This window comes from Penicillium concentricum (assembly GCF_028827145.1).
Source record: "Penicillium concentricum strain IBT 3081 chromosome Unknown utg000001l_segment0_segment0, whole genome shotgun sequence".
NCBI lineage: Eukaryota > Fungi > Ascomycota > Eurotiomycetes > Eurotiales > Aspergillaceae > Penicillium > Penicillium concentricum.
The window spans coordinates 2660970-3742052 of record NW_026622754.1 but is presented as its reverse complement, the minus strand read 5'-3'; the positions used below and the strand labels follow the sequence as shown (position 1 = coordinate 3742052).

The window sequence follows — 1081083 nt, the reverse complement described above, 5'->3', positions numbered from 1 at the left end:
CAATTCATTCCAGTTTATGCTAAAGCCCCGTACCGCTCATTTATTAACTTTCATAACACCCGTAATAAATTCCCTGTGCACTTTCTATCCAGAGATCCACAGGGCTTACCACAGTCTGAGCTTGGACACTTTCAAAGTTGGATCTATTCAACCCTAGTGCCATCTAACACCGTTCTTCAATTCGTCATCTTGACAGGTTACTGTCATGATGTACAACTAGACTGGAAACCAATATTCATACGCAGTCCAGGTATAGGTAGCAGCAATTTATTTGTATCATTTCTGCAGGTTACCTTTCCTACGACGTCATTGTTTTCAGCCTGCTTCATAAGGCTCACAACCAGGGCTCGTGATTTATATAAAGAGCCAGAATCCACCCGTGTAGTGAGGTACATTGTTTCTGTTTCTCATAAATATAAATTCCACTTTGCCTTCTCTGGCCCACCTAGTATAAAATATATCAACTGTTCCTACGAAGGCAAAACGTGGCCACACAACGGGCAAGGTCATACTAGTTGGAAAGCGCCCTGCATACTCCTCACTCGAGAACTGACTTCTTCTATGTCCTCTCATCACTATCATCATGCTGGAAGACCAACTTATTTGACACATTCAGATGCCTTGATAAAGCTGCTCAGAGCGGGAATAAAGCCCTAGGAGCGTCCCAGGCTAAGAGATTGTCCATTTGCAAAAGATGCAGTAAATCGCGATCCACGATCTACTCAGGAAACTTCGAGGGCGGTACCAACCTCGTTGTTTGGCATGGAGATGGCAAGCAGGAATTGTTTACTCTATCAATGCATTGCAAAATCGCACTCTCAATTTTCTCTCATATTCTATTATCTAGTAAGTTTCAGACTTGAGCCTTGGCTCCCAATTCCCGTTCCTTCTCCCCATTCTCCGCCATCTCATTTAACGTCTTTTCGGCAACTTTCATAGCATCAACGCCAGCTGGGACACCACAGTATGTTGTCGCATGCAGGATAGCTTCCCGGATTTCAACCTCGCTCAGGCCGTTGTTGCGAGCGCCTCGGATGTGCACCGCCAGCTCTGGCGCACGGTTCAGAGCCATCAGCATGCCGATGTTGAGTAGACTGCGATCACGTCTCTCGAGACCTGGTCGAGTCCAGGCGTATCCCCAGCACCATTCGGTGACCAGTTCTTGGCCAGGACGGGAGAATTCGGTTGACCCGTTCGCGAGGGCTCGGTCGACGTATGTGTCTCCAACAACTTCGCGTCGGACTTTGAGACCTTCTTCGAAGATTTGTTTGTGCAGGTCATTGAGTTTGGCTTCTGTCGACATGATGGATGTAAGGCAGGAAGAAGAGAAGAGAAGGAGAGTTAAGGTGTTTTGGGGGTTGAACGAAGCAACGAAATGTCGTCTTGGGTTGTTTGAAGGGAAATGCAAATGTAGCTTATTATTTTGAGCTTGGGAGTCTCTTGAATATATTTATTACTGACTATTTTCAAAGTTCTTGGTCTTGGGGGAAACCGTTCATGTTCCCCACATCTGTTACCCTTCCCCCAACATTGGGGAAATCGGGGAACATGGTAGGTTTCTTCCCTACTCAGTATTCACTTATTTATGAGAAATCATTACCCCGAAAAGTATAACATAACATCAAATTGTTTTATTTTCCATATCGATATTTAGAATACAGAATGCATGTATAGTGAACCGATCGACTAGACCGGTCACATGAACTTTAGATATCAAAGGGCTATATTCACAGAGATTCATTTATTGAGTAAAGGAATAACAAGCGATGATGGTACGATCATAATAGCTGTAGACATGATACTATCGCCTGGTCTCTTCGACAAAGAAGGGGTGGGGGGTCAGTCAAGAATCCAGTGCAAGCAACCCCAGCTCTTCCTCGACCGATGGAAGCGGCCGGTTTTCCGCCTCCCGAGCCAAATCACGTTTTCGAATATGATCTTGAAGCTGTGCCAGACCTCCTCGACGCTTGCGAAGAATCATATAATGATTTCCGTAATCATCTCTATGCTTGAGCAGCATTTGCAGCGGCACCTCGTAGCATTCGTCAATCTTCAAGTAAGAATATTTCTCTAACTGGGAGATAATCAAAATCTGCTCCGAATTTCTATCGGGGTAGTTTCGAAGCCGAAGTTGGATTGGATAGCGCTCCTTCCTGGTTGGCGAGATCGGGACGTAGTCGCCGCCATCGTCTAACGTCGAAGTAATCTAATGAGATTTAGTAGATGATTAGTCTGTCTCCTCAGCACTTACTGTCATGACTTTGACATAGCGACCCCCATTCTGGGCACCGCTCCGACGACGAGGACCCTATGACGACGCACTATGTGAGGGATGATTGTAGCATCTATGCCTAAATCAAAGCATTCTGAAATGGGCCTGATTGTGTAAATCTTGCCCTGTGCAAGATCTCTTTCGGATGCCATCGCGATTTGATAAAATCTGGGCCTGTTAGTGGAGAGGAATGAACGACGTCGAGCGAGAGGATGATGGCAAGGCGTAAAGCGGGGTAGGGCCATTTCGGAGTACTTCATAACACGCAAGTTGTATAGTATTTCTATCCTTTCATTCATCTCTCGTTCTTCTTTCCTTTCTCGCTTTTGAGGGGCGTTTTCTTCCATAACTCCGAGGTCGAACTTCCCACAAGGTAGTACTAAAAGTGTTCTAAGTATCAAGCTGATAATGCAAGCTACTCTATAACGACTACTTCTTAGAATGTGAACAAAATTCAAACCAAAAATAGATTCAAAAAGTACACCGATAAACAAGATATCAAAGCGGCAATCAAAAAAAAGGCTTCCCTTAAACATCATTAGTATCTATTACTGGCTAAGTCTTTTGATAAAAAGAGTGCATTCAACTAGAATTCTAAACATAGGGAGAAGGGGAAAGGAGAAAAGGATTAGTTAAGGACTAAAGGTATTTATAGGTGAGATACGCTGGCCACTACTCCGATAAGTAATTTCTACCGCATGATTTTCTTGATTAGGACTATTCTGTAAACCCAATTGCCTCCACGAAACAACATGTTGTAACTTGTAAACTCGAAACAATCCCGATCCTTCCTCTTGGAGGCCGCTCTCAATAGGACTCTGCTAACTAGCCCCGAAGAATCGAGCGTGATTTTCTGACCTCTCTTCCCACTCCACATCATGGGCCAATATAACCTCAACACCCTCAGACTCAAGCTGCAAAACCAACTCAATGGTCTTTTCAGCCTGCTTCTTATCTGCATGGATGCAACAGATGTGACCAGACTCATCATGCCATTCTCCAATCTCCCTCTCTCGTCTCATGATACGTCGATCATGGCACGCATCACCAGCTAGGTAAGTATACTTACCTGGACCCGTGCGAGCGAGAATATTAATATGTCCGGGGAGATGACCTGGTGCATCGACTATTAAGACGCTTCCGTCTTGGAAGATATCCATTGTCCGGGGAAGGAACCCATGGGGTATCCATGACTGGCGGAAATCCGGCGTAGCTGCATTGTTGGCAGATTTATCAGTAGGAGAGCCCTTTTCTGTGGCACCGGTTGTAGGTGGGAGCTCGATGGTTCGCGACACAGGCAGCAGATCAGGCTCGAAAAAAGAATGACTTCCACGAAGGGACGAACTGTCTTCTAGTAGAGCCGATGTGCCAGGGCCAACAACGAAGGTGCTTTTATCGAAGGCTTTTGGCTCGCCGATGTGGTCCCAGTGGACCTTGATGACATTTCAGCTGGGTGAATTCACGCTACGATCAATGCATGGGATACATACGTGTGAGTATACCACATAATCGATATCATCTGTCGATAGTCCACCAGCTGCTAAACTTTGTACAACATTCGGTTCCGTAGTCATAGGCTGTCGTGTCTCTAAGTGACGTTGAATTGGGATCGGATAATTGGTGGATGGATGCCGTAGGCCAAGATCGAAAACGATTCGTGTAGTCTTGTTTACTGAGTTGACATGTTGAATCAAAAAGGATAGCGAGGGCACTGTTCGCCTTGCGCTTTCTGAAGAGGGGTGTACGAAGAGACGTTCTGGCAGCGTGAGGTGACCGGCCTGAAGAGCGTGCACTTGCACATAGGGTTCGTTATCAACAGACATGAATGCGAGCCTGAGTGTCAACTACTAATAACAAACAAATACCTAGTCCGAAGTTATGTCCTTTTATTTAACAAGGGTCTTATTGCCCTTAGAGTGGGGAAATTAATGAGTTGGGGATATCTGTGTAAAAATATACCCCAATATTGGAGTAAGGAATCCGAGTCAACCGTACATGCCGTTCCCTGTAGATAGAAGAGATTTATATAGCATCGGGTGGTCCTTCATGTTACATCATACTCGCTCTTCATATATCTCTCCGGTTCTCCCCTCAAAAGCCCTTGGGCGCTTGGTTGTTTATCCTTTCTTTTTTTTACCTCGCACCTTCCATCGAACTTACGAGATTAGTTTTGATCTAAGATTTACCTACCTCTTTGTGTCCAATCTTACACCCACAGGACTCTCAAGATGACGAAGACAAATGCCATTGGGTTTATTGGCCTTGGAAACATGGGTTTCTGGATGGTGACCAACATGGCCAACAAGCTTCCGGTCAATTCCAAGATCTATGTGTTTGATATCGTCCCAACTCTCATGCATGATATCTGCGCGAAATATCCGAATAGGGTCATAGAATGCTCTGGTCCGAAGGAAGTTGCCGACAAATCTGTATGCATTCTTGAATCATTTCCCTTTTCTGTACTTTTCGAGAAGATGACACCAACACGATATGATATAGGATATCATCATCACCATGCTGCCCGAAGGAAGGCACGTCAAGGCAGTTTACATGGGACCGGGTGGAATCTGCTCCAGCGAACTCGGAGAGAAGCTTCTAATTGACTGCTCGACCATCGACACCGGAAGCTTCCTGGAGGTCAAAGACCACATTACCAAGAACTTCCCTAGTACTTCATTCTACGATGCCCCTGTAAGTGGGGGTGTCATCGGAGCGGAGCGAGGAACAATTGCATTCTTTCTCGGCTGTGCAGAAGACGACACCAAGGATATCCAAGAGCTCAGGCAATTGTTCAGCCTGATGGGTAGCAAAGTCATCCAATGTGGCGGCCCCTCTTTCGGACTCGCAGCCAAACTTTCTAACAACTATCTCTCCGGTATGATCGCCATTGTCGCCTCAGAGGCGATGGACATGGGAATGAAGTCCGGACTAGACCCACGAGTCCTGGCCCGGGTTTATGCGGCCGGCACTGCCCAAAACACCATCTGTGATCGTTTCAACCCGGTGCCCGGAATTTGTCCCGATGCGCCAGCCTCAAATGGTTACCAGAACGGTTTCAAGGTCCAGCTTATGAAGAAGGATATTTCGTTGGCTTTGGACATGGCCCGTCGTGTGGGATCGAATAATGTGATGGGGAGTGTGGGATTGCAGACATACAAGGAGGCTAGTGAGGATGAGCGATGCAAGGACCTGGACTCACGGATCGTGTTCCGATACTTGGGTGGGAATGAGAACTGGATGGCTGATTATAAGAACGAGAATTAAGGCTTCAATGTGTACACCCCCGATTCAGAGCGCTACCCCAATTCCTGAGACGGGGCAGTTGGGGAACAAACAGAGGAACTGTAGATGATGGAACGAATATTATACCTGAATCGAACGCAAGTTTTCACTGAATTGAATGATTGTTAAAGTCTAGATGCAACCGCAATCATGTCATTCTTAAAGGTGGTTCATATCAGCTGTCAGCATATCTCGATCATGGGCAGTGTAAATAGACAGAACTGACTCAACCGAGCACACAACTGGCAATTTTCAGAGATATAAAATCAAAGAGAGATTGAGCCCCCAATAATGTGTTTTATCTAAAATGTGTCCTACTAAAGAAAAAAAAGATAAGCCCAAGGTGAGCGCAGTGGAACAAAACGTGAAGATATCCAGGGCGGTCGAGCTTCCCTCACATTTTTATTTTGCGCCACGCCGAGATCTCCAACCGCCATACAACCAACAAAATGGCCGCCCCAGTACCACTAGACCGGGTACCTCCCACAACGGCCGCCTATGTGATCGCAACGGCTATCATTGCAGGTGTGACCGGATACTTCATCGGCCAAGGCTCCTCGCTCAGCCTCTTCAAAGAGAAGAAAGAAGGGTGGCCAAATAGCTACGATGTGAAGGTTCACAGCCACTCCTCCGACGAGGACGAATCAGACTCCGAAGAAGAAGAGACCGACGAGGAAGATGAAGGCAACGGCGAAGAATTGTCCAGCTTCAAGGACAACAGCGAGGAGGTGAAGCTGGTTCTCGTCGTCCGCATGGATCTGGGCATGACCAAAGGTATGTGCTCTACGAACGATCATTCTTCGCATTCATGTTGCAGGCGCTTACAATCTCTTTCTTATAGGCAAAATCGCCGCCCAGTGCGGCCACGCTACCCTCGCTTGCTACAAATACTTCCTCGAATACGCGCCCAACTCGCCTATCCTCAAGAAATGGGAGCGCGGTGGCCAGGCCAAGATCGCATTGCAGGTCAAGTCGGAGGATGAGCTGTTGGTCATGCAGGCTCAGGCTATCAGCCTCGGGCTTTGCACGCGCGTTATTCAGGATGCCGGGCGCACTCAAATCGCAAGTGGCAGCAAGACCGTGCTGGGAGTCTTGGGCCCCAAGAGCGTGGTTGACGGCGTGACGGGACACTTGAAGCTGCTGTAAAGCACACATTGTACATGAGCTTTAGCTGTATTTAAGATAGGCGATGATCATGACGTCGACGAACAGCATTCCAACATTACTGAATCCTTCAAAATTCAGCATGCGCCTCAGCATGCGACACGCGGTGTGGTGCATCATCCATTATAGACGCATAGTGAGAATACGTGTAGCACGTTTCCTAGACAACAGTCCCGCAGAACAAAGTCTTCGCTCAACCTAAAATTCTTTTACAAGATACGAGTTCTATATAAGAGATGTTGGCAAGTCATGGTTATTCCCTAACCTCAGCGGCCAACGGCCAATCGGCAAAGAGATATGAAATATGACGCCGTCCGAAACCAAGCTATCAAGCCGAGCTCACCAGTGGGAGCTCAAGACCCGCGTCACAAGGCACAGACAATTAATCTGAGATCTGTCGACCGGAAACCGTAAAGGCCATCCACGCAAAAAATGATGGCTCCAAGCTCGTCGAAATGCCCAGCTCTCAACCACCACACAGAAACCAGTCAGACTGGAGTCCATGGACAGGAAATCTGGGCACAGATCCGGTTATGGTGAAGAAGAAAAGAGGAAAGAAAAAGCGGGAAGGCTCTTATTTATGTCGCAAGTGGGGCCGCTAATATTTTATGACACTAGGCCTAGATAGGAATAGTGCGATGTGGCCACATCATGTGACCCGATTGCGGTTATCAGGAATCCAGAAGGTCGCGCCGAAGGCCATTACACTACCGTCACCTCCCCTCCTTCTCCACACACCGTCGAAATGGCGGACGCTCTATCCATTGAGCAAAACAACAAGATTCGAGTGGCGCTTGGTCTCAAGCCACTCCCAGTCCCCGGTGCTGGCCCAGAATTCAGAGAAGACGACAGCGAGTCCGGCGAGGAAGAAGACCCTGCCAGTACCATCGAAACACGACAGGCAGAAAGTTACGATAACTGGAAGAAGGTCCAAGATGCCGCCGAAGCGAAACGGAAACGAGACGAAAAAAATGCCGCCATCAAGCGCTTGCGTGATACCGCTCAAAGGAATCTTCAACTCCAAGGATCCACACTAGGCGAGGGGAAAGACGAGGAACTCGATACCAAGGCCTGGTTGGCACAAACCAAGAAACGCCAAAAGAAAATTGAGCAGGGGCGCGCCCAGCGACTCGCCGAAGAACTCGAAGAGCGGGAGCGCCTTGCCGCGGCCGAGTACACTGCAGCGGATCTGGCTGGTATCAAGGTCGGACACTCTGCGGGTGCTTTTGAAGGTGGTGAAGATCACATCCTGACGCTGAAGGACGCCGCGGTGGACGACGACGAAGAGGACGATGAGCTCCAAAACCTCGATTTGGTCGAGAAGGAAAGAACCGAAGAGAAGCTTGAACTCAAGAAGAAAAAGCCCGTCTACGATCCTACAGCAGAAAACCAAGGTATTCTTTCACAATACGACGAGGAGATCGAAGGCAAAAAACGGAAGAGATTTACACTCGACGCCAAAGGCTCGACCGAGGAACGCGAAGCAAAGCGACAGGAAGTTTCCAATCAGTTACGGAAGAACATTATCAGTCTTGACTTTGAGCCGGAAGTGCCGTCCTCAGATTACATGGACATCAGCGAGGTCAAAATTAAGAAGCCCAAGAAGAAGAAGGCCAAAGCTACAAAACAGAGGGCTTTTATGGACGAGGACGAGATTGCTCCGGTTGCGGATTCAACCGATGCGCAAGGGTCCTCGGCCATGGATATTGATTCAAATGGTGGAGTCCCAGTCCCTGCTCGCCGCAAGCCCATCAATGAAGATGTTTCTTTCGTGGATGATGATGATCTTCAAGCTTCTCTTGCGTTGCAACGACGCGCAGCCTTCAAGAAACGCAAGAAGATCAGCCCCGAGGAACTTGCGAAGCAGCTGCGAGAAGAGGAGACTCAGACCCCAATGGAGATTGAAAACTCGGATAACGAAGGCGAGGAGCCTGGCCTTGTTATCGACGAAACATCGGAATTTGTGTCAAATCTACACAAGCCTACACTTCTCGCGCAGGAAGAGAAACCCACTAGAACTACGACCAAGGAGCCTGAAAGTCCCAGCGCAGAGCCCGAAGGAGAGGGCGTGGAAATAGATATGGACCGCTACGGCGATATCGAAGACGAAGAGGAGCTGACCGCGCGCATCAAGCGCGATCAAGAAGCTGCGGCCGAGCCACAACAACTCACCGGCACAGGTCTAGAAGAGGAATCAAGTTTGGACCAGGGTCTGGCTGCTACTCTATCAATGTTGAAGTCGCGTGGCCTGGTCAAAGACAACGACGGCAGCAGCAAAAACGCACTTATGCGCGATCGTCAGCGTTTCTTGGCCGACAAGTCGAACCGCGAGTCCGAAACAGAGCGACGCGCCCGGCAGCAGCGTGAGCGAGACCGTACCTCCGGCAAGCTTGAGCGCATGTCAGCCCGTGAGCGTGAGGAGCACGCACGCTGGGAGAACAAGCAGCGTGACCAACAGGAAGCCCGTCATATGGCCGACGTGTTCAACCGCGAATATAAGCCCGACGTCCAACTGCGGTATGTGGATGAGTTTGGTCGCAACATGAACCAAAAAGAAGCCTTCAAGCAACTCAGTCACCAGTTCCACGGCAAGGGCAGTGGAAAGATGAAGACTGAGAAGCGTCTAAAGAAGATTGAAGATGAAAAGAAGCTCGAGTCTATGAGCACGCTGGACGGTAGCCAGAACACCGGCATGAACACTGTTATGGACACTGCTGCGCGAAAGAATCGCCAAGCTGGTGTTCGCATGGGCTGATGCTTTTTTTTTTTCTCTTTTCACTAGCCAAATACCAATTTTACGATATCCAAAGTCTATCCCAAAAGTCCGAATCGTAGTTATATTTAGTCCAACAGGCAATTGCGTGCGAAGATGGCGGCTATTATATTTAACCGAATTAAGGCGTTCTCATACGGGGAAATACAGTCCATTTTATCTACTCCAACGGTGAGGGGAAATGGTGTGGAGTATAAACAGCCTTGATCAGTTCACCGGAGATTTGGACTTGCCGAGAAAAACATTTGGAGATGGGCTGATGTAGGTCTACGTGTTAGTATCCGTATACAAGGGATATATAGACATGAAAATATTCTACATTCCAGAGTCCAAATGATATACTGAAATATCAATTAGAATATCTAAATCCCTAAAAACAGTAATTGATCCCTGCAATTTAGCCGGAGGATGTAGCCAATCCCATTCGCACATCTCGCCGGGGTTGGTTGTACCTGGTACCTCTGCCGAGGCGCAGTAACATACCAACTGGTAGGTACTCGGTACCATTATCACATGAGTCAGGGCAAAAACATCGGGACTACGTCTCCGATCCTTTTATATTCTTTCTCTCCTCCCCCCGGTTCTTCCCTTTCCCTTTCCAATTCCCAAATCTAGGAGATCTAGGTGTCCTTTTAATTTTTCTTCATCCTTTCTGCCATTATGCTTTCCACTCTCAGAGTCGCCAGCCGGTCGGCTGCCTCCCGCGAGGTCAACATGCGCACTGTCGTGATCGGAGCTAGACACGCCTCAGCTTGGGCCAATGTTCCCCAGGGTCCTCCTGTAAGCTTTGCTGAGCTTGCAATCATTGGATTGGTGGTTTGAAAGGCCAATTCTAACGTAGCTCGGTTCATAGGACGCCATTCTCGGCATCACCGAAGCTTTCAAGGCCGACTCCTTCAAGGAGAAGATCAACCTGGGCGTTGGTGCCTACCGTAAGCCTTGCCCCAAACACTCGCCGCGTTGCGCAATGTATTGGATATTGGATTGCTGACGAGCCATCCTGCTGTTTTAGGTGACGACAAGGGCAAGCCTTACGTTCTGCCCTCCGTCCGCACCGCTGAGGACAAGGTCGTCGCATCGCGCTTGGACAAGGAGTACGCTGGCATCACCGGTATTCCCGCTTTCACCACCGCCGCTGCTGAGCTCGCCTACGGCCCCGACTCCTCCGCCATCAAGGACAACCGCCTCGTCATCACCCAGACCATCTCCGGTACCGGTGCCCTGCGCATTGGCGGTGCTTTCCTCAAGCAGTTCTACCCCGGCGCCAAGAAGATCTACCTCCCCAACCCCAGTTGGGCTAACCACAAGGCTGTCTTCTCCGACTCCGGTCTCGAGGTCGCCCAGTACAGCTACTACAACAAGGACACCATTGGCCTCGACTTCGAGGGTCTGATTGCCGATATCAAGGCCGCCCCCGAGGGCAGCATCATCCTGCTCCACGCTTGCGCTCACAACCCCACCGGTGTCGACCCTACCCAGGCCCAGTGGCGCCAGATCAGCGATGTCATGAAGCAGAAGGGCCACTTCGCCTTCTTCGACATGGCCTACCAGGGCTTTGCCAGCGGTAACGCCGACCAGGATGCCTTTGCTCCCCGCCACTTCGTCGAGCAGGGTCACAACATCGCTCTTTGCCAGAGTTTCGCCAAGAACATGGGTCTCTACGGCGAGCGTGTTGGTGCTTTCTCCCTCGTTTGCGAGAACGCCGAGGAGAAGAAGCGCGTCGATTCGCAGATCAAGATCCTCATTCGTCCCTTCTACTCTAACCCCCCGTCCACGGTGCTCGCATCGCCTCCACCATCATGAACGACCCTGCTCTTAACAAGCAGTGGCTCGGTGAGGTCGAGGGCATGGCTACCCGCATCATCGAGATGCGCTCTCTTCTCCGCACCAACCTCGAGAAGCTCGGCAGCAAGCACGACTGGTCCCACATCACCAGCCAGGTAAGGAGCGAAAACTGATTCTGATTCACTATGGTCCCAATGACTGACATGATATCTAGATCGGCATGTTCGCCTACACTGGCCTGAAGCCCGAGCAGATGGACGCCCTTGCCAAGGAGGTAAGATTTATATCCGCTTACTTTCCCCAGTTTGATTCCTAACAATATTCCTAGCACTCCGTCTACGCTACCAAGGACGGCCGTATCTCCGTCGCTGGTATCACCTCCGGAAACGTTGAGAGACTCGCTGAGTCCATCTTCAAGGTTACCGGTTAAATTTAAAATCGCCTAGAAAGGGAATTTTGAAGGATATACGATAAAACGAATGTTGGGGAGTGAGAAAAACCGGGCCTGGATTTCCGGTGCTTTGAAATCCCGGCCCCTTTGTACTGATATCTACTGTCTCTGTTTCATATTTAGCATGTCCGTTTCAACGGGGATTTTGGATTCATCTTTGACCTATTTCTCTTGTTCCAGTATAAAAGTACTCTATAAACTCATGGTAGTCTTCATCTGTACTGCACATCCAGCTCTCTCGCCCGCTCCTCAATCTGCCCCCAAACCTCCTCTCTCGCAATAATATGCACCCACCAGTTCCCAACGCTATCCTTCCCAGTAACAGTCACCATATTCCGTGGCCCATTCCCATCCAACGGTTCCGGTCCCGCTGTATTAACATAAGAGGGCCTACAAGGTATAAATTCCTCCCCAGTCTGACCTCCGACAACCGCACCTCCAAAATCAACCCCAAAGAACCCAGCCCTCTGCCAATTGGTACAGGAAATACCAAGCTGTCTAGGATGACCAGCAAGTGGCAAACACCCCATCTCGCGAAGCGTCTTCTTCCGCAACGCTGTACGTGCGAGAACCTGCTCCTTCGTCCGCTGCGTCTCTAGCGCAGATCGGATCTTCATTGCAACAGGACCCAACCGGCACTCGAAACCCGTGCCGTGATACCAGTCTCCAAACTCGCGTGCCTCGAAGTCAGAACAGGATGGCATTATCGCGTTCCCGATGTACACCCCCGGAGACGAGAGGCCAAGTATAGAGCGAATGTCGAAGATATTCGAAATCTGGACTGGAGCGTGTCGGCTGGGATTCTGAGCTGTGACGAGGAGTGTTGAGATCAACGCGAGGAGGATATCGCTTTCGCTGACGAATGGCCGAGGCTGGGCTTTGGCCTGCTCGTCATTCTGGATATTTGTGCTTATTTTGCCATTTTCTTCTAGCTCCTGTATCTCCTGCAGTGCCCTCTCTCTCAACTCGTCCACATATTTCCCAGGAATCATAAGGACTTTATCCTCAACCCTCGGAAACCAGAACTTCTCCCACCAGCCCACAAGAGCAAATCGCAGCAGTAAAATCTTTCCGAATATAATTCCTGCAATTGTTGGTTTCTCGGACACGGCTTCGGTATGTGATTCTATGAGGTCTTCATCGAACCCGAGGAACGGGGGGATGTCTTCTTCGCGGCTTGATAGTACCGCTGTCCATGCATGCAGGAGTGAAGATAGACCCATTGCATCCATGAGAGTGTGTTGGAATGTCAATGTGAGCAGCGTTGCGTCGTTGAAGAGGACTGTATGGATGACCAGCTGCGGGATGTCCGTTTGTAGCCAATCTGCTATGCCGGTGGGTGCATTTTTGTGGCGCACGAGAGGGGAGTACTTGGTCATGCCGTCTAGAACGCGGACTTTGGTATTTTTGTCCAATTGTGCAGAAGAGGGCATCTCTGATGCTAGAGGATGGGCTTTTATACTGCCGTCATGTTCCTCGGCTGTGAATATGAAGCCTGGTCGGTCTTTGGTGAATTTGGCCGGGAGGTGGTAAACCAATTTACCCGAATTCTGGTATATGGGCTTAGCTATTGGGACTTTGGCTTTCATCAACTTTCTGGATATTTGGCACTCACGTCTAGTCGTAGACGAGCTCCGAGTTTTCGCCAGTTGTCGATCTCGAGTAGACGGCTTAGAGAATTGCGAAGTCTCTCTGGATCAAGTTCTTTGTCGAATCGGAGTGTGACATTCATGCCTATTGCTCTGGTATGAGGGACATCATCCCAGAAATGGAATGGAATGATTGTATCCGTGGAGGGTGAAGATGCAGTTTGGCTGGGTAAACTCATGATGGGGTTTCGAGATTTGAATATGCGATCAAGTCGAATATGAAAATGACTTAATTTGAAGAGACTGCTCCTGTAGAATAGATTGTCTTGTCAAGTGCCAATATTATCTCAACTGGATATTATCAAGTGCCATCTAAATGCCTATCGACTTGAATGATAACCACGTGGAACAGAGGATGTAGTCATCTATATTCAGGGATGAGTTGACTCTAGTTATTTCTGGATTATAACTTGCTGAATTGGAGAAAAGAGAGGGGAATGTGAGAAGCCAGAGTAAGCCCTAGTCCTAGGTTGCATGATTAGCCAGTTAGCGCCTGGGCATTGTAATTCCGAACCAAGGCCTTGCTCTTTTGGGCGTAGACTATATATTGGTATTTACTTAGCTTTCAGATGATAACATTCAGATGTCCTTTCAGATGTAGGCGCTATAGTAGCCAATATACCTAATTAGCTTACTAGGTAAGGCTCTAGGGTATAGGCGCCTACTAGCGGAGGTTGCTCTAATCTCTTCGGAAATGTACATTTTTGTCAATCCATTTGGTAACTGCCAACGATGTCGTACTGCCAATGAGATTCCATTTTGACAAGGACTTCTGCACTCGGGTTGAAGAATTTCGTACACAGAATTAACAGCTCGTGATTTGATATAACCTGTAATAGCTGCTCATCTGTCCTCCCATCGTCGAGTGCTTTTGAATGCACTTCAGGTCATTCCAGTCCAGAAGATTACATTGCCATCAATAGGGCATTTGGAAGGCAAGTCGGTAAGGGCAGTCCAAAAGAGCTGACTTGGGCAGAGCCTTGCTGTAAGTGGATAATGCTTTTTGTTGGTAGGGCTTGTCGATCATGTCTAGGGAAGTCTTGGAAAGCCTTGACCTGGTACCCATTTTATTGGTCCTAATATGGCATTTGTATGTAAGTGAAACTAGATCATAGTGCATATACGCCATTCGCTACTTACGGTTGGCTGTAGTGCGATCGCACATCTCCCAAACTGGGCATGGATAGAGTCACATAGCGTGATTTCATTAGAGGTATCGTTGAACCACTTTTCCACATGCTTCTACTTGCCCTTGTTGAATACGGGGAAAGCAGCGATAATCAACCATTGTTTTCAAACTCCGGTCGGTGCATCTAGCATTCATTACCATATGATCATTTATACACCGAGGTTATAATACTTGAGGTCTTATCCACGACGCTTAACAATATGGGATTATGTGCGCACCTTCAGTCTGTCCGAAATTGATGTCCTCTGGGTGGGTCAACTCCTAGTGTTCGATGTCCAGGTCCCCAATTATCACGCGACGATTGCTGTCTCATTTGAGAGAAAGACGCTAGCACTTTGCGTCTTGGGCTTCTAGTTGGTTTAGAAAATATTAAGGGGAATATTTCTTGAGAAAGATTGTGAAATCGAATGGGAGAAAAAAAAAGATGAGGGGAGTCTATGGAAGAAACAGGAAAAAGGCAGTTGCATTCCACACCAACTAGAAACATTAGAAATACATAATCCATCTACTCAATACTCTAATCAACACATAGCCAGAATCCATCTAGTTCACTGTGTAAATACTCTGGAGTGCCTTCACCGCGAATGCCGTCGTCACGCCTCTGTTTCCAAGCCTCCTACTGGACCCCGGGATGAGATACATCAACGAAGGTCCCCAGCCTCCATCCTTGCACTGGGAAGCAGTCAAAGCATCAATATCAGGGCGATTCGCGATTCCAAGCGAATTGCATACACACAGTCGCATGGCCAAACACAGTGCATCTCCTTCGGCACCGATCCGCTCAATAACCCGCGTCCGAAGAAGGCCCTCAAATCGGTCTCTTAAGATCTGATCATTAGACCGGGAGAGGAGTCGATCCATGTAATACAAGAACCACTCCGGGGTAGTGTAGTATCGAGTGCCGTTCATATAGGCCCTATTGAGGAGAATGTCGTAGATCCAGTTCAGAGTTTCTGGCAGCTGGTAGCCTCTTTCGTACATGCAGAAAAGTGTGAGAATATTGAGACAGATCACTGCGTCAACCCTGGGGCGTGAGGTATCCAGGTAAAACTGTAGACCATCTTCGTCAGCTATATAGTAAAAGGGTCATTATATATGATGACTCTCTAACCTTTAGCAAGCCATCCTCGTCAACGTTATTCAGCATTTCATCCAGCATGGAATTCACTATGGAAGATTCGTAGGGCATCGATGCCAAGGCTAAAGAGGTAGTATCAAGGTCGTCCGGGTAGGTTTCTGTGGTGAACTTTGCTGCGCCTAAGGGATGATAATTAGCTTCAGGTTTGCTCGTTCACTCCAAAATAGTGCAACTCACCCGTAAAAAAGTTCCAAAATCTAGGTGGACGACTCAATGACACCAGTGAGCTAGTCAAGAAAATCTTGTTAACTCTGTGGACGCGTTTATCCAGGGAGTAACACATACCTATTACCCGTCGTATCCAGTATCAAAAGCTGAGAGTAGTTTTCTTCTACCACCTCTCCTCGATCTGTGGTCGAGAGGTGCTGGCCAGCATTAGCCTGGAGGAATGCCTGGCCTCGCTCTACCGGATTACCAGTCATGTTCATGAGACTCCGCATGAGATTCTCGCCATCGGTAAACACAATTCCTTTGATGCCCATAGCAGAAGCCGCTAGGACATTCTCCGCCCGATCATCCACGAAAATGGTGTCTCGAGGTACAGCACCACTGGCCCCCAGCATGTGGCGGTAGAACCGCATACTTGGTTTGCGGGTGCCCACTGTGGCAGAGGGAAAGCAGTAGTCGAAAAGGGACCAGAAATCCTTTCCCCACAGTTGCTGAAGAGCCAAGTAGTCTGGGCTGGAGATGTTCGATGCGAGAATGAACACCACTTTGCCACCCATGGCCTTTTTGAAATCCAGGAGACTTGCCACAAGATTTCGATCGTAATCAGCAATTGTACGGCCTTTCCTTATGGCCATCGCAAGATCATCTGCTTGGAAACCATATTCATCCGCTAGTTTTTGGTAACACTCTTTCTCTGAGAGCTTTCCACATTCATAGGCCATCCATGTCGATGTAGAGACAAGCCTTTTCACCGATACAGAAGATGTGTGGGTATTCAGCTGCACCTGACCAAACTTTGGATGGAAAAGTACACCTCCGAGGTCCAGAACCAGGTTGATGGGACTAACAGTGAGTGGTGGGGATCGAGTCATCTCAGAAATAATAACGCTTGTGAGGAGGAAAAAATATAGTAAACAACCTGGAGCACATTGCCGGGTGTGTCGTGATCTATATATACTTTTCCCCGTCCCCAAAACGAGATCAAGGGCGTTAACCTCATATCCAAAGGTGTGTTGGAAGTATGTAGGATAGAGCCGAGGTAAGCAAATTGTGTACCCCAAGGCTGTATACAGCCAGCGCCTTGCTTCGATCTGACTAGTCTATGTGAAGTACTACATGCATATACCTACTTCTTGAGGTCATCCCTCCATGTGCACACCGCTCTTTCCACGCGTCTATTAAGTACGTGGAGCATGTATACAGCGGGTTCTAGAAGCCATCGCGGGATTTGGACAGAAAATTGATAAGGTATGTACAGCCGGGGCCGCCCCCTTGCCCCGGGATCTCTAGAGCTGCAGCCACTTAGGCATCAATAATACAATAGAGGTTAATAAAAACTTGATTTCACAATAAATGCTACCATAGATACGTACAAGTGTAAAATTTACTTAGATGTCTTATACAACATTAGGCAATACGGCCACTAAGAAAGGGATTAAATATAGAGAATTCCTACTAATTTCTTAACCCATTTCGTCCTTCTATGTTGATATAGTGTAGCTAGCGGTTTATATAGTCCTAGAAACTTTCAAGGCTACATTGCCGGAGAAATTTCCTGGTTTAAATAATCTTATCTATAAATAGATCTAGATTCATTGGGGTTTGCATCCTTGCATCTTGACATAAGTCCTCCGTACTATCAACGTGTTCATCAACCATTCTGACGCTCTACGGATCGACCTTGGAACGAGTCTTATATCGTGTGGCTGATGCTACAGCCTAACTCTCAACCATTTTCGCCATTTCCAACTGCCACCAAGTATCTCCTACCACCGCACAATTGGCAATTATACCACAATATGCCGATGCTCCAGCTAATCACGCTTGTGAGTACCCTCTGTCTCTCGATCTTGACAAACCGTTTATATCTTTACTTTTCCAGGGAGTCTTAATATATGCTATCTGGACGGTAATCTACAATCGATACGTTCACTCGCTCAGCCAGTATCCAGGCCCCTTTCTGGCATCCATCTCGAGGCTCCCCCATGCCAGCGCCTACATTAGCGGCCGACTACACACCTACGCCAAAAGCCTCCACGAGCAGTACGGTGATGTTGTCCGGATCGCTCCCGATGAGCTGAGCTTTCGAACAGAGCAAGCGTGGAAGGATATCTACGGGTTTTCAACAAATTTCCCAAAGGACCCGCGGTTTTTCAATGTTGCAAAAAACGGCGTTTCCAATATCGGAGTTTCTCCCACAGACGATATCCACCGTCGTCAGCGGCGAGTACTAGCTAGTGCCTTCTCTGACACGGCGCTGAAGTATCAAGAGCATCTACTCCAGGGATACGTCGATACCCTCATAAAGAAGCTGCACGAGGAGGCCAGTGCTAGATCTACAGTCGATCTGGTGGAATGGTACACCTACACGACGTTCGATTTCATGGCCGAATACGTGTACGGCGAATCACTTTCATGCCTCGAAGACGCCCGCTACCATCCTTTTGTCTCTATGCAATTTGCATCGGTCAAGGCGTGGACTATCCTCAGCATGTCCAAGTATCTCCCTCTACTGTCATATCCGATCAAAGCCATCGCGCTTTATCTCTATCGTGACTTGTTCCGCACTCGAGCGGCGAACGTCACCTTTACTGCCTCGAAGATTTCTCAACGGATGGAAAGGGGTCAGGATCCATCCACCCCAGACTATCTCTCTCATGTGAATTCCAAACAAAGTCTGAAAGCGAAAATGTCCGAGGAAGAAATAAGTGCTAATGCCAGCTTTCTCATGGTTGCTGGCAGTGAGACCACAGCAACTAGTTTGTCAGGATGTACTTTCCTGATATTAGATAGTCCAGATGTCCACCGGAAACTGGTATCAGAGATCCGCTCTCGATTCCAATCCTCCTCGGAGATCACGTTTGCCTCGGTGGCTACTCTCCCTTATCTTGATGCCGTCCTGCAAGAATCCCTGCGCATGTACCCACCAGCGCCGCTTGGGATGCCACGAGTCGTCCCCGAAGGCGGCGCTACGATTGTTGGCAAATTTGTGCCTGGAAAAGTCAGGATCCAACACCTCCGTCAAGCTCTCTTTCTAACCACTGTTATAGACTGCTGTTTCCGTTCCACACTACGCTTCCTACCGATCACCAACCAAATTTACTCAGGCACACCGATTTTTGCCAGAGCGATGGCTAATGGAAGAAGATGAGAAATATTCCGGTGACGATAAGGACATCATACGGCCATTCTCGGATGGTCCTCGAGGCTGCCTTGGGCAGAGGTATGTGGAGATTTCAATTCTCCCCTAAGAACAATTACAAGGTTGGAAGTATTAACCAGCATATAGTTTAGCAAAAGCCGAGATGAAGCTGATTCTCGTAAATATTCTATGGCGATTTGACCTACACCTCTCCCCGGAGTGTTCCCAATGGGCTGATCAGAAAGCTTTTGTCGTATGGGCCAAGAAGCCACTACTGACAAAGCTTGTTATACGATAGTTGGGTTGAGATGTTTACAGTAGGAGGGTGATAACTATTCGGTCAAATCTATCTAATATTGAAATATAATAATAGGTCTGAAACTAGATAAAGTTTGTAGCCCTTTTCATGATACAGGTTTCTCAGCAGTCAATGTTTATCTTGTTTCCTGGCTTTCTTTCCTTTTTTTTTTTTTTTTTTTTGCAGCAAAGACTGTGATAGCCATGTAAATTCTGCACAGTCGGATGACACGCGTTTACTCAATAATAATATTAAATCCAAATCCCGATGCACATGCGTTAGAAAGGCATCTAGCGTGATGTGGTCGACCCGACGGGGCCGCTGCAAGGGGCAGCTATGATGTACCTATGAGGGGACAATATCGGGGGCGACTGCATGCCCAGGCAGTTGGAGTGGCGAATTATGATTGGAAATGTGAAGTGTATTGTTGCTAAAGTGGCAGGTAGAAGAACAATTTTGAAAAGTCAACAATTATTAAGAATCTGTCACTTTCGAGGTAATATGCAACCCAAGTGAAATTTGTCCAGTTTCCTTTCCCATAACGCCAATTGCGCCATAATATCCGTTTTTTTAGAAAGTCAAATGAATTAGTATCCCAGCATTCCACTGACGCCCATATCTGCGCCGCCACCTGTGGGGCCAACAGAGGGGCAGATACAGCCTGGTGGCGCGTTTGGGGCAGAGTATGGGTACCACTCCGGGGACGGAGAGGGAGTAACAGATCGGCCCATGACACGGGCTAAGATACCGGTAGGTGTACCAGCGGGACCCTGGCTTGCACTCAGAAGGCCGAAGCGGAGAAAGGCTTCGGAGAGTGTAACGATGATTGAAATGATGATCAGGACAATAATGATCCAGGTTTGGTCTATAATGTGGTCAGTTGAGAGGCTAGGGAGTGAAGAGAATATCAAAACATACGGGAAGTGCGGCTGTCGGCAATCGAGTCGGACAAGATCTCCGCAAGATCAAGGAATACTCGGCATCTCTCGTTGAGGACCTGAATACGTGGTTTGATCTCCAGATACTCGCGCACGGCGATGTAGAGCGGGTAAAGGGTTGGCTCGCTCTCCCAGAAGAAGTTGGGGACATCGAGCATATTAGACGCTGGTGGAAAATATTAGTATGGAACAAAGTCTCTTCTCTCAAAATGACCCGTAGTGGAGATTGGGAACTTACAAAGGTTGACCTCAACACGACTCTTAAACAATCGACCTAAGATCCGGAAAACTTCTTCACGCTTCATGCCCAGTTGCCCTGAAACAGCAAGACGTCTGGGAACATCTTTAGCGTCCGCCATCTGTCGGGCCATGACTTCCTCGAAGAAGCACAGTTTGGTGCTCTGTGCAATACCATGGCTAATAGCGAGTTTGATCATATGGTCGCCACTGCGAAGAGTGATCATGTCGTTATAAACACGTGGGCGCGAGATCTCGGTTGAATACTCGAAATGGAATTCTTCAGTCTCAAAGTCTTCCTCGTCAAGAGGCATCGTGGCCAGAGGAGTGGGGATGCCGGTTGCGGATGATGTCGCAAAGGCCAAATCTGCCAGCAGGTCTTTCTCCTGTCGCTCGGTAAAGTTCCAGAAGACGACGACGCCATAGCTGAAGACGAACATCTCAGCAACATTGTATAACGTCCGAGCTGGGGCTTGCGGTATCGAAGCCGGCGGTGTTGAGGACGAGGGTGTAGTGGCTGGCAGGGAAGGACGATCTCGAATCAAAGTGTGGCTGTCGTCCGTGCTGTGCCTTCGGCGACGGACTGCAGGTTCAGGCGAAGATTGCCGAGCTTCTTCATTGCTATCTTGTTGCGGGATATGCTGCAACCCATCGACACTTTCACCGGAGCTGGCAGCATGCTCATGGCCATTGGTGTGGCCAAGAACTTCTTCAGCGATGCGATTCAAGAATTCCTCACGGTTTTCCTCCCGAGAATCAAGATCATGGCTCTCAGACTGTCGCGGTGACGCTTCATAATGGTGCTCATCCTCTGGACGATTGTGTCCACCAACCGAATGCTCCTCCGTCTCAAGCATGTACTCATCATGATAATCACGAAGTTCATTTCGTTCAATCTCCTCGTCCAAAAGCGACTTGCCACCAGGGTATTTCAACACAGGGCTACTCCGCAGACGATACCCCTCATGGCCCGGCAAAAGAGGGAGATGATACGCGGTGTACAGACAATCATCATAAAGCTTTGTTCGCCCACCATGCTGCTCTTTAACAAAAGCAGCAAGCGATCCCATCTTATAAGCCTGGGCCGTACAGTACGCCGTAACACGCGCAAGCTTCTCCGTCCGTCGCGCCTTCGGCAACCGCTCGGCATAACTCTTCGCGCGCTCAGGCGCAACGCGTCGTTTTTTCAAGACTTCTTCCTGGGCCAAAAGGGGTGCAAGATCATTATCGACGTCGAAATCACCACCATGTCGCTTTGACATAAGCAATTGGTGTCTAATCCTTTCGGGGTCGACATTTTTCTCCTCAGCCAGTCGCGCGACAAGCTCCTCGTCCACGAGGTCCGCACCATCGGAGTCATCGTCGTCTTCTTCAGTTTCGCCCTCCTCTATCTCGCCGGTGTCAGGCAGAAGAACCAGCTTCTCGCTGACTTTTGTCGTTCGAGGCGGGAGTCGCGGTTGCGCGGCAAGTCGGCCCATCGTGCCACCGGATGCTGCCACTGCGCTTGAACTGCTACTGCCGGCGCTAGTTATTAAGCCTCCAGCTGCGGAGGCAAGGCGGCGTGACCGTGATATGGGTGGTGGGCCGCGCTGCTGCATTGAAGGGACGTCGGAGGCGTATTGGAGAACGTTGTCGACGGTGATGAATCGGGTTGCGGGCGAGCGGCGCCGACGGGGTGCTTGAGGCTGTTGCTGGTCTCGGGAATCTGTGACCTGTATTGGAAATATGTGTTAGTTGATCTTGGCTCGTACGGTTGATTTGATAGTCAATCCCACCAAAACGGTTGGGCTGCGCTGGCTAGTCCCCCGTCCTCGGGCCGGGGGGGTCATTGTCAAACGAGCTTAAAATAGGCACTTGAGTATCCCTTTAATGATTATTTGCTGGCACTTGACAACATAGAAGCAATAACTGGCCGTGGGTGTAATAATTGCTATGTATGATGCTCCGAGCCAGCAAGTTCAAATGGCCTCAAAGCTAAGCCTAACTAGGAATAGCTTACTGAGCGACCAAATGACGTCTCCTGTTGCAATCACGTGCATCTTGATTCACCAATCCCGTGACATTGCCACGTGTTATACCGCCCAAGGAGACAGGGCCCACCATACCTTATTCGGACTAGCAGATGGCAGATGGCGTTTTGGTCGATCTGGGGTAAAAGTGAAGATCGACCGGAAACTGGTTCCATTGTTTATTGGCTCAAAAAATGAGACTGAAGTACTGATATTTCATTGATATGTGAGGTTTCATTGTTTTCAAAATTTTGGCTGTCCACGAGTAAATGTTTATGTTGATTGGTAACCTGGCTATCGCGAAAGCAGAGTGCTACTTTAGAACATGACAAAAATTTGGGTCATAAGAATATGAATTGCTATGGTAAAGATGAACAAGATGATAATAAACATACAAACGCCGGGCCTGTTGGTTGAGCTGGCACTCTGTCGAGTGCGGTATGATCACCATGCAAAGGGGACAAAAATGAAGAACGAAATTAAATTACGAATGAAGGCCATCACGAAGCTGTCGATCTTCCTCCCAGATTTCCTTCTTCATGCGCTGCAGATGAGTGTGTTGCTTTTGCAGCTTGTCGAGGTCCACCTGGGGCGGGTTGGGGAGAGCTGCAAGGGAATCATGCAGGTTGCGGTACTTTGTGTAAAAGTTCTTGAATTTCTGAGACTTCTCCCGCAGCTGCTGTCGAAGAATCTCGTAGCTCATTGGTGGAGATGCACTGCCAGTGCTGCCACCGCTGGAGGAGCTGATCGCTCGGCGTCGCTTGGCTTCCAGGTTTCCGTTAGGACGTCCGGCCTGGGCCACAGACAATTGATCGGACTCAGCCTTGCGCTTCAATGGGTTGGTGGTAGAGGAGGTGGCCTTCGTGATGCCGTTGGCTTGGGAAGTAGTTTTGACGGTTTTGCCAGCAGCAGGGGCTATACGGCCCACTTTGGTGGTTTTGGCCAGCTGGGATATGAGAGGAGAGGATGAGGATGAACCGGAGGATTGGTTCTGGCTGTCAGATCGGTTGCGGCTGCTACTGGCAGCATCGGAAACATTGGCAGGAGGAGAGGAGCCGAGTGGAGACGGCTTCTGCGGCGAAGTAGAGGGTCGAGAGGGAGGACGCTTAGAAGCTGTAACTTTAGTGACCGGTTTGGATGGTTCAAGCTTAGGTGCTTCAAGCTTAGGCTTCGGTGCCTCAGCTTTAGCCTTCGGGGCGGGAGCAGATGGGACTGAAGTAGTCTCGGTGCGGGGCTTGGCCGGTGCCTTGATTTTCGGTGCTGGGGGCTTCGAACTGGATGGAGTCCGCTTGTGCTCCTTCGGTTGCTGCTTGGGTGCAGGTGTAGGCGCGGGAGCGGGAGCCGCAGGGGGGACATCAGGCATGTCGGTATCATCATCTTCATCCGAACTGTGGACGAACTCCGCAGACTTGATCTTGCTGTCCACTTTGACTGGGGCCTTCCCACCCGTCTTCTTCGTAACCCGTCCGGTCAGGGTGCTGTTGGTATTCTTCGTTTTGGTGGGTCGCTTGGTCACGTCTTTGTCACGAGCCTTTTGCGAGGCCGAAGTAGTCTTGGTAGCAGGCGCGGGTCCCTTGGTGGCGTGGTCGGTCTCATTGTCCTTGCCCGAGTCCTCTCCGCTGGCTTTGGCGAGTGGACCGGCAGGTTTCTGGGGTGGGCCAGTACGAAGGTTCAAACGCGAAAGGCACTTTCCCTTGCCTCGTTCCCCCTTTGGAAGAAGTGTTTGCCAAAGTTTGTCGGATCGAGAGATGCGCATGCGATCGAAGGCAGAAATAGAATTCTCAATGGCTTCCTTCCGGTCCTCCTCGGTGTAATTGAAACCAAACAAATCCAGATCCTTGTAGACTTTGTCCTTGAGATTGTATTTCTCGGGGTTGATTCGGTTCACGACCCCGAATTTCTCGCCGAGGGCGATGCAGTCTTCGACGGTGGAGCGGGTTTGGCGGGCAAGAAACTTGGCCGATACGGCGCGGACGGCGAGAAGGTGAATGAAGGGAATCTTGAGGGCATCAAGCCTTGCACGATCTTTGCTTTGCATCACTGGGGCAGATGTTGGAGTCATTGCGAGAGAGGGAGATTTGGGAGCACCCAAGACAGGACTTGCAGTGAGAGAACGATTGGCAGCAGTCTTGAGGAAGCGGTCTTTCTCAAGTTCAACTTTGGTGGTGGGACCTTTGTAGCCTGCCTTGCTGCCTCGTAGAGCCTTCAACTCATCCGGATGTGAGATGATGTGAGTTTTCTTCGACTCCTTCCCTCTCTCATGAGCATTTAATTTTTCCTCTAAATCTGCCAGCGCCTGATCGGTGGCCGCCGTAGCATTTTTAGCCTTTTCAACCTCAAGGCTATGACTTAGAACCCCTGTGAAATACAGTGTCTCTTTATCGGAGGAGCTATGGTAGATCTCAGATCGGTGTGTTTCGGGGTACGCATGGAACATTTGAGTTTTGCCTCCATAGTGAAGTGATGGGTGTTTTCCCAGCCGGACTCGAGCCGGTTGATCCTTCCGTAGGCTCTCAATCAGATCATCGAGAGTGCTCTGCACCAAATTCAACCGCATGATCTGATTTGGCTTCACCGAAGGATCACCGGACTGATCTCCGAGGTGGAGAGACAGCCCGGCCTGGGGAATATTCAAAGCGGTCGACATTATGTGAGTTGAGGAGAGGTCAAGGTCGGAGGGAGGAAGTGAGAGAGATTCGAGGTGAGCAGGGTCGGATGGCAGCGTGAGAGCTGCAGGTCAGGCGGCCAACTGCAGGGAGTGAGGTAAAACCATACGCCATAAGATCGAAATTAGAAATATTAATATGGTGAAGGCAATGGAAAATGTAAAATGTAGGTAAAGAGAGAGAAGAATGAGGAGAAAGGCAGAAGAGCAAGGCGAAGCGTAGAGTGGGGAGAGCTGACGGCGATTCCCTGTAAAATTACTCCGTACAGGGGATTCCCGATAGGTTTTTTCTTTCCTTTTTCTTTTTTCCAAATTAATTTCGATGTATTGACTTCTAAAAGTACAATGAATAGTACTATGATTCTTGTATATTTACTAGAAATATAATCCTATGGTCTCTATATTTCTATTCTGTTCCTGACTTCAATACTTCAATACTGCAATACATCAATACATACTAAAGTCATTCTGTCTCAGGGCCTTTGTTCAAGTTCTATCTGCAAATCTACTCCCTTCAGGTTTTTCTTCTTTTTCTTTGTTCCTAAAGTACATATATGTACGGAGTACCCGATAGTTGTATATCAACTTGGAAGGTAATTATATTTTACATCCATGTCGACACCATAAGCGCAGCCGACAACCGCAGATACATTATTCATCCAAATACATTACCATACAAATACCGTGAGGAGAAAATAACTCCAACGTTTCCCGAGTCTGTTGACGGGTGTGGTCGGGTTTGATTTGACTTCGAGATATATTAAACGTTTTCTTTACTATGTATTTGTTAGAAGAGAAAGAGAAATATGAAAGAGAACCCCCCTGGGCTTGCAGTTTATAAAAAGAACATCTGAAACGATAGGGTGAATACATTCCAATCTCCTAATGACATTATTTTACCCTGACCTCAGATACCTAAGGAATGCCACAGCTTTGCCCCTCGTTCATATGCACCCAGGCACGGATATCCAACCCGAAAGGTTCCCAGTGTTACCGTTCAATGTTTCGCCCTACATCGGACTAGTGGACTTCCTACGGACTATTACTCCTTTCGATAGGCTAGCGAGGAACGGGGCCAATTCCTCGTACCACATGTTATCGGGCTCCCTTTTGAGTACTTTGGCCTTTGGTCTTTTTTATTTCCATTAGGAACGTTAGAAGGATACTGGCTGTAAACAGATTGTCTCAAGGATATCTCCAGGGTAAATTCCACCTGGGTAGTTCACGCAGTTCACGCAGTTCCTCTTATTGGATCTTCGGTTTCACAGCTGCATGGAAGGTCCATTTATGCATCCCAATGGAGCAATGGAGAGCAAGCCATCAGGCTCCGGGGTGTATATTATTGTATTACGCCCTATTTTTTTTTCTTTTTCTGTTTCTGTTCCTTCGCAGTTTCGCCCCCATATTGGGTGTCGAACCAGTCAATTCCAGTCGATCTTGACCCCAATCAACATTCTCATACAGATGTGGCAAACCTGAGAGCATTGAAGTTACATTGAGAGCGTAAGCAGTGTAATGACCTGCATGGTCTACTCAATCTGGATGTAATTCTTCATAAGCCGGAGAGGGGAAAATACCGTGGATCCCTTGCGCCATTTGGCTTATTCTCCAAGTCTAGTCTGAGACAAGGGGAAATAATACCCCCATTGTCTGCCTCGATCTGCGTAGATCGGAGCCTGCAGATGTTCTCGGCTCCGAAATCCTTCGTCATCACTCGTATTCAATGACTCAAAACATCTTCAATGTTGAAGTTGACAATGTTTTAAGTATATTTATTTACTCTGTAGAATAGAATACAAATCCTAAATATCCAATATCCAAGCAAAATTTACCCAAAATGCCTACCCAAAATGACATCGCCAAACACCTCCGCTCCCTCCACCAACCCGGCAACCCCCTAATCCTAACAAACGTCTACGATGCCGCAACAGCCTCCGTGATCGCCTCACTACCAACAGCACCCGCCATCGCAACCGGGTCGTATGCGATCGCCGCAACGATCGGCGTCGACGATAACGCCCTAACAAAAACCCAACACCTGACCGCGATAGCCGCCATCGCCGCCTCCGTCCGTTCCACCAACCCTGCTAAGCCACTGACCGTCGACGTGCAGGATGGGTACGGTGATATCTCTGAGCTGGCAGATACCATATCCCAGGTTATTACGTTAGGCGTTGTGGGTTGTAATATCGAAGATATGGACGCGACTGGCGTGTTGCGGTCGGTAGATGAGGCTGCGGCGCGGGTTCGGGCTGTTGTTCAGGCGGCAAAGGCCGCCGGGGTTCCTGATTTTGTGGTCAATGCCAGAACCGACGTATTACTGACGGAGAATGGGACTATTGAAGAGGCTATTGAGCGCGGGAAGGCGTTTTTGGAAGCTGGTGCTACTACGGTTTTTGTTTGGGGCGGGCCTAGTGGGAGGGGTGTTTCGAGTGAGGAGGTGCGGAGGTTAGTTCATGCTCTGGGAGGTATGGTTAATGTGAAGATGAATTTGAGAGAGGGATTTCTGGGGGTGAAGGAGATTCGAGCGCTGGGCGTCGCGAGGATTAGTGTTGGGCCGGAGCTGTGGAAGGCTGCTATGAAGGCGTTCACTGAACGGGCTGAACAAGTGTTGGCTATGTGAGTACATACGTATTTATGCTTTTATAGACACATCCATGCATTTAGTACGTTTGATTCATAGGTTAGGCATTCAAACCATCGACAGGGTCATGCAGCCCGAAAGTTAACTGTCTGGCCTTAATTCAATACAAAGTCATTGGTTGGTACACTTGGTGTAGGCATTCTGATATATCACAATCCCGTATCATCAAGTCCGACTACACAACCCATTTATGCAAGAATTTCCATAACAACAGTGTTCATCGACAACGCAAGGCCCACCATCCTCTCTGCAAGACGGCCAGTCATCATCCGTCGATCGACATTTGTTAGCCGCGCAGTAGCCCGAGCAGCATTGGTCGTTCGGGGTGCCGAATTCACAAGATGCTAGCATTAGTCCAGTTAGCGTGGGATAAATTGTTTCTAGATGAGGTATCTCGATTCTTACAGTAGACTCCCGCGCAGGTGGGTGTTGGGACACAGGTTGTGATAGTCGTTGTCGAGGGCGAGACAAAGGTTGCCGTTGTGCATATTTCAGTGAGAACACAGGCTGGAGCACTGCCACATCCTCCTGCTGGACAAGCTGCTGCTTCTGTTTGGGAGGAAGACATGGTTAGTAGGTAGGTTCTTAATATAGATGTTGCTTGAAATACTTACTGCTCAGGGCGAGGTGAGCGAGGACAAGAACAAGAGCTTGATAAAGATGCATCTCCCCGGCCTAGATATTTGGATCTTAGTTGCGTGGGAATAAAGCGTGGTCAGTTGATTGAGGTTATACAGTAAAGCTGGGACGAAAGGACTTCTATGGGTGTCTATATATACATCGCACACCAAGACACGCAAATGCCTAAAGCATCAAGCTTCGAGCAAACGCACGACCAGATGACCTGATACGAAGCCATCTACACTGTTTTGTAGTGATGTTTCAAGTTCAAACTATATTCGCGACTACCCCAGACTTTCCATCTCGAACCACGGTCAATGTTCTCCTAACACCGCATGAATACGAGGGTCAACACGAGGCGCTCGATGAAGTCGAGATTCAATTGGCTTTTATGTGAGACATTATTCATCATTCAAAATCTTGCTTTATTGGCTTTTGATTGTTTGTATAGCAACGTGATAAACTATGATGTTGCTGGATAAAATTGCCGACTGGTAGGATCATTGCTTGGGATTGATCCTTATGTTTCCCGTCATCTCAGATCATGAGTATACAATAAATCTCAAGTCAAATGTCAGTGTACAACAGGAATTTATGTAAATGCCTGGAGATAGCTCATATCTCTCGAAGCTTGACTGACCCATGTCCTATGTACTCGCCAGTCAATATACCGCCCAAGGCAAAAACAATGCACTCGCGAGCTATTTGCTATGAATGGACAAAACCAAGCCTAAAAATAGTCCTAGTAGAGATTAAATAAACCGCACGAGTTAATCAAACCCAGGCTCCAACTCCTTACAGGGCGAAATGTGTGCCTTGTGTCCTCGGCTTTCACACGTTACACCCATATCGCTTCTAAATGCAAAACAACCAGAGAATGAGACCACGCATGCATTTTAACCATCTTTCATGGGAATAAAGCAAAGATACCACAGACAAATAGGTGGAAGGGATCTTCACCAACGAAAACAGTCTACGCACAATCAGCGATTTCATGGTGAAGCATATGCGAAGAAGAGCTCTCGTGGGATTTTGTGACCCTAAGGCCGGGTACTCCAATATAACATTCCGCATCAAATTTCAGGATGGCGACTCTACAATCCTCCGGTTCCCCACACCTGGAGTGAGAATGTTCCCCGAAGAACAGGTTCACAACGAAGTTGTAGCGATCCACTAGATCCATGGCCATACTTCTATTCCAGTTCCCTGCAGATTTTGGTACTAGGGGGGCGAGTCTACTTGGCTTGGGCCCTTTTATTCCCATGGAGTATATCGACCATGAAATAAACATGACCATGGCTTTGAATATGCCTGAGCTCGAAGTGGAAGACCGCCCAGGCCTTGACACGAATATGAAAATTGGTAAGCTGCAAATGCTGTGCAAATTAGTGTCTTTTGATCTTAGAACATTATAGTTCATATCCGTGTTCTACTACAATTATGTACCTTTTGTATGAGAATGACATACAAAAGATACCTAAATAATATATGGGTCGTTTAACCCCTCCAGGGCAGCCCCAAACCCTTTGGGGACTGGGGGCGCGAAGACGACTTGGACTTTGCGACCCAAGTTCCACCCCCCTATCTCCTCATACCCATACTCAGATCACCCCAGTGCCATCAAATCAGGATAAAAGTTTCCCTTCATTCGGTCATCATGGCTTCCCCTAAGACAGAGTGAGTGATCTCCAACATAGACATCTATGTACGACATTCATCGAAGGCATTCTCGACCGCCAACAGACGAATACCATTAAAACCCAAAGCTTACGAAGAGCACCAGTTTCCCCGCAGTCCGCGCCTGCATTTTCGACATGGACGGTCTCCTCATCAACTCCGAAGACATAATAGGTCTATCTACGAACCAATTGCTTGAAAAGTATGGAAGACCTCCTCTGACTCGGTCAATTCAAGCTCAGCTTATGGGTGTCGCGGACTCGACAAATGGCGATATATTCCACAACTGGGCCAAGCTGCCTATTTCCCGCGAGCAATTCGCCCGCGAATCAAGTGAGGGCATGCGACTACGTTTTCCCGATTGCAGGCCGCTGCCTGGCGCGGAGAATATTTTATCGAACCTAAGCCGTGCACGGAGTGCTTCGTCTGGGGATATGATTCAGCTGGCTCTAGCTTCCAGTACCAAGACCCGGAGTTATGAGCTGAAAACCTCGGGGCCAGAATCGAAAAGGTTACTGAGCTTTTTCCGCCCCGACAGAAGGGTCCTGGGTGATGATCCACGAGTGCGACAGGGTCGAGGGAAGCCAGCGCCCGACATTTATTTGCTCGCGTTGCAGTCGTTGAACTCAGGGGTAGACTCTGCGGAAAAAGCCATCCTGCCCAGCGAATGTTTGGTCTTCGAAGATAGCATCGCTGGAGTAGAGGCTGGAAGACGAGCTGGGATGAGAGTTGTTTGGGTACCACATCCAGATGTGGCGGTCGAGTATCAGCCGATGCACAAAGATATCCTAGCAGGGAGGTCGGGGAGATTCAAGGTCGGAGACGACTGGCAGCTAGGAGAAATTGACGACGGCTGGGCTGAAAGTATACCTAGTCTGGAACACTTTGATTACGAGAAGTATGGCCTCGATGTGGTATCTCAAATATCTTAATGGAACAGTTCAAATTCAATTTGGTACTAAGTGAACGTCAAAAAGTATAATCCCGCATATAAAAAGAAGAATGGGGTCCATTAACGGGCCCAAAAAGCAACGATCTCATCAAAGTCTTTCATCTTCAAGCTCTTCAAATCTCGATCCTCCATGGTAATCTCCTTCCTCAAGCGACAAGCAACTCTGAAGGCAATGGAAGCTTTTTGCATCTTGCCCATCCCCTCCAGCAACTTTCCCTTGAGGAAAGTAGTGCGAGCGATCTCATTCTTGTGCGCATTTGGATCAACTGACCAAATTTCCAGCGCGCCGTTGATCCTAGTACTAAGAGAAGTCAGAAGATTGTTCAGCGACTTGGTTAAATGGCAGTGCTTACATCGCCTCCTCGTTCTGGCCCGAGCGGATCAGGTGCTCGGCCATCTTATGGGTGATGTTTGCAGTGTAAAAGTCCCTCTCACCGACCGTCTCGCGCATGTGGTACCAAGCTCTGCGGTGGTATTCGAAGCTCTCCTCCCACTGGTTTTGTACAGCGCGTAGATTGCCAATAGCATACAGAATCAGTCCGGTCCGGACATCTTCCCTATCATTCTTTCCCAAGGCCTTCTCTCTGCCTGCCAGACTCTCCAGAAGAAGCGTATCACACTCTTCAAGCTTGCCCTGCGCAAGAAGACTCCAGCCCAGAGTGGCCTCGCCTGCCCGGGGAATATAATTACCCAGAGCTTTGCGTATCTGAAGCGCCCGCTTCAGGTCGGCTTCGCCTTCCTCGTACCGCTTATCCTGAATGCGTGAAATCCCTCGCTCTGCATAGGCGAGGTATAATCTGTCGTCCGCAGTTCCCAGCTCTTTGCAGATTTTGGAAACTAGATCCAGAGAACGCTCCTTGTTAATGCGACTTGTCTCAAAATCGCTCGCATCCATGGCTATAGCTCCTAGACAGAAGTGGATGTCTGCAAGCAGAGAATCCCGATCTGGATGTGTTGAGGACTCGCAGATACTGCGAGCAGTTTCAAAGAAGCCATCGAATTGCTTTGTTCGTCCACGCTCTTTTTGATACCTGGTAATGTTTAGACTATATAGCAAGCAAAATGCCTGGGTTTCGTATACTCACCATGCTGCATCGGTCAGTAGCTTTGCGAAAAGTAATTTGGTAGCCTCCGAGGAATCTAATATAGCTGGCCACAGCTGATGCATCCTCAGAACATGGGGGTAAATTGCTGCACAAGCAGGCCATCGTCCAACATATAACCTGTTGCCAGAGGATTTGGGTTGGGGTAGCTCTGGTTCCTTTGATGGCTTAGGCATAGCCGATGGCCAGTCCGCCCAGAGAATCCGCACCACTTGGTCAAACATGGACCGTTTCCTCTCAACATCCATTGTTGCCAGAATCACGTCTTGTACGATGCGATGGACTGATATTTGCTGCTTTTGTTTATCTCTTTGAACCAGAGATGATTGCAATAGATCAGTACGAGCCTCAATGTAATTACTTTTCTTGAACGACGTGCCCTCGGAAAGCAGCTCCACCGACGCTTCCAATAAATCTTCTCCGATGGAATCCGGATCAAGAAATGAGATCAGTTCTAGAAGCTGTTGAGTTTGAGGCTTGAGCTTCCCAAATGCCCACACAGTGGAGAGAGAGTGACGATATGTGACCAAATTAGTGTCGAACTTTGTCTCATAAAGACCGGCGTGTTCTTCATGATCCGTATACAGCTCAAAGAACTCTGAAAGGGTGAGGTCTTGTCGACGGATAATACCTGCCATCTGGGAGATGGCCAAAGGAACACCACCAAGTGCATCAGAAATTTGTCGCGCTGTATCGACTTCTAGCTCGTTGAAAACGGTAGTGAGATGATTGAAGAGGGAAAGGCTGTCTTCCGGTGAAAGTGGACCGAGATCCAGGCCTGAGGGTCTTCTCGTAAACATGCTCTTCGTCAATGGGTCGCGACTGGTGATAAGAATCGACCCACTACCTTGGGGCCAGTAGTCCGCCAAAATTATTGGGTCATCTGCGTTGTCGAATATAAGCAACCAGTTTGCCTCTGATCTAACTTCGCACGGTTGAATAAACCCATCTGACCCTGATAGATCTTTTCGGGGATTGGAAAGCCATCCTTTCACAATTTCCCTACTAACAACCTGACTCTTACACTCGGATGAATCTTCGAGTCCTAGTGCCAAGGACATTTGCTGGTAATGATGGTCAAGTTTCGCAATCTCATCCGCCACGACCCAGAATACTGCATCAAAGGAAGATTTGTGACGTCGGGCGAACTCGCGGGCTATTTCGGTCTTTCCAATGCCTCCGAATCCGCAAAGTGCAAACTGCCTCAGAGCGGTGCTTGATGCTGTGACCCTGTTCTTTGGAGGCAAGAGCTCAGTCGCAAGACGCTCCAAAATATCTTCGCGGCCGCAGAAATCCTCATTTGCCGAATGCGTGTTGAGAAGGAAGCATGGTAAGTGGAGGGTTTTAGAAACCTCAATTTTTGGGGTGGAGGGATGCACCAACTCAAACCCTGAAAGAGATGTTCCCTCCGTTGCTATATTCGAAGGCCATTCGGTTGCTTTGTTCGAAGGCCATTCCGTGAGTTCCAATTGCTCAACTAACCGACGTCAGTGTGATAACCTGGTGAGATAGGGATACCCAGCTCACTCTTTAGTGGTAATTCGCTCATTGTGGGCGAGTAAGTGCTCGTCGTTGCGTCTTGAAATTCCTCTGAGACTATTAGTGCCATTCTGCTGTCTTCTGCTTCGACTATAACTTACGATCCTCAAGCCGAAGTGCAAAAAGAGATACAGCGTTATGCAATGTATCGTAAAGAAATTTGTTAAGCTCTGGTAAACTTTCGCCACCAATGCTCTTGGTGAAAAGGCATGTATCGTGATGATTGAGATTGAGGCCGATGACGGTTTCCATTGGGGCACGAGTTGTACAAGCTTCGCGGGGGACCAACTACGATCGAAGTTAGCGTTGATGATTCAATCGAGGGCTCCAAACTGACTTGTTGGTATTTCTGGTGCAGTGTGGTCGAACTGGTTTTCGATTCCCTCAGTTCATACGCGGATAGTATGGGGGCACTGAATGAGATCCCTTCGAATCTATGTGCGAGGTCAAGCAAGATGGCACCTTCTTGCTCAATATTGGTGCTTGGAATCCTCAAACTCTTATTGGTCGTTGCTTCGAAAACATCTCGAAACCGCAGAAAGGTCGTGGTCTTGTCGCTGTAGCGATGCGGAGTGCTGAGGAAGATAACGCCAGCTATAGCATTGACAAGTGATCCATACCGAAGAAACTGTGTATTAGCGATGCACAATGCTTGTTTGACCAGAATACCACCCAAGCTGTGGCAGACTATGAAAACTGGTTTGTCGATGGTCTAAAGGAAGTAAATCAGCAAGCATACCGACAGCTCGAAGAGAATTAATCCAAACATACTTCATATGGGGCTGATGTTGATCGCGCATCACTTAGCTGTTGGAGAAAGTCGTGACCTAGCATCAAGCTTGACTCCCACGAAGGCTTGGTAGCCGCAAATGGCGAAGCATATTCATAGGCGAGGATGCGCGTCCCAGCACTGGGGCCCGGTAGAGTGGCAAGCCATTCTTCATTAGCAAACGGCCATTCTTCCGGTAAGGTAGTTCCAATACCGGGAACGAGAACAACACTAGAGAGTAAGTGGGGGCACTAAACCGAGACTGTAGATTACTCTTACTCGACGCCATCCTGAGCATCATCAAGTGGATCCCGTAGTACCCGAAGGTGACCGGTCATGAAAGTCATGGCCATGACTGCAACTAAAAAAGATGCTGAGAGAGAGAGAGAGAGGATGAAAAGTGATGCGGGGTAGGCACACCTTTGGGCTAATCCCATAAAGGCAACATATTAACACTTGCATACACCACACTTGCATACACCTACACGTAAGAAGATTTTTATAAAAAGTTCTACACGAATTTAGATTCTATTTAATTCATATAATCCATTTATTACACGTGGAAGATGTCTTATTATATTTAGTATGGGAAATAATACAGCAAAATACCACTAGGCCATAATAAAACACCTCAGTTCTTGTTTTGGGCCTAGAGAGGCCATATCCCATTTTGATGATCTATTGTATTTTGTTTCTCCAGGTGTTTAGTTTATTTTTTTCTAGACCCTCGTATCGCTTTCCCTCCAATTGCATAAAATTATGCCTTTACGCTTGCATCACAATGCACCTTGCGGTCCCGTGCAAAGCTGCATTCGCCCTTGCTAATAGTACTACACAACCGTTGTCATAGTGTCCTACTATATGTACCTAGGTATGTCCTGATATACGTATTAATAATGTGATGTTACAAAAGTTGAAACAACAAGATCACACAATATGACTCGGATCCTTCTCGCTGCCTCCAATTGTAATGTCTGGCCTAACTCCACGACATCTTGTCCACAGCCTCGCCCATCCCTCTTTCGCAGCCTGAAAGTCCCAAAGAAAAATGCAGTAGGCAAACAAAGTGACCGGAATACAGAGTACAAAAAACCACCAAAATTTCACCGCGTTCTGCCCAAGGAGATCAATGTTCATACCCATTAGGCTAGAGCAGAAGCTAAGGGGGATGAAAAGCGTTGCAAGTAGAGTCAACTTCTTGAGTCGCTCAGACTGCTCAATGGCTTTGCGAGATTCCTCGATCGTAGCTTTATTCATTGCCATGGTTATGCCCCTGGTGCACATTTTTGAGAGGTCGATGCAACGAGCATGAAGCTCTTCATAGTCTTCCAAGAGACCCTTGATTGTAAAGGCACCGCACGAACTATTGGCTCCAAGGTTTCTAACCGTCTCAGTCTCCGAGGTCCGCCGGGGTGTGCCGATGCCGAGATTCGGTGGTACGACATTCAATCCTTGACTGCTCCGCTCAGCCAACTTGTAGAGTGCACGAGTACTATCTTTCAGCTGCTGGGCATGACGATTGAGGATGGTGTAGAAATATTGAAGAGTCCCCAACTCATCAGCTTTAACTGATTCAGTAATGGTGTTTATTTGGATCTGTATCCTGGACTCTATGAGATTCAAGAACTGAACTTCGGAGAAGGCCGTATGTGTAAATAACGGGATGCACATCGAAAGCGGATCTCGAGGCGCGCGACGGGCCAAATCGACAAGTGCAATCAGTGAGTCGTATTGCAAAGGAAGAATGGCCGTGCTTTGCGCAATATCTGCCGAGGCATTCGCCTTTGGATCTAGACGATTGGTGGTGGTTCGAAATGCCATTTTGGGATGATGTTGGAGGATAGGAAGTGGCGTAGCATTGGACTTGATGTGGTTTGTCCATGGTCCCGGGGGAGATTGCTCCAAGGGTCTACCTTGATCCATCCAGGCAATGACTGAAAGCGCATATCAGCAAATATCCTTCACGTGGTATGGAGTAAAATCCCCTACCTGTCCATCCTTCATCTGTTTTCGTGATACAAATTGAGATCCATTGTTCTATCACAGAGAAAGACGAGCACACGGTAGAGTACTCGCGCACTAGAGAGTCTCCGCAGCAGACTTTAGTAAACGCAAGCTGCTGCAGCTTGTACGTTTTGAGCTCAGCGGATTGATCTGACCGCTGGGACTGAAGATCCTGTCCGCCGAAATCCTCGCGATGGAGAAGAGTGCTAATACAAAGTCTAAATATGTTATTTGAAGCACTGGCAAGTGATGGGAAACCGAACGAATGTCTGAAAATGCTTGCGGAAAGAAAATCCATGTGTCGTCTGAAGAATTCCGGATCTATGTTGTATTTGCTCCCAAGCACAGACACCCATGATGGTGATATGTAGCCTCGAATGAAAACCATCTGTCCCGCGCCTTCTGCCGGAACAGAAGTATCAGCGTCAAGAGCTTCATGTTGCTCTTGACTGTATTGTTGTACATTCCACTTTCTCTCTCTATCGCTGTTGTATACCACAACTAAATCGTGAGGCTGTTTGGACTTGGAGGCAAAGATGGAGGCGAAACGGGAGGCATCTTCTTCTAATTTCGCCGATTTGAAAATCCTACGGTCTTGTATCATCCATTCTTTGATATCGAGGTAATTGTTGCCCGGGAAGGCCGACGTGCTCTGAAATCTCCCTGAAAGTGAGATAATTCCTCGGGTGTAACTTTCGGGCGTGACTGTCAAGACAAGAGTTCAAGGTGTTAGTATAGTAGTACTTGGACAGATGATAGGATGAGACCTTACGTGGCGGCTTTCTGCGCTCCATGTTGTATCTTGTCCGACTATTAACTGGTCGCATGCCTCGTAAGAGTAAATAATTTGACTGATAATGTGCTGTTGGGTTAGGGTTGGACAAAAGGGCTCTTCAAAAAGCGGCTGTACACTGCACGCCAATAGATCGGTCTATCTTTTATCAATAAATGGTAGTGAGGCTGAGTCCTCACATAAGCAAAGGATGAGGCGAAGCACGGCCACCCATAAGAGCGTCTGCGCTAATGCATACCAAAGCCTTACTTTGCAGTTAGCGTGAGCGTGCTATCTGATGATTCGTCAAGCAAGGCGGGGGAAACCAGAGGGGTTTTACCCAGGGAGTTCTGAATCACCTTTAGCGCTGGGAGCAAGAACTTAGTGCGACCATTTATTCTCATCTCGGCGGGAACCAACGAGCTCTCATTGGCGGTATCGACGTGAGGCGCAGGGATGGTCACTGGAAGCTCGTGGAGAGGGAAGGCAATGCGAACAATAGCCTGGCCAAACTTGGTGGGCACGTCGAAGTCGTGCATGATCGCCACGCGGAATCGATTCAACGCGTCACAGAAGAAAAGTGATATAAAAAATAATATTAGAGAAAAGATATATGATTTCTAAGGAAAAAGAAAGAAGGAAAAAATAAAGACGTTGAAGTCCCAGTGGATCTAGATAACCCTTTAAATTTCTCAACCTTGGACGATCTCACCTGTCACACCCCATGTACAGAATAAGAAGATGATCATCGTGACCTCAGGTTTTAGCTAGTCCTTGATCTGGACGTACACTCTGCGAGGCGAGAAAGCTTCACTATGGACAAGTATATAATTCGCCAAACATTGTGAAGCCCATTATACTAAGTTCTAGGGTACTAAAATACTACTCTTATGTACTTTGCCAGGGCATAGTCTTGACTATCTACATGCCATCCGGTGAAACTAGTCTTAAACTGCCTAGGTTAGTAGAGTACAGCCCCACCTGTTGAAGTTCCTCCTCGTCGTCACATAGTTGCATTAGGAGCGTCTTAACCCTACGTGCCGGCTGCAAGCTCGGAGAGAAATGCTCGTGCGATCTAAGATGAAACGCGAATTCAATGATTGTCTATTATCATCGTTCTATTATACAAAAATACCAACGCCGGTGAACGAAGACCTCATTTGAAAGATGGTATTCGTCGAAGAGCAAGCAGCAAGAAAAAGCAATAAACACCACGACAGTCAAGAGAGTAGAAACCAAGAAAAGCAATACAATAATTAGATGTATGAGACAATGAGAAGAAAACAGTATAAAGAAGCATAAATAAAACTCAATCCCAACCAGACACCAGCATCAGGAGTCTCCCTAAAACAAACCCAGGTTCTTTCCCGAACCCATCCATACCAAAGACAATCCCTAGTCCAACCATCTATCTATTCCCATGGATGCAGTTCCTCATCTGATCGTGTCTCGGTAATGTCATCCGCAAGCATTTAACAAAAGAAAAGGTGCAGAGACGACATCTTGAAACAAAACAATAAATCGCAGATTTGGAAACACGATCAGACCGTCCGACTCCTTCCAGTGCGCTGGTTTCCCATCAATATAGTACAAACAGATAAGAAAATGCATGAAAAACAAAGGAAATAAGAAATCAATCGAGAGGCGTTGATGTGTTCTCTCGTGGGAATCAAGGGGCTTATGCAATGAGGTTATTAAACAAAGGAAACAATGGAAAATTCAAGCTGTTGCGAGACACTTGTATTGTGAATCGCATCATACAGCAGTGGACCATGATTGGTCGCCCCGGGGCTTCATTTCGTAGTTCTCTGGCTCGGTACTAGTGGGTCGACGGATGGTAGAGTTGGGGAAGTACATATGCGGCGGCATCGATGTCGGGTATGCGGGGCCAGTGGGTTCAGGGTAGGTGAAGTCGTTGGCCGATCCAGGCGATGGCATGCTACCGTGAGACGGCGAGGCCCATCCAAGATTAGTCATGTGCGGGCTGCCGTTCACGCTGTTGGGACGGTGGTCACTGTTGGCCGGGGGCTCCAGGGGTTGGGGTGGAGCGTAGGGATGCGAGGTCATGGATGGCCGGGCGTGGGGCGCACTGCCGTAGCTGGACAGCGAAGGGGAGGTCGCAGTCGGGGAAGCCCGGGGGCTGCCTTGGGGGAAATCCCCACGCACATGAGGTGGGATAGGACCGGTGCCCATGTAGTAGTCGCCAGCAGAGCGGTGCATATTCAGCGGCGGAAGTTCACCGCCAGGTGACATGGACGGGTGTTGCGCGGGTGACGGTGTAGAATGGATGGAAGCGTGTTCAGAAAACATTCCTTCGCCAGGACGTCCACGATCCTTATTTTGCCGCAACTGGGCCTCTGTTTCAGCAGCGGCTTCTTCGATGGTCCCAGTGTGGTGGTTTTGGTGCCGTGTCAACGTCGTACGGCGCGTGAAGGTTTTCTGGCAGTTGGCGTACGGGCATTTGTAGGGTCGCTTTCCGGAGTGGATACGGCGATGTCTGGCCAGTGAAGATGAGTCGCTAAAGGGCTGAATAGATGTTAGATCTAGCTGGAACAGAAAGAGGAAAGATACATACCTTGCCACATCTCTCACACATATGAGGCTTCTCTCCGGTGTGTACACGGGAGTGTACTGTCAAAGCCGAGCGTTGAATGAACTGTTTTCCACACCCTGGCCACTCGCAAGCGTGGGGTCGGACTCCGGTATGAATACGCTCTAATAAACTGTCAGTAACCGGATCTCCTAGATTTTTGGAGGATACATACCATGTCGAGCAAGATCGCTGCGCCGTGCGAAGCCCTTGTTGCAGGTTGAGCAGTGGAATGTCTTTGGTGGTGGTTCAATTCCTGCTCTTCCCTGTGGGACGGGTTCCTGCTGCATCTGGGGATCGCCAGCGTATCCCGCAGGAGCATAGGCCATGTTTCGAGGGGTTGAACCCGTGGGCTGTGCATAATAGAAGGAGTCGGCAAGTCCGGCATCCATCTGCATGGGCGGGGGACCGTGAGGAGGGTATGCGTTGACAGGGTTGTCCGAGCCACCTGATTCGCTCTTCATGGTAGGCGAAGCTCCGGTGTGTAACTGTGCGCTCTGTTGAAAGTACTGTTGTTGTTGTAACTGCGCTTCGGCGGCGGCGGCGGCTGCTGCGGAGTTTTTCCTGTTCAGGATGGTTGTGAAGTCCATGACCCGACCCAGCAAGTAGCCAAGGGACCGCGGTCAAGGACTGCTTTCGAAGACGTCCTTCGGCAGACCTTCCAGTATTCCCACGATGTCCGATAGCTATTGAATTCGGAAGTCCTTACGCGTAAAGGACTGGCTGATATGAAGGGTGGCGGCCGGGAGGGAGATTCGGGTCAGGAAATAGCAAGTTCTGCCAAGTCAAAATATAGTCAGAACCAATTTTCGGTACAGTCGATCGAGCTCGAAAAAGCTCCGCGAGCTGAGAAGCCAGAAACTCACCCTGGGTGAACCTGTATTACACGTTCTGTCTTGGACAGTCCCTCAGCGAAGAATGGAACGGGGTATATTCTCCACTTTTCTGCAGTGGAATGCAAGGTTGCGTAAGAGTATCGAACGATGGGCTTTCTGCCAAAAAAGCCAAGCTCCAGAGGATAATGTTGTGGTCGGGTAAAGGCGGAACGCGTGGTTTGTCGGTGGTAATATAGGCTCTGTTAAGGTTCCTATACGGAAAAAAAAGTCGATTGTCAGCATGCAATAAATATCAAGATGGTTGCGATTCTGATTTTATTTCCACAAGCGCTTGGCCATACGCTGATCTTCTCGTCTCTTGTGCGCGATCCTCGGTGAGGAAGACCAGTCACAGTTTTAGGATGAAAAAGACAAGATCAGCATAGGGAAATTGTCCGTGTTCATGAAACCCAAGCTACAGCGCAGGGTTGGGCAGCCAAGGCGGAATAGGCGAGATGCGTCATAGGGAAATCGCGGTGAATGCAAGGAGAGCGAAAACACACCTTTTAAGGAAGCTCAAAGTTTCAACGGGTATAAGGGAAGAGTCGAGGAAAGGTCGAAGTAAGAATTCGCGCAGACCGGAAGGGGAAAATGTAGACAAAGAGAGATCAATATTTGACGATGAAAAGGAAAGGCGAAGGGTTAAAAGGTAGAGAAAGGGGGGAGAAATAGGAATTATGTTATTATAGGTGATTTAGGTGTGGTAGGTGCCACTGTCTGCATCTCTGTACATCATTTTTTTTATTTACTTTCCTTTTTTTTTTTAAAAAAAAAAAAAGTATTATATGTATTATATGTATTATATGTAATTTCAAATCTCACTCTGTATACATTTACATATGTGTTCATATATAGTCCCTGTATAAACCTCTAAACTCCCTTTCTAGAAGGCTAGTTCTCCTAGACCCAGCGAAGCCCGCTAGAAGGAAACCTGGCCGCCAGAAGGATCCACAACGTGCCCTCCCCCGAAAATGGATACGAAAGGCCGATCCGAACCTGAATTTCTTTATTTATCCTATAGCCCTGAAATTTCACTCTAGATATAGCCTATAGTGTGTTTATTCCTCCAAATCGAGATAATAGGAACTAATGAAGGCGTTAATAAAAGGTCCCATACACACATGAAAGGGGGAACTACACGACCCCTGAAGCTAAAAAGGAAATACATGGTCCCTTCCGAGTTTTGCGATAAAAACATTGAAAAAAAAAAAAAAAAAAAAAAAGGAAAAAGCCAAAAAGAAACGGGAGACCTCGGTGATCAACGATGACATGCAGGTTTCGCATGGTGCGACACATTGAGTGATATACTTATTATAAGATTACCCTCGATAGTCTATCCCGACTATTGTTAGCCGAATACATCGTAAAATTGAGATTTACCTTCTAGAAGGTTTCCGCATGGTAACCTTTCTTGCCCTTCTTGTACTCCATATCTCATTATCTCACGCAGCATATATGCGTTACACTATTGGTAGGACGAACTTCAACGGACTATTCTCACCCTTCTGTTTCCCCTCTCCTGGACTTTGACGATCCTGTAGTGGAGCCCATCCGGTGTGCATCGGTAATTACACACCCATCTCGTTCGCCCCTTTTCCCTTCCGGGGGCACTAGAGGGCACCGGATGGCTTGCTTCAGCCTCTGGGAACCCACTCCACTGCCACAAAGACGGCACGGATGACTCCGCCAAGCCTTCTCCTGACCTTCCAGAAGGCCACCAGAAGGATCTTAGAACATCCGTAGAAGCCGTAGAAGCTGTAGAAGGAAAAAAAGACATGCGCGGCCCCCCATCCTGCGCACGGTTCGGAGCCTTACCAGGAGATCCGCCCTGAGCCTGTGCACTATATCTTTTTCACATCGAGGGATTAATGTAGAAGAAAAAAAAAACAGAGAAAATAACAGAAAATAACATAGCCCAAACTGTATCTATTACGACATGCCTAGACGCAAAATTATAATAAAACATTTAAAAAAAGGGGTTGGGCACCAGGATGACTTGTCCAGTCACATTCTGTCTGCCTTTTTTTCGGGATGATTCCTCTTTATTGGTCTACCATCTCACACTCGCACACCTACCGTTCTCAGCCCCTCACCAAGCTAAACACCCCTGACAATTGTGACGAAAGTGACGACACCCATTTGCTAGGTTGAACCCGGGTCCTGCGGGGAGTTGCGGAGATTATCTCCTTTTCTACCTTTGTATGCAGATCCATGTCAGGCCGAATAGGCAAGGATTTAATAAACCAATAACTGATATGATTTTATTTTAGCATATTCTCTTTTTCCTTGATTTTGCGCAATCGCCAGTTAACAGAAAAATCGAAGGCGGGTCAGGCCGACGCGCATTGGATGGCTCGACACGGGGCGATTCCCACATGGTTGTGGCTGAGACGTGTCTTGGTGTATCATGTCCACGCTAGTCTCCATATTTCTATTAGTAGAACATATCCTTCAGCCTGTAGGCCCCTGGGATGGGGCATGTCCCTGTACAGGTCAGTTTTGGTGTGTTTTAGGGTAAGGTTTGTTTCTGACAAATTAGGGAATTCTTCCCCAGGTGACTCTATGCATACTCTTGAAAAGATCAGACACGCCCTATTTTGTATAGATATACCCAAAATATCTCCACAAAATCCAGGAACAGCCGCTGACGCTATGACCAAAAGGCCCAATTTTTTTCTCTTCTTTCGCAGATTCCACTCTGATGTCACATTTTCTCCTGGGGAAATTGAGCATTGGCCCACTGATGTGCCTAAGTCATCACAAGGTAAATAGTCCAGATAAAATCAACACTAGCTCGTCTCAGCCTGCGTGACTGCAGAAAATCTACTCCGTACTACCAAACTTGTGGCGTAGAAACTAATGCAGACCCTCTAGCATTGCGTTGCACCATGCTCCGTGCTCCACCGGGAGGCGACTCGGTATAATGGAAATATTTGAAGGTTATATCATTTATGGTCTGAAGGGGAAGGTCATTGGGGAAATGGAACGCCTGTCCATATACTCCGTATACTATGTGCCCATATGGTTTCCCCCTTCCCCCGTAATACGGGCGATGTAAATTGAAACACCACGTCTTTAATTCCCCCATCTCGTATTCTAGTCTTGACTGCCCTCTGACTCAAAATTGCGCATCTGGCTCTGTTTTATGGAACGTGATTCAGGCTATCGGTTACTATGTGCCAATACTCTGTATGCAGTCTCCATCTCGCACTCTCCCCAAATATCAACTTGCTCCGCATTAACCCTGGTCCTAACTGCTTATTGCTTACCGCTCACCGCTTGCTCCACTTGGTCTCCTATCCGTTATATTGCATCTCGATCGGCATTCAACGCCGATCGATCTTCAGGGGTTCCATAGGATCTTCTTTGGGTCAACGGTATACCCCTACGGCGTACTCCGTACTAGGATGTTACTACCAGCCGTGATTGTTTCCGGTAGATGGTGGTCAGATAGTACCCCGTGTGTTCGCGGAGGTGAGGTATGCACCATGTGCCTCCGCGAGGTTTTTTTTTTTATCGTTCTCAATTTTATAGTCCTCAGCTAGCATACATAATATATATATGGCATATTGGATGTTTGGTAGGTTTAGTATAACGTTGTAATTGCCTGTTCAATTAATTTAACAATCTCTTTTAACAATCTCTATCAAGGTTGCGGCGCGGATTGTAAATATATATTCTGAATAATTCCGTAGAAAAGGGAACTATAATGATTTGATTCATATACTGCACCACATGTTTGACACCCATGTAACGAAATACCATGTATCTCCATATGTTTGGAAATATGCAAGGGGCAGATTCACCGGTTCCATGGTACAACATAATGTTTATCGGTGAGCTATGGCCAGGGCTTTTGGCCTTGCTTGCCATGGTAGACAGGGCGGGTCCTACCCACCTGTTTCCCGTATCAATGTAGCCGTGCTTTTGCAGAAATCTGTGCTTATATTGGAAATGCTCGGTTGGGTGATGAAGCCGCCACCCGGATATCCGAACCCCAAAATGTCCGTGTCTCTGCTAGAACAGCCGGTCAAGATCAAGCCGGCTATGGGTACCCGAGAAGATCTTAGATCGCTCCTCGGAACTATGTCTTCAACAGCTACAATTTTGCAGCATAAAAGATAACCCAAAACTTCCATATCACATTATTCAACTCATTAGAGTAAACAGAAGGTGTATCTATCATCTATAAACAACGAAACGAAACTCCATGGCAAAGTGGCATTCCTTTACCCATGCGCCTGAGTGTGGGTTTCTTGATCCAGCAGACCGCCGGGGCCCGGAGACCATATAAAGGAGCCCGTACACCAGTCTGTACATGTACCAGGCAAAACCAAAAATATTTACCTCAAGCGCCATGACAGTTCCAAGATTTGATCACCGTTCTTCTCATCGCGCATGACATACCACTGAGTGATACGGTCGTTCGGCTCGTGGACGGCATCCACCAATTGGAAGCTCTTCTTGTCCTCATCCTTGCGGCGGAGGGGACCCAATTCGTGCAGGTAAGATTCGTCATTGGCGCCATTGTGCGAGTCCCAGGTCTGCTCCATGGATAAGTCGTCCTTGTCTGGGTCGACGTGATACTTGATGACGGAGAACCCGTTCGTCAAGATCCAGCCGTCGCCAAAGTGGAATTTGCGGAGGAGACAGCTGTCGCCGCATAGCTCAGCGACCACCGCAAGCTTCGGCATGTCGGCGAGGAACCAGGATCTCCAGTGGTGCACTGTGAGCGAGGGCTCGCGGCCGGACTCGAAGAATCCAGAGGCATCGTGCATCAGGTCCAACTGCCGCAGACGGTGGTCCACCGTTAGCCGGGTCTTGGTGTAGCGGTAGACGCAGATGGCGATGCGGCGATCGCCTGTGAAATCCATCGTAGAGCACTTGTCATATACGTCGGTCAGTTCCGTCAAGAGGGGTTTCGATAAGAAGACGCCCGCGCCTCCGAATCCAATCATCCCAAATGCCGCAATCTGCGGGACAGACTCCGACAATCCGCCAATATACATGGAGGTGGTGTGGTCGTATTCAGCGAGCGCATCCACCAGTCTAGGCATCGACAGGAAGAAGGTGTCGTCGTCGATGATACAGCCCCACTGGGTTGATTCTCGAGCGTTTTCTTTTAAAAGAGGGATAAGCGCGAAATATCGGTTCAGGTAGTTATCGTCCGACTCTGTGATGTGGAGGTTGATCCCCAGACTGTCGGCCTTGGCCTTGACATCCCGGATTCCGTTTTCCGATTCATCCGGTTCGATCAGTGCGAAAATGCGAGTGCGTGAGTATCCAGCCCAGTGAGCGAATGCATTCAGAGACTCATTCAATCTCTCGACACTGGTTGCGACTCCAAAATCAATGTGTGATGCGTCTGCCAATTTCGGCGGCTGGGGGACCCGCAAGGACACTGGGGCGGGAATTGAGCACCCGTCCGCCGCTCCTTCAGTGCCCTTTGGCACTTGCAAGAATGGCTCGTCAAGCCACTGCGTGTAGGGCACTGGGTCGTCCGTCATATCGAGTACGATTTCTCGACGGGTATATTGCGCGACTCTGAGGACTTTCAGGGCTGCCAATTTATCGTGGTCGAGTTCGCAAGGGACATCGGGGCCGACAGTGATGGTCATGTTGACAGCTGTTTCCAGCGGCAGTTTCACTGGGTCGACTGAGGGCCATAGTACAACAACAAATCCCATGACAAACAAGAAGGCGACTCCAAACCGCAGCACCTTTTTCCAGGCCCATGACACGCCTGGAACCGACCCATCCCGCGCGTTGAATATCATATTTTGTGTGAGATTGTGTCGGTTTCTACCGCATTGCGGAGCCAAGAAGGTCTAGAACACAATCAAGGGCCCACGGTCGCAGGATGAAAGTGTAGTATAAAGATGCCCAGGTGGTTTGGAGGGGGATTGAGAGGGGGAGGAGGAGGAGGAAGAAGAAGAAGAAGGAAATGAAAAAGAGGTGGAAGATAGGGTCAAGGGACGATCATGGTTCCATGGGATGAAAATGGGCAAGGCCCATTCTCTAAGGGGTCTGAGAGACGATCAATGACGTTCCAAGTCCCGTTTGGCGGAGGTCACGTGCCCTCGTATACAGTGTAAGTTTCGGTTTGGTCCCACTGTACCTACATATAATGTAGGTACTAAGGTATAATTTGCCATTTGGCAATTATATCCAGGCACAAGATACAGGGACATGGTTCCAATGGCAGCTCCTGCCCTCTAAAATGATGATTTCATTACTCCCAAAGCAGGGTCCAAAGTACTCCGTCTTCCCGTACGGATTACAACCCTGCCCGTGCCAAGACCTCCTAAGCAATGGCTCCGTCTTTTCACTCGTCACTGATTGCTCCGGCCCCCACATCCGCGCGTCCTCTAATTGCCCGTCTGCTACTCCGACTTGAGCAGCCAAGACATTACTCCGTACTCGCTCTAGATAACTGCAACGGAGTACAACGGAGTAATATCCGGAGGCCATTATCCCACCCGATAATAACTGGCTAATGTGGGTAGTAGAGTCCAGCTTGATTCACTCATTCCCACTACGCTATCGCTCAGCCCCACTGTCTTGAATCTTGATTACAGATCTTTGGGGGATATCCAAGCCTTAGACCTTTACTCGTGAGAATGTATTGAGGTAAATTTGGCATTGTGTACATCATGCGAGGTCGAGCCGGCCCAGCCCCTCAACGCCAATGCCGGGGCTTACTCCGTCGTCCGAACTGGAATCCCACTCGCATAAGACAGCCTAGATCTGCCGTGCGCATTATTTGTGTGGATATTCCTTGTTCCACTCCGGATTTCATCGTCCTCCACACTATGTCCTCAAGATGCCATGGCCGATGGTGAGTGTAGAGAGATTCCACTTTAATCAACTCGAGGCTTGCTTCCGAGTCGGTCAGACATTCCCCTTCCAACGTCGCTATTTCCAGGTCTTCTGTTTCCGTTAAGTGGAATTTTGTCTGTAAGTAACGTGAACGTCAAGCTGAATGTGCAGCAAAAGGGTACCACCAAGTCAACAAATGCATGTATCGATGAGGAATGTTAAACAGGGACTGCAATGACTGATCCCTTCCTCTCTGTGGTTTTAACGCCACAGGCGGGTAATGCAGCGAGGGAATCCGGCACGCCTACATGTTGATGCAATTATAGATTCCCCCATATAACGCTATGAAGGACAATAGTTGCACTATAATCTGCACACGAGCGCTACACTGAGCACGTGTGCTCCTTATTGCTTGAATGTCGCTCCTTGCTAACACAGAAGCTACAGCGGCAGCTCACATCACTAAAGACAGTACCCATATAATTCCCGTGAACTCGCAAATCAATCCTCCATATCACCCTAAGTAGCGTCCGTCAGAGCGCACCGTGGGCTCTGTATCGAATGATGATCAATCATTTTCAGTTACGCGCCCATTGAAGCATGCATGCCAATGCGCTTGGGTTGGGGGCCAAACAACGATCGTACTTGGTCTTCTGTATATTGTAGAGCATCCTGCCACTCCGCTATAATTTGTTAATAATATTTTCTCCATTCTTCTGACTATACTGTAGATCCGCTCTTCAGGATGGCCCCCTATGCTACAGAATATCTCTTCTGTTGGCTGCTCGCCACCGCAACCGTAGTGCATGCAGATGGTATCCCTTGGACAATGCCGTGGTCTGATCAAAGCTACGGGCCAGATGGCCCGTGGCACGCCGTGTCAGTTAATTTGGGGTCCAACAAGCAGCCCATTGATCTCTACCCCAGCGACCGATGGGCTAGTGTCATTCTTATTGACACTGTCTGCTCGGACGACTCAACTCCGTGTTATGCAAGACGAGCTGGTCTCTTGGACATTGATGCATCAACATCTGCCGTCATCTTAAACACACCGACCGACCCGAGTGAGATACAATGGCTGTCCGATCAGAGCAGTGCTGGCGTGAACAATTGGGGTGGTACAGGATATGTCAAAGAAGGGATTCTCGCCGATACGATCACGCTGCAAAATGGACATAAGGTGCCAAACGTCTCTATAGCAGCGATCTACGACGCCTACCAAGAATACCCAAATGGAAAACGATACCCTGTTTCGGTGGGGACCTTGTCGCTTGGGGCTACGAAGCCTACCCACGTGGTGGATGGGAACATATTCAATTTGCTATCTGCTTGGGAGCATTGGAACGATTCTTCGTCTGATCGTATTCCATCATACTCATGGGGGATGCACATTGGATCTGTGGAACCTGACATTCCAGGCTCGCTGATCCTTGGCGGGGTATGATCAAAGCCGAGTGCTGGAGCAGGTAAGCTCTCAACAGGTTGATGATACGAGACATCTCGGCAACCTCAGGATTTCTCTCGAAGACATCGGCATAGGAGTTGCCACTGGGGACTCACCATTTGACTTTGAAAATAAATCCGGGCTGTTCAAATGGGGAAACAGCGTCAGCAGCAGGGCGAAAAGAGTGGAGATCGATCCTACACTTCCATACCTCTACCTTCCTAAAGAAACATGCGATACACTGGCAGCCGAGCTCCCGGTTACATTTAACGAAGATCTGGGTCTATATTTCTGGAACACAGACGAAAGCTACGAGAAAATGACATCCTCCCTGGCATATATATCCTTCACATTCGAGAAGGATGCGACAAACACTCAAAATATCACTATAAAAGTTCCTTTCCAACTTCTGAAGCTCACACTTCAAGAGCCACTAGTGGAACACAACACAACTTACTTCCCATGCTATCCCTCTGACTCCTTCGTGCTCGGCAGAGCTTTCCTCCAGGCTGCCTTCATTGGCACAAACTGGCAAGAAGGCATTGGAAGTGGCTACTGGTTTTTGGCACAAGCACCTGGGCCGGCGATCGGATCAGGTGTTCAGCAGAGCATTGGGATGGATGACGAAACAATCAAACCTTCAGCCAATTCATGGGAAGACAGCTGGAACGGATATTGGGAACCCCTTCCATCGAAGACTTCCAACTCCAACTCCAACCCCAGTCTCTCAACTGAGGCAAAGACTGAAACCAGCTCTTCCAACTCGGGCCTTTCAACTGGAGCAAAGATTGGCATTGGCATTGGATGTGCTGCCGATGGCTTGGTATTGTTTGGGATCCTTGCTTGTCTAATCATCTCTCGTCGAAGGCGAACAACAAATTCGTATCCAGAGACCAAAGATGAATATAGCATGGCACCGAGTCCTGCCGAAAAGGCGAACGCACTTCCAGTGACCGAATTATATACTCGTTCAGACAAGGGAATTCAGGAGGTACCAGGATCTACTACGATACGCCACGAACTTTCGTGATGCTTTGGGCTACAAGCTTGAACTATAATGATGTACATGAATGTAATTAAATTTAATGAATTAGAGAGCGCAGTTACAATACATATTTCGTTGCCTCCATAAGGCCCCGCTTTAAGAGCCGTAAAGAGCCCCATCAACTCCCCGCTTGGACCATAGCCGACCCAGAATGTTATTTTCGTTCTATAGCAATTATCGCTCCGCCCAATTATATAGATACATATGGCACTTTGGCTCAGTATAATTTTAGTTGTGCTTTTTCAACAAAAGGAACATAGATGGAAAGCAGAGTGGTCCGTATAAGTCCTCTCGCTAGGAAAAAGATGGTTGTCAGTTCAACTGATCTCAATATCTCACGTTCAAGGGAGATTGTGAATCTTACCAAGTCGCCGCTTTCGAACCAATTTCGACCCTGGTGATCTTGGTGCTAAATATGGGCCAAGAGGTTAGAACAGCAATGAGGCTTGATCAGTGGTCTAGACTCACATGGCTGCCATCCGTATACTGCTCAGGGTCGATCGGGTAGCCCAGCCATCTCCGATAGAAATCCCCCGCAGTTTGTGATTTAAGCATGTACGATAACCGATACAGTATGTGATCCAATCGGTGATCCAAGTTCCAGATGCTATCAGTTCCACCATTGATATTTTCCGGTTCACCTGTGTTCAAAATTCGTCCAAGCTCCTTCGACGTCCATTTCCCGTCGACATAAAGAGGATGGGGCACGTGGACGGCTTTGAGCCCATGCCAGAGAGCAAGCGAGGGAGCTGTCATCTCAGAAACAATGCCCATTCCTCGTTGGATTTGCACAACGTGCATCTCGTATAGTAAGCTCTTTGATATGCGTCCCATGGCCATATGGGATGCTCGCCGTGGAACATCTTCTGGGAGTCCCCATACCATATCTCTGAATAGCCACTTCGTATCAGTAGGATCAAAGATCGGCAAAAAGGTAATGAGATCTGCCTCTTCGCCAACACCCCATTCATACTTATCATCTTCCGGGAAAACAACAGGAGGCTTAGGGCCTATTGGGGTTATCTGAGGGATGCTTTTGGGTCCCCAAACACTATTCCGGTCCTTCATAGCGGACCCAACCTTATTGAGGAACTTCTTCCAAATTCCATGTGTCCCTGGGATATAGAAGTATGCGTTGCGCTCCCAAAGGTACTTCCGCGGCTGGCTTTTTGCAAACTCCACGGACTTTTCGAGAAAATGGTAGGAATGACCGGTGAATCTGGAATCCATTTCCAATTGCCAATAATAGTCAAAATTCTGGAAAATTTGAGAGAATATCTGAACCGGTTGCCAGTACTGATAATACGTCCTGCGGAATTGTTAGGAGACCTGCCAAAATTCAACGACCGTGGAAGTGGAAAGTTACTATACCGATGTTCGTCAATCTTAGGATACCATGACTCCAACGTCTTGTCATTGAAAAGGATGGTCATGTCCATGAACTCGCGTGGGACAAACCCAGCCTTCATATTCTCCATAGCCTGGGCATCGCGTGTGTATATTGGGATGGTCTCGTCTTTGACATGACACAAGATAAAGACCTCATATTCGGCACCGGAGTGTAGCGACAGCTCCATGACAAGAGACCGGACATTTTGCTTAAGGTCTTCGGTCCATTTCATACCATGCGACGCACGTAGTATAACGGCTGATCTTGTTTTGTACTGCGGCAAGCTACGCACCGGAGAGGCTGGTCGATCGCGAGGGAGTGTGCGTGCAAAAAAACGAGAGCGGACTGGCAAGGTGAGCTCGATTGAGTGTGAATCGGTCTCGCTTGGCGAATATCTTTCGAAGTTCCTCTCAAAGCATTGTGATTGAAGCGATCCCCAATTGGTCTCGTTGAAATTGACTCCAGAGCCAGAGGCAGCATGGCTGGAATTACTCCCGTACCCGTACGTACTCAACCGAGAAGAGCGATCGGTACAGACATATCCGTCGACACCCGTTGCCAGATATGACCCCAACAAGGCTGGAGGGAAATCTATTGACTTGTTAAAGATGCCTTGTGTTTTCCAGTGAGCTAAATATTACCTTTTTGGATACCTGGATAAACAGAAATCATGTCTTGCGCACTAGTGCGGCTGAGAGTCTTTCCTCGTGGGCCGTCACACGCGCGAAAGCTCCCTACAAACTCTTTGCGCCATTGGCGACTATTGTATTTTGGATATGGATCATAGATGATTGGGATCTGGGGGTAGTTGTCATCATTTCCATGTGTCACTGTCAAGGTTCCGCCACGATAGAATTGGTCCTCCCTATCCATTGTGGATTAGTAAAGAATGCAAAAAAGACATTGAGAAACGACTAGTGATCATGTGGGCGAAAGTATGAACTAGAATCAGTGGGCAACGTACCGAACATCACGTAATGTTCCAAGCCCCGTTGGCTCATGGGCAAATGGCGCTTGATCATTTCGTGGCCTCACTTCCCGCGAGATCTTACTGACTATATCTCCTGGGCGGATAATAGTAGACCTAGAGGGCGCTGTATTAGGCCTTGAACTGGAGGAGATTTACAGCAGATATTCTTGCCTATTTAGAACTCTGCTGATTATGAACAATGATATTATAGCGGACAGTGCTAAATAACATATTCGAGTGTAACGGCGAAACTCCTTTCGCGGATGTAGTGCTCGAGATCTGCCTGTCAAAAGCATTGAAAGAAATTGGCAAAGAGAAAAGTAAAATGAGCAAATGAGCGAATAAGGGACTTTGCTGCACATGTATATTTCGAGCTAAGGGGGAAATTGGGACGCGCTATAGTCCTAATTATTAGCTTGGACTTTGCCGGGAGAGGCTTTTATACTCCTACAATAGAAAACGCCCAGATGTTAGAGAGCAAGTGGGCCGTGCACGGTCCAACTACCGAAATAGGAAGTACCTACAACATCAATACCCCATGCAAATATTCGCCCGTGAGGAAAACAAGCCCGAAAAAAAAGAGTGGGCGCGATAGATTGCTACCAAAAGTTTAGCTTTTGTAGATCTGGAGCCGCAAGCCCTGTAGGTCTATTAATATCCAATGGACATCTTTACTCACATATGTAGGTAGGTATGTACCTTTCATGGCAATTGCCTAGTTGGGAAAATCCTCTCTAGTACGTTTCAGGCCCTTCTAACGGGCTGCATGGAATTAAAACTCATCAACTCAAGCTGTTGTACTGTTGCCCTCCGTTTCTCACTAGAAACCCTAATGATTATATGAATCTACATCCATCTCCAGGGCTCCATGGCTAGATTTGGAACTACATATGTAATACAAGCTAAACGCTGTGCAGTATGCAGATTACTAGGAACGGGGGATTCTGGAGGTTTCGCCGCACCTAAGGTAGGCCCGAGCCATTCGCTTTCGGCACTTTTAACCTGGGTAGATGTGCTGATCGTCCAGAAGACAGGATCGAGTTCAAAGTGTGATAACCACAGATCAAGTAGAAGCTGTATCAATAACAAGCCCGCCATCCCATATTAGGGGCTTCGTTCATAATTTAGCAACAATGAAGCCTCAACAGGCGTATGCACTACATGTTTTCGATGGGGTTGGTAGAACTACCTAGGTACTCGCAAGCAACATCATATGGGGTGGACTAATGAGAGGGTTGGTGGGAACAACATTGAACATGACGGTGGGATGGATGGATGGGCATAGCGGGAAAAACTTCCTTGTCCTCCCAAACTTGACTACAGTGAAGTGCGTCTTGCTATTTATCGTTCAACACGGTAGGTACATACGAGCATATTGATATTGAGAGAAAAAGCGCTGGCAATGCCTGACATTGGTCTTTTGAATTCGCTTTGTAGGCAGTCCGGGAGTACCCCCTCAAGGTGTTTTCCCTCGTAGATTCGAAGTACTCGAAAATCCACTCAAATTTTGTAAATATCGAGCTTACAGTACAAGTGTTGGCTTAAATGCAGTCTCCCCTCAGTGCACACTCTATAAACTGCAGCATTTCAAGATTTGTGACCGTTATCCGTTATCCGTGAACTTGTCGATGCCAAACCAGATAGAACAGGGCACGTGAGCTACGGCGGGGCACATGGCGTTGAGCGCAGAAACCCCCCGATGGGGAAAAGACCAGTTCCGCACATTGTTTGATATCAGTTGATCTGGGGAAATCGGCCACTGTGTTCTTTCTGTAAATCCTACGATTTTATTTCTTATCTGATATTGAAGTTAACGTCTTCTTCACCCCCTAATACCCTCCCGAATTCTTTAGCGACCAACCCCCGCCATGGTTGCGCAATCGCTGGCCTCGCTATTGCAGCGGGCGTCGATTGATGACCACGAGGAAGTCCTCCAGTCATGCAATGCAGTCCTCACCAAATCCAAATCTGATCTGCAAGCGCAACACATGAAAGTTGTTGCTCTATTGAAACTCGACCGTTACGAAGAAGCTCTCAAGACATTCCAGGCCGGAGGTGATGCGCTAAAGCAGAGTGCAGGCCTGGAATACGCCTATGCATCATACAAGTGCGGGAAGCTTGAAGAAGCTGCAGATGCCTTGACTCGCACAGCTTCTGGCCGTGGTGCTAGTCACCTCGAGGCACAAGTGGTATGGTTCCCCATCTGTTCCTTTGCTGATTGAGGACCAATATTGATTGACTTGTGATAACAGCGCTATCGTGCTGAGCACTTCCGACGAGCAGCCGAGCTTTACGAACAACTGTCGAAAGATACGATGTCTTTCGGCCACGAGGTCAACGACCTGAACATCAATTCGTGGGCTACTGATGCGCAGCTTCAATGGAAAGGAGAGACGGAATTCGTGCGCCACGACCGATTGTCGAGGGAGGATTTGGAATCTTTCGAAACAACATACAATGCAGCTTGCTTGAACATTGCAAAGGGGGCATTTAAGCAGAGCGAGGTCTTGCTCAACCGAGCTCAAAGTCAGCATACTCCCACATTGCCCAAGCCTAGGACCCAGACTGACGGTTTGCATAGATATCTGCCGGACATCGGAGGACCTTTCACCTGAAGACAAGGCCGCAGAGCTGCTGCCAATCGCAGTGCAGCAACTTTATGTCCTGATCCAACTCGGAAAGTTGGAAGAGGCCGAGGCGGTTCTCAAAGATATCTCCGTGGAAAAGTACATTGAATCATACCAGCCCGAAAATTATTACTTACATATTTTCCTAGCATCACCGAGTTATCAACCAAGAAAATTGCCCGCAATAACATTGTCCTCGCTCGTCCGACTGCCGTCAATCCCTACATCCTATACAAGGCCCTCCACGACACCCCAGATGCCACCAATAACGATCGGCTATTTGAATTCCAGGACCGTGATCTGATCGGCAACTCGCACGCTGCAGACCTCCTTGTCCAAAAATACGATGGCATAATCCGGTCCACAACCAAGGCACAATCAAAATGCCCAAGCCCATCCACTGACGCCATCCCCAACCTTCTCTCTGTATACAACGCCGCAGCGCACGCTCAAGGCGAAACCGGCCCTAAAGCCCTTCACAAGATCGTCCCATTGCTGGAGCGACGGCCCACAGACCTTGGTCTTCTTCTGACAGTGGTACAGCTCTATGTCAGCAGCGGCAACACAACCTCTGCTATCACAGCCATGGAGCGAAGCCTCCACAGCCTGGAGGGGACAAACGAGTCCGTCCGGTTCAACCCAGGCCTCCTCAGCGTCCTCGTCTCCCTGTACCAGCTTGAAGGTCGCACAGTTCAGATCCGCACCACCCTCGCACAAGCAGCCTCCTACTGGCGCACGAAGCCCGAGCCCCCCGCGTCCCTCCTCCGCGCAGCTGCCGCCTCCCTCTTGCACTCTGAAGAACGCACCGACCTCGCCACAGCGGGTGATATATTCCGTGCTCTGCACCAACAAGACCCCAATGATCGCGTCGCTATCGCCGGCTACGTCGCCTCACAAGCAACCTTGGACTATGCGCAGATTGAGTCCGAACTGGACCGCCTGCCAACAGTCAGCGACCTGATTGCCGATATCGACGTTTCAGCTCTGGAATCCGCTGGAATCTCTCCCTCCGCCTCCTCGGTTGCCGCTGCCGCTGCCGCCTTCGCTGGTGCCCGTAAGCGCACGGCAGCTAGTGCTGACGACCGCGCCAACAAGCGCGTCCGCAAGTCCCGTCTGCCCAAGGACTTCGATCCTGCCAAGAAGCCAGACCCTGAGCGCTGGCTGCCTGTGCGTGATCGCTCTTCTTACAGGCCCAAGGGCAAGAAGGGTAAGCAGCGTGCTGCGGCACTCACGCAGGGTGGTCCCGTCAATGAGAAGGCAGAAGAGTCTCCCACTCAGCAGCTGCAAAAGCCCGCCAGTGGCGGTGGCGCTTCCAATGCTAAGAAGAATAAGAAGAAGGGCAAGCGATAGTGTAATTTCAAGCAGATAGAGATCATAGCTGAATCCTACCTACGATACATAGAACACAGGTATGTATCTCATATTTCATATTGAAGGGCGCATCAAACCGCGACGGGCAGTAAAATAAATTTCATCAGCTGTCTTTAATTCTGAAGAATGCGGATGTAAACAACCCCCGTAGGTATTAGGAACTCATGTGACTGCCACTTTGACCTTGATCACAGGTGGACATATCGTTGTGAGCAGGGACCCGCCTCAGGTCTAAGCGGTTGGGAAATGCTATTCCGTAGTTAAGTTACATATAGTAATTTACACAGCGAAAAGTGCTAGCCAAGAAGCTCCTTAGACAAAAGAGTACAGGTGTGCAACGAGTAAAAAGGTGGACTTTTTGGGTGTGCAAACAATATTTGTCTAGATATAAGGGCCGGTCAGCTCCTCCTTGCGAAAACCCCGGACGAATACCCCCTTCTTTCACCTAATTTCATCCCGGCTGTTGAAATACTAACGCTCAACCCAAAGGGGTCCGAATGGTACCACACTGTCGGTTGTAGTGGTCAAAGATCATAAGCAGCAGCCGCATATCCATGACAGCGTCCTCAGCAGTCGTCTTCGCCACCGATTCCGCGCCAACCAGATAGGAATGCAGAGCCATGAATTCACGTTCATACGCCTCATTACAGGTACTGACCACCTCTGTCCGCTTCACGCGAGGACGAGGAACGGCATTCTCAGTCTCGTTAATCTGATTGTCATTGACATCATCCGTCTCCGCCGTCCCATCCGCTTCCTCAACAACAACTCGAACATAGGTACCAGTACTGATCTTCTCACCAGGGCGGGGGAAGTCATACTCCATACTGAGAGTCTTGTGCGCGCCGTAGACCGTCAAATGCGCATCACAGCGGGGCAAGGCATCAACCCCAGCCTCCCAGAGAAGCGTAAACGGGTGGCCGTGATTCTCAGCGGAATTCGTATAGTGAAAAATGGCAGAGTAGAATGGGTCCGTGATGGCGACGTTAGAAACGGCATCCGGGAAGCCCAATGACTCTCGCATCACCGATAGATCATGACAACCCAGCATACCGAGGTACCGACAGAAAGCAATCCTCTCCTGAGTGAGGTCTTCTTCAGACCCGAAGACGTCTTGCAGTAGCGCGCGGAACTGTTCTGGGTTATTGTGTCTCTTCATTTGCGTGATGTCTTTCGAAGCCGGCGCAGCGATGCTGTTCATTGGTCCAGCGATGTGTCGGCAGCGCGCGTAGTACACGCGACCTAGGGTGGCGAGTTCTTTCTTGAAGACTTCCGTGAAACAGGGCGCATAACGACGCGCGCATCCGACAAATACCTTTGGGCCGTCTGTTTCGTTGGTGCCGTCAAGGGATCGGGAAGCTTTCCCTGTTCTGATTGCTTCGCGGATGCGACGGAGACTTGAGATGCTCATTGTAAGGGGGACTTCAACCATTACGTCTTTGCCGGCTTCGAGGGCTGTCACGGTGTATTGTTCGTGGTACTCCATTGGGAGGAGGTTGAGGATGACGTCCACTTCTTTATGGCGCAGGACATCTTCGACGACTGTTGTGCTGTGGGTTATGCCGAAGCGGGATTGACATTGGGTTGCGATTTCTGCGTTGGGGTCGTAGATGGCTGTGAGGGTGTAGTGTGTTTTGAGGGATTGGAGGACCGGGAGGTAGGTGGCTTGGACGGCGTTTGTGGCGCCCAGGATACCTAGCCGGAGGACAGGGGTAGGCATATTGGCTGAAGGGTAGGAAGCTGCAGATCAGATTGGTACAGATGGAAGATAAGAGATGGTCGGCCTTTTTGTAGATGGTCAGAGCTGGATGAGAGGATGATGATATCTCAGGTAGCTCAGGGATTAAAGGAGTTGGGATTGTGCAAGTCAAGTGAAAATTAGTGTAAGAGTGGTGCTTCTTTCATACCGTCGAGCAGACAAAGGAAATAAAGCAAATCTCCTATGAACTGTGTACCTTCAAGTGCACATCCCTGGATACCAGCTCTGACATCATTCAGCCCAGGACTACATTTCATGGTTCTGAGATTTACCCCGGATTCATCGGACTTAATATATATGACCTGTCGATCCTCTATATCATTTAGGCTATGTGTTCCACGGATATTGGTTAGAAAAGGTATAGCAAATAGTAACAAAGATACTCATGACGTATAGACTCTGCTGAGAATAACAGATCTTTATAATGTTAGTAGGCCGTATTGAGCGATTTCCGTAAGGGTATATTATCGATATAAGAACAATAAGAATTATCCCTGCTTCTAAGCTTCTAGAAAGTGATGTGGGCAGTAAACCAGTCCTGACCCCCCCGGGGGCCTTACTGGATGAACTTTATGATAAGTGGAGAGCAAGACAGCTAAATGCCAATTATTGTGAGACAACTCTACCTTATATTAACGCCAAAATGATGAAAGCCTTGAAAGGTACAAATAAAAGCAAAGTAAATTTATGAACCCTCTATATTTTGTTGGTCTGTAGGGATGGTCAAGTTGAAGCACGGGCGTTGACGACCAATGCCTCGCCATACAAACTCACATCATATCCATGTTCTTCCAAGTATGCTTTGAACTTGGCATCCTCTGTCTCTAGCTCTCGAGACATATCTGGGATGAGGAACCAGGCAACCAAACCACCTACCACAGTGAAGGCCGCACCGATTAGGAAAACTGCTTGCTGGCCTTTGGCGGTGGTATCGAAGGAGTTTTGGATCGGGGTGAAGACTTCTGTCCCGATAGATGCCCCAGCCTTGCCAACTGCGGCTGCAAATCCGAGGAAATGACCGCGCAGAGGTGTTGGGAATGACTCCGAAGCACAGAGGAACGTCGAGACCCCAGGGCCCATTTCTCCCAGTGCTTGAAAAATGCCGTACATGACAATAAAAAGTGGGAAGACACTTTGAATAGGTCGGAGTGCAGCACCCAGAATAAATCCCCATATAGCCCAGATCATGAACCCTAGGGTCATGGTTTGTTTGCGGCCGATTCGATCCATCAGGATACCACCAAGCAAGCATCCTGGAAGATAGAAACAGTTGATTACGGTCTGGAAAATTTACTGTTAGTTTAGCCACCTGAAATATGGTGTGATGGAGGCCTACCCCGTATCCGATATTCTGAACCGTGGTGTTGTCGGGGTTCAGCTGCTCAATGATAGTGGATGAGAACAGACCAAATGGATATGTGACAAAGTCGTAGCAGAACCAAGCCAAGGCTAGAAACATCGATGTTAGCCAAACCCACCGCACAATCAAACCAAGCTGAACGACTCACATGTTCCAAGCATGGGTTTCCAGTAGCGACGTAGTACTAGCCCGTAAGGATACTGCGACTTGATAGCATGCTTTTGGTATTGAGTAGAGTTGACCATCCGAACGCGGAAGAAACAGATTGACAGTGGCAACTGGTCCCGGTGTCAGACTAGCTAGCTAGTAGCTTTATGAGGCAAAAGACTTACCACAATACCCAGACCGAATGTAATGCGCCAGACCCCTTCAGAGTTTTGTTGGCTGTAGCACGCAAGAACAATAAGAGCAACCAAACCAGCTCCAACAAATCCCTATCACGAAGTTAGCAGAATCCTCGTCGACGTCATGTTAGTACTGACTAGATCTATAGCAAAATCGGTGGTTAGTGCGACCAAGAAACCACGTCGCTTCCGGAGATGAACTGTCTCGTCGGCGGCCTCAGTGGCACTGGTTGCGCAGACAGGATATTCCCCTCCAGCACCAAACCCTGCAATGCCTCGTGCAACAATCATCATCCAAAACATCCTTATTGCGGTGTTAGTGATAGGTCAATCAAAAAGCCCGCAGTGCTTGAATAAGCATACCCTAGCTGCGATTTTCCATGAGAGGCAGTTGCTAGCACCACTCCGATAATAAGAAACGCCGTTGCGGCGACAATACCAGTCCGACGGCCAATACGGTCAATCAGAACCCCGAAGAACAGCATGCCAAATATCTCACCGATGAGATATGAGTTTGATAGGCGCGACTTTATAGTTGAAGACATTCCATCCATGTAGCTGGACTCATCAGTAAACCTGGTCAGAATTATTTCGGAAATAGAGCTACTCACAGGACTGAGAATAAAGGTTCCATATAGCCAACTGCCATGCGGTTAGTTCAGGAAAGGAAAAGACAACATTTGTAGGTACAAATCACGTACTGATTTGAGCGTTGTATCCATCACTGAACAAGGCCAATCCAGAAATAACTACATTGAGCACACCTGAGCGTTTCTTCTCGGGTTCCCGTTGCTCGATATCCCAGTCGGATTGCGAGACTTGATCCTTGGGATCTTCCATCTTCATGGTGGAGTCACTGGGAGATGTAGCCATATTGACAAGAACACTGAAATATCAATGGAGGTTCCCAATGGGAATATATTGATATCTATAGATGCCATCTTCGATGGCTCTAATGAAGATTTACTTTTGAAATTAGCCAATGAGAGCGTGTAATAGACGCACGATAGACTCGGTGGGAAGTGCGAGATAATGTATAACCTGTGGGTCGTACTAAGAAGAGGTCAAAGCTCCCTGGCGCTTTCAGGCACTGAAAAGCTCCACAGTTACGGCAGGTTTTCAAGTGTGGTTTCATGACTTTGACAGTTTCCTCATAAACTTGCATTGGCAGACTCCACATGAGTTCGAAGTCGGATAGGGCATTGCCTGATCGCCAAACCTATCGGAGCTTATCTTTCATCCATGTGCTTGGGCATGTTACATGGATCTATATCTTGTCTCGTTCGAAAAGTACCATCTCGGTGCGAAGGGCGATACATTCGGGCTTTCATTGCAGCGGCCGAATTCTCGATCGATCTACAAAATGCGAGCTCCTGAGCCCCCAACATTTCATGAATGCGTTCTCTTCTGTGTTCCCACTTAAATCTACCCGAAAAGCATGGACAATTTCCATTACTCGCTCTCTGCTGAGCAACTTCAGAGTTTCCACGAGAGTGGATACCTGCTTGTTCGTGGGTTCTTTACTGCTAAGGAATCGGAGCTACTGCGAGAATGGGCGCAGGAAGTCCACGATCTTCCATGCACCACTGAAGTGCCCTGGATGCCCTATCAAGAGGTGAATGCGGAAGGCAAACGCGTGCTATGTCGCACTGAGAACTTTGCCAACTCGCATGCCGGATTTGATAGTTTCCTCCGAGGGCAGCGTGCAACAAGTCTTCTACAACAGCTTGCAGGAGAGGAGATGCTTCTTTTTAAAGAAAAGATCAACTACAAGTTGGCAGGAAGTGGTATGTAGTCTCCACTATATAGCCCTGACTATATACATTGCTCACCTCTCTGATAGGTGGTTTCGATCCCCATATCGATGCCAATGCCTACACCCATGTCAAAAATATCAAGCATTTGACTATTCTTGCGGCAGTCGACAGAATGAATGCAGAAAATGGAGGTTTGGAAGTGGTGGACGGCAGCCACCGCATGGATATTCCTCTCGGTAGCGATCGCTGCATTGCGTCCGATTGGGTTGAAAGCAACGTATGGACACCGGCTGAGCTTGATTCAGGTATGCAAATTCAGGATCTCCCAATACTTCCATTGCGTTTCATTAATAAGAGCAGGTGATATCTTGATTTTTGGCTCGTACCTGGCCCACCGCAGTGGCGCGAATGTTAGCTCCAAGGACCGCCGTGCAATCTATGCAACGTATAACTGTGCCGCCGAAGGTGATCTGCACGACCAGTACTATTCCGACCGTCAAAAGCTCTGGCCTGCAACACACATGCGGGAGAGTGGACAATCCTACGAGGAAGGTCGTGTGCGATATGCCTTTGGGTCCCCTATGTTAACTGTGGACTCGAAGGTCATCCCGGTCTGATCGGTGCGGGCAAGCTGTATGGTATACTTAGTAGCACGTAAAATGTCAATTCCATGCGATTCTAAGATGCTGTAGTAATGATATTGATTAGCCAAAGTACAATCGCTAGAACGTATGTGCCATTGAAATATAATTGTCTGGTCCAGACTTCAGATAAGTGCGGGCCACCGGCATGATCACCGAATACTTTAGTTTAGGTACCTCCAACTGTGCCGGAGATGTAACGGAAGGGCTCTGGCGTACATAAATACATCCTTCTACCTCGCCTCTTTTTCTTCTCTCTTTGTCTACCTAGATATTGTTTCATTCCAACGATTTTCCTATTCAATTCCAACAGTAACTTGGATCATGAATCAACAGCCAGCCAAAGAAAAAGCAGAGGCCTTAATCGGTGCTCTAGAAAAGTACGGCCAAGGTGACTACATTGGGGAGTCAATTAGCCAGTTAGAACATTGTCTACAGGCGGCTCATCAGGCCCATCAAGCGAGTACGTGTCGTTCCTAAGATCTCTCACAGCTACTAACATTATTCTAGATGCTCGTGATGAATTGGTAATTGCAGCTTTATTGCATGACATAGGCCAAATCATTCCGCTAGAATCCACCAAGGAGGCACGCATGAATCTTCGCGAAAGTACGGAAAATGTCGGCCGGGTCGGCCATGAAGCCATTGGGGCATCATACCTTCATTCCCTTGGATTCAGCGAGACAGTGTGTCGCTTAGTAAACAGTCATGTCGCTGCGAAGAGGTATTTGATTTTGCCTGCCTCTTGCGAATAAAGACTCACCTTTTAGGTACCTTACTGCCACTGACCAAGGGTACTACGAATCTCTATCATCTGCCTCGCAGAAATCGCTGGCATTTCAAGGCGGCCCCTTCCGAGGTTCGGACCTTAAGACCTTTGAGGAAGATCCACTTCGAGACGACATGGTTTCACTTCGACTGTGGGATGATGCTGCCAAATTGGAGGGAATTGAGGCCATTACACCCCGTGCTGGGGTATATCTGGACATGATCATTGGGCATTTGCTCTTTGAAACCTGAGTGAAGCAAAATGTATTGGTGGAATTCCACTCTGCATGTCTGTTTATATGTTTGTTTTTAGAAACAGCAGAAATTACGTTCTTTTCCCAAGTCCACGGGTCCAGCGTTGGAGGGTCCACTGTTCAGCGAGTAGTCAACCGAAGCTGCCGCCCTGGTGTGATGTGAACAACAATAAGGACTCTAAGCGCCTTCATAAAATGACACGGGAAAGTTCCAACGGCCTAAGCTAGTATTTATAGGGCTGCATATATATGTATATATATATATATAGATCTGGTGACTTCATTGAAGGTACTTCAAGGTACTTTGTGTGCTAGTAAATAAAAGTGGGGGCCAAGTATCCCGAGGTACCTCACTCCGTCGAGAGGTCAGCCTCAGTTGGGCTTAAGAGGAGCCTATCCACATCAGGCAACGTCATCAAACCTTGGAATTCTCTCGTGATACTCCAACTTTCTCTGTCTTACTTCTTCGCCTCTTTCCCCCCTCAAATCAAATCATGGGTGTAAGTCTTCATTCCTTCAACTCCCGAGAATCCCTCAATCTGATCCATCTTTAGTTTGCTCAGAAAATCGCCGCAGCTCAGAATAATCAGATGGCCAATAGTGGTTCATATGGAGGTGCACCTCCATCAGGGTACACTGGGGGTCCTCCTGCAGCATTGCAGGCTGGTGGATCGGTAAGTCATATGTTCATTGCGCCTTGGCTATGACTCGCAGTTCGACGTCATAAGAAAAAGAAGAAAAAGTGCTAACGTTTTCTCAAGAGTCAACAACAATACCAGGCTTATTCAGGATCCCCAGCCCCCCAGGGATCGGTAAGCCATAATTTTCCTTGACTTTTTGTGTTTTTGTTTTTCCCCCACTTTACCCCTCGGTCATCATTTCTCTGGAACAACCATGTCGGGACCTTACCAAGGATATCCTCCATACGGCGGCTCATCTCAACAGAATTCGTCTCCTTATTCCAGGCCTCCGCCATCCACGCCATACCCCGCATCTCAGCCGCAGGGCTATGGCCGCCCCCTCCACCCCCACCAGGTCAGCCCTATGCATCCGCTAGTTCGCCCTACCCGGGCCAGCAACCGGGACAGCCCTATGCTTCTCCGGGCTCGCCCTACCCAGGACAGCAGGTACAGTCGCCTTATCCTGGTCAACAAGCTTCCCCACAAGCGTACCCTGGACAACAGCAATATCCCGGACAACAGCAATACGGACAACAACCTTACCCTGGACAGCAGCCGTCATATGTACACAATGCCCCTTGCCCTGTATCACTGCCTGTTTTTGTGTCTCCTGTCTTATCTCACTTTTGATGCTTGTTGAGTGCTTGATAGTTGAACAAGAATGCTAACGGAAGATAGAACCAGGCACCACCCTATCCTTCTCAGGGAGCTCCATACCCTGGTGGCCAGGGCCGTCCTGGACCCTCGCCTGGACCACCCAGTGGACCACCACCGGGTCAGTATGGTGCACCCAGCGGACCTCCACCAGGTCAGTATAGTGCACCAAGCGGACCTCCACCAGGCCAGTATAGTGCACCAAGCGGACCTCCACCAGGCCAGTATGGCGCACCAAGCGGACCACCAGGCCAGTACGGCGCACCAAGTGGTCCACCGCCAGGTCAATATGGCGCACCCGGTGGCGCCCCTCAGTCTGGAGCTCCCCCAGCCACCCCGCAACAGGTCGCAGCTTACCACTCGCTTTTGAGTTCCACGATTGAAGAGAAGCGTCTCGGAAGTTTCTACCCCAAAGAGCGACTGGACCGGCTTGTTCAGACGCTTGCCGCTGAAGCACCAGGCAAGCTCAACAAGCTGATTCAGGAATGGGCCGTGCCCATGGAGGTGGCGACCGATGTCATGAAGCTCTCGCTGTTCGACGTGATTCTCTACGTTGATGACAGTGGATCCATCGAATTCGAAGAGAAGGGACTCCGAAAGGATCAACTCAGACAGATTCTCGGTATTGTAGCTACTGCTGCATCGACCTTCGACCAGGACGGTATCTCTGTCCGGTTCATGAACTCCAGCGAGAAGGGTGATGGCATTCGCAACGCAGAGGATGTCGAACGTCTAGTGTCCCGAGTCCGTTTCTCAGGCCTGACCCCCCTGGGCACCAACCTGAAGACCAAGGTCATCGACCCGATGGTCGTTCAACCCGTCCGGGCCAATCGTCTTGAGAAGCCCGTGCTGGTGATCACCATCACTGACGGACAACCTGCTGGCGAGCCCCACGATACCGTGGGTAATACCATTCGCTACGCAGTGGCGGAGACCTCTCAGACCCATTACGGCCCCGGCGCCGTATCCTTCCAGTTCTCGCAAGTGGGAACTGATCAACGGGCTCGCGATTTCTTGTCTTCTCTGGACGAGGACCCTCAGATTGGTCACCTGATTGACTGTACCTCCAGTAAGTTCACGGTTCTACATGAGGTTCATGGTGGATCTAGCTAACGTGTTCTAGACTTTGAGGTTGAGCAGGATGAGATGTCCCGTGCTAACCCACCAGTGCATCTGACTCGCGAGCTTTGGGTAAGTGGTTTTTTTTAACACGTCACATAGTATTGAACTGACTGTCATGTAGTGTGCCAAGCTGATGCTCGGCGCTATTGATTCTTCTTACGACACCAAGGATGAGCGAGACAACCAACGTCGTGCACCTCCACCACAATCGCAAAGCCAGTACGGAGGAGGTTACGGCCAACCTCCCCAGGGCCAAGCTCAGCCTCCGTATGGTGCGCCCCCTGGTGCCCCTCCTGGTGCCCCTCCGAACTACGGTTCCCAGTCCGGCTACCCACAGGGTCAATACCAGCAGTCTCCTCAGCAGCCTCCCTACCAGGGATCGCGTGGATATGGTCAACAGCCAGGATATCCATCACAGCCTGGATCTGGCCAGTATGGTGGACAGCCACGTTATTGAACATGACGTCATAGGTTCCTGAGTTCCAAGGTTTATCACTTTTTTGCCATGTGGATTTGATTGGGGATGTTCTCTCCAGGGCTACTCCCACGTACCTAGGTAGTTTCCCCAATGGTTCGAACCGAATATCATTTTATGTTTCCAATTTTTAAACTGGGCTTTGACAGTTGCCAAGGCTACACTAAAAAAATTAGCCCACGAGTTCGCTAGGTTCGAGGGTGACACACGTATTTTGTGGACTCATAGACTTAGCTACGGTATATCTAAAGCCTTGTGTTATAAGAGAAAAGAAAAATTATATTTCTTGTCTTACATCTGCAATAGGGCTGGGCTCAGGGTCTCGGGGAATGTGAGACTGACCAATAACAACGTAGATAGATCTGGATCCGGACCCATGTGTCGCCCCCAGAAACATCTTTGATTCGGTTCTTAATTTAACCTGGATGGGGCAGTGCCTGGGGAGGCGTAAGCGTTGATGGTTGCATCTTACGCGTTGTCCCTCTACCATGAACGGATATTATTATGGTCTTAGACGTTTTAGACGTTTGGGATTTTCCACTTGCCCACTTGACTCCAATTTTATCATTCTATCTCTGCCTATCATGTATCATTATAGACATCTCTATATCCTCTAATTGTAGGATATCGCCAGTTGGAACACTAGGCCGTTTTGGGTATCATTTCCTCCAAACTTGGTCTTGGCTATTCCTGGTCGCTCTCGGGTTTTTTAGTCTCTTAATCTCTTCTCTTGGCCTCTCTTCCTTTTCTCTCTATAGGACACAATCTTTGCGCCCTTCATTTCTATCCTTGCGTCCGACGGGAGTACTTTCGTTTACTCAACCCTCGCAACACCTTCATTCTACGACAAGGGAACTCGTCTCCCCCGCTGAAAGAACAGCAGGAGAATGACCGTTTAATCAGTTAAATCGAATACTTCGATCTACCCTGAGGGGAAACGCTAGCAGAGGAAGGATCAAAAATATCGGAGGAAAAAAAAAATTTACCGAGATCGTCGGGATCTGTCCCGCGCACTCGTGCCAGGAATTCGACTGTCATGTCCCCCAACGACAAACCGACAGAACCTACAGAGGGCACCCAACCCGACCAGAATGATATCCTCCGACGCCCATCTCTTGTCTCGTCGCGAACGGTCTCCGACTCTGGGCGGCGGATCTCCTCCCAACATGTGCGCTTCTCAACCGATCTCGATCGCGAGTCGGCCGAGGAACAAAGACAGACAAACGGGGACGGACGCCCCAATTCTCGCGGCCTAACCATCGACACGGCGCTGGCGCCCCCGTCTGTTCGACCCGCTCCCTCACCCACCTCTCCCCTCTCGCCTCATAATGCGACCCAAAACGCAACCCTCTCCCCTATTTCCCCGACTGCTGAGTCCGCCGGTCGGTCTCGGTCGCGAAATCGTGGATACTCCCTTCGCCGCAGCATATTTAATAAGACCATCAACTCGACAGAGAAGGATGATGTCGCCCTAGCTGAGCTGGGCGAGGTCAAGGAACCCTCCGATGTGACTCCCACCCAAGCCCCGGCTGCTGAGACGCTCACTGCTGCCGATGAGAAGCATGCTCTCAGTGTCGCGCCGACGGCGACAATCGACTCGACCCATAAAGTTGATGCTTCCCCTTATGTCTCCTCTGTTCCTTCAGAGAAAACCATCAAGGAACAGTTCTCCGTGTCTGTGGCCCAGGATAAATGGCGCCAGAAAAAGGCGACAACCGCAGTGGCTGTTGCGCGTTTCGAGACTGTTATGACGTCTATCCAGAAATTTATTTTGCGCATCAAGGATATTTCTCCTACTAAGGATGGGCGCCACATTGACTTGAATCCGTCTATGGTAGGTTCTATGATTGATGAACGCACCGAGAAGCCTTATATCGGTAACTACATCCGTTCCAGTCGTTACAGTCTATGGAGTTTCTTCCCCCGCCAATTCTTCGCCCAATTCACCAAAGTCGCCAACTTCTACTTCTTGATTGTCGCTATCCTTCAGATGATCCCCGGCTTGAGTACAACTGGAACATACACAACTATCGTTCCGCTTTTGATCTTCGTTGGTATCTCGATGGGCAAGGAAGGATTTGATGATTGGCGCCGGTATCGCTTGGACAAGGAAGAGAACAACCGGGATGCTTGGGTGCTCCGTCCAGGCCACGGGACGATCCAGGATGGCGCCTCCATGATAAGCAACGCTCAAGATTGGGAGCGGATCAAGTGTGAGGAAATTCGTGTTGGCGACGTTATTAAACTTGAGCGCGACCAACCGATTCCCGCCGATATTGCTCTCCTCCACGCCAACGGGCCCAACGGCGTCGCGTACATTGAGACCATGGCTCTCGACGGCGAGACAAATTTGAAAAATAAGCAGCCTTGCCAGCCTGTGTCTAAGGTGTGCTCGACTGTGGAGGATATCAACAGCAACTCCGTGCACTTCGTCGTTGAGGACCCCAACTTGGATCTCTACAAGTTCGACGGTCACGTCAGTGTCAATGGCCAGGAGAGATTACCCTTGACCAACAACGAGATCGTCTACCGTGGCAGCATCCTTCGCAACACCGACCGCGCTTTGGGTATGGTGATCTATACTGGCGAGGAGTGCAAAATTCGGATGAACGCCAACAAGAATCCGCGTATCAAGAAGCCCGCTCTACAGGCCAAGGTCAACCGAGTGGTCATGCTGATTGTGGTGTTGGTTGTTATCCTGGCTGTTGTCTGCACTGTGGCCTACAAGTTCTGGTCTCAGGATGTGGAGCAACATTCTTGGTATCTTGAAGATGCCAGTGTCTCCTACGGCCCGATCTTCACTTCGTTCCTGATCATGTTCAACACCATGATTCCCATCTCTCTGTACGTGAGTATGGAAATCGTTAAAGTTGCCCAGATGCTGCTCTTGAACGATATCGACATGTACGACCCCGAAACCGACACCCCGCTCGAGGCGCACACATCCACCATCAACGAGGAGCTCGGCCAAGTCAGCTACATCTTCTCCGACAAGACTGGTACCCTGACGAATAACTCCATGCGCTTCCGTAAGATGAGTGTGGCGGGAACCGCGTGGTTGCACGACGCGGATCTCCAGGAGGAGGCTGCTCGTCAAGGCGACCATACCAAGTTGATGCACAAGAAGCGGAGAGTAAAGGGGAAAAAGGCCATGGGCCGCAAGTCCAATGTGTCCGAGGCTCAGATGCCCCGTGCATCGAATGTTTCCGGGCCTCTTGATGCTCTCCGTCAGACTGGCCGTTCGGCTACTACATACCGCACCGAGGATATGTTGGAATATATCCAGCGTAAGCCGTACACCATCTTTGCCAGAAAGGCGAAACTGTTCATTCTGTCCATGGCCCTGTGCCATACTTGCATCCCCGAAGAAGACAAGAACGGAAACACCACTTTCCAGGCTGCCTCCCCCGACGAGCTAGCTCTTGTTCTTGCAGCCCAGGACCTCGGATATCTCGTCGTGGATCGCCAATCAAACACGCTGACCATCCGCACCCAACCGAACGGACCGGACGAAGCCACCACCGACGAAGTCTACGAGATTATGGACGTGATCGAGTTCTCAAGCGCCCGAAAGCGCATGTCAGTTGTTGTTCGGATGCCCGACCGGCGCATTTGCTTATTCTGCAAGGGTGCCGACACCACGTTGATGCGTCTCCTGAAGCAAGCTGATCTGGCACGCGAGAAGGCGAATGAGATCGAGCGCCGCGCAAGCAGACGCAAGAATGCCGACGTGAACCAGGCCATCCAACGTAACAGCGAGCACCACAGCCGGAAGAACAGTATGGTTCGGAGCAGTATGACCCGGCCTAGCTTTACTCATCGGCGCTCCTCGATTACTGGCCAACAGGGTTCGGCTCTTCGAGCCAGTATCGATGTTTGGCTGCGCGATCGGGAAACGGATGGTGGTATGCGGAACAGAGAGGCTGATAGCGAGTACTACAGCCCTCGGCCTTCAGCGCAGATGGGTAGACCCTCGGCTGCGATCTCGGACTCTGGAAGTTCTACGAACGGCGAAGATGATGAAGAGGATCTTGTGGAGGAGGCACTGGTTGTCAATGAGGCGGCTATTTTCGAGCGCTGCTTCCAGCATCTGAATGACTTTGCCACTGACGGCCTGCGGACTCTGTTGTATGGCCACCGGTTCTTGGATGAAGCGACCTACACGAACTGGAAAATTGCCTACCACGAGGCTTGCACTAGCCTTGTTGATCGGCAGCAGAAAATCGAGGATGCCGGCGAGCAGATTGAGCAGCAGCTGGAGCTTACTGGTGCTACTGCTATTGAGGATAAGCTTCAAAAGGGCGTGCCGGAGGCTATTGAAAAACTGCGACGGGCCAATATCAAGATGTGGATGTTGACTGGTGATAAGCGGGAGACTGCTATCAATGTCGGCCACTCGTGTCGTCTTGTCAAGGAGTACTCGACACTAACTATCTTGGATCAAGAGAATGGCGACGTTGAACAAACGATCATAGATCTCATCGACGAGATTACCCGTGGCCGTGTGGCACATTCTGTGGTCGTGGTTGATGGCCAAACACTGTCAACCATTGAATCGAATGAGGTGGTGCGTGAACGGTTCTTCCAACTGGCTGTCAAGGCAGATTCGGTCATTTGTTGCCGAGCCAGCCCGAAGCAAAAAGCCTTCTTGGTGAGATCAATCCGCAAACAGCTCACCGACGCAATAACGCTTGCCATTGGAGACGGCGCCAACGATATCGCCATGATCCAGGAGGCCCATGTGGGTATCGGAATCACTGGAAAGGAAGGATTGCAGGCAGCACGTATCTCGGACTACTCGATCGGGCAGTTCCGCTTCCTTCTCAAACTCCTTCTAGTGCATGGTCGGTGGAACTATATGCGTGCTTGCAAGTATACACTCGGCACTTTCTGGAAGGAAATGTTGTTCTACCTGACTCAAGCCCTGTACCAGCGCTGGAACGGTTACACTGGCACCAGTTTGTACGAGCCATGGAGTCTGAGTATGTTCAACACGCTCTTTACCTCGCTCGCTGTCATATTCCTGGGTATCTTCACCAAAGACCTCTCAGCATCGACTCTGCTAGCCGTACCGGAGCTCTACACCAAGGGTCAAAGGCACGGCGGCTTCAATATTAAGCTCTACCTGGGCTGGTCATTCATGGCGACTTGCGAAGCAGTCATAATTTTCTTCACGATGTGGAGTCTTTTTGGCCTCGCAAGAGTCAACCCCAGCGACAACGACATCTTCTCCATGGGCCTACTCACCTTCTCCGCATGCATCATCGTCATCAACGTCAAACTTCAGGCTCTGGAAGTCCACAACAAAACCTACATGTCGCTCGTCGTTATAATAATATCCGTCGGCGGCTGGTTCATGTGGGACCTTATCCTCGACCGGGAATACACGATGTCCTCCGGCAAAGGCATTTACTTCCTTCCCTCTAATTTCATCCACCACTCCGGCCACAACCTCCTCTTCTGGACCGTCCTCCTCCTCTCCGTCTCAGCAGTCCTCCTCTTCGAATTCACGGTGTCAGCCCTCCGCGCCTTCTTCTTCCCAACGGATGTCGACCTCTTCCAAGAATACGAAAAAGACCTCGATATCCGCAGGCGCTTCGAAGAAGCAGCCGCCTCGGAACTCCAGCAGGGCTGGGACCACGGTACCAAGAGATCAAGCTTCGAGATCGCCCGTGAAAACGCCGAGCTCGCTGAGATTGACGCTCGCGAACGCCAGGTCCGCGAGCTCCTCGCCCGCCCCCGCATCATGGACTCCAAGCCTGATACCAAGGAACTCGAGGTTGATGGGTATACCAGCGCCAGCGCGACAGTTAGCCATAACAGCAGCGTGCCGAGTCGCGATGCTGTGAATGGCGTTGATACCGCGACGGACCGTGGTCGTCAGTCTGGCCTCCTCTGTCCCGAAGACGCTACCGGACGTCGTCGGTCCGTTGAGATCCAGGAGCTCTTCAGCAAGGGCTATGGTGCAGTCCGCAAGGGCCAACTCAAATGACCACCTCAAATGATTCAAGATTCAAGATTCAAGATTGAAGATTCGATTTGTACATGTATGACGTGACCGTCTTTTCCCTTCTTTTCTTTTCTCTTCTACTGTTATTTTCACTTTCACAGTCTCTCTCTCACATAGCGATTGCATACGCGATTCCTGTCCATTCCCTTATCATACGATCCCCTTGGGCATCGAATGGCGTTTGATCTTGAGTTCCTGTCCACACTTTCGTGGTCTCTTTTCTTATTGTTCGCTGTTCGGTCTGTTGCACAGTCGACCGTCAGTTCCAAGATACCCTGACTCATATCGTTGGCAGTCTGGCTTTTCGCGTTACATATCGGGTCCTAGTTGCATACGTGTGATTCCCCCTTCTTGCGGTTGAGGTTCAGTACATATTTCTTACCTCGCCGAGTTATTTTTAATTTAAAGATTTGACATGGTTTCCATCCTGATTTTGTAGTTTCATTGTAGTATGGGTAAATTAGGGCGTGGACTGCACGCAGGTCATACCTATAAGAAGCCAAATAGGTATATTGCTGCTACAAATTCCAGATTTCGATATTATTAGAGCAATCCGATGGGCCCTCGGGGTATGCAACTTCGTTTCGGGCGAGTTATGGCGGAGTTATAATGAAATTGGTTGGGATTATGTACATTCGGCGTCTTCTGGTTTATTTTATATGCTCGGTTTATGTTAGCTTTCTTTCAATGTCCAGTATCTCCACAGTCTTATTTTATATTATCTCCTAACATTGATTCAGGAGATAGAAAAGAAACACAAAACATGAACCGCAGTAGCAAACGAAGCACCGAAAATCATCCCTGCATCCTTTCTACCAATACCAATCACCACATCCGCTGCTTGAACAAACGCAGCGGCACCGATGACTGAAGCTACTGCCGGGCCATCAAGATAGAATGGGAGAATTGCAGTAAGTACTTCCAATGGGACAGCGCGCACTGCGTACATGCGCTGATAGAAGTGCTCGCCATTGGTAACGTGAGATGAGCCAGACAGAGACTCAGGCTTTGCAGTTGAAAGTATTGCGGCTGCTGCGGATGAAAATGAGGCGAGGGAATTCAGAATAAGCAAGAATTGTGGCATTGTTGATGTATAATGAGTGATTGCTTGGTTGTAGTGGGGATGGTGTTGGTAAGAGAGGGAGGGCTATTCGGCCCGTAAGCAACGGACGATTTAATATCCTTTGTTGTCTGACTTCACGAACCTATTATGCAATTGATCTGATATGATATCGGAAAGCCAATGTAGGATACAGAAGTGACAGGTCTGAGAGTGACAGGGGTCAGCCCCATGATGACTCGGAGATAGTGTACTCAAGCCCGTGTCACCTGATATCCAGAATGTGAAGATAAATGCACATTATGGATTTCTAATCTCGATCGACAGTCTGATAGTAGAGCTTGCCGGCAAGGGAAGGGTCCATGCCGCCCTTGACAGCGCTCTTTTTCTGCTGTTGCATGTTCTCCGATGATTTATTGGTGGGAGGGCGCATTGTTAGTGGTTGGGAATGTGATAACCATGCCAGAAAATGATTCGAAAGGCAGCCATTTTCATGAAAGGGTCGAGATGAGTGATGGAGTAACGTAACAAAGAAAGAGCAGTGCTGAAAAACGTTACTGTTTCATACATATAATACATCTTGAGCCAGATAAATCGGACGTCATTATAAGTCTTACATCGTCGAGGACAGAGACTGTATGTATGGCCGACAACTCTTGCATGTATAAATGTTCGTTATATTCAATTCATTCGTTTCCGTTATCATGACTTCGTGCGCTCTTATTATACAAGGTTACCAAGGCAATATTCAAAATATCCGTAAACTTCTCTCTATCCAAAGAGACTTGCTCTTGATGCCAATCCACCCCGGGGGAGGTATCCGATTTTTTGGAAGAGCGAACACTAAAATATGAATGATCCAACAGAGATGCTAGGTTTTCAAAAGCCCTGATCGCGACCTGCGCGGGAAGAATCTCAACAACAGTCGACCGCGGAGGTAGAAACATCGCATGTGTCAAACCAGCCCCGTGGACCCCGACCAGAATATCAGTCTGTTGCAGAACATCCAATTGTTCCTTGAACGGAATTGTTGCAAAATCAACTTCCTGGATTATAATGTTCGGAAAAGAAGACTTGACATCTTCGAGGTATTCAGTGTGGTTGAGTAGGACGCGGGTCTCCATGCGATCGATGAAAGTCACTGTTATATCACTCCCCTGGCGCGGCTGCTGGACTGGAAATTCGTAGTGATTCATGACTCGGCGTGAGAATGTGCGTAGAAGTGCCGAGTTATTGCATGAAGCACCTGCCGGGGGCAGATCACTCTGCCAAAGAGGATTGCTCCCACCCGCGAGCGGGAGGATGATGTTCTCAAAGCTCGCATTTGGAGGCAAGTCTTTGAGGCGTATTATTGGCCGTTTTGTGAAGATAGACCACAAATCGAAGAATGGGCCGTCTGCGTGCTCGTCCAGTAGAACGAGTTGAGTATTTAACGTATCGGGGTTCGTAAAGAATGCTCGCGAGTCGGAAGATTGGCTCATTTGGAGTGCGTTCAATGTAAGGGACGTAGAGAATATCTCCAGCAAGGAATGCCATAAGTTGAACGATCCCTCTCGCTTGACCAATATCGTATATTTAGGTGTTTCGGATTCTTTTGGCCTGACAGTGTCGTCAAGCTCTATCCAGTTATCCATAATGACGCGTGGGCCGGTGTCGAACATGTATTTTTGGAATGTGCCATATTCGGGGACAAGGAAGGGTAGTTGTGAATCAGGGAGCATGCCGAGTGTGCAACCTAGGCGGAATTTGGCTGTGACGGGATCAAAAATGGCGTTACGGGCGATGCATAATGAATCGACACGTCCGTTGACGGTTTCACTGTGGAGGCATGTTATGTTGGATGGCGAGTCTGCAGTGCAGTACTCTGTTGCGGAGTGACTGAAGTTTTCAAGGTACAGGGTACCGAAACGATTTTCACAAAACATTGCATTCTCTGCTGCTGATAGGCAGTCCAGAGGAAGACTGGACGTTGCAAGTCCTGGAATTCGTTTAGAAACGACGGGATGTTGAGAAGATGCTTCGTGGGTTGGTGATACCGATGAGTGGCTTGTAGGACCTGAGATGTTATAGCATCCATTCAGCTTGATGGGAGCGGGGAGCAAATGTGCTTCAGACGGATCACCAGTGCAGTGTATGCACTGTGGGATGCTATGACTGATGAGCCACATCAAGCCAATTAGGGAAGCACCAGTTAATATTCTCAATGGCCATGATGCACGCCTGTACCCCATCTTGACCAAGATTTCGTGAAGTCCGAGGACCATATATTAGACATTGGTACATGGGAGAAGAACAAATGGTACATCTACGATGTAGTTGTTAAATCTGCCCCCGATGAGCCCATCGACCTCTAATATTGGATATTACCTAAAGTCTTTTAATAGATATCTACCTAATTATGAATTGAGTACGGAGTACGCTGTAGCATTGACCGCTACAACACCCATAATAACGTTGAAGTGCTGTTTCAGCACCTAGATTGGCCAAAGATCAGACCCCTGCTCCAGTGTAATAAGCGCGATGGTATGAGTCGACCAGTCATATCTAGAAGACAACAAAGATTCCGCCATCCGAGTCATAGTCCCCTCCGCCAAGTCCAAAAACTTTCAACCCCTGAAATATGGACGGACATTGGAGGCTGAAAGTGTTTCGGTTCTTTGTTCCGGAAAAAGGACAATCCTTCGAACCTATGCCCCTTACAGTTAAATCAACATTTAGCCGACGCCAAAGCAACGAGTCTCGGATGTTTTATTGTCGCGCGCGGGCTGTATCGAGGTTAGTGCTAACCTAAAGCGAATGCCCACATGTACACCACGTCAGTGCTCGTTTAACTGTGTAGTATCTTACTCCATGAGCCATCCATAAGAGGGATAGAGATGTTTATTCTTTTTGACTACATCAATTCAACTGACTAAGATACAAAGACTTCGTAAATCCCACAAGGTAAATCAAAAGCTCGAATGGATATGTTATAACAAATATTCCAAAGTTGCGGTCAGTGGTTCTTTGGGCCAAGTCGAGACGCTAGGGCGATGTGGCAACAATGTGGAAGCTGACTTGGATATTCTCTCGAATCAATGACTTCAATTGAGTGGCTGGACTTGAGATAAACTCTATTCCCTAACATGCCACGTTGATTTGCACCCCGGGACAATAAATTGGCGGCTATTTATTGTTTTGATCTGTTGATTCGTTTCCGGCTAACTCCTACAACCCCACTATAACAGACGTGTTATTAACACTGCTCCAACGGACTTTATTCTAATGTTCCATGCCAACAAAGATGGTCAGAGCCTCTGGTCAAACGAAATTCCAAACGGAAATTTCGGGACTACGCCTGAAATATCAGGTTTGAGTACCCAACTTAGAAAGGTTTCAGCTTTGCGCCTCCCATGTATGCGTTGTCGTTGATCCATAGGAAGGTAAAACCCCATATGCCGTTGCCTACTTTGTGGATCTTATAGAAACCACATACTCTGAGTTGATTATCGCCCAAGCGGAAGGACCGAGAAGACTCATAACTCATTATATTTACCTATCCCATAGGCATACTTTGGCCAAGTTTTCTACTCTCCAAGATCTAAGACCAAAAAAATCCACCGAAAGTTCTTCGTGGTTTGCTGAGAAAGTAATTCTATATGGCCTGTCAGCCTTTAATTTTCTGTGCCAGGACTGGTGTTGTTCGGCCTGAAAAGCAAAGCGACGAAGCCCATCACGTTCCTGACCCAAATGAAATTTGCATAGGTAACATGGGCGGGTAAAAAGAATTGAACTTGGATTTATCATCGTTGAAGTTAAATATATAAATCTTGAGATCCGCGAAGTGACGCTATAAATGTTGTCACGTGGCGTTATCCCGGGGGTTTTGCCTATTCATGTCCTCTCCTCCATCATGCCTTAACTAAGAGATAATCCATTATTTCCATCCATTATTTCCACCCTCCGTTGTGACCCAGCGGGAGAGGATATGCCCCCGGGAGGTTTGTGAAACATCCACCAAGAAGATGCGGCTCTGACAATCACCAGGCCCGGCCTGTATAACATGCCGTGAAAAATGTCGTAAATGCGACCGCACAAAACCCGTTTGTCAAAGATGTGTCACCAAAGGCCTTGAGTGCAAAGGATACCCGGAAAGATTCCGCTTTGCGGGGATAGCAACCCGGGGCAAGTGGAAGAACCGCGCGGTCCCTACGGTGAGCCGTGGCCATGCTGTCCCGACTCAGCTAGACATCGGAACTGATCATCCGGATCCAAGCCATCAAGATTCTGATCAGCAGGATCCAAGTGCTTTGACCTCAAGCGAGGATCAAAATGTTGGACCTCTGCCAATTATCGAACATTTCTGGCCACAGCCAGAAGGGCGAACCGTGGAGTTGGACGATTTATTAATGCTCGAACGGACGGAACAGTTGTTGACACATTGTGTGTTTACTTTATCCTTTGGTGTTAAAGGTGTTAAATAACCCTTGACTAACGCAAAATGTTCAGATGACAAGATTGTATGTCCACATCAAATCGCGCTTCCAGCAGCCGGCGCGGACAACCCCTACCAAGTGTATGTTTTACCTCTAGCATACGAACAGATAGGGCTGCTGTATGCAGTTTTAGGTCTTTCTGCATGTCACCTGGGAATAAAAAATGAAGACGTATATTTACGAGAAACACTGGCTGTTGAATATCGACTCAGAGCTATACGCTGTCTTGGAGAAACTCTCCGGAACAGGATATCCGGCGAGCTGGATGAGAATGAACGCGACGGGATTTTCATTACTATTCAGATACTGTTACTCCAAGATGTGAGTTGGCCACCATGCATTTTACTACGCGATCTTGACGCAAGAAACTAATGGCTGAATCCGAATGAAGATTTTCGAATCAGGCGTCTCCACCCACGGAGTTCATATTACAGGTGCCCTATCGATTTGCAACCAGTTGCGCCTGTGTGATACACTATCAACAGAGAATGAAAGAACAATATTTTTCTTAGGGAATCTAGCATGGCAAGTGATCTCGTATCCTTCTTAGATCAGAACTCAGTTCTAACGCATGTCCTATCAGGCTAGACATCATCCGTTCACTTGCAGATCCACAAAGGCTATGTTTCTCCCAGGAGCTTCGTGACGCTGTTGCCACTTTGAGCGACTTGAAATTCGAGCGAGTCAATGGCTGTCCACGCGACATGTTCCTGGTCATGGGAAAAGTCATAGAATACGCCAAGGCACATGCCACGGGCAAGATAGGAACGCCAGAATTCGAGCGACTCCTCAATCTTTGCCGGAATGAGTTCTACTCATGGCGTTTGAAGACTGACAGATATCCAAACGATGATCACCGCTGGTCTGCAGTTGCCGAGGCATTCCGTCACGCATGCATACTGCATACATCTCGCTTGTTGGATGTCACTCAACCGGCCGAAGCGCCGATAATACAAAACTCCGTGGCAGCGATTTTGGACTCCTTGGCGAAAATTCCCGCAGACTGTCATCTGATCGAGTTGGTGGTCATGCCACTTTTTATGGCTGGGGCCGATGCTTTGTCCCTGTACGCTCGGCATTACGTCCTCCTGCGATTCGACCATATCCGGGCTCATGGTGGGGTGGGTAACCATATGTCGATTTCTCTGCTCAAGTCCGTTTGGGACGGTCGAGGTAGACAGGCGAAAAATGACAGCAGCAACATTCCATGGGTGTGGTTTGTGAGTTACTTTCTTCATGGGCTGTCTACTTGATCTTGGCTGACATCTGCAGACTCGCGACGCGGGATCGGAGCGGCAACATGACTATCTTATTATATAAATTCATCCAGTATTTTTGCGCATTTAATATCGTCATTACTTTTGAAGATATTCAAATTGTTGATCTGATTTGGCTATTCAACGTTATAATGGCAGTTGGTGTTTGACAGCAAAACGATTTCAAGACACAGCTTTCAATCGACATCACGAAGCATTGGTGCGAACTCATCAAAAATTTTCCGACGCTTGTCCGCCAGATCCTGAAAGACCTCCGTGGGTCCAACGCTCCCACCGATAATCTCATCGCTTCCCGTCTCCAATGCCTGATAGGCATCTTCAGCGTACTGCTCAACTGGCATCCCCATGCCCCGTCCTTTCTCAATGCCCATATAATCGTGTAGTTCAGCTATGCGCAACATGATGATAAGCATGATACACCTTATCTTCCATTCCACCATTCGGGGAGCTGATTGAACCGAGATATCTACTTACTTGACACAAGAGGTGGAGCCAACTCGATCACTTGAACATTCGATTCCCTCAGTTGGTCTCGGAGGCAGTACACAAAGGCGTTCAACGCAGCTTTAGCGGCTGAATAGGCGGGGATTCTTGGCGCAGGCACCAAAGCTAGAAGCGAAGTTGTACTGTCCAAAACAGATTAGAATGTCTATCAAAAAAGACTTGTAATGTAGACTGTGTACTAACAATATAAAGCTTGTTGGGGTGGACCTGGACATCAATAATGGAATGAATGCCTGAGTCAGAGCAACGTAGCTGATGAAATTGACGTCCATCTCTGCTCTGAAATCACTCAAGTCGCCATCCTTAGGGTCCGTCAACTTGTATTTCCGTTGGGTTCCCGGGTTGAGAAAGACACAGTCGATATCTGGATGTTGAGCGATTGCACTGTTTTTAATTTCGTGTTAGAATGTTCACCAAATTTCACATCAACTTGTTCGCCAACTGACTTCGCGGCAAATTGGGGAGCCCCGTCAATATCGCTGACATCGTAATTTATCCCCGAGGCCTGTTCCTCGCCATGCTTTGCAATGAACTCGTCGAGACGATGTTTCCGTCGTCCTACGGTAGTCACTTTGATGCCGGCTTGTATCAGACGATCGGCTAGCGCTCTACCGATTCCCGATGTACCTCCAACGAGCAAGACGTGCTTGTATGGGAATACCATTTTGAGATGAGATCCGATCAACCGAAATAGGATTAACGAAGGAATTGTGAATTGAATTTAAGTTGGTAGATGGTCGTTGGAAGTCAACTTGACCGTTGAACTCAACAAGCGGTGTATACATGTGTAACCATACGTACTGGCTTTTCCCTAGTGGGGCTTTCCTATTTGATCTGCCGCTTTTATGAGCTCAGGCTCAAGCTCACTTAGATCTCACCACGGACTCAGTGATCATGCGCAGTTCAGTCACGTAAAGAATGGCTGATGCTCAGTGGGTACTCAGTGAGTAGAACGGTCTCGTTTTTGTGGCAGATAGATAATTAAACGTCTATCCCTAGGTTACTTAAGGTGTTCATCTTATTTGCTCTTCAACTGTATCTCTTTACTAGAGCAAGAGTCGGATCTTTCATTCCTTCTCGCAAGGGCAAACGTGAAAGAGGTCTTCGATATAAAGTAGGGTTTCTTTACTCTAGCGATGTCGTCTACTACTAACCTTGGAACCTCTATTCTAGCATATTGAGTTAGTACTATTTCCTTTAACCACAAACATGCTAAGGATTCGAAATGTACAACTTCTGGATTTTCTCACGGTAATTTTGATCATGAAAAGGGTGAAAGAGAAGCGTTTGATTAAGCATTCATCATTAAGCAAGCTAATGGTATTCAAATCTATCATCATCCCGATTTTTACGTTTCCTCCCTGATACTCGTGGCCCGAGTTGTATGTGCCTCGCTCTGTAATTGCCAAGAGGGAATTCCATTTCTGGATTGTGGTGCGGTTCTTCTGATTCGGACATACTGAATTATTTGATGAATAGCCGATTGTTGGGTTCAGTTCAACTTCTCTGGTCCCGTTCTAGTAATTATACATAGTTAACCATTTAGCTCGTGTATTTTCATGGGTGAAACGTACGATCCAACCCAAGGGAAGATGCGGAGACGAGTTATCCTCGTCTCTACACAAACCCACCGACAAAAATGGGGTTTGAACCCTGACCCCTATACCGCTGCGTAGTCCTGCTCTTTATCCGCATCCGAACAACCCCAAATCGAGATAATAAATTTGCTACTTAAAAGTCATCATCCCACGTTCAAGTCCCATCCTCTTAAGTGGGGGGCAGAGCCTCTCTTGCTTCGGGGCCCTTCACAATAGATGTGCTACTACAATAGGAAATTGTTCGGCGGTTCAATTGCCCTCTTAATAGACCGCATTATTGCCGACTATTGCAAATCATCACTCGCTGCTCATTTGAACACGTCTTATTTCCGGTCGAGTCCACTAGCAGCTTTGACAACTCTTCGAGAATAGCCTCATAGGGCTAAGGGCCGCAAGATTCACCCGAAGGGAACCTCGGAATATATTAACGAATAACAAAAAGGATGACTTTACAAAACAAATACCTCGGGAGCTCATCCGACCGCTTTCACTCCTGGGCGTCCTTCTGCTTGAACAACTTCAAAATATGCTCATTGCCATAAGCAGCTGCGTGATCCAAAGAAGTTCGCTGCCGAGCATCCTCAAGCATAGGATCCACACCCAAGCTCATGATGAAGCCGAACCAACTGACTAGGTTTTCCATATTGTCTTTAATATCCCGCCCACGAACACCAATGGTATCGCGCACCTTCCTGCGAGCAACTACATGAAGCATCGACATCCCCGCGTCGTTTCGCGCGTGAAAATCGGCACCAAGATCCTGGAGCAAGATCAGGCTGTCATTGTCGCTGGAACTGTCGCCACTGTACGACCAAATACTAGATCGTAATCTGCCCCCCGCAAGACAGTGCATGAGGGGAGTTTCGCCTTTCTTGTTGCGTGCGTTTATGTCCAGCCCGAGGGCCAAGAACTGCTCGATGCGTGTCTTGTGATTAGATGCACTTCTGCAAAGGATATGGAGAGCTGTATCGCCTTTTGAATCGGGTTGGTGCAGATCTGCTCCGTATTCAAGTAGTAGATCGACATATTCGAACTGTATCGCCCTTTCGCGAAGCGCATAGTGGAGCGGAGTATCACCGGCTTCATCCCCTATCTGCACAATGCTAGGATCCTTGTCAAAGAGAACCCGCATGATGCTGATATTTTCCTCTTGCGCTTTGCGGGCTATGAGTGCGTGAACAACGGTCTTGCCAGATTTGTCTTGAGCGGTAATGTCAGCCCCACGGTCGACAAGGCGTCGAATTACCTCGGGATTACTAGTACAAAGGATCAAAGTTCTGCCTTTGTCATCTCGGCATTCCAGTTGTAGAGACGACTGTTGAAGCAGTGGCTCGAACACCTCCGTTTTAGTCAAGATCTCATGGATGACAGTGCGGGTTTTGGGTTCCCATCGATCTTTGGAACCAGCATGCACATCGTCCGAGTCCGAATCGTGGCCATCAACGAGAGAGTCATCCTTTACTCGATGGAGCTCAACGAAGGTGGCGTATGGGTCTGCACCACTCCGAAGAAGCGCTGTCATTGTGCCCGTTCGAACTGAAGCAAGATCAAACTCCTTGCGAGATGAGTATTTAGTGGGTTCGAAAGTTGCCGCATAGAACAAAGGATACTCCTCAGCAGTTGGGATTATGGTTTTTTGAAGGGCATGAGGCCTTACTCGACGCTCTAGCGCGGGCCGCCGTATGTTGGCGACATCACCATGGGAGAGGTAGAGCTCCAACAACTCAACATTGCAAAACTCAATGGCGGCGAATATAGCAGTGGCGGAAATCGCGGCGCCACGAGACAAAAGCAACTTGATCAAGTCAATATCAGCGCCAGCCTTTGACAGGCAGGTCTCCCCGTAGGCGTTGACTGCGTTGACATCTGCGCCATGATCCAGAAGAATGTCCACAGCATGCCTGTAAAAGACGCCCTTGGACTTGTCATAGTCGAGGGCGATATGCAAAGGTGTTTCCCCCTTGTCATCGCGGACCTCCAGATTCGCGCCCTTGCTGATGAGGTACGGCAAAGCCTGATGCACGTTCCACCAAGTTTTGCCCTCAGCGAGGTCATGTAGAACGGCATGATCCAACACGGTCTTATAATTGCCATCACCATATATCCTTTTCCTGCGCTTTGAATCGATGTTCACACCCATATTTTCCACAAGTGTTCGGACCACTTTCATATTTGGAAAGTTCCGGTGGCATGCGTGCATCAGCAGCGGCAGTGTCCTAGCACGGGAACGGGAACGGGAACTAAAACCGGTATTCTCGGTATGTTCGCACCATTCGTGGTCATCAAACTTCAGAGCCTGCTCTGGAGTACAGAGACGATCTAAGAGTTCTGAAAGACCATCATCCACAAGGCAGTGGATGACAGAGATATGGGTGTAATCTAACACAAGGAGATCCTTTTGTGAAGCCATTTCCTCGAATAGACCGTAGTGCCCAAGACGAAGATACTTAACCATTTGTTCGAAGCGGAGATCTATGCTTCCACCTTTTGTGTTCATGCATTCGTTTCGCCTCTTTTCTTGCTCTCTGAGAGACGATATTTCGCCTCGAAGGCGAGTTTTGCACAGGGTAAAGCCGTCGCCTCCCGGTCCCTCTATCAGGTTCAGTTTAGGGAACACACGATTCTGGAGCCGCAGCAAACATTCCGCGGTATAGTCGCGTTGATTAGATACTGCTTCTTGGAATGCTTCCCAAAGCGACTCCTTGTCCGAAGGAGGGTTTTTGCTGTGCAGTACCAATGAGGTGAGAATCTCATCTAGACGCGTCGAGCTTGAAGCACCATTTTCACTATTTGATCCCCATTGAGACTCCTTGGCTCCCTCCTCGGACTCACCCTTTGCCAGTGGCAGACTTCGGATACCAAGCCAGATGCTGGCGATCTTGAGGGCTTCGGCGTCCTCTTTTTTGCCCACTTTCGTCCATCGTACTTGTTCCATTTCAAAATTGGCACATGCTCTCAATGGAGTATATCCATTCTTGCCCGGCAGATTGGGATCTGCGCCGGCATTTAACAAAAGATCCACGGTCTCGGGTCGACCAGAACAGCAGGCTAAGTGAAGTGCCGTATCTCCTTCCACATTTTTCTGATTGATGAAGGTGTTCCGTGTTTCATCATCATGGTCAATCATGCTGGAAAGAACAAGACCAACTATGCCAGGTTGTCGGGCTCGAGCTGCGACATGGAGAACCGTCATGCCTTCTTTCGTAACGGCGAACATATCAGCCCCAGAGCAGAGAAGCCCAAAAACATTATATTCTGATACAGCGGCAGCAATATGCAAAGGCTGAATCCCGTCTGTATCCTGAGGACTTTTATTCTTGCACTCTCCGAGGACATAATCAAACGCTGTCTCGGCAGAAGAACTCGTGTGGCAGTGAGTCTGATTTTGGAAGGACATTTGATGCAAGACTGTCCACCCGTGGGAATTAGGATGGTCAATATCAACCCCCAGACTTTTGAGATGTTTGAAAATTGACGTGCTGTCCGATCTACTAGTTGCGAAAACGGCCTCAAGGAAAAGCGTATTGCCTTCATTGTCGGTGACTGAAGGGTCAAAATCCATCATCTTTATCAAATCATCCAGAGCTTCAACTTTACAGACCATTTTGTGGAAAAGAGTACGGCCCTTGTTGTCCCGTGTGTCCAGTCGGGCGCCTAAATTGATGAGGGATTTGGAAAAATTGGATATGCCCTTCGAATGCCCAGGAAGACTCTTGAAGAGGGTTGTTTGACCCTTCAAATCCCGGATCTCAAGATCTGCACCTGCTTTGACCAACTTGGAGATTAATTCAACTTTGGTGTCATCACCCATTGTATGCAGTGGCGTTTCGCCCTTGTTGTTTTGGAGATTCGGATCGGCGCCAGCGGACAGCAAGGCCTCAAGAACAGTATCTTGCTTACAGAATCTATACCGAACAAGTAACGCATGAAGAAAACCATTACCGTCTGGTTCGGTCAGATTTGGGTCCGTGGTGTACTTCAGAATCTCAATTCCGCTTTCGGAATGGTAACCACGAAGACGACTGAACAAGGGTCCGCCGTTGCTCTCCGCCATCAACTTATTGATATCAACAGCTGCCGAATCGAGCAGGATAGGAAGAAGCTTGGTGTCAGTCTTTCCATCGGTGTGTAGTATCGTGGCTCCAATGTCGGTTTTGGCGTAAGGGTCTGCCCCTGCTTCCAAAAGAAGCTGAACAATATCTATATTGTTTGCGCAGGCGAAATGCAGAGCTGTCTTGCCATCATCCTCGGACTTTGTATGAACATCAGCGCCAGCTTGGAGGACGACTGAAACACATTCCAGCGGGATCTGGTGAGTTCCGTTACGTTTGTTGATTCCACTCAGAGCATGTAGAGAAGTGAAGCCCCTGGGCTCCTCTCGTTTTCCAGGGGTTTTCATTCTTATTGGATAACGCAAGCGGGAACCAATGCCCCCAAACTCGTTCACAGGATAGGAACAGCGAGTGTTGGGATCCGCACCTGCTCCAACAAGAACCTTGATTGTATCCAGGTCGCCGTTCAAGCAGGCTTTGAACAAAATTCTTCCTCCGAAGTGTGACTTCATGTCCACGACACTGTTTTGAAGAACGAGAGATACACATGCCGCGTGCCCTGAGCCTGAAAGCCAACCAAGGGCCTTCTTGATGTTGCCCTCTGATAGGTAGGGTAGAAATTCAGTTACTGCCTCGAGGTGACCATTGCGACATGCGTACATCAATGGAGTATGACCAACTGATGTCGGTGCATTGCCACAGCGCCTGGCTGGAGTTTCTTTTGTCTTCGGTGTCATTGGATCAACACCAGCCGCAAGCAAGACTTTGACGACATCAGCGTGGTTTTTTCTGGCGGCCTCATGAAGAGGCTTGTATCCTTGGTTCGCTTCACCGTCAGGATCTGCCCTTTTCTGAATGAAAAGTTGTGCAACATCTCCATGGCCACTAAAGGCAGCCCAGTAAAGAGGTGTATCTCCGTGATGGTTCTGAACATTTGGGTCGACGTTGCCTTTTTGGAACAAGTGGGCGGCGTACTGAGCTAGCCCGGCTTTGGCGACAGCATGAAGCGGAGTAACACTTTGAATAGAACCTTGTGGCCAGTCGATATCCAACCAAGCGGTGAATAGTTTCTTGTTTCCAAAAAACTCGTCAATAACCGAGTAAAGTGATGACAAATCCATCCCAGTCAAGGCGGCACGGCGAGTATGGATGTACCAATTGTTCGCTGCATATTTAAGGAATGGGAATTTCAGGCGGATCTTACTCTGCTGGGCTTTTTTAGGATTGAAATATTGGTTATCCTTCTTGCGCTTCTTGGCATCGATGCTTTCTAAGCAGCCAGACATGAGATAATCCAAGCATGCGACAGCAAGTCGATGATTAGTTGGGCCGGCCTCCAAAATTGGGAAAGTTGCTTCATCAATGACAGTGGAGCGAGTGAGCCCTTTGAGAAACTCAGTCAAAGAATGGTGAACGACCGACACGGTTTCGTCATGAAGGATCTGGAGCAAGGGGCCACAAGCCGCTCGGACAATATTTTTGATCTCTTTCAAGCTAGATGTTCCAAGTGGAGTATGAGTCGCTTTGATCATCTCAGCGACCTCAAGAAGTCGAAGGGGGCGGGTGGTATGTGTAGTAGACTGCAGAATAAGCATTTGGAGGTCTTTAGGAACATTGGAGTGCTCTGCATGCTCGCGTAGTAGCCCATCATACATCACGTTCAGGTTGTCAGGCAACTTGTTGAGCACATCTCCAGCATCGGCCCCAGGTTTTGAAAATGCATCCATAGAAAGCCTAGCATACAAGAACAGACCATTCGCTCGACCGGGAACGGCTTCAGTTATGCGAGTCCAATACTCCTCGGGCACGGGTGAGTTTCGCAGTCGGTGCTGCACGTAGGCAGCGATATCGATATCGACAAGCTTTTCATCCAAGGGTAGAACGGGCACATAGAATGGTCTCAAAGGCGATTCTACTGCAACGACTGGGCGTGACAGCATCAAAACCTTGAGGTTGGCGGGGCGCCACTGGCCCAGCTCCACTAAGGCCTGGAGGAAGTCATCATTACCATGGTCCATTTCGTCTAAGGCATCGACGACGCAGTATGCCTTGGGGAAAGCAGTGAGAGCAAATCGAATATTTTTCCATAGATCGTTAGCAGATAAACTATCGATAGAGCGTCTCTCATCGATATAATCCTTCTTCAATTCGGCCTGTAAGCTTGGACTAAAGGGGAGGATTTGGCAAAGCCAGTCCCGTAGGACTGCGACTGGTTGATGGTTTGCATCGATAATCTGTCGAAAGAAGAAAAAGAGGACTGGAACTTTCTCTTTGCGTATTTGGTGGATGATTGAGGCAGCCATGACAGACTTTCCAGACCCCGGTATGCCTTTGATCCACAGCAGACCGTTCGTGTCGCTTTGATGCCACTGCTGATATGTGCTTGTAGACATAAGCCATTGGCCTGTACCCGCCAGGTACGACTCGAGGTGCCGTGAAAATTCAGAGCCCTCCAGATCATAGGGTGTTGGCTGCAGCCACTCTCTGATCTTCTTCAGATCACTTGCCGGGAGAGGCAAAATATTCCCTTCGTTGAAATCCTGGACATCGCCCGGGCTGACCATCACGACATCAGACCCCTCGGAATCTGAAAGTGCCATAGTGGGCCAAATGTAATTCTACCCAGGTGGACAGTAAGTGATGTTTTCCGTCGAGCTCGATGTGAGCCCAAATTAACGGGAATTGAAGAGGGGAAGTTGCCCCGGGGGCGCACTTAAATATTTGCTAGGCGCTCAAACACATTACTAGTTGAGCCGCACTAGATCCCAAACGGGGTTAGTGGCCCACGGTGGGTTTTGCCAAGGTTCATGCCCAGGTGCCGTGATGTCTCAACTCCAAGTATGAGATTGTTGTGGCATTACGGAGTACTTGTGTCCTAGAAAAGGAACCAACTGAAATACGCAAAAGCAAAAGCTTAGGTAGAGTTTGCCTCTCCTAGGATGGTCCTACATGGTGCAATGTTATCGAGGTTCGGGCAGATGATTGGTTTGGCCCTTACATAGACATCTCTCTCTTCCTGCTTTTCCCTGCCGGTATTTTCTTTTCTTTTCTTTTTTTTTTGTGTCATGGTTTCACACGCGTATCAATACCGCATGCTTCTTGTCTTCAGTAGACGACTGTCTTACTCTTCGTTCCGTCAAAATTTGAAGATCTCTCGGTTTTGGGACCAAGCCCTGTGTCACGATCAGGGCCTCGGGGCGCATTCCAACCAGCCCTAACCGCTCTGCCAGAAGCAAAAGAGCAGGATTGCAACCGGCGCATTGGACCTGCGCTTGCTATATAAGGACATAGCTCGTCACACCATGCGGGCTACCTGATGGCCAGATTTTATATCGAAGTTAACGGACTTAGCCAGGTAGTGCGAAGTACATGTAGCTATACGTACCGGATTTTCCCTAGTGGGGCTTTCCTATTTGATCTGCTGCCGCTTTTATGAGGGTGCTCAGGCTCAAGCTCACTGAGTAGATCTCACACGGACTCAGGTCAGTGATCATGCTCAGTTCAGTCACGTAAAGAATGACTGATGCTCAGTGGGTGCTCAGTGTACAATCAGTGAGCAACACTGATGCACTCAGACCACCCCAGATTATACCTAGAACTAAGAAAGGATTAGCCCCCACAGGGTCGTTTAACTATCCTATGATAGTTAGTTCGTTGATACATTACTACCTTCAATTTTTGGAACACTACATTTTGTCAAGAAAATAAGAAGGGGCGTAGGGAGCGGAAAACTCCATCCGTTTCATAGTATTGTGTAAATGAAAAGCGCCGTCGGAAAAAGTCTGGATCACTGTCAGCTCTAGAGAGTTCTCCATCGTCCCACAAAATTTGACGTCATCCTGATTCCTATATATGGAACCCGCTGTCGATTCTTTACTACTTCCTCACACTGACTCTGGATTATTTTCGCCTAGATCCATTTCTTCCCCTGATGCCATGTCCCTCGAAGCTCTTTCATCCGTAGGCATGTCTGACGTCATGGCAGCGCTCCCATCTGGTGTCGTAACTCGCATATTCAGCCGCCTGAAATATGTTCAGCTCGAAGCTGAGAAGATCGCAGAGACACTTGAAAGGGACGAGGAAGAAAACGGCAACTAGTTCCTTGTTCTACTCAAAATAAGCCCCCTCATCTCCGAGCGACTCTTCGAGGACCATGAATGCCTGGGCGGCGTGAATTACCGGTTTGAGTTTGAAAGCGGTACAGGCCTTTTGCGCATGATACCAGGGTATCGCCATGAATACACCACTACGGGACTCTTGCAGAAAGTCAATCTGCAACTGGATAGCATGGGACTAAATGAGCAATATCGTTGGGGCGGAGCGACGCGATATAAATCCCCATTGCGGAACAAAGAGGGAGACCAAGTGTTCAGCCCCTCTGTACGTTGGCCTTCTAGCACCAGCTTGCAATGGCCCACCGTGGTTGTTGAAACGGGTGTATCTGAGAGCCTGCCAAGACTACTTCAAGATGCTAGATGGTGGTTCGGAGCCTCTGATGGAGGAGTACGCATGGTGATTATCATATCTATCAAGAAGACCGCTGTACATTTTGAACAATGGCAGCTTGCTCCTCCCAATGCCCCTCGACCCTTGACCAGGTCCTACATTGACAGCTTCCGCCGAAATCCCGGTAACGTGCCACCCCTCCTCCAACAGCCGTTCAATATGCAGCAGCCATATTCGTGTGCTGAAGTGGATGTGACTAAAACTACAGTCGATAGTGCCCCACTGACAATCCCATATTGTGCTCTATTCGACGTTCCTATCCGACCCCCTAACATGCAAGATGTTGTGCTTGATGCACAAGACTTCCGTTTCATCACTGCAGTCAATTTCTCTTGATTGCTGATCTTAGGGGATCAATTAATTTGAAGAGAGGAATTGAAGGGTTTCGACCGGATCAATGGAGATTGCGGAGTGGGAAGAATGGCTGTCTTCCAGAGAATATCAACAGGATCATTTTCCCTCCGGAGAATTGGATGCTCTGTCGAGGATTTAGCACCGAGAAGAGAATTGAATGATTCTAAAGGAGTTATGAGAGTGCTACCAGACTTAGATGGCCACAAAAATAGTGAAGCCGTGGAATTACCATAACGCTGTCGAGTGGGCGAAATCTAGCTAACCTTGATATCCCTATTAAATAGTAGCTTGACTCCGAGCTGATTTAGGCAAACGGTAAGTATGGACATATTAGAAATAGGTATGAGGATTAGTTAGTTGGAGAATTCATTTCCCCCTGAGGTCACCCATACATTGTCGTACAGGCAGATTTCTGTCATCTTCTATTCCATCGTTGACGCTAGAACGATCATCAAACAAGATACCCCAATGGCGACAGAGAATGACTGGCAAAGACCAGCATTATTAAATTTGACTAGAATATAGCATCAAATGTTGGACTCAGATCTAATGTGTCAACTACCAACATATCAAACGTTTGAGCGCATGTTTTCATTAATCCAAACCAACTTGCTTAACTCGAGAAGCGCTTGCCACTTTGCCATCTTCCTCTCTAGATCCCACCGAGGTATCTCCCTCTATAGACGATGACTCCAGGGGGTCAATAGCTGAGAGACCCGCCTCTGCCTTTGCCACCTTTTTCTTATCGCGCCACAGAAGGAATTGAACAGTTGCGGTGCTCAAGACTAGAACATTATTGTCAGCTGGAAACAAAGCTCGAGCGGAGAAAGGGTTTTTTACTTAGCAATACTTGAAGTACGATTGACCAAGTATATCCTTTTGGGGCTTGGGGAAATGCTGTGGTTTTCCACACAAAATTGGGAGCCTTCGTTCAATCTGGTAAGTATGAATCTCGAAGCTGGGGAATGTACAAGGAGACTCACGACGGCTTGTACAACATAGGCAAGGTCATTAGCCATCGCAACAAGCAGCGCTCGCTTTTCTGTGTCGTCGGAGCAGATCTCGTTGATCCAGCTCAGAATTAATGGACCGGCACCACCCTAAGAGTACTGTTAAGATCTGACAGTTGAACACTTCGTGGGATGGTAAGCTTACACCGATATTACTTAACCAATAAATAACTGTACGACTGTTGAGATCTGTGTAAAAGGGCATCTTCATCATTAGGGAAGCGAAGATGAGCTGTGCAATAGATAGAAGTAGTCGTTAGTTACCGTAGTGTGAAAGTTACTCGACATATATAACCTCTCTGGACTTACAGTAGAAACGGCACCGACGTAGATAAATGGCCAGCGAGCGCCACGACATGGCCCATCGGACAGCCAAGCCCAAGCCAATGACATGGCAATGAGTACACCGGTCGTAGGGAGAGGTACTTGTACATGAAATTAGCTAGGTCCATTGAGATACAGAACCAAATCAAACTCTCACAGTTATTGATTTGTGCGACGGTGTAAGTCTTCCCGGGGACAGGAGCAGGGTTGGCATTAAAGCTCTTCAGCCAATAACCCATAGCAGGCTGAGGCAAGCCATTGTTCCAAAGAATGTATAGCAATGCTGGGGGGTGTCAGTATAGTTCTAGGACAAGAATGGTGTAGAGTACAACTCACGGAGAAGATAAGTATGCCAGCTGAGCAGAATTCCTTTCACCTTTGCCTTTGTCCAAGGCTGCTTGCCAGCACGTCCAATATTCTGCATTCTCTTAATTGACATCTGATGCTCCTTTTCTGTCGTCCACCATGTCCTTTTGCCACTTTGTGGTAGGTTTGGAAAGAATATATATCCAGCGAGCGCAAGCGGTAGTGTAATGATACCATCAATAATAAAAAGCCAACGCCCTATTCTCATCAGTCAGCAGTTGTTTCCCTTCCTTTCGTTGGGTTGAGATGAAGGGGTAGGATGATGAAATCCAAAATCCGAGAGAGGGGAAATCCGGAAGGATTGCAGTCACATACATCCAGCGTAACCATGTGTCCCGTTCAAGTTTGTATATGCAGCGGCCTGGAGGAAGCCGCTAAACAAAGTGCCAACTGAACCCGCGAGCCAGAAGATCATTGCCCGCTTTCCGATCTCTTGTGGTGTGTACCATGATCCCAGTAAGTAATGGATGCCGGGGTAAAATCCTGATCTATAACGAGATTAGTAACTGGCCACTAGCATTAAATCTTAAGATGTTGACATACTCAAAGAAACCGACAAGGAAGCGCAAAGCATACAGAGCTTGATACGATTTCACGCTTGATGTACAGATAGTCGCGAGTCCCCATCCTACCTCCAGCGTGGGGATCACCCATCGAGGAGAGACTCTGGTTAACAGCAAGTTGGATGGAATTTGCCCAATAACGTATCCCACAGTCCAGATAGACGTGCCTAACACAGTACTTGTTAGCAAATGTTAGAAATATTCTCGGCTCTTTCCAAAGAAGACGAGAAGAACCGTTGCGGGCGGGAGCGTAAGTACATACTAGTTACTAGTTGATTACCAAACATCTCTAGATCCTCTTCCATACCACTGAGAAAGGCATTGTTCACGTTTGACTGGTCGATATTCTTCAAAAAGTAACCAAGAGATGCGAATGTGAGGACGAAAGCATCAACTTTAAAAAGCATCCAGCGTTGGTCTGGTGGAAGCTCCCATGTGTCCCATACATAACTTTTCCATGACCTGACAGGCTTTGTAACATCTTCTGTCTGGGTGTTGCTGGTCTGGTTCTCCGCATCTATGCTGTACACCGAGGCGGCCGTCACTTGTTGGGAATCACCCGCGGTTCCCATTGTGCGTTGGGAATTGTGTTGCGCTGGATGACCCAGTGTGCAGATTGATAACTGTACAATATCTTTTGATGGGATTAATCCCGGCGATTCTACTGATTTTATACGAATAGTGAGATATGTCCTCAGCGGACCTAGTAATCGCGTCACTGAGAGATCCTACAATTATCCCGCGCTGATATCTAGAAGTTGAGGAGAAAGCTAGGCGATACACCCGACACTAATCTTGATTGCGTCCTATAGGTTTATCTAGCGGGTCCCCAGCACATAAACATGGCGATTCTTCGGGGTAACTTTGCGCAATAACTCACGCAATTTACCTTAAATCTTGCAAGCTCACACACAAAAGGATGCACCAGCCTTGCTAGTGCTAAGCCTATCTTTGAGGCCAAGAAAAGACTTGAATTATTTTGCTGACAGAGCCGGGTCTTTGTCAAGGTTACGTGCTAAGACGCAATCCTTTAGTATCTTACGTGCTACCAACAACATAGACTCGAAAAATATATCCAACTATTAAAGAACAATCCCCATACCTTTCCAGTTCTCAAGCTGACAGCCCCTGGTAACAAGATGAGACCTAATTGCCGGATCTCACCTCAGGTCCGGAAATAAATATGCGAGATCAGCCCAATCCTCAACGTGGGGTTTGATCTAGATCACTCATGGCTAACGCATTGACTCTAGTCTATTTCCAAAGTCCCGTGTTTTAACCGATAAGTAACAAGTCCATGAGCATCCTTCCACTCGGCTACATTATGTCTCATTAACTACCTCGAAAGGCCAAAAGTCCACAGGCCAGCGGTACATCCATGCTTAGGTAAAGGAGCCATTCTGCCGGCGAAGAAGGATGAAGTACATACCACAGTTGCACTATTCAAAGCTTTTTTTATTATTGCTATGGCATCAATACATTAGATGACCCAGTTGATCTCAACACTTCTGAGCACGCTTGCGTGAAATCCAGGAATGGTTGTGCGTGATCTCGAGTATGAACATATCCTCAGAATATGGCCAGGGAAAGACATGGTTGCTATGGTTTTAGGATATTCCCACCGTCGGATTTGTTACTTGGGAAGTTCGTTCGGTTCTCACGGTTTGATATTTGCCTTTCTGCCTGAGGCCTAAAGCTTATATTTTCGCCTTAGGAATCAGGCTACAAGAGTGTTTTCAGATATTTCTACAACTTTACCTACGCCCAAACGATATTAAACCAACTTCTCAAATATTTACTGTCGTGATATGTATCAAGCCAAGGGACAAGTGTCCAGATATCCCCCGAATCTCGGCATAGCATTTCAAAGTGCACAGTAAAATCCGTGCGAATCGGGAATAGCGCCATTTCCCAGCCCTTCTCTGCGAGTCATGACTGCGGGTGAAGGCTCGTGCGCTCGGCTTTGCATTTGAATATTCGCCTTGCAAGGTTTGAAAGGGCTAGAATCTGACATCAAAGGTCCCTTGCAGATGCATTATGACCTTAGATAATCAACGTGCCATGGGTGAGGTTGTCGACTGTCTTCAACTTCATGGCTACATCTCTCGTGGCGATCAACTTCGATAAGAACCAAATCCAAGCCAATGAAAAAAAAAACCTAGTAGCGGCTTTGGTGCTTGCCGACACTAATTCCACCCGCAGGGGTCCCTGCCCCTCGTGGCGTCCAAATTCCTTGCTTGCTTTTCTTCATTCTCTTCGACTACTTTGTAGCCACAACAGCCTTTTCTCTTCTGTCGAAAATCTAGAGAAATCCAGAGAAAAATCACCGTTCGGTCCCAATGGATTCTAAGAATTCCCCCAGCTCAGTTGTACCTACAGGTACAGCGGGCAAGGACAAACAGCGGACAAACTCCTTACTAGCGGAGGAAAGATCGATTCGAAATGGAGACCAAGATATCTTGCAGGGAGAGAAGGTGGACGAGGTTCTTGCTGCTAAAATGACGCTTATCAATGATGTGGGAAAACAATACCCTGGCACTATGAATGAGACACGCAATTAACTCGAGGCTATTTGTCCTCTACAGACCATTGATGAGATTGGTTTTACGCCTCACCACTGGAAACTGTTTTGCCTGAACGGATTCGGATACGCAGTTGATTCGCTCATCCTCTTGATCCAGTCCATTATTTCGACCCAGGCCAGGTTGGAGTTCAACCCATCATATTCCACCGGGCTCACCATCGCGGTCTACGTCGGTATGTTGGTGGGTGCCATTTTCTGGGGCTTTTCGGCAGACATTATCGGCCGACGGTTCGCCTTCAACTTCTCCCTGTTCGTTTCGTCGATATTCACCATCGTCGCGGGTGCTGCCCCTTCTTGGGTCACTCTGGGTTTATTCATCTGCTTGAGTGCTTTTGGTGCCGGTGGAAACCTGGTTTTGGATACTACGGTCTTCCTCGAATACCTTCCCAGCAAGGAACAGTGGCTGTTGACACTCATGGCAGCTTGGTGGGGTGAGTTCACACTTTCCAGTGAATTTTCTGCAGAAAGTCTGAACTGACTCACAGTATCTAGGTTTGGGTCAGCTTATCGCAGGTCTGTTTGCTTGGGCGTTTCTTCCCAACTTCTCCTGCAGCGACGCAGCCACATGTACTCGTGAGAACAATCAGGGATGGCGCTATGTCTGGTACACATCCGGTGCCCTGGTATTCGTTCTCTCCGTCCTCCGTGTGACCATCATCCGCCTTGAAGAAACCCCCAAGTTCCTCATCTCCGAAGGAAAAGACGAGCAAGCAGTACGCGTTCTACGCAACATTGCCGATCGACACAACCGCCCATGCAGCCTCACCATCGAGCAGCTTCAAGCATGCGGACAAACCGTTCCTCGCGGAGCCCCAGGGGATATTTGGTTTGTGCGACTCATCTCCCCGAGCGAAGTGTTCTTCCATCTCCGTGGACTCTTCGCAACTCGCAAAATGGCCCTCTCGACGTCCCTAGTCTGGCTCTCATGGCTCCTCATCGGCCTCGCCTATCCGCTTTACAACGTGTTCCTCCCCACCTATCTTGCATCGCGGGGCGCAACCTTTGGACAGAGCAGCCCGTATATTACCTGGCGGAACTACGCCATTAACAATACCTGTGGTATCCTCGGCCCTGTGCTGGCGGGATTTATGTGTCGCTCGCCCTGGTTCTGGGGTCGTAGGGGAACCATGATCATTGGAGCTGTGGTCACTATGGTTTTCTTTTTCTGCTATACGCAAGTGCGTACTGCGAATCAGAATGTAGGCTTTACGTGTGCTATTTCCTTTTGCTTGAATGTTTATTATGGTACCCTCTATGCTTATACCCCCGAGGTATGTGCTTGCTCACTTTGATTAGATCTCTCAGCCAGTATCTAATTGCTTGATAGGTCTTCCCCTCCGCCCACCGAGGCACAGGAAATGGTGTTGCTATTGGCCTCAATCGGATTATGGGAATCGTCAGTGCCGTTGTCGGCCAGGCGGCAAATGTAAGGATATAGTATTTGCTCACCCGAAGAAATTACTAATATTCTTTCTGAACAGACCAGCACGCCCGTGCCAATTTACATCTGTGCGGCCCTTTACATTGTGATGGCGATTGTCGCCGGAGCCTTGCCATTTGAACCGTATGGCCGACGAAGCAGCTGAAGATTCAAATGCTTTAGGGCATATAGTAGTCACTTTATGAATATTTTAAGGCTCCCGTTTGGTTCCACGATTGTCTAAATGGACAAACCTGGATGACCCAATCGGAGAATCTCATTTCGTTACTCGCCTCGGCAGGTTAGCCGTCCATATATTTATATTTGAAATTAAAGCATAAGATTATACACCCCAGCTACCACATACCATCGATAAACAATCCAGTACCCATAGAGACAGAGCAAAGTGTTAGTACTAGTTGAACTAGAGAACACATTGGGATCTTTGGCCAAATTGCATAGAAGAATCGATATCCCCGCGTCAGCATTGAACCAGTTTTCACGCCGGTAGTTACCAGCAACCGTTCTCCGTGCAGTCAGCGGCCAACTCTATTCATCTCTCCGTAGCCTTCGCCGCCTTTTCTCTCGCGCCATTTTCCCACTGATCCCACGCCAAAGTAAGACTCACAGTGTCTCTCCATAAATCCTCAGGATGACCTCCAGCCGGCGGTTCCCTGCCATTTCCAACTTTCCCATTTGTCTTCCCCTTCACAAACCGCATATGCCAAGGTGTAATCCCAATCTTCTCAAATCCCATCCTCTGCGCAAGTCGAGCACTAGCAGGGTTCATCGTGCTAGCCATCCAATGTACTCTGCGCAATCCAAGGCCGCCTTTCTCCGTGGACTCAAAGGCAAGCTGTAGAGCGAGTCCAACGGCATTAGTTGCCACATGAGTTCTTTGATACGGAGGCAGAATGACAATAAATCCAATCTCTGTGCACAAGTTTATCGGTGATGTACGGATAAAGCTCACAGTTCCAGCTAGTTCACCTTCGGGGTCTTCTGGGGATGGCGGCCGTGTCTTGTCTATTATGGCAAAGGCAAATGACTCTGGATTGGAGAAAGACAGGATATGGCTCGTGGAATTACTGTAAAATAGGGACTTGAATTCGGTTGCCGAGGCCGGGGGAGACATGGGCATGTGTGCGTATATTTCGGCATGGGGCGATGATAGGCGGAAGAAGGTCTCACAGTGTTGCTCTGGGTTGAAGCGGATGAGCTTCACACGTTCGTTTGATATTTCTCCCACGTGGAAGGGGAAGACGGAAATTGAAGCCATTTTGGTCGATGTGGGAATGTTGGGTTTGGAAAGAAGGTTAGGTCGCTTGGTGGCTTTACAGATCAGCGAGCAGATTTGTAACCAGTTCTGCGCGATGGGTAAGTCGCGCAAGTTGGTCTGAAGAGGTTGCGTCTTACAGGGTAAAATTGTGAGTGAGTCACCCTTCTTGGCGAAGACCTCGGGATACCTACGGATGGCATTGACCCTTTGATATCTTGTAATCTTTTCACATGCTAAGCCCCGTTTCTGATAAATTTTGGCGATGGGTCATTTTTAAGGACGGTCATTCGCTTTTTGCCTCTTTGGGGCTGATCCAAGCTTCATACGCCCACCTTGGAACAAGGCCAGAGGACAAGGGCCTCGTATTCCCGTACTTTGATCATTGGTCAAATTCCACGCCCTTTTCCCAAAACGCAAAGGCTTCTGAAGGGCTATGAAGGAGCTCTTTCATAATCTGCAATTATTCGCGATGCATGAAACCACACAAAACCCCTTGAATATCAATCTAGACTTCTCTCTGGACGATACAAAATATGGGGACATCGGCATTTATTGTACCGTGTTGTGCCCAGCCATTCTAGATGCCCACTGCTGCTCCGTGCTCTCGGGTGTGTGCTAATCGTCGCCGACTACCTCCATATCACAGCAAATTTGACCTGAGACTTGCTAGCGTCAGTCTTGCCACTTAAATACAAACAAATGATTCACTCATCACTCATCATCCTTCGGTGGCTGATACACTTTATGCTGGAAAAATCCATTCTGCCAGGACGCTTCCAATGCCTTTGAGACTTGAAGCCCTTCGAGTCTCCCTGTGCAAAGGACTCCTCCGATCAAGAGGACGCAGTGCTGACAAAACTGCGGTCGTTGCTTGATACGGGCTTAGAGCTGTCATTGGTTTCAGCGTTGCAAAGGCCAGGGTCATTGTTTGGCATGGGGGTGAAGTCGTTGTTGCTGGTAAGACCGGGATCGTTGCTTGGCGGGCTGAAGTGGATGCTGTTGAATTGGGTACTTTGAGACATGGTACTTTGAGAGGTGGTATTTTGAGAATAACTCTTGAAAAATGGAAATAATCGATACGCCACAGCACCGATAATAAGAAGCGGCAGAAGACCAGACGTCATCTTCGTATAAATGGAGAAACCAAATACAGATACCATGCCGTGTAGCTTTACCAGCATCTGGAGAGCGTTGTAAGAAGTACTCATAGGACCCGCTTCCGCAAAGACAGTGTCCACCATCAAAGAGCAAAGAATGGGTACAACCATCCTACTAGTCGTGAAGATGAGGATACCCTCGAATAAATATGAAGGATCCTTTATCATGCGAAGAGGGTCACGGTGTGCCACCGAGAAGAATATACCACAAACAAGTGTGATTATATGCCAATCGATCAGACCGAAAATTTGGCCATGGGAGGTCCAATCCTTGTCGGGGTCATTGGGGTCCAAAATTAGGTTTGATATCGAAGGGAGAGGAATTTCGGGGGGCACAGGCTGTGCTTCATCTTGTGCGCGTGCCTCATCTTCTAAGGGAGTATGAGACCTCTCAGTTGATTGATTCTAGGGAATCCCCAGATTTGACCCACCTTCCTGGAAATAATCAATAATTGTGATGAGCGGTGCGACCAGTGTCACCATAGAAGCGACTTGGCCAAACGACCAATCATTGAAACCAGTCAACGAAGCCTCGAAGCCCATCTTTTCCGGTCGCTTTATTGTCCCTACCACTTGGGAAATACCGAGCGCAAAAGCGATGATCAACCAAGAGACCTAATATCAAGTCAGAAACCATAGGATGTAATCAACACACGTCCCATATCTGACCTCTATAATGGACGAATCCCACACATCCACGAGCACCAAGCACATGAGGTATACAGATAAGAGGGGGAGGTAGCAAAGTGTCAATTTCAGACTCCGTGGCGAGCGTGATGCCCGGCTCCAGTTATACACAATGCGTAACAATCTTCGTATGGGACCTGCAAGGAAGGTTCTAGCTTTAACAACACTCCTTGATGGCGTATCGTAGAGGTTGATTACCCTTGAGGCAAATCCAACGATAATCAAGATAATCGAGAGAGGCATCCGAAAAAATGCCGAATTCATCCCCGGACGAGCGTGCATATGACAGATTGCAGGGTCACTGATAGTCGGGTGATCATGATCGTCATTGTCTTCGTCAAAGGCCCAACGATAGTTTCCTGTGAAACTGATGCCCACGATCAACATCATGGCTAATACACCCACTAAGAGTACTCTTATTGCCCGCTCGATAGGGCGGTCGTGGAGATAGTTGCGCAGATGTGTTAAGCAGGATAACTGGGTCAGGCAGGAAATCCAGGCCATGTGAGTGATGACTAGCCAATGATAGGTTGCCAGGCCGCATTTAAGCTGGGAATACCCAGCGATCAGGATCCAGAAGCCTGTCACGATTTGTATGTCACTCATTGCTCGGATGCACTGTTTTAAGAGGTTTTAATCCTTTCTGATTCACCGATCCGATCTCATAAGGGAACACACCTTGATTAGAACCTTTGCAAGTTTTTCGCTCTTGGTAATTTTGACAAAAGGGCTTAGGTAAAGCTTGAATAATGCTAAAGAGGATACGTCCATCGGGTTGGGTCGAACCGGTAGACTTTGAGCATTTTCAAACGGGTTGCGGGTTGGATCGTAGGAAGTGAAGTAATAGAGAGTAATGGTCACTACGGCGAAGCCGGTAGTCACGATATTGTTGATAATGATCTACTAATGTGAGATGCGCCCGTAATTGAGAGAAAGGGAAACTCATACCCCAATCCCAGTGATATCGCTGTTTGGAGATAAGGGGGCGGGAGCTGAGCAGTCGACATTGCAAGACATAGCGCGGCCGTCATCCGACCTCCGTTTTCCGTATGTCTATCAGTGCGTCTCTCTATTTTGTAGTCTATTGTTAGGTCGAAGTTGTCGAGTTGGGCATTGGAGGTTTCTATTCTCGCTTAAGCACGTGATGGTGAGTCCAGGTGAGGCTGACAAGCACGGTCCCTGCTGTTATATTCTAGAAATGCTTGCTCCATATACATAAGAATATCATTTATCTCGAATATAAATGTTTCACATTTCGATGAAACCGTAAGGGAAATACTCCGCTACCTACCCTATATTCGGTTCCATTATTGCCCACTCTGTCTGGTTTGCCCTATAATCGTCGAAAATAAGTAAGGAATAAGGAACCGCTCGAGTCCAGGTCTGGTGAATGAGAGAGAAGAATTTAGTAATATCACTATGAATACGGAGGAGTACTCGGGCTATTGTATCCCCATGTCCAAAGTTGAGCTGACCGGTGATCCTATTAAATCACAGGTTTGGACACAATGAGGTCCTGATACTGAAGGCCCAAGACCCCGAACATCCCACCAAGCAATCGTATAATCTAAAAAAGCCACCACCCAAACAAATAAGCGCCCTAACTATGTATAATATCTACTGTTTTAGCCGCATAAGCTCTAGTCGTGGGGTGAAAAGAGCACTGGCATAGTACGCTAAGGCACTTTTGAGAGTTGGTGATAGCCCTGGAGGCAAACAGACTGCGAAGACCCACAGTTCTTGTATCCAAACAGACCCTTGGAAACTGTTGGTGTGGCTTTCCACTGCCAATCAGCAGTCAACAATGAACTAGCGTCTGTCAGATCATGCCTAGCGCTTACTTTGAAAGGACCCCGTGGGGGCCAAGTGAGCGGGATTCTTAGCGTGTGCCACTTTTGCAAACGCTTTCCAACATTCGCTTATTCTTCTGAAACAATCTTGGCATAGACTGACGGGGTAGAGAACACCCTTAAATGGTTTCGCTGCGCCAATGAGTGAGAGATAGCTGAAGATTCTCTTGGAGTAGAACGCTATCAATCGCGATCTTGTTTAGCAGGACCATTTTATCTCCGAAGTTTATTCGCGCCATCTTCGTGGTTGTGGCTACTTGTTTGGGGGTTGTGACATTGCTGGAACTTCGAGCCACTCGCCGTTTCGGTGATTCTGATTATGACTTCGCTGTTGAAGCCGGGAAGCATGTCAACTGGTCGCGATTTGCGTACACCCAATATGCCACCGACCGGTTTTATTTGTGTAACTCGGTCATGCTATTCGAGAGCCTCCACCGGCTTGGAAGTAAAGCTGATCGCGTGTTAATGTACCCCTCTGAGTGGTACGTTTCTGAAGAAGGTGGTTCAAGGGAAAGCTGTATGCTTCGCTATGCACGGAACCATTATGGGGTCAAGCTCAAGCCAATCGAGATACAAATAAATTCTGGGAGTGATGGTGAGTGATTTCAGCTCATACAGCGTTGCAGAGCACTTGATCAGCGCCGCTATTATAATTCCAACATGGAGCTAACTTGCAACGCTTCTGTCAGTAACGTGGTCAAAGAGCTGCACAAAGCTGCTCGCCTTTAACCAAACAGAGTACGACCGGGTTCTTAACTTGGATTCAGATGCAACCATTCTGCAGGTGTGTAAATCAGTCATGGAGTTGTCTGTTATAATAAAAACTTACCTATATTCAGACCATGGACGAGTTATTCCTAGCGCCCTCCAGCCCTGTCGCCATGCCCTTAGCTTACTGGACAGATCCGGAAAAGCGAATTTTCACCTCTGCGGTCATTCTCATTCAACCTTCTGCAGCTGCCTTTGATCGCACGATGAATGCAATTTCTACCGCCAACTCTAGCACCTTTGACATGGAGATTATGAACAACATGTATAAAGATACTACACTTACTATCCCGCATCGGCCGTATATTCTTCTGACTGGGGAATTCCGCTCCAATAAGCACGAGGCATATCTAGGGAATTCAGGCGAAACGTGGGATGCCGAAAAGGTCTTTAAAGAGGCTAAATATTTGCACTTTTCCGATTGGCCTGTTCCTAAGGTATGTCAGACTTTGGAATGAGCATCGGTAAATTATAAAAAAGCTAACTTTTTTTGGTAGCCATGGATTAAAGCTCTCCCTGATGTGGTCGAAGATTCGCAGCCTCAATGCGAGTTGAACCCGGCAACTGGTTATAAGGATGACTGCCGCGTCAAAAACCTTTGGTTGGGAGTTTATGAGGACTTTAAGGTCAGACGAGAGGTATTTCAAGATCCTCCTTATACATATTAACTTCATCGAGTTTACTAACCTTGGTTAGCATATATGTGACACTGCTGTGAGAGAAGGTTGATACCCCGAAGCAGCCTCATAGATCTGCTCAACGCCATTGCTTGCACATTCCACGATCACGATATAGAATATCTGTTGCCTACCATCGAAATCTTCTGGCTGTACATTACCACGATTAATTATTGTGATGGGATATAAAACAGGATAATTTTAGATTAATGAAGATCCGAGGTGTGAATTGACATTTTTATGTACATATTGCATACATATGGTCGTTGTATCAAAGCAAAGCCGATGTCCGATAGAATTTTTTAGTAATATATTCATGCTGGGCAGATAAAGTGTGGCTGTGGATGGTGCATGGGGCAAAATAAGGTGGCTGGCTGCCAAAGGTCAATGCACAGACCCTTTTCCTACTATGCTTTGAGATCTTCGACGATGTATACCATTTGCGTTAGACAATATCTACCCGAGTGCATCAAAATACCTTAGTCACACAGATTCAAAGGCAAGGTGTTACATACAGCCAGCCACATTCCCAATAGTTGGATCTTTCTGCAGAATACCGCGAGTAGATCCCATAGCTTCGTTTATTTCCAGCCCCAGAAGGAATTCTACCACTCTGATATATTTGAACTAAGTTTCTCTATCGTTCCTCCTTTTTTCTCTCTTTCTGTAACATTTACACGACAGGCAGAGGATAGAACAGCAAACTCTATGGATAACAAAAAAGCTCCACTCAAAGTGCTTGTGACAGGAGTAAGCAATATTCAAAACACATTAACCCAAATGTCTAACATATAGTCTATTCAATGTGTAGGCAGCGGGCTTTTTGGGATCAAACTTGGTCGATTTCCTCCTTGATAATGGCCATACGGTGATTGGGCTCGACAGTTTTCAAAGTGGCTCATCGCAAAATTTGTGCCATTTAGAAAACAATCCCCGGTTTGAATTTTTTAAGTAAACTTATCTTGCGCCCCTATGAAAAACAAACCTGTCAGTCCCTGACTAGGAACCAGTCACAATATCCAATATCCTCTTCCAGAGCTTGAAGGAGTCGACCAGATCTACAATCTAGCTTGCCCAGCAAGCCCCGTCCATTATCAAAAAGATCCAGTGTCGACCTTGAATACTTGTTTCCTCGGTACTCAAAATCTGTTAGAGCTTGCGAGATCCAGAAACATACGCGTTCTGCACACCAGCACCTCGGGTTAGCAGTGCACAAACCCAACCCCCCAAATCCCTTAATATGTACCTGACCAAGGGTATGCCCGTGGAAACAGAAGTCTACGGCGACCCCACCGTCCACCCCCAGCCAGAGCACTACTGGGGCAATGTAAACTCATTCGGCCCACGAGCCTGCTACGACGAAGGAAAACGCGTCGCCGAAGCCCTCTGCTACGCCTACAGGGAGCAGCACAACGTCGACATTCGCATCGCGCGCATATTCAACACATACGGACCACGCATGGGCGCGAGCGACGGCCGCGTCGTTTCAAGCTTCATCGCATCTGCATTGGCCGGTGAAGATCTGAAAATTACCGGTGATGGCATGGCAACTCGCTCGTTTCAATATGTTACCGACTGCACGCAGGGTCTGTATGCGCTCATGCAGAGCGACTATAGCAAAGGCCCGGTGAACATCGGTAATGATGGGGAATTCACTATCCAGCAACTAGCTGAAATCGTGATTGGGCTTGTTTCGCAAATGATTGGCCGGTCAACCGTCTCTATTGCGTATCTGCCGCCATTGGTGGATGATCCCACGGTGCGTCGGCCGGATATAACGTTGGCGAGAGAAGTGCTGCAATGGGCACCGGTTATCCGGCTGGAAGAGGGATTGCGGAGAACAATTGCGTGGCATATCAATGAGGGGCGGTCTGGCTAATTAACGGACTATTGGTGCATCACAGTTCCCGTGTCGGGTATGGCTTCCGAGATCACTTTGCATATTTGAGCATTTGCTTACTCAATAATGGATATTTGGGCTGTGGTCAGTCCTCAGACTAGAAGGTCTTTCCGGTACCCCTCTATGGCGCCTATTTTTAATGCATCTGTGTAACCGGTAGATCAATTTCAAAATCAAAGCGCGATCCCCCAGACTCTCAGAGATTCTTTCTTATCAATAAGCTCTATCTGACGAATTATTCAACCTATCAGATTCACGCTGAAGTCAATCAACGTGGGTCCGACAAAGATTTCCTCTTTGGGATTAGCTTATCGCGGCCAAGTATGAACTTCAAGATGCGTGACAAAGTGAGACTCGCCAATCACGGCGTTATGTATGGGCTATTTTTTAAGTATCAGTATCATAATTCTGCAGCTTGATTCTTGGCTATGGCGGGGTGAGTATATATATGACTCCCGTCCCCCCAGTACAAGTCCAAGTCCAAATCGAACATCTTCAGTGAACATCACTTGATTCATCCTTTCTCTTTTTATACGCCAATCCTTCAGTGCAATCAGTCTACACAATGGGTGACTACACACCAGAAGTGGCAGCGGCTTCAGTGCCTACCCTATCCGAGAAGCAGGTCGACGTTGCTGGCACCAAACCATCCAGCGGAGTCCTTTACCACCAGCTGCGAAATGAGCCCTTGAACATCGTCGGTGGTCGAGGCAGCTACCTGATAACCGAGGACGGTCTGGAAATTCTGGATGCGACATGCGGTGCAGCTGTATCCTGTCTGGGTCACAGTGACGAGCGTGTCCACGAAGCCATCTTGGACCAGCTGAAGAAAATCCCCTACTGCTACTCCATGTTTTTCACCAACAGTGCTGCGGAGAGTCTGGCAAAGTTTTTGGTAGACTCAACTGGAGGCAAGATGTCTCGTGCCTACATCGTGAGCTCGGGTAAGAAACCTGTCCATTCGAAATCAAGATTGGTCACTAAAATCACAATAGGTACCGAAGCTGTTGAGGCTGCTGTGAAGATGGCCATTCAGTATTTCACTGAATTGCCCGTCCCTGAGCCCCAGCGAGTTAACATCATTTCGCGCAAGTCGTCCTACCACGGAAATACCCTAGGGTCTCTTGCTGTTGGACACCACGCCTCGCGTCGGAGAATCTATGAAAGTCTTCTTTCGAAAAATATCCACCACGTGCCCCAATGCTATCCCTACCGCAGAATGAATGCCAATGAAAGTAACCAAGAGTACGTCGCAAGACTAGCTCAAGAACTGGAGGACGAATTCCAGAGACTTGGCCCCAACACTGTCTGTGCATTTGTAGCCGAGACAATGCCCGGTGCTGTGAGTACCACCCAGCTCCGTCATGCTAAACATTCTAACTGACTTTTTAGACCCTCGGCTGTGTCCCCCCATTGCCCGGCTACCTGAAAGCACTAAAGGCCGTCTGCGAGCGACACGGAGCGCTCTTCATCCTAGATGAAGTAATGTCCGGCATGGGCCGCACTGGAACCCTCCACGCTTGGGAGCAAGAGGACGTCGTCCCTGATCTTCAAACAATCGCCAAGGGACTCGGCGCCGGCTATGCCCCGATCGCTGGGTTGCTCATCAACAAGCACGTCGTCGATACTCTTAACAAGGGTACCGGCGCTTTTGTTCACAGTCAGACATACCAGGGACACCCGGTTGCCTGTGCAGCTGCGTATAAGGTGCAGCAAATTATACAAGACGATAATCTGCTGCCGAATGTGCGGGCGATGGGAGAATATCTGGGTCAGCGTCTCCACGAGCGTTTGGATAGTCACCCTCACGTGGGTGATATTCGAGGCAGGGGCTTGTTCTGGGCGGTTAGTTCTCTTTACTTTCTATTTTGGTCTTTACTAACATGAATATAGATGGAATTCGTTCAGGATAAAGAGACGAAAGAGCCATACCCGCCTTCAAAGGCGCTTTCTCGAACTCTCCACGCGACAGGTCTCAAGCCTGGAAATGCAATTTCGTTGATGCCAGGAAATGGTGGTATCGATGGTGCTAATGGTGACCATATTATTCTGGCACCGCCTTATAATACTACCCGTGAGGAGATCGATTTGATTGTCGACCGAACTGTTCGGGTTATTCAGGAGGTTCTGGGATAGCGGACTCTCTGAAAAGTAGTCTCTATTTTATCTTCTCGCTATTAGCTTAGTTAAATTGCCACCCAATCTTTAATCGACAAGACTTTTACGTTGCTGTATGCTGTATCATGAATCAATGCTGCAGTATATATATAGGCGGAAAGTCGTCTTACCAGCAATTTCAAAAGAATCCACCAGTTCACTATAGCCACTAACCATTTCCTCATTCTCGCTTCTGATAGATCATGATATGTACATAAACTTTAGCATATCTTATGAATTTAGTCTGCTCCATTGCTTTGCAATCTATACCTACCTATCGCCCCGAGTTTAAACCAATATAATTGGTCAATCATCAGGTGACCATCATTGTAGAGATAAGGCTGCGGGGCAACAAGATACCCCAGGGGCCGTTAATATATAATCCTTGCTCCTACTCTTATTATTTGTCGATCTTCCACCCAGTAGTACATCATTTATTTAATCATTGAGATGCCCGGAGGCGACAAGTTCTCACGGTCACGGACTGGTATGGCTGCTCATCCTAGGGCGAATTGGAAGTGCTGATATAAATATGGAATAGGATGTCTGCAATGCCGAAAGAAGCACAATAAATGTGACGAGCAACAGCCAGTTTGCTCCTTTTGTGCTTCGCGAGATCTAGAGTGCAAATATTCATCGGGTGTGAAATGGGTTCGACCGAAAGAGCCAATGCTTACAAGGCATAAGCCTCGCTGCAAAGACACCCGTCGAGCGATTGAACAAAACATGCTAGGTCAACCTTCGGCACTATTTGCAGAGACATTTTTTGATTCTGCAGAAGACAAATCTGCCTGGGAATATTGTACGTGATCTCATGGTATGTAATCGGAATTGGAATATCTAATCGAGAATACTTGGACAGATATAAGCCTCGTTTCATCCAATGTCCCCGCTGTAGATGGCCCGGACAACCCTTACCGGCAACTCTCCATCCCAGCCCTATCATCACCCATTCTCCTCGAGACTATTGTCTGCATATCGACAGAACACATGCTCAACTTCGGATTAACTAGCATTGACATCGCAGCCAAGCGCCAGCAGCGAATGCTCAGAACCCTCGGACAAAACCTGCTCAGTATCGATGCCGAGGCCGCTTGCGACACAGGTACAATCGTAGCGAGCAACAAGCACGAGCGAGAAGCGCTCCTCACAGCTGTTGTCCTTCAAGGCATCGTCGTCGCACAAACAGCAGACGGCGTACTGGAGCCTCACGTCAAATGTGCTTCTTGGCTCATGCAAGCACTAGGCTACTTCGAGGAAATACCCCAAAATTCCATCACACGGATGGCAGTACAACGCTTCGGCATGGTCGATGTAATGCTAGCCATCTCACGACAGCGAAGGCCATACGCACCGCAGAAATTCATACTCAACCAGCCGGACCAGAATCGCTGGGACACCACCGAGCCCTCATTCCACAAGATGACAGGATGCCCACAGCCACTGATGTGTTTCCTAGTACGAATAGCACATCTAGCCTGTGACGTGAGCGAGGGACTCGAGATAAATAATGATGAAAGTGCTATGCTCAACGAAGCATTCCGACTTGACACTGAGCTTCGCGTCTGGGGATCCGGATACAGTGGAATTCCGCCGGTGCAATGCGAGCGTTCACCCCTGGATATCCTCACCGAGTGCTTTTACTGGACTGCGCATTTACTACTTGCTCGTCGGGTTTTTCGAGACCAGACGTGCTCGCCGCGGGTGCAGCATTTGGTGCGTGTCTGCTTTGGGCTAATGGATCATCTGTCGACGGGGTGTGGGCCTGATTCGTCGCTGCCTCAGCCATTTTACCTTGCTGCGAGGGAGGCTATATCGGCCGAGGACCGTGCGTGGGTTCGGCAGAAGCATGAGTCCATGACGGCTTACTATAGGGAGCAACAGCGGAACTCGGCAATGGACCTTATTGAGCAGATCTGGGAAACAACGGATAAGCTACGGGAAATGGGCAGTGGATCTGGTTGGCCGAGGGAAATTGAATTGTCAATAGTGGATAGTTATGTGCAAGCGCTCGATAGAGGGGCTTGTTTCTTCATCTTCTAACGAAGTTAATTTTATATATTTTTCGAGGGGCTTTTTACTTTCCCCTCGGGTCATTATGAACCGGTTCGTCGAGCATGAAACAATGAACGGTCCCAGGTGTATTTACCTAGACGAGAATATCGGGATCTCGCATGTCAACAATGGAAGATAGGGCACCTACACATGTCGGGTCATTAGACACGAAGATTACTGCATGCAGTAGCCGAAGCAAAATAAAGTACCAAAAGGAGCCAACGCTAGAGGCCGAGGCCGAGGGAATAGGCTGAATGCAATGCCCCAATTTGGAGATTGATGAAGAGGTGAAGGAGTATACATCTGTATACAATGTACTCTGTCTGTACAAAGTACTCCGTATACCTAGATCATATGATAGTATCTTTAGAATATCCGGATAGTACGGATAAAGAAAGAGTCCTGATTCAAGTCCGGTCGGAGTGGTCTGGAATGACCTGTCATGTCCATTAAACCAATCATAATCAATGCCGGGGCGGGTACCTGAATGTTCACTTCTGGTCCGCGGAACTGTACGTGTAACTGCATGTTTATTGGTCGAGTCCACTGGATTAACCCCCTGGAAACTGTGGGTGTCCAATAGTCACTGCACAGTGTTCCAGTGGCTGACCTTGTCAGGGGAAACTCCCAGGGGGAAAAAGAAAACCTTCTATTTCATCCGGAGTATCGTTAATTCGTTATAATGTATTGAGATGTTTCAGATGCCCCGATCTCACGTGGATGCCGTTCGCATCCAAGCGATGTGGATTGTGTGGTTCATTTGACGCCACCATTTTCTAAGGGACTTGCCCCTGAGAGTAACACAGGACATAGACCCCGAGTAAGGGGAGCACTCGTACCCCTCTCCAAAACAATGGTCAGTCTGTGCCCTTATTTCTAGTCTCCATGATGCTTGGGCTTATGCAGGTCAACGCAGGGGCCGAAAACCAGTTTTCCTCCATTTCATACTTCCTATACTGGATCTAGGAGAAAAAAATCAATAGATTTTCTGGTTTAAACCCATAGAAGAGAAAGAAAAAAAAAAAGCGAAAAAACGTAAGAGAACTAAAAAAAGACTAAGAAATCGAGGCCCTGACGAAAAAAAAACAATGGGGCCCCCACGAGGTGCCAATAGTTCAGAAAGCCCCGGTGTGTCCATCTCATGCCCGGTTCCCCGTGTAGTCAGCATCCCATCTCCTGATCCGCTTTCCTTCTTGTGTTTCTTGTTTCTTATTCCCTCCATTCTTTTCTTTTCTTTTGCGTCCGTTTCATTCTTTCACGGCGACATTATATCACTCTTTCTACCCAATTCATTCGTTTTCTCGAGAACGGTTTGCCCCCCCCCCGTTCCCGCCCCGTTGATCGATTCAACCTGGGTATTAGCCATCTTCATTGATTCTTCATTGATTCTTGTCGATATAGGGAGATATTATTCCCCTGCCATTCGTTTCCAGCTGCTTAGGCCAGCCTTTTTGATTTATCCCCTCCTTTTTTTTTGGACGCCTCTGCGACGCGCCCTTTCAACCCAACCACCCAGTCTCTGACGTGGACACCCTCGAACGCGAGATCCTTACACTAGACTTCCATTCGTTTTACATCTTCAACTTGACCCTCTCGCGCCTGTGGCTGCTTCGAGAGAATTAAGATTTCCAACACTCCGTCTGTTTCCGATCACACCCATCCCATTATCTGTCGGCCGGATCGTCACACATCGTACCTTTTCTTTCCGAAAAAAACTATATACGCAACCCAAAAAAACTGCATATTGAATACCTTGAACACAATTCCCATTTTGTGCGATATATTTTCTACCGTACCACGTTACATTATGTCTTCGTTGACAGAAATGCATTACCCAACCAGCACAAGTGTGCCCACGGCATCTTCTTCCTCGCCTCCAGCTTCTACACCCTCTCCGTCGACCTCGAGTGCTACCACGGCCCATTCTTCTGCCGCGCGCCGACCTCCTCGCAAAAGCACTCTGACTCAACAACAGAAAAACAACAAACGCCAACGCGCAACACAGGATCAGCTTGTCCTTCTGGAGATTGAATTCAACAAGAACCCAACACCCACTGCGGCTACCAGAGAACGGATTGCTTCGGACATCAATATGACGGAGCGTTCTGTTCAGATCTGGTTCCAAAATCGGTACGTTCTATTTACGGTCGTGTTTCTATTTTTATCTCTACTGACTCGAAGATAGTCGCGCGAAAATCAAGATGCTGGCGAAAAAGAGTATTGAGACTGGTGAAGGATGCGACTCTATCCCAGAATCCATGCGACACTATCTCGCAATGCAGTTTGACCCGAACAAGCCTGGCGCGAGAGACCACTTTGGCCGTGCTGGCGCATATGGCCCGCCTAGCATGTACGCGAACGAGACCAACCCTTCTGGCAAAGTTGGTATGTTGATAGCCCCCCTTTGCTCCACCGTCTGTTAAACTAATTGGTATTTCTAGTGATCTCTCACTTCACTTGTCGTTCCTTGACTGTTGGCAGCTGGCGGCGCATTGGACAAAACGCCATGGACTTGGTCGTTTTCTATTCCCCCGATAAGGCATGCATGACTTACTATATCAACAATGATGCTGCTGGTTATAAGATCGAGTATCCGTTCGCCTATATCAAGAATATCACCTTGGAAACTGGTGATCCGAACCCTGGGCCAAATGGGGAGCCACCTCGACAAGGTGGTCTTGTCGTGGAACTGAACCGCCCGCCGCATTTTTACATGGACTCATCCAACTCTGGAGGGTTCTACCAGTGCGGTGATTTCACCGAGGAGCAGCAAGCTAGCCAGATCATGGTTCATCACCTGGGAGGCCATCCCAAGGTCTTGAGTGTTCAGCTTGCCAAGCTTGTGTCATTGGAGTCCTTCCAGAACCGCCTAGCTTATAATAACCCCAGCTTCGCCGTGCCAGCTGCGATGTCTCCGCCGTTCATCCAGCGCCCTGCGTCTCAGCCTAATCAGTTTGTCGCTCCCACTTATGTGAACCTGTACCAGGATAGCAACCACTTGGGCTTCAACATGCCAGCTGCTCGTGGCCACAAACGCCAACGAAGCCGTTCAGTACCCGTTGCAATTGACATCTCGTCACTCCAGGGCCCCATGTCTTCTTTCCACGTGCCACCCCCTCCACCCCCATTCAACCACACCGAGGCAGGCATTTACGCGCCTGTTCCGCAGTCAGTGCACCATCTCCCTACCGACCTCCGCATCGACACCCAAGGGTATGGACTGGATTTCCGTACCAACCCCATGTCCGCGACGACGACCACCGGATCACCCCCCGACTTCGCCAGTCCCATGTACAGCAATGCAGGGCAGGGCGAGTCCACGCCAGTAGCCAGCATGGCGCCTCAATTCAACGTACCCTTCGTTTCGGCGGGATCAACTGATGCCTCGACAATGGGCTCCCACGCACCATCTCCTTACTCCAGCATTAGCCCTGCAGACCCACTGATTGCAAATCACTCGCCGCCATTGTCCAACATGTCACACAGCTCGTCCGATATGTATGGCTTCTCGCAAGACCAGCAGACAGGCTTCGATGACGGTCTCTCGATGAACGATATGTACTCGAAGCATCACGTTAACTTTGGCGTTTCGCACGACAGTCCCAGCTTCGAACTGCCGATGCATGGCCTATCTGCCCACCCTTCTCCCGGCATGGGTGATTACTCCCACGGTATGGGTAACCTGGACGAGATCAACTCGCAAGGTATGCCCACTGGGTCATGAGTTTGCCTTTCTCTTTTTGTCTCTTGATGTTTCACGGCCTTTTCTGTGCATGCGACGCTTATGCTTGTCGACGGGGTTCTTGGGTTTTTCACCTTGGGGGAATTTCTTTATTGTCCAACATTGAGAGGTGTTGGGTTTCGGTGTTTTGCAAAACCCTTTGCTCTCTCTTTGGATGATTCTCGTCTCGCTGGCGATGGCTAGGGAAGCGATTTTACCTTTGTGTTTCTTGCGTGACATACCCTGTCTTGTTGTATTAAAATACCCTTTCTATTCTGGGGCCGGTCCTGAAGCGATTTTTTGTTTTTGTTTCTGTTTTCCCGGCTGTCCCGGTTGAATCCAGGACGTTTTTCTTCTTCTTTTCTCCCGGTCAATTTACCATTTTTCTTTTTTTTTTTCTTCTTATGACCGGATTTCTTGTTCTCACTTTTCATTTTCCCATTTTCCCATTTTCCATTTTTCTTTTTCCAATTTTCATTTCTCTTTTACGTGGTTATGCCAAACAGACCGACTTGGACTGCGACTCCAATCCTCTCGATTTTCTTTTCTCTTCTCTTTCGTCTTTCATCGAGGGTGGTGCTAGACTCTTGTCTGCCCTGCACTCCCGTTACAATGGTCCGTTTCCCTATGGGTCTGGAGTCGAATTTTTGCACATGAGCTTGTTCTGTCGGCACCTGTTTGGGTCTGACATCCAGCCAGTGCTGGTCCTTTGGCCTGCGCAGAGTTGTGATATCTTCTACGCCGAGACCATACAAGTAGGACAGCCTGAGCTGGCGGTACACGAGTGTGGAGGATTGACGCTAGGCTCTATATCAATTCATTTTGCATCGCATACAGATCCGTGTAGACTGTAGCCGTAGTTCAGTCTCACTATACTTACTATGTAATAGTACATATTATACAAGGGTATCTCAAACATCTCATATCAACCCAGCATGCATCCATGGATCGCATGTCTACGACTGCTTCTGCTTCTCCCACCCCATCGGCAATGGAGCCGTAAAACCTCGCTTCTCCCTAAGGAACCATTCAATCCAAACCTCCATCTTCTCCAAAATATTCCGCTCCGGCTTCCCCTCCATCCCAACATCGAATACTCCCTCCTTACACCAAACACTCCATGACCCCATCATCCCCGCCATAAGTACATCGGTTCCAAGCCGATCCCCAACAACAGCAATCTCATGCGCAGACTCAACAACCCCTCTCTCCCGGAACCACTGCACAACCTCGTCACCACAAAATGGCTTCTTTTCCGCGCCTGCCGGTAGCCGGAAGACAGGAATGCGCAGGTGCGCAAGCTGCGCTTCCAGATCGGAGACTTCGCCGTCGAACTTTGCGTGGCTGCCGGCGCGATTCGAGACGATCAGAATCGAGTGCGGGTTTGTTGTTTGGTTGAAGGGGGAGGTTGGCGAGGTGCGGAGGGAGGAGAGTTTGGCGAGGATCTGCGGTGGGAAGGATGTTGTTTTCGCTGCGCAGAGCGTGTTGTCTTTATCGAGGACTAGGGCGCGGATTGTGGGGGTGTGTGGTAATTTTTCGGGTGGTGTTTGGACTCCTTTCTTTGCGCTGATCAGGTGTGGACCTAGATTCTCGGGTAGGTGGGTGAAGGTTGGAATTGTGAGGTGTGGGAGGAATTGGGTTGGTTGTTTGAGGAGGGTTTGGACGGCGTGGTTGAAGCCTCGTAGATTGGAATTGGGTGATCCGGCCATGATGGCGGGTTTTAAATTCTGATGTAAAATTCTATGGGATGTAGAGGGTGCTATTGAAGGCGCATTATGTGGGAGTTTTTGTGCTTGGAGGTTGGAGTTGTTGTTTGGTCGGGATTAAGAGAACCCAAAGCGGAGAGGATGAGCTTAGCCGCAAAACTCGCCTTTCTCTTAACCTCCACTTACTCCGACCTCATCACTGTCCCACCATCTCCCCACGACCACCCATTGTCTTGATTTGTCCCTTTCTTTGCGCGAGGGAAGCTTTCAGTGTTTATTTTCGACTCCTTTTAACCGCTTTCCATCCTCGTTCGCCGTCACACAGTCAAAATGGGCAAGCTCACCTCCACGATCGGCATCCCGATCAAGCTCCTCAACGAAGCGCAGGTGCGTTACATTCCCCGATACTGCTATTCTGAATATTGGATGGGAAAGAAGGATGAATACGGGATATCGCGAAAATGGAAATCACGGTGGATAGCGCGAGACAGAGGGGCTAATATGGTTTTCCAATAGGGCCATGTCGTGACGATTGAGATCACATCCGGAGTCGTCTACCGGGGGAAGCTTTTGGAAGGTGCGTGGCTCATATCTGCTCGAGATTGTTAGCATCTGCTCTCTATCTAGAGAGGCAGTCTATAAACAAGCCTCGGGCAGTGTTTCTTTTGCGCGGTAGTATATACTGACTGCTTTTTCCTACAGCCGAGGACAACATGAACGTTCAGCTCAAGGACATCACCGTCACCGCTCGCGATGGCCGTGTCTCCCATCTCGACCAGGTCTACATTCGCGGCAGCCACGTGCGATTCTTCATTGTGCCTGACATGCTCCGGTACGTCCAACCCCTGATATTCAGCTTTTGGATCGCCATTTCGCGACCTGCGCATCTCCATTCATCTTTACTGACTATTCTCTCTCTTGCAGTAATGCTCCCATGTTCCGTACACGAGGCCAGCGCGGGCGCGGTGTCGGTTTGGCACGTGGTAAGGCTACAGTGCAGCGTGCGCGTGGCCAGCAGCGTGGCCGGGGTTAAACGTGATGTGGAAAAGACGAAATCGCAGTTTCAAGGCCTCACAAATTCAGAGTGGTTGGCGTTTTTCTTTGTTTTTCTGGTTCTTAGGGGATTTCTTTTTCGGGCTTTGATCTTGCGAAGTCTTAAAATACTGGCTAGCATTTCTTCTTGTAGATGCTTCGTCGGATCACCATTAAATTTATGAATCAACACCCGACATGAACCTCCTGCTTCCATAGTTAAACGCGTGTTTGTGTATGTTCAGCTCATGGAGCTCCATCGGGTATTGATATCGATTCGATGGCTTGGATCGGGGCTCATGTCTGAGGAGCAAGAATGTCATATACACGGACATAATCTAGCTAATTAATGCTTATAAACAAATCAGGGGAACACTCATCGGCCATCAGTTAGGAAATTTAGACAGCGCAGTACTACCTAGGTATGTATGTATCTGAGCTGCCGCCGCTTTTATGAGGGCCCTCAGGGTCTGGCCGAGTAAATCTGAGCACGCTCATCTCTATCACGTGATGATCCTTCCCCTATAAGCGGTGAGTTCGGGGCTCATCAGCGTGATGTGATAGGGTTCTACAACTTGGCCTCGCAGAATGAGTTGGTCCAAATTGGGGATTTTGATACAGTGGATATAAAAATCGAGAATGAAATTGCACCATGAAGGTAACGTTCTCTAGAGATAAATAACAGGAGAGTAAAGAGAAGTCAGGAGATCGAAAGAAGAAGATTGAAATCCAATACAGATATTCTAAGCGGGCAGAGCAAAGTAGTAATTCATTGGCGAACTCATCCAGCATTTCCATGGTGCTGGTAGCTTGCTCGGCGTTTTTGACATAATTTTCGCAAAGATTTATTCCCATATTAGCTGAAACGGCCACCGTTTGTCCAGGGAAACATACATGATATCTCGCTCTCCAAGGTCCTTGGATGGTCTAGAACGACAGGTCAGCTAGCCATACCGCATAGTTCTATCGGTGCGTACTTTTTTCTGACTTTCTGAGAGCGAAGCTTTACCGATCGGCCCAGGTTTCTATGTCTCAATACCTACCTCACTGTTCAAACCTATTCAAGGCCATTTAGAGAACGCTTGATAAGATATGGAGCTCGAGCCCCATCTCAGCTCTACAAAACCTTAGGGGGTCCCACAGCCGACCAACTTTTTACATTTACACTAAAATCCATATAACTGGCAGGTATGTGGTGGCGAACAGTGTTAGGATTAAATCAACAACGACGAATCCTTTATATTCAATATTGCTTATTAGGGCATGAGAATTTAAAACGTTTACAACGAGACGATAAGAAAGCCCCCGAACGAATCGCCACTACCTCGTAATCAATTTCCAAATGAGTTGGGTAGGTCCCTGTTTTCAGCCCCCGACTTGGACTATGAGTCCTCTCGTTCGGAAGGCAGACGGCCTAGCTTGTAATGATCAGTCATAATGGTTCATGATCTTGGATATCACTGAGGCATAAATGCAACTCGGCATTCATGTTCCTAGGAATAAATATGGTAAGCACAAAATATCAATTATAGGTATGGATAGAACGAACTCGTATGTCACTGCAATCCTCATCATAGAATATTTCAAAACGGCTGGTTATGCCGGGCGAGATAACGTCGAAATCTTTCATGGGTTGCGTTGTGTATTTGCGGTAAATTGCCGCCAGAAACGTGGTCATCTCTGCCATGGCGAGGCTGAAAAAAGTAAGCAACCGCGTATCGCGTTGTTCATTAGAAGATGTCTTACTGCATTCCAATACACATCCGTGCACCACTGGAGAAAGCCCAGAAGAACTTCTTCATTTGCGCAGCGTCCTGGGAGGGGTCAAGCCAGCGGTCTGGATTAAATGCCCGAGGGTCTCTGAAAACGTCTGCGTTCCGGTGCAGAATATATGGTGACATTGAGACGACTGTATGGGCGGGGATTGAATAACCGTCAATCGTGGTGTCCCTTGGTAGCGATCTTAGTTCTGATGCTGGGAGCGGCGCAAAAAGCCTGAGCGTTTCTTTGATGACTGCGCCAACATATTCCAGTTTGTCGGCTACTTCTGCTCGTGGTACCCCATCCACGTTAAGTTCATTTTCCGAGAGACTTTGAACTTCGTCAATGAGTCTCTTCTGAAACTTGCTGTGCTCGGGCCGAGAAAGAGACCAAATTGCAAACATGAGAGTATCACTTGTGGTGTCAATACCGCCGTCGATATGATCTGCGCATTCAGACGCAATATCGAAATCATCTAGACCGCCCTCTTTCTGACTGAGATGATGCTTCCAGAGTTTTGAGATAAGAGACGACTGTTTTGTCTTCTCCTCGGCTGAAGCATTAGAGAATAACCGGAAAGCCTTCATTGCGTATAGTTTGATATCGGTGTATGGTATTGGCCCCTGCATCGGGTAGAACTGGCGAGCAATGCAGCCCATTATCCCGGTCTGCGAGTAAAGCCAGGCCGTGAATTTCGGGTGATGGACTGTAAACCATGAAAGCCTGCGACTACCAGTGGCCATAATATCGCGAAGAAGAGCACGGTCTTTTTCCACGCCATCGAGACATGCCGTTTCCCCAAAGTCGCCATAGACGAACTCCGTGATGTTGTCCAAGGAAAAGTAATGTAACATCGGAAATATGTCGATAGATGGACTGACTCTCTCTCTTTCCAAAAGCTCAATGAACTTTTTAACCTTGGTTTCAATCATGTGTGCGTTCTTCCCTTTTAAAATTGTAGATTTAGCGTAGGAATTGGCGAAGATCTTTTTCCGTTCGCCATGCTGTTTCACTGCACTAAACGAGAACATGTTCTGGCGCCCGTATGCCGAAAACATATGGTAGAACTTGGTCCTTTCGAAACCACTCCCGGCCCCATATATTGAACGCAACGCGGAAAGACTGTTAAATGTCACCTCGTTTGGACCCACACGGACGACCGGGCCATATTCTTCATGAAGCGCATGGAGTTTGCGGGTGCGTGTGCCCTGATAGTCTTCGGAAGCAAGTCTCCATTTCGTCAAGGCAAACGACTTGGGCCCTGGGATCCGCGCTAAGGGGCTGAAGAGCAGAGACCGGCAGATATAATGGACCAAGAAAGCCATACTGACTGCAACAACGGTGGCAATGGTCATAGACATCTTGAAGCTGGTAATGTAGCAGACGATTTGACGACAAGGATGACCAAGAGCTGATGGGTTAGACATGTCTGGGTCTAGTCTCTAACTCTTCTCGCTTTGCAGTAGACCTCGAACGTATATTGTAGAGAGATAACCGAAATAGTGGATAGCTTGGGGTAATTAGTCGCCATTACATAACTCAAAGTATCAATACAAGAGACTAGTAAGAGTTAGCGAACTCGAATTCCTAGTGCTTTACTATTCGCCCTGCATAATGCGGGGCTAATAGTCTGGCTTGTCATAAAAAGGCGCGCCCTACGGTGTACAACGGAACTATTGTGATATGAGGGTGAAGATCAGCAAAGTCGGAAATAATCTGAATTTTCTATCAGGGTTGATTATCAACTTGGGCTGCATGTATATATAACCTGCTTTCGGAAGTATCCTATAACTATCAGGAAGCAAACCTTTGTCGTCTCTATTCTAACCATCTCGTTGATTCTACATTTACCCCGCTCGTGTTTCAATCTAGGACTCTCCCACATCGTACCTGGACCTGGCGTTTGTAGTATGGACTTCCTCTATGCTATCCAAAATTGTTAATCCTTGTCCATAGGACAATTTTGGAACCCTACAGTAACACAATGGCGCCTTAATCCTTTTCTAATCATCTAATCTCTCCCCTCTCTTTTCTTCGATTTCTCTCCCCTTGGGTCTCTACTGCCATGGAGTCGAAGTCTGAGACCACGGATCTTCCGCATAGTAATGGGGAAGCTCCCCGTGACGGCGACAGTGATACTGTCGAAGATCCCAGCCCTTTCTGGGCGGCTTGTATCACTGTTGGTGTTACTCTGAGCCTCTTTTTAGTATGAATCCTCCCTCTTACTGTAGATAGTAAATGCTAACGGGGTCTACAGGTTGGCTTGTCCTTCCGTGAGATCTTCGCGCAAGTTTCCCTCTCACTCCTATTCAAACGAAGTCATTCTACAACGAACTTAAGATGATCATTGAACAAGTACGGTGACTTGGGATTGCGGGATGAATACCAGTGCTTAGTAGTTTCCGGGATCGAGAGGCAGAGAACGCTGGGCGGCATTGACCACTTGCTCGGTGGCTAGGCGTAGATGCGAGCCTCGGAGATCGTGGGTGCATTTTTGCCATTGGATACTGGCGCAGCACCTGTAGTCATTGTCAGGCAACCAAGCCATTAGAGCAAAAAGCGCGAATGACAGAATTTCAGTTCATAAAGTCATTTTCTATCCTGACAGGGATTGTTAGTTGATAATGTAGTATCCTGTCATCAAGTGCTCAATTTTACTCCGAGAATCAAAAAGCGGCAAGAGGTTAGCACTAAAATGGAAATAGACAGGTTTCGGACATTATCCGGTCGTATTATCCACTCCGCCTTTTATTTGTCGACGCGGGGGACAGCTTTCTCAGCAGACCACCTTCTCCCACCGAGCACAGCCAATGGATTGAACCAGGCACTATCTGACTCTAATTTTCAAAGGGAGATTCCCATTGCGCCAAAAAAAAAAGAACCAGCCATCATGGCCTATTCAGCGCCCCCATCCAACCCCGCAACCTCCGCGAAGCCCAAAGCGAAGAATATTCCTAACCCGCGCCGCCTCCTAATCCTCACACCAACCTCTCAATCCCTCACAATAATTCCCCCTCTCCTGCACTCCCTAACCGGCGTGCCAGTCCTCGACCCACCGCAACAGCCAGCCCCTTCACCAACCCCAACCACACCACAGCCAACCTCAAGCTCAAGCTCAACACCCCCACCACCAACAACCACCTTCGCCGGCTACACAACCCACAGCCCTCTCCGCCTCGAAACAAAATACTACACGACAGAAGTCCCCGTCTGGGTCGACGAGATCCCGCTCGCGATTCACGACACAAATGCACAAACCACATCAACACCAACAGTCGAGCAATGGAAAACCGACTTCTTAAGCACAGAAGCTGAGATTGTGCGCGAGGCTGTTGGGGCTCTGGTTGTGTGCGCGCATACTCCCAGCGATGCGAGACCTCCACCAGGTTCCGATGCGAACGCAGACCCCGCTGAGCGGCCCGACGTACGCGCACTGCGTGACCTGATGCGTGGTATTGGCGCTGTTAAGGAGCGCATTGACGAGGAGCGCGGCGGGCTCGGCGATGTTCCTGGTGTATTTGTGTTGATTGGGGGGAGGAAGGGTGCTGTGGTTGTGGGTCAGCAGGGATCCAAGGATCCCGATGCGGATCTGGGGCTTGGTGTTGATGATGCGGATCTAGGTGGCGGGGAGATGGTGCCATTTTCAGTTGGGTGGTGGGAAGATCAGTTGTTTGATATGGGGTTACTGGGGTGGGAGGTTGTTGAGTGGGATCCTAAGGAGGCTTCGGAGGTTGAGACGAGGAATCAGTATGGAGGTGAGTTATTGAAGCAAGCTTTTGTTTATCGGGAGTTTCGCTGTGGTAAGATTTTGGATTTTGGCTGACTTCACTCTATTACTAGAACGTGAGGGTATGCCTCGTATCAAAGAGGTCCTTGAGACTCATGACTGGTCTATGGTTGGAGGTGACTCTAGCTTTGATGGAGATAATGATCCTGATATGGATTCCGATGACGATCTTCAAGACCAACTATTAGGTCTGGGTGGCTCTCGTGGGTTTGGCGATGAAGTTCATGAATTAGAACGTGAAATGTTCGGTTTGCGTATGGCAATTGAGCGCGGAGGCGGTGATGGTGATGAGGATGACTCTGATCATGATGATGGTGAGGATGAGATTGATGTCGAGAGCATGGAGGCATTGATGATGCGCATGCAGGCAATCAAAGGTATGATTCTGTGTTGATTTCTCGGGCTTGGTATAGTTAACCAGTGTACTAACATGGCTATTAGATATGAGCTCTGAGCTACCAGAGAGCGAACGGAAACGATTTGCTGCGAAGGCTGTGCAGGATATCATGCGCGAGCTTTGACATTGCTAGGTATTATACATAGATTCCCCTGGTTTTACATATAGAATTCCTCTGTATGGTTTACGGATTTTATCCCCTTTTCATCTTTCTAGCTAAAACTAAATAATAAAAAAGTCTTGTAGAAAGAATATCTGCAAAATCCATATAGATCCAGCACTGCCACAATCCGAGCCACACCGCCCCAAAGTGCCGAGACCCAGATGGATCCCGTGCGCTTCTCTGACGTCATAATATTCCATATTCCAAGGCATAACGCCAACTTGACAATGAGCTGTGTTTTATGCATGGATCATCCTGGCTAGCTTAGTGCTTGAACTAATCTTGTCTTCCTACATCATTTTTTTCTCCACACGTCTTCTCGAAACGCCGCTTCGTCATGTCTTGAATTTCCTACGCGACATAACCTTTTTCAATTCCCGTCCTTCCTTATTTTACATGAGGCGTGAACATACACAATAACCAATTGAAAGGACAAAAAGATCCCCCCTTTCCAAAATGCATTTCCCGGCAAGGAATTGCGCCCCTATCGTGTCGGCGGCGACGGGGAGGATATCACAACGTGGAGCTCAGTACGCCTCGTTAGGGAAGATTGGCTCGGCGGGGCTAAGTGGCTGGGCTAAGAACAGCCCTGCCGTTTCATCTAGACATATTAGTTCATTCTCAGGGAGGTGTATTGGCAGGGGTATTGGTCTCGGAGCTTCTGGTGCATCACTGGTAACGAAGCTGGGATGTGCTGGGCCGGTTGCAGTTCCACGAGATCACCTTGCATGGATTCAGATCAGGAAATTCAGCCAAGCAGATCATACACAAATCTCAGGCGATAAACAGAAGACTGAAGAGCTTTTGGAGAAGTTCGAAGTTCAAGAGGGCAATCAAGAAGCTCGGCCTCAGCGGACGGTTCTTAGTGAGAATGGCAAAGGGGGAAAGTCATCGGAAGAGCAGAAGTGGCCTGAAAGGATGACCAAAGGTAAGAAAGCGCTGCCATGGTTGCTCTAAGTATCAATGCTGACTTTTGGAGATAGGTAAAATGTTGACGACGCCATCGCGGCTTTTCAAGTTGATCATTCCTTTAACAACCATCGGTAATGAAGGCCACGATAAAGGTACGTTAATCTTCGACATATTCCCCAGACATCGCTTGGCCATCATTCTAACAGTCCAATCAGAAATCGAACCCATAGCTATCCTAGTTCACCCTCAACAACCATTATCATACCTAGAGCGCCTGATCCAATCAGAGCTACCCCCAATCAAAGGCAACACCGACAAGCTCCGCCCACCAGCGATATCCTTCATCGCACTCCAGCACGATGACAATTCAATCAAGCCCAAAAAGCGAATTGAAGACGAGATCGATCTAGACGCAAAGGAAAACAAAGGAGACTTCATCCCTGGCAACGACGGTTTTGGTGGTAGCAAACCCCTCAACGGCCGCCGATCACCCACCCAGCACCGCCGGTCCCGAGAAGAAGACGTCGAAACCTACAGCTACCCACGCAACACGAACGGTACCCCACCACCCGACGGCGAACCCGAGCGCTTTGTGCGCTGGTCACAGGCCACAGAGATAGGCGACTTCATCCGTGATGCTGCGCGCGCGGGCGAGTTCATCGTGACGATCGAAGGCGCACCGTCCGGTCTGAGTCAGATCCGCGTCACGGTGCCGTCGTTCAACGAGCGCACGTATTACCTCCGCATGCGGCTGCGCAAGCTCTCGCGACGCATCCAAACCATGGCGGATGTGAAGGAGGAGTGCGATGCGTTGGCGCATCGAGGTGCGCAGCGAGTTGCGATTGGTGGTTTTGGTATTCTTTCCATTTGGTGGTTTACGGTTTACAGGTTGACGTTCGAGACTGATCTCGGGTGGGATACTATGGAGCCTGTGACTTACCTGGTATCTTTGTCTACTTTGATGGGTGGTTATTTGTGGTTTTTGTATCACAATCGGGAGATTTCTTACAAGTCTGCGCTGGATTTCACGATCAGTGCGAGGCAGAAGAAGCTTTATCAGTTGCATAACGTTGATTTGCAGCTCTGGGAGTCTTTGATTGATGAGGGAAACTCCCTTCGTGGGGAGATTAAGAATATCGCGGCTGAGTATGATGCTGAGTGGAATGAGCGGGCTGATGAGCAGGATAAGCGTGTGACGGAGGTCTTGAAATCAGATCGTCGGCAGAAGCATGAGAAGAAGAGGGATGATGATGATAAGAATGACAGGGATGATGATTGATTATTTCAATCTACAGCCCAATCTCTCTAAGTGTATGTACTTTGCATTATATCGATGGTCTTAAAATTTTATACTTCAATTATAAAAAATAAGTTAAGTATTAACAGCACTGGATATGAAGTGAAAGCAAAACAAAATCCCCAAGAAACACCCTCAAGCCCAAAATATCATATCGTCCCATTGCGCACAGGATCATAGTACTTCTTCGGCTGTGTTGTCTCTTCCTGCCTCGTGCGTTTATCTACACACTCATCAGCATCTTCTTCGCTAAATGGAAAAAAAGAAAGAAAAACAGGTAATACATACCAGTCTCCGAGCCTGCGGAGCCCCCGGTCTCCCCCTTCCTCCTATTCCGATTATTCCTCACATCCCGCGACCGAAAAACACTATACAACAACCACCCGGCAACCCAATTCGGGCCATATTCGCCATTTGTCGCTCCACGCTCGAACAAACCGCGCACGAGCGGCGGCGCATTGTGGCAGATCTCTAGGATTGCCCAGCGCTGGCAGTCAGGGCGAATGTGGTGCCAGAAGAAGGGGGGCGGGTTGCTGGGTCGGCGCGTATGTTGTCGAGGAGATTGGAGGTGTCGAGGTTCATGCGGTTGTAGACAATGATTGCTTCATCCTGCGGTGGGGTTTATTAGGGAGTTTCTGTATATGTATGATGTGTGTGTGTGTGTTGACGTATGAAGGTGGCATTGGGAGATGGAAGAATGCAAGAAAAGAAGTTAAGTGTTAAAGGTTCGGATGGTATACTTACTCGCATAGCGCGGTAGTATTGCTCATGATGCGGGTCTTGTGGGTTTAGACCCAATGCATGCATGAATTCCTCTTTGGATACTCGAGGTCCGACGGGCATTTTGTTGGATTCCTCGATTGGATCGAGTGTATTGAATAGGGGTGTCAGTGTGTAGAGCGCTGTATATGCTGTGATTGATCTCAGACAGAAACCGAGGTTGTATATCAGCCGTGAAATCAAGACCGAAGAAAGAAAAAGGGTCAATGAATATGAATGTGAATGCAAAACTGAAGAAGCATACTCACAGCCCGCATAAAAGCCAGACTTTATATCCCCGAGTCTCTCCCATTCAAACAGATCTCAACGGCGCGGAAACCCATATAACGGCCGTTGGCTACAAATTTCACGGCGCCGAAGCCGATACAATCAGAGACGCCTATACCGGAATGAAGCAGAGCGAACGGACAGCGCGAGACAGAGACAGAAACAGACGCAATCAGACCAAGCGGGGAAATGGGGAAATGGGCAAACCCGCAATCAGATCTATATAACACAAGCACAAGGATCCGAAGCAACAGGGATCTAACGAGCTTCGAGGCTAAGACATCTCTTACCTCCAGATAAAGATTATTATTGTTTCTTTTGTGCATGCATGACCAACGAAGGGAACGATAAAAGATGGAGGACACGAGTCCAGTGTTGCAGGTGAGGTATTTTCTTGCTGTTTTGGGGTTTTTTTGTCCTGGCGCTTACGATTCTCTTTCCGGGATTAGACGCTACTGTACTTCTTGCAGGATTCGTGGAGTCAAGGTGGTACATGTACAATGTGCGTGTGGGCGATCACTGCACACCCGTTGATATCCAACCCCGGACTACATCAAACTGCGATCCGGGCTGGGGTATGTTCATTTTTAGTGGTTTTGCGTGTGCAGGGTAGGTAAACGGCTGGGAGCTAGTGGAATCTAAGGGATAGGGCTACGGCGCTGTGGTACAGTCTTTCTCGGTGAGAAGTAGGCTGGGGGCATGAAGTTCCGATATGGCAAACGAGAGCGTCTGTAATTTACAGAGGCAAAACAGGGAGAAAACTAGAAAAGGAGAGGGAGGTAGGACAAAGCCTACTATTCTTGCTCTCTGCCACTCGCTCGTCTCCTCGAGAAGACATATTTGCGGGCCAGGGTGAGAAGTCGAATAAAGCGAGACAATCGCAAACAGAGGTATCGTGCACCCAGCACTTAGGGGTGGAGGACTGAGCGCGAAGAGCGCATTCTGATATATCGAGGGCGACTTGCTGAGCTCAGGACTGCTATCCGAGACAGGCGGGTAGAAGATATATGTGTGCTTGCATGCATGAGAAAGGGGCGTGTCTTCGAGGTCAGTTTGGATGTTGTATAATGCCCGGAGTACACACTACCGGATGCACGCCGAGGTCCCCATCCGAACTAGTAACAGGTAGATACTCGATAGGGAGAGCTAGTATCTCTGTGTGTTAATCTCGTTGCCACACACCTGTACGCATCCGCAGTCAGGGAGGGAGACCAATACAGCTCTGGCATAACAGAACCAGATCTGGAAAACCACATTCGCAACCTAGAACGTCCACTATGTGGAAAGGGTTAGGAGAAACAGACTGTACATCCCGAACTCGGCATCGAGGCCCACTGAAACCCAACCCAGCAGCAAGCGAAACATTCAGTCACCCTTGCTAGCGGGAAATAAAGCCAAATAAGGCACCTGTGCCTACCCGTCGGCTTGCGGGCATCCTGCAGAAAACCAAAAGGCTCGTTGGCTATGTCGTGTGACCTACTAGACCGGAATCCAGGCCAGTATTCAATTCAGCAGAGATTCAACAGACCGGAACCCAAATCGGTGCTGTTGCTTGCATTTGCATCAGTTTTCGAATTTTCAATGGTGGGCGCGTACTTGCGTCCCGTTGCGGGGAAAGGGAATCCGGTTGGGAGATGGCTTGACTCAATTTCAATTTTCCTCGTTTGTGATGGGTGCATATGCAATGGGAGGATGGTTGAATTGGACGAGCAACGTGGCAACAAGTACGGCAGATTGATGTTTGAATTTGGATCTATCGTTTTGGGCGGACTTTGATCGAAATAGTGTCTTTATAACTCGATACGGTTGAAGATGCCGTTGCGGCTGCTATATGTGCCGAAAGCTAGTTTGGCAAGATGGCGACAAGAGCAAATCGATATATCATAAAGAGAAAAGCGACACGTAATTTTCGACAGGAGGTCCTAGCGTCCAATCTCCAGCTCGACGGAGCTTTTCCTGGTTGGCGCTGCGATTAATGAACGGATGTCACATTGTGCACAAGGCGAGGGACAGTCAAGGCGGATCATCTGCGCAAGGCGATTTGAATGACACTGCATAATCCTGCCGCTGCATTGCATACTAGGACAGAATTTGAGAGATCGAGCTTTGGTCAGTACGGCCAGGCCAAGGAGATAGATAGATATGAGGAGTATCCGCATCTGCATCTGCCATGCTAAATCGTGACGTGAGATATGAAGAACTTTCCCTAGCCCAGAGAACTCTAGCTAGTCAAACCAGTCAAATTTCAGTTCCAGCAATATTTGAGCGTGCCGTTAAATGTCACCGGCGTTGCACCATCTCCATACTGCAGGTCCCCGGTACTCGTTTACCATTCGCTATTGGCCATGCAAGAGCGGATGCAGACGCTAATACGGCAGGATTTTCTGTCAGTTGGAGTGTATAGTGGAAGATATGATATTTGTTTTGCACATACTAATGTAAAGTGCAGCATCCGGGAATCGGGGCTTGTGAAGCACACACGCCTGAAATTTTGACTCAATCGAATTTCACCAGTTGATAGTTTCTATCTCGAACAGATAGACAGCCAAGTGAAAAATATGAGAAATAGTAAGAGTGAAAAGACCTCTGAATGCAATAGCAGATTAGTACCTGTCAAGACCGTTAGGTCCCGCATGGGGCAAAGTATATATTAAGTTCGGTTGAGTCAAGCTTATTCCCCAGGGGGTCCCCACGTAAGTGGCTGAAGGTAAAAAGCTTTTTATAGCGCCACCTTCTCGGGATGCTTGGGAGGTTGGCGATCAGATTAGGGAAAGTTCTCCCTATATCTGGTAATATCTGAGCTTGCTTAATATTCAGGTACTTTTGTTGACCTTGCCCAGACTTTGACGTCATGTTATATCGGCTACTTTCTCGCGTTACACGTACCTCGATACTGACGCAATGCCTACTAAGTGATGATCCAGGAAATGGAAAGCGTTTATAAAGCATGAAAACAGGGCCTGACAGAGGCACTCGGATTTCCATATGTCGCTATTGTTCAAGACTCCTCGGAATCGTCACGATTCTCGCGCCTGCACTTACGTGACAGACCAGGAATATCCGTTTCCACAGTGTCCGGACGGGAAGGGGAGATGTGGTGGGGGAGGTTGTTATGTACGTATCAAGAAAAGCCAGGATCGGGGTGGATGGGAGATAAGAGAAAGGGAGTAAAAAAGGGCAAAGGGGGAAATGAAAAAGAAAAAGCCATTTGCCATGCTCCATCCGTCGCTAAAAAGAAAAAGGGGAGGGAGTGATATCAACCAGCCCGCATGGCCGCTCATTTCGAGGCTTCCTTAGTGGTCTCCTTGGTGGTCTCCTTGGACTCCTTGGTCTCCTGGGTCTCCTTGGCCTCCTTCTTGGGCTCTTCCTTGGGCTTCTCTTCCTTCTTCTGCTCCTTGACTTCCTCTTCTTCTGGCTTCTCTTCTTCGTCCTTCACCTCCTCGCCGTAGTATCGGCGAAGGAGCTTCTCAACCTTGCGGTATTCGACCTTGACTTCATCCAGGGTCTTTTTGATGGCCTTGAGGCAGACCTCCGTGTCGGGTTCGTCAATGAGACCTGTCTCGTCCTTGTTGGCGCCGAAGTGTTGGATCTTCTCGCAGCCATCCTTGACCTTGATAAGGCCGAGTGTGGCCGATGAGCCCTTGAGGAAGTGACCGAGGGCAGAGAGTTCATCGAGGTTCTTGTCATCTCTGTTGGATGATTAGTAAAAAAGGACCATCACCCGAATTCCTGCAGGAAATATGACTCACATTTCCTTCTGTATCTTTTTGAAGGTATTCTCGGCCTGGTCAAAGAACCCGTACACAATGCTTTTGCTGAAATCGCGATCCTCCTCGTCATCATCCATCTCAAGAATCTGTTCGAATGTGCTCTCGTCAAGAATTTCCTTATAATCAGAAAGCTTGGGCGGGCCCTGCTTGACCTAGATTCGAATGTCAGGCCGATGAGCCTTTGTTGATGGAGCAAGAAGCACTTACCGGCTCGGCCTTTTTGGTATCGGTTGGTGCCATAGCTATGTGTGTGTGTGTATGGAGGTGCTCAAAGGAGTAGGTGGGAGCAAGCTAGTACGCTGCGCAGATCGTCACAATCGTTGGATGGAAATGGGGTTGATTTCTCCGGTCTGATTTCAGCCAATCCAGATAGAATACGAAGGGACTCTGTTTGCAAATCCCAGTCAGCTCAGATTCATCCAACAGATCCAGATTTTGGATAGATAGAACAACGTGGCAAATCAATAGATGAGGTCCCAAATGCAAAAATCAATGATACAACAAGGACGTCAGAATCGCAAGATCTGCACGCAGCGCATATGTCGTCTTACAAATCCAGCAGGGTGTTACGGATCCAGGTACCAAGATAGCAAGGGAGCTGCTAGCGGGGAGAATGGTGGGCGGCTCTGGTGTCTATGGCCAAGGGGAAGAGGCTGGAACCGAGGCGAAATACAGCCACCAGATTGAGTAATAAAGGTAGTGACAAGTGCTGGGTAGAGGGAAAATCACAACGGAGCCGAGGGGGGTATAGGGGGGTAATGCGATACAAAAGCAGGGTTTGGAGGGGGGGAAAGAATTAGAGCAGATTGTGGAGGTATATTCGGTAAATGGAACAAACAGGGCCATTCAGCGCATATACTCGAACGTGATCCAGTCACAGCCTTGTAAACCGGGACTAGCGCATCGCAAGAGCTGCAGCCCCAAAAGCCAGGGTCTCCACTTGACAGGGAATTAAAGGGAAAAAAAGGAAGATATTCAAAGAGAGAGGGGCAAATCGGAATGTTCATCTCACCTATGATAAAATTTTCTTCTTTTTCTCGAGACCACGTCCTGAAAAAGGGCGACAAGGAAACAGAATAATTCCTCAAGAGAAAAAGGAAGGTGAAAATAGAGAGGGAAAAAAAAGACACGGAAGAGAAAGGGGAAGTCAAGACGAGAAGAGAGGGGGAGAGAGGAAATCGGAGGGGCGGAGAAAGAGAAGGGTGGGTAGGTCAATTCCAAAGGAACCAACTAGAGGATGTTGGGATTTTTATGAATTCGGGAAAAATGATAGAATAAAGAAAATAGAGAAAAAAAAATCAGAGATATTAAATTAACATTTCATCTTGAATACTGTTATAAATATAAGGAAATAAGTATCATCGGTGTATATATTCAACGCCTTGGCATACTCGGGGAAAACATGATTGTAGAAATACATTATATTATTAGCTACTACAATCTATACAATGATTTCTAATTGGATTCGATCTGAAAACGTGATATTATTTTTCCTCGATGACTCCAAAACAAAAAAAGCAAATCTGGACACCCATTAATACAATCTTGTACTCCGTACTCCATAGACTTTTTTTTGACTCTATTGCCCTATTTTGGTTAAATCATACCATCTTGAATGTTCAGCCACGATCTCTCAACAGAACTGTTATCTCTGGATCATATTCCTCCGGGCTCCGTTTATGAGACCAGTGGAGTCCAACCGTGGCATCACCTCTCCAACTGATGGGTCCACCGAGAAGAAAAAGCATGGAATGAACGGGATAACCCTCGACCTGTAAGTGTACTGGATAGTATAGGTTTAGTGGGGACTGATAGGGCTAAAAAAAAACCTAAAAAAAACCACACGTTTTCTGACAAAAGATTCCTATACCCATCCAGCAGTACGGAGTAGGGGGCCAACAAGACATCATCGGGCCGCCGATCACAGGGAACGTCATTTGGTCATTCCCAAAGCGAACTCTCGGACGGTCACACGCGGAACCACTGGGAGAAACTGCGAATAGCGATGGCCTTTTTGCCTTTTTGGTCGGACATTCTTTGAAAGAGAGGAGCAGGACTTTTTTTTCATAAGCCGGTCAGTATTGCTTGGAAAACAAAAAAAACCCCGAAAAAACACCTAGTGCCCTAGTAGACTTTTAGCCGCGAGGAAAAAGAAAAAAAAAAAAGCGAAAGACGTAATAATCCCGGCTCGTACAGCAGGGAAGTATCGACTTGGGCCAAAATGCGCAGAGATAACCTGATCCAGTTGGTCTGGACCCTCAAGGACCGTACCCAATAACTCGGGACGCGTTCATTCTGTGTGTTGCATAGATTTCTCATCTGACGTACTCGGTGACAGGAAGTTGAATGTATGAGCCCACGGCTCCACGGCTCGTTTTTCTTTCCTCTCTTAGAGAGGAAGAGGGGGTAATATTGCTGGGCTAAGACACGAGGGATTATGCTGTCACCGATGACGATGGGTGTGGTGTTTTTCTTTCATTGCTTTTTGTTTCTTCCAGTCTGACTTGACGATTCGGTTTCCTAGAAAAGGACGTAGAGATTCGATAGTTAAATGTTGAAGTTGAATCTGTCCACATTCGCGAACCGCAGCTATCTTTGTTTATATAGAGGAATAGGGGGGCATTTGTGCATCTCCTTTGGCCTGGTTTTTGCGTGTGGTTGGCTCTTGCGCACTCTTCATTACTATTCACCAATGAGAAGATGCGATGCTAGCCATGACATCATATGATGGGGCCGCAGTGCAGCCTACCCAGCCGCTGATGTCATTTTTGGCGTACCGGCAAATTACGCCGATTACGTCAATTACATCCAATTACATCAAATTACAGCTTTACTTGTACATTTGTACAGTACATACTCTCAAATTGACTTCACTCTCAGAGCTTGTTCCTCAAAAGGCTTATGCAAGGCGACATATGATGTCAGTTCGCATACACCCTTGAACGAGGGAATGGATCTACGGAGATTGAAATTTAAGATGCAAATTTTATTTAGTCGATAATTGATGCTCTGGCAAACCGGAGAATCAACTATAAATTAAATATTTTTGGTAAACGTGGGGTGACGCGCTAAGTCCACGGGTTCCCCCGAACTATGTAAACTATATCTCAAATCAGAGCGATCACATCAAATCCCTCCCCTTTCGGACATGCCCAAACTAGTCAAGTCAAAAATAGACCAGACTACGCATGTTTGCTGTCGGCAATACGAGATGGCAGGTAGTCTCTTGCAGTAGTCCGGACTAGATCATGCAGTTTTACAGCACGGGATCAGCTAGTCTTTATATCCCTGGCGGCCAAGAGCGCCCACAGGGGAAGCCATCCGCTTGGCTGCCTGTTCATGCACGCTCGACTGCCTTGAGCGAATCACATCAAGTCTATTCCTCGGCAGAGAGCTTCTGAAAATTGATCACATAGTCCAGGCTGTAACGGGGTCCGACCACTCGGTTACGGATTATATTCGGAGTGAGGAGCAAAGAGGCTGGATGGCTGATTTCTTGAAAAGACGATTGGCCAAGTATAGCATATAGCTCCCGACGGGTTATATCAAAGATATATTGAGACTGATATACCTTCAATAAATTTATGCATAAATCGACCAAGAAACTCAATAGACAACAAAATAAAGATGTACTATACCCCAGATCCCAAACACGCTTTTTCTCCACAGCTTCCTCGGGGGCTCTTCCAGAATGCTTACGTAAGTAATCGGTGACCTCGGTCCGTTTTTTTTTGTTGATCGCGAGCTTCCCAACCAAATCAACATTTCAAGTTCCTCCATCCAGGGCAACATTATCACCAATTGCCTCCCCGAGACTGACGAGAATCAATTCCGGTCAAAAATGTCCTCAACCAAAACGTCAAGCGCCCCGCGCTCCGGCTCTTCGGGCCTAACAAAAGCCTACCTCTTCACCTACAACACTCTCAACCTCCTCGCCTGGGGCACCTGTGTCGTCTACACAGCATCCCTTCTCCCAGCCCATGTATCGACCAAAACTCTCCCCAAGGTCTTCGGCCAGACGTTCTCTCCGCTTCTACTAGCCACACAGTCCCTCGCCCTGTTGGAAGTCGTGCACAGCGTCGCCGGCCTCGTGCGCGCGCCGTTCATGACAACTGCCATGCAGGTTTCTAGCCGACTTTTGCTGGTGTGGGGGATTATGGCGCAGTTTGGTGGAGAGATTGTTGGTGCTGGGCGCAATACCCAGCTGGGTGATTATGCCTATCTGGGGTGTGTTTTCGCTTGGGGAGTTACAGAGATTATTCGTTATGGGTTCTTTGCTATTACCTTGTCCGGAAACTCGGTTCCGAGCTGGTGGACTTGGTTGCGGTAAGTCTTTTTTCCCCCTGCGTGGCTACCGTGTTCAATGTGCTGATAAGTTTCGCGTTGACTAGATACAACACTTTCTACATTTTCTACCCCATTGGTATCTCGAGCGAGTGCACGCTTATCTTCCAGGCCCTTGGTCCTGCTGGCGAGCTGAACCCGCTCTTCCGTTACCTTTTGATTGCGATTCTCGTCATCTACGTGCCTGGTATGTTGTTATTTCACATTGTTCGCGTTATCGGTTACTGACTACTTACCCAGGATCTTATGTCCTGTACACGCACATGATTGCGCAAAGACGCAAGGTCATGCGCGGCAAGAAGAGAGCCGATTAAACAGCTCAGCCACTCGCAGCACGGCATATATCTGGTTAAATTGAGTGGAGACGAAAACTTGATGTTCAAAAAGAATGGAATGGTCCGTCATATTTAGGACCTGGGGAACCCGGAGGGTGCGGGCATGATTTTATTTCTGTGTTCAATATTCACTAGTCAACTTCTGGCCCAGAGGGGTATAGACACGATACTAATCTTAGCAATTATTAACAGCATCCCTATTTGGCTCGACGCTACCTTGTCCTACGTCTACCAAAACTACATGATATGCGCTCCTTCCACACTTTAGTATACCAAACACGATTAATAATGAATAAAAAATGGAAATGTATAAATGGAAATGTAGTTTAAGAGTCAAACTAACTTACCATCCATGGTGCATCATTTTTTATTAGGATGGATCAAGGCCACTGTTAGAACCAATCCCTGACAGCCTGAGTCACCACGGTCCGGTGTGATTATTGCTTTGGGGGGGGCGGGGTGGGATTTCCTTGGGTCCATGGTGGAATGGGCGTGTCTCTATGCTTAGCCCTAGATGGGTATGGTCCACGCAAACCTTTAAGTAGTGTGGCGAACTCCGGTCTTCGATGCGAAACTGTGGGTTCAGGAGCACCAGGAAAATAGGATCTGTTCATGGACAGCGGAATGCTTGACGCCTGCATTCTGTTCGGATTTGCGCTAACTAAGAATTACGGTAAAGTTTTCCTCATTGTGGGAGTTTTCGTTTCTGTGGGGTCGAGTCAAAACATGGGTGAAGTAGGCATCGTCGTCCCTATGGTCCTTGCGGTAGATTCCACTTTTCCCATGTTATAGAGCTCGTAAATAGCAGAGGGCTTGAGGATATTTGATTTTTGATGTGGATCACACCACCCAAATGAGGCTACTTGCGGCAAGGTAACAAGTGAAAGAAAAGGACTTATCAGGTGCAAAGACGTCGAAGTCAGGTTATTGAAAGGGTAAACCAAGTCCAAGCGGGACCAGATAGAACGTGCCACACGGTTGGGCTACAGCTTCAAGCCAGGCGTCACGCACAGATTGTCATCGAAGAGGCCTGCACTTGGTTGAAGGAAAGGTCAGCGGAAAGCAGACCACGGCATCTGATGGGGTGCGATCCACCTTTTTGAGAATCAACGACAATTGAAGGAAAACAAGGTCTGATGAGGAACATGTGTTATCTGGTAAGCAGATATTATTAGGCATGGTGTCGCATTGGACGGTGCTGTACGGGCTAGAAGGAAGACTTGAGTCCAAGGTAGGGAGTTTGAGGAATGATTGATCAGAGCTTGTTGAGAATCCCAGTCGATTTTTAGTAATTAACGTGGAATAGGCCCAATTAGCGTATGAAAGGGATAGGCAAAAAGGTAAGAAAACTAGCCCCCTTTAATTAAACACCTATTTGACTTGCAACAACGACCAAATTTCTTCTCGCTGAAATACCAAACTGACAATGGTTCCTTAATTTAACTTCTTGGTCCCAGCCTGAACTGGGCGGCCTTCACGACGTTGATATGCCAGGTAGCCATAGCCGCCAACGGCGATCATAGCTATAACGATGATGTTACCTTTTCGCATGAAGCGTTAGCTCGATATTTTGCTGAATCGTCGGGCATAAGGAACTCACTTGTAATGAATGTCCCAACTCCACCTGCAGCTTCCAGACTGCCCTTCACCATGTGCTGTAACATCTTGGGAATACCGGCAAAGAAGTCGACAAAGGCCATGAGTAGGTGATACCCGGTATCCAGCGTGCTCTTGACGACAGAGAATATCACCTCGAATATGGAGGTGATGAGGTCCTTGATGGAAGTAATAATGGATGCCATTGTTTCTGAGAGAATGTTGCGGCTTTGTGAGGATTGTGATTGTAACAGTAGTGCTTTGTAGATAGCTTCAATGTAGAAGAAGATGTTTCAAGGGGATAAGCTTAACCTAAAACCAAGTCTTTATACTATACTAAAGTAAATTCCCAGATCCGATGACGAAGTATGCTATATAATAGTGTTCTGGTAAACATGCTGGCACGCAGCAGGATTGGGTCGCATTGTTTGTTTTGCGTCCTTGTTTTCGCCTCTGTTGCCAGTTTACCTAGGTACATACCTAGGTAATGATCACTGATGACGTAACTTACACAACTTCCAAGGTTGACTCCTCAAGTATTGAAAGTGGCGATATCGAGCTTATTCGATTGAAATCAGTAGAATAACCTATAGTCTTGAGTGTGAACAATATCTAGAACCTTCTTTCATTGTAGATGATATTATATGCATGTGAGGGCACATGTGGGTCCGATCAGTTAAGGTCAATTTCCAAGATTCTAAAGTTGCTTTCTAAGTTTTAAGTTGGTTGTTCATCTTACTACTAATCATTTTTAGGCATGGCTTTTGATTTCTTGAGGCGGTTGGTGCAAGTCAAATAGATATTTGATTACGGAGATAATAGTGATTGTATGACTGAGCGAGAGGAGCGAGAGGAAGTTTGTATGCACATTGCGTGCAAGGTTCAAGATATATTGCATGTTACAAAATAATTCATTGGCATAAAGTCATCTTCAAATATTGTACAGGTAGAGAGCAGTGTCTATCACCTGAGTGCTAGCAAAAGTGGTATCTCATTATCCTAGTAGTCCAATTTCCGTGAGCACCCGTTTAGTGCTTGGTAGCCTCTGTATATTATTAGTATTGATTCAATGTCACGATCTTCCTGGATTTTGATAATCTTACCCTTGTGGACATCGGCCTTGGTGTTGTGGGAAGCCTCGTCCTTCTTGTCGACAACGGCATCCTTTGCGGCGCTGGCTCGGCTGCCCAAGCTGGCATCAGAGTCCTTGGCGACGTGCTTGTTGGCCTCCTTAGATGCCTCGGCACCACCGCCCTGGACGGTCTCGGCGACGTAGTTAACAGCGTTCTAAGGTCAGGTATTAGTACTTGATAAGAAAGATGCAAGACATGATGCGAACCTTGGCGGTCTCCATTATGATGTTGTTGGAAGGTTGTTGAAAAGGGTTTGGAAGTTTTAAATGTTTGTTGGTTTGAGTGCTGGAGGATTGTATGATGATTGAAGTGAATGGCAGAAGCAGAAGGGGCTTCTTATAGTAAATGGCAGGGTGCTTGGTAGGAGGGTTTACGCTATGATGTCATGGAACAAACAAGAACCAACTAACGACTTAGCCACCTTCTTGGTGATGTAACAGAAGGGAAAATTACTTGATCTTACATGCATGATGATAGAAAAATCCACTTTGTTAATATGTTCTATATTGTACAATAGCAATGTAATTTAGGCTGGGGTACATTGTAGGCCGTTTCCTTGGAATTGTGGGGGAATACAGTATTACACTCCTATGATGCATATTCAAAACAGGAACTTTGTTAATTTGCCATCAAAAACAGGTATTCTACAATTTGCATAATGTATCTATCAACTTAGTTAATCCCTGTGTTTAACCTCGGCTATAGCAGTCTAACAGCATACTTTGTAGCGACAGTTCTGGCTCGAGCCATCATCTAGCAATGGGCACATAATACCTTGTATCGGTAGACCAGTATGATCTTGACTATTCCTACGGGTCGCAATGCAATGCAGATCCTATTACATAACAGAGGATAATTCCTGTCATGGATAGGAGTATATATGTCACTATATTTGCTCGTATATTGATGTAATAAATATATGTTGTAACCTCCATGGATCACGACAGACAGCAAGATTCCCCTAACATGCGCTGTCTGTTCCAGGTTTCTTCAATCAGACTACAGGTGTTGCCTTACATAACTCATTAACAGTTGTAATCTTTGCAGGGTGCTCCGCAGCTGCAAGTAACTCGGGCCTTGCTACTCCGTACTGCGTGATTAGATTTCGGAATTATAGGCCACGAATCAAACATGGGTTTAAAAAAGAGGCTCAAACAAGCGCTAGGTACATAATAAGCAAATATAAATGTCGTTTTATGATAGATATCTCGGGACTAATATTTTGTGCTAATGTTCCGCATTGGTATACGCGCTAGCCCCCGCATCTTGGAACCTTGGAACCCAATCGGCCACAATAACCACGACTATGGGAGGTGATAGACATGCATATAATCCCTGTTTAGGAACCGATTTTGTACTCGCAGAGTCTAGATCTCCTAATGTAGATATCATTTGAAACCCCGCCAGTAATCTTTAGAGAGTGGCCCCCCCCCCCCCCCCGAAGCGCCTATGCACATCTGTCAAGTTCTGAGAAATACAAAACACACTAGTATGATAGTGAACTAATCCACTTCCAAGATTGATATGTTTTTCTACTTAGAATAATATGCAAGCTAAAGGGGTTACAGTACGCGAGCATACCCGAGATTGATTTTATCGCCACTCTTTTTAGGAAATACATACATAAACTCAAGAATAGTTGCCCTGAGAAGCATGTGGTCACCATTTCCTCGACTATCACAATAGTAACAACAGTCTTAAAAACTTCAACATACACCAACTTAAAGCCCGTAGCAGTCTCGCCCGTGTTCGCCCTGATCAGCACATGCAGAACATTTCGAAAACTGGGCCTGGCCAAATTTTACAAACGGTACCAAGTCATCAGGTACGTCAAAATGTTCCGTTATTGATCTACTCCGCATTCCAACCCAGAGGCGCAGCATTGCTTGCTTGGTTGCCTTGCTTGCTCTGGCAGTCTTTTACACCTCCATTTTTGTTAGGCGCGTTCTATAGGCAACTATCCTGGTTCAGAGTTTCTTGTTTAATGGATTGTAGATGAAACCGATTGAATACATACGAATGAATCAATAAGAAAGGAAACTCAAACTAGAACGTCTGAGAGGGATCATTGCTCTCTAGAAAATAGGAAAGGGGAGATGAGTGGCGACTTGTGAGGATATTTTCAAATTACAGTAGCCTCTCATACAACACGATTGTTTATATAAGGCCATTTGGATCCCGAGATCAAAAATAAAAGCCTTTTGTCTTTCTTATAAATACGGTGGCTACATTTCGGCTGTATGTAAACGGACTGACATATCCTCAAACCAGAAGATCGGTCTAGTTCTTTTTTGTCAGTGAATAATTCTGAAGACGCGTATATCGTCGGAACATTTGACGAATGTTGTCGCCTAAATTGGCCAGATAAGAAGCCGTATAGTGAATTTCCCAGCAGATTCTGGGTTAGTGATCATTGGCAGTTCTGAGTTCTTTTTATTCAACAAATTCAGAAGGCCTCGATTGTTGTTAATCGTGGATATTGACATGATACATAGGTTTTTGGGATAGGTCAGCCATCACACTTCAAAATACAGTCATTATTACATTGGCATTGCCCCCCGTGACCAGATCCTATCGTCAATGCTTATACCAGCGGTCATGTCTCCAATCCATGCTTTGATCTCCTGGGCAGATATATCACTGTCACATCTATGCACTGCATTGTCAAAGTCTCTTTTGACCTGGCTCTTTTCAAAAACTTCGACCCATCCCAAGTCTAGTCTTCTCATCTCATCAATGAATATATCGCGTAGAAGAGTGATCTCATAATGCCATAGGTGCTCAAAGTACAGTTCACTAGGTTCTTTGTCGACACTGCGTTTATATCTTTCAATGTTAGGCTCTGAGCGTCGTGGTCGCTGCTCTAAAAATGAAGGATAGTCGCAGGCCTTCCATAAAGGCACCGCTGAGACGCACTCCCAGTCTAGCAAGCCAGTCAGTTTCCCGCTGTCGTCAACGAGAATATTGTGTCGTGAGATGTCGTCGTGGAAGATCATTGATGGTTCTGGATCCTCATCATCCGTTGGAAATACCAGAGGAAGAATGGATCTAAGGTCGTCGATTATTTGCAGTGTTGTTGTAGCGTCCTCCACTTCGCATTCAGCGTCGCTATCAAGGTCTCCAGCTGAATATTTATTCTGAGCCGAATGACAGTCATTTTCGTTGAATAAAAGGCGAGCTGTAATCCAGTTCTTACTTGAGCGGAATGGGCCTCGCGGGACATCTTGGTGGATATGTGAATCCCAAAAAACAGCATAGAAACAATTCGACCCACATCAGGTAAGGTTCCTCCTGAAGAAAGATTGGCGGGTGGATTGAATAGAGGAGCTCCTGGGTTCTTTTTCATGGCTACGCTACCACCATCTGAGTCGGATTCCTTTGCCGGAACTGATATCTTGGTATCGACCAGCTCTCTAGGCGGCGGGATTTGCTCGCATGATGTTGGTTATTCAACAACTGATGGTTCCCCGTAGATATCTCCAATTCCGCTTAGTTGATTTCGAAAAAGGCAAGCCGAGCTTGTCGCAAGCTCCCTAACCAGGCGTGCTTTGGCATCGAAGGAAAGATACTGGCAAATTTCACCAAAGGGCTTTCCAGGCAATTTGCTCATGAGCATCCATTCAAATCCAATCAGGTTGTCTCGGGAAGTTTGATAAGTGAAAATTCTATCGGGGCTCAGAACCGAATATTGACTCTTGCACCCACGTTAGATCATGGAACTGTGATTCGTGCGACTCCATTTTCGTTGGCACGATGTAGTAGGAAATCCAGCTGCAGGTTCCAACCTTTTTGCGATGTTTTTATCGGCTGGGATGGAAAAGATAGTATTTGCGATCTGGAAACTGTGGTAGGTGACAAGTGGAAACGGATCCAGGGGCACCCACCTGCGGCTGAGCCTCAGTACCTACAGTCAGCCTCATGAGTGGGCATTAGCTTCCAAGGTTCCAACCACCCACGTGACTGGCACAGTCTATAACATGTGAATGCTCCGATAATCCTGTCTCCCAATACAATGAGTATGCCCGAGGGGCAAGAGGTATGTCATATTATATGCTCAGTTGTGCCACCGGGGATCTTCAGGCCATATAGCGCAAGTACCTGCTTGAACGCTTTCTTAACACCATTTGAGAACAGCAAGCAAAGCTCAAGCGAGTCAAGAGCAGCTAATGATCCTGGTCTTCGGATATGGTACTTTGGCTGTGGGTTTTACGTTGGAGATATCAAGTTGGAAAATTATCCGGCTCCTTACATGGCAGATATCTGCATAGCGGGAGAAAAATCCTGGAGCCCGTCTGGTTAGTCTTGCTATGTTTGACGTTCTCCAGTCTCCCTGAATTTATTTTCTTTTCGTTCCTTCTGAGATCTCCTCTCATGGAGAATGAATACACAAACAATGCAACAAAGCAGGTCGAGATCAAATGCCATTATATTCGAGCATAAAGAGCTAATCGAGTCCCGGGGCACAAATAGTCGATAAGTCCCATATCAACTTCCGATACTCAGCATCGATCGTCTTTATCTATATTCTCCGCTCTTATCATTTTCCAACATGTCGAGAGCCACCTGCAAGTTTGTACGGGGGATGGATCTCAGAAACACTAGACAGATATGGCAAGCACTTGGGATCTTTAGCCAGCATGATGATCGGAGGGCAGTAGCACATATTGTTGAGCTAGTAGTCTACGGTCCTATCTACGGCACTTAGCTTAATAAAAGCCATTCTCGCTACAGATTTTGTCAACATCAGAAGCCAGATCTTTTACTAGCTCTCTACGCTCAAATTATTGAGCTCCCAGCGGCTGTAAGGTCCCATGTTCTAGATGACGATGAGCTTTGTTTACGCCTATATGATCTTCTCCGATTCAGGCGATATACCTGTTTTGAGCAGGGGTGGATCCCAGAGGAATGGGACTATCTAGAGAGCTTTAATCAATGATGGATTTCTATGGAGAGAAAGAATTTGGTGCATTTACTATCAATGGGAGCGGATAGGGAGAGAGGAGAGGAAAGAGATGGAGAGAGAGGCGTATCTGATTACAAGGCTCTAACGTTATGGGTGGCAGACTTTCAGTAAAAGCCAACAATTGGACAGAAGTGAAGTGGTATAGACACAGTTGATAATATCCTATCTACCGCTCTGGTTCATTGAATAGAGTGACGAGTTCGAGAATGAGATTAATCGATGGCGTGGAACACGACGCAAGAGGTATAGAGGTGGGTTTATTCCAACCTGGTTTGAAGGTTTCTCCAAATATATTTTTTTTTACGTTTATAGAGAGTTCACATTCAGACAATACACTTCCCCTCTTCTTATTCTTCTTCAGTGTCTCAGATCTAGATATATAATTTTAGGAGCGTCTACACACCAGACTTTCTCTGGTAGGGATTTTCCTACCTTAGCTGCCGCTTTTGGAAGCCGCGTAGGCACTGTGAGCTAATATAACTAGAGGTAGAGGCAAATAGGGAGTGATATAAATTCAACAAGAGGCATAATGGTTTGCACGGTAGATGTTTAGAACGAAGTTGATGGGTATTACTAACAGCTAATTCTAACTCTCCTAGTATATGCCAGTTGTCCACAAGTTGGCGAGTCCTATGACTATACTAGAAATTCAACAACTGTCAAAAGCAAACAACCACATAACATAAATTCACCGCTAACCACCACTCTTAAACAAATAAAAAAATAAATCCACCATCTAGGTAACATCATCAATAGTCCAACCATGGGATAACATAACCAAGAACCACAAATCAGAGTCATTCAAAATACCGCATTTTCCCTCTAAAAAGTCCACAAGCATACCAAAAAGGCGTAGTCATAAACATCCATAATATCATAAAGTCGTAACACTCTCCAATCAAATCAAACCTCAAACCCTCCCTCCAAATCCACCCCTACCATCCCCCTCAGTCCCAACCCTAACGGGACTATTTCCCCCGCTCCAACTTCCACCCTGAGAACTATCGCTCCCACTCCCGCTAGCACTCCTACTCCCAGACCCGAACGAAAGCACATCATCCTCACGAAGAGTCTTTCGTCCTGCGCCAATTGCAGCACGCATGCCCTGCACAGCGCCGCCGTGCTCATGGCCGGCCGGGTACATACCGTCGTTGACGGAGAAGTTGCGACAGATAAGGTAGGCACGCATAGCAGCGCTTTCACGTGCGAGAGTCTCGTTGCTGCAGATGCTATCTGTTTGGTACTCGCGGTTGTTGACACGCACGGTGCAGGTGTATCCATTGCTATTTGTGTAGGCGTTGTAGATTGGCTCGGGCCAGTTGCGGCGCCGGCAAAGGCCTAGGTTTGAAATTGGTTAGTCTAGTTTTGGGGCTTGGGATTGGTGTGGAGAGGGGTAGGATTAGGGCTTGGGTATTTGCTTTTCTGGATTGGATGCTTCGGGGATTGGCTCGTGTTGGCAATGATGCATGACATACATAGCTCGGGGAGGAGGTGGTGAGGAGAGTGACGACATACTGGTTAGGTAGAGGATATAGTACATCTTGGAATTCGGACTGGACGCAAGCAAGGCGGAAGCGAGAAAGACGGGAAAACTGGAGACGGGCGACGGACAGTGTTGCCACTTGTCTAACTGCAACGAATCGCGATGATTACTCGACACGCATTGGACAGATCTGGCTTGCAGGGAGACAAGTTTAGGGCTGAGGCTGTGCTGCCAGCTGGTGTGCAGTCAGAAGATATGCGGATTGTGATGCCCAACGGCTGGCGGGACCGCGTTTGCTTTACTAGCAGCGGGGAGGATGTGCTGGCGTTCCAAACAAAAGCACGATTATAATGCTAGTAAAGGCCAAGGTCTATTTCAAATGAGAGGGGAATAAAAAGCAGAGTAAGAGCAATAGAGAAGGATTGAGAACTAAATCAAAATGAGAAGAAATATTGGAAAGATGCCACGCCCATATACAGATATAGTAGAACCGAGTCCCCCCTCCCCCCTCCGTACAACAAAAAAAAAAAAAAAAAAAAAAACAAATTAATGAGGGGAACAGAGCTGCTGCTTTCCATATACTTGATTACTTCTGGAAAACAGGTGGGGCTTTTTGCATTGATACCCTTCCAAAGTCATACCGTGAGCTGGCCGGTGTACACAGTACCAACAGAGGGAAACGGTTCCAATTGCGACAGCGCACAAAGAAACAGAAAAAGGAGATACTTGGTGTCAATGCAGATGACCTGAACAAGAAAAGGGGCATCAAAAAATTAAAACTACTGGGATTTCAATACCCACCGTTGAAAGATTGAAGGGAAAAAAAGAAAAGACGAGTATATAGTAATATTAAGCAGCTAGTAAACAATCAAATCTCGAAAGAGACCCCAGGACACGGACCTGGAATCCGAGTATAGACTACCTTCTCCAAGTAAACAAAGTACAAGAGAAGAGAAGAAGATGTCCGCAAACGCCAGACTCACATTGGACCTTGAGAAAGGCCCCCAAAAAAAAAGGTAACAGTAACTCAAACGGGTGTTCGACGTATTTCGTGTGCCATTTTCTCGGCGGGTTTTAGTGATGCGCTGGCATATCTCTTTGCCAGTAGAACCGGGAGTCACCGTGGGTAAGCTGTCTGATTATGCCCCTGCAATTCGCCGATCAAAACATAAACATTCTCGGAGACTAAGAGACACCTTGGTAATCTGCAGAAGGATAATATCTGAAGATTATGGATCCCAGGATTACGGAGTGATTGGAATAGCGGGTGCTATAGTGCTATACTATACTCTATACACGGGTTGTTTTTTGTTGGGAATCTCTTCATTTCATTTTTGGCCCCGCAGACGTATCAGAGTACAATTAAATTTGCCGCCCTAGATATCGAGACGCGCAGGTCTTCGAATGGTAATTGGTGCCAAGGAGGGGCCGTTCATGTTGTGCAGAACGCGTCTGAAGAGGGGTCAATTGCTTGTGAAAGGGCTATGAGTCAATGAAATAATCAAAGTAGACAAGTGGGTAGAGTGGACAGAGAATGGGAAAATGCATGCACCCAGGAACTTCAATTACTCGGCAGGCATCGGAGTGATGAGCTGGCATTGCAGTGGAGAAAGGCGTTAGATTTATCTGCATATTCTGGTACCGATTACTTTTGCCCTCTTGGGCCTCATGCAGCTTATGTCTTTTGTGGCAAACACATTATGATGTACATTGTAGGAGCATTTTCATATTGATCGGCAAGAATGGCGGGAAAAGTAAAATCTTCATCCTTAGCGTTGAAGGGGGGGGGTTTTGAAAACTTCAAAAAATCGGTGAAAAAGCTGCCAGCACAAAAGAGAGAAAAACCAGAAGGAATTGGTGCTATGTGCTATGACCTATGCTGTAAAGTCATACTCGGGCCCCCGACATTTCCAACCCAACCCCTTGCGTCTAGGTCTCGTTCACAATATCTTCCTTGGCTTGGTCAAAATCATCCTCGTGGCTCCCATGTTATGACCGCTGATATGACGCGGGGCTTGCAGTCTCAAGCATCCAAGACTAGTTGTGCATATGCACTCGCTCGGAGTTCTTGGTTACCAATGACACCTGTTTCAACTTTCTGAAGCCAACCTCATCCGTCGTGGCGCTTTGTCCCGTGTCTTCTGGTTAAGGCTAGACAGTGAGGGGCTGGGTCTCGGACCAGAGCCGCATTTGCTCCGCGGCTTTGTGCGGGATCACATACAAAGGGTGCATTGGCTCTAGCCGGTCACCTCGTGAAAACACATTGCCCGGATTGCGGCTCGGTGAAGTCTTCCAGGAAAACGAGGATGAAAAGTTGCCGCTCGAGATACTCGAGTCTGTCCGATAATGATGGTTTTGAGTCGCGCTCAACCCTGCCATAACGTAACAGGTGTGGTATGAATCGACGTGCCTTGGTCTTGGTCAGCTACATACCCAAAAAAAGGAACTGTCACAGATAGGAGTGAACATACTTGCCCGGTTTGTCACGAAGACCGCCATCGATCCCTTGACAACAACCAAGGATGTATCGGGTTAGACCTTCGCGGCTGAAAAGGCTGTTGGCTGGTGGCTCGGTGTTATTCGGCTTTCCCTCTAGAGAGGATTCAAGCAATGGCCAGCATCCGCCAACCCAATGGCTGTAGCATCCATCTACCAGCTTATTTGTTCGTCCGGAAAGTCCACCTTCTGGGGCGGACTGGCGTGCAGACAACCATGACACCAACATGGGAATGTCCATGTGCCTGTCAAGAACCATTAGCATATGAAAAACAGAGCATTCTAGGCTAGAGTAATCACGCACCTGTTGAAGATCTCCTCGGGAGGTCCCACGATAGACAGACATGCTAGAGCGCAAAAGGCATACGCCCCATGGGCCTCCGACCCAGGACTGCCGGAGATACCTCCTTCAAAGGTTTGGCCTAAGGGCAAGCGTCAGCACATCTCAAGCCTACTATAAACCAAACCAAATTCTTACAGCGTGAGAGATATTCAGGAAGACCACTCGTCAAACTCTCCAATCCGGCTTCCCGCGCTTGGGAGCCCGGAGCAAGCGTCAGCGGCAGATCAAGTAGCGAAATCAGAGTCATAGCGCAATATGCGCCACTGCATTAATGACAGGTCAGATCTTGCATCGGGGAAGGGGGAACGGGATCACGAGCAAGCGCCTGCTCCAGCCCTGTAGTTTCACTTACCGCACATCTTCCTCCCCGCCCTCACAAACACGGAATCCTCCATCTGGCTGCTTCAATCTGCTGATCCATTTCCACCTAGGGAAGCCAGAAAAGGGTCAGACGCACAGGATCACAGACGCACATGCAGCAGGAAGCTGCCGGTGACAACTCACATCGCGTTTCGATCCACCAATCCAAAGGCTTCCTCGTCTCCAACCATAGCCAGCGACAGGATGGCTGCATAACTGCCCGCCAGATGGGATGTCTGGCCATGGCCGCCGCCAAAGCCACCTGTGGGGTTCTGCATCGGCCGAAGCGTAGTAATCACACTAAAATAGAGAAAAGTTTAGAGTGGCGTTTTTTTTTTAAGTCCATATTTCACGCTATACAGATAGGATGATCCTTTCCAATCAGGGTATATCTCCAGAGGCTCTCCATTGTGTGGACATATGACAGATAGAAAGAAGCAAATTAGAAAACGAGGCGGGGAAAGGGAGAAACAAAAGAAAAAAACCAAAAGAAAAAAAGCAAGGATGTAAAAGCATGCACGCACCGTTCGCGAAATCGAGTCGTCTCTTCTCCCAGCATGGCGAGTCCCGCCAACGCCCAATACACAATCCACGGGCGGCTGGCGTCCATAGCGACGAACCCCTCGGGATAATCCTCGAGGGCATCATAGAGGAACATGGTGTGGATATCACGTTGCAAGGCAGGCACGCCATGTTTGTTGAAGCCCGTTTGGGTGCTGTGGATGCCTTTGAGGAATGGCAGGCATTTCTCCAGCGTCGCGTATTGCAGATCGATGGTCTCGGTGATGAGCGGGTCGCGGATGGGCGGCGGCTGCGTAAATAAGGCCGGGATCCCCGGGCGCGGCGGGTTAGAGTCAGTGGCTGTAGACATGGCCTTTTTGGTTGAAGCTAATGTTGAGGTTGGGTTGGGTTTGTGTGCGTTCGGGAATCGAACTTTGCGAGGTTTCCCGATGAGCGGCATGGGGTATTTTTGTAGAATTTGAAGCTCAAAGAAATGTAAATGGAATTTTCTTACTATTGTTGTGAATGTGAATGTAAAAAGTCTAGAATTATATTACCCCACTTGATTCTCTACCGGGTCTCATCTTTGACATCACAACATATATGGTCTCGGATAGTTTCACTTTTTCCTTCGGTTAAACCCAGGATTTCTCGTGGTCCGGAGATGCATATCTCGAGTATGATGAAATACTCCTGAAGAGGTCCTGCATGTCACAGAAGTCAATATACATATATATATAAATATATGTGATGGATCTGACGCCATGCAGTGCGCAAGTATATTGTCGGCTTACCCTTGCTGCATGTGCCCAGGTGTCCCCCAGTATCCGTGCGAATGAAATTTTTTTAAAAAGCAGACCTGTCCAATTTCATGTTTTGCCAGTCTACGGAGTATACTGACTTGGCACTCTCAACAAGATTCCACATACTCCGTACTTCTCGCAATATACATACCTTAGCGCTATATTACTATATATTATATATTATTTTAATAGGGAATTCCTAAGCTGCATGGTCAGCATCCCGAACTGGCCTAAAATAAGAGATACGAAGAAAACAGAGAGCTGATTGGATCTGATTAGGAAGGACTTTATTTTGGGTACACGATCCGACTGTCAGATCTCGGTTATGCCTATTGCCACGCAGTGTATACGCACTGTTTTTTTTTATTTCCCCCCACTGATCTTCGGTCTTACGGATGATTTACCATAAGGATCTCAGTCAGAACCTAGGAAAAACAAAATATATATATGAAATAGTATATGAAATAATATATGGAATAGCTATATGGAATAGCTATATGAAATCAAGATATGGAATATATGGAATATATGGAATGATATGAAATATATGAAATAGAAGGAAAAAGAAAAACAAGGCAACCTTTCCCAGTTAGGAAAGAATTCAATAGAGATCATGGGATCAGCAAACTCGGTCTAACAGGGTTACTTCTATATCTTGTCCCTCTTAAATCCCTCCGATCCCTACGATTCAACACTAATGCAAACTAATTCCTGTGGAATTAATTCATCGTCCAGTACTGGATCAACGTTCCCTCCACGCCCAGCCAGCCTCTCCACTCTCCACAATCAACTCCCCTAGCGCATTTCTTCGCTCACCGCTGCTTTGTCCCCCCCACCGCCTCACCTCCCTCTTCTTCATGGTGGTGTCACCCTTCTGAAGAAGGTCCTCTCATCCAGGCTGGTCCTTTTCCTCCCCTTCTATTTCACTTCCCCGTGATCATTTTGACTCCAAAAAAGTCATGTCCAATGTCGATATATCCAATGATGGCCTGATTGGCGTCGATTACGACTCCAGAGGTTATCTTCAGCACCAAACATGGCCTGTGGCGGTAGAACAAGTACCCCCACGGTCAGAAGAGGCCCATGGTCTCTCCCCGTTGCAAACTGGCGGTCACCCTATGGAACAGTCGGTGACCCATGATCCAAATCTCATGGTCGATTGGCACTTTCAACAATTACACACCCAGCACCACCTCTCATATTCGTCCGAAGACCCGTCCTCGGCGCCCCAGTTTACCACTAGTTATGGCATGCCCATGCATTCGTCGCCCGTTGATCTCATGTCTGGGGGCCAGATGACCGCGGGCTTGCTCGATGGTCCTTATCTGCCGATGTCGGCACCGGTCGACATGGTCCCATTCACATATCAGGACTTTCAAGCGGATTTGATGACCTTCCCCAATGGGCTTCCGGATGTTTCTTATGCCCCACACCCCGTTCTTGAAAGCAGCTCGCCCACCGATACTTATTTGGAGGTCCGTTCCCTGTCCAGTAGCGACAACGGCTGGAGTACCATCGACCACCGCCGCTCTCTCGACTTTGGTTACCCCGAACAAGGTGTTTTCGTCAACCCCACCCAGACACTGCACGATCGTAGCCTTTCAGAATCTTCATATTCCACATCATACGGCAGCTTTGTGGATATCACGAATCCCATCGGTTCTCCAGGTTCTGAGAACAACATGGACTTGCCTTGCTATAATCATCATGGCCACGGCCATAGTTATAGTCATAGCCATACTCACAGCCACAACCACAGCCATAGTCACAGTCACAGCAGCTCTATTGGAATCCACGGTACCTCCCCGACAAGCAGCGCCATTGTCCTTCGTGACCAGTCTTCGCCAGGTTCTCGCTCGCCTTCCGCAGTCAGCCCCATCGGAATGGTGCGGCCGATCCCGGTTCCGATCAAGAAGTCAACATCCCCTGCTCGATCAGCTGGGTCTTCTCAAGCATCGACCTCACCACCGAGTCGGAAACCGTCCCGCAAGAGCCCGATTGCCGCCAAGACCGCCGAGACCAAGGTTCGCAAGCAGTCCCAGACCGGCAAGCCCGAGACCGAGAAGCGTGTGGGCAAGAGAAAGGGTCCCCTCAAGCCCGACCAGCGCAAGCAGGCCAGCGAGATCCGGAAGTTGCGCGCGTGCCTGCGTTGCAAGTTCCTCAAGAAGACGTGCGACAAGGGCGAGCCTTGTGCAGGATGCCAACCATCGCACGCACGGTTATGGCAGGTGCCATGTACTCGCATTGATATCAAGGAGATTGGGTATTTCATGAAGGACTGGAAGGCGGATTACGAGCGCCACATCACCATGGGCTTCTCTGTCGGCAACATTACCGGATTCTCAGACCAGGAACGCACGCTCTTCATCACTCACGGTTATGGACAGGTCATGCCCATCAACGCTCGCGAAGTCTATGTCCGTGATGAGAAGTGTTTCAACATTGACTGGATTGAGTCGATGCAGCGTGATCCAACAGAATACGAGGTCGAGACCGCCAAACTCTCCGCTGGTATGGAGGGCATCTCGCAAGCGATGCTGTCGGATTATCTTGACCGCCACATCGACGGCAATGGCACCTTTGAGAAGTTTGTTGACGATTACTTCGAGGGCACTCCTTTCCTGACGCAAATGCTGAAGACCGCCTTCCGCTTCTACTTCCGCACTAAGCTGCCCGTTATCCGGAAGGCACTGAAGCTGGTGGTTGCTTACAACCTCACCATGCATGTCACTATGGTTGAAGGCATCGGCGAGGAGGAAGGCTTCCTCGGCAAGATCAAGAACATGGGCTCCAAGTTCGCCGGCAAGACCATGGCCCCCGTCATGATCAATTTCCAGATTAAGTATGCCATGGCTAGCATGTGGCGCGACCTGCAGAAGGATGTGCTGGAGGAGTTGTCGGCACTTTACTCGAGTGTGTACAGCGGCGACAAGCTGAAGAACTGGCCGACGATCTTCATCTTGGCCTCGATTCTGCTGGCCGTGTGGGAGGAGATGCAGTTCGACAGCCACTACCGGACACCAGACCAGTCTGCCGTCGACAAGTTCTGCACCGATATGGAAACCACCCCGGTGGGCGTCATCGTCGGACTGTTCCAGGCCATCTCACAAAAGCTGCCTCCGTTCACCGAGTGGGACTCACAAAAGCACCACCAGCTGTTGTACTCCAACCCGGATGTGTGCAACACCATGACCGAAGTCCGCCAACATGTCGAGCAACATGGTAAGAGACAAACTCTTTCACCATCTTTCCCACTTCTCCGAAACTAACTCCATCTTGCAGAAACCTACCTCCGCAGCCGCACGGGCACGAAATTCAACCGTGGCGACTTCGACTGCCTTTCAAATAAATTTGTGTCGCGACTGGTGATTCGCGCCAATTAGACGACCCCGATGCGCAAACGCATTATGATGATGATATTTACCACGACTGCTGTTTCCAGCGAGTACAGTTCCGCGATTTCGTTTTGAATGTTAACACCTGAGAATATGCGAACCATTGTCGTAACGATGTGCGAGCGCATCTATCGCTCTTTAACGAAGAATCCGACGGGTGCCCCTCCTAGCGAGGTTCTACCCCTTTTTGTATTGTGGCTCCGAGCGAACCGACTTTCTTTTTGATCTAGTTTTTTTTATCAGCCTTGTTTTTTTTTTTGGTGTCTTTTGTCATATTTACCATTTCCTTTTTCCCTTGATTCTCTTCTTTTTTTGGTTTTTTTTTTGCTCTTGTCTTTGGTGTACACCTTTCTTCGCATAGCTTTGTCTCCAGCGATGAACGAGGATCACGAATGTCATGACTGTGTACGGCCGAAGGTGTTTCTATCGTTTTGTTTTCATTTTTGTGGCATCTGGCACCCGCCACGGAACAGGCCAACAATTCAAGTCAGAACAAGGCCCTGAGAAAGGGTGTGCAGGCCGTCTTATCCCCGAACCACATTCTTGGTGGCGCATATCTGCCGGGGACGGCGTCGGAGGGATTTTTTTTGCAAGAGTTGTTTATACAATGCCAATGGGCCTATATGATAGTTTTTAAATCTACTTGAATTCTTATTGATATTGATTTTGATCTATAAAAAGACAAACGGTGAACCCGCTTTGATACTAAGTTTGGAAGCGGGTACAGAGTACCCGGGAAACCATAGCATTTACCGCCTAAAGCCCCGTACCCTGTACTTTCTCACTAGCGTCCCCATTAAAAGGTCCACCCCCTCTTTTAAAGATAAGCAACGTCATCACTTGGGGATAAAGAACCTCCCTAGGGATATAGGTAGAACCTATAAGATATAGGTATAACCTATAAAAGTTATAGAATTCTTAAATGTTAATATAATTAGATAATCCAAGATATGCGTGTCGGAGTTTTCCAGGTGGCGTCAAATGGGCTGTTCCCAGGCACCTGTTTGACTCATCCGGCACCTTCTGGCATTTTCACGGCGTCACCTGCACCTGACTAAGACGCCTCGCCCCCTCATCCTTCCAAGGTTTCCTACATAAGGGCCCTGTTTCCCCCTCTTCTACCTTTCCCCCTTCTTACAACTCTCTATCCAGGTCGCTTCACTTGAGAGCATCTTTCCCCTTCATACATCTCACACAAATAACAAAGCCCATCATGCAGATCTTTGTCAAGACTCGTACGTTCACCCTTATCTGAAGCCTATTCGAGACTGCCTGGGTCTCACCGGCCCTCTCTTGCAATTCAACCTATGGACATCCTTACTAACATTCCTTTGTCTCTTAAGTCACTGGCAAGACCATCACCCTTGAGGTGGAGTCAAGCGATACCATCGACAATGTTAAGTCCAAGATTCAGGATAAGGAGGGCATCCCTCCTGACCAGCAGCGTTTGATCTTTGCTGGCAAGCAGCTTGAGGACGGTCGCACGCTTTCCGACTATAACATCCAGAAGGAGTCCACTCTCCACCTGGTCCTTCGCCTCCGTGGCGGTATGCAGATTTGTAAGTGTTTTCTTCTCACACACTCACACCCTAGTCACTTTCACTTGACTAACATTTGCCACAGTCGTCAAGACCCTGACTGGAAAGACCATCACCCTTGAGGTCGAGTCATCTGACACCATCGACAACGTTAAGTCCAAGATCCAGGACAAGGAGGGCATTCCCCCCGACCAGCAGCGCCTGATCTTCGCCGGCAAGCAGCTGGAGGATGGCCGTACTCTGTCCGATTACAACATCCAGAAGGAATCCACTCTTCACTTGGTCCTCCGTCTACGTGGTGGTATGCAGATCTTCGTCAAGACACTCACTGGCAAGACTATTACGCTTGAAGTCGAGTCATCCGACACCATCGATAATGTGAAGTCCAAGATTCAAGATAAGGAGGGCATTCCCCCCGACCAGCAGCGCCTGATCTTCGCAGGCAAGCAACTTGAAGATGGCCGCACACTCTCCGATTACAACATCCAGAAGGAATCCACACTCCACCTTGTCCTCCGTCTCCGCGGTGGTATGCAAATTTTTGTCAAGACCTTGACCGGAAAGACCATCACGCTCGAGGTTGAGAGCTCAGACACCATTGACAATGTCAAGAGCAAGATCCAGGATAAGGAGGGTATCCCTCCTGACCAGCAGCGTCTTATCTTCGCTGGTAAGCAGCTTGAGGACGGACGTACTCTTTCGGACTACAACATCCAGAAGGAGAGCACCCTTCACCTGGTGTTGCGTCTGCGTGGCGGCCAGTAATTCAATGATTTTTCTCAACTTCGATAGGTTCTATATGACCTGCATGGCGTTTGGTCGGTTTTCGAGGCTGAGGCTTCTTTTTTTGCACTGTGTTTTCTGAGGACGGCTTCTCTCTTTTACTTTGTCCACATTATTATCATCGATATGTGATAGATAGTTCTCTACAATTCACTCTAGCAATTGCTAGTCAATCTAGCATGCCCTTTCATTGTAATTCTAATATGTAGTATTTATTGACATGGTATGATCAATGTTATCGACGCAGACATGGGGAAAAATTGTTTATCCCTCTAGCATCACCTATGTGCAAGTCCCATGTAAGTGTCTCATCTAGGAAATTTGGTTCTAAGTGCAGTTCTTGCCACCTCACCTTCCAGAACGCGCTTCCGAATCTCAATCGTTTTTGCCTCTTTGCCACACTCGCGTGCCAGGAACCATTTGTGGCGCAAGGTGCAGAAGCGGGCGACAATAATTTCTACGGTTATACATAGAAAACTTGTCTTTATGGTATAACCTTTTTTTTTTCAGTATTCTGCATTACGACTATAAAATTGAGGAGAATATATCTTAAAAAAAGAGACATCTAAAAAGGCCATTAAAAAGACTACCAAAAAGACACCCCAAGGCTGCATAAGCGGCCCGCTATTCTTGCATTAAGTAATCATACATCCTTATCGTGATAACACGACTTCCTCTTTCAACAGTTCCAAAAAGTCGCAACGCCAGAGGATGCGAGCCGTCGTCCGGGATGCCCGCTTACTTCTATCACCTTAGCTTGCAACTCCTCCCCCATAGCTTATCCGACACGCCGAGCTCGCAGGGAGACTCTCTCGCGCTACAATCCGCATGGGACGCTCTCCAACCATTCCAACAACGGAGCCGGCCTTCAACCTCCAACCGCCTATCTCCCGCAGGAGATAATAAAACCCCACCTCCAGACCACACTTTGGCGCATCGCCAGAAAGTCATATCCACCCTCTCCACCCACACCACTACTCCCACCCCACCTCAAACCACTCCCTCCGCAAGCACCACCCCACTCGAAAACGACAAGCGCTTCGGCGCCGTCTCCATTGACTGCATTGACATGGTCACCCCCAAACACCCACCCAAACGCACCCCGAAGCGCGGCTCCACCTCCACAGAACCAGAGAACTTAGTTGCCGCAGGCATCGGCACTGATATCCTAGGCGGCCTCCGCACAAAAGGCAGATACATCCCACTCGATTACGAGCTTGCCGACAGCGTCTGGGGAATTGTACATCTGTATCGCGATTCGCAGGAGACACCCTACCTCGGAAACGATGACGATTACCCCGCCTACCTGAAGGGCTCCTCCGCTGCGGCCCGCCACCCCGGTGAGCAGCAGGCCGCGCTGAGGCAGGGTGTAGCCGGTGGGGCGGGTGCTAAACAACCTGGGACGGCGGGCCTTGCAGAATACCCTTTCCCTGAGACAACTTCTTCCTCTGCGCAGGGTCCTGATGAGGATTGCACGACACTATGTATTCTCGCTGTGCCGTCTTATCTATCGCCGCCGGACTTTTTAGGGTTCATGGGACAGAAGACTATGGATGATGTTAGTCATTTCCGGATGATTAGGACTGCGCGCGCGAATCGGTATATGGTTTTGATGAAGTTCCGGAGTGGGCGCAAGGCGAAGGAATGGCAGAAGGAATGGAATGGGCATGTGTTTAACAGCATTGAGCCTGAGACCTGCCATGTGGTGTTTGTGAAGACCGTTGAAATCCAAGTCGTGGATGCCGAAACACCATCTGCTGAGCATGGTGCTACACCCTCTAACCTCTCGACCCCTTCTCGGCCCCCGGTATCCTCTACCGGACAAGCAACTCTCACTGGCAAACCTCTCGCGCCACCTACCCCTGCACTAATCGAACTACCAACCTGTCCCGTCTGCCTAGAGCGAATGGACGAAACCACGGGCCTGCTAACAATAAACTGCCAACACGTCTTCCACTGCACCTGTCTCCAAAAATGGAAAGGCAGCGGCTGTCCCGTATGCCGATACACACAAGATGACTACCGCAAAAGCAACGCATCCCTGAAACCAGACGAAGAACCCCAAGAATGCAGCATCTGCCACTCTGAAGAAAACCTCTGGGCCTGTCTAATCTGCGGCACGATCGGCTGCGGCCGCTACGACAACGCCCACGCCTTCGCCCACTGGAAAGAAACAGCCCACGCCTTCTCCATGGATCTCACCTCCCAGCGCGTATGGGACTATGTAGGCGACGCCTACGTCCACCGCATAATCCAAAATAAAACAGACGGAAAGCTCCTCGAGCTACCCGCAGCAGACCACAGCGCCCTCGACCCACCAGACTGGGGCGATGCCGTCCCCCGCGAGAAACTAGAAAACATGAGTATCGAATATACACACCTCCTCACCAGTCAGCTTGAAAGCCAGCGCGCGTACTTCGAAGAAGTAGTCGAGCGCGCCGTCGACAAAGCATCGCAGGCTAGTGCCGCCGCCGCCGTGGCGGAAATTAACGCTTCCAGCGCCTCGTCGCGTCTAGAAGAATTACAAGCCAAGTACGATGCCGTGACAATTGAGACGCTGCCGTCGCTTGAACACGACCGCGCGCGTGCGGAGAAAAGAGCAGAGAAATTCGAGGCGCTGGCGCGCTCTTTTGAGAAGGGATTTCAAGAGGAGAAAGCTATGAATCGGAATATGTTGTTGCGGTTGGAGGGGCTTGCTAAAGAGGTTGATGAGCTGAAGGTTGCGAATGCGGATCTGGCGGACCAGAATCGTGATTTGACCTTCTTTATTAGTGGGACGCAGAGGTTGCAGGGGCAGGGTGAGGAGGTTGAGCAGGGGACTGTTTCTGTGCCTGATCCGCCTGCTTCAAAGAAGAAGAGGAAAGGGAAGGGAAAGAAGTAGTTTTAGGGGGAAGTTTTTGCGTTCATTTTTACTCGGAATTGAGAGTGGGTTGGGTTTAGGATTGTATTCTTTTGCGTCCCTAATAGGGATGTGGCTGGGTGGTTATGTGCATTTAGCGATGTGTACTGAGTACACTGAAAACGAGTCAATGAATACATGTATGAGTTTATGAATCATCGATATGCAATGAGTACAAGCTCAGTAGAAGTTAACAAAAACCAAATAATATACAAATAGCTCAAAACAATGCAAGTATAGATACACACCATAATATCACATCTAAACCTCCTTCCTAACAGCCCAGAAATAATTACCCCAATCCTCACTCCCAGGCACCATCTTCCACCCAATACCAGGAATATAAATAGCACCAACACACTTCCACCTCATCCCCTCCGCAACCGCACTCCCACCCCTCGAAACACCCGTATCGGCAGCTCTCATCAACCCCTCCTGCAACCACCCCTTAACCTCATCCGGGTTAACAAACTTACTCCACTCATGCGTCCCGCGCGGCACAACACCAATCGGCCACGGCGCTTCGGCAATAACCTGGTTCAGGATGAATGACGGCAATGTCCGAGAAATAGTAGATCCAATTAGCCAACCGCCAGGCTTGAGAGCACGAAGACAGTTTGTCAGGAAGCTTAGCGGGGTTGAGGTTTTCGGGTCGATGTGTTCGAGGACCTCGAAGAGAGTTACGACGTCGTATTGTGGGGGAGTGACTTGAGTTGAGGGAGAGTTGGAATTTGGGAGGTTTGGAGCGGAAGTCGAAATCGGAGCATTGCCGGCAAGGACATCCTCTAGCGTGGTATTGAGGTACTTGAAGCGACCTGTGCGCAGGTGCGTGTCGACGGTTGGATCCATGCGCGCGTGCTCGCGCGCCATTTGGATTAGGTTTGTTGAAGGGTCGATTGCGGTCATTGAGGCGGCGAGGGTTGGGGTTGGGGCTGGGGATGTTGGGTCGAGTGGGATTGTGCGTGCGAGGGATTCGGCGAAGATGCCGCCGCCGCAGCCTACGTCGAGGTAGTTGAGGGTTGCGGTGGAGGGGGTGGATGCGATTGGGTTTGAGGTTCCTTCGGCTAGGCAGGAGGCAATGAATTCGTGGCGGAGGGGGTTCATTAGGTGCAGGATTCTGGAGGGGCCCATTGGGTCCCACCAGGAGCTGGCAAGGGCGGAGAAGTGGGAGAGTTCATCGGCGGAGACGGAGGATGTTGAGTGCGCGCGGGTTGGGAGGGTTTGGGTCGATGGGGTGGATGCGAGTGCTGATAGGAAGTGATTTGGTGAGGGTCTTGTTGAGCGGAGGTTTGAGCGGAGGGCTCGGGCTGAGAGAGGGAGGGTACGGGGACGGAGGGAAGCCATGGTGTAGGTAATGATGTTGGTTGTGGGCGAGATTTGAGGTTCTGGAGAATTGGCTCCGGGGTTTGGTGCTCTGATCAGCTTTGGTTGATGCGGAGACTCGAGGATTATCTGAGAATTTGTTAGCGGGTCTCAAGGAGTATTAAAAGCAATAGAGAGCATACCAAATAAAGAATATCCCGAGCAATTGAGAAGAGAAAGTCGCATGAAGCCGATCACCAAATTGGAGATGCCGAGACAAACATGCCAAGACAATTTGACTGCTCATAGCTATGAGCTTCCTTCTCGACTACGATGTACATCGACTACACAATAACCATGGATTTGATGCATTGAGGCATTGGTCGTGTTCTATAATTCAGTTCTGCCTCCATATCATAAACAACCATCTATAAAACTCCACGTGGTATCATACAACAAAAGAAATCCGTATCACAAATTCAAAACAGTTGACAAAGATGCCCATCATCCCAAGAGACAATTATCGAAACCCATTTCCTGCGGCACATGCGCATGGGGAGCTGACTCAGTTTGGCCATCGGCATCATGGATCTCAATATCCTCAGCACTAGCAGCGTAATTCCAGACATGCTGGCCAGACCATGAAGCCAGCTGGTCCGGCACAGCAGCGCCGAGTATAGGAAGGAAATTCCCCGTGGTAATGTTGCAGTCGAGTCCAAGCACGGTTCTGCAACGATCCAGCAATGTAGGGAAGAGGTACGAGGGCGAGCCACGTATCTGAGAAAGCGTGTGAAGTATACCCCACAGCAACTCGTTTGGATCAATGGTTGACTCGGCTAGTCTATGGACAGCTTTTGGTCCAAGAGACCTCGTCACATCGGCGACGGAGGATCCTAGATCAAAGAGTTTTTGCTCCTATAACATCCAAATCAGTATATGAATACGAATAAACAACTTCATCTCGGATTGACTTACCATTCCAATCCCATGCGCATCAACAGCACCCTGCGATGCAGCACCAATCACGCTCATCACGGATTTACCCACGATCACTGGTAGGTGAAATGGCAAAACTGCGTCATCGCGCGAACCAGGCTGTGTGGCATGGCTCATAGACAGTTTCCACATCATAGTCTGCAGCCACTGTTGCGTGATCAAGATATCAACCTGCTGGATCTCAAGGACTCCCTCTAGGGAAATGGCCTTGCACAGGTTGGATTGGATGGCGGAGGTTGGCGGCCTCTCCAAGATGCCATCTCCGCCACCGGCGGAGATCCAATCATAAAGGGTCGGGGTGAGATTTTCAAAGATATTGATCAGGTTGATGAATCCATAAGCCAGGATAGGATCTTCTGAGCAAAGGACCTGAGGCTTATGGATAGAGCTGCGCAGCATAACCGGTTTCGCTTGCTGGAGAGCATAACCTCTGTCGATTCACAAATTAGCACCAGTCCAAACCACTATTGCTTCATAATCAGATCACTCACCTCTCTGTGATGAACAAAAGCCAGAACACACGCCGTCTTTCCTCGGCTTCTTCAACCTCATACTCTGCGTACGTCGATTCGCGATGCAAACCAAGTGTAAACGCAAACGAGGTAGCCTGGCACAAAAAGAACCAGGCCTGATCCTGACGGTCAAGATTCCCATACGAGGCAAACAGAAAGAACGAAGTCAAAAGAGACTCTGTGGTAAGTTCTTCCAAAACATCACAATCTCGCCGCGCCCGCACGGCCTCCGCGAGAAGCTCTTCCCCAGACATCAACGAGTGCCCATCCCCAATATTCATACTCTGCAAACGCGCAGGATCTGAGACAGGCGTTGGTCCATCTAGCTTCAACTGGATATGCGTAGCCGCACACAGCGATGCCAAAAATGCATACCGCTGCGCAGACAGCTGCCCGGGCTGGTGGCAATCCACCCGGAGCTGCTCCCCTCGAACCACCGGCATAATCGGGAACAAGTACTTGAGGTAGATATTGACATGCACGAGCAAAATCTGCGGCGAGAGACGGCGGGGGGCCGGTCTCGCATATCCATAGCCATAACCAATGGCGGATTCCACATTTGAGTCCGTGGAACCCGGGGATGAGACGAGTTCTGGAGGCGGCAAGTGCGAAAAAGTATCCGAGAAGTCCTGGCCTGAGAACTGCGAGTCTGAGATTATAAACCCTGGCGAGATGGGCGAGTTGAATTGGTAATCCGGGATCTCGCCGGTGCTAGCATCCTCGGGATACAGATTCTCGGGAGGGTCGATTCGGGATGAGAGAGGATGGATCGGGGCTAGGGGATATAGAGTGCGAAATTTGGGCCCCTTGCGACGGAGGACGTCGCTATATGAGCAGGAGAGAAGTAGCCGTTGGCATTTATCGCATGGTAGTTCACGGGAACATTTTATTTTGCGACGGCGACAGTTGTCGCATGCTTGCTTTGGTTTGGATTGTTTGGTGGACATTGTTTGGTAAGTCTTGACTAGACTCAGTAGAGTTGAAGTTCATGTTAGGGCCAAAAGATTTAAAAAAAAGATGTGGTTTCATCCGGGGACTTTCCAGGGTATGGCCCATTATAATAAAAATCACTAGAAACCTGGGGAAGCGCGGGGGGACAAGGAAAAGAAGACCCCGCATAGGCCCCTGCGTTGGCGTTATGCTTCATTATTTTTGATATTACTTGCATAGAAGTCCTGGATGCTATTCTTACTACTCTTCTAGATCAGGGGCGCCTCTCGGCCCGACTTCTTTCTCTACATACACCCCCCTCGGCCTCCGGGATATAAAGATACATGCAAAGATCATAAAGATCACCATGAAATTCGACTTATTGAGTGACCCCATTCCAGATATCCCTATGATCCTCTGTTAAGATTAATATGGATCCCAAATCTCGGCCCGTAAGCGAAGTCGCCTCTTGGCCATGTACCTCTCGGGGCCAAGTCGGCTCTGATGCCTGATATCTTCATAGCGCTGATTGACAGGTGCACTAAAATCAAAGATGCGGGATTTTCTCGCCCCGTTTAACCTGTTTAGTATATAGCGGACAGCGCTAGACTACGCTGGGCCTTCATCTCCGCCTCGCATCATGATACCCGATCCAATCAATCTCCTTCACGGCTTCATTAATCTATGTATACTTTGGCCCTGGACCTCCCGCAAGGACCGAGATGACTCCTTCTCGTATCCTTCTCGGCTTCCCGAATGTTAAAGGGGGATTGTGTGCTTCTATGTATACCGTGTGGGTTGAAGTGCATAGTTCCGGCGCTTAGTATAGCTCTAGTTCGATATGGTTTTGTATGGTTTGATATGACTTGGACGGTTTTATATAGCATGGTTATTGGTTTGTATAGTTCAGTAGAGATGGGAACGGCCATTTCAATAATGTCCCGAGGTTCGAGAGTCCCAGAGTTACTCCAGAATCCTGTAAACGTCCGGGCATCCCGTAGTTATAAGATTCTCCACTAGAGAGAAAGGGCTCACCGCAGCTTGGCAGGGAGTTAGATGATGACATTCTACTAAGTGGGTTTCTATATATTAATTCCAGTACTTCGTACTTTGTAGCTTGCTATTGTCCACGGGCATTTGTCGGACAACTGGCCAATCATCGGTCTAGAATGGTGTGATCTATACATGTAGTGATCGGCGGTTTTTATATGAGTAGGATGATCCGGAGTAATAATCTTCCACTTGGTTAAGATTCCAAGTTTGATACATGATCCTATTAATATTTATGGGATGACATACCTAGGTATATCCAGGCTTGTGTAATATTTAGGTAAGTCGGAAATGTCTCTTCTGTGTAGGTTATACAGTACTCCGTACTCCGTAGACCTCGCGGACGTAAGGGACATTTCCGCATTTCCCCCCCTTTTAGCTTAAAGCTTGATCAACTTCAACTTCACCCCCGCAAAATCCAGCCACTCGGCAAAAGTAAGCATCGGAGAATCAGCGGATATTCGGAATCGGCATATCGGGGCCCTACACTTTCCTATACGTATAACTCAATCTATAAAAACAAGCTGGAACATAATTATATGAGACAAAGATTCCCCGGATCTGCAACCAAAATAGGGAAGTGGTCATGGTTTGTGTGAAGAACCTTCTTGCCAGTGCTTGGCTCTTGCCCACAGCCTATGGGGCTTTCTCAACATCTGCCAAGGGCTTGGTCTCTCACTCTGCCGCCTCTTCGACTTCTTCGGGAAAATACTCCCAATTTACCATCCCCTCTAGCGCTGATGTTGGCGCACAGTTGATTGCCAATATCGATGACCCTGAAGCCGTTGACGCCCAGTCGGTTTGCCCTGGGTACAAGGCATCGAACGTCAAGGAATCTGCTCGTGGATTGACCGCTACTCTGACCCTAGCCGGAAAGCCATGCAATGTCTACGGCACCGATGTAGACTCATTGGACTTTTCCATCGAGTACCTCGCTAATGATCGCCTCAATGTTCAAATCGTCCCAACTTACCTTGATTCTTCAAACTATTCTTGGTTCGTGTTGGATGACCATGTTGTTCCCCGCCCCACTTCCGATCGTCATACTTCAAAGAACCATAGTGATCTTGAGATCACCTGGTCAAATCAGCCCTCTTTCCATTTTAAAGTGACCCGCAAGGCTACCCGTGATGCGATCTTCGATACCACTGATTCGGTCTTGGTGTTTGAGAATCAGTTTGTTGAGTTCATTACCTCTTTGCCCAAGGATTATAATCTGTATGGCATCGGAGAGCACATCCAGCAGTTGCGCCTCTTGAACAATCTCACTTTGACTCTCTATGCGTCAGATATTGGTGACCCCATTGATGAGTGAGCTTCATTCCTTATCTCTTTTCCCCCTTTCACTTGTACTGCCGTTTGGTGCTGACTACTTTTACCAGCAATCTTTATGGCTCCCAGCCTTTCTATCTGGACACCCGCTACTACGAGGTTAACCACAAGGGTCATCACACCCTCATTTCAAGTGACAAGGCCGATCAGTCTAAGAACTATGTTTCCTTCTCGCACGGTGTCTTCTCCAGAAATGCCCATGGTCAGGAGATAGTCATGAACCCCGAGGGCCTGAAATGGCGCACCCTGGGAGGGAGTATTGATCTCACTTTCTACTCGGGTCCTAGCCAAGCGGATGTGACCAAGAACTACCAGCGGAGCACCATTGGCTTGCCAGCATTGCAGCAGTACTTTACTTTTGGCTTCCACCAGTGCCGCTGGGGTTACAATAACTGGACTGAGCTTGAAGAAGTTGTCGCCAACTTTGAGAAGTTTGAAATCCCGCTCGAGACTATCTGGTAAATTGACACACTGTGCCTTTCGATGGTGCAAGTTCTAACATGACTAGGAATGACATTGATTATATGCATGGTTACCGCGACTTCGACAATGATCAACATCGTTATCCCTACAGTGAGGGTGAGGAGTTCCTAGATAAGCTACACAGCAGTGGCCGTCATTATGTTCCCATTATAGATGCCGCTCTCTATATTCCAAACCCCAAGAACGACTCTGATGCGTAAGTTCCCCTGGGCCTGTCCCGCAGAAACAATGCTGATCTCTACTCAGCTATGATACCTACACCCGTGGACACAAGGATGACGTCTTCCTGAAGAACCCCGATGGAAGCGAGTACATTGGCGCTGTCTGGCCCGGCTACACTGTCTTCCCCGACTGGCACAATCCTAAGACTGGCGATTTCTGGGCGAACGAGATTGTTACCTGGCATAAGAAAATAGCCATTGACGGTATTTGGATTGACATGAACGAGGTTTCTTCCTTCTGCGTTGGCAGCTGCGGATCTGGAAATCTTAGCATGAACCCAGCCCACCCTCCCTTCGCCCTGCCTGGAGAGCCCGGCAACGTTATTTATGATTATCCGGAAGGCTTTGAGATCAGCAACAAGACCGAGGCTGCTTCTGCATCTGCTGCATCGTCCAGCCAGGCTGCTGCCGCCGCAACTGGTGGCTCTGCCTCTTCGTCAACATCTTATCTGCGGACTACACCCACTGCGGGAGTACGCAACGTCAACTACCCACCATATGTGATCAACCATGACCAGGGTGGCCACGACCTTAGCTCGCACGCCGTGTCCCCGAATGCCACTCACTCCGATGGCGTCCAAGAATACGATGTGCACAACCTCTTCGGCCACCAAATCCTCAACGCCACTTACCATGGCCTGTTGAAGGTCGACAAAAAGAAGCGTCCTTTCATCATTGGTCGCTCAACATTCGCAGGCTCAGGTAAATGGGCCGGCCACTGGGGTGGTGACAACGCCTCTAGGTGGGCATTCATGTTTTTCTCCATTCCCCAGGCCCTCTCATTCTCCCTCTTCGGGATCCCCATGTTCGGCGTCGATACCTGCGGCTTCAACGGCAACACCGACGAAGAACTCTGTAACCGCTGGATGCAACTTTCGGCCTTCTTCCCCTTCTACCGCAACCACAACACCCTCTCCGCAATTCCCCAAGAGCCCTATGTCTGGGAATCTGTCACAGCCGCCGCCAAATCGGCCATGAAGATTCGCTACGCAATCCTCCCCTACTTCTACACCCTCTTCCACGAAGCCCACACAACCGGCTCCACCGTCATGCGCGCCCTGGCCTGGGAATTCCCCACAGACCCCTCCCTCGCCGCAGTCGATACCCAGTTCCTCCTCGGACCTTCAATCATGGTCGTGCCCGTGCTCGCTCCCCAAGCCACCTCCGTCAAGGGCGTCTTCCCAGGCCTCAAGCACGGCGAGGTATGGTATGACTGGTACACCCAGACAGTCGTGGACGCAAAGCCTGGTGTCAACACCACCATCCCTGCCCCGCTCGGCCATATCCCCCTTTTCGTGCGAGGAGGCAGCGTCTTGCCGATGCAGGAGCCGGCTTTGACTACGAAAGAGGCTCGTGGCACGCCCTGGTCTTTACTTGTCGCGCTCGGTGGCAGTGGAGCCGCTTTGGGTCAGTTACATCTCGATGATGGGGAGAGCAATGCTCCGGAGGAAACGCTTGATGTTTCCTTTAGGGTCAAGGGTCCCAGCTTGAGTGCCAGGGCGAAGGGTAACTGGGAGGAGTCAAATCCTCTTGCTACTGTCACTGTTCTTGGTGTGTCTAAAAAGCCTGATGCTGTTAGGTTTAATGGTAAACATGTGTCGGCTTCTGAGGTACATTACAATGCTACTTCGCAGGTGCTGTCTGTTGGTGGTTTGCAGAAGTTGACTAAAGAGGGTGCTTTCAGTGAGAACTGGACTTTGAAGTGGTAGATTGTGGGATGTTTCAGGGGTCTGCTGTCTTCTCTATAGTTTATCCCAATAGCAGTCAGGTATCTCTATTGATTAACGCCTATAATGGACTTATTATTATATGCTTTTTCCCTTCTTTCGCGACATCTGATTATCTTGTTTTCGTCTTTCTTGCCATCCCTTCCCATCTAAAGCCCAAGCTCCTATTGTTAATGTGACGGTGATTCCGTATACCCTCAGCCGAGTATAGAATACGCCGCACGCTCCCCCGGTCGCATTCATAAATGACCTGTTCAAAGATGCACAGACTGCGATCCCCCATGTCGGGCCGCTTTATGAAGCCAAGTACGGAGTATAGGTTGCCTATACTGTATATTGTGTTTCATAGCACACACGTCATCAGATCCAGCCCTATGCCTATAATATAGTTCCCCATCATTCAATATACAAGGTACATAACCGAAATCCTCCTAGCTGCATCTACAACATACTCGGCGTGTCCGACTAAAGGCCGAAATTTACTTTGTACAAAAGATCTACATCATCTAAAACGAGCCAATAGCCCATTGCAACCCCCTCTTCATCCCGGCATCCTTGCAAATTTGGCGTCCAACCCCCCGCGCACGTTGATTCGACCAACGCCCGTGTCAGGGGCTCTCACAGGGATTATTTAATTTAGCACATGCCGTTGTAAATCGAGCTAATCATTTCAAGGTTGTTCATGCATGTATACATTTGAGTGTAACTTTGCTTTTTCTCCTTGGTAGAAATCGAGATCTGACAAATTAGATATGAAGGATCATATTTTGTTTCGCGACACTATCGGTTCTGTTATTAATTATGGAGTTCTTCACCTTTCAACCCTCTTTCTGTGTTTTCTTGTCTCGTCTTGGAATCTGCTGCGGCTGGGGACGCGCATTTAGAGGGGTTATCTTTTCATTTACGCAGTTGCATCTGTGAAGATCTTCATCTGGGCTTTTGGCGTTTATTGGCTTAAGCCCATACTTCATCCCGGAGTCCGATTTCAACGGTCATTGGTCTCCGGTATCTCTGTTTGTCTGCGGGATACCCGTTGTAAGCATAGATTTTGCTGGGATATTTATACCAGGTCCCTTGCAGCAGCTGTTATTGTTGAATATCCCATTGCCGGACGACTTTCCTCTCCTTCGCTGAGTTATTGGTGCTGAGATCTCTACAATATGGTTCTCGCACGATTTGCTTGGCTTGCCGGCTTGGTTGGCACTGCCATTGCTGCGACTCCAGCTGAATGGCGCTCACAGTCGATCTACTTCATGCTCACTGATCGCTTTGCCCGAACGGACGGTTCGACTACTGCCGCCTGTGATACCGATGCTAGAGTAAGTTTATATCTATATATTAACTTTGTGATATTAAGACAGAGCTAACTATGTTGAACAGAAATACTGTGGCGGAACATGGCAAGGAATCATAGACCAGGTCAGTAACGATCTAATCCTTTCTATCTCATCCAACTAACTATATCTCAGCTAGACTACATCCAAGGAATGGGCTTCACGGCCATTTGGATCACTCCTGTGACCGGTCAATTGACTGAGGACACCAAGTACGGAGATCCATATCACGGATACTGGCAGCAGGATATGTGAGTATCGCAAAGCAGAAAGGAGACATCCCTCAAGCCCTACATCCCTACTGACCAAATTAAAGCGAGGCTCTTGACTCGAACTACGGGACTGCAGACGATCTCAAGGCCCTCGCGGCGGCTTTACATAAACGCGACATGTATCTCATGGTCGACGTCGTAGCAAACCACATGGTGTGTAAAACATCCACATCCACAATCATACGGGCTGAGACTGACATATATTGGACAAAAAGGGCTACGCTGGTGCAGGCACTGACGTAGATTACTCCAAATTCAACCCCTTCAACGATGCGAAGTATTTCCACCCTTACTGCCCAATCACCGATTACAGCAACGACACCATGGCCCAGAACTGCTGGCTTGGTGATAACTCTGTTTCTCTACCGGATCTGGATACAGACAGCGAGGAGGTGCAAAATATATGGTATGACTGGGTTGGAAAGTTCGTTACTGACTACTCGAGTGAGTTGTTATCTCTCAAACTCATCTGCTTTAACAAAATACATCGTCATATCCAGAAGCTAACCAACATATAGTTGACGGCCTCCGTATCGACACAGTCAAACATGTCAAGAAAGACTTCTGGCCCGGCTACAACAAAGCCGCCGGCGTCTACTGCGTAGGCGAGGTCCTTGACGGCGACGTTGATTATACTTGTCCATACCAGGAGGTAATGGATGGAGTGCTCAACTACCCAATGTGAGATCCCGCTTTTCCATGGATCTTACCAGATACACAGGGAGAGCCAAAGCTAATTCATGATAGTTACTATCCACTCCTCAACGCGTTCCAATCGACCTCGGGAAGCATGGCCGCCCTATACAACATGATCAACACGGTAAAATCGAGCTGCAAGGACTCAACGCTTCTCGGAAATTTCTTAGAGAACCACGACAACCCACGTTTTGCCTCGTAAGTGGAAATTCCATCAAATCAACGGAAAATGACTCCACTTGATATGTCTAGAAACTAAAATCTCTCCCTCGGGAACCCAGCGTCACCGACGATATTTCCCTCGCTAAGAACGCAGCCACATTCACCATCATGACAGACGGCATTCCTATTGTCTACGCAGGACAAGAGCAACACTACAGCGGCGGCGAGGACCCAGCTAATCGCGAGGCTCTGTGGTTGTCTGGATTCGACACGGACAGCGAACTATACAAACTCATTGCGACGGCCAATGGTGCTAGAAATGTGGCCATTGCTAAGGGTACCAATTATACTATTTACCAGGTACATGCTTGTCTCTCTCTGTCAGGGAAAGAAGGGAAAGAAGAACGGGAAAGACTAACACTTCATAGAACTACCCAATCTACAAAGACGAGAGCACCATCGCCATGCGCAAGGGCTATGATGGCGGGCAGTCAATTACCGTCCTGACAAATCTCGGTGCAGGCGGTAAAGAGTACTCGCTTTCGATTCCTGAGACTGGATTCAAGGCTGGTGATAAGTTGACGGAGGTTGTGTCCTGCGCCAGTGTTACTGTTGCTGAGGGTGGGGAGGTGCCTGTTCCTATGGCGGGTGGAGAGCCGAGAATTTTGTTGCCCACTGCTTTGCTTGAGGGCTCTACCCTGTGTGCGTCATAGACTTTGGATTCGAGGTATTGGTGGTCGAGTTGATCGAGGCCAGACTGACTGCCCGTTTGCTCTTTCGGGGGCTCTTGATAGATAGATCTTCCTTTGCTTTGTTAGCAATGGGAGAGCGTATAGATGAGTTAACTGGTGTTCTTAAACTTACTTTTCAATGAATTATCAATATTTTAGATTGTGTTGAGTGGTACCTAGTAGACCAGGCTGTACCTAACAAGAATACAACTCTCTTCGGCTCTATCTGCCTTTCGCCTTGTGGGCTCAAAAGATTGTAAAAATGAGAACATGCTAAATGCTAAATGAAGGCTGTACTGTGAGAGTTGGGAAAGGTTGAACTAACTAAACTATGTGAGGCTGAATAACTAGTAATTTAAATCCAGCAATAGGTATGATTTACTACTTTGGTCAATAAAAACACGAAACAAAGAAAGTTGATTTTGAACAAGTCATGACTATTTCCATTTGTGCTTTTTGCTACTGCGATCCGGCGCCCAAAAAAAACACAACACAATGCCAAGTTCCAACAAATCCAACCTCATTATCAACTCAGCATGTTCCCGCATCACCAACTCCAATAATCTATATCCAATAATCCCATCACCAATCATGCAAAGCCCTCGGCACCAGGCCAACAGGCATAGCCCCACCCGTAACACCCGTCCCAGGAGAATGATGAAACAGATCCGGCGCCTCAAATCCAGGCTGCGAAGCAGTCGCATACCCAGGCATCATCTGCTCAAGGCAATTATACCCCTCAACAAGGGAATCTAATCCCTCCGCACCAGACATAAGTTGCGAGAGATCCATACCAGGACGATGGTGCGACGGACCGAACATCTGCACGCCCTTGACCTCCGCAACCGGCGACGACGAATGCGAGGCGTTAGCCACAACAGCAGAAGCCTCTGAGTACCGTCGCTGCACTTCGCCGACAATACACGCGATCCGGTATGAGAGGTTGTCGCCGCCTGGGGCGAGGTGCAGTAGGAAGCCGCGGACTTGGCTGATTAGTGGGTCGGAGAGCGTGTAGTCGCATAGTGTGAGTGCGGCATAGCCGACAATAAAGTAGACATGGTCGATTAGAGCGGGTGCGGAGGTAAAGCGGGTTTGGAGGAATTGGGTTATTATTAAGCGGGCGGTACCGCATATTTCTGGCACCAGGCGCTCGCTATCTGGTTGGAGGCGCGCGGCTGTGCGGTGGAGGAGGAGTTGGCAGAACCAGAGGTTTAAGTTGAGGGTTGATTCTTCGCTGTTTGCTATTCGGGGTATGGTTATTAGATTGGGTTTGGGTTTGGGATGGGTTGGCATGTAGGGGAGGGTTGATGTACTTAGGAGATGTGCCCATTCCATTTTCCAACGCTCCAGTTCTTCGTATTCTGGTTCTGCGAATTGGAGGCGGTGTTGGCTGTGTTGGAGTCGGAGGGCGATGCGGTATAATTGGATTTCAGCGACGATTCTTCCATCTTCTGCTGTGGCGCCTGCGTGTTCTAGGATGCGGGGGCATTGGTCGATGTATTGTTGTTGGATGTTGACAGTGCGGCCGTTTGCGAGGGCAGAGCTATTTGGTGTTAGATCGGATATCGGATGGTTTTATTGGGCAGAACATACTGTAGCTGGGTTACACAGAGTGTATTCCACAAACGCAACTGAGCAAACAGCTCGTCCGGATTTAAACTGTCTCCAGGCAAGGTGTTGAGGAAGTTAAATGTGATGAGGGCATGGTTGATCGAGATCCCGCTCAGCAACCAGTCATCCATCAGTCCTTCTTTGTGAATAGAAGTAGAGTATAGACAAAGCAATGTCAACGCCTGCAGCATATCGCTTGTCATCGGTGGGGGCTTCCACAACACCTTGGCCACGGCATGTTGCACATGGAGTGAGATATCGCGGACAGTGTGTTGTGGTAGCCCAGGCAGATACCGCGAGGCCAGGAGGCATGCAGTGTTGAAAAGGAGTGTATTCGACCGTTGAATGCTGGACGAATGATTTATTGAGACCCAATGACCAAAATATTCGACGAAACTGGCGAGATCATTAGCACGGAGGTCCGGTGATAGACACACAATCAGACACACAGTTCAATCAATTTCATGGAAAGCTTGGAATCTACGATGCCCTGGGTGACAATGTCTCCCAGAATATCAGCATCGGAGAAGTGATCTCTCTCGCCGAAGCATTCGGCTTGCAGATCTCGAATGAGTTGTGCCGGCTTGAGCGGATAGAAAGATGAGGACATGCTATCGCTTGAAGATGTTCCATCTATGCTGTTGCTTCTAGCCTGCAAAATTGGGCTACGGGACACGCTGGGGGAGCGGTTCACCATCTGTCGCATCAGATGTATCATCTCCCCCATGCCTCGTTCGAGGGAAACAAGCCGCTCCTCGATCGATGGTATAGTGGTGGCGTCAGACCAGGTTGATGCATTGTCCTGGAACCGCTCTGTTGTCTCGGGGAGCTCACATTCAAGCCTTTGATGACAATAGTCAGCATATTGAGAACCCGGGGACTCCGAAAAACAAGCAAAAATCGGGGTATATGTCAAACACAAAAATGAAAGGGCCAAACACACCTAAGTGACAAACAGCGACGACAAGCATGACCACGGGGATCGACATCGCATCGAGTCTTGAGCTTGCGACAGGTATTACAAGCAGTCATTGATCGTCGAATGCGCCCCTTTGGCCTCGAATCTTGACACCCGACCGAGTCAATTCTGCCCCCATCATCTGGAACAATGCTCTTGGTTTCCCAGGCGATAGAATTATTTGTAGGGCCGGTTCTCGTCATTGCATTGGATGTTGAATTACTGTATAGGAGTAATTGTGTAGGTGTACTGTTTAGAGAGATCTATACCTGATAGGGAAAAAGAGGAGAATAAGAAGGAAAAGGGTCAATGATCAACAATTGGACCCTCAACAAAAGCCCAAAATCAAAATCCTGAAGATCATTTGGTGTCTATCAGGGAGATCGAAGCCTTATAATAGCGGGTCACTAGACTGAGTGTGGGTTTTAACCAATTGCGACAAGACACTGATTACTGACGATATCGAACTCCCGCGCAGGTACGTTCCTGTGGATTATAAGCGGACCATGGCGGACCTGGGGTAATCGAAGCATCCACCAATCTGAAAAATTTCCCGGCTTCTAGAAAGGTAGCGATTGTCGGTGCAGGCGTCAAGAGGGGTTGATAATGTCGCATTGACACCCCCCTGCCCTAATTTCCCCGACGAGAACCGTAGGAGAGGGGATTTAAGGGGGTTTGAGTGGCACGATCTATACTTGATACGTTTCTTTTTACTTTGGATTCTTGACTTCATATTATTTGATGAAATTATGAGGTCCTTTATCTAAATTTAATCACTTGTTTTTTTCTTTTCTTTTCTTTTCTTGTTCGGAGGTATCCGACATAAGTAAGATCTAGACAAGGGGTCTAGTGCAAGTATTATACACCCTATAGTATGATTTGACCATCATCCTTGTTAATTTTATCATTTAGTGGGGGGAGGATCAGGATGCAAAGTGGAGATGGGACAAGAAACTTGACCATTGGCTAACATGTGCAATGTCTCAAAAAGAAATGCCTATCAGGATTGAAAAGCGATGTGACCTTGTAACTTTCTAGGCCCGGTTAACTACGGGTATCTCACCGGTTAATTAGTCTATTTAGTCTTATCCTTTGATATCGCACTTTTCAGCCGTTTCCTTCAAGTGGTTTTTATTGGATCTCCAAGTGAGTCTCCCCCCCCCCCATTTTTAATAATGTTTAACCTTAGCTAAAGCAAAAATAGAGGATATCCTAGAAATGTCTTCATATTCATAGTCGATCATGATATTAAGAAAACGTCTTATTATCTTCTAACAACGTTGGGCCTCAACAACTCCGGGATGCAACCCTAAGTCCCCCAAATTGCTAATCGCGCCACGCTGAGTGGCAATGCGGAAGAATATATATCAGTCACCCGAGAAAATCTCCCGAGGTATCTTTTTCACTTATGAGGGATCCACTCTGTCAAAAGCCAATATAACTTGTATGCAGAGAGGGCTTACTGCCTGCCCTTCCGGGTGTTAGTGCTCTTTTTGTTTTGCATCCCAGCGGGAAGCTCGGGTAAAGAAGCGGTCAGTTTAAATTTAATATATGGTGATCCTGTTTTGAATTATGGATTTGCTTGGCCCGTCAAATTCTGGGGTAATCGACGGGCTGGGCTGGTCCACAGACCTTGACAACGAACCAGCCGACATTCACCTCGGCCTAAATTGTTATCGGGACCCCAGATTAAGCTGTATTATGCGAGCCGTATCGCTTAAGTTTATTATTGCGTAAATTTTTGAGCTTTGGCGTAGCGGAGCCGGCCGATCAAGCTACGCCCAGAGACTGGGCGATGCGCTTTGAGACGCCTCTGAGAACGTTAGAATGGTGTGATTACACTTGGTAAACAAAGTGCCGAATCCACTATATAGACCTAAACTTCATTTGTCATATTTTTTTTCAAAAAGTTGTTATCTAAAGTTAGGAAACCCTTATAGAAGATCATGTCTCGCATAATGATACTGAGAAAAGTATATTCCCTCAAAGCGTAAGCGGAAGCGGAAGCCCTGGAGCTACAGACAGCCACAACCCCTCTTATGAATGGAGTCAGATCAAGCCGCACATTAAAACTTCTTAATTGGTCAAAAATGTTCCCCCCTTTTCCTTCTTGCTTCTCTGCATCTTCCCTGCAGGGCCATCTGACTTTGCATTCTCCAATGAAGGACTGCTATGAAGCCACACCTATCTAAAGTAAAACGCTTTTTCGGACTAAGCGACTTTCGACTTGGTACCCAGCAAGGCAGACACACTTCTCGATATGGTTTCTTGCATACATTGTAGAGATAAGGACATGACTATTAGATATCCCTACCTTTGAAGAAATGGGTTGAGAGCCGTCAATCTTCTCGACCCGTAGGACATGTGTTATCATTTTATAGAATCATGCGATTGAAAGCCGTATGTTTAATCATACGGGCCGACATTGTATATTTGACATGCAATAAGCTTTAAGCTCGGACAAAATCTCTAGATCGGGATTTATTCGTTAACGACAACAGGGACCTCGGGGGTCCCAAGACCCCGAAACCCCGGTTTCTATTATCATGCGTAACCGGAACGTTTTATCTTTTGAATGTTCTGTGGCGCTTTCAGGCTTGGATAAGTTTAATAATTAACTCTCTGATGCTCAGATGTCTGAAGCTGCGTTTTTAGATTGCGTCCCCGCTTGAGCACTTGGGAAAACTGTTTAGATCATGTCTACAAAGTACAATCTATACGCGTACATTGCAGATGAGGAATATTATTTAGAAGACTCGTCATTCGCTATTCGCATTTGTGCGCACTTGACATGGTCAGACTGGTCACCCAATCCTTACGTACCGTCCTGCTATACTTTTACTTCTACAATTCGCTTTATATATGGGGCCTTTCATCATTCGACTGCCCTCCTGCGCACTCCCATCTCCGTGCACCATGAGCATATTGTCTCTCTCTCTTTCTACTTTCATAACCTTCCATTTTTGTTTTCTCCTCTAGCACTATGTATGACAAACTCAAAAACAGACAAAATTGCCAGATCCAGCAACTCTGTACCACTCCCCAACACATTTCTAGGCTTTTGTGATCCAAAAAAGAAAGCCACTGAAAAAAAAAGATTTGACCGACGCAGGGATCGAACCTGCAATCTCTTGATTCGTAGTCAAGCGCCTTGCCATTGGGCCAGCCGGCCTTGTTATTGAGAAATTCGGGCCACATATGCGCTATAAGCAAAATCACTGTGCGGCCCGCTTATGGCTTATTCTCGGTTATACCCGCATTGTGTGCACGTGACTTTATCCATTGGAAATTTTACCGGCATAATTTGGCAACTCCAGGCATATAGAGCCGGTGTTTTGCATGTGGATGGGTAATTCTACTTTCTATAATGTCGCTGAATTTTTTGAGAGTGCATTTCATGGCTTTTTGTGATACATTGGGTTGACTCTTAATCCAGATATATATTTTGCAGAGACAACGGGAACAAGGTTAGTGACAACACAAAAATTGGAATATTGTTGCTGCCGAGAATTTTAGCGTGGAGTCGGATAGAGCATGAGTATAATTGCTGTATCGAGTTGAGAGGGTTGTTGTTGAGGGGAAGTATATAAGGCTACGTGACCGCTCTACATGGAAGACATGATATGTTACGTTTTCGAACAGTTGGAAGTCAATGCCATGATAAAAGGCTCTCCCAGATAGCTAGAGTAAAAGGATTGTTATCCTAGTGCCAATATTAAAGAATGTGTAAACAAAAGCGAAGTTCGCAATGATCACATCTTGAGTGTAGTGAACATCGAACTTGTCTAGGGAACATATTTGAACCCTAGTTGGACATCATACAAAGTTAGCAGAAGGGCATATACAGTTTTTTTTACAAGTCGCACAGCATCATGCCATGCACCAGGATGCTCGAGGTTTATTTGCTCAACATGTAGTTGTAAAAGAAACTTTCGCTTCAAGGCAAGGGAATAGTACGAGCATTCTGCAGCATTATCAGAGAAACTAGAAGTGCTAATGGAGACAGAGTAAGGTATGCCGATTCATCAGATAGCTAGAGGAAGAGTCTTCGAAAATAGCCATTGAGAAAGACAATTAGTAAGTTGAATGTCGATAACCGGTTTTTCTAAACAATGAATTTCCACATACCTAGTAGCCGACGTGGGTGTAACCAGGGCAGACAAGCCAATCAGATGAGTATATATATTATAACAGTCCCAGATATTGAATATCGACATCGTAGTAGCAAGCCCAAGACCAAATGAAAGACCACCAGATTCGAGCCATAACCCCAAATGTAGAATATATCACGGTTGTACCACAAAGCGCAATGAGAAGTACAAATTAAGTCTCGGTACAATATATACTAGCAACCCTTGTACAAGTGGATAGGCTAGTTGTCGGACATTACTCGGACTAATGTGCCTACGGACTGGGTTACCTAGACAGGCAAATCACTATATTAGACTCATCCACTAGAATTTAGGTCAAATGCCATGCTTACATACCAGGGCAGTCCGACGCCAATCACATCGGGTGTGCATTAGCGTACCCGAATGAGATGCGGTAGCTCCTAGATATCCGAGAAGTGATATGCATTGACGGGCAGATCTGCCTGACATCTCATATATTCTCCTTTTTTCCCTTCTTCATGATATTTCATGTGTAACACGCAGCATTCGGTGATCTAGGTCATAAATATTTTGTGCGCAAAGAATGCATTTCCGTACTGCTTGAATCCACCCTTGCATAACTGCGATGGCCAGGAGAGGACCGTGACACACATATGGAGGTGTGACTTGATATCATAGATATATCATTTTCAAGAGCACTTTAATGTACATAGCTGCATATAACTGCTTGGGATTGGTCAATCAATAGACAAGCGGTTGGTATGCACATGCAACATAATCGTGAAGTCTAATCTAGGTAACTAGACATGTCATTAATGAAATTCATGACCATAAAACCACGAGTCATGTAATCCCTGATCGCAAATGAATAAGCAGCGTCAGCCCTGTTTCTGATAGGCACACAATATCACAAGCTCCCCATGAACTAACCCACAATCACACCCACGGCCCGCAAACCCACACCTTACGCACAACATTGAAAAGACAGTCTGTGTATCTTGTAATCTTGTATTGTAGCTGAAAAAAAGAGTATAGGCGGCTATCTCGTCTACAAAGTATAACGCTAGTCCGCAAATAAACAAACCCCCGGGCGAAGATCCCTTGAAAGCGAGAGCGCAAATGTCAAAAATGCAACCGCGGACAGGCTAAGCGACGCTATTGATTCTGGTGCATATTAGGTGTCGAACGGTGGGTCCGTCGATCATTCATCTGGAATTAATCTGACAAGATTCAATAGTTTGTGGGAGGCTTGGACGGGACCGAACCGAGATCGTGGCAGGCGGCTGGTAGCGAGGGAAATCTAAAAATGAATTATCAACAAATAATATTACATTGGATCCAAGACAGGCAGGCCAAGTGTTTCAATTTCAATTCCCACTTCAACGCGGGGACTGAAATCTAATATGTGGATCAGACCATATCATTTATATTATACCGCTCCGCGTACTCCGTACTCCGATGCAATTATTCAAAAATATGTACAGACTACATTACGTTGTAGGGAGCACAACATATGTAAGTCTTCCGATGTCCTCCGGAGTATACGGTGAGACTCAACAAGCCACCCATCGATCTACACGCGATCACAACCCAAATCCTGACATGAGACAGCTCACAAATCCCGCAGTTGACACCTCCGATAGAGAGAGAGAGAGCCCACACCTTCCCATATTACCAAGCAGGGACGTTGTGATCGACACGCACGTCCCAGACCGAGGCCTAAACGCCCATGTCATACCAACGCAGAAGGGAAAACGCACGCATATACACTGTACGACGTACGGAGTACGGAGCGAATGCACAGTACTTACCTAATATACAGATGTGCATACTTGCCCTTGCACAACAACGAAGTGTCAGATGCCGATTTCACCGCTATGTGATGGGTCGGATGCATGTATCTGGGTACCGAGGGCTGAATAGGGAGGTGGGGGTGGACAAGACACGGATCGGGATTCCATCTTAAGGTGTAGAATCGGGGTTTGGTTAGTTTTGTCTTGGGTTAGTTCACAAGTAATAGAGGTAGGGTTGCGAACGTATAACGGCAAGGAAGGGGGTGAAGATCTCCATGGACTGTGATTCGGTCGAGCTCGACCAGAAGCTGAACGTTGTATGCACGCTGCACGACTTTTTGTTGGGTGCGTTTTTGCTTTTTAGATCAGCCAGTCGTGGGCGCCGGAGATACTGGATGTCGGGGTTTGTGCTGGTGGCTTGCATATCCGCTCCCCCTATGTGGGACTTGGGTACGGGTTTACCCCCTGTTCCGTACAGATCCTGTATGCTGTATATTGAGGGTATGCGCTTACATTTTTGGTTTTGCTTTTTATGCTGTCGAGGTACATCGTGCATTCTAGGTGTGCATATTTACTTCTTTGACAGAGTAGATAGATGTAACTGCAACCCTAATCCTGTTTTTCTTCCTTTTTCCTTTTTTTTTTTTGGTTTATTGAATGCGCATTGGATATCACTTTTGCAATATGAGTTCAACCAAGTGGATTGCAGTCCCCTCACTGGAGTCTCAATTTTGAAGCTATGTACTATAAGCGGTATGGTATAGAACCTACATCTTAGATTGTACCCACCACGACAAATGATTCAATTCTACTCGGTAAGATGCCCGAAGCCTTAAGATCTGCAGTCAAAAAATTTAGGGTCATGTCAGTACCCCATAATTGTGTCTTCAGGGGATATCTCGGGAAAATCGCAGAAAAGTATAAAAAATGACAGTAAGTATAGCACCAACAGATCTCTCCATTAACAGGTAGTAGAGTAATGTGATTCAAAGAAAATTCTGTCTCAGTTACCGTACTCGAGTCGGGTATGTTTCGGAATCGGAACAGGATCTGGGAGGGTTGAGAAGGAACAAAGGAACTCCCCAAAAAGGTAATAATATTCCACAATAAGCCACATGTGGCTCAACGTATCACCATCCATTATGAATGTGAAATTAATATGCTCAACTCCACAAATTAAGTGTCAAATACGGATAAATTAGGCAAAAAAGCCCCGGAGATCAGATCGAATCTGGAGTTCACGTGGTACACTAGTAAATGGTAAAGTAAAAGGTTCCATGGTCAGAAGTGGTTCCTGTGGATTTGTGGGTTTTTATTTAGATTTGTAGATTTATGGAAATCCACGGTACTCCAACGGAGAGGCCGAAAAAGTTGAAGTTTAAGTTCTGCAGCTGTCAGTTCGGGATTTCACAACTTTGGAAGTTAAACAGAGGCAGAGTACGGTGACTTATAAAAACTTAAGATTTAATGCAATGCAATGCTTATAATTAGAGCAAAGTAGATCCTGACTGGATCAAACTCTAAGAGTCAAAGACCCTGGTAGGATTGAAGTTGATGTTTGGTAACTCGACGTCATGAAGATAATAAAAAGTCAAAATTGGAGTCGATCTTGACATAAGGTGGAGTAGAGAATTTATCCACTAGTTTACGGGTCTATCAATTTGGAATTGACAGTCCAAACCTTGGTCTTCCCTGAACTTATTTTTTAATCAAACAAGATTTTTAGGGAGAGAAAAAATATAGAGGTCCACGTCCGATATCTATATTGTATGGACATGAATACTCGCAAGACCGTAGAGAATATCATCGTCGAAAAAAAAGTTGTGCGAGCCACTAGTAAGGCTAGGTCCACGTTGCCGCGGGATGCGAGCAAAGAACATAGGTTAGTGTCGATGGAGACGAAGTGGAGACGGGTTGCGTGGGCAGCTGAGATCTGCTCCGTATCTCCGTGACATTTGAGATTCGGATGCTTGTACAAAGTAGAACGTATTATCAAAACCAGAGAATAAAATGGAAAATAAATGTGTGCAGATTTTGAAAGCCGAGGGTTCCTCTAAACACCTAGTAATGCAATTTTCGCTGGTTGTCCCAGGGCACTAAATGCAATGGAAATGCGGTGCAACATGGAGAGAAAAGAAAAAAAAACAAAACAAAAACAAAGTAGAGTAAATCACAGAAATGATTCGGTGGGATTCCCCAATGCCATAATTTGTCGTATACCCCTTTTGCTTGATTTCCAACAAAGTAAGTTTCCGCTTGGTAAACGCGACCAAAGAGAAAGGGTATCAAAATGTCATGTCTGACTAAAGTATCCGTACCGGACGGCAATGCGACACGTAGAGTGAAGTCCGGAGAACTGGAAGGTGAGAAAAAAGGAGGAAAAAAAAGAGAAACAGAAAAAAGAAAAGATGCCAGTCTATCGAGCTCGCCGTATCCTCAACCCCGTGATTCGTAAATGGTAGGTTGAAACAATATAAAGCCTCCCAGTCGTAAAGTGAATAAAACGCTGACGTTGCGAATGCCGTGTAACGTTCAAAAATGAACAGAAATAGAAAAAAAAAGGCCGTTATTTAACCCGAACCTCCAGGTCCAGGTTCATCACCTTTTTAGTGATGAGGAGAGGGCAGGTGCTCCGAGCCATCAACATCACTAAAAGGCGACTGTCGTTGAGACTCCGTATCCGCACCACTGCGCATTTGATTGCGCAGCGCAGGAAGTTGTCGTCTCCGAGCATTGATAAACCAGTTGCTAATCTGTATAAAGTATTAGAAAACCACACAAAGAACCCCATTGTCGGTAAAATTACTCACCTGGCTAATCGAAAGCCCGGTTCTCGTCATAAACATCTGCTTATCCTCTTCACTAGGGTAAGGGTGGTCAAGATGCTCATGGAACCAAGCCCGCAAGATATCGGTTACAGGCTTGGGCAGGTTCCCCCGTCTCCGCTTCGTCTTGGGATCAATCGGATCGCCCATAATCCCAAAATTCCCCTGCCCATGGCCCATCATCTGTGGCGACATCTGCTCATCCACGTACCCGATAGGAGGATGCCCATACGGTGACTGAGGGTGCATAATAGGTGCGAAGTGCTCACGGGGGTGAGGATCAGCGGACATCGCTGCTGACGGTCCGGGCTGGCGATATTCCTGCGCGACAAAATGGTCGGACCGTGGGGCTCGCTCGGAATACCCTTTGCTGGAGGGGTTCATTGCCCGGCCGGGCATGGCGTCCAGGTCGCGGATTGGGGGAAGAATTGGGCTGGGACCGCGGGATGCGTTCTCGGATAGATGCATGTGATGGTGGCCTGGTTCTGGCATGCGGGGTTGATGTTCTGCGCCGCGGGAGACTGTATATTCGCGGTGAGATTCGTATGGCATGTTGGTGGATTGGTTGTATGGGATTGAGCGGGGGTCGGCCATATCGTGGCCTGAGGGTGGGCGGTCTTGTGAGTGGCGGGGTGTGGTGTAGAACGGAGATGTTGATTCAATTTCATCGTGGAGGTGGGGGGAAGAAGCTGCGAGATGTTAGATATTGAATTCAGGGTGTATTTCCCCAGAAGGTTGTATCTTACCTCGCGGAATGAGGGGAGGGTTTGGTGAGGATGTCCGGTTGACTGGGTATACGAAATAGCCATATCGGTATCTTCGTCTACCTCGCGGGACTGTGACATAGACAAGGTAGGGGAGGGACAAGGATAGAAATGTCCGCAACGAGTTTCACAATGTGTTACCGAATAGATCTATACTCGACACAGCGGATATGAGAATCGAAGATCCAGAGAAATAAAAGGGAGGTGAAATCCAAAGAAGCACTCGGGAAAGTAGGCTGATTTTACGTCGACATGGTAGAAGAAAAACGAGAAAGGCCAAGATTATATGCAAGGTTGGGGAATGAGGGCAATGGAAATGGTTCCCAAATAATGCAGGGCCCCGTACATTATTTCAACCAAAAAAAAAGTCGCCCCAATATGTAAAATTAATTAAATAAAAAAATAAAAGAGATATCCAGCTGTTACATGTCCATGGTAAAGTAAGAACAGGGGCCGAAAAATGACGATCGTGGGCTGGTGGATACAGTGGCCGTGTCAAGGGCTAAGGGGGGCCTTAAGGTTGAGTCTCTGGATCTCACGAACTACTTTCCATATATTGTTTTTTTTTTTTTTTTAGGGATTTAGGGATTTAGGGGTTTTGATTGGATGTTTCGGAGTAAAGGAATCAAATAAAAAGAATTTAAAATAGGAAAATCAAAAAAAGAAATAAGTGTTCACTAGTGTACGTCAAAATCGGGGATCCCATGTTATAAGCAAAGTTTCATACCCTAAAAAAAAAGAGAGATTCTAAAGATCTGAATCCCCAAACGAGATACATACATGAGAAGTACTCAAAATATAAAAGAAATAAGAAATAAGAAAGGTTAGAGAGGGGATGTCCGGCAGACAGCCACGGGAGTAAGGAGGGGAGAATTCTGTCATAATGTGCCTGAGTCAGGCTAAAGTTAATTACTTAATTAAATATATATTAAAATCAAATCACATTCTAATTGCTTTTTTTCTGGGGATCTGGGAGATTGAAGTAGTTCATGGGAAAAAAAAAAAAAAAGAGAAATATCCACTATGGGAGGAAACCTTGGAAAGACAAGAGTGTTGAATCCAAGATCCAAAAGATATAACCCGAGATCTCTCAAATATATATATTTTTTAAAAGACCCAAACTGGGATCTTTCAGACGACTCCAAGTCGAAGGAAAAGATCGCCGCTTTCAAGGAGAGTTGTCACTGGTTCCAAAAAGATCGTGTTCCGAGGGGAGCTTAACCCGGATGGTGGGTAAAAAAGCCAGAAATGTTCTGGATTTGATTTGAACGAATGAGAAATCGAAGAGATGACGCCTCGGCTCGATCGATCGGGCACGGTGATTGATCGACCAGACGGAAAGAGAGGGGGGCTGGGTATTGGCAGGGATCTAGGGGTTCTTCAATTTGTATCTCCACTTCCTTCGAGAGCTTGCCTCTTTTTTTTTTTTTTGGTCTCCGAACGTCAGATCAAGGATCACCCGGAGAACCCGCTTTGGCTTTTTCTTTTTCCCCTTCTCATGCGTGCCCTGTGAATTTGTGGCTGGTGACTTGATTGGACCATAGATATGCTCGCATATGATATCTCTTAGGTGTGTCGCATTTTAGGTGCTTAGTCTAAAATGTCACCGATAAAAGTGATTTGCGCTAAGGATCTTTGCCTCGCGTATCGCATCTGTAATCGGGAGCACTATATTCTGGAGTTTCTCAGCTTGGACACGACATCGCACTAACAGACCCGCTCTAGAAACTAGTCACATTCTGACAATTTAATAATGGCGCCAGTCTCTGTCTGGAGATAGACTAAATGCAAGCTGAGTGTGATTCAGTCCATTGCCACTCTGCTAATTCGGAACAATGGAGTTTTCTATTTCTTCATTTTTTTTTTGGGTGTGATTGGATAGGTTCCTAATGAATCCTGTATAGTACAATGTAATAAGAAAAAAAAGCGTTGGAACACTATGGAATCGTTGTCTTTCTCCTTTATAGCCATATGATCCATACGGAGTACTCCGTATAAGAACCTGTCTCCATCTGACAGCCGAGTCTATTTACTTGGAAGTTTAATATATTATTTGAAAGCGGCAGTCACCTCGGGCCCTAAGGTATGTCCTTTTATTGCATTCAAGCTAAGATTCGATCCACCCATCAAAAGGAAGATCCCTTTGTATTTTATTTCCGATCGGAGGAACTAGTCTCGAAGGTTTGGATCTACCGAGACTTTCCTTTGATTCGACAGAGAGAGATCTTGGAAAGTCGGAACTTTAGAGTTATTTTATGAAAATGTCAGAGGTATGGAATACTCCTAATAAAGAGAAAAAAAGAAAAAAAGAAATTGCAGTTCCAGCCGATCGTCATACTTGCCATTAGGCCCCAAGAGATCCGAGATCGTGCATGAGGGAATGCAGATCATCGGATCTCGCAGGCAACCAGGATTGTCCCTGGGAAAATGACTGGTCCAAAATGCGTGTGGTCCTCTCAGAGCCCTCAAAGTCCAGGAAATATAGAGGGGTAAACATCCAACATCTTCTCTCTTGCATACACTTTTGGGTATACACTAGCGTCGGAGGAATTACTCCAGATCAGTGGAATACATATTGAACCATGCATTAATTGTCATTTCCATTTCCCGGTTCTTGGGTCTACCGGGGTTTTCCAAGGTTTGTTTTTTTAATATATATATTTTTTTCTTTTTACCATTTTCTTTGATTTTTAATTTCTCCAAATTTGTGTGTCTAACCTTATTTTCATTATTCTGACATTTGAGCTTCTATTTATAAGGATTCTAGATATTGAATTGCCAAGGATTCCTTCTAGAATCAATAGTCTCCCTTGAATTCTTCTTTTCTTATCTCCATGTGGGTATCAGAAAAAAACATAGCGATTGGGAATATAATAAAATATAAATGAGGAGCGGTATAGCACATAGTACAAGTACTCCATAGCACGGTAACACAATAATGCAACCTTAGGCATCCAAAAAGGGCTTTCTGCATAAAAACCGGCCTCAAATTAAGATGTCTAGACCGTTAAGAGGTGCATGGCTTCCAACTACGGAATATGGAGTACTTGGCTGGAATCTAGACAATCCGATTTGTTTGCTTATTTGGCTGCCCAAATGACATAGACTTGTGTCACAGGAGTAGTTCATGCATGATTTAGGTGTGCCAAGCATATAGTTCATGACAAGGCCACCAATCCCTCACCACCATGCGAAATAATAGTACAGACTCTTTTCTCTATTGGTCAATCAATCCTTTATTATTTTTTACATGGGGGTTCTTTATCAAACATGACGTGGGTGTCAGGCGTCTCTTTTTTCAACGGGTTAGGCAGTTAGGCAGGGCTCGGGAATAGAATTCCTATCCTGTCCCCATGGAGTAGCATGACTCGTTGGATCGTGAAAATTGTAGCGACGGGAGCCCGGGTGATGGATCGCTGGGTCATGCATTAGTGCCTGACTCGGCGCTAGAGACCATGTCGATAGTACTTTGTCTGCTTGATTAGTGTTTGGCTATTCTTGTCTGCTAAATTTAGAGCCCATATCTAACGTCAGGTCGCCCGATTAGGAGAAACTGTGATACTGTGTGAGATGTCAGAGCTATCACTTCCGGCTACTTCCTATACTGTATATTGTAAACTCCGTGATTGGAAATTTCTTAGGCATGACTCCAACCTCATCTAGGAAAGATCTCTAACAAGCTGAGCACCTAGTCAACATTGCTTCAGTTGACAAGGGTACCTTCTAAAGGAATCTTGGAAGTGTTCAGAAGCATCAATTACATACGATAGCTAACATAGGCAAGCATATACCCTTCTACTAAATGGCACTCGCTTTTTCGTTCAAGCCTGTCCCAAAGTTTTTGACCGCCTTGTGTTGTGATATCAATAATTACAAGGAGGTCTGGAGGATGAGCCTCAGACCGCGTTTGCATATCTGGATGATGGCTTCGATGGTGGGGTAAAGGAGATCAGAGCGTGAAGCACTGGGAGTTGAAGTTAAAGTTTTTACAAAAATTGTGATGGAGGTCCGGGTTTATTCCGTGTTTGCCATCCCTGAACTCGGTCGAAAGGGACGACATTCTGATAGCAAAGTGTTGAGGAAATGTGGATTAGGGCCCCAAGGCCAGAAGGATATTCATTGGATGAGGACGGTTGCTTGTTAGAGAATATCTGCTATTCTTGATGAATAGCCCCACATTCGGCCTTCCCGAGATCACCTTCCATATCCGGAACAAAGGAAATAAACGTCCATGGAAAGAAATCTTAAAATCCATGGATAACAAAACCTTGGTAGTAAGCTGTGCCATGGTTCACCAACGTACCATTGGATGCTTTAACTCTATCATCCCAATTTCGCCTTTACTAGAAGATACCGCGAGCGTATCTAACAGTACGTTAAGAGGCTTGGGGGTTCAAGTATCATATCACAGACACTGCACTTGTAACACATGAGACCTATTTGGCAAGGTATAGATGAATGTTTAGCAGGCTATACATTAAACTATTCTTACCATTAAATCAAAGAAGAGCGGTATTTAAACAGCCCGACAGCTGGTTCATTCTCTTATAACAATACTTCTATCAAACCTTTAACTTCTGCATAGGGCGACCAATCACATTCCAGAACAGCAGTAAGGGTGCTAGACAATAGAACGAGGAAGCTTGTAGCTGCTCCTGCTGTGGCACGGAGCAAGACATGGCTCTCACCACGAGTTGCTAGGTCGCGGAGCCAACTATCCACGCTGGCAGCGGATGTATCAACTTGGGAGCGCTATTGCTCATAAATCTCACACTCTGTGATTAAGGACACGGCGTTGATAGCACCAGTTATGCGGGAGTCGTAGATGGGTTGTGGACGGTGATTGCATGGATGGAGCGGTAGTGGATAGCACCCTTAAAGACCACCATCGTACCAAAAGCTGAGGGTACAGACAGGCAAGTCAAAGCTGGAGGTTTGGCCCCGCGCGCGGATGAGCCGTGGGCGGACGTATTTCCAGTATCCAGGTCCAGGTCCATGACGTTGTGATGTGTATGCATATAGGCTGCTCGCTATTGTGCTTAATCCCATGGTGCTAGGAGAGCATTGGTATACCAGCGGACCGCTGCAAGATAGCAAGCAGCCCAAGCTTTGCCCATGTCGTAATTGAGAAAGATCACAGCTCCCCTTTGGTCACCAGTCATACCATCATACACCATGTTTGGAATCTATGGTACCGCCTGCATGACGACCGCAGTATCAATTAAGAGGGTGCCGTTGTAAGCAACGAAGGAGACACCTGCCCGGAGCGCCATCATTGCATAGAACTCAGAAAAGCTAGCCTGATACCCGGTCGATTGGAGATTACTAGTATCGCGGGTCACGAAAGTCCACAAAGTCGCAAGAATATCTTGCTCTGTCTCGGCAGCAAGCAACGATTGAGTAGAGCTGAACCAAGGAGTATTCTTGATTGGCGGTGCCCCAGCACCGGGAATCCCGTCACGATAATCGATTTAGGAATTGCCGGGCGGTCCGTGCCGGTGCGCGCCACGTTATCGCGCTTGGCGCTCTTGGCGCCCTTGACGGCCTTGCTTAAGTTAAAGTCGACAGCATGCAGTTCGAAGCTATCCGGTACAGCTCTTTCAGCCCCAGCGGATCTACCTGCCTATCATTATCCTCGAAACTGGACTGTGTCACAGTGAGCATCGCTGGGGCTTGAGGTATGCCATATATACGTGAGGCCAACGATAAGTCGTGTTGTGGACGCGCCAACCGCACGACACTCGCTGACTCGACTGCTGAAACGGTCCGGTCTATGTAACTGGCGAGAAGGGGTATAAGTCCTTTGGTAGCAATGCGCGGAGGGAACGCTTGGTGGCGGGTTAGGAACTCCAGCCCAGGTGGATTTCTGTTGGGCTGCGATAAATCAGAAGTCCCATGGTTAGAAACCTCGGTGCCGGCAACCTCGGTTTCAGCAAAATGTGAAAAGAAGTCCACTAGGCTTCGGCCACACACCACCTCCGTTATCACACAGATGGCCCATCGCTCCAATTTTCGGCGTTGGCCGAGAGCCTGCCAAGGGGATAGCTCTCGTGTCCAATTTGGGGAAATGGTCAAGGGGAGAAGCGTGAACTGCCTACCTTGGGTTGTGGCCTGACATCTAAGATTCTAGGCATCCATCATAAAATGAGTGTCCTAAGGTATACTGCTGTAGCAACAATCGGATGCCCTGATTGTTCGTTGACCAAGAGTAAACCGATGAAAGCTTCGTAGATGTCGAGGGTAGGTTGGTCTAAACTACGAGAAGGATGAATGTGCCAGAGAGTCAGCTGAGTATGGCTGTGATGGTGCAAAGAAAATGAGAGATCGGAGAAAGATATTTGATGTTTGAATCCCCTTCTGCGTATGGGTTGGTGTCATATTTCAGGGTCTGCTAAGTCATCTTTCTTGTGATTTGGATTGAAACCTGAGGCTGCCCCGAACTAGATGGAAATCAAGTCAAAGCGGTAAACAGACCATGGCAATACCGAGACGGAGCGTGGAGAATTCGCCAACGAAGGAAGAATCAGATAGAAACAATAATTGATCTATGCATGTTCAATTGAAAATAGAAAGATAACAACCCATAAACCCGAGGAACAAAAGTTGGGATACCAAGAAAAAATGCAAAAGAAGAGGAAAAAAAGAGGGAAACCGATAACCACCACGCTAAAAAAACATGAATCAGGCAAAAAGCAAAACAATGGCCAGTCGACGATCTGGTCGAGTGTGTCTAGCCACGAGCTCGAAGCAAAAGAAGAACCGCAGAGCTTTTACAGATGCAGGCAGGATGGGACAAAATATGTACAGACAAAGGACGAATATGTCTTTTGTACATGATTGTAATGAGCATTCAGCCATCAAGGTACAATGCGTCAAGCCAACATAGAATTGAAGTGATCACCAAGTTTCCTAGAAGAAAGTCAGCATAGCCCCCTGAAAGATCAAAAACGCATCAAAACTTACAGCGATGTACTGTCCAGCCTCCTTCTTCCGCTGCCAGAACATATCGGCCTCTTGAGCATTGAGATTGCCCTTGGCCATAGCAACCTCAATAAGAGCAGCCTCAACACCTTCACCCATACCCTTGCCCGAGCCACAAACAAAGACACGACCATCCAGCGAGTTGATAACAAACCAAACAAGATCAGCCTGGTGTCTAACCTCCTCCTGAACATAGCGACTCTCGCCCCTACGGCTCTGCACAACTGTGCGCACCTTATCCTCGTGCACGCCCCACTCGCCCGAGTAAAGCTCGTCGAGCAGCGAGTCGCGCACGCCCTGCAGCACCCAGACCTTATTGGCGCAGTTTGCCGACTGCAAACGGCGCTGCACAAAGCCGCGGAAAGGCGCGATGCCAACGCCCGCGCCGATGAGCAGCATCGGGCCATCTGAGGCAAAGCGCGTCGCGAGCGGGTTTGCCATCAGTCCGCGGAACATGGGTACGTGGAGATCGAGTTTCTCGCCGGCGGCTTCAGCGGCAATCGCTCGCTGCGCAAGAGACTCCAGATACCCGGACCCTACGCCTGTGCGGGACCCGCCGCGCCAGTCATCGGATTCGGCGACTGTGACGGCAACCTCGATTAAACGTCGGCATTCGGTGCCCTTGTATTGACAGGAGATCTGGGGGTCTTGGGAGAGGGAGTAGAAGCGGGGCATGAGTGTGTTGAGGACGGAGAGGAGGTGGTCGAGGGGTGGTTGGGAGCTTGGGAAGGCGGTTAGGAGCTGGGTGAGGGAGACGAAGGAGCTTGTGCGAATGTCGCAGAAGGCGCCTTGACCTTGGGCTGAGGAGAGATATTCAAGGATTTTCTTCTCGTTTGGCTCGCTTGTGTACTCGGCGAGAAGGCGGAAGAGTGGCTTTGTTGGGGCGTAACTCTGGATGTCGGAGCACCAACTAAGGACTTCGCGCCGGGTAGCGATGAGCTCGCGCGGCTTGTCGTCACCCCAGATTGTCGGCCAACGGCCCTTGGTTGTGCGCATGAGGACTTTCTTGTCACGCATGGACTTTGGCACACCTAGGAGGTTGAACACCTCTTCGACTTCGGAGTCTTTGTTCTTGGGGCACACGCCAATTGCGCCGCCGACTACGAAGTCGACCATCCCACTTTCGGCGGGGTAGTCTGTGACATCGATATCAAAGTGATACGTGCGTTTCTCGGCGCCGGGCCCTGTCAACTCACGGGTGTGGAACAGAGGCGCACGGTAGACTTGGTAAGGTGGGTGAGGCTGCACGAATTCCGGCGGGTGGTCTGCGGGGCCAAATGTCATTTCGACGGCCGATGCGGGGATCGGCTTGAACGAAACGGTCTTCTCTGGGAGCGGGGCAATGTTGGAAAGCTCACTGTCCATGGTGAGGAGATCGAGCTTCAGCTTGAGGCTATCAAAGGCCTTGTTGCCGATAGGCCCAACGATAGAATTGAAGCCTGAGATGGGTCCATCTACAGGGCGCAATGCCTGTCCTCGGCAACAACCCCCACCACAGCAGAGGGATTGAAGCTTCTGAGTGCCTGCTGTGCCCACATTTTGCAATACCCTTCGCATATCGTCCGCGTTCTGTGAGATGAGGACAGTGGATGCTCGTCGCCGTTGCCGACCACCCTCGACCTTTTCTGCATTTTCTTCCTCCGATTGGGACTCGGTGGGTGGTGTCAGAGGGGTATTGGGGGAATTTGAGCCGCTCGATGAAGTGCCCTGGGAGGAGTCCGAGGAGATAACATTGAAAGTGGTGTCGGTCACTGAGAGCGAACGCACACCTCGAGGCTCTTCCGGAATTGGGTTATCTGGGTGGGAGGTCGAGGACACTGGGATTTCTTGATAAGTGCCTCTGCGGGGGCGAGACCCCGTTGGAGCATAAGTCGCCGACGGCATGACGGATTGAACGGCGTGAACTAAATTAATAGATCAGAATGTGAGTCTCAAACGAGTGGATTGGGATTGACTGTTCTCTGCATACCCATGAGGAAATTTAGAGAGGTGTTGGGAGTCACTAAAAAGTTGCACAAAAGTCGGCGCAACAAGGAAAGACCGGTGTGTATGAGTCGAGACGTGATGCTAAGTAACGTGGTAGAACCCCCTTTTTTTGCTTTCTATGAAGCATGGAAACAGAACAGAAGAGTGGGATGAGGAGGAAGAGCGTGGACCCGAAGAATGGTCGGGACGATAGTTCCGTACAGAGATTCGGGAAAGCGAAAATAACGGTATGAGAATGAGAAATACAGGGTCTCAAGCGTTGATCAGAAACAGAACAGGGATTTATCAGATTCGCCACATTCTTCGTCACCGGGTATGTTTGGTTCCGGCAATATTTTATGAAGAGCTAGAAGCTAGAATATATAGGATCTTGAATGTTGATCTTGATTGTCAGCAGTAATAAGGACTCGACTACTGGATATGGCGCTGACTCCATTTCGAGCTATCGTATCCATTCAGATCGACAGTGCATATGAAGATGAACTTGTATTTTACACGTATTCAGTGGCGTTGGGGACAGCCGAGGAGAAGTACCGATCGGCTGTTAACTAGCCCGGAATGACTATAGTAAGATGTCAGACGATTGCAATCTAAATTATTGTATATAACCTACAACTTCCGTTGTACAGGGGTTCTACAGGGATACTGTAACAGCAATTAGAAAAAAAAAGTATGTTCCGAGGTGGGCCGATAGAAAATGTTGAATTGAAAATTGTAATGTACGTAACATTACAGTACCATACATATTACTAGTACCTCGGTTATCAGATCAATCAGATAGGCGGATTTGTCCGCCTTCCGACCTCGGGGGGTTTTTATGTCATCTGATCTGATAACCTTACCTATCAAAATTGGGATTTCCGTCTTCACCTTCACTCCACATGTCAGCATATGTTCTATACCGGGGAGATCCTGGAAAGGGGGTATGTACTTATGTTATCAAAATCCCATTACAAAATGGATCTCTATAGAACCCCACTTTCCGACCAGCCGGGCCAATCTTGTGTATTCCGTTGGCCCATCACAGCTCCCTCCACCTCCGCTAGCTTATATCTCCCTAACGCTCGGTAAATCAATTTCCCAACCATTTGGTCAAAAGTGGGGATGCCAGGCCGAGATCAATCAGTGGGTCGGAGGACGTTCTAGAAAAAGAGTACTCGGTACTCGGTGTTGTAAACAAAAAAGATCACCTCTGACGCTTTCAGCCTAGAAGATTCACTAATGGGCTGGTCATTGATTCGATAATAACAGATAGCTTGAAACCACTCTCTGCCGTTATTGCGAGCTAACTCCTTGACAGATAGCTCATCTCCGGGACTTTTGGCGCGTACTAATGGCACTGCATTTGGGCTATTGTTGCATCCACTCTATCTTCTTTGTCATGCCGAGTAAGAATGCTGGGCTTTGGGCTTTACGTACAACTTAGTGTGGCCTTGGTGTTTCAGGGGAAGAAACCTTGGGCTGACGGGTTCCATCTGATAACTTAATTTTGCCGATGACCGGCTGAATGATCGACCCCGTGCTCTTGGAAGTCTCCGAGACTTCTCAATCGAGTAACTATCAACGCGAATAGGGGTGGCCGCCTCATTATTGTACCATATAGACTGGTCTTCGAATATGACAGAATAATGGTACTTAAAGATACGAAGTAATAACAGCATAATCTCAAGATCGTGACTATATATGGAGTACGTCATGTCATCACATCATCTAAATACACAATCCCCCAGCAGCCAAAACATAGACAGAAAAATAATAACAGGGAAGAAAAAAGACAAAACACTCCAATCCAACCAAACCAAACGCCACCTTAATTATTTTCATCCCTCTGAACCAAGGCCACAGGCGGAATAAAATGATGTCTTCCCCAAACCACGTAATAAATCGACGCAGATCCAATGATGCCAACATACATCGCCACGCTCCAGTTCATTGTTTCAACGGTAACACCCGTCGACAGGGGAAAGAACGCAAAGACGAAAATCGGACAGAGGAACGCCAACGCCCCAAGATTCACCGCCATGCCATATTTCCCAAGTGACCACCGGTGGTGTGGGAGTGGCTCGCCCCGAACACGTTTCAGAAATACACACCCGATCGAGATGATATACGCGGACAACAAGGATGTGATGGTGAGCGAGATGACCGCGTTAAGAGCAACCTGCGACCCAATGTTGATCATCGATAGTAGCACTGTGATGACTAGAGACACCATCACGGAGTTGATGGGGATGTTCCAGCCTGGTGCGACCTGGTGGTTACATGTTAATATAGCTGAATCAACAAGTCTTGTTTCTGGTCATGTAGGGGCTAGAACAGGGAGAAGACGTGACTTACATATGCGAAAAACGACGAACATGGCAGCCCCTCGTCCCGGGCAAACGACCAGAGCTGGCGCGATGCTGTTGCCACTTCAGTAATTGTGCTGGCGGTTAGCGTCACTACCAGAACGGACGTCATGGCGTTTGTCGCAGCGATGCTACCTGTGGTATTGTAAAATATCTGGATAAACGGGAATCTCGTCGGGGTATCGAGCACACTGTCGATATCGCCTAGTGTGAAGCACAGTGTGACCAACATGATAAGTCCCAACACGCCGTTTACGGCGACAGAGGTCATCATTGCCTTTGGGAGTGTTTCTGATGCGTCTTTGATTTCTTCGGCTTTTGAAAGTCAGCATGATGTACCAGGTCTTAAGGTTATTTATAAAGCTCTTTCTTACACATATGAACCGAGCAATCATAACCAAGCATGGATGTTATGGTAGTAGACAAGCCGACTAGTGTTGCTGTCCCAGGGCTATCCCAGCCGCCCCCGTTGTTGAACGTTGTGAAAACTGCGCGGGCATTGTTGCGTGGTGCGAGTACCCACAATGGAATGATGATGGCGAACAGGCCAACAACATGGATGATCAAGATCAATCCTTCCACGAAGGGAAGATTCTTGGCTAGGAAGGTATTGAATAAAATTGAGAATGTCGAGATGGCAATTACGAGCATGGTGCCATGCCATCTCTGGAAGTCATAATCTGGCCGATTCAAGACGATCAAGCCTTGAATGATTGTGCCAGCAAGGTAGGCGATGGACACGATGGCGCATTGCCACCCCATTGCAGAAAGCCATCCTGAGATGTTATGTTAGCTAGTTAGACTCAGACAGGGGTTAGTTATGTTACCTGTGATATAGCTGAGGTACTTTTGTCCTCTCTTTGGTGCGAACTCCGACACCCAATGATACTGACCACCAGCAGTGGGGGCCCTATTCGATTGATTAGCGGCGATCTAGCCAGTGGAAGAAAGCTATCAGTCACATACATCGAGGCCATCTCAGCAATACTGGCATAGACAAGGGTAAACCCGAGTGAAACGCCGATGAACCCCCATATCAAGCCCGCGGTACCGCCATCGGTCAAGCCAGCCGCCAGCAATCTATTAATGGAGTCAGTGGTCTGCATGATCACTGTATGCAGGGAGTAGCACGTACGTCAAGATAACTTCCCATGTGCAGATCAATGTGCATCCAAACCCAACAATAGAGATAAACCGAAAGTTTCTCTTCGTGATGTTAACAAGACCAACACAACCGAAATAACAAGAGAAAAGCAACTTACTCGGAGAACCTGCACTCGACCAAGAGCATTCATATCACGCCGATCTGCCAGCGTGCCCATATACCGAGGCTCAACAAGGCCTTTCTGCTCATACCCCTCGTCGTCCTCAAGGACAGTCATCGTCTGCTGCGAGTCAGGCCTGGACTTGCCTGAGATCGTCATGATTGCGCGCGTAACTAAACGACTAGATTGAAATATACCGAAGATGAGACAAAGAATTCCCCGCAAGAAAACAGGGGGTTGCGAGAATAAAAACAAAAGCCTATATCACCTGGCAACTCGACGCCCCGAAGAATCTAGGATACGAAGTATAAAAGCTCCCGACAAAAGCAACCTCTAATAAAGCCAACAAAAAAAAAGGCAGTAACCAAAAGGAGGAGGTATTAGGAGAAAACTCAAAGGACTGGAATCATAACCACTGAGTTTCAGGGATCGAAGCGTGGTATCGACGTGGGAGCAAGGCATGGCTTGAGAACATTCTCGGGCGCCATGTGGGAGAGAACAACCCCTCGAAACACCTAAGCAGCAATCCGAATGATACATCGTTGTTTGATAGAAGGTGCTGCATTAAATCTAATTGGGAATGGGATTGTTGAAACTTATTTTTGGGGTTTATTATCCCTTGACTCTTTGCCCGGAATGGGATCCCAATCCTTGCATGCCCAAGGGGGGTTTGTCGATCTAGCATCTTTGAACTTGGGAGATATTGATGTCTGGACTGACTGTTGGGGTTGTAACTCTACTTTAAATCCTCAAATTTTAGTGCAATTGTACAGAACATAATGACTTGTTTCTCTCTTAGAAGTCACCAAAATGAGAGACAACGCAAAGTTCGAGATATAAACAATCCTAATCCCTTGAACGCGGCACCACCACCCGATCCATTCTTGATGCATCACTCGCGCTAACCCTCTAACCATATTAATCCCGGTCGCACATCCCTTTGATGCCCATCCTCCAGACAATTCCGCCACACTTCATGTCTCGAAATGGCGGGTGAATGCATAAGCCCCTCGCTTTATTTGCTCAAAAGCAAGCCACCTGGCCTATCGGATGACTACCTCGTAAAGACCCATAGCCTGATTCTCAAGGGTGCATGCTGATCGACGACCCTACAGCGGGCCGCCATGCCCTAGAGCAGCGCACCCACAACGGACGTACTCCGTCCTACCACAAAGTTTGACGTTTGACGTGAGGGAGAGGAGGCAGATCATCATTCCAACCAAATGACCTAAACTTACACCAAAAATCATAATAATTGGCATCATTTCCACTCTCCAACGGAAGAAAGGGATAAACCGGCCATGCGCATCCAAATGTACACCCTCCAGTATGGTATATCGAACGAATCCCACCAGCCCGACTGACGTATATGCCTGGACTCGATAGTCCATGTTTCTATCGGGTATCGGCATATGATCCCCCAAGGCAGAAACAATCACAATTGCATAGCAGAAACGGAACATAGCTCAATCGTTATCGCATTGCCTTGACGCCTACATACCTCCTGCTTCCGCTTTTCTATACAACGTATCCGAGCGTCTCAAATCAAACCCCTTCTTCAATTTATTCCCGTCCTGCCATCCAGCCCACATGGCTGCCAGATCTGACAGCCTTGCACCGTCGTTTCTGTGTCTGTGTTGATAAGCCATTACAAATAAGACTGCATTATATCCACCCACATGATATAAATGATAACCCCGAGAAGAATACTTGTCTAGAGTCCGCTGTTTGCTGGGGCTACTGCTCCCCCCCACTGCCATGGGCCCGTATGTGCCGCCAGGCCAGTCGCCGCCCTTCGAGGTCGTCGATGACTTGCACCATGGCGCGTGGGTGATAATCACTGCTGCTATGGGATTGGTTGTGTCCCTGGCATGTTTCTTGATTCGGGTGTATGTGCGGCTCATGCTGATTCCGCCGTTTGCGCGCGATGATTGGGTTCTGTTGGGTGCTACGGTGAGTTGGGGCTTGAAGAGTCGAGTTAGGTTGGATGGGTTGCTTGAGCACACGGCTAACATGTTGTTTAAATTACTGCATAGGCTGTCGCTGTGGTGCAATCAAGTCTCGTCTTTTATGCATGCTCGCGCGGATTCGGGACTTCTACATCGTTATTGAAGGATGGTCGACTCGATCAAATCCAGGCTGTAAGTTGCCATTTCATATTCTATTGCTTTGTATCAATGGAACCAAACTGAGCAGCTACCTAGTTAATTGCAACAAGCGATATCATCGCGCTGATAATCATCTATCTCTCCAAATGCTGTGTCGTGGCGATCTACCTCCGCCTCACGCCACAGAAACCACATAACCGCGCATCTTGGGCAACACTAGCTCTGTGTACTGCCTGGGTTATCCCGGCTATATTCATTGTCCTAGTCAACTGTGAGCTAAACACTCCCTGGAGGAATGACAGCGGCCAATGCCACAACTTGGTATGTAAAACCACCAATGATCTACCATGCATCAACTCCCCTGAAGCCATCTCTCATCTCGCAAAAATAGTACATACGATGGCAATTCATCGCAGCAGTCGACGTTATAACCGAGCTCCTCCTCTTCCTCCTCGCTGTGATCCTCCTAAAAGGCCTCTTCATGTCCGTTCGCCGCAAACTAGCCGTCGGCTTCGCATTTATATTCCGCTTTCCGTGAGTAATCCGCATCCGCATTCACATCCGCATCCCCGATCTCAAACCTGACCGCACAATCCCAGTCTCATAATCTTCTCTTTGGTCCACATCTCAACCCTCCATACTGCTCTAAACAACGAAGACACAACCCTCGCCGCCGTCGAACCAACAGTTTGGATGCAAGTCGAGCTCCACTACGCCCTAGTCGCATGCAGTGTATTCTGTCTCCGACCCTTTATGGCAGCCGTCAGCACGAACTACGGTACAGCCGGTGACTCGACGCTGGAAAGTAGCGCGTCAAGATCAAACGGCACGAAAGAAGGCTCGAAGACCGCGTCTGGGTCTGGGTCAGGCACGAGATCGAGATCGGATACCGCTTCAAGATCCATGTCGCATTCTCGCATACAGAGAAAAATAGCAAGTACAGGGTCATGGCCTCTCGTTACTCCGGTCATTAGTGGTTCTGGTTCTGGATTGCGACACTCAGAGACTCAGGGGCCGAGTCAGGGTCCTCCGTTGTGTGTTGATACCACTCCCCATGCGCGCGGAGCACTTGGAAATAATCGAAGGGATGGGGATAGTGGTAGGTCCCCTACCGTGCTTGCGCCAATGCGTCGGTCGATGTTCCCACTTAGCCCGCCGCGCAAGAAGCAGAGATTACAGAAGATGGAAAAGGGGAAGAATGGTGTGAGGGCTGGGTCTGTGGGGTCCTTTTCAATGGCATCAGATTTAATTGAACTTATGCCAAGGTCGCATACTAGACATGCGAGTGTTGCGACCGAGCAAGGGGATGGGGAGGATAGAATGGTTATCCATAAGGAGGTTCGGTACTCGATTCAATATGAGGATGAAGCGGCGCTGAGGAGGCGGGAGGACGAGGATTTGAAGGTTAATTCTGTTGATGTTTCTGCTTATGTATAATTTTATTTTTTGTATTATGGCTCCTTGCATAGATAAATCGGGGATTGGGATATCTTTTGCTATGGCGCCTGTGGAGGAAGTTGATGCTGTGTATGATATTGAAAGTCATAATATAATGCCTGTAACGCCGGTCCTGTCGGATCAAATCGAAAATTGCTGATGATAAAAGATGTACACAGAATCTCAATGTTATAACGCTTCAGTTCTTTGGCCGCTTGAAAGGATGGGCTTCGGTGCTCCTGAAAAGAGAATTATTAGCGCATGAAGACAGGATAAACACAGCTCGGTGCAAACATACAGCACATAGTCGTCCAAACTGATATGATTTGGCTCAGAAAAGATGAGATAGAGGTACTTCAAAGTCTCTGCAAGCCAAAAGCTCTCCATTTTGTCCTGGTGTTTTGGGTTCGAATTACGCACATCGTTGATAGATGAATGGCCAAAATTAGTCCGAGTCGCCTTATCAATGTTCTGAAACATGCGCCACGCGGAGTCCTGAAGAGTCTTATCTCCAGTAATCCGGTACATGACGAACAGGGACTCGAGAGCTTCTGGTCTAGACGGATATTATGTTAGTGAGTTGCAACACGAGAGATGAGATAAACCCGTACCTAAGCTTGTATGATGCGTCTCGAACACTAGTCACACCTGGTGGTAGACTCTCAGCCTCAATGCGGACCCTCGCTTTCTCGCGGTCCTCCTCGGTATCAATAGACCGCGACATGACATCCGACATCCACTGCTCTTCATCCCACGGACACTCGTCCATGTCCTTGCAAGGGCTGACCTTGAATATCTCCGGCATAATCCCCGTAGGCATAACATCATATGCCCAGACACAGCCGTCGGTAAGTCCCCGGGCAACATACATATCCTCCGGCCGATTGAAGACCTTGGCCCCAATAGCCACGGTGCCACCCATGAAACACTTGAGATGGTCAGGCGCATACTGGAGGGTCTTCGAGTCACCCCACTGTGCAACGGCGTTGGCGGCGAAAAGAATGTGCTGGTCCGCGTCCTGGGTCATTCCTCTGAACAGCAGATTCTCGTTAAATGTTTTAATGGCCTTTTCGTACATCCGGTGATATTTGTCCGTCTGTGCGCCTAGGAGAATGTGTTCTTTGGGCAAGTACTCGTACGCAGAATCGGCAGCCCCGCCGACGGTGAACTCGGAGTCATCAAACTTCATTAGGTCGGTGTTAATCCATGTCGGCCACAACCCAGGCATCCGGGTCTTGTCTTGTCCGATCTGGAGCTCGTTCATAATTCGCTGCACGGCATCGTAGTACTTAGGGTCACCGGTCAATTGGGTCAGACGAGTGAATTCCATTGTCAAGGAGCCCATTTCCGCTAAGCTTGTGCGTGAAGATGGTGTGATTTCTTTGCCTTGGGCGGACCTGGGTATTATCAGTCTCAAGTTCTCATTGGATATTGTATATTTTGGCATACCTAGTCCACTCCCAGTACAGTTGGGGCATGCGATTATGCGTGTCAAACGCATTGAAAATCATCTCACCCAGTTCGACAGCCTTCCTCAGTAGAATAGGGTGTTTGCCCTTGGTGAGGTCATGGGCAGCAATAAAGCCACCCATATAGCGAATGACGATCTCAAACAAAGGAACATGCCTGCTCTTAGTCGTTGTAAAGTCGATTTCCTCCAGAGCCTCCAGAGCCAGCTGTAGCTCATCGTCCAGTCCCATAATCACAAGCGCATCTAGCGAATCAACAAGCGTGGCACCCCAGCCATTGAATGAATCCTGGTACCCTCCAGTGCGGGGTTTCACCTCGTCTCGCATCCACGCATGATCCTTATATCCATTCCATGAATGAAGAAACGCCTCCTTCACAGCATCGCGCTTCTCGAGTCTGGCCTTGCGCTCGCTGCTGGTTTCTTTGGGAAATTTATGCTGGATGCGGGGGATTTTCGCCGAACCTTTTGGCAGTGGGATGTACTCCGTAACGGGAAATCTCTCGGTGACTTTATCTAGTCGAATGGCATCTTCCCGAATGGTGCTGTCTTTTCTAGAGATTGGCTTTGGTAGGCGAACTCGGTGTGTTTTTGTACTAGGCAGCCAGAAGAAAAAAAAGTATGTCGCGATAATCAGGAAAATGGCTGTTAATAGAGGTCGGTTTTTGCGTTTGTTATACATAATGGAGTAGGGGGTGCAAAACAAAAAGTAACAAAAGAACGGTCATAAGCCCAAAGAAGGAGTGATGTACAAGTTCAATTCGAGAGACCAGCAAAGGTCGACATGTCTAGAGAATAATGTGAGAGTTGGAGTAGCCAAAGGAGGAAAATGGAGACATTTTTACACAATGCGGGCATGTCATGGATTCTGAGAGGTCTCTGCGAAGGGGAGACACGGCCGAGTTGGAGCTCCATTGATCGTCCTTGGTGGCTTTTAGAAGGCATGGATGATGCACAGGGTCAAATGATGATTGGTGCAATTTGAGAATGTCACCCCTTTCACACCAGGCCACGCAATAAGGGACTGCCAGGGTCCAATCCTATATATATATTATTAGAGTATGGTCAAGTCTAGACCAATAAAAGTGTCTCTCAGGGCTGTGCTTTCTGAGACCCCCCTGACTCTCAATTAATCTTGTTCAGATCGGATAGTAACATGCAAAGCGACAATATTGGAGTATTAATAGCATTGATACCATTGTCTACATACGTACCTTTGGATATCATTGTCTACCTTTGGGTCCCATTGTCTACTTTAGATACCATTGTCTGCTTTGGGATGGGGCCAAAGGGATTGGTATTGAGAAGAGAGGCTCACCATAAGGCTGAACTTTCGAGTATAATATCTTCGAGAGCTAAAAAGGAAAAAAAAAAAAAATTTCATCATTAGAAGTCCAACTGCAATATTGCAATCTTGAAATATTGCCATTAAAGAAACTTTGGAATTATCAAAAGCAGGAAGATTTGGTTTGAAGTTGAGTAGATGTTTGCACTGTTTGCATTTATGGCTTTCATCTGGAGAATCGTCAATTCTCCAGAACAACATCATAAGAGAAACATTGAATTGTCAAAAGGTACCGGATTCTTCTCCTAGTCAATACTTATACTAATCAAAATGTATAGATTGAAAAGCTCCAAGTCTGTTTAGGACTCCTCTTTTGTCATTCTCTTGGCACTGAACTTGATCATCATTCTTATCGATCTCTATATCTATATTGCATGGTCGCTACCTGCTACAGATTCCCTAAATCAATCTCCAGCAGGACTGAAGACTACTTGGAAACTCATCACCGCCATCTTTTCAACTCATCAATTTCCCAGTTGATACCCCACAGCTCACTGCTGTGACCATCAGTCCAACTTCTTTTGCGTCCGCCACAATATAAGAAGGAAACAAACATAAAAAATGCCTATCACAGGGTAAATCCCCTCTGCCAATCTAATACAAACCCCCCCCAAACTAACACCACAAAGTGTCTACTTCATCCCTTCAAACCCAAATGCCTCAACAGCCCTCCAATTAGTAACAGAGCGCCTCCGCGCCGCCTTCCCAAATGAAGAACTAACTCCAATCGGCCGCTGGGGTCTGGAACAAAAGCTCCTCCGCGACACTCCAGGCCTGCTCCCCGCCTCCTCAAACTCAAACAAGAAACCCCTAAACCCCCGTTACATGCAATTCCTCTCATTAACCCACTACCCAACGCACGGCTTCATCTACACCTCAGAGGCTGAGAAACCAGCCCCAGCACCAAGCCAAAACCAACCCCAAAATACAACAGGCGCACCTGGTCCCGTAAATGGCATCGCGCCGGACCACTCCCCTTCCCCGCCAATGGTCATGACAACTGTTCCCCCTTCGTCATACGGAACTCTCTTCCAGCATTTCACCTACGCTTGTCAACCCTTCTGGGCCCACCGGCTCACGCTAGCTGTCCCAAACGGGATCGTCTATGAGGTTGGTGACTTCCGTGTGCGTCTTGGTGACGTGCGGCAGACGTTCCCGACAGCGCGGGTGCGTGGAACGGTCATTGAGATTGAATGGCGCGGTCCGTCAGTTGTGGAGGCGATTCCTGTGGACCGGGAGGATGGTTCATTTGGTGCTGGTGTTGGAGCTGGCGTTGGTGCTGGCGTTGGTGCTGGCGGTGATGATGATGTGGATATTGGGGCTGCGGGTATCGACCTCGCTAGCTCTGCGATTGAGGAGTCGGATATCGATGCGGAATATGCGGCGACTGCATCACTGATTCGAGAGTTTTGGGGGAGATTGGGTGTTGAGGCTCGGGAGGCGATTCTGATTCCGAATGTTGGGAGGGAGGTCAAGGATCGATTGAGGAGGTGGAAGGAGGCTGGGTCTGGGCTTGATGCTAGGGTTGATACTAATGTTGATGAGGTTGGCTCTGTGGTTGGTGAGCGTGCTGAGGATGATCCTGATCCGTGGTCTGGGGCAGATGTTGCGAGGCAGTTTATGGAGGTTTTGAGGTTTAATCGATAGTTGGATGCTCAAATTGTTGGGATTTGGTATGGATGGATAGTTATTTCTTATACGCTTGCTACGGGGTTTTGTGGACATGGCTGGCTAACAAGGTGGCGACGTTGAAACAAGCCCAGCACTGTTAGGCTTATAGGGAGAGCGCCATCATTCCTATATTATGAACACTTGACCCAAAGTACCGCCCAGCCCATTCCGTCTGCATTTCAAAGCACACGCTTGATCGTAAATCATCCAAGATGTATAGCCTAGCATAGACTACAGGAAATCGGTATTGGAAAATTGAAAAGAGAAACATTCTCGTTAAAAAAACCGCGACGTCAGCTAACATGGAAAAAGGCGCACGGTGCGAATGCGTCGTTTATTTTTGCATCATGAGCTGGACGAACTCGTTGTCTGTATAGAGATGGATAGGTTAGCATTTGGGAAGGCAAGTGCCGGTAGGCTCCAAGATTGTTTCCAAAACATACAGTCGATCCGGCCATCGCCATCCTGGTCCGCCTCGCGGATCATCTCGTCAACCTCGTCGTCGGTCAGTTTCTCACCGATGGAAGTCATAACGTGGCGCAGCTCGGCGGCGGAAATGAAACCGTTGTTATCGCGATCGAAGACCTTGAATGCCTCACGGATCTCCTCCTCGGAATCGGTATCCTTCATCTTACGAGCCATCATGGTGAGAAATTCTAGCGCACGTCAATAGCCGTCTCTCATTTATACTAGTGGGGGATGGGTAGGTACCGGGGAAGTCAATGGTGCCGTTGTTGTCGGCGTCAACCTCGTTGATCATATCCTGCAGTTCGGACTCGGAGGGGTTCTGGCCCAGCGAGCGCATGACGGTGCCAAGCTCCTTGGTGGTGATTTGTCCTGTTGGTAGGATTGTATGTTAGAATGATTTTCTTTTCAGATTCGACAGCAGAGGACACTGCTGTGGGCTCAACCGAGCTGTCGGGCGCAACCACACGTACCATCGCCATCCTTGTCCTATTTCGCCAAACAAACTCGTGGTCAGCATGTTTTCTATCACGGTGGCAAATTGTATATGGAGCCACTTACAAACAGGGAGAAGGCCTCCTTGTACTCGGACACTTGCTCTTCGGTGAGGGAATCAGCCTAGAGAATGCGATGGTCAGTGAGGTTCAAATGATGCCCCGCAATGTGGGGGTTTTATTTTCGACAACACAACATGGGAATCTGGAAGATAAGCTTGGGGATCAGAGACATACCATGATGAATGTAGATGGGAAAGTACAAAGTAAGGGAGGGGTCAAATGAAGAAGAGGGTTAAAGGGGAACAGCCTTACGAGACCAAAATAGCGTGCCTGAGGTGCCCAGTCAGCGTCGTTTCATCTCAGGGCGGTAGGACCCTCCCAGGGCTGAATGGGCTGAAATGTTGCCACAGTGGACATCTGGTTTTCTTTGAGCTTTATGTTTTGATCTGCATAGACTTCTTTCCAAGGTATCTACTATATTTCTTACATCTTACGGAATATATGATCCCAATCTAATCTCAAGAAAGCTTGGTCTCGGGGCTCCAGGGCTATGCTGGTAGTATGCAGAGAGCCATGAAGCCTAATCACATTAGGAAGGTCTTGGCTTTTGTTTTTTGATTTCTTTTTTATCTTTTAGTCCTATCCTACTTCGTAGGGTTGCTGTAGACTGTGGGGTGGATTTATACTAGTAGATCTAGAACCAAACAGACTATACAGCATTTGACATATAATAGCCTTCACAGAATATAGCTGTTCTTCAACTCTGTTAACCGTCGAATTTGCATTTGAGAGCATCCATATACCTATTTAGGTTGATATGTGTTACTCGAAAATCCAATGTGCCATTGAGCACCAAGCCATTTACAGTGATAATATTTGAAGACATCTTTTCAATACCGGAGAATATGTAGAAATATGTATAGGTCTTGAACCTGCCTTACCCATACCAAAATTACCCCCACGTGGACAAAACCACAGATTACATGATGGATACCTGGGCATACGTGACCCCTTCCGTGTGGGGAGCTCCCTGCAATTCAATCCCAAACACTCGCATCTGATCATGGTTCCTGTAACCTCACCAAAATAAACCCCAAAACAACTGCATTCCTCCAACGCCCTCACAATGTGGCGGGATCGCACCAACCTGTATGCAACCCCAATATACCCTACCCCAGGCGCAACCCGTCAGCGCCGGAAAGAGACCAAAAAAAAAAGAAAAGAAATACTATAAAGCCCAGCCTACAAGACATAACAACTAACACTCCACCAAATCCAGCTACCTCTCCTACCGCCAATCCCTAATCCACCACCCAGCCAAAAAGCCACACTTCACACCAAATGACTTCTCCGACACACCCTCGCACCCGGAGGAAAACAGGCACCTAATACCCGAAACAGACGAAGATGGTGACATGTTCATCGAGATGGACCTCCTCCCGCCCCGCTGGGTTGACGTGCAGGAAGAGGTCTCCGAACTGTTATCCAAGATCGCCCAGAACTCCGCCCAGCTCGACAAACTACATCAGAAACACCTGCTTCCCGGCTTCGGTGACGAGGACCTGCGCAAGCAGGATGAGGGCTTTATCGAGCGCTTGACGCAGGATGTCACGCGCTCCTTTCATAATTGCCAGCGCGCTATCATGCGCATCGAGACTATGGTGGGCGAGTCCAAGGCGCACGGTGGTGTTACGAGTGGGGAGGAGACTATGGCGAAGAATATTCAGATCTCGCTTGCTGCCAGGGTGCAGGAGGCTAGTGCCAGGTTTAGGAAGAAGCAGAGTACTTACTTGCGGAGTATGGGACCCTTCCTCTTTTGTGTCTTTCTTGCTCTCTTCCCGCTGGGGAGACGGAATCGGTTGGTTCAGATATGCTAATGCGGTGATTTGTTGTGCAGAATTACGAGATCTCGAGGGTATCGCGACGCCCTTCGATGGCACGCCTACCCAAGCCCAGAACCCATACACGGATCCGTCGATGATGGAGTCAGATGCCGACAGGTCCTTTTCGCAGACGATGTTGCAGCAGACCTCGCAACGGCAGACCGGCCATAACGATGCTGCTATTGCGCAGCGGGAGCGCGAAATCAACGATATCGCAAAAGGAATTATTGAGCTCTCGGATATATTCCGTGAACTGCAGAGCATGATAATCGACCAAGGAACCATGTTGGACCGTATAGATTACAACGTCGAGCGAATGGGCACCGAGGTTAAAGCTGCGGACAAGGAGCTTAAAGTGGTATGTTCCGTCTTTACCGGCAATTTCTCTTCCCCCTTGCCCCCTTCCAATTTCTATTGGATATCGCTAGAACGAGAAACTAACTCATATAGGCTACGGGTTATCAAAAACGAACCACCAAGCGCAAGATCATGCTATTGCTCCTCCTGATCGTGGTGGGGATGATCATTGTACTGGTTGTGAAACCAAAGGGGGCAGTTCAGCGCCACCACCTACACCCCCAGAGGATGAATCTTCAAACAATATCCGCTCTGTGTTGGCATATCGGGGGCGAAGGCATCAGTTGTCGAACCGCTTCGCGCGAGATCGGTGGTTGGATCCGGATATACTTCGATGACGTCTTTTTTTCAATTAGCATTGGTTCATAGTTAATGTGACCAGAAGAGCAGGAATTCCCTTTACATATCGATATTTACTGTAGTTGCTTAGTTTTCGCAAGTAAATAGGCCCTAGACACGATGTATATGGATGTTCCAGCCGGGTGTGACCTGGTCATTATGTGTTAATATAGCTGAATCTACAACATTTTCCGGGAACAGGGAGAAAACATGGCTTACATCTGCGAACAAGGACGAGCAGGGGAGCCTCAACCATATATTTTACATATTCGACAGGATACGGTATAGATTTTTTTTATCAACGCTTACCGATTGGTATATTAGCTACAATTACTGCATATGTTTGAGCCAGTGGGCCCTTTGGTTTTCAACGGAAAAGTCAAAGCCACTTCTTTTTGCTGTCTACCTATAAAACTGAGGAGGAGAAAATATATATTAAAAAAGACATCTAAAAAGACTGCTGAAAATATATCGCAAGGCCGCATAACCGGCCATCTACTTTTGTGTTACATCCTCCAACTCATACATTTAGTTACTTCATACACGAAAATAAATGATATCCAACATAAGCCGAAACAAGAATGCCTAAGAGGCAGCCGATAGAATAGAAAAGAAATGAATAAATTACACCAAACAAGGGCAGCCGCTGCACATAAATTATCAAGGTGACATTTGCCGTTGACCATATGTCAAGCCCACTTACTGTTTACCCTGACTGGCAAGCAGGTCAGCCACATCAGCATCTAGGTCGCCGCCTGCAAAAGCCGCATAGTCCTCCTCGCCATGCGAGATCTTGCGCCTCTTTGCATGGCCATCGGCAGTAATATCGAAGTCATTGTCATGGTCCGGAGAAATAGCAGTGGATTGATCAGTGATGGCAGTCCCGTTGCCTGACTCCTGAATGTTGGGGATGTTCATGGGGTTCCATTCTAAGGTGTCGTCGTCCGCCTCTTCGGTAAAAGGGCCGTGGCGGAGCTGCTGCTTTTCTGGCTGTGGGGACCCCACTGGTGTAATAGCTTCCACCGGGGGAGGTGTCAAAGCTTCGACTTCTGGGCGGGCAGATGAATCATCGCGTCCGCTGTGTTCGCCGGGATTTGTGGAGGACTCTTCACTGGGCAGACCGCGCATAATGGCATCTTCGACCTCCCGCTTTTTGGTATCGACCGAGGCTTTCTTCTGTGAGAGCTCGGCGCTGAGGACCTCCTCCTTCGATAGCTCTGCACGGTTGGTCTGGAGGATCTTCTCGAGCCCATCGATTAAGGCGCGGCGCGACTTGATTACCTCGGAGACGGAGTTTTCTGCGTTGGCAAGCGTCTTCAAGAGTGAACTTAAACGTGCGGCATGAACGGGCAGTGTAGGCTTTGGGGTCTTGGGGTCATGGAGCTTGTCGAACTCCGAAGTAGCGGTTGTGGCAGAATTGTTGGAGTTGATGACGGCCTTGGTGAGAGCAACCTGCAATGGGTTGAGAGGTTGTAGTTCGGACGGAGTGGATCCCGAAGAAGTGTCCTTGAAGAAGGAGCCTCCGAGGGTTTGCTTCTTGTTTGTAGGACGAGCTTTGTCGAGTTCTGCAACATGATCAGTTTGGCTGGTCCCTCATGCCCATTGATTCGACCTACCATCTATGCGAGCTTCCACTGCATCCAAAATAGCTCCGTCAAAGACATTGCGTTGTCTCCAGACCTCCACGACTCGGCGGATCCTTTGTTGGTATTCATTCGACGAGCCCTTGTAAGCCGCTGATGTAGCATCGACGATTATCTATTGTTCTGTTAGTTTTTAAGCTTCAATGGCGGGGTGGTAGGAGACAAACCGGAGATAGCGCAATGAGAAAATCATGTTTTCCGCGTACTTTAGATTGCTGGGCCACCTCTATAGATATAATTAGCAGGTGGAGCAGAGCTCAGATGTAGGAGGGTATGTGTACCATTGGCTAGGTAAATCAGGTTGAGTCGCTTGGGAGGTGGCGAGTCGCGAATCTTTTGAAGCCATATTTGTCCGGTCCGCTCAGCATGACGTCTAGTTAGAGATAAAAAAATTAGCAAGTTTCTTTGAAGGCGAGGCAAGTGTGTGTACCTGTGGAACATGACCCATTGCGCAACAGTAACGATGCTCTCCTGTGAGTCATTCAGAGCTGATAGCTTTGCTTTGACAGCATCATCAGTGAAAGCCATGATGACAAATAGCAACTTGAATTAGACGGCGAGCTTCTGAGAAGTGAAATTATCAGATCCAAGAAGCGCAAGTCACAATCACCGTGGAAGACAAATAGGCAAGGAGCAATTGAAGATCACTGGTGAGTTTTAGAACTGCAACTAAATTTCAATCAAGTAAAGTCACTGGAGAAAAGCCAAAGGAATATCAAACGAAGATCTCAACTCTCAATCCTCTCCATTACAAGTGAAGTTGAACTGGTTTGTACCCCAAGCTTGAAACATGGATAAGCTTACCGCCCCAGAAGCGGCAGAACAACGGGGCTCCGAGCCCGCCCCGGCCACACCTGTCAACACTACTTCCTATGACCATCATCTTCCTGGCCTTTTGACTTCTCCTCACGACCATCTTCTTGACTCAAACTTCTTTACTCAATCATATAACAGCCAAAAACAATTCATTCCCAGCATGGCTGACCGTTTTCCTTCCCTAGAGGACTTCTCTGAGGGTATGCTCAACCCACCTTACTTGCTCTCCTTACACCGGAGCTAACATGACCCGCATTTAGGCCAAACCGAAGTAGCCGATGTTCAAAGCACCACCGATGACGATTTCCTTGCCCGCGAACGCGCTGCACTCGGTGAAGACGCTGACCAATTTGCTACTTCTCAAGACCACGTTGCCGGCGGCCAGAACGTAGGCACGGACGACCTACTCGGCGCAGGTGACGAGCCCGTCGAGGAGATTGGCCAATTTGAATCATCCTTCCCCTCAGTGGCGACACAGAATCAGAACGAGGTATGAATTGGCTATTGGGTACATGGTGGTGAACATACAGTATGCTGACCAGGGGTTACATTTATGCAGCGCGTTGCTCCTGGTGGCACAATCACCGGCTCCGGCTCACCATTCCCCCGCACCGGATATCAGAGCGCCCAGGAACCCGAAGATGAGGGAGATGCTGTTCGGTGAGTCTAATCTCGAATTCTGGATGACGGGGCGCATAGCATTTGCGATCTGCTTTTATCTTGTTTCGGCCCGGATCCCCAAGCTAACTTCTGTCTTTCAATCCCTAGTGAATGGCGCGAGAAGCGTGATGCTGAGATCGCCCGCCGTGCAGAGGTCTCCAGCGAAAAGAAGGCTGCTACCGTCAAGAAGGCACAGGAGGACATCGACGACTTCTACGTTTCCTACAACAACAAGGCCGATAAGACCCGCTCCCACGCCCGCGCCGAGGCCGACCAGTTTCTCGCCAACCGGGAGGACACCTCCGCCGGTGGCACTAGCTGGGAGCGCATTGCTAAGCTGGTTGATGTTTCGGGCAAGGGCTCCGCGGGCGGTGCCAGCGGCTCCGGAAAGGAGCGTTTCCGCGAATTGTTGATCGACCTCCGAAAAGACCAAGAGGCTCCCGGCTCCAGTGGGATCTAGGTGGTTTGCTTTGGCGCGTGGGGGATAGAAGATTCGGGAGTCCGGGGTTAAGACGTGGTATTTCCCAACTTTCCCACATTTACTCATATGATATGGCTTTTTCTACACCCCCCTCGCATTATTTGGTAGCCTGGCCGTGATATGGCAGCCTATGTCTCTTGTTCTCTTTATTTTATTTAACTCCACGCAGCGAAGTCTCTGGGGGGGTTTGTAAATTAGTATCTCACTCAAATTGATAGCATCGTTAATACCACGGATTTCCTTCTCCGGCCGATTAACTCTGATTAGGTATCTCTAGTAGAGGCCAACCTTGAAACAGTAGAATGAATGGTTACAAATGCACAACAAGCTTGGAAGTAGTTGTTAACCTGTTCTCAGTTCAAGATAAATAATTGCACACTCAGTTCATATCATCATCGCTTTTTGCATATCCTTAGTCAAGCTCGGTAACGTCACCACCGGGCTCACCAACTTCCTGCTTTCCTTCTTCTTCCAGCTCCTTCAGTTTCTTCTGGCCCTCTGCTGTCGTGGCATCCACGATTCCTTCCTCCAAGCTGAGCATGCCACCATTGCCCAATTGCTCCACAATGACCTCTGCCTCCTCGACGGACATCTTGCCAAGAACCTTGTTGACTTCGTCCAAAGACTCAGTCGCCAATGCCTTTTGCAGGTCTTTAGGGAAAGCATCGAAGATCTTGCGTACCTCGATCTCAGTGGGGTCCTCACTATTGGCGGCGGGCAGGTTGATGGTGATCTTGGTGTTGGGGTCAACGGCGTGCAGCTGGATTTGCTCTACGCCCGCAGGATCGTTGGATGCCGAGCCATCCTTGCTGAGTTCAGCGGAACGAGTTTTGATTCGATTGTAGGTTTCATTGACATCATTGAGGAACAGGGTTGATGCGCGGTGATCCTTGGTGGTGATGCTGGAAGTTTATATGTTAGCCATTGACTGAAAAAAGGAAGCAGTAGATTGACATACCGAGTGAAGAACAGCTGGATACCGTCACGGCCGAGCGAGCGGCAGTATTGCAGAAGCAGACCTTGGTGCACGCACTGGCGAGCATAGGCATCTTTGCCCTTGAGCTGACTGTTGAATGCCTCAACAAGTAGACCGTCGGTCTCTTTCTCGGCAACAATGTCTGGGTTCGCTGAGATGAAGTTTAGATAGGCGCTGTAGTCTCCAGGCTTGAGCTGAGCAAACTTCTTTGCCAGCGGACTAATCTCGATATCGGCAGGATCATCCTCATCGCTTTCATCATCGGCCTTGGCGGCGGAGCTTCCCGCACCAGGGTTCAGGAGCTCAACAGAGCTCTCCTTTGTTTTCGCAACCGCCTTCTCCTTCTCCTTCTCAGCAACCTTAGAAACATGAGATTGGTTGAAACCTTCATGTAGCTTATCACTGGTGATCTTAGCGCCTTCCTCCTTCTCAAGTTGCGCAAGCTTCGCAAACAATTCCTTCTGGAGGGCTTGGATCTTTTCCAAGTGTTCATTCACGCCCTGGATGTATGCCTTGAAGAGGTTCTCAGGCTTAGAATCGCCAATTTCCTTCTTCACCTGATCCACTAGTGAACTTATCATCTGGGAAAACTTGGGTTGTTCCGCTTCGTGTGTGTATACTCCCTCCGGCGGGGCGGGGGCCTGGTCTTCGGCGGGGTTGCTTGCGAGCTCCATAATCGTCGTGAAAATGAACTCATCGGGGGAAGCAGATGAGTCTTCGTGCTTCTTGAGAGATTCGAGAAGCTTATCGATGCGCGACAGCAATCCATCATTGATAATGCTCTCGTACTTCAGGGTTTTGATTTCATGGCGACGCTGGTCTCGTTGCTGATGAATCTGGGCCTGCTTTGCTCGGATGAAAGAGCGCTTATCAACATTAGGATGGACTTCAATGTCCGAGTCGTCGGACAGCTCCAAGGCGTCCCATTTGCTGTAGTCAAGCACCATATTGTCGGACAGTGAATGTGTAGAGTAGGTATGAGGTGGGGTGGTGTATCAGCGGCAGAGAAGATAGGTGGGAAACAAAAGTTTTTGACCCGCAACTAATGATGTAGCAAGTTCAGCAATATACAAGCGATTCAACTTAGTGAAACTCGGAATAAATAAAGCTTCTGGCACCAGAACAGACGAAGTATCCAAAGCTCTCGACCGGCTTCCATGGGCGGTAAACTCTGGCAAAATCACGAGCGGTCGATCAAGGCAAAATCGGCCCCGAAAACCGCTTTGCCGATGGCCATAGGCGTCGGACGAAGCTCTAGATACATCGCTCTCAATCCCATCGCACGTTCCAAGGAGCTGAATGTGTGCCATGTGATGTGCTAAACTTGAACATATTCCGTTCAGATATGTCATGCCTAGGTCTTATTCGGTGACATCATTGTAACTCCGTTCCGTTTCGAGCCTCATCCGATACAACTCCGAGATGCGCGGTGCCAGGCTGCCTGTGTCTCTGGCCTTGGGCGTCAGCCCACGGCAGGCTTTGAGGCCATATAACTCCTTTACTCGTGACTTACTTATCAAAACAAGATCGCCCATTGCCTCTTCCGGCGACCACAATGGGCTGGATCGTCTCTATTCAACCGCCTCGGGTGCACTCCGGGATGGTGCCAACCCACTCTTGCTTCAAAACAACATCTTCAAATATACCCCTTCTACGTCTCGAATTGTCTCCCAAACACGTCTTTTATGTTCAACTCCTCAATTTCTCCAAGCGAAGCCACCCGCGACCTCCACGGACCCAACTACCCGGTCAGCTCCGGAACCAAAAGAAGAAGAGGAGGAAGACAAGGGCTTTGAATTGTCTGAGCGCGCAGCGCAGGCAGCGCAGGTTAACATGAGCGCCAGATTGGCCAAGGAAGGCGCATCGGGAAAGAAGTCCGGATTCGCAGAAATCTGGCGGCTTTTGAAGATCGCGCGCCCCGAATCCAAGGCCCTCGGTTTCGCCTTCTTTTTCCTCCTAATCTCCTCGTCGATCACAATGGCAGTTCCCTTCTCCATTGGTAAAATCATGGACGCTGCGACCAAGGGTGTAATGGAAGGAGGCGGCGAATTATTCGGCTTGAGCATGCCCATGTTTTACACTGCTCTCGGTGGAATCCTACTTCTCGGTGCTGGTGCAAACTACGGGCGCATTATAATTCTTCGAATTGTCGGCGAGCGAATTGTAGCCAGGCTACGCTCCAAGCTTTTCCGTCAAACCTTCGTGCAGGATGCTGAGTTCTTTGATGCCAACCGGGTTGGTGATCTGATCTCGCGACTTAGCTCTGACACTATCATTGTTGGCAAGAGCATCACGCAGAACTTGTCTGACGGTCTACGAGCTGCTGTTAGCGGTGCGGCTGGGTTCAGTCTGATGGCCTATACTAGTGCAAAGCTGTCTATGATCTTGCTTGTGTTGCTTCCTCCAATTGGCCTCGGCGCTCTCTTTTACGGCCGAGCTATCAGGAACCTCAGTCGCAAAATCCAAAAGAACTTGGGATCGTTGACTAAGATTGCGGAAGAGCGCCTGGGAAACGTCAAGACCAGTCAGTCGTTTGCTGGTGAAGTCATCGAGGTCCACCGGTATAATCAACAAGTCCGCAAGATCTTCGAGCTTGGAAAAAAAGAGTCTCTGATTAGCGCAACCTTCTTCAGCTCGGTAAGTCGGCAGTCTTGATTAATTGGGCTTTTCTTCGCGAATTTCACTGACTTTCTACTAGACTGGCTTGATGGGCAATATGACCATTTTGACCTTGCTGTATGTTGGCGGTGGGATGGTCCAGTCGGGTGCTATCAGTATTGGAGAATTGACATCCTTTTTAATGTACACTGCTTATGCAGGCTCAAGCATGTTTGGTCTCTCCAGCTTCTATTCAGAGCTGATGAAGGGCGTGGGTGCGGCGAGTCGACTCTTTGAGCTGCAAGATCGTCAGCCCACGATTCACCCGACCAAGGGTCTTAGGGTTGAGACCGCGCGTGGACCCATTCGATTTGAAAATGTCACGTTCAGCTACCCTACCCGTCCAGCCGTGAAGATCTTCCGGGAAGTGAACTTCGAGATCCCTCAAGGAACCAACGTTGCAATCGTTGGTCCATCTGGTGGAGGCAAATCTACCATTGCTTCCATTTTGCTTCGGTTCTATAGCCCCACCGAGGGCCGGGTCTTGATCAATGGGAAAGATATCAAGGAAATGAACGCTAAGTCTCTTCGCAGAAAGATTGGTGTGGTTTCCCAGGAGCCTGTGCTCTTCTCTGGAACAATCGCTGAAAACATATCCTACGGCATGCCTCGGGCAACGCGCTCAGAGATTATTGCTGCTGCGCGCAAGGCCAACTGTCAATTCATCAGCGACTTCGTAAGTCCGCCGAGCAGCTATTATTTTTATGTACCTAGCTAACCTAATACAGCCTGATGGACTTGATACTCACGTTGGAGCTCGTGGAGCTCAGTTGTCTGGTGGTCAGAAGCAGCGCATTGCCATTGCGCGTGCCCTTATCAAGGAGCCTGATATTCTGATTCTTGATGAAGCCACTTCTGCCCTCGACGCCGAATCGGAGACCCTTGTTAACAGTGCGTTGGCCGCTCTTCTTCGCGGTAACAACACGACAATCAGCATCGCCCATCGTCTTTCCACCATCAAGCGCTCTGACACGATTATTGTCCTTGGCAACGACGGCAAGGTCGCCGAGCAAGGCTCCTACGATGAGCTCAGCTCTAACCCGGATGGCGCCTTTACAAGGCTCATGGAATGGCAAATGAGTGGTGGCGAAACTACGCCCCCTCCGGGAAAGCCTATTGAGGCAGATCAGCTCTGGGAGCTCCAGAAGGAGGAGGCAGAGCCTGAGCTGGAGGAAGAGGAGGTAGAGGAAGTAGAGGAAACATTCCCTCTGAAGAAGGACTAATTTTTTCTCTACACCTCGCTCACTCCTGCCAATATCCTTCCAATATCGTCTCACTACTACGATGTCTGTTCATTCTTGTTGAATTCTTTTTTGTTCAAATACATGTCCCCTCATCTATACTCACCTCTCACGGCCTTCCCTTCTCATACTCCCATACACATTCTGCATGTTTGATTTTGTGATAGATTCTAAGTCGGTGGTGACTGTGTACAAATCATGATAGCAATATTATTGTTTCAGTTCTACTTTCACTGCTTAAGCTCTGTTCCGGTATGATATAAAGAAAGAAAAGAAAAGATACCGAAAAACATATCTAAGAAGATACTTTGGAGATATCAAAAGGCGAGAATTAGCAAACCCTCGAGAAGGTACATAACATCTTTGGACATAGTAGTCATTTAATTAATCTTACTACAAAGGGTATGGGTATGGCAGCTACAGGTTAGTCCTGACGGGGGAGAACCTCGGAACTGTAAGATCGCCCGACGGGGCCGGAGTCCCGTGCGGATCCCGCGACATATCTTGCTTAGTAACCAGTCATATGCCCCCGGGGCCGACCACAACAGCGCATTACAGCTCTTTGCTATGAGATAATCTCCTTATTTTTACAGAATCTTTTACTTATACATAAGAAGTAGGAGTTGAAAACGACAACCATGAACCGCATACGTAGTCTCATCGCCCGTCCAGCGGCGTATGAGCAACTGCAAGACTCCGCCGCAGACGACGCCGATGAGACAACATATACACAGCGACACCAGCAGTCTCCCTTTTCAAGATTACAGTATGGCATATTCTTCCTTCTCGGAGTGTCTATGCTGTGGGCCTGGTAAGTGGAACCCAACAGTCTCCGAACGCGGAGGAACAAGCTATATGTGTTGGGTCAACCATGAGACTGATGTGGAGCACGATATAGGAACATGTTCCTTGCCGCCGCACCATATTTCTATAGCCGGTTCCAGTCGGACGACTGGACAAGACTGCACTATCAGCCGTCGATTCAGTCCGTGTCAACTGTCACCAACCTCGCATCCGCCTATGCCCTAGCAAAGCTACAGAAGAACGCCTCCTATCCACGGCGAATAACGTTTTCACTGTTGATGAGCTCTGTTGTATTCACTGTTTTGGCTGTCTCGGCAGTTGTCATGACCGATTCCTCGCCGCGGGCGTACTTTGGCTTCCTGATGGTGATGGTGTTCGCCGCGAGTCTAGCCACTGGTATCAATCAGAATGGTGTCTTTGCGTACGTCTCTGGGTTCGGGAGAGAGGAATATACCCAGGCTATCATGGGCGGACAGGGTGTTGCTGGTGTGCTCCCTTGCATTGTCCAGATCTTCTCTGTGCTGGCTGTGCCGTCAAAGGATGGTAGCGTTGACCGAGACCAAGATCCCAGCATGCCGCAGACGAGCTCGTCGGCGTCGGCCTTTATTTATTTTCTTACGTCTACGGGTGTCTCGGTCATCGCCCTGTTGGCCTTCCTCTATCTTCTGAGACAACAACTCTCTCCGAGGCAAAAGTTAGTAAGAGATGACGACGAGTCCGTTGCGGATGAGCACGAGCATTCCAAGACTGTCAGTCTCTGGACTTTGTTCGTTAAGCTACGCTTCCTAGCATTTGCTGTGTTCGTATGCTTCTTGGTTTCTATGGTGTTCCCAGTCTACACGGCCGAAATCAAGTCCGTCAACGACCCTGCCAGTTCACGGATCTACGATCCTAGTGTCTTTGTTCCCTTGGCATTTCTCCTTTGGAACCTTGGCGACTTGGCCGGGAGAATGTGTGTGGCTATCCCAGGGGTGTCTTTGGGACAGCATCCTCAGGTGGCTGCCATTGTGGCCATTGCTCGTGTTGTTTTCATTCCCATGTACCAGCTCTGCAACGTCAACGGTCAAGGGGCTGCCGTCAATAGTGACGTTTTCTATTTCCTTGTACAGTTCTTCTTTGGTGCAACCAATGGGTACCTGGGGACAAGCTGTATGATGGGTGCTAGTCACTGGGTTGTTGCCGATGAAAGGCCGGCCGCTGGTGGATTTATGAGCATGGTCCTTGTTGGTGGACTGGCTGCTGGGAGCTTGTTGAGTTTCTCTGTTGCCAGTGGTTGATTTCGATGCCATATAGTTTGTGTTTATCTAATAGACCCAAATATAACGAATGACGAGCCATGAAATTCTTCCATTACTTGATCTTAGGATGAGTACCCCTTTGTTTGGTGATCCATTGAGCCCTTTAATGTAGCCCTATTTTCCGTTTGACTGGGATAGCCCTAACTTGAGACTCCAAGTCGAAGTTTGCCGGCTGTCACCTTCGCGGTTTCAATCGCTTTCAAATACACATTTGGGACTCTAAACCATCTCCTTTAATCAATTCCCACAGAGTTTTACGTCTCCCATCCCATTCCTATTGTAAGTTACCTGCTGTTTGCCCATCCCCTCCTCAGTTCCTTCATCCTTCACTTCTCCTCCTCTCTTCTTCCCTCCCCCACACATTCCCTCTTTTGATATCTGTTTTTCTTTTCGGTTGTCTCGCAGTAAGGCGAACCTCCTAAGGCGTCTTTGGTCTTGTATCTTACCGTCTCTAGTTACTGTTCATAATGATTTTCGATTCTTTGGCTATGGGCAGCTGGTGCCCTGCCCTAGCCGTCCCCTCCTTTTGGAATCTACTGAGTGGATTCCTTGCCTTGGTGAGTCCTGACATAGAAGAAAGTACAAAGGAGTTTGTGTCTTATTTTGATCAAAATACAGATGTGTGTTTACTACGTGGGCTGGATCACCTACACTCTCTGCTTCCACCCTCTGAGCGGCTACCCTGGACCCAAGCTAGCTGCCACCACTCCTTTGGTCCACCTCATCTGGGACATCCAGGGTAAGCAGCACTCGACTATGAAGCGTCTTCACGACAAGTACGGAGAGGTTGTTCGTATTGCCCCAAATGCCCTCGTTTACCGTGCTTCAACCGCCTGGAAGGATATCTACGGTCACCGCAAGAAGGGACAACTGGTCTTCATCAAGGATCCGGCCTTGTATGCACCAACTCCCAACGGTGTCAATGCGATTATCACGGCCAATGAGCATGACCATTCCCGCATGCGCCGTTTGCTGACACATGCCTTCTCCAACAAAGCTCTGGGCGAGCAGGAAGAAATCCTCCAGATGTACGCCGACATGTTTATCGAAAAGCTTAAGGGTCTCATGGGAGGTGTTGTGTCCCAGAACATTGACATTGCCTGCTGGTTCAACTTCACTACCTTCGACCTTATTGGCGACCTCGCTTTTGGAGAACCTTTCGGCTGCTTGTCAAACAGCACTTACCACTGGTGGGTTCGAATTATTCTGGATGCTGTCAAGGCAAGTGCCTACCTCAAGGTCTTTTGGTTCTACCCTTTCCTCATTCCATTGGTCCGCGTCCTCGTCCCCAAGCACCTGCTTCAGAAACGCCAAGCCAGCTTCGACCTGAGCGTCGAGAAAATCCGTCGTCGTCTCTCCCTGGGCGCCACTCGCCCCGACTTCACTTCGTACATAATCAAGCACTCCAAGGATGGAAAGGGCATGTCGTCTGAGGAGATGGATGCAAACTCCGCGGTGTTCGTTCTGGCCGGCAGTGAGACTACTGCTGCTCTGCTCTCCGGTGTGACCTACTACCTTCTGCGATGTCGTGACAAGTACGAGCGTCTGATCCAGGAAATCCGTGGCGCTTTCGACAAAGACGATGAGATTAAGCTGTCCAACCTCGTGGAACTCCCATACCTCAACGCTGTTTTGACCGAGGCGATGCGCATCTACCCGCCTATTCCTTCTATGCTTCCGCGAGTTGTTCCCGAGGGAGGAGCCATGATCAACAACCGCTACGTTCCTGGAAAAGTGAGTACAATATTCGGGTGCTGTGGTAGTGTCTGGAATTTTGTGGACAATATGCAAAGTACATGGAGCTCGTTCTATAAGAGACAGTTCCATCTTTGCTATTCCCATTTCATGGTCTTCTAGATACTGACAACAGTTCAATACAAACAGGTCTCCGTCTCCGTTTCTTTGTACTCCGCCTTCCATGCAGCCTCGCACTTCAAGAACCCCGAGGCATTCGTCCCAGAGCGCTGGTTGAACGAGTCGGACGAGTACATGGACGACAAGAAGGAGGCCTTCCAACCTTACTCCTACGGTCCACGCAACTGTCTTGGTCAACAGTAAGCACGCATTTCATTACTACCCACTCACTCCATTCGTGTTTTCGCCTGAGTTGTACCTGGCAGTGATTACTAACCTCTCTCATCTACAGCCTTGCCAACGCCGAGATGCGTCTCCTGCTCGCCAAGCTTCTGTGGAACTTCGACCTGGAGCTGCTCCCTGAGTCCGTCAACTGGACTGATCAGAAGTCCTTCTCGCTCTGGAGCCGACCTGAGCTGATGGTCAAGCTGTTCCGTGCCGGTGCTGGATCTGCTTTGTAATTCTTTTTGCCATTTAAGACACGACGCAACATTACGCAATTTCCTTTTTTAAAATCTACATATTTGGTTGAGACGTATCGTTGTATCAACCGTTGAAAAGCATGGGGCCGAAAAGCGTTTGTTTTTAAAGACTTTGCGATGGCGTTTCCTTTTTTCTGTCTCGGGTTTGCGGCTGGGCTGTTTGTTTCGTCCTCTCTGGGATATTTGAACATAACATACAAAAGGCTGGGAAAAAATGGGGTTAGGCCTTTTTTGCCTAAGATAGAAAAAATTCAGATATGTCAGAGAGGACAGAGCCGTAGACTGATAGATGGTTTATGATGGATCTGACGTGTTCCTCGGCAAATGATTTCATTTGATTATGCCTATAATTTGAGGTGAAAGTAGAGTCATGGACTGCGTGTAAAAGAAAATGTAGAATACAAGATATTGTATATGCAAGTCCCTTATGCCGGTGACCTATCCAAGGTAATGCATTCAAACACCCTACCCAAAGCCCACAATATGTAAACAAAATGATAACTCCTAACCATGCAAATTACAAAATCCTTATAACTCCCCAGTGTGCTAATGTTTCTCATATACCAAGGGGTCATCAGAAAAAGTCCTGTTCGCCCAGCCATTGCGAATCCATCGCGTAGGCCACCAAATCTGCGGCGCAACACATGTCTTCATGTCCATGCTCCAAATCGAGAAGTTCGAGAACGGCTTTCAGCCTGCCCTCCAGTGTTTGCTTGAGCCGGAAAATACCAGCCTGGACATCCTTAATCTGTCTCTCCTTGACGAGGGATTTGGTCATGTTTTGGTCTTTCCCTTTGCCTGTCTCCATCTTTGGTGTCATCTTGTTGGGCGAGCAAGATGCAAGAGCCTTTCGCTGTGTTTGTGCAGGCGATGCTTCCGGTTTGCGGTTCTTGAACAGACTCTGAAGCAAGAACAGTAGCCAGACTAAGTTGGTCCGTGGGGAGTACTCTGCCCAAATACCAGGAATATCCGCCATCTTTTCTGTTTCTATGGGGCAACCAGTATAGAGCGTTGCACGCATACTGAATTTTGAGGTTAGCAAGTTGCTTAAGAAAGCAAAAGAGAAGAAATTGGGTAACATACTATCGGTAGGTGTTTCTTTGCATAATCTCGTCTTCATCTTGACCAATAGCATCGAACAATTGCTTCTTGTCCAGGTCTGAAGACGCAACCTCCGTGAGACCGGTGGGATCATCGGTTAGGAGTAGATCCGCCCGAGAGAGGGAGTAGTCAATAATGGTAGTTTCAAGGGAGCTTATTCCAAATCCACTGGAGGATGGCTGGCGTGCAATATCGAGTTCTGTGGGGGGATCCATGCAGCCATCTTCCCGCGTAGAGCGTATACAAACATTTCCCAAATGAAGATCTCGATGTTCGAACATAGCATACTCCTCTGCCCGAGCCAGAGCCATGGCAACTCCCCAGAAGATATCATATATCTGGAAAATCGAAGACCAAGCGAACTTCTCCAGCTCACATCCCGCGTCATCCATCTCCACAATGGCCCATAGCTGCGTATCGGGATAAGCTCTTTTGTTGGAGGGGTTGGGGTTCATGCAGTCGTCTTTGGTCTTCTTGTAGTGATCCCATGCATTTTGGAATGACTCTGGGAAACGACCTTGAACAACATGAATCTCTCTGAAGCGAGCAAAGCCAGGGATGGGGTCCAGATACTTGAGCATCTTGACTTCAGAAACAATCTCGTCAATGGTGGTGAACTTTTTGGATCCGGGACCGCTCTTGGCTCGCAGAGGCACGACTTTGAAGACTCCATCGCCATATGATTTCAGTTTAGCCAACTTTGATTTTGAAACCATTGGCCTACAAGCTTCCTCCCGCAGATGAAGTTTGTAGACTTCACCGTAAGATCCCTCCGCGAGTTTTGCGACATCGAACATGTTTGCTGATCGCGAAGCCCATGAGCCGAACTTCTGAATGCCTTGCGCGGCAATTGGAGACAGTGCCTCACTTAGAATTGGACCAACATAATCGATGGCTTCGCTGTCGTGCACGACTCCAGATGACCGCCTGGGCGCAGGAATCTTCTTTCTTTCCGCTCTCCTTCTGTCGGAAGATGTACTTGGGTTTTCTCGACCTTTGCTTGCGGACTCTGACGTCGGAACCGGGGAATCTGATGTAATTTGAGGGAGAGTTTCTGGAGCCTTCGGGCATATTCTGACCTCTACCATCATTTCGCATTGCTTCGGTTTTGGCTTCGCCTCCGGGGAGGATTCGACGGAGGATTGCGTCGTCGGGGTGTCCGAAGTGTCCTCTATTGTGGACGGACTCGATTCATCCGAGGGGATTTCCACCAAGCTGTGCTGCTGTTTGCTCTCGGCCTTTGGAGGCTCTGCATGATTGTCTGGCTGGGGGGTCACGCTATCATCGATTGTCACTTGGGCTAGTTTCGCTTGGAGACTTTCCACGGGGTCGACATGTTTTCTGGATCTGGTTTCTCTCGCTGGGCTTCCTTGGTCAAATACTGCCCTGGGGGCATTTGCTTTTCGTTTCCCGTACACTCTGCGCTGAGCCACCGACTTGGGTTTGGATTGTTTGGGCTCCATTGGTGTCGCGTGACTTGAAACTGGCGAGGGTGACCGGGTTGGCATTATCGAGGAATACTTGTTCAACCAGTATATTAGTTTGGGTTGCAAATTACCTGTGTTAAGTGGGTTAGGGTGATCCTGTTCGAGAGAGTGAGGTTAAGAAAGATGATCTGGACCCGAAGTGATGGATCGTGTTGATGTTTAGCCTAATCGGGATTAGCGCAGGGTTGCTGCGGCGAAACATTCTGCCTTTGGGGACTTTTTATGTCCCAGGGTTATACATAGAAGAGTCGCTTTCAAGGCTCTGCTTTATTCCTACTGTCACCTATCAAAGTTGAGAAGGGTGACAAAATATCTTAAAAACAGGGATCTAAAAAGAATATCTGAGACCATTGAGAAGACTACTAGAAAGACATCACAAAGGCCGCGTCTGAAGACATCACAAGCCCGCAGACGCGGCCGTCTATTCTTGTATACTTCACTTGATATATTGATACTGTTTTGATTGAACTATCAAATGCATAAGAAATATTGATACGATTTTACTTTGATAAAAATATTTAGTATATCTTGGGATATGTTCAGGAAGGTACCAACCAGTCCGGGGAATAGGTATAATTTAGAGTATAGAGTACATATATCAATCAAGGGATACATTCTTATTTTCATTTTCATTTTCATTTGATATTGAGACATATTGGACATTATCTCGCAGTCTTTCCCTTACATCGTACATGAAACGTGGGACTCAAACCTTTGAGGATCTGCACCCCCGTGGCTGTTGTATGGAGTCTGGAGTAAATAGGAGACACCTTCAAGTTCAGAAACATATCCCGTGTTTCCCCCCCTTTTCTCCGGATTTCGGGAAAAATCATAGTCATGAAATAGTTGATAGCCCAAGAGTCTAGGTACATGCAAGCCGGACATCCCTGAACGGTGAATGGCCCAAGGCCATCCACAGTGGACATCAAGCCGGGGCTGACCGGAAGTGGTTCCTGCAAGTCACATTGTGACGTACCGACTATCCCTATAGTCAAAAGGAATATGTAGAGTACAACAAGGAAAGCATAAAAAAAGCCGTTGGAATGATACATCCAATTTGAAAAAGAAGCAAAAGACCGAAAGAAAAAAAAAAGAAAACGAAAAGAAAAAAAAAAAAAAAGGTCAAAGTCAAGGTCGGAAGAGCACGCGCCTCGGGTTTGACATTTTTCCTGGTTTTTCATTTTCCGCCTCCCGCCTCTTCCTCTTACTCTCGACACTCGATCTAATGTCCTTATAATAATCCCCTTAAATTCTCGATGCTTGGGTATGGCGTTCAACTTCAACTGGTCGCCTTTGATGGCGGACGCGAGTTTTTACACTCGCGCCCAAGATCTGCTCACTGCCGCTCTTAATAAATCGCCAAAACCCCCCATAATCGTTGACGATATTCACGTCACCGAGTTGAACCTAGGATCCATCCCCCCTGAACTCGAGATTTTGGAAATCGGTGACTTGGCGGAAGATCGCTTTCGTGGCATCTTTAAGATGTCCTATACTGGCGATGCTTTTCTCACCTTGAAGACCCGAGTTCAGGCGAATCCACTCAATACCTTCCTCCTCACACGACCAACTTTCGGCTCGCCAGTACCTCTGGCTGCAGCGTAAGTCTTGACTCTCACTTATCTTTTCTTCAGATCCAACCTTTCAGATATATTTACTGACACTGTCGCGACTCTAGTACCCCGCTCACTATACCTCTACAAATCACCCTCTCCGACTTCAAACTCTCTGGATTCGTCATACTAGTTTTCTCAAAGCAAAAAGGAATTACAGTCGTGTTTCGCAATGATCCGCTTGAGTCGCTCAAGGTTTCCTCGACCTTCGATTCGATCCCGTTCGTGCGCGACTTCCTACAAAAAGAAATCGAAGCCCAGCTTAGGATATTGTTCATGGACGAACTCCCCGCCATTATTCATCGACTGTCGCTCCGGTTGTGGGTGCCAGAATATCGCACAGGGGAGGAAATGAATGACGAGACGGATAACACAGCCAAGTCAAGAAGTGAAGGCCCTGGCCAAGACCCTCTAGCAAGCCCGCCACAGGATCCTGTCGACTCCCTCGGAAATGCATTGAACGAGTCCGAAATCGCATCGCTCTCTTTGGATTCATCGGTCGAGACCCACTCCCTCTTCTCGCAAAAGAACCTCCTTCGCCTGGCCGCTCTGACAGATTCACAACGTACCCTGTCTTTGTTCACACCCTCGATCCAGGAAGTGGTGTACCGAGCATGGACTTCTCCAATCGATACTAGCGAATTCCCTTCGAGTGTGATCTCTCCACTGAGCCCGACTCTTTCGCGCACACACTCCCAAATGGGAAGCATGTCTTCCCTCCACGAAACCGCCAGCACTGTCTCAATGCAAAGTCGACCATCCATGTCTAGCCATTCATTCAGTACTAGTACCTACGGTCTGAGCCTGGGCGCCGGACGCCATTCCAAAGCCCACTCTCGGAAACGCAAGAAGCGTGTTGTGGATCTGCGCCGCCCCAAGACAACCGATGACGCCATGAGCGTAAGCGATGAAAGTGTTATGACCGAGTCGTCCAGACCCCCCTCTATCGCCTCCGCGCCTCTCCCCATCGTGAACGAGCCGTCAGATGACCCAGTCACACCACCTCTGTCAGCCGAAGTCGACTCCCACTTGCCGATTATTCCCGAAAGGCATTTGTCCAGCCTCTCCCGCCCAACACGTCAGGATGGGGACTTGTCATACTCCCATGAGACTATCCGTGGACCTAAAGCAGAGGATGTTGACGCCACACCTCGTGCTACTGTGCGTGGCTACCCTCAGGAGAAGGCCGAGCCGGGACCGTCTAGCAACCAGCGGCCCCAGTTACCTGCAACTGTTCTCCCGTTCAACAAAGACGAAAGGCCCAACGAAAGTGTCGATTCCGTCCTGGTTGAAAGACTGGCCGGTGAAATTGCTCGTCGGATGCGTGAGGACAAGCTTATGACAAATGCATGCAGCGGCTTCTGGAGCCGTCAGCATGAAGACAGTCCTCCCCCGGCCTATGGCCACTGAGCGCTTAGCTCGTCCCTTTCTTTTCTACGCTTGAGCAACGCTCGAGCATGACCGTTACGATTTCCTTAGTTTTTTTTTCTTTTCCTTACCGTTTCTTGGTTCTTTTGTTCCTTTTTTGAGCTAGACTGATATTTCTTTGGAGCGGGATTGTACAAAACTGGGTTCTGTCATGGTACGGCTGGCGTTGGATTCTGGGGGTTTCATTTTTACATGATACCACACTCTCTCATTAGCCTTCATTTTTTTCTGTATTGATTATTTTAAGGGGAGGTTATGGGGTACCTAAACAAAATGGGCTGGATATTGGGGTTGAGAATTATATGAGTTTCTGTTTCCAAATTGTTCTAATCGCGTCGTCTAAATCTCCGATGCGGGTAAAAAAGCTGGAGACAGGCGCTAGACCCGGGAGGAACTTAGCTCCGCACCGGGCACCGGCCATCTCTCGATTCCTTCCCACTCCTTTCCCTTCCATCCATCATACCAATTCCAATATGGCGGGCATGTTCAAGAACGTGTTTGGCTCTCAGGAGGCTAAGCCCGATGATGGTATGTTAATTCATATATCTCAATTGCTGAGCTGACTTTGGTAGACTTCGCCGACTTCGTGGAAGCTCCTAACCCGTCGCCTGCGTCCCTCCTCGCCGACACGACCACCATCCCAGCTGCCAACACACTGGCCGCCAAGGCTGTTCCTTACACGGCCTGGTACCGGGTATGGGAGAGGACATCCCCAAGCGACTTCAAGCAGGAGGCAATGATTATGCCGGTCATCCTCTTGATTGTCCTCTTCCACCTCTGGGGAGCGCGCAAGAACCGACGCAGGGCGAGGGACTGGGCGCAGGCCCACATACCTTCTCTCCAGAAGGAGTTTGCCGTCGTCGGATTCGATGGAATCGCCCGACCGGCTACCGCGGACGGTGATGCGATCACCGTGGAGCTCGCCAACCCCGAGTCGCTGCTGAAGGAGAAGTCTGCCTCTGAGTTCGCCGCGTATGCGACTGGCCGCCAGAATGTTGCCTTCCTCGACGTCGATATCAAGATGCCCAAGCGATACAACCCCATCACCTTCATCATGGAGTATGTCTTCAGCTTCTTCTTTGAGAGCTGGGAGCCGCCCGTTGAGAAATACGAGGCTCTGCTGTATGCTTTCGATGGCAAGGAGAAGGACCTCGTTCCCGTTTTCGCTAAGGATTCTGCCCCCGTCAAGGTGCCTAGCTCCACCTACGACGGCTTCATCTGGGCTGTTGTTCACAAGAGCCACATGCGCAAGTTCCGCAACGACCGTTACGATGCCTCTATCACTTTCTCCAAGGATAACCCTAAGCTCCCCTCATGGGTCACCGTGATGACTGAGAGTGCCGAGATTAGCGATACCCTCCTCACCCCGGAGTTGATCCAGGCCATTGAGCAGGCCGGTAACGACTTTGAGTATTTGATCGTCACGGATCAGCCCGTCGACAGACCCACCAAGTAAGTAGCCTCAATGCGAGACTGTGGACCAGATCTATTGCTAACAAATGTGTGCGTCACCAGGATTGACGAGACCATCCCGAAGAAGCGCATTCAGCTCGCTGCTAACCTCGCCTCCTCCGCGTCCGGCTATGCCTCCACCCTTCCTTTGTTCAACCAGTTCCTGCGCTTGTCCGACAGGCTGGTCGCCTCCGCTCACTTCCGTGGCGAAGTCATGCGTAAGGTCCGCAGCGTTCGTGAAGAGGAGATCAAGAAGCTGCGCCGTGTCGAGGAGGAAGAGAAGGCCGAGGAGCGCCGTATTGCCGCCGAGAAGGTCAAGAAGGATGAGCGTGAGCGCATCCTGCGTGGATTGAGCGCTGACGAGCAGCGCAAGTTCCTTGACCGTGAGGCCCAGAAAGGACAGAGACGCCTGGCGAAGAAGAGCACCCGGAAGGGTTAGATGGGTGTCTTTGTTCTGGAGGATTCTTCTTCTGTCTTCTCGCTCTTTTCTGTGGGAAAGATGCGGGTTGAATGTCTTATCCTACCCCTTTGATACCTTTTTAATTTGATGTATTCATATTTATATGTGGAAGATTTAATATCTACCATGAGATTGGGGATGCAATTTTCAAACGTTCAGCTATATTCAATGCAGATTTTATGTTCAGATCATTCTCTGTGTTTGATTCGGATCTCCACCTGGGCAGGAAGCAGCGAAGTAGATGCCCAGGTAGCCCTGCCTCCTACCTGGGCAACCTTGAAACCTCTTAACCTCACCTCACCCCAATTCAGCATCAACAATCATTCTAATTATCCTTATATACCCGTGGACTCTGTCCTGAGTCAGTCATTCGCCGCAATGCATTTCCTCGCTCTCTTAATTCTATTCCTTCTTTCGACTACAACCCTATCTCAAGCTTCTCCCACAGGGAAGAGCACCAGCATCAATACAACCGCCAAAACCACCCAGCTCAACGCCTCCAACTTACCCGTCGGGGCCATAATCACCCACTGTACCACTCCAGGCACAATCGCTCTCACTTTCGACGATGGCCCGTACATCTACACATCCCAGCTGCTAGGCACTCTCGCCCAACATGGCGTAAGAGCAACCTTCTTTCTCAACGGTCATAACAGAGGAAACATCTATGCCACCCCCGATATAGTGCAGCGCACATTGGCGGAAGGACACCAGCTGGGGTCTCATACGTTCGTTGATACCACCCGCTCTTCCCATACCCAGCCCAGCCAGTCCAAGCACCAACATATACTAACCAAATAACCATCCAGATGGGATCACCCATCACTTGACACCCTCCCATACGAAGAGATCGTACAGCAAATGACGATCCTCGAAGAAGCCTTCATGCGTATCCTAGGCTTCTTCCCGACATACATGCGCCCCCCATTCCTCAGACATACCCCCGTCGTCCTCGGCGCCATTGCCGATCTGGGGTACCATGTGATTGGGGCTAGTGTCGATACGAAGGACTACGAGAATGATAACCCTGATACAAATTGGGTTAGTTTTGAGAAGTTCTCGAGGGAAGTTGATGCTGGTGGCACGATTGTGTTGGCGCATGATTCGCATCAGCATACGGTCGAGATTTTGGTGGATAATATGCTTACTGATGTCGAGAGGGGGTTGAGTGGTAGGGTTTTTCTTTTCTTTTGTGTTAGTGGTTATGGGTTATAGCTAATAGTTTTTGCTTATAGCTGTCACTGTTGGCGAGTGCCTTGGTGATCCGCCTGAGTATTGGTATCGTGATGGAAGGTAAATGGTTGGTACGGGTGGGAGGTATGTTATCTCCTGGTTATTCTGGTTGATTGCTCTTTTTGGTCTTCATGTTTCATTGAACCTATAAGTTACTCATCAAAAGCCGTTCTGCAAACAGGCGCACCTGGCCAATGTAATTCCGGGGTGTCAACCTGGACCACCTATCGCATAATAACCGGCTCATCAATACAGGGTGCTAGCACTCGCGTAGAATGGATATTCCTGGACGACATGGTCAATTCACTAAGCTAAGAATAGAGGTATCCAAATTTATCCTATCTAATATGATTGGGCTGAAGGTACTTCAGTCTATGTCATTCGTCAGTAACTGAAGGGTAGATGCTGGGACCCCCGGCATTGTTGCACATGATTACTTGATACGAGACAAGGATACAAGACTTACAGATCTGTTTAACATGTCTCACGTTATTCGACCCTCCTTCATGCGATTCTTTAACTCGGCCCGATCCAGGGGCTTCATCAAGTCGAAAGTATAGAGGAGCTCTTTCGAGACGGACATAATAGCGCCCCAGTTGTCGAACTCGCCGCAATACTAGGGAATATCAGCAATTGTTTAACATGTTAGGAAGTCTAACTCACATTCGGAGCTGAGAAAATGGTCACTAGGGTCCGATCCTGGGAGAACTCATACCCATCCTTGACCATCATATGGGACCGGCACACCAGATCAAAGCCGTGTCGGTCCAAAAATTCCTTAGTGACATTTTTACCAAAGCAAAAGCTCACACCACGTTCATTAGGTATCCAGTCTTCTTCCACGTCCACACCTGTTGGGTCACTCCATAGAAGATCGTTCAGCAACCCATGATCAGGTATATCAGTAGGTCGAGCGATACCGCGAATATCGTCCATATGTAACAAACTAGGAGACAGTCCACCGTGAACGCAGAATATCTTGTCGGATACGATCGCCGCTATAGGGAGGCAGTTGAACGTGTCGATGAAAATCTTCCACATCTTAACATTGCAACGCCACTTGCACTCGTCATAGAAGCATAGGCTGCCCACTCTACCAACGCTGACGCACTCGTGGTTGCCGCGAAGTAGGAAGACATTCTCCGGGTACTTGAGTTTATAGCATAGCAGTAAGAGGATGGTCTCTAGGCTTTGCTTCCCTCGATCTACATAGTTACCGAGGAAAAGATACTCCGATTCTGGTGGAAACCCGCACGTTTCAAAAACTCGGATCAGATCGATATATTGACCGTGAATATCGCCGACTATCTTAACGGGGGCGGGCAACTTTAAAAGTGCTGGCTCAGAAAGGAGGAGCTCACGGGATAGTCCACAGATGGCGGTGATCTCGGTATTCTCAAGACACACCGTCTTACTGCGCTTGGTCGAATGTGTATTTAGGAGCCGAAAGATGATATCATCCAGGTCGATGGATTTTAGAGCGCGAATTGCCATGCCGGGAGTTCCTGATCTGTCCAGCGGAGCATTGAACAAAGAATCCAGAACGGGATTTAACTGGTTCTCTCTCTTGATTAAGATGGATTCACCGACTTGAGACGTTCCAGCAGGTGGTCCGCCACTAAGGGGCCCCTCCGGCAGACGTTCTACCTCGCCACTCTGCTGCATTGAATTCACAATCTTTAGATCTTGCTTCAGACTGCTTGGCAGGAATAGCGATAGCGGAGGATCAGCGGTTACTTTTGTTACATTTAACCTCCCAGGGGGTATGTGGAAGTGCCAAGGTACCCGGCCCAATGCGCTGCCCAACGCCCAATGTACCCCCCGGGTTAACAATCTAATAATCCAGAACTTATAGATTTCAAGTCTACATATACATACAAGTTTAGACGGCATAGAGAAAGTGGTAAGAGGCTGAATTTGTGAAAGCGACTTTTCTAGGTTTAACCTGGGATGTATATAAACGATACCTATACCTAGAATGTATGTGGTCTACAAGCGAAGGGGCAGTCGTAGAGCTGGAGATTCTTAGTACTATAAATATATGGGTTCTTACTCTATGTAGTCTTAATGAGCTAACGAAGTTTCCTGCTGCTGAATATAGCTCTTTTCTTTTAATTTAATCATGTTTACTTTATTTGAACACCACATCGCACTCTGCTACTCTGTGACTCTATGTACAATATATGGATATGCGCTAACCTCCTTGGCTTACTCCATCTACCTCCAGAGGTTATGTCATTCTCCTGCGAATTCCCACCTCGCAGTGAAACCCCTTTCGCAAGAACCCCTCCCACGTGTCAAACTTGTCCTGGTAGAGCTCAAAGTCGTAGCGCCGGGCCAAGCTCGCCAGCGCGAGCGTCATCTCCATCTCCGCAACATTGCGTCCTACACAGGACCGAGGTCCGTGACCGAACGGCACAAAGGCCTTCTTTTGATCTAATGTTAAACTTTCCCAGCGCTCCGGTCGGTATTGGTTGCTGTCAGCGCCCCAGATGCTCTCGAGGCGATGGATTGTGTAACTGGGTACCGACAACACGGTGCCGGGCTCGAACTTGTGACCGCAGATATCTACAGCGGGGCCATTAAAAGGGATAACGCGAGGGAGACCGAGAGCTGACGTGGAGTGGATACGCATGCCTTCATTCATGCAGGCCTTAAGACTGTGAGATGTCGTTAGTTCTCTGTCTTATTTATTTACGGGGGAAGAAGGAAGTCGTACTATGGGAGGTCCTTGACAGACTGGAAATAAACCTGGTCAGTTGGGGAGGGGATAACAGTGTCAAGCTCGGCCTGGAGCTTTTGAAGAACCCCGGGAGTTCTCAGAAGCCAATAGAAGACACTATAAATATTAGATTTGTCTGTCTAGACTCGATGTGGGAGAAGAGACGGGAGAAGCTACCCCGTAAGAGTATTTGAGGTAGTATCACTACCGGCAATGAGCTGGGTCAATGCCTCCGCGGTGAGTTCCTCTCGACCTAACGGCTGGCCGTTCACATCTTTGCCCTCCATTAAGCGTGCCAGGATATCCAATCGCTTATTGTCATTTGTTGCTGTCGACACAAGGCGTTCGTTGACCCGCGCAATGGCGATCCCTGCAACCTGTTCCCCAGAGCGGACGCCATGTCGCAGGAACGGGTCGGGCAGGAGATGGCCGATGGTCTTCAACAATGGCAGGCATCCCAGCACAGCAAAGGCTTCGCCACGCCTACTCAGCGCGTCGACGGCACGCATGTATTTGGAAGGACCGCCGGGATAGTCCATGTATTCGACCGTGTCTGTGCCGTTCTTCAACATGCCGAACGGAGCGCCGAAGGCAAGGTCTCCGATGGTGTCGAAGGTGAGATAGGCAAACCAGGGAAGGCAATCAAAGCGTGCAAATTTGGCGTTCGCAGGAGTTCGCTCGCAGATGAAATCCCACTGGCGCAGGAGCTCGTTCAGGTTCTGGTGCATGTACTGCTCAAACTGCATGACGCTCTTGGCCGCGAATGTGTGCGAGACAATCTTGCGCTTACGCGTGTGGTCAGCGCGATCCCGGGTGCTGAAGAGACCGCGCGAGACGGCGACGAAGGCGTCGTAGAAGTCACTATGTGGATGTTAATCATAGGGCCCGGGACAAACGGCGCGACAGTGGACCTCTTGCCTCTTGAGAAATCCATTACCATGACCGTAGATGGCGTTGATGGCGTCGACATTGGCTATCGAGACATGGTTGGGCTGGATACGGACCATGTCGCCATGCTTCTTGTGCGCCTTGTCGACAGTGAGATAGCGTCGACCGAATCTCGCTTCGCGCACCAGCCATAATCTAGTTAAGGCAGCCCATGGTGAGGCTGCGGGAATGTCTGACAAGCCCTTATTTTGGAAGAGGTACGCGCCGAGATAGTAGACTAGAAGAAGAGCCAGACACACTATTGGGGTGACGACGAGGGGAGGCGCAGCGACGATGGATGACAACATTTTGCCCGGGGGGGGGATGTATAACAAAACAAATAGAGACCGCCCAACACAAGATAGATAGGAGAAGAGCGCAGTTGGAAGAGATGTGGGATGAAGAGGCTTATAAAGAGATGGATTAAGAGAGTACAGTGATATCCGAGGCCAAGTCGGCCGTCGATCGTATTATATTACCCTCTTCCTATCTGTATGCCATGTATTAGACATAAAGCCGTGAGCAATATTTCCATCGTAGCAGAAATTGGTGAGTGTTACTTTATGTGATGTTCGGATATGTTCGTATATTGGGTATGAGCGGGGGAGAAGAGCGAGAGAGTAAGGCAGTAAAGGACATGCCCAGGCCAATTAGGAAGAAACACGATCTAATTGTGTTCTAGTTGGCATTGTTGCAATTCACTGTACTAGTAAACAAATCAGGACACGGGTGATACATCGGATGCTGCACCGGATGCTGCACCGGATGGTGCCCTGGGTAGTACAAGTTGCACCAATAACAAGTCCCATATCGATGAAGCTTACTGTGACTTTTTGTCTTGGGCTCTCTTCTCATATCATTTACTATTAAATCTTCTCATCTACGCTGGACTCACTTCGCCGCAGCACTTGATTAACCGGTGTTTTTCACGCATCGCCTTTCCCATTCCCTATACTTCTAACTACATCTCCAAAATGTCTGTCGATGCCCAGACCAGGTCAACTCATCCTAATCAGCAACGTCTCATCGACCTTGCAGGCGAGTTTTTCGCTGAGGTCGAAAGCCTGTGAGTATCTCTCCCATTAATTATCTTTGTTTCCCGTGCCACCCTCTGACATCGCTCGCTCAGCACCCCCGGAAAAGACCTTGAGACTCGTCTAAATGCCGACTATGGCCGCGGCAACCGCTACTACGACGGGTTCTGCGAGCTCATCAAGACCGGGCTCGCCAACGATGAGGGTTGGGTAGCGATAGACGAGCTAGATGGCCCCAAGTACCGCCGTTCCAAGGTCTCTTGGCCGAGCTCCAAGAATCGTTACTTTAGCATCACGACCGTTTACATGGAGAGCATCGATGAATACCGTGGCCAGTACCATGCCCATCCCTATGGTGAGATCAATTGTGTTGTCCAGCTCAGCCCCGGCGCCGAGCTGATGGGCATGAGCGGTTGGCAGGGCGAGGGCTGGACTAGCCCTGGCCCGGGCACGCATCACTATCCAGAAGTGAGGGGTGGTGCACTAGTAGCCTTGTTTTTCTTGCCCGCGGGAAGGATTAGCTATGATGCAAAGCCGGGGATGCCGCAGCCGCTCAGTATTTAAAGCACCAAGGAATGTATATCATTTTAACTCTTTATGAAAAATTTAGGATGATGAGCTGTTGAAAGTCAGATACCAAGTTGTGATCCCGGATATGATAGGTTAGTGTTGTTGGACAATACAAGCCTTTGCTGTAACCTGTTTCTTCTATTCTCTACAATGTTGGTAGAAAATATGTCTGACTAAAGCGAACCGGCCCAGGTAAAATCCCAAATAGACGCATCGCCTTCAAACTGGAACAGGGATCCGTATCCAAGCGATTCGTTCGTAGTTGTCATTGGGGGTCCGCCCAGGTCGGAACCAGAAGCATTCAAGATATCTCCGGAATGAAAGACAGATTGTGAGAATGAGGCAGAGTTGTGGTAGGCTTCGGATCTACCAGCAGGATCCGCTGCTCGTCCGCTTGGGGTAATTCCACAGCAGTTGCATGTTTTAGGCTGAGCCGCATCTCCGCCTTCTGTTGCTTCCCCTCCCAAAGCACAGCCATGTCTGCTTGCGTTTTGTTCCCCATGTTCGGGGATAATGGAATCTCCGGGGAGTGGACCACCTCCAGAGCCGTCAGAGTCCAAATGGAATAATCGTGGCATATGAACAACACGAGACTGTGACTTTGTCTGGTTCTGGCGTTCTGCAGCTGTTGAAAGTTTCTTCAAAATCAGGCGATACCGCCTGGCTTGCGGACTGTTCACTGCAAAGCAAGCGAGGATGTCGTCGGCTTGGCGCAGGGTTCGTGATATCGATTTCTGGGGATCTAGTTGGCCAAAATGGGCCGAGCTCAAGACGAGCACAGCGACAAAAACCCACGCACTAAAGCCGCGTCAATAATTGGAAACTCCCTTGAGATGCAAACTTTGGTTTAAGGGAGCCATGAAGGCTATGTAACTGACATGAAAAATGGCATGTTATTGAACAGCATGTTGGCTGTGAGCAATTCATGCAAGAGCTGTATAGTATACGTGGCTGAATCAATACAAGTTGTTGCACCCTGGGCGATTTCCGAGGAAATATCACTATTACTCCCGTTATTGGCTGTTCTTGCGCGTGGGTTTCTTGAAGACCTAGAGGGTGTCTTCGCCCTCAAGGTAGTAATCAAGAATGGTCTGGTGAGTAGCATCATGGAAAAGTAGTATGAACAAGTGACGTGAGCGTTTCGAAGATTGCGTTGTTGGATTGATTGACAAATTCTCCCATGAACTGTAGGTCTAGAAGATTTTCGTAACGACTTCGGCAGTATGGAGCACTTTTCCTGTAACTCCCGAGCAAGAGACTGCAGTAAGCCTAGTGACACTGTTCTTTTCGTATACACGTCGTTAATTATGTGTTCCATGACGAGGAATGCACGCGCCGACTCTGTCATAGATAGGCTTTGATCACATTCATCCTCAATGGGGGCACAAGAGTGTGCTTCGTCGATGTTAAAACTCGTATCAGAAGTAGAGGAGCTTCGGCCCATCATTGCAGAGAAGAACAAGTCGTGATAGCGCAAGGTTTTCCAGATCTGGGCTCTGCACGTTCTCAGAATTCTAATTTCTCGGTGATATAATGCTCCCAGAGTGAAAATCCACATACCTCTGCCGGCGTTCATTATCATCGTAGGCTGAATTTGCATCGGACTGATGGTATCCGAGAGATTTTGCAGCACCAATGGCAATTCCAAGGTTCAACGAAGCACCATTTCGCCTAGAGCATCCTAACATGAAGATGCTAATCAAAACGAATGCTTGCACAGTCTCGACACTGGGGTAGTTGGTCAGCTCAAGTAAGGCTATCTGTCGACCATGGTGGTAGAAAGATTGTGCTCGAAGGTTGTCAAGCATATTCGAGGAGCTTATCTGTGCCCCACAGGCTATGACCAGATATAGAACCGCCGCAGATCCACTTTTCATGGGAATGAGGCCGTTGATCCAGCGATGTAACAGACCCTCGATATGAGATCTTTCGAAAAGATCAACTATACCACATGTCTGGTTGATGGTCAGATATTCCTCGCCCACTCAATATTAATGACCAAAAAAGAATTGTACCGATATGAAGTAGACCCGAATAAGACGCTCCAATTCTTCCGTGTTGCCGATATTGTAAGCCGTCAAGTTATCAGGCGGTACTGGGGGCAGCTCTTCAATCACCGAAAGACCCGCGACATCTGCTGCAATAGAAGCGTATCCAGTCTCAGTTTCGATCAACTCTTGGATATTCTGAAGAAAAGACAGGGCTGCACAGTTCCCAAGGTATACTACGCAATGGCCACCGTTATCAGTTATCAATGGGCTTTGCGTACATACATACCAAGTTCTATTGAAAAACAGAAGAACCAATGTACCTACCGACTTTCCCCTTATTGTCATATAGGACATGTGATAATCCAGGTACTGTAACCTCTGGTTCATTTGTAGATGCGCTTCTACCGTGTGACTGCGTACACCGTTCTGTCCCATGTACCTCCGGTAGGGAATCTGATATCGCAGCTGATACTTCCATTTCCCTAATCGCTTGTGGTACAGTCTCAGGAGTACGGCGCATACGCCCCGGGCGGTTGCGACGATGACCAAATGACTGCTCATGCGGCGAGTAGGCGCAACTTGTCGAGCGATTGCGTCTCACACACTGTTCACATGGAGCTAACCCATCGCACTTCTGTTTTGTCATGCGACAGTAAACACACGCCTTGGCGGTTCGCTTGCGGAACCTTGGGTCGACTTTGGGCCGAGGCATTGCCGAAAGATGTGAATAGAAATTATCCCACTTCGCAGAAAAAGAGAACAAGAGAGAGAAATGTGGATGATGGGAGGAGCTCTGCCTAGGAGCCCTGTTGTTCGGAATTACGTAACGTTCAAGTCCGGTCATTCGGTCTATCAGCACAAGCTGTGTACCGGATAATAACTCAGATACCCCTGGCACAAAGGGACGGTATCATAAGGAAAATAGCTTACTGTAAGTCTAACTCGGGATATTTAGTATTAAAGAGACTAATTCGTATGCCTTATATATGATACCAAACTTGTTAAGAACATAAATATATCACCTACCATCTCTCTCATAATAATCAGGTACCTGAGCATAGTTCTTTATTTCACTCTCTATCCTGCATTTTATTCGGTAGTCCTTAGGAGCCATTCATTACCCTAAAACCTTTCTATGTATATGTTTACATGGATATCTCACTTTCTTTATAACATTCTCGAGTTTATCTTTTTTGGAATCTTTCGACGGAGCAAAAATAAATCTAAGTAGAATCGAAACGGGTACTAGGTTATCAACAGAAGCAGGCTCAAATATATTGTACTGCCGTAAAAAAATGAATCACTAGATGAGAAAGCATACTTTCTCCCAAGTCCTCAAGGCTTTGTGGCTTCTTTGAAACATAGCTGCTCTAATATATACCAGAATTTACAGCACGCTTCCTCCCTCATCTATATCTATATCTACCTACAACTTCCCAAAAATCTTAACCCTCTCCTCAACAGGCTTCTGCACCTTCTCCCCAGCATTATCTTCAGGACTCCCAAATACTAGTTGAGCAACATTCCGCCATTCACTGGGCAGATCCCACTGTTTGGCAACACCAGCGTCTATGAGCGGGCTATAGTGCTGCAAGTTTGCACCGAAGCCGAGCGCTTCAAGGCCCGTCCAGACTGGTAACCGTTAGATCGAGCAAAGAAGCGACACACAAAGAAGGAGGGGAAATGGACATACGGAAGTACTGATGCATAGCATTGGAGTGGTCCGCCCACGGCAGGAAATTATCCTTGTATGTAGCGAACTTTTCCTGCATGGGTTTGATGTGTGCTGGATCTTCGTAGAAGAGGACCTGGGTATTGATTAGCTATGGACTGGATACCTCGAGGTTCAAGAGAAAACTAAACCCGCGAGGGAAAAATAAACTACGTACCGTTCCATACGCTCCCTTAAACCCAAGTAACTTGGGTAACGTCTGCTTCTCCCACATCTCTTGTGAAATCTTACCCCCCTTAACAAGGCTCTCGAAGGCCTCGGTGGCAATATCCCACAGTCTATCGTGCTGATCGTGTAGGAGCACGACTAGGCGTGTAGACTGGGTATTGAATGCACTGGGAACATGCAGGATGGCGGCATTGACAAGCTCCTCGATCTTGGAGTCTGGGACTGGACTTTTCTTGCCGAGCTTGTAGATCGTGCGCCTGTTCTTGGCTAGATCGATTAGGCCGGACATGTTTGCTGGGGTTGAAGAGAATGAACGATGTGTTTGTGTTTGGGTTCGATATAGATGGGCTTGGCGGGTGGATACCAGGCGTGTTGGACTGGTTCTGGATAGTGCGCGGGCGATGGCGTGTAGGGGGAATTGCAGACGGTTTGTCATTTTGGGAGGTTCAGTGAGTTGTATAGTTTGATTCTGTGTGGATCAGTCGATTATATATGCCGACCTGAAGGCTCCCGAGGTCTCCAGGGCTTGCTTATCACTCGATTGCTAATCCGTAGCTAGGGGCAATTTCGGCCGATGATATCGCGGAATTGCGGAAATAAGTAATTCATTGATCAGCAGTTTAATCAGCAATTAGTTTAATTATTAACTTAGTTACTTTGTACAGTGATTATAGCAGAAATCTAATTTTTTTTCATTGAAGCTATCTACCCAGGTAGCAAAGATGGGGCCAACCTGGTGTACCAGACGCCTACAACCAGTTGGGAAATTTGGTCGCAAATATGACAGCATTAAAAGAATCAAGCCTATTTCCGAGATAACTAGAGACTTTACTTGAGTTAGCATGGTCACATTTTAGATGCAAGTTGCAAAACACAAGGTAAAATTGGCACACTCAGAGACCCGTCTTGAAACATAAGGTATCAAATTTCACCATGAGAAGTAAGTCACAGATAAAAGTATCATCATCGCGTGCCATTTTCTTTTTTCTTTTTTTTTCAAAAAAAAAAAAAAAAAAAACCGAAACCGAAATGAGGAATTTACAGAATGGAAGTGCGCGTACCTGAGCTAGTTCGGTCCCCAGGAAAGGGAACTATCACGGAACAATTATCCTGAACGGTTAGATACTGAGATTGAGCTTGATATGGAAACAATCGAATCCCCAAAACTGTAGGTGAGCAAGAAATTTCAAATTAGAATCATTCTCATTATTGTCGAGATTTCATTTTTCCAAGCCATATCAAGGGAGATATCCTGGAGATGACTTGGGCAAATCCGAAGCATTATTTGGGATTCGGCGATATTTGCACTATTCCCTGGAGGTCGCAGGGATCATGATTCACCCTTTCAGATACTTTATACGAACCATTTGTTTACGCGAGAGGGCAGTGGCCCTATCTGTTCAGGACTGATCCACGATGTCGTCATTGATATTGATATTGACATTCCGCATAACACGGGCGGAGTAAAACCCACCAACCTTTTATGGAGAATGTTTGATATTCGCTAATTGGTCAGGTAGAAGGGTGGGTTTTCGTAATTATGTGGTTCTGTAAGCACCTAATACGATCCTGCTATAGTATATCTGATGTCTACGGTATACAAGATATAAAGTCCTAGAAGACGCTTGCCCAGAACATACAGTGAATTATAAAGATTAAAGAATAAAACCAAGTCAATATAGCAGAATGCCCAGTCGATGTGACATCTGGTTAGCTTTAAACATGACGATTTCAAGGCATAGCAAACAGTAGAACTGATATGCTTCAGACCCTTCTTTCGTGGTCGATAATTTGCTGACGGTGATCATTTATCACCGAGTCGATGACTTGCAGCAGAGCCTCACGAGAATATCTGTAATGAAATTATCAATAACCACCTCGCGGAGATGATAACGATGCGAAGGGCGATCAAGCACTGTTAAAACGCGCCGCCGAATTGAGATGATCAAGAATGCTGTCAGTTTCATCTGAAATGTCCCGAAGCTGATGTATCTGAATACTCCAAGGTCATTTTATTCCGTCAAGTCCCAACTCACAACACAGGGAAAATGCCCATATGCAAGGTCAGGAACCCGAGTCGAATGGATAGAACAAAAGTACCATGGGCAGCCACAGACAGCCGGACTAGGTAAACAAAATAACGGAGCCTGTGGATCGGTCGGTGCTTGGCATGTAAAATGGAGCTCTAAAGATGTCTAGATGCATAGAATAATGGACCTTAAATTTACCCTGGAATATTAGTATACATATAGCCCGTCAAAAGAACGGTGGGTATAGCGGGTATAGCGGGTAAAACGGGTTATCGCAATTGCTTCTTAGATGTGACACTTTGAGTCATTCCAAGGTTGTATTTTCCCCTTCAAGAACACCCCAGTGGAACACAAAGAGTCTGAATCATCCCAATTAATCATTATCCCGAATCGGATGATTCATATCATATTGCACCTCAAACCACCATGACGGAGAAGAATGAAGACCCCGAGTCTTCACACGACCGACAGTCTTCGCTCATTGAACCCCCGCCCGACGGAGGAGCGAAAGCATGGACGCAAGCTGCGATGGGCCATCTAGTGGCGTTTAACACCTGGGGGTACATTGCCAGCTTCGGCGTGTTCCAGGCCTACTACCAATCGACGCTTGGCGTTTCACCATCAGCGATTTCATGGGTTGGATCCGTTCAGATTTTCCTAATTTTCTTTGTCGGGACATTCTCTGGCCGAGCCCTGGATGCTGGCTTCTTCCGCCCGGTCTTTTATGCGGGAATCCTTCTGCAGCTTCTCGGGGTGTTCATGACTTCGCTCTCAACGCGATATTGGCAGCTCTTCCTCGCTCAGGGAGTCTGCACAGGCCTTGGAAGTGGTCTGCAGTTCTGCCCTGTGATGGGACTAGTTGCTACTTATTTCTCTGGACGGAGAGTGTTTGCCCTGGCGTTTTGTCTGGTTGGGAGTGGGACTGGGGGCATGCTTCTTCCCGGCTTGGTGAAGGCTCTCATGCCGACGATCGGATTTGGTTGGACGGTTAGGGTGTTGGGATTTGTTATGCTCGCTACGAGTATCCCTGCCATGCTTCTGTTGCAGACTCGACTACCCCCGCGTAGAGCTGGTCCCCTCATTGAATGGGCGGCGTTCAGGGAACCGACCTACGTGCTTTTCTGTTTGGGCATGTTTCTGAACTTCTGGGGTTTATATTTCGCCTTCTATTACATTGGTGCATTTGGCCGCAGCGTTCTCGGTCTGAGTTACTCGGAGTCGACCAATTTGATCATTGTAACCAATGGGGCAGGAATCGTCGGTCGTCTCATCCCTGCTTATTTGGCCGATTTCAAGTTTGGACCCCTCAATACCATCATTCCATTGACCCTAGGTGCTAGTTTGATGATGTTTTGCTGGGCTGCTGTTCATTCGACGGCAGGCCTGTACGTTTTTGCTGTGCTCTATGGCATATTTTCCAATGGTGTGCAGGGCCTCTGGCCATCAACACTCTCTAGTCTTACGCCCGACCTAAGCAAAACCGGAGTCCGCATCGGCATGGGCTTTACGGTGGTGAGCTTTGCCTGTCTGACTGGTCCACCCCTTGGTGGAGCTCTCATTGCTAGGGCCGACGGCTACATTGGAGCGCAGGTCTGGGGCGGTTTGACCTTCTTTCTGGGCGCGTTGGTGCTGGTAGCTGCTCGCCTAATGAAAACCGGATCAACAATGAGGGCTAAGATCTGATCCAGTTGCCTGTATCAATTTAAAAGGATCTGACACTCTGTTATTAATGAATGCTGTGTCCTGTCTCTTCGAAGATTACTCAATTTTCCACACTTCAGGCTTACCCCCACCAAGGCCTTAGGGGTGGGTCCAGTAAATACAGCTCTAATAAACTACATTATATTACTTCAGGATCTTATTTACTAGCCAGTAGTATGTTCGACGCCATCGATTATGATAAGTCAACGCTGCATTACATGGGTGATGGTGAATAGTATGGGTGGTGGGAGTAGCGGCAGATGCAATCGATAAACTTACCAGGGGAAAGAAACTATCCAAGACACCATAGAAGGCTGAAACGAGTGGATATTACACCTTTGCGACACAAGACGAGTTAGATGATATCCGAGACAGTGGGATTCGCCTGGTGTATGGTGAGAGTATTGTCAATATGATTGTTCAGTCTTTTGCGTCGCCCAAAGAGCAGGACAAACTCCGTGCATATTTTTTGGGATTGTTCGCGATTGATATGATCAGAATTTGTCCTACTCTTCTCATATGAGCATGGAAAAGTATAGGATCAAAAAAACGAGAGGAAATATCCGTGACTGGAGGTTCCAGATGGGTTCATCAAGCATAGTTCGACACTCTGCAGCTGGTATTAGTCAATTTGGTACTCCAGGAATAAAGGAAAACAGCTCACTCGATAAGATTCCCATCAGGATCTCTCACATATACACTGCGAATCTTCCCAACAGCCCCAGTTCTTTCTACAACCTTGGCGCCTTCCAAAATCTGTAAAGATTAGTCTCTACACCATATGCGAGATAAGACTGGGTGTTCATACTTCCATTCTGGCATCCTGGAATACTTTCAAGACCTCTTCCACATTTTCGTCGGTCAAAAAGCATAAATCGGCACTTCCTGGCATAACGTCCTGGGCCTTGGGTTCGAATTCTTTGCCCGATTGGTGGAGATTTATTTTCTGAGAGCCAAAGATGAGGGCATGTCTATTATCGTCAATACCTTTTAGCCATTAAGATTATATAAGTAGAGGGGTTACCTCTGAATAGATTGGTTAACTGGTGTAAATATTTCATGTCGCATGCCGAGGTAAGTCGTATAGAATGCCACAGTTTTGGGAATATTGCGGACTGTTAGGACCAGATGGTCTAGAGATTTGACGGTGAATTTCCCCATTGTGTAATTAGTATGAAGATGTGATGATATTCGGTTGCCTAATGGTCTGGAGGTGGAGGGGTGCATGACTCATCATATATTGGCTCCAGCCAGGGCTCCCACCTTCTACTTCTTCTGGGCAATGCACCCGAGATTCTCTATTTGTTACAAATGAACTAGTTTTCTTAATATTAGGACACTTGTAGAGATGAGAGGTGGCTGAATCCATATTATCAATCACAAATGCATTGGAGACATGCAGCCACAAGCACATTATCTCACTTACCCCGCTGAAGCCCTGAGGGGATAGCTTCATGTAAAATCCTTGGCATGTGGCTCAGCTCTGAGATCATCAAGTATTGGACAATATAAATGCCGCAACAAGAATATGTAGCGCAAGATACACTCATACAACCTATCCCTGGAAGTATAAAGAGCCACCCAACATAGGCCCAGCGCATATATCTTGCGACGAATAAACAGTGCCAACAGCCATGTCCTACACCTACTACTCCAATGCCCGGCTATCGCAAACATACACCCAAAAGCCCCGCAAGACCCTCCGGTCACCAAATCGCGACATCGCCTTCCGCAACCAATACATAGCGCGCTCAAAGACCACCCTCGTGCTCAAACCATTCGGCAGCCCCCACTCCGCCGTTGCATATAAAATTACTGAAGAAGATGGCACGCCACAGTTCACGGTCACTGGTCGCAAATACACTGACCGCTCATGTCGAGAGTTTCGCGATCATTCGGGTCTACCACTCTTCGAGCTACATCGAAAATTGTCATGGACGAATAGTTGGTTGGTGAGCTTGCCCGGATGTGATACTGCGACAATAGCAACTGGTGCTCCGCGATGGACATTGGGGAATGCTTCGTCTGGGAATTTTGATCTTTCGTTCGAGAATGCAGCTGCGTTTGACGGGAAACGCATGGATGAGAAAATGCTTACTTTGCATATTGAACGACACGGAAATGCGCTGGCGCTTTTTGATATTGTTGATGGAGATAGGAAGGTTGCCGAAGTTCGGGAGAGTATTCATCATAATGAGAAATTGGCTTTGATGAGAGGCTCAAGGCAGGGGTATCGGCCTGCTATGGATGTCATTATAATGCCTGGAGTTGATATTTCCTTGGTGAGTACCTGAGTCTGTCGGGCTTTTGATGTGGAGACTGACATTTGTACAGGTTGCGACTGTTGCTGTTATTGTATCTGATTGGGTTTTTGGTTCAAGTTGATTGGGCTCTTTGTTCTTCGTTGTTCTAAGCATAAGTCAAGCAAGTCAAGCAAATGCCAAGGTGTTTCCAGTTCTTGTTTTGGGCTTGGCAGGTATCTGAGGCGCTGATCGTCTCTATCAATTTACCCCAAGATTCTAGCACGTTCCGTTGCTTTGTGCAAACAAAAGCATACGTGCCACATACTATAAAAGAGTGAATCCTCTTCCCTCATGAATCTTCATGCTATTATAGTACTGTCTTATACATATATCTTATACCCACTATCTATTATGGCTATTGATGAGCTACAATAATTCTATTAATTCCTTCTTACACAGAATCCGCAAAGAGAAACATTATCTAGCCTGGAAACCCACCTCTATCACCATGTTCCTCCAGATAGTCAGCACTACGACAGTGGCAAGCTACCTACACTATGAAACGACATTGTAGTCAATTAACATTGCTCCATTCACAGGTTTATCATCTTCTAATGATAATATCCACATGTTGATCTACTTCTTGGGGATCTTCGCGGGCATTACTCTCTGGACATGGCTCTCAATTCCTTAATTATATCTTACCTAGGAGAGGTAGGTACATATCCACATCAAACCGGCATCTTGGCGAGGTACAAGTCTGGGAAGCATGCTTTGCTGACTCCAAGCTATCATTTGCTAAGAAATCGAGCGCCAACATTGCCATCCTTTGTCAGTGGTATGCCATTACCTTGGTCTTTTGTGTTAGATTGCCATGGCCACAGCTCTAGCCTTAACTTCTTCAATCACACATTCTATCTCAGCCATGAACCTTGTCGTCGCCCTCTCGGTAGGCCTCTCTCAACATGTGAATAGGATGAGAGGTCGTACCTTGCTTGCCCTCTTCGGGATAGTTATCTCCATATGATGCCAAAGGCTGTCGGATTGCAAGTATGCGGACATAGTATACCAACGCAGTTTTTAATTCATCCCCGGGAGATTCACCGGATGGTTCGATTACGATTTGGCCTGTCCCATATAATGAATCATAGCCCGGTGTCAAAGAGATAAATTTACGAGGTGAGGGACGCCAAGCTTCATGGTTTATTGAAAGATAGAGGGTTTGTCTCTCCGGCCTGTTTACTTGAGTTGATACCAGTTTTCCATGTTTCTCGTCCATAGATAATGATATGTTGAAGACTATCGTTTCCCTTCAGGCCTCTCATATATTTAACTATACCAGCTAGTCTCTATTTGTACTTGCGGGCAGAGAAATATCTCTCCGGTAGTTCAATGTAGCATGTCATACTTCTGTTACACATATGTAGTCAGTGTAACCGCCTTATCACAATGTACGCTAAAGCTCAACAATCTCGGCAAAAATGACAGTTAATCCTAGTATGACACAACCCCGCACTACAACTAGGTCAGCACATCAGAGGTAGAAGAACTCGAAAAGAAATTGCATGGCATTGACTTGTATCCATTTCTCCTTCTTGGACCTCCTTTGACACCATGTTTGACTATTTGAATACGTCAATAATCACAACTTTGAGTGTTTTGATCAGCTCTCTGGTCCTTTATTACCTTCACACAAACATCTCAGAACGAGTCCTGAATAACTTCCAAGCCACCGAGGTATGGATCCCAGAAGATGAGCTAGTCCTCTTGACCGGCGGGAGTGGGGGTATTGGCAGACAAATAATGGAAGAGCTTTCTCGCAAGAAAGTACGCGTTGTGGTCCTCGATATCAACCGGCCCACCTTTGACCTTCCAGAAAACGTCACATTCTATCAAACAGATATAACATCAGCCAGATCTCTTTCTGAAACGGGAGCTGCTATAAGAAATTCACACGGAGAGCCGACTGTTATTGTGAACAATGCTGCTGTTTTCCACCATGGTACCATCCTCGAAATGCCAGAGGAGAAATTGCGTCAGACATTCGATGTCAACATCATCTCTCATTTCCTCATCTTGAAAGAATTCCTTCCGTATATGGTCCGTATGAACCGTGGCCATATCGTTACAGTAGCGAGCGTTGCAAGTTTTGTTACTATAGGCGAGATGGTGGACTATGCTTGTTCTAAGGCTAGCGCTCTTGCTTTCCAGGAAGGCCTTCGACAAGAATTGAAATATTGGTACAAGGCCCCGAATGTGCGGACAAGGTTAGTTTGGGGAAGCCTTTCAAAAGAAACCATACTGACAATACCTAGTTCCATTCACCCCCTTTGGGTTCGGACTCCCATGATCGAAGGCTTCACTAGATATAAAACCGATTTCCGTCAACCACTCCTGGATCCAAAGGAAGTCTCCCAGGCAGTGGTGGAACATATTGTGACTCGGAAAAGTGGGCAAACCATCGTGCCTAGACATGCCTCGGCGGTTGGGTCCCTCAGGGCCTTGCCATTGTGGATGCAAGAGGCAATGCGATCATACTTCTCGAGGATAGTCCTGCGAGTGAGGATTAAGCGCATTGCTGATGAAAATTCTGGCCGGCATTTCCCTTAATTTGATTTGGATATTGACTCGATATTGCAGTCAAGGAAACGTCGAGACGAAGCTTCAAGGTGTTTCGATTTGAAAGGATGAGTGATATCTCTTGGTTAAATTGTCTGAGTATCAGCAACTTGAATAGAAGATTCGTTTCCGAAATTTAATGTATGTAGATGAATTCTTTGCCGAAGAATGGAGCGAACTGGCAAGAAGGAGCAAACTGGCGAGATTGGTACCAACTGGGCAATTCCTTGCCAGTTGATTCGCTTGAAAGTAGGTGCGACATCTGTAAGGAATCTTACTGATTTTGGGGAAACATCTACTGTATCTCTTTCCCGTTTGCCGATGGAAGCCAATGTCAATTAAGGCAACTTGTCGATTCCCTTTCATTTCTTTTGCCTCGCTTCTCGCCCTTCACAGTAATTCTCTAAATCTTCTCCAACTCATGACTCTGCAAAAACCTGTGGTTTTCTTAATAGAAAATTTCAAACCCGAAAATCCGGTCGCTGTCTAAACAATTCCAAAAGAGGCAAAAACAATTTCCTCCCCTCAACCCCAGCCTTCATCTCCTCCCCATACACCCGCAACTCATCCCATGAGATCCATTCCCACCCTTCACACTTCTCCGGCTCAAGGATCTACAGGAACAAGTAAGCTGCATATCCTCGTTCCGTTCCTGCAGGATAAAAAGCCACAATAAGGGAATATGCAATGAAGGGTGCCACGAAAAAAAGCAAGTTCACATAAAGATACATAGCATAGAAAAAGCAAATATCAACTTACCTGAGGATCAGCATTTTCCTCACAGACACCACCCATAAAAATGGTAATGTAGTGCTTATTCTCTGCTTTCATGATTGAATTCGTGGCATTCAGGAACCGCACATCCTGGATCTTCAGACCTGTTTCTTCGAGAGTCTCACGGGCGGCGCAGGTCTCGAAGGATTCACCAAATTCAAGGTGTCCGCCTGGTAAGCCCCATGTGCCTTTAATCTCAAATAAGCATTCATAATTACTTATAATTGCTTGTTGTATGCCCAGGTGTGGATGCACGTACCAGCGCCAAGACTCCCCTTTCGTTTGCCAATGACGAATTTACCTGCAGCGTTGAAAACGAAGACGCCGATTCCGACTTTGGGGTCCATCTTGTGTTGTACGTGATTTTGGGGAGTTGGATGAAGTGTGATTCTGCGCTTATCGGGAAGTGGGGAGATTATCTCTCGGCTCTTCCAGGTATCCTGACCATGCTCTATATTGCAGTATTGTAGATTTTGTACTATTGCAGAATTATATATATTTTACCATGTACTTCGATTATCGTATATACTGTAAATGCCTCGGGGTACGACGCTAATCTCTTACTTTCAACATAAAGTGATGTGACCACCAATCACATCCTGAAACGAACTTGATCTGCTTCGCATACATCCAACATGCTTATTTCATGCGCGTAAATATGCAGGAGCTCAGGGGACCAACAGCAGGTTACATGCTATGCTTAATCCAGGGATATAGCCACCGATCTTCAATTTATGCTTCCTGCACGACCAACATCGAACTATAAGAATCCTTTCCTCGAAAACAATCCCTACAGCCTATCACAGCCACCCCTAAGAAATGATAATACCGAATTGGTATCAGAGCTGAGACTGATCATCAATGATCACCATTAAAGGCAGCGTGATCTTCATCTAGTTTCCGTTTCCATCATACGGTGTGATTTATACAAATCCGTTGACCTCCTTGCTCTCTCTCCTCTCCATATTTATATCTTATCCCATACACCTCCAGCATATCTTTCCTATCAAAAAAACCAGAAATCCTCAGTTGACATCCACAATTCAAGTCCGCCAACACCACTCCACACAAACCAAAATGCACTTCAACATCCTCCTCACCTTGTCCACCCTGACAGCTCTGAGCAGCAACGCCGCAGCCCAATTCCCCCTCAGCGGCATCAATGGTCTCAATGCCCTCGGTGGATTAGGCGCTTTCAGCCAAACTCCAGGCCCATCTAGCACGCCCATCCCCACTCTGGTGAAGAAGCCAGCCACGCCCCTCGCATTCCCATTCCCCTCTCAGACACCTAGCTTGTCCACCCCCGTGCCGAAAGCTAGCGCTAGCTCTGGATTAAAGGATAGCTTGCCGCTGGGTAGCTTGTTTGGGGCTCTTTAGATGCATTAACCCTAAGAGCTCTTTTGAAACAAGGGGGATATTACTGTATATGGATCGACGATTGAGGGGATGTCATATTGTCTTGAAGATTGGGGGTTACTTGTGTCACTGTATTCGTGCTTGATTCTTTTTATGTGGACTCGAGTAAATCTGAAAGACGAGAACCAGGGGGGATTTATACTCACAGGTGGAGACATCGCGCCTTCCAGAATAGTATCAATTACCTCATTTTTATCCTAGGAAGGAACGACCTTAGAGAGTTCTCTATTTCGAATCCAGTTCTTTCCCCCAGAAAGAAGACATCTTTCACCCAAAGACTACTTTAATTTCTGACCCTCTCTAAGAAGATACGCCATTCATTCCATTGCTCTCGTCCAGGTACTGAAGAAGCTAGTACATCGCGTTAGAACAGGTTCCCATCGGAGGTGATCATCGAATCCCTTAGACGTTGGGAAACCAGGACTACCCGAGTCGATACGACTTCTTACACTTTCCATCGTACATTTCTTGCATCCTCCATGGCAAGATATGCGAACCAAGATCCAGGGCACTTTATGACACTATAAGAAGGGGGGCGAATCTATCCATATTGATGTTTTTGTCAAAATGAGGTTGGAGAGACGAGATAGACTGCTCAAGACGTCCTTGGAGTTAAAAGGGTGTGCCCAACTCAAAAAAATGGCAGGAGAACGCCAAAAGAGGAAATTAAGTAATATCTACTTAGAAATGCGGAATAGGTCTGAGAAGCAGAGAACCGCATACTGGTGAAACGAGACGAACGGATACGGGAGTCTACCATCCATGGATGGATATAGAACAAGGTAATTCCCCTCGACCGCCATATCCAATCTTCCAATTTCCCAATTCCCTAGACATAGATCCTCTCTTCCCCCATTGCGTATCAAGTTTACCTAACCTCAAACCCTCAACATCTACAACACTCTATATCTACCCCTAGGATTCCGAGTCTTTCAGACATCTCAAAATATTAGCAACCTGGCCTGGCGCTCAGATGACCCTGTGACACTTCCCAATGGTCGCCTTGTCTGCAACTTACACAGACTCGTAATTTGTGGCTACTGCACCGTGGACTACAGCTTCATGGACGAGTTCTCAGATGCAGAAACGTCGGACCATAGCGACGATACAGATGATGACACCGATGATTCCAATGAAGTCGGGCCCCCTCGCAATGTGTTTGCCCCTGGCCAAGAGTGCACAGTCGGCACGGGGCGCATCTTCCCTACCAAGTTCAATCCCCCAAATCCAAGTGACACGCCGAACTCGCTTTTCCCACTCACCAGATCTGAGAGGGCCAGTCCACCTGTATATCGGTTCATTCGTCGCGGCCAAACCAACCAATTCCCGGTATACACAGATGGCGCGTGCTTGGACAACGGTGGTGCAAACCCAAGAGCCGGTTGTTGTTTCGTTTACAGAAATACTATGCGGGACCCCCAAGTTTGTGGCTATATAAGCTTTCCGCTGGAGAAGCAAGGTCCTACGGGCATTGAGCAACCGCAAACAAGCAATCGGGCTGAATTGCGCGCTGTCATTTCGGCTACTCGATTTCGATACTGGCCTGGCGAAGGTTGTACTTGTCTAGTCATTGCTACTGATTCGGAATACGTGGTAGAGGGTATGACGAAGTGGGCCAAAAAAAATGGGTACAGAACAACTGGAAGACGAAAGTGGGAGCGCCTGTCAAAAATAAGGCTCTTTGGAAGTGTTTACTCGGGGAGGTGGAACGGTGGGATGAGAAAGGAATGCGGGTTCAATTCTGGCGTATTCCAGGACAATGGAATACAGAGGCAGACCAGCATGCTAAAGAAGCTGCTAATCAGGATACGTCCCAGGTATTCCAGGACATCCTTGGTGCCCTTGTTTGAGAGGATCCGAACACAGAGCTGCCAGATCTACCTGCCGTCAGGTTCAACAGGCCTACAATATAGCCCTGGGGGAATCCAAGAAACAGGTACCTATTTTATAAAGTGCTAGCTTAGGATAGCCTGGGGAGCTTGTGGCTAAGGCTTAATGACTCCTATCGATACAAGAGGGTTTTTTTTAATAGTTCATATTCGAACGTGCAGTCATTAAAGCATAATATCAGAAATCCACCCTTGCCCAAGTCCAACCCGTGAAACGATAAAGCCCCAAAAAGCCCCCCGAAATAAATCATAAAGTCAAAAAGGAATTAATATACAAGTCAGAGCCACGCCAATCAGACTCGCGGCATCCCTTGCCGTTGCTCAAATCATTAAAAAAAATGCAATGCATCAAGAACTCGAACCGCCATTCCAAACGAGGTTGATATAGTCTCATGATAAATGGGACTGAGAGGGTCTTCGCGGGTTATGTAAAGCGCACTCGCCCGAATCTTGACTTCTGTTGCTTCCCCGATACCAGCCCTGATTGATCAGTTGTGTTTCCAGGTCTCGCCAGTAGCCAGCTTTTCCACCGGCGCCTGTCTTCAAATCGAGGTCGCCAAGGCGAATTTGAACGGGTGACTTTTCGTCATGGGGGATCTGTGGGGGAGGTCAGTATTCGAATCTGGACGATGTTTCCCCAACAGAATCTTGATCTTGACTGGAACGACAACCCCTGGTTTTGCAGCATGACTCACCTTGATAAACATCGTACAGTCCCGCAGAGTCATCGCAAGCGACATCTCCCGAGACTGCGCTGCCGGACCCTGCAGCCCGACATCCCTTTCAGTCTTCTGTAGTGACTGCAGCCTCTGCAGTATCGGGTTGCGATACAAAATCCGAGCTAATCGCGATCGATCCTTGCAGCCCTTGATCAACCCTGTCGCCCGCAGCACATTCTCATATTGCTCCGATACCAGATCCAACGGACAGAACGACCGCTGGTCTTTTAGGCCTTGGAGTTGCCCCTCGCGGTTTTTCATCTCCCTCAGCGCACAGGTCCGACACCTATGCGCTGTCGCAGGCGCTGATGGCGACTGGATGAGCCACTTGGGTTTCAGCTCGGCCAGGCTAGCGCCGGGATCTCCGGCCGTCGTCATGTCAGTGATGAGGAGGCCGAATGGCTCATGGACGCAGAGATAGCCGCCATGACGCTTCTTTGGACGCGCGCCGTTTCGTTCGGCAGTCCGGAGTTGCTCGTTGCAGCTGGAGAGGAGACCCTCTGGGAGTCTGATGAGGGTTTGGTCGACTAGTTCTTCGGGGTTAAATAAGGGTCGGATGATAGTATCGAAGTTTTGGACAATCTCTTTGTACGAGATGTCGGCTGCAGTTTCTTTGCGGAGTCGGAGCAATTTTCCCTTGAATTGGGGTGGTAGGTTGCAACGATCTGCGTCGAGTGCAGATGGAGATAGTGGCCTCGGGTCTTTTTTGCCGAGTACTGGATTTCCGACAAATCGATAAATCACATTTGCTCCTCCCTCGGCCAGGTAGACGAGTTGAACTCCCAGGGGGAGTTCAAGGAGATTTGGTTTGGTCATCCGTTAGAGGAATGGGTGTTGGGCTGGAGTTCCAAGTTATATCTGTGATCATGACGTGATAGTGGACAAGTTAGGTATCTCCACAAATAATGGATTTGAATGGATTTCTAGGGTCGAAAGGTTGAGAATGTATGCGAAACAATTCTCTTCAGCAGATTATGGATATGCATCCAGTGAGAGCTTAAAACCGATCCAGAGGGGCTAAACCGAGTTTGGATCACACTTGGGCACGGGAGATCCAATCAGTTTCGATGAAAGTGAGATGCGCAAAAATTCAACTGGTAGAGCAGACGGACAAAGCTCAGCCCGAAAGAAGATTTCGACGGAGATTCCGGACAAAGAAGCCCGACATTCAAAAAACCTGGGGTGACATAAAAAAAAAGCAGGGTTTAGTTGTGGGGACTCAATAAGAGTGAGTGGCGCACCCCCTGGAGTCGATCATACCACAGCAGTAGAGTCTTGGGAGTTCATGAAGATCTTCAACTTCGGAATTTTAGAAGAGAAAAAACAAAAAAAAAGATGTGAAGTTGAAGTCGCATTTATCGGGGCAATGGCGGTCAGCAAATATGCCTCGAACTGTAGAGATGCAGCAAGTGACGGTCTGCAGATGTGAGATGATAAGGAGGCTCGAGTGTTCGGTAAAGGTATAAATGTGTAAAAGAGTGTAAAGGAGTGTAAAGATGTAAATGCGTATGTACTTTTGGTATCTTCAAAGTTTCAGCCCTGCGGATATATGTCACACTGATCACATCCTCACCTCATCTCTCTACACTTAGATATAATCCTAGATCTTCCCTTTTTACCCCGCCATTTCACCATCCCACTATTTCACTATTTTTCACCAATATGGCATCTATCCCGACCCCTGCCCACTGCGTCGCCGATTTCTGTCTGGTCCCTGTAAGTCTAAAAGTCTTTTTTTATCGACATAGCTAACAAAACCGTCAGATCGGCACCTCTTCACCCTCAGTCGCTGACCAAGTCGCTGACGTCCAGCGGCTGATTGAAACATGCGGCTTGAAGTATGTCATGCATTCCGCAGGCACCACTGTCGGTACGTATAGAATACATGTCTCGAAGCTAAAACATAGTTTTGTATATTACCCCCGGCATCCGCAGTTCCGGATCCTATTTGAATGGAACTTGCTCTCATCCTCATAAGCTGTTCTGCCCCTGCGGCTGAAACTGGAATCAAGGGAGAGAGCTGAGAGCTGACAAGACCGTGTAACACTATTTCTATATTTACTGACTTTGCTTTTGTAGAAGGATCTTGGGACCGGGTTCATCAGGTTATCGGACAGGCACATACCATTCTTCATCAGAAAGGCATTGTTCGGATCCATACTGATATCCGTGTTGGGTCGAGGTGAGTTTGTTTGTTTTGTTTTGTTGGAGTAATCCATGTGCTAATGGTTTCCAGGACTGATAAAGTGCAGTCCTTTGAGGATAAGGTGACCAAGGTGCATAAGTTATTGGGAAAAGACTAGAGTAGAAGTTGAACACGAGTTGACTTTGAATCATTCCATTCGTAAAGACTATATCATATATTCCTGGGGGAAAAATGTTAAAACCATCCCAATTCTAATCCAAAACGCCATGCCCTTGAATGCAGATATCGATGCACCGTCCACCCAGGGCCCCATACCACAGGACTCAAAAATATCCAAGAAACAACGTATAAACGCTCCAAAAGATAAAAACACACAGACCGAGGCCAAATCACTCGGCTCAGAAGGAAATTCCCCCTCCGAGAAGATTCCCCCAGTTCCCACCAGTCCAAATCCAGTTTCCCATAGATACCGAAGTGCCCGATTTGGCCGAGTCCGCCAAGTCAACCAGCGCCTTGAACACATTACTCGTCGACGAAGCATCGCTGGTCGATTCCGCCGAGGTCGAGACAGATTTGCGGCCAACGGGATTGGTAACATTATTCAAGTTATCGACAGTATCGATCGCCGGTCCGCGGTTGAAGAAGTCCACCATGATATAGCTAGGTTGTCGCCCATTCCACGCCTTCTTACAGTCTGTAGCCGCAGTGCCCAGGTTGCCCTCTCCGCCAGACGCACCGTTCGTCGTCCCCACGTAGCTGGCGTTCGGGTACTCCACGTCTATGATGGCGAGGCTGCTCGAGTAAAGGAAGTGGTTCATCAGTGGGAGGAGGTTGGCTGCTAGTGCCGATGCGCTGTTATCTTTGTATGCCGACGGTCGGTCTGGCAAGCATGAGAAGTTTGAAGCGGAGCTGACGTCGTATGGATTCTCCCAGATGTAGCTCCATTCGTCCATTAAGTATGGGTAGCTAGCGCTGGTGTCTAGGGAGGCCACGAAGACGACTAGTCGCTTGCCGTCATCAATCATGGTTTGTAGGGTTGGCCAGGTAGTTGGGGCAGTGTCTGGGGTGGTTGGCTCGTAGGCGTAGTCGGTGATGTTGGCTGTCGTAAATTCGGTATTGAGATCGGAGGCTGTGGCGTCGTCGGAGTTGACTAGGAGGATTGTGATCACTATTTTGGAGACTGTTAGCTTTCTCTCTCTCTCCCTATATCCTCACCGAACTAACTCACCCTCGTTTGGATTCTCATCCAGCCATGTCTTGATCTTCTTCAGCCAATCGCTCAGCAACCCCGCATCGAGTAGGTCGCAAGTGGAATGACATAGACGCCATTGTGAGTTGCTCTTGTGGACTTGGGCTGTTACTAATCGAACACCGGCTGATAGTTGCGTGGGAGTGTCATAGTATCTGGAGAACGGGTGTTAGTCTGCCATGTGATCATTGAAATTTGGAGGTAAACATACTGGTTGGCGGCTATCGAGTTGCCGGTGCTATCGTCACGCACAAAGGGACTGTCGTGGGCACCGAGATGTGTGATTTCTCCATAGGACTTGGAACATAGATCAGGAGAGTTGTTGCATGCTGTCGTACGCTTCTGAATCAAAGGGTTCGCAAGGACCACGGGCAACAATGCCAGGAAGTTAAATACTCGCATAACTGTACACAAATGATGTAAATGTAACCAATATAGTCTGTAGAATCAAATATAAACAAGGAAAATAAAAGGAAAAGGAGATAGAAATAAGAAACAGAATGTTTACAAGGCCGCGTTGCCGTCTCAACTATTCTTAGATCGGTGGATCGACAACGGGGCTGCACTGCCATTGGGCCATTTACTTGTGACATAGCCCGGGTCTTTTAGGCATAACTATTAGCAATATATAGTAATATATAGTAATATACGAGTTAGATGAATTTTTATTGATCCTTGACGATCATTGTCAGGAAAGGCTTACGTGTACACTGATTCTCGTATGGGTATTATGATCAATTATTTACATATTTGCTAATATACATGGAGTGCAAGTCTCATAGTCCTTTAAGCGACAAACGTATACCCGGGGCTCGTCGTTTCGTTCTGGTCGCTCTTGGCGGATTCACCAGCTGCTCCAAATTTTGTTCCATCCCATCAAAGAGAGATGGATCGCCCCAGGCCTGGAACACATCGTTCAACACTTGCTGCAGATGATATGGGTTCCGCCGCCGCAGCATGCGGTTCATGCGTCGCGCTGACAGAACATGGTGGCTGTAGAGCATGGCCAGCCGGTGGCGGACTGCTTGTGATATCAACCGCTTGTCAAGACGAAGGCCGGATTGTTCCAGCTCTCGAAGTAAAATCAGCCCCCGTACCCAAGGAATGAGCTTTTCGTCCGTTTGGGAGTTAGGTGGGGCGATGGCGAATTTCGATGCGGTGGTCTCCAGTACTCGGAATGTGAAACCCCAGGAGACGATGGCGGCTTGCATTTGTGGATTGAAGACCAGATCGAGCATCCGCCGATCGCGGCCGTTGGGCTGCTTGGTGGGATCAAGCGACAGTTTGGGCTTCAGCTCAGGGCTTTCAGCGTATTGGCGGACGAGCCACTGACAGCATTCTCGGAGTTTATCCCAGTCTGCCCATGCGTCTGCCATACCGAGACGCTTGAGCATCTCAATCCAAAATGCAGCACTGACATACCCTCCCGCAGGAACCACGCGCTTTAAAATCTTGAATATAAAGATCACTTCGTCGACGGCAGACAGGCGTTGCCCCGGCGGCGGGCGATGGTTCATTCGCCGAGGGGTGAGAATCTGGTCGGCCATGAAATCCACGCTGTCTTCGCCTAAAGTCCGGCCACGGAGGGCTAGCTCGTCGGCAACCTTGGACGCCGCGCTCAATTCCCAGGCCGCGATATGCTTTCGAAAATGGATGTCGTAGAGGTCCGGTGCGCCCGGGTACAGTTCCGTTAATACCGCTAGAGTCATGTTGTACAATCGCCAATCCCGTGCCATGTAGTAAGATACCAGCATTGACTCCTGCATACGCTTGTCTTCGAGAGTATCAGGATGCTGATCGCTGCGGAGGATGTCGGAGAGAAGGATGTCGCGGTTTTGGGCTGCAAGTTTTTGAACTAAGCGCGAGAAGACATTGCTTCCTATAGAAATTCCGGACTGCTTAAGTATTTTAAGCTTGTCCAGAAGATCTTGGTTGCCGTGAGCTCTCGTGGCTAGTTCGCGCAACGTCCGATGGCCGATCTCTGATACACCGAGCATCTTCAAGCCACCAACGATCATATCGAAATTGAGAGCACGAGTAGCAAACAGCTTAGCACCGATGTCATCTTTGAAGGGTTTTTCGTCCTGTGACCCCTTCTCCTCAGATTTTGGGGTGGTATCTATTGGGCCAGGTTGATCAATCGAAGCTTCTGTATCAAACCGCTTTTTGACATAGCCACGGAGCCGATTGAACTCTTTTCGTAGCCCGAATTTCTCAACATATTCCAGCAACGGCTGTATCTCGTCTGGGCTCTGTGGGTGATCCTGACGTCGAGCAAGGAAATGATGCATTGAGATCGCCGCCTCTCCGTGGCCTTGCCGTATGAGCATTGCAACGACAGGGCCATAAAAATTATGATCGGGGGTCGTGGAGCAAATGGCTTGGAATGCCTGCAATCCCGGCGACAAGGGCGACCGCTCGAGGTCAGCCGAAATCGCAAATTCCGTGCCAGCCGGAAGAGACGAAGAACGGATCGCCGAGGGAAGGATTTTCAGCACATCATTCGCACCGGCTAAGTGAGAGTTTTGAAGCTTCTTGTGGCATTCGACCGCACGTTTCGTCAAGCCTTGCTCAAGAAGCCCACCTACCACGCGCTCATACAGCTGTGGCCATCGGTTGCCTTGTTGCTCTCGTATAATGACAGCATAGTCAAGGACCTCCTTAAGAAAAAGCTCACGCCTCAATCCCATGTCCACAAAGCTCTGCCAAAAGAAGTCCGCTTGCTCTCCTGCAACTGGGAGCCGTACACCATCCACTCGGACCCTCAACCCTTCCCATATGTCTAATGTGCCATTGTCACCATAATGACGCTGACGGTATCGAAGAAGCTCCTCCCACAGATCGAGATTATTTCGATGCTCCGGGTTGTCCACTAATCGCGTTCCAATGTTGTTGAGGTGTCCGACGTCCGATTCGAATTCAAGCTTGTCCGGTCGGAGGGACAAAAGTTTGGTAGGGCATTGTGTCGTGTTATTATTCTTTTGATGCTCCACGAGAGGCGTGGGCTCAATTGGATTTGGTTCGTTCGAGGCCTCAATGTCGTAGACGGGAAAGCTGAATGGCCGTTTCCCTCGGCATGGATCCTCAAGCTGATGCCGGGTCGGGCTATTGTCGGGTTCCTCGAGTAGTTCTTGTTTGGCGCTTCGTGAATGACATCGTAGACACCTGTACCTGTACTCCAATTGCTCAATTCCGACCGGTGTTGCTGTGAGTGTGTCAAGAATCGAGACGGCGGACGGCCTCTTCAACAGTCGCAGAAGCGCCGGGCGCATGAGTGATTAAGAAAGGAAGGTCGGGAAAGCAGATTCTCCACGCCAAACATCCTTCTTCGAGCTCCCGACGTCAATCCAAAAGCTTCGTTGCCGAATATTCAAAAGTTGATACGCGTCTGGGCACTTTTCTGGCGCTTTCCCCTTTTGGGATGATGACCAGATACAACGTCTGATTCGATCAGGTGATGCTCGGCACGTGACACGATATCCAGCTCATTCCGGACCAACTTCACATCCCCATCTTGCCCACGTCGTACCTCAAATCCCCGCTCCTTCCTCGCTTCCAACCGCGAAAATGTTCCGTGCTACTAGCTCCCGCATGGCTGGGTACGTGCTCCCTTCGAATCGCTGCATAAACGGCCCCCGCACAAACCCGATCGTGAGAGTGCGACCACCGAATTTCCTCCCGCGATCTTCGGAGTCCAATTGCGATTGATGCGGCTGCAGGGACCTGCTATCCCGCCATATTACTGCAAGTTATACTGACTGATTGGCTCTGTTTAGCTTCGTGTTCCGTGAGAACCGTGTGCCCTACTACCAGCGTCTCTTCCAGAACCACGATGGCAAGCGCCAATGGTGGAAGGTCAGTACACGCCGGAAGGGGCACATACGCCTTCAATTGAGCTTCAGAAAGAACAAGAAACTAACACTGGAATTATCTCGCAGACCTCCCGCTCCGGTTACATCATGTACCCCTACCTGCTCTCGGTCTACGGCCTCGGTGCTGGTGAGTGGGCCCATCTTCCGATACGAGATCCGGTCGAGGATAGAAAACTAACCGACAATAGCTACTACCTACGCTATGTGCCGTATGGTTCTCGTTAGTTTCACCCAGCCCGCTATTGCTCATGCTCCGACGAGAAGCACGGGCAACTGATTTAATACGTTCACATGCTGACTTCTTCACAGGGCCACAAGACTTGGATCTAAATTATAGGTCTCAAGACTTAGTCTGGCAGAGATAAATGATGCCATCTTCAGTTTCGTTGGTTATTCAAGCTAGGCATCAGTTGTTTTTTGTATGGTGTATTTCTACTCCAGGAAGGGGTTAGATGGATTGGTAGCCACGCAGATTTGGAGCTGTACATATGATCAATTCAAGCGCCAATCCAAGAGATGCTGCTATATTTATCGTTTCCCTGGTTTCACAGAAGTACTCGTTCGGTCCCCGCCCCAAGTTAGGTTGGCACTGTCTTCGATAGAATAGAGATTGTTGTGCTATAACTCGCAGCAAGTCGAAGCGGGGATATTTTAGCTCTTATTGGAGCTGCTAAGCATCCAAGGGGCTGTAACAATGCTGTCTACCTCATTAAATACAGCATTGCTCATATCCATGTACGGCAGTGGAGAGATCTTATCCCGTGAAGGTCGAAATGGATGACGCATGACTTGCCTTGGCGATTCCAAGGTTGGGCGGGCATACATAGGAGACTAACAATCTCCTTGTACAGAACGTTGTACTTTCATGTCTGTCGTAGCCATATACATAGTGGCGTACGTCCGATTGTTTGATACTTCTGTGGCAAGCTTTTGGGGCTCTCAAGGTCTCAAGTATAGCTGCCATCACAATCAACACCGTCTTGTCAAAGCAGATATTTCCAGTTTCAAATGTGCACCTTCATTTGAATATCTGCGAGATGTTAAATTGTGTTGGAGTTCGAGATTGGGTGGTTGTGTGAGACAGGTCCTAGAAGAAGTGCGAGACATAGGACTAATGTATATCTCTTGACGGACGTGGTTAACTCAGGCCGTACAAGGTCATTCAGTCCTATCCGCCCAGGACATACGTTGTATGTGCAACCAACCACAAGAAAAGCTCATAATAGCTAAGGCTAGTAGATGTGAACGTGCAGAAGGTCATCGCAGGATTTAAGCCCCAGGGCCCAGGCGCCGCGGGCCGCGTCCACGGCTGGCGGGTGCCCCGGTGCTTTCCATTTGATTACTCAGCTGTTTCACAAGCCAATTTCATGGTCTTACTTCCGTCTCCGGGTAATACACACAACGGCTTTGCTTGTTCGGATCCATATATCCCTTTAAGTGAGAACATGCACTGAAAATATCTATATCTCGATATAAGCTGTGAATTGGGGCCCTGAAATACCCGATAGATGCTCCTAGGATGACTGTTCTCATTGAGAGCCGTACGTCCTGATATTGAATATTGCGAATATAACAATGGAAGACGAGAGCTTCACCTATTCGGAGAGACCAAGCAAGCGGGTTCGTCAGGCCTGCGAGCCTTGCAGGTATCGTGACTATTGAATTGTTTGAAAATATAGCGGTTAACCAATTTTGCAGGCGTAAGAAAGCCAAATGCCCTGGAGAGCAGCCGGTCTGTTCTCTGTGTGCCAGGCTGCGGCAACAATGTTTATATGCCGATGAAAGGCGTCGGCCACTTCCCGAGTCGAGCCCAAGGCTGAATGATTCAGAACCCCGAACATCTCACGTTCTAGTGAGTTCTTTTCCTATGAATGCAAGCCCCACTGGATTTTATCCAAATACTAATTCCATCATAGGAAGATAGATTGCGAAGCCTTGAAAGCAAAGTGGGAGAGGTTTTGAATGTACTTGGGTAAGAACATACAGGATCCCTGTTAAGCAATAGCAATAACTTACTCTTAGAGACATACTGCAGCTCGAGGAGTGAGCCACAAATACCCACAGAATCTCATGTTCCGTCTGTGACGCTGTCAATGCCAAGTTCATCCATTACTCTACCACCGTGGGAGGAGATTATTCCCATTGCGGAGCTATATCTGTTATACTGTGATTCTCAGCCTCTGCCTCTTTTCTTCAGGGATAGCTTTCTCTCCAGTCTACAAACACGCGAGGCAGAGCTTCTTTTTGCTATATTGGCACTTGCCTTTCGCTTCTCATACGCGCACCTCAATAAGACCGATTCCACTAGCCTGATAAATGGCTATGCTGAAGTTGCTCGGGGCCTCGTTATGAAAAGAGTCTCAGAAGGACCAGTGGAGCTTTCGACACTTCAATGTCTCTGTATTTTGAGCTTGGTTGACTTCACGAGTATGGGCCCCGTGCTTTCAATCTTTAGATTTGGGCTAATAATATCTACCAGACGGCAATACACATCGTTCTAGCATCCACAGCAGCTTAGCAATGAACCTTGCACAATGTGCCAACCTCGGACAAGAGCCGCGTTCATCGACCAGCACCGTAGTTCGCGAAGAACGCAGACGTTGCTTCTGGAGCATATGTCTTCTCAAACGGCTACACGGTGGTGACTTCCCAATCCTGGACATACCCCAAGCCGGAGGCCCTCCATATCCCCGAAGCCCGGCACGACCAGCACGCTTCCTCTCCCCGGGGCCATCAACCGCCGAAATACGGCGAAGTGACATGCAAGATGAAGGAATCATTGCATATGTGGTAATGCTGAGCGAAGTGTTCGCGAGGACAGCACGATACGTGCGCCTTCACGGACGCCCAAGCAATGTCCCACCATGGTCTCCTCATTCCGAATACTCGAAAATTCTCGCATTACAAATGGACCTCGAGACGCGCATGCCATATATCCACCGGTTCAAGCCAGCCAACCTCGCGGAACGGTCTCTCGAGGAATTACAGGCACATCGTGAATATTGGGGCCCGTGGTTTCTGAATCAATTCATGTATCATACCAGCCTGTGTCTACTCAACCATCCGCTGCTTCTCTCGCTCAGTCTTCGGAATTTCCGGAGTACTATCCCGGAGATATTTTTACAGCATACCTCGGACTTGATCTCTTCGCATACAACCTGGATCATTCACTTCATCAACTGCTTTGAAGAGAAGTCATTTCTAGTATCAGATCCATTACTAGGCTACAGCGCCGCCGTTGTCGCTACAATCGAGCTACAACTCAGTTTCACAGATGATTTGACTATAAGAGAACATAAGCGTGAAAGATTCGCCAAGTGTGTCAAGTTTGTACAAACCATAGGGGAAAGGTGGCCGCACATGGCTCGGCTGGTATGAACCTCCATCCTCTCAGGTCTCTTTTAGGTGAAAACAACAATCTAACACTTCATTTGTCATATCAACAGGCACATAGATTACAGCGACTAGAAGACGCAGTCTCGGCAACCTACCAGTCAGACCCAGGCGCGCAAAATCAAAGCCTTCTAATCGATCTATCGCGATTCTGGGAAATCCTTGAATACTCATCCAACAGCGACACAGACTCTGCCCGGCGTCTATTCGGGGAGTCGCTTTATGCTGGTTCATCTTCTGCTGGCGCAGAAGTATCCCAGACATCACCTTTGCCTGCGCCATTCCGGTTGAGTGTCCAGGGAGAAGATATACCAAACCCTCGGTCTCAATCTCTCGGTACCGCATTTCCTAGCCAGGACTACCCAACAAACCCTTTGCTCTCGCCGCAGCATTTGACGCTGTCTAATGATGAGTTTTCTATTCTTGCTGCCAATTTCTTTTCCCAGGGGCAAGAGTTCCTACGCAGTGGTGATAACTGGGAAAGCGTTGGGAATTTCTAAGGCGCCGCAACAGCAGGCTTCAACTCTTGTGTATATTTATCTTTGTCTTCAGTCCTGAGATTGAATAGCTCCGAAAGGTTCCCAGCATATTATTCATTGTGCATTGCATTATCATACTCGACATTTTGTCCACATTCGTCTTCGTCATATTAATTATCAACTACGAATCGGCCAAAGCGCCCTTAAATTCCTTGACAAAGTTGAACACCTCAGAGAACGTGTTGTACAGTGGCACTGGTGCTACACGAACAACGCCCGGCTCCCGCTTATCACAAATTATACCCGCATCCTGTAGGCGTTCGGATACCTTGTGTAGCAAGCCTGGCTTGAGCAAAACACTTAGTTGGGCACCTCGAGCATGGGGATCGGAAGGAGTGATAATATCAAACAAACGAGTCTGCTCATCGGTATCCTTCAGAAGCAGGAACTCCAGATATGCCGTCAACTTCAATGACTTTTGGCGTATATCGGCCATCGAGGTCTGATCGAAGACGGACAAAGCCGCACAAAGACAGGTCAGATCAATGACTGAGGGGTTGGAGACCTGAAAGCCTCCAGCTCCAGGGATAGGCTTGAACTCTGCTGGTGGTTAGCCTCTGCTAGAATATGCATTGCACAAGACGAAGAGGAAGAAACTAACTGTTGTCCATTTTAAACCTCACCGACCGGTCACCACCATACCATCCTGTCAAGCGGTGACGGAACTTAGGAGCATCTGGTCCAGCGCTATAATCAACCTGACCATGTCTCTCATGCACGTAAAGACCACCCATGGCGCCGGGCCCGGCATTGCCGTACTTGTACGTGCACCAAGCTGCGAAGTCGACGTTCCAGTCGTGCATCTTCAGCTCCACATTTCCATATGCATGTGCTAGATCCCATCCAACGACGAGGTTTTTTGATTGGGCGTACTTGGTAATTGTGGGGATGTCAAATAATTGTCCGGTGTAGTATTGGATACCGGGGAGAAGAAGCAGGGCTGCGCTTTCGGCATGCTCGTCAATATATGACAGGATTTTTTCTGTTGATATTTCGTATTGTCCCTCATCCGGGCCAATGAGAATCATGTTCTCCTTTGCATCTAGGTCATGCCAGGCAATGTGTGATTCAATTGCATACTATAGACGTGTCAGTGATGAACAATCGAGACAGCCGATTATCACAATGTTGATCCTGGGATGATCATTTTGGTGGTAGGTTGTCACTTACATGATCACTGGGGAATGCCTTCCAATCCATGAGAATCTTCCGCTTGGTCTCAGTCGGCTTGTAGAAGCTTGCAAGCAACAGGTGGAGGTTTGTAGTTAAAGTTCCCATGGCGGCGACCTCTTCAGGAGCAGCCCCAACAATGCGGGACATTGAAGCAGCCGCCTGTTCAGACAGTAGTTGCCATTGTTTCAATGGTGAGTCTTCGAGATCAGTAAAGTGTCCACAGACACCGATGGACGACCAAGTATCCAACTGAGCCTCCATGTACTTCGACACGGCCTTGGGCTGGATACCCAATGAGTTACCGCAAAAGTACGTGCTCGGCTCTGACGAGAGACCTGTATTAAATTGTTAGAGATGATCAAACTATATTTCGCGTTTCCGGGGGCATGTGGTTCCCACCTGGCTTTGCCAACTTCTTCGTCGCAAGATTCGCCTTGGAGGGAATGATAAATTGGTCGCGGAATTCACGCAAAGGATCCGCTGCATCCAGAGACGCAGCATAATCTTGTGTTGCTGCCTCTGTAGGAAAGACTGGCTTAGACGCTTTGGTGCCCGTCATGGTGATGAATGCTGTCAAATACAAATATAAATCAAGTATAAATCAAGTTGTATGATGGGAAGAGAACAAAGAGGTCGAAAATAGGGTTATTACCTTCTTATAAGAACCGAATCGGAGACCAAGGGACCTTCAAAGCAATGGGTAACACGGATATTGTTCCGCTTCCGTCCCCCCAATCCGTCTCCATATTAACAGCCTTATAACTGGCCTAATCGTTACATCATGACTTTTTTTTTTATTCTACGTAAATTATATAAATTACATATCTTCTCATAGGGCTATTATTTACTACCTGCATAATGCATAATCTATGGGCTATACACCAGCAAAGCAATCAGCTTTGATTAGCAACAGAACCAAGACTGTTTCAAGTCAAGTCTCAATCACAATCTCAAACCCAATAAGCATTTTCCTGTCTGAGTATTGGAAAACTAGTTTATCTTCCAAAAGATTTTTATATTGTTGAGACAAGTACGGAGTAGAAACTAAGCTAAGCCTACATATGTAAGGATCAACCTCGCATGGAACGTTAGCACGGAAGACGGATATAGATCCGGACGGGCTCCGGATTGTATAGATTCTTTGACTAAATGGCCCCGATACAAACCGATGCAGGGAGATATTGAAATAATGAGACCATAAAGTACTAAAACTACTATAAACCTAAACGCCTTTCCCTTTTGTCATTGTTATATATCACGCCAGGCGGTTCTCCTTCCCCGAACACTCCTACATCATTATCCAACCATGTTGCAATCAACAGATGCTGTTCTCAATGATCTTTTCGAAAGCTATGCCGAGCAAGGCTTTCTTCCAGATTCTCTTCCACTGGTCAGACTCTCAAATCCCTATTACGAGTCTTGGGAGGAGATAGCCAGCCAACTCCCGAACCTCATCCAAACGAGCCAGATCCGTGACAAAATCGATAATATGCCCGTCTACACGACTGAGCATCTTCAAACAGAACCAGAATGGCGACGTGCTTGTGTTATTATGGGATATTTCGCTCATGCCTATATCTGGGGAGGAGAGATCCCAAAAGACGTAAGTATCCCACCCTTTCCTTTCCATTCAAAGATTCCCTGACACCCAGACAACAGAGACTGCCCCCTTCGATCTCAAAGCCCTTCCTTGAAATATCAGCACACCTTGAACTCCCCGCCTGTGCCACCTATGCCGGCCTCACACTATGGAACTTCGTACCTTCCAACCCAGAAGCAGACATCACAGACCCGGACAACCTCCACGTTCAGACCTCCTTCACCGGCACAAAAGACGAGGAATGGTTCATGGTGATCTCCGTCGCCGTTGAAGCCAAAGGCACCAAGCTCATCTCACTGATGCGGGATGCTTTCAAGGCAGTTGCTGCCAACGACGTAGACCTGCTCACTGCGCTCCTGTGCAGGTTTGCCGACGGTTTATGCGACCTCACACTGACTCTGAAAAGAATGTACGAGCACAACAAGCCGGCTGTCTTCTTCCACCAGCTTCGGCCGTTCCTGGCTGGTAGCAAGAATATGGGCCATGCCGGTCTTCCCAATGGTGTGTACTATGATGTTGGTGATAGTGATGGGGTGGAAAGACCAGAGAATTGGCTCCAGTTGAGTGGTGGAAGCAATGCACAAAGCTCGCTCATCCAGGCACTTGATATTTTCCTTGGTATTAAACACTCTGCGACCGATGGGAAGCAGGCTGGTGGTCCGAGTTTTATTCAGGTAAGAACGTCACGGGATATTGGTCTTTAGAGCCTCCGTCTCTAGACACGCGTGAATAAGTATTAACACTAAAGGCAGCAAATGCGAGACTACATGCCTGGCCCGCATAGACGCTTCCTTGAAGCTCTGTCTGCTCGTTCCAATGTTCGTTTGTTCATACTCGACTCGCCGGTTCAACCGGTCAAGGATGCATACAACGCAGCTGTGAACGAGCTCAAGGCTTTCCGCGATGCACACATCCAGATGGTCACTCGATACATTGTCATGGCGTCGAGACAGCCTAATCCAATTGAACAGGCAAAAGGCAGAATGAATCTAGCCACGGCTAGCTCTCAGATGAAGGAAACAGGCGCGAAGACTAAGCTTGCCGGTACGGGTGGCACGGATTTGATACCCTTCCTAAAAAAAACCAGAGATACGGTTCAAGATGCGAAGTGCTAGGTATCCAGATGGATATGCGATGACTGAACGAAACTTGTGTGATATAGACTTGTGTTTTGATAGTGTAAATTGGTATTGGTTGCCACCAACCAGTATTATGATTCAAAATGACCTTCCTGAACTAAAAATCATATTACGGACTAACACAGGATACGTCCCAAAATCCGGAGGTACATCAACAGAGATAGGACTGCATCCTTGTGTGATTTCCCCTTTCCTGGGTGTGAACCCCTGATAACCTTGTTGCAACTTGGACGAATATGGTTTGAATGGGATCCCGGGTGCATCCCCGGGACCCGCTATGGCATGGTCTGCAATTCTGCACCTCGCGGTAACAAGAAAATGACCCATGTGAGTCCTAAGCACAACCCTGCGATGACACAGATATTCGAGCCTGTTGGTCGTAGCTGGCATATAACACAATAGTCGTGATGGATTGGGTGGAAACAGACGGGTCGGATCAGGTGGCCAGGCTATTATAGGAGGCGTAAAAACACGAACTTCGACTGTTCAGGGCAGTAGAGCCACTCAAGGAGGTCCCAGCACTGAAGAACCTTTGGACAGGGGTGGTGAGGGTTGTGGGCTAGGCACATGGTGACGGGGTGCTCAAAAGTCAACCACACGGCGGCGATGGCCTGGGTTCTTGGTTTACTAGAGTCTTGCGACACAATCACCGCTTCTTCGTGTTGGTGGGCACACCCTCACTCTCTCGCAGCTCGGCCAGATACTTCTCCCTCTCGATCAGGCGCTCCTTCTCTTCCCTGATCATCTGCTCAACTGTCTGAGTGGCCTCGGCCATGCGATCAAGCTCTTTCCTCTCGGTCATCCGACTGTATGGATTGCCGGGAGCATCACTCATTGGAATATCTGCTGTCCTGCCCTGTCCAATCTGCTTGGTATTCTTTCCCTTGCTCTTGCCAGGCTGACCACCAGCAAAGCCTCCGGTGAGGATCTCGTAGAACGGCTCAACAGGCTCATTGAAAATGATCTCTTCGTAGTTCTGGCTGATCACAGTTTCCCGACGTTCTTTCATCCCCTCCGCATCTGGGCCGTAAGGATGTAGCTTCAGACTATGCCACAGGGTCTGGGGCTTCTCATTTGATTCGGGCACAAAGTAGAGCTTGATCTGGATTTCAAATTCACCCCAGCCAGTTTCCGAAACTTCGAAGGGCGGCTGCTCGATCGAGCGCACATTGTGAGCGTATGTCTCATGGAGCTTGAATTGGACTTTCTTTAGCCAGTAGGAGATGTCCTCGCCGTTGATTCCCTTGACGAATATCTCCCACCTGTGGGTGTGGTCTGGAGGACAGTTCGGGGGCTTGTTCTCAGGATCGAAGGGGTGCGCTATACTGCCAAAGACTGTGTCTATTAGCTTGTGACTGTTGGGAATGATGCGCCCTTTGCGGACATACCAAATGGCCGGAACACCGAGACGCCCTGCGAGGCGTTAGTCTGATTTCGGTATTTCTCAGGGGCTGAAGCTTACCCTGACGCGCTTGTTTCCTGTTGCAGATGGCATCTTGTAAGTTGATTGTAGATTGTTGAACCAGATGGGAACGGATTGTCCAGAACAAGGGCGCAAGAAAGTCGCGGAAGAATGATAATCCGTCGGGGCTCAAGTGGCCCGACAAGATGGCAAACGATACCGAATGACGCTAACTTCAAAGTCCTGCAAGAGACAATTACCTTGAACTATCTAACTGTTCTACTTATTGAGGAGCTTGATTTTGACTTCCTTGACTCAGCTCTAAAGTCTCAATTGCTAAGCCTGGATTATCGTCCCGATACTTTAGTGACATCATTCCCTGGAGCTATTCCAAAGCTACAATTACAGCATGCAGACCAAAAGACTAGTCGTCGCTGGAGGAAGCGGCTTTTTAGGTTTGTAATTCCCATCCAGTACAGATTGTCAATATTATTTTACTGACTAGCTCTTTCAGGGTCCAGAATCTGTAAAGCCGCAACAGCAAGGGGATGGACAGTTACATCATTAAGGTAGCTTTCACGCCTATGTATAGATGGATCTACAAAAAAGCACAATACTGATCTCAGTCTAGCCGATCTGGTGAGCCCCGGTGGGAGACAGTCACCGATTCTCGGGAACGACCCAGCTGGGCAGGGTCCGTGGAATGGGCTAAGGCCGATATCCTCAAGCCAGAGAGCTACAAGTCACATTTGAATGGCGCCTCTGCTGTTGTCCACACAATGGGCATTCTCTTGGAAGCTGACTACAAGGGCGTTGTGCAAGGGAGAGAACCAATCTTCAGTGGCCTTCAACGAGCTTTTAGTACATCTAAGCTTGGAAGCCAGAACCCTCTAACAAGACAAGAGGGCGAGGCTTTGGAGCCTAAGGAGAAAGATGGGCAGCTGACCTATGAACTGATGAATCGAGATTCGGGTGCGTACAAGAGTTCTAAGGTCCGTTTCGAAAGCTAACACGTGTGTGATTTAGCAATTGCACTAGCCCAAGAGTCCACCAATGAGCACGTTCCGGCCTTCGTTTATATCTCTGCGGCGGCCGGGGCACCGCTTCTGCCGGCTAGGTACATCAGTACTAAAAGGGAAGCAGAGGCAACTATCACATCCACCCTCCCGAACCTACGAAGCATCTTCATACGCCCGGGCTTCATGTACGACTCGAGTCGGAAGTTCACGCTGCCAATTGCAATGGGTGGCTTTGTTGCCTCGGAGTTCAACACATTCCTCGGTAATAAGCTTGGGTTCCTCGGATCTATGGCCGAAAAGCCCCTCAAAGTCGATGTTGTGAGTGAAGCAGTGGTCGAAGCATTGGAGGATGAGTCCACCAAGGGTGCAGTCGGAACAAAACAGATTGAGGCACTTGCAACAAAAGCCTGGCGAAAGACGATGCTTTAGGCCTGCTGACTGATCAAGTGACTTGTATGTTTGTATAACAAAGTTTTTTTTGGCAGAGGGGGAAACGCGTGGAATCTCTGCTGGTTGATTGATGCCTTGTCCAAGTACAACTCGGAACTTCCACTCATGTAGAATATTGCAATCAATTTCACATTCAAATTAGATCATGGTACCACGTTCGAAGCTGTCCCGAATTTCGGTGGTGTACTAGAAAACTTTTAGCGAAACGACCACACATATATCCATCAATGGGACACTGACCTTGTTATAGAAGCGAGCGAGTTTCTGGTTGAACTGCCTGTTCTTCTCGTTGATGTATGTCACATCCGCATCATCATCGCCACCACGGCGCTCCTTGCGTTTCTTCAGGCGCACCTCCTCTGCCTTTTGGATATCGTTGACCAGTCTGTCAACAGCAGCCCGATCAGGTTTGCTATCAGTAAAGCCAGTCGAGTCCGCAGTGGAATAAAAGCTACCGTTCTTGTCGATTGCAATCATTTCACCGTCCTCAGTCTCCACAATCTCGAGATCGCCGTTGGCCGCAGCTCTCTCGATCGCGGCAAGCTTGTCTTTCTCGTAGGATTCCAAGTTCGGCGCCATTTCTCTCAGCTGTCTCTTGTAAATCTTCCGGGCATCTTGGGTGTAGTCCTGGAAAGCCACGTCATCTCGGTGACGTTGCTTCTTCTCCATGCGCCTATCCCACTTCTCCGATTCTTCCACTGTCCAGTCCCATGCGCGCTTGCGTTCAAAATCTTCTCCGTCGGCTTCCGTGTCCGCTTTGAGGAGGTTATGAGAGGCGAATGCATGCTTGCGAGACAACGTATTTAGCAGGGCGGGGTCGGTGGTCAGACGCTGGGATTCGGCTGCAGTCTCTTTTAAGTTGCGCTCCGTTGCAGATTTCTATATTTTGTGTTAGCTATGTGAGGGGGTTGGACGGTCAAGCCTGTTGATCCGCGTAAGTCATTTTTGAGGAATACTTACAGCTCGAGCCTGCAGGGCTTTGAACCTATTCATTCTCTCACGCGCTTTGAATGCACCGTCATCCTTTGCGTCATCTGGTTGGGTTTCAGCCTTGTTTTCGGATGTTGCGATAGGCGATTCGCTCTTGTTCTCGGTCGGTTGCTCAATGGACTGTTCTTGGCCCGCCTCGTCCTTTGCGGACTTATCCGCATTTCTGGTCCGAACCATAGTTTCTTTGGGTTGATCAATAGATCACCAGCATCTATGGATAAAAGGCGGTCGCTGTTTTGTTGGCAGCCAAGTTGATGAGAAATGGAAGCTGGTTGAAGATGAAATAAAAGCGCGAATGCGGTCCAATACCGCCTTTTTCCACCGCCCCTATTCTGCTGGTAAAACCCCAGACTTAGCCCCCTTATCGGCCCGTGTTTATCTTCTCCACATCTTCTCAGATCAGCTTCACTCTAGTTCCAAGACATGGGAGGACCGTACACTCGGTTGCTTCTGCTGCAACCAAGACGACGGTTTACAACTAGAAATGTGTTTACACAGCAATCGGTGCGCAGCCTCTATCCCGCAAAAACGAAACTACTACCCCGTGACCCATCACCGTCTGAACTGCTTCGATTCGCCTTAAGGGATTCAACTGAGCCAATTCATGACTCAAATGCTAATGACGTCTTATCTGGGTATCTCCGTGAACTCTTTGTCCCCGAATGGAAGTTTAACACTCCACCTCCCCCGTTGTGGACCTCCCTCAAAGGGCTTACCTCGCGGAACCAAGGGCTATTGGAGGCTGCCAATAGCGAGATGACCGATGTCTCATCATTGCGGAGTTTAATTGAGAGATATGTCAACGACAGACATGGAGCGGAGCTTTTGCAAGATCAGAATTGTTTACCACTGAATCACGCTTTGCAAAGCTGTCAACGGAGAAATACATTGGCAGAAATCCTGTCGGTGCTAAGTGACTTGTGTGCAAGACTGAAGCGTTTCCAGTTTCCTATCCAGCCTGAGGTGTACTCTACAGCGTTATATTTTGCATCTCTCGATCTATCAGCTTCATATCTGAAGCACTTCTTGAATGGCCACCACCACATGGGCTTTCCAGCTCTAGGTCCCGAGGATAGTTTGCAGATAGTCCAATATTGCTCTGAAGCACTTGACTGCAAATCTTTTGAGGATCCATACTATGACCTCAGTCCTATCATTTCTGGGATCACAGGAGAAGGAGAACTCGTGCCTCAAAATCACAATTTGCATGATATCTTGTTCTGGACGCAATCCGCTGATCAAATTGGCAAACGATTCGACTTCGGAGCCAAGGCCCATGAGTATATATGTCTACTTGCTAGGCTTGGGGATGATGAGGTGCTTCACAGGTGCTGGTCTTATTTCTTGAAGAACATTCAGCCTAGAAACTATCAAAGCTGCATCGCTGCCTATCAGGTAGTGCTGGCTCTAGTCCAAAATGTTCGGTCCCAAACAGCAGTGAGATGGTTGGAAGATATCTCTCAACATTGTGGTGATAACTTGCCTTTCATTGCGAAATTCCCAAATCTTCGATTCCTCATTAACGACCCTATTGTGGGTGAGGCACTACCTGACCTAGTGAGAGGAGAGGACTACCTTGAGCTACTCCAAGTTTACCTTGATGACCTGGATCAAAGGATGGGTGTTCAATGGAGCCCTGAAAGTCAAAGCCATTTCAGTACCGCCTTAGACCCGTCAGAATCAATCTGGGAAGCATTTGAGGACCACATTTTGCCCAAAATCAGTAACAAAGCCATTGGCTCTGATCATGGAGGACAGCTGTGCGCAGAGCTTCGCGTTCATGGCTGCTCTAAGTCTCCGACTGCACTGAGTAGGATCACGGATCTATTGAATGACCACGACGGACAGTCCCAAAAGATTGTCACTTGGCTCGATTACGAACCGGCACGACTTGACGAATTTCGCTCTAAGTTCGGATTGCTCGAATTCCGGTGGGTACCAGCACACTCACCGATAGAATTTTCTAACTCGCAAATTCCGGCACTGCGTGATTCCTCTGAGCCTATGACCCCATCTACCCTAGGCCTTATTCGAGCTCGTTTGATCATTCATGGAGTTCCTCAAATGGGGATCGACAATTTACATTTAATGCAACTTGGCTGCATGGATATGCGGTATGGTCCGGACCAACCATGGCAGCCATCCGGATATATTGTGGTCTGGGACCGTCATTTCGGGCAACTCCTCGGGCTTTACGTTGGGCAGAACACCGGGGTCATTGACTGTGGATCAGCGCCTTCGGATGGCCCTCTTGGTGCCTTGATGCATCTCACGATTTCAACCAATGATGAGCGAACGATTTATCCTAGTGGTATACGCCCTCATTCTCGAAACTGCTGGGGACCTTACTATCTGGATGTAGATCCAAGTGCAGATCTAGAGTATTGAATAGTTTCCCTACAGTGTGAAAGACCCATAAAATCATGAAACTGTCATTTGGAGAGAATCATGGATGTTGATATAGACTGAGCGGTGATGTGCTTCGGCAGAATCTAGATGTACAATGTAGTCATCCTTTTCGGCTACTTTTCCATCTCCAGTATTACTCTATCCCCAATACAACACACATACGCGAGAGCTTTACGATATTCTGTTTCGTCTCGAATCCCACGAGGATGTCCCCATCAATCTACGACTGCCAATCAGCAGTTTTGATGACAGTTGACTTGGATACTAATCCCAGCTCGGCTCTCAGTGTCGGCGATGTCATCAAGTGGCACGCTCTAAGATTGATTTTCGTCCACAAAATGGGTAGTCAAGCCACCCACGCCATTTGCCGTCGGGATCGTCGGATGGGAAACGCCACCCATTTGATATCGAAGCCTTCGTGATCATATGCATGGCTAAGCATGGTGTTTGACAGAATATCCTAACCGGCTGTACGACGACGAACACATGGAGATCTGGATTATATTGCAACACACAGGCAACCGCAGCTCTACAAGGTTCTCAAGGCAATCTCGTTATTGGGAACTGGAGATCTACAATGAACGTAGCCACACTTCTGATCATACCGAAAAACATTGACTGTGGGTCCTCTATCACAATTCAATTCTCATCAAGAATTGCAGTGAGGTCATTGTGATCTGCGTCTATAACGTCGCAGAACTAGCGTGAAAGCTCACGGGATCCGAGTCCCTACATCTGCCGAGGTTTAGAGCTCAAACGGTTGACTCCACCTGCATTTGGCATTTTTCAGTTTGAACAATTCCAGTCCGGTTATTGGACAGGCTAATTCTTCCAGTATTAGGCCTCGCACGTTCCAAGCTTCAAGATCGGTAAACATACAATATACAGTCTCAGTTCCAGGAAGCAAGATCTCTCGCGCTTGGGCCCATTTTCTTGGTTTGCCTTCGCCAAAATAGCTCTGACAGGAGATCCCTCAAAAAGTCTACTCGGAAACCCTAAGAGGAAACAGGAAATATCTTTCGAAAAGCTATGTGGTAAATTTCCCAAGTGCCAAGCATAGGCTCTTGAAAAGATTCAATATTCCGTCTGGAGATCTGAGATTTAGATATCCTGGTTCGCAAAAAGGCATTCTTATTTTTGGCCCCATTCACACTGTCCCGATAGGTCAAAAATAGACCTGTACGGGGAGATACTTCAAAAAAAAAAAAAAAAAAAGCTTCCTGCAGTTCCACAATGGCTTCCACTCATATTCGATTGTCTCTGACCGTCTTTCGAGAGATCATTCAGGAACAAAGTCCCCATGGTATCAAGACACAGCCCCCCCCCCAATGTCCAGCATCCACTCCATTCTCGTGGCAAAACCCGCTCGGCCCGTTCCCTGTTCCCTTTCTCGTTCATCGGTGGATACGCTAATCGGTATTTCTACTGAAAGAAAAAAAAAAGTATTGATGCCATTCCCACTTCTCTATCATATTCCAGCTCTCAGATGATTGGATAGGGGAAATCGGACAGGGGTGTTTTGAATTTTGCTGTGGGTTTTTTTTTTTTTTCCTTTTTTCCCCGGTTCCTGAGCAAGGCGAAATCCCTCCGAGGGAAGTATAGCTATTTTACAGGATCATACCGAAGTGGTGTGATGAGGTCTTGCTATTAACTTCACATGATTATCAGATACCTTTATTGAGATATGCATTCTTGCTGTGTTCTTCTCTTTCCCATTCCCTATATAATCTTACGACATTTCTGATCGTGACTATCTGACCGCTGCATCGGTCTTCAATGTCTCATCTAGAACCAACCAGAATACGGCTAAAATATAACTGCGCTTGTGCAAGCCTCCGAATATATGTCGAGGCCACCGCCACAGCAATGTGGAAATTCCACACCGGAATGGCCATATATCGATTCGATCCCCCGCACTCAACACCGCGGCCCGATATCCATGCCATATCCGTACCGACATGAGCCTCGACAGGTCCTACCCCAGACGGGCTATGAGTATCCTATGCTTGGAGCACCCCTTGCTTCGAGGATTCCCGCCTTGGTTCCTCCCGAGAGAAGCACAGATCCCCGATATATGCTCTCGTCCGACAATGCCTACATGAATACACAACCTGTGCCGCAAGCACTCCCGCTACGATCCTATCAACCGGGAAGAGCTGATGTCCGTACCTCATACGAAGAGAAAACATACCCAACGTCGAGCCATGCCCGTGACTATGATAGTCACCGGAGCTGGACATACGACGTGGAGTCCCAGTAAAGTCCCTCTCTTTTCGTTTCTGTCGATTGAACCTCTATCTGTCAGTGGCCCGTCCTGATGCGATGTCTTTGGCTGGAGATTTCGAACACAATCCCTCTCATGTCACATCTGTGCTAGGTTACACAACGCAGGGAGACATTTGAACAAGATCACATTCTGACTACGAAATCTATATAGACACAGCAGCAGTTCCACAGCCATGCCCAGCCCCGTCTGGTCGGAAAAAAGCGCTGCCACCCACGCATTCAATCATATTCTAACCAGCACTCACCAAGACCCGAAACCATACCGAAACGCGAACTACAGAATGCCGCACGGCTTCGACAGACTCCTCCACCCCGAACCAGAGCCAGAATCACCCCCTCCACCACCCAGACGACCATCTACCCAATCCCGATACCATCTACACATCCGACAACAGCCCATCGCGGCACGAGCCTGCGGCGCAGGCGACAGAGACCGTCGCCCCGTTGACCCACCCCCAATCGTGCAGATCCTCCTCACCGACTTCGACTCCAACTCACCAGAAGACCGAGATCTCCTCCAAGACCCCCGCTTCACGGTGGGCTGTCTACTGTTCCCCGTCTCGCCCTCTTTACCATGGGCCGAACCAACAGACACACATGCGCGCGAGCGCGAGCAGGACCAAGATCAAGACCGGGACCGAAATTGCGATAGAGAAAGAGAAACAGACGGCATCGCCCGCACAGACGATAACTTCTCAACCCCATTACTATCCGGCAAAGCCTTCATGTCCCCCTTCTACGTCGACGCCGACCCAGACCCCAACTCCGCTCCCGCACATCCATCCTCCGTAACTGATCCCAATCTCTCCAACCCCCCGTACAACGTCTACAACCACGCCGCCTCGCGCCTCCACCAACCAGCTACCTTTTTTCATCTTTGCGGATCTTTCGATCCGCTCGGCGGGCTTATATAGGCTCCAGTTCCGATTGATGAATTGGGGCTCTGTTGAGGATACGGGGCAGTCAATGCCGATTCTTGCGGAGGCGTGGTCTGATCCGTTCCGTGTGTATCCTGCGAAAGATTTTCCTGGGATGAGGGATTCGTCAATTCTCGCGGAGGGGTTGAAGGAGCTTGGGTTTGTGGAGTTGAAGACGAGGGGACATGGGAAGGGGAAGGGGAAGAAGCGGCGGTGATTGGGGTTCTTGTGTTTTTTGGGGGTTCTTTTCTCTTCTGTTGTGTTGATATTATCATCCTTCGAATATCTTGGATTGTTGGTTTGGAGTCTGTGGATGGCTTTGTCTCTCGGGTTTGGCATGAGGAAAGGAAAATTGGATTCGGGGATGAAACAGGGATGGCGTTTGATTCTTTTCTTCAAATCATAACGACAGTTTTGATCTTTTGCTTTCTCTTTTTTTGTGTCAGTTCGGCATGGAATATGAGGCGAGATGAGACATGAATGCTTGGGAGCGGGGAATATATAGAAGAAAAGGTATCAAGGCCTCAAAATGATACATTGCTATAATACATAGCGGTATACAGGCAAAAGGCATGTACAGGAGAGATATAAATACAACAGTGGAACAGCTCTAAACCACAGCTCTAAACCACTTAAGTAAGCCTCAAGAGCTTAGGAGGTAGACCAGGGTTGAATGTCCGATCTTCCCATTTATCCCTCATCTCCACCAGGCTTTTCCTCGACAACGAGGTTGGAAGACCCATTTTAGCAGTAAGCTTGTACATCTCACGGCTCTTCTCCATATCGCCATCCTCGCGTAAGAGCATGGCCAGGATATACCCAGCCTCGTTGTTTCCCTTATCAAACGCAAGCTCGTACCAGTCCATCGCGAGCATGCGGTATGTCTTCCGGTCCATAGGTTGGTTGAACATCGTGTAGACCCAATTTGCTATGGGCTCGAATGGTCTCAGCCAAGCACTGCGCGCGGCATTGGCCTCTTCCCTATCCTTGGCGCTTCTCTCTGCTTCAGTGGTAAATTCACCTTGGGAGATACGGTAATAGAGATTGGCAAGGTAAAAGCAGGCTGGAGTATGTCCCAATAATGCAGCGGCGGCCACGTACGTCTCGTACGTCTCGTATTTGTCAGGAGCCTCCGTTTCCAACAAGGTGACGGCGTAGTCAGTCATGGCGACTGGGTCGTGGAATTCCAAGGCGGCTCGACGCGTGGCACTCTGGATACCCTCAAGACCCCGTTCCTGCTCAACGGCAACAGCGTACATCCGCCAGGGCGAATCAAAGCTATCCAATAACATGATATCCTCCCAGTGGGGAGGGCGTATCCTAGTGGGTTGCAGATATGGTAGAATCTTCTGCTCCAGAAGCCGGGCGGCTTGTGTTTTTTCACCGCGCCAGATAAGCAGTTTGGCATATAGCATAATCGCATGAGGGAATTCGTCTTTGAGGGCCAAATCTCTGACCCGCGCTATGCACTCGTTGTCTCGGTAAATGTCCACATTTTTTGTTTCCATATACCGGCTCACGAGGTCGACCATGGCTCGGCGCGAATTTGCTTTTGCGCAGGAGGTCAACGTCCATTGATAGATGTAGCGGCCCGTTTGAAGCTCTCCAAGAACCAACGAGATTCGATAAACGGCGTCGACATCTATAACAAAATGTACGGTTAGTATCACGAAGTGTAATCAGTAGCCTTTCACTATATACTATTTTGAAAGCTGAACTTACCTACTGAGATACTCCGAACAAGACTCGCGGAAGGGAGCTGCGAGTGCGATAGCCTAATCAACTGTTCACCCACGGACGCGAACGTCGCCAGGTTGACACCCGGCGGTATGATGCGACTAGAACGCTCATACAATTGGCGTGTGAATTGCTTAAACTCAGCCAGTGTTGGTTCAACATGTTTACCACAAAAAGCATTCCAAAACCCGTCACGGTCCAATTTTAATCCACCTGGGCCTTCGAAGACATTCTCAAATTGTCCGTTCGTCGGTTGTTTTCGAACAGATGGTGCTTTGCGAGAAGGCCGGATAGCTGATCGAGTTTGGGTGGTGTGGAAGGGCCGTTTCAATGTAGTTGTGTTGCTATTGGTGACAACTCGAGTGCAAGCTTGCGCGCCGTGTCGCAAGTGGGCTTTGTGGGAGAGAGCTTGATGTAATTGACGCCATTGCAACGGCAAAATCAATGGTCTGGCCATTGAAAATAGTGCGGATAGGAAATGGTGGTGGGTGAGGGGGGATAGGTTTTCTCTGGTTGAAGTTCTGGAGATCGGGAACTTTACCGCAAAGCTGCTCCAACGTTCAGATATACCAATAGCTTAACTATACATTATTAAAAAGATATTTACAGATTTTAAAAGCAATAGTATAGCATCGATATGCTAAATGCATCAATTAACCAAACGAGCCCTCTGTACCAGACGGTCTCAGAACACAATGCGTATAATGTACATTTTGCCTTGATCTGCCAGGCCAAACACAATAAATGCTCAACAAGATCTCTCAGCAAAAAACCAAAGAGGAAAAAAGAAAAAGAGAGAAAAAGACCCCAGAACAACAACATCTTCCCCGACTCTCTTCCCAATCTATCCCCTCCCCGTGCTTAAATAATAAACAGCTTTTACTCCATAGTCACCTTGGCACCGAGCGCCTTGAAGGTCTCGATGAGCTTCTCCGCCTCCTCCTTGGGCACAGACTCCTTTAGAACCTTGGGTGCGGACTCGACAAACTTCTTGCTGTCCACCAGCGACAGGCCGAGCATGGTCTTGATCTCCTTGATGACCTTGGGCTTGGAGGTAGGCTCGAAAGAGTCGAGCTTCAGGTTGAAGAGTGTCTTCTCGGCCGCAGCGGGAGCAGCCTCCTCCTCCTCAACGGCAGCAGCCGCACCGGGGGCACCACCGGCGGCCATGGCGAAGCCGCCAACGGGAAGGTCGGGGATATTCAGGCGGGTCTGTGAAAACGTTTTGATTAGCCATGGTTCGTATAGATACCTCAATTGAATAGAGTGACGATGTAAATGGAGAAGTATATGCAGGGACGCATGTCCTGTTTGGAATTCCATCGATTATGTGTAGATTATCAAACCCACCTTCAAGCTAGACACCAGGTCGGCAGTCTCGAGCAGCGTCAATGTGCTGATCTGGTCGACAATCTGGGAGATCTTGGGGTTGGTAGCAGCAGCAGGGGCTGCCTGGGTGGATTCGCATCGCCGGCTGCTGGGTGTGCGACGGGCTGTGAGGTATGTAGCGGAGGTCGCGATGCGCAGGGAGGACGGGCGGACGGTGCCGGAGAGCTGTCTGGCGCAGCGGGCTGCGGCCTGGGTGGAGAAAGACATGGCGGAGGTGAGAAGAGGCGGGAAGCTCGAGAGAAAGGGAAATTGGAGAAAAGTGGTGGGGATTGGGATCGCGGCTCGTTGATATCAAGACCGAAAGGAAACACTCGAGGAAAATCTGGGAGTGACACGTGATTTATAATGCCTCAGGCACATTTATCCTATCGTTAACTATCAGGCAAACATCTGTGGACGGCCGAAGCATCAAAACGTATGATTAGCTCAATTCTGATATCCTTATGAATTCTGCTATTGTAAAAGATATTTCCTGTATGTATATACGAAGAGAGCAAAGGAAAAAGTACTGGAAGAGAAAGGTAGTCCAATTTACAATGGTTCTCAAAAAGCATATCATCGTACTAAGATCTATCAGGCCTCATATTATCAAACAGCATCCAGACCCTCATTGCTCCTTTTTTTAGAAAAAAATTTAGTCCTGGTCCCAATCGCCTCCACCCTGCGGTGGCTTGGGGCCTCCCGCCTGTCTCGAGACGATGATCTGGTCGACGCTCAGTACCGTCCGGGCAGACTCACTGGCCAAACGGATAGCAGACATCTTCGTGGCCATAAGATCTAGAATACCCTCCTCGACAGTGTCCAGGGTGCCGTCGGAGTTGCCAATCTCAAGGTCCACACCTGTAGTCCAGTATGGTTCCTCCTCTTCAGACGAGCTGCCCTCCTCCTCATCCTCCTCGGAAGATGACTCACCAGCAGCAGTGGTGCGGTGGTGTGCGGTGTACAGACGCGAGAGAACCTCGGTGGCATCGAGACCGGCAGACTCGGCGAGTGTGCGGGGGACGACCTCGAAGGCCTCGGCGAACTTGCGGATGGCGTACTGGGGCAGACCGGGGGTTCGGTCGGCGAAGTTGGAGATGCGCTCAACGAGCTGGATTTCAGTGGCACCGGCACCGGGCACGAGACGGGGGTCCTTGGTGATGGCCTTGACAACGTTGACGCCGTCATCGATGGCACGCTCGACGTCCTCCAGGTGGTTCTGGGTGGCACCGCGCAGGACAATGGTTGCTGTGCGGGTGATGGCGTTGGCATCCTCCTGGCGGAAGACGGTCACTCGGTCACCGCCAATCTCGGTCGTCTCGACAATGTCGATCTGGCCCATCTCATCGGGCATGGGGGCACCCAGGCGAGCCAGAGGTGTGGCACCGACAACGCGGCACAGGCGACGGAGCTCGAACTTGGACAGAATCTTAATGACGAGGATATTGAAACGGTTGAGGTAGTGCATGGCCAAGTCGCCAACAGTGGAGCCGGCAACGACCACACGGAGACCGGAGTCGTAGAGCTCCTTAATGGCAGTCTCCAGACGATCCTCCTCGCCCGCGGTGAAGTCCATCATCTCCTTGGCGTTCTTGAGGAGAACTGTGCCCTTGGTCTCGGTCTGGCTAATATCGATGGGACAACTGAAAACGCCGACCTTGGCCCTGCTGGCCTTCTTGATAATTCCATCGGGCTCCCGGGGGAAGACCATACCCTTCACCACCTTCGACTGTTCCAAGCTACCACCCATAATCTTAACGACTCGCACATTGTCAACGTTGAAGTTGACGGGGTTCTTGGGCAACACAGCCAGAACCGCCTCCGCAACCAACGCAGCCAAAGTATCCTCCGTGCCGGACTGCTTAGAGGCCACCACTGTGCGGAGAGCCTTGCTCAATTCTGTTGCCGATCGCATATCCTGGAGTCTGTCGACCTCGAGCTCTAGACGGAATCAGAAACATTCCCTTATTTGTATATCGACAAACCAATAATGGGAGGGGAAAACATACCCTCTAGAACTGACAAGGCAAAGTTCTGAGCCTTCTCGTATCCGGAAACAATATCACTCGTCTTGAGACCCATACGGATCAACTCCTCTGCCTTCTTCAACAATTCACCGGCCAACACAATAACCAAGTTGGTACCATCGCCCATCTCCGCATCCTGCTGCTGACTTGCCATAACAAGCAGCTTAGCAGCGGGGTGAACAACATCCAACTCACGAAGTATTGTAGCCGCGTCGGAGGTCAGAATCATCTTTTGCAGGTGGTTGATGACGATCTTGTTGCGGCCATAGGGGCCCAGGGAGGTCTGGACGGTGCCCGAGATAGCCTGGCAGGCTTCGATGTTACGGATAACGGCTCCATCTTCGGCATCGTGGCTACACAGCAAAAAACACAGATCAGTCAATCGTTTCGCTTCTTTTTGGAGGGGCGCCAGATAAGGAGGTCCCTATTGCAGTGGGTTTTCGGGCTTCCCGACTTTTCGAACTCACCTCTGGTACCCGGGCTTGAAGAGCCCCGCCTGGGAGGGACCGGGAATTGATAGGGACATGATATTAGGTCGCGTCTGAGGGAGATGCGACTGGATATCAAATGGGTTAAATGTGAGGGAGTGGATGGAGCTGTTGTGCCAGGCAATTTTTGGAGCTGCGGTGGTGGGTTTGCTCGGTTTGCACGAGCGGGGAGCCCGCCAGTTGCTTGGCGTTCACTATAGATCAGCGACATTACAATCTCGAATTCTTCAATTTATATTTCATGCAGTCTGTAATAAGAGCTGCTTTGTTTATTAATACATTGGCTAATGTTATTATACAGTTATCATCGATGCACTACTGACTTGGATGCTCTGTTGATCATCTCAAATACGAGACGTGCGAATTATAAGCAGTTTGGAAACCAGGCACTAGAGAAGTTAGCAATTTAGTATATAGAACAAAGAAACAACATTCTTACTGTAATCTTTGATAGAGCTGCACCCATTCTCATCGTAGATGGCTTCAGCTTTGTCGAGCCTATGTTGAATTAGTAACAAATAATTCAATGCAGGGGAAATGGTCATACCATCCTTGAATGGCTTCCATTCGGTTGTAACTCTACTAGAGGTTAGTCACGGTTCCTCTATAACTTTTCTCTTGGCCTACCGATGGGTGGGTGGACATGAACTGCGGAGGAGCCTCTTTCTCCTGTTCATACATGCGAGCCCATCTAGCAATCATCAGCAAAATCCAAGACGCTGACACACACACTATCAGATGGACTTACAGTTTGACGGCAGCCTCGGGGTTGAAACAGGCTTTAGACATCATCACTGGGCACAATCGTTAGCGGTATAATGGCAAGTTGATCCTTAACTTCAAGGGTTCATACTTAGTCCGATCTTGTCTGCTTCAGCCTGCAGATAGAAATTAGCCAAGTGACCATATTGTAAAAATCAAAGACCGACCATACCTCTTGTGTCCGCGAATTCGGCAAGCTGTACATAAGATTCAAAAGAAAAGAAGAGAACTGCCCGGAGACATCGAACAAGAAAGAGATAGCGAATACAGCTCCCAGCGTAATGAAACTAGTGCTCATACGCTCTGCAGGATGGTGAGCCACAACATGAGCAATCTCATGTCCCAGCACAGCAGCCAAGCCATCCTCGTCTTTGCAAATGGGCAAGATACCCGTGTAGACAAATACCTTTCCCCTAAGTGAAGCAAAACAATGTCAGCCATGTCCATATCTGCAGAAACCAAACACCCAACACCGCAGACCCGGTAAAACCTACCCGGGAAGCACAAAAGCATTAAGCATTTCATCATCCTTGATAACATGAACCTTCCAATCGGCGCCCTCGATAGGCGCCTGCGGGACCAACCGTTGCAGCACACCATCCACCATGCGAGTAAGATGATGGTTATGGGGCAGGACCTTGCCACGCTCGGCAATGAGGACCTCGCGGTAACTTTCGTCGCCCATTTTTAGCTCCTGGTGACGAGAAACACAGTTGAACCGTCGTCGACCGGTCATCTCTACTATCTCCGTGTTGTATAGATAAAGTCCGGATATCCCCACGCCAATCGCAACAAAGTGGTGCGGTTTCGCATTCTGCACTAAGCGGTAGACGATAGGTCGGCGGGCGCTGCCTTGAAATCGGTTGTATTGGTTCTGTCTTTGCTGATAGGGGGATTGGTGGCTCGAGAAAAACGTGCGCCGGTTCTTCGGGGAAGGTGTGTGGAGTGGGAGTTGTGAGCGAGGTTGGAGTTGTCGCAGGGGCGCGATCCGAGAGCGCAGAGAGGTAGCCCAGCGAGGAGATCCTGAGGTATTGTATGAGCGCGACATTTGAGCTGCTAGTGAGGGGGCCTTATGGATGGATGGTTTCGGTGATAAGAAAGGGTATGCCGGTGCGCATGCGCGAAAAGCGCGCGCCATAGATTGACGGAGCATGGTTGAGAGCTTTCTAGCTCTTTATGTAAGTTGTATAATATATGCAAAGGTTGACAAGAAGGAAATTGGAGAATCTACAATGACCTAGTTGAACCCGGGGAAGTTGCAAGTCGAAGATCTGAGCCGATAAGCAGCCACGTTCCCCATCGTGACATCCTAAGAGCAACGTCATGTCTCCAAAGTCCCCACTCTATCGCCTGTGAGGATTATCTTACCTGGGTTTCTTGTTCGAATTAGATCTCTTGAATACATAGTTGACCGTTCCTCTAGGGACCACAAATTTCATACATACTCAAGTCAGCCAATCCTAATATTTGGAAAAGAACAGTTTCGACGTGAATACATACTAATCCAAGGCAACTAATAGGTTCAGATAAACTATGCAAGGCTGTGTAGAAAAATAAAAGCAAGTCAGGTAAATCGTCATATGTTCAAACAAGTAAAACAAAAAACCAACAGAACCCCATCCCACCCGCGCACCATAACCGAGACCGTCAGAGCAATTACATAGAAACAGAGATGTTATGTCCAAATACGGCATAAATCCAACTGGAGCAGAAACACATCAAGAACGAAACCCCTGGTATCATGTTGCGTAGTCATGGGAACAAAGTGGTATCATAGGGATGGCAAAAGAAATCGCAAAGGGGAAAAGAAAAAAGAAATTGGAGAAATAACACGTCGACTCGGAAGGTAAAAGTTGGGAATAGGAGACAATGGAAAGCGTTTCAAAAATCAAGGATGAGAGGGAGAAAAATACATGCTGAGTTGCAGAGAGTTGACTCCCTACTCCTCGGTCAAGGCATCGTCGCCAGTCTCGCGCCAGTCTTGGGATCGCTCCGTCAACCGACGCACACCGGAGACCCGCTGGGCCCAATGGGCTTCGGAAGGAGTGCGGAAGGTGTAGGCGCGCTGCGAGGAGATCACGCCAATGCTTTGTAGCACCGCCTTACGTGAATCGCGCCCGAAGACTGCCGGATGGTTGATCCACTCCAGGGACGCTTCCAGATCTGCGTTCAGGGCAAGCATCGTCTGAGTATCAACTGCAGAGGGTGGTGTGATGGTATTGGTGTCAGATGCGGATGAATGTGTTCCACCAAAGGTAGACGATTTAGGAGAAGAGGCCGAGACTGGGGTGTCACCGCGGCTATCGGCATCGCTGTCGGACCGGGAGGCACCAGGGGGCAGAGGTGGTAGACCACCCTTGCCCAGGCCTTTGAGGATGCTGCGGGTTTCGTTAAGGAGATGCATCGCGCGATCATGCTGGCCCCGAGAAACCAGAGTGAGAGCACGGGTTAGCATATCGGAAGTGAGTAGCTCCATGCGGCGCTGCACGATCGAGGGGTGAGGAGGAATGGGAGGGGTCGAGGATCGATGGCCCTTAGCCCGAGGGTTAGAGGGAAGCATGGTAATGGCCAGGAGCGAAGGGCGGGGAGAGTGGGTGAGATGGCCATCACGGAGCAGGTCGCCGTATGTTAGATCGGCCTGGATCAATGGGACTTCTTCAACACTCAGGACTCGTGACTCATCGCCATCAGAACCACCGCCGAGGGCCTCCAAGCCAGAGACTAGGCTCTCCCACGGGTCTTGCGGCATGTTGTCCTGCGTGGCATTGTCGGGCTGTATGACAAGTTGAACCAAGACGTCGCGCTTGTCGCCGAATCGGAGATCTCCCAGTGCGGCCTCGGCATCTTTGCCAGTTGCACGCTTTGTGGTGTGAAGAGCACCGCTAATCTTAACAAACTTGGCGGGTGACCCTTCAGGTAGGCGGAGCTTTAACTTGACGTTTTGGTGAGAGGTTGTCTGCAACGCGCCCAGGCATCCAGCAACACATTCTCGCAACATCATCCAATCCTTCACATAGGAGTAAGATCCCTTAGTACGGGTAGACAACTCGATCATGGTATCGGGCTTGTGGGTCAATCCAAGTCCAAACGAGTGGATGCTGACCTTGGCAGCTTCCGCGCGGGAGACCACGAAATCAACGCTTTCAGGGTCGGAGATAGAAGAGTCGCTGATTAGAAGAATGGTCGAGACGGGGTTGTTGAATTTGCGCTGCATCAGAAGATCCATGGCGACATTGGCACCTTCCACCACGTCCGCACGGAGACTCTTTTGGCCAACTGGCCGGATCGATTCGAGGATTTTGGGCCATCCAGCCCAGGACTTGGTGGTCATACCAACCAGGGGCACACCTCCACCACTGGAGCCAAAAGTCACCAGGCCCATCCGGTCCCGAGGGCCCAAATTGTGCACGAGGAATTTGAGGGCATCACGCAGGAGAGTAATCTTCAAGCCTTGCATAGACGAGGATACCGGAATGACCACGACAAGATCGAGAGGAATATGAACAGTATTTATGGAAGGGAACTGTGTGTCGGGGTTGGTGTAGTCGGTAATGGCGGTGTTGATGGATTTTCCTGCACCGTAAGACGAATTGACAGAAGCCTGTCGTTGGATTCCACGGTTACCACGGTAGTCATCCTCCTCCGCCCCCGAGTTGTCGTAGTCATAGTCATTCTGGCGTGAAATGGCCTCTGGGTGCAAATCGATCAAAGACCGACGCCACGTATCAAGTTGGTTGCGATTCCGGAAGCGAAGATAGAAACAGGGCAGCTCAGTGACCGAAAGGTTCAAGGAGAGAATAGGTTCATCTGGGGACACCTCGATGGACTTTAAATGCTTCTTGATCAGAATTGAGCCTTTGAGACTGCAACGAACAGGCTTGCGTCGCCCGGTCGCATCGAATTGGTTCGAGTCAGCCGATTTCTTTTCCTTGACACAGATCAGCATCTCGCCGAAGAGATAGCATTCCAACTCCTGCCAGGAATCCCGGTCCTTTCCCACGCGCATGTGTCCGTGGAGGCGCAGCTTGCCAAACCGTTGAAATTCAAGACCGTGCCAATTGTCGACCCTGTTGCGCAATTCCTCGGCCACCTCTTCCAGATTCTCCGTCGGTTCATACTGGATTGATCGAGCATCTTGTCCACCAAATCGTCCCGCATATGGCCCATCTGGCTGCGACTGTCCCGAAGGCGTGTGTCGTAGATCATCCAGGTCAGGACGCCAGTTGGCGTCTGGCACCTCGACCGTAATCAGGCATGTAAGGGTCTGCTGTTGGCGGGAACGGTTCATAGTCGGAAACTCGCTTCGAACGGTGACTATCGGCGCGGGAATGGGATTCTTGGCCACTCCGGGGCGAGGGCTGAGATCTGATTCCATAGCTTGAACGTCGTAATCATGGCGCCGCCCACTGCTTTGGCCTTCATTGTATTCGCCCGACGAGCCGGCCGCGCTGCCGTTCCGGGAGTGGGGTTGACGAGGATTAGAGCCCATAGTCAATCGCTCTACGCGCTCACGCTGGCTGCTGGTATCACGGCTATCCCGTCGATTATAGGATGGATCTCTCGAGGGATTGTAAGACGGTTCTTTTGCTGAGGGGTTGTACGATGGCTCCCTCGCCGAAGGGGTGTAGGGTGGTTGCTCTCGGGTACCCGAGGTGTAGCGGCTGCCGGTATCACTCGGTGGTCGTCGACTCGCCTGCTCCCATGGAGTAGATGGGGTTGACAAGCCACTGCGTACGGTAGCAGTATCGTGCGACGTCACTGAACGAACAATATTACTGATTTTCTCTGGGGAAATAACATTAGCCCACTGGCCCCTCTCAACCCCCGCATGAGGGACATACCGATATCCAAGACATTTCCACCGCGACTTGTGTCCAAGGCCAATGGCGCATTGCAGGTTGGGCAGTATTGTCCATCGCATTCCCGCAGGAATTCATAGAAACAAGCCTCGTGGGAGACATGGGAGCACGACAGCTGCAGGACGCGCTCGCCACGTAGGGTATGCTCCAAGGGTTCCTCACAAACAGCACATTCGCTCCCGACAAATGTTCTCTCCCTCCGTGTGTGGGTGCGATCTACCTCCATTGGGCCGATGATTCGTCCCGATCTTGAATTAAATGATACTCGTGAGCGATTTGAATGCGCAGATTGACTGGGTTCTGGGTAAGCAGAATGAATGGATCCAGAGACAGTCGAGGGTGCTCTTGGCCGGGTGAAATCGGTCTGATTGGAAACACTGCTGCTAGGTCGCTCTATTACGCCTCGAGTGAATGAACGAAATGAACGAAGAGGTGAACGAGAGGATTCCGATTGAAATTCTGTACGTCACAGACAACCTGGTTAGCATCCAGACTAATAACAGGCTATTTTGCAGCTCAAGTATTGACGTAAAAGAGAAAGAACCCCCAACACTCAGGGGAGGGTCTTAGTTTCTCTCCCATCTAGAACAGGCCACCATAGGTCTCAGATCTAGGACATTCCGAAAATAAGAGAGACACACTTACTGGACCTTTTGGATCGACCTAGGAAACCCAGCTCAGATAGATGGTGAGTTGAGTCGTTCCCAGAGTCCTCCGATCTAGGTGAACGTTTCCACATCGACTCAAAGGGAAACAAAGAGGTGGGGGGGGGAAACAAGAAAGGAGACTCCAAATAAAAATACCAAAAATTAAAACCAAAAATTAAATATAATTAATTGAATAAAATAATAAAAAAAAGTAGAAATATAGAGAAATATAGAGAAATATTAGAGTATAGAGAAAAAGATGGAGTTACTTCGTACAGTAGAAAAACACAGAACTAAAAGGAGAAAAAAAAAAATACAATAGTTCCACTTTGGACCATGGACATGGAGGTGGATATCTCCTGAATCGGGAAATTTACTCTTTTTATAGACACTGTTACATGCATATATAGATATATAGAGTACATATATATATATATACATATATAGAGTAGATTAAATACATTGTGTAGTACTTAATGTTATATAATATATGTAAAAGAGTAAATGCTACCTCGGTAGACTTACAATCTCCGGCTTTTATCCAAGGGATCTGATCCTGAAATATTTAATTGAAGTTATTTTATTAACCTTTTGACTTATTGAACTCTTCTATATACTATAAATGTTTTCATCATTTTCTCTCTATTTACTCAATATTTGAGAAATATATTCAGAAATTACTCCAGATACTCCAGACGTTCCAAAGATTTGGAGAGTGGTGATAGTGGTGATAACAAGGATCCGTGGATTTAATTCAGAACTCAATACAATGTTTAAGTCACGGGATCTCAGCTCATCAAATCCGTACTCCGTACTCCGTACGGAGTATACCCACTCTATATTAGCCAAGGACCACGCTCTCGCAGTGGCAAATTTGTCTATCCACCCTTGGGTTTCTGGAGAAATGACCTTTGTTTTTCATTCTGCAATGACGTTCTATTCCCAGGGTTTACCCCAGAGCCTCTCTGTTAACCCCTGTCTATGATCGACAGGTATACAAAATTGGTACGGAGTACGGAGTACTCGACTTCGTCCTGAACGCAGCGTCTAGACCTCCGCAGTTTTCTGACGATCCTCCAACGGAGATTTTATGCCAACGTATGGTAGACAGCTCCCTGTCACTCATAATTCCTAACAAAAAAATTTTAAACCTAATTGGTCTAACTCGCCTTCGCCTGCACTCCTGATCTCCTTCGTCTCGTCTGCATTCGACACCGGCGGGTCTATTGTATCTGTACTACTCATTAGCGCTTAACTATCTGCCCTGGAAATAGGAGAGACGAAGCTAGGAGAAATTGATTTGCACATCATTGACTCCAGCTCCCCGTTTATGGATCATACCATGCCGTTGCCGAGGTGGATGCGAATGTCATGTACGCTGTGATCGACATACTCCTGTTTCTTTGGAGAGTTTTTGTCCTCGCTTGAGATACTTCTCTATTGTCTCGGAATCATGGCTTGCCGAATCGCCGATGAGTACAGAGTACGGCGTACTCCATATCAATTGGTCGAATCTCGGAAGCCTTGACACATTGACTAGTACTCCGTAGTAGATGACGATTGGCAACGCCCCTTCCGAGGTGAGTTTTTGATATTGGACCTATCGCAAACTATGTACACCCCTGGCCTGCACGTTAATCGTGCGTCGGAGAATTACCATGCAGGCTAATCGAGACTACAAAGAGTCGAGATCGGAGTTGACTGGTAACAATTCCTTGCTCGTCCTTGGAGCTGTCAAGTCTAGGCATACGGAGATACCCACATGTGGCAACCCTTCCTGATAGCTCAGTGGCCGCCTTGGCACCATAAAATTAGCATATCTGAGTATTCTTCAGCAATCTTGCAATAATATGTTTTGTTTTATTCATGTTTTCAGGATAAATTTTCAAGAGTACTCTATATTTTGTACGATCCAGATATATGCGACTGCAGGGCATAGATCACTCAATGATCATCACCGTTGAAAGTTTCCAAAGCGGAGATAATGTAAACACAGTCTAACTCGTTTTAGCGCGTTGATCCTTTCCTCCCAATTCTGCAATGACAGAGTACATCATCAAACCAGTGTTTCAGAGTGCGAATTGGTCGCTTCTGAAAAGACCTTGGAAGTGACAGAACCACGATATCTACGATGTAGCATTATCCTACTTTGTAAATACCTAGGTACAACATAGGTTCAGAAATGCAACCCTTTAATCCTTTAGCCATTGAATCCAGTTGAGTGCATTTATATGCAGGTCTCATTGGTCTGACCCCGAGATCCGATGATCTCTAGCTGCATAACAGACTCGAGACCTTGAAAATCTTGCTCAAAGTTCACTAGATGCAGTAGATTGCAGCTCCATAACACTCCGAAAAGGATAGTGCCGTGCACACACATAATGCACATTGGCTATGAAAGTGGATTGTTCAGCTCCTTTGAAATGCCCCTTCATACATCCTCACACGACCTCACACAAAGTAGGTTCTACGGATGACCCCTGAAACACCCCTGAAACAACTGTCGTCTACTCCGTCCGTACCGCGAAACCAAGCAAAAATATCCGAGCTAGATGCCTCCCGCCCGATCCACTCGGGGTCTCTGTTAATCACAACCATCTCAGCTGAATCAACTCGGTGTTTCAGGTCTATCATGTGTGAGGCTTAACGCCATAGTCATTAATATAATATTGTAATATAAGTTTATCTAAGCTATGGATACACTCCAATATGCGAACTGATGGAGAAGTGGCTGATGGCTTATACAACGGCCCACTTTAACCTAGTGCTAATGGCCTCTGGCGTTTGTAAGATTCATCACTTTTGTACATTCGTAGGGTAATTTTGGATATGTCTATCATTTACGGAGTACTTCGTATATTGATATATCTGACACGTATTTACTTATGATGAGTCTTGAGTCGATATGCACCATGTATCTGTTCTTGCCTGTGTTCAACAGCTTTGATCCACTGTGGTGTGTCGAGTTCATACTGCTCATATCTGGTATTTTTCAATTGGCTCGCCTCTAAACGCATCCTACAATATATACAATAGATTGTGTCCACGGTTGTTATAATAGCGTACTGACGCTTGATGTATAGATTTCCGATTGGTGCGTATGCAGGATCGTGTTAGATATGTAGTCTCGTAGTCTAGCATACAGGAGGTGACCATAGATAAGGTACCATGCTTCCACTAATGGTCTGTCCTAAACATTTATACAGCTTTTCAGTTCTAATGTGCTCAGAAATGGTCGACAAAGTGCTAGCCGTTGATTGATCTCATATGGGCTATAGCCTTAGTATTCTTCTAGACTTCCTTAATCTGAACCTGTGACCTAATATGATAACTGGTGAAGTATACGGTGCTATATTACTACCTTGTGGTAACTGGACAATGTAGACTTTCTGTGGTATGCCGCGCAAAATGGCAATGTTCTCTTGGAGAACCACGAGCTCGTTCAATGTTGAATTTGTCGGAGCATCACTCAGGCATCATGTCCGAGTAATTGCTTCATGGTTCGTATATTCGGCCTTGGGTGACTAAAAAGGGACGCGCATGCCTAACAGGATCCATCTTCTACATTATACAATGCTTGGAATAATCATTCACAGGAAGTAACTGGAGGAATGTATTCAATGTTTCTTCATTTGATGGCTATCGGCCGCAAATACAAGCAGGACTCGAGGCTTGTTTGGGCATTGTATTGTAGGCTTTCTCGCAGCTCAAGGGTAAGATACATTATTGGTGCTTCAACCCTCAGACAGAGAAATTTGGGCTTAAAAGTCACATGTCTCAAATCATGGAGGGAATACGTCCATCGCCAGATTCCTTCATGTCCCCATGAATATCCAAGAGCCCAACTTCTCAGTTCAGTTCTCTGCTTCAAAGTATCCACAGCACTCTGTCGTACAGCTCTGCCTCGGGACGGCCTGTCATTTGCACCATCAGGTCGACTGACTCCTCCACTCCGATCCTGACTGTGCGGGTTTCTTCGAGTCTCACCACAAAGCGCAGTGCATCGTCAATAACAAAGTCCTCTTCCAGTCTGATCAAACCCTGGTAGTGAGCACTGACTCTGTGGGCGTCGAGTTCATGGAATTCGCGATTGTGGTCAATTGAAAGCGAGCCGAAGACGCGAATGGTCACCTTGACGTCTGTGAATTCTTTGAAAATATTTGCAAAGCTCAACGTGTCGCTAGTGATGGAGTCCCAGTGAGCCAATACAAAGATGATGTTGCGGGCGTAGGTTCGGCCATACACGAGTATGTCGGTCATGGACTGGACTGAGTCGCAATCTGGATCCAGGGGGGTGGTGGATTTATGAATCAATGGGCAGTAGCAGTAGGGTCGGTTCTCTAGCTTTCCATACTTGCGCTCAAACCCCTCCTGGAGCTCTAGCAGGGCGGGACGAAGATAGTACTTCAGCTGACCGAGATCATCGTACATGCGAGGTGGAGCGCCACGAGCAACGAACACAATCAGAGGTTCCGAGGCAGGGCCAGCGGGAGGGCCAACGGGAGCACCCGTAATAAAGCTTTCAGTGGTATCGGATTCCGCCATATCGAGCTTAGTGCTGCTTGGTGGTTCGTTAGATTCCTGTCTTTGGATAGAGGCGTGAAACAACGATACCTTGGTCACACCGGTTCAGAGGCTGCTGTAGAGCGTAAGATAGCGATGGAGGAAGGAAGTAACATTTTGGAAGCAACATTTTAAATAATGAGGCTCGATGGTCGACACACAATATCAGAGCAAACTGTACTTATATTGGAAGGTTAATAAGGTCAACAAGGTCAATAAAAGCCAATGAACCATCCTCTTGGGGTCTTATTCGCCTAGTATTGAGGATTATGAGGTTGCTGAAAAGGATTGGCGAGAATATCGTCTTGCCTTTTGAGGCTTCGATAGTCATGCCTCTCAATAATCCCGAGATCGGTGTCAATTACCGTTTGATATCCGTCTCGGGGGTGACTTGTTTTTGCCTCAAGCTCAAAACAAACACACTTCATATCTTGAAATATGCAAGTCTGGTTGCCAATGGCTCCGTTCGCATGACTGGCAATACAGTTGTTATCATTTATCAAGTTGAGTTGTTGATGTGCTACTTTTTCAACTCTGATATATCCCAGCCTTATATGTATTCTGCTTTATAAATATATTGTTTATTAATATTGTTGTAAGCCGACTGAACGACTTACAGGCTTTGAAGAGGCAGTTTCCTTTCTTTATGAAAGCTTGAATTTGATCTTCCTACCACCAAAGGTGTGAGGTCGCTATGTTATATAGAGGCGCACCGAACCGTTGGGATCGGATCGGAGATCACAACGCCCAATATAGTCCCAGGTAGACATAACAGAAATTCCAATTCTTAGTTGGGATAGTTCGTTTTGATATCTTCAAGGGAATCAATTGCCAAGTATATGAATATCCTAGCAAATACAGCGGAAACAATATCCAAGAGGTTGTTTCAAGCGTATCGGAACCGGCCTGACTTTCCTCACCGGGCGGGCCCGATCTGGAAGCTGACTAAGATGGCAAAATTGAAGAGAGTTGTTGGGACGGGAAAAAGGTGCTTATCATCTTCAACGTACCATCTCCAATTCCCTCACAAAATGCTCTTCCGTGCTGCGGTCCGTCAGGCTGCGCCTTTGAGGCGTCAGGCCTTCACTCCTATTGCCCGTCGCACTGTCACCACCGACGCCGCTTCCGCCAACGTCGAGAGCCCGGTGCCGCAGGTTTGTTGAGCCCTATCCGGAAAACTGAAAAACCTCACCGGAAGGTTTCCGGGTTTCAATTGCTGATGCTTGTTTGCGCTATAACAGGAGGATGAGAAGCTCTTCACTGTCCGTCTCTCCGATGAGAGCTTCGAGACTTACGAGCTCGACCCACCCCCGTACACTCTCGAGACCTCCAAGAAGGAGCTCAAGCAGATGTACTACGACATGGTCGCGATGAGGTACGATAATCACAACATCGGATGCTCGAACTAGCCACTGACTGCTTGTTCTTTTGCAGACGTATGGAGATGGCCGCCGATCGCCTGTACAAGGAGAAGAAGATCCGGGGTTTCTGCCATCTGTCGACCGGACAGGAAGCCGTCGCCGTCGGAATTGAGCACGCCATCACCCGCATGGACAAGATTATCACCGCTTACCGTTGCCACGGTTTCGCCATGATGCGTGGTGGTACCGTCAAGTCCATCATTGGTGAGCTTCTCGGCCGTCGTGAGGGTATCGCGTACGGCAAGGGTGGTTCCATGCACATGTTCGCCGAGAACTTCTACGGTGGTAACGGTATCGTCGGTGCCCAGGTGCCCGTCGGCGCCGGTCTGGCCTTCGCCCAGCAGTACAACGAGCAGCCCAACACCTCCATCGTTCTCTACGGTGACGGTGCCTCCAACCAAGGCCAGGTCTTCGAGGCCTTCAACATGGCCAAGCTGTGGAACCTTCCCGTTCTCTTCGGTTGTGAGAGTAAGTGATTTATATTAAGTCTTTACAGTCTTGAAACCCCACAGATGTACTAACGATAGGTTCTTCTAGACAACAAGTACGGCATGGGTACCTCCGCCTCGCGCTCCTCCGCTCTGACCGAGTACTACAAGCGTGGACAGTACATCCCCGGCCTGAAGGTCAACGGCATGGACGTCTTGGCCACCAAGGCCGCCGTCCAGTACGGCAAGAACTACGCCATCTCTGGCAACGGACCCCTCGTCCTAGAGTACGTCACTTACCGTTACGGTGGTCACTCCATGTCCGACCCCGGTACCACCTACCGCAGCCGTGAGGAGATCCAGCGCATGCGCAGCACCAACGATCCCATCGCTGGGCTCAAGCAGAAGATGCTCGAGTGGGGCGTCACCTCCGAGGAGGAGCTCAAGGGTCTCGACAAGACCGCCCGTGCTAACGTCGACGCCGAGGTCGCCGAGGCTGAGAAGATGCCCGTCCCCGAGAACACTGCCCGCAATCTCTTCGAGGACATCTACGTCCGTGGCTCTGAGCCCAAGTGGATGCGTGGTCGTACCGTCGATGAGACTTTCTACTACTAGATTGTTTCGCCCTATAGGCACTTCTGTGCATCATGGAAGAGCTTTTAATCGTTGTGTGAAGGCTCGGGAAAAGATTCTTGGGTCGTTCTATCATTTATCTGTAATTTAGCCCGATGACTATTTTCTCTTATGTTTGTTTACGTGTTTTCTGTTCTAGAGTAGAGAGCAATTGCCATCGGCTGGGTCCTTGTCAAGTCAAGTGCATCAAATTTGAGGAAGTAGTCTTGTAATGTCTTCATCAAGAATATCAAAAAAGTTCAAGAATTCGCTGTCGATAATGGGTATCATATCAGAAAGAGAGAGAATAACAGTAAAAGTACAAGCAAGAATAGAAGGAAGCGAGACGGCACAAGGCCATGTCTAGAGAAGAAGTACCGGACTAAGACTTCATCTGCATCAAGCAGGCTCCTGTCTCAACATCTCAAGAATCAGGTCCTGAGTCCGCTGCACAGAATCCAGCTTTTCTTCCATCGCAATACGTTCACGCTCCAGCTCACCTCGAAACTGGGCCTGCATCTCCTGCCGGAGCTCTTCCTTCATTTGTTCAAATTGAATGAGGGTCGGACCTTGCGGTGGTTGGGGCTGTTGAATCTGTAATACGGGTTGTACTTGTGGGTGCTGTGGTTGCCGGGGAGAAGCCAAAATCTGTGATTCCGAGGCAGCCTGCACCAAAGCCGAGATCATGGGTGAAGCCGCACTCGCATCTATACCACCACCCGATGCAGCATCTAGGTGTTTGTTCAGTTTCCCCAGGGTTTCGAGGACAGCTGAGACCATACGACCATCGGATTGTGGAACTGGTGGGGTGGGTATGGAAGGAAGAAGTGCGACTTGTGATGTGAGTTGTGGGGTTGAGAACATATTCTCGAAACCAGGTGGAAGTTTCAGTGGGGTGGTCGCGGAGAGAGGGGTGGACGGTGACTCGAGGAAATGCGTGGGTGGTGCAGGGCTAGTAATTGAGGGCGAGGGCGTAGGGCTGGTAGCCGGTAGTGTAGCATCACCGACGGTGTTGGCGACAGGGTGGTGCACCATACCCATCATTGAGGCGTTAACATCAGCTGGGCTAGTGGCAAATGACCCAGGCAGGTTCTGCCATGGATCCTGGTCTCCGTTTTTGGAATTCTGGCGCCAGGGCTGCGGCTGTCTACGCTTCTTAAGCTCATCCCGCTTTGCAATGCGCCGGTTCTCGGCTTCTTCCCACCGCTGCCAGGTCGGAAGCCAGGCATCGACGGCAGCGAGCCATTGCGGGTTCATCAACTCCTCGGCTGTTGAGCCGGGTGCGTTCGAGCCCCGCTGTCGCTGATCCTCGAGGAACTTGATGCGCTGCCTCGTGACCATTTCGACTTTGCGCCGCACCGAGTGCCACGAGTATGAGCGGCCATCATGGGTGCGCTTGAACTCGTCGGCAATAGATATCCACCACTTGCACAGATTACTGCGGCTGCCGAAGGTGTCTGCGTTTCGGTTACAGATCTCGAAGAGCGCTACTTCTTCTTTGGTTGTGAGACGTCTATGCTGCCGCGAACCGTCGCCATCGAGCTCATCGTCGGCATTGTGGCTGCGCTTCGTGCCTCTGTTATTGGTTGATCTCGACATCAACCTTGACCCATCGCCTTCGCTGGTTTGAGCTACGCTCACTGGCATCGGCGCATAGTATAGATCGTTTTCTAGGATACCTCCTTCACGTGAATCACTTCTGGTTAGGTTTGTCCCCCCAGGCGTCTCTTCGCTGCTCTCTGATGTGTTATCGGCCACCGTAGGTGGATTCCTCACTACCACGGACACGGACTGGGAAGTTGGGCTGAACCCTGAGCGCAGGCCTGATGGTACTATTCCAAACGAATTTTGTGAAGGAGAGTGATACGAATGACGGTTGTATTCGTGTGGTTGAAGGCGTGTCATGGGGACAGCAGCTTGCACAGTAGCAATAGTAGTAGGCGAGCAGCCGCTGTGGGAGAACCAACAGTGCAAGTTGAGTGGTCTATCGGGTTCAGGAGATAGTCTCCTTAGTTCAAAATAGCCATTCAGCCATCAATAGGTTCACAATACTGTAGCAGACCAATGCAGAATGTCCTTGTCGATCTGTGGGGATAAAGATAAAGCTGCGATGGATTTCACCTGAGGGTTTTCTATGAGGTCCGTGCGCCAAGCATATATTCCAGCCCTGGCCATACGATCTTGTAGAGAGGAATGAGCTACAATCGAACTTGAAACAGTAAAATCTCTTCATTGTGCTTAGCTCTAGGTATTCGTTTAAATTATATACATCCTCGCTAGATTTTAGTTTTCATTGGCTACGCGTTTTTATATTTATAATGTATAAATTGGAGCTTCGACCACCTCTAGGTACTTGTCCACAAATTTTAATATGTATGTAGTTACTTCATGTGATGCCCTAATATTCTCTTCGGGAATTAGAAGTAGTACATTAGGAAAAGGCTATTCAGCATAATATCCACCCATAATAAGAGGGTAAAGCAGCCATGTCTACTCCGTACTCAAAAGGATCATACAAATGACGGGCCGATCTACAGCGCGAAACAATAGCATCAATAATATATCCATTTACAACACATCATGGCTATGGTGGTACAGGGGGTGGAGCTGACACAAAAAGCTCCAAAGACAAGCAAAACAGGAACCAACACCATGGTCAACATGATCCAGAAATATGCAGAAAGGGATGAGGGAGATCTAAGCGCCCACTAATACACAGAAGTTTAGGGGAGGGAAAATAGTAAAGTAGTAGAGACAAACGAGAAAGGGACAGGCTAGGCAGAGAAAGACAGGCCAATCGAATCCTCTACCACCGTCTCCTCAGGTACCAGCCATAAGCCGGAGTGGCAATGGACTCGCCAAAGGGAGTGGGCACTTCGGCGGAACCGGGGCGGGCCACGGGGTGGCGCAGGTACACGGCTGCACAAATGTTCTGGTTGACCTCGAGGTAGCGCGGGATGAAGGCAAATGCAGACATGTATTGGCGTGGCTGCCAGGGGGTGGAGTAGGTCTTGGAGTTGTCGAGAGGGTTGTCGCGCATTTGAGTAAGAGCGCGCTGGAGCGTGTCAAACTCTTCGTCGCTGAGCTCCGAGGCATCGACATCATTACCCAGTGTTGCCTGTGCGAAGGCCTCCGAAAGCTTGTCGCTGACTGCGGCTTCTGTATCTCGCTTGGCGGAAGCCACTTCTGTATCTCCGTTTTCGGATGCGAAGGCGTCTTCTGGACGGGGTTTCACATCCTTTTTAACTGGCTTCTCGCTCCGCTTGGCCTTGAGAAGCAGGGTTAGCTGGGAGAATTGAGCCTCCAGGCTGTCTGCGAGGATGGTACTGGACTCCGAGCGGGACAATACGCGGCGGACAGCTTGTTGGAAGCCGCGGAGCTCCTGCTTGCGCTGGGGTGCGAGTGTATCCTTGCCGGCAGACATGACGGACTTGGCCTGTGCCAGTAGCGCCTTAAGAGTCTCTTTAGTATCTTCCTTTGGAGTCTCCTTGACATTTTCCTTTGCCGTCTCCTTTGACTCCGCCTCTGTGGCCTCGGCTTCCTCGGCTTCCTGTGACTTCTGTGATTTAGCCTTTCTCCGAGCCAATCGGCCCTCACGTCGCTCAAACGAAGTCTTCGTGTGACCAGTAGCGTACAAGACGCGGTCTGGATCGACCTGGAAGAGGTCACCAGGGTTAAGGAGGTAGCTGGGGTGTTTCATCTAGCAACACAAAAGCGAGTTAGTAACCAAGAAATTGGTAGCTTGCACGTCGTGTCATACCTTTTGACCGTTAACAGTAACCGCTCCATGGATGACAAACTGTCTCGCCTGTCTGGCGCTGCTAGCAAACAGAGCCCGGAAGATGGCCACATCCAACCGGCGCTCTAGGGGCGCAAAGGTCATGTGGCTGTAAGGTGTAGGACGTGTCTGGTAAGCGGACTTCCCATCCTTATCGAGACCTGAGCCCCGACCGGACGAGACTAGGGAACCGTCATCAGCGGCCAAGTCGGCGGCGTTCATGGGGATAACACTGCGGATGCGATGGTTGAACATGCGTTTCCATTGTCCCTCGCGGACTTGCTCGCCGTGATAGGCACGGGATGCAGCCTTAGCGGACCATTTTTGCTGGAAGAATGTGCGATTGGCGGTGGGCGGGCTGCGGAATCGTTGCAGGTTATACAGGTTGTATTTGCTCCATGATTGACGGATTTTCTGAACAGTATTTTGTTAGTCTTTTGGAACTGGCGAAATCAAGTACAGTAGTAGAGACATACGCCTTTCGACAGCGTGTTGCTAGCTCTGTTTCTCATTGTGGCGATGCTGTAGAAACAATGCTGTATAGCAAAATGATCTGTTATCCCGTCCGAATTGGCCGAGTCTCAAAACTTCAGGGCACGTGACCATTAAAATGTTGCCTTAATTATAAGGAATATGTCACGCTGGTAACGTAATCGGTAAGCGAGTCGGCCATGTAAGCCAGCCGGCCACCCAGTCTAACATACTAAGTTTAAATGGATATATCATAGCCACAACGCCATTAAATTAATGTAACTAAATTCATTTATCTATTTGGACATGTTTCTCTCCTATGCCCCGGCTGCCTACATATTCCACAGGCTCGCCCGGCCCGTATAGGTGGCTGTAAACCCTCCGATACCTGCTCACGATAGGTATTGATACGTGCAACTTGGGCCTCGAATGGTTCCCCACGTAGCTCACGAACCTCCTGGACTGAAAGATCTCCTTCGTGGACTATCGTCCTCGTAGACCGAGTCCGCTTTTGCTTCTGCTTCTCGTTGGCGGCGCGTAAATCGCTCACTTCTTTCTCAAGTAAAGCGGCGGACTGCATTGTGATTTGACAGGCTTTTAAAACCTTGTTTATCGCGCAATTTAGCGGGCTCGGAGGGCTCTTTGATCTAGCACGAAGTAAAGCTTTAATTGACGAAGCTTGCTTTTGTAATTGCACGTAGTTCGAGGGCGTTTTTGGGTCCCAATCGCTCCCCCTACTCGGAGGGGGGGTCGGGGTTCGAAGACGGATATTTAGCTTCGAGATCACTCGATTAGGTGCAAAAGGTATTAAGCCAGCTGCTCCGAAGCTATTCTTAATAGTCTCCGATTTAAAAGCTTCGATTCGTGCGAGGGGGTATGCTTCAAGGAAGTCAAGTTTATCGATATGGTTGATCCCGTTCCGCATTTTCATTTCAACTAGCCGACCATATGATCGCTTTAACACAGCAAAACAACCGATATCCAGGGGTTGTAAAAGATGAGAGGAGTGCGGAGGCATACAAATTGGTATAACCTTATTTTGCTCGCAAATTTCATCGAATTTAGGGGTCAAATGGCTTCCATGTCCGTCGAGTATTAGGAGACGATACCCCCCTTCGTACGCGAAGAAGTGCTAGGAATAAAGAGCTTTTCAAGCCAACGAAGTCCAATTTCATCAGAGGTCCAACCGTTCGGACTAACTTCAAATCGCCAGTCATCCGGAAGGCCATCAAACCATGATTCAATAAAGACTTTGCCTTTAAAAATGATACACGGAGGGAGGGCCCAACCCGACGAATTTGTACACTCAATAGCAGTCACCCATTCGCGATTTCCAGGTTGTAAAAGCGAGCGCCGGCCGTAGAATTCGCTCCTTGTAATCACCTTCGCTGTAGCGATTAGCCCCATCGCGAAGCCGGTCTCATCGAAGTTATAAACGTCATCGGGGTGGATTCCAAATTGGAGGATTGTTTTTTGAACAAGATCGAACCACCCTTGGATGATTTTCGGGTCTTCGCACTTCGCACGTTCGTAATTATAGCGTCTCGAGAATCGGGATGAGAGGAGAGGGTGTCGTTTCACAAAGTTATAAACCCATTTTTCGCCGACCGAAATAACCGGGGTGGTTCCACGTTGTTGAAGTAAAAGGTTCGCCATTTCTCGTACAGTAGAAGGCCGGGGGGCAGATCCACGAGAGTCCATAGAGAGAACCCATCTTTGAAGAGATTCCTCTTCATATTCGGTCAATTTATGCGAATTTGCGCGACAAATCGCGCGATTTTGGTGGCCACGTAGTCGGTCTTGAAGTGTTGAACGTGGTATGTTAAAAACGCGTGCCACTTCGCGAATTGAAGAGATTTCTTTCTTTTTAAAAGCTTCAATAGCTAATAAAACCCTACCCTCTTGCTCTGCTGAATTGCTAGAGGATTGGGAGCGAATTGGTGGCATGGTGCGCGGTTGAATTGACTAAGTGCTAATCTATGGACGCGTTTTGGGCTGGGTGGCCGGCTGGCTTACATGGCCGACTCGCTTACCGATTACGTTAACTAACTAACTAACTATGCGGGATGCATTATTTGCCTGGTTTGCAATGGTTGCCTGGTTTGCATAGTATGTAAGGGTGATGGTAGCTGATTGGCCAATCAATTCTCGCTTAATGCCACCGCCCAGTTAAATTCTGCCACCGCCCTATTGGAGGTGTATATATAGCAGCCTCTCCCCCGGCTCTTCCTCTTCTTTTTCTTTCTTCTTCATACTTACCTTGTTTGGGTGACTGCGATCAACAAGGCGGTTCACCACAGGCTGGTCCCTGCATTGCACAGCGCGGAGGAACAGTCTGTTCAATGGCTTTCGGGTCATTGACAGGCGTATTCTTTGGCACCTCCATTCGTGGAACACTTTCTTTTCATCAATTCTTGAGCCAGTGGCACGAGATTGGAGAAGAGCACCGTAGTTGTCACATTATGTAGCACCGCTAGACTTCTCGAAACGAAGTCATGCAAAGTAGGCACTACATAATTAAACATGCATGATGTCACCCATCTTCTCTCCCGGTCTTGGAGAAGGGACACAGCATTCAGAGTGCCTTGATTAAACCTGGAATGTGCACAACCCGTGTGTGTGGTGCCCAGAATGTCTCCCCCTGTCCTAGACATAACTGCTATATTACTTTACTGCCTTCTCTGCTCCCTTGCAGCCCTCTCTTCACCACTGAGAGCTCAAGGCCTGGCACTAGGAGATGGACTCACCCTTGTTGTTGCTCCCGTTTGTTGGTCTCGAATAGACCTCCGCAAAGCCCACAAAGCCCAAGGCCCAATCCAACCCCACGAACTTTTTTTTTTTTTTTTTAAAAAAAAAAAAATAGGGCTTTGGGCCTATCTTCGGGCCCATAATGGGGGCCCAAAGCCCATAATATTCTGAAAAACGTGACTTGTTTAATTGGTACCTTATGTTTAGATCCCGTTTTTAGCGCTTAGATCAGGGTAATATTTTATTGGTTTAGTTAATTAATATAGTATTAATAATTAGCTAAATTTATATATTACGTTTAAATACGCAAAAAAAAACGCGTTCTTTAGATAAGTCTTGAATTATAGAGGTTCATTTAGAAAGTGGTGGTACTCCCGTATAAATCTCAAATATATATAGTAGTTATATATTTATCATAACTTTAGTGTTAACCTTTTTTTCAACATCCACTGGTCGGATTTTGTTTAAAATTATACAGCTATTATAATTATAACTTCTAAGTTGAAACCCTGTATAACTAGTAGAAGGGTCAGAATACAGCGATTACAAGATGCTAGTTGAACCCCCTAAATAGGCTTTGATGGGGGCCCAATAAAAAAAGCCTAACAAAGCCCATTAGGTTGGGTTGGGCTTCGAAGGTTAGGCCCATTTATGGGCTTTACGGAGGTCTAGTCTCGAACCACTCTTACTGGAATTATGTGTACCCTGCAAATTTCCCCTCATCTTTCGGATGCGTTAAAGATACGAAGATTAAATTGATTTGGTTTACGGTAGACAAACATGCTAGTAACTCCAGAGAACACATCGCGCCATGTTAAATGCATACAAAAATCCCAGTCGTACAACGTTGAACGCCTCTATCTCCAATCTGTCACTCTCTCCTAGAACTTGGGAACGCCTCTGCCAATGACTCTGCTTCTTGAGGATTAGTCCATTCCTCAAGTAGCTCGTGCGCCATATCAACGGTTTCATCATCAATGCCCGCCTCTAACACGGTCCCATCACAGAAAGCCAGGCGAGTTAATACAACGAGATGCTTCTGCTTGCTGCCAGGAACACAAGCCAGTTTTTCTTGCATATTGATCAAGGGGCCATGTTGCCGCATGACCCCAAAAATCAGCCGCATAAGGCCATTCACCAACGCAACACGCAGGTCCGACTCTGGCGGGGAGGAGTAAAGTGCATCCAGCTCATCGTGCATCGACCGGAATAAACGGGCGAGTGCATTCGGGTGCAATGCGAGTATGGTACTGGCATGCTTTTGGGATGAGGCCGTAGGGTTGAATGCAAGCGACTCCAGCAGCATCAGGACCTCGAGGCGCATTGCGCAAATGTCGTATGCGGTGTATGGCTCCACGCCTTCATCCGGTATTGCGGGCTCGCTCAGCATGTGCGTGAGGCGGTCCACAATCCATTTTTGCACGTCCAATTGGTCCTGGTCAGAAGTTCTGATCGGACCAAATGAGTCTGCACGAATACTTGTTGATAGGAGGTTCATCAAAAGCACAATGTCACCCAGTGGGTGTGAGGGGTGCAACATCACGAGAATGAACGAGATCCGAATGTTTTGCCAGAATGTCTCCATAGCACTTTTGATGTGCAATACTCCACAGGCAATTTGGTAAAGTAGACGCATGGCCCCAGTCGAGTCGACTAGGGGCTGCAGATCTGACTGTGGTGTCTGTCGAGTAATTCGTTTATCTCGTGATGCCGGGGCATACTTGAAGCGAGGAACTGCATTCACTTCCACTGTGTCCTGCAAGACTCCAACTAGAGGCGTGATAAGTTCGGAGAGAGGGACGTCATCTGACATCAAACTATATTTTGTGATAGCTTCAAACCGAAGGATCGGCTCGTAGAATTTCTCGTTGATGGCGCGCTGCCACAGCGAAGCGATCGTTTGCGTATATTCTAATACGTAGCTGCTCGGGTCGACACGAGCCATGACCTCCATAACGATGCTGGATATGGGTCGATGTGGCTCCGAGGGAAACGCAAGATTGGCCATGGCTTCAAAATCTGTTTCTTGGTTGGGATGTGTACGGTGGCTCAAAAGTCGCATCATTAATCGCTGATTGCGACACCCCACTGCAGACTTGCGCTTCATCTCGTTGACTTCAGCCGGAGTATCATTCGCATCAGTCATAATAAGCTCCACATCAGCGGGGTTCAGCTGCAGTGGCGCAGCGCCATCTTGGCTTGATTGCCGTTTGCGCTTTCCTGGAACAGTCGGCGTCGCTCGCTTAGAACGCGCTGCAGACTTGCTGGGCGATACCATGGCTATTTCGTCATCTTCAAATCCATCGCGGAAGGGAAGCACCCGGGACTTTCGAGGAGTCACTGGGGCTTCCATCTCGCGAGGTTTGGATTTGTAGCTCCGAACCTGGTAGGCTTCATCTACGAGGTCTTGTTGAAGAAACACATTCTCTGTCGCCAGTACCTTGCCTTCGGACACAGCTGCCTCGATCTCTTGCTTGTGTTTCGCCATTTCGTCGGCCATAGATTTCCTAAGAGTCGCTATTTGCCGGTCATAATCTTGTGTCATCGATGTCTGCTTCCTTCGAATGATCGAGATTTCCCCGGCTTTCGTTTCCACTTGCGTCCTCGCTTCGGCTAGCTCCTGTAAGATGTGTTCTCTTTCTTGTTCCACCTATACAAAATTGTTAGAGTTTATGCAAAGAAGCTTTCAACTAACTCACCTGCACCAGGCGTGCATTGATCTCCGGGGCGGCGTTCCCTTGTCCATAGTACTCGTCCACATCCATGGCATCGCCCAGCTGCTCATTAGCTGCAACGCCAGAATCCGCGGCGAGTACATGTTGACCATGCGGAATGGCATGCGGTTCATCAAAATTATCGTACACCTCGGCCTCCAGTTCCCCCACCTCCAGTGTGTTGTAGTCGCTCGTCAATCCGGTGTGTAGCCGGGGCGGCGGTCTCAGCGATCCAGCATTGTTGTTTAATGGCACTGCTTGAGCGTAAAGCACAGAGTTGCTGTTTATGGGATTTCCGTGGTACTGTGAGGCTGACGCCTGGGTTGCTTGAAACGCATTCTGTTCCAGCTCATACAACGTTCCCGGTGGCAGAGAGTCAAACTCGTCGGAGCCGTAGTCGTCGTCGTCGTCTTCCATGCCCCCGCCATGAATGGAATACCAGAGGGAGTTGACGGGTTCTAAGTTCACAGATGGCTTTTGATCATTCTCGAGTTCGAGTGTTTCCGAGGTTGAAGACGGGAGAGAGAGAGCACGGCAGTTCAAGGCACCTGGACAAAAACCCTGCACATCCAATTTCAATTTCTAGTAACGAACATAATAATAGTATTTGAAGTTCAAAGAGTTGATTGATTCAATAAAATCGAACAATACACCCGGCATAAAAGAACTAAGCAAACCAAAAAAAAAAAAGTAAACACGGGGCTGAAGCTGAAGCTGACCGCTTTTGGCACGGCACTTCACATGAGCTCATCAACCTCTAATCCCGATGACCCTCTCTCTCCCTCTGCACTCTCCACTCTTGCTGCCCAGATTCTCTTTCTGGCCCCCTTTCCCACCATGTCGAAATCTCGCCGCAATGTTAGGTTTCAACACCGGTCAAATGATGAGCGACGCCTCAGCGTGTCCTCCGACGTCAGCGATGCACCTGCAGAGCCCGCTAGCCCCGGCAAAAATGGCAATGGGTCCAAACCATCTACAATAACTGAAGAGGTTAGTTTTTAGTGGAGTACGGCATCGGAATTTAGCTCTGACATGATCTTCATATCTAGAATCCCCCCAGTCCGAATATGAGAAGAAGAAGCAGACCTTCATTACCCGGACGATATGGACTTTTGTGATGATTGCCGGTTTCTTCGTTGCCTTGTTCTCCGGTCACATTTATATTATTGTCCTAATTACTGGCATCCAAATCATCTCGTTCAAGGAAGTCATCGCCATCGCCAGTATCCCCAATAAGGAGAAGAACTTGCGGTTCACCAAATCGTTGAATTGGTACTTCCTGGCGACCACTATGTATTTCCTGTACGGGGAGAGCGTGATCTACTACTTTAAGCACATCCTGCTTGTTGACAAGGTTCTGCTTCCGTTGGCGAACCACCACCGCTTCCTCAGCTTCACACTTTACGTAATGGGTAAGTGTCTCGGCTGCTCCCCTTTTACTCTGCTAATCCCGGTTGATAGGATTCGTGTTCTTCGTTGGATCTCTGCAGAAGGGCCACTACCGATTCCAGTTCACTCAGTTTGCTTGGACACATATGGCCTTGTATTTGATTGTTGTCCAAGCTCACTTTGTCATGAACAACATTTTCGAGGGCATGATCTGGTTCTTCCTCCCCGCCGCGTTGGTCATCACCAATGATATCTTCGCCTATGTCTGCGGTATCAGCTTTGGAAAGACACAACTTATTCAGCTCTCTCCGAAGAAGACTGTCGAGGGATTCCTTGGCGCATGGATCTGCACCGTTGGCTTTGGTTATTTCATGACCAACTTGCTGATCCGCTACAAGTACTTCATCTGTCCTGTCAATGATCTGGGCTCGAATGCTTTGACCGGTCTGGAATGTGATCCAAACCCGGTCTTCACGTCGCAACCCTACTCGCTTGAAATCTTTGGCGTGGACAAGACCTTCTGGGTGGAACCTATTCAGTTCCACATCTTGGCTTTCGCCACTTTCGCTTCGCTGATCGCTCCGTTCGGTGGATTCTTTGCTTCTGGTCTGAAGCGCACCTTCAAGATCAAGGACTTTGGCGAGTCCATTCCTGGCCATGGTGGCATCACTGACCGCATGGACTGCCAGTTCATCATGGGCTTCTTCTCTTTCATGTACTACCACAGCTTCATTGCTGTCTACAAGGCCAGCGTAGGCGATATCATCGAGACTGCCATCAATGGCCTTACAGTTGACGAGCAGCTCGAGGTCGTCCGTGGTCTCGGAAAGTACTTGTACAACCAGGGCGCCGTCTCAGAATCCGTATGTTTCCTTGAACCAATTACCATGATCATATCACTAACCTCTCCCAGATTCTGGATTGCCTTCTCACCGAACTCAAGCGTCGATGAATTTAAAAGATTATCCGGCATTCAGACTGAAAAACACCACCCAAACTCATGACACTCATCTTTCACTTTCATTTCTACCCCTCGAGGACGACCTTTCAACCCCGCGCTTCCCCCTTGCAACTCTCCTCCGATTGCTTCTTGCTTCATTCGGGACTTGGTTTGGGTCCATCGAATATGCATGCAAGCCTTAATGTGTGCATGCATGTTATGTACATACATGCGCCCCGCTCGCCTTACCCGCCTTTCAACACGGCATAAATATCCAACAAAATGACCCGTGGCAAGGGCTCTAATGAACCGCTGTGAAGACCGAAAATCTCCACGCCGGAGGCACAGGGACGACTTTTCTCTCTTCATTTACGGCTATTTCCCTGTACCTTTGTTCACTACTATTTTTTTTCTCTTCTCTTCTCTTCCCTTTCTGATCGCCTAAACTTGATGACTTGTTGCTCGGTCGATCCTGACATGGAGCTCTGCTATACTCCCGATGCGTGGAACGAACACATCCCTCCACAGAAGTGGTAGAAGAAGGGGGATGGTGGGGGACATGTCTGTGTTTTTTGCTCTTTCGGTCTTGTCTCTAGCTTCGCTGTTTTTGGACGCGCGAAGGGAACAGACTGTAGATCTGTACATAGCTTTCAATTCAAATTTTGAAGCTGATTTCTGACTTTGTTTTACTTCATATATTGTTCCGTAAGAATGAGAAACCGTTTATCGATAGTTAATAATTCTTTTCATTTTGTCTATCGATATCTCGTCACTAGTCATAGATGTCTGGGGTATCGAAAAATCAAGGGAAATATAGAACAAGACGGGAAAATTCCAGAATGTGAGTCTCTCGTATCCGAGACAACTCATCTCCGAAACTGTGGAGCAAGAAACAGTGTTTCGCTCCAGAAAAGTGCGCGCAAGGGCCTCTTATTGGAGCTTAGCAAGGATGGCGGCGTATCCCAACAAGAATGAGGACAAACTGCCAATAGCGAGTCACTGTGATCGGAGTATTGTTTGGTTGAGACCAAGATGGGACCTAGTATATAGGAGCCCATCCCAGCTCAATACCAAACTCGCTATCATATTATCGGTTCACGGAAACAAGCAAAGCCTTCTCTCGGCTGCGCTTCGCCGCACGAGGCACACCAGGTGCCAGGAACGTAGGTTCTAGGAACGCAAATAGCAAGAACTACCTCTTACCCGTCGACCTCATATTCTTCCATTTCGACTTTGAAGTACGCCGCGACCTGTCGCCTCTCCTCATCCGCACATGCGGGATCGAGCATGAATCGCACGGCGGCGTCGCGACCTCGCTCGCCTGTCCTCTGGCGGTCCCCATTCGCTGCAATTGGTGTCAAGGGATGAGCAGGTCGTGGAGCATCTTGGTCGTTCGCGCCACTGCCATTGGATTGTTTACGTGGCTGGCCGATCCACGGGTGGTAGCGCGGGATGTTTTGCTCGCTGGCTTCTTGGTTGAGCGGGATGCGGACTGTTAGGAACCGGTCTGCTGGAAATTCCGGGCCGACAGCGGTTTGTGATCGGTGGTGGGTATAGAGTTCTAAGAGGTCGAAGAGGGTTTCTAGATGGGTGTTAATATGGGGCGCTCGCTAGGTAAATTCGAAATTCGAATACAACAACAACAACAACAACAACAACACTTACCCATGATTTCTGCTCGGCTGGTGCTCCACTGCGCATAGTCTACCCCGGACTCCACTTGTTTGACGCGCTGGTCTAAGAGTCGTCCTGCAAGCTCAAGGCAACTAAAGGCCATCGTCGATGAGTTTTGTTTGATAGGTGCAAATGTCCGGTAAAGATCGGACGAAATGCGGTAGGCAATATTGGAGACTTCGGAGTTTTTTAGTAGTCCATAATGCCGACCCAGCTTCATGAGGGTCTTTTGGGGGTGCCGGGTTCGAAAGTCAAAGCCTGAGGCCTCTAACATGAGTCGTTCGAGACCGATGATGCCACGCGCATTGGATTCAAACATCTGTCGACAACCGTTAATCTTCTGTCCTGTCTCATCTGGCATCTTAACTTACGGGATCATCAGCCGATAAGTGCTCTGATGGCGCTACTTTCAAGTTGTACGCTGCGCAGACGATGTCTCGCGACTTCTTCAGCGTATCTTCGATCTTGCATGCTGTGAATAAAGCCGCAGCCGCAGCATCCTGTATCCCAGGTTAGGCTAGTCTCCTTGAGGGATTTCCGAGAGAACTCACTGTGAAAATATACTCATTGTCTGGGTGCACCAATCTAAATCGGTGATAATATCCTACTGCTGTGTCAAAAGTGCGAATAGGACTGGATTTCCAGTTAGTTTTGATACATTTTGCCTGGCCTGAAGTCAACTTACAGGTTAAGGGCCCTCCGCACGCTGTCAATCCATGCTACGCCCTGAAGACGCAATGAAGTTTCACGAAGGGGATTAACGCTCATCGCCTCGATGCAGTTTTCGACTGTCTGTTCGAATATGTATGGGTTGGCCACCTGTATAAAAGACGGGTGGATGGCCGGTGCTGACGGGCCGGTTTCCAGCGCTGAGCTCCCGCGGGGAGATTCGCCCCTCATATTGCGTGCCATGACAGTTTCTTGGATTTCTTAGAAATATGGCAATACTAAGTAATGTCTTTGAGAGTTGCAAGATGAGGACGCGCAGTGACTGGATCGATATAGCGATCACGTGTCAGGCCAAAAGCTCTCAATCACGTGTAGGCTTGTCGGAAATATACTCTTCCGTATCCCGAAGTGTATAATATCGGTGTCTACCATATTGTTTCATTTCCTGAAAACAGATGTGCAATTACAAAAATGTTGATCACACTAGAGCTACATTAATAGCATAATATTGCCTCACAAACCTCTCAAGGAACCCCACGACCAGCTCGGGTCGCCTTAGCCAACTCGCTTTGAGCTGAATTATCCGCATATCTCTTGTAGATGGGAAGATAATGCGCACGATCACTGGTAGTCTCCTTGATACTACGTCTGCTCTCAACAGCAGCAAGCCAAGTCCTCCACCGGCTCCAGATACCCTCATCTGTACCCCCTTCCCCCTCCTTCGGAATCCCCAATCCACCACTTTTAAACTCATCAAACACCCACAGTCGTACAGCCCACGGAGCCAGCACCAGATCCGGCAAGCTTATATCCTTACCAAGGAAGAAAGGTCCATCGGTGTGCGTCTCCTCCACCCATGCTTTCAGGTGACTCAAAAACTCTTGCCGAGCCTGATCCAACTCGGCATCTGTGTTCTGCGCATTGCCATCTGCAGACTGGCACTGCAAGAAACGGTGAAAATATGGGATTATGCGAGATGTCACATAGTCAATCCAAATGCGTGCGCGGGCACGCTCGTAGGCATCTTCTGGTAGGAAGCGGGGTTGGTGATCTGGGTATGCTTCTTCCAGATACTCCAGGATCACAGTGGAATCGTACAGTGGCCGTGGGTGTGGATCTGCTGGCGTCGAGAGTGTAGGTACTAGGCCTCGAGGGTTCAGTGTGAGTAGTGAGTCTGGCTTGTTGTATGGGTTGACCTCGATATATTCGTACGGGATCCTTTTCTCTTCGAGGGCGAGCCAGACTCGTTGCACTTTGTTTTGTTAATATTTGTAATTATGAATAAGCTGGGGACAAAGCAAAGCTGGATAAATGGTTAGCAGTCGTTTGCTTCAAGGATAGAGGGGCCATGCACATACGGACAGAATCACCCCGCATACAACTTCAATGGCTGTTCAGCGCGATGCTGATCGACCAGCACCTTGGCCGGGCCACTAGCCTGGGGATAGAGATTGGAATCAGGATGAGCTGGCATTGTATAGTACAATTTGTTGTTTCCAAGGGAGAAGTGAAAGGTGAAACGAGGAAGAGATTAGAGTCGGACAAGTCATGGATATTAGTGTGACATCATTTTTTTAAGTATCTTTGTGATTGAACAATGTCTCTAGCTGAATGTTGCTTAAATATTGAAAGGATACAAAATAAAATAGAAAATCTTGCAAAACTTATAGGACTCTAGTCCTTATCATACTTCCTGATCAACTTCTGCATAATCGACATAGCACCAGATCGATATCCTCCACCAAAAATAGCATGATGATTCAGGTGATGATATCTTTTTTGAGATATAATTAGTAAACTTATTCAACACTAAGAGAAGGAAAGAAAAGAACTCACAATTCATACAATTCCAGCCGATCAGCATACTCCGCCACAGGCTCAGTCTTCGGCACAATACGATGATATTGATCAAAAAACCGAGCCCCGAACCCACCGAACATATGCATAATCCCAAGCTCAAACTCGCTATGTCCATAGCAAGCCGCCGGGTCATACACTACATCCCCAGGCGTTTCATCACGACCCGAGCTAACAATCCGACCCCAATCAGCATTTCCACTCCACAAATCCCCATGAATAACAACAGGTACAATCCCCTCTCCCTCGCCACTAAAATTATACCCTAAATGACCATCCCCAAGCAACCGAGGCACAACCTTATGTACCGTCATCTCGACCGCCTCGTGCAGCCCAGCATCGGGTCCATTGCGCTCTTCAGATATTGCCAGGATCGTAAGCAGCCGTTCATTCGCATAGAACTCAGCCCAGCTATCACAGAACCGGTTTGGCTGCTTGGTATCACCGCAGAAGGTCGGCACGGGGAATCCGAATCTACGCCGGCCGGTGTCCGGGTCTGGGGGTGCGGGTGTGGTATGCAGTTTTCCGAGGCGGTGCGCAAGTGTGGTCTCGTCACCCGTACTGCGGCTCATCTTGCCACCGAGATCAAGGAACTCTGTTGCGAGGAAGTGCGTTTTGGCCTTTGTCCCGGGCTCGTCGAGTGGTCCCCTAGCTAGGGCTTGCGGACAGAACCCTGGCACCGAGGCTGCGATTGCGTTGAGGGACTCGGATTCGCCTTGAAACATCTCTTCTGCGGATTTTCCATTTGCAGAAGTTTTTACAAAGTAGCGTCGCTCTTCTGTGCCATTTTTGCCGGGGATCTGGGCGTGGATGGTACCTGTGCTTGTGAAGCCTGAGCTTAGACCGGATGTGGAGAGGTCGACTTTTGATTCAGATGGGAGTGAGAGGGCTCGGAGGATGGGTTCTGGTACTGGAGACATTATTAGATTTCTTTAGGAAGACTAGACCTGTCTTAAAATAGATATTTAGGTAGATTGCAGATGTGAACAGACTGGATTGCAAGGGCCATGACGTTTTTCTCCACTTCGATAAGGGAGCTCTTATCATCAAATCCATACCTACATACATACCCAGGCTCTGACTATTTGGCCTGAGAGTGCTGGGTAATGTTACTAGCCCTGCTTAAAGAGAAGTGACAAGGCACTACGGGAAAAGCTAACATCCATGGATGTAGAAATGCTTAGAGAGCTTTCAGGCACATAGTATCTACAAAATTTAAGCTCCTCATCAGTTACCATGTAAGACGAGCTCAGTAAGAGAAAAACAAAAGAATCGTCCATATTTTCCTACAGTACTCCGACCCATCCAGAACGTCCCCGGGTAACTCTAACCATGAGAAAAATATCAACTATGCGGGAGACAGTTTGTTCAACAAATGCAGCGCAGTCTTCGTACGCTCCCTTGTGTCTAGCTCCGTGTCATCCTCGAGGCTAGCCAGCCGTTCCGCAAACCCAAGAGAACGAAGTCTCACTGCCCGTTCCCGACAACCTTCATGGTCACTCTGATCTTCTTCGTAGATGAGGTTGATCACTACCCAAACACAGTTCGACCGAATGTCTTTGTGAGAATGGTTGAAATAATTTCCCAGAGACCGTAGCAAGTCACAGTGGAACGCGACGATGCGCCGGTGACGTGGGTGCCCGGCCGCCAAGTGGACGATGAGAGCGGCGGCTGCGTTGATGATCTCATTGGGGACTTGGAGGGACTGGCTGCTGGAGTCTCGGCGGTGAGGGAGTTGAATGGTACGTGGTCGCAATGTATCTGCAATGGTATCAAGGAAATCATTTTGACCTAGCTCTCTGAAGAGATATTCAATCATCTCAGGTGCACCCCGACCACAGATCATGTTGCGCAGTAAGTCAAATGTCTGCTCCTGGACGGCAATGTCGTCCTGTCGAGACTGTGTAGTCTGAGCTAGGGTTCCGTGAAGAACAAGTTTGCGTCTACGTCTTGCATCAGGAAGGAACATGTCCAAACTCATTTTGGAGGGAGGCATAGTATCGGTCATCTTGAGGTCCTCTTCCCACTCCGCTGCGTCATCCATGGGGTTCAGAATGTCGACTTGTTCGCCAGCCGAGTTGGATCGACCCATGGCAAACCCGGAACCTTGATCTGTCTCCTCTTCTATCGCCCGTCGAGCCACTGCGCGGACCGGATCCTGGGAGATGACCTCCATGATCCATTCGGAGCCCAAAGTCTCGATAATGTTCATTCTGATGTCGTTTGCGGTATCATAAACCATGTGCTTGAGAGCCCAGAGCGATTCAATCTGTAATTTGGTGTTGGATGAATGGGCGTGCTCACAAATGATGGGAATGATATTGTGGGAAATGATTGCCTGAAAACATTATGTTAGCTGCAAAGCTTATGAACAAAATGTAGATTTGGACAAACCTCTTTCATGGGACTGAAGTCTAAGGCCAAGTTACAGATCGCAGCCGTTGCTGCAATTTGCACCTCGAGGTCAGAATGGCGAAGTAGGGCAAACAGTGGCTTGGCCACGCCGGCGTCAATAAGACTAGTTCTCAGCACGCTCACAGATCTGGTCAGCATTCGAGCTGTACCACAAGCAGCCAGAATTGTCGGAATCGGATTTCCATCCTCTGCAGTATTTCTGGGCATCACAGCATCAGCCAGTGCATCACTAGGCCTTGGTTTGAGGGCGTCAATGATGTAAGGGACTACGCCATGTTCGCAAATCGCCTTGCGGTACTCGTCCTTGAATGGGACGAGTGCTGCCAAAGCCTTGAGAATGTTCTCTCGGTAACGCATTACATGGCAAAGGGTCGGAGAGTAACCGGATGGCCCGAGGCGGCACTCCTGTGAAAGAGACTCAAGGTCTCGGCTTGGGCCATCCTCTGCGTGCCACATCGGCCGGGATGTCTCCGTTATTGGGTTATAAGTCTCCTTGAGAAGTTGTGAAAGTCGCTTAAGCGCATTGCCTTCTACCGCGTGCCTCTGCAGCTCCTGGTCATCCATGACCAAGTTGGCTAATACGGCAGGCGCCTCTTCTTTCAAGCGTAGGGTCGACGAGAGCAGACCATCATGAATAGCGCCTTCTTCATCCGGCAGTCGAACGTTCTTATCTAGCATACGAATCAAGATGGGGATCAGCAAATAACTGAACATTGGGACGCGATGTTTCTTCGCCAATCCTAAACGGAAGAGGGCCGTGACAAGACGTGCGGACATTAACCGTGTCATGCCATTCTCTGAGCGGAGGATGCAGAGTAGCCATGGAACGATCGCATTCTCGTCGTCTTCTGGAACAGGCGTCTCCGTCAGCGAAAAAGGCGTGGGGTAAGAATGACTGTGTCGACGCTGTGAGCCTCCGTGTCCCAGAGGTGGGAAATTGGCAGAACTGGATGAAGATTTTGTGTGTGCTAGAGGAACTGAAGGCAAAAGCTGTTCTATGGGGTTGGCGCCAAGATGACGTGGTACTGCGGAGCCCGACAGATATGTGGATCCCCACGGACCTTTCTTGATGTCTGATGGAGCGAACCCAGGGATTTGTTTTGGAAACACCGTTACAATCCCAGGTGATGACAGGAAATGCTCCGCCCTCCATTTTGACTGTTCGATAATGACAGCCACGGCGCGCAGAATGGGTGCTAGCTGAGCGGAGTCGGGGGCCGGAAGTGGCAGGTCGTCTAATGCGCCAGGTTCTTGAAGGCGATCCTCTGCGCCAGGCAAGACAAATCCCTTGGCCACAACAAAGGAGGCAATCTTGAGCGCCAAAGCGTCCAACACCCCGGATTCTGCTAGTGCCGTCTTGTGGGTTTCCTCCGTGCATAGCTTACCGATCAGGGCGGCTGCTAGCTCGATCGTAGCCTGGCTGCGCAGGTTTTTGTATTCCTGCGAGATTATACGTCTAAGAGAGGTAATATTTGCAGAAGCAAAAACGAGATCTGCAAGCTGCGTGTCCCGAGGCCATTGTTCCTGGCTTTGCAACGGTATCCGGTCTGCGATTGTGTTCAGGAGTCGTAGAATGGGAAGACAGAATGAATCTGGGCAGTCCGGGGACGAAAATATTGAAAGTAAGGTTTGGGGGATATTGCTGGCGAATAGTGGGGTGAGAAACGTCGGACCACCTGCTCAGTACAGTCAATGTCTTATCTTAGCGGATTTAGACATGGATCTGGTTTTCACATACCTTGTGCCAAGCTCCCAACAATCAAAGTTGCTTGAAGGCATGCTTCGTAATCTTCTGTGGCATTTGGCGTGGACCGGCCTTGCAGTATCGATTCATTAAACTCGGCCGTTCCCGGCCATCTCGATATCAACACCTGTGCCAAAGCTGGTATGATTCCCTCGACAATGTAGATTTCCTTGCGCTGATCATGGCCAATCAGTTCATTCTTCAGAGTGCGCAAAGCTGTAATCTGCGAGGATGCCGATTCGGCGCTCTGTAGCTGTAGCAGAATCGGCGGTGCGGCAGCTCGCGTCATCGTCTGGCGATCAGCCCCTCCCAGCGGGAGGTTCTCGACGTTTCACTTTGTGTGTTGAATTGGAATTGGTAGAGATATTAGAATGATATTGAGGAAATTATATCCGTCAATGAGAAGACTGTGTAGACTTGGATGCACAACATAGATGTGATAGCAAACCGGAACTGTAGAGCCGGGCCTAGAGGTACTCCGCACTTCGGTTCTGCCGAAACACACCGTTCACCGAAAAGTGGCCCCGGATTAAGGAAAGAGCGGCACTCGGCCTTGGAGGTTTTACAACTTTCTCTACTAGCACCATGCTAACGCTAGTCTGAGCCATGATGATCGAAATAGTATGCATCTTGCTACGGAACCTGAACATATCCAATCTTCTATAATCAGATCTGCAGTGATTGAAATAAAAACTTCCCCTATTGTCGAGTGTGACGGGGACAGCATCTGGAGTCGAACGCCTCGGGGTTTCCAAGATTGTTTGCCTTTCCATGAAAAGAGGGGAGGGTGTCATAAGTGTATAAATATTAGTCAATATATGTACGGACTACGTATTATTGAGATCTAGATTCAGTGGAGTACATGTAGCCTATATTTGTAAGGCTTTGTTGGTATCAGTTCTCGGCCATATACCCTACAACAAATCCAGTATATCAATCCAGTATATCCGGGTCTAGGAAATCAAATACTGGAACTATTTAGATCCATTAACCATATTTAATCATATATTTGCATATAGCCAGAATATATGAATGTGCATAATATACTTAAACTCTTGGCACTTTAACCTAATCCAGCTAGGGCACGGTAGTTACCCCCGCTTCCCGGCTCGATCTTAAGTCCCGAGAGTATATTGAAGTGCAATATATACATGTATCTATATAAAAAGAGAGGATAAGGGCTTCATATGAGGTAATTTAGTCATGGAATCTCTCTCCAGATATGGGTATCTCCTTCGATATGGAGTATGTAGATTCAATTCCCGGGTCACATATGTAAAGTACTCATACTATGAGGGACATACTCCGTATATTATACAATATTGCACAGCTAGGAGTTATTTAAACAGCGGATACGGAGTACTTCTAAAGACATTACTCTTTAGCTAATATCACTTGAGATCTATTTAAATACTGTAATTTGAAAAAGAAAAATACCCATACTGTAACGGTACAGTCACCGGAAGCAGCCACTGACATATGGATGTAATTACCTCACCCCCAACGAACAAGATTTTTTCAACTTCGCCCCCTTTCCTCAAAAGGTCGGAGTATTATTCCCAGAACCATCTCTTTATTATAACCCTTGCATACCTTTTTTGTTTGCCTCCCTTTTTAAGCCTCTTTGAGGATGAGGCCGGCCGTGCACCCACGCCATCCACAGCGCGCCCCGACTGTGCGCCCACGTGGTCTCACCTTGCACTGTGAATGCTCAGCCTAGCATTCCTTAATAACCTAACCATGTTGGCGTCTTCGCCTTCGCCTTCAACGGCTGCGTTGCGCTCCCCGCTTCCTTCAACTTCGGGGTCGCATTCCCACTATGAGCCTACTGGCGCTCCACAATTCAATAGTCCTCGATCCTCGCGTCTGGCCATTGACGAACTTCGTTCAGCCTTGAATCGACATACTGTCGATCCTACCTCTCCTGAAACTTCAGATCTTCAACGCAGGCGCGCATCTACATCCGACACTCTGAAGACCCTGGTCAACAATTCGGCCTTGGCTTCGACACCCCAATCGACTTCTTCCGCTGTGACTGCAACCACTCCGGCGACCGCCACATCTACAAATCCACCCCCAACTTCCTCCCCCGCCCCCTCGATGCCCGCCCCTACCCCTGGTTCCAACAAGCGCAACAGCCAACGCGACCATCACTCATCGGATGCGACACCGGACTACGATGGCGAAGATTTGGAGAGATCGCAGTCCAAGCGCCTGCGAGCTTCCAAACCAGATGTCAAGATGTTGCCCACGCAATATGAACTGGCTGACCCCCGTGACATGGTCGTGCTGATCTCCAGCATGCTCATGGAGCTAATCCGATTCAACGACAAGATCCCACTACACCAGGGTCGTCTGACTCGCTTTCATTCGCGCTCTCCGCCCCGAATCTCCGTGCAAGATTACCTACAGCGATTGACAACCCACGCTACTCTCTCCCCCCTATCCTCCTCAGTATGGTCTACTACATCGATCGACTCTGCGCGTTGTACCCCGCCTTCACTGTTTCCAGCTTGACCATCCATCGGTTCCTGATCACCAGCGCCACAGTTGCCAGCAAGGGACTCAGCGACAGTTTTTGGACCAACAAGACGTATGCTCGAGTTGGTGGAATCGGTATGACTGAGTTAGCCATGCTCGAACTCGATTTCTTGTTCCGAGTCGAATGGCGCATTGTCCCACAACCGGAAGTGTTGGTGGACTATTATCAGAGCCTCGTCGATCGATGCGACGGGTTTGAAATTGAAGGCATCTGCCAAAATGGAAGTGCCAAAGCTGGGGTCACCGGCATTGCTCCAGCAGCCGGTCCTGTTTCAGCATAAGGCTGGACCAATACGCCCCAATTACGCCGATGCGAAATCTGCACAAATTACGTTCTGCCCTGGACCACTCGGGCCGGTCTCGAGTCAGCCATGGATGAGTGGATTCTTCTGCCTGTCACCCGCCGAGTCATTGGCGGTGTGATTTAATACATACCACTTGCATTAGCGGGGGATGATGCAGATCTCGATGCATCTTTGCTTTTGATCTAATATCAAGGAGTATCGGGATCAGGCATGGCGCTTTAGAACATCTATCTCAGCATATACCAAAAGGTCGATGGGCAATACCTTGTTCCTACTTTTCAGCGAATTTTCTTTTTTATTTCACAGGGCATTCGGCGTTTGGTGTCTCACGGGATGAGGGTGATATGTATGATCAAGTCACCTATCGTCTTAACTGTTTCTTTTAGAACAATACAAAACCCAAATATCCACTCATTATTTAAGTTTTTGCAAGTGTAGACCTTGGGCATTTTTTTATACGCACTATCCATCATCGGCTCTTGCATTCTATACACTGTTGAAGCTGAGGGGTGTGAGGTTTAGATGGAGCAACAAACATTGTTATCCCCTTACCACGGCCTAGCTCCCTATAAAAGGTATAATAGTAATGGCTCTTCATAACGTACATGTAAGCCCCTCGAAGAATCCGAAACTATACAAGAGTAGACGGCGCGCATGCGGCCTTGTAATGTATTTTTTAGTAGTCTTTTTAGTAGCCTCAGATATTCTGTTTACTGGATGTTAAGATATTTCCTCCCCCTTCTCAGTTGTATAGGTAGACAGCAGTAAAAGGCAGACACAAATTACTTTGAGAACCTGCCGACTGAAAAGACCAAAACGGGGCAAACACAGAAAGTTTGCATTGTTTGCATCCATTTGTATAGCTTTCTTTTCTTCAAGTCTATGTGAATACTTCCGCTGAATTATTGAAGTCGACGTCGGCAATTGAGGGTGAAACGCAATTTCAAGGCATTATAATTTGCAAACACCCCTTAGTCTATGCCATTGTACATGGTCAACCTATCTTGACACACTCACCTCATTCCACCCTGTGACTGGGTGCGCCATTTGAGATAGCTAGAATGGACGTCGAAAAGACAATCAGAGACCTCAAGCCCCTCGGTGGGCAGGTGGTCCCCATTCGAACAGTCCAAGAGACAAGGCCCCCAGAAGAATTCGGTATGACCCACAACATCGCCCTCTTCTTGCGACATCAAGATTAACCAACAAATAGGCGATGCCTTTGTCGCAGAAGTCAATGTGAAGTCTGCATCCAAAGTGATCAAGTAAGCTACAGACCCGTGTGCTTGGCCAGTCTAAACCACCAAATTAATTCCTCAATTAGAGCTCTCGACACGGCTTTTCCCAAAGACCCTTCCCTTCCGCTATCACACCTCCGTCGCTTCGCTAAAAGAGAACTACTCCCACCCCCACTAAGGGCAAAGATTGAAAGCCAGAGCCTTCATCCAGCGGCCCCGGCACAAACCATATTCGTGCTCATATCACCACCGTTGCCTGATATCACCACACTCAAGGCTCTGCTGGCTCCATTTGCGCCGGAGACGGCGCCGGCCGCTACAAACGATCCTCCAACTACAAATGGAACGCCAGAGGAAGCTTCACAGTCCAATCCTCCACCCCCTACTATACAACTTCACCCCGCCACAATCCCCCTTTGCCCCCCCTTCAATGCAACTCAAGCCGAAACATGGACCAAGACCCTCTGGCCAGTCGTATTCAACCCAGCCGCACCCCGCTCAACTGTCGCGCCGCCTCCTCAAATCCTAAAACGCGCACAGGAATCCATTGAACCACGGGCAGGGTACTACCTATCCCTAGCGCGCAAAGTAGCAGAGGAAGCAGAACAATCCGGGCTAGGCCGTGGCGTAGGCGCAGTGATAGTCGACCCTGCCATTGAAGAAGAAATAACCGAGGCAGGCTATGAGGCCGGATATGACACTACAGCAGAATGGGATGAAGCAGTCCTCGCAGTTGCCGGCGATGCGCGCTACTCCCGCCCCGAGGCGGGCGCACCATCTCAGGCCCAGCTGCACGCCGGGGTAGCGCCAAACCCAGCGAGCAAGACATACAACGCGGATATCGAGGGCGGGCCTGAACTGCACGCGCTGATGCGTGCTGTCGACTTGATTGCTCGCTGGCGCCGAGAACATGATCGTCTTGACCACGTGTCTGCATCAACGACTACCGCAGGTCTATCGAAGCCTGAACTAGAACAGTCAGGGCTAAGCGCCTTGGAATCATATTTCTTATACCGCCACCGTCATGGAATATCTACCAGCATCTCCAACTCACCTCCGTCTCCGTCTTCTCCATTGAAGAGGAAACACCAAGACCCTAACCCTGAATCCGACTTGACTATCGACCCTTCTACAGACCCTTCCCAATCCCGGCATCACCACCCACCTCTCCCAGCTCCTCCTCCATCTACCGTGGTAATTGCGGACTCTTCTACCCCGGCTATAACGCCTGCAGCCCCGCGCATTCGTACTCGGTCACAGGGTGGCTACCTCTGCACAGACTTGGACGTCTACCTTTCCCATGAGCCATGTCTGTGCTGCTCTATGGGCATGCTTCTCTCCCGGTTCCGGTCTGTCATCTTCCCCAGACGTGGGAGGTTGGAGAGTGGTGGCCTGTCTTCTGAGCCGGTTGTTGGTCCCGTGGCCGATGAGGTTGTTCAAGCTGCAGAGGCTGACACTTCTGCAGTCGATGGACAAGACGAGAGGGGGTACTATGGGCTACATTGGAGGAAGGAGTTGAACTGGAGGGCTCTTGGGTTTGAGTTTGTAGAGGATGGGGATTTGGAAGTGAAGAGCGAGTGTGGAATGCCTATCTTCCATGCTTGATTGCATACATTCACAACTATACTAACTATTCGGTTCAGTATAACCTACATGCTACATAAACGATGTATTACAGCAATACAATCTTGAGATAAAATTCTTGGAACTTTTTTTGGGTAATAATAGGCTTTTTGACATAGCACACCTGTTATTCTGTGTTCTCCCTCCTGTAGCTTCCACACCCCTTCAACCCTCCAGCCCACTGTCGTCTACGCCATTAACCTCCCTCGTCTTCCCAACACAAGCAAGAAACACCCCGACGCCCCAGGCTAAACAACCCCAGCCCCCTTCAACACCCGCCTTCTATGCAGACAAAGCAATCAAGATCAAGATAAGGAAATTCGTGGCTTCGTCATAGATAAAAGAGCAAAAAAATGTCTGCTGATGAGATCTCAGGGTAACGGAGTTAGCCCCACGCGATTAAGGCCCATTTTGGTAATGATGCTTCGCAGAGAAGGGATGTGGAATTCAAGGCGATCGTTCCGTGACTCTGGGTCAACAGCGCCGTTAGAAAGGTCGTCTTTGGGGAGATAGATAGGCCTTTCGGGCGGCCCATGAATCAGGGAAATCCGGTTGCTCCAGATCATGTACGCACTTCCCGCGGAATTTCGTCCCCAGAGTTCGATTATGCCAGCGGCGCCTAGGCGGCGCCGGAAAAACTTGACGAGAATAACCTTGCGGGTATGGACCCTGACTCCCTCCAACCAAAGTTTCACGTCCTCCACTAGGCTCACATATGGTTCACTAAATCCGACCTCAATAACGACCATTGGTTCATGTAGAGTAGGGCTGCCCAGGCATGTGACAGCAGTGTCGGGCTCTTTCTGATTATCAACATAAGGAGGGTTGCGCGCAACGACGCATGGGCTGGCTGTCACCATAACATCAAGAACTTTGGCCGCAGAAAGTTGCCCGTCGATGTGCCAGCGGAATAGTTGCTTGTGGCACCACGTGTGCGGGGCTTCGTGTGTGTAATTGGGCATTGTGCGCGTTGAAACCTTCTTCTGCAGGAACACACTCTTACGGACGCGTGGATATTTTTCAGCAATCAGGTTGGCCAGGTCGATTGCAACATTTCAATCCACTGATGTCAAGGCCATGAACATTTGCGAGGCAGATTTGTTGATGGGTAAAATCTTCAGTATCGCGAGACTCCTGTGACTGTTCCGTTTCCGATGAGGTGTAGTCGTTTGGGGAAGACATATTTCTGGTGAAGGAAAAGTGGAAAGTGGTGCTTCGTTGATGAATTAAACAAACCGGGAAAGTGCAAGTGTGGAAGTTAAGAAGTCAAGTGGGAAGTAGGGAAGTTGAGAAGTCACAAGGATGTCATGATGAATGGCGCTGAGTCATCAACTCAACATGCCCAAGTGCAGGTGTTCGTCGATGAACGGACGCCCAGCCTAATGGCGAAGCTTTTGGGTGAGAACCCTCAATCCATTCGCTGGTAGAACAATAGATAGGCAACTTTGTTGTCATGAGAGCCATAGCGGCCCAGGGGAGTTCGGACCCCAGAGGGGGCGGCGGAAGGTGAAGTAACTCCGTTCACAGACTTCTTGCTTGCATGTCCGTTGGCACCATTGCCATTGACCTGGCTCCAGCCCTTGCCGCTGTCAGTCAAATCCATGTCATCCTGATCGATGTGGTCGAAAATATTGCCGTTCGGGACCTTCCCGTGCTTGTGCTGCTCAAGAGCAGCAGCGAGAACCTTAGGGTCTTCCTCACCACCAGCTTCCGCCACTTCCTCACTGCGAACGCGACGGATGGCAGTGTCGTCCATGCGGATCCATTCCAAGCCTTCCTGTCGCCGAACATCGACCGTGTAGTGACCGCCGCTGGCGTTCTTGCCGTGGTGATAAATCACACCCATGAGGCGATACTTGGGGGGACCTCCATGGGCTGCCATGGCGTTACGCCGATGAGCTGGGAAAACCTCCCGCGGAAGCTCCAGGTCTAGAGGATATCCAACCTTCTTCCAAATCTTCTGAGTGGCACCTGTAACACTGTCGTACTGGAAGCGCTTGAGATGAAGAATGAGAACAGGGGGCAAGGTCTCAATGAAGATTTGTTTGGTCGCGGTGATGTTCGGTCCGCGTGACGAGTTGAAATCACCCTGGATGCTTTCCGGCTTTGTCATTCCCTTGAGCGCATCGAGAATGTTGTGGACGTCATGCGATCCAATGTCGAGTTGCAAAGGTTGATAGGGCTCTAACGTGACAGAAGTCTTGTTGCCAGGCACCTTGAATTCTGAGCGAAGCTTTCCCCCAAAGATTCTGGTAACCGGCGACTCAGCAGAAAGAGAGCCAGACAGTTGGGTGGTCGCGGCTTTTTGCTTGTGGCCAACTTCCAACCAGCCATCGACAGAAGAATCGTCTCCTTCCTTCGCTGCGGTGTGTGCTTCGGCACGAGCGCACTCCTCGTGCATCTCCTCGAGAAGGAAGCCTAAGAACTCCTGGGCGTCCTGCTGATGTCCGCGCCGCATGTCCCTGAATCGTGGCAGCTGTCGAACCATCTCATAAACAAATTCAGGAACGAAAGAGTCACCATATTGCTCAAGCTCATTGGGCTTCAATCTGAGGCGAAGTTGATCTTCAGAAGTGGCCGCGTCAATAACACGGAATTCCTTCATGAACATGATCATCGCATCGATCAAAGGAAGATCACTGTGGAAGGTGTGCGCAGCACGTCGGCCAAGATGATCAAGGAATTGGTAGAACGGGGTACAGGAAACAAGAATTTGCAACACAGAGTTCATGTAGCACATGTTCCCGGTGTTGACCAGTCCTCGAGGTTCAAGGAATGCGATCTTGTCGCTGTATTGAGTGACATCTTCTCCTAACTTGCTCAGGACATCTGCGAGGGATTTATTTTTCTGGGCAGGCAATCCGTGTGGCTCGGTTAAAGCGGCAGCGGCAGCGGCACTTGCTGCTCGCGCCGACTCCTTCGAACGGACCAAATCAGCCCAGGACTTGGGTACAGCTGGCACAGGCAAGCTTGTCTTGGTTTCAACAGAAGGAACTTTATCCGATTCTACCACTGGGACAGGAGTAGCAGGTGCAGTCGATTTAGGAGTTCCAGATGTGGCACTGCCATCTTTGGCTTGGCGGCGTGGGGTAGAGGGCACATTGGGCACCACTGGAACAACCGGAGCAGGCTTCGAGCTTTTCGAGTGTGCTTGTGATTTCGCAACTGACGAAGGGGTGGTGGGCTGTGTGGAGTCTGTATCCGACTGTTGGAATATGGTGGTGGTTGGTGTTTGAGGTTCCGAAGATTCTTGGGTAGATGAAGAGGATGGCTGAGTCTCTTCGTTTTCATCTCCTTCGATGACCATGTGCATGTCTTTGGTGGGAAGCTCAACTGATGACTGCATGACACGGCCCTTGCGACGTCTGCGCGGGATTCTGGCCGGGAAGGGCTGCTCTGGAACCGAGAGCCAAGGAATCTAGATTAACTGTTAGAAAATATTCATGTTTGATTTGCGATAAGAGTAAACACTTACTGGTGGGGCAAAAGTGGGCTTCGGCGGCAGGCTTGGCTGTGGCTCCCATCGTGGTGGCGGAGAAGCGATGGGATATCCTTGGACCGAGTGAGGTAGAACAGCAGGGTATTCCTGCATTTCGGGCTGAATGGGCTGAATCGACGGATGCATGACAGATGGAGACATTATCGGTTGCAGTGGAGTCGGGGTTCTTTGATGCATGGGCATCGAGTGAGGAATATGCGTGGGCGCCATGACAGGCTGCGAGTGAGGATAAGAAGATACAATCATCGGTCCATAGGGCGCCTGGTATGGACGTGGAGGACCCTGGATATGTCCATATGGTGGATACCAGTAAGGGTATTGCTGCGATGAGTATGGTTGATGAGGCATGTGGCCATTCATGTGAGGAGGATATCCTATGTACTGTGGTGATCGCATGTGGGGAGGCGCGGCGTTGTAAGAGAAGTCTTGCTGGCGCCTCGAAGGAGGCATGGGCAGCTGCCCATGTGGCATGGCAGGAAGGTGGTGGTTCATATTGAGTTGGCTAGAAAAAAAAGTTGTCTTGACGTTCGGTCACGCGTTGCCTCAAATGAGTGCCATGCGCGATAGCAGTCAAGAGGAAGGAAAAATCTAGAGCTGCTGGCGCATTTGGGCAGCTATCGTGGCCTCGGTAAGAGCTTTTGGATATGTTGGAGGATGGGAGTGGAGGATGAACTGGGTCGAAAGAGCTGTTGGGCTGCTGGGATTGGTGGAAGGAAACTGCCAAACCAGATCGGAGTGAGAAAACAAGAAGAGAAAAGCAGACCGCTGTACAAGTAACTCCCTAGGCGGAGAGAGTTGACAAGTGGGAGATAAGAAGCAGGTGAGCAAAAGGAAAGAAAAAAAAAGAAATAAGAGACGAGGGTTGGGAGGCCTCGATTCACCGTCAAACGAAATGAAGCTGAAGGGGACCGAGACCGAATTGGGTGTCGGGACTTGCTGGTTCACGTGACATTACGATTTGTAACCAGAGAGGGGCGAATTTGGACCTTCACGACATCAAGTGGCACCCTGAGGGCCGTCCCTCGATCCTCAATCCTATTTTTACATGGCCTTTAAGGCCATTCATTCTCTTCTTCCTGTTCGGCTTGTTCAGCACCTAGTAGATCACCCGATCTACTGCCCGCCAGCTGATTGACATCTTATCAGTTGTTGACTTTATCCAGTCCCCGTAGAACCCCTCATCTTCCCAACTGGCTCGTTTCGACTCTCCGCCTTATTTGGTTTATTGGGATTTCCACTGAAGGGCCATTACTGCAGAGATATGTCATCCAATGCAGGACAGAACCCGCCCCCTTCTAAAGCGGTAAACATTCCGAATACAGCTTCGTCTACTCCATTTCACTCAGCAGCTGCGGCGGAGAACAGCTCTCAAAGGCGCGTCGGAGGTTCTGGAGGTTTTCGGCCAGGGGTACAATCGAAAACTTTAGCCACCCCAAGGAATAATCAAGCTCGGAAGAGTCAGCATAACCGTCAAAGAAAACCTCGGTTATTGGATGATGACGAGTACAACGAATCGGTGGGTTCACGGGTCTATCTTCCTCAAGAGCTGCCTGCTGACCCTGGAGGCATTATCTAGGCCGCCATGAAATCCACCACCAGCCGCAAGGGACAGACGTCCATCACTCACTTGATGAACTTTTCACTTCCACCTCGCCCACAATACCAAGCACCTCCTCGCAACATCCGACGGTATACATCCTGGGGAGCGGGTGCAGTAGACAAATCGCGTTATGTTCATGCGAATTACCGGTTTATTGTGATGCCAAATCAAAATTTCCATGCTCAGGCAGCCAATGCGGATGTCCATCTCGATTGGGCCTCGGTCCTTCAAGTACTGGTATCTGCTCAGACACAGGCTGCCAGTTGTCCCATTTGTCTTTCTACTCCGGTGGCACCGCGGATGGCACGGTGTGGTCACATCTTCTGCCTCCCATGTCTTATCCGATACATGCACTCATCCGATGACGATAACACGGTCCCTGAAAAACGGCACCGTTGGAAGAAATGTCCTATCTGCTGGGACTCGGTGTATATCTCCGAGACTCGACCTGTGAGGTGGTTCCGTGGCCAAGAAGGCGATCTTCCCGTCGAAGGCGGTGATGTTGTATTGAGACTTGTAAAGCGAGAGTCGGGCAGCACCCTTGCTCTGCCTCGTGATGGATCTGAGACACTTAGTCCAGGCGAGGATGTTCCGTGGTATCATGTGGCGGAAGTTGCCGACTATGCTAGAATCATGAAAGGTGGTGAAGAATATATGGCCGCTCAGTATGATGCCGAGATCGAAGACCTCCGCAGACAGGAAGTTGAAGACGAGCTTCTCTTTGGCGACGAGAATACTTGGACCAGAAAAGCAATTGTTTCTATCATGGATGCCAAGGAGAAGCTGAGAGGCATTGGCAATCCGCCTGATGTCCGGCCAGTTAAGGAACGCAATATTGCACCTACGCCTGCCAATGGCTCTTCTGCAGACTCTACTGCGACGCCCGCTACATCAGCTGAAGCGGATCATATCTCTGAAACCTTAGACGGAGTCCACCTTGATTCCAAACCCAGTGCCAAAGCTAAAGAGAAAGGCCGCAGCACGCAAGCACCAGCGTCTTCCGGGCCAGATCAACCGTATCATTTTTATCAGGCATTGCCTCAGTTCTACCTCTCGTCTTTGGATATTCGCATCCTCAAAGCTGCATTTGGAGAATATTCTTTGTTCCCTGCAACCATCCTACCACGAGTGGAGCACATATCAACAGGCCACATCGTGGATGATGAGCTTCGCAAGCGAGTGAAGTACCTCGGGCATCTTCCGCAGGGATGTGAGGTTAGCTTCCTGGAGTGCGACTGGAGGGACGTGGTTGTCCCCGAGGTTTTGGGACGTTTCCGCGCAGAGACTGATAGGCGACGAAAGCGTAACCGAGAAAAAGAAGCCCGAGAAGAAAAGGATCGCATTCGCGCGGAGAAGGAAGAGGACGACAAACGGTGGGCTGCCGCTCGGCGCAAGCGGCCAAGCATTGGAAGTGCCAGCGTCAGTGAAGCTCCATTCTCTGCTCATGACTTCCAACCACTTCCTCACAATGCGGATTCTACATTATTCAACGCCACCGCCTCCTCGGCCTCTCCTCCACGCTCGTCTGGATTCGGGGCACTGGCTTCTCCTTCTACCAGTCCCCCGGGTATCCGCACTGTTTGGGGCACAACGGCAGTGGGCTCACTGTCACCAAGCCTTGAGGCTCAACGGGCTATACATAGTGACGGGTGGCGACAGGGCTGGGAGGATGAGCTCTTCGCCCAGCAGGAATCTGATCTGCTCGCTCAGACGGCATCTGGAGACCAGAATCTAAGTTCTGGACCATCTTCTAGTGGGGGTAAGAAAAAGAAGAAGAACAAAACCAAGATCACATTGATGGCCACTAGCAGCCAGAGAGGGGCATAGGTCTTGATCAAGCCTTGTTTGTTTCACTGTTCTCAATTCCCATCAACTTCGTACTATATTATCATATATGATCCATTTCCCGATTCTTCAGGTTGTCTTGGTAATTGTTCTAGATGTGCCCGTGTTCCATTCTACTGGTAATGTTGGACTTTTCTAGACATTTCAAATCAAACACATAACATTCACACCGTAACCTGATCCATTTGGCGAGAAAAACAGGTGAAAATAGGAGTCAAAGATAGAAATAAAACCAGGCATGTGATCTGGGATTTGTAATAAGGGGTAAATCGTATAGATCTGAGGGCTTGCATATCTTGGCAGAGTTCCATCAAAACAGGCAGTTGACAACGAGTTGCCCACTAAAGTTCCCTTGGAAATAAATTGCCGTGGGGTGAAATATTACAGTGGAAAAAAAAAAGGGTATTTAACCCCTTTTAGCAAGGGAAATCTATGTATACTCACGTTCTGTATTTTGACTGATAAATAGACCATATATACTACCTAGGTAAATATATATTTCAATGTTCTATCAAAAATTTGAATCATAACTATGTACCTTATAGACTTAAATTCACATTCTGGTTGCCCACTCTGATATAGAGCCCTGGAGATTTTAAAATTAGTTACCTATTTGAATGGTTATGTAATCAATTAGTACACCCGTCCGTGGACGGGCAGGGTAAACATTCAGGACATTCTTGTTTTTTCCCTCGCTCCTTTTTACCCTTCCTCTCCTTACCCTCAATTGCAGTCGGAACCTTGGTCTTCCGATTAAGCGACCATGACTTTAACCCGCTCTCAAACGGGGAAAACTCCCAAGTGAGTAGTTTCCACCGGATCGTAGTTGCGACGTATCCACACCCTGAATCCCCCAGGGTTATATCTTGCCAGTCACCGGAACTTTTGGCTTGTATACAGTAGGCTGTTGTCAAGCTAATTTGGAATCCTTTCTTCCTCCAGAAAAATGGATCGCCCCGGCTTCATTGAGACCCCCGGCGGCCGTCGCACCACCCGCAACAGTTCTGTCTTCGATGGTAGCGAGAATGAAGCCTCCAACTCCCCCTCCCTAGAGAGATCCAAGTCCGCCTCCCGTCGTCGTACTTCGGCCAAAGTCAAGACCGAAGAGGATGATATGCCGGTGAAGGTCACCAATGGCAAGACTACCACCCCTAATCCCAAGTCCGCATCGCGCATCGTGGACGGTTGGGAGGAAGGCCTCGATCCCAAAGTGGATTACAGCGGACATTTTGAATTTGGTGGCTCCTTGGGTGTGCTGTCCATGATGATCGGATTCCCTATGCTCATGTACTACATGTGGATCGGTGCTACCTACTACGACGGCAAGTTCCCTCGCCCCGCGGAGAACGAGAGTTACGGCGACTTTTTCGCACACTTGGTCAATCTGGTCTACACCGGTGCTTTCCCGTCGGTTAAGGCATGGACTATCTACTGGGTTTTCTTTATCTTCGAGGGTGCCTGCTACGTGCTTCTTCCCGGCGTTAGTGTCTCGGGTCGCCCCCTGCCACACATGGGTGGCAAGCAGCTTCCATATTACTGCTCTGGTGTGTGGTCGTTCTACACCAGTATTGCATTGGTACTCCTTGCGCACGTGACTGGGGTCTTCAAGCTGTACACTATCATTGATGAGTTCGGTCCCTTGCTCACCGTGGCCATCCTGTCTGGATATATCGTCTCTTTCATTGCCTACTTCTCGGCTTTGGCGCGCGGCGCAGAGCACCGTATGACTGGCTACCCGATCTATGACTTCTTCATGGGTGCCGAGCTCAACCCTCGCATGTTCAAGATCCTCGACTTCAAGATGTTTTTCGAGGTCCGCCTGCCCTGGTACATCCTGCTGGGTCTGTCTATGGGCGCCGCTGCCCGCCAATGGGAGATGTATGGTTATGTGTCTGGCGAGGTTATGTTCCTTGTCATGGCTCATTACCTTTACGCCAATGCCTGCTCCAAGGGTGAGGAGTGCATTGTTTCCACCTGGTAAGGGTATAACCCCCTAAGAATCAAGATTATTTCCTAACATTTTGCAGGGATATGTACTACGAGAAGTGGGGCTTCATGCTGATCTTCTGGAACTTGGCCGGTGTGCCTCTGAGCTACTGTCACTGTACCATTTACCTCGCCAACCATGACCCTGCTGAATACCGCTGGAACCGCTACTTCCTTGCCTTTTTGTTCGTCGCCTATTTGTTCGTCTACTGGGTTTGGGATACCACCAACAGCCAGAAGAACCGCTTCCGCCAGCAGGAGCGTGGTACCATGGTAACCCGCAACACCTTCCCCCAGCTTCCTTGGCAGACAGTGGAGAACCCCAAGACTCTTACTGCGGCCGATGGCTCAAAGATTCTTGTGGATGGGTGGTGTAAGTTCATCTTAAATATCAAAAATTTACGAGCTCCGATACTAACAACCGTATAGATGGCAAGGCCCGTAAGATCCACTACACGTGCGATCTTTACTTCGCTCTGAACTGGGGCTTGATTACCGGCTTCTCAAGCCCGTTCCCTTGGTTCTACCCTGTATTCTTCGCTTGCATGATCAGTCACCGTGCTCTTCGTGATATCCAGCGGTGTCGCACCAAGTACGGCGAGACTTGGCTCGAATACGAACGCCAGGTGCCTTACCTGTTCATTCCTGTGAGTAACTTGATCTTGGATATTCCCTCTGTGCCTGTGGCTAACTTTGTATGCTATAGTACGTCTTCTAATCGCAGTCCGCTACTTTCCCTTGCGATTCATTTTGGGGGCTCGGTGGCTGGGAGCCCAGGGGATTTTTTTTTCTTTAGGTCTAACCAGATCATCTTTCAGCCAAACAATTTTGGGATATCATATGTATAAAAGAAAAATGGCAAATAGATTATTAATACCTGTACCGATCATGAAGCAAGATGTTCCGACCATCCTATGGCCTCTGACCTATCTAGAATCCACCACTATGAGCTTTATGACTTTTTTTGTACGACTCCGACGATTAACCCGAATTCCGAAGTTGATCCAAATCTAAAGAAATTAGCTATTTATACTTCAATTCTTGATCCCTGCATTAAAAGGCAAGCATACATGGATAAAAGTGTCGAGATGCCAGTCCACGGGTATCAGCACATGACTGCCCCGCGTATGTTATCGATAATGTTTTCGCGCCTTAATCTTTCAATTGATTTCTCGAGTCTATTCCAATCTATTTCTCCGTCGAAAACAAAAAAAAGAAACCATGCTGATCCAAGAATCCTATCATGATGTCCCCACTAAAGCGGATGGACAGGGGACGATGCGTATGTACATGGTCTTTCTCGTACAACAAATTTATCCCCTCTATAGAGTCATTGCTCCTTCATGATGTCAATTCTAACAACTTATAAGGCATCTATGTCTTCCACCCGACAATTCCAGGCTACCCAAAAGCCCGCTTCCCCGGAGTCGTAGTTTTCAGCGAGATCTACCAAGGTTCGTGCCCCCTCCACTGCAATAATGCCCGAGCACCTCAACTAATGATCCTGAACCCGCAGTAACGGGCCCCGTGGCACGCTTTGCACGCCAGATCGCAGGCCAGGGCTATATCTGTGCTGCTCCTTCGAGCTACCATGAATTCACTGGTCCGGAACCTCTGAAGTATGACGCAGAGGACACAGACAAGGGGAATGCATGGAAGATTGGCAAGGTAAGCGAAATATACTTCCCTGAATAGATGTTTTACTTGCGTTTCCCTTTTTGTTCTTTATTGGGCTGTTCTCCTTGGGTTGATATCCGTGGCTAACTTTATATCAGAAACTTGCCGCTTATGATGAAGATGCTAGTCTCAGCGTGGATTATCTGCTCTCGCTGCCCACTTGCAACGGCCGAGTTGGTGCCACGGGCATGTGTCTGGGTGGCCATTTGGCCTATCGTTGCGCGCTAGATAGCCGGGTCAAGGCGAGCGTGTGTTACTTTGCCACGGATATCCACAGCAAGACCCTTGCCCTGGGTAAGAGTGATGATAGTTTGGAGAGAGCTGGGGACATCAAGGGTGAGATGCTAATGGTATGTCTTATATTTATTTTTTATTTCAAGTGTTTCCATTTGTGTCACTTGCTAAACACATCTCTAGATTTTCGGCAAAAACGATAACCATGTCCCGCCGGAGGGCCGGGATCTCATCCGCAAGACTCTGCATGAAAAGGGCGTCTTGTTCGGCTTCTATGAAGTCGCTTGGGCGCAACGTGAGCACATCTCTTGATACCATCGAACGCAACTATGCTGACACTAGTTATCTAGATGCCTTTATCCGTGATGAGCTCAGCAAGGGTCGTTATGATCCAGCTATCACCAAGGTCTGCTTCGAGATGCTGCTTGAGCTGTTTGGGCGCACCTTGAAGCTGGATCTGGGCGAGCATGATGGGCAAAACTTGGTGATTGAGGATGTGTGTTAAGCGGTACTCTTCGAGTGTTGCCGACCTACATGGAGTACGGTACAGAAGAAGGGGTTGATTCGCTAAAATTGAATGTGACTTCATTAATTTCCAACTGGACTAGATCGAGCCCTTAAGGGGTATGTATACTTCTACGATGTGAATACTCCATACTCGGTAGAGGCACAGAGTAACGATACAGCACTGCAGGCACAAAACATGACCGCATATCTCAATGGTTCAATATATGAAGGAAAAATTCAGAGGATCGTATGTTGTGTATTAACTTACTAAATTGTGGCTTGAGTCCACCTGGTCGACCTGGCGACCATATATTATTCTCTCCAGCAAGGGTCGAGGATAAACCTGTTTATCCCCAATATGAAAGGAAAAAAAAAAGAATTGAAAAAAAAAAAAAACAATATCGGCATTAGGTCTAGGGAGATCTGCAAGTATCCACAAGATCAGAAAAGAACCTACAACATATATGATCTTTACATAGTACATAACAATTCTATACCACTCAACTACGTAGGCGGAAGAGTGTACTATTATTAGTGACTGGACCCAAAGAACCACCAAAGAATCACTAAAGAATTGTTTTGATTCACTTTTGGATATTAAAACCAAAAACTTGGAAGTTAAGACGTTTTTTTTTTCACTCTAAGCCACACTAGCGCCAGCCCTGGAGTCCCCCGAGTAACCCGTGGGGATCTTGAATCACTTTCCCCTCACAGGCTCTTCCAGCTAGACTTCCATTTCTCTACTTCTACTTCTATCTCAACCTGGTCTCACTATCTATCTGGACTGGTCCTCCCAGGTCACTTCCCGTCTTGAACTCTCCTTTGTCAACATTGTTGTGTTTTCCCCTGGCTTGAATCGCGCCTCAATCCAAAATGGGGTCCACTCAATTCGGGAACTTTCACGTAAGTGCAAATCGACCTACGGAGTAGAGACCCTTCAATGGGCAGATACTGACCGCACACCCATATGGGTATCACAGAACTTCTGTCGCGACTCAACCCTACCAGTCTGCAATGTGAGTGAGAGCTTTTTGGAACCCCTAGGATGGCGCCATAGAATTGTCAGCTGATTATATCTCTTCGTCGCGTACAGCTTTTCACCAATGAAACCGCGACTGCTGCCTTCCACGCGTGCGATCTGACTGGCATTCCTCTAAGTGGGGACAGGCACCTTCGGAACTTAGGTACGATCTGCGAAGTCGAGGCCGATGCGATTGAGGAGGAATTATATGAGCACGATTGTTGATTTGTGATAGGTTCGATTCTGCTGGCCTTCATTGCCATTATCTTGACCGTGGGTATGATATGGAGATCGGACAAGAAGCACGCTGCCGTCGGCCGGAGGTATGGGATATCTCTATTCACTAAGGAAATATCAACTGACATGGAGGTGTGTGCGCAGGGAAATGCAACTGTTCTTGCTCGGTTTTATCGTCATCGAGATCTGTGAGATCTTCACAGTGGGCGGCTTCCCGCTGAGCGACGCAGTCCGAAAGGTAGGATTTCTACAGGACAAATACAAGGTCTCGGCTGACAGATGTATCTAGGGGTTCTCTGCAGTACACATTGCCGCGATCACTGCTACTTGCTGGGTCCTTCTCATGAACGCACTTGTCGGCTTCCAGTTGCTTGACGACGGCACAGCAGCTTCCATCGGTCTCATATGCGCGTCTGCTGCCGCCCTCTTCATCGGGACTGGCTATATTGCCTTAGACACCGGATTCGATTGGACTGGCCGTTTCCAGTCAAGCTATGAGCCACCAAATCGCAACATCGCCCTTTATGTTCTGTACCAACTCTTCCCACTCGTTTGCCTTGTCTTGTTCTACCTCCTGGAAGCCGTACTAGTGCTCCGGGTCCTGGGCGAGTTCCGACCAATGCGTAAGTACACCACGCTGGACTCAAAATAAACACATGCTAACGATGCAACAGTGTATCTCACCGGTGCTGGCTTGTTGTTCGCAATTGGTCAGATCTTCAATTATGTGATCAGCACCCACCTGTGCCAGGCCTCGGATGGCAAGATCAATGGAGCTTTATTCGAAACTCTCTTCACTCTCCTTTCTGTCACTGGGGTCTGGGCCTTCTGGAGCAGTATCACTGAAGACGACTGGCCTCTGCCCGTGGGTGGCGGTGGTTACAACTGATCTGATAATTATGCCATTTGCGTTATCTATGACTTTGCCTCGTCAGTTTCTTGCGGATTTTAACGTCTCTAATTATTCTTCAGCCATACATTACTTTCTTCACGCTTGTTTACGAATCTAGATCTTGAACTGGGAGTGTCGACGTTGTGATACCCCATTTCCTTGAGTCGTGTTTCATGATTCACCTGCCATTTCTTGCCTTTACGGTGGTTAACATGCCTTGCGTTATGACTCGTTCCAGCCCATCTATGTTTTATGAATCTACTTGCGGGAGATTCGATCTGCCAGTCCCACTACTGGTCAACCACTTCCCCGTCGGCGTTTATCCGTTATTTTGTTTTATGACAGATACCTCGCCATGTACTTAGTGTAACCCATGTCAAATAATCGACTTTAGCTATCTCACTTTTTCCAAGTTGTTTAATTCTAACTAAAAGATCCGATCCCCACCTCCCAGACCAAATCAGTCATAGGAGAGCTTTTGTGTAAACGCCCTTCAAGTCTCTTATATTTGGGAGGTAGTATCTAATGCTACCTACCTACCTCGATACTGAAATTGGGGAAAGACAAGTCTTCTAATGCGACTCAGTGTGACCACCTGGACAAGCTACTTTACACTTCGCTCCGTATGCCCATCTACCAATCGGCCACCAATGTGACATTCGTGCTGTGGACTTGCTGTTCATCTCTTTTGCTGCGAGCAACTCTAAAATTTCGGTGTATATGATAAACAGCTATATAATTCAACAATGGCGTAACCTTGCCCTCTTTATAACCATAGATACCACATTTGAAGCTATCCTTCTTAGTTTTCAATTATCCCCAAACGGTCTCGAATATGCGCTTCAACATCGCCGCTCTCGTCCTCGCCTCGGGGTTGACCTCAGCTGCAGGAATAGCTGCTGTGGCCAATAAGACACATACCCAACCCTCCTGTACATATCCCTTTCTATAACCTCAATTCTTCGAATGCAATTTGGGTACTAATACGAGGCATACATATAGTTCGGCAACAAAATCTAGAGATTGTCCGGCAGCTCCCAGAGGCGTGTAGTGTCGCTGCTTGTCTTAACTTGACCGCCCAGCTTACGTGCATTGCTAATGCTCTTACCAATGGTGATCCGGTTGCTCTGCAGAAGTGTTTAACAACTTCTATGAGTCAGGTACATTCTTCTGTCTTCACCGAGCTTTCTTTGAAAACAAAACCTAATAGCTGAGTCTAGCTCTGCTCGTGTGTTGCTTGTTATCCAACGCTTAACAATATGCTTGTTGCACTCGGTATCTGTCCGGCCTCAAATAATGGCGGCGATAAGCCTTCTTCTAAATAATCGCCATGCGGCTGAGGGCCACATGATAATGGGGATATTGTCGTTGCTTGTTTTAGTTCAAGCTTCCTGTCAGTCCTCAGTGCATGTAGCGGTCTCATTTCCGTAGAAATTCTAGCTGCCTTTCTGCTATTTTCGTCCTTATCAGTGTTGGAATGTTCAACTTAGTATGAGGGAGATATGGGTGTTGGGCTAAGGCTAAACGGCGTCTTCCCCTTCAAGTCAATTATCGCATTATGTTGTATATCGTTACCACTTGAGTTACAACAGCAAGAGAATCTATTTCTCTAACAAAAAGGCATTGAATGATTGACACATTACTATAGAATGGTTTAGGTACAATGGTTGTTCATAAGTGTTCAAGGGAGGATTGAGATCTGCACATGAACTAAAAACAGTCGTAAATAATAATGTATATGAAATCAGAAGCTCATTTGAATACATCAACAGAAGAAGGATGCCAAATCAAACTTTTCGCACACTTCATAGTCGAACTTTAACATCAACACATGGAAGAGTCCACTCCCGTCTCCCCAAGAGGCTGCGCATCCACTCCAACCCAACTCCTGTCCACTCGTTGGGCCTTGATTCCATTCCATTGGGGGAGATTCGTTGCTGGATGCCTTCAAATGCAGCACCAGTCAAGGCTTTGGCAGTGGAGTTCATAGTATCGAAAACAAATTCCGTCAGGCCCTCGCCAGACACCGTTGCTTCGGAGGTTGTGTTGCCTGAAAGGGCATAATCGCCAGGTCCTGAAGTATAGCGTGGTGCAAACCAATTACTCCGTAGGTCAAAGATGCATCGGTCTGACCAATGACATGACGAGACGAAGAGGATCAAGAGTAATGCGGAGCAGTAGACACATGGCCGGTGAATGATGTATGTCAAGGCAACAAACGAGATGATGAAGATTGGGGAGGCGTTGGTCGGGATGAAGAGGAGAGGCAGCCAGCTACAGTATGCGTCATCGGGGTTAGTCTCAATCCCCTACTTCGTTGCTGGTTGCTGGTTGCTGGTTGCTTGCTTCTCTTACCTTCGTAGACAGAACATGATGGGGCTTGCGGGCGCTGGCCTTCTGCCGGAAGGGGATAGACAGATGGACAAAAGCGTCGTTGAAAGTAATTAAAATACTCTGATAGTCTAATAAGCTCGCCACCTTCGAACCCGGCAAGTGAAAGTGGGCTAAAGGAAGAAAAAGTAATCTGATTCACTAATGACGCGAGTCGGGCAAGAAGTAACACTAGCCACATTCCGCCACAAACTCGGCAGCCTCAGCCACACCCACGGCTTGAACAATATTACCGAGAGTTCTTCTCTCCCTCACCCTTCCTCTCTACTTCACCACGTTCTTCAATTCCATCTCTCTTTTCTCGCACCTATCTCTGATTTGCTCTTTTGTCGCCCTTTCTAGCCTTTCTGATTTCCAATTTCATACTCTGTCCCTCTCGAAAGAGAGCTTCTGAGAGCTCTGCAAAGCTTGGATCCTATCGGCGGAGGTCGCCTATAACCACGGCGTAACGGCAGAAATGTCCACCCCCACCGATCTCCAGGCTCTCTTAGCCAGTATCCGGCCTCGTCCTTCTCCTTCGAACACTCCTGGCCAGGATAACCCTCAGGCGCAGCGCCAATCGTATTACCAGCCCGGTCTGTTCCCGCCGCACCCTCAGCAGCAGCAACCTTACGATGGCCAGAGCTACCCTCATCCCCAGTCACATGGCTACGAACATCCCTCGGTATCCTCGACTATCCAAAGTCCTGCCTCAATGAATGCTCCCCCTCACCAGGGCTCTGATATCTTGAGCCCTAACATGCCTTCTCCTCGGGGCGAATGGCCCCAGCAGCCGCAGCCGCAACCGCAGCACACCAACCCAGGCTCTGTGGACCTTTTGAATCTTCTCAGATTCAGCCAGCGTCCCGGTGCTTCCCCTCAGCCGCAAGCCCCCGCTGCAGCTCCCGAGCACTTGCAGTCTCCGCCGGCCCAGGGAGCTCCTGCGTCGCACGGACGAAATATTTCCGCGTCTGACTTGGTTGCTACTCTGTTCGGTCAACAGGCCCCTGCTGCCCCTGCGACCGCGCCCGCTGGTCATCCCCCAGCATTCCACTCTGGTCAGCCCGAGGGCCCCAATGAGAACACACAGGATATGTTACTTCGCCTGCTCAACCGTTCTCAGCCAGGTCCTGCTGTCGCTGAATCACCGGCGCTGGCTTCAACTCAACAGGCACCATATATGCAGGCTGTCGTTGATGAAAATCAGAACCAGATAGCCAAGAATGTCTTCATGGAAGTTGTGGATGAGAGTCCTAAGGTGCCTGCGAACCCGGAAACGGTCGTATCGCCCAACTCAAAGGATTCAATGTTCACCTATGTCAATCCGTTTGACCAATTGGCCGCTATCTCTCCTGTTAACAAGTCTCCCCAGCCTACCTCTGGCTTCCAAAGTCCAGCTGTCGAAGTTACTCAGAAGCAAAAGATCAATGTTTCTGCTAAGCTGGAGCCTTCCCAGAGACCCGAGCTTGCGGCCACCAGGGAGAGGACCCAGTCTCCAATCTTGAATGAAGGTCAGAAAGACGCTGTGCATGAAGTCGTCGGTCGTCTCGTAGATGAAATTGGCCGCTCTCTCAGTGGCGACGAACCTCAGGCTGCAACCGAAGCCAAGGCTGCTGTTTCTAGTGTCCGGGAGGAATCCTCTGAAGCAGTTCTTTCCTCGATCGCTAGTCATTTGCGCGAGACTGCTGCTGAAGCTATAGAAGCGGCAAGCTTGGCTAACGTTGATGAGCTCGTGAAGGAGGTCGAACCTTCAGCGATTCCAGTTGCCCCGAAGGCGACTGACAACACTGAGGCTCTGGCTGACAGCTGGGAGAGTGCGGAAGACAGCGCCGAAAAGGAAGAAGAACGAGTTGTCTCTGTTCACAACTTCCCAATGAGGCCCTTCATCTCCATTGCTGTGAAAGCTACGTCTGGAAAACTTACAACCTTCCGTGATGATGATGTCATGGATATTGCTCGTCTGAAGAAGGAGTTCGATCAGCTTGACCGCTCGTTGACTGCGGCTACATCCGAATACATCGTGTACGCGCTCGCCAAAACCGGTGGAATCAGAATCATTCGACAGGATGACGGTAGTGACCGACAGGTGTTCCGCTCCACCCGTGATCGAGTGTTCAATGTTGCCCTGTGCACAGCTCCTTCTGCGGCTGGTGACTCTGAAGTCCAGGCCATCCTCGGCATCGGAGTCAGCGGCTCTGTATACTGGGCTTTGATCTCGCGTTCTGGAAAGGATTTCTTTGATATGGATGCCTTGGAAAGCGAAAGCTTGATCTTCCCACCTTTCCCGGCCTCAGACGAGAACACCTCCGGTGGCCAGCTGAAAACGCGGGCCAAGCGGAGCACTCGTCACACCAACTTGTTTGCCATTGGCCGGGGCAAGAATATCTATATTGTTTCGCCAAAGGCAGCAATGAACCCTGCCTACGGCGTTTCTGGTACTCAGCGTACAGTCAACACCGAGAAATTCTTCAAAGAGCGTGCATTGAAGATCTCTACTGGTAAAGCCGGCAAAGACTTCGCTTTCAGTGATGATGATTCCGTCATCGCCTCCTTGGACAAGACTGGCCGATTGCGCTTCTGGGATATAAATGATATGCTGAACGATGCGAGCTTTGTGGAAGGCCCTGCTCCTGCCGAGATCCGGGTTCCCTTGACTACCTTTGTCACTGGCTCCCCAACTGAAAAGTCTTGGCCCACTTCAGTCCTCTTCCTCGATAAGCTTCGCGCTTATTCCCGATCTATGGCACTCCGTTATGTTTTGGTTGGACTCAAGCAAAACCACACCTTGCAGCTTTGGGATATTGGGCTGGGCAAGGCCGTGCAGGAGTTGAAGTTCCCGCACGAGAACGAGTCTGATGCTATCTGCAGCGTGGCTTATCACCCATCATCAGGTGTCATTGTCGTTGGACATCCCACGCGTAACTCTATCTACTTTGCTCATCTTTCAGCTCCTCGGTACAATTTGCCCCAGATGTCACAGGCAGCCTACATCCGAGACCTCAACGATAAGGACAACACCCTACCCAAGCCCGAGTCTACTGCTTGCTTGAGTGGAATTCGGGAGATCTCTCTCGGTTCCAAGGGTCAGCTGAGAAGCCTGGAGCTTCTCCCTATCACCAAGTCCGCTACTGACAAGCGCGGCACTGAGGAAAATCCCCTGTTCGAGCTTTATGTTATGCACTCGCGCGGTGTGACCTGCTTGAACATCAAGAAGGAGGATTTGGGCTGGACTGCGGATAACAAGGTTATTCGCCCTGTTGATGCAATGGAGCACGGCTTGATTGAAATCAGCGATCTCCAAACTTTCCCCACATACGCCACCGATGATCCATCTGTCAACGGCGATACAGCCTCCATCCAGTCTCGCGTTGGTCCCAAGGAATCGGCGAAAAAGCCAGAGATTGGAGAGTTGGCCTCTGGAGTTGCTCCTTCGCGTAACGCTTCGCCTACCAAGTTAGCCAAGAAGAAGGAAGAGTCCAGTGAGCCATCAGCGGCACCTGTGGTTGCTGAGAAGTCTGAAAAGAAAAAGAAGAAGAAGGCTGCTGCTGCTGCCGCCGCCGAAGCTGTGAAGGCAAAGGAGCCAACTGTCACTGCCGGTGTCGAGTCTCTGCCAGTCCCCTCCGCCGCTGCCAAGGAATTCGAGACTCTTGCCTCTTCTACTGCGGCGATGGGTGCGACTCAGGCTGCCGAGCACGCGGTGCCTGCTTTCGGTTTCTCGAGTGAAGCTTTTAATAAACACATCCAGACCCTGCAAGGCAGTGTTTCAAGCGAGTTCAACAAGAGTCTTGGCCATGAGTTTGAGAACCTCCATCGTCGCTTCGACGATGAACGTCGCAGCTGGGATGCTGCCTCGTCGGCCAAGCAAGACCAAGTGTTGCGCCTGGTCTCTAGCACACTCTCTGACAACGTCGAGAAGAACTTGGCGCGCATTGTTTCAGCCAGTATCCAGACTGATGTCATTCCTGTCATCGCCGATGCCACTTCTGCAGCAGTCAACAAGCAACTGAACGGCGCTGTCTCTCAACAGCTTGGAGGCGCGTTCAATGAGGAGTTGCGACAGGTTCTTCCCAAGGCTGTTATCAATGCTATGCAGCAGCCGCCTGTGGTGAAGGCTGTCTCCGATTCGGTCGCACAGAAGCTTGCACCTCGCATTGAGGCCGAAGTTACCCGGGTCATGCAGTCTTCGATTGCCCCCATGATTGAGAGCTTGGCACGTACCACGAAGAAGGTGGAGTCGGATATGGAACGCCACTTCCAGGCGCAGATCAACCAATACGAGGCCCAGCGCCAGAGTGATACTGCAAAGATCGAGGAGATTTCAGCAGTCCTGCGTGGCCTGTCCAAGACGGTTTCTTTGCTGGCCGCGCACCAGGGCCACCAAATTCAGCAGAGCCAAAGCCCGCAGCACGGGAACTCCCACCGCGAGGTCTTGAACGTCAACAAGCGCTCCTCGGGTAGACAGCCAAGTGAGAACCACGTGCGCATGCCGCAGCCGTTGGCTCAGCCTGTGCTGCAGCCTCAGGTTATCCCGGTCCAGGCCCTGGCCCCAGCCCCGGTTCCTGTCGCTTCCCCTGTCGCAAGATCCCCCGAGGAAATCGAAATGGGGGATGTTGTGCAGCTTATCAATACTGGTCACTTCGAGCAGGGCACTATCAAGGTTGGTTTCAATTACTTCCATATATTCGACGTTCCTACTAACATTAGTTTTCTAGTGGCTCCAATCTAACCAGCAAGCTGACCTGTTTGACAACTTCTTCGTCCACATATCCCCCACCTACTTGTCCCGACTTTCTGCAATCGTCATGCTCTCCGTGGCCGTTGCTGTTACCACTACCATGCAGACCAACATTGGCCAGCGCCTCCACTGGCTCGAGGTGGTCCTCCAAAATGTGAACCCCAGGGTATGTTATTATTGTATCTCGACTCTTTGTAATTTATCCACTAACTCTCTTCCTTTTAGGACACCGACCTCCGCGAAGTCGCACCTCGCATTCTGGACATCATGAGCCAGCGCCTCAATACCCTGTACATGTCAGTCGTTGAGCGCAATCCGCACGACCCAATCCTGCGACTTATTTCACCCCTCGCTCGCCGTGCCCGCGAACTGCACGCTAGCTTGTCTTGAATTGCGTTTTATTTCTCGACTTTTTTTTTGCAAGTTCATGAATTCGGAATCACGATGAGTTCACGATCTCGATACAGACCCATCAACGGCGTTATCATTTTGCTTTTCAGTATGACGTGTAACGATATCGAAGGAATGACAAAAACCAAAAAAAAAAACACTTGAATTCGATCAGAGAATAGGGTCTCTGGTTACCGGGGATGGGTGGAACGGTTTATCTTGGTTATCAGGTCAAAAACACCTTGACGAGGTTATGAAGTTTCCTTTAGTTAGGGCATAGAAAACGGATGTCCGGGCACATTTGATACCAATGCACACTGTATTTGCTATTCTGCTGAGATCTTCTGTGGTTGGGGCATGGCGTGGGTCTAAGGCTTGTAAAGCTTTGCGTCTCTCTTGTATCTATTTCCTGTACTCTCGGGTTTCCATATGGCATGGTGTTATTATGAGACTCTATGGGATCACTCAAATTAAGTGGCTATCGATGCTTTCAACTCCCAATTCTCGATATCACTTGATATGAGTCCTAAATTCCACGGAACCATTCATTATGTACTTAGAGACAAAACTGGATCAGTTGCTGTGAATGAGATTCAATCTGAACCATCCGGAGTGACAAATGGTGCAATGCTTGCCAACTTCTCATGAGTCTCCATCAGTTCGCGCTGTGGGTTGGACTGAGAGATGACACCAGCTCCAGCTTGGATCCAAGTACGATTTTGATCCTGAAAGACAGTACGCAAGACAAGTGCAGCTTCAAATGATTCTAAATCTTCGATCATGATGACAGCGCCAGAATACAGCTCTCTCGGTTGATCCTCCAGGCGCTGAATAGCTTCGAGGGCCGCGTGCTTTGGGATACCAGATGCGGTGATTGATGGAAATACGACATCAAATGCATCCCACATATCTTTCTCGGGTGATAGAATCCCAGTAACACGGGACCCTAAATGCTGTACAGACCCACGCGCCCGAATTGACATCAGATCTTCAACTTTGACTGTACCCTGTGGGCAAAGCTGTTGGAGCTCGGTGATGGTCTCTTTTACTGATATCACATGCTCCACGATCTCTTTCGGGTCGTTTAGGAGTTCTTCTCGTAGCTTCTCGACTTGTTCTTTGCTTCCTAGGCCTGATCGGGTGCCAGCCAGTGGCTCTGTCGTTACCCTTCTATTATTCACTGATACCACCAGCTCGGGGCTCAACCCTGTAGCCTGGTAGCCTGCGTGATTCAAGGAGAAACTTCGTGCAGGATTATTGGAACGCCGGCCTCGGAGAAGTGTAGCTAACATATTGACCTTGTATGGGATTTCCACTGTGCGGGATGGAATCACTTTGGTATAATAGCCTGCAGATATATCAGAGAGAGCATTCTCGACCCTCGCGATGTAATTCCCTTCATCTTCAGTGTGGATGCATTGGACATTTTGAAAGGTAGAGACACCAGTGTTGTTCTGGATCGAGTCATAGAGAGCTTTCACTTCTTCGTCGACTCCTTTTAGGGTGATCATATGCCGGTGAAGAACAATTTCGAGTCGTGGAACAAGCAAGGCTAAAAGAGGCCAGTTGCCAGATGCGTATTTTTGTCCAAGAATATGTGCAGCGTAGTTGAATCCAGCTTGGCCAAATATCCTGAACCCACTTTTCAGGTTGAGAGTACTGAATTCTCTCGCGATATGGGCAATTGAGGCTCCATCAATGGAGCGCGTTGCTTGACCAGATGCACTTTTGACCGTCGCAGTCTGTCCTTTGGAGTCAATCACCAACGATGACCGACTTCCAATGCCAATATACCAATGTTCCCCGCGCTCATATGCATAATAGTCATCGTTTTGGTGTTTTGATAGCACTTCGACGACAGTTTCCAAGACATCGGCTTGGTTGGTGAAGGTGACCATTTGAGAAGACATTTCAGGTTAAAATAGGATTCAGGTTTAAATATATAAAATATAACAATATATACACTAGGGATCCCAAGGCATTCCAAGGTTTTTCTCACCAGTTAACTAACTAGTTAGTAATTACTAGTAAGCAGTTACTAGTAATCACGAGTAAATACCTGATAATAATGTGGCTTACTAGTAATCACGAGTAAATACCTAATAGTAATAGCTTACTAGTAATACTAGTAATTACAACCTGGTGACCTACCCTCACCCGTAGCCTGAAATGTCACTTCGTGTAACATTGCTTTCCTCATATAGAAGGCATTTCATCAAGCCATAAATCCAACTTCTAGCCCTCAACTTTCTGCTCATCTACAACATGACTGAAGATGGATATATTCTAGGTCGAACTATTGAAGACTCGGTTAGGTGAGCTTGAACCGAAAATCAAAACCGAAATGCTAATGAGGAGCAGGTTAGACGCACAGCATCTGCTTTGGAAGCTCCATACTGGCTTCACGTTACTTCCTAATATTCCCATAATGGAGAACATGAGGATTGCGGATCTTGGGACTGGAACAGCGTAAGCGTTTTTATACCTATATATCTTTGAAATCGGTACCAACTTCTCTCGTTTCATAGCATCTGGATATTTGACCTTGCAACACAGCTTCCGACAGTTCACCTAGACGGGTTTGATATTTCCGACAGTCAGTTTCCATCAAAGGAGCTATGGCCTCGGAATGTTACGTTGGGGCTTCTAGACTCTTTGGTTGATCCGCCTGTGTCTTTATATGGTCAATATGACGTGGTGCATCTAAGAATGTGGGCTAGCAATTTACGAGGAAATGATATATCATCATTGTCCCGTCACATCAAACATCTATTAAGTAAGACCACTTTTTACAAACACCCCATGGTCTTAGGCTGACAATTCTGAAGAACCTGGGGGTTATCTACAATGGGAAGATGCTGACTTGGTACACCAGCATATCAAGGGTGCGAAAGCAGAAGAGTTTGAACGGAACATCAATGAACTATTCAAAAAAGCCAATCTTGACTATAGGTGTGTTGCTTTGTTATTCCCAAGACGGAGTTATTAATTAATCTATATAGTTGGGTTTCGAACTTACCAAGCCACTTGCAACCAAATTTTGATATTATCCAATCGGAAATAGGTTGTTTTAGACCTGAGTTGGTACAACTATGCACAAACACGTATTTGATAGCTCTCCGTGAAATCCTTCAGGGGATCAAGAGATCACTTGCCCATGATATGCTGTTTTCTAGTACCGAGCAAGAGGTAGCCCTCTATCTACTATCACAAAACACAAAGAGCTGTATTTACAACTGGTCGCCGGTGGTAATATTGGCACAGAAGAAGTGAAGGAATTCAAGATATCAATATGATTCGAGGGAGTTGGGTAGATATTTGACTGGGATTAATGACTATGTACACATTTTGAATAAATCAATATAAACAAAGCCGAGTCCAGCACATATTGAGACGGCTAAATATGCAGACCCATAGGAAAAACCCCGATGATGCTGTTGAAATAAACCATGGAAATAAGATGCTTATGCATGCTGTCTAAAATTGGCAATCAAAGCAAGGGATATGATGACCCACACAGTATCTGCTCCGCTAATCAAGCAATTGGATTCCAATCAAAGCAAAGCATAGCCCGCCTGGATCAATCAAATCCCCAGGTGCAACTAAGGCTAGGGCTTGTTATCCCCGCCTCTAGTCTGATCGATGCCCACGTTAATGGGTCTCTCTGGTTCACTGGGCTGGACCAGGTGAACAGGTCTCTCCGGCTCATCAGGCTGACCCACGCCAGGCTGGTGGGACGGCGAACGAGGACGGATCACCGAACCACCAATGCCAAAGAATGGCGGGCGAAGGTTTGCACCCCGGAACCCACGCTTGCGGCTGCGGTAACTCGCATCCTCCCCCGTTGTGAGAGGCGTGGCCGTGCTATGTGTGTGGCTGGTGTTGGAGATGGGGACCGGTTCGGGCCCCTCGTATGCGCTGGTGCTGATGACGCTGGAGATGGTTGCAGGGAGGTTATAGCCAGCCTTTCCAATGGGGACTGAGAGGCCATGCACAACCTGGGTTTGGTCAGAAGATGAATAAAAATGAGAGGATGTGAGGATTTGGTTATTTGGGGAGAGAACTCACAATACTGCAAACTACTAGGAACCATACCACGACCTGGATGGTCTCCATGATTTGCTTTACGTCTTCTGGGACTTCGCCATCCACTTGTATCTTACGCAGGAATTCAAGGCTGACTGATAGGTAGAAGATGGCGCCCACTCCGATGGGACCGAAGAAGCCGACGAATGCAGCCTGGGAGACAAGCTCGATTTGAGGGATCCATTTGTGCATGGCGAAGACGATCGGGAGGCGGCGGACTAGGAGGACCAATATTCCCAGGAAGATGAGCCGATGGATTGGAATCACGCTGTTGTTCAGGAAGGATGACCATGGGCAGACCGCTCCGAACCACATGAAGACAGATAGGTTGAGAAGCATATCGATGGTCGGTTGGAGGGAATCGTCCATGGTTTCAAGGCGGAACCAGTCACTGTTTCTGTTAGCATTCGTGTTATCATAGCCCGCGTCGGAATGACCTACTCTTGTGTGAATACGTTTCCAGCAATGAAACAGGCAAGAAGATCATCTGTCCCAATCAAACCACAGGTGCCCACGATAAACAGCTATTTGAAAAATCAGCAAAGCACCTTTTTTTTAAAAAAAAAAGCTTTGAGGTACACTCACTGCAAGAGCAATGGCAAACACCAAAAAGCTCTCCCGGTCAACATAGCGCTTCTCCTCTGCCCAGTGCAACAACTTCCTCGCAATCCAACCGACCAGAGTCCCATAGACCACACTCAAAAGAATGGTATATACCCAGGTCTCATAGAACCACAACGCCATCGCCTTCCCCGCGCCACCGCTATAGCTCTGGCTTCCAATCCCAGTATACTGGACGAGATAGATCGCAAAGAAAAGGAACGGGTAGCCAAGGCCATCATTGGCCCCAGATTCAGCGATAATAATCCTCTGCAACTCACGGGGAACATGCTTGTCGGCAAATTTGCCCTTGACAATGGAATTGGACAGAACGGGATCGGTTGGGGTCACACATGCGCCGATGATCAGGGCATGGAGGAACTTGAAGTTCGGAACCATGGCCCAGATCACTAGGCTACTGCACATCCACATGGCAGCCATGCCTGGTCCAAGGAGTAGCCCTAGGCTTCGCCATTCGATCTGCAGGTACCGCTTTGGGAGTTGGACTCCGGCTAGGACTAGTTGTACGCCTAGCACTAGGCGGGTAAAATGCAAAGTGATTGCCTCGAGGTTTTGTTCGGAGTGTAGTGCATAGTCTTCTGGTCTGATGAAATTGGCTGCATGGGGAGAGAATAACACTCCGGCTAGCAGGGAGATTACTATTTCCTGTTAGCAAGGGTGGTGATACAACCAAGGGCATTGCACTTGCATGCTTCGGATAGGTAGAACTTCTCCTTGCAAAGGTACGATACTAGCCCAAAGAGGGAAATAAACCCTCCAAGCGTCGCACAGACGATGTTGAAGTTGATCAAGGCGAGTGTCGGCATTTTGGTCTTCTCGATGCTCTTCAAATGTTCTGAGTTGTACTTAAGGGCGATGAAGGCCCAAATATATCAACCAAAGTAGGTCGAATTCAAAAGCAGTCAGATCGGTGAGATCTAAAGTCTTAGATAAATGTTTGTCAAGGTTGAAGTACAAGCAAGTGTTATTGAATCATAGTTTGAATTTCTTGTGTAATTGTAGGCAAGATCATCTGGGTGTATAGGAAAGCAAAGAGCATTTGTAGAAGCCTATAGAGAGGTGAAGATGTGAAGATAAGAGAGGAAGAGGACCTCGGGGAGATCTCTCGAGGTTGTGGGAAATATCCTAGTGGTCTTGGCATCTGACACTTTACGATGTACTCCATACTCCGTACAGAAACTACATGTACTTATTTACTAGACATTACTATTTATTCCATTAGATGCAAAATGTTCTCTTTATTTTTGAAAATGTTTAAAAATCTTCAAACACTTCATCAGGCACCTCTTGGGCCACATGTAGCGCCTCTGCCTTAGCAGATACCCCCTTTGGGCTCCATTGACGGCTAATTTATCGGCCTCTTCATTGCCAGGGTCTTTATTGTGACCTTTAACCCATTCAAACAAGGTCTTCACCTTGAGGTCATTGCGTTCTTCGATTTTGATCAGAATCGACTCAACCAGATCCTTGTTCTCAACCGGCTTCTTGTCCCGAGTCATCCAATTGTTGCGACGCCAGTTGATAAACCATACAGTAACGCAGTCAATCGAATATCGGCTGTCGGTGATTATGGTTACATCTCGATGCCGAGGGGCAATATCAATCGCCCGAAGGATCGCGGTCAATTCAGCGCGCTGGTTCGTTTGACGACTGCCTTTTAGTGGCTCCGATACGTTTCTGCTGGGATAAGTGACGGAAGTTAGAAGGCGTGGTTAGACAGTAGCCCAACGGGCGAATGTACGAACCTTGAATCCCCAGGCCCGAAGAACACCCCTACACCGGCCGATGCTAATGGGGTGCCATTTCTTAATGAACTCCCATCTGTGTATATCCGGAGCATCCCTGGGATACCTGTTGATTGTGTTTTTGTCGCTGCCATCTGGGGGGCAGTCTTGTACACCACCTTGCCAGTGGCTGGGTCTAGGAGGACGTTGGGGTCAAACCCATCCTCGGCTCCTGTCGGCAATGGTCCGTCACCTGGTGCAAACTCGACCCCTTCTGCATCTTTCGGTTTTTCGGTCGTTATCCCATGAGGCCCCGAAGGCCCAGTTGCCGCGCCGAACCCGACTGGGGGTTGGGTCTGTCCTTCCCGTACAAACTCCTCTGCCTCTTCGCGAGTGGAGAACTTGCGATATCGAGGTCGCGGGAACCCACGAATCTGCTCCTGTGCCGTTGTCCAGTCTGTGTATACTCCAGTAACCCGGCCCCTTTGGATTCCATAGAATCGTGCGTTCTCCGAGCTCTGCGACGCGGCAGGGAGCTTAATACCGTTCAAAAACGCGTTGGCCTCTTCTTGTGAGGGAAACGATTGGACTAAAAAGCTTATGAGTCAGTCTCTGGTTAAATTGGCGCGCCTATTGGAAGAACCACTGCGAGAGGTGCACTCACAAATCGCTCCTTTAAATCCCGTTATTTGCGCCAGACATTCATCCCACCCATAGTAGATACCAGGTTTGTGACCCGCCTTTACAGCATAATATTTGGCCGCGGCATTTCTCTTGCGCTTTGTGCCTGCGGCCGGCGAGGGAGAGGGTTTCGAGCCTGGCGAAGCTTTGGGGACGGGGCTCGGCGAAGGTGTAGTCTTATTCATCGCGGTTGGTTGATCGTTAGGGGTCAATTCGAGGGTTGTGAGGGTGGTAATAGTATGGAATGGGCTCTTCCGGATCTCAGTTAGAAATTCACGATTTGTATTCGTGGCTGGGCGGACAGGAATCAATCGAATCAATCGCGGGCAGCTCAGAAGGGAACACCAAGGTCCCAACTTCAAGGCTGACCAAACACGGCCGTGAATCTTGCTTTTCCTAACGTGTTTATAATTGTGGGAGAGAAAAACGAGAAGTAAAGAAGGTCGAAGGTCGAGGAATTGAGAATTGAGAGAGAAATAAAGAGGGGTGGAAGGGGGGGGGGGATATTCCATTCGGCCTGTTGCCAGCGCTTGAGATTGATCTAACAATTTCTAAATTTGAGGGAAAAGGACATTATGTCTAATTTACTAATTATTCGGATTGACCTTTTTTTTCTATGTATGTTTGTGCTGGTTCTAAATATCATATATATTTATATATTTATATATATATATATTGCATCGTGAGACCAATATCTTGTTTAATACCATAAAAGAAACATCTTGAAGAAATAGAACAAGATACCAGGCATATAAAGCTAAAGCCCAGCCTTCAATCGCTCCAACACCACCTTCACCTCCTGCCGAGTAGATCTTATGACATGATTAACAGAGACTACCGCATTGATACTTCCAACACTCGCGCCCCTATTGTAACCATTAATACAGAAAGTCCAAGAGATATATAAAATATAGATACGGGATACTCACGCCCATACAGTCCTCCGTTGATGTTCGCCAGCCTCTCTAGCCTCATTGTATCGTCGAATGATTTCCTCGTCACTGATCCCCTCCTGGGAATCCTCGTAATTAACACCGATAATAGCCCTGCCATCATACTGCCTCGGAAAGACATCGGTTGACTGGAATACGTCATGTCGGATGGACTTGATGGTTGAGAGTCCGCCGTCGCTCCTCGATACAATGGTCTGTTTAATCGTAGACGGCGCAGGGCATTCCGAGGTTGCAACAAACTGGACTCGATTAGCAAGGATCCCTGTATACGAGAAGAAGCAGCCTTACCCTTGTACCCATGACAATCCCATCGGCACCTATCTTTGTCAATCAGCTGCAACAACGAAGTACGGAAGAACCCACCTAGGCCAAGAGCTGCAACACAGCCCCTGCCATCCACAATGCCACCGGCTGCTAAGATAGCAGTAGTTGTATTCTGAGCCTTCGATAGAAGATCTCGCACCTCAGGCAATAGTGATATCAAACTAGCACCCTGGGCCCACTGATGTCCCCCTGCATCGGTTCCTTGAACCACCAGGACATCCACTCCCTGCTGAAGTGCTTCTTCTGCAGCTTTGACAGTTCCTACCTGGACAAATATCTTGATATCCCAGTCAATCCCCTGGGTCTTCCGAATGGCTTGTATGATTGGAAGATGGTCAGCGTCAGCTCGAGGAAAGGACAACCAGACTGCTGCTACTCGGTGCTTCTGGAGCACGGGAATAGCATTGTCAATGAGCCCGTCTGGCTGGAAAGTAATGAAACCGACACCAAGCGGTAATGGTTGATCATCGGTCAAACCAAAGGTAGAACGGGCATTCGCCAATTGAGTATCTAGGCTTTGAAGCTGGGTAGATTCCGATCGGAAATCAAAGCCTCCGCCAATGAATCCTATAGATGATCAGTCTAATGTCTGCAACCAGGTAGGTTTATCGTACCGAATCCTCCGGCCTTTGTGACAGCAGTTGCCAGGCTGACATCGGCAAATCCAAACATTGGGGCATTAGCGATGAATGGAGCGGTTGTAGGAAACCATTGCAGTATGTTTGCCATTGTAATATCTCTTATGAAAGGGAAACAGTCTGTAAGATGCGGGGGAACATATAAGTACCTGTGGATATTACTAACGGTCCGGTTCTATAAATAATTTAATAATAGACGAGATTATATTTAATCTCATCAAACTGAATTGTTTTCCATAATGCTGTAAAAGGCATTGTTCTACATCAACTAGTTTCCTGGTCTAGCGGTTATGATTTTCCGTTAACAAATGCTTTCAGCAAATGTTCCGGAAAGGTTCTGGGTTCGATTCCCAGGGAAACTATTTTTTTGTTTTTCGAGTTTTCTTTTGGAGATGGGATGGGTGGGCCAATGGCCAACAGGATAAGTTTTTGGAAACATTACTGGAGAATGGGTAAAGGTGTAAGAATCCAGGTCAGATTATATTCGAGATAAACACATTCTACATTCAAAGTATATAACGTTGGGTGCTCCCCCTACAGTCTCGCACGGAATGCGCGCCGTAAGGCATCCAGACCAGTAGGACCATCGTAGATCTGCTGTTCAGTAACGCGAGTGTTGATCTAACAGAAGAGTTAGTAGGCCAAAAGAGGAAGTGATGAGAGGATACTCACATGTTGGAGCCCTAATTGATCAATTCGCTCCACTCCAAGCAGCCGCATACATGTCTTGATTTCATCGTTCAGAACTACCACAGAGTTAGAAATAGTAACAGATCAAATACCCAGTCAACTTACTCTGCAATGTTCGACGAACACCGTCGACTCCACCCGCCGCTAAGCCCCACAGAGCCGGGCGTCCAAGCCCAACTGCTTTCGCGCCTAGGCAGAGAGCCTTGACGACATCTGTGCCACGACGAATACCTCCATCCACATACACTTCGATTTTGTCAAAGACCTCGGGGCAGTATTTCCGAATCTCCAAGAGAGTGTGAACCGCCGGAGGAGCAGTGTCCGCGGCACGTCCCCCGTGATTAGAGAGAATGATACCTTTAACTTGAGGTGCGTGGAGTGAGGCAAGGTATGCGTCTTCGTGAGTCTGCAGACCCTTCAAGACAATAGGAAGATCTGTCTGAGTGGCAAGCCAAGCCAAAGTCGTCGTCCATGTCAGGGAAGGATCGGTGCCTGCGAACAATTGCTGGCCGACACCTCCAGATCCTTGGGTTGGGTTTGGGGTATCATCCGACGAGCGTTCGGCGGCTTTCACGCCGCTGGGCACGGCGGCGGTCCGTCCGGTCATACCAGTTCGCTCATCCTCCTCGCGTTTTCCTGGAACCGGGGCGTCGAGGGTAAGGACAATGAACTTGATCGCCTTGAGCTTATTGATGCGTGCAAGCATAGTCTCACTCTTTTTACGGTCAATCTGTACATAAAGCTGCCAGCCGAAGATTTGATCAGGAGCAGCGTCTTTGACAATCTGCTCTGGTGTCATGGAAGCGTTATTGGAGATGATTTGCATGGCTCCAAAGCTACGACATGCTTCTGCGATGCCGGCCTCACCAGATGGGTGACCTAGACGGGCCATCGCTGCGGGAGACACGTAAACAGGCGTCTGTAGTTTATAGTCAAGGACAGTTGTGTTTAGCTCACACTTTGTGCAATCCACAAAGACTCTAGGTCGCAAGAGAATAGACCGGTAAACCTCATTATTGAAGTTTTTGCTGATTTTGTCGTCCGATGCGGAGTAATAGTACGCCCAAGCCTTCTTGCTCACTTGCTTAGTAGCAACCTCCTCAATCTCGTCCAAGTTGAGGATATTCTCCATAGGCGGTGGACCCTCAATCTCTTCCTGAGGTACGGAGGATGCCTCCTCCTTTGGTAAGGTGCTGGCATCAATTGTTCCTAAGCATGCCTCGGGCTTAAGTCCCTCCTCTAACGTGCCTGGTGGGTGAATAGGATCATACTCCTCGGTGGCATCCTGGCCAGCAAGTTTCAAAATAATCTTTGCACCACCAGGGTGGCTGCCCAGGAAATCGGTGACCTAGATCGGAGTCAGATGTGGTCGGAGAAGGTATATGCAATACACAATGAGGATCTTATAGCATGAAACCGTACATCATAGACCTTGCCGTATAGGACTACCCAACAACTTTCAGGAGTGTTGTGCTTTGCGACTATTTCTTCAGTCAGTCGAAATATCCCGCGTGGGGGTCACCGGTGCGGAGAACACATACCTTCTGTCGCATCGAATACCTTGGCCATTCTCACGGCGCAAGAGTGAATTGGATGGTAGTGTATGGAGGGTCGATCTGGAGTATTCGAGACTGAGTAAACGGGAAAGGAAAGGCGAGAGAAGTGAATTGGAGATATAGCTTGGAGAAAGTGTGGGGAATGTCGGTAGCCGCTTTTTCCTCGTTGGGCGATTTGGATTGCCGACCGAGAAATTGGAATCGAGTCCACGTTATTGGTGGAAAATATGAATTGTAAATGTAAATGTAAATGATTTTGGAAGAGAACTAAAGAGAAAGTAGAGTATATGTATACTTAGATGTAGGTACTATATAATATCTAGAGATCATATATTAAGTCCACGTGAGAGTTAAGGTGTCATCCGCACCCCCTCTACGACTCTCTCTCTCTCTCACCTCTCCGGAACCCAACTTCCTTCAATGAAGTTCGGATATCATTTTGCTATTAATACACTCTTAACATCTTTCTATTCAAGTGTGGTGATTTCGCAATGTTTGAGGTGTGTAGAAGTTTCCAGTTTACCCCATATCCTTCATATCTCCTGTACCTATGTAGTCTGACTGTCTCAGCGTCGTGCAGGGGATCGTTATCGCCTTCGAATGCACCGAGCTCGCTCGGCAGTGCTGACCTCAGATGAAATGGTTGAGGTGCGCGCGGCCCAACGCACTTTTGAGGGGGCCTATGTCCGAACCGCTTTGTCTCAGTTCTCCTTCGCCCTCGTCGTACTTAAGATTTTCACCGCCGAGTTCTACAGTATTGGGGCCCTGTTCGCGATATACGGCACGGGTGTTCTCATCATCGGACTTTTCCGTCGCTCGCAGGGAAACAGACAGTTCTTCTCCGAAGTAGGGGAGGATGGAATCCATCGGCACAAATTCCGTACCAGTGGAAATGCGGTCTTGGTCTTGACAGCACTGAGTATTGCGGCATACGCATGCTTGATTGGCTTGACCTTGAACTTGAGCAACTGATAAGAAACATTTTGCGTTGCTCGCGATCCATTCATACCTGTATCCAATATTCCTGGAGGCTATCTGGGCATCTGTGATACCCCCCTGCGTTACCGCCAAGCGCCAAGGATTCCACACCTGACCATGGGATATGTACGGAGTACGGAGTACCATTTCGGGGCTTACGGCAGCGGAGATCGTGCAGCAACAGACGTCTACAGTTGGTCGGAGATCAATCTGTTGTGTCGAAAGTTGCCAAGGATGCCGAGTATGGATCAGCCCGAGCGGTGAGATTCAGGTCACACAAGTCTCCAATATGGAGGCTGAGTTCGATTATGTGTACTTTTGTTGAGCCATGCCTGGAACTGAGGTAGATTGATCCTACTATGGGAAACCCACGGCTATGAGGATATCGCACAGGGGGTGAGATTGAGTAGAGTTTGATACTCTATGTTTTCTCGAACCTGTACTCCATATGTACTATGCTTTTAGCCAAGCATTCTCTATTGAAGATAGGACAGATGCATGATTTTTGTGAGACCTATCGATATGTCTATAAGAGCTGATTATAATCCTGGAGCTGATCTGAATATCTGAATATCCTGGTATCATCTAAATTCCATTTCTCTTTCCCCCTCTGTATACCCTTTGACATCATATATGGGCGATCCTTAAGCCATCGATCCACCCTGTGGACTAAGTCTAACCTGCGTGATTTCATCATTTCAAAGCATTTCTCACTAAGATCGCATTTGAATGGTTCCTTGACTGCTTTGACGTCCTTGGCACCTTGATATTGTACTCCCACATGCTGAGAAAAAAAAAATTACAAAATAGATATCCTTGCAAAAAAGAACCCCAGATCCCAAAAAAAGACCCCCCAACCTCTTTGAACCCCTTGAATATCTCAAGTCTCCTTTGAATATCTCAGGTCACAAGTGCCCGGTGTTCCCGTTGGTTGACTCATCCAAACCTCCGACACTTTCTTTTCTCCCCCTCTCTCACCATCTTTTTTTTCCCTTCGAGTTGCCGGCACAAGTTCTTGTCAACTCGACTCTGTGAGAAAGCTCTGAAAAGAGCAAAGCCTTTTTTAATCAAGCACACAAACAAAAAGCATCCCCCCGGGGGATGGCGCAACATTCTAGCATTGCCCGGTCGGCCATGACGTCGGCCACCGAGACGGGGGATCAGAGGAATAATATTAAGCCCAACGGCACGTCTAATGGCTCGGGATCGGGAAAAGAAGGAGCTCTTATGCCTCCGAAAACTGTGGTCAACCGAGCGCTAGGTAATGACCTGCATTCCGATTCCCACAAATCTTCACTGCCGCCTAAGGGCGGAGTCGGAACGGCTTTGACAGACACTCCGGTTTCTACCGCACCTCCGTCTCCACAGATGTGAGTCTTATTTCCTTTTTTTTTGTTGTCTAGAACCTTTTGGACTTTACTATGGGCCTATCAGAATGAGGCCAGCTTGATCGGCAACATGAGACAGAGGGATCAGTCCTGTTCCGCTCTTTGCAGCCTTATTCTGAGCTTATCTACCTTACCCCGGACCCCAGCCCACCTTTAACCCGTTATTTTTACGTTTGCTGCCTTGCGACTTGCTTGGATGCGCTTGGCAAACCGTGACTAATATGATTCTTGTAGATCGGGCCTTTACCACCCTCCTGGTACTCCCGGCCGAGTGCGAGCAACTACTCTCGATATTCCGGGATTGACCAAATCCAAGGTGTCTCCAGATGGCCGCATTGCCCAGCGGGATGTTGGTGCAAAGCTTGTCATTGTCATGGTCGGCCTCCCGGCCCGAGGCAAAAGTTATATTACCAAGAAGCTGGCCCGCTACTTGAACTGGCTTCAACATGACACCGAAATCTTCAATGTTGGACAGCGCCGTCGTGTAGCCGCTGGAAAGTCCCCATCACCTGCCCCGCTTGATCGCCAGGATCGGAAACCAAGTACTTTCCACAAGGATCTCGTTGACTCAGTGCGCCGGTTGAGTGTCAGTGTTGGGACCACTTTGAACCCAGCAGACGTTTCCCCGCCAGAGAACGAGGCACCGCTTCCCCCTCCAGTGGTGCCAGCCAAGATTCTCGTGAATGGAGAAGAGCCCGAACAAGTTTCTCAAAACGGAAGTACTGTTGTGCCCTCGGTCGACGCGGGCCCTGCACAATCTCATGAGAATGAAGAAGCCATCAATGAAGCTTCCCCTGAACCAATGGACCAGACCGCCAACTTTTTTGACCCCCAGAATCAGCGTGCTGTCAAGATGAGAGAGCAGGTCGCGTTGGATACTCTTGATGAGTTGCTTGAGTATATTTTGGAGGAAGGTGGCAGCATTGGTATCCTTGATGCAACCAACAGCACCATGGAACGCCGCAAAGCGATTGTGGACCATATTCGCAATCGAGCTGGCCCCGAGCTAAATATCCTGTTCCTTGAAAGCAGCTGCGTGGATCAAGATTTGCTTGAGGCTAACATGCGCCTGAAACTTTCTGGACCCGATTACAAAGGCCAGGACCCAGCCGAGGCACTCGAAGATTTCAAGAAGCGTGTTGCTCTGTACGAAAAGTCCTACGTGCCTCTCGGCGAATACGAGGAGAAGCATCGTATGGCTTTCATCCAAATGATCGACGTCGGTCGTAAAGTCGTTGCTCACCAGACTCATGGTTTCCTTGCTTCTCAAGTCGTCTACTACTTGCTCAATTTCAATCTCTCTCCACGCCAAATCTGGATTACACGGCACGGCGAAAGTTTGGACGATGCCGCAGGCCGCATTGGAGGTGACTCTGATCTTAGCGAGAATGGGAGAAGGTACGCCAAGGCGTTGGCTCGCTTCGTGGATCACCAAAGGCAGCAGTGGGAGGCATATCAGCGACAGAAAGACCTTCTCGCGCACTTCCCGCCTCGAGCTGGTGACATCACACCTCCCAACCCATCTTACATTCCCCGGGAAGGGCCGCGCAACTTCTGTGTCTGGTCATCAATGATGCAACGCTCCGTTCAAACTGCCGAATACTTCAACGAAGAGGATTACGATGTTAAGCAGATGAGGATGCTGGACGAAATTCATTCCGGCAGGATGGAAGGCATGACATACAAGGAAATTCAAGAGCAGTACCCCGAGGAATATGCCCACCGCAAGAGAGATAAGCTCTTTTACCGATACCCCGGACCAGGCGGAGAAAGCTACCTCGACATCATCAATCGATCGCGCACAGTCATTGTTGAGATAGAGCGCACTACAGACCATGTGCTCCTGGTCGGGCATAGATCTGTTGCTCGTGTGCTTCTGGCCTACTTCCGTGGTCTGAAACGTGACGAGGTTGCTGACCTCGATGTCCCGATGGGCGTCCTGTACATGCTTGAGCCCAAGCCATACGGGGTAGAGTTCAAGGCATACCGCTATAATCCTGAGACTGACTGGTTCGATTACCTTCCCAATTACGAACTGCATCAGGTCAAAGGACAGACGACCCACTGAATGCCCGTTGAATTTGAACATGGGGTTTCAAAATTCCATGACTTGCTACGACCTATCATGACTTCTTTTGTGGGATGACTTGGCCGGGCTTTGAGGCTCTGGTCATTTAACTCTCGCCACTACACTTGCATTTTTCCTTGACTTTTCTGCTCTTCACTGGACTGTATCCTTTATTTTTGTTTCCTATTCTCATCTTGATTGTGTATTATCAACGCTTTTTCCTCTCCACTTTTTTTGGTTTCTTTTTTTTTTTCTACAGATGACCCAGACACTCGTTGCATGACCGGCGTTAATCTGTGTACTTTTATGACCTGGGATGCTCGCTAGCTTTATAGGCTGGAAGTGACAGGTCACCAGGAGCGTCTCTGCCTCGACATTCCATTTTTGTGCAGATATGACACAAATGCACCAAGATAGAATCAGCTACGCTTTTGCTTGATAGGCCGAATAGCTTTACTTTGCTACGGTGTGTCGATAGAACTATACAGATGATCATTGAAATCATTCAACATAATAGGAATAGAACAGTCTATGTTCGAACTGTATGATCCTTTATTCCTTCTGCTCGACCTTCACTTTCTCAAAGATCTCCATAAAGACCTCGGGTTCGTCAGCCCCTTCAACATGGTATCTCCCCTGCACCGAGATATACGGCACACCAGAAACCAACCTCCTGGCTGCCGTCTTGGCCTCCAAATCAACCTCCTGAGCACCAACATCTTCATTCAACATCTTCTTCACAACCTCCCGATCTAATCCCGCCCCAACACCCGCCTCCACGAGAACCTTCAAATCGGTAATATTCTTCTCCTCCTCAAAATAAGCCCGAAACAGCTGCTCCGCAACCCTCGTCTGCAACCCACCAACAACACCACCCTCCTTCTTAGGTGTCTCTTCGGCCTCCCGCTGCCCAGCAAACCAGAGCAAACGATGTGAGTCCCGTGTGGAACCAGTATTCCCGCCAAAGCTAAACTGAATTCCCTCACCCTTGCCCACACCAGCTAGGCGTGCGAATATTGCGTCCATGCGCTCAGCCCCGAATTTCTGGCTGTACATCTCGGCTTTGTTGACACCGGGATATTCGGCTGCTGCCGGGTTGAGGTAGAATGCTTTCCAGTGCAGGCTGAATGTGTCTGTTGGGTACTTGGCTTGGTGAGTGGTTATTGCTCGTGAGAGGCGGCGGTAGCCGACATAGCACCACTTTTTTTTAATGAAATGATTAGTTTATGGATTTGGGGGGAGTTTGGATGGATATAGATCTGTGTATATGATTGGAATACTTACAGGGCAGACGGTGTCTGAGATTATCTGGATCTGGAAATTCGTCATTATGTCAAGGATGCCAGAGGGATATGAGATGTTTTGAATTTGGGATATTGCTTTGTACTTTGTTGGGGGGGGGCTCTCGTCGTTTTGATGTCGCCGGCGGGGATAGTCGATTTGTAAGCGTTCGATTATGCCCTGGACGGGGACTCGGGGGGTTTTTTTTCTCTTACATTTTGGAATCTCGAATCTTCTAAGGTATTCTGTATTTGCTGGGATAATTATAAATTGCGAAGCATGTTAATTCGAGGTACACGCTACTATCCAACAATTACATTAAAGATCCATGTAGGTTTTAAAACACAAATTTCCTCGGGACTTGATAGCCCCAAGGCCGTGAGGTTTGTCGGCCACATGTTCAAAAAAAAAAAGGACCAGATAGACTATTACAGAACCTGCTGGGCCTGGTTCAAGTTACCCCACGAATCTCCCGAATTGTCAAAAACAGCCGATGAGTTAGAGTGAACAGGCACACTAGGAAGTGGGTGGTTGCGGCCTTGATTTAGTGCCGAGGAATACTGTTAACGAGTTAGCGAGAAGGCCGGGGTTCAAACAAAACGACTGGGAAGTCTAACCTTGAAGACAAAGTTCAGGACCAAGGCAATGGCCAAACCAATACAGACTACGATAGGACCAAACATATTGTCTAGGTCCTTTCCACTCCGCTGGCGAATGAGGCGGGCCCGCCTCTCGTATATAAACCATCCCCAGACTGCGGCGAAGATGGCAAAGAATGTGTAAACGACAGCCAGTGCTTGGGCTACCTGATTGTGCTTCCCAGCAGCATTGTAGAGGCCCAATGATAGACTGGACAGGAGGATACTGATGTGAAGCCATTTAATGAATGTTCGCTGGTTGGCGAGGTAAACCTTACTTTCCACCCGAACGGGCCCAGCATCTTTGATCCAGACACCGGGGTGGCGAACGCCAGGCGGCAAAGAGACGGATTCCGTTCCAAGCCAGCGCCGAGGAGATAGCCCCAAGAATAAAAAGATGGACTCGAGGCGAGTGGGTGGCTCGGGTGCTTCTGCGGGTTCTTCTGCGGGTTCGGTATCACGGCGCTGGGGTTCTGGGATTGAGGGATGTGGGTGCCGCGCTGCAGGTTCGGTGGCTGCCGAGGTTCTCCGTATGACCGAGGGAGAGCCGGTAGTAGGGTATTGGTGGTAAGGTGACCCGACCTGTGGGCGAACACCTGGACTGCGCGCGTCTCCCATGAAGCTGCCCACTGCTATGTTTTCCTCCGCTCGTCGAGCCAGTCGCTCTTGCTCCTCGTGGAATGCAGTTTCGGGATCACGGCGAATATCACTTTCAAGTTCACCAAGCCAAAAGGGGAAGCTGTTGACATAATCTTCAAATAGTGAAGCAACACCGTGGACGAACTTGGAGAACCGGGGAGCATCCTTAACAAGGTGGGAGACCATCAGGTCCTTGACCCACTCTGTGTTATGGGCCTTGCCTCGAAGCTGGATCTCGAGCAAAGCATGGGGGAAGCGGGTGATCTCTCCAGTCCTGACAGCGTTGAAGGGATAAGTCATATCGGCATCATCCAAGTCGGTACGGTGCCACTCGGCTGGATCGCGACATGGACGTTCGCTGTCGAGGGAATCTTCCCGAATGAGCGCTAGGTTGGTATCGAGGGAAATACGAATTCTATCATTGCCAGGAATTTGGAAGGCGGTGCGCGTGTAGTTGGCTCGGAGCATGGGTTGCAGGTCATTGTCTTTGATGAAGGACTGCAACTCATCCACGTCCTTTTTCAAGGCTTCAGCAGCCGCTGACTCTCCATTGTTCGAATCCTCCATGCGATGGAGCTTTTTATCGAAGCGATACTCGCCGTCCAAAAATTCCTTAATGTGTTTGTCTTTGAGCTGTACCTTGACTTGTCGACTTTCGTCGTCGTCGGTGACAATCTTCTTCTCCAAGTGGATAGGAGGTTTGTCTTTCAGTGACCCCGTCCAGCGTAATCGCAAAGATCCGGCTTCGGGTGCTCGTGCGACCTTTTGATTGTAGAGATCAAACTGAGGGGTATCAAAATAGAGAGAAGTAATGGTGGGGTCTTCAGTGAGGGTATCGAGGTCCTTGGAAGTTCCCGGCCTGTAGATAAGAACCGGCAATCGACGAAGGATGTGAGTCTTGACCTCCAAAACGTTGTCCGAGTGAACCCAGAATTTGTAAGATGAATAGGTCTCCCGGCCAAATCTATGCTCTGTCTCCCTTGGTTGCACGATATCATGGCTAAGGGTCTCTCGCACAAATGAGTACATCACCGAGAGTCGATGGACCAACGGCGAATAGTCTTCCGAGTTGAATGGCAGTTGCGACAGTCGCACCTGGAGCAAAGGTTTCACCCGGTATCGGGCTCCTCGTTTGCGATCATGCTTCTTTGCAGCCTTGAGGAAGCCAGTGAAGTTGATTCGGCTGTATTTCTCCAAGGCACTGACTTCCTTGGTGATGTTATCGAGTTCTTGCAGAACTTCTGAGGCGATTGTCCTTTTCGTCTGTTCATCGAGGGCGGGGGTTTCTTGCTCGGGAGTAGATGCCAAGGGTCGTAGTTTAACTTCACATGCTGTTGTCCGTTCTCGAAGTTGCTGCGAGGTCTCCGCCTGGAAAGAATTTACCTTGTCCAGTTCTACATTGAGCAGTTCCTGCACAAAGGCTTCCTCATCTTGTTCAGTCCATTGATCGTCATCGGAATCACTGGCGTCTTCTCCGTCCCGGGTGACATCATTCTCTCTCAGTAAGGTCTTAAGCTTGGTGTAGTCAATGTACTTCCCTTTCCAGGGAGGGTACACCGCATTACGGAGGGTTTTCCCAAACCGCATTGTTGAACCAGTCCGGTTGTAAATGACGTGTTACTCAGACACGATGTGGATATCTTGGGGAGGAAGAAGAGATAAGAGGACAAGTTTAGACCAGAGAGATGATATTTAGTTCACCCGATCGGAAAAATATCAAAAAATAGCTTAGCTTTTAAAAGTAAAGGTTACTTCAGAATTGAAAGCGTTCGATAGCCAGCGATAGACGCACGTGCTGGATTAAACCAATTAGAGTCCAATAGACTAGCTATACGGATAATTTATATTCCGGTTATTCTTTTTACCATACAATACAGGAAGGCTAGACCGATCTCGGGAGGGTCTCCGATAATATCCTCCCATCTTTTGACATATACATCCATGGATAGTATTACACATTGTATTATCTTTCCAAGATGGACAAGTCTGCACAAATCCCGGGCCTGTCCCATCACCTGCATGGTGTATTAACCGAGCTACATCGACGACCTTATCCTCACGTCCCAAACCCCTCAACATGCAAGAAACGCGCCTCGGTTGCTTTGATTATTCGGGTACGACCAACCTACGACCATTGGCCTAGCTCAAATTCCATAGATGCTTCTCAGCCAGCTCAAGAACGGTTAAATGAGTTCTTTTCACAGCCATGGGTCCAACATGGCGAACCGGAGGTTCTGTTCATCAAGCGTGCTTCGCGCGTGGGGGACCGATGGACTGGCCATGTTGCTCTACCGGGCGGAAAGCGAGACCCAGAAGATGCAGATGATAAAGCTGCAGCTATCAGAGAAGCTTCAGAGGAAATCGGATTTGATTTGACAACGGATGATACCATTAGTGTGGGTAATCTCCCTGAGCGGGTGGTCGCTACCAGTTGGGGATCCGAACCGTACGAATGCCATTCACTTTCCCCGCTGAGAACTGGGTTACTGACTTGAATGGCAGGTTGATGGTTCTTTGTCCCTTCGTCTTCCTCACGACTCGTAACGACTCTCCGACCCTTCGATTGCAGCCCACGGAAGTAGCATCAACACATTGGATTCCCCTGCGCGCCCTTCTATCACCATCGCTGCGGACGGTGGAATACGTGGATATGTCACAGCGCTTCGGTCGACAAGGCGGGTTTCTGACCCGCCTTGCAGTTCGGTCACTGATGGGCTGGATGCAGTTCTCGGCCGTGAGGCTGCTCCCGTCGGAAACCCATCAATGTACCACAACCCCAGGCTTTATTCCTGAAGAGAATACAGCCAAACCTTCCCTGATCCAGCGCTTCAAGGGTTGGTGTCTGAGTGGGCAAGCAGAGTCGAGTGACACTGCCCGTCCGCTGCTCCTCTGGGGCCTCACCCTCGGCATCCTGGCCGACTTCTTGGATATGCTCCCTCCCCATCAGACTGTGCAGTTGTGGAAATATCCAACGTTTACTGTGCCTGATCTGCGGTTGATTGTGAGCATTGTGACTTACAATCTGCGGAAGCGTAATGCACTCAATGTGAGATCGGGTGCTCGCCCTAGTAGCACGGCCTCCGATGGGGAAACGGCTGCACTCCCAGTCATACAGACGAATTTCGAACATGATCACAATGAAGTAGGAATTGGTGGCCTTGGAGTGGGAAGGTATTATGGCCCAACAGATCAAGCAACAGATGGGACATCTTATGCTGTTGGGATCCTGCTCCGTGGGTATTATGGCCGCTTGCGCATAGCAATCTGGGTTTTCCTGGCCTGGCGTGTAGCCATTGGTTCAATTGCTGGTGTTTCGGCCTGGCGAATTCTTCGACGACTGCGTTGAAGTGTACAGCAATATACTGCAATATAGTAATAATGAAGATCTCCAGTACATCGTACGATATCACATGTTTGTGGAAATACAAATACCAAATTACATAAACAGATCATTACGGTAACATTCAGATTAGAGAGCTCCCCACATCCTTCTTGGGTAAACATTGAACATCTTCAACTTCGCCTTCACTATTTTACTTGTCATGGCTCAGAAGCTTTATCCACGAGGAACAGTCAAGCGCATTGTCAAAGCCCACTCCAATCGGAGTGTGAGCAAAAATGCTGACATCCTGGTACGCGATCGTCCCGATATGAACCTTTTCTACTCTCCAGTCGCTAATACTACTTGTATAGATATTCTTAGATTACATGCTATTTATGCAAGAGTGCGTCTCCATCTATCCTTGTGGCTAGGTCCACCGGTCGCAACCCTCCGATTCACATTCTTGCCGACGTGATTGAACTAGCGATGGGCTAACATATCATAGGTTAATGCGTGAGGCATCAATTCGGTCGCGCAAGTCTGGAGATAAGAACATCTCAGCGAACACTGTGCGCAAGGTCACTGAGGTGCGTTGTTTGAGGTCGTTCTAAGAGCTTCTCTGGAAGACTCGTGAGAACTTACAGCTGACAAGTATGGGTTTTAGAAAACACTGCGCAAGTTCCAGGGGTAGAAGAGCCCATGATATAACTCGATCTGTCATTATGGCGAAGACTTACCTAGCATGGATATGAAAGGCGAGGGAATACTGTAGGATTGGCCTGCATTTTGTGATATTATGGCGTTGTGGGTGAATGTGAATATGATACCCTGGAGCAATACAATGGAAGAAATCAAATAACCAATTGGTAAATTGCGCATATAGACATAGACAACGCTGTGGTTTGCTTACCTCGCCGCTAAACGCGTAGAGTCTGCCCAAAGCCAGTGGGCCACACCGACCAAGGTGTTCCCGACCCGCATATTGATTCTTCCTTCATAACACCCATCTGTTCTTCAATTCTTCAACGTTATCACGTTTAATTCTTCCAGCCCTGTACAAGCTTTTCAGAAATACTTTAATATCTGTGTCACCCACATTCCCATCATGCCTCCCGCTTCCGCTACTCAGAAGCTCAAGGACGAGGAGAAGGGCAACTCCCGAGCTTCGAGTGTCTCCAAGGACCCCGAGAGTCCCAGCTCTGACGTTCAAGAGAGTAGCTACTTGAAGGAGCTGCAGAAGTATGTTTAAAACTCTATGAAGTTGTGTTTATTGCCTATGCGCAGGTGAAAGTGAGCTAACTGTATGCCCCGTTTAGGACCCTCCGCAATGCCATGAAGAAGTTGGTGAGTCATTATCGAATGACATTTGATTTCAATTGGTTCTTTCCATACAGTTCTAACATTACTGTTTTTTTTTGGTTTGACTAGAACTCCCTCGCCAAAGTCGACGCCATCATCGCCGAAAACCCCGACAAGTCGCTTGATGAACTGATTGAGGAGAAGAAGATCAACAACGACCAGAAGGCCCAGGTGCTTAAGAAACCTACCCTTCAGGCCACTGTTGCCCAGGCCGAGGAGCAGATTGGTCACTACAAGCAATTCGCTGTCCAATACGAGGACCGTCTGGCTGCTCAGAAGGCTGCACTTGTCAAGGCGCACGAGGCGGAGCTCGAAGCCGTCCGTAAGAATGCCATTGCCGATGCGACTGAGGCTTCCAAGAAGGCACTACGCCAGCAGTTCTATACCGTGACTAAATTCTTGTGCGCCGCGGCCATCCTTCGACGCGACGGTGATACCGTCACCACCGAGAGCCGTGCTTTCGAGGGTGTTCTATTCGAGGTTTACGCTGGCAACCAGTCTGCAGTCAATTCGCTACTGAAGATTGCCGAGGGTGCCGATGAGAAGGTCAATGCCGTTGAGGGCACCACTCTTGATTTTACCTGTCAGTGATGAATGCCCCCCCCACCAAATATACTTGAATGTGCTTTGCTGATAATAGATCTCTTCAGATGGCGATGTGAAGCAAGCATCTGACAAGTTCGCTCCGCCCGAGGAGACTACCGAAGTTGTCTCGGAGGCAAACCCCGCCACCGAACCTACGACCGACCCTACCATGGCTAATGCTGGACTGACCGAGCTCCAGGATACGTCTTTCGGCGCTCAGGCTGAGTCTGTAGCTTCTCAAGTTGATCAGGTGGCCCCTCCTGCGCAGACTATGGTTTCTGATGCTGGAAACTCTATTGCGGAGCAAACCTGGGCTCCTACTTCCGATGAGAGCAGCGAATGGGTCAAGCTTCCTCGCAACCCTGATGAGACCGACACTGGCCTCCAGGCTACCCCGGCTAGCGCTGATGCGGGGTTGAACAACGGTTCAGTTAGTGCTGAAGTTTCGACTCAGGGCGAGAACGGTGCCAAGTCTGGTGGACGCCGCCGTCACGGACAGGGACACCGTGGCCGAGGCCGAAACGACGCTAAGCGTGCTGGCGAGGGCCGTGCTCCTGAGGGTCGTACTGGCGAAGCTCGTGCTCCTGAGGGTCGTGGACGTGGTGGACGACGAGGCGGTCGTGGCGGACGTGGTCGTGGCGGTGCAAGCGGCCCTGGCTCTGGCTCGGCGGAAGCTCCTGCCTCCAGCGAGTAAGAGTGGCAATCCTAGGATGTCAGTTGGAACTTGTTGATTTTGGGATTTTGTCTCGAAACTGGTGTTCCAACAAGAGATTTCTGACCCTGTCTTCCCGGGACTGGCTTCAGCAATTTCTGATCCGATGTGATGGCTCACGAACGCAACGAATTTTCTTCACGGAGAGTCACTTTGATCTCTTCGTCTGGCTTTACCAAAGTCTTCTTGACCCATGTGCTGCAATTTTTTTTTCAGCGTGCATATTCCTGATCTTTAGAGAGCTTCTCTCACGACATACATATGTATTCTATGGCTATTGTTTTATCGGCGCTTGTGAACGGACCGGTGGACAGGCTTAGGTCGGGCATAGATCGAAATTGATCATAATGAGTGCACCACTACTTCATAAGATTAAACGTAGGAAACGGTATCTTTCAATATGGGTTGTCATTTGAACAGGACCTACTATTTGAATATAGGTGGATTAATCTACATGTAGTCAATATAACTGGTAGAGAGTACAGTCCCAATATGTATCACGTGATGTGATATATATATGTACCCACTGCGCGTTTCTCGGACTTACCTCTCCTGGTCTAGCTTGTATCAATGTAATGTAATATTGGTACAAAAAACCTTGTTGAATGCGAAGAAACCATGCATGACCTAATGAAAATAACCAAATATGCTTGAAAGGTGTATTCATTTATTACTAGCGTGTTTTAGATGAGACCCGTTTTAAGGGCATGGCGCTAACCACGATAGGCAATGCATACCGACGTCCAGTGGAGCTCCTAGCATATTATTCAATCTGATTAAAATGATCTTTCTACTCTTTGCACAAGTGTCAACTTCTCATTGTCATCCACAGTTTTTCTCTCCTTGGATCTTCTATTGTATATACGGCGCCAGCAACGATGGCTATAGCTAGCAGCCAACGTAAGCAGGTGCTGAAGGTGGTAGTACTATCATTATTGATCGATCTGGTATCAAGCTACCCCTCTAAAGCCAACAATCATATTTACTTGAACTAACAATGCCTTCAGATCTCCTTTACATTCATTCTGCCCCTCTTCCCTTCACTTCTGTCATTTTATCGCGCGCAAGATCCATCCCCGGATTCCCTCCTCAACCGCATCTTCCACTACCTGAACGCCTACAAAAACTCCTTCGCGCGCCCCATTGACTCGCGCTATGACATCGCACTTCTCGGCGGAGCCCTTGGCTCTTTGTTCTCTCTCCTCCAAGCCTTCGCTGCACCCGTCATAGGCCGCCTATCTGACCGCTATGGCCGCCGTCGCGCCCTACTCATCTCCATGCTAGGCAACCTCTTAAGCGTCGCGCTGTGGGTTTCGGCCAGAGACTTCCGCACGTTCCTCGCCAGTCGTATTGTTGGTGGTCTAAGCGAAGCAAATGTGCAAATGGCCAATGCCATCGTGGCGGATATCACAGACGAGGAGTGCCGCGGCTCCTCCATGGCACTAGTCGGGGCCTGTTTCAGCGTCGCGTTCACTTTTGGGCCGGCGCTAGGTGCGGCGCTCAGCAACATCGACATGGTTGCTGAGAACCCGTTCATTGTAGCTGCGATTGTGTCTTTTGCTCTGATATTTATTGAGACCGTGTATCTTTGGGCCTGTTTGCCCGAGACGCATCCCCGCTTGACGACGCTTCAGATGGAGGGGGAGAGTATCTCCGCCGAGAATAACGATGCGTCGAGTAAGAAGACAGAAAAGAAGAGCAGTGCTTTTGTTAAGCGCACCCATACAAACAGCCCGGCCCTTCTCAATGCCCTTCACTTCCTTTTCCTACTCCCCTTCTCTGGCATGGAGTTCTCCCTCCCCTTCTTGACTACAACTCTCTACGCCGGATCAGCCACGACAGCCAGCCCTGCCGCATTGAACGGACGTCTCTTGTCCCTGATGGGTTTGGTCGCATCCCTCCTTCAGGGTACGCTGGTACGCCGTCTCCCGCCGCTGATCACCCTCCGTGCCGGTGTTGTGGCCTGTACCGTCTCATTCTTCTGTCTTGCCCACGTTTCTTCGCCCTCGGGTCTATATGCTGCCGGTGCTCTGCTGGCAGTAACGACCGCTACGGTCGTCACGTCACTCAACAGCCTAGGTAGCTTCGAAGCGCAGGACGCGGACCGCGGTGCGGTTATGGGTCGTTTGCGGGGGTGGGGACAGGCTGGTAGGGCAGCTGGTCCTATTTTGTTTTGCTCTCTGTTTTGGTGGGCTGGCCGTGAGGCTGCTTATACAACAGGTGGATTCGCCATGTGTGTCGTCACAGTTGCGGTTTTCGGCTTGTTGAAGTCGCCTGTGCACAGGAAAACCGAGTAATGTACATAGGTTTACAAAGGAACACTGTAGGAAGCAGGCTTCATATAAAGATGGTCCCAATGTCTTACTCTTCTTTTTTTCCCCCTTCTTTCTTTCAAACTCTTGAGAGAGCAGTACCAGCCCCAAAATGTGTCTCTCTATCTCCCTCTTCCTCTCTAGGTCAAATCAATTTCGCTTTCGAGTTATTGACTTAGTCTTCCCTCACTATCCTGACTGTCTGACCTGCCAAAATGGGTCACAGAAAGGATCCCGAGATGCATAGGTGCCATGATCTTTCTCAGGGGTCTATATCAACAAGTTGCTCTAAGAATTGAAAATTACGGCTACAAGCAGGGACACCCTTGGAGATTCAGTGGCCAGTGACCGAGATTAATAGTGTGGAATAAGTCTACCATGGCGAGGAGCTCGCAACTCTCAGGTCAACACTTCCCTAGGAATGACGGGAAGATTGAGATGCTGAACGCTTCAATATGACATGTGATTGTATCATTAATTTATTGGGTTTGTTGGATAGGGTATAATACATAGAAGAGTGGCGATAGTCCGTGTCAAGGATGCTAGCGGACAAAGTCAAGTGAAAGAGAGGAGTTCAACATCAAAACAGCCCATCCTTTGCGCCTTTACTCAAAAGGATTATTCGAGCCCAAATAATACACAATACACCGAAAGGTTAGAAAAGAATACATAAACAAAAGCACTCATTGTACGTTCCTTCACTGCCTTCGGAATTTTTCATTCAGTAAGAGACTCACTCGAGGTACGATCCAATATGAGGGTGCAGTCATGATCTCCGGCCATTGACAGAACCAAATCCATGATTTTGAGAAGTCGCCATAGCAAGACCAGTGCTGACAGCCGGATCCAACGAGCCACGCGCTTTGCCAATGAGCCAGTCAGTGAGAGTCACGAATTTAGCAGTCCGGTCCCAGCCGTCCGCTTCATCGGCATGCTCGATAGTATGAGTCAGGATGCGACCCTCCTCATCGAAAGAGAAGATAAAGATACCGGTGAATTGCTCTTCCTTTGAAAGCTTGAAAATAGGCTCTTCACCACCAAGAAGGACACTCAGGCCTTTGTTGGTGCCGTTTGTGGAAGCCGAGAGATGGCTATTCTGTGAGGATGGGGTAGTTTTCGAGGGGGTGATAGAATTGGTATTTGAAGAGCCTGGGCCATGGAATGGGCGGCTGTCTGTTCGTGGCTCTGTCTTCCATCGTACTAGTAGGCGCTCATCGCCGCAATCGTGATGGTCGCCGTGATGCGTGGGGTCGAGGAGCGTCCCGGCGCGTACGATCCTTTCGCTGAGAATTTGCAATTTCACATTTCCGACTAGTGGAACGCTACTCCATGCTACTGGGACAGTCCACAGTGCTGCTCGATAGAGTGTGCGTCCCTTGACAGTGGGAAGGTGTGGATGTGTGGATGGGAATAGGTGAAGGTTGACACTTGGGGCGAGGATGTCGGTGGGTAAGGTGTTGTACAAGAGGGTCGGTAAGAGGGGTGAGAGGGTTCGTAAAGCTTGAATCGTTAGTTGGACAGCTTTTTTTTTTGCAAGTGAATAAGGAAATAGTGAGTACACACTCTTTCCGAGTTTCAAGGTTCTTTCATCTGGCGGTTTGTGATCGGTTCTCCGTGAACCTTCTCCACCCTCCCTCCGCACCAAAGCCGGGGAGAAGTATGTGGTTGGTAGAGGTGTAACTGAAGCTGGAGCTAGCCAGGGCTCATTGAGAAGTCCATGACGGGGTTGCGCCAGTCGCTGTCGCGAAACTGAAGCAAAAAGCCGGGCCGAGACAGGACTCTTCGGCTGATTGGGAAGAGACGTGCGCAGATAGACCAGCTTCGGCATTCTGCATTTCAAAAGCAGTCTGGTCCTAGTATGTTGTCAAGCCATGTATGTTGAAAAGGTTGAAGTTGCTCGGGGTCGGGGAATCGGGCAAATGACGTTGCGGGAGCCAATCACGATGCTCTGGTATACAATTTTATACAATTTATATTCACCTACATACAATTTATGAAAGTCTTATAAGTATCTATACGAGTCTACAGTTCTACAGGTTTAGTTATTGGGGACCAATTTGACATATTATTTGTAAGAACCCTAACTTCAAGCCAGTTCATCATCGTCTTCCATTCCCATGACACGTCGTTCAGCCAGATCGCGGATTTTGTCCTCTAGAACACCACGTCCATAACGCTGTGCAATCTTAGCGGCCGCCTCGAGCATCTTACCGTTGCGGTCCGTCATCAAGGCCACCAGCTCCAGCGCCTTCATACCACGCTCCTCACCCTCTCTGCATTCAATGGCCAGCATCTGCAGCAAGTTCTTATCCAAGTCGAGCTCTCTCCGCGCCAAGTCAGAGCGCTGGTTTGCCGTCGCATTGGTTGACGAGAGAAGGTCGCGGAAGAGCGACAAAAGTACATTTCCACGGACGAATGATTCCTCGAAACGGGCACCCTCGGCTGCCGTGTCTTCAGATTCGCTGGAATTATTTGGAGGAGCACTGGCGATCGGGATCTGGAAGTCGAATTCACTGAGCAGCGGCCGCGGGAAGTAAGGGTTCTTGTCGCCACCCTTGAGAATGATACAGTGGAACTTGTCTTGTGCAACAGCCACTGGCCAGTATGTTTCTTCTTTCCGCCCCCCCGCGAGACGTGCCATTTGCTTCGTGTCCAGGAGTGGTACCCATCGGGCTTGGCCGGGTGTACGCCAGTGTTGCAGAACTAGTAGGACGCCAGTTGAGTCATAGATACAAGGATCCTAAGAAAATAGTTAATTCCGTATCTTCAACTCTTCTGTTTTGATGGCGCATACCCCATTATCGGAGAAGAAAACACTCTGCAGCGAAGCGCCTTCCGGAAGGGCGACAGTATCTTCGTTTTGGCAGATCTCGTCGCGCTTGACATTCTCCACCGTGTAGCGTAAAGTCGTATGGCCATCAATCCCTATAGGGCCGTTTCCGATACTCATAATGTAATCGCGCCAGGCCGCGCAAGTCACGGCTTGGCTCTTCTGTCGATACACCTTGAAAGGAGTTCCAAAAAGAGTGTACACTCGAACATAGTCCTTTGATGTCACAGCGACAATGTATGAATCGCTGAGTGCCAGAGCTGACAACGAGCATTAGTAGGACGATCACATTGAGTATAACCCTTTCAAGTCTTACCTTGGATTTGCTCCCCCTCAGGCAATTCAGTCCGCCAGTCGGCTCGCGCAGTCCACGTCTCATGTGGTCGGTAAAAGATAGTGGCCGGGCTACCGTCCGAAGGGTTATTGGCAAAAAGTGTTCCGTTGTCATCTAGACTTGATCAGCCAGAATCGCAACACATAAAGGCAAGATCAGGGGAAAACTCACTCAGACAAGCCTTGTCGTACATATATGGATCAGTGAAGTGGAAGTCTCGATGGGCTTCTCGGTCATAAAATTCCACAGTAACAGTGTGATGTGTCTCCTGGTCCACTGTCCAAACAGCTCCCGTCAAGTTCAGGCCTGGCCAAGTTAGTAAATTCACATCACTGAAGTTGGAACATGAACATACAGAGATATCTCCTACTCCCAGCCCAAGGCGTGCTGCCGGGTTGAAGAGGCTGATGGGCCTTGGGCTTCTCGAAGCCAGTGTAAAGGCGCTTGTTACTAGTACCGCCGAGATCATCGCGATGATCGCTTGGCCGCTTGCCATACATATTTAGCTCCTCATCAGCATAACCAGCCCCATCATCATCCTCGACGAAATCCATCATCTGGTCATCTCCAATAGAAATATGACTCAGCGATTCTGGACTTCCTTTTCTCGCCGCGCGCTGGATGGCTTCCTTGGACCGCTCCGCCAGTGTGGTTCGCCCAACATTGTTGGAGATCTCGCCCAGAGGTCCAGGCAGGATAGGAGCAGCCTGCAGCGGTTTATGCAGCAAATAGTCGTGAACCTTCGGCACAAAGTCATCATAGATGAAAAGCTCTCCGTCTGAAGTTGTGAATGAAAGCGAGTTCTCGGTCGGGTGCCATGACAGATTCATGACATTACCAAAGTCGTACCGCTGCAAGATCTTTTGCGTCTTTGCTTCCCACAGCACAATATATCCATCTGCCGCTGCAGATGCCAGAAGAGATCCGTTCGGGGCCCAGCTCAAGGCCGTAATGTCGCCGGTATGACCGCCAGCAAATGTTTTCTCTTTCTTCCACTCCGAGGTTGAGTAGATAGAGATGTCTCTGGTTGCTTCCGCAGATGCGAACGCAGTACCATCGGGATGCCACACTGCTCTTGATGTCGCTTCGGCATCTGGCTCCAGTCGTCGAATCACTCCATCGAGTTTGCGGACCAACTCCGGCTCCTCTTCGTGCATAGAGTATATATAGAGAATCCCATCCGTTCCGGATACTGTCGCATATCGGCCACTAGGATCGAACGTGACATGCTTCGTTCCCTTGGACTGTTCCCGAAGATACTTGACTTGCGTCATATCGTCGACTTTCACGATCTTGACTGTGAGCTCACTAGTCCACCAATGTTAGCACATCCAATCACCTGTCTGGGACGATCCCTGTAATACTCACTCGCTTGCTACCGCAATCCATTCCCCATCTCTCGTAACTGCAATGTCCCTGACCGGCAAAGCGCATCGTACAAGCAAGTTTTCCATCTTGCCCGACACAATATCGTGCTTCCAGACTGTTCCATCCTCGGCACCCATAATGAAAGACCGATTCTAGCAATCCTGTCAGTTCCTTCGGCGGATCCTGAGTCTTCTGTTCCAACATACCGTCGCACCAATTCCAAAATGCGCGTCGACACCTTCGTCGATGGTCTTAGGCTCTCCATCTTCGCCGACCGTGTAAATACGAATTGCCGAGTTGGAGCCACCAGTAATGATCCGTTTTCCGTCAGGTGTGTATGCCAATATCGTTGTGCCAGGTGTGTCTATGTGAAAGCCGCGTTGTCAACTATTGTAGTCTCCCCAGATCATTAGCGTGACTTACGGGCTGGGCGCCCCCGCGGGCGAAGAGGGTCGAAGCTCATTGCAAACGAGACCTGACGTAGATAATTCAATCAAGTTACAATTGAAAAGTCTGGAGCATCGTTCGATCTCAATCTGGTGGATCGCAAATGGCCAGGGATCTACAAGGTCAGACGCGTTCGCGTTACGCGCCTTGATTGATTTAACCCGATCGGGTAATAAGATAGGGTTCAGGGCTCAGGGTAAGGGCCCCCTTTGTCCGGACATGCGATGGATCAAAAGTTCATATCGTTTAGTATTTAATTTTTGATCTGAAATAGATACTACATGCTAGCACCTCCAGCTGTTAAAAAATCAAAGTCTGCTCCTTCCTGCGCTTGGTTCACCGATCGCTCATACAATCCGCGGTAACCTCTCCTCTGCTTTCTTGCCTGTGTCTCTCCTACAAGACTCTGTCTATGTATCTCGATTCGAGTCTGCAACACTGCCTCGGAAACTTCCAAGTGCAACCTACTGGTCTTGATATCGCAAATAATCAAGTCACCGGTCTCCACAACGCCAAATGGTGACTCTGGCAGCGCAGCTTCAGGCGAGATATGGAGGATAATGGTTCCGCCCGCGGTCCCCGACATTCGACCATCTGAAAGTCGTAGCATATCCTTAACTCCTGCTTCTGCTAGCTTCTTTGGAATCGGTATAAGGCCAGCCTCCGGCATACCGGGATTGCCAACCGGACCAATGTTTTTCAGAACCAGCACACTATCCTTCGTCACGACTAGGTTTGGATCATCGATCCGCTGAGCAAGGTCGGCCGAATTCTCGAACACTACAGCCGGTCCAATGTGGGAGAGTAAGTGCCGATACTTTGACGCCGAGGCTTTGAGGACCGCTCCATCCGGGGCAAGATTGCCACGCAGAACAGCCAGGGATGATGAGGGAAACAAAGGGTCCGACATTGGCCGAATAATTTGTTGCGCAAAGGAAAGTCGCTTAGATTGGGACGCATCGAGAACCTCACCCAGTGTTTGCCCAGTAATTGTCACTGCAGATAAATGGAGCAGGGGTCGAAGCACCTGCAATAGCGCCATCATGCCTCCTGCATTGTGGAAGTCATTCATATAGTTATCCCCACTCGGCTTGAGATCAATCAATAGCGGAGTTTTGCGGCCAATCTCTTTAATGGTATCTAAAGTGATGACTCCTTGCAGTTCTGGATGTCTATTTGCGATAGCCAGCAGATGAACAACGGCATTTGTCGAGCCGCCAATGGCCTGGAGCACCGTGATGGCATTCCAGAACGATTCCTTCGTCAAGATTTCTTGTGGCTTTCTCTTCGACTTTGCGATTGCAACTGCATTTGCACCGGTCTCCTCGGCAATTCGCAGTCTCGCGGATGATACTGCTGGTGCAGTTGCACCCCGAAGCGGCATCATTCCCAACGCAGCAGTGACACAAGCCATTGTACTAGCAGTTCCCATGACACCGCATGTCCCTATCTGAACGAGTAACCATTGTGATTAGCGAAAAAAGGCCCTAGATCTGATGACATCGTATCTGCCCATACCGTTGGAGCAAGCTCTTCGTTAATGGCCGAGATTTCCTCAAGGTCAATCTCACCCGCTCGAAAAGCGGCCCAGTTGTTTCGGCAGTCAGTACAAGCCCCGATACGTTGACCGCGGTGGCTCCCTGGCATCATTGGACCAGTGATCAGTGGTAGGATTGGCTTGTTAGCAGAGATGCCACCCATTAACTGAGCAGGGACAGTTTTATCACACCCTAGATTCTGTCAGCAGCTATTCTCACATACCAGGAAACCAATTCTAAAATGAAACGACTGGAACTCACCCCCGATCATTATACAAGCATCTAACGGCTGGGCTCGGATCATTTCCTCCGTATCCATGCTCATAAGATTCCGCAAAAACATGCTAGTTGGATTCGAGAATGACTCGGCAACACTAATGGTAGGAAATTCTATTGCCAATCCTCCATTGAGTTGCACGCCGCGCTTAGCAGCCTCAATAAGCTGGGGCACATTGGCATGGCAGGGATTGAACCCTGAGAAAGTGTTGATAATACCCACGATTGGACGTGAAAGCGCATCTTCTGAATATCCGAGTGCCTTGATAAACACTTTTCGAAGAAAGAGAGAGAAATGGGCATCTCCATAGGATGTTAGACCCTGGCGAAGTCCAGATGTAGATGTGATTGGGGTTGTGAGATCATAGTCCCTGTTGGGATCTTGTTCCATCTTATTTTATTTTTTTTTGAATCACGAAGACTATTGAGGAACTGTATGCCTATTAAAATACCAGGCCGACTTATATATTCCCCTTTTAGTGGATGGTGTCATCGGTGCAAGGCCGATCCGGATAATAATCCGAGCCGAGGGAATCATAAAACGAAGTTTACAAGAGACTCTATAGTAAAATGTCATTCCTTGCTCCAGTATAATCTATACCCTCAACTTCATCTTCACTCGCAGCTCCTTGGTCGGTCGGAAAGCACCCCAGCTAGTCTTGTGCCCTGGAACTGAGAGGAATTTACCACTTGTGGGCTCAATCTCCCACAAGGCCACAATGCCAGCAATGAAAGTCAAGATAGCTCGCTCGGTAAAACCATTATTTGTCGAACCATACAACCCATCCGCAAAGGGAGCAAGGATGTTTGAATCAGCCCGCTGTTTTCCCGTCGTAGGATCAGTCACGAGAAATCGTAGGGGATCAAACTGCTCCGGGTTTGAGAAGTACCGAGCATCATGGTGATAGGCACCATGGGGCACAATGATACCCTCGCCCTTTGCAATTTTGTATGCACGGGGCTCAGTCAGGCCATAGGCGGCTTCTTCTGCTGACTCGGAAAGTGTCACATCGGACGCCAGCTTCTTGAATGAAATTCCTGCTGAATGAAGACGCACAGTCTCATAGTAGCACGCTTTGAACAATGGACAAGATGTGAGCACTTTTTCAATGTCCAGAGAGAGACGAGGAGGTTCATCGAAGGGAAAGCCCGTTTCCTCGCGAGTTGGTCTGGAAGCTACCACATAAGAGGAAATTTCTTTGCGGACTTGATCGAGAAGTGAAGGTTCGGCAAAGAGATGAGTAATTGTCCAAAAAGTAATCTTGGTGGGGTGTTCAATCAGATCATAATATAGAGACAAGTGCCCTGCAGCACTGGCACCTGGAGATAGCTCCAATTTGCGGAAAGTTCGCATCCTATCTTTGACCAGTTCAGAGACATCGTCAAGATCACGCAGTTCAATGCCGGCGTCAATTCCATCATCCCAAGCTGTAAAAGCTCGATGAAAGACCGAAAAGATATGGCGAAGCCGATCACTCGCCGCATGCCCTGCTGAAGCCGCTGGATGTGGGGCCCAGCGAGGAATGCCAGCGAACAATGTCACAAAGCAATCGTCAATTCTTCCAAGGTCTTCTGAGAGATTAGGGAAATTTTCCACAAACGCCTCCCCCATCAGGAAAGTAGAAGTGACATGACCAATAAAATTGCTCACGAGCGCAAACAAATTGGCCTCGCAGACTGTCTGGTCCCCTTCATCGGGAACTTCAACACCACTGATTCCACGCTCCCAAGGGTATTGGTCAACAATACTCCGACAGAAGCTCACCAGGTTCGGCAAGTCGCGCTGCACCAGCCGGATAATAGCAGATGAAGCTTCAGTGACAAAGGTCTCTCCGTTGAGAATGGTAGAAGCCTTGTCGCTAACTCCTTGTTTACGATCCAAATCCAACTTGCGGATGAGGCTGCAGTCGCCAAAGACGTTTTGCAGAGCCTGATCGAGCACCTGGTTGGTTGGTGTGGCAGCTTTGGTAGAAAAAACAGTCTTCATCATAGATGGTGAAGTCACAGCATTGTGCTTCATACCGCTAAGGTAAACGCTAAAAACAGGCTCATTCATAGATTCTCTATCATATTATTAGCAGGTCCGACAGAATGGTGAAATAGTAAAAAACCAACCGAGTTTTTGTAAAGAACGTGACATGATTCCATAATAAAGCAGGACCATGTCCAATCCAGGGAAACCAATAAGGTGCTTGTCGCACCGTCTGTGATTTTGAAGGGTCTCGCTCACGTCGACTTTGAAGCCCTGAGATAATCCGGGTTGTGATGCACACGAACACCACAACAGCAAAAACTGTTGACCAGTTTATACCGAAATATTTCTCACGGAAAGCCTGTATAAGACTCAAAGCTTCGTCCATTGTGATCGAATCAATGTTGCCTAAAACAAACCCTGCCGTGCAAGATAACGCGGGTTTACAGCGCCGGCACCCACTCAAGGGCTCAAGGTATGTAGTGAGGTGTAATAGACAATTTAAATTGATCAACTCCAGAGATTTTCAAATTAATATATCCCAGGTGCAGGGTGAAGGGACACGATGGCAAACGGAGGCCCGGGTCTTTTTCTGGCTTACTAAGCTAATTGGTGTCCCGAGGTCGGTTGGCTGCTATTTTTGTGGACGATTTTCATTGATTGTTAGCATTTTCAAGATATATTGTGCTTTATTTCTATATATTGATACAGGGCTCTCAGATAATCATGTGAAGACTCGGATCAAAGTTGATACCATGACTTGATCCGCGTTTATACTTCCCCGAGACCAACAACAGATCGATATCTATGAAAAATTTGATATCATAGAACAGGAGTTGAACAAAGAAAGGACTGGATTCAGTGCCATAGTGTGCTACAACATAGTATTTGAACTTCTTGGAATTACTAGATTGAAGGTGATCATGTTTGTATGAATGTAATGCCAGTAATGGAGTGATATTGAGATGAGATTGATATATAGTAGATAAAAGCTCAATTCTCCTTCTGCAAAGACTTTGACAAGGCAGCGCTTTCACTTTCATACTTGAGAATCTTCGATTGCGATCCGTGAACTTTGCGCAGAAGCCACTCGATCCGCGTCGTTAGCTCCCAGGGGTATTTGGGCAGCGAGCCAAGGACTTGTAGCTCCTCCTCATACTTTGTGATACTTGCATTCTCGTTGCCGATGAGCTGTGAGAGAATCAACAGATCAAGGCGGCTTTGCAGGGTCTTGTTCGCAACTAGACGTTGGAAAGCAGCGCGATACACGGGTTTCCCCGGCTTAACGTATCGTGGGAATCCCTTGTCGGTTCCGATGGAGACAAGCTCTGCTTGCTCTAGTGCCCGGAGAGTGGCCTCGCCGTTATCCTTGAATATATCCTCGAGGAGGACTTTGGTGTACAACAGGCTTCCATCCTTGGAGTTGGCGATGGATTTGATCAGATGCCAAGCCTGTTCACGGGTCCATTGAGGCGTAATCGACTCGGTTCCGAGGATGAATATCTTCAGAATCTCAGACGCTGATTGTTCGATAATACGGTCCACGGCAGCTATACAATGGTTAATAGAACTCTCGAGGTAAAACAGAAGACAAACTTACCTTCAGGGGTCTCCCCGGCCTCTATCCGATGGGCCATAAACTCCAAGTCAGTAACTCGACCACCCAGCACCTTGATACAAGAATCTAGGCCACGAAGCGTCTCTTTTCGCCTTGCATTCTGTTCATCGTCACTATTGCCTGCCTCTGCGTCCAGATGACTCAACACAAAACGACGGCCAACTTCGAGCGAGCAGTCACCCAAGGCAATTGTGCGGAACACTTGATTAGGCATGGCTTTGCTCAATGGCTTTGCAAATGAGGAATCAGTCGTCAAGAAGACGACATGGGCGATGTTTGCAGATGTTAAACCAGCCGCCCATTCAGTGAGTTTATCGAGCACGACACTGTCTTCCGCGTCATAGACAAAATTGTCAATTACAACAACAGGTCTCACTTCAGGATGGGCCTCCAGGTATTCATCATCAGACATATTGAAGTCTTTGTCGTCCTTGCGTCTACCCTCCAAGGCGACTCGCTTCATGGCGACACCAGTATTCTGCCAGATCTTGCTCAACTGCGCATCTAGCGTCTCGGAAAAGCCGGCTTTGGTGCCAATCATTCCCTGTGCAGCAAGGTCAATGAAGCTGCTGATGCTGTTCATCCAAGAGAAAATCGGCCGGTAGCCGACCTGGGAGGCTGCTCGTGAGATCTTGGCTGTATCACCCCGGGCATCTTGAATTTGCTTGCAGTCAATGATGACTTTATACTTGTGCTCTTTCAGAGCTTGCTCCAAGACCAACTCGCGTTTCCCCGAGCCCCGTGGACCATAGATAACAATGAAGGTCTCTGCTGTCTCCGTTAACCAGGCTCGCAGTTGCGCAATCTCTTTTTGCCGGTCTTCCCAGATAGCCGCTAGACCTCGCGGGTCCGACTTTCGCTTCCCAAATGAGAACATGCTCGCTTTGCTGGCCTGTTCGCGAACCCACTGCAGGACTGGATTCTCTCCGCTCTGGAACGACGACTTGACTTTGAGAGTGATGAAGAACGTGCGAATTGGATCGAAGATAATGACCGTTATTGTGGCTATCAGAGCAGCTATAGCAGGGATCACTAGTCTCGGATGGTTCAAAATCCAATCCTTGATCATAAACAGCTTAATCTTGCGCTCATAGTTGATCCTGAACCTTGTACCGGACTTGCCACCCCCTCCTTCTTCGGAGACAATAAATCCGTGCATGCAGTTTCTTGCCATGACGGCGAACCGAGGACGTTCGAATCGTAGTGTTGCATATCGTGGTTCGACCTTCGAATCTGAAGACTGTGTTTGGATGTCCAAAATTTTGCCGTAAGGCCGGAACAGTGAGTATAGGGTCTCTTGGGTTAATTCAGCCGCTGATTTATCTGGGGACGTTGGCAAGAATTCCACCTTTAGAGTCTGGCTTGGGATTCGATAGAGGTCTTCGATCCACGGCGTTCCGCGAACAAGGTCCGCATCGACTTTCAGGATCGGATTGAACCATGGAGTGATAGGATTTGTTCTCAGATGCTCCTTGGTTGCATTCTGGATACTTTCGTTGCTGATGTCTGACTTGAGCGCATACTTCACGAATGCGCCTCCCTCTTTGTATCTCGTCACGACCTCTTTGATCTCCAGATCTAGTTCTTTGGGCAAAGCTCGTTGAACAATACGAGTCGGGTCAGCTGCTGCTAGTTCTGGATTGTTGACTCGTGCCAAAATTCCCTCGAGAGGCTGAATATGGCTGAGGGGTCCCCGCAGCAGCCATTGTAATCGGTGTGGAAATATATCTAGACCTAGTTAGCAGGTAGACATGGTAGCTTCCAATAACTTAGCGCCCACTGTTGACATAGATAATGCCTTCGTTTTCTCCTACTGAAATATGTCCCGATTTGATACTAGACGATGTACATCGTATCGTAGAGCGTCCCGGAAGTCTCCACCCCCGAGACGCATTGGCGCTGATATGAGAGCGTGTGGGAGACCAAACGGCCAACGGGCCTTTTGATAAGGGTGACAGTCTCATTCTGCTGACAGACACATACCGAATAGAAGGGGGGAAGTTTGGAAGAGCGATCAAGTTGTTTAAAGTGCCGGATGAATGACGTCGGTTCGTGATTATCACCGGTCATAGGTATCACGTGATATATTGATTACCGCGAAAAAAGATAACCTCGCGATCTCAAGGTGTTCGCGATAGATCTACCAATTCTTTCCTCTCACAAAACAAAATGGGCTGGCTGTGGGGATCAAGTCATAAGGAAGTCCCTAAGGATATTTCACCCACAATTCCTACGGAGCCAGCAAAGCAGAATACACCATCGAAGACCTTGACCCCCGACGAACAAGCCGACTTGGAATTCAACCAAATCCTGGCCGATCTCAGAGCTGAGGATGCGTCGCTCTCAAAAGGAACAGGGCTAACCCCTGATGGCAATCCATTGCCAAAATCCCAAACACCTTCATCACCCATCTCACCCGAATCCCTCTACCAAGATACCATGTCCTGCCGCAATGCCTTCGACTACGCCTTCTTCTGTCAGTCTTTTGGAGGCCAATTTGTGAATGTTTATCGATATGGAGAACTACGGTCATGCAGCGACCACTGGGATAATCTATGGCTGTGTATGAAGACACGAACTTGGCCGGATGATTTGCGCAGGAGAGAGATTCGAGACCACAACCGGAAGAAGTCGATCAAGTATAAGACAGGCCCCAGCAGTGAGGATGTCTGGGATGTGCGGCTAGACCCAGCCAAAGAGTCATTCAAGGGAGACTTTGCCGCAATGTGGCAGGAGATGAAGGCCGAAGATGAAGCAGCGAAACGACAGGCGGAACAGGCGGTTTCATGATGTCCCCGGTTTCCCTCTTCCCTTTTTGTTACGACATGTATATATACACCTTTTGTTTCATTTACCCATGTATAATATGATACTCTCCATTTCCCCTTTGTATCAGCATTTGTTCGATGGTCATATGGAGGACCCCACGGATCGTATATAGCGCTTTAAAGGCCGTTCTTGTTAACCTATGCTGTATGGTATTACATGCTCCGGCTTTACTTTCTGAAATTTGATCTAGGTGGGCTCTATAACTATGCCTATAATTTATAAAAAAATAACCGAAGGGAGATAATGATACTGGAATTGATCGATTGGCGCAAAATGCTTCAAGAACCAAGAGACACGGCCTAAATGAACGACCTAAAATTTAGAAGAAAGAATTAGCAGAAATCTTTAAAGGTCTCAAACCCCATAGACACAAGAGACATGTACGAGGGGTTTTAGGGACCATTACGACAACCGGTATTTTGGCTCGCAGAAAATCGTAGATCTAATGCTTTCTGCATTTCTATATTCTACGGCTAATTATTCTTATTCCTCAATAAATTATAGCACTAATCAAGGGAAGAAATATCTTTAAAAAAAGATAGCTAAGGAAATATCCGAGAAGACTACAAGAAAGACCACTAGAAAGTCTTCTAAAAAAAGGGTTAATATAAGCGGCTAACCATTCCAAGGTTCTTATTATTAAAAACCTTCAATACATAGTTACTAAGCCTATAGGATGTTTTTAGTACTTAAAGGGGTTACTCCTTTAAAAGGGCATCTATTTATTCGCCTTTTGCCTAGGTACGCACTATAGATTACATTATCTACCTCTATTATCCTGCTTATATATAGATCAGATTGATATATAGGGGTTTGGATTTTTACTATAAGTGAAGTGGGAAAGCAGAGGAAGTACTATGTAGAGCAAAAGGCGTTAGCCTAATTAAACCGGTTGTCGTGATGGTCCCTAAAAACCCTCGTAGGCATGTCTCGGGATATCAAAGCGGAAACCCAAGACGTACTTACCTCATACCCTTTTATAGTACATATGTAGGCATGTAAAGGCTCAGCCGCGAAGCAAGCTTGTAATACCTATTTTTAAAGAAAAATTCGACAAGTTAGCATCCAGCAATTCAATGGAAGACAGGTAACCAATGTGATATTCTCCAATTCTCTAGTTGTCCAAACCAGACTTCTATTCTTTTATTACTCTTCGTCTTCCTCCCTTACAGGCTGGAGCCGCGTGTCGATATGATTCCTTACTCGATCCTCAATATCCGCTATCCTAGCATTGACAGAACTGTTGCTGCCCGTGCTGCACTTAGAGGAGACCACACTAGCTAGAGATGAAGGAGTGACCTTTCGCATAGTCACGGTCTCAATCCCCAGATCGGCATCGAGGTTCAACTTCTTGTTGAGCCTCTTTACCTTCGTGCTAGTGGGATGGTCAGCAGTGAGCTTGGCCATGGCAGCAGTGATGTCAGCGATATCAGGTGGACCGGGCCCAACAGCTGGAGTAGAACGCCCGCTCAATTCCCAGGGGTGGGAGGTGGGAGGCCTGGCGCGACTTCCGGTCCTCGTGGAGTTCTTGTGCATCTTTGTTCGGAGGCTGGCCTCGACACTCCTACCGCGCCCCGATACTCGACCATCATTATAATGGCGGATGGAACGTCGCTCGCCGTCGACCTCACGGTCAGTGACGAAGCCGTTTGGATTGAGGTCGCTCGCGGCCTCGGTTGTCATGGCGGCTTCGTTGCCCATGTGTGCGATAGATAAGATCTGTGCTGTGAGATAGGTCAGCTGGATTAGTTAGTATGGATGAATGGAATGGAATGGTCCGAAAAAGTAAGGGATATACAAGGATGGTTATATATTTTAGGCATCAAAGTCAGCCATACAAGTCTAACAATGGGAAGTAGCCAAAGAAAGGAGCATAAAGGCATTGTCGACTCTTCTTCCCTTTGTTCTTTCAGATAAGAGACAGAGATCTTCATTGAAATCTACAGACGATATTGAAATAATGATGGAGCATAGTCAGATTTGCAGGAAAGCTATGTACAGCAGAAATAGAGAGATTACCGAATGGCAGACGCTCTAAACACCTTACAAATTTGGAGGGGCGAGGGGGGGAGAAAGAAAGAAGCAAGGGTAAACACGCTGGAGCAAAAACAAAAGATGAGAATCAAAGAAGTAGATAAAAGCTAGAAAGCAAAACTCAAGAGAGCGCAGTATTGGAGGCTTTTTCATTCGCGCAGAGAACCAACCCCATGGAATCCCGTCTAGTCACAAGTTTATCCCATTTGATGAACTTTTCCGCATCGAAAAGAAAATTTTAGCGTGATAAATGGCCGTCAAAGTCGTAAAAATATCCCGCACCGCTAGATTAAGCAGCAACCTCAGTGGGTTGGGGGACGGAGTCGATGGCAGGACGACGGACGATACCACCGGTGACTGGGAGCTGGGAGCTGGTTCCGCTGAGGAAAGCATCCACTTCGCGAGCACACTGGCGACCTTCGTTGATACCCCTAGAATCATATTAGTAAGTTTCTAGTTACAAGGATTGGACGAAAACTCACCAGACAATCAAAGACTGTCCACGCCGACAGTCACCTGCCGCATAAACACCGGGGATGTTGGTCGAGTAGTGGCCAGGAGGAGTTTTGATGTTCTTGCGAGGATCAAGCTCAATATCCTCACCAAAGACGCGATCCTCGGGGCCCAAGAATCCCATAGAAAGGAGGACAAGGTCGGCGGGGAAAAATTGCTCGCTGCCCTCGACAGTCTTCATGTCCCAGCCGCCAGTAGCGCTCTTAGTCCACTCGACCCGGACAGTGTTGATGCCCTTGACGTGGTTGCTGCCATCGTCAACAAATTCGGTCGACATGACACAGTACTCACGTGGGTCCTTGCCCATATGCGTCTTGACCTCGGTATGACCATAATCGACACGGTAGATACGGGGCCACTGAGGCCAGGGATTGTCACGGGCACGCTCTGGGGGAGGCTGGGGCAACAACTCGAAGTTGGTCACCGACTTGGCACCATGGCGGACAGAGGTACCAATACAATCGTTGCCGGTATCACCACCACCAATGACGACGACATGCTTGTCCTTGGCAGAGATGTATTCGCCATCCGAAAGACCAGAGTCGAGGAGGGACTTGGTGTTCTTATGCAAGAACTGCATGGCAAAGTGAACGCCATCCAGTTCGCGACCAGTGACCTTGAGATCACGCGCAACAGTGGCACCAGTAGCAACAATGACAGCATCATTCACGGCACGAAGGGACTGTAGAGAAATCTCGCAGTCAGGGCCAACAGCAGTGCTCGCAACGAACTTGATACCTTCAGCGGCCATGAGGTCGATGCGGCGCTGGACAACCTTCTTGTCAAGCTTCATGTTGGGGATGCCATACATGAGAAGACCACCCATTCGGTCGGCACGCTCATAAACTGTGACGCTGTGACCAGCGCGGTTAAGCTGATCGGCAGCAGCCAAGCCAGCAGGCCCAGAGCCGATGATAGCAATGGTCTTGCCAGAGCGGGTCTTGGGAGGGCAGGGAACCATCCAGCCCATCTCAAATCCACGGTCAATGATCGCGCACTCGATGGATTTGATACCGACGGGGTCTTCGTTGATGCCTAGGACACATGAGCCTTCGCAAGGTGCAGGGCAGACACGACCGGTGAACTCGGGGAAATTGTTGGTCATGAGCAGTCGGTTCAAAGCATCCTGCCACTGGTTCTGGTATCCGTTAGCATGACTGCTCAACTGCAAGTGACTAGAAAACTTCTTACCTGAAACACCAATTCGTTCCATTTAGGAATGATGTTGGAAATGGGGCAGCCAGTATCGGACTGGCAGAATGGAACACCACAGTCCATACAGCGGGCAGACTGGTACTTGAGCTCGTCCTCACTGAGGCGGTGGGAGATCTCGCCCCAGTCGCGAGTACGGGTGGTCGCGTTGCGATACTTCTCACTGCGGCGGCTGTATTTCATGAAACCTCTTGTTTTGTCCAAGATCAATGCAGAACGTTTCTTCTCAGTCTTAGAATCGCTAATGCTGTCTTCAATATCCAGCAAGTCAGTCTTCTTCGAGTCATCGACCTTCGTCTTCTCGGCTTTGACCGGAGTGCTAGGAAGCTGAGGAAGAGTGAATTCGGCCTTCTTCGCAGCCTCCGCCTTGGCCGCCTCTTCCTCCATGACGCGCTTGTAGTCAGTTGGCAGAACCTTGACGAAGTGGGGGAGAGCACGAGTGAAGTCGAGCAGGATGCGAGCAGCCAACTCAGAGCCAGTGTAATGGTGGTGATCTTCGACCAAACCACGAACAAAGGCAATCTCCGATGGGTCTTCGATACTGGAGATCTCAACCATCTCCAAGTTGACCTTGGAATGGAAGTCCTGGTTCTTATCCAGAACGTAGGCAATACCACCAGACATACCAGCAGCGAAGTTGCGGCCAGTGGGTCCAAGGTTGAGTACACGACCACCAGTCATGTACTCGCATCCGTGGTCACCAACACCCTCAACGACAACAGTGGCACCAGAGTTACGGACAGCAAAACGCTCAGCAGCCATACCGCGGAAGTAGCAAGTTCCGCGAGTAGCACCGTAAAGACAGGTGTTACCGACGATGACGTTTTCTTCGGCCTTGAAAGCGGCTCCGCGCGGGGGATAGACAATGAGACGGCCACCAGAGAGACCCTTGCCGACATAGTCGTTGGCATCACCCTCAAGCTCAAGAGTGACACCGGGGGCGAGGAAGGCACCGAAGGACTGACCAGCAGAGCCCTTGATGTTCGCGTGGATGGTATCCTGAGGAAGACCAGCTTCGCCATAGCGTCTGCTGATCTGATAGGAGAGGGTAGCACCCAGAGCACGGTCGGTGTTAACGATATCACACTCAATTCGGCAGGGTAGACCCTTCTCAAGAGCAAGTTCCGATTCAGCAATCAACTTGTTGTCCAAGCGGGTATGAAGGCGGTGATCCTGCTTGCGAACATTGTAGGTAGCCACTCCAGGGCGAAGTGAATGAGCGGGGGTCAGGATAAGTGACAGGTCAATTCGTTCCTGCTTGGCATTGCGAATATCGTCCCGGACCTTAAGCAGCTCAGCACGACCGACCATCTCGTTGACCGAACGAACTCCCAGCCTGGCCATGATAGCACGCATCTCATTCGCGACATAGTAGAAGAAGTTGATAACATGCTCCGGTGTACCCTTGAATTTCTGCCTCAGTTCGGGATCCTGAGTCGCGATACCAACAGGACAGGTATTCAGGTGACATTTCTAGGGTAAATATATTTGTTAATAAGCCGCTCGCTAGAATAGCAGAGGTTGAATTGTACTCACCCTCATCATAATGCATCCTAATGCGATCAGAGGAGTTGTGGCAAACCCATATTCTTCCGCTCCAAGCAGACAGGCGATGGCAAGGTCACGGCCGGTACGAATTTGGCCATCAGTCTGGACCACAACACGACCACGAAGGTCGTTCAAAACCAGAGTTTGATGAGTCTCTGCAAGACCCAATTCCCAAGGAAGACCGGCATACTTGATACCGGTCCAGCGCGAGGCACCAGTGCCACCATCGTGACCAGAGATCAAGATGTGATCAGCCTTGGCCTTGGCCACACCAGAGGCGACAATACCAACACCAACCTCAGATACGAGTTTAACGGAGACACGAGCTCGGGGGTTAGAGCACTTGAGATCATAGATAAGCTGCTTCAGATCTTCAATAGAGTAGATGTCGTGGTGTGGGGGCGGGGAAATAAGACCGACTCCCGGTGTGGAGAACCGAGTGCGAGCAATGGGACCGACGACCTTGTGGCCGGGTAATTCACCACCCTCACCGGGCTTGGCACCCTGGGCCATCTTGATCTGCAGCTCATCAGCGTCGGCTAGGTAGTTGGATGTAACACCGAAACGACCAGAAGCAATCTGCTTGATGGCGGACCGCATCGTGTCGCCGTTCTCCATTCTCTTGCTACGCTCGGCATCTTCACCACCTTCACCGGTGTTGGACTTGCCGCCCAAGCGGTTCATGGCAATTGCAATTGTAGAGTGGGATTCCATGGAGATGGATCCATAGGACATGGCACCGGTCACGAAGCGGCGGACAATTTCGGTCCAAGGCTCGACCTGGTCAATGGGAATAGGGGTTCTCTGGTCGAAATCGAAGTCCAGCATGCCACGCAAAGTACAGTTCTTGATCTGCTCATGTGCGGACTTGGCATAGGCCTCGTAGGACTTGTCGTTCTTGGTGCGAACGGCATCCTGCACGTTGGCAATGCTGGTGGGGTCGTTGATATGGGCCTCCCCTCCATCACGCCAGTGGTACTCGCCGGATTCAGGCAGACCGGGGACTTCGACAATCGGACGAGAAGGGTAACCGCGTTCGTGGAAGGCGAAAGCATCCTGGGCAATCAGATCAAATGTGATACCACGGATGCGACTGGCAGTACCAGAGAAGCAGCGATCAATCACGCTGTCGTCAATACCAAGGGCTTCGAAAATCTGGGCACCCTTGTAGGACTGGAGAGTAGAGATACCCATCTTACTCATGACCTTGAGGATACCACCATCACAAGAGGACTTGTAGTTCTCAATCACCTTCTCATCGGGAATATCCTTGCGGATCAACTTTTCCCGGTTCATCTTGAGAATACATTCTAGAGCCAGGTAAGGGTTGATTGCATCGGCACCATATCCCAGCAGAACACAGTGGTGGTGGACCTCGCGAGCCTCGGCAGTTTCAACTGCTAGGGCGGCAAGCGATCTCCACTTGTTTCGGACGAGATGGTGGTGCACCAGACCGGTAGCCAACAAGGCAGAGACAGCCACGCGGTCGGCGGATGTTGCACGGTCGGAGAGAATGATGACCTTGTCGCCATTCTGGATAGCTTCAGTGGCACCGTCGCAAATGGAATCGAGTGCTTCAATATAACCGGCAGTACCCTTGCTCTTCTCGAATGTGATATCGATGGTTCGCACGGTCCAATCCTTGTGGACTATGTTGACATTCTTCAAAGCATTGAATTCGGGGATGCTCAGGATGGGAGAGGGCAGACGCAGACGGTGACATTGCGAGGGGTCCATTTCCAGCAGGTTTCCCTGAGGACCGACGTAACATTCGAGGGACATAACCACAGCCTCTCTGATAGGGTCAATGGGAGGGTTGGTGACCTGGGCAAAGAGCTGGCGGAAGTACTCGTAGAGGAGACGAGGCTGTTGAGCAATACAGGCAAGAGGTGCATCGTTACCCATAGAGCCCAAAGCTTCCTTGGAGTCTGCGGCCATAGGGCCCAGAATCAAGCTGACTTGTTCAAAGGAGTACCCGAATGCTCGGAGGCGAGGGTCGTTCTGAATTGTATTGCTATCCAAGGCAAAAGAAAGATCAACGTTGGAGTCAAGTAGCGTCTGGTTGATAGCAGGGAGCTTCAGAAGCCCCTTGTCCAACCAGCCGGCAAAGTCCTGGCGGCGGGCAACAGTCTGCTTGAGCTCAGCGTCATCAATGATCCGACCAGCCACAGTATCAACTAGCAGCATCTTTCCAGGCTGCAAGCGGCCCTTTTGAACGACCCTCTCGGGATCAATATCAATAGCGCCGACCTCGGAAGCACAGACGATGCGATCATCGTCCATTACGTAGAAACGGCAGGGACGGAGACCGTTACGGTCAAGATTAGCACCGCAGTAGCGGCCATCGGAGAAGGTGAAAAGAGCTGGGCCATCCCACGGTTCCATCTGGCAGGCAGCCCACTCGTAGAAAGCGGACTTGGCTGGATCCATGGCTGGGTTGTCCTGCCAGGCCTCCGGAATCATAATCATCACTGCCTCGGGAAGAGACAGAACGCCGTTGATCATGAGTAGTTCAAGCACGTTATCAAACGCAGCCGAGTCGGAGCCACCATCCTCGACAATAGGGTAAAGCTTATCGAGCTCGTCACCGAAGACCTCTGACCGCAGGACGCCCTCTCGCGCGCGCATCCAGTTTTTATTTCCTCGCAAGGTGTTGATTTCACCGTTATGGGCAGCCCATCGTAGGGGTTGGGCACGATCCCAGGATGGGAATGTGTTTGTAGAGAATCGAGAGTGCACCAGGGCAAAGTGGCCCTCGTAGTCTACGTTCACTAAATCGTGGTAGTACGTGTACACTTGAACGGGAGAGAGTTGACCCTTGTAGACGATGTTCCGGTTGCTGAGAGAGCAGAGATAGAACCAGTTTCCGAGGCCGATGACATGAGTGGCACGTTTCCGTAGAACATACAGCTGAAGCTCAAAGGTTCTCTCATCGAACTTTTCAGTGTCAGTGATCTCCGGCTTGTTGCCTTCACCATATGCTGATTTCAAGACCACAAATGGCTGCATAATGATGGGCTCTCGAGATAATGCGGCGGGACCAAGAATCGTTGAATCCCGTGGCACTTCACGCCATCCAAGAACACGCAAGCCAAGTGTCATGGCCAGTTCCTCAAAACTTGCTATGGACTGCTTGAGGGCCTCCCCATCGGGCTTGAAGAACAAGTTGCCGACAGCATATTGTCCCAACGGGGGAGATCCACACCCACCTCGCGGGCAAAGTTCTTAATGAAGAACTTGTGTGGAATACTGGTCATCACACCAGCACCGTCACCGTCCCGTGCATCAGAGCCCACGGCTCCTCGGTGGGTCATGTTGCACAATAGGTTGCGGGCTGTTCAATTGCTATCAGCTTCAGTTGTTATGATGTTTGAGTTCAAACCGAAAACTGGGACTCACCATCGCTAACAATCTTATGGCTTGGCTTGCCCTTGATGTGACTGATTCTGTCAGATTCCCAGTCCTCATAAGCTCCAATTGGGGATTCACTCACGCTGCAAAGCCTACACCACAGGCATCCTTCTCATATTCAGGGTCGTACAGACCTTGCCGCTCTGGTAGAGCATTGGCCCAGCCATAACCCTTTTTGGGTTGATACTGAGAATACTCATGAGGAGCCTGTTCTTCACTTATATCTTTGCCATAGAGCTCCTCCAAGTTAAGACCCATTCTTCCGCCGGGGGCCGACAGAGAATGGAATGGTAACTGAAGGGGATTGTTTCTAGGAAGTCCCCACCGATTTGGGGATTGAGCGATGTCGTCACAGGGTGTAGCGCGGGTGAGGGAACAAAGGTGTCAATGATCACCCAGCGAAATAGTTGAAGATACAAGAAGGGGGGAAAGGGTAGAAGAGAATAAAAGGAGGGGGGGAAAAAAAGAGGGCGATTACGGCGGGACAGCAGGTCCGGGGATTGCAAGCCCCGATTGTAAAGGCAAAGGGAAAATTACAATGGTGGGGAGCCGTGGCAAACCAGACAAGCCAAGAACGGTAAGGGGAGGTTGAAAGAAATATGAAGATGCATGCATAGCAAATGCTACCTATACATACTATACTATGTTATTGCTACACATAAAACAATGAAAGCATGAAAACATGAAAACATGAATCTTTTACTTGACGCAAACAGCCATGCCAGAAAGTAGAAAGTAATGATAACCATTATGATTACGGAGTGCAAATCATCCCAAGATAAGCATCACTCAACCAATCAGAGTGATGCGTTTACAATCCAGGGTTAGCTCTTTACTACGTCAATTAACTTCCAAGGTTATATAACTTATATAACTTATATATAGTCCATTATATCTTACTCCATAGCATTTTACCTAGGTACATATATACGATTTACTTATCCATTCTCCTTTCTTTCTCTTTCTCTTTCCCTAAAGCTCAAAACAAGGTACAACAGTGGGCCGGGCGGCCCCATAGGCCCGTAAGCCCCATAAAAAAAAAGATCCTCCAATATATGTACAAAAATGTCCTCCCATACAGAAATGAGGCAATCCTCACATGTTACCTAAATGGGCGCACCTTGTGGGGCAAAGATGCAGTGCTTAATTTGATTTTCGATTGCATTTAGTTTGCTTACCTCTGCAGGTGAAAAAAAAAAGTACTAAAACTTCAAAAGTACCTATGAAATATTATCCAGAAAAAGAAAGATAAAAAGGATAGTAAAATTGTTGGAACATTCCTTTCCCAATACATAAACGCATAAATACCTGTACGGAGTACACACATTCCGACAACGGCCAAGTCCCCCGGGTTTCCCCTCTCATCTCTTGCCAATGAGCATAGCCCGATCTCGGGGTTACCCGTTTGCACCATTTCCCCCTACTTTTGAGGTTATCGTTTCCATCCTCTTTTTTGACTCAGTACCAGACTGTGGGAGATTCAACTTCTCATCGAAATGGATATGGAATTGCATGTTTCCCCATGTTTTGTACATTCTATGCTTTACCCCAGGTAGACAAAGTCCGGAGGAAAGTGATCCGACACATGAATATCAGAGATAAGGTAGATGATAATAAGAATACATAACTCTTTCTTGTCCTCTACACATAATATGTCAGCCCATTACAGTATATCGGGTGAAACAGGAGTATTCGATGTTTATATACACAGTATGTCCAGAGCCCAAGGTTATACAAGTGGATATCACATGATCTCCACCTTTTCTCCAATGAAAGCCAAGATGAAAGTAAGACACGTCATTTGGATTCCGGATTTTTCCGTCCACTTGAGACCGGATTAGACACCGGTCATCGGGTGATTCCGGGCAAATATATCAGATTCAAGACTTATTATTCATGTTGGATTCTTCTATATTATATCCCACTTCTCAGATCTTTTTGAAAGCCTCGAAATTTCTCTGGAAATAAGATCATCTTACTTCCTATCAGGTCTTGAATTTCTACTCCGTAGGGTCTCAGTCATTTGGCCGAGACCTCCCAATACCGAAGAGTGAGGTCCAAGTCTGTGCATGGTAAATTCATGCATTGCACATGGAGTACATATGCAGTGCCTGTAGCCAAGGACCTGGATTCATGAAAGACCCTGAACTAGGCGAAAGCAATGTTAATTTTGGAACCGAAGCCATAGTTCATAAAAGGCTGCTTAGATCTATATATGCTATTTGGAGCTATGTCTTCCATTAAAAGGTGGAATATATAATCTCAATTTTCTATACAATGATCAAAGCTTAGTAAACTGAGTATATTGGAATTCCCCACATGAATTGATTGGCTGTGGAGCTCCCGGCCTTTCTGCGTTCACTTTCTTAGACCTTTGATTATATGTCATATACAACATACGGAGTATTAACATCTCTTGTTTCTATCTTTTTTTAAGTCCACACGCGTGAAGTCCTACCCCCCTTCACTCGCATCAACTGCTACGAGCACAGTGACAAAGCGCGTATCTCCTGCCGCAGATCACAAAGATAAACAGAAATCTCGGAGGTACCCAAGAGCATTCCCGAGTCCGATATTAAAATAATTGCAGCGATGCTCACCCTTTCATCCATTACACCACGCGACGTAAGTGTCAGGCTGTGCCGATCCAAAGCTTCTTGAACAGGAAACTAACACCTCGATAGTCCCACGAACTTTGGTTCGGATCTTCCCAACCATATCGCTCTACCTCCGATCAACAAGGCGACAATGCCGCAAACCACCTCGCTCGGCGTAATGCCAACGGCACGCCCAGCAGTCATCGCTCATTCATGCCATCCCGCTCTTCTGCCAACACAATCGCCACACTAGCCGCAGAAGAACGCTCGCTACGCGCTCGAAAATTGAACATTGCGTCATTTGGATACTCATGGATCAGGCCGGCGGGATGTGCGAAAACAATGCTCGGTATGAAAGAGGAGGAAGCGGAGCGCGAAGAGGCGCTACAGGCAGCAGCAGCTGAGATGGAAGCTGCAGAGGGAGAAGGAATCATGGATGATGATATGGGCATGCAGAGAGAGGAAGTAGAAGAGGATGAAGGCATGGAACGTGATTTAGATGATGATATCCCCAACGCGGAGGAGGAGGCCTCGGGTCTTATCGAGGAAGGAGAAGAAGGGCTCGAGGAAGATGAAATTGGTGACGAAGGAGAATATATGGAGCGCGACTTGGATGATGCCATCCCTGAGGGGTTCCCCGATGATGACTATGAGGGCTCAGGCCTGTATGATGACGAGGACGACGATTTCGACAACCAGCCTGATCTGGATGCAGAGATACCTGCTGCCGACGGTGAGAGTGTGAGTGAAGGCATGACGCGTGACCTCGACGATGATATCCCTGATGCTGCAGAGCAAGGCTCGGAGCAAGAAGGAGAATGGCAACACACAGACAGCGAAGAAGAGCTGAGTGATGAAGAGGAAAACGAACCTAGTATCATTCAAACCAGATTTGCCGAGAATTTCCGCACCAGTACGCCCAACAGTCGTGGCTTGCCTCCACCTCCGACTCTGCCCCGCGAGCCCGAGACTGAAGCCCAGCGCCGTTTCCTCAATCGCTGGAGTGGTGGTGGCGATGCGTTGGATTCTAGCAGCATGCTTTACAGTGACGATGACCTGCGCGCATCCATAACCAGTCAGGGCAGTCGACGAAGCGGGTTTGCGAGAAGGTTCCCGCGGCACATCGGTGGGCCCAGGGACAGTCTGAACTAGAGAGGCTATCCAAATGATGTTAGTATGAAAAAGATAGATCTCGGGGGTTTTTGCCTCGGAGTTTTAATGGCAGCTTATGACACCTCCTTATGAGATAAGATGTTCTATGAGCAGATTCAATGGACATGACTTCAAACGGGTTTTGAAGTAAACCTCGACAGTCCCCGAATATAAAGCTCAGCCTGTAAATGGTTTCTTTTGCTAGGGCAGTCCCTGGATATTGTTTTATGTGCATTATGTGTATTATGTACGGTTTACTTAAAACATATTCCAATATCAAAGCCAGAAATAACCTAACCATCGAATCACATTGGACAACTGGCCTGAATTGTCTCCGAGATAGATACCAGGCAGGTCCCGAACGTGTCGACCTAGAAAGCGGGACGTGGCCGACATCTGATCCGATGGCAGGGATTTGCATATACATAGCTCAAAGAGTCGAATCCATAGTCCCAGAACACCTCATAGCGCCAAATCCAATATTCCTATGCTGACGATACTGATAAGTCATGTGCGTGACTCGATCCATATGAGATCAAGTAAAATAACAAGTCGCTGGGTTTTGCGTGAAGACGAGAGATAAAGGTGATAAAAACGAGAAGGACGGGCGCGGTCGACATGGTATAGAGCGCGAGTGCAAGTGCGGGTGCACCTCTTCAGAGAGAGGGGAAGGGTATACGTTCAAAATATCCACACATAGAAGAACAGGAGGAATACGGCGAAAAAGAAGCCGAGCCAGACTCGCCAGCCGACGCCGGTGCTCTCGGCCATGCGAAGCATCCGTTTCATATTCCCGCGGAGTCGAACTCGAGTGTTATCAAATGAATCATTGAGGTCAGTCATGTGTGTGGTGTCTCGGATTTCATCGCCAATAGCAATTGTAATCTAGATGTTTTTTTGTCAGCGGGTTGGCATTTCAAACGACCACTTGCTTTCGTTGGATCTGGATGTTTCGGTGCGAGGCTTCTTACATCCTTCAGCATTTTGACCTTGGCACTGATACCCTCGACTTCAGCATCATTTTGTGACTCGAGAGATGAGAGAACTGCATCGGAGTAATGTCCCCTATAGCAAAGTGGGTTAGTAACTATACATCCTCGAGGGAACGGTAGGCTATCTCAAATCATGAACCACTCAACGCACTTTTTGTCCGGCGAGGCACTCTGATATCCCGGTCCAGCTGCACCGCTACTCGCGTAACCATTAGGTGCTGGACTGGGGTAACCTCCGTACCCGTATCCACCTGGCTGTTGGGCAGGAGATCTGCTGGCTTGGCGGGAGTCGTCACCGTATTGATCGAAGAGAGACGAAGAGGCACGGGGGTCACGCTGACGCGGAAATCTATTTGGATTACTGCTGCATTAGCTAACTGAAGGACACCCCATAATAGACCGAGAGATTAACGGTGGAACTATACCGTGAAGCCATGACGGTTGTGGAATGTAGCTAGATTTTGTGGCGGAGGAAGAGGAGAAACATAAATTGCAGATCGAGAAGTTGTTCAACGGTGATCAAGCATTTCGCAAGTGTCAAAATCCAGGGCGATTACTATTCGTGTCCTCGATGCTTGCGGAGATAAAAACATCAAGGTGGCCATAGCGTTCCAAGGTTGTCATTCGCCGAACGGCACGTGATAGCCCAAGTACTGGAAATCGACACGCGGGATAAGGAGTGATGGTTCGCGTGGGACGTTGTTTCCTGTCAATTTGGTCATTTAATGATGGAATCCAATGGGCAAATCATTGCTCATTCCAAGTTATATCCCTGGAGATATCCATTTTGTCTACAAATTACATCATGATAGGCCGAACATCGGCCAACCCATAATCAACGGACAAAGTGTATATTAACAGGGTTGGAAACAGAAATCCGAAGAGATATTCATTGATTCATTGTCATCACAGAGTCGCGTGACATGTTATAGACACGCGCGAGAAAAAAAACATCGTGGACCGATCCGTGGCGCCTATCGTTCAAAGCAATTCCATGCCACCCGGTAGTTTTTTTTAATTCATCGAGCTTAGTCGCGCATCTGATCATCATCGTTGGTTTGGTTGTCCTCGCGGCTCTCGTATTCCTCATCATCATCCTCGTCATCCTCCATCTCATCGGTGGAGATCTTGGAGTAGTCAATGACCTTGCCGCGTGTGCGTCGGCCACCCTGGATGATGTTGTTTTGGTCGATGGGGTCGTTGAGATTGTCTTGTGTGTCATCATCCTCGTCTGGGAACAGAAATGGTCAGTATGGAGGCAATTGATGGTCCTTATGGCGCATATGTCCATTTAGACATGGGTTGCTTGGGGGATAGTGGGGGTACACACCATTGTCGGCCTAGTAACACGCAAGCAAGTCAGCATAAAAGTATGTAGTTGGGCGTGGAAATTGCAGACTCACAATCTCGTTTTCGCTCTCCGACTCGCTCTCCTCATCCATGCTCATATCTTGCGTGGGGTCAGCCTTGCCCTTGCCCTTGGCGAAGGCTTCCTCGTTGGTGTTGGAAATGGTCGCCTGGTCAGTCATAATGAGATTTATTCGGAGTGGATAGAGAATTGTAAGAAGAATGGTTGGTGGAAAGGGGGCAAGGGGAATTTAAAAGACGGTCTGCAAAGTAAGGTCCCCTCGAACCAAAACAACCTGTAAGGACGAGACCCCGTCGTCTGATTGGCTGTTGTGGGTGATCAAACCCCGTGACAAATCTTGCCCTGAGGCATCAAGGACAAGTACCAACTGAAAAGGGACTGTCAAATTAATAATCCCCTATTTATATAGGCAAGTAATTACCCCTAACCATCAATGATATTACAACGTACTTGGGCACTTCTTTTATCTGCACTAAAGAGGCAAATGACATATTAGAACTCATGATATCAGCTATTGCTCATACTAGAAAATAAGAAGGGCAAATCAGCTGTCGAGAGCGAAGCATCTTTCCACAGATGTTTCGTTATTGCCCCACCATTTTGGCATTGAAATTTGCTTGCCTGCTCCAAAAAGAAGAAGACGAGCAACATGTTGAGATTGAATCCAGCATCAAACGCAGCAGCAAGAAGGTAATTGTACCGCTTCCAGACCTCAAAATGACGACGGTAGGCCCAATACATTACAACATATCCACCAATAATGGCAGATGTATAACCAGTACTGATGTTACCATAGAACATCGCCAGTCCTCCAAAAAAGATACTGACGTTCCACAAATCAATTCGAAGCCGGGGGAAGAACCGGTGGAAACAGAAGAGGATAGGAGGAATTACTGCTCCGACAAGGAATGACCACGGAAGCACGGCCATTTCTGTCTCAGCGAACAGCCTCCGTGGACCAAGCACTGCATACTGTACACCCATGGTGTTCGAAGTCCGCAGGGACTGTCCTGTCCATTGATTTAGTGGATCCGTTTTTTTGCCTGTCAGGTAATCTCCTTTGGTGTCCATGACCCAACGAATGACAGCATAGTTGATTGGAACACCCATGCAAGTGCCGAAAATCTGCGAAAAGAAAACTGCGCGGGGTGGAATGTGCATGTAGTGACCAATCTTTTGGTCTTGGAGCATATACTGCGCACGATACCAGGCGTCACCCGCAATAGATCCATAGACAGAAGGACCACAGGGGTGCTGGTGGACCTCGCCAGCTTTTGTGTGGACCATGTAGCCATACATGAGTTCGTTGAAAGAGCCAGTCTCAAGCTGGTAATTAGAGATGGCGTAAAGCCAAGCAAACGGGATGACCAGGACTGCAGCACTCGCAAGTGCCACAAACAAGGTCCAGATTGGGATGAAGAGGTGGCCAAGTGCGAGGAATATAATCAGAATGACAAAGGCTACCGAGAATAGGGTAGCATACCACCACCATGGAATCTCTTTGTACTGTCTCTGGATAATGTTGAGACGGTCATGATACTGGTGATGAATGCCTTCGTTTTTCGTGGATTTCTCTGCTTTGCGAGATAACCAGATTCTTCGGACATTCCCGGAAACCTGTGCGTATCCAAATGTCAAGATCCAAGTGACCGCTGCTGGAAGTTTGGCGTAGTCAAAAAATGTCGCCCACACGTTTTGCAACCCCATATACATCGGCCCATACCCCTCGTAAGCGGTCGTGTTCAGGTGATAGTCTGGGGTTAAGACTTCGAGGACTGGGTAGGTTGTACCATTGCCTAGGAAAAGGCTGTTTGACATAAGCCCGTGCTTGAAGGAACCTAGATTCCCCCACTTCGCTGCAGGAAGTAGGACCCAACAATTGAAAGCAAAGGCCAAGAACAAGATGACCTGCGTCCAGTATGGGGTCGTCATAATTGAGGAACCATTCCAGTTCACATTTGACCAATCCAACGAGAGATTGAGGAAGCCCATGCCACCAATACCTGAGCCAATGAAGTTGGCCACCGGATTGCGAGGTGCCACCCAGCAGAGGAAGGCCAGGGATGAGGTAAACGGGAAGACATACTCTGGAAGGAATTGCCACATCGTCATCCCTAGAAGCGCGAAGAAGAACACCTTCATCTGGCGCCGAGCGAGAGCCGATGAGTTGTCTGTTTTGCGGAAAGTTTCAAACAATGTCGTTTGCATCAGAGCTTGGGGCCAGATGTATTCCGGGTCAGGCAAAAGGATTTGTCGGGCAAGAGCAGCAAAGGAGTAGCCAATCCATACGATTGAAAGCATGAAGAAGATCGCAACCGCCGGATTGACTCGTGTACCGTACCAAAGCTCAGCGAGGACGATGGGAGCATATCCTAGGTTATATGTAGCCCCAGAAGCTGCAGTCAGTGTGACCAAGACATGCTCCTTGATGCTCCATGGGGCCGGGTTCAGGCTAAAAGAAAAGCGTGTACCAGGTAGTCCAATCTTCCAATCAGGAAGGACTCTAGCCATAAAATGACCGGCATAGTGACAGGCAATTTGAACAAAGAAGATGGAGTATGGTGCCTTGGTTGTGCGGAAGTTGCTCATCTGCGAGAGGAAGGCTCCAGGGATAACGAAGATTATCGAAAGCACAAAGTAACGGAAGGTGATCGTTGGTAAGTTGGGGTCGTCGGTCAAATTGATCAGATGTCGCACAGAAAATGGCAGCGCCGCAATCTCGGGGTTGTTGTGTGTCTCTTGTTCGATGGCAGCTGTTCCCCCCTTGAAATGGATGTTCTCCTCATCCACTGTAGTCTCTACCACTTGTTTTTTGGAAGAGAGCTCTTCTTTTCCTGGGTCTATGATCTCTTGCTCTATCTTGGCCTCGTTCTCCTCGGGCCTCTTACGCTTCAGTGCAGCGAACATGGTGGCAAAGAGGAACCCAGAATCCAGATGAAAAGAATAGCCCAAGATTAAATCGATTTGCAAGTAGAAACTATGGAAGCTATTTACATTTATACATGTCTCATGATGTGCGATTGGAGTGAATATTCGCAATTGCCAGTACATAACTCGAAAAAGCCCTATTGGACCGAGTTCAAGGCTAATGCTATCTATGTTACATCTACAAGGTTAAAGACAAATGCTTAGCGTGGATGGCGCCTTCTCGGACCTTTTTTTCCCAAGGCTTAAAAGGAATAAGACCTCGGGACGACGTTAGTTTCTCCGGGGTGGCCCCGATTTGTCTACAGAGTAGATCTTTGTAGAATGTATATGAGACAAGACCCTTGGCAGAGGAATTATATTGTCCGTCACATGTCACGTCACATGTTTTATATGGAAAAGTTGAGTACATTATATGTTGCACACCTTTTTCGCCTGATATTTTGTGGGCCAGATCTTCTTATCTTTCTAGCACACCAACAGGGAAGGAAATACACGATAAAACATATAATAGAGTATACGAGAAGACTAAAGAGACTAAAGAGACTAAAAAAGACATGGCATGGCTACTTATGGACTATTCTTATAGCATATGAGAATGATAAGACATGACATAAATGAAAAGGATAAGACCACATGCGCAGAGACAACATCTAAAGAGTGGATTACGATGCTCATGCAACATAAAATGTTACATATAAAGGACTGAATTAGAAAACTATACTGAGATTAGCCCAAAAGCTGAGGTCGGATAGAGTATACCTGTGACGCCACTCACCTATACCCATACCCATACCCAACGGGTGGGTATAGGTGAGCTACACTATAAAGCTTTGTTTTGTTCAAACTCGCCATTTTTAACTATTAGTTTTATACTCCGTACCACTATAATCCTTTAAAGATATTAAGAATACGATAATATAATAAAAGAATGCGTATTTAGCCAATCATATTAGTATTAAGTGAAATTTCGCCTTACTATTTAAAAGTCTACGAGTAAAGCTGTCGGTTTCGTTTAAATTCTAGTTCTAGGTTAAGAGGTAGTTATAATTCCTTACTAATAATAAATCATTAGCTGCTTTTAGTATCGCAGAATGTACGTAGAAACCCTAGTATACACTTAATCCGAGGGGGTTATGACGGAGTATAGTGATTTAGTTTCGGGTGAAAATAGTCTCTAGCTACATTTTTATACCTACTAACACGATATTTCTAGACTTGGTTATATCTAGGTAGTATTCTAGCTCTATGAAGATACCTACTATCTATCTAGATTTTCGAATTTCTATAAGACACAAAATTAGAAAGAAAAGTATTTCTATGCCTAAACTACGAAATTAAAGGTGATATAAGCTAGATTAACTAACTACTTAAGGCTAAATTAGTTAGTTAGTTAGGGAGTGTATTTAATATTAGATAGTTATATATATGTGTAGAGTAGCATCATGAAAGGTCGGGGAAACTCGGCGATTACATAATAGAATGGATGACAGCTGTACCTAGGTAGTTGTCCATGGATATTTTTGATTTTATCATCATGACGCATACATAATGTCCATTGTTTTTTTCAAAACACCAATACCAATCAAGGTCTCCCATGGCGACCCATGTATTATTGTATTATTCCCGTATCGATACCAATATTTTGACACCGCCTTAAGAGTCATCCCACTATTACATCATACCCCGCCATAAAAAAAAGAGAGAACATCAAAGAAGGTGTTGCATCGTCGAAGAAAAAAGGGGAATTGACATCGTCAAGAATAAACTTAGAAACAATCAAGGAATTTGTAGACTTGAAGACTCCACTAGGCTCATCTGGAACCTACTAGAGTCTTAATGAAGGACGTAATGAGTTGGTTACTGGGCCATCGAAGCTCATGGAATCTCATGGATCCCCGTGGAAGGCTCCCTCTAGAAGCTTCTGGAGCAATACACCGCTCACTATATAGGAGCTTTTCTCGGCCCTTCCTCTCTTCTTCTTTTCCTTCACTTTCAAAATACCCCATTACTTCTCTGTACACTACTCTCTTGACACACGAATCTCTTTCTACACCTTTTTCTTTTTTTAACGATTACACACATTCACCATGGCTCCCGCCGTCGGTATTGATCTGGGAACCACCTACTCCTGTGTGGGTGTCTTCCGCGATGACCGCATTGAAATCATCGCCAACGACCAGGGTAACCGCACCACTCCCTCGTTCGTCGGTTTCACCGACACCGAGCGTCTCATCGGTGATGCCGCCAAGAACCAAGTCGCCATGAACCCCCACAACACTGTCTTCGATGCCAAGCGTCTCATTGGTCGCCGCTTTCAGGATGCTGAGGTCCAGGCCGATATGAAGCACTGGCCTTTCAAGGTCGTTGAGAAGGCCACTAAGCCCATCATCGAGATTGAGTTCAAGGGTGAGGCCAAGCAGTTCACCCCTGAGGAGATCTCCGCCATGATCCTCGTCAAGATGCGTGAGACTGCCGAGGCTTACCTCGGTGGCACCGTCAACAACGCTGTCATCACTGTCCCTGCCTACTTCAACGACTCTCAGCGTCAAGCTACCAAGGACGCCGGTCTCATTGCCGGTCTCAACGTCCTCCGTATCATCAACGAGCCCACTGCCGCTGCCATTGCCTACGGTCTTGACAAGAAGGTCGAGGGTGAGCGCAACGTTCTGATCTTCGATCTTGGTGGTGGTACTTTCGATGTGTCTCTCCTTACCATCGAGGAGGGTATCTTCGAGGTCAAGGCCACTGCTGGTGACACCCACTTGGGTGGTGAAGACTTCGACAACCGTCTGGTCAACCACTTCGTCAACGAGTTCAAGCGCAAGCACAAGAAGGACTTGACCACCAACGCCCGTGCCCTCCGTCGTCTCCGCACCGCTTGCGAGCGTGCCAAGCGCACCCTCTCTTCCGCTGCCCAGACCTCCATCGAGATCGACTCTCTCTTCGAGGGTGTTGACTTCTACACCTCCATCACCCGTGCTCGTTTCGAGGAGCTCTGCCAGGACCTCTTCCGCGGCACCATGGAGCCCGTTGAGCGTGTCCTCCGTGACGCCAAGATCGACAAGTCCTCCGTTCACGAGATTGTCCTCGTCGGTGGTTCTACCCGTATCCCCAAGATCCAGAAGCTCGTCTCCGACTTCTTCAACAAGGACGCCAACAAGTCTATCAACCCCGATGAGGCCGTTGCCTACGGTGCCGCCGTCCAGGCCGCTATTCTGTCCGGTGACCAGTCCTCCAAGTCCACCAACGAGATCCTGCTTCTCGATGTCGCTCCTCTTTCCCTCGGTATTGAGACCGCCGGTGGTGTCATGACTCCTTTGATTAAGCGCAACACCACTATCCCCACCAAGAAGTCCGAGACCTTCTCCACCTACTCCGACAACCAGCCCGGTGTCCTGATCCAGGTCTTCGAGGGTGAGCGTGCTCGCACTAAGGACAACAACCTCCTCGGAAAGTTCGAGCTCACTGGCATTCCCCCCGCCCCCCGTGGTGTTCCCCAGGTCGAGGTCACCTTCGATGTTGATGCCAACGGTATCATGAACGTCTCCGCTCTCGAGAAGGGTACCGGAAAGTCTAACAAGATTACCATCACCAACGACAAGGGTCGTCTCTCCAAGGAGGAGATTGAGCGCATGCTTTCCGAGGCTGAGAAGTACAAGGAAGAGGATGAGCTTGAGTCTGCCCGTATCCAGGCCAAGAACGGCCTTGAGTCGTACGCCTACTCCCTCAAGAACACTCTGTCCGAGGGCAAGCTCCAGATCTCCGAGGATGACAAGAAGAAGGTTGAGGACAAGATCACCGAGGTCATCGGCTGGCTCGACAGCAACCAGACTGCTGAGAAGGACGAGTACGAGTCCCAGCAGAAGGAGCTTGAGGCCGTTGCCAACCCCATCATCTCTGCTGCCTACGGTGGCCAGGCTCCCCCTGGCGCCGGTGCCCCCGAGGGTGGTGCCCGCTCCGCTGACGAGGTTGAGGAGAAGCCCGAGGAGCTTGACTAAACGTTTCGCTCTGATTGATTCTTTCTTTGCCATTTGGCACTCGTTTACTTTCACGTCTTGTTTTACGAACTTATGGGGTATCAAGGTTTCTTTTTGCGCATGATTGCATAGATACAAGGTTATCTCTTTCTCTAGGGAAAAAAATCCTAGTGAATGAAAATTATTTTAATTCAAAACCACCATTGTCTTGTGTAGATTGTAGATCACTTAATATTCTTGTTGCACTATCGAGTCACCTAAAACAGCCCGTATTCGGACTTCATATACGGAGTACTAAAAAAAATAAAGCTATACAAGAACCGCAACCCCTCGTACCTTGCAAGGGTAATCAATTGGACGACCAGTTCGTGGAAGTAGATATATGAACAGATAAGATACAAGATCCAACGATGTAAATTCTCTTTGCGAGAGTCCCAAAACCAAACTCCAAACCGATGATGTATCGCATTTTCCGTTTAAAGCTCCTGGAAGTCTCCGTTCCACCACCGTTGTAACCTATGCCCGCTCGTCTGTATGATGCTTCCGTATGTGATTTCTGATGCGCGCTCGGGGTGCTGTTCGCGCTGGTCACGGCGAATGCGAGTGAGGGCGGCAGATACACCCATGGTCAGGGCGAAGAGAGGATCTGCGACTCTATTTATACGTCGTTAGATGATATGTCTCTTGTCGGAAATAGCCGGACTGTTGGGAACTATTATGTACCTGGAAATAAGGTAGACAGGCATGATGCTCTAGCTTTTGAAAAACAAGATGGTGGTTTCAATGATTCGAGATGCTTGTCGTACATCCAAGAGCTGGAGAAGAGATGCATCACGTGATATGGACGCTGCTTGGTGGTCAATTCATGTGGCCCTCCCGGTGGTCTTCCACAGCAACGCATCGCCATGTATTTCTCGCTCTCCTCTCTTCTCCTGCTAGGGGCCAGCAGCTTGGTTTCCGCCAGCTCTTTGACAATCACCATCCCCGGCTCTAGTTCCCTCCCAAACCCGCATGTCCTCCCCGCAACCAGCCATGCCACTCTCACCACTCTCCCCTCTGGTGGGAAAGACCACATCCTCTCCGCATCGCTGACCCGCTCGGCAACATTTGTGTTCCATGATCTCCCATCCTCTGGTCCGGATGCTCAGCCAGAGTCATACTTGCTCGATATCCGCTCCGCTGGCGACTACGTCTTCGCCCCCTACCGCGTTGATGTTGCGGCTGATGGGTCCATTCTTGGTATCTGGGAGACTTTCCGCGGGAACCCGTGGGACAACCGTGGCGCGGAGCAATATATTGTGGATATTGCTGGCAAGAAGCAGGCCGATGTGGTTGTCGAGGCTAAACTTCTTGGACGGAAGGTCTTCTATGAGCAGCGTGCTCAATGTAAGCTTGCCCCCTCTCTCTTCCTTCCCCCACAGATAGGACTTGCAGGAGATCTCTATAGTTGTGCTAACATTGGATTGAATCGCAGTCTCTCCCTTGAGTCTTGTCAAGAACCCAATGGTCTTACTTGCAGTTGTCGCGCTGGGTCTCATGTTTGTCATGCCCAAGCTTATGGATAATAGTATGCATATCGCCCCTTCCTTGGCCTTGATTAAAATATATGTTTGGTGCCTAACTCTCTTGTCTAGTGGATCCTGAAATGCGCGCCGAATTTGAGCAGCATTCCCGCTCCTCGCCCATCACCGGTGCCACTACCAATGCCATGACTGGTGGCGGGTTTGATCTGGCCAGCTGGATGGCGGGCACGGGTGCCCCTAACCCCACGGCCAACGATGCGGCTCAGGCTGGTTCAACTGGTAGAGATACCAATGGTCCTGCCCGGAGGCGCGGATAGAAGATCGTTACTTTATTATATTGACCGCTCTTGGCACGGTATCTTGTCATTGTCTCGTGGCTGATTGTATGATACAAAGTTAACTGGAGCTTCTCATGGCTCATAAAGTTTGGAGCCAAATGCCGATAAATGACTAGAGCTATTGGGCGAAACAAAAGCAATCCTCCTAAATCCCCCGGATGTCAAAGCGCCTAGAAGTCCCTCGAGCTGTACAGAGAGGGCTGTCCCTTACCCCGAAGTCCATCCCAGTAACAAACCAAAGAAGAAAAAGAAGCAGAACAAACAAAATAAAATGCAACGGAGTCAGAAGTCACCTCAGAAGTTATCAATCACCACCGTCATCACCACCATAATCATCACCGCCGCCGTAATCATCGTGATCATGATCATCATCCATAGCATCGGCAATCAGCATACCACCAAGCAAACCACCTCCAACACCCAGAGCAGCAGCACCGGCAGTTCCCATACCTCCTCCACCTTGCCTGCGACCCGGTTGCTGCTGGTAATACCCACCCTGCTGCGGGTATCCTCCATATCCACCTCCGTAGCCCGGTCCGGGATGTCCATACCCAGGCTGGGGGCCATGCTGCGGAGGGTAGCCACCACCACCATAGTATCCACCAGGGGGAGGACCTTGCTGAGCATACGAGGCATACTGTTGCTGCCGAGGTGGCCTGCTGCTTGAGCTCGAGCTCTTGCCCAACAGCTTGCTCAAAAATCCACCTTTGCTGCGCTTCTGTTCCTGCTCAGGCATCGGGCTTTGCGACGCTGAGCCCGCCGCATATCCGCCTGGGCCGGTGGACTGCGGCCGCGAGGCATCGTTGTAGTAGTCTGTTGAAGCGCCACGATCTCCCGGTCCGGCTCCGGCTCCTCGTGTGCGGGCCCGGGCGTCTTCCTCGGCTTGGAGCTTGGCGGCAAGTCGTGCGTCCTCGTCAATCATGTGAGGGCTGGCGTTGCCTGGGCCAGTATTTGTTGAAGGGTTATAGGGGTTGTTTGATCCCATATGTTGCTTCTGGTCTCCCACATTGGCCATCACTGCTGGGTCGCCAGTCCCGGCATTGCCATATGATGGGGGGAGAGAACTGGTTGGAAGATTGCCGTCATCGCGTGGTGGGGGGCCTTCGGGGCGGTCCCATTGCGATTTGCCCGTGGCAAGGTCCACATAGAACCTAGCTGATTGTCAGTACTTTGATATTCAAGATGAGTAAATGGATATGCACATACCAAGCGTGGTATCGATCGTCATACTGTGCTTTCCATCCGTCGGGTACCGATGGCGGGGGAGGCCCGGAAGGCGGGGCGAACGACATGATGTGACAGGTATGACCTTGGAAAAAAAGGTAAAGCCAAATTAGCCAAATTGAATTGTGATGATGGCGTAGACTAAAGCTTCAAAGACCAAAGGATTAAGTTTAAAAGAGGATAGGAGAGAGTCAGGGAGAGAGAGTAAAAGACACAGGACTTGGTTCCATAGGATATAGGGAATAAGCGGAGAATTGTGGCCTCAGGCATACGGACTGCGCCTCCCGTAGTGGCGGTCTCTGATGTCACGGTATATATATAGTACACCATATTATTTAGTACATCGTATATCTATATATATATATATATATCTATATCTACAGGCTACCACATTCAAGATTTCAGCCTATGAGTCAGATTCTTCTGTAAATGTACACAGCTCTTTCGCTGTAACGTGAATTCTGGTGTAATAAGAAAAACCATCCCAAATCAGAACTCCTCACTTCAATGCTATGCAAAAACACAACAGTATCAGGGTGTCACATTAGACGCTCTCCTTCTGGATATTGGGATCAATTTCTCCACTGGCAGGGAACCAATTATCGTCTTCAAGAACCTCAAGTAGTTCTTCAAGAGCAAACCGATGTCGGTTTGATCTCTCCATCTCCGTGTCTGAGTTGAGGAGGGTGAGGTCAACATCTTCAGTGTTGCTGATTATCGAAACCTTGCGAGCCTTCTTTTTTGTGCGTGATTTTTTTTGGCCTTCCCTTCTCCATTCTCACCACGGTCATCTTTCTTATCTCGGTTCTCTTCATGGTTTTCCTGATTTTCTTCCCCTTTCACTTCAATTTTCTCAACTCTTTTCTTCCTCTTCTTCCCCGGGCGGGAAGAGCCAAGAGAAGACAGAAATACGGTGCCCTTAGAGATGAACGTAGAAAGATCATCGTGCTCCTGGCGTTTTCTCTTATAGAATCCCCGATTTCGTATTTCCGCAATTTGTATGTGTCTTTGGACCTCTCGTCGCTGATTCAAATCGAGCTCATGACGATCCTCTGGCGGCGGTCCATCCAATTGTTGGATTTGATATTTTTTGAGCAAAGGGAGTTGCCCAATCCGATCGGAAGGAACGTCTGGTTTGGGATTCCGAGCCCACGAGGCAAAAGGCCCCGTGTAAGAGGGCCCTTGGCCCATACCAAATGTTTCGTGCTTAACCACCTGGCCGGACAAGATAAGCTGGTATCCTGCAAGGACACCGCTATCACTGGCACTATTACTGGGCTTTTCGGGCTCTGGAGCATGTTCAAAGTCGAAAGTTGTAATGTTGGGGTCCGAACAAGGTCCTGATGATAGTACGTGCACCCCTCCTCCAGAACCACCCACGAGGAGGTGAGATTGATCTTCAGTGAAAGCGGCGCACATGATCTCTTCGTCGAAAGATGCCACATCCTCAACGAGGACATCTTCGGGTGACCTGCGAATATCCCATCGTTTGAGGACACCATCGGACGCACCGGTGTAAAACTGGTCCATAGATGAACCCCAGAGAGCCACTCTAACACCCACGTCTGCCATCTCCCGGGTTCGCTGGTGATCAATTGGGTTGAGGGGGGCCCTATGCTGAAGTTCGTGGAGAATCCTATCACCCTTCCGATTGTCCCAAACATAGGTTTTGCCGTCTGTGCAGCTGGCAGTGATATACGTCCCGTTAGAATCCAATGGACAGAAACTGACCTCATTGACATCCAAAGCCGGACAGAAGAATTCCATAATGGATGGTACACGCTTTTGGAGGTCACAGTTGAGGCTAAACACCCTCACAATGGACTTTGTTGTAATGCCGATGCCTTTGATCCGTGCGTTGTGGGGGTCTTCCGGACTGGCCGTGGCAAACATGGGCAATGAAGAATGCCACTTAATGTCGAAGACATTTTGTGAGTTGGACGCAATTCTGATGGTCTCAAATGCAGATTCGCGGGCTCGCCACAAACCTAAGTGGCCTTTATATATTGGGTCTTCCCCGGGTTCTGCGAGGCCTCCAGCTAGGAACTCCTTAGTCGATGGAGTATGCCCCCAGGCCAGGGCTGTTGATGAAAACTCAAAGTTGGGCTTATATCGTGCATCGCGGTCGATGGGGAGAAGAGTTGATGTTAAGTTTTCCGGATCTCGTGTGTCCCAGACCAAGATTGACTCTGTCCCTGTAGCCAATATATTCGGGTCGAATCTCGAGACGGACATCACTGCCACTCGGGACTCATGCTGCAAGGTATGGGTACAGGATACGTTGGGGAGTGACTCCACGTCCCAGATCTTGACGGTTTTGTCGAAACTAGCAGTGTAAAGTCGGTTGCCAATCCATTGCATATTATTAACGCTCATGAAAAGCCGCGGGTCATCAACCGTTGAGGATGTTGGTCGTGGAATCCAATGATCCGGAATTTCCTTTAGTCGATTGCACTGAAGGTCGCCCAAAAGAAGATTGTTGGCTTTGTTGTACTGCATATTATGTTCGTCTGATTTAGCTGCGGCACCTGCCGCAAACTGAGTGCCATCAGGCGACCAAGCCAGAACAAGCAGATCGCCTGAAGCGCCTTGCCATGATTTCCATGGTCTCAGATCCGAGACCACATCGGTGACAATGGGGCGATGATTTCCACTCCCAAGCTCACGGCTGTACAGCAGCTTTTGGACATTTGCACGGCGAGGTAAAACACGACGTGGCTCCTGAGGAGAAGACGCGACTGGGTCCGGAATAGCTTCGACAGTTGTGCTTGGCTCTCCAGGGCCAAGGCGAACATTGGCCCAGGGATTGGCGTAATAATTTGTTGGTTTAACCCTATTCCGACTGGAGCGACGGATGAGCTTTTGCTCAGCTGTCGGCGATATTGACCGCGAGGATTGAGGCGATCTAGTGGCAGATGAAATGGTCTCCGGCGGGTAAGAGAAATGCTGTTTTAATATAGGAGCCACTATCTCATCGTTCCTACTGGCATTTGAGATTGCCACACTCCCCCTAAGAGTTCGTTGGCGCTCGCGATGACTGGGAGAGATGCCAAGTGAGGAAGAAACAGAGACAGTTGGAGGAGATGGAAGTCGGGAAGGAGCGCGGGAGGAAGCGCGGGAAGAATTGCGAGGAGAAACCCGGATTGGACTGCCAGAGGAAGGAGCGACAGAGTGGGAAGAAGAAGGTCGAGGGGCATGGCTGGAACTTGATGAACGTATGCGTCGAGGTGATGCCTCAATGGGCTGGACTTCAGTCCGTGGAGTCTGCCAGGCATCCCGAGCCGCATGACCAGAAGTGGCTGGAGTTGACGGTTTCTCGGGCAGAGAGGAGACCCCAGAATACTGCACTAGCAAACGTAGAGTCTCACGTTGGATATCTGGGTTTTCGGGTATACTCCGCGCTGACAGGCCAGGGAATGCAGGGCATATACCCTGGTCGTTAATACTGGAAAAGCCGTGAGACATTTTACTAGCACAGCTGAGGTTCTGGGCTAGGAAAAGAGAAAAAAAAAAAGTCAGACATGAATATTGAAAGGAAGAAGAGATCCCTCACATGTTTGACTTGATTGATATGAATTTAGGCACGGTCACGTCTGGTCTCGGACGATTGCAAAGTGAGAAAGACATAACATCGGCGCCTCCCCGCTCTCACTTGGCTCACACTGAACCTGATATTTGTGTTCCTGCCTTCCAGCCTGTCAATCCGTTGAGTCTGATTCCGTTCCTTAAGCAGAAACCAGCCTATGTTTTTGGATAGCTTCGCTAGGAAAGAAATTGTCCTGATATAGCCTTGACAGCCCTGTTAGAGCTAAATCTTAGGCAATACAGCCGTTCGAGATATTGTTTCTGAATGGGTAGGGCGATATCTGAATCGAGCACAGATCTTCCAAGCGAGGGAGACGAGGGTCACAGATGCGATGCGACAATGGAGAGCCAAGCTTAGATCTGTCATGCATTAGGAGTTTGTTCACCTAAACGTACCGAGAGGAGCATACCTGAGAGAAATACGTGTAGAAGCTCAAATAGAGATTGAGGGACAGGGTGAAATCAATGCCAGAACTGAAAATTGCCCAGATTGCAGAAGATACAGGAGAAAGTGTGGAGAAATGGAGCAGAATCGCGTCGAGAACGCGATAACGCGGGTAAGGGCGATGGGCGGTGAACCACGGTAAGGCGGTCAGATATAAGTATAAGAGTACCGAGGTCTTCATCCATTGCAAATGGATGTAGACGTCTACTCAATGTGAAGATGTAAAGATGTAAAGTGATTTCAAGTAAATAATTAAACTACAGATTTGCCGGGTACCTGGGTATCACATTGAAAGAGCCCCCGAAAACTTCGAAAACTTCGAGAACTTTGAGAGCTTTCACCAAGTCTTTACTCGCACTCGAACAAGTATACATAGTGGACATTGAAGGTCCAGACCTTGTCTCTCAGAAAGCGTGACCATATGAGGTGTCATATAGGTCTGGTAGACTTGGAAACATTTCCTGTCTATTTAGCGATGCGGCCCTTTCTACGGGCAGACACCATCATATCATACAGCACATCCTTAAACGCAAATAGGAATGCAGCAGTGATGGCGCTCTGGGTAACCTTCGGCCCAATACCTTATTGAAAATATATGTCAGTGAACAGCCACTAGGTATGACTTCCCCCCAAAAAAAGGCTTACCCTTGTAGAGTCCCTTCCAGCCCTCTTCCTGAATGATTCTCTTCAAGCTTCCGTTCAAGCTCTCCTTGGGGCCATCCTTGCTAGCAACATGCGCTCGGCTCTTGATGGTTATATATGGGTAGGTGAGGCTGGTGGCCAAGATTTTGCCCAGTGCGCCCAAGTAGAACGCATCCTTCGGCGTCATACGCCGGCGGCGCTCCACCATGTTTTTCAATTGCTCGAAAATAGTGTATTGCAAAATCGGGTTGATTACCAGGATCAACGCCGGGAGGACGCCGGCAAATAGGGCTTTGGGGCCCTCCTGCCGTAGCAGGTCCATTAGGGTGCTGAGGGTGGATGCCTTCGTTTTCTTGGCACCAGGCAATGTTTCCTCCGCCTCAGACTTGCGGGCAGTCATGCGAGTGTTGATAACCCAGATCGGGTTGGTGATTAACACCGTGGCGCTCCCTGCAATGGCGCCCGCAATCATAGACTCCACCGTCGTGAGCTTTTTTGAGGCTCGGCCTCCCTGGATGGCAGCCTTCTCAAAGGCCGAACGCGTGAATTCATACCAATAGTAATACACAAAATTGGTGACGCTGATTCCGAACAACGCTGATTCCAAGCCGGAGTATAGTCCCGAGATCCCTTCTCTCTGTACAATGCGGCGTACGGCGTCAAGGGTAGTTGAGTGGGCGCGTTTCGACTCAACTTGGGCTCTTGTCGACAAAGTAATCAGAGGGTATCTAGAGTGTGGGGTTAGCGGTGGCGATGGGGAAAACGCGGGGAAGCATACGTCAAGACCATCGACAGAACACCCCCTCCTGCACCCGCCAGTGCGTGCGCGATGTTATCACTCTGCTGAACAGCAGATGCTGCGTTTCTCTGCTCGGCTGCAGGTTGAGACATGATGGAGAACTGGATTATTGAACTGTGTTCGGGTTTAACAGCCTATAAAGGGGAAGAGGATAAATATATCAGGGAATGTTTGAAACAACCATCGAAATGAGTGTCGGCTTGAAGGGGGGATGGGGATGTTCATGACGTTTTGCCGAAGTGCTGGTGTACCTCGGCTCCCAACTCCACTACATTCCGAGACGCCCGCATATTCCCCTACAAAGATTATTTAGTTTAATTTGATTTAGTTTGATTTGATTTCTTGATATCCTCGGTACATGCATGTTAATCGAGTGATTTAAAGGTGTCACGTTCGCATAAACTATCATTTCGGAATATCAAGGTAATATCTCCAGACTACCTAGGTATCTTATATGTGCTAATGATGATCTACTGTTTGAAGTCGGCGCCTGTGATTTGCATGTGATTATATATTTTCCTGGATGCCTTGACAGCGCATCTAAAGGTACGTTTCTATCTGACTCAGGGGCAATCTACATAGTACAACGCACTGGTTTACCAGAAAAGAGAAGGAGAAAAGAAGAAGTAGCCCCATGTGAGGCAGTATGCCTCGAGAAATCGCAAGGTTCTCGCTATTAGTCCATTCACAAGAGAGAAATCCAACCTACAGAAAAAAAAAGCGGAAATAGAAAATAGAAAGGTGAAGAGGGGGGAAAGACACAGAGAGAATGATGGGCCAAGGTAATAGAGCAGAGACGTGGCCAGGAAATCATGAGAACGCAGAAACCGGCGGTAATCGCATAAGCAAACGCAGAAACGAGAATAGAACGCAGGTCGTCTAAAGCGAATCCAAGGCAAGAAAGGACCCCCAACGGCATCATCATAACGTTTGCCAGCTCTGTGGAGAATCTTCTCCTTGCCCGTCAGGAACATGTCGAGTTTCCAAAGGCCTGACAAGCCTGACTCCTGCCGATTAGATATCACGCCGCTTGGAACCCTCAATTCATGATGTAACATTGCGCCAAAGTGAAGCACCGCACCACACAAAGAGAACATCGTGTCGTTTAGCAGCAGCCACCTGCCGATCCAGACTGGACACCCTGGCCCTGGCCAACCTGCACGGTCGGCTTGTTGTTGACAGTGGCCGTTCCCATACGTTCCTTGATCTGCCGTGCCATTGTCAAGAATGCCTGCTCAACATTCGACGCGTTCTTGGCCGAAGTCTCGAGGAAAGGAATTCCGAGGCTGTCGGCGAACTCCTATAAGAGTGCAATCAAGACATGTTAATATTCTGGCCTCCTTCTCAGTGTCCCAACGGCCCTGGATCTGTCTGTAAACATACCTTGGCAACGGTGTATTCCACGACCTTCTTGTCCTCCATATCGCTCTTGTTTCCAACAAGCAGCTTGTTAACACCCTCGGTAGCGTACCGGTCAATCTCCTGGAGCCACTGCTTCACGTTGTTGAAGGAATCCATGTCGGTGACATCGTAAACCACGCAAATTCCATGAGCTCCCCGGTAGTAAGAAGATGTGATGGTACGGAATCGCTCCTGGCCGGCGGTGTCCCACTGTATGTATGATTAGTTTTGCATCAAATGTTTGGTGTTTAATATAGCCATACGATCTGAAGTTTCACAGTCTTGCCATCGAGTTCGATTGTGCGGATTTTCTAGAATGACCCGTCAGCACTGCTATTCTCTTGCGGCCAAATACCCTGCAGATTCCGAGACGTACGAAGTCAACGCCGATTGTCGAGATGTAGCTTTCGGTGTAGGTATCATCGGCAAAACGAAGCAGCAAGCAAGACTTTCCGACACCGGAGTCACCGATGAGGAGCAGCTTGAAAAGGTAATCGTATCTATCTCGATGGTTAGGCAACGGAGATCGGCAAGTTTGAGGATTTGGGTCGGGTGACGGCCAAATCAAACGAAGCGATGATACTCTAGAAATTAAAATCACATTAGTCAAATTCAACACACAAGTAGACTCACATAGTGGACCAAAGCAGGGCGCATAGGGAATTTGAGGGGGGATGGGAGATAGGGAAGGCTTACCACTCGGGATTCATGATGAGACTTGGGAGGCGGATAAGGTGAAATGAAGAGATAGAGCACAAGTCCAGAGGAATATAAGGTAGGTTTAAGAAAGGGAAAAAAAACAAGGAGTCGAAGTTCCTAGGAAGTCGGGGGAGGGGACAATGATGGAACAGTCGCCTGAAATGATAGGAGGTGCAGGGAGGCAGACGCACCTGATGCGCAGCTTTGGTTTCACGTCACAAAACCACTTCTCGGATTTTGGATATTTTCTATATTTACTTCTTGATATATTTTCTCCTATTTACAACTATATATTACGAGTATTGTTATTGAGTCCACTTCTCATATCTGAGCTCACCTGGTGTTATCCCGTGCATAAATCCTACCCATCGGACCAATGATCTAAAATCCAGAAACCCCCTTTTACATTGTATCAAAATCAAAGAAAACTTTCAAACAAATATATTGAAGGAAAAAAACTCTTAATAAGGCATTTATGCGTAACCGTGTGCCTGCAGCCATTCGAGAATCAATGTCTCCTCACGCTCCTTGTAGGATGCATTGGTTCGAATATTATCTGAAACAATCACGAGTGCGCGGTCATAGGCCCCGGTTTCCTTGTCCTTGAAGAAGGCCGCAATGTCGTCACTGATCTGGTGATCGGCAAACTTTGATAGACCCATACGGACAAAGCGCTCAAACACAACGTTGTTAAATGACAATCGTGTTTCGACAGCAGTCCAGTTGTCCTTGATGTACTGCCATAGCAAATGTCGGACCTTCGAGTTGGCGGCCAGAGATACGGCACCACTATGAAGGTCCTGGACAGCCACCTTATCCGAAAACACGAAGTTCAAGTAGTCCTTTACCAGAGCAGCATCCTTCGTGCGTCCAAGTGCAGACAGGCAAATCTCTTTGCCATCCACAGAGTCGGTTCGGATATACTCTTCCTTGACGGAATCGTATTCCTTACGGCCGCCCTCCGACACATTGACGCCAAAAATCACTGACCGCAGGTTAGTATGAATGGCACTGGTATCTTTTCCGGTCGCCCAGAGATCGAAACGGTGCTTGGCCTCCGAGACAAATCTATGAATCATTGAGATTGTGTTAGAACGTGTTCAACAGCAATCGGAGACGAGGAAAAAGAGCTCACCCTTCATGGCCCGCATTACAGGCCATTGCAATGAGCAGCTTCCGAAGCTGCACAATGAGGTAGTCCTCATCGGGTTTGAACTCCCAGCCAATCCGTTCTGCGGCCGGGGAAGCCAGTTTCAGGGTGAACTGCTTCAATCCCTCGGCCACTTTCTCGTTTTGAGAGAAAACCGACCGGAGGTTCCCCAGACACGCGGAGACTTGAGACCAAACACTGCAGAATGAGAGGTCAGAAATGACAGAAAAGGACCAGAAGGAGATCTTGCTCACAGATAATTTTGTTCCTCCTTGAATCCTTCCAAAAGGGTCAACAAGCCGGGTGTAGTGCCCTCGCCAGAGACTGCAAGGGCAGCCGCATCACCCAGCAGACCGATCTTGTCCTCGGTGCTCAGGAGACCAAGCGACTGACCCAGCTTTGCCAGATGCATGGGAGGATAGTTGGTCCGATAGAACCCAGACAGATCCTTGTTGATCTTGTAAAAACTGTCCTCGCCAACTCCTCCAACGGTGTCAGATTTTGCGGTGAGCGCACGGGTGTCAACAGTAGCCAGCTTCGGTCCAGATTTGATGCCGAGGGGAATCCACCATTTTGTCTCATCTTCCTCTGGCTTCACATCCCCGGTAGACAAGAATCGATTCTGGCTAACGGTGATTTGGCCAGGCTCCTCTGTCACGGTGACAACTGGGAAACCGATCTTGCGAATCCAGGGATCCTAGGGTAGATCAGTTAGGTCTCGAGTTGACCAGACAGAGAGTCAAACAAAGGCCCAAGGGTTAGGCATTTACTTACCATGAAAGAATGCACGTCCTGACCGGATGCTTTGCTCAAGGCAGACCACAGGTCATTTGTGGTTGCATTTCCTATATCTACTCAGCAGGTGTTCCTCATAATCTTCTTGTTTGACGCCTTACCATATGCATGAGATTTGAGATAGTCCGCAACTCCACGCAAGAAAGTTTCTCTACCGAGATGAACACTCAGCATGCGAATAACAGAGCTTCCCTTCAGGTAGCTGATGTGGTCGAAAATTTGGTCGACTTCGAGGGCATTCCGAACGGGAACCTCGATAGGGTGGGAAGCGCGGAGCGAGTCAAGTTGGAATGCTTGTTGCACACCTTCAGCCTGGGAGAACGTCAATATTGGTCTTGGCATGATAGGTATTACCTCGGGCATTGCGTACGACAAACTGAGACCAGACGTTCCACTCTGCTTGCACATTAGATACTGCGTTGGAGGCTCATCGGTCAGAGGAGAACAGATCTCACCTGGATAGAAATGATCAACAGCAAGCCAACCGACCCAGGTTGCAAATCCCTCATTCAGCCACAACTCATTCCACCAGTCCATGGTGACGAGGTTGCCAAACCACTGGTGAGCCAGCTCTATAAAGCGAGTCAGTTATTAAAGCCATCTTGGCACCTAGGTATCCAGGGATCGAATATAGGGACTAACCGTGAGCTACAACATAAGCAATGCGGTTCTTGTAGCGGTTGTCCGATGTTCCTTCATCGAAGAGAACAGCGGTCGTTCGATAGGTCACAAGACCCCAGTTCTCCATGGCACCCATGGCCTAGAGATCCGCAATTAGCTCAACTGAAAAGCTTGGAGCTCATGGGGAATAAATGGTTACTCACAAATTCGTGAACAGCCAGGAGATCAGCCTTGGGAAGGGGATATTCAATTTCGAAGACTTCCGAGAAATAGTCAACGGTGCGATGAGCACATTCTAGTGCAAAGCGAGCCTGGTCTTTGAGGCCCCGCGTGGTGTACACTCGAACGGGAATACTCTTTCCCTGGTATTTTCGCTCGGTCATAGCCTCAACGTATTCGAAGTCGCCAACTGCCCAGGCCAGAAGATAGGTGCTCATGACCGGCGTCTTCTCGAACGTGACAAACTTCAAACCGGGCTTGTTCCCATCTCTTTCGGATTGAACAGGCATGTTGCTCAGTGCAGTCTGTCCCCTGGGGACTTCAATCTCGAAATCGAAGGTGGATTTCAAGTTGGGCTCATCGAAACAAGGGAAAGCCCTTCGTGCGTCACAAGACTCAAATTGAGTGCTGAGCATGTAGTAGAAGTCGTCCTCCTTGGGGGTGTCGGCAGACGGCTCTCCGACGGGCTTATACTTCGAGCGGTAGAAGCCGGCCATGGCATTGTTCATGGTGCCCGTAAAGTTGATGGAAAGCACAACATCTGCTGGCGCAATCTCTTGCGAGAAAGCGAGGGAGACTCGCTCCGATTGCTTGTCGTAGGTTATTCCGGATGCTTTGGCCAATTGGCTCCCTATGACAAGACAACCGGTATTAGTCTTTTTTCCCCCATATCACACCGATATGTTCCCACACGTACCATCTTTTCCCAATATCTCAGCATTTTGTACTTCGATCTCCTTCGAATTCAGCACAATCTCGCTAGTAGCACGGGCGACTTTGAGATCGATCTTCAAAGCACCCTTGTATTCCCATGAACCACCGAACTGCAAGTCGAAAAGAGAGACATGGTAGTTGATAGGCTTAGCTCTATTGTCATGTCAGTTTCCGACGTTGCACCCTATAAAGAAAGGGACTTGTGGGAACAGAGAAGGAAAAAAGAAGAAAAAAAAAAAAAATAACCCAAGCGGGGCATCACTCACACGTCAGGGAGTGTCTCTCGCTCTTGAGACGACATCATGCGGACTTCGGCAGAACAATGCCTAATGGGAGTGAAACTTAGATCTAATGTAGCGGGTGTAGGCAGTCGAGGTCGCAGTCGAGGTCGCAGTCGAGGAGAATGTGAAAGAGAAAGTTTGTATAGTGTGCGAGAAAGAAGAGGAGGGGTAGGGCGGACAGTAGGACGGATTTCAACTGCTACGCCAGCTCGAATGAATCTTCTTCCCCACATCGGGGTTTCTAGCTTAACCGTCTACGGCTATCGTCGGAGCTTTTTCAGAGCTATTTCGAAAAAAAATTATTTAGTTTGAAAGAGATTGGGACTTGCGACTTGCGAAGGAGAGAGAGGGAGGATATTCTCCAACGGAGCTCCGTCGGAAGCTTGGACCATTTTCAGTCTTCCGCTCGGATCCTCTTAGGTCCTCTCTCACACACACACACTCTCTCTCTCCACTCTTATCTACGAACATGGCTGACTCCGATGAAGAATATGTGGGGGATGTAACAGAAGATGAAGATGATTTACAGGTGACTCGGGGTGATAATCCGCGAGCCAAAAGAAAGCAACGCGGAGGCGCGGAATGGGAGCTATCCAGAACATGGGAGACATTGGTGGAGGGTGCAGATGGTACCATCAACTCAACTGTCGAAGGTCTGCTGGAGGCTGGAAAACGAAAAAGGTTAGTTCCTTTTATCCTTGCGTCCATATTATTCTTACTAAAGTGTACCGGTCATCTAGGCTCTTGAAAGATACAACACCTCTACAGCGCGGTATCATTCGACATCTCATCCTAATTCTCGATCTTTCACAATCCATGTCCGAGAAAGACTTGCGACCCACAAGATACTTGTTGACTCTCCGATATGCTCAGGAATTCGTGAGAGAATTTTTTGAACAAAATCCCATTTCCCAGCTTGGTGTCCTTGGCCTAAGAGATGGTCTCGCGCTCCGAGTCAGTGATATGAGTGGTAATCCAACAGAACACCTCACAGCCATCCAAGCCCTTAAAACTCAAGATCCGAAAGGTTTGCCCAGTCTTCAAAATGGATTGGAGATGGCACGTGGTGCGCTTTTGTATGTCTTTACACCAGCTACATGTAGTCTGGGGAATTTGCACGAAACTAACGCGTGAATTTAGCCATACACCAAGCCATGGCACCCGAGAAGTGCTATTCATATATGGTTCCCTCCTTTCCTCCGATCCTGGAGATATCCACCAGACGATAGATACCCTGATCAGCGACAAAATTCGGGTTGGTATCGTGGGACTCGCAGCCCAAGTTGCAATTTGCCGGGAACTTTGTACAAAAACCAACGGTGGTGATGAAACCGCATATGGAGTAGCACTGAATGAGCAGCACTTTCGGGAGCTGATGATGGACGTGACCACACCCCCAGCTGCCTACTCACAGAAAGAATCTGCAAGCTCATTGCTGATGATGGGGTTCCCTTCTCGTACAGTGGAGTCCAACCCATCTCTCTGTGCGTGCCATTCGAAGCCCTCACGAGGAGGCTATCTTTGCTCACGATGCAACAGCAAAGTGTGTAGTCTTCCTGCTGAATGCCCATCTTGTGGGCTCACATTGATCCTTTCAACTCATCTGGCACGATCGTATCATCATCTATTTCCCTTGATTAACTGGGTCGAGGTGCCGTGGCGTCGAGCCTCGCGAAGTTCTGCTTGCTTTGCCTGTGGTCTTTCTTTTCCGTCCGTGCCTTTGGAAGATCATTGGCAAATGGCAGAGAATCAGACCAAGGGAATGAGCGTGAGCAGTCGCTATGAGTGTACCGCGTGTCGTAACCACTTCTGTATCGACTGCGATCTCTTTGCCCATGAGGTCGTGCATAACTGTCCCGGCTGTCAAAGTAAAAGCACACCTACACACTCCGATCCACCAAGTGGAATGGATATCACGGTCTAGGGCGTGGAATTGTCTCAATATTGCATAGTTTGGCGTCGCAAGATATCCCTGGATTTTTATGTTCACAGGCCGAAAAGTAGCATTGGGGGGTTTTTCAAGGCGTCTGTACATACAAAATCTGATTTTTCTGGCAAATTCCATGTGGCTTTTACGGATTTTTGTAGAAAGGCCCCCAAAAGGGTCCAAACGTGCAGAGTAAAACAATTGGAGAACGCACCAGGATGAGCCTCGGCTAGTTAGCTTAGATTGCCCCACGCCATCCTCCGCATCCTCCGCATCCCAGACCTTTCTATTCTACAATTAGACAATGGCGCAGCCCTCAGAAACTCGAGTCTTTGAAAGGCTACAATCTTATTCCTTCACATCGGATCCCGAGTTTGCAAATGGCCTCTCAATAATACTTGGTCACCCTGACACCCCCGCCACTGAGGTGGAGATGAACCGGGATGACGACCTTGTCCTGCAAGCAAAGTGTTTCTTTTTCTCACGGTATGCTAGGAATACCTGCGCAAAATAGGTCAGGTACTAATATAAGTATAGAAAAGAAAATCTCAACCCGGCTATTGACTTTGCTGCCTTCAAGTCATGGTTGGTATCGCGGACGGAGCAAGGGCTAGGCAATGCAGACTTGCAAATCTCCAAAGCATCGGACCCCACATCTGGGCCTGAGAGTTCAACACATCCTGAACCTGCTTACCCGTCGTCGTTTGCGCACATTGTGGAACTCATCACTACGGGACAGCCAATACCTGGGATCCAGGATATCCCGGACACAGTGCTCAGTGGACACGATATTTCTAGTGAGAAACCACGGCGACGGAAACCATGGGAGAAAGATGAAGTGGTGACTGCTTCCGATGACACTGCAAGCGCTGCTCCCTGAAATTATGTTCTGCCCACATGAGGTTCAAGATGGATCAAATATTTGAATGGAATAGAATTTGGATAATAACAATATGGTTTTCTTAAAAGAAAAAGTAAAGTGACACGCCGCAAGTCTCAATCTATACGATTGAATGAAATGATAGCCACGGGGGATAGCGAGCCAAATGAATAAATCGGCAAGGAGTGATAACTCGCAATATTGAAACATAGAAATGATTGGGTAATTCGGAACTGGGTCAACAGATATTGATACAACACAGTCAGGCAAACTGGCAAAGACAGACTGTCTGCCTGGAGGCAGAGTGAGTGAAATGCTCAAGTGATGCTTTTTCTTCCTTGTTTTTGATTATTGGGTGGGTTTCTTTTCCTTTTGCGCGGCGATAAAAGTGAATATGAAGTATCAAGAAAACAGACTCAGCGAAGTGGCGCATAATTGGGTCCCCATTGATGTCCCCGGCCGAAACGACCACCGGACTGGTTCGTGGTAAATTTTTCTTCATTGAAATTATTGAAACGGCCAATTTGCATTCCAGCCCCAGGACCAGGGCGTGTGGCATGAGACGGGTTGCAGCAGAGCATAGCCACACGAGAGCCGAATTTGGAACCACGAAGGGAGACCATATGTTTCCTAGTTAAATCAGATTAGATTCCAGATCACTCAAAGTAGAAAATAAACTATCAAGAAATCGTACCGAATGTGACTGGCCACGAGCTCTCGTTGATGAGGCGCGGCATTCATCAAAATCCATTGAATGAGATAGTTACCATACTGGTCACCCGCTACTATAAAAGAAAATCAGTATTTTCTCATGGTGGTAAAGCTTGAGCAACTTACTGTCGATCAATGGCATGCGAGGTCGGTCAGATCGGCCAGTGCAGACACGAGAGAGGTAATGGTCCATGAACTCCGTACCGCCAATCTTGAGGCATTTTTCCACAATCTTAGATGCGAATTGATCCATGCTGTAGTCTACAGCCCAACAAAGGACATGCTCTACGGCACGGCTCTTGTCATGGGGGGCACCGTGCTCGCAGATGTGTTGGATGCACCAATTCCCGAATTGCCCATGAGCGAGTACATCGATCTTCGCCAGCACTTCTTCAATTGCCGGTCGCTTCAAAATATTAGCATTGGTATAATCAATATGAATAACCAAATATAGAAGCAGAACAGCGAGAGAAAAGAGGTTTGATGCATATGGTAGCGGCTCGGTTGATGGGGGATCTCACCTTTTCCTCCTCCACACAATTCTCAAAAATGTTCTGGACGACCAGACTTCCTGTCTCTCCAAGGGCAACCTCGTGCCACATTCCGCGTAATGCCTCATTCACTTTGGCCATCACCTGCGGAGGCTCGCCACTCCACCGGAGCTCAAAGAGTTTCTGCCAGACATGGCATGCATATCGATGGACCACCGTCTCGGGAATTCTGCGGAGAAGTTCATGTACCATGATAGCTTTATACTCCTCTGAAACGCAGTCAAACGCCTTTTGGACCACATGGCAGCCAAATGCATCCATGCTGAGGTTTAGCGTGTTGCCTCTGATCGCATTGGCGATGGCGACGACTTGCTCCGGGGTTCCATGTTCAAAGCAGCGTTGTATGAGGAAGTTTCCAAAGCGGTTGACCATGAGTGAGTAGGCTTGATGCACGATTGACTCGATGATGTCGTATTTTTGCTCAGTTGTGCCAACCTTGAGCTTTTGTTGTAAGAAAATTGAAGCTTGCTGGTCATTGTTGCAGATGATCTTGTCTACAATATACTTCCAATCACACGACACATTCTTGTCGAGCAGGCGTCGGTAGTTGAGTGGCTCGAGTGGCGACACGTATGTCTGGATGGAAGTGCCGCTCATCTGATAAGAGTTAGAATGAATGCAAGCACCACACTTATGATTATTATCTCTTACCGAGTTGGTCCATGTGGCTTCATTTGTGCTGGCACCTGTAAACTCGGTAGCTGTGGGCGAGAGGGGGCTGCCGATCGGTCGATGGGGGTAAGAAGGTACAGAGTAAAGCCCAACCTGCTGAAAGGCGCTCGGAGGTCTCTTAGGCGAAGAAGGTGACTTGGGAGTCTGCTCACTCGAGGACCCAGAAGCAAATTCACCCCAAGGAGTAGACTGAATTGGGAATAGCGATCCACCCCTACTGCTTTGGGTCATAGAGCGACGAGCGCCGGTGATAGGTCCTGGGGGGTACAACATCTGTTCTCCAATGGGACGTGAGTAGAATCCGCATGGACTAGCCGAGGACCCCGAGTGTGCCCTTTGTGATTGCAGAGACGGTGGACCGGCAAACGGAGGATACACATTAGAAACTCCCCAGAACCGATTTGGATCCTGGCTTGTAGAGCTGCTGGTACCTGAAAGGCTCTCTCCGTATTCTCTGTCAGTGGCAGGCTCATTCTGGACCCAGAGCCCACGAGATCTGTTGTAAGCTCCTGTAGACATTGAATCCGAGACATCAGATTGCGAATCGTCTTGGCCACCCCATGCATCTTGGAACTGACTGAATGCAGAGCTCGATGCGTTGAAAGCATTCTGCAGGTGATTAATGGTCTGTTCTGTAATTTCGCGGCTGCCGAAATCAGCCTCTGATGACGGACCGAGGGCCTGATCCAAGGTATGTTTTATCACGCGAGTTTGGGCAAGCTCTTGCTCCTGCAGAGCGATTTTGGAGTTTGCAGCAAGGAGCTCCTGCTTAAGGCGGAGCAGCTCTACCGTTCTGTCTTCCTGGGAGTAGGAATGGGTGGTTTCGGCGAGGGTTAAAGCTGGCACCGCTGTTACCGTAGTGATCTGAGACGAAAGAGAAGAGCGATCGGCTTCGGAACGTGGAAGGGATATTGTTTTGGGTGAAATATTTGCCAGTATTCTCTCAAGATCCGGTGTTTGTCCGTTCAAAGATTCAACTTTAATATGATCTAGCTTCTGCTTCTGGGATTGTGAGATCAAAGACACATACACCCACGTGAATCAATACCACAGGAAACACATACCTTGCTTGATGAGTGCTCGGCCCCTTCACCAGACAAGCCTTGCAACTTTCCATGTCGGGATGTTTCAGCCGCATCGGAAGGGCCGTAATGGGCAATCGAGTTCTGAGGGCTCTGCCGCAACCAATGTGGTTAGTATAGAAAGTCGCATCCAAGCTTGCTCCCCAAGAAGCGTACCGATGATTCATGTCCAAAAGAGAGATTTCGCACATCGATGCCATCATTGGAGGCAAACCGTCCTCCGTTCCCCATGCGACCAAGTGATGAAGGTCCGCTTAGGGTAGACATATCGGCAACTGGAAGAGATTAAAAGTGAAACAAGAAAAGAAAAACCCAGAGATAGAGACAGAAAAGAAGAAAGGGAGAAAATAAAAAGAGGATTGAAGTCGCCGCGTGAAGGTTGGGAAAAACAGGCTCGTTGGAAACCAAGTGAGTTTACATGCAACGAAAAGGATTCCGAGCAGATTCTTGCGAGATGATGGTAAGCATAAGGGAACGGAGATGAGGAAGTTGAGTGGCAAGACAAGATTGGGAGAAGATAGAAGATGTTGAGATATGAGATGGAAAGAGGAAACAAGAGACAAAAGGAAGGAGCAGAGTCAGAAGAGAACCTTCCATATATACCTACTTCCTATATTACCCAATTAGGCATAGTTGTCCCATTTCATGGTAGTATAGGTAAATATGTATGTGGATGTATATATGTGTATACAAGGTTATAGGTAAAAGATGTTTATCAAATCCATTTTGGTGAATAATTCAATACTCTAGGTTAGATCTATATCAAAGATTTGTTGACCTAAATTCATGGAAGACGTCAAAACATATTATGAACGTCCTACAAGGACAGAGAGGATCACTATATAGATTTATTAGACCAATCACTTCCTTGCAAACTCTCCAAAGCCAAGACATGTTGCATGCAGATCAGGGTCCATAACACGTGATTCAGATGACGCGTAATGGAGAGCATATACGAAGACGGAAGGGACAATTCTTATTATAGAAAGAAAAAAAAATTTAGGAGAGAAGAATTTTGAAGAAATATTTTACTAAGAAATGACTGTGAAATAGGAATAATTATATGCGGTTACTCTAATATTTCTATCAACATATCCTATAATGTAAGTGGCGGTGGAAATCCAAATTGCATGTCTTTCCGTGGTCGCGTTCATTTCAATTTATAGTGGATATTTCTCAAACTTATATTTTTCACAATTCCTTTGTCTCTTCTAGGGATTAGGTATATATATTCACATATCGTTCATCGCTTGGCTTCGCCGAAAGCGTGTGTGTTTCTATACTCGACGCTCATTCGCCCAAGGAGATTCGTCATCGACAAACCGGGGAACCAACCCGCCCTTTTTCCATTAATTAGTGAAGACACATATCCTCACCGGAAATCATTGAGCGCATTGTCTTTCCGCAGCTGCTTCCTCACCCTTCTCGGGTAAGTGATACCTAAAGTGCGGGTTCATTTCGGGGTCCGGGGAATTGACGTCTCTGCAGATAGTCTAGACGTTCCGGGTCGTGGAAGATGGCTACAACTACAGTCACCGGTCATGGGCGACGCGCCTCCATGCGCCAGGCCGAATTGACAATCCCAACTAAATCCTCCGTTCCTCAAACGAGCAGTCCGATAGACAAATTCCCGCCTTACGAAGACACCCTCGACACTGTCGCGGGGTCAACCCGTCCAAACCGAAGCGCCTCGGTGAAATATGCCCCGAGCGAGCTTTGGGAACCCCGAAAAGCGAGCCTTTACTCGCGAGAGTATGGGAACGGAACATTACGGAATCCCAAACACCGCCCACGAAAGAGCATCAGCGAAGCCATCACGACCATCAGAACACGCAATGGCAGTATGAGTGCCAATGCTCATGAATTGGCCGAAGCACTTCGCGCCCCAGTCTCTTACCGACTTATTGTATGTTGATTCACATTCTGAGAAATGCACACAGGGAAAAAAAACTCTTAGCAAAGCCGCTAACACACTGTCTCAAGGCTCTCTGTCTCGTTTGGTATCTGACCTCTGCCCTCACAAATACATCCTCGAAATCGATATTGAACGCCCTTCCGATGCCGATCACATTGACGATGATTCAATTTGCATTTGTCTCCTTTTGGTGTTTGTTATTGGTATATCTCTCCACAGTTATACCTCGGTTGCGACAAAGTATCCCAATCCTTCAACACGGAATTCGCTACCCATCCCGCGACGTGATTTCCACAGCCTTGCCCCTGGCTGTCTTTCAATTGGCTGGTCACATTCTAAGCTCCATGGCCACTGCACAAATCCCCGTATCTCTGGTCCATACCATCAAGGGCCTTTCACCTCTCTTCACTGTTTTAGCATACCGGTTCCTTTTTCGGATTCGATATGCGCGGGCAACCTATTTATCGCTGATCCCTCTGACTCTGGGTGTAATGCTTGCATGCTCGACTGGAGTGTCGACAAATTTCTTCGGTATTTTTTGCGCATTTGGTGCAGCTATTGTGTTTGTCTCGCAGAACATATTCTCGAAGAAGCTGTTCAACGAGGTAGACCGTGCAGAAGCAGATCTACAAACCCCGGGGCGGCGGAAGTTGGACAAACTCAACTTGCTTTGCTATTGCTCTGGGTTGGCTTTTCTTCTCACTCTGCCTATTTGGTTTGTCACTGAGGGTTACCCGCTAGTATCTGATTTCATTCATGATGGTGTGATCTCCCTATCGGGTAAGCAAGGCTCATTGGATCACGGTGCTCTTTCCATTGAGTTTGTGTTTAACGGAGTCTCACACTTTGCCCAAAACATTCTGGCCTTTGTGTTGCTGTCAATGGTTTCTCCCGTGTCCTATTCGGTTGCATCATTGGTCAAGCGTGTGTTTGTGATCGTGGTGGCGATTATATGGTTTGGGAGCTCGACCACCTCAATTCAAGCTTTCGGGATTGGCCTCACTTTCGTAGGCCTTTACCTTTACGATCGCAATAGCCATGACGATGTAGCTGACCAAAGGGCAAACACGGATCATTTCCGTGCCGAACAGTCCATTCTTCCTATGAATGTGCGACACCCAAGCAAGCCATGGGATTCTAATGGTTATGCCTTCCCCGCGGGGAGGACCTTTGAAGGTGCCACCAACAACTCCAATGCAGCGGCAAACTACTCCAAGAAGGAAGATGATGGGCCCGGACATATTCGACCAAGGGGGGCCAGTGTTTCTCGTACTTGGTTACCAGGGACCAAACAAGAATCCACTTGGCAGGTCAGTGATTCTCAAGCTGCAGCCTAGCATTTGTATCTTATTAGTTCGGTGTACAATATCATGACAGCGCGGTGTTGCTTAAAGAGCTTTTACATTACTATCATTTCTCCTGTGGTGTTTATCCTGTCTAGGACGGGCAAGGCATTTTTCTTGAGCCACCCTAGATATATACTTTGGCTGCGGATGGGATACATCAGAGTTCAGGCTGCTACTCGAAGTTTCAATAGATGTAATCTAGCAATAGAAAGGGCAGAGCCCCAGAATGTATGGAATGGATAGAATGATTGTATTCAAAGTGTACAGAATTATCTATCAGGAGAATGATGTAGCTACCGTTGGTAAGGAACAAAGTCATAATTAGGCGAACCCTTGACAGCTCCAGCTACGGCGCAAATCTGCTCTTGGGACATGCTGTAGAGGAAATAGGAACAGGGAAATTGCCTGCCTCCTACAATAAATGATGCCCGTAACAATTTAATTGAAGAAGAGAAAAGGAGAAAATCGGGAGAGAAAGGGTGGCTTATAAGGACATTCGGAACGGCAGTTTATCCGCCTAACCGAGTCAATTGAACCAATCCCCGTGAGCCCATTTGCCGTTTCCCTTAGTCAGCAAAGTGATGGTCAGCACTTCCATTATGTAACCTTGGAACCGCAGATTCCGATGCAAAGTGCTCTCTGAACTCCCAACCGTCACCAGGATCTCACCCCCTCGCCCTCCTCCACCTTATCCCCCACCCTCATATCTCTGTTCTCCTTCCAATGATGCGGCCGCAGCTGTTTCGTGCGGCCGCCCGGTCCCTCCGGGTTCCTAAGGTCACACCCCGGACCTTCGCGACGACAGCCCCTCGCGCGGCCAAGGTGGAACTCACCATTGGTAAGTCCAATGCTGGTCTAGTTCATCCAAATTGATCGATAACTGATGGCTCGTTTCTCTAGATGGAAAAAAGGTGTCCGTAGAAGGTAGATACTCCCTCGAGATAACTTATTGTACCCTCACTCACATTCTCTCCCCAAAGCTGGCTCGGCTCTTATCCAGGCCTGTGAGCAGGCAGGCGCAACGGTTCCCAGGTATGACAATAATCCACCAATCCAATTTGCTTGCAGTACTAACGTGCACTAGATATTGTTATCACGAGTATGTGCCTCTGGCCGAATCACACATATTGTTTTTGCTAATACCAGTCCCTTAAGAAAACTTTTGGTTGCAGGAAACTGTACGTGCAACCCATGCCACACCTATTCCACGCCATTGGGACCTATATACTTACCGATACCATAGGTCGTATGTGCCTCGTCGAAGTCGAACGTGCCCCAAAGCCTGTGGCCTCCTGTGCTTGGCCGGTACAACCCGGCATGGTGGTGAAGACGAACTCACCACTGGTTCACAAGGCAAGAGAGGGTGTAATGGAGTTCCTTCTCGCGAACCATCCCCTCGATTGTCCTGTCTGCGACCAAGGAGGAGAATGTGATCTTCAAGACCAGTCGATGCGTTACGGTGCCGATCGGGGTCGATTCCATGAAACCGGTGGAAAGCGTGCCGTGGAGGATAAGAACATCGGCCCACTGGTCAAGACCTCAATGAATCGATGTATTCACTGCACTCGCTGTGTCCGATTCATGAATGACGTCGCCGGCGCCCCAGAACTAGGAACCGCAGGTCGCGGAAACGACATGCAGATTGGAACCTACCTCGAGCAGAACCTCAACTCAGAACTCTCGGGCAATGTCATTGACCTTTGCCCTGTCGGTGCACTAACTTCGAAGCCCTATGCTTTCCGGGCACGTCCGTGGGAGCTCAAGCACACCGAATCGATCGATGTCCTTGACGCACTTGGCTCTAACATCCGGATTGATAGCAGAGGCCTGGAAGTGATGCGGGTTGTCCCGCGATTGAATGACGATATTAACGAGGAATGGATCAATGACAAGTCGCGATTCGCATGCGATGGGTTGAAGACCCAGCGGCTCACAACTCCGCTCATTCGTCGGGAAGGCAAATTTGTTCCTGCCACCTGGGAACAGGCTCTAACGGAGATCTCATCGGCTCACCAGAAGCTTCAACCACAGGCCAATGAGTTCAAGGCTGTTGCTGGACACTTGGTTGATACTGAGTCGCTCGTAGCCATGAAGGACCTGGCAAACAAGCTTGGCTCTGACAACCTCGCCCTGGATCAACCTGGCGGCGGTGCCCCCATCGCTCACGGTATCGATGTCCGTTCCAACTACCTGTTCAACTCCAAGATCTACGGAATCGAGGAGGCAGATGCAATCCTTTTGGTTGCAACCAACCCTCGTCATGAGGCCGCAGTTCTTAATGCCCGTATCCGCAAGCAGTATATTAGGTCTGATCTTGAGGTTGGACTTGTCGGTGAGGAGTTTGAGAGCACATTTGACTTCAACCATTTGGGCACTGATGTCTCTTCCTTGAAATCCGCTTTGTCCGGAGAATTTGGCAAGAAGCTTGCCGGAGCCAAACGGCCAATGATTATTGTCGGTAGCGCTGCTGCTGAGCACCCTGATGCCAAGGCTATCTTCGAGGCCGTCGGTGGTTTCGTTGAGAAGAATGCCAGCAACTTCATTACCTCTGAGTGGCAGGGCTATAATGTCCTTCAGCGTGCGGCGTCTCGGGCTGGTGCCTATGAAGTTGGCTTCACTACGCCATCTTCCCAGGTTGCTCAGACTACCCCCAAGATGATGTGGCTTTTGGGCGCAGATGAGATTGCCCAAAGCGAGATCCCGAAGGATGCGTTTGTCGTTTACCAGGGACACCATGGTGATCGCGGCGCTCAACTTGCTGATGTCGTTCTCCCGGGAGCTGCCTACACCGAGAAGTCAGGTACATACATCAACACAGAAGGTCGTGTGCAGGTTACCCGTGCTGCCACTTCTCTCCCCGGTGCAGCTCGTGATGACTGGAAGATCATCCGTGCCACTAGCGAGTTCCTCGGTGCTCCTCTTCCTTATGATGACATTGAGGCTCTTCGCGACCGCATGGAGGAGATCAGCCCTGTCATGCGTCACTACGACGTTGTTGAGCCGACCTCGGTTGGCTCGTTGAGCAAGGTCCAACTTGTGGACCAGAATAGGGGATCTCCAGCCACTGGGGCTCCTTTCAAGAAGGTGATCGAAGATTTCTTCTTCACTGACGCTATCTCCAGAAGGTGAGTACCCTATTCCCTCATTTATCATTAATCGATTTACATTGCTAACTCTACTTCAGTTCGCCCACCATGGCTCGCGCCTCCGCTGCCAAGGCCACTGGAAACCCTGAGACCAACTTCATGGCCGCAGGAGAAATGTCTCCTCAGGCTTTGTATGGCTAGATCGGGTCTATTTTGACCTCATTCTGTGTTTCTCTAATGGTTGCAGGCGTTTTTATTGTACCACATCTTAAATTTCCCTCTTGATGTACTGTTTCCTTTCCATCCTCTGTGTTTTTCCCTATCATCTTGAACACCCTTCCGGTTCCTGTTGACCTCTTCGCCATTCTCCGGTGTCGCCTGGGATTAATCGGTAGTGGTTGCCTTGTACATAAAAGACTGAACCCCCAAAATTTCGAGTCCGTGGGCGTCGGAGATGATAAATCTTACTTTTGTAATTCGGTGCGTAGTAGCCTTCGACAGACAACCCCATATATATCCCTCTATGGGGTATATTGCAATATCAAGGAGTCAACGTCGCTTGGGTATATACATATATCTATAGACCTAAGGAGTCAAGATGAACTCCTAACTCCTAGGTCGATTGGATGCTCTCCTGCATATAAGATGGAAACCGTATCTCGCTCTGTTGAACTATGTAATATATCTGAGTTGTCTCAGGTGGCGCCAGTTTAGAGCTCGTCATCGTCCGTCTCACCCGCAGTTTCTTCGGCATCCTCGCTGGGCTGGGTTGGAGGAGTCCTCTTGATGGGCCCGCCTGTCCTTTTGGCAAATGGCAAATCTCGTTGAGGTGGCGCGGTGTCTCTCGCTGGAGAGGCCCGCTTCAGCTGGGTAGGTTCATCCTGTGTCGAATCGTCGTCCGTCGTGCTATTGCCTTGTTCGTCGTCCAAAGGATGAGGGGTCGAACGCTCTTCGTCATCGGTATCTTGATTAGTGGAGTCACCTCGATCAGTCTTTATTGAATCAATATCCATTTGTTCGAACCCATCGGAGTCGTCTGTGTCGCTCATCTTGCGAGCACTTCTCTTTGCTGAATGAGATTTCTCGGCGATTCCATGTGACTCTTCGGGAATGCTAGCCTGTATCTCAGAGACTGTCGATATTTGGTTAGTCAAGATGTCTGGATTTCTCTGTTTATGCCACCTACCTTTTGTGGCATCCACAGTGGCTGATGCTAAAAGACGTTGCTGGTTGCGGATTTTAAGCTTTTTCTCGTTCAAGACTTGCACAAAATTGGCTACTAGTTGATTCTCATGCTCAGTTTTCGCATGCATCAGCTCCTCGAGCTGTTCATTCAACCTATGTATGGTATCCTCGGCAAGGCGATAACGGTCAGTCAGGCTGGATACTTGCTGCTCTAGCATATGAACTCTAGCCGCAGTGATTCCTGTCCATTCAAACAGCTCAACAGCTTGTTCATCGTCTTGCTTGAGGATAAAAGCACCAAGGCGTTGCTATGTGGGCGTTAGTAAGGATATATACACATATAGCCCGCCGGCGTGGAACACGAACTGTGATAGTTTGAACTCGCTTGCGTATCGTAACCACAATTTCCTTGTTGTCTTCGTCAGAACCCGATATATTGGCCGAAGCCTCGAGGCCAGTGGCCCAATCCGGCTCACCCGGAGGGGTAGAACATTGTCCCAGAACGAGTGAGACAGTTTTAAACCATTCATCATCTGATCCTTGGTAGTTTTTCGCTTGAAGGTCCTTTAGGCGTGTTTGTCTCACTGCACGACATGAGTTCATGACCTCCAATCTTCATTCTGTGATGACCCACCTGAACTAACATAGGGTGATTCACCCTCGGTAGCCGTCAGGCTCAGATCAAGCGGCGCAGGACCGGTACATGAGACATGAACGAGTACAAAAGCCCCAGTCTCGTCAGATCTGGGAAACCGCAAGATTCGGTCTGTTGAAACGGGAGGTGACATATTTGAAAGAGTGAAGAAAGTTATAGAGAAAGAAAAGAGTTAAGCTCTCCAGAAGTGAAATACTTTATTTAGTAACAAATGTCATATCCCAAGGCAACAGAAGTGGAACTCATAGGTAACAAGGTCTCTCCACATAACTATACAATATGAAACTAACAGTTTTTATGGTAATGTTAGTTAGATCTCAAATTACAGTACAATTATCTCGTATATAATATACTGACAGCTATATAATTCAATATATACAGTACGGGGAGAGCAGTAGCTACATATGTAACCTAAGAACGGTACTGGACAATGTTCTGTTACATGTAATAACTGAGTATCATATATGTATTATACACTTGGAAGTATGCAATCTCCAGTATTCAGGTCAACTCCATACCAGATACATTACCAGTACGGGGGGGGCTGTCACGTTCTTCCTCTCCTCCACGAGGAATTTGAGATCCAGCCACAACATCTTTTTTTCCCCTGTCTCCTCTTTTTCGCAAAGTTCCTTTGATTCCTTGGATTTCCCCGAATATCAAGGTGTCTTGGAATATCCCCAATGCTCAAGTGTTTGTGAATGTTTATGGATGAGGATCCGGCATTTATCAGGTCGCCTAGTGAACCCGCTTGGTCTCTCATTCGGCGAAAACGACTCTAGAGCGAGGCTTACATTGATCTGATTCCTCCAACCCGCCTTGCGAAATCCGAGTTCACTTGTCACGCTACGATCCCGAAACCGTGCTCCTCGTTATCTTTCGTCTCTACCAACCGACACGGAATGACGCTCATGTCCGCACCCCCTGAACCCTCACCAGTGTCGCAAAGCACTGAGTCTGCCGCTTAATCACAAACCGATTTCGGACGCCTGTAATCGGCCCATGACCTCTGTGTCCTCTGTACGCCTTCAACCAATTCGCTTCGCCGATCATGGAATCTTTGCCAATCCACCTACGAACCGGTACCGACGAGCCGATTGAATGCTGGGATGATGATGACGACTTGCAGTTCAGCGAAGATATTCACTTTCGCACCGCATCCAGCGCGGGATCCATAACAAACTCGTCATTTCGGCCCTCTGGGCACCGAGATTCTATCTCCTCTCGTCGCTCTGCTCGCTCAGATATTGACTCTAATGCGGGTGATGAAGACTGGCAGGTCCCGCTCTATGACAATGATGAATTTGCAAAAGAAGATGCCATTGCCTCGGCGAAGACTGCGGGCATTCCTATTCCTCCAGATATCCCCAAGTCAGCTCTTATTGGGGGCACGATCAAGCGCTTGTCAACTCGAAAGACCAAGCAAACTTTTGTTGATGACTGGTCAGAAGACGTTGAGCTCCCGGGTCCCGAAACCCTATTACAGCTCAAAACTCCCCAGGAAACATGGTTTCCTGACACTCTTCGACATTTGAGCTCCGCTGCTACCAGTCCAGTAAAATCCACGGCCTCGCCATCTTGGGATGAGGAATTCTCGACGCGTTTGCAATCTACCTTGGGGCCATTTGACACCTTCCAAGACGACAATGGTAGTCTGGAAGCCCGAGACATTCCAACTCTCAAAGCCCCTCGATCTCCGAAGAAATTGAACATTGGCAATGTTGGCAGTGGTTTCAATATTGAACAGGAAGCAGACGACGACTTCAACCAGGATTTTGAACTTCCCGCCAATCATCAGCCTCTCGAATTATCCCATCGAAAAGCGAATTTCTACGTTTCTAGTCCCACTCTGGAGGATTTTGATCTTGAGTGGTCCGAAGGAAGTATCGGTGTACGAGTTGGTGGTACCACAAGGGATGGTCGTTCGGTTCCCAGTTCTTCTATCTCTATCGCCAGCCCCAGCGTCTCAAGTTGTCTCACGGCGGAAAGTGAAGACGATGGCCTCGACGGTCTCGTCATTCCCGAAGGTCCGCTTGATTTCAGCGCTTCTCTGCAGAAGCGACAGACTGCGCAGGCTGAGAATGCCGAAGCGGAAGAGAGTCAGATGGATCAAACTCCTTCTGACGCTGACGACTTCTTTTCTGGCATAGATATCGACAATGAGAAGGCTTTTTCCTTTGGAAAGCCCGCTCTGAATCCTAATATAAAGTGCAAGACAGAACGGCCTTCCAGCCCGACTCGTCGATCTGCAACAACACTCACGTTCACCAGTGCGACAGGATCTCCACGAACTCGCATCCCACGTTTGTCCGGTCATGATCGAACACATTCAACCCACCTTGAAACTGTGTCAGAAAGTGGTGCACCTCTTTCCAAATTTCGAACATCACAATCGCGTCTAGGGCATTCATCTCAATCGTCAACCTCAAGTCTCCCAGCCCCTAGCGCTAATCCGACATCACCGACTCCTACACTCTCTAGTCGACGGGTGCTCGGGTCTCGCAATTCCCGAGACATTGCCCAGGCGGGCGAGGGTACCCCTTCAGTCAGGCGTTTGAAGACCAAGCGATCCCTGCCATCGATTCGTGGCTTAGGCTCGGCCGCTTCAATGACCGCTTCCCAGCGACCACCGGTCGATCGCCCGGTCCGCCTTCCCTCTACCAGACCTAAAACCCCGGTGGATATCCCCGTAACTGATGCGAGATCGCTGGGGCGTAGGCCACAGGTGCCATTTATGCCTGCTGGTGTTTCGGAATCCCAATCACATCATGCCAGTGTGAAGGGGTATCGCTCGTCGCGTCGCACCAATTCAGATAGCTCTGGTGGGCTTCTTAGTCCGCAGGGCACAGTCTCCCGACTTTCCCGACCAACTCGCAATGAACCGTTCCGTGCTGGGTTTGGCGACACAAGCGTGGATTCTCTCGGTTCTACAAAACGTACCATCACACGACCTACTAAAAGGCGCAACTTTGGGGATGGAACCGAGTTGGAGTCATTTGATGATCTATCTACATCGGTCCTGGCAGAGAGCAAGTTTGTCAAAACCCCCACCGGTCGAGGTGCTCCGAGGTCCATCCGCGCCAGGCTCAGCCAGAGCCGGATTGATCCCTATGATGAATCTCCCATTCAATCTTCGTCCCCATCGACCTCCAAACTGCGCAGTCCGACACCTAGATTTGCGCGAGATACAAATGCCTCCAGAAATGCAAGGGAACAACGCATTGCATCCATGGCTATTAACTTAAAAACCCGTGAACCGAATCCTCTTTCGACATTCAACTCAAACTGGAAATCCCAACCTATGTCAAGGATTCCTCCGGCCTCTGCAACGGTCAAAAGCCGGAAAGGTAAATCGAATGTCAAATCCACATCCAAGCCGCACTTGATCAAGCCCCTGGGGTCTCGGGTGCAGGATGCCAAATGTAAGCAAGACCGATCTCTACATGATTGGCCCAGGCTCATTGTTAACTGTTTTTTGTTTTTTTTTTTTAGCTGTGCGAGGTATGCGTTACAACCCTACCAATTTCCGGTGGGAAGGAAATGAAAATTTGGTTCAGGAATTTGATGCCACTACTTCCAAATCCCCTAAACCTGCCCCGGCTCTCATCGCCAACGTTGGGGCGCAGAATGTTCAGACGGTTGGTGGAATGGTCTTTGATCCACATCGTATGTGTTGGCTTAGGGCATCTGACGGCACTGACGAGGACGTGTTTGCCGGTCTGGACGACTTGGATGAAAAAATCACCATTGGACGAAACTCTTCGTTTGAGCCAGGGGATGCAAGTGCCGGCGAATCCTCTGATGAAGGACCTATGACTGAAGAATTTGATGTCGGTCCAGAATTCATTCGACGACAACGGGTTGAGGAAGATAAGTGGAGACGCAAGGTTGACAAATGGGTATTCGATCGTGAAAATCATTGGCAATGGATCATTCGTGACTTAGCCTTTGATCGATCATAGCATGCACAGCTTCCAGGGGTCTTTTAATCCCCCCACGAACTTTACGACTTGAAGATTCGGTATGATTTTATGGTTTTCTTTTCATATCCAGGATTGTAACTATATGTTTTAAGTACTTAATATGTTTTTTTGGCCTTTTTATATTGTATATATAAGTTCGGACTCGGGATTAATAATAAAAAAAAGAGTAACACCAGATATGTTTTTTTAGGGGGTCCGAACCTTGAAGTCCGATGTGTCTCACCTTCAACCAAACGTATGTCATCCTGTCGTCCCGACTTCTTCTTTTTTTTTTTTTTTTTTTTCGTTTCATCTTTTCTCACGGATACTCACTTTTGCCTGAAAAAAAAAAAAAAAAAGGATTTAACCCTGTGGGACAACATATGGTACAACATTGACAGGGATTGAAAGACTTCAAATCTCGAGGGTCTTCACTTCTTTAGGACTTCCCAATCCATGTTCCTTACTTTTATTTCACGGCTACTTGCATGGACAAATCTGTCGGGGGAATCTCCTGCCGACTTTGTTTGACGAAAGCAAACCTGCAGACTTTCCTGCTCAAGGTCTATAGGGAAGAATCGGGGAGATGATTTTGCCCCCCGTACTTCTATATCAAATCAGGGATGTTGTTTTCTTCAGTCATCACTCTCTCCGATAGGGTGCCTCGAATACTCTCCAGGGCTATCAACGTGGCTCTCTTAAGGACAGAGCATCAAAGGCAGGAATCCGTATCACCATTGCTTCTGTGCGCTGTCGTATCAGTCTGCTTCCACTTTTTATCGGAATTGACCACGAACCCTAGTCCTTTCTCACTTTTTCTTTTCTTTTCTTTTTTTTTTTCCCTTTCGGACTACTATCTTCCCCTTTGGTAACCTATGCTTCCCGTACCTTACAGAAGGTTCGACTCGCCTGGCTCCATCATTTCTTTTTTCTCTGTGAAATATTTGCTGTTCGTCTTCCAGGGATACCCTCTGTTGTCTCTTCTGTCGCAACATGGTCTCGTGCACTTCATCTTGGGCCATGTCAGTCCTGCACTGTTTGTCTTTTTAATAGGATTGCTATCCCCGTTTGCAGATGGGATTTTTGTGAATTATTCTCTATATCTTTCGCACTGTGTTTTTTTTTTCTTTCTTTCTAGACACAGTTTCTTTTTGTGATACTGTGTACCAGGGAACTGTGGCAATTCCTCGACTACATGCAAACGAGTTAGCACAGTCTTCTGGATTTCTCGTCTTTGTTTCACTATCCTCTCCCTCGGAGACTTGCTGTATACTGGTCCTCTTTTTTTTTCTCTTTCTCTTTCTATATTCTTCTATCTGTTTGAGACAGATCGACGTGGGCTGAACAATAATCAAGTGGCATTCAAACTCAACAAGGCATCAATTATGAGTAGCTTTGCAAGACGCAATGAAGGGAATGATGCTTATCTCATGAATCATCAAATGGCAGTGCCTGGCTCCTATGGTCAGCCAGAGAGTCATGACTTCAAGCAAGAAAGCCATGACTTCAACACGCATGGATCTGGTTCATATCATTTCCCTCAGCATTCCTTCAACCCATACGGGTCTCAATTTGGGCAGCCCTACGGCCCACAGTCGAGTCTGTCTCCCGGGTTGCAGCATTTGCAATATACGTCGGAACATTCGATTCCATCGATGACAACCCCTGATGACCCCAGGTTACACCATCCGCCGCAGTTCATGTCCCAATCGCGCTACCTTCAGGGGCCAAGATATCTCCCCCGCGACCCGTTGGGTGAAACAGATATTGAAAATCAGGAATCTCACAACGAGGCTACATTGCTGTCAGAGGCTGTAGTGCCGGCACTAAGCGGTTTCCCTGATGTAAAGGAGTTTGATCAACTGATGCAGAAGTGAGTGATTCGTGATCAACCCTGTGGGCTGGAGGCTAATATATCTCATTCTAGTTACGTGGAGGACCTGTCCATCAAGAAGCAAGATAAGGCGTTGATCTATGCGAAAAGAGCCCGTAACATCAGAACTGTATTGATTGATCCCAAAGATACGGCGGTGGAGTCGGCTCAATTTCGGTATGGATCTCTTTGGTTCAATCAATTGCCTACCTTGCTAAACAAATCAGGTTTTGGGTCAAAAAGATGTTCAAACTTCAAGCTGTGGGATCGGATGTATGTATTGCTTGTCCCACCGGAGATGATAAACCAATGCTGATGGAGCGATTCATTGCGATATAAAGCATAGGAAGATGATCTGTCACGAAGGAAAGCCGGTTGCAATTCGAGAGAAATTGTTCAAGATCCTCACCAAGGCTCATCAGCAATGCCAGCATGGTGGTCGAGACAAGACATCTGCTCAAGTCCGGCGGATTTATTCATGGTGGGCAAATCCGAGTCATGTCTATATATATACATGAACTATCTGGTCCACAGCCACTAATTATCTTATTAGGGTTCCCAAGGAACTGATCTCCCGCTTTGTCAAGATCTGTCCAACCTGTCAGGTGCGCCGTGGGGGATCACGTTTGACACCGCCCAACTCGCGAAGAAGTTCCCCCAGGCTAGAGATGGTCTCTCGATCCCCCAAACTCCCGTCGCCGCCAATTTCGCGACGAGAATCGACGTTTGCCGGTCAAATGCCCCTTGACAGGACGCAGGCGGACTATTTTGGTCATTTGCACGGTCACGGTGGCTGGCTAGATAGTCATCAAAATGTGCAAGGTCGCTCGAATCTAGGTAATGGAGTTCGGTCGTTCCAGGGTCCCATGGGCAACCTTTCACACTCAATTGCTGGCACCTTGGATCCATTTTCCACAGATCTATCCATCCCTCCGTCCCAGTTGAGTTACACAACGGGATATGTGCCGTCACATGGGGCTGCGCCTCAGCGAGAGTTTTGATTGTCTTTTCTGGTCGACCTGTGTGGATGTTGCTTTTTGATACTATCGGAGTACACTAATTGTGTGCTCCCCAAAAGTATACCTTGTTGAGGAGCCTCTAGATCGTTTTATGCTTCCTTGTCAACCACAAGTCTGATAGGTGGCATACACGAACATGGCGAGAAGTGAATTCCCTTTAGGGGGCTTTGAGTGTACGAAGAAACAAAGGGACCACAGTGAATTAAGAAGGGATGGGAGGAATTTGAATAAAACTGGAAACATGGAAAACCCTCAAAATCAAAAATAATACTTTTGAAAATTTGAAAATTGAATATGGAAACATGATCTTAAGTATACATAGCCCGTATAGTACGTTTGAGTGGTAACAGATGACCCAATAGTACAGAAGTTTTGACCGAGCTGAGGAGGATTTCCCTTTGATCGGCACTATAGAACACAGCAATCAGATATGCACAAAGTCCATGATCGTATTCGATAGTCAATTGCGGATTTAGCTGAGCCTGATGTGACCATTGCTAATTGCATACAGATCGGCGACATGAAAACATTAATTCATAGCAACACCCAACGGGGTTTGAGGGGTGTTGCATGGGTTCAAGGCACTTGGTGCCCGTGAGATAGGTGATCACAGTATTCCAGGCAAATATAAAGGGAATATAAAAGGAACGAGTGGATTGGTCTCAAAATTCCATCTCGGAACCTTTGGAAGATCCAAGATATCATCAATTGCTCAACTCATTCAAAGAGAAGAAGAAAAAGTAATCTAAACAGGAAGCGAGAACTTCTTGCCCTTCAAAACCCTGGAAAAAAAGCGCAAATGTCAGTGTCCCCAAGTCTGCATATATATAAAACTTGTTTTGGAGCAAATTGGGCTTACTTGTTGTAGTAAATGTAAAAGAAATCAGAGTAAAGCAATGTTTGAATGATTCCAGCGATAATGGTCACAGGCTGGAAGGAACGTTGGAAGGAGGCTTCGGTGAAATACCGGAAGACCCAGTTCGGGATGTAGAGTGCCCTATAGAGTCCCAGAGCAAACAGATAGTGGGTAGTGATAGTGTCTGCCTCCCCAGTTCGTTGCAACATGAATAGTTGTGGCAATATGGCAACCGATTCCAACCAGATAGAAAAAGTCCAGAGTATCTACATGACGTTAGTCCGAATTTCCACTCCATGGACAGGATGTTCAACTAACCTCGGAGATGCGATAATCGCGTGGAAAGAGAATTGCGAGCAACGCGCTAATTCCGAGGAGGTATTGAACCTTGAAAGTATCGATATTGGGATCATGTGTGGGTTTGTAGTCATTGAGCATGAGGTAGATGACGTAGGCCGAGGAACCGATAAACAGAAGCTTGAAGGTGGTGAGGTACAGAGACTCGGTGAATGTCCAGAAAAGGTCTAGAAGGCGCATGAGCGATTGAACATAAAGCCGACAGTGACATTGAAACCTACCGAGGTACCGAGTGACAAAAACGAGAAGGTATAGCACCTGCGATTTGAACGACAAACCGGAACAACTCTGCGATCCACCATTAGTTGCAAGTTATATGTGGCTTTATGGACATGAGCACATACACTTGACGTCTTCATCTTCCGCAGAAGCATGAAGATCGACGCCAGATGAGAGAAGTCGGCTGCGATTGAACGTTAGTATATCGCGTTGGTTTCCATTGGTTTTTATGTACCTGATAACCTGAAAAGATTCATTATGCCGGTGACGGATCTCAGTTTGCAGTGTGAATGATAATTTAAGCCGAGAGAGAGAAAGAGAGAGAAGGGGAGGAAGGGGGCGACGAGGTTGAAATTGGTAGGTTTCGACCAAAACAGCTGAGTTGTTGACACGAAGGCAAAAAATGGAAGGGGAACTTAAAATTACTTGCAGATCTCAGGTACAGATACATGTACATACACGCCCCGTACCGTACATATACATACATACCTTAAAATTGTATGTGGAATCTATGAACATGTATACTTACATTTTGCAAAAGTATCGAATGTGTGTATTCTAGTCACAAAAATATTTTGCTGGAAGTAAATCGTTAGAAATGATCTATGAATATCCCCTACTAATATATACTATATAATGTGGGCACCTTGCATTATACCTTGATATATATATCAAATTCAAATATTGCATCGATCATATATTTACTGTGTACACCGGAGTGCATAATGTCGTCAAATCATCATATTGATACAACCCTGAAAAAATACAAATCATAATCGCTACCTAGACTTACCCAATACCTTGACACAACCAGACAATTGACCAGATAAAACGCCGATATCAACTACCATTCCAGAACAAACATGTACATTAGCCTCGCTAGAACAGATTTCCGCCCCCAATGCTCTCATCGGCCATTCGCTGGAGATGACCTTCGGCTAGCTCGCTCTTAAGAGCGCAGATTGAGCTTTCACGATCCAGCCGATCCCAGTCTCGAAGTTCCGCTCGTTTGGACCTCTGCGTCTCTGCGATCTGCTCAAGGAGTTTTTCTTTGTCGACGTCGAGCTGAGCCAGCCGTTTCTCCACAGCAGGATCCAGAAGCGACGCAAGACTCCGACCTTCTGGTATGATAGTACATAGCCCGGCAAGGTGGTTTATACCCCTCTGAGCCAATGGTTGAGTCACAGATGGAGTGCTGGGTTGCCGGGAAGTCGAATGTCGGTAATTGCCACCTGGTACGGGGGATGAAAAAGAAGCACGAGGACCTGCTGGTGGAGTTTGCGAAGGTGTAGCAGGTCCGCGGCGTACCGGTGGAGACCCCGACCAATTTTCACGTGGGCCAGGTCCGCGGCGAGGACGAGTCGGCGCTGACAGTAAAGAGACATGCGGAGAACCGCGATGCTGATTAGATGGCGGTCTCGGTCCTTGATAAGGCCCCGATGGTGGCAGCGGAACTGAGCTTGCACCGTGGTTTTTGGGTTGGGTTGGGATGTTGCCACCAACCCTGTTCCCGCTTGTCTGAGGTTCCAAATGTGCCTTCTCTAAAATCGAAAAAGGCGAATGGTTACCAACCGATACCCGGTCCTCATGATCTGGCCGTTGCTGTGGGTGAGAAGGCACCGTATCGTAGATCTGATCCTTGTATGGTGATCGCCCCGAGGGTTTGGACGAACGTTGGAAGGGTACCGGAGAGCGAATTGGTGACCGACTACGAGCTGTGTGGGAAACCACAACAGGCTTTTCAATAGCCGGGGATGAACGTCGAGACATCGGTACGGGTTGTGAGGCCAAGGCTTGTGCAGGTGAATCATGTCTTGGTGGCGACAAAGTACGATCTCGATTCGTCGCATCACGAGGGTGGACTCGATGCGAGGCATTGATTGGACTTTGTGGCAATAAGACTTCCGCCTGTACTCTCGGCGAGGAAGCTCTGGGGGGTTTGTCAATATTCAAGACAGCATGGCCGTCTCGTCTCGCGGGTCGGAAACCCTGGCTGCTAGGAGTTGTATCGCGTATTCGTCTTGGGCTGTTGCGAGCACGAGATGCGTTCCGTGATCTGCCATCGCTGTAGGGCGACTTTGAGCGCCATTTTTGGGGCGGTGATCTGACCCTTTCATCTCTTCTGGGCGAGAATCTTCGTGGTGGGGATCGTCTTCTTTCATAGGTGGCTGGTCCAAAGTTTCTCCCCGGAGGAGTACGTGAGCGGCGCCGGTATGGTGGTGGTGACCGACTTCGTAGGCGCCCGTACCCTCTATTTGATGACGGTACCCAAGTGTCGGCTCGTGGTCGAGGAGGGCTTCGGGTTCGTGGTGGCGAACGCCGGTGACGAATTTCATACCCTCGAGAAGGGGAACGACCGCTTCTCTCGGCTGGACGATAACTTTCTCCACCTCGTCGTTCATCAAATCTAGGGAAATACTTAGAAACTTTCTGCCTTTAAACGTCTCGATGTGCCTACAAACCTTCTGCGATCCCAGTCCATCCTGGCAATGATAATAGGGATATTAGAGGCGGTGGGATGAAGTTCAAAGTACTCTGGTGCGTAAATGGAAGGCAGGGCACAGGAACACACAATTACCCTGTGCTACTTCTCCGTCTCCTGGGGGGAGGAGAGAGTGAAAGTATGTTAAATACAAGGAATTGGAAAGGGTCGAAATGTGGTAGATGAGAGGACTAAGCTAAACCCTTTTGGGAACCCATTCCTGGGACTGTGGACCTCGATTGTATATGTACATACATAACAAGACCCAAATCTATGCTGACCGAATATTTATACAGATCATGGATTATTCAATAAGAGGTTGATTGAAAACTAACCGTACATTACAGGCCAAAGGCCTTTCCTGCCACCTAGAGTGTAAGCAGCCAAACTCCAATGCTCATCATGAAAGATGTACGCCCGGGGAACCCAAAAGGAATAAGATAGAAAAAAAAAAAAAATACAATAAAAGAAATGTCTTTAATGCTTCCCTCGTCTCTCCTCTTCCTTTCGCAATCTTTTGCGGCTCTCCTGTGCAATCATGTCGCTCAAGTCCTCCTGGAAACCCCAGTTCGGTGGATTTTGCTGCTGTCTCTGTGACTCGTACATGCTCTGGAGGCTCTCTTTGCTGAGGCCATCGCCAGATTGGATTGCATCCAAGTTGATAGACACTTCAACATCTCCAGGCTTCTTGCGTTTCCGGGTTTGGTCATCTGCGCCAAGAACAGGAGGCTTGCCTGTTGATCCGCTAAGATCGTAGGCCCTATCACCCCCGAAAAAGCCTTCCACGTTCGTCTGTCTCTCGGGGATGACCTGGTAAGCACTCCGAGGGTGAACGGATTCCTCTGTGTCGGTACCGCGATGGTGTTTGCGCACATCAAACTCCCCAGAAACATTCTCTGCGCCAACAAATTCAGATGGTACTGCTGAATCTATCCCACTTGGGGTTTCCATGCCACTAGGAGAATGAGCACCTGCACCCACACCCTCTTCGTCGCTTTCTTCTTCCTGTTCATCCTCGTCCTCCTCTGCTTCACTCTCCTCTTCTGACTCTTCCGATTCATGTAATTCTCCCCAAAGCTCTTTTTCAATCGGCTCTCCTTGTTGGGCATGTTGCTGAGGTTGTAAAACGCCGAAGATATCACCTCCGAATAATGGGCGGTTGTGTTCATCGACAGGTGGCTTGCCATACCCTCCGGGATGGTAGCCCCACGACGCGCCGGGCGGAGGCGGCGCATTGAGGCCGGGGATTTTCAACGCGGGATAGGAAGACGGGGGTCCATATCGCTGCTGGTTGACAAGCCACGGCGGAGGGGCTCCTGGAGCCATACCAAGAGCGTCCCTTAAATCATCGCTTAGTTCGCCAGGTCGGAGGTGCTTGAGATTGGTTTCGTATTCTTTGCCTTCATAATAGATCTCACCGTAGCGAGTCAGCTCTGGCTTAGTTTGGAAACGGAAAAATGCCTCGTAAAGCTTCTGGTAATCAATGTCCAGCTTGCCCATCTTCGGCTGCACTCTTTCCCTTTGCTTCTGTTTCAAACTTGACTGTTCTTGCTTCTCTAAAGCGGCGTCGCGCATTTCAGATATTCCCGTCTCCTGTATAAACTTAGGGAGAGCAAACGGCGCCTTCTCCACTCCGCGTTTGGATGAGAGGTACTCTCGCTTGAGCGACCAGTGAGAGGGGACCGGGACCACATTGCGATGGGCTTTAATGTGAACGAGAAGTCGAGGATCAGGAGCGGATGTATCTGTCCATTCAACAATTTCAGGCTTTCGTACCATTGCTTTGAGTTCAGCAACGGATAGCTTGTTCATTTCTTTCCGCTTCTTTTTTGAGATCTTGGGCTCGCTCTCTTGCTCTTCGTCGGGGATTCCATCACCGTCGTCAAAGAAAACCTCAGGTTTATCAGACTCCTTTGCTGATGAATTTTCGTTCAGTGTCTCGTCGAATTTTCCAGCAACGCCTTTGTACATCTCCCATAGCGGATCGGTTGGCTCGGGAAGCAGATCAGTATTGGTATCAGCTGATGCATCCTGAGTAGCCACTGGAAGAGGTGACAGTTCGCGTGATACAGTATTGTCGACGGGAACGCTTGTAGTCTTCGCAGTAGTGTCAGTTTTGCATCGGCTATGGCTGAGAGACTTTGAGGGATATGTCTGCCTTACCTCAGCTTTAGAAGCCTTTTTCTTCGCTCTTCTGAGCTGGTTCTTGCTTAATTTCATGGTTACCGGAAGGTTTGGTAGCCGCTCAATCAAGGTGATGCCAGGTGGGGAATATTGTAGAAATAAAAATGGATGTAGTACAAATAGCTTGGTTCAAGTGCGTGCAAGGAGAAATTCAGATAGCGACAGACGATGGAGCGGGTGGACAAGGTTAAAAACCGAATGTATTGCATCTCAATTGTCATCACGTGCGTCGAGCTACAATGGCTTACCGCCTGTATTTTGCCACACTGCATACCGCCTACATCACCAGGGCTTGGAAGCCTTCCTAATGTACATTGATGCACATATATATTCGGTGCAAGTATTTTTTAATAGAATTTTCGGTATTGTTCCAGCTGACTACTGATATGAGTTAAGAAAAAAAGAAAAGAAAAACAATGTGTTATTGTACAAAATGTGAAACAAAATGAGCTGTGTACCCGATGGTGAAGACTATCAGCAAAGATAACAAATAACATCCGAAGACAATTTGTACCTGAAGCAAAGGTCTAAACCGCTTTTCGAAGCAGTAATTCACCAATCCGGCCAGATCATAGGGAAATAATCCAGATATAGAATATGTGCCAGTGTTGATGTGAGTGGTTCAATATTGAGCTCAGTAAAACCTAGAAGGTTAGACAGACAGTCTATTTCTTCTTCTTTGCGGACCTCGATTCTGTTTAGGTATTAGGTTTTGATCACAGTATGAAACAATTGGGTGTAGAGGAAATTACCTGCAGCAGTTCGTTTCTTTTTCGGCCGACCCTTCCCGCGCAATTTGGCACTGTGGTTCAGATGTTTAGTGAAAACTCATTTTGGTGTGGTGTGGATACCAATTCTTACATCTGAATAGCTTCTTCCCTGTCATCTTCGGCTTCGTCAAATGTCGTCAATCCAAGAGGTTTATAAGTATTTTGTAAATCCTGGAAAGACACAGTCTTCTTTGGGTACCAGGCTGCAAGCGCTGGTCCACGCAGGCGCTGTCTCAAGACCTTGTTGCCCAGTCGAAGCCGTTGTGGGTTGAAATTAAGAGAGAATATGCGGCATTGGGTCTAGGGAATTCCAAGTTAGTGATTGCCAGCACAGTGCAACGGAAAGTGTGGTTGAACCTTCACTAGATCCAAGATCCGACTTGACGCCATTTTCCTTTCTTAGAGGTTCAGAATAATCATGCGCAAAAAGAAATTCGCGAAGCAGCTGTTCACCGCAGCTCGGGAGACAGATGTTATCGAACTTGGGGAGATACCAACTGAAGTTTGCTGGTAGTCATGTGACCTCCCGAAGTATACCGCCTACATATCATTCATGTGTTTTACCTCAGATGGGAAGCCAAAAAAAAAAACAGAGCAAACTGGACTGTGGCTGAACAGTACTTACACCAATTGACATGCCTCAAAACAATGAAATAGCAGATTCAGCAGGCTTAAAAGGCCCAGGGATAGATCTAAAAAGATCGTCATCTGTCTTTGGGTCAGATGCCACACAAAACTCACAAAAGCGGCTGAAGGTGAATACCGTATTCTCGTCCCACTAATTGAATTTCTGCTCGTTCAAGGTAGTTGCTAACATCTATTTACCTCAAGGTTCAGCAATCAAGTCGGCCATCGGATACTAAGTTCTCCAGTCATGGCATGGCCAAGTCCAGCAACAATTCCCGTCTTCTTTTTCTACAACACCTTGTTCGAGAAATTTCCACTGGTTCTGATCTCGCTGGTGCTGACTCGGAGGTTGTGGATGCGGTTTTGAGGCTGGATGACACATTTTGTGGGACAAGGACCCAATTACCTTCCAGAGATTCTTCCATGGCTGGTGAGGTCCCAAAATCACACCATCCAGATCACAGTTCCAAGTTGGTCAGTGGATCGTGTGACCCTAAGCTACCCCCGATCATTGATGACAAGCTGGAACTTGCTGTCTTTACACATCCAGCTCTTAGCAACAATAACAACACAACCTACGACCGACTCGAAATTCTAGGGGATGCATACATTGAGCTGATTGCAACCAAACTCGTCTGGGAGAGATTTCCAGATTTACCAGCAGGTCGAATATCACAGATTCGGGAGATCCTTGTTAAGAACGAGACACTTTCGGGCTTCGCAGAAAAGATTTGGTTTGGACCGCAGGGTTTCTGTGCCACCGAACTACAATACCCCGTCAAAGCGATGGACCAAAACAAAGGGCGACGTCTTCGAAGCCTACGTCGCGGCAGTCATACTATCTGATCCTGTTTGTGGCTATGAAGTAGCCGAGCATTGGCTAGCAGGTTTATGGGTGCCGATTCTCAAGAACCTAGGACACCAGAAAGGGGAGTTGCGCTCCAAGGAGGCCCTTGCTAAGAAAATTATGGGGAAAAGCGTCAAGCTTGAATACCTCGAGGAGCGTCCATCAATTCAGCAGAAGGGTGGCACACAGACTTTCTTCGTCGCGTTATATCTCACAGGATGGGGATGGAATAAAAGGTTTCTGGGTTCCGGTCAGGGGTTGAGTAAAGCAGCTGCGGGTGACGAAGCAGCGAAAAAGACATTGCTGAATACGCCTCTGATTCTTGAGATCATGTCAGCAAAGGAATCATGGGAGTCTGACTCTTAAAGGTCTTGGTCATATGCCTCTCGCGATCGATCGGTCCAGTCTCTTCTCGACATCACATTTCCAATTGAAGAAAATACCACCAGATTGATACATTCGTGCATATCTACCTACATAGTACATAAATAGGTGTTGGAATCAGACCGTCTTCGGACTGTCCTGTCCTTATGTTTGTTTATCAGACTGGGCGTCTATTTGCTAGTTCATCAGGGTATAAATACCCTACTTTCCCCATAGATTAAATACCAGAGACTTTTACTTCTTTACATATCTCTCCCCTATACCTCAATAGGTTATAACTTTCAACCCCAAGTTTATCTTTTTTTCAAGATTTAAATAAAGGTGTTTGTTTCTCATTTGGTTTTATTCCGGCCCTTACATTTTTTATAAAAATTATAGACCCTCCTTACGGAGGGTCCGCCACCCATATGAAAGTGCTCACCTATATTATAAATTTTCTCTCAATTTTACTATAACCACTATTTACTACACAACCTAATAGTAAATTGATCGATTTAATATAATATGTAGATTAATTAGATACTATAGTATTAGAATATCAAAAGAAATTAATTATTCCGACGTTTTTAAGCCCTTCACTTCCTAATTTCGACTAAAACCTTCTTCTATTTCCGCCTTATCTTTTCCTAATCGGCTTTTTCGCTTAATTTATATTCCTTTCGTTTTATTTCTTTCACTTAGGATAAATTTATAATACTAGTGATTAGAATATAACGACGAGAAGTATTATATCTAGCGTAGCGGGCACCTATAATAGCTTCTATTCGGTCGAATTCCCGCTAAAGTTAAAGAGCTAAAGTAGCCTACACTTAAGCGCCCTTTAACTATAAGCTTTATAAGCCCTTCTTTGAACCGTAAAGAAGTAGGGGTATATTAATTAGGACGATAGCGAATACTCCTCACTTTTTCAGCTATTTTTAGGGTGCTAAACTCGGTATCTAAGACGTTATTAATAGGGTATTTAACCTTAGTGGATTATTAGTGTGAGTAATTTAGCAGATAGAATATTATAGCCTAATAGTAGGTTATAATATTTTATAGAGGAAGTAATATCTTATATAATCATATTATATAAGATATAGTATTGAAGGTTATACTTATCCTAAATAGGAGATGAAGATATATGTATATGGATGAGAATATATTAAGAAGTATATTATATTCTATTAGAGAGTAGACTGTCACTCTTTTTATAAACATTTTAGGAGGCAAATATAAGATAATATAAGATATCATATTATCTCGCGATTTATGGCGATCTAGAAGTGAATCATAATATAGTTTACCACTATTAGTATATCCTTGGATATAGTAATAGTTACCAGTAATTTATATATGATATCCTTCACACCATTATACTCTACTATAATAATATACTATTATACCAAGAATTAGGATGTAGGATACTATTAGCACAGCGATTTTACTAATAGCATAGCGCTAAATCCTAATTAGGTTCGGTCGCTCTTAGCATCCATATTTTAATACTAGTGCCATTTATTATAGTATCACCTTAGTAAAAAGCACAGCCCCTAAACCACATTAGCCATATAATATCTGCTCTATAATTAATTAATCTAATCCCCCGAGATCTATACCTCTATTAAATCATATGATATATATAGGGCTGATTTGATAGGGTTATCCGAGTAACATAAAAATAATTAAAAATTACTAGTAAAAATATAAAATTAATACTATTCGAAAGAGCTTTTGATTCTAAGTATACTAGTATATTTTATAGAGTAATTGATACTATTTTAATAGGGAAATAGAGGTTTAAAAAGTAGTCAGAAGTAGTCAAAAATATAGTTAAAAATAAAGCTATTTATGGTGTAGGACTTAAATTATCGGAGATAATTTACCTATAGATTTATTATTATTATAGGGTGCTTAGATAACCCTAGCAAATTAGCCCTATATAGATCACGTGATTTAATAGAGGCACGGATCTCGGGGGTTAGATTAATTAATTATAGAGTGGAGTATAGCGTAGATTAGGCTGCGGCAACATCCTCAATATCCATGGATATCCGTATATCCTCTCCGCAACTTGCGGATATGGTAGGTCACCTAATATCCGCAATCCTCAATTTTGTGGATATGGTATGCTACCTAATATCTAGTGGATATGAAATATACTAAATATACTAAGCGTTATAACCTTTTTAAATATGTATTATTTATATAGATTTCTTTATATTTATCAAGTAACTATACTATAATTAAAGTTTTTAATTTATAGACTAACTTTATTATTTCCTAATATAGACTATTAAAGATTAATCTCGAATCTATTAGGTAACCTTAGTTACTTCCGAATCCGCCCTAATCGTCCTTATACACCCTTATCTACTAGTATTTCTAGAAGGTTATCGTCTTCCTTATCGAAATCCTTAAATAATCGTTTCCTTAATTATTTACGTTATAGCTACCTACTTTAATTAGCTTTCTTATTATCTAAATTATTCTTATAGCTCCCTATCCGCTATATATCCTTAATACTAGGCTCTTAATAATCCTCCTCTTTATTATCACTTATTAGCTTAAGGGTTTTAAGCTAGGGTATTAGTTTCCGAGTTTAATCTAATAATATAGCTTCTCTAGTAGAAAGATATTCCTTTATAATATCTATCTCCTTCTACTTAACCTTAAACTTAGTAGCGAACTAATAAAGTATTAGTCCTTAGATTAGCGTATTCGGTAAGCGAGCTAGCTATATAAGCCAGCTGGCCACCTTACCTATCCTATTAAATTCAACTTGATTTATCTTAACCAAAACACCATTAAATTAATTCAATTAACTTGATTTATCTATCTAGATAGATTTCTCTTCTATATCCTAGTAATCTATATATTCTATACGCTCGCCCGGCCCGTATAGCTAGCTATAAACCCTCCGAAACCCGCTTACGATAGGTATTAATACGCGCTACTTAGGCCTTAAATAGCTCTAAACGTAGCTTACGGACCTCCTAAACTAAAAGATCTCCTTCGTGATATATATACCTTAAAGATCGGGTCCGCTTTGCGTTTTTAGCGCGTAATTCCTTATTTTCTTTAGCGAGTAGTATAGCACCTTATATTATAAGACGGAAGCCTTTTATAAGTTAGTCTAATACACGATCTAATAGGCTTAGAGGACTTCGAGATCTTATACGAAGTAAGGCTTTAATTAAGGAAGCCTATCGACGTAGTTCTTTCTCTATAGCTAGTGTTTTTAGTGTGAAATTCCGGCTTAATTCGCTACACTAGCTTAGAGGGGGGGGGGGGTTAGGGTTCGAAGATAAATATTTAGCTTCGAGATCACTCGATTAGGTATAAAAGGTACTAAACTAGCTAACCCGAAGCTATTTTTAATAGTCTCCGATTTAAAAGCTTTAATTTATACGAGGGGGTATATATCGAGGAAGTTAAGTTTATCGATATAGTTAATCCTATTCCGCATTTTTATTTTAACTAGCCGACTATATAATCGCTTTAATATAGTAAAATAACCGATATCTAGGGGTTATAAAAGATAAGAGGAGTGCGGAGGTATATAAATTAGTATAACCTTATTTTACTCGCAAATTTTATCGAATTTAGGGGTTAAATAGCTTCTATATCCGTCGAGTATTAGGAGACGATACCCCCCTTCGTACGCGAAGAAGTGCTAGGAATAAAGAGCTTTTTAAGCTAGCGAAGGCCTATTTTATCGGAAGTCTAACTATTAGGACTAACTTCGAAACGCTAATTATCTAGGAGGCCGTTAAACTATGATTTAATAAAGACTTTACCTTTAAAAATCATATATAGAGGAAGGGCCTAGCTAGAAGTATTCGTACACTTAATAACTATTACCTACTCTCGATTTCTAGGTTATAAAAGTGAACGCCGACCGTAGTATTCACTCCTTATAATAACCTTCGTAGTTATAGTTAATTCTATAATAAAACTAGTCTTATTAAAGTTATAAACGTTATCGGGGTCGATTCTAAATTAAAGGATAGTATTTTAAATAAGTGTAAACCACTCTTAAATAATCTTCGGGTCTTCGCACTTCGCACGTTCGTAATTATAGCGTCTCGAGAATCGGGAGGAGAGGAGAGGGTGTCGTTTTATAAAGTTATAAACCTATTTTTCGCCGACCGAAATAACTAGGGTGGTTCCGCGTTATTAAAGTAAAAGATTCGCTATTTCTCGTATAGTAGAAGGCCGGGGGGCTACTCTACGAGAGTCTATAGAAAGAATCTATTTTTAAAGAGATTCCTCCGTAGTTTCTATTAATTTATATAAATTTACGCGTGTAGTGCTTCGTTCGGCGTAGCTATTAAGACGATCGCGTAGGGTGGAGCGGGGTATATTAAAAGTGCGGGTAGCGGTAGTAATCGTACGAATTTCTTGCTTCTTAAAAGCCTACATAGCTAATAAAAGCCTACCCTCTTACTCTATTGAATCTCTAGAGCTTCGCGGACGAATAGGTGGCATGGTGGGTGGTTGAATTAACTAAGTGCTAAATCATAGACGCGTTTTAGGTGAGGTGGCGGCTCGGTAGTGAAATACGTTAATAAAATCACCCCCCCCCCCCCCCCCCCCCTACCTTAACTTTTAGGTATCTATAGACCGCTTTCCTTACCGCTTTTATCTTAAAAGTCACTATACCTCCTCTTAACCGGCCCCTATAATCCTTTTATAAAAGATATAGACCCTCGCTTACGAGGGTCGGCCACCTATATATAAAAGCCTACCTAAATATAATATTCTTTTTTAATTTCACCGTTTTACTTAATTCGTTAACTACACTACTAAAAATGGACGCCTCTATACTAACCCCCCCCGATCGGTTATATCGACCCCCGATTACTACTATATATTAGCGTATTACTAGACTACAATATCGCCTATAGACGGGCGGGTGGGCATTACCCACGGGCCTTATGTAAGCGGGAAATGGGCCCTATAGATAGGCCTATAGACGGGCCCTACCCTTAGGGCCTACGGGCCGTGGGCGTCGTGGGCGCCCGTGGGCCTTTTTAGTGAGTAAAATTAGCGTAACACGTGATTTTTATTAATATATTTTAAATATTTTAACTAAATTTGTATTTTTTATATATTTATAATCATAATTCCGGATTTTAAATAAGATATATATAAATATATATAGTATAAAATGCTTTTTATATAAAAATTGTTTTTATTTTGAATATCAGTTACTATACTAGACATATATATATTTAAATATTTGAATTTCAACTATATAAATTTTTTGTTTGTTTTGTTTGCACTATATTGGGGCCCCAATGGGTTACCCAAAACCCATCGTTGGGTCGAAGTAATGGACCCCAAACCCACTTTGGGTTGGGTTGGGTTGGGTTGGGTCCGGGTTAGAATGGGTTGTGCCGAAGTCTATTTAAGACAACTTTATATAACGGTGGGTAGAGTGGGTATACCTATAGGCGGTGGGCGTTATAGACGGGCACTCGAAAATCTAAATAGCCTACCGCCTACCGTGGACGGGCGATATCGTAGTCTACGTATTACTATATTAGGATGCCTATTTCGGGCTACCTATTAGGGTTTACTTGTAGGTAGACTTAGACTTCCGTAAAGCCTAACTTTGGGCTAGGCCTTGATAAGTCCCCGTAGCACTAAGGCAATTTTGGTGCTACGATATGGTGCTGCGAGGTAGACCTTATTAAAAACATTTAGAGGGCCGGTATCCCCCGCCCTCCGCCCGACCCTCCGCCCTCTAAGGGCCGCTCGAGGGCGGCCCTTATCGGCCCTTATTTATATAAAAAAAAGTTGACCTTTCCTAATTTAGATATATAAAAGTGCTAACTTATCACTTCAAATTACGGTTATTTAATAGTGTTCTAGTTTATATATTTATAACTATAGCTAGACTTAGAGTGTATACCTCTTATCTAAACACTAATTTTTAGGGCGGCCCTTAATTAGCTGTTACGCACTGCTAACTGGTCACAGTTAGGTTAGATGGGTCCTGGGTATACTTGCCTTAATACTCCTTAGGTATCCAACGTCAACGGTCTGTCGCAACTGAGCTATTGCCTATCAGGTCTTACGCTAGCCTAAGTCCTATTGAGAGATCGGGGAACGATGCTAGTGAGAGCGCCGAGTAGATCTATACCGTAGTATTAGTCTGCTCGTGAGTGTTGTCGAGTTATAATCAAGTAAGAAAGTCATAGTAGTTCCAAAGGTAAATATAAGTAACAATGTAGGATTGAAGACGAAGAACTAAACTAAGTATATAAACGAGTGTCCTTATATATCCTTCGTTCCCTACTCCCTTAGTGACTCCCTCTATATACTCCCTAGGAGTAGATTCGGGGGTCACGGTCACGTAATTAGACGGTCTAGGTATTCGTAGTTATTATCGAGTAGAATTGCTATTTACCTAGGCGCTACCGGAAACGGCTGCCCTCTAGCTAGGTTTCTCTAGTGGCCTACTCGCCTATACGTGATCTACTAACTAAATTGTTAGTTAGCTCTTAATAGCCTATCTATGTGCCCGGTGGGACCCCGTTAATTAGTGACGGGTAGGTCCGTAATATTATCTCCCCCTCTCCTAGGGTTTCGTCCTCGAAGCTATTTAAAGCTAACGACCGCCCCTTAGGTAAGTAATACTAGTTATTTTTTCTATTTTCTTATTTTTCGATATTGTCCCCTCGCTATACCTATTTCTAATAAGGTGCGTAAGAAAAATAGATTACGTTAATATAATACTATTCTTACCGCGGGTTTAATTATCGACACCCCTTATAAACACTATTCTAACAATTTTATCGACTATATTATAGACTCGAAGAGTTAGAATTATACGGAGTGCACTCGTCGTAGGCGTAAGTGCGTAAAGCGTTTTTATAATAATCGTAAGTAGGGATCGCTCGAGCGCGATCGTAAAAAGGTGGCGTTAGAGTTAGAGTAAGCCTAAAAACAATAGCTTAAGTACTCTTAATAAATAAATTAAACGATATTAAAGATACTTCGCCTTCAGAAATAATAATAGTTTCTAAAGGATCGTGGTAGTTAGATATTAAATCATAACTCGGTGGTAATAGAGTAGTTAGATACTAAAGATCCTCTCGGAGCTAAGGACCTCGCTAAGCTAGATTGTCTCGCCGACGTACACGATACTTAGATTCTTACCGCTACGTTAGAGAATCCTACTCTAACTTAGATATTTAGTCCCCTATCCCCTTTAGTCTTAGAGGGGATAGACTTATCCTTCCTTATCGGCGATTCTTCCTTGACTTCCGCTACTCAGGAGTCCGCTTCGCCTCTACGTAATAATCCTAGACTAGTTAGTAGTAGCCCCTTAGGTTCGCGATAGGTTCCTATATGTTTTCCGAGGTAGGGTATCCTTTCCACTTTACTAAAAGTTGTTACTAATTATCGTACTATCTATCCGATAGGATTCGTTCGACCTTATATTCGTCTTCGGTGTCCTCGAGTTCTATATTTATTGTAAGTTCGGCGTTTTCTAGTGCGGGTTCGAGTAACGAGATATAAAACACTATATAGAGTTTCTATATACTTTCCGGTAGCTTTAAGCGATAACTAACTAGTCCTAATTTTTCTTTAATTTTAAACGGTCCTAATCGTAGGTGGTCTAATTTATTACTAGGTCGCTTAGTTTTAATATTGCGGCGCAATAGGTAAACCTTTTCCCCCTCCTTTAGGTTAGGTCCCTCTCTATAGTGGTCGTCGTAGTATTTTTTTATACGTAGGTTAATAAAGTTAATATCTCTGGCTAGTTACGTATACAACTTCTTTAGTCCGCTAGCTTTTAGCCTTACTAATTCTACTATAGTGGTTCTATTAAGTGGTTCTCTATATACCACTAGGTTATACCCGTAATTCGTAAAGAATAGTGTCTCGTTGGTTATTAAGTGTGCTATATTGTTGTATACTAGCTATGCCGTTAGTAATAGTCCTGCCTAGTCGTCTTGCTAGTAGTTCACGTAGTGTCGTAGGTACTATTTTAATGTCTAGTTCACTCTTTCTATCTATCTATTGGTTTATAGATAGTATACTATAGAGAGTCTAAGCTTAATACCTATTTAATCCGTAAATAACTACTATATATTCGATATAAACAACTTATCTCTATCTAATGTGATTTTACTCGGCATTCTATGGTTCGCGACTATATATCGTAGCACAATATTTGCTATTTATCCGGTATTAATAGTTTCGGTAGTCGGAATTATATAGGCGTATTTAGTGAGCCTATCGACTATAACCATGATTATATCGTGTCCTTCGGAGATTAGTAGCTTTATAATAAAGTCTATCGTAATCTATTCCTATGGCTTACTTAGTGTCTCCGATAACTATAATTCTCCGTATGGTATATGTCGTGCTAGTTTATTTCGTTAGCACGTATCGTATACTCTAATATAGAATCGGACCTTTCGCTATATATTTAGAAAATAGTAATTTCGCGAAATGTGTTCGATCGTCTTTTCTACCCCTAGATATCTATATATAATATCGTCGTAGTGTCGTTTAATAACTTCGTTTCTTAGCCTAGCTAGAACATAGATTAATCCGTGTATATAGAATAGTCTAGTCTTATCCTTAGTGAGCTTACCACCTCTCTCGACGAGTTAGTTAATTATATCTTCTTCTATTGCGTCTCTAATTTATTATAGGAAATCATCGTCCTTTAGCTCCACTATCGCGGCTAATAGCTATTTATTATACGAAATAGTGCTATCTAAGTTTTATCTTAAGACTACTAGTTCCGCTGCTTTAGTGCCTAGTTCGTAGTCTAGTCGTCTACTTAACGCGTCTACTTAGCTATTTTCTGTTCCCTTATAGTGTTCGATTCTAAAATCGTATTATACTAAGGTCTTAGCCTATCGCGCTTATCGTCGTGTAAGAACTTTAGTTATTATAAAGAACGTAAGGTTCTTATAATCGGACTTAACCGTCACTATATGTTTTACTCCTTCTAGATATACTCTCTAAACTTAGAATGCTGACACTATAGCTAGTAGTTCCTTATCGTATATATTATAGTTAAGTTCTACTAGGATTATCTTTCTCGACTAAAACGCGACTAGTCGGTACTTCCTATCTGTTCCTAGCTGCGTTAGCCTTGCTCCTAGAGCGTAGTCTAAAGTATCTATTTCTATAATAATTGGTTCGTCGTAGCTAAACGTAGCCACGATTGTCCCTTATCTAAAGAGCTGCTTAAGTTATTAGAATGATGCCTCTACTACCTCGTCCTATTTAAACTTCTAATCTTTCTTAGTGAGTCGATAGAGTCCCGACGCTACTCTAGCGTATCCGTCGATAATCTTTCGATAGTAGTTAGCGAGACTAAGAAACTATTATACTTCTTTTATTATCTTAGGTATTAGCTATTCTATAATACTCTTAACCTTATCTTTCTCTATCCCGAGTCCGTCCGGGCTAATACAATATCCTAGGAACGTGGTTTCTTAGACGTAGAATTCGCATTTCTTAAGTTTAAGGGTAACTTCTACTTCTCTTAATTTCTATAGCACGAGCCTATTATACTTAATATGTTCTTCGAGTGTTTTCGAGAAAACTAGGATATCGTCTAGATAGGCGACGACGAAGATATCTAAGTATTCCTTAATCGCTTTAAAGATAAAGCGTTAGAATATTACTAGTGCGTTAGTGAGGCCGAAAGGTATAACCTTATATTCGTAATATCCGAACTTAGTTCTAAATGCCGTTTTCCACTCGTAGCCTAGCTTAATCCTAATACGATGGTACGTATTAGTAATATTATACTTCGAAAAGTACTTTACTCCTCCGATCCTATCCTATATTTCGTGAATTAAAGGTAGTAGGTGCCGATCTTTAATAGTAATCGAATTTAGATATCGATAGTCTACGTAAAGCCTAAGGCTCCTATCCTTCTTTGGTACGAAGATAATCGGGTATCCGGCCGATGATTTCGAGGCTCGGATATAACCTTTCTATAGGTTCTCGTCGATATATTCCTTAAGTGTTTCCGACTCCTTCTAAGATAACTAATAGATAGGTTTAAAAGTAGGTTTAGTACCTTCTATCGTGTTAATCTTATAGTTAAAGGGTCCGTGCTTAGGTAATACTCTATCGGCCGGTGCTATAAATATATCCTAGAACTCTAGGTATTTATCCGGAATCCTAGGTTTATCGCTAACTACGTATAGCTTTTCTTATTTAATTATCACGTATTCCGCTAGTTCTTAGTCTAATATATCTAGTGATTGTTCTATCGTGTCCGGGGACGCGCCCGTGACCGATACCCTAGTCCGCTTATTCCTAGACTAGTGGTTACTACCTCGATTTCCTAGAGTAGACTTCTTCCGACGTGTCTTATATTCGTCGTACTATTCTGTACACTTACACCTATCGAAGGTGATCTATCCTGATTGCTAATTAATATTCGGGTTGTGCTTCCTAAGCTATAGAACGCCTAAGACGATATCGTAGTCTCCCGTTTCTAGGATATTAAACTTTATTAATTCTAGATATCCGTAGATAGATATTAGTAGGGTAATGGTTTCCTTGCTAACTCCTCCGGAGAGTACTTCTCTATCGAGTCCCGTAACTAGAATCATATATGGTAGTAGTTTAGTGGTAACCTATCGGGTTTCCTAGAATCCTAGGTTTATAAAATTGTTAGTGGCTCCCGAGTCGATAAGAGTCTATACTTTGCCTATCGGTAGGATTATATATAACTTAATATAGGTCCCTAATAGTGTCGCTACTAGATATATTGTTAGTCGATCCTAGTGATCGTATATCTAGCGTCCGTTATACTAAATTCCCTGATATTCTTACTTCTATTATAGCTTTTTTATCTACCGTAGTGGTCTTAGTTCGATGCCTAGATCTAACTTACCGGACCCGTGGGTAGTGTATATCTTATTATAGTATATAACACTAGCTATCTTACTATGTCCCGGGTGTCGTGTATATCCTTTACACGCGTAAGTGGAATCTTTATAGGGGTATCCTACTAGGTCGTCGCCTTCCTTAATAGCGTTAATAAGGTGCTAGTCTAGCCTACTAGGCTATATCTTTCCTTCGAGATATCCTATAAGCTTATTATTGGCTTCTTTATCCTTTTAATAGTATATTGGACTTCCTAGTGGTGTCTCGGGGATCACTTAGTCCTCTCCTAGGAACGTACGTGTTGTTCTTAGACTACTAGTAGTTCCGGGGAACGTGGTTAGTGTTCCTAGGAGCCCCACTTCCCGTTCCTAGGAATCGCTAGACTATTCTAAGGAGTAGTCTAGCTCCTAGGAAATATACTAAGTCTATCCCTAGCTTTCTATATTATCCTAATCGATTTCTAGGTAATCGCTATACGGCTCGTCGGCTAACCCTTTAATATATAGGTTGCCCGCTATTATCTCTTCTAGGCTTAGGTTTTCCTATCTTACTAAGAGATCTTCTAAGGACTCCGTCCTTAGGTAATTCTTCCTAGACTCTCGAGTCGCACGTAACTCTTTACGTGTCGCTCGTATATATTGCCGTTTCTCGTACGGTTTCTTCTACTTATATTCGAATACGCGGTGTCCTAGTTTTCTATATATAAAGTAGAGATTCTTCTATCGACGCTCCTTTTACTCGTCCTAAGTGGCGTCTAACTCTATTAGCTTCGGGCTATATAGATTAGGGTCGCGTAGTGCCTTATCGCGGCGCCCGTGACCGAATCGATTAAATCTATAACTCTTACCCTTTTTCCACTAGTCTATTTCTCGGCGTTTATACCGTCGCTTATTAATACGGTTGTCGATCTTAACTATGATCGCGATAAGTTAGTCTAGGGTTTCTAGCCTATCGATTCGTGCTAGCTTATCCTTAATATCTAGCTTAAGTCCTACCTCGAAGTACGGAATATATACTCGGTCGGGTAGGTCTAGATAGGATATAATTTGCTAGAACTCGGAGGCGTAGACTAACGCGCTAGTTTATTGTCTAATTTTCTGTAGCTTACGTTTAGCTATTCTAGTTACGTCGATATCTCCGAATATCCGTTCTAGGTGTTATCGGAAACTACCGTAGCTATTAAAGATATCGGTGGTCGTGCTTAACCAATCTTTAGGTGCTTTCTCGTAGTAGTCCCTAATATATAGTTCGAGCTAGTTCTATACTTATCCGCGTAGGTAGGTTAATATAAAAATCACCCTACTTACGTCGGATAGAAGCTTAACTTTGTTCATATTAATATGTATATCTATCTAAGTAAGGAATCCGCGAAGCTTAGTTCGGTTTCCCTCGAAGTACTTAGCCTTAGGTAGCGTCGGCCCTTAGATAGCACTAGCTAGTGCGGAAGTAGTGACTTAGGCATATATCTATGCTAGGTGGTCTTCTACCTAAGCGTTATACTTCTTCTACTCCGCTAGTTACTTTAGTAAAGCTTTAACCTATTATTAAAGTTCCTAGGTTTTCGCTTCTTAGGCGTCTTCCTAATTATCCTACTCCTATCTAGTCGGTGCTTTAACCACAGGTGTCTTACCGGATAATATATTGATTTATGACTTAAAACTTAATTTAAGACGGTCTTTAATATATTACGCACTACTAACTAGTTATAGTTAGGTTAGATAGGTCCTAGGTATACTTACCTTAATACTCCTTAGGTATCTAACGTTAACGGTCTATCGTAACTAAGCTATTACCTATTAGGTCTTACGCTAGCCTAAGTCCTATTAAGAGATCGGGGAACGATACTAGTGAGAGCGCCGAGTAGATCTATACCGTAGTATTAGTCTACTCGTGAGTGTTATCGAGTTATAATTAAGTAAGAAAGTCATAGTAGTTCTAAAGGTAAATATAAGTAACAATATAGGATTGAAGACGAAGAACTAAACTAAGTATATAAACGAGTGTCCTTATATATCCTTCGTTCCCTACTCCCTTAGTGACTCCCTAGGAGTCGCCGTTAGAGTCACTAGTGACTCCCTCTATATACTCCCTAGGAGTAGATTCGGGGGTCACGGTCACGTGATCAGACGGTCTAGGTATTCGTAGTTGTTATCGAGTAGAATTGCTATTTGCCTAGGCGCTGCCGGAAACGGCTGCCCTCTGGCTAGGTTTCTCTGGTGGCCTACTCGCCTATACGTGATCTGCTGACTGAATTGTTGGTTGGCTCTTGATGGCCCATCTGTGTGCCCGGTGGGGCCCCGTTGATTGGTGACGGGTAGGTCCGTAACATTAGCCTAGTAAATCTAGCTAATTATAGAGATTATCTTAAGTTAAAGTGGGTTAAATTATAATATATTTACTATTTATAGAATAAGCTAAAAACTAGGCCTTACTAACTCCTATAGGACTAAAAAAATTTTGGTCCTATATAGTCCCACGCTAGTATAATTTGCTAAGAATTTCCTCTTTCGGCTATATAAATCTATAAAGTAATTAGATAAAATACTATTATTTATAGGTGTATAATCGTCCCTACCTTTAATGTTAACTAACGTGGTTTTTTTATAACTATAATATAGTCTATAATTAAGTGTATAAATGACTTAAGTCTACATTAAAAAGTATCTTCCTCTGAAAAAAAAAAAAAGGTATATAATAGACTATTATCGCCTATAGGTATAAAAGAGATATAAATATAGTATTTAGTGGAAGTGGTTAAGTAATATATATATATTTAAATAAGGTACTAGACTATATTTCTTATATATTATTACGATAGCAAAAATTCGATAAATATATAGTTAATTCTAATATAATTGATTCCTATACTATAAGAAACGTTACCCCTAAGTTATTTATTTTTATCTTAGGATCACTATTCTCTACTATATAGTTATTATAGAATTTTAGGATAAAGTAGGTTTAAAAGTAAAGATTTTCTAATTAAAGTTATAGGGGATTCTAGATACCCCTAGATCTATTAACTTCCCCTTTTTATAGGAGTCCTATAGGATTCCTATAGGAGTCCCGTTAAATAAGCTAATAAGTGAGAAATAATAAGTGGGTCGTTACCTATTTATAATAGGTAGTCGCGCTACTTATTATTTAGAATTTACTAGTAGCTAGACGCGACTCTCCTAATTATAAAGGTAGGCCTTAGAGATATCCTTTTTATACCCTCTTCTATTTTAGTACAATTATAATTCGAGTATATCTTAATATAAACTATATACTAAGGCTAGCCTATTATCCTAGGTTTCGTTCTCCTAAGCGGGAAACCCTCTCCCTTCTTTAGTCTATAGTATTAGTATCCTTAACGAGCCGACTTTATTAAGTAGTAGCGTTATATAGTAGGTATATAACTATACCCTCCGCTACGTAAAGTGAACTTTAATATAAGGTATACCTCTACCGCTTAGGAGCACTTTAATTAAGTAGCCCACTCCTAAACTAGGAAACTAATAGCACTCTATCGGAGATACGGAAAAGCAATTTTACACCTATCCTTATTAGTAAATAGTTCGAAGTCACTCGCTACGTATTTATCTAGTCGTATATATATAGCTATATTAAAAAAGGGGTCTATATAATAGGATATATTCGAGGTCCTCCGGTATAAAGAATTCGAAGATCTTATTATAGAGGCTTAGCTTTCTTAATAGAAGCTTACCCTTCTATTACTAAAGACTGCGCGGCGTTAGCTCTAGTTAATCGTCTATATAGAGTAGTAAAAGCTTCTTTCTCTACTCCTAGCTAGAGTAAAGTTATTAATTACCCTTAATTATTAGACTTCGCCCTTCTAATAGGTATTTATAGTAATTATAGGCTATTTTATAGATACTAATTAGGATTATTATAAGATTATTCTAGGTTTTATACTAGTTTACGGCTAGTATATAGGCTCTAATCTCGTAGATATTCTCCTTAAGGTTCTTTAGTAGTAGAATATTATAAATCGAGTAATTATAATTACTATAGATAACACGTTAAATAATAAGACCTTAGTTAATAGTCTATATAATTTAATTAAACGGATAAAGCTTCCTAATTTTACCGAAATTATATAGGTTCTATTAGACTGCGACATTGCCCGTCCACGGTGGGCCTTGGGCTATTTAGATTTTCGAGTGCCCGTCCATAACGCCTAAGGCCCACAGGCATACCCACGGCGGGCATGCCCACGATACCCACCATTGCATAAAGTCACCTAAAATGGACGTATAACTCGCTGACTTTGCATAATAAATAACTATTATTTACACATATTTTGCTAACTCCATATAAAATGGCAGTTTTAATCTACAACATCTATAAATTTTACTAAAATATCTATATATATAAGAAACTAGTATATATATAATACGACTTAGAATAAAATTTTAATCGAAATATATCATATTGTGTGGTATTTTTATTAACTTATCAAATCATACTATAATAGCTTAAAGATATATATTTAAGTTAGTGGTATATACCTAACATTTTCTATAAGTAAAATACTACTTATAAATTCTACTTTATCTCTCACTCTAGTATATTTCTTATAGGTAGATCGAAAGATAATTAGTATAATTCTTATTTTATAAGCTTATATCACTAAATTCTATTAATTATATTACTAAAAGACTTATATTATTATCCTAGGAGTTTTAAATCCTTCGATTATAACTTAAGATAGGCGTTTAGGTATATATCTATAGGTATACCTATAGGTACGCCTATAGATAAAGACACTTATAGCTAATTAGCTTATAATATATAGTGGATCTACACTTAATTTAAGATCTATTAGACCTATATAAAGCACCCCTTTTACTACTAGTAACCCCCGTTTTATATAGTCGTAAGTTACCTATTATAAGTTTAGATCACTCACTCTCCCTTATATCGTATTAACTATATCCTAACCTAGTACCTATAACGTATTTCACTACCGAGTGGTCCACACCACCGAGTGGTCCACCCCACCCAAAACGCGTCCCTAAATTTGCACTTAATCAATTCAACCACCCACCATGCCACCAATTCGCTCTCAAAGCTCTAGAAATTCAATAGAGCAAGAGGGTAGAATCTTATTAGCTATCCAGGCTATTAAGGATCAACAAATCAGCTCTATCTGTGAAGTAGCGCGCCGTTTTGAAGTCCCAAAGTCAACTCTCCTCCGTCGTCTAAAGAATACCCCTTGCCGCGCGATTTCTCGTGCCAATTCACACAAATTGACAGAAACTGAAGAGGAATCTCTTCGAAAATGGATTCTCTCTATGGATTCTCGGGGATCAGCCCCTCGGCCTTCTATGGTTCGAGAAATGGCGAATCTGCTTCTCGAAAAGCGCGGAACTACCCCAATCCTTTCAGTTGGCGAAAATTGGGTTACAAAATTCGTGAAACGACACCCTGACCTCTCCTCCCGATTCTCGAGACGCTATAATTTCGAACGTGCGAAGTGCGAAGACCCAAAAATCATTCGAGAGTGGTTCGATCTCGTTCAAAAAACAATCCTTCAATTTGGAATCGACCCCGATGACGTTTATAACTTCGATGAGACCGGTTTTGCAATGGGGTTAATCGCTACGGCGAAGGTGATAACGAGAAGTGAATTCTACGGTCGGCGCTCGCTTTTACAGCCTGGAAATCGTGAATGGGTGACTACTATTGAATGTGCAAATTCATCGGGTTGGGCCCTCCCTCCGTGTATAATTTTCAAAGGCAAAGTCTACTTGGAATCATGGTTCGAAGGCCTACCAAACGACTGGCGAATTGAAGTTAGTCCTAATGGTTGGACTTCAGATGAAATTGGACTTCGCTGGCTTGAAAAGCTCTTTATTCCTAGCACTTCTCTTCGTACGAAGGGGAGGTATAGGCTGCTAGTTCTTGACGGACACGGAAGCCATTTGACCCCGAAATTCGATGAAATCTGCGAGCAAAATAAGATAATACCTATCTGTATGCCTCCGCACTCCTCTCATCTTTTACAACCTCTCGATATCGGCTGTTTTGCTGTGTTAAAACGATCATACGGTCGGCTGGTGGAGACAAAGATGAGACGACAAGTTAATCATATTGATAAACTTGATTTCCTCGAATTATACCCCCTTATACGGATTGAAGCTTTCAAATCGGAGACTATTAAGAATAGCTTCGGAGCAGCTGGTTTAGTCCCTTTTTCACCAGAGAGAGTGATCTCGAAGCTAAATATTCAGCTTCGAACCCCTACCCCCCTCCGAGTAGGGGTAGTGATTCAAGCCGAAATTTCACACCAAAAACACCCGCTACAGAGAAAGAACTACGTCGACAGGCTTCATCAATTAAAGCTTTACTTCGTACGAGGTCTCGAAGCCCGCCTAGCCCGTCAGATCGTGCATTAAACCAGCTTATAAAAGGCTTCCGTCTTACAATGCAAGGCGCTATCTTATTAGCGAAGGAAAACAAGGAATTACGCGCTGAAAACGAGAAGCAGAAGCAAAAACGGACTAGGTCCCGAAGGCATATTGCTTCTGAAGAGGGCCTTTCAATTGAAGAAGCTTCTGTTTTAATTTTGCAGCAACAGGAAGCAAGTGAAGCACCTCCCCCGGCCCTGGCACCTCTGGAGAATCGGCTATTCAGCCACGTACGCGGCCCCCCGGGGGTGTGGAATATGTAGACTGCCAGGGCATAGGAGAGAAACATGTCCAGATAGACCGATTAATTAGTTGAGTTAATTTAATGGCGTTTGTGTTGAGATAAATGCCTTTAAAATTGATCGGGTGATTTGGGTGGACCACTCGGTGGTGTGGACCACTCGGTAGTGAAATACGTTACTATAGGGCCTTCTTTACTTCCTCCGAGCTCCTAACCAGACCTCTCCTACGTCGCCGATATATTTAATCCTAACCTTTAATCTAAATATTAATCCTAGTCTCTTTAATAGCTAATAGACTTCTATCTCACTAATAGAGTCCGAGTTCACTTAACCGGCTATTCTTAATTACTCTCTTAAACGCGTCGGCCCCGATCGGAGAAAGTAGTTTATCCTCTACGACGCGATAAATAACGCGTCTAAAGTAAAGTTTATCGAGTGGTAGCGTACCATAGTATATAGTAGTAGTACTAAGACATAATAAAGGCTACGGTAGGATATAAAATATATATTAGATATCTAGGAGAACTTCGACTAGGTAGCACATTATATTATAGGCGAACCTTTAGTTATATATCGGATATATAGGGTTATATTACCTTATCTAAGTATAAAGTAAAGCGGTACTAACACACTTAAGCGATATCTAGCCTTAGGTAAATACTAAAAGGGTAGTAAAAGTAAGTCTATATAATAGTCGATTAAGGAGACTATATAGTATATACCGGTAAGTCTTATATAATTATACCCTTTAAGATAACTAATATATTATATATTAGGCACTAGAGTTATCTTATAACTTAAAATTTTCGAATAATAAATAGGAAAGAGAGTAGATTAAATATCTTACTAGTCTAAACCTCCCTTTCCGGATACTTAAGAGGAAGTAATTTACTTCCTTAATTCGAATAGTATAAAAGGCTCTAGCTAAACCCACTTTACTCTATCCTCGCACTACTTAACGCCGGCTTAAGAAATTAGTCGACGAGGAGCAATATATAATTCTCGCTACCTTACTATAAGATATAAAGCTCTTAATCGCCCTCGACTACTAGATATCGCCTTTTTAGTAGGCATTTATAGTAATTATAGGGTACTTTATCGACCGAGACTAGAATTACTATAAGCTCCTACTTAGTTTCGAACCACTTAATAGGGCGTATTCTAGTGTGAATCTAAGTAAAGTGCTTATAGAGATCTTTAAGAAACTTAATATTACTAATCGTGTGTTAGTGATTATATTAGATAACGCGTTAAATAATATAACTTTAGTATAGGTAGTTTAAGACTCTATTAACTCCCTTAAACTACCGAATAGCCCGGTGGTTATTCGAATCCCTTATCTTATATATATTATCTAGCTAAGCCTTCGCGAGCTACTTAGATTAGTGAAGGCCGATCCCTAGAATAATACTATAGACCGGAATATTTCTAATATCTAAGCCTAAGCCTAAGCTCGATCGCTCCGTGCTTTATAGAGTGAATAAGTCATTATATAAACCCTTATTACGGTAAGTGTATCACTTTATTTATTACTTAATATATCTAATAACTATCTAGATTCGAGGGCTTACTATATTTATTAATATAAGCCCCTAACGTCGCGATGATTTCTTCCGTCTCTAGACTAATAGAGTAAAACTTACGCCTATCTAAGATATCCGCACCCGCTAGAATTCTACCTTCTTAATACTTCGTCGTGCGAAACGCCTTAGTAAGCCCTACGATAAATACTATAATAATATTAGGACTTAGAAATAAAAACTTAGTAAGGTAGAATAGCGGTAGGTCGACTACCTTCTATATATTATAGAGCCGTTCTACCGCTTTACCATAGTGCTTTTAAAGACTAAAGAGATAATAGTATATTATATTTTTAGTATTTATAACGCCCTCTTTAAGCACTTCGAGGAATCGATTATATAACTCACTCCGAAAACTATACCTTAGAAGAAGGCGATACTATAAGCCCTTAATACTAGGATAGTAAAGCTTACCTCTTACTATATAAAGACGAAAGAGATCTATGGTAGTCTCTACGCGATTAGAATAATTCTTACACCCTAGTATAAGCTTCACTTCTTCTTAAGTAAGGCGTAGGGTATATCGGAGAACGATATAAACTAGAGTGATTAGTATAAGGAAACGCTTCGCGAGTTTATAGCTCCTTACGCCTAAAGACACACTTAGACATAGTCCATACGAGAAGAGTAACCCCCTAAGCGTCACTTAGCTAGTATAAGTGACCTAGACGCCCTCCTTAACCTTCTACCTTATATCCACTCTAATCTATTAACGTCGGAGTACGAACTTACTAGATACCTTAAAAAGCGTACGTTATATTCACTATTATTACGAGCGGGAATATTAATACCTATAATAGTAAGGAGAAAGGTCGATCCTTTATAATTCTAGAAGGAATATAAGAATAAATTCCTAATTCTTTTAAGTGTTACTCGCGATATTCTCTCTATTCCTATAATAGGCGCTAGAGTTAAACGTCTTTTTAATTTAGCACGGGATATCTACCACTACCGATATAGGCGGCTAAGTGCGAAGATAGTCTAGGATATTATGATATTCCGGTGTAAAACCTAGTTCGATATTAAAATAGAAGAACTACCCGATAAGGATACGTCCTTAGATTTAATATAAGAAGTAGACGAATAGAGAGAGGCTAAGCTTACCACTAATATACCTAAACTAATTAGCGATAGTGAGGATTCCGAGGATAATAATCCTATTAGACTAATCGAGCACGAGTTTATAATAGAGAGTTAGCTTCCTTGTCCTTCTATAGTGCTAAGTACGCGGAAGCGATAGAGAAGTGAGCTAATCGATAGCGAAGATAAGAGTAGTCCTTATCTCCCTTATTATAGAGATAAGGGTAGCACTTAAAAGCGCCCTAGTTTAAGAGAAGTAAGGAAGCGTAGTAAACCTAATAATAATTAATTTATATCGTATTAGTGTGAATACATAACTATAATAAATACCTAAGTCATTATATAAAGGCTTCTAAGGCTTATTTCTAACCCCGGTTAAAAAAGTGATAATGTGTTAAGTTGTTATATAAAGGCTTCTAAAGCTTATTTCTAACCTCGGTCAGAAAATTAACTATAGTGTTAAGTTATTATATAAAGGCTTCTATAGTTCATTTTTCTAACCGAGGTCAGAAAATTGATAGTAGTATTAAGTTATTGTACCTATAATCGAATTACTCAAAAATACAGAGAAAAAAATGCATAAATAATGTAGGTCACGAGGTCAAGAAATTCTACTTACTAAAAAGGCCCATAGGCGCCTACAGTGTCCATGGACAATAGGCCCTAAGGGTAGGGCCCGTCTATAGGCGTATTAATAGTGCCTATCGCCCGCTTACATAAGGCCCGTGGGCACTGCCTACCCGCCCGTCCATGGGCGATGTCGCAGTCTATTACCTATATTATCTAGCTTAGTCTAAATAATCTTCTTAGGAAGATAAAGGTAATTCTAAAGAATAAGAGTGCGGAGATAGACTAGTCTAACGACCGTATTCGATCTCTTCGTATAAGGTAATAAAAAAGAGAAGTTATTAATACGCTTAATAAGGTATACCTCTATAACCCTACTTTTTTTTATTATACTAATCCTTCTATTCTTATATAGGTCCGAAACCTTACTATCTATATAAACGTAAGTCTATAATAGAGAGAGTTATTCTATAACCTTTAGACTAAGGAGCTAACGTATTCGGTAAGCGAGCTAGCCATGTAAGCCAGCTGGCCACCTCACCCAAAATTGTCCGTTAATTAGCACTTCATTAATTCAACCACCCACTATACCACCAATTCGCTCTTAAAGCTCTCGAAATTTAATAGAGCAAGAGGGTAGGAGACTATTAACTATTTAGGCTTTTAAAAATCAAGAAATCTTATTAATTCGTGAAGTGGCTCGCCTATTTAACGTACCCCGTTCCACCCTTACTACGCGCCTTAATAGTGTTAGAAACCGCGCGAATTCTCGCGTAAATTCGTAGAAATTAATATAAACTAAGGAGGAAACTCTTTAAAAATAGATTCTTTCTATAGACTCTCGTAGAGTAGCCCCCCGGCCTTCTACTATACGAGAAATAGCGAATCTTTTACTTTAATAACGCGGAACCACCCTAGTTATTTCGGTCGGCGAAAAATAGGTTTATAACTTTATAAAACGACACCCTCTCCTCTCCTCCCGATTCTCGAGACGCTATAATTACGAACGTGCGAAGTGCGAAGACCCGAAGATTATTTAAGAGTGGTTTACACTTATTTAAAATACTATCCTTTAATTTAGAATCGACCCCGATAACGTTTATAACTTTAATAAGACTAGTTTTATTATAGAATTAACTATAACTACGAAGGTTATTATAAGGAGTGAATACTACGGTCGGCGTTCACTTTTATAACCTAGAAATCGAGAGTAGGTAATAGTTATTAAGTGTACGAATACTTCTAGCTAGGCCCTTCCTCTATATATGATTTTTAAAGGTAAAGTCTTTATTAAATCATAGTTTAACGGCCTCCTAGATAATTAGCGTTTCGAAGTTAGTCCTAATAGTTAGACTTCCGATAAAATAGGCCTTCGCTAGCTTAAAAAGCTCTTTATTCCTAGCACTTCTTCGCGTACGAAGGGGGGTATCGTCTCCTAATACTCGACGGATATAGAAGCTATTTAACCCCTAAATTCGATAAAATTTGCGAGTAAAATAAGGTTATACTAATTTATATACCTCCGCACTCCTCTTATCTTTTATAACCCCTAGATATCGGTTATTTTACTATATTAAAGCGATTATATAGTCGGCTAGTTAAAATAAAAATGCGGAATAGGATTAACTATATCGATAAACTTAACTTCCTCGATATATACCCCCTCGTATAAATTAAAGCTTTTAAATCGGAGACTATTAAAAATAGCTTCGGGTTAGCTAGTTTAGTACCTTTTATACCTAATCGAGTGATCTCGAAGCTAAATATTTATCTTCGAACCCTAACCCCCCCCCCCCTCTAAGCTAGTGTAGCGAATTAAGCCGGAATTTCACACTAAAAACACTAGCTATAGAGAAAGAACTACGTCGATAGGCTTCCTTAATTAAAGCCTTACTTCGTATAAGATCTCGAAGTCCTCTAAGCCTATTAGATCGTGTATTAGACTAACTTATAAAAGGCTTCCGTCTTATAATATAAGGTGCTATACTACTCGCTAAAGAAAATAAGGAATTACGCGCTAAAAACGCAAAGCGGACCCGATCTTTAAGGTATATATATCACGAAGGAGATCTTTTAGTTTAGGAGGTCCGTAAGCTACGTTTAGAGCTATTTAAGGCCTAAGTAGCGCGTATTAATACCTATCGTAAGCGGGTTTCGGAGGGTTTATAGCTAGCTATACGGGCCGGGCGAGCGTGTGGAATATATAGATTACCAGGATATAGAAGAGAAATCTATCTAGATAGATAAATCAAGTTAATTGAATTAATTTAATAGGCTAGGTGAGGTGGCTAGCTGGCTTATATAGCTAGCTCGCTTACCGAATACGTTAAGGCTTATTCTAATCTAGGATATCCGAACTCGCTAGAATTCGATATTTTAAATACTCTAACGTGCTAAACGGCTTTGATTAACCTTTAATTAATTCTACACTTAGTATAACTAGGAACACTTTACACTAAGTCTAGAAGAGTAGCGATAGATTAACTAACGTATTCCACATGCGAGCTGGACACACAAGCGAGCTAGACACCCTACCCAAAACGTGTTAATTAATTCAACCCTTTATTCTTTAACCACCCACTATGCCACTAATACGCTCCCGAAGCTCTAAAAATTCAATAGAGCAAGAGGGTAGGATCTTACTAGCTATCTAGGCTTTTAAGAATCAAGAGATTAGCTCTATTCGTGAGGTAGCGCGCCGATTTAATATACCGAATTTAACGCTCTCTACCCGTCTCTATAGGGTATAAAACCGCGCGACTTCTCGCGCTAATTTATATAAATTGATAGAAATCGAAAAGGAATCTCTTAAAAAATAGATTCTCTCTATAGATCTACGTAGAGTAGCCCCCCGGCCTTCTACCGTTCGAGAAATAGCGAATCTTCTCCTTAAAAAGCGCGGAACTACCCCGGTTCTTTCGGTCGGCGAAAATTAGGTTATAAACTTCGTTAAAAGACGTTCTCTCCTCTCCTCCCGATTCTCGAAACGGTATAACTACGAGCGTACGAAATATAAAGACCCTAAAATTATTAGGGAGTGGTTTAATCTAGTTTAAAAGATAATCCTTTAATATAGAATCGACCCCGACGATATCTATAACTTTAATAAGACCGGTTTCGCGATAGGATTAACTATAACTATAAAGGCTATTATAAGGAGTGAATACTACGGTCGGAGGCCGGTTTTATAACCTAGAAATCGTGAATAGGTGACAGTAGTTGAATATACGAATACTTCTAGCTAGGCCCTTCCTCCGTATATAATTTTTAAAGGCAAAGTCTTTATTAAATCATGGTTTAACGGCCTTCCGGAGGATTAGCGCTTTAAAGTTAGTCCTAATAGTTAGACCTCTAATAAAATTAGACTTCGATAGCTTTAGAAGCTCTTTATTCCTAGTACTTTACGTACGAAGGGGGTATACCGGCTTTTAATACTTAACGGCTATAGAAGTTATTTAACACCTTAATTTAACGAAATTTGCGAGTAAAATAAGGTAATACCAATCTATATACTAGCGTATTTATCTTATCTTTTACAACCTTTAGATATTAGTTGTTTTACGGTATTAAAACGTGCGTACGGTCGGATAGTTAAAATTAAGATGCGGAACGGGATTAATTATATTAATAAACTTAACTTCCTCGAAGTATACCCCCTCGCACGAATTAAAGCTTTTAAATCGGAGACGATTAAAAATAGCTTCGGGGTAGCCGGTTTAGTCCCTTTTAAACCGGAGAGAGTGATCTCTAAGCTTAATATTCGGCTTCGAACCCTAACCCCCCCCCCTAGCCGGGGGAGCGAATTAAGCCGAAATTTTACACTAAAAACTCCCTATATAGAGAAAGAACTACGTCGATAGGCTTTATCGATTAAAGCTTTACTTCGTATATAGCCTCGTAGTCCGCCTAGCCCGTTAGATCGTATATTAACCTAGCTTATAAAAGGCTTCTAACTCCAGATATAAAGTCATATTCTATAAGCGTAAGAAATCAAGGAATTACGCGCCGCTAACGAGAAGTAGAAGCAAAAGCGTACTAGATCTCGGAGGCATATACCTGCTAAAGAAGGCCTTTTAGTTTAAGAAGCCTCTGCATTAATTATATAGCAATAAGAAGTAATTAAAGCACCTCCCCCGGGCCCCGGCATACCTAGAGAATCGACTATTCAGCCACGTACGCGGCCCCCCGGGGGTGTGGAATATACAGATTGCCAGGGCATAGAAGAGAAATATGTCTAGATAGACCAGTTAGTTAGTTGATTTAATTTAATGCCGTTTTGGTTGAGATAAATGCATTTAAATTCAGTAGGGTGGGTGGGGTGTCTAGCTCGCTTGTGTGTCCAGCTCGCATATGGAATACGTTATCTTCTTTATATTATATATTAGTTCCTCGAAAAATAAGATATTTCTATTAAGATTTAATATTATTTAGCCCGTTTAAACGATTACTCCTAGTTATATTTATTTTCTATAATACTAAGCTATAAGCTAAATACTAAATAATATAGCTAAGAAATGTATATTTTATATAACTCTAGGGATTTCCCTATTTATCCTATTTATCGGCCCTTAAAATGTTTAGAGGGCCGCCCTCTAAGGATAAGAAGATAACCTACCCCCGCGGGTAGGCGTCGCCTACCCTCCGCCCGTAAAAGTGCGGGTCTACGGGCGGCCCTTAGAGGGCCGCTCGCGGGAGGTTATAAGGTCTACTACGAGGTGCTACGGGACTAAGCCAATTTTAGTGCTATTATATAGTGCTATGGCACCGTCGTAGCACTAGTTTTAGTGCTACGCTAGTATAATTCTACTAAGGATTACCTAAAATAGATAGATAAAATGCTAACTTATTTTGATAAATTACTATTCTTTACTTATATATTAGAAATTAGGAGGTAGTTATAGTCACTACTAAGATTCGTATTAACTCACGTTTAAAAAATAGATTAAAAGCTTTAAGTACTATATAAATATAGATTTATAGCAAAATCAGCCTAAAATAGTATAGAATTAGTGGTTAATATTATAAGGAAGAGAATATGCTAGTATTATATATAGATATATATATTCACTCTATATATATACCTTCTAGTTTATACTATCTAGGCTCGATTTTATTTTTCTATAGTAAAAGCCTATATTTCACCCTTTTTTAAATAGTATAGTACTACGACTAGATAAATTACCCCATATCTTATTTTAATCTTTATAATTAATATATTATATAGGCTTTATATAAGAACTTGATAAATTGTCTATTTTCTAACCTCGGTCATAGATTAAGGTGTAGAAGGCTTTATATAATAATTTAATATAGTTACTATCTATTTTCTGACTAAGGTTAGAAAAATAGACTTTAGGTAGCTATATAGAATAAGGGGATAATATAGACCCCGAAATATATTATATTATAGCACTATATTGTGGCACTATAGAAGTGCTATAGGAGTGCTACGGGAGTGCTATAGCACTACGGTAGGGCTATTATAGGAGTTAGAGGTGAATAGCTAAAAGATATCGAGATCTATATTTAGCTTTATGATCTATCTACTACTATACTAATATAGTAGACGCTCTCCCTATTTATTATTAGTTATATCGGTCGCAGATTTTATCTAGGTAGGCTATATATACTTTCTATTTTCCCCTTTACCTTATACTATATATCTATATATACTATTTACCCTTAACCTTTGATATATTATATTTTAGATAGTACGCTAAGGCTAGTCCTTCTTCGTAGGTATCTTTATCGTAAATAAATATCTAGACCGCCTTACCGACTACGACTTTCTTTTATACGATTTAATATATAATCCCGTTACTCCCGACTAGTTAATTAGCTAATAAATACTAAACCTCGAAGCTCCCTTAATCCTTAGTATTCTAGAGTTCTATACTCTATATACTATTACTACTCTAATAACCCTCGAACGAATTAGCCCTAGAGCTAAGAAGCTTTAGGTGTGCTATACGAAGATAAATAAAATATAATTTATTAAGTGGTAGTAATATACTATATACGCCTAATTAAATACTTTACGATATAAATTAAACTTCAAAGCGAATTATATATCACTATATTAGGAGTACTTCGACTAGATCGCACACTATTAGACTAGATAGCCGATACCCTTTTATTAACGATATAGAAAGGCGGTTCCTTATCTCTTTAGTAGATATTAAGGTAATCGCTATAGTTTACGGTAATATATACTATTATATCTTAAAACTAACTGACGTGTTTCACATGCGAGCTGCGCACATAAGCGAGCTGCGCACCCCACCCAGCCCATTGAATTCAACTATACTTTTCTCGACAAAAACACCATTAAATTAATTCAACTAATTAACTGGTCTATCTAGACATGTTTCTCTTCTATACCCTAGTAGTCTATATATTCCACGCCCCCGGGGGGGGGGGGGGGGGGGCGCGTACGTGGCTAAATAGCCGATTCTCTAGGTATACTAGGACCCGGAGGAGGTGCTTTACCTACTTCCTATTGCTATATAATTAATGTAGAGGCTTCTTTAACTAAGAGACCTTCCTCGGAGGGTATCTACCTTCGGGATCGAGTCCGTTTTTACTTCTATTTCTCGTTTTTAGCCCGTAAAGCCTTATTTTCTTCGGCTAGTAAAATAGCACCTTATATTAAAAGACGGAACCCTTTCACTAGCTAGTTTAATACACGATCTAACGGGCTAGGTAGACTTCGAGACCTCGTACGAAGTAAAGCTTTAATAAACGAAGCCTATCGACGTAGTTCTTTCTCTATAGTAGGTGTTTTTAGTGTGAAATTCCGGCTTAAATCGCTCCCCCTACTAGGGGGGGGGGTGTTAGGGTTCGAAGTTGAATATTTAACTTCGAGATCACTCTTTCTAGTGAAAAAGGGACTAAACTAGCTACTCCGAAGCTATTCTTAATAGTCTCCGATTTATAGGCTTTAATTCGTGCGAGGGGGTATACTTTAAGGAAGTTAAGTTTGTCGATATAATTAACCCCGTTTCGCATTTTTAATTTAACTAGCCGACCGTACGAGCGTTTTAATACTATAAAATAGCCGATATTAAGAGGTTATAAAAGATAAGATAAATATAGAGGTATATAAATAGGTATTACCCTATTTTACTCGCAAATTTCATCGAATTTAGGGGTTAAATAGCTTCTATATCCGTTAAGTATTAAGAGTCGATACCCCCCTTCGTACGTAAAGAAGTTATAGGAATAAAGAGCTTTTTAAGCTAACGAAGTCCAATTTTATTAGAAGTCTAACTATTAGGACTAACTTTAATTCGCTAGTCGTTTAGTAGGCCTTTAAACCATGATTCTAAGTAGACTTTACCTTTAAAAATGATACACGGAGGGAGGGCCTATCCCGATAAATTTATATATTTAATTATAGTCACCTATTCGCGATTTCTAGGCTATAAAAGCGAGCGCCGACCGTAGAATTTAGTTCTCGTAATCACTTTCGTAGTAGTAATTAACCCTACTATAAAACTAGTCTTATTAAAGTTATAAACGTCGTTAGGATCGATCCTAAATTAAAGGATAGTCTTTTAAACTAGATTAAACCACTCCTAAATGATCTTTAGGTCTTCGCACTTTATACGTTCGTAATTATAGCGTCTTAAGAATCGGGAGGAGAGAAAAGGGTATCGTTTCACAAAGTTTATCACCTAGTTTTAGCCGACCGTAGGAGCTAGGGTAATTCTACGACGTTAAAGTAAAAGATCCGCTATTTATCGTACGGTAGTAGGGCGGGGAGCTACTCCACGAGAATCTATAGAGAGTATCTATTTTTAAAGAGAGTCCTCTTCAGTTTTTATTAATTTATAAGAATTTGCGCGTAAAATCGCGCGTTATTAGGTGCCACATAGGCGAGTCCGGAGAGTCGATTCGGGGACTTCGAAATAGCGCGCTACTCTACGTATAGAGGTGAATTCTTTATTCTTCAAAGCCTTAATAGCCAATACTAACCTACCCTCTTACTCTATTGAAGTTCTAAAGCTTTGAGAGCGAATTGGTGGCATGGTGGGTGGTTGAATTGACTAAGTGCGAATCCCGAGACGTGTTTTAGGGGAGGTGGGCGGCTCGCTTGTGTGGGCGGCTCGCTTGTGAAATACGTTAACCTATATTAATTCTAGAGATAATATAAGACCTAGTTCCTAACCCTTACGGCGCTAGCCCGGGATACCTTCTCTATTCCTACTACTAGCGTAGGAGTTAAACGGTTATTTAGCTTAGCGCGGGATATCTACTATTATAGACGTGGATCTCTTAATATAACGACTATTTAAGATCTAATAATACTCCGCTATATAACACGTTTTAATATAAACCACGCTTAAAGCTAGCTATCTATAGAAAACTAGGACCTAGGTAAGAGGATAGAGGCCGATAAGGAGGTAAAGGCCTAACTATCTAATTATAATATAGCTAGTATTAGCGATAATAAGGAACTTAAGTCTAAAACCGAATACGTATCTAAAGCCGATAATATAGAAGCCTTTAATCGTGATACTTTACCTAGTCTCTAGCACCTAGACCTACCTCTAGATTAGGAGGTTCTAGATTAAGAGACTCTGGATCAAGAGATAGACTTAGTTAAACTTCTAAATCATCACCTAATAGTTAGAATTATATGAAGTAATAGCTAGCGTCTATATAGGGAACGGAAGCGTCGGAGAGATAATAATAAATATGTATATCCTAAGAGGACTAAATAAAGCGCAAATAATCAAACAAATATAATAATGATCTTTTCCAGATTCCCTATTTACTATAAACAAAATACCCTAAAATTACTAGCTTTTCTATATAACTTATATATATCACGAGGTTAGTCGTGTTTACACTATTTATAGTGCTATAGCACTCCCGCTATAGCACCGGTGGTACGGGACTTATCAAGGCCTACTTTAGGCCTAAGGTCCAGGCTCGAAACCCGACCCTCAACGAGCTAGGGGTCGAATTTTTTAGGCTCGACCCGGACCCCGGCTCGAAGGGGGGCTCGTCGCCCCCCCTAGGCTCGAAATTGCATAAACTATAGTCTTAGCGTTCATAAAATAGCTGAATTACCTAAATAAATGACCGTCTTTTACCTATGTTTTGGTTTAAATATAGAATTCTACTCTATTATTATAATAAGGAAGGTGAAATATTTAGAAATTCTAGTGAATAGATATTTATCTTTAATATATTAGTATAATAACTAAGCTTTATAACTATATAGATTAATTTATTAGAAATGTTCTACGCTTATAAGTTAATACCAAGATATATATTCTATACTAGGAACTATATATATCTTTATAGTCGAGCATTAATTTTAGATTAATATTAATTATTATTAATTATAAGTGGCTTAACTTAATCGAATTTTATATAAAAAGAAAGTCTATACCTTTATAATTTCTAGGAATATTTTAGATTACTAGTCCTAATAGTTCTAGATAAGCTACCTATATTTAGTTAATAATTTCTTATAGCTAATTAGTTAAAATATATTAAGGAAAATCAACTTCTAACGAGCTAGGAATAGGCCGGGAATAGGCTTTTTACGGGTTATTAATAGGCTTTACGAGCTTTTCTTAAGCTTTATAGGCTTTCTTCGAGCCGGCTCCACTTATTATAGATAATTTAACTAATTATCTATTACTATTATCACCCTCTATTTTAATCTATCTATTATTAATTTAACTAGTTAAGTAACACTTCTAGGTAGTAGAGCTTCTTATAACGTATTAACACTCCTTTAAAGACTCCTAAAAGCCCTTATAGTTATAGGTTTTATTAACTCTACGATATCCTAAAGTTAGTAAGTAGTCCGAGTCTATATTATCCTAATTCGGAGGTTACTACGATAACTTATCCTACCTTATACCCTCTAATTACCTAGCTACGCTATCGATAAGCTAATAGACTTTTAATATCTCTATACCAGCTTTTCTTCGACTAGACGACCCTCCCTTACTCCCCTAGTTTAAACGATTTAAACGTATCGGACCCGATCGGAAAAGGTTATACTTCTTATATAATAGAATAAATCAATAAGAATAGGTAGAGTAGTGGTTATAAACTAATTATAGATTAAAGGGTAAGGTCGTATAGCACTTAAATTATCTTTTATATATCTAGGAGCACTTTACCTAGGTAGCCTATAGTAGCGATAGTAGCCTAAAGATTATATATAAGTACTACTCTACGATCCTTAAGTATCCTTATATAGCTAAAAAAGATACGAACGGGAAGGATACGCGTTATAGTATAACTACTATAACTAGGTATCTTCGGACTTCTACCTATAAAAGGGCTATAAGTGGAGATAAGTAATAAGGGCGACTCGATAAGTTTGTTTAGTTAATAGTATAGATACCCGTCTAGTACGGTTTATACTACTAACATAATTAAACTAGGAAAATACTATCCGAGAGCTATTCTCCGAGGTATCTTAGGAGGATAATCTATTATAGTTTATTATAATTAATTAACTTCTATTTTACCTTATCGAATATCTAATATTTTGATAGATAATATTATAAGTATACTCGGCCCTAAGCCTCTTATCTATCCCCTCTACTAATATAGTTCGATATTAATTATCTACTTATATTAAAGAACGCTAACACTCTACAATTAAACTACTTCTAATAGATATAAAAATTTTAATTATATTAGATTACTAGACTTCACTATTCGGATAAGTATTTATAGCTATTACTAGCTATTTTATTAATATTAATTAGTCCTACTAGGAGGTACTTCTTAGGTTTAAACCCCTCGAAGGTACTTATACTAGTGCTAATCTAAGTAGTATCCTCTTAGAGATACTTACTAATTATAATATCTAGGGTTATATATTTAGGTTAACTATAGATAATATATTAAATAATAAGACCCTTATTAACTCGCTATAATAGGTATTATCGAGCGATATTTATATTATCTAAATACCTTATCCTATATATATTATCTAATTAAGTCTAAACTAACTTCTTAATCGCTTAAAAGTAGTCCCTTAGAATAATATAACTAAGACTAAATAGTCTAATCGCTAATTAATACTCGCGAAAGTGAATACCTAAACTAAAAATCGTAGTATATCTTATACTTTAAATAAGGTACGGTATCTTAGTATTTATATCCGGGCTAGTCCTAACGTCGCAAAGCTCTTATTAGTCTTTAGCCTATAGAGTGGGCACTTCTACTACTTTAGGATATAAAGACTAGGTAGAACTTAACGTTTCTTATACTTTACCGGGTAAAGAGGCTCTATAACTTCCTTAGTATATTCTATATAAACTATAACTATAAGGAGATAACGTATTTCACAAGCGAGCCGCCCACATAAGCGAGCCGCCCACCTCCCCTAAAACACGTCTCGGGATTCGCACTTAGTCAATTCAACCACCCACCATGCCACCAATTCGCTCTTAAAGCTCTCGGAATTCAATTAAGCAAGAGGGTAGGATTCTATTAGCTATTTAGGCATTTAAGAATAAAGAAATCTCTTCAATTCGTGAAGTGGCGCGCGTTTTTAATATACCGCGTACAACTTTACGCGATCGCCTCTCCGGCCACACTAAACGAAGCACTATACGCGTAAATTTATATAAATTAACAGAAATAGAAGAGGAATCTCTTCGAAAATAGATTCTCTCTATAGATTCTCGTGGAGTAGCTCCCCGCCCTACTACTATACGAGAAATAGCGAATCTTTTACTTTAATAACGTGGAGTAACCCTAGCTCTTTTAGTCGGCGAAAACTAGGTTACGAATTTTATAAAACGACACCCTAATCTCTCCTCCCGATTCTCGAGACGCTATAATTATAAACGTGCGAAGTGTGAAGACCTAAAAATCATTAATAAATGGTTTGATCTTATTTAAAAAACCATCCTTTAATTTAGGATCGACCCTAATAACGTTTATAACTTCGACGAGACTAGTTTCGCGATAGGGTTAATTTCTATAGCGAAGGTAATAATAAGGAGCGAATTCTATAGCCGGCGCTCACTTTTATAACCTAGAAATCGTGAATAGGTTACTATTATTAAGTGTACGAATTCGGCTGGCTAGGCGCTTCCTCCGTGTGTTATTTTTAAAGGCAAAGTCTACGTGGAATCATGGTTCGAAGGCCTACTAAACGACTAGCGAATTAAAGTTAGTCCTAATAGTTAGACTTTAGATAAAATAGGAGTTCGCTAGCTTAAGAAGCTCTTTATTCCTTGCACTTCTTTACGTACGAAGGGGGGTTATAGGCTTCTAGTTCTTAATAGATATAGAAGCTATTTAACCCCTAAATTCGATGAAATTTACGAGCAAAATAAGGTTATACCAATTTATATACCTCCGCACTCCTCTTATCTTTTATAGCCTCTCGATATTAGCTATTTTGCTATATTAAAACGATTATATGGTCGGCTAGTGGAGACAAAAATGAGAAATAGAATCAACTATATCGATAAACTTGACTTCCTCGAAGCATACCCCCTCGCACGAATTGAAGCTTTTAAACCAGAGACTATTAAGAATAGCTTTAGAGTAGCTAGTCTAGTACCTTTTGCACCTAATCGAGTGATCTTAAAGCTTGATATTCGACTCCGAACCCCTATACCCCCTCCGAGTAGGGGGAGCGATTAGGACCTAAAAACGCCCTCGAATAACGTGCAATTATAAAAGTAAGCTTCGTTAATTAAAGCTTTACTTCGTGCTAGATCGAGGAGCCCTCCGAGCCCGCTAAATTGCGCGATAAATTAGGTCTTAAAAGCCTATTAAATCACTATATAGTCTGCTACTTTTCTTAAGAAAGAAGTAAGCGATTTACGTGCCGCCAACGAGAAGCAGAAGCAAAAACGTACGAGATCCCGGAGGCAGATACCTACTAAAGAAGGCCTTTTAGTTAAAGAAGCCTCTACATTGATTATGCAGCAATAGGAAGCAGGTGAAGCACCTCCTCCGGGTCCTAGTATACCTAGAGAATCGGCTATTTAGCCACGTACACGGCCCCCCGGGGGTGTGGAATATACAGATTGCCAGGACATAGAAGGGAAACATATCTAAATAGACCAATTGATTAGTTGAATTAATTTAATAGCGTTTTGGTTGAGATAAATATAGTTGAAGTCAAGGGGTTAGTTTAGGTGGGCGGCTCGCTTGTGTGGGCGGCTCGCTTGTGAAATACGTTAGCACTTAATAACGACAAATAGCGTTAGATCGATTACCTTCTTTATCTTATAATGCTATTCTATAAATATACTCTTACGCTTTTAAAGACTTAAGATATAACTATATATCTAGTATTCTAGATCTATAATATATTATTTAAGTACCTTAAGAAGTCTATGAAGTAGCTTTAACGAAAGCGTGTCCTATAGAAATAATAGATGCTTTCCTCCCTTAAGGCTAGCCGATTAAAGCTTAATAATTACTATTCGTAGATAGATTATAATCGTGATTACCTTTATACAATTAGTACTATACTAGCGCTAGATAATAGGTTCTAATTCTTTCTCTCCGATAATTAGATAAAGGAATAGCGTAATAAATATCGAGCCTTATTCTAAGATACTCTCTTACCTTACTAAGAGTGTTATACTACTAGTTAAGGCCTACTAGTCTCCTCTCCTAGATTAAGGCTAAGTATAGCTCTTTATAATCTACTTCGCCTAAAGAAACCTAAAGCGAAGCCGGTTAGTGACGAGATAACCTAGTATCTTAATAGTGGTAAGTTATACTCTTCTTCTAATCTTATTTCGATAAATATTCGTTACTAATTATATATAGATATTGTTAATTCTAAGCCGCTACCCTTTTAGCGAGAGAACTATAGTCGCTTTCCTACGATTACTTCGCTTACGTAGGATATTCTTATAATTCTAGTAACTAGTATAGGTATAGAACGATTATTTAACACTACTCGCGATATTTACTAGTATCGCCGCGGTCGTATAAAGTCCGAGACTATTAAAGAGTTAATACTATTCCTTTATTCTTTAAGATTTAACCTTAAATTATATAAGGTAAAAGAGCTTAAACGATTCTTCTCTTTAAATAAGATCGAAGTATTAAGAGAGGAAAAGGACGATAAGCTTAATAATATTGAATTTAAATAGATTAGTGATATAGAAGAATAGCCTAAGAGCTCGGGGGGTTTAATTAATGTTAATAATGATAATACTAGTGATAATAATGCTAGCGATCCTCTATTACTAATTTATAGTACTTAGCCATATATATTAGGGAAGAAAAGGAAGTATAACGTATTTCACAAGCGAGTGGATCAAACAAGCGAGTGGATCAGCGACACGAAAACGCGTCCATCAATTAGCACTTAATTAATTCAACCACCCACTATGCCACCAATTCGCTCCCGATCCTCTAGCAATTCAGCAGAGCAAGAGGGTAGGCTATTATTAGCTATCCAGGCTATTAAAAAGCAAGAGATCACTACAATTCGTGAAGCAGCACGCTGTTTTAACGTACCCTTTTCTTTATTACGGAACCGCCTTACCGGCCTTAAAAGTCGCTCCGAATCTCGCGCTAATAGCCATAAATTAACAGAGACTGAGGAGGAATCTCTTCAAAAATGGATAATCTCGATGGATTCTCGTGGATCAGCCCCTCGGCCTTCGACTATACGAGAAATGGCGAATCTTCTACTCGAAAAGCGTGGAACTACCCTAGTTATTTCGGTCGGCGAAAATTGGGTTATAAATTTTGTTAAACGATATTCTCTTCTCTCCTCCCGATTCTCGAGAAGGTATAATTACGAACGTGCGAAATGCGAAGACCCGAAAATCATTTAAGGGTGGTTTGATCTTGTTTAAAAAACTATCCTTTAATTTAGAATCGACCCCGATGACGTTTATAACTTCGACGAGACCGGTTTCGTAATAGGCTTAATCGCTACAACGAAGGTGATTATAAGGAGTGAATTCTACGGTCGGTGCTCCCTTTTATAGCCTAGAAATCGTGAATAGGTGACTGCTATTGAATGTACGAATGCTTCGGGTTAGGCCCTCCCTCCGTGTATTATTTTTAAAGGCAAAGTCTTCCTCGAATCTTGGTTTAACGGCCTTCCCGACGATTGGCGCTTTGAGGTTAGTCCGAACGGATAGACCTCTGATGAAATTAGACTTCGCTAGCTCGAAAAGCTCTTTATTCCGACGACTTCTTCGCGTACGAAGGGGGGTATCGGCTCTTAATACTTAACGGATATAGAAGCTATTTAACCCCGAAATTCGACGAGATTTATAAGCAAAATAAGGTGATACCAATTTATATGCCTCCTTATTTATCTCACCTTTTATAACCTCTCGATATCGGCTGTTTTGCGGTATTAAAACGATCGTATGGTCGACTAGTTAAGACGAAAATGAGAACTGGAATCAACTATATCGATAAACTCGACTTCCTCGAAGTATACCCTCTCGCACGAATTGAAGCTTTTAAATCGGAGACTATTAAAAATAGCTTCGGAGTAGCTGGTTTAGTACTTTTTGCACCCGATCGAGTGATCTCGAAGCTAAATATTTGTCTTCGAACCCTAACCCCCCTCCGAGCCGGGGTAGCGAATTAAGCCGGAATTTTACACCAAAGACACCCGCTACAGAGAAAGAATTACGTCGACAGGCTTCGTCAATTAAAGCTTTCCTTCGTATAAGGTCTCGAAGTCCGCCTAGCCCGTTAGATCGTGCATTAAACCAGCTTATAAAAGGCTTCCGTCTTATAATACAAGGTGCTATACTACTCGCTAAAGAAAATAAGGAGCTACGCGCTGAAATCGAGAAGAAGAAGCAAAAGCGGACCCGGTCTACTAGAACAATAGTACACGAAGGGGATCTCTCAGTCTAGGAGGTTCGTGGGCTACGTGTAGAGCCATTTAAGGCCTAAGTAGCACGTATTAATACCTATCGTGATTAGGTTTCGGAGGGTTTACAGCCAGCTACACGGGCCGGGCGAGCGTGTGGAATATGTAGATTGCCGGGGCATAGAAGAGAAACATGTCCAGATAGATAAATCAATTTAATTGAATTAATTTTATAATGTTTTTGTTGAGATAAATGGAATTGAATTCAGAGGGTTGGGTTGGCTGATCCACTCGCTTGTGTGATCCACTCGCTTGTGAAATACGTTATAGAGGATAATATATATTAGTCTTATTAGTTTATACTAGGTTTAATCATAATATATTAATATATACGTGAATCCCCTATTATTTATTAACCTTAGCCTAGAAGGCTTTACCCTTTAGTAATTAGCTCTATTCGTGAGGTAGCGCGCCGATTTAATATACCGAATTTAACGCTCTCTACCCGTCTCTATAGGGTATAAAACCGCGCGACTTCTCGCGCTAATTTATATAAATTAATAGAAATCGAAGAAGAATCTCTTAAAAAATAGATTCTCTCTATAGATCTACGTAGAGTAGCCCCCCGGCCTTCTACCGTTCGAGAAATAGCGAATCTTCTCCTTAAAAAGCGCGGAACTACCCCGGTTCTTTCGGTCGGCGAAAATTAGGTTATAAACTTCGTTAAAAGACGTTCTCTCCTCTCCTCCCGATTCTCGAAACGGTATAACTACGAGCGTACGAAATATAAAGACCCTAAAATTATTAGGGAGTGGTTTAATCTAGTTTAAAAGATAATCCTTTAATATAGAATCGACCCCGACGATATCTATAACTTTAATAAGACCGGTTTCGCGATAGGATTAACTATAACTATAAAGGCTATTATAAGGAGTGAATACTACGGTCGGAGGCCGGTTTTATAACCTAGAAATCGTGAATAGGTGACAGTAGTTGAATATACGAATACTTCTAGCTAGGCCCTTCCTCCGTATATAATTTTTAAAGGCAAAGTCTTTATTAAATCATGGTTTAACGGCCTTCCGGAGGATTAGCGCTTTAAAGTTAGTCCTAATAGTTAGACCTCTAATAAAATTAGACTTCGATAGCTTTAGAAGCTCTTTATTCCTAGTACTTTACGTACGAAGGGGGTATACCGGCTTTTAATACTTAACGGCTATAGAAGTTATTTAACACCTTAATTTAACGAAATTTGCGAGTAAAATAAGGTAATACCAATCTATATACTAGCGTATTTATCTTATCTTTTACAACCTTTAGATATTAGTTGTTTTACGGTATTAAAACGTGCGTACGGTCGGATAGTTAAAATTAAGATGCGGAACGGGATTAATTATATTAATAAACTTAACTTCCTCGAAGTATACCCCCTCGCACGAATTAAAGCTTTTAAATCGGAGACGATTAAAAATAGCTTCGGGGTAGCCGGTTTAGTCCCTTTTAAACCGGAGAGAGTGATCTCTAAGCTTAATATTCGGCTTCGAACCCTAACCCCCCCCCCTAGCCGGGGGAGCGAATTAAGCCGAAATTTTACACTAAAAACTCCCTATATAGAGAAAGAACTACGTCGATAGGCTTTATCGATTAAAGCTTTACTTCGTATATAGCCTCGTAGTCCGCCTAGCCCGTTAGATCGTATATTAACCTAGCTTATAAAAGGCTTCTAACTCCAGATATAAAGTCATATTCTATAAGCGTAAGAAATCAAGGAATTACGCGCCGCTAACGAGAAGTAGAAGCAAAAGCGTACTAGATCTCGGAGGCATATACCTGCTAAAGAAGGCCTTTTAGTTTAAGAAGCCTCTGCATTAATTATATAGCAATAAGAAGTAATTAAAGCACCTCCCCCGGGCCCCGGCATACCTAGAGAATCGACTATTCAGCCACGTACGCGGCCCCCCCGGGGGTGTGGAATATACAGATTGCCAGGGCATAGAAGAGAAATATGTCTAGATAGACCAGTTAGTTAGTTGATTTAATTTAATGCCGTTTTGGTTGAGATAAATGCATTTAAATTCAGTAGGGTGGGTGGGGTGTCCAGCTCGCTTGTGTGTCCAGCTCGCATGTGGAATACGTTATATTTAAATTATATAGTAACTCTACTAGTTAGTTTGTATAAAATAGTAATTAGAGTAAGATTTTATATCTCGCGATTAATAGGGAATCTATAATTATAATTTAAATTTCTATTAATATTAGTCGTATTTTATAAACTTATATCGCCTAAATACTCAAAAGTCGAGTTTTAGTTCTATAATATTAAAATATTCAGATTCTCTAAGTTAGATAGGCGCTTAGGGACTATCTATAGATAGACTGCGGCATATCCTCTCCATTACATATCGGGTCATATACCATATCCGCAAATTAAGGATATTGGATATCATTCCAATACCATATCCTTAATAAGGATATCTATAGATATCCGCGAGGATACAAGGATATTTTATAGATTTCCGCACTAGTATAACTCTCGCTTGATTATCTACTTAGGTGTAGTTATGTACCTCTTATATAGCTTATTAATTTATTTTTTAAAATAGAAGATATATATATTCGGTCCTAACTATACTAGCGACCTTACTTACCCTATTCCTTAATAAAATATTAAGAAATAATTATATAATATATAATATTTATCGTTTAGTTATTCTTTATAGCGTCGATTTTATTTTCTAGAATATATTAGATATAGGTAACTTTTTATCGCTCTATAGTACGGTATAATAGAAATATATATTAGCTCTATATAGTAGTATAGGGTACTTTAGCTAAATAAAATATATATGATTAAAATCGCTATTTCTTAGTTAAATCTTATAGATTTAATATAAAATAAATGGTCTAAGCCTATCTTTAAATTATCTTAAGATTTTAAACTATATCTTCTTATAATATTATATAGAAATACTAGTTAGAAGTTCTAATATTATAGATAGTGATTTTATTATCTTTTAAAACTAATACCTAGGGATAATTAAGGATATCCGCGGATATCTACACGGATATCTATAATATATCCTTAATTATCCTTAAATATCCGTACTAGTGGTTAGTAATAGCTAATTATCGCTATCGAAAGTTAGAGATATATCGAAAACGCGCCTAAAGTCGCGACTACTATACCCCTAATATTCTTAGCTAGTCCTATATATACGTTTTTCTCTCCCTACTTCTATATAACCTATAATTAAGTGTAATATATCTTACTTATAGGTATCTTACTCCTAGTACTTCTTTTACGCTAATTTAGATCTAGGTCTAAATACCGACCCACTTTATATAGATAATATCTCCGATCTTATTAGTAGCTAAACTCTATTAATATCTATATTATAAGTATTATCTTTAAATATACCCTCCTTACTTTCTCGTATTAGTCTCCCTCTTTAGCGGTACTAGGTCCTATTTTCCTCTCAGCCTAGTAGCGAAATAGATAAATCCCGTAAGAGCTTTATAAGGTGGTAGTTAACTATAGAGTTTAGATTAAAGCCTAATATATAAAACTTTATCCGTCAAGATAGGAAAAAGATATTTAATATCTAAGATCACTTTAACTAAGTTATATATAAGAAGACTAGTAAGCTAAAAGCTATATATATAATATACCTCTATATAATTATTTATCTAAGATATCGCTAAGCTAGGATATCGCTAATAAATATATATATTAAGGAGGCACCTATACTAGGAAGCCTACCTAGAGGGTTAATTAGCTACTAAAATAGATAGTATATTATTATTCTAAAATATAGTCTCTTATATCTCTCTTACTAATCTTTATATACTACTATAAAGCTAACTTCACTAAAAAGCCTAACTTTCTCTTAGGAGCGTCTAGCTAAAGCGATACTAGACTTTATCTCTACCGCCTACCTTCCCTTCCGAATTATTAAGTATATCTAGTTTAAGGATCTAGTAGAGGTTATTTAGTAAGCCTAAGGTAAGGTTAATATCCTATCTACGCGAACTATATAGCGTTACCTTAACTCTATAGTCGAAAGTGACTAGAAGGAGATTCTTTAAAGGCTTCTAGATAGAAGTCAACTTTTAATAGCGCTTAATTACTAGATATCCCTATTCTAGTAAGTATTTATAGCTATTATAGGTTACTTCCTTAATTAGGATTAGAATTACTAGTTATAAAATTCTTCTTAGATTTAAATATCTTTATAGCTTATATACTAGTAAGAATCTAAGTAAAACCGTGACTTAGCTTCTTAGCGATTATAGGATTACCGACCGCGTATTATCCGTAACTATAGATAATACGACTAATAATAATACCTTAATAATAAATGTCTAAGAGACTATCTAGTTATAAAGCCGATCGGATACTTTAATATTCCGAGTTCTATATATTACGTATATAATCTAGCTTAGCTTAAACGAGCTTCTTAGGAAGCTAAAAGTGACACTACCTAATAAAGAGGTTAAGCTAGAGTAGTCTAATAAACGAACCTATTCGTTTTAGACTAACCGATCTAGCTCTAAATAAATTATAGATATATTAAAGAAGGTAAATCTCTTATTATCCTAAGTCTTTTAGGTTTATTCTAATACGAAAGTCTAAGATCCGAGGTCTTATAGTCTTTATTAATATAAGCCCGTAGCGCTAGGTATTTATAGCTCTATAAACTAAAGGGCCTCCTTTAATTCCTATTTAGGATATCTAAACCCGATAGAACTTAACCTTTATAATACTAAATTATATAAAAAGGCTATAACTATTCTACGATTAGTATTATACGGATTATTAATACCTCTTAGAGACTTTAAACTTAACTAAGAAGAGTAACGATAGATTAAGTATCTTCTTCTTCTTACTAAGCCTTTTTTTAACTTTACTACTATATTATTAAAGACTAGAGATATTATATACTATAATATCTATAGTATTTATAATAAGCCTTTCTCTTACCTTAACGAAGCTAAGAGTAAGTTAAAGAATAAAGGAGTTATTTAGAAGAAGCGTATACTTTAGGCTCTCTAGACTATAAAAAGTAGGCTCTAAAAGTATTATACTACTATTAATTACGAATTATATAGTAATATCTATATACTTATAATAATCCTTTACCTAAGGTAAAATTAATTATATAAAATACTATTATAGAGTCCTAACGCGGGAGTTTTATCGATATAAGGAGATAGACTATAATTTAGGTATATAGGTCTTATAAGATAATACTAGAGAGGCCTTAGATAATAATAATAATTATAATCTTCATACCGCTTATACTTCTTAGAACTAGCTATAGGATAAGCCCTTAAACCCTAAAGCTAATAAGATTACGAGGTATCTTACGCGCGGGATTAAGAGATAGAAGCCCCGAGTATTCTAGAAAGACTATAAGTATAAGTTCCCTATTCTTATAAGGATAGCACGGGATATTCTCTCTATTCTAACTAGTGGTATAGGCGTTAAGCGATTATTTAATTACGCTCGCGATATCTACCACTACCGTTATAGTTAATTAAAACTAAGTATAATCCGAGGACTAATACTTTATTAGTTCGCTACTAAGTTTAAGGTTAAGTAGAAGGAGATAGATATTATAAAGGAATATCTTTCTACTAGAGAAGCTATATTATTAGATTAAACTCGGAAACTAACACCCTAGCTTAAAACCCTTAAGCTAAAAAGTGATAACGAAGAGGAGGATTAAGAGCTAAGTATTAAGGATATATAGCGGATAGGGAGCTATAAGAATAATTTAGATAGTAGGAAAGCTAATCGAGGTAGGTAGCTATAACGTAAATAATTAAGGAAACGATTATCTAAGGCTTTCGATAACGAAGACGATAACCTTCTAGAAATACTAATAGATAAGGGTATATAAGGACGATCGGGGCGGATTCGGAAGTAACTAAGGTTACCTAATAGATTCGAGATTAATCTTTAATAGTCTATATTAGGAAATAATAAAAGTTAGTCTATAAATTAAAAACTTTAATTATAGTATAGTTACTTAATAAATATAAAAGGAATCTATATAATTAATATATCTTTAAAAAGGTCATAACGCTTAGCATATTTAGTATGTTTTCTATCCACTAGATATCCTTAAATATCTAGAGGATATTAGGTGACCTACCATATCCGCAAGTTACGGAGAGGATATGCGGATATCCATGGATATTGAGCATGTTGCCGCAGCCTACCTATAGATATATCTATAGATAATATACTATCCTAGCTAATTAGCGTATAGTATTATAGTAAGTCTATACCTTAATTATAATATATTATATTCAGATAATTACCCTTTACGATAGTTATAAGTTCCCTTTGGTAGGTAAATAAGATTATGCTCTCCCTAAATTTATATATATAGATAACCCCTTATATTTCTATCGATTATTATTAACTATATTATACCCTAGTACCTATATCGCTAGGCCTTCGTCGATTCCTATAAGCTCTTAACTAGACGTCTCCTACGCTAAAAAACCCTTCGATCCTAACCTCGATCCCAATCTTTTTAATAGCTAATAGATAGCTATATTAGTAGTAGAGTCTAACTTTATCGATCTCGCTATTAAATAAACACTCCTCCCTTTAATATATCGGCCCTAATTAGAGGAAGTATTTTATTCTATTTAATATAATAAACGACGCGCTAAAGGCCAGATTTATTAAATAGTAGCGTATAACCGTATATAGTAGTGAACTAGAAATATAACGTAAGATATAATAGGATATAAAATATATCTTAGATATCTAGGAAAGCTTCTAGTAAGTGGTATACTATATACTATAGGCGAACCTCTAGTTATATACCGCTCTTACGGAGTATCACTTCCGAATCTATATCTAAAATAGAGCGGTACTAATATAATAAAGCGCTATTTAAGCACGGATAAATACTAGAGGGCTAGCCGAAACCTAGGGATATAATAATTAATAATAATAGACTATATTAATATATACTAGATACTCAAGTCTTCTTACGCGATAAGATTTTTATAAGATAAATAGGAAAGAGAGTAGATTAAATATATTACTATACTTAACCTACCTTTCTATACTCTCGCTGGAAAGTAGCTTACTTCCCTTATTAGGATAGCTTAGAGGGCTCTAACTAAACCTACCTTACTTTATCCTCGGACTACTTAGCGCCGGCTAAAGAAAATAGTATTTAAGAAGTATTATACTATTCCCTCTACCCTTATATTAAATATAAAGCTCTCTATCGCTCTTAAATACTAGATATTACTATTCTAATAAGTATTTATAGTATTTATAGGGCATTTTATTAATTAGGACTAGAATTATTATAAGCTTCTACCTAGCTTTAAACCACTTAGTAGGCCGTATTCTAGTATAAATCTAAGCGAAGTGCTTATAGAGATCTTTAAAAAGCACGATATCTTTAATCGTATTCTCGTAAGAATATCGGATAATATATTAAATAACACGACCTTAGTATAGTTAATTTAAGACTCTATCGACTCTCTAAATCTACTAAGTAGTCTAGTAGTTATTCGGATCCTATATCTCGCTTATATTATCTAGCTAAGTCTTCGCGAACTACTTAGATCTATAAAGGCCGATCCCTAGAATAATATAAAGTATATAAATTTCTCTAATATCGAAGCCTAAGCTCGGTCGCTTCGCGTATTCAAGAGCTAGTAAGTAATTATATAAACTCTTATAAAAGTAAGTGTCTTTCTTATTTTAAATTATTCTAATATATTTTATAGATTTATAGGCTTACTATATTTATTAATGCTAGCCCCTAGCGCCGCGATAATTTCCTCCGTTTATAGCCTATATGACTAAAGCTGACTCTAATATAAAGATATCTATATATATTAGAATTTAATACTCTCAATACTTTTAATACTTTATTATACGAAACGCCTTATAAAATTCTACGATAAATACTACGATAATATTAGGATATAGAAATATAAACTTAGTAAGGTAGAATAGCGGTAGATCGACTACCTTCTATATATTATAGAGCCTTTCTACCGGTTTACTATAGTCCTATCTAAAACTAAGGAAATCACCGTATATTATATTTTCGGTGTATATAACGCGCTTTTCGAGCACTTTACGAAATCTAATAAGCGACTTACCCTAAAGATAATACCTTAGAAGGTAGCGATACTTAGTGCCCTTTATACTAGTATAGTAAAGCTTAGGCTTTACTATATAAAGACTAAAGAGATCTATAGGAGTCTTTACGCGATTAGGACTATTCTCGCGCCCTAATATAAACTTAATTTCCTCTTAAGTAACGCGTATGGTAAGTCTATAGACGACATAGACTAGAGTAATAAGTATAGGGAAATACTATATAAATTTATAAATCCTTATATCTAGCGATACTCCTATACTAAGTCTCTATAAGGTAAGTAAGTACTATAGGGCTATTCGACTAGTATTATTAACTTTAATACTCTCCTTAATCTTATAGCGCCTTAGGTATACTCCGATATATCTAACTTAACGTAATATCTTAAAAACGTATATTATATCTATAGTAGTATTATTCGCCTATACTAATATTATATATAGCTCGAAAAAAGGTCGATCCTTTATAATTCTAGAAGGAATACGAATATAAGTTCCCTATCCTCCCTCTTAAGTGTTACTCGCGATATTCTCTCTATCCTAGTAATAGGCGCAGGAGTGGAGCGTTTATTTAACACCGCTTAGGATATTTACTACTACCGCCGTAGGTAGCTTATTCCGGAGATAACCTAAGATATTATAATATTTCGGTATAAGACGCGGTTTAATATTAAACTTAAAGAGTTACCTTAGGAGGACCTTCGGCTAGATATAGTATAAGAGGCCGAGCTTATATTAACTATACTTAAAGCGATTAGCGAAGGAGAGGATTCTAATAAGAATAACCTAGTTATTTAGATTAAGGCGGAGTCTATACTTAAGAGTTAGCGTTGGCCTATAATTATAATTCTAAGTGCGAGTAAACGATAGAGAAGTCTCTCGGTTAATAGTAAGGATAAGATAAGCCCTTATCTACCTTTAACTATAGATAAAGGGGGTAGTTAGATACGCTCTAGGCTAAGAGGTATAAGGAAGCGTAGTAAACCTAATAATAATAATTAATAGCTATAGTAATAAGGAATATATAAATAGAAATTAATAAATCTAAGAGTATTTTAAATAGCGGAAAAAAAATTATTAAATAATTAAAATCAATACTATAAACTAAATACTTAAAGATGTAAAGTTAAATAGCATAAATAATATAAGTCACCAGGTATATAAATTTTGCTTACTAAAAAGGCCTATAGGCCCCGCCCACCGGCCCGTCTATAGGCGATGTCGCAGTTTATTAATTATAGACTAAAAAGTATATTAATTAATATTAAAGGTGGGGACGCTTCTATACCTATACATGATAGTAATTTATCTAATTACTTTATAGATTTATATAGCCGAAAGAGGAAATTCTGAGTAAAATTATACTAGCGTAGGACTACTAGGGTTATAGGACTAGGATATAGGACCAAAATCCTTTTAGCCCTATAGGAGTAGTTAAGGCCTAACTAGGCGTATACTCCCTACTATTACTAGCTAAATACGGTAGGGAGTTATAACTAGACCTGGTAGTGACCCGCGGGTGACCCTCACGACCCTCGAACCGCCCCGCTACTAGGGCGGTTCAAGGGTCTAACCTTCCCACCCTAAGGGTCGTTAAACGAGATAAATAGGTAAATCTCGTGATATGTATAATTTATATAAATTTACCCTATATTTTTAAGTATCCTAATTATATATCCGAAGTTCTTTAATATTAATTTTTAGTGATATATTATTATAGAAACTTATATTATATTCCTAAACCTAGTTCCTATCTACTAGACTACTATATATCTATTAAGCCTTTTTAAACCCTTCCGAACTCTTCTATACGATTAAGGGAGAGGAATTTCGCCCTCTTTATATATACTATCCTTAGTACTAGATTATATCTTATCGCCTTTGCTTAGTAAGCTACTTCTTTATCTCTCCCTAAGTATAATATTAGGTGATAGTTAACGTATTTCACTACCGAGTGGTCCACCCAAATCACCCGATCAATTTTAAAGGCATTTATCTCAACACAAACGCCATTAAATTAACTCAACTAATTAATCGGTCTATCTAGACATATTTCTCTCCTATGCCCTGGCAGTCTACATATTCCACACCCCCGGGGGCCGCGTACGTAGCTAAATAGCCGATTCTCCAGAGATACTAGGGCCGGGGGAGGTGCTTCACTTACTTCCTATTACTGTAAAATTAAAACAGAAGCTTCTTTAATTAAAAGGCCCTCTTTAGAAGCAATATACCTTCGGGACCTAGTCCGTTTTTGCTTCTACTTCTCGTTTTCAGCGCGTAATTCCTTGTTTTCCTTCGCTAATAAGATAGCGCCTTATATTGTAAGACGGAAGCCTTTTATAAGCTGGTTTAATACACGATCTAACGGGCTAGGCGGGCTTCGAGACCTCGTACGAAGTAAAGCTTTAATTAATAAAGCCTATCGACGTAGTTCTTTCTCTATAGCGGGTGTTTTTAGTATAAAATTTCGGCTTAAATCACTACCCCTACTCGGAGGGGGGTAGGGGTTCGAAGCTAAATATTTAGCTTCGAGATCACTCTCTCTAGTGAAAAAGGGACTAAACTAGCTACTCCGAAGCTATTCTTAATAGTCTCCGATTTAAAAGCTTTAATCCGTATAAGGGGGTATAATTCGAGGAAATCAAGTTTATTAATATAATTAACTTATCGTCTTATCTTTATCTCCACTAGCCGACCGTATAATCGTTTTAATATAGTAAAATAGCCGATATCGAGAGGTTATAAAAGATAAGAGGAGTGCGGAGGTATATAGATAGGTATTATCTTATTTTACTCGTAGATTTCATCGAATTTCGGGGTTAAATAGCTTCCGTGTCCGTTAAGAACTAGTAGCCTATACCTCCCCTTCGTACGAAGAGAAGTGCTAGGAATAAAGAGCTTTTTAAGCTAGCGAAGTCTAATTTTATCTAAAGTCTAACTTTAGGACTAACTTTGATTCGCTAGTCGTTTAGTAGGCCTTCGAACTATGATTCTAAGTAGACTTTACCTTTAAAAATAATACACGGAGGGAGGGCCTAACCCGATAAATTTATACACTTAATAGTAGTCACCTATTCACGATTTCTAGGCTATAAAAGCGAGCGCCGACCGTAGAATTCGCTCCTTATTACTACCTTTATAGTAGTGAGTAGCCCTATTACGAAACTAGTCTTATTAAAGTTATAGATATTATTAGGGTCGATTCTAAATTAAAGGATAGTATTTTAAATAAGTATAAACCACTCTTAAATAATCTTCGGGTCTTCGCACTTCGTACGTTCGTAATTATAGCGTCTCTAGAATCGGGAGGAGAGGAGAGGGTGTCGTTTTATAAAGTTATAAACCTATTTTTCGCCGACCGAAATAACTAGGGTGGTTCCGCGTTATTAAAGTAAAAGATTCGCTATTTCTCGTATAGTAGAAGGCCGGGGGGTAGATCTACGAGAGTCTATAGAAAGAATCTATTTTTGAAGAGTTTCCTCCTCGGTTTATATTAATTTCTGCGAATTTACGCGAGAATTCGCGCGATTTCTAACACTATTGAGGCGCGTAGTAAGGGTGGAACGGGGTACGTTAAATAGGCGAGCCACTTCACGAATTGATAAGATTTCTTGCTTTTAAAAAGCCTAAATAGCTAATAATATCCTACCCTCTTGCTCTATTGAATTTCGAGAGCTTTAAGAGCGAATTGGTGGTATGGTGGGTGGTTGAATTAATGAAGTGCTAATTAACGGATAATTTTGGGTGAGGTGGCTAGCTGGCTTATATGGCCAGCTCGCTTACCGAATACGTTATATAATATTATTAGTGCCTTTAAGTGTATTAGTTAGTTATTATTGATTTTAAAAGTTATTAATTTTAGATAATAGAGTTATAGAAATATATATTTATAACTGTAGCTAGACTTACAGTAGTTATATACTTCTTATCTAAATACTAATTTTTAAGGGCGGATCGAGGGCTAGATAAGGGCGGCCCTTAATTAGCCTAGTAAATCTAGCTAGTTATAGAGATTATCTTAAGTTAAAGTAGGTTAAATTATGATATATTTACTATTTATAGAGTGAGCTATTTAACGTATTAGCCTAGGTCGATTAATAGCGTTTATCCTTTATACCGATATATTAAAAGATGATTTTATTTCCTAGTAGTTAGAGACTAAGTTTAGAAAGATAAAAAAAACGACTAAACTAGAATAGTAACCGGATAGCCACTTACTAAGAGTAATTTAATTAAGTGGCTAATATAAAAACTAGTAAACTAGGGGTAATATATCGTTAATACTATAAAGTCCTCGATTATCTAGTAAATAGGCGGTATAGGATAACTACACTTTATTAACACTTAGCTAGACCGACTTATTATAAATCTAGCACCTAGAAGGGTAATATTAAGGGATTACTTATAAATACCGTATATATTATATAATTCTTCTATTATTATTTACTAATAGCTCTCTAGATTAATAGGCGTAGAATATACTAAGTAAGTTAACGGTTTTTACGTAAGAGGTATAGGAATAGAAGCTCTTATAACTACTTACCCTCTCCCGTCTCCCCTTTAAGTTTATTAAACACCTAGAATTTCGTGAGGTTATTACCTTTACCCGACTTACCCCGATATAACTATAGATCCCTTCTACGGTTATAATACGGTCTCGACTACGGTAGTATATCTAGGAATAGTAATAGTCTTAGACTTCGGCAGAACCCATTTTGGGTCGGAGTCTCCGACCCAAAACCCAATGGGTTAAACCCAATAACCCAATAATAACCCATTTGAACCCATTTTTACATAAAAATTCATAAAATTCATAAAATCTAAGTCTTGGCATTTTTAAATATACTTTTTATATAAAATTGTTTTTATTTTGAAATTCAGTTACTATGCTAGACATAGTTATATATATTTAAATCTTTGAATTTCAACTATATAAATTTTTTGTTTGTTTTGTTTACACTATATTGGGGCCCCAATAGGTTACCCAATGGGTTTTGGGTTATTAGTTATAACCCAAGACCCATCGTTAGGTCGAAGTAATGGACCCAAAACCCTCTTTGGGTTGGGTTAGGTTGGGTTGGGTCCGGGTTAGAATGGGTTGTGCCGAAGTCTAACCATACCTATTTAGGTTAGAAGATTACCTAGATAGGAAAGTGATCGACATGATAATGCCAAGGCAGCACTGAAACTAGCGCCTTGGCTCCTGCTTGGCGCTAAGGCGGGACCAAATCAGCGGGACTTGTCAAGGCCTAGCTGTTACGGAACTAGCCTAGCTGTGCAACTTAGACGGGTTTTAAGAACAAGAAGGTTTCGTTGAGGAGAGGAGTTCTCCTAAGCTAACAAATGTATATATATTCCGTCGAAGGCGGTAACGTTTAGCAGATTCCGCGTAGCATAAGCAAGTATCTTCTATAGGGCTTCGTACGAAGTACGACGGCCCTATAATAATACCCCCCCTCCCCTAGGACAATGACTATTTACTTTAATAGACGCTAGATTAGGAATTAATAGGAGAAGTAAATAAAATCGTGGCCTATGATTAGCCGAATAGGGTAAACGTGTTCGACGACGTCGTTGCTTTATAGTATATAGGCTATAGTTAGAAGGCATAAATAGGTCCTTAATTCCCTTCTTCTTCTTCTTTTTTTTATTATTTTTATTCGTAGTCTCTAAACCTCCTATTAACTATAGAGTCGTCTAACTTTAATCTTCTATCGTACGACCCGCGTTAAGTCGAACCCTCCTCCCGGTATATACTCCTACCCCTAACTCGTATTAAGCACGGAGGGAAGTAGTATATTAAGGTCTATCTAACTACTACGGGAAACGAAGCCCTTCGAATACTATACTTTACTCTAGTGTAGCGGGAAGTATAGAGCTAGCCCTCGTACGAATTCCTTATACGATTAATTAATAGGAAGCCCGCTATTAAGGCGAGTTAGGTAAGAGGCGATTCCACTATTCCGCTATTTAGTGCTAATATCTCTTAGGTTTAAACCGGCTGTCCCTTATATATTAACGCTCTATTAATCGCTTCGCGTAGGCACTCCGACTCGAGCTAATATAAGCACTCTCTAGACCGGCCCTTTAGACCTTCCGTATAACTACCTAGTACTTAGGGTGGTTATTACGCGAATTATAAGTTTAAGGATCACGCGTCGCTATACGACGTGGCCGATAACTTAGAGGCTCGGTTTATTCCTATTAGAGCTAGTCCTCTCCCTCCGCCCTCTATTATAGAGGAGCTTATTAACTAGACCGTACGAGGCTTAGCACTTTTTATAGACGTAATTAATATATAATATCGAGGTTTCTAGACTTAGTTAGCACTAGCACGAAGCGTAGTAGCTAGCCTTATTAAGGGACCTATCGATCTTTCTAAACGGTGCGGTTTTCTATAGCTATACGTCTAACGCTATTATATCCTTAAGTGCGTCCGCTAGCTCTATAGTTAGTCTTATATAGCCTCTCCACTTAACCTTATAGCTTATATAAGCGTTATTCCTCCTACGTGTTTATATCTTATCTATAATTTCTTCGATCTCCCACTCTTCCTAGTCGTCGACTATAATTACTAGTGGTTATAGTTCGTGTGCTAGTTAGGACGGAAGGGGGTCTTATATCGCGAGTCGTATAAGGTTAATATAGAATACTAGGTGAATACCGGGTAGTATATCTAGTCGTACTACGTGGGAACTAATAACTTCCTAAACCCTATATTTTACGTTCTTCTAATCGAGCTTCTTATAGGGTCGTTCGGTCTATATATTTTTTAGGTTTAACTAAATAGCGTCTCCGACTTAGAAGGTAGGCGCCGGTTATCGGTGCCGGTTAACGTTTACTTCTATCTATTAGTTAGTATAGGCTATCGATATACGTGCCTAGTCTATAGCTCTAGCTAGCTTTCGTACGATTGTTTCTACTTTTTAGATTAGGCTTAGTTCTAGCGTGGTAATAGTGCTATTTATACGCGGTTCCTCGATTAGTGGGTTAAATAGAGAGAGGTTATAACCGTAGGTTAGGAAGAAAGGGCTTACGCCGGTTACTACGGAGACTTATCTATTTAACGTAAGTTCGGCTATTAGGAGTAGGCGTTTCTAGTCGTTCTATTTAAATCGTACGAAGAGGCGTAGGTACACTTCTAACGTGCTATTATATCGTTCGGTCTATCTATCGGTCTCGGGGTGGTAGGCCGTCGATAGCTATTATATAACCTTATATAGCTAGTAGATCCGTTCCTATAGGAGGCTTATAAATTAGGTTCCTCGGTCCGAGACGATCGAGTTTAGGAATCTATATTATCGTATAAGGCTATTAATAATTGCCTATGCGGAGTCTTCGGCCGAAATTAACTTTATCGGCCTTAGGATCACTCCCTTTATTAGCCGATCTATAATTACTAAGATATTCGTATAGCTATCGCTTAGTGGTAAATCGGTAATAAAGTCGAGGGCTACGTCTCGCTATAGTTATTCTAGCACTAGGAGCGGCTTTAGGAGGCCTCGCTTTAGCTCTCGCTATAGTTTCGCCCCGTTATATAGGTTATAGTTCTATATAAATCTCCGGATATCGATCGATATATTCGGCTAGAAGTACTTATAGCTAACCACTATATAGGTCTCCTCCCTCCCTAGGTATCCGGTAAGTCGAGAGTCGTATACGGTCTAAATAATTTTCGTATAAAGGGGCTTAGAGTTAGGGACCTATAACCTTCCGCGGAAGTAAAGTTTCTAGGCTTAGTCGATTATATATTCGGAAGTTAAGACTTTTAGCTTTAGTTCTAGTAGGAACTTCCGTAGGCCCTATTATAGTGTCCGTATAGCGCCCTAGTACTCGTTATCCCTATCTCTCGCTAGCTCCTAGTCTTATTCGTTAGGGGTTTACTATACGGTCGTAGTATAGATATTTATAGTAGCCTTATCGTCTCCTATCTACGTTAGGAGACACTTCGTACGATCTACGATTCTTAGGTCTTCCTCGGTTAGGTTATCTTAGTCTCGTCGTAATAGGGCGTCCGCTCAGGCGTTATCTATACTAGGGCGATATTAGAAGTCGAAGTTAAACCTACTTAAGAAGAGTGACCACTATATATACCGTTCGGTGAGCTTCCTTAGTTTAAAGAAGTATTCTAGGTTCTTATAGTCGGTGATAACGAGGAATTTCCCTTAGACTAAACGTAGTTCTACGTCCTATACTTCTAGGTATCGTACGATAGCGAGTAGCTCCTTATCGTAGATCTCGTAGTTACACTCGGCGGGAGCGTTTTTCTTATGGAAGTAGGCGTATAGTCGTAGTATACCCTTATTATCGTACTATAAGAGGACTCCTCTAACCGTGTATCCTAATAAGTCGGACTCTACCACTATCGTACGAGATAGGTTAAAGGCTACTAGTATCGGCTCTATTATAAAGAGTCGTTTTAGCTCCTAGAAGCTCTTCTTATATCTTGGTATAATAGTATATTATAGTAGAGTATAATGGTGTGAAGGATATCATATATAAATTACTGGTAACTATTACTATATCTAAGGATATACTAATAGTGGTAAACTATATTATGACTCACTTCTAAATCGCCATAAATCGTGAGATAATATGATATCTTATATTATCTTATATTTGCCTCCTAAAATGTCTATAAAAAGGGTGACAGTCTACTCTCTAATAGAATAATAATATACTTCTTAATATATTCTCATCCATATACATATATCTTTATCTCCTATTTAGGATAAGTATAACCTTTAATACTATATCTTATATAATCATATTATATAAGATATTACTTCCTCTATAAAATATTATAACCTACTATTAGGCTATAATATTCTATCTACTAAATTACTCACATTATATATAGTAGACTAGATAAAGGGGACGTTATTTTACGTGAGTTAGGTAAGAGGTCGTACGACTTCTAAATAGTTTAGGATAAATTATCGGTAGAAGTTAGTAAAGCCGAGGAATCCCCTTACGCCTCGGACTATGGTTAGTGTTTCCTAGTCGAGTATCGCTTACACTTTTTTAGCGTCTATCTTAACCCCTTCTCCTACTCGTACGATAAAGCTAAGGTACTTAGTTTCGGTATATTCGAATTCGCACTTCCTAATATCTAAGTGTAGGCTAGCTTCCTATAGCTTCTAGAGGACCTTCTTTATATATTTTCGATGATCTTCGATGTTCCCTTCCGAATAGATTAATATATCGTCGAGGTAGGCGGAGTAGAAATCGTCTAGGTATTCCCGTAGGGACTAGTTAATATATTTCTAGAATAAGCTCGGCGCGTTAGCTAGGCTAAAGGGGGTAATAAGCTATTCGTAAAGTCCGTACCTTATACGAAACGCGGTTTTCTATTCTTCTCCTTCGGTAATCCGGATCTTATAGAACGCGGCTAATACGTCGAGTTTTATAAACTATCTCGCTCGTCCGATCTAGTTTAGCGTCTTATAAATTAGGGGAAGGGGGTAGCGGTCCTTTTTTATAAGAGCGTTTAGCGCTCGGTAGTCGACGTAGAAACGGAGCCCTCCTCCTAGCTTTCGTACGAATAGCACTAGTGCTACTACTAAGGATTTACTAACCCTAATAAAGTTCTTATCTAAGAGCTTATTTAGGGTCTTTTATAGCACTAGAAGTTCTTCGTTCGATATATTATAGAGGGGCCCCTAGGGGACTATTAGTTCTTTACTATTTTCTTATATAAGTTCGATTTTATAGTCGATTCCTTCCCCGCGGTATAGTAGGAGTTTAGTCGCTTCGTCGGGGTTAAATAAAGGGAGGAATTCGTAGTACTTAGTGGGGAGTTCTACCTTTAGGTCCTTTAGTTTATTAGTTTTTAATACTTTCTCGATATCGGCTATAGAGATAGTAAAGATTTAGGAATCGTACGATTTATAGTCTTTTATTACTAACTAAATCTCTCTATATATTAAGAGTGCCGAGATCTCTATAGTATCGGGGAGAGGAGTTTTACCGATCCTATAGAGGCGGGTTTTCGATAATCGAAGATATAATCGGTTCCTTAAAGGTTCGAAGTAAGCGTTCTATTATCTTAGCTAGGGTAGGCTAAGAATTAGGTCGTATCCGATAGAATTAGGGATTATATAGAAGTAGGTCTCTTTCTTAAAGTGGTGGTTAATTAAGAGGGAGGTTCGTACGATTTATAAAATCGTCCCCTTTCCTCCTATTCCTTTTAATATTCGTAGTAGGATCTCGAAAGTCTCTAAGTTCCTTTCTTTCGTAAAGGCTTCACTAATAGCTCCGTACGATAGGTATCCGCTATCGACTAAGGTATAGGCTATAGCTTATCGGTCTAGGGTCGCGGTAATAATAAATAGTGGGGAGTTTATACGCGTAGCTTTAAATTCTTCCTAAATAGAATATTTCAATTTTAAAGTATCTAGCGACCTCCGTATACGATTTCGTACGAAGGTTATTCTTTTCCCGAGTCGTTATCTCTATCTATATCGATAGCGTTTACCTCTAGAGGTCGGGTGGTAGGCTATAGTCTATAGCCTATAATTAGGTGCCCTCTCTATCCGTAGCGTAGGTATTCCCCCTTTATTCGGCGTTAGTTAATCTCTTCCTAGGAGACCTATTTTACCCGTTCGTTTATATAAGAAGGACTACTCCTTTAGTTTATCTTTAGGGCCGCGATCTCGGCTTCTAGGGCGGCAATCCTAGTTACTTAAGTAGGTTCCTAGTCTATCCTACCGGCGTCGTCTTAGGTATTACTAAGATTACTATAGAAGAAGGGTCTTAACTTCTTCTTCTAGAGCGTTTTAATCTACTAAAGGTTATAGTCGATCCGAAGAAGGCGGTTCCGGTAGTTATCGTACGAAGCGAATTTAGCTCCGACGGTACTCTAGAGTAGATCGACGTTAATTACGGTCCGGAGAAGGGCTATCTTCTAGGTATTAGACTAGTATAATCTACCCGCGGTAACTAGTGTCTAGTCGAACTTAGATAGGAAGTCGTAGAGACTCCTCCTACCCTACTTTATCGAATTTACTCGTACGAGGGCACGTTATTCCTTATCTAGGTCTTTAAAGTAGAGATCTATAGCTTAGTAAAATTTATTAAGAAGGAGGGGTTTCTTCTTATTCTCTATTACTAAGATCTATACGTAGGCTTACTAGCTCGTAATACCTTCTAGCCTACTAAACGCGTAGTAGGTCTTTATTTCCTCGGAGTGAAAGTAGTAGGTATCTATTAAGAACTTGATTTTTAAGTTCGTACGAAAGGCTACGTACTCCTTAGGGTCCTATCTATTGTAGGTTTATATATCGGGGTAAGTTAGCCGGGTCGGCCCCCTTTCTATCCTATCGTTCTCTCGTGGTAGGGGGGATATCTCTCCTATCGCTTATTGTGCCGGTAGTACGTCTAGTAGGTTATCGTGATCGAAGGTATTATATCGTCGTAGTTAGTAAGATATCTTATCTCTCACTCTATACTAGTAGGAACTCCTTACTAAGCGTCGATAAAGGTGATAAACGAAACCTAATATTACGGAACTAGCCTAGTTATATAACTTAGACGGGTTTTAAGAACAAGAAGGTTTCGTTAAGGAGAGGAGTTCTCCTAAGCTAACAAATGTGTATATATTCCGTCGAAGGCGGTAACGTTTGGCAGATTCCGCGCAGTATAAGCAAGCATCTTCTATAGGGCTTCGTACGAAGTACGACGGCCCTATAACACTAGCCCGGGATATCTTCTCTATTCCTACTACTAGCGTAGGAGTTAAATAGTTATTTAGCTTAGCGCTAGATATCTACTATTATAGACGTAGATCTCTTAATATAACGACTATTTAAGATCTAATAATACTCCGCTATATAACGCGTTTTAATATAAACCACGCTTAAAGCTAGCTATCTATAGAAAGCTAGGACCTAGGTAAGAGGATAGAGGCCGATAAGGAGGTAGAGGCCTAACTATCTAATTATAATATAGCTAGTATTAGCGATAATAAGGAACTTAAGTCTAAAACCGAATACGTATCTAAAGCCGATAATATAGACGCCTATAATCGTGATACTTTACCTAGTCTCTAGGAACTAGACCTACCTCTAGATTAGGAGATTCTAGATTAAGAGACTCTAGATTCTCTTAATCTAGAGTAAGAGATAGATTTAGTTAAACTTCTAAATTATCACCTAATAGTTAGAATTATATGAAGTAATAGCTAGCGTCTATATAGGGAACGGAAGCGTCGGAGAGATAATAATAAATATGTATATCCTAAGAGGACTAAATAAAGCGTAAATAATCAAACAAATATAATAATGATATTTTCTAGATTCCCTATTTACTATAAGTAACATACCCTAAAATTACTAGCTTTTCTACATAACTTATGTATATCACGAGGTTAGTCGTGTTTGCACTATTTATAGTGCTGTAGCACTCCCACTGTAGCACTGTAGCACCGAACCAAGTGTCTAGTGCTGCTAAGCCTTGGTGCTGCGGGACTTGTCAAGGCCTAGGTGTTATAAAGTTATACGCGGTATATTAAACCGGCGGGCCACTTCACGAATTAAAGAGATTTCTTAGTTCTTGAAAGCCTAGATAGCTAGTAAGATCCTACCCTCTTACTCTACTAAATTACGAGAGGATTAAGAGCGAATTAGTGGCATGGTAGGTGGTTGAATTAGCTAAGTGCTAATCTGTAGACGCGTTTTAGGTTGGGTGGCCCACTGGCTTACATGGCCCACTCGCTTACCGAATACGTTAAGGCTGACGCAGGATTACAGGACCAAATAGGTAGAGTCGCGTGACCATATAATAAAAAGATATCAATACCTTACATGGCAACTATAAGGCCGAAGAAAGCTGAGATCGCGAAAAGTGACGGGGAGTTAAATGACTAAAACGCGTGTGTACGGGTGTACAATAAGTAGGATGATCAAGATGTAGAGTATTAAATAGAAATAACGCAGATTATGCGATTTTTCCTAATCAAAATGCATCTTTTAGTAGGCTATGTAAAATAGAATTGATGTTGGGGGGGGGGCCGCGGCGGGGGGGGGGCAGAATTTTAATTAGGAAAGCGGTAATAAACTTGTGGGTAGAGATCATGTATATTTATATGATTTCCAGAGTTCAAAGACCCTATACGCTTGTTTCTCCTAATCCTTCTCCCCACTTCTACTCTGTACTCCATATACTTGGCTGCATTGGAAGTTTGGCAAAAAAAGTGGGGTCGATTTCAATTCAAGTGGGATTTGTTTAGGCTCCACGAGGGAATGGATGCCTTGTCCCTGGCCCCATAGGCTGTGGCTGAATAATCTAAATCACACGAGCGGCTCTGTCTTGGATTGTATAATGACATCACTTTTTTTTTTCCGAATAGTTTAGGCGCCTAACGCAGGCAGCCATTCAACCATGACTCAAGGGATGAGTCAGATCTATTGGGTACGAGTTAAATATACAAAAATAGTAATAAAACGAAAAGTGAAAAGCAAAAGCAAATCAAAGATAAGGATCTACACCAATAGATCACATGGGACAGGGGTCAGTGGCCATAAGATGATTGGTTTGCCTCACCTGCGGCTGATCTTATTAGGTGATTTCCAAGGTTGTCACATGAGGAAAGGTTACAATGTGAAAGGTTACAAGTTTATACCTGCGGGTCTACATAAAATAATATATATTATGGTACATGTACAGAGTAAAAATCCAAACCAAATACTTTAAAATATTTTACAAAATATTTCAAAAATACCCCTAAAAAAATACCAATACAATTTCTTTTTCAATTATACCGTAAGTAACCTTGGGAAACCTTTTGGGAAACCAAAATGATGAGATCAGCTGGTTTCCAACGCCCAAACATATTCCACCCCCCTTCCCCCTCCCCCTCAGATCCCCTTTTGCGCTCTGATGTTCCCAACTAACCCTTTTACAGTCAGGTAGTCTGGTCTCATGAGCTCTGGAGAAACTCGGAATCTCCCATAAGCGCCACCCCGCAGTTTATCACATACTGACTCACAGTTCAACTTTCATTCCTTTTTCTCTTTCATTTCCATGGACCATTACCCTTCTTAATCAAATTGACTCATTCGGCCATTGGAGCCTTAACGCCGAGACTTAGGTATTGGCTTGTCGCCACTCAAGACAAAGAGGACCTGACAAATCATCTGTTTTGCCTGATTCAAATTCCATTGAGTTCCATAAACACTCGCTCAGGCTTTCGCCATCCATCTTTCCACACTACCTGGTGTATTCATCCCCCTTCTCTGCCCGGAAAACCTAACCCTGGACACCATTGGCACCATTGACTACTTTAACCTCTTATTGCCAATCACCGGCACAACGGTATTTAATTTGGAATGACTTCATCTGCTGGCTGGCAGCCAGCCAAACAGCCGAGCAGTATGCATCGTCTCCCATCCGTTTCTAGCCTCATGTCGCCCCCAGAGACCAAGCCCCTTGAGAGCTTTTCTGTCTCACTTTCACCGTTTACAAAGTCCCGAGATTCCTCAGCTCGTGACATACAACTTCCACCCATCTCAGCTGATCGAAAACGGACGCAGTCAGAGATGGATCTCCCATCACCACCTGTGACTCCCTATACGGGGAACAAGAAGAGCAATTCCCACGCCTCGGACCAAATTGAAAGGGATTTGGGATCCCCTAGGGACCCCGTCCTTTTCCCCCCTCAGGATTCCGTTACTGACGTTGCTACGGATGAGCCGCTGTTTGGCCCCGTTCACCCTCCATCTGCAGAGGCACTTGTGGAAGAGCACATGAATTCTCATATGGCAATGTTTCGCAATAAGTTGAACAAACCCACACGAGATGAATATCTCCTGGCACTCTCCTGTGTTCCTATTGTTTCGACCCAGTACAATCGCAATCCGGGTGCTTGGGCTCGAGAGGAACGGGAGACGCTGGAGCGCCAAATGGTCATGATGAACCGCTATCGCTCAGGAGATTACGAACCCAAGTTGAAGAAGATTGCCCCTGCCCCCGCGAAAAGATTGGGAACCCAGCCGCGCGTGCAACGAACCCGGGTCAAACGCACCCCTAAATCCACCCCTAAGCAGCAGGTGTTTGACAACTTTGATCCCCCCCAAACTCCGCTTACCAAACCTCGTGTCTTGGGTACGAATCGTGATGACACCGATTATCACTCACTCAAGGACTACTCGCCCCCGACAGAAACCCTAGGCAGTAATGCCAAAGCACTGAAGGCCGATTGGAAAGGGCAGATGTTGGATTTGAGCAATGACCCGGACAGAAACATTCTCAGTCCCGCCGAGCTCAATCTTGCCTCCACCCTGAGACTTTCATGTGCGACCTATCTATGCAGCAAGCGTCGAATTTTTGAAGCTCGGGTTCGAGCTCTTGGTGTCGGCAAAGAGTTCCGCAAGACGGATGCCCAGCAGGCTTGCAAGATTGATGTCAATAAAGCCAGCAAGCTTTGGACCGCTTACGAACGTGTGGGTTGGTTTAAAGCCGAATATTTCCATCAATACCTAGCCTGATATCGCAGGCTACGTGTTTCATGGTACTCGTTCATAACGAGGCATTGCCACCAATTCACAGTCTGTGTCGCCTCCCATCACAGGCTAAGCCATCAAAGGCACCGTTTCCAATAACTGACCCCCCTCCACCCCAGTGTCTATCACTGTGCAATACAGCTCTCGAATATTAATCCATATTTGAGTGCTCTCAGCTCTCTACACCTGACCAAGACAAATGCATGGGTGTTGTTCCCTTGAACCCATCTTACGTCTTGGCTTTTTCGGTTTCTTTTTCAGTTGCTATTTCGCGTTTACGACTCTTCATGACACATTCTTTTCTTTTTGAGATTCCCCCCTTGGCCTTTTTTTATATTTTTTTTTGCATACAGACCCCATGGGCATTTGATTCTTTTCCAACTTTGGCTTACTGGCTATGGCGTTTGGGTGTTTCACTTCAGTTTCGCTTTAGTCTAGAATGGCAGGCTTGGTTAGCCACAGGTGTTTTCTCTATTGCGATTGAATTTTACTGCTTGCTCGTTTCCCCCCCCCAACAGAATAGCACATAGGATAAGGCTTGATACCCTGACCAGATATGGATTTCCTACACAATGAAACATGAAATTGAGTATAAAACGTGTCTATAAACTACTATAAACTAATATAAACCTATATAAATCATTATATGATATATTCAATTGATCTATTTAGATACATAGTAGATTCCAAAGTGTTTCTAATTTGAACCCCCAAAAAAATAAAGCGGTGGGGCGCAATCGTAATCATCCGGCAGCCCGGCGCCACCTTTTTTGACGTATCTCCCCCTTGTATCATCTTTCCCTTCACTCCAATCTTGATCATCAAACCTTCCTCTTTGAAATCATCTTGCCATGTCTCAGGAGGTGACTCGTGCTGAGTCCATCGAGGAACAGGAGCGTGCAAGGGATGGCGACAAGAAGCCAAAGTCTCGTCGACCAGCCAGTAGGTCCTGCGATCTCATCAACCCTTTGTCACCAACTAAACTTGTTACCAGATACTGCTTTTCGCCAGCAAAGATTGAAAGCGTGGCAGTGAGCTTGATATTCTTGTATCTGCCCCTGAAATATGCTAATCTTCCAGACCAATCTTAACCCCTAAAAGCGTTCTACCTCTGTTTTTCATCGTGGGCATTATATTTGCGCCAATTGGCGGTGTCCTCCTCTGGGCAAGCTCTCTTGTATGCTTTATTTCATATCTTTGTCCTTGAAAGAACAGCTCTGACGAGCTATGTGCTCTAGGTCCAAGAAATCTCCATCGATTACTCCTACTGCGCCAGCCAGGCACCGACTGGCGATTATGCTCCCGTTCCTCATTATTCGGCGACCTTCAAATCTTCCAAGTCCATATCGGTACCCCAATGGCGCAAGACCGTCACCGAGTCTGGCGTTAATTGCACTCTTCTTTTCGAGGTTCCGAACGAGCTTCCAGCCCCGGTCTTCATGTACTATCGCCTCACCAACTTCTATCAAAACCACCGCCGATATGTTCAGTCGCTCGATCTGAATCAGCTGAAAGGAGACGCTGTCCCCTACCACACGATCAAGGGTGGTACGTGTGACCCATTAGCGGTCAACACCACGGCCGAGAAAGTATTCTATCCATGTGGACTGATTGCAAACTCATTCTTCAACGACACCATTGGGATGCCTAGAATTCGAAATCCGAATGCACCCGAGAATGAAAAGAGTGGAAAGCAATTCTACGAAATGACCGATAAAGGCATTGCATGGGACAGTGATAAGGAACTCATCAAAAAGACAAAGTACAATTTGGATGAAATGCTGCCACCGCCAAACTGGGACTGGGCGCGCGACAAGAACGGCGTCTATAAGGAGGTTCCCAATCTACATGAAAATGAAGCTTTCATGGTTTGGATGAGAACAGCTGGTTTGCCATCGTTCAGCAAGCTTTCCCGCCGTAACGATACCCATGGCATGCCTGATGCAACATATAGCATTGATATTGTTGATCGTATGTGTTTTACTACCATCTCTTGTTTCCATTTACTAACTGTTTCAGGTTTCAATGTCACTGAATATGATGGGACCAAGTCGATCTTGATCTCTACCCGAACAGTGCTTGGAGGCAAGAATCCCTTCATGGGAATCGCCTATGTAGTTGTTGGTGGAATCTGCGTCGTTCTCGGGGCTCTGTTTACTGTGGCACACTTGGTGCGTCCGAGGTATGATACATGATATTCTTTGAATATAATCAAGAACCAAATGTCTAACCTTCACACAGAAAACTTGGTGACCACACCTATCTCACTTGGGATTCAAATCAACCGAGTACTGCCATCGCTACGGGACGGGATAATGCCCCTTAGGACGACGTCTCTTTTTGTTTTGGCGTTTTCTGTTTCAATCCCTGTAAATAATTATGTTCAATGACCTCATGGAATCTTTTGACATACCAATCGTTTTATTTTCTTCCTTTATAAAACATGCTCTACCCCTTGCTCAAGACATTCCGACATGACGCAACATGTTTTATGGAATCAGACAGGTTATATGATACCCCATACTTGTCAATCTCGAGACTGATGGTTTCTGGACTCGCCGTCCACTCCTTTTGTTTTTTTTTTTTTTCTGGAATAGGTGTGAAGGGGGAACCGAAACCAGGGCTTCTTAACACCATGGTCTGTCACTCATTTTTCCAACTCGTGGTTCTTGTCACCCTTTTCCTGCAGGTTCAGTGCAGCCCCTTGACCCTTCAGAAAAGAGGCGCCTGTGCTACTGAAGACCCTAGTGCAAGTTTCTTGCATAAAGTAGGCCGCCTCAAGTCGGATGAAGCCAATCCTGCTAGTTCACAGGCCCGGCAGGCTCCGATCGAGATTGAGACCTGGTTCCATATCATCAGTAGCAAGTCGGAGTCCTCTCAAGTCACCGAGGATATGATCAATTCTCAAGTCAGTTGCTTCTTCTTCGACGGGCATCTCAGTGCTAATTCATTTTATTTACAGTTTTCTGTTCTACAACAATCCTATGCAGATTCTGGCATCTCCTATCAATTGCAAGGTGTGACTCGTCATACCAATGATAAATGGGCGAGTAATGCGGATGATATGGCAATGAAAGCGACCCTTCGCAAAGGGAGCTACCGAACATTGAACGTTTACTTCCAAACCAATCTCCAGGCTTCTCCTGGACAAGCAGGGCGCGCTTTCGGGCACAGGGGTGCAGTCACCAACAATGACCTGGCATCGAGCGTTCTTGGATTCTGCACCTTGCCTGATCCGAGTGTCAATGCCAGTAGCCCAGCTTCTCACTATGTCAAGGATGGCTGCAACGTTTTGGCCAAAACAATGCCCGGTGGCTCCTTGGATCTCTACAATCGAGGTGGAACTGCCATCCACGAGATTGGACACTGGAATGGCCTTTTACACACATTCCAGGGGGAATCTTGCTCAGCAGATAATCCTGGGGACTACATAAGTGACACGCCACAGCAGTCCACCCCGACAGATGGATGTCCTGCACAGAAGGATTCGTGTCCAGACTCCCCTGGACTGGACGCAGTCCATGACTTCATGGATTATTCATCTGATGTATGTTATGAGCGCTTCACCCCCGGACAAGGAGAGCGCATGCGGAGCATGTGGATATCCATGCGCGAAGGAAAATAGCGCGCAAAGTGACTGGCAACAACTCCAATGCAAGCTCTATATCGAGTCTATTCGCAGCCAAATGTACACACAGGAGAGGGCCAGAAGTAAACCAGCTAGGTTGACATAGTTGGTTGCTGCGATGTAAAGTAATACTACCTGTCTAAAGACCCTTTGAACGAATATCATGCGTGAATATTTGGATAGAATACAGTTAAGAGACGTTAAGAGACCATTTCCCTCCTGATTAGCACCATAAATGTGTCTTGCGCTGGTTCCCAATCCACCCTGGCTCGGAGTCAAACTGTACAAGCATTTGAAACGCCAATCAAGAGATGCAAGGCATAGCCCAACTTGCCTTGTCCATAGATTGGAAAACAAGTTGCAAGAAAGGAGACAAGAAGGAAGGTCGTTTGATGCCTCACCGGCAACAAGACGTTGATTAGCGCTTGCGTTTGATCCCGCGATCGTTGTCTTCATGATCGGTCTCCTTGTCTTTACGTTTCGCTTTTTCCTCCAGCTCGTCCCAGTCCTCACCACTCTCCTCATCGCCGCTGAAGTCTTCCTCGCTGGCATCGGCGCTCGCGTCATCATCGAATTCACTATCTTCCTCGGAACTCTCGTCTCCAGCTGCAAGCTCCGAATCGGACAATTCGAATGCCGACTCCTCTTCCTCATCTGAACCATTTTCGGAATCTGACTCGGCGGATAGGAAAGACCACCCGCCATCGGCAAAGAAGCCATATGGATCGCTGACAACTGTTTTCATGATAGTGGTCCAATTCAGGTTGAGCGGACCTTCGGTGAATGCAATATCAACAGAATCAAGCCAGTCCTTCACGCCCTCAAGTGCCTCAACAGGAATCGTGTTGATATGAACGGGTGTCCGGCGGAAATCTTTGAAAACGAAGACCATGTCGAAGTTTTTGAGTCCAAACTGCGCACTAATTAGTAAAGTAGACTGACAAATATTAGCAAGCGGAAAACATTACCTGAACTCTCTCCAAATGGGCAATCTCAATTTCATTCAACGTGACGGTCGTGAAAGGAGGTTCAGTGAGCTGAACTAGGGCATCTGTGGTCGGTTGAATCAAGACATTGGACCGGTTTGGAACGCCGGTAAAGCCAATTTCTCTGAATGGGATATCGACATCGACACCCTCGTCCTTGCCAGCGTCCGCAATCTTCTCGGCAAAGGCCTTGAACTCACGGTCCAACGCAGCCCTTCGCCGTCTTTCCTCCTGTTCAGCCTCAAATTCTTCCTCGTCTCCGTAGCGGTGTTTGCGTCGACGGTTTCCAGTTTCATCAAATTGCATTTCCGTAGCCTCACGATAGAATTGGATATCCTTTGTCTTTCGCTTTCCAATCATAATGGGCGTCTTGAGATGCACATGGATGAGAACGATCAATTCATGGGCACATGGTTGGAAGAACAGATGCTTCACGTTGCTGAAGAGCACATCAACATGCTCATTGCGGAAGGGCGACAGGTACCGGAGACCATTCTGATGAATCTCGACTTCTCCCGGAACACGCTTTCCATCCAAAGGAGGCCGGAGGTAGACGTCGGGCAGTTTCACTGGACGTCGGTTTCTAATTTCAACCAGTTTATCTTGCTCAACAACATCTTCCAATTCCTTTTTCTCTTGCTCTCGTCTCAAGGCTGTCTTGCGAAGTTCCGTGATATCTTGGGCAACTCGTGCAAGCCGGTCATTATCCTTGGACCGGAGAGTGAGGTTGCGAACGAAATGAGCTGACAAATCCTCAAAGGGCTGGTCATCCTTTCGACCCACACCCTGACCTGGAGACAGGAAGTTGATTCGTAGGTAGGCGTATTCTCCTTCGTCACTTTTGCTGGCGTTCTTTATGGTGTTGATATGGAAGGGAACTGGTCGGCCCATGATAGGCACAATCACGGTGGAAGTCTTGAGGTCAACGTAAACTGTAAGGTCTTTGACCTTAGCGGGGAGTTGGTTATCTCGCTTGTAAGACTCAAAGCGCTTGAATTTCTTCTGTGCCACCCCATTGTCGTCTCCAGTAGTACCGGTGAACCGCTCCAAGCCCTCCTTTGTCTTCTTCGCAGCCAGTTCTTTCTGATGCTCTCGACGACGGGCTTCAGCTCCCTCGTTGACCTGAGTTGGTCTTTCCGCACGCAGTTTGGTTCTTGTGACGTTTCTGCCAGCAGCGGCGCTAGACTTCGCCTCCTTTTTCTGTTTCACAGGCTTCTCGGGCTCTTCCTCATCCCCGAAATAGAATGAGATCGAATCCATGTCAATACCAGCGTCTTTGGTGAAAATGTGAGGCCCATTTTCCCCGACACGAACTGTATCGGTGATGACCATAGAATAGCCACCATTCTTGGCATTTTTTGAGTCTGGATCTTTCACATCAGTCAACCCGATCGTGATAGACAGTGTCATGCCGTTTTTCAACACGCGGTTGTTCTTGGCATTGAGGACCATATTGGAATCTCGGAGCTCGATTCCAATCCCTGCACCAACGTTCTTGAGAAAGTGTCCCTCCAGCTCAGGCTTCTTGGACCGAACCAGGCTCAGTGCCTTGTTGTAAACGTCCTTAGCGACCACGCCATCCCGAACCTCTTTCATGGTTGCTTCATGGAGGCTCAGCAGTAGGGCATAGTTTGCTTCTTGTGATTTGGTTGGGTCAACCAAATAAGTACGGCCAATGAGTGAGCTGTAAGTCTTGTATCTGATTCCAAAGCTGGACAGAATGATGCCGGGTTCAAGGTTTTTACTGTCGGGAGTCGCTGTGAGCTTGAGATCGTAGGCGCCTCCACTTTGAATTACAGGCCCGTAGGCCCAGTCGATTTGCTGAGGATCAAATTCCGAGGGTAAGCGCGCCAGCTTATTGAAAAACTTCCCATCGTCAATCTTTGCATCAACCTTTGCGGCGAGGGCCTTGTGCGTCATCTTCTTTTCTTCGTCGAGCAAACGTGACATCTCATCGACGAAGTACTCCGACATAAGACCACTGCAAGCTCTGGAAGCATTGCGGATTGAGACCTACGAGATAGTATCAGCAAACACCACTTGTTAAACACCCCGTCATAGATAAACCTACCAATTCATCGGAATCCTTGATTGCAAAAGCCGCCGAGAGTGCAGGTGCTATATCGACTTCCTCCACTTCTTTCGATATTTCCGCAAATGCGCGTTTCCATTCATCTGCGAAGGGCCCCGAAGCTGTGTTCTTGGGCAAGGTACCGACTTTGTTCTGCAGTTGCGGTAGTTAGTGGAAGGCAAATCAAACCAGTGATTCAAATGGCATTTTAGCTCACCCCTGCGCCCTTGATAACCTCCAAACATTTCTCAAATGCTTTGGTCTTTGATTCTGGATCTTTGGTAGTGACAAGAATTTCGACGGGGATCTTTCCTTCTTTCAGTGGCTCGAGGTGTTTCGCTGTGATTTAAATCAGATATGCAGTGCGCAAACTTCCATTCGTTGAAACTCACCTTTCTTGGCCGTAGTGACCACGTAGATAGCTTCAGTCGTGAGCACAAATAGTGTCGCTGGGAATTCATAGCCGAGAAGCCAGAACTAAGAACAAGTTGAATTAGTAACGACGTCATGAAGCTCATGGGGCTCTATGGGAGGGGGATGGGACTTTGGAGGATATCCACATACATGCATCGCGTTGTTCTTCTGGAACGAGTTCTCCTCATCGGTCTTGCCCATCAATATGACCACGGACCCTGCATTGCCAAAGAGGGCATTGCCCGACCGCTTGTCGGCCTTCCATGACGCATAGAAACCAGACAGTCGGTTGAAAAAGTTGTTCTTGTCAATGGCGATCTCTTCAGCCATGGTTATCCTGATGCGAGCAAAGTATGCCGCAGTCAGAGAGACTAAGTTGATGGCACAAGAGTTCGGTGCAGGAGCGCAGGAGCTACTGCAGGTATGTCCGAGTGTTAAATTTGTTTAGGATGAAGAAGAAGGTAGACGGGAAATGAAGGCAGCATCAATGCGACAGCTGCGATGATGAGAGACAACACACCGATAGAGCTGGGGCTGTGGAAGAAAAGACAAAGATAGAAAGGGACGGCTTAGGGGAAAGCGAACGCGAAAAGCGCGTTCTTACACTTTAGGTCTCTCTCGATTACCGTATCAAAGTATTACCACATTCGTATTAGCGCTATTCTTCATCTCTCTTCTCTTATGGAATCGGAACATGTTTTTGTTAGTATCTCTTTTTATTCACTTTCTTTTTATTCTCAATCTTCAGGTCAATATGGCATATGTGAGCCCTTACTTGGTCGTTTGATTGAATAACAATCACACCCTGTGATGCTGCCCTCTTTTTTCCCACCTATATCGCCTGCCCTTTGAAATTCACTCTCGACATTGAGCCAGTCTCTCTTTGAGATCCCACAAGCACCCGTTCCCTACGATGTACACTGTGGCTTTTTAGTTGTCTGTAAACAATGAAGTCTCCGATAGCCCCCATCCTCCTCGAGCCTCATCTCGGCGAATTTCCAGGAAGTTCACGAAGGATTTCTCGCAACGATGCGGCTACCGGAGCATCTGCCGCCGGCGTTCGTGCTCTCAGTGCACAGATGGTGGCCTTCTATTTTAGGGCCCCGATCAAAGCTTTCTTTCGTATGCGTGTTGAGTATGTAGTATCTGTTGACCTAATGATCTTTGTATTGACAATATTTCACCTAGTTATATGGTACACTCTCCCCATCATTTATAATAGATGAGAAACACCATCAACCCATCACCAGCCTTGGTTGCTGATCATTTGAAACAGGCATTTGCAAGAGCTGTAAATCCCCGTGTCGCTGAAGGCAAATGGTCTCTGCATACGACAACCCCGGGATTATTGCTCCACGCCGTTCAGACATATGGCTGGCGGTTTATCCCAAATCAAGTGCTCCCACCCTTGATGGCAAATGCAGGGTGAGATATTCCCAAGGATATGGCCATAGGTGATTTGAAAGCGCTAATGATATATACCAGGGTTGGTGCTGTTCTCTACACGTCCTATCTCCAGGTTTTGGGAGCCCTACATGAACCTGTGTCCCAAGGGGTCAAGCGAGTCTGGCCTCCGGCCCCTCCATCTGCAACATTCGCAGCTGGATTCACCGCCGGCACAATCCAGTCGATTGTAGCCGCGCCTCTGGACGCGTTACAGGTTCGCTTTCAAACCAGTGACATGCTGGAGGGTCAGTACCGGAGTATGTGGCATTATGGTCACCATAAGCTCAAACAGATTGGTCTCCGGGGAGTCTTTGCAGGCTGGAGCCTGTCGTTTATGCGTGATTCACTCGGTTATGCTGTGTTCTTCTCCTCATTCGAATACATCAAGTCACAGTCCTACTATTCCTTTGTCACTTGGTACTATGGCTCCCTGCAAGTCGATCATGTGGACAAGCTTTCATCGTCCGAGTCTAGTGATCGCGGGGTGCCACTCATCAAGCCCCACTATGCATTGGAGCCATGTTTCCTGATGATGGCTGGTGTTGTGGCATCGATCGCTCAGCAAACCATTCAACATCCTCTAAGTAGGATTCAAGATCTCCATCTGGGTCGACTGGAATATCTGGATCACCAGGCCAGTTTGATACCCTCACGACAGAAGATGATGCGATTATACTACCACGCCTATCAAGAGACTTTTAAGAGGTGCAAGCGGAAGGCTGTGCGAACCGGGGGCTGGCGCTCCTGGTTATTCCGTGGGTTTATCGGGAGCTCTCTTCGTCAAGTACCTAGTACCAGTGCCGGCCTGATCATTTTTGAATTGGTGCGCCGACGGTACGCAAATCTTGCCGACGCTGTCCATATTCAGAGTGATGGATATGATATCCTTCTCACTTGATGGTTTCCACAGGGTTTTCTTATCCCCTCTCTGGTCCAATTTCTCTATTCATTCTGGGGATGGCGTTACGGACATAGAATATTATTTCATATAGAGTACATACACAAGCGATACCCGACTTTTAATTGAGTACATTTATGTGTATAGCTGGATACCTGGCAAGATAAATTTTATATCAGGATAACATATCGAGGGACTCTTATGAAGGTTATCTGACTATATATCCATGTAGTATAGTCATAATATGCATAATACTCCGTATAGGTATAGTACTCCCGAGGTCCATACATAATTAGTAACATATTTGTCGATCCTTAAAAGACGTATTAATATACCGTATGCGTACAACCTTGGAAATACTTGGCATTACATATCTCTCCTATTATCATCTTCAAAGGCATTTGAACTTCCTTTCTCTTCTACAACTCAATTTACTATACCTAGTTTCCTCGGAAAACATATCGAAATCCGAATTCCTATACTTGAACTACTTGAACTTTCTCTTTTGGCTCTGTAATACTTGGCGACCCTTTTTGCCCAAACGCATCTCCCCAAATATTTCCGCCTGACACCATTTTGACATTCTGCGCGTGTGACTTTACGTAGCTAGTCGCCTGCGACCACATCGTCTGAGTGGCGCCCTAGCGCAGATTAATCCACTTTCAAAGGTTATGCGTTGAACTTTGTGGAGAACCTCCCTTATCGATATCATTCCCATCTCCGCATTCTTTTCGGGGCTGCGAGGTTCAGCCCAATACCGCCATCATTTCTCCGACTTCTTCCACACGCGCCTCTAACATACCTCTCCGATCCATACCCTCTGATTCCCGCTCTACACATTCGGGCTTATTGGAGTCCAACGAGAAGGATAGTCGACGGTCTTCCCACTCGTCTGCTCGCTCGGTCGGGTCTGACTTCTCAATCTGGTCAGACACCGGTGACCTCGCCGAGCAATTCGCCGAGGCTGAAGATCCGCTGCAGATTCACCTTTGCGATTCCTCAGACCGACGGCTCTTGCGTCGAGAAGACCGAAGAAAGCAACCCAAACACGTACACTATTCTTCAAACTTGAGCAACGAGCGTTCTGAGGTCGATATTGAAAAGATCAGAATACCAACCCCTCCCACGCGGCATATTTCGAGAGTTGAACGTGTTCTGGCCGCCATAATGACACCCAGAAATGAAGCACACGCCCAGATTCACGGCTTAGTCGGAAAGCCATTACTGTGAGTGTCTCAAACCCCAATACTGTAGTATTACTACTGACTCGGATTTTCAATGTAGTTACTTCACAAGTGTGTTTGTATCACTGGGTGTCTTTCTTTTTGGCTATGACCAGGGTGTAATGTCTGGCATCATAACGTTCGTACCTATTCCCTCATAGACTCGCCATAGAGATTAGGAGCAGACTGTGGCTAACAGATGCAGTGGCTGGTACTTCAAAGATTACTTCAACCAGCCTTCTCGGGCTACAATTGGTACAGTGGTTGCAGTTCTCGAAATTGGAGCATTCATATCCTCGCTCCTTGTGGGGCGTGTCGGTGATGTGATCGGTCGTCGAAGGACTATACTCTATGGCTCCATTGTGTTTTTCATTGGCGGTGCTTTTCAAGCATTTGCCACAGGTATTCCCATGATGATGGTCGGTCGTGTCATTGCTGGACTAGGCGTTGGCGCCCTCTCTACCATTGTGCCAGTTTACCAGTCTGAAATCTCGGTTTGTAATCCCCTTTGTCCATCAGCCTTTGGGGATTCTTGTTTGCCTCCCCTTTCTCTTGCCAGGTATGCTGACGAATTTTAAGCCTCCCCACAACCGTGGGAAGCTCGCATGCATCGAATTTACCGGCAATATTGCTGGATATGCGACTAGTGTGTGGGTAGACTATTTCTGTAGCTTTATCGATAGCGACTACTCCTGGCGCCTCCCGCTCCTTTTCCAGTGTGTCATGGGTGCATTGCTTGGGGCTGGCAGTCTAATGATCTGTGAATCACCTAGGTGAGTAGAAATCTCCTCCCACCGTCTGCCAGGCTAACTCCCATGGCTCTACCTAGGTGGCTTCTTGATAATGACCACGACGAGGAGGGTATGGTGGTGATCGCAAACCTGTATGGTGAAGGCGATCTCCTCAATGACAAGGCCCGGCAAGAATATCGTGAGATCAAGATGAACGTCCTCGTCCAGCGACAAGAGGGCGAGCGATCCTACTCCGACATGTTCCGCCGGTATCGCAAACGGGTGTTGATTGCCATGTCGGCTCAAGCCCTAGCTCAACTCAACGGGATTAACGTAATCTCATACTATGCTCCTCTCGTTTTTGAACAGGTATGAATGCCACACGCTGCTATGAATCCAGAGTCTTCCTCCCGCGGCGCCATGCCGTATTGAAACAAGATCCAAGGAGACTCAAGGATTATGCTGACCAATCACCAATATAGGCCGGCTGGGTTGGACGGGATGCCATCCTTATGACCGGAATCAATGGCATTTCATACTTGCTATCTACCATACCACCGTGGTATCTCGTGGATGGCTGGGGTCGGCGACCGATCCTACTTTCGGGTGCTGTTGCCATGCTCATTTCGCTTTCTCTTATCTCCTACTTTATTTATATTGAGATTCCTGCCACCCCAACCCTGACAGTGATCTTTGTTATGCTCTATAACGCAGCTTTCGGGGCATCTTGGGGCCCCATTCCATGGTTATACCCCCCGGAGATCTTGCCTTTGAGTATTCGCGCCAAAGGTGCAAGCTTGAGTACCGCTTCAAATTGGGCATTCAATTGGCTCGTGGGTGAAGTGACCCCTGTTCTCCAGGAAGTTATCAAGTGGCGGTTATATCTGGTTCATGCATTCTTTTGTGCATGCAGTTTTGTGCTTGGTAGGACCCTTTATCCATGGTCATCTGCCAGGGACCATTATACTGACTATATCACCACAGTTTATTTTTTGTTCCCCGAAACGAGTGGGGTTCGCCTCGAAGATATGAACATTCTTTTTGGCGATGCTTCCACCGCCATGCCGACACCGGCCACCCAAGGCGAACGCGGGTCGCTAATGGGTGCTGGTTCACCCGTCCCATCGCTTGATCTGCGTCGGCAGTATGGTCAATTTGGGGCAGAAAGTTCCATCCCCGGCCTAGATATTGATCCTCCGACTTCAAGCCATGAAGGAACCAGCAAACGCGGACGCTCAGATTCCCACCAGGGTAGTGCTCGCGGCGAAGGAATTGGTGGCTGGATCTCAAGCATGGTCAGTCGAAACCGAGGAGCGGCCCCCAACGCTACCAGCAGTCAATATAGACGTTTGGAGCAAGGAGAAGGAGACGAGCAATGAAAGGATTATGGATAATTGTGGCCTCGGACCGAATAAAGGAAGAAAGATCAAAGAATTCGATAGCATATATCTCCTTTCTCCATTTACTGTCTTCTGTTTGTGTCCACGTTTACGGTACATATTCAAATCCGGGAGTTTTCTATTTGTATGGGGGCGCTTCGCTTTGATGGTATATAAACGTATTGAGAGTATCCTTGTTACTAAAAATGTGTATATTTATTGGATACATATAGAAGTATTAATTTAAAAGACCCATATAAATACTAATAGATTTGAAAATACCTTGGAGTATATTTATAGGTAAAAGGTACTTAGACGGAATTACAAGGGCCACGTTCTGAAAACGGCCCGCTAAAAGTGGACTTGTTTATCCTCCTTGAGGCCACGGATCTCACTTTCTCCTTTACTCTCTCAGCCCACTCTCTTGCTTCGCTTCATTTCATTTTTTTCTTTCTTTTTCTCTTTGATCTACTGAGTTTACTTCCCGTCTATCCGTTGGATTTGCTTCTATCACTCATTTGCCCTGGGGAATGGCTATGTTCTCTTAACCTATCCGTTCTTCTATTATCGGTCTACCTCGGTATTCCTCAGTTTAAATTCCTACTTCTCCAATTTCTGTTGTTTTCCTTTGAAAACACCACAAGGCGCGCACTATGGCGGGCCTAGACACTGCCGTGAGCACGGGCGCCAAACACGAGGCCGACCTCCGTCGAAGAAATGTCCCTGATACTAGCAAAGGTTATCTGGACTCGAACCGGGTGAATGATGAAGATGTGAAGAAAGCTAGACCACAGGTGAGATAGACTTCTTCGACATCATACACGCTCTTCTAACCTCCCCTGATCAGTCACCCTCGTTTCTCAATGTGCTAGCTAGCTGGGAGCCGATCATTGCTCCCATCATCTTGACTGCCCTCGCCCTCTTCACTCGCCTGTACCAGATCGGTCGTTCCAACATTGTGACCTGGGACGAGGCCCACTTCGGTAAATTCGGTTCTCACTATCTCAAACGCGAATTCTACTTCGATGTCCACCCGCCTTTGGGGAAGATGCTAGTTGGCCTGTCCGGCTATCTTGCTGGCTATAATGGGTCATTTGAATTCAAGTCTGGCGAGAAGTATCCAGAAGATGTGAACTATACCTTTATGCGAGCCTTCAATGCTGCCTTTGGTATAGTTTGCATTCCCCTTGCCTACTACACTGCGCGAGAGTTGAACTTCCGTCGCCCCACAGTATGGTTGATCAGTCTGATGGTACTGTGTGAAAACTCCTATGCGACAATTTCTCGGTTTATACTTCTTGACTCGATGTTGCTCTGCTTCACATTTACTACTACAATGTGCTGGGCAAGATTTCACCGTTTGCAGCATGCTAGCTTTTCGCTGGAATGGTATACCTGGCTCTGTTTGACTGGCTTGAGCATTGGATGTGTCTGTAGTGTCAAATGGGTCGGTTTCTTCTGCACTGCTCTTGTCGGTCTTTATACCATTGATGATCTGTGGAATAAATTTGGCGACCTGAAGATGCCACGGGTAAGTACCTGCGTTCAGCCCCTGTTCCCCAAAAGTCAATCACCGATTAGCTGGCTAATCCAGGTGTGTTTGAACAGGCTGTGCTCGCAAAGCACTTGGTTTCTCGCATTGTGGGATTGATTTGTATCCCAATCCTGGTCTACATGTTTTCTTTTTATCTGCACTTCTTGGTGCTGGCGAACAGTGGTCCAGGTGATGCCCAGATGAGCTCACTTTTCCAAGCCAACCTACACGGTACCGAGGTTGGTAGAGACAGCCCTCTTGAGCTTGCGATTGGGTCGCGTATCACACTCAAAAATATGGGCTATGGAGGTGGGCTTCTTCACTCCCACGTTCAAACCTTCCCGGAGGGATCTATGCAGCAGCAGGTCACCTGCTACCACCACAAAGATGCCAACAACGACTGGTTCATCTACCCCAACCGACAGGAGCCAGACTACGATGCCACTGCCGATCTGCGTTTCGTTGGTGATGGCGATGTCATTCGGCTGATTCACGGACAGACAGGTCGCAACCTGCACTCCCACGCTATCCCAGCACCAATCACTAAATCACACCACGAGGTATCGGCCTACGGCAATATTACCATTGGAGATGAAAAGGACCACTGGAAAGTGGAGGTAGTCGATGATGTTGCATCCCGGGACCGATCTAGGATCCGGACACTCACAACAGCATTCCGCCTCCGCCATCCGGTCCTAGGCTGCTATCTCCGGGCAGGAAATGTCAATCTACCTCAATGGGGCTTCAAACAGATTGAAACTACGTGTACCAAAGAAAACAAACCCGGTGATGTGTACACCCACTGGAATGTTGAGTCTCATACCAACGACCGCTGTAAGTTGACCCTTTTTTCAAGAACTTGGTATTGATGAGCCCGATCAGACTTATTGACTTATGCACAGTGCCCCCTGGTGACCCTGGCTCCTATAAATCGCCCTTCTTGAAGGACTTCATCCACCTGAATGTGGCTATGATGACCTCCAACAATGCTCTGGTCCCCGATCCTGACAAGCAAGATGACTTGGCTTCCAAGTTTTGGCAATGGCCGATTCTCAATGTCGGCTTGCGTATGTGTTCTTGGGATGACAATGTTGTCAAATACTATCTCCTAGGAAATCCTCTGGTCTATTGGGGAAGCACTGCCGCTCTCGGTGGATTTGGTCTTCTGTTCCTTTGGTACGTTCTGCGCTGGCAGAGGGGATACAATGATCTCAGCAACGAGGAAATTGGTCACATCCACTACTCTGGCTTGTACCCCGTTATCGGATGGGTCTTGCATTACCTTCCCTTTATCATCATGGCCCGCGTGACTTATGTCCACCATTACTATCCGGCTCTCTACTATGCCATCCTGAATTTCGGCTTCTGCGTTGATTGGGTGACACGGAAGATGAACCCCAGATTGTCTGCGGCGGTGTATGCTTTCCTCTACCTGATTATTGTTGGATTGTTCATCCATTTCCGAGCTATCGTGTTTGGAATGGAGGGTCCCAACCAGCAATGGACTCACCTACGCTGGCTACCTGGATGGAGAATGGCGAATGTGAACTAATCATGGATCGTTTGATGACATGTTCTTGTCCTCTCTGCTTGTTAGCTCGTGTTGACCTCAAAACTGGGACCTTATATGCCTACATGGGTACTTGGATCAACACGGATAATTTCACTTTGCTTTCTGTATTTGTAAAGAAAATTGCAATGTTACTAGAGCCATTAAAGTTCTCATTCCGACGGTTTTAGTCACACTTGGTGTCTGGTAACAATTTAGTTGAATATGAAGATATGTCGCGGCTATGTGTTGCTGGTTATTATTATTACGGACTGTGGATTTAGCAACAACCCCCAGTCCAACCATTACCACCTTTGCGCATAGCATCATCCATTCCCAATGTGACAGTTCTAGCGACTCCCGTGTTTGCTCCTCCTGAGGCCCCGAACCCTTTCACACCACTCCGCCGATCATTGAGGTCGTATTTGCCCGTTTCAATGTTACGATAAATTCTCTCGGCAACTTCCAGGAATGCCCGTTCAACCCCATCCCCAGATTTGGCGCTAGTTTCAACATAGCGAACCACATTGTTCATACGACACCACTCTTCGGCCTCCTCCTGGGTGACCTGCCTTTGATTTGACCCAGAACTAGCCCCCGTTAGATCAGTCTTGTTACCGACCAAGATGACAACGATGCCATCTTCTGCAATATGCCGTAGATCCTGCAGCCACTGTGTGCAGGATACAAAGGTCGAGTGCCTGGATATATCAAAGACTAGGAGAGCGCCAGAGGCGCCCCGGAAGTAAGAGCGGGTGATAGATTTGTATGTCTCTTGTCCAGCGGTATCCCACAGGGAGAGTTTCATGCGTTTCTGATTGGGAGAACCTTGAGGCTTTCGTGGAGGGGTAGGAAGGCCGGAGGTGGTAGACGCTTCTGGAAATGTATCACCCGACGATCCGGGAGAAGGCTCATCAAGTTCTAGCTCTAGTGAAGCTGGAGGACCAACTGGCACAATTCGCGACCCAAACTCGACTCCGATGGTCACATCATGAGATGGGGAAAAGCGGCCTTCACAAAGTCGGACGGTGAGCTATTGTTTGGTTAGCGGAGGCCCAAAGTCAAAAGACCGATAGCACTTACGCTGGACTTGCCAGTGCCAGAGTCACCAATGCAGACAAGCTTAGCAATATAATCCCATGGCTGTGACATGGAGAGTAGTAGAAAAATCCAGAATCAGAGATGGGAAAGAAAGAGGTCAGTTTACCTACGATGGTGTGTTTGGAGACCTCACCTGTTATCAGCTGAGTCATCTATCAAGCCTGATGTGCCCGTATGACGCTTTCATCAGCTGCGTGACCCTATAGCCCTTCACTTTATCCCCAGACAACTCTCTCTCTCTCTCTATCTCTCTCCTAGATTTGACATATCTCAAACAAATTCATAGTCTTTCCTCTCCCTCTCCCTCTCCTCCCTATACTCTTTAATATCCGACCGTACTTGATATCTTTAGTGATTTATCACTGGCCTTGTTCCTTCACCGTACTTCCTTTGTTGTGATAACAGGCCATGTTCTCTGAATGTAGGAACTGGAAATTATTGAATATTAAAAACTATATGGCTAATATTCCCCCCTTAGATGCCTCAAGATTCCTTGCGCAGTCACAGTCGCGAGTAACCTCTCGACCAGATGAGGTTCAAAGAACGGGTCGTAGCCGCCCTAGTCAACAGCAAGGCAACCCTCGACATCCCTCATCGCGCTCCTTCTTACGACCTAGCGATCCTTATCGACCGGGTGCATCCCAAACATCTCAATTTCCTTTTGCCCCTCGCAGCTCGGTTCAACAAGCTCCCCTTTTCTTCAGTGCCACTGATGAATTCCGAGAGGAAGATGACGAAACAGAACGTGAGCGAGAAATCGCTGATTTCTATGCACTCCAACGATCAAGGCGGAATTTTGGTGACAGCAACTTGAAGGAATCATCGGAGCTTGAGGATTCCGAACCTACAGGTTTTGAGGAAAGCTCACCATACGACGATCGTCCTGGTAATGGGAAAGGCATCAAGAGCTCATGGCGGGGAGAAGAGGGTGCTTTTGGTGCTCGCCCTTTTCCTATCGAGCCTGTGGCAGAAGTTCCAGAGCATGAATCGACATTTCGATCCAGCCCAACCAGTAGCAAACTTCGAGGTCATCTAGTTGATGTCGGCCTGGAAGATTCTTTACGGGCCGATGTTAACGATGGCCAGGCGTTATCCAGTCCCAGTGCCCACGATCCACCTGTTCAGCGATTCCGAGAACGAGAACTACTGAAGGAGCCCTCTGGTCCCAGCCAGCATGGGCCTACTGTAGAACAGGCTGAACTTTTATCCCAAGATGCTCCACGGCCCCCTAGCTCGGCAAGCTCATTCCGAACATCAGTATCACCGCTAGCCTCAGAAAACACAGTACACGATGCCTTCTGGGGCCAGTTGTTTCTGATATCTCTTGCGGGATTGTTTGCTTCTGCATTTCTCGTGTATCTTCACACATCTACCCCATCTGGAGACAAATCAAGATGGGGTGATACAATATACATGACTGTCCATGGATCTTTTTTCCTTCTCGGGATATATACCATTGTATCGGTTCTTGTGTCCCTTCTCTGGCTGGCCTTGCTACGGTCCTATGTGCGACTTCTGGTCCATGTGATCCTAGTCGCCGTCCCCATTATCTTATACTCTTTCTCCTTATATCCTTTTATCTCAAGTTTCAAGGGGCCATGGCATGGAACGAGTATCCAGGACAAGGCGATGAGATGGGGCTCTGCTGTCCCCTTTCTCGTAGCTACCATGTGGATCTACAATGTTGTGCGCGGCCGCCAGTCTATAGGGAAGGCCATAGGCATTCTTGAATTTGCTTGTCGAATCTTGGCAGCCAATCCCGAGCTCCTTGCTCTTGGTCTGGGTGCCTTGGTCTGCGTTGTTTCCTGGACGTGGATCTGGATGCTGATGTTCACTCGCGTCTTCTTGGGTGGTCATCTTGTTAGCTCGAAATCGTTTCTTATTGACGTGGGTAGCTGGTGGCTTGGCATCTATTTCGTTGTTGTTTATCTGTGGTCGATCGGCGTCATCGCAGGCATCCAGCGTGCTGTAACGGCTGCAACAGTGAGTCAGTGGTATTTCCACCGTTTGACCACACCCGCACCCACCTCGAGGCAAATTGTTCAGGCAGCCATCGTTCACGCCGCCATAACTCTCTTTGGCACGATCTCTTTATCCAGACTATTGGGGCTACTGGTTCGACTTCCTCTTATTTTGCTACCAGGTCGCATCTCCTCGTTGCTCAGTCTGTTCGCCTTTTCACTCGTCCCCACCCCAATCACTTTCTTGACCAATCCTCTTTCTCTCACCTACGCAGCGATTCATTCGCAGCCTCTTGCCGCTTCCTCCCGGGGTTTGAGCCAAATGACTATCCTTGCTCCGTCGGCGGCCTCAACGTCTTTACATCCCCGTTCCTATTCTCGATCTCCGGGGAGTTCGGGGTCTTTACTCTCATACCGGCTGTCTAAATTGATCCTCTACGCTGCCCGTTTCATGATGTCATTGGCCTTAGGGTTTGGCGGTTGGGTGACCACTGCCCGGAGCTTGGCAACCTCGGCGTCCGGTGGGACCATTCGTGGTAGCCTTTATGCCTACGTCGTCGGCCTTATTGCTGGAACAATTGGCTGGACCACACTGGGTGCAATGGAAGGTGTGATCGCAGATATTGTAGACGCAGCGGTGATTTGCTGGGCAAGCGAAGTCGGCATTTACGGCAGAGAAGCCCGGTATTGCCGCGAGGCTGGTTGGCTCTTTGGTGACTCGCAGCCTCGCTTCGGACATGAGTATCAAGAGGTCTAGGTCGGTTATCTTCTCTCTTTCCTTCTTTCTTTCTTCGTCTTATAAGCCCCCAACGCATGCGCTTTTCACGGTTATAATATTTCCATATGCTTTAGCGAGAATCTTTGACTTTCAAGTAGAATTCTTTTTGATGGAAGACAACCGAATACATTCTGCATTTTACATTTTGTACACGGCGTTGAAGCATCTCTGTGAGAGAATAATGTATTATTTTGCATCCCCGTGGTATATTCGAATTGCAAATAGCTACATGAAAATCCAGGGCTCGTGGTATCATGAGGAAATATAAAGAGAGAAAGGCAATGACCTGTGCGAAAGAAGAAGAAAAAATGCCTCCCATAAGACGCCATGTGAAACATATTCCGAGCGACGGGGCGAAAGGAAAGAAGGAAAAATATGAGACATGAATTAGAGACCAAGACGTCCATTCCACTCCACTCGTTCTTTCAAGCACCATTCTTTCAGCAGGGACCAGCCAAACCGAACCACTTCGATGGGAGGAGTGGTGCCACCAAGTGGGAGGAAATAACCTCCAGCATAGTCGCCAGCCTTGAGAGATGATCGACCTCGCTCCGAGTAATTTCGAGATCGCTGAGACCAGATCGTAGGGAATTCACGGCCAAGGACATCTTCAGAGAGACCCCGGGTGCCCTCTAGCCATAACCTCTGTGAATCCTTGTAGAACTCAGGAAGACGAGCCTTCAGTTCTGAAAATTCCTTCCTGATTTTCCTGTTCTCATCCAACAGGGCTGCGTTTCCGTCACTCCCAGGCGCAGAAACTAGGGTGTGCTCTCCAGGAATTGGGGTTATGGCGAGACGTTCAAGATCAAGACTGTGAATGGCAGTGAATGACACAGCCCCAAGGAGCAAGCAGAGACTGTTCAATGCTGGATATGGTACACTGTTCTTCTTGACCACTCGCCAGTATGGCACAATAGACAGCCATGTTGAGGAATCCCCAACCTGGCGTGATGAAGCCTTGGCCTGGTCATTCGCTACAAAGGCCATAATAAAGGACAGCAACGCTTCGATTGCAGTCACAACGGCTAGCTTTTCGTCAGTGACCGAGGTCCCGGTTTTGGAGGTATGCCGCTCTGCGGCATGTTTCAATTCACGACCGATGCTCGCAAACTTTTGCCATTCATCCCACCATACTTGTCGCTCATTGCGCGTGCGACCATCTGCCTGTGTCGGCGAAGCTTTCATGATTGACCCAGGATCAACGGAATGACGTTTGTTGGCGGGATAAGAAGGAGTTTTGCTATCGGTCTCTCCGAGATCGTTTCGGCGAGAGGTAGGAGGTTTTAGGTCTTTCACCGGCGTGATAGAAGCTGCTTTGATTTTGTCATGGGCGATTGAATTAGAGATCAAGTGTGGCTGAGGAATCGGTGTTCGAGGCTTTTCGGGAAAAGCTTTTGGCTCCTTTGAGCGACCACCTTGAGGGCCAAGGGCTTCATCGGTCTCATTCTTCTTGCCTTTCGGATCCCCGAATGGGTTCCCACGAGATGGACCAGTATCTCCTCCCTTCTTTCTGGGGTGTGAGACATCATCACGATCTGTATCCTGGCTGATCGGTGAATCTGACAGGTGCGCTTTCCTTTTGCCAGAAAATTTAAGCAAAGCTTCGACACGCTTTCGGTTCGCTCTTCCATATCGCAGTTTGGTAAGGAGTTGCGTCTTTTGTGGTTCGGCACGGGTATGGTCTCTTGAATGTTCATGGGTATTAGATTCCTTGGCAGGCAATCCCTTTCCTGCCCGACTATTGCGAGGTGGTGAACGGTCCTCAAGGCGGGCCAACTCCTTTTCGATATCTGGGGGGAGGGTAGGAGACAGCAAGCGCGGAAGTCTGGGTCCACCCGATGTTGGTGGGAGAGTGGGGGAAAGAAGTGCGGGCAGCCTGGGGGAGTGCGACTTGGCAGGGCTAGGTTCTCGGCGCGTCTCTTTCTCGAGAGATAGTCGCAGTTTCTTTGTGGAATGTGCTTCGGACTTCTTGGTCGCTGAGGGGTTAGGGAAATCGAGCTCAGACCCAGATGGCCGTTTCTGGCCCGCTCTTCCGGGGGAGAGACGCGCATGTGACTTCGGCGGCATTCGAGGCATTTTAGTCTTCTCGCTATTCTTTAGAGGTTCCGAAGATGTTGTCTGTCGTCTTTCCTCGGACTTGGTGGAGCTTGATGCGCCTCGGCTACCCGCTTCGAGGCCAAGGCCAACGGGGGATGCGACAGCGCCACTGGTCTTCTGAGTCTTGTAGTCCTTGAGACTAATCTTCTTTTTGGCCACGGTTTCTCTTGAACTTTCTCTAGCGCTTGGGGCTGTTGATCGATCGGCCATCATGCGCCCCGTTTCGTCTGACCAGTCCCCGACCGCTAGAAGCAATGAATCTGTGTCGTGGTGTGTCAAGAAGGTCATATATTGTAGTTGCTGCTCCTCCAAGCTGAAGGGTCTGTCATGCCCTACAGCCCAATTGTTGGCGGACCGGTTCCCCAGGTTAAAGGGTGTTTTGGTCGGAAATGTGAGTAAATATGGAACGGGCGGGAGGACGTCGTCGGAGAGGCGCTGCAATCGTTGGTCAAGCACTTCACGGTCTGACGTGGTGGAACTCGCAGCTCGGGGGGTTGTGGTGGTTTGGGAATGGCGTTTCTCGTTCACCGACATCGCAGTGCGCAGGGTTTCGCGATTTGTGCTTCCACAAGAGATGCTAGTATCATACGCGCTTCAAGCACAATTTGGGCTGTAGTCTATCACCGAGTCCTGTTTCTCTAGTCGGTATGGCGAGTTGCCTGGTGATCGTCAACGCATTGAGTCAAATGAAGGATAGTGGATGTACAATATCCGGCCTTGTTCAGGTGCCGAATAATCAGGGCATCCTATCACTGTCGCGTGGGGGGTGTTCCCATAACCCTAGGATTTTGAAGCCGCGCAATTGGAAAAAGATAAACACAGGCGAGATAACAAAGAGAAAGTGGGATGTGTCACAATGAGAGTGATTTCCATAAAGGAGCTATGGGAAATGTCCCCGGATAGAATGAAAGAAGATGAGTTGGAGAAGGTTACGTGAGGTTACCCGTGGTGCCTGTTGCTTATCGGCTTATCGTTACCATACAATTTCATTACATACAGTCCAAGGTACAATATATCCATTGATGAATACTATATAATAGTTCTGATACATTCAAACTTCCTCGGCATTCAGGAACGATCATCCTCTGCAAACTTCTCTCGCCAGAATGCACGGTAATGGTATGTATCCCCTAGGGATGACAATTCATCAACTTCTTGAGGTGTCAGTTTGAATGTGAATGCCCGTAAATAGCTGTTCAGTCGGGATTCTTTGCCACTCGTGGTGATAGCCACACAGCCACGGTCAATGATCCAACGTAACAGGATCTCGGACTGATTGACACCATACTTGGTGGCCAAGGAAGAGAGTAGAGGGTCCAATGGCCCACCCTGAGCCCGGGTGGCAGGGGTGAGGCCCCCATAACTAACAGTCTTGATACCTTTACTCTCTTGGTAAGGAACAAGATTGCCATGTTGAAGGTAAGGGTGGAACTCAATCTGATTCACAGATGGCACCACTTTGGCAGTTTTGAGAATGGTCTCCAAATCACTTTGTAGGAAATTGGACACGCCGATGGATCGGGCTTTCCCAGATGCCTTTACTCGCTCCATGGCAGCCCAGGCTGATTGAAGCTCTTCCTCCGACTTTGCAAAGTATGGAGCATGGATCAAGTACCTGGTCAAATTATTAACAGCGGTTCCCCGGTGAGTCATTAACTCACACCATGGAGTTCACTTACAGGTCCACATAGTCAAGCTGGAGCTTCTTAAGACTGGTATCAATGGCCTGAGGAATATCGGCGATATTGGTGATAACCTTGGTTGTCACGATAAGTTTCTCTCGATTTACCCCGCTCTCTTTGATTGCCTGTCCCAGTTCCTCCTCAGTCTGGTAGATTTCAGCTCCATCGAGGTGGAAGTATCCTAGTTTCGTTGCCGTCTTGATTGAGTCAACCAATTCCTGATTGATACTGCTGTCCCCAGACCTCTTGAACCACGCGGTGCCAGTGCCATATCCAACCTGTATTTTTGTCAGAGAACACATTGCCTCTATTATACGGGGATACGGTGGGGGTTACTCACGATAGGGACCGAGGTACCGTCATTGAGATCCAATGTAGGAATAGACGAAATGGTTGCCATTTTCAAAGATATTAGAATGATAATATAGGATGAGAACTTGTAAGGTGGATCGACCAGCTCAGCGTACCTTTACACAAAAGGTCCACGGGTGGACCTGAACAATGATTAATAATGTCAATTATGTCATTTTTGACCCGTCCCTCGTTACTTCAACTTCACTTATATCCTTGAGATATTACTAGGTCTCTCTATGAACTTCCGCGTGCCCGCGTGTTCAAGAAATTGGTATATGTTTCCACGGAACTTTCGTCCGCCGGTTTGGAATCGTTTAAACCAGATGGCATCACATCTTTCCACTGCCGGGATCTCCCTGGCTGAATTACCAAAATCAAATGTTTTCACATCTAAATTGCCCCCTGATCCGGCTTTTGATACACCAGAATCCTCGCATAAGGCTCCACGGGAATCTTTGGGGCCTCGCATGGTCAAAGGAGCTTTGTTCACATATGTCCGCCCAGAGCAGACCAATGAGCCAGAACTACTAGGAGTCAGTTCGAAAGCGATGAAAGACTTGGGATTGAAACCAGGTGAGGAACAAACGTCACAATTCAAGGCGCTGGTCGCTGGGAATAATATTTGGTGGGACGAGGAACAAGGTGGAATCTACCCATGGGCACAGTGTTATGGAGGTCAGTAGATCCACGTTGTCATGCATGGGAAATCTAAAGAGACTAATCTGCGCAGGGTGGCAATTGTAAGCTACGAAAGGAATTGGAGATATAATGTCAACAGCTGACAACCTGCAGTGGTTCATGGGCCGGACAACTTGGAGACGGAGTAAGTTAATAATGACATGCAATCGAGACCTCAGTCTACTAGAGATACTAATAGCCGACAAATTAGCGTGCAATCAGTCTCTTTGAATGCACCAACCCTCAGACAAATAGGCGGTATGAGCTGCAACTGAAAGGAGCAGGCAAAACACCCTATTCGCGTTTCGCCGACGGCAAAGCTGTCCTCCGGTCAAGTATCCGTGAATACGTGGTCTCAGAAGGTAAGCAAACCCGTATGAAATCCGAAAACAGACCACTAAAACATTGCCAGCTCTCTCCGCCCTTGGTATACCAACCACTCGGGCACTCTCACTCACCTTGGTCCCCAATGCCAAGGTATTGCGAGAGCGTCTTGAACCAGGAGCAATTGTTGCTCGATTTGCCGAGTCTTGGTTAAGAATAGGCACATTTGATCTTCTTCGCGTTCGCGGAGAACGTGAGCTGACCAGGAAGCTTGCGACGTATGTTGCAGAAGACGTTTTTAACGGGTGGGAATCCCTTCCCGCGATTGTATCGCTGCGTGACCAGCAGTCTTCCATGCCAATTGATACTCCACAAAGGGGTATCGCTGCTGATCAAGTACAAGAATACGAGGATGTACAGGAGAATCGATTTGCTAGACTGTATCGAGAAATCGCTCGCCGCAATGCAACGACAGTGGCCGCCTGGCAGGCCTACGGATTCATGAATGGCGTGCTGAACACTGATAACACATCCATCTACGGCTTGTCGCTAGACTACGGCCCTTTTGCGTTTATGGACAACTTTGATCCCCAGTACACCCCGAATCATGATGACCACATGCTGCGATATGCCTATCGCAATCAACCCAGCATTATCTGGTGGAATTTGGTCCGACTGGGAGAGTCACTAGGTGAGTTGATTGGAGCCGGAAATCGGGTTGACGACGAAAGCTTTGTCAACGATGGAGTAACGGAGGAGTTTGAACCGGAGCTCATCAAACGCGCGGAGAAAATCATTGAGCGTGTGGGCGAGGAGTTCAAAGCAGTGTTCCTAAGCGAATACAAGCGTTTGATGGGCCAGAGGCTAGGACTCAAAACGCAAGCCGAGTCGGACTTCCAGAATCTTTTTTCGGAGATGCTAGACACACTTGAAGCACTCGAATTGGACTTCAACCACTTCTTCCGCCGGCTTTCAGGGCTACCACTATCCGATCTAGAGACCGAAGAAGGCCGAAGGGAGGCAGCCTCGACGTTCTTCCATGCCGAAGGGTTCGGTGGGATTGGATACACCGAGGCTACAGCTAGAGATCGCATTGCGAAATGGCTGGATAGTTGGCGGCTTCGTGTTCTAGAGGACTGGGGCCCCGAAAACGACGAGGAAAGACAGAAGGCCATGAAATCCGTCAACCCGAATGTAAGTATCTGTTAAAATCTTCTTTTCAGATCCGGTACAGATTGTCTGACCCATTGATAGTTTGTGCCTCGAGGGTGGATTCTTGACGAGGTCATCGAGCGCGTGGAGCGCAAAGGAGACCGAGATATTCTAGACCGGGTCATGCAGATGGCTTTGAACCCGTTCAACGAAGAATGGGGTCTTCACAAGGAAGAGGAAGAGCGTTTCTGTGGGGATGTTCCCAAGTACAAGAGGGCTATGATGTGCAGTTGCAGCTCGTAATCAAGCTAGGAGCGCTACGCGGATCTCAACTCTCTGGGAGCCGAGCATGTGTGATATACTAGAAATCAGAAACCGATTTGAGCTACATAGCAAACGATGCATCGACTCCAATCCAGGAGAGATAGGCTCAGAGTAATTAAAACATGCAAATACGAGTATTTGCCAGGCTTCCCTACTTCACATTTTATACGCGTTATTATAAAACCCGAGAATTACCAAACAACCTAGGTAGGAGGTATCAAAAGTTAAGATCATGTCAACCTTGGCAGGTGTTGATCTCTAATCATACATTTTCAGGAAAAAAAAGAGAAATTCGTTTCGTGCATGCATGAAAAATGTCGTCCAATCCCATGGAAACTGCAGAAAGATGTTGACCAAAAGAGCAATGCAATGGGAGCATCTTAGTTAGGGCAAGCGGATTGAACGTGACCGGGCTGCTTGCACTTGTAGCACATGCGCTCACCCTTGGCTTCAGTGGGGCAGTCACGAGAGACGTGGCCGACTTCGCCGCCTAATATGAGTTAGTAGCAAATTCCCAGAAAGTGGAAGAGATAACTGACAGTTGTAGCACTTCTGACCCTGAGTGCAGTCACGGGCCATGTGGCCGAAGCCACCGCAGGAGTAGCAGGTCTGCTGGCGACCACCGGCACCACCGGGACCACCGAAACCACCGTAGTTACCACCAGCGTTGTAACCACCGCCATAGTTACCACCCTGAGAGCAGTTACGTGCAATGTGGCCGACCTGTCCGCACTTGTAGCATTCCTGGGAACCACCACCACTGTAGTTGCTGTCGCCGCCCTGGGGGCATTCGCGGGAAAGATGTCCAGTCTGGCCGCAACGGTAGCATGACTTCTCCTTGGCAGGCTCCTGGCATTCACGGCCTTTTTTTTTGAAATGTTAGTTAAGTTCAGAGTCTGTGATATTCAGGTTTCCAACTTACTCAAGTGACCCTGGCCTGTAATATTTGACTTGATTAGCAAAGTTCATATAACCAGCCCAGATGTCTAAGGGTCATTCGTGGACAATGTTGAGAGGATCATACCATTGCAGTTGTAGCTATCCGAGGTTTACAGTTAGCTTTTGTGTGAATTGAGTCAATGAGAGGAATTACCAGGTAGGGTTTCCCTTCTTAGGGCAGTCCTTGGCCTATAAAGAGTAGGTAAGTTTCAATTCTATCCAGAAAGAGAAATTTCAGTCAGATAAAGGTGATTTACCTGGTGAGAGGCCTCGCCGCCTATGAAGAGCGTTAGTAAAAAAAAAATTATATAGAAAAAAAGAAGATGTATCAATTTTTGCGCAAAAAGAGATATCACCAAGCTAAGCTTCCAAGTGAATGACGTATTGGCAGGGATTTCAAGTTGACTCGAAGAGAAAGAACATACAGTTGAAGCAGCCACCACGTCCAGCAGGAGGGAAGTCCATATTTGAATAAGGGGGGAAGGTATGAGTTTTATAAAAGAAAGAAAAAAAAGCAAGTTGAAGAGTCTCAAAAAATAATATTGTAGTGCGGGGGAGAAATTCTTCCCGCTCGTAAAAGCTGACCGCCCTGATGTCTTGAATTTCTCATTTTTTTTCATTTTCTATGTCACTTTGAAATCTATAGGAAAAATGAGATTTATAAAGTGAGGATTGAAAATAGGCTTGATATATATAGACTGTCCAAGGTCCCCAATGAGTACCTTGTGCTACCCGGGGTTATTGGTCCATTTCTTTTTTTTTATACTCACATATACATGTTAAGTGAAGTCATAACATTCAAGTAGTTGTGTTCCGGTCTTTTCTCGAAGAAGAAGTACCCGTTCTTCATCAAATCCGATAGGTAGGGTCAATTCCTGCACATTTACACTTCCCAAATCGTGATAAATCCTTCCTGGCTCCTTGTTTTCAGCGTTGAGCTGAACGCCGTTCTCCTCGAAGAATTTGCGGCCTAGGGATGATATCGCCGTCTCTAACTCCCATATTCGAATCTCATCCCCCCGAGAGCTTACAGAGACGGCTTTCCCGCGGTTGGTCACTTGAACCGCAGATACGGAAGAGGTGTGACCCCAAAGTCGCCGGCCGCCTTGGACGAACAAACTGTCCGATGTAGATACCACAAGGTACATAGTCAACGTGTTGTCGGCATGAGAGGTCAGCAAATACGGATGGGAATAGGACATAGAGGTTGGCGGCTGTTGATGTAGGATAGACGGTGCCCCGGGGGTGATAGGAGGTTGAGTGTCGACAGACTCGGCAGAGTGTCGCCTTTTTCGGGATTGAAGTGGCCTCAATCCATATTGGGAATCCACCGTAGTAGCCAGTCGCGAATCAAGTTGTTGCCCATCTTTGCCTAGACGCAATTCTTGAATCCCCAGAGACCACCCACAGCCGATGTGGAAGAAACTATACACAATAGTAGCGACAATTTCAAAGGATGACACTCTAAGAGATAGTGTCATGGGTGCAACGATGTTATCTGCTTTGAGGGAGGCAACCTGGCGGGGTTCAAAGATCTCGGTTTCTCCTGCTTGATGACTGCCAGGTCGCAGATTGTACAGGGTCAAATCTTTGTGCTGGGATACTACCATTAAATACGGCAACGAGAGTGCCATTGCTGTTATAGCAGCATCACTGGAGCCGACATGAGAGGACTGCAAGTCTAGCTGGGACGTTTGAAGATTCAAGACGAAGAGGCTGAAGTGACCATCTTCCAGTCCGACGGAGATTTCGATCTTATCTTGGATCTGGCTTACTGCCAAGGCGGTTGGGATCATAGATGATTTCGATGGAGCTGACAAAGGAATTCTTGCAAGACAACATGCCGAGTCTCTTGTGGTCCACGCCCGGAGCCCGTGTGCCGAGTCTGCCGTGAAGACAACTCCAGCACAAAACCTGACCAGCGTAGGAGAGCATGGTGGCTGAGGAAACTCTACCTCGGTAACCCGGCATAGCCCTTTGGACCAATTATGCCGGAGCCGATACTGCCGTTTCCAATTGCCCTCCTGTGCCAAGTGCCCATGATCGAACCATGTTGCGACCTTGGGCGAATAATCTGTCTTGGCTGGAAGGGTTGTGCGTCTAATATTTGCGAGACGGCGGGCACGGGGCCGCACCCATTGCGAGTAGTACTGCCTTTTCCATATCTCAGAGTCCCCACCAAGAGCATGGAAGCGATGTGATAACCTGGTTGGGCGTAGCAAGTCAGCAAAACGCCTGAGAAGAACTGACCATAATGGGAGTATATATACCTTTGACACACGTTAAGGGATGATACTGGTAAAAATGAAAGGATATGGAGCAGCAGCTCATTGCTCAGACGAGACAGACGATCAATAGGCCCAGTATCGTTCCGAGTACGGATACGCTTTTGGGGTAGATCGGAGTCTCGGTGGTCTCTGCACCGTTTTGGCATCCTGTCTCAGGTTAAATATTTGCAAGGAGACTAGTACAAGGAATCAGAGAAATCATTCCGCGCACTCGGAGGAACGCAGTGGTTGAGGGAATTGCAGGTGGGCCGGGGGAATCTTATCAGTAAGTGATAAGCTCACGTGTGCCCATTTGGCCTCGACGCGTCGCGTTTATATCGCTCTGTCTGAGACGGGGAAGTTTGTTGTTTCTTTCCTTCTCTCATGATACACTAGAAACTTCACAATGGAAGTTGTCAAGGAGCTCCACGCTGCTGTGGCAAATGCCTGTGAGGCCTCATTCGACAATGCCTATAAGCACATGAAATCCCATATTGATGCACACGCCAAAGAGGCAGAAATTAAAGAATTACTGGCTAATCAAGCCCAGCGACAATCAGAGACAAGAATCCGAGAGCTTCAGCGTGATATTTCGGTACTCCGGAGTGAGCTGCAACAATATGAAATTGATCCACGGGATCTTGAACTTCCCGGGAAATACGCCAATCTAGAGACCGAATTTGACCCGAAGAACCTGTGGGGGGGTGACCTGGATGATGGTGACCATCACAATCTTCGGAAGTCCCGGAAAAGAGTTGAGGCCAAATACACCGCGCTTTATACAAATTTACAGACGTTAATCCAAACTTGGAGTGGTCTCAAATCCCGGGTGTTGCAGCATAAAAAGAAGCTACGGCGATGGGATCAGCAATTAGAGCGTGAAGAATTCTCGCTTGTTCTCAATGGCCAACCCGTCACATTCCGTAGAGTGCAAAGTCCCACTCCCGAGGACGTTGACGAAGAACACTCGCAGGCCCAAACCTCCTCGAAGAAACGTCCAAGAGAACAACGTCCAGATCTTCCAGCCAAGGCCATTAAGCTGTCGCAAAAAACGACCCGTGCAGATGATGTGCATGCAAATATGAAAGTTGAAGAAGATAACCAAAGAATAATTCACGGCCCAACATCAGAGTCAGAATCCACTCAGTCTGGCTCTCCTAGACGCGATATGGAACCCTCGGAATCTTCTGATACAATATGTCTCATGTCCAATGTCCCCCAACAGCAAAATCAGCAGAGTTTTTCACCGACACGTCCCGGCAGGAATCTCGTGCACAGCCAGCGGGCGATCATCGGCTCGGAGCACCCTGCAGTTGTCAAAAACGAGATCTTGTCCTCGAGTCCAACCCGAGGTGCAATGCATAACGGTGAACCGCCATTCGTAAGCACGCAAGATCTTGATGAGATAGGGGACACGATACGAACACCAATGAAACGGAAAGCCTATCGGGATGTCAATATTGCAAACGCTTGGAATTCCGAGAACAGTACAAGTAACGCACATCACTCAACGCGGATAACACCAGGCCAGCAAATACCTCAGCAGTCACATATACTCCAACCGGTTGACGGAAACACACGCAGTGCCGCATTTTCTGCACAGAATTCTTCCGCGAAACGCTTTCAAGATCTGGGGCGACGCGCAATACCAGCTCTGGCAGAAGACGGCGACGATGCGACAAACTTACGGATATCCTCGAAGGTTGGCTCCGGTGTCAATCCCGGACCTTCGGAGGCAAAGAACAAAGGTGGATTTGCACAGAGACGTCTAGAAAATCTTCTAGAACAATCGGTACCCTCCAAATCACCACTTCGTTTGTCGAGCAAAGTCTCCGGCCCGGATTTAACAATGACGAACGATGCACCCCAGAGTGGTCAAACAAGGGCTGATATGTCGAGTCAAATGGTCCCGGATATAGAGCCCGATGATGAACCATTCAGGGCAAGGCCTCTTCATCGCCTTGGGTTGGGGCATTTCAAAATCAATCCGGCTAGAAATCAAGGGCTAGATTACGCATATGATGCAGTTGTCCGAAAGAAGGATGACCGCAAATGCATATCAGGCTGTACTCGCCCAGGATGTTGTGGTGATCGGTTCCGGGCCATGGCCCGCCTTGGGGGCCTCCCCGGTAAATCCGGAGTAGCGCAAGAGGAAGAAGATCAGGCGATTCTACAAGAGTTTGTGGGAGAAGATACACAATTGCTTCGAAATACCAGCGGCAAAGAGCGTGAAAATCTCCTGGTGGAAGCGAGAGCCAGGGCCCTGGCCAACCAATATGGACGACATCGGCATACTCACCAGCGGGCCCAGTCCCCTCCTGGCTTCTGGCGAACTGACATGCCAGATACACAGGAGGGGGAAGACGACCTTGAAGCTGCCAAGAGGTTAGAGCGTGAGAAAGTGGAAGAGCGATATCGAGAGGCTATGCGCCCTGGGGGGTTATGGACGTGGGCGGATGAATGAGACAAACATATTTCTATAACCTATTCGATATTACTCTATGACTGGGAAGACATCATAAAATATATCTGAAACTATCGGTTCATGTGCAATGCATAGATCTTAATAGATCTCAATATGATAAAAAGTATGTGAATATAATACTCCGTACGTGTATGAAAAGGCCGTGAACCTCGGCCCAGGCGTCTTGGCAGACACGGAAGCGGGACCACGTGCCCCCCTGTAACCTCCCGTCCCCCGGATCTCATTTCCTTCGTCACAGCTATCTCCAACATGCTTGATACTTGAAGATGGAAACCGTTCGCAATATTCAGAATCCAATACCACCGGTGCTCTTGCAACCCTCCAAATGGCTTTCTATCTATGAAGACTTTGTGACTAAGAATGCCAGCTCGGTCGGTCAAGTCGAGTCAGCGCTGAGGTCTTTGACTTATATCATCCCAGGTGAGTTCTCATTCGCAATAACGAGCTGTTGAATAATCTAACAAATATTTCCTACTAGGGCGATACCGCGAATCAGAGATACCCTCAGAATGTGGTTAGTGTAACATTGTACTTGCCTTCGAGCGCGCGTGCTGATACCCCTGCAGTACACTCCGGTGTCCAGTTGTTATCATTATACCATGACTCTCTCGTCTCGCGAGTCGTTGATCAACTTCCATCGACTGTCCCCCGGCCGCCGCCCACTCCTCATTCCCGGTATACTAAATACTGGACCTCTCGCTCCTCGCTGTATCGTCAGGTAGCTCTTGCGCTACAAATGCTCCAGTATACCGAGCTTCTCTGGGAGATGGCGGCGCGGCGGCGCGGACAGAAAACCCGTTGGCGCGTGGTTGTCTTTATTGAATTCGCAAAGGCAGTCTGCCGCTTGCTTCTTCTACGATTGACCAACTCCAGGCCACTCGTCAGTCCTCCACTTCCAGAGCGCGAGGTAGATCCAAGGACGACAGAGGAAGAGGAACCGCAGAGTGACTGGAACGGAATGGACACTCCAGTCAGCGAGCGGTCTTCAGACTTGAGTTGGACGATGCCTCGCACAGGACTTTCCCTTCCGTCTCTCCCCGACGTAAACGATGTGTCGAACTATCTCATCTCCAAAGTGCTTACGGCAGATGATATCAAACCCCCGAATGCACTCCTCCATCGGGCAACAGGACAAGGACAGCTAGCTGAAGTGCTATACATCCTTCGACCTGTTGTCTACGCAATGGCGATGCAAAAGTGGAGGGGTGATAAGCGAAGTTGGCGGCCATGGCTTATTGGGTTTGGGATGGAGTATGGCTGCCGTCAGCTCGCAAAGCGGGACTTCCGTGAACGGGTTGCTGGCGGTCTTCGAGGACTCACAGGGCTTGAGCGAGAGGAGTTGAAGAAGCGTGGATGGTCAATGGGCTGGTGGATGATGCGAGGCGCATTTTATGAAAACATCACCAAGTAAGAATCCCGAGTCTATCATCTTTGGGTTCCCGATTGAATACTGACATTTTTAAAAAGGTCTTGGCTACACAGTATAACTGGAAAGATGAAAGGCAAGCCATTGTTGGACTTGGTGGGCAGTGTTGTGGAGGACTATGAATACCTGTGGGACAACTTCTACTTCTCGACTGCTACGCTGTGAATTTCCACAGATGAGCCCAGTTCTGCTTCACCATGATACCCATTATATCCATGTACGAGTCTTTTTTTTTTTTTTTTATCTCTTTTTACGGCATTTGCGGTTGGACTTGCTACTCCATCTTTCCTTTGTTCTCACTCTTGATGTGCGTTGTCAAGGAAGCGCAAGGGGTATCATTAATGTTTTATTAAGTTTCATGTCTACTCGCATTACACGGAGCATTCGCATTCAGAGAACCTCAGTTTGTCTGTGGCCATACCAATCCCGTAATCCAACCTTGCCCGTGCTTTTCCCGGGGGCTGATGATAGTAAGAACTCATCCAGCCGAGGTGCCCCTTCCTCCTCTTCATCGGGCCAGTCGACTCGTGCTCCTCCCTTCATTTCAAGCATCTCCTTCGCAGTGCCCCAGCTGAATCGACACTCGTTGCCCCATCCAAACACAGGGTCCATGTTGCGTCGAAGCCAGCCGACGCACTTGGAGTCTGAGGGATAACCACTTCCCCAGGTCTCGGGGGCTGGGCTAAGTGACTGCTCAGCCTGAATCACCGCCTCATACATGACTTCCAGTGCAACATCTCGTGTCACCTTGGCTGCCACACTGGCGGCGCTGACACAGGGATACAAGGAATCGGCCTTCTTTGCCACTGTGATTTTGAGAGATGGGAAGATTCGCTCCAATTTTTGCTGGTATGTAGCGGGGTTCCCAATCGTGTCAATGTACACCTCTCGCACATCCACTCCAAGGTCTTCAACTACCCCTCGAATAATCTCAACTGTGGCGTCCATGGCCTGGGCATTCAGATTGTATACTGCGGTGGGTGATCGCATCATGCCGGAAGAGATGTCGCGTGCCGAAAGTACTTTGACCGCATATCCACAAGACTCGAACAACGAGTCCCCTGGTGTGTTCAATAAATGCATCAAGTTTGCTCGCACGGCAGGAGTAAGCACTTTGCTGTCGTCAAAGCTGTGCTTCTCGGTCAAAAGCGAGTGATGGAGATCCAGAGGAAGATAGAAGGCACCGTAGACCATTGGCCCTAGGACAGGACCACGGCCGGCTTCATCGACGCCCAAAACACATGGTGTACTCTTAGCTGTATCATGAATCGTGGGTGAGGTCTCTTGGGGCGTGATTGCGTTTGGGCATGGGGTGTAGTACGCATAGGATTCGCCGGACAGAAGGGGTTCTGAAATCACACTAGGAGGAATAAAGGTCGAGGATTCCTTGAGAGGATTGACTGGAGTATCCTTTGTCATAATAGGCATATATGAAGATTGTACAAGTCTGTTTTATAAGAAGAAGAAGAGTGAAGGTACAATAGGAAATTCCCAAAAGATCTCCCGAGTGAACGCGTCGACTGTTCGGGATTAGCGGGGGGGGGGGCGCGTGTTGCTCTTCCCGCCTAAATTCCGCATTCCTCCACTTTGTGTCTCTCTTGACTACGTTTCTTGAATCTCTCGTTATCTTTGGTCTCTTTGAATTGCTATTCTATCCTGGCGCTCAATTTTCAATATGGCACGAGGGCCCGGAAAGGCCCGCGACTTCGACTACTCCAATGTGGGAACCAAGGGAAGGTGAGTCGATATGTCATGGTCAATTTCACCAGGGGACCTCTATACTAAGTACATCTAGGCGCACTGGAATATCTCTAAAAGAGGGTCGACGCGACGAACATGGAATGGAAGAAGTAGACGGTCTCTTCTCATCTCCTGAAAAGTCGTCTGTCGAGTTGAATGGGTTTGAAGACGTGGAAAATGACTCCTCAGTTGGGTCCGAGGGCATGTCGATGGATGAAGGTGGGCTAATCTCGTGTTACCTTAACCTGTCGACTCATTGCGTGCTTATGCAAATTCTATAGGCAATGCGCCAGATCCCATGGACTTCCTCAAGGGCACAAATGGCCCACGTACCTCTTTTCTCCCCCCGCCTGCTGCGCGGTCGCCGATGAAGAATGGCCTCACTGGGTCCCCACGGAGGACTCCGGCGTTGCAATCAACTCCAGACCCGCAAGATATTCTGGAGTCGTCTAGTCCATCCGACGGCAAAGGTTTCGCGGGCGCACAGGGAGAATCGCGTCAAGATCCATCTCCACTTTCCACTCGATCAGTAAACGTTGGTCGCTCAAACCAAAGGAACGGCACACGGCAAAAACCCACGACAAAAGCACAGCTAGCAGCAGAATTTGAGCCCGCAGTCATACATGACTTTTCCGACTATTCCGACGGCGACGAGAACGCGAATGCATTCGCCGCAGTACAACAAGATATCGATGACAGTCTGAATGTCGATTCTGATTCAGTTTCTGCAGAGGAAGCACCCGATTCTCCCGGGCAAACCCAACACGATCATGACGACAATTCATCTACGGCTGATACAACTCCGCCTCGCGAAGAACCCGCTGTGACCTCCAAGCCAACAAAGAAGGCCGCGCCAAAGATTGCCAAGGCAGATAAGGGTCAGGCGAAACCCCCGTGCCGCGCGGACGTCCAAAGTCTCAGCGCCGTAACGTTGAAGAAGATGCCGACCCCAGGCCAACCAAAAAGCGGAACACCACCAAAGCATCTCCACCGGTGCGTGAACCTTTGGAGCCGGAATTAGATAGAGTGGTTGAGAACTACGCCAACCGCACAGGTCCCTTGAAAGGCCGAAGTTTGTATATTCTCAAACGTGAGAATCCCACCGACAACAGTGCGACTCACACTCGATCTGGGCGAGTTTCCGTCCGACCACTAGCATACTGGCGCAATGAACGATGTGTCTTCGGTGATGGGGAGGCAGCCGAGGGACATCGATACCCTCTTTCAACCATCAAAGAGGTCATTCGCACCGAGGAGCAAGAGCCTGAAAAGAAGAAGAAGGGGAAACGTTCAACGTCCCACAAATCTAAGTCTAAGAAACAAAGGGATGACTGTTCAGACGAGGATGAGGATGTTGATCTCTGGGAGAAGGAAGGCGGTGTTCTTCATGGCTACACCCTCAAATGGGACGGGAAAACACAGACCAGTTCGAAGGAGGAGGAAGTTCTAGGTATGATCTCCAACCCTGTTGTAGTTGGTTCCTTTACTAAGTCTGCAGACATTGCATATGCTCCCTCTGGAATCGAAACCAGAGAAGTTAAAGACTCAACATTCCGATTTGCAAAGCTGCTTAGCTCGTCATTCATCGGGTCTGGAGTTGTGGAGCTCCCACCCGACGGAGTCAAGAAACCCAAGAACTCGAAGAAAATGCACATGGTCTTTTATGTCTGTCACGGGCGTGTCCAAGTGGATATCTCGGGTGTCCAGTTTAGTGCCGGAAAGGGTTGTGTTTTCCAAGTTCCTCGGGGTGAGTCGCAATTCGTCTGTCTCCTTGATTCGTATCAGTTAATTAACACCAACCCCCCATATCTAGGTAACTATTACAGCTTTGCAAACACCCATCAAAAAGAGGCTCGTCTTTTCTTCACACAAGGCTGTGTCCCCGATGAGAACGAGAATGAAGACGACACACCGCAGATGTCTCAGGATGCCGGCCCTGAGAGCGAATTTGAAGCCGACACTCCCACCGCTCCTGTTCATGTCCCTGCTAAGAAAGCCAAGGGTCGCCCCAAGGGCAAACAGAAGAAGGCTGGCAAATGATCACTTCCTAGCTCTGCCCTCCACTCCTGTTCTCATGTTTGTAGGCATTGACAACGCGCCATGATACCTTTCTTCTACGTGGATACCCTGAAATTTTATTTTGTGGGCGTCTGAATGTCTTTTACTGTTATTCGTTCTTCAGCGATTTGTTTTCATACGATTACCAGGGAATTTGGCGTTTTCTTGCCGCCTGTTTCTCCAGTTAATTATGCAATATCTATTGGTGATAATTGGTGATGGAAGGAAGAGCAACTGAGAGAAGCTGGGAATCAGAACCTCATTCCAAAATATCGAAATGTATTCAAAATATACATACAGTGTATCAAATCTCTTCCATAAGGTCATCTAGGTCGTCGTCTAGACCCAACGGGGGGAACTCTCCGACCTCAACCTTTTCGGGCTTCACAAAGATGCCCCTGTTGCCTAAACATTCAAAGTAGCGCTGTCCACCCACCCTACCATCGTTCTTCCCCATCGGCTCATCAAGCTCGATCCCGACCCAGATTGGCTGGAAATCTGCCGGAAGTTCTGCATCCTGTTGCAGCTCGCGGCCCGGACCGGTAATAGGAATAGTCGGAATAGGTCCAACGAAGCGGATCGTGCCGCGTCGAATATGCGGCGGAGATGAAGGCAGAACGATAGCTCGTTTCGAAACAGTGATTCCTGCCAACATGTCATTAGATTAATGACGAAAAGAAATCGTATTGACACTTGGAAAGTTTGTTTCAACGAACCTCTCGTTTGAACCTCGGTCTGGTCTTTCTCAACTTGGTGACGCAGAGCCTCTTCGGGTGATAGAGCGTTAGGATCAAATCGGCCCAGCTTCTGGTTTTTCTTCCAAGCCAAGACAGAGTCCGAACGGGCCTCGTACGTTTCAGTTGGCAGCACATATTTCTCGACCGATGACAAGTCGGTGAAGTTAGCCCGCATGGTTTGTGGGCGGCTGTCATTGACCTGGCGAGGATACAAATCAGCATATGGTCATGATTTGTAGTATAAATCTCTTGTGCTGATAGCTCGAATCAGTAGGCACGTCGTTCTGGGTTCAGTAAAGCAGTCACCGCAGAATCAAATCACCCCCCTCTTCCAGCAAAATATAGAAAAGAGAACCAACCTCGATCTCCGACCCCTTCACCAACCCCCAATCCCCAATCAGGCGGTCGTCCCCGTCGGCCCATTGATCGGGTCGACCGGGCACTTTTACCCGCAGGCGCTGACACCCTGGTGGGATTCCCGTCATAGTCTCCAGCTTTGCCTTGACCTGCATCACCGTCCAGGTTGGGGTGATGCGACGTTCAGTCAGGAATCGAGGCTCCGAATTCCCGGGCTTGGCTAAAGCCGCATTGGTGATAATGACGGAGATATCCATCGGGGTAGGCTGGAATGCCATCTTGTCTCTATCACTTGTGTTTTCGTGTTTCTAAAAAGAAGTGTTAGAGTGGGATGTGAATCAACGCAATTGAGACATTCAAAGAAAAATCGAAATCAAAATCAGACAGCTAGATTCAAGATTCCGTATTCTTAGAGTAACAAAAGGAAAAAAAAACAAGAACAGACTATGCATTCAGCATTGCTAAATTGCTATCAAATTCCCAGGGGCTCACAAGAAGCTGCGGACACTTGTCAGGGCAATTTGACAGTTGACGACAGGAACATCCCCTAGTCTAGAAGGGACAATCCTTAAATGGGGTAGGGTAACTAGTACTTACAATTGACCTTGTGTTTCCCTGTGGTTGACAGGAAAAGGGATATCGCCCCTCGAAGAAGCAATTATTAGTAAGCGGTCTCCGCCAACACAGTCGAGAATGGAATTGGCAAATAATATATGTTTTACAGACAAGGTGAAACTAAGAACTTACTTTTCGGTGCAGTTTATGTAGAGAAACAATTGCGTGAACGGGATATCAAAGTAGGGCGTCGAAGTAAGTCGACATTCTGTAGGAAATTGATATATATATATATATATAAAACGAGTCGTAGCTTATTATGATTGAAGGTTACCTATACAGAATATATATACTAAATATATGTATCTAAGTACTAATCTCGAACTGGGAAATTATAATGTTACTACGTGGACTATCGTTCAGAATACAGTCCTAGTTACCTCTCTCAAACAGAGTCAACTCTAGCCCTATCGTTAAAGCCAGGCCCATCATAGTTTAGGCTTTTTTTCAACATATTGTGCAATAGATTTTATACTATGGAGTATATCATAACATAGTAACTTGCATTATAATAGGAACAGTGTTCATACTTCAATATCGATAACCCTATTTTTTTAATAAGCAATTGCTTTTATGTATTTTCCAATAGATAAAAAAACCAAGGCAGTCAAACTGGAAATGATTCAAGCTTGATACTTGAATCTATAGATCTATATAAATTCAACATATGATGTAGATATTATGCCCGTTACAAATCGTGAGCCACGTGATATCCATTTTCGCTTGACTTTTCAACTCTTCAACAGCTCCCACCTTGTTCACGACGAGAGCATCATGGCGTCCCAACAGACAGGAGAAGCGTATGAGCAGCAAAATGTGCATGAAGTGTACCAAGAGATTGCTCAGCATTTCTCCGCTACCCGCTACAAGGTGTGATTTAAACTGGCTATCGCCACTTCGCAGGGTCCCCCAACTAACCACTTTTCCAGCCATGGCCTATAGTCGAGCGATTCCTCACGGGCCTAGCACCAGGCGCAGTGGGGATAGATGTAGGGTGTGGCAATGGCAAAAACTTGATGGTCAACCGAGATGTCTTTATCATTGCTTCAGATAGGTATGTCTTGATATGAATTATTGAATTTTTTGGTTTTTCTATAGACTTTATTTCCTTGGGATACCCATTTCGCCCATTGTATCCCTTTAGCTTGGTCTGGGCTAACCCGATGGCAGATCTGAGAACCTGGCTCGGATTGCCCTGCAGCACCAGCCGCATTCGACCGTGGTAGCTGATATTCTTGAACTCCCACACCGGGATGCAAGCTTTGACTTTGCGATTTCCATCGCGGTAGTGCACCATCTTTCCACTCCGGCCCGGCGAGTCCAAGCTGTCGCCGAGATCCTGCGCACTGTGAAGCGTGGTTCGGAGACGCAGGAGGGTGGGAAGATCCTAATCTATGCCTGGGCCCTCGAGCAAAAGAACAGCCGTAGAGGTTGGGACAAGGGCGATGAGCAAGATCGAATGGTTCCCTGGGTTCGCAAGGGTGATCAACCCCAGACTTTCCATCGCTACTATCACCTGTATGCGGAAGGCGAGCTGGAGGGTGATATCGACAATGCTGGCGGTCGTGTGCTAGAATCCGGGTACGAGAAAGATAACTGGTGGGCTATCGCAACACCCAAAACGGCTCATGACGTTTGAAAATGCGGTATGCAGCTCCGAGAGCCAGCCTCGGAGCCATGGGAAAACATATCAATTCGCACTGCTGGGCCCCCCAAAATTTCTGCCAAAGGAAAAAGAACGCAACAAACACCGAGGGGTAGAAATCATCTATACGATTCACTATCCCCACAAATCACGATATACCTCCAACCGGCGCTATGCAATTCGTAACAGAAAACCACAAAAAGAAAACAGGGAAGCCAAAAAAAAAAAAAAAAAAAGAAAAGAAATATGAAGGGGGAAAACTCAAGGAAAGACGTGTAGGCGTCATCTTCATCATCTCATCCTAGGGCATAGTCCGAGGGGGCATGCCAAGGTGAGGGCCCATGAGACCTGGGGGAATCCCCATCTCTGGTCGTCCAACTCCATAGAACTCTCTTGGGGGAGGTGGAGCGGGGGCGTATGCAGGAACGCCTGCAGTGAGCTCTTCCAGGGAAGGCAGTTGAGGTGGATGGCCGGGCAGATGTCCTGGGATTGCACGTGAGGAAGATCCCTTTCTTGGGCGGGATAAAGAGGTGCTGGCGCGACGTGTTCTGGTGGTTGGGGGATCGATAGCAGCACTTGAGAGAGAGAATGGTACTACGCCTGCTCGTCGAGCCATCTCCTGCTCTCCCAGCTGCCAGTGCATGGCCTCGGCTGCCCGCCATGGGATCGCCATCTCCTCCGCTACCTTGGACCACATTTCGGCTTTGAATCTATGCGAGATTAGATTTGTGTTTTCGCAGATACCATTCTCTCCAAACCTACCTCTCATATAAACGGGCTAATTTGTTCTTCTTATCTTCATCCCATTCACTTCGGCGTTCCAGGTAGTTCTGATAGTGAAGGCGGCAACTGATGGCACTGCGGCCGGGGAGTCGTTTGCTGATATCCTCCCACTTCATCCCACTGCCCCGCAGTTCGATGATCAAGGCGTCCTCATCTGGCGACCACTTGGATTGCTTCTTTGCTGGAGATTCGGATGTGTGTGAGGGCTGTAGACGCTTGGCAGCCCCCGACGGGCCAGTCTTGGTCAAGGGTGGCATGGCCATGGCTGGACCCGGCATAGTCATCATGGGACCTAATCCCAGTGGCCCTATCGTTCTGGGCGGGTACCCGGTGTTCAAACCCGGGGCGGCTTCTTCCTCATCTTGGGGCTTGAGTAGTAGTGAGATATCCACTTTGACAGGAGGCAATATAGGCCGATTTTGTAACGCAATCATATGCGCGGATGAGCACCGAGAATCAAAAAACAAACAAAAACAAAGCAGGTTTGCCCCAAGAAGGGAGGGGGAAGGGGGGGCAAAGAGGAATAAAAAAAGATGGGAAGGTGTGCCAGTTCCAAATACAGAAATCGAATTTTGTAAAAAAAAAAAGAAAAGAGAAAAGGGAAATTTCGAAATCTCCAGGATATCAGAGAGAGAGAGAGAGAGAGAGAGAGGAAGGAAGTATGGGAAGCTAAGAAAGATTTCCAACTCATAAAGGAAAAACCATATGAAGCCCCGAATGTGAAACGAACAAGTGACAGCTGATCTAAACCTATCTTGAGAAAAAGAAGAGTCTAAGACCGTTGGGGATTAAGGGTAACGGTCGTTACAGAAAAAATACTATCCACTTTTTAATTAAAGATGTCCATTCCCCTACTTTCAACGGTCTAGGTCTTTTGATTTAGGGTCTTTGGTCTTTAAGGTATATCTCAGTGATCTGTTATATAAATATACGTATATGGAGTACGGAGTAGTGGGTGAAGAATCTCTAGAAAGTATATATTGTAAATATTATGACCTGCAGAGTTTCATACTAACCTAGAATAGGAAGAGGGGCATTCCAGATCAAACGGTACCATAGTATCAAGTTAAATTATCCATGGATATACACTCTTGTTAGTACTAATTAGTATTTTATCTTATATTTATTTAATTTTATTTTGATTTAATTTTTAATTTTAAACGGGGACCCGCATCATCCTTTGGTTAAATGACGGTCTTCTCCGGTCCAGAACTAAAGTTCATCAACGGCTTGAAATTTATACAATATAAACTCCATAGTACCTTGGAACCAGTCGGGGATTTTAAAAGGTTCCCCCTTGCTCTGTGGGGCCCGGGTTCCCGACTCTCGGGTGTCCTATATATATTTATATATATATATATATATATATACACATACATACATATATATACATATAGGGGAAAAAAAGGTATATTTGACAAAATATTATATATACACATAAGTTTGAAGATCTACATATAAAATAAAATAAAAAAAAGGAACGACGGGGCAGATTAAGGGACTGGTGGGTCAACCATGGAATTAACCTGTCAAGGCCCTGTCAGGCCCTGTCAAGGCCCTGACCTCAATTTCCACCAATTTCCCACGTCATGCCCGTTGGACCCAGAAACCGGGCACATGCTTGGGAACACGAGTTCCTTGGGAATTAGATTATCTCCGTATAAATTACTATACCGAGGTATATAAGGTATTTGAAACTCTTCTCTCTAATTCTACCTATCAACTTTCCGGTTAAAAAAAAAAGAGGCAAAGGTGGATCACAACGTTCGCAAGGCGATCGTTGCCTCGCTTGGCTTCGCACAGACACCCGTTAGCTACTTCACCGTATGATCTTGAATGCCCGGGTTATGTCCGAGAGGGGGAATATAGAGGGGGAAAAAAATGATGTCTCCCAAAAAAAAAAAAAGGGTGGAATGCCTCTTAGCTGAAGAAATAACGGTGTGGAGTTTCAAGGGCGGGATCATCATGACTTAAGAGGCGTTGCGTCTCTCGATCCTATCCGACACCCCCGGTTTTTGTGTTTCTGCTTCAGGGGGTTTTCTCTTTAAAGGCTTATAGGTTCGTTCTACTTGGGTTCCACAGATCACTTCAGTGGATCTTCGGTAGATGTGAGGAACCCTGCTGTCAATGTTCTCAAGTCAAGTATATATATATAGCATATATATAATATATAATAATATACAACTTTCGGCCGGATCTCTGAATATATACGGCCAATCATTGTCTATTTAATTTGACTCCACATCTGCCGTTCTAGACACTTAGGAACTGCTAGAGACTGGTCTAAACAATGCAAAACTGGGGGAACGCGGGAATGAAATTTGACTCGAAATTTGAGAATTTCCATAGAGTCACAGGTTCTCATTTTCAATTCTTTGAACATTTTATTTATAGAGTAGGAAGTGTCTTTGGAATGTACTTCAACTTCGAATCTAAAAATGAAAGGACTAAAAAGGTTGAATGAAATATGAATGACTGCCTCTCGAGTTGACAGATTTCTCAACTTTCTTTGATCACTGTCCTCATAGCATGAATTTATTGGCTCGATCATGATTTCTTTGAATTCTAGTCTTTTCTTTCGAGATGAAAACAATGAAAGTCCAAGTTGCAATGCAAGATAAATTAAACTGCACTCCCAAGCAATTCTTTTATTTTTAAATTTTTTTTTTTCATATGACATCACATCTATTTACTGATTCACTGATTCTATCATGGCCAAAAAAGACACCGAGAACGTCGAGCAGGTGGTGGAAGAAGTATACTCAGATAAGGAGGTGAAAGATAAGACAGAGAAAAAAACAAAGTCTGGGGAACAGAAAAGGACATCGAGAGTAAGTCTCGCCACACACAATACCCTAGAATAACTATTAACAATATATAGCCATTGATCCCCAACTATTGGCATCCCGACCTGCCCGACAAAACTACCGTGGGATTTCCAAATGGCGGAGTGGACTGCTATCGTAATGCCGTCTTCCAAATGATTCTACATATGCCGATTTTCTACAATTGGCTCATGTGGTACAAGGAGCACCATGCCCCAGAGGGTCACCTTTGCAAACTGGGCATCTCCAATGAAGGTCCCACGGAATGTCAAGTTTGTCAACTGGCTACAATCGCTCGAGGTTACTGGGCAGGGGAGACTAAAAGCTGGAAGCCTGCCTTTAGATCCCTAACACGCTCACTCTTGCAAGGTTGGAAACCAGCTGGGACAGACTCGGAACAAGACCCGGCAGAGTACTTTGATGTGCTTTACAACGCGATCAAAAGCAGCACCAAGACTATGATGTACGTTCTTCTCTCCATTCCCCTCCCACACACAGACTGATGTATGGATATAGGCAAGGAGACTTGGAAGATATGTTCCAGGTCGAAATCATCATGGCGATGAAGTGCGCTGGAAAAAACCCTTGTGAGCCCAAATACATCCCACGACAGCAACTATTCATGATGATCAACTTATCCGGGGAGGAGGGCGATGAACTCCCCGCAAAGCCGACGTTGAGCGATATCATCGCCCAGCACTTTGATCACCAGGACGATTACGGTGTGTGTGAGAAATGTAGAGGCACCAGGACTTCCACGGACCAAATTGGAAGTTTTCCTGAGCTTCTCTTGGTTCAGCTCAACCGTACCAGTGCGATGGGCGAGAAGATCAACACTCGCGTATATCTGAGCGAGGAGTTAAATATCGAGACCCGATTTATCGATGAACGCTGGGGTAACAAACGGAAAGTTATCCGGTACAAGTTGACCTCAATGGTCTTGCATCATGGCAGGGATGTAACACAAGGTCATTACAGCATGGGGGTTAAAGGTAAAGGAGATCAGTGGGTCAAGGCGAATGACCAGGAAATCACCGACTGGTTGCCTGAAGGACGTGGAGGCTACCCAAACCATCTCGATACCGGTTATCTCTTTACATACCGCCGGTTACCCACGGATGAACCAGTACAGATAGCTGAGGGAGAAACAGCTGGGGGAGAAACAGCCGAGGGAGGGAACACCCCAGGCCCCGAAGACATGCAAGATGACAACTCCAATTTATTCGGGAATTTTGATTATGGACCTCCCCCAGACCCAGGCCACAATATCCCGAGCGATTCCGAGGGGATAGCGGAGTTACTGGATATGATCATTCCCAAGGTCCTCGATAATTACATAGCTCGCACGGCGGAAACGAGGCGCAAGGAGTTTGAGAAATGGGCGCGTGGATGGGAGAAGAAAATGGGAGCCAAAGAGACTTCTGCTATTGGTCCGGACATGGGTGACAACGAGGAAATAGTCAACTGGACTAAGGAACGAGGGCGACTGGAGATAACTTTGACTGCAGATAAAGGAAAAGGGGCCAAATTGTTGGATCTTGAAGTTCAAGGAATGCACTTCAATAGGCTCAACAATAAACGAGACAGGGAGGAAGAGACGGAAGTTGAAAAGGAAAAAGAAAAAGAAAAGAAATTTATAAACATCTTCAGCAAAGTAAAAACCAAAGCGAAGGACTATGAGGAAACTGGAGAGAAAGTTGTGAAGAAGAAGAAGTACGGGATATTGGGAGCAGGGGGGAGTTGAGGTTGTCAGATATATCGGAGGTTTTTTTTTGGGTGTTTTCCATTTTTCATTCTCTCTCTCTCTTTCTCTTTCTTTCTCTCTCTCAAATATGAATATCAATTCTACTCCTAACTTCTTTATTGATCAACTCATCACAGAACTGGGAATTTCAAACCTGAAACCATTGATGTTAACTTTACACTGTCTATTCCCAAATGACTTCCTCCCTGCCCTTGATATCCTCGACCGCAAACTAGTACGTCAAATTATATCAAATTGTGCAGAGACAGAGGATATTTTTATCGTGATATCTGCATCGGAACCTTCACTCCCATCCCAAAAGGGCTATGAGGTTCGGCTGCGTGCCTGGAATTGCAGCTGTCCTACATTTACCTTGTCTGCATACCGAGATCAACTCCCGGCGAATCATCCGGCAAACGAACAGAACCAGTTGCCCTACTCATATGGCGGAACTCTTGCTCGTGGTACGGCTCGGGTGTCACCTCCTACCTGCAAACATATCCTAGCCTGTATTTTGCATGCACGGTGTCCTGAGCTGTTCGGGGTTGACGGGGATGGTAGATTCGCCGTTTCCATGGAGGAATTGGCGGGCTGGTGTGCTGGCTGGGGTGGTTGATTTACTGGGCTTTTGACACGTCAACACAAATTTATGTATGAATTATTATGTACTTCAATGAGGAGCTGCCAAACCATCTGAGAACCATCCCAGATATCCATAGATGACAATGGGTCCTACTACAGACCCTTGTCCATTCCACATGAACCATCTGCTCTTGTCCGGGCAATCAGTCATCGAACGCATGAGAAGTCCGGCTGCCCACCACGCATGGGGACTTGTCCCGGAGCCCTTAAGATGGTGGGATGATTGCATGACGGACGCGCCAATGACAGTGTTATTACAATGTACTTTTAAAACACCTTACAGAGAGACCAAGGTCTTCGTTCACTGTGTCAAATGGACAAACTTGGGACAGTTAATATGATCTTGACCTTGGCTATCACTATACATGGCGAGATATAGGGGGAGAAAAAAAATTGGTTGAAATGTCATATGGCTTCACTCATTGAATTGACAATTCTTTCCAGAAGAGCATAAATTAAGAAAAGTCCCTTAGTTCTTCTTGTTCTTGTCGGAGCTATCCTGCTCCTCCTTCTGCTCGCCATTTGGCGAACCGGCCTTCTTGACATCCTTGTCTCCCTTAGTTCCATTGGCCTCCTGGTCCCGCTTGGTGTCACTCTCCTCTTGCTGCTGTCGGTTCTGGATCTTGTTGTCGATTAAGTCGTGGAAAGCCGTGATGGCACGGATCAAGCTGCTGATGTAGATAGCCATCAACTGGTCATTAGTCTTGACACTCATAGCCCGTGCCAACTCGCTGTTCTCAATCTGTGGCTCCTGACCGTTGGTCCGCTGCGTCGCCGGTGGAGTGGACAGGTTGGGAAGGAGGTTGAAAACATCCTGGAGGTTGCCCAGAATAGCGTGGTTGACGGGAAGTTCCTTGTCAAGAACTTTCTGGAGGTATTGGCCGATATCGCGTAGCCGCAGATGCAGTCCTTGTAGCGACTGCAGCTGCGACGTGATACGGGTGGAAAGTGTGCCGACTGCGACGTCCCTGATGTCTCGGAGGAGGTGCTCCACGCCAATCTCCTCTGCTTCTTCTGCCTCGATTATCGATGGGGTGTGCACAAATGTCCGGGAGGTTGTTGTTCCATCCTGCAAGTACAAAATTGCCTTTGGTTAGTCCTGGTGGCCTGATGGGTGCTTCCTTGGATTCAATGCAAAACTCACATCCTTGATTTCATCCACGGCGAAGTAAGCATCTGTAGGCACACCGACTTCCTTCGGTTGTACATCGACAATAACCAGCAAGGGGTTGGGCGTGTATTTCTTGAAGAGCTCATTGATCTCCAAATCCGAAGCGCGCAGCTTAGGGCCCGAGTGGTACCAGCCGACTAGCTTCTCGCGAGCATTGATCTTCTTGAACATATCCCTCATCGACTCGACGAAGTTGTGGTCCAAGAACCATACCGATGGGTCTTTTTCATCCTCCTCGAACGGGACTAGAGAGAAACACAGATGTCAGCTCTGTTGTATGGATTTGATTCACCGAAGCTTGCACTCACCAGCAAAACTGTTTGATACCCGGACATTATCGCCCGAGTTCTCACCCAGCAACACACCTACAACACGTTTCCGGGTACCCTTTGCCGTTCTCCCATAGTGATCTGCGACGGAAAGGAGGACTAACGGGGCAACCGTCACGGAGCGGTTGACGAGGGATAGCGTGTCTGCCGTGGTGGCAGGCATCGTGTAAGGGAAGATGAAAAGAAATCGAGAGCTATAAGGGACGATTAAAGCTCGTAGATCAAATAAAATTTAATGAAACAGCAAATCAACGCGAGACAGGAGAATGCGGTGGATGGAGAGCGATGATGCACAAGGTGCTCTTGAGAGCTCTCCGCCACAGAGCTGCGCCATCTTGAGGCTGGAGAAATTAGTAAGCAGCCACTGGAATTTGCCGGGTGAAGAGAAGCTTTGGAAGATATACATATAAACAAGATAATTATATATATATATAATAAAATATATAATAAAATATAGAGACTGTATAGATATTAGACATAGTTATCAGGATATAATAATATGTATACATCTCTACAAATGTACACAATATTGTATTCACTCTATTCTCTGTGAAGCCCGTGCTCTCCGAACCTCGGGCGCTAAGTTCCTTGCGAATCTTCCCTTTCCCCATTTCTTCCGTTTCCCCGTCTACAGCGTTTCTCTTCTTCAAACCTCTCCCCTCTTACAAATCACAATGGCTCCCATCACTGAAGAGGCCGTCTCCGGTCTGAAGAACACCATTCACCAGCTCGAGGCCAAGGTGTCCGAGCTTGAGAGCCGTCTCGCCAATGGCGGCAAGCCCAAGTCCGCCGCTGAGCAGATGCGCATCATCTTGATGGGCCCTCCTGGCGCAGGTAGGCGATTGAAGTATAATTGAAAAAGTTAATGGATATTAACAATTTCAATTAGGCAAGGGTACCCAAGCCCCGAACCTTAAGGAAAAGTACTGCGCGTGCCACCTGGTGAGTAGAAGTTTGCCCGAGTACAGCATAAGCTCTTTCCCGCTGATGTATTTCCTGAATAGGCCACCGGAGACATGCTGCGGTCCCAAGTCGCGAAGAAGACCGATCTTGGTAAGGAAGCCAAGAAGATCATGGACCAGGGTGGTCTTGTCAGCGACGAGATCATGGTCAACATGATCAAGAGCGAATTGGACAACAACGCCGAGTGCAAGAACGGGTGCGTACATCTACATTTCCCTCCCCAATTCATTTTCTTCCGAGGCCCGGTCAGAATTTAACACGAGAGGTGGACAGTTTCATCCTGGATGGTTTCCCCCGAACCGTTGCGCAGGCCGAGCGTCTCGATGACATGCTCGTCTCCCGTGAGCAGAAGCTTCAGCATGCCATTGAGCTGCAGATTGACGACTCCCTGCTGGTGGCTCGTATCACCGGCCGTCTGGTCCACCCTGCCTCTGGCCGCTCGTATCACAAGATCTTCAACCCACCCAAGGCTGACATGAAGGACGACATCTCCGGAGAGCCGCTGATCCAGCGTTCCGATGACAATGCCGAGACTCTCACCAAGCGCTTGTCTACTTACCACGCCCAGACCACCCCCGTTGTCGAGTACTACAAGAAGACCGGTATCTGGCGCGGCATTGATGCCAGCCAGGAGCCTGGCCAGGTCTGGAAGAGCATTCTTGGAGTCTTCCGCCAGTAAGCGATTCTGTTGGATTGATTACAGTTAAAAGGGGAATTTGGGGGTGGGGGGTAATTTGGGACAATTTACCAGTCCAGGCTCCGTGATGCCTACCTTTTTGTTTTCCTATGTTTTTCTTATTTGGGCACACCGGAAGCATGGCTGGCGTTTTCGTCCACATATAGACGTGGGTTTGTCCCCTTGACCGCCATGTATAGTAGTGTGTGTGTACCTTTTGAGTACCGAATACACCCAAGACCGGCCTACATTCAATTGGATCTTTCGGTAAATTTGTTAGTCTTTTGGCCTTATTTCTATTACAGTAGGTGTGATTTGTATTCATCGAATACCATGTACTATTGTTATTTACACTCGCCGTATACTAACTCATACCTAAAATTTCAGAGGGTACTCAGTCGACTCAATCTGCTGAGGATAGGTCAAACCACCCTGCTTCCGCACCTCATCCATAACCTCCATAATGACGATACTTTCTTCCAATGGCATACCCTCACTCTCGAGCTTGCCATCGCGGAGACAACGAGCAACCTCATCAGCTTCCCAGTACATACCCTTACCATTACCAGGGAACGGACAATGAACCTCACGAATCTCACCGGCACCCTTCTTGGGAATGATACGGTAGCTCTCTGGCCGGAAAGGTTGGCCAAGCACCTGGATCTCGCCTTGAGTGCCCTGGATACGGATGGGGGGCCACTCGAACCCTTCTCATCCGGATCAGCAGAGACACGAATGTTGGTCAGGGCGATACCGTGCGATTGTTGCGGGTGGGGCCCATTAGAGGGAGTGCTTGTGGGGAAACTCAGAAGCATGGTTGTGGACTCGTCTGCACCGGTGAGGTGGTAAGGAGTCATCTGCGAGGAGACAGTGGGTGGCTTCCTCTGGTCTCGGGGCAGGGTGTGGTATAGAGTCTGGAAGACCCAGGTCAGGGAGTAGATACCCACTAGAAGAGCAAGTCAGTCAAGTTTCTTCTTTCTCTTTCTGTTGTTCGGAGAATCAATGAACAAAAAATCCCAGAAAACCTACAATCCAGGAGAGCACCACCGGCCAAATCGGGGTTCACCATGCGGTGTGTGGTACCCCATTTCGTCTCAACATCATCACCGAAGCTCGTATCAGCCACGACACGGAGGACCTCACCGATCTCACCCTTCTGGATGAGCTCGCGGACCTGAATGCTGAGGGGGAAATAGCGCGTCCAGACAGCTTCCATAAGGAAAAGGTTTTTCTTGCGGGCAATCTCGACGAGAATCTTAGTCTGAGCAGCGTTAACGGTGAAGGCTTTCTCGCAGAGAACATTCTTGCCCGCCTCCAGTGCCAGTCTGACGTTCTGGTAGTGGTGGGAGTGCGGGGTCGCGACGTAGATGACATCGACGTTGGGGTCGGCCACCAAAGTCTCGTAGTCCCCATATGCAGAGCAAGGGGTTGTGATTCCTCGAGCCGAGATGAATTGCTCGGCCTTGTCCTTGGACGAGGACGAGGCCACCGCGACGACTTGGTGGGCTATGTCAGATGCATTGCGGACATTGGGGTCGATGAGAAGGTCATTTGTGAATGCTGTTGGGAGTTAAATTTCATTCAGGTATTGTAGAAGTGAGATCTTACTCTCAGCAATCCAGCCAGTGGCTATCAATCAGTTAGCTTTGTTTTGTCTGTTCTTGCCAGATTTTCATACCCATGATACCCCATCGAACAATGTGCGTCATGATAAAAAATTTGAGTCAATTCAGTTTGATATATTCAGTTTGATTCAAATCAAAACAAGTTTACAGAGGGGGAAATATATGGGAAATATTGCCGAGCGGGGCAGATCTAGGGTCTTACGTGGTTACATTCTATATATAAAAAAAAGGGACTCAAATTCGCTAATTAACGCCAGATATATTTCCTATGCAATGCAAGATTAATCAGATCTCAGTCTTGATGCGCATCTTCTGGCTTGGAGATTCAGTTCCCTGTGTCTAATTAGCTTTCTGAACCATCCACTCTCAAACAGGAGACTCACTTCAGCTTTCCGTTTGCCTAGAACAGAGTCAGGGGTGCTGGTCCGTGTCTGGCGTGTCGGTGCAGGGCCCTTGGTCACTTCGGAATAGCAGCTTGCATGATACACACGACTTCCGACCTTGGTTGCGTCTTGCCAGATCCAGTCCTGGACATCCTCAGACCAAGTCGATTCAAATTTTTCTTGGCAGATGGGACACGGGGTATTGCGGAGAGTGGCATCGTTCGGAGCTCGAATCCATGGCTTTGGCGGCTCTTGCTTGGTATTTCCATCCACGCCTGTAGCTCCTTCGGTGGTAGCTTGGGGGTCCGTAGCGCCGTTCACGTCGCCAGCCTCCCGAGATTTGATCCAGTCCTATTGGAGTTAGAAATGAAATTCGAAGAAATACAAGACATAAACATACCCTTTCGTCAACATACCAGCTGCGATTCTGAGCTCGCCTGGAGGACTCGGTCATGCGCTGGTTGGTCTTGAAATGCCAGTCCAGATGCCGTGCCTTTAGTTCCTTGCCCTCATCCGTGGTCAAGAAGCGACGGCCGCAAGTTCCACATCGGTTCGGTCGGGAATCATAAAGAGAGACAATGAGTCCGAATCGAGGGATCTTCATAGACGCGGTGCTCATGGGGACCCCAGAGGACCCATTGGGGGGAACTGCAGCTTGAGACGGAGCTGGAGGTGTAGGTTGCATTCCAGGGGGCAAGATGAACGGCAAATTAGATCTCCCAGACACTGGCGTCGAAGTAGAAGGCGTAAGAGGTGAGGGTGTCGGTCCACCGGGTAGAAGTCCACGTGCCCTCAAGGCCGCAATAAGAGGGTTCTCCGGCGCTGGCTGTGGAGGGCCGCTTTGGTGAGGATATTGAGGCATCTGAGGTAGCGCTGCCGGGATTTGAGGAGGTGGGGTAGACTGTTGACGCGAAGCGGTAGCTTTGATCAGCTCGGCGAGAGTGTTATGGTTTAATAGTTGGTGAAGAGGCTGCGAGACTGGTTGCGCTGGTGGTGTTGGAATTTGTGGAGTGGACACTACTGGGCCATTCGTAGCACTAGGGGCAACCGACGGCGGTCTTGTGGCAGCAAGCGCTGAGACCTGATCGCGGACAAGTTTCAACTGATCTGGGGCGAGCTGTTGTTTCTGTAGAATGGCCTGAAGATCCACCAAGGCTTTCAAGCGCTGTCGAGAGACGGGATTAAAAGGACTGTTAGCAAAGTCAATCTTTGCAGAAGCAATCAGGGCATCCACATCTCGATTGAGGTAGCTCAAATCGATATCATGTCGATGAGTCTGGGGAGGTGCCTGTGAGGCCCGAATTAGCTTTGAATGCGACAGACGAGAGTAGTCTTACCGAATTGGAATGTCCATTGTTGGGGAACTGGTTTTGTGAAGGCCGAGGCATGTTCTGAGGTGGTGTAGGGCTGTTGGTCCAACCTGTCGGAGTCCCATTTCCACGATTACGGCCGAGTATGTCTGGTTGGGCCCTGGCCTGTTGTTGTTGTAAAGCCGCAGTGCGTGCTTTAATGAGAGCAGTCTCGATGTTGCGTGTGATGTCGGGAGGGAAGACTGGGCGCGTGTCCAGGGAGCCTGGGGCCGGCTGCTTCCATGTGTTGAGCATCTCATCCAACTTCCTTCGGGTGTTTCCATCAACCAGAGTATACACATTCATGAATGTCTGGTACATGTTCCGGCCAAGGAAGAGGGTGTAAGGGCTTCCAACGTTCTTGACGATGGAATCGGCTACATAGAGGGCTGGAAGCTTCTGCAGGGGTGGTGTCTACATAGTGGTTAGTACTCATCCCGTACTACACAAAAAACTAGGAGCACCTACTGTTCGAATATGGTTCTCCAGGACCCGGGAGATAGCCATTGCGTGTTCGGTATTCTCTTTGGCGATGACAGTCAGAGTACGGATCTGAATTCCATCGTTGGTGGTTAGATCCTCCAAGGAACTCTTGTAGTCCTCGGCAATTTCGTCGGAAACGAGGCCGGACATTATGGCGATGTGGGATAAGTCGAGAACTGGATTTATCAGGGATGTCGAGAGTAGAAATCAATATGGCGAAGTTCAGCACGTTTTTTTTTTCCTGCACTTCTTTGTCTCTTGTCTTGCTTCCGGGGTTGTTTTTCTTGTTCTTCACTTCTTCCCTTAGGCTTCTGTCCCTTTCCCTGTGACTATCACAAAAAATGGCTTCTTTTCTTCTTAATCCTTGTCCACGTTCCAAGGAACAAATTCTCTTGGATCAACGCAAAGATGGAGAAATAGTCGGAACTTGTAAATGCTTGCTAGCTATCTTTGCGAGAATTGAGAACACAATAGGATTCAAATGCTTGATCTCGATCCAACCCAGCCTGTAACCTTCCAGCTCCCTTATCTACCTTCCAAAGAATCGCCGGGGTGGAACGAGGGAAGAAATGCTAGGAAAAAGCCGTGTTCCGCGAAAAACCAAGCAGTGGAAAAAGAAACAAAAACCAAGATTGGGTAAATGCAAGAAAACAGCGCTTTGGAGGAAGCAATGAAAATTGAAGGTCAAAAGAAAGAAAATATATCGTGAAGTGGTAAGGTGGTGAGGTGGAAGAAAGAGAAAGGGATTGTCAGATAGAGTCATGTGATCAATGACGCCAGCACTTGCAACCTCTTTGGACTTTGCCTTGCCTTACCTGACTTCCTCCTATATACTCTTTACTACAAAGATATTATTACATTTTTCAGTATGAAGCTTACATTTGCCGCTCTGTTGGTTCTACCACTGGCGCTAGCCGGATCACTCAAGTCCGTCGTGATTACTTTCCCCAAGGGAACGCCTGACTCGGTGGTTAGCCAGGCCAAAGCATCTCTAGTGGCTTCAGTACGCTGTGCTTCTTTGTTGTCGTTTTTATTGAACTAACACTTTTAGGGTGGTGTTATCACACATGAGTACCGTAAGTTCTAACTTATCATCTAGAAAGATATCATTGCTAACATTTATACAGATTTGATCAAGTACGATTTTAACGTTTCTATCTTACCACTTTTCTAACTAATGGCTTTAGTGGATTCGCCGCCGAGGCTCCTGTGAGCGCTCTCCAGACCCTATCTACTCAGGATACCCAATACAAACCGAATATCGAAGAAGACAAGGTTGTGAGTGCATACGGAGACTATGCGGCAGTCTAATATGCTCTCTCCGATGAGATACCGTGAATCTCAACAGCTCTGAGCATGATATCTTGGAGGCAAATCCATATGAACCAATCAGGATCTCATACTCGGAAATATTTGGGTGATTTAATACCTCGGCGTTTGGGTGTATACACAATGTGGGAGTAAATGGTTGAGCCCTTATGTTCTTGGGGAAACATAATGTTTACTGGTTTAAGATATAACTAAAGCATAGTATTATCACAATTTACAAAAAGACCTGTATAGTAAATCAAAGAGCATGGACATAGGGCCGATCATCTCCCCCGCTAGTTAATTCCCGTGGCCCCCCAGGCGCGTGGATCCGCTGGAAACTCCCTTTGAGCCACCGAGGCATTTTGCATAATCCTCTCGATTTAAGAGTCTTGGAAATGCTGGAATTGCATGCTTCTTTAATATTTGATTAAACGCGTCAATCGCCAAAATGGCGTCGGAACACACGGTGACCAAGGTTCTGTTGGAATGGATCAACAGCTTCTCCTTGGGCAAAACTCTCCGAGCCACTGATGAGTTGACCGATGGAATCATCTTGTGGGAGATTCTCCAGGATATTGACCCCCAGTATTTCCTTGAGGAAATCCCAGAGCGCAACTCCTCCGACCATTGGGTAGCCAAGTGGCAGAACCTGAAGCACATCCACAAACTACTGCTCAACTACATTCGACACCAAAACGATGACATCCTACCCTCCGGTCTCGATCCGTCACCCGATCTCGAATCTATCGCCGAAAAAGCCTCTGCCAAGGAAACGAACAAGCTGCTGAAGCTGCTCCTGATCGCGGCCATCAGCTCCCCCAACGCCGGAACATACGTACAAACACTCCAGGAACTAAGTACCTCGACACAGGAGGGTCTCAAGGATATTATCGAGGAGGCGCACAATGGCCAATATGAGCCGATGGACGCTGCGGACGAGCTCAGGGAAGATCTGGCCAAGCACGATCGCCCTGTGGACCTGGAACTGCAATTCGAAGAACGCGTCGGAAAGGTGCTGGCGGAGAACGATCGTCTGACACACGAGAAAAAAGAATTAGAAAAGGCATTGGAGGACTTGCACAACCGCCTGGCGCGTCTCCAGGAGAACAACGACACCCTGCAAAACCGTCTCGCCTCTACCGAGGACCGGCTGGTTACATTGAAATCTGGAAAGGGTGATATCGGGTTCAATGCAAAGGCATTGGAAAGCAAGACCCGTCAACAGGACGACCTAATTGCCTCCCAGGAAGCAAAGTTGACCGCGGCCCAGGACGAAATTGACAGTCTTCGGATGACAGTCGAGTCCTTGCGGGTCAAGAACCAGCGCTATCAGAAGTTGCAGGATGACTATGATGAACTTCGTACTGAGAAGGATCAGCTCGCGCGCAAGGCAAACGCGGCCGAGAAATACCGCCAAAAGCTGCAAGCCAGCCAAGACTTTGAGAAAGAGAACCAGACCCTTAAGAACCAGATCAAAGATATTCAGCAGCAGCTGAAAGAGTCAGACTCGCAACAGCGGTGGTCTTCGGAGCGCGATGTGGAACTGGAAGAATACCGCAAGCTTCTGCCACAAGTTGAGCAGGAATGCAATGAGATCCAGAACTTGAAGAAACAACTCGAGTTCAACAATCACGCGCTGACAGAGCGACTGGAAAGTGCGGACGAACAGCACGAGAGAGACGATGCTTTGATCAGCGAACTACGTGAACGCCTCGGAGAAATGGACGGCTTGCCGGGCAGTGCGTCGCCTGGCTCTGAGACGCCAAAGATGCAAGGGACATTGCACAAGGACTTTGAGGCACTCGGTGTCAAAGAGTCTCAACTGTATGTATACATTTTGTCTGCGCAGTCTTATTGGATGCTAACCATTGACAGTAAATCTGAGAATGATGACTTGAAGCGGGAAATGGAGTCGATCAAAGCACCTTCAGCTGTATGTGTACCATTCATTCTCTAAAACCTTCTCTTAATGCTGACAACCACTAGCCGGCCTCTCATACTGGAGGCTTCTCTGAAAACTTTGCTGCATCTGTGCACCTGGCGCGCTCTGGTTCCACCCAAAGGTTTTATTGCCCAATATTTCGTTTCAATGAGCAGAATATCTAACATTTAGCAGTGACGACTATTGGAAACTATACGAGAACTATACCGGAGCTCTCAAGAAAATTGCAGAGGTTCAGGACACCTTGGAAACAACCAAAAGGGACCTTTCCGATACACAAGCTGAACGTAAGCCAAAGATTGCTCCGGTTCTACATGTTTGAGAAAACATCTAACTTACAAATATTTGAAGTTGGTCTTGTCAATATGGAACAGGTCGAGATGCTCCAAGGACTCGAGGCGCATAACTCGGCTGAATTAACAAAAATCCGGGATGATTGGGAGAGTCTCACACAGAACGTCCATCACCTGGAGGCAGAAGTTGATGCTAGCCAGACGCTGGTGCGTGAAGTCTGTGCGGAACGAGAGGAACTGCGCAAGATGCTCGACAACAAGCAAAGCGAGATCAGCTCCGAAGATCAGGAAGTGATGAACGAGATGCAGATGCTCCTAGGCGAGTTTGAAACCCACAATACCGAGGGTGGAGAAGTGCCCCAGAAATCTAGTTTCGAGCTCTTGAAGCAGTGTGCGGGAGTTCTGGAGAAGAATGTCGAACGACTCGCTCAGCGTGCGGAGGTCAGTTTTCCACAGATGATCCTCACTATGACTTGTTTGGTTTGCTGACTCTAGCTTGGTTCTATAGTACATCCAGCAACAAAATGAGCTGGTCAAATCACTTCGTGAGCGTATGAAGAACTACGAAGAAAATCTGGACGATGGAATTTCCAAAGAGCGAGAGGTAAGTCAAATATGGAGCTGTTTATGCTTCGTCCCTTGGTCATGTTACGTTTTAGCAGTCTGCTGATGACATTTTTAGCTTGAGCTTCAGAGTATTATCGACAGCCAGGCCCGAGAACTCAACCTTGTAGGCTCTGCCTGGTATCACCTTCAGAGCCGATGGCAGAACAACAATATGACGGTATCACGATATCGACATGGAGCCAGCACGGGAGATTCCAAGGGCTGGCTATCAAAGCAAAGAAGCGCTGTTGCTGGTTAGTAGAGTGCCTTACGAACGAAGTTTGTGTCATTTCTTTTTACATATGTGTGTTTTTTTTTTCGTTTACTGGTTTGGATGTTGATATTCCCACTATACATCCCGTCTCATTCTTGTGGTTATTTCTATGTCAATAGAATGTATATGTCATTCAAATAGAACTTCAATGTTGTCGTTTAAAGAACTCTAGAGTCTTGATATGGTCACACGAATGTTAAAGTAGAGATTGAGTTCGTCGCATTCGGAAAATGTAAAGCTACCTAAGTAGATCCCCTCAGGAAATAAAACATGTCTATGAAAAATACAAAAGTCTAGGTAATTAACCTAGCCCAAGAAGGGAGAAAGAAAAGGGGGGATGCAACAATTATAAAACATGGTCTCTATACAACTTGACCGAAAGCGGGAATCAAAGTCTGTGCCAGCCAGAAGCTGAAGACAAGCTTGGGACCTGTCATCAGCAGCTTGGGGGTCAGACCCTTGAAGAAGCTGGTAGGGCCCTCGTTCTTAAGCATCGTGGAGATGATCTTGAAGCCGGACTCGGGGTTCTCGAAGTTGCGGTTCTGGATACGGGTCTTGATGACATCGAGGGGAGCGGACACGACCAGGGAGGCGCTAGCACCGCAAACTGAGGCGACGAAGTTCTGGCCCCAGGTGGCAGTGTTGTAATCGGTCAGCTTGTAGATCTTTTCCTTGGCGAAAGCAGATCCACCGAAGAGCTGTAGCAGAAGTTAGTGGTGGTTCAGTGATAATAGACCGAGGCGGGAAAAGCATACAGCGAAGGAGCCAGGGGCGTTACGGGCGGCAGTCCAGCCAGCACCACGGTACAGACCCATACCCTCATCGGCAACAATCTTGAAAAGGCCACGGCCACGGAAGGCATCGGGGTTAGTCTGACGCTTAATCTTAAGAACATCCAGAGGGAGCAGAACGATCTCTCCAATGCCGATCAAACTAAAAAGTTTCGAATCAGATGAATTCTCGCACCCAATTGTTCAATTGTTCTTACCTTCCAGCAGTGGCGTGCATAATGGCCTTTCCAGTACCCTTGCCAAATGCATTATCGAAGTCGGCACCGTGGTGCTTAGCGAGGTAATCGCGTGCGAAAGGCTGACCACCATACTTGTAGATGCGCTGGAGGACCTATAGATTTGAAATAATATGAACTGGCTGTTCTCCCGTTCTTCTGTCGATAGGAGTCACGAACCTTGTAACCGGCAGCGTATCCCAGACCGGGGAACAGAGAAGTGAACTTGCGACCAATTGTGGCGTTGACGTGCTCCCTGAAGACAACCTGCTTGAAAGCGGCAGCGTTGGCAATCTGTCAATGGATCCAGTCAGCAATAGATACACCTTGTTTGTAAACAACCCGAATCTCACCCGGGTCTGGTTGCTCATCAATCGCTTGGCGGTGGTGTCAACCTATGGACGTCAGTGTCTAGTCGCAATGGCTCTCGACTCGGAGAATATCGTACAGGGTGGAAGATCAACAACTCAGCAATGCCGGCAGAGCCTAGAAAAATCATAGGTCAGTAATGAGTTTGTGTTTTGAACATCTGACGACTTACCGGAACCGAGGAGACGAGCAGTAGCAGACTCCTTCTTGACATCTGTGGAGGCAGTGCCAGCACTGGGGACAATAGCGGGAGACATATTTTCTAATTCAGAAATCCAAAAAAAAAGACAAAGCTAGAGAATGAAAACGCCGATGGATTCAATTCAGGAACATCTGCTCTCGGAGTTAAATTTTATCGAGGCGGGATTCGGCACTAGTCCCGTTTTGGAGCCGCCATCGGAGAGCCAAGGACAAGGATCTATATACTCCGTATGGAGTACATATATGATATTTGTTTGGAGATTTGGGGATTTGGGATAGAGATATCAAGTAAATTATATCTCTTTCTGGAACATGACTAGGTATAGCATTCTTTTCCCCTGTAAATAACATGGAAATAGGAATGAAATATCGCACCGGAATGCGACGGGTGAAAGTGACTAAAAATGAATATCTACAATCCAACATCCACAGATTGTAGGAAATACAAATGCCAAACTGCGTACTATTATCTAATATATTCCATGTTGGTGAGGAGTCATTTATAGTTAGCCGTGAAGCATTCCATGGTTACTTTATATAGTAGAGATGTCGGCTCGAAATACTTCCCCAGGGAAATGTATGGCTAAAGAAACCATATTGCTCTTCAGTGTAAACAATTTATCTAGCCTGGTCTGTGGTTTGTTTCCAGGTTGGTGCTCCATTGCTCGGAACTACCAAAACGTAAAAAAGAAATTTGGCAAAAGAATCCCAGAATATTACCACCAGAGAAAGCTCATAATGATTGTGGCTGCAGCGAAAGAGCATAGTTGCCAAGAAAAGTTAGAAAATGCGCAGAACACCCGAATGAAACGCCCGTGACCCAAAACCAGTATCCCAAGGTCGCAGAAGCCTTCTCGCCTGCCCGTTCATCCATCATTGACTCACTCATGTAGGTTGGAGTGGCCGAACAGCAAAGCAAATGAGAGAGACTAGACAACCTCTACAGGTCACCGAAAGTGTTCTCGCCCGAGTATCTAACCGTTATGTCAGTATGTATTCATTTACCAAAAGAAAAGGTAAAACATACGTGATGTATAAGAAGCCATCTTCATCCTTGTGTTCTTCGTAGATGCTGCTCATGAGCGCAGCAGTTGGAGGGAGGACCTCATCAACGAAGATGAAGATGGCCTTCTCGGGGGAGAGCTTTATGCGCTTGCGGATCACGTAGACAAACTGTCCCACGGTGAGGTCGGCCGGCACTAAGTACTTCTTCTTGTCGATGGTGGCAATATCCGACTTCTCGACCTTCTCGCAGATGACCTGTAGGTCGAAGGTCCGTTAGCTACCAAACAAGCGGTGAGGGCCCGAAAGGTTGGTTGTGACCACCATCGGGGAAATCCCCTGAAATCAAAGATACTCACAGGAATGCGGTCGGCATATTTCTGGCGGATACGCTCAGCCTCAGCCTTGCGCTTCTCGAAGGGGTGCTCGTCCTTGAACTTGGATCGCATCGTGACTGATAAGGGTCGATAAGTGAGAGCGGGTCGGGTGGAGAGTAAGATCAAAACACTAGAAAGCTCTAGTACGAAGGTAGTAGCAGTAGTGACTTCTTGATGAGAAGCTCTGGATGTAAAGTATCTTGCAGAGGGTAGAAAGAGAGAGAGAGAGATGGAGAGGGGTGATAGAGGATGACAAGGCGACCTCCCCCGCTGACGTTACGGTATTACCATCACGGGATCCATAGGCGGTGAGTCAAAAGTCACGCGGCAGAAATCAGATGCCTCGATGGGCTCACGTGAATAGCAAAGACATATATAATTAATGTACTATGAATATAAGATATCCCACAAATATACTAGTCAGGTCTTTAATATCGAGATGAAAACAATATCACCAATACCGGGGCTTACATGTATTGCCCCGATGCTGCCTATTTCAACTCCGGGGCTTATCGTGCTTATCTCATCCAACCAAACAGATCAAACTCACCTCTAAGAAAGTCGTACGATTTGAGACCGAGGTTGCATGGTACTTTGCTAAATTGTTGACTCAATTCAACTTCTTTCTCAATTCATTTCTGATACAAGTGTTGGTTATCACTCACTCGCTTTCGGCCATTAGCCTTTTGATACTTTGTGCAGGGTATTCGTGCAGCCAATCCTATTCCAAACATGGCCACCCGATCATACGCGCCTCTGCGGAGGTCGCTTGGACAGCTCTCTGCTCGAAGCACTCGCATTGCTGGTCGTCGTGCTGGGACCTCGTTCCGCGGATACTCCACTGAGCAGAATCCGCGCGAACCGAAGCCATTCACTGTCTGGAGACCATACTTGCGCCTCGCCTTTGGTGTGCCTTTCATCGGTGCAATTCTATATTCAATGGTATGATACGGCGCTTCAACCCCCGAGGAAATCCACTTGCTCATTTATTCCAGATGACAGAAGAAGTCACGGAACTCGACGCTCCATCCATGGTTGAAGTGGACGATGCCCTGAAGCAGTCATCGAAAATCAACGAGTCCTCGCCGATGCGGTTACGAATGGAAAAGCTCATCAAGCAACACCAGCAGAAGATCATCGAGGAACTAGGCAGAATCGATGGGCAACAATTTAAGACCGATACCTGGTCGCGCCCCAATGGTGGCGGCGGCATTTCGTGTGTGCTGCAGGACGGGAACGTCTTCGAGAAGGCGGGTGTTAATGTCTCCGTGGTGTACGGCAAATTACCCAAGCCAGCCATTGAGAAGATGCGTGCCGATCACAAGTCCTTTGTTGGCTCAGATGTGGACTCGCTGGATTTCTTTGCCGCTGGTCTCTCGCTGGTCTTGCACCCACACAATCCCATGGCTCCAACGGTGCATCTCAACTACCGATATTTCGAAACTTCGGATCCCAAGGACCCCATCAACGGGGACAAGAACTGGTGGTTCGGCGGTGGCACGGACCTGACCCCGACCTACCTCTTCCCTGAGGATGCTCAGCACTTCCACAAGACCATTAAGGATACATGCGACCGCCACGATGCTACATACTACCCCAAGTTCAAGTCCTGGTGTGACAAGTATTTCTACATCCCCCACCGTGGCGAATGCCGTGGTGTTGGAGGTATCTTCTTCGATGACCTCGATGCCAACTTCCTCCAAACTTCCGCCGGTTCCTCCTCCAACCCTCAGGAAACTCTGTTCTCCTTCGTTTCGGACGGTCTGGCATCTTTCCTTCCTTCCTATGTGCCCATCATTGAGCGACGCAAAGACATGCTGTACACCCCAGAACAAAAGGAGTGGCAACAGCTTCGTCGGGGCCGCTACGTGGAGTTCAACCTAGTCTATGATCGCGGAACTAGCTTTGGCTTGCGCACACCCAATGCCCGCATTGAAAGTATCTTGATGAGTCTCCCACGTACTGCTAGCTGGGCCTACATGGACCCTGTCTCTGGCACAAGGACAGAGAATATGCCTGTGGATGAAGATGATCTGGCAGAGGATAAGACCAAGGAGAAGGAGCTTATGGATGTGCTGCGACACCCCCGACAGTGGGCTTGATTCATATGCCATGTTTGGCATAGGATGTATTATGGTGTTTTCTTGATTTATATATGTATATTACCTAACAAAAAAAAACATTTAACTAGACCAAATGTGAATAATTATTGAGGATATCTCTACACCTGGGGCAGTCTTTAGTGGCACACTATGCCTTAGCCCTACGAGAATAATTATCCATAGCGTTAATTTTAGTTCATGTAGGCATATTCTCATCCACCATTCATCAAATTGGTAAGATGGCCGAGTTGGTCTAAGGCGCCAGGTTAAGGTATACCTTGACTCCACAACTAGCAATAGTTTCCTGGTCTCGAAAGAGGCGTGGGTTCAAATCCCACTCTTATCATATCTTTTTGTTTTTTTCTTATGCCATCTCAATCTTAAGGCTTTTGTTAGCTCAAATTTTTTCTTTTTTGGGGGAGGGGGGGGGGCCTTGGTATGGTGGTGGAAGTGGGTGGTTGGAATTTTTAAGGTCGTGATCTAAAAATTAGTTCTGTTTGACCAGTGGAATTTATACAGATGCTATCTTTTTCGATTCGACAATTTTTGATACTATTGACTAGTTCTTGTCAAGATCTTAGGATTATCCCTGGTGGTAGGTGGAAAAGTTGTCTGTACATTCTAAGCATTTTTCAGCGGTAAAACTGAGACACGTGAGAAAATATCTATGGGGAAAAAAAACATCTAAAAGAATATATAAGACTACCAAAAGACTACACGAGAACACATAAGCTGACTACTCTTTTGTAGTAGATACTGTAAGACAGATGAATAAACGTTTTTCGGTCCACCTTGTCCTCGGTCGTGTTGTCTATGAGCGAGAGGATATCATAGTACAGTGCAATAGTCTGATCTCACAAACCATCCCAATGAAATCAACGATGGAGAAAATATCGATATGGCGCCATGGATGTCAGAAACGGACCTTTTTATTTACCTAGCCTGTACGATACCACTGGTGATAAACATGAAGTATAAACTTCTGCTTAGATTTCTAGGACTCTCTCCCTCTCCATCTCTTTTTCCATGACCGGGGAGTTCAATGATATACAACAGAGAAACTCCGACTCTCAGTGCTGTACTATTATATTGTTGGCTTCTCACACTGCTCGACATCACCTGGGCAGCTATATCCCAATACCTCCCTCATAATATATCAATATTTGTATTCCGCGATCACAGCCATACGTCATATACATTCTTCGGGTATTAGACACTGGCCTATTCAGTGGGCTCTGCTCTAATAAACCAGTCTGTTTCTGGGCCATGATTCTAGTAGCAGTCAGTAATATGACCAGGCTTGGGAGCCAATCACATTCACCACTTACCACCAAGCTATGTACATGGAAAGATGGCACGTCCCACGTAGGAGCATTGGTTGTAGTCTTGATATGCGTTTAGATTCAGATTACTATACATATACAGACCAGACGTTGAGTAAAAAATTAGAGGGCAGTGCCCCAACAGTTACTGATACATAAAGCAGTTTCTATCACCTACTTCTATAGGTCAAATTCTAGACTGCGTGCTCTTCTGCTGCTTTTTGTCCCTTCCTTGTACCAAGTCATAGGTCACCGCACACACTAGAGTTGATAAAATATACTATAATTTTTGAATTCAATATTTCAGATGCTGGCTATCTCAACTAAAATAATGGATAATTTCCTTGTATCTATACTAGTCAAGTATAAAATTGTAGGCTAAGGTGAGGCATGTATATACTAACGCACAAAAATGAAGATTCTTTTCTCGACCACACACCATTCTTGACTGCAAAACTTCGCCGACGGCACCAAAAAGTAAGTGATATGGACAAAAAGCAAAAAGAATATGATAAGAGTGGGATTTGAACCCACGCCTCTTTCGAGACCAGGAAACTATTGCTAGTTGTGGAGTCAAGGTATACCTTAACCTGGCGCCTTAGACCAACTCGGCCATCTTACCAATTTGATGAAAGATGGAGAAGAATATGGCTAAATAAATGGAAGCTAATGGGAGTCTCGCTATAGACCTCTACATACTATCAAACGAAGCACGAAATAGTCAATCAAATACTCTCGTCCTCTTCTTCTTATCCCCCCAAATAGGCGAAATTAGGGCACAAGAAATTTTCCCTGTGGCAAATGCCCATTCTAAGATACTGCGCAATGGCTTCCCAAACCCACTGCATAATTCAAAATACAAGACTAGTGTATAAATATGCTTCTTTAGAGAGAAAACGAAATAAAATCTTTTGTTGTGATCCTCTGGCTCTGGGCCTTGGTACGACATAGCATATCGCAATACACAGATATCATTTCTCCCATGATATAAAACATCTGGTCATTGGCCTTCCGATATTACTGAAATTGGGTTTGGTTGTGAGTAAAATGATTTACCGGGGCTGTAAGTCTGGGAAACTGCTAAACATGGTCGAATTATTGATATTAGATAACCCATTAGGATAAGAGGCGAATATGCTCTAGATCGCACTATGTCACCTTATTGGAGGATCTTAGAAATATGGATGATCTAGGGACTCCACGGGCCGTTGGTTGATGAAGCATTAACAACACTAGATATAATAGTTGATAATGAGTTAATGTCAAGGTCTTAAAAAGCCCAGAGAGAGAGAGAGAGAGAGAGAGAGAGAGAGAGAGAGAGAGATGTATACTATATTGTAAGGCTGGTCCCATGGATCCGCATTTTGTCATATATCATCTACCTTACCATCCTATCAATTTTCTCCTCGAACTTCTTACTTTCAGAGTCCTGTAATATTTACACTATGTACCTGTTATCATTATGCGCGAGTCCGCGCCGAGCTCGAAGTCATCCGTTGAGAAGGCTACACCCTCTGTAAGGACATATTGCTTCTACATACAGTGCTACCAAGATAAGATTACTAACATGTCCTTTCTTCGCTAATTCGTCCCCCCGGGATGGACTATAAAGGGATACGAACCCAATTGGTTAGACAGTGAATCTAAGGGTCAGGTTCACGCTCGATGCCATGGCCTTCGTACACCAACGCCGATAATAGAGTCTACAGATGCACTTAGAGTAATTTTCTAATCGGGCGATATATTCTATCTACAGGAGCGTATCCCTGATGAAGTTGCAGAAATCATCTCTCCGAATCTAGATGAGATCGTTGCGAACATTACTAAGTCGGGACTTGGAGGTCTCGCTAGGAAGCATATATCTAACATTTATGATGATGAGCTGCAGTAAAGTCTTAAATACTACAATCTGATCCCAGATTATGCTCTATGTCTCTATGAGTATGTATAATTAGGATGAAACCAATATATTTACCCCCATTCTCTAGGAACCGGCAAGGGCCGTGTGAGATCAGTTTTAATGCTAAGTGACATGGATTTTATATCAATACGCACCAGCTGAGCGGCATTTTCGCAGTTGTCTTTGACAATAGTTGTATTGAATTCGCTCGCTATGTGGATATCTTGTAGGGGCTAGGACTTAGTAGGAGCAATATTGCCTCCGGTTATAGGAGTCGCTAGGGGAGGAGGGCGCGCTCGATAAACATTGTTAGAGTGAGTGTCAAGGGCTTCCTTATCGGCAAACAATCGACTGTAAGAGGAGCATAGAATACGCTGTGGGTAGTGGTGGCATCTCTATATCGATTCCAGTCATACCCATGGGCTGCGAGGCTGAACCCATTTGGTTCTTCGGGCGTGTAGAAGAGGTATTTGATACGAAGATATCACTACCGTAACTACAGGTGTAACATCAATGTACTGCATACGTAGCTACATCTGTGTATCTTCTGGGCCTACTACGTGTCTCCGGACACCGCACTACCCCTTGGTTGGTTGACTTTAAAAGTAGACCTAGGTAAAGCATCACCGTGGATATACTAGACTACATGATATATATAATCAACTGTCAAAAGGCAACAACCTGATTGCTAAAAATGTCTATAGGTGGCAAACTTCCTTAGGGCAAACTTCCTTAGGGCAAACTATAGGCAGTACTGCAAATGGTTATTATCACCTCATAATTCAACTTTTTCAAAAAAAAAAAGAAGCGAGGAGAAAATCCTGATATACCGAGGTGGAATATCAGGAAAAACAAAAAGATATGATAAGAGTGGGATTTGAACCCACGCCTCTTTCGAGACCAGGAAACTATTGCTAGTTGTGGAGTCAAGGTATACCTTAACCTGGCGCCTTAGACCAACTCGGCCATCTTACCAATTTGATGAATGGTGGATGAGAATATGCCTATATGAACGGAACTTAAAGTAGCAGACTAAGTAATCTTTGACAGGTACTTTCTAGAAAAAGCATGTGAAATGTCCGCAATTATCCTGACAATTTAGCCACATATCACAGACCTCTAGTTTATAGTACATACGGAGTAGCCGACGGGTAGACGGGATTCCATGCGTGTACTTTCCATAAGCCGAGGTCGTTAAAGCCTGTGGCCATTGGCCCGCTACACGGAGTAAATGCTACATACCGTAAGTGTCATGCAAGAGCGGCATTGATAAACCATCTAGCGTAAACTCTGCAACGGATCTAAGGGATGTCGTAACAGGCGTCGGATCTTTCTGTTTATTGTCAATCGTCGGGCTGAAGGGTTAAAATGGCCGATTTACGCACCGAATATCGGATGATTCTTTTTTGGTCTGGGGTTCGGCTGTTGGAATCAAAGGTTCGGAGAATTAAATTCATACTTCGAGTAAGGTACACTGTACATGTAAATCGGAATTGTAGTTCCGGTGTTCAATTGGCATTCGAAGCGTTGGACTTGTATGAGATAAGAGTGTGGCTAGATCAATAGAAACAAATCCGAGTAAAAGCTGAAAGCCGCAAATGTATTCAATGGGTATCGGGTCTGTCCATTGGACCAGACTAATTATGAAGTTATATGAGCAAATGTATCTAGACTAAAACAAAACAAAACTTCCATTCCGAAAACCACTGCACGGCAGAAGGGTATCTCAAACCTTCTCTAGTGCTTCGCAGTGACACTGTCGCCGGTCAGTTTTTCGACTGCTTCTTTGGCCCTGTTCGGTAGAAAGGAGATCTGGTTAGCCCGAGGTTTCACATGGAAAAGGAAAGGTGGATCACGACAGAATAAGGGGGGGGAAAGGGCCTGGAGAATGGGGAAGTGAAACACGTACATGTCACCAAGAGCAACCATGCAGACGGTCTGCCAGATGCCCAGACCGATACGGGGAGCAACACCACGGTAGAGGCCACGGATGCCGTTGCTATCGTAGATGTACTTGAAAGTCTTGCCGACGGTCAAGTTCTTGGGGCGGTTAGGGTCGGGGGTCTTGCTCTGCATCTCGACACGGATAACCTCGATGGGCTGGTTCCAGGCAGACAGACCACCACCGAGACTGGAAGCCAAGATCTTTTCTCCCGCAGACAGCTTGGCGCCTTCCTCCTTGTTGGCAGCCTTGCGGATAGCCGACTCGGCGAGACGGGACAGACCGAAACGGGAACCCCAGTTGGTAGTTTGGCGAATGGCGACGGCGTTGACACCACGGTTGATACCGCGGATACCCTCCTTGCGGTAGATATCCATGAAGGTCGCAAAGGTGCCGGGAGGCTTAGCACCGGTGGCGGCCAACTTGTGCTTGGTAATCTCGACCGTCTTCATACAGGTACAGAAACCCATGGTAGCGTAGGCCTGAGCGACACCGCCGGCCATACCACCGCTGATACCGGAGACGAAGTCATTGGCACCGAAGGAGCGGGCGTAGTATTCGGCCTCGGAGGCGACGAAGAGGAGAACCGCACCCTTGGTGGATGCCTCAATCCAGGCCCACGGAATGAGTCCCTGGTAGTCTAAACATCCGATCTCGCAATTAATTTCAAGTTCACATCTGGCGGGTCCACCCCCCACGCGCTAGCTGGACAAGTCGGGGGAAATTGGAAGCGGGTATTGAATAGATTTGAAAGCGGGTATTGAATGGACACTTACAACCGAAAATGCCGCCACGGCCCCAAATCCGACCCATAGCGCCCGCGAAGCTATCGCCCCGGTTTGCGGCCATGGTTGTCTTGATCACCTCCAGCGGCTTTAGGGATGGTTAGCCATTGTTTACTAGATAGATCATTGAAGTATGCCATACCTGTCCCAGTGATGTAACTTCAAACAAGTTCAATCCTGCGCCCAGCAACAAGTTGCTGAACTTGACGGGCTTCTTCTCGAGCGTAGGGGCCGAGGCCTTGGACGTAGTTGTAGACATTCTGAGATGAAGGATGCGCTGAAAGGGGCCCTGACCAAGGGATATAGGGGGGCTTCGTGCGTTTAAAGAAGGAAGGGGAGAGGACTAAGAAAGTCGAAAGATTGCAAGTGTGAAGTGGAAGAGAGAGAGAGAGAGAAGGGAGAAGATTATCTTATAGGGTCGGGAATCAAAGTAAGCTGGGGGACAACTACATCCGATCTCCAGAGTTTCCACTCATACCATTGGGTACTCGGTACCTCCCATACCAGCTCCCGAAAGAATCCACCTATATTTTCATAAAATATTCTATTGAAATATGATTTAATTTGTATATTATTGAGAAATATTTGTTTACTTTCTATATACAATTGAAATGTACACTATCTGTTTTAATTACATTCTCTCTATGGGGGTTGACATGTGGGGGACAATCGTTGAGTTGTTCCCAACAATATCCCGCATGTGATCGATTCAACACAGGTAGCCTTGAGACCGTTTCTACTACTTTTTTTTAAGTCCCGAGAATTTAAGTCTTTGCTTTTTTGATAGACAATAATACGAATGACGGAATATATCGCCGATTTCTATAAATGATTTGGAAGTTCTGTTACAAGGCCCGCTCGAACCGATCAAGTCCCTATCATACATGAAAATAACCAAAGACTCTTCTCGGTCAAACAAAGGGAGATAATACAAATGTCTAACGCAGGTTTTAAACGGGCCCCCCAAGGGTGATATTAAAAAAAAAAAGAGAGAGAGAGATGGGGAAAAAAAGTCATGCGCTTAAAGCTTAGCACCGACCAACTTAGCGTAGGCCTCAGTGCTGAAAGACTTGGGGCGCTCAATGGGCATGCCAAGAGCACGGTCAATGATCAGCTGGGGCAGGACACCAATGGCACGGGACACACCGAACAGGACGGTGTAGTAGTTAGCCTCGGTCAAGCCGTAGTACTGGAGAAGAACTCCAGAGTGGGCATCGACGTTGGGGTAGGGGTTCTTGGTCTTGCCGTGCTCGGTCAGAACGCCGGGGGCGATCTTGTAGACCTGGCTGACCAGCTTGAACAGAGGGTCATCGGGAAGCTTGCGGAGAGCAAACTCGCGCTGAGAGACGTAACGGGGATCAGTCTTGCGCAGAACGGCGTGGCCGTAACCGGGGACGACCTGGCCGCTGTTAAGGGTGGCCCAGAGGTAATCCTTGATGGACTGGTCACTGATGTCGCTGCCGACGGACTCCTTCATCTTGGTGATCCAGTTCAGGACCTCCTGGTTAGCGAGACCGTGAAGGGGACCGGCAAGACCCTGGAGACCAGCGGACAGAGAGAGCATGGGGGAGCTCAGAGCACTGCCAACCAAGTGGGTGGTGTGGGCGCTGACGTTGCCACCCTCGTGGTCGGAGTGGATGGTCAGGTAGAGACGCATCAGCTCAACAAAGTCCTTGTTGCCGCCGAAGCCAAGCTGGTTGGCCAAGTTGAAGGAGTAATCCTTGTCCTTCTGGACAGGGGCGACCTTGCCATCTTTGAAGACGTTGCGGTAGATGCGGGAAGCAATGGTGGGCAGCTTGGCGATGAGGTCCATGGAGTCCTCGAAGGTGTAGGTCCAGTACTCCTTCTTGTTAACACCCTTGGCGTAGGCCTTGGCGAAGGCAGACTCGTGCTCGAGAGCGGTCACGGCCAGGGAGAACTGAGCCATGGGGTGGAGGGTGTTGGGGCAACGATCGATGAGCTCCTCAACGAACTTGGGGACATCGGAGCGGGCAGCCCACTCGGCAGACAGGTTGCGGACCTGCTGCTCGGAGGGGATCTCGCCGGTCAACAAAAGCCAGAAGAGACCCTCAGGGAGGGGCTCCTCACCACCGGGAGCCTTGGGCAGGAGCTTTTGGCACTCGGGGATCTAGAAATCAGAGTGAGCAAACATTAAACGATATCCGAATCGATAAAGACCTACAGTGTAGCCACGGAAACGGATACCCTCCTCAGAGTCGAGAACGGAACCCTAGAAGAAAAAAAAAAGGTTAGCGTCATCATTTGCCAGGGGTTGAATTTCTCAATTTACCTCCCAAACGAGGGACTTGATGCCGCGGGCACCACCGTAGGCCTGGTCGAGGGTAACCTCACCAATGACCTTGCTTCCGTGCTCCCTAAAACAATTGCATACCATGATCAGCTGTTGTTTGATTTCGAATGAAAGGGCGCATCACATACTTGCGGAGCTTCTTGACCTTCTCGATCTCGGCGGGAAGGTTGTCGGCGAATGTGTCCTTGAGGGACTAGACAATTAAGCTAGGTTAGCATTCCATTGAGACTAGGTTACAACCGAACACGCATCATACCTTAACCTTAGCGGAAGAGTAGCAGCGCACGCCATTGAAGGCAGCGGACTGCACCGGCTTCGCGATGGAAGACCGGAGAGCGGTAGAACCGATTCTGAGGGAAGAAGCCATGTCGAATCAGACAGGATATATGAGATGGGGATATGGAGGAGATGGAGAAGTGGTCACAAAGCCTGGGGGAAAAGAAGAAAGAAAGGAAAGAATTCGGGGAGAAGCTCTTTTGCGCCTGGAATTTTCTCGGTTTTTTCCCATTTGGCCGTATTACACCCGGTACCGTTGTTACGGTAACTGGGGCTTTCGGGACCCCGTGGAAGCTCAGTCAGCCATTGTAGCTCTGTAATTTATTTTTACCAAGGTTCCCCCAACGGAAGAGCACGGGCTCGGGCTGCCGGCAGATCGTGATTCTATACGTAGATTACGAGATACGGAATTTAAGGAGATGTGTTCTTTTCTATTATATAGTAGTATACATGTCTAGATCTATTATATAGTTATGAGATAACATAGATATATGAATGCTAGTTAATAATTTCTACATACGTAATCGAATCCTGTGGATACTCTCCCCCAGTTCCATTTCCAAATTTCAAATGTATTGCAAATACAGGTATGAGCGGCTGGTAGTGACGTCGGGAAGTCGCCATTTTATCCGTGCCGCCATCTGTCCGATACATATGGAAACCCTCGGAGCTTATCAGATGGATTTAGTATATCCATGTACGTGAATACAATATAAGGTATAATGCATGTGATCTACTAGATAGTTGTATATTCTACTTCCCAGGACTATCGTTGTACAAGCATATACTGTACGGCATTTCTGAAATGGTTCACCGAGGTCGGGCTATAGGGCGGTATCCGATGGCAGATATATATTGGTAAAAAGGGATGGGATGTCCACGGGTCCCTCGGCTCAACGGTCTGTACGGAGTATACCTAGGATCTTATGCTTTATTATTATATTTGATACATCTAATTGTACAGAATATATTAGAATCAAAATGTCCTTGATTTCCATTCAAAGTCATTTAAGCATCTTTATTATCTTAATGGAGATCTCATTCCTCTCGGCCGTAGAACTGAATAGATAACAGAAATTAAAGACTGTAAAAACAAATATAAGATCTTATTCAAGGTCCAATATGTGAAAGCTATGAGCACATTATTGAGCCGAGGCTTAATAAAGATCATTTGACAACTCTCACCTCGGTCTCTCTTTGGAGCTTTTGTGCGCCTTTCAGATTATTATGTATTGACTTGGGTCAGATATGAAGATCGAAATTATCCGGTTGCGGATACCAACCAAAGACGCAAATATTATAATCAGCACGTGATCCGTGATAGGACGCCAAGGTCGCAGAGTCTGCTTTCCCCTTAGATGATTCTTCCATTCACCCTCATCTTTCCCCATCCTTCTTCCCTTCGATTTCATCAGTTTCTCGACCTCAGTTCATCCGCTGACTGCGTTGGACTTCACTGGATCCCCTTGGACTCCGTAAACCCTGATCTGGTTTTTTTTTTCTCTGGGATCTCACTGCAAAAAAAAGAGACGCTCTAGGCTGTACATCTCCCGTACTCCCCGTACTCTCGTACTCGGCGCCAGGCAGCCTTCATCAATATCGCTAGGCTGTATTCCAGCTGTAGGCGGCTATTCTCTGGTCGACAGTGAATGCGCTCGTGGAGTCTGTAGTGAAGAATCGCCAGGGACTCGATTAAACATATCCTTTTTTTTTTTGCATACTGAGAGATTGTTCGTCGCGTCACAAAAGCGCAGTAGCCGGGACCTCTCGATTGCTTCCTCCCATCTGCATAAAGCCTTGACTGGGAACTCTCTTTTCATTCTTCCTTTTGCGACTCCCCTTCCAAGTGGACTTGACGGTAGTATTTCCCGCCATGTCTTCCGCAGTAGCTGAACTGGAGAATCTTCTCCAATCCATGCTGGCCCTCAAGCCGCCTGGCGTATCCGGCTCAAAGATTGGTGGCATCACAAACTTGTGCAATGCCAACGTGCAGGTACGCTTGTCCCCTTTGGTCGATTGATTCATCTCATTGGTCCCGACGTGATCGATGATATGCTAACCCTGCACACAGAATGAATCAGTCCTCATTCAGAAAATTTACACTCACTTCAAGAAGGCCCCGGGCTCCCACAAGCTGGGTGTGCTCTATGTGGTAGACTCAGTAACTCGACAGTGGGTAGAGGCCGCACGCAAGGCCGGCCAGGTTCCTGGAGGCGATGCGCCTGATGGAACTTACGCCGCCGGTGTCAAGCGTGTCACCGATCTTTTGCCTATCTTGATGACGGACATTATCAATAACGCCCCCCACGACCAAAAGGTACGCAATAGGATATACCTGTATCATCATAAACCTCATACCCCATCCTTGCAGCCTTGGCGATGGCCAAGCCCTGTTTTGGGACTTGTGCTTTGCATATTGTATCTTTGCCCCAATGTACTTCAATCCGAAGATCATGCCGCCTTGACCAGACCGTTTCGAATATGTAACTCACATATACCCTGTCACAATTTAGGACAAGATCAAGAAGTTGGTCGACATCTGGGAACGTGGTGCGACTTTCCCGGCCCCGATGCTCAATTCGTTCAAAGAGAAATTCAATGCTGCTCAAAGTAAGTCCTCAAGGACGGCACTGTACTTCGCCGATGCTCACAATTCATTAGATGTCGAATCGAACACCCCCGAAGGATCGCCTGCACCGAACGCCAACCCGATCGGAATCCCGCAACAGTCGGCACCTGATACCTCGAGCATCCTGAAAGCTTTGGCCGATATGGCCAAGCAGAACACCACCGCGCCTGCTGCCCCTTCAGCTCTGGCCCCGACCAACCCTCTCGGTGCTTTCAACTCGGCCTCCGTGACCCCCGCCAACGACCCGAATTCGCACATGGTCGCTGCCATGAACGCACTTGGCGCCGGTGGACCTGTCGCTCCTCCCTTCGCGGGTATGGCCGGCATGGGTCAAAATCCTGCTCTCCAGCCGCAGAGTCAGAGTGGAACTCCGATCTCGATGGCTGCCGCGAACCCATTGACCGCGATGCTTCCTCAGGCTGCGCAGCCTGCCGCACCTGACCCGAACGCCATGGCACAGCAGCTTCAACTTCTTCAGATGCTCGCTGCCCAGGGTATCCCTCAGGACCAGTGGGGAACTGCCCTGCAGCTCTTCAGCATGACTAACAACAACGGCATGGGCGGTATGCCCGGTATGCCCGGTATGCCTGGCATGCCTGCGATGCCTGGAGGCCCGATGGCTGGATTCAACCCTATGCAAGGACAGAACGTCGGTGGATGGGGTCACTCGGACGCCCAGAATAAGGATGATCGTGGCCGCGAATACCCTCGCTCGCCCCCCACTGGATATCGTCGTCGTTCTCGTTCTCCAGGCTGGGATAGACGCCGTACTGCTTCGCCCCCTCGTCGTCGCGACAGCCCTGTTTATGGAGAGTATGGTGAATCGCCTGGCCGCCGTGGAGACCCCCGTGATGCGCGTGGCCGTCGTGGTAATGAGTATCGCCAGCGTAGCCCCCCTGGTGGTCGTGCTGGTGGTAGACGTCGCTCGCCTTCCCCTGCTCGTAACAAGGATCCAAACCTTCCTCCCCCTGGACCCAAGTTCATTGAATGGGACTATTCGATTGGTCAGGGTATGATCAAAGTCTTGAGTCGAACTCTTTTCGTTGGTGGTGTCACCTCCTCGGAGGCTCACCTGCGTCAGCTCTTTGGTCAGTTCGGAATTGTTCAAACTTGCATTGTCAACGTGGACAAGCGCCACGCTTTTATTAAGATGGTTAGCCGCACCGATGCCATGCAGGCACGTGATGGAATGGAGTCTTACCGTACCGGCGAGATGCAACTCAGGGTAAGTCATTCTCTTTTTTTATTTTCTTGCCCTCTGTGGGTGGTTTGGACCTTATCACTAACTATATGAATGTAGACCCGTTGGGGTGTTGGCTTCGGTCCCCGTGACTGCAGCGACTACCAGACTGGAGTTAGCATAATTCCGATTGAGCGATTGACCGAGGCTGATCGTAAGTGGATGATTTCCGCGGAGTATGGCGGAACTGGTGGACGTCCTATTGAATCTGGAATGATTGTTGAGGAACCCGATATCGAAATCGGAGCAGGTGTCTCCTCCAAGGCTATCAGCCGTCGCATCGCCACTGACACTGGCGGCAAACGGGGCCCAATTTCCACTCGTACCAACCCCAACCCTCAGGATGCCCGTTTCGGCGGTCGCCGTCCCGAGCGTGATGGATACGGTGGCCCCCAGATGGGTGAAGTTGACATGCCTAACATGAACCAGGGAGCCGCACCTGCAGTTCCTTCTTATGGTTTCAACTTTGCCAGCATGCCCATGCTGCCTCCTGGATTTATGATGGGTGGTCAGCCCGGTATGCCCGGTAGTCAGCCTCCTTCCGGTGGTCAGGGCAACTGATTTTTTTCTTCATTCCTCATTGATGCGTGCATATGGTCCAAATAGGATGCGCGCGCCGCGCATGGCAAAGGCGTTGGGGGTGGATTGAACATTTTTTTTTATTATCTTGAGGCATATCGTTTGGCGGGTGGAGGTTTTCTTTCTGCACTTCTACCTTAATTTTTCAAGTTGTGCAGCTCTCGCCGACGGTTGAACAAGGACACATTCGGGATGAACCGAAATGTATGAGAAATTCAAATCATTGACATTACCTCATGCTTCCCTTGTGATTGTAAAAGTTTTTTTTGTTTTTTGTTTTTTTTTTGGCTCAGCCGTGTGGCTGTCTGGCACATCTACGGGCGCGCCTTGTATGCATCTTGTAAAAGTGTTCATTGATATCATAGGTCATCACTAATTTTACCATGCCGCTATGTAGTGTCCTTTCTGTATTCCTTCATACACAGCATCCACATGTGTCAGAGCCTTCAAGCAGTACGGTCTGGCACAGCCTTTGAGGCCTGGAAGGACTGCTCAAAGTCAGCAATGATATCGTCAATGTACTCCGTGCCAACCGAGATGCGGATTCCATCCTCAGTCACACCGGAGTCACGACGCTCCTGCTCCGTGAGCTGTTCATGGGTGGTGGACCAAGGGTGGATGGCCAGAGTCTTGGAATCGCCGACACTGCAGTGTGTTAGTAGATGCTTTCAGAGAGCGAATGGGAATGAAGTCATACTTGGCAAGGTTCGAGATCAACTTGAAGTTGTCAACAACCTGAGCACCAGCGGTAGCGCCGCCCTTGATGCCCACAGACAACACACCACCAAAGCCGCGGGTCAGGTACTTCTTTGCGAGCTCGTGACTAGGGTGATCCTCAAGACCGGGGTATGAGACCCAGCTCACATTCTCATTCTTCTGCAACCATTTAGCCAGGGCGATGGCGTTAGTTGCGTGTCGCTCGCAGCGCAGACTCAGGGTCTCCAGGCCGAGGATCAACTGCTGGGCACCGAAGGGGTTCAGGGCAGAACCAAGGTCACGCAGGATCTCAACGCGCACCCGGATAGCATAAGCCAGTGGGCCGAAGGTCTCCCAGAACTTCAACCCGTGGTAGCCCTCGGATGGCTCGACGAATTGGGGGAACCGGGCAGCGTTCTTTCCCCAGTCAAACTTTCCACTGTCAATCACGACTCCACCAATGGTGGTACCATGGCCACCGATCCACTTAGTAGCACTGTGCACGACAATGTCGGCACCGTGGTCAATTGGGCGAACAAAGTAACCACCTGCACCGAAGGTGTTATCAACCTAAAAGAAAATTAGTAAGCTTTACACCTTCATATGCTTTCCAAACAAACATACCACAACGGGAACACCCTTGTCGTGTGCAGCCTTGGCAATGGCCTCAAAGTCGGGCACATTGTAGCGGGGGTTACCAATCGACTCAATGAAGACGGCCTTGGTGCGGTCATCAATGGCGGCAGCAATATCCTCGGGCTTATCACCTTGAACGAACTTGGTATTGATTCCCAGGCGGGGGAACATCACCTTGAACTGGTTGTAGGTACCGCCGTACAAGTTGCTCGTGGCGACGATATTGTCTCCAGCATGGGCGAGGGCCGAGATGGCCATGAATTGAGCAGCCTGACCAGATGAGGCGGCAACGGCGGCAACACCGCCTTCCAGAGCTGCAATGCGCTTCTCGAAGACATCGACAGTCGGGTTCATGATTCGGCTGTAAATGTTACCGAACTCCTTGAGGCCAAAGAGCCTTGCGCCGTGGGCCGAGTCATTGAAGACGTACGAGCTGGTCGCATAGATTGGGACGGCTCGTGAGTTTGTGGCTGAGTCGGGTTCATGACTTTAACATGTTAGATTTGTCTTTATAGGGTAATCAGACACTTACCCAGCATGAAGCTGCAGAGTATCAAAGTGGTGATTCTCAGACATGATTTAGGAATATAGAAAGAAGAAACAGTATTCTTAAGAGGAAAGGGAAATAAATACGAGAAGGGGGGGGAGTTGGCGGGGTGCAGATGGCGTGATTTGGTTATAATCCACTGATGTGCCTGCATGAACTACTTATGTTACTTACCTTATGTTATGTTTATGTATTCAATATAACATTATAACTATAGGCCCTTTGAACTTGTTTCACCTTTATACATGTACATTATATAACTATAAAAAAAATTAAGAACATACAATAGTGAGCCACTTTATAACTACATGTACATGTTATAGTTATACAACTTAGTTATATAAACAAAAAAGATTAAAAACATACAACAGTGAGGATTCGCTGGTGGTCACCCACCCAACTACTAACTCACCGGCGTGTGGCTTAAGTACGGCTGAGCGGACGGGAAGCCCTGTTTTCCACACCCTATGGTCGTATGTGATTGATATGGCATTGGAGAGAAGTATAGAGTCTGTTTAGAATCAAATGTGTTTGGATACTTCAATTACCATTGGTATGAAGATATCGTTGTTGATAACCAATCAAGTGGCCTTCTAGAGATTGGAAGTTTCAATCATTGCAAGATTTCCACTCTTTGAAGGAAAGAGAGGAATTGGACATGTGGATTGTCAAACTCGAAAACATATTGCAAAGCCTTAACCTCCACAATTTGGTTAGCAAGTCTTTCCCATGGCCTATGAGAAGGAGTCCAGACGAGAAATGAAAGACTCTTCCGAAACAAGTGAGAAGCTGGCTAGCAGCACGGATAACGACCTACCGCAAGAGATTAGTAGTCGTGGCAATCTCATTTACTTTGCGAATGATTTCATGGAGGCGACCAAGAAGTATAAGAAGGGCGAAGATCATGACACCTTGAAAGCAACGACTAAGTTTCATCCAATCTCACGGAATCAATTCTCGACAAGCGAAGGATTTACCAATGGACTCAAAGCACGATACTAAGTATAATAAGAATACTCGGGCGCTTAGACGGCCTCTATCCCCAATAACGTAGGTATATTTAGCCTAGGATAATTTTTAGGACGTTATATCTAAGCACATTCCGATATGTTTTTGAATGCCCCTTTTTAGATGTATACGAAGGCGGTAAAAAGCACGAACTATGAGACGACTTTTCTCTGTTATGATTATAGCACCATTGCGAGTGACCTTAACTTCAGGGAGTAAGGAGAAACGATAAAAACTAAGATAGTAAATCTCCTCAATAGTTACATTTTTTTTTCATCTGGGGTGAGGCGCGGTTCCAGGAAATCAAAGACAACTTGATGAAGTCGAAAGAAGGCGCCTTGGTGACAATGCGTGTCTCCACCATCGTCTGCTCGCAGACTAACAAGTGTGTGTTCGCAGTGGAAATTCTTCCGAAGTACCTCTGGTTGGTCTTTCAGAAAGTGATCATTCTCTGCGTCAATTATCAGACACGGTGTCACATTGACTAATCCCCTCCAAAGTGTATCTGTTGACTGCACGACTCAGATCCGCAGCGGATTCCACGCTGAAGGTCCATTTGCCGTTATGCAGAGCCCACCGAATCCCGGTCGAAAAGGATTGTACGCAGTGAAATATCCAATTGTAAATCCAATCGTATTTTTGTTCAACCAACTTCTGAATGAAGGTTAGTTGGGAGGGAATGCAGAACCAAAATCGTACACGCCATCATCTAGGATGATAGCCTGGGCCCGATGATCTTGCATAGCTCCTCGTGCCACTAGGTATCCACCCATGCTCCACCCAAAGATGACTATCGCATTGACATCGATGTCCGTGCGAGTCAAAGCATAGTCGACAACAGGAGTGAGTACATTCTCCCAGTCGGGCCGGAAGTGCAGATGCTGTCGTCGGATAGCTGCACCTCGTCCGGGGCCATCGAAGGCGAGGAAGTTGTAGCCTCTTGCTAGGGCAGCCGCTCCAATTGCAAACCACTCTTCACTCAACTCCTGAAGAAAGGATAATGAGGACCTAGAATAGGAATATAATTGGCTTTCCGTTGCTCCTTTTCGCACCACTAAGCAACAAAGCGCTCTATATTTAGCAAAACCTATTGACAACGAACTAATTTGAGACAGCCAAAAAAAAAAAAAAAAAAAAAAAAAGAAATACTATGTAAGTCCCATAGGATCTGTCTAGCAGAATCAGACGATGATGTGTACAAATAGGTATCTATTTACTGTTGTTATTTTCGATCTCAGCGACCATCCAATCCGGGAGTTCAACGCCCTTACTCTCACCAACCTGGCACTCAAGATCGATGGCTGGATGATGCAGTCAGTTAACGAGTCGCATGTCATGATGGGCAGGGGAATAAAGCAAAACTCACCACCAGCGTAGAGGTTGTAGGTGTCGGCGTTCAGGACAGCTTGCTCCTTGGGAAGCTTGACGAGGGCGTTGTACTTGTACGCGAAGTCTTGGGTGGGCGGGCTGTAGACATCGCTTATGTGCGATAGTTCGTGGACCATGGCGAGGGCCTGATCAGTGCCGCCGCAGTCGTCGATCGCGGGCACAATCTTATACCAGTCCGGGCAGTTGAAGATCCTGTTGTTGCCAGAGACGTAAGCGAGGACACCACTGCCGCCACAGTCGCTCTGTGTTCTGCCATTGCCACAGTTGTAGGTCACCTTGCCGCTGCTGAGATTAGAGGCCTCGTTGGCGATGGCCTCGTAGCGGGCGGCGACCTCCTGGCGAGATGCGGTGTCGGTAGTGCGGAAGTACTCTTCGAAGATACTAGCGTCGCCGTTGATAGCGGCGTCAGCGGCGGCCTTGGCGAGCGAGGCGGCGCGTTGAACGGCGGCTTCGACTACGGCCTGTTGACTGGTAGTGCAGGATTCGAGCTTGAGGCCAGTCTCGCGGCGGCTCATAGGGGTGATTCCATTGGAATAGACAGGGGTCAGCAGCGCAGCTGCGGTCAACAGGGCAAAAGTAAACTGCATTGTAAAGAGCGAATATGGTATCGTGTAAAGAGTGACTGAGAAAATGACAAATGGACCTACTGAGTAGAGAGAAAGAGGCTACCAAGGTATTTATACGCCTTCGAACTGCGCTCACCCCTGGAACAGATACATTATCCATTAGAGCTTGGAGTTGATTAGCTCATCTTCTTTCATTCCATCGCCAAGCCTTGTCGTAGTTCGGAATAGATGAAATTAAATGAATCTGTGGGGTAACTAAATCTAAACTTAATCTAAATGAATCCATCCTACAGGCGAGGCAATATATAGCCCCTAATGCAGTGGCCGATCGGCATAGTACTTGCAGACACGTAAGGCATAACATGGTTTTAACACCCTGTTTCCGAATACGCGACCTTAGCATTTCACAGGAAGAGTTTTTCCCCACAGATCTCAGCCGATATCCAACAACACGAATACACATTAGTCATGGCGTACAACATAATAGAGGTATCGAGACTGAACTAGCGGCCCACCGGGCAGCGAGATCCAGGGACGCAAAAGATTTTGATTCCGCTATAATTAAGCGCCAGCCTCTTACGTCGACTGAAAGCCCATTTGAAGTGGAGACATTTTCGGCGTTCGCCAAGAGATTCAGGGGCACTCTTGGCAATGGACCCCTAGTGTCATCGGCAATACAACGATGTATCGCAACCTCCTCGGCCCTAAATATATGTGAAACGTTAAATGTGATACTGGTGTATGCTCCCAAATTGTTCAAGCTTCGTTTCCGGTATAAGTCTTGCCATTCCGGGGAAGTTAGCGCGTGAGTCTCGGCTAGGTGAAACTCACCTAGAGACTCATCGTCAGGGTTCCTCACAGACAATACTGTTGATACAGGCCTTGGCATAAGACCGTTTCAAGAGGCAGCCGACGGAGAAGCCTGAGGGAGATCAACGAGAAATATACCGGAGACAAGAACAACATGAAATTACAGCAATGCGATGGTTCAGCGCAATGGTCAACATGATATAAAATGGCGGTGAAACTGTGACCGCCCTCATATTCTTGCAATTGCTGCCTCACAAAACTAAGTCCACTGGGATGTTTTCAGGTGTAGCTAACGTCTACTTCATTCAAGGTGAAAAATAACATTTCTCGATAGCTTACATGACTTCAACGCCAATGAATCTTTCGGTATACCCATTCTATAAATACACGTTCAAATTTCAAAATCTCGAAATGTATCACCCTACTCACCTCCTATATAAACCGTCTAGATCCGAAACGAAGTTACATCTTTAATTTGGTCGGATGGATGTACGCACTTTTTGGCGAATTTCCTTCAGGATGATTAAGATTGTATCCGTAGTCTCGCAACATCTTGCCTATAGTTCGATCGATCGGATAGCTTCGAGCACTAATACGTCAAAGTCCGGGACAACTAGTTCTAAAGATAGCGAACATTTAGCCATCGAGAGGGAGAAAATTGCAGCCGGGGGTCTAAATGCATGCATTCTGTAAGTAAATTTCGGGCAAAAAGAAAAAAAGAAAAGAAAAAAAAAGGAAAGGAGCGTATGTCATGTTACCGAGACTAGTCACCAATCGATGTGAAGACACATTAAGGATTTTTTCAGACACAAAAAATACAAAATTTAAAAACATACAACAGTAAGGATTCGCTGGTGGTCACCCACCCAACTACTAACTCACCGGCGTGTGGCTTAAGTACGGCTGAGCGGACGGGAAGCCCTGTTTTCCACACCCTATGGTCGTATGTGCTTGCTATACCACTGCATAGGATTATAGAGTCTATTTAGAATCATTTGATATATGGTGAGCGCCCTGTTTGGGGGGTGCGTAATGGATAGGATGAGGATCGCCCTCCACCGCACTGACCTCTCAGCTGAGTGGAATAATATTGGGCCGTATACCTCCCCAGGGCGCATTCCGGGCTAAATGGGATGTCTCAATGACCAGTTACTTGGTGCCTTGAGCTCTTTCTGGTATTAAAACAAACCGATGTCCTCTCTATTAAAGAATCAAATACATCAAAATGGGTCGACCATCCAACTCTGACGTTCCTCTCGAGCCCATCAACCATGGCGAGCAACCTCAACTGTACAACCTGATCGACTCCACCCCAGTCGAAGACTCGATCCCAGGCGGCTGGGAATGTACTCGGCAGGACAAAACTGGCATCCGAACGCTATATCCATCGTTCTCTAACAACCCACGTGCTCTCTATAGCCTCCTTTCCACTCAACATAAACTGCCGCCGCGGCAGTATGTTGAAATCAAAGGGCTGAAGGACAAAGGCAACGATTCTAACGAGAAGGAAATAGATTTCAATTTCAAGCTCGACTTGACATCCACATTGCTACGCCTTGGTGAGGATGATAGTGAGTGGCACGAACTGCACATTGTTCGCGATGGGGACGGCAAAAAGGCTTTTCGTGGTGGGCCTATTCCATCTCTTGAATGGGAGCAGCCTCTAGGCCAAGGAAATCGTTATCAAGCTATAGATTTAGAGGGAAACGAAGATTTGGAAGATCAAACCCTCCTGGGCGCGGAGATTGACGGCTCAAATGAAGGGACTCCTAGCCTGATGACCTGGTGCGAAAGATTCTGTCACGATCCTGCTAGAGTCAAATCATTTACCTTCACCCGAGAGCTTGAAGGACTCGACACCGAACCTCTACGTTCTGAGCTGAAGTCGTACCTCCGCTCAATCAATTACCGCGGCCACATTCAAATCACAGCCTCCACGCGGAATACCTTCGTTACTGTCTATTCTCCACATTGGATAAATAGATTGCGCAATAACTCCTTCCTCTGGTGGTTTTGCGTCCTCACACAATTATGGATTATCACACTGATCGTGATCACCTTCCTTGAGCGACGCTACCGGGTTGTTCACTCGACTTGGAGGTCCTCTCGCGAGGTCAAAGATACACTTGCACCGTCCGGTGTAAAGAAGATTTATGCCCATGGACGCGATGAGACTAAGCTGGCAGATTTTTGGGCACCCGCCGTCATGCAGGCAGCTTATGACCAGCGAGATGAGGGTGAAGTATTGACAGAGGGAAGCATACAGCATCTCCAGCAGCGAGCACAGGAGCGCATGGAGAATCTTGCCTCATTTCTACCCGAACGCAATGTGACAGGTGACTCTACGGCTGAGAGCGAGCAGCCCGCCAGTCGTGGACTTATAAAGCTGGGTGTGGGACCTCAAGGGTACACCTTCCACGCAGGATGGGGTGGAAATAGAAATCCTACCAGCTCATAGCCGAGGTTAGATATCAATTTTCCAGGGCAACTACAGCATGTACTCGTGCACTCTTTAAATCAACCACACACTATACAACCATAGTAAATTTTAAGATTTTAATTGGGGTAGTACTGACGCCACCTTGGACTCTCGAGAGATAAAACGTTGTACTGAACAATAGAGGAAAAATGAGGATTATTGAACAATATGGGAGGTTGGGAAAGTGAACGTGATATGAATTATATTTGATCGGACACCTTGGAGGTATCCTTAGTTTATTAAATTGCAGTGCATGGACATCAAGCCGAATATCGAGATCTCAATAGTAGATTGTTTAAAACACAAATTGGTATTATTTAAACTAATGGGGAGAGAGGAGGGATGAGAATAATATATATGATGTTTTATAGAAATGTGCATTTTTGCCGTACTCTCTAGTGGACAAAAAATTGTTCAAAAAAGACTACTAAGGCTACAATGATCTTTCGCATTTACCGGGTCCATCCACAGAATGTGTAGACTTCAACCTTTTCTTGGGAGGTTGTAGCTATTTCTTTTGGTGCTTTTCTATTTTCTCAGTTCAAAGTGTCAAGGCTCAAGTATCCGGATGAACTACCCCACGTCTATGTTTGAAGTACGAGATGTGGTGATATTGGTTGGCGCGAGACCGAGCAGCTGCTCTTTAAAGGTAAGATTTCCATATTGCTCACTAGCATGACTTGAGGCCGCCCAGCATCGTATATGGGTAACATATTGAGATGGTTCATCATCACATGGGGTTGCCTGCGCTTTCTCGAGATATGGAACTCCCAGACTTGAAAGCTCAGACTCGTAACCTGTCGCCGGGGCTGGGAAAGACAGTTGATTATCACTAATGTACTAAAGCATGATGGTCTTGACAAAGAAGGCTGGCGTACGATCCAAGGCATTCTTCATGCCTGTTTGGTTGTATAAAACGTACAAACCAAAGCGATCGCGGCTACAAACCACGTTACCTGAATTCACGCATGAATCCGAGCTCATTTGTGCGGACTACGTCGATTATCGCGATGCTGGCCTCCATGCCTTGGAATGAGTCGATCTTATGTATACTGATATTCAACCAGTCCTCGCTTCCTGATGCATCATGCTCAATACAGCGGGCCGCGACTGCTACGTAGACTGTGTACTGCGCCTCGTACCCTGCAATGATGGCGATTTTGCCAGGCTCCACAATATTCTCTGCAAGAAGTCGACGGACGAGATTCCTACCGGTGACGACATGGGCATAGTTGAGAATCGAAGTGGAATATCTGCAGATCCTCGGTGAAAGCGACAATCCCGTCTTTTTCATTGGCAATGTCTGCAGTAATCCCAAAGGGAATCGGGTTGGTATTCTGATCCTGTATATGTTTCAAATGTTAGCCGACTGTTTCCATATAAGACAATCGAGAGCCAAGGGGTATAAGCGTGCCTCATTTGGGGCAATAATGAGCCAACAATGGATACCCTTGATCTGACCAGCTGGAATATGGAACCTGACATTCGCAGGATGGTCGAAGTGCTGGTCATTGTCATCAGTTCATCTTATGGTGATGCGGATATCGATTTGTGGCCTCTGCAGATCTATGATCAAGACGAAGTCAAGATAGATATATCGGGCAATACCAGTCCACACGCCCAGTTACCGACTCTGAGCGTCGAAGAGCACACATTGAAAGCAACGGTAAGCCCCTGTTGTTCTCAGGCAGACCACTAGTCTCGACTTCAGCGTCTGTGGGGTTCCTGTTTTTACGATGCGATGCTTTCGTTTGCCCTCCATAACGTAGGATGTCAACGATTGAAAGGAGGGATAGAACTTGACTGGCAGCACTTGTAAGAAACATCAAATTGTAGAGAAAATTGATATATGGGGGATCAAACAAACCTTGGGGCGAGTCAAAAGAGGTAGAATCAGAAGAACAGCCCGTTGAGAGGAATTGGTACACTGCGACTTATCAGACACGTCAAAGGGAAAGGAAAATGTGATATATGAGGGAGCTCACGAACCTTTGCGTGAAGTGAGATGAAACAGAAAAATGGTTCGGCGTGTATTCAAGAAAGGTGAAGACCACACGAACCTCGGCGTTTGTTGGAGGGAAATAAAAGGATAAGAGAGGTTGAAGAGAGACAAAGGATTGGGGTGTAAATATCTCCGAGTATGGCCAAGTGATACTTCATGCGGCAATACGGGAGCTTGATGATCGGCTAGAAGTTTGCTACCTTCTGGACTATGATCTTCCACTTAATGATATTATGTATTAAAACTGCGGCAATAAATATTTTTTTCATATGCACAGTGAGTAGCATAAGTGCGCCCCTTCATTATAGTTCTACAAAAGGATTATTAGATTATGTCAAGCTCTTGGTCCAACAGGGCGCGTCGCCCTGATCAGAGATCCTCTGGGTAGGATTACAACTGACTGGGCCAGATAGTACGGTCACATAGCTAGATATGAATTCCTTCGGTACCTACTCAGTAACATATGCCCATATATGGTGCTTAGCACCTAGTTGCTTGGATTCTAACGAACTCTCCTATCCTTTGGAGTACATTTTAAATGAGACTCGGAAACTCCCACCTCTAGGGTCACCGTAGGCTTATCGGGAAAGCCTTAAGGGACTGGAAGAGGTCCCTAGCCTTGATCTCCTTCTTTACCACGGCCCTCTTCCCTGATTGTGGCCCCGGCGTAAAAGCGAACGCAGGCTGCAAGACCTATCTAGGTAATAACGCGGGTTAGCGCCAGTTTGCCAAACTGACCGATGTCAGAGTGGATTACTATGACCATTGTAACAAGTAGAAGGTTTACTGCGAGACAGCATAGGGGAATCAAGGATATCGGATTAGATTGAACGGCTAGGGATGTAAAAGAGGAGGCAATCACTGGGAAGCTCGCCGCCTGGAATATTGTCTATTCGATCAAGTGGGTCGCTCGGCTGGTGGATAGAAATGAAGTTGGGTGATTCGCTTTTTAGGAAGGAACGTGTGACTCGACGTGAATAGGTCTGCTGTTTATTCCCCCTTTGGATGTTACGAGACAACAGGGAATCGTCCTTAATTCCCGGATAGTCGGCTTTCTCCATGAGCAGTCAGTTGCTGGGGTTGAGCAATCACATACTTTTCAAGCCGGCGGAGATCTATATCCATGATCATGCAGAATTGCGTTCCTCCTTCATATTTATACCTTGGTATATTCGAAGGGGGGTCTTGTAAGAAACTGTCCCTATGAAGTAGTTCACATGAACTGGAAAACATCGTAGTAAGTTCCACGGGTATCGGGCCGTAGACATATAATAGAAATGATGATAGTCTTGAGGTGGCTGAAATACGGTCAAAGAGATATGAAACTAATGTATTATTGATTATCTAATAAATCAGGCAGTAAGGAAGCTTAGCAGTGACGTTATTTTCGTAGAAAAGTGTAATTGACTGTTAACCTTGGGACGTAACCGGAAAGGGAGCGTATGGAAGCGTGACTAATGGGCGGGTTAGGTCGGACTCGACCCATAGGGCTAGATTAGTGAATCGCAAAGCCCACGGGCCCGGACCCCAGGCCCATAGCCCAACCCACAGCCCATTCGTGGGGGCCGATAAGGCCTCCATTATAGCCTATTTAGGGGGTTTAACTAGCACCTTGTAATCGCTGGCATTCTGACCCTTCTACTAAGTTTAAAGAGTTCAAATTCTTAAATTCAGAGTTTATATTTGAAATCACTATATAAATAATCATACTAATTTTGAATAAAATCCAACGAGTGGAGGTCGAAAAAATGTCAATATATATTTTAGATCTATACGAAAGTACTACCACGCACGGCGAAGTACAAAAACATGAGATGCTAAACTAGAAGGGTGAAAGCAAAACCCACTTAGGTCATGTAGCGATATGGTGTAATGGTAGGCGCCTCCTTCCTGACTAAGTATGGCGTGAACACTGGCGCCATGCTCAGTCGGCCAAAATATCGATGTGGAAACACCACAGTTTTTGATACTTGACTACGCCAAATCGTGACCATTCCATTACACGATATCGGACCGTTATGAAGAGCTGTTCTATTAGCCTTATCCTTTCTGGCTTAGCGTTCTTTATCCATTTGCCTCATCTACCTGTCTTATTGGGAAATAATATCAGTATAGAAAAAAAGATCTCATGTTATATTTTAGTTTATTAAACTCCATATATGATCCATATACGGAGTATATGTGGAGTCAAAAAAAGTGGACCTGCGCGGGATTGAACCACGAATCTCCGAGGAACGGCATGGAAACTCCCCGGAGGGATGTTTACATAAGCTCGGCGCCTTCACCATTGGGCCACAGGTCCCTGGTTGCAAACCCGTCAACGGCTTCTTGCATCATACGTTTCATGTCAGATACACTATCTCCTCTAACCCTCAAGCTTGTATCAGCTTTAGGGATGGTACAGCTAGGGATACCGTCTCTGATCAAACTGCAGTCTGATGGACAATGCGAAAGATGTGGACCAGACATTGAGAAATTATTTTAAAGAAAAAAAGAAATCTAGATTTCGTTGAGTGGATCACGTGTGGGGCTCGAGCCCTACCCTACTTGCGGCAAAACATGGAGCACCTTCCACAAGGTATCACTGTTGAAGGAGATACGACCAGCTACAATTCCCTCTCTGTAGCTCTTAACGATCTCTACGACTATTTCAAATATTCTATCAATCCATTGCTGACAACGAGAACTGGAATCCACAACCGGGAACGATATTTCCAATGGCCTCTTTAGCTGGTATATTCCGAGTTGACCACGACCTCTTCATCCTGGAGACGTTCAATCACCATGCGCATCAAATCTGCATCGCAGTGGCGATCGCCATCGGAAAGCTTGACCGTGATCCACCGCAGCCCCAGGCCTGATCCATAGGCCATAAGGCATGGTGTGAGATGGTTATGTGACTCGACGGCCTGGATGAGGACGAGTGTTTATATACCCCGGTTTGAAAAGAACTATTCTCAAGTACTCTGCCTTTCGAGCCTCTCATTGTGATGGTTTCTTTCTTCCAGCATTTCGGTGATTATTTACAGCGCAAAGTATCGAATCAACAAAGAGAATGGTATTGGAGCCGTAGCAAATCAAACCCCAGAGGTAGCTATTGTTCTCGATGATATAAATAGCAACAAAGCTATGCCGACCCTTGCCGTCTTCTAGAACCCAACGTGGATATTCCATTTCATTCCCGCTGCTATTGACATGCTGCATAGCGACAGGCCGGAGAATGGATGGCTAGGAAAGGGACGCGACAGTTGTGGAATCTTTCTGAGTATCCCACTGATATTTTCATTAGGGCCTAATTTTATTATTATATGAAAATATAACTATAATCATAGGCCGAAAATATGCCATTATCATGGATGTGGTATATTCCTTCGAGTCTGGGGCTGAAAGGGTCATGTCCGACCTCGATATGTAGATCTTTGATCTCCGAAAACGCAACCATCACCCCACAGAATATGTACAACCAAAAAAAAGATCAGGTGAGACGCTCAGACCGGGATGTTTGAGATTTCCATGCAACCATATGCAGTCATTTAACCGATCAGACTGTGGCGTCCACGTTAGTCTTTAAGCAGAATAGTTGAGACACGCTTTACATTCTTTGCCATGTCGCATCCCGTGTATTTTTTTTTCTCTTTCTACCCTCTCGTCCGGGGCCCCGCATCTAAATTTTATGGGGAATCCCCAGAGTCACATCAGGGTCAAATAACTTCGTATATGACCAGTTGCCCAGAATGCAATCTAAATACCCCGGCTTCATCTCCCCAAGCGGGTTACCCGCAAACGCCACAATCCTTTTGGTCAGCCGATTCGCAGCTACAACGCCGGTGGCTAACCTTTTCTGGACCTAACTAAGCTTCCAACGCATTAGGCTCGGCCCCTGGCCCAGTCCGGGTAAATTCTCTACTGTAACCGTCGTGCTCGTGGGAAACAGGAAAAACCCCGGCGGGACAGGGTTACACCCCCCTGCTTGTCTATCCGACCGCTACTGTCCTTGTTTGGATAGCTCTCGGATGGCAGAATTAATCCACGTATCACGCGCATACTGTACCCTTGAGACGCGTAGATGGGGTCAAAGAATATAAGACCCCCCAGCCCGTCCTTAAATTATTTTTTTTCTCCGAGCTTTGATTCTCACTCCATTCTTGACCTGGACATAATTTTCGAAAATGTCAGGCGATACAAAAGATGATTTGCAAGGTGAGAAGGCCGGTATTGAACAATCCGAGGTGTTGGTCAATTCGGATCTCATGAACGATGCCTTCGATGGCGAGAACCGCGAACATGGAATGAGTACATGGACGGCCATTAAAAGTCACCCTTGGGCTTGCTTATGGGCATTCACCATGTGTTTCACTATTGTACGTCTTTTTTTGATATCCCTTCGCATTCCGGTTGCTCCCCCGGGATCTCAAGATCTAACATAAAACAGGTCATGGAATCCTTTGACATGTTCCTGAATGGTAACTTTGTCGCACTTCCCGCTTTTCAACGGGAGTATGGTGTCCAAATCGACGGACACGACGGTCACATTATTCCAACCAAATGGCAGAGTTCTCTCTTCCAGGCCGGTCAATGTGGCGCTTTCGTCGGTGTTTTCTTGGCCGGCCCTGTCACCAACAGATACGGCTACCGGTTGACAACTATCTTTGCTCTGATTCTTATGAATCTGACAATTTTTGTTTCCTTCTTTGTAAGCTATGACCTCCCCAAATGTTGAGCTTGTTCTCTAACTCCACTTAGGCCAACTCACTCACCCTCCTTGTGGTCGGCCAAGCCTTAGAAGGTGTCCCTTGGGGATTCTTCATTGCAAACTCTCCCGCTTATGCTAGTGAGATTGTTCCTCTCTCCCTGAGAGGTGCCTGTACGGCTACCCTGCAAATGAGTTGGTCTATTGGTTCAATCATTGTCGCTGGCGCAACATACGGCTTCAACAAGCGTTCCGATGAGTGGGCTTGGCGTATCCCTCTTGCCTTGCAGTGGATTTTCCCTGTAAGTCCTCTTTGAAAATATTCTATTATAGACGCTGACTTCCTCTAGACTCCCCTCTTGATTCTCCTCTTCTTCGCCCCCGAATCCCCTTGGTGGCTGATTCGCCGCGGACGCAAAGATGAGGCCCTTCGTTCCATCAAACGTCTTGGTAGCGAATCCGACGAGCAAGCTCAACAGTCACTTGCCATGATTGAGCGAACCGTTGAGATCGAAGCTCAAATGGGCGGTTCCCCTACTCTCCTCGACCTTCTCAAGGGAACCGATTTAAGACGAACAATCATCACCTGCTTGATCTACGCATCCCAGAACTTTGCCGGTAACTTGATTGCCAACCAGGCAACTTACTTCTTCGAACGTGAGTAGCTTCTTTAACTAAATTTCATGTCGCAATGGATAACTGACTCCCCACTTAGAGGCCGGCATGGGATCCGACCGTTCATTCCAGCTCAATCTGATCAACTCATGTCTTCAATTGGTTGCCAACATAATCTCTCTACCTCTGGCCTCCTCATTCGGTCGCCGAACTATCTACCTCTGGGGGACAGTCACCAACGTCATTCTGCTCATGCTCCTCGGTGTCTGCGCCTCTATCAGCCAAAACCATGCGACCAACTACGCCCAGGCCGTTCTGGGAATTATAATCTCCTTCGTCTTTGCCGGTTCTCTCGGACCCATCTCATACACCATCATTGCCGAGACCTCCTCCGTCCGTCTTCGCGCTTTGAGTACCGGTGTCGGTCGTGCCGCCTACTATGTCGCCGAGATCCCCATGATCTACCTTGCCTCGCAGATGCTCAACCCTACCGGATGGAATCTGGCTGGAAAGTGTGGTTACGTCTGGGGAGGTACTGCCTGTGTCTGCTTCGTGTCGGCCTACTTCTTCCTTCCTGAGCTCAAGGGCCGGTCTTACCGTGAAAGCGATATCTTGTTTAATCGCAAGATTCCTGCTCGCAAGTTCAAGACGACGGTTATTGATGTCAGGGATAACGAGTAAGGCATGACGATATGAACGAGATATGCTCTGTGAACTTCTGTAGCGTGATAACTCAGAAGAAATGTTTTTTTGGAGACCATTCAAGTCCTCGAGTACACATTGCAAGCTTTCTATTGAGTACATTTGTGTAAACGATACTTTCGCTGCTATACATATTCCGTTATTACGGAGGATAATAGCAAGTCTACCCTAGGAAGACTTGATGATTTGAAATATATACGCACTTAATGTTGAACAGAGGAAATAGGCAACATAATTTGGTTACTTGATTCAGCTTTAAAGTCTCGTAATCACTCCAAGACCATATCTTTGATGTTTTTTGAAAACCGCGAGCTAGACCCTAGTATTTCCCAAGTTTACAGTAATGCGCTTCTACTTTTGAGCTAGATTCTTGATCGATTTAGCGGAAACCTAGCGGCTAGGTAAAAAAGTACGCGTAAGCGAAGTCTTCCTAAGGTGATACCTATAGCGTAGAACATTAATTAGGTTAGAGTAGGTTCCATTGCGTATTTGCTATATATAAAGTAGCTAATATATTTAGTGTGAACGGTCACATTAATATACATGAGAGACAATATAGAGGGATACAGCGCAGGGTTACACGTAGATGGGGCTAGCGTGCTGTTCTTTAATTGAGGTAGCTGCCCAGGGGCCTAGCTCTTTTAAATACGAGAGCAATATACGATGCCCGAGGTCTAAGCACTATAATGAAAAAGAAATTCGATTTGGCAGAGGTTATCTGGTAGAAATAGCAAAAACAAAAATAAGCCACCCATAGTTCAAACACCAACGCTATCAAAAATCACATTAAAAAACATAAAGTATAGATCATGGATCCATAGTATAATTGCACGAAATCTCCACCCGCAAATAGGGAATATCATGTTTTTGGTCTTCCACCGTTCCATAGATTGCATAACTATGCAGGCAAGTAGAAGATCTGGTCATATTAAGGTAATACAGTCTGATCATGCCGAACTCTTTGTCTCCGAGTTGGTGACACCGTTTGAAATCTTCTCGGATTGAGCAGTGGAAGTGGATGTTGAGCTCTCCTTGGTGGGCTCGCCCGATAGCTTGGCCTCGGCGGCGGCCAACTTGGCAGTGGTCGTGTCCAAGGACATCTTCAGGGCTTTGATGTAATCAATGGCCATCTCCACAGCGGTGGCCTTGCTGATGGCTTGGTTGGCCTTTTCTTTTTCTTTTTCCTTCTCGTTGACCTTGCCACCGGATTCTGCGGCTTCCTTGGCGTTGCGGACATCGATGAACTCCTGCGGAATGAGCAGCTCAATCTCCTTGAGCGCATTGTTGATTCGGTTCCGGCGTCCCTGCTCTGCGAGTTTGTGATTCGTCCGCTTGGAGCTCAGATTCTCTGCCAAGGCCTCTGGATAGCTCACACCCGATGGCAGAGTGCCGTCGAGAATGTGTTGGTAGTTGGACTTTGATGCAAGGTAAAGCGCATCTTGTGACATGCCTGAAATATAGTTAGTATAACATCCATGGGATTCTATTCAGGTGAAGACTCACCCTCACTGCCTTTCATAAGTGGCTGGATGCTGGGACTAATCTTAGGTCGCAACTGTGGGCTGGCCTGAGTGGAACTCAGACTAGGTCGTTTCCGATTAGACGCAGTCCTGGAATCTGATTTCCGAGGGACCGGCCCACTGGGAGATGGCATTGCAGCTGTGCGTGGACTGGGAGCAAAAGAGGCACTAGAGGGCTTATCGTATGACGCTGACGAGGGATCCAAGAAAGGTGTCCCATTCGTGGAGATCGACGAAGTCCGTATAGCGGTATCGATGCGGTTGGGTCTCGGGCGCAGCTGCGAAGGAGCAGCCGCCTCCGGAAGAGATATATCCTCCATTATGTCATCTGGGAACTCAGGCTCTGCGAGTTGCGCTTGACCGCGGAACTGGCCTGAAGGGTCTTGCAAATGCTGATTCCGCTGGATGCGCATCAAAAGCGCAGGGGTGGCAGCAGTGCCAGGCGAAGAAGCTTGAACGTGGGGCGCAATTGCAGGAGACATCCGAGGAGGAGGAAGAGCGGGAGGGGGCATCAATGGTTCTGATAATGGCTCGGGGGATACCGAGTCCTGGCCAGAGCCCTCATTACTGCTGAGTCGGAGTGAGCGGATGTCCTGATTTTGCGGTTTTGTGGTGTTCAATTCCTGGGTAAGGCTGCTGTAGAACTCCTCCGAATTGGTGGTCAAAGTGCTGCGTTTGCGCTGCGCCCGAATGATGGGTGATTGCTTGACTTTCCGTGCGTTATTCAGCCGGGTAGTGGTCGTTGATTGCCGGTGACGAGTGTTGGGCTTCCGAATGATGCTAGGAGAAGGTGGAGCCGAGGTTCCGGGAAGGGGGTTCACCTCCGCAGTAGTGGGAACGAAGCCCATATCCGATACCTGTCTTGCATGGTACTGGTAACTGCTGGATTCGGCATTTTGGGCCTCCAGGGCGGGAGAGGTAAGAGGTGTAAAGTATTCACCAGGGATTGTGTATTCAGGAAGTCGGAATTGGTTCTCCAGGGGCGTCATAGCCGGTGAGATAAGAGGAGTATATAAGGCCTTATTCGTTAGCCAACGGATTCATCTAGGATTTGTGTCTCAACTAACCTGTTCCTCATTGATGCGTGAATATCCGTCATACATATCCGGGGTTTCGTCCGCGCGCTGGGGGTATCGGGCGGTATTGCCATGCATCTCAATACTGTTCGGGGTGGGAGGGATCATACTGTGGTTCTGCATGTAATGTTGATGCGTAGGGGGCTGCGACATGGGCGATGGCTGTGCGCAAAAGCCTGGCGTCATATGAGGAGTCGAGTAAGGCATTGGGTGGGTATGGTGCGTGTGCGATTGTGTGTTATCACTAAAATCCATGAGGCCCTCCATCTGGCCCGAGTACTGCACGGGATGCGATCGTAGGTGAGCCATATCCGAGTCCGGGCCGGTGGTGGTCGGTAGAGAATGGGAATGCTGCATATTCCCTGGTCCGTGCTCGATTTCGGGAAAAGGTATGTTGAATTCGAACAAGTTAGAGAACTCTTCTTCGGGCGCATTGATGAGAGTATTCTCATGTAGTTGTTCCGGCCACGACATGGCTGGTTCCATTTTTGCTTAAAAGATGTACTCAGTTGAGCCAATCAGGCCGATAGAGAAGTAGGATATGAAGAGTTGAAACATTCACACAAGAGGAGGTCGGAGAAAAGGAGAATCCGTTCGGGGAAATCAAAAAGAGCCCTGGAAAGAGATGAAGTGGAGTTCAAGGCGGAGACGGTACTCCGTGGTCGGCATCTTGCCACTGATAGACTTTGGGGTCTTATTTCTGCGCTAGATGCGCGTGTGCTTATAGTGCTTATAGCCGATGTAGAAAAAAAAGTACGAGCTTACTCGGAGTACTCCGTCTAATTCTCTTTTAAAATCCACAGTGGAGATCCGGAGAAAAGTGAGTAACTTCCGGAAATATGTATTGATACATATAATTAATAGATTCTATTATATCTAATATAAAGTAAGAAGTAACATTTAAAGTACTTATATATCTATAGGTATACTTGTCTTGATATAAGGAACTTGAGGAATATAAATCCATGCATGAATACCTCAGGCAGAAATCAAGAGGGGTACAAGGTTATCACCTCGTGATGCTTGATGACATGATCACAGGGTTACCTAGGTACTTCCCAGTGCTTGACTTTGTTGACTTTGTTGACTTTGTTAACCTCGTTAACTTCATTAACTTTCTTGACTTTGTGTATCTTGGGAAATGCCTACATAATGAGACCTATTCCAGATCTCTCATTCTCTCGCAAACCCTCCGACCATCCCTCATCCCCATCCCTTGATCCCCGCATTGATACCCCCGCGACCTTCTTCTTATCGCGCAGTCCACATGTCGCGGATCAGGATTCCAGTATATCCTTAGATAGCGGGGATGTCAAAGAGAATATGTATGGAGTACAAAGCCTGGCTTCTCTATCTCAATCAAGCACATCCTTGCCCCGCGAACACTCCGCAGACAGCCTGAAGCAGGCAACCGACGATTTAGAATCGCACCTCGCACAGCGCCGGTCAACATTGAAGCCGCTAAACTCAGGCACCAGGGAATCCTCTGAGCACCCATCTCCCATCCATGCAGTGTCTCGGCCCTTAACTCCGCTTACGTTGGGCATCCCTGATGACCCATCCTCGCTACCCAGCAGCCCCAAATCTATATCAAACCAGTCCATGCGGCCACTCGATGATATTTCTATCACGGATGAAATCAATAGTCAGGGTTTCGGATCCGGAGATGAGAACGAAATGCTCCACGGGTCTCCATTTTTGGCCCCAGGTGGGGCCTCCCAACTTATCATGCCAAGTATCAAAATGCCCAGCCGGCGCCCATTTACCGAGCGAGGAAAAGCCATGGGTCGATTCAAACTTCTTCTAGCTGGTTCTCCCGGTAGGTTTCAATTGTCTCAGAAAAGATTACACCAGCTGATTATCTCAAACATTAGGTTCTGGTAAGACCTCGTTGATCAAGTCTATTGTTCAGACATGCGACGATATCGTACATGTCGACACCATCCCACAGAACTCTTTAGGACGTCGCAGACCTTCCGGGCGATTTCGGGGGACGTTGACTGCCACTACGGAAATTTATGCTAGCACCAAACCTTATCCTTCATGGTGGTCTGATCTGGAAGATTCCCGCGTGCTCCAACGCCGGAGAAGCATCGGGGAAATTGTGCTGGAGCGGAATTTATGTTTTGTAGACACTGCAACAAATTTAAGCCAGACAGGCCAAACCGACGCTATCGGGCAGTATATGAGACAGCAATTCTTCCGTGCTACCAATGCGCTCAATGGGTCCAGTGTTGATTTCCAAAACCTACTAGCGGGGAATGGTGGATCCCAGGTGGATGCCATCTTATATTTGATTTCTAATGGTGGGTTATCTCTATTCTGTCTCCGAGGGAAACCTCCAAAACCAAATCCCCGATCGCTGACCTTCCATAGACACCCTCTCAACAGACGTGGAATGCATCCGCAAGCTCTGCGAGCTAAGCAATGTAATCCCAATAATATCCAAAGCAGACACCCTCACCCCAACTCAAATCACCCATTTAAAACTCTACTTCCACGAACAAGCTCGCGAGGCGGGAATCAAACCATTCCTATTCGGAGACCCGCCTAACGGTCTAAATGGGCTCGAATCCCAGCCCCCATATGCCGTCTCCTCCGAGAAAACAATCGACAATGAAACAATGGATGCAAGCACCCTAATGAGCCCAGACTATGTCCAGCCACTCGTACCCTCCGAACTAGACGCCCTAGTCAACAAAATGTTCGATCGCGATAATCTAGCCTGGATGCGCCATTCCGCCGCAAAGAAACTCCTCCAGCAGCGCACGGACTCATCGTCGCTCCCCCTTCAATGTCGCTACCCAGTGCGCAGTCGGGTCCTGCCGCAAGTGGGTCCGCATGTGCATCTAGCAGCTGGCAATCCGTCTCGGGAGCCTCCATCTCACCCGGCTCCCCACCCGGCTATGCCATGGCCCGCATTGCAGACTACACCCGACACGAAGAGCACATGGCGCAGGTCCGCCTTGCGCGGTGGGCGACAGACCTGCAGCGCAGCCTACAGAACGAGCGCGATCGATATACCTCGCTAGCTCGTGGCGAGCGCGCTGTGTGGCTCACCGAGCGGCTAGGCGAGTGTGTTGTCGATGGGTCATTGGTGCCTCTTTCGCAGACGCCTCCATTTTGTGGTTTGCATGGCCACGTCGGCGAGAAGGGCCCTAATGGGTTCCAGGTCATGCACTCACATACCGGTTCCGGAACGTATCGCTTCACGACTTTCACTCCGAATGACCCACTCGGAGTGGTTGGCTGGATTGATGAGCTCGGGCACCGGAGTTGGGTGCTTGTTCAGATTGTTGGGAGTGTAGGTGTTGTTGGTGGATTAGCGCTCTGGCTTGCGCGCACTTGGGGTTTGCCGACACGCAGTCTTTCGGATTTGCGAGTTGATTACTGGTGTGGTACTATGGAACGATAGGATGGGATCCGGTATGATAATGAGGGTATGAATACGGAGTATGTATGGGCTTTATGGAGTTATGGTTTTCTAGTTTGTTGTCTGGAGGGTTTCTATTGGACGGGTTTGCCTTTCTGCTCTTTCGTTCTTGACTTTTCGGATATCATTTTTCTCTCATCTTCGGCGTCTTAAAGTGTCTTCCGGCGTTGGGGCTATTCCTTTTTGCTGTTTCAGGTCACATAGTATAGTCGGATAGGGACAACATTGTATGAAATAAACTGAATTTTTATTATCAGATATGTATCCCGCATTTTCTCTTCGGCCATTCCCTGATACTGTAGCAATTAATGAAAAGTTATTGAATTTGGAATGTTGGTACATAATTACTATTTCACACATCACCATCTACTTTTTTTTAATTTTGAATTTGAGAAAGGAAAAAAACATGCTATTAACCTTTACGCTGGACTAGTTTTCATCCACTGTGTAGTTATACATGCATGTTCCCTTTATAAATCCATATTCTCAATCATCTTTCATCCAATTGGTAAGATGGCCGAGTTGGTCTAAGGCGCACGGTTCAGGTCAACCTGATCCCGATGGTATACAACTGTCTCCGTGTCTCGAAAGAGGCGTGGGTTCAAATCCCACTCTTATCATGTATTTTTGCAATTTTTTTAATTGCTTCCTCCTATCTCTTTCTTATTATAATGATTGGTGGTGGTTTCTTTTTGTTGGTTCACCTTGGTACAGATGAAGTATGTCGTCAAAATAGGATATATCCCCAATAAGCCTATATCTATACCAATCAAATCAACAACTGGCCTGCCAAGTTCCAGGACTCTTATTGCTGGAGGCTCTTTGTGTAGGAAATGCCCTGGATAGTTCATATATAGAACAATGTAGTATGTATATCCAATTTCGTGGAGTAAAACGAGATCAAATTTCAGGTATTTTTGCTATGAAAAGTGGGAGCGCAGGGAAACCAACGAAAGGGTATGGATACATGAAGCATGCAAGTAATGATCGATCCTTGCCATGAAATTCTACCTCGCCCCAGGATCATGATCACGAGCCAAGGAAATCCATAGATCTACCGAAGAGAATGGAAACAAAGGATAAGGTACAATTGTATTACAGTCAACTACACCCTTAAAAGAACAAAGGAGATATCGGCAATGAATCTAGGCACAAGTGGTCACATCAAATCCAAAATGGAGGGAACAGACTCTTCCCTCTCTACGGTGTAATGTATACAGGGATTTTAAACGGTCAGACCGAGATCCTCGGCGAAGGGGAGCTGGTGAATATCACCAACGCTGACGAGGGTAGCCTTGCCAGTCAGGAAGGTGTTGGCAACCTACGGGGAGCTGTTAGTATCACAAAATAAACAATGCGGAGAGAAAGATAACATACCTGCTTGACCTGCTGCTCGGTGACCTTCTCGAGAGCCTCAGCAATCTCGTTGATCTGGTAGGGCTTGTTGCCGTGGACGAGGCCGGAGCCGGTAGCCTCAAGACCAGTCTCGAGGGTCTGAACGGACTCCAGAGCGCGGAACTTGGCGAGGGCAATAGCCTTCTTGATGTCCTCGGAGGCGACCTCACCGGCGGCAGCCTTCTTGAGGGCGTCGACGACGTTCTTGCTGGCGGCAGCGACCTGGTCGGCCTGGCCGGAGAGGGTAACGGTGAAAAGACCGGCATCGGAATAGGCGTTGTTCTGGGTAGAAACGCGGAGCTGGTTGAAGCCCTTGGTGGCCTGGGACAGAAGGGAGAAGCCGGGAGTCCACTTGATAGTGGACTCGCCGCCCAGAAGGGCAGCGAGAACGGAAGCCTCGGCCTTGTAGCCCGCGGTGCCGAAAGCGCTGGAGCCGGGGAAGGCGATCACAACAGCGTTGCCGATCTTGGAGGCAATGCGCTGCTCACCACCGTAGTACTTGGAGGCGACGGAGGGCAAAACGTTGTATTTGCTGGAGGCGTTGCCGGTGGGGGTGTCCTTGAAGAACTGGCCAACCCACTTGGAGAGCTCAGCAGAGTTGGGGCCGCTGGCGACAAGAGCAATGTTGGACTTGGCGTAGGCGTTCTGGGCGAACTCGGCCAGGGCATCGCCGGAGACGTACTTCTCGTAAGGAGAAGACTGGGAGGGGGTGATGGAGGCGCCCAGACCGCGGTGGAAAGCAACACCGTGGGCGGCATCGACAGCAACGGTCTCCGGGTTAGAGTGGACGGCCTGCTGCTTGTACTTGAGGAGCTTGCTTACAACCTCGTTCAATTCGTGGTCTGATATCATCCAGGGGGGGGCTCGAGTCAGCAAAGGATGCTTCATATAATTGCGACCCACCAATCACGATTGATCATAAGGGGCCGACTCACCTGCGAACTTGGTCTGGGTAGCAACCTCGGCCAGCAACTCTGTGAAGTAAGGGAGATCCTTGGAGAGAAACTTGGTCCGGAGGACAATATTTTCGCGCGAGTGTGTCGACGAGATTTCACCGCCCAGCAGCTCAGTCTCCCGGGTGATCCGCAGTGCCGACCGCTTGAGGGTAGTCTGTTTAGGAATTGTATGATTAGTATCACCAAATATACCTGAGATGAATCAATTGATGGTATGGAACCGACCTTGAAAGCGAATCGGTCGAGAGCATCGGAGAAACCAGGGAAGGGCTGGTAACGGGAACCAGCCTTCGCAACCAGGGCCAGGGTGCCAGTAGGGCCCTCAACTTGACGGTTGGCGACCTTCACGCCGGAAGCTTCGGAGACATCGTACTGGAAGGCCGGGTTGGCAGCCGAGGCCATGGACCGACGGCCGGCGGCGGCGAACGCACGCGGCGCATTTCGGCTGAGGGAAGACCGCGACAGCATCGTCGCCTGTGCCGAGAAGATGTGAGAGAAAAAGAAGAGATAGAAACCCGAATTGGGTTTGTAAAGAGGCGCAAATGAGGCGGGGAAGGAGGTGGGATGCGGAGAGAGCAAGAGAGAAGATGCAGTTTGGGAGGTCACGAAAAGCTTCAAGATCCCGACTCGTCACTCCAGCCAATCAGCGGTCAAGTAATCAAAAGCGCGGACGGAACCGGAGTTACTTTTGTTCGAGTATATAGAAGGAGTTTCTTATTGTCTTTTGTATATAATTGTTATAGTCTTATTTGGGTATTTTCTTTAAACAATTGATATCATTATTCAAGTTGTGAACCTCTCTATTGTTCCTCATTCATTCTCTCTAGCTGAACACGTTTCCTCCGAGTGAGGCTTTTGGATCACCTGATTGGTGTCACGTGAATATACCGATAAGCAAAAAAAGAACAAAAGAACGTTGAAGACCTGCATCTCATCGCGCATTGGATTTTTGGACTTGCAGATCTCTGCTGGCTTGGAAATCTTCATGAACATTCGGTGACCCTCAAGTGCCCCCTCTCGAGGTTTGGTGGCTGGTGAATTTCTTTTTTTATCTCTTTAGCCCACCATGATGTCCCAGGTATGCGACTGTCCCGCTAACCTCGAGAGAGCTACTTACTGACATGAATTTAGTGCTCTGCCGAGCTCTGTATGCTCTTGATCGAAGACAATTTTGGAGAGCTCTTTGCTGTGAGTCATCTTGTGCAGATTCTAGGGCTGTCATGATTCATTGCGACAGCGGGGAAGGAAGCAGGCTAACTAGTGTCAACTTTTCGCAGCGCATCTTTACCGTCCTTCAACGTTACGAAAGACTGACTCTCCCTCGGTTAAAATTCTATGCTCGTCTGTCAGATCGCCAGCTGCACCATGGCCTCTCCGCCATGATCCAACACCACTTGATCTATCACTTCACTTCCCTCGACGACGGCAATACCTACTACGAAGCTAATCCACAAGCTGCATACTCCCTCGTGCGATCTGGAAAGATCCTCCAGCTCGTTGAGAGCCGGTTGGGAGAATACGCGGCCCAGGTGTTAGAAACAATCATGAGCCTCGGTCACTCCTCGATCGCCCACCTCGAGACGCTTCCCGAGCTTCAATCCAAGAAGCAGCGCATTCCGAATGGAGTCAACCACGACGAAATCAAGGCGGAGGGAGACGAGGAAAAGGAAGAGGATGCCGCTGTTCCTAACGGTGATCATGCTGTGAGCGAGAAACCGGCGCGTCTTCACCCCACCTTGAAGAGTCTTGCCTCCCACGGATACATCCATCGCCTTCGAGAGGCGCACTTCCAGAGCCCGAATGACAACTGGCTAGATGCTTCCCGAACTATCTCATCAAGGCCAGATGTCAAACTAATGAAGGGCAAACAGCAAGCGACGGAGATTGAGGAGAAGGCGAAGGAAATGGTCAAAGAAAGAACCGAAGGAGATCTGAGCCGGGGTTTAATGTACAATGGCCTCCCTCAAGGCGCCAAAAGAAAACGCGACCACGGCAACAAGGAGTTCAACCAGCCGGCGCCGAATGGCACCAACGGTGTCAACGGGGGCCATGCAGATGACGAGGAAGAGGAGAACGATTGGTCCGAAGATGAAGATGGAATTGATTCAATGCCAATGGATGTAAGCTCATTTCTTCTTTCCCTACGGCTTCGAATAAACCGCTGACATTTACTACAGTCTAACCTCATCATTCGAGTGAACTACGAGAAATTTGACGTGGCCCTTCGAAACACGCGGTTCCTTGAGCTTGCTGAGCAAGACGCACCCCCCGCCTCAATTGAGATTTACGATTGTCTGCTTCGGCGAATTGAATACCAAACGGCCCGCTGCCGAGACTCTTATGAGATTCCTCGCGAAGGAGAAGAAGGCGAACAATACTCTGCTCCAATCCAACTGAGCTCAATCGTCGAAGACGTTGACCCAAATCTGGACCTTGCAGGATGTATTGGCCCGATGGAGCCCTCGACGGTGTTAAACCGACGCGGGAAGCGACCATTGGACGATGATTCAAACGGCGTGAATGGTGACGAGCATGAAGACGAACCGAGCGGGCAGAACCGCGCCTACGAGATCGACCAGCACCTTAGTATTCTCTCACAACCTCCCTTGAATCTTACCACAAAACACGTCATCTCCGGCCTCCCTACGTGGCGAGTTGCATTCCGAGGCCTGGCCCGTAAGCTTCGCCATTTAGAATTGGAGCGCATGATTGAATCGCGGTACGGAGATGTGGCACTACGGGTGATCCGCGTCCTGCATGCCAAGGGCAAGCTTGACGAGAAACGACTCCAAGAGATCAGTCTCCTACCCTTCAAAGACCTACGCCAAACGCTTGCTAGCATGCAAACTGGAGGGTTTGTAGATTTGCAGGAAGTGCCACGTGACGCGCAGCGTCAACCTTCCAAGACAATCTACCTGTGGTACTACGATCCGGATCGCGTGTGCAGCAGCATTCTGGAGGATACATACAAAGCCATGTCACGGTGCCTGCAGCGCATCAAATTTGAACGTACCCGCGAGAGAGATTTCCTCGAAAAGACTGAACGAACTGACGTCAAGGGCCACGAGGAAGAATTCCTCTCCGAGGCCGAATTAGAACATCTTCGCAATTGGAAGGCCAAGGAAGCCTTGCTGCTGGCGGAGGTATCTCGATTAGATGACATGGTTGCTGTTTTCCGTGATTATTGATTTGCTACGTTCATATCATGAAGACTGGGAGGGTAATTGGGTTGCATAAATCTGTACAGGCGCATGAGCGACGAATTGATCCAAATGACATCTACATGCTCGTTCTGCGAGTCTATTCTTTAGACATATATTGGACATGCGTAGTAATTTTTGCTGTAGACGCTTCTTTGTCAAGTCTTCTATGGTCCTTAGGGATATAGATGCACAGCCGCTTTCCTTGCCTACAGAGTCTGTGGGGACAAGGGAGTATAAGGTCGGCCTTTTGTCACATAGCCAGTCACAGCCACAATAGGAATTCATACATGCGAGAAACAGAGTGTCTTTGTGTTTGTCTCTGTGTCTCATTAAGTATGGAACGCAAAGCAAAGTCGAGAAACTTTTAAGCATGGATTTCCATTTATCACTAGGAAAAATGTGTATAACCAAGTTTCACAGTGATCGGCAGCCCGGCGTCATATGGCTTGCACGTGCATTTAGCCAAGAGTATAGAAATACATAGGCAGCAAACAGAAGTAGGATGTATAAATAGTATCTAGGCAGTAATTTAAGGAAAAGAAGAGTATAAATTAAACAGTAGCCAGTTAAGAAAAGAGGAAAGGTCGGAAGGTGTCAAAGTATTCAAGGTAGGTCAAGATAATGCCCCTACGTCAGCCCTGTCGAAAGTGTCAAAACCAAGACTGCAAGATATTAATGACGCTGGCGCGACGCCAGTGGCTGCATATCCCTGCATTATATACCATGCCACACCTTGTTAGAAAATGTCCTTTCTAACGAAAACTTCGCAGATAATTTTACCTTGTCTTAATATTCACACCTTCACAGGTACTACGTATCTACATTGGCATCAACATCAACAACACCTACATCCATATCGAAGATGACCCTCCCGTGGATATACCCCGTCCGAATCGTGCAAGCACTCTTTGGCGTGATCGTGATCGGCTTGACAGGATATGGTCCGTCGCTTCAGAACAAAATTTCCAAAAATATTAAAAAAACTGACAAGTCTCTAGTGGTGTCAGAATACTATTATGGATGGTCATATTCGGATACCGTCAACTTCCTCCTCTTCCTCGGTTGCTGGACCGCCTTTGTAGCGGTGCCCTACCTCGCCATTTCACCCATATGGTTCCCTCGTCTTGCGCACCACTATGTAATTCCTGCCGTTGAGGTTATTACCATGATCTTCTGGTTTGCTGGATTTATCGCTTTGGGAGCGATGTTGCCTCCACCGAGGGCGTGTCATGGGAGTGTATGCAGCTCGCTCCAGGCAGCAACGGTATTTGCGGCTTTTGAATGGTGAGATTCCGTCCCCTGTCGCTTTGCGACAGTATTCATCGATAGAGGATTCTAACTGTAATTTGTGTGGCATCTAGGGTGCTTTTTGCAGTTACCAGCTATTTTGGTATTGTCGATCTGATGAACCACCGTCGTGGTGGAGAAGTGAAACCACATTCGAATGTGCGTATGGGGGTTTGAATTTGTTTTCATGAAAGCATTTGAGGCTGGATGAAATATTTATTTTTGGATATGTTTGTAATGATGCGATACCCCTTAGCGATGGAAATTCTTTTCATAAGAGTCTGAAGATGTAATGACATTCTTATTTACCTGTTATCTCCGCAAACGGCAAGCCTCTGCCAAGACTGCCAAGTATGTGGCTACAATATAGATTACTAGTTTTTTTTTAGTGTTTTAGCCATATATATAAAAAAAGAATATAAAAAGAACATAATAGGACTAGATTGTAGATAATATACATATATGTCTATGTATCAAATATCTAAAATATACAAATCTGCTGGGGGCAAAGAGTGTCGCCACCAAAAAACTCTTTCCCGGCAAACCCACCCCGGTATATTGGCAAAGAAAAAATTAAAAGGAAAATTTTGATTTCCCAAGGAAAAAAATAAAAGAAGAGATAGAATAAAATAGAAATCTACATATAATAAAAGCTATCTATTTCCCCTCATATTTCCCCTTATTTTTTTTACAAATTTCCGAAGTGTTCAGACCTGTGTATCCACAAGGGAAAAAAGCCTGTCTTCGGACCCCAGTGGGCTTAATTGAGTGGATACTTAGTGTTGCACTCAAATCTTTCCTTTCTCCTCTTCCCACCTTGGAAGCTCTCAAATCTGTCTTGCCTCAGATATGGCCTCGGACAAGTCAACTCCGCCTAAGGGAAAGGCGAGCACTGAAATGCCCGTCCAAGTCCAAGCGCAGAGCCCGGCCGACTATGAGATCGACTACGAGAAACATGGCGCCCAGCGCGAGGCAAATCCGCTGCCGGATCTCAAGCGGAAGTTGAAGAGCAGACATCTGCAGATGATTGCCATTGGTTAGTTGGATATCAGAATCTTAAGAATCTTGAGAATCTTCAGACTAATGGTCTTCGAAGGCGGCACAATAGGAACCGGATTGTTCATTGGTAGCGGAACGGCCATTGCTCATGGAGGCCCGGTGGGCGCTCTCATCGCCTATATCTTTGTCGGAACGATCGTTTACTCGGTCATGACCGCTCTCGGAGAGATTGCAACATATATTCCGATTCCCGGCGCCTTCACCTCATACGCTGCTCGCCTGATTGACCCTAGTCTGGGCTTTGCTATGGGTTGGATCTATTGGTTTTCATGGGCATCAACATTTGCACTGGAGTTGACCGCAACCGGTTTGATTATCCAGTTCTGGGATAGCAGCATTCCGATCGCTATCTTTATCGCCGTCTTCTGGGTCGTGATTATCATGTTCAATATGATGCCCGTGGGCTTCTATGGTGAAATCGAGTTCTGGTTCGCCAGTATCAAGGTTATCACCGTGATTGGTTTCATGATCTTCTCGATTTGCATGAATGCCGGCGTCGGCAAGGAAGGATATATCGGTTTCCGGTACTGGGTGGACCCCGGTCCGTTCTTCCCCTACTTGATTAAAGGAAACGATTCGTTAGCCAAATTTGTTGGATTCTGGTCGACGCTTATTCAGGCCGGATTTTCCTACCAGGGAACCGAACTGGTTGGTATTGCGGCCGGTGAGACCGAGAACCCTCGCAAGACTGTCCCATCTGCAATTCGCAAAACCTTCTTCCGTATCGTCTTCTTCTTCATCCTGACCATCTTCTTCCTCGGAATTGTCGTGCCCTCTGACGATCCTGGCCTGTTGGCTAGCCAGGGAGATGGTGCTTCTGCTCAGAATGCCAACGCTTCGCCCTTTGTCATTGCCGCCAATCGTGCCGGTGTCACGGCTCTCCCCGGTATCATCAACGCCGTTCTTCTGACCGTGGTGCTTTCGGCAGCCAACTCCAACGTCTACAGCGGGAGTCGTATCCTAGTCGGTCTGGCCCAGGAAGGTTTCGCTCCTCACTGGTTCAAGATTACCAGCAAGCGTGGTGTGCCTTACTACAGTGTGCTCTTCACGGCGGCCTTTGGTCTGCTTGGATTCTTGAACGTCTCTGATGCAGGCAGCACTGTGTTCACTTGGTTGCTTCAAATCTCTGGTGTGGCTGGTTTCATCACCTGGTGTTCGCTGAACGCTTGTCATCTCGCTTTCCAACGGGCACTCAAGGCTCGCAACATCTCTCGGGATATCTTGCCCTACAAGGCCCTCTGGCAGCCCTGGTTCTCATGGTATGGTCTGTTTTTCAATATTCTGATCATCTTCACCCAGGGATTTACTGCCTTCATCCCACACTTCCAAGTCAAGGAGTTCTTCATCAACTACCTGAGCTTGATCTTGTTCGTGGTGTTGTATGCGGGACACAAGATTATTTATCGCCCCGCCTTTGTTAAACCTATCGAAGCCGACCTGGATACCGGCCGTACCACTGCTGATAACGAGACATGGGAGACTATTGAGCCAACTACCTGGTATGGCAAGGCATGGAAGTGGATTTGCGGGTAATTAGAGACTGCCGATCTCACTGTATATATTTTCTTTTTTTTTGTTTGTTTGCATATTTTATGGGCGTTATCTTTTTTTAACGCATATATACTCCCACAATATACATATATCTTATTAAATCTCAATATAATATACTGATATACGTATATATTTTCTAACTCGGTTTCCATGTGAAAAGTGCATGTGAGTTATGCAAATGACGTGGGGTATGTAAGCAGGATCCACTAGTTTAGGTACCTGAGATAATATAGGAGGTACCACTTTGTGGCAAGTACCCCCAAAAAGAGCCGAGGTTCCCTGTCGGCTCATGTCTGCTGTCTCCGAAAAGCGTCGGTCGCTCCGGTTTCAACTCCAGTTTTCTCCCCCACACTTTTTTTCCCCCTTTAATACGTGGTTACTCGGACCTTTCTTTCTTTCGCTCCTTTGTTTAAATTCTGGTTCGTCCGTCTATCGTTCATTCTGATTCCTTCCGCTGACCTTATCCCGACAGACATGTTCTTCTCACAACCTCCCCATTTGGTTAAGGCCGAGGAGCTTAAGAAAGCTCCTCCAAAGGGTTCAGCTTACTCTGTGGCCCTTCCTGGCACTGAACAGCCCGGCCGGAGTCCGGTATACCGAGCATGGAATGCGCAAAAGGAACTTTTGGTGACACTAGACCCCAAGGTACAGAGGCCCACGCGCGAATGCGACAATACCATAATATTAACCGATTTTAGGTCACCACGGCCCATGATATGTTCGAGTCGACCGCCAATCGCCAGCCCAAGAACCACTGCCTCGGTTGGCGTCCGTATAACTCCACGACCAAGTCCTTCGATCCATACGAGTGGCTCAGTTACGAGACTGTGCAGAAGAGACGCGCCGCATTCGGAGCTGGTCTGGTAGAGCTGCACCACAAGCACAACTGCCATCGCCCCGGCCAGTATGGTATTGGCCTCTGGGCCCAGAACCGGCCGGAGTGGCAGATCACTGGTGAGTGAGGTTGCGAGACCGAAGAATTCAAGATATAAGACGCTAAATCGATACTATGTACAGATTTGGCCTGTGTTTCCCAATCTCTTTACTCCGTCTCGATCTACGATGTCCTGGCCCCGGACGCTACCGAATATATTATCAATCACGCTGAGCTGCACTGCGTGGTCACCTCTCTACCCCACATCCCGACTCTGATCAAGCTCAAGTCTTCTCTTCCGAACCTGAAGATCATCATCAGTTTGGACCCGTTGGATGCAGGTGAGCAGGACAGTCTCACTAAGCGTGCCCTTCTCGAGTCCATGGCCGCCGATCAGGGCCTGGCGATCTACACTATGGATCAGGTTGAGGAGCTGGGCTTGGCCTCGAAGCGTGGATACAATGCTCCTTCTGCCTCGGACATTGTCACTATTAACTACACCTCCGGTACGACCGGTCCCCCCAAGGGTGTCGTTCTGACGCACGGCAATGCTGTGGCTGCCACGTCCGCCGGTCTGATCACTATCGCCCAAGCCCGCGGTGATACGACAGCCTCTTATCTGCCGCTGGCCCATATCTATGCCCGTCTGGCAGAGCACACTGCTTTCTGGGGTGGTGCACGGATTGGTTATTTCCACGGAAACATCGCGGAGCTGGTCGACGATTTGAAGTTGCTGAAGCCCACTGGTTTCATGTCCGTTCCTCGTCTTTACAGTCGATTTGGTAGTGCAATCCGTTCCGCGACCGTTGAGCAGCCTGGCTTCAAGGGCGCTCTATCGCGACACATCATTGCGACCAAAACCGCCAACATGAAGAATCCCGATCCCTCCAAGGCGACAGTCAGGCACGCTTTGTATGATCGCATCTGGGCTAAGAAGGTGACTGCCGCTCTTGGTCTGGAGCGAACCAGATATATGGTGTCTGGCTCCGCGCCCTTGGACCCGACCCTACACAACTTCCTCCGTGTCGCCACCGGCACCGATATCCTTCAGGGTTACGGTTTGACCGAGTCCTACGCCTCAGCCACCGCCCAGCCGACATACGATCTGACCGCCGGCAATTGTGGTAGTCTCGCACCCTGCGTCGAGGCTTGCCTGGCCTCCCTGCCAGATATGGAGTACTCCGTGGATGACAAGCCGTTCCCTCGTGGTGAGCTCTTGCTGCGCGGCAACAACATGTTCCGCGAGTACTACAAGAACGAGGAAGAGACCCGCAATGCCGTTACCGAGGATGGCTGGTTCCGCACCGGTGATGTCTGCACAATCGACGAAAAAGGCCGCTTCATCATCATTGACCGCCGCAAGAACGTGCTCAAGCTCGCCCAGGGCGAGTACATCTCCCCCGAGCGTCTGGAGGGTGTCGTCCTTGCTGAGCTCGGTTACATCGCCCAGGCTTATGTCCACGGCGATAGTATGCAAACCTTCCTGGTTGGCATCTTCGGTGTCGCGCCTGACCTCTTCGCTCCGTATGCCAGCAAGGTTCTGGGCACGACCATTGCCCCGACCGTGGAAGCAGTCAAGGAATCTCTGGGCGATGACAAGCTCCGCCGTGCTGTTATCGCTGACCTCGAGCGCGTGGCCAAGAAGCACAAGTTTGCTGGCTATGAGAGAATCCGCAACGTCTCTCTCAAGGTGGAGCCGTTCACCGTTGAGAACAACTTGTTGACCCCGACGTAAGTTTTTATTTTCACTTCCGTACTCCCAGCATTGCTAACAATATTTCCCTTCAGTCTCAAGCTCAAGCGTCCCCCCGTGGTCAAGGTATACCGTTCCCTTTTGGATCAGCTCTACGAGCAGGCCACCGAGGAGATGTCTGCTCCTAGGGCTAAGCTGTAGTGGCTCCAACACTTATTCTTATCCATTGTTGTTTCCCATCACGTTATTACTCTGGCCTCTGGCAATTCTTCTCCGGCTCGGTTCAGAAACTGTACATAGAACCAGTCCGGATACTGTAGTATATTATACATTCTGATTGATTTCTGGTGCGTTATCACGTTGGGTCATTTGTGGCTTGGGGGATATGCCTCTCTGTTTGTAAGCTCATTCATCTGATCTAGTGGTCTCTTATTCTATGTAGTTTTCTTCCTCGCGTTCTTCCTCCCGGGACTAGACTATAGATATGCGCATATTCCCCTGGCTATTTCCTTCTTTATACACTAGTGTTTCGCTTTCTCCTTTTACCTTCTATGGTCATGCTTTTACACATAACTTTCGAAGAGCGCTTTCTTTCCAACTTCCAACTTACATTGTGTTCGTTTTCCGCACTAGACTATGCATGTCTACCAAAAACAACGACACCACTCTACTACGATAAGAAAGAGATAGGAGTGGGCAATAAAAACAAAAAAATATGATAAGAGTGGGATTTGAACCCACGCCTCTTTCGAGACACGGAGACAGTTGTATACCATCGGGATCAGGTTGACCTGAACCGTGCGCCTTAGACCAACTCGGCCATCTTACCAATTGATGGAAAATGGCTGAGAATATGGTTATATGAAGGGAAAGCATTCTTACTTTATACTATGAGATCAGAGAATAAAGAGACAAATTTTGAAAAGATAATTTATAGCTAATAGCAACAATTCTTCTTGGTTAATTCACACTTCTTCACTTACCATCTTCTTCCAGAACGTTGGATACATGCTTATTGCTGAGCGTAGCGAAGCTCCCATATCATAAGGGGTCCCGTGTCACGTGACCTTGGTCTACTAAGGGGTCCCCAAATCATCGATAACTATGGCGCGGTGAGGGCCTCAAAAAAATAATGCGGTGAAGATAAGTACGGCAGAATTATTATTACAGAGCACGTGATATATACCGTTCTACTCGGAATTTAGCGGCGATCACGAAGGTATTTACTCCTCCCCAGGAGGGGATTACTTACTATTAACTAGTTACTAATTACTACGTGGCCTTAGAAATTAGAACTAGTCGTTTCGCTTGGCAATAACTATCCGGTGGCCGAAGGCCACCAGGATCCCTCGTATTTCGCATCTATGTAACACATGTTAGGTCCTTTATGCTTCAATACAGCACAGGCTAGTTAGGGTCAGTTTTTCTCATGTGGTGCTTACATCATAGAGTATCTTCAGTAGCTACCTAGTTAACTATAGTTCAAGGCCTTGTAGAGCCGGGCACCTTTAGGTTCATCGGCCTTTTCGGTACTCTCTTCCTTTCCTAATAGTTTCTGTGTATTGTATTTATACTACATTTCACTATTTCGCGTTTTAATTATAGTACAGCAGATAGAAATGGCTGTGGAATCAAACCCCGATGTTGTTTTATACGACTTTGCTTGCACGAACGACGTTGGCTTTTCTCTCGTTGTCAGTCGCATTCGCCTCATGCTCAACTATAAGAATAATTCATAAGGACCATGTTCCTCGAGTTTCCAGACATTGAGCCCGCGCTCAAGATAAAAATAAAACTGTGTATCCCATTTCGTTTTGTATTATTTACATAAATTCCCCCTCGTTTCCCTTTTCTTCCTTTCGGGGTCCTAGCGTGCAGCCTCGGCTCCTTATATCACACATGAGAAAACTCCCCAGCTAACCCTAAATCACCCAACAGCCTAGTCCCGGGAGAATCCGCATCGGGATCCAACTACACTATCCCCGTAATCTAACATGTGAACTAACACATATACTATGGGCTTACTCCCAATCGTGCGATTACTGAAGTCGACCTACCTCACCCCACCCGTACCACTAACATCAGAACTTGGTCGCGAGTTCCTTATCTTGTCGTTGCACGTGCGAGGCCTCCCCTAAGCCCGGTGTTTATAAACTACTTAATGGGAACAAATAGTCTCCGGGCGCTGTTGGCGAGCTAATGTGGACGGACCGTTTGTGCGTGGTGCCTGGCCAAGCTACACTGGCATATTCTTGCCGTGTCCCTTTATTCTGCTAGGGTAGTTGATGAGAGGGTGTTTCAAGAGATGATTAGGTACCCTAGCTATGGGGATATTTGTGACGCATGTCTACCTTGGGTGGAAAATAATGATTAATTGGATGGGATCACGAGGTAGGCTATCTATGTATGTGTTGTTGGTGAGGCCAGTTGCCATTCACTAACCCAAGGTAGTGCAAAAATGGCCGTGCAATATTGATCAAATCATGCCATACTTCTTTGTTCGGATATATATGTTAGTGAGTCGACAATCCCACGACGAAATATATATTGAATAAAACCCACCAACTCTCACCCGTAGGAGATAATGATAATATTTGGATAATTAAACAATATTGAACTACAGTATCGACTCATGTTACGAAGACATAAACAAGTAGGACGAATAGCAACATGATCTGGTTTACTAAATGCCTAAACGAAAGCCCTAATATAGTGCTTCCATTAATAAATTCAATTTCCAAGGCATCTTTCATCCAATTGGTAAGATGGCCGAGTTGGTCTAAGGCGCACGGTTCAGGTCAACCTGATCCCGATGGTATACAACTGTCTCCGTGTCTCGAAAGAGGCGTGGGTTCAAATCCCACTCTTATCATGTCTTTTTGCTTTTTGCAAAACCAAATCATAGCTGGGAACTAACTAGATTCACCTGGCTTTCTTTTTTGTTTTGTTTTAGTTTATTGGGCAGTCACAGCAACGGCCTAGCCGAGTGCAGATAGATATATGCCCAATCCAGCAGAGTTTCTGTATAAAATCCAAACGAGATATGATATACAGTGGGTAAAATAAACCTAGAAGGAGAACAAATGTGAGCCAGCGAGAGTCTATAGAGTAGCATAGACAATATTAACAATAATCGTGCCAAGCGCCCAGCACACACCAAATGCAAGTTTAATATACTCAATATCTGCAAAATGCGCAACCTTCGAAATTTCAACCAGCTATTCTCACCAAAACATCAAAAAAATAGCCCACTAAGCTAATAAGAAAAAGCCTTACATTGAGATGGAAGGAGCAAAAATAAAATAATATGATAAGAGTGGGATTTGAACCCACGCCTCTTTCGAGACCAGGAAACTATTGCTAGTTGTGGAGTCAAGGTATACCTTAACCTGGCGCCTTAGACCAACTCGGCCATCTTACCATTTGATGAAAGGTTGAGGAAAATATGGTTACATGAATAAAAACTTAACCCAGTAGGACATGGAGTGTCAAAGTAGGAACACAAGTCTCGAACCCTCTAATCTTTAAACATCGAAAAATGGCCATATTCATAGGCACCATAGACAAACTGGCAGTTGTACTCAAATAAGCGCGTTTGCCTTGAGAATGCAGCTCATATCAATGGATTGACCCGAATTGAAATACCTCGAGTCCAGATCCTTTTCATGCAGTTTGCGTCGTTCGGAAAGTCCAAATTAGGGTTAGTGACAATTGATATATGCGGGGAGCCCGGGAACCAAGTCGAATTCCCACCAAACACCCAATCACTACAGAGAAAAGTGCGAGTACGGTGTATATGGATCACAAATAAATATGAGAATATCCGACCCAAAGGCTGGATCAGGCACCAATGCATCTCGGTGGAATTCTTTGAGGTTGTGTTATATATGTATGTTGTGTACTCCGTACGGATGTAGCCAAACAGTCCTGATGAACGCCCACTCATTCTACCCTGGCCATCTGCTTTATCACATATCTGATAGAATTTATCTTTCTTATTTTTGCTACTAGCTATGTCGAACGAATTGGGCAAGGACTCACGACCAATCATCAATGGTCTAGAGCCTGGTATTCCCGTACCTGAGGCCCAGAAGAAGAAGTATCAGGAGTCTCTTGTTAATCTCATCTCCAGGTGATAATGGCACAATTCAAGAACTACGAGGCCTGCCACTGACTTCAACTAAGCTTGTATCTCAACCCGAAGTATAGCGACTTGGCCATCGTTTGCGATGGCCAGTTCTTCTCAGCCCATAAACTCGTTGTTTGCTCCAAATCGAGGTATTTTCAAAGCAAGGTAAAGAAAAAGTCACTGGAGTTCCTTGAATCTAGACTAACCAGCGACGGTGACGGTTAGAAAACCAACGATGAAATTCCCCTAAAGGAGAAATCTCCGATCCTAGTTGAGAAGGTATTGGAGTTTCTGTACACTGGAGACTATACCTTTGAGCGCCGTGAAACCAAATCGGTAGATAGACAGACCGATGACCAAGAGATGCCAGAATTGGATCTAGAGCCTCTAGGCGACACGATAGATTTTATACCAGAGGAGCGTCTCGTGGATGAACCCGTGAAAGCAATAGAAGATGCCTCCAATGAGACTGATGCGCCTGCGACAGAAACAGAGGCCATTGATAAAACTCCAGCGACAAAAGAAAACGTTGAAGACGAACTGGTGGATGGATCACCGATAGAAGAGAGCCCATCTCCCATGGACGAAGCCCCCGGACAAGACCCAATCGAGCAAGGAGATGCCGGAGAGCTCGCCGTCAATATATTGACCGACTGCCACTCAAGCTACTTCCATATGCGCATGTATGGCGAAGGGGGCTACTTCAAGATCAGCGACTTGAGAACTAAAGCGAAAGCAAACTTCTGCGCCTCTTTCATGAATTGCCCCGAGGGAGAGTCCTTTGCAAAGATAATTGAAAAAATTTATTCGACACAAGGAAACTATTGGAGGCTGAAGACACCGGCGATTGATATGATAATGGACAGCTTACCCAATCTTTGGAAAGAAACGACACCGGTAATTGATAAAAAGCTCCTGAACTCAGTCCCCGATTTTGGTTATGATCTATGGCAAGCGACAGTGAAAAAGTATGCTGCCCCGGCCAGTACGCCTAGTTCCGTTGCGTCAGAGGAAGATATCCATGTCTCGGAACACCCCTGGAGGCGTAGCCTCAGAGTAAGTCACTATGTCTCTTCTATACTAGAACTTGCTGATTTTGGTATAGTGAACTACCCGGTTCGCCCTTCAATGAAGTGGCGGGGAAAATTCGAGGTTAGCATGGGTCGGGGGATATTCGGATTACCAACTATATTCATTCATTTACGGGTTGACAATATAATCATTTTGAAAACAGGGACTAAAATTGGGTTACTTTGATAGCCTAATTAAATCCTTAGGGCCACGTACAATCTTGCACCTGCGGGCAGTGCTAAAGGCTTATCTAAGGCCACACTAGTGTTGTTTAGTTTATTCGGAGTTCCAGCTGGAATTCCCCAAATAGGAAATTTAGGTCCGATACCCAGGCCCTATATATACTGATAACATGCATTTTTTTACCTCTTCCAATCTTGAACCCTCAAATCCTTGATTGTTTCTTACCAGTACCACCCAGAGAAAAGTCAGCCTCCCGTTCTTCACAAATTCGATGAGAATGGCAACACCTCGTCGCAATGGACAACTGTCATCGTGCGAGCCTTGCCGTAAGTCCAAACTACGATGCGACCACAAAGCTCCCATCTGTGGTCGATGTCTCGGTCACGACCAGGCCGAACGCTGCTTCTACCATCCTGCTCCACTCTCTCAGCCCCGGGCGCGTGACTCCAGGGCGATATCGCGGAGACCCAAGAGGCAACAACGCCGAGACAATCAGTTGGTTTTTCGTTTGGATCAGGGGACCCCCAGAACAGCCATACCAGGTCCACAGCCAGGTTTACCACTGGTTACAGATGAGGGAAGTACGTTATGCGACCAGCATATCGCACGATGGACTGCGAAGGAGAAGCGGACTCTGCCACCGGGACTTTTAGGGCTAGTCTCCCCAAAAGACATTTTCAGTGAGTATGAAAGTACTCTGTGTGTCGAGGAACCAGGTAGTCTACCAGTAACGACAGTACCAGCAACGACAGTACCAGCAACTGTGTATCCACCGAGTGACTCCAACCAGGTGTTGCTAGGGGCTCAGATTCTATCACATCTGCAGAAGATCCGCTGGTTCTACGAGATCATCGAGTTAAAGAACAAGATTTCCCCAGGATGGGTTCTAGGTTTTCCCTTGATTCGCGCCTTGTGTGATTCTATGGAGAAAATGTATGATTGCGCAGTTTGCAACTCCCAGAACACCCATGCATCACTAGCCACCCTGTCCCATCAAATATTTGTCAACACATCCAAAGATATCCAGACATATCCAACAATGAATTTCTACGAGTATTTCGATTTGGTAACACCGAGATGGGAGACAATTGGACTTGTCTTTGCCCTGCTGGGGGCCTCATTATTCCATACACCCGATGATGACCCGGTCTTCACACATCGCAACCCGTGGAAGCTGGAAAAGAGCCAGCTCAGAAATGTCGCTACCGCCATTAGTGATATTTGCTGCCAATTTTGCAATAGTGCTGGAATAACTAGCGATCCATTTTGCTGGCTCACGACCCAGCAAATAGTTCTCTTGAGTTTGATGTTTGGCGAAAGCGGTAACCACTATCTAACATTATCCACTGGGAAATATAGAAAACGGCTGATATTCAGATAGATTATAGGGTCTGGCAAAAGCTCGGAGATCTATCTACCATTGTTTACGCTTTTGACTTGCATCAGTCCGGTGAAGACATTGAAGAAAACCTTCCGTTCTTTTTGGTGGAGGTACGAAAGCGAGTTATGGTGTGCGCATACGCAATTGATAAGGAGCTAGCGACCTCTTTGGGGCGCCCCCCACGAATCTGCTCTCGATACTGTAGTATCCCGCTTCCGTTGGATATAAGTTATGAGAATATGGTCCTCCCACGAAGCGAAGGCGAGAAGTTACTGCAGAATCTCGACGCAAATGGTTGGAACAACGAAGGAAGCCTGACCGTTGGCGTCAGGCTTCGCGTCGTGCTACTGACGAGCTTGTTGCGAGAAAGTATCCTCGAATTGTCTTTGAGCCCTAGCACTCAGCATATTCCAACCAGAGTTGAGTTCGTATCCCATTATAGACTTCATGTTATGTTGATATATAAAACTGACTCAAAGAAACCGCACAGAGAGTTGATTCAGGAATCCCGTCAGACGCAACAAGACCTCCCCTCGTTTATGCACTGGTCCCCCGAGAAAGCTGCAGCGGGTGCTTACAGCTTTCCACGAGACGAGGGCCGCGCCTTCGCCCATATAGAATTTACGTACCAAGAGTTTCTGCTGCGTCGGATCTTGCTAAAGCGCCTTGGGATAAACTCACAAGGTCTTATACAAAGCTCCCTTGAAATAATAACCACGTTATTAGACATTATTGTCATGCGGACTCGGTCTGGTCACTCAGTGGCAAATATGTTATGGGATGTAAGACTATTCTGGCCCTTACTATTGAAGAGACCTCTCTTATAAGCTAATCCTCTTCTAGTTATGCTACATGGGCCTTCCTGCTGCAGGCATCCTGACTTCAAAGTTGCTCTCGGACCACAGCTCTCAGATATCGAACCCATCACCAACGCCGTTATCTGCCAACGTTCGCTCAATTATCATCCAAAAGCTCAATATCTTTGTCTCTCATCTGAATTCTCTGGTGCGGCCTCACGATGGCAACTATGAGATTTCCCAACAAGGGACACGATTTATTCGTCGCGTGCTCGATCAAATTCTTTCCCCTCAATGTCCCCAGCCGACCCCGTTGACTCCAGATATTGATCTGTCTACAAATTGGCTCGATGGTTGTGATTTGGACGGTAATTTCGATTTTATGGCGTGGTTTGACAATATCCACTGGAAGCAGGACCCGTTGTTAAACTTCACTTGACTTAGTTACATAAAACATCCTTAAGTCAATCCAAACCTTGGTGAGGAAATGCAGAGGCTAGATATTGTTTGAATAGATCTTGAAACACATATCGTAATTATGCTTCCCCCCTTTCCCCCACAACAACAATAATATACATCATCTTCGATCGCTTTCAAGGTTCATCTTTTACTTAATTAGATTGCTACCCAGGCTAAAGTCGTGGGAGAATAATCCTATATATAGCGTGTGCTTTCTCGAACTGCTTGAGAATTGTGTACGTAGCTGTATATGACAGAGGGCCGTGAATACCAATATTACTAAGTTCTCTTAACACAATCAAACTTTGAACTTATTAATCTCACATAGGCATATGGAATCTCAGAGAAAATAAACTGACTCACATAACCGCACAAGCGACCCGCTGGTGAGGCCCAGACCTAGAAGACCTGAGACAAAATCAATATATTGATACAAGTATTTGATTGGAATGAAGACACTGTGCAACTTCGGAGTTCAACAATCGATATTTCCTAAATGGGCAATGATTGTGGTTGCTCTGAGTCAAGCCCTAGAGAAAGTTATATATCTTGATATAAATAACTCACCACTGTATGCCATGAAAATAAACAACCATCCTCGAATGCAACGAAATTTAGTTGAAGACTCAACATACCTCGCAAAGTACCAATGACAACCAACTTGTGCTGGTCATTAGAAGCCGACAATCGCTTTGGCCCTCGCGTCAGCATCGATTGTCGTGCCTTTGACTTTACCCTTTTATTTGAGGAAATATTTTTCACAACTCTGCCAGCTGCAGTTTTCTTATTAGTTTTACCTATAAGGCTTTGTTTTCTCCGGCGCGAATCGGTCAAAATCAAATCATACAGATTAGCAGTCTGTAAGATAGTAAATATCCCGGCTCACAACTTTCTCGACCGTGGCTGATCTTAAGCAGTGCCTTCTTGCCATGTTATTTGTTCTCCAAGTTCTGTTTATGGCGTTTCAAGTTCGGGAATCGGCACTTCATACGCGAGCTTCCTTGCCTGCAGCCATACTCAGCATCATAGCAACCTTTGCGGCATCATACGTCTCCTTCGTAGAGGACCAGCGATCTGTGAGACCCTCGGATCTACTCGTCCTCTATCTCTCGGCGTCTAGCATTTGCAAACTGCCTCAGCTGCGCTCACTATGGTTAATTTCATCCGTTGAAGTTTGTCGATATCTCTCGCTAGCCAGCTTGCTTTTGATGGTGGCGATTATAGCTGTTGAGTCGATTCCAAAAACCAAGATTTTAAAATCTCACTATCGTGGTGGTACCAGCGAAGGAAAGATCGGGTTTTGGAGCCGATGCTTCTTTATCTGGATATTGCCATTCCTTCAGACAGGGTATCGGGAAGCTCTAGACGTCGAGGATGTCGCGGAAGTTGACACAAATCTTCAAGGACAATGCTCTGGCGGTAAGCTTCGAAAGTCCTGGGATGTTACAAGCATAAACGGTCATTATCGCTTAGTTAAAGCCGTGTTTCGTGCATACAAATGGGCTTTTGTCTTCGCGATCCCCCCACGTCTGACCTACAGTTGCTTTACATTCGCGCAACCTTTTCTGATTACAGCAACTATAAATTATATTGGAGAATCGTCAGTGTCAGAGCCTAAAACTTACGGAAATGGACTCATCGGGGCATATTTTCTGGTATACCTGGGGTTGGCGGTGGGTAATCATTCAGTATTGTAAACAGAATGTCTCTTTAACGTCACCGACAGGTTTCCAAAGCCGTATACTGGCGTCAGACATACCGTCTACTGACCATGATGCGATCTGGTCTTATATCTATGATCTATGACCGGACTATCGACATGACTGCGGCTGATTTGACTGATTCCGCAGCTATCACATTAATGAGCACTGATGTCGAACGAATAGTGGCCAACTTGAAGAACCTGCATGAGGCATGGGCCTCTATCATCGAAATGGGGATTGCAATTTGGTTATTGGAGCGCGAGATCGGGGTCGCCTGCTCCATACCCCTTGTTATCTCACTGGGTGAGAGAGTTTCCTCACCTATTTCTAACATATATCCCAAGAGCAACTACTGAGAAGGTTTACCTCTAGGTTCCGTGTTAGCAATGATCCCAGTGTCAAACCGATCTGGACAGGCGCAAAAAGAATGGATCGAGCGAGTACAAAAGCGACTCGCAGCGACAGCAAACACGTTAGGCAACATGAAGGCCGTACATATGCTGGGGCTGAGCGATATTATTTTACCGCTGGTGTCACATCTACGTGAATACGAAGTAAGCACTTCTGTTACTTTCCGAAAGTTGCTGATATGGCAGGTTGCGCTCTGTAGGTACCCGGGAGGGATGAGATGACCACTAGGATATGAACTGACGTTGGATCCAGCGAACTTGCCCGTTGTTTTTGCCCCCTTTGCTACGTTCACAATTTACGCGATAATATCTGTTGTGCGACACGATGGGTCAATCCTCTCTGCTCAGGCATTCACATCCCTCGCTTTGATTTCTCTTCTTACAAATCCCCTGCTCATATTCTGCCAAGCCATGCCCGCACTCTGGCAGGCTTTCGCTTGCTTTGACCGGATTCAAGCGTATTGTGCAGAAGGCATCCATTCATCCGCAAAATATGAAGAGGAGATCCAGCCATTACCGACATCTGAAAAATTCTTGATCTCATTCCAGAATGCGGACATAGCACACTCCTCGGAGAAAGAGCCCGTACTACGCAATCTGAATGTTAATATACACCAAGGCATTACGATGATTGTCGGTCGTGTTGGGTGCGGGAAGTCAACTCTGATTGAGAGCATCCTCCACCAGCACATGGTTCAAAATGGCTCCAGAACAGCCTCATTCTCAAGAGCGGCCTATTGTCCACAGATACCGTGGATTTGGAACGACACCATCCGGAACAATATAATCGGATTCCTGGAATTTGATCAAAAGTGGTATGATTTCACATGTGCAGCGTGTGGCTTGCAAGAGGACCTCGACGCTCTTGCAAAAGGTGACATGCATCTGCCTGGAAGCAACGGCATCTCACTTAGTGGAGGACAAAAGCAGCGGATTGTGAGTCATGATGCATAACGTGCAACTATATTTGCACGCACGTACTGATAAATTCTCTCTGTTTGTAGGGGCTCGCCCGAGCAGTCTACTCTAGACTTGACGTCGTCATTCTTGATAACGTGTTCAGTGGCCTCGACTCGACAAGTGTTGCACTTATCTCGAACCGGCTTTTCGGAAAGGATGGTCTCTTTAAAAAACTGGGGATATCAGTTATCCTCGCCATGAGTACCTGTGAGTCTTGAGATGCCTTGAGGGCGGATAATGCTTATTGCAATGCGATCAAGGACTAGCGCTAAGAAAACTTATAGATCAGTTGCTTCCCCATGCGGATGAAATTGTGATGATGGATGAGGGAAAGATAACAGCACTGGGGTCATACAATGAGATGCTTTCTAAGGGAAATATTGACCCAGAGATTCAGAACCCAACTGCGGGTTCTCCTCTTGCAATGGTGGACAAGTCAAACTCTCACCTCACTGTTGTCGAAAACAAAGATCCCCCCAGCATCTCTGTGCAAACAGCCGACGATGGAAAAACCATCCGCGTTAAACATCGACAGAATTGGTCCGTGTACAGATATTACTTTCGGAGTGCAGGATATGGCCTTTTGGTCTCGTTTTTAGCCTTCACTATTATTGAGGCTTTTTGTTCCAGCTTCCAAAGTCAGTTTTGGATGATTACTATTTTCCAGAAGGAAAGCTAACCTTTTTTTTAGCGCTATGGATTCAATGGTGGGTCGAGGCAAATGAAGAGCAACCTAACAAGCAGCTGGGGATGTATCTCGGTGTTTACGGCTTGATATTTGGATTGACGTTTCTGAGTCTCATAATTAGCTGCTGGTATGTGTATTAGAAGGGATTTATTTTCAGAGCTGACTGAAGATCCTAGGTTGCTCTTCGTCCGAGCTCTTAACAACACTTCGCTGAATTTGCATTCCGATCTTCTCAAAACAGCGCTTAGGTGGACGCTCATACTTTAATATATATGTTTTTTCATACTAATACTTTCACCACAGCGCATCGATTAGCTTTTATCAAAGTGTAGACACCGGTTCAACAACTAACAGGTATTATTACCTTCAAGATCTCCTGTTTACCCTCTTCACTGTTTTTATTTAACACATGCGAAATAGATTTAGTCAAGATTTGGAACTTATTGATATGATGCTGCCGATATATGCTGTCAATTGCGTGACTAGTATGAACCCTTACCCAATATACAGATGCTAGGGCTAACTCACTCGGCAGGTCTCATTGAGGTTTTTATCAACATAATTATCATCTGTGCTATGGGTAGATACCTGGCAGTGACAATTCCATTCTTAGGAGTGGTTCTATTCTTCATTCAGTCATATTACCTACGCACATCCCGACAGGTCCGATTGTTAGATATCGAGGCCAAGGCACCCCTCTACACACACTTTCTGGAGACGATCCACGGCATATCAAGCATTAAAGCCTTTGACTGGGGGCTCCAGCTACGAGAGAAAAGCCATTTCCTATTAAACCGATCGCAGCGACCGGTCTACATGCTCTACAGTATCCAGCAATGGCTGATTCTGGGGTTGGACTTGGTTGTAGGCGCGATCGCAGTCATTTTGATTGCCATGATCACATCCCTAAGAGAGCAATTCAGTGCAGCATCCATTGGGGTTGCCCTTAACATTATACTGACACTAAATCAAACCTTGGCAAATGCTCTCAAGATGTGGACTATGACTGAAACCTCTATCGGGGCCGTCTCGCGTGTGAAAAGCTTTATAGAAGATACTCCCTCGGAAGGACGTCTTGTGAGATCTCCAGTTGCTCCTCAATTACCACATGGCTGGCCTTGCGGCGGTGCGGTGAAGTTTACGGACGTGACTGCTGGATATGAGTACGTATCATGTCCCTTTAGCGGCATCATCCTATTGTATACTCAAAGCTAAATCAGACGCAGCCACTCAAACACACTGGTCCTCAAAAACTTGAGCATGACCATCAAGCCTGGAGAGAAAATTGCCGTTTGCGGATCATCCGGGAGTGGAAAGACATCACTTATCATGGTAATTCTTCAGATGCTTGACCTTCAGTCCGGACGAGTCAACATAGACGGGGAGGACCTCACTGAGATCCCGAGAAGCAAAATCCGCTCGCGCATCAACGTTGTCCCCCAAGACCCATTTTTTATGCCAGGAAACCTCCGCTTCAATCTTGATCCTCGCCAGTGCGTGACCGATGCAGAGCTCATCCTTGCAATTGGGAAGGTGGGCCTTTTGGACCGAGTTCGTGCCAAAGGAGGTTTGGATATGGAGTTTTCTGCTGCGGACTGGTCAGTTGGGCAGAAGCAACTACTTGCCTTGTCTCGGGCCCTGGTGAAGAAGAGTGCTTTATTGATCTTGGACGAGGTTACGAGCAGGTAATGCCTTTTTCAAACATTGTTCTATCTATTTATGAATTTTCTGGGGCTTCATTGAGATGGAAGCTAATGATTTTCTGGTGTTAGCGTCGATTCAGAGACAGAGGCGATTATGCAGGATATTATTGAGAAGGAATTTTCTCAGCAAACTATCATTGCAGTGGTGCATCGGCATCGTTATATTCATTGGTTCGACCGGGTGATGTTGCTCAAGCATGGGGAACTTGTGGAGTGCGATGGGGCTGAAGCGTTGCTGCAGCGGGATTCTGACTTGCGGAAGCTATATTTGGCTTTCCAAGAGCCGCCTATAAGTGTATGACTTTTAGATGAGACTTTGTATGTATTGACACTATCCGTCTATTCTTATAAAGAGGCCAAATTGAGCTTTGGTTACATGTCTCTGTTTATAGTAACGCAAAGATTGAGTTAAATTTACACAGGGCTTGGTCCTATGTAGCCCTTGGGGGTGTATATTAGTAGTATAAGAACTGGTGTTAAACGGTTGAAAGCTATACTAGTATAGCCTTTTCATAGTAATCCTATATAAACCATAGTATAACCGCGCATTTATGGTGCTAGTTATCAAATTCAAGCTGCCGTGTTGGGAGCCTCATCCTCAGTATAACGAAATCCTATGGGCAAAATATCTCTCGTATAACCTCCACTACACCTTCTGAAATTTGGAGCACTAGGCTTTATAATTTAGTTATAAGCCTGGAATTCCGCTAGGTTATAAGAACAATAATCAATCACGAGACCCTGAATCCCTCTTTCGCCTCCATGCAGATCCCCACCGCCGTAGAGCCCAAACTGCAAGCAACCCTGCCCCACCATCGACGAGGGCAATGAGCGTGAAGAGCCAGGAGCGTCCAATTGCATTCGACAACGGCTGGAGAGCCGCAACCGCAGCCGCAGAGAGAGCACACCGAGTGATATTATTCGCCGCGGCGGCCGCACCAGGACGTTTTGGGAAGATATCAACCAGCAAAGCACTGAAACTTTGTAAGACCACCGTACATTTTGCGCCAATTATAGCCTGCAAAACCAACAGAATACTGGGATGGATATGAAAATGAACGGCCCAGCCGTAACCAACCAAGAGAGGGATGGAAACCGATAGGATCGTGTAGGTGCCACGAGATCGAGCCTCTTCAAAGGGAAATTGGTTTCTGTCCACCACGTGATTGTCAACCTCGAAACCTATCGCTCGGGAGGTGTACTTGTAATTCAAATCCATGAGACGCCCCGCAATAAGCCCCCCAAGGATGACTCCCAATCCTCCGGGGAGAAAGCAGAGACCAACAAATAGGTCGTTGTATCCGAAGGTATCTCCGAAGATGAGAGGGAGGGAAGTTTGGATACAATACCATACGGTGTAGGGCGATGCCGCCATCCACAGGATCAAAATGGTGTCCCAGTAGAGTATAATATTGAGGGATATAAATGGGTTCGGTATGATCCATTTGCCCTTCCCTGGTTTCCCGGCGTTGACATCCGCTAGTGCTTCTTCTGGTACTATGCAGGCATTATTCGTTGTGCGATTGTTATTCGACTTGGCAACTTTCCCACTCAGTATAGTCCACCACGTCCTCCATATACCCTGCGGATAGACGGCGCCATTGCCAACGACTGTCCTTGCGGTTTCAGGTAATGTCCATCCGATGAATAGTAGAGATATAATTCCAAAGATAACCAAAGCCCAAAAACACCACATGACATTGCCCGAGGCCAAAATGGCGCCACCGCCGATGACAGGCCCGATACAGGGACCAAGATTTGTCGATGTAAGCATGAGACCTAGAATCTTGCCACGTTCAGAGTGAGGCGAGATGTCCACTACGACGGCGTAGGCGAGACATGACGGCTGATCCTCCAATGCTCTATAGACCGCGCAACAAGATCAGGGCAGAATAGCTGGATTTATATAGAGCGAGTCCGAAACTGGCATAGACATAGATCGAGAAGCTCATTAGGAAGACTGGACGGCGGCCGAGGCTATCCGAGAGTGGGGCCCAGAAGGCGGACGAGATGGCCTGGAATATCACACAGAATGTGATAGTAAGGTTGACGAGTTGGGTGGATATGTTGTACTGACTGCTCAAAAGATCAATTGAGTGGGAAGTAGATGGTAGCTGTGAGAGAGGAAGCGAGAGTGAGATATCCGAGCAGATATGTGAAGAAGCGTCTTTGACGTGTGAAGATGGTGTATGGTTGAGAGATAGGAAATGCATGGGATTTATCTTTGGTAGACATGAGGAAATAATGTTTGAAAAGATTGGGGGAGATAACTTAATCTATGTCTGGTTCCAAGGTTCGATTGAGTTTAAAAAGAGGGAACCTTCCAAACTTGGAAACTGTGGCACATCCATGTGGGGAACAAGTGGGGACATATCTGGGAGTACCGTAGTGCTACATACTGTATCTTTACGATATCCTAGATACTTATGTTCTGAACATACTGATGGTATCTATATGGGTCCAAATTACTGTCTAGTTCTGAGGTTTCCCTGGAACAACGGCTAGGTGGTGAATGGAGCCTTCCAAAGAAGGAAACCAACGTCTGATTATCTCATCATAACCCCTCTTCTACTTGGAAGGAGAGGATTAGTTTCACAATTCACCGAGTCCACCTCCATTACCTCCTTTATGTTTACTCTATTTCCATTTTCTACCTTATGATAACACGATTTGAAATAAACCCTAGACGTCTAAAAATGACAGTGGATCAGAATCACCACACGGAATGCCAACTCGCTCCGAGCATTCTACAACGTACGTCGTTTATATTAATTCTACCAGAGGATTTTTAGAAAGCGCCCCAGTAATTAATTCTTTTAGATCTTCCAATCGCTGGCAGCAGATTACTCGATGTCACCCAATATGGTGAATCGCATTATGGACGTACCGCACAGTTAAGAGTCCAACTTCCGTCCGGGTTGTTTGAAAGTTATTTTTTGAAGGTAAAAAAAGGAAGATACTATCTAATGACCCGAGCGCCAACCTATCCTCTAAGAACAGTATACTAACCAACTAAGTAGATCCTAGAAGGAGAACTCGGAATGATCACCTGCCGAGGCGAGTATGAGTCCCTCAAATCAATCTACTCGGTGTGCGCACATACCCGAGAACCACTTGGATGGGGCAGATACACCGAAGACAATATCGACTATTCCTTTCTCCTCGTTGAGTTCTTGGCCATCCAGAAGCAGGTAAGTATCCAATCTCTCTCAAATATTCTTATATTCCCCCCACCCCCCTCTTTATTTCAAAATAAATAATGATTCTAATTTCTAGCCTGCGGATGTAGAAACTCTCCCCGCTGTTCTGGCAGAGCTGCATTTGAAATCAGAATCGCCAACTGGCAAATTTGGATTCCATGTGCCCACCTGCCATACTCGCAATATCCAGGCTGTCGATATTTGGACGGATTCATGGTACGAACTCTTCTCCAATCATCTTTCACGCATCGTCTCCCATGCTAAGACCGGTTTTACGTGGCCCCAATTTGATCAGCTTGGAAAGTTAGTTGTTTCCAAGGTCGTCCCTGCTCTTCTTTTACCATTGCAGACGGACGGGCGCTCGATTAAACCGTGTCTTGTCCATGGCGACTGTTGGGATGGAAATACTGCAACTGGGGAAGACGGTCGTGCTTTCTTTTTTGATGTTGCGTCCTTTTATGCACACAACGAATACGATCTGGGGAATTGGAGAACTTCCAGACACGCAGTTAGTGATCCGGGCTATACGGATGCCTACAAAGCATTGGTTCCTGTATCTGAACCAGGTGAGTTCTTACCATAACAAACACCACAGGAAGAAAGGAAAAGCAAACCTGACACATTATTTGTTTTAATTTCTCGAGTCGAGGATTGGAATAGTAGAAATCTGCTATACTCGTTGACATGGAACATATGCAATGCATTGTTCGTGCCTCACTCCACGCAAAAACCACAGTAAATAATCTTCTTAGTAGTAGGACTTTTGTTACGGTCTTGGCTAATTTTCAATGTTTAAATAGGGTCTTCAAAGACATGATAGCCCTCTGTGAGAGGGTTTGTCCAAATGATCTCTATGATCTACTCCCCGAATTGAACAGAGCAAAGGAGATCACTGATATGCCAATACTTGATCGTGAGGACTGAGACACCCTATACTGAACCTGAAGATGGGGGTCCAAAAAGCTCACCATGCCTGAGAGTCAAGCTACCCTTCCTGGGCCCATCAAAAGTGCCTTGATGTGTGAATTCAAGACCTCGCTTGATAATGACAAGCTCATTCACTTTGACAAGGATGATTTCGCCTGTACGTCCAAGATCCAGTAGCAACTGACCGGTGGAACCCATCCAGTCATTAGGAATAAAAAAGTGTCGTACCACTGGCTCCTCTCTCTTTTCCAGATTGAGGGAGCAAACCCAGCGGTTAGTGTCGAGGTAGATTAGTCGTTCATCAAGTGCCCCAATAATTGTCTCGACTCTTGAAGACACGGCGCTAAAGCTGTGCACGGGGGATTGAATCGCCCTATCCGAACTGAAGTCTCTAAAATCCCACACATGTATCAGTCGCTCAGAGGACAGGGTGGGCGAGGTGTCTTTTGTTATTGTCGCAAAGAAACGGGGGTGGTGGAGAGGAGTCACATGATAAATCACTGTCGAGGGTTGGAGTAGATGATCCAGAGAAACAGTGTTGAGGCATTCCAGAGAGGTCCAGTTGCACGCCATTGTCCCTGTGGGCGTCACAAGGAGTAAATTATCGGGACGAGCGGCACTTTGAATCCAGTATCTTTTGCCTTTGACCTCATTGCGAATCAGGGGGGCCTTATCCTTAGAGCCAACCAGATCCCAGAGAGTATCCTCGGACTCGGAAGTTACAAGAAGCCTGGAATGCTTACTAGATGCAAGCAGTTGCTGTATACATGTTCCAATGTATAGATCTAGAAAGGGCTCCTGGACATCCCATCTTGATCGTGGCCGTCGCATAAGCCTCCTGCTCACTACGTGACTGGCGGAGTCTGCGCAAGTGAGGATGCCCTCGTCAAAGTGGAGGAAGTTGATTGGGATCCCAGGAGTTTGTACAAAAAGCTGCTGGCCCTGGAGCTCAGAGGCGATGTCGTAGACATGCACTGATCCATCCTCCTTTCCACAGAAGACAATCGAGGCAGACCGGACACAGATAATCGACGTGATGCTTATGGATTCCAAAATCTGGTAGTCTATCTCTTGAGCATTAGTTGAGACAAATACCGTGTCACTGTCTATGTCGTCAATATCCTGTCTCTGCAACACTGCAGGGTCCCAGATCCGGCATTGGTGGGCCCGGGCGTCGAGGAGACGAGTATTGTCCAAAGTGAAGGAGAGGGCTTCGGATCCAAATGCGTCCCCATTAAAGTTTAGCCGATATATCATTTTGAGCGTTTCCATATCGTACAGCCGAATTGTGCCCTGTGAGTCGGCAGTTGCTAATGTGCGGCCGTCTGGGGAGCACGCGAGCGCGTGAGCATTCACCCCCCGTAGAGCCCCTCTAATGCCACCGGACGAGGTATCATACACCATAGTGTCTCCATCTGAGTAAGCCGCAACAAGGATATTTGCGTCAACTGCAGGGCTGAAGGCTAGAGTCCAAACTGTTGTGCTTCCGTTGCTTTCTTTCAAAGACTCATATAGAGACCCGGACTCCTTTTCATATACATCGTGGATTCGTTCAAGCTCAAAGTCCCACAGGATGAGGTACTCCCCGCGATAAATGATGGCCAGGAGCTTTTGGTGAGGACAGAACGCTGCACCCGTAGGTTGCCTGAACTGGATATCACGATTTTCAAAATCCTGCGTCCAATTGGTCGGCTCGTCCTGAGAGATCCCGCCATTTTGAATATCCCAGTATACCAGCTGATTGTTTTTCAATGCACCAAGTAGAAAACAGTCGTTTTCTGTAAATGTCAGGGCGATGCACATTGCTGAGATCGGGAGCGTGCAAATCTTGGACCAGGAACCCAAGTTCCATACAGACACCGATTTTACACCGGCCGACGCGAGATAGTTTCCGCTCTCCCCAAAAGTCAGTTTCAATACTGCTCCTTGTTGATGGATAACATTGCTTTCCTGGCAGGTGGTACAGTCGTAAAAGATGATTTGCCCATTCGCCATACCCATGGCCATGTACTTGTTCGATGTTGCCACGCTCATCAGCTGCCCCGATTTGGGATACGAGATGGTGGCCATACAGTCATCCCACGTATGCAAAGATGAGCCATGCACAGATAATCCTCTAGGCGATGAACCGAACAGTCGACGCACAGTCGAATCGCGGGGACAAAACGGGGGGACGAGATGGTGGATTGACAACGGGTAGAGGGAAATTTGGTGACCAAATCTGGTTACGAGATGAACCATATCATTTCCCCACTCCTGGATGAGTCGAATATCCCTTTTCAGGCCCATTGGGGGTGTATGCTGGGAGCGCCGACTCAACAGATTGTCGATGGCCTTCCCGGCGTGAAACACCAATTGCAGATCTCCATGTCTGGCAAGATATTCAATCCAACCCAAGATATTGGGTGACATGAGAAACTTTGTTAGGGCAACGAAGATATCCTCATCTGTCGACCTAACTAGTGTCAAATGTTTAAAGACAAACTTGCATGCATAATCCGCGAATGGGGACTTCTTCTCGGCCTCTGTGGAGAGGCTCAGCTTTCTTGACCGAGGGGCTTTCATCTCACTGCTAGAGAGGTATTGAAGACATGCTAGAGTAAGTCGCCTGTGCGCATTTGACTCTTCAATTTCAAACTGCGGAACGCTATTCTGACGTAGAAGAAAATCTTGCGCTGTCGAGTGAATTAACCGGACCATTTTCTGGCTGTCAACGTAGGCGATGCTGCGACAACATGCGTTGATGGAGCGCTCAACGTCATTGATGCTGTCACCGATGTCAAGCTCAATGCCCCGATGTATTTCATCTATTGACAGTGGCCGAAATGAGCATGCTATCCAAGTAAGAATGGCTATCGCCAAGTCCTTCCCAAACCGGGCATCGGCCATATCGCTGAGAATCTTGCTGTAAAGATTATCCATGCTGTCAGAACTGCTCGCCAGCACTCTCCGAATATCAGCGGATGTATTGGCTTGCTGGAGTTCCTTCAGCACTAGGTCGACCCAGAGAAAGCAACCGTTAGACGTCTCAGCAATGTTGTCTACCATGGCTTTTCTTTCATCATCATTCCTTGAGGGCAGTGAATTAATATGGGCTTGCAGAAGAAGTGATATATCCTTTTTTGTGTCTCGCTCTCCGATGGTCTCCGACACGACTTCACTCGTCTGATTCGTGAAACCCATGGATGTGATTGGATACCGAGAGGTCACCAAGATGGACAACGGCCAGAGCTCCTGGGCCTTCGCAAGGAAAGACATGAGTTCGGAGCCTGCCTTGCACTCATCCAGAGCATCAATCACCCAATATTGCTGCTTCATCAGACGAGTCTTGAGCAGACCGCGCAGATAAAGTCTTTGCCACACAGGATTATGGTCCGCCTTGCTGATTGTCGCATCCTGCCATGTCGCTGCGAGATCTAGTATGGCCGACAAAACGTCACCATGTAACTGGGCCATCTGCCAAGCCAATGATCTTAAGAATGAATTTATGGTGACTTTTGATTTGTCCTCCTCCTTGAAGAAGAAAAAGCAGCAATCTTGCCCCAAGTCCCGCAGATGGTTAATGACGTGACTTGTCAGCACGGTCTTTCCTGTACCTGGTCGTCCTCGCAGACAAAGTAGTTGGGAGCAGGAAGACTCCAGCCATCGCTCGAAGGAGGGTTTGCGTAGGAACCAATCGCACGAGCCTGGAACCCGAGTGTCATCTTGGCTCATCAAGTCTCCTTCTGGGGCCTCGGAGAGGCTAAGAAATTTATTCAATCTCTCCAACCGATCGCCCTCCACCTGTTGGCCCCGTGATATTTGGGAGCCCCGTTTGCTCTCGATGTATGCTGCCAGCGAGTTTCGAACAGCGAGGTAGGAAGGGTCATTTGTAGAAGCAAACCGGGCGACATCCCGGTGATTCGCGTTGAGATACATCTTTCTTTCGTTGACGTAGTTCATTACCGCAGATTTTTTGTCTACAATTAGCCCTCGCCCAAAGACATAGTTCATCGGTTTGTTTTCGTAAAATGAGAAGAGCTTAAGGCCACCACAAAGCTGTGGGAATTTTTCATTGATCGATTCTAGTGCTGGCGATCCTGGAAAGAGGTCTTGTAAAAATGCCCGGGTCCCTGAAACCACCTGTAAAAGTCGACTCAAGGTCTGCGCAAGATCAGCGCCTTGGTGGGGTGTTGCAAGGAAGAAGATGGCGCAGATTCTGCGAACAAGCGGCCTCATTTCCTCACTATCATGGGCAAAAATGAATGCCTTCTTGATGACCAACCCACCCATGCTGTGACCAACCAATATCAATGGTACCTGAATAATACCGAGAGATTAACTGATTGAATCTATGGCTCTAGAGAGGGTCCAAAATATTCCTACCTTACTCTCTCTTAGGATGACAGGTGAATCATGGATAGAGTACAGCAGGGATCGTGCAAAGTCCGGGATATTGAGAACCGATCCCTGCGCAATGGCGGATGCGTATCCAAACGTATGAATTCGGACATCCTGAAAAGCTTGGTCCTTAGGGAGCCATTCTTGAGGCCAGAACAATGTTGGATCTCCATTCTTGGTCCAAGTGCTTTGAGAGCCCCCGTTGATTCCATGGACAAATATCAAGTCGACCACTATGTCATCAGGAGGGCTGTACACGGTGGTGAGACCTATTGGACCTTTAGTACTAGCCTCTTGATCAGACCAGTCGGTGGTGGTAGTGTTATCTCTGCGGGTAAGGGTCCGAGTGATCAGAGACCTGGTGGTGGCGATGGACGCGAGGGATTTGCGTCTGTCTCCATATTCTGAGCCCATCTCGCTCAGCTGGTACCCCAGGGGTCACACGTGTTTGGGATAGAGGCTGGATGTTTTGTGTTTTTTTCTTGTGGGCATAATTTGGTTGGGGGGGAAGGCGGCTCTCCGAAATCAGTAATTCCGAATTTTGTATGATTTGGCACCGATCTCCTATCACGTCCTGCACGGCACCCATTCAAGCCAAGCTTAGCATCCTAATCCTCATTCTAATAGTATATTATTTGGCGCCACGAATTTGCCATGTCATGGTGACCCCTGCAGGGCTGGACCTCGCAGCATTGATGCAATGCAGTATTGAGCTTACGAGTCCCTCTCCCTTCCCCCCCCTCTCTTTCTCTCTCTCTCTCTCTCTCTCACACACACACACACACACAAAAATAAGTAATCATTCACGCTTTCGAGACCTTGTCTTCTATTGAGTAACTGGGCTATTAGACTGTTACCCAGTTCCTCTTCAAGTAAGCATAATAATATGGAACTTTCAAAACTTCGAATGCAGGGAAAAGGTACTATAGGTGTCGACTAATATCGCCACGTCTGTTAGCGCTTCTAACCAGGACTCTATACTTCGCAATTGGCCAACTGATGCAGGGTGATGGGACCAGTGTGACGAGCGTGCATATAGGAGGCTGTACTCCGCGTAAGCGGCAATAAAGCTGGAACATTGCCCCGGTTATTATTAATGTTGGATTAAGTCACAAAAAAGCCTCAATCCTACGAAAATCATCGCTAGCAAAAGCAAACGAAAGAAGACACGCGCACAGAACGGTTGATTCTTCCATCTGGGACCAGGAGATTGCAGTACCCGCAAGTGTGATAACCTTTGTGGATGATCATGTTTCGAAGCGTAAGAGATTTCTCTTTTTTATCATATTATGCTTCCCTAACCAAATTTTGTGCTACTATAAGCCTTCCTGAGGGTTCAACCGTGGTCAGCATCTCATATGGTGTGCCTCGTACTGGACCCGAACTGCCGAAATTAAGACCACTGATTCCACCGGAGATGATATCTCATTCTTTTTGAAGGCTAGTAGCATCGGACTGTTCCATAGAATCCAGTCTCATTTATTCTGCGATGCAATAGGTTGCGTAAGGCGAAATCGGCAAAGGAATGCTGTACGGCGAGTGTCATTCAATGACAGCCATCCATAACGCCATGCCTGATATTGCCCCGCAGCCGATAGGGCATGGGACCTACGAGAGAACGATTCTGATACGCACTTTTTTCTCTGTCGCTTTCACAACATGATGGACCGCCTTCCTCACCCCAAAATTTTCCCTGCCCTCTTGGCCCAACTACATAAGAGCGGAATCTCCCAAAAGTGGAAATTCGGTTTCCATGTAACGACTTACCAGGGTAGACTGCCCCAAAATACCTCTGAATGTGACACATGGGAAGAATGTTTCTCGAACGGCATCGAACAATTCTTCATAGCCGAAGAAAAGGCTCAAGGCTCCGATGATGAGATGGCCGTTCTCCGAAAAGGGATTATCGAAAAAGTAATCCCAAGACTGCTACGACCATTGGAGACTGGTGGAAACAAAATCCAACTATGTTTGGTTCATGGAGACTTGTGGGATGGCAATACGTCAGTCGATGCTGAGACTGGCAACCCCCTGATTTTCGATGCATGTTCATCGTACGCACATCACGAGTGTGAGTCCCACAGTAGAAAGAAGACCAACATTGGGGCAATTCTAACAATATTCCCTTCATTCCAGATGAACTAGCTCCATGGAGGCCTGTGAGACACAAGATTGGAATGCCATATGTGACAGAGTATCTCAAAAATTTCTCTGCATCCAAGCCAGAAGCAGATTTCGACGATCGAAACGCATTATACTGCGTGTGAGTCAATAAGAGCTTGGGTTTTTTAATTGAGATAAAAGCGACCGACTAAACGGGAATTATAGGAGATTTAATTTATGCTCCTCAGCTCTATATCCGGGAAACCTTCGCTTCAGGAATATGTGAGTGTCTCTGGAATCCCTTTTCATAAACCAATAGGACTAACTAGGGTGGTTATAAAGTGTGAAGCAGGAAATGCGTGATCTTGTAGAGAAGTTTCCACTAGGATACGAAGGCGATAGCAAGACGGGTACCCAGTAGTATAGGCGCCAACGTCAAACCCATATGTTGATGCCTTGATGCCTAGTTTGGAAGCATTTCAGTCAGGAGACCTCAGTAGGATGAGGCAGCATTGATTCGCCAGTTGATACGCCAGTTGACTGAGGGCTGATTGATTAACGAGTTGCAGTGGGGACATTTTCTATCATAACCATGGAATGATTGAAGATTATTGAAGATTAAAGTTAATCAAAGAATCTGGGCTGAAGCTTCTGCATAAATGGACTGATCCCATAGATAGTCTCCGTACATCCGTACTGTATTTCACCGCGAGGGCTTGAGAGAGAATATTGGAATATAATTCCTTGCAAATGACATACGGTATAATAGTATGAGTAACTCAATTTTTATCTTGTAGGGAGTGCATCCCAAACTCCTCCTCCTCTACCCTCTATTCCCGTGTCTGGTGAATAATCAGAAGTTGGCTATCCTGTGATAGTTGGGAAATGGTTAGAGTTAGATCAACCTCGTCCAATTCTCCACAGTTCATTGAGTAGACGTGAGATTGGTTGATCGATGCGCTCTTTCCAGTGGGTGTGAAATCCGAGTTTTGGCGGTTGCGGTTTGTGATGCCCTGGCCCCATTCTGTGTTGAATACAATAAAAAACGGCTTCAGACAGGCACAGTGGATACCATAATGCTGCAGTGAAGGAGAACGGTGGTCACGACCATCGCATCCGAGAGATGCAGAGGCGCGTCGGGATGGAAAGCGAGCGGTTAAGATAGGTTTGGCGGAGTATAATTAAGATGATACCCCCAGATATCACAGAAAAATGATTAGCCATTGCAGATCTTCTTCTTGTTCTTTACCTTCTTCATTGCGATATCAGACACTCACGGGGTTCTCGTCCCAAATGCAAAAACCACAGGCCACCTTTGCTCCCACCACATTTGATATCCCCATACTAGTAAAATACACAGTCCAAAGGTAAGGATTTCTGCAATCACATCAAACGCAATGATCATTTTCCAGGCAACACCCTACTCTGGCTTGTCAATTGAATCGCTTCATGTGATCAAGTATGACACACATTATTGCTATAATGTTGGGCCATCGAAATTCGGTATTGTGAGAAGCAACTAAGGGCAACCGCAAGAATCGAGGTAGACGTCCACGCCACCACCATTCCCAGAATCTTTGAACAGAACAAGTAGCTTTCCTCCTGCCGACCCAGTTACTTGAGAAGCAAGCATACGGAAATCTTGGCCGCGCCGTGCCCAGCCAGGAATAAGAGGTTCGCTGCATAGACGCCCTGAACTGACATCCGTCGGTTTCTTTTCTTTCATTTTCTTCCGAGGTTGAATGAATCGTGGGATTAAATGAACGACAGTGATCCTAGTAGAATTTTGTATATCGTGCTTGTATTGTTCGAATATACTCCATTTGTTCCCGAGGTATGTGTACGATGTACGTATGTGGACCATGCATACATACTATTCAGTATCATTGGGTGTCAGAATTTGCACCCCCCCCCCCCAGTTCACAGGCCCTGTTGAGTTACATCACCGGCTGGATCTGCGTGTTGGGGTGGCATACTGGTATCGCAGGATGCTGCTATACAGTGGCCAACATGATGGTTGGCGTGATTTCCATAAACTACCCTGACACATATACTTATGACCCATGGCATGTCACACTGCTCGTCATTGCGGTTGCCCTGGTAGCCTTGATGTTTAACACATTCCTAGCCCAGAAGCTCCCCTTGATCGAATGTATCATCTTGATTGTGCACTGCTTACGTTTCTTTGGAATTTTGATCCTACTTTGTGTGTTGTCCCCTAAAGTTCCTGCATCCAAAGTATTTGGTTCGATTGAGGACCGGGGGGGGATGGGGTAACAATGGACTCTCGTGCATGGCGGGGCTGTTTGGACCCATATATGCATTGATTTGTATGTCCCCGCGTTGGTGGATCCTATTTTGGCCGTTGCTAATGATATATCTCGAAAAAGGTCCCGACTCAGCGGTTCATATGGGTATGTGTCCTGTTATTGCCCAATCCATGTAGGGAAAATGACTAATACTGTAATGCAGCGGAGGAAATCAGAGATGCATCCCGGGTGCTCCCCATGGGCATGCTCTGGACACTGATCCTCAATGGGTCTACTGGATTTGTCATGATAGTCACATTTGCGTTCTGCGTGGGCGACATTGATGAAATGCTCGGGTCTGAAACAGGCTTTCCCTTCATTCAGGTCTTTCTCAACGCTACGGAATCAGTCAGCGCCACGACTGGCATGACAGTGGTGATTATGATCATGCAATTTTGCGCGGCAATCAGCAATGTTGCCACAACCTCCCGTCAAATCTACTCTTTTGCCCGAGACAAGGGTCTTCCTTTTTCGGATTTCTTGGCAAAGGTGAGTCTTCGACACGACCCCATCTATTGCTTGGACTAAGATAGGGAAAAACAGGTTAACCCGACCTTCACCGTTCCACTAAATGCCCTTTGCGTCAGTCTCGTTATTGTCTCTCTCCTCTCCTTGATCAACATTGGATCTTCTGTGGCTTTCAACGCCATTATGTCTCTTAATAAGCCGCCCTTCTGTCCTCCTATATCATTTCCATCACCTGCGTTCGTCTCCGACGCTGGCGCAATCAGCCCCTACCACCGGCACGTTGGAGCATGGCCAAGTTTACCCCCATCTGTGACACCATTTCTATCATGGTTTTGCTGGTTATTTGGGTTTTTAGTTTCTTCCCACTACCATGAATTGGAGTGTGGCTATCTTTGGGGGTGTTGTTGTCGTTTCACTCGGTTATTATATGATTTATGCCCGGAAAACTCATCAGGGTCCAGTGATGCGGGTAAAGATAATGCAGCAATGAAGACATGTAGTTAGCAGTGATTAAAAAAGTTATATAGATGATCTTTCATTCGAGAACATAGGACTATGCAAGTCTATATCACGTGCTTGGAAGTCAACCCCGAAAGCGGTGTGGACACAATTCTCCATGAATTCCTGTCAGAAAGTCCAGATCATGGGAATCTTGCAATATGATTGACGGATCGGCCCTTTTCATATTTTATGTCTCTACCCGTGTGCCAATCTACTATTTAGGTATAGATCAAATCTTATGTAATACTGGGCCCACTTCCAAGATTTCAAGATTCCAATTCAAAATTTAGGTATCACTCCTCTCTTCTAACAACCGAGTCCGGTGATTATCATCGGAAAGAAAATTCACTACATACATCTCATGTCATCGTCAGAGCCAGCCCAAGCCGAACAACCGAAGTTCAAATTAGCGCAAGAGAGGGAACTATACAAGTATGTGGGGTTCCACTATCCCATCCCCCATTCTGCCGAAATGCAAGCTGAAGTCTTACGATAAAAAGATATCTTAAACTCAACGAAGTTTTCCAATCTGGCCCAACCGTCTGTGACATTCCTAAGAATGCGCAGAATCAACAGACATCCTACGTTCCCCGATCGTCGCCAGATACCGCTTTGACGGCCTTCGCCCAGTTAGGAGTTTTGAGGTTGAAGGCTCAACGTGCCTTGATTTCGCTTTTTGGTCGCGACCAAAATTACATCCTTGCAGAGGCCACTCAAACACTCAGTCTTCAAGATCATACAGTGGAGAATGATCGAGATGCCTTATGGTTGGGTTGCTGTGTTGTCCCCAAAGAGGAAGGGATATGTCAACAAGTCGCTTCCCTACCGCAAATCAAACCAGACGACGAACATGTGATTGAGGGGGGTATCTACATGGTACCTGATCTGCGCGAGGATGATCGGTTTAACAAATTGAACATGGTCACCGGCCCTCCCAAAGCGAGGTTCTACGCAGGCGCCCCCATAATCAGTTCCAAAGGGATCACCATCGGATCCTACTGCATTATCGATGACGAGCCACGGTCCGGATTGGACCCCTCGTTGATAAAGTTCCTACAAAATATGGCATCGACCATCATGACCCATCTGGACATGGCCAGATGTAAAGCGGAACATCATCGCGCAGAGAGAATGATTGTGGGGTTCGGAAGTTTTGTTGAAGGTAAGACGACCCTCCGTAAGGAGTGGGTACAGGATACTGGACTACGCCTGAATGAACAGGAACATGACGAAGGCCATCTGAATATGCTGCAGCAAAATGCACAAATCAAATCCGGTCTGCTCACAACTGTCCACACTCGCCCATCATCCCCGCCGCCACAGTCACAGCCCTCTCCACGAAATAGTCCCGAGCATTCCATATCCTCCGATTTGTTCGATGTACCATCGCCGAGCCTCTCCCCAGGACCATTCTCCTCCTCATCAACATCTGATAAGAATTCAGACGCCAGTATCGACCAGATATCAAGTCTCAACAAAGCCGAAACACAAACTAGTTTCTCCGTCCGAAGCACGGCATCGACCGAAAATCTTCAGGACGACATGCTGTCAATCGGGGTTCGACAAGTCTTTTCGCGAGCAGCCAACATCATCCGGGAGTCGATAGAAGTCGAAGGCGTCGCGTTCTTCGATGCGAGCATCGGATCTTATGGTGGCCTCGTCAGCGATACGAAACGAAAGGGGCCAGGATCAGATAGCGGTACTTTGGAAAGCTCCATGGGCAGCAGCGACGATAGCAGCGCCGGATCTGATTCACAGAAATCCTCTACCGCATCAGCCGGGAAGGAGACAGTTCCAGAGGATACGACCGTATGTGAAATCCTAGGTTTCTCGACTTCGACTACATCCAGTATCAACGATGAATCAAAAGGAAGACTTGCCCTCCGGGAAGTATTATTGAAGACGCTTCTGCGGCGCTATCCACATGGTAAGATCTTCAATTTCAGCGAAGAGGGATCGATGTCCTCGGACGAAAGCAGTGATGGACCCTGGAAGAGCTCGTTGGACCGCGAGAGCTCAAACCCGATCAACGCCGACCTCATTGGCAGAAGAGGGAGAGGAAACCGGAAAAAGACGCGCAGTGCTACGCTCAAAGAGGATGGAAATATCCTCATTCGACTATTCCCGGGAGCTCGCAGTATTGCTCTCCTGCCGATGTGGGATTCCCACCGAGCTCGGTGGTTCTCGGGCGCTCTAGTATGGACGAATACCCCTCGACGCGTCTTCACGTCCGAGACTGAACTCACGTATCTCGCGGCCTTCGGAAATAGTATCATGGCGGAGGTACATCGTCTGGATGTCGAGATGTCGGAAAAGGCGAAAACAAATCTGGTCAGCAGCATCTCGCACGAGTTACGAAGTCCTCTCCATGGCATTCTTGGCACTTCAGAAATACTTCGGGACACGGCGATGAACGCACTTCAGCACGGATTGGTACACACTATTGAGTCGTGTGGGCGGACATTGTTGGATACGATCAACCATTTGCTGGACTTTTCGAAGATAAACAATTTCCGGAAGGAAGGAGGCAACAAAGCTCTCCACAAACGGAAAAGCCCTCTAAAACGACACAAAAACACGGATCCATCACCTCATAGCCTGAAGCCGTCACGACGGTCACGGCATAGTGGGATGATTAGTCTGAAGTCTGATATCCAGCTGGATGCTGTTCTGGAAGAGGTCATGGAAAGTGTCTTCGCAGGCTACAGTTTCTACCACAGCCCACAAAGATCAATGACGATAGACCGTCCAAATCACATGGCACTCGACGTATTGGGGCCCTTCCAGCAAGCAAGTCAGGTCAGTATCATCCTAGATATCGACGAAGCTGCCGAATGGAGATTCTCCACCCAAATAGGCGCCTGGCGCCGCATCATGATGAACATTTTCGGCAACGCCCTCAAATACACCAAGGCTGGCTTTATCTTGGTGAAGTTAACGGCATCTCCTGTCGCTCCTGCCAAAGATGCTGTCCCCGGAGGACCTTCGGATTTTAAGGTGACCCTTACAGTCAAGGACACGGGTATCGGGATGAGCATGGAGTATCTTCAGAGTAGTTTATTCACTCCATTCACGCAAGAAGACTCGCTTGCACCTGGAAACGGACTCGGGTTAAGCATCGTTCACCATGCGGTTCTGTCCATGGGTGGTCATATTGAAGTCACTTCACTCCGGGGTCGTGGCACTGAAGTCTCGATTGAAGTCCCTCTTACCCACGTGCCCGCTCAAAAATCCAATGCCAGCTCCTCTGAGCCAGAGCCCATGTTGAAAATGAAACATATTACACGTGGCGCGACCCTGGGACTCTTGGAGCTAGGATCACCTGACATATCCGATCGCGATACCATTCTCTGTACTTCTTTGGAGAAATTGTGCAAGAACTGGTTCGAGATGGATGTCCATATCCTGAATCCAGTGGACGCTTCTTTCCCCTCGTGCGATTTTTACGTTGCAGTGCAGACAGATACCAATTCAGTCAACACTTGGGAATCGTGGTTGTCGAAAACCCAGAATCCTTCCCATAGCAATGTGGAGAATCGAAGATCTCCGATTGTGGTGATCTGTCGGTCGCCGGAGGCAGCACATCTCATGTTTGTTGCAGCAAACCAATCAAATCACGAGACTATTGTCGAATTTATCAGCCAGCCCTGTGGCCCACGAAAGCTGGCCAAGGCATTTAACATCTGCATCAAGCGACAACAAGGTCAGGACCCTCTGGCTGAGAGTGACCCTAATATAGATCAAGATTCACCTCGAGGAAGGGTTACTTTCCAATTGACGGAGCCTCCTCCAGTTTCCAAGGAAGATATCGAAACACAACGTGCAGAAGATGAGATGGATTTCGAAAAACACAAAGCAGGAAAAAGGGCGATAGATGATCAATACCGCAAGTTGGACGAAACGCAAGACTCGCAGCAACTTGAAGACACTCATCTTTCTCAAAATGAAAGTAATGCCATTACTCTACCAATCCGACAGGGATCGCCCAAGATAGAGGAGCCTACTCTGACAGTGTTGTTGGTCGAAGACAATGATATCAATCTGCAGATATTGGTTGCACATATGAAGAAAGAAGGATACAGGTATACGACTGCCCGGAATGGTTTGGAGGCGTTGAACATTTTCAAAGCCCATCCTACAAAGTTTGGAGTGATCCTGATGGGTAAGTTCTTTGCTTCTTGTATATGAAGCACTATTCTGACAAGCACAGATATCTCTATGCCTGTAATGAACGGGTTCGAATCTACTCGGCTTATTCGCAAGGCTGAGCGGGAGTATCAGAGCACACTTGATATTTCAACAAAAGAATCATTTACACCTGTGACTATTGTCGCTCTGACTGGCCTTGCAAGTGCTAGTGATCGACACGAAGCCTATGGGTCAGGAATGGACCTCTTTTTAGCGAAACCGATCCAACGAAAAGAATTATTCACGGTATTGAATGAGAGAACTCCAGGCGAAGTCAAGAAACCCTCTCGATGATTTGATATGACATACTAATGGCGTTGTTTTATTTTCGGTGTCAAATATATAAACTATTTACGTGTTTTGCGTTGGCGTTGGCTTCGATCTTTTTCTTTCTCTTTCAATTCTACCCCTTTTATCAGGATCAGCACCGATCATTGAGGATTCAGTTGGGATATCTTGCTATTGGCCCTCTTGGGCAGCGGCTGGATTGTAGGTGGGAGCCTTTTGTTTTTGGCGTAAACCATTCCGGCCATCCAACTCCCCTGTCACTTGCATGATATACTCCTCTCCAGTGTCGTATCAAGCACGTACGCCCATATGGTGCGGATATAGCTCTTTAAATAGCTTCACGAGGACAAACAGATAAAGGCCCGAAAGCCGCAAAGTATTGCAAAGGGGCAAGCAGAGGTCTTTTAGCCTGTATGTAACTATACTCGAGGACCGTATTGTATGTGTCGTATCATGTGGCTTCATGAATATTAAAATGAGAAGGAATACGAAGCCAATATCACAGAATTATAGTAAGACAATATATGGTCCTATTTGGGGGTATGTAACTCTCTCACTATCTAGAGTAATATGAACGTACGACTAAATTAACATTCCTCTTCTCTTGTAAAAACTAGGAAGTATCATTATGTTTCATAGTTCTTGCTTCAAATTAAGTATTTTGAAGATTCACTCGAATCCACTAAGAATTTGGAAATATATGCAACTTCGTCTTTCTCCATTGAGACCGATGCAGTTTCAGGTACTGTACTAGTTTTAAGCTTCTAACTAGGATACGAATCTGGTCTCATAGTTGAACGGGAAATTAGACAACAAGAGGTAAAGATGGACTGGGGGATGTTTATGAGACTACATGTGTACATGCCTAAATGACAAGCAACTATGGCCGGCCTCGTAATACTAAAAAGATTATTCGAATATTAGCTAGTTATTCTGTTAAGGCTGAGTATGAAATCAAAGCGAGACGCCCTCCGTTACTTATGCTCCTACGAGGTACCGCTGGCGCTCTGCTCTATAGACTGACGCGTAGGTAGACGCCTAATCAAGTATCAGGATTGACGTGCATGGACACTTACACTAACATACATCCATCCAGAGTACATACATCAGAAAAAAGATAACGCGACAAGCCGCACGGTATGTATCATCCATGGATTAGTCTAGAGAATCTACTAAGAAGGTCGCTATGGAAAAACAGTGTAGATTCCTATCAATGAGTGTGGACGAAGAGAAGAGAGGAGTAGAGAGAGAGAAACTACTATGTATCTAACTATGTTGTATGGGTCCCATGCCTTGCCTAGCATGTTTGCCTTGAGGCAACTAGGGATCTAACAAATTATTCCTTAGAGTTATCTTTCTTTGGTTGATACCCGGTCCTTGCCAGGTAGCGCACGCGGGTCTTGAATTAGTAAAAAGAAAACTACAACGGTTATTTTGACATGAGAATGAAAAGAAATTAAAAACAAAAAAGGAATGGGCCCGAGCCCGGGATTGAACCGGGGACCTCGCGCAATATTGCTTTGGGTGAACCCTAAGCGCGAATCATACCACTAGACCACCCGGGCGATTGATATTTTAAGTTTCAATATTAGCATATATAGTGGAACTCAATGCGTATCAATCTACATATTCCGCCAGACCTTTTTTTTGTACCTCTAAACAAAAAGCATTTGTGCAGAGGCGGCCAGTTCTGGCCTCAAAGGGGGCCGAAAGTGGCCGCCTCGGCACAGTTCTTCCACACACGCACTTTCGATCCCAGAGCCACGCGCTCCTCGCCTGCCCCTTGTAACGCGCATCGTCACGTTCTTGTTCGGTCATGTACTAAATTAAAGAGACGTTTAACTCTAGCGCCTATTATAGGAATAGAGAGAATATCGCGAGTAACACTTAAAGAGAATCGGGAATATATTCTTATATTCCTTCTAGAATTATAAAGGATCGACCTTTCTCCTTACTATTATAGGTATTAGTATTCCCGCTTATAAAAATAGTGAATATAACGTACGCTTTTTAAGGTATCTAGTAAGTTTATACTCTAATATTAATAAATTAGAGTAGATATAAGGTAGAAGGTTAAGGAGGGCGTCTAGGTCACTTATACTAGTTAAGTGACGCTTAGGGGGTTACGCTTCTCGTAGGGACTATATCTAGGTGTGTCTTTAGGCGTAAGGAGCTATAAACTTACGAAGCGTTTCCTTATACTAATCTCTTGGTATAATAGTATATTATAGTAGAGTATAATGGTGTGAAGGATATCATATATAAATTACTGGTAACTATTACTATATCTAAGGATATACTAATAGTGGTAAACTATATTATGATTCACTTCTAAATCGCCATAAATCGTGAGATAATATGATATCTTATATTATCTTATATTTGCCTCCTAAAATGTCTATAAAAAGAGTGACAGTCTACTCTCTAATAGAATAATAATATACTTCTTAATATATTCTTATCTATATATATATATATATATATCTTTATCTCCTATTTAGGATAAGTATACCCTTTAATACTATATCTTATATAGACTGCGACATCGCCCATGGACGGGCGGGTGGGCAGTGCCCACGGGCCTTATGTAAGCGGGCGATAGGCACTATTAATACGCCTATAGACGGGCCCTACCCTTAGGGCCTATTGTCTATGGACACTGTGGGCGCCCATAGGCCTTTTTAGTAAGCAGAATTTCTTGACCTTATGACCTACATTATTTGTGCATTTTTTCTCTGTATTTTTAAGCAATTCGATTATAGGTATAATGACTTAATACTACTATCAATTTTCTGACCTCGGTTAGAAAAATGAACTATAGAAGCCTTTATACAATAACTTAACACTATAGTTAATTTTCTGACCGAGGTTAGAAATAAGCTTTAGAAGCCTTTATATAATAACTTAATATATTATCACTTTTTTAACCGGGGTTAGAAATAAGCCTTAGAAGCCTTTATATAATGACTTAGGCATTTATTATAGTTATATATTCACACTAATATAATATAAATTGATTATTATTAGGTTTACTACGCTTCCTTACTTCTCTTAAACTAGGGCGCTCTTAAGTGCTACCCTTATCTCTATAATAAGGGAGATAAGGACTACTCTTATCTTCGCTATCGACTAGCTCACTTATCTATCGCTTCCGCGTACTTAGCACTATAGAAGGACGAGGAAGCTAACTCTCTATTATAAACTCGTGCTCGATTAGTCTAATAGGATTATTATCCTCGGAATCCTCACTATCGCTAATTAGTTTAGGTATATTAGTGGTAAGCTTAGCCTCTCTCTATTCGTCTACTTCTTATATTAAATCTAAGGACGTATCCTTATCGGGTAGTTCTTCTATTTTAATATCGAACTAGGTTTTACACCGGAATATTATAATATCCTAGACTATCTTCGCACTTAGCCGCCTACGTCGGTAGTAGTAGATATCCTATACTAAATTAAAAAGACGTTTAACTCTAGCGCCTATTATAGGAATAGAGAGAATATCGCGAGTAATACTTAAAAGAATTAGGAATTTATTCTTATATTCCTTCTAGAATTATAAAGGATCGACCTTTCTCCTTACTATTATAGGTATTAGTATTCCCGCTCGTAATAATAGTAAATATAACGTACGCTTTTTAAGGTATCTAGTAAGTTCGTGCTCCGACGTTAATAGATTAGAGTGGATATAAGGTAGAAGGTTAAGGAGGGCGTCTAGGTCACTTATACTAGCTAAGTAACGCTTAGGGGGTTACTCTTCTCGTAGGGACTATATCTAAGTGTGTCTTTAGGCGTAAGGAGCTATAAACTCGCGAAGCGTTTCCTTATACTAATCACTCTAGTTTATATCGTTCTCCGATATACCCTATGCCTTACTTAAGAAGAAGTAAAGCTTATACTAGGGTATAAGAATTATTCTAATCGCGTAGAGACTACTATAGATCTCTTTCGTCTTTATATAGTAAGAAGTAAGCTTTACTATCCTAGTATTAAGGGCTTATAGTATCGCCTTCTTCTAAGGTATAGTTTTCGGAGTGAGTCGTATAATCGATTCCTCGAAGTGCTTAAAGAGGGCGTTATAAATACTAAAAATATAATATACTATTATCTCTTTAGTCTTTAAAAGCACTATAGTAAAGCGGTAGAACAGCTCTATAATATATAGAAGGTAGTCGACCTACCGCTATTCTACCTTACTAAGTTTATATTTCTAAGTCCTAATATTATTATAGTATTTATCGTAGGGCTTACTAAGGCGTTTCGCACGACAAAGTATCAAGAAGGTAGAATTCTAGCGGGTGCGGACATCTTAGATAGGCGCAAGTTTTGCTCTATTAGTCTAGAGACGGAAGAAATCATCGCTAGGCCTTGATAAGTCCCGCCGATTTGGTCCCGCCTTGGCGCCAAGCAGGAGCCAAGGCGCTAGTTTCAGTGCTGCCTTGGCATTATCATGTCGATCACTTTCCTATCTAGGTAATCTTCTAACCTAAATAGGTATGGTCGCAGCACCACAGCACCAGAATTCTATTTAGTGCTGTAGCACCGGAACCAAAAATTGGCTGGTGCTACGGGACTTGTCAAGGCCTAATCATCGCGACGTTAGGGGCTTATATTAATAAATATAGTAAGCCCTCGAATCTTAATATTTATTAGATATATTAAGTAATAAATAAAGTGATACACTTACCTTAATAAGGGTTTATATAATAACTTATTTACTCTATAAAGTATAGAGCGATCGAGCTTAGGCTTAGGCTTAGATATTAGAAATATTCCGATCTATAGTATCGTTCTAGGGATTAGCCTTTACCGATCTAAGTAGCTCGCGAAGGCTTAGCTAGAAAATATATATAAGATAAGGGATTCGAATAACCACCGGGCTATTCGGTAGTTTAAGGGAATTAATAGAGTCTTAAACTACCTATACTAAAGTTGTGTTATTCGATACGTTATATAATATAATCGCTAATATACGATTAGTAATATTAAGCTTAGTAAAGATCTCTATAAGCACTTTACTTAGATTTATACTAGAATACGCCCTATTAAGTGGTTCGAAACTAAGTAGGAGCTTACGGTAATTCTAGTCTCCTATAATCGCTATAAATACCTACTAAAAAGGCGATATCTAGTAGTCGAGGGCGATTAAGAGCTTCGTATCTTATAGTAAGGTAGCGAGAATTATATACTACTCCTTATCGACTAATTTCTAAAGCCGGCGTTAGGTAGTGCGAGGATAGAGTAAAGTGGATTTAGTTAGAGCCTTTTATACTATTCGAATTAAGGAAGTAGATTACTTCCTCTTAAGTATCCGGAAAGGGAGGTTTAGACTAGTAAGATATTTAATCTACTCTCTTTCCTATTTATTATTCGAGCATTTTAACTTATAAGATAACTCTAACTAATACCTAATATATAACGTGTTAGTTATCTTAAAGGGTATAATTATATAAGACTTACTAGTATATACTATATAGTCTCCTTAATCGACTATTATATAGACTTACTTTTACCACCCTTTTAGTATTTACCTAAGGCTATATACCGCTTAAGTGTGTTAGTGCCGCTTTACTTCGTACTTAGATAAGGTAATATAGCCCTATACGTCCGATATATAACTAAAGGTTCGTTTATAATATAATATACTACCTAGTCGAAGTTCTCCTAGATATCTAATATATATTTTATATCCTATCGTAGCCTTTATTATACCTTAGTACCGCTACTATATACTATAGTACGCTACTACTCGATAAACTTTACTTTAGACGCGTTATTTATCGCGTCGTAGAGGATAAACTACTTTCTCCGATCGGGGCCGACGCGTTTAAGAGAGTAATTAAGAATAGCCGGTTAAGTGAACTTAGACTCTATCACTAATATAGAAGTCTATTAGCTATTAAAGAGACTAGGATTAATATTTAGATTAAGGTTAGGATTAAATATATCGGCGACATAGGAGAGGTCTAGTTAGGAGCTCGGAGGAAGTAAAGAAGGCCCTACGGTATAGGCACTAGGTTAGGATATAGTTAATACGATATAAGGGAGAGTGAGTGATCTAAACTTACGATAGGTAACTTATAACTATGTGAAACGGGGGTTACTAGTAAAAGGGGTGCTTTATATAGATCTAATAGATCTTAAATTAAGTATAGACCCACTATATATTATAAGCTAATTAGCTATAAGTGTCTTTATCTATAGGCGTGCCCACGGGTATACCTATAGATATATACCTAAACGCCTATCTTAAGTTATAATCGAAGGATTTAAAACTCCTAGAATAATAATATAAGTCTTTTAGTGATATAATTAATATAATTAAGTGATATAAGCTTATAGAATAAGATTTATACTAATTTACTTTCGATCTACCTATAAGAAATATACTAGAGCGAGAGATAAAGTGGAATCTATAAGTAGTATTTTACTTATAAAAAATAGTAGGTATATACCACTAACTTAAATATATATCTTTAAACTATTATAGTATAATTTAATAAGTTAATAAAAATACTATATAATATGATATATTTCGATTGAAAATTTATTCTAAGTCGTATTATTTATATATTAGTTTCTTATATACTTAGATATTTTAGTAAATTTTATAGATATTGTAGATTAAAACCGCGATTTTATATAGAGTTAGCAAAATAGGTGTAAATAATAGTTATTTATTATATAAAGTTAGCGAGTTATACGTCTATTTTAGGTGACTTTATATAATAGTGGGCGTAGTGGGTATGCCCGGGATAGGTATGCCCGTGGGCCTTAGGCGTTATGGACGGGCACTCGAAAATCCAAATAGCCCACCGCCTACCGTGGACGGGCGATGGGCACCTCCTAGGTGCCCATGGACGGGCGATGTCGCAGTCTACTTATACGTTTCCACGATCGTCGTGTATTGGGATGTCGAGGCCCACTTTTCAAACGATTTGAAATCATCCGGAGTAGTATAGATCGGACTATTGAGATCAATTTCATCTGCAACCTGTACGCCCTCCTATTTATTGCTTGCTTGAGCAGGCTTAGTTGCCACAGATAGTTTAGCTAAAACACATTCTAGCACCTGCCGAACCACGTCGGTGCCTGGTGGGAACTGGTCCTGGGAGACAGGAGTATTTAGAGGTACTTGGTTGGTAAGATCGAGCACCTTTTTAAGAGACACTCTAAAGAGATGCTTCAGATCCTTTACGGTAGCTTAAACTGAAGCCGACCCCTTCGTGGGGCTATCTAGGGGCGTTAGGCCTTAGTGATAAGGAGAGGGCTCTTTCACGGCCATGTTATGCTGGGAGCAAGGTATATCTGGTCCACTCTGAGCAGGTGCCACGTTGTTGAATTCGGCCGATCGAATTGATTTGTACAACGAAGAAAGGGTTGAATCTGCAAGGTCAAACAAACCCTGATGTGAATACGAACAAGAATGCCATAACCCTGAGATTGAGGCCAGATTGACTAGCGATTTCGTCTTATCCCGTCTCTGAAAGATACACTCGTCTGCAAAAGTTCGGCAAACCCATCTCATTAGAATCGCAAATTAACACCGGCACCGAACTCGACTAAAGCCTCGACCATGGGGGCATGCCCGTTTTGAACTGCAAGGTGCATCGGAGTTAGTCCACATTTGTCCGGCCATGATACCGTCGTCGCAGCACCATGCATGAGTAACAAACGCCCTATGCTTACGTATCCTAAAGCAGCAGCCAGGTGAAGAGGCGTCCGTCCGTCATAATCCCGAGCTTCCATGTCAGCAACATGGGCCAGCAACACCAGGACGATATCCTCGCTATTTAAAACCACACCCTGATGCAATAAAGTTCGACCGGAGCCCCACTGACTATCTGCCTTGATTTTCGTTTCGAATTCAAGCTGAGAAAAGACAGAGCTCGGATCAAGTTCAAATGCTGCGTCGGATGGAGAGAAAGTCTTGATTTTGAAATGTAAGCTCTCTTGGTAACATCAGAAGCTGGGGAGGGGAATATCAAAAGAAGGGAACTTACCATCAAACTGTGCTTCTCGCTTTGAAGACTCCCTGGGGAGGAATTTATATCTTGTGCTGTTGACCAGGCACGGGACGACTGCGAGAGAGTATCATAAGGATCTGCGGGCTGAGCGTTCTTCGGCTGATCGACATCGACCTCTGATAAGGGTCTTGACAAGATTGATGAAGTGGGCACTGAAGGTGTTCTACTAGTTGATGGCGACGGCAAATTTTGCTGTTGGTTTGATGGTAGGTTTGCGAAATCCTCCGAGTCTTTGGGGTCATTTTCGGGGTCTTGAAGACTTTCGCGCAGCCGATCATACTTTTCCAACCGCTGCTTGATGGATTGACCTGCAGATTCCAGGTCAGGTTGGTTGGCGGTATGAGGTTGAGCCTAAGGCGAGGAAAAAAACTCACGATGCCTACGTTGTGCTTGACGGTTACGTTCCCGTTGCTGGTCTGCCTTCGAACTGTGTAGAGGGATTCGCGTAGATGAAGCGCGGGGTATCTGAGGGTACTCCAAATCTGGGATATCAGGGAACTCATACGAATCCATTGCCGTTTTCACTTCGATGGAGAGGCTCTTCAGGTTAGATGTGATCAGAACGCATTCAATGCTGCTGTGGAATCCCTGCCTGTTAGGATAGGTTATACCATTTATGTCTGGGCACATCATCATCGATGCTCATATTCCCGGCGCTCAAATCGAGCCAATTATGAGACAAACAGCGGCCGAGACTTTCCCCGGGGACTGGATGGGTAGATCTGTGCATGGGGGGTGGGGGGAAGATTTACCTACACGGCCCTGGCCTGAAAGCCTTGATTCTGCGCCCCCTCTCTTTTGCTTGGTTAAACATGAATCTTTTCCAACGGAATAAGAACGCATCATCACAGAACAAATATGTGAATTCTTCTCCGAGTAACTATATGTGGCTAGACATAAGTAGGACCCACAAGTCGCGATCACTTACCAGATCATGTACTCGGAGCAAAAGTACGCAATATGTAAAACACGCGGGACCTGACCAATCTGATGCGATACAACATGGCGCACAAAACAGGTATATTCTAGCCAAGTAATCATAGTTCAGCCCCCGTCTGCATGTGCGGGCAATCTTACCGGTCCAAATCCAACCTGTTATTTTGCTTGTCCATTGCTTAATCCTCTACCTACCTAAAGCTAGAATCGGAAGCCACTGTTTTATATTGATATACTAGCATTGAGATATGGATTTTGTGATTAAATTTTCCGATTATAATATATGGACAAATCTGTGCAATATTGTGGTTACAACATGATTTGATTTCAACATTAGTCACTTTGGGGCTCAATGCGCGACCGGGGCCGAATTTGAGGCGCTTTGACCAAGAGTGTAGTCGCACGCATAACCTAGAAGTGCCCGGAAAAGGGCCCATAAGTACCATTAGAAAAGGACGCTAGGTAAGGATCTGTTTGCGCCAATTTTCTCCCTACAACTATCTTCCACGGTTGATAATAAGCATCGAATATCCTGCCAATTTACTCATTTTCTAGTGTCTGATCATTTTATGAATGACTGTCTCTGTGAGGAGACCGTGGCAAAGCCAAATACTATTCAAAGGATTCGCTGGCCTGATTTATATGCAAGACAAAAAGAATGCAGGGGCACCGTTCTAGGAGCATTTAACAAATAAATCCTCAGCCGCAGTCTGGCTTAGTCCTGCGTTTTCTCCTTGGCAACCAGGGTTTTAAGAGATCAACAGGTTTCAAAGTGATTGCCATGCTTGGGCGAAGGATTATTGGCCCCCCCAAAATCAATCTACAGATATTTGATGGTATTTCAGAAATATGCCAACATACGTATTTCGCCAGAGTTATGCACCATCTCCATGCGACCTGGCGCAGGAGAAAAGTGATTTTTCCTTCATTTGGGTTGTGCTATTATGAGATGCATTAGACAATATATCATGTCCTCTGGCCACATTTTTATAGATCCTTAGCTTTGTATTTATGCGTCTCGTGAAGTAGCTCGGCGTATGGATTTGTAATGCTACTGTCTATAAAAAGCAGACGGCTGATCTTATGAATCCTCGCTGGCATTTAAATCAGTGTGCACTCGAAATGATACATGATTGAAGACCGCTAATACTGTAGTAACTGTTATGCACATTTTCCGCATATATCTGTGTAGAGTGTACATATTTGATGTTCCTCCATTTACTCCGTTTCCGGGCCAAATACATGTCCTGGGTAAGTTGTAAATGAACTACTTTCTGGCATTGGTTTCTGAGGCCTCAACAACAACTTCAAAGAACTACTGCAGTTTCCAAAGATATATGACAAGCCGAAAATGAACCGTCTAAACGTGGATATACTGAGATAAAGCAAGTTACCATCCAAAGCCTTGCTGTGATTCTCGAAACCGGCTTGACCAATATATACTGAGTAATCATGTTTTGACTCCACGACAAAGGCCTAGCGCGGATAAAATATTGAACAAGTCGCATCAACATGCTTTTCCACGAGGCGTATAAATCCAAAGCATTTACCCTGACCCCTCGCGAGTTGGATCCCAGGTCACGTGATGTATATAGGTCTATAAGAGTGGCTGCCTGTTAGGCTGCCACTCCGCTAGGCAGAAGGGAGGTGAGCTACTGCGACTACAAGTAGCTTGATCTTTCCCCATAGGTTTAATGATATCATCACACTTGTACCTCAATTCAGGGTTTCAACTTCGCGAACAATATGCAGGATACAACAGCAATATATGTCTCTCTAAGTACAGTTGCGGTGGGCTCCAGACTGACTGATCTCAGGTTTCAAGATAGATACCTCCACTCCTGCACCTGGGCATGGCAGCAGCGCTCATCGAGGAAAACCAGACAACCTTAGAAGTAGATCTGAAAGCTAGAAGCTGGAAGCAAAGGAAACAGTACAAAAAATGTGTCCCAACGCTGAATGCTGCCGAAGTCTACATACTCCATTCAAGTAAGTAGTGTAGTGGGAGGACTGCGAACAGGATAATGGGGCGATCTCATTGGCTGCGCACAGGCCGGTGATATAATCCTATATGGTCCCTCGTCTGCTGGCCTTAGGAGGAATGAATTAAGCATCTACCCTGAAAAAGGGCGATTTCATAGTATGGTTTCATTTAGGATGCTCGCTGCGCTGCTCACTGCTGCCATCCAGGCCATTTATGCCTATCCTCCTGTCTGCTATGTCAGACCGCCATCGCGCTCTTCTCTCTTCAGTATCTATTATAGCCAATCGGAAGAAAGTTGATGCAGTAATACCGAGAATCCTTTGGTCACCACGTCCACACGTCTGGCTTTAAGATATTGGAACCAAGACCAGAGGTTTCTGTGGACAATACTCATTTTGATACGATACCTAATTCCGACATTCACACACCATGGCTTTTTGATCTACAAGGTATGGATCTATTTGAAGCACAAGAATTCCGAGTTGCTTTTGAAGATATGCTTTACTAAAAAGGCATTTGAGGAACGTGGCAAGCCATGGCGTTGTGCTAAGCTGTAGATATTCGATAATATCGCCTTTCTAGAAACTCATGATAGAGACCGTGACATGGGCTATCTGAGGCGATAACACCGGACTTTTCAAATTGAATGACTGATATCGCGACGAACGGACGGGCCTGATAAGGCTTCGACAGAGAGCGGAGTCTACATTCGTCCTGGAGTGCGAGTAAAATGTGTAATGCGAACAGCCTTGGAAGTCGACCTAATTTATTAGGATAGTAGCGTATATATCTATATAACCTAGTGGTCTAGAATTTATCTTAATGAGAGATATATGGGCCTGCTAATTGAGATCTATAGTATTAGGACTTAAATCCATAGATTTGCCGTCGAGTCCTGGTTGATACCGATGACTGGAATTCCACACCCGAGGTTCTATATGGAAGACACCGTAGCGGAATCTAAGGCGCAGAATAACTTGGTAGAGAGCCTTCTGGAGGGTTGCCACCTCTTAATGTGGAAGAGAAGAGGGAAACACATTTCGGGTTTCTATGAAGTTTCGGAATCTGCGTTACCACCGCTCGTCTTAGCGGTGCACGAGAAATTTGGCATACTGGAACATTTTCATTAGCCAGTTAGCTATAGATCGGGGCTTGGCATAAATACATCTGGGTTTGAGCAACAGGCATTGTGAACTTGTGATTTCTGTAGCATGTTTAAGATCAAGATCTTACTGGGTGGTCAAAAAGATACTGAATCAGAACTCGTCGAAGGAGATGAGAATCAAAACCCAACAGGATCAATTATTGAAGCTATTGTAGGTTAGCAAAACCCAAACAGTGCTCTGGAAACCATGATTGACGCAATCAGCTTTCAGATGCTACTTACTATGCGCCGGGTGACTGAGTCGGTGCCCACTATCAACTGCACAGTCATGTACTTGGGTCTTGGCAGCTGACAAAAAGCCTCCGTTAGCCAGTCGAAGTTCAAGAATTTCCCATGGGTTTAACTGCCTAAAATTTCTGAAAATAGGGGACAGGGACAAGAACACAATCTAGTGTATTTTAGCCAGTATTTCCATCTACTCGACTTTGACTATGTGGAAAGCCCATATCTTGCTAGAGACTAATGACAGCACAGGTGGATCCTGCTATCGGTCGTGATGGTGTCTGCGGAGTCCGATGGATCATTGGCGCCACTGGACAAGTCGAGCATCTGTTCCAGAAAGCAAAAGGCTCATATTGATTCTCCCTAGCATGTGGACCTTTATTCAGCATTCCTGTCATGCCTGACTTTCGTGGTATCAACGCCGGAATAATAGCACAAAATCAAAATATTCTGTTTGATCCGGTAGTTAAAGCACATCTCAAAAACAGTCTGACTCACCTCAATGGTCCATTCGGATACAAGCGCGTCCAATAATTCTCCAAATTGGAAGAAGCTACAATACAGGAACCATTGGTCATTGGTAACTTTTCACCCTGGCTTGAAAGTTGCCCACACAGCGGCTACTGATGAGGGGTCGATATTTTGGCCCCATTTTGGCCATTGCAACTGTCAAGCGAGATCAACCTTGAGCTTCAGCGGAGTCCAAGTCGTCACGCTCAAATCGCTAGTCTGTTTTGTAGTTACAAGCATTACTGCTACCTCAGCGTCAAGCCTCCTGTCAATCTTCAGCCTCTGTGATGCCTTTTTCACAGGGTGCAGACTCAGTTGTTATTAGACAAAGGGCGTAAGTGTCGCATGGATCCCGTCATTCCCTCGTGTCTATTTGACAAGGCTCAAGAATTATGAGATTGTCGTGAGATGGAAACCTGGATAAAACCGGACGCAACATTGGTGAGGGGGGAGAGCCACCGTTTGTACTGACTAGGAATTCACAGTAATGCGGTATTTTATCAACATGGCCTCGAGAAGTATCTCAGGTGGGAGACTTCGACCAGAGAATAGAGGAATTAATTACTAATCATGCTAGCCCTCGAGGCCCCCAGATCTTGACCCCGTTCTAGGACCTTTCCAAAATGAATTTCAATGACAGGATACGGTAACAAAACAAGCACTCATTCGGCTCTAAAATCTAATACGCCCCACTCCGTATACCATGATACAACTGGATATGTTAGCTTATAGTATCCTCATTTGGCTAAGCGTCGATTTTGGTGAGAATGTTGTCCAAGTCTACTATGGGCCCTTGGTCTGTAATCTCGACTTATTTGGATTTTGCGTCAGGGCATAAGGCTGAGTTGCCTCACCGGTCCATATGAGCCAAACGAGAACATCTAGTTAGTTTCTAAGCAAACCCAAATGTCCTAGTCTCAAAGTCATCAAATATGATGTTGTAAAGGATATGGAAGGGAAATGGGGGCCAGGCGAGTTGCCGATCGAGAGCTGTGTCGTTGAAAAACCGGTTATTGTGCGTCATTGTCATGCACAGTCATCGACGGCATCTATAACCTGATCATGATGAGTCCATCGAGAAAGGTCGTCAGATTGGGGTTTAGCGTTTTCAAGTGAATAGCCTCTTAGACTATCACAGGCAAGGCATTCAGTCTGGGAGATGCAATTCCAGCCTTAATCTACACAATGACTAGAGTATGACTGTGCAGCAGGTTTAATATCGATGGGCGACAGATCCAGGTATAAGAGCGTTCAACTTTCATAATCTTGCTGGTATTTTCATATTCATCAACGCCAGTCATACTCTGAACAACCATGTAGGTCTTTTTTCCTTAGCATTGATTGGACATTTGCTACAACTTCTCTCTCATTTAACGGTTGCCCCATCAACCTTTCATCTACTCTCATAGTTCTTTGCCCATCTCCAAACTCAGTATGCTCTTTTTTCATCTCTGACACAAAACGCAAAGACAGATCTTTGGAACTCTCAAAATCCGCGCTCTTGATCACGTCAAACAAGATATCCTCGAGCATCGAAACGACCAAGAATACGACGTCTTGTACTTGACCTCAGTACATGATTCCAGACACAATTTCCGTGTGCGTATCAAGGATTTTCCAAGCCTCGATTTCGACAACTCCGATCAGTGGTCTCAACATCTCTTATACGCATTCCACTGCCGTAGCCAGCCTCACCCTCTTGGAGTGTCATTTGTCGTCGATCAAGTCTGCAAGCCAGCATGTATTCGAGCGGATCATTCCGAAAAGCCGCCGTCGGCTTCCTGCTAGGCGCCACGCTGGTGCAAGGAGCGTACATTCCAAGCATCGACCGGCGCAATAATACCAGTGCCTTGAACGCTCGGGCTGGCAACGAATATCGCATTGCAGTCTATCAAAATGCTCAATGTACTGGCGAGGCCATTCCTTACTCCGGTGATGACGAGGATTGCCACACTGGTCTCGGCGACGGCGGTGCCGGGTTGCAGCTCTTGTCTCTAGATGCTGACGGCCAAATTGTTTTCTATGCCGAGCCTGATTGCAACGGTAATCCGGTGGCCGCCTTCAATCCAAATGACGACCAGACCGGATCGGATTGCAAGTCTCTGCCCGGAAACCCTGTTTCATTCCGATTCGAGAACGCTTGAGACATTTACGCCACTTCCTTGCCTCGATTGGTATAGAATACAAATCCAGACAAATATGGTATCCAAAATTTCGTTTGAGATTATTGAATGAGTTTGGAGGCAGTCGAAATTCAATAAATCGAAAATGAACCTTACGACGATACAATCGTACGCTCTAGCTGATATTATCACCAAATTAATGCTAAAGTAACCTAACTTGGAATAAGAGTCCAGAGATAGAAGGTCTGTCTTACCAGCTAGAGAGTATATCCGTTGAGGAACTCTCGCAGGTAAGTTTATACGTCTTATCATATTCTCAGTTAATGTAACACAATGGAATGTTTACATGAGAGCCATACGAAGGGCATTTGAGATTATTAGTTAGTATAGCTAACAAGACCGCTTATCACGGTATTGAATCTTACAATGCGTGTTACTGAACAACTTCTTGGTTTCAACTTAACTTTTTACTTGAAGGCTTACCAAGTCGAAACAGATCTCGCGATCCTATTTTTCATCTTTGCCGGTCGGGCACAATGTAATTAGTACACCAGGAAAACCAAGAGAGGCATTTCAGTAGAAGAGGTATAGTGCCGCCGGTGGTAGTTCGCAAACACATTTTATATTAGGTTCGGGATAGCTCCTCCACTACTCGAAAATACTCGCCCAACTTTCGACCTGTTGTTCTAACCAATAGTCACTGGTAAAATTCATTGATTTTTTTAGTTTCTAAATTTTCGTTTGTCGACTATTGGAATTAGATCTCGGTAAATAATACAACGAGTGGGTTGCTGCTATTTACAATTTGGACATCATCATACCGGCTGGGCCAAATACTATCAGTTTTCTGCATATGCGGTCCCTCGCTGGAATACGAATACTAAAACCAGTTTTGTAAGCCTGTATTGAATAGCTTAACAAAATTTTATTCCGCGCATGAAGTAATCAGGGAGGTTATTTGTTGCTTACCACGTCAATCCATTCCCGCGAAGGTTCTAGACAGAAAAGCCCAAGCAACATCCAAGGCGACCACCGCAAGACAACCCCCGATTACCACGAAGGTCAATTTGCTCATATTCATCAAGATCAGTCATACTCTGATCAATTCGGTAGGTGTTTTCCTTGGCATTGGTTGGGCTTAGTTATCGCATTTGCCACCTCTAGTACTTAAAGGCTGTCTATTCCACATTTTATCTACTCACAGTTTTTTGCCCACCTACAATCTCAATATACTCTACCTTTGTCTCTAAATATGCAAAGACAGATCGTTGGAACGCTCGACGCCCGCTTTCTTGATCGCATCCAACAAGATATCCTCGAGCATCGAAACGACCAAGAATACGACGTCTTGTACTTGACCTCAGTACCTGATTCCAGACACAATTTCCGTGTGCGTATCGAGGATTTTCCAAGCCTCGATTTCGACAACTCCGATCAGTTGTCTCAACGTCTCTTATACGCATATACCCACCTCGACCAGGCTCACCCTCTTGGAGTGCCATTTATCATCAGTCAAGTCTGCAAACCAGCATGCATTCGGGCGGATCATCCTCATCCCAAAAACTCCCCGTCGGCTTCCTCCTACACATAGCGCTGATGCAAGGAGCGTATATTGCAAACGTTGACTGGCGCAACAACACCCACCAGTGTCTTGAACACTTGAGCTAGCAGCGGATACCGCATTTCAGTCTAGGCATGATCTAACGGCATTGGTCTGTAAGGTGCTGGCTCGTAATCTTTTCAGATATAAATGATGATTCATTATAGATATTAGGCCAAAGAAAAAGCCATATGTATAAGCTTATCTAGTCAGACAAGCGAATAGCCAATGTGATCACGTTTCAACTACCGTTCGCACAAGTACAAATGCCGCCATCCATACCATTCCCTTTCCCCCTCTTTAATGGCCCGTAATTCCCATGACCAAGTCAAAATACAAAACCAAAACGCCGATGTCATTATTGGGTGCATAAGTGCGTTCCATATTTGGGACAATGTGAATGTCTCAAACAGTAACCTAATGCGATAGCAGGGGTATGAGGGATCGGCTTGCCATCCTCTTCTAATGAAAGGCTGCCATAGCCCGTATTATTGTTGCCCGATCGCTGTCGACGAAGAGGGGGCCGATCCACGGGGCAGTTGATCAGGTCCTGGTCGGCGTCGCTTTGGGGTGACTGACTCTCCCCTGCGGCGGCGCGAGCGCCGCTTTTTGGACAACGACTTGTCAGACGGGGTATATGGCACAAAATAGGCTGGCACGGGTGAGAATAAACTGGCCTTGCGACAGTTTTTAATAACCCCACCAAAATAATTTGGCTACTCCAAGGTGGAGAAAGAAGTAGCGGTGGGCCAATCACACATCAGGTTCCAACCAACCCATCAAAACGTATGATAGATGGGACGAAAATACGCAATATGTGTCCTAAATATAACACGTCCATTAGGTCCCCCCTCAATTCGGTTAGCGTCTTTACCTCCGTAGTTTGAACGACGCTAGCCCCAAACTGGTAACTAGTGAACTCGTGGACCGAGAATATGGCAAAAAAAAAACTAAGGACACAGAGGATTAGACGTCTCAAAATTTCCAACCGCGTGCGGGGATTTTAAATTCAAACGCAGCGTGAGATCGGGGCCTACATAACACAGGAAATCTTCATGCATAAGAGTAACATATATGAATAATAAAACTCCAAGATTTTCCTTGGTTGCCATGAAATGGAAGGCGACTCAAATCCAAGCACAGAGCTCCCGCCACCTTGATTCTTAATTAATGCAAGTTCCGAGGAAGCCTTTTTAGGCATTGTTAGGTAATATATACAGATCGTATTGCTCTTACTAAGCAGCTACACGAATGATAGGATTAAACGGCATGATTTGTTTGGTGGCTTTAATAGAGACTTACCAGGAAATGCAAGACTATATCTCAACGTCGCCACAGAATGCCTCCTAGAGAAGGCACACGTTTGCATTACTACCGGGCTTAGATACCTACATCTAGTTTAGTACCCCTATAACTCAAGAATAGTCAAGCCAAAGTCTCCTAGTAGGACCGGAGATACCATAAGTTTCACTAAACTCCTCCGAGAAACGGATTATACTAGTAAATATGCCTAAGAAGTCTCCTTTATAAATAGGTATAATCGACGAGATAAATAAAGACCCATTGTCTTTAGGCAAAAGGGTGACGAATACGGACTTATCGGTCCCTCCTTTATACACTAATTCATCGCCGTGTCTAATACCTAGATTTTCGGCATAAATAGACTCCGCGGCGCACTATTTAATTGTTTCCTCTTTAGTGAGAGAAGCCCACTTATTTAAAGCACTATTCTATAAGGTTTCTAGCACTTTCAATAATCCTCGCACGTAGACTGCGGCACGATCCACAATATCCGCGGATATCCATAATCTATATCCGCAGCCTTACGGATTTAGATATAGACCTTATATCTATTGGATATTTGCGGATATCTAATAGATATTAAATAATATAAATATGCCTAGACTTATAACCTTAAGGGGTGTGTATTAATTTTATGTTTTCCTCTATATTTTTGTTATGGGGCCGTCGTACTTCGTACGAAGCCCTATGGAAGATGCTTGCTTATGCTGCGCGGAATCTGCCAAACGTTACCGCCTTCGACGGAATATGTACACATTTGTTAGCTCAGGAGAACTCCTCTCCTCAACGAAACCTTCTTGTTCTTAAAACCCGTCTAAGTTGCACAACTAGGCTAGTTCCGTAACATTAGGTTTCGTTCGTCACCTTTATCGACGCTTAGTAAGGAGTTCCTACTAGTACAGAGTGAGAGACAAGATGTCTTACCAACCACGACGACATAATACCTTTGATCACGACAACCTACCAGACGCACTACCGGCACAACAAGCGATGGGAGAGATCTTCCCCCCACCACGAGAGAACGATAGGATAGAAAGGGGGCCGACCCGGCCAACTTACCCCGATGTACGAACCTACAATGGACAGGACCCTAAGGAGTACGCAGCCTTTCGTACGAACTTGAAAATCAAGTTCTTGATGGATGCCCACTACTTTCACTCCGAGGAAATGAAGACCTACTACGCGTTTAGTAGGCTAGAAGGCATTGCGAGCCAGCAAGCCCACGCATGGATCGTAGCAATGGAGAATGAGAAGAAACCCCTCCTTCTCAATGAATTTTACCAAGCCATGGATCTCTACTTTGAAGACCCAGACAAGGAACAACGTGCCCTCGTACGAGTAAATTCGATGAAGCAGGGTAGGAGGAGTCTCCACGACTTCCTATCTGAGTTCGACCAGACACTAGTTACCGCGGGTGGATTACACTGGTCCGATGCCCAGAAGATGGCCCTTCTCCGGACCGCAATCAACGTCGATCTACTCCAGAGTACCGTCGGAGCTGAATTCGCTTCGTACGATGACTACCGGAACCGCCTTCTTCGGATCGACCACGACCTTCGGCAGATTGAAACGCTCCAGAAGAAGAAGTTAAGACCCTTCTTCCGTGGCAATCTCAGCAACACCCAAGACGACGCCGGCAGGATGGACTGGGAACCTACTCAAGCAACTAGGATCGCCGCCCTAGAAGCCGAGATCGCCGCCCTAAAGACAAACCAAAGGAGCAGTCCTTCTCGTACGAACGAACGGGCAAAATGGGTCTCCCGGGAAGAGATTGACCAACGCCGAATGAAGGGGGAATGCCTACGCTGCGGACAGAGAGGGCACCTGATTGCGGGCTGTAGACTACGGCCTGCCACCCGACCTCTAGAGGTGAACGCTGTCGATGCAGATGGAGACAACGACTCGGGAAAAGAATAACCTTCGTACGAAATCGTGTACGGAGGTCGCTAGATACTTCAAAATTGAAACATTCTGTTTGGGAAGAATTTGAAGCCACGCGTATGAACTCCCCACCGTTTGTCATTGCCGCGACCCTAGACCGACAAGCTATGGCCCGTACCTTAGTCGATAGCGGATGCCTATCGTACGGAGCTATCAGTGAAGCCTTTGCGAAAGAAAGGAACTTAGAGACTTTCGAGATCCTACCACGAACATTAAGAGGAATAGGAGGAAAGGGGACGATTTCACAAATCGTACGAACCTCCCTCTCAATTGACCACCACTTTGAGAAAGAGACCTACTTCTATATGATCCCTGATTCCATCGGATACGACCTGATTCTTGGCCTACCCTGGCTGAGACAACAGAACGCTTGCTTCGAACCTTTAAGGAACCGGTTATATCTTCGATCATCGAAAACCCGCCTCTATGGGATCGGCAAAACTCCTCTCCCCGATACTACAGAGATCTCGGCACTCTCAATGCATAGAGAGATTCAGTCAGCAATAAAAGACCATAATTCGTACGATTCCCAAATCTTTGCTGTCTCTATGGCCGATATCGAGAAAGCATTGAAAACCAAGAAACCAAAGGACCTAAAGGTGGAACTCCCCACTGAGTACCACGAATTCCTCCCTTTTATTTGACCCCGACGAAGCGACTAAACTCCCACCACACCGCGGGGAAGGAATCGACCATAAAATCGAACTTATACGAGAAAATGGTAAAGAACCAATAGTCCCCTGGGGGCCCCTCTACAATATGTCGAACGAAGAACTTCTAGTGCTACGAAAGACCCTAAATGAGCTCTTGGATAAGAACTTCATTAGGGTTAGCAAATCCTCAGCAGCAGCACCAGTGCTATTCGTACGAAAGCCAGGAGGAGGGCTCCGTTTCTGCGTCGACTACCGAGCGCTAAACGCTCTCACAAAAAAGGACCGCTACCCCCTTCCCCTGATTCATGAGACGCTGAACCAGATCGGACGAGCGAGATGGTTCACGAAACTCGACGTATCAGCCGCGTTCCATAAGATCCGGATTGCCGAAGGAGAAGAATGGAAAACCGCGTTTCGTACGAGGTACGGACTTTACGAATGTCTTGTTACCCCCTTTGGCCTGGCCAACGCGCCGAGCTCATTCCAGAAATATATCAACTGGTCCCTACGAGAATACCTAGACGATTTCTGCTCCGCCTACCTCGACGATGTATTGATCTATTCGGAAGGGAACATCGAAGATCATCGAAAACACGTAAAGAAGGTCCTCCAGAAGCTACAGGAAGCTGGCCTACACTTGGATATTGGGAAGTGCGAATTCGAATGCACCGAAACCAAGTACCTTGGCTTTATCGTACGAGCAGGAGAAGGGGTTAAGATGGACGCTGAAAAAGTGCAAGCGATACTCGACTGGGAAACACCAACCACAGTCCGAGGCGTGAGGGGATTCCTCGGCTTTGCCAACTTCTACCGACAATTCATCCCAAACTATTCAGAAGTCGTACGACCTCTTACCCAACTCACGCAAAACAACGTCCCCTTTGTCTGGTCTACTATATGCGAGAAGAGCTTCCAGGAGCTAAAACGACTCTTCACAACAGAGCCGATACTAGCAGCCTTTGACCCATCTCGTACGACAGTGGTAGAGTCCGACTCGTCAGGATACACGGTTGGAGGAGTCCTCTCACAGTACGATGATAAGGGTGTGCTACGACCATGCGCCTACTTCTCCAAGAAAAACGCTCCCGCCGAGTGTAACTATGAGATCTACGATAAGGAGCTGCTCGCTGTCGTACGATGCCTAGAAGCATGGGACGCAGAACTACGTTCAGTCCAAGGGAAATTCCTCGTTATCACCGACCATAAGAACCTAGAATACTTCTTCAAACCAAGGAAGCTCACTGAACGGCATATGCGGTGGTCACTCTTCTTAAGTAGGTTCAACTTCGACTTCCAATATCGCCCCGGTACAGACAACGCCCGAGCGGACGCCCTATCACGACGAGACCAAGACAACCCAACCGAGGAAGACCCAAGAATCGCAGATCGTACGAAGTGTCTCCTAACGCAGATAGGAGACGATAAGGCTACTGTGAATATCCATGCCACGACCGCACAGCAAACCCCTGACGAACAAGACTGGGAGCTAGCGAGAGATGGGGATGACGAGTACCAGGGCGCTATACGGACACTACAACAGGGCCTACGGAAGTTCCCACCAGAACTAAAGCTAAAAGTCTCAACTTCCGAATGCACAATCGACCAAGCCCAGAAACTTCGCTTCCGCGGAAGGTTATGGGTCCCTAACTCTGAGCCCCTTCGTACGAAAATCATTCAGACCGCACACGACTCTCGACTCACCGGACACCCAGGGAGGGAGGAGACCTATACAGTGGTTAGCCGCGAGTACTTCTGGCCGAATATGTCGATCGACATCCGGAGATTCGTACGGAACTGTGACCTATGTAACGGGGCGAAACCATGGCGAGAGCTGAAGCGAGGCCTCCTAAAGCCGCTCCCGGTGCCAGAACAACCATGGCGAGACGTGGCCCTCGACTTCATCACCGATTTACCACCAAGCGACAGCCGTACGAACATCTTGGTAATCACAGATCGGCTGACAAAGGGAGTGATCCTAAGGCCGATGAAGTCAATTTCGGCCGAAGACTCCGCATGGGCAATCATTGACAGCCTCGTACGACAACACGGATTCCCAAACTCGATCGTCTCGGACCGAGGAACCCAATTCACAAGCCTCCTATGGGAACGGATCTGCCAGCTATGTAAGGTTATACGACGGCTGTCGACGGCCTACCACCCCGAGACCGATGGACAGACCGAACGACACAATAGCACGTTAGAAGTGTACCTACGCCTCTTCGTACGATTTGAACAGAACGACTGGAAACGCCTACTCCCAATGGCCGAACTTGCGTTAAATGGACGAGTCTCCGCAGCAACCGGCGTAAGCCCTTTCTTCCTAACCCACGGTTATAACCTCTCTCCATTTGACCCACCAATCGAGGAACCGCGTATAAACAGCACCATTACCACGCCAGAACCAAGCCCAATCCAAAAAGCAGAAACGATCGTACGAAAGCTAGCTGGAGCTATGGACTGGGCACGTGCATCGATAGCCTACGCCAACCAACAGATGGAAGCAAACGCTAACCGGCACCGACAACCGGCGCCTACCTTCCAAGTCGGAGACGCTGTTTGGTTAAACCTGAAAAATATACAGACCGAACGACCCTGCAAGAAGCTCGACTGGAAGAACGCAAAATATAGGGTTCAGGAAGTTATTGGTTCCCACGCAGTACGACTGGATACGCCACCCGGCATTCACCCAGTATTCCATGTTAACCTCGTACGACTCGCGACACAAGACCCCCTTCCGTCCCAACTGGCACACGAACCGCAACCACCAGCAATCATAGTCGACGACCAAGAAGAGTGGGAGATCGAAGAAATTATAGATGAGACACAAACACGCAGGAGGAACAACGCTCGTACGAGCTACAAGGTTAAGTGGAGAGGCTACACGAGACCAACCACAGAGCCAGCGGACGCACTCAAGGACACAATAGCGTTAGACGTGTGGCTACAGAAGACCGCACCGTTTAGAAAGATCGATGGGTCCCTTGATAAGGCTAGCTACTACGCTTCGTGCTAGTGCTAACTGAGTCTAGAAACCTCGATATTGTGTGTTGATTGCGTCTATGAAAAGTGCTAAGCCTCGTACGGTCTAGTCAATGAGCTCCTCTACAACAGAGGGCGGAGGGAGAGGGCCAGCTCCACACTTCCCGCTGCACTGGAGTGAAGCACAGCATTCGAAGGGCTTCGTTTCCCGCAGCAGTCAGACGGACCTTGACATACTGCTTCCCTCCGTGCTCAATGCGAGTCAGGGGCAGGAGCATACGCCGGGAGGAGGGTTCGACTTGACGCGGGTCGTACGACAGAGGATTGAAGTTAGACGACTCCATGGTTGACAGGAGGTTTGGAGACTGCGAATAAAAAATAAAAAAAAGAAGAAGAAGAAGGGAATTGAGGACCTATTTATGCCTTCCAACTACAGCCCACATGCTACAAAGCAACGACGTCGTCGAACACGTTTGCCCTATTCGGCCAATCATAGGCCACGATTTTGTTTGCTTCTCCCATTGATTCCTAATCTGGCGTCTATTGAAGCAAACAGTCATTGTCCTAGGGGAGGGGGGTATTGTTATGGGGCCGTCGTACTTCGTACGAAGCCCTATGGAAGATGCTTGCTTATGCTGCGCGGAATCTGCCAAACGTTACCGCCTTCGACGGAATATGTACACATTTGTTAGCTCAGGAGAACTCCTCTCCTCAACGAAACCTTCTTGTTCTTAAAACCCGTCTAAGTTGCACAACTAGGCTAGTTCCGTAACAATTTTTCGTATAATGGTATGTTATATTAAATAATCAAAATCTAGATCTTTTAGGGGTTGTATAAATTTAAATCTTCTTATTTATTTATATATACTATTTATAGATCTAACTATAAAGGGCTACGGTCGAATTAAGTTAATTAAACGGCGCCTATATACTATTTAGCTAAAGTTTAGGAGTTTTACTATATAGGAACTCCACGATAGTGTTATACGTTCTTAAAGTTATAGGGTGGTGAGCGCCAATAGTTCCTAGGCCCTAGCGCCTATTCTCTAACCTCGGTTAGAAATCCTCTTATAGTAGGGGTCTCTCCCTCTTTTATAACCGTGTTTAGAAACTTAGGCTAGGGGGAGACTAGTAGCGTATATAGGTAAAGCCCGAGCTCTAATACTAGCACTAGCCTATTATACTAACTAGAAGCTATCTAGTAGCCTTAGCTATTTTCGAATCCGCGCTAAACGGCCTAGTATACTTCTATCTACTAGTATCTCTAGAAGCTTATTATCCTCTTTAATTCTAACCGAGGTTAGAGAATAGGCGCTAGGGCCTAGGAACTATTGGCGCTCACCACCCTATAACTTTAAGAACGTATAACACTATCGTGGAGTTCCTATATAGTAAAACTCCTAAACTTTAGCTAAATAGTATATAGGCGCCGTTTAATTAACTTAATTCGACCGTAGCCCTTTATAGTTAGATCTATAAATAGCATATATAAATAAATAAGAAGATTTAAATTTATACAACCCCTAAAAGATCTAGATTTTGAGTATTTAATATAACATACCATTATACGAAAAATATAGAGGAAAACATAAAATTAATACACACCCCTTAAGGTCACGAGTCTAGGTATATTTGTATTATTTGATATCTATTAGATATCAAAAAATATCTATATCCGCAGTTTACGGATATGGATTGTGGATATCCGCGGATATTGTGGATCGTGCCGCAGTCTAGTGATTACTAGTCGTATGAATAGTAATATCGCTACTAGGGGTCTAGTAGAGTTAATTACTACTAGACTGCGACATCGCCCGTCCATGGGCCCCTAGGAGGGGCCCACCGTTATATAAAAATTAGTTGTATAGTAAATTATACTATATATATTTATATATATCTTATTAAAAATCCGGAATTATTAGTATAAGTATATTAGTATAAGTTTATAAAATATACAAATTTAGTTAAAATATTTTGAAATCTGTCAATAAAAATCACGTGTTAAGCTAATTTTGCATACTAAAAAGGCCCATGGGCGATGTCGCAGTCTAGTTACTACTATTAGATAGTTATATTACTATTATATTATATATATACCTATATAGGGAGTTTAATATATAAGCGGTAAGTAAAATGGAATAGGAAGCCTAAAAATATACTAACCCTTTATAACATCTTTCAATTAGATAAAAACTAAGGTATAAATAAAATGGAAAAAAAGATGGGCCCGAGCCCGGGATTGAACCGGGGACCTCGCGCAATAATGCTTTGGGTGAACCCTAAGCGCGAATCATACCACTAGACCACCCGGGCGATTGATGTACTGAACTTCAAAATTGGCCTATAGATGGGAAAAACTGTTTAACCAATGCGATTGACCACATTCTTGATTACTCTTAGTAGCCTTTGCATATCATTTCACAGTTTCCCAGCTCATTATTTACCGATTTTACCGTTGACATCAGCTTCTTGCCTCCCCTCTTCATTCAGCACAAAAATCTCATGTTTTGTAGCGAGTAGACTTCCGCAAAGCCCACAAATGGGCCCGGCCTTCGAAACCTAACCCAACCCATAGCCCAACGATGGGGGCCTTATGGGTCCCCATAAAAGCCCATCTTACCAGCCTCTGTAATCGCTGTATTACGATCTCTTACTAGTCGTATAAAGTTCAAATTTAGAATCTAGGTTTATATTAGCTATATAAGAATATATTTTAATTTTAAATAAAATCCGATGGGTGGAAGTTCAGATATTATAGAAAATGTGAAAGTTGATATTTTAATGTTAGATATATATTTACGATTTATGCGGGGAGTACCACCACTTTCTAGAGAACCTCTGTAATTTTAAAAAATTATAAATAAACGAATTTTTCGTGTTTTTAAATATGATTTAGAGAAATAACTAGTAATTGATTCTAAATCATTTAAACTAATACAATATTATATTAGGGATAAGGCTTAGAAATGATGCTAAACATAGGGTTAGGTTGGGTTAGGCTTTGGGCTTTGTGGGCCGGTGCGGAAGTCTAGTAGCGAGATACCGTTTGTTGAGGTTAGTAGAAGTCAAGTTTAACTGTCCACACACGACTCAACGTGGCGCCGAACTGTTAAATTCAACCTCGTCTTCGACCACACAATGTCCGACGTTCTCCTCGAAGCCGCGCAAACTAACTTCGTGGGCATGGCAACATGCCTACAACATATACATACATAATACCTACATTCCGTCGGCGCGGCTCTTTTGGTGAGGCTCTTTGAGAATATGACTTACACTATAAGGGGCCAGTTCAAGATTCCCTACGGCGCTAAGTTCATATAGTACTATCCCTACATCTAGAACGAATACTACTTCCGCCTTAACGGCCGTACGCTGCTCGACGACGCTCGATAAAACTTAACATAATACTTCGCACGTCTTAACTAGCTTGCCAAATTGATGTGGTCGATTGGAGCAATCGACAAGTTCGACAAATCTGACAGAGGCGGTCGCGGTAGTAATCCCGGGAATGAGCGCAGCAACGACACGAACAGCCGTACGGATAGTCAGGGCGATCATGATACAGAATTTACTATCGAAGAATGGAGATAATAATAGAGGTCGAGGTCGCGCCAGTCTGGGTCGCGGCCGCGGTCGAACCGTAGGTGCAACTTTACAGCCAACCAGCCAGGAATGTTATCACGACGATTACGAGGCCTTTTATAGCCCTGATGGCTCCCTCCAACCTAAAAAATATCACGGTCTACTACAATCGAGGCGCTACAGCCCAGGGAGCGTAAGCTGCATCATAATTTGGAAACTTTTTTTGAACAAGCTTTGACACGATTTCCCCGACGTGTTGGGTAAAATAAATCAAAAAACAAAAAAAGAGTGGGCCCGAGCCCGGGATTGAACCGGGGACCTCGCGCAATAATGCTTTGGGTGAACCCTAAGCGCGAATCATACCACTAGACCACCCGGGCGATTGATGTACTGAGTTTCAAAACTGGCCTATCTAAGGGAATTAAAGCTTTTAAATATTCGGGATTTGAGGCTGCACCATGATTTTACCTCTGGTATGGGATACTTATATGAACTCCTGATTAGTCTGGTGCGGCCCTAAACCCCTACAGGAGTTATGCGTGAGTAAATTTATTGTACCTGTTCATTTAATTATGCTGAAAATCGCGCTGAGGGCCTTGTCCCTCCCATCTCCCAAACAACCAGAGGTGCACCTCTGACGCTGCCATTCAAAACTCTTACTTTATTTGGAATGGTCGGGGCCGCCATAGCGTTCATAGCGCAAAGACTTGTTGAACTAAATATTAGAATATAGCTCAGATATATATAATACCCTAATCTAAAAAAAAAAAGATCCAGAACACTTTCTACCTAGAAGCTGTGCGGTATTCCTCTAATACCCCCCAATTAGAGAATCGAACCAAGAATAGTAGAATACCAATAACACTCCCGCTAAATACTAAAAGGGAATTCAGCCATGCCGGACGCAAGTCTCGACCTCACCCACCTCACCACCTCATAGATGTACGAAGAGCGGGCGGTTGAGGATAACCCCACAGATACGCATCAAAGCCACACCATTTGAATATTCACGTAATACTAGAGGATATATGAAGCCTATTTTTACCATGTTCCACACCGCGGTACCCACTACGGTGAAGTGGTAATGGATCCACGAGCTAGAGGCCAAACCAAGGCTATAAGAGACGGAGCAACGGAGCAACGGAGCAAAGGTGGCGCATGTATAAGAGTATTTCATTAACAGCTGAGCCCAAGAAGCCAAGTTTCACACAGGGGAAGGAACGGCAACCCGTTCGGTAAGCCCTAACTAAACCGGGCAGCTTCATACTATCCAGGTTCCTTCCCTGATAGTATCCAGCAACCTTAGATCTAACAAGGTCTTCACCCGCCAGGGCGATATTATATTGTCTCCAGGTACCTAGGTAGTAATGTTTAAATGCGTTTCCATAATTTCTGGTTTCCAGCGTGTCCTCTTTTGTTCTTTTCTACCCTCAGCCCAGGGTGGCAGGCGAGGAGCGCATCAGCTCCTCAGGGGTGTGCTAGGCGTTCGGCTGAAGAGGAACAATCATCACGAAGGTGGCAAGCAGAGTAGCTCAACAAAATGGCGAGAGAAAAAAAAAGAGAAAGAAGACCAAACAACAAAACCGAAGGTCAGATTTACCTGTGGCCACCTACTATACTTCTAACCTACGGACCTACTTATACTGAGCTACGAAGAGAAAAAAAAAGGGCGTGAAGAATGGCTTGACTACTTAGGTATTTCATGGATGAAAAAAAAAAAAAAAAAAAAAAAAAAAAACTATATCGAATAGATATAGTACTTTCCCTTCAAATGGGTTGGTCGCCGTGCGAGTTGCGATAAAAGAATATTAGTTAACTTTGCCACCCCAAAGTAAAGCCAGACACATCTTCCGGTCAGCTTTACTCCGTTCTATTAATAAATCGGCAATGTATTATCAGGGTCCTAGCACCGGGAAAGTCAGTCATTGGGAATTTCAGGGGACGGGTTGGGCTGAAAATATGATGTTAGGTTCCGGTGAGTGCTGCGGTTACGGGGTCTCCAGCCCCTAGCAATCTGTATGACTATGTGAGCAATCTTTGCAAACAGAAAATTGAAGTGTGTTACTTGTTTTCTATTCCTTCTTCTTACTTACCTACTTAAAGATATTTCACATTTTATATACCTCGAGCATTCAGCCTTGAGAGCTGAAGTCGGGGTATATAAGATTGTTTTTCTAATCCTTGATTTGCCTACCATTCCTACGTTGACCTGGGCACAGAGATATTGTTTGTGTCAAACTTCTTTGTATATAAGACATGAGATACACGAGGGCTATAACAATTTTCTGCTTTCAGAGGATTGAACAATGATTAACGCAAACGGCTATTAGAGAACAATACCAAGTAATAATTCCTACACGGAATGTTCAAGTTAGGATGCGTCGTCGAGTGTGGGGGTGATGAAAGGTTATCGCGAGGAGAGAAGACTGCCATATTGGTCAGTCGACGGCTTCGCCCAATTGATTCATACCAAGGCTTAAGAGAGACAGATCAAAACTTGCAGCCACTACTACCTCCATCACCAGCCGGGAAGGCAATACCCCCGCTTGAATTATACATAATTGTCAGGTTTCTTAGCACTTAGCTCTTAGCTTTAACAACCTCAACTCTAAATCAATATCACATTGAACAATGCACTTCATCATAGTCTCCTTCTGACAATAATTGTCGGTGCAGATATATTCCGTTCCATGCTTTCGCGTATGTTCACGACTTTGATACCGGCCGCCCTCACTCATATACTCAGTAGACAGGCGAGACGCGGTGCGCCATAATCTAGCTTATCATCCTCGTTCTTACTGTCTCACGCGACTGTATTGCAAAAATTCACCTCAAAGGTGATATTCATCAAGCCCTTGAAATCGGTATCAACCAGATCTGCTACTCTACCTCCGGCAATCGAATCCACCCCTGTCCAATCTTCATAAAAGTGGTTCCAGCTTCAAGCTTGAGAGTTAACTCTTTATTTTAATGATGCCTTCGACAGACTCATTGACCCCTGATGCAAACACTTCCTCAAATCGTTGCTAGGACTCCAGCTGCACCTTGTGTCTCATGTCAAGCTTATCGGCAAGAACAATATTATCCTCCTACGGAACAACATTGACCTTTAACTTTACGTTGGTCCTGTGATCCTACTGCATGAATCATGCCAATGCGCCATGGTGGGCGAACAATAAAAATACGCGATGTCTCCCCCCGGAATTCAACAACTCCCACGGCGTTATCCACACCGAAAGATCCATTTAGCTCTAGGTGATGCTGTAGAGTACCGAACGCCAAGCAAGCCTTAGAGATAAAGCCATTGAGATATCATAGTGACAAGTCAATGTCGTAAATGGCGTAGCCGGCAAAGATGTCTCCGTTTCGAGCTATAAATTGAACAAAAAAAGCCGGTCTCACCACGTAGATGACACGCGTTAGAGCAGACCATCAAAAGTGCACCGATGAATTGCCGCTAGAAGACATTGTCTCCTACATAGTGATAGGAGGCATTGAACCAACGAGGAAATCTTACCATTACCTTGACCAATAGGTTTTGTTTTACGGCTTCAACGACATTTGTTGCCTAGTAGGAACCGTAAGTGCTAAGTTAGCATTAAACACCCCTTTAACCAAATAAAAAAATGCAGAGTGTATATCAGCGATCTCTGTGCTAATGGGTTTCTCGAAGAGTGTATATATGTTCTTAGAAATCGCTACTAGCGACTAACTCGCATAAACATCAGTGCTAGTGGAGATATATAGACAGCCTAGAGCCCCGGATAGGCTGGCATCTCGTCGTAGTTGCCATATATATTGATACCGAATTCCTTATATCCATCGAGCGACTCCATTTCGAGGAAATTAAAGTGGAAAGAAATAAGGGTGCAAAGGTCCGATGTGTAATTATCATTTTTAAAATCAACATCGAGAACGATCGAATTTACAGGGATGTTTGTCCACATTTATATCAAATAGAACTATGTTGCTTTGTAGTATGCAAAACCAGCATCACCGACCCCTACCGTACTCAGTAGTAGTATGATGGGCGAAAAATCGGCAGCGAGATATACTTCATTGAAGTTCATTCTACCCCCTGAGGTGCGGTAATGCTATATGCAGGCCACTGCATATTGCCTATGAGTGACTTTCCTGTCTACCCATGTCTCCCTTTTGAAAAAGTTGTCCCCCAAATCCACTTCCCGCCTGGTCGTCGAAAGATTTCCCATTGGCGAGCAAGACTACGGACACGTACCAAAACCACAACTTTCGCCCGTAAGCGCTAATGAAGAATATCGACGTCGACTGAAATGACTAGCTATCCATTTAGCCCTGAATGGAAGATTGCGACCAAAATAGAACGCGGGTTGCAAGATAAAACCCCCTAGCCAAGCCAGCTGTCGTGTGCTGTATACCTTGACCGGTATTAGTGTAGATTTAGTTGATTTATTTAATGAAGATAGCAATCATGATTCTAATTGTTGAATCTCAATACATCAATCGCCCGGGTGGTCTAGTGGTATGATTCGCGCTTAGGGTTCACCCAAAGCATTATTGCGCGAGGTCCCCGGTTCAATCCCGGGCTCGGGCCCATCTTTTTTTCCATTTTGTATCTTAGTTTTTATCTAATTAAAAGAAATCAACTACGAATTGATCGGTTAATGCCCGATGAGCATTGTTTTCTTGTGTATTTTCAACTATGTAAACTAAAATTCAAAAGTATGAAAAAGAGTTCTGGCAATAGATTGATGCCGACTGTATTCTACGAAGGGGCATAGCGGCCAGTGATAAATAGACTGTATTTTGTCAATTTTCGTCCAAATTTGGAATTATTGCCTAGATTATAGACCGCCTTTTACACCGCCTAATACCACGTACTATACACCAACCTCTCTACCTATTGTATTTTCACTACTCCGTACTTTTATCGCTATGCCTGCTTATATTGATATTGATCCTTACTTACAAAGGCGAGATCCTCGATCTCCTTATCCAAGGCATTACGTATAAAGATATTAGGATAATAGGTAAGGCGTGGATGGAGTGAGAGGAAGAGAATAGAGAGGAATCAAAAGTCAACCACTTAAAGGGGTGATGTATGGATTTGTACGGCAGGAAAAGCTTCGTTTTTGGAGTGATATTTTAGCCTGAGGTAGGGGGAATTGAGATACCTAGCTTACTAATAAAACTGTAATAGTAATTCAGGTATTTTAATTTTCTGCCAGTCCAAAATCAGGCACCAATGACAATACAGTCTATTTATCACTGGCCGCTATGCCCCTTCGTAGGGTTCGATTATATATGCCAACTTTGAAGCTAACCACATCAATCGCCCGGGTGGTCTAGTGGTATGATTCGCGCTTAGGGTTCACCCAAAGCATTATTGCGCGAGGTCCCCGGTTCAATCCCGGGCTCGGGCCCAATCTTTTTTTATACAATTTATACCTTAGTTTTTATCCAATTAAAAAAAGTTGGTATAGATAGATCCCTGTCTGATTTTTTTAGCGGCTTGCTATTACCGCCTACCGCTTGATGCCAGCCCCTATGTAGGCTACAAGACACCTGTACTTTGTAAATCCCTAAAATTAAGTCATTCTGTCACATTACGGAACATTCTGCAAATATCTAAACAAATTGATAATCTAATTATCGTACATCCTTTTGACTCTTTTCTTCATTGTAAAGGTAATGCCTGGGCGCACACCCTTCGGCTCGGCCAAAAGACCAACCATCATGTCGGAGCGAGAGTCTGACATGCCCAGGACCAATATATAGTAGCGCACATAGTTATCCTTGACATTCATCAATTTCTCTATAAATTCTATTAACAAACCTCTCAATATGGCCTACTTTTTATTAGACGACTTAAGATCCGATCCCGACTTAATTGCTACTTATGCTATAGGGAGAGGTCGAGGTTGAGGTCGAGGATAGAGTGCCGTGGATGCTAAGGATACCGGTGATTTTAGTGGTGCTAGGGGTGTTAAAGTAGTTCAATAGAGAAGCAATAATTATGTAGGATCAGAAAGCATTAAATCAGTTAAGATGAGCATTCTTTTCTAATAAGAAAGGTGTATTTTTAGGGTATTGATAAATTCCACCCCCCCTTTGGCTATTCTCCCCCCCCTCCTGCCTGATTTCAGGCCAAAAATCACCCGACTTCCTGCAGTATTATTTTCTGCCAGCTAAATCTGTATGTTGTGTACAACAATTAGAATTTTGGATTATTTAGTAAAAAAGGCATGTTTATTACTAGAAGAAGGTACTTATTTTTGCAAGATTCAAGGTTGGTCAGAAGAGATTAATAATAATCAAACTTAATTTTTATGAAGCTTTACTTTTATATAGAACACAAAGAGGTACTTATTTTTGTTAGTGGTTTATATAACTAGTTAGTAAGTGGAGGTACCATTAGTGTTAGTTACTATAATTGACTAACTAGAGAAAGCGGTCTATAGGTGTCTGAAAGTCAAGGCAGGGGGTGAGAATAACTAGTTAACTAACTAACTAACTAGTTAACTAGAATAATTAAAATAGTTACCTGAATTACCATAACACTTCCCTTAATAATCAAAGTAGCCTGATTTTGCTGGCGTTTATAACTCTTAAAAATGAAGCTTTGTGTCAAAATTGAAGCTTTTAATCTCTATATTCTAGGTGGTTTACAAGTCCAAAAACATGGAGATACTACCATTTGTATAGAGATGAAAAGCTTCAATTTTGACACTTGCAAGCCGTCCAAGAAAGTCGAGATCTCTCAATTTGTATGGAGATCAAAAGCTTCATTTTGGGATGAATCATTTACCGTACATTGTATAGGGCGGTGTAGAAAGCGGTCAATGACTAATTAATTCCAAAAGTGGACATCTATCTTCATTCTCCTATATAGGCAAACTCTGAGCTTTAAGATATCAACTGCCCGGGTGGTCTAGTGGTATGATTCGCGCTTAGGGTTCACCCAAAGCATTATTGCGCGAGGTCCCCGGTTCAATCCCGGGCTCGGGCCCATTCTTTTTTTAGTTCTCCATAGCATTTTGCGCTTTTTTTTTAATCTATTTATTTGACATATGTGTGTGCGGAGTAGGATGATTCCAACGCTAACCTGATTAGGCATTATTGCATACCAAGCATCTTAGGTCCTACAGAATCGAGATTAGCGCCATCCATGCAATTAGACAACATCACCATCATTTCCTATGCATCAAGATGTATCGAGGATGGAATTGCAATTCAGGCTATATTCAACTCCTTCAGTCGACAGAATCCAAGAACGTAGTTTTCTCTCTAGTTCTTCCCGATCCCATTGGGATATTTCTAGTATCTACAGGGGTAGAAGCCCATGAAAATAGGCTTCTCTCTAGGTATAAAAAGTCTATACTTTCAACTGATTTCTGGTAAAACTTCTATAGTATCACTTTACAAGCATGAGCTTTTATCCTTATTCCATTTCCTAGCTAAATTGTAGAGTGCGATAACTGACATCAAGTTACAATTCGATCTGGAATCTGATATGTTACACTCCTCCAATTTTAAGCCCGGTATATGCTACTAGTAGAGGAGTTGGTGAGTTATTCATAACCACAATGAGTTTCTAGTACTACATAGCCCTATGTGGTTGTCAGCCGTCTTGCGTGCCTAGTATGTACACTGAATAAAAAACTAAGGTATAGATAAAATGGAAAAAAAAAAGGATTGGGCCCGAGCCCGGGATTGAACCGGGGACCTCGCGCAATAATGCTTTGGGTGAACCCTAAGCGCGAATCATACCACTAGACCACCCGGGCAGTTGATATCTTAAAGTTCAGAGTTTGCCACTACTACCCTAAAAAGGGGTTTAGGTCCATGTCTACCACCCATTGTTACAAATCTTTGCAAGGTGCCCGATACCGCCCCACCCACCATCTCTATCGAACCCAACGACGGCTAACTTGCCCATATAAGAAAGTATAGCATGTGTATGAGTTTATTTAGCAATCGAGTGCTTTTCTCCGTGATACCGCTTGTCACTTCGACTTCTAGAGGATCTATTACTAGACTTTATACCGGTGTATTATCTAAGAGATCGCTTTATGTACTAGATTTCAAGGTATCAGCTATAAAAGATAGGATACCCGGGCAGACTTGTCGTGAATAACCCTTAGCTATACGAGGAAGTTGCTCTACTCCACGCATTATTCCTTACCGTAAAGTGCGAATGCTCTATATAACTATAGGTGTTCCTAAATTCAACCGAGCTTTTTATACGGTTCCTCAAATATTTGTAAAGATTGTAATAGAGACTAACTTGATACCTAAGCATAAATGAGATCAGCATACTCCTAGACTGGTTAATATTTTTAAATATCTCTCGCTAATTCTCTCTTTATATCTATAAAAAAACGCCGGCTGTGCAACTTCTAGTGGAATAGTATCTAGCTTTGTGTAGGTAGCTACAGGTAGTCCTTACAAACAGGGGTGACCACATCCTAATCCTAAAACAAGCAGAAGGGGGATATGTAATCATGTATCTCTTATCAAATTAGATACCAATTCCAAGGTTGGTGCTTACACCAGCCTCTGCATCCCTTCTTGTTTGAGTTGCAAGTGGCATTGCTTACGGCATGCGATAGTGCGATCTCGATATTGAATGTATTCACCTTGCAACTCATATTTGATATCATTATATGATACTATTCCGTACCTAATTAAGACACATACGACCATAGGGTGTGGAAAACAGGGCTTCCCGTCCGCTCAGCCGTACTTAAGCCACACGCCGGTGAGTTAGTAGTTGGGTGGGTGACCACCAGCGAATCCTCACTGTTGTATGTTTTTTGTTTTTGTTTTTTTTTGTCACTCTCATCTGTATCTCGCGATTAGAAAGAGTCTCGCGATTAGAAAGAGTGCCCGGAACTGAGAAATCGCGATATTCACGGAAAATTTCATGAGTCTCACGTGGAGGAAAATTAAGAGGAAGCTTTGCTGATGATCATGGTGTACAATATTTCTTGGAATACCATCTACATATAGATGATGGTGGCAACAAGGAGAGGAAATCCAAGAGAAAGCAGATCGGAAATGAGACCTCCCATTCGATGAATCCCCGATATTTAACGAATTATTTCCAAATCCGACAGTCCGTAGCCCTTTCAGGCCGGTCGAATTGACGTTGAGGATATCCGAATGATACGCGTCCGAAAAACCCTTGAAGCGAATTTGAATGGGACCCTGGATAGTAATGCTAGAAATCCTGTCACCCCCTCTAAAGTTAGAGGCGTTTGATCGCACGTATGGAGACGCGGTGAAATCCCCATCCATAACCAGATTTGCCGTGTGGGCATTAAAATCGACCGTCACATTTGGTAGAACGAACTCGTCCCAGTCTTTGTTGTCCCATCCCACTGTTTGGGGAACCCGCATACTCCAATTGCCGTGCTCGCGGGAGGTGTTGCACGCAGGCATATCGATATTGAAAGGCCGGGATGAGCTTTCATCATCAACGAGCTCGTTGTTATGCATTATCCCCGAAACAGTAAAAGAGGAGTCGCGATGCTTCGCCGTAGTAATGTTGAAATTATCGAGCACTATTTTGTTCTCTCGGGGCTTCCAAGTGGGTCTGGTTGAATCAGGATTGTAATTGCGAGAACAGGAGATAGATTAGCTGGTGGGTGACTCACTGTGAAGATATTACGGGGAACATGATGACATCCCTGTTTCCAAACATTTGCTCTCCATATGGCACTTCGGACAGGTTATGATTCGGCGGAAGCATGATCAACCATAAATTGACTGCGTTGAGGCCCGGGTTGTATGTGGCTCGTCCTGTAATTGCCAAGAGGGAATTCCATTTCTGGATTGTGGTGCGGTTCTTCTGGTTCGGACATACTGAATTATTTGATGAATAGCCGATTGTTGGGTTCAGTTAGACCTCTATGGTCCCGTTCTAGTAATTATACATAGTGAACCATTTAGCTCGTGTATTTTCATGGGTGAAACGTACGATCCAACCCAAGTATAAAGCTGATTCAGCCCTGTCACATTGTTAGGTCGGAAGTTTGACGATGGATTATAGTCCGAATCATCTTCTGCCAGCACAGTTGATGCCAAAATCAACAGATAAATCCGCGAGGCCCATCCCCAGATATAACGCATGTTGGGCAAATTAAAACGACGATGAAATATTCTAAAGAGGAAAGAAAGGACGGGGAATATTGGCGTGGCGCTGAATTTAGGGGGCGGAAATCAATATTTAGTTCCCCATGGCAAGGTAGAGCTTCAATGGTCCCAAGAGTTGCCTTGTACGAATTAGGCTTAATTATACAAGGAAAACTGCTACCTGGGGGAAGTGTTTGCTCCGACCATATGTCGCCTTAGATTTTCCAAGCCTTTTGGCAAGGCGTTCCGGTCTTGGCAGCCGGCCTCATCCAAAATGATGGCAAAAACAAAAAAGATCTGGACTTGCAGGGAATCGAACCCTGGACCACTCCCATGCTAAGGGAGTATTATACCACTAAACCACAAGCCCAGTTGATTGATAGTTCGAGGCTGATAGTGCATAAAGAGCAAACTGAAGCAATAGTGGTCATAAAGATCAATATCAACTCTTCTCATCTCATCTCTCTTACTCATAACAAGATCTCGCTTGTTTCCAAGTTGATTCGGCCGCTAATCCTTTTATTATTCAGAATTTAGTGCAACTGGCATGGTTTAAATATGGGTTGGGGATGTTTATATCCTTATTATGTATCAGACTGTGTGGTGATATATATTGTCATATGTTTTTGGAAAAATGTTAAGAAACCTCATGTCCTATCCATGTCTCAGTCCCTGAATAATAGGTGTCCCACGAGAACCAATCAAACATGTTCCCTGGAATGGATTTCTTCTCACCAAGACGAGAAGAAGACACCCCCGGTCGATTGCCATCAAATATAGACAATGGGGAGCCCATATCTGCAGGTAACCATTCGAGATAGTTGGTGACGTTTAATTCTCCAAAATCAAGATCCATTAAATCTTCAGAATGCTGGATATGATTGTCCATGGGCTGTACAGACGGTGGTTGAAATGACTTGTCAGGGGTTTCAATAGTCTCGGCCAAGGCACAACGCGAAACATGAACCTGAGCTAGTTGGAGAAAAACAGACGCAGTATGCTGCAACCTGGAGCATACAGTGGCCAGCAAGCGCATCTGTGATCTCATTTCCGCGAAATAGTCTACCGTCGCAGATAAAAGGTTCAGATCTTGCTCGATCGTAGATGCTTGGGCGCCATTGTTGTGGATGATGTTTCCGAATATCACGAAGAAAGGGGTAAACGGACAATATAGAAGTTGCCTTATCGAGTTATATCAGTGACAAGATTTCAAAAAGGGGGAGTTAAAATGTGTGTATACCATACTACCCCGTTGTATACAGAGCTCCAATTTGACACCATTAAGCTTAGGGTAGAGATAGCTTCGCGGGCAGATGAAAGGCGTAGAACCGACGAAGAATCATCCCCCTTGAGCAGAAGAATGAGGGAATGCAAATACTGAAACTTCATAGTGCTGATTCCCAAAGTCATTTCTCGGATTTGGCTGGCACTTGCCGAGGCACTTTCGACATGCAAGATGGTTGTGAGAGACTGTTCTCCAATATTAAAAAAACCGGGCTTTCTCATATCAACAGATGTGTAGCATACCTGATCGGTTTCCAAGTACCAATTCTCGAGGCTTGATCGAATCTCTTGCCTTCGATGTACCGAGCCATCCATCGCGAGAAGATCCGCAACCGACCCTCCGAGTTTTGCCCAATAAATTGAACGTGTGATAATTGCAGCACCGAAACGCGAGCCACAGGCAGATCCCTGCCCATCCCCAAATCCAGCACGCTCGTGGGGTACGAACTTGAGCAAGAAGGACTGTTCTGGCAACGGAACATCTCTATACAATGCCGTGGGAAGGAAAGCCGGTCTTCCAAACGAGAGGGAGCATGATTTATCTATTAAGAAAAGCATCCAAAACAGACAAAGCCGTTGCTGTCTTGAGTCCACATCCTGGTGAGCCGGTGAATGTAAATCTAGAGCTTCGGCCTGTCTGCACGCATGTCCTAACAGCATCCAAGATAGATTCGGCGCAGCGTAATCCTCGCCATGCATTGCTAGGAAACATAAAGCTTGCACATTGGCGTAGCGTGGTTCGAGAAAGATACTGCTATCATTCAGCGCGAGTTGCACGTTACGCCGAAAATTCTTCGTTTCGCCGTTTTCTCCGTTCTCATTCGAGACGATGGAAAGCATCATGTAATTGAAGTAGGCGATCCATCCCCTTTCGTGGACTTTGTGGGGTTCAAATACCACTTGTATTATGACGTCGTCCGGCGGAAAGGAGAAGAAAGGTTCGCCAAGCTCACCATACTCCAAGAATCCTAATTTGGAGTTCAGAGGTCAGTGCTTATCCGCGTCCTCGAAGAAACGAGAACTTACTGCTGATCAGGCGGTAGCCGGTTGCCTTCGAAGGTATATAGAATGTGGTCGAATCCCCTGAAATCTGTTGCTCAACGTCCGTGGTGGTCAATCGACCGGAGAGATATTGAAGTTCCGAGTGTGCACTCTGGGTAGTAGCATTGCCCGGTGATTGGTGGACTGCATCAATGTTGGCGGATGCCTCCTTTAGGAAGGAGAAAGAAAGCGAGGGGCCGCCGTAGAGCCTTGATTCAGGACCACCATTTTCTGTAACGACGGCACAATAGGGCCCACTGGGTGTTCCAGTATTTGTCCGAGGTAGTGAAGGAGCGATAGTCTGCAGGACTCGATTGACAGAGTCTGTCAACTGCTGGACTGTGTGCTCAAGTTGCTTCAATCTACGTTGGATGTCATTTTCCACTACCAAGTCTTTCGGTCTGGGGCCGTCAGTTTTAGCTTTGTATACAGCTTTCTTTGTTGATACTATCAAATCTCACATGTGATTGGGAGTTGGATTTGGCTGGGCGGAGGTCGATTTGTCTCGTGAGTATTCACAGCCACTGGGCCACGGCTTGCAGTTACTGCATTTTGGGAGGTCCCGCGAGCACCTTCAAAATTTAGCAATGCTGCTCAAAAGAAATTTGATTCCTGGGTGTGTAATACTTGAGTTTCTTCTGTCGGCAAAAGGTACACTGTGCAAGTCAGTTGCGATCAAGCTGTTGGTGATATGGCGGTGCATACTGCAAATCGAGCAAACTTAACTTCCATAATGGAACATCACAGAATGACTCCGATTATTATTTCAATCTGACTTTACAATTGTCAAGATAGAAAGAGAGGGATCCGGAAGGTCGTCCGGAAGCTGAGCCGTTGATTGGCTGAGCTCGGAGCTCCCGTTATAGACCAATCAGAATGATTTGTTTCGGAATTTAGTCCGGTGCGCGACCCGATGCTGTGATATGCACTCAAGACCTCAGAAATTTGTTAGTGAAAAGACTGTCTATAATACTGAGAATGCCCGGCTTTATCCAATCATTGATTCGCCGACGGGAGATGTTTTCGAGTATCCGTCCAAGTATACGCTTGAACATGTCAAGGGCCGCGACAAAGGCGCCGTCGATTATAACACGACCTCTGTCTCGCAGTGCATCAATGCCTTTAGTGACTCGTCCGATCCAACCATTCCATCGCACCCCATATTTATGCCGCAACTATACCACGAAAAAAGCAAAGGAAACACCTCCATCAATCGCAATTATTGGCGGTGGGCCAAGTGGTCTAGTCCTTGCTCGACTATTGGAAGTCAACGGCATCACAGACTACGTCGTATTTGAGCGAGATCAGTCCTCCACACCAGGTCCGAACGAACAAGGTGGAACTCTGGACCTGCACGGAGACTCAGGTCAAGAAGCCCTCAAGCGCGCCGGCTTGTTCGACAAGTTCAGCAACGAACTCGCACGCTGGGACGCTGCGTGTTTCCATCTGCTCGACTTGACTGGGGAAACAATTGCCAACTTCAGTGATGTGGGGAACCGTCCTGAAATTGATCGCTTGCAACTTCGCCGCCTTTTGCTCGAGTCGATTCCTCAACACAAGATTCGATGGGGACATGGTGTTAAATGTGTCGAGAAAGGAGAACCTAAGAAGGAGACTGTTGATGATAATGGATACATCATTCATTTTACAGATGGTTCCTCTGCAACAGGGTTCCGACTTGTGGTAGGCGCCGATGGCGTATGGAGCAAAGTTCGTCCTCTGGTGAGTAGGGTTCAGAGAATCTACATTATTTCAATTCCTAACTTCATTTTTCAAGCTCACACCCGCAAAGCCAGAGTACTCTGGTAAGCTCTACATCGAGGGCAAAATCTCGCACAACAATCCGAGCTACGCTGTCGCCCATGAGCTGGTCGGACCTGGAAACATGCTTGTATTAGGCGACAATAAGACGATAGCGGTGCAGCAGCTATCCGATGGTCATTATCGCGTTTATTTTGGGCTTGTCGCACCTGAAGACTTTTATCAACGCAAGAGCTCCATTGACGCTGATCCTAGCAAAACTACCGAGGAAACCCGTTCCCGTCTTCTGTCCTCCAATGAGTTCTTCGCGCATTGGACGCCGCGCGTGAAGGGATTTGTCGAAAATGCCGAAGGTCCCTTCCGTCCCTGGCCCTTGTATTTCATCGACCCAGAAACAGTCGGCTGGGATCGCTCTGTGGCTCCTGGCGTTACCTTGTTGGGGGATGCTGCTCATGCTTCGACTCCATTTGTTGGGGAGGGTGTTAATTGCAGCATGTACGATGCAGTTATGCTGGCGGAATGTCTTGTCGCTCACTGCGGCAGAAACACTACGCTGACTAATGTGGAGGAGGTAAAGCTGGAGGCTGCACTGGCTGCGTACGAAGAGGATATGTTCACACGTGGTCAAGATCTGATTCGGCGCAGCGATGAGAGTGGAAGAATGCTGTTTTCGGATAATGCTGGTTCACTTACTTTCCAGATTTTTAATGGTGATGCTGAGCATGAGACTGTCAAGTCTGAGATTCACGAGAAGCAATAGCAAGATGGGAACATCAAGATAGCGCGACAGTGCGGGTTTCAACAGCGGTGGCTATTTAGTATACCAGGCTGAAAATTTTAGTTCTTTGTATCTGTGGGATTGACTCTAGAATAAAAAGGACGTAAAATATGTCAGTATGAAAGGCTAAAACGATACCAAAAAGTCTGTAGGGAGAGAAGGAAAGTCCAGCCACACACAAGCCTCAGCAAAAATAAAAAATGGAGAAGTCCTTACCAGGAAGTCACATGAGATACCTTACCCTGGAGAGGTGGGTTAGGCGTCAAGGCTGTTTTTCCTCGTGCTCAGTTACTTCAACTATCCGGACCAGAGATTGTTGACTCCAATTGAGCTGACATGTCAGAAAACACAGAACAGGGGTGATAATTGATTATTTGGCACATGTCTAGTGCCTTGGCAATTTGACCTCCAAGAAGTTGAATGGAGAACTCCACCCACTAAGCATTTGATGCGACCTCGGGATATTGAATCTACCTATCGTGCACCTTTCAAGCGATTGGGTTATTTTGCTCAAATCCGGCAATCCCCCGGGAATATCGGGGTTATCCCCTCACGAGGCGTGATAAGCTTTGACTTGGTACTTTTGACCAGCGCGTGGAGCTCAGAACATAAAGTTCCCGGGCAACCTTTCATTATTTACGCGTTTCTCCACAATTGCGTTGCAAAATGGTCATGTCGGAGCCAAAAGCAGAGTCGCCGTTTACGATCAGTGCCTTGGGGAGCAGGGGCACTGGATTATCTTGGCTCTCCAATTCTGGAATCATCAAGCTCAACTTAATGCTTGTGCTTTTACAAATATCGAGCTACGCAACAGGTTATGATGGATCGATGATGAATGGGCTGCAGTCACTCACCACCTGGAAAACCTCTTTTAACAACCCCGGACCTTCTGAGCTGGGTCTGTACGTGACAATCGAGCCTGGTGTGCTTGGACAATCTAGCCGGCTATTCCCGGCTGTTGCGCAAGGATATCAAAACTAACATAATCCTTCACAGTCTAAATGCAATCCAAAACGTGGGTCAGCTCGTCACAATGCCTATTTGCGCCATCAGTTGCGACAGATTTGGCCGTCGCCCGGTCCTATTCGCTGGCGCCTTCGTTCTTTTAGTCGGAGTTGCCTTACAGGCTGCAGCACAGAACGTCGGTATGTTCATTGCAGCCCGCGGAATCATTGGCATGGGGCTCGTCCTAAACATCACTGCCGCGCCGCTCCTCCTCCTGGAGTTGGCCTTCCCAAGACAACAGGGACCACAGGTAGCCATATACAACAGCTTGTGGAACCTGGGTGCTTTGGTTGCTGCATGGATCACCTACGGCTCGTTTCGCATCGGAAGCACCTGGGCATGGCGGCTTCCTTCGCTCCTTCAAGGCCTCTCCAGCGTGCTTCAGATTGGACTCTGCTTCTTGATCGAGGAGTCGCCCCGATGGCTTATCAGTAAAGAGCGCGATGATGAGGCAAGAAAACTCATTTGCAAGTATCATGCCAACGGCGATGATTCAGATCCTTTAGTCACACTGGAGATGGAGGAGATTCGCACTGCGCTTCAACTTGAGAACGAGGCAAGACGCACTACCTCGTACTTGACGTTCTTCCAAAGCAAAGGTAATATCAGACGGTTTTTTATTATTCTGTCTGTGGGATTCTTCTCCCAGTGGAGCGGTAATGGTCTCATCTCATACTACCTCACATTAATTCTCAACTCGATTGGATATACAGCAGAGAGCACGCAGACTCTCATCAACGCACTTCTCACACTGTGGTCAATGATTTGGAGCTTGGTATTTTCCGCTGTGATGAATCGATTTGGTCGACGCACTCTCTTCCTTATCTCTACCGCAGGTATCCTGGCGGTCTATATTGTTTGGACCGCCCTCGAGGCTACGTATGAGAAGCGATCAGCAGACGGAACAGGGGGCGGCGGCTACGCAAAGGGTGTCTTGGCCATGATCTTTCTGTACAATTTCTTTTACTCCGTCGGCTGGACGCCTCTGCAAGTTACCTACTGCATCGAGATATTACCGTTCGACTTGCGCGCCCGAGGTCTCGTTCTGTATAACCTCTTCGTCGCACTTGCTGGTATCTTTAACCAGTACGTAAATCCGATCGGTGTAACAAACAGCACATGGAAGTTCTATATTACCTACGACGTGTGGCTGGCTTTCGAGCTTGTGGTGGTCTACTTTTTGTTTGTGGAGACCGGCAGTCTTAGTCTGGAAGAAACTGCCGTTATCTTGGATGGAGAAGAGTACGGGAACAAATTGGTTGGAGTCGCGGTATCTGCAGCCGAGCAGAAAATTGTCGAGAGAGCCAAGGTGCAGGCTATGGCAAATGAAGAGATAGTGTCGGAGAAATTATAGACACGGAGAAATATGGGCTTGCAGGATCGCGGGGTAATTTTCTCACCTGTGGAAGATTTCTTTTGTTATTAAATGCAATGTATAATGGGATTGAGTGATTTTCGTATTATATTTAGCCATGATGTGTCCTAATTGATGAAGTAATATGGGTATACATAGTTCTTGGATCGGCACAAGAAGGATTATCGTGGACCGATTGGTGGACGGGGTAATCTATAGTAATATTCTCCAACTTTGATTGTGCATCTATGCCTCGGGCATATCACCGGTCATGTCACCGGCCAAGTGCTCCAATTCTGCGGAGTATTTCCGATAAACCAGAGCATCTACGGGGTAGCTTCACAACATACCCGAGGACATCTTGACCTCCGCATTCAAAACGGACTAGTATGAAGACATATTCATGAAATTCTAGTTTGGGGCATTGGAAATGCATTACTCCGCAACCTTCTCGATTCCTACTTCCATTGAGCCAACATGAGATTGAATGGCATCGCCGGATATGCAATCGCCAGCGTGATTTTGGCAACTGGTGCCTCGGCTGCCCAGATCACAAAAGGCCTGTCAAAAAGTCTGTAACAGGTGGACCTCCTCTCTGTATAACACTGTTTACTAAAACACCTGCTCCACAGATGCGCAAGATCTTTTCGACTGGTCTATGTATGTGAACGACAAGCACTGGGATGACTCGTACAAATACATATCGTATCCCGACAAGGGTCCCTGGTCAACCCGCTTCACGGCATGGTATGCTGCAGGTCTGCTGTACAGGAATAAGGGACGAGATGTGTCCAATGCCAAAGCTGCCATTGAAAATATGTGAAGAGACCTCGATGCTCAGGTCCATTGCGACTCCGACTTGTTTTGGACTGACTGTATCGACAGTCTCACGTGCCAGATGACCGAAAGCTATGAGTCGGCTTGGTATGGCACCTTCAAGCTTTCACCAGACGAGCCATATCCAACACCAGACTCAGAGCTGTACCCGCCAGAGATATACGTAAGTGTTCTTCAGTTCCGTGCGGGGAAATATCAATATACGTGATAGTCAAGCTCACATAAGTATTTCCAGGCGACCTATGACCCAAATTGGAGAGAATTTATTGGAACCCAGTTTGTGCAGATTGTCGAAGAGTTTGCTCATTTGCTAGGAAAAGGCCTGGTCTCTCGTATTGAGGACAGCTTGGAAATCGCAGCTGTTGGTTCTATGCGGCGCAATGGTACATACCCGGAGGGTGACAACCTAACGCCAGCCTATACAAACCCAGCCGTCATGCGCGCGTGGTACGTATCTTGGATTGGCGAGCGCCGCAACAACCAGGTACATGTCTATGAGTGAATGAGGCCTGTCTTGTCGATGGGACATTAACCCAGGACATTCAGGCTTTTATCGACTATGCAAACACCCAGGGTGACCTCATTTTGGATTTATTCAAGTCCACCGGCGATAACGTGGTTTCTGAATACAATGCCCCGACTTACTACGGAATGGATACCTGGGCACTTGCGGGTGCTATGAAATATGGATCACCAAAAGCCACGATGACCAAGAACGCCAAGGTCATTTTGAAAGACATGTGGGCTGATATCGCAGCTCACTACAACCCGTATCTGGCAAATATGGTGGGACCGGTAAGAACTCCCCCTTGAGCTTCGAGGGGTTATCCTCTAACAAGTTTGGAACAAATAGTACGATAGAGCCTACACACGCGATCTAGTGAGCAACTCAGCTGTCATCGACTACTTCTGGTGGGGCCTGTACGGCTACGGGGTTGGGCCACAGCCCAACAAGCTCGAGGGAGACTTATTGTTTGATGTCACACAGGGCGCAGCATTGGCCCTTATCATGGATGCGGTTGCGGATCACATCTCCAAAGAAGATGCAGTGTGGCTTCGGAGCCAGAAACATTGGGACGGAGAGCGTATGATTACCAAGAAGGTAGCTGATGCCCTCGGTGCCGATGCTGAGGTTCGAGTTGTCACATCGTGGATGAGCGCTCCACTCATGATCGGTGCACAACAAGTCAATGAGACTACCAACCGCGGTAAACAGTACGTCCCGGCCATTGTTCAATGGGCTGGTGACAAGAACCGTACGCCACACCCGTACATGACTTTCTTCAGTCTCTACCCGACGGCATCGACTATTGATGCTGTCGCGGGACTGAATAGTCTAGAGATCTCGTACCCAAACACTACTCAGGATGGCACAGATATATTCACATTTGTTCTCACGCAACTACCACCAAGCTGGACACTTACTAAGAAAAAGGTTGTTAGTGGCCTTGAAAATCTGCCTTGTCTAGAGGCTACTATCACTGCTGAGGGGTTAGAAAAGCAGCCGGTCATCTATGGCTCCTCTCTTATAGACAATCGGGTCTATAACATATCTTATGTTGTGCCTTCTGGTTTCATTGGCGTGCCTAGGGTTTCGTTCAAATTTGACTACACCTGTTGATGAGCGTGTGAATAGACATGTTCTATCTTGCTAGTTGGAATCTCAATGACCTTGATTTGGGTGGTAGTCCCCCAAGGCTGGAATAGTTTCTATAAAAAGTTATCTACATATAACACATCACTTACGTCATGCAGTAATGGACATCAGAATATTGAACTGCGTCGGCAATGATAGAGGCCATAAAATCGAATGACCTAGAAACATTCCATTCCAATCCAATCATTCCACCATCAATCGAGTATTTGTAAATCAAATCTCTCATATGAATCGGAGTTCGCTCCGAGTCTTACTCGGCATAACTCCAGTGTCGCATTTTAACCGGTGGCCGTATTTGTCCATGATGCCTGTTAGATTCCTACCAATAGGCCAACAGGATCATATCTTGGCGCATAATGCCGGCAAAATATCCTTGAAATTACCCAACTTTGCTGCGAAACTACCTTAGTGGCGTGCACTATCTTAGCCCCGCGCTCAGGCATATCTGTTCACCCATCTACAACCCCCCAGCTGCGTCTCAAGCAGTCAAAGTTGGAACTCTCTTGAGATAAACTCTACAATTATGTCTTTTCCTAAGGCGCTACCTGATTGGAACAACCTCAAAGTGATTCACAAGAACACCCTTCCACCACGGGCGCACTACTACAGCTACGCTTCAGAGGAACGGGCCCTCAGCTTCAATCGCGATAAGAGCGAGTATGTTTCCCTCAATGGTACATGGAAATTCCGACACGATGCCTCTCCATTTGAAGCACCTGAGTGGTCCACCGCTAATCCCTTGAGCTGGGACGACGTTCAAGTCCCAGGAATGTGGCAGCTCCAGGGTTATTCTCATCCGACTTACACCAACGTCAACTATCCGTTCCATGTGAATCCTCCAAATGTGCCGCTCCTCAACGAGACTGGATCTTACTGGAGGCAGTTTGTAACTCCTTCCACGTGGAAAGAACAACAGATCCGCATCCGCTTTGAAGGCGTTGATAGTGCATTCCATCTCTGGGTTAACGGAGAAGAAGTTGGGTACTCGCAAGGTTCACGCAATCCTAGCGAGTTTGACATCACTTCCCTACTCAAACCAGCCGGCTCTGTGAATACCCTCGCGGTGCGCGTGTACGAATTCTGCGATGGCTCATATATTGAGCGCCAAGATCAGTGGCTTCTCAGCGGTATCTTCCGAGATGTTGGCTTGCTCGGCTTTCCGCTGGACTCAGTGGTTGACTTCGACGCCGTTCCAACGCTTAGCGAAGATCTGTCTACAGGCCAGCTCCTCACCAGCGTCAAAATACAAGGACAAGATGCCGATGTCCAGGCCAAGTTATATCGACCAGATAGCTCGCTACTCAAGGAGTTCAAATTCTCTTCTAAAGAGTCCGGCACTATCAGTGTGTTCGGGGATGACTTAAAGCTGTGGTCTGCCGAAGATCCTGTTCTCTATACCTTGACTGTCACCTTCAACGGCCGTACAATTCCCCAGCGCATTGGATTCCGACGCATCGAGCAAGAAGGCGCAAACTTCTTGGTCAATGGCAAGCCAATCATTTTATACGGCATGAACCGTCACGAGCATCATCACCTCCACGGCCGCGCCGTGCCGTATGAAAATATGCGTGCGGACCTCATTCTGATGAAGAAACACAACATAAACGCTTTGCGATGCTGTCATCAACCCAATGATCCCAGACTATACGAAGTTTGCGATGAACTTGGTCTTTACGTGATGGCTGAGGCAGATCTCGAGACTCACGGCTTCGATCCCGTGGAGCGGTCCAATATTCTGAACCAGCACCTGATGACAGAGCATGAAATCCAAGAAAAGTCCTACAAGATGGCCACCAAGTGGACCTCCGACAATTTGGAATGGAAGGATGCTTATCTTGATCGTGCGGTTGAGCTTGTTCAGCGCTTCAAGAACTTCCCTTGTATCATAATGTGGTCCCTTGGAAACGAAGCGTTCTACGGCCAGAACCACGCGAGCATGTACAAGTGGATTAAAGAGGCTGACCCCACTCGTCTCGTTCACTATGAGGGTGACCGGGAGGCTATCAGCGCTGATTTGTACTCCACCATGTACTGGAGTATCGACGACCTGAAAAAGCACGTCAGTGAGAAGCCAGACAGACCTCTGATTCAGTGCGAATACGGACATGCCAGTAAGTTTGAATTTTGTGCTCGATGTAACTCCACTAACCTCTGTTTGGTACATAGTGGGTAACGGTCCAGGTGGATTGAAAGAATACATCGAGGCATACCGCACCGAAAAGCTCCTCCAAGGCGGTTTCATCTGGGAGTGGTGTAACCATGGCCTTCTCAAGAGAGACGGTGAGACTTCGTACTATGCATATGGCGGGGACTTTGGCGACGAGCCCAATGATGCAGACTTTATCCTTGATGGAATGGTATTCTCGGATCACACACCAACTCCAGGCCTAACGGAATATAAAAAGGCGATTGAACCAGTCACAGTGACACTGAAGGGGGGTAGCCTGGAAGTGGTAAATCACTATGACTTCAATACCCTCGATCACCTGTCCATCTCATGGCACGTTGTCAAGGAAACAGGAAACACTGAGGCAGTACCATGGGAAATCCCCCAAATCAAACCCGGAGAATCAAAGGTGATCGATCTGCCCGAGGGCGTGAATTTGGGCTCTGATCAAAGCTGGCTCACCATCAACTTCAGACTGCGAGAGCCCACATCCTGGGCAACCCAGGGACACGAGATTGCGTGGGCGCAGATCCCTTTATTGGATGACCAAAAACTCGCAATCTCTCCAAGAATATCCTCACCACAGTCCACAATGTCTGTTCAGGAGGGACCAGGCCGGCTATACATCAACTCAAACAGCTTCAGCTCCCACTTCACTTACGACCTGATTCGAGGTGATCTATCATGGTCAACTGATACAGGAAAAATCTTCAACAGCGGACCACAGCTAGGAATATACCGCGCCCTGACACAGAACGACGTCGGATTCGTGGGACCTCATATTGAATGGGAGCGCTTCCGTGTGAAAAGTAGTCACATGCTTGTCGAATCCGCCAACTGGCGTGTTAACGACGATGGGAGCGTACTCATCACCACCAAAGTCCGTGTTGGACCTACCGTGCTAGAATGGGCATTCGAGGCTGTTCTCACTTACACTATCACGGAGGCGTCAGTGTCCTTGCATGTGAAGGGTGACTTCACAGGAACACACCCAAAATACATCCCAAGAATTGGTCTCACTCTCCGGCTTCCCCGACAATATGATGCTGCTACATGGTTTGGCAGAGGACCCGGTGAATCTTACCGTGACACGAAGGCAGCTGCACGGTTCGGAACGTACACGGCCTCTCTTGAGAGCGGTCTCCAGACGCCATATGAATGGCCGCAGGAGAATGGTAATCGCATCGATACACGCTGGGTGAGCGTTCACTCCTCGCCTGCAGATTCGTCGTATGCTGCCTCTGCTGGGGCAGTTGCACCTACTCCAGAGATCAAGGCGTCCATGGATGCACCGTTTAGTTTCTCGCTTCGCAAATATGCGACGATGGAGCTTGACCGCGCGAAGCACCCCTATGAGCTCTCGGAGCTGAATAATGAGACAGAGCTAAATATTGACTACGCGCATCATGGAATTGGAACAGCCAGTTGTGGACCTGGTGCTTTTGAGGGCAATAGGCTCGAAGCTGGGGCGTTCGAGTTTACTACTAGCTTTAGTCTTGTTGGTTGCAAAAAGAAGCGAGAAGCCACCAGCTGAGCTGCTATACGGGCCTAGAGGGGAGTCATCTGTCAATACTGGATATCACTCGTTTAGGTGAATTTCCCTCAATTGAGCCATCTGGAAATTCTGAATGTAAAGCACAAATGATGTGCATAAAAGGACAAGAAATGAAGACGGCGATAAATGGGTTGGCGTGATGGACACAATAACATACTGTACTACTTTTGTTCTAGATGATATAATGGACAGGATACGATATGCAACTCATGCGCTACGGAGATGTTTGCTAATACTCCTGGCACGAATATGAATGCCATTCCTAATGGGTTTGAAAGAAAGGCAGGCAGCTACGCCGGGGCGATGGACAAGATGATTCTATTCGCCCATCTCCTCATCCAATCCGGTCTTCTTGTTTAGCCTCCTCATCGTTCTCAAACAATGCCTGGAACCAGGTTATCGCAGCGTTCTTCTGAAGCTGGCTTAGACGCTCACTAGGGGTTGGGGCGATGATAATGCCGTGGCGGCGAATCTGGGCATGCATGCTATTCGCCAAAGCAAAAGCCACCTGTAGTTAGCCGGTTCACAATCGATAAATGTGGTATTTGTTGGGGACTATAATGTATGGCTCGAAAGTCAGGAGGGAGAGAGTTGTATTGGAAAGGGGAGATGGAACTCCCGAACTATCTAACTATCTAGTTGACTAGTTAACTAACGTATTCGGTAAGCGAGTAGCCACTGTAAGCGAGTGGCCACCCTCCCCTAGACTTCCGCAAAGCCACAAATGGGCCCGAACCTCGGGCCTATAACCTAACCTGCAGTGGGCTATAGGCCCGGCCTTCGAAACCCAACCTAACCCACTAGGCTTTTATAGGGGCCTTATAGGCCCCTATAAAAGCCTATCGTACTAGCCTCTATAATCGCTGTATTACGACCTCCTACTAGTCGTATAAAGTTTAAATTTAGAATCTAGGTTTATATTAGCTATATAAGTATATGTTTTAATTTTAAATAAAATCCGATTGGTAGAAGTTAAGATATTATAGAAAATGTGAAAGTTGATATTTTAATGTTAGATATATATTTACGATTTATACGGGAGTACCACCCCTTTCTAGAGAACCTCTATAATTTTAAAATATTATAAATAAATGAAATTTTCGTGTTTTTAAACATGATTTAGAGAAATAACTAGTAATCAATTCTAACTAGATCATTTAAACTAACATAATATTATAGTTAGTTATTAGGGATAAGGCTTAGATAGACTGCGACATCGCCCGACGGGCCGGTGGGCGGGGCCCATGGGCCTTTTTAGTAAGCAAAATTAGCTTAACACGTGATTTTTATTGACAGATTTCAAAATATTTTAACTAAATTTGTATATTTTATATACTTATACTAATAATTCCGGATTTTTAATAAGATATATATAAATATATATAGTATAATTTACTATATAACTAATTTTTATATATATTGAAGACAACTTTGTGTGGGCGTAGTGGGCGTGCCCACTGTGGGCGCGCCCATGGGCCTTGGGCCCCTCCTAGGGGCCCATGGACGGGCGATGTCGCAGTCTAGGCCTAGAAACGGTGCTAAATGTAGGGTAATTAAGAAACCCTAAAAAGGGGGTTTAACTTAGCATCTTTGTATTGTTTAGGGCCTATTTAGGCCCTATGAAAGCCTAGTGGGCTTTTACCATAGGCCCATAGCCCATCGACAGGCCCGAGGACCGGACCTAAAACCCAGCCCATTTACGGGTTGGGTTGGGTTGGGCTTTGGGCTCTGTGGGCCGGTGCGGAAGTCTACTCTCCCCTAAAACGCGTCTATGAACTAGCACTTAGTCAATTCAACCACCCATTATGCCACTAGTTCGCTCTCGAAGCTCTCAAAATACAATATAGCAAGAGCGTAGGATTCTATTAGCTATCTAGGCTTTTAAAATTCAAGATGTTAGTAGTATTACTCTCGCTACTCGCACATTTACGCGCCAATTTATATAAACTAATAGCAATTAAAGAGGAATCTCTTTAAAATGGGTTCTATTAATAGATCTACGTGGAGCTACCCCCGCCCTTCTACCGTTCGAGAATAGCGAATCTTCTACTCGAATAACGCGGAACTACTCTAGTCCTTTCGGTCGGCGATAAATAGGTTTACAATTTTGTTAAAAGATATCCTCTCCTCTCCTCCCGATTATCGAAACGATATAACTACAAGGATAACACTGCCATTGAATTATGAATTTAAGTCCATATTCTGGGAATTAACCAACATTTTCTTGAGTTCAGCGTCGATCAAGTGCACCACACATATACATAGACAAATCCGTGGGCCGGTTGAAACCATCTGGTTCATCCAAGCAGGATAGCACAACAATATGTCACATTACCAAATTCTGTGTCAGTCATTTGGCCAACGGATATCAGACGTTATGACTAGCACGGTGTTCAAGCGATATGTGACTCACTTGCCATCCTATGATACGCGTCATCGTTCTACATGGCTAGTGTCAAAACTCCATGCATCCTCTCTCAGTGATCGTTTAGATAGACCCGTTCATAGTCCAACCAAGAATCAAGTACGTTTAAAATTTGCTATATCATGGCGAATGTCACTAGAATTATTGAAAGGCTGTGGCGGTATGCAGCTTGGATTTTGAAGTTTATTTGATTCTTCAAATTAAACAAATTGTTCTAATATATACATCCAATGCACAAGCACACCATCCTCTAGTTGGATGCGGCCATAGCCTGCCTATTCGCCACACTTCCCGAAGCCCTGAACAGAGCCGGGTTTCTAAGGAAATTCTCATGCGCTCGGAACTCCCCTCTGGGCTTCTTGGGCTCCCTGGCCTTGGGATCTCTGCCATAACCACCGCCACCAGGGGTATTTACAATGATACGATCACCAGCACGCATATCAGCAGAGGACTTGCCGCTCATACCAACATGTCGCACCTCCTTAGTGATGGGATCATGTCTGACCCAGATATTGACACCGCGCATACCCTCAGACCCACCAGCAAGGCCGTAGGGTGCATTGACACGTCGTTCTGAGAGAATAGAGACCTGAACGGGAATACGGAACTCAATGTCGCGAACACAGCCATCACCTCCGCGGTGAAGACCAGCTCCGCCACTGCCCTTGCGAATGGAGAACTCGCGAAGAATGACGGGATATTGTCGCTCGAAGATCTCGGGGTCGCCAATTCTTGTGTTTGTCACACCAGTGTGCACGCCGCTCTCTCCTTCCCAGTCGGCGCCGGCACCTGCGCCTCCGGCAATTGTCTCGTAGTAGCCGAAGCCCTTGACAATCTCGCCAGTCACTGGATCCTTGCCACCGTAGCCGAAAGTCAGGTTGTTGCACGTTCCCTGTGATGCAGCGGCTGTGTGGAAGGCCTTGAAGATTAGGTCGATGACGCGGTTGGTTGTCTCGCCTGTTGATCCGACTGTTGCCGCTGTGAAGGATGGGGTCAGGAGAGTGCCCTTCGGGCAGACGATGTTGATGGGTTGCAGGCAGCCTTGGTTGAGAGGGATATCGGAGGAAATCATGCAACGGAGGCAGTACTGGGCGAAGTTTAGTAAAATAATCCCTTGTTGACGAGAGAAAGAAGGAGAAGGAATAGGAAGGTGGTGAAAACTTACGAGAATGGCGGAATACATGCAGGCGGGCGGGCAGTTGAGGTTTCCGTGGTGCTCAGGTCCGGTACCTGTGAAATCAAAGATTGCCTCTCCTGTCTCAGAATTAATGGCGATACGCAGTACCAGTGGAGTACCGTCGTCAGTATAGTCGATGGCCTCAAGGTCAGCACCCTCAAAGCGGTCTGAGAAGACCTTGAGCAGCTCCCGCACTGACTGGGCAGCGTTTTCTTGAATCGCGTTCATATAGAACTCAACCACAGGCCAAGTGTACTCATTGACAAGTGCGCGAATGAGTTGAATACCCCTCTGGTTGGATGCGACAGCAGCCTTCAGATCGGCGATATTGTCCTTGAGGGTACGAGTGCCACTGCAGCCAGGATACTTGGCAGGCTCGTGGTACAAGATATCAATCAGACCTTCTTCATCGAAAACACCCTCTTTGATCATCTTGAACGACTCGAACGAGGCTCCCTCCTGCCATAGCTCAGTGGAGTTGGGAGGCATAGATCCGGGAATGATACCACCAATGTCAGCGTGATGACCCCGATTGCCGACATAGAAGAGAATCTTTGTCGGGTTTTCGTCATTGTCGAACACGGGCGTAATGCAGGTGATATCTGGCAGATGAGTGCCACCCGCGATCGGGTGGTTGCTCAGGATCACATCACCAGGCTTAAGCTCTCCTTTCTTGTAGCGGTTGGCTTGATATGCGATTGCCGAGGCCATGGATCCGAGATGACCAGGGATGTGAGGCGCGTTGGCGACAAGGCCTCCACTGGCGCTGAATACGGCACAAGAGTAGTCGAGTCGCTCCTTGATATTGACCGAGATGGAGGTCTTTTGCATCGCGTTGCCCATCTGCTCGGCCACACTCATGAGGCGGTGGCTGAAGACACTCAGGAGAATGGGGTCTATGGCGTCAGTGCTGGCGGCCTTGCGCTCACTATCAGTAATCTCAAGGATGATATGCTCGGGGAGCTTGACAGCCTTGCTGTTGCTATCGACCACGATTGTCTGGGTCTTGTCAATAATCATGGCCGGGCCGCTCACCCGAGCACCGGCGGGAAGGTTGGTAAGGTTGTAGACGGGAATATCCAACCATCCCTCGTTCTCAAAATAGACCTTTGAGATGCTCTGCTTGGTGAACTCAGGTGTGGACGATGGCTCGAGCTTCTTGAGTTCGGCGAATGGGTTCGAAGTCTGGACATCTTTAGCCTTGCCCACACTGCGAACACGGACGTCATCGACTAGAATGTCGCGTGGCTGAGAGAAGCCAAATTCTTGCTCGTGGCGACGGGTGAATGCGTTGCCAAACTCTGCAAGGTCTTCTGGCTGTCGGATCATCAACATGGTGTCACTGCCACGGTACCGCATGTTCAGGTACATCTCATGCTCAACGGACGACAAGTCGAATCCTTGGGCAGCTAGGCCCTGCTCGCCCTGTGCGCGAAGCTTCTTGAAGCGAGACTCTACCCTTGGCAAAATATCAGGGTGAAAGATTAGGGACTCGGGCTCTTGATTCTCGACAGTCACGTCGGCAAGCGCCATACCGTATGCAGAGAGAATACTGGAGTAGCGTGGGATAATGGCACGACAAATACCAAGATCCCGGGCGACGAAGACTGCGTGCTGACCACCAGCACCACCGAAGCAAGCCAAGTTGTGGTTGGCGGTCTCGTATCCACGTCCTTCACTGAGCGTCCGGATTGGGCGTGTCATAGTTGCATTTGCGATGGACAAGAAGCCACAAGCCACCTCCTCCGGTGTTAGGAGAGAGCTGCCATCTTTCTCTAGGTTGATTGTGGCCGTTACCTCTAGGAACATCTTCGTGACAATGCCTGTGTCGAGAGGCTTGGGGAATGATTCCTTGATAATGCGACCGAGGAACAGGTTGGCATCAGTCACGGTCAAAGGTCCGCCCTTTCCATAACAGGCAGGTCCAGGGTTGGCACCAGCGCTCTCCGGGCCGACCTTGAAGAGACCATTCTCCCAAGATAAAATGGAACCGCCACCTGCAGCGACGGTGTTGATATCGAGCTGGGGGGTCTGTATAGAGATTTCCGCGAGGGTGCTCTCAAAGACATGTTCGAGCTCGCCGGAGTATCGGGCCACGTCGGTACTGGTACCACCCACTAATTACCAGTGTCAGTTCCGCAAATTATACCGATGATATGAGAGGGAAGGGGAACTTACTATCAAATCCGAGCAATGGTGTTGCGTCACTGGGGTCATAGCATGTCCTGGAAACACCGACGACACCGCCAGCGGGACCACTGAGGACACCTCGAAGGCCAGCAAAGTTCTTGAAGTTAGTCAGACCGCCGTCTGACTGGTTGAGGAACAGCTTCTTGCCATTCTCGTCCTCAAGCAAGCCCTTGAAGCCCTTTCTGAAGCTCTCGAGATAACGTGTTGTGACAGGAGTAAGGTAAGCATCAGCAACAGCTGACTGACTCCGAGGGATGAGCTTTGCCATCGAAGAAAGTTTGGAGGAAACAGCAACGTTGAAGCCCATTCCCTTGGCGAGATCGGCGACGGCAAGTTCGTGATCGGGGAACATATATGAATGCATGAGGGCAACGGCAACATCGCGGAATCCCTGATCCCAGAGGCGCTTGAGATCGATGCGGACCGCATCAAGATTTGGGCTTTTGAGAATGCGCACTGCCTCCCCGGTGATGCCTTCTCGCAGGTCAACATCGGAATTGATATCGATAGTCGTTGGTTCTGGGTTTTCGCCCCAGCCCTCAATGGTCACACGCTCATCGACTTCGACAACAGTTTCATATAGTTTGTCGAGACGTTTCACTGTGAGATCGAATAGATCTGGGCGAGCCTGGTTGCCAATTTTGAGAGCTTCCTTGAAACCCTTGGTGGTGATGAAGGCCACGCGCTCGCCCTTCCTCTCGAGAAGTGCGTTGGTGGCAACTGTCGTACCCATGCGAATTGATTCGACACACTCCAGATCTAGTGGAGTCCCGCGGGGGATGGTGGTTCCTGTTGCGATTTCCAGGATCTGTCGGATACATTCTGTTGGTGCGTCGCTGTACTCATCGGGTGACTCAGATAGTACTTTGAGAATGACATGTTCTTTACGGCCAGGTAATTGGGCCCAGGCGTCTGTGAATGTGCCACCCCGGTCAATAGCGATCAGAACTCCCCTGGATGCCATTTTGTTGTTGATGTTGAAGTTAGAGTTCGTGTTTTCGTAGTTTTCGTTTCTCTTTCGTTGTTTCTTTATCCCAATACCCAGAGCCGTAATGATTTGAATACTTGCATTGGAAGGCATTCATCATTTAATAGTCCCGGCCTGAACGGGATGTCCAGGCCGAGATAGTCGGCTTAGGGTTAAATTTGCCGAATGCCACCGTGAGGTGCGGCTATCAGCCGACTGGGCGGGAGATAAGCGGCTCGGGGCTCAGCGGCCCGGGCAATCGATAGCCGGGGAAATTCAGACCGGCTGAAAAAGTGATAAACCGTGTGGAATCATCTGCTAATCCCGAACCTCTTTTCCCCATAATACCATGACAATCACAATTCCCCCGCGCTATCGGTGGCGTCCACTAACCCCAAGGTGTAGATAACCCTACCCACAAAGTATATGCCACCTAGGTAGATATAGAATGACTCGACTTCGCCAAGTCTCTTCCCCATATAACCGGGAAGACTTTTGATCTTTCCTTTCCCCAATTCTAGAATTTTATATCCACTCGGGATCTACAATTCAATGTCAGGCAATATCATGACAGAGCCTAATATAGAGCTGACCATGCTCAAGTCTCCCAAGCTGAACAAGGAGACCTCGAATTCCGATGACCATGACCATGAGCTTGGGAGCACAATTGAGACCTACGACCGCAAGGCCGAGAGCAAAATGCTGCGCAAATTTGATGTGAGTTTGGCTAAGTGTCTTCTCCTAGAGGGGATGCAACTGACTATGTTCCATTCAGTTCTTTGCTGTCATCCCTCTTGGTGTTTTCTACATGATGGCTATATTGGATCGGAGCAACTTAGGCAATGCAAATATTGCTGGCATGCCCGAGGATATTGGTCTGACTGGGAACCAATTTGGCATAGCCACCACGCTACTGTAAAACTAGCCCTTCTTGTTATAATCCTACCAAGCATGTTTCTAACGGACATGCAGATATGCTACTTATGTTCCCTTCGAAGCCCCAGTTTCTGTGTTAGTCAAGAGTGTTGGCCCCAAGGTTTTGATTTCGGCATCCGCCTTTTGTTGGGGCGCTTCTACTTTGGGAATGGGTACGATGAAACATATACTCTCCAAGCTGCTGGCTTTTGCCAGAAACAAGCATCACTGACAATACGAGCAGCATTTATCACAAACTACAAAGGGCTCTATGTCTGCCGTTTGCTGATGGGACTTTTTGAAGCGGGCCTGATCCCCGCAAGTGAAGTCTACATGGCCCTGGTCTACAATCGCACCGAAAGAGGACGACGCATGTCTTTGTTCTACACATTCAGCTGCCTTGCCAGCGCTTTTGGCGGTCTCCTCGCATACGGACTCACCCAGATCAATGGACCCAACGGGTTCGAAGGTTGGAGGTGGCTATTCTCAGTGGAAGCAGCCATCACCATCATTCTAGTGCCCCTTTTCTATTTTGTCTTTCCCAAAACTCCTGTTGACGCTTGGTTCCTGACCGATGAGGAGAAACGCATCGTTCGGGCACGCTATGATAATGATCCCCACTGGGCATTCGATGAGAAGTTCTCGTGGGCTGAGCTTGGTAAGGTATTCACCGATGTCAAGTTTTATGCCTTCTTTGTCTACCAGTTCTCCATCAACCTCACACAATTTGGCTTTACTACCTTTTTGCCCACTATTATTTCGGGCCTCGGGTACACATCTGTCCATGCCAACTTGATGACCGTTCCCATCTATATCTCAGCTCTTGCAGTCTTCCTTGTCATTGCCTTTGCTTCAGACCGTTATGGTATGCGGGGACCTTTCATGGCTGGCCCTGCAGTGCTGATTCTTGTCGGTCTCATCTTGCTGGTTTCAGTTGAGAATTTGAATGTTCGCTTTGCTGCTTGTTTCTGTGAGCCATATCGATCTTAATTGTCCCTCGCCATGAATGGAAAGAAAGCTGACACACGCAGTGACCGCATTCGGCCTATATCCGGCAGCAGCGCTGTCTATGATGTGGTTACAAGACAACGTCGCGGGCTTTTATAAGCGTTCCAGTATGGTTGGCTTCACGCTGACTCTGGCGAATACGTCCGGTGTCGTAGTTGGGCAAATCTTTACTGCCGACGACAAGCCGTACTATAAGAAAGGCCTTTCCGTCTGTCTCGGGTTTTGCGTCCTTGCCATCTTAATTGTTGTAGCTCTGATGACGGGCATGAAGATTGTTAACAGGCAGAGAGAGGCAGCCATTCGTGAGGCAGATGCGGCCGGTTCCTCGCTCCCTCGCCAACCTGAGAAGGGAGACTATGATGTGTATTTCAGGTATACAATTTAGATTCGTTGGAAGACATGAAAACGGATACACTAGTACTCCCAGGAACTTCAGTGGATGTATTGCAGCACGCTGTTGAGAGCAAACTACTTTTGAATGTATCTCATACCCTCAAGGGCTAGGAATATTTCCATGTTACGCAACATCGACTATCCTGTTACCAATTGGTGTATTCCCTATCACTGAAGAATAGAGACAAGTAATGCTTATCCACATGTGTATGCTTCCAAATGCAGCCCCGGAGTTCTTTAAAACACCAATACCATATTACTACCGTATTGGGACCGCAATTGGTGGTTCATAGTTCAATTGTCGCTATTAAACAGTGTTAATATCGTATTAGAAGGGTATTAATAAATGCTAAAGAGAGATTGGGGGTATTGGAAGGAAATCTAGAATATGTAGAAATTTTGAAATGTATTTTCGCCCCCAATATCTTCTCTCACCAACGTACGATTTTTTTTTCAGGAGGAGCTCCCGATAACCAACTTTAATTCCACATTAATAATACTATGGGCAAATTAAAACCCTAACTTAGTACCTAGTCTGCTGGTAGTGTCGCCAAATATTGAGCGCCTAGCTATATATGGACAAATATATGGGCCTCGGAGACAGAATTAACCCCACAACCCCCGCAGATAAGACTCGGCTTGTGGTAGAAATTCCCGAGCCTTTGAGCCTTGTTACCGTGTCTCCCTCTATATCCTGCATACTTAGATAATTCCGGCTCTAAGAAGTACTTCATCGCTCTATTTTGACCTAGCCTTCTATGGATCGTGCGGAGTCATCCGGCGGCGAGTCACAAAGACCCGCGAAGCGGGCAAAGAGGAGCTCGGTTGCGTGAGCCAATACCCACGACCCACCGGTCTTATACCCCTGTTCATTTAGGATGATCTAGCTGAGAATCGAATGCCCTTAGATGCCGGAGATGTCATACCCAGAAGATCAAGTGCTCTGGGGGTACCCCATGCATTGCCTGCGTGACCGCCGGTCAAGCTAGCGCTTGTAACTATCCCTTTCGAGAGCGGAAGGTCACAATACCTGAGCAGTATGTCAATTCCTCACAGCAGTTGGTCTATATGTGCTTGTATATCTAAGAACCAAATATAGCTACCTGAAACAATTGGAGGCCGACTCGCAGGCTCTCAGACTCCAGAATGAAACTGCCCCCAGTCAACCTAGGAGTCCCGGGGCTGACGTCGACCAGCTGCTGGACTCGACGATAGTATCAGCAGCATCAGATCTTGGGGTCGTAAACCCACTGTTCGATGCACGCCGGGAGCAGCCACCCGCTCAAATCGTAACGGAACCATCATTCATCGGTGAAGCAGCATGCGATGCGTTCATTGAAAGACTCCTGCAGTCGCTCAGCCACAGAGAAGCCAACTCACTCCCGGCTCCGCACAAGTATATAATTGATATGCCCGGAGTACGCATGCCAGCCATTAACTATACACTTCCCGAACGAGTCCACGCCAAACTGCTGGTCCAGGTGGCCGCGAGGTTCATCGGAAATGGCCAGCATCTGTTTTTAACCTCGTACATGGAAGAGGTTGACAGCGTCTATAAGAAAGATGCAGAGCCCAGCTCTATATGGTTATGCAAGTTGTTAGCACTGCTTGCTCTTGGTGAGTTGTACTCGAATAGACGGCGTGGTAACGGTGACAACAAGGCCCCAGGGGAGGAATATTTTGTATCTGCGTTGAGTATGTTGCATAACCAATATGAAGATACCACAACACTACATGTTGAGGTTTATCTCCTACTGGTGAGTCACCTTGATATTTTCCAATATCTCTTGGTCGTATCTAATTTTGGCAGGCATGTTACTCAAATGCGCTCGGTCGCGTTAGATCCGCCTATACTTATTCAGGTATTGGGATGAGAGTTGCGCTAAGTCTTGGCATGCATCGATCGTCGTCCTCTCTACATACTAGTGCTGTCGAGCGGGAGTCCCGGCGGCGCATATGGTGGTCTCTTTATCTTTTTGACCGACTGACTTGCTCCAAGCTTGGCCAACCAACGGCCGTGAACGACGATGACATTGACGTGGAGCTACCAACGATGGATGGGCTGACAGCGGAAGAGAAAGAGGAGTTCCCAGATCCAGGTCACTTGTTCGCTAGTGTTGGCCTTGCGAAGATAGCAGGAGACATATGTAAGAAGTTCCCCTAATCACGCTCGCCGTTTTTCCTACTCTCAAAGACATATCATGCTGACATTCTAATATCAATACAAGTGAGTGACATATATTGCATGCCAGGACGAAAAAAGGTTCATTTCGTCAAGAGGGTTCAAGGAATTCTACGGAACCTCCGAGACTGGGACGACACGCTACCTCAAAACCTCACATTTCGCTGGGACGATTCGAACCGCCATGTCGCCAGTCTCCACCTCTGTTACAACCAGTGCATAATCCACACAACCCGACCGATTTTACTCCACCTATTCCGCGCACAGTTCTGCCTCGATGGTTCCCGCACCGCAGACCAGCCGTCCCAGAGCTTCTCCCCGACAACCACGGCGCTGGCTGATAGCTGCATAAATGCGGCGCGCACATCCAACCGTATCCTCTCCAAGCTATTTGTTGATGGTACATTGGCCACTCTGGGCTATTGGGACGCACACTACCTTTTCTCCTCCACCCTAATCCTTCTCATGGCCGCCGTCATGAGCCCCAGCCAGGCTGTCTCCGATGCTGTGGACACTGCTCTCAGCGTCCTTTGCTCCATACGCGATGATGGCAATGTTCCCGCCAGTGACTACTATGAACGTCTCAAGCTGGTACAGAAAAGCATCACCGAACTGAGTGATAGAGTCATAAAAGGGAAAGAGGTTGGTCTCATTGCCACCGCCGCGCAGACTCACCAGGTAGGAGCTGCGGGACTTGAAAGGGCGCAAATAGAAGGTGGAGGCTGGGTTGCACAGAATAGTGACGTTGTTGAGGCAATGGGTGGAGAAAGTCGAGGTGGAGGTGTTGGTATTGAAAATTTCAGGCTAGAAGACAATTTTGACGCCCTGGCCAATCCTTATATTGACGGCTTCTTGGCTGAGAAGTCTTTCACCTGGCCGAATGCCTTTCCAGATGGAACTACGTTACAGCAGTTTGCCAATGAGCTCGGTGTTAGCTTTGGTCTGCTTGAGCCTCATGGGTAGGAAGATTCCTGACATACACTATTTTTCCTTTGATTCCCCAAACTTGGCCTGATTCTTTAAGTTGCATCATTACAGTTACCAATTTGAATACCTATATCACAGTTGAGACTGGAGATGGTGTACGGTGCAGGCAAATATGTAGAGCTGGTTAGAATCGCCGACTTTGTCAAAAATACTATATCGATTTTGTCAAACATATATCAACTACTAAATAGTGACCGCCAATCCAGGAAGACCAATCACAGACAGGCCAAAAACGTCCCAGAATTTAACGGCCAGTGAGAGCCGTAATAGCGCTCGCACAGTCCTTCCCAGCTCGGGCCAATATCCCAGAGTCTTGCTGTACCAGGACGAAACCAGCTCCGAGCTTGTTTAGAGCCCAGTCATGCAGCTCTTCATTCTCGTAGATACCAGCGAGACCGAAGATCTTGCCATACTTCTTGCAAGCCCGACTCACGGCCTTTACAGCTGACTGGAACTCACTGCTCTTAAACTGGGCAGGGACGCCAAGTTCCGTAGCCAGGTCGTTCGACCCGATAAGCAAAACATCTATTCCATCCACGGCAGCAATCTCCTCCACATTATCAATGCTTTCCCGGGTCTCTATCATCACAAAGACAGATGATGCATTGGAGTTATTCTCGGAGGTAAAAATATCTGCCGGTGTGGGCTGGAGTCGGAAATATGGCAGCTGGCCTGTCATGGACCGCTTTCCGGTAGGTGGGTATTTGCAAATGGAAACCGCGCTTATGGCATCATCTAGGCAAGTCAAAATTAGCAAAAGAAAAGAAACGTTGGGATGTTTGTCAAACCTTTGTTGTGAATATGGGGGAATATGACTCCCATGGCACCTCCGTCCAAAACGCGTTGCACGAAGCCGTCGCCACACTGGTAGGGGACACGAACAAAGGGTGTGATGCCCGAACCCAGACCTGCCATACACAACAGACTGGCCTCATGGAGAGACAACGTCGAGTGTTCTAGGTCGATAAAGAGTGCGTCATATCCACAATTGGAAGCTAGCTGCACCACTTGCGGGTTGGTGACTAGTCGGATACCGAAGGCCTATTGTCACTATTTAGCACGATAGATACACAAGTTTCACACAGCAGCCAGGAAGGGTTAGACTTACCTTGCATATTTGGCCCTTGGCTGTCTTTTGCAGCAGGTTGTTTGTGTAGCTAGTAGAAATAGAACCCATAATGAAGAAAATAAAGATAAAAATTAAGGCAATTTGATTTGAAAACAGGCCCAGCTGATATGAATGCTGTGAGAATAATCGAGATATTTGAAGATGGGCAAGTCCAATCCCATAACTGTTTTTGTACTGATCAGGACTTATGGTGGTTGTCGGCACCGGCCTATGTAGGCCGTACCCTTCTGGGTCAGGGTCGGCTCTCCAACTGCCGAGCCGTAACATTTGGGGGTGGAGCGGGTCGGTAGTTATTCGCCGACCCTGTAAGTAATTATTCCAGGTTAGATTCACAAGTAGCGGGTTTGTACGCCGGGAGAATGTTGGGAGAATGTATTTAGGTTGGAAATTCTGCGGTAGAGATGAGCAGTATTAAGAGTTTGATACGAGACTTGCCTCCCACTCCCACTTTCAAAGTTCCACTCTATCGGAAAAGATGTTTGACGATATCCCTATGGGTCCTGCGGATCCGTTCTTCCATCTGAAGAAAAAGGCAGATGAAGATAAACACCCAGATAAGGTCGACATAGGGGTGGGCATATACCGGAGCGAGGAAGGGACGTACCAGGAGTTGGCTGTTGTGAAGAAGGTAATCGCATGCCAACTCAGACTAGACGTGATAAAAGAATTTCCATTAACAAGAGACCATAGGCAAAGAAAATATTGGACCAGCTTGACTTGGGGCACGACGTAAGAATTCAGAAATATCCAGCAGATCCCAATTCCCCTTGTTAACCAACAATTCAGTATGGACTCACTACTGGAGATGATCGATTTCTCAAACTCGCCGCCGAAGTCATGTTTGGCAAAGAAAATGAAGCATTGGTATCAGGGCGGGTTTGTTGATCTTTACAGAGTGTTGCATCATCAGATATTGATTCCCCAGACTAGATCGCATCCGTCCAGACTCTCTCAGGCACAGGAGCCAACCATATTGCCGCTATTCTGCTCGCCAGACTAATAGATCCAAAGCCGGCCATCTACCTCGGAACACCTACCTGGAATAACATGAAGCCGCTCTGTGATCATGCCGGCTTAGTGACCATCGAATATCCATACATAGATCCCCAGACATCCGAACTCTCCTTCCAGCCCTGCATCGATGCGATCAGAAGCGCCCCTACTGGGAGTGTATTTGTTCTGCAGGGGTGTTGTCACAACCCCACTGGCAAGGACATCACACCAGAGCAGTGGCAGCTGTTTGGAAAGGAAGTAAAAGCGCGCAGTCATCTGGCTTTCATTGATATTGCCTACCAGGGACTCGGTGACGGGTTAGACGAGGACGCTGCGGGCGTCCGGATACTTTCACGTCTCGGCATCGACATGGTCGTGTGCCAATCATTCTCGAAGAATTTTGCGTTATACGGCGAGCGCTGTGGAGTGCTCCATGTAGTCGCGGGGTCGGTTGAGGCCGCGACTAACACCAAAGACCAGCTGCGGAGTCTGATACGTCGCGAGTACTCTTCCTCGCCGGCATACGGATCACGGTTGGTCACGATCGTCCTAGATGATCCCGAGCTGCGTGCCGAATGGTAAGCAATTTGCTTCTATATAATTGGTACCTCCTGTGACTGATAATTTATTTCTATAAAGGGTTGCGGAACTCACGATCATGAAAACGAGGTTACAACAGAACAGGCAACGACTATACAATGAACTGTCAACGGTTCTCGAAGTATGCCATCTGCCCATGTCCCGTATGAAGATTGCAGGTGCTGACACGACCTACTTTCAGACACCAGGGAATTGGAAGCACATTGTCGAGGAAAAGGGCCTTTTTTCGTATGTACTTTCTTCTGTTCCCCAAAGGTGAGTCATCATAACTAACCATTGACCAGGTGCCTTGCCCTTACCCCAGGACAGTGCAATACACTCATTAACAACTACCACGTACATCTCCCGGTGAGTGGCCGTATCAATGTCGCTGGGCTGAGTACGAATAACATCAAACGTACATCCCGTGCAATTGATGCAGTGGTCCGAGGGAATATATCCTAAAGATCGTCAGGTTGCCGATGGATAATTGGCTTTTCTGGTTTAAATTTACCACCTCAAATAACACTCAGGTATATAATTGAGAGCCAGACGGCACATGATTTTATAACACAGTTTATAGTCCCCAATAATGATCACACCACAAGGAACCATTCATGTTCGCATCGGATTGCTATAGAAACAACCCTTGCTCAGTAGTATCGGGACTTTAATATAGTGCATTTCTGTACTCCCGATCGAATGAGTCATTGTGAATTACTTTCGATTGACAGAGGCCACCATCAAGACATCCTGTTCGCTTTGACACATTTTCTTGCACTGCTCCTTCCTACCGCGAGTGACTATATTTCTAGACCAGGTGCCTCGACAGCTTCCTCTTGTCTTTCTCCCTTTTTCGGATCCTAGATTCTATACTTTGTTTCCCACTCAGTGCAAATATTGATCTGCTTTTCAAACCAAATGACTACCGTCGCACATAGATAGCTAAGTTCAGATATATCTGTGGGTATGTATGACAAAAATCATAGTTTAGACACTTACACGGCCAAATCATCAACCGTAAAGTGAGCGGGCTATACGGGAAACATCTGGCCCCCAGGATGTATCGATTTTATTATCGACCAGACATGCGGCCCAGATCGCTGCATATATTCTCTCTGGGAGCGTTTCAACCGGAAATGCGCAGAATTCGTCGCCATTCTAAGTAACACTTAGTTTAGGTATATAGAAGCCGATACTATCATGGGTGCAACTATATCGAATCCCTTCGTGTTGTAGATCGCATTGAAGGTGAGACAAAGTTCCAAGTTCAAGCCCAAATTGCCATAATGTTAAACCTGGCTAAGCAGTGATGGGGCCGACGGGATCAACTAGCCGCCTGCAGCTTACCTTGCTGAGCCTTGTTGTCCGCCCCCGTGACGCGCCATCTCGGGGCCAAAACAAACCGCGATGGCTTCTGTAAACCTAGTAACTTGCCACCATCCTGCCTGAAATTCACTCTCACTATGTGTCAACCATTTGCTCTGGTATCTCTTTCTCTCGATGTGCAGGCGACTACCGGGTCTCATGACCATGAACATACGCTCCTCAACAGGGACGTTTGCGACGGGATTGACGATATGCCGATCCTCTTCCACAATTATCTCAGTGATGTATGCCGACCAAAGTATATGAAAAGCTCGGAGGGGGTTTGCCATCATGCGGATTACTAGTCAAATTTGTGCGTGGCGTTCTGTCAGCTCCGGACTTGTTTTGTTTATGGGAAGGAGTTTCCCTTGGGAATGTGGTGCGATGGGCCTCCCTGCAGAATTACCGATGTCACGAAAAGCATGACTTGGTCTGTGGATATAAGACCCTATGTCGAGAAGGGGTTAGATGATGGGATTAGTGGAGGCTGGCAGTCAAAGATCACGGCTGATGTGGGACCTTGGGGCATGTCTTACGAGAAACCTTTGAGTGATGGATAGTGCGGGTACTGGAGCTGGGTGTCTATCAAGAGAACTGTGTGGTAAGTAGACCATTCTTGTTATTCGCTTGGTGGACGAAGAATTGACGGAGACAAACTAACTCGTGTCAGTGGAACATTGTCCTATCAACAAATCGAAGCAGACCGCTGTGTGGATGATATGCACACCGTTGAAAATTACTGCGTAGATGATCTACGTCGATATTCCGATGGTACTGTCGATGGAGCAATGATCTTTGTCTACACTGACTGCTTGACGAGACTTCCATTGCCGATGCATCAGCAGAGTAGGATATATAGGTTAGCGGGTGTTGCTTTAGACCTGGGTGAACGTTCTTCAGTCCAGGGTTTGGGTGAATATGCTGTAATTTCAGACTCGATAGAGCAAGTGTTGTGAAGAAAATATGTATTCGTATCCTAAATATATCGCACTCACCCCCGGCACTAGGCTCATCCACTTTTCACCAATTTATTGTGAAACCATGCGGTATATAATTCTCTCCAGTGAGATATCTTGTACATACGACCATAGGGTGTGGAAAACAGGGCTTCCCGTCCGCTCAGCCGTACTTAAGCCACACGCCGGTGAGTTAGTAGTTGGGTGGGTGACCACCAGCGAATCCTCACTGTTGTATGTTTTTGGTTTTTTATTTTTTGTGTCCTCTGCAATCCTTAATGTGCCTTCAGCTGGAATTATTGTCGGTCCCAGCAATATTCTCATCAAAGAAAGCGCAGAGCTCATGTCGGGGTCTACGTGCTGAGAACCTCAATTCCACAAGATAAAAGCATTTACCAATATCTATAACCACGTCAATCCAGACACCAATATACTAGTATTTAATTCAGACCGATCTAATCCAGGTCTAGTGGACGAGCTTAGCGAGGCTACCGATTTCCAATGCGTGGGCGATTTCGATCGGGTGTCAACTTTGGAATGCACTCGACCCATTTTGCCTTTCATCTGCTTCGTTAGGTTCTCCAACTTCTCATACGTCAGGGCATCAAGTAACCAGTTCGCGGCGGAGTAGTTTACCAAATTAAAGGTTTCTCAATTGCCTAGCGGAATCACTAATCCTATAACAGCAATTTACTCCGCCCTTACGCCGGAGCTTTGTTAGTGAAAACATGAATGCTATGATATATTCAAATACAGTGACTGCCATATTGAGAGGCCATCAGATTCAGTTTGCACTTTCCTTCGACACAGATCTTATCGCAAAAATTGCCTTCAGAAAGTACTACTTCCTCACACCTGGCTCGACTTGATTCCCCGTTGACTCGTCTTCTCCCTGACCCCTAATACGACACAATTGGCTTGCACTGTGAAAAGAAATAAATGCAGAATCTAGCGTCCATGGCGGAAGTTCTCGAGATTGGGCATTTTCTGCAGACAGACACTCGAATCACACAGCAATTGTCTCCTGCAAATGAAAAGACGCTGAGCTCGGACGGAACGAACGAAACGAGCAATCAAGATGAACATCTACCTCGGGTTGATGACCAAATTCCCGTCTCGGCATGGCTTGTCATACTGATCAGTACACTCGAGCGCTTTGCCTTCTTTGGAATTCGTGAACCATTCCGTGAGTGCAGGTGGCATGTGATTTTCATCTTCCCGTCCATTGACCTGAGGGCAGAAAATTATCTTCAGAATCAGCGAGATGATCCTTTACGACCAGGCGCACTCGGATTGGGCCAGAGCAAGGCTAGTAATCTATCATATATGTTTTCGTTTTTGCTGTACACCATGCCGCTATTCGCTAGCATTATTATTGATTGCTTCCTCGGGCGCTATCGAGGGATCCTGGTTTTCTTATGGTTAGGACTTAGAACATGTTATGACCGGATTTTATTGATTTTAGCTAACATGAAGTGCATAGCATCTACGTAAGCGGGGCGTTTATCTTGACCATGACGTCCATACCATCATCCTTGGACGCAGGCGCAGGGCTTCCAGGGTTCTTGATCGGCATCATCCTAATGAGTATTGGCCTGGGGGGTGTGAAGTTAGGCGTCTCACCTTTAATGGGTCTGTTGTTTCCTGTTTTCCCGCCAGTAATCACTAACGAGAAGTTATATAGCCGATCAGTACACCAGTTGGGAGGAAAAGATCTTGGTCAAGCCCAACGGCAAGCGTGTCATAATTGATCGGGACCTTAGTATGGATAAAATATATCACGCATACTATTGGTGAGTGGTACAAGGCTCAGTTCAACTCCAAGGAGGCATCAAGCTGACCTAGTCTCAAAAGGGCTGTAAATACTGGGGCGTTGTCTGCACTTGCCACAACTTACATTGAGAAAGATGTCGGATTCTGGGCGGCATATCTGCTTGCTTATTGCGCCCTTTGCTTATCGTTGCTCGCACTAGTCCTCTGTCGAAATAAGATTGGTATGTGCTAATGCAAAAACCCGATATGAGGTAATACTGAAAACCATCTTAGTCAAGCGACCCCCGGTGGGAATATCTTGCCCACAGCTTTTCGAATCATGTTGTGTGCAGCGAAGAACGGCTTCAACATGGACACTGCACGGCGGCAAGGTCAAACGCATGCAGTCGACTGGGACGACAAGTTTGTGATGGACCTGCAGCGCGGCCTCATAGCATGTCGTATCTTTGCATTCTACCCTATCCTGTGGGTCTGTCATCTACAGATAAATAATAACCTCATCTCCCAAGCGGCTCAAATGGAAACTCACGGTCTCCCGAACGACTTTTTTCCAACATTGAATCCAATCGCCGTGCTCGTCCTACTACCGCTAGTCACCAACGTGCTCTATCCCACTTTGCGCAAGCTGCATATTAAGTTTCCGCCAGTCAACCGTATGGCAGTTGGCTTCCTTATAGAAGCTATCGCAATCGCCTATTGCGCCGGTATCCAGCAGGTCATTTATACAAGAGGGCCATGTTTTGAACACGCGTTAGAGTGTCCTGCGTCAGACGGGGGCAGAATTCCGAACCGAGTCAGTGTTTGGCTTCAAATACCGGTCTACGTCCTAGACGGTTTAGCAGAAGTATTCTTCGACGTTGTGAGCCAAGAATATGCGTACAACAAAGCCCCGGACAATGTCAGAAGCCCTGCTCCTTTTCGATCCAAAACATTTGCTGACACTTATTGCTCTCGTTAAGATGAAATCGATAGTTCAGGCCGTTTTATCTTTATGTCAGGCGTTGGTGCAGGGCTGGGCTTCGCCTTGTACCCAGTTTCACGTAGTCCCCATCTTGTCTGGATGTACGCCGCTCTCGCAGCCGCTATTGGCCTCAAGATGTACCGCGTCTAGCGCCTTAAACCCAAATCAAACAAAGCTTACAGCATGAGCTCGACAATAGTATTGACGAAGTTTTAATTGAAGGGCCGGCTCGTATTTTGGAGCCGCTCAAGCCTTTTATTCAACATGAAACTGTTCTCGATATGACTGATACGACCCTTTTTTGGCAAAATTCTCAGGTTTGATTTCCCTGGAGTATTCATGGATCATTGCTCAAGAATGATAGCTCTCATCGAAATAGAGGTGTGTAAGGGTATCCATGTGGTCTTTGGGCTGATAAGTGTTTCAAAACAGATTGGATGTACGCAAGCACAGATATAAATGAATGACTCGGGACAATATATTCCCTCTATTGAGATCTCCCTTTAGTCACAGACCTTCCTGTATCTTATCTAGGCTCTGTATCCTCCCCTCTTCACTTCTATATAGCTCTACAATAATACATATTGTACCTTTACGATCTCATCTACTATGCTGTAGATTCCAACACCCTCAAAACAATTGAATGTGGCATGGCAATTTACTGTATTCTTATGACAACCTGCTACTAGTACTCAACAGCCCCTGGATTGAGTTTCGGACCGTCGTATCAACAAGTCGGGTCGACATCCGACCTCCATCAGCATATCGTATAACAAGTTATATATTTGTGGCAACTATTAGGTTCCATGGTCAGCCGTCCATATTGAACTGCGAGCTGGAGGACCTCACTGACTTGGTGTTCCGCTTTATCGGGATCGTATAATTTGTGGTCGAAGTCTCGCAGCTCTGCAATGCAAAGTTCGCGAGCAGACTTTCCGATATCCCGTTGTAAACCACCCGGGTCCATAGCACCCACTTGTGGTGACTCATTTTGCAACAACATGGCCAGACGATCAAGCGTACTCAGACCTTCGCGCTGTTCCACACCTGATCTTCTCGACCCGGGCTCGAACCGTGCTGTATAGTATTCAAGAGCAAAGGCGTCGACTGAAGGAAAACCCAACAACTGCAAAGCATGCTGGCACTGCTGTAAGCGGCCACTCATACTCTGGTCACTGGATGGGACTCGAGAAAAAACTGTGTCCGAGCAGCTTCCCATGTACTGAAGTGGGAAAGGCTCGAGAGCCGCATCAAGGGGGCCCGGGAGCAGTCGCACAGAACTTTGCGTTTGGTCAGCATCTTGAAAAAGCTTCCTGTTGGCGGCATCGAGAATGCCACGAGGCAATGGTAACGAATCTGTGCCGAGAATTGATAGGCTGCGTTCTTCGACTGTCGACGCCAGTTCTGCGTCGGTTTCATCTACTAATGGGCCGAGACATTCCCAATTGATTAGGCTCGTCAAGCGGGGCAGTTGATCATGTCTGGCGGGCCGTGGCATGCTGGACCAGATACGGTTGGACAACCTTAAACAACTGGGAAGGCCCTACTTGAAGGCGATCAGGCAAATCATGCTAATAAGGATTAATTCTCCCACAGCATGTAGAAAAGCGAATATAATGGGTAACTTTGGATGGAAAAGAATTGCTGATATATTGGCTAGGCCCCTTGATTCTCCTATGACAAATGTGATATATTTTATCTCTTCGGCAAGATAACATTCTCTAACACTTGGATATATGTAAATATATACAACGCCCCATACATTTCAATAAACCCTCGTTGTCAAATACGCTGTATATAAAAACACAGTTATATGAATCCAGTAACACCAGTCCTAGATAGCTGACCGCGAGATATTTGAGAAGAGTAGTTGAGATAATTGAGGACATCAACCTCTCGATCGTTTGAATCGGCCGTTCCGAGTTTGATTGCCACGTATGTATTAGAGTGGTAATCCCACATTAATGGTGGATGATGTTATGACCTAGAGGAGCTGGAAGCAGTGTCCGAGGATTTTGAAATTTCCGTCCTATCTCGTCGCGATCCTTGAATAATTGAAGACTTACTTTGGCATTCCACCATGATTCAGCCGTTGTTGGACAAAAGAGGGGCAGTATATTGTGCTTATTTTCATTGCACCGAAAGAAAGGGCTTTGGGGAAATTATATTAATCAATTGATGTTAAGAAGCTAATATCGAAAAAAGAGTGCCCCGAAAAGCATTCTACTACATATTACACACCGGGAAGTCCAGAAAAAAAAAGATGCGAACTCTAGAGCAAAAACCCATCCCCAGATAAAAACACGAGGCACCTCAAACACTGATCTAAATATGCCACACAAAGTAGAAAGACCCAGACAAGAGCAAGATGATTACACAGCAGCACCGATGGGGGCTTTCTCAGAGCCTTCTGTTACTGTGTGGGCGTCGATTTTCTTAAAGTTGTTGAAGGGGCTGAGACAGAAAGCGATTCCCGCCGCAGCGATCGAAATGGCGTAAGCGAGCTTGAGACCGGTCATGTAAGCAGGCAAAATAGCAGTCACCTGCTCAGATGTAAAGACGTCTCGCAGCTCACTCGCACCAGTCGAGACCACTAAGGCTGAGTTGATGCTCGGTGCGGTTGCGGCAAGTTTGATGATAATCTGGTTGACGAAGGCAGCTTGCGCTGCAGCCAAGAAAACTGCACCCCCGACAGTTTGGAAGACTGACAGATGAGGTGTGTTAACAGGATTTTATCGGATAATGACAAAGTAGTAGGCAAACTACTCACAGACAATAACACCCGTCACGGTTGCAATATCATTGGGAACCACTGCACCATGCACCGCATTGATGGGAACCTGGTAGGCCAATCCCCATCCAAATCCGCCGACGATTTGGTATCCAATCCATTTGCCTGTGCTTGTACCAATGTCCAGCGAGTACAACAGCCCCGAACCGATGGTTGCAAGGACACCACCGACAATCATAAGAGGAGCAGTATGACCAGTTTTGGTGATGCTGCCACCAGAGACAATGATAGCTACCGACATCGAGACGATCAAAGGGAGGTTTCGCACACCAGACATAGTAGGGCTGACGTTTTGAACGCTCTGGAAGTAGTAAGGAAGGTAATAGACTATGATAAAGTACGAACCCCCAAAAACAAACGCGTAGATTGAATTCACAAGGATGAGGCGGTTCGACATCAAGCGCGGTGGAAAGGCAGCGCGTTCTCCTTGGAACCATTCCCACACCACAAAGGTAACAATCATGAGAGGGAAGCCGACAAGAAGACCGATCACAGTGCTGGAGTTCCATGCCTTTGTCTGTCCACCAAACTGCAGTGGCAAGATATATGAAGTGATGGTACAGATTAGAAGGATCGTCCCGATAGGATCTATCTGCAGGAGCTTCTCCTTGAATGTAGCCTTGGTTGTCGAAGCTCTGTCGTGTGGATGGAAAAAGAAAATAATGGAAGCTGCTGCGACGCCTCCAACGGGCAAATTGATGTAAAAGCCTAGATGAAAAACGGAAAAGAAAAAGTCAGCGAAGTCCAGCATTGAGTGAAGAACAACTACTTCGGTAGATCGAGTGAGTAGCAGAAGTACTCACACCACCTCCAAGTTATTTTATCGGCGAATGCACCACCAACAAGGGGGCCAACGACCGACGCTATACCGTAAGACATGCCAATAATACCGGTGAAGAGTGGCCGCCTTTTTGGACTGGCAATGAAAGCGATGATAATGAAGACTCCACTCCCAATACCAGCTGCACCGACACCAGAAATTGCACGACCGACAATCAGTGCCACGGAATTTGGAGCCACACCACATATCAAGCTTCCAAGTTCAAAAATGAAAACAGCAAACAGGAACGAGAGTTTCAGCGGGAAGAATTTGTATACTTTTCCCCAGGTTGACTGGAAGCCTCCAGTAGTCATCAAGAATGCCGAGCCATACCAACTGGCATCATCGAGGCTGTGGAACTGATCGGTGATTTTTGGAATAGCCGTCGCTACAATCGTCTATTTATTTCACATTAACATTAGATAGTGGTTGCACTTTGAGGAGGCGCTCCTCTCCTCACTGAGGCACTGTGAGACATACCATGTCGAGGGCAACTAAAAAGATGCTCATACCAAGAGCTCCGACAACGATGAGTAGCTTGAGGCCATGAGGATACTGTGCTTCGTCGTTCAGGTCCAGTTCTTCGGCGTCTACCTTTTTCGGTCGGTAAGAAGTATCTTGGTTATATGGGGCACTGTGATTGTCGCTCTCTGAATCGGCCGCAGAAGGAGTGTTGGTTATTGATGACTGCACACTCGATTCTCCGTTCTGCCGCTTCTTTTCCACGTCGAATGTTGAAATCATTTCCGTTAATAACGGAGTGTTACCGGTCGGTAATTGTAGAGGAATAATGGCCTCGACACGACAGGACAAATTGAACTAAATAATAATAGTTTCACATGGAGACGAGGCTTTTTAGAACTTACTTAGTACTTTTGAAAAGCATGTATTACAAATGTCGGCCGAATTTGAGCCTGTCCCTGGCAGAGCTTCTTCCAGACATTTCCCCGGAAGAACGAGTAAGTAAACAGTCACTGGCCCGTAGCACGTTTCGACCGTACAGTGGGACTCGGGATAGGGCTTTTGTCCGCCGCATGTTGCATTTTGCGGTCGAATGACATTCGCTGAGTCAGCTGTCCCAGTAATTTCCCCGGCGGTCCGATCGCTCTGTTTACCTTTCATCTTTTACGGCCTCCGCAGCCGAAACACCGTGACTGACTGACTTTGTGCATGGACGCGGATATGGACTGCGATATTATTGCCGAATCAGAGGCGAAGCGGAGGAAGATCCGCAAAGGGACTAAGAGTTGCTGGGAGTGCAAAAAGCGCAAGATGAAATGTGTGTATGTAGACCCCAGCTCTCCAGCCGATGCCGAAACCATCTGCATCGCCTGCCAACGGCGAGGGTCCAAATGCGTGAGCCAGGAGTTTGAGTTTGAGAACCCAGGATATCTCGAAAGGAAGGGACGACGCCACACGAGCGGTAAAGATAAAGATCGTGTTGCGAGGGTTGAGGCCTTGGTTGAGCAACTGAGCAGGAAAGTGGACCGTGATAAGGGAGTAGGAGTACCTGCAACTAGCGAAATTCCGACACCTAGTCATAGAATTCCTACTCCAGATCTTGCATCAATAGGCCAAGAATCTTCACGTTTCTTGTCTTTATGCACTCCTTCGGATGTACGTATATGTTTTTTTGGAAGTTCAGTGTACGATGAACGGTCACTTATTTTATCAGGATCATGGCCCAGCTGAAGCTGAGGGGAGATATAAAAAACTATCTCAAAGATTGCACGAGTCATTGCCCTCACGACAAGTTATCGAGATGATAAACAATGCCTGCGGTAGAAAATCCATACTTTTTTATGAGATGCTAAGCGCTCCATATTCTGTCCTCCAGCAGAACGGCCTCAAATCGCCAGGCAGTTTACTCGAAATACCTAGTTCAAGCTCGCATCCGGTGCTGATCGCAAGGCATATGCTTTACATTGCTACTTTCCTGCAGCATCTCCACCCTAATCTTCTTGGGGCGATAAATGGCTTGGCGGAATCACTCCACGCCCTGATGGAACGATTAGCAGGAACTGCTATTAATTTGGTCACAACAAACGACGAGCTTTTTGGTAGCATTGAAGGACTGGAGTGTGTTATGATGGAGAGCATGTACTACCACGATGGTGGGAATCTACGACGAAGCTGGATGGCCAACCGGAGGGCTATGGCTATTGCGCAAATGATGAACATTCACCAAAGTCAAAGCCGAGCAAAATACAAGGTTCTTGTCCACAAAACGAAAGCTCATCCACAGTTCATGTGGTTTCGAATTGTCTCCCGCGACCGTAATTTGTGTCTCATGCTAGGTCTTACGCAAGGCTCCTTTGATCAGAGCATGGGCACTGGTATATCATTCAGAGATGATATCCCTATGGGCCGCCTCGAGCGGATGCACTGTACTCTCGCGTCTCGCTTATTGGAGCGCAACGAGTCTGACCCGTGCGCTAATGACTTTGTCCTAACACAACACCTCGACTTGGAGTTACAGAAAGCGGGTAGAAGCATGCCCAGCAAATGGTGGCTTATGCCAAACCTAGACAGTGTCACGGATGATGACCCACAGGCTCTCTTTTTCGATATGGGACGTCTGTTCAACCAGTTGTATCATTATAACTTGCTTAATCAGCTCCATCTGCCTTATATGCTTCGTTCATCACCTGAACGGAAGTACGAATATTCCAGAATGACCTGCGTGAATGCATCGAGGGAGGTTCTCTTGCGATTTATCATGTTTCGTGGCTACAACAAGAATAAGTTCTGCTGTCGGACAGTTGACTTTTTCGCACTCATGGCCGCCATTACACTACTTCTGGCACATCTCGACAGCCACCGGTTTTCACAGACCACCAACCTCTTAGCTCACCAATATCTTAGTGATCGGGCCATGATAGAGCAGGCGCAGGTGAACATGGAACAAATCAGTCGCGTTAACGGAGATACTCTAAGTGCCCAAAGTGCGGACTTATTGTATAAGTTGCTGGCCATCGATTCCGAAACAGCAGATGGCGTCAGTACGGAGAGCGTCAGCGTTCAGACACCAGAAAGCGCAGTGTTACAGTCAAACGAAAACGACAACGGCGTTGTTCGGGTGCAAATACCTTACTTTGGCATCGTCAGAATTGCCCGTCATGGCGTTGTTTCCAGGGAAATGGTCAACGCACAACCTCCTATAAGTAATGGCCAACCCTACGCTCCGCTGATTGGTATGCATAACGCCGAGAGCTCGGAAGCTGCAGTGCGTGATCTTGGCTCTGGCCGCTTTGATGGAAATGCATTTCCCAGCTCAATGGCCGAAGCGGATTGCACCTCTGTCGATAGTTTTAATGGCCTGCCTGCCCAGCTCACATCGCGATATCAGGATACCGTTTCTGATACCCTCCTGCAGGACTATCAGGATCCTGAGCTAACTGCCGGAGTGGACGACTGGGCATTCCAGGGTGTCGATTTGGCTTTCTTTGACAGCATAATGAGAGGCCTCGATAACGGAAATACTTCAGAAACCTGGGATAATGGGCCTTAATTTTGAAGATATAATAATAGTGTGCTATTGATACTAAGTGGTTCGCGTCCCAACCAGTCAGTTGTATGTTTTTGCTTTTCTTTCTTTTGAATTTTTTGGTTTCTCTTTGACGTCCATTTATATCCACAACGACCTGAAAAGATAGATTGGGTATTTCGTAGAAACGGAATTTCGCAAGACATAGATAAATTACCTAGCCTTACATGAATAACAACAGTCTACATAAAGAAAATTAAGCATCAACTTTGTTACTAGTATTAGGCCATCTTAACTGTCTAACCTACTCCCCCCAGAGGCTTTACATTGACCAGCGTTCGCCCTCCTATTCTCTCACTACCTAATACTGTGTATTCTATAATTCTCTCCAGTATTATATCCTGTACATACGACCATAGGGTGTGGAAAACAGGGCTTCCCGTCCGCTCAGCCGTACTTAAGCCACACGCCGGTGAGTTAGTAGTTGGGTGGGTGACCACCAGCGAATCCTCACTGTTGTATGTTTTTGGTTTTCTTTTTCGCTGGCCACATTGTTGTAAACAGCGGACCCGACTTGAGCCAGGAAAATTGTTTGTCCGGAAATATCGCGGGTGGCTCACTAATCTCAACGTCACGCACCTAGGTGTCGTTCTATCACCTGACACTCTAGTTCTCTATATACTCAAGATACCTCCCTTCATGCCTCGCCTCAGCTACAGCCTCCTACTTCAATCCTAAATTAAGGTGATTGGTATGCCCCCCCCCTTAACATACACGGAGTGTAGTGTTGGGCGCTTGGCAAGGTTATAACTAGGATTTAGTTATACGGGAGCTCTACTACTTTCTAAGTGAATCTCTAGACTTTATAAATGTCTAAATAACGCGTTATCTCGCGTTTTTAAATGTGATATAAATCCAACCAAGTGATTAGAAGAATAAAATATTACCTCGAGATAAGGGCTAGAAACGGTGTCTAAACATAGGGTAATTAAAAAAGTCACGTTTTTCGGAATGTGATTGTTTAGTGCTTATTAGGCCCCATTAGGCCCCCATTAAAAGCCTAGTGGGCTTTCACCCCCGGGCTCACGGCCCATCGGTCAAAACCCAGCCTATTAGTGGGTTGGGGCGGCTTGGGCTTTGGGCTTTACGGGCTTTGCGGAGGTCTCCTTGCAGCAACCACATTTTATGCTGACGTGGAAAATTGGGTAAATTTCATGTTCAGCCAAGGTACGCGCTTGCCTGGCGGTTTGGTTGCCATCGACTGTATCAGAGAAATGCTTTTACCAGGTAAGGAAACTTGGCATGCTCGTATATCATCTCTTAGCAGCGCGCTCTCCGAAAGTAGCGGGGATTCAAGTCCTCCCTCTTGGGGTGAAGAGGATCAATTTGTATGTAAACTAAATATATAAGTGTCTCGTACTACGAGGTACTGGGGCTTCGATTTAACGAGAATTAGCTAAACTGTACTTTTTCACTTTTCAACCCAACCTTGGGGCATGAATAACGCAAGATCTCATGGAAATTTACAATGGACGAAATTGTGACTGACATCCGAAATTTATAAAAAAAGATCTGGATTCAATTGGCACTCTTCCTGATTATCAACGGCGTGGAGCTGGGTCTATGATGGTCCAGTGGGCTTGTGATCTGGCGGATAAAGATGGTGTTGCGGCCTATGTGGATGCCAGCAAGGAGGGCGAAAGTTAGTCGTAGTCCACACTGCAGAAGCTAAAGCGATAGTGCTGGTTGAGGAATATAATTCCAGGGGACCTAGCAACTATGTATAAGCTACAATACGAATCAGCAAGATGAAATCTTTTCCCCCTTTTCTCTGACCATACATCTCGAAGCATAGAAGAATAGTCCGCAGATCATGTTCGATCCCTCGAAGCCATCTTGCGACGAGCCATCGACAACCACACCCGAGCCGGGCTGATTGAAATCAACAAAGGTATGTTTGTTCAAAAAAAAGATATCATAATGCCAGCAAAACTACATTAAAAAGAAGAGTAACTGTAGTGACCCATATACCAGGATAAGTCTTGGATGAGATCCCTACCTCAGAATGACCTCAATATCAAATCGCATGTTCAACCGCTGAAGGTGTTGACCATCGTGGAAAGTAACAATCCTTGCGATTCTCTTTATACCTTGGCCCCACGCACACAAAACAAAGGCGGCAACGGTCTTACCTATTGGAGTACCCAGCAGAGCATCATACTCAGGTCCAGGCGTCCAGGTCTCCAAGTTATTGTTAGGGTATTGAAGCCCTTGAGATCTATACAGTTCATCGCGAACAAGTTGCACTGTGTCAGTTTCGGAAATGTCAGTCACAAATACATATCTCAGGGTTTCAAGGGGGAATTCCATCTCATAGGCAGCCTTAGTAAATTCCGATATGTGTGGAGCAGTACTTCGCCTAGATCGGCGGATCCAGTCAAGGAACACTACCCCTTGTCCAGTGCGTCCTTCCCAGCCCACCGGTGGGCCTCGTAGACCCTCGATATGTATGTAATTAAGGTCGTCCGATAGATCAATAGGGTACATAAAACGGTCCCACGTTGGATCCAACCATCCATATTCGTGGGCGACGGCATAGTCCCGATGTGGAGGCTTATATGTTACAGCAAATGTGGATATCGGGTATGGGCATCCTGGTTCATGGTCGCGGTCGATCCATTTTCGTAGCCTTCGGCCTTTTTCTTCCCATGGAGAGTACCAAGACATTGTTAGTAGGGATTGGAGAGCGGGTTAGATGGGAGAAGAGAAAAGGTCTGAATTAATACTCAGCAGCTTACGAATTTGATAGAGTTGAAAACGATGTTTTCTGGTGCCTGGCTTTATATTTATGGGATCCCAAATTGAAAGCTTAGCAATACCATTGTTTTAATGAATTCTATGTAAAGGACGACTATAAAGACAAAGTGAACAATGAGTCTTAGTCTAAGAGGAAAAGGGTCACTGGGCAAGGACAAGCAATAAACGTGGAGACAAAGGAAAAACCTCCGACAACTGAGAGAGATGTAAATAAAACATAGCACTCGTATTTACTAGAGCGATGTATATTGAATCTCATTCTAGCTGTAGTAAGATGCACCTCCGGAGGAAGGCTGTTTTGGAGGCGTCGGATGTATTTATTTTATAAGGGAATACATGATGGTAACTAATACGTTATCGACGTAAGAAGCAATACGCGTCCAATTGACAAGGGTGGTCCGGAAATACTCTTAAAATAGACCAGTGTATCTTGGTGCTGGGGCCACACTGTCAATCAAAGAGTGCAGGTGGTCGCACCAGTTTCGCGACGCACTATAATCATAAAACGTTGCACTGTCTTGCAAGCAAATTGGCGATCCAGGAAACTAGAATTTTCCATAAAATAGCAAACAACTCAAGCCCCAGAGCTGAGTGGGCCTCGATAATCTGTCAAATCACTCTCTTCTGCCGCTTCCCGACATGGGAACCTCCTCGGTGCCATACATTGCAAATAGTGACCTACATTATATTACTTACTAAACTACTTATGAACCTACTTATCACAATACTCAGCCTGTCTAACCAGAGCTCTTTGCTTTACGCTCTGTGATAGATCATACCCCTTGGTAGAGGCAAACCCCCAATGATGAAACTAGACTCGGCAGTAGCATTATCCACCTTGGGATAGATTACCTACATCCCTTCAACGAAGTAATTCAGTCTAGATTTTATAGTGGGAGATCGGTATCCATGTTCACCGGGAGTAATTCTGTACTTTAAAGGTTCTCCAATACCTGCGCTGAAGCAGAAAGACAAGGATTATGTACGGGTGACTAAGTGTGCCACCCGCGACTCAATTATTATTGGTTAATATTGCTAGCAGTAATTTAGTCATCCACCCTCACTTCCTGAGTATACAGTCAGAATTGTACAACTTGCCTACCATTTAATTGATAATTTACAAGTATATGCTCCATCTTTAAATCAATTAGTGTTGAACTAGTTTACTTTTCTTTTTCAAAAAACAGATAATAAGTAGTATAAAAGCTATAGAAAAAAGTAGTAAAAAAAAACCAGGGAAAAGGCCATGATTTCTAAAGTACTCGGCCCCCAGGTTATTAGGCGGGAGCGAAGGGCCGAGTACCCCGACTTCTAAATCTCCTAGTAGTCACATAACCGCTCTCTATAGTAGCCTTCTATAGTCCCTCTCTCCAATTCCCCCCTCTTTATAGTTTCATACTTTCTATAATATATAGGTATCATACTTTATGATATCATATACTAGATCGTAGATTCTAACAGATACGATCGCTTTCTTTATAAATGAAAGGAGATAAATTGAAATTAGCATATATGCTTCGAGAAGGCGGCGACAAAAGCGGACGGTAGTATAGGCCAATAATAATAATTAAGTCACGGGTGGCACACTTAGTCGCCCGTAAGTATGTCAAATTGGTGGCTTTTTGAGATACCCACTTGTCTGCCTAGGGACTCGCTTTCTGTTCTGCCCACAAATCACCCCTCATTCCCCGACATCTCATCAGCCATCATCTCCTCATAATCTTTCTTCCAGTCCTCATACGTCCGATACAAATAGTTCTGTGCCGCCGGATGGTTGCGATAATATGTTTCATGGTTGATCTCACAGACGCCGTCCTCCTTCCCCTTGTGGTCGACACAGAAATACCGATCACATAGAAGACATTGCTGGTTTGGGGGATTGTCTTTAAGGTGTGGCTTCTTCAATCGCATTCTGTTATGGACGTGGCAGGGTCCAACATGAATTTGGTTCTGGGGAGTTTGTTAGCCTACTGAATTAAAATATACGTTGGTGCGAGGTAGAGACCCGGGCCATTTTGTAGTTTTCGATGGAGGTTGTGTTGAAGGGGTCTGAAGGCAGGGCTCGGAGGAGCGAGTAATAGAAGATAGAAAAGGGTAAAAAAGAGAAGAGAGGAGGGAGGTTGGCTTGATATGTAATTGAGGAGGGGTACAGTAATACTAGCTGTTTAGGTAGACTCAGAATAGATACTGCTGCACTGCATGAGCTCTGACTCGACGCGTGCTGCAAATATTGGCACTGGGCACTAGTTCGTAAGGAATTGATTCTTCCTGACGGATATAAAAAATAGCTCATTTGTTACTGCCCCAAAACGACCACATACAGCAGGGCGGGGGTTTGACCAACCTGAAGTTCTCTGGGAAGAAGAGGTCGTTGGCTTGCTGAGGGGTGCATCCCTGTTTCCATAGAGGGAATTCGGGAGGCGTCTTCTCCGTGGGGAGTGAAATATCCCAGTTCAGTGCTACCCAGGTTTTATCGTAGAATGATCTACAGAGGAAATAAAGCATGACTTAGTGATGCACCTGTTCCATATGAATACCCAAAGGCTCCAGGAAACTCTTCCTAGTAAAGCCAGTTTTTCCATCAGCACCAACCGAATTTACGCATGCCTGGTATCTCATTTAGCAAAGGCAGACAAAATATTCCAGACGATCCTTACAAGTGCCAATGTCAGACTAAATCTGGTCATAGATGCCAATATCCTGTAGCATCCGAATGCCATCCTCGTCTAGCGCAATCCCTCGCGGATCAGTGGGGACAATGTGCGGAGTGGACATATGCCCGAGATACGCAGACAACATTGCCCCAGTTGGGTCACAGCCACAGATGACCACATCGGTAGTCAAATACTCGTCATTGACCATTTTACTGCTTTGTTGTGTATCCAAACACAAAGTAGTAACTATTTCAGTCCTACAGGTAAACATTGTAAAAGAACTCGGCTGGGTTAACAGTTTTGTTGTTCTGTTATACATTAATAGTGTGACGTCCGTTCAAATGAGTTACATCTCATATGTGGATGTTATCCGTATTTCCGGATAAACCCACTTGTGGAGGCTGGGGAATGTCCCGGGAAAGGTGTGGGGATGCGGAGACATCTGGGGGAACTTGGCTTTGAGGGGTCATGTGGGACAGAGTCACGCGTCAGATTAGGCATGTAAACCAGAAAGAGAATATAAAATGTCAATTTGTAGTTATAAACTTCCCAGACCAGGCTAAGGCCAGACAGATTGGACGCAAATAATAAACATGGTATGTCTTATTCACTTTTAGATTTCACCACTAACCCAGTGCACTAGACAATCCAAGCAAACCACGGTGCCTCTATCGCGGACATTATCGCGATCGGACCTGATTCTGAAGGTGTAGAGGCATGGCGTGAGAGATGCGGAATCAAGACGGACTCTCAGATCCGTCTAGTTAAGCTGGCACATATGCGCTACCAACACCCCGATCTAGACGAGATCACTATCTTCCTCGAAGGTATTCCACTTGTTCCTGTTTGACTTGGATATCCCCATTAAATCCTCTATAGATTTTGGCATGATTATTGCGAAGAAGACTGATGATGAAATCTGGTATCGGGGCTATGGAGTGGACCCCTATGTTTACTATGCGAAGAAAGGACCGAAGAAGTTCCTCGGCGGTGCCTTTGAAGTTGAATCTTACCAAGATCTCGAGAAGTGAGTCATATCAAAAATACATCGAAGATAAAAGAAAATCAATGGTTTAACGCTAATCCTCTTTAGGGCAACAAAGCTACCGACAGCCGGCGAGATACAGGAGCTCACAGATGCCCCAGGTGGAGGCTACATAGTGACTGTGGAAGACCCCGAAGGATTTGCGATAAACTTATTCTGCGGGCAAACGCTAGCTACCCCTAGGTCATATCAAGAAAAGCTCGAGATCAACTATGAGATTGAGAAACCAAGAGCGCGTAGGTTCCAGCGGTTCCAACCCGGTCCTGCCGGAGTTCATAAGGTAAGCCGTATCGTTCCCCGGGGCCGTCCTTCTCGCCGTTCTATTTGAAGACACTAATAAGTCCTCCAGCTCGGCCACTACGGCGTCTGCACTACACAGTTCGAAGCCCTCGTCGACTTCTACACGAAGAATTTCAATATCGTCCCAACAGATTTTCTCTACGTCGAGGTAGAAGGAATCAAAAAGAACGTCGCACTATTTGCCCACATTGACCGCGGCGATCAGCACGTTGACCACCATTCATTCTTTATAAGCTCAAACCTAACTACCCACGTACACCACTGCTCATTCGAAGTCCATGACTTCGATACACAAAAGCTGGGCCACCAATGGCTCGCAAAGAAAAATTACAAGTCTGTCTGGGGAGTTGGTCGGCATATTCTTGGTAGCCAGATCTTCGACTACTGGTGGGATACTACAGGGAACATGATTGAGCATTATGCTGATGGGGATTTGGTGAATGACCAAACTCCGATAGGGTATGGACCTGCGGGTGATGAGTCTTTGGCTGTCTGGGGGCCAGAAGTGCCATCTTGGTTCTTGCACTGATATATTTTTGGAATTATGTTATTACTTCGAATGTTTTGCATCTTTCGAATTTCTGTATGCTGTATTCAATATCTGCTGTGAGTTTAAAACAATAAGAGTTCCGAGCCGCCTTCCTTGGGTTCTCTCTGCAACACACAATTTCGTTGACTACCTAAAGCTTTTACAATATATCAATGAAGCAAACACAGGAAGATGGGTTGAGCATGTGTATGTAAAGGTAACTCTATAATGCATGATTTACCGACTCTCATAACGGACTTTGTTAACAAGTGTGCCGATCTGATCAATTTTCACAGAAATCTCATCGCCATCCTTGAGAACCACTCTTGGCTCCCGGAAGTATCCAATGCCCGCAGGTGTTCCAGTCAGAAACAGTGTCCCAGCCTCCAGTGTGGTACCCTGCGAGAGATATGAGATCTGTTGCTTGATGCTGAAAATCATATCCTTAGTCTGTCCATCTTGAACGATAGTGCCGTTATGGATGGCCTTGATTGACAGGGCTTGGGGGTCTACAATTACAGAAGGTGCTACCAGGACGGGACCTATTGTTGCCACTGACATTAGCAAAAACCTATGTGAAGAGCCACGTCAATGCTTACCAATAGGACAGCTTCCGTCGAGCCCCTTAGAGAAAGACCACTGCGCTGTGGCAAACTGTAGAGTGCGAGCAGAGACATCATTGGATGCAGCATAACCCAAAACATAGTCAAGAGCTTCCTCTTCGGGGATATCTCTACCAGTCTTTGCAATTACCAGACACAACTCGGCCTCGTAGTCACTGGTTTCATCCTGTGCACACTTGGGGATGTTGATAGTGGCCGGATAAGGGCCAGCAAGGGCAGTGCGGGGCTTAGTGAAAAGAATTGGCGCTTTGGGGAGTGGCATATTGGCTTCCTGTGCGTGGTCCATGTAGTTGAGCCCTAGACAACGGATGTAGCTGCATTGCTCTTGTGTGATAGGCGCAAGCAGCTGTAATTAATGTAAGTATAAGCGAAGGATCAAGTACATTATGAAGGAGTACCTGCCTGTTTCACATGCAAGATGTCTTCGGTAACACGCCCATCAAAGATAGTACCCTCAATGACCTTGACGGCGATATCCACTCCGTCGACACTATCGCGTCCAACATCGCGGGTCGTATCGATCAATTGGCCGAGGTGAACTTGGCTGTCCTCGACAGCGATGAAACGAACAAGGTGCGTCCAGGAAGGCATTTTGGGTGATAGGGATACTCAATTAAAAAAGAACAGTGATTTAAGTAGGTCCGATCGATGTAGAATTCATATTTAAGGCATGGCTTCGGGGTATATGGGGTGTGGGGTTGCAAAGCATAATCTTTGGCGCGTGTGGGACACTTCTTTGTGTACTTCTTAATGTCAAATGTCCCGCATTATCACCGTAAATCCGAGGTGGGATAGATTGGAACCGGTGGGTGGTCTTGGCACGGCTATAAATTTTCACCACGGGACAGTGGATGTTGGAATTGAGGGCAACATGGCAAATATCTGGCACTACAACAGTGGTATTCTTTGTGGTTAAGTTTCACTAATAAAAGAATAGTTAGCCGCTTATGTTTTCTTTTGATGTCTTTTGGTCTTTACAAATCTGCCAATAGAGACCGCCTTAATGGGGTCCCAATCACGGGACCCCACAGTGGGTCCGCTTCTGTGAGCTCCGCATCTACGACAGGCTGCGTCCCATCCAGGGCGTCAGCGTCCCACTCCATCTAGGAAGCATTGATCTGACTCATCCGTACAGCTACGAGGGAATTTGTTATCTTACACATATGATACTATTGAGCCCCGGTGGCCAGTACCTAGGCGAAGTTCTTACAGATTCGAACCAGGAAGCGATGACAGCTAAGACGAAGGAATCACTCTCGGCAATGCATCTTCTAGGAGTCCTACATCGGGATGAAGCCGTCCGGAACCTATTCTACAAATTTGAGAGTCAGAATGTGGTCGTCTTGGATTTTGAATGGGCCGAGATTCTCGAACCGCGTCCTGCTCCTAGGCTCTTATTGCCCAATTGAAACCGCCGGCACGCTTCCAATCCGCGTGTGGACAAGAAGGTTGTCGAGACTGCGTTCATGCAGGAGCTCAACGCAGCGCTATAACATGTGCAGGCAGCGCTATAACATGTGCAGTGTGTTGATCCTTAATTCAGGATATATGATACAAAGTTACAACCTGATGCTCCACACTAGCGGGTCTAGTGTTGAAGTTTGTCTTTATGTTTTCTGCCTCCTTTTTTTATATCTGACATTTTACATACACCCATAAATAGCATTAGACTGATGAAATAATGAATTGCCCTCTTTGGGGCTGAAATTACTCAAACGCAGATTTCTACAAACTAACTTCTCAAGATATGTATACCTTCTGAGATTGATGATTGCTTAAACTCTAAATTATATACATACGACAACCGGCTGCAAGTTGTCTCTACACAAGACTATCTCTCGACCATATATAGAACTTGTGTATCCGGGGAAACTTTCTAGCCTCGGGATGACATCATTATAGTCGGGAGCGACGGGCCTACCGAGCCGCCATGTGGCAGAATTCTCCACATTCGAGCTTTATAGCCTGTTTGTTCGTGACATAGCCGTGACCGGACTCCATGAAAATGGCCCAGGGTGCTGATCAGAAACCGACCCTCGCCGAAAGAGTGAAGTCCTTCAGAAATATCGACGACCAAACATGGCCGCTTATAATCTTGGCGGAATTGGACAACCCGAGCAGGGACGAGCTCGTGCAGCGATTGCGCCCCGATGAGCGAGTCGCTGCACACTCTTCGATGCGAGGGAAGCCTCCAACACAACCAACCCCCTCGACTAGGGGGAACAATGTTCAAACATTCACACCATCCATATCCCTGCTTGCATCCATGGCTCGACAAGGCTCACATCGGGATAGCCAAGCCAACTTGTATGCTCTTGCGATCCTTGCGTACCAGTCAGGCCACTCCAAATTCTTAGTTGCAGATGAGCTTTCCAAAAGACAATTGACCGGAAAGCTCCGCCCAGGCGAAGAATCAACGCTGTCGGCGATTTTAATCTCACTGAACGAAAAGCCATCCACTCCAGACGGTATTTCCGTTTGGGCGCGGCGAGAGAACTGCACGGGTCAGCACATTTCCCAGATGTTTGCAAAATTTGAACACAAATGGAAATCCATGCCAGTCACAGATGATGCAAAGCCCCACCGTCGTGGCTATCTATCCGAAAGATCGATATGGGAAAGGCCGGGACTCGAGATCCATGACCCTGATCGCCCGGTACTTTCGACTGATGTAAAAACCACGCTTGGATGGGAATCCCATTTGGAGGCTATGGTTGCAGCTCTTTCTAGGCTCCCAGTTGAAGTGGCAACCGACATCGTCTCCCGCATAGGAGATGCACAATGTCTTCAACATACGTTGTGGAAGGACTTTCCTTGTGAAGAGCATCTCGTCATATTCCTCCTATTTCACGCAACCCCTGACCAAATCTGCCAGACTACCTCATTTATCTGTGAGGCTGTCAGAAAGGAAAGCGTAATGTTCAAGTCAAGTGAAACCGACGGAAGCGAGCTTGGCGAGCCAAGGGAGCCAAATATGACATTTGAGCTAATACCATGGGATCAACATGGGATCAGATCCCGCCGAGACTTGGTGGTCTTTTGGTTGTCTTATTATCAACCCCATGCCTTGCAATTCTGCGAGAGATCCCCATTTTTGCATTTGTTGCTTGAGCCTATCTCAGATGTTTCAGCGCCATCTTTTGTGGAGGTCTCATCTAACAACAAGTCAGTTGGGATCGCATCACGAACAACGCTAGATATACTGATCAAAGCGGGGATGAAAAGCGAGCCCACGTCGGACAGGTCTCACGATTCTTATCCGATTATTGAAGAGGAGAACCTATGCCATCCAGATCAGCCATTCTGCTATAGCTTTCCTGAGTGGCAAACAGCATCACTCTATCGAAATGATTGGCTGCCCGCATTCTATCTCACAAATCATCTTATCAAAGATCAAGATCGGGAGATTCGAGCCGAGATCAAAACCTTTGACGGTGGGCTGGATGAATACCACGAGACAGGAGACAAGAACTGTGGATTCATTCCATGGAAGACCGGGAAAGCTGGCGAGCTAGACGGTACTGTCCAGGACATCTGGGAGATTGCTCAGAAAGTCGACTCTGAGTCATTTGAAGGATACGATTGCGAGTTTATTTGCATTGACCAGAAGTCTGCAGTTGATATGAAGGTCATCTATGTGATATCAGATGACTTTGGCCTCAAAACAGGGCGCCGCAAGTGGGCTCAACTCAAGGATTTGCCTAATCCCCGAATGCATGGAATAACATTTGCTCGAATTCATGCTCGGGATGCGCATGTTCAATCTTGTGAAATGCCCCTCTTCACGAAAAGGGCGTATGAATACAAATTGCAGCACTTTATACGTCCGGACTTACGACCGCATGGTCGACTTAGATGGGGGTGTGACTATGTTGATGGAAATGGTAATCCTGTTCAGCTGAAGGATGATGTTAACCCAGAAGAGGAAGAGGACAGTCCTGTTGAGACAGACGAAGAAGATGATGATGGCCCGGTCCACCCGGCGTTCCTTTTCGGTTAGCTCTTGGCATTTGATACATGTGCCTTCATCCAACTTCCCACATTCTAACGTCATAGCCCACAATGACTAGAACAATTTTGTACTGATTGAATTGATATGTCGTATATCGAACAATTTTTAATCGATTTATTATAGGCCCTCTTCTCTGGCATCTGGCTATATTTTTCCAGTACGGGGGAGCATATGGGAAGAGGCAGACCACTATGATCATGTCTTAGCTAGAACCTAGGGCTTAGCAGTCCCGAATGGCTAGCCAAGAACATTGGTCAAAATCTTCCTAACAACTGTCAGGGAAAGCTGCCCACGAGTCTGTCATCGGTTTTCATTTACCTAGCTTGTGAAACTCAAATGCCTTTCATATTTCGTACGCAATGAGCTTTTTAAAACAGTCACACACATAGCTTCTGTAGATCAGACATTTCCACCCGTGTGCCTAGAAGAAAAAAGAACAGCAAAAATATAACATCGGATTAACTGACATATAAAGTTTATATCGAAGTCGTACGTCGTGGCCGAGGGCGTTGGTATCCAGTACTTGGGTGGCGCTGTGTTCATCTCCTACCTACCTTCGAGCTGCAATCATAAGAAGGAGATTAGTGAGAGATTCAGCACTCTTCGATATATTTCTATATATCAGATTCAAAGACAACTAGGTCCATCCATCACACAACAACATCTATACTCCCACACCGCCATGGCAGAATCAAGCTTGCGCCAAACCCCTTTAGGTCAAGCGCCCCAATGATTGCCAAACATCCAAACAATCCACGTAGATTGCAAGGGCAGCCCTACAAGCATCCCACAATCATAATCCTATCTGTTAGCCAGATCCAATCAAGGTATGTGGCTACATTCCGCCTGTTCCAAAGAGGCTGTCCGCGCCCAAATTTGCCATCAATTGCACCCCTTCTCCCCGCATTGCTCCGGGGGTCGCGCATACCCCGTGCTATTTGGGACATGATGTCAGCCCAATGGAGTTTACACGCGTTAGAGCTTAAGTCAATCCACTCGTATACTAACAAAATCCTTTGTATAGCATCCTCAAACTCTCCCCAAACCACCGCGTTCAACTTATTCACAATGTCTGTCGAAGGCGCCTCTGCATCGGTATGTTGATCGCAAGTGACGCCGCGGCTGCGCCATATCGATGCGCAATTATGCCGTGAAAAGAATCTGCGCTACCATCGCATTGTCACAAACAATACTGATAATTCTGCAGCCCATCCCCATCGAGGATCTACAGAAGATCACCGTTCAGGTACGCCACTTCCAAAATGCCCCGTGGATTAACCCCGCGCTAACGTTTCACCTCAGGCCTGCGAGAATGCCCTCGAGAAAAGCCAGGGCTACGAGCACGACAATGTCGGCACCTGGAACTCTCAGATTATCGTAAGTGCCAACACCCAACCAACAACTACTACCCCTACTGCGCATGATATAACACCGATGCTAACCATGTCCCGGACAGAACTCCGTCCTCAAGGCCCTGATCACCGCCACCGCACCCACCGAAGCCTCCAAGCCCCCTCCCTACCGCTTCACCGTGAACAGCACAATCGTGCAGCAGGGCGTGATTGACCCCTCTGTCGCTGCGGATGGCGCACTCAGCAACGCCGGCAAGCGTGGTATGCACTCTGCCTCTGGGGCTTTCTGGGATGTCAACCGCGACGGCATGTGGACTTTCAAGTACCCCGGTGCTGAGGAGCGGGGGTTGGATGTCGTTGTTTGTGTGACATGGTTTGCCGTCGTATAAGGACGGGGCTCATTCTTGGTTGGCCTGTTCTGTCATGAACATATCCATGGATGGCATAAAAGTCCATAAGCGGAGGTGGTGGCTTTGTCTATGAGATGTTCCTTGGACTTTTTATCGGATTTGCGTCACAAGCTTCATCTTTTTTTCATGTACTTGAACATTTGTTTTTAGTGCTCTGGGTATTTTCAGATCTGTTCTTTTCCTTTTTCGTGTGATTTGATTTCAGTTCGATCTGAGCGTGGTGTTGTATTTTCTTTTAGTTTATCGAGACTTGCCTGCGTTGTTCGAGAAATTGAATAGCCTTCTAATCGTGTATTCGACATGTTACCCTGGCAGGAATATATTGAGGAATCATCTGCAGATTTCAAGTCATTTCCCACTTTTTCTCCACCTAAAAAACCGAGAGGAGAGAGAAATATATATTTAAAATGACATTTGTGAAAAATATCCGAGAGAACTACCAAAACGACACCACGAGGCTGCATAAACGACCAACTATTTTTATGTAGCTTAGGTAGAGGAAGAAAACTTGGAATAAATGTTTGATGTTGTTATGGTATCTTGAATATGCAGTATCCTCTGTGGGATGAAAATAGGACGAGCAAAAAATCAATATAATCGAAGTACAAAGGTCTCCATTGACCAACCAGGAACACGCCGAATCACCAGAGAAAACATGAAAAACACCCATTACTTGCGCCATGCCATATGTAGATTACCCAGAATATAATTAACGCCAATAGGGACCCATTAATTCATGAAAATAAAACGCCGATTAGCTGAGGCAACTCAACTTTGCATCCCACCCCTAGCGAGGCTCGGAGTAGTCATTCAAAGCGACACAGACGGCACCGCGATGGTGGCCGCTATACTGGCGGATAATGTTACCAGTGCTAAGCTCCCACAGACGAGCGTAGTGATCGCTGGAGACAGTCACGAGGTAAGCGGAGTCTGCAGAGAAGGCGCAGTCCCAGACCCATCGCTGGTGATTAGCGAGGGTGGTCTCCAGGAACAGTGTGTGGTTGACTGGATCCATAGGAGGCCCGTCTGGGGATGAGGTGAATGTCTGCTGTGGTGTCTCTTGGCGAGGAGGGTTGTCGGTAATACGGAGAAGATCACGGTCTTGGATAGGTGCGTCGAAAATGCGGAGCAGATCCCGAGACGGGGCGGGAACCTCGACAGGGACTATCGGAGCTTCAACCGGTGTTTCAACTGGAGGGTTCAATGCCTCTTTCTCCTTCCATTGCTTCAATGCCAGTTTGGCAGGCGGGAATTCGGCGTCTAGGTTCCAAACCTTCGCAGTATGATCTGCAGAGCAGGTCGCAAGGTGCTTGACATCGGGAGAGAGGAGCACACGAGTGAGGTAGTCCTTGTGAGCTTGGAAGGTACAGACGGGGATGATGCGTGTGGTTTCGTCGGTTTGTACCATGCGCCACAAGTAGACATTGCCCTGTTTAGATATTAGTAGAGAAGCATACAATTCTCCGTAAATCCAAGATCACGCACCTTCTTGTTTCCAGCGCAAAGCAATGATCCATCACTGGCAACGCTGACACTGAGGACCGCGGTGTCCTCCTCCGGAATCAATTGATGAGTACAGACGCTCTCGCCCAAGTCCCAGACACGGACCATACCGGAATGGTCACCACTGATGAGCTCACCCTGGTTGGGATGAATGACCACATCATTGACCGCAGCCCGGTGGACATAATTCCGCTGCAAGCTACCGGTACGTGTATCCCAGACCTTCACAGTTCCGTCCTCAGAACTGGTAACCATCCATTTCCCTTCGCAGTGAAATGCCACACCGGTGATGTTGTTCGTGTGACCTTCAAAGGTAATCACGGGATTAGGATTGGTTGATTTGATATCAAAGAGCTTGACATTGTTGTGGCCTGCGGCAGCCAAGAACCTCTTATCCGGGGTAATGCAGAGACGATTGACTTGCGAGTCTGGATGCTGGATTGTACGCGAACAGATACCCGAGAGCGCTTCCCAAAAGCTAACAGAGAAAGGGTCAGCCAGAGTCTGGTACAAATTGCCACTCTGCAGGTGCTGGAAAAACGCTGCCGGCGGCTAGTTGAGCCTCAACTTACCGAATGGTATGGTCATACCCCGCTAAAATATGCAACCAAGGTAATTAGCTCAATGCCTGTCAGAATGCGGGGAGCTCATTGTGATGCTCCACGTACCGGTACATAGAATGACACTCATATTCGCCAGGGCTGAGGCCAAGGAAGTGTAGTGGGAGAAATGACCGGTCTTTGTAATATCCTCGTTTTGGGAACCACTGGAGTCCCTTGAGGCGTTAGGGGAGCTGGCAAGTCGAGACGGCCCAGGCCGAACGTCGGATGGAGTCCCGTTTTCTGCCATTACAACCACGTGATTCTAGGCCCACGTGAGGAGAGCGGTGTCTCTCTGACGATAAGTCGATAAGGTGAGGGCGGTGGGAAGATAAGATAGATCAAGGTACTTAAAGGATAGGCGGTGAAGTAGGTGAACAAAACTACTTAGGCGCAATTACAAGTAATTGCTTGTCTAATAAGATCTGTTTATGATTTTATAGATGAGTTACTAGCTTGATTTAGCAATTTCTTTCTATTGAACGTTTAATCGAACATCCTTTTGTCCTGTCCAACTTGTTTAACCTCGAGCTTCATGCTAGATTGGGCGGTGCATTCAGCGGTGAGGTACACGTTGGGTTATGACGTATGATTGGCCAGCATAAATTCTAATTACTGGCAAAATAATCGATTGGCCGGCAGAAAAAAACATCCCAATATAGTCGAGTACATCTTGCGTTTGTCGTCTCTATTGATTCCTATTGATCCCTATTGATGGATTTAATACAATAGCAATGTTCCTTTCTTTGTTCTTGCTTGCTTCCTTTGTTCCCATCTATGAGCCCTAATCCTTTCCTGGACGGTTATTGCCATCCCAACTCGACTCTCTTCCTTCGATCTCTTCTTCCTTTCCACACCATCTCGTCCCTTCTGCAACCTTTTCATCTCTTCTCATCCTATTTGTCTGGTCCAATTTTAATACCCCTTCTCAATCAATATGGATCCAATTAACCATACCCACCCTGCCTTTGGGTTTGACCAATCTGCTTTCGACTCCCAGGCTTTCCATGACTTTGCCAACCTGGATGCTGGCGGGCCTTTCAATACTGCAAATGGGTTCACCTATGAGAAAATTGATTCTATGGTCAGCTTTGACGAGTGCTATGCCAGTATACCTCTCGATGGCCTCGATCAGTCTAGCTCTGACAACGTCCCTATGTTGGGAGCCTTCAACTCTGGCCAGCCCTATTTTAATGCGCCGCTCACACAGTCAGCATTGAACGTCTTCAATCAATATCTTACAGACACTGCTGTCAATGGCGCTGCCCAGCTCAGTGAAACCGCATCTTCCAATGGCTCTGGACAAGCCGCGTTGTCGGCTTCCGCCAGTTTCGACAGTCCCAATTCAACCATTCATGTCAATGACACTCACCAGCTCAGTGGTACCGCCTCTCACAATGGATCTGGCCAGACTGCACTGCCAGCTTTACCTGGCTATGATAAGCCCCGTCCAATCGCACCCCTCAACCGCTCTGCCCAGCCAGCATCCAACAATCTCCCCCTGCATGCACCGCACAGGCAGGTGCCCTACGACCTCTCGATCGGGACTCCGTACACACTAGAGGACAACGATTCCGACAAGATCCGAAAGTGGGAGAACCTTATCGCCCATGCCGATCTGGCCAATGCTGGCGTGCCTGCCTCTGCTTCTCAGATCATTGAAGAAGAGAGCGCTGGACAAAGCCCACAGACTGCGAGCTCATCCAACTCTCTGTTTGACGACGGTCCTCGCTCCCCGTCCGTCGAGATTGTTCAGACTCCCAGCCCCACTCCGTCGACTCCCTCACCTTCCCAAGCTCCTGCACCCACAATAGCACCTTCGAAGGCCGCGAACAATGTGGCTGTAAGTCCCGACTGATGATTAACTCGCCGATTTTAGGAAATTATGCTAACCGTGTTCAACAGGCACGCGCCACTCCTCAACCTGTGCAGCTGCCACGTGCCTTGACACACCAGAAGAATTATGCCCAGCATGTGTCTCCCTTCGCCCCTGTCGCAACAGTTTCCCCCCTGCCCCCTCTGCCCCAACTTCTCGGGAGCTGGAGAACGCTCGCTCCCGGATCCAGAGCCTCGCGAAAGAACGAAACTATTACCAACGCAGTTTGCGTAAGGCGACTAGTGTGGACCCCAAGACAGGCAAAAACACACTCCAAATCCTACAGACCCAGAACACAGCTCTTCGCCGCGCCAATGCTAAGCACTTGGAGGATATGAAGGTTATGGACGAGATGTTGAAAGAGGGACGCCGCCAGTATGCCCTCCTGGGCGATCGATTTAACGAGCTGGCTAAAGACATGCATAAGGCGCAGCTTGAGCTAAACCAGCTCAGAAAGTAGCAGATGGTTGGGCATTCGCAGGGAGTCAAATCTTCTTAGGCAATGCTCAGCCGCTTGCAGCAAAACAATCAAATCGTTCTTCAATGTCAGTTCACTGAGCTACAATAACACCAGGCATACGTAGTTTGATCAGTCTGGAATCTAGTAACTAATGGCCTGTCAATATAAGTATATCCTCCTAGGTCTGTCATCGCCTTTGTCTGCCTAGGATCAACATAATGCTGCAAACGCGATGCAGACAATTGGTGCTAGTAGTTGACCTCGAGACTCAGACCAATTGCAAGTAAGAGTTGAGTCATAATAAAGTAATGATAGTTACGCAAGTGCGTAAGCTCTGAGAAGTTTAGTTTTGTTTATAATAGTTGTTCCCATTCCCATCAGGGCAATAACAACATCTAGCATCTGACACAATAAAATGGATATTGAACACTATGCTCTAGCCTTGCATAAGATAAGGCTAGCAGAGCCCTTAGCTATGTGCTTTGTAGAGAAAGCAGCCGTGGCAGCCAATAATGCAGAAGCGGCAGATATTGGTTGGTTAGCTGGAAAGAGCATGATTCATATTATCGACATTTTATCACTAGAAGGGTTCGGTAAACTCTCTAGCTACATAGTATATGCGTATGTTGATATACAATATCATTCCTGAGACATGATCCCTCTTCACTTTCTCTCACATCCGATCCCTTGATTCCCCCTGGCCACTCGTTTCTCTCTCAGCACTCATTCTACTCCTACTCCCTCTCACCGCTCCTCCCCCTCTTCACACTTCCAAAACTTCTGCCACGGTGACGACTTCTATAAGATTGCTTGGAATCTGCTTGTAAGCATCAATGAAGGTTTTGTTCGTTTCTACCAAAAAACCGCGCTAATTCTAAGTTTGTCTTCAATAGCCTATCGGGCACCTTTCTGCACACTGTGCTGCCCTAATCGCCTACATGCGTCCGCCCTTCGCCATACTCGACCTCGCATCGATAGCCTTGCAAGAGAACACAATTATGACCAACCCACCTTGCGTAATGCAACTAGCGCCGATCTCAAGTCTGGTAAGATCATTCTCCAGATGCTCCAGACAGAGAATGGAGCCCTTCGTCGGGTCAAGGCCAAGCAAGCACGCGAATTGCGGGAGTTGAAGGAGCAGGCTCAGCGCCAATGGGCCCAGTATGTCTCCCTTGGGGATCAGTGCAACGATCTAGCCAAGCAACTGTACCGTACCCTGATTGAACTTAAGGAATTGAAGGGCGAGTGGTATTTCTACCGAATGTTCAAAGGCTACGAGCCAGATCAATGTGATTCAAATCATCTTCGACATCCATATTAAGGGCTAATTTTGCACACAAGCATATATAGTCAGACCCACATGGCAATCTAGAGCCACCACCCTACGTCAATGGTTTCTTCCAAGTATTTTTTCTTGAATTGAGGCTTCCGCCCGGTCGAAGATGCTAATAGTTGACTTGAACTGCACGGGGTAAGGATAGAGAAGCAAGCGCCCGAGAAAGGTTTAACCACCATAATTCAAGATTAGTAGCACTACTCGCTATTCTTGTATTCTGTTACCCTCGCATGTAGACGAATGGTGAAGTATATTGTCAAGACCTACTAATCATCGGAAATATATCCAAGAGATATTCAACTTGTTATTATTAGGTTTGCAAGTAGTTCATGCAGATTGGTTACGGGCATAGCTATAGTCATAGGAGTAACTTGACCGTTGACTTGGAATTGACATATTTAATTTAGCGATCAAATTAAGCTTCACTAGCAAGATTAGAGCGTTGCATAAAATCATGTTCAATGCATAAGATTCCCGATCCGGCAATAAGTGGAGCATTTTCTCGAAAAATCTGTTCCCGCTTATATCGCACATTTGGGCAAAATCTCTCAATAACAAGGCCGGCTGGCCCAATGGCAAGGCGCTTGACTACGAATCAAGAGATTGCAGGTTCGATCCCTGCGTCGGTCAATCTTTTTGCTTTTCTTGCTTTCTACGACCCGCTAGTCAATCTACGTCATACCTACATAAAGCTCCGACTTCGGGGGTCAATGTTGTGACTATTTCCAGCATATATAAAGGTTGTTTGAGATGTGCTTTAGATTTTGATATTTTAAACTTTCAACTCGGACCTCGCAGGAGCCTAAGACTTATGTAACATCGTTGGTATAATTTGAAAGATATCAAACCTAATATCTTGCGGCCTGGAATTGATGGTATTAAAAAGTCATAAGACTGGATGGAATGTACAACATATCCCTTACTTCAATCGACACAGGGCATCCGATTTCAAGCGAGCAAACCACACAGCGTCAAACATGACGACATAGCCTGCAGAATTCGAAGACACCAATGGAGGAACTTCGGGTATACCAAAACAAGGCACAGCATGGTTAGATCTGGTTCGTCCAGATAGAGCCATAAAAACTGGGATGACCCGGGAGCCATATATGTCAGCGGCGTTATTAAAGCAGAAAAAATGCTTCTTAAAATCACATCAAGTGGGTCTGTGCTCAGAGTGGATGCAAGGGACACCAATCAACATTCACCGTCCCGACCGGGTTCCCGATGTGGATGTCGGATCTTGGACTTCGGCATGCCGGTTTACTCGGTTCGGTTCGGATTTAGGTATTTACCACCTGGGAAGCTCTAGACGTTCCAGGGTTCTATAATAATTATGTAAGGATCTATCGCCGCCCGGGCCATCCGTTCCGATTGTGCTTCCTGTTTATATTCGTGCTTTGCCCTTTCTTTTTCTTTTGACAGGTTTGACATTTCAACCCGTTGAGGAAAGGGAAGATATAGCAGTTTGATCGTCATGGCGGATCAAGACGAGATTCGAGGCAATTCGGTCTATCAGGTTGAACACCCTGTTACCGAAACACCCTCACCGGCTGAGAAGCCTGTTGCTATGAAGGAACAGAAGAAGACCGGTTTGATGGCCAAGTCAGTATCCCATACCCCATACTTACCTCATCCTTCATGTTTCCCATTTGCATTCTAGAATATGGAAATAGTATTAACATGCTCACAGAATCGGAAGAATGCTAAACCAGGATATCCGCGAGGAAATGCCTGCATACAAAGATATCGAAATCCACACCTGGGACGGACCCGACGACCCCGATAACCCATTCAACTGGAGCCTCAAATACAAATGGCTGCTCACACTCACCGTGTGCTTCGTGTAAGATATGTCTTTCAACTACACATATATCCTTAGACCATCAACTAACAACCCCACCAGCTCCATCTTGACTGGTCTTCCCGCAGGAACCTATGGCTCCGGAAACGACTGGATGGCGAAAGAATTCCACGTCCAGAATGATCCTTTCCCAAACCTATACTGGGCTACCACCTCCTGGAATATGGGTGCTGCTTTCTGGCCATTGATCTTCGTCCCTCTAACTGAGGCCTCCGGCCGTATGCCAGGATACTTTGTTGCATACATTATCCTCGTGATCTCCCTCTTCCCGTCCGCGTTCGCAAAGAACTTCGCGACTCTCGTCGTGACGAGGTTCTTTGGTGGCGGTGCTTCTTCCGTCTCGATTAATATCGTCGGTGGAAGTATCTCCGATGTGTGGCTTGGTGATCACGCTCGCAGTCTGCCGATGTCCATCTTCGGATTTACGAGTGTTGTGGGTATTGCACTTGGTCCGTTTATTGGGTCTGCTATTGTGCAGATTCAGAAATCACAACCGTGGCGTTGGTAAGAACAACCCTTTTCTTTCCTAATATATATATATCTGCGAGTTGTCCAAAAAAAGAACAAGAGCCCGTCATACTAACCACCTTCTCTATAGGATCTTCTACATCCAAATCATCTACAACGCAGCCCTAATCCCCGTCTTTTGGATCATCCTCCGCGAAACCCGCCCAGATGTGATTCTCAAGAGACGCGCACGCAAGATCCGCAAAGAAACCAACCGCCCGGTCTACGCCGCTTCCGAAATCGACGCACCAAGCAAACTGCGTCTGCTTAAAATCTCCTTCCAACGGCCGACAAACATGCTTCTCACCGAGCCAGTCGTGATCTTCTTCACTCTATGGATCAGTTTCGCCTGGGGAATCCTCTACCTCTTCTTCTCCAGCGTCGTGCAAACCTACTCAACAAATTACGGCTGGGGCACGATGTCAACAGGCCTAGTCCAGCTCGCCATCTCGGTTGGCGCGATCATCGGAACAGCCATCAACCCGTTACAGGATTGGTTCTACCTCCGCTCTGAGCGACGCAATACAGAGAGACCCGGTAAACCCATCCCTGAGGCCAGACTGTACACGTCTATCCCAGGCAGTTTGCTCTTTGCGGGTGGTCTATTCTGGTATGGCTGGGCCAGTCAGCCTGATATCCACTGGATCGTCCCGACTATTGGTATCACGGCTGCGGGTATTGGAATTTATTCCATTTATATGGCTGTTGTTAATTACCTGACTGATGCTTATGAGCGTTATGCGGCGTCGGCTTTGTCTGCTGCTTCCCTTGGAAGAAATGCTTTTGGTGCATTCTTGCCGCTTGCTTCGCCACAGTTGTTTAGCAATCTTGGATTTGGCTGGGCTGGAACTTTGCTAGGGTTTATTGGAGTTGCGCTGTCTGTTGTTCCTGTTGTCCTGGTTTGGAAGGGAAAGCAGATTCGGGAGAGGAGTACCTTTATGAGGGAGGCTATGTGGGAGCCTGAGGAGAAGGTTGAGATTGATCGGACTGGGAAGGAGAGTTCGGGACATAATGAGGGAGTCGTGTGAGATTCAATATGTTGGGGTGTCCTTTTGCGCTGCATTGCATTGCACGGTTGTTTATTTTGTTCTACTTGTTTTGTACTTCTAGTATGCATAAAAATTACATCGATTATCATACTTCAATAAATATTATTCTCTATACTCCGATATATATGGATTGGCAAGAAAGTTGATATCTTCAGAGGTGATCATATGTAGATCAACAACACTCTGAGAGAAGAGGTAAAAGTAGAAAAGGAATCTTGTTGTGGCAATAGAATATCATCATGCTATGGGGTTGAAAGCGCCGTATTTGATGGTATTGGGGGGTTTACCCTCTGATTGAAATGCATGAAAATGTATGAGAACTTAATCTTTAAAACAAGATATCACAAAGTCCGTAATGGTCTTCGTTGTTCCACTCGGAGGTCTCGCTGCCGCAAAGTCCATCAAAGGTCCATCGTGAGCTTCATTCGCCATGTGCAGCGTCACTTTCCCTTTACTATTCCTCTTCAGCATCTCGCCCAACTGCTGTACGTGGTTGCTGAAAACCTCTTCGTAGCCACCTGTCACAAGAATACCTTGGACAGCCTCAAAGCCCTCCCACCAGCTTTCAGGAACATCCAGGGCCATTGCCCAGCCATTACCAGCAGAGATCTCCTGCTGCCAGGGAGAATATCCCACAAGGTGCATACCCCATTTCTTCACAACATTTTGGCTTAAAATATCAGCACTGAACCATCTCTTGTAGGAGGGGGTACAGAAGTTGAATGATGATAATGGTGATACAAGGAAGCATCCTTTCACTGGTTCATCTTGGTCAATTACACTCTCTGCTGCCAGTTCAGAGGGACGATGGCGATGCAGATGAGCCAAGATGCTTAGGGACAGGTGTCCTCCTGCCGAATCTCCTCCGAAGACAATCTAAAGGAACCGAGGTTAGCTTTATGATTAGAAAAGCTGGCCCCCAGCAAACATACGTCCGATGGTCTGCATCCAGAGGCAATGAGATGCTTAAGTGCAAAGATTCCCTGCACCATCTGCCTTGGATACGGGTTGGCGGGTACCAGGCCTGCGCCGTCAGTATACGCCGTGTCATTTCCGTCAATATCGTGCCACGAACCATATTCGAGAATGCAAACACTGAGTTCAATCCCATAATCGGCCGCCTCGTTTCTGACATGCCCCATCCAGTCCAGGTGTCCGTCAGAAAGGGGCATCACATAGCCTCCGCCTAGGGGGGTTAGCAATGTTCTTGCAAGACAATCCTTGATCATACCGTGGAAGAAAAGAACCACCTTGTTCGCTTTCTTTGTTCCAATCCATAACAGCCGAGTTGAATTGTCGGCAGACAAAACATCCACCCGGGGGTTGTCCCCATGAGCTAGCGTCCATGCATTATATGTGTCGAAAGTGGATGGTAGAATTGCCTGAAGCTGGGCAGGTGGGATGGTGACCATCATAGAGCCGGCAAATGCATTCCAGATGGCCGGTCCTAGAGGCAGGTTACTCAACCATGCGCGGATGATGGCCCCTGGAACCCTAAAAGCCGCGCGCGGCAAGACACCAAACACGAGGGTGAAGAGAAACCGTAATCTTAGGGAGGTCGATATTTGGCGCGTCATTTTGCGAATATTTCCTAGTATACAATGCGTGAAGACCAGGATCAAGCGCGTGTAATAAGTAGATCGCCCGTCCCGCCATCCCGGCTATAGGAGAAGCGACGACCTAGGTTTCCTGCGGGCATATCCAAGCTAAGACCAGCACCAGAGAATGTTTAGTTCTTGGTGGAAGAAGGGGCCCAGCAGTTCCCCGGGGTCACTAACGTCCGGAATCCACCCGGCTTAACCGAGTGCCGCCGGAATGGACCCGTCCCTACCTAGAATCACGCTCCACCACGTCCAATGACTGGTGTCTAATGTGACAAAAGTCCTCATTACTGGAGCCCACATCCCTGGGCCCCCACAAAATAGCAAAATGGGGTCATGGCGCAACCGGAACAGACCGTGTTATTTATGAACTCCTTGCTGCGCCCTGTGAGTTGAACATGGAGCTTCCCGGACAGATAGCCATATTGATTAGCTACAAGATATAATTTATCGTTTCCGGTGATCCTGCTAGTACAACGGATACTGCCCGTTGTTGCAAAATGCCCACGAAAGCTCCTGGGAACACAAAACGACGCACGGCACGCCGTAAGGTCGCTTTGGCCTGTGACTCGTGTCGGGGGAAGAAGATCCGCTGCGATGGAAACAAGCCCATCTGTGGACCTTGCATGCGACGGTCGTATCGCATCGATCAGTGTGTATACGATACGGAAAACGCCCGGAATGCCAGCAGGGACGAGTAGGTCTCTCGTGCATGCATGCGTTGTTAAGAGCAAGGAGCAAACTACTTCTAACGCGAGATAGATATTTACACACACTACATCAGCGAATCAAAGAACTTGAAGATGCCCGTTCGAAGGACGGCGTTTCCATCCAGACCCCGACAAATCCTCAAAGCCAGCTGCTCAGTGAAGCCAACAGGGAGGTCGGAATGCACGCGGAAGCAGCCGACTTCTCCACATGTGCTGGCCAATCCCATCTGGAGTCCGCGGCGCAGGATCCGACTCCTAGAAGCTCAGAAGTAGAGGTGCCAGCAGATAGCAGGCCAGCAGCCACTCCTTGTCCCTGCCACAACAGCCAGTCTGTGTTGACAGGAGAAGCGACTGCGCAGAGCTATGAATCGCCGTTATTCGATGAGGGTGAAGGTCACGTAACGGGTATGGGCCAGATCACAGCACCGGCGGCCGAAGGTCGACGTCGGTCGGCCCGATTCCAATTCTATGGTAGCTCCTCCACTGCCTCATTCATGCGATTTGCCTGGCAATCTATGCCTTCGCGGCCGATTAGCGGTTCGACTGCCCAACCTGTGTACAGTAGGCTCCAGGATACGTCCACCAAGTACAGGTTTGATGATTTTGCCCTGCCGCCGCGGATGCTAGCGGATCACCTCTTAAAGTGCTTCTTTGATAAGGTCTATATTTTGTATCCGTTCTTCCACCGTCCAGCTTTTGAAGCGGCCTATCGGAATCTCTGGCGGGCAGAGGACGAGTCTTGTCCACTGACAGACCTGCGTATTGGATTAGGATCCAGCTTTGAATCTGGTTCTCGATCAATTGTGTTTCATTGTGCCCTGAATTTGATGTTTGCCCTGGGCTGTCATTTTGCAGATATTGCCGCTGAGGAAGTCGAGCCTGCCGCGCATTCTTTCTTCCTCCGCGCGAAGGGTTTTATCGGACTCGATTTCCTAGATATCAACACGCTCGGCGTCGTTCAGACGTTACTTATCACGGCGCTATTCCTACAGAGCTCCCCATACCCCAGCCGATGCTGGAATTCTGTTGGAGTCGCATGTAGAGTTGCCCTAGGTTTAGGGCTTCACGAATCAGATACGCTCGCTACATTAACCCCTTTGGAATCTGACATCCGATGGCGAACATGGCATGGATGTGTGATGATGGACATGTAATGGCCAAAATTCTTGTGTTTACCGTCTCTCGCGCTAATCTTCACGCGCAGCACTCTGAGCATGACATACGGCAGGCCAAGCATGACCACCCATCTGGCCTCGCTCCCTCCACCGACCGACTTGGACAACTCCAGCGGTGAAGAACGAACCGGAGAGCCTAAAATAATGGAATTCTACAGGGAGGCTATTGAACTTTACGGTATTCTAGACAGAATCTTAGCAGATGTCTACAACCCTTGCCGCGGTCGGTCACCTCAACATCAATCGCAGCAGGCAACAAAAGGTCTCGGGGGGCTAGACACCGTCCTCGACATCGAGAGGCAACTTACCCTCTTCGAAGCCAATCTTCCTTGTGTCCTGAAATGGCCCGCTGGTCCATCTGCAGCGCATGCGGATGGAGAGCCAAACCTGGCTATCGCGCAACAGCGGAATGTTCTACATGCGAGGTGTGTTGCGTTGCATCCAATATCATTTCACAAGCTCCTTTCTTACCTTTCTGCATAGATACATCCATCTCCACCTTCTCCTCTACCGTCCTATCTTCACACAGCTTTACTCGGAAAGAGTACGAACTCGAGAGGCAGCAACCGGGCCAGAGCTGCAAGAGAGCTGGATATTCTCTGTAACCTCGCAGAGTACATTGTACTCCTCCATGTCCAGCAAATGCGCTACCTCCTGCGTGATGGCTGCCATTGATCTCACCCACCTAGTCCACGAGACTTACCAGACCAACGCCGCTGATGCATGGTGGTACAATGGATTTTGTATGCTGCCAATGAACTCCTTGCCCTCTAGGTCTGATACTGATTCTACACGGTCTAGACGTATCTACCGCTGCAATAGTCCTACTCATGTCATTCTCAATCCCATCAATATTAGAGCCATTTACTATGGACAAAGCGCGAGAAGCCTGGAGAGAGGCAACGTCGGTTTTAGAGTTCATGACTTCATTTAGCCGCTCAGCCAGCAACACCCTGCAATTTCTGCAGGCTGCGTACCGCCAGTCAGTGCCCGGCAGTCCGCAGCAGACAGTCCCAAGAGTCGATGCTTTGCAGCTTCCTGGTGAAAACTCCCAGTCCAACGATCCATTCGACCACCCGGATACAGACCCAGCCAAAACTCCGGTCTTCAACTGGGAAGAGTTCACTGCGAACATGGGGCCCAGTCTGGACGACTTAGGGTTCTTGACAAGGCTTCACTTTCCTGACACTTGGAATTCAGGGAGTACTTGTTATGGCTTTGATTAGTTTCATTTTCTTCTAGGGAAGTGAGATATGCCTAAAATCTAGTCTACTGCTTGAACTCTATCTACATACATCTCCACAACGCCCCAGTAACACAGACCACAAACATCAATTCCAGTCCCCCAACCTCCGAACACCATTCCAGACGTCAAAGCCGCCAAGAAGCTTCAGAGGAGGCCGAAGGGGTTTCGCCTTAGCTCAAATATCTCAGGTCCATTCATTCCGTGATCTTCACCTTCTTCACTTTGGCCCGATCCCATCCCACAAAATCAGACCCATGGATCCAGTCCATTAAGCCAATAGTGCCATAGTTGACACGAAACTTCTCGTGATGGAGATCATGTAGTTCCGCCGGTGGCAGTTTCAGAAAGTCATAGCCGCTATGGTCTGCTGCTGCTTCCCACAGCTCAAACAGGCCAAAGGCCATGATGGATAGGAAATGCGCCCCTTTGAAGTATAGCGGGATCGCAATCGGCAAAACATTGGCAAGAAGGTGTTCCACTGGATGCGCGTACTCGGCTGCAAAGGCGACGGGGGTGATGTATTTGTGGTGCATCTTGTGGATGTAGACGTAGATTCTAGGGTGATGGAGGGCACGGTGGACGTAGTAGAATGAAACTTCCCGCGCGAGCAGGCCAAAGACGAAATCCACGATGAATATCTTCAGAGAAGGCACGATCGGATCCATGTTTAGGATTGGGTGGTCGAAGCCTCGCAAGTAGAGTATGATATATTGTAGAGCCACGATCCAGATGTGGTTGAAGAGGGAGACCTTGATGCAATGCTGGATCTGCTGACGCGTTGGCTGGCGGCGGGCGCCTTGGATTTTATGGCGCTGTGAGAATTTCGGGAACAGAGTATCGATCAGCATGTAGATGGTTGCTGGGAGAATGAACCCGACGATCTGGGACAAGATGCTACCCATGATTTCGATGGTCCCTGGCTTGTGTGTGGTGATTATATGTGTCCAGACGGACTGTAGCTGTGCGTGCACATCCATGGCTGTTGTTGTTCTTTGGAAAGGTGTGATCCAAGCCTTCAAGGTCTGCAAACTGACATCGCTTTCCTTGAAGTCTCAGTCGTATTATAGCCCTGAATAAAAGTCAACACGGAACTCTTCCGGTACTCACAAGAGATGTAAATGTCAACAATACCGCGGTTGGCCTTTGTTCTAATGCCCGGAACGAACCCGAAGAATATGATCTGCATGGGGATACTCCCGGAGACTGGTCGAGGGGGCCACCTACTAGGCCTCGACCTATGCATGATCTGAATTTCCCCTCATGCTCTCCTTCTCCAAGGTATCTCGCGGGAGTCTATGCAAATGTCGTGCCTCGCTTCAGACGCCTCCTGTGCCACCGGATCGTTCCGATATAGCATGGCAAACGCCATAATTGATACTTAAGCCCACGCGAATCCCAAGTCAAGACAAAGGGGAGTAACTTATCTGTGAGCCTTTAATATCACCGCCGCTATGACCTCCAAGTCCTCCGACAGTCCCTCCTTCAGTCAGATTGTATGCGTTGGCGCCGGGCTATCAGCCGTCGCACTGGGCGCAACTTTAAAGAGGTGGTATGACCTTGACGACATTCAGTTCTTTGAAAGACACCCCACGACCGGTGGGACATGGTACATCAACACCTATCCAGGTCAGTAATTACCCACCTCCTTTGCGTCTCACTTGCTAAACGTACGTCTTGTAGGATGCGGCTGTGATGTCCCAAGTGCTCTATACAGCTTCTCTTTTGCCTTGAACCCTAATTGGACGAAGCTCATGCCGTCAAACAAGGAAATCAAAGAGTATGTCGACAACGTGGTGGATACCTACGACCTCCGACCAAAGATGTCTTTCGGGACGGAAGTTGTCCGCAGTGTCTGGCGAGAAGATGCAAACCGCTGGCTTCTCTACATGCGTGACCTGAACACTGGACAAGAATATACCCACGAGTGCCAAATTCTCTTCGCAGCCACAGGACAACTTGTCGAGCCGCGCCCGTGTGAGATTCTCGGCGAGTCGGATTTTGAAGGGAGCATCTTCCATTCAGCGCGGTGGGACCATAGCGTTGACCTCGAGGGGAAAGATGTTGTAGTCATTGGGAACGGATGTATGAGTCCTCCCCCTTGCCCAGTTTTAGCGGGAAATCTGACAGGCATTCAGGTACTGCCGCGCAGATTGTGCCAGCACTGGTCAATGAAGGAAAGATCAAGTCGCTCGCGCAGATTGTGCGCTCAAAGCACTGGATATTCCCAGTTCCGAACTTTGCCTACCCCCGGCTTCTGCAGTGGATCTTTCGCTATGTTCCATTAGCTATGAGATTGCATCGACTTCACATCTTCTTGATCGCCGAGAATGACTTTCGCTTGTTTCCGATGACCAAAAGCGCGGCTAGACTCAGGGAGAAGCGACGCAGGCAGGTGGAAAAGTACATGCGCGAGGCCGGTCCGGAAAAATACCACGACCTCCTCATTCCAGACTTTGATGTAGGATGCAAGGTGCGTCTCAATTTCTATTCTCAGGCTCTACCCTTTAGATACTGAACGGAAACCGATGCTAATTCGATACCCAGAGGCGAATCTTTGACCCTGGCTACCTTGACTCTCTCCACAGTGACAAGGTCCTCCTGACAGACGGGAAAACCAAGAAGATCACGGCAAAAGGGATTGAGACAGACAAAGGCTTTATCCCAGCGGACGTGATTATCCTCGCCACTGGGTTCCAAACCAACAAATTCAATCCCTACATGGATGTGGTCGGGCGCACCGGCCAGAATGTCTCACAGCACTGGTCAAAGTACGATGGCCCAGCTGCCTACAACTGCTCTGTGCTCAGTGGGTTTCCGAACTTCTTCATGCTCTTGGGCCCTAATGCTGCAACCGGGCATACATCGGCTGTGATGGCTGCAGAGAAGTCCGTTGCCAACGCTTGACCCCAATCAATATACGATCCTAACCATTTAAATAGTTCCATCAATTACGCCCTCCGTGTCCTGAAACCAGTCTTAGATGGCGACGCCGCTTCGGTCGAAGTAAAGGCTAAGGCTGAGCACGACTACGTTTACTGGGTGCAGGATGCATTGAATAAACGCGTTTGGAATGCAGGCTGCGTATCGGTAAGTCGACCTGCCATTGCCATCTGCTGCCTTCTATCTAACATGTTGCCCGCAGTGGTATCTCAATAACAAGAAATGGAACTCCATGTCCTACCCTTGGACGCAGGGCCACTACTGGTGGAGAAGTCTCTTCCCCACATGGTCGGACTGGTATATCAAGGTTCGATCTCCTCCGTGATATTGCGTTGATACAGTACACTGACTGTAAGCAGAAAGTGGCGAAGCCATCCAACCGTTCATTGTCCAGTGTCTTGTTTCTGGCTCTTCTGTGCGTTGGGTTTCTAGGAATCACACAGTTGAATCATACTGGGGATATCTCTCTCCCGCATATCAGTAGCTACTTGACTACGGCGCTGTCCAACCTGACCAGCAGATAGATGTAATCAACGGTCAGCTCAGAGCAGTTATTTCGTTTGTTTCTATCTTACTAGGTCCACGAGCTATTTGATTGGCCTTACTCAGTTGTTTATAAACACACTGTATAGTATGCATTTTCGTTAGAAATCAACTATTACCCATATCAAACGATCCCCACTTAGCCAGTCTAGCTCTAGATAGGTTGAAGATTGGAAAGTAAAATGGGTAAATATGAATAGCACAGTCTCATACTCCAAAGACCAGTGCCGAGCAAGCTAATGAGAGTGGTAGGGACTATTTGGACACTGTTTCATCTAGTCTATTGTGTAAGCATTCGAAACAAGATACCTAGCTCTACAAGACAACTCCCTGGAAGTAATACGTGTATCGCAAAGTACTGCAGTTTGTGCAGCCATAAAACCATCTTATTATTTCTAAAATCTGATGTTGCGTTGAAACTGTGGCAATCATTCACGTTTATAAAAAGTGCAGGCAGACTCAATAGACGTGCCTTTCACAACCACAGCCCTGCGTGTCAAGAACTTGTCCTCACCAACTATTTCAACAGCCCAGATCTAATCGTTTATTTAGCCAGTATTTGACACAGCACAAGCGCCTAGAAGCTTACCTGCTCAGCCGTCCATCCAAAATGAACACTACGAACAAAATCGTGAATGAAAGCTTTCTCGACAATCGTCTGAGCGGTTTCACTTTCATGGTCCACGGCGATGGCTTCAGTCAAGCCATACAGAATGCCCGACCCAACATCCTTGGTCTGCAGCTCAATCAGGGGGCGGACTCCGTGTGAAGTCCTTTCTCCGGAAATGTAGTGACTGCGGATGTAAACAAGACCGAAGATCGTGTCGTTGTGCTCGAACTCGGTCCACGTTAATGGTCGCTTCTCCGGTGCCCCTTTCAGACCACTGGTCAGGGCAGCCTCAAAAGTAATCCATTCAGCTGCTTCCCCTGTCGAGCTATGTGTCTCTGAGCTCTGGGTGATTTTCAGTGTCATCTTCGACGCCTCAATGGCCTTCCTTGTTATCCACCCGATTCCTTGCTATTCTGCTTTAGCTTCATGACTCTAGATATTGGAAATGTGGACCTGTTTACCAGTTTTAGGACAGCGTCTAGGTTGGTTGATCGGGCCTTGTCCTGTTTCCGGGGTTGGATCAGCGGGGGGTTATTTGCGTAACATGGGATAAGCTTACCAACACCCAGTTGCCATTCAGATCAAAAGAAGCCATTCTATCCAACTTCTAGTGTTCAAATCTCCGGGATTAAATTTAGAATAGCGGCGAGTCACGGCTAGGTCGACGGTGCAGCCAAAGCAATGCCTCCACGACAGAGCAGGTAGATATATATTATGGTACCGGTATGTTCTTTGCACGTTCAGTTTCAGTTCGGAAGCTTCCAGTCAGCTACGGGTAATCCCTCATGATTCCGGTCCTGTTATGCTTGTACCCTCTGGTGCCCGGGTCCCTTCCGAACTCCGGAACAATGGCGAAATGGATGCATAAGCAGCGTGCGTCAGCGTGTAGCCGAGGTTCCAAGTGAATATCTGGCTGTTAACTGGTATATCAAGTGAACTTCACTGTTCCATCGTTACTACCGGTTCCCTTCACGCTTCTCTAAGATGACGAAAACCAGAGGAATCCTTCCTCATGAAGGCCTCTACATTGACCCAGTTATAGCTGCCCTACGAAAGACAATCCTTCACCCGCTTGTCGCGTTGATTTTCCTATACCTGGTGCACTGGGGAAGATTGAGCGTCGTTGCACCGTACGAGAAGCTCGTCCAAATCACCGCAGCGACCAGTGTGTTCCTGTGGCTAAACGATTGGTTGAGTGCCAAAAGCCGGAACAATTGGACTACAGATGATACGTGGAACTGGAGGAAAGAGATTGTCGTGGTGACCGGTGGTAGCGGCGGTATTGGCGCGGGAGTCGCTCAACGTCTTGCTGCTATGGGGGCACGTGTTGTTGTGGTGGACATCATTCCTTTGACTTATACACTTGGTATTTTATTTTTACTGACGAGAAAGCCTTCCTTTTGCCTGTATTTGCTAACTCTGAAAAGACAACGATCGCATCTCGTACCTCAAATGCGACTTGAGCGACGAGCAAGAAATCGCAGCTGTTTGCGAAAAGATCAGATCTCAAGTCGGCCATCCTACCGTTTTAGGTCAGTAAAAGCAGCCTCCTCACAAGCCTCTGACTAACCCTCGCAGTCAACAATGCTGGCCTGTCCCGTGGTCGGACGGTGGTCGAAGGCACATACGGCGACAACAGAATAACGCTGAAGACTAACTTACTAGCACCATTCCTGCTCTCAAGAGAATTCCTTCCAACTATGATCCAGCAAAATCATGGACACATTTTCAATGTTGCCTCGATGAGTGCTTATATCCCCCCGCCGGGACTTGCAGATTACGCGGCGTCGAAAGCTGGTTTGATTGCCTTCCACGAGGTATGCCTCAAGTATGCTGCTCAACTTCTTATACAGCCTCTAATCTCCTCTACTGTGCAGTGCCTTGCCCAAGAACTCCGACTCCAGAATGCGCCCAAAGTCCGCACCTCTCTCGCAGTGCTGAGCTTCGTAAAAACGCCCCTATTCAAGGGCGAGACAAACCAGTCGCGGTTCCTGATGCCTCTTTTACATGTGGACACCGTTGTGGACGCCATGGTGGATATGCTTGATAGTGGGCTAAGTACGAACATTTTTCTTCCGGGAATATTTGGCTATTTTGCAGGCTTGGTGGGTTCTTTACCTTTGATGTAGGACATCACATTAACGGGCTTTACAGAGAGGAGCGCCCGATTGGTTTCAAAATTTGGTCCGGAGTGGTACCAAATCGCTCAAAGTCGACTTCAAGGGGCGCCAGGAGATTAATCCAAAGACTGGAAGACTTGTTCAGTAGGCTTTTGTTCGTGATCCGCACATTCAGCTTCCCACAGCGCCATGAGTGTCGAGTACGTTTCGTGGGCGACTCCAAAGGATTGAGAATATACATCTCACCGGCTATGGTATGACGATGGCTGGATAGGTGATCGATCGTCCTATTATGGCTGGTCTAGCTAGCTAGAAATGAGTCGGCCTTGCTAACTCCCGATACTAGAGCTTTGCTTCAATAAATTTCATTCTATACAATCCGATGGAGATGGAGTGGCTAAATATATAAGAGTATTGACGATCATAGGAAAGGTGTAAGTAAACATAGAACTTGGTCCGACATAGTGGTGACAATAGACTACCACGCTATGGTGTTGAAACCTTTTGTGTTAATTCATACTCAAGTCGCATTGCCTCACCCAAAGCTTTCATAAATTCCTCCCCTTCGGTTTCCTTCAACGGAAGCAATGGCTTTCGCGGAGAAATTCCATACCCATGCATGTTGTTCAATGCATACTCTACGTATATTAGCTTAGCGCCCATCAACATTCTTTAGGGATATACTCACTCATAGCCCGAATACCACCTGGAACCGCAGCAGCATCAGCTCGCGCAAGAATCCCTTGGATCTTTCTTGCTTCCTTGCGCTCAGTCTCCGTTGGGAATGGCAAATTCAGTAATGACCAGAGCCTCATAGAAGCCACTGGTACAAAGTTAGGGATACCGCTAACAGTGCCATGACCAGAACATTGCATCCAGGGGGTCAGGTCCGCAATAAGGCCGTCCAGCAAGAGGAATGGGTATTCTCGAGTCTCATTTATTGAAGTATCTTCAGAAATCAGGGCTTGAAGACGGATGAGCTTGCCCATGCTCCCACCGCATCTGCTATTATCAGCGCTGTATACATGGCGAGAGTTGCTGAGAAGGTTGATCTCACGTCAATTTCACTCCACATAAATTAGATGTTTTCTTCATAATTGCACAGATGACTTTTGAAGACATATCCTGGCCGCCAGCGTTGGAAGGAAAGTTGTATAGCAAGAGAGGAATCTGTAACTTCATGAGCAATAATATATATAGTGCGTTAACAAGCCATACTTACTGGTGATGCTTCGCAAATATCAACATAATATCGAATTACTTGGTCCATGTCGGTGGACAAACTTGCAGCATAGTAGGCAGGTAGAATAACCATGCCCGCATCTCTGTTATTGTTAGAAGGAAGCTAATCAGCCTCCGGAATTGAGCGGTAACTTACGCCCCGGCATCTGCAGCAGCTTTGGACAGGCTAATAGTTTCTCTGGTGCTGAGTCCTCCTACACCAGCGACCATTGGAGTAGATTGAAACCCTCCCTCATCCAATGTTGCCCTAATGAAGCGGATAAGGGAGACACGCTCATCGAAGTCCTAAGACCATTAGTACTATCATCTGAAGGCATGACAGAAAGAATCAAACTCACCAGATGAACAGCCTCCCCTAATGATCCAGCACATACTGGTACTGAACGAGTAGTGCCATCAGTATGTAGTTTCATACTATGCGTTGAAACAACTTACCCATGCCGCGGGTTACCATAGCTGTGTTTGATGTCAGATAAGCGCATTAACTGGTAAAATCCCAAATATGAGCTCTATCTATCCTACCTAGCAAATGTCTCCGATAGCTTTCATAGTCAATTTCTTGGTTGTCATCAAAAAAAGTTGGTAGTGGCACGTATACTCCTGGCCGGAGTGGCCGTGTAGTATATTCCATTGTAGGATCACAAGCAGTTGAATAGTCTTTACGAAGTCAATTTCCAGGATTTCCAGGATTTCAGATTGGTTAGAGATTCAATGTTCAACGACCTCTTTCGTACCTTTGAAGGACGTGAGCGTCGGGAGCGTCGGTCTCTTCCCGCTGATAAGACAGGCGCGGGAACTCCCCGTTCGACCCGCATGCCAAGGTTGTGATGAACTGTGGAAGAGCCTTATCGCGGAGATAAGTTGATTTAAGCTTCATGTGGCGTTTTTGGTAGATGGGTTGATAATTTGATAATCACATACCTATGGATGTATATATGATCGTTTAACCCCCTTTTAACGAAAGTAGTTCATTCATTACCAGCTACGTTGAACAATATGCAGGACGAGGTGAGATATATCTCCTTCGGCAGTAACATGTATGGTTTTGATATTAACGTACATCACAGAAAGCCAAAGAACTGGCTTATGATGCCAACGAGATTCGTGTCGGTATGGGAACTACCCAAGATATAGGTAGCAATCATGGCCTCCAGCGCGAGCTTAGGGTACGCCGAGCCACACACCCTTTAAACTGCTACTAGAGTAAACTAACGATCAATATAGCCACGGCATCTGTAAGTGTCAGAACACTTGGGCTTGATACAGGGGACTCACGATTTAATCTAGACAAATGATTGCCATCGGAGGTGTTATTGTCAGTTATCATCCTACTATCACCTGACGTTCGTGCTGATAAATTCTCAGGGTACTGGCCTCTTTTTAGGCACAGCGAGTGATCTTAAGAATGGTGGACCAGCTGGACTTCTTATTGGCTACTGTATCATGGCTTCGTTGCTGTACTCGGTAATGGTAAGGCAACTTCTGATTCTTTGATATCTCTAGAAATGGCTAATGGAAATTTGCAGGTTGCTCTCGGCGAGATGGTATCGCAATTTCCCATTCCTGGTGGTCAATTTGCTTTGGCTGGCCGGTTCAACTCACCCGAGCTTGGGTTTGCCATGGGTATCCTATTCTGGTATAAGTAAGTGACACTGTATTCTGAACTACGAGAAGCTGGACTTACGAATTCTTTAGTTATATTGGTGCGACTATTCTTGCTTATCCCGGGAAAATAGACGGTATCTAACTAACCTCTCTAGTTGTCCTACCGGCTGAAATTTCCGCTGCGGCTGTTCTCGTTACATTTTGGACCCCGGCAGGACAGACAGATTCTACGTGCTCTACTGGAATCTGTAATAATGCTATGTGGGTTGGCCTGATGCTTATCGTTGTGGTATGAATTGGTGCAAATGACTGTACTACAAATGATATTGACGAGCATCTAGTTTGCTATCAATTATGCGGGAACCCGAGTCTTTGGTGAAATGGAATTCTGGTTCTGTTCAATCAAGGTAAGATGAGAAGAGCGCAGTGTCAAAACTGGGGAGAAACTGACTTTTGATATAGGTTGTGACTATCATTGGCCTTATTATCACCGGTGTTATCATTAGTGCCGGCGGCGGTCCTAACCATGAGGCAATCGGATTCAAATATTGGAAGGAGACTGGTGGATTCATACAATATGAAGGAATTGGTAAGTCGATCAGTTCAACCCCCACTTACTGGTATCTAACATTCAATAAAGCCGGCTCAAAAGGACGTTTCCTCGGATTTTTCAGCGGTGAGACCAGATTCGAAATATAAGCTCGTACCGAATAACTCATCGGTTTATAGTTTTGATCAATGCTGCATTCGCATTCATTGGATCTGAGATTACAGCAATTGCAGCTGCGGAGACCGCGAATGTAAGAGTTTGTCAACCCAATCGCGAGTTCACTTCACTTACAACCTGTCACAGCCACGAAAGAATGTCCCACGCGCCATCAAGAGTGTTTGGATTAGGCTTGTACTCTGTGAGTTCAGATGATTTGTTTCTCAGACGTTAATGTACTAACCTCCCTTCCCTTCAATCCAGTCTATCTCTGCAGTGCTTTCTTGGTGAGTGCTCAAGATTCAATAGTGACTAGCAGTCTACTTACAATCACAGATCGGACTTCTCGTGTCTCCCTCGGATCCCTCTCTCAGTCTTGCTTCGACTGCAGCCAAGAGTCCCTTTGTCATCGCTATCCAAGTACTTTACCGTCAAGATATTGTCTTAAGATCAAGAAGCTAATATATACAAACAGAACTCTGGAATCTCGGTCCTCCCTTCCATTATTAATGCAGCCCTTCTCACCAGCGCATGGTCTGCCGGTACAGCCGATCTTTTTGTCTCATCAAGAACCCTATACGGACTAGCAGCCCGCGGACATGCCCCAAAGATCTTTCTCAAGACTCGAGCAGACGGCTTCCCTTGGGTTTGCTTTCTATTCTGTGGGGCTTTCTCTTTCCTCTCATTTATGGCCGCTGCCCACGGAGAAGCGGGCAAAGTGTTTGGCTATTGTGAGTAATATCTTGAGGAAGATTGCGTTAGACTATGGATCTAACGTTAATAAAGTCTCTAACATGACTGCGATGTGCGGTATGATCTCCTGGACAGGAATCTTGTGGACCAGCATCCGTTGGAACAAAGGTCTCAAGGCGCAGGGCATCGATCGAAAGACACTCCCATATATGGCACCTCTTCAACCATATCTATCATACTGTCAGTACACAAAATTTCCACTTCGCGTGGGAGATACTAATTTGTGCGACCTTGCAGATGGAATCTCAATTTGCATTATGGTCATCATCTTCGGCGGATTTGGTTCCTTTAGTGAGTTCCAAGATATGAAGCAACTCGGTCCTTTTACTGATCTCCATTAAAGTGCCTAGCTTTGACGCTTCCTCTTTTGTTACGACTTACTTTCCAATTCCGTTCTTTGCCGTCCTCTTTTTCGGATACAAATTTTGGAACAAGTCAAAGATGGTCGACTATGTTCACATGGACTTTGTCACCGGCTCTTCGAGTGAGGTTATTGAGAAGGTTAGTCTCATGTTACCTCAAATGTTTCATGTAATTAATAGTTTACCGTCTAGGAGAGCGCTCAGAGTCTGTGGCAGAAGATTTCCGATAGGATCTAAATGATACCTGTCTTGCGCCGACCATGTGTGATTGATAAGATAACCTTATTCTACTGCTGTGTATATTGACAAAGTGCTTCTTTTAATTTGAATTTATGTACTGTCTCTCGTGATGTTGGCCCCGTACGGAGTTGCTCCGAACTATACTAAAATAGACGAACCTTGGCACAACCTGTCTGTAGTTGTGGGGCGATAGGGGAATTTAGTAACGCGATATCGGGACATTGTCCGTAATCAATTGATAGCGATAGAATCCTCCAGGACTATATCTCAAACAACATTGTGGCGTCCTGTCGGACAGATAAGCGGCACCAGCCGATGGCAGTCGGCTCGAAAGCCGTGCGTGCCGCAGGTTGTGCCTTATTATGCCAATGTGACACCATTAATTTGAGAGAACTATTGAGAACATGGCGCCTAAATTTGATTTGGTTGTGATTAATGCGACAGTTGTGACTGCCAGCGACATCAGGTACTGTGCCTTTGATTCGATAGACAGCTCTGCGGTCGCTAACGAAATAAAAGCACATGTTGTATCGGGGTCAAAGATGGAAAAATTCAATCTCTTGCGAATTCATTCACAGACGATGAGTTGGTAGGAGCTGAGATCATAGATGCTGAGTACGTGCTCTGTGAATCTGAACCAAATACACAATTAACTTGAATACAGAGGCGCCTATGTAATGCCTGGGGGTGTCGATGCACACGTGCATCTATGTCAAGACCTAAAAACCGGTGGGTGAATCATCCATTGTTGATTAGCATTGAGTCTAATTCTCGCAGGACCACACGGCCTCGGCGGCGAATGCTCCGATAATTTTGAGACCGGGTCAAGAAGTGCTGTTGCCGGTGGAACCACTACGATTATCACCTTTGCCACTCAAACCAGAGCGGAAGAAGACCGGAGTCTCTTGGGGGTGGTTGAAAGGTATAATGCCCGTGCCGAGGAGACGGGCAGTTATGTAGACTACGGATTCCACGTCATTATTGTTCGCAATGATGCAGATATTCTTGAGAACGAGCTGCCAGTTTTGATCAACGACTGGGGGATCAGTAGCTGCAAGTTGTTTTTGACGTATGCCACGCAGCGTTTGACTGACTCGCAAATGTTGGACGTTATGTTTGCGGCAAGGAAGAATTCTATCACGACAGTGAGTTTCTCTCAACATGATATATATAATGGGTAGCGGTTAATGTTGCGTTAGATGATTCATGCCGAGAACGGGGATATGATTGAATGGTTAACAGGTAAGTTCATTGCTAGGGGATATAGAATAAAACTGACTCGGACACAGAGAAATTGGAGAGTAAGGGGATGGTTGGTAAGTACTTGTTGCAATTTCGTTGTTCGCTTGCTGACCTGTGCCAGCCCCTTACTATCACGCCTTGTCGCGTCCTCCGATTGTTGAGGGAGAAGCCACCAACAGAGCGATTGCATTAGCACAGCTCATCCAGAATCCGATTTTGTTTGTTCATGTTGGCTCAGTGGTACGTTCAGTCCTCATCAAAAAGGGATCTTTTACTAACACAGGTAGCTTGGTGCTGCCAATGTGCGTCGTGCCCAGACGATGGGACTGCCAGTCTATGCCGAGACATGTCCTCAATACTTCCATCTCACCTGGGATGACTTGGTAATTTGCCACGATCTAAAGCAAATAGAAAATCTCTAATTTCGATTATAGAAACGGTTCCATTCACCAACATGTTTCGAAAACAGCAAGATGATTTGCTCGCCACCTCCGCCACCTACTGCTGCTGACCATGAAGAGCTCTTTGTGTAAGATTGGCTGCACTGGGTACAAGATATCTTTCGCTGACATTTCAACAGAGGTCTGTCAAATGGGACATTCACAATTTACTCGTCTGATCATTGTCCTTTCCGGTACGACCACCCTCATGGAAAACCATCCGGTGTGTTGGAGCACGAAGCAAGTATGGAGGGCGAGGAATCATGCAGTGGAGAAGAGCTGCAAGATCTATTGGAACGGAAAGGGGGCGCATTCCGCTTCATTCCTAATGGGATCCCGGGCGTTGAAACGCGCCTGCCGTTACTCTATACGGGGGCATTGGCTACCGGCCGCATTACGCCGCAGCGATTTGTCGAGTTGACTTCGACAAACCCAGCCAAACTGGTAATTAGATGTCTACTCCTTCTCTACTTCCTTGGAATAATGCTGACATCTCGATAGTACGGCCTATATCCTAAGAAGGGAGCATTGATGCCCGGATCAGATGCCGACTTTGTGATAGTAAGATATGAATTCCGATATCAAAAGCTGCTACTCCATAGGATATTAACATGTTGGAATTCTAGTGGCACCCGGAGAAGACGTTCTCTCCATTCAATCTCACTAATTCTATGCTACATCACAACGTCGACTGTAAGTGCCACAATGCAGGATGTATTTTTCAATCACAGAAAGCTAACATGGTACCTCTAAAGATACCCCATATGAAGGGATGAATTTCACAAACTGGCCTCGATACACAATTCTTCGTGGTAAAATCATGTGGGCAAATGGCAAGATTACCGGCGAGGTGCGAGATGGAGAGTATGTAAAGCGTGGTCCAAGCCAACTGGGGCCATCATCCCCCAGAGCTGATCGCGATACCCGTCGTGTGGCCAATTGGCTGTATGAATAACGCCGTCTGTGTTTATAGAAGGTGTTCCGAGGAGTAGTCTCATCCCGAAACACCCGACTCACGGCAAGTGATTGAATAAACAGCTTGTCGCTATTAGTCGTGGACCACCATTGGGTCCCCTCTGAGCATATATACAGCTATCACTTTAGACCACAACTCCTTAGCTACCCATAGAAATATATAGTCTATATGACTAACCCACGAGGCATTCCACATTCCACACTGGACAAAAAAGTGGCAAGACTAAAGTTAGGTAAAAACAATGTGTATACTCGCTTCAAGTCTTCCGTTTAGAGACTCCCTATGTACCCAATAGACATTTCGAATTTCTTCAACCATGGTTAGAGCCTCAAATTAGACACCAGGTCCACAAGTTAGACTTTCATGGAAGTCTAAATACCATGGGTGTGGGCAGCGAATCAGCGTCCGAGATGTTATCAGAGCTAGTATCCCCAGATTGGCCCTTTTCTTTGATCTGACTCTTTAAGATGTGTCTTCTCTCATTTCCAGTAGCAAATAGCAATGTCCTTCAATACTAACTGGGCAGACAATCATACAGATAATGAGCGTCCCGCTAAGGCGCGTCGCATTGCCCGAGCTTGTCTACAGGTGAGTGCTGCACATCTAACACGTAAAGACAGTTATTAACACAGGCATACAAGTGTCACGCGCGGAAACAGCGATGTTTACCATCCGAAGAATCCAATCTACAATTACCATGCAAGAGATGTCAAAGGCTAAACATCACTTGTTCATTCGAGACAGATAGAGCTCCAACATTGGATCTCGCTCAGAGTCCATCAGGCCTAGTGCAACTAGTGATTGAACTTCAAAATCGGTGAGAATGAAGATTACAACTCAGTCAAGAGCAGACGCTAAAACCAGACGCAGACTCAATCAACATGAAACACGAATATTTGAGCTTGAAAATCAGAAGGGTCCATTCGACGTCAATATAAAATCAAGACCCAGAGATATCCAGCCTGAGCATGAAGAGGTTCTTTCGAGAAATCAAAATAACATATATGATTCTCCCGAGTCAAGTATCGACGGAATTCATCTGGGTCCGCCTATCGCAACACTCCGATCATTAAGGGTGCTTGCAGAAGAAACAGTTGATGAGTCGACTCTGAGAGCCCAGAGATACAAGTGCATATACGATCCTATCTATCAAGGACTTCTCACAGCCGAGGAGGTCCAGAGAGCAGTTGAAATGTATTCTACGACTCCATTGGAAAAGATCGTCACCTACTAAGATGCAGCAGATTTTTCGATCATTGCCATCCCTCAGCGCCTGTATTAGATGAAGGCATTCGGGATACATGGCAGGAATGTCCTCAAACAAGCCCAACACTCATTCTCGCAATATGCTCAGTTGGTACTCGGTTTTGGGATATAGGTGATCAAAGGTAGGGAGTGATAATCGCTAGACCCAGACGCCAGGCTAATAATACTGATTTCCAGTGACGGTTCTATTGTCGGTCATTCCCGGTTCCACGATCTTACAAAATTACTCGACAAAGCGGTCTCCAGACTCCTACTCCGGCCCACTCCATCAGATGTCACATTAGACTCTATATGTGTGCTTCTTCTCTATGCCCAGTGGATGCCATGCAGCAAAGAAGACGAAGATGAAAATACTGAACGCCAAAGTACCTACCGCGAGCCTGAGACCAAAAGTCGATACAACGAAATCAGCGCTTGGGTTGTCTTGGGATTGGCAGAGCGATACTCTGCTCTGCTAGGCCTCGAACAATCAGCCACATCACTTTTCAGACCCCCTAACAAGGTTCCATCTACAGAGGACATGAAAAAGCTACGAGTGTGGTATAATTTGCTGACATGCAACTTCAACCTCATGCTCACATCCGGTCTGCCTGCATCAATTGATCCTAGTCCGTCAGTACAGGTAGCGTGGAAATTTGTCTCTCATGAGCTGATGCAGTCCCCTGCGGATCTTCGAGTAAGGGGCCTTGTGGAACTTGTCGGAATAGTTCATGTTGCTATGTCTAGTTGTGGGGATATATCTGGCCGTCAATTGCAAGCGAGTTGCTTGGAACGGTTGAACAGTGATTTAGATGATTGGGAGAAGTAAGTGAATTTTCCTGGTTTCGCCTCTGACCTTACTGATGGCTTGCAGATCTTGGTTTTCTCGTTTAGGTGCGTTCATATGGCATCTTATCCTGTCAGTTATTGACAATCACCAGAGAACACGGAATCCCATTACGACCATTTGCCATTCACCTCGGCCCGGGTATGCAGTTACATATCTATACATGTCTAGGACCATAATCTAACCAGAGATTTAGTGGTATCGACTCTCCCTCAATTGTGCTTCACTCGCACCACTACTTTCATCCCCACGGATACATCGATCGACAGATTCAAGTAAACCACATTTCCGACAAGCGCTTTCAGTGAGCCTAACCGCAGCAGCGCAGATAATATTAGCACAATCGAGCTTCAAGTCAAATATTGTCTTCTCGCTTGATTCGCAGGAACCATCTAGCTTTCCCGGTGGGACATACAATGTGGATCATGCGTCCGTGAGCCGATTATACTATGCGGTGGACTCGACGTGGATTTCGCATACATTCGCCGTCATATTCTTATGTCTTTGCTATATCCGGGGCATCATAGATGGTGAGATATTTTATAGATACTTTGAAGTGATGATTTGAGTCCGTCAATCACTGACAGTATGAAAAACAGAAAGCCTGCAAATTTGCAGCGAAGATTCTAGTCAAGAGCAAGGGAAACTATGTACACGCCTTCCCTCTTCTTCATGCTCTGTTCTCTCTCGACTCCTCCGTCTTGCAATAAACATCTTCGACAGTGTGTCTCCGGCCACGAGATTCCATTTTGCGCACGACTTCCAAGCCATTGTTCACTATGCAGTTGCTTTGGTACTAGTCTCTGAAAAGGACGAGCAGCATATTGAGGAAACAGAGATTGATGATATGGCAATCCAGTCTCTACTGGATTTGATGAATGATTCCGGTGTTGACTGGGCGGGCAATCTGTTTGGAGAGTCGCTTGATTTCCCAGAGTTGAATATGGACGGGATGCTTTCATGATTGATAGGAAAATATCACAGCTTTGCAGAGTAATGTCTATATCAATATTCCAATGAATAATTAGTATTGATAGAAAGCCGTAGCCTATACAAAACAAACTTACCTATCAGCATCATCCAACTCAAACAAGATATCTTGAGCTCCCTCCCAAAGCACCAGCTCGCCCAGTGCCTTTAGGTTCTCATTTCCTTCAATGATAGTTAAGAAATGACTTGCCGCCAGCGGTCCCATCTTACTCGCAAAGGCAACGCCTCCATAACAGAACAGAATCTCGGTTTCGGAGATACCACCAGGATACAACAGAATCTGACCCGCAGCAGGGTGAGCCGTATGATTCTCGAACGGTAATCCAAAATCAGTCGCTCCTAATGGGATCCACATACCCTCCCCGCTCCAACGAACATGAATGAGCTTCTGGCGATATGGGAGGAGAGTGCGGAAGAGGGTCACTGTTTTGGGAGCTGATGATTCGAACTTCGCGCGGAACTGGTATGGACCGGCTGTTATTCGAATGGAGGTCATTGTGGTGATATGAGAAGAAGTAAAATGATTAACCTTTTCAGAGGTAGGAAATGCTATTTGAGTGACTGCAGCTCAAGAATCGGCATCTTCGGGGTCGGCCCGCGCGGGCTTGAAGCCGCGTGCGGGTTGATCGGGAGATATCAAAAGCGAAGAGTGCCTCGCGAAGTCAGAGATCATGCAGCTCACTTCACATTAAATGTCTGATCATACGCATATCTTGGTGTACGATAACACATGTCCTTCTAGGACAGGTATTCGACAAACCATCGAATCAGGCTCATTGTCCATCCGCCCAATACTCCACTCGGAAGATTCATCTTTTGGCGCAGAAGTATACGGCGTTGACTGGAGCCAGCCTATTTCAGCTGACGTTGTCACGCAAGTGAGTTAACAGTACAGACGATACATGAAACCGCTGACAAGATGCTAGTTGATCGCATTGCAAGACAAGTACGCAGTACTGATCTTCCGCAAGACGGAGCTAGACAATAGTCGACACATTGCATTCTCGCAGCAACTGGGTGACAAGCTAGAAATCAATCCGTTCTTTTACGGACGAGAAAATGACCGACTGCGTGAGCCATTACTATTCGACGTTGCCAAGTGAGTGTTCCACGATCAATCTCGAAGACATGTCACGTTCTAATGAGAGTAGCATCGAGCTGGATGGTTCTCTGGTGAAAATGGACAGTCGCAGGTACCACCATAGTCTGGGAAATGCCTTATGGCACACCGTAAGCATCATCTTTCCAAGCGAGACAAATAGGTACTGACCAGTTTAGGACTCCACATATCACCAACAGCGATCCAAGTATTCCATACTGCTTTCTCATGGAAATCCAGTCGAGGGCGGATCGTGGACCCATTTTGCAGACACACGTCGTGCATACAGTGACCTATCTCAAGCGAAAAAAGACGAGATTGAGAACCTCGTTGTTGAGCACGAGTACGCCATCTGTTTCGAAATCTCGCCGTGTTTGAAGCTAACTTCATCTAGTCTCTGGCATTCCCGAAAGCTCGCGGCACCAGCTGTATTTGGAAATCCTCTTCCTCACGAACTGGCAGCCAAGCCACCGGCCTATCACCGTCTCGTGCAAACAGCGCCAGACGGACGGAAAACATTGTACCTGGCGGCGCATGCCAAGCGGATCGTCGGCAAAGGCACCGAAGAGAGCCAGCGGCTGATTTGGGAGTTGATCGAACACTGTACACAGTCAAAGGTGAGTTGAAGTCAGCCGTGTTCAAAACATCCAAGACTAACCGGAGCAGTATGTCTTCAGCATGGAATGGTTGTCTGGCGGCGATATGGTCTGGTGGGATAACCGGTAAGTCTCAAGCGTCTTGCATTGATGCCGTTGCTGATTTTTTATAGCCAATCGATGCATCGTGCCAATCCGTATACCGCGACGATGACTGCGAGGGATGTTCGTCGTTCTACGATCCTTGATGATGGACCTTGGGCACTGGGCGTCTCAACAACAGGACTGGATTAGAACCAGTCGATACTACCACAGCTCCCATAAACCTGTGCTGTGAACTATGTAGAATGATGTAGGTAAACTGAAAGAGTCAGTCGTAGTTAATACATGATCAAGTATCTTGCTCTACTTGTCAACTTTGACGGAAATGTACAAAGATTTATATTTTGATCGAAGTAGACTAAACACATGAATTTGTTGTTTTATTTGTTTTTATGTCCATCTAGTGGCTGTTCTCTATATAATGCCAAGAGGCTAGGTTGTAGAAAGACAAGAAACCAAAAACCACAACTTCCTGCACATGTTCTATCAAGTCTGAATCCAAGGTGGGAAAGGATAGTGGAAGAGGGTATCGGGGCAAGGGGATCGGGGTCAGGTGAAATGGCCGTTTCACATGGTTGCTTTTGGGAAACACTTTCGCTATCAAACATTCAACCACGCAAAATTTACTTTTGCTTTTGATCGCGCATGTTGCGGAAGAAATCCATGACACCAGTGTAGACAACAAGCAAGATACCACCACCGGGACCGAGACGGAGGACCTTGGGCGTGAAGCCCTTGTAAAGGGCAGCGAAACCCTCCTCCTTCATCACGGTACCGAGAGCAGGCCATGCCCAGTTGTACTTGGCGACCTGACCGGGGACCTTGGAGGTGTTCTGGATGCGGGACTTGACAACGTCCATGGGGGTGTTGAGGAGAGTACCGGTGATACCACCGACGGTACCGGCGATCAAGTCGTTGCGGGTCTGCTGGTTCTTGTTGCCGGGCTCGACAGCGGGCAGCTGTGCGCGGACCTGGAAGATACAGCCGAAGTAACCTGCGTTCCACAGGACGTGACGCCACATGGTTGACTCAAGGCCGTTGTACATAGCCAAAGGACCTTCAGCGGCCACAATCTTCTTCACCACATCGAACATGCCGTTGTACTTGTGGGCCTGGGCCTTGTCTTGCAGACGGATCTTCACCAGCTCGAAAGGAACAACCACAATGGCTTCAGTGGCTCCGGCTGTGGCTCCGGTCAAAGTGGCCAGGCCTTGGGTCTGCTTATCAATGCCGAACAGGTTGCGGTAGAAACTGCCCCAGCTGTCGTTGGCGGCGAACTTGGTCGCACGCTTAGGTGCCTCCATCAGGATGGGGGCGGAGATACCACGGTATAGACGGGAAGCACTGCATGCGTTGTCGCGTGTTAGAGAGAGAGCCGTGGCTGCTTCGCTGGGGTGATCACATACCCCTCGTTCTTAACGATCTTACGGAAGCAGTCGAACATGCCATTGTAGTGATCAACACCAGGGACTGGGGGTCCGGTCTGAAGTTGACTGCAGGATATTGTTAGCTCAGGTTATATGAGGTCGGTGTTTGTTGCGACCGGCGGGTTGCTTACATTCGAGTCTTGAGCACGTCCAAAGGGTACCTGCGAGTCATATATCGTCAACTGGATCCAATTTGTACATCATACCAAGTATATCTCCAACAGAAGCAATTATGCGACCAAGATTTGGGAGTGGGGAGCCGTACATGATCAGGATCTGCGTGCGGGGAGGGACATGTTAGTCAATAAAGCACCTCGTGAGGGTTTCCGACACGAATCAAGTCGGAATCGCTTTCCAAAAGAGAGACATACCTCGGAGACACCAGCCACCGCACCGGCGGCGAACTGGTAGATGAAGGGGAGAGGTGCCTGGGGAGTTTCGGACATGATGGCGGCTTAAGCTGTGGGATGTCAGTATGGGGCCATCATTGGGCGACATTGGGATCGCAAAGTCATTGCAAAGCAGAACTTTGTGTGACCAGATCACAGAATCTTTACTCACAGGACGTTAAAAGAAGGGTTGGAGAAAAGAAGAAGTGCGAAGAGAGGAGGTTGCCGGTGTCGGCGAGATTCGGTGATCAGCTCCGAGTGCAGCAGCCGGTAAGTTCATTTAGCCCCCGTCAATTGCCGATTACTAAACCCCCGTGGGGAGAGCTATAAAATTTACATTCCGTGTTGTTTTCGGATTTCAGGTTTATTTTCTCATTTCATGTTTATCGTGTCTTCTGTTTTCATAATATCCAAACTCCCACACTCAGTCCCAGCATCATCCCCAACATCGTTTTGCTAACCCGATGCATCACGCCATCTGCGCTGGGCGCGGTGGCTTGTTCCTTGGCGACAGTCGTCCCAACCGCCGTGTCCCTCGCAGTACAGCTAGCACCACAGGCGAAGCCCATGGGACAACATCCTCCGCCCACAGTGTCTGCACAGTGGAACCAGCCCTGTGCGCACCTGTTTCCACCAGAGTGTTCCGTCGTTGTCGCGACAGGCGCTACGATCGTCACGCCGTTCGATGTAATGGTCGTCGAAGGTGTGACCGGACACGAAGTCGTATCGCAGTCTCGTCCAGTGCGACAGCAGCCACCGTGGTAGACAGCGGAGCAGGCATAGAAACCAGTCGGACAGACATCTTCGCCATGGGTAGCACTGGTTACTGTTGAGAGGTTCGTAGGTCGTGCTGGCGGTGCCAGGATATCGTTTGTTGTGGTTTGGCTGCTATGGGAAGAGATCGTCGAGGAAGAGCAGGAACTGGAAGTGGAAGTGGATGTAGTATCCTCTGGTTTGGTTGAGTAGGTCACAGTAGACAACATCACAGTCGAATGAACAGTCACCGTAATAACAGTGATATATGCGCCTACTCGAACGATTAGTGAAAATGCCTTCTCAACCCCATAACGATCTGGAAATGAGAAAATAAAGAAAAGAAAACCACTCACATCCCCCTGGAACACAATCATACCCCGGAATACAACATCCACCCCCCAAAGCCGACGAGCAAGCTGTATACCCACTCTTACACAACCCAATCATCCCAGAGCACATCTTCCAACTAGGACAGCAGCCCACATCGCCGTGCCCCGTATCAGCGACGATCTCGCACGTCTCCCCGGCCCCACAGCAGCGATCGGATCGACCGATAGATGTACACGCCGATGTCCCAGTTGGGCACTTGAAGTCTCGTGATTCCAGCAGGTTCTTTGCCTTATGAATGTTTCTACGGGGAAGGAAATGATTCTCTCCATCTGAGCCCAAAGAATAAGATGGCCCGAACGGGTATGATTGGGCCACAAAGCGCGCAGGGGAAAATCCATCTTCATCGGTGAGGTGTCGCTCAGATAAGTTACCCGAAGAGACATCCCCGAAATTCCAGTAATCAAGGAAGAATTTCTCGCCTTCATCGTCGCTCATTTTCTTCACGCCGCGGGCTGGTCCTGCTGCGAGCTGAGATGCTATCGCAGCATTGCGCTGTAGAATGAGATTTGATGGCAGTAGAGTGTCAACCTCTTTAGATTCATCTAATGAGGGGTTTGCATTCTCATTTTCAGCTGAAGCTAGTGTTGGAAACTGCGACAGTGAGCAGAACACAGTGAGGGCGTGGAGGAGCTGCATGCTGCCGCTGAGCATCGAGAATAGATCTCGAAGTTTTTAGGTTGAGACTAGTGATAATAGTCGGGTTGGAGGCTAACTTGTTGTTGAATGGTGGTTTCAGATATGTCTTTCACCAACAAAGGCTGCGGATGAATTGGTTGGAAATGAAATTTCGAGTTGGGTTGGTTCAAATGGGGTAAATATATATTTCTGTGTCTCTTGTTGAACATGCAATTCAGTTAGATCTGACAGATTTGAGGTGAAAATATGCTTGTCGATCAAGGAATAAATTAAGGGCGCAGGTTTTCTATATATCAATGCATGAAAAGGTGGCTGGGAGTGCAGGCACACCGCTACGCATTAGCTTGCATTAGCTTGCAGGACAAGTCACAGGTAATTAGTATATGTAGTTAGTACTGCATGGGGGCATTTATATTAGCTAGGTTGAGTATTGAGAGTCATTGTCTCTATATATAGCAGTCTACGCAGTACGGCATCAAAGGGACTACTGTTACTCCAAACTAAAGAACATCCCAACACTAAATTCAAAAGTGCTCATATCATTTGCAAAATCAAGACCAAATGCTAGTAGCACAGTTTCGCAGGGTATCCTCAGTAAATGACATAGGGGCTCTCGCACAGGAAACACGCCAAAAGGTATCAACGGAAATGAAAACAAAACCAAGGCCCCAATGCGATGTCAGATGCAATAAAACAAAAAATAAACGTGTGAATCCAATTTCACTTGCCCTTGGCAATAAGAAATTCAGGATAAAACCTCGTAGGGTGGGGGATGACCAGGCTGAGGATGAGACAGAGAGTGAATGGATGTCCAAGATCAATACAGGATCAGGTAGAGGGCTGTTCGGAGTGGGCCTTGTCTTCTTCCTCTGGTGCTTTGAGAATTGGATTCCCTGTGTCGGAAGATGGCGACTTAGGCGGTTCTTCTGCCTTCTCTGCCTGATCGTCATGCTCCGGACTCGCCTCTTTTCCACCTTCTTGCTGGTCATCATCTCCCCCGCCCTCGTTGTTCTGCTCTGCTGCCTGCGCAGCAGCAGCTTCCGCTTCTGCCTTCTCCATCTCGGCATTGCGGGCCTGTTGTCTATCCCAAACTTCTTTGCGGATGCGCTCGTCCTTAGCAGTCCGAAGGCGCTCAGTCTCTTCGAAACCACCGCTCTTCTTCAATTTGCCTTCATCGACAAATGCACCCAGTTCCTTCTGGAAAAGTCCGATTCGCCGGGTCTCAAGCTCCACCTTTCGTGCTTTCTCGGCTCGCTCAATGGCCTCAAGTCGGCTTTCGTGGTTGGGTCGCAATGCGCGGACTTCGCCCAGGACACCATCCTTGGCCTTCATGGGATCGACGGTGGGGTCAATTCCAAGAGTCCTGGATGGGGCGCGGACAGCGGTGCCACTAGTTGGAGTCGTCATGACCTGCTCCTTCGTAGCTTGCTCCACCAGGGCGAAAGTCTGAGTTGCCTTCTCGAGATCATCTTGCAAGTCGGCAGCGAGGTCCTCCTGCATGGTAAGCTGGTCTCGCTCTTCACAAACCAGCTGTAGCTCCTTCTCCCAGATCTTAGTCCAGATAGGCTTCTCGCGACCCAGGAAGTCCTGCATTTTCTTAATTTCTTTCATAACCATGCTGATGTCACGGCTGACGCCCTCCAATTGTCTTGGGAGAGGACGAACGCCGCGGGTCACGACATCCTTCCGAAGATCTTCAACCAAATCTTGGAGATCATCGACGCGAGCGACCAACCGCTCTGATTCACCTGCAAGTTCCTTCTTGCCAGTGTTGACGCGAGCACGGCCAGCGTCACCTTCATAAGAGGGAGTGGTAACATCATCGGCGACGGTCTTGACCTTGCTTGCCTTGGCACGGACTGCGCTCATAGAACCGGTGATATCAGCAGTAAAGTTGGAGTATGTCTGTCGCAGGACAGCCAAGTCACGACGCAAAGTCTGAAGCTCAGCAATTTGACTTCCACTGCCGGCAATCGATGCCTTGGAAGTCCCTCCGATGGCAGCCGGACCAGAAGTGGCTGGAGCAGCAGCCAAGCGAGCAATTTCCTTGGCAGCTTCAAGCTGGCGATCCGAAACCCGCTGGATGATATCGCTTTGGCCAGAAAGTGTCTCTTTGACGCCTTCGACCAGGAGGCGCACGCTTCCCAGGCTGTCATCGAAATGTTTCTTGACCTCATCGAGGTTGTCAACGTTCAGCACCAACACAGAGCGATCTTTGACGTCAATAAGATCTTCTAGTTCATGGCGGATGCCCGAAATTGGGTCTTGGATATAAATCTCCGGCAAATCAACGCCGTTATCGTGGGTATTCCAGGCAAATTTCTCAATAAAGGCAAGCTGCAGGCGCCCAATGGTGAGCTCTGCAATGCCATCTGGAAGCACATATTTCTTAATTTTGCTTTTATACTGAAGGAACAGCGTCAGTTCTTTGCCCGGTGAGGGTTGCTCGGTAGCAAATTGAATAGCTGATGAAGGTGTTGCGAGCTCGGCGGACGGTCCAAAGGAGTCTGCTCTCGGGGTTTGGGGTGCTGGCTTTGCGGGCTCAAAAGCGCCTTCAAGTGTTGGCTTCTCTTGGGGTAGGGGAATGATCGGAGGAACAATGGCAGATTCCACGGTATCGTCTTTCTCATCGGGAGCATGCCCTTCTCTGGGCGACTCGAATGATGCGGTATCGATTTCTTGTGGCTGTAATGGAGGTGCGGCAGATGGAGGGGTTCGTTCTTCTTCCACGACATCCGGAATATGTGCGGATGGGGGACCTTGCGCACCCTTGGCGGCTTCCTGTAAACGGTTGTTGGATCGTTGTCTTGTATGAGTAATTGAGCCCCGCAAACGGACTGCGTTCAAAGATTCGCGGACATCACGACCACGATTGGGGATGGGAGAGTTCTGGGTAGGCAAAACAGGAACACCGTTGGTAGATGCGCCCAGATGTTTCTGGATTTGATAAGCAGAGAATCGTCGTGAGGCACGTCGCTCAAGCTCTCCACTTCTTTGCAAAGCCCCCAGTGCGTCATCTTCCTTGGGCGGAGGTGGAGGTGGAGGCGCAGAGAACCCGGTGGGTGTCATATATGTTGGAGGCGTAGCGGTATTGGATGCGCTGGCTCGAGGGGTGGTCTCATTATCAAAGGGGGTGGGTTGAGACAGCATTTGCTGAGCCTCTCGCCGCGATAGTTCTCTTTCGGCGTAGTTTGTCGTGCGCGGTTCGGTCGTTGAAGGTGCCGAGGAGGTTCGAGCAATGGCCGGTTGATCCTCCAGAGACCCACCGCTGCCATACCGTCGGTTCGATCTTCTGGGGGACTGGGCAGTAGCCGGCAAGGTAGATGCCGCAGCTTCATCATACAGCTGACCAATTGCCTGCCCATTAGCGATACTTCCTGCACTGATTTGCCGTGCTGGTGGTCGGCCATCCTCACGCTGGTGCCGGGACCTTAAGCGGGCCTGCTTCTTCTTCAACCCTTTTAACAAGTTGATGATTATATCCCGAATTCGGGGGAGGTATCTATCGAGGCTCTGGGAGGATGCGTCTTGGCTAAGAGTGTCTTCAAGTATGGTGCGGAGCAGGTCTGGTACGGGACCGAGATCTGAGGTGTCGACTCCGATGGCACTAAAGGCCCGACAAGCCAAGTTAAATTCATAGCCCAGTCGAACGTATACATCCGAGACATCGTTCTCCGACGCTTGCTTCCGAGACCACTGGGTTAGAGTTTCGAGGAGTTGTTTTGTCGCAACTAAGAGATGCGTCACGCTCTTTTCGATTTGGGATATTTGCTTATCGGGCTGTGTGGGGGAAGGCACCGGTTCATTAGCTGGAATGTATGCAATTGACAGGCAGCCAGAGACTTACCTGATTCTTGGACTGGGATCGAGACGAGGCGGAGGAACTGCGCCCGGACTGCTGGGTAGCCATGGGTGTGTCGGCACTACCAGACGCCGAGGGTCGCTGAGGGGACGTTTGTTGATCCAGATGTTCAGGATAGGGGAACTGGGTTCTTGAAACGCCTGAGGACTGCATGAGTACGATAGGCCCAACCGAGGGAGTGAGAACAGAAAGTGAGAAATAGGGCAGAAGTAGTGCCAAGCATGTGTGAAGATGATGCCCAGCCTCCTGTCAACTTACCGCACCCGAACCGAAGATCAGCAGTGATTTATACCCAAATACCATAAATACTGTATATTACTGTATAGCCCTGTAAAGATGTAGGGACCCTCAAGGGTTCAGGTAGTATGTAGCTAGTACATATGTACATTTGTATACATATGTTGCGATCGACCATTAACCCCTAATTTAATGTCATACAATCACCTCAAACTTGTCCTTATATACTTGTTTAAATAGAATACATATAACATACAACATACAGACTGGGCTCATCACTGATAAGTACCCGATAAGGCCTTTTCCCTTTCCTAGAACGTGCCTTATTGTTTTGTTCCACTTCTCCACCCCTCTATTTATATTCCTTGTGTAGGACAGTGGAGTCGTTTCTCTTATAATCCTGCACTTGTTTGGATCTTTCGCACAGAATGCTAGCAGATTGCCTCAGGTTAGATTTAATATACAACTGGGCAGCACCTCGTGCCTTTATATCTCGCCCTCTTTCTCACGGCCATAAATAATCCATGATCTCTTCTTGCTTGCTTCTCTATCATAAACATACCCGGGGAGGTGGAAATAATATAAATCTTGCAGAGGAACATACATTGAGATATAGCCACTTGGTAAGCTTTTCTCAACCAATTTTAACATATATATATATCGGCGATCTAAATGTGCGGCTCAACACGATGCCTACTATACTGATAATCCAAGGCACCAATTGCTTCATGTCAGGCGCACAGCGGCTCCTAACGTTGCCTCTGCAATGACCAGAAACCATCCAAGGCTGGAAGTGTGGCCGCAACCCATCAACCTATATTGTATACCTCCTGGACCTGGGGCATTGTATTTGAAAATTTCATCCAAAGATCACATCAGAATTCCCTGTAATATATATTACCCTAAGCTCTGATGGAATCTATATAGTGGGCCCGACTGTTATATGGTTAAAATAGGAAAAGCCCCACCCGAGAAAGTTCCTTGGAACCAGATATGTCGATATACGTGAATGACCTCAGATATAAGTCCATAAGCACATATATATATATACTGACATTTAAGAGTAAGAGCAAAATGCAAAGTAGCCTACTAGATGAGACCTGAGCAACACAAGTCGAGACAGAAAGTCGAGACATAATAATGCAGTTGATCGTACAAGATGTATACCCATGCTGCCCCGAGGATGTGCTTATTTCTATTGGTAGTTCATACGATTAGCTTATGCATTGGAGGTAAATATATCTTAATAGGTACATGGGTTCTGACCCTATATCGCACAAATGCCACCATTCCATATTATAGTCTTAAACTCTATGGGTCCATACGTGGGAGCTACCTCAGCCTGACCCGTACTCTTGTCAGTAACATTGACAATTGGCCTATCCTAGGGTTGGAGGCCCAAGAGCACAGAATACATATAGTTGTTCATTGGAATCAACAATAATCCCATTGGAACAGTTGAAGTCACAAAAAAAAGAGAAAAAGAAACAAAAGAAAAAAGAAAAAGGGTGTAACACACAAATACAATACCATACGCGTGACTTCTCTCTCCAGTCGTTCCCCCCCCCCATCAACTTGCGACAAACCCATCTCTCTTGCTTCTATTTTTCTATCTGTTCTTTCCAGTCTATTAGTCTTTATTTTCCCATTGGCATTCCGGTAATTCCGTGGTGGTTGCTTACCCCCTCACTTTGCCCCCCTAGTCCTGTTTGTGCAGGCGGTGTGTTGTGACATCGTGCCTCATCCTCGCGGCTTTCCGCCGTGTGAAGTTCCACGACGCAAGCTTGCCCTGACTGACACTAAAGTCAATGGCTTCTGCTCTCAACTCTGTGGCCAACGCGTCTGGCAATGCCAGCGCGGGTGCCCCCAATCCTGGCCGATCTACTCTAAGGTCTAGTAACAGCACCAAGGGGTCCGACAACCGACGACAGTCGGGCAGCCCTGGAGATGGTGGACAACGGTATGTTCAGCCCTTCCCTGTTAAAACCAAACTTGTATTTCTATCGCCTCCGGACTTGGGGATACCCTCCTTTTGTTCTTGATTGTGCCCTTCCCTTGTCCTCTCGGCGATTGAGCTCGTGCACGCGCCCTTGAGCCGGTGAGCTCTGTTGCAAGCTTGCATCGAGTTGTGCGCCATCAATAGCCAATTGAAACTGTCGGATTCATTGGCAGAAATGTTTTGTTCTCTGTTTCGTGACCAGTGACCACTAACGCACGCATGTTCTACTGCATAGGCGCACAAACTCCCACAAGGCCTGGACCCAAGGGACCAACCCCATCACCCAACGATCTTCATACACTTCATCGAACGGCAACGTGACCCACCAGAAACAGTCTGGGTCTCCAAGACCCAACCAGAAGGAGTCGAACACCCCTGATAGCCATGCACATGACCGCCTTGTCTTCTTATTCGCCAGCTTCATTGTAAGCCCAGTCGCACCGCCATTCTGTCGATTAATTCTAACCTGCTACCTAGGGCCTACACACCACCATTACCACCAAGTCCGGAGAGAAGTTTACCGGTATCTTCTCTTCCTCGACCATGGAACCCAACGAGCTTTCGTTCCTGCTCAAGATGGTCCAGCGAACCTCGCAAGAAGGCCAGCCCCGGGCAAACGGCGTCAGTGACGTCGCAACCCCGTACATAGGCCCCGGGCCCGAGCACATCATGTCGTTCGATATTAAGGATGTCGTTGACATCTCCGTTCCAAACGTTACCACAGCCGAAGTTTCAGCCAAGGAACCAAACGGTACGGGTTGCTTTGTTTAGTCAGATCCGTTTGTGTATATACTAATTTAGACCACAGGTGCTTCCCAAGGTTTCAGAACCGATAGTGATATCTCTGGAAACCTAGCGATGCGCGAGCGCACCTTGCAGCGCTGGGAACCTGCCGAGACTGACATTGATATGTCTCTTGACACGAGCAACACTTCTGCGGGTTGGGACCAGTTTGAGGCAAACGAGCGCCTCTTCGGTGCCAAGACCAACTATGATGAGAACATCTACACTACTCGCCTCGACCGGTCGGATCCCAACTATAAACAGAAGCAGGCAGAGGCAGCTCGGATCGCCCGTGAGATTGAGGGACAAGATGTGGAAAACGCCCACATGCGCGAGGAGCGTGGCATTGTTGCACCGGATACTGGCGACCAAGACGAAGAAGACAAGTACAGCGGTGTTCGTCGCGAAGAAAAAGCCTTCCCTCCCCTGCTTTCCGGCCAACCAAACAAGTACATGCCCCCCGGACGCCGCCAGGCAGCTCCCCAGCCTGCTGCGACTCCCAGTACACCCGCCAAACAGCCCGTTGCTTCTCCGGTGCCCACTGCTCCTATCCCTATACCCTCCCAGGCTGCGGCAAAGGAAGCGGCGCCCTCGGACAAGCAAGCTGAACCGGTCGCATCGCTGCAACCCCCAGCAGATACCGAGCAAAAGAGTGCCTTGGGCAAGGGTGTCACACCAGTAGTACCTACTGCATCTGCTGTACCAGCTACAAAGCGGGCTGCGCCTGAAAATGCAACCGCAAACGTGGAGGTAGAGGTGCTGGATCATTTCCGTCAGTTCGCAAATAGCGAGAAAATCAAGATGCAGGAGCGCCGCCGCAACCAAGCTTCATATGACCGAGTCATGAAACTCAACGAGCTGATGAAGTTTTCCAAGAGCTTCAAACTCTCAACTCCCGTGCCCAAAGACCTGGTTCCTATCCTCGCCAAGGACAGGATCAAGCAGGAAGCAATCATGCAACGAGCGCTGCAACAGGGCGACGACAAGCCCACGCCGAAGGTTACCACACCTCCCACAGAACAGCAGCCTCCTACTCGTGCTGCAGGACCTACTGGTGCTGTGCCCCCATCTGCACCTGCTGATCGTCAAAACTACAACCGCACTCGTCAGGGCTATCCTCCCACCGGGCCCCTCGCTGGAGCTGGTGGAAGGTTCCCTCAGCAAGGCGTTCAGCCGGGACGTCCTGGTGTTGGCATGCTCAGTCATCGACTAGCGGACAATCTGCAGCAGAGAAAGGGCGCGGGAATGGGACCTGTTCCCACTCCTTTGCCCATTCAAGATGCCCGTGGACCCCCGACTGGTCCTGCCAGCGACCAGCAGAGAATCACCAGTCCTGTCAAGTCGCAGGCTGGGTCTTCTGCGGCAACCAAGCTCAATGTCAAAGCCATGGAGTTCAAGCCAAACCCTGCAGCAAGCACTTTCACGCCTGGTACCTCGGCAGCTGCTGCAAGCCCTCGGCCTTTCTCTCGTAACCGCTCTGTATCACGCGCCACAACGCCGACTGCATTCTTCGGTCCCCGGAAGCCACTGCCTATCTCTGAACGACCCTCGATCAGTGACCAATTCAATCCCATTAAGCGCATGAAGAAGGAGAACGCCGATAGCACTGATAGGTTGGTTATCTTGAATGGTGGTATTCCACCACCCTACAAGACTGTGCCAACTTGGGACATCGCCGATGGCACCGAAGAGAAGACGTATGATCAGATGTTCAAACAGCCTGTCGGCATGCCGACAGTATCGCCCCAGGGCCGATCCGCTTCCAACAACACCAATATTCCCCCGCAACACCAGGTGCCCTTCCACTTCCAGCAAGGTACCCCAGCCATGCCGCCAGCTTCTGGTCCTGCTAATGGACCGCACGGTCTTCACTCTCAGGGCCCTCATGGCCCCTCGCATGTGGATGATCATCACCGCATGCAGCTGTCCGCGTCGAACTCCCAGGTTTTTCCGTCCCCGCGGATGCAGCATGGATATCCGTCACCTATGGCTCCCCATGCCCAGCTTTCCTTTACACAACCGATGCCTCAGTTTTACGGTGGCCCTCAACCCGGCCACATGAGACCTTTCCAGGGTGGTGGTCCTCAGTTTGTGAATGGCGCTCCTATGATGGTGCAGCAGGCCTCGAATGGACCCTACATGGGAGTCCCGCAAGGCATGACTCCGTATAACGCACAGATGCCCATGTACTCCCCCAACCCAGGCCACGCCTATCCCCAGCATACACCTCAGCCGCATAGTGGGTACCCAAGCCCGAGCCGTGGTGCACCGATGATGATGCACCAGAACTCGCAATCCGGGCAGCCTCCTCAATCAGTCATGTTTATGCCCGGCCAACCCGGATATCCCCAGCAGTCCGGACATAGTGAGTGTGGCTACAGTCCCCCCTCAAGCGTCTCCAGTTTTTAACCAACCCAGTGCCCCCCAACCGTGGCAACTACCCACAGCAGCCCCACTTTTCGTCAAGCCCCCATCAAACGCATCATTTCCCACCTAACCAGCATCGGACCCCCAGCAACGGCTTCAACCAAATGCCACAAATGCCACCCCAGATGTCTGCCAATACCCCAGCACCTACCCCTGGAGCCTCCCACCCGGCTGAGGCAACGGATGAAGGAAAATGAACTACACGAATCATGAAGCCTTGAGCGGTCCCCTCGCATGATGCTACATCTTATCGCTTAGCTATGACTTCTCCGCGCTCTGCATTATTGGCAACCGCCAACTCAAATACCCCGGTGACTCTTCCATGACCGCGTCTTCATCTGTTTCCCCGCCATCGACGCGGTCTTCCAAACATTTGAATTTTGCGGTGGATTTCATGTCGTCTCAAGACTTACTCGGTGAGTGAACATTTTCGTGACGTCGAACAACACCCGCTAACCTTGTGATCAGACATGACAGATCAATCTACCACTTGTGCCTATTTATTTCCCAGATCTCGATCTGGAAGTGTACATGGAAACTGATCTTCTAGGCGATGAGCCCATTGAATTCGAGCACTTGATATCCAACCTAGCTCATCGTTGTATACCTACCTAGTGCACAACATCTCCACGTACGTCATCATCGAGTTGAAGTCTTGAGGATTTCTCTTTACCTGAGATGGTCTCTTCCTTCTAGTTTTCTCTTATCTTGTTTCTTTTTTCGTTTATCTCTTCTCTTGCTTCTCGGTTGTTGGTCGAAGGTCTGTGTCTCACCTTGGTGGGATGACGGGCCTTTGAACCTGCCATGGATGGAAGTGAGGTCTGCGATGGGTCGCGTCTCGGCATGTAGACGATGGTTCTCGGATGGTGATGTGAATGAAGGTGATCGGTCTCGGGAGGAAGCGGAGCAGTGGGGTGTGGTTGAAGATGCGTGAACTTGACAGTACAGATAGCTCCATGGACCCCTGGCCACATGGCAATGAAATGGTTATATCAGAAAAATTCTGTTACTCTGCGTAAATATACTGCAAGAATTGTTCGCCGCTTATGCGGCCTTGTAAGTATTTTTGGTAGTCTTTCTGGAAGTCTTGGATATTTTTGTAGAAGTAATTTCTGGCTTGGATATTTCTTCTCTTTATTAGTGCTAGAGCTAGAAGGATAAGAAGAATCAGCCGCAAGATATAGAATATAGGCGGCGAAAACACTGAAATGACTTTTGTAGAAACATCCCAAAGTCACCACTCGTACCACCCTAACGTCTAGATCCCATAATGGATCTGATCCAAGTATCGTCAATGCTAGATAACTGTGGCAGACGTTAGCAGCTGCAACCCATCGAACAAACAACGAGCCAAGTGTAAGGTAATCTCCTCAGGTATAATTTCAACAGTGTCACCATCAAAGCCACAGACACCAGACATCAACCCACCGCGGTGCTTTGTCCCATTGCAAACACCTCTGTCCACACCCCAGCCATAAACAAGCCCCAAAACAAACCCCCAAAACACCACCAAGCATCACAAAAACCAACCACCTCCAGCCTACACCCCAACCAACACACCTCTCCGCCTCCCAACTTCCAACCCCCCACAAAAACGCGCCCGCACCACTCTTCACAGCAGATAAAAGAGAGAAAAGGAAGAAGAGAGGAAGAGCAGTCAAGTATATCACCCTAAGCAGCCAAAGAGGGGACTGGAGAGACGTCCATATTCCGCCGACCCGACAAAACGCCGGCAGCAGGAATACATCCAACTCAAAGCCACCCCAAAGACCACCAATAAGAATGCCACCTGTTCACTCAAACCCCCTCTCCACCTAGTCCCGAGCCCTCGTACCCTATACGCCACAGCCATTGGTCGCCCTCCCGTCCTCATGGAAGCGAAGCGGACACGGCAACCCCAGATAGCGGCGCCACCTCCCCGTTTCCCGTACTTTCTCACAATAGACCTAGCACCGTACACGATACCACCCAAACGCCCCAAGATACAAGATCCCGAAGCGGACCTCAAGCGATCCAACACCGCAATATCGATGATATTACGGTTGTCGAAAAGCGAGATCTCAGCGGTAGCACGCAGACACCAAGCACAGTTGCGGTACTAGTTCGGGACGGATAGAGGCGTAAATGTACACAATATCTCCCACGATCCAGGACCAACGCCGCTTTGTCTCAGCGTGGCCGCGAGCCATGGGGGTGATGGCTGGGATCTGGATGTCGCTGCAGCCTGCCAGCGAGCCGATGGGAGACGAATGTGTTCTGCTGGAAGAGTGGGGACAAATGCTGTCATGTGGAGTTGGTTGTTGGGAGTGTGATCGAGGAGGCGTCTGGTCGTGGTCTGGGCACAGCACTGTGATGGTGTGGCACTATCATGGCTGGTCCAATAGATGGGGAGTCTATTGGAAAGAGATGGTTGGCTCGAATGCGCCGGGTAGTAGCTCTTGAAGTTCGCTCCGGGGTCGGCTTGTGTGTTTTGCGTGGGTTTTGGTGTTTGCGGGAGTACCATCGGTTTTGCTGGGTGAGTCTTCTTTGGTGGTGTTGTGGTTTTGTCTGACCTTTTACCAGAGTTCGCATCATTGGAGAGCGCGACGCAAGTCGCTGGATGAATTGTGGACTGTGCGTACACGCGTGGTAGGAGATAGGGGACTTGGACTTACTGTTTAATTAATAGGCTGTAGATTGTGGACTGGTGTGTAAGTGAGTTTTGGCTAGAAGAAGATAATTGTGGTAGCATATATATCGCAAGTTTCAGTGGTATTTGACGACGAATTTAGACGCATGGGACGTTGACATGGAGGTGAAGAAAAGGAAGATCAAGCTCCGCTTTATTTATATGAGCACTTGGTGGCCTCAGGCCGCAGTGTTTATCACGATAAGGCGGGGGTGAAAGGAGTTCGGCGTCTAATGTGTTTGGCTATTCCGACTCACAAGAACATTGTATTTGGTCTCTGGTCAATTTCAGTCATTATCTCGAACTACGGATCTAATCTTGACAACCGACCGTATATTCACCCGCTGGCCATTGGCCTCCCCGACTCGCGCACCCCGAATATCCCAAACAATCCCCGACCTGCCACATCGGCCATACCGCGGTCATGGATTTCCTGAAATCTGCCATCGGATCCGCCATCGCGAAAGGCGGAGGACTCCCATTCTCCCTCGGCGACAGAGTCGACATCGGTGATTCGGTTTGGGCATTGCATAACGGTACGAAACGGGTACGGTGGCTTTTTGGTTCCTTCTTCCATGCGGGACGAGCTTCAATGGCTGACGATATCGTGGCACATATAGGATGATGGTTCCGCTTGCAGTGTATTTGCATTTGACGTCAATGCGAACAAGTCGCGCCTCCCTCTTGCGAAAAATGCGGTGCGCAAGTTTAGGACGTTGCGGCATCCTGGTGTTATCAAGGTTTTGGATACGATTGAGGTATACTTGGCTCCTGGACCTTTGGGTTGAATTGCGATTATGGTGCAGAAACTTACCACATGACAGACGGAACACAATCTCTATATTGTCACAGAACGAGTCGTGCCACTCAGCTGGCCGGTGAAGCGGAAGAGCTTGAGCGAGGAGACAACCAAGTGGGGGTTGTATACTGTGGCGGTACGATATTCTTGGGAGTCTACTATCATGGCATTGCTGACGGGATTGCTTCGGACAGTCTACTCTCAAATTCATCAACGACGATGCTTCCTCAGTTCACGGCGCCGTGCGCGCATCCTCGGTGTTCATAAGTGAGAGCGGCGAATGGAAGCTAGGAGGATTTGAGATTCTGAGCTCTATGAAGGAAGACGATGCCATTATATATGTGAGTTATCCCGGCTCGGGTTTGTCCAGGTACTGTCCGAATGATGCCATATACTGACCCCGTGTATAGACGTACGGAAGCAGTGTGCCCGATGCCGCTCGCTACACGCCCCCGGAGGTTGTAAAAACAGGCTGGGATACCATCAAGCGCAATCCTCTGGCAGCTGTTGATGCTTACGGACTTGGTATCTTGATCTTCGAGGTTTTCAATGGTGGTTTCTCAGGCGGCGATCAAGCTGGCAAGACGACGAACATTCCTTCCAGCATGCAACAAAGCTATAAACGCCTTTGCACCGCCAACCCGAAGCTACGACTGAGCCCCGGACATTTCGTGGAGCAGGGAAAGAAACAAGGTGGATTCTTCCAGACACCACTCATCCGAATGACCGAAGACATCGACAGCTTGGGGCTCAAGAGTGATGAGGAGCGTGAAGAATTTATTAAGTGCGTATATTATCCACACCTTGCAAAATGAGCTCTAAGCTAACATGTCACAACCCGCAGTGAGCTTGATAATCTTTCTGATGACTTCCCAGAGGAGTTCTTCAAGATGAAGGTGCTCCCCGAGCTACTGAAGTCCGTCGAGTTTGGCGGCGGTGGGCCGAAAGTTCTCAGTGCTACCATGAAGATTGGAGCAAAATTGTCGGCAGATGAATTCAACGCGAAGCTGACTCCTGTTATTATCCGCTTGTTTGGCAACCCTGATCGAGCATTGCGGGTCTGCCTCTTGGATAACCTTCCGTTAATGATCGAGAACCTCCCTCAAAGGGTTGTCAACGACAAAATCTTCCCTCAAATGACCTCTGGTTTCACCGATGTTGCCCCGGTGGTGCGAGAACAGACAGTGAAGTCTGTTCTGACTATCATCAACAAACTGAGTGATAGGATTGTCAATGGAGAACTCCTGAAGTTCCTCGCCCGCACTGCTAATGATGAGCAACCTGGAATCCGGACTAACACCACTATTTGTCTTGGCCGAATTGCTAAGAACCTCAGTCAAGGTGTAGGTGATTTATCCTCAATGCTGGACCAAGCCGCTGACATTCCGTGCAGACTCGCTCTAAGGTGCTTATTGCGGCATTCACGAGAGCTCTCAGAGACCCCTTCGTCCACGCTCGAAATGCAGGACTTTTGGCTCTGGCCGCGACTATCGATGTCTTTACCGAGGAAGATTGTGCTGTTAGGATTCTACCTGCCATTTGCCCTGGACTTTTGGACAAGGAAAAGTGAGTAATGCGCCTAGTCCCTATCTCCGGCCTGATCCTTACCGTTGAATAGATTGATTCGCGACCAAGCAAACAAAACATTTGATGCGTATGTCCACCGGATACGGAAACATGCCAGCACAATGCCAGACACTGTCATACCTGTCGTCGCACCCACAGAAGTCAACAAACCCGATGCTCGTGTTGGAACCCCCAATGACAACTCCTGGGCGGGCTGGGCCATTTCATCATTCACAAACAAAATCGCAACTGCCAACGGCGAGATTGAACCCACCGCCAATGCTACCAAGACTGTCGAGCCGGATACTGCCCGCTCAGCGTCGGTTCCTCGTCCCACCAAACCATCACCCTCAACCCCACTTGATCTACCAAAACAGGTCCTCCGTCCCATAGCTCAGCCCTCACTGAACCGGTCAATGTCAGATCGCCCAGCCCCGGTGGTCCACGACGAGCCTGAAGAAGAAGAAGGTGACGACGTCTTCGATGCCTGGGGTGCCATGGACGACGACGAAAAAGACGACGATCCATTCACTGCCGCTGTAACCTCTCCCAAACCCACATCTCCTGCTCCCTCATCGAGCAAAACCCCCGCGGTGCCCTACGATGATGGCGGCGAACCCGATTTCGCCGGCTGGCTGGCCGCAAAGTCTCAGACCAAGGCCAAGAACCCCCTACCAAAGGGTCTGACCAAGGCCGCTTCTACCAATACTGTTACCACTCGGTCGACGCCAAGCATTGCTAAACCTCGAACTGTGGTTGCACCTAAGAAGATCGATACTAAACCCAAAGACGAGGAGACTGATGATTGGGGAGATGCATGGGATTAATTTGGACGCCTTTGCTTTTCAGTTTTTTGGTTCATGTCCATATTATGTTCAATGCAAGTCTAGCGTGTCAATATCTGAACATATTGGCATCGAGGGGAGTTTTGGAGTCTGTACCATACTGCCCTGGTGTATTGATATCCCCTGTACTCGTTCCTAATAGATCCATCAATTCTAACCGATCATTATTTTCCCTTACCTACCTCGAGATGGTAATTGCTATTGTACATGATATTATTTCCCAACATTTGATGCTCCCATTTGTTAGCGCCTCGGACCTTTCCCTATTCTTTTCCCTTGGCCTTCACTTTTTTATTCTAAATCTCGACCCCAAGATCCTCCATTAACCTCTTCTGATCGTCCGATAACGACTTTTGCAGCATTTCCCTCGTCTTTTCTCTCTTCTGCTCCCTCCGTCGCTCCAACGCCTCCCTCATTTGAATCTCCTTTTGCTTCCGCCTCTCCTGCTCCTCTTCCTTTCGCTTCTGTGCCTCCCTCTCCTCCTGTATCCTTTGCTCTTCAATTCTTTTTCTTTCTCTCTCCTTTTTCTTTTTATCCCTCTCCTGCTTTTGCATTTCCTTTCTTTGCTCGTCCTCTTCTTTCTCCCTCATTATCTTTTCCCTGTACTCCATCTCAACCCTCTCTTTTATCAATCGGCCTCTCGTATATTCTTTCATCCACGAACCACCCCAGAACGTAGGATTCTCTTCCTTGTCTATCACAACTGCCTCATCAATTTGTTTGTCAAGACGGCGGAGCCGTCTTATTGGTAACTCATCTCGGATGGAAGTAGGCGTGCGCGGTTGTTCGCTGTCAAAATCAGATGATCTTCCAAGCTCGGGCAATGGATCGGGCAATGGATCGGGCTCTGCCGACTGCTCGTGCTCTGGTAATTGCTCACGCTCTGACGACTGCAAGCGCTTTGGTTCATGCTCTGGTTCCAAAGTTTGCTCGGGGACCCATAATTTCTCAGCATCCAACAATTGCTCGGACGCTGAAGATTGCAAGAGCTCTGGCTCGTGTCCGGATTCTGAAAATTGCCCGGGATCTGACGACCCTGGCTCTGATGACTCCCCCCGTTCTGGTGACTCCTCTTGCCCTGTTAAGTTTGTAGATAGCCCCAGTCTCGGTCGCTTCGTCGTTGGAAGCTCAATATCGGAATCATCATCTGTAGACTCAATATGGGAATCTTCATCTGCAGACTCAAACTCGCGATCATCATCTGTGGCATCCGGGAACCTCCATTCGGGATTATTGTGAGCTTCAGGCGGAAATTCGGCGAAAAGATGTGGATGTTTATTGCCGTCTATCATAAGAGGGGTTCCGCCGCCTCTGATGTAGCTTTTAGGCCGGAGACGCGAGGTCCAGGCGGTTGGTTTTAATGACGATTTCTGGTTTTTCTGGTTTTTCCATTGGAGTCTTGGTATCCAGCATTGAGGTGGGGGAGACGGAGTAATATCTCGAACCACAACTCGTGGGATAGATAGAGGTGCAGGTGGAGACGACGCTGGTGTCATTGATGGAGTTGGAGACGGATCTCGAGATTCGGATTCGGATTCCTGTGGTAGGAATTCAGATGGAGCTATTGATTTGGATGGAGACTCGGGTCCTATCATTGAATCCAATTGTGACGAGGAAGGTGATGGCGGTTGTTTCGAATCGCAAGCGCCGCGCCGGTGCAGACTTCTGAAGTTTTGTCTTGCTGGCTCTGCACATGTGGGCCTGTGCAACGGTGACAAGGTAGACCACGTAGGTTCCGTTGGCAATATAGGTTCAGTGTCAATCTCGCGCAAAGTGACCAGTGATGGGCGTGCTGGAAGGGGTACTGCCTTGCGCCGGGAGGAACTGTGGGTATTTGACCTTTTCCGTTTTAAGGCTCTCCTCATCTTCCATTTGAATCGTGAAGGGCATGGCGAGAACGATGGTGAAGACGGTTCTGGCCCTGAGTCTGGTCCTGCTTCTGACGGAGGTTCAGAATCAGTGTCAATATCTGATGTCAACAATCGACGGGTCTTTTGCTCATAGTCAGGGCGAGAAGCTGGTGTAGCTTCTTTGCGGCCTAGGGTTCTTTCCGACGATGCTGGTGATGGCAAGATCGATCCCGGTCCCGATTGTGATATAGTGAAAGATTGTGACTGTGATATTGAATTCGATAGCGATGCCCCACGAGATTTGTGCTGGCTGTCATGGCCAGAAACTGGCGTGGGCTCTTCGAGATTCACGACACTTTGCCGTGATGAGACTGGGTCATGTGTCCTTCTGGATTCAGATTCTTCATCCAATGATGATGTGTCATCAGTTATTTCCCCGTCGTCACGGTCAGAGTCTGGCGTGACATTTTTGAGGCCCACGACATTTTGCGGTAATGAGGGATATGATCGTGATGGTGACGCTGGTTTACGTCCCGTCTCCAAACCTAAGCCCTGATTAGGTGATTCGCGGGTCTTGTTCCTGTGATGTTCAGAGCCTGGTCTGACCCTTTGGGGGGCCACTGTTGTCGGTGGTGATGGTGGAAGTGACTGGAAACTGGATTGTGATTGCAATGGAGCCTGACCCTGAGCTGGATCTTTATTTTTAGACTCAAACCCGAACCCAGACACATGCTCATAAGATTTCTTCACTCTCGGTGTGTGTGCACGCTGTAGCGGCGGTTTTGATTTTGCTTGCTCCTGAACCTTGACCTGGGGGGTTTTAAAGGATGGCTTGGTTCGTTGATCATTTGTGAGAGGACGGTTGGATGGCCCCGCCTGTGGTGATTCTGAATTCAATCCAAGTTTCTTTAACACCTCCAAAGGCTGTGGTTTATTGGTCTTGTTGCTATTGCTGTTATTTCTATTATTTTTGCCGTTGCCTCTTTGGTTGTTGTTGTTGCTGCTGTTTCTGCCGTTGTTGTTTTTGGTTTTGCTGTAGTTGCTATAGTTGTAGTTGTTGCTGTTGCTGCCGTGGTTGTTGCTGTGGTTGTTGCTACTGTGATTCTTGTTCTTGTTGTTATTGTGCTGGCCTGACTTTGTGACTCGAGACGATGGTGAAGAAGAGGCTGGTGGTGGTGACTGAGTTTGATTGAAAGGATTTGTATTCTGGTTGCGAAGTTTTGATTTCGCCATGGCTTTTGGCAAACAGGCTCAGGGGTAGAGATGTATTTCTGGTGGGGATGTTGGTTTTATATAGTTCTACTTATTCAGTCCTGAAACGGTTAGCGTGACGCTGGACCTGTTATATATTCTCCGGCTCACCCGGCAATCAGACATAAGAAAGTTAGATGTTAGGTCTTTTTCTAGACAAAAGATATGCAAAGAAAATTCGTCTGCGCATCTCATGCTTTCATTCTATTTGTGCTGTCTAAAACTGAGAAGGGGGAGAGAATCTCCGAAAGAAATGCATCTTAAAAACTATCAAGAACACTACTAAAAAGACACAAGGTCGCGCATGTGGCCCACTATTCTTGTAAATTAGTGTAGTATGAAAAGAATAACATACTTCCAGATACGGTAGTTCAATAGAATCCCCAGTGGAGTAGTGGGTGCATAATACTGGAGTAGTCCCGAGGTTCATACTGACGCATCTGACAGCAATTTTATGTTCAATATAAATTTTGATCTAGGGGAATAAAAATGCACTCGGCTCCTTGCTATTTTTTCCTTTAGCCTTGAGCTACTGCATGACATTGACGGCCCGGGCTTGAAGAATAATCGGGTTTCTCACTGCCTCGGCGAGGAAGGCCAAAGTGGGGATGCCTCGATGGGGCTCCGGACATGAGCCCAAAAATATGGCTTAAAAAAGATCAAAAGATAAAATTGATCTCCTAAAATGAGCGTTGCAATATGACCAGCACTAGAATAAACCTACCCAAGTCTCAAAACAGCCATGAAAGTCCCGAGATCCAGATATAAAATCCCATTTTCCAGGCAATTTTACCCAAACCTCAAGATCTCCACTAGAAAAAGCCCCTTAATCAAGCCCCCCATTCACCAATTCCTCAATATCTCCCCAGCAACCCGTTCCCCCGAACTAATAGCCCCATCCATATACCCAATCCACCTTAGCGAAGTCTCCGTCCCAGCGAAATGGATCCTTCCAACCGGAGCCCGCAAATAAGCCCCATACTGCGTCAAAACACCCGGCGGCATGAAAGCACTAGGACCACCACGCGAGAACTCCTCAAGATCCCACCTCTGAATTAGAACATCTGTAGCAGTATCCACACGATCACCAAAAAGATTAGCAAAACTCTTCTTGGCCTGGTTTTTGACCTCGTATTCACTCGCAGAATCAAGCTTGCGCATCTCGTCAGCCTCGATGAACTCCATCATCGCACCGAATGATCCATCAGCCGGTGAGTTGTCGTATGTCACTCGGATCGAACCGGTGTCACTCACACCTGCGCCGTTGAGACCCTTGGCTCGCCACCAGGCGTCTGGGAAGATTGCCATGGCTTTGCCGAGGGCGCCCATTGGCATGCGCTGGTTTAATTGGTCTCGGCCGGCGGGGAGGAGGGGGTCGAATGTTATGCGGTTTATTAGAGGTGGGGACATGGCGAGGACGACGTGTCGGGCTGAGATGGTGAGGTTGTCTGATGAGACTAGATAGTTGGATTCGGATTGGAGTTGGACTTTGCGGACGGGGGTGTTGAGGTGGATGTTTCCAGAGCCGAGTCTCGCGGCGAGTAATGTTGCGAGCAGTTGTGTACCACCGCTTACTCGACTATCCTGTGCGCCGCCGTCGATTCCAATGAGTCGGTTGATGGTTCCAGGTCCTGTTTCGTTTCCGGCGGCGGCTATACACCATAGTGAGTATAATAGAGACGGCTCTTTTAATTCGGTTGATAGGATTGCTGGGATGGCGACGTCGAGGAGAGCGCGAGAGTCGGATGTAGATAGTCGTGAGTTGACGTATGTTTCTAGCGTCATTGAGTCCAGAGCTGTTGCATTCGGGGTATTCCACGGTGCTTCGAGGTCAACTTTGCTTGCAAGAGTATTGATGTCGCTCATGAAGGATGCAAGTTCAACGAGGGAGCCTATTCCCACGGGAGGAATACCGCCCAGATTGTCTTGGTAATGACGCGCCGTGCCATTTCGATAAAATGTTGAGTTTCCCACGGTGTATGTCTTGTAGGTTGGTAGACCGAGTTCGGCTGCGAGGGCCAGGACGCGGTTTTGGGTTGGTGCAACATATGCGGCGCCTAGTTCTTGGGCGCCCTTTCCTGTAAGATTGGCGTTGAGTACCCGGCCACCGACTCGGTCTCGTGCTTCTAGTATGACGAAGGATTTGTTGACCGCTGCGAGGCTTTTAGCGGTGGAGAGTCCGGATAGACCACCGCCAATAATGGCGACGTCGACTTCGCGAGAGGGTTCTGCAATTAGTGCATGGCAAAAGGAGATTGCTAGTAAGAATAGGTGCATTGCACCGAAGAATAATCTGCAGGGCATTAGCGGCATACCTATCCTCGTATTTGATCGATGAATGGTTTGACGGATATGAGACAATTTGTGATTAACCTCTTTACCTGTAATGATTTAAAAGGATGGACTCAATTTATCGCCTCACTTTAGGGCCGACTACTACCCAATATCAGAAAGTACAGAATACTACAATTAACCTAGCTCACTGGGCCTAGAAGCAAAATCTTGTCATTAGAGTAGTACAAGCGATAGAAGAGGGGGTGGGAAAATCGCCCGTAGATGTAGCTAATCAAGCAAAGTAAACGCCAGCAGACTTACAAGATATCTATGCATTAAATTATTATTGCTCGCATGGACCCTGGTGTCCTAGTTTCAACTTCCGAATCACCCAATCTGATAGTGACGCATAAGAGGAGAATTATGTCTCACTCTATGTCTCCATCTCCGACTCTTCTTCCGAGAATTCGTCATCTGATGAACCCGAGTTGAACTCATCGCTTGTTATTTCAATTGATTCTTCCGGCATGTCTTCCCGTCTCTTTTGGGGCTCCATTACTGTGGCCGGTTGTTCCCGTAAAAGCTCTGGTTCGGACTCTGACTCTTCTTCTGAGAATTCATCTAATGACGAATTGGACGATTCATCGTCTGATACCTGAATTGGTTCTTTCGAATAGACTTTTTGTTCTTTTGGCGACTCTTCTCTTCTTGCACGTTGCCTTTTCGGTGCTTCTGCTTCGTCACCTGACTCTTCCTCTGAGGGTGAGGCTTCCGATGCAGATGAAGCCGAGGATGATTCGGACTCATCACTCTCTTCTTCTAGTAGGATATGGTTCGCTACTTTGGTCGTCTCTTTGCGTTCATATTGCGAAACTGCGTTTGGTGCCAGTCGGTTCTCTAGTTGCGCTTCAGGTTCGTCCTCTGTCTCTTCTTCCGAGGACTCGCCTCCCGACGAAGGCGAGGATGCTTCACTGCTCTCCTGTGGCTGAATCGCTGCATTCGCATACATGTTGCGGCGCTCTTGGTGCACTTCTTTTCCTGAAATTTGCATTGTTTCTCTTTCGGAGGAAGAGGAGTAGCCATCATTATCCTCTTCTGATGATGTAATTTCCGAGGATTGTTCCTGCGTCAAAGTAGAGGATCTTTCATTCTCTTCCTCTAGATTTATCACCTCTCTGTGTGTCGTTTTATGCACCTGATATGAAACCTTGATAGGCGAACTTTCTTGCCTGTTCAGTTGCAGTTGCACTTCTTCCTCCTCTTCGTCTTCCGACGAAGACACCGACGATGAGAAAGATCCCGACAATGGTGAGGACTCCCTATCTTCCACCGCTCCGTGGTCATCCTCTTCCCGTTGCATAGTCCTTTTCAGCTGTCCATTGCGATCTGGCATTGGTTCTTCTCGCACTTCGTGTGTCCGCTGCCGTTTGGACACAGGTTGCTGCTCATCATCCCAATAGACTCGCTTTGAACCGGCCTGCTGCTGTGGTACATCCGCAATTGGGGATGAAATAGCCATTTTGACCCGCTCAAATTCCCCATACCATGAATCCATGAAGCGCCGTCTTTCTCTCCGATCATCGCAAGCTGCAAGCCAATCATCCGCATCTCTTTTGCGTTCCAATATCTTCACCATCTCGTCGGCTGGAATCTGTTCTTTCTTAGTGCTGAGTATCTTGTATGACATACGGTAGAACTTACCATTTCACACCCAATCTTCATGCGTGTACAATATTCGCATGCCTCCTGCCCTGGGATAGATTGACAAGGTGGGTTCGGGCTTTCATCGATCCAGCGCGCGAAGCACTCGTAGCAGCATTTGACAGATTGCTGGGATATTGCATCCATCTCATTAGAAAGCTGCAAGTTTGCTGTCTCTGGCGGCCCAATTGCTGATTGTAAGGCTTCCAAGAACGCGTCCTCGGAAGTCACGGATGGCGACTGACTATGAGAGTGGATGACCAATTGATCTCCGTCCTGAGAAACTGGAGTTCTTTCTCGAAGTTGATCAACTTGAACTTCCTGCATGCCCTCGACAGGCCGTGGATTGGATGTCTCCACTACATCCGGCTCGGTTTGTGGTCCCCATATCTGTTTGATGCTCTCTGCAAAATCGAATGTTCCAGCAGCAAATGTTTGAACAGCTTCTGCCACTGCCAGCACAGTCCGCTGGAATCTCTGATCGTTGGCCATATTGGAACGTTGATAGAGAGGACCCCCTATGCTGGTCAATGTGATGTAGGTGTTTTGATATTGGTTCGGCTTCCGGCTGAGCTTATTCTCCGGGACCCACTTTTGTCAACATCAGATGAACTTGCATCAAAGGGAGGAAGTACTACTAAAGTAGAAAGTGCGATTGATTGTTTGCGAGCTGACAGAGAGTTGGAGAAAACAACGGGAGAGGAGAGGAAGAAGAAGCATTCTTTCCACAACAAACAAGCAATATTTCCCCTGGAAAGCCAGGCACCACACCGTAATATGATCACGGCGCCAATACCTCTTGTACACATTTCAGAACTTCGAATGTTTGATATAAAATATCTAGCCAGGTTTTAGAGAAAGTCCATTTTTATCCCTAACTATAAACTTAAATGATCCCATATGTAGAAGAGTAATCCCAAAGTGAGTACCCCCCAGGTGGCCGTGGCCTTGCGGCAACCGCCCCACCGCTTTCCGCACCTGTGAGGGGGGAAAAGGGCAGCCCTAAGTGGCCCCCCGCGAAGAAGTAAGCAATGGTCGTCGGTCGACCCTGCGCATCACCAAAGTGTGTTCCCCCCCCCCCCCCCCCCCCCCCCAAAAGAGGGATGCTAAGGCAGCCACACACTGCTTCTCTCTCCAACACTTCTATTTTCTTTCTGTCCAGATCCACTTCTCCTATAAAACGGGCCATCATCTCTAAGGCTCTTCTCTCAGAATTCATAGATCATTTTCGCGGCCTAACGCTGGATTTCTGAGAGGAGTAGCGTTTTGTTTATACTTAGTTGTGTTCATATAGTACATTAAGTTCATAAATAGATATCAGTATTCCCCACAATAGCCTAGACCCGTTAAAGACTGGATTATGCATATCAACCATATGCCTCTAGTATTTTGTAGAGTTTCAATTACTGGTGATATAACTATAATACCTTATAGGAAGTGTTTGGGCTAGCATGTTTGAGTATATTATTCAGCCTCTTTGATCCACTTTATTCGACCTTGCTTTCTTTATCAATCATCCTGATATCTATCACCTCTCATCTCTCTCACACTTTTGTCTTTCACCTTACATACCTGTGTCACAGCGCAAATTCCACCCCACCAGACTATATGCTTTTCATTATCCAAACTACCAGCTCTTCCCACCTTCTTCATTTTCTACCTTCACAGAACATCATCTACTATTAATCCAACTTCAACTTCACCGTGGGTTCCATCTTGACCTTCGAGATCCTGTGATCATATGGATATGGACGACCAGGCAACCGATCCCGTCCCTCTGCCGTATTTGAGTCTCTTCAGAGATCGTCACAATTACCAGGCCTTCGGGACTACCAGCCGGTTTGACTCAACCCTTGGCCTTGCTAGAGCATGCACTTACGGCGACCTTTCCCACAATGCTTCAGTACATCTGAATGGAGTTCTCGCCAGCGGCTCTGTGACATTTTGCTGGGTTCCTCATTTCTTTGGGGCTTTTGAGCATAGCCAGTCACTGGAGACTTTCATTGGCCTGGGCAGTAAGGTCCTTCTACTTGATCCCAATATCGTGAGATGTCAAGCGATGCCAACTATGTGCAGGGAGCGTATACCTCCATTTCTAGCCTGTGTCCACCCAGAGAGAAGAACACATTCGCCTCGAAGCTCAATCGCCTACGGATTGAGTATTGATGGAGAAGAGCTCCTTTCTCTTCGCTTCACCATACATTATGAGATTCTGATGAAAGACTACCCAGCTAACTTGTCGAAAGTGGCGAAGGTTTTTCTGATGAAAGTGCCTGGCGGCTGCTACAATATCATCACGAGCATACTAGTCTTCATCATGCGAGACGCTGTTGCCCAGTCCCAGTACACATTGAAGAATTACTTCAAGAGGATGTCTCCATGGAGGATGAGTCTTTGTTTCTCCCATCACATGAATGTCCGCCATCTCAATATTCATGCGTATTCGGTCGGCGAGAAACTGGGGAGACTCATCGACATGGCAGTGTGGAGAGTAAACTACTTCTAAGCTACATACATGCACCTTCACCATCGTATCTTCCAGACCTCCTAACTCGGATGACTGGAGCTGAGCAATCTCTTTACGTTTTTCTATCAGCGTCACTCAGGTCTTTCAACAAACTTGACCAGAAACAGAAACAGAAACAGATCCTGTCAAACATTGCGGGGCTCATTCCTGGAGGACGATAGTATCCTCGGGATGAAAGGGCGACGAAGAAGATTGACTGGCAGGATGACCTTCCCTGCCTTGCCTAAAATAGTGATTTCATAAATGGTGAGATCTTGCGGACTATGTGGCTTTATTTGACACTCTATCAATTTACAGTTCTGTCAATATGCATCAAAGCGAACCGTCATGTCTTCATCGCGGGTTTCCTTTGTTCATTTTCAACTGTACTCGGTCATTAGTCTATAGATTTTACCAAGCTTTTGTCAATATTCAATATCAATAAACCAGTCTCTCTGCTATACAAAGCTAATCTATTGAAGCTACTGTTACACAGCGCAACTAATGTGAACAATGACTGCCTGAACTCCCCGGGTAGCAGCAGACACAACCTTGCTCTAAGATGTGTTGAGAACGTTACTGTTAAATGATGCTAATGTATATGCACACTCTTGTCCAGGTAATTCTTTTGATTCCTCATGATCCCAAAATATTCATCTCCAAACCCTGAACCGTATCCCCCACTTCCCCGCGGTTGTATGTCGTACAGGAGGAGACAATTTTGGCCAACTGCTCGCACCACCGGAGATCACGAGCATGATGATCGCCACTTTCTCACCAACGCCCGCACCGAGCTCGATGCGAGCTCGGTGACCGTGCTAGACATTTTTCCAGCACCACTCTCCCACCACGCACATCGACCACTCCATCCTAGGCTTATGTTATGCCTGGATGCTTAGAGTTAGCCAGAAGAACATCAAAAACCCCATATCCAGCTCTGTTTGACATGATTTTTTCAGCAAATGGGAGATGCTTGCACAAGATATGTTCGATGAATCTTGGTGAGCCCTAAGCGCATCCCATGGGTATTAAGATAATGACTTACCTAAGCTTGGTATTCCAGCACCGAGCCACCGGCTGTGGCTCATTGGACCACGACCGATGGCTGGTGGGGGGGAGGTGGAGAAGGAAGAAGCTACTCGGGGTGCTCGACCATCTCTATATAGGGCTTCCCTTACCGCCCCCTATGACCGCCTTCTCAATATGGTATCACCACTCGATTCTGCCCGCTTTTCTGCCACTGTATAGAGCCTGACTACATAGTGATGCCCGCCCATTCTATAAATTCTGGTTTACATAGTAAAGGAAAAAAATGCGGTTATCTCGCCTGGTTAGTATTAGAAATTGTTGTAAAATCGCCTTGTTCATTGGGCCGACCAAAAAAATTACGTTAGATATTCTGCCACTTCACGGACTTTCTACTAGTGATGTCCGCCCGCTCTATGAAACATAGAATAGTCTACTGCCTACGTGTCAAAATGAGAAGGAGGATGAAAATATGCCAAAGGAACCCCTGTTGTAAGCAGCATATCTGAGACCACTAAAACAATCACTAGAGAGACTACTCAAAAAGACCAATAAAAAAGACCACTGAAAAGATTCCATCGGATATATCATTCCATAAATTATAGGTCATTATTACTTAGAACGGTATCTCATGCCTGGTATGTATTTAGGAATTCGGCGTCTTTCTGGTTGCGTAGACATTATCTATGCATGTCAATGAATGTGGCTGCCCAAATTCTGACGCTCAGAAGATGCGAGAACAGTCTATGACGAATGAAATGGTGCAGCATGTGGCAGGAAAAGTATATGATTATTGCTATATCGAAACTGCAAAACCAGAGGGGATTATATATTCTAGACGAATGATGTGAGACACAGGTAAATCAGGGGAAAATTGGATCATGGCGGTCAACGGAGATTGCATATAATGGCAGCCTGCATACTCAAGCTAGTAGAGACACCGGGGTAATACGATGCTTGAATCCATCCATATTGGAACTCTCTTAGATAGTAAAATGAAGTGCAAAACCAGCTTCAATGTTCTACACTCTTTTAAACCTCGCCCCCACGCTAAGGCACTAGCTCAAACATTGAATAATGTCAAAGTGCAAGGTTGAATACATGGATTTTACATGGTATTATACCATGTAGATCACATGACTTCGAGTACTCGGCATACCATATATTACGCTTAGTCATCATTACCGCTCAGATTGTTGAAATAGCGGGTTTTTGTCATTTATGTTAGTTAGAGTCATCCACATCTGCCAGTTGTACCATACATTTGCAATACAGACAGATTTCTATCAGTTATGAGCCCGGCATCGTTCCATTGAGATCTAAGAAAAGATCAACCCTGCTATCGCCGAAGCTGAGGTTGAATTGACAAAGAGAAGTCAACTGCCTAGCGACGAAGCAACCCCTGAATTGAAGAAAAATCGGAGATCTGTTCATAACAACAACAAACATCAACAATATGGCCGAATACCTCTCCGCGGGTTCATCCTCTCGCGTTATACTAAAGGATTCGACGACATGGGATTCATGGTTAGCCAACATTGAATCAATTGCATTGTCGTACGAAGTTTGGGACCTCTGCAATCCTGAATTGGAGGCTGCACCAAAGCCGTTAGAGGAACCCAAAGAACCAGACATTGAGAAAACAAAGGAGGAATATAAAGAAGACTGGTTTCAAGTCTATCAAGCAACTCATCTTCAATGGACAAGCAAGAACTCTCGTTATATCAAGAAGAGACAAGGGTTAAATATAATGGTGACAGCTATTCGGAATAGTGTCCACGCCAACTATCAACCCTTTATCATTGACTACAAAACTCCATACGAATTGCTTCGTAACCTTCGTCAACGTTTCGCATCTGAATGTGACCCAACAAACGCAGCTAGGCTTCGTCAATTGTGGCGAACCCTAGATAGGGGGTTAGAACGGAACACCGATATTGACAAGTGGTTATTGAACTGGGAGACCGTACAAGCAAGGTGTAAGAGAGCAAAGATGCCGGAAGCAAATGATGCTTCGACTCAGTTTCTTGATGCTATCTCTGTTATGTCACCTGGATTCCACGAAACATGGACTCTAAGGCTCCAAGATAAGAACGACATCACGTTTACCGAGTTGCTTAACCGGTATAGAGCTCACTGGAAAATCACCTATGGCAAGCCAGTTGCTAGTCAAAGAGGTATTTCCAAAGCTGCATTCTCGACATGGCAAGGGCACGAAGAAGCAAAGCCTGAGCAGGTGTCATTCAGCACAAAACCATGCCCATGCGGGGTAAACGGAGGCAAACACGCACCCTGGAGATGCTGGGAGATGTATGATGAATACAAACCTGCAACGTACGAGAGAAACCAGGCAAGGAAGCAGAAATGGGACAAAGCTATGAAGGCTGACCCCGCCTGGAAGGCCTGGGTTGACAAGAAACGACAAGATCAGGGGAAGGCACCGCAACAAGCACATGCCACCTTTGACGAACCGACATTTGGCTTCTTCTCTACAGAAGCTAGTAAGCCTAGCAAGCTAGAACCTAGCAAGCAAGGGCCTAGCAAACAAGAGACAAGCAAGCCGTCGGCTAGCAAGCAAATCGACATCTTAACCACTGTTATGTCCACCCGAATCGACGACATTGAACCCGTACGAAACCGATGGGTAGTCGATACCGGCGCGCAAATGCATGTATGCAATAATCGGGGGTTATTTGTGACCTTCGAGGACGTACAAAGCAGCGTTAAGGTAGGGGATACAGAGACAACTGTCGACGGTATAGGCACTGTAGTAATCTATGGTGTCAGCGCAGTCAACGGCAAAGCAGTCAGAATGGAGTTATATAACGTCAAGTACTCTCCTAAATTCCATAGTAATCTGATATCCAATGGATTGATGATGAAGGGGGAGTTGTTGATGAATTTCAGGAAGAACTGCATTGAAACAACTGATGGAAAACCGGTATACCGAGTGTACCAGGATCAGAAATTGACGTGGTTGATGCAGCCAAAGGGGCTTCAGTACCCGAAATTGACACTAAATGACTTAGTATTTGCAACTAAGATCAAGAAGTCAGCAAAAGAACCACAATCAGAAGCATCAATCCAAACCTGGCATAGGCGCCTAGGCCATATCGGCCAGCAGCGTATTGCTAAGCTAGCAGAGATGACTGAGGGGATAACCATTGAAAGCAACCCTAGCAAAGAGAAGCAGGTATGTGAAGCTTGTCAATTGGCAGACGCCCCGAAGCAGATCTCTCGCCGGAAGATAGGCCAAGCGTATGGTATATTTGGACGGGTCCACTTCGACCTAGTACAGAATCAGCCAGCGTACAATGGTCATAATTGGTTGACGCATTTTTACCTTGATGGCATCAAATGTCACTTCGCGTTCACCCATACAAAGAAGAACGACTGTCAGATTGTTGTTAGGAAGTTCCTAGCACTAGTCAAGAACTGGCTGAAAATCGAAATCAGGGTATTCCACTATGACAACGAGCGAAGTGCTGGTCATGAAGTCGAAACCATGATTGAAGCCGAGGGATGCACAATTGAGCATTCACCACCCGGCTTACCAGAGATGAACGGCCCTGCCGAGAGATCTGGGGGGATGGTAGTACGTACTGCCAGGGCATTGATCAATGACACAGAGCTCCCCCACGCTCTCTGGCCTGAAGCAATGTATGCAGCAGCATATATCCTAAACAGGACACCAACTAAGGAAAGCAACGGCAACCAATGGTTTATACCTTGGAAAGAGCTTATGAAGCACGCCGCACCAGATGGCATCCAACATCAAACTATCAACCTGTCAAATATAAGGTTGTATGGTTGCTTGACGTACTCAAGAATCATCAAGAGAGTCCAGTCAGATAAGATGGCACCCAGAGCAGAGATAGGATATCTCGTTGGGTATATCTCCAAGAACCTGTACAAAGTATGGTTCCCCCACAAAGGACGTACTGGTATAGGAAGGGTAGAGGTCGTACGAGATGCCGTATTCGACGAGACGAGACGGTATTCGAAGACGAAGCCGATGCCTAGTGAAGAAGATGCTATTAGTACCATGACAGATGGACTAAGCATAGAGAACTGGCCAACGGTGCTTACCACAGAAGAAGCCCAGGTCGAAATCTCCATCCAGATGGAGATGCCGAAATCGATAGCTAGGATAGCTCTGCATGATGAAACTGAGCATACCCAACAGGATGCAGTTAATGAAACTGAGCATACTAAGCAAGCAGCTGATGAAACAGCTAATGAAGCAGTTGATGGAGCAGTTGATGAAGAGGTTAGGGAGAGAACCCCACTGCAGTCAGTTATAAAGGAAGCAGTTGGATTGCCTACCCCACAGTCTATTATTAGACCAAGAGAGCAAACAATGGGAGAGCAAACAAGGCCCCAGAGAAACCTACCAGGAAGCTTTCCAACATCTTCACCTTCATCACCACTAAGATCATCATCATCACCACGAACACCCTCACTATCCCCGAACCTACCGAATCCATCACTAAGAGAAGCACTATCATCATCACCAGATCCGATCTTAGTCATACAATCGATCGAAACTGGGGGGTGGATGCAGACGAAGTGAGAGATGACGAAGTGAGAGATGACGAAGTGAGAGATGATGAAGTGAGAGATGCAGAAGTGAGAGATGACGAAGCAGAGATAGAGAGACAGCTACAACGGGAGATAGTATATTCGCCGTCCCCATCATCATCATCGTCATCCCATCGAGCACCGAGAGACATATCTGGAGATGTCAACATGTCAAACGTCATCGTCGGTACTAGATCTAGGAGACCCAGAGCAGATCCTGAATACGCCGCATATCTATCTCTCAACGATGTCATATACGATGAACCACCAAGCTTGCTCTATGCTTTCACGACTAGCATGAACAAGCGATTCGATAACCAAAGAAAGCTTCATCGTGATGAATTACCTCCGCCACCAGAGAACTGGTCCCAGGTCAAGAACCATCGATTTGCCAAAGAATTCACAGAGGCAGCTGTATTCGAAATCGAGACACTGAAGAAGAAAGAGACCTTCTCACAGGTTCCAATCCCGAACAAAAGAAGCATCCAAGTGCTACCACTAAAGTGGGTTCTCACATACAAATTTGATGCCAACGGCATACTCGAGAAGTTCAAAGCACGAATCTGCGTACGTGGTGATCTACAATGGTTGTCTTCAGATGAAAAGAGAGCAGCTACCCTAGCTGTTAAAACTGCACGAGCAGTGCTAGCACTAGTGGCAGCCTTCGACCTAGATATGATGCAGAGAGATGTCATCACTGCATTTCTAAATTCAACACTACAAAGTGAGGTTTATACGAAGTGTCCACTAGGCTTCGAAGCAGCAGATCAATGCTGGTTGCTCCACAGAGCACTATACGGCTTACGCCTATCACCTAGGCTATGGCAGCAAGAAGCAACAAGGGTACTAGTCAAGCTAGGCCTTACCCCAGTGCCAGAAGACCCGTGTGTCTTTACTACCAATGGCATCATCGTCTTCTTTTACGTTGACGACATCATCATCGTGAATCACCCTAAATATGCTAAGCAAGCAGCTCAGCTAGATCAAGAGATCAAGAAGCAATGGGAACTGCGTGAACTAGATGCAAACTGGTTCTTAAATATACGCATTCTCCGAGACAGAAAACAGAAGAAACTATGGTTATGTCAAGATAGCTATATTGAGAGCATGGCAGCTAGATACAACTTGATCACCGCAAGGAAAGTTGGATCTCCCCTAGCTACTGAACAACTGATTCCGTACGATGGAGTGGCATCACCGAGTCAGATTCATGGTTTCCAGGCCAAGGTAGGATCTGCTCAGTATGCTACTACCATCACCCGGCCAGATGCTGCAAAGGCGACAGCTAAACTAGCTGAATTCTTGACAAACCCCGGCCCGAAGCATATTGATGCTATCGACCGTGTCATTCAATACCTGTACGAAACCAGGTACTGGGCCATCGAATATGGCACCAGAGATCATCGAGATCAACATAATAAAAACCAAGGTCTCCAGCTTGCTGCAAAATCCGTTGAATTTGCAAGCGATGCATCATTTGGAGACAATAAAGATAGGAAGAGCTCCGAAGGCTATATTTGCAAGCTGTACGGCGGCCCAATTGACTGGAAAGCGACGAAGCAAAAGACAGTGACGACGTCGACTACCGAGGCAGAACTCCTTGCTTTGGCAGAAGCAGGTAAAAACTGTACAATGGTGGCGCCGAGTCCTTACTGTATTAGGCTTCGAACCAGACCATCCCTTGTCTATTATGTGCGACAACCAGCAAACCGTCGATTTGTTGACAAAGGAGGGAGCCACGATGCATACAAAGCTCCGACATGTCGACATTAATCGATGCTGGATGAAGCAAGAAGTTAGTGTAGGCAGAGTCAATGTGGACTGGGTTCCAACTGCAGCTATGCCTGCAGATGGCCTTACAAAGGCACTTCCGAAGCAGAAGCAGCACCTCTTCAGAGAGATGATTGGAATGAGAGAGATCAGTCACCGGATCTGTGAAACAGAGGTTGATGGAAGAGAAGTGAAGAAATGAAGGAATCAGCAGCTCTTGAAGCCAAGAAAATGCAGGCTTTAAGAGCTGGGGGGTGTGTCAAAGTGCAAGGTTGAATACATGGATTTTACATGGTATTATACCATGTAGATCACATGACTTCGAGTACTCGGCATACCATATATTACGCTTAGTCATCATTACCGCTCAGATTGTTGAAATAGCGGGTTTTTGTCATTTATGTTAGTTAGAGTCATCCACATCTGCCAGTTGTACCATACATTTGCAATACAGACAGATTTCTATCAAATAACTATGTTAATTTTTAAAACCCCACGTGACTATGCATGAACCTGCATATCGCCCGTCATCACCAGCCCCTGATCTTGAACGAAGTAAAATAAGCCCAATTGAGGCCCCGAGGTCTCACAGGCCGTTTTCCAAGCAACACATTATTTCGCGGTCTCCTGTCTCTTAAAGGCCGGTTCATGGTGGCTTCCAACTCAACAGCTTTAGTTAGCTGGCAGTTAGAGGACGGCGGTCGCTCCACATGGGCTCTGGTATGGTCCTGTCTGGTAACGATATTCGCATGTACCTGGACAGTCCTACACCCAGATCTCCCTCGACGAAACTCGCCCACTGTGCGAATAATTATTGCCAACTTCTCATATTGGCTCCTTGCTATCTTCTTCCCAGAGTATGTGTTCGTGCACGCTTCATGTGGGCTTTACCGAGCAATGCTATTGAAGCAGGTATGCAACGAAGCACAGAAAGCCAGATATCTTGAATCAGTGGACCGGGAGTCTTGGTTGTCGAAACGGGCTATGCCACTAGAGCAAGTGCAAAACCAAGACTCGGCTGATCCCCATGCATTTCACACTGAGTGGACCCTTCGAAAATGTTTCTGTATTCTTGCTGGTGGACTTGCTTTGCAGACCCAGGACGGGTGGATTTACATTCTCCGACGAAGCGATATGCAACCGTTCATTCAGGCTGGCATAATCGAAGACGTGGACTTCCACGATCGTGATATTGAAGACCGTGCTAAATCTGATTCTTTGGGGAAAACATTCACTGTCATTCAAACCGCTTGGTTCCTGGTCGACATGATAGCAAGATGGGCAACTTCTCTACCGGTTGCACCAATCGAACTGGCGACGGTCGCTTATATTGCCTGTGGGCTACTGCTGTATGCCATGTGGTGGTACAAAGCAAAGGACATGACAACACCTATCACGATTTATGTCAGATGCACTCGTGAGGATATGCCGACTCACCTTCTTGATCACACGGCGACAAATCCTCGTGGTTGGGTTCATATCCGTGCACAAATAAAGAAAGGAACCGTTTTTTCTATTTTTGCGCAGGGTATTCGATTCCTTCGTGATGCAACATGGGAAATTGACGTTATCGCAAACGATGAGGTCCCATATACTACTCACTATAAGCCATCTCATGGATGCATTGTGACTGGTGTCAATACCTTTGTTGCTTTCCTTTACTGTGGTATTCATCTGGCCGGGTAAATACTAGTCTACTCTTGACTATATAGAATCCTGGTATTGGTTTACTAACAAAAGGCTGTTCTTTATAGATGGAATTTCCCGTTCCCTACCGAAACCGAACGAGTTATGTGGCTTGTCTCATCATTTGCTTGCATTGTCATGGTTGGTATTTACAGCCTAGCAAGTACCATACCTACGTATGTGTTCTGGTTTGAGTCGAGAAGCCTGTTTTCCTTCTATACGAAGGCATTCAATGCTCGAAAGCTCTTGATGTATCAGATGCTCACGCTCACTATGTTTTTGTGCTTTTTTGTATATGTTATTTTACGACTGATCATCATGGCACTAGCTTTTACTTCATTGAGAGCTCTTCCGATCGGTTGCTATACGACTGTCGAATGGGCGATGAGCATTCCACATGTTTAAAAAAGGCTTGTCAAACTGGAGCCAGGGGTTTATGGGTGAACGAGAAGAGCGTATAGGCAAGAGTTGTTGAGTCTATTGAAACCTCCGCCTTTATATCCATCCGTATGTCCACGGGTATCTGGCTGTTCTCTGCTAATTCACTGTATCTGTCATCTGTCTTTTGGTACTCTTTTCAGCAATCATTTCAGCATATAGTCTTTTCAAATATTCTTGTTGGTAGACTTATGGTTGTCATTCTTGATATTTCCTCCCTTTTTGGCGTTGCAGTTAGGAGAATTAGCCGCAAAAAATAGAACATAGTGAAAAGAGTGTAGAATTTACTCATCCATATGTAATATTTGAATCATGATAGTATTGGGAAGGCAAACAAACGTGTTATACCGCACCTTCCTCTCGCGGACCTTCTTCTGTCGTCAACTTTAGGTCCTAGGCTCCAAGCCACCTACCCTTAAGCTCAGCCAAACAGTTATACGCATCAGACGACCATCATGGGTCGATGGGGATGGCGTCAGTATCACCGTACCTGGTCCCTTTTACTCTCTCTCAGGTCTAACCAGCGTCTATCTCAGGTCTGTTCGAAGGCGACCAGGACCTTGACGCCGTTCTCACCTTGACCAAGGATCTAGATCTCAAGCCTGATTCCTGGGTGTACAGTTTGAGTTCGATGATTCATCAAACGGATATGTTAGCACCCGCAGAAGCTCGTGCCCTCTACAGCACCGCCGAATACGCCGATTCGCTAGTCAACGTCACCATCCCCGTACATCCGCCAGAAGCTCGACACCGACAACCTCGGAGAGCGGCTTTTTGCCACCTGTCGCGCGAAGGAAAACGACACGGACGACTTCTTGCAACAATCCAAGTACCAAACTATCATCCTGGGTGCTCTCATGATGCGCGCCGGTGCTCGCATCAACGCAGCGGATCTTGAACATCTACGTGATCTAGTGCCTCAGATCAACTGCACCTCGCGCCGAACGCTTTTCGATGACCATGGATTCAGAACTCCAGGAAAAGCTCAGTTTCTTGCGGCGTTGGATCACTACGAGCCTGGTGTTGCGCGTAGCTTCCAGGAACCTAGGTGAATTCTACCTGGGGGGATGATCAACACATATATTTTATGCTAACGACCTTGATAGCTGCTTCAAGTGTGGAAGGATCGAGGCAGATATCGGCCACAAGCCTCTGCAATGCAAGAAGTGCAAGGTTGCGACGTACTGCAGCAAGGTAAGCATGATGCAAGCCAGCTTTCCAACTTATGTTCATGGATATTGATTCTTCATAGGAATGCCAGCGCGAGCAGTGGCGCGAGCACCGAGTGAGCTGCGTTGTCCCCAGACTGCGCCTCATGTTGAACGTCTGATTGCACTGTTTGGAATGACACTGGGGCAATATTCCGATGTTTCTACCTGCCTTGTGCTTGAGTGTCTATCTCGATGCTCGCAATACCCGAGACCCAGAATTTCTTGAGATATTGATTGACTTTATTTCTTATGTGGGAACTAGCATCTGCTTTTCTACCGATTTGTTCAACCGATTGACTTCCAAATTCAATTTGCCTACTGCTGTTGTACTATGAGAGAGACAACTAGAAGATATGTGTTAGCCTAAGTAAATGTAGTATCTATATGCCGTAGAAAAGAAATGGAACGTATATTGTAGATGTAGAGAAATATTTAGTAGTCTGACATTGGAATGCCTATGCAATTAGCTCAGCAATTATTGAGGTCGTAATTCGTAGTCAACCGACCGATCGAAGATAGCTGCTAGAAGCTCTAAGTACAAACTTACTACCCAGTCTTATAGCGCTCAGGGTTCAAAACCGGGATTTGGTGCCTGAATACGTTATTTTAGAACTGCAGAAAATTAAGATACCTGAATAACGATTACATATGCCTTAGTAATCAAAGTAGCCTGATTCTGCTGGCGTTCACAAGTGTCAAAAATGAAGCTTTTCCTCTGCGTACAAATCCACGTATGCAGCCATTTCTCGGCGTTGAAGCCCTTTCACTACGTAATCATTTCATCTCTTTTTTTGACTTGCAAACCATCCAAGAAAGTGGAGATATCTGCATTTGTATGAGATGAAAAGTTTCATTTTTGACACTTGCACCGTCCAAAAACATGGAGATCGAAACCATCATACTGTGTATAAATAATTACAACAATGTAGTTAGTTATAGAGCAGTGTGGAGAGCGGTGCTAAATAAGGCATTCAGGCATCAAGAATCCCCCTAAAAAGGGGGTTTGAACCCTGAGTGCTATAAGACTGGGTAAACTTACACCCACCTTCGATGGAGAATGATTCTAGCAAAAGCAAGAATCCACCAGAGCATCTCTAAAGCTTTACAAACCCCTTAGGCAACTCCATCCGTTCAAACCACGCCTTAGCAGTTTCTGCAAATACTTGCGGTTCCTGACGATTCCACGGATGTCGCATACTCAGATGTGTATACGCGACAGTCTCAGGATTCAACTCTCTCCCAATCTCCATCAGCTTCACAGCATCATGTGGATGATCATTAGTGGGAATAAACCCGCCTTTCCCTGCAGCAACGATAAGAGTGCGCGCACGCCATGGCGAAGGCCACTGTGCTGGTGTCTCTGGCGATACGATTTGCCTACACAAGTCGAGGGTGCAGGTACTCGTATCAATGCGAGGAATATCGGCACCATCCATTGCCCAGCGGATTAAAGGACGAGGAAGACAATTTTCCAGTCTAGGCATGGCCCATGCTGCGTATGGTATATAAGGCGTAAGTGATGTTTGGGGGAATATCTCAAAGCCTGAGATGAAGATAGAATTGACCACTTCGGGGTCGCTGGAGGCTAGACGAATGGCGACCTGCGCGCCTAGACTGTGACCAATGATGTGAGCTGAGCCGTTGATAGCGTGTGTACGGATCATGTCGGCGATGAGGCGAACTGAGAGATCCACTGAGAATGGTGCGGAGGATTTCCCATGGCCTGGAAGATCTGGGACCAGGAGGTGGTAAGAATTGGGGAGGTGGGGGATGACTAGATCCCAGTAGAGGCCGGATACCAGGGCGCCGTGGATCAGGACAACGGTAGTTTGGCCTGTTGGATTATACACCGTATGGTGCAACTTGGGAGGGTCTATGGTAGACATGGCTGTTGGAGGAGAAATGTACAATACCTCCGTACAGAAAGAAATGCAATTTGGCCCCCACATAACACACGTACATCAACACCCAAAGGCCAATCATATGTGATGCCCATGGTGTATCCACTTCACCAAGCTTGATAATCGTGGAGATCCCGGGTCTAAATGTCTTGGTGTCGTAAGAGGGAAATCTTTACCTTTTAACATCCTGGAATGCTTATGGAGTTCGATGCAAATTGAGCAAACAAACAGGGCTATGAACAGGCGATCTGTTAAAGCCCTCTGCAGCTCGTAGTTGCATTACTGAAGCGAGCCCGGTACTATCTGGAAGTCAGTCTATTATCTGTCCGAGATAGGATCGCCGTGCTAGTTCCGGGGGGCAGTGGGTGCTGGCGGTCACCGCCATCGCCGGGGGCGCTGGGCCCGGGGCTTTCGAAATTAGTAAACTAGAATATGCCTCTAGGTAGCTTCCAACGTTGGATTAAAGCATGTAATCAACCCTAATGTACATAAGTAGTATGTACAGTTCCAGATTGTTTAATCCCTAGTTCAAGGGGTATGCCCACACTAAATAGTGCCCACACTAAATACATAGTGCCCAAACTAAGTAGTGGCCACACTAAATAGTAGCGGCATGATTATTTCTGGAGCGGTAGATACAGCACCGTTTGATATTTATGGATTCACCAAAGAGCACGTGCGGGGTAAGTTGGATGTGAAGGGGCAAGTGTAGTTGAAGCCATTCACATGAGTCTCATAGCCATCCACGTGGCCTTCGACGTCCATCTTTTTTATTGTCTGTTGTCCCTGGTCGTTCTTGGTGAACCTTGTTTTTTTTTTTGTTTTTTTTTCATCAACCTGCAGTGGAAAACAGTTATTAGCAGTTTGAAAGACCATCCTTGGTCTACAAGGCTAATCAGTTGTCCCCATTGTGGTGAGAGACCTGTTATCGTCTGGTTCTCTGGCTGTCGACTGAGAAACGATAAGAGGAGTTCACACTACCGACACACGCCATCGTGGCACAGTGAGATATTTCATTCAATTCATCGATTCAGTAAGTCGTCAAGACTCAACTGTGAGCAATTTGAAAAGCCATGAGCTAATGTGGTGGGTTTGTGTATAGTTCAAGACCAAAGGTCCTTTCACTTTACAACAACGGACACCCGCTCGACACAGATACTGCACGACACGCCAAGATGTCTGTTGAGCACACTCGCGATTGGTCCACCCTGCTGCCCGCTGAGAAACCGGATGGACCAGTTGACCAGGCATTTCAGCTGCCAGTCATTGAGTGTTCCACGCTGTACCGGTTTCCCTGTGCTCTGAAACATCCATCTGAATATGAAACTTGGCGCAATGAGATCTATCACACGCTCAAGATCCACAACCTTCATCGGCTCATTGACTCTAGCATTGAGCGCCCCTACAAGGACTCGCCCAATGCTAGAAACTGGCAACAGATGTCGATAGAGGTCCGCAACTGGATAGCGTGGAACATGAATCCAATCCTTGTGCGCATGATTGTGAACGAACAACCCCGAGCTGAACTTGCAGACGAGTTCATGGCGGGTGCAGATGCAATTATTCGGCAGTCCACTTCCCAAAACCCCGAAGAAGTCGGCGATGTTATTTTCAAGTTTATCGGGTGCAAGCGCACCCGATTTGACAGTGCCCGGTGGTTCGTTCACCGTCTTATGGAGTATTACACCCACACCTTGAATATGAAATTGAGAATTCCGCCATTCGTCCCCCTGTTGATTTTGTTGTCAGAAATTGAGGATGATGTGGGAACGGACTTTGTCAATCTCAGATATGACCGATTGGAGGAGATGAACAACATTGCCGTGGACGTTACCAGAGCATACTTTGAGGACGTTTACCTCGACGTGTTGGAGTACCTCGATTCGATGGATCAACCAAGCCGTTTGACTGAAGTAGTGTGATAGTGCAACAAGAGAAAAGAGCATGGGAACGCCATGGCCATTCTCATGTGGTTACCAGAGCTCTACAATAGGGTTCTTCACTCAGCCGTTCAAATATGAAGTGTGTTCGAAGACGTCGAGAAAGGAATGAAAATGACAAGGCTGTTTTCCAGAGGCTGTTTTGAGCAGTTGCCCAGTATGGGAGGAACTCTGTGGAGGCACATGCTAATTGTAGTTTACATGAAATGAATACAATCTCTTACTGTCAAACACATGAGTTATGCGCATTAAAATAAACATAAGGTTCCACGCGATATGAGAGTGGCCCCACCGCAGCGACCACGGGACTCGTCTCTAGCAATGATTCAGCGCCTGGAGATTAGGCGGCTTCAATAAGTCTGATTGGCTGGTACACATATATAAGTGGAGCACTGAATCATCGCTTGGGCTGAATATGGGGCTCGAAATTAAATACTTCGTCGGCTTACCCGAATCCTGCCAATTTGTGAACCTTTTTATGAATATAATAACAGTTATGACTTAATATAGCACCAATAACAACGCTAATTTCGGTGCATTTCTCCGTATCGGAGACAAAACGTTCCAGCTGGAATTTATACCAACGGCTATCGCTGATCGTAGCCTGTTCTATTTTTTCTTAAAATTTTACTCTTATATCTGATCGATTCTTCCTTTTCTTCCACTCATTAAGACTATTTAACCTTGCCTCTTCTTGGCACGACCATCTATTTTCTTTCCCTTTATACTAATTCCCACACGCCAAGCGTCCATTCCTATCTATATTTACAAACACTTTCAAGCTTGTCACCCATCATGGATACTCTCCAGAAAGAGTCCATTTCAACAAATGCAACCCTAAACGAAGGGGACAGCATCAGAAACCAAACGCCAGACCTCGAGAAACAGTCAACAAATCAACCCACCGACACATCAGCATCTACCAAAGAACTATTCCCAGTAACAGACCTCAGCCGCGGAATAGTAGGCTGGGACGGACAGGATGACCCCAATAATCCCCAAAACTTCCCCGCCAACAAAAAATGGGCCTTGCTCTCCCTGATCAGTGTCATGACTCTGATCTCCCCGCTCGCCTCGAGCATGTTCTCACCCGCCATCTCATACGTGGCAAGGGAGTTCGGAGTAATGGATCAGACAATCTTGTCGTTCAGTGTCAGCATCTATATCCTTGGCTATGCAGTAAGCTCAGTTCAGCCCCAATAATCTATGCAGCCCAATCTGACATGGCGGATCTAGTTTGGCCCCCTTCTACTTGCCCCTCTGAGTGAGGTCTACGGCCGCCGCGTCGTCCTTAGCGGCGCTAACTGGTTCTTCGTCGTCTGGCAAATTGGCTGCGCACTCTCAAACAACATCGAAACCCTCATCATCTGCCGCCTGTTCGCCGGAATTGGCGGTTCGGGATGTTTAACTCTCGGCGCAGGTGTGATCGCAGATCTGTTCCCGCGTGAACAACGCGGCATGGCAACCTCTGTCTGGGCTATGGGACCACTCATTGGACCCGTGGTTGGTCCTATTGCGGGTGGATTCCTTGGACAAGAAGCCGGCTGGCGCTGGGTGTTTTGGCTGTTGCTTATTGTGGGTGGTGTCGTGTCGTTCGGTGTTGAGGTTCTGAACAAAGAGACATATGCCGATGTTCTTATTCGCTGGAAGACTGAGAAGCTTGCTAAGGAGACCGGGAGAACGGATTTGCGCAGTGCTTATGACACAAGTAAAGAGGCTGTTGGGTTGAGAGAGACTCTTGTGCAGAGCTTCAAGAGGCCGATTTTATTGTTGTTCAAGTCGCCAATTGTGTTCCTTCTGTGTGTCTATATGGTGAGTTTAACTCCGGTCGTGATAGAAGAACTGTCCTTTCCAAAATTCGGTTTACTGACATCATCTTCCAGTCTTTCATCTACGGTCTGCTCTACCTCTTCTTCACCACCATTCCGGGTGTCTTTACCCAGAGATACGGCTTTTCCGTCGGTCTCTCGGGACTTGCATACCTCGGCATTGGCTTCGGTTTCATTGGCGGTCTCGCAATGATCGCCTTCACAAACGACCGGATGGTCATGGCCGCTACAGCAAAGAACGGTGGCAAGTTCGAACCCGAGATGCGTCTCCCAACGATGATCATCTTCGCCTGCATCCTGCCAATCAGCTTCTTCTGGTACGGCTGGACAGCCGAAAAGCAAGTGTTTTGGATCGTGCCCATTATTGGAATGTTCCCCTTCGGAGTCGGTATGATGGGCGTGTATATGCCCATCCAGACATATGTCATCGATTGCTATCCCAAATATGCAGCTTCCGCCAACGCCACTTTGACAGCAACTCGCTCCCTGGTTGGAGCTCTGCTCCCGCTTGCTGGACCTAAGATGTTCGATGCTCTGGGTCTCGGATGGGGCAACTCATTGCTCGGCTTCCTCGCTTTGGCATTCATCCCGATTCCTATCATCTTCATCAAGTACGGCAAGGTGATCCGCGAGAAGTGGCCTGTGGATCTTGATGGTAAAAAGGCCTGAGCTGCTACTATCTTCAAGGACATCCTACTCGCTCCACATCAACCTTGTCTCTCTCCATGATCGGGGTGATGCTTAACGACCCACATATAGAAGCTGTATAGGCACAATTCATATAATAGAGCATAATAGAGCATAATAAAAATGAATTCCTGCACTTGAACCTATCATTCCTTACAAAAGCTCAATCACAACCTGATTAATATCCATCCCCTCCACAAGATCAGGATACCGTCTAATAAAGTCTGGCGTAAGCCCCCACCCACTTTCACTCATAAACAAATCATAAAACGCCTTTTTGATACACAACTCGTTCCGCTCATCCCGCTCAAGAACCTTCTCATTCCAAGGCCATCGAAGTTTAACACAACAAGCAAGGAGCCCAAACAGGTAATCCCGGTCCTTGGCATACACATGCCATCGCCGGATCAGATTCAGCCTCATCCTTGGCCACGGCATGAAATCCAACACAAGCGGATGCGGAATTGTCATCTGGCCCTGCACAGGCCTGAGAAACACAGGTAGTCGCTCATAATTCTCCGGGCTGGGCGCGATGACCCATCTCGAGAAGTGATAAGTCAGCCAGCCAGTACCCAATCGCTCTGGGTCACGGACTGGGCGGCGTTGCAGGGCCGTGTGGATCATGTCTGCTAGCGCGTTTGTTTTCGTGCCGTACAGTAAGTCTAGAGGGGAATTTGGGGTGTCTGGACATGGGAGTATCAGTTCTGGGTAGACGAGCCATGGACACGAGATCATGGTTCGTGTGTTGAAGTCGTCAGTGTGTGGCGGGATTTGTTTCCACAGAGGCGTTGTTTCGGCGGAAAGTGGTTCCAGGCATGGAGATTGCATTTTTGGGGGTGTTGATGCAGCGGACACGGGGGTGTTGAGAAGACTGCTTATCCCGTGCTGGGGTATTGATTCATTGAAGTTCGTTTGGAGGGCGAATTGGGCTTCTCGACTGTTTATCTCCTCATATAGAGATGACAAGCCATGGCTAGAGTCATCGGTGACGGCTGGTTCATCCAGTTCTGTCTCCCAGGAGTTGACAAGGGATTTTAAGTTATTTTGGCGCGCGATAAGAACTTCATTTTGCTTGCGGAGTCCATTGATTACTTGGAGAAGGCGTTGCACACCTTGGTCGCTGTGATGCTCCTCGCAATGCGCCACCTGTTCTTCGAGCTGGGCTACATGTCGCAGCTTCTTTTCGCGGAGAGTCTGCTGTGAGCGACGATCTCGAAGGCGTTTTTTCTCATTGGAAGACATTGGGTTTGATGCTTCGATGTCGTGGAACAACGGGATCGGCTGTTCAAGGTTTTGGGTTATGCATAACTCAGCATAAGTGGATATGCATAATCATTATGCAGACATCTACAACTTCGTGCTTCTACTATCCTTGGGAGTATTTCTACAGCATTTCTACATTTCTGCAAGTTTCCCTTAACTTCCACCTGAGAGGGCCTTCCTCTAGGGCTGCCCAGGTGTAAATACGTGACTAGTGCATCCTACACATGCCTCAGGCATTCACGTTTTTAGTTCATGCAGACTTCCACAATATATATCTCAGAAGAGGATCCGACCGTGATCACCGGCATAATTGATTGACAATCAACCAGCATCGAACCAGCCTCCCTCTACAAGAATCAAACCCCGAAATTTGCCGCTCTACCCGGACCGCCCCGGAAAGTTTTATGGGACATGAGGCGCAAGACACTGTTCAAAAAGACAGCGACATAAAAGATGCCTCAATCTGCAACCGAATATACAACCTAGCAATGACAGAGTCTACCCCCAAGGTGCGCGCTTGAAGACTCGTCGATACAGCTCTCTTTAGTGTCTTCCATTACTGCTATACGACATGGGCAGATAGCGCCGTGATGATTCGCCAGAGGCTGATTGAGCTCTCTTCTCGATGGAAAGAGTTGGTATTAGATGGATCGTGTTCGTACTCGCCAAACGAGGAGGAATTGAGGAAACATAAGCAGGATTTGGAGGACTTTGAGGTCCAGCAGACACTCATGTTCTGGTTAATGGCTAATATGAACACCAACTCTGCTGGATGGGTTCCGAATGGGATTGGGAGAGTGCGCCGGATGCTAACCGTGCTGCATATCTTATGTGGATTGAAACTGCTGGCGTGCCGGAAGCTGAGGGGAAACTAAGTATATACTGCTTTAGCACCCAAATGACTCCTATTCGGATGCTTTGCTGACCAACACACAGCCATGTAATATAGCTGTGAGTTCTTCTTGATTTGTGTGAACTGACTATATCTGATATTTCGGTAGCGCTACCACTTTTCATGACGGATAACATGGAGTTCTTCCAACCCGTAATAATATGTACTAATCCATGGCTAGGTCTGTTTATTAAAGCCGTTCTGGGGTTCGTAAAGTCATATCAAAGTAAGAAACAGCAGATGCTGTCCTGTATTGACCAAAAACTAGCCAAGCCCATATGTCCAAGCGCTGACATTCATAATGCGGGGTCAAATTTTCTTACGGAGGACTCCCTTCTTCTTGGACTCGCTTTGTCAAAAATTGTTATCCTCAACCCTCCAAGATTCAAATGCAGACAATCCTCGACAAAGCTTGTGCTATGGAGCTTCTACAATTTACTGACCCTTTACTTGAGGAGGCTCTTTCTGAACACTCATGGGCCAACCCACCCGATCCTGCTTACTCTGGTCCCCTCCTTCGGGTGTGGGACAAAAAATCCGGCAGTCGCCCAGATGAATCAAATATAATGCTGGCTGGTTTGTCTCGGGGGTAGTTGGGTTCGCGAGAAAGTCGAACAGCGTAACTAGCCACACATGCTTACTATCGGACATGGAAGCCAACGCCATTCATATCATTTACGGCGTCAGTATCGGGTCTACAAAGATTTCTATCCAGGAGAAAGGGGCCAAGGCTCCCTAGAACACTTACGGTTATCAATCCAAACGTTCGCATTGCCAAAGGTCTACCAATGCTCCATATGGAATCAGAATTAAGACATTACGAAGTGCAGGACCCATACAAACTCTGTGCTTCGAATACAACATGTTAAAGTCCATGCTTTAGTATCTTAAACATGTGCGTTTTACTTCTGTCACTGATGAGGCTTAAAGGTTCTTTATGTTTCAGACATGCAAGGCAACAGCTGTTGTACTGTATCAAATTGTCCCTAGATAGTTTGTTTTTAAGCCCCCCTCTCTCCCTCTCTCTTTCCTTCTCCTTCGTTCATCTATCGCTCGCTGGATCTACGTTTTGGCTTTCTCCATTAATCATTCCTCATCCAAAGCGTATATCCCTAGTCCAATGGTCTTATCTCCAGGGCGACTTTCTGAGGACAATTATGATAACAGCCTGATGTACACTCAAAGTTGTGTGTCCTAAACAAGGAGCACCTGGGCCATGTATGGTTGGCATGTTATGTGAACAATCAGTAGTCTAAATAAAAGTGGATTTGGCGGTTCTGTGAATGGTAATGTTCATGACTTATATAGTTCATCAGCCTCAACCACGTGTATGACTTCAGCGAACCACCAACACCCTATTCATTTGGTGTGAAGATGGCCATGTTAATTGCCAGTAATGGTTTTTTTGTATCTGATCCTCTAAATATGACATCTTTCAATGTTGGAAACATATTTCAAGGTCTGTGTATGTTCACGCATGAGTCCTTGGCAATCGATAGGGCTTATCTTATCGTCTGCCAATCTCCTGACCGCGGGATGTCGCTTTCTTCACTCCCGAGGTCCACCTGCTTCGTCTGTCCCCATTCATCAAGTCTCAGTATACCCTTTGTCGTGGGTACCACTCGCCCGATCTCCAGGTAGGACATAGCCTCTCTCAAAAATGATGCGCCAAGACTTGTACGCTGACAGTCCTCCGTTTACAGCAATCCTGCTGCCTTCCACCCCTCAGGCCCTTGTTATCTTATCACGGCATGTGGATTTAGGTCTGACAGAAGATCTGTAGCGCTTCCTAGGCCACTACATTCCTGCCGCCTTTTGATATTTCCTGGCCGACCGTAACCGCCCTCTCAAAATGGACCAAGATGAGGCTCCACCACCCCCGTACTCGCCCGTCGACCCATTACTCGCACCGGCAAACAGCCGAAATAACAATCCTTCTCAAGCCCCGATTCCTCTTGGGGCGAGTGTCCCTCAAACGCAGGATGCCAGTAGCTCTCGCGTTCCAACACAACCGACAGTCGTGCCGACGCATTTCAGATCCGCCGCTGCGTACTTCGAGGAACGGCTTCCCTCGGTCTTAGACGAGAGCCGGGGTCTTCTGCATCATCATATGACCATCTACCCTCGGAGCCAAACTAAAGACTTCCCCCGACGGCCACGCTGCTGGGCATCACGGTTAGATGAGATTACCCAGCAGGACTGGGATACCTTCTTAAAGTACCTATTTCCGCCGCAATTAGGACTCGCTGCATCCTCTCAACATCTCCCGCGCCAATTACGAGCGGAAATTAGACGAGACCGCAAGGACCGCCCACAGGAGACTGATGAGCAACGAAAGGCTCGAATCGCCGCCGTTGTTGCCGAATGGAACGAATGTTTTTTCGGGTATCGCGCTACCCAGATAGTCTTTATCTATGTAGGCGAACCTGATTCTGCGCCGTCGTCCGCTTTATGCCCCCGATGCTATCCAGCGGCAACGGGGACAATAGAAGGCCAACCAATTCGAAATTCAAATGCTCCATCGTCTGTGCCTGGGCAGCAGGTTCCTTCACCGACCCCTTGGTCGATGCCTCCTCCTATGTTCCACAATCCCCGAGTACATGTACCTCCATCTCCGTATGGAGTATATGGTGTTCCTCCATACCCTCCCCCCATATCTCCTAATCAACCACCTCAATATTACCCCCATCCACCACAGGGCGCATGGCAATGGAACAGTTGGAACCATCCACAGCAGCAACCGCAGTATCCCAATAACGGCATCGCCAAGGCTGGGTCCCGCGGGTGGATTTCACAGATCGCATCACAAGCGCAGAAATACGGAGAGCGGTTCAGCGAACAGGCGCAACAATATGGAGACCACATCAGTGCACAGGCACAGCATTACGGGCGGCAGGTCGAGGAGCAGGCTCTTGCACATGGCCGCTGGATTGAAGAACAGGCAAGGCTTCATAGTCGAAAAGCACCAATAGCTGGACCTCCATATGGTGGTGGCTACTACCCCCGGCCGGCCTGGGATAACTCGCCTCGTCCCATAGCCAACATTCCAATGACCCCGATTCAAAGCCCCAGCCCTGTGACAAGTCCTAATCCGACGGGTTGGCCTGAGACTACCAGTCAGATGGATAGCAACAAACCTAAGTCCCCAACAGAAGTGCTTCTGATAGAGCCCCCCGCGACCGAACGCACTAGGAGGGTATCAGTGAGCTCCATCTCATCTGAGTCCTCCTTCAGCTCATTTGATTCGATCTCGACAACATCGGACTTGGGCGTTTCAGACCTTGCTACAGTGCGCACTCAGTTGGAACTTCTAGACGATCGGCACGATCGGGTGTTATATGATGCCGCCGTCGATCTCCGCCGGCAACTCTCGGTCTTGCAAGAGTCCCGCCGAGAGACCAAGTTCTCCGGCAAAGCCAACTGGCGAGCTGGTTTCAGCCAAAGCCAACAAAACAACCAACAATCTGGCGATGCCGACTGGGGCCGCTGGGACTCACCCGAGCAGCAGCAACGTAACTCGGTCGATAGGCGCGCGATGAAAGAAGAAATGCGCGCTACTAAGAAAGCGTTCAAGGACACACTGCGCCGAGCACGAGACGAGCAGCGTGAACGCCGACGCACTCGACGCCGCCAGGTCCGACAAGCTCGCGCTAGTGATGGCGATAAGGCGAAAAACATGTATGACCAGCCGCTGGATCAGCAGCTTGGGACGTTGCGGCTGGAAGATTCTCGGCCTAACCCACCTTTGCCTGCACGTCCGGTCAACACACAAACACAGCCTAGTCCGGTCTCTACGCCGACTAGCTCGAATGTCGGATTTGGATTTGCTTCCAATCCCCCGTCCCCTGCTAGCTCACGGCCGAGCACGCTGGAATCAACACCTTCCGGGGACTCTGCCACTAGCAAGAAAGGGAAGCCAGCTGATACGCAGAGTCGTTTAAAGGATATGCTGTTGCAGCGCAAGCCGAAGAAGGATGATGGGGGAAGTAAATGATCTGGAAAAGTTACATTGTTGATCTTGTCTTTTCTTTTCTGTTTTTAGCCTGGAGTTCAATATTTCCTTGGGACGGCGAAAATGATTTTGCTCTCCTCGATGCGTACAAATCTCGACCACCCAAGTCGACGAAGTTACGATTCACATTGATACATAGTATCGCGAATTACAATTCGCATCTCCACACATCCTGAATAAAATGAAACTTTTTCAAGATCTCTATACATACAAAGAACTTTCATCCCCATTGGCATCTCTATACACCTAAGCCTTCGCCTCATTCTTCTCAACCAAATCACCAACACCCAGTCCCCTCCCAACCTTAACCTGAATCATCTTTTCCACATCCTTCTTCCCAAGGTCTCCAACCTCCTCACCTTCATCCTCATGTCCATCGTCATCCCCATTCTTCTCTTTATTGCTCTCCGCATCCCGCTTCTCAATCGCCTTCCAATCAAGCCACATACTCTGAAGATTCAAGCGCATAGCATACGCATCCTCGCCATCAGCGTAGTATCCATCCTCGACCTTCTCAACTTCAAAGCCAAGCGTATCACGGTAAAGTCGCAGCGCAGCAATGTTTGACATGCGCACGTGAAGTGAGACGAAATGTGCGCGGTGGGATTCGGCCATTGCGCGTTCTGCAAGAATCATATAATTAGACCCGGTCCGTAATGATAGAGAAGCAAACTCAAACACAAAAGCAAAAGCAACACAAAAGCATCCATGGAAAGCAAACTCAGACCAAAAAAGAATTCAACTCACGACTCATCCGCATCAACTTCTCCGCAATCCCCAACCGTCTATGCGTGCGCATAACACTCAGACTGGTAATATGACCATGCTGATTTCCGTCCGTAGGTTCCTCCTCCATCTTCGCAAGAACATATCCAACGACCTTTGGATACTCTCCTGCGACATTTCCCGCCATTCCGGCGCCGGTGGAGCTTTGCTTGTATCCTGCGCGCGGACGCATGACCGCGACGAAGCTTAGCTGCGGCCAGGTCAGGGCATGGTAGAGGTAGTATTTTAGGAAGTAGTTTTCGGGGAGGTTTGTTATGTTGCAGGTTTGGATTGAGGGGAGGAGGTCGATGTAGGAAGGGTAGCTGCTTAGGGGGACGATGTCGACCATTTTGGCGGTTTGGGGCGTTGGTTGTTGTGAGGGGGGACGTTTTGGTGGAGTTGGCGGTGCGGTGGGGAGGTCATGTGATATCGGGGGATGGAATGGGAGGTAGGGTTGGATTGGATATTTCATTGATTTGGATAGGAGATGAGGTTTTGTTTGGATAGGAGACGAGGTTTTCGTTTAGAAGTATTTTATTCTTATTTTGTTCGAGTTTTAGCGAACATCTACCGTCTACTTGTTGACTATGCTGTTTATGTATGTAGGTAAGTACTATATCAAAATCATATCCAGTACAATGCGATATGTACGGTAGGAAGAAAGAAAAGAAAAAAAAAACCTAGCGCCGACGACCGGATCGGTCATGCACCCAAAATATAATCATGGATATCGTGGAAATCAAAACGCAGACATCATCATCTGCACTCCCACTGCCACCAGAAGCACCGTCGACATACCGGCGAGAGAAACCTCGCGCAGAGCACCAGACGTCTTGCCACAGCATTTACCGTTGTAAGTGACATTGTTCATCTCGGCAGCGACCTCGAAGACCGAGCCGTTGAAATTGCCATAGTTGTAGTAATCAACCAGAAGGAAGTTAGGAGGACGACCCCAGGTTTCTGTTCCGAGTTAGCAACGCAAACATAAAATGAGATACATCTAAAACTTACTGTTACATTCCTTGGCCATCTCGCCGAGACTACCACTGCCGTTGACCGCATTGGTCTCACTAATCTCCGCAGTATTGGGAATCAACATGCTCAGAGACCCGAGATTCAACTGCAAGTTCAGATTGTGGTTGGCCATGTACATGCGGTTCTTGGCAGCTGCCTTGGACAGACCCGGTGGGCGTTGCTGTGTACAAGGGAATTTGGGGTCGGTGGGTGAGAAGGGTGTCTCCCAGACCTGCGAGAACTGATCCATCAGCCACGGGTACGCGGTCTGATTGGCTTCGTAGTCCATGAAGAAGACTGCGCGCTTCTGCTTGAGGATCATCTCCGAGAGCGTGGGCCAGTCATTTAGAGCCATTGGGATCTTGGTGGGGGTATAGATGAGGTCCTTTAGGCCGGAGTTGTAGATCGGGGCAGTGAAGTTATCGGGCTTGACGTAGTCGAAGTTGCCGATGATGAAGGTCACCACGTCGTAGGGATTCTTTCGCATCCACTTGTTGACGTCCGTCAGGTATGCTTCGAGGGTGCCGACGCCGAGTAATTGGCAGCTTGTATGGCATAGGTACATTGTGCCGTTTTCGTAGTGAGTTTGGAATTGCACTAATACAAAGGTTAGCAATTGCTTATTTTTGAATAGTTAGTGCAGCACTGCTCTACTTACGCGTGCGAATTCCATCATTCAATTGTGCTGTTACATCCAGCACCTGGTTGGCGGCGACGTTGTTCTTGCGCACGAACGGGCTGTTGTGCGCTGCGACCATGGTAATGTTGGAATATTTTCTGACACAGAACTCGGGGTAACTGTTGCAGGGCTGGGTATTGACGATAGGAGTCTTCGTAGCTGTCCCAGTCGTAGTCGCAGTCGCGTTCATGCTATTATTCCCGATCACCGTCGTTCCTCCACCGCCCACCAGTAAAGTCAAAGAGTCGGAAGTTGTGGTGATTGCGGTCTGGTTGGAGGCAGTCATTGTACCATTGTGATGGGTGGTCGATGCAACGACCGACTTCTCGCCATCACTCAATGTGATTGTTGTGCTGGGGTCTTGGTAGCTACCCGAGGGTAGGGCCACGGGGGTTGTGACAGACACAACCGTAGGTCCATCGGTGGTCTTACCGGACTCGGAGGATTCAGTAGTTGATTCCTCGGCCACGGCAATGGCGAGTAAGGCGAAAAGAATTGTAGGCCACCTCATCGTGCTGTGTATGGGTATAAACCCAAGATAGGAGGAAATTCCGGGGAGCCCTATGGACAGGGCTGGTGAACTTACCTAAGCGGCTAAGTTTTCCAAGGTTAGTGACGTTGAGGACCAATCAAGGATGATGATCAACCAATTAGATCTTTATATCATTTTAGGGGGCGAAGTGGGATGTGGGCTGAGAGATCTCCCCTTTAGCTCTCTGTGAGATTGCTGCCTGATATAATTTAGCTACTTATAGTTTCATTGTCTCACAATAAGCACACTTATTATTCTATTATTCTACCTAATCTACTCAGCCATATATTCATTTTACATTTCACCTCTAATACCCTCATACTATTTCTATAAGATAAGCGTGAAGGATCATCCATGCAGACCAGGGGCCACTAGTGTTCAGCCACTGACGATCTTACGGGAGACGCGACGATCTGATAGAAATTTCTTAATTTTGAATCCAAACCCATTTTAATAGAATAAAAAACAAGGTAAAAACAAAACTCGTATTTGTCCCGAAGGGTTGATCGAGATATTTCATCCAACGTCATCCCAGGACTAAACCCTAATTCTGCTCTCTTTTTTTCTTTTGGACTTTAGAACTTCTCCTTTTTCCCCTTATTGACATATTCCTATCATGCATGGGACAGTCAATGGCAAGCGAAAGCTTCCCTTCTTCAAGTCCACTACTCCAATCGACCGTCAGCGCAAGTCAAATGTTCACCGGCATCGTCTATTACGGTCGCTGTTGTACTTGATCGCTTGGATCTTTTTAGTGCTGGTAGTCACTGGCAACCTCTCTAATAAACCAGTCCTACGCAGTACCTATTTCCTCTACCTCGATCTTTCAAATATTATCCCAGTCTCCATTCCAAATGCCGTCCTTATCAACTCCATCGCCCAAACAATCGGTCTCCACGACTTCTATCAGGTCGGCCTATGGAACTTTTGCGAAGGATACAATGGACAGGGCATCACCCACTGCTCCAAGCCAGAGACTCTCTTTGCCTTCAACCCAGTTGATATCATCCTGAACGAGTTGCTGTCCGGTGCGACAAGTACGTTATACCAATATCCCCGAACCCAAACCCCTGGACTAACACCCCCACAGTCGCCCTCCCAGCCGATATCCAAAGCCCATTAAAACTAGCACGCGTCGCCTCCCACTGGATGTTCGGACTCCTCCTCTCCGCAGCAGTCCTCAACTTCGTCATGATCTTCGTCGCCCCGCTCGCCGTGTCCTCACGACACCCACGAAGCATTAAATCCTGGGCCGCAGGATATAACGGCACCCACCCGCCCGGGGGGAATCCACCCCACCGCCGACGGACCTTTTTCTGGCTACGCGCCCTGCCGATGCTGATCCTGACATTTTTCGCCGCGCTGACGACAATCGTCGGGTCGGCCGTCGCGACGGTTATGTTCGTGATTTTCGCCAATGTCTTCGAAAACGCAGACCCGAGTATCAACATCCAGGCGCACGTCGGCACACAGATGCTGGTATTTATGTGGATTGCTTCGGCCTTTAGTCTGCTCGCATTCATTATTCAGATCGGCTCTTGCTGCGCGGCTTGTTGTCGTGGCCGTAAGGCTCGCAAGCAGCTCAAATCGCAGGGTATTAATTGGCATGAGAAGAGTGCGGTTAACCCCGATGCGACCGAGCATCGCGGCGTCTCGTCTTGCAGGGATTCTGGTGTCCCTGCGGAAGAGCGTCGTCTCACTTCTGGTGGTCAGGCGTTCTCGAATGAGCAAGAGCAGAAGCTGGGTAATGGACATGCTATGAACCATCAATACTCGGACTCTTCGACTGAACCACATGCAATCTCGAAATGATCTCGAGTTTTCCTTTTTGGTCATATTCCTCTACGGATTCATTTTCCTTTCTAGCATTTTTCATATTTGTGGGATTCTCGATATCCCTGTGCTATAGTGTTCCCATTTTTGAACATTTACCCATATTTTATCTACCATTATCTACTTAGGTATGATTTCACGATTTGATAAAGAAATAGAGGCTCGGCATTCTTACATATCAAAACTTGTTTTTCAGCGTGAATCTTGGTTGAATATAAATTCTGCTCCACATATATTTTTCAACATCATTTGGGCCCTTTTCCCCCGCATGAAAGTTGTCGTAAGCTCCAAAATCTTTTGCCACAATTCCACTGTTCCTTTGGGCTGTAATTCGTTAATTCTCACAGATTCCACTATAACCAAATCATACCTAGTAAGGGCCCATAGCTCCACTCTACCCTGTTCCTTGATATCACATCTTATCACAAAGATCAGCCTTAAGGGCGTACTCCGTACAACGAACTCCTTCGTATTCGCAACTCCACCCTACCTCCACCCATACCCTAGCAACCAAGGATAACCCCAAACCCTGAAAGGGTCGAGCGCCCAGATCGAGTAATAGATTGTAGAGTCCACCACACCAAAAGGGGATAAACTCTCTTCACCCCGGTCCTTATTAGGCCGAATCTCAGTCGTATGTAGAATATATACCCTGGATAACTCTGGATAGCCTAAATCTCCATACATAGTGTACAACTATAAACCTCCCAGTACTCCGTACCTCCACCATATCCCCAACTCAAAATGCCAAAGTCCACAAAAAAAAGACCCCCCACTTGTGTTATTTCCCTTCGATTTCTGCCGTCCACGCAACCTAATAGAGCCATCTAGAATCTATGAAAATCCATAAAGGGAACCTCTGCCCGGTTCCGTGGTTGAGCTCCCATCGGATCTACCCTTCTGATATCATACATTTCTACTTTTACATCCCTTAATACCCCAACTACCATCTACTATAAACATCCCTTTATTATCAAACAACTGAAACCTAAGATCCACTCCCATCCCCAACCATCTAAACCCGAATGTCCGACTTCAGCCTAACGGCCAAGGTAGCCCTAGTTACCGGAGCCGGTCGCGGCCTAGGTCTAACTCTAACAGAAGCTCTGTTAGAAGCGGGGGCCAAAGTGTACGCTCTAGACTACCTAAAGGAGCCGGTATGTGTGTCACACCTGTGATACAATGATAACCTCCTAGAAAGAAAATAACCCCCCGAATAACTCATTAAAAGACACCGGAGTTCACACAAGTCCAGCTGTGTGCCAAGACATTGGGTACAGAGCTGCAGTACCGCTGTGTCGACGTGCGTGACACAGAATTTCTCAATTCTGTCATTGAGGATATCGCCAATCACGAGGGTCGTTTAGATGGTCTCGTTGCTGCTGCTGCTATCCAGCAGGAGACGTCCGCTTTGGACTACTCTGCTAATGATAGTAATGATTTGCTCGAAGTTAATGTGACTGGTGTGTTTATGACCGCTCAGGCGGTGGCGAGGCAGATGATTCGGTTTGGGAATGGGGGTAGTATCGCTTTAGTTGCTAGTATGAGCGGTACTGTTGTTAATAGGGTATGTTCTTTTAACCTCCGTCCGGCTTTCTCATCGAGCTTTGATGTTGTCTGCCTTATATCATTAACCCAATTACACTCATGGATCCATCAACACTAACCAGATCCAAACAGGGATTAATCTGCCCAGTCTACAACGCAAGCAAAGCAGCCGTCATACAACTAGCCCGCAACCTCGCCGCCGAGTGGGGCCAGTATAACATTCGCGTCAACACCCTCTCCCCCGGCTACACTCTCACCTCTATGCTTGAGATGCTGTTTGTCCAGTACCCAGAGCGCCGCGAGCTGTTTGCTAAAGAGAATATGTTAGGCCGTCTATCCCATCCAAGGGAATACCGCGGTGCGACTGTGTTCTTGCTTTCTAATGCTAGTAGCTTCATGACTGGTAGTGACCTCCGCATAGATGGTGGTCATGCTGCGTGGTGAATAATTTCTGTTGAGACAAGGCGCTGGTCACTTATTGAGCATTCTGGTATAGTAGTTTCTCTTTGGCGTTGATGGGTTTGTTAGTCACTCTATTGACGGTGCTTGCGTTTTTACCTCTTCTCGTTTACAAGCTATATTTATCCACGCCTTCGGTAAAAATGTGGTTTCACAAACGTTGAAAAACCGCTGGAGGTCCATTATGTCTATTGACTTTGAATTGACTTTGATTCACCATACCACAGGTCGTGGGAGCATAACTCTCATTCCTACGTTCCTAATGTATCTCAGCCAGCAATGTCTATTTCCCCACTTCCTTCAAGTATCGATATAACCCCACAAAAGACTCAAGCCATTCTTTCTCCATCTCACTATGGGGATCCCATTTATAGGGAACTGGGCGTCGGAAACTGCGGGCACTGTCCGTTTTGAAGGGGGTGAAGAAGGAGCCATCGATGGAAATCGGAGTTTTCACTTGTTCGGACCACAGTGTATTTCCTGTTCGGAGAATCTCCCCTTTCTCATTCACAGTTGGCCTTTGCTTCATTTGGGATAGTTCTTCTGTCTCAAGAGGTGACAAGTAAAAACGAGGCATCCCGCAGATGACGACGTGGACCAACTTCGTCACCAAAGAGGGAAGACTATCTGTGACGACTCGATTGCCCATAATTATACCCTGACTTTGCATAAAATACAGCATCTCGTTCAATGCAGAGTCAAATGGAATAACTGGAACGAACACAACCGAAAAGTGCTCAGAAGAGACGAACTTTTCTTTTGGAGACCGCACAATCTTTGCTGCATTACGTCTCATCCGTGACACAATGTGTGCCGTGTTCGGTCGTATCTCTTGTCCTGGGTCCAAAGTACGTTTAAGGATATCTGGATTTGCCTCTAAGATATCGGCAGCCCAACGGAGCTCCTCGGCCATTTGTTTGAAAGGGGTAACCTTGGCAGTTTGTATATCGTCCCAGTGTTTTTTCATTTCCTCGAAAGAGTATCCATTTTGCGGCGGACGCCAATTCGCGAATGAGATGTTTTTGGATGCACCGAATCGAGTGAGATCGATTTTTCGCCAGTGTTCTCTGATCTCATAATGGAGGCGTGAATGCATGGTGTCCAAGATTTGATCTGTTTTCCAATCTTTTTCGCAGTGGATGTTAAAACCCAAGAGGCAGCCGGGATACGGCAAAAGCTTTTTGCCCAGTTTTGAGAAGAAGTCTATATAGAATATAGTGGCGAACCTGGTCCTCGAAATGGTCTCATGGTCGGACCCAATAATGGTGCGACAGATAGGATGCGAAATGATGCATTCGTCTACCCGGTCATTCTGATAGCAGAGCAGTTTTAGAACGTCCCATACTCGTAGATCGTCGATTATCTGATGGGCGAGTTCGGTGGGTATTGCCTCGAAACTGAGGACGATGGAACTCAAGGTTGATTTATTCATTTTGATATTTGAAGATACAAATGTGGGAAATGAACTAGAAGAGGGAAAAGTACTAAGCTGTTAGCGCAATTCGTGACTCATTGGGGCTGGCCCTATATTTCTCACGGCCCCAAATCTGCTCAAATACTAGGGAAATAACTCTATGAAACATCTAAAATGAAGGAAAACTTGGATCTACAGGCTGAAGTGATCGCAATCCAGCTTCGAAAAGATCAACAATTATGCAAAGAGAAAAGGATACCTACTACGCTGGCTTTGCAATTATCATCTGCATCGAGTTCTCTCCTAGATGAGATAGCCTGGCATCTCACCCCTCACCACGAAGTATCGAAAGCCCTGCGATCCATGAGATGCAACAGCATCATCAAGGGCATACAGACATACTTGAGCAATCTCGATAAAATGGCAGGCGATGAACCGAGCAAAGATGCCATCCACGCACCCACAAAGAACGAGCTGGAAACGACCATGAAAGTGTTGGATTACCTCCAGAAACACAACTTGGTATCGCAGACATCGACAGATCCTCTCTCGGATGTAATACGCACTGTCCAAGCAGAACTCTCAGTGGACAGCACTGTTCGCTCAGCGCAACACAAAATATTTCAAAAAGACCAAAGTCCCAAAAACACACAAACCAAACAAAGATGCTACATCTGTCGCTATCTTTTCCAGCCCGCTGACGCCCATGAGCTGTACCCTTCATTGTGTCGCCAATGCGGCATGTTCAACACAGGCTGCTCGCAGCTATCGCTACCCGAAAAGCTGAACCTCACCGGCAAAACCGCCCTCGTTACAGGAGGCAGAATCAACCTCGGCTACTCTACTGCCCTGAGACTTCTACGCTGCGGGGCCAAAGTAATCATCTCTTCTCGGTATCCAGCTGACGCAGCCGCACGATACGCGGACGAGGGTGATTTCTCGCAGTGGAGTCCAAGATTAAAGGTCATCGGTGCGGACTTCAGAACCGCAACTGATGCTTTCCGTCTTGTGCATATTGTCAAGGCATTGCTATCCGATTGGGAGGGCGAGGGCGTATCTACCACGCGGCAATATCTGGACATTCTCATCAATAACGCCGCACAGACCTTGACAGATCCCATCAAAGCAGAGATCAAAGCAATTTCCAGAGAGGAAGATTTAAAAGAAAGGCCCGAGACCAAGCTTTTGCTTGCCGGCGTGGCCAATCGATACCAACCACAGGTCCGCGGCGGACTCCAAGCATCTTGGATACCCAGTATCGAGGGACAGAACCAGCTCCAGATCGAAAACGGAAGTACAGAGAATGGTCTATCCAGAGATCATGTACCCCAAAAGGGCCTCCGAACTACCGAACAAGACCCCTCAAAGTCATCCTGGGTTCAAAGTCTAAACGAGATACCCTATGAAGACTTGATAAGCGCACACTCAGTGAACGCCTTCGTCCCATTGATTCTATGCCGCGAACTCCTCTGTCACATGGGCACCGAGAACCCAAGCTCGATTCTCAAACCGCAGGGATATATCGTGAACGTCTCATCCCGAGAAGGAATTCTCGAAGACGTGCCTCGTTCACGTAGTAAGGGTGGTCACCATGTCCATACGAATATGTCCAAGGCTGCTATCAATATGATTACGGAGACAGAGGCACATTCTGCGTGGAAGACGCGGCGGGTTGCTATGAATTCTGTGGACCCGGGGTATATGAGTGCCGCGCCGGAGTGTCAGCGTGAGGACGGATGTCCTATTAGGTTCGAAGATGGTGCTGCGAGGGTACTTTGGCCTATTGCTGTTGGTGAGATCGAGGGACGGGTTATAAGTGGCAGGTTTATGAAGCACTTTCAAGAAGGTGTTGCACTTACGCATAGGGGATAAGTAGGGTTCTAGAGTTGAGAGATAGAAAGACTGTTTTAACTATATATTTTTTGAGCCTGTAACGTTTATTTTCCTCGCTTCTGCTTGTAGATGGCCCTGTGTGGATCAGACTCCTACCTCGGCCCTTTGTAATATTATCATTCTTCTGTTGCTACGTTAGAAGTAGGATTAATATATCTAGGCATAAGAGAACGGAACTTAGCAGTGTACGTACTATGTGTGGTGTGTTATGAAATCGGTGTATAACGTGTTGATCACATCCATTGTCTGCCGCTTATATATCTCCAGATACCGTTGTGGTATGGTAACCCAATATATTGGATTGGAGAATCGTTCTAACATTGTCTTTCTACAACTACTAATTATTTGCCCTTCAATATGCATGCTGTGGATTACAGAGACCATAGATTGATTGATAGATACTCGACATCAGGAGAAGCAAAAGGGGCATTAAGGAAGATGCAATAACGTTTATTGTGCAACGAATGCCAAAGCACACCGAATCAGAATGAAATAATGAAATGATGGATTGAAGAGGAAAAAATCAAATTTCAAAGCTCAATTGTGGGTTCCGAAGTAAATAAACAAGACATGCACAAACCTGACCAAGAACATGCCCGCTATCCGAAGATGCGGTAGTTGGTATAGCTCAAGCCCAAAAGAAAAATAAAGGAAATCAAGGAAACAGGGTATCGATATGGAATAAGAATAAAGCAAGGTAAACCGAAATAAGCACACGAGCTCCAGAGAAAATCAAAGCAAGGTGAGAAAAGAAGAGAAGATAACTACTCGTACCGACATGAATGCATGCATTAATGACAACGCAGGAAAAATCAAAGAGAAATCAAAGAGAAATCAAAGAGAAATCAAAGAGAAATCAAAGAAGAAAAAAGAAGTCATAAGCCCGTTGTCTTTCACTCCTGGTACGCCGACAAGTCGGTCCCCGTACTAAGACGCCGTGTATGCAAAGGTCAACTCGAATGACCAAATTAGAAAGGCAGAAACGAGCCATTTAGCCCATCTCCATGCCGTACTCGTCCTCCTCCTTGAAGCTCATAGCAGCATGGCCAGCACTGTTCCAGTACTGCGGTTGGCCAGCGCCATTGGCACTGCTGGTGCCGCTGTGGAATGAAGGACTCAGGCTGGGAGGGGTCAGGCCGGACATGTCACCGCCCTGCACGGCGTCGCCGGCGATGTTGGTGTGCTTGGGAACGCACAGGCCGCTACCCGGTCCGCGGGTGTAGCTGAAGGAAGTTGGGTCATTCTTCTCCAGTGCATCGAGGATCTCGCTGCGCATGCGCTTCTCTTCTTCGGTTTGCTCGAAGGGCCAGGTTCCACCCAGGCTGCCGATCAGCTCGGCAAGCTCCGCTTCTTGTTGGTATTTGACGTGCAGGGCCCACATCAGATCGCGGGTCCAGCTGACGGCACCGTTGAGGATGTCGCCCTTGTTAGGACCCTTCTCCTTTTCTTCGATTGGGAGACCCATTGTGATGTTGCCCGGTGTCGCACGGCGGCCGTTGCCTCCGGCGAGAAGAGATGTGGCGGCACTTCCGCCTGCCCCGGCCATAGAAAGAGCGCTGCTATTCACAAGTTGCTTCCGGACCTTGTCGTCTTCCAGTCGGTGCTGAGGAACCAGGTGGGAGAGATCCTGAATACGTTCATTGATGTTGTCGCGTCGGCGGCGTTCGACCAGGTTGTGCGAGGCACGGCGACGTCGGCGCTTGGCTTCCTGGGATTCGAGATCGCCACCACCCCCAGGGAGATGGGTATCAACCTTGGCGGGCAGTGAGGCGTGCTTCCCAGATTTGAGGATCTCGGAGATGCCCGCATGGTGTGATTGGTGAGGAGGAGATGAGATGGGAGAGGACTCGACGTACGACTGCGCACTGCCAGGAGTTCCATCCCACTGGTTGGACAGTGTCTTCTGGTGACGAGCCTGTAGTCCGGTCCGGATAGGTTGAGACGGGAAGCTTCCAGATTCAGGGGTACCCAATGTCAAGGAACCCAGTGCCGGGGTCTTTGGAGTCATGGGACTGCGGCTGTCAGAGGAAGTACGGTCCATGCCGTGCAAGCTCTGGCGCTTAGTGCCGAGGTAGTTCTGGTCGAAAGAGCTGGCATTGTGCACGTGCGAATTCTGCTGGTTCATGCGGTATTGCTCATAGTTGAAGCTGTTCTGAACGAAGGGGCTGGCCATGGGAGCATTATCCGGGGTGTTGGAGTACATATGCGACATCTGACTTTGGTGACTCATCGCGATACCACCAGCAGACTGGTCCTGGAGATAGTTCACATTATCGCGCTGATGACCGTTCTGACCGCTAATCTCGAGATCCAACAACTCGTCTGTGTCGATACCGGAGTTTCCGAAGTTGAAGCTGGATGACATGTTCTGTTGCGAACCATAGGAGTAGGGCATGAAGCCATTCTGTTGCTGCATGGTCAAGTCGGATGGGTCGATCCCATCGGTGGGGAATTGGTTACCCATCGAGTAACCGGAGTGTGACATGATGAAAGGGGTGTAGTCGTCGGATTCGTGTTTGATGAATAGACTTGCTTCAGCCATAGGTGAAATAATATTCGTTTGAGATGGGCGCAAATCGGCGAGGGGGTTAAGGGAGGAGTTGTAGTGCCGATCCCACTCTTTCCGTGGCAGTCAAAGGTTACCGAAACGCGCGATGAAGAATAAGAGGTGTGAGAATGTCACGATCTGTGGGAAAAAAGATGTTAGTCAAGACTCGACCCCGCCCGGCGATTTGAAGATGTCGTGGCCTCCGTGCGCAAGGCAAAACCAGGCAACCCAATAAAATGGTAAAATAGATGAAAGGGAGAAAGGAATGTAAAATAATTACCCTTGAAACACTGAGGAGAGGAATGAAGTCGGGGAGATTGTGAGACGTGCCAATAAAGCCGGGGAAATTTCCTCGGTCTTTAAGCCGGGAGTAGTCGACAATCGGCAAAGAACTGTGCAGATCGCGACCACGAATGTGTAAGCCAATCGATAGGCGCAAGCGCAAGACCGAAAAGTTCTAAGAGGTGTGAGCGATGAAAGATAAAAGAGAAAAAAAAAGTGACCGAGGCACGAATGTGAATGAAAGATCAAGATAAGCTAAACAACCAGAGACGAGCAGGAAGAAAACCAAGCCCGAATCAGGCACTCAATCCCAGTTTCCCAGTTGATTCCTTGGTATTCGGTCTCAAGTATCGCAGTGTCGCAGTGTCGCAGTTATATCCTCAGATGCAAAACACAAAGTCCGGAGAAGAGTGGGGGAACAAGCGGTGGAAGGGCGGTGAGAAGTGGCGATCTGAAGGGGGTTTCTCCCTATATATTGTCTTCACCAGTTCACCTTCATCTTCTCATATTGGTCATATTATTGAAGTTGGTCCCGTTTCTGACGCCTTGACCTCTGTTTGCTTGGGGTTTGCTCGGGGTTTGACCACGCTCGGATTGCAATCGGGATACGAGTTGACGCAAGCGCTTACTCAATAAAAGAACATGGGCTTGGGTTTGGGCTTGGGTTTGAAGATGAAATATTGGAACTTACCAAGTGAAGAAGTGTATATGAAGATGGTGTAAGAAGTTGGCATGAGTATATCTTATATGAAGCATAAGTATACCTCGGAAGTATACCTCGGTATAGACCTATGTTGACGTTAACAAAAAGATCCTACAGTAAGCATGCAGGTCAAGACATATACATGTCATCAGCAGAGCCCCATTCACACGTGGGGACCTTGCAACATAAGATCACAGATGCAGGAACAAAGGGAATATGCGATATATGAATAGAAGACTAGACACGTACCTTGATCTGTATACCGGGTACAAAGTCTGATATTGAAAGTCTTTACCAAGAGTTCGAGAACACAAGTATGCAAGAGGAACAGAAAGCACTTGCAGGTTTCGCAGACACCGAGGGGATGGAGACTTTATGAACTGAAGCGGCGCTCTCCTGCATCTCTCATTTGATATATTACAACACCGGTCATGCAGCCCGTCGATCGGTGAAAATCGATGAGATTCACCTACGCCATCGGACAGATATTTATTTTTATTTATTAAGTTGACTACTACCATCGGGATCAGAAGGGGAAAAGGGTGTGTGTAAATGTGAGTGGGTTTTTTTCTTTGGGTGGGTGGCAATGGTAAACCCCGAGCCTCTTTTTCTTACAATACATAGATAAATAAAAAAAAAAAAAATACTAAAGAAAATAGAAAGATAATCATATTCATCCCAAAATAAAAAAACAAACTTGGACAAAGGGGGGAAGGGTGATACAGCCGGATCGAGTAAAACGGCCATCCCATGATACCCGTTGGGATATTTGTCACCTGTTACTATCATGACTCACGGGTGTCTTGAAAAGATCAAGAATGTATCAGATGAGGTCTTGAGGTTACAAGCATACCGAAACCTATCTGAAAACCCTATATTGTTCAGAGTGGAAGTTTGGACATATTCAAGATCCATGAGACCATGTGGACATAGTTCCATAGATAGTTGATCTCCAACTATGCAGAGTACTACACCCACCGGAGATGGTAGAGATCGACTAGCGTGTGAGAATGATTTCGAGTCGCAGATATCATCCGGAGAACATAACATACATAACCCCATTACCTTGGCAATACCAGTAGAGAAGGTTAGACAAGATCTGTATATGTGATGGAAGTAAATCAGAAAATAGAAAAGAAAAAGAAAGTAGCTCACAGACCACATTCATAAGCACTATCAACTCTGCACGAGGATCTGTGCGCTCTGTTCTTCATGTGGGATGTCGTGCAGAGGAGACTAGAGCGACGATCATATCTTGCTATGATCGTCAACGGAGCTTGGACCTTCATATTGGTCGGCTCCGACTGTACACTCTAGAGTCTGTTTGGTCTTTTTGTACGTAGGGGGCGGACTTGTTATTGATCTGGGTTACAGCGGCAAAGGAAATAATGTTATAGTTTAATATTTGGAATCCTCTAGAATGTTGTAGTGACTTTGGATTTCAGACATAAATCATTCATTTGGTCTTCTAGACCAAAAGTAGAATAGAATGTGGCGGAGAGAGACAACTGGAAGGGCTGGAATGTATCTTAACATCCCTCCAATAGTGAATCAAAGCCATACACCTCACTTGTATACTAAGCCACATCGCCAAAGTTTCCTCGCTTTCTGCGCCACTCCGGTTTAGGGATGGTATTCTGAGATCGACGGATGAGGACTGATCTCCGAGATTCATGAGGGGAAATAATGGATCTCACGTCCCGTCCCGTCAAGGTTTGGCGATACACGCCCATGGTTGATGCAAGGGAGAAGTTGTATTTCATCTTTGATATCCACACGTTGAGACTATATCTTGAACTGCGCACAGGGCCCTGATATGACGACATCGTACGTGGTTAAGGTCGTACCCCATTCCGGGGGTCACGGATAAACGGACTTATGTACGCCGGGCATTCTATAGAGTAACAATACAAAAGCAGTCAAGCAAGAAAAACAGGGAACTAGAAAAAAGCAAAAGTAGAAACCAAAGAGAAACAATGAGGTTACCGATGTTACCCACCAGAGTCCGGAGTGCATATTAGCGTCCTTATGGTTGTCGGATAATTCCCCAAGGTAGTACACGGGTAGCTACATAAATACAGGCAACAGGGCAAAAGGTTATATAATGGGTATGCAACATCATCTGGAGTTCTTCCGATACGACTGCCGGCAATTATAGCCGTTATAGCCGTTGTAAATGTTTCTTCAGGATCCAATACAAGTACTTCGCTACTTTACTGTTACAGTTACGGCCGATCGCCACAGGGTGCGCATCAGCCAAAGATCGACAGTGGGACGGCAACTAATGATTAAAAGTTGCAGAAACAGAGGGCATCCATAATGGTCATGAGTCCAGATCGAGCATAATAAAGAATAGACTATATTGTAAATTAATATAGATACATAAGTCATATGCTCCACTTAAAGTATGTCGATTTGATTCATTAATAGAATGATCACCAGTTTTCAAACCTATAGAAGAGTATAAATCTGCATGTCTTCAAGGGTTTGACAAATTCTAGCGGGTAAAGCGCAAAAGAAAAAAAAAAGTATGGACAAAATGAATTACGTACCTATAATGTTATCGTATAATAATATAATAATACCAGATAATATATGAAAATAGTAACCAAAATAATAGACTGAAGTTGCTTATAGGTGGGTTATATACTTGCTATTGGCGCTATACCCCATTAGGCACTAGCCCCCTTTCCCCAACTTCAATGTTCATTGCAACAGCTAAGAACGGCCAATACTATACCTATTTACAAGCCACCTAGGCAACACTTCGCCCTGGTAAGTAACATGTATTCCATTCATTCCAGCTATCTTCCTATGGGGGGATAATCCTGGTCAATAACCCCACAGGGCTCGGTCCGAGAGCTTTGTACCCCAACACTGGGAAACCCATCATCTGACAGCTTCAGCACTTAACGCCGATCGGGTTGGTCGCATCGGTAGCTCCACGCCATCTCGTCATTTTGCTTGGTTCCCCTCGTCTTCCTACCCTCCTTTATCGATAGCGCAGCGCTTCCTTGTCCAATCACCTCCCCGTCGACTCCACACGCCGTGTTCACTTCCCATCCCCTTCTCGGATCGTGCAAGGTTCAACGCTTCCCACCTATCTTCCGCTTGGTTGGTCTATCTCGCCGCGTTATTGCGAGACGTGCCCCGATTACAATCTACCTGCGCCGCGCCGGAGGACATCTAAGCCACCCCCGGTAGTCATCCCCGACTCCGCAGAGCTGCAGATCCCGTTGAGTGCCGCCTTATCACAGTGCAGTAGGCTGCCCTTTTCTTGTGGAGGTTGTCCATAAGCCTTTTTATCAGCCTGCCGTATTCAAGACTTTTGATCTTTTGATCTTGACCTCATACCTTCGAGTCGGAGAACTTCCTTCGAAATTGGTCCCCCATTCCAAACGAGTCACGGCGTGCCCAGCTCATCGGAAGCCGAATCCGCTTTCGACACAGTCGTCATCTGCTCCTCTGTTGGCTTGACTTAGTCTCCGCTTCTAGCCAATCCTCGAGGATCATCCACCACCCGGCGCAGATCATCTGCACCCCATCTCGCATAGTCCCTGCAGTGCTCTCTTTGTCTTGACTTCCTAAACCACGGACCTTCTCTGCAGACGCAGGAGTGCACGTCCCTCTATTCGTTGCATTTGACATCTAAAACTTGACTAAAACTAGTCTCAAACATGGCGAATAACTCGTTCCGAGACTCTGTCAACTCACTAGGGTGGTCGCGTAGAGATCCGGATCTCCCCGTGCGCACTGGCGCGTCATCCAACACTCCATTCTTATCTCGTCTACAATCTTATAATCCGTTCGGAGATGGCGGCTATGTTCAACTGCCCACTCACAATGACGGCCCTGGTGCCCCATTACCGGCAGCCACTCGTCGGGAAGAAGAAGAGGGCTTCTTTGCTTGTAAGTTTTTTTTCCTCTGTCGTGTGACCCTCCAATCCCCAGATCCTCCCATACACGATTGCGTAAAATCCAGGTGATGAGACTGCAGTTCCTGCGCCGGGAGGATTCATCGTCACCATGCTTGTTTTATGTGGTTGCGAGCCGATAGAAGAAAATAAAAAAAACACACTAACACAGACTTCGTATAGTGAGTCGGTGGGACCGCATGCTGATCTTTGGGGCATGTAACTTGGGCGCCGCCGTCTGTTTCATGCTCTGCTTCTTCTTGTTCCCTGTATTGACACTGAAGCCCCGCAAATTCGCCATCTTGTAAGTTGCCTCCGCGATGGTCCGCAATAATGTGGCTATCGTCCCCGGCCTTCCGCGGCCTTCCTAGTCCTCTTTCCTTTTCCCCCGGCTATCCCACTCACCTGGACGGCCAAGCAAATTCCGAGCTGGGATAGACCAGGTCATCGGTCAATTTTGGTTAGGGCCATGTGCGCCTCTGTACTTTATACTGCAACCTGATTCGTCCTGACCCTCGACCTATATCTGCGCCTCATGCCAAGAACTTTCGTCTTTAGTCTTGGATATCTCTTGCTAACACGTTTCCTTAGATGGTCCGTCGGGTCGATGCTGTTTTTGATCTCATGGGCAGTTCTCATGGGACCGTGGACTTACGCTAAGCATTTGACCTCGGGATCACGGTTGCCATTCACAGCGGCCTATTTCGGATCGATCGCCCTGACGCTCTACTTCGCCATCGGGGTAAGTAAAAAAAATTTCTTTATCTTTATCTTTCTGTTTCTCGTTTTCGTTTTCGTTGTGGATTTTATCTTCGGTATTTGCGCTTTACCTCGTTGCATGCCGACGATCCCTCCCCTTCTCATGATACTCCCCTCTACACTTCCTTGTTTGTTGCACACTCGATTACCCTCCCTCTACCCAAGTCCGTATGGTCGCACTGCACAACCGGGAAAAGGGAATCTTGCAGCCTTCACATCCATCGCGCAGTACAACCTGAAACCACGGCTTGTCATGTCTGCTGTTGGCCGCAGCCAGTTTAACTCCTTCCAATTCATCCCACCCTGCACTCGGCCGGCCTCTCTGCTCTCCATCTTGCGTCTGTACCACGTCTCACCAAGGCGCGGGACTTGGACGTCCTTTCCCTTCACCTTGTCCGACACATCCCGGTGTCACAACTAGCGGAGTCCAGAGCCATCGAGATCAATCTATGTCTCACCGTCCCTGACTACTCGGTCATCTTGTTCTACCTGCATATCACAACTACACACCATCCACTTGCCACATTCAGCAACACATCCTCTTCTAGAAACCCTTGCTAACTTCTCTACTGCGGTGCGCTCTAGCTTCAAAACCTCCTCCTCACTCTCATCTCCTCCATCTTCCAGCTCGCTGCCCTTGTCTGGTACCTCGTCAGTTATTTCCCCATGGGCAGTACCGGCCTGCAATACGTGGGTCGTTTCGGAGCATCGCGTGTTACCTCCTGGATAAGTGGTTGATTTGTTCATTTGCTCGTCCCCCATGTCCTGCGCTTTGTCGGACCTCGCGTACATCGCACGGTGGGCTTGTGGTTACTTGGATATGAGTGTGGGTTGGTTTCTTCTTTGTGTATATCCAGCCAGAAACACAGTGTCTGGCGTTTTGAACTTTCTTTCTTTCCTTCAAATACTTACATTTTAGTGTGGAAAGGGTGTCTAGGTAGTACAATACTGAATATCGATATTGGAAAAAAAAGGGAACTTGTCGGTTAACACATATGTCGCTGTGCTTGTGGCAGGGTATAGTAGTCTACACAACTAGCCTAAAGTGCAAAGTGCATGAGCATTACTGCATCCTAAGTATGAATTGTATGAATCCGTTCATTCCATATCAAAGCTAGTAAAAGAAAAACAAATGAGCACAGACCTAAGGTCTACAATGTAATGCAAAAAGCACCATAAAATGCAATCCAGCAAAGTCATACTCATAGCCAAAGTCATTACAAAAGAATTCAAGAACCACTCCACTCCATCTTCTCAATCATTCATCGGGAAAACCTAATACTTTCCCCGACTCATAACCAAACCAACGACACCATCAACAACCTTAACACCCTCAACTTCAGCCTCAAAAATTCCCGTATTCCCACCAGATCCAACCTCAACCCACCGCTGCAACAAATCATTACTTTCCTTGGGCTTAACATCCGGCGACGCCGTGCCGACCGTGATATGCGCAATGGGATTCGCACAAGGCCACTCAGCCGCACCGGTTGCCTCCCCACCCTCGGCGGGCAAGATGCGCGCAACAAATGCCATGATGCGGTTATCCCAGACGAGACGCTCGATGCGCACGCGTGCGGAGCCCAGGGTCGGCGGGTGCTGGAGTGGGTTTGAGACTGGGTTTTTGGTCTGGGTGTCGATGTAGCGGGTTGTTAGGTGGTCCCAGGTTTCCGGGTGGTCTTTCTTTGAGGCGCGGTGGATGAGGGTTACGTGGAAGGTTGGTTGGAGGCGGCGGGAGTTTATGAGTTGGTGGTAGAGACGGGCTGTTTCGGGGTTTATTTTTTGTGGGAAGAGGGAGCGGAGGATTGAGGTTATTTCGTTTGGTGGGAGGGAGATGTTGAAGTATTCGATCTTTTTGGAGAGGGCTTGTGGGGAGAAGGGGGAGTCTGTTGGCTCGGGGAGGAGGCGGCCGGTTTCTTGGGTTTTGTTCTTGTTCTTTTGCTTCGGTGTTGAAGAATAGCTGTAGCTGAGATCTGTTGTCACGGTGTAGTCGGCTAGGGAGGCGGCGATGGCTTCATCGAGTTCTGCGGCCGTTGGCATGGTTGGCACCAGACGGGGGTAGGCGGCATGTAGAGCTTTAACGACAGTCTCGAGGTTCTCGCGAGACGAGGCGCAGACGTCGAGGTCGATGACGTGGTCGAAGTTCATGTCTGGCGAGCGGGTGCTGTCGATGCCTTCGAAACGGCCGAGGAATCCCTCCATGATTCCGACAATCTCTTCCCGCGCGTTGCTGCCAGCCCGGATGGTTTGATGGTTGTCGCCACGCTCGAGCACACGCTTTCGAGTGACTTCTCGAATCGTAGGGAGCAAGTCTGGCTTGGGCTCGTGGACGTAATGCAGAGCGACGAATTGCGCATCCGGGAGCACAGGGTAAATATCCTCCATGAGCTGCGCGCGTTCGCGCCGTAGATGGTTGTTGCGATCGGCGATGACCACGCTGTGCTCTCCCAAAGCATGGCTGACCTCGAAAGCAAACTTCTTCGGCTTGCCTTTCTGCTTGGGGATGTTATCGTTCTGAATATGTCCCCATCCGAAGAGCTTAACTAGAGCCAAGGCGAGTGTCGTCTTTCCACATCCCAGCGAAGCAATCGGTTCAAGAATGACATTTTTGTTGACCTCGTGCGATTCGGTCTGCTTTTTCGACTCCAGAGCGATAAGCTCGGATCCATTCAATCCTCGTTCCTTGAGGAACTCCTCTCGCAAAGCGATGATACCGTGATTGTTCATATAATCAGTTGCCATTTTAGAGTTCTTCATCAGAATCCGTCGAGCAAACTGCAAGTATTCTTCAGTGACCTTCTCATGCTTCCTGATCTTGGGGTGTTTGCCAGAGATGACGGCTTTGGTGCATTCACGCCACTGGCGGTACATCAAGTACGGCTCTTCGAACTTGTACTTGAAGAACCAATGACGGTAGGGCTCAGCTCCGTTTTCGCTCAGCTGGCATCGGATGACGAAACCCTCAGTTTCACGTCCATCCCATGTTCCTGTCTCCGCGCATCCTTCTAGGAAGCTCTGCACTCTGAAGATGTCATCAAAGACTTCAAACTTGGCCTTTTTGAAGCCCCAGTCATCAGCAAACTTGTGCACCTCGTCAGAAGGCATTGTCTGGAAGTCGGGCTGGTTATAGTTGAGACCGTGGATGTAAATGCCCGAAGAAGCCTCGTCGTAGGCCAGCACATGCTCCTCAAAAGTGTCGTCGCAGAGCTCTCCAACGGCTGTGACATTCATCTTGCGGAGAGTCCGGGCCAGGTCCTTGACAGATCGATTCACGGACGAGACATGGCGTTCTGCCCAGCGTTCTCCTGCCTGCGCGTGGCTCAATTTTGTATCGTCGCGGGCTCCTGTCGAGTGTTTGCTGCAGACTAGCAATGTGTCGTCCTCCAAAGCAGAGATGAAGATAATGCATCCATTCTCTTTCACACTCAGCTCGTAAGGACCCCTTGTGTTTTTCTCAATGTTGCGCCATTCTGTGGTCCTTACCTCGCCTATATTGAAGAACTTGTCATATCCGCGCGTCGCAATTTCGGGAATGCCATCTTTCCGTTTAGTGGTGAAGAGACCACGGGCATATGTCGGCAGACCGGGGTGCTTATAGTCCCAGTCCTGGAACTTCCATGAGTCGACAGTCACATTATTGGTACCAGCTACCACAAAGCTGGTCTTTCTGCAGCTGAAATTTGTCTCGCCCTTTTTAGCCTTGCGAGCAGTCTCCAGTTCTTTCACTAGCTGCGAAATGACGTGCGGATCTTGAGTCGCCATATTTTGTGTATCTTAGTGGGATTGCGGGAGGACGGAGAGGAGGGGCAGAGGGGAGAGATGGGAAATTTGTTCCTTCCGGCCTGAGGTATTCCAATATATGTAAAAGATGTAGAAGATGTAGGATTGAAACAAAAGAGAAAGAAAATATTCAAAGCAACAAAGTACAAAAGAGAAGAGTCAGAGAATGTGTCACAGTGCGGGGAGCCGAAAGGGAAAGGCGGATATTTTTTTTTCTGCTAAGTTGACTTGCCCTCACTCTTTACTCTTTACTTTTGACTCGATTTTATATTCACTTCCAATAAATACTTCTGACTCATAATGGCCCAAAATCCTTACCTCTTGGCTTGCGATAACCCAACGGCCCTTCTGGACCTACTGCGATCCAACCCCTCGATCGCATCGAGCCAAGATGAGTCCGGCTACTCATTGCTGCACGCCGCAGCCTCCTACGGCCATATCGATCTCCTACGCGCTTTAGTGAAAGAATTCAAGGTTGATGTCAACCTCCTCGACGAAGATGGCGAGACATGTCTATTTGTTGTCGAAGATAGCGACATCGCGCGCTGTTTAATCGAAGAGCTGGGTGTGGACGCCAATAAGAAGAACGCCGAAGAGTTCACAGCTGTGGAAAAGTTCGAGACGGAGAATGAGTTCCCGCAGGTCGCTGCATACCTCCGCGAAGTCGCCGGTGGTGCTCCTGCTCCCACACACGCCCAAGCCGCCCAAGTTTTGAATTCTCCCGGGCCCATCCCCGGCAGCGATATGCGGATCAACGTTGGCACAATGACGGAGGAGGAGGCCACTGCTGGTGGTGAGCCGGATCCAGAATTCAAGAGGCGCATTGAGGAGCTTGCGACCCGTGAGGATTATTACAGCGAGGAGGTGCAAAATGAGGTGCGCGAGTTGGTCAAGGATGCCATGGCTGGCTCGAATATTGAAGCTATGGAGCGGGATATTCGGAGGAGGACCGAGTAAATAGGGGTATTGCGACTGTCAAACCCATTCCACTGTCATATCGGACTCTTGTCTGTACAAGAAATCACCATCGCGTTTGAAGATGCGAATCACTGGAAGAAATCCAAGCATTTTCAGACGGAGTCCCGAACTCGCTGCTGATTGTGTCGAGCGCGGACGGGGTACTCGACCGCTGTCTCGGCAATATTTTGTCTCTCGCTATGAAGGCTCGCTGTTAGATTCCTGTTGGGGCTGTCCGAGTGGCTCGGAGGCCCGAATAGAAGCTTCTATATGATCTTGTAACTAGGATTAAATCACGAAATATCACGATATATCCAAGCAGCTTATCACTAATAAAACATTGTTAGCTACTAACTAAATATGTAGATATCGTACTATTACGTTGATGCAAATCGTAGATCACCGGTCTAGTCCCCGCCAAGCTCGAGCCTATCTCCGACGTAACAACATAGCTTCAACCTACAACCAACCTCGTACATATCATGTCTCAACCACCGTCCCCATTCCCCCCACAATCGCAGTTCTACTCATCCCAAATCATGAACCCCATCCACTCGGACACCCCTCCTCCACCACCCCCAAAACCCAACAGCCATGAAGCCAGTCGACGCGGCACCCCGCAAATCACCTCCGCTACACACTGGCAGCCAGACAACCAGCCAGGCACACATCAAGGCGCATACCCCAACAATCCTCAACAGCCATATATCCCCGAACCCCCAACAATCGAGGAAGGGTGGCTCCCAGACCTAGTATCCGACAAATCGTGGGTTCCCTCAACCCCCCACAACCAAGGATACCACCTCTAACCCACAACCCAGAACAACCGACCTCCAAACAATCCTCAAAGACCCAGCCCTAATCTCCGCCCTCTCAAGCCAACACCCCTCCTACACAGCCCGCCAACAATACCTTGAGGGCCTAATCCAAACGAACAAAGACCTCGCGACCCGCGTCCTAGAAATGCAGAACCACCTCGCCGAAGTCCGCGCCTCCACTGAAACAATGCTGATAACACACCAGTCGCTAGAGGTCTCCTGGCGCAAAAAGCAAGCCGAGATGGACGCCGCTCTAGCCCCGTGGTCACCGAAAGCGCTCTACCAGCGCTTCAGCGCGGCGATTACGGAGCAGGAGGCTGTTTGTCATGCTGTTGAGGAGAGTTTCCTCGATGAAGACCATCACGGCCGGGCAACGGAGAAGGAGATTGCAGATTGGGTGCGGCGCGTACGGGGCGAGGTATCCAAATTGGCGGCTCGGAAGGAGGCCAAGGCGCGATGGGATGAAGGACGTGTCGGTGGCTGGCGATGAGGTGTAAAAACAACCTCGAAATACAACTAATCACTGTATGACTGCCCATTAACGATTCCATGCTGCCTCCGATTCATGATCTGCTATGCACTATACAATACAATCTACACTGGACTTTCAAGGTCGTGATTCATCCGAATCGCTCAAACAAATCCCAAGTCCATCACTCACCCCTCAAGCCTAACAGACATACCCTCACCACTCTCCGGCTTGAAATGTCTCTGCGCGTGTGCCTGACCCTGACCCCTCAACACCATCTCCCTGACCGCAGCCGCGCCCTCAACATCAACATCCAATCCCCTCTCACCAGCCCACCCATCAGTCCCGAGCGAACTAGGAACTCCAACCCCACGCGCAAAAGCGCGTCCCCGACTGCGTGCACCCCAAGCCCAGCCCGCGCCGCGGCGAATCGGGAGATGGTACATTTTAAAAGCGATATAAGCGAAGAAAATGCCGATGGCCGCGCCGAAGAGAATATCAAAGCCGTGATGTCTGTAATTGAACCAACGCGACGCGGCAATAAAGCACGCTGTGGCAGTTGGAAAGAACGCAAGTAGCATTAAGTAGACGGGTGGCGCGGCGCCGCGTTTCCGCACGGATGTACTGTCATCACGGTGGCTTTGGTCTTCGATCGGGTAGCGCGGGAGATAGGGGAATGCGACGGAGAATTTTGAGCATAGCCAGAGGGTTAGATAGACTAGTCCGGCAAAGGCGACTAGGCAGTGTTAGTGTTAGCTCTTCGAATTCACATGCATACACTGTCACTGTCTTTATCACCACTGTCTTTATCACATCCATCCGAAGATAAAATGCACATAAACACGCTTGTATGATAAGAAAGAAATGAACTTACAAGAAGAATGCCCACTGGGAAAACTAGCAAACCCATCAATCCGCAACGAATTACTCTTATCGCGACAAATTTCCCACGAAACAAGTGTCACAGCACCCCTCACCGAATCCCCAAGCCCACCAACCGTGAACTCCGCAACGCGGTCTACATCCGGATTGCAGCGCGCCAGCATATCAGGTCTCGGTTTTCCGATAAGAACCTTCAATCCCTGTGTAGCTGTCCAAGCGCTTGCGAGTGCCAACGCAAGCCCCATCCAGCCGACGTTCCATTCCCAGAATTTGCGGCGGATGTATTGCGCTGCGGGGGGTTTGCGGGTGGGGGAGGTGGAGCTGGAGCTGGAGCTGGAGTCGGAGGTTGCTTTTGGTGGTATGACAAGCCATGAGATTAGGAGGATTAGGATTGCTGGTGCGAAGAGACAGACTAGGACTAGGGTCTTTGTTGTTACGGTTTCTTTGGTGTAGGGGTAGCTGATTGTTTGATCGGTTAGGCTGAAGGGGTGGTGGTTTGGGGGTTGTTTGTAGAATCCGTAGCCGATTAGGGCGAGGCCGCTAGGGGGTTGTTAGTGGTGTTTTGGTGGGTAGATGGATTGAATGGAGTGGTTGGGATGGGCGGACGTACATGATGAATACCCAGTCGATTATGTAGGATAGTAGTAACAGCTTGGAGATGGCGACGAGGCGCGTTACCGTCTCCTTGACGGGGAGGGGCATGGTTTGCTATGCAAGAGAATAATGATGGGATTGAAATCAAATAAAAATAAGGATAATGATACTGATACTGATAATGATACTGTGCGAGGTTCAAGGGAGGACGTCGGAAGAGTGACGAATGAGTGTGGCTGAGCAGGTGAGAAGCTTAATATTGGCAGATCACCTCGAACCCTTCCTATTCCATGTAATTGCAGCATAGAGATCTTCTTTTCACCTTCGAATGAGTATTTCCCTATATTCACGTCATTGATTATACTAGCTCCACTTTTCTATTGTTCAAGCACTTATAGCCTACTTTCTATCTTCATTAACAACCCATTAATATTTGACTTAATTCTCTCTGCAAGGTCAAGAGATTTTTGATGGAATAGAGGCTGAAGGCACGTTGTATTGAAATATAACCTACGAACCGGAGGGCGTTATGCAGTTCGTATAGAAGCAAACTGTGTAGGAAGCGCCAAGCTTGCTGTAGATAGCTTCGATCTGCTACGACTGACTTTGTGACCCAACATGATAGTGTGATTCTTGATAGTAAGCATTGGGGTATTCATTTGATCTTCATAGAGATAAAAAGTAATGTGAAACAAAACTAGTAAAACCAAGCATCTGCTGGTAAGTATGGCCCTCCATCACGATCAAAAAAATTCAATAATCCCGAGTGAAGGCCTGCAATATTCCAGAGAACGAGCCAAAGAAATATCGAAGAAAGAACTAGAATCCAGTGATCATCCGGCCGCCCATGATAGCATCGTTCAGTCGCTTGTGGACCTGTTGAACCCCGTCGAACCGAATGAATCCACAAGATTCGCTCTCCAAGTGGTTGAACAGGCTAGCCAGGGAGTGGAACTCTTTTGGGCAACCACGCTTGAGGCAATGATAGACCTTCTCCTTGTGCACGGACGAGTTGACATGGGACCCCAGGGCTCTTCGCGAGTTGAATCCCCGCTTGCAAATGTAGCACACCCAAAATTGACCATTCCACGCACTGTCAGTAACGGAGTATGTCACATTCTCTTCACTATGCCACGCGATCTGCTTCTTGCAGACAACGCCATTCGGATCAAGTCGTTGGATAATGCGGTGAATCTTGTCGCGGTTCAAGCCTTGAGCTCGAGGGCAGGATCCACTCTCGAGGTGATGGGAGACACCGCTAGCAGTGACAAAGCCAGTGCGACAGAACGGACACGGAATGCTGGCACCGCGATGGATCTTGGAATTCAGGTGCTATAAGATAGAACGATGAGTTGAACGGGTTCAAAAGTTCTCTCAGATCATGTCAGCTCTCCTACCTGGCGTAAACAGTTCTCATTCATAAAGGTACGCTCGCATTCATGGCAGTAGTTCTTGTAATGTCCCTTGGCTCTCATGTGGTTGTCGACGGCGGATTGAGTGCGGAAGGTGCTGGTGCATGTTTCACATTTGAAGGTAGGTGCCCAGTGGTCTACAGCATTCATATGCTGATAGCAAGCGGACTGGGAGCGGAACAGGCGAGTGCATGTCTCGCACTCAATCCAGTGATCATAGTCATTCATGTGCTCATCGCAGTCCTCCTGATACCAGAATTCATCATCACAAGTGGCGCATTCGAACATGGTGGGAGAGTGGAAGGCACCTTGGTACCTGTGAGAGTGGGAATCACTATGGAGAAAAGAAGAAGGAAGAGGGAAGGAAGAAGGAAGAGGGGGATATAAATTGAAAGATCAAACTTTGGGAAGGAATCGATCTATCACTTCCCCGAACTATGGAACTGTGGGGCTTATCAGAGGTCTTATCAGAGCAAATAGACGGGTGGATCCTGACGGGCGGATCATTGAAACGCCCGAGGGGAAGGGCAGAAAGAGGCGGAGACGAGTTCACCGCCCGTGGTGAGGTTAGGTCCCATGGACCCATCCAGTATCTGTAGTCTTTAACAGAATCTACCCCATCCATTGAATTTCTCTACACACCCGTAATCCTGAAGTTCCATCCAATCGATCGGATTGAACTATACCTGTAGCGTATAACAGAGTCCCCGGGAAGACCAGGAGAAGCTGTGGAGAGATTCGACTCGCTGGGGAGCGGGTCAGATTCTCGTCTGACAGATCCACTGGTCTAGGGGTACCTAGGTAACGGGTACATGCAAGTCTTATTATGTGTCTAGAGATGAACAGGACGATATGATAATATACTGTGATGAAGCTCTCGAGATAGCTTCATAGGAACCAAGGCCTGAATTGGGCAAAGAGATCCCAGATAAACTGTATGTAAGCAATGTCTATGCAACTATATGAAATCTCCAAGAGAAATGCAATTCATGATACTATAGGTGTCTCCGAAGCCATTCGTCTTCAGCTAGCTCATTAGCAGAGCTGCGCTTTGCCGGCTCCCACTGCAGCATCTTCCGCATCAACCGCACAAACTCCACTTTGTCTTGGCCATCGAGAGTAGTTTCTCTCTCCTCAAGGGGAACGTGATTTCTCAGTAAATCTTTAGCGCGGAACTCATCTGTATACTCATAACTGGCTAGTCAATCTGCACATGAAAATGACTCATAATTTGGCTCACCGACATTCCTCAGTAAAGAATCTGCTGCTGGCTGTCCCTTGTTTAAGAAGGCTGGTAGGCGGAGGACCAAGAAAAGATTTATCATATTGGCAAGATGGGCTCGACTTCGATACGTTTCAAATTCTGGGTCGTGGCCCGTAAACAAATGGCCTCCCTCAAAAATGTCCCAGATCTATAAGGGTTAACAAATCTTGTATGAATGATCTGGGAGTACTTCTCACCATGCATTCCACGTTCCATATATCAACACTGTATGTCCACGGGGCCGCAAGAATTACCTCAGGAGCGCGGTAAAGATTAGGTTGGATGTCCTCCGAGTGCTCTATATCACCGGGCACGGCAGATCCGAAATCGCATAGAACCGGATGGCCTATTCTCTTCGGCATTCTGAGGTCCTGAGATAGGTATATTGTTCTTCCATCTGGACCCACGACCTTTCTGGGACGGGGATTTTGCATTTCTGTCTCTTCAAATTCAGTGAAGACCGAATCATCCTCGATACCGATCGTGATATTACAGCACTGATATCTGACACAAACTTGTTGTTAGTAAACGATCGAAGTATATGTATCACGCTACCAACTAGTATGTATAGCTTTACACTCTGTGTGTAGATAATCCAAAGCTAAGAACAAACACCGTAGAATACCCACTAGAACGGGTGGAGGAAATCTCCCTACCGGGTTGCGGTGTAGAAACGCCCAAACACTTACCCATAAAGAAGGATGCATAAGACATAGGTGCTTGCCAGAAGCTCTATCAATTTCAAAACTGTCCAGCAGCGTTCTGACACAATTGCGCCCTTGGTGGCGTTTCGAACTTTTCTCCATGCGTCTATATATGTTAAGCTCGTCACCAAATTGCTGTCCCATGGACGTAGAATTAGTGAAGATTTTGAGTGCAACATGTCGCCGGGCGCTATAATCCTATGCATGAGCAGATTGATCTCAAACATTCTTTTGAAAATGTCATAAGGCGAAATCCTTACTCCATATCCTTTGCAAGCCACGCTGTCGAGGTCGTTCCGAATCCTAATTTGCCGACAGCTTGGTACCGGTCCTTGATGACCTCTCCTATTCGCGTGGGATAATAGCGAGAAGCGACATAGTCTGGAATTGTCTCCTCCTCGACTTTTTGACGGTATCCGAGCAAAGTTCGGGTTGGACAAGTTAAGGGGCTTCCAAATTCTTTCCAGCCGGATTCTTTCCAGCCGGGGTAAATACCGCTGCAAAGAGGGGGAACATATAAGAGAGTGGACAACTCTCTCGTGCAGAGCTCAACAAGTGAAAGAGGTAGCTGGATCACAATTGGATGCGTATTTTTGGTAAATATGTCGTTGCGAAGGGGTTGGCGGTAGAGGTGTGGCTGAGCAAGATCCTTGCAACATTGACACTTGAGCCACGCCTCTATATAATTTGGTTGCTTTTATGGTTGGAATGCCGTATACTAAATCATTTATTCATCACCAAAAACAAATCAATTTCATGTCATGTCTTCAACTCCCGATTGAGCTCTCGTACAATACCCTGGGTACTCTGTAGGATTTCATTTGTCCTTCCAAACCTGGATCTAAGCGCATCCACCAATGCAGGCGCCTGTTCCGCCTCCGGAACTTGACCTTCGACTGCAACAACCGCATGGAAGTCTGTCACCATACTCTCTATCTGCATGCTTACTTTTTCCAGAACAGGATTGAAACATTCAGCTATAATATCTGTGTATTCGCTGCGGGCCAGGTTAGAAAACTTGGCAAACAGCCTCGAATGCGTGAGATGATTATTCATGATTGCTTTCCGGCGGTGGAAACTGCCAGGTCCTAGAAGATATGGTTAATATAATCAGGTACAAAGACAATTCTATTAGGAGTGTTTACCGAACCCCCGTCTAGGTTAGACCTCCGCAAAGCCCATACATGGGCCCAGGTTCAGGCCCAAAGTCCAACCCAATCCAATGGGCTTAAGGTCGCAGTGTTAAACCAGCATATGCCCATCGCTCTAACTGCTCAAGAAGTTTCGATTGGGCGCCGTCAAAGGCTAGCATCGACATGGGTGTTTGACGGCAGCAAATAGGAAATTTCCACCGGATAAAGTCCGGTATGTATAGATACATGTGTTGTATATAACGGATTTAGGCCGTAGGTGTGAATTACCTGATCGGGGCGCCGCCACTTTAAAGGGCCCTTAGGGTCTTGCCCAGTAGGTTGTTATCCTACGCTATTGATTAATTAGTGATCACTTTGCTAGTCATACAACAGCCCATTTTGTGTACTACAATCGGGATATTCTAGGTAAAATGTGATTGATAATCGAATATATTGCAACTGAGATCTCATGTACTAGCGACTTATTCTTGGTTTAAGCAAGCCACAAGCAAGGATCATGTTGAATATCCAGAGATTTAAGGCAACATGAAATACAAATAAAACCGAAAATAAAACCGAAAACACAACAATGAAGTGCACAGGTGGTTGTTTGACTAACCGACAGAGTCAATCCTTTTCGCAATAGCATCAACATGTTCATCATCCGTACCACAGCAACCCCCTACCACCTTGACTCCCGGCAATATGTTCAAAAGGTCATTGAATTCTCGAACCCACAGCGGGATATCGCCCCGATCTAGCACTGGAGAGTTATCAAGTTCCTCGTGACTCTTCAGACTAGAATTCCCTCTAATCGACCCGATCCTCGACATCACATCGCTAGACATACCCTGTACTGCCATCAAGATATACCGTGGGTGAGCACAATTCACCCCAAAATATGTTACATAGTCCTCAGTTTGAAGATCGACTTCTCGAATCGCATCCTCGAGAGTCTTTCCTCCTCGTAGTCGTCCGTCTGTCTCAATGCTAAATGACACGTGGATAGGGAGATTATGCTCACGCGCTAGACTCACTGCTGCATTGGCCTCGTTGAGATTCGTCACAGTCAGGATACACAACATATCAACACCTTCTTCGGCAAACGCGCGAATCTGGGGGCCATAATACTCGCGTGCCTGAGAGAATGAAATCATGGAATCCTGGTAGGCATCTTGGAGAGGTCCCATGGCACCACTAATAACGATGGGAGGTGATGGAGTCTTGTTCCTGAGGTCATGGAGGATCTTGACTGCTGTATGGTTCAGATCGATGATCTGTTCGATGGAGAGGTTGATTTCGGAAGACCATAACGGCGAACCCCGCCAAGTGCGAGTTTCGAGGACGACGCCGGTTGAATGGGCCAAGGCAATATTGATGTACTCTTGGTAGATTGCACAGATGACTTTTCTGCCCTCTTCCGTGTTGAGAACTGGGAGGGTAGAGAAGCTAGGGAGATCGATGTTCTTTTTGAAGAGGATAGTTGTTTCGATTCCGCCTTCGGTGATGAAGAGCTTGGACGAAGTCACCTGCGGGAGGTTCGATTGGGAGGCCATTTTTCTGGTTTGAGATGTTGATATTGCAAATTATCACAATGTATGGCGACATATCTATATATAAGTAAGTCTTGCTTGAATACAGCTGCCATTCTCTACCTAGGTAGATATTCCTACGGCCCTCGGGGTAGATATGTCCTCGTCTTCATTAGGTATCAAAATAGCAGGCTAGCGATGTGTGTGGTGTGGTAAACGAACTGTGTAACCATCCAGGGACTTTGGTCCTATTGGCTAGTACTGCTGGCACAAGACTACTTAGGTCCTAATCATCCCCATTTCATAGATGGAGCACTTGTGTGGCGAGGCTTTGGGGGCCTGGGTGTGCATCTCCGTAGGTGCCTATATAGGCACATACGTAATATATCCATGGGTATCCGGTTCTTGACAAGTAATCAAACACCCGAAGGGGGGTGGGTCTCTTGTCAAGGGCCGGGTAGTTTCATAATTGTACCACCTTCGGTCCACAAGTAGGAATCGACCCCAATCATCCACCTCATAGTATAATAAAACCTGTTATTAACAAAATATAGAAATCCACTCTGAAATCATAGAGCACCTTCACAAAAGAAAAGAGGAAAAACGAGTGTGAGTGATACGTCATATATCTACGTTGTGCATCTATATTGAGCGTCATGCAGCCACGCAGATGAGGCTACTTGCGGGTCTACCCGTCTGCACCCGTGGACGGGTACACGGGTACTCCCGTCAGATTTCCTCGAAAGGCGGCAAGGGGTGAGCACTAAAAAAGAGCAATCAATCTCGCCCTAAAATCCGGCGTGTATGTACAACGGATTTGAAACATCACTCCCGGTTACTCATATCTTTTCAAGGTGCACTGTGTTGGCTATTTGTTTTTTCTTGAACTGATGGAGAGTTTTGAATGCTCGTGACCCTGTGTACAAGGGATATCCCATAGAGGGATGATCAACCGCTTCATTTAGTCTTGACGAAGTGACGTCGCTGAGAATTAACATTATTCGAGCGCTAGATGAAAAGCATGCAGAAATATGAACAGCCTTTTGTGCAAGTCATTGTCATTCTTCGTTGACAAGACCACGAACCTAAGGCTTATTATTGGCATAGCACTGTATCTCCTGCTCCTCGGAAAGAGTCCCATGTAGAATATAAGGCTTAGCAACTCGATCCGTGCAATTAGATCTATTATATGTAGAGATATGCCCATAAGCATGATTAACAATCAACATACATTTTCTCCCATCTCCGCTAGGAGCCGTCTTCTACTGCGCAACGGGGTTGCAGGGTCATACGGGGAAGTGATAAGGAGGGCGGGAGTCTTGAGAGTGTTGTTGAGATCGTCACAATACACCTCCGAAGGAGGAGCCTAACAGGTATTGTAATATCGACAAGGTAGAACTCTAAAAAAGCAGGATTTGCCAGCCATCCAACTCTCGATTTTTCTCCACGGCCATGATCGCTTCAGTAGAAATGAGCTTTTCTTTCTCTATCACAACGTTCCTAGGGAGGGTATCTATCCCTGGCCAAGTGGGTGCGAACTTTGGAGGTTAGAAAACCCTGCACAATAACCTAGTTTCGCGACTAGTGAGGGGGTAAGTATAGCACGTAATTTTAGGCGACTACCTATTTTAGAACTGCTAGTGAAAGGCCAGGGTCAAGTTAAGAAAGAAAAAAAGAGCTAGTGCCCAGGTGTAGTAAGCATTGCCAAGCGCCAACACCATTCGGCCCCATTAAGGCGAGACCCAGAAATGCTTATGATTTCCAATCCTTTCTAGAAGAACCCTAAGCCTAGTAGCGACCCCGAACGTTTCCAATATGAATCTGTGTGGATTGGCTTCAACGCCCTTGAATTCTTATCGATGTGGGGGCTTGGCGGAGCAGATCGTACATGCGCAATTGGCCATGTTAGAATTTCTCCCAACCCTGCAAACTTCTGAGGTATGATAGGACAAACTTGACTGGGGTGTGATATTAGTCGACATGAGTCACTATTACCAGCCAGTGACCACCGCCTGTGATTGGCCAGACAACTATAGAGATGGAATAAAACAATTCTTCATATTGTTCATCATGCTGTCCCTTCTGGGGCACCATTTTCACTACAGACTCGTGTTCTCGAGGGCCACACTATCAAAATGGCAGACCAAGGCGCAGGCTATCCCTCGCCTGCGGTGCCCAGTCTGCAATTAAAGGAACACGAGAAAGAGATCCTCAAGCGCCAAATTCACACGCCGGAGGAGTCGCAGATGGGTCGCTTAGAGCTTTTGTATTCATGTACAAAAACCTATGAACTACTAGTCCTGGTCATCAGCTCAATTGCAGCGATAATTGGAGGGGCCCTTCAACCCATATCGTTTGTGAGCTGCCCTCCACAGACATTCAATCTCCCAAGCTAATTTCCATACAGCTCTTTCTAGGAGGCTTAGCTCAAGCATTTAAGGAGTTCTTCCTGGGAACATCTTCAGGCTCTCACCTCTCATCCCTGGTCGCAAAGTTCGCGCTATATTATGTATACGTCGCCATTGGACAGTTTGTCTCAGTATACATCTCTACAGCCGGATTCATGATAGGAGGTGAAAATATAACCCAACGACTCCGAGAAAAATATCTCGCCGCTATCCTCCGCCAAAATATTGCATTTTTCGATGTCCTAGGAGCTGGCGAAATAACAACCAGAATCACTGCCGATATGAATCTGATCCAAGATTCCTTGACGGGCAAACTTTCTCTGACTCTGTACTCCTGTTCCAATTTCGGAACAGCTTTCATAATCAGCTTTGTGAAAAGCTGGCGCATGGCGCTTATTCTGATATCTGCAATTGTGGCAGAGACTGGATCTATGAGTATCTGCTCTTCGTTTATGGTCAAGTATACAAACATCTCTTTATCGGCATACGCAGACGGATCGACAGCTGCCGAGGAGGCGATCAGTTCCATCAGACACGTTACTGCATTTGGGATTCAGGACAAGCTGGCCGATCGGTACCAGAAATTCCTCACCAAGGCAGAGACTTATGGTCTCAGAAGTCGTATTGCTCTTGCGGCTATGATGGCCATCATGAATGGTGTCATATTTTGGACCTATGGATTGACATTTTGGCAGGGGTCTCGTTATCTTGTTGCTGGTGATATTGAGTTGGGGGCTCTTATAACCATTCTGCTCGCTGTCCTGACTGGAGCATTCACATTTGGTAACATAGCACCCAATTTCCAAGCCTTTGCAACCGGTATCGCAGCGACAGGAAAGATTCTTGCAACTGTGTCCAGGAAGTCACCGCTAGATCCATCATCCCCCACAGGAAGCAAGCTACGAGCTGTCTCTGGGACGATAGAAGTGAAGAACATTCGCCATGTTTACCCTTCTAGACCAGACGTGCTGACTTTAGATGGGGTAAGTCTTTTATTTGCAGCTGGAAAGACCACCGCTATCATTGGTGCTTCTGGCTGTGGGAAGAGTACATTGGCAGGCCTAATTGAAAGGTTTTATGAACCGATAAGTGGCGAAATATGTGAGCCTTTTTTCCAGTGAAAAGATGGACCAGGCTAATAATTGCCTAACAGTGCTCGATGGCCACGATATCACGTCTCTAAATTTGCAATGGTTGCGCCAACAAATAGCAATCGTCACACAACAGCCCACACTTTTCGCCACAACTGTGTTTGAAAACATCAGATTTGGTCTGATAGGCACGGAACATGAAACATCCCCTTATAATGTGGTAGAAAATCTTGTGTTTGACGCCGCAAAGAAAGCGAACTGTTTCGATTTCATTTCCGCCTTGCCAGACGGATTCCACACTAGTGTTGGTGAAAGAGGCTCATTACTCTCGGGTGGACAAAAACAGCGAGTTGCCATTGCACGAGCTATTATAAGTAATCCAAAGGTTTTACTGCTGGATGAGGCTACTTCGGCTCTAGATGCCCAGGCCGAGCGGCTGGTACAGGCTGCGCTCGACGTTGCTGCTGAAGGCCGGACAACAATCACAATCAGTCACCGGTATGTGATGTTCAATTACTCTTATTGACATAAACTGACGATTCAGATTATCCACTATCACAGCGGCAGAAAATATCGTTGTCATGTCTCATGGACGTGTTGTCGAGCAAGGAACCCACAACGACCTACTTGAGAAACGAACGGCGTATTACGAGTTAGTGGAGAAGCAGCGCATGTCAACTGAACGGAGTATCGTCACCAGTGATGCAAACTTTGCCCTCCATGCAGATGACCTTCCTGATTTGAAAGATGATGTCGATGAGTCCAAGTATATGATCGAGATGGGGCACAGGGAATCCGAAGACCGCGAGAGAGATTCAGGGAAGGCTGGCCGTGAATACTCCTTATGGGAGTTGATCGTGTTCATCGCAAACTTCAACAAGAAAGAAACGCTTACCATGGTTTTGGGTCTGTTGTTTTCAATCATCACAGGCACTGGAAATCCCACGTAATTATTCCCATGCACTATGCAGAATATCCAGGCTGACCATTTCCTCAGCCAGGCGGTGTTCTATGGCAAGACAATCGCGGCACTGTCTTTACCCCCTGATATGTATGGGAAGTTGCGTCATGATGTCAACTTCTGGAGTTTGATGTATCTGATGCTGGGAGGTACTGCATTCCTGGGCTGGGGAGCCTCTGGTCTCTGTTTTGCCTACTGCTCCGAGCGCCTGATTCACCGCGCTAGAGATCATTCTTTCCGATCAATCCTCCATCAGGATATTTTTATGTTCGACAAACCTGCGTTCTCGGCCGGTTCGCTGATATCCTCGTTGTCCACGGATGCCACTAACCTTGCCGGAATGAGTGGTGTGACACTAGGCTCCATCTTCATTGTCTTAACGACTTTGGTTGCTGGCGTGGCTGTATCGATTGCGATAGGTTGGAAACTGGGACTGGTTTGTACCGCAACCATTCCAATTGTTCTTACTTGTGGTCTTGTCCGACTCCAGATCCTCGGGGAAATGGCTCGGCAGTCGAAGGCGGCGTATGCTGCTTCAGCAACCTATGCTTGTGAGGCAAGTTCTGCCATAAAGACAGTTGCGTCCCTCAATCTCGAAAGCCATGTACAGGAAGAGTATCACAATATATTAGAAGCCCAGCGACAGAAATCGGTCGTTTCAACGCTCAAATCATCAACGTTTTATGCAGCCTCACAGTCGGCGAATTTTCTCTGCATTTCACTGGCCTTCTGGTATGGAGGACGTCTAATCATTCACGAAGGCTATTCTATGGTGCAGTTCTTCATCGCTTATGCAGCTGTTATCGTAGGCTCATTCAGCGCCGGAGCTATCTTCTCCTTCGCGCCAGATATGAGCAAATCCCGGCAGGCAGCCCAGGATATCAAAACTTTGTTGGACCGACCTGTCAACATCGACGCACGTCAAATAACTGGCGAGCTGTTAACGAAAATCGATGGCAGCTTGGAGCTGCAAAATATATATTTCCGATATCCCAACCGACCGGAGAGGCTGGTTGTTAGCAACCTAAGCTTGAGTGTTCAATCGGGACAATACATCGGTCTCGTTGGCGCGAGTGGATGCGGGAAGAGTACCATCATTGCTTTGCTGGAGCGGTTCTTTGATCCTGAAGCGGGACAGATCTTGGTTGATGGGAAAGACATTTCTAAGTTGAATGTCAAGAGCTACAGGAGTCATGTTGCGCTGGTTAGTCAAGAGCCGACACTCTATCAAGGAACTATCAGAGAGAATATTACCCTGGGTACCAACGACGAGGATGTTTCCGAGGAGAAAATCACCAAAGCATGCAAGGATGCCAATATCTACAACTTCATCCAATCTCTGCCGTGAGTCGTTCCTTTCCCTTACACCCTCCTCTAGCTTTTCCTTTCTGTATTTCTTGATTGCACCGAGGCGAATATCTACTAACTCTCAGCCCAGTGATGGCATCTCAACGGTGATAGGAGCGAGGGGTGGCATGCTCTCTGGCGGGCAGCAACAACGAGTAGCCATTGCACGAGCGCTTCTTCGCAATCCACGTATCCTCCTCTTAGATGAGGCAACATCCGCGCTCGATTCAGAGTCTGAAAAGATCGTCCAGGATGCTCTGAATGCGGCGGCTCAAGGCCGAACGACGGTCGCCGTTGCACATCGGATAAGCACAGTGCAGAAGGCTGATTGTATTTATGGTAAGAGACCAATCTTCTATTCACAGAATATAGAGACTGATTTATATAGTGTTGCATGAAGGGAACGTTGTGGAACAAGGGACGCATCAAGAGTTGATGGAGCTGGGGGGAAGGTATTTTGAGTTGGTGAAGTTGCAGAGCTTGGAGAGGTCGGATTAGAAACTGTGATCTAATAATAGAGTGGCGTAATCTTTGAAAAATGAGCGTAAGTCACAAAATAAAGTAGAAGTCTAGTACATGTATATTTAGATCGGTGTTCTCATGAATCTTAGACCTCCTACCTAGCGGTATAGGCGCCGACTGCCAAAACCCTATGTTGATGCCTTGATGCCTAGTTTTGGCCTGGCGGGCTGAATTAAAGACCGATAGAATAATTAACTAAAATACCTGAATTACTATTGCACAAGCCTTAATAATCAAAGTATCCTAGTTCACTTTGGCGTTCCTAAGTGTCAAAAATGAAGCTTTTGATCCATTTTTGACAGCTGTAAACCGCCTAAGAACATGGAGATGCGACCATTTGTATGGAGATCAAAAGCTTCAATTCTGACACTTGCAAACCATCTAAGAAAGTCGAGATCTTTCAATTTGTATGCTGATCAAAAGCTTCAGTTTGGGATGAATTATTTACAGTAACGTGTTTTGTCGCGTTTTTAAATAACTATAATGTATAAATTTAACTAAATATTATTTACGTATTAATTAACCCAATAAAATAAGCAAGGCCATATCCATAGGCTTCCTGCCGGGTATGGACATGCTAGACAGTTCCCAATATTCTTGGTGCTATACTTCCAGCACCAAATCATCTTTGCAAAATCTATTATCCCAAATACATCTTTCATATGTCTTCACTGTAAATTTCAGCATACGCGTTTTACCGCTTTGGGAATGTAATCGGTTGGCTGAGACATGTGAATGTGCAGTTGGGCCTTCCTACGCGCCCGGTGATCTTTTTATAAATACGCGCCCGATGCGCTGGTACTTATACAAGTACAGCGAAACAAAAGATCCCTTGAAATCCACTCATAACCAGGTTTAATCCGGCCGCTTGAATCCTCCGCTAAATAATTCCCACTGCGTGAGCTTTCTTCAGCAAACATCTCAACTCGTTCCCCAGCCCCATCCTACGCATCACCTACACCACCTTCCCGTATCATTTATTTGTGAACACCTCCCACCATGTCAAGTGACATAAGCGCACAGGTAGATATCGGTAGTCTTTCCCTCTCAGGCCTCAAGCAAGTTACGGGGATACTTAGCGTTCTCTCGGCCGACGATGTTCAACCCATGGCAATGCTCCAACTACAGGATCTGGGTACACTATTTCCAACAAGCGGACCGGTTGCATCTAAAGTCCCAGACCATCTTTTGAGGTGCAAGAGCGTACGTATTGAGCGACTTGGGCTCATGGTTGGCTGGCGCAAGGGCGACTCAGCCTCACTCATGGCACAATCAACCGGTGGCCAGGCTGTGGCACTGCTCTCGGTTTGCCTCTGGAGTATTTACCATGAAACCACCGGAGAAATCCTCCACGCTATTTCAAGTGAGATTTTGCCTCAGTCCGCTTCCTTAAGTAGCCCTGGACTTCTGGAAAAAGCCGCAAAGATACTTGCCGATAAGCTTGCTGTGATTGGTTTTGGAACCATCCTTGCAAAACAGGTGTCTCGTATCCATGATGCATACGAGCACTTGAACGTGAAAGTACCCTTTGATATCTTGAAGCTTTTCAGTCAAGATTGGATGGCGGAATTTCTCATAGGTGTTTCTCGCGCTTTACGAGAAGAAAAGGCGACCATTCGGGTGCGCGGATCCTACGGTCTGGGATACATATCGGCTCTTATGATCGCCTTGTTTCCCGATGACTGCACCATTACAATTGAGCAGCTTGTTATTCACGTGGGAAAAAACACCTCGTCCATCAATATTGATATTTCAGCATCTCCTGTCGAAACACTCCCTGAGGTCCACTTCATGGAGACGGTTGAAAGCATTGCCGATGTCTTTCTCAATCCAGCGAATGCAAAATACAAATCAGAATCCGAATTGCTCCCTAGCGGCGAGCTTTCCTGGGAAGGTCACGTTGCCGCATTTTTGCGCCTGCAACTTCACAATCTGGGCTTCATTTGCTCCCCTGAGGTCGTCAAAGCCGTGGGGATATGTGCCTTGGCAATGTCAGACAAAATATGTATAAGATTCAAAGACCAAACTCCGCGAATTCCTGCCATCAGCATCCTGGGCGAGAACTACCGGGTAATGAGACACGAACGCTGTGAGATTGCTATGGGCGTTTCCTTACCACTGAGTTGGCCGCCATTTGATGAAGCCATGAGGCTGCTAGATGAAGCGAAGAAGGCTATGAAAAGAGTTGGTCCAGATCTGGGATTCCACGAACCGACTCTAGTCCCCGGCCGCCCGGGACCTGGCCTAATCAATTGTACTGTTCTGGCTACATTGAAGGACCTTTACTTGAATCCCCACGACAAAGCCACCTCTGCAGGGGCCTTTTCATTTGCACGAACATCGAATATTTTTGGGCTGGGTAATGAGTTTGAAAGCATAATTCCCTGGGTATCTGATGTCATTCTGGACAGAATATTTCATTCTATTAATCAAACCAACCCGAATACGACGATTGCAACGTCACGTGGGGCCATTACATGCGTGCCATCTCCGTACCTCGCTTTGAAGGACGATGATATCTGTCGTTACCGCAGCATCGAGGTTTTGGATGGCCCGATCATTTACAACGGCCGATACTACAGTGAAGTTACTAATCCCGAGGCCATCCGGAAAACTTATACTAGCAATCTGTCTGAATTGGGCGAGAAACCCAGAATTGTGCCAAGCTCAGAAGGGTGCTTGTCCCAATTATCACTGGCGACTAGGGAGAGCCTGAAAGGAATGGTACTGGAAACCACATTGATAGAATCTGGACAAAAGATTAGCGTGTCTCTGGCAAAGAAAATGCGCTTTTTATTCGGTCTTATCAAGGTCACACCGTGTGAGCACCCACGAATGACGCCATTGAAAGAGGAGTATTGCAAGAAGGCCTTGACGGCCTCTGTTTTATCTCCTGATCCTAAGGAAGGGTCTATTGCTGTTGTACAGACCGCCGGAAATCCAGTCGCCCAGATTCTTGCACTGTCGGATAGTTGGACTCCAGCAGTTCTCTGTTACAGATGCTGTCTTAATTGTGCATTTGAGCAAGCAAAGGAGTGGAAAGCCTCTAAGATAATTGTTACATGATTTAGACTAGTTTGCGCTATTATTTATATAGACAGCATCGTGGAAGAGACCTCCCAAATCGAATCACTTAAACAAACAGGCCATACAATGCAGACCAGAGCTAGGATGTTGGTTATTATCGTACAGAACATCCTCAGTCTGCGAGCAAACAATCATGGGATGGAACAATGCCCAACAGAACGTCCATAATTCTCTATGTCAACACATCGATGTCAATTTTCCTTATCTCCCGCCCCCGTAGTTGTAATACATCGGCTGGTATGTAACTCAAAAGCCTATGTCAAGCACACAGGGAGAACTAAATTGTGATAAGAATGTTTTGCAATTATACTTGGCCCTCGATTCTACAGTATCTACCTGGCAGTCCCACGAGACTCGATGCGTACTACATCCAAGCGGAAATACAAGCGGAAAGGTCCTCCAGTGTCCTCTTTCCTGCTACTTCCTAATGAAGTTTTTCTCACAATCGCCAACCACTTGGATCATTCGGTGGACGTCAACCATCTCTTGGAAACCTGCCATCGATTTTGTGACGTTCTCGACCCGTACCTTTACCGCCGCAATGTCCTCTATTTCCACGGCCGAGGTATATGGAGGGCCGTGCCTAGAAGGAGTGAAGCTGCAGTTCTCAAGTTTATCTCGAATGGGGCCAATAAGGACCAGTGGCAGATCGGAACTGCAGAAACTGTGGCTAAGAGAGAAATGGATCGGGAAAGATTTATATCACGTTATTGTTATAGTTCGGACTCCGCGCCAGAAGGTTCTTCTGAGGTGGCATCTGATCCTAGTGATTCAGAGGATTCAGAGAACATTGGTGCACAACGGTATCTCTTACTTGATGTATCGTCAAGTGACGAATCAGACAATTCGAGTGGCTCGGAGGAAACCAAGGAAGGAATACGTCTCCAGGAAAGAATGATCTCGCACGATAAGAGGCGTTATCGACAGGAACCTCGGGAGCCGCTCCTGTATCTTGCGGCGAAGAAAGGATACGTGCGCATATTCGAGATTCTTCTTGAAAATGGCGCGCCCCCAGAGGCTCGCTCGGAGGGTGGGATCTCTACGCTCGTATGTGCGTCACAGTGGTGGACAAGGGCCATGGCTTTTCTTTTGCTACAAACGATCATTTTATTGAACGTCAGAGGCATTCCGCAGAGCAACGCGTTCGAAAGGACAGTGGAGAAATATCACCATGAGAGACTAGAGGTCCTAGCCAAGTACGATATTTCAGAGCCTAACTTGCGAGGTGGGAATTCAAGGCAGCGTGGTAACGCAAGAAAACAATTCTCCTGGGAGGAGGCTTCTACACTGATGCTGAATGCGATCAGGGGCCAGTATGTTGAGGTGATTCGGGTGATGCTGGATAAGGGTATGCGTCCGAAACATGTGATAGATTCCGGAGGCAAGTCGGCATTTGACGTTGCCTCCGAAGTTGGCAATGTGACTGTCATCAAAATGCTTGAAGGAAAGGGTGAGGAAGGGATTGAAGATTAGAAATCGAATGAATTGACATACATAATTCCACTTCCAAAAGGGGTATTTTGACACCACCAATTCACTATGACCAGTCAGCAGCGCATAACAGGCTGTCTATGTATGAAGACAGGGCGATAGGAGCGTATAGTAGCAGTGGTGTTCATTTACCCCCGACCCTCGCAAAGCAAAATGTAATTGCAGCAACTGAATATATCCGTGTAGATACATGCAAGCTGTGCCATTCCCTAGAAACGAACTCCGGGAGGCAGCAAGAAAGAGAAGTAATTGATATAGCCCCGTTGCCACCATGAAGATCTGGGCTTTTGATAATGTCGAGATTGGACTGGGTAAAGGGATTGCACCTAGATCCCTCGGTACGCTAAGGCCACATGCATACCCATAGCGCTCGATTACAGGTTAAATGTGACCAGACTCCAGATCAGACTAATGGATCATTCGTTAGTCACCCGGTGAAAAACATCAAGGTTTGTGGGAGCATGATCCATAGTGATGGTGATATTCTGACACCTGCACGATGAACAATTGCTGGACAGGGCGCTTTCAGTTGCACCTGTGAGCCAGCCCCATAGTAATCATTGCGCTTGGAGCTGCAGCTAATAAGCAACCCATCAATGGGACCGGTCTAGGATTGCCAAATATGGAATGTGAAATGCGCAAGGTAGCTTTCCTGCATTCCCGTATTTGACGCCCTGGGCTGAGGTATATATTTTCGATGAGATCTCGCGGTATAACAAGCAGATTACTCTTGGAGGTTGAATGGCGAGAATTATCTCTGACATAGACATCTGTCACATGATTGTCGCTGGTATTATCGTCGGGTATTTGGAGACTCATGGGACCGTTTTTGTTCAAGGAAACCTGGCAAGTCGAAGTTAGACCGCGGCTCAACTGTCCCGATCGCAGACTGGGAGACAACCTGGAAACAAGAGACCAACCCCCGCACATGGTCTGCGGTCACCGTGAAGCTCTTGTATCCAGTGTCTGGTCCAGTGATACATCTTACATACCTTGTTTGGACCAAATCTCCGTAGTATACCTCAGTCAACCCCAGGCTTGTTCCATCGACGGGCAGCCCCAGATTTCCACCAACCCAATCTCAGACCATTGTTCGAAGTTGAACTTGCATGAGTGGCCCAGTATGGTAGCAATTGGGCTGTATTATTCCTCGATCAGACCATAGTAGATGCAGAACGGATTGGAACAACTAGGTATCCTTTCCAAAGACCTGCATTGGCGTGGGGCAGGCAGTGCTGCTTCCCTAGATAATGGGAACCTCTGTCGGCTTTGTATGGTGGTATGTATGATGCGGTTGGGCATCCAAAGTGACTCGTGTCCATGTCAAACCGTAGTCAGACCCACTCGTCCTTTGGTTGTATGTCATCGCAATGGGGTCGAGAGCCGAGGAAGTCCATCTGCAACTCGGCCTCTTAGTAATCGCATCCCGTAGATGGCAATGGAGTTATACTTACCTGATATCGAATCACCCAGAGGTGGCATACTTTCTTGGCTGGCTGGTTGCGCCCGTAGAGCTTGCATTCGGTAAGGCTTGCTTCGATCAAGCAATGTTGGCAGGCTTGGCAGTTGAGCTGTCCAATCCATGCGCCTCGGCGAGGTGATATTTCGGTCTTGTGGATTGTGCGAAGTTCGAGAAAACCTGGGGCCCCAGCGGAGGTCCCAGGAGTAGGTGCCATGATGTGAGGAACAAGGCTATCCGTCATGCTCGAACCAAAGAACGAACAATGGGAGTTTGTCTCTACTGGTACAGTACATATCGCACGCCGCCATTTTCACCGCCATTGCTCTTATCGCCCGCCCCGTGCACCATCTTCCCCTTTTACGCGTAATAGTGCTAGGTAGGAGGAATCATAATATGAACAGCTGCACTCTATTCCTATATAGCTACAAAGATTTTATCCTGTTATTTATTGAAAAGCGGTCATTCAAGATAGACCTGAGAGACTACAAAAGGTAACAGTTTGATGAGATGAATAGATGGCAAGCTCTGTTGCATGCAGTAGAGACAGGTCATAACACATGAATAGGGCATACATAACACAGAGACAGGGCATAACACAAGGACATATATCAATTGGCAACAAGAGGCGTAGACATATGAAGCATCTCAGGGGTAACATGGTTCTATGTTAGACTTCTTCTCCAAGCGCCCGGATAAGCCGAACAATTGATGAAAAAGGGTTTCGCATCCATCGGGGGTAGTGTAAGCCCAAGGACACAGTGAGACCTAACTGTACCAAGGCACAGTCAAGCCGCGGGTTCAAAAAAATATGTCTTTGTGCAGGGAAGGCAAATAGAAATGGAAAAGGGGAAAGTGGAGGAAGGGGGAATATTTAAAAAATTGTGCCAGTTGAAACTGACCAAAGTGACTCCTTGGGGAAAAAAAAGAGAAAAGAAAAAAGTACGAGGCTCTGCGGGAAGTGGGGCCACTTTATACTCCCAGGATCGGATATCGGAGCAATGATATTCCGGGTGAGTGTAAGGGCCAGGCACAATGCTTCGGTGCAGTAACATACCTAGGTAGATACCTAGGTATTTACAAGTATCGAACGTTTTGACCTATCACGTGCGTGCTGAAATTTCAAGCAATCAGCGTTCACTATGATAGCACGTGCGTTATGGACGTGTTGCACGTGTCGCGCATAGAATGTCCACGTCAAGATTCTTCCAAGTTTGCCCAGGAAGGTGCCCAGATGGGTTCTAGGGCTTATATAAGCCTAAGCATAGTAGACTTCCATAGTCACTCTCTGATTCCTCCCTAGTTTCATTATCTGATCTACTAGAGATTCTTACACAGTTTGTTTTCATCTTATCTCTGTATGGGTCTACGTCGTAAGGTGTAGAGAGGTTAGAAACTGTAAGATTCTCTACATAGCGTGCCTTCATAGACATCAACTCCTGGTATATAGCAGTGCTATCAATCGGCTGCCCGTCCTTTGATCTATGAATTCATGTGACGATGGCTTTCCAATGGTCCACGCACGTAGTCACGCATTTTCCGCCATCGCGATATTACGAGTATTTTGGTGCGGGGTGGTACCATTTGAAGTCCCCAAGGGAAGAGAAGCCAGCCATTGGTGCAATAGTAGGCGTATGTCGAGCTCTGGTGTCGGCATATGGAAATCCTGCACCTGAGGGGGTTGGGTCACTTGGTCAAAGGCAGAACGCCGGTGTATCATAGCCTTTTCATCATATTTAATACAGACACATTTTTCCAATCCTTGATCATGATGACCCATATACGATCTAGCCCAGCAGTTGCATATCCAAACAAGAGAATCACTGAAAGGCAGGCACTTGAGATCCCCTGGTTCAAGCCAGCTATGTAACAAATATCCGAAGTTGGGGAGATAGGCCTGGAATATTTTCTCGTCATTTAGAACTGCAGCACGATGAAAGTGCAGTGAGACATGTGTTGTATGATAGTTTGGCAGTGTTATGGAGAAGGCTATTGTCTTGGGAGTAGCACTCATTCTAGTGCTTCGGTATCGATTAAATTTACTTTGCTCAACTTAGCTTGGAAATGGTTGTATGTTTCACTGTAGTATATTAGATTCAAACAATGTGATTTGAGTCACACAATATCCATGAATATTCGACACCTCGCATTCATCACTCACAATTCCCGAATAGCACCAGCAAGGTCATCCATATTCTCCAAAAACATATCAAACTCAGTTTTGACAACCTCCATATCCTCATCAATATCATCGGTCCATCGATGAACATAAACAGTCCTCAATCCACACTTCTGCGCACCCCGCAGATCATACGCATGTGCCGCAACCAAAACCACCTCCTCGGGCAGGAGCTTCACAAGCTCCAACCCCTTCTCATAAGCTTCAGGACGAGGCTTATAAGCACCCAGCAACTGACTCGAAAACAACATATTGAACTCCAACCCAGAAGACCTTGTCAAGTCCAACTGGAGCCGTGTCGTACCATTCGCATGGACGAAGACTTCGAGACCGAGATCTTGTCGAAGACTCTTGATTGCATCGGAGACTTCAGGCCATGCTTTCTGTGAATGCCATGCTTCGATTACTTTCTTGTTGATCTCGGGGTCAAAGTGCGGTTTGTGGTCGGGTGACTGGTTGAGAAGGGCTTCCAGGGTGCGGGCAAGGGTGATATCGATGTCTTCTGGGTGGAGGTTTTCGTTGACGCGTTTGCTGTTCTCTAGAAAATATTGCTTGCGCCATTCTAGGGCAAATTTTGAGGCTTCATCTTTGGGGATTGCGCTGGGTAGAGCTTGCACTACGCTGCTATGCCAGTCGAGACATGTTCCCATGAAGTCGAAAAAGACTGCTTTGATTTTTGGTTGCGACATTGGTATAACTAGTAGTTGGTATGAGGTTAGAATCAAGTTTTACGAAGAAACCTGGGAGTAAGCTGACATGTAGATCCGATCCTCTTACAGGTAGCGGGGAAGACTCGGATTATAAATCCAAATGCTTCATCCCCAGCTTGAGTATGCTACCTACTTCTCCTTTTCATTTACTTTACTCAAGCTCTTCAATGCACAGGCTAATATATCCTATATAAAGATAAAATTACGCAGTCACTTTTGAGAAGTTGATTTGAAATATCAGCTCCAAAAAATATTTACAATATCAAAAGTAAATGCACAGTATATCAACAATTATCAAAGACCGCCAAGGTTTCAGTCAATACAAGGAAGGCCCCAGACTTACCAGATCTCGCGATCTTCTACGAAGGATATATGTCCGGTTAATGACATACTCTCCAGATTTAACCTTCTGATAAAAGTAATCACACATCGCTTCAGCCACTTCATAGATAGCGTCCTCGTCGGGAAGCTCTCCAGCAACCCGGACTGATATGCAATGGGACCACCGGTGATGCATGGGCGACTCGTTGACTGTAACCTGTCGGTTTACGACGCGGTATATCATAAGACGTACCAGCTCTAGATTGTTAAGCTTGGCCTCGTCGGGGTCAAAGTACACTGTGACCCATACAACTTGGTCTCCTGATGGGCCATCGGCAACGGGTATATCTTCGATGCGGGTTCTGAACGCGGTTCGTGTAGACATAGTGGATCTTTTTTGTGTTATTTATTATGGGAATATGTTTGGGATTGGCGGTGGTGAAAGTTCGTTTATTTTGAGTAGAACAGGAGTGAGACAGGAGGGAGTATTCTTTTTTTCTCCAAGTGGGGGTCGTACGTGGGTGTAGGGGGTGACGGTGCTTAAATATTTCCCATCAGGACAAGAAGGTATGCCCTATTATAAGTGCGCTGCTTGAGCCGTTGATAGAAACAAAGGACTTTTTGACAACCGTTTTGTCGGGTCTTCTCGTTTTGCACCAATTATAGGAATAGAGTCGACAAGATATATATTTCTTTAGGCCTCGACATGAAAGAAATAGTCTCATCGAATGGCAGATAGGCAAATAGCCCTAGTTTAGAGAGGTCTTTGTTTTTAAATTAGCCAAGAAATATACCAAAACAAGGAACAAAGACCCTTGATCTTTCACTTCTCAGACTGAGACGTCATATACATCTGTTCCATTCTTTGTCTACGCCCTACAGTTTTAACAATAGAAACAAATCCATGTAAATGAAACCCTCTAAAATGCATCCGACCTCAAATGGAAAAACCGAAAAAGTCTATCCCGATCAATCTCAATATTCCCCGCCGCACATTCAGCCTGATAAAAAAGGGCCAACTCCAACGCATCCCTAAGAAAAGCATCCAAATACAAATCCCGATACCGTGCAAAAGCCCAATAATCTCCACGGGCGGGTAACGAGAGACACCCCATTACTCTGTGGTGCATGGGCTCGGGAGTAATTGAGATACTGATATGAGGTGTTTGCTTAGCGATTCTCACGTGGATGGTCTCGGCCACTAGATCCATAAACTCTGCGTCTGTTTTGTTCCGGTTTTCTGGGGTCGCGATAAATACGTTTACCCATACTATGGGTCCACGGATGCGACATCTCTCGTCGGTGTAGATGCCGTTGTGGATGAACATACCTCCTTGTGCCATATTTGCCATATTTGATGGGCCTTTTCCTGGATGGACTGGGGCTTGGTGGAGGGAACCATTTCCCCTGCTATGAGGGTGTCACTTCTAACCCTTCCTTGTGATCTTATGATGAACAATAAATTGGAGTTCAGAAGATATACACTTATCCTTATGTTAGTTGAATTATCGTCAGATCTTTGTTGGGATTGAAGGTCTATGTTTCATTGTTACAATGGCTTTCTCAGATCTATTCAAGATGACTAGAAATGGTCTCAGTCGTAGATTACTAAGACAAAGAGCTTTGGGGGGCTTGTTCTGATTCATAGCTGGTTGAACAAGGAACTGTGTTGATATAGTATCGTGCAACGTATGAAGCACATATGTTGATTGTAAACGTTACAAGTTCATTATGATGGTAACTTGTGTACCTCTAAGGAGAAGCAGAAGAAAAGGCGAACTTGGTCCACACTTTAGGCTTAACTATCTCGTATAGATATCATGATCATGTAAGGGTTTACAGCCACGTATGCGGGCACCCGTGAGAATATGAAATATCTACCGCTCCAAAGAGAGGAGAGACATGTCTACGGAGTATATATCAATAATTATAAATTCCTTGGCATTTTGGGGTCCATGCAGTCTAAATCAAGCGGCAATGTATGAAGACCAAAACGGACATGGCTGAACTTTTAGCTCTCTGTATAGATATCAGGCTAGCCTAGATAGGCAGTGATAATCAAACTTGGAATGTCTCCCCAGTTCTGATTGGCTGGAAAACGGTGCCTGGCCCGGAGATACTCCACGGTCGAGAACCCCATCGACCCTCTTTTGACGCCCCCGTTATGGCTTTGAACTGCAGTCAGCAATCTGTTTCACCTCTTTCTTGGGGGCCACCTTCTGGTGAGATGATATTCCGAGTGAGACGGAACCATGAGAGGAATAGCTTCTAGAGAAAGATACCTTCGTCTTTACGGAGATGAAGCATGATTCTTCGGGACTTTACCGGCAACAAATAGTATGAAAAGGGCATCCTCACCGCCACTGATTTCCTAAAATAACCCTAAAATGACCCTCAAAACTCACAGAACACGGAGTACTATAAGCCTGAGAGGCTGAAAATATATGTAATTTACTTGGCAAAATACACGTCAGGTCAACAAACCTCCCCCGTGCAGTAGTCTGGCCAACTAGCGTTATTGGATGCTGCTACCTGCTTGAGGTGACGGGTGCCAAATGCCATTCGTAGTGGGTGGCTAACCAACCTTGGAAGTTAGTCTACTGTCACCTCGTAAAAGTGGGCCGGAGATGAAAGCGCTAATATATGTTCAGCCCCAGTCGTCGCTGATAGGCTGGAACGAAGTTTCAAATACGGACATACCCGAGTATCAGAAGAGTAATAAAGCGTTAATTTCCAGCCTTGTCTTTAGCCTCGAATCTGAGAAGAACTGGTAAAAAGTCTCCCGACCCCTGGAATTGGTTACCCCAGTTCATACTCTGTCGGCATGTTTCGATTAAGCGGTGGTCAGACTGGAAATGGAAATGACCCTGTTCCTGTTCAATCCTCCGACCACGATACGCCCAACCAGAAAACACCCGACACAACAACAACAACAACAACAACATACGCCTCTCCTTCCAGAGATGGCATTACTCCGGCCGCGTGGGGGGTTGGATGGCGGGTCCCGACCATGATGGTTGGACTTGTTTTCGCTGGTGCGATGTTTTCAATGGGCCATCACTTATACTACCAGAGCCTCGACAGCACCCGCGTCAACTCAGTCGACCAACAAACATGGGCAATTCGAATCGGAACTGGCTTTGCCTTCCTGATCAAATCCTTTTTGGTATCCGCTGTTGGTATCGCAGCGGTCCAAGTGATGTGGGCCACTCTCCGCCGGAAGTTTGTGAAGCTTCGCGGGATCGATGGAATGTTTGCCGTCCTTAGCAGTCCACTTGCTTTGCTCACACCCGATCTCTGGATGTGCGCGAAAACGCTCATTCTCCTTGCAATCATGTCATGGTGCGTATAAGATCTTTTCTTTTAGAGAAGAGCGAGTATTCACTTCCCAACCAGGCTTATCCCATTGACGGCTATTGTTACACCCGCTACCTTAACCATCGATCTCTTGACAACAACCAATATCACCCAGATGCGTGTTCCGACTGTAAACTTCATTGACTCCTTCTGGCATCCCTGGGCAACAAACGAAGGGGCGGGATTCATTGCGTCGCCCGCGGCCGGCATCAACCGCCTGTTTACAGCTACTTACTCATCTGCCGAAGTGGTCCCATTCTCTGCACCTTTCCCTAACTCGTCCTACACCCTAAAGTTCTGGGGTCCTTCATACAAATGCCAGAGATTAAGTGAAGCGATCGTGGAGATGGAGGGCTTGACTTTTACCGATCACTTGGGTGAAAACTATACTTCCTTGCAGAAAGTGTGGGATCACGAAGTTGGCAACCTAAGCGACACATTTACCACCTTGTACTCGGGGGCTGTCAGTACAGCTCTTAACAACACCTTTTTCGTGTATGCCACAGGAGCAAACCCCCTATGGAATGACAACGCCACACAACCAACCGAGCTTGTCTGCCAGCTTTGGAATACCTCATACGTGGTAGACCTGAAATTTACCAACGGTATCCGGAGCCTGACACCCGTATCAACGAAGCACGTGGCTCCCGCCAATTGGAGCTCAAGATCTGGCTCACTCACTACGCTAGGACCTCAAGGACCAACTGTCAATGGTGGTTTCTACATCACGCACTTGCTATTCTCTGACATCATCCAAAGCACCATGATTATCAGCGCTGTCGGATCACTGGAAACAATCTTGACCTCCTCGATGCAATCCGCCCAGATGACATTCACCCAAATTTCGGTTATGCAAACCAGTCTTTTCGGGTGTCCAGAGTTGTGGAATAGTTCCGACTACAAAATGATGGTTCCGGCAGTAGATCAGTCCACCACGCTTTGTCGGAATAAAACGTTAGCAAGAGCGATAGAAGATCTCTCCCACAATTTCACCTACAGTCTCCTCAGTCTCAACGCCGCCAACACCAGTGTACCCGTGACAATCTCGTCACCCCAGAATTTCTACGCCTACGACAGTAAGAATCTGCTGGCGGCTTATATGACTGCGCTGGGTGTCACTGTTGTATGTGTCATCGTTGGATTCATTGCCCTGAACCAGAACGGCGTTGCCCAGAGCACCTCGTTTTCCGGCATGTTGTTGACGACACGGAATCCCGAGTTAGATCATTTGGCCAAAGGACACTGTCTGGGATCTGATCAGTTGCCAGATGAGATTGGTGATATCCAGTTACGGTTTGGGGAGGTCGAGAGCTCGGAGCATTACAAGAGTGCGGCATTTGGGACGAAAGAATCGGTGACTCCTCTATCTAAGGGAAAAGATTATTACTAGGCAGCGGGCAGCTCTCTGTCATTAATGCAACATCATTTGTTTCGCAAGGCCGAGTTGTCAAAGATGCCCGTGACTGTTGACGAACCACCGTCAATCACCGATTACTTGCAGCATCAAGTGGCAGCACCCTCTGGCGAAGGGGTCCTTGCTCACAGTTTGACTGTGGGAAAGAGAAAGCATGGCTTTTGTATATCTTACCTTCTGTCTTCAGATCAAATGCTACTTTATGATTATATGTACTTATGAATCTTATCCAGTACCTCCCCATTAGGATCAAACTCGTCTATAGAGATATCAGGTGACTCTTTATATGTGTAACTATACTTTTGTCGGCACATGACATTGACCCACCTTCCTATTTCGGAAGCATATGTTCCTATCAATTTAAGTCAAAGACAAGTTCCTCGACTCTCCCCCTCAGTGGCTGAGCAGGTTGCTCTGCTAGCAATTGCTCCCCCCCTGCTATTCGGAGTTCGATCCCTCCGCCCACGATCAAAAAACATTCCACTTATGCATTCCCGACCCTTCGGGGTTGGGCATGGCCTAGGAATAGGTACTGGGCATGGGAGATCTCCTCTTTTTTTTTAACGAAACAAAAAGAAAAGTGGCATCTGTTTTCTGACGAAGGCCTTTACTCTGGATACAAGCCAGTCGAAATTAGTGCTACCAGGAATAGATAACATGGTAAATTACAGCAAATTCAGAGCATTCAGAATATCTAATAATACTGGACAGGTTATATATTATTATCTTGACTAATACATGCTCAAAGATATTTCTCACAGAGTTTGGAGTTTGAAAAGGGTCCGGGCCGTGCGGCTCTCACATAGGGCTCCGGCGGTACTTCGCAACCCCACAGGTGGGGGTATCACGATCCACATGGCGTAGCTTGCCCCGGATGGGCGTCCGTACGTCTCCAAGGTACCACAAAGCCGAGTGCATTTGTTGCCCGAGTTTACACTGAGGACCTATTGACTGGGCCAAACAGACCGCTCTTTCTTGAGATGTGAGCGTTGCCCGGCGGCCTTGGCGGGACCCCGCCTGCTGTCGTCCCCAATATTGAGTCACGTCGGTAATTTTAGCGGCATCTAGTGTTGACTGTCGACGTTCGAATTTACCATCCGCACTAGTACAGCATGAGACTAGTGATGCGCATTGGACTGAGTATGAGATATGTTTGTGGATACTGCCCTGAAGGATCTTCCAGGGGTTATAGGAGCTGCTTACGTCCAGCTTTGGGGCCTGCGCAATGAGGTGTCGTTTTCCAAAAGTGGCTGAAAATATAACAATCAGATACAGTATGCGCTTGTAAAATTCAACGTCCACAGTACTCGACATTGACCCCTATCTCTCCACAGCATATGCTTCCCCCATGACCCTGAATTCTAGAACCTCATACTGCATATTGACTTCAAGAATTCGACCCATCCCGCCCCCTGAATTCGACGCTTTCTTTTTACGTTTCCTCTTTGAAGATTTCCCCTCTCTTCTTTGGCCCTTCTCTGCATTTTCGCCATGTCCTCCACAGCCAAGAAACCGAACCAATCTCGCCCGAGCGCAAACCAGCTGAAGCATCTGTACTGGCAGGCCAGAAACCCGCCGAAGGATCCGCAAACTTTATACAAGGGAAAGACGGTCTTGGTGACCGGCGCCAACACCGGTATTGGATATCGTGCCGCGGTCAAATTTGCTGCTTTGGGGGCATCGCCGCTCGTTATTGCCGTCCGCACACAGGATAAAGGTGAGGCCACAAAGGCCGCCATCATCCGCGAGACCGGCAACGAGAACATTATTGTCATCCCTGTAGATCTTTCAACGTTTGATGCCGTGAAGGAATTCGCCGCAAAGCTAAACGAACAAGTCCCCAAGCTTGATGTCGCACTTCTCAATGCGGGTCTTGCCATGCCCTGCTTCACAAAAGGGCCTGGAGAGTACGAGATCGGATTGCAAGTCAATGTGCTCTCCACGGCGTTAATGGCCTTGCTTATTCTCCCCAAGCTCCGGGAAACGGCCGCCGCTAATGCAGCCCCGTCTCACCTCACGTTCACAACGAGCAAGGGCTACCAGGATGTTGAGGAGTCGTGGCTCGAGTCAGACAAGACGTTGATTGACCAACTCAACAGTGAGGAGGGATGGTCCGACCAAAGGCACTATTTGATGGTCAAGCTGGCTACCATGTTCGCTTTGCAGGGTGTGACGGACAGACACAGCGACAATCAGGTTATCATCAACGCGGCGTGCCCGGGGTTCTGCAAGACGGATCTTGGCCGGAACTTCTCACTGGTATCTAAGATTTTCATGGGTCCAATCCAGTACTTCGTTGCGCGAACTGCCGAACACGGAAGTCGATCCCTTGTCAGCGCGACTACGCTGGGCCCCGAGAGCATTGGGAAGCTGTGGCAAGACGATGAAGTCCTCGAGTAAGTTTGGAAATTCTGGGGTAAGGTGGAAATGGAAAATGGAACCCCTGCTGACCCCAATGTTCTAGACCAAGTAAGCTGCAGGCCAGCGAGAGGGGCGCCGAATTGTACCGAGAGACGTGGGGCCAGATCTTGACCATCTTGCGCAATCACGTTACCTCCGAGGATGTCTGAAGAAGGGGGTATAGAAGTTTCGTGTAAAGTACGGCATTATACGTAATGCGGTATGAAAGAAAGATCGATTCTTAAAAATGGATATTTATACGTATTATCTATACTCAGAGTGTTCAGGGGCTCAGTTCTACTTTAAGATCAAAAAGCAGGAGCAAAACGAAAAAGGTCTCGAGGAGGCATTATCCGGTATGTGCATATATTCACTTCTCTAATGCTATATACAGCAAATCTAATTCTCTTAAAACACCCTAGAACTTCAAATCCTATCCCCTCACAGCTTAATCCACCTCCCCATCCAAGTTTCAACAATCTCCTTAGCCTCATCGACCAACCCAAGATCAAGCAACAACTGCGTAGTACCACGCACAGCCGAATCCAACGCCGAGAAGATCCAAGCATGAGTATAACTAGTATGCTCTCCAATAAAGATAGTCTTAAACTCCGTCTGATAATAAGCAGGCAAAAACAGCTCCTGCTGTCCAACAAGCGGACTAGCCCAAGCACCCGCCTGGTGCTGATCAACCTCCCAACACTGACGCTCATAAACACCGGTAAACTGCTCAGCGGCAATGTCACCATGTGCCTCGACCATCGCGCGTTGAACCATTGCAACATGTTCCTCCTCACTCAGCGCGGCTGTCGACCGAGCTGGCGTGCCTGAGATATACGACGCAAGGATCACACCGGGTCCAGTTGCGTTCATGGTGTAGGATGGGTAGCAGACGTTTCCGACACCGGGGACGTCGACTGACCCACAGCCACCGAAAATGGGCTCTTCCATGTGCTCCCAAAAGCGGGTCTTGTAGAGCAGGGAAATCTTGCACGAGGGGCTGTAGTTCATAGTTGAGATTGCCCGGCTCAGGAGAGACGAGTACCGCGGTAGATCCCACAGTCTGACTTTGCTGAATGGTGTAGCAACGACGGCGTAGTCATATTCCTTTGTTTCAGGCACCATCTGGAACAGATCGTCGCGCCATGCGACGGCGACTTTACCGGTTGTCTCGTTGTAGATCAGTCCGTCGATTGTGCGGTTGAGGGTTGTCTTCTTTGCGATGTGGGGGTAGAATGCGCGAGGGAGAGACTCCAGACCCTTATCGATGGTGCGCCATTTTGTGGCGGCGAAGTAGACGTCGTCATAAAGTTCGCCCCATATTGGGGAGTTGTCTGCGCCGGCGACGTAGTCGGTGATGTTGTCGTTGTAGCCCATTGCGTATTTGAGGTACCCGGCTTCGGACCAGTGGAACATACCGTCGTCAACGGCTTGCTTGTGGGCTTGGTACATGTTTGTTGCGAGCTTGCGGATTGTTTCCCGGTCGTTGAGTTTGGTGTAGTTCTCAAATGCGGATTCGGCCTCCTCGACGGCTATCTCGTTGGATGAGGGGGCCTTGTAGACTAGGGATGAGTTGGCGGCGACTTGGGAGACAGTGGGGATTCGGTCATTGGGAAGACGGTTGCCGCCAGATGCTGTGGGTACGTTGGGGCTGTTCTGCACGAAGGGGATGAAGTTGACCTGGAGATCTGGCTTGTCGTTGTTCATCTTGTTGAGGACTTGGGCGAGTTGGAAAACCATGCGGTGGTCTTGAATTTCGAGGGTTTCATTTGTATCAGCATAGGTGATGCTAACTGGAAATCGCATTGGTCCCATCTCCTGGTATTGATATTGATCAGGAGTGGTGTTGTTGAGGTATTTGGTACGAATACGACCACCGACTCGGCCGGATGATTCATAGATGTGCCAGTCATGGATACCAACAGACTCGAGCAGCAAACTCGTCATCAAGCCGGACATTCCACCACCCAGAATAGCAACCGAGGATTTCTTCGCTTTGGACACAAATGCATTGCTGTGTTTCTTTGACTTCATGTAAGCCACTCCGTCAAACCACGGTCCCATGGCATCCGCCACATCGGCGATACTCTCACGCTTCTTGACCGGTGACGACACCATGATGGGAGCAGAACGTCCGACGAGCGTTAATCCGGAGAAAGCATGCAGACAATTTGAATGGGGTGTGTCAGATGGTGTTGTCCAGACGAATCGCTCCGGTAGTGCTTCACGTTTCACGAACGTGCTCCCGATCGAATGGTGACTCTGCGTCGGATCTTGGATCCCGCATTCCCCGTATACAAGCTGCAGGTGACCTTCGAATTGATCGTCCAGGAACTCGACGTGAATGTTGTGCAGAGAGTCGGCGGTTACACCCCCGGGGCTGTGGAACCGTATCACCTCGAAGTTTCTCCCTGCCACCCCGGCTAGGCTTAGGCCTGATAGACCCAACCCCAAGAGGGTATGTTGTAAATAAACCTTCATCTTTGATCCGGACAGGAGTGATGTGGAAATAAGATATGAGCGCTTGGTGATAGTTCGTTTTTCTCCATGGTTGCCAGACACGTTTTATATGTCTTTTGCTTGGATCCAGTATCTTTGGAATACTACCTAGTATCTCGAGCCATCGCTATCTTTGAACAGTGATTCACTGTAAATTTCTTATCTAGCGGTCAGAGTGAAGCTTTAGAAGATAGTACCTTGTATCCACGATATCATCCACAGGTACTATAGCCTCTACAGCTTGAGCAGTATATCATCCATAGCTCGCGCGGCTGTTACGTAAAAGCATAGAACGTCCTACAAGCATTGTATTAGTAATTCATTTCCATCCAACTAGAAGTTCTGGATTAGTCGAATGCAGCTGTCAGTTGTCAATGTATCTTATCAAGGCGGCTTGTTCCGACGCTATACGTTATCTTAGACCGGGGTGTTGACGCTAGTCCCGGGGGCGCAGTCCATATTGATCGCGGGGAAGAAGATTTCTTGACAACGAAGATATGAGTTTAATTCGGATCGACAATCTTCAAATTGTTATCTGAATTGGTAACGATGCAAGTACGGAGACCGGAACAGCTCGGCGGAAGAGAGTCTTGGCGCGCCCTTTGAATACATTCTAGAAAGACTAAGGTGCATAGTCCGGTAAATACCATGCTAAGACTGGAGCTAAAACTCTTAGATTAGGTATTTGATGATATCGCGAGCCGCTCCCCTCCAAGGTTGTCTGCTATAATTCGTCTTTCTATCTCTACTCCAGAAAACACCTTTTAAGATGATACTTTTGCTTTTGAAGAGCGAGCAAAGTGGGAGAAGGGATTGTCTCAACTTACACTATTCCTTGGAGGCCATGCAATTTGGATATGTTCTCAACGTTCCAATAGACCTATCTCCGAGGGCGTTTTGTGTACATAACTTTATATCAAGTTCCATATTGAAGAGTAGAGATAACACTAAATTAAACCTGTTGAAGCCACTAAAAATAAGTGTTGTACTCGCATACTAGTACCTATTCAGGTCAGGCTTTAACTATTTAGGAATGCATATGCGGATGAATTTGATGGCCAATGCCGATGTGTACGGAAATCCACTCAGCCACCGCGGGGGAATATCGGAAGGAACCGTCTATATCACGTGATACATTTCTATGATTTTACTTGGCACATAAAGAATTTCTAATCAACCATCAATACAAGAATCAAACTTATTGAAAATTGACTAGAATGGAATCCTGGCCAAGAGACTTTCCAACCCAATACAAGCAACCTGAGAGCAGTCATCATAAAAACACTCAGCCAAAATATCTCGAATATCATCCAAGCCAGTTTGAACACCAAGGCAATCAAGCGTGAATCTATGACTCAGGAAGTAGCATCGGAGTTTACTACGGAAGACGCTTCGTTGTGGAGTCTCCAATACCATCTCCGGGCCCAGTTCTTCCAGATCACCTAGTAGGGAATCAAGAAGATCGAATTGGTCGCAGACCTCCCAACAATTCTCCATGCTGAAGCCATCCTCTTGTAGTGTGTGGATTATACTCTGCATAGTGACTATGAAGTCTCTGTATGCCTTGTTGAAGCGTCGCTCGAGATCCTGGCCGCCTTCGAATGGATCCATATCTGGGAGAAGGAGATATTTCTCCTAAGGTCCTCTATGAGTGGTAAAAGCAAGTTTTGCACAAGTTAAGAATGTAGGGGCGGGATGGATCAGTAGGAATCTGATCTAACAACAGCTCTTAAGAGTGGAATTGAGGCTGTTTAAACCCTTCCAGTCAAATTTAAGACTCATTAGAAAGATAGTGGTTGAAGACATAGAAACTGATAACAGTCAGAAACCTCATTGTTAGGATTCCTTTTTGTGGTGTTCGGTCAAACTCTTAGATCGGTCTGAAAGGAAGAATTCATTGTTGATAGATGCAGTTGGGGAATGTAGTATATATAAGACAAAAGCAGTGAAAGAAATAGAAACAATCTCAGGTTCATCAAAGACATGTAGATTATAAACGATATAAACGCTAAAAAAAAAAACAGAAAGGGTATATACAATCAATCACAACATATCGTTGTCTCCTCCAATTTTCGTGTCTCATCCTGCACGTCATCTATTCCCACTGTGACAACCATCCAATCACATAAGAACTTGCCCAGTCCCGCACCGATAAAGATGCAAATGATCACATAGACATTGAAGTACATGGCCAATAACATGGTGATATAAGCCCCTGCAAAGGTGAGGGCATGAATCACAGACCTCGTCAACTGTTGTAACGGCGTCGCGCGAAATGTCACGGCCGTTCTGCCAGATTCATATTTCTTGGCAAACGTGCCGTGCGCGGCTTGGCGCTCAAATTGGCGGGTCAGGAAATTGTCATATTCCCGACCAATGCGCCGAAAGAATTCGACCAACACAACCAGCAAAATTGTGCCAATACATGTCGCTGCAAACATGCCATTGTTCTTGATCTGCCATCCAGTGGAGAGAAAGCAGGCATCGATGGTGTGAAAATTGAACAGCATCTGGCCTTTGGTTAGCGAATCCACTTGGAGCTCCAAATGTCTTGGCACCCACCGAGATCTTGCAGCTACTCTCACTGCTGCTATGGTCCATGCCCTCCATCTTGACTGGTGTTCTGGGGAATGCGAGTATGGGGATTTGAAGAAATGGTGCGTCCGATCTCAGCGCTCGAGGCCGATGGTCTTATAACCTGGTGGCCTCTCTCCACCTGCGCTAAGGCGAAGTGGAGAAACCCAGCGATGGCGTGGGAGAAATGTGCTCAAATCGCCTCAGATGCGAAATGGCCACATTAAATTTGCAAATTGGGACTCGTATGATGGTGTTACATTAAAAGCTCGTGGGCCTTTTCCCGCTGGATCTTACAACCTCTTTTGCACATCGTCATGACCAGATAATCCGACCGGACGCAGAATTCTGTATATTATTGACTTGAGCTGAATTGTCACTCGAGCTCATCGAAAGTGAGCTGAGGCTCATACTCAGAATTCAACCTCACACCACTGCATAGCGCAGTTCAAGACAAAATGTCGTCCTCGAAATTGGATGTTCGCCACATCCAAGATATGAGCGCGGCGACAGCATTAGAGCCTCATTGGGGATACTACGATCGCGCTCTCCCTTGCACCAGCGATCCAGGGTCATGCGAGTATCTCGACGTTGTATATGAATCACATGACTTGGGAATGCTATATTCAGGAATTATGTGGTGTGTCATTGGCACAATTTTGCTCCTCTGGGTCATTCTGAACCAGTCCCATGCGCCGACGATATCACCAACGCTAGCAGCACCAAAACTAGCCGGGCTATACAAGGTCCGCCGCTCTGTTGTCTCATTAGCCCGGAAATATCTCCTACCCGATGCAGCTCGGCTGATCTTCGGCCGCACAACACGCCTTCAAGTGCTCACCCTCGCCTTATTGGCTGGCTACCTTCTCATCTTCAGCTTTGTCGGCATTCTCTACAACACCTGGGTGACGCCTGTCTCAAAAATGCCTGGCGTATACAATACCCGCAACAGCATCGGCCCATGGTCAGACCGCATCGGCACTCTGGCTTACGCCCTCACCCCACTCTCCGTGCTGCTGAGCAGCCGAGAATCCTTCCTCTCCCTCATCACCGGCCTGCCATACCAGAGCTTCAACTTCCTCCATCGCTGGCTGGGCTATATCATCTTCGTGCAAAGCTCCCTGCACACAATCAGCTGGTGCGTCGTCGAGCTGCGAATGTACCAGCCACAACCCACCGTCGGCATCGAGTGGGTCACTCAGACATACATCGTCTGGGGCATCGTCGCCATGATCCTCCTGCTCCTCCTCGTCGTGCTGAGCACACCGTGGGGAATCAGACTCACCGGCTACGAGACCTTCCGCAAACTCCACTATATCCTCGCCATGGTCTACATCGGCGCGTGCTGGGCCCACTGGAAACAGCTCAAATGCTTCATGTGGCCATCGCTGATCTTCTGGTTCCTCGATCGCGGCGCTCGCCTCGTTCGCACAGCCCTGCTACACTACCACCCCGATCACTCCGGTACTCTCGGTCTCGGCTTCAAGCCCGCCGATGCAACAATCACCCGCTTCCCGGACACCGAACACGGAGACGTCATCCGTCTCGACTTACAAAACAACCAGGACCCCTGGTCCGTCGGCCAACACTACTATCTATCCTTCACGAAGTGCAGCATCTGGCAATCCCACCCCTTCACACCACTCAACCTCCCAACCGTGTCAAAGGGGAGAGTCCAACACTCCTACATCCTCCGCGCGAAAAGCGGCGAAACAAAAAAGGTCGCCGACCTCGCTGCCACAGGCACACCCACAACACCTGTCATCCTGACCGGCGCATATGGCGAGACCATCTCCAGCCACTTAACACCAAGCACCAATATAATCTGCATCGCCGGCGGGACCGGCATCACTTACGTCCTCCCCGTCCTCCTACAACTCGCCCGCGACCAACCCTCACCAGACCGAAAGGTCGAACTCATCTGGGCAGTCCGCCACACAGCGAACACCGAATGGATCGCAGCCGAGCTGGATCTCTTACAGAAAGCGCGGAATATGCTCAATCTCGAGATCCGCATTTTCGCCACCCGGGACACGGGGAGCAAAACGCCCTCAATCGAGAACTCAGATGAGGAAAATTGCAATCTGGAGATCCCGAAGAGTGAGGAGAAGGTCGTGCAGGTCTCGCCTTCCAAGTCTGTTTCTGCGTGCTGTGGATGTGAGAAGCCTGCTGCTGTTGAGCGGCTTGGGGGTGCTTCGGATGATATCAATAGACATCCTGATCTGCCGCGGTTGGTTAATGATTTCTTGGATGATACCGTCCGTGGGCCGACGAGCGTCTTTGCTAGTGGGCCTGGTGGGATGATTAGTGACCTTCGAGATATTGTTGCTTCTTGTAATTCTGGTGGGAAGGTTTGGAAGGGGTTGGAAAGGTTTGATGTTAGGCTTATTTGTGATGATCGGTTGGAGTGGTGAATGGACTGAGGAGGACTTGAATATATTTTGCAGCTGGCTGCATTTGAGATTATATAGCCATCAGGAGTGGATTCAATGTATATATTTAGCTTGATGAATTCTATGTCGTACATTCTATCCCCAGAGGAAATATGCGTGTAGAACAATATAATACATGGGTCATAGGCTCTTGGTATCCCTTCAGGTCTGTCCGAGTCCAACAATATGGCTCGGCATCATATCATACATTGTAGCGAGATGCCCGGGCGATTGGCACATACATGTTGTGAGACACGACTTGGACCTTCGAACGAGCAAGAACCAAACATCTAGTTTCATCCCAGAATCATCTCGCAAGTAATGAGGTGGTTAAGCAATAAAAGAGACCTATCAGGACCAACCAAAAAAAAGGGGGGGGTGGTCTCCCATGCCCAGTACCTATGCCTGGGCCACGCCCAACCTCGAAGGGTCGAGAATGCATAAGTGGAATAGTTTGATCGTGGTCTGCGCGAGTTGAACTCCAACTAACAGGTGGGGGAGGGGGCAATTGCTAGCAGACTACGGGCGACTAAGTGTGCCACCTGGACATTCCTCTCTTATTGGACACTACCTGACCAGAAGCTACCATCGCCTTCTCGGAGTATATATGGCATTTTCATTTGTATTTGTATACTAAGAAAGGGGCTACCTAAGAAGTTAAGGCCCGAGAAGCTAAGGAAGGGTAAGGAGTATACAGCACACTGTATAGTTTAACACTGTGAACTATGTAGGCTTAATACTAGATCTTATCTGATCTTTTTACTAGTCTTTTTACTAGTCTTTTTACTAGTCTTTTTACTAGTCTTTTTACTGGTCTTTATACTACGATTTTATGGCTTCTTTCTAAAAAAGGAATAAGGCTAACTTATCGTATAGAATTATTAGAGTATACATATGGTAAATAAGTTAATAGAATTTTGACTAGAGACTTTATTTACTCCTCGTGCTAGAAAGTGAGGACTAAATTACTGGCAAATTCATCCAATGAAAGAGTTGTGTCCAGGTGGCACACTTGGACGCCTGTAAGCAGACATACCCACTCAGCCACTGGGGGGGGGGGGAGTCGAGGAACTTGCGTTTGTCTTAATTTATAGGAACATATGCTTTCGAAATAAGAAGGTGGGTCCATATGACATCACATGTTGGTACCTGAATATCAATTCCTGCCTGCAGATTCTAACACTCTAAACATCTACTTTGCCTGACCGTTGACATTGGCATCCAGCCCAAGTCCACCACCAGGCAAAATCATCCCAGTCCGATCAATGAACGACCGCGCTCGAATATAAGGGTCCAACTTCCAATAGTTCACGCGGAACTCATCGATAACAGCATTCCGTCGCGACTTGATCTCTTCCACCTTCGATACCTCTTCCTTCCCATCAGCCTGCGAGCTGGCAGAGATCCACGCTGCTGTGGCAGTGATTATCCGGATACCGATCATCATGCGGTCATACATGAGCGAGTCGCGCGTCTCAGTGTCCTTCATGATCGCGTTTTCATCTTTCACGGGCTCCTCGTATTTATAGCTCCAGTTTCCATCGCCGGAGAACTCTTTGGGGATCTTGTTGCGCGGGATAAACTTGTCTAGGTCGGCGACTGACCGTGTGAAATGCACTTTTGATGCGACGACGGGGTCCATCCAGCCGTGGATGAGTCTCCAGATGCCTGGTGAAAGGTGACGATGTGAGTGTGCTGTGCAATCAAAAGGAAAGATTTACTAGTGGAGTGACTTACCAGAGAAAACCCAGGGTGCATTATGGATGAGCAGTTGCCCCAGGGACTCGGGGTAGTTTGCCTCGAAGCATTTGAGGATGAACTTGACTGGAGGGTAGTCCTGCGAAGGTCAGTACACGGTCAATCGCCTCGATAGGCTCACTATGGTATCCTACCATGTTTGACAACCCGAACCCGGTCATATCGAAGACAATTGTCTGTGAAGATGTCAGCGTGTCTCAATATGTTAACAGCCAGGTCAAACATACGCCCGTTTCAACCGGAGGAACCACGATAAGTCTCGCTGACTCAATCATATGAATAATATACCGCTCGAGAGTTTCCTCACTCTGAGCACTTGGCTTGTGAATCTTCACTCGAATATAGATAACAGGCCGGCCCTCCCTGTCAAAGCCATGAAGGAAGCTTTTGCCCGTCCTGAGTTGATTCATAAAGTCGGTACCTCCCTTCTTCTCCTTTGGGGTAGCGCTGGCGTTACGGGATTGCTCCAGAGCATATTCTTCTCCCCGGGGCAGAATCCCTTCATCAACCTCCGCTTCCTTTCTCCACAGGAAGTTCGACGTCATCATCGAGAATGCCTTTCCGACATCCCATTTCCTGGCGCGCAAGAATCGAAGCAATAAGCTATCCGGATGTTCCTGCTTGATCATTTTCAAGATCGCAAAGCACATTTCCTGAGGCGTCAGCCTAGAGAGGATCTGCTCCATGGATTTGATTTCTTCCTCATGTACGCCTAGCTCTCGGAGTCGCGAGAAAAGGGAAGTGAAGTGCGCCGTGGTGACCTTTCTGTTGGCCATTTCCGAAATGATAGTGTCTTTGGCATGTTCATTCATGAGCGAGTCCACCTTATCGAGTGATTTCTGCTCTTTATTGTCGGAATTGCTTTCCGTGATTGTTTTCCCATTGGTCTCGCTATTTAATTTCACCGGTGCAGTCCCATTTGATGTCTCTCCGGTGGTACCTTCGCCCTTCAATGCGCTAATAATAGCTTCCACAGTCGGCTCATTGACCTTGTCCAGAGCAGCAAACAGCTTCCCGGGTGGTCCCTCTGGAATGGGGACATCATACACAGCCGACAGTACAGTCGCAACGGATGTCAAAATGATGATCCAAAGTTCGATCACCTTTCCTTCCTGGTCAGGAGTGAGGTTGCCGAGGTGCCCGGGCGCTGGGTCGGCAGTAGGAGACATGACGTGAATCGTGGATAGAATGTAGAGTTGATTTGAGGAAATCAACTCACATTTTAGTATCAACCCTGCTGGTGATGTGGTCTTGTTTAATCCATTCAACGCTTACGGGACCACATGAACAGAATTCCAGCCTCGGTCAGCCCCGGATTCACGGGCGAATCAAATCGATACCTCGGTGTTCGAGATCGGTCGATCGTTTTATTGAAATATAGGCGCTTGGGCCTCTAATCTCTGGGGATCTTGAAACAGGCTGAACGTGAACGGACCTTGGAGGGGAATGGCGATCCCCCGCATTGCGGAGAAGATCGCGCTGGTTCGTTTGATTTCGCAATTTTGGGCTTCGAATAAGCGTGAGATCTTAGCCTATGACTGTATTTCTAACGCATTTGCATATGACGCTATCCAAACTAGGTATGCAGGTTGTCAAAGGTGTGGCACTGCTTAATCATACCTATTGTCACCAAAGGCACTCATTGTTTGACTATCCTCGGTTATTCCTAGTAAACTTTCATCGAGAATATTCATATGCATTCTTCAAAATACAATAGTTTTTTTGAGAAATTACATCTAATTATGCCGAAAGACTGGATGCCGGAAACTAGCTGCAGGATCGGGGGTTTCCACTGATCTCTCTCCTTAACACCCAAACTACCACTTAATGAAAGTTGACGTAAATCTGTCGAAATACTCTTATGCTTAACATATGTTACCAGTATCTTAGATAGTGCCTATTTGACGCCTTGAGGTACAATTTTCCTTTTAGCTTTTGCCAAGAGAGGTGCAGCGTAACGTGACTTGTCACGTCTCGTGACCTCTCCGTTTGCTCATGGAGTAGATGTTTTACTGAAGATATTTTCTCTTATTTCTACACATCTATAGGATTATCGCAAGGCCCCTTTCTTCCAGTGTATCTAGACCTAGACCTACAATGTAAAATGCCCAAGCAGCTGCGCGCGAACGTCTTTCGTCATTTCGAGTTTGATTTACCTGCCCTATTATCCCTTGCAAAGGAAATACGTGGAACCCCTGCCGTTGTGATCAATCCCAAACTCCAAAAAGTAGCAGTTGGAACTGGGTCATATCTATTTCCTTCGAAGATGGGATTGAGTGGATAATGTACAATCTAAAACCAAGTGGAAAATTAATGTCTATGATATCAAAACCCCCAGAACTGCCCCCGACAGAACAATTGGCACCATAAAAGAGCAGCAGAGGCCGAAGAAAGACTTCTCAGCGCTAAGTTCCCCTTCAACCTCCGCTCGTGGGTATGATATTCCCTTCTCTGTGGTGAGCAACCTAGACTCTCTGGAGTAATAGGTCGGGGGATTGAAGATATGAGCGATAGGTACCCAATTGTTGACAATCGCCAAAAGGAACAAGTGCAATAATGGTGGCCAGGCAATTGCAGTGAGCAGTTGGAGAATTGTCGATGCATCTGCGGTGATAGCTGCCCAGACCGCAAAAGTCATAGCTCCGAGAGTCGCAATAAACAGAGAAACGTTCAGCCAAGCACCGCTTTGAAGAGTATCTCTGTATGCCTTTTGAAATGACGAAATGGATGTAGCATTTTCGCTTGAATTTGCGGTGCTTCCGGTAACAAAAGATCCCTTGGGCTTGCTTCCGAGTAAGTGGAATCGTACAACGGCGTACAAATGGGCTATTAACACAACATATTAGGATAAGAATTCAGGTTCCATCGGATATGAAGTTTTCAAATCAAACTTACCAGCAGCAAGCCAACTGTTCTCTGCATGTGCAAAGGGCTCAAATAAAACACCCGCATGCGCACTTCGAGCCCAATCATATGCCCATGTAGATGCAACATGCACGATGGCTAGAACAAGCTGAAGCTTGACCTCCAACGCTGATCCAGCAGGAATGAACCCACCATCAGCGACAAGAAGAAAAGGGAGAGTAACAAAGCCGATTGAATAGCCCACAAGACCTGCCATAATAGACAGTCCTCCAAGAGCAATATCCCAACGCAAATGCTCCGGAATTGCCTTATTGGCAGAAGGGAACAACACAGAAATCTGCTGAGAGTGTCCAATATGCCACCGATTCCGCTGTTTGAGATGTCCAGCAAGAGAAGTAGGAACGAGACCGAATTGCAAAACCTCTTGTACCTGCATCGTGCGCTTCTCCATCCCCCGTAAAATCAGCGACAGTTGCCAATCCTCCGAGAAAGAATAGGTCGGATATCCACCCGCATCGAGAATCGCGTCGCGCCGGAAGACAGCACCTGATCCCGCGTCTAGTGCATGACCGAGAAGATCGAGTTCGGTATTTTCACACGTGTAGAAGTAATCCCGTGACTGAGAGAGAGGATCACCGCGGGGTAGGTTATAGAAATACTGTCGTGTGGTCAGTAATGCAGCCTCCGGGTCTTCAAGGAGGTGTGGCAGTGTTGCGCGTAGAAACTCTGGCATGAGGATGGAGTCTGCGTCGACGACTGTGCAGAATTCAGGCGGGTCTTCGGTTTGCAGGGAGAACAGGGCGTAGTTGAGATTTCCTGCTTTGGCGAAAGATTGTCCGGATTGCTTGCCGCGGGTGTGATAGGATAGGTGAGTCCATTTCGTGGTGAGTTTTGCGATTTCATCGCGCAGGTCACTTGATGCCCCGTCATCCAGAAGTCGCACTCGGAATCGGGAAGCTGGGTAGTCCATCGCACATGCTGCTCGGACTGTGTCTAGGATGATTTCGACTGGCTCACCGCAGCATGTGACGAGCACGTCGACTCTGGGCAGGTTTTCGTTGCTGCGCAGTCTCTTGCGGTTTGTTTGATGTGGTGGGGTTGTTGTTGCGGCTAACGACAAGCGTTGATGGTTCAAAGATATTTCTAGCAGGATAAGCGGCTGTACGATGTTCTTTATTGGAAGACAACTTACGAGCAAACAGACCCTCGACTCCGAGCATCGCCCACATCTTCCATGTTCGCTCCGGGGTCGTCAATGTGAAGAAAAGTCGGACTGTGAAGTAAATGTAGGTAGTCCATATTGCTGCCTGCGCTATATGGTGGAGGTATTGCCGGTACTTCTGCGCAAACAGGGTACGATCATCAGGGGAAAGCTCCTCAATGTCATAGACATTGTCAGGAAACATTGAAGCGAACTTGATGCTGTTGAGTTGTGTTGTTGTGATTCTGTTGCATATTATATAGATAGTTTATTTTCTGCGGGCTTCGACTGAGAATGTTGAGAATGGTACAAAACACGCTGTCTTCGATTTTACAGGGATTTTCCCTGGGTTTTTAAAGCAAAAGCTTTGCCTGCCAGAATTAAGGGGCGTGAATGTATTCAAGAGCTATCTACAAGCCCCATTTGCTTCTAGAACTTACTGTGTCTATTTATACTATCCGCACCAGGACTATTGCTGCCGAGGACCAATTAGTGTGCGCCATGGTATGGATTCTGATACCGCTAACCCGAATTGGTCCTGAAGTGTAAGTGGAGCCCTTTCCTCGGTATCCGATTGGTTCCCTATTTTCTTAAATCCGAGATCCATGGCATCGGGAGACTTTGTCAGCGGCACTGCTGATTCAAGTGACAGGTGCCATGTTTGTTAAAACGTAATCATTCCAATGCTGAACTAACACTGCTACCAAGCACTGCTTCCACTGATTTATCAACACACAGCTTACCACCGTCTATAAGTAAGGATTCGATGCAACGAAAGCTGATCACAGTAAGCACTACGAAACAGACAGTGTGAGCTCTCAGCACCATGGATACATGGCCTCGGCATTTTGATATTCCAATTGCACTTGACTCAGGGGGGCGAGAGCATCGTTCTGGCATATATCTCTGCGACCATGAAGGTGTCATCCTTCAATGAAGTCATTCTCCGCATGATACTTCGGTGATATGGGTTTTACGTGGATTTTCGAGTGTCGATGATACTTGTCAATGTGACCAGCCTCCTGGATAAAGACACAGCATTAAGAGCCATCGTCTTGACTGTTATAACTTTGGGCGATCATAGATGTTGCCTTCATATATTCATATTCTCAGTCGACGCATTGCCCGTGTCTTTTGCATCGGAAAGCTTTCAGACTTGCAAATTTTGATGATTATGATGCAATCACCAGAAAAAGACTAGAAGGTGCGCCAATTCGATAACGATAGGTCAAGAGCTATGATAGTGTTGTTGCCAATTCCATGCCAGCAATACAGCAGTAAAGAGCCAAATTCACGTTATAAGCAATTAACCATGGATTAGTTCGTCAGTTCTACCCAGGGGGATTTCGAGGCTTGTTGTGCCTCTCAAATAATGCAGTGCCCGTTGAACAGCAAATTCAGGTTAGCTGGGGGACTAGAGGTGATATAAACAAATTAAAAAATCATGGCGCGGCGTTAATCATTCTTTGCATCCCTCATGGCAGGCAAGGCATTCATAGTTACATACATGCAAACACATAATCTAGGCATTAACACGTGAGTTGGGTCCACCTTCCCTTTTCGGAAGTACATGTTTCACCAGGTTCCTATAAAATTAAGACAAACACAAGTTCCTCGACCCTCCCCCTGTTAGTTGGAGTTCAACTCGCGCAGCCCACGATCAAAAAATTATTCCACTTATGCATTCTCGACCCCTCGGGGTTGGGCGTGGCCTAAACATAGGTACTGGGCATGGGAGAACCCCCTTTTTTTTTTTAGTAAAAAGGAAACCGAACGCATCAAGGGAGGCCAATTCCTTTTTACCCTTCGCCATTGGGGCCAAACGGTCTTAGCAAAGTCGGTGGTCACAAGCAGCCGGGTTGGCAAGTCCTCCCAATTTATGGTCGAGGCAACTGACGTTCCGAGCAACGAGTGAAATGTCGACTTGAAAGCGGTGGAGGACTTTTCGAGCACTCCAGTGCGGAAAAAAGAGTACAGATCATCATGGATTTGATGCTGGTCTGGCGTCATTAGCGGAGGCCTTTGGACCTCCCGCTCAAGCTCAATTTCCGGAGCAAGTTGGCGTTCTTGCTCCTCCTGCAAAGCGGAAGAATTGAATTCGAGACTGTCAAGCTCTTTGCACCGTTCGGAAATCAATCCCAAGTTTGGGATTCCATTGTCTAGACAATCCAATGTCGAACTTGCTGCATGGCCAGGTCGGTAGCGGTGTTGGAGACTCTGACTTTCCGTTTCCAGAAAGCTTTTGGCTTGACTTTAGGAAAGCCCGGCGAAATAATCTGCGGACGTATTCCCCCAGATAGCTCGTTGTCTTTCAAATCTTTTGCCTTGAACCGCCCAGATGGGCATTCTGTGGCGGAGCTCCGTCCATGTTTCTGAAACAGCCCAGCGGAGGACATCCGAGACTGTGATCTCGGAGTTGGTATGCTTGCCACTGAGTGCCAAAATCTTGAATTGGATGTCTCTTGGAATGTAGAACACCACAGACTGCCCCTTGCCGAGCTTCCGCATTCTCATGCAGGCTATAAATACGTTAGTGCTTGATTCATGAAACAAACGGAATTTAAATATCTTACCTTGGACTAACTTGTCCTTTGTGATGCCGGGCCCTAAGGTGACTACCGCAGGCTTCTCTATAGACATATCCTGATAGTTAAAGCTCACCCAATTATGTATGCGTTACAGCTATTCGCTGCGGCGGAGAGAGAATGGAAAAGCCATGATTATGAATACATGAAAAAGCAGGATATTTATTTACCCTTAGGTCTAGCAAACAATCACTCAGCCTGCTAGCAAGCAAGCAATTGGAGATAGTATCATCCAACGGTATGTAAATATATATATCGGCTTAGCATACATGTAAGGATATGTCTTGTGTCGTAAAGTCAATCTCATTTTAGCAGGAGAAAGCATTCAAGACTACCACTTTTTTATATTTTCGTGCAATGATCATTAGCATATTACGCAACCATCATGTATGATATTATCTTTCCGGGTATCTATGGTTTCCACTCGCTCATATTCTGCCCTCACTGGATATGGCCATAGTGGTTCAGGTTGGTTGAGAGATATATACAAAAAGGAAAAGAAAAAGACAAAAACTGAAAATTTCAACCCGTGCTAGGCCACACCCAATTCATGTTCGAAGCACTGAGTTAGCATATTTCTTTTTTAGGATGTAATTATGGAACGAGCAGATCAAACGCCAGCAGCTGGGAGTGACAGCGTGTTTGATCTGTGTGCGTACTCAGTCACTAGGAGAACTGTCGGCTAAAAGGAAGACGTGGATGTAAAACTTATAGGAATATATGCTTCCGAAAGGGGAATGTGGGTCCATATCACGTGTTGGTACCTGAGAATGCATTGCCTATATATAAAGGTTAGAATATAATATTCCTTGATTTTCTTTTAGAAAAATCTAGGTACGAAGTGTAGTAAGTAACATCAAGTCAATAAGATATTTAAAAAAAAATAATTAAGAAAAATAAAGGTGATATCTCCCATGCCCAGTACCTATGCCTAGGCCACGCCCAATTCCGAAGGGTCGGGAATGCATAAGTGGAATGTTTTTTTTTTTTTGGATCGTGGGCGGAGGAATCAAACTCAGACTAGCAGGGGGGTAGGGGGCAATTGCTAGCAGACATACCCACTCAGCCACTGGGGGGTGGGGAGAGAGTCGAGGAACTTGTGTTTGTCTTGAATTTATAGGAACCTGGGGAAACATATACTTCCGAAAAGGGAAGGTGGGTCCGCTAGGTATACCTTAATCACTTTCCTACGTCCACCTCGCCTTTTTCAGTTCAATTCGTCCTTATAGACAGATACCACATTCTCACTCATTGTCCCATTAGTCTTTACAAAGTCTTTCAAACATACGCTACTTTTTGCCATATCTTCCACTCTTTGGTCTATACAGCCACTGTCTGCATCCTGACTGACTGGTCAGTGCAAGTCCCAAACCGCAAGTCTTCACTTGAGATCATCAATGCCCACCTTCGTCGTCTGCACCGCCGCCGATTTCCGCTCTCAACCCTGCACACTACGAAAGTCTCAGAGAGAAGAGAAGAGATATGAATATGCGCTATACTCAGTCGGACTTGGGGGCGGAGAAAATCTGCCTGCTATCACCAGTTTTCCAGTACATTCCCATTCAACGGATCACCTTCGAGCACATCAATCATGGGCATCTTCCCCCACTCAAACTCGAATACGAACAAAGGCACTGCGCTGACTATCGGCTGGCAACTTGTACCCCTGATCGAATAACAGATTCACGGACATACCATGTCTGCGCTCAAATACCCCACGGCAATCCACACACACTCTTACACTATCGCCACCGATGGAGTGGGTCAGTCTGTCCTGAACTGATCTAAAAGCTCACCGAGGAGTCCGACACAAATGGATGAAAACAGCTCGACCGCACATTTGGCCCTCTTGCCTTTCACCCTTGATCCAATCGAGTTCAGTCGCCAAAACAGGAGGAGGGGCATTCACAATACCACCACTTCATGGATATAGGATCAGTTGAATTCGTTGATGCGTAGGTAAAGCTCAAATGGCATTCCCATCGAAGCGTGTGGGATTCATCGTTTTCGGACTATTCAGGTTAAAGCGCAGCTGTTTTGAAAAACCGTCTGCACGATCAATTCCTCAAATGACTTTCTGTCTGCGTAACTAGAGACTCTTCTCTTCGGTTGCACATTATGATCAGAGGGAATATCATAAAAGTCTGCTTTATCCAGTTCAGATTTGATGAGCGATTCGGCACATATGGGTCAATGCTCAAGGCCTTTTGTCTGACAGGACCGTGTTCCCCGGGGAACGGATCTAAAAATAAGCTCAAACTTAAGAGTTTAATCCTTGCCCGGTCTAGGCGGCTCTTCCCGTCAGGCGCAGTCTTCTATTTAGACATCAAACATATTTGGACAAGGCGTTCAAATGGGATAAGCGGAGGCTATGATTCTAGTCAAGGATCAAACATCAGTCCCTGTCCCCTGAGTTTTCAATGCCTACATGATCGAGGAAATCGGATTTATCTTGATGGAGAAAATACCCGGCAACCAGCTAGGTAAAATTTGGTCAAAATTATCCCGAATGCTAAAGGAGCCCCTCGTACAGGAGCTACGAGACTATGTACAGCAATGGCGCCAGATCAAGGGACCATTTTTCGGGACGGTCGATAACGGCCCATGCCAGGAGATCATTTTCCAGCACCCCTGGCATAACAAATTCTACGAATAGGGGCCATTTGCTTCCCGTAAAGAATTTAATGAAGGGATGGTGGAGGCTATGAATAAGTCTCCGCCCAAACTCAAGCTCGAGACAGAAACGGATATTCTCTTTGAAGAACTTCTTATGTCTGGAACTGACCAGGAAGAAGTCAAAATACTGACTCATGGCGACTTGGACCAGTCTAACATCATGATTCAGGACGGGAGAACCACAGGGATCATTGACTGGGGCGCTGCGGGCTATAGTGTGCCGGAGAGGGAGTACTACGCCTTGCGATGGCCAGCCCTAGATTCAGAGTGGTGCGAACTCTCTACATCCATTCTAGCGCCAGATGGATATGAATATTAGTATAACATCAACCGTCAAATGAAGCTATACACATGTATCTAACGGGCTCATCCAGATCTATGCACTTGATAGAAATAAGCTTAAACTTCAGAGTTTGAACCGGAGTGCCATTAGGCCCTGTCGGAGACATTATGTCATCATTTTTTGCCCGGGCGATGCCGAATCGGGAGCTCGGGACCGAGTTCAACCGGGTGGAGATCCCTCGGCGACTTTTGATATTTTTTCTTCAGGACCCTTTTCGCTTTACGCCCTGACAAATGGACCCATGTGTCAAAAGTGGGATCATTCTGGGGTGAAATATTACATTCCGTGGATATTTCGTGATTGATTCGCCTCCAAAATTAGATGGTTATGAATCTCAAAATTTTCAGATGATAAATCAATCTTCAACTTCCCCACAGTAGATCAGTACATAAATCAAGCCAGTCTCCCCCTGGAAGATGGAATTATTCACAAATATAATAATATTCATACCTAAATAACATCAAAATGACCTGGCCTGACGTTTCCGCTAAGCCCGCCGAGGGCATCTCATACTTCACCCCTGCCCAGAGCCCCCCGGCAGGCACAGCTCGCAATCCTCAATCGAGCGGAAAGCCCATTCCCAAGCTCTTCAAGCCTCTCACCGTCAGAGGAGTAACTTTCCAAAACCGTCTGGGTGTATGTACAATCCCGACCCAATATCTTGCAAAATTACACAGCTAACAATACTCCAGCTTGCTCCCATGTGCCAATACAGTGCCGATGATGGCCACATGACCGCCTGGCACATGGCGCACTACGGCGCCATTGCCCAGCGCGGACCCGGAAACATGATCATCGAAGCAACGGGCGTCGTCCCCGAAGGCCGCATCACTCCCGGCTGCGTCGGTCTCTGGAAAGACTCCCAGATCGCGCCTCTCAAGCAAGTCGTCGAGTTTGCGCACAGCCAAGGCCAGAAAATTGGTATCCAGCTCGCACACGCCGGCCGCAAGGCCTCGACCGTGGCTCCTTGGCTTGGCGGCGTTGTCGCCAACAACTCCGTCGGCGGTTGGACTGATAACGTCAAGGCTCCCAGTGCTATTCCCTTCGCTGAGGGAGATCCTATCCCCATTGCCATGACCCAGGATGATATCGCTGAGGTCAAGACTGCTTGGGTTGCTGCTGTCAAGCGTGCTATTGCTGCTGGGTGTGATTTCATCGAGATCCACAATGCTCACGGATACCTCCTTTCGTCATTCCTGAGTCCCGCTGCCAACCAGCGCACTGATAACTACGGTGGCAGCTTCGAGAACCGGATTCGTCTGTCCTTGGAGATCGCTCAGTTGACCCGTGATGCTGTCGGTGATGATGTTCCCGTCTTCCTGCGTGTCTCGGCTACCGATTGGCTTAACGAGAGCGTGCCGGCTGATCAGCACTGGACGCTTGAGGATACGGTTGAGTTTGCTCGTGCGCTTGCCGCGCAGGGCTGTGTCGATTTGATCGATATCAGTACTGGTGGTGTGCACTCTGCTCAGAAGATTACCTCGGGTCCTGCTTTCCAGGTTCCTCACGCTGCGGCTGTTAAGAAGGCTGTTGGGGATAAGATGCTTGTTGCTGCTGTTGGTATGATCAACAACGGAAACCTGGGAGAGAAGATCCTCAACGAGGATGATCTTGATGTCATTCTTGTTGGCCGTGCCTTCCAGCGTGATACCGGTCTCGCTTGGAAGTTCGCTCAGGACTTGGATGTTGAGATTGCCATGGCTGGACAGATTCGTTGGGGTTTCACCAGCTTCCGCAATGCGTCGGAGTATATTCAGCCCAACTCTATGAAGGCTTGCATTTTTGATTAGATTTAGATACACCAGCTGTTTGGCTTGCATTGCATTATATAGACCGTCTTTTTTAGAATAACGAAAATAGACTTGCCGTTTCTGCTTCAGAACTGTTCTTGACTACGAGTACAAAAATGATCAGTAGCGACAATGAACTTGACAAACGCGACGGATGTTGGCCTCATGTCCCTCGGGATTTTCCATATCGCCGTGTTTTGGTTGGCATCTCTTCTTCATTTCTATGCCCTCGTCTACCAGAAAAGTAATAGTCCAACAGGGAACACGAGTTTCCAAATTGAAAGACAAATTTTGAAATAAGAAATGCATACTTAGGCAGGCAGGGAGTCAGCGGTTTTAAGAAACATAGAGTTTAGGATGGGGCTGATGGTCTTTAAGAACACTTCAACTTCATGGGAGAAATTATTCGAACAAAATTATGCAATCAGTTCTGATGATTTATTTACTGTGCCAAGTCAACTTGAGATGGAAGGCTACATTGAATAGAATAATTGAAACGGAGAAGGTCTTGATTGAATTGAAACTAGTCTATAACGAGAGCTGGGATTAGTTTTTTTTTCAATTGGAAACATGGTAAAGAGTGCTCTGCGTCTCGTTGACTTGATGACGTTCGGTGCTCCAGCTCTATGACCCCTTCAGCGTACATCGAAAACCAGTTATATGATTCTCAACGGACGCTGAAGAGGCCATAAAACTGCAGATCCGAACAATCACCTAGGTCGTCACCGAGGTGAGGTGAAAATGAATCACCGTCCATAAAGCAGCCATGGCCTCAACAAAATGAATCCCCCTAGAATAACCAAAGGATATAAGAAAAAAAAACGGGACATCACTACCTCACTAAACACCCGCCGAGGGTTAAAGGGATGTCCAGTTCAGCAGATCTGCCACGTATCCGCCGGGGCTTTCAGCACACGGCTGCGACCCGTGGTGCATCAGCCTCCCGCTAGAAGGATTTCTCACTCTTTTCCCGGAGTGTTGGACTTTGTTCCAAGCCCAGACAGTTCCAGGTTTCCACTTGGTATTACCCGCAGGTGTAAACCTTGACTCGCTCCGTGCTCGCTGGACATCGGGACCATATTATGATGTTTCGCAAGCGGTTTCATAAAGGGGCCATTGCGGCTGGCCCTCTGGTATCTCGACAATGCTACTCCAACAAAGCGAAGGGGTGTTGATCATTGCTTCGACTTAGGATCGGATTGTTCGGCACAAAGAACAGTCAGCAGGTTCAAACCAGGATGGGGACCGGTTCTCCCCGTGCCTTCTTCCTTCATACAGTCCTCCTGGAAATTCTGCTGTCCTCCCGAAGGGACCTGCAGATGTTTCCAGTTAGATTATACAAGTCGTAGCAATGGCCTCACAAATCGTAAATCCTTTCGGTTCAGCTCTGATCAACGATTTTGGTGGATTGAAACACGGGTATGAGCCCGGTATTCGCTCCGTAATCCCTGAACGATGCTCAGATCGTTGAGTTGCCGGCTTCATGTACCTAGACGAATCCAAGCCATGAGAGCCCCGTAAACATCTTGAGAAAAAAGCTTCGGACTCCCTCTCTGATCACGCCGCATCTGGAGCAAGTGTCCACCATAGCTTCCCGAAGGTGTGCCGCGGGGACTTCGCGAGAAGAGCCAATCAGAAAGTAAATCGAGGCAATGTAACTCAAGACGAAAAACTCTTATGGGCACCATTCCCCATAAGAGACCTCTAGGATCCCACCATTGATGCGACGCCGCGAGGATCTCAAGCTAATGCGAGGGTTACTCAGCGCGCATCTCTGATGGGAGATCTTGACAATTGTTGGAAATCAATCATTTCAAGCAGAGATAGACAGGACGAACCCGCCTTTCTTTGCTGGTCACTAATGATGACGACAATTTTAACTCCCATCGCAGAGACGGGGCTTTGCAGCCACCATCCCTGTGAAGCACATCTTTGTTACTGATAACAAAACCAGCGGCATCACATAGCGATGCCCACCATCAGGTACTCGAACGATCCTCGTCGGAGGGCAGGACGACCGAGGGTCAAGAAAGTACCTTAAGATGAACGTCTCCATCCCAGTGAGCAGCAAAGCCATTCATCGGGATGGTAGGGGGGTGAGAGAACTCCTTCCCTGCAAAGGTCCAAAGAGCCGAGGGGGAGACTCAGGGACCCGCTACTTGGTGGACAAGACCAAGCAGGCACAGCTGGGAGAACTCTAGAGGAAAGAAAGGGGATTGGGAAGGTATTTATATTCGCTTGTGGACGCGTTCCAAGGTTTGCCCGCGGGCGAGTTAGTGGATTATCTAATCGCTCCACTCCCAGCCCCCTGAACGCGTCTCGACTTTAGGGCATTTTCATTGTCGATTGCCGAAGAAAGATTAGACAGGTCCAATGTGGCGCCTACGATAACTACTAATACATCTTCATATTACGTACAAAATACAGCTGAGATAGGGTGGTTTCGGGGGTGTTGAGAGTGTCAACGAAGTACATACTCCGTACGGAGTATACCGGAGTACTAGATGTAAAAAACGGTCGAGCTCGTAACCTTTTTGTTCGACGTCTAAGACTTTCTACCTCCCAAACAGTTAATGATAGCCAAGACAAGAGATAGAATGCAGACTTGGTTATTCCTTGCAAAGCGTCTGGTTCAGAGCCCAGACGCAGGTACAGTACATCCCGAATTAGGTGCCTTAATGCCAAGATTTTACCATATCAGGAATAGCCCCGGAATAACAATAGTCTTATACAGTATATGACATCCTAATTCTTTCACTGTTTCAAACTGAATGAAATAACCAGTGTATCATTCTTCTCGGCCATTCTGTAGTCAAAATTTTCGGACAATATTGTCTGTTTGCCGGCTGAAAATATTTTCTTGCGTCGCATGAACTGCGACAGAAACGGCGCCCAAAGAAACCAAGTAGTGAAGAAGATGTTGAAGTGAAGGGGATGGAAGTCGCAACAATCCTCCACTGGAGTTCTCGCAGAAATGGAACAGGCCAAATTTGTAGACTAAACTCGTTACATCCTACATGTAAATATAATGCTGACGTGGATACAAAGATACCACCCCATGACCAAAATCGGGGTTGGTGAGCGAACTTGGATAGAAGCCCGCTCCATGCAATCACTCAGCCCAACAACCTCCAAAATCCTTTCACGGACAGGTTTCAATGCTAGGAGTCTGAGTGTAGGCTTTGACGCCAGCCTATCTTCCATCGGGGTGTTGCACGAAACCACCCGGCGCCGCACCCTCATGGGTCATCAAGCCACAGTAGTAGACCAACGGGTGACCATGGACACCCTGCGCCTTGCCATCGTAATAAAATACGACACGCTAATCCCCGTAATTCCTGTTATTCTTGACGAGCGGGTACTCCTTTCGGTTCTCATCGTGCTCCGGGCAGTGAGCAGGGAAGTGCAGCTGCACATCTTTGCTGTTATCGTTGTCGAACGGATGTGAATAGCTCTTCGCGCCTCACGTCTCGGCAGGGCTCAGCAGACCCAGGTTCACGGCCTGCTTATTGGTGCTGAGATAAGGGTTAAGTGCTTGTCATTCGAATCTTCAAAGCCGGCAATGGCTCTCTTATAACTATTGACAGACTCACAAAGACTGAGTGAAAGTCTTACACCAGCAGTCACAGACTTACAAAAAATGGCGCCCGGAGAGACGATCGGCTTACGGAGGAAGCTTACGAATACAATGAAGGAAGTATATCGGAAATAATGTGCGAAATCTCTAGATTTCATATATATTGAATACAGAAGAACTATATAGGATAACTCTGATGTGGGCTACAGGCAAATCCAGGGGGAAAGCTGATCATGGCGGTCAGCCGTGATTCGCGTATCCACCTGCATAATCGTCGATGTATTCAGGCCAGTTGACAATGTGATATTTGAAACTAGGCGCTGTAATATATCGTGCATAATAACGGGATCCTGCATCTCAAGAGAAGCTGATATCGCGCAAGAGCTGGGACAAGGTTACATTATGATGCTATGATTTCTTTCTCTGGAGGCTGTGTATGGGTAAAAGCTAGTCCAGTGCCCTGTACGGAGTACATAGTTTAGTATCAAGCATTTGACCACTCCCACCTTCGCACATTACCCACTCACATCGTTCGTTTGTACACAAGGCTAGGAGGATTTGGGGGCGTCAGCCGTGAGAGTGAGAAAAGGCCCCCAAATTGGAGCACATCTCAGAAAGGGGGTGAATGGACTGCCCTATTAAGACCAAGTATGACGAGTCCAAAGACTAAAACATCTCAGGAAGGAAAGCATCAGCAATAGAATCTTGCTTCGGAATGCCATCAAGACCTGGACCCATTCGCTGATCAAAGGGCCCCCATCAATTCTAGTGGATATCATCTCTAGTGGTATCAATCCGCCTGTCAATCCGCCTGTTTAACTGATCGGGTCTCGGTGTGACGAAGGTTCTGAGAAGATGTATTGTCATTGCAGACCAGGGGTCAGCTAGTGATATCATCTCGACCCCAAACGCCACCAATGCGGTTGACGGGATTAACCGGCTTGGCGGCGCAAGGTATCTTGCTTGAGATGGACACGATTTTAGCCCGTCTTTTCGGCCAAAACAGAGTTGTACAGTTCGTCAAATGTCAACGAAATCGGGCGAGAAAAGACGATAGTAAATGCAGTGTGCGGGCGTGAATGGGCGTTAGACTGAACAAGTTGTTATCGTGTCGGGCATCTCGCTATTTCCGGTGCGAATTATGAAGCGGTTTTCCGCGTTCCTGGGGAGAATGGAGTGAAGTTTAGGGCAGGGGGTGATTGGGGTCGATTGGAATTGGGGCCGGGGGCCAATGTCGGTTTCCTATTTAGGAACAGCTCACCTATCCAAAAGTGAAATACTTTTTGTCCTAAACAGGATGATCGACATATCAGTCATAACTGGCTGCCTAATGATGTCACTCTCGGCGGCTATTGTTGCAACAGGAGAAATATACCGCGCATCAATCGTGGGGTAGTTGTGTCTAGTTGCCACTCTTCGAAGTTTCTGATATTGCGACCATTCCTTTCTTTCTTCGAACATAACCACCCCAGCAGCGCAGCACAGTTACTATTCGTCTCCCAAACACTCAGACCCAAAAATCATTCCTTCAAGCGCCCTCTCCGTCATCATAAACACCAGCATTCAACAAATGACATGCAAATCAGTCGAGCTCGATGGCTTCGGCTCCACCGCCAATGACGCTTGGTTCGACCAACACACTGCACCCATGGATGGCGAGGAAGAGACTGGGGTGCATCCCTATCAAGCTGCGGCTCTCAAAGCATACCTAAAAGGCGACTCCAAGCCATCCGAGACAGCTGCCACCATGACCAAGCCTCCTGACTCCGAGAAGAAGACCGACCTGCGAGATCGCGTATTTGGCATAATCGAAGACGCGCTTTTTGAGCTGCCCAAAAGCCATACACCCGCCCTCGTCGACCTGCTAAAGGAACTTAACCAGCTACCAGACGAAGAGAACGGCCAGCCAGTCTGGAAAGGTCTCATGAGCTTCGGCCACTCGTGGTCAGATAGATGGAAGCAGAGCCACTGGCGCAAAGTGTTGGCGACGTTGGATCCAGCCACAAGAGCGGAGATTCGCGCGGCCCACGTGCACCAGGCTTTTGTAGAAGCTTCTTGTGCAATGGCTGCTCCGGGACCAAATGCTGAAGATGGTCTCTTGCCACTGAGCTGGGGCTATGAGTGCATCTCCGAGGCGCTTGAATGCCAGCATGCAGTGTGGGACTTTGAGGTACCTGCTGCGGCGGTGTGGATCAAGGTAGCCGGGGAGAGACTCAGAGAAGGGGCGAAGAAAGGTGAGAAGTGCTGGGGGTTGGAGAGAGAGGGGAGGCTTTGGACGGCGGGACCGATGAGCATGGATCGATGGAGTTTCTGGTTGAAAAGACTCGAGGATATTGAGGAGATTGGCAAGATCATCTCGACGGCGGCGAGTGACGGCATACGAGATGCTCGAGCCTAGGGTGAGAAGCAGCCTATGGCTTAGCCTACGGACTTCCAACGAGCTAGAAGACACATTGCGAGATTTCTCATTGCCATGTCTCCCAAGTAGCGCAGTAGAACGTACCTTGACTGGCCGTTGCAGGCGGCCCTACGATCTCATACGCGAATAAAACGATAGCCGGCTTCACATTCAGGAAGCTCAGAACTGATAGGCCTTAATGGGGGCAAACCAATGGCAGGCTAGAAGGGGAATGCGCAATTGACCTTGTCATGTCCCCAGACCCACTGTAACATCAAGTGCGAAACGCCAGATATGGCGCCTCTAGACCCCATACAAGAACCTTGGTTTTCGCTATAGTCTAGAGATAAAATACGCTGTATTTATTCCCACATCGAGACTTAGTGCGCTTAGGCTATTTTGTTTATCGTGGGCTGCGGCGCAGTCGGCACGGAGCTACACCGGAAAGGACATGATAACGACCCGTGGCTTAGGCCGAAGTCCTATCAAAGTACAAAAGTTCTAAGCTAACAGATAAACGGGTCAATGGCCCGTGCATGGAATCAGCCTCCTTCCCCCCTCAGCAACATACAACCTTCAAGGCAACATGGTGCAAATCCGCCCAGCCAGGGAGGCTGACCTCACTGAGATCGTTGAACTCTCCATGGTGGCCTTTGATCCCAGCACCGACGCCATCACCCGCAACCTCTTCCCGCCCCATCTGCAAACACCCGAGCGGACCGACAGCGAGGCAATCCGACACTGGAGCATTGCGCGGAAATCGGCCAGATTGCACGCAAAGCGTTCCGTGATGATGGTTGCCTTTGACGATGTCCTAGGCAATGTTGTGGGGTATTCGATGTGGTTCGCCCCTGTTGAAGGGGACGAGGAAGAGCTACCACGACCCAAAAGGACGTTTGCGGGCATGGACCAGGCTGCATTTGCCGAACTGCGTGAGATTATAATGGAGGACGAGCGCGAAATTTTTGGTGAGAAGGGGGCTTCTGACGTATGGAGTAAGTTTGTGCTTTATCAAAGGAATGTGCAAACGAGGAGGAATTCTGACAGTAGCGCCAGATCTTGACTCTCTCGGCGTTCATCCGCAGCATCAGAAGAAAGGCATTGGCAGAATGCTTCTAGACTGGGGCGTACAGCAAGCAGCAACACAAGGAAGAGATTGCTACTTGGTTGCGACACCAGCTGGAGTTGCACTCTATCGAGCGGCTGGGTTCGATGCTGTGAAGACGGTGGATATTTTTGGCACGCCACATGTGTCAATGATGAAGCGCATTCTGAAGTAGACTACAATGGCAGTGAGAGTTATCAATATTTTGGGACATGCCATAGGTGTACTTGTACTCCGAGGAAGAGAAGAAGAGTGTATACTACTTAGGTACTAAATACAAACTCAGAAAATCAGAACCATGGAACGTATAATCTTCGTAACCACCCTGCTTTTTTGTAAATGCTAGACATGTATTTTGCAAAGTGCTTTACCGAACCTACCATACTACATACATATACCTAGTATATGTAGGTGGCGTGAAGTCATTTTTAACCTTTACTTATGCTGAAGATGGAGTGATAATTACCTTTTAAGCCTCCAAAGTCCTTTTGATTAAAACCAAATATTTATTTCAGGCAAATCCCAAATTCTGAGGGCTATATTCTTATCCATTAAGTCTCCAGCTGCTCAAGAGCTTCTCTCATACCAACATAAGGCTTTACCGACAGAATGGCATCCCCTGCACTCTTCGTCGCAATCTTAGCTTGGGAGGCCCGTGAACCCGTCTGAACCGCCGATACCCGTGGCCGGCGGATGCTATCCCAGATTTTCAAGATTTCGGGAACGCTGTTACGGTCGGAGGCATTTTCAAATAGAACGTTGAGGCCCTCCGCATCCTCAAAGGCCTGGTTGGCGCCTTGGGCTTGGTATGGTACCATGGCATGAGCAGCATCACCGATCAAAACGGTTCGGCCCTTAACATACGTGGGCAAAGGCTCCTGGTCCCGAAGTTGGAATAGCGCAACTTGAGGGGTGCGACTGGTTGACTTTTGTCAGCAAATCCTAGGATAAAATATGCTCACCACTCACCTGAAGACATGTTTCAACCACTCGGGGAAGTCATGTATTTCCTCCAATAGCTCTTGCACACTCCCCTTAGCGTTCCAGGAGTATTGAAGCTTTTCTGGGTTCTTGAGACTCGAGTTCGGGACCGCGCAAACGCAGTTCATGAGCTTATGCCCCTGGCAGGGATACATAATCACATTTCGGTTGCCTTTATCTCCAGCAGCTATAAGTGCTATGAAAGTTCCGTCGTCGTAGTTGTACATCGCTGGAATAGTTCCGTGCGTCGCGACGGTGTCCATGACGACATCCATTGGAAGGACAAATCGATACATTGAGAGACCGCACGGGACAGGCTCTGGATGCGAAGCCGGGATGACGGCTCCACGGACCTTTGAATGGATTCCATCCGCCCCTGGAAAGAGGTCAATTCAACTAACTCATCTTTTTAACTTTCAGTTTCCTTACTTACCGATGATTAGATCGACTTCGACAGAAGTTCCGTTTGCAAATTCAACAATACCAGCCTCCGGATCAACGTTCACCACATGACTACCGTATAGTACCTTGATAGCCTCCCCATCCCCATCACCGGTGACTCTCCGCAACAGCGCGTCTTTAAGATCCTGTCGATAGACAAGCCACATGCCACTATCTTCACCCCCATCACCAATCCGCGACTTGCTTATCTCCTTCTCGTGGATGTTGTAAGTCCGGTACCCGGCGCCTGCAACCCCACGAATCTCTTTCCTGTCAATGCCAAGCTGCTTGGCAATGGAGATGCCATTATCTCCAAGCCCGAGTGCCGCCGAAGTCTCCTGGGAGTCTGCATCACGACGCTCGTAAACAATGATATTGCAATGGTGATATTTGCGGAGGAATGCAGCAGCAGCGAGGCCGGCGATTCCACCACCTATAATGGCGACTCGAAGTTTGTCTGAGGGGCTGTTGGTCATCTTGGAGTAGGTTTGGATGCAAAGCAGCAAGTTATTGTATTTGAGTCAGGTCAGAGCGTATCAAAGAGGTAAGATGCAATATTAAATACCACTCGAATACGAACAATGGCAGAATTTGTAATCTGTATATACAAATCATCGGATCTTCGGCCTTTCCAACAAATTTTGCTTATTTGTACCCCGCGCGGGTCTCTGATGTCCTGTGGGGCTCCCCGGCCCGGTCCGCATAAAATGGAAATGGAAAAGATACAGTTGTACATATGTATCTCCCTTCTAATGAAAAGGGACACATTATACCAAGGCTGTGCTTTAGAGTAAGGAGAGGCAAAAGAAAACTGGAAAGAGGAAACGTAGTGGATCTGGCATCGCCAGATCTACAAAAGTGATAGATTGTTCCATATACTATTACGGTACATAGTATCACCATTATCTAATGATTTCATGAATATGATAGATATTATTGTCTAATATTATTCAATTCGGACATGGCCAGGGATTCACTGGTAGTACATTTCTCCTCCTTGGCTGGGCGGAAAGCTCCTCGCACTTAATCTACCTCCCAGTGGTTTCTATGCTCGGTGTTCGACTGGGGTAGTAATATCCTCCGCGCCTCCTCATCGATATCATTCTCATTGTCCCCTTCACCCTGCATCACCGGGTGTGAAATACGCTGGTATTCAGTCCTCCTGCTCGCAGATTCTGCGCCCATCCAACTCGTTCGATGGCCGGAAAGCCGGACAAAAGCTATCTGTACAGAGTTGCGTAATATCAGCCACCATACTATAAGCCTCACGGTGGCAGTATGCAGTAAGCTCACCTTCGCCGCAAGAACAAAAACTGCCGCCGCAAAAACCATCCAAGACGTACGCTGCTGGTGCTCTCTCCAACGGGTAAAACAACTCCTCTGATAGCCCAGTTGCAACTCACATGCATTGTCCCCGTGGTTCCGGTCCTTGAAAGGCCATGCCCTGTCGTGGACACTTCTGAGACCACAGCATCGGAGTTTATCTTGGATTGACCGGATCACGTCCGAATTCTTCGACTGGAAAAGTTCCTGCCATTTTTGATTCAGATTACAAGAGAGGGTTGTGTCAGGAAAGAGGTATGCAAGTGCTGCTGTAGCCACGATGGTCGATATGACTGTCTGGGCCTGATTTAAAATATCAAGTGTTGTGTTCCATCGACGATTGCGAGCTGTCTCGTTGTTCAAGCGGGTAGAAAAGATTTGCTGGGCCACTAGGGTGAGTAAAGTGGTCGGGGGAACTACGGTCGCGACGGCTGGAACCCATGTCGGTAAAGGAAGATGCAATGCGGAGGTGCGAGCCCAAGATATCCTGTTCCGTGAGTAGGTTATTGGTCACTATTCTCGTTGATTGCACGCTGGCTAGAGATGATGAAGAAAGTGACTTACGCCCCAAGGACCAAGGAGATGGCCCCTCCCTAATAGCGAGTTTTGTCAACAGAAGGCATTGCCAGACTGGAAATTCATTATCTTACCACAATAAACAGAATGTAGAAAAGCGTACTTATATCTGCCTTAAAGGACATCATTTCGAAGTTAGATGTTTTCAGGCAAATTCTAATTGAAGAAGAACCGGCGGCATATGAGAGATAAAATGTTTGCGTGTGGACGACAAAGGCGGTGCAGTCAGAGCACAATTGGTACTATTGCGGTATAGGCGCCAACTGCCAAAATCCTATTTCCAGTAAATGTTGATGCATTGGTGCCTAGTTTTGGCCTGGTTATTGACCGCTCCTTACACCACCCTATACAATGTAATATAAATTATTCATCCTAAAATGAAGCTTTTGATCTCATACACATGAAGATATCTGCATTTGTATGGGATGAAAGGCTTCAGTTTGGCACTTATAAACCGTCTAAAAAAGTCGAGATATCTCCATTTGTATGGGATGAAAAGCTTCATTTTTGAGAGTTATAAGTGCCAGCAAAATCAGGCTACTTTGATTATTAAGGGAAGTGTCAGAAATTCACTAACTAGTTATTTTAAATCTTCTAATTAACTAGTTACCGGTTTTAATTCAGGCCGCCAGGCCAAAACTTAGCATCAAGGCATCAATATTTACCGGAAATAGGGTTTTGGCAGCTGGCGCCTATACCGCTGCGTATCGGTACATTTCACACAACGCCTTCCAACTTCCAAACCCGAAGAAGCAGGTTATGCAAGATCATGGCCCAAAGAAGAAAGTATAAGAGTGTAGAATTCCCTCTAAGGGCGTAGATGAGGAGAGCGTGCCAAAGGGCATAGGTCGATCGACATCTTTGTGCTATTGTTACAGAGCTTAGCTAGAACGGTGAGATATGTACGTTCGAGTTACATGTGGCTGCAATACAAGCCCAGAAGAGACGTTGTAGGTATATCTTCACTTGTCCTCTTTCGCAATCACAAGGAAACCAGCGCACAGTTGTAGTGGGGATTTACGACTGTTCCGAGTTTCACAGAACGTCTGGCATCAGAGATAGAGGTCAATTCAGAACCATAATAGCATTATTCAACCTCCGAAAACAAAAAGCATCTGCTCTAATAAGAAATCATATTGCTCACAGAAATCACACTTGGGGACTTGAGCACCTCAGGGCAAAATCTCCTTCCCCTTCCAATCCCAACACCCCCCTCTCCCTCCTTCAGCCTCCGATGGCAACCCCACAAGAACCTCCAACAGCTTCTCAGCCGCCTGAGTCGGCTCCAACATCTCCCTACTTCCCCAATAATCCTTAGTAAAATCCGTGTGCACAGTCCCAGGGTGCAACGCCACAGAAATTGCCCTCTGCCCACTCTTCGCGCGCAAATGCAAATCAAAAGTCTTGGCCAATTGAAAGACAGCTGCCTTGCTTGCACGGTAGGAATACCATCCACCCGAGGCATTGTCGGATATTGAGCCGACTCGAGCAGCCATCATTGCGTAGATGGCATGTGAGGGCAAAAACAGCGGTCCTGGGGAGTCGATTGCAGAGCTGGTCTCTATTGTCGGGAATTCTGGTGACATCTTCAATGGGACGAACGGGGAGAGGTGCTTCATGAGTAGTAGAGGCCCGAGAGAGTTGACTTTGAAGCTGTCCAACGCATCGGCAGAATCGATTTTACTAGGTGATTTTTCTGCGTGCAAAACTCCGGGGATTGTTAATCCTAGCCTCAGTGGTGTGTTCGGATATTCCTGGCGGATTGTATCTGCCATTGCTGATATTGTAGACTCATCTAGGGAGGTGATTAGCCCTGTACTGCCGAGAAGAATATATTTCCGAGAATTGGTTTGCTTTTTTTACCTGTTACATCGACTTGGAGAACGCGGAGTCTCTGTCTTGCGTCTTTAGGCATGCCCTTGGTTGACAGCAATCTTTCTTGGAGTTCGTCGCAGTTCTTACGAGCCGTTGCGATCACAGGGAGTTCGGTCCGGGACAGAAGCTGCTGTGCGAAGGCGAGCCCCAATCCTCGTGAGGCAGGGGTCACTAAAGCAAATCCATGAGCTGCTGGTAACATGACGGATTTGCTGAACCAGTGTATGTTGTTTTTCAAAGTAGTGAGAGATGCCGGGAACAATTACAACATTGACATTCTACCTACGTATGACGTCACAATGCATTTAAGCTTTGATCTGATCTCCTAAGCTTCTACATCGGGACCTTCGTTCGATGCATGTAAGACAACAGCACAAGCTGCCCATATTCAATAGGTATGATTTAATTTTCTTGAATTGATTGCATATCTCTCAATCCACCCAAACACCACCTATGTACCTCAAGTCTTTCCCTCCAGATCATTGAAGAAGACCCTACCAAACTCATCACTACTATCATTGAAACGAAGCTTCTTGTTGAGTTTCTCTATCTTCTTCATGTCCTCCGGGCTCAGCTTGAAGTCTCCTTGTAGGTTGGCCCTGATCCTCATGGGTGTTTTGGACTTCGGCAGCACCGAGTGGCCCTGCGAGACTCCCCAAGCTGTCAAAACACACTGCAGTCAGCATCATACAAACTAAACTCAGGTAGATCAATCACACTTACCAAGAGCAACCTGAGCACCGGTTTTGTGGTACTGCTTGCCTATCTCGACCAACACAGGCTCGTCGATTAGCTTCTTGGGCCCACCCTTCCCCTTCTCACCATAGAGATTGTTCTGGTTCCCAAACGGCGAGTAGTGCGTGATATGGATACCATTCTCTCGATGCCATGCTGTAAAATCATGCTGCTGCAACCATGGATGACATTCGATCTGATGCACAGCGGGAGCGATAGAACTGTTCTTGATCAGGCGCTCCATATCAGACTTGTCGCAGTTCGAGACGCCGATCGCTCTCGCCTTGCCGGTTTTCAGCAGCTTTTCCATTGCTGCGTACGTCTGCTTGGTTGTCAGCGCGCTTGAACTCGTGGATCAAGAAACGAATGTGCAACATACGTCGACGATGTCGATATTCTCCATAGCCGGCTTTCCATCCTTCTTAGGAAAGAGCTCCTCGCCTCTCTTCCAAGCCACGGGCCAGTGCATTAGGTACAAATCAACGTAGTCCATTCCCAAATCGTCTAGGGATTGCTGCAAGGCTGGTGCCACATCGTCTGGGTGGTGCTTGTTGTTCCATAGCTTGGTCGTGATGAAGATCTCTTCGCGCGGGACGCCGCTTTTCTTGACGCCTTTACCGACAGCCTTCTCGGTTCCGTAACTGGTATACAGTCAGTATTGTAAATTGAACTTATTGGTCGTCTCAGTCAGGAAACAGGGCTATTTACACGCGCGCGGTATCGATGTGACGGTATCCTGCCTTGAGTGCCTCCACTACGGCATCTTCCTGCTCACCCTCGTCCTGCCAGGTACCGAATCCAATGGCTGGGATCTCCGCTCCCGTGTTCAACTTCCATTTTGTGGGCATCTTGGATAAATTGATGTCAAAAATGATTCCAGCTCAAATTCAGAGCATACTAAAGGATTGACATTATTATAAGACATGTCAAGGTGACGAATTCAGATTTATGGTTCGGGTTGATGACATGGAAATGACGTCTTCCGTAATCCCATCACCGAGTCCAGAATATGAAGCTTAGGAGTATGAAACTCATTCGGTGAGCTTGAGGCTTTCGTCATAGCTAGCTTTTCTCCGTATAGAATACCAATGAACCTCGTGGGTCTTGGATGTGTTATCATTATGCTGGCGATAGGCTCTGATCAGCTTTCATCTGATGCCCTGCCTTCCACTAGCTCAGGTGACAAATACACCTCCATAAACACCAACAGCCATTCACCTTGCTAGATCGGAAATCTTATGCTGACAGGTTTGTATGTTCATGATCACGCTACTGGCTCTTGCGATCCGACTAGCTTTTGATACATTCTCATCAGAAACTCCACGCTTCCTTACCAAGCTCGTTAGGATGCTGTTCTCCAATAACCATTTTCGAGCGCCACAAATTGCGTGCTGATGGTTTCTGCCTCCTGCAGTCGGCACTGTCCCTCTATCTTGACGCCAAGTTGGTCATGAGGTATCGAGATGCTCCCGAGGTCCTTGCCCAACAACCTTTTGTTGTTGCTCAACACTCGAGGCCCATGCTATTCGGCCCATGCTATTCGGTATACTGCAAGCAGTTGGGATACCAGTCTATCGATACGAAAGGCCTGGCCACACAACCCACTGTACTTGCATCATCAAGCATGGAAGGCACTAGGTGGAAACATTTACAAGCAAGTCCAAGTCATCTCCCCATCGCAGTAGTATGTATTGCCAGATGGGTCTCCAACCATCCCTTCTTTGACTGGCCATCCCACATGCACATACGGTTCCCTTCACGATACCCACTGATACCCACTCCAACTCTCGGCCCAGCTATTTCGCCGATGTTTGATGCCAAGACAAACAACGCTAAAGGTCGTACACGTCTACCGTAGTTTACCGCTTTAGTTTATATAGCGAGCTCCACCCGCAGATTTTTTCTTTCCTTCTGCATCGCTCGGAATTCTCCAGATCTCACTTTCTTTCTTTTGTTTTTCTTTTCTCAGCTTGGACTGTGTCTAATGATGGCACACACTCCAGCTGTGCTCAAAGCCTGAGGTTAATCCCAGCGCTGCGAATGCTCAGTTTCATTTTTTCAAAAGGTAAGGAAAATCTTTTTTTTCTCTCTCAATCCCAAACCCCCGGGGATGATTATATTATAGACATGCAAAGGCATTCCTCAATCATAAGATCCATGTTGAATCTGTCATACTTTTAAGTTTCAGCCTTGTCTGACCCATCACAACAACATCATTACTTTATAAGCCATTCATTGAGTGATCCTTGACTAACAATCTCTCGCTCAGGTACATTACACTTGCATTCAATCCTATCCCTCCATTGCGGCTGTTGCCTTGCATGAAGAAATTTGAACGAACGGGCGGACATAACGTACCTATCTCCCGCACCCAACAAAACCAGAGCGTACAAACTCTGTGGGTGTATGGAGGTGGATTACTTGTTGAGAATTCGTCACCTGACCCATTGCCCTTTTCACAATTATTTCATGTCGCCTCGACAAGTTGAGACCAGTATTTCTAACAGAAATTCTAGGTAATTCATCACTCATCTCTCTGCCCTTCCTCGACATGGTCATACTTTGCATGATGAATGTGTTATTCACACTGTTGGACCTGGACTTCGGTCTGGGAATGAACATTTATACAAAAATCTGATTTAATGAGGTATGTTGCTCCTATGGATCGGATAAATCGTATTTCTTGCTGACTGACCTGAAGCCTGACTTAGATGCCATGTCTCCATTTCACTTTTGACTCTTGCTTATTGCTCGAATTCCATTGCTGACTTGACATAAGTGAACAAATAGGAATACCCCCGGTAGACCATTTGGCTCGTTGACCGTGAGTTTACTCTACTTCCATTCCCTGTCCTACTATTGCATGATGAATACCAATATACTGTTCTATCTCTGAACTATCATGTCGATAAACTATTTTCACCTTGGAGAACTGATCTTTTCCTTGACCACCATTATTTCACTCAAATTTGTGATGTGATCAATTGCTAATATGCATTACAGGAGCCACTTGGCATTTTATAATAGCTTAATACCAAATAATATTTTTTCTTGAACACTTTCACATTGTAATCGTTGGACTTGTCCGTTGTTCTCGTACCCATTCCGTAAATCCTTTTCTTAGTCACGTTACCCCCATGCTGCATGAAATTTCCCTACTCGACAAACAACCCATGCTTCTTGTGCCATCCCTCAAGACTATCTTCACCATACACCTCGTGCACACTCTTCTTTCCCTCCGGCCACCGCGCCCAGGCCGGCTTGGATCCATTCATGATGCACACCATCTCATCGGGCACTAACAACTCCGTATCGATTGCAGAGGCAAACGGATGAATCAGTTCAGGCCAGTGGTGGTCCCAAAGCCACAACATAGTACTGCAGTTCGAGCAGAAGTTCCGCTCGGAGGAGCAAAGCTGTTCATCCGGTGTGCCGCGGTCTTTGATGGCAGTGTATTTTCTGGTCATAATGTTAGTATATGTGAGTGGTAATGTTATTTGCATATTCTATTATATGAAATGTCTCCCCGCGGATATTGTGCTCGAAATTGCCAGTGAGTGGATATGGATAGGTCATACTTGATCAGATCTTTGCCTTTGATGATATTCAGGCTATCGGCGATGCCGCCTAGGTTCACAGCACCGACGTGTCCGCCTACTTTGCGGCAGATGCTGCAGGCGCATAGCTGGTAGGGAACGGGTGTTTGGGACTGGAGAGTAAATTCGACGCCGCCGCATTGGCAGCTTCCTTCGAGATTCCTATAGACCCGGTTAATATGTCTCGGAGAAGCAAGGCAGTGCTGATGAAGCTCCACGTACATAGGCATGATTTAATAAGTTTGTTTGATAGGTCAGTGGCCAGTAAGAGTATGATCAAGGTGATGGAGGTGGGTTCGTTGTAAAAATATTGGGTTTATCCAGAGTTGAGAGGTGGTACTCGATATATATATACTTCCACCACCGAGGGGGAATTCGACAACAAAACCAACAAAACGAGCAGGCCGCACAGGCCTCGTATGAACAAAGAACGTGTCCAACCTAACACAACCTGTTTCCCATCAATAAAATCTATATCCGAGCGCCCGAGTCCTATTCCCCAGACGCCGGAGTGATCTCATGCATCATCGACCGTATCCTGCAGCTGTGATTGGCTGAGCTGGTGTTTGTCTAGTTTGTCCTGTTTGTTTCTCGGAGGGTTGGATTCGCATTCGCCGACTGCTACTCACCTCGCTGGCTAGTTTCTCGTCTGTACAAATCCAGAATCCCGTTGTGTTGATACTCAGAGCGGATATACGCTCATTCTTCTTGGAAATGAGTTTCGGAGCCCCCGGCGGTGGATCGGTGAACTACAAGCCATCACCGTAAGTTGCATGATCCCAATGGTGCATATTTGCGCCAGCGACATGTTGTCTAGTGAATGAACGAGATTGGATCTCTTGCTCTACATAATTGCTGACCCAATGAATCCGTATACAGACCTGAGCGCGGTAGCTTTCCTCTTGATCACGAAGGTACGCCAGCCACACACCCCATACCCCGAAGGAACTCGGCAAGACCAGCAAATACAATGGAGCTAATCAACATTTGGGACAATAGGAGAATGCAAGCACATCATCTCGGGATATCTGAAATGTATTAAGATGAACAGAGGCACCAACGATGAGGCGTGTCGCAAATTGGCCAAGGAATACCTTTCCTGCCGAATGGACAAGTAGGTCAACCCAGTACACGAACGCACCAGATACTGCAATCGAGGAGGAATTGTGCTCGTGACAAATGTCGGGGCAAAGTGCTGATCGAGACAACGTGTGTGAACAGGAACCTTATGGCGCCAGATAACTTCGAGAACCTCGGGTTGATCTTTAAAGATGGGAACGAACAGACTCCAGCCACACCAGCTGCAGGCACAACAAATCCAGAACAGAAGAGCTGATATGGGACTGCGAGACATTGCATGATATTGTATGATATGGAAGAGTGGCGCTATTCCGTGATATTCGGATAGTGCTGGCATTATTCAAGGCGTTACACATAAGAAAATGTATTTGGTACCTATTCAACACAAGAAATAAGTAAATACAATCCGTGTAAATGAGTTAGCATCAAAACTCGCAAAATTTTACTAATCTGAATCGTAGCAACATGTTGGCTCTCGCCCTTTGCGGTTCCCCGCATGGGAAACCGTTCCCGCCCAGCCATTCTCCTACAATCTCCAACTCCTCCACGGAGCCCCGAGCCACCAAATGTCATCGATCGCCCGGCCACCAGACCCGTGCCTCGTGGCAATCATCCTAATTGTGCGCTCTCGCACCGGCCCCCGCCTTGTCTTCCACTACCCCCCAAACCCCCTCAGCGAGAACCGCATCAAAACCACCACCAGGGGCGGCCGGCGCGTCTCGCGCACCCGCACGCGATCCAAGAATACCGATTCAAGCTCAAGCTCTGAGAGCGGCTCAAGCTCCGACGAAGACGATGATGAAAGGGAAACTCAGAGCCATGCTGGTGGGAGTTCCGTGCTAGCGGGTCGTCGCGCTAGCAATTTCGGCCTCGATGATCACCTCCCCGCTGCGACACCACCTGCTGCCGGTGAAACTCAGCGCCCTGGGTCGCTAGGCTCTGGGCGTGGCTCGTCGGTTCGGAAACGAGCTGCTGCCTCCGACCCGGATCCTGACGACGATGCGGGGACGGCGTCTGATCGGCCTGATGATGGACCTGGGAGCTCTAGACCGCCTTGGGAGTCGCTTTTGGGTGTTCCTGGGAGTGTGTGGGAGAAACTGCTTAGTCCGTCTCGATCATGGCATAAGCGGCGTTTTGAGGTTGGGATCAATGATTTGGCGCTTATTGGGTGGCCGGTCTTTGTGCGCGAGGATGGCTCGTGGCGCAAGCAACGACGCAAGAAGCAGAAGAAGCCTCGTCCTGAATGGGACGGTGGGGAGTTGGGTCACAATGAGAGTGCCGAGGAAGGCAAGAAGGACGATCAATTTGTTACTTCGCCTGATCTGGGAGCTAGTGTCGCTTCCATTGGGGAGTCGTTGACATCGCCAACAGAGAGCAAGCGTGGGTCAACTAGCGGACGGCCTGGGAAACCAGATGAGCCGCTTGATTCAGAGGACAAAGACCATATGACAATGTTCAATGTGGTGTTTGTTGTGGATCCTCCTTTGCTGGAGTACTCCATGCGTGTGAAGGAAATCTACGAGAATGTCATCAAGAAATTCGCCAAGGCCCTTAAATGGGAACAGGCTCGCACTGACTATGTGTGGAAGGAGTCTCAACATATTCTGCAAGTGCGGAGAAGAGCACGAGAGACAAGTGTGTTTTATGCTAATAGCAACCCTGCTGGAGCTCACACTGATACTGTACAGAAACATCGACACATAACCTTTACTCGGAATTAATATCTCAGTCTTCTCTAGCTCGAGCTATCTACACAGTCTATAGCAGCATATCGGCATCCAAAATCGCATCCGTATCGCTCAGCCCGGATGTCTCCATCTCGCTCCAGATTCCACCTTTGACCTCCACACCGTACCTTACTGGTCCTATGGATAAAGCATACCCAGGTTTGTGGCTCACGACAGCAGACAGTGCAACCCCCGTCGACGATCCAAGTGCAGATGAAAGCAATACGCCACATCAGGTCCTGGCAAAGCACTTTGCTCTACTTCTGTTGGACAGCGAAGCCGCCATTGTCAAAGATGTCGAAGCGTCTGGGGGAGCACTTGCCCCCGCACTTGCGCATTATATCCGATGCTCCAAGCCAACCAAGTCATTTGCACAGATATCAGTATCATCAGGAATCCCACTATCCCATATTCAGATGTTGTCAAGTCATCTTGTGTACTGGCGTCGTGCTCGGGCCATCCCTCCCATCAACCAACGAGACACGTACATTGTCTCTCCAAACTGTGACTTGAGCAAGCTTGAAATAGCTACGATCGCTTATCAGACAGCATTCCCAACATACCCTAGTTTGCCGAAAATGCTTTCCACTCTCAGTGGTACCCCTCGCCCTTATAGCAATTTCATCCCCAGCAAAGACCACAAGGAGATATACTTTACTATTCTGGCCTGGTTACTGCGCGGCGGCTGGGTCACCCAGCTCCGCACTTTCGCGCGCATCAAAGTCTCACCCGAGATCAAAATGGCCGTGGAGATGGCGATGCGCAAGGAGGAAGTCGAGCGATACCTGGCCAAGGGCAACTCAAACTCGATATCGGTCGACGAGGACAGTGACTCCAATGATGAGAATGACGACGTGAATTCTTCCTCGTCGTCTTCCCTCGATAGCCACGGTAGCGGAGATGAAACACCCACGCCTAATCGATTCGACCCACACGCCCAACTGCGCTCTTCCCACAAACTCCTCGATCAATCAACAGCTCTCCGGCTGTCCTCTTTCATCCTTTCCCCGCACCGTGCATCCCCACTCGAGTCCCGCTGGCTGGACGAAATCCTCTCCCGATTCTCCGACAACCCAATCGTCCAGGGAGACGAAAACGCCAGCCCGTATATCACGCCCAACGATAACCAGGCCCTGCATAAAAAGTACTGGCCTATCTTCATCAAGTACTTCAATGGCCACGATGCCCTGGAGAAGATTTGCGTGCGCGAGAATCTCAAACGCAAGCTCGTCTGGCAGGTCCTTATGCGCCTGGGCTTAGGGACGGGTCCACTGGGCGCGATGGATCTCGATCCGCGTGAACAGGTATTGGTCAGTGTTCGACATTGGTAGATGTTTCTCTAGTGTATGGAACATGGAATCTGGAGTTTTAGGACAATGATATCCCTCTTTTACATGGACATTTCCATATTAGGTAAATCCCATAGATCACCGACACCTGAGGCAGGTCTCAGGATAATTACAGCCCGCCGGGCCCGGACGTATTCTGATTACATACCCACTCTCCCATTCCGATGGTTTCCGCGTGCCCTCAGCCCTAATCACTGCCGAAAGCACAACTTTTGATTTATTAGGTAAAAGGGAATTGAGATGGGTTGTATTTGGGGTCGTTTGGTGTAATTGGCTTGGTATACTTTTTATAATATAAAAAAAGAGTGAAAGTGTTAGTACTAAATAGCCCTGGAGCAGTTGGGTAGAGGTATTATTCACGTGCTGGAAGTATACAACATCACATTCTTTTCGCACAATGATCTAGGTAATTTATTTTTATTCTTCAATGTTTGAAGAACATTGAATGTATTGGGTTGTATTACACTTACCCCGATAATTTCAATCGGCCCGTATATCCGAACAATCAAACGGTCTCCAACGGGTTGAAGATTACAACATTGAATTGGGTACAGAGTACATAGTACTATGTAGTTGGGCATGTGTATACAACATAGTACATAGTAAAGTTAATGATACCCGAGTGTACTATGTACACTCTACAATATCCTATTTAAGAAGTAGGAAAACTCGACTCCTAAGATATTTCTATTGTGCGCCAATGACCGGAGGGGCTCCGGTGGACCCCGCGATGTTCAGATGCGTATTTTTTTACTTGCAAGTTGATGAGCCGAAAATCAGTATTATAGGTACCCCATTGTATCCTCTACGATATCCATTGTTAATACTTGAATAGAAGCTCTATCTATAAAGTGAAAGGTCTTTGGTAGAAGGTTTAAAGCAAGAACGCCATAGTGTTATCCAATTGGCTGGGCATTGCTTGAGACCTCACCCTGATATCGCCACTTAAACAGCTATTTTAATCATGGGTCGCCTGAGCTATTGTTATTGGGCCAACACTCATAAAGAACCATGCGGCTCAATTATATATGGCTTTGAACTGGTTCTTTGTTGGTTTCATTGACCATGTGCGATGTATAAAAAGTGTAGAAGTATCTTGAGTACCGAAATTGATGACCTCGGCAATGGAAAAACAGAAGTGGACATATAGTTATAAGACAGTGTATACTAGGGATTCATATTCATATGTTCTGATATGCATAATATGGGAATATACCTATACTACCAAGGGAGCCTAGGCATTCCTAAGATAGAATCAAATTAGATAATAAGAGATTTAAAAAAACACGAATTCCACAATAAAAGTACAAAAAACAAAATGTGCCTTTAATTACGTGTAAGGAAAAAACCCCGCTACCAGTTCTGCCCTGAACCAAATAATTTTGTGTCTCTCTCACTTCTCTCTCCTACACCCGTTTCTCCCTTTTGACTTGCTTTTCGGTACCTCTCCGTCTCAGAGAGAACCGATATTCCTAAATCGCGGTTTTTCAAAGGGACGACCTTCATCTGCTTAGAACCGAGCCTTGACACGTTCCCGTGCATCCGACTTGCACTCAGCCCTTTCAACCCTTTTTAGCCTGACGTCGACAAGGCAGTGCCTTCACAGCGTCGGTGGGAATTTTTTTTCCCCCTCTTACAACTTCAACCTACTCTTTGTTCTTTGACCTGTGTGCTCACAAGCAACCGGGTGTTGAGATCACTTCATACCGAGAAATCGACGGCCCATTTATCAATGCGATTTGTGGTCTAGACGATCCTCCTAGCAGATACAACTCCTTCGACTTCCCTTGCGACCCGATACCCCCCGTGGTCCTTCGTCTCGCTACGCACACGAAATCGTCTTTTCGACACACAATTGAGAGCCTCTCTGAAAAGAAAGGAAGCTGAAGATTAGTGGGGTTACAAAAAGCTGGAATCTTTCCCTTTCTTGATTTCTACTTGCGCAGGTGCCATCTCGCCCTAGGCGCAGACTGATATCCAGAGTCCCCCAAGGTCGTCCGGGTAAAATATCCCGCACCTCAAATTTTTTTTTCACACTCGATCAGAGCTACAAAAAGCTCTCAATCCGACATGTCTACGTTTTCGTACGCACAAGCCGCCAAGGGCGTCTCCGGGACACCGACCCCGTCCAAGACCCCTTCAGAATCTGAGAAGACCGACTCCAAACCGGAGGAGCAGACCGCCGTTGAGACTACAACGGATGACGCACCAGCCCCCACTGAGTCTGAGCCCGTCGAAAAATCCGAGGTAGCAGCAGAGGAGAGCAAGGATGATGATGATTTCACCACCGTCACCAACAAGCATGCCGCCAAGACAAAGGCTATTCACTCTCGAACATCAAGCCCGAGCGTTCGCACAGGCTCAAAGTCGCGCAAGTCAAAGGATGACGACTCAAATACCCCCAACGGCAACATAGAGGCTGCCGCTGAGAAGCAGGCCCCCAGTGAGGGAACCGAGAAGGCCGAAGGTGCCGCAGAGAAGTCTACTGAAAAGTCCGAGGATTCCGAGAAGACCGCATCACCACCCAAGGAGCTGAAGGCTGCTCCTCTCCCATCAGTCAACATTTGGCAACAGAGACGAGAGGCCCAGGATGCCAAGGTCAAGGCTGTCCCCAAGTCCGCTTCCACTAGCAAGGCCGCCTCCAAGGCTTCGACTGTTGATGAGACCCAGCAAGACTCCAAGGCTGGCTCTAAGAAGAAGGGTGCCGATGGCGCACAGGAAGGTGCCAAGGATCGCAAGAAGACCGATGGTGGAAAGGGACGCGATGCTGGATCTGTTCCCCCAGTAGAAGACGCTACTGCTTGGCCTACTCCCCAAGTTGCGATTGGCGAAGAGAAGAAGAAGGTTCAGGAGAAGACTGATAAGAGCCCCGTCATCAGACCTCATGGAAAGGAAAAGTGGACTCCCGTTCCTTACGTCCCTACTGCTGTTTTCAACACCCCGCTCCCATCTGCCGGTGGCCGTGGAGGTAGACGCGCCACTCGCGGTGGCCGGGACAGTGGCCGTGGAGCTCACGGCAATGGAGCCTCTACCACTGACAAGGCTGCCTCTGGACAGGCCGCCCAAGGCGCAAAGCCTGCTTCTGGAGATCGCGGACGCCACGAGTCTGGCACTGGACGTGCCGCCTCCCTCCCCGCACAGTCAAGACGGTCCCCCAGCGCCGACGCCACTGCTGCAGCTGATGCACGCAAGGCTTCCCAGGCACCCGAGCGTGGCCGTGGAGCTCGCAACGGAGAGGAGAACAAGCAGGTGAATGGCGGAGAGAACGTCCCCCGCTCTCAGCGTGAGGGCAAGTCCTTTGGAAGAAACCAGGATGCCCGCGCAGGTGACCGCAACCAGAAGGGTGGAAACCTGGCCGTTGACTCGCAGGCTGCTGCCCGCGGCGGTCGCTTCGAGGCCGGATCAAAGTCTGCTGACCCCGCCGGTCTCAGTGAGTTCAATCGTGAACGTGGAGAGTTCCGATCTGAGCGTGGAGGTCGTGGATCTAACCGCGGCCGCGGTGGCGCTTACAACAACTTCGGCGGCCAGAACGCCCAGTTCAATGCCTCCATGTCCAACTCATTCGGTGCGCCCAAGTTCGGCTTCAACGACCGTCAGCGCTCACAGCAGCATGGCCTCCCCAATGGAGCTCAACAAGGAAACCGTATGCCCCTCCGATCGCCCTCTTTGCCCACTCCCGCAAATATGTACGGTGTTGTTTATCCTTTCCCAGGTGATATCAACGCGATGTATGGCTACCCAGCTGTCAACTCGGCCCCGATGAGCGCCGTTCCCTACCAGCAGCAATACGTGGAGCCTTTCTCGCTCATGAACATGCTCTCCATGCAACTGGAGTACTACTTCTCCGTCGACAACATGTGCAAGGACATGTTCCTTCGTAAGCAGATGGATTCTCAAGGCTTCGTCCCTCTGAACGTCCTTGCCAGCTTCAAGCGTGTCAAGTCTCTCACTGAGGACTTTGAGCTCCTTCGTCACGTGTCCCGTCAGCTCCGCAACGTCGAGTGCCAAACTGGTGAGGATGGCGTTGACCGCCTGCGCCCCAGAGACAAGTGGCAGCAATGGGTCCTTCCCGTGGACCAGCGCGAACCTGCCGCCCAGCATGACGGTGCCGCCCCTGCTAGAAAGACTGACGAGAACACCCCGGTTCACAGCCACGAGAACGTTATCAACGGATCCGCTCCTCAGTTCGTCCCCAACGGTGTCGCTCATGATGTCAAGACTTCACTTTCGTCTACCGCCCCGGAATTCATGCCCTCATTGCTACCCACCGCAGTGAACGAGATTGCCAGTGTAGGAAACCCCTGGAACTCCCCCGTCTCCCCCGATGCTTCGACGACATCTTTTTATTCGTCGTCGTCGTCGTTTCCCGTGGATCATTCATTTATTGACAATTCTTCAGCGCGCGGATTAGATTCGCAGTCCGAACCTCCTTTCCCCTCTGATTTGGAACCCACGGTGGCCCCAGTGAGGTATGCTGAACTCTTTGAGAATGTATTTTATGTGAGGCACTGACTGACTGTATGAACAGCTTCGACGCAGATTACTCTCAACACCAAATCGGCGGTGCTGATTGGTTGATCAACAACTCTTTTGCCGAAGCGCATCAACCGGCGCCCAAGTCAAATGGGAAAGGCCGTTCTTCCACAGAAACGTCAAATTATGTCCCAAAATCTTTCAATATGTCTCACCAAGAAACTTTCGATGGCCGAGACCGACCGGTGGCAAGAAGGTATAGCTTTGGAATGACCCAGCATTACCAATCCTGGTCGTCCAGTTTGACAAAACATTTCAATTCGCATCTGTACAATGAATTTAGGCGTTCTGCCCTTGATGATCTTTTGACTCGACACATTGACAACGGTTTCATCGAACTCATGGAATTTTATCGGAATTGCCTGCTTCACCGCCGCCTCAATCCTGACCTCGTGATGTACGACTTGGTCCATCTTTCGCAAGATCGAACATCGCACTATCACACCCTCGTCTCCAATACGATCCATGAAACCATTGCCAGTGGAAAGATGAAATTACACAACCGGGGAAAGATCAGCAAATATTTCAATACCCAGCACGGCAAGAAGGCCAGAGAAAAGTTATCATGAGCCCTTTTTTGCATTTCCTTTCTGAATTTTGCTTCTTTGCGACACGTCTATTTCCTGCTGCTTGTTCATCCTCTCATGGCCAACATTATTCTTTTTCTTTTTGTTCAAAATGGTCTTTTTTTTTGCATGCATATTCGCCAACTTTTCTTCTAGAGTTCCAAGTGACCCCTTCATTTCAATAACGCGGTCTGGCTTCTCGGTCAACTCGAAGCTTCGGAGTTCTCTCTCATCTCCTCTTTTTCTGTTTAATTTTCATTGCTTTTCAGTCATGGGAGGTACTCAAAACGTTCTGGCGTCCGGACATGATTTTACTGGCAGTCTTCTTTCTTTGCCTGCCACTACGGTGTGCCGGGCCCCCCAAAATTCGTTTTTCCACCCTTGACATAGATATTTCCACTACTTTTCTTGTTTCCTTCCTGACGTTGTGGTTTCCCTTTATCCAGTCAATTTCCGATCCAGGCCCTTTCATCGGCTCTGGATCTTAACAAGTATCAGCATGGCAATGACCCAGAGAAAAGCATATGTCTTAAAAAGTCTTGTCTGAGGTTATCTGTGTGTTTCTCGAGTTTCGTTCATGGTGCCAATCGGAGAAAATGAATCCAGCATATCTACATTGCCGATCTCTTTCCTGGGTGACCATGCATTCGGTCTACCTAGCTCTTCTTTGGACGACTCTTCCGAGGTGGATTGATCCATCTCAGTGCTTTGTTCTTCTTGCTGGAGATCTTGCAAGGAGGATTCTCTTTTCTGTTCTTTGTTATTTGCATAAACCGGACTGTTCAGGTCTTTGTGGAGTAATATGATTGATATGATTGATATGCATACTATGTACTCCATGATATTGAACTTGTTTTGTAAGACATCTGGAGAAATGTCAATTGTAAGACGTGTATCAAACTACACAATCAGAGTCATCTGTATAAACCGTCTAAGGTTGGAAGTAAAAAGTAAGTCGCATCTGATGGAACGAGGTCGATCATCCCTGCCTCAGGCAACAAGATCTTGCAATCCAAACGGAGATAATTCAATCCCGATCCGGCTCTAACAGCTCCCTTTCCCCTCTCTAGCTCTTTTCTACACGTCCAATCCACTGTTCCTTTCATTTAAACATCTTTGCATCTAAACTCACCTCTTTTTCAAGATGGAGGGCGCATCCCGGCAAACGTCACGGCTACTCCGGCCTCGTGGCCAGAAACTCCTTCCCCAACGTCTCACACGAACCTCCACAGTCACCGCCACACCATTCACCCAGATTCAACGACGGACATTGTCGAATTCTCCTCAGTCTCTTGCCCCAGAGTCTCTTTTCAACAGCTTCAAAAATGGCGGCTCATACAACGAGGGACCCACTAGCTATTTCTCCAACCGACAAACCCTCCCCGCGAACACCGTTGTGCGGTTCGTCCCACAACAGACAGCATGGATCGTCGAGCGCATGGGAAAGTTTGACCGTATCCTAGAACCCGGTCTTGCGATCCTTGTGCCATTCCTAGACCGAATTGCCTACGTGAAGAGCTTGAAGGAGGCGGCTATTGAGATCCCCAGCCAGAACGCCATTACGGCGGATAATGTCACCCTGGAGCTGGATGGTGTGCTATATACGCGTGTTTTCGATGCGTACAAGGCAAGGTGAGTGATTTGATGGCGCGTTCTTCGTTGCTGTGTGTAATTGGACCAGTCGGAACAAAGCAATCGCTAATACGTCAGTCAATTGTAGCTACGGAGTCGAGGACGCAGAATACGCTATTTCCCAACTCGCGCAGACGACTATGCGTTCTGAAATTGGTCAGTTGACCCTCGATCACGTTCTTAAGGAACGCGCCAATCTCAATACAAACATCACCAAAGCTATCAACGAGGCCGCTCAGGAATGGGGTGTCGTCTGTCTCCGATATGAGATTAGGGATATCCACGCGCCCGAGGCCGTCGTTGCTGCCATGCACCGCCAGGTTACTGCTGAGCGCTCCAAGCGAGCTGAGATCCTCGAGTCTGAAGGTCAACGTCAGAGTGCGATCAACATTGCCGAGGGTCGCAAGCAGTCTGTTATTTTGGCTTCTGAGGCTCTGCGCTCTGAGAAGGTCAACCACGCTTCCGGTGAAGCCGAGGCTATCAAGCTTAAGGCCGAGGCTACCGCGCTCGGTATTGACGCTGTTGCTAGGGCCATCGAGGAGGGTGGCGATAATGCTCACAACGCTATTAGCCTTAGCGTCGCGGAGAAGTACGTTTCAGCTTGGTCGAACCTGGCACGCGAGGGCACAGCTGTTGTTGTTCCTGGCAATGTTGGAGATATGGGTGGCATGATCGCCAATGCCATGGCTGTTTATGGCAAAGTCAGCGAGACACAGGCTCGGGGCTTGGCAAAGAAGTCTCTTGGGATCGAAAACAACTCTCAATCATCGGAGAAATCGGAAAACAGCCAGGTGCCGACTTTTTTTGAGGAACAGGCTGAGCAGAACACCGCCTCGAAGACTGCGCAGGAGGGATTTGAAGTGGCCGCCAACGAGCACAAGAAATAGGCGTCTGTACTTCACCCAGCCGACACGCGAACGACGACTCCTCTCCTGATGTGACTTTTATTCCCTCCTCCCATTCTCCTTTTTGTTCTGGCACGTCACTCTGCTCTTCCACATTCTTCTTGAATCGGGCTCCTTATATGTATCCACCACTCCCCACTTCCATTTCCTACTTTTCCCGCTCCTACTGCCTGTTATCTTCCCTTTGTTTCCCGGCATTTGTTTAGGAGTCTTCTAAAACGCCCGAGCTTTGCTGTGCATATGGCATCGGATTCGCCATATTGGTTCCTGTATGTGTACATAAAGGAATTGTTGTTGATCAGAGAGCCTAGAAGGATGGAAAATATCTCAATGTACAAGTATCTGTACCTTATACTGCTTCAGGATTCTTAGGTCCGTTGTGAGATATTGAATGTAATTTGTGTCAGATCAGCTCTTTGTTTTCATCACTAGTATGATTCTTGTGGATCCAGTTATTTTTCAACATCCACCTCTTCAAGAGGCCATCTACTAAATTTACTACAAATTACCACAAGGGAAATGGAGGTCACTGAAACAACTTTAGAAATGCATCGCTAACAGCTCTTAGGAAAAAGGGAATCTCAGTTAGTTCAACCTAAACAAATAGATGAGAAACGTACCCTAAAATGATTAGAATCAATCAACGGAAACAGATATAGGAATAGGTTCAATGTCAAACCTAATCTCAAGCGAAGCACTCTGATCCCAGGTCAAAATCCTAGCAATATAATACGTACCTCTAGGAAAAATCTCTAGAACCAGATAAACCGCACACTTCCCAATACGCGTACCAAGCAGACCCTGGTACTCAGGCGTGTTATACTCCCAGATCCGCGGATCTCGACAGACCGGAGGCCAAGTAAGACCATTGCGCGGGGAGTACAGAACATTCTGCACAAAGTTCCTAGTATGTATATTGACGATATCACAAACGTAGAAGTGTCGTAGACTCTGGGGATCAGCAATCTCCTGCATATGAGCTCGGGCAATCTGTGAAAATTGTGGCCCGTCGATTCTGAATATCCCCTCGGCGATGACCAGTCCCTTTCCAACTACGATGTCGTAGACGTTCTCGCATCCAGCGGCCCCGAAATTGCCCTTAGCATAACTTTGTGCCAATGTCTCGTTGTAGATTGCTTCATCGGCATATCCTAGAGCGAAGGCGTTGTGAGAAACTTGGAATGGGATGTTACCCTTGATAGTACGGATGCACCAGTGTGCTGTTATGAGGTCGTCGACGGTTAGGGTACTAGGTTGGATTTTGCAGGTGCTGTCTGTGGGGTCTTCAAGCCATCGTTGTCGGATAGCTCCTGAGTCTTGGATTCTGCCGTATCGTCGTGCTGGGGTGGAAGTTGCTGGGGATGTGTCTGGAGTGGTGATTGGAATGGGGGGAACATATGGCTGCCTTGAAGACGCCATACTGGCCAGTATCTCGCCCGTCAATGGTTCAAATTAGCATTGGATATTTATAGTACATGGAGATATATTTAGGATCTGGTAGAGCTGGTATAGATGTTCCATGCAAAGAAGAAAAATAAGACCATTGGACAAAGACGACAATGAGAGAGTCTGGATAAAGAATGAAGAACCCTGTTTCAAGAGCTTTGTGCTTCTTTGTGCCAATACCTGTTTATTTAAACAAGACAATTCCAACTCAGATGACAATAAAAGCCTGGGAATTTCCACCTGATCGAGTCTTTCTTCCCATCTCTCACTCACTATCTACAGGTCCTAGATCAGAGTGTCCACCTCTAGAGACTATCAAAAACACTGTCTCATCCCACTCGCAACAATGTCTTTGTCTTTCACCAAGCCCAGCCACCTGACCTATGAACGTCATTTCGAGCGTGAATGCGAGCTCTTCCAGGAAGCCCTAGAAAGGGAGGCCTACTCACTTCATAATATGGAAGATCGCCGCGCAGGTACTATTCAAGTGATTTGTGATTTGATTGTTCAGCTGGAGGTCCTCGGACATGTCGCTGAGACTATGGCCAGGAAATCCCCGATGTGTCCCACTGTCCTGATCAGCCCGCCTAGTTATTTCACTAGTGAATTCCAGGCTTTTTGTCGTGCGAAGATTCTGCCTGCTTTGGTTAAGTCGCTGACTTGCCTTAGAGAGTCGACTACTATCTATCGTGATATCAACTATACAGTTGCTGGTCAGTTGGAGGCGATCCATGATGACTTGGCTTTTATTTTGGATTGTCGGGAGTAGTTAGACTGCGTTGTGTGGACTCTGTTTTGTTTGGCTAAGATGCTGAGTTATCTTAGCAAGTTGTATTGATCTACTTTGAGGTTAGATATACAGATTCTGTTCGGCCTTAAGAGAACATGGCCTTGGCTAGAAGAATAAAATGATTTACCCCAGTTCGTATTCGAATTTTATATCCGTAGCTTAAGAAGATGTCTAGTATAGATATGTCCAGGGCATTTGGCCTACATCGTACACGGCCTCTTAGTCTGGTCTGATTCATGTCTCTTGTATACTCGAAACTACTTGCTCCATAGTATATCTCATTTCACCGCTTCTAATCATCTCGTTTGTTAGATTAAGTGGCGGTCGGTACATCACATACTCATTTTCGAGGCCTGAAGCTGTATCTGCACTCTCTATCACACTCCAATGCACCGGCAGGTGACCGTCACACTTCATTTGTATATATAGGTCCAACGAAGACACTATAAAGCGTCAAAGCAACGTCATAAATGCTGGAACCCCCACCCTAATCAGTTACTGGTATATTAACTCCCATTCTCCCTCTTTCCCTCTTAATCTTCTTATATTCTCTACACCTCATCTCCAAAGCAACGTAGTCTGAAAATCACCCACAAAATCATCCACCATGTCTAGTTCTGGACAAGGATACACCACTGACAGCTCCGGCACCAGCAGTCAGGTATGCTCCCTCCCAATTTCCCCCTCTATGTCACCAAGACACAATATATGCATATGTTCTTGATGAATGTTAGAATATTAGAATATCATCAATATGTTACTTACATCGAACTAGGGCAACCACTATTGCTCTCGCGACTACGGTGACAGCGCGTCCAACTCGAACAGCTACCACTACTCTAACACGTATGTACCTGGTTTGAATGAAGCTGCTATGAATGTGAAGTGAGCAAAACAGTATATTATGACTGTTTGTTCTAGCAATGGCTCTTACTACTACTCCAACCCCAATGGAAGCTCCTACTACAACAGCGGATCGGGAAGCTCGACCTACACTGCCCCCTCTGGAGGATCCGGTGGATCCGGCAAGAAATAAATTTCCATGTCATAATGTCGGCAAGTGATTGATGTATCATGACGACTGAAGTTATGGGAATAAACAATGAATGTTGATTTAGATGTAGTAAGCATATCTAGTAGAGAATCTTCGATCACTCAATGCTCGCATAGATTGATGTACTGTTCCAAAAGAAAATCATTAATTACCTATTTCAAAGAGGTCTTTCTCTCTAGAAGTTTTGATCTGTATTGTTTGGCTTCGTTATCATAGAGACATCTAGATGTTTCACCCCTCCTTCGCTAAGATATGAAGCTCAATGACACTGAGCCCTAACATGGAACTCTGTAATTAGATTGTAAAAGTATCATATACGAGTGTCTGATACTTGCATTTTTTACTATAATCATTCATCAAAGATGTCCGTGTATACACCAAGGCCATACTTTCTGGTATAGAACCATGTTTGCCCTGTAACGCTTCGTTTGATGAAACTAGTAAGCACAAAAAGATATCACAAAAGAAAACATACAAAATGATCATGATCCCCCTCAAAAGAAAGCAATAAGTGCGAGCTAGTTGCTAGCCCTTGCAGTGTAGTTCAAAAGACTATCAACGCGGGAGCTCGGACCAGGCAAATCTGGAGATCGCGACTTTTGGATTCGCGCCCTTTTAATCTCCGGTCTCATCTCTCACCTGTGCCTGAGCTTTATAATTTTTTCTTCTTTTAATTCTTGTCGCCGAGGAACCTGTTTGTTTTGGCTCTTGCCATGTTCCTCGTCAAACTCATATAATTACCCTAAAAACCAGTTGTCCGACACGCCGCGCTCCCCTCCTTACCCACGCTCCGCGCACATTCGTGCTGATACGTGTCGCACGACCTTAGTCTCGAGACACGACCACTCAAACCTTTGAGCAATAAGCGAATAACCGTGACTCTGCTTCGGGGCTGGCGCGATGCATATTATCAAGCCGGTTTGGCTCACCCATGGAGGTACGGAGCTTGATTCGCCCTGGTTTTCTTTGCTCGACACCGTTGGGACGGAGACACAGTGCTTCATGAGAACATAACCAAATCACCCCAAAGGGCCAAATTTGCTAATGGAATTGCTCTGATACAGGTGAACGCAAGGATTTCGAGGTTTACAGCTGCGATGTCTCGCCAGATGGGAAGCGACTGGTCACAGCTGCTGGAGGTGAGCTCGACCCTTTTTTTTTGCTTTGAGTTGGAGGCCATAAAGATCATGCGCCGCCGAGAGAATCCTCGCTGACATCCTGGCTCTTTATTTGCTTTAGATGGATACGTGCGAATCTGGTCAACAGATGCTATTTACGGCACCGGAACTCCCGAACTTGAGGGCAAGCCAAAACAACTGGCGTCCATGAGTAACCACTCAGGCACAATTCATACCGTCCGCTTTTCACCCAACGGGAAATACCTTGCGTCAGGCGCAGATGACAAGATTGTCTGCGTGTATACCCTGGACGCTAATCCTCCTACACACTCGTCAACATTTGGTACGCTTTGGACACCCTGGATACGGAGAGATGGAGGCAGAAACTGACAGCCATGGGAAAATTCTTAGGCAGCGATGAAGCACCCCCCGTTGAAAACTGGCGCACAATTCGGCGATTGATCGGTCACGATAACGATGTCCAAGATCTCGGATGGTCCTTCGACTCATCGATACTGGTCTCCGTAGGGCTGGATTCAAAGGTTGTGGTGTGGTCTGGTCACTCATTTGAGAAGTTGAAGACAATAGCGATTCACCAGAGTCACGTTAAAGGCATCACTTTCGATCCGGCAAACAAATATTTCGCAACTGCTAGCGATGACCGGACTGTCCGCATCTTCCGATTCACATCTCCTGCCCCCAATTCTTCAGCTCATGACCATATGAACAATTTTGTCCTTGAGCAAACAATCACAGCCCCATTCGCCAATTCTCCTTTGACAGCCTATTTCCGTCGTTGCTCTTGGTCACCTGATGGGATGCACATCGCAGCTGCAAACGCTGTGAACGGTCCTGTGAGCTCTGTGGCCATCATTAACCGTGGATCGTGGGATGGCGATATCAACCTGATTGGACACGAGGCACCTGTTGAAGTCTGTTCGTTCTCTCCACGACTTTACGCAACAGAGCCGCCCAATAAGAAGCAAGCCGATGGCCAGCCTGTACCCCAACACCACATTACCGTCATTGCTTGTGCCGGTGGAGACAAATCCCTTAGTATCTGGATTACGAGCAATGCACGACCAATTGTAGTTGCACAAGAAATGGCCGCCAAAGCTATTTCAGACCTGGCATGGACCCCTGATGGAAAGTGCCTCTTTGCTACTGCTCTAGATGGCACAATTGTGGCAGTCAGATTTGAAGATGGCGAGCTGGGTTGGGCCACGGAAATGGAAGAGAACGAGAAATCACTCACTAAGTTCGGAACTAATCGAAAGGGTGCTGGTATCACAGAAAACACAGATAGCTTGTTGCTGGAGGAAAAGAGCAAGGCTGGTGAGATCAAGCACGTCGAAGGCAGAATGGGTGCACTGATGGGCGATGGTGCTGAAGCTACTACTGAGCCTACTACAAATGGAGACAAAGCCACACAGCCATCAAATGGGACCACGCCTGCTCGGGCCTCTTCGCCAGCTCCCGAGGCTACAAAGACCCAGACGAATGGAACTCCCTCGACACCTGCCACCGCAGAATCAGAGAAGCCTGACCCTTACAAAGCCAAGCTGGAAAGACTGAAGCAGCGTCCAACATACACCAAAGAGGGCAAGAAGCGTATCGCTCCATTACTAGTCTCCGGAGCTGGGGCCGGCGAGTCCTCTCTCCCGCAAGCCCGTTTGATGGCATCTGTCAGCAGTCAGGTCAAGGCTGACGCCCCGACTACCATCGTTGACCTGTCAAAACCCTTTGATGGTCTGCCCAAGGGTGGGCTGACTTCTCTTCTTCTTGGAAACAAGCGCAAGCTGGCCCAAATAGAAGGCGACGAAGATGGCAGCGTAGAAAAGCGTGTGGCACTTGCCAGCCAAAATGGTGCAACTCCCATCATGTCCAACACTCCCGACGGCCTTTTACCAGCTCAAGTTCAATCTGCCGTGATCGGTCAACAGCCGACTCCTGAATTCATTCGCCCCGCAGTCACAAACCCTTGCATGTCGGTCAGCCAAATTCGTCTGGCAGTCCCCAAAATTCGCAGCCAGATTCTCCGCGCGCTAGATTCGAGCGGAAAACCGACGGAGCCACCTGGCCCTAGTACAGGTACAGACTCGAGCTCTACCAAGAGTCGGGCGGACGTGGTTTTCGAAGCTCGGAACCCATCACCAGCAAGTCTGACCGGTCGTGCTGTGGACCGGGAGCCAGTACGCTTGACATTGTTCCGCGGAGATCAGCCATTGTGGCAGGATTTCTTACCGCGGACTGTCCTGCTTGTGACTGGTAATCAGAGCATGTGGGCAGCTGGCTGTGAGGATGGATCAATCTATCTTTGGACACCGGCAGGTCGTCGTCTGGTAAGTGCGCTTGTTCTCGAGGCACAGCCTGTTATCTTGGAGTGCAATGGACCGTGGATCCTGTGCATATCCTCTGTGGGCATGTGTTATGTCTGGAATGTGAAGCACATGTCTTCTCCTCATCCACCAGTCTCACTCCAGCCAGTCCTGGACGCTGCAATTCATACTCTGGGCGCGAACCCCACCGCGGCTCCCGCAGTAACCGATGCACGCATCAACTCGGAGGGCCGAGTTGTTGTTTCTTTGTCCAACGGCGAAGGATACTCCTATTCCCCATCCATGTTCACATGGCAGCGCCTCTCAGAAACCTGGTGGGCCGTCGGCAGTCAGTACTGGAACACCACAGACGCACCCGTCAGTAACTTGCAGGCCAAGGACGCACAGCAAGATACCAAGGATGCCAAGGCAGCTGTCGCAGCCGGCATCATTCCCTGGTTGGAGCGAAACACCACGAATGAGACCCTTCTTCGCGGAAGAGCATACTTCCTCCAGCGTCTCATTAAGGTTTTATTGTCACGCGAAGGGTACGAGACTTTCGAGTCCAGCGTGTCTATTGCTCACCTTGAAAATCGTCTCGCTGCTGCTCTGTCCCTGGGGGCCAAGGAAGAGTTCCGGTTGTACCTGTCCATGTATGCCAAGCGCATTGGTGCCGAGGGTTTGAAACTGAAGGTCGAGGAGCTCCTGAAGGGTCTCATTGGCGGTCTTTTCGAGGACGAAGACGATGCCAGCGAGGGAGTCTTGAAATTGCAGGCCAATGAGCGCGAAGGCCGTAACTGGCGTGAAGGATCTGATGATCTGTGTGGCTGGCCACGGGAAACATTGTTGAAGGAAGTGATTCTAGCACTTGGTATGTTATTGTTCCCTTTTTTTACTCTCTCTCTCTCTTAACGATTCAATTACTAACGAATGTTCATCTAGGTAAACACCGTGACCTTCAACGTGTGACAGTACCTTATGCTAAGCTACTGGATATGGTCGACACTACGTCAGAGCATGGCGATGCAATGGATCTTTAATGATGTTTCCTCTCTTTGCTATCTATACCTTTTTTTCTCTGCTTTTGCTGGCGTTCAATAAGTTCGGGCTGGGTCACCCAAAAGGGTTTGCATTATTTATCTCTGCTGAGGCGGGATTGGAGATGATATATCTCTCATTTGGTGTATTTGTATCATAGGTTCTCTTTTGGGTCATTCTTATTCAAGTCAACCTATTCCCATCTGGCGATTCCTGTATCAACTAGACATACTATCTACATGGTATGCCTAAGTAAGTAACCCTACAATTACGTACGTGACATCCACCTCCAGGGGCAGTGACGTCGTCAGGGCTTGACTTTCACGTGGGCGGTATATAGCTCTGCAGGCAGAAAATTCGATATCTGGCGCGAACATCAACTTCACTTTTTGGACAGCAAAAAATACGCATTCATTTACTCTCTTTTTATTCATTTACCTTGTCCGCAATTGCTGTGGGCATTCGCCATCACGTCGTCTACATCTTCTATCTTCTTCCTTCGTATCGTCGATCGATCCGCAGCTGGTCCTGCATTTGGCGCGCTCCATCCTTGTTCCCGCTTCCGCCTTTCAACTTCCCCCCACCTCCCACCTCTCTTCTGTCGCTTCTACTCAAGCAAGAAGAAAAAATCCAATAAAATGCCTCCCAAGAAGCAACAAGTTCAGGAAAAGGTCCTTTTGGGCCGTCCAGGAAACAACCTGAAGAGTGGTATCGTATGTGAGCTAGGCCCCCACCCTTTCTTTTTTTTTCCCTTCCCTTTTTTCCACACAGCACAGTCCACTTTTTAATTCCGAAAAACTATTTAAACCCCCTTGCCCCCTTTCCTCTCAAGCTTTTTTTCTTCTTCTCTTCTCAACCATGATTGACTAACATTATGGCTTCAGGTTGGTCTTGCCAATGTCGGCAAGTCGACACTCTTCCAATCCATCACTAAGTCCTCCCTCGGTAACCCGGCCAATTTCCCCTATGCCACCATTGACCCCGAGGAGGCCCGTGTCATCGTCCCCGATGAGCGGTTCGACTGGCTCTGTGACCACTACAAGCCCAAGTCGCAGGTTCCTGCCAACTTGACCGTGTACGATATTGCCGGTCTCACCCGCGGTGCCTCGACTGGAGCCGGTCTGGGTAACTCTTTCCTGTCGCACATCCGCGCTGTCGATGCCATCTTCCAGGTGGTTCGCTGCTTCGATGATGCCGAGATCATCCACGTTGAGGGTGACGTCGATCCTTGCCGTGATCTGACCATCATCAACGAGGAGCTCCGCATCAAGGATATCGAGTTTGTTGAGAAGGCTCTTGACCTTCTTGGCAAGCAGACTCGCCGTGGAGGCCAGTCTCTGGAAATGAAGAAGCTCAAGGAAGAAGAGGCTACCACTGCCAAGATTCTTCAGTTCCTTAAGGATGGCAATGACATCCGCAAGGGTGACTGGAACCCCAAAGAGGTATGTTGAAAAAAATTTCTTCTATTTTTTCCCCCTCCCCTCAACCCAACTTGCCCTTCTATCCACACCCACTCCTTACCTGATGAATAAGAGCACTGCTCGAAATTTAACCCAGCTCGTTGAGTGCCCTCATTAAAAGGATACTCACAATCCGAGGGCACCTTGAGAATAAAAGTTATATGCTGAAATTTTGGAGTCCACTTCTACATGATTGTATCACTCAAACTCTTTGAGAATCTCATGCTAACCAAATTGGTTTTAGGTCGAAGTTATCAACCCTCTGTTCCTGCTCACTGCCAAGCCCGTTGTGTACCTTGTCAACCTGAGCGAGAGAGATTACATCCGCCAGAAGAACAAGTACCTCCCCAAGGTCTTCGAGTGGATCAAGACCAACTCTACCGGTGACCCAATTCTTCCTGTCTCGGCTCAGTTCGAGGAGCGTCTGACCCTCATGCACGATGATGCGGCCGCTGAGGCTGAGTGCAAGACCCTGGGCACCAAGTCCGGTCTGCCCAAGATCATTACTACCATGCGTCAGTCTATGAACTTGGGCAGCTTCTTCACCACTGGTGAGGATGAGGTTCGCCAATGGACCATCCGTAAGGGCATCAAGGCCCCCGCCGCGGCTGGTGTCATTCACACCGACTTCGAGAAGACCTTCATTCAGGCTATCGTGTACAACTACTCTGCTCTCCGTGAGTACGGTGATGAAAATGGCATCAAGGCTGCTGGTAAGATTATGACCAAGGGCAAGGATTACGTCGTCGAGGACGGCGATATCATGCTCATCAAGGCCGGTGCTGCTAAGCACTAGGTGCACATAGACAATAGTTTTAAATGATACACCAGTGTGGATGAGTCTTGCCAATAAGTTTTTTTTTTCTAACTGAAGATTTTTTTTAAAAAGCTCCTGTAAAACAATCTTGACTTCCTGATGCAAATCATATTGCTAGCTCCTTTGCATTCTCCAAGTTCAAAACATGTCTGTTTTGTTGTAGGACAAACCCGATTTCCCTTTTGTAGATGGTTCAATTGCCTTGATACTTGGAGACCAGTTCACAACCGCTCATATTCAGTGTCAGATCATCCATTTCATCCTATTCTGAGCCGTTCAGTATCAAATAGAAAAAAAAAGCAAAGCACTCTATCAGTCACGTGACCATATTCCCCGCGCATCCCACTTGCGTATCAAGAGCTTGATTCTCATATCACCACACCTTCAACCAGCATCATGTTTAAGAAAGAGTGAGTCAAACCCTTCAGTCAATCTGCAGCAACCCAACAGCTGGTCCAGTGGCTTGATCGGAACCTCCTGCCTGCCAAATTGGACCACACATGTCCCCCGGTTTTGCCGCACTGCAAAGACCGCATGAGCTGTCTTACACTCCAGACCAAGACATACACATCTCCTACGGGATAGATCTTGCCACAAAACTTTATCATTGACACAATCTAATATCCCTGCTCCGTCTAGTATCCCCCCAAGCAACCGGTCCAAGGTGAAGTCCTCAGTGCAGCGCGGCCTGCGCCAAAAGCTGCTGGAGACATACCCCGGCTTCGAGCCCTTCATTGAAGATGTCATGCCCAAGAAGGCCTCATTGGAAGCCGTGAAACTGTACAGTTCCCGACCCCCCATTTTCCACCGTCCAATTCCATCAACGTCATTTCCAACTTCCGACATCAATATGCTATGCATCTCATTCCTTCGACCCCAGAGCTAACCAAAACCACAGACCCGACCGCGTGACCCTCTACACAATAGACTCAACCCCCCTCTTCTTCCAACCCATCGACGGACCCCCAGTCCCCCACCTCCGCCTCATCCACGCCTACCCCTCCGCAGTCCCGACAATCCAGATCGACCGCGGCGCCATCCGCTTCGTCCTCTCCGGCGCAACGCTCATGGCTCCCGGTCTCACCTCCCCCGGAGGCCGTCTACCTGATGCCGAGCATGCGCTTGAGGCTGGGCAGATTGTTGGTGTTAAGGCCGAGGGCAAGGAGGAGATTTGTATGATTGGCATGCTGAAGGTTGGCACTGAGGAGATTAAGAGTAAAGGGAAGGGAGTTGTTATTGATGAAGGTCATTATGTTGGTGATGGGCTTTGGAGAATGCATTTGGATTAGGAAGGTTTTGAGAAAGCAAGGGATTCATTGGGCTGGGGTTGCGGGTCTTTTGTGTTGTTTTGGCTTGGAACTATACCTCTCTGCACGTATGGTGATGATTACATGTATGTGTTGGATGATTTGAAATGAAAAATATCTCTATTCTGGACGAGGATCCAGATTGGTTCAATACGTATTGATTGAGTGTAGATGGCTTCTTCTATTCATTCTTCTAACGAGGCTGTTAAGGTGGCTTTTAATGTAGTGTTTTGCATTTTTATGTGTTGACCAGAAGCGGAAGTACATGACGCCATGTCACGACCACCGGATTGCTCGGAGGTTCTTAACTTCAAGTACCCATTTCCTCCTTTTTACCAAAGTCTCTTTGGATTCAGTCGAAATATACCGTACGATGGCTTCCAACGATAGGAAATACCGGTTGACATATGAGCCAGTGAGTCAATGCCAGTGGACTTGAACGCACGGAATAATAATCATTTCCAGCTCAATCGGAGTATACTACAGGAGTGGCAGCCATCCGGGTGCTTTGACAAGTCTTTTGGCAGTTACTACATCGTGAGATCAAATTACAATGCACAGGTGAGAGTCATTGGACAATAACCTCTTATAGATCATGAATCTGACCTTATTCCAGGAGGATTGGTACTGCAAGCATAGGTATTACAGTTATCCGGGTGCTGAATCGTACCATTACGTCAATTTGTTAGTTTTTACCTTGCTTCCTATGAACATGTCTGACCACTATGTACCCCGTTTCTAACCTCTGGCCAGGACTGGTTGGTATTACTCATTGAACCCAGATGGCAGTGAAGAGAAGCTTCATGTGAAACAGAAGATAGCCGAGTACCACCCGCCCAACAGCCTTGTTTGGGAAGATCGGTCAGATAAGATTCCTTGGGACAAATTGCCAGCGAAACCTGATCGCTGCATTGAAAATATTAGCCGTCCTGCTCCTTGGTTTTGGACGGAACTTGAGCAACGAGAGCGGAAGCGAGGTATGGCTTGGTCTCTCCTAGTATGTGGTATAGCTGACACCAGACAGTCACAGCTGAAAGAACCGAGCGACAATACGAAGGTGAGATTGGATCATTAATGCCATGACTCATGGCTAATATTGAGCAGAATGGTGTGGAAACGACATCTGTGAATGGGATATGCCAATTGTCAACGAGGATGTGACGTTCAGATCTGCGAGCGAGACCTCGGTGAAATCAGAGGGCGACACATCTGGAGGTGGTTCCTCCACCGACCAGACGCCTCAGGAAGAGCTACCCGAAAACAAAGTGCCCACAACGAAGAGAAACTCGACTACGACAAAGTTCACCAGCGTTAAGTCAAAACCCCATCCCAGGAAGACCGAAAGGTCAGAGAAAGAGCCCGAAGAGGGCAAGAAGCAGAAGAGACAGAAGAAGGCCGAAAGCAACCAGGCCGAGGAGCAGGATAGTCCTCGACTGAACAAGCTGAAAGCCGAAAAGCGAAAGTTCGAGGAGCAGGAGTCTCAAGAGAACCACGAAGGAATGGAGCCTGGAAACAAGAAGCGTAAGAAGGAGAGGATACCCGAGGCGAAGCGTAAAGAAGTAGGCCGGTGTGATTCCGCGGACCTACCAAATCGCAAGCGGAAGGTCAACGATGAAGACGAAGTGGCCACGACTCCAATTGCGGTCAAAAAGAAGAGACGCCACGGGATTCAGGAGAGTGGTGTGGCCATAGGGGTCGGAATATGCTAGGACAAGGAATATAATCTATTTAGACAGTCTACCCAGGGAAACTGGTCCCTCGATTCTCTATGGAGAATAATGAGTCTTCAATGCTTGTGGGGTTTAATAAAGATGTGATTATATCCTTCAAAGATTGCTTGAAGCCGCAGACCACCCGGGAATGTACTTTCGAAGCAGATCCAGCGCCGGCATCCAAGCAAGCAGCTCCGGGCTATCGCGAAGAGCCCGGAGAGTGTTGTTAATCTCAAACCAAGGCGCACTTTCTTGAACCCCCCAACGGGTGTGACTACCCCATATCTCCTCCTGGAATAGCGGAAGAAAGGGATGCAGCGGGTTCGTCGCATCGTCGACGAACATGTCCAGCCAGCGGGGAAATGAGATGCCTTTCAGCGGGCGAGGGCACTGTTCACTGATTAAGTCGAAGGCTTCCTGAAGATCTATGGGTTCCGGCTGGATCAAATTATAAGCATGGCCCACGTTCTCTTCGAAGGCGGCGATTCGCAGCATTGCATATACCACGAAATCCACTGATGCAAACGCCTTGCGTTGTCCAGATACGATGGGATAATGTCCCAGCTGAAGACACGATGACATGAGACAGCCGATGAAGTCGCTCGGGTTCCCTCTTCCAGTCTGACTGTGACCCAAGACATACCCGAGACGAATGATGATCGCGGGTGAACCGTTGCGGATGGCATTCCACACCACATTTTCCGCCACGAATTGGCTTTGAGAATATCCCGTGTCATACTGTAGAGCTGTGATGTGGCCTAGTGGTGCCTCATCCTCTGGGATGGTCTTGGTTCCTTGGACAAATCCCGTCGGTCCATACGCGGCGATGCTCGAGGAGTAGATCAGTCGTTTAGGTCGGGAGTGATTGGCAAATCGTAAGAGCTCTAATGTTCCCAGGACATTGGCTGCTCGATGACGGGAGTATGGCTGGACGTAACTGACTAGTGCCCCCAAATGGAAGACAACACTCGCCCAGCTTGCATAATGATCGTACTGTTCTTGTGGAAGACCAAGGTGTGGGAGCGACAGGTCGCCAGTGATAGGAATGATTTTTCTCTCCTGGAAACCACGCAGTTTGTACTTCTCTAATGTTCTCTTGATGCGCAGGTCGGCTGCGGATGTATCCTGGGCGCGAACAAGGCATGCGACTTGGGTGACCTGTGGCATAGACAGCATTGTTGCGAGAAGAAAGGCGCCGACAAATCCAGTGGCTCCGGTGAGGAACACTCGGCCTTCTGAAGCGTCGAGCCAGTCGACGGTCGGGTCGAGACTGACCCGTAGATTTTGACCCAGAAACGAGTCCCGAGCCAGGACGCTTTGCTCCTCCGCTGCGTTTGACAAAGCTGGTCCATCCTTCAGCTTTTGCACCAGCTGCGTGAGCTGGCTTAGTGTGGAATTCTCGTATAGAGCTGCAGACCGCAGCTCAATTCCTAGCAAAAGTCGAATTCGGCCGATCAGATATGCGACTTGCAGTGAGGTTCCGCCTAGATGGAAGAAGTCATCGGAAGAACTCAGCCGGTCTAATGGATACCCCAGTATTTCGAGCCAGAGCTGCTCCAAACGCGCCTCCACGGAGTTAGCGTTTCCGTCCGAGTGCAGTTGACTCTCACGCGCGACCCTCATCTTCTCCACATACAGCTCCTCAAGCTTCTTTCGATTACACTTTCCTGTCGTTCCCAATGGAAGCTCCGAGATAAACTCAACGCGAGGCACTGGAAGATGAGGAGCGTGATTGATGAATGCTCGTGTTACGGCCTCCCGGTTGATGTGGATGCACTCCGGTACAACATAGGCAACCAGTATTGGCTCTGCGTTCGCATCCTTGGGCTCAATCTTGACAACAGCTGCTGCTGACGCGAGATTAGTGCCCAAGATGATATTCTCAAGACCTTCTAGCTCGATGCGGTGGCCTCGGATCTTGACTTGTCTGTCCCGGCGGCCGACAAAATAGTATAACCCAGACTCGTCCATACGCTCGATATCACCTGTCCTGTAGACATGACATGGAAATCCCATCGCGAGGCCTTTCAGTGGAAGATGTGGAGGGTTTATAAACGACTTGGCGTTGGCTAGAGGATTCCTACAATACCCTGCGCTAACTGCTGCACCGGCTACCACCAGTTCCCCTTCGCTGCCTGTTGGAACTGGAATCAGATTTTCGTCGACTATGAAAACCTGGCAATTGTTAACTGGCCTTCCGAGTGGAATTTGACCATTGTGGATATTGGCTGCGGTAACGTCGTGCGCGATGAGAAACACGGTGCATTCTGTCGGCCCGTATATGTGGACTACTCGCTCCGGGGGCCCGTTGTCAAATATCTTTCGGATCACCGGCACGTTGATCGGCTCACCACCGGTCGCCAGAGTGTGGATGGTGGAAAATGCTCCCGGACAGGTGCTGACAATTGTATTTAGCAACGCGGTTGTAACAAACACAGCCTCGATTCGGTCCTCCCGGAGGCTCCGTGAGAATAGAACGGGGTCTATGACTGTTTCATGTGGATAGATCACTAAGGTCCCACCTCTCAACAAGCACACCCAGATTTCAAACAGGGTGACGTCGAAGACGGTATTGCCGATGTGAGCAAGGCGTTGGCCATCTTGAAATGGCGCTATTGAGCTGAATGCTAAGTTGATGAGTCCGCCAGCTAGAATCTGAGCGGCTTTGGGATATCCCGTTGTACCTGAGGTGTGTAGGATATGGGAACAGCTTGATGGCCCATTGGAAGAGACCTCAAACTCCTCGTCGGATATCACAGGGCTCAGTGTATGGTCAACAAGGATATTGTCGATCTCAAGAGATCGACCCCAATTCCTGGCATCTACCAGAGCCAGCTTCACATCCAGGTTTCGGAGAAGCTTCCGGAGAAACACGTCCGGCTGTTTTGTGTCCAAGGGGACACAGGTTCCACCGGCATACGCAATAGCAATTTGCGCCAAAATATGGTTGACTCCTCGGGGGATGGCGATTGCAATTGGCGTTCTTAGTTCCGGTGCTTCCAGTCGGATCAATTGTGCAAGCTGGAGGGCTTTGAAATGCAATTCCTTATACGAGACAGCATGTTTGCCAGATTCTATGGCTATCACTGGACCAAGAAGCCGAGCCTGCGCCTTGAAAAGTGGAGCAAGTCCAACGTGTCTCACCAGGATTGCATCGAGTTTTCTCGCACAGAGGAGAGAGGGCGACATGATGAAACCAGGCCAGAGAATCTGGAATGCAGGTCGAGGGAAGCAGCCCCTGTGAGGCTATATAGTGAAGCAATGCGTCGTAATCCAATAATCCATAGACTTGCTTTCTATCTACTTCACCCTAGTTCACAATTAGAGTTATTTGATAGCTTGCCTGGGGTTGGATCAATCTGGCGGTGCACTGTAATACGTTTCACGCTGACGTTATTTGAGTACGCTGCCATCTACCGCGATGAAGACATGTGGGAATCTCCTCGTGTTGCCCGAATGACGATGCTGCAAAGTTGCCACTAACATGTGCACTTCAACATGCTAGCTTTTTACTTATTTTTCTTTTCAGCTGAGGATAACAGTAAGCACTTCATGCTAATCTTTCAAGCCCAGATGTAGGTAGTCATAAGATAAGCTATTTCAAAAGCTCTAAAGGCTTTAGCGTTGTGGCCAATGTGACATACATTGTACCCTGTCAAGACAGCCCGAGATTAAAGTTCTTTATATATATTGACATTAGATGCATGCAATAATGCAACTCTATCTCACTAGTGACAGATGGCAGGACTTACGCAGGGGATTTGTATAGCAGCCAGAAATGATAAATTGTGAAACTTCTGATATCTTGGCTATGATGCGAGATGCTCATGACGGTCAGAGATTACCTCTAATATTCTATAGTGGCCTGCATACCGCGAATTGATTGGATTGTTTGCACCGTTTCTTTCAGTTCCATCTAAAACCCGACGTTGTACTGCAGTACTCGGCTTTCTGCTTCTCAACAACGAAAAAGCAAACAAACAACCCAGTTAAGCGCGAGATTGACTAGCACAGCATTTCTGATAAGGTTTAAAAGTATAGATGTTGTTTTATGGGAAAGCCATGCATGGTGGTATCTCTAATAGTTCGGAGGGCCTCTATGATAATGAAACCTCACGGCAAATATATTTTCACTAAATTATGCCACCGAGGTATAGTCCTTTATAAGGAAAATTTGCGCTAGTGGAGATAGGATATGTTACTCTGCGTGGCTTTGGGTTATTCAAAGCCCAAAATTCGAACCAACCCTGAGCTTGAAGCTTATAAAAGGGATCTATCTGCCTTACAGGAGGGCATTGCACAATTTCCGAACTTTCAAAAATTTGTTAAGTATTCTTGGATTATTGAAATATCCCATATCTACCTGACCGAGCGCGAAAATGCCCGAGTGTCAGATCAATCTGCTCCAGTACCTGCGCTCAAAGACCCAGGTCGATGTCGATAGCTTTGATGTTGATGGTATGGAACTCTGCTCGAATTTATCCATATTTTTTGTTCGGTATCGTACGCTAATACCTCGATTTCAATCAGTGTCGACAGAAGTTCCAGGATGTGTTGATGCAACATCCAATCAAGTACATATTTTGCGTTTTGAAAATAGCCGTCTGAGAAATTGACTGATTGAAATTGTTTCTTTTTATAGGCAGAGATCTACTGTGAGATGATCAAGCCGCGCCACGAGAGTCTGGTAAAAGAAGTCCTTGCTTTCAGTGCCAAAGTGAAGTCTGGATTCCCAACTCTGAGACTGGAGGAGCTGGCATTTGAAGTCATGGTAAGCCGAAAAGTCTCATGGACTGCTGTCCCGTCGCTTGATTGAACAACTTGTATAGGCAATTCGGCTAGCTTTCTTTATTATTCCCAATATCACTGGTGCTGTGCATGTGATGGCAAATCCGTGCTACTCATACCACAAGGAGAGGATTGTTGAGACTGGAAAACGTACGTTACCTGTCAACAGAATAATAGAATCCTACTGACAGGGGTTCAAATAGGGTTACATAAAATCTGTAATCTCCTAGATCCGACTTTCGACACCAATCGGTTGGTTATGAAGGTGGTCGCCACATGGGAAGGTCTCCAGGCATGTCGAGAATTGAAACTTTGTGGGATAAAGACTCTAGCAACTGCGGTGTTTACAATGGAACAAGCAGTCTTGGCCGGTGAGGCCGGTTGTGTTTCCATCTCACCTTTTGTTCACGAGCTTAAAGTGTTTTTCGATGAGAAGTAAGTCAGGTCTTTGCCAACATCTAGTCCCAATCGTCTTTTTCTCACAAGTGATAGATACTCGGACGAAATTCCTCTGCTTAGTCTGTGCGTCCAGGCACAGCAGTTCTACAAGAAGCAGTCCATGAGCACAACAGTCAAAGCATGCGCCACAATCTCGCTTGACGAGCTTCTACAGTTGGCTGGTGTGGACGCATTGACTATCATGACTGACGACCTACATAACCTCCAAAAGGGCACTGGTTGCAAACGTTTGACTGAGAGTCAATCTCTGTTTGATGATAATTCTGTCACTGACAGTAGCAACTATCCTTCATATCTGGATGACGAAAGCACCTATCGTCTTGGATATTCTCGAAGTGGCCAAGGTGCGGGCCAGTACAAATTGATGCAGGTTCGTCTCTCTGTTGAAGCTAGAAGCTCTCCATTCTAATAAACTCTATCCTAGGTTCTAGCAATCTTTTCAGACTTCCAATTGAAGGGAGAGGAATTTATGAAAGCCCACTAGCAACATCTGAGTTAGTTTACAACGAAGATTTGTCAGAGTCGATAGTGACAGATGACAGAACTGAGGCGGGGGATTTGTATATAGCAACCAGAAAGGGCAAGGTGGAGGATATCTGATATTGGATCTATGGAATCAGAGGCGATTTAGTAGGAAAAGAATGACAAGACTATTCTGAATCATGATTAGCGGAGATTATTCCTAGTATGTAATACTAGCCTGCATAATACTCCTTGATTGGACCGTTTGAACTGTCTGTTTCAGTTCCATCTAACACCCAAAGTTATACTACAGTACCCGGATCTCTGCTTCTCAACATTACACTTTAGATAATTCTGAGATATGGCGTACGGACCCAAGTCTGAATCCAGGATCCCGAATAGAAGATAGCAGATCAGATCGACCACAGGTAGATATCATTTGTATATTCACATGTTGTAGCGCGTAGTATATCCATTCTACAGTGCTAGACTACTGATCTTCTACTGAAAAAGGAAACCGTCCGGGGGAATCTTACTTTTGCATCTATATTCCTTGATGATCACAGTCTAGATCCCTACCATGGTCTTCCTAGGTCTTGTGCAAGCATGATGCGCCTGCTTGCATTCTCCTTCGGAGCACAACGAACTGGGTAACTCTATTTGAGCTTACATCTTTTCCCTTTCTTTTTGTAGTTCAGACTTATTACTATTTTTGATACTTCCTCATCAACCATATTTAGGCATAGGAGAGCATTTGAAATATTTACTGAGATCCATATATTTGTTCTATTTATCCCCTCCAACTTCAATTTTAGGGCTTCAAAGAGTCTTTTCCTCTTTTGTTCCTTACCAAAATTCCGCTGATTGACCCTCAAAGGCACCTAAAATGACGTTCAAATCATTGCCAATGAATATCAGAGGCCGCAAGCAGATTCAGGTCCCCTCGCCTGCATTTGGCACTTTTACCCTAGAGGGCTGGAGTCCAACCGGTATGATACAGGGTTCATATTCAGTTCTGCTGGATATTCGGCTACTTACTGTCTTTTCAAGGTGATCCACAGAAAACAATCCAGATAATTCGCACAGCCATTCATGCCGGATGTCGTCATCTTGACTGTGCATGGGAATACAATGTATGCTGTCCATTCCGGTTTCTGGTATTTCCCATCTGATGAGTGTTACCTCTGCAGGTAGATGCCGAGGTTGGCGAGGCGCTTCGCCAGTCCGGCGTCCCACGCAAAGAGATATTCGTCACCCATAAACTGTGGGTCAACTTTGGCGCTCCCCAAAATGTGGAGGTTGCGTTGGACCTGGCTCTCCAGCGAATAGGGATTGATTATGTCGATTTATTCCTGGTTCACTATCCTGTCGCCGTCAAGCCGGCCGGGGATCTCCGTAAGGCGTGGATATCCGAAGCGACGACCATAGCGGATCAGGGCTGTGCAGCCGATGAAAAGGGCAACATTATTCCAGACCTGGAACATTGCCCAACATCAGTCGCTGCGCTCAATGGAGGTCAAGGCAATTTCATTCCGACATGAAATGCGATGAAGGCTTTGGTTCGCTGTGGGAAGGCTCGAGCGGTTGGAGTTTCGAACTTCGACGTCGAACATGTGCAAGAAATCCTCGATGCTCAGAGTGACTCTGATGACGAAGTCCCGCTTTCATGCAACCAGATCGAATGCCATCCCTGGTTTCCCAATCAGCGACTGGTTGAGTTCTTACTAGAACACAACATCCTGGTCATGGCGTACAGTCCATTTGCGTCTGTCAAATACGAGTATGGAGTCTTCCCACCTGAGCCGTTCATGCCTTATGGAACGACTCTGTTAGGAGACGAAACAGTACAACAGATTTCAGCCAAGAATGGCATGAGTGCCAGTCAAGTCTTGCTTAGCTGGGCAGCTCAACGATCTACATTGCCGGTATCTAGGAGCCGCTCCTCACAGCATCAGCAGGAGAACCTTCTATGGAAGGAATTGCCGCAGGAGGATGTGCAAACACTGGCAACTTTGGAATTGGACGGTGCAATTGGGAAGTCTACCGCGACAATATACTTCCCTGGAATCAAGGTATACAACTTGTAGACGTTGTTTTTAGACCTTGATAACATCATGTGAGGACCCTATTGACGCCATACTGCAAATCCTAGCTCACTTTTGCAATTTATTTCGCCACTTCTACACAAGATACACTCTCGTAGCTGCATGTCTACATGCAGGAATCACGCAGCCATATAGAGCACAACGCTCAATAATTGCGTGGTTGTACACATTGAGGCGGGGAAATTGCCTCTCTTGTGTGATTCAATAATAACTTGAATATATCTAATTCCTTGCTGCAATGTTACCACTCACGTGGTCAAGGTTGTGTAAATTGACTTGCAATCTTTTGACCGTACTTTGAACCATCAGGTGATGGTTGACTACATATGATCCTAGGGATACTTGGGTAAAGAGTACAGGCGGATAACCTTGGAACTGTCGAGAATACATGCGGCTTGATTGTTTGGTCAGGCCTACTGCAGTAAATAGATAAAGTCAGTCCTCCCAGTGTTCGTAGAAATGGCAACTGTTCTTTTTGACCGTTATATCTTTATAAATATTCTACCTCCACTAAGATTACTATTAAATATGGGTTCCCCCGTGACAGAAGTAACCATCGTTCCCCTGATGAAGGGTGCCGATCCACGGGTCGAGAACAGCGAGGCAGCAAAAACCCTCAACAGGTCAATCCGGGATACAATTGTGCAACCTGGATACCAGCGTATGGTATGGGGCTTGGACAAAAAAGACCCTACTGTGATGGTTATGATTGTTGGTGAGTCCCTTCTCGATGAGAGGATCAGATGAAATCACAAAATAACAGTCTTCCTAAGATTGGGATGATCTCCAGTCTCACCTCAACTTCATGGCCGCTCCGTATTATAAGCCATTCATGGATGACTTCTTGCAGATTGTTGCTGGAACGATCGTTTTGTACCATACAACCTATGAGGAAGGAGTTGGCATTGTGCCTCTGGTCGGGCTCGAGGATTACACGGCCGATGTCTCCTTTGCTTTCTTCCCTACTCGATCCTTGACTCAGGATTTCCAAGATGATCTTTCCCTAGTCTCTCGGGCTGTGAACGCGGACCTTCTCGAGTCTAACGATGCGCCCTCGAGCATTGCCAGTGGCTGGTGCACTGACGATGCGTTGGACGAAGAGCGCCCTGGAAAGGGATCAGAGCAGCCATGGATGTCGATGGTGATATGGAAGGACACAGAAACCCGACAGAGGTCATGGGATCGCAATGCTGTTCTTGGTGATATTCCGAAACTCGTTGAAGGAAAGGGAGAGCTGGAAATCTACGAGGTCGAGTTCCAACCTGTGATTCCCAAGCCCTAAACATATTTTTGAAATTATGTTGTACTGGTTATTCAGATAATTGAGTTACAATCCCTTGATCAATTGGCTTATAACTCAAAGTTGTAGTTCACCGAGTAGATCACTCACTATATATATTCCCACTATGTATATAGATAGACCCACCTGTACTAGCCTAAAAGAAGAAAGATCGGAAGAATATTCCGAATGTTCCGTTTTTTAGTGATTCCCCTGAATAGCTTCATATTTGCTATGACTTGAATTTGTCATATTCAGAATAGCCATGGGAGTTTCCGGTTCTACTTTGTCGGGCAGGCCAATCCGGATGCGGGCTCAACGTGCCGATCCCTTTGATACTCCAGTAAGTGCTCAACTAGCTCTTCTGACCATACACACACGCTAATTATGGAAACAACATTAGACATCGGAGGGTCTTCTGAAGGATGACTTTGGCGAGTATACAATTAGGACTGAAAAGTTCAACGACTCGGTGAGAGAGGATTGTACATGTGTAATCCATTGCCGAAATCTGACTCTGCATTCTAGAATGATTGGTATTGCAGACACCATTATGTCCGCGATGGCGGGGTTTATGGCTACCATTACGTCCACTTGTGAGTTTTGCGTTGTTGGATACTTCTTATACATGGCGCTCAAACATCTAGGAATGGCTGGTATTACTCCAAAAACCCAGATGGAAGTTCGGAGAACATAAACCCCATATTGAAGGAAGCTTTCTACACTTTACCGGGAAACAAAATCCCGATAGATTACTCAGAAAAAGTTGCCTGGGAGAGATTGAATGAGATACCCGACCCTTGCGTCGCAAGAGCCTCTGTAACCCACAAGCTTTTGGGAGAATTCCTGCAGAAATTGAGGAACAAAGAGGGTAGGGTTTAGTGCGGCATAACATACTTCATACGCTAACATAGCGCAGAGGATATTATCACCAGTGATCAAAACAGAAAAAGAGCCACCTGGAAAAGAAGGCTGAAAGGGAAGGAAAGTCCAGACATGGTCACCGAAGACGAGGCCGAAGAGACCGAGTGTGAGACCGAGAAAACCTCAGACGAAGAGGACGAGAGCCAGCAGATGATATCTGAACAGAGTCTGACAGAGAAAGAGAACGAAACGGAGGAAAATGAGGAGAGGCATGCTAATCACTTGCACGAAGGCATTGAGTCAATCGGCGAGCCCATCGATGCAGTAGAGACCGAGGGTACATCTTCTCAAAAGCGTAAGGCCAATGAAATGGACGAGAGCGAAGAAGAGACGGCCAGGACCCCAATTGCAAAGAAGGGGAGCATGAATAGGAGACGCGAATCTGCGCTTACTGAGCGGGAGAAGAAAAAAGCCGCCAATAGGAGGAAGCGAGAGCGCCGCAGAAAGGCGAACCAAGCGAAACAGGTGACGGAAAAGAGGATTTCAGAGTCCTAGCCTTGCCGGACGTGTGCCCCGTTAAGCTTGAGATATTGGCATTGCATTGCGTGCGGTGCGGATCAACAATGAAGTACCAGCGAGGCTGTCTCATAGTTGTTGTGTTGGGGTTTGATGGTCGTTGCAGTCCCAGTTTCGATGTTATACCAACATGGTATCGAATCTGACTTCATATGCAGGAGGTGATCCGTGCTGGTTGAAATATCGGAATTTCTTTGTTCTGGCTGGGTATTCACGCGGAGGCGTTTCAAGATGCTGCTGTACTACATGTCTGCATGTGGAGTGTCCCCAAAAACAAAAGTTGTCCGACAAGAATGTAATATATAATTGAATCTCAAATGCCCAAAACCCGTTTGGTGGGTATGGGGAAGTGGAAGAACTGTGAAATAACGGCGTAAAGAAGTAAAAATAGTTGACTTCAGCAAATCTTGAAGACAACACCTCCAGAACTGGGATATCAAATAACCAAAACAAGTAGAGACCTAGGATGGATCTATGGAACATAGCAAAAAAAAAAAAAAAAAAGCAAGCTCATATGCATCATCCGATTACATCCCTAGTCTACATCCATAGATGAAACCTCGAAAGGCCGACCAACCACCTGCAAAAAAAAAAAAAGCAAAGCAAAGAAATCCATCCATTCATTATCTTTCCTCCCATAAATAACCCAATTCCCAGAACTTAGGTCGCAGCTCTCCACACCTTCAAGCTGAAGCCTTCCCGAACCTCGGCAAATACCAAAGCTCGGAAGATCAGCTAATCTTCAAGTTGAAACTTACAGGAAAGCGAGGAAACCAGCCAGAAGGCCAGCGGCGGCACCGGGGGCAACCAGGGCCATAGCAGCACCCTCGGAGGCAGTAGGGGAGGCAGTGGCAGAACCGGTAGCGGTGCCGGTAGAAGTGCCGGTGGCGGAGGTGGTCAGACCAGTCTTGGTGTTGGTACCAGTAGAAGTTCCGGTGGAGGCAGTTCCGGTGGCTGTAAGGAGAGAAGTATCAGTGCTGTTTTTTCCATGGGGGAGACTAGTAGTAAGGGATCCAGAGGTAAAGTTTCCGGTGGAGGGTTTGATAATAGAAACGCCTGGGGTGGAAGTACCAGTAGTGGAAGCATCGGTCTCAGTGGTGTGGGTACCAGTAGAGGTGGAAGCAGAGGAAGAGACAGAAGAAGATTCAGAAGAAATAGTGGAAGATGTACCGGTAGTAGTAGTGGAGGGGCCATTATCAGGCTCGGTCACCTCGAACTTCTGGGACTGAGCGAGGATGCCGGTGTTCTGGCGCTCGGTGGAGAGCAGGTTGATCTGGAAACCAGAACTACAGTGCAGGTTGGGTTAGTGGACGGCATAGATATATAAAATGCGTTGCAAAGGTGATCTTACCCAACGGTAACATCCTTCAGACCCTTGACGGTGTAGGAGCCTGCGGAGGTGTCGACGCCGGAGGCGATCTTCTCCTCAACATTGGGGTAGACATTGTTGTTGATAAGGACGATGTCAACGGTGGAGTCGTCAGTGCTGCAATGGGTTAGCTTTGGCTGTTATGGCCAGGGTAAGGGATTATAGTCAACATACTTGACGGAAGTCCACTTCACGGCGAAAGTGTGGGAGACATCGAGCTTGTCACCCTTGGCAGGCTCGGTGACGTTGATAGCTAGATTTATTGTTAGAGAGACTCACGTGTCATGGGGTGATTTACATACCTGCAACGGAGAGGGCCAAAGGCAGCATAGACAGAAGGATAGAGAAACGCATCTTGACTGAATTAAGCGAAAGTGGTAGACTAAAAACGAATGTGGAAGTGTGAAAAAGAGAGTGATGCGAGAAGTTGAAGATGGAAGTTAGAAAAATCTTCAGATTTAAGAGATCCTTGTCATTAAGTACATGCCAAACAGTTCTGATATTGCACAACCTTGGATGTCCGCTGAACCATTAACAATGTCTCTCCCAATACGGGAAATACACCTGAAAATAGAACTGACATAGTGAGCTGTACCCGGTTTTAAAGCATTGTAATAATATTTAAATGGTTTTATATTACGAAAACGTGGGAAATCAGGGTCCGCGTGAGGTTCCATGCTGGAGAAAAGAAGATCTTCATGGTTCGCCGACGAGCTAGTCTCAGGCAAATCCCACTTTGGTTTATAATATAATTCATTATTCGATGTGACCCTTATTATGTACTTAACATACACTCGGAGTGCGGCCGTCTACAGATATGTACGCCTACCATGGATGTTGTACGCCGATAGGGCCGATAAAGAAGCCGCTAAGCTGGCTTGGCAATGAGCTAGTGAACTTTCGCGCACAGCGGAAAATACGAATGAAACGGAAAATTAACTTTTAATTTCATTTTCAGGTTTTTAAATACCGCTTAGGTGTATTTTTAGTTTGTTGTAATTTTATCTCGTTTAACTGGCCTGGACCCTGACCTCGGGAATCCCCGTATATTTTTAATCGCCATGTGAGCAAAGACCACCCCCTAATAATCTCACATCCAAACAGAACTAAATGGACACGTTCATGAATCTAAAATCCCTGCTATATGTTTCCCGTGTCTTAAAAAAAAATAGCCTGCGAAAACGTTTCGATGTCTCAAAAGACCCACTCTGCCACAGTCAATTTCAGGCATGAGACACCTCTCAATAATAGGGCACTCGGACTGCACGCTAAATGAACCATAGGTGGGAGCACTGGATGAGAGGAAATGAGTGTCTCACCGAGAAACTGCCGGCGAATTATTATCGCACTGCAGAATGGTGCCATTTTTACAGTCCACTCCAAGGCTGAATCAGTATATTAGTCAGATTTAAAACAGGGAATCTTCTTTCCGAGGCGTTATAGTTTATATATATCGAATACGAGATTGGAACAACGCAGAGTGTTTATCACAAATATTATACTGTTGTACATAATTTACAGAGCACCCGCAGAACCCGGATGAATCTTCCAAGACTGCGCCCAAATCCAACAATTAGGTATTGTAGATATTCACATTACTAGGGTAGCACAAGAAAGTCAGTCATTAAGCCACCTAGAAAAGCCGGAAGGATGGGGGTATACATACAAGTCCCTTTTGAGACCATCCCGGTCCGCTATAGCCGAGTTAACCCATACGCTAGCACTCATCCCCTGGACACTGAATTTTCCATAACCCTTTTTGTCAATAATAACAGGTTTCATGCTGGGATGCAAGAGATCGGTCCATTGTTCGTATGCATGCTGTTGACCGACAAACATGCGCTGCACACCCGGACCGGCATTGCTGATAACACACGCAAGGCCGGAGTGACGGGCGTTACCGTAGCGGACGAATCCTATATCGCGGTTAGATCCAAGCAATCCAAGCAAATTGGTGTGCCTCCATAATGGGGCTCAATATCGGGTGGGAAAGGGGTAAGACGAACCTATGCAGTTTGGTTGGTTGAAATAATCTTGCTGTTCGCCGTAGGCGTAGAGTTTCCGGGCTTGTGTTAGAACGGGCAGAAGCCCGTTGCAACTTGGTACCATTGGGTTATCCACATTTGCCCGGATACCGTACAGGTCACCGTAAAATACGCAGGGGTGACCGCCTTTGCGGAGGAGCACTAGGGCGTATGCTAGTAATTTGAAGGATGGTGATACCGGGGTCTAGGTGAGATTAGCCACTTAGTTCCTTCTAAAAGGGGAATAGTCAACTTACTTCGAGCATTTGTCCTGGTGCCTGAGAAGTGTTAGGTAATTATGCCAAGATCCAGTCACAAGTTGGTACTTACCGTATCGTGGTTTGCAACAAGGGTCTAAAGAAATTAGCTTAGATCACTAATTAGGCATCAGGCATTGAGCAACTTACCACCGCATGGTCCGGCCGACACTGTACCAGTGTATCTTTGAAAATACCACGAAGGTCTGGTGATTGTGCATGCGACAACTTGGAGAACCGCTCCAGGAGAGGCACATCATATGCAATGAGGTCGTACTCCACATTCTCGAGGTAACTCAGAAGCGACGGTAAATGTCCAGTCCAGTACTCTCCTATCGCAAAGAAGTCAGGATTGGCGGTTTTCCGAACATGTTGCACGAAGGCGCGTTGGAACTCTGTTGAAAAATGCTTGGCGGCATCAAGTCGCATCCCATTAAGGTTGAGTGTATTGGTGATCCACGTTCCCCAGTGCAGAAGATCGGCGCGAACCTCTGGATGTGCAAGGTCTAGATCGGCGAACATCAGATAATCGTAGTTTCCGTTCTCTGTGGACACATCTTGCGCCCAGTCCTTGTTAGATTCGACGATCTTGTAGATTGCGCTTTGCTTGCTCTTGTCATCCCAGTCGACGCCACTGAAATGCTGCCAGTTGTACTTCATTGAGCTGTACATGTCCCCGCGACCGGCGAACTCAAAGCCTGTCCAGCCATTGACTTCCGTCGGCTTAGATATGTCCAGATCTCTTCCTGTTCTTTCAGTTAGTAAATGGCCGAGAATCCACAGATAGAAGGATAAAATGTCTTACGCTTAGGATCTACCTTGACAGCCTGAAAAGGCTCTGGATAATCCGCGCCAGCTTTATGATTGAGCACTGCATCCCAGATGACACCAATGCCCACGTTTTGCGCTTTGCGCATCAGGTCTTCAAGCTCGCGCTTGGTTCCCCATTTCGTGGGAACTGCACCCTTCTGATCGAACTCTCCTAGATCATACAGGTCGTAGATGTCATAGCCATTACCATTCGCATCCATTCCTTTACATCCAGGAGGAATCCAGATTTGGTCAACGCCAATGGCCTTGTACTCTGGTAAGGCATTTTGCAGACGGCGCCAATGCTGCCGGTCGGCGGGAACATGCCATTCAAAGGTTTGCAATATGAGCGAGTTATCTGGAGCAGTCCATGATGGCAGCTGTTCTAGATTCGCAGCTGCTTCTATATCATATATTCATGTTAGAGCATGGATCTGTATATGTTTTGGTGGGGAGACTGACCTTCAATCTGTTTCCATTTCTGGCCTTTCTGTCGAGATCCACACCACAGGAACGGCATCGTTGGAGATTGTTGTACAAATGATAACTCAACCAAAGCAGAATATGGATATATCCCCTTTTGGGGTTAGGGCTCGGATGTGGAGGGAACTATTTTTATTCGGTGAACCTTGGATAGTAAAGTACTAGTTTGGTGGGTCAATAAATTCAATTAAGTGGGTTCAATGTCTCAACCAATATTATTAGATAGAATTTTCACTTCAACCGTGGAACACTCGAGCTTTTCTAGAAATTCCCGAGCTCCACATAGGTAAATTTCATTGGCTGATCCGTAATGCATGATATGTAACAAAATTAGAAGAAATGAAGCTCATAATGATACACAGGCCAAAACACCGTATCAATATGAGGGAAAAAAGGTCAATATCGCCAATATAAAACAAAATGATAAAAAATAATGCACATAAAAGGATATCTTCGCGAACCAAGCTGAGCCGTCAATACAGCTCACCACAATGGGGAAAAAAGGTCAAAAGAAAAAGGACCCGAAAGGAAAGAGGAAAGTAGGTAAAGAGCGAAGAAAGGTCTTTCGTCACTTTTCTTTCAAAGGGTAACGAAGATGCTGGTCGCCACTGCCAGTAGGAATGTAGCTAGACTGGTACCACTTGTGTATTGGATGCCAGCCGACGTTAAATCACTGTGAGTCTTCAACTGTGCGAGGGAAATGTTCGCGGCAGCGTGGCCACAAAGACCACTACCGTCCAAATAGTCCGTGGGGAAGAAAACTCGGGGCTCTCCCTTGTCCATAGGGACGCGCAGCGTGCCTACGCTGTCGACAGTATAGTTCTTACAGGCCAGGACATCCGTCACCGGCGTGCCAGCATTATAACTGACTGTCAAGTCGATGGTGTAGGCTGTACTTTTCGAGGATTGAGTAGACAATACCATGACCACTTGTCGACCTTGAACACCTTTTGTGAAACCAAGTTCACTGCCGCCCTGGTAGATCGTGTGGGTCGAGTCCTCGAAGTAGTCTTTGCCCAACAAGGCTGCGTGATTCCGGATGCGATTCAGCTTCGCGATCAGCTTGTAGAGCTCCGCGTCAGTGTCGTATTTGGTGAGCCAGATGGCTTCTCGGTTCTTAGGAACCGAGTTTCCGGCTAGATGTTGCTCTTGGCCTTGATATATCATGGGAATTCCGTCAAACAGCATGGTAAACACCAGGACGTTTTTGGCCATCTGCAAAGTATTATGATCAACAAAACCGATCACTTAAACTGAGGAGGACATACATACCGCCATGTCCTTGGAATTGCTAGCAATTCGAGGCTTGTCGTGATTCTCAGAGAAACTAGTCATAGCATTGACATCTGGGATCGACATTCTCATTTCCTCTACGCCTTTTGCCAAGAGCGATGTATTACCCATGGTAAAAGCCTCTAGGATTTGGAAATAGATCGGATAATTTGGCAAACTGGCGATGTAATTTTCCTGGTAGTCGGCCATGATGCTGACCGCCCCTTCAAGAACCTCTCCAGTCATGAAAATGTCGTCGAGACCCTGGGAAAAGGCCTTTAAAAAGCCCGGGTTGACGTGCTTGGCGGCGTCAATTCGGAGCCCGTCAATGGAATATGTCTTGATGGCGTTTTTCGCCCATTTGATCAAGAGTTGTTGGACATCTTCGTGCTCAGTGAAGAGATCGGGTAGTGGGACGATCTCATCGCCCGTGTTGCACTTCTGCGCAATCTTCATGTCATTCCAGTCTGACATGTTACAGTACGGGTGGTAATAGTCAGCGTTATTGAAGGGTGTCAAGGTTGAGTAGTCGATATGTGTGGCGGGATCACTGCCATTCGTGATGTAGGCCATGTTGTTGATCACCGTATCCAGCATGAAGTACATGCCCCGGGAGTGGAGAGCGGCACTGAGATCAAGCAAGTCTTGATGCGTACCAAAATGAGAGTTGAGATTGTTGAAGTTCAAGGGCCAGTACCCGTGGTAGGCTTCGCCATACTTGACTCGGCCATGGATATTCTCCATGATTGGAGAGATCATCACAGCATCAAATCCCATTCCTTGGATGTAGTCGAGTTTGTCAATAGTTCCTCGCCATGTTCCCCCACAGTAAAGACCCGCCGTGGTGTTGCATGGTGCTGTTGTCGATCCGTCTGTGCGAGCGAAACGATCTGTCATGGTCTGGTATACTGATCTGGGTTTCCAGTCGGCTGTACTTGCGGCTGACGCCGAGGCGATGAGCCCCGTAATGAAAAGGCCTACCAACGAGCGAATGGTGCAACGTGACATCATGGCAGCTCGTATTTGTGCGGGTCGATTGGAAGAGGAAAGATAGAGAGTACGAGGTTTCAGATAAAAGAGTGACTTGGATAACTCACGAAAAGGGCAAAGATGGCCGGAAAGAGAAATAAATGAGTGACATTTGGACTTCAGCCAGAAACAGAAAGCGAAAGGAGGCAAAGAGAGCAAGAGGTTCGAGAGACAGGAAAAGGTCGAAAAACGGGGAAATTTTGCCTTCCAGGCAAGGAAGGGCCAAGTCAGGTGGCTTCCAAGGTTCTGTCGGAGATCCAAACACACAGTGGAATTATCACCCCACAATTCACTCGCTCTATATTACTACACAACCTACATATTAGCCGGAGAAACATGTGTTTTATGTACTTGGCGGAGTGTGCACCTATGTGAATCTGATTTGCCTCGGAATAGCTGTATTATTTAGACCGGATTGCCATGCGAGACTTATCCGGCTTACTCGCATATCTTTGATATTCCCCAGAATTTAGAAAGTAAGATATCATTGTGGCTTTTAATCCTGAAGAAATACACCGGTGGCTTCATAGACTATCTCGACATCAAGCGGGGGAATTGCAGTTACCGAGATTACTTTTTGTTCATCTAGTGAGGGGAAAAGAGAAAGAGAGAAACCTGACGCACTAGTAACAATATCGTTAGAACCGTGCCTGGAGGAGTCATTTTAGTGTCTGTCAGGTACCAGGCACGGGTGTCCACTGCTGGGCATTTGGTTCGATGCTGCAGGTCACGTGAAGACACTACCCTAATTTCAGAGGTCCAATTACACCAAAAAGTGACAAAGGTTGCATGGTCCAATCATCCGAGACAAGGTGGTATCAATCCAAGAAACTAGCGATGTTGCCTAGGCATAGATAATACGGAGTAACTCCGTACACTGTATTACCTTGGTACCGTACTCTAAATTGATACTACGCTTTGGCCTTGATGTTGAATACGAGATAGTGAGACAGAGGTCGAATATTTTAATAGAGTGTATATTGTATTACTAATTTTAACTGATTTCGTTTACTCTATAGACACAGGTACTGCCTGCAATGTCAGCGAAAAGGGGGAAAAAGGGATAAGGAGAGAAATGAAACTCAGTACTTCCGGGTATATTCCGGTGTGATAGATAAGTGATTCTGGCCTGAACTTTTCTGCGCCATGCTCGCTTGTTGACGGCTTCCCGGACTTCCGTCACAAGTGGCGTTGATAACAAGAACATATCACGCTAAATACTGCAGGGATGTCTGACCATGTGGAGATTAGGGTAGAGATTTCTTCTCTCTTGTACGAAGTATAATTCCAAGGTTTAACTTCAGGATGAATACGGAATAGAATAAGGTGTTCTAAAATGCGATAGCGGACATGCCGGATATACAAGTTGTTCGCCTTGGGCCTTTCAAGGTTGTTCGCCACTGGCTGCCACTGGCTTGTCCTTCCACGGTGGGAAGAATATTTAAACTTGCACCATCTTTGAGATCCCAGGGAACCTTTCATACGAGAAAAAGAAAAAACGAAAAAAGACCCACCACTAGTACATGTATCTCGTATTTACCTGATTCGTGACCGAGTGCGAAATACCGAGTGGGCGGGTCTCACATTACCAGCCAATCGGGCAAGTCGGGCTACCAGTAACTCGGCCCCAAATCCACCCGGCCCATGACCGAGAGGTATATCGGCATTGCCATAGGTTGATATTTACGGGTCTGGAAAATCATCGGTGTATTGAAGAACATTTACCTATAATAGTCGGCAGAAGTGAAGGTGATGTTTCATTCTTATTTTCAGAAGAATAAGCCTGTAAGACATGCAATATCTATAAAACAATCCCATATCCTGCCACAAAGAGACCCCGTATCTGTGATAAAAGATACAGGGTCTACGGTGTGGTAAAGTGGCGTGGGGCAAATCCAATAGTTTCCATACATAGAACGTGCGAATCGGGTATCCCCGTTGTCAGGCTCCATTTATTCTTTTAAAAGAACCGTCACAGAGGGGTTTCCTATTCGGAGAAGTTTGCCGTGCATTTCCTTTTTTATGTATTCTGGTATTGGTCGAACCAGTCGCATTTGATAAATTTTATATCCAAAGTAGAAAAATATTTTCGATTACATTAAAAAAATAATTTTTAATGAAAATTACCGAGGCCGAGGCGTTGGAATCTAAGATACTCCAATACTCCAATACTGGGGCTCTTAGAATTTGATATGGGGTTTGTCTCATCTGCTTATTTTTATCTTGAGCTTCAAGGCGACTAGCCTCTTAGCACTTAGCACTTAGCATTGTTATGTGGTCATTTCTTTCTCCCTTCCACATCTGATTCCTCCTTTCCATCCCTCATCCCTAGTCCTTCGTTTGCTAGCACAGCCCGTCTCTCGTTATCTTTTTTTTTTTTGGCACGCCTTTTGACGCCTTTGCGAATTTCCGTGACCTCCACAACATACCCGCATTCCACTACTCCATGGCAATTGAGAGCTGCACATCTCCATATCTTTCATAGGGTGTCTCAGCCTCTCATCCCAGCGGGGATCTCCTCCGCACTGCCCGAGGCGTGCGACTATCACCCAACAGCTCCGCGCAGCCACCAGCCATGAAGTGGTTACTTGCCAGCGGACTGGTCTCGCTTCTTGCGACGACTATCACAGCTTGGCCCTACGATGAGGCTTATCTGGATCATAACCTCAATACAAACAAGACAGCCACCAACCCGGCAGACTACTGGGGAACATGGGCTGGCCACGAGGGGAAATACAACCCCTCCCCGGACAACTGGCGCTTCCCGTTCTACTCTCTCTTCCTGGATCGTTTCGTGAATGGCGATCCTTCCAATGATAACATCAACGGTACCACCTTCGAGCATGATGTTGATCATCGCATCCGACATGGTGGCGATGTCGCTGGTCTAGTTGATACACTGGATTATCTCCAAGGAATGGGAATCAAGGTTTGTCTCGTCTGTGAATTTCTAGTGGAAAGAAAGTATATGCTCACAATTTCCAGGGTATTTATATTGCAGGTACCTCCTTGCTGAACCAGCCGTGGACCTCGGACGGATATGGAGTGTTGGATACAACGATTCTTGACGCGCATTATGGCACTATCCAGACTTGGCGAGATGCCATCACTGAAATCCACAAGCGCGGCATGTATGTCTTGTTCGACAATACCATTGCGACGTAAGTTGTCCTCGTGTGCGCAGATAAGAGAGCAGACCTAACCGGATATATACAGAATGGGTGATTTGATTGGATTTGAAGGCCATCTGAACACGTCGACTCCATTCTCAGAGAAAGAATATCAAACAGTATGGAAGAGTGACCGCCGCTACAAAGACTTCGACATTGGAGTTGGCGACTACAACCAGAGCTGTGACTACCCACGGTTCTGGTTCGAAAATGGATACCCCGTGCCTCAATCGGACCTCTCGGGCTTGGTTGGATGTTTCGACAGCGACTTCGACCAGTACGGTGACATTGAGGCTTTCGGTGTGTGGCCCGATTGGAAGCGACAACTGGCCAAGTTCGCCTCCGTCCAGGATCGTCTCCGCGAATGGAATCCGAGTGTGCGCGAAAGGTTGATCCGGCACTCCTGCATGATCATTCAGTCTTTGGATATTGATGGTTTCCGTTATGATAAGGGTACTCAAGCCACCGTGGATGCCCTTGGAGATATGTCCGCTGCCTATCGAGAATGCGCGCGCGCGGTCGGAAAGGAAAACTTCTTTATCACTGGTGAAATCACAGGTGGAAATGAATTTGGTGCTATTTACCTCGGAAGGGGCAGACAGCCCAACCAGTGGCCTGAGGATTCAACCGCCACAATGAAGTTGACAAATGAGTCCTCTGCCCAGTATTTCTTGCGCGAGGCGGGACATGAAGCAATCGACAGTGCGGCCTTCCACTACACTACATATCGTGCCTTGACTCGATTCCTCGGCATGGACGGGCAACTTTCTGCTGGCTTCGATGCGCCTGATGACTGGGTTACGGGCTGGGACTATATGTTGAGATCAAATGATTTGATTAATGCTAACACCGGCAAGTTTGACCCTCGACACATGTTTGGTGCGACGAATCAAGATGTGTTCCGTTGGCCATCGATTGCCAACGGTACCCATCGACAGTTACTCGGTTCTTTCGTGACTACGTTGCTGCTCCCCGGAATCCCACTTCTTCTTTGGGGAGAAGAGCAGAACTTCTATGTCTTGGATGCCACCGCAGAAAACTACATCTATGGGCGACAGTCGATGTCGCCTGCAACTGCCTGGATGACCCATGGCTGCTTCCACTTGACGTCATCCCAGTACTATAAGTGGCCTGTTCTGGCCGCTAAACACGGCTGCGAGGACCCAACAGTTGCATACGACCACCGTGACCCTTCCCACCCTGTACGAAATATCATGAAACAGATGTACCACCTGCGCGAACAATACCCTGTTCTCAACGATGGCTATTCCCTTGGCAGTTTGTCAAAGAGAACCGAGTGGATTCTCTACCCTGGTTCCAATGCCACGAAGACGGAGACCGGCATGTGGTCCGTTTACAGGGATGTCAACACCCAGGTGCAAGATTTGGGCTCTAATGCCAACAACCAACCAGTCTGGCTTGTTTATCAAAACCGCAAGGACACAAGGACATACAAGTTCGACTGTGAATCCACAAATACGAACGAGACACTGATTGCTCCATTCGCAACCGGTACCACGGTCAAGAACCTTTTCTACCCGTACGACGAGATCAAACTGGAGGATGGAGCGATCAAGCGCGGCTTCAATGGGTCGAAGGAGGTCAATGGCTGCGTGAAAAGCATGACAATGAAGGCATATGAGTTCCGTGCATACGTCCCTATCGAGGTGCACAAGTCACCTCGCCCCATGATCACCAAATTCACCCCGGGCCATGATTACCCACTGCGTTCTACCGTGAAGCCCAATCTTCCCGAGGACGTGACGATTGAGCTTTACTTCTCGGAAGAAATGCTCTGTGACTCGGTGACTGAGGGAATTACCTTGCATTCATCCACAGAGACTGGGAAGGTTCCAACTCTAGATGCCAAAACTGTCGATTGCAAAAAGATTTCTCCTATGCTCCAAACAAATTGGACTGCTGAGATCCCGAGCGTTTGGAAGTGGACAGCAAACCTCACTGGAGTGTACAACGGAGTTCACAAGTTGACTGTCAGCAACGTAACTAACTCCGACAAGAGCTCTAAAACCCACGCCGTTGATCACTTCCTCTTCCGTGTCGGCCAGATTGATAACCCTATGGTATTCACTACTGCCAACTACTCGAGCAGTCTACTCCACAAGTGGTCAAACAACACCCTTTTCATCCAGCATCACGCCGCCGGCGCGGACAAATACCGTTACACTACCAATTGGGGATCATCATATTCCGACTGGGTAGACTACAAAGGTGGAAATGATACCATTGCCAGGCTCCCATGGTCTGGAACCAAGGAACAGGAGTGGGATGGTGAACATATACGTGTTGAGTACTGGAGTCGTTTGACCGGAAGCAGCGACTACGTGCAGCAAGGTGACGTTGACTGGAATCACCCAGTCACACGGCGTTTCCCTCATGCTCACTTCAACGGGCCTTACAATCAGTATGGATTTGACGGAGGCCTCGACAACAAAATCAGGCTTGACCACAAAACCGGAGTCTGGTCCTTCCATTTCACGTCCGAATGGCCCGCAGTCGGGCAGCTCAACATCTGGGGAATCAATCCCGACGGAGAGCCTGATCAAACCTGGGTTTTGGGAGACACCGACAATGATACAATCCTGGATCGAAGCCCACCGTCCTCTCTGAGCGCGACCTTGATCAATATTACCCAAGCGCCAGCCAAAGGATATCTCGCCCACAAGCTCTACTTTGACGACGGATCTCTCCGTTTCTGGCTTGTTCCGGTTGGACCTCAGTCAACGCAGATTATCATGTTCGTGTTGTTTTGGATCATCCCCTTCATCACTGCCGTGGGATGTGTCTACATCTTCATGAAGTCCTTCTACAAGGTCAAATTCAACCAAGTCGGTGTGAGCGAGAAGCAAAGCTTTATTCCTCTTGCACTTTGGACCAAGTTCAAAGACTCCCGTTCTCGTAGGGATGCGTCAAACCCGTTGTCACGCTTGGCCAACAAATCCGGCTTCATGCAGAGCACCACCGCTTTGGGTGGAGCTCTTGCGGCCGGCGAGCGACGCATGGTTCTAATCGCCACCATGGAGTACGACATCGAGGATTGGGCCATCAAAATCAAGATCGGTGGTCTCGGTGTCATGGCTCAACTCATGGGCAAGACCCTAGGTCACCAAGACCTAATTTGGGTCGTTCCTTGCGTTGGAGGTGTCGATTACCCAGTGGACCAGATGGCAGAGCCGATGGAAGTTACTATTCTCGGCAGCCCCTACCAGGTTCAAGTCCAGTACCACGTCTTGAACAATATTACCTACGTCCTGCTTGATGCTCCAGTGTTCCGTCAACAGTCGAAGACCGAACCCTACCCTGCTCGCATGGATGATCTTGACAGTGCAGTGTACTATTCAGCATGGAACCAGTGTATCGCGGAAGCCATCAAGCGATTCCCAATTGACGCCTACCACATCAACGATTACCACGGTTCTCTCGCACCTCTTTACTTGCTACCAAGAACTATCCCCGCTTGTCTTTCGTTGCACAATGCTGAGTTCCAGGGTCTCTGGCCTATGCGAACTATCAAGGAAAAAGAAGAGGTTTGCTCCGTCTTTAACCTTGACGAAGAGGTCGCTCGTCGTTACGTCCAATTCGGTGAAGTGTTCAACTTGCTACACGCCGGTGCAAGTTATCTCCGTGTCCACCAAAACGGTTTCGGTGCCGTCGGTGTCTCTAAGAAGTACGGCAAACGGTCCTACGCTCGCTATCCTATCTTCTGGGGTCTCCACAAGGTCGGCAATCTGCCTAACCCTGATCCATCTGACGTCGGTGAGTGGACAAAGGAGCCCACTAAAGAGCAAGATATCACTGTGGATACAAACTACGAGGCTGGCCGTGGTGAGCTTAAGAGGCAGGCCCAGGAATGGGCAGGCCTTGACCAAAACCCCGATGCCGACCTGCTTGTCTTCGTCGGTCGTTGGTCTATGCAAAAGGGTGTTGATCTTATTGCGGACGCAATGCCTGGTGTTATCGAATCTCGCCCCAACGTGCAATTGATTTGCATTGGCCCCGTTATCGATCTCTACGGTAAATTCGCCGCCCTCAAGCTTGACCACATGATGAAAATCTATCCCGGACGAGTCTTCTCGAAGCCTGAATTCACTGCACTTCCTCCATTCATCTTCTCTGGTGCTGAGTTCGCCCTGATCCCCTCTCGTGACGAGCCCTTCGGATTGGTTGCCGTGGAGTTCGGCCGAAAGGGTGCATTGGGTATCGGAGCCCGTGTTGGTGGTCTTGGTCAAATGCCAGGTTGGTGGTACAATGTGGAATCAATCTCGACGTCTCATCTCCTCATGCAATTCAAGCTTGCAATTGAGGCTGCGCTCAATTCCAAGACATCCGTTCGTGCCATGATGCGTGCCAGATCTGCGAAACAGCGTTTCCCCGTCGCTCAATGGGTTGAGGATCTTGAGATCTTGCAATCTACTGCCATCGCGATTCACGAAAAGGTGGCCAAGAACCAGGGTACCAGCAGCACCCGACCTGGTACTTCTTCTGGAATTAGCAGTCTTGGTGGAGCCATGTCGTCTGTGACCAGCTTACCCGGCGGACTCCTTTCACCCGGCATGAACTCTCCCTTCACGCATTCCAGGGACAGCAGCTACTCCTTCAATCAAATGAACAACCTTACCCCACAAAAGAAGGTCAGCTACAGCGCAGATCCAAGCCCGGACGATGTCGAGAAACCCAAGTCAGGACTGAGTCGTTCTCTATCCCTGGGTGTCCGCTCAGGCCCCGGTCACGCTGGACGTCGTCGCAGAAGAGCAGGAGATGATATCGCAGAAGGCGACGAGCATGGAGCCACTGATGTCGAAGGTGATAGCAGCGACGAGGACACTGCCCACAACATGTATGCAGATGATGACGAATACACTCTCACTCCTGCCCAAGTTGAGGCGGGACGACGAGCTCAGGCTGCTCAGAAGGACCGTTCTCAAAACATACCTTCTTCTCCAAGCAGACGCCTCAGTCAAGAGTCTTTGCATCCCAGGTTCATGGTTCCTTTGGAAAGCCCGGGAAGTCCCGGAACACCACCGAGCGCTGAAAGCCTCCTTCTTCCTCCGCAGCCATTTGGCCAGTCCAACCGTTTCAGTTCCGCATCCGTTCTCTCTCTGGACTCTGTCGTCGGCAACAAGACCGATTTCAAGCTACAGAAGGTTGATCCTTTCTTCACGGATAGCACCGGCGAGTACTACAAGACGTTCGACAAGAGATTGGATGCTCTGAACGGATCTAACTCCGAGTCGCAACTTTGTATCGAAGAGTTCTTGATCAAGAGTGAGCAACAGTGGTTCGACAGGTTCCGCAATGCCAGACTGGGTCGCACCAAATCTCCCACACCATCGATTCGCCATTCTTCCCGAAACACAGACACCCCGGACAATATGTTCTACAATGATGACATGGTCTCCAATGCGAACAGCAACGAAGACATTCCTCTGCAAGATGATGAGTTCCTGCTCGGAAAGGACTATGTCCCTCCCACTGGACTCAAGAAATGGATGCAGATCAAGATTGGAGATTGGCCGGTCTACTCCATCTTCCTCGCTCTGGGTCAAATTATCGCTGCAAACTCCTACCAGATCACCCTACTCACAGGTGAAGTTGGTCAGACTGCGGAGAAGTTGTATGGAATTGCCACAACATATGCCATTACATCCATTTGCTGGTGGCTCGTGTACCGGTACTTCAAGTCTGTCGTTTGTCTTTCTACTCCTTGGTTCTTCTACGGTCTTGCATTCCTCATGATTGGATCTGCTCATTGGCAAAAAGATGAGTTCAGTCGTGGATGGATCCAAAATGTGGGTACCGGTTTCTACGCCGCGGCCTCCTCCAGTGGATCCATTTTCTTCGCTTCCAACTTCGGTGACGAGGGAGGTGCTCCCGTTGAAACCTGGATTTTCCGTGCCTGTGTGATTCAAGGTATCCAGCAGGCGTACGTTATTGCGCTCTGGTACTGGGGTTCCACCATGACCAAGGCTTCTTCAGCGGGTCTCTTGAACCCCGAGAACAACATTGCCAACAGCTGGAAAATGAGGTAAATATCCCTGTACTCTTATCTCCTAAGTTCTTTTACTAACCTTCTTTCAGTGCGATCTGTTATCCCATCGCCATCTTCCTGTGTGCCGTTGGTGTTTTGTTGGCTATGGGACTTCCCAACTACTACCGCCAGAAGCCCGGCAAGGTGCCATCCTTCTACAAGTCCCTTTTCCGGAGAAAGATCGTATCCTGGAACTTCGTTGCGGTCATCCTACAGAACTTCTTCCTCAGCGCGCCCTATGGTCGTAACTGGAGCTGTAAGTTTAATTCCCCCTTCAAATCTCGCACACCCCTCAGTACTAACATTCCCTCTTCCCAGTCCTATGGGGTTCCATCCACACCCACGCATGGCAGATCGTCATCCTCTGTATTGTGTTCTTCGGCGTCGTCTGGTGCATCTTCCTCTTCGTCGTCAGCAAATTCTCCAAGAAGCACAGTTGGTTCCTTCCCGTCTTCGCCTGCGGCCTAGGCGCACCCCGCTTCATCCAAATCTGGTGGGCTATCTCCGGCATCGGATACTATCTCCCCTGGGTTGGGGGATACACTTCCGGTGCGCTCGTGTCTCGCAGTCTCTGGCTGTGGCTGGGCGTGTTGGATTCCATCCAAGGTCTTGGATTCGGTATCATCCTTCTGCAAACACTCACTCGAGTCCACATGTGTTTCGCTCTCATTGCATCACAGGTGCTGGGTTCCATTGCGACTATCTGTGCCCGAGCCTTCGGCCCTAACAATACGGGCCCCGGCCCGATTTCTCCTGACATGACCAGGGGCGCCGATTCCTTGGCTAATGCCTGGTTTTGGGTTGCTTTGTTCTGTCAGTTGTTGGTCTGGTATGTTGATCTTTACTACTCTTGTTAAATGAACTGATCGCTAACGTGTTTCTACAGTGCTGGCTTCTTGCTGTTCTTCCGTAAGGAACAACTCGCCAAACCATAAGCTCCCCTTCCCATTTTGGAGCATTTCTGTTTCTTGTCATAAAACGGCTATGCCATCACGACGAACATGAATGTCAAATTATCTCCTCTGCATACATGAAGCATGTTGTTTCCCTCCTTTGTGATCAATTTTGATTTTTTTTTCCGGTATCTTAATATTAATACATATTGTTGTACCGAGTTTTTACTCGGTTGATAGAGTACATTAACTCCTCGCAGTAATGAAATAGAGTAGAATCCCATTTTCTTCTACGGTGGTTTAGGAATACTGCTTTTCTTTACTAAATTCAATGACATAGTCTTCTGCTGAGAAGAAGCCGAATCCTGCATTGCATTACGCATCATCCATTACACTGTCGGGTCCTGTCAGTCCATTTCAAACTGGCCTGGATATGCAGGCTACCGTTGACTGACATGATCTAATTTTCCCCTGAATCTACCTGTGTCTCCCGACTATATTACTCTCTATGTATCCCACAGTCCCAATCCAGAGACCTTGCACTGAATCCTTTTTGCATACATGATTTACCGCTTCCAGCTGACATGCTTGATAGAAAAGAAATACTAGTTTAGTTGATCAATGTTGGTCCTGGATGGTCTTGTGGTCTTTGGGATAATATAACAGACAGAATGAGGAGGAAGAGGTGTATACCAGAAAAGAACTATGGAATCAGAGAGAATAGTATAAAAGTTGGATGTGAGACACAGGTAGATTCAGGGGGAAATTAGATCATGCGGTCAATGGTAGCCTCCATATCCAGGCCAAGATAGGGCAGTAACTAAGCCCTACTTGAGTATGGGCGGTTTACACCACGTCCGACGGCATGACGCATAAGGCACAACTTAGTTCTCTGCTTTTCAAGAACCTGTACTAGGTCCTTGGACAGCTCATATTCTTATGCCCGTATGTTTCCTCTCCGTTGTGTCATTCGCAGTTTTCACCCGTGTACGTCATATCCTCGAGCAATCATGCAAGATGCTTCCGAGGATACTTGCCTGCTTCTGGGATTCCCACCTGTAGAAGGCCGCTTCCTTTTGTTTTCCGAAGCCAGACTGGTCTCCTGTCTTATGGAGGTAGGTGTAGTGTTGGAAGAACTTCCGGTGCCTGGGTTACCAGTACGTCGTGGTGTAGACCTCGACGGGCCCGGAGTGGCCGTGTTCACGCTCTGTTTCAATCTCTTTCTCGGTGCCTCGTCGCCCTCAGAGCTTGCATCACTCCGTGAGCCTGCACCGCTCTCCTCGCTAGTGTGGCTTTCTTAGGGTACAAAATCATAATAAATTCGTACAGCCTGACCCTGACAGCGCAGCACTTCTAGATGCTGAGCCTTGTGAGGACCATGGTAAAGGGCTGGACCTTGCAGCTCTACCTTATCATAAGCTCTCCTGCCTATGAAGAAGCGGTCCAGTCGATCGGCAACTCTGTCTTTTCATAGTGTCAGTGGGGGCAAATATCATAAAGTCGTCAACTTACTCTGATCGGCTGCCACTGGAACTCTGTTCGCGTTGACCATGGTAATGCATTGGACAGGGTCCACATTTTCCCAGTTGGCCTGGTAGTATTCCTTGTTCTGGCTTCCGCGGGCTTTAACAGTGTAAGATTAGAAAGAAATAAAGCTAAGCTTGAGCTTTCTGAAAAGGCAAGTCGTTCTTCTCGCTCTTCCTGCTATCCTTCCTAGCCTCCTTTTTCTCTTTCGAACACAATTCATGATCGACTTGGAGAAGAGGTAGGTGCATTCGTCAAATTGACTAACGACCATGCTAAACCACCGATGGAGAGCTCCAGGAATGGGTGCGGACATGTCTCAGTCGCTTCAACACACCAAGGCACTCTTGGTGGATGGGTAGTTTTCAACAAGTCTCTCCTCGAGAATAGCCCAAGACTTCATCTGGGAAGTCAAGAAAGCCAGATTTTGGGAGTTGGGAAGCGTGAGTGGACTCGGTTTCTGTTCTCCTTCTAGACAATTGAGCTGCCTAGGTATCGGGTCTGAATGATGTTGAAGGACGTGCCGGAAAGGGCTCGACTTTAGAGCGCTGGATCTTTTTTTCCCCCCTGCTTTCCGCCATGCATTTTTCTATATTGGCTTTGATTAGGCATCTTCAATATAAAGAGATTAGATTGAAGATCCCGAACCACTTGTGGCCCCCAAACGCAGATCTGTTGCCTGGAGATCCGCCCCACAAGGCTGGCAGGCTCCAGGGATATCTGAGTGGATTGCGATCGTCAACTTAAAAGCTTCTTTGATGTGCATAGTTCGCGGATTTGACATTTGGGTTAATAATTCTCATGGGAAAGGAGGAATATCAAGTTGATGGGAGCGCGGAAGGTACCGGAGCCCCGGAATCGAGTCCCGAAGTCTACCCAGGCACTACAATCAAGCACAAGCTTAGTGAGTCAAATAAAAGGCCCCATGGAGAATCAAAAATCGAACCAATAGCTCTGGTAAAAAAATTAACATTATCTTTTTAATTTTATAAGAAAAATTAGAGGCTAGCTATGAGGCTCTGCCCATTGCCGGCCACATGAAGTGTATATAGATCCCCTCCCACTCATCCATTCATTTCCTCGAAGCTTTGTCACCAGTGGTAGGAACCGGCTTTGCCAGTCGCAGACACCAACACAGTGCATATTCGAGGGGAAGGAGCAAGATGAGAACTCTATTGAAGCGGTAGGACAGTGTAACCGTGAAAATGGCCACCACAGCGTCGAGCCAGTAGTGATTTGCGGTAGCAACGATAACACTCAGGACGAGAATCGGGTAGCATATAGCGAGAGCCAAAAAGCCAAATTCAGTCAAACGTGACTTTTGCGTCGGCTTACGTTGGAGTCTCTGCAGGAATCCGGAGTGGTGGAGGAATGTGCACCCGATCACAAAGGCATAGGTAAAGTGTAGACTGGGCATAGCGGCGAATTGGTTCACAGATTTTCCGCCAACCCAGATGCTTTCGGCGTTGCCTTGGCGGACGGTGTCGTAGAAGCCATATGAGTCGGGAAGGAGTCGGGGTGGCATGAGGGGGTAGATGCAGAAGACTAAGAAGGCGGCGAGGTTTCCGAGGGTCATTGTCCGTCGGGCGAGGGCGAAGGAGGCATGGTTTTTGGCGACGTAGTAGTACCAGGAGAGGAATCTGTTTGAGTTGAATAATTAGTTTGGAACCATGTGAAAGTTGTCAAGTTCACGGGTTACTCACAGTACTGTGCCGGGAATATGAATTAATGAATAAATACGATTGAACATAGTCAAGATCGAGGGGTGGTTTTGAATGAAAAAGGATTGGAAATCGGCTTCGTTGATCGGGAATATCCAAGAAGCGGTTTTATGTTCGAAGTCGAGGACGTCGATGGCATGGCCTCGCGCCACGGCGACGACACCAATGTCGGCAGGAGAGAGCCACTGCGCCGTGGCTTTGGTCACCGAATAGAACAAATAGTTCATACTCCAGTAGAACATTTCGACCAAGAAAGGGAGTTTCTGCAGGATTTTGCTGTGAATGTGTTGCGCCCAGCGCGACGAGTCTCGATTCTTGATATTGATCCCGCATACAGTTTCGGACTTGGTCTGCATGTTGTTGGCGAGATTCGCATCGTTGAAATGAGCATTGCCCTCTTCCAAAAGTGTATATTCGGTCCTGCTGGAGCTGGAGTCTCTGCGACGGTTCACAATCAACGACCCAACCATGATACCCACGACCACCTGTCCATGATAATTAACACATGTTTAGCGATGCCCGTAGTGTGTGAACTTACAATAGGCTCCAGCCATGCGTGGGACGCTAACTGGGGCTTCCCCAGGTCCGGTGTCTCTGCATCCCGAATAAAGAGTGTCGCCATATTTGCGACTATAGAGGTCTATCAAAAAAAAACTATCCTCCAAAAAGCGCTAGAGACAGCAAAAGGAAAGCAAGACACAATCAGGGGGAGGAAAGGGACAGGCTAAATGCAGTCGCGTGCCCAAGAATCCTGGATGCATAATATTAATACAATACGGGATGTATTAGTATACGAGTACGACCCGTGGACGGAACGGAGTACGGAATATAATCCCGAGGTAGTGGAGATTGTCATATTAACTGTAAGAATATCTATAGAAATGTTTCACCATTTAATAACATTGTATATTATACAGACATATAAATATCATTCAAATAAGACATGTTGAACTTTTCAACTCAAAATTTCCAGGAAAAAAAGAAAAAAACTAAAAGCTGCCAAGCCCCGAGAGAAAGCAGTAAGGGAGGCGGCTGAGCAAGAAATAAGCCCAATCCTGGTTTGCTAAGCCCGACTGGTGTAAAACATGCGCCTCGCCCCTTTCAACGTCGGGAATGGATCATCTTAGGAGACCTTGGACCACCTTGGACCACCTCGGACCTATCATGTCCTATCCCGCTCACCTAAATCCGTACTCCGTACTCCGTATGGATCCAATACATAATTCCAGCCTTGGAAAATATTACCCTGATTTCGGTCGGCTTTAGCCCTATATTTGAGACACGGGCAAACTACGCCGAAACCCACTTCGTAATCGTTTAGAAACCCGGCCATGAATGGCTACAACCTTATCTTGTGTGCTTTGCATTCTATGTCAAGCTTTGAGATTCAAGGGAAAATCCAAATGTGATTCGATGAATATTAATAGACTGTACCTTCAGGGGCTGGACATTGACAGCCCCAATCTGTTTCGGGCTGTACCCATGCTTCTGACAAACTTGGAATAAGACCAAAGAAACCCAGAATGCAAGGCTAGCACACATTCTTATGAATACTTTATACATAATCACGCCGATCCCCAAGTGGAGTGGCAAAATAATTGTGAATTCGAGCCTTGGGAGATCGACGTTATCTTTGACCTCGGCTGATTCAAATGTGCAATGGCGATTGTTCTCGAATTTCGGATAGCTCCCGAGGTATCAAATATATAGATTAAATTTTAAATTTTTTAAAAGTCAGGATCTGTTTCCGAGGTGACTACGGAGTACTCCATACGGAGCACATACTTCGTATTGGATCCGTGAAGAACGTTATTCGCCCCATAACTACACGCTTGGCCCAATCACCAGTCACTACTAGGAACTAGCGCTAAAGGAATACGTACACTAAACTGAGAATCCACTTTGTATTAAATATGGGAAGCTGAAATATTAATGGTCCCATATCAAACTTGATATAGCTCTATAGGCCATGGATATGCAGATCAGGGTTTTTCCCCGCTGAGTAATAATATATGCTGTATTCAATTCAAAACAGTTAAACCATGAATAAATATACATAAATGCAATCCTTATGAGAGGTGCCAAGGTGCCAAGGTGGTTAGAATTGTATTATGTGAGATGCAAACAAATCAAACAATAACCTCCATGCTACAGTAATGTTCAAACAGGACGGGGTACACCTCAGCGCGCATCGACATTGTCGAGAACGCCAATTTTCTTTCGAATATTCACCTCACGACCGGGTACCGACATATTCGAATAGGGGGCACAATATAAAAGACCAAGTTCAACGCCACGTAAGACAAACACGAATGGTTCGCAATGCTATTCGTACTCTGCAATGCACACGTGACGTTCCAATCGGTCGCCAACAACACCTTACAGCTTTCAGGTCAGACTGTAACGTGTTGTTGATCTGATAACGTTGCAGGTGGGTTGCAGAGTCCGGCCACAGCAAAATTTAATACGATACAATCAGGTTCAAGCTCGTCTACATCGACAACGCCTATCGGGGCCGCATGTTGGTGCGCTTTTATCGCAGTTGACATTTAACCTGGGGTGGGTCTACTCTAGCACCAACACTAACACCAACACTAGGTCTGGCACTACCTCTAGCTCTAGTCGAAAGTAATCTGGTTCATGTGCGAGACAGTGTTAAAAAGTGGCATCTCGTCGAAAATTGTGACGTCGAAAGTTGTCTCGTCGGAAGACGGTGAAATGCGCGCGACAGGGATAGCGCATTGTGCGGGTTTGAATGAAGAAATTTCGCGTTATGCGCAATCCATACAGAGCCAGCTGTGTAAAATTGACACATTATATATTGACAAGATGTTGACGAAAAGACCTAGAAAAGACACCGAGGCCTGAGGCACCAAGGCTTTCAACTTTTTCTAGGAACCTGACAATCTCGGAAGACACTGTCAAGGTGTTCCTTGAGAATCACGCTTATCCGAACACTCTGTAGTTATTTAGTTAGAAGCCTCCAGTGCTGCAGGTATTCAACCCCATAAATAACCCTCAAAGTTGGAATGAGATATTTTCATTTTCATGACCTCTATACCAACTCCCTTCCTATACATACCAAGCTGTGATGTCCACGACATGCTACTATGGAACCCATAATTTCGGGCACTTGACTGGCAAATCTAATGGATTATTGACGTTGTAAATCCTCGATTATACCTCCCATAGATATATGTGTTTACAGCAGTAGTTGCCACAAACCCTACATCGCACCTGCTTCATTTCCGAATTGCACTATGCCAATGTTATATCCATGGATACCTCACCCAGCCTGACTCTCTCTACAACTCACCAGCCTCAGACATCAAGACATCCATTCGCTTCCAACCTTCCATCATGAAAGCTCTCCACCACACACGGGGATCAGGGGACTATGGAAAACTCGCCATTGCCACAGCCACCATTCTCGGAATCCTCACACTGGGGGCCCTTATATACTTACTGGCATGGTACGTTCGACGAAGACTCCGCGCCCGACGACTTCGTCGCCAGGAAAGCCACGAGAATGACCAATTCGACCAGTCCGCAGTGTCCCTAGCCGAGGACACAGGCAGGACCCTAGATGACTTCCTCATGAAGGATATCCAACCCGAACGGAACTCAATCATGTTTAACAGAAGCCGGTCTCCATCCATCACCATCATCATTGACGACGCCAACACCGTCCGCTGCAAGTCTCCATCTCGCCCTTACCTCACACAATATGATGCGGCAGCTTCTTCATCGCCAGATACACACACCCTGACACAAACCCTGTCTCAAGAATCGAGTACTGATGAGTCGCGATCAGACCAGACTCAGTGGAGCAGCTCGGGGCGGCGTTCGTCAAGCACGACGCCTAGAGCATCTACCTCGTCATCTATCGTCCCAACATCGGGATCATCCCAGATTTGGACTACGACTGCTAGCACGCCGTCAGACCAGACTCAGACGAGCAGCTCGGGACAGCGTTCGTCAAACAATACACCAAGAGCATCCATGTCGTCATCCGTCGTCCCTGCTGGCGCTGAGACGTTTTCGCTTCTTAGCCAATCTTCAAACTCGCACTATCCTCAAAGTCCTACTGGTCCACCGACAGCCCGGAGCTCGCAGGTATACACGCGTCGTTCGAATGCTGCTTCTGGTGCATCGAGTCGTCCGTCCAGTGCAGGTGTCTTGCAGGCTGCGTCCCGGATGTTCAATGAAGCGGAGGCTTCTCGGATGGCTTATTCGAGAAATACTGGCTCTGTTGGATCGATGACTCCCACTTCTCCTGTTTCCCCGGTTTTGGTGGACGTCTCGGCTGAAAATGAGCCCCAATGGACATCTGTTCCCCCGGCCCCTTTTCCTTTCAGTCAGCTTTGACCGTTGAGGATATACGGTTGATTGCTGGCTTGTCTTAGCCTTTTGGCAGTTAGTTCAACCTGGCGAGGAAAGATCGGGGTATATTCAGGTTTCATTCATGACCAAGGCACTGCTCCTTGTCTCTGCTTTCCCCTTTACCGTTAATGTCTTTGGAAGTTAATGTTCTTGGACCGGATTTCTTTTTACTGACACCTCTTATCCATTATGTATAGTGTCATGGTCTTTCCAATGTTTATTCTTTGATTATCCAATTGTTCAGTTGCATGCAAATTCGACCTGGAATTTGGGAAATATCAAGTTCAAACTGCAGCAAACACTGGCAGTCCTTTGCTCACCCCTTTTAATGTGGATAACCCAGACAAATGGCATTCACTGAGAAAATGCGTGACTTACTAGAGGAACATTCTTATTTTACGGAAGTGCAAATTATCAGTTGAAGAGCCTGAAGCAATAGCCCTAACAATACACATTTGATTGCTCATCATTTGACGTGAAAGGACTGGGTAAAATATACAGAGGTAAGGTAATACCCAAAAGACTGGGTTCAAGGACTCATTGCGTTCGTTTCATTTGCGTTTTCTGGTGCGGACCAAGCCTTCATCTTTTGTTTGCTGATCCCAGTTGATGCTTTCTTCTTTCCTTCAGTTATCATCAGTTCCAGCACAGAAGTGGAGAATCTGTCTTTAGACAGGACCCTAGACGACACCAGGGATATCGGTAAACAGAACATGTCTCTCCATAAGAGCAGCCGATTTAGCATGACGATCCGCCTTCATATTCAACTCTCTCGGAATCCGCCAGAACTGGACAGTCAACCCCCTCTCCTGCCACATCTCCACCTCACCGAGAAGACACTCCCAAAGATCCCGATTCCTGACTGGTTCCCCGGCAGTTGTGACCCAATTCCACCGTAGCCAATCCCATATCCAGCTCGTGATACCTTCGACCACATATTCTGAATCGGTTGCAATAACCAAACGAGTGAATCCTTCCGCCGCCCAGTCTCGATATCGCAGCGCTCCAATAACAGCGCGGAGTTCGGCGCGGTTGTTTGTCTGCGTGTGCTGTTGACCAGTGGGTCCTTTGTACTCGAGAGCGAAACGTGCGAAACCAGATGTAGAATCGTTGAAAACAAACGAACAGCCTGCTCTGGCGTTTATTCTGCCGTTCTCATAACACGCACCGTCTGTGTAGATGAGGAATTCGTTCTCGACGGATCGGTTGTTGGGAGTGACGCGAATGAATCGATGGATTCGCTCTGCCATTGTCACTTTAGTGCAATGGGGGAACAATGACTGTGGCGTGTCACCTGGGTTTGGAGGTTTGAATTCTGTGGGGATTACGCGGCCACTACCGACTCTGAGCTCCGTATACAAGCGAGGGGGCCTGTGGCCTGTGAAGATTGGTCTGGGGTTTGGTTGAAAGGACATGGTGATTTGGTAGCTACACGATCAAGAACCCGAGAGCTATGAGATGGACTCGCAGAAGAGAGTCTTATACGAGGAAAGATGAGAAGAGAGGATTCATTCTCTACAACTAAATAGGAAGCTACTAGTTAACTAGTTACCTAGTTACATGTGAGGCCTGACAAACCAGGCATTAACCAGGTGACTAGTTACCTCGACAGGATCCATTTCATTAGGCGAATTGTGGCGCAAAGGTATGTGAGGTAGCTTGAGCAGAAAGCAAAGAACAGTCCAGTTTCTTCAAGTTGGAGGGGAATAAATAGCCCGGACATCATTGTGTATGATTTGCATATTGAAGAGTAGAGGGACCAGCAGGGAAGAGATGATAGGTTGAAGGATGTCATGCGAAAAGACCATACCATACCCCTGGTGCGATTTCTTTCAAGTCGTCGTTTGACAGAATGAAATCTGTCTCATTCCCTCTTTTGGGGCGAAGGAAACAGTCTTCGAATTGGATATGTATCGAACCTGTGAGGACAACTTTCACTTGTTGCTCTGATTCCTGGAACCAGAACAAAACATCTCGCTGCAATTTTGAGCTCGATTTTGACCAGGCGGCTTGAACGAGAATTGTTGGCCATTTCAATTGCCTCCCATCGACTAAGCCTATCCAGGAAGAGTCTGGACACTGCCTTCTGGTAAAGCCTTCAGTCGTTCGCCCCATAGGCAAAAGATGACTTTCCTGGCTACGATGCTTGGATGAGAAAATTCCACTGAATGTACTATGTGCTATCTCATGAGCTGCAGTAGATATTTTTAGGATGAATGTATGAGAGATGAAGTTGTAGGTCACCCATGAATGGGTAAGGAGGCTTTCTGTAGATTCATCCTCGAAACACTAGAAGGAACGCTCATCCACATGATCAAATATAACATATGAGTAGTCAACGGGCTGACCGTTCCTCTCATAGTGTTTGAGTTCACGTTCAACGCATTTATAGCAATGATTTATTTCTTGAAATTGATATCTTGGTGTTGTAGCAGGAAGGCCTTCTTCTCTCATGATATCTTCAGCCATGGTAAATGGTTTGAAATGAGAGCCCTAGACGGGGGAACTGGAGGTATTGTGGGCAATGACGAATAATTATGTGAAAAGGAAATGTGAACGTGTTGTCAACGGTGTATACTTTTGATATCTAAAGACCCGGAGGACTTTTGGGGACCATCACCACAGCCGTGTGTAAGGACCACTAGAAAGACCACTGAAAATACCACTGAAAAGAGCTCAATGAGGCCATCCGCTAGATGCATCAAATCATAAGACCTAAGTATAGCGTTAGTCGGCATTATTTGTATCAGGCAAGCAACGTACAAATATTGGCTTCAAGTACAGAGAATATTCAGTTAGAGAGGAAGTGAGAAGATGGAAGCAAGACAGCGCTCTGATATCGCCCCTTCCATATTAGGCCTAATTGCCTAAGGCAAAAGAAATCAATGATCATTATATTTCATTGTCTGAGCTACACAAAAAAACAAAGGGGAAGTCCCACCTCCACGCGCCTCGCTATTCCAGTCCAGGAGACGCTTCAGACATAAAACCGACAATTAAAAAGCAACACATAAGCAAAGTTCTCGAACACATGTCCGCCATGAGATGTACAGGTAGAAAGTAGAAAGAGACACAAAAAGAAAAAGTGCTTGAGATCTATCCGGATATATCGTCTTCATCTTCATGCATTCATATCGCGCACACTGCGCAAACACCGCTCAAGACGTTTGCCGCGCTCCTTTTCGCGTACCAGGGTATCCTTAACAAATGCTCGGATGGCGTCACGGCCGACCTTCTCCCGCCATGAGGTCCAGCCAGCGAGTTCGCCGACTACGACATCCTTGTTCCACGAGACCTCCTTGGCCAGTCGAGTGGACTCGGATTCGCCATCGCGAATCTTTTGTTCGAGGTCACGGACGGACTTTTGACGAGACTCTTCGAAGCCTGGTAGGTTGATATTGAATTTGCGGGGGAGGGAGGAGGAGAGGAGAGAGGAGCGAGAGCGAGAGATATGGCGGTTTGTTGAAGAGAGGGAGGACATGAGGGCTAGTGGACGGGATAAAGAGATAAGAATTGCAGCTGTCGTGTTGTCGACGGAGGAAAGAGCTGCCAAATACTGGAGGAGAGGGGAGGAGTCAGACCGAGAGGTCGATAGGTATGTGGCGTAACGAGCAAAGGCCTCGATGTGTGAGACCGGAAGTGCATTGGTAGGCGCTCGGAGTGTAGCAAGGACAGATGAGCAAATCATCACCGCATCAGCGAGATCGGATGTTGCATTCTGCAATGCGTGCCCTCGGCGAATCAGGGAACGTGTGTTGACGTGCACACCGCGCACCATCTCCTGAGCGTGGGTGATGAACTGTTCTGTGTCACGCATACCCTCCAGTGAGACCGGAGCGTATTCGTCCGCGATGGTCTCTGTGAGCACGGCAGCCTTGCGGTGCGATCGGTCGGCTACCATCTCAGGCTGAAGTTCTGGAACGAGGAAGAACTCCCACAGCATTTCGTGAGTTGAAAAGGTTGGGTGGGCGAGAAGCGTCTTCAAGAACCGGTCCAGTCTTTCCTGGAGATCATGGAGTACAGACCGTGATGGCTTCGAGTGGATCTGGAATGGATTCCGGAAATCCGAGAGAGACGGCATATAAGATGCTGGATGTTCCACTGCAAGCCATTTAGCCAAATTCTCGAAGTCGGAAAAATTGCGGCGACAGGTCGTAACGGTGTATGTTGTCGATCCGGGTCGCGATGATGCCATAGTTTCAGAGGGTGGAAAGGGCGCGCCTGATTTGAGAATGAAGCGCACGGTTGCGTCCTCGACGAAGTACGACCGCACGACCGTTGTGACACGACCCGAAGGATCCCCACAAGCCGATGGAGGATGGGACAACAAGATCAAATCGTCGATGCGATTTCGCACCTCATCATCCTTGGCCAATTCCACGGCTGTTAAACCACGCGCTTCTTTGATATGAACGTCAACTCTTGGGTCTAAGAAGAGAATGCGGACTTGATCAACTCGCCCGTACTTGCTGGCCATCATCAATGGCGTAAATCTCTTGTCATTGGTCGCGTTGGGATCGCAATCGCTCTCCTGCAATATGCGACGGGTAATCTCAGGATCACCAACAATATGCAGCAGTGTGTTCCCCTTCGTATCAACATGATCATCAAGCTGAAGCGGTTTGTTATCGCCCTGTGCCCACTGCGCTGCAGTCAAAGCGGCTTGAACCATTGATTTGTATTCTGGATGATCATACGATCGACAAAGTGCAAAGAGCGGTGTTTGTCCATGCTTGTCTCGTTGTCGCCATGGGATGATGCTACCAAGTCTCCCTAGCAGCGAGGGTGTGCTGAAAAGATAATGGGCAACAGTGCGACCGTGAACATCGGATTTGGTCAAGTAGAATGCAACTACGCTTGTATCTGTCTTTGCAAATAAGAAGTCCAAGAGGATCTTGACTATCTCAGTGTGTGCGAGTTGCACCGCAGCATTTAATAGCGTGGTTCCGTCGACGTTGGTGTCTTGGATGATTTCTTCCAAGGGGTAGTACTCTTCTAGAGTCAACAGGTACTTCAAAGCCTCGGCTTGACGGGCCTCCACTGCCATCATCGGTATAGAATGACCAGCAGGATCTTGGGTTTTTGTCAAGGTCTCAATCGAACTGTCACCTTCAATCCCACTAGCCATGGACCCGAGGGTTGCGGTCCTGGAGATGAACGAGATGGCAGATGATTCCGATAGGCTGCGAACGTCCATTGAGACCTTCTTGATTGGACGGTGCGGGTGAGGTTCTTGGATAATCGAAGAGTCATCCCAAGTTTGAAATGGGAACACGTGGGATAGCGGTGGTGCATCAACAACAGCTTCATCCCGGTATGAGTCGCCATTGGTATGACTCGTGTAAGAGTTCTCAAGAGGGAGATCATCCATCTCATCAACCTTATCTGTTTGGAACAGTACAGACTTTCGCTCTGGTTCCGGCGGAGTCGTGTCGTCTATTGATTCGTGATCCTCGTTCGGTTCCAGTATAGATTTCATATCCGATATTTTGCCAGCCCTTGTTGCTTGCCACAAACGTCTGTTGCGAGCGCTAGCGCGCCGTAGCCCGGCGGAGTCGGTTACGAGATACATCAAAACAGCTTCAAATGTGCTTAAAGCATATCCCATCTCGCCATTATCAACATCGTCGATGTAGATAAAGTGCTGCATGTACAACAATCGAGCTTGGAGATGCCGTATTTGAGAACGAATGACAACAATAAGCAACAGTGAGACCAAGACATCAGCGTTGATCGTGACAGAAGATGTTCCCTTTTCGGACGGCGTGCCGTCCATTTGATCATAACTTCCAGGGAAGGAGATGACCTTCACTGTCCCAAGGAGGGTATTCAGCATATCATGGGGGCATCGAGCGTCATTCATCTTCCGAAATTCTTCCACGGCTCGCGCAAGTCGGCGAATCAGTTCTCGCTTTCCTTCATGTCCACCCTCAACAGAAATTCCGACTTGGGACACATCGATGCTCTCCATCTGGCGGATGCGGGCATCCAGCTCTGTGTCCTCTGGCTGGCGGAACGAACAAAGACGAGGGAAAAGTAGCGGCTCGTGAACTTGTTCGGCAACATAACGTTCTATTAGCCGCTCCACTAGAGGACCAGTGAGGTCAGTAGTCGCACCGAGCAACGATAATTGCTGCTTGTCAACAAGGCGGAAAAGATCAATAGCAGCAGTCACCGCAGTCTCCAAGCTTCGACGCATGAGGTCTTCGTCGTCTTCGAAGTATTCCTCGGAGTTAAATGGCAGTCGCCCTCTGCTGCGTGACGACCAGCTGCGGATGGAAGAGCTTTCGTCTGTCCAAGATTCGGTGCGGGACAACGTGTGGACGCGTTCACTACCGGATGCAGATGGCGATCGTGAAGGAGGAGGCGGCAGTGGTTTACCAAGTTCCTTGCCAAATTCTTTGAATAATCTTTCCAGGCCCGGATGCATTTGTCTGGCAATCATCGGGTAATTGGCTAGCAGTTCCCCAAAGGATTTGATCTCTTGTTTTGGTGGAGTCCCAATTGAATCTCCGTTTCCATATTTCTTGTCTGGGGGAGTGGTTACAATCCTGGTGTCGGTCCCAGGGACTGCGGCTGGTAAGATCTTCCCAGGGTCATACGTTCCGATCAACGGGCGCGAGATGTAGTAAATCAGCCATGGGCGCGAGTCATTGGACGGGGTATAATAAAGCACGTCGGAAAGTAGTTGGGCTTGTGTGAGTGACTTGAATCCTGATAGAAAGTGCCGATGTTAGCTAACATATTTGGGCGAGCGCATTCACCAGCAAGGGCTCTCACCTTTGTTGCTGTATACTGAGTTGTCCTTGATGATCACCGTCCTCCCATTGAATGTGGTCACCTGCTTCGCCTTCCCTCGATTTTCGCGCACATTGTTCTCCTCTTTCGAATTCGCAGAGCCAGTATGAATTGGGATGCGAAGCACATGGCTCCCTATAAACTCCTCTGACGCGACAAGATCGGAATATAGCAGGTTGGACTCCCGGTCGCGTGAACCGATGAGAGATTCTGTCGTTGGAACAAGCAAGACCTATAGGCACACGAAACACCAATTAGCCACTCCGGATGATCCGACGACAGATTCACAGCACCTACATGATTCTCGACCGGTATACACTGGCCCGGAACAGTGCTTCGAAAGAAGGCACGGAGGAAAGGGTTTAGAGGGTGCATCCAAACGGTTTTGGACGGCCCAGTCGAAGGACTCCAGCAATCATCAAGCCGTCCGTCTCAAATCTCCGCAGCAGTGGATAGGTGCGCCGTCAGATTTCGCGGGGAAGGGCAGCTTGCATGCAATAGGCAGCAGCTCAGTATGAAGTCAGAGCGGGTCGTTGGATTTAGTGGACAGAGCTAGAAATAAGCTTGAATAAAATCAAAATGCTAGATCGCAGAAAACAAGAAGCCACAAGGATAAGAGTTGAAGCAAAAGCACATGTGTCGCGGGTGAATCGAGAACGTGATCGACAGAATGATGGGCGCTATACCGCATTGGGTAATTCTTCCATTCAATACACTGCAGCTTGCGCATCCTTCTTTAAACACCTTCGGAGATTTGCTCATTTCCCAATTTCCCATATTTTATTATGGCAGTATCCATTTACAGGGGGTCTTTCAGGGTGAATTTTGTGTAGTCCTGTCATGATATTTCTAATATACAGAGAATAGATGGCAACAGGCACGCCATGTAGATAAAAACACAAAAAAGGACTGCCGTGGTCTCTCCGCACAATGCAATCCAGTACAGTGCCGCACACAAGCAGCCAACCCAAAACAAAAACAAGGTCTCCCCTGTGAAGGGAGATCAACCCAGTCTACGCACGTGTCTGCTGCGAGTACCACCGAACTTCAGTCGAGTGGAGTCAGACACTCGCGCAACAAGCCCCCGAAGGTGTCGTCCCTCGTTGCCCAAGAGAACCTTTGTAAACGCCTCACGACCCTTTCCAAACCCACGGAAGATGATCTCCAATCGCTCGATCTCCAGCATGAAGCCCTTTTCCTGAATCTGGGTCATGAAATGAGCGGACAGTTGGTATGCTGGGTCAAAGCCGGAGCGACCAGCTTTGCGGAAGCCGATCTGACCACATCCAATAGACAGGAGGGGGTTGCCGTTTGGTCGTGTCAAGGTGAGGATTGTGTTGTGCTTGTGGCAGTAGACGTGCAGGTGGTGGGGAGGAGCTCGGTCGGCGTAGGGATTCTTGATCATGTCGGCTTCGAGGCTTTCGGCCATCCTGGAGTAGTCAGAGCTACCGCGCGAGGACGGTGCGCCAGACCTCTTGCCCTGCATCATTTGTGTGATTGCAGAAAGCGGCGACGCGGAACCGGAAGGTGTCTCGGGTTCTCGGTTCAGCATCTGGTTCTCAATATCGCTGCCATCATTGCGCGCAGAACGTGTGCTTTGCTGGGAGAATAGACGTGTGATGTTCAAGGAGGCGGTTCGAGGCTGAGATTGGCGGCACACTGAGGGCAATGCCTTGGTCAACGTCCTCATCGAAAAGGAGCTCATCGTGGTGACCGGGATTTGCGAGTGAGGACGGATAGCAAATAAGGAAAGCAGCAGTGAATTATAAATAGCTGATCAATTGAGCACAAATCACCAATGCAAAGTGCCGAGATGACCACAAAGCGCGGGTGGTGCAGAGCCGTTGTCGGACCGAAGGGAAACGCTGGAAGTTTTTCGAAGTCTTGGCATCTGCACTTTTTCCCTTCCCCGAGATCTTTGCCTCCCCCATCACCTTCTTCATATCGCGTCCAGGCTGGGCTGGAATCCATCTTTCCTCCACCCTCATATTTAATTCCATTTTGTTCTACTATCGCGTCAACGCTCCAGAGCATGATTCCGGCCAAGATGTCTGCGGCACGAGCCGTTTCCCTGCGGTCCCAGGCACCCTCTCTCAGAGTATCATCTCAGCGGTTGTCTCGCGCCGGATCATATTCGACCATCTCATCTCAACCATTCACGCAATCCGCTAAGAGCCACCGAGCCATCCTTCAATCCCCTTCCCACCCCGTTTCTCAACTTGTCTCGCCGTTCGCCGCTCTCCCTTTGACCCGTTCTTTCCACTCCGCAACTTCCCTTTGGCAGCAACAGCAAAAGCAACAGGAAGGAAAGCAGGGTGAGGACCAAAAGTCCGAATCACAGGAGGAAGAGTCCAAGGAGGAGAAGAAAGAGAAGAACGAAGAGAAGGTTCCACCACCACCCCATGGAGACAAGTCTCCTTGGCAGGTCTTCCGTGAGACTCTGCAGACCGAGTTCAAGGCCTCCAAGGAATGGGAGGAGTCTACTAAAGCTCTAGCGTCCTCAGCTCACCAGTTCACCGAGAATGAGAATGTGAGGCGTGCGCGTGCTGCCTACGAGGCTGCGTCAACGGCTACGACCTCCAAAACCTCCACTGCCATCAAGACAACCGGTCAAGTCATCGGAAAGGGAGCTGCTTGGACATGGAACACCAGCGTTGTGAAGGGCGTCCGAAAGGGTGTCAACGCAACCGGAGAGGGCCTCGAGAAGGCCACGAGACCCGTTCGGGAAACCGAAGCATATAAGAGTGTCAAGGACGCCATTGATGATGGCAGCAGCTCACGCTACGGCGGTTGGGTCGAGAAGGAGGAACGTCGTAAGCAGCGACAGCGTCGAGAGGAGCAGGACATCAAGTCTGGAAAGTCTATTCGTGTTGAGGAGAGAGTTGAGGACCCCAAGTAAGTTTCGATGATGCTAAGGTTTTAGTTTTGACGTTTCTGACTGAGTTATTTCTAGTGCCGGTACCAACGTCACTCTCCACAAAGATTCCGCCTGGAAAGATTCCTGGAAAGACTTCAAGGATTCCAACCCCATGATGCAGAAGCTCTTCACGATCAAGGAGAACTACCAGGAGTCCGAAAACCCCCTAATCAGCACAGCGCGCAGCATCTCCGATCGTGTTGCTGGCTTCTTTGCCGAAAACGAGACCGCCATGGTCATCAAGAAGTTCCGGGAGATTGATCCCAACTTCCAGATGGAGCCTTTCCTGCGCGAAATGCGTGACTACATGTTGCCAGAAGTCCTCGACGCTTATGTCAAGGGAGATGTTGAGACACTCAAGCTCTGGCTTTCAGATGCCCAGTTCCATGTTTACGCTGCTCTCGCGAAGCAATACACCACTGCCGGACTCAAGTCGGATGGACGCATTTTGGATATCCGCGGTGTGGATATCTCTCACGCCCGTATCTTGGATCCCGGCGACATTCCCGTGTTTGTCGTCACTTGCCGTACACAAGAGATTCACGTCTACCGCAAGATCAAGACCGGTGAGCTTGCCGCTGGTACAGATGACAAGGTGCAGCTGGTCACCTACGCCATCGGATTGACTCGTATCCCCGACGAAGTGAACAACCCCGAAACTCGTGGCTGGAGATTGATCGAGCTGCAGAAGGCTGCCCGTGACTACATTTAAAAGGGCAATCTATCCCTCTTCATTCTATACTGCCACACCTTTCTCTATCTTATCGTGGGCATACTCCCTCGTGGATCTCAACTCCCTCTTGCATCTTGACTTCCACTCCACCCCTTTCAACTGTACAATACAACTGTTTGATATCAAGCCAGGTGGATCCTGGCACCTGTTACGGTTATGCCTGTTCCAGTGACTACGAATTCAGGCCTTCGCTGGGTAATCGGACTTTCCTTTCTTCATGTATTAATGCTTCATTTGGCCTGACATTTTGCCTCAAGTCTGAGGACTTACGGCTCAGTCCGCTCAAATTTGAATGTTCCATCCTTCCCATAGACTAGGACGCGTTGGATTTTATCTGATGGCATTTCTCTGGTTCTCGAGGTGTTCTCCTGGCGTCTTTGTGCATTTTGTTTCCACTCTCCCCTCGCCACCGTGTATGACTGCATTGGGTTGTTGGTTTTGGTTTCTGTTGGGACCGTAATAGGTCACCAACATATGAGGATCCTGAAAATCATGTAAATATATATAAACAAACATTTCTAACCTGAAAACTTTTGCTATAAGCTCTACCTTGACTCGACCTTGTAACAAGATATATATATGCAAGATATTAGGGAGGCACATGTGCATTCAGAGGGCTTCTTGCTCTTTTCCATTGTTAATATACGAGGAATTGGAAGCTGATAGTTAATTTACATAATTGGAAGACATCTGCTGTCTGTTCTTATTTGTATCCCTTCCAAACCATTTTATGATGCAGTTCAATGGCACAGGTTGTCAGGAACGATATCCCAAACAAGGAGTCCAATACCATGTGCGAATTCAAGCACTTCCATCAACCTTGTGTCGCAGAGAAACGGGGATATCCTTGCAGTCTCGTGTCCTGACGAGCATCTGCCAAGCCCTGTATATTTTCCCGAGGCCGCTCACGAAGTCGTAGCCATTGGCCATGAGTCGATCTGCGTCTATCTCCTTCATAATTTGTTTGAATTGAGCACTGTGGTCGACACAGCGCCCAGACACACATTTGATACTTGATCCGGTATACTGCTGATCGGTGGTGACGGAGATCAAGTGTGCCTCGATGAATGACCGAAACAATCGATAAATTGGAGCTGGAACCGGCTTGTTGTGACGTGCGTGCGACGTGACCCGCCAGTGAGTTGAGTGTTACCAGAGACACTACTGCAGTAGAAACAGTAACGACAGGCTCATCTGATGGACCTGCCTGGATGATGAATTCGCATGCACGGGTAATCCAATAGTTGAGCCCTGGAGGAGTTTGGGGTCCCGCTTATAGTCGAAATAGATGGTTCTGTCTGCTATTATGAAATTGCGCAGGGGTCAAACGTTATAATGGGATTCCTCATTTGATGCTTGCCTAGTCCTGAAGGTTCCTTGAGATTCCTGGGCTGTTTGGGTGACCTAGCGAGACACTCCATGTCAGGGCTGCCTCAAGATCTCTCGCTCTCTCTGATCCCCACAAAAGGATCTTGGCGACGGTCCTATAACGGAGATGGAATGTCCCCAGTGCTCGAATCCCAAAGTTACCTACCCTGCGTGACCGTTAAGTGAGACAATATATAATTGTGATTCCTAGAGCTACACTGCCTCTGTTATGATGGCCATGATCCCTAGCGACCCCCCGGGGCTTTTGCGACTCGAATCAGGTGCTAGCCGAGCTGCAAGCGGACTCTTATAGGATTATAGGCTTGGTTTAACTAATTATAAAGTCTTGGGGGTACCAAGAAGAGGGCGAAGAAAGGAAAAACTGGAGTTCTATTGAACAAACTAGGCTTTGTATAGGCTCTGAATGAGGTCTGATCTCAGGTAACAGGCCTGAACAAACAGGCACCAAGAAGACGACGATGACTGTTTATCAGACACACAAGCGTCTCATTGACTAAGGGTGACCTCTACAACTCTTGATCGAGAGTGATGAAGCTGGATCATAATTGTAGTGAGGCACAGCTTGATCTTTAGCAAAACCTAGTAGAAGATCGACCCACGCTTGTTTAAGCCGACTAAGAACGCTGGAGCATGGAAAGAAAGCCTTGATCTGGTGAATGAGTGACAACGAGATGGAACTTAGTAAAATAGGCGATTCCTAATTTCTCACATGTACGTAGCGGGTCACATCAAATACAGTACAGATGGATAGACCCTGACAGATATTCTCAATCGACATTGGATCGAGGTAATCATGGCCAGAATTGTAGCTACTAGTGGAGACACGCCCAAGGGGAAAGGAAGCGACATTTTTTTCTTCTAAGGAACGCTTTGAAAAGTGAATTTGCTACATGGTATATCAGATTGCGTCTTTCAATTTCATGGCATCAATCATCGAACCAGAAATTTACTTCTGGCCACCAGCACCAGCACCGGGACCGGCACCGGCACCGGCACCGCCGCCACCGCCCATCATGTTCTTAGCCCTGTAGTACAATTGTCAGTAATGTAATTTTTGAAGCCTAGTGTAGATATTTCGTAGACTTACATATCCGCGAGGTTGGGATCGCTCATCAGGCTGGACATGTCAGGCATGCCGCCACCCTGGCCAAAGCTTTCGGCCATTTGGCGGAGACGGGGGTTGCTCATCAGGTTGCCAAGCATATCGGGGTTGCTCATGAGGTTCTGTGCCATGCTGGAGAACATAGGGTTGCTCATCAGGGAGCCCAGGTCGGGCATACCACCAGCACCACCACCGCCACCACCGAGCATGCTGGCCAGGGAAGACAGGTCAGGCATGCCACCGCCACCACCGCGCGAGGCACCAGGAGCAGCATCAAGTTCCTCAGAGGGAGGCTCGGTGTTCCGGGTGGTCTCTTCAAGCTTCCGTGTCGATGTCTCCAAGCCACGCTTCATGGCCTCACTGCCACCGTTGCCCTCTGCCTCAATACCCTTCTCGTATGCCTCCTTGGCGGCATGGTAGTCACCCATATCGAAGCGAGCGAGACCCAAGCGGCTCCACGCCTTGGAGTACTTGGGATCGGCGGTGGCAGCAACCTCAGCATCGGTAGCTGCCTTCTCGTGCTGGCCCGAAGCGGAAAATGCGGCGGCGCGGTTGGAGAGATAGATGGGGTTGGCCGGGGCGATCTCGAGGGCCTTGGTGTATTGCGCGATAGCACCGGCGTAATCCTTCTTGGCCATGAGAGCATTGCCCTCGGACTTCAGCTTATCGGATTCCGGTGTGGGCACACCGACCTTGGGCTTCTCTGCCTGGGCAGTCTGAGCTCCTGTGGTCGATTGCGGGGTTGACTTGCTGCGAAGCTTCTCGTAGACGCTGTAGATTCCGGCCAATGATTGTCCGCCCACAGCATCCTTCACAGCAGCCTCATCGGTGGGGTCAACTTTGAAGGTATCCGCGATACAAGACTGAGCAATCTCAATGGACTCAGCATCGTCGGCGGTGAGGGTGCCATCTTTCAGGCTGGAGCCAAGGAAATCGATGATGGCCAAGGCCAAGCGCTTGTTGCTTTCTGTTGGAGCCTACCATCCATTAGTTCCATGAATCAATCGCAACAGGCGAGAAGCTTACCATTATAGCAATCTTTCAATAGACAATGAATGAAAGATAGACAGTGTTCAAGAATGACCGAGATGGAAGAAAAAAAACAGGTGAGGCAATGCGGGGGAAGAGCTTTTGCACGTGATCGTAGCTTATCGTTTCCCCGGTCTGTTTCCATTCGAGTTGTTTGGACTTGATATCTTTACATTTGAATTTGTACATTGGGGATTCTTGTCTGCGTTGCTGACGGAGAATTGGTTCATTGGAGATGACTCCATGTGAGCTTCATTGTCCAACTTAACCCCTAAACCCGACCTGAGCCATGTACTGGCCTCATGGAGTTCCCCGGGTCTACGCGGTCAATGGACCCGATATTGCCTATGCCTCCTCTGATGAGGATCGCGAAACCCTGAATACCACTCCAACAAATGAGCACAATGCATTCGACGAAAACGCGGAAGCAAAAGGGGACTACGCGCAACATGAGTCCCAAGACACTCAACCCCATGAATCCCAAACCAACTCTTCCCCGGACACTGGCAAATCAGAATGGGGGAGTGAAGCTATTAAGGACATTTGTGTCTCTCGATCTGGTCAGATGTTTGCCACAATGTCAGAATCATCAATTGCTCTTTGGCAGACTAGGGTATGTCGACAGCAATGTTATCGTTCATGGGGAAAGTCTGAGCTGGATACTGACAATTCTGGCAGCCCACAGCAGTCGTTACAGCAATCTCACGATCCCGATTCTCCTTGAAAACATACGGTCCGAATGTTTCACTCCTGATGCGCCCAGATTCGACGATCCTGGTTGTACAGACGCTCAATGGGTACCTACTCACATACTCGGTGGCATCGGATTCAACAACTCAAGTCTACCAGCAGCGATTTGATCATTCCACACACCATCGTCGTCAACAATTAGCCCAGTTCTCAGCCGTTGAAGAGGCCAATGTGGTTAGGGACATCACCATCCGCTTCCGAATGGCCATCAAGATCGAGTCGGGGATCGTCAAGGCGCTGGCGCTAGATCAAGAGCTTATTGTCGCCACGGTAAAACCCTCAGCTATACAATGCATTCGGTGGACGGCCGAGGCGGGAGCAACACAAACCACATCTGAGTTATTAAGTCGCATCCTAGGTATCTCGAAGAAGATCTCCATCGTGGACATGGTTTACGATCGTGCGATGAATCTCCTCATCTGGATTACCAGCAGTGGCCAGGCATATGCTGTGCAGCGAGACGCGGGCTCACAGCAGGATCCTGAAGCAGCCAAGAGACTATTCCACGGACATTGCTTCCATAATCCCAAGGATGACAGCGAAAAGGCAGTGAAGGTGACCGTAAATGCACGCTTCTCTCTGTTGACTGTGAGCTGCTCAAATGGGGACGTGTTGGTTTATACTGCAAAAGATTACATGGGCAACATTCCGCTTTCACAAAAGCTCCATCTACCAGCATCACCCACGACTACCGGGGCTTTGACTTTCATGAGCTACTCCCCGGATGGATATTGTCTCTTTGCTGGTTTCGAAAATGGCTGGACAACATGGAGTGTATTTGGGAAGCCTGGAGGAAACAGCTTTTCTGTGGACACTGCTTTGGCTACGGCTAACTCAGAGGATTGGTTAACTGGCGTGTCAGACGGATGTTGGATTGGGGGCGGGTCAGACATCATTCTCTCTGGACATAACGACCGTCGCCTGTGGGTTCTGGAGACAGCTCGCAGTGCTTTGACCGGTTGCTTTTCGTCTGCGAACCTGGCTAGAGGCCTGCTGCAGACTGGGACCGAGTGTATCCTCTACCGCGGCCATGACCTCCCAGATCTCATGACAATCTCAGGAAAGGATTCGCTGTGGCATCATGCCCAGTATCCTCCAGCATATCTTCATTCACAGTGGCCGATTCGATCTTGCGTCGTGTCTCAGGATGGACGGTATGTTGCAATCGCAGGCCGACGTGGCCTTGCACATTACAGTGTCAACAGCGGCCGATGGAAGGTATTTGAGGATTCACAAGCCGAAAGCTCCTTTGCTGTGCGGGGAGGCATGTGTTGGTACGGCCACATACTGATCGCGGCGGTGGAGAGTGACGGATCATACGAGGTACGATATCTCTTAAACCTACATTACCTCCGTGCATGACTGACTTTTATTGAAAGATTCGTCTTTATTCGCGCGAGGCTTCTCTCGGTAGCAATTCGATTATGTTCATCGAATATCTCCCATCACCAGTTGTGTACATTGGAACCTCTGGGGAGGATTCCCTCTTGGTTTATACATACGATAACATTTTGTACCATTATATCATTAATTCGACACAGCCTCAAATAACTCTTGTCCCTGTTGGACAGATCGCTTTCAATGGAATTGTCCGGGCACCTTCTCGCGTTCGATCGATCAGCTGGGTATTGCCCGAGGAGCAGATGCGTGAGTTAGCTTGTTTCTTATGCAGTCATCTGGGCAAATCACTGACAACAAAGCAGGAAACGGTGATCCATCTCAAGACGTAAAGGTCGCATCGGTGATTCTTCTCGTGGATGGCAACTTGGTGTTATTGCAACCCACGGTCTCAGATGCGGGCGACCTCAAATACGATATGCGCGTCATATCTCATGATGTCGAGTACTATATCTTGATGCGTGACCAGATTTCCTTCAACTTTCCCTCGCAGGTTGATGAATCCATACCAGCCAGTCCCTCAGTTGATATGGCACTGGAGCCACCTCACAAAAGCCTGTCGCTACGGGACTCTCTTTGGATGTTCCGTGGCCAAAACTTGCTAGCTTGGAATGATGTTCAAGATGTTTTGCAGGAGGAGATGGTGCCGGCGCCACTCAATGTCCCCTTGGACTTTTATCCGTTGTCTGTTTTACTGAACAAAGGCCTTGTTCTCGGTGTTGAATCGGAAATGATGCAACGACGCGATGTAACATTCACTGTTCTGAAATTCGCCATCCGGGTATGTTATTTTCTCTATCTATAACATTCTATACTGACCTGTGTGCCCCAGACACATCTTTTCTTACCATATTTCCTCCAATATGGCTTGACCAGTATTGGAACACCTGCGGCTCTCGCTCTCTGCCGTCACTTTTCTCATTTGTCTTACTTCGCTCATGGATTGGAAATCCTACTTCATCACGTGCTGGACGACGAAGTGGATAATGAGAGCCGAGCAAATAAAAGTGACGATCCACAAGCACGAGCAGAACCACTACTCCCAACCGTCATTGCTTTCCTCCAAGCCTCGCTTCCCCCCAGGGATTACCTTGAGATTGTGGTACAATGTACACGGAAAACAGAGCTTCGATCATGGCGCACACTATTCACCTACCTGCCGCCACCCAAGGACCTATTTGAACAGGCCTTGAAACTGGACTCCCTCAAAACTGCAGTTGGATACCTCCTTGTGCTACAAGCTTTCGAGGATGAGGAGCAAGGGCATGATGGCCGCATCGAAGAATACGTTGTCCGTTTGATTGCCCTCGCCTCCCAGAAGGGAGACTGGGAGCTGTGTGCTGAGCTGGCCCGCTTCCTTATTGCTTTGGATGCTTCAGGCGAGATGCTTCGGCGCGCAATTTCACGAGTTGGTCTGCGATCCAACTCTCGGTCTTCCGCGAAAGGCTCATTTTCTGGCTCGGCACCCCGGTTTGGTCCTGCAGGTGTCCAAGGTCTAGGCTTGAACCTCCCAATTAGGTCGCCGTCATGGACGTCTCTTTCCCCAACATCGTCTCCCACACCCCTTCCAAGCCGCCAAAATGGTGATGTGCCGGATGAAGATCCATACTCAGCGGATTAGCAAGATAGATAACCAAGAAGAGTTTTGTTGATAGTAAGTACGGTCAGATAATAATTCCATAGTGATCTGGCATATCAAATTCTTTAAATAATACGTATGAAATTGACATCAGAGTACTATCCTAGTTCATAGCGCTTACTAGATAAGTCCTTGCAATTTCCCAATGCTTGTCCTAGTAATCTTCCTGTCTTTCTGTCTGACTGGGATCAAAAGCACACAGCCAAGCCAGGCATTGCTAGATTTCCCAAATTAAACCACTTAGATTCGTTCGCATCGGCGTGAACTGCATCGCCTCCGCTCCGAAGGCAAATAGCAATCATCATTAGAAGAACAGGAGTCACCTGGACACTTGTGCTGGTGTTGAGTTGATATATGGCCATTCGTGTTTGCCACCGAGTAACCAATATCAACGACTGCACACATCATACTCTCCACGCGACCCCCGACATAGGCTATAGGACCCCTATCTGATTTGGACGCTTCGAACATGGCAGTATGAGATCGATCAAAAGCAACTATCTCAGATTCGCATTTTTTTTCACTGAGATAATTAATATCAACTGCACTGTATTAAATCGCGAGCTGTACGTACCTGTAGAGTGTGCACATATTTTTCTTGCCTGATTCCGCCTCGCAGGGGATGTATACAGATCCAACATTGCGATTACTAGCAGGAATTAGTCCAGTTTGATAAGAAAATAACCAGGTAGGCTTACTACTGTCTGTCAAGCTCTTGACAAGAGCCATCAAGCGGTAGTTCCACATTGTGAGCATGGAAGACTTGGTTTGTGTAGATACGTGGCTTTGTGGACATATCAGTCTGTCCAAAAGCCACCAAAGGGTGAAACACCAGAGCAAATGTTAAGATACTGAAGCCTAGCATAGTGGAAGATCCAAGTTGTAAATTTAGAGAAGATGGCTCGAGTTGCTCATGAGGCGTACTGGGCGAGTGGACACGCAACTTTATATACCAGGCTTCAAGTCCGGGGTATAGTCCGGGCTGACGGAGGTCTTGCGCAAGGATAAGCCGGTCTATAATCTTCCTAAATACTAGAATCCGAACAATCCACCGGAGAATAACATGCAAAAGGCTAGGCATCCCCCACATGAACTGGCTAACGTATCATTTTGATACTGAATCGCCAGGATTATCCCGATTCAACAATTTCACATCATGTCTGTATTAACTGGGGTGAGCCGCAGCTTTATGCTTGAAACAACCCGCTAGTTCTGTTGAATATTCTGTAATTATTGACGCCCTCATTGTCCTTATTGCTATCATATGAAGCATAAAGTATGAATCCTGAAGTATAAGAGCCTAGGTCATAGATTAATCGATCATTAAGGAGAAACAATCAGCAAGGAGAACCGGAGAGAGAAGGTCGTGGAGTACAGAACGTCTACAGATCCGAAGGATCCGAAGCAGAATATTCCTAATCCCTAGCAAAACAGCTCACATGATTCGACTGTCCTTTACTTAACATGACCTGACATGAAGGAGTTGACCCGTTTAGCTTGATTCAATCAATAGTACAATTCTTTTGGCAAGTAATTGAGGCCCAACAGCTATCAGCGTATATAGTTTAGCGCAATTTCATGCTATAAAATTGGAGGATCTGAGTAAAGGTTTATAAAATTTATATAATACTATTATCAAAACACTTTCTACCTTTGCACACCAATCCACTGTATACTATAGCCGGCATTCACGGAATGCATCTATATCAAGTTATCATTTTAGCAAAGCCCACACACCTCCATCAATGGGATCAAGAAGTTTCCGACGTAGGAATTGGCTCAATATCAAATCGTAGGTGTATATTGTGCTCACGGCCGAGAGTGAAAACTCTAGCGATGCGATGCGTACCTCTATCCCAAGCCCCTATCACAAGACGGGCCGCTGCCCTCCCCAGCTTTGTACCTAGAATCTCTTTATACTCATCTGTCCCATACTCCCATACTTGTTTCGCAATTTCACTAAACTTAGGCCAGTCCACATCATGTCTCGGGTAGAGAATTTCTTGCACGTAGGGTAAGGTCTCATTGTTCTGGACATTAGTAAAATAAAGATATTTGAGAGTATCGATGGGATGATCAAACTTGTATTGAGCGATAGCGATACTTGACCAATGAGGCCCAGTGTATCTAAAAATGCACTCACTGATAATAACGCCTTTTGCAAAGCTCTGACGATACTGGGATTCCATTTTGTAGCCATTCTCGTCAAAGCCATGGACTGCAAGTCTTGTGTAGCGGAACCTGTAGGTATTTGTTGAGAAACCTAATTCATCCAAGTCGTCGCGGATAGAGGCAGGTGGGTTGTCGAAATGGTTCTCTGGACAGAGAAATTTCTCTCTCTTATTGTTGTTGTTGAATAAGTCAGACAATGATCTTCTTGATAGGCCACATCTGCATCCGCCTAGAGTTGGGTCGGCAATCCATTCTTGGTATTCGGTACCTTTTCGGTGAAACTCGCAGACTTGTTCGTCTGTCAGAGCCTCTCTATCATCAGTTACAGTGCTAGCGGGCGTACCGGGTGCCTTTCCACTACTTAGTGAACTGGTGTCATCTGGAACTGGATACGGGGTGGGGGATGTTGGGGATCCTGGGGAGTCTGGGGGTCTTGAGGATAGTATGAATAACATGGATTCATCAGATTCTCCAGATTCTGGGGAGCTAGAGGTTAGACATCGTCGAGTTGAAGGTGGAGGAGAAGCACTGTCATCATCGTCGTCGCGTTTACGTTTGTCTGACCCTGGTGCCGCTGGCTGTTGTTGAGATGGCAGGCGTAGCTTTGATGGTCGGTACGCCATTATATAATCTGAGTCTTATTTTGTCTGCTGTGTAGAAAAGTGAGATAATTTTGTATTTGGATGCGGTTGGTTGTACTATCTCGAATGAATATTTGTACTGAAGACAGGGGAACCTTTCTAATTATATAGTTCTGGTGAACTGTCCTTCATAATTGAGTGGATGAGGGCTATTGAAAGAAGAAGAAACAAGTCCTCGACATAAATAGAATACTCAAGGACCCGTGTAGGCCATGAAGATACCGAGGGGTTAAAGATTTGAGCACAAAGGTAGTAGAGACCGACAAAGAAGACAAAGGCAAATGGAAAAGGAGCTCGAGGCAAGACAAAGACAAAGAAAATTGCATTGTGGGAACAATAGTATTTTCTACAGTCTATATTAAGCTTAAAGCCAGGGACTATAATAATAGGTACCGTCTATCGTTAACATCCAAGGATTATTCCAAAATGCTAAGTTTAGAATAGGCGCCCTCTCGGGAGCCAGATATAAAGGAAACTATGCATTCCAGGTTCAAAAAGTCGAAGAATGTTGGGAAGCAAGTTTACTAGCGAACACCTCTTATCTCACCCAACCTTGGAAGTGTTTCTCCCAAAGGACGAAGGTCAGTGAGATGTGTTCTGTGGCAGCAAATTGGGTATTTGCTTCAGAAGACTATTTGCCGCCTAGAAAACCGGCAAAGAATAGGCTGTCTGCACCTAAACATTGAGCAAGTCTTCTTCAAGCTTCTTATCTACCCTGAGGCCAAAAGTTTCCTATTCGGGTAATCCTAAAGATTCATCCATGGAGATCTGGCTTGTCAGGGGTGATCAGCAACGGAAAGACATCAAAAATACTAACATGACTAACAATGTGAGGGGAGAGTATTCAAAGAGCTAACTCCAACAGAAACTAAACAATACCACATAGTTGGTCACATGTCGTTCTGGGCCAACTTGTCGAGACGTGCACTCATATCCGCATATTTGGCTTCAATATTGTGGCACAAATTGCCAGAAATGAGACGGTCGGGTTATCGATAAACCCATTCAACTGCCCCGAGGTTGCTATGTACAAAAACACTGCTGCCCCTGGGCCACCCCTCCACAACATTTGTGATTTCACTTCCATCCTCCCCTAAACCATCCTCCTCGTTGGCGACGTGAGATCTCTCCGCGATATCTCCATTCCACTCTTAGTAGGATGGAACATGCACCGCTTGCAGTCGTGTAAAGACATCCCGGCTACGTGCGCCTCCTCCACGCCCCGTGCCAGCCGCCTTCACGTCATTCAATCCCGCACCGAGCTCACGGCCCAGCCAGCAACTTCCCCATGTAAGCCCTGCATCAAGATGTTCTCCGACTCGGCGCATGCGGGACAGGTCATCGGTCAAGATCACAGCCCCCATTCCGTTGGAATTGTTATTGCACAGCCTGACCACTTCTGCTTCTGTATCGAATGAATAAACAGCGGCCACAGGCCCAAAGATCTCCTCCTGAACTAAGCGACTATTAGGGTGTATGTGGCTTAAGACTGTCGGACCGACCCAGAAACCATCATTCGGAGCTTCCTTGGGGATCTCACCAATCTCAAATATGACATATTCTTCACTGGCCTGAACAAGGCGGGATCGAATCTTGTCGTAATGCTCCTGAGAAACGACTGGACCAAGGTCTCTGGCTACCTGGTAATTCTCGACGACAAATCGGATTAGCTTGGCGAGAAAAATCTTGTAAATCGATCGGTACACGTAGATCCGAGAACCGCCCAGACAGAGCTGTCCACTGTTTTCGAACGCCGCGTAGGCTGCTGTAGAAACTGCGTCATCGAGGTCAACATCGCCAAAGACTAGGGTTGGACTACTGGCCCGGATGTCGAGAGACAAGCGCTTGTGAATGTCAACCGCAGTGTCCTTTCGAATCTGAATTCCTGTTTCGGTCCCTCCAGTAAACGAAACTCCCTGCACGAGGGGCAATCCTACCAGAGTCGAACCGGTGTCAGGTCCATTTCCGAAAACGATGTTCATCACACCAGGTGGCAGCTCGGCTTGGAGGAGCACTTCGGCAAGTACTATTTTTATGGTAAGCGCAGTTATTCAGAACACGAAAGGATCCAATCACTCACAAAAGGCAGTCATGCTAGAGTGTTCACTTGGCTTGGCCACACCCGTACATCCAAATGCAAGGCAGGGGGCAATATTTGAAGCTAAAAGGTAAAACGGCATGTTTGACGAAGTGATAATCGCGTAAACCCCGACTGGCAATCGGTGTTCGTATGTCAGGGTGGACTGTTCTGGTGCTCTGTTAAGATGCACCGCAGTATCCTCATCATGCAGTATGTATCTGGCAAAGTATCTAATAAATGTTAGATCAGCTCATGTGTAGAAGGTGAATGAACGAACCGGAAAATTTCAATGGCACAGTCAACTTCACGGCGAGCTCGATTGAGCAGTTTGCCTTGATCAATGCTTTCCCATACCGAAAACATCTCCTTCTTCTCTTCCAGGATGTTCGCAATCCGTAGCAGAAGATCAGATCGCTTGTAAGAAGACGTTTTGGACCAGGTCTTGAAAGCCCGAGATGCCACATTGACGGCGTATTCAACGACGTTCTGGGGACTAAGAGGCAGTTTCAGCAAGATATTGCCCGAGCGAGGGTCAAGCGAGTCGATCCATTCCGATGTGTGCGAACGATCAAGGAATTTATTCTCGATGAAATTCTGAAGACGAAGATGCTCGTTCTCAGAATTGGTGACATAGCCCGTGGCTCGGCCGATGGTGTCCAGCTTCCACAGCGTAGAAATGGTGTCCATGATCAATGTCGAAGCGTAATGAGAGGAGTGCAGCGTGCCAACGCAGGTTCACCCGCGCGTTCAAAGAAATGCCTTGTCTAGTAAAGTATGATTGAGATTAGAATAATGTTTGTTTAGACTCATTGATACAGGAACATACCTGGTGTGGATGTCAGTCTGACTAGCATCAGAGGCTTCAAGAGAGGTAATTCTCAGAAAGCTTCTTGTGAGATCTGTGAGAGATTGTTTCCTTAGGGAAGACGCGTGACAGACGCGAGGTGCGAGATACCTTGAGACCAACAAGTGCAACGAACTATAACCGCCTTGTTATATGGCAAATTTTTGGCGGTGAAATAATTTGATAATATACATATCATCATTCAGCGCTGTTCAGCTTGGATTTGTAGTTGATTCTGCATAAACAGGCCTTGGGATTTTGCATTTCCAACAATCAGGTCCTATACCTACATCCGGTGGTGGTTACTGTATTGGCATGGAATCAGATTAACTGTGAAAGTAACCGAGTAACTTGAGTTTAACAATTTATTGAGAGGAATGAAGAAGCCCTGAACTGAGAAAATAGCATATCGAGGAGTCTAGCCATGCATACTATTAGATACTTTACGTGGTTTCACAACCGCGACAGCGCTACTTGGTGGCTATGGTTCAAGTTTAATCGCCTTGGTCCGAAAGTTGACCTGAATAAGGTTGAGATATCTCACAAATCTAGATAATTTTACAACAGTTTTGTTCCCATTGCCGTTCTCCTAGCCACGCTTTTGCATTGGTAGATCTTCGAATGGCTTTTAGTCATTTCGCTTCATCCATCGGTTTTATTAGGTAGATGTTTATCCCCGAGGGCATAAAACAATAAATAATACACTCTTAGAAATGTCTATCGCCACTATCTATGGGCTATAGACAGAAATAAATTCACGACGTCGACATATACTAGCACGTGGTGCGGACCAACCTTCCCTTTTAGGAAGTACATGTTTCCCCAGGTTCCTATTAAATTCAAGACAAACACAAGTTCCTCGACCCTCCCCCCTCAGTGGCTGAGCGGGTTGCTCTGATAGCAATTGCCCCCTCCCCCCTGTTAGTTGGAGTCCAACTCGCGCAGCCCATGATCAAAATCTTTTTCCACTTATGCATTCTCAACCCCTCGGGGTTGGGCGTGGCCTAGGCATAGTTACTGGGCATGGGAGATATCACCACTTTTTTTTGAATCTTTAAATGTCTCTCTTATGACTTGATTTACTCATTGTTCCTTTCTGCCTAGATCTTGTTTTAAGAGGTGATCAAGGAATATTATATTTTAACCTTTATATGCGTACTAACACGTGATATGGACCCGACCTCAAATACCCGAGGCGACCAGCCGAGTGTCCACAACATCTCTCGATCCGATCCTCCCTGAGCCCAGATGCTCCTTGCTGTGGTGGAGTTTTACTTTCGTGATCTCACTGTACAATGATATCCGGCCAAAGGTCTGCCCCCTAGATCAAATCCTCACATTCTGATTTTTCTGGCAAGATAATCGGAAAGCCGTGTCCTAAAGCAGTGACTATAATGCTCTCAGGCAACTACTTAGAAAATGAGTTTCTCCATGCCCGACGGTTTAGTTGAACGACTTCCAGCTGTTCGAATTATTAGCTGTGAGATGAAGCTGAGAACTACAAGCTACCATTCATCCCGTCAAAGGGAGAGGTAGTAGGGGTCCACATAAAGAAACATTATCTGCTTTGTCCGTGACAAAGCCAAGGAAATCCACACATAATACTCATATGCTTTTTGTTTCTTTGACTGTCTGAGTCTTTGACAATCTATTCAATCTGGTGTGCTTCACAATGCCTTTGTTCAAGTTTATTTTGTTGCTTGTGGTTTTTATATGTGCTTATTTGCTTAAAACACCCTGTTGTCTATTCTAGTCGTCATATCATCTATATCCTGCAATGGCTTTTAAATATCCCCAATTTGAGCCATATGGGGATAAGCTAATCCAATGGATGGAAAATGTCAATGAGCCCGGATGCCCAATCCCCATGAGTACACTAAAATCGGAGACTCTACAACGGCCTCTCTGGACCAATGAGTATGAAAGAGAATGGTTATCACCAGCATATATCGCCTCTATTGTGGGACTTGGTCTTCCAGTTGGAGATCTAATTCCACATACTCCAGATCCCACAGAGTCCCCGTCTTTCCGGCACTCGATCATCAAGACCAAAGAAGGGATTACAGCAGTGGTCGCAACGATAGGACCAGGCGTTTTTTTTCTCTATTCTATGAGAAGACTTCATGGGTCGAGCGATCCGTACGTGTCGGAGCTTATAAAAATTGCGTATGAAACGCACTTTCGGTTGGATAGTCTGAAGCATGTCTTTATGGGTGAAGTACAGGAATGTGAAACTGAGCCCTTTATTGAGGAGCATATCTACCCTTCCCGTATAGGGCTTAGCTATCCTTCTGCAAAGACTCAAACCTGGAATCGCTCTTCACCCGAGTTTAGCGCTATTATGGGTACGCCTGTGGGTAAGGTTGTTGCATATTTTATTCTAGGTACTTATGGCCAGGGTGTCAAACGGATTGCACGAATTGCTACTTTCCATACTGCTCTTGACCTTCACAAACTACATATTCGCTTCGATATTGAGGATGTTTGAGGTCTTTGTTGATCACTTCCTTCTAGGGATTTGGCTGGATGTTGAAGATCAGACAAAATTTGCTAACTTTATTCGCTATCGATTGAGATGGACGGGAGAGACTAATTATATTCAATTCGATGTTAAAAGTGTATCAGAACCTTACATTTGACCAGAACCTTAAATTCTTAAGTAGCTTATTCCATGCTACCTTTTCAGAGCAAGATTAGATCAGTAAAAAGACCCTTTCCTACGGTCTGAACGGAAGCAGTATTGACATCATTGTACATGCTTATCAATCTACGGAATCACAAAGTGTAAAAGATGTAATAAGATTCAATGTCTTTGTCTTGGAACTAGTATCTGCACCTAACTACCACCAACACATGGCATTTCCAGTTGCCAGTGCGCTCGACATCTCCTCCATGTTGCCTGATGGCTCGGGAGCCCGAGATGTCACCTTTTTTACCTTCTTCCAATCCCATTTCTTGTTCTGGATGTACCCATGCCCTAGAAGTCTATCTTCCTGTCCACAAATCTTTGTAAACTCGTCAAACGTGACGGTGTTGTCAAGATTTGCGGGCATGACGGCTCTTTTCAGATCATAGGTCAGACGGTCATAGAGCTCGTTCTTCAGACACCCGAAGCGCGTTCTGTTTGCACCAGACTTGTACAAAAACATGCATAGGAAGGTATGGAAGTCGTCTGTGGGCTTCATTTTTGGTCTGTCTAGCCCATTGCAAGCTTCAGTTGCATCGTTCCGGTCGCCGAACCTCCATTCAAGGTCATCGAACATGTCCTGGGCTTTGGTATACGGATGCATGGCATCCTGTCGCAGACCAGCGTTCAAGTACACATGGGCTGCTCCAGTGGTTCGGGCTGCAATGTAGATCATTTTGTGCTTCTCAGTGGGGTAGTGGTCGGCGTTGAAAAAAGTTTGCCTTGCATGTCAAGGAGCCAGCTTTCAAAGGGAGAGTTCAGTCCATCGTCCAGTTTTTCGGGATCCGGGAGGGTGGACTTGCTGATTCGGGGCTCAATCTCCCCTTCAACACTCTCAGCAGCAAAGTGAAATCGATTGGATTGGTTTTGGTTAGGGGTTTCAATGGAAACAACCTTCGGACCCGTGCGAGTTTGTTGTTGGAGTGGGAGGCGGCGAAGTTCCTCGGCGTAATTGCTTGCCTCCCCAACCATACAATCATACCCCATCTTCAATTCCTCGTGTCGAGCTTTCATGTACCCGGCCGAGTGTTCGGCTTTGACACCCTCAGGGCCCTCAGCCACGGCACGAGCTCGGTGAGCTTCAAGTCCATCGTTGGCGTGCTTCACAGTCTGTTGCTGGAGTCTTTCATATTCCGCCTGGGCAGAAACAATTGTGTAGTAGACACGGCTCGGATCATGCTCAACTCACCGTATGAACTTCTCGTAGTCCGCAACACCCTGCTCCAGCTGTTGAATCCAGGACGGATAGACACAGAGAGGGGGGTTGTAGGAGTCTTCATCAACCCCAGGTTTGTCAGGATCAGATAGAGCGGGGTTAGTGTTGAATACCTGGTCCTCGGCGCCAACGTGCGACTCGCCTGTAATAGTTTTCTTTGCCATCTTCGCAGGGTTCTGATCGATCGTAGATCGAGTCTCGGGCCAGTCAGGAGCAGGTGGGGCCAAGGGCTTCGGTTCGGGCCGAGTCTTGGCGTGCATGGGTGGAGACAGGTCAGTGCAGTGTGCAGGAGATGAAGATGATGCAAGAGATGATAAAAGAAGAAAGAGGGAGAGAAATGAGGTCTGATGATCATGTGGATTTATATACCTGGTCTTGTTTGCTTTACTCGGTATAACATCAAGGCTCCGAGCATTCAAAATTGATTGAGATTGGGGTGTTTACAGCTATGTACCATCTGATTGAAGCGGCCCCCGATTTACAAGTCATGTTATTTTGAACATCCTGTTTCATGCACTCTTTACTGTTTACTGTTCTGGCCTTCACACTCTTGTTCTGTATTGAAAGGTTACGAATATTGGCAGTCACTTCTACATACAGAGCCAGTAAACGACAGAGACGGGGACAGGATAAGGGATTATGAAGCGTACAATGAAGACAGTCGTTGGATCTGGGACATATAGCACCCTGTCTCTTATTTCTCGGAACGCAGTCTCCGGGCGTCCGTGAGATACCCTGCATTATGTATCATCGAGCACTTACACGCGGCAGGAGACAGTGAAGAGGTCTTGGAGACATGACGTCTAAAAAAAGCCATGCTGACATACCTACCCCATGCTGACATACCTACCAATGATATTTTGGTACTAGACTACGACAGGTATCTGGGTCTATCGCGCTAACCTATTTACAAGGCCTTATACGTAAGCATGAGATTATTTCTCCATTTTAAAGCGATAGTTTTCTGAACTCGATATATGCCCTACTCTAAACACCTATGATATCTAAATCGCTCGTGCATCCGTAGAGAAAAGTCTAGCATTACTATGAAAACCACTGTATTATCATCTTTCTATCGGACTTTTTTTAACACTAGGGCATGATACTAACGAGCATTATGATTCATGTTACTTGTGGTTGATCTTTTGTTACTAGACTTTGATTCATTGTGTGATCTTTCGACTTAAAAAAAAAGGGTACATATGCATGACGTGCGATAATTTATGCTAAGACCAGTTTTCACACTCATTATTTAATTGGAAGCACCGTTCTCCCGTTCCTTCAACGTTTCACGGAATTTGGGAAGCACGAACCGTCCATAATCGATGGCGTCGTTAAGATTATCATATCCTCGAATAGAGATAAGATCTGCCCCAAGATCAACATAGTCAAGAAGAGACTCGATGACAGTCTGAGGCGATCCAACCAATGCAGTGGATGCACCACGTGCATTCGTCGCGGTAACAGTAGGATACCATAGAGCCCGGTCCTGGACCTCGCCACGAGCAGCAATATCAAGAAGTCGCTGAGATCCTGCATTCTGCGGGGGTGGCGCATTTGGAGGAGTCTTTCCTTGACCCTTTGCCGTATTGACATTCAGAGCATCGAGGGTCTTGTGTGCCTTGGCCCAAGCGAGGTCCTCAGTCTCTGCAATAATAGGACGGAAAGTCACCCAGATGCGAGGTCTGTCCGAGTCCGGGCGGCCGGCCTTTGCTGCCTCGGCATAGATGCGATCAATCTGGTCCTTTGTTTCTTTCAAAGGTTCACCCCAAAGTCCAAAGATATCAGCCAGGGAGCCTCCAATGCGGTATGCTTCGTCTGAGGAGCCGCCGACGGAGACGGGAATTGGGCCGTTGGTAGGGCGAACGCGGTTGCTGAATTGCTTGAACTGGTAGTATTCGCTGTCCCAGTCGAATGGCTCGTCGGATTTCCATGCACGGCGGAGAATCTTAATGTAGTCTTCGAGACGTCCGTAGCGTTCATCCTTGCTTAGGAAATCGCCTTCCTTGGCTTGTTCTGCGTCACTGCCGCCTGCGATGAAGTGGACAACGACGCGACCGGAGCTGAGTTGATCGAGTGTCGCTAGTGCCTTTGCTGCGACTGTGGGGTAAAGCGTGTTGGGTCGCAGAGCAATGATGACCTTGAGCTTCTTGGTCACAGACAAAATGGTTGCTCCAATGGTGAATGGATCATATGACGAAGAGTCGTAGGGAACCAGTGTGTAATTGTAACCGTAATCATCAAGATTGCGAGCGTAGCGAGTGAGGTACTCTGGATCAATCGAGGCGTTGGGGATCGGAGCGATCTCCGTAGATGCGTTCGGGAACGTGACGCTGATGAATTCCGGCATAGTGACTTTTTCAAGCTTTGACTTTCTTGATTTTCTTATCAAATACTGTTTCTTTTCTCAACTTGTGGCATATCAATCTTCTTTAATACTTCAGCATCGCCGTATCTCCGAGACGATTTGGCATCTCAAAGCATGACGCAAGATGGTAAGCGATTGCGTCTTAGCACGCAAGTCGATAACTATATTTTTTCCCGTCAGATCAGATGTTTTACTTAGATTTCCCTACTAATTCAAGTAAGCGCTATTCCTTCTGTCGCATCAGTAAGCAAAGTTATGATAAATAGAAGGTATTGCGCCAGTATTGCGCAAGATGATCCATGAGAATCGCAATACGATGTTGACTAGGACCCGCCAGGTAAGCCTATAGAAAGCTGGCCGAGATCGCAATTCAGTTACGGGGTTAACTTGTAAAGATCTTAAGCCCCTAGATAACGGGTTTGCCGGGATTCCGTTCATCACACGATCATTGGGACAATCTTCGTGATATAGTCCTGCCGATATGGACGGACACCGAGGTAGTATTGCTTCTTCTTTTACCACAGCTGCCAGCCATTTCAAGTCTCTATCCAGGACTTTCCGCAAACTCCAGGGTTTACAAAAAATTTGGCGGGTATATAAAGTCTCTTCGGCAGCAAGTAAGATATATATCCCGAGATGGCAGGGTTGTTCCAAATGCAAGTGGAGCGTGTCCTTTGGGAGTTCTCCTAGCTATCAACGAGTTCTACCACAAAGCAGTGCGCTATGGTTTGTTATCTATGAGTCTCAGCCGAGTGCAAATAATCGACAGTCGAAGTTAAAGTTGGGGTTCATCTGCCCTCCAGGATTGGCGAAAGACCCGGCAAATCGATTAGACCTTTGAGACCTCCCCAGTGTCACTCCGCCGTTATTCGGATTGAAGTTTTACTTTTAATATCCACAGGTACAGCCACTGCCTTTCGAACACCGGCATCGGCATATTTTATACACCTTGTCGGACTGCCTCATGAGGCCTCGGGGCCTCGCATGGACAGATCATGACTCAGCATTGTATATTTACAACCTTGGAAACCGGTCTCATATGCCACCCTCAACGCGAATCCCTATAGGCTCTATCGATCAGGGACGTATTGTTTTGGATCTTGAAATGCCTCCAATTTGACATCATTGCTATGCTGAGGCCAATAAGAAAAGTGGTTAACTTGTTGAGAGGCGCATGATAAGACGCTAGTCCCAATCGGGATCCTACGTCATCGATGAGAGATGGCTTATATCCTCGACATCCTTCACTTTTCTATCTTCCTTTTACACATATTTCCATTTGAAGAAAGTTACTACTTTAAGCCAGTCATTATGCCACTCGTTGTTCCAGGAATCAACTCCTCAATGGGCGATAAGCCCGAGTGGCTCAACAAACTCATGGGAAAGACGATTAGCGACACCAGTAATGAGACAGTACGTCACCTTTTTACACATCGTCGAAATCAAACATGATATTCTGACTGTTAGCTAGTCCTTTGCGAAGAAAGATCTTCCGGAATCTCATCGGATATTGAAGCCGGGTGACATGAAGACCCAAGATCATAATCCGAACAGGTAATGCCTTGCAAAGTGCCATGAAGTCAATATGTTACTGACAGTGTATGATTGAATTAAGACTCAATGTCCATGTTAACGATGATGGGACTGTCCATGATGTGAACTACGGTTAGAGCTAAGATAGAATTACTGGACCTTGACCCGAATCATAACAGAACCAATTTAATATCTATTGCATAAAGTCTATTGCTGTCCTCATAATACCATCTTGGTAAACTCACTCAGCCTTCCATCTCAGTAGAGTAAGCGAGTGTCGCGGGAACTTATACAACCCACTTCCATCCCAGGTGGACTCCTGGATCGCCACTTCTTCCTTGCCCTTCATATTCGTCACGAACAAATCGCTCGCCGTGACCGTGAACACAGAAACCTCTCCCTGAGGCCCCTCGACCCGACTTTCCAAGTCTTCAGTGTCATGAATATTCACAACAGCAACATTGACAAACCCATCATCGCCGAGAGTAGCACTGACATCAAACCAGGGCGTATCCTTGACACTTCGAACCCACTTGGGAGATGTCTCACCCTCGTACGTTCCACAGGAGACATGGCTTCCAACGGTCCAACCGCGCATGTATCGCGAGAACAGCCAAAGCGGCCACCAGGTCGTCTGCTTGGTAATTCCCTCCGGAGTGGTCATCAAGGGCGAGATAACGTTGACAGTCTGCGCGATACACGCCATGCTGACATCCTTGCTCTTTCGGACAAAGACGTTCAACCAGACGGCTACGGCGAGCGCGTCGGAGAGCGTGTAGCTTTCTTCGGCGCCTTGGCTTCCCTCTGCGCGGATCGGATCCCAGACGTTCCACTCGTCGAAGCAGATTGTCGGGCGAAGTTGTTCGGGGGGAACTTGGTTTTCAACTCTGGCGAGATCGATCAAGGAGGAGGTGATTTCAATTGCGCGCTCGGCTGCTAGTGGTGCGGTCACGTTGGGAAGGTGGGATGATGAGGATGTGTAAAGATGGATGCTGTGCATGTCAATCAAAGGAACTGAACTGGTGGATAGTGCGGAGTGGGCGGGCACGAGACACTGGTTTAGGGTGTAGTAATCCCATGATGCAGTGCCATCTTGACCGCAGAGGATCAAGATGAGGGTGGGATCCAGGAGTTTAAGAGCTGAGGAAGTCATATTAGCGCGACTTCTTTGCTGCAATGAAACGGAGTATTACCTTTGGCCCATTGAATTGCCTTGTGAGAATATGCTTCTTTGGTCATCTGCTCCACCTGCCAGGGACCCCAACACTCGTTTCCGAGAGCCCAGTACTTGACCTACTCCGGTTGTTAGATTGTAGCTCAACAAGTTGCACTCATTTGAACATACATTGTAAGGCTCCTCACGGCCATTCTTTCTTCGCAGGTTGGCATAGTAAGTATTGCCAGTTCCATTGCAGTATTCAACCCAGCCGAGGGCTAAATCCAAAATCAGTATACCATCATGTCACAGTGGAGTTAAATAAGAATATACCTTCATCCAGAGTACCGGTACCAAAGTTAAAGCAAAGGTACGGCTCCGTGCCTAGAGCCTCACACCATTGCATGAACTCATCAGTGCCAAATTGGTTTGTCTCGGTTCCGAGCCAAGCAAGTTCGGGTCTGGCAGATCAACATCAGCAAAGTTCTAGCAAAAATAGAACATGAGACATAATCATACCGTGCTGGCCGCTGATCCTTAGGACCAACACCATCAAGCCAGTGATAGGTCGCGCAAAAGTTTCCGCCGGGATACCGAACGACAGGGATGTTGAGCCCCTTCAACGCCTCCAAAACGTCCTTGCGGAATCCCTTCTCGTCTGACAGCGGGTTTCCGGGATCATATATGCCACCATAGATACACCGTCCCATATGCCTGCGGAACTAGTTAGCCCATGTCACCAAACTGGAAGGTCCGAGATGTCTTACTCGGTAAAGCCGGCATAAATGTTCGGGTTGATCTTGGAAATGCGCCTGGATGGGTGCACGGAGATGAGAGGCGTCTCATGATCCTCCAACTTGGTAAAGGTCGTCATTTTTTTGTACGTTTGGAAGTTTGTTTCTACTGTTTATGTTGGCGGCGTCTGGCTAAATAGGCGATTTAAACTGGGATCTGGTTCACAAGGGAAATGTGTCCTTAAATCCTGAGGTGATTCAATGACAATTCAAGCGAGAATGTCTCTGATCACAAGCGATTTATGTAAATAACCGATCGTTTGGTCCCTTGAAGCGGCAAAACTCCTGCGGGGAGAGGGCCGGGGAGAATCGAGAGAACTTGGCTTTCTGTATTTAGCGCTAGTCACTGTGACCGGAAAAACGAGGCGAAGCCCTTGGTTACCTTTCCAAGTCAATTAGTGGACAAATAAAACCAATCAGGTGACAGTTTCCCTTCACGATACCGGTATGGAAGAAGGTTTGGAGATCTTCCGTCAATCACAGACGAGATCCTCCGCCACATCTCTTTGCCAATTCCTCGCGTATTAGCTGGGAAAATCAACCCGGACAATTTCTATAGAAACAATATATCAAGCGATTGGTGAACTCTCCGCATTTCCCCTTAACCTTGGAAGAGGCTAGTGCAGTTTAAGCCTTGACTTCCATATGCGATTCTCCGAAGTAGTTCTGTCTCCATATGTCCCCTCGGTATATGTAGAGAAGCTCCCCCGGAGAATGAAGGACATGTGGAGATAGATCTTCAACCCCATATTCCTCTATATATCCACTTCTCAAAACCATGCGTCTCTCGCCGTCATGGTACCAGGTATGAAGGGACACATCCCATTAAGAAGCCCGAGCTAATGATTTGATATAGTTCCTGGTCGGCGTTTTTGCGTCTCTTGGATCATTCCTGTACGGATGTATGTTCTTCCAACCTCCCTTCTTGATAGAACGGAATCTGATATAATCGCAGATGATCTGGGTGTTATCGCTGCCGTGCTTGTCTGTGAATCATTTGAAAGCAAATTCGAGGCAAATGATACCCAAACGTGAGTCTCGCGTATATGAAATTATCGAAAATATCTAACGACTTTTCAGAGGATTGATCGTGTCTCTATTCACCGCTGGCGCATGTATCGGTGCCGGACTTGCGGGTCCCAGTGGTGATTACCTAGGAAGACGACGAACCATTTCATTGGGATGTTTCATCTTCACCCTGGGAGGTGGCCTTCAAACCGGTGCGGTAACAATTGACTATCTATACAGTGGACGATTCCTGGCCGGATTAGGGTATGTGATCTTTCCGAACACGCCACTCAAATAAACACTAACATTATTAGCGTCGGTTTCCTCACAATGATGATTCCTCTCTACCAAGCAGAGATCTGTCACCCCAGCATCCGTGGTCGGGTTACTTCCTTGCAGCAATTCATGCTCGGTATTGGAGCGCTTTGTGCTGGATGGATTGGATATGGAACGTACACCGGCTTTGCAGCATCTGACTCTGCACAATGGCGACTACCTCTCGGTTTGCAGATTGCTCCTGCGGTGTTCTTGGGTGTTTTGATCTCTTTCTTCCCCGAGGTATGTCTGGCTTCGATCATATAAACTTCAATGATTTAACGGTTCTCTAGTCGCCTCGCTGGCTCATCGATCACAATCGCGCCGAAGAGGGATTGCGCACATTGGCCAAGCTCCATGCTCATGGAAACGAAAACGATGCTTGGGTCCAGGCAGAGTTTGCTCAGATTCAGGAGAGCATCACGTTTGAGCATGAGAACGAGGCAAAGTCTTATCTCGAGTTGTTCACCAATCGCTCCTCGTTCCGTCGACTGTTCCTCTGCTGTGCATTGCAAGCTTCGGGACAGATGACCGGTGTATCCGCCATTCAGTAAGTGTACAATGATTTACAACCACTGTTGGTCAAAATACAAGCACTCAACTAACATATTTCGTTAACAGATACTACTCACCCCAGATCTACGGTCAAATCGGTATTTCCGACGAAGACACATTGAAGTACCAGGCAATCAACTCCATCATCGCATTGTTCGGACAGTTCCTGTGCATGATGTACATTGATCGCTTCGGCCGACGCTGGACTCTAATCGGCGGAAACCTGGGCAACTGTCTGACCTTCATCATTGCAACTGTGCTACTCGCACAGTTTCCTCCATCAACCAACAACACCGGCGCTCATTGGGGCTTTATCATCATGACTTGGTTGTACAATTTCTCCTTCTCCGCAACCTGTGGTCCTCTGTCCTGGATTATCCCCGCCGAAGTGTTCGACACTCGCACACGTGCCAAGGGTGTCTCGATTGCCACTATGACTTCGTTCGCTTTCAACACGATGATCGGTCAGGTCACGCCCATTGCAATGACGAAGATTGGGTATCGTTTCTATATCCTCTTTGTCGTTTGCAACTTCACCAATGCCCTTTTCTTCTGGCTTTTGCTTCCTGAGACAAAGCGCGTGCCGCTCGAGGAAATGAACCAGATGTTCGTCAATGCCCCTTGGATCGTGCCTGGAACTCGCAAAGAAGAGTATATGACTCATGATCTGGAGCGGAAGGTTGAGGAGCAGGAAGTGAAGCAAAATGCGATGCATGTTGAGTAGAACAGGGTCATAGGATGACTTTGCAGGGGACGTTCGCGTTGCATGTGTGGATAGTTCAGTTGATTTGGTGTTGAGATACAATTGTGAAGTGGTTACATGTACTCATGGAGTGAAATGTAAAATAGAAGAGTGGACACCCGGCTCGATTATTATCGAAGCAATTGCAGCATACGACAGTTTTGGGGACCACTAGTTTTGAATCTGGTTGTCTGAATATATCAGTTTTACAGTTTCAGCTCATTCTTTGTTTATGGTGTTTTCGCTCTACAGGCAGATGGAAGGGGATATGGAATCAGCATCAAGACACTAAAACCTGAGTATGTTCATGTTAGAGATAATCTATAGATACCGGTGAGATCCCAGTATACTCGTAGAGATATTTGCTTCTTCAATCATTAATTTGATCTAATCATACACCCCTAACATAGATATCTGTGCTAACTGACCCCCGAGGTCATGGATGTTGGCGATCATTCCGAGTCCGAACTATATCCTCCCAATCCAAGCGAAACCGCGGGTGGTTTCGTCGGGCTTTTTGTCTTTAGTTGCCCCTTCTCTGTATCTGTTACCACCTTGGGCTGTGTGACAGGATTTGCGGTTTCGGACGCTGTGACAGATGCAGCAGGCGTAGCTTCATTGGACTTAGAAGTCCCTTGGTCCAGCTTCTTGGTACTTGAACTGGCAGCGCCAGCCTGTTGCTGCGAGTCGTTCCCACTGTGTGTTTCCTTCCCATCAGCGTTCTCGGTAGCTGAACCTTTGCGCTTCTTCCCTGGAATCAATAAGTCCCTCTGTTTATCACGCCGTCTCTTACGAGCCAGCGCGGCCCAATCCTCTCCTTGCACGGGTGTCACATCCGGCGAGGTTGATCCGAGTAGTGCTTTCTGCGCCTCCTCGCGTTGTCGACGGAAGGCTTCAAGCTGATCTGCCGTCTCCTTCTTCACAGCGGCCTCCTGGGCGCGCGTTGACTCGAGAACAGAATCTAGGAAGTCGACTTCGTCTTCATCGAGGGAACGGAATTGATTTCTGAGACGGGATTTCTCTTCAAAAGCTTCTTGTTTGGCCACTGTATAATAACCGAGGAAAATCACCCTAACATGTTAGCCAGATTCCGTGAATGAATTGTCCGCTCATATTTCTCCGGGGCCAATGCAGACGGGGGCCATGCAACCGAGTTGGGCTCACTTTTATTCCGCTCCAATACCTCAAAGAGACTTTTGCCGCCATCCTGCTTTCCTAGCTCGGCCTTCCGCCTCCGCTCTTCCTCCAGCTCTTGTTCTGCTCGGAGCCACTCATCGTCACGCTCGATGGGCTGCTCGTTTGTGCCGGATGAAACGAAACCTGATGACATAGTGATGGGGCTGGGTAAAGTGGTACGGGGAGCACTCGGGTATAATGGTCGGTCGGAATGTGAAATTATCCGGCAGGGGGGCCGGGATGGAATGTGGGGGGCGTGGAATAGACCGAAACGCGGGCGAATGTGTTGAGACCGAGAAGTTTCCGAGTTTCACAGAGAATTCGGAGGGATTGTCGATCACAATTGACAGATATGATTGGAAGGGTCAATAAGAGTGGAAACGTTGCATTTAGCCAGAATGGTCCCTTGGGGTTGAGTTGGTTATACCCTCAGAATCTTCCCCAGGGCTCCAGTATGACGATTTTAAGTGATATATCAAGTGGATATTGGCCAGTCGGGTAATTCTTAATCAACTTCCACGGGCTCTATTTGCCATTTAATAGAGAGGATAATGTCCAATATGACCAATTGCCCCCCCACATCCTCCCCTCCAACGACATCATCGCTCTTGGACCTGCCCACTTTACATCAGGACATTATATAAAGACCACCTCGCCTCTTAAAACATCTTCTTTTTATTCATTCCAAAATATATCAAAATGTCGAACCAACACACTCAGTAAGTCCTTGACTCGCGATACACTTAGATCATCGCACTAACCAATCTCTCTCTACAGGAAGACCTACACCCTTAACACCGGCGCCAAGATCCCCGCCATCGGTCTGGGAACATGGCAGTCCAAGCCCAATGAGGTCCGCGTGGCCGTGAAGGACGCCCTTCTCGCCGGTTACCGCCACATTGACACTGCTCTGGCTTACGGAAACGAGGCCGAGGTCGGTGCTGGTATTAAGGACTCCGGCGTGCCCCGCGATCAGATCTGGCTCACCACCAAGCTGGACAACCCCTGGCACAAGCGCGTCGCTGAGGGAATTGATTCCTCTCTCAAGGACCTCGGTACTGATTACGTCGACCTTTACTTGGTTCACTGGCCCAGCTCCACCGACCCTGAGGACCTGTCCAAGCACCTCCCCGACTGGGACTTCATTAAGACCTGGTAAGTGAATCAATGACCCAAAAATTCATCCATCCAGTGGGGAACCAGTGCTAACTCATGTTCATTACAGGCAAGAAGTCCAGAAGCTGCCTGCCACTGGCAAGGTCCGCAACATCGGTGTCTCCAACTTCGGCATCAAGAACCTTGAGAAGCTCCTGAACGACCCCAGCTGCAAGATCGTCCCCGCCGTCAACCAGATCGAGCTGCACCCCAACAACCCCTCCCCCAAGCTGGTTGCCTACAACACCTCCAAGGGCATCCACTCCACCGGTTACTCCTGCCTCGGCTCAACCGACTCTCCCTTGTACAAGGACCCTACTCTTCTCAAGCTCGCTGAGAAGAAGGGCAAGACTCCCCAGCAGGTTCTCCTCGTTTGGGGTATCAGCAAGGGCTGGAGTGTCATTCCCAAGTCCGTCAACAAGTCTCGCATTGAGGGCAACTTTGATATCAACGGCTGGGAGTTGACTGCTGATGAGATTAACGAGCTCGACAACCTTAAGGACCGCTTCAAGGTCTGTGGTGACGCATGGCTCCCCATCAAGGTCTTCTTTGGCGATGACGAGTAAATATGTCGAAAATTATGAATGTTTTATGAGTACATAGGCTTTAGATACCAAAAGAATGATTTTGTTGTGACAATAACTTTTATATTAAGTACATAAGCTGTAACTAATTATCAAGATAGTTGCTGTACCCAAAATATCTATTTTGGTTGGCAAGAGAAAACGCATGAATCCATTCCAATGTCGTCATAGTGTCAAACATAGCAAAAACATACAAACAAAGCAAACACAAGTATTCTTGGTCACGGGGGTGGCGTCACATAGTGCGGAGCCTCGTGTCTCAGGCGGAGAGATAAGGATCCACACCCCGTCATCAGGCATCCTTCCTCTCTTCAACTGTTCCATCATCTTCATTGAATTATTCGACTCTGAAACATCATCATGGCGCCTTCAGCAGGGCACCTGCTGCTTCCTAAAATATGGAGAGTAGCAAGGTACGTCTCCCCTTGCCTGTCGAATCACAATGGAGCCATTGACTAACATCCTCCTAGGTTTGCCTACGCAAAAGCCTCCAAGGCTATACGTTCCAAACTACCAGAGCCTACACAATATCATCCCGTGCGATATCAACCCGCCTATGCCCGAATCAATCCTAGTCAGCCAATCAGCCGTGCCGCTGCCATCCGTCAAGCCCGCAGTCGCCACTTCTCGACCCGTGCCGCTGGCGCTTTCGCCTCAGCGATTCGATCTGGACTAGGAGCCGATGCCGCTGCCCCTACCCGTAACACTTCTCGCGTTGCGGCGAATATTAGTCGACTCAGTAGCCGTGCACCTTTTGCTTCTACTCTTCGTCCCAACCTGACCGGTGGCACCCTTGGTCGGACTGCAGGAGGATACGCTGCTGGTGCTGGCCGTTTTGGCGGAGCTAGATACTTTTCCCATGGGCCTGCCGCACCAGCACAAGTTATTCAGAATGTATCGCAGGGCGTTCGTGCTTTCTTTCTGTCTGGGCAAAAAGTTCGCTTCGATGGCATCGATCCCCACACTGGAGAGAAGCGGTATAAGTCAGTCAGCACACTACAAGACCAGGCGGAGCGAAAGATTAATGCCAACCTGCACACCGCACCTGGCTCGTTCATTGACTTCCAGGTTTCCCCAACCATCACTGCCCTCAGTGCTGTTGGTGGTGTCGGTAAGCAGGACCGCTCTGCCTCGTGCGACTCTCTAAACTCCGAGGGTCTCATGGATCTGCTTTCTGCCGATTTTGCCCGTGCTCTGAAAGATTTCTCTGCAGTGATGAACGATCTCAAGCGTCTCTCATCACTTGGCGATCTTCCGATCTCCCTTCACGACCGATCGACGATCCGGGTGCGTTTCCCGGGCTGTGATGCAGAAACTGTAGAGCAGCTGTGTTGTGAGGTTGGGATTCAGCGAGGCCGAGTCGCCCAGGATGAAGATTTTGATATTCGCACTGGCGCTGATTTGGCTCTTTTGTTTCCCTTTGCACCGAGCATTGCCACTTCCTCCGACGCGGACTTTTACTTTGACAAAGCCCCCAAGTTGCACTCGCAGCATCCAGCGTATCTTGACTGGCAAGGGATGATGACACCAGAAAGCTGCACGCCACCGTCGCCAGCTGGCAGTCGGGATTCGGGCAATGCCATCAGTTTCGATGATAGTGAGCTATTTGGTGCCAATCCCTGGAAATCTTCGACCAAGAGCTACTCCAGTATCAACATCAGTGAGCTTGGAGATCAGCCTTTCTTCCCCGAAGTCTCCAGCGCTGGCGAACCCGAGAGTAACTCTGCATACGAAGGTGTGGAGGGAATTTACAAGTTCTTGGCTGAATGTGATCAAGCCAAACGTTGACCGGACGCTTGTCTCCTGATCACTTTTATTCGTTCCTCTCTTTTTTCTTTTCCTTTCCCCCCCCCTTTTGCACATATCCCAGTCTGAAACTAGGACTACATGATGATGAAACAGATACCACTCCACTCTTTTAACACCCCTTTCGTGTTATACTTGCTCAATTTAATGAATTTATATTGAAAAATAGTTTTTAAGAAATCAATGTCACTGCATGGTAAAAACCTAGAAACAGCTATGTTATTTCAGCCTGGTCAACTTGATTCAGCCTCTTGGCTATATGGCAAAAGTGTCCTATTAGCCCTTTTTAATTTCCTATGAAATGTACTCGTTTCACCTAACTGGACTAATCCGGCTGAAGAACACGGGTGCGGGGTCCCCGAACAATGTGGCTGTCGAAAGGAAATGGCGTTTTCTTGCATGATCTTAGGCTTCAGGTCATTATCTTGTCTACTTCTCTTAAATTTGTCAAGTGTCTGGTAATGTCCATTTGAAACGGTTTCTCCAATTTGTTTCTTAACCGTGGTTTGTTTAGATATCCTTACCATTCTGACAAGGAACCTCCTCTACTATGGCAGTTAAGCAGCCAAGATGAAGAGCTTAACCTCGCAATGTGAACCGAGCCTAATATGGTCCTCCCGCGCCGAGTCTGGGGAAGATCGACCAGGACTGTCCTGTTTGGGGACGGAGGATCAATTCCGCGGGGGCTTCGAATTACACTATAACCCCTCCCCTTGACCATCTAGGAAATTTATATTGGTTTCAAGGCTGAAGATTAGTTTCTGTTGACCGGTGCATTGTTCCATCTACCCCAGACAAGACAATATTTACCCAGATTTAACCACGCATAGCGTAGAATACGCTATTCTCTGACGTCTCTGTTGTACATCTTTCTTGGCAATGTCTGGAAATGGTCACTTGAACGGAGATAATTCTCATCCTACTCGAATACTTCGACATGGTGTGACATCGCCTTCGGGTTCCCGGGTTCAATCTCCGCAAGGGAGACAAGACGTTCATCTCACTGGGGTATATAAAGAGATCCAATTCCTACATAATTGTTGAAGGCACAGAGCAAACAACCAGCAACATTCACATCCATTCCTTTCAAGACTGCCAATATGCGGTCCTTCATTCCATTGGTGCCTCTGCTGGCTTCTTCCGCAGCGGCGGCTGCTATCGACGTTGCGGCTCGCGCAACTGTCACCACAGCACCTTCGGCAAATGCGAATCCCTTCGAGGGATACCAGCTTTACGTGAACTCGTTCTATGCATCCGAGGTCTCTGCCTCAGCCTTGCCGTCCATGACCGGGGCTGCTAAGGCTGCCGCAAGTGCCGCCGCCGAAGTTCCCTCCTTCTACTGGCTGTGAGTTCATTAAATTGATGTCTTATAAACCCTGAGCAGACATTAATATTCTTTTCCAGAGATACTGCCGACAAGGTGCCAACGATGGGTGAGTTCTTGGCCGACATCAAGGCTAAGAACGCAGACGGTGCTAGCCCGCCGATTGCTGGCCAATTCGTTGTTTACGATCTGCCTGATCGTGACTGCGCCGCTTTGGCCAGTAATGGAGAGTACTCCATTGCTGATGGTGGTGTCGCCAAGTACAAGGCGTACATTGACTCCATCCGCGAGATCCTGGTCGAGTACTCTGATATTCAGACAATCCTTGTCATTGGTGAGTAGAACCTCATTGATTGTTCTAGCGTGAGTCATTGCTGACATTGTTTTCAGAGCCTGATTCATTGGCCAACTTGGTTACCAACATGGCTGTGTCCAAGTGCGCTGGCGCACATGACGCATACCTGGAGTGCACTGATTACGCCGTCACTCAGTTGAACTTGCCCAATGTTGCCATGTACCTCGATGCCGGTAGGAATCCATTGAATACAATTACCCCTCATAAATATGCTAACCATTGATATAGGACACGCTGGATGGTTGGGCTGGCCCGCTAACTTGGGCCCCGCAGCTGAGCTCTACGCTGGTGTCTACAACAATGCCGAGAAGCCCGCCTCTCTGCGCGGACTTGCCACCAACGTTGCCAACTACAACGGATGGTCTCTTGCTACCTGCCCTTCATACACTCAGGGAGATGACAACTGCGATGAGAAGAAATACATCAACGCCCTTGCTCCCCTCCTCAAGACTGCTGGCTGGGATGCCCACTTCATCACTGACACCGGTATGTAATCAAGAACCTTTTAGAGCAGCGACATATAAACTTCCCCTCCACGAGCCAAAGATCCCACGCTGACTTTTCTGTTCCAGGCCGCAATGGTGTCCAGCCCACTAAGCAAACCGCCTGGGGCGATTGGTGCAATGTCATGGGAACCGGTTTCGGTGTCCGCCCCACTACCGAGACAGGTGATGCCTTGGCTGATGCCTTTGTCTGGGTCAAGCCCGGTGGTGAGAGTGATGGTACTTCGGATACCAGCGCGACCCGCTACGATGCCCACTGTGGACTTGGCGATGCTCTTAAGCCTGCTCCTGAAGCTGGTACTTGGTTCCAGGTAAGAGGGCCCTGATTGATGTGATTGCTGGCACAATACTGACGATTTCGCAGGCATACTTCGCCCAGCTTGTGGAGAATGCTAACCCCTCCCTTTAAATTGGTCGAATCGGGTTGGATAGTTGGATAGCCCTGGTGGCCCCAGGACTGCTAGGTATACAGAACGGAGATGATGTTTGATGTCAAGGTTTCATTTTGATAGTGGAATAGCAAGAACCAATTTCATTTTTGAGTTATGAAACAACCATGCGATAGAAAGATTGTACATGAAAGATCTGTATGGTATCTCGATTCATGTCTAATTGACCCTTGCAGACTCTCGCATAGCGACACCCGTATGAAAGTGGTAAACAAATACTGTGGGAAATAGACACGATGGAGGCCGAGTGACAAGTTGCCCTGATATGGCGAGGACCACTCCGAGTCGAGCAGCCTCTTTTCTAAGTCCGGGGCTCTAGTTGGAGAAGAAATGACCATTCCCCCGAGAAAGCGATTCTGGAGACGATGGTCTCGCAGGAAATTTTGCCCTCGTCGTGGGGAGAGCCGTCCAAAACCAAAAAGACCTCCATCCCAGTTCCCGGCGAAGACGACAAGCACTGTGTTGAGCTAAGTATCCACGAGATGTATTGTATTGTCAGTCACCGTAGGGTCTCCGCTGCTACAGAGTATTCTAATCAGTTTCTTCTCATCATTTAGAAACGCATCCGCTAGTACGTCCACTTAGTCTATCACTTTGTCAACAATTCTGCGAGTATCGTCGTCTCAATTACCTCCACATTGGTGAGCCGGCCGTCTTTCACGCAGATATAACGAAGTGATAATATCACGAAGACCATTGCCTGGAGATCCCGAGATAGTGTCGTGTCCCATCCAGACATATCCATATTCACCATGACCCGGGAACCTACCGGCAAGTTCCCTGCAGTGGACTTTCGGAATGGGAGGATATGGATTAGACGCCTCCTTGGGGTTACAGCATGCTTTCCTTGGACCTCGTTGATAACACTGGTCGGAGTGAACATGGATACTGTGTGCGATTGTCAGATCCATTGTCTAGTCTTAGCTTGATGCACTCAGGCAGCAAGATAAAGGCTGCTGTTTGCCTGACTGCAGATTCGTCAAACTTCTCTCTTTGTCCCCGTGGAACATACAAGGAGCTCCATGGCAGTAGGTCGATTGCTCATCTATTCATCTCGGTTGATCCACTTCTGGCTCTCTCTTGTGGCGTAGATTTTGGGCCCATCATAGCTTTCGAAAACCTTCAATCCACTCATATTGATGTGTCTCGATGTATCCTGGATTGTTGTTGTTTCGGATATTGATTACTCCGTGGTACCCGAGTGATAAGGTTCGGGTCGTGGTTGTGAGGGCACAGACCACACTTGGCAGGTTTGCTGTTTATTTGGACTTCATATATGCTCCAGGACTACGATATCAACGGGGTTCGTCGGGGTAGTCCTTGGTATCAAGTCTGCAGAGACCGCCGAAGATGAAGAGGTCGCGGTGTTATGCGGTTCGAGGACCCCTCTACATGCTGATGTGGATCCGGTAGAGGAGATCACCCGATATCTAGAATAAGTTCTCCTATGCAAGCTTGTCATCTCAGGCATTTATCACCAAGGGCAACTGTCATATTGTCAAAATGAAGAGTTTCAAAATTACCTTCATCAACAGTTTGATCTCTATACCAACCATGTACTTCGACGACTCCTACATAAATATATAGTAGACCTCTCATGATAGTAACCCTCGAGTACACTGGAAGAAACGTCTGAAAGTAAATCCCGGATCCTCGCAGGAATAGGATGACATAGTTTTGTATCTTGGTCCTAGCTAGCGGTGTTGACAGTGACCGTTTGGTAATTACCTTCAAAAGAGAAAGCCCGATGTCCTGGATGATGATCATGAAGGCTTCTTTCTCACTTCCTGAGATGCTGAAGAATATACGCGGGGTAGCCTGCTCATTATTAACCTAATCCAGAGCTGGAGAAGCCGTAACGGGGAGAAGCATTATAACCACAATCATGTATAGAAGCTATCTTGAGCAAGTGGTACGTCAACTGGACCATGAGGCACGTGCACGCCGTAGATTTCTAGGCGGTCTGAATAGCAGTATTCTGACCGCCCGCTAGGCGAAGAGTATCGATAAGGATTGCGGGAGATTATCCCCACTACATATCCGTCCAGAACATCATAACCATCAACAATTCCCTGAGAAAACATATCGCGCTGATTGAGACCATCGTGGATACAAAGCAGCTATTGTATCACACAGTTCTGCAGGTTTGGGTACAGTACCCTGGGCTTAATCACCCCACCTGAGTTTCATACACTGTGAGAGAGAGACACGCCTACGCCTGTGACTTAACGAGATTATTACGATGGAGGACTTCAATAGTGAAACCGATAGTGATTATACCAGCTACTGGCGCGACTGGGTAAGTGAATTTCCTTTTTTTTATGAATTCTATTGGGATGAGCGAGACGTTACGCCCGTTACGGCGGGGCATCGTGGGTTGGGGGTCGAATGGGCCACCGAATGAAGCACAGGAAGCCGATGTCTAGCGCAACACGAATGAGACAATCCTCTGATCGCCGTTGCCTTGGTCCCCTTGTTGCCGCGGCGATTCAACCGCTTGGGGGACAACCATGCGATTGGGTTCACTGACAGCGTTACGCTGGTCCCTTGTCGCCGCGGCGATCAAGCTCAACGTTACGCTTGTCGTCCCCGACGATCTGGATACAGGTCACGCTTGGCTTGTTGTCCCCGGCGACCTGGATACACGTACAGTCGTGCGCTGCCTTCCACGACACAAATATAAAAACCCCCTGTTTCTTCTTCTCTCCGATCTATTCTCTTCTCTTCTTTCAACCGCTTCATCTGCTGCTCTTGTGTCTTTGCTTGTCTCCATTCTCTTTCTGACCATGGCCAATCTGTTGCGTAACTGGGCTCTCAATGGCATGATCGCCTGTGTGCATCTGAGCATCATGTTGTTGTTGCTAAGATCGACGATTGAGGCTCGTGATGGCAACATGCGTAATGCTGTGGTGGATACTTTCGTCGCGATTTGCTTTTACGAATTTTACCTCATGTTGCTCCGCATTCACTTTATGACCAATCTGAATCTCTCGCTTCTTGGCCTCAATCACCCTTATGATCCCCGAGACCCCCGAGACCCTCCTAGCTCGGGTTCTAACCCCAGTGGAATTGGAAACCATTCATCTAACACCTCGCGCCGTGGCCCTGGAAATGCAGGGTCTTCGACGTCTCGCTCTCCTGATTCCTATTCTTCCAACTCTACTCGATACCGTCGCGCAATCTTTATCATGGTCGTGCTAATCGCAATCATTTATTTCCAGTTTGTCTCATCCCGCGGCAACGAATATTTCTGCGAAATCGACGAGGACTACCTGACCGATCGATTCAACCTCACTGGGTTGAACACTGAAGTTTCCTACTACCAATACGCTCTTGATCTTGTGACCGACGTTTTCGACCTTGATGCCGACGACGATCTGCGTGAGCAAATCGAAAAGTCTGCCCGTCACCTCTATGGCTTGGTCCATGCCCGGTACATTGTTACCACTCGTGGTCTTGCCAAAATGGTATGTTCAACCCCTAAACTGGTGTGATTATGTTTCCCTATAACCAACGTACTAACCTCCCTGCAGCTCGAAAAGTACAAGAAGAGTGACTTCGGAAAGTGCCCACGTGTGATGTGCGATGGACACGCACTCCTTCCTCTCGGCGAGTCAGACCTTCCGAATATCAGCACCGTCAAGCTGTACTGCCCCAAGTGTGAGGACATTTACAACCCCAAGTCGTCACGCCACTCGTCCATCGACGGCGCATACTTCGGTACCTCGTTCCACTCCATCTTGTTCCAGGTTTACCCTGCTCTCAATCCCGAGAAGAGCAGCCGTCGTTATGAACCCCGGATCTACGGGTTCAAGGTGCACGCCGCAGCTGCCCTCGCCCGCTACCAGGACAACCAGCGCGAGGATCTCAAGTGGCGTCTCGCTGAAGTGGACATCAACCACCGGTTCATCGAGGACAGCGAGAGCGATGACGACGCCTTCGAGTACGAGGAGGAGTACGCTGAGGGCACCCCAGCCAAGGAGAAGGTCGGTGATGCCACTCGCGTGGCATAGGGAGGGAATTTGAATTTCAAAGTTGAATTCGAGTTTGTTTTTTTTTTCTTTACCAGAGGAATGGATAAGCGGGGCGTGGTGATCTTCCACCTCCGCTCAGAGGGGCCCCTCTGACTGTATTTGTAGTTCTTGAATCCATCCTCATTGAATTTCATCGCCCAGTGTAGATTCTCGTACTTAAATCACTTGACTAGTCCACCATGGGAAAGGAGACTCAATTGAAACCACATCACTTTTATTCTATCTTTGCAATGAAGGTGATTCTAAAGTGGGTATGACCGTATACTAAGAGATGATAAACTCACAACTGAACACGAACGCGTATATTTCATTCCTCATGACCTATTTGTAGTCGTCGATTGGATTGTTTGACGAGTATGTCTTTATCGACATCAACTATGGGGCCAGTCCCATATCTTGCAATTGCTCGAATGCAAACGTTACTGCGTGAGCCAGTTCCTCGCCACGCTCCCATGCCTCATCATGAGCACCGCTGATCGACAAGACGCGGACCCGTCTATCACCGTGTGACAGCTCTTGCTTGGGTATCTGTGCCTCGGTCTGCTCCCAATTTCTCAAAGCCTCCTTCATAACCTCCGCCTGAGACCCGTCCACCAACTCGTCGTCCTTGGAATGCGCAAGGACAGTCAACCTTCCAGACTTCCACCCGCCTTCCACTCCACGAGAGCCAGCCATCTGAGCTGGCGATACACCATCCCAGAGCACCTCATCCGCCCCAAACGCCCCCTCAATAAACTCCTGGTAAGCCGAGATATCGGCATGTGTGTCCCGCAGCCGTCGCAGATCGTAAATACCCGCTACACCGACAATGGCAGTGGGTTGCGCGGTCAATGCAGGTGGTAGGGGACCAGGAGAGGCAGAGACAAACCCGATACTCTTATCGGGATTATCAGTGGATCCAACGAATGCCTGTTCACGATGATGTGACACCGCGCCCATCACAGCTTGGAAGGCGAGCGTTGCGCCGCAGCTGTGCCCAACCAGGATGTAACGCGTACCGAACGCGTATGTATTCTGGAGGAAGGCGAGTGCTGCCTCTACATCGCGGATGTGATCAGGGTGTTTCGCATCTTGGAAGTCCTTGGGGGCAGTATTTGTTGGGTCTTGTGAGTAATTTGGGTGTGCACTGAGACGGTACGAGATCGACGCAAACCCGGCGATAGGCAGGCCTCTGTTGCGAAGTATGGATTCCGTGGCATTGAATGATGCCGATGTAACAGCTGGATCCCGCCAAGCACCACCGTGGATGAAGCTAGACAGACGTTAGTCATTGCTTTGGGATAGGATCGTGGGGACTTGTGTACATCACCCAGTAGCCATCTTCGCGTGGATCGAGGGTTGTGACGGCGATGCTTTGTAGGTTATGGACTCGGCCATAGGCCACAGTTCGTGTCATTGAGTGATCCGACATGGTGTCTTGCGGAGTTCCATCTTGATTTATGGGGAAGTGGGACATGGCGATAGATTACGGGCTGGTTGGAGTATCATGTAGAACCTGTTACCATTTGACTGTCTGACATATTCTAAGTACACAATCATTGCTTCTTCCATTGTCCTAATTTCGCCTGGTCATTTTGTTTGTTTTTCTTCCCCCGTGTCTGTATTTTTGTAGACCAAAATATAAACTAAGTCTCTGGTCGAATGAGAATTCCCCGATGAAGTCCATGAAACTGTAATATTACTGTATTGCCCCTCCATCTACATATTGAAAGATTGTAACATATTTCGGTGTGTATTTCTAACACGCTAAGCCCAATCAGGAATTAATGGTCCCTTTCACACAAACCCTCCAAGTCCACCCGTCTCGACCTTAACAACCGTCCAACTGTTGCAATCTTTGACAATGGCCGAGTAAGTGATGATCGTTTTTTGCATGATCATATGATGCTAACCAACTTGCAGAATTCCAGCTCCCCTCGCGGCCGTTCAGGTCGAGGCCTTGGTATGCTCTCCCCGACGAAAATCTCCCCTAGTCCTCGCCAGCCAGAAATACTGACGTCGGATCTTCCAGGTGGTGATGAAAATCATCAAGCACTGCTCGCAGACCTTCCCCTCCACTGCGACCGGCGCCATCGTCGGTATGGATGTCGATGGCACCCTCGAGATCACCAACACTTTCCCATTCCCCGTCGTCGAGGTCCCCGCTGAGTCGCACTTTGACAACGCCGCTCCCAACCCGGCCGCTGCCGCTCCTCGTGCCAAGGCAAACGCCGCCTACTCCGCAGAGATGATCCGCATGCTGCGCGAGGTTAACACTGATGCCAACAGCGTCGGATGGTACACCAGCGCCAACATGGGCAACTTTGTCAACATGAACGTGATCGAGAACCAATTCTACTACCAGAGCCAGTTGAACGAGCGCACAGTCGCCCTCGTTCACGATGTCAGCCGCAGTGCCCAGGGCAGCCTCAGCCTCCGGGCCTTCCGCCTGTCCTCCAAGTTCATGGCTGCGTTCAAGGAGAACAAGTTCACTTCCGAGGAGTACGTTCAACGATCTGGGAAATTTACAAATTTTTATGAGATACATAAATACTGACAAGAATTGCAGCCTCCAAAAGTCCAACCTGCGCCACCCCGACATCTTCGAGGAACTGCCCGTCAAGCTCCACAACTCCCACCTGATCACCTCTTTCATCCACCAGCTGCAGTGCCCGACTTCCACAGCCTCCACTGAGCTCCCCCCTCCCTGGCTGCCCTCGAGTCCAGCCCCTTCGCCAAAACCTCCACCCTCACCCCCAACCTCGACAACCTGTCCCTCAGCATCGATCCCTTCCTGGAGAAGAACTGCGATCTCCTTCTGGACAGCATCGAGACCCACAACACCGAGGTCAACAACTACCAATACTACCAGCGTGTTCTCGGCCGCGAGCAGCAGAAGATCAACGCCTGGAAGCAGAAGCGCGCACAAGAGAACGCCAGCCGTGCCACTCTCAACCAGCCCCTCCTCCCCGAGGACGAGTGGCAGCGTCTGTTCAAGCTCCCCGCCGAGCCCAGCCGTCTGGAGAGCATGCTCAACACCCGCCAGGTGGACCAGTACGCGCGCCAGGTCGACAGCTTCGTCTCGTCCAGCACGGGCAAGATGTTTGCCATCAAGGGCAACCTTCTGCCCAACGAGACCTCGAACTAAACGTTGATGATTGCGAAGGGGAGAGACGACGCTTCTGGGATTGCATGACCTTTTTACGGCGTAGGGAGGGAAAATGTTCTCTATTTTGGATGTTAATATGACTTCCTGTTTCTTTTTTCTTCTATGAGCGGAGCTGAGTCTCTGGGCATTAAACTCCTGCGTTGTATCGACTTATATTCGATCATAGAAGGAAATCTTTATTTTGTTTAGAATATAACAAACACTTTGAACAGGTCAAATTCTTACGTACTTTTTTTTACAATAGGCTAATCTACGGATGGCACAAAGTGATCTAAGACAAAAGCAATGTTAGATTGATCTATGAAATCAGACATCTATGAATGATGTGCATGCACCATCACTCATTACCCGAGCGCCACGAAGGTGGCCCACCGAAGGTAAGGGGATCCCGAATATCCCAGGGAACCGCCTGCTCAAGCTGCTCAGCAACCATCAATCCACTAACGGGGTCTGCATTGTCCTCAGAGAGAGTGGCAATCGCGGCAATGATGCAAGGCTGAATAGCAGAGCAGATCTGATGGAAGAGGGTGTCGCCGGTAACAAGTGCAGCCTCGATACAGCCAGGAGTCAGCAGAGAAAGCTCTCTAAGCCCCTCCAGCACGTGAGTGCGAAGATCGGGGAAAGCTCGGAGCTCTGTAACCTGGCGCTCTAGAAGCTGCATGTAGTAGTGTCGGTCTGCGCTGTAGATGCTGTCCTGGGCAGATATAGCGTCAGCCATGGTGAAGGGTGATCGGGGTGATGGGAGTAATAGAGACTTAGTATGGATCTGGTGGATCTGTGGGATCTGTTGGATCTGTGAGGATTGTTGGAGATACTGTTGCTTGGTGAGAAGAAGATATCGAGGTGGGAATCGAGGCTATTTATGTAGTTCGAGTCGTCGAGTTCGATACTCGATGAAGGCTCGCTTGGAAGATGAGAACAATGGAAGGATCAAAGATACTTTGTTTATATCTTATCTTCTTGATCCCGAGATCAAATGAGATACAAAGGCCATTGAGGTATAAAGAGACCGAGAAGAAGGGACTAGAAAAAGCAAAGAGACATTGGCTTTTGTAACTATGAAGAACTTTACGAGACATTGGATGATCATTTCTGATCTCTGTAGTTAAACGTTAGGGGATGGAACGCTCAGACTTACTTACATTACAGAATTCATCTTAGTATTATCATAGTTCTCAAGACAGATTAGGAATTATACTCTACACAGGCACTAAGGGCGGCTCGTCGTATAGATAAGCAAGGCTATTGAAGCTTGGAAATATGACAAGATGCTATTTGATTTGATGTCACTTGAGTATGTAGGTAATATAAAAATACATGTAGTTGAACAAGACAAGTTTTTCCGGCCCGGCAAATGTACATCTTTTCCGTGTCCTGCAAGCTCCGAGTCGATGGATATGTACTCAATTCCTGTTGTTAATTGTATGTATGGGTTACCATGCTTCCCCTGTGAACTTCAATGGAACATGAAGCAACCGATGACCAAACTTCGTTGGCGAAGGAAGATGTCCAGCTCGAATGTTGACCTGCAAAGACTGGTGGAGCAACTTCGGTGCAGCCAATCCTGCATCACGTTTCTTTCTCAAAGTCACAAACTCTTCTTCGCAGATACTCTCTTTGAGATGTTTATTCAGCTTCTTGTGATCCTGGACGCTCACCCAAGGCACAGGGTCACTGCGTCCATCCGGGGGATAGTCATGGCCTGTCCATATCTTGAAGTGGTCAGGGAAGCTTAGAAGCTTTCGACCTGATTGGTAGAGGTCGTTGGCATCGCCACCGGGGAAATCACAGCGTGCAGTGCCGATATCCACATGGAAGAGAGAATCACCACAGAATAGATTATCTAGAAAGCTCTTGTCAGTAACTGTGTAACGAGGTTGTTATTGCTGGTAGATAATTACCTCCAATCATGTAACCGAGATGATCCGGGGTGTGTCCGGGTAGATGAATAGCCGTTCCTTTCAGGTTGCCAATAGTGAAGGTTTCATCATCGTCAAAAAGCTTGTCGAAGACTCCTGTAATTTCCTTTGGTGGAACGCCATATCTCTCGGCGAACAATTGTTGTACTTGTTCAATACGCTTGCCAATGCAGATGGGCGGCTTATGATCTTGATCCTGGGCAAGACGTTTTTGAAGATAAGATGCTGCACTCAGGTGATCTGCATGAGCGTGCGTTTCGAGAATCTTGTCGATCTTATAGCCCTTTTCCTTGATATAAGAGAGTAAAGAGTCGGCTGCGTGAGTAGTCACGGCCTGAGTGGCGGGATCAAAGTTCAAGACCGGGTCGAGGATGACAGCTGTTGATGTCGACGGATCGGCGATCAGATACTGCCATGTTCCAGTTGCGGGTTCGAAAATATCGTGAATCACAGGCTCAGTAGATATACTGGATGCAGTGCTATATGAGACTTGACGTGGGATTGGTTGGTTGGTAGGGATGGAACATGAACGTGGCGAGAATGGTTTGTTCAAGCTACGAGCCGGGCCTTTTTGTGATTGACGAACTGTCCCCTTGGTCGAAATGCTGTTTCTTGAATATTTCGCGGTATGAGATAGACCTGTTTGTGCCGCTTGTTGTATATGACGCAATTGTCCAAACCCGGTCACCATTGAAGTTCGAATGGGCCTGCTAGACAATCTGAGAAAGTCTGACGACCATTGCCGGCCGATTCTTGATGATTGCCGAAAGCTGATCATGATATATTGTATTTGAATATCAAAAATTGTTGAATGGAATGTAAAAGCTGTGGTGGCCATACTTGAAAGACGTGAGTCGGCGATTGGCGAATGGCGATTGAGGGTCGGCGAGCATCTGGTCGCCGATTGAAAGAGTCATTGACATCGCGGGATCCACGACAACATCCATGGATACGTTCGGGATTTCTATTGTTCAACCCCGGGGAAATATACCCCGGGGAAATATGATAGCGAAGTACATTTTAGATGTTGCTAACGCTCTAATCCCATATGTTAAGGTGAATCAAGGTCACACATTAAAATCGAGGCCACAAACTACCATCAGGCCTAAAGTGAGATATGTTAGTCCAAATGAAACATATCGAAGTGAGAACTTGTACAATACAATGCACATGCATGCACGCCACCAATTTAGAACACAGTATTCTTTCAAGTGGATACCGTCAATAAAATACAGAAAAAGGTGAGAGGTACATACTATGAATCAAGTAATATTAATTATTGGTATTAGTATTACTGGCAAACATGCATATGAAGTATATGCTTTGTACCAGTTCTCAGCCCCTCTAGCAAGGTAGAACATGAAACATGTAAATATTATAATCCTATTGCTATAGATATCATAGTCCTGTTGCTTCAAGGGGGAACACCGAAAGCGTCGGCGAATCAAGGCCGATCCCCGATATCGGAAGGAGTTAATCCGAAATCACGACATCGTAAGTTCAGCTAACTATTTTATATGCTTCAAGGCTCTTTTTCCAAGGTCACATTCTGCCTCAAACATGTTTCAGCGTCGCACAGTAGTTGCTGCCAAGCGCTCAGTCGCTCAATGGCGGAGTCTCGCAACCGCGTCTCCCGTGAGCTCCGGACGCAACCATAAGATTGTAGTGGTCGGCGGTGGTACTGCTGGTCTCACCATCAGCCACCAGCTCCTGCATTCTGGAAAATTCGCACAAGATGACATTGCTGTTATTGATCCAGCCGCGTGGCATCACTACCAACCCGGCTGGACATTGGTTGGCGGTGGCCTCAAGGACAAGACGGAGCTGCGCAAGCCATTGAACAGCTTGATTGATCCCAAGTTCAAGTTCTATAACGAGGGTGTAGGCGCCTTCACTCCCACTGAGAATGCGCTCACTCTTGAAAATGGCGATAAGATCAACTATGAGCATCTGGTCGTGGTGCCCGGTATTAGCATCAACTATGGCGCTATCAAGGGTCTCTCCGAGGCGCTTGCGGACCGGAACTCAACAGTTTCGACGATCTATAGCTATGACACCTGTGACAAGGCTTTCCGCAACATTGAAAACTTCCGCGAAGGAAATGCCATCTTCACTCAGCCAGCCGGTGTGGTCAAGTGTGCGGGCGCCCCGCAGAAGATCATGTGGCTTGCGTTGGATCACTGGAAACGAGCTGGCCTCTACAACCCTACCAACCCCTCTGCCTCTCCCGTCAAGATTAGCTTTGCCACCGGTCTCCCAATGATGTTCGGTGTGCCCAAGTACAGCGCCGTCCTCGAGCAGATGCGAAAGGACCGAGGCGTGGAGGGATTGTTCCAGCACGATCTCCTTGCTATTGATGGCAAGGCCGCCATTTTCGCCTCTCCCGAAGGAGAGATCACCAGACAATTCGACATGTTGCACGTTACCCCCAAGATGGGTGCTCATGGCTTCGTCAAGAACAGCCCTCTGGCTAACGAGGCCGGATTCGTCGATGTCGACGACAACAGCACCCGCCACAAGAAGTTCCCCAATGTCTGGTCTGCCGGTGATGCTTCCAGTTTGCCCACGTCCAAGACCGCCGCGGCAGTCACTGCCGAGTCACCGGTTCTCGTTCGCAACCTTTTGCAAAGCATGGAGGGTAAGGAACTCGATGCTTCTTACGATGGATACACCTCATGCCCGCTCTTGACTCAGTACGGCAAGGTTCTTCTTGCCGAATTCAAGTACGGCGGAGTGCCCAAGGAGACATTCGGAGACATGTTTGGTATTGACCAGGCCGAGCCCCGTCGTGCATTCTGGCACCTGAAGAAGGACTTTTTCCCCTGGGTGTACTATAACTACATGATCAAGGGTAACTGGGGTGGACCTAAGGGCTTCCTATAGAGGAACCGTGGAGACCGTGTATATTATCTCTGTGTTGCGATAGGATGGTGGTACCTGAAGGTTTTTTTGATAATTATGAGGTTGCAATAAAAATAGACAATCCTAGAGCGAAGCATCTCCACAGTTCTAAGAAGATAGTGTTCAGTTCAATCCCAAGTTAACCAATTAACTCGGGAGGTGTAGTAGTTGAGGTCTGTTCTCACATGCAAGTCTCACCTTCTGCTGGAGACACGTGACTATGTTGTACATGACGTCATCGTCCATCATATCCATCGATATCGATAAGCGTTCAGCGAATCCTCTGGTGGAATTGTTTACGAATGACTCTCTCATCTTCGATGTTTAAATTCACAATGTCTCTACCACTGAAATTTGACCTCTTCTATTTTATATTTTCTCCATGTACAACACTAGTACCGATATCTGGGTTGTGAGTATCTCCAGTCCAACTACACGCGTTCCTAAATTTCACACATGATACATTCAGAGTTCAATCGCTGACTGGAATATATTCTTTAGGCAGGCGCATTTGCGGCAGTCGTAGTCGATTTTGTCGTCTACCCATTCGACACACTTAAGACCCGTGTCCAATCTCCAAACTATGAAAAGGTCTTCAAAGATGCGCGCACAGGAGCAGTGCAGCGTAAAGTACTCTTTCAAGGATTGTACCAAGGCGTCTGGAGTGTGGTATTCTCGACAATTCCAGCGTGTACGTGTTGTCTCTTATCGGTGACCGGGGAACCAGGAACATGACAGCTGACGATCCTATCTACGCCAATCTAGCCGGTGCATTCTTCACCACATACGAAGCTGTGAAGCACATTATGTACAACTCCTCAACAAAATATCCCACAAGCATAACGGGTGGCAAGGCGACGGCCCCCGAGGGCTCTCTAAATAGTCTTCGCTTGCCCTTTACACATTCCCTCCCTACTCCAATCATGCATGGAATTGCCTCTTCGGCCGGGGAGATGGTGTCATGTCTCATGCTCACGCCGGCAGAAGTACTTAAACAAAATGCGCAAATGATCCAAGGTCGCCAAACAAACAAGTCCGCCATGGGACAAGTGCTATTGCGATTCCGACGTCATCCTTGGCGCCTATGGAGTGGGTACACAGCACTGGTTGGTCGAAATCTGCCAACTACAGCTTTACAATTTCCGCTCTTTGAGTATGTGCGATCACGCCTGATTGCCCGACGGAGGCAATGGAAAGCGAACCGCAGCAATACTGGGCGATCACCGTCGGAGCAGTCAGAACAACTAGTCGAACGGGCCGGCTTGACGGGTATAGCTGCGGCATGTTCGGGGACGGTCGCGGCGACGGTGACTACTCCAATTGACGTGATCAAGACTCGCGTCATGCTTTCGGCGAGTGATTCTAGCATGAGTTCCCAAGACCAAAGTACTCGGGCCGGTACTCATGGAAGTGAAGTCTTATCTTCGGAGGCACAAACAAAAGCCAAGCCTAACAAATCTCTCATTTCTGTCGGTCGTGATATCATACGTTATGAGGGCATCCGTGGGTTGTTCAAGGGCGGACTGATACGGGCTGGTTGGACGGCGATTGCATTGGGCCTGTATCTAAGCCTGTATGAGGGAGGCCGGTTTTATCTGGAGAGTCGGCGGAAGGAGCGGGACCGTATCAATGGGAAATTTGGAAAGCAGATTGACGAAGGCGAGGAGGTTATCTAGTGAAAAGGGAGTGTGTAGTGATAAACCCTTTCGTCACGCTACCGTCGCTGTCAGTGTAAAGGCTCATGGATACTCGACTCACAGATCTCCGTCGTCAACACTATCAACCCAGTCTTGAGAAGAGGATCCTTCTTTGTGTTCAGGGACTTTCTTGATATCCCTTTGAATCCATTGTAAAGACAAAGTGAGCTGGCATTGAACAAAGGAACCCCACTTTGCAAGGTGCATTGTATTTTGGTCTCTCGAGGCTCTCTGAAAGATTCAAAGTCAAAAGAGAACAAAGGGCGTCTTTGAGCTCAGGCATAATAATAGCCGGGGGTCTTCAACTATATAAACCATATTCCCAGCCTGCACATAACCGACAACCAACACTCTACTTCTGTGTTCCAATGCCTCTATACAATCCATTCAAGCGATCACAAAATACAATCATGTTGCACACATCTAAACGCCAAGATAGATACCAAGATTCGGACAGTCCTATGGATACCCTTGTGGACACTGACGAAAGCTGGGATGCAGATGACGAGGACTCTGGTTCAGACAGCATGTCCGATGCTTTCAACTTGGCGCCGATGTCAGTGGTACTAGGACTGAAATCCAAAAAGGAAGTCCCCGGCTTGTTTCGCTTCAGGGTCCGCCGTGAAGAAGACAAGTTCCTTGGTGCCTCGGGTAAGTCTGATGGCTGGATTAACATCTCTCATTTCCTCTGGACCATGTGTGCTACACTCGCTGATGCAGGCACTGATCGGGAATGGACAGCGACATTCGAGAAATCCCGACCCCAGTGGAATAAGATCCAGGTGCAGGTGAAGAGGTTCGGATTTACTCAGTTTTCTTCTGAGATCCCTCCTGCACCGGTTGATCTTGCGTTGGTCCAATTCTTTGGATCCCAATTTGATGGAGAGGTCAGGGGATTTGAGATTGAACAAGAGGATCTCAATACTGTCCCTGATTCTCAGGATATCTGGACACTCTGGCGATATATTATCGAGACACCTGCAGATGAGATTAAGGAGTTCCACGTTACCCTTAGAGATACTGGGAAGCTTATGGGCTCTCAGTAGATTGTAAGATACATGAGTTATTTGCACATGTGAGGGAATATATTTGTTATTGAATCGAACTTGTTACTCATACTGTTTCTTCGCATCTAGACATACATTACATTACCGTCCTCAACTTTATTGTTCAATACAGTTTCGCATGTCATGTTTTATTTCACTGTAGTACACTATTCCTGTGTAGCCCTTCAAATATGCGATTAATAGTAGACCTTATTTCCAATATGCTAAGAAAACTTTAGGTTAGTCAAATCGTTTGTTTACACAAGCCATATATATAGCTGCAGCCAGGGGTCGGATGTACAGCAGTATCAACTTCCAAGCAGTGCGGAAAGACATTATGAAAGGAAACACCTGAAAGTATATTATCAGGCAAAGATGAAGGGTATTTAAGGCTCCACACAGTTTAGTTCAGGGTAAAACCTCTATGGAGGGACCTTGGGTGACCGGAGTTCTCAGGGTTCCGCAGATCACCTGAGTACCCAACGTTCTGCCGTTATCCACCGCGCAGAAAAAGGAAAAATGTAAACAAAGCAAACAAACGTAGACCGCTCACTCCATAGCATTTGAGACGTCACTCCTCAGTAGTCACTAAGCTGAAGGTCTCGTTTTCCTTCACAGTTGTATGGGTTGCGCACCTTCTACGTTGGGGTCCGTCCCTTTTGCCATCATTCACTTCGCCCGCGCTATTTCCCACGCGTCCTGCCACCCTGTAGCAAGCATGTACTGATACATGGGTTTGGTTGGATCGATATGAGAGCTTGCCATTCTGAGAATACCACTTAATCAGATGCGTTGTTACCAGTAATTTCTTTACCCGATGAAAGCCCTACTTCTGAAAAGAAAGTCCCGGTCAATAGCAATGTCCCCAGATATGATATCCCCCCTATAGCATACCGCAAGTCTTATAACGATGTCAAGACACTTGCTACGGCTAGCGCCATAGATTGAGACTGGGAATGATATGCAAAATCCCCTTCCCTGGTGTACAGGTTCAGAGTCGACTGTGAACTCTCCGATCTGGAGACGTTGGATTGTAAGGTTCATCAATTCGTTGTCAGAACAATGGCTGTCCTTGTTCAAAAATCTCACTGTAAGCCACAGCGTGCCTCGGAACAAGCCATACTCATCGATAGTAGGAAGGCCTTCACGGAGAAAGACAGTTCGTGTGGAATGCATTTCTTGGTCCCTTAGTAGTAATATGTGGACTTGAAAATGGCCGAGGTAAATATTTTGCCAGTTCTTGCTTAGGTCACGATGGTAGTATAGTTAGATAGTTAGGTGTTCAAGAAGTTTAAACACCAGATAGTCAGGGAAGAATATCCGTTCTTTGACTTGGCCAGGAACAAGGACTTCCATTGTTTGGCCATTTTGTTCTGAGATGTAGCCAGTAAAAGAGATCAACCTTTGTTACTGTATCTATATACCGGCTCCAAAGAAAGAATCCCAGTTCAAAGACCTCAAAGAAAGGCATGGCAACAATGAAAGGACAAAGACTTTGTTCTCCCACCATTCAAAGATACCATGAGCCAAACTATATAATGGTGTCAATTTCCATTGCTTTGTAGGAATATTCCATTTGTTCACTCCATTTGTCCAGTCTACCTAGACTACAAACTAACCAATTTTGCTGCAGGTACATAGATCTTCTCCACCGCGAAGATGGCTAAGGACAAGCAGCCCGCCCAATACGGTTCCACTGGAGCACGGAACAACAGTTTTATCACTGAGCGCGAGGTTGACGGCGAGCGTCGTTCGATCCGCATCTACCACGATGGTCGGGTATCGCAGCGCGAGGGCCAAGATGGCCCCGTTCGAACACCAGCCAGCAGCACTGGAGCTGGCCCTAGCACCGAGACCGTCCGCAAGACTACGACTGCTCCCAAGTTCGAGGATCTTAAATGTGATCCCGAGACTGCCGCTGAGATTGTTCAGTACTGTGGTGAACTTGAGGAGATCCTATCGCAGCTGCCCGCAGAGTATCATGAGAAGGATACTAACACTCCTTCGAAGCAGTGGAAGCAGATGGGTGGAAAGGACCACGCTAGAGATTCAGACATTCACCACTAGATGAATTTCTAGCGGGCGATCCACAGTAATCGTGACTTCGGAGCTAACATAGGACCATAGCACAATATGAGACAAGGTAACAAGAGATTCCTTTCATAAAATTGTATCATTAATGTAGGAAAGTATAACGTAGAGTGTTGAGAAGCAGAGTGCCGAGTACTACGGTATACCGTCCGGTTTCAGGTAGACCTTCGAGCGTCGCAGTGCATAGCGACCTTGGGAATTTGGTATAGGTTTTACGAATCAACACTTGTGGCTTCTTCGAATTTGATTATTTTTCAACTATTACATCGATGTGATCAGAAGTTTCGCTGGCAATGAAAGACAATAGAAGTAAAGTCCCAAGTGGTATGCACTATACACAACAGACAGTACAATTGCCTAAGGACTATATAGGCCACTATGCAATACCATAAGACTTCTATTCAATTGTTCTAGTGCCCTGAGGTGTCTGTAATCGTCGCATCTTCACTTTCCCTTTCCCTGTCTTGCAGTCAGCAATATTTTGTATTCTTATCATCTTCACATCAGATATATATTTATATTTATACATTTATCCCTCTCTCACTTCATTGCATGTTGCGTCTCTGCCAGCCAAAACTGATTATTTCCACCGCCACAACGTGGATCAAAAGTCTCAGCAAGATCCACGAATATCACCCTCGAAGATATAGTGGCCGACTCATCGAGCGATCTGGCTGTATATCATCATTCGATCGATCTATCCTGGACTTTCTGGGATTTCAGTTTCTTCATTCGCCGACAAAAATGATGATTTCCGCCGAGTTACACGAGAGGATTCCGAGTGGAATGAGACCAAAGACTGAACTGGTCTCATCAACCCTGTCGTTCCCATTCTCAATATCCCAAGAAAGAAGTGACCCATGGAGCGTTGGAAGGGCTAGATCAATTTATCACCGAAAGGTCCGACACCAAAACAAAGATCCTTGTATCACGACATACTTACTGACTGCCCTTATAGTGCCCAAGACCAATGTGAGGCCAAAGTTACATGGACTTGAAGGATGAATTGCCTCGTGTTCCAGCAATGACCCTGGATTCATCAGCAATACTAGTCCAACAGCGGAACCCGAAAAAGAAGACATGTCCTCCAAACTCATCCATCTACGATATTGCAACCCTCGCAGATACGTCCTGTATAGCGGACCCCTATGGAGAAGTAGTTGGCCAAATGGCCGATCGTTGCGCGGGTTTATATTAGTGATATTATCAGTGTGGCTCATGCAATCATCCGCAAAGCAGTTCAAGTCTCCAAAGATACGCAGATCTCGCCAAAGCTCATGTCTCTATTGATGGACGATCTTGTTGAGAAATCCTTTGAGAATTGAACGGGAAGGAACCCTGATTCTCTCAATCACTACTTCAATGACAATCTTGAAAAATGGTCAGTTCGCCAGGTTTGGAAGAGATCGTCGGAGAAGGTAGGAATTCAAAGCGAAGACGATGACAGCTGAAGAGAGAGATTGAAGACTTGGAGGCCGGAAAGACAGTTCATTGTGTCCCCAAATATCAAAATATCACCTACAAGCACAGCGGACCGCTTATGCATATGAATGCTTTGTGGTAATTCTTTTGCTAGTCTTGCGAGAGCCTTGTTGATGTTATTTTAGTAGTCTTCTCAGATATTCTTTTTATGTCTTTTCTCCAAAGGTCTTCTCCCTCGCCGGTGTTAGCTGGACATTAGAATAAGACGGAAAAAAAAATATAAACCGTACAGAGGACCTTTCTAAATGTGACAAGGGATGTCCAAGTATCACGAATTTATCATAATATCGATGTTGAGTAGCTTCAATTCTATCAAAAGGGCCTGGCTGGAGCTACATCACTACTAAATCAAACACCCAACATCAGATACAAATGCTACATGTACGTATAAAGGGAACCATGATGTTTGACCCAATGTCTACAAGACAAAGCTAGAATGATAATAACATATCGATTGTTATTTCACAACTATTCCCACTCTAAAGTTATGCACCTAGAACCCCGGCTCCAACAGAATATTCTCAATAATGAAATGAACACACATGTCGCATTTAGGATTGATCCCAAGTCTCGCAGCCAACTGGGGCAGTCTGAGCTGAAGCGCTTTGCACATTTTCGGAACCTCAACGTCGTAGAACCCAGGTGGTTTTGCTGTCACACAGATATGGTCGCTTGCCTCAGATGCCATCACAATAGCAGCTCTCACCAGTCGATTTAGGTGTTCACAGCCGTGTTCGCGGAGGTTGGCTTTCACTTCGGCAACGGTGTCGGACTTCGGTTGATGTCTGATGAGACGGGATTGTTCTGCGAACCAGGAGAGGAAGGTTGTTCGTTGGTTTTGGAAGTCGGCGACAAGCTCGAGGGCGGACATTCTGAGTGCCGGATTGATTTGAGATGTGAGATGTGACTGGGTAGTGGATTTTAAGTGCAAGTCTCGAGGTCTGCGCTTGTCTAGCTTAGGGGGGTTAGAGTTGATTTTGAGGGAAAGTGCTCAGGCTCTGTGGCGTGGATGATGGAGCGAGTTTGAGACTTGAGCGGATTGGCCTGGTGAAGTCAGTTGGTTGGAGACGAGGTATGAGATGCATATAAATGATTCATGATACCTCGATGTAGTGGGATATGGGGATATTCACACTTATCTAGCTCGGAGGAGACTTTGGAGATTAGAGCAACGCATGATTTCTGGGGTTGGGACTATTGGAGGAATGAATGGCATTGAGGTTGTTTCCTCTAGAGCTGAGTGAGAGAAAGAGGAAACCTTGAGCATCAGGCACTCTTCACTTATAATTTGATTTTCTGTCTGGAGTTGTAGCCCATTTATGCCTAATATCTGCCTTATAGAAGCCTGTATTATTCCTAGTCTTAGGTCATATGCACCCCATCAGTGAAGACTTTATACCCGAAACTACAGGGTCGTATATCATAAAGATAGTCTCATTACTACAGCTATGACACTGAACAACTAGAAGATAATAAAGAATCCAAATTGCGTATATTGCTGGGTCATAGTATCATATGAGCTTCATACATGTCATCACTTCGGGTCTGTCTGGACTTTCACCATATAAATAACCAAAAAAGAACAAAACGCTGCAACTAATATCCATACAAAACAAATCGAACAAGTTCCCACAAGGATAAAGAACCAGATTTCTGCTTTACAGGTTCGTCAATTTGCGGAACCAACTGGGTTTCTTAGCACCAGAACTCGGCGGAGCACCTTGTCGACTCCCCGGCTGGGACCTCATCCCACGATCACGTTCATAATCACCACTTCCAGAGCTGCTCTTTACACCATCACGACGAGAGCCGCGATGCCGAGAGCGGGAATCATCAATCTCCTCTTCATACTTAGCGCGACGACGTGCCTTACGGCGCAGAGCGCGACGAGCTTCCTCATCTGACGAAAGAGAGTGAGCATTACCTCCTTCATCAGCTGCAAGAGGAGGCATATCAATAAGAGTGGGGACGATCTCCGGTGGCTCCGGAGGCTCATCACTTTGCTGGTAAACCCAAGAGGAAATCTTATCTTTCGCACCGCGGCCAGAATTTAGACCACCAGTCATGAGTGGCTCCCGAGTTGGCTCAGGGGCGACCTTAGACTTGCGACGACGAGCGGTCGGTTCTTCAAACGCGCGGGAGCTACGAGCACCCCGACGATCTGTCTCACGCTCATCGGGATAGAAATCATCAGGAATCCTTTGCTCACGTTCACGACGACGACTCGCTCTCGCGGCCATCATTTCCTCTTCGCGCATTCGTCGGCGCTCACGGCGTTCTGCAGCTCTAGCTTCAGCCGCGGCTTCGGCTTCGGCTTCGCGAGCCGCTTGCTCTTCTCGAGCCCGACGTTCTTCGCGTGCAGCGCGTCGGGCCCGTTTTTCTTCCCGTAGACGGTCTTCCTCTCGTAGACGTTCTTCCTCTTCCTCTTCGCGAGCACGCTGTTCGCGCGCCCGTTCCTTTCGCCTCGCGCGCCGCTCCTCTGCTTCCCGAGCTTCGTTTTCACGAGAGTCAGAAGGTGCTTTGCGGGATCCACGTCGTGCCTGTCGAGCTGCGCGTCGAGCTTCCGCTTCTTCGGCTTCTGTGTCGCCGCCTGGTGCTATACCGGGGGCGTCAGTCATGAATCCTTCGGCATCAGTGTCTGGTCGGACAGATCCTCGGCGTCGATCTTCGCGTCGCGATCTGCGAGCACCTTCGCGCTCCATTTCTGCCGGATATCTTGCATCGTCATCACGATACGAGCGCGACTTTCGTCTTTCAGGCATCTCTGGGCGTTCGGGGCGGTCAGGTCGTGTGGTTTTTCTCAAAGAATCCAAAAGCCCCATGAATCCACCGGACTCTTGTTTCTTCGGCGGCGCGGTGTTGGCGCGCTTCAGACGGCGTTCTCTAGGAGGCGCATCAACAAAGGCCATATCCTCGGGTCCTGACATAATTTCTGCGGTGGGATATGCTTGATATGGATCAACCAGGACAGCATCATCCTCGTCATCAGGTCTGGGCCTTGGCTATGAAGGATCGTCAGTTAGTACAGCGGACAAAGAATACTCCGGTCATCCGGTCATACCTGTCTCTTCGACTTGCGCCGTGAGCCCTTGGAGCCCTCCCTGGGTGAGTGACCCTCGGCATCCTCCATATCAACCATAACGAGGTCATCATCCTCGATCGCATACGGATCTCGAACTGCTTTAAATAAAGTCAGCGGGAATAAATGAGAGGTAAGAGTAGAATAAAACATACCTGACTTCCGCCTGTCCGTGCGCGGGCGCTCACGTCGTGACTTGGAGGGATCCATGCCCATCAGCTTGGCTGCTTTGTCAGAAACCTCAGGCTTCTCATCCAGAGGTGGATCGACAGATTTGTCCTCTATATCAAATGATGGACGCCTGGATACGGGTTTCGAAGAAGAACCAGGTTTGCGAGTCGATTTGCTTTTGGACTGGGGTGTACCCAGTACCATGTTGGCCAAGGCGACGCCACGTTGATTCTTCGAGGGCCGCCCCTCTCGTTCTCGGCGCTTTTCCCGGTCAGACGAAGACCTTTCCAATTCTGGCTCGGGGTCTTTGGGTCGAGACCTTGTTGATTTTGTCCTCGCTGCAGGAGAAAGTTCTCGAGTAGACTCTTTTTTCTTGGGAGGTTCTACTTCCTCTTGAACCTTTTCCTTCTTACTCAGTTTCGTTGGAGTCTCTGCTTCCTCTTGAACCTTTTCCTTCTTAGTCAATTTCTTTGGAGGCTCTGCTTCTTCCGGAGTCTTTTCCTTCTTAGTCAATTTCTTTGGAGCTTCGGCTTCCTCCGTACTCTTTTCCTTCTTACTCGACTTCTTCGGAGGCGGCGCAGCCCCCCAAAAGCCCCACGAAGAACTGGTTGTAGTGCGCTCAGGGCGCGGTCGCTCCTTCTTGGAGGATTTTGGAGGCTCTTCGGTAGGCACCGATGGAGGCACGGGAGGAGCAGCTTCGCCCTTTGCTATCTCCTCAGGCACAACCTCGGGTTCAGGTTCAGGTTCAGGTTCGGGCTCAGGCGCAAGCTCAGCTTCGGGCTCAGCTTCGGGCTCTGGTTCTTGTTCTGGTTCTGCTATTGGCTCTGGCTCCGGGTCTAGTTCACGTGTTTCCTCGGGAGGTGGTGGGGTTGGCTCCCTGGGAGCCGCAGCAGCTGCGGCGGCTGCAGCTGCGGCTTTCTCAGCTTCGGCCTTTTTGTACTTCTTAAGTTCCTTTTTCGACATTTTTGAAAGATCTGGGGCTGATGGCTCTGGTTCCGGTTCCGGCTCTGGTTCGGGCTCCGGCTCTGGCTCAGGTTCAGGCTCCGGCTCAGGCTCAGGCTCGGGTTCAGGTTCGGGCTCGGGATCATCTCCAAAGTCTGGGAAGCTTCCAGGAATAGAGTCCTTGGAAACTTTCCTTTCTTCAGACTCAAGAGCTTCTGCTGTTTTAGACTTGGACTTTGAACTCTTCTTCGCTGGAGCGGGCTCCTCTATGGGAGGTTCAGGCTCTGGGTCTGGCTCGGGTTCCGGTTCGATCTTCTTTTCCTTGGATTTGCTCTTGGCGCTTAATTTTTCTGCCTTTGCCTTCTCCTTCTTGGCCTGCTCGAGGGCCTTGATGCGTTCAGCAACACTGAGCTTGGAAGACTTAGACTTGGTCTTTTCGGGTTCAGGGACCGGTTCTGGTTCTGCTTCAGGTTCTGGCTCTGGCTCAGGCGCTGGCTCTGGTTCGGCCTCTGGAGGGTTATCCTCAACATCGATAAGCAGGTCTTCCTCCTCTATGAGCTCTGGTTCCTTCTTCTCCTCTTTCGCTTTCTTCGTTGATTTAGTTTTGCTGGTAGATCCTCCAGTTAGGCTCGACCAAAAGCCTTTGGATGCTTTTTCCTCTTTGGGAGGAGCTTCGATGGCCTTTGTGGTCTTCTTTGAGCCCTTAGAGGTCTTAGGGGCTAGCTCAGCCCAAATGTCGTCGGTATTATCATGGAAAGCTTCCGGATCTGGACTCAGACCCTGAGCAGGAGGTGTCGGCGCACGTGGAGGAGGTTCTTCGATCTCCTTGCCCTTCTTCTTCTTTTTCTTCTCCTTTGCTGGACCCCAGATTCCCCAGGAATCCTCTTCGGCCGGTCTCTCTGGTTCAGGCTCAGGCTCTGGCTCAGGCACCGGTTCGGGCTCGGGTTCGGGCTCGGGTTCCGGTTCCGGCTCTGGCTCAGGCTCGGGTATTGGTTCAGGCACTGGCTCCAGTTCAACAACCGGTTCAGGCACTTCTTCGGGCTTGTCAGATGGAAGCTCGAAATCCTTGCCAGGGATAGGAAGGCCCTTGCGCATCAGTTGTTTCTCTCGCTTCTTGCGTTCCTTAGACGATATCTCGCGCCAATTCTCGTATAGAGGTTCATCAGGCACCTTTGGCGCCTCGGGCTCGGGTTCTGGTTCTGGTTCTGGTTCAGGTTCTGGCTCCGGCACGGGTTCTGGTTCAGGTTCAGGTTCCGGAACAGGCTCTGGCTCAGGTATGGGCTCAACTTTGCCTTTGCTTTTCTTCTTGTCCTTTGAAATTCCCCAAGCGGCAAAGGGATCAACTGCTTCTTTGGGTTTTGGTGGGTCATCGATGATAGGCTCCGGATCAGCTAAAAGGTCGATCTTCTTCTTCTTCTTATCTTTGGTCTTCACTGGAACACCCCAACCCCAGTCATTATCTCCCTCGGCTGGTTTAGTCTCCTCCACTACCGGTTCAGGTTCAGGTTCAGGTACAGGCTCAGGTTCCGGCTCCGGTTCAGGCTCCGGTTCAGGCTCCGGTTCAGCCGCCTTAGCTGCCGCCTGCTCTTCTGCCAACTTTGCTGCAGCTTCGTCCTCGTCTTTCCATTTCTTCTCCATCTCCTTCTTTGCTTTACGCTGCTCCCTCTTCGACAGACCTAGATACCAAGCTTCCTGCGTAATATCAACTCTTGGTGGAGGCGCGGGAGCCTCGGGTACGGGCTCTGGATCGGCTGTCCCCTCCTTGTCTTTACTCGTATCCCAACCTCCTCCTCCCCAGTCGTCTGCTGGCTTGGTTTCGGCAGATGGGGAGCCCAAGTCGAAATCGAAATCGCCAGGCTCCGATACTTTCTTGGGTGGTCCCCATGGGTTGTTGTCCTTGGATTCAGGAGGAGCGTCCCCAAGAGGATCAAGCTTGCCACCGGTATTCCAGTCTTTGCCCCATCCCCCGAAACTAAATCCAGTTCCGCCAGTCTTGGGAGCCGCACTATCGAAATTCAAATCCAATTGCGGTGCGGCCTCGTTCAGACTTATGTCCTGGAACCCTCCAGGGGGTGCAACATCCTGTAATTTTACTTAGATGTCCGTCTTGTACAGTGGAAGAGGTGGCCTTACCTTTCCTTTCTTCTTTTTTCCTACATTCGTGAAGGCAGCCCACGAGTCATCACCCCCACCCCCACCGTCATCCTCAGCCCAGCTAAGATTGTTGGCAGCAGAAGCTTCAGCGGCCTTTCGTTCTTCCTCTTCCTTGGCTTGTCTTTCTTCTTCTTCCTTTTCCTTAGCCAGTCTCTCTTCCTCCTCCTTGGCTTTTCTCTCTTCCTCTTCCTTGGCCTTTTGCTCCTCCTCCTCCTCCTGCTCTTTCTTCTTTTTATCCTTCTTTCCGCTCACATTCCAATCGCCCCAATCGTCACCGCCATCTCCCCCATCACCGCCTCCAGCGCCGCCTGAATCACCGCCAGCCTCACCGGCACCACCGTCGCCGTTAGAATTGTCATCCCCTCCTGCCGGTGGCGGCGGCGGAGGAGGGGGTGTAGGTGGCGGTACTGCTTTCTTTGCGGCCGGGGCTTTTTTCTTCTTATGTTCCCGAACACCGATAGGATTCTCAAAATCAATGCGTACATCCAGCATGCGATCTTTCAGCAGCGAGGAAGACTGATTATGCGATTTTTGGCGAGTCGTTGGCGCGAAAGAAACAGCCGTCGATTTGCGCTCCGCGAGTAGAGGTAGGGCAGAGTATTCAGGTGGAAGATCATGAATCACATCGTCGTAGGGAGGCGGAGGCTGGTCGTACGACGGTGGCTCTGACGAGCGAGTCGGAAAGCGAGAACTGAATCCGGTGACCAAATCTACTTTTTGGTGCACCCAGTTATTTGGCAGGCAGAAACTCGCTCGGTCATTGGAGGGAGTAGTCCAGACCTCATCGAGGAGTTTCTTCCCCATTTTCACGCTTTGTGTGTAGTATGCGTCATCCTCCGCGGTGTCGTTCTTCCCCGCGCATACGCGATAAGACCCCTCAATTGCTTCCATGTCGAAAATCCCATGCGCCGAGTTCACGGCCGGTCCGATCACTGATGTGGCAACTCAGCGATGTTAAATAGCGAACTCATCTGTGGGTGGGTTGGATTCGAGTCCTGGTGGGGGGATGTTGTCCCAATCGATCACGGTGTTTTTCGGCGCGGAGTTGCGATAGTATGTTGTTGGTGTGGTAAGGTTGTGCGAGCGCGTGTTGTGAGACTATTAAGCAAGTAGATCAAGTCAAATTCAAGTCAGATAGCGTCCCTGCACGACCGGCGCGACTTTAGGTGTTTTTGGATGTTGATAGGTGATATCTAGATGAATGAAGGGGCGGTAACACAGTCTGTAAACCTGAGCCTGTTGTAAAATGAACACAATGAGTTTCAAGGAGTCAAGGGAGTCAAGGGAGAGAAATAGGGAAAAGTTCGACTGGGGAGGGGATCTTCTGGAGAGGCAGGGATAAGTTCAGGCGGTGGAGGTGAAGATCATCCCATTTAGCCCGCAAACTTTCAATGTATGTACTCCTTCCGTACAATGTACTTGTTTGATGTGCTTATTTCATTGATGTAATCGAAGGTGCTTTGATATTACATATCATAGAAGTTACTTGAGACATGCAAGTTGAACCGCATACTTATATGAACACCCCGAGAAGATAGGAAAAAAAAAACATAGATGGCTGGGGCCACAGAAGGGTCAAGTGCATACTCCGTACCTCTACGAAGAATGGAGGTAAACTTGGAACTGAAGATATGTACTCTGTACATATGTATACTAACAATATGTAGGTGTAGATTTTTTGTCTACAATATGCATGCGCGTCGCATACTCGAGAGGTCGAATGTTGCACAGACCCCACGATAAACAGTTCCATGGTTCCCAACTTCAAGTCCATGGATTATGTTATTGGGCACCATGGTACTATACACCCAAAATCCAATTGGCTATATAAAGTACAAGATATATATCCCGTCCAATATACACTGAATATACACTGACAATTTCATACAATGCAGGGACTCCCTTCTACTGTACATCGTAGTTTCGTTTGTACCTGCAATGCTCACATCCTCGAGTTTGCCTACAACATGTGTTTTACGGAGTAAGTTGCATGAAGTACTCCGTAGATGCTGGAAAATTCTCCTCGAGCCCAATTACTCAATGCAAGTCCTGGACTAAGAGGGCCACCTGCAAGCGCAACACATCCTTTCACACCGCCACTTGAGTGTCGGAGCAAAAAAAAAAAGGGCCCAGTGCGGGGTTGGTGGAGAGTGTGCGGCGAAAAGGATCGCAAGGGTATTTTTCTTTCTGACTCATTCAATGGAGACACTGTCATGGAATTGAATTGGAATTGGAGATGGTTAACTCTCCATAGATTGATTACGATATCATATTGCGGCGCTGCCACAGCTCGATCAAACAAAAGACAATCAGTATAGAGAAACACGGTTTGACAGGACGAACTAGAATACAAAAAGGAAACGGGAATCAGGCCATATGGGGAATTGAAAACAACATATGACAAACAAGCTTGAAAGTCCAAACTGAGCTAACCGCTTTCCGGGAGGAACTAGGTCAAGACTATTCCGATGGAAATCCCCAGTTCAGGCTCACATTCAAGTGGAGTCTTCCGAGTCATACAGAGAGCTCTTGGGTGCCGGTTGACCGTACGCCTGCTGGTGCTCTCGCTCATAGCGCTCGCGATCTTCAACTTGCAATTTGTGGTAGCGCTATATTCAACGTCAGATTCTGCAATTCGGTATTTATCGATTCAGTTAAAGGGCCCTTACATCTTTCTCCGATTGGGGTAGTCTAGTCCATTCCTCGGCAATGGCTGTGAACGTCTCTGTGCCGGGCTTTCCCTGGTAGCTAGCGGTATCGATACGGTCCGCCAAGTATAAAATGTAGGCGGATTTCGGTTTTTTGGGCTGGCGGTCATCTTTGATGGGAGTGTAGTGCTTTTTGCCAAGACGCGAAAGAGTCAGGCGGGCAGTGTTGGCCTCCTTGATCTGGAGAGGCGTGTGCGTCTTGACCCACGCGTCAAAGGCAGCGGCGTTGGCGGCGATATTCGCCTTGGCCTGAGCTTGAAGTCTCTGGATTTGGGGGGTCAGCATGCCACTCCTAACGTATACGGAGAAGCTCAAGGGCACATACCTCCAACTCAGAGCCACTGATGGATTTCCCATGCTCTATAGCGACCAGGAATGCTTCCGGTTGCTTGTATTGACCCTTGATCTCGCGCAGCTTCTCACAAACAGCAAGAGTGTAGGCAGAGGTGGGCAGCCTCTTAGGCCGCTGGACCAGACCGGTCGTCTTGAGCTCTTTGATATGAGTGTTGTGTTTCTTGCGAGTCTGAACTTCCTGTTGTTTCTCGCTGAGAACTCTCTTCTTCTTCGGTTCGCTGTTGGCTTTGGTGGAGCTCTTCGCCTTGGGTGTCTTGCTCGCCTTGGGAGGGGTAGAAGCAGTCGCGAACGCATTCGATTGGAACAGCGATTGGATGGAGGAAATGGGTTGGACCTGTGGGCGCACCAGACCAGTGTTGGCTGCCAGACAGAGGCTACCGAGTTGGTTCTGCAAGTCGATCACACCAGTACGGCCAGGGAGGGCACCGCGGTGGAGGGTGCGGAGGAAGCCCCCCGAGCTGCCGACTGCCAAGACATGAAGGGATTATCGAAGCCTATTTAGCTATAGCGAGTTGAAGAAATAAAAGCAAAGATGAGACAAATCAAACAATTGAATCTTCAAAAGCTAGAAATCGATAGAGGAGCTGTTGACGCAAGCGGAGCAGGAGTCGCGCTTGCTGCGGTGTACCTGTCCGCATCGGGACTAGCCCAATCATATTGCATTATGTAAGCTGTTTCTTCAATCCAGCGGTTTGCGCAGTGACGATATACAAACGCCTCACACGATCCTCTCTCTCGGTGGCCTGAAGCCTGAATTGTTGCCTCACAACCTTTTCTCGCGGGGCGCTTTCTCTTTCTCCCTCCCTCTTCCTTCGCTCCGTGTCCCCGGTGATATTGCGTTCCAGTAACACTCACTAATCAGCCTGCAACAATGGCTCGCCACGGGGATACTCGCTCACCATCACCTGTAGGCAGTACATACTCTTCATCCCGACGGCCTCGCAGAGAGGATGATCGATATGACAGAACTAGACGGGATGATGGGCGCGGTTACCGCAGATCCCGCAGCCCAGAGGTACGTGTGGCGCATCACAAATTCACATCTTCTCTTCCAATCTCTGACTGTTCTCGTGATATCCAGAGACGTTACCGTGGCCGCGATCGCCCTCGCGACAGAGATGCATACCGCCGACGAGACCTTCCCATAGACCGGCGCGACGAAGATACTTATCGGCCAGCTCGAAGAGACCGATCCCGAGAACGGCGCCGAGATGATGACCATGATAATCGCCGCAGAAGTCGTGATAGAGATTACCGTCCCAGGCGAGATGACTCCCGCGATCGGGACCGCAGACGGTTAGATGATTCTGCTGACTTGAAGCCCAAGTCTAGACGGGATGACAGCCGTGATCGTGCTCTGAGCCGACGGTCCAGGTCCAGAACCCGAGAGGTAAGCTACCCGCACCTTGCATCATGCCGAGCTCTCGATACTAATTGTATCCCGCAGCCATCAAAGCCGTCCACACCGGCCCCAACTGCCCAGACAGACGAGGAGAAGAAAGCAGAGAGACTCGCCAAGCTTGAAGCATGGAAACAGAAACAAGCAGCCGAACGCGAAAAGAAGCAAAAAGAACAAGCATCACTTGATCCAAAAAAGATCCTCGAAGCGATTGACCGTAAATCAGTTGTGCCTCCAGCTGCTCCTGCCGCATTTCCCGGAAAGTTGAAGTTTGATCCAAAGGCCATCGTCAAATCATCCACCACGACCACCGCTGCTCCCGCCGTGCTTGGTACGGATGTCGCTGTCCCGACATCAGCCAAAGTTCCCGCTGCCACAAAATCCAACATACCTCCTGCTGCACCGGCCACGCTTTCTGGTCCATTGAAAGCCAAAGGTAATGTCAGCGGATTTGGCCTAGGTGCGAAACAACCTTCTGAAACAGAGAAATCCGCTGCTTCTAAAACTCTGGGCTTTGGTGACGGGGATGAACAATCCACACGTAAGAAGCTCGAACGATTGCCGACCCCGCCTCTCGATGTGAGTGCACAGGTGGACGATGCCGGTGAAGACGACGATGTAGACATGCAAGGCGAAGAAACAGAAGAACAAGCGGCAGCCGCAGCGCATGCCGCAGCTGAACGCCGAGATGAGCGGCTCCAGAGTCAAACTGAGGATGTTCACATGGAGGATTCGACGAATGCGCAGACCGATTCTACCCCCATGGAGGTTGACGATGCCGAAGAGGTCGATCCCCTGGATGCTTTTATGGCTGAACTCCAAGACTCGGCGCCGCCTGAAAAGAAAGTCGGGGCCACTTTTGCGAAGAAGAACACACAACAACAACCCGAGGCGATGTTTAACGACGATGAGGATGTGGATGTGACTGCAGTTGGTGATGAGAAAGCTGAAGATGTCCTGGCGATGGCAGCAATTAAGAAAAAGAAGCGGGAGATCCCTGAGATCGATCACAACAAGATCGAATATGAACCATTCCGCAAGGAATTTTACACCGAACCCTCTAATCTTGCTGATATGACCGAGGAGGAGATAGCAAACTTGCGCCTTGAACTGGATGGCATCAAAGTCCGCGGTGTCAACGTCCCTACGCCCGTTCAAAAGTGGTCGCAATGCGGTCTGGGCGTGCAGACATTAGATGTCGTTCACAAGCTTGGGTGGGAAAACCTCACATCCATTCAGGCGCAAGCAATTCCCACGATCATGTCTGGTCGCGATGTCATCGGCGTGGCAAAAACTGGCTCAGGAAAGACCGGTGCCTTCCTCGTTCCGATGTTCCGACATATCAAAGACCAGCGGCCCCTGGCTAGTATGGAGGGCCCCATCGCTATGATCTTGTCACCTACCCGTGAACTGGCCACCCAAATTCATAAAGACTGCAAGCCTTTCTTGAAGGCCTTGGGTCTTCGTGCTGTCTGCGCGTATGGCGGAGCGCCCATCAAAGACCAGATTGCCGAGCTGAAGAGAGGAGCAGAAATTATTGTTTGTACTGCTGGTCGTCTCCTTGATCTGCTGGCCGCAAACCAAGGGCGGGTCCTCAATCTTCGCCGTATCACATATGTCGTCCTCGATGAGGGTGACCGCATGTTCGACATGGGCTTTGGACCACAAGTTGTAAAGATCATGGAGTGCATCCGACCGGATAGGCAGACGGTCCTTTTTTCGGCCACGTTCCCTAAGAGTATGGAAGCATTGGCTCGAAAGACTTTGAACCAGCCAGTGGAGATCACAGTGGGTGGTAGGAGTGTTGTGGCTCCCGAAATCACGCAGATTGTTGAGGTCCGTAATAACGACCAAAAGTTCTTCCGCCTGTTGGAGCTTCTGGGAAATTTGTACGAAGACGATGCAAATGAAGACTATCGCACGTTGATTTTCGTGGACCGCCAAGAGGCCGCAGATGACTTGCTCAAGCAGTTGATGTATAAGGGTTATCCATGCATGTCGATTCACGGCGGAAAGGACCAGATTGATCGTGACAGCACCATTCAAGAGTTCAAGGCAGGCATTTTCCCTATTCTGGTCGCAACGTCAGTTGCTGCTCGTGGGTTAGACGTCAAGCAGCTGAAGCTCGTCGTCAACTATGACGCACCTAACCACTTGGAGGATTATGTCCATCGTGCCGGCCGTACTGGACGGGCTGGTAACACCGGAACCGCCGTCACGTTCGTGACCGAAGAACAGGATCGGTATGCATTAGATATTGCAAAGGCTCTCAAACAAAGTGGACAGGAAGTCCCGGAGCCCCTCCAAAAGTTAGTTGATGGGTTCATGGAGAAGGTCAAGTCTGGCAAGGAGAAGAATTTCTCTCGCCATGGATTCGGTGGTAAAGGTCTAGATCGTCTTAATATGGAACGTGAAACTGCGAGACTCCGTGAGCGGAAAGCATACAAAACCGGGGATGACAATGACGATGAAGATGACAAACTTGAGACTGAACAGGAGTCAGATGATCGCTTCAACAAGGCTCTTTCAGCTGTTCGATCCGCTGCCGACACAGTGGTTCCATCACCTACAGCTTCAGTTTCTGTGCCGGGTGTGCCGAAGGGTATTGATCTTGATGGCAAGATCGTCGTGCATCGTACAGAGAGAGCACCGGCGAATGCTTCAAAGAACCCATTGGACAAGGTGGGATCCGCGGTTGCAGAAATCAACGCACGTTTGAGTCGTGCGGGTGTGATGAGATCCGGCGTGCCTATTGACAACCGCGGGCCTGATGCCGGAGCCTTCCATGCAACGCTGGAAATCAACGATTTCCCTCGTAAGTTGTTCTATATTCTCCCCATATTTGAGACAATTGCTTACCGTTTACTTTCGTCATACAGAAAAAGCACGTTGGGCTGTCACGAACCGCACGAACGTGGCAAAGATCCTGGAAGCATCCGGAACTTCTATCACCACCAAGGGCAATTTCTACGCCGCCGGGAAGGAACCTGGTCCCGGGGAGCTTCCCAAGCTGTACATTCTGGTTGAGGGCGAGACGGAGATATCCGTTACCACCGCCATACACGAGCTTAGACGCCTGCTCAAGGATGCAACACTGGCAGCCTCAGAGGGTGAGGCGCGCGCTCCGGTGGGTGGCCGCTATAATGTTCTTTAGGTCAAGCTTTAGGTCATAGCAGGCTCCGATATATTCAATAACTCAATGATTGTACGATATCCTTGTTTCTTCATTCATGTAACCCCAAAGTAACAGAGTCCCTTGATGATTATATCTAGTAGTAGAATTGGAGAAACCACTGCTCATGGGAGTAACCGACGAGACCAGCATCATTACATCATTCAAAATACATATATATCAAAGAGATGCTTGATTGCACAATTCCACCAACAAACAAGTCAACAAACTGCAACCAAAAAGCCAAACATACGCTAGCAAAAGACACAGTAATCTCACAAATAGAACGCTAATGGAAAAATTGCCAAGATATCAAGGCAGTCATGATCAAATCAAATGTCGCGTAGATGCCTATTCCCATCTCCTTGCAGCTTCGGCCCCATCCACATCTCGCGCAGCCCTCTCTGTGCGACTGACTTGATCCAATGTCTGTGCCTGAGTCTGTGCTTTCTGAGCAGCCAGCTTTGACCCCAATTTCCCTTTATTGGCAGAGGCGCCTTCGGCGCGTTTCTATAAAGCCCCGCGAGTCAGCATACGCAGCCCTGCGCAATATATATTTCCGGAATATAAGATGTCATACCTGTGCAGCAATTGCAGCATTTGCGCGTGCCTCATCTGTTCCTGGAGTACTTCCATCTGTATTGCTCTCACCCAGAGTGCGACCAGGTGTAGCCTTCCAGTTTGTCTTGGCCGGAAGTGGGGCGCGGGGTGCGGCACTCGTCCCTGAGTTGGTGCCAACTACACGGCCTGCTTGGCTGAAAGGGTCTGCCTCATTGGAAGAACGGGAGCAGATGTTGCCCATGGTGATTGTGTAGTGAGAAGCAGAGACCGGAGGGTTTGTTGCGGTTAGTTTGGAGTGACGTAGAATAGGAAAGGACGGTTGATTAAAGTGTCGGCTACGCTGCCAAGTCGATATTTGAGGAAGTCAATTAAATGAAGGTCATCTGTAAGGTATGTTCTGCAACTGCTATGCTGGCTGTCAAGTTGTATGTTGTTGTTCGCGGGTCAACGCAAGTGGATGTTGGAGCATTGCGATAAGCTGATAGTCGATCCGGGGCAAAGGCGGTGACCGGAGTCCGAGGCTGATCTCAGTAGGGCAGGCTGCGCAGTTGGTATCGTAGCATACATTAAAGGGCAATATGAGTCAGTTTGGTAGAATTTACCAATTGATGTAACTTCTGCTATACACCGAACACAAACTGCAGACAGACTACCTGATTAGAGCGTCGGGCCAGAGGGGCAGAATAAAGCTTAGTCATAATCTGCCTCTCAAGGGGAAATCATCTCCGCGGGGGGAAAGGAATTCTTCATCGGAATGCTGGGGACAGTTCCCAGTTTCTATTGATCTCGACTCTCTGTTTCCTGCAGTTCTCAATCTATATCACATATATCACAAAATTTGCCGACGTTGATCGCCAAAGCACGCTCTACGATTCGCTCAAAAATCATGACGCCTAACCCCCAAGGTCCCCATCCTCTCCAGCGTCCCGAAGGTCCTCACGGCTACACTGAGGGGTCTCAGTCGACATTGAGCTATGCCCCCTGATCCTCTTCAAAGACTTTCGCTCTGATCTTGCTGCGACTCCAAGGTCCTCCTTTTTGCTTTTCCTGTCGATCCCGGTCAATTCTCCGATTACGCATATTCTCAACCAGTCCAGTCCAAGCGCATGACCCGATTGTGAGACTATACTGTGAGAGGATATTATTCGGCAGTACAACCTGAAATTCCTCTTGGGAAACGGCCCACACACTGGGTGGCGCTCTGCCTCGTGGTTACGGTTTCTCAGCAGGATATTGTACCTGGCCGGCATTCACTGTCCTACTTGCGATTGCACGCTGCTCGGTTCCTCGACTGCAATTTCCCCTTATCGATCGCCGTACACGCTGTTGTGACGACACTGTTCCTAGGCAACCCGGTTCGATTTCGACCCCGACACCTTCCCTCTTATCGTCTGAAGTGAACCGTGCACTATGGCGTCCCAAACCCAACAAGGCGATTTCTGCCTTGAATGCAACTGGGAAGCCTTCCACATTGATGGTAAGGCTACGGTAAATCCTACGGGTAATGCTCTTCAGCATCATTGGAACTGTTCAAGCCATGAGACCCAGACACCACTGCCCCCCTGCGAAGTCGACGAGGCCTGCTGTGATGTAGACGACTGCGCACTAGACTGTGGGTCAGCATGTGACGGCTTTATGGGCTGTGACACTTCCACTGTATGCTCAGTTACTCACTGCGAGAACGACAACTGCAATGATGAAAACTGCGACGATACCCACTGCGGCGAAGATCATTGTGATACCAACCACTGCGAAGAGGATAACTGCGAGGACAACCACTGTGAAAGTATTGACCCTCTGTGCTTCGAAGACCACTGCTGTGACGGTACTGTGGCTCCAGACTGCGGCTTTGATGCTCTTTTTGGACTCAACACCCCACTGTCGCTAGACACAATGTTCCCTTCCACGGTAATGGGAAATCACTCCGTTAGCCATGCGACAAAAGCCATGCAGCATCCTATCCCAGGTGTTGTCGGCCCATATCAACAAGAAAATTTTCGATCCTCGTATCAAACCCATGCCACTCACTGCGAGCAAGAGGTATCCAACCACTTCGAGTGCCTCGATTTCCAGAAAGATTGGCAAGGGATGTTCGTGGCGCCTCCTGTTCCCGCGCAGGCCGAAGTCAACCCAGCGGAGGTTTTCCACATGCTTGGTATGTGCTCTGACTTCTCGATATGCCAGGATCAACACGTACCTGAGCCCCAGAACGGTCTTGGTCCCTTCGACAAACCCAAAATCGACACATCAGACGCATTCAATTGCTTCCATCCTGAACATCATCATGTCCACAACCATTTCAAAAATCCTAATGATTTTAACCTGCAAACTTTACGCAAAGGACCTCACCGAAACCATCATCGCTGCCGTCCTCACACCCATGCTCATTCTCACCCATATTCCCCTTATTCCCGACAGTCTCGCTCAAGTATCAGCTCCCATTTCCTTCCCAGCCCAGGAGAGACCCCTCCACCTCTCGAGGGTGATTCCTCGTCCGTGCTTACCACGCCGGACTTTTCCCCGGCTGACAGTAAGCTGCATATCTGCAAGTGGGCAGCGGAGGTCAATGGAATCAAGGCTGCTTGCGGTGCGAAATTTGCCGATTGTGGCGCTCTTCAAGAGCACCTCGTTGCCAGCCACATGAATACCGTGAATGGTGCCAAGGGCAATGGGTACTACTGCTGCTGGGAAGGATGTCATCGTCCGGACGAGCCCTTCTCGCAGAAGTCCAAGCTTCAAGGCCATTTCCTTACACACAGTAACTGTACGTCATATATCATTACGCTATTCATTCGATCGGACAAAAGTACTAACACGAATGGTATCTCTACAGATAAAAATTTTTCGTGCTCAGTGTGTGGCAAGGCATTTGCTAGACAAGCCACACTAGACCGACATGAGCGCAGTCATCGTGGGGACAAGCCATACACGTGCAAACACTGCAATAAATCATTTACAGATAGCAGCGAATTGAGTATGTCGCCTTCGAACTCCTTCTCGAATCCACCGCTTACTATTTCAGAAACACATTCGCGAACCCACACTGGCGAAAAGCCTTTCAAATGCACCTGGCCAGGATGCAATTTCACCACGGGTGACGTGAGTTTCTCTATCCCCGTGTTATATACGCACCCATGTTCTAACATCAAACCAGTCTTCGAATATGTCTAGTCACAGACTTAGTATGATCCTCTTTCCATTTCGAACATTTGACTTAATTTACTGACCCCATCTAGCCCACGGAGAGCGAAGACATAAATGCCTTTTCCCAGGTTGCACTAAGAGCTTTACACGTCCTGGTACGTTCTATTATCTGAGTCTTGTTCCAATCCCCTGCATGCTAACATCAATTTCCCGTAGACCAATTGAAACGCCACCAGAGAACCACACACAAACAAGAATCATGCTTGTCACTCTCCTCGCCGAACCCCGAACACTTCACCATGACCCCCTTCTCTCTAGTCTAATGAACCACACCTTTGAACACATTATTGTATGCGATTGTCATGTCTTACGACCCAACAGACTACGGCGCTAATTGCGGCCAGGCGTACTCTGGATGGTTGGGAAACACTTTGTGTCTGGCGTTTTGCGGATTTTCAACGCCAACAAAACTTGATACCACCTGGCCTTGATGTTGCCGGGACTTTTCACCAATGATATAATTGAGATATTGTCTTAGATCATGAAGCGATCAACTCTTGATTGACCTGGGTCAACTATTTCCTATGTGATTTTATTATATTCTCATGTGCTTTCATGAGCTCGCACGTCAGGTATAACATTCGCGCCTGGGAAAAATAGAGCTTGAAGACTCAAGATGCATAATGCTTTATTTTATTTCTTTTGCTCACATGGACCATAACTACGGCCCGTCAGACGTGACCGTTCCTATCGATGTCCACTGCGAAGGTGTCTGCTCGCTCCACTGCCGACATAGTCTTGGATGCCATGTACACGCCTTCGTCAGATAGCTTGACTCCCCGTGGGGGAGGGACCCATTCTTGGTCGTCGCCCGAGAAGCCGTACTGGATAGAAATCGAGTCTGTCGCCATTTGCTGCTCGGTTGGCTTTGTGCCGAAGTCGACCGGCTCGGGCTCGCCATATAGCCACACGTCTCGCTCGTAACCGTCGTCAAAGTATTTTGCCTCTCATCGTCGGACTTTCAACCACGCCGAAGGAATTCGAGGCCTTGTTGGCCGTGGCCGACAAGTGTTCAAAACAGAATGGCTTGTTTTTTCGGTAAAATAACTTGCGAAGGCGCAGAATGGTCAAAGTCCGTCGTGATATTCTGGTGGACGGCCGACTGGGCCTTCCCAGCTGTCATCATCTCGGATAGGGATCCGAAATTCACGCAAGGCCTGTGGAGAGGGATTTTCCTGCTCATGCAAGTTGAACTTTTCTACACCACGGCCTATCACCCCCAAGCTGATGGCCAGTCCGAGCGGACGAATCGTTTTGGGTCCATCGCGCCAACCTACGTAAAATCCCTTATAAGCATGAGATTATTTCTCAATTTTCAATGGTTTCATGTACTCGCTAAATGGCCTACTCCAAAACACCTATAATATCTAGATCGCTCGTACATCCCGTAAGAAAGTCCAGTGCTACTATAAAAATCACTTTGTTATTATCTTTCTATCGGTCTTGTTTAAGGTCTTTCCTAGGGTCGTCTAGAATATGACCGCTAACTACACACCCCCTAACATTATTAGTGGAGGCACCTTTGATACGGAGGTATTGCTGCACTTGAGAGACTACATACATATATATATATGGATGTTGATGGCAGCTGGTTGACCTTCTGTTGGCGAAAAACACAGTTGGCGTGATGGATACAAAACCCTGCCGTATATAATATATATAAGTACCCAAAATATACAATTGCCGCATCCAGATATGGAGGCCACATAATTGTCGCACCTCAGCATTGGTAGACCTGAGTGCGAACAATCATTGAATAAATCACGCTCAATCTTCCGTAGCCCTCTGCTCAAGCGCCTCAACAGCATTCTTCAACTCCCGAATCCGATGTCCAACCCGCCGACGTACCTCATCCTTCACACCCTGCGGGACCTCTGCCGGATTGTACTGTGTCTCGACAATAGCACTCTCTCCGGCCTCCTCTCCAGCAGAGAGTAATTCATCCGTCTCATTTTCAACCTCCCCAGGACGAGCAGTGTAGAGGGCGTACACAGTGGACAGCTGGTTGAGAGCATCGCGGGCAGATTCGCGGTCTGAAGCAGCGTAGATGGTAGATGAGTCGGTGCTCTCCGTGGCAATTTCGAACTCGTCTTTGGCGACTTCGTAGAGCTCTTGGAGTTCCTCAACTAGGAGGTCCGCTTCGGCTTTGCCGGTGGATCCTTTTCGGTCGGCGTATGTTCTCGCTGTGGGTTTGGGAAGTGATGATCGGATTGAGGATCGCGATTGGAATAGAATTGGGCTAGCTCGTAGTTTGTTAGAGCTGGATAAGCTGTGTAAAGCCCGAGAGACCGGAACCAGTCGCTGTATGGAGGGTTGCGTGATGTGGTGCGATTGGATACCTCCAATGCGGAGGAGTGAGGACCCACGCACAGAGCGGATGTAGGGTATGGCTGACATTTTGAAAATATGTATGAAGGAAGTAAATCAAAGCAATTTGTGAATAACTTTCGAGAATGAAGCTGAGCTGTCATAAAAGGCCGACGATCGGTGATGACGTCGCCAGCAGCTTATCATTTCACGTGGTGATAAGAAACTGCTACTCATTTGGGTCTCCCACCAGTCTTACTAGTAACCCTAACTAACGTTGACCTTCCCCAGTCCAACTTTCAACGGGAGCCTAGTCGGAAATCCCAACACAACCTCATCATCCACAGACCCCGTCTTCTCCGATGCCGTGCTGTTCATACCCGGCCCCGAGTCCACTTCGCACGAGATAGGCTTTGTGAATAGTACCGCCTCCAGCACACGCTCTGTTGATTCCGAGGTTACTACGAATTTTGTGTGGTACGGACATTCGTTATTTGTTGAGAATGATGCAGGGGGGCATGAAGTCGCTCTTCTCGATCAAAAAGAGGGACCTGGTTGTGGGGGAGTACTCGCTGATGTGGAATGTTACTGATGCGAAGGATGAGGTTATCACTATTGGGATCAGATCTGTTGCGCCGTCGACGGATTAGAGATGACTAGGGGCATCACTGTACCCAAGCTTAACTTGAGACTTCGTCGGGGTGGAAGACCGTCTCTGGGCGGCAGTGAATGTGGTCTGTACTTGAAGTATCGAAGCTGAAATTTGAACTAAGTCTTCTTATGCACCTAACTAGAGCTCGGTTTTAGACAGCCAGATCGAAGTCTATTACCCTGGTAACATGCAACAGGTACACACAGTCCCCCTAGTTGGCTCATGCACCTACCATTGATCCATATGGTACGGGGTAAGCTCGTCCTCAACCCACATCATTGCCGCCGCCCTCGTCTGCCCACCCGATCTATGCCTCGGGTCATACCTGCGATGTGGGCGATGATTTCTTCAACTCAAGCACCATCCAAACACGCGACTTAGCCATGAGCAGTGTTGAATGTGGCGCGCAGAACATCCTCGCTGACGGAATCAACGGCGATGGATTTCCTGACTAGCTTCTCATGGCTCCGACACAACTCCCATAGACAAACGCCGAGGTCGTTGCCGGGGTACAGACGGTCATCACCTGGGCTTTACACCCTACAACGAGACTGAACACGGCCATTGTCCCCAGCGAGCTCCGAGGTTTGGCTATTGGTGCTTTTGCCTTCTCGTACATCTACTATAGTAACGGCAAGATTGCGACTAGCAATATTATCCCTAGCGCTTTACTATACGGTGGGGCCACCGCTACTAAGTGTCCCTTACAAACAGCTGTACAATGCGGCGCCAACTATGGTGTGTATTCGTGGGCGCCCCAATTATTCGACTATACCACGACCTGCTCTACCGTCACTAGCTGCGACGCACAATCGATGATCACGACGACAGCTACGCGCACTTTCGCCGCCGGTTCTATATTAACGAGTTCTCCTTCCGGGGGCAAAGGGCAGCAGGTCGCAATGGCCTCGTACATCAACCCCCTCGCTAATCCGGCCGCCTAGAATCGCTTAATCGTGTATAACTTAAACAAGATGCCTATCCTAGTCGCTAACTTGGTCAATAGGCCCGACTCGGCCGTCGACTCAGACTGGCAAGGCGTTATCACTCGAGGTGCAGGCTCTAGTAAGATCGTGCTCGGTTACGTGCGCACCGGTTATCTTGGTGTGAGCACTCAGACATTCAAGACATTAGGCTTCGGAGTTCTAGCCGAATAGACTGCACGCATCGAGGAGGACATTGATATGTGGTACACGCTCTACGGTGAAAACATCGGCGGTATCTTCTTCGACGAAGGATGGCCTGAATGTGGCGCCGACAACAAATACGCGGGCCTCTACAAGTATATCAACGACTACACCAAACGCACACACCCTGGCGCTTATACAGTCCTCAACCCTGTATCACCGATGGCGGCTTACTATGAGGTAGAAATTATGGTTATTGACTTATAGCCTGTCCGAGTGATGGTTAACTTATGGGTTTACCCGGTTCCTTTAAATATCTCGTGGTTAACATATATAAATATCGTCGGGCCGTCTATATTTCCATATATAATCATATTGCTAGGCTAATAAGATTAAATTAGTTATGTAGATAAATAAAAACACTCGGATCGCCGCGTACCCCTGGTCATTCTTATCTTTCGCTCGTTGAAAGCAAAAGTAAGCTACCAACTGCCTTTTTAGGAGATTTTACAATCCAAATTTAGAGTCTCGTTTTAGAGTCATGTTCTTGATACACTGTTATACCCTACAATTACTTATTCATACCTCTCCCAAGAGTACGGAGTAGAAAGACTCAATACAAAATGGAGGGTCTAAGCGTCTGCCCTAAGCTTTAGGCTGAATCCACTAGAAAATCAAGCACCGTCGGAATGCGTTATCTCTGTTTCTGCGTCCAATTAAATCCAGGAATACAAAAGAGGGCTCATCTTGCGTGTTTACAATGTCTTTTTCTTCACCAAATGTGCTGAGAGTGAAGATTTCTACCATGTCTTCCAAAGAGTTAGATATCGACACAATCAAACCCGCGCTCATCGGAGCGGATGAAGAGGTAGTCGAAGGCCGCTTAGACAAAATCGAGCTGGAAAAAGACGAAGAAATCACAAATGAAGAGTTCAGCTATGAATCGCACCGCTCTCCATTCCCTGAAGGCGCGTGCCCTATCTCACTGTTGATATATATATCAGTGGACTAATAATTACTATAGTTAGGGCTGTCGTTCCCGAGACGGATGACCCCGATATGCCGATAAACACAGTGCGGATGTGGCTCCTAGGGATTGTTTTCACCATGCTTGGATCCGGTATCAACCAGTTCTTTTCACTGCGTTATCCGTCGGTTCATATTGTGGCCCTAGTTGCAGAGCTACTTGCCTATCCGATCGGAGTATTCCTGGCGAAGACCCTCCCTCTCACATCTATCCGACTCGGGCCTTTGGGTACATTCGTGGTCAACCCGGACAGGTCGTTTAATATCAAAGAGCACGCGCTTATCGTTATCATGAGCAATGTGTCTTTTGGATATGCGTCAGCAGACGCGACGAACATTATCCAAGCTGCCAGCAAAAATTTCTACGATTTCAATCTCAAACCCGGCTTTTACGTGCTCATTGTTCTCGTTGCCCAGCTTCTTGGATTTGGCGTCGCAGGTCTCGCGGCTCCATGGCTCGTCGAACCCGCTCGCATCATCTGGCCAGGTGTGTTATCCAACTGCGCCATGCTAGAAACATTGCATTCGCGAGCGAACTCTGTCGTAAACGGATGGCGCATAACCCGTCTCCGATTCTTCATGTATGTCATGACCGGTGCTTTTGTCTGGTACTTCTTCCCCGGTCTTATGTTCACTGCGCTTTCCTATTTCACTTGGGTCTGCTGGATCGCGCCAAAGAACGTTATCGTCAACCATCTCTTCGGCATGCAGACAGGTCTCGGTCTGAGTCCAATTACCTTCGACTGGAGCCAGATCGCTTATAACACCAACCCGCTCCTCTCACCGTCATGGGCTGCATTGAATGTCTTCGCCGGCTTCGCGTTTTTCTACTGGATTGTCACCCCCGCCCTCTACTACACCAATACCTGGTTCACGGCGTATCTCCCACTCATGACAGCCGACGTGTACGATAATACGGGCGCCCTATATGATACCGCTCGAGTCATTTCTGCGGATAATACTCTAGATCAAGCGGAGTACCGAAAGTACTCGCCTCCATACTTGAGTGCGACCTTTGCCTTCGTATACGGACTTTCATTTGCTGCCATCACCTCAGTGCTCTCGCATATCGCTATTTGGCATAGCCGCGACTTGTGGGCTGCTCTGAAGGGCCGTAACAAGCTCGATATTCACGCTCGGCTCATCCGTGCCTCGTACCGTCGGACACCCTGGTACTGGTACGCTGGCATTATCGTTGTTATCATGGCAATGGCCATTGGGCTGGTCGAAGCCTATCACACTAAGCTTCCAGTTTACGGTGTCTTTCTCGCCTTGATTATCCCAGTTGTATATATGGTTCCCTGTGGTATTGTGCAGGGAATTACAAACGTGGATGCGAATCAGCTGAATGTCCTGGCTGAGTTCATTGGTGGATACCTGTTCGAAGGGAAGCCACTCGCAAACATGATTTTCAAGATAATTTCCACGGATGTCGTGGGACAGGGTGTTTACTTCGCTATGGATATGAAATTGGCTCACTATCTGAAAGTGCCACCACGTACCTGCTTCGTGGCACAGTTCGTCGCCACTATCCTAGGCGCACTCACCCAGGCGGGTGTGACACTCTGGATGCTTGGTAATATTTCGGGGATTTGCGAGTCTGACCAGGCGGATGGGTTTACTTGTCCAAATGGCCGGACTGTCTATTCTTCGTCTGTGATTTGGGGTCTTGTGGGGCCTCGTCGGCTCTACTCTGTGGGCGAAATCTATTCGCCTCTACTGCATTTCTTCTGGATCGGTGCTATCGCTCCAGTTGTGACTTTCCTCCTCTACCGTTATACCAAACGCCAGTTTTGGAAGTACATCAACTGGCCACTCATATTTGTCGGAACTTATAACGTCCCACCTGGTATGTCCCGCAGTCTCCTAGTGCCTTTTACTTTCCAATCGCTGACTTGAAGTTTTTTAGCCACTGGAATCAACTATTCCAGCTGGGCGCTGGTCAACTTTGCCTTCAATTACTTCATCAAACGGAAGTTCTTTGCTTGGTGGACCAAGTACAATTATATCTTGGCAGCTGCACTTGATACAGGCCTTGCCATTAGTGGCATTGTTATCTTCTTTTGCATCTCGTACCCTGGTGCCACTTTCCCTGACTGGTGGGGGAATAACGTGTACCTGAATACTGCCGATGCTCAGGGAGTAGCATACAAGTCTATGCCATATGTTGGATATTTCGGGCCTGCTAATGGGACGTGGAGTTGAGACGTGTGACAACAGTGCGTAAATCCATTATCATTTCAAGTGTCTAAACCCGCTATCCAAATGATTCCTGTCTCTATGACCATCTATATCTCTTCCCAAAACGTAATCATAATCCATGGTCTTCAAGCTTTGCTCATACTTCGGCGAAATTTGTTCTTTGAACCCGGTGACTTCCCCTTGAAGGCCTCGTCAATCTCCCCAAATGTCCGACCTTTTGTTTCATGCATGAAGATGACGCCAACAACGACTGTAATAACACAACATCCACCGAACAAAAAGTACGCACCGAAGCTACTCTTTGCAAGGAGCACAGGTGTCGTCAAAGCCACCAAAAAGTTGCAGACCCAGTTGCTTGAATGAGCCAATGTGGTAGCTGACGCTCGTGTTCTCTGAGGCTGGATCTCCGCGGCATATACTTTAACCGAGATACCCCAGGTGACAGAGTAAAGAGCGGAGAAAAGGTAGATGCAGACAATGACAACCCAGCGACCGGCACCAGTAGTCTTGTGGACGGTATTTCCAGCATAAAGACTGCCCATCAAAAACATCAAGATCCCCATTATAAGACCGCCATATATAATGCTGGCTCGGCGGCCCCATTTATCGGCATAAATCAGGCCTGGAATAGTGACAGCGAAAATCACAAGCGCTGACACGCCTGAGGCCAGAAAGCTTGCTTCCGAAGAGGCAAGGCCGGCCTTTTGAAATAACTGTGGAGCATACTATCGAGTTCAAGTCAGCAATTGTCAGTTGTAGCGAGTCATGGGTAGGGGTTTGAGCGCACATAAAGGACACCATCAATGCCACTCATCTGCTGCATGCCCATCAAAAAGACCGCAAGGATGGTCCGGCCCAGCACATCTTTGGAGAAGATTGCAAGAAGCTTATCCATAGTTCCATCTTTGACCTCTTCGTCAGAGCCAACTTCCTGTGCTCGCACTTGCAACACAACCTTCTCACGCTCTGCGCGACTAACACCCAATTTATCCCACGCCTCTTCGGCCATTCCATAGTGACCATGAAGGCCTAGCCACTGAGGCGACTCGGGTAAATAAAGAAGTGAAAGTGCGCACAGGATCATAGAGAAAGCGGCAAGGAGGATAAATGGCATGCGCCATGAGAGCGATGAGTGGAGGCCCGAAGTTCCATAACTGATAAAGTACCCCATGACCAAACCAAGGGTAGTTGCCAGTTGCGGGCCAGTTGTCAGGGCGCCTCTAGTGCTAGTTGGTGAAATTTCACAAATGAGAACGACAAGATTTCCAAGGAAAAGTCCTTCTCCAAGGCCTTCCACGATGCGGCCAACGATGAACATGGATAGAGCGACGGCTCCACCTTCTATTGCGGCTCCGACGCCAAAGATAAAAACTCCGATGCAGATCCCCTTCGGGCGACCAAGCCGATCGGCAACATATCCAGCGAAGAAAGATGAGATTGCTGCCGGAATCAAGATACATGAGACGATGAGGCCATGGATCGTGGAGTTTTGACTACCGAATGAGGTCTTGAAGTCCTTCATGTCGGTAACGGGTCCGATAATACCCGTATCCATCCCGAAGAGGATTCCATTTGCTGAGCATAGAATACATGCTAGGACATATTTCGGCGGATTTTTAAACTGGAAGGGACTGAATCCCATAACTCCGGCTTTTTGGGGTTTGATCGATAGGTCTGGGAAGATATTACCCAAGGACTCGGGTTGTTGAGAGTGTTAAGAAAGTATTTATAAAAATTAAGAAGAAAAGAAAACTCTTACCCCTCTAGAGACTTTGTTTCCCAATCCTCAGACCCACGTAGGGCAGACATTTCTGTCTACAAACATTTCCTGGATCATATGCATGTATCCTTCCATGCACCTATTTATATTCAACCTGAATCATTGCTCACTACTTCTATCTAACATGACTCAGTCTTGTACTTGCAAAAATGGCTAATTGTATAGACTGAGAGTCATATTGTACAAAATACACACAAAATTTTGTACCAGAAGACTAGACTTCGGAGAAGGGTCCTCCGGCGAGATTACCGTCTGGGCTCTTCACGGCCCGAATCGACGTGTGAGAGGAACAAGCGCCGAAGGATTTGTGGGCCGTCTCCCCATTGTGTATGTATCTCGGGGGATCTGGCGTTTTCCCCCTCGTTTCTGATTTTTTTTATGGGGCTTCCGGGGTTTGGCCGGTCGTTTTTATGGGGCCTAAGTTGGTAGACAGTGTCGGGTCTCAAAGCCCTAACCCGGATGCCAAGCCGGGCCGGATGGTTTGGTCAACATATCATATCCGTGGAATGTTGAAAATTTTGTATATGAATACTATGAAGCTGATTAAAAATACCAGACTTAGGTCATCTTTCACATTTGGATAAGGTCTTCGAGGGAAAGCAAAGATAATTTGCTTACCGATAGCAGATCAGCAATGTTCGTACTGCCATCCGGAGCTAGCATATACCCGCCAAGACCCTGCTTCAGATCTCTAATTTTCATCCGACGACCACTCACATTCAAGATATTACCGACTGCCGCATGGACTGCTAGTAGCGATGGGTCGGGAAGAGAATGGGCTGTGTCGTGATTTGTGGACTGAACGATCATATGCGCAGGTAGCATGTACCTGAACAGGCTACCGAATCCAGGAAATGTTTTGATTTTGTATCGATGAGTAACTTCTTCAAATCCAAGTTTTGTACGTATTATCAATGGAGTTATGTATGTATCACGAACTAAGGTAAATATTACTTAGTAGGCTGGCTCGGAGAATACGGCTGACTATGGTCGTATATCCATATCTAGGCCCTCACTAAAACAATTACCGAATTTCAATCGCACAACATCAATGCTAGTTAAATTAACTCTAACTTGAAACCACAAAAATTCAATACTAGGTATACAACTTCTGAGAATTTAAGCATTATCCGACGCTAACTGCTAATGCACTAGGCGTGTTAGAATTAATAGATTCGAGGGTGGACCCAATGGAAAAGACCGCTTTGGAGGAAATAGTTACTTGTTTGACATGAGTATCTCACGCGTCGTGTTGTGAAATGTGCAGATGCCAATATGGCTAGTGTCTAAGAAGAGATGATGGCCATTCGACTCGAGGACCTCGAGTGAGCATGTGAACTACCAAGGGAAGTCCACGACAAGCAGTAAGAATGAAATACGGAAGATCTAATCAGGACATATGTTCTTTCGCCAAGTTATAGGAGTTTTGAATTAGGACGTGTGGAGGGGCACTTGAGGCCACGAAAATTGAAGCCCTTTCTACGCATGTGCAAAAAACTAAAACGACATCACTGTTTCCAATTGTGAGCATCGAAGTCAAGTATGTATTTAGAAGATACCAATTACCGCACGCGCGTGCGTAAAGCAAATTCGCGCAGAAATTCCTCCGCCTCGATGTCATCTGAAGTATCAGAATGTGTGTCATCAGGCGCAAGGCAACATATCCCGCAGAAAACAGTATCTGGGCCCCCATGACTATAAGGCCGAGTAATTGATGTAGCCAGCCTTGCTGCAGTTGGACGCGATTTATGTTGTTCCTGCAGTGTTTGCTGTATCCAGACCAGGGCCACATTGTCAGAGAGATTTGCCGTCTGTTTCAGTTCAGCCAAAAGCTTTTCGAGCCCAGTTGGATTCGAGCGGACATAGGTCTGATATGACCCATGAGCTCCGAGAAAGTCATCCATCCACTTTATTGTCCTGCCTTTCAGGACGACTATCATCTCCAAGAAGACGACGCCCAGAGACCAGATATCGGAGGACGTGTTTCGAGGTTCCGACAGTGCGACTTCAGGAGCGCAATATCGCGCGGTCGAGTAATTCACCATCCCAACAGTAGTACTACCGGTGGCATCTTCAAAATCCAGTGACAGGCCAAAGTCAGTGAAGAAAATTCGCCCTTTATCAACAAGGATATTGCCTGGCTTGATGTCTTTATGTCGGATCTGGTGGTCATGCAGAAACCGAAGCCCGGTGGTGAGGCAACCAAAAAAGGTTCGCATCTCTGCATGGTTTGCACTACCGACTTTCCCCAAATAGTGACGAAGATCCTGCTCGGCAACTGGATGCATTATCACACTGAGGTATTTAGGGTCTGTGTAACTTCCCACAAATTCCACAATATGATGATGCTTCAGTTTTTTCATTGCCTCAATCTCCCCAATCATACCTTTCAAGGCCCCAACGCCTCGTCCACCAAACGCCAATTTCCGCAGAACTTGTTTTCTCGCGTATTCCTTGAAGCTGATCTGGCTCAGAATCCTGTCAACTTGACCAAACCCTCCGGTACCTAAAAGTCCTTTGCTCTCGAAGGGAAGCAAGTCGCCCCTTTCGAAATGACAGTGATGACCCTTTGCGCCCTTCTCCAGGTCCATTGACGGCGTTAAAATCAATTTCTGAGAATCAAGGAACAGCTTGCGCATCTTGGGTGATAGGCAATCTGGTACGCTGCGTTGATTGACAGGTAGCAAATAGTCAGAAAACTCAAGATCGATTAGTTCGTCGAGGTGATGCAAGCAATCAATCGTCCGTAGTATGATATAGGTGCGAGGGACACGGCTCCAAGCAAAATTAGTCTGTCGTAGTAGTGTAGATATGTGAGATATTTCAGAGTCACTGTAAGACTGTCGACTTTCCCTTGACGCTAGGAAAAAGGTGTTTAATCGGTCCCTCGACATGGTTTTAGTGTCATGCATCGGAGACAGTGAGCCCGGAGCAGACTGCACTTCCTGCGATTTGGCTGTAGTACCATGCACCAAAGGCACCTGAGCCAATGAGCCCGGAGGAGACTGCACCAAAGGCAATGAACGCGCAGGAGACTGCACTTCCTGCGATTTGGCGGTAGTACCATGCACCAAAGGCAATGAACGCGTCGGAGTCTGCACTTCCTGCGATTTGGCGGTAGTACCATGCACCAAAGGCACCTGAGCCAATGAGCCCGGAGGAGACTGCACCAAAGACAATGAACGCGTCGGAGTCTGCACTTCCTGCGATTTGGCTGTAGTACCATGCACCAAAGGCACCTGAGCCAATGAGCCCGGAGGAGACTGCACCTGAGGCAATGGACGTGCAAGAGATACAGAATGTGCAGGAGACTGTTTGCCCAGAGTTCTCTCACGGACATCTTCTACCTCTTGGAATATACTCCCTGCCTCCTGGTGTCTGTTCTGATCAAGAAGTAACTGTCCCAGCTCTAGTTTGAGGCCAAGCGTGATCTTATCATCCTTGCCTAGAAACGCATCACGGCCTCGTATTCTCTGACGCAAATTTTCCTCTGCTTCTTGCTGCTCAGATAGCTTTGTCTGAAGTTCCTCAGATAGCTTTATCCGAAGTTCAAGCTGTTTGCGGGCAGCCTTATCTTCATGGTCCTTTGCCATAGCTCTCTCACGGACATCTTTTACCTCTTGGAATATACTCCCTGCCTCCTGGTGTCTGTTCTGATCAAGAAGTAACTGTCCCAGCTCTAGTTTGAGGCCAAGCGTGAGCTCGTCATCCTTGCCTAGAAACGCATCACGGCCTCGTATTCTCTGGCGCAAATTTTCCTCTGCTTTGTGGTATTTGTCCTCATTTAGCACCATCCCTGCTAGCATATGTTGGTTAGCTGTTGGCTATTAGGTCTATCTCTATGATACCTGCCTGATTTCTTCTCCTGTCCATGTGCGGTCTTATCAAATGGCTTGTCAGCCTTCTGGGGCTCGTTCCGCAACTGCCACTTTGTATTTGATAACCATTGGTTGCTGGCAAGGGTATCTTCATGGCCGCTACCCAGAGTGCTCTCACGGGCATTTGCTACCTCTTGGAATATCCTCTGTGCCTCCTGGTACTTTCCCAGCTGATATAGCGTATGTGCCAGCCAGGATTTGTTGGTAAGCGTGCGTTTATGATCCTTGCCGAGGGTTCTCTCCCGATCATGTACTACCTCGTCGAACAGCTTTTCAGCCTCCTCGTATTTCTTCTGACTATACAGCTTTTCTGCCCTCGCCTGTCTTCCCTTGAACAAGCTCATTGTGTGCACATGTGGGTTTTCCCCGATAGGTTCTAATCACAGTATGGCGCCGTGTGGTATGGGGTGAAGCGGGGGCAAGAAGCACCAGTTATTCTCCACGAGGGATCGGGTGTGGAAAAACAGTCGGCAATTTTGGTCGGGGCTCCAAAGTCTATTGTACATGGTTTAGCACACAGCAGTATCAAATCTCCAGGAAGCACTTACAGTCACGCTGTACGATAGTACTCGATCGTGTGTATTATCTTGATGAGTGTTGACCATCGGAGCTCAGCTGTCCACCTGTGCCCAAGTGCACGCCAACCATGCTTATGTCATAATATCTCTGGCCAATCTTAGTTAATCACCATGAATGTACGGAGGTTGGGCCAAAAGAAAGAACAAACAATGTTGCTTTTTCCTAAATTACTAGTACGCTGTATGCGATGGTTCGGTTGAATGTAATTTATTATTCATTACACATAGGTTGCTCTCATCACTCGAACCTTGGAATGTTTGAGTATTTCAAGCCACTCGAGCAGCAAAAGCTTTGTCAGAAAGGGTGTTCAGATACAACGTGTGTGTGCATTGAGCTATTGATAAACATTTTGGCTAAGGCTAGGAAGTAGAAGGCGTGGAGAAGATAGGTAGACCCACAGGCTCGGGGTCACTCGACGAACGAGTCTCGGCTGGGCGTATTAGCCTGTATTAGCTAGGTTAAATTGGGGATAGCGGAAAATTAAGAAAAAGCAATATTATAACCGGTCCGTCGAAACCCAACGCAACACCGGCAGGTGTTGGGTTTAGACTGCGACATCGCCCGTCCACGGTGGGCGGTGGGCTATTTGGATTTTCGAGTGCCCGTCTATTATCTACCGGTGTCGGGTTTCGACGGACCGGTTAACCTTCGCAGGGAAGAGGCTTAAAACCAACCCCGCACGCAATAACCAATATCATCAATAGTTCACGCTTGATAGATCATTTTTTATCTCTTCGGCGCTCACAAATAATTTCAAATTTACGTTCTTCGGTGCTTTGTCCAATCCAAGTTTCAATTATTTTCCCATCATGGCAGACCCTCTATCTATACTGGGTGCGGCAGTTGGTGTAACATCTTTAATTATTCAGACATTTGACGAATGTATCAAAGGTACAAGCATCATATTTGGTATTGTACCATCACCGCTAACTTCTTCACCAGCATATCAGTACTACGCGAAGGCGGTAGGCATGCCAGATGAATACCGCTACTGCAAGATCCGCCTCCAAATGGAACAACAGCGCTTCCTCAACTTTGGGCTTGAAGCCGGAGTCCTGTACACTGATGGCACTCTGTGTGAGACACTCCGAATCAACAGTTCCTTGCTTCTGGCAGTGCTTGCTGAGATAAAAACGCTCTTTGAGGAGTATGCAAGAAGGAATGGAAAATATGAGGAAACTCAAGGTGAAACTAGATGGGGTGATCAGGGGGAACCAGAGACTGATCTGGTCACTCTAATATACCCACCTTTGGACCATTCAAATAGTCCCGCGTTTGTCTCTGACGAGAAAAAACATCAGCGCTTGAAAAAACTTCGCAAGGTAGTGCAAGGGATAGTACAAACTGGAAAAAATCTTCGCACTATTGCACTGGAACCCAGACGCTTAGTATGGGCAACTGTGGATAAATCAAGTTTCGAGAACGTCATTGCGAAGCTTGGGGCTCTCAACTCTTTTCTTATATGTCTTCTGGACAGTGCGCGAGTCGAACGATTGCAGCTTACTATGGATACAAGTTATAACGAGATTCTGCAAATTCGTGACGATATCAAGGGGTTATATGGATTAGTCAAAGCGTTGAGTACTGGGACCGATGAGAGAGATTCCTCCCTAGGTGGAGCTACCTTGCACGGCAATCGTATTCAGCAACCATATTTACAAGAGATGGAAACACAGAGGAAGAAGCAAAGGTACCTCAAGAAACTCACCGAGGTAAAGATACAGTACAAACAGATTGGCGGTCAGATGGGCGCAGAGACTGTTATATCAGGCCGGAAGCCGTTAGATCTTTCGCATTTTTCTTTCAACTCTCCAGCCATTGATCAGGGGTTCCCCGAAAGCCATATTTCTGCGACTTATGACAGCCGAAATGTCTGGATTGAATGGAGCAGCTACTCTTTCAACGAGCCCTACTATTTCAACGAGCCACATGCCGACTCGGTCAATTCCAGACTTGAGGATCGAATTCGTCTCTTGACCGATCTCCTCTGCGATGAAATACCAGCAGCCTTTCGGTTGCCACCCTGTCTTGGGTACCTTGCGTTTGACCACAATGACCAAACGTGGTTTGGGATTGTTTTCGAGAAGCCTCCATATCGTGCCATAACGCAAGTTGTGACACTACGACAGCTTCTCCAGCAACAACCAATACCCTCACTTTCCACGCGAATCTCTCTGTGCGCTACCCTGGCTCAGTGTGTCCACACCTTCCATGCTGTTGACTGGGTCCACAAGGGGCTGCGGAGTGAGAAGATCGTCTTTTTTCACAACCACTGTTGAATCTTGATCTTAAAGAACCGTTCGTGCTAGGATACGAGCTATCTCGACCTAATATCCTCGATGAGTTGTCTGAGAAGCCGAGATTCAATCCCCGTGAAGATATCTATCGACATCCGTTCGCACAGTCCTCTCAAAACAGCGGAGATTACCGCAAATCGTACGACATATACAGCCTCGGTATTTTGCTGATAGAAATAGCAACTTGGAAGCCAATTCATGCGTTCCTTGATTTCGACAATCTGGATTCTGCCATGCCTTCGGAATTGATCGCTGTCCAAAAGCGGCTGCTCAACGAGGACGTTTTTGACAATTGCTTACAACGTATTTCCAGTCAACTTGGTGACTCATACAAGGAAATTGTCGAGCTGTGTTTGCGCGCTGATGAGGTGGAGAGACCAGTATATGATGGAGAGTCTGGAATCTCGATAGCAGTTCGACTACAGAGGACTCTGGAGCAGAACATCGTGAGAAAGTTGGGTGACATGGAAAGAGCGATGAGTTCAAGTCATCCCTTATAGTTAGCCTATCGGAGAACATGGAATAGTCCGAGGTCCCTAGGCACATAGTCGGTCTTTTGATCCAGCTGAGACATTGAACATTCAACACATTTTCAAAATCGCGGCATCTAGCTAAACTAAGTTCAGAAACCATACACATCAAAGATGGGCTTCCCAAACACCCTTTTCACTTTCTTTCAATCATTGTAAAGATAAGTACTCCGCGGTGTGGATAATGATAATTACGCTGCGCATTGACCACATTCTCATCATTGACCTTCTCCACCTTTCTTGCAATGCAGTTCTCCATCTAATCGGGGACAGAAAGCCTACAGAATTCAAGCTTCACTCTTACGATTCTTACATCTTTCACATACTTCTTATTGTCGGGCTGTCGCATTAACAAATAATCTTTAGCACACCTATATTAGTATCCGGATAAGAAATCTTTTAAAGGCTAACGAAGCTGAACAAATTTTTGCTTTACGTCTTTAATACAGTGACCCCTAAGCCCTCCATATTAAATAGCGAATTGATCCCATCCATGGATAGTATTTGAAGTTAGGGTTGAGCGATTACCTAGATACGGTTCGGCGACGGGTGATTCGATCATGTCGTGATATATATGTATGCTACCTAATGTTACCTAATGTAATGGGGACGTATGTAGCATAAGAATGTGTCAGGTTTCTTAGCACTTAGCTCTTAGCTTTAACAACTCTCAACTCTCAACTCTCAATGAATCTCACATTGAACAATGCACTTCATCATAGTCTCCTTCTGACAGAATAGTTGGCCGCTTGTGCGGCCTTGTGATATATTTTTAGAGGTCTTTTCAGATATTCTCCTTAAATCTTTTTTCAAGATACTTATTTTCTAGAGACTTGATTTGAGAAAACGACCTCTCCATGTATAACTTGGGATGTATCCGATTGTGTAATTTTTTCAGGCATTACTAAATAGCCCTGTCTTCATCCAGGTATGTATTTACAATAGTGACAGATAGATGGTCATTCATACACTCTTTTCGCCCTCATGTTGGACACCGAAGGGGATAGCTGTGCACTACGCCCTGTGTGGGTGTGTTGGTGGCTACCTCAACCCATCTTCTCCTTAGAATTAGCGTAAATAGTCTATTCTCATACCTCTGATCTTCTATATCAATAGTATTTCCGCATTTTTATGTCATACTCCGTAGCACCCTAAAGGGCCAGTGCATGCCCCTCTTCACTAGGTACGTAATAGTAACGTATCTAACCATATCTAAGCCCCTTCAACGTACCCTTCGGAGGCTTAATCTCTCTATTTTATCATCTTTCAAACTTGTCCTTTCCAAATCTTTCAGTTTTAACCAGAGCTTGCACTCACTATGGCTGATGATGACCAGTGGACACTCTCTACATCCATTGAGTCCGTAATGATCGGGCTGGGAATTGGAGGATTCATCGTTCTTCTATTCATGGCTATATATCTAGTTGCCAAGAGCATTAAACAGCGACGTGGCTCAGGCGCGAAAACACGCGCAGACGATGAAACGAATTTGCTTCAAAATCCGCGCAATACTCTCCCCGCCTTCGCCAACATCCCAGCCACTCCAACCGTGACAACCATGCCTGGGCACGCTATTTCTGATATGGATCGAGATATCAAGTTCCAAATCGCAAATTGTCAGCAGCTACAGCGCCCCTGAAGCAGCAACATATTGGAATCAAGTCGGCTTATCTCATTCGACCGACCGAGCGAGATGAAGGCCACGAAACATTTCAATTGGACTTTTTTGCACTCTACTCAAGAGCTGGAGTTTGTCCCGCCTAATTATGGGGTTTCTTCTGTGTTTTCTTTTTGAAGTGCGCTTCCGGGTGATATGCACTGAGCTTTGTTTTCAGATCTTGTCTGGTAGCTGAGTTAGACTGAAACCCTTGATGGGAGACAGCCTAGCTTAGGCTAAAAGTTAAAGGCTTCGGCGTCGCCTTACCTAGAACTGTTGATGAAAGTTTTATAAAACTTACAATTCGGGCTCTTCGTTTCCGGCCCTTTGTTTTACCAGGTGAAATACTATTTAAGAAGGCGTTCAAAAACATGTCACAAAAGGGAGGCGATGATACCTTTGAGAGGAGCCTCCCAGTATATCCCAATTGGGCAAGCGATTGCTAGTCCATCCCGAGGTCCTTTCCTTGCGATACGTAATATGTCTGACCCTCCAGCACTACTATGTTATAAATGAGATTGTTCATTGTGCTAAAAACAAAGCGGGCGTCGCTTTGTCGTCGTGGCGCTTTGTTGTTCGCACGGCAAGATCAATGACACCTCTTTTTATACACGTGAACAATAGCCTTTGTTCCAGTATTTGTTCTTTTAGTAGAATCGAATAAGTGCCGACTCGCATAACTTAAATACTGTCTATGCTCCCTTTTCGAGTACTCTCACCAAGGAAACTCTTTAATTGACTTCAAAATCGACTTGCACATTATCCAAATGCTTCACTCTGCCATTTATCGGATTTTGCGAATTTTCTTGGTCACCCTTGATTTCTGGTTCAACACCGATCAGTCCTCCTTCCCCCCAACCAAAGTCCAAAAGAGCGGTAAGAGCTCGAAATCCATTCCGCTTGAGAACCTGACTCCGTCGCCTAGTTATCAACAATCCAAAATGTCATCTTCTGACATAACCGATCTGGAAAGCTGGGAGGTAATCTACAAAGAGGGGTGCCTTAGTTTCAAGGCTGGTCTAGAGACACAAGCTCAGATCCTGAGAAATGACCCGGACGGCCAAGGAGTAGGTCGTATCAAGAATGTCCGTAAAGAGCTAATCTCACTTTCTCATCAGGCAGAGAGAATCAAGGAGGCTGCATTTGAAATGGTCGACGAGACCCCGGACAGTGTATATGTCCGCAACGCAACCCCCGAGTGGCTTTCCTCCCGATTTGGAGATCCACATCTGGAACAAGTATGTATTAGCATGGAATACAGCTTGGATCGACTGGCGTTTGAGCTTAGATCCGACCCGTCAATGGACCTGTTGGTCGCCGGACATCTTGAGCAAATGACCGATGATATTGAAATGGACTTTCTTTAGATAGTGCTAATGCATTTATTCAATTTTTTGTGACCTATATTGGATCTTTGAAATTGTAATATTGTTGGCGGTAACATTGACGCGTCGGTTTGGATCGGCTCCCGAATCATAGGGTGATGAATCGCAAGGAATGGTGTTTTTCCTCGGAGGGCAATATCTACCTTCGTTGATAGTCAACAGTGTCCTGCATCGTAATTAAAAGAAACACTGTTCCGTACATACAATCGGTATATGACACAGTGTATTTGGGGTCCACCATAGGAAATACGCCAAGACTAAACCATCCCATCCATAACAGGAAAACAACGATGAAATGCAATAGATAAAGAAAATACATATTTATAATCATTGCGGCCGTGCCCTTGGCCAGAGAAGTAAAAGACCATGATCACAAGCATATTCTTACAACATATGTGCGGGTAAAAGTTTGCTGTAGAATGATCATCCAAAGATCCATTCGCTTGCCTGTTAACACATATCCGGTAGCTTCACTGCTACCGGCGCAATGTCCATCCAGAATTCCTCGTCAAATTATTCAGGCTGAAGGATCGGTATTCCACAAGGTGGTAGAGTTTCACCGGGCTCTATCTCGCGGGAACAGCTTTTGATCGTTGAGGGCGAGGAAATTCTCGCAATGGACATGCCAGAGCCATCATCACGCCAATTCAGCAGGCGGGGGCTTCGGCTTCTCTGATCCTGGTAGCTCTGGAATGCTTTGGCCGCTCAGTTCTGTGATCCGATTACCATCACTCAGTTCTGTGATCCGAGTAGCATCACTCAGCTCCGATACAGGGACTGGGGGACGTTCGGTAGATTGGCTAGCTTGAGCTTGCTTCTTTCGGCGACGTAATAAAAGCCAGACCAGCGCAATCAAGATGGCGACGCCACCTACACCACCAACCACACCACCCGCGATTGCCCCAGTGTTATTCTTCGCGTTGTTCGTGTCTGTCCCTGAAGTCGACGAGACTGCCGTAGCTGTAGGCGTAGGCGTAGCCGTAGCAGTATCTGTGACACGGTGCGTTAGAATGTGAGAAAGGATTGATCCACGATGTTCAGGAGTTGGATCTTTGGCGAGCATCAGGGCCAAGGCTTACTCGAGCTTGTAGAGGTAGGTAAAAGATATTGGCTAACTGGGGGAAGAAACTCCACCTCTTTCAGGGCGTATTTGTATTCTGGTTTTACGCAGCCCACATTATTGTTGGCGGTTTTACGAAACCCGCGAGTACCATCTGCACAGCAAAAGTTACCGTCGGTTTCTTCAACAAAGTAAAGAACCGCTGTATGATCTGCGCAGCGCGCTTTACGACGTAGCTTGCTGCTGCAATCAAGCTGAGTCGGGCAGCATATTGGTAGTACGCCTCCAGGGCTTGTGGTATATGCCGGACAACATCTTTGAAATGGGCCCCAAGTTGGACCGAGGATCGTTTCGCCGGTCACACATGTGCCATTCCGGCGTATGGGATAGCCCATGAGACTCTCATCCTCGGAATCTGTGGACATTTTAACCAAAGATTAATCCTGCGAGACCTGAGAAAGACGAATGGTAAATAGGGGATTAAGCCAGCGGGGAACGAGGACGTCCTAAGTAACTGCCAATCTTGGAGGGATCAATGCGCCTCTAGTCCCTTGGTGCTGTGGGGGCCACACTAGCGGCTCCGTTTCATATATAATTGTCTCCCATAAAAGGCATAAAAGGCAGAGAAAGGAAAGAAAAACTGTCATTAGGCAAGATTCTCTAATATATGTACCTATGGCCATTTAGCCAAGTGTAAAAACATTTTAAAATCGTCGCCTTGTGGTCATAACACAGGACCCTGAACGCCAAGCGTCACTAGTTTCCACATGGCTTAGCTCCGGGGCTGCTAAGCACAGTGCGGATATAATTGGCACTATGTCTCCACAGAGGCGGTTTAGGATCTTCATATTATGTCCTGATTGATCCAAGGCACACTACGAAGACATATAGGACTCAGGGTTCAAAACCCCCTGTATAAACGATTTGATGCCTGAGTGCCTGACTTAAGAACGGCGGAAAAATTAAAATACCTGAATTTCTATTACATTTGCCTTAGTAATTAAAGTAACCTGATTCCGCAGGCGTTTACAAGTGTCAAAAATGAAGCTTTTGATCTCATACAAATGGTAGTATCTCCATGTTATAAGTGATTTGCAAGTTTCAAAATTGAAGCCTTTGATCTCTATATTACTGGCGGTTAAAAATGAAGCTTTTGCTCTCCATTCCTACTATACAAATTCCTTCAGTTGCATTTTTGACACTTGTAAACCGTCTAAGAAAGTGGAGATATCTCATTTCGTATGTAGATGAAAAGCTTTATTTTTGACTTGTAAAACAGTCCAAAAACATGGAGATACTCCCATTTGTATGAAGATGAAAAGCTTCATTTTTGACAGCTACAGTATAATAAATTTACCATACACTGTATAGGGCGGTGTGAAAAGCGGTGCCCAACAAGGCATTCAGGCATCAATTTCCTGTCGGAGCATACAGACCGGCATACCGGGGATTTAATTAATCCAGGTTGTGCAGTAATTTTGAATTAGTAATCCGTAATCCATATAAATTGCTAGGAAAAGGGATACTGAAATACAGAGATTTTAACACCATTGATTGGACCCATACATTTCAGGATACCAGTGTATTCGACAGTTATGAGCCCGGTTCGCACCCAGTAAGGCCACGATCACCAAAGTATAGGGCCGAACACCCCCCAAAGCTATCCCCAATAGCCCCTGAAGCGGTACAGCAACCCCTGAAGCTATCCCTATAGCACCCAGCGCTGTATGGCAACCCTGAATCCATCAATGGAAGCAGCATCAATTCTCTCCGCCATGAAGGGCGATAAACTGAAGGACTCGCCGCAGTGGCTCACTTGGTATGCTCGGGTGCAGCTATATGCGACACAGAAGAATGTTTGGGACCACTGTGATCCCAATACCTCCCCTACTGAGAGACCGGAAGCTCTGAAAGAGCCAATTGAACCGGAATACCCAGAGGATGGGAGTGAAACTGATCGGAGATATTGGAGAGATCGTATGGATATATACAAATTGAGATATGCTCGATGGGAGAAACAGGCGAAAGGACTGAGCGATGTAAATGAATATATCCTCACCTACCTGGATTCAATGCACCATCTCAATCTGATAGGACATCATACACCGTATGACAGATTGGTATACCTGAAATCTCGCTTTGCTCGGTCGACGGCGTATGAGGAGGAGGTTCGAATGAAATGGAAGGTCTTCGCTATGCAAAAACCGACGGGGGATATTGAGCTGTGGCTACAGCAGTGGAATTCCCTAAGAGAGCAAGCGATCAGCCTTGGTATCAACGTTGGAGATGCCAATAGGGACTTCCTACACGCAGTGAAAGAAGTGCTTCCTATCTGGTGGCAGGGTAAATACCAAGAGATTGTCATCGACAAGAAGGTGTACGATACCCGAGATCTCATCGAATCTTTTCGCGCAATGAATAGAGAAATAGGGGTGCTAAAGGTATCATCAACCTCGCCCCCGAAGAGCGCCTTTTCCACCTGGCAAGGGCACCCAGAAGCTAAGCCTGAAGCCAAACCCCAGGCTTCACAGGCTTCACAAGAGAACCTACCCTTCGAAAAGAGGAAATGCCCCTGTGGTAACACCCATCCTAAGCATAGGGTCACCGAATGCTGGGTTTTAAACGAGGAAATTCGACCGGAAGGGCTGAAAATCAGCGAGAGGAAGCTAGAGAAAGCAACCCAGGTGTTAGCAAAGAACCAGGCCTGGAAGAAATGGGTGGAGAAAACCATAGCAGAGTCAAATCAGCTAAGGCAAGCCGAAGCCGCCAACCAAGTCAGCTTTGCGACCACCGTCCAGCACCAAAAGGATAAGCAGCAAGGTGCGGATCAGAAGAAGCAAGAAGTGATTAGCCAGCGTGCCCTATCCCTTGCTAAGGAAAGCGATCCTATCCTAAAGAACCGCTGGATTTTAGACACCGGTTCTAGCTCCCATGTGTGCAATAATCGAGATCTCTTCGTCCAATATACCCCAAAAACCACCTACCTCACCACTGGAGACAGCACCACCGAAGTGCTAGGGAAGGGTACGGTTAAATTGATTGGAAGACACCCAGTGAAAGGAAGAATGGAGATCACCCTAAGCGATGCCCTGTATTCGCCAGGATTCCACACAAACCTAGTATCGTACTCGATGCTGATGAAGAAAGGGGGGATATGGTGCCAACGTACAAACTGTATCCGGGACCCCAACGATAGGCCAGTCGTCTGTGTGAACCTATGGGATCAATTCAACCTTTGGATATTCGACGAACCCCGGGAAGCACCGCCTCAGCAAGCCTATTTCACACAGAGGAAGTCAGTGGAACCCCTAGAAACAAAGGCATCAAGCGAGCTATGGCACCGGCGATTGGGCCATATTGATCGTAAGAGGATGAAGAAACTCACCACTATGGTGGAAGGGGTTGTCCTCGATGATGAAGAGAAGAAGTCCACCGAGCAAGAATCCCTATGTCAAACCTGCCACTTAGGGCGAGCACCTAAGCAGATATCAAGACGACCAGTTGGACGCACCTTTGGCCGTTTTGGAAGGGTCCATTTTGATCTAATCCAGATACAACCAGCATACAATAAGCACCGCTGGATATCCCACTTCTATCTAGAAGGACCGAGGTTTCACTGGATTATGACCCACGAACTAAAGCCTGAGTGCCAGCTAGCAATCAATCGCTTTGTGGAACTAGCAAGGAACCAGTGGAAGCTGCCAATCAAGGCATTCCACTATGACAATGAGTCCTCCGCCGGAAACACCGCCGAGTATAGCCTCAGCTCAGATGGTATCCTGATATATCACACTCCCCCTGGGCACGCTGAGATGAATGGGTATGCTGAGAGATCTGGCGGGATGATTATAAGCAAAATGAGGATGCTTGCGCTAGAAGGGAAGCTGCCAAAGGACCTATGGCCGGAGTTTGCGAGAGCCGCAGTATGGATTTTGAACCGTACGCCGTCGTATATCACCGCCGAGAATCGCTGGGTCGTGCCGTGGGATGAGGTACGAAAGGAGTTTGCACCGCAAGCACCTAAAATCAACCTATCCAATGTTAGATTGTACGGGAGCTTGGCCTATTGTAGGATTGAGAAGCAAGTGAGAACCGACAAGATGAATCCACGGGCGGAGATTGGTTTCTTGGTGGGATATGTGGCATCAAATATCTGGAATATCTGGTTTCCACATAGTGGAAAAGTGAAGCCTATTAGGGACGCAGTCATCGACGAAACACGGAGATACACCCCTGATTATGAGAGATATCAGCCAATTCCTATGCCAATTGTACAAGAACCACAGGAACTCACCGCCGACGAGGTTGTCAAGGTGATAAATCAACTGCTTACTAGTCAGGAGACTAGGGAGCAAGAGGAAAGGGATCCACGGGATCTAGATGACTCCCAGCAACCAGATACCCAGCGGAATCAGCAGCAAAATCCCCAGCAAGAAGGGATAAATAGGGAGACTACCCCACTTCAGGGGGTGAATCGAGATATATCAATACCCTCACCGATAGTCTCACAAGCGATTCACCGAGTCCCCAAAATCCAGAAACCTCAAGCACCGCCAGGTGCTTTTCCAAGCGACGAAGACCTTCCTCCGCTGCCGATTACCCCGCCCCAAGAACGAGAATCCGAAGCCGATGCTGGCCCAGGTCAGGGGGTGGATATACCAGACGGAGACCTGACCCACCACGAAGCTATTTCTGAAGCTATTTCCGACGTGGAAGATGAGCTAGAAAGGCAGCTACAGGCAGAATTGCTAGCACCAAGCAGGGAGATCACCGGTGGAATTGACGCAAGCAATATTATCAGCGGCAAGCGAAGACGTCAGGCGAGACGAGACCAGGATTTCGCCTACTCCACTTTGGCTACAGAAGAAGACCCGCCAGGAGTACGACACGCCTTTGCAGCAGGCTTATACGCTGAGAAGCCAGAGATCCGGCGTCATCGAGATGATCTTCCACCAGTCCCTAAGCACTGGAAGGATGTTATGAATCATCCTTTCCAAGAAGGCTTCCTCGCAGCAATGAGAAAGGAGATCAATTCCTTAACCGAGAAGGATACCTACGAGGTTGCAGAAAGGCCAAAGGATAGAGGCAAGCAGATACTCCCCTTGCTATGGGTCTTTACGTACAAATTTGATGAAGATGGCTATCTTATCAAGCTAAAGGCTCGTATCTGTGTACGAGGAGATTTAGAAACCATTTCTCATGAAGAAAAGAGGGCTGCCACCCTAGCAGCAAGGACAGCAAGGATGATCTTCGCCTTAGTCGCTGCCTTTGACCTCGATTTAAGACAAAGAGATGCTGTGACGGCGTTCCTGAACAGCAAATTGGACAAGGATATATACACTTATATGCCTGAAGGTTTCCAGATTCCAGGCAAGTGTTGGAAGCTCCGCCGAGCTTTGTACGGTCTACGAGTCTCGCCTAGGCTATGGCAACAAGAAGCAGCCAGCGTACTCCGTAAATTAGGGTTACAGCAAGCACCTGAAGACCCATGTGTTTTTATAGGAGAAGGACTACTAGTCTTCTTCTATGTGGACGATATCTTGATCGCCAGCCACAGATCTGTACGGGAGAAAGCAAAGCAGCTTGAACGAGATCTAGAATCCCACTGGGAATTGACTGATCATGGAGAAGCAGCTTGGTTCCTAAATATCCGAATCATCAGGGATAGGGAGCAGAAGAAGCTATGGCTATGCCAAGATAGCTATGTGACAAGCATCGCGACTCGGTACAATCTGATAGATAGACCACCGGTTTATACCCCACTACCAGTCGTCGATTTGACCCCATTTCAGGGGGTGGCCACCCCGAAAGAGACCCTTCTTTACCAGCAAAAGGTGGGATCTGCTGGGTATGCCACCACTATCACGAGGCCCGACGCCGCAAAGGCCACCGCACGCCTAGCGCAATACCTAACAAACCCAGGTCCCCAGCACCAGCAAGCAGCTGATCGGGTGATATCCTACCTACATTCCACCCGGTGTCTTGCCATTGAATACGGTGTAGGTTCGGGGATAGACTCGGTGCAATTCGCAAGTGATGCTTCGTACGGGGATCATTCTGATAGAAAGAGCTCAGCTGGGTATATCTGCCAAGTGTACGGTGGCCCAGTGGACTGGAAGGCGAGCAAGCAACCCACAGTCACCACTTCCACCACCGAAGCCGAATTACTCGGGCTTTCCGAAGCAGCAAAGCAGCTTCAATGGTGGAGGAGACTACTTAATACCCTTGGTTTCAACCCCTCCCACGAATTGACCATCGATTGTGACAATGAGAGAACTATCAGCCTATTGAAGAGCGAGGATACAGCCTTCGAAACAAAGCTTAGGCACGTCGACATCCATCGCCACTGGCTGAGACAGGAAGTCAAAGAAGGGAGGATACAGGTGAAATGGGTGCCCACAGCAAGCATGGCAGCCGATGGACTCACGAAATTGCTTACTCGGCAAAAGCATGAAGCCTTCATTCAAATGCTTCATATGGTGGATATAGGCCACTTGATAGCATGAAGAAACAGAGATCAGTATGCCGAGGTGTGTGGGGTTCCAGCAATCCCATACTGGCATCGCTGAGGGGGTGTGTCGGAGCATACAGACCGGCATACCGGGGATTTAATTAATCCAGGTTGTGCAGTAATTTTGAATTAGTAATCCGTAATCCATATAAATTGCTAGGAAAAGGGATACTGAAATACAGAGATTTTAACACCATTGATTGGACCCATACATTTCAGGATACCAGTGTATTCGACATTTCCACCTACAAAAGGGGTTTTGAGCCCTGAGTCCTATATGTCTTCGTAGGCACCCATTTCTGTCTGAAGGCGGTCAAATTATATTAGGGATAGATCAATGACCTTCAATTGGCTCGCAAGCACTCAGTAATTAGGGGTGAGGAAAGTCTCGCCGAACTGTACATGCCAGGGCTATCATGACGCCAATTCAGCAGGCGGGATCCGCTTCTCTGATGCTGGTAGCTCTGAAATGCTTTGACCGCTCAGTTCTGTGACCCGGGTACTATCACTCACGCCCGATTCAGGGACCGGGGGACGTTGGGTAGATTGGCTATCTTAATTCATCCAAGCCACTCATTGTTGTTGGAATGTGATCAAATTACATTCAAGATAGCCGCGATCTTGAATATAATTTGACCGCAATCACCCGGTCGATAGGGTTAGCTAGTAAGCTTGGGAGCCGCACGGCGTAGCGGTGAGAAGAGCAACTCTACCTCGTTTAGGAAAAGAATTACTTTTTGATAGAAAACGCACTGGCCGCAAAATTTCACTGGAGTCAAAACTCAGGATACGATGATATATTGTGTCTGATTGAAAAGGAGGAGCTTGGGTCGCGTAAGATAGCCATTTTCGGCAGTCGGTTTACCCGTCGATTAGCGTTGTAATGAGTAAACAACACAATAGTTGGCCGCTTTTGCGTCGGCGGAGATA

At 47.4% G+C, this 1081083-nt stretch overlaps 414 protein-coding genes across 414 annotated transcripts; 206 read left to right on the top strand and 208 right to left on the bottom strand.

Moving 5' to 3' along the window:
- Positions 1-853: 853 nt before the first annotated feature.
- Positions 854-1303, bottom strand: N7517_001414 (4-carboxymuconolactone decarboxylase; the record flags this gene model as incomplete). The annotated part of the gene is made up of 1 exon (XM_056719144.1): positions 854-1303. One exon carries the CDS (start codon positions 1301-1303, stop codon positions 854-856), a length of 450 nt encoding a protein of 149 aa, XP_056583279.1.
- A 540-nt stretch (positions 1304-1843) lies between these two features.
- On the bottom strand, positions 1844-2424 carry N7517_001413 (uncharacterized protein; the record flags this gene model as incomplete). The annotated part of the gene is made up of 2 exons (XM_056719143.1): positions 1844-2206; positions 2323-2424. The coding sequence occupies 2 exons, from the start codon at positions 2422-2424 to the stop codon at positions 1844-1846; spliced, it is 465 nt and encodes a 154-aa protein (XP_056583278.1).
- A 669-nt stretch (positions 2425-3093) lies between these two features.
- On the bottom strand, positions 3094-4095 carry N7517_001412 (MBL fold metallo-hydrolase; the record flags this gene model as incomplete). The annotated part of the gene is made up of 2 exons (XM_056719142.1): positions 3094-3705; positions 3763-4095. 2 exons carry the CDS (start codon positions 4093-4095, stop codon positions 3094-3096), a joined length of 945 nt encoding a protein of 314 aa, XP_056583277.1.
- A 405-nt stretch (positions 4096-4500) lies between these two features.
- Positions 4501-5536, top strand: N7517_001411 (uncharacterized protein; the record flags this gene model as incomplete). Its single annotated transcript, XM_056719141.1, has 2 exons — positions 4501-4701; positions 4772-5536. The coding sequence occupies 2 exons, from the start codon at positions 4501-4503 to the stop codon at positions 5534-5536; spliced, it is 966 nt and encodes a 321-aa protein (XP_056583276.1).
- A 467-nt stretch (positions 5537-6003) lies between these two features.
- Positions 6004-6700, top strand: N7517_001410 (aminoacyl-tRNA hydrolase PTH2; the record flags this gene model as incomplete). The annotated part of the gene is made up of 2 exons (XM_056719140.1): positions 6004-6328; positions 6396-6700. The coding sequence occupies 2 exons, from the start codon at positions 6004-6006 to the stop codon at positions 6698-6700; spliced, it is 630 nt and encodes a 209-aa protein (XP_056583275.1).
- A 763-nt stretch (positions 6701-7463) lies between these two features.
- Positions 7464-9473, top strand: N7517_001409 (U4/U6-U5 snRNP complex subunit SNU66; the record flags this gene model as incomplete). The annotated part of the gene is made up of 1 exon (XM_056719139.1): positions 7464-9473. One exon carries the CDS (start codon positions 7464-7466, stop codon positions 9471-9473), a length of 2010 nt encoding a protein of 669 aa, XP_056583274.1.
- Positions 9474-10142: 669 nt separating this feature from the next.
- On the top strand, positions 10143-11776 carry N7517_001408 (Pyridoxal phosphate-dependent transferase major region subdomain 1). Its single transcript, XM_056719138.1, has 6 exons — positions 10143-10271; positions 10345-10423; positions 10504-11267; positions 11315-11431; positions 11491-11550; positions 11605-11776. Exons 1-6 carry the CDS (start codon positions 10152-10154, stop codon positions 11704-11706), a joined length of 1242 nt encoding a protein of 413 aa, XP_056583273.1. The 5' UTR covers positions 10143-10151; the 3' UTR covers positions 11707-11776.
- A 163-nt stretch (positions 11777-11939) lies between these two features.
- N7517_001407 (Transferase) lies at positions 11940-13555 on the bottom strand (the record flags this gene model as incomplete). Its single annotated transcript, XM_056719137.1, has 2 exons — positions 11940-13277; positions 13343-13555. 2 exons carry the CDS (start codon positions 13553-13555, stop codon positions 11940-11942), a joined length of 1551 nt encoding a protein of 516 aa, XP_056583272.1.
- A 1553-nt stretch (positions 13556-15108) lies between these two features.
- Positions 15109-16743, bottom strand: N7517_001406 (HAD-superfamily hydrolase subfamily IA variant 3; the record flags this gene model as incomplete). Its single annotated transcript, XM_056719136.1, has 4 exons — positions 15109-15615; positions 15677-15822; positions 15881-15930; positions 15989-16743. 4 exons carry the CDS (start codon positions 16741-16743, stop codon positions 15109-15111), a joined length of 1458 nt encoding a protein of 485 aa, XP_056583271.1.
- Positions 16744-17670: 927 nt separating this feature from the next.
- N7517_001405 (cytochrome P450) lies at positions 17671-19311 on the top strand (the record flags this gene model as incomplete). The annotated part of the gene is made up of 4 exons (XM_056719135.1): positions 17671-17697; positions 17754-18872; positions 18922-19094; positions 19161-19311. The coding sequence occupies 4 exons, from the start codon at positions 17671-17673 to the stop codon at positions 19309-19311; spliced, it is 1470 nt and encodes a 489-aa protein (XP_056583270.1).
- A 587-nt stretch (positions 19312-19898) lies between these two features.
- On the bottom strand, positions 19899-22315 carry N7517_001404 (RMD1 family protein; the record flags this gene model as incomplete). The annotated part of the gene is made up of 4 exons (XM_056719134.1): positions 19899-20176; positions 20230-20415; positions 20488-22198; positions 22262-22315. The coding sequence occupies 4 exons, from the start codon at positions 22313-22315 to the stop codon at positions 19899-19901; spliced, it is 2229 nt and encodes a 742-aa protein (XP_056583269.1).
- A 664-nt stretch (positions 22316-22979) lies between these two features.
- On the bottom strand, positions 22980-25142 carry N7517_001403 (uncharacterized protein; the record flags this gene model as incomplete). Its single annotated transcript, XM_056719133.1, has 1 exon — positions 22980-25142. One exon carries the CDS (start codon positions 25140-25142, stop codon positions 22980-22982), a length of 2163 nt encoding a protein of 720 aa, XP_056583268.1.
- A 1855-nt stretch (positions 25143-26997) lies between these two features.
- N7517_001402 (isocitrate lyase/PEP mutase family protein) lies at positions 26998-27783 on the top strand (the record flags this gene model as incomplete). Its single annotated transcript, XM_056719132.1, has 1 exon — positions 26998-27783. The coding sequence occupies one exon, from the start codon at positions 26998-27000 to the stop codon at positions 27781-27783; it is 786 nt and encodes a 261-aa protein (XP_056583267.1).
- Positions 27784-27992: 209 nt separating this feature from the next.
- Positions 27993-29421, bottom strand: N7517_001401 (uncharacterized protein; the record flags this gene model as incomplete). The annotated part of the gene is made up of 3 exons (XM_056719131.1): positions 27993-28148; positions 28210-28353; positions 29407-29421. The coding sequence occupies 3 exons, from the start codon at positions 29419-29421 to the stop codon at positions 27993-27995; spliced, it is 315 nt and encodes a 104-aa protein (XP_056583266.1).
- Positions 29422-29720: 299 nt separating this feature from the next.
- On the top strand, positions 29721-31034 carry N7517_001400 (putative HAD superfamily hydrolase; the record flags this gene model as incomplete). The annotated part of the gene is made up of 3 exons (XM_056719130.1): positions 29721-29787; positions 30123-30130; positions 30192-31034. 3 exons carry the CDS (start codon positions 29721-29723, stop codon positions 31032-31034), a joined length of 918 nt encoding a protein of 305 aa, XP_056583265.1.
- An 80-nt stretch (positions 31035-31114) lies between these two features.
- On the bottom strand, positions 31115-34818 carry N7517_001399 (uncharacterized protein; the record flags this gene model as incomplete). Its single annotated transcript, XM_056719129.1, has 8 exons — positions 31115-31355; positions 31408-32085; positions 32140-33634; positions 33685-33747; positions 33798-33984; positions 34034-34408; positions 34468-34696; positions 34745-34818. 8 exons carry the CDS (start codon positions 34816-34818, stop codon positions 31115-31117), a joined length of 3342 nt encoding a protein of 1113 aa, XP_056583264.1.
- A 574-nt stretch (positions 34819-35392) lies between these two features.
- N7517_001398 (uncharacterized protein) lies at positions 35393-37263 on the bottom strand (the record flags this gene model as incomplete). Its single annotated transcript, XM_056719128.1, has 3 exons — positions 35393-36399; positions 36455-37174; positions 37242-37263. The coding sequence occupies 3 exons, from the start codon at positions 37261-37263 to the stop codon at positions 35393-35395; spliced, it is 1749 nt and encodes a 582-aa protein (XP_056583263.1).
- A 244-nt stretch (positions 37264-37507) lies between these two features.
- N7517_001397 (GNS1/SUR4 membrane protein) lies at positions 37508-37780 on the bottom strand (the record flags this gene model as incomplete). Its single annotated transcript, XM_056719127.1, has 1 exon — positions 37508-37780. The coding sequence occupies one exon, from the start codon at positions 37778-37780 to the stop codon at positions 37508-37510; it is 273 nt and encodes a 90-aa protein (XP_056583262.1).
- Positions 37781-38996: 1216 nt separating this feature from the next.
- On the bottom strand, positions 38997-40421 carry N7517_001396 (putative C2H2 finger domain protein; the record flags this gene model as incomplete). Its single annotated transcript, XM_056719126.1, has 3 exons — positions 38997-39767; positions 39817-39956; positions 40007-40421. The coding sequence occupies 3 exons, from the start codon at positions 40419-40421 to the stop codon at positions 38997-38999; spliced, it is 1326 nt and encodes a 441-aa protein (XP_056583261.1).
- A 4628-nt stretch (positions 40422-45049) lies between these two features.
- Positions 45050-46483, bottom strand: N7517_001395 (glycosyltransferase family 31 protein; the record flags this gene model as incomplete). The annotated part of the gene is made up of 1 exon (XM_056719125.1): positions 45050-46483. The coding sequence occupies one exon, from the start codon at positions 46481-46483 to the stop codon at positions 45050-45052; it is 1434 nt and encodes a 477-aa protein (XP_056583260.1).
- Positions 46484-48270: 1787 nt separating this feature from the next.
- Positions 48271-49999, top strand: N7517_001394 (uncharacterized protein; the record flags this gene model as incomplete). The annotated part of the gene is made up of 2 exons (XM_056719124.1): positions 48271-48963; positions 49007-49999. 2 exons carry the CDS (start codon positions 48271-48273, stop codon positions 49997-49999), a joined length of 1686 nt encoding a protein of 561 aa, XP_056583259.1.
- A 243-nt stretch (positions 50000-50242) lies between these two features.
- N7517_001393 (DUF3405 domain-containing protein) lies at positions 50243-52277 on the bottom strand (the record flags this gene model as incomplete). Its single annotated transcript, XM_056719123.1, has 5 exons — positions 50243-50308; positions 50379-50423; positions 50483-51323; positions 51386-51995; positions 52046-52277. The coding sequence occupies 5 exons, from the start codon at positions 52275-52277 to the stop codon at positions 50243-50245; spliced, it is 1794 nt and encodes a 597-aa protein (XP_056583258.1).
- Positions 52278-52352: 75 nt separating this feature from the next.
- Positions 52353-52670, bottom strand: N7517_001392 (uncharacterized protein; the record flags this gene model as incomplete). The annotated part of the gene is given in 2 exon segments (XM_056719122.1): positions 52353-52515; positions 52531-52670. 2 exon segments carry the CDS (start codon positions 52668-52670, stop codon positions 52353-52355), a joined length of 303 nt encoding a protein of 100 aa, XP_056583257.1.
- A 1572-nt stretch (positions 52671-54242) lies between these two features.
- Positions 54243-56351, top strand: N7517_001391 (signal recognition particle subunit SRP72; the record flags this gene model as incomplete). Its single annotated transcript, XM_056719121.1, is given in 4 exon segments — positions 54243-54563; positions 54627-54945; positions 54956-55100; positions 55151-56351. 4 exon segments carry the CDS (start codon positions 54243-54245, stop codon positions 56349-56351), a joined length of 1986 nt encoding a protein of 661 aa, XP_056583256.1.
- Positions 56352-56850: 499 nt separating this feature from the next.
- On the bottom strand, positions 56851-58092 carry N7517_001390 (Gfo/Idh/MocA family protein; the record flags this gene model as incomplete). The annotated part of the gene is made up of 1 exon (XM_056719120.1): positions 56851-58092. One exon carries the CDS (start codon positions 58090-58092, stop codon positions 56851-56853), a length of 1242 nt encoding a protein of 413 aa, XP_056583255.1.
- A 762-nt stretch (positions 58093-58854) lies between these two features.
- On the bottom strand, positions 58855-60708 carry N7517_001389 (uncharacterized protein; the record flags this gene model as incomplete). The annotated part of the gene is made up of 8 exons (XM_056719119.1): positions 58855-59412; positions 59468-59580; positions 59640-59769; positions 59824-59925; positions 59974-60139; positions 60199-60393; positions 60447-60477; positions 60537-60708. The coding sequence occupies 8 exons, from the start codon at positions 60706-60708 to the stop codon at positions 58855-58857; spliced, it is 1467 nt and encodes a 488-aa protein (XP_056583254.1).
- A 565-nt stretch (positions 60709-61273) lies between these two features.
- Positions 61274-62209, top strand: N7517_001388 (phytanoyl-CoA dioxygenase family protein; the record flags this gene model as incomplete). Its single annotated transcript, XM_056719118.1, has 3 exons — positions 61274-61622; positions 61679-61897; positions 61953-62209. The coding sequence occupies 3 exons, from the start codon at positions 61274-61276 to the stop codon at positions 62207-62209; spliced, it is 825 nt and encodes a 274-aa protein (XP_056583253.1).
- Positions 62210-62557: 348 nt separating this feature from the next.
- N7517_001387 (uncharacterized protein) lies at positions 62558-63253 on the top strand (the record flags this gene model as incomplete). Its single annotated transcript, XM_056719117.1, has 3 exons — positions 62558-62696; positions 62744-62957; positions 63004-63253. The coding sequence occupies 3 exons, from the start codon at positions 62558-62560 to the stop codon at positions 63251-63253; spliced, it is 603 nt and encodes a 200-aa protein (XP_056583252.1).
- A 496-nt stretch (positions 63254-63749) lies between these two features.
- rfeF (uncharacterized protein) lies at positions 63750-66168 on the top strand (the record flags this gene model as incomplete). Its single annotated transcript, XM_056719116.1, has 7 exons — positions 63750-63755; positions 63810-63929; positions 63970-64067; positions 64169-64547; positions 64614-65658; positions 65713-65780; positions 65833-66168. The coding sequence occupies 7 exons, from the start codon at positions 63750-63752 to the stop codon at positions 66166-66168; spliced, it is 2052 nt and encodes a 683-aa protein (XP_056583251.1).
- Positions 66169-67222: 1054 nt separating this feature from the next.
- Positions 67223-72178, top strand: N7517_001385 (aminophospholipid-translocating P4-type ATPase DNF3; the record flags this gene model as incomplete). Its single annotated transcript, XM_056719115.1, has 1 exon — positions 67223-72178. The coding sequence occupies one exon, from the start codon at positions 67223-67225 to the stop codon at positions 72176-72178; it is 4956 nt and encodes a 1651-aa protein (XP_056583250.1).
- Positions 72179-72932: 754 nt separating this feature from the next.
- Positions 72933-73280, bottom strand: N7517_001384 (uncharacterized protein; the record flags this gene model as incomplete). Its single annotated transcript, XM_056719114.1, has 1 exon — positions 72933-73280. One exon carries the CDS (start codon positions 73278-73280, stop codon positions 72933-72935), a length of 348 nt encoding a protein of 115 aa, XP_056583249.1.
- Positions 73281-73566: 286 nt separating this feature from the next.
- Positions 73567-75181, bottom strand: N7517_001383 (DUF563 domain protein; the record flags this gene model as incomplete). The annotated part of the gene is made up of 2 exons (XM_056719113.1): positions 73567-73647; positions 73994-75181. The coding sequence occupies 2 exons, from the start codon at positions 75179-75181 to the stop codon at positions 73567-73569; spliced, it is 1269 nt and encodes a 422-aa protein (XP_056583248.1).
- Positions 75182-77223: 2042 nt separating this feature from the next.
- N7517_001382 (Zn(II)2Cys6 transcription factor) lies at positions 77224-79051 on the top strand (the record flags this gene model as incomplete). Its single annotated transcript, XM_056719112.1, has 5 exons — positions 77224-77236; positions 77283-77678; positions 77745-77811; positions 78315-78951; positions 79004-79051. The coding sequence occupies 5 exons, from the start codon at positions 77224-77226 to the stop codon at positions 79049-79051; spliced, it is 1161 nt and encodes a 386-aa protein (XP_056583247.1).
- Positions 79052-79184: 133 nt separating this feature from the next.
- N7517_001381 (Glucose/ribitol dehydrogenase) lies at positions 79185-80176 on the bottom strand (the record flags this gene model as incomplete). The annotated part of the gene is made up of 4 exons (XM_056719111.1): positions 79185-79396; positions 79483-79634; positions 79696-79896; positions 79959-80176. The coding sequence occupies 4 exons, from the start codon at positions 80174-80176 to the stop codon at positions 79185-79187; spliced, it is 783 nt and encodes a 260-aa protein (XP_056583246.1).
- A 1421-nt stretch (positions 80177-81597) lies between these two features.
- On the bottom strand, positions 81598-87762 carry N7517_001380 (uncharacterized protein; the record flags this gene model as incomplete). Its single annotated transcript, XM_056719110.1, has 1 exon — positions 81598-87762. The coding sequence occupies one exon, from the start codon at positions 87760-87762 to the stop codon at positions 81598-81600; it is 6165 nt and encodes a 2054-aa protein (XP_056583245.1).
- Positions 87763-89098: 1336 nt separating this feature from the next.
- Positions 89099-90004, top strand: N7517_001379 (uncharacterized protein; the record flags this gene model as incomplete). Its single annotated transcript, XM_056719109.1, has 2 exons — positions 89099-89259; positions 89284-90004. 2 exons carry the CDS (start codon positions 89099-89101, stop codon positions 90002-90004), a joined length of 882 nt encoding a protein of 293 aa, XP_056583244.1.
- A 612-nt stretch (positions 90005-90616) lies between these two features.
- N7517_001378 (uncharacterized protein) lies at positions 90617-92857 on the bottom strand (the record flags this gene model as incomplete). The annotated part of the gene is made up of 10 exons (XM_056719108.1): positions 90617-90807; positions 90863-90947; positions 91006-91122; positions 91178-91264; positions 91342-91457; positions 91514-91639; positions 91693-91920; positions 92038-92210; positions 92266-92452; positions 92548-92857. The coding sequence occupies 10 exons, from the start codon at positions 92855-92857 to the stop codon at positions 90617-90619; spliced, it is 1620 nt and encodes a 539-aa protein (XP_056583243.1).
- A 1767-nt stretch (positions 92858-94624) lies between these two features.
- On the top strand, positions 94625-96455 carry N7517_001377 (MFS transporter; the record flags this gene model as incomplete). Its single annotated transcript, XM_056719107.1, has 5 exons — positions 94625-94801; positions 94871-95300; positions 95362-96140; positions 96197-96295; positions 96351-96455. 5 exons carry the CDS (start codon positions 94625-94627, stop codon positions 96453-96455), a joined length of 1590 nt encoding a protein of 529 aa, XP_056583242.1.
- A 387-nt stretch (positions 96456-96842) lies between these two features.
- On the bottom strand, positions 96843-97568 carry N7517_001376 (GNAT family N-acetyltransferase; the record flags this gene model as incomplete). The annotated part of the gene is made up of 1 exon (XM_056719106.1): positions 96843-97568. The coding sequence occupies one exon, from the start codon at positions 97566-97568 to the stop codon at positions 96843-96845; it is 726 nt and encodes a 241-aa protein (XP_056583241.1).
- Positions 97569-98401: 833 nt separating this feature from the next.
- On the bottom strand, positions 98402-99439 carry N7517_001375 (uncharacterized protein; the record flags this gene model as incomplete). Its single annotated transcript, XM_056719105.1, has 3 exons — positions 98402-99096; positions 99157-99340; positions 99395-99439. The coding sequence occupies 3 exons, from the start codon at positions 99437-99439 to the stop codon at positions 98402-98404; spliced, it is 924 nt and encodes a 307-aa protein (XP_056583240.1).
- A 2237-nt stretch (positions 99440-101676) lies between these two features.
- N7517_001374 (uncharacterized protein) lies at positions 101677-102698 on the top strand (the record flags this gene model as incomplete). The annotated part of the gene is made up of 4 exons (XM_056719104.1): positions 101677-101857; positions 101952-102046; positions 102102-102467; positions 102528-102698. The coding sequence occupies 4 exons, from the start codon at positions 101677-101679 to the stop codon at positions 102696-102698; spliced, it is 813 nt and encodes a 270-aa protein (XP_056583239.1).
- Positions 102699-103947: 1249 nt separating this feature from the next.
- N7517_001373 (NAD-dependent epimerase/dehydratase) lies at positions 103948-104586 on the top strand (the record flags this gene model as incomplete). The annotated part of the gene is made up of 1 exon (XM_056719103.1): positions 103948-104586. One exon carries the CDS (start codon positions 103948-103950, stop codon positions 104584-104586), a length of 639 nt encoding a protein of 212 aa, XP_056583238.1.
- A 586-nt stretch (positions 104587-105172) lies between these two features.
- Positions 105173-106743, top strand: N7517_001372 (Pyridoxal phosphate-dependent transferase major region subdomain 2; the record flags this gene model as incomplete). Its single annotated transcript, XM_056719102.1, has 4 exons — positions 105173-105551; positions 105603-105949; positions 106000-106452; positions 106501-106743. 4 exons carry the CDS (start codon positions 105173-105175, stop codon positions 106741-106743), a joined length of 1422 nt encoding a protein of 473 aa, XP_056583237.1.
- Positions 106744-107490: 747 nt separating this feature from the next.
- Positions 107491-108807, top strand: N7517_001371 (uncharacterized protein; the record flags this gene model as incomplete). The annotated part of the gene is made up of 2 exons (XM_056719101.1): positions 107491-107566; positions 107627-108807. 2 exons carry the CDS (start codon positions 107491-107493, stop codon positions 108805-108807), a joined length of 1257 nt encoding a protein of 418 aa, XP_056583236.1.
- Positions 108808-110626: 1819 nt separating this feature from the next.
- Positions 110627-112543, top strand: N7517_001370 (homeobox domain-containing protein; the record flags this gene model as incomplete). Its single annotated transcript, XM_056719100.1, has 3 exons — positions 110627-110949; positions 111005-111204; positions 111261-112543. The coding sequence occupies 3 exons, from the start codon at positions 110627-110629 to the stop codon at positions 112541-112543; spliced, it is 1806 nt and encodes a 601-aa protein (XP_056583235.1).
- A 482-nt stretch (positions 112544-113025) lies between these two features.
- Positions 113026-113435, bottom strand: N7517_001369 (uncharacterized protein; the record flags this gene model as incomplete). Its single annotated transcript, XM_056719099.1, has 2 exons — positions 113026-113340; positions 113421-113435. The coding sequence occupies 2 exons, from the start codon at positions 113433-113435 to the stop codon at positions 113026-113028; spliced, it is 330 nt and encodes a 109-aa protein (XP_056583234.1).
- Positions 113436-113496: 61 nt separating this feature from the next.
- Positions 113497-114249, bottom strand: N7517_001368 (phosphatidylglycerophosphatase; the record flags this gene model as incomplete). Its single annotated transcript, XM_056719098.1, has 1 exon — positions 113497-114249. One exon carries the CDS (start codon positions 114247-114249, stop codon positions 113497-113499), a length of 753 nt encoding a protein of 250 aa, XP_056583233.1.
- A 327-nt stretch (positions 114250-114576) lies between these two features.
- Positions 114577-115279, top strand: N7517_001367 (putative small nuclear ribonucleoprotein SmD3; the record flags this gene model as incomplete). Its single annotated transcript, XM_056719097.1, has 4 exons — positions 114577-114633; positions 114763-114823; positions 114949-115078; positions 115171-115279. The coding sequence occupies 4 exons, from the start codon at positions 114577-114579 to the stop codon at positions 115277-115279; spliced, it is 357 nt and encodes a 118-aa protein (XP_056583232.1).
- A 1456-nt stretch (positions 115280-116735) lies between these two features.
- On the bottom strand, positions 116736-118466 carry N7517_001366 (cytochrome P450; the record flags this gene model as incomplete). The annotated part of the gene is made up of 3 exons (XM_056719096.1): positions 116736-116771; positions 116828-116972; positions 117025-118466. The coding sequence occupies 3 exons, from the start codon at positions 118464-118466 to the stop codon at positions 116736-116738; spliced, it is 1623 nt and encodes a 540-aa protein (XP_056583231.1).
- Positions 118467-119104: 638 nt separating this feature from the next.
- Positions 119105-119403, top strand: N7517_001365 (uncharacterized protein; the record flags this gene model as incomplete). Its single annotated transcript, XM_056719095.1, has 2 exons — positions 119105-119245; positions 119359-119403. The coding sequence occupies 2 exons, from the start codon at positions 119105-119107 to the stop codon at positions 119401-119403; spliced, it is 186 nt and encodes a 61-aa protein (XP_056583230.1).
- Positions 119404-119929: 526 nt separating this feature from the next.
- N7517_001364 (adaptin-binding domain-containing protein) lies at positions 119930-121347 on the top strand (the record flags this gene model as incomplete). The annotated part of the gene is made up of 3 exons (XM_056719094.1): positions 119930-120794; positions 120880-121203; positions 121268-121347. The coding sequence occupies 3 exons, from the start codon at positions 119930-119932 to the stop codon at positions 121345-121347; spliced, it is 1269 nt and encodes a 422-aa protein (XP_056583229.1).
- A 495-nt stretch (positions 121348-121842) lies between these two features.
- On the top strand, positions 121843-123577 carry N7517_001363 (uncharacterized protein; the record flags this gene model as incomplete). Its single annotated transcript, XM_056719093.1, has 3 exons — positions 121843-122314; positions 122370-122450; positions 122514-123577. 3 exons carry the CDS (start codon positions 121843-121845, stop codon positions 123575-123577), a joined length of 1617 nt encoding a protein of 538 aa, XP_056583228.1.
- Positions 123578-123744: 167 nt separating this feature from the next.
- N7517_001362 (uncharacterized protein) lies at positions 123745-124054 on the bottom strand (the record flags this gene model as incomplete). The annotated part of the gene is made up of 3 exons (XM_056719092.1): positions 123745-123844; positions 123880-123924; positions 123945-124054. 3 exons carry the CDS (start codon positions 124052-124054, stop codon positions 123745-123747), a joined length of 255 nt encoding a protein of 84 aa, XP_056583227.1.
- Positions 124055-124066: 12 nt separating this feature from the next.
- On the bottom strand, positions 124067-124438 carry N7517_001361 (uncharacterized protein; the record flags this gene model as incomplete). The annotated part of the gene is made up of 2 exons (XM_056719091.1): positions 124067-124204; positions 124340-124438. 2 exons carry the CDS (start codon positions 124436-124438, stop codon positions 124067-124069), a joined length of 237 nt encoding a protein of 78 aa, XP_056583226.1.
- A 3481-nt stretch (positions 124439-127919) lies between these two features.
- On the bottom strand, positions 127920-128652 carry N7517_001360 (Hpt domain-containing protein; the record flags this gene model as incomplete). The annotated part of the gene is made up of 3 exons (XM_056719090.1): positions 127920-128331; positions 128392-128564; positions 128620-128652. 3 exons carry the CDS (start codon positions 128650-128652, stop codon positions 127920-127922), a joined length of 618 nt encoding a protein of 205 aa, XP_056583225.1.
- A 3601-nt stretch (positions 128653-132253) lies between these two features.
- On the top strand, positions 132254-133070 carry N7517_001359 (protein tyrosine phosphatase-like domain-containing protein; the record flags this gene model as incomplete). The annotated part of the gene is made up of 3 exons (XM_056719089.1): positions 132254-132738; positions 132804-132943; positions 132997-133070. 3 exons carry the CDS (start codon positions 132254-132256, stop codon positions 133068-133070), a joined length of 699 nt encoding a protein of 232 aa, XP_056583224.1.
- Positions 133071-134525: 1455 nt separating this feature from the next.
- N7517_001358 (uncharacterized protein) lies at positions 134526-134893 on the bottom strand (the record flags this gene model as incomplete). The annotated part of the gene is made up of 2 exons (XM_056719088.1): positions 134526-134632; positions 134692-134893. 2 exons carry the CDS (start codon positions 134891-134893, stop codon positions 134526-134528), a joined length of 309 nt encoding a protein of 102 aa, XP_056583223.1.
- Positions 134894-135715: 822 nt separating this feature from the next.
- Positions 135716-136041, bottom strand: N7517_001357 (Glucose-repressible protein Grg1; the record flags this gene model as incomplete). Its single annotated transcript, XM_056719087.1, has 3 exons — positions 135716-135732; positions 135791-135974; positions 136027-136041. 3 exons carry the CDS (start codon positions 136039-136041, stop codon positions 135716-135718), a joined length of 216 nt encoding a protein of 71 aa, XP_056583222.1.
- A 2319-nt stretch (positions 136042-138360) lies between these two features.
- N7517_001356 (uncharacterized protein) lies at positions 138361-139043 on the bottom strand (the record flags this gene model as incomplete). Its single annotated transcript, XM_056719086.1, has 2 exons — positions 138361-138957; positions 139017-139043. The coding sequence occupies 2 exons, from the start codon at positions 139041-139043 to the stop codon at positions 138361-138363; spliced, it is 624 nt and encodes a 207-aa protein (XP_056583221.1).
- A 2650-nt stretch (positions 139044-141693) lies between these two features.
- On the bottom strand, positions 141694-142323 carry N7517_001355 (uncharacterized protein; the record flags this gene model as incomplete). Its single annotated transcript, XM_056719085.1, has 2 exons — positions 141694-142121; positions 142299-142323. The coding sequence occupies 2 exons, from the start codon at positions 142321-142323 to the stop codon at positions 141694-141696; spliced, it is 453 nt and encodes a 150-aa protein (XP_056583220.1).
- A 105-nt stretch (positions 142324-142428) lies between these two features.
- On the top strand, positions 142429-142617 carry N7517_001354 (uncharacterized protein; the record flags this gene model as incomplete). The annotated part of the gene is made up of 1 exon (XM_056719084.1): positions 142429-142617. The coding sequence occupies one exon, from the start codon at positions 142429-142431 to the stop codon at positions 142615-142617; it is 189 nt and encodes a 62-aa protein (XP_056583219.1).
- A 1800-nt stretch (positions 142618-144417) lies between these two features.
- Positions 144418-146507, bottom strand: N7517_001353 (CAAX farnesyltransferase subunit beta RAM1; the record flags this gene model as incomplete). The annotated part of the gene is made up of 7 exons (XM_056719083.1): positions 144418-144676; positions 144738-145007; positions 145067-145184; positions 145241-145368; positions 145458-145532; positions 145610-145765; positions 145990-146507. Coding segments are annotated over 7 exons (1524 nt in total), but the record flags the coding sequence as incomplete, so codon positions are not given.
- A 1221-nt stretch (positions 146508-147728) lies between these two features.
- N7517_001352 (Zn(II)2Cys6 transcription factor domain-containing protein) lies at positions 147729-150152 on the top strand (the record flags this gene model as incomplete). The annotated part of the gene is made up of 2 exons (XM_056719082.1): positions 147729-149991; positions 150052-150152. 2 exons carry the CDS (start codon positions 147729-147731, stop codon positions 150150-150152), a joined length of 2364 nt encoding a protein of 787 aa, XP_056583217.1.
- A 3063-nt stretch (positions 150153-153215) lies between these two features.
- On the top strand, positions 153216-155366 carry N7517_001351 (putative RING and UBP finger domain protein; the record flags this gene model as incomplete). The annotated part of the gene is made up of 1 exon (XM_056719081.1): positions 153216-155366. The coding sequence occupies one exon, from the start codon at positions 153216-153218 to the stop codon at positions 155364-155366; it is 2151 nt and encodes a 716-aa protein (XP_056583216.1).
- A 279-nt stretch (positions 155367-155645) lies between these two features.
- N7517_001350 (3-demethylubiquinone-9 3-methyltransferase) lies at positions 155646-156728 on the bottom strand (the record flags this gene model as incomplete). Its single annotated transcript, XM_056719080.1, has 1 exon — positions 155646-156728. The coding sequence occupies one exon, from the start codon at positions 156726-156728 to the stop codon at positions 155646-155648; it is 1083 nt and encodes a 360-aa protein (XP_056583215.1).
- Positions 156729-157190: 462 nt separating this feature from the next.
- On the bottom strand, positions 157191-159141 carry N7517_001349 (putative C6 transcription factor (AmyR); the record flags this gene model as incomplete). Its single annotated transcript, XM_056719079.1, has 3 exons — positions 157191-157601; positions 157662-158112; positions 158174-159141. 3 exons carry the CDS (start codon positions 159139-159141, stop codon positions 157191-157193), a joined length of 1830 nt encoding a protein of 609 aa, XP_056583214.1.
- Positions 159142-160760: 1619 nt separating this feature from the next.
- On the top strand, positions 160761-163919 carry N7517_001348 (glycoside hydrolase family 31 protein; the record flags this gene model as incomplete). The annotated part of the gene is made up of 4 exons (XM_056719078.1): positions 160761-161485; positions 161557-161964; positions 162015-162185; positions 162236-163919. The coding sequence occupies 4 exons, from the start codon at positions 160761-160763 to the stop codon at positions 163917-163919; spliced, it is 2988 nt and encodes a 995-aa protein (XP_056583213.1).
- A 1178-nt stretch (positions 163920-165097) lies between these two features.
- On the top strand, positions 165098-167114 carry N7517_001347 (alpha-amylase; the record flags this gene model as incomplete). Its single annotated transcript, XM_056719077.1, has 9 exons — positions 165098-165256; positions 165318-165356; positions 165407-165522; positions 165588-165696; positions 165759-165987; positions 166062-166224; positions 166291-166437; positions 166521-166761; positions 166830-167114. The coding sequence occupies 9 exons, from the start codon at positions 165098-165100 to the stop codon at positions 167112-167114; spliced, it is 1488 nt and encodes a 495-aa protein (XP_056583212.1).
- A 600-nt stretch (positions 167115-167714) lies between these two features.
- On the bottom strand, positions 167715-169904 carry N7517_001346 (uncharacterized protein; the record flags this gene model as incomplete). The annotated part of the gene is made up of 4 exons (XM_056719076.1): positions 167715-168675; positions 168726-169139; positions 169193-169585; positions 169687-169904. The coding sequence occupies 4 exons, from the start codon at positions 169902-169904 to the stop codon at positions 167715-167717; spliced, it is 1986 nt and encodes a 661-aa protein (XP_056583211.1).
- Positions 169905-178212: 8308 nt separating this feature from the next.
- N7517_001345 (homeobox domain-containing protein) lies at positions 178213-179276 on the bottom strand (the record flags this gene model as incomplete). Its single annotated transcript, XM_056719075.1, has 3 exons — positions 178213-178359; positions 178417-179120; positions 179183-179276. 3 exons carry the CDS (start codon positions 179274-179276, stop codon positions 178213-178215), a joined length of 945 nt encoding a protein of 314 aa, XP_056583210.1.
- A 4727-nt stretch (positions 179277-184003) lies between these two features.
- N7517_001344 (uncharacterized protein) lies at positions 184004-184192 on the bottom strand (the record flags this gene model as incomplete). The annotated part of the gene is made up of 1 exon (XM_056719074.1): positions 184004-184192. One exon carries the CDS (start codon positions 184190-184192, stop codon positions 184004-184006), a length of 189 nt encoding a protein of 62 aa, XP_056583209.1.
- A 1900-nt stretch (positions 184193-186092) lies between these two features.
- Positions 186093-188149, bottom strand: N7517_001343 (FAD binding domain protein; the record flags this gene model as incomplete). The annotated part of the gene is made up of 3 exons (XM_056719073.1): positions 186093-186104; positions 186159-188080; positions 188146-188149. 3 exons carry the CDS (start codon positions 188147-188149, stop codon positions 186093-186095), a joined length of 1938 nt encoding a protein of 645 aa, XP_056583208.1.
- Positions 188150-189972: 1823 nt separating this feature from the next.
- N7517_001342 (putative GABA permease) lies at positions 189973-191934 on the bottom strand (the record flags this gene model as incomplete). The annotated part of the gene is made up of 7 exons (XM_056719072.1): positions 189973-190413; positions 190500-190825; positions 190885-191286; positions 191338-191420; positions 191477-191590; positions 191646-191716; positions 191773-191934. 7 exons carry the CDS (start codon positions 191932-191934, stop codon positions 189973-189975), a joined length of 1599 nt encoding a protein of 532 aa, XP_056583207.1.
- A 1599-nt stretch (positions 191935-193533) lies between these two features.
- N7517_001341 (uncharacterized protein) lies at positions 193534-195320 on the top strand (the record flags this gene model as incomplete). The annotated part of the gene is made up of 5 exons (XM_056719071.1): positions 193534-193728; positions 193812-193916; positions 193980-194204; positions 194275-194417; positions 194483-195320. 5 exons carry the CDS (start codon positions 193534-193536, stop codon positions 195318-195320), a joined length of 1506 nt encoding a protein of 501 aa, XP_056583206.1.
- Positions 195321-195519: 199 nt separating this feature from the next.
- Positions 195520-197470, bottom strand: N7517_001340 (glycoside hydrolase family 47 protein; the record flags this gene model as incomplete). Its single annotated transcript, XM_056719070.1, has 4 exons — positions 195520-195559; positions 195619-195876; positions 195932-196717; positions 196770-197470. 4 exons carry the CDS (start codon positions 197468-197470, stop codon positions 195520-195522), a joined length of 1785 nt encoding a protein of 594 aa, XP_056583205.1.
- A 1224-nt stretch (positions 197471-198694) lies between these two features.
- N7517_001339 (uncharacterized protein) lies at positions 198695-199780 on the top strand (the record flags this gene model as incomplete). Its single annotated transcript, XM_056719069.1, has 2 exons — positions 198695-198708; positions 198763-199780. 2 exons carry the CDS (start codon positions 198695-198697, stop codon positions 199778-199780), a joined length of 1032 nt encoding a protein of 343 aa, XP_056583204.1.
- Positions 199781-200138: 358 nt separating this feature from the next.
- Positions 200139-201003, bottom strand: N7517_001338 (calmodulin; the record flags this gene model as incomplete). Its single annotated transcript, XM_056719068.1, has 6 exons — positions 200139-200173; positions 200248-200460; positions 200516-200641; positions 200743-200758; positions 200831-200887; positions 201001-201003. The coding sequence occupies 6 exons, from the start codon at positions 201001-201003 to the stop codon at positions 200139-200141; spliced, it is 450 nt and encodes a 149-aa protein (XP_056583203.1).
- Positions 201004-201892: 889 nt separating this feature from the next.
- N7517_001337 (t-SNARE syntaxin TLG2) lies at positions 201893-203375 on the top strand (the record flags this gene model as incomplete). The annotated part of the gene is made up of 4 exons (XM_056719067.1): positions 201893-201915; positions 202046-202563; positions 202664-203007; positions 203100-203375. The coding sequence occupies 4 exons, from the start codon at positions 201893-201895 to the stop codon at positions 203373-203375; spliced, it is 1161 nt and encodes a 386-aa protein (XP_056583202.1).
- A 669-nt stretch (positions 203376-204044) lies between these two features.
- N7517_001336 (CTD-interacting domain-containing protein) lies at positions 204045-205516 on the bottom strand (the record flags this gene model as incomplete). Its single annotated transcript, XM_056719066.1, has 5 exons — positions 204045-204910; positions 204962-205103; positions 205156-205214; positions 205270-205361; positions 205419-205516. The coding sequence occupies 5 exons, from the start codon at positions 205514-205516 to the stop codon at positions 204045-204047; spliced, it is 1257 nt and encodes a 418-aa protein (XP_056583201.1).
- Positions 205517-205778: 262 nt separating this feature from the next.
- Positions 205779-206924, top strand: N7517_001335 (clathrin light chain CLC1; the record flags this gene model as incomplete). Its single annotated transcript, XM_056719065.1, has 4 exons — positions 205779-206004; positions 206065-206294; positions 206364-206464; positions 206573-206924. 4 exons carry the CDS (start codon positions 205779-205781, stop codon positions 206922-206924), a joined length of 909 nt encoding a protein of 302 aa, XP_056583200.1.
- A 433-nt stretch (positions 206925-207357) lies between these two features.
- Positions 207358-208868, bottom strand: N7517_001334 (Hsp90 co-chaperone CDC37; the record flags this gene model as incomplete). The annotated part of the gene is made up of 2 exons (XM_056719064.1): positions 207358-207847; positions 207904-208868. 2 exons carry the CDS (start codon positions 208866-208868, stop codon positions 207358-207360), a joined length of 1455 nt encoding a protein of 484 aa, XP_056583199.1.
- A 475-nt stretch (positions 208869-209343) lies between these two features.
- Positions 209344-211802, top strand: mdr2 (ATP-binding cassette permease mdr2; the record flags this gene model as incomplete). Its single annotated transcript, XM_056719063.1, has 3 exons — positions 209344-210558; positions 210620-211255; positions 211308-211802. 3 exons carry the CDS (start codon positions 209344-209346, stop codon positions 211800-211802), a joined length of 2346 nt encoding a protein of 781 aa, XP_056583198.1.
- A 656-nt stretch (positions 211803-212458) lies between these two features.
- N7517_001332 (nucleoside transmembrane transporter FUN26) lies at positions 212459-213901 on the top strand (the record flags this gene model as incomplete). The annotated part of the gene is made up of 2 exons (XM_056719062.1): positions 212459-212631; positions 212719-213901. 2 exons carry the CDS (start codon positions 212459-212461, stop codon positions 213899-213901), a joined length of 1356 nt encoding a protein of 451 aa, XP_056583197.1.
- Positions 213902-214389: 488 nt separating this feature from the next.
- N7517_001331 (cytochrome P450) lies at positions 214390-216237 on the top strand (the record flags this gene model as incomplete). The annotated part of the gene is made up of 4 exons (XM_056719061.1): positions 214390-214479; positions 214541-215656; positions 215807-215976; positions 216069-216237. The coding sequence occupies 4 exons, from the start codon at positions 214390-214392 to the stop codon at positions 216235-216237; spliced, it is 1545 nt and encodes a 514-aa protein (XP_056583196.1).
- A 595-nt stretch (positions 216238-216832) lies between these two features.
- On the bottom strand, positions 216833-218867 carry N7517_001330 (uncharacterized protein; the record flags this gene model as incomplete). Its single annotated transcript, XM_056719060.1, has 2 exons — positions 216833-217280; positions 217342-218867. The coding sequence occupies 2 exons, from the start codon at positions 218865-218867 to the stop codon at positions 216833-216835; spliced, it is 1974 nt and encodes a 657-aa protein (XP_056583195.1).
- Positions 218868-220142: 1275 nt separating this feature from the next.
- N7517_001329 (MDM34 family protein) lies at positions 220143-221869 on the top strand (the record flags this gene model as incomplete). Its single annotated transcript, XM_056719059.1, has 2 exons — positions 220143-220447; positions 220525-221869. The coding sequence occupies 2 exons, from the start codon at positions 220143-220145 to the stop codon at positions 221867-221869; spliced, it is 1650 nt and encodes a 549-aa protein (XP_056583194.1).
- Positions 221870-222360: 491 nt separating this feature from the next.
- On the top strand, positions 222361-223778 carry N7517_001328 (CCDC47 family protein; the record flags this gene model as incomplete). Its single annotated transcript, XM_056719058.1, has 3 exons — positions 222361-222415; positions 222460-223339; positions 223403-223778. The coding sequence occupies 3 exons, from the start codon at positions 222361-222363 to the stop codon at positions 223776-223778; spliced, it is 1311 nt and encodes a 436-aa protein (XP_056583193.1).
- A 189-nt stretch (positions 223779-223967) lies between these two features.
- Positions 223968-225096, top strand: N7517_001327 (chitin deacetylase; the record flags this gene model as incomplete). The annotated part of the gene is made up of 3 exons (XM_056719057.1): positions 223968-224527; positions 224609-224970; positions 225035-225096. The coding sequence occupies 3 exons, from the start codon at positions 223968-223970 to the stop codon at positions 225094-225096; spliced, it is 984 nt and encodes a 327-aa protein (XP_056583192.1).
- Positions 225097-225516: 420 nt separating this feature from the next.
- Positions 225517-226766, bottom strand: N7517_001326 (Serine/threonine-specific protein phosphatase/bis(5-nucleosyl)-tetraphosphatase; the record flags this gene model as incomplete). The annotated part of the gene is made up of 2 exons (XM_056719056.1): positions 225517-225648; positions 225696-226766. Coding segments are annotated over 2 exons (1203 nt in total), but the record flags the coding sequence as incomplete, so codon positions are not given.
- Positions 226767-227262: 496 nt separating this feature from the next.
- Positions 227263-228989, bottom strand: N7517_001325 (cytochrome P450; the record flags this gene model as incomplete). The annotated part of the gene is given in 5 exon segments (XM_056719055.1): positions 227263-227692; positions 227752-227871; positions 227932-228615; positions 228651-228672; positions 228692-228989. 5 exon segments carry the CDS (start codon positions 228987-228989, stop codon positions 227263-227265), a joined length of 1554 nt encoding a protein of 517 aa, XP_056583190.1.
- Positions 228990-229655: 666 nt separating this feature from the next.
- On the top strand, positions 229656-230279 carry N7517_001324 (DUF4863 family protein; the record flags this gene model as incomplete). The annotated part of the gene is made up of 2 exons (XM_056719054.1): positions 229656-229747; positions 229811-230279. 2 exons carry the CDS (start codon positions 229656-229658, stop codon positions 230277-230279), a joined length of 561 nt encoding a protein of 186 aa, XP_056583189.1.
- Positions 230280-230458: 179 nt separating this feature from the next.
- Positions 230459-232988, bottom strand: N7517_001323 (uncharacterized protein; the record flags this gene model as incomplete). The annotated part of the gene is made up of 5 exons (XM_056719053.1): positions 230459-231083; positions 231581-231781; positions 231846-232240; positions 232301-232471; positions 232716-232988. 5 exons carry the CDS (start codon positions 232986-232988, stop codon positions 230459-230461), a joined length of 1665 nt encoding a protein of 554 aa, XP_056583188.1.
- A 714-nt stretch (positions 232989-233702) lies between these two features.
- N7517_001322 (nitroreductase family protein) lies at positions 233703-234612 on the bottom strand (the record flags this gene model as incomplete). The annotated part of the gene is made up of 3 exons (XM_056719052.1): positions 233703-233908; positions 233970-234084; positions 234166-234612. The coding sequence occupies 3 exons, from the start codon at positions 234610-234612 to the stop codon at positions 233703-233705; spliced, it is 768 nt and encodes a 255-aa protein (XP_056583187.1).
- Positions 234613-236632: 2020 nt separating this feature from the next.
- Positions 236633-237889, top strand: N7517_001321 (Major facilitator superfamily domain general substrate transporter; the record flags this gene model as incomplete). The annotated part of the gene is made up of 1 exon (XM_056719051.1): positions 236633-237889. The coding sequence occupies one exon, from the start codon at positions 236633-236635 to the stop codon at positions 237887-237889; it is 1257 nt and encodes a 418-aa protein (XP_056583186.1).
- Positions 237890-238567: 678 nt separating this feature from the next.
- On the bottom strand, positions 238568-239068 carry N7517_001320 (VOC family protein; the record flags this gene model as incomplete). Its single annotated transcript, XM_056719050.1, has 3 exons — positions 238568-238663; positions 238716-238878; positions 238932-239068. 3 exons carry the CDS (start codon positions 239066-239068, stop codon positions 238568-238570), a joined length of 396 nt encoding a protein of 131 aa, XP_056583185.1.
- A 473-nt stretch (positions 239069-239541) lies between these two features.
- N7517_001319 (uncharacterized protein) lies at positions 239542-240292 on the top strand (the record flags this gene model as incomplete). Its single annotated transcript, XM_056719049.1, has 2 exons — positions 239542-240189; positions 240242-240292. The coding sequence occupies 2 exons, from the start codon at positions 239542-239544 to the stop codon at positions 240290-240292; spliced, it is 699 nt and encodes a 232-aa protein (XP_056583184.1).
- Positions 240293-241764: 1472 nt separating this feature from the next.
- N7517_001318 (Short-chain dehydrogenase/reductase SDR) lies at positions 241765-242760 on the top strand (the record flags this gene model as incomplete). The annotated part of the gene is made up of 2 exons (XM_056719048.1): positions 241765-242417; positions 242466-242760. 2 exons carry the CDS (start codon positions 241765-241767, stop codon positions 242758-242760), a joined length of 948 nt encoding a protein of 315 aa, XP_056583183.1.
- A 470-nt stretch (positions 242761-243230) lies between these two features.
- Positions 243231-243890, bottom strand: N7517_001317 (nucleotide triphosphate diphosphatase NUDT15; the record flags this gene model as incomplete). Its single annotated transcript, XM_056719047.1, has 3 exons — positions 243231-243383; positions 243529-243731; positions 243803-243890. 3 exons carry the CDS (start codon positions 243888-243890, stop codon positions 243231-243233), a joined length of 444 nt encoding a protein of 147 aa, XP_056583182.1.
- Positions 243891-244620: 730 nt separating this feature from the next.
- Positions 244621-244920, top strand: N7517_001316 (uncharacterized protein; the record flags this gene model as incomplete). Its single annotated transcript, XM_056719046.1, has 1 exon — positions 244621-244920. The coding sequence occupies one exon, from the start codon at positions 244621-244623 to the stop codon at positions 244918-244920; it is 300 nt and encodes a 99-aa protein (XP_056583181.1).
- Positions 244921-246021: 1101 nt separating this feature from the next.
- Positions 246022-246809, top strand: N7517_001315 (uncharacterized protein; the record flags this gene model as incomplete). The annotated part of the gene is made up of 2 exons (XM_056719045.1): positions 246022-246552; positions 246594-246809. The coding sequence occupies 2 exons, from the start codon at positions 246022-246024 to the stop codon at positions 246807-246809; spliced, it is 747 nt and encodes a 248-aa protein (XP_056583180.1).
- A 429-nt stretch (positions 246810-247238) lies between these two features.
- On the bottom strand, positions 247239-248383 carry N7517_001314 (inositol-pentakisphosphate 2-kinase; the record flags this gene model as incomplete). The annotated part of the gene is made up of 2 exons (XM_056719044.1): positions 247239-247445; positions 247544-248383. 2 exons carry the CDS (start codon positions 248381-248383, stop codon positions 247239-247241), a joined length of 1047 nt encoding a protein of 348 aa, XP_056583179.1.
- An 846-nt stretch (positions 248384-249229) lies between these two features.
- N7517_001313 (thiamine-binding protein) lies at positions 249230-249870 on the top strand (the record flags this gene model as incomplete). The annotated part of the gene is made up of 4 exons (XM_056719043.1): positions 249230-249283; positions 249332-249437; positions 249647-249749; positions 249804-249870. 4 exons carry the CDS (start codon positions 249230-249232, stop codon positions 249868-249870), a joined length of 330 nt encoding a protein of 109 aa, XP_056583178.1.
- A 241-nt stretch (positions 249871-250111) lies between these two features.
- On the bottom strand, positions 250112-251364 carry N7517_001312 (uncharacterized protein; the record flags this gene model as incomplete). Its single annotated transcript, XM_056719042.1, has 3 exons — positions 250112-250881; positions 250942-251117; positions 251174-251364. The coding sequence occupies 3 exons, from the start codon at positions 251362-251364 to the stop codon at positions 250112-250114; spliced, it is 1137 nt and encodes a 378-aa protein (XP_056583177.1).
- Positions 251365-251738: 374 nt separating this feature from the next.
- On the bottom strand, positions 251739-254234 carry N7517_001311 (uncharacterized protein; the record flags this gene model as incomplete). Its single annotated transcript, XM_056719041.1, has 1 exon — positions 251739-254234. The coding sequence occupies one exon, from the start codon at positions 254232-254234 to the stop codon at positions 251739-251741; it is 2496 nt and encodes an 831-aa protein (XP_056583176.1).
- A 295-nt stretch (positions 254235-254529) lies between these two features.
- On the top strand, positions 254530-255164 carry N7517_001310 (cytochrome c oxidase subunit 7; the record flags this gene model as incomplete). The annotated part of the gene is made up of 5 exons (XM_056719040.1): positions 254530-254561; positions 254739-254817; positions 254901-254961; positions 255023-255054; positions 255144-255164. 5 exons carry the CDS (start codon positions 254530-254532, stop codon positions 255162-255164), a joined length of 225 nt encoding a protein of 74 aa, XP_056583175.1.
- Positions 255165-256409: 1245 nt separating this feature from the next.
- On the top strand, positions 256410-258727 carry N7517_001309 (uncharacterized protein; the record flags this gene model as incomplete). Its single annotated transcript, XM_056719039.1, has 6 exons — positions 256410-256480; positions 256533-256686; positions 256751-256806; positions 256870-257261; positions 257314-258206; positions 258281-258727. 6 exons carry the CDS (start codon positions 256410-256412, stop codon positions 258725-258727), a joined length of 2013 nt encoding a protein of 670 aa, XP_056583174.1.
- A 160-nt stretch (positions 258728-258887) lies between these two features.
- N7517_001308 (uncharacterized protein) lies at positions 258888-260498 on the bottom strand (the record flags this gene model as incomplete). The annotated part of the gene is made up of 4 exons (XM_056719038.1): positions 258888-259306; positions 259368-259845; positions 259937-260274; positions 260339-260498. The coding sequence occupies 4 exons, from the start codon at positions 260496-260498 to the stop codon at positions 258888-258890; spliced, it is 1395 nt and encodes a 464-aa protein (XP_056583173.1).
- A 747-nt stretch (positions 260499-261245) lies between these two features.
- Positions 261246-262654, top strand: N7517_001307 (indoleamine 2,3-dioxygenase; the record flags this gene model as incomplete). Its single annotated transcript, XM_056719037.1, has 3 exons — positions 261246-261542; positions 261599-262213; positions 262292-262654. The coding sequence occupies 3 exons, from the start codon at positions 261246-261248 to the stop codon at positions 262652-262654; spliced, it is 1275 nt and encodes a 424-aa protein (XP_056583172.1).
- A 670-nt stretch (positions 262655-263324) lies between these two features.
- yaf9 (YEATS domain-containing protein YAF9) lies at positions 263325-264173 on the bottom strand (the record flags this gene model as incomplete). The annotated part of the gene is made up of 3 exons (XM_056719036.1): positions 263325-264013; positions 264067-264091; positions 264141-264173. 3 exons carry the CDS (start codon positions 264171-264173, stop codon positions 263325-263327), a joined length of 747 nt encoding a protein of 248 aa, XP_056583171.1.
- A 316-nt stretch (positions 264174-264489) lies between these two features.
- horA (ubiquinone biosynthesis protein COQ11) lies at positions 264490-265528 on the top strand (the record flags this gene model as incomplete). Its single annotated transcript, XM_056719035.1, has 3 exons — positions 264490-264539; positions 264712-265052; positions 265107-265528. The coding sequence occupies 3 exons, from the start codon at positions 264490-264492 to the stop codon at positions 265526-265528; spliced, it is 813 nt and encodes a 270-aa protein (XP_056583170.1).
- Positions 265529-265687: 159 nt separating this feature from the next.
- On the bottom strand, positions 265688-266716 carry N7517_001304 (pre-mRNA-splicing factor SYF2; the record flags this gene model as incomplete). The annotated part of the gene is made up of 3 exons (XM_056719034.1): positions 265688-265735; positions 265790-266428; positions 266510-266716. 3 exons carry the CDS (start codon positions 266714-266716, stop codon positions 265688-265690), a joined length of 894 nt encoding a protein of 297 aa, XP_056583169.1.
- A 246-nt stretch (positions 266717-266962) lies between these two features.
- N7517_001303 (uncharacterized protein) lies at positions 266963-268927 on the top strand (the record flags this gene model as incomplete). Its single annotated transcript, XM_056719033.1, has 1 exon — positions 266963-268927. The coding sequence occupies one exon, from the start codon at positions 266963-266965 to the stop codon at positions 268925-268927; it is 1965 nt and encodes a 654-aa protein (XP_056583168.1).
- Positions 268928-269154: 227 nt separating this feature from the next.
- On the top strand, positions 269155-269370 carry N7517_001302 (uncharacterized protein; the record flags this gene model as incomplete). Its single annotated transcript, XM_056719032.1, has 1 exon — positions 269155-269370. One exon carries the CDS (start codon positions 269155-269157, stop codon positions 269368-269370), a length of 216 nt encoding a protein of 71 aa, XP_056583167.1.
- Positions 269371-271515: 2145 nt separating this feature from the next.
- N7517_001301 (uncharacterized protein) lies at positions 271516-272148 on the top strand (the record flags this gene model as incomplete). The annotated part of the gene is made up of 1 exon (XM_056719031.1): positions 271516-272148. The coding sequence occupies one exon, from the start codon at positions 271516-271518 to the stop codon at positions 272146-272148; it is 633 nt and encodes a 210-aa protein (XP_056583166.1).
- A 635-nt stretch (positions 272149-272783) lies between these two features.
- N7517_001300 (uncharacterized protein) lies at positions 272784-274345 on the bottom strand (the record flags this gene model as incomplete). The annotated part of the gene is made up of 2 exons (XM_056719030.1): positions 272784-273793; positions 273874-274345. 2 exons carry the CDS (start codon positions 274343-274345, stop codon positions 272784-272786), a joined length of 1482 nt encoding a protein of 493 aa, XP_056583165.1.
- A 422-nt stretch (positions 274346-274767) lies between these two features.
- N7517_001299 (mitochondrial 54S ribosomal protein bL12m) lies at positions 274768-275481 on the bottom strand (the record flags this gene model as incomplete). Its single annotated transcript, XM_056719029.1, has 2 exons — positions 274768-275097; positions 275236-275481. 2 exons carry the CDS (start codon positions 275479-275481, stop codon positions 274768-274770), a joined length of 576 nt encoding a protein of 191 aa, XP_056583164.1.
- A 427-nt stretch (positions 275482-275908) lies between these two features.
- N7517_001298 (chaperonin-containing T-complex subunit CCT8) lies at positions 275909-277806 on the bottom strand (the record flags this gene model as incomplete). The annotated part of the gene is made up of 3 exons (XM_056719028.1): positions 275909-277194; positions 277263-277633; positions 277748-277806. The coding sequence occupies 3 exons, from the start codon at positions 277804-277806 to the stop codon at positions 275909-275911; spliced, it is 1716 nt and encodes a 571-aa protein (XP_056583163.1).
- Positions 277807-278107: 301 nt separating this feature from the next.
- Positions 278108-279578, bottom strand: N7517_001297 (M48 family metallopeptidase; the record flags this gene model as incomplete). Its single annotated transcript, XM_056719027.1, has 8 exons — positions 278108-278157; positions 278208-278266; positions 278316-278347; positions 278396-278459; positions 278517-278562; positions 278622-278646; positions 278703-278943; positions 279025-279578. The coding sequence occupies 8 exons, from the start codon at positions 279576-279578 to the stop codon at positions 278108-278110; spliced, it is 1071 nt and encodes a 356-aa protein (XP_056583162.1).
- Positions 279579-280469: 891 nt separating this feature from the next.
- On the bottom strand, positions 280470-284128 carry N7517_001296 (vWFA and PH domain-containing RING finger protein; the record flags this gene model as incomplete). The annotated part of the gene is made up of 3 exons (XM_056719026.1): positions 280470-283315; positions 283372-283848; positions 284035-284128. 3 exons carry the CDS (start codon positions 284126-284128, stop codon positions 280470-280472), a joined length of 3417 nt encoding a protein of 1138 aa, XP_056583161.1.
- A 3775-nt stretch (positions 284129-287903) lies between these two features.
- N7517_001295 (uncharacterized protein) lies at positions 287904-288581 on the bottom strand (the record flags this gene model as incomplete). The annotated part of the gene is made up of 1 exon (XM_056719025.1): positions 287904-288581. One exon carries the CDS (start codon positions 288579-288581, stop codon positions 287904-287906), a length of 678 nt encoding a protein of 225 aa, XP_056583160.1.
- A 1049-nt stretch (positions 288582-289630) lies between these two features.
- On the top strand, positions 289631-291063 carry N7517_001294 (pyruvate dehydrogenase (acetyl-transferring) subunit E1 alpha; the record flags this gene model as incomplete). The annotated part of the gene is made up of 4 exons (XM_056719024.1): positions 289631-289753; positions 289841-289974; positions 290034-290488; positions 290558-291063. 4 exons carry the CDS (start codon positions 289631-289633, stop codon positions 291061-291063), a joined length of 1218 nt encoding a protein of 405 aa, XP_056583159.1.
- Positions 291064-291459: 396 nt separating this feature from the next.
- Positions 291460-292965, bottom strand: N7517_001293 (uncharacterized protein; the record flags this gene model as incomplete). Its single annotated transcript, XM_056719023.1, has 1 exon — positions 291460-292965. The coding sequence occupies one exon, from the start codon at positions 292963-292965 to the stop codon at positions 291460-291462; it is 1506 nt and encodes a 501-aa protein (XP_056583158.1).
- A 901-nt stretch (positions 292966-293866) lies between these two features.
- N7517_001292 (mitochondrial 37S ribosomal protein uS4m) lies at positions 293867-295364 on the bottom strand (the record flags this gene model as incomplete). Its single annotated transcript, XM_056719022.1, has 3 exons — positions 295315-295364; positions 294821-295252; positions 293867-294760 (listed from the first exon to the last, which is right to left on the bottom strand). Exons 1-3 carry the CDS (start codon positions 295348-295350, stop codon positions 293867-293869), a joined length of 1362 nt encoding a protein of 453 aa, XP_056583157.1. The 5' UTR covers positions 295351-295364.
- Positions 295365-298928: 3564 nt separating this feature from the next.
- On the bottom strand, positions 298929-301188 carry N7517_001291 (uncharacterized protein; the record flags this gene model as incomplete). The annotated part of the gene is made up of 2 exons (XM_056719021.1): positions 298929-300707; positions 300757-301188. The coding sequence occupies 2 exons, from the start codon at positions 301186-301188 to the stop codon at positions 298929-298931; spliced, it is 2211 nt and encodes a 736-aa protein (XP_056583156.1).
- A 324-nt stretch (positions 301189-301512) lies between these two features.
- cds1 (phosphatidate cytidylyltransferase) lies at positions 301513-303112 on the top strand (the record flags this gene model as incomplete). The annotated part of the gene is made up of 4 exons (XM_056719020.1): positions 301513-301761; positions 301832-302183; positions 302233-303023; positions 303074-303112. 4 exons carry the CDS (start codon positions 301513-301515, stop codon positions 303110-303112), a joined length of 1431 nt encoding a protein of 476 aa, XP_056583155.1.
- A 1187-nt stretch (positions 303113-304299) lies between these two features.
- N7517_001289 (Glutathione S-transferase/chloride channel C-terminal) lies at positions 304300-306820 on the bottom strand (the record flags this gene model as incomplete). The annotated part of the gene is made up of 7 exons (XM_056719019.1): positions 304300-304682; positions 304766-305093; positions 305146-305274; positions 305326-305407; positions 305460-305694; positions 306063-306695; positions 306802-306820. 7 exons carry the CDS (start codon positions 306818-306820, stop codon positions 304300-304302), a joined length of 1809 nt encoding a protein of 602 aa, XP_056583154.1.
- Positions 306821-307117: 297 nt separating this feature from the next.
- Positions 307118-308220, bottom strand: N7517_001288 (putative fructosamine-3-kinase; the record flags this gene model as incomplete). Its single annotated transcript, XM_056719018.1, has 2 exons — positions 307118-307217; positions 307280-308220. The coding sequence occupies 2 exons, from the start codon at positions 308218-308220 to the stop codon at positions 307118-307120; spliced, it is 1041 nt and encodes a 346-aa protein (XP_056583153.1).
- A 428-nt stretch (positions 308221-308648) lies between these two features.
- Positions 308649-311748, bottom strand: N7517_001287 (armadillo repeat protein; the record flags this gene model as incomplete). Its single annotated transcript, XM_056719017.1, has 3 exons — positions 308649-309638; positions 309695-311391; positions 311454-311748. The coding sequence occupies 3 exons, from the start codon at positions 311746-311748 to the stop codon at positions 308649-308651; spliced, it is 2982 nt and encodes a 993-aa protein (XP_056583152.1).
- A 1451-nt stretch (positions 311749-313199) lies between these two features.
- On the top strand, positions 313200-314281 carry phoB (regulatory cyclin phoB; the record flags this gene model as incomplete). Its single annotated transcript, XM_056719016.1, has 2 exons — positions 313200-313812; positions 313872-314281. The coding sequence occupies 2 exons, from the start codon at positions 313200-313202 to the stop codon at positions 314279-314281; spliced, it is 1023 nt and encodes a 340-aa protein (XP_056583151.1).
- Positions 314282-315366: 1085 nt separating this feature from the next.
- N7517_001285 (putative tRNA-specific adenosine-34 deaminase subunit Tad3) lies at positions 315367-317148 on the top strand (the record flags this gene model as incomplete). The annotated part of the gene is made up of 3 exons (XM_056719015.1): positions 315367-315463; positions 315519-315570; positions 315630-317148. The coding sequence occupies 3 exons, from the start codon at positions 315367-315369 to the stop codon at positions 317146-317148; spliced, it is 1668 nt and encodes a 555-aa protein (XP_056583150.1).
- A 389-nt stretch (positions 317149-317537) lies between these two features.
- N7517_001284 (uncharacterized protein) lies at positions 317538-318128 on the bottom strand (the record flags this gene model as incomplete). The annotated part of the gene is made up of 1 exon (XM_056719014.1): positions 317538-318128. The coding sequence occupies one exon, from the start codon at positions 318126-318128 to the stop codon at positions 317538-317540; it is 591 nt and encodes a 196-aa protein (XP_056583149.1).
- A 446-nt stretch (positions 318129-318574) lies between these two features.
- N7517_001283 (mRNA-binding ubiquitin-specific protease UBP3) lies at positions 318575-321157 on the bottom strand (the record flags this gene model as incomplete). Its single annotated transcript, XM_056719013.1, has 2 exons — positions 318575-320584; positions 320642-321157. 2 exons carry the CDS (start codon positions 321155-321157, stop codon positions 318575-318577), a joined length of 2526 nt encoding a protein of 841 aa, XP_056583148.1.
- A 1090-nt stretch (positions 321158-322247) lies between these two features.
- On the top strand, positions 322248-324092 carry N7517_001282 (RING-type E3 ubiquitin transferase MAG2; the record flags this gene model as incomplete). The annotated part of the gene is made up of 1 exon (XM_056719012.1): positions 322248-324092. The coding sequence occupies one exon, from the start codon at positions 322248-322250 to the stop codon at positions 324090-324092; it is 1845 nt and encodes a 614-aa protein (XP_056583147.1).
- A 781-nt stretch (positions 324093-324873) lies between these two features.
- erg4 (c-24(28) sterol reductase) lies at positions 324874-326814 on the top strand (the record flags this gene model as incomplete). The annotated part of the gene is made up of 5 exons (XM_056719011.1): positions 324874-324911; positions 325053-326087; positions 326138-326469; positions 326526-326743; positions 326803-326814. The coding sequence occupies 5 exons, from the start codon at positions 324874-324876 to the stop codon at positions 326812-326814; spliced, it is 1635 nt and encodes a 544-aa protein (XP_056583146.1).
- A 503-nt stretch (positions 326815-327317) lies between these two features.
- N7517_001280 (dienelactone hydrolase family protein) lies at positions 327318-328512 on the top strand (the record flags this gene model as incomplete). Its single annotated transcript, XM_056719010.1, has 6 exons — positions 327318-327378; positions 327467-327550; positions 327613-327764; positions 327872-328123; positions 328191-328302; positions 328358-328512. 6 exons carry the CDS (start codon positions 327318-327320, stop codon positions 328510-328512), a joined length of 816 nt encoding a protein of 271 aa, XP_056583145.1.
- An 875-nt stretch (positions 328513-329387) lies between these two features.
- Positions 329388-330661, top strand: N7517_001279 (chitin synthase export chaperone; the record flags this gene model as incomplete). The annotated part of the gene is made up of 7 exons (XM_056719009.1): positions 329388-329417; positions 329495-329530; positions 329608-329698; positions 329771-329858; positions 329917-330010; positions 330062-330395; positions 330447-330661. 7 exons carry the CDS (start codon positions 329388-329390, stop codon positions 330659-330661), a joined length of 888 nt encoding a protein of 295 aa, XP_056583144.1.
- A 1808-nt stretch (positions 330662-332469) lies between these two features.
- Positions 332470-333036, bottom strand: N7517_001278 (uncharacterized protein; the record flags this gene model as incomplete). The annotated part of the gene is made up of 2 exons (XM_056719008.1): positions 332470-332938; positions 333020-333036. 2 exons carry the CDS (start codon positions 333034-333036, stop codon positions 332470-332472), a joined length of 486 nt encoding a protein of 161 aa, XP_056583143.1.
- A 476-nt stretch (positions 333037-333512) lies between these two features.
- On the top strand, positions 333513-338159 carry N7517_001277 (uncharacterized protein; the record flags this gene model as incomplete). The annotated part of the gene is made up of 3 exons (XM_056719007.1): positions 333513-337691; positions 337747-337935; positions 337995-338159. The coding sequence occupies 3 exons, from the start codon at positions 333513-333515 to the stop codon at positions 338157-338159; spliced, it is 4533 nt and encodes a 1510-aa protein (XP_056583142.1).
- Positions 338160-338752: 593 nt separating this feature from the next.
- On the bottom strand, positions 338753-340057 carry N7517_001276 (putative salicylate synthetase; the record flags this gene model as incomplete). The annotated part of the gene is made up of 1 exon (XM_056719006.1): positions 338753-340057. The coding sequence occupies one exon, from the start codon at positions 340055-340057 to the stop codon at positions 338753-338755; it is 1305 nt and encodes a 434-aa protein (XP_056583141.1).
- Positions 340058-340424: 367 nt separating this feature from the next.
- N7517_001275 (uncharacterized protein) lies at positions 340425-340632 on the top strand (the record flags this gene model as incomplete). The annotated part of the gene is made up of 2 exons (XM_056719005.1): positions 340425-340474; positions 340521-340632. The coding sequence occupies 2 exons, from the start codon at positions 340425-340427 to the stop codon at positions 340630-340632; spliced, it is 162 nt and encodes a 53-aa protein (XP_056583140.1).
- A 1135-nt stretch (positions 340633-341767) lies between these two features.
- N7517_001274 (Cation/H+ exchanger) lies at positions 341768-345456 on the bottom strand (the record flags this gene model as incomplete). The annotated part of the gene is made up of 7 exons (XM_056719004.1): positions 341768-342157; positions 342228-342636; positions 342687-342769; positions 342831-343325; positions 344282-344546; positions 344612-345179; positions 345255-345456. The coding sequence occupies 7 exons, from the start codon at positions 345454-345456 to the stop codon at positions 341768-341770; spliced, it is 2412 nt and encodes an 803-aa protein (XP_056583139.1).
- A 740-nt stretch (positions 345457-346196) lies between these two features.
- On the bottom strand, positions 346197-347277 carry N7517_001273 (nitronate monooxygenase; the record flags this gene model as incomplete). The annotated part of the gene is made up of 4 exons (XM_056719003.1): positions 346197-346463; positions 346513-346541; positions 346588-347115; positions 347163-347277. 4 exons carry the CDS (start codon positions 347275-347277, stop codon positions 346197-346199), a joined length of 939 nt encoding a protein of 312 aa, XP_056583138.1.
- A 443-nt stretch (positions 347278-347720) lies between these two features.
- N7517_001272 (FMN-dependent alpha-hydroxy acid dehydrogenase) lies at positions 347721-349445 on the bottom strand (the record flags this gene model as incomplete). The annotated part of the gene is made up of 5 exons (XM_056719002.1): positions 347721-347807; positions 347859-347932; positions 347982-349224; positions 349299-349357; positions 349418-349445. The coding sequence occupies 5 exons, from the start codon at positions 349443-349445 to the stop codon at positions 347721-347723; spliced, it is 1491 nt and encodes a 496-aa protein (XP_056583137.1).
- Positions 349446-350032: 587 nt separating this feature from the next.
- On the top strand, positions 350033-350404 carry N7517_001271 (uncharacterized protein; the record flags this gene model as incomplete). The annotated part of the gene is made up of 1 exon (XM_056719001.1): positions 350033-350404. One exon carries the CDS (start codon positions 350033-350035, stop codon positions 350402-350404), a length of 372 nt encoding a protein of 123 aa, XP_056583136.1.
- Positions 350405-351511: 1107 nt separating this feature from the next.
- N7517_001270 (6-phosphofructo-2-kinase PFK26) lies at positions 351512-353866 on the top strand (the record flags this gene model as incomplete). The annotated part of the gene is made up of 2 exons (XM_056719000.1): positions 351512-351780; positions 352033-353866. 2 exons carry the CDS (start codon positions 351512-351514, stop codon positions 353864-353866), a joined length of 2103 nt encoding a protein of 700 aa, XP_056583135.1.
- A 552-nt stretch (positions 353867-354418) lies between these two features.
- Positions 354419-355195, bottom strand: N7517_001269 (DsbA family oxidoreductase; the record flags this gene model as incomplete). Its single annotated transcript, XM_056718999.1, has 2 exons — positions 354419-355066; positions 355151-355195. 2 exons carry the CDS (start codon positions 355193-355195, stop codon positions 354419-354421), a joined length of 693 nt encoding a protein of 230 aa, XP_056583134.1.
- Positions 355196-355575: 380 nt separating this feature from the next.
- Positions 355576-358011, bottom strand: N7517_001268 (SPX domain protein; the record flags this gene model as incomplete). The annotated part of the gene is made up of 2 exons (XM_056718998.1): positions 355576-355707; positions 355765-358011. The coding sequence occupies 2 exons, from the start codon at positions 358009-358011 to the stop codon at positions 355576-355578; spliced, it is 2379 nt and encodes a 792-aa protein (XP_056583133.1).
- A 389-nt stretch (positions 358012-358400) lies between these two features.
- On the top strand, positions 358401-359770 carry N7517_001267 (NUDIX hydrolase; the record flags this gene model as incomplete). Its single annotated transcript, XM_056718997.1, has 2 exons — positions 358401-358870; positions 358927-359770. 2 exons carry the CDS (start codon positions 358401-358403, stop codon positions 359768-359770), a joined length of 1314 nt encoding a protein of 437 aa, XP_056583132.1.
- Positions 359771-359966: 196 nt separating this feature from the next.
- On the top strand, positions 359967-360437 carry N7517_001266 (uncharacterized protein; the record flags this gene model as incomplete). The annotated part of the gene is made up of 4 exons (XM_056718996.1): positions 359967-360056; positions 360118-360149; positions 360252-360333; positions 360411-360437. The coding sequence occupies 4 exons, from the start codon at positions 359967-359969 to the stop codon at positions 360435-360437; spliced, it is 231 nt and encodes a 76-aa protein (XP_056583131.1).
- Positions 360438-360851: 414 nt separating this feature from the next.
- N7517_001265 (uncharacterized protein) lies at positions 360852-362384 on the top strand (the record flags this gene model as incomplete). The annotated part of the gene is made up of 4 exons (XM_056718995.1): positions 360852-360985; positions 361063-361090; positions 361175-361688; positions 361756-362384. The coding sequence occupies 4 exons, from the start codon at positions 360852-360854 to the stop codon at positions 362382-362384; spliced, it is 1305 nt and encodes a 434-aa protein (XP_056583130.1).
- Positions 362385-363280: 896 nt separating this feature from the next.
- N7517_001264 (putative tetracycline transporter) lies at positions 363281-364699 on the top strand (the record flags this gene model as incomplete). Its single annotated transcript, XM_056718994.1, has 2 exons — positions 363281-363349; positions 363410-364699. 2 exons carry the CDS (start codon positions 363281-363283, stop codon positions 364697-364699), a joined length of 1359 nt encoding a protein of 452 aa, XP_056583129.1.
- A 781-nt stretch (positions 364700-365480) lies between these two features.
- On the bottom strand, positions 365481-366542 carry N7517_001263 (uncharacterized protein; the record flags this gene model as incomplete). Its single annotated transcript, XM_056718993.1, has 2 exons — positions 365481-366214; positions 366278-366542. The coding sequence occupies 2 exons, from the start codon at positions 366540-366542 to the stop codon at positions 365481-365483; spliced, it is 999 nt and encodes a 332-aa protein (XP_056583128.1).
- Positions 366543-366800: 258 nt separating this feature from the next.
- N7517_001262 (WD40 repeat domain-containing protein) lies at positions 366801-369709 on the bottom strand (the record flags this gene model as incomplete). The annotated part of the gene is made up of 8 exons (XM_056718992.1): positions 366801-367454; positions 367509-367804; positions 367861-367992; positions 368050-368184; positions 368234-369186; positions 369247-369398; positions 369453-369610; positions 369670-369709. The coding sequence occupies 8 exons, from the start codon at positions 369707-369709 to the stop codon at positions 366801-366803; spliced, it is 2520 nt and encodes an 839-aa protein (XP_056583127.1).
- A 261-nt stretch (positions 369710-369970) lies between these two features.
- ilv3C (putative dihydroxy-acid dehydratase) lies at positions 369971-373497 on the bottom strand (the record flags this gene model as incomplete). Its single annotated transcript, XM_056718991.1, has 2 exons — positions 369971-371143; positions 372109-373497. 2 exons carry the CDS (start codon positions 373495-373497, stop codon positions 369971-369973), a joined length of 2562 nt encoding a protein of 853 aa, XP_056583126.1.
- Positions 373498-374472: 975 nt separating this feature from the next.
- Positions 374473-377061, bottom strand: yme2 (uncharacterized protein; the record flags this gene model as incomplete). Its single annotated transcript, XM_056718990.1, has 3 exons — positions 374473-375029; positions 375080-376825; positions 376878-377061. 3 exons carry the CDS (start codon positions 377059-377061, stop codon positions 374473-374475), a joined length of 2487 nt encoding a protein of 828 aa, XP_056583125.1.
- Positions 377062-377266: 205 nt separating this feature from the next.
- Positions 377267-377887, top strand: N7517_001259 (EMI1 family protein; the record flags this gene model as incomplete). The annotated part of the gene is made up of 1 exon (XM_056718989.1): positions 377267-377887. One exon carries the CDS (start codon positions 377267-377269, stop codon positions 377885-377887), a length of 621 nt encoding a protein of 206 aa, XP_056583124.1.
- Positions 377888-379072: 1185 nt separating this feature from the next.
- On the bottom strand, positions 379073-379627 carry N7517_001258 (uncharacterized protein; the record flags this gene model as incomplete). The annotated part of the gene is made up of 1 exon (XM_056718988.1): positions 379073-379627. One exon carries the CDS (start codon positions 379625-379627, stop codon positions 379073-379075), a length of 555 nt encoding a protein of 184 aa, XP_056583123.1.
- A 622-nt stretch (positions 379628-380249) lies between these two features.
- Positions 380250-386902, bottom strand: N7517_001257 (glutamate synthase (NADH); the record flags this gene model as incomplete). The annotated part of the gene is made up of 7 exons (XM_056718987.1): positions 380250-380391; positions 380443-381611; positions 381665-383158; positions 383222-386386; positions 386443-386567; positions 386633-386673; positions 386727-386902. The coding sequence occupies 7 exons, from the start codon at positions 386900-386902 to the stop codon at positions 380250-380252; spliced, it is 6312 nt and encodes a 2103-aa protein (XP_056583122.1).
- Positions 386903-389236: 2334 nt separating this feature from the next.
- N7517_001256 (uncharacterized protein) lies at positions 389237-390393 on the top strand (the record flags this gene model as incomplete). The annotated part of the gene is made up of 2 exons (XM_056718986.1): positions 389237-389269; positions 389329-390393. 2 exons carry the CDS (start codon positions 389237-389239, stop codon positions 390391-390393), a joined length of 1098 nt encoding a protein of 365 aa, XP_056583121.1.
- Positions 390394-391074: 681 nt separating this feature from the next.
- N7517_001255 (SNARE domain- containing protein) lies at positions 391075-391821 on the bottom strand (the record flags this gene model as incomplete). Its single annotated transcript, XM_056718985.1, has 4 exons — positions 391075-391278; positions 391365-391458; positions 391537-391734; positions 391811-391821. The coding sequence occupies 4 exons, from the start codon at positions 391819-391821 to the stop codon at positions 391075-391077; spliced, it is 507 nt and encodes a 168-aa protein (XP_056583120.1).
- Positions 391822-392413: 592 nt separating this feature from the next.
- Positions 392414-392914, bottom strand: N7517_001254 (histone H2A.Z-specific chaperone CHZ1; the record flags this gene model as incomplete). Its single annotated transcript, XM_056718984.1, has 3 exons — positions 392414-392616; positions 392716-392725; positions 392789-392914. The coding sequence occupies 3 exons, from the start codon at positions 392912-392914 to the stop codon at positions 392414-392416; spliced, it is 339 nt and encodes a 112-aa protein (XP_056583119.1).
- Positions 392915-393261: 347 nt separating this feature from the next.
- On the bottom strand, positions 393262-395661 carry N7517_001253 (OPT family oligopeptide transporter; the record flags this gene model as incomplete). The annotated part of the gene is made up of 1 exon (XM_056718983.1): positions 393262-395661. The coding sequence occupies one exon, from the start codon at positions 395659-395661 to the stop codon at positions 393262-393264; it is 2400 nt and encodes a 799-aa protein (XP_056583118.1).
- Positions 395662-397769: 2108 nt separating this feature from the next.
- On the top strand, positions 397770-399680 carry hsp70 (molecular chaperone Hsp70; the record flags this gene model as incomplete). The annotated part of the gene is made up of 1 exon (XM_056718982.1): positions 397770-399680. One exon carries the CDS (start codon positions 397770-397772, stop codon positions 399678-399680), a length of 1911 nt encoding a protein of 636 aa, XP_056583117.1.
- A 455-nt stretch (positions 399681-400135) lies between these two features.
- Positions 400136-400405, bottom strand: N7517_001251 (Non-classical export protein 1; the record flags this gene model as incomplete). Its single annotated transcript, XM_056718981.1, has 2 exons — positions 400136-400313; positions 400383-400405. 2 exons carry the CDS (start codon positions 400403-400405, stop codon positions 400136-400138), a joined length of 201 nt encoding a protein of 66 aa, XP_056583116.1.
- Positions 400406-400430: 25 nt separating this feature from the next.
- N7517_001250 (uncharacterized protein) lies at positions 400431-401499 on the top strand (the record flags this gene model as incomplete). Its single annotated transcript, XM_056718980.1, has 4 exons — positions 400431-400566; positions 400599-401045; positions 401134-401226; positions 401294-401499. 4 exons carry the CDS (start codon positions 400431-400433, stop codon positions 401497-401499), a joined length of 882 nt encoding a protein of 293 aa, XP_056583115.1.
- Positions 401500-401824: 325 nt separating this feature from the next.
- N7517_001249 (WW domain-containing protein) lies at positions 401825-402812 on the bottom strand (the record flags this gene model as incomplete). The annotated part of the gene is made up of 2 exons (XM_056718979.1): positions 401825-402671; positions 402727-402812. The coding sequence occupies 2 exons, from the start codon at positions 402810-402812 to the stop codon at positions 401825-401827; spliced, it is 933 nt and encodes a 310-aa protein (XP_056583114.1).
- Positions 402813-403288: 476 nt separating this feature from the next.
- N7517_001248 (WD repeat protein) lies at positions 403289-406209 on the bottom strand (the record flags this gene model as incomplete). Its single annotated transcript, XM_056718978.1, has 2 exons — positions 403289-403416; positions 403527-406209. 2 exons carry the CDS (start codon positions 406207-406209, stop codon positions 403289-403291), a joined length of 2811 nt encoding a protein of 936 aa, XP_056583113.1.
- Positions 406210-407239: 1030 nt separating this feature from the next.
- On the bottom strand, positions 407240-408307 carry pmp47 (putative peroxisomal membrane protein Pmp47; the record flags this gene model as incomplete). Its single annotated transcript, XM_056718977.1, has 3 exons — positions 407240-407355; positions 407420-408144; positions 408195-408307. 3 exons carry the CDS (start codon positions 408305-408307, stop codon positions 407240-407242), a joined length of 954 nt encoding a protein of 317 aa, XP_056583112.1.
- A 593-nt stretch (positions 408308-408900) lies between these two features.
- N7517_001246 (uncharacterized protein) lies at positions 408901-409189 on the bottom strand (the record flags this gene model as incomplete). The annotated part of the gene is made up of 2 exons (XM_056718976.1): positions 408901-408920; positions 408976-409189. 2 exons carry the CDS (start codon positions 409187-409189, stop codon positions 408901-408903), a joined length of 234 nt encoding a protein of 77 aa, XP_056583111.1.
- Positions 409190-409320: 131 nt separating this feature from the next.
- On the bottom strand, positions 409321-410326 carry N7517_001245 (Rab family GTPase YPT1; the record flags this gene model as incomplete). The annotated part of the gene is made up of 5 exons (XM_056718975.1): positions 409321-409515; positions 409599-409826; positions 409880-409927; positions 409993-410116; positions 410316-410326. The coding sequence occupies 5 exons, from the start codon at positions 410324-410326 to the stop codon at positions 409321-409323; spliced, it is 606 nt and encodes a 201-aa protein (XP_056583110.1).
- A 462-nt stretch (positions 410327-410788) lies between these two features.
- Positions 410789-414328, bottom strand: N7517_001244 (M1 family metallopeptidase; the record flags this gene model as incomplete). Its single annotated transcript, XM_056718974.1, has 11 exons — positions 410789-411383; positions 411451-411663; positions 411720-412162; positions 412240-412310; positions 412362-412572; positions 412631-412656; positions 412716-412832; positions 412903-413020; positions 413085-413731; positions 413798-413967; positions 414081-414328. The coding sequence occupies 11 exons, from the start codon at positions 414326-414328 to the stop codon at positions 410789-410791; spliced, it is 2859 nt and encodes a 952-aa protein (XP_056583109.1).
- A 236-nt stretch (positions 414329-414564) lies between these two features.
- N7517_001243 (TFIIH/NER complex subunit SSL1) lies at positions 414565-416019 on the top strand (the record flags this gene model as incomplete). The annotated part of the gene is made up of 3 exons (XM_056718973.1): positions 414565-414776; positions 414836-415171; positions 415236-416019. The coding sequence occupies 3 exons, from the start codon at positions 414565-414567 to the stop codon at positions 416017-416019; spliced, it is 1332 nt and encodes a 443-aa protein (XP_056583108.1).
- A 307-nt stretch (positions 416020-416326) lies between these two features.
- Positions 416327-416902, top strand: N7517_001242 (DUF5572 domain-containing protein; the record flags this gene model as incomplete). The annotated part of the gene is made up of 2 exons (XM_056718972.1): positions 416327-416508; positions 416560-416902. 2 exons carry the CDS (start codon positions 416327-416329, stop codon positions 416900-416902), a joined length of 525 nt encoding a protein of 174 aa, XP_056583107.1.
- A 416-nt stretch (positions 416903-417318) lies between these two features.
- On the bottom strand, positions 417319-420185 carry N7517_001241 (Pumilio-family RNA binding repeat-containing protein; the record flags this gene model as incomplete). Its single annotated transcript, XM_056718971.1, has 7 exons — positions 417319-417532; positions 417597-417687; positions 417740-418019; positions 418135-418761; positions 418816-419838; positions 419901-420011; positions 420075-420185. 7 exons carry the CDS (start codon positions 420183-420185, stop codon positions 417319-417321), a joined length of 2457 nt encoding a protein of 818 aa, XP_056583106.1.
- A 1249-nt stretch (positions 420186-421434) lies between these two features.
- Positions 421435-423170, top strand: N7517_001240 (putative ER to Golgi transport protein (Sly41); the record flags this gene model as incomplete). Its single annotated transcript, XM_056718970.1, has 2 exons — positions 421435-421824; positions 421902-423170. The coding sequence occupies 2 exons, from the start codon at positions 421435-421437 to the stop codon at positions 423168-423170; spliced, it is 1659 nt and encodes a 552-aa protein (XP_056583105.1).
- A 735-nt stretch (positions 423171-423905) lies between these two features.
- N7517_001239 (putative NADH-ubiquinone oxidoreductase, subunit G) lies at positions 423906-426466 on the top strand (the record flags this gene model as incomplete). The annotated part of the gene is made up of 7 exons (XM_056718969.1): positions 423906-424017; positions 424080-424096; positions 424180-424211; positions 424264-424278; positions 424335-424357; positions 424423-426304; positions 426364-426466. The coding sequence occupies 7 exons, from the start codon at positions 423906-423908 to the stop codon at positions 426464-426466; spliced, it is 2184 nt and encodes a 727-aa protein (XP_056583104.1).
- Positions 426467-426975: 509 nt separating this feature from the next.
- N7517_001238 (uncharacterized protein) lies at positions 426976-428238 on the bottom strand (the record flags this gene model as incomplete). The annotated part of the gene is made up of 4 exons (XM_056718968.1): positions 426976-427397; positions 427452-427758; positions 427817-428034; positions 428085-428238. The coding sequence occupies 4 exons, from the start codon at positions 428236-428238 to the stop codon at positions 426976-426978; spliced, it is 1101 nt and encodes a 366-aa protein (XP_056583103.1).
- A 918-nt stretch (positions 428239-429156) lies between these two features.
- Positions 429157-432067, top strand: N7517_001237 (putative cytokinesis regulator (Byr4); the record flags this gene model as incomplete). Its single annotated transcript, XM_056718967.1, has 2 exons — positions 429157-431527; positions 431598-432067. The coding sequence occupies 2 exons, from the start codon at positions 429157-429159 to the stop codon at positions 432065-432067; spliced, it is 2841 nt and encodes a 946-aa protein (XP_056583102.1).
- Positions 432068-433452: 1385 nt separating this feature from the next.
- On the top strand, positions 433453-434941 carry N7517_001236 (integrase zinc binding domain-containing protein; the record flags this gene model as incomplete). Its single annotated transcript, XM_056718966.1, has 5 exons — positions 433453-433940; positions 433995-434117; positions 434168-434213; positions 434282-434421; positions 434494-434941. 5 exons carry the CDS (start codon positions 433453-433455, stop codon positions 434939-434941), a joined length of 1245 nt encoding a protein of 414 aa, XP_056583101.1.
- Positions 434942-435704: 763 nt separating this feature from the next.
- On the bottom strand, positions 435705-436648 carry N7517_001235 (uncharacterized protein; the record flags this gene model as incomplete). Its single annotated transcript, XM_056718965.1, has 6 exons — positions 435705-435741; positions 435819-436081; positions 436134-436339; positions 436394-436460; positions 436517-436575; positions 436627-436648. The coding sequence occupies 6 exons, from the start codon at positions 436646-436648 to the stop codon at positions 435705-435707; spliced, it is 654 nt and encodes a 217-aa protein (XP_056583100.1).
- A 622-nt stretch (positions 436649-437270) lies between these two features.
- On the bottom strand, positions 437271-438161 carry N7517_001234 (uncharacterized protein; the record flags this gene model as incomplete). Its single annotated transcript, XM_056718964.1, has 1 exon — positions 437271-438161. The coding sequence occupies one exon, from the start codon at positions 438159-438161 to the stop codon at positions 437271-437273; it is 891 nt and encodes a 296-aa protein (XP_056583099.1).
- A 179-nt stretch (positions 438162-438340) lies between these two features.
- N7517_001233 (uncharacterized protein) lies at positions 438341-438793 on the bottom strand (the record flags this gene model as incomplete). Its single annotated transcript, XM_056718963.1, has 1 exon — positions 438341-438793. One exon carries the CDS (start codon positions 438791-438793, stop codon positions 438341-438343), a length of 453 nt encoding a protein of 150 aa, XP_056583098.1.
- A 557-nt stretch (positions 438794-439350) lies between these two features.
- On the bottom strand, positions 439351-441093 carry N7517_001232 (U2 snRNP complex subunit CUS1; the record flags this gene model as incomplete). The annotated part of the gene is made up of 1 exon (XM_056718962.1): positions 439351-441093. The coding sequence occupies one exon, from the start codon at positions 441091-441093 to the stop codon at positions 439351-439353; it is 1743 nt and encodes a 580-aa protein (XP_056583097.1).
- A 629-nt stretch (positions 441094-441722) lies between these two features.
- N7517_001231 (mitochondrial 37S ribosomal protein mS33) lies at positions 441723-442217 on the bottom strand (the record flags this gene model as incomplete). The annotated part of the gene is made up of 4 exons (XM_056718961.1): positions 441723-441751; positions 441810-441859; positions 441919-442127; positions 442185-442217. The coding sequence occupies 4 exons, from the start codon at positions 442215-442217 to the stop codon at positions 441723-441725; spliced, it is 321 nt and encodes a 106-aa protein (XP_056583096.1).
- Positions 442218-442706: 489 nt separating this feature from the next.
- Positions 442707-443667, top strand: N7517_001230 (ribonuclease III; the record flags this gene model as incomplete). Its single annotated transcript, XM_056718960.1, has 2 exons — positions 442707-443277; positions 443324-443667. 2 exons carry the CDS (start codon positions 442707-442709, stop codon positions 443665-443667), a joined length of 915 nt encoding a protein of 304 aa, XP_056583095.1.
- An 11810-nt stretch (positions 443668-455477) lies between these two features.
- Positions 455478-455882, bottom strand: N7517_001229 (Retrotransposon polyprotein; the record flags this gene model as incomplete). The annotated part of the gene is made up of 3 exons (XM_056718959.1): positions 455478-455578; positions 455720-455801; positions 455856-455882. 3 exons carry the CDS (start codon positions 455880-455882, stop codon positions 455478-455480), a joined length of 210 nt encoding a protein of 69 aa, XP_056583094.1.
- Positions 455883-502717: 46835 nt separating this feature from the next.
- N7517_001228 (SWIRM domain-containing protein) lies at positions 502718-503875 on the top strand (the record flags this gene model as incomplete). Its single annotated transcript, XM_056718958.1, has 1 exon — positions 502718-503875. The coding sequence occupies one exon, from the start codon at positions 502718-502720 to the stop codon at positions 503873-503875; it is 1158 nt and encodes a 385-aa protein (XP_056583093.1).
- An 866-nt stretch (positions 503876-504741) lies between these two features.
- Positions 504742-506216, top strand: N7517_001227 (CDC50/LEM3 family protein; the record flags this gene model as incomplete). Its single annotated transcript, XM_056718957.1, has 6 exons — positions 504742-504832; positions 504885-504921; positions 504971-505067; positions 505129-505861; positions 505910-506072; positions 506132-506216. 6 exons carry the CDS (start codon positions 504742-504744, stop codon positions 506214-506216), a joined length of 1206 nt encoding a protein of 401 aa, XP_056583092.1.
- Positions 506217-506525: 309 nt separating this feature from the next.
- On the top strand, positions 506526-507515 carry N7517_001226 (zinc metalloprotease; the record flags this gene model as incomplete). Its single annotated transcript, XM_056718956.1, has 1 exon — positions 506526-507515. One exon carries the CDS (start codon positions 506526-506528, stop codon positions 507513-507515), a length of 990 nt encoding a protein of 329 aa, XP_056583091.1.
- A 421-nt stretch (positions 507516-507936) lies between these two features.
- Positions 507937-511319, bottom strand: spt16 (chromatin-remodeling protein SPT16; the record flags this gene model as incomplete). The annotated part of the gene is made up of 6 exons (XM_056718955.1): positions 507937-508431; positions 508487-510517; positions 510576-510728; positions 510793-510914; positions 510968-511052; positions 511140-511319. The coding sequence occupies 6 exons, from the start codon at positions 511317-511319 to the stop codon at positions 507937-507939; spliced, it is 3066 nt and encodes a 1021-aa protein (XP_056583090.1).
- Positions 511320-511936: 617 nt separating this feature from the next.
- N7517_001224 (putative mitochondrial carrier protein) lies at positions 511937-513333 on the top strand (the record flags this gene model as incomplete). The annotated part of the gene is made up of 4 exons (XM_056718954.1): positions 511937-512124; positions 512178-512184; positions 512266-512414; positions 512475-513333. 4 exons carry the CDS (start codon positions 511937-511939, stop codon positions 513331-513333), a joined length of 1203 nt encoding a protein of 400 aa, XP_056583089.1.
- A 1167-nt stretch (positions 513334-514500) lies between these two features.
- N7517_001223 (putative MFS monosaccharide transporter) lies at positions 514501-516666 on the top strand (the record flags this gene model as incomplete). The annotated part of the gene is made up of 7 exons (XM_056718953.1): positions 514501-514559; positions 514618-514695; positions 514762-515050; positions 515136-515329; positions 515386-515656; positions 515770-516211; positions 516272-516666. 7 exons carry the CDS (start codon positions 514501-514503, stop codon positions 516664-516666), a joined length of 1728 nt encoding a protein of 575 aa, XP_056583088.1.
- Positions 516667-517319: 653 nt separating this feature from the next.
- pmt2 (uncharacterized protein) lies at positions 517320-519752 on the top strand (the record flags this gene model as incomplete). The annotated part of the gene is made up of 4 exons (XM_056718952.1): positions 517320-517460; positions 517514-518197; positions 518275-519034; positions 519103-519752. The coding sequence occupies 4 exons, from the start codon at positions 517320-517322 to the stop codon at positions 519750-519752; spliced, it is 2235 nt and encodes a 744-aa protein (XP_056583087.1).
- Positions 519753-520029: 277 nt separating this feature from the next.
- N7517_001221 (Rab family GTPase) lies at positions 520030-520901 on the bottom strand (the record flags this gene model as incomplete). The annotated part of the gene is made up of 2 exons (XM_056718951.1): positions 520030-520782; positions 520833-520901. 2 exons carry the CDS (start codon positions 520899-520901, stop codon positions 520030-520032), a joined length of 822 nt encoding a protein of 273 aa, XP_056583086.1.
- A 405-nt stretch (positions 520902-521306) lies between these two features.
- On the top strand, positions 521307-523568 carry N7517_001220 (uncharacterized protein; the record flags this gene model as incomplete). The annotated part of the gene is made up of 1 exon (XM_056718950.1): positions 521307-523568. One exon carries the CDS (start codon positions 521307-521309, stop codon positions 523566-523568), a length of 2262 nt encoding a protein of 753 aa, XP_056583085.1.
- A 408-nt stretch (positions 523569-523976) lies between these two features.
- N7517_001219 (uncharacterized protein) lies at positions 523977-526220 on the bottom strand (the record flags this gene model as incomplete). Its single annotated transcript, XM_056718949.1, has 1 exon — positions 523977-526220. One exon carries the CDS (start codon positions 526218-526220, stop codon positions 523977-523979), a length of 2244 nt encoding a protein of 747 aa, XP_056583084.1.
- Positions 526221-526754: 534 nt separating this feature from the next.
- On the bottom strand, positions 526755-527768 carry N7517_001218 (aldo/keto reductase; the record flags this gene model as incomplete). Its single annotated transcript, XM_056718948.1, has 3 exons — positions 526755-527301; positions 527366-527646; positions 527709-527768. 3 exons carry the CDS (start codon positions 527766-527768, stop codon positions 526755-526757), a joined length of 888 nt encoding a protein of 295 aa, XP_056583083.1.
- Positions 527769-528045: 277 nt separating this feature from the next.
- N7517_001217 (uncharacterized protein) lies at positions 528046-530179 on the top strand (the record flags this gene model as incomplete). Its single annotated transcript, XM_056718947.1, has 6 exons — positions 528046-528397; positions 528453-528462; positions 528515-528545; positions 528612-528762; positions 528813-529918; positions 529979-530179. 6 exons carry the CDS (start codon positions 528046-528048, stop codon positions 530177-530179), a joined length of 1851 nt encoding a protein of 616 aa, XP_056583082.1.
- Positions 530180-530580: 401 nt separating this feature from the next.
- On the bottom strand, positions 530581-531604 carry N7517_001216 (uncharacterized protein; the record flags this gene model as incomplete). Its single annotated transcript, XM_056718946.1, has 7 exons — positions 530581-530690; positions 530740-531063; positions 531123-531137; positions 531225-531238; positions 531294-531328; positions 531397-531416; positions 531565-531604. 7 exons carry the CDS (start codon positions 531602-531604, stop codon positions 530581-530583), a joined length of 558 nt encoding a protein of 185 aa, XP_056583081.1.
- Positions 531605-531918: 314 nt separating this feature from the next.
- N7517_001215 (WD domain protein) lies at positions 531919-533573 on the bottom strand (the record flags this gene model as incomplete). The annotated part of the gene is made up of 2 exons (XM_056718945.1): positions 531919-533344; positions 533410-533573. 2 exons carry the CDS (start codon positions 533571-533573, stop codon positions 531919-531921), a joined length of 1590 nt encoding a protein of 529 aa, XP_056583080.1.
- A 239-nt stretch (positions 533574-533812) lies between these two features.
- N7517_001214 (SAE2 C-terminal domain-containing protein) lies at positions 533813-535870 on the top strand (the record flags this gene model as incomplete). The annotated part of the gene is made up of 1 exon (XM_056718944.1): positions 533813-535870. The coding sequence occupies one exon, from the start codon at positions 533813-533815 to the stop codon at positions 535868-535870; it is 2058 nt and encodes a 685-aa protein (XP_056583079.1).
- Positions 535871-536157: 287 nt separating this feature from the next.
- On the top strand, positions 536158-537482 carry N7517_001213 (peroxisomal membrane protein PEX16; the record flags this gene model as incomplete). The annotated part of the gene is made up of 4 exons (XM_056718943.1): positions 536158-536311; positions 536370-536405; positions 536458-537298; positions 537359-537482. 4 exons carry the CDS (start codon positions 536158-536160, stop codon positions 537480-537482), a joined length of 1155 nt encoding a protein of 384 aa, XP_056583078.1.
- Positions 537483-537707: 225 nt separating this feature from the next.
- Positions 537708-538745, bottom strand: N7517_001212 (ribonuclease H2 catalytic subunit RNH201; the record flags this gene model as incomplete). The annotated part of the gene is made up of 1 exon (XM_056718942.1): positions 537708-538745. The coding sequence occupies one exon, from the start codon at positions 538743-538745 to the stop codon at positions 537708-537710; it is 1038 nt and encodes a 345-aa protein (XP_056583077.1).
- Positions 538746-538992: 247 nt separating this feature from the next.
- N7517_001211 (Cupin domain protein) lies at positions 538993-541097 on the top strand (the record flags this gene model as incomplete). Its single annotated transcript, XM_056718941.1, has 6 exons — positions 538993-539054; positions 539113-539276; positions 539339-540050; positions 540170-540507; positions 540556-540804; positions 540871-541097. The coding sequence occupies 6 exons, from the start codon at positions 538993-538995 to the stop codon at positions 541095-541097; spliced, it is 1752 nt and encodes a 583-aa protein (XP_056583076.1).
- A 322-nt stretch (positions 541098-541419) lies between these two features.
- On the bottom strand, positions 541420-542487 carry N7517_001210 (TBCB family protein; the record flags this gene model as incomplete). Its single annotated transcript, XM_056718940.1, has 3 exons — positions 541420-541760; positions 541832-542051; positions 542212-542487. The coding sequence occupies 3 exons, from the start codon at positions 542485-542487 to the stop codon at positions 541420-541422; spliced, it is 837 nt and encodes a 278-aa protein (XP_056583075.1).
- Positions 542488-543598: 1111 nt separating this feature from the next.
- Positions 543599-544463, top strand: N7517_001209 (tRNA (carboxymethyluridine(34)-5-O)-methyltransferase; the record flags this gene model as incomplete). The annotated part of the gene is made up of 3 exons (XM_056718939.1): positions 543599-543694; positions 543754-543878; positions 543995-544463. 3 exons carry the CDS (start codon positions 543599-543601, stop codon positions 544461-544463), a joined length of 690 nt encoding a protein of 229 aa, XP_056583074.1.
- Positions 544464-544770: 307 nt separating this feature from the next.
- Positions 544771-545686, bottom strand: N7517_001208 (MYB DNA-binding domain protein; the record flags this gene model as incomplete). The annotated part of the gene is made up of 2 exons (XM_056718938.1): positions 544771-545179; positions 545232-545686. 2 exons carry the CDS (start codon positions 545684-545686, stop codon positions 544771-544773), a joined length of 864 nt encoding a protein of 287 aa, XP_056583073.1.
- Positions 545687-547963: 2277 nt separating this feature from the next.
- N7517_001207 (Peptidase C19 ubiquitin carboxyl-terminal hydrolase 2) lies at positions 547964-549821 on the top strand (the record flags this gene model as incomplete). Its single annotated transcript, XM_056718937.1, has 3 exons — positions 547964-548083; positions 548134-548540; positions 548594-549821. 3 exons carry the CDS (start codon positions 547964-547966, stop codon positions 549819-549821), a joined length of 1755 nt encoding a protein of 584 aa, XP_056583072.1.
- An 88-nt stretch (positions 549822-549909) lies between these two features.
- On the top strand, positions 549910-550437 carry N7517_001206 (uncharacterized protein; the record flags this gene model as incomplete). Its single annotated transcript, XM_056718936.1, has 2 exons — positions 549910-550056; positions 550087-550437. 2 exons carry the CDS (start codon positions 549910-549912, stop codon positions 550435-550437), a joined length of 498 nt encoding a protein of 165 aa, XP_056583071.1.
- A 495-nt stretch (positions 550438-550932) lies between these two features.
- On the bottom strand, positions 550933-552126 carry rpn8 (proteasome regulatory particle lid subunit RPN8; the record flags this gene model as incomplete). The annotated part of the gene is made up of 3 exons (XM_056718935.1): positions 550933-551532; positions 551608-551879; positions 551943-552126. 3 exons carry the CDS (start codon positions 552124-552126, stop codon positions 550933-550935), a joined length of 1056 nt encoding a protein of 351 aa, XP_056583070.1.
- Positions 552127-552637: 511 nt separating this feature from the next.
- On the top strand, positions 552638-553605 carry adk1 (adenylate kinase ADK1; the record flags this gene model as incomplete). The annotated part of the gene is made up of 4 exons (XM_056718934.1): positions 552638-552797; positions 552853-552905; positions 552968-553122; positions 553200-553605. The coding sequence occupies 4 exons, from the start codon at positions 552638-552640 to the stop codon at positions 553603-553605; spliced, it is 774 nt and encodes a 257-aa protein (XP_056583069.1).
- A 372-nt stretch (positions 553606-553977) lies between these two features.
- On the bottom strand, positions 553978-555311 carry N7517_001203 (Gfo/Idh/MocA family protein; the record flags this gene model as incomplete). The annotated part of the gene is made up of 5 exons (XM_056718933.1): positions 553978-554280; positions 554334-554548; positions 554632-555162; positions 555211-555231; positions 555281-555311. The coding sequence occupies 5 exons, from the start codon at positions 555309-555311 to the stop codon at positions 553978-553980; spliced, it is 1101 nt and encodes a 366-aa protein (XP_056583068.1).
- Positions 555312-555512: 201 nt separating this feature from the next.
- On the bottom strand, positions 555513-557606 carry N7517_001202 (putative mRNA cleavage factor complex component Pcf11; the record flags this gene model as incomplete). Its single annotated transcript, XM_056718932.1, has 5 exons — positions 557428-557606; positions 556948-557373; positions 556011-556898; positions 555611-555961; positions 555513-555560 (listed from the first exon to the last, which is right to left on the bottom strand). Exons 1-5 carry the CDS (start codon positions 557590-557592, stop codon positions 555513-555515), a joined length of 1878 nt encoding a protein of 625 aa, XP_056583067.1. The 5' UTR covers positions 557593-557606.
- Positions 557607-558310: 704 nt separating this feature from the next.
- Positions 558311-558753, top strand: N7517_001201 (uncharacterized protein; the record flags this gene model as incomplete). Its single annotated transcript, XM_056718931.1, has 4 exons — positions 558311-558445; positions 558494-558518; positions 558570-558579; positions 558630-558753. 4 exons carry the CDS (start codon positions 558311-558313, stop codon positions 558751-558753), a joined length of 294 nt encoding a protein of 97 aa, XP_056583066.1.
- A 448-nt stretch (positions 558754-559201) lies between these two features.
- N7517_001200 (putative microtubule binding protein HOOK3) lies at positions 559202-561853 on the top strand (the record flags this gene model as incomplete). Its single annotated transcript, XM_056718930.1, has 7 exons — positions 559202-560577; positions 560629-560686; positions 560740-560816; positions 560870-560982; positions 561047-561429; positions 561497-561592; positions 561671-561853. 7 exons carry the CDS (start codon positions 559202-559204, stop codon positions 561851-561853), a joined length of 2286 nt encoding a protein of 761 aa, XP_056583065.1.
- Positions 561854-562230: 377 nt separating this feature from the next.
- N7517_001199 (putative mitochondrial GTP/GDP transporter Ggc1) lies at positions 562231-563500 on the bottom strand (the record flags this gene model as incomplete). Its single annotated transcript, XM_056718929.1, has 7 exons — positions 562231-562566; positions 562624-562801; positions 562857-562990; positions 563055-563168; positions 563228-563269; positions 563323-563360; positions 563416-563500. 7 exons carry the CDS (start codon positions 563498-563500, stop codon positions 562231-562233), a joined length of 927 nt encoding a protein of 308 aa, XP_056583064.1.
- Positions 563501-564255: 755 nt separating this feature from the next.
- N7517_001198 (autophagy-related protein 8) lies at positions 564256-564909 on the bottom strand. Its single transcript, XM_056718928.1, has 3 exons — positions 564806-564909; positions 564472-564704; positions 564256-564418 (listed from the first exon to the last, which is right to left on the bottom strand). The coding sequence occupies exons 1-3, from the start codon at positions 564893-564895 to the stop codon at positions 564385-564387; spliced, it is 357 nt and encodes a 118-aa protein (XP_056583063.1). The 5' UTR covers positions 564896-564909; the 3' UTR covers positions 564256-564384.
- Positions 564910-565555: 646 nt separating this feature from the next.
- hem13 (coproporphyrinogen oxidase) lies at positions 565556-566925 on the top strand (the record flags this gene model as incomplete). Its single annotated transcript, XM_056718927.1, has 2 exons — positions 565556-565765; positions 565819-566925. The coding sequence occupies 2 exons, from the start codon at positions 565556-565558 to the stop codon at positions 566923-566925; spliced, it is 1317 nt and encodes a 438-aa protein (XP_056583062.1).
- A 4959-nt stretch (positions 566926-571884) lies between these two features.
- Positions 571885-573133, bottom strand: N7517_001196 (putative mitochondrial DNA replication protein (Yhm2); the record flags this gene model as incomplete). Its single annotated transcript, XM_056718926.1, has 4 exons — positions 571885-571939; positions 572057-572729; positions 572866-572962; positions 573017-573133. 4 exons carry the CDS (start codon positions 573131-573133, stop codon positions 571885-571887), a joined length of 942 nt encoding a protein of 313 aa, XP_056583061.1.
- A 762-nt stretch (positions 573134-573895) lies between these two features.
- On the bottom strand, positions 573896-575552 carry cit1 (citrate (Si)-synthase CIT1; the record flags this gene model as incomplete). Its single annotated transcript, XM_056718925.1, has 5 exons — positions 573896-575002; positions 575057-575104; positions 575165-575249; positions 575314-575378; positions 575442-575552. The coding sequence occupies 5 exons, from the start codon at positions 575550-575552 to the stop codon at positions 573896-573898; spliced, it is 1416 nt and encodes a 471-aa protein (XP_056583060.1).
- Positions 575553-577302: 1750 nt separating this feature from the next.
- Positions 577303-579891, top strand: N7517_001194 (Nrd1 complex RNA-binding subunit; the record flags this gene model as incomplete). The annotated part of the gene is made up of 4 exons (XM_056718924.1): positions 577303-577454; positions 577533-577778; positions 577975-579315; positions 579391-579891. Exons 1-4 carry the CDS (start codon positions 577335-577337, stop codon positions 579889-579891), a joined length of 2208 nt encoding a protein of 735 aa, XP_056583059.1. The 5' UTR covers positions 577303-577334.
- A 464-nt stretch (positions 579892-580355) lies between these two features.
- N7517_001193 (O-acetylhomoserine aminocarboxypropyltransferase/cysteine synthase family protein) lies at positions 580356-581817 on the bottom strand (the record flags this gene model as incomplete). The annotated part of the gene is made up of 4 exons (XM_056718923.1): positions 580356-580554; positions 580607-581175; positions 581230-581728; positions 581774-581817. 4 exons carry the CDS (start codon positions 581815-581817, stop codon positions 580356-580358), a joined length of 1311 nt encoding a protein of 436 aa, XP_056583058.1.
- A 1644-nt stretch (positions 581818-583461) lies between these two features.
- Positions 583462-584772, bottom strand: N7517_001192 (Peptidase M35 deuterolysin; the record flags this gene model as incomplete). Its single annotated transcript, XM_056718922.1, has 2 exons — positions 583462-583804; positions 584078-584772. 2 exons carry the CDS (start codon positions 584770-584772, stop codon positions 583462-583464), a joined length of 1038 nt encoding a protein of 345 aa, XP_056583057.1.
- Positions 584773-586786: 2014 nt separating this feature from the next.
- N7517_001191 (uncharacterized protein) lies at positions 586787-588019 on the top strand (the record flags this gene model as incomplete). The annotated part of the gene is made up of 1 exon (XM_056718921.1): positions 586787-588019. One exon carries the CDS (start codon positions 586787-586789, stop codon positions 588017-588019), a length of 1233 nt encoding a protein of 410 aa, XP_056583056.1.
- A 973-nt stretch (positions 588020-588992) lies between these two features.
- On the bottom strand, positions 588993-589334 carry N7517_001190 (uncharacterized protein; the record flags this gene model as incomplete). Its single annotated transcript, XM_056718920.1, has 1 exon — positions 588993-589334. The coding sequence occupies one exon, from the start codon at positions 589332-589334 to the stop codon at positions 588993-588995; it is 342 nt and encodes a 113-aa protein (XP_056583055.1).
- Positions 589335-589481: 147 nt separating this feature from the next.
- On the top strand, positions 589482-589739 carry N7517_001189 (uncharacterized protein; the record flags this gene model as incomplete). The annotated part of the gene is made up of 2 exons (XM_056718919.1): positions 589482-589706; positions 589728-589739. 2 exons carry the CDS (start codon positions 589482-589484, stop codon positions 589737-589739), a joined length of 237 nt encoding a protein of 78 aa, XP_056583054.1.
- Positions 589740-592768: 3029 nt separating this feature from the next.
- On the bottom strand, positions 592769-593028 carry N7517_001188 (uncharacterized protein; the record flags this gene model as incomplete). Its single annotated transcript, XM_056718918.1, has 2 exons — positions 592769-592951; positions 593008-593028. The coding sequence occupies 2 exons, from the start codon at positions 593026-593028 to the stop codon at positions 592769-592771; spliced, it is 204 nt and encodes a 67-aa protein (XP_056583053.1).
- Positions 593029-594211: 1183 nt separating this feature from the next.
- On the top strand, positions 594212-596028 carry N7517_001187 (putative MFS maltose transporter; the record flags this gene model as incomplete). Its single annotated transcript, XM_056718917.1, has 5 exons — positions 594212-594403; positions 594475-594735; positions 594786-595034; positions 595083-595389; positions 595448-596028. The coding sequence occupies 5 exons, from the start codon at positions 594212-594214 to the stop codon at positions 596026-596028; spliced, it is 1590 nt and encodes a 529-aa protein (XP_056583052.1).
- Positions 596029-596996: 968 nt separating this feature from the next.
- Positions 596997-599131, bottom strand: N7517_001186 (phosphate-sensing transcription factor PHO4; the record flags this gene model as incomplete). The annotated part of the gene is made up of 3 exons (XM_056718916.1): positions 596997-597499; positions 597553-598588; positions 598637-599131. The coding sequence occupies 3 exons, from the start codon at positions 599129-599131 to the stop codon at positions 596997-596999; spliced, it is 2034 nt and encodes a 677-aa protein (XP_056583051.1).
- Positions 599132-599797: 666 nt separating this feature from the next.
- On the top strand, positions 599798-602060 carry N7517_001185 (uncharacterized protein; the record flags this gene model as incomplete). Its single annotated transcript, XM_056718915.1, has 4 exons — positions 599798-600464; positions 600520-600951; positions 601022-601480; positions 601522-602060. The coding sequence occupies 4 exons, from the start codon at positions 599798-599800 to the stop codon at positions 602058-602060; spliced, it is 2097 nt and encodes a 698-aa protein (XP_056583050.1).
- Positions 602061-603303: 1243 nt separating this feature from the next.
- Positions 603304-604897, bottom strand: N7517_001184 (ubiquinol--cytochrome-c reductase subunit 2; the record flags this gene model as incomplete). The annotated part of the gene is made up of 4 exons (XM_056718914.1): positions 603304-603399; positions 603456-604315; positions 604409-604583; positions 604655-604897. The coding sequence occupies 4 exons, from the start codon at positions 604895-604897 to the stop codon at positions 603304-603306; spliced, it is 1374 nt and encodes a 457-aa protein (XP_056583049.1).
- A 598-nt stretch (positions 604898-605495) lies between these two features.
- N7517_001183 (uncharacterized protein) lies at positions 605496-607617 on the top strand (the record flags this gene model as incomplete). Its single annotated transcript, XM_056718913.1, has 4 exons — positions 605496-605507; positions 605561-605617; positions 605707-606549; positions 606607-607617. The coding sequence occupies 4 exons, from the start codon at positions 605496-605498 to the stop codon at positions 607615-607617; spliced, it is 1923 nt and encodes a 640-aa protein (XP_056583048.1).
- Positions 607618-608494: 877 nt separating this feature from the next.
- Positions 608495-609096, top strand: N7517_001182 (MARVEL domain-containing protein; the record flags this gene model as incomplete). Its single annotated transcript, XM_056718912.1, has 2 exons — positions 608495-608916; positions 608994-609096. 2 exons carry the CDS (start codon positions 608495-608497, stop codon positions 609094-609096), a joined length of 525 nt encoding a protein of 174 aa, XP_056583047.1.
- A 672-nt stretch (positions 609097-609768) lies between these two features.
- N7517_001181 (putative arginine transporter) lies at positions 609769-611511 on the top strand (the record flags this gene model as incomplete). Its single annotated transcript, XM_056718911.1, has 2 exons — positions 609769-609955; positions 610016-611511. 2 exons carry the CDS (start codon positions 609769-609771, stop codon positions 611509-611511), a joined length of 1683 nt encoding a protein of 560 aa, XP_056583046.1.
- A 492-nt stretch (positions 611512-612003) lies between these two features.
- On the top strand, positions 612004-614297 carry N7517_001180 (putative AMP-binding enzyme; the record flags this gene model as incomplete). Its single annotated transcript, XM_056718910.1, has 4 exons — positions 612004-612174; positions 612228-612483; positions 612547-614134; positions 614192-614297. The coding sequence occupies 4 exons, from the start codon at positions 612004-612006 to the stop codon at positions 614295-614297; spliced, it is 2121 nt and encodes a 706-aa protein (XP_056583045.1).
- Positions 614298-616111: 1814 nt separating this feature from the next.
- N7517_001179 (uncharacterized protein) lies at positions 616112-616373 on the top strand (the record flags this gene model as incomplete). Its single annotated transcript, XM_056718909.1, has 2 exons — positions 616112-616216; positions 616272-616373. 2 exons carry the CDS (start codon positions 616112-616114, stop codon positions 616371-616373), a joined length of 207 nt encoding a protein of 68 aa, XP_056583044.1.
- A 47-nt stretch (positions 616374-616420) lies between these two features.
- N7517_001178 (uncharacterized protein) lies at positions 616421-617012 on the top strand (the record flags this gene model as incomplete). Its single annotated transcript, XM_056718908.1, has 2 exons — positions 616421-616487; positions 616810-617012. 2 exons carry the CDS (start codon positions 616421-616423, stop codon positions 617010-617012), a joined length of 270 nt encoding a protein of 89 aa, XP_056583043.1.
- Positions 617013-618109: 1097 nt separating this feature from the next.
- On the top strand, positions 618110-619330 carry N7517_001177 (uncharacterized protein; the record flags this gene model as incomplete). Its single annotated transcript, XM_056718907.1, has 3 exons — positions 618110-618211; positions 618478-619281; positions 619310-619330. The coding sequence occupies 3 exons, from the start codon at positions 618110-618112 to the stop codon at positions 619328-619330; spliced, it is 927 nt and encodes a 308-aa protein (XP_056583042.1).
- Positions 619331-619756: 426 nt separating this feature from the next.
- N7517_001176 (uncharacterized protein) lies at positions 619757-622096 on the top strand (the record flags this gene model as incomplete). Its single annotated transcript, XM_056718906.1, has 3 exons — positions 619757-620801; positions 620861-621642; positions 621704-622096. The coding sequence occupies 3 exons, from the start codon at positions 619757-619759 to the stop codon at positions 622094-622096; spliced, it is 2220 nt and encodes a 739-aa protein (XP_056583041.1).
- A 949-nt stretch (positions 622097-623045) lies between these two features.
- N7517_001175 (ABC transporter integral membrane type 1) lies at positions 623046-627881 on the top strand (the record flags this gene model as incomplete). Its single annotated transcript, XM_056718905.1, has 12 exons — positions 623046-623789; positions 623843-624122; positions 624192-624425; positions 624483-625165; positions 625234-625396; positions 625474-625827; positions 625881-626004; positions 626054-626125; positions 626298-626362; positions 626413-627040; positions 627104-627562; positions 627650-627881. 12 exons carry the CDS (start codon positions 623046-623048, stop codon positions 627879-627881), a joined length of 4038 nt encoding a protein of 1345 aa, XP_056583040.1.
- A 426-nt stretch (positions 627882-628307) lies between these two features.
- Positions 628308-629793, bottom strand: N7517_001174 (uncharacterized protein; the record flags this gene model as incomplete). The annotated part of the gene is given in 2 exon segments (XM_056718904.1): positions 628308-629440; positions 629451-629793. The coding sequence occupies 2 exon segments, from the start codon at positions 629791-629793 to the stop codon at positions 628308-628310; spliced, it is 1476 nt and encodes a 491-aa protein (XP_056583039.1).
- Positions 629794-630276: 483 nt separating this feature from the next.
- Positions 630277-631398, top strand: N7517_001173 (uncharacterized protein; the record flags this gene model as incomplete). The annotated part of the gene is made up of 5 exons (XM_056718903.1): positions 630277-630334; positions 630401-630579; positions 630601-630771; positions 630857-631346; positions 631376-631398. 5 exons carry the CDS (start codon positions 630277-630279, stop codon positions 631396-631398), a joined length of 921 nt encoding a protein of 306 aa, XP_056583038.1.
- Positions 631399-631572: 174 nt separating this feature from the next.
- On the bottom strand, positions 631573-636501 carry N7517_001172 (uncharacterized protein; the record flags this gene model as incomplete). Its single annotated transcript, XM_056718902.1, has 3 exons — positions 631573-631604; positions 631749-636006; positions 636073-636501. 3 exons carry the CDS (start codon positions 636499-636501, stop codon positions 631573-631575), a joined length of 4719 nt encoding a protein of 1572 aa, XP_056583037.1.
- Positions 636502-637746: 1245 nt separating this feature from the next.
- Positions 637747-638611, top strand: N7517_001171 (Fructosamine/Ketosamine-3-kinase; the record flags this gene model as incomplete). Its single annotated transcript, XM_056718901.1, has 4 exons — positions 637747-638158; positions 638224-638350; positions 638416-638472; positions 638533-638611. The coding sequence occupies 4 exons, from the start codon at positions 637747-637749 to the stop codon at positions 638609-638611; spliced, it is 675 nt and encodes a 224-aa protein (XP_056583036.1).
- A 409-nt stretch (positions 638612-639020) lies between these two features.
- N7517_001170 (uncharacterized protein) lies at positions 639021-639709 on the bottom strand (the record flags this gene model as incomplete). The annotated part of the gene is given in 4 exon segments (XM_056718900.1): positions 639021-639269; positions 639468-639534; positions 639549-639610; positions 639661-639709. 4 exon segments carry the CDS (start codon positions 639682-639684, stop codon positions 639021-639023), a joined length of 402 nt encoding a protein of 133 aa, XP_056583035.1. The 5' UTR covers positions 639685-639709.
- An 891-nt stretch (positions 639710-640600) lies between these two features.
- On the top strand, positions 640601-641027 carry N7517_001169 (uncharacterized protein; the record flags this gene model as incomplete). The annotated part of the gene is made up of 2 exons (XM_056718899.1): positions 640601-640604; positions 640663-641027. 2 exons carry the CDS (start codon positions 640601-640603, stop codon positions 641025-641027), a joined length of 369 nt encoding a protein of 122 aa, XP_056583034.1.
- Positions 641028-641829: 802 nt separating this feature from the next.
- Positions 641830-645950, top strand: N7517_001168 (putative sensor histidine kinase/response regulator; the record flags this gene model as incomplete). The annotated part of the gene is made up of 3 exons (XM_056718898.1): positions 641830-641900; positions 641969-645630; positions 645679-645950. 3 exons carry the CDS (start codon positions 641830-641832, stop codon positions 645948-645950), a joined length of 4005 nt encoding a protein of 1334 aa, XP_056583033.1.
- A 7521-nt stretch (positions 645951-653471) lies between these two features.
- Positions 653472-654484, bottom strand: N7517_001167 (uncharacterized protein; the record flags this gene model as incomplete). The annotated part of the gene is made up of 3 exons (XM_056718897.1): positions 653472-653873; positions 653948-654279; positions 654346-654484. 3 exons carry the CDS (start codon positions 654482-654484, stop codon positions 653472-653474), a joined length of 873 nt encoding a protein of 290 aa, XP_056583032.1.
- Positions 654485-660527: 6043 nt separating this feature from the next.
- N7517_001166 (uncharacterized protein) lies at positions 660528-660932 on the top strand (the record flags this gene model as incomplete). The annotated part of the gene is made up of 1 exon (XM_056718896.1): positions 660528-660932. One exon carries the CDS (start codon positions 660528-660530, stop codon positions 660930-660932), a length of 405 nt encoding a protein of 134 aa, XP_056583031.1.
- A 1231-nt stretch (positions 660933-662163) lies between these two features.
- Positions 662164-662502, top strand: N7517_001165 (uncharacterized protein; the record flags this gene model as incomplete). Its single annotated transcript, XM_056718895.1, has 1 exon — positions 662164-662502. One exon carries the CDS (start codon positions 662164-662166, stop codon positions 662500-662502), a length of 339 nt encoding a protein of 112 aa, XP_056583030.1.
- A 19680-nt stretch (positions 662503-682182) lies between these two features.
- On the bottom strand, positions 682183-683081 carry N7517_001164 (uncharacterized protein; the record flags this gene model as incomplete). The annotated part of the gene is made up of 4 exons (XM_056718894.1): positions 682183-682191; positions 682218-682545; positions 682607-682800; positions 682938-683081. The coding sequence occupies 4 exons, from the start codon at positions 683079-683081 to the stop codon at positions 682183-682185; spliced, it is 675 nt and encodes a 224-aa protein (XP_056583029.1).
- Positions 683082-683721: 640 nt separating this feature from the next.
- Positions 683722-685809, bottom strand: N7517_001163 (fungal specific transcription factor domain-containing protein; the record flags this gene model as incomplete). Its single annotated transcript, XM_056718893.1, has 4 exons — positions 683722-684265; positions 684325-684554; positions 684612-685336; positions 685395-685809. Coding segments are annotated over 4 exons (1914 nt in total), but the record flags the coding sequence as incomplete, so codon positions are not given.
- A 716-nt stretch (positions 685810-686525) lies between these two features.
- Positions 686526-687930, top strand: N7517_001162 (FAD-dependent oxidoreductase; the record flags this gene model as incomplete). The annotated part of the gene is made up of 2 exons (XM_056718892.1): positions 686526-687131; positions 687187-687930. The coding sequence occupies 2 exons, from the start codon at positions 686526-686528 to the stop codon at positions 687928-687930; spliced, it is 1350 nt and encodes a 449-aa protein (XP_056583027.1).
- A 684-nt stretch (positions 687931-688614) lies between these two features.
- On the top strand, positions 688615-690307 carry N7517_001161 (uncharacterized protein; the record flags this gene model as incomplete). The annotated part of the gene is made up of 2 exons (XM_056718891.1): positions 688615-688850; positions 688945-690307. The coding sequence occupies 2 exons, from the start codon at positions 688615-688617 to the stop codon at positions 690305-690307; spliced, it is 1599 nt and encodes a 532-aa protein (XP_056583026.1).
- Positions 690308-690784: 477 nt separating this feature from the next.
- N7517_001160 (uncharacterized protein) lies at positions 690785-692765 on the top strand (the record flags this gene model as incomplete). Its single annotated transcript, XM_056718890.1, has 6 exons — positions 690785-690878; positions 690940-691126; positions 691193-691307; positions 691380-691628; positions 691682-691939; positions 691998-692765. The coding sequence occupies 6 exons, from the start codon at positions 690785-690787 to the stop codon at positions 692763-692765; spliced, it is 1671 nt and encodes a 556-aa protein (XP_056583025.1).
- Positions 692766-693324: 559 nt separating this feature from the next.
- Positions 693325-696502, top strand: N7517_001159 (uncharacterized protein; the record flags this gene model as incomplete). Its single annotated transcript, XM_056718889.1, has 2 exons — positions 693325-694912; positions 694968-696502. The coding sequence occupies 2 exons, from the start codon at positions 693325-693327 to the stop codon at positions 696500-696502; spliced, it is 3123 nt and encodes a 1040-aa protein (XP_056583024.1).
- Positions 696503-699198: 2696 nt separating this feature from the next.
- N7517_001158 (uncharacterized protein) lies at positions 699199-703279 on the bottom strand (the record flags this gene model as incomplete). Its single annotated transcript, XM_056718888.1, has 3 exons — positions 699199-700035; positions 700114-702242; positions 702304-703279. 3 exons carry the CDS (start codon positions 703277-703279, stop codon positions 699199-699201), a joined length of 3942 nt encoding a protein of 1313 aa, XP_056583023.1.
- Positions 703280-703834: 555 nt separating this feature from the next.
- N7517_001157 (uncharacterized protein) lies at positions 703835-705590 on the top strand (the record flags this gene model as incomplete). The annotated part of the gene is made up of 5 exons (XM_056718887.1): positions 703835-703999; positions 704058-704197; positions 704255-704370; positions 704442-705167; positions 705229-705590. 5 exons carry the CDS (start codon positions 703835-703837, stop codon positions 705588-705590), a joined length of 1509 nt encoding a protein of 502 aa, XP_056583022.1.
- Positions 705591-706356: 766 nt separating this feature from the next.
- N7517_001156 (transcriptional regulator family TF) lies at positions 706357-708743 on the top strand (the record flags this gene model as incomplete). The annotated part of the gene is made up of 5 exons (XM_056718886.1): positions 706357-706427; positions 706507-706635; positions 706698-707355; positions 707409-707745; positions 707827-708743. The coding sequence occupies 5 exons, from the start codon at positions 706357-706359 to the stop codon at positions 708741-708743; spliced, it is 2112 nt and encodes a 703-aa protein (XP_056583021.1).
- A 268-nt stretch (positions 708744-709011) lies between these two features.
- On the bottom strand, positions 709012-709944 carry N7517_001155 (HpcH/HpaI aldolase family protein; the record flags this gene model as incomplete). The annotated part of the gene is made up of 3 exons (XM_056718885.1): positions 709012-709502; positions 709556-709808; positions 709876-709944. The coding sequence occupies 3 exons, from the start codon at positions 709942-709944 to the stop codon at positions 709012-709014; spliced, it is 813 nt and encodes a 270-aa protein (XP_056583020.1).
- A 427-nt stretch (positions 709945-710371) lies between these two features.
- Positions 710372-711933, top strand: N7517_001154 (Pyridoxal phosphate-dependent transferase major region subdomain 2; the record flags this gene model as incomplete). The annotated part of the gene is made up of 6 exons (XM_056718884.1): positions 710372-710524; positions 710587-710625; positions 710683-710772; positions 710827-711467; positions 711529-711744; positions 711774-711933. 6 exons carry the CDS (start codon positions 710372-710374, stop codon positions 711931-711933), a joined length of 1299 nt encoding a protein of 432 aa, XP_056583019.1.
- Positions 711934-712770: 837 nt separating this feature from the next.
- Positions 712771-713126, bottom strand: N7517_001153 (uncharacterized protein; the record flags this gene model as incomplete). The annotated part of the gene is given in 2 exon segments (XM_056718883.1): positions 712771-712807; positions 712819-713126. The coding sequence occupies 2 exon segments, from the start codon at positions 713124-713126 to the stop codon at positions 712771-712773; spliced, it is 345 nt and encodes a 114-aa protein (XP_056583018.1).
- A 2180-nt stretch (positions 713127-715306) lies between these two features.
- On the top strand, positions 715307-716523 carry N7517_001152 (uncharacterized protein; the record flags this gene model as incomplete). Its single annotated transcript, XM_056718882.1, has 4 exons — positions 715307-715394; positions 715477-715585; positions 715647-715786; positions 715844-716523. The coding sequence occupies 4 exons, from the start codon at positions 715307-715309 to the stop codon at positions 716521-716523; spliced, it is 1017 nt and encodes a 338-aa protein (XP_056583017.1).
- An 813-nt stretch (positions 716524-717336) lies between these two features.
- N7517_001151 (uncharacterized protein) lies at positions 717337-718024 on the bottom strand (the record flags this gene model as incomplete). The annotated part of the gene is made up of 2 exons (XM_056718881.1): positions 717337-717354; positions 717380-718024. The coding sequence occupies 2 exons, from the start codon at positions 718022-718024 to the stop codon at positions 717337-717339; spliced, it is 663 nt and encodes a 220-aa protein (XP_056583016.1).
- Positions 718025-718898: 874 nt separating this feature from the next.
- Positions 718899-720881, bottom strand: N7517_001150 (MDR family MFS transporter; the record flags this gene model as incomplete). Its single annotated transcript, XM_056718880.1, has 4 exons — positions 718899-719230; positions 719297-720025; positions 720121-720535; positions 720618-720881. 4 exons carry the CDS (start codon positions 720879-720881, stop codon positions 718899-718901), a joined length of 1740 nt encoding a protein of 579 aa, XP_056583015.1.
- A 1063-nt stretch (positions 720882-721944) lies between these two features.
- Positions 721945-723648, top strand: N7517_001149 (uncharacterized protein; the record flags this gene model as incomplete). The annotated part of the gene is made up of 1 exon (XM_056718879.1): positions 721945-723648. The coding sequence occupies one exon, from the start codon at positions 721945-721947 to the stop codon at positions 723646-723648; it is 1704 nt and encodes a 567-aa protein (XP_056583014.1).
- Positions 723649-725679: 2031 nt separating this feature from the next.
- Positions 725680-726351, bottom strand: N7517_001148 (uncharacterized protein; the record flags this gene model as incomplete). The annotated part of the gene is made up of 1 exon (XM_056718878.1): positions 725680-726351. The coding sequence occupies one exon, from the start codon at positions 726349-726351 to the stop codon at positions 725680-725682; it is 672 nt and encodes a 223-aa protein (XP_056583013.1).
- A 1764-nt stretch (positions 726352-728115) lies between these two features.
- Positions 728116-728352, bottom strand: N7517_001147 (uncharacterized protein; the record flags this gene model as incomplete). Its single annotated transcript, XM_056718877.1, has 1 exon — positions 728116-728352. One exon carries the CDS (start codon positions 728350-728352, stop codon positions 728116-728118), a length of 237 nt encoding a protein of 78 aa, XP_056583012.1.
- Positions 728353-729114: 762 nt separating this feature from the next.
- N7517_001146 (uncharacterized protein) lies at positions 729115-729303 on the bottom strand (the record flags this gene model as incomplete). Its single annotated transcript, XM_056718876.1, has 1 exon — positions 729115-729303. One exon carries the CDS (start codon positions 729301-729303, stop codon positions 729115-729117), a length of 189 nt encoding a protein of 62 aa, XP_056583011.1.
- A 385-nt stretch (positions 729304-729688) lies between these two features.
- Positions 729689-730969, top strand: N7517_001145 (VOC family protein; the record flags this gene model as incomplete). The annotated part of the gene is made up of 5 exons (XM_056718875.1): positions 729689-729691; positions 729739-729922; positions 729975-730122; positions 730189-730420; positions 730490-730969. The coding sequence occupies 5 exons, from the start codon at positions 729689-729691 to the stop codon at positions 730967-730969; spliced, it is 1047 nt and encodes a 348-aa protein (XP_056583010.1).
- Positions 730970-731206: 237 nt separating this feature from the next.
- N7517_001144 (fumarylacetoacetate hydrolase family protein) lies at positions 731207-732183 on the bottom strand (the record flags this gene model as incomplete). Its single annotated transcript, XM_056718874.1, has 3 exons — positions 731207-731511; positions 731569-731938; positions 732004-732183. 3 exons carry the CDS (start codon positions 732181-732183, stop codon positions 731207-731209), a joined length of 855 nt encoding a protein of 284 aa, XP_056583009.1.
- Positions 732184-733597: 1414 nt separating this feature from the next.
- On the top strand, positions 733598-735592 carry N7517_001143 (uncharacterized protein; the record flags this gene model as incomplete). The annotated part of the gene is made up of 1 exon (XM_056718873.1): positions 733598-735592. One exon carries the CDS (start codon positions 733598-733600, stop codon positions 735590-735592), a length of 1995 nt encoding a protein of 664 aa, XP_056583008.1.
- A 1080-nt stretch (positions 735593-736672) lies between these two features.
- On the top strand, positions 736673-737345 carry N7517_001142 (dynein light chain Tctex-type family protein; the record flags this gene model as incomplete). Its single annotated transcript, XM_056718872.1, has 4 exons — positions 736673-736699; positions 736812-736850; positions 736907-736981; positions 737061-737345. 4 exons carry the CDS (start codon positions 736673-736675, stop codon positions 737343-737345), a joined length of 426 nt encoding a protein of 141 aa, XP_056583007.1.
- Positions 737346-738153: 808 nt separating this feature from the next.
- On the bottom strand, positions 738154-739718 carry N7517_001141 (WD40 repeat domain-containing protein; the record flags this gene model as incomplete). The annotated part of the gene is made up of 4 exons (XM_056718871.1): positions 738154-738795; positions 738852-739347; positions 739442-739463; positions 739538-739718. 4 exons carry the CDS (start codon positions 739716-739718, stop codon positions 738154-738156), a joined length of 1341 nt encoding a protein of 446 aa, XP_056583006.1.
- Positions 739719-740405: 687 nt separating this feature from the next.
- On the top strand, positions 740406-743125 carry N7517_001140 (uncharacterized protein; the record flags this gene model as incomplete). Its single annotated transcript, XM_056718870.1, has 4 exons — positions 740406-741311; positions 741374-741574; positions 741631-741800; positions 742783-743125. 4 exons carry the CDS (start codon positions 740406-740408, stop codon positions 743123-743125), a joined length of 1620 nt encoding a protein of 539 aa, XP_056583005.1.
- Positions 743126-744617: 1492 nt separating this feature from the next.
- Positions 744618-746539, top strand: N7517_001139 (Major facilitator superfamily domain general substrate transporter; the record flags this gene model as incomplete). The annotated part of the gene is made up of 4 exons (XM_056718869.1): positions 744618-744745; positions 744834-744986; positions 745047-745508; positions 745603-746539. 4 exons carry the CDS (start codon positions 744618-744620, stop codon positions 746537-746539), a joined length of 1680 nt encoding a protein of 559 aa, XP_056583004.1.
- Positions 746540-746881: 342 nt separating this feature from the next.
- Positions 746882-748137, bottom strand: N7517_001138 (alpha/beta hydrolase; the record flags this gene model as incomplete). Its single annotated transcript, XM_056718868.1, has 3 exons — positions 746882-747436; positions 747493-747746; positions 747792-748137. 3 exons carry the CDS (start codon positions 748135-748137, stop codon positions 746882-746884), a joined length of 1155 nt encoding a protein of 384 aa, XP_056583003.1.
- Positions 748138-748661: 524 nt separating this feature from the next.
- On the top strand, positions 748662-751272 carry N7517_001137 (transcription factor; the record flags this gene model as incomplete). The annotated part of the gene is made up of 5 exons (XM_056718867.1): positions 748662-748858; positions 748924-750021; positions 750076-750471; positions 750530-750789; positions 750848-751272. 5 exons carry the CDS (start codon positions 748662-748664, stop codon positions 751270-751272), a joined length of 2376 nt encoding a protein of 791 aa, XP_056583002.1.
- Positions 751273-751486: 214 nt separating this feature from the next.
- N7517_001136 (sterol desaturase family protein) lies at positions 751487-752269 on the bottom strand (the record flags this gene model as incomplete). Its single annotated transcript, XM_056718866.1, has 1 exon — positions 751487-752269. The coding sequence occupies one exon, from the start codon at positions 752267-752269 to the stop codon at positions 751487-751489; it is 783 nt and encodes a 260-aa protein (XP_056583001.1).
- Positions 752270-752743: 474 nt separating this feature from the next.
- N7517_001135 (flavin-containing monooxygenase) lies at positions 752744-754557 on the top strand (the record flags this gene model as incomplete). The annotated part of the gene is made up of 6 exons (XM_056718865.1): positions 752744-752918; positions 752973-753374; positions 753428-753762; positions 753837-754177; positions 754232-754379; positions 754435-754557. The coding sequence occupies 6 exons, from the start codon at positions 752744-752746 to the stop codon at positions 754555-754557; spliced, it is 1524 nt and encodes a 507-aa protein (XP_056583000.1).
- Positions 754558-755203: 646 nt separating this feature from the next.
- On the bottom strand, positions 755204-755980 carry N7517_001134 (uncharacterized protein; the record flags this gene model as incomplete). The annotated part of the gene is made up of 4 exons (XM_056718864.1): positions 755204-755311; positions 755365-755793; positions 755847-755888; positions 755945-755980. The coding sequence occupies 4 exons, from the start codon at positions 755978-755980 to the stop codon at positions 755204-755206; spliced, it is 615 nt and encodes a 204-aa protein (XP_056582999.1).
- A 389-nt stretch (positions 755981-756369) lies between these two features.
- Positions 756370-757653, top strand: N7517_001133 (short chain dehydrogenase/reductase family protein; the record flags this gene model as incomplete). The annotated part of the gene is made up of 5 exons (XM_056718863.1): positions 756370-756751; positions 756813-756917; positions 756964-757202; positions 757263-757490; positions 757540-757653. The coding sequence occupies 5 exons, from the start codon at positions 756370-756372 to the stop codon at positions 757651-757653; spliced, it is 1068 nt and encodes a 355-aa protein (XP_056582998.1).
- Positions 757654-757991: 338 nt separating this feature from the next.
- N7517_001132 (dihydrodipicolinate synthase family protein) lies at positions 757992-759201 on the bottom strand (the record flags this gene model as incomplete). The annotated part of the gene is made up of 7 exons (XM_056718862.1): positions 757992-758143; positions 758194-758507; positions 758563-758675; positions 758728-758830; positions 758884-759032; positions 759086-759126; positions 759183-759201. The coding sequence occupies 7 exons, from the start codon at positions 759199-759201 to the stop codon at positions 757992-757994; spliced, it is 891 nt and encodes a 296-aa protein (XP_056582997.1).
- A 542-nt stretch (positions 759202-759743) lies between these two features.
- Positions 759744-762410, top strand: N7517_001131 (Amino acid/polyamine transporter I; the record flags this gene model as incomplete). The annotated part of the gene is made up of 20 exons (XM_056718861.1): positions 759744-759755; positions 759815-759913; positions 759972-759982; positions 760035-760062; positions 760113-760217; positions 760274-760389; positions 760443-760450; positions 760508-760641; positions 760694-760759; positions 760815-760941; positions 760993-761028; positions 761082-761152; positions 761206-761260; positions 761323-761345; positions 761395-761478; positions 761534-761789; positions 761845-761991; positions 762049-762102; positions 762155-762312; positions 762366-762410. The coding sequence occupies 20 exons, from the start codon at positions 759744-759746 to the stop codon at positions 762408-762410; spliced, it is 1635 nt and encodes a 544-aa protein (XP_056582996.1).
- A 407-nt stretch (positions 762411-762817) lies between these two features.
- Positions 762818-765050, top strand: N7517_001130 (uncharacterized protein; the record flags this gene model as incomplete). Its single annotated transcript, XM_056718860.1, has 13 exons — positions 762818-762879; positions 762933-763028; positions 763078-763142; positions 763191-763558; positions 763613-763655; positions 763703-763729; positions 763777-763895; positions 763943-764038; positions 764090-764184; positions 764236-764539; positions 764597-764656; positions 764722-764788; positions 764851-765050. The coding sequence occupies 13 exons, from the start codon at positions 762818-762820 to the stop codon at positions 765048-765050; spliced, it is 1602 nt and encodes a 533-aa protein (XP_056582995.1).
- A 1367-nt stretch (positions 765051-766417) lies between these two features.
- On the top strand, positions 766418-768127 carry N7517_001129 (fungal specific transcription factor domain-containing protein; the record flags this gene model as incomplete). The annotated part of the gene is made up of 5 exons (XM_056718859.1): positions 766418-766428; positions 766515-767141; positions 767191-767304; positions 767360-767467; positions 767887-768127. The coding sequence occupies 5 exons, from the start codon at positions 766418-766420 to the stop codon at positions 768125-768127; spliced, it is 1101 nt and encodes a 366-aa protein (XP_056582994.1).
- Positions 768128-768226: 99 nt separating this feature from the next.
- Positions 768227-768649, bottom strand: N7517_001128 (uncharacterized protein; the record flags this gene model as incomplete). The annotated part of the gene is made up of 1 exon (XM_056718858.1): positions 768227-768649. The coding sequence occupies one exon, from the start codon at positions 768647-768649 to the stop codon at positions 768227-768229; it is 423 nt and encodes a 140-aa protein (XP_056582993.1).
- Positions 768650-768845: 196 nt separating this feature from the next.
- On the top strand, positions 768846-770142 carry N7517_001127 (TauD/TfdA dioxygenase family protein; the record flags this gene model as incomplete). Its single annotated transcript, XM_056718857.1, has 7 exons — positions 768846-769031; positions 769080-769252; positions 769305-769383; positions 769432-769595; positions 769647-769869; positions 769919-769974; positions 770022-770142. The coding sequence occupies 7 exons, from the start codon at positions 768846-768848 to the stop codon at positions 770140-770142; spliced, it is 1002 nt and encodes a 333-aa protein (XP_056582992.1).
- A 431-nt stretch (positions 770143-770573) lies between these two features.
- N7517_001126 (uncharacterized protein) lies at positions 770574-773563 on the bottom strand (the record flags this gene model as incomplete). The annotated part of the gene is made up of 6 exons (XM_056718856.1): positions 770574-771294; positions 771357-771443; positions 771509-771538; positions 771749-771837; positions 772228-772793; positions 772957-773563. The coding sequence occupies 6 exons, from the start codon at positions 773561-773563 to the stop codon at positions 770574-770576; spliced, it is 2100 nt and encodes a 699-aa protein (XP_056582991.1).
- Positions 773564-774376: 813 nt separating this feature from the next.
- N7517_001125 (formin-mediated actin nucleation enhancer) lies at positions 774377-777563 on the bottom strand (the record flags this gene model as incomplete). Its single annotated transcript, XM_056718855.1, has 2 exons — positions 774377-777328; positions 777396-777563. The coding sequence occupies 2 exons, from the start codon at positions 777561-777563 to the stop codon at positions 774377-774379; spliced, it is 3120 nt and encodes a 1039-aa protein (XP_056582990.1).
- A 1892-nt stretch (positions 777564-779455) lies between these two features.
- On the top strand, positions 779456-783053 carry N7517_001124 (putative PAB1 binding protein (Pbp1); the record flags this gene model as incomplete). Its single annotated transcript, XM_056718854.1, has 5 exons — positions 779456-779607; positions 779882-780071; positions 780124-780397; positions 780455-782794; positions 782848-783053. 5 exons carry the CDS (start codon positions 779456-779458, stop codon positions 783051-783053), a joined length of 3162 nt encoding a protein of 1053 aa, XP_056582989.1.
- Positions 783054-784954: 1901 nt separating this feature from the next.
- On the bottom strand, positions 784955-785646 carry N7517_001123 (uncharacterized protein; the record flags this gene model as incomplete). The annotated part of the gene is made up of 2 exons (XM_056718853.1): positions 784955-785467; positions 785617-785646. 2 exons carry the CDS (start codon positions 785644-785646, stop codon positions 784955-784957), a joined length of 543 nt encoding a protein of 180 aa, XP_056582988.1.
- A 302-nt stretch (positions 785647-785948) lies between these two features.
- On the top strand, positions 785949-788716 carry N7517_001122 (COPI-interacting protein CEX1; the record flags this gene model as incomplete). The annotated part of the gene is made up of 8 exons (XM_056718852.1): positions 785949-786071; positions 786145-786282; positions 786349-786459; positions 786518-786664; positions 786734-787107; positions 787168-787666; positions 787717-787889; positions 787942-788716. The coding sequence occupies 8 exons, from the start codon at positions 785949-785951 to the stop codon at positions 788714-788716; spliced, it is 2340 nt and encodes a 779-aa protein (XP_056582987.1).
- A 314-nt stretch (positions 788717-789030) lies between these two features.
- On the bottom strand, positions 789031-791817 carry N7517_001121 (uncharacterized protein; the record flags this gene model as incomplete). Its single annotated transcript, XM_056718851.1, has 1 exon — positions 789031-791817. The coding sequence occupies one exon, from the start codon at positions 791815-791817 to the stop codon at positions 789031-789033; it is 2787 nt and encodes a 928-aa protein (XP_056582986.1).
- An 861-nt stretch (positions 791818-792678) lies between these two features.
- On the bottom strand, positions 792679-794112 carry N7517_001120 (putative flavin-containing amine oxidase; the record flags this gene model as incomplete). The annotated part of the gene is made up of 1 exon (XM_056718850.1): positions 792679-794112. One exon carries the CDS (start codon positions 794110-794112, stop codon positions 792679-792681), a length of 1434 nt encoding a protein of 477 aa, XP_056582985.1.
- Positions 794113-794542: 430 nt separating this feature from the next.
- Positions 794543-796302, bottom strand: N7517_001119 (uncharacterized protein; the record flags this gene model as incomplete). Its single annotated transcript, XM_056718849.1, has 2 exons — positions 794543-795760; positions 795811-796302. 2 exons carry the CDS (start codon positions 796300-796302, stop codon positions 794543-794545), a joined length of 1710 nt encoding a protein of 569 aa, XP_056582984.1.
- A 1249-nt stretch (positions 796303-797551) lies between these two features.
- Positions 797552-798316, top strand: N7517_001118 (uncharacterized protein; the record flags this gene model as incomplete). The annotated part of the gene is made up of 1 exon (XM_056718848.1): positions 797552-798316. The coding sequence occupies one exon, from the start codon at positions 797552-797554 to the stop codon at positions 798314-798316; it is 765 nt and encodes a 254-aa protein (XP_056582983.1).
- A 2482-nt stretch (positions 798317-800798) lies between these two features.
- Positions 800799-804359, top strand: N7517_001117 (GAG-pre-integrase domain-containing protein; the record flags this gene model as incomplete). Its single annotated transcript, XM_056718847.1, has 3 exons — positions 800799-803612; positions 803687-804295; positions 804330-804359. 3 exons carry the CDS (start codon positions 800799-800801, stop codon positions 804357-804359), a joined length of 3453 nt encoding a protein of 1150 aa, XP_056582982.1.
- Positions 804360-806590: 2231 nt separating this feature from the next.
- N7517_001116 (uncharacterized protein) lies at positions 806591-807379 on the top strand (the record flags this gene model as incomplete). Its single annotated transcript, XM_056718846.1, has 1 exon — positions 806591-807379. The coding sequence occupies one exon, from the start codon at positions 806591-806593 to the stop codon at positions 807377-807379; it is 789 nt and encodes a 262-aa protein (XP_056582981.1).
- Positions 807380-808272: 893 nt separating this feature from the next.
- N7517_001115 (zinc finger MYND domain-containing protein) lies at positions 808273-809147 on the top strand (the record flags this gene model as incomplete). The annotated part of the gene is given in 5 exon segments (XM_056718845.1): positions 808273-808291; positions 808342-808544; positions 808558-808865; positions 808924-809011; positions 809070-809147. 5 exon segments carry the CDS (start codon positions 808273-808275, stop codon positions 809145-809147), a joined length of 696 nt encoding a protein of 231 aa, XP_056582980.1.
- A 975-nt stretch (positions 809148-810122) lies between these two features.
- Positions 810123-810914, bottom strand: N7517_001114 (alpha/beta fold hydrolase; the record flags this gene model as incomplete). Its single annotated transcript, XM_056718844.1, has 1 exon — positions 810123-810914. One exon carries the CDS (start codon positions 810912-810914, stop codon positions 810123-810125), a length of 792 nt encoding a protein of 263 aa, XP_056582979.1.
- A 1190-nt stretch (positions 810915-812104) lies between these two features.
- On the top strand, positions 812105-812851 carry N7517_001113 (uncharacterized protein; the record flags this gene model as incomplete). The annotated part of the gene is made up of 1 exon (XM_056718843.1): positions 812105-812851. The coding sequence occupies one exon, from the start codon at positions 812105-812107 to the stop codon at positions 812849-812851; it is 747 nt and encodes a 248-aa protein (XP_056582978.1).
- An 813-nt stretch (positions 812852-813664) lies between these two features.
- On the top strand, positions 813665-815367 carry N7517_001112 (MFS transporter; the record flags this gene model as incomplete). The annotated part of the gene is made up of 3 exons (XM_056718842.1): positions 813665-814048; positions 814106-814681; positions 814753-815367. The coding sequence occupies 3 exons, from the start codon at positions 813665-813667 to the stop codon at positions 815365-815367; spliced, it is 1575 nt and encodes a 524-aa protein (XP_056582977.1).
- A 171-nt stretch (positions 815368-815538) lies between these two features.
- Positions 815539-816627, bottom strand: N7517_001111 (bZIP transcription factor; the record flags this gene model as incomplete). Its single annotated transcript, XM_056718841.1, has 1 exon — positions 815539-816627. One exon carries the CDS (start codon positions 816625-816627, stop codon positions 815539-815541), a length of 1089 nt encoding a protein of 362 aa, XP_056582976.1.
- A 611-nt stretch (positions 816628-817238) lies between these two features.
- On the top strand, positions 817239-817523 carry N7517_001110 (uncharacterized protein; the record flags this gene model as incomplete). The annotated part of the gene is made up of 1 exon (XM_056718840.1): positions 817239-817523. The coding sequence occupies one exon, from the start codon at positions 817239-817241 to the stop codon at positions 817521-817523; it is 285 nt and encodes a 94-aa protein (XP_056582975.1).
- Positions 817524-819392: 1869 nt separating this feature from the next.
- N7517_001109 (uncharacterized protein) lies at positions 819393-821534 on the top strand (the record flags this gene model as incomplete). The annotated part of the gene is made up of 1 exon (XM_056718839.1): positions 819393-821534. The coding sequence occupies one exon, from the start codon at positions 819393-819395 to the stop codon at positions 821532-821534; it is 2142 nt and encodes a 713-aa protein (XP_056582974.1).
- A 264-nt stretch (positions 821535-821798) lies between these two features.
- Positions 821799-822666, bottom strand: N7517_001108 (peptide alpha-N-acetyltransferase complex A subunit ARD1; the record flags this gene model as incomplete). The annotated part of the gene is made up of 2 exons (XM_056718838.1): positions 821799-822175; positions 822300-822666. 2 exons carry the CDS (start codon positions 822664-822666, stop codon positions 821799-821801), a joined length of 744 nt encoding a protein of 247 aa, XP_056582973.1.
- A 390-nt stretch (positions 822667-823056) lies between these two features.
- N7517_001107 (uncharacterized protein) lies at positions 823057-824521 on the bottom strand (the record flags this gene model as incomplete). Its single annotated transcript, XM_056718837.1, has 3 exons — positions 823057-823277; positions 823329-823928; positions 823990-824521. The coding sequence occupies 3 exons, from the start codon at positions 824519-824521 to the stop codon at positions 823057-823059; spliced, it is 1353 nt and encodes a 450-aa protein (XP_056582972.1).
- A 637-nt stretch (positions 824522-825158) lies between these two features.
- Positions 825159-826354, top strand: N7517_001106 (SUR7/PalI family protein; the record flags this gene model as incomplete). Its single annotated transcript, XM_056718836.1, has 2 exons — positions 825159-825579; positions 825633-826354. 2 exons carry the CDS (start codon positions 825159-825161, stop codon positions 826352-826354), a joined length of 1143 nt encoding a protein of 380 aa, XP_056582971.1.
- A 1046-nt stretch (positions 826355-827400) lies between these two features.
- On the top strand, positions 827401-828367 carry N7517_001105 (uncharacterized protein; the record flags this gene model as incomplete). Its single annotated transcript, XM_056718835.1, has 3 exons — positions 827401-827532; positions 827607-827942; positions 828056-828367. 3 exons carry the CDS (start codon positions 827401-827403, stop codon positions 828365-828367), a joined length of 780 nt encoding a protein of 259 aa, XP_056582970.1.
- A 298-nt stretch (positions 828368-828665) lies between these two features.
- N7517_001104 (uncharacterized protein) lies at positions 828666-829814 on the bottom strand (the record flags this gene model as incomplete). The annotated part of the gene is made up of 1 exon (XM_056718834.1): positions 828666-829814. One exon carries the CDS (start codon positions 829812-829814, stop codon positions 828666-828668), a length of 1149 nt encoding a protein of 382 aa, XP_056582969.1.
- Positions 829815-829970: 156 nt separating this feature from the next.
- N7517_001103 (uncharacterized protein) lies at positions 829971-831668 on the top strand (the record flags this gene model as incomplete). Its single annotated transcript, XM_056718833.1, has 1 exon — positions 829971-831668. One exon carries the CDS (start codon positions 829971-829973, stop codon positions 831666-831668), a length of 1698 nt encoding a protein of 565 aa, XP_056582968.1.
- A 1012-nt stretch (positions 831669-832680) lies between these two features.
- On the bottom strand, positions 832681-834231 carry N7517_001102 (basic helix-loop-helix domain-containing protein; the record flags this gene model as incomplete). The annotated part of the gene is made up of 1 exon (XM_056718832.1): positions 832681-834231. The coding sequence occupies one exon, from the start codon at positions 834229-834231 to the stop codon at positions 832681-832683; it is 1551 nt and encodes a 516-aa protein (XP_056582967.1).
- A 90-nt stretch (positions 834232-834321) lies between these two features.
- N7517_001101 (uncharacterized protein) lies at positions 834322-835624 on the bottom strand (the record flags this gene model as incomplete). Its single annotated transcript, XM_056718831.1, has 4 exons — positions 834322-834375; positions 834518-834694; positions 834784-834848; positions 835561-835624. The coding sequence occupies 4 exons, from the start codon at positions 835622-835624 to the stop codon at positions 834322-834324; spliced, it is 360 nt and encodes a 119-aa protein (XP_056582966.1).
- A 3275-nt stretch (positions 835625-838899) lies between these two features.
- N7517_001100 (putative Golgi traffic protein SFT2) lies at positions 838900-840633 on the top strand (the record flags this gene model as incomplete). The annotated part of the gene is made up of 4 exons (XM_056718830.1): positions 838900-839131; positions 839320-839440; positions 839728-839878; positions 840481-840633. The coding sequence occupies 4 exons, from the start codon at positions 838900-838902 to the stop codon at positions 840631-840633; spliced, it is 657 nt and encodes a 218-aa protein (XP_056582965.1).
- Positions 840634-841170: 537 nt separating this feature from the next.
- On the bottom strand, positions 841171-843657 carry N7517_001099 (tRNA ligase; the record flags this gene model as incomplete). Its single annotated transcript, XM_056718829.1, has 1 exon — positions 841171-843657. The coding sequence occupies one exon, from the start codon at positions 843655-843657 to the stop codon at positions 841171-841173; it is 2487 nt and encodes an 828-aa protein (XP_056582964.1).
- Positions 843658-843975: 318 nt separating this feature from the next.
- On the top strand, positions 843976-844632 carry N7517_001098 (ankyrin repeat protein; the record flags this gene model as incomplete). The annotated part of the gene is made up of 1 exon (XM_056718828.1): positions 843976-844632. One exon carries the CDS (start codon positions 843976-843978, stop codon positions 844630-844632), a length of 657 nt encoding a protein of 218 aa, XP_056582963.1.
- Positions 844633-845114: 482 nt separating this feature from the next.
- N7517_001097 (vacuolar protein sorting family 37 protein) lies at positions 845115-845940 on the top strand (the record flags this gene model as incomplete). Its single annotated transcript, XM_056718827.1, has 2 exons — positions 845115-845398; positions 845454-845940. The coding sequence occupies 2 exons, from the start codon at positions 845115-845117 to the stop codon at positions 845938-845940; spliced, it is 771 nt and encodes a 256-aa protein (XP_056582962.1).
- Positions 845941-846107: 167 nt separating this feature from the next.
- On the bottom strand, positions 846108-847503 carry N7517_001096 (phosphatase PAP2 family protein; the record flags this gene model as incomplete). Its single annotated transcript, XM_056718826.1, has 3 exons — positions 846108-846655; positions 846794-847341; positions 847412-847503. The coding sequence occupies 3 exons, from the start codon at positions 847501-847503 to the stop codon at positions 846108-846110; spliced, it is 1188 nt and encodes a 395-aa protein (XP_056582961.1).
- A 711-nt stretch (positions 847504-848214) lies between these two features.
- On the bottom strand, positions 848215-849095 carry N7517_001095 (C2H2-type zinc finger protein; the record flags this gene model as incomplete). Its single annotated transcript, XM_056718825.1, has 2 exons — positions 848215-848727; positions 848793-849095. 2 exons carry the CDS (start codon positions 849093-849095, stop codon positions 848215-848217), a joined length of 816 nt encoding a protein of 271 aa, XP_056582960.1.
- Positions 849096-849802: 707 nt separating this feature from the next.
- N7517_001094 (protein kinase) lies at positions 849803-851002 on the bottom strand (the record flags this gene model as incomplete). The annotated part of the gene is made up of 4 exons (XM_056718824.1): positions 849803-850005; positions 850048-850219; positions 850269-850575; positions 850761-851002. The coding sequence occupies 4 exons, from the start codon at positions 851000-851002 to the stop codon at positions 849803-849805; spliced, it is 924 nt and encodes a 307-aa protein (XP_056582959.1).
- A 532-nt stretch (positions 851003-851534) lies between these two features.
- On the bottom strand, positions 851535-851717 carry N7517_001093 (uncharacterized protein; the record flags this gene model as incomplete). Its single annotated transcript, XM_056718823.1, has 1 exon — positions 851535-851717. The coding sequence occupies one exon, from the start codon at positions 851715-851717 to the stop codon at positions 851535-851537; it is 183 nt and encodes a 60-aa protein (XP_056582958.1).
- An 805-nt stretch (positions 851718-852522) lies between these two features.
- N7517_001092 (homocysteine S-methyltransferase family protein) lies at positions 852523-853464 on the bottom strand (the record flags this gene model as incomplete). The annotated part of the gene is made up of 1 exon (XM_056718822.1): positions 852523-853464. The coding sequence occupies one exon, from the start codon at positions 853462-853464 to the stop codon at positions 852523-852525; it is 942 nt and encodes a 313-aa protein (XP_056582957.1).
- Positions 853465-855575: 2111 nt separating this feature from the next.
- On the top strand, positions 855576-859745 carry N7517_001091 (uncharacterized protein; the record flags this gene model as incomplete). Its single annotated transcript, XM_056718821.1, has 7 exons — positions 855576-855797; positions 855848-856949; positions 857002-857437; positions 857484-857885; positions 857937-859244; positions 859339-859586; positions 859636-859745. The coding sequence occupies 7 exons, from the start codon at positions 855576-855578 to the stop codon at positions 859743-859745; spliced, it is 3828 nt and encodes a 1275-aa protein (XP_056582956.1).
- Positions 859746-860768: 1023 nt separating this feature from the next.
- On the top strand, positions 860769-862835 carry N7517_001090 (uncharacterized protein; the record flags this gene model as incomplete). The annotated part of the gene is made up of 1 exon (XM_056718820.1): positions 860769-862835. The coding sequence occupies one exon, from the start codon at positions 860769-860771 to the stop codon at positions 862833-862835; it is 2067 nt and encodes a 688-aa protein (XP_056582955.1).
- Positions 862836-863213: 378 nt separating this feature from the next.
- N7517_001089 (uncharacterized protein) lies at positions 863214-864329 on the top strand (the record flags this gene model as incomplete). Its single annotated transcript, XM_056718819.1, has 1 exon — positions 863214-864329. The coding sequence occupies one exon, from the start codon at positions 863214-863216 to the stop codon at positions 864327-864329; it is 1116 nt and encodes a 371-aa protein (XP_056582954.1).
- A 1352-nt stretch (positions 864330-865681) lies between these two features.
- On the bottom strand, positions 865682-866023 carry N7517_001088 (uncharacterized protein; the record flags this gene model as incomplete). The annotated part of the gene is made up of 2 exons (XM_056718818.1): positions 865682-865744; positions 865802-866023. 2 exons carry the CDS (start codon positions 866021-866023, stop codon positions 865682-865684), a joined length of 285 nt encoding a protein of 94 aa, XP_056582953.1.
- Positions 866024-867963: 1940 nt separating this feature from the next.
- On the bottom strand, positions 867964-868674 carry N7517_001087 (Haloacid dehalogenase type II; the record flags this gene model as incomplete). Its single annotated transcript, XM_056718817.1, has 1 exon — positions 867964-868674. The coding sequence occupies one exon, from the start codon at positions 868672-868674 to the stop codon at positions 867964-867966; it is 711 nt and encodes a 236-aa protein (XP_056582952.1).
- Positions 868675-871840: 3166 nt separating this feature from the next.
- Positions 871841-873763, top strand: N7517_001086 (uncharacterized protein; the record flags this gene model as incomplete). The annotated part of the gene is made up of 2 exons (XM_056718816.1): positions 871841-872358; positions 872413-873763. The coding sequence occupies 2 exons, from the start codon at positions 871841-871843 to the stop codon at positions 873761-873763; spliced, it is 1869 nt and encodes a 622-aa protein (XP_056582951.1).
- Positions 873764-875278: 1515 nt separating this feature from the next.
- On the top strand, positions 875279-876357 carry N7517_001085 (Short-chain dehydrogenase/reductase SDR; the record flags this gene model as incomplete). Its single annotated transcript, XM_056718815.1, has 2 exons — positions 875279-876183; positions 876252-876357. The coding sequence occupies 2 exons, from the start codon at positions 875279-875281 to the stop codon at positions 876355-876357; spliced, it is 1011 nt and encodes a 336-aa protein (XP_056582950.1).
- A 271-nt stretch (positions 876358-876628) lies between these two features.
- On the bottom strand, positions 876629-878668 carry N7517_001084 (flavin monoamine oxidase family protein; the record flags this gene model as incomplete). Its single annotated transcript, XM_056718814.1, has 1 exon — positions 876629-878668. One exon carries the CDS (start codon positions 878666-878668, stop codon positions 876629-876631), a length of 2040 nt encoding a protein of 679 aa, XP_056582949.1.
- A 1230-nt stretch (positions 878669-879898) lies between these two features.
- N7517_001083 (uncharacterized protein) lies at positions 879899-880297 on the bottom strand (the record flags this gene model as incomplete). The annotated part of the gene is made up of 1 exon (XM_056718813.1): positions 879899-880297. One exon carries the CDS (start codon positions 880295-880297, stop codon positions 879899-879901), a length of 399 nt encoding a protein of 132 aa, XP_056582948.1.
- A 428-nt stretch (positions 880298-880725) lies between these two features.
- N7517_001082 (copper transporter family protein) lies at positions 880726-881296 on the bottom strand (the record flags this gene model as incomplete). Its single annotated transcript, XM_056718812.1, has 2 exons — positions 880726-881196; positions 881249-881296. The coding sequence occupies 2 exons, from the start codon at positions 881294-881296 to the stop codon at positions 880726-880728; spliced, it is 519 nt and encodes a 172-aa protein (XP_056582947.1).
- Positions 881297-881718: 422 nt separating this feature from the next.
- N7517_001081 (ferric reductase family protein) lies at positions 881719-883674 on the top strand (the record flags this gene model as incomplete). Its single annotated transcript, XM_056718811.1, has 1 exon — positions 881719-883674. One exon carries the CDS (start codon positions 881719-881721, stop codon positions 883672-883674), a length of 1956 nt encoding a protein of 651 aa, XP_056582946.1.
- A 1210-nt stretch (positions 883675-884884) lies between these two features.
- On the bottom strand, positions 884885-886619 carry N7517_001080 (CRAL-TRIO domain-containing protein; the record flags this gene model as incomplete). Its single annotated transcript, XM_056718810.1, has 4 exons — positions 884885-885360; positions 885430-885529; positions 885585-885626; positions 885678-886619. The coding sequence occupies 4 exons, from the start codon at positions 886617-886619 to the stop codon at positions 884885-884887; spliced, it is 1560 nt and encodes a 519-aa protein (XP_056582945.1).
- A 1148-nt stretch (positions 886620-887767) lies between these two features.
- Positions 887768-889721, bottom strand: N7517_001079 (glycosyltransferase family 2 protein; the record flags this gene model as incomplete). The annotated part of the gene is made up of 3 exons (XM_056718809.1): positions 887768-888276; positions 888346-889458; positions 889508-889721. 3 exons carry the CDS (start codon positions 889719-889721, stop codon positions 887768-887770), a joined length of 1836 nt encoding a protein of 611 aa, XP_056582944.1.
- A 2048-nt stretch (positions 889722-891769) lies between these two features.
- On the bottom strand, positions 891770-892024 carry N7517_001078 (uncharacterized protein; the record flags this gene model as incomplete). The annotated part of the gene is made up of 1 exon (XM_056718808.1): positions 891770-892024. The coding sequence occupies one exon, from the start codon at positions 892022-892024 to the stop codon at positions 891770-891772; it is 255 nt and encodes an 84-aa protein (XP_056582943.1).
- Positions 892025-894529: 2505 nt separating this feature from the next.
- On the top strand, positions 894530-894757 carry N7517_001077 (uncharacterized protein; the record flags this gene model as incomplete). The annotated part of the gene is made up of 1 exon (XM_056718807.1): positions 894530-894757. One exon carries the CDS (start codon positions 894530-894532, stop codon positions 894755-894757), a length of 228 nt encoding a protein of 75 aa, XP_056582942.1.
- Positions 894758-894793: 36 nt separating this feature from the next.
- N7517_001076 (uncharacterized protein) lies at positions 894794-895096 on the top strand (the record flags this gene model as incomplete). The annotated part of the gene is made up of 1 exon (XM_056718806.1): positions 894794-895096. One exon carries the CDS (start codon positions 894794-894796, stop codon positions 895094-895096), a length of 303 nt encoding a protein of 100 aa, XP_056582941.1.
- A 489-nt stretch (positions 895097-895585) lies between these two features.
- On the top strand, positions 895586-896910 carry N7517_001075 (NADH:flavin oxidoreductase/NADH oxidase; the record flags this gene model as incomplete). The annotated part of the gene is made up of 2 exons (XM_056718805.1): positions 895586-895756; positions 895813-896910. 2 exons carry the CDS (start codon positions 895586-895588, stop codon positions 896908-896910), a joined length of 1269 nt encoding a protein of 422 aa, XP_056582940.1.
- A 3058-nt stretch (positions 896911-899968) lies between these two features.
- Positions 899969-900358, top strand: N7517_001074 (uncharacterized protein; the record flags this gene model as incomplete). Its single annotated transcript, XM_056718804.1, has 1 exon — positions 899969-900358. The coding sequence occupies one exon, from the start codon at positions 899969-899971 to the stop codon at positions 900356-900358; it is 390 nt and encodes a 129-aa protein (XP_056582939.1).
- Positions 900359-902057: 1699 nt separating this feature from the next.
- Positions 902058-902885, top strand: N7517_001073 (DUF3632 domain-containing protein; the record flags this gene model as incomplete). The annotated part of the gene is made up of 1 exon (XM_056718803.1): positions 902058-902885. The coding sequence occupies one exon, from the start codon at positions 902058-902060 to the stop codon at positions 902883-902885; it is 828 nt and encodes a 275-aa protein (XP_056582938.1).
- Positions 902886-903471: 586 nt separating this feature from the next.
- On the top strand, positions 903472-904165 carry N7517_001072 (GNAT family N-acetyltransferase; the record flags this gene model as incomplete). The annotated part of the gene is made up of 2 exons (XM_056718802.1): positions 903472-903880; positions 903942-904165. The coding sequence occupies 2 exons, from the start codon at positions 903472-903474 to the stop codon at positions 904163-904165; spliced, it is 633 nt and encodes a 210-aa protein (XP_056582937.1).
- A 376-nt stretch (positions 904166-904541) lies between these two features.
- N7517_001071 (FAD-dependent oxidoreductase) lies at positions 904542-905888 on the bottom strand (the record flags this gene model as incomplete). Its single annotated transcript, XM_056718801.1, has 3 exons — positions 904542-904908; positions 904960-905347; positions 905405-905888. 3 exons carry the CDS (start codon positions 905886-905888, stop codon positions 904542-904544), a joined length of 1239 nt encoding a protein of 412 aa, XP_056582936.1.
- Positions 905889-906435: 547 nt separating this feature from the next.
- Positions 906436-907436, bottom strand: N7517_001070 (uncharacterized protein; the record flags this gene model as incomplete). The annotated part of the gene is made up of 4 exons (XM_056718800.1): positions 906436-906636; positions 906706-907222; positions 907300-907328; positions 907386-907436. The coding sequence occupies 4 exons, from the start codon at positions 907434-907436 to the stop codon at positions 906436-906438; spliced, it is 798 nt and encodes a 265-aa protein (XP_056582935.1).
- Positions 907437-908483: 1047 nt separating this feature from the next.
- Positions 908484-909086, bottom strand: N7517_001069 (uncharacterized protein; the record flags this gene model as incomplete). The annotated part of the gene is made up of 1 exon (XM_056718799.1): positions 908484-909086. The coding sequence occupies one exon, from the start codon at positions 909084-909086 to the stop codon at positions 908484-908486; it is 603 nt and encodes a 200-aa protein (XP_056582934.1).
- Positions 909087-909646: 560 nt separating this feature from the next.
- N7517_001068 (aldo/keto reductase) lies at positions 909647-910769 on the bottom strand (the record flags this gene model as incomplete). Its single annotated transcript, XM_056718798.1, has 4 exons — positions 909647-909846; positions 909910-910243; positions 910301-910562; positions 910630-910769. The coding sequence occupies 4 exons, from the start codon at positions 910767-910769 to the stop codon at positions 909647-909649; spliced, it is 936 nt and encodes a 311-aa protein (XP_056582933.1).
- Positions 910770-913076: 2307 nt separating this feature from the next.
- N7517_001067 (GFA family protein) lies at positions 913077-913747 on the bottom strand (the record flags this gene model as incomplete). The annotated part of the gene is made up of 3 exons (XM_056718797.1): positions 913077-913380; positions 913500-913679; positions 913740-913747. 3 exons carry the CDS (start codon positions 913745-913747, stop codon positions 913077-913079), a joined length of 492 nt encoding a protein of 163 aa, XP_056582932.1.
- A 1416-nt stretch (positions 913748-915163) lies between these two features.
- Positions 915164-917655, top strand: N7517_001066 (nitrogen permease regulator 3 family protein; the record flags this gene model as incomplete). The annotated part of the gene is made up of 2 exons (XM_056718796.1): positions 915164-916232; positions 916286-917655. The coding sequence occupies 2 exons, from the start codon at positions 915164-915166 to the stop codon at positions 917653-917655; spliced, it is 2439 nt and encodes an 812-aa protein (XP_056582931.1).
- Positions 917656-919743: 2088 nt separating this feature from the next.
- N7517_001065 (La domain family) lies at positions 919744-922775 on the top strand (the record flags this gene model as incomplete). The annotated part of the gene is made up of 2 exons (XM_056718795.1): positions 919744-922142; positions 922202-922775. 2 exons carry the CDS (start codon positions 919744-919746, stop codon positions 922773-922775), a joined length of 2973 nt encoding a protein of 990 aa, XP_056582930.1.
- A 1141-nt stretch (positions 922776-923916) lies between these two features.
- Positions 923917-925291, top strand: N7517_001064 (SPFH domain-containing protein; the record flags this gene model as incomplete). The annotated part of the gene is made up of 2 exons (XM_056718794.1): positions 923917-924404; positions 924493-925291. 2 exons carry the CDS (start codon positions 923917-923919, stop codon positions 925289-925291), a joined length of 1287 nt encoding a protein of 428 aa, XP_056582929.1.
- Positions 925292-925945: 654 nt separating this feature from the next.
- N7517_001063 (uncharacterized protein) lies at positions 925946-926728 on the bottom strand (the record flags this gene model as incomplete). The annotated part of the gene is made up of 1 exon (XM_056718793.1): positions 925946-926728. The coding sequence occupies one exon, from the start codon at positions 926726-926728 to the stop codon at positions 925946-925948; it is 783 nt and encodes a 260-aa protein (XP_056582928.1).
- Positions 926729-927101: 373 nt separating this feature from the next.
- N7517_001062 (uncharacterized protein) lies at positions 927102-927524 on the top strand (the record flags this gene model as incomplete). The annotated part of the gene is made up of 1 exon (XM_056718792.1): positions 927102-927524. The coding sequence occupies one exon, from the start codon at positions 927102-927104 to the stop codon at positions 927522-927524; it is 423 nt and encodes a 140-aa protein (XP_056582927.1).
- A 628-nt stretch (positions 927525-928152) lies between these two features.
- N7517_001061 (uncharacterized protein) lies at positions 928153-928581 on the top strand (the record flags this gene model as incomplete). The annotated part of the gene is made up of 3 exons (XM_056718791.1): positions 928153-928206; positions 928321-928391; positions 928467-928581. The coding sequence occupies 3 exons, from the start codon at positions 928153-928155 to the stop codon at positions 928579-928581; spliced, it is 240 nt and encodes a 79-aa protein (XP_056582926.1).
- Positions 928582-929499: 918 nt separating this feature from the next.
- On the top strand, positions 929500-933075 carry hir1 (putative histone transcription regulator Hir1; the record flags this gene model as incomplete). The annotated part of the gene is made up of 5 exons (XM_056718790.1): positions 929500-929536; positions 929664-929738; positions 929839-930060; positions 930129-932906; positions 932978-933075. 5 exons carry the CDS (start codon positions 929500-929502, stop codon positions 933073-933075), a joined length of 3210 nt encoding a protein of 1069 aa, XP_056582925.1.
- A 636-nt stretch (positions 933076-933711) lies between these two features.
- N7517_001059 (YchF/Obg family ATPase) lies at positions 933712-935329 on the top strand (the record flags this gene model as incomplete). Its single annotated transcript, XM_056718789.1, has 3 exons — positions 933712-933786; positions 933958-934515; positions 934778-935329. 3 exons carry the CDS (start codon positions 933712-933714, stop codon positions 935327-935329), a joined length of 1185 nt encoding a protein of 394 aa, XP_056582924.1.
- Positions 935330-935746: 417 nt separating this feature from the next.
- Positions 935747-936639, top strand: N7517_001058 (translation machinery-associated protein 20; the record flags this gene model as incomplete). The annotated part of the gene is made up of 3 exons (XM_056718788.1): positions 935747-935760; positions 935990-936130; positions 936249-936639. 3 exons carry the CDS (start codon positions 935747-935749, stop codon positions 936637-936639), a joined length of 546 nt encoding a protein of 181 aa, XP_056582923.1.
- Positions 936640-937030: 391 nt separating this feature from the next.
- On the top strand, positions 937031-938366 carry N7517_001057 (uncharacterized protein; the record flags this gene model as incomplete). The annotated part of the gene is made up of 5 exons (XM_056718787.1): positions 937031-937072; positions 937123-937218; positions 937274-937341; positions 937411-937714; positions 937812-938366. 5 exons carry the CDS (start codon positions 937031-937033, stop codon positions 938364-938366), a joined length of 1065 nt encoding a protein of 354 aa, XP_056582922.1.
- A 117-nt stretch (positions 938367-938483) lies between these two features.
- Positions 938484-941558, bottom strand: N7517_001056 (non-ribosomal peptide synthetase; the record flags this gene model as incomplete). The annotated part of the gene is made up of 1 exon (XM_056718786.1): positions 938484-941558. One exon carries the CDS (start codon positions 941556-941558, stop codon positions 938484-938486), a length of 3075 nt encoding a protein of 1024 aa, XP_056582921.1.
- Positions 941559-942748: 1190 nt separating this feature from the next.
- N7517_001055 (Aldolase-type TIM barrel) lies at positions 942749-944100 on the top strand (the record flags this gene model as incomplete). Its single annotated transcript, XM_056718785.1, has 7 exons — positions 942749-942827; positions 942900-942943; positions 943012-943140; positions 943199-943307; positions 943361-943592; positions 943650-943986; positions 944041-944100. The coding sequence occupies 7 exons, from the start codon at positions 942749-942751 to the stop codon at positions 944098-944100; spliced, it is 990 nt and encodes a 329-aa protein (XP_056582920.1).
- Positions 944101-944985: 885 nt separating this feature from the next.
- Positions 944986-946165, top strand: N7517_001054 (aldo/keto reductase family protein; the record flags this gene model as incomplete). Its single annotated transcript, XM_056718784.1, has 4 exons — positions 944986-945067; positions 945129-945211; positions 945269-945593; positions 945660-946165. 4 exons carry the CDS (start codon positions 944986-944988, stop codon positions 946163-946165), a joined length of 996 nt encoding a protein of 331 aa, XP_056582919.1.
- An 823-nt stretch (positions 946166-946988) lies between these two features.
- N7517_001053 (Dimeric alpha-beta barrel) lies at positions 946989-947465 on the top strand (the record flags this gene model as incomplete). The annotated part of the gene is made up of 1 exon (XM_056718783.1): positions 946989-947465. The coding sequence occupies one exon, from the start codon at positions 946989-946991 to the stop codon at positions 947463-947465; it is 477 nt and encodes a 158-aa protein (XP_056582918.1).
- Positions 947466-947727: 262 nt separating this feature from the next.
- On the top strand, positions 947728-948881 carry N7517_001052 (Dimeric alpha-beta barrel; the record flags this gene model as incomplete). The annotated part of the gene is made up of 5 exons (XM_056718782.1): positions 947728-947805; positions 947866-947934; positions 947991-948058; positions 948110-948333; positions 948382-948881. 5 exons carry the CDS (start codon positions 947728-947730, stop codon positions 948879-948881), a joined length of 939 nt encoding a protein of 312 aa, XP_056582917.1.
- A 775-nt stretch (positions 948882-949656) lies between these two features.
- On the bottom strand, positions 949657-950625 carry N7517_001051 (GPI anchored serine-threonine rich family protein; the record flags this gene model as incomplete). Its single annotated transcript, XM_056718781.1, has 4 exons — positions 949657-950188; positions 950254-950388; positions 950446-950524; positions 950574-950625. 4 exons carry the CDS (start codon positions 950623-950625, stop codon positions 949657-949659), a joined length of 798 nt encoding a protein of 265 aa, XP_056582916.1.
- Positions 950626-951844: 1219 nt separating this feature from the next.
- N7517_001050 (alpha-amylase) lies at positions 951845-953882 on the bottom strand (the record flags this gene model as incomplete). The annotated part of the gene is made up of 8 exons (XM_056718780.1): positions 951845-951869; positions 951938-952187; positions 952278-952500; positions 952553-952573; positions 952626-952649; positions 952703-953298; positions 953358-953765; positions 953825-953882. The coding sequence occupies 8 exons, from the start codon at positions 953880-953882 to the stop codon at positions 951845-951847; spliced, it is 1605 nt and encodes a 534-aa protein (XP_056582915.1).
- A 542-nt stretch (positions 953883-954424) lies between these two features.
- N7517_001049 (alpha-amylase) lies at positions 954425-956128 on the bottom strand (the record flags this gene model as incomplete). The annotated part of the gene is made up of 2 exons (XM_056718779.1): positions 954425-955060; positions 955118-956128. The coding sequence occupies 2 exons, from the start codon at positions 956126-956128 to the stop codon at positions 954425-954427; spliced, it is 1647 nt and encodes a 548-aa protein (XP_056582914.1).
- Positions 956129-958721: 2593 nt separating this feature from the next.
- Positions 958722-966297, top strand: N7517_001048 (Glycosyl transferase family 1; the record flags this gene model as incomplete). The annotated part of the gene is made up of 6 exons (XM_056718778.1): positions 958722-959075; positions 959132-959307; positions 959363-965359; positions 965413-965618; positions 965681-966191; positions 966249-966297. 6 exons carry the CDS (start codon positions 958722-958724, stop codon positions 966295-966297), a joined length of 7293 nt encoding a protein of 2430 aa, XP_056582913.1.
- A 968-nt stretch (positions 966298-967265) lies between these two features.
- N7517_001047 (uncharacterized protein) lies at positions 967266-967689 on the top strand (the record flags this gene model as incomplete). Its single annotated transcript, XM_056718777.1, has 2 exons — positions 967266-967541; positions 967585-967689. The coding sequence occupies 2 exons, from the start codon at positions 967266-967268 to the stop codon at positions 967687-967689; spliced, it is 381 nt and encodes a 126-aa protein (XP_056582912.1).
- Positions 967690-968851: 1162 nt separating this feature from the next.
- On the bottom strand, positions 968852-970122 carry N7517_001046 (phosphatase PAP2 family protein; the record flags this gene model as incomplete). The annotated part of the gene is made up of 3 exons (XM_056718776.1): positions 968852-969419; positions 969483-969985; positions 970039-970122. The coding sequence occupies 3 exons, from the start codon at positions 970120-970122 to the stop codon at positions 968852-968854; spliced, it is 1155 nt and encodes a 384-aa protein (XP_056582911.1).
- Positions 970123-972860: 2738 nt separating this feature from the next.
- N7517_001045 (uncharacterized protein) lies at positions 972861-973868 on the top strand (the record flags this gene model as incomplete). Its single annotated transcript, XM_056718775.1, has 1 exon — positions 972861-973868. The coding sequence occupies one exon, from the start codon at positions 972861-972863 to the stop codon at positions 973866-973868; it is 1008 nt and encodes a 335-aa protein (XP_056582910.1).
- A 695-nt stretch (positions 973869-974563) lies between these two features.
- On the bottom strand, positions 974564-975298 carry N7517_001044 (uncharacterized protein; the record flags this gene model as incomplete). The annotated part of the gene is made up of 1 exon (XM_056718774.1): positions 974564-975298. One exon carries the CDS (start codon positions 975296-975298, stop codon positions 974564-974566), a length of 735 nt encoding a protein of 244 aa, XP_056582909.1.
- A 1706-nt stretch (positions 975299-977004) lies between these two features.
- Positions 977005-981056, bottom strand: N7517_001043 (putative VPS9 domain protein; the record flags this gene model as incomplete). Its single annotated transcript, XM_056718773.1, has 3 exons — positions 977005-980597; positions 980664-980913; positions 980979-981056. 3 exons carry the CDS (start codon positions 981054-981056, stop codon positions 977005-977007), a joined length of 3921 nt encoding a protein of 1306 aa, XP_056582908.1.
- A 628-nt stretch (positions 981057-981684) lies between these two features.
- N7517_001042 (mitochondrial 37S ribosomal protein uS11m) lies at positions 981685-982386 on the bottom strand (the record flags this gene model as incomplete). Its single annotated transcript, XM_056718772.1, has 1 exon — positions 981685-982386. The coding sequence occupies one exon, from the start codon at positions 982384-982386 to the stop codon at positions 981685-981687; it is 702 nt and encodes a 233-aa protein (XP_056582907.1).
- A 327-nt stretch (positions 982387-982713) lies between these two features.
- tim44 (protein translocase subunit TIM44) lies at positions 982714-984310 on the top strand (the record flags this gene model as incomplete). Its single annotated transcript, XM_056718771.1, has 2 exons — positions 982714-983576; positions 983635-984310. The coding sequence occupies 2 exons, from the start codon at positions 982714-982716 to the stop codon at positions 984308-984310; spliced, it is 1539 nt and encodes a 512-aa protein (XP_056582906.1).
- Positions 984311-986666: 2356 nt separating this feature from the next.
- Positions 986667-987851, bottom strand: N7517_001040 (uncharacterized protein; the record flags this gene model as incomplete). Its single annotated transcript, XM_056718770.1, has 3 exons — positions 986667-986745; positions 986808-987799; positions 987849-987851. The coding sequence occupies 3 exons, from the start codon at positions 987849-987851 to the stop codon at positions 986667-986669; spliced, it is 1074 nt and encodes a 357-aa protein (XP_056582905.1).
- Positions 987852-988140: 289 nt separating this feature from the next.
- On the top strand, positions 988141-991620 carry N7517_001039 (RIC1 family protein; the record flags this gene model as incomplete). Its single annotated transcript, XM_056718769.1, has 5 exons — positions 988141-988464; positions 988530-989924; positions 989981-990248; positions 990305-990780; positions 990832-991620. 5 exons carry the CDS (start codon positions 988141-988143, stop codon positions 991618-991620), a joined length of 3252 nt encoding a protein of 1083 aa, XP_056582904.1.
- Positions 991621-993389: 1769 nt separating this feature from the next.
- Positions 993390-994433, bottom strand: N7517_001038 (uncharacterized protein; the record flags this gene model as incomplete). The annotated part of the gene is made up of 1 exon (XM_056718768.1): positions 993390-994433. One exon carries the CDS (start codon positions 994431-994433, stop codon positions 993390-993392), a length of 1044 nt encoding a protein of 347 aa, XP_056582903.1.
- Positions 994434-995602: 1169 nt separating this feature from the next.
- N7517_001037 (uncharacterized protein) lies at positions 995603-997218 on the bottom strand (the record flags this gene model as incomplete). Its single annotated transcript, XM_056718767.1, has 3 exons — positions 995603-996477; positions 996532-996761; positions 996809-997218. The coding sequence occupies 3 exons, from the start codon at positions 997216-997218 to the stop codon at positions 995603-995605; spliced, it is 1515 nt and encodes a 504-aa protein (XP_056582902.1).
- A 2366-nt stretch (positions 997219-999584) lies between these two features.
- On the top strand, positions 999585-999863 carry N7517_001036 (uncharacterized protein; the record flags this gene model as incomplete). Its single annotated transcript, XM_056718766.1, has 2 exons — positions 999585-999732; positions 999760-999863. 2 exons carry the CDS (start codon positions 999585-999587, stop codon positions 999861-999863), a joined length of 252 nt encoding a protein of 83 aa, XP_056582901.1.
- A 352-nt stretch (positions 999864-1000215) lies between these two features.
- Positions 1000216-1000665, bottom strand: N7517_001035 (uncharacterized protein; the record flags this gene model as incomplete). Its single annotated transcript, XM_056718765.1, has 1 exon — positions 1000216-1000665. The coding sequence occupies one exon, from the start codon at positions 1000663-1000665 to the stop codon at positions 1000216-1000218; it is 450 nt and encodes a 149-aa protein (XP_056582900.1).
- Positions 1000666-1000733: 68 nt separating this feature from the next.
- N7517_001034 (LLM class flavin-dependent oxidoreductase) lies at positions 1000734-1003627 on the bottom strand (the record flags this gene model as incomplete). Its single annotated transcript, XM_056718764.1, has 3 exons — positions 1000734-1001229; positions 1001251-1001525; positions 1002587-1003627. 3 exons carry the CDS (start codon positions 1003625-1003627, stop codon positions 1000734-1000736), a joined length of 1812 nt encoding a protein of 603 aa, XP_056582899.1.
- Positions 1003628-1004956: 1329 nt separating this feature from the next.
- On the top strand, positions 1004957-1005315 carry N7517_001033 (uncharacterized protein; the record flags this gene model as incomplete). The annotated part of the gene is made up of 3 exons (XM_056718763.1): positions 1004957-1005058; positions 1005117-1005199; positions 1005261-1005315. 3 exons carry the CDS (start codon positions 1004957-1004959, stop codon positions 1005313-1005315), a joined length of 240 nt encoding a protein of 79 aa, XP_056582898.1.
- Positions 1005316-1005419: 104 nt separating this feature from the next.
- Positions 1005420-1007208, bottom strand: N7517_001032 (alpha-N-arabinofuranosidase; the record flags this gene model as incomplete). The annotated part of the gene is made up of 6 exons (XM_056718762.1): positions 1005420-1006318; positions 1006372-1006471; positions 1006524-1006612; positions 1006668-1006795; positions 1006854-1007048; positions 1007102-1007208. The coding sequence occupies 6 exons, from the start codon at positions 1007206-1007208 to the stop codon at positions 1005420-1005422; spliced, it is 1518 nt and encodes a 505-aa protein (XP_056582897.1).
- A 698-nt stretch (positions 1007209-1007906) lies between these two features.
- Positions 1007907-1009730, top strand: N7517_001031 (sugar porter family MFS transporter; the record flags this gene model as incomplete). The annotated part of the gene is made up of 7 exons (XM_056718761.1): positions 1007907-1007933; positions 1007985-1008030; positions 1008084-1008159; positions 1008209-1008400; positions 1008451-1008694; positions 1008745-1009001; positions 1009073-1009730. 7 exons carry the CDS (start codon positions 1007907-1007909, stop codon positions 1009728-1009730), a joined length of 1500 nt encoding a protein of 499 aa, XP_056582896.1.
- Positions 1009731-1010200: 470 nt separating this feature from the next.
- Positions 1010201-1011078, bottom strand: N7517_001030 (PSME3-interacting protein; the record flags this gene model as incomplete). The annotated part of the gene is made up of 2 exons (XM_056718760.1): positions 1010201-1010793; positions 1010913-1011078. 2 exons carry the CDS (start codon positions 1011076-1011078, stop codon positions 1010201-1010203), a joined length of 759 nt encoding a protein of 252 aa, XP_056582895.1.
- Positions 1011079-1011623: 545 nt separating this feature from the next.
- Positions 1011624-1012645, top strand: gcy1 (putative glycerol dehydrogenase Gcy1; the record flags this gene model as incomplete). Its single annotated transcript, XM_056718759.1, has 3 exons — positions 1011624-1011643; positions 1011702-1012079; positions 1012150-1012645. The coding sequence occupies 3 exons, from the start codon at positions 1011624-1011626 to the stop codon at positions 1012643-1012645; spliced, it is 894 nt and encodes a 297-aa protein (XP_056582894.1).
- Positions 1012646-1013023: 378 nt separating this feature from the next.
- On the top strand, positions 1013024-1014451 carry N7517_001028 (uncharacterized protein; the record flags this gene model as incomplete). Its single annotated transcript, XM_056718758.1, has 2 exons — positions 1013024-1013076; positions 1013134-1014451. The coding sequence occupies 2 exons, from the start codon at positions 1013024-1013026 to the stop codon at positions 1014449-1014451; spliced, it is 1371 nt and encodes a 456-aa protein (XP_056582893.1).
- A 1118-nt stretch (positions 1014452-1015569) lies between these two features.
- On the top strand, positions 1015570-1017060 carry cbhC (putative cellobiohydrolase; the record flags this gene model as incomplete). Its single annotated transcript, XM_056718757.1, has 6 exons — positions 1015570-1015814; positions 1015874-1016127; positions 1016184-1016321; positions 1016377-1016634; positions 1016721-1016962; positions 1017016-1017060. The coding sequence occupies 6 exons, from the start codon at positions 1015570-1015572 to the stop codon at positions 1017058-1017060; spliced, it is 1182 nt and encodes a 393-aa protein (XP_056582892.1).
- Positions 1017061-1019610: 2550 nt separating this feature from the next.
- On the top strand, positions 1019611-1021113 carry N7517_001026 (casein kinase II subunit beta; the record flags this gene model as incomplete). The annotated part of the gene is made up of 2 exons (XM_056718756.1): positions 1019611-1020567; positions 1020634-1021113. The coding sequence occupies 2 exons, from the start codon at positions 1019611-1019613 to the stop codon at positions 1021111-1021113; spliced, it is 1437 nt and encodes a 478-aa protein (XP_056582891.1).
- A 396-nt stretch (positions 1021114-1021509) lies between these two features.
- N7517_001025 (arylformamidase) lies at positions 1021510-1022590 on the bottom strand (the record flags this gene model as incomplete). The annotated part of the gene is made up of 2 exons (XM_056718755.1): positions 1021510-1022386; positions 1022439-1022590. The coding sequence occupies 2 exons, from the start codon at positions 1022588-1022590 to the stop codon at positions 1021510-1021512; spliced, it is 1029 nt and encodes a 342-aa protein (XP_056582890.1).
- A 513-nt stretch (positions 1022591-1023103) lies between these two features.
- On the bottom strand, positions 1023104-1025000 carry N7517_001024 (uncharacterized protein; the record flags this gene model as incomplete). Its single annotated transcript, XM_056718754.1, has 3 exons — positions 1023104-1023629; positions 1023672-1024341; positions 1024631-1025000. The coding sequence occupies 3 exons, from the start codon at positions 1024998-1025000 to the stop codon at positions 1023104-1023106; spliced, it is 1566 nt and encodes a 521-aa protein (XP_056582889.1).
- Positions 1025001-1025715: 715 nt separating this feature from the next.
- On the bottom strand, positions 1025716-1027148 carry N7517_001023 (MBL fold metallo-hydrolase; the record flags this gene model as incomplete). Its single annotated transcript, XM_056718753.1, has 3 exons — positions 1025716-1026125; positions 1026184-1026971; positions 1027042-1027148. 3 exons carry the CDS (start codon positions 1027146-1027148, stop codon positions 1025716-1025718), a joined length of 1305 nt encoding a protein of 434 aa, XP_056582888.1.
- Positions 1027149-1027761: 613 nt separating this feature from the next.
- Positions 1027762-1029084, top strand: N7517_001022 (NAD(P)/FAD-dependent oxidoreductase; the record flags this gene model as incomplete). Its single annotated transcript, XM_056718752.1, has 1 exon — positions 1027762-1029084. One exon carries the CDS (start codon positions 1027762-1027764, stop codon positions 1029082-1029084), a length of 1323 nt encoding a protein of 440 aa, XP_056582887.1.
- A 400-nt stretch (positions 1029085-1029484) lies between these two features.
- N7517_001021 (putative mitochondrial carrier protein) lies at positions 1029485-1030778 on the top strand (the record flags this gene model as incomplete). Its single annotated transcript, XM_056718751.1, has 3 exons — positions 1029485-1029514; positions 1029604-1029793; positions 1029868-1030778. 3 exons carry the CDS (start codon positions 1029485-1029487, stop codon positions 1030776-1030778), a joined length of 1131 nt encoding a protein of 376 aa, XP_056582886.1.
- Positions 1030779-1031209: 431 nt separating this feature from the next.
- Positions 1031210-1031845, top strand: N7517_001020 (uncharacterized protein; the record flags this gene model as incomplete). The annotated part of the gene is made up of 1 exon (XM_056718750.1): positions 1031210-1031845. The coding sequence occupies one exon, from the start codon at positions 1031210-1031212 to the stop codon at positions 1031843-1031845; it is 636 nt and encodes a 211-aa protein (XP_056582885.1).
- A 1659-nt stretch (positions 1031846-1033504) lies between these two features.
- N7517_001019 (uncharacterized protein) lies at positions 1033505-1033912 on the top strand (the record flags this gene model as incomplete). The annotated part of the gene is made up of 1 exon (XM_056718749.1): positions 1033505-1033912. One exon carries the CDS (start codon positions 1033505-1033507, stop codon positions 1033910-1033912), a length of 408 nt encoding a protein of 135 aa, XP_056582884.1.
- A 1999-nt stretch (positions 1033913-1035911) lies between these two features.
- On the bottom strand, positions 1035912-1036289 carry N7517_001018 (uncharacterized protein; the record flags this gene model as incomplete). Its single annotated transcript, XM_056718748.1, has 1 exon — positions 1035912-1036289. One exon carries the CDS (start codon positions 1036287-1036289, stop codon positions 1035912-1035914), a length of 378 nt encoding a protein of 125 aa, XP_056582883.1.
- A 787-nt stretch (positions 1036290-1037076) lies between these two features.
- N7517_001017 (uncharacterized protein) lies at positions 1037077-1042655 on the bottom strand (the record flags this gene model as incomplete). Its single annotated transcript, XM_056718747.1, has 4 exons — positions 1037077-1038420; positions 1038480-1038595; positions 1038653-1041692; positions 1041744-1042655. 4 exons carry the CDS (start codon positions 1042653-1042655, stop codon positions 1037077-1037079), a joined length of 5412 nt encoding a protein of 1803 aa, XP_056582882.1.
- A 1604-nt stretch (positions 1042656-1044259) lies between these two features.
- Positions 1044260-1045289, bottom strand: N7517_001016 (High mobility group superfamily; the record flags this gene model as incomplete). The annotated part of the gene is made up of 3 exons (XM_056718746.1): positions 1044260-1044373; positions 1044434-1044736; positions 1044798-1045289. Coding segments are annotated over 3 exons (909 nt in total), but the record flags the coding sequence as incomplete, so codon positions are not given.
- Positions 1045290-1045697: 408 nt separating this feature from the next.
- Positions 1045698-1049379, top strand: N7517_001015 (uncharacterized protein; the record flags this gene model as incomplete). The annotated part of the gene is made up of 4 exons (XM_056718745.1): positions 1045698-1045841; positions 1045908-1046216; positions 1046274-1049040; positions 1049105-1049379. The coding sequence occupies 4 exons, from the start codon at positions 1045698-1045700 to the stop codon at positions 1049377-1049379; spliced, it is 3495 nt and encodes a 1164-aa protein (XP_056582880.1).
- A 369-nt stretch (positions 1049380-1049748) lies between these two features.
- Positions 1049749-1050199, bottom strand: N7517_001014 (uncharacterized protein; the record flags this gene model as incomplete). Its single annotated transcript, XM_056718744.1, has 2 exons — positions 1049749-1049907; positions 1049978-1050199. The coding sequence occupies 2 exons, from the start codon at positions 1050197-1050199 to the stop codon at positions 1049749-1049751; spliced, it is 381 nt and encodes a 126-aa protein (XP_056582879.1).
- A 1169-nt stretch (positions 1050200-1051368) lies between these two features.
- On the top strand, positions 1051369-1053425 carry N7517_001013 (C2H2-type zinc finger protein; the record flags this gene model as incomplete). The annotated part of the gene is made up of 6 exons (XM_056718743.1): positions 1051369-1052722; positions 1052792-1052932; positions 1052981-1053057; positions 1053113-1053140; positions 1053195-1053257; positions 1053319-1053425. 6 exons carry the CDS (start codon positions 1051369-1051371, stop codon positions 1053423-1053425), a joined length of 1770 nt encoding a protein of 589 aa, XP_056582878.1.
- Positions 1053426-1053833: 408 nt separating this feature from the next.
- N7517_001012 (uncharacterized protein) lies at positions 1053834-1054013 on the bottom strand (the record flags this gene model as incomplete). The annotated part of the gene is made up of 1 exon (XM_056718742.1): positions 1053834-1054013. The coding sequence occupies one exon, from the start codon at positions 1054011-1054013 to the stop codon at positions 1053834-1053836; it is 180 nt and encodes a 59-aa protein (XP_056582877.1).
- A 916-nt stretch (positions 1054014-1054929) lies between these two features.
- Positions 1054930-1055559, bottom strand: N7517_001011 (uncharacterized protein; the record flags this gene model as incomplete). Its single annotated transcript, XM_056718741.1, has 1 exon — positions 1054930-1055559. The coding sequence occupies one exon, from the start codon at positions 1055557-1055559 to the stop codon at positions 1054930-1054932; it is 630 nt and encodes a 209-aa protein (XP_056582876.1).
- Positions 1055560-1056364: 805 nt separating this feature from the next.
- On the top strand, positions 1056365-1057065 carry N7517_001010 (uncharacterized protein; the record flags this gene model as incomplete). The annotated part of the gene is made up of 2 exons (XM_056718740.1): positions 1056365-1056367; positions 1056607-1057065. The coding sequence occupies 2 exons, from the start codon at positions 1056365-1056367 to the stop codon at positions 1057063-1057065; spliced, it is 462 nt and encodes a 153-aa protein (XP_056582875.1).
- A 30-nt stretch (positions 1057066-1057095) lies between these two features.
- On the top strand, positions 1057096-1057515 carry N7517_001009 (uncharacterized protein; the record flags this gene model as incomplete). Its single annotated transcript, XM_056718739.1, has 2 exons — positions 1057096-1057227; positions 1057279-1057515. The coding sequence occupies 2 exons, from the start codon at positions 1057096-1057098 to the stop codon at positions 1057513-1057515; spliced, it is 369 nt and encodes a 122-aa protein (XP_056582874.1).
- A 538-nt stretch (positions 1057516-1058053) lies between these two features.
- Positions 1058054-1060479, top strand: optD (uncharacterized protein; the record flags this gene model as incomplete). Its single annotated transcript, XM_056718738.1, has 3 exons — positions 1058054-1058220; positions 1058277-1060123; positions 1060184-1060479. The coding sequence occupies 3 exons, from the start codon at positions 1058054-1058056 to the stop codon at positions 1060477-1060479; spliced, it is 2310 nt and encodes a 769-aa protein (XP_056582873.1).
- A 122-nt stretch (positions 1060480-1060601) lies between these two features.
- N7517_001007 (putative MFS sugar transporter) lies at positions 1060602-1062118 on the bottom strand (the record flags this gene model as incomplete). The annotated part of the gene is made up of 2 exons (XM_056718737.1): positions 1060602-1061201; positions 1061264-1062118. The coding sequence occupies 2 exons, from the start codon at positions 1062116-1062118 to the stop codon at positions 1060602-1060604; spliced, it is 1455 nt and encodes a 484-aa protein (XP_056582872.1).
- A 1700-nt stretch (positions 1062119-1063818) lies between these two features.
- N7517_001006 (protein kinase family protein) lies at positions 1063819-1064895 on the bottom strand (the record flags this gene model as incomplete). Its single annotated transcript, XM_056718736.1, has 1 exon — positions 1063819-1064895. One exon carries the CDS (start codon positions 1064893-1064895, stop codon positions 1063819-1063821), a length of 1077 nt encoding a protein of 358 aa, XP_056582871.1.
- Positions 1064896-1065160: 265 nt separating this feature from the next.
- N7517_001005 (uncharacterized protein) lies at positions 1065161-1066478 on the bottom strand (the record flags this gene model as incomplete). Its single annotated transcript, XM_056718735.1, has 3 exons — positions 1065161-1065525; positions 1065591-1065997; positions 1066105-1066478. 3 exons carry the CDS (start codon positions 1066476-1066478, stop codon positions 1065161-1065163), a joined length of 1146 nt encoding a protein of 381 aa, XP_056582870.1.
- A 1044-nt stretch (positions 1066479-1067522) lies between these two features.
- On the top strand, positions 1067523-1069510 carry N7517_001004 (uncharacterized protein; the record flags this gene model as incomplete). The annotated part of the gene is made up of 3 exons (XM_056718734.1): positions 1067523-1067604; positions 1067656-1068957; positions 1069008-1069510. 3 exons carry the CDS (start codon positions 1067523-1067525, stop codon positions 1069508-1069510), a joined length of 1887 nt encoding a protein of 628 aa, XP_056582869.1.
- A 1348-nt stretch (positions 1069511-1070858) lies between these two features.
- On the top strand, positions 1070859-1071179 carry N7517_001003 (uncharacterized protein; the record flags this gene model as incomplete). Its single annotated transcript, XM_056718733.1, has 1 exon — positions 1070859-1071179. The coding sequence occupies one exon, from the start codon at positions 1070859-1070861 to the stop codon at positions 1071177-1071179; it is 321 nt and encodes a 106-aa protein (XP_056582868.1).
- A 785-nt stretch (positions 1071180-1071964) lies between these two features.
- Positions 1071965-1072564, top strand: N7517_001002 (uncharacterized protein; the record flags this gene model as incomplete). The annotated part of the gene is made up of 1 exon (XM_056718732.1): positions 1071965-1072564. The coding sequence occupies one exon, from the start codon at positions 1071965-1071967 to the stop codon at positions 1072562-1072564; it is 600 nt and encodes a 199-aa protein (XP_056582867.1).
- A 655-nt stretch (positions 1072565-1073219) lies between these two features.
- N7517_001001 (uncharacterized protein) lies at positions 1073220-1074067 on the bottom strand (the record flags this gene model as incomplete). The annotated part of the gene is made up of 2 exons (XM_056718731.1): positions 1073220-1073572; positions 1073662-1074067. The coding sequence occupies 2 exons, from the start codon at positions 1074065-1074067 to the stop codon at positions 1073220-1073222; spliced, it is 759 nt and encodes a 252-aa protein (XP_056582866.1).
- Between the last annotated feature and the right edge of the window lie 7016 nt (positions 1074068-1081083).

Coding starts and splice junctions, on each gene's coding strand:
- N7517_001408 (XM_056719138.1), top strand. CDS start 10,152: ATGCTTTCCACTCTCAGAGTCGCCAGCCGGTCGGCTGCCTCCCGCGAG. Junction 10,424..10,503: donor CCTGGGCGTTGGTGCCTACC/GTAAGCCTTGCC, acceptor CTGCTGTTTTAG/GTGACGACAAGGGCAAGCCT. Junction 11,551..11,604: donor TGGACGCCCTTGCCAAGGAG/GTAAGATTTATA, acceptor CAATATTCCTAG/CACTCCGTCTACGCTACCAA.
- N7517_001198 (XM_056718928.1), bottom strand. CDS start 564,895: ATGCGATCCAAGTTCAAGGACGAGCACCCCTTCGAGAAGCGCAAGGCT. Junction 564,705..564,805: donor AATATGCCGACCGCATTCCT/GTGAGTATCTTT, acceptor TTCGACCTACAG/GTCATCTGCGAGAAGGTCGA. Junction 564,419..564,471: donor GATGGCTTCTTATACATCAC/GTATGTTTTACC, acceptor CATAACGGTTAG/ATACTCGGGCGAGAACACTT.